Source organism: Agelaius tricolor, unplaced genomic scaffold, assembly GCF_023055355.1.
Source record: "Agelaius tricolor isolate 1412-34295 unplaced genomic scaffold, bAgeTri1.0.p SCAF_19, whole genome shotgun sequence".
NCBI lineage: Eukaryota > Metazoa > Chordata > Aves > Passeriformes > Icteridae > Agelaius > Agelaius tricolor.
Window position 1 is genome coordinate 6,922,287 of NW_027269279.1, and position 1,097,502 is coordinate 8,019,788.

At 41.8% G+C, this 1,097,502-nt stretch overlaps 50 protein-coding genes, 3 long non-coding RNA genes, 2 other non-coding genes and 1 pseudogene across 106 annotated transcripts; 26 read left to right on the forward strand and 30 right to left on the reverse strand.

Moving 5' to 3' along the window:
- Nucleotides 1-30,507: 30,507 nt before the first annotated feature.
- On the forward strand, nt 30,508-37,947 carry LOC139598099 (parvalbumin, thymic-like). The gene is given in 7 exon segments (XM_071444049.1): nt 30,508-30,829; nt 30,831-30,876; nt 30,878-30,912; nt 32,611-32,678; nt 33,458-33,590; nt 33,812-33,921; nt 35,225-37,947. Coding segments are annotated over 7 exon segments (447 nt in total). The 5' UTR covers nt 30,508-30,800; the 3' UTR covers nt 35,251-37,947.
- A 3,678-nt stretch (nt 37,948-41,625) lies between these two features.
- LOC139598355 (parvalbumin beta-like) lies at nt 41,626-43,771 on the forward strand. Its single transcript, XM_071444676.1, has 4 exons — nt 41,626-41,686; nt 42,290-42,422; nt 43,154-43,263; nt 43,746-43,771. The coding sequence occupies exons 1-4, from the start codon at nt 41,626-41,628 to the stop codon at nt 43,769-43,771; spliced, it is 330 nt and encodes a 109-aa protein (XP_071300777.1).
- A 7,834-nt stretch (nt 43,772-51,605) lies between these two features.
- Nucleotides 51,606-54,243, forward strand: LOC139598356 (parvalbumin, thymic CPV3). Its single transcript, XM_071444677.1, has 4 exons — nt 51,606-51,666; nt 52,034-52,166; nt 52,591-52,700; nt 54,218-54,243. The coding sequence occupies exons 1-4, from the start codon at nt 51,606-51,608 to the stop codon at nt 54,241-54,243; spliced, it is 330 nt and encodes a 109-aa protein (XP_071300778.1).
- A 5,631-nt stretch (nt 54,244-59,874) lies between these two features.
- On the forward strand, nt 59,875-72,242 carry CCZ1 (CCZ1 homolog, vacuolar protein trafficking and biogenesis associated). Its single transcript, XM_071444069.1, has 15 exons — nt 59,875-60,108; nt 61,695-61,792; nt 61,919-62,012; nt 62,110-62,184; nt 63,202-63,249; nt 63,517-63,600; nt 65,528-65,703; nt 65,925-66,006; nt 66,158-66,219; nt 66,711-66,822; nt 67,409-67,442; nt 67,798-67,915; nt 69,439-69,597; nt 70,646-70,773; nt 71,894-72,242. The coding sequence occupies exons 1-15, from the start codon at nt 60,010-60,012 to the stop codon at nt 71,947-71,949; spliced, it is 1,425 nt and encodes a 474-aa protein (XP_071300170.1). The 5' UTR covers nt 59,875-60,009; the 3' UTR covers nt 71,950-72,242.
- On the reverse strand, nt 71,946-86,705 carry LOC139598101 (radial spoke head 10 homolog B-like). 5 transcript variants are annotated; one of them, XM_071444057.1, is made up of 21 exons: nt 86,485-86,705; nt 86,362-86,388; nt 85,226-85,524; nt 84,458-84,533; nt 84,166-84,234; nt 83,788-83,961; nt 83,193-83,278; nt 82,454-82,574; nt 81,617-81,793; nt 80,797-80,938; nt 80,219-80,340; nt 79,576-79,762; nt 78,775-78,883; nt 78,611-78,690; nt 78,363-78,511; nt 77,473-77,580; nt 76,285-76,458; nt 75,039-75,090; nt 74,418-74,528; nt 73,143-73,338; nt 71,946-72,717 (listed from the first exon to the last, which is right to left on the reverse strand). In XM_071444057.1, the coding sequence occupies exons 3-21, from the start codon at nt 85,492-85,494 to the stop codon at nt 72,468-72,470; spliced, it is 2,652 nt and encodes an 883-aa protein (XP_071300158.1). In that variant the 5' UTR covers nt 85,495-85,524; nt 86,362-86,388; nt 86,485-86,705; the 3' UTR covers nt 71,946-72,467. The 5 variants fall into 5 exon arrangements, with proteins under 5 accessions (XP_071300158.1, XP_071300161.1, XP_071300159.1 ...); XM_071444060.1 differs by having other exon boundaries at nt 86,313-86,388; XM_071444058.1 differs by lacking the exon at nt 86,362-86,388 and having other exon boundaries at nt 86,459-86,509.
- Nucleotides 86,706-87,316: 611 nt separating this feature from the next.
- On the reverse strand, nt 87,317-98,342 carry PMS2 (PMS1 homolog 2, mismatch repair system component). The gene is made up of 15 exons (XM_071444062.1): nt 98,185-98,342; nt 97,809-97,948; nt 97,125-97,211; nt 95,959-96,061; nt 95,103-95,286; nt 94,470-94,637; nt 93,215-93,312; nt 92,834-92,933; nt 92,498-92,582; nt 91,956-92,108; nt 90,047-90,941; nt 89,095-89,262; nt 88,526-88,626; nt 88,133-88,302; nt 87,317-87,747 (listed from the first exon to the last, which is right to left on the reverse strand). The coding sequence occupies exons 1-15, from the start codon at nt 98,202-98,204 to the stop codon at nt 87,604-87,606; spliced, it is 2,616 nt and encodes an 871-aa protein (XP_071300163.1). The 5' UTR covers nt 98,205-98,342; the 3' UTR covers nt 87,317-87,603.
- A 120-nt stretch (nt 98,343-98,462) lies between these two features.
- On the forward strand, nt 98,463-101,916 carry AIMP2 (aminoacyl tRNA synthetase complex interacting multifunctional protein 2). Its single transcript, XM_071444070.1, has 4 exons — nt 98,463-98,634; nt 100,144-100,350; nt 100,670-100,901; nt 101,394-101,916. The coding sequence occupies exons 1-4, from the start codon at nt 98,512-98,514 to the stop codon at nt 101,777-101,779; spliced, it is 948 nt and encodes a 315-aa protein (XP_071300171.1). The 5' UTR covers nt 98,463-98,511; the 3' UTR covers nt 101,780-101,916.
- Nucleotides 101,917-102,090: 174 nt separating this feature from the next.
- On the reverse strand, nt 102,091-115,461 carry EIF2AK1 (eukaryotic translation initiation factor 2 alpha kinase 1). Its single transcript, XM_071444063.1, is given in 17 exon segments — nt 102,091-102,291; nt 102,760-102,993; nt 103,370-103,449; nt 103,564-103,684; nt 105,400-105,506; nt 106,952-107,063; nt 108,140-108,527; nt 108,813-108,863; nt 110,467-110,567; nt 110,938-111,018; nt 111,700-111,799; nt 112,276-112,307; nt 112,946-113,082; nt 114,300-114,458; nt 114,899-114,982; nt 114,985-115,392; nt 115,395-115,461. Coding segments are annotated over 17 exon segments (2,370 nt in total). The 5' UTR covers nt 115,447-115,461; the 3' UTR covers nt 102,091-102,168.
- USP42 (ubiquitin specific peptidase 42) lies at nt 115,409-133,757 on the forward strand. Of its 5 annotated transcripts, none has more exons than XM_071444051.1 (18): nt 115,465-115,548; nt 117,729-117,853; nt 119,087-119,324; nt 120,080-120,280; nt 121,337-121,447; nt 121,608-121,710; nt 121,877-121,944; nt 122,108-122,178; nt 122,722-122,804; nt 124,097-124,208; nt 124,592-124,732; nt 124,939-125,039; nt 125,477-125,615; nt 126,313-127,041; nt 127,404-127,489; nt 128,118-129,614; nt 130,089-130,381; nt 132,648-133,757. In XM_071444051.1, exons 3-18 carry the CDS (start codon nt 119,096-119,098, stop codon nt 132,686-132,688), a joined length of 4,005 nt encoding a protein of 1,334 aa, XP_071300152.1. In that variant the 5' UTR covers nt 115,465-115,548; nt 117,729-117,853; nt 119,087-119,095; the 3' UTR covers nt 132,689-133,757. The 5 variants fall into 5 exon arrangements, with proteins under 5 accessions (XP_071300151.1, XP_071300156.1, XP_071300152.1 ...); XM_071444052.1 differs by lacking the exon at nt 115,465-115,548 and adding an exon at nt 115,941-116,265; XM_071444050.1 differs by lacking the exon at nt 117,729-117,853 and having other exon boundaries at nt 115,409-115,548.
- Nucleotides 133,758-134,791: 1,034 nt separating this feature from the next.
- Nucleotides 134,792-183,882, reverse strand: CYTH3 (cytohesin 3). Of its 4 annotated transcripts, none has more exons than XM_071444068.1 (13): nt 183,833-183,882; nt 158,642-158,724; nt 158,011-158,075; nt 157,537-157,603; nt 153,319-153,437; nt 150,713-150,793; nt 148,555-148,667; nt 147,337-147,485; nt 146,454-146,566; nt 139,290-139,368; nt 139,137-139,208; nt 138,849-139,003; nt 134,792-138,219 (listed from the first exon to the last, which is right to left on the reverse strand). In XM_071444068.1, exons 3-13 carry the CDS (start codon nt 158,046-158,048, stop codon nt 138,147-138,149), a joined length of 1,059 nt encoding a protein of 352 aa, XP_071300169.1. In that variant the 5' UTR covers nt 158,049-158,075; nt 158,642-158,724; nt 183,833-183,882; the 3' UTR covers nt 134,792-138,146. The 4 variants fall into 4 exon arrangements, with proteins under 4 accessions (XP_071300169.1, XP_071300167.1, XP_071300166.1 ...); XM_071444066.1 differs by lacking the exon at nt 183,833-183,882 and adding an exon at nt 183,445-183,689; XM_071444065.1 differs by lacking the exon at nt 183,833-183,882 and having other exon boundaries at nt 139,290-139,366; nt 146,455-146,566; nt 158,642-158,758.
- On the forward strand, nt 183,776-196,651 carry LOC139598111 (uncharacterized). Of its 3 annotated transcripts, none has more exons than XR_011681808.1 (3): nt 183,776-184,129; nt 184,406-184,506; nt 184,685-196,651. It is a non-coding gene; the product is annotated as an uncharacterized lncRNA (long non-coding RNA). The 3 variants fall into 3 exon arrangements; XR_011681806.1 differs by having other exon boundaries at nt 187,142-196,651; XR_011681807.1 differs by having other exon boundaries at nt 183,776-184,506.
- A 1,344-nt stretch (nt 196,652-197,995) lies between these two features.
- On the reverse strand, nt 197,996-206,174 carry SMIM10L3 (small integral membrane protein 10 like 3). Its single transcript, XM_071444073.1, has 2 exons — nt 205,904-206,174; nt 197,996-204,408 (listed from the first exon to the last, which is right to left on the reverse strand). The coding sequence occupies exons 1-2, from the start codon at nt 206,087-206,089 to the stop codon at nt 204,388-204,390; spliced, it is 207 nt and encodes a 68-aa protein (XP_071300174.1). The 5' UTR covers nt 206,090-206,174; the 3' UTR covers nt 197,996-204,387.
- A 7,284-nt stretch (nt 206,175-213,458) lies between these two features.
- On the forward strand, nt 213,459-227,490 carry RAC1 (Rac family small GTPase 1). Its single transcript, XM_071444071.1, has 6 exons — nt 213,459-213,618; nt 219,682-219,753; nt 221,088-221,205; nt 224,902-224,964; nt 225,631-225,790; nt 225,935-227,490. The coding sequence occupies exons 1-6, from the start codon at nt 213,584-213,586 to the stop codon at nt 226,063-226,065; spliced, it is 579 nt and encodes a 192-aa protein (XP_071300172.1). The 5' UTR covers nt 213,459-213,583; the 3' UTR covers nt 226,066-227,490.
- Nucleotides 227,491-227,985: 495 nt separating this feature from the next.
- Nucleotides 227,986-240,474, reverse strand: DAGLB (diacylglycerol lipase beta). Its single transcript, XM_071444064.1, has 15 exons — nt 240,215-240,474; nt 239,533-239,684; nt 237,225-237,399; nt 236,478-236,739; nt 236,278-236,403; nt 235,154-235,281; nt 234,111-234,237; nt 233,689-233,772; nt 233,163-233,240; nt 232,712-232,792; nt 232,501-232,628; nt 231,966-232,034; nt 231,798-231,870; nt 230,551-230,804; nt 227,986-229,123 (listed from the first exon to the last, which is right to left on the reverse strand). The coding sequence occupies exons 1-15, from the start codon at nt 240,307-240,309 to the stop codon at nt 228,931-228,933; spliced, it is 2,025 nt and encodes a 674-aa protein (XP_071300165.1). The 5' UTR covers nt 240,310-240,474; the 3' UTR covers nt 227,986-228,930.
- A 532-nt stretch (nt 240,475-241,006) lies between these two features.
- KDELR2 (KDEL endoplasmic reticulum protein retention receptor 2) lies at nt 241,007-253,569 on the reverse strand. The gene is made up of 5 exons (XM_071444074.1): nt 253,359-253,569; nt 246,753-246,853; nt 244,197-244,355; nt 242,906-243,158; nt 241,007-242,220 (listed from the first exon to the last, which is right to left on the reverse strand). Exons 1-5 carry the CDS (start codon nt 253,447-253,449, stop codon nt 242,186-242,188), a joined length of 639 nt encoding a protein of 212 aa, XP_071300175.1. The 5' UTR covers nt 253,450-253,569; the 3' UTR covers nt 241,007-242,185.
- Nucleotides 253,570-253,746: 177 nt separating this feature from the next.
- On the reverse strand, nt 253,747-293,398 carry OTOA (otoancorin). The gene is made up of 30 exons (XM_071444075.1): nt 292,800-293,398; nt 292,432-292,460; nt 292,299-292,329; nt 292,180-292,207; nt 291,264-291,351; nt 289,731-289,862; nt 288,894-289,129; nt 288,579-288,682; nt 286,090-286,196; nt 285,502-285,641; nt 282,949-283,072; nt 282,373-282,588; nt 281,694-281,861; nt 281,253-281,393; nt 280,615-280,670; nt 280,139-280,256; nt 279,548-279,621; nt 278,155-278,290; nt 277,106-277,296; nt 275,593-275,686; nt 274,347-274,476; nt 270,864-271,051; nt 267,062-267,217; nt 265,540-265,682; nt 265,009-265,145; nt 263,931-264,028; nt 261,871-262,063; nt 260,661-260,750; nt 254,317-260,111; nt 253,747-253,961 (listed from the first exon to the last, which is right to left on the reverse strand). Exons 1-28 carry the CDS (start codon nt 292,876-292,878, stop codon nt 260,683-260,685), a joined length of 3,405 nt encoding a protein of 1,134 aa, XP_071300176.1. The 5' UTR covers nt 292,879-293,398; the 3' UTR covers nt 253,747-253,961; nt 254,317-260,111; nt 260,661-260,682.
- A 4,273-nt stretch (nt 293,399-297,671) lies between these two features.
- On the reverse strand, nt 297,672-315,534 carry METTL9 (methyltransferase 9, His-X-His N1(pi)-histidine). Of its 2 annotated transcripts, none has more exons than XM_071444077.1 (5): nt 315,064-315,534; nt 311,298-311,488; nt 308,880-309,089; nt 308,276-308,460; nt 297,672-298,401 (listed from the first exon to the last, which is right to left on the reverse strand). In XM_071444077.1, exons 1-5 carry the CDS (start codon nt 315,235-315,237, stop codon nt 298,199-298,201), a joined length of 963 nt encoding a protein of 320 aa, XP_071300178.1. In that variant the 5' UTR covers nt 315,238-315,534; the 3' UTR covers nt 297,672-298,198. The 2 variants fall into 2 exon arrangements, with proteins under 2 accessions (XP_071300178.1, XP_071300177.1); XM_071444076.1 differs by having other exon boundaries at nt 297,672-298,404; nt 315,064-315,532.
- IGSF6 (immunoglobulin superfamily member 6) lies at nt 299,089-305,490 on the forward strand. 2 transcript variants are annotated; one of them, XM_071444079.1, is made up of 6 exons: nt 299,089-299,223; nt 300,822-301,175; nt 302,087-302,193; nt 303,221-303,274; nt 303,866-303,949; nt 305,061-305,490. In XM_071444079.1, exons 1-6 carry the CDS (start codon nt 299,157-299,159, stop codon nt 305,097-305,099), a joined length of 705 nt encoding a protein of 234 aa, XP_071300180.1. In that variant the 5' UTR covers nt 299,089-299,156; the 3' UTR covers nt 305,100-305,490. The 2 variants fall into 2 exon arrangements, with proteins under 2 accessions (XP_071300180.1, XP_071300181.1); XM_071444080.1 differs by having other exon boundaries at nt 299,112-299,223; nt 300,825-301,175.
- Nucleotides 315,535-320,192: 4,658 nt separating the features above from the next.
- LOC139598116 (transmembrane protein 180-like) lies at nt 320,193-338,822 on the reverse strand. The gene is made up of 7 exons (XM_071444081.1): nt 335,327-338,822; nt 334,487-334,530; nt 332,283-332,973; nt 329,221-329,375; nt 327,711-327,794; nt 326,575-326,718; nt 320,193-321,289 (listed from the first exon to the last, which is right to left on the reverse strand). The coding sequence occupies exons 1-7, from the start codon at nt 335,477-335,479 to the stop codon at nt 321,160-321,162; spliced, it is 1,401 nt and encodes a 466-aa protein (XP_071300182.1). The 5' UTR covers nt 335,480-338,822; the 3' UTR covers nt 320,193-321,159.
- Nucleotides 338,823-339,025: 203 nt separating this feature from the next.
- Nucleotides 339,026-354,297, forward strand: CDR2 (cerebellar degeneration related protein 2). The gene is made up of 5 exons (XM_071444084.1): nt 339,026-339,305; nt 344,428-344,540; nt 349,019-349,167; nt 349,330-349,494; nt 350,601-354,297. The coding sequence occupies exons 1-5, from the start codon at nt 339,227-339,229 to the stop codon at nt 351,466-351,468; spliced, it is 1,374 nt and encodes a 457-aa protein (XP_071300185.1). The 5' UTR covers nt 339,026-339,226; the 3' UTR covers nt 351,469-354,297.
- POLR3E (RNA polymerase III subunit E) lies at nt 353,808-382,465 on the reverse strand. 2 transcript variants are annotated; one of them, XM_071444082.1, is made up of 21 exons: nt 382,315-382,465; nt 378,250-378,331; nt 377,081-377,131; nt 376,289-376,366; nt 374,675-374,790; nt 374,313-374,395; nt 373,487-373,594; nt 372,999-373,048; nt 372,583-372,702; nt 371,943-372,028; nt 370,881-370,925; nt 370,709-370,800; nt 369,879-369,999; nt 367,934-368,015; nt 365,718-365,777; nt 364,616-364,773; nt 364,285-364,349; nt 362,309-362,805; nt 357,833-357,910; nt 356,882-357,007; nt 353,808-354,647 (listed from the first exon to the last, which is right to left on the reverse strand). In XM_071444082.1, the coding sequence occupies exons 2-21, from the start codon at nt 378,283-378,285 to the stop codon at nt 354,591-354,593; spliced, it is 2,109 nt and encodes a 702-aa protein (XP_071300183.1). In that variant the 5' UTR covers nt 378,286-378,331; nt 382,315-382,465; the 3' UTR covers nt 353,808-354,590. The 2 variants fall into 2 exon arrangements, with proteins under 2 accessions (XP_071300183.1, XP_071300184.1); XM_071444083.1 differs by lacking the exon at nt 353,808-354,647 and having other exon boundaries at nt 357,833-357,924.
- A 59-nt stretch (nt 382,466-382,524) lies between these two features.
- Nucleotides 382,525-382,606, reverse strand: TRNAL-AAG (transfer RNA leucine (anticodon AAG)). The gene has a single exon. It is a non-coding gene; the product is annotated as a tRNA-Leu (tRNA).
- Nucleotides 382,607-385,590: 2,984 nt separating this feature from the next.
- EEF2K (eukaryotic elongation factor 2 kinase) lies at nt 385,591-412,701 on the reverse strand. Of its 2 annotated transcripts, XM_071444085.1 has the most exons (19): nt 412,536-412,701; nt 407,856-408,177; nt 406,020-406,070; nt 404,188-404,288; nt 402,573-402,633; nt 401,720-401,757; nt 399,401-399,572; nt 398,128-398,277; nt 396,491-396,623; nt 395,698-395,825; nt 395,110-395,311; nt 394,772-394,824; nt 393,957-394,028; nt 393,114-393,176; nt 391,698-391,832; nt 390,480-390,668; nt 389,986-390,110; nt 389,235-389,413; nt 385,591-388,602 (listed from the first exon to the last, which is right to left on the reverse strand). In XM_071444085.1, exons 2-19 carry the CDS (start codon nt 408,096-408,098, stop codon nt 388,493-388,495), a joined length of 2,205 nt encoding a protein of 734 aa, XP_071300186.1. In that variant the 5' UTR covers nt 408,099-408,177; nt 412,536-412,701; the 3' UTR covers nt 385,591-388,492. The 2 variants fall into 2 exon arrangements, with proteins under 2 accessions (XP_071300186.1, XP_071300187.1); XM_071444086.1 differs by lacking the exon at nt 406,020-406,070 and having other exon boundaries at nt 412,536-412,700.
- A 3,992-nt stretch (nt 412,702-416,693) lies between these two features.
- On the forward strand, nt 416,694-416,775 carry TRNAL-UAG (transfer RNA leucine (anticodon UAG)). The gene has a single exon. It is a non-coding gene; the product is annotated as a tRNA-Leu (tRNA).
- A 980-nt stretch (nt 416,776-417,755) lies between these two features.
- LOC139598358 (putative short-chain dehydrogenase/reductase family 42E member 2) lies at nt 417,756-428,448 on the reverse strand (annotated as a pseudogene).
- Nucleotides 428,449-431,796: 3,348 nt separating this feature from the next.
- Nucleotides 431,797-446,432, reverse strand: LOC139598122 (putative short-chain dehydrogenase/reductase family 42E member 2). 2 transcript variants are annotated; one of them, XM_071444095.1, is made up of 13 exons: nt 444,813-446,432; nt 443,491-443,665; nt 441,156-441,385; nt 439,022-439,117; nt 438,191-438,251; nt 436,316-436,434; nt 435,886-435,961; nt 435,397-435,479; nt 434,746-434,883; nt 433,619-433,684; nt 432,770-432,833; nt 432,375-432,448; nt 431,797-432,172 (listed from the first exon to the last, which is right to left on the reverse strand). In XM_071444095.1, the coding sequence occupies exons 3-13, from the start codon at nt 441,378-441,380 to the stop codon at nt 431,969-431,971; spliced, it is 1,206 nt and encodes a 401-aa protein (XP_071300196.1). In that variant the 5' UTR covers nt 441,381-441,385; nt 443,491-443,665; nt 444,813-446,432; the 3' UTR covers nt 431,797-431,968. The 2 variants fall into 2 exon arrangements, with proteins under 2 accessions (XP_071300196.1, XP_071300197.1); XM_071444096.1 differs by having other exon boundaries at nt 443,491-443,713.
- Nucleotides 444,813-475,732, reverse strand: VWA3A (von Willebrand factor A domain containing 3A). Of its 10 annotated transcripts, XR_011681809.1 has the most exons (36): nt 475,601-475,732; nt 474,883-474,965; nt 474,535-474,652; nt 473,819-473,920; nt 473,643-473,725; nt 472,683-472,737; nt 471,857-471,955; nt 470,699-470,805; nt 470,305-470,430; nt 468,933-469,041; nt 468,473-468,538; nt 467,885-468,010; nt 467,003-467,141; nt 466,810-466,913; nt 466,492-466,572; nt 465,377-465,471; nt 464,341-464,460; nt 463,414-463,488; nt 462,613-462,757; nt 461,438-461,636; nt 460,931-461,001; nt 459,804-459,944; nt 458,316-458,415; nt 457,217-457,327; nt 456,764-456,861; nt 456,463-456,615; nt 455,853-455,961; nt 455,040-455,184; nt 454,416-454,560; nt 453,214-453,365; nt 452,826-452,952; nt 452,151-452,248; nt 451,730-451,794; nt 447,839-448,134; nt 446,455-446,514; nt 444,813-444,865 (listed from the first exon to the last, which is right to left on the reverse strand). XR_011681809.1 is itself a non-coding variant. In XM_071444089.1 (34 exons), exons 2-34 carry the CDS (start codon nt 474,945-474,947, stop codon nt 448,106-448,108), a joined length of 3,558 nt encoding a protein of 1,185 aa, XP_071300190.1. In that variant the 5' UTR covers nt 474,948-474,965; nt 475,601-475,732; the 3' UTR covers nt 446,521-448,105. The 10 variants fall into 10 exon arrangements, 7 of the variants coding, with proteins under 7 accessions (XP_071300190.1, XP_071300189.1, XP_071300191.1 ...); XM_071444089.1 differs by lacking the exons at nt 444,813-444,865; nt 446,455-446,514 and having other exon boundaries at nt 446,521-448,134; XM_071444088.1 differs by lacking the exons at nt 444,813-444,865; nt 446,455-446,514; nt 447,839-448,134 and adding an exon at nt 449,433-449,911.
- A 337-nt stretch (nt 475,733-476,069) lies between these two features.
- On the reverse strand, nt 476,070-507,928 carry MOSMO (modulator of smoothened). Of its 2 annotated transcripts, XM_071444098.1 has the most exons (5): nt 507,582-507,928; nt 502,265-502,384; nt 499,956-500,025; nt 487,001-487,213; nt 476,070-480,338 (listed from the first exon to the last, which is right to left on the reverse strand). In XM_071444098.1, the coding sequence occupies exons 2-5, from the start codon at nt 502,283-502,285 to the stop codon at nt 480,154-480,156; spliced, it is 489 nt and encodes a 162-aa protein (XP_071300199.1). In that variant the 5' UTR covers nt 502,286-502,384; nt 507,582-507,928; the 3' UTR covers nt 476,070-480,153. The 2 variants fall into 2 exon arrangements, with proteins under 2 accessions (XP_071300199.1, XP_071300198.1); XM_071444097.1 differs by lacking the exons at nt 499,956-500,025; nt 502,265-502,384 and having other exon boundaries at nt 507,582-507,922.
- A 291-nt stretch (nt 507,929-508,219) lies between these two features.
- Nucleotides 508,220-510,295, forward strand: LOC139598127 (uncharacterized). The gene is made up of 3 exons (XR_011681812.1): nt 508,220-508,616; nt 508,711-508,806; nt 509,481-510,295. It is a non-coding gene; the product is annotated as an uncharacterized lncRNA (long non-coding RNA).
- A 3,125-nt stretch (nt 510,296-513,420) lies between these two features.
- Nucleotides 513,421-525,029, reverse strand: UQCRC2 (ubiquinol-cytochrome c reductase core protein 2). 2 transcript variants are annotated; one of them, XM_071444099.1, is made up of 14 exons: nt 524,673-525,029; nt 522,810-522,902; nt 522,531-522,680; nt 521,991-522,055; nt 520,975-521,031; nt 520,507-520,631; nt 519,068-519,165; nt 518,593-518,650; nt 518,344-518,439; nt 517,215-517,414; nt 516,849-516,929; nt 516,196-516,272; nt 514,515-514,668; nt 513,421-513,670 (listed from the first exon to the last, which is right to left on the reverse strand). In XM_071444099.1, exons 1-14 carry the CDS (start codon nt 524,775-524,777, stop codon nt 513,587-513,589), a joined length of 1,443 nt encoding a protein of 480 aa, XP_071300200.1. In that variant the 5' UTR covers nt 524,778-525,029; the 3' UTR covers nt 513,421-513,586. The 2 variants fall into 2 exon arrangements, with proteins under 2 accessions (XP_071300200.1, XP_071300202.1); XM_071444101.1 differs by lacking the exon at nt 524,673-525,029 and adding an exon at nt 524,452-524,608.
- Nucleotides 525,030-525,094: 65 nt separating this feature from the next.
- CRYM (crystallin mu) lies at nt 525,095-535,888 on the forward strand. The gene is made up of 8 exons (XM_071444103.1): nt 525,095-525,451; nt 525,640-525,790; nt 526,790-526,852; nt 528,901-529,002; nt 529,846-530,029; nt 531,959-532,080; nt 532,943-533,027; nt 533,699-535,888. The coding sequence occupies exons 1-8, from the start codon at nt 525,279-525,281 to the stop codon at nt 533,761-533,763; spliced, it is 945 nt and encodes a 314-aa protein (XP_071300204.1). The 5' UTR covers nt 525,095-525,278; the 3' UTR covers nt 533,764-535,888.
- A 1,216-nt stretch (nt 535,889-537,104) lies between these two features.
- On the reverse strand, nt 537,105-542,744 carry ANKS4B (ankyrin repeat and sterile alpha motif domain containing 4B). Its single transcript, XM_071444102.1, has 2 exons — nt 542,461-542,744; nt 537,105-538,785 (listed from the first exon to the last, which is right to left on the reverse strand). The coding sequence occupies exons 1-2, from the start codon at nt 542,622-542,624 to the stop codon at nt 537,711-537,713; spliced, it is 1,239 nt and encodes a 412-aa protein (XP_071300203.1). The 5' UTR covers nt 542,625-542,744; the 3' UTR covers nt 537,105-537,710.
- Nucleotides 542,745-546,389: 3,645 nt separating this feature from the next.
- On the forward strand, nt 546,390-552,159 carry ZP2 (zona pellucida glycoprotein 2). The gene is made up of 18 exons (XM_071444678.1): nt 546,390-546,430; nt 546,508-546,581; nt 546,754-546,837; nt 546,913-547,007; nt 547,800-547,958; nt 548,285-548,329; nt 548,569-548,733; nt 549,162-549,258; nt 549,341-549,522; nt 549,931-550,060; nt 550,196-550,377; nt 550,457-550,548; nt 550,632-550,756; nt 551,004-551,193; nt 551,436-551,571; nt 551,658-551,754; nt 551,841-551,927; nt 552,017-552,159. The coding sequence occupies exons 1-18, from the start codon at nt 546,390-546,392 to the stop codon at nt 552,157-552,159; spliced, it is 2,124 nt and encodes a 707-aa protein (XP_071300779.1).
- Nucleotides 552,160-555,909: 3,750 nt separating this feature from the next.
- On the reverse strand, nt 555,910-560,861 carry LDAF1 (lipid droplet assembly factor 1). 5 transcript variants are annotated; one of them, XM_071444108.1, is made up of 5 exons: nt 560,340-560,861; nt 558,969-559,098; nt 558,426-558,594; nt 557,893-558,031; nt 555,910-556,741 (listed from the first exon to the last, which is right to left on the reverse strand). In XM_071444108.1, exons 2-5 carry the CDS (start codon nt 559,038-559,040, stop codon nt 556,651-556,653), a joined length of 471 nt encoding a protein of 156 aa, XP_071300209.1. In that variant the 5' UTR covers nt 559,041-559,098; nt 560,340-560,861; the 3' UTR covers nt 555,910-556,650. The 5 variants fall into 5 exon arrangements, with proteins under 5 accessions (XP_071300209.1, XP_071300207.1, XP_071300205.1 ...); XM_071444106.1 differs by having other exon boundaries at nt 558,969-559,103; nt 560,340-560,859; XM_071444104.1 differs by lacking the exon at nt 560,340-560,861 and adding an exon at nt 560,074-560,231 and having other exon boundaries at nt 558,969-559,103.
- Nucleotides 560,862-562,726: 1,865 nt separating this feature from the next.
- On the forward strand, nt 562,727-618,384 carry DNAH3 (dynein axonemal heavy chain 3). The gene is made up of 62 exons (XM_071444109.1): nt 562,727-562,805; nt 563,258-563,369; nt 564,896-565,009; nt 565,796-566,000; nt 566,261-566,294; nt 566,797-566,977; nt 567,476-567,665; nt 568,144-568,339; nt 569,267-569,392; nt 570,119-570,314; nt 571,574-571,753; nt 572,132-572,268; nt 572,429-572,534; nt 573,060-573,238; nt 573,531-573,715; nt 574,972-575,095; nt 575,550-575,706; nt 577,490-577,634; nt 577,908-578,119; nt 578,380-578,471; nt 578,897-579,011; nt 579,508-579,624; nt 579,803-579,982; nt 581,088-581,224; nt 581,865-582,066; nt 582,631-582,723; nt 583,032-583,142; nt 584,783-584,897; nt 585,285-585,483; nt 586,486-586,594; nt 586,938-587,051; nt 588,133-588,309; nt 589,378-589,469; nt 589,888-590,107; nt 590,903-591,037; nt 591,894-592,005; nt 592,544-592,785; nt 593,389-593,489; nt 593,568-593,673; nt 594,714-594,843; nt 595,327-595,563; nt 595,951-596,054; nt 597,111-597,405; nt 597,865-598,044; nt 599,080-599,203; nt 599,283-599,439; nt 599,883-600,026; nt 600,566-601,232; nt 601,338-601,503; nt 601,836-602,052; nt 602,584-602,766; nt 603,670-603,868; nt 604,834-606,975; nt 607,951-608,176; nt 608,544-608,788; nt 610,161-610,277; nt 611,069-611,223; nt 611,965-612,132; nt 612,933-613,075; nt 613,630-613,834; nt 615,069-615,206; nt 615,380-618,384. The coding sequence occupies exons 3-62, from the start codon at nt 564,911-564,913 to the stop codon at nt 615,731-615,733; spliced, it is 12,117 nt and encodes a 4,038-aa protein (XP_071300210.1). The 5' UTR covers nt 562,727-562,805; nt 563,258-563,369; nt 564,896-564,910; the 3' UTR covers nt 615,734-618,384.
- A 4,049-nt stretch (nt 618,385-622,433) lies between these two features.
- LYRM1 (LYR motif containing 1) lies at nt 622,434-632,729 on the reverse strand. Its single transcript, XM_071444114.1, has 4 exons — nt 632,597-632,729; nt 625,469-625,627; nt 624,385-624,477; nt 622,434-622,767 (listed from the first exon to the last, which is right to left on the reverse strand). Exons 2-4 carry the CDS (start codon nt 625,625-625,627, stop codon nt 622,651-622,653), a joined length of 369 nt encoding a protein of 122 aa, XP_071300215.1. The 5' UTR covers nt 632,597-632,729; the 3' UTR covers nt 622,434-622,650.
- On the forward strand, nt 632,716-658,324 carry DCUN1D3 (defective in cullin neddylation 1 domain containing 3). Of its 2 annotated transcripts, none has more exons than XM_071444111.1 (4): nt 632,716-632,827; nt 643,235-643,310; nt 648,015-648,547; nt 650,500-658,324. In XM_071444111.1, the coding sequence occupies exons 3-4, from the start codon at nt 648,117-648,119 to the stop codon at nt 650,981-650,983; spliced, it is 915 nt and encodes a 304-aa protein (XP_071300212.1). In that variant the 5' UTR covers nt 632,716-632,827; nt 643,235-643,310; nt 648,015-648,116; the 3' UTR covers nt 650,984-658,324. The 2 variants fall into 2 exon arrangements, with proteins under 2 accessions (XP_071300212.1, XP_071300214.1); XM_071444113.1 differs by lacking the exon at nt 632,716-632,827 and adding an exon at nt 642,176-642,454.
- Nucleotides 658,325-659,716: 1,392 nt separating this feature from the next.
- REXO5 (RNA exonuclease 5) lies at nt 659,717-674,560 on the reverse strand. The gene is made up of 19 exons (XM_071444110.1): nt 674,327-674,560; nt 672,558-672,679; nt 671,503-671,629; nt 670,552-670,636; nt 669,962-670,111; nt 669,733-669,821; nt 668,804-668,919; nt 667,905-668,043; nt 667,239-667,333; nt 665,815-665,917; nt 665,080-665,216; nt 664,657-664,765; nt 664,210-664,320; nt 663,947-664,084; nt 663,358-663,450; nt 662,639-662,858; nt 661,928-662,121; nt 661,341-661,450; nt 659,717-659,935 (listed from the first exon to the last, which is right to left on the reverse strand). The coding sequence occupies exons 1-19, from the start codon at nt 674,489-674,491 to the stop codon at nt 659,866-659,868; spliced, it is 2,373 nt and encodes a 790-aa protein (XP_071300211.1). The 5' UTR covers nt 674,492-674,560; the 3' UTR covers nt 659,717-659,865.
- A 74-nt stretch (nt 674,561-674,634) lies between these two features.
- ERI2 (ERI1 exoribonuclease family member 2) lies at nt 674,635-680,609 on the forward strand. The gene is made up of 8 exons (XM_071444115.1): nt 674,635-674,657; nt 674,914-675,053; nt 675,793-675,920; nt 676,061-676,217; nt 676,747-676,847; nt 677,705-677,786; nt 678,439-678,527; nt 678,738-680,609. The coding sequence occupies exons 1-8, from the start codon at nt 674,635-674,637 to the stop codon at nt 680,079-680,081; spliced, it is 2,064 nt and encodes a 687-aa protein (XP_071300216.1). The 3' UTR covers nt 680,082-680,609.
- A 935-nt stretch (nt 680,610-681,544) lies between these two features.
- Nucleotides 681,545-685,354, forward strand: THUMPD1 (THUMP domain 1 NAT10 acetyltransferase adaptor). Its single transcript, XM_071444116.1, has 4 exons — nt 681,545-681,805; nt 682,327-682,507; nt 682,846-683,094; nt 683,654-685,354. The coding sequence occupies exons 1-4, from the start codon at nt 681,590-681,592 to the stop codon at nt 683,992-683,994; spliced, it is 987 nt and encodes a 328-aa protein (XP_071300217.1). The 5' UTR covers nt 681,545-681,589; the 3' UTR covers nt 683,995-685,354.
- Nucleotides 685,355-691,285: 5,931 nt separating this feature from the next.
- On the reverse strand, nt 691,286-699,324 carry LOC139598360 (acyl-coenzyme A synthetase ACSM4, mitochondrial-like). Its single transcript, XM_071444679.1, has 13 exons — nt 699,062-699,324; nt 698,397-698,607; nt 697,814-698,021; nt 697,555-697,698; nt 697,156-697,312; nt 696,467-696,546; nt 695,590-695,713; nt 694,996-695,076; nt 694,783-694,884; nt 694,299-694,426; nt 693,515-693,614; nt 692,559-692,678; nt 691,286-691,742 (listed from the first exon to the last, which is right to left on the reverse strand). The coding sequence occupies exons 1-13, from the start codon at nt 699,260-699,262 to the stop codon at nt 691,656-691,658; spliced, it is 1,743 nt and encodes a 580-aa protein (XP_071300780.1). The 5' UTR covers nt 699,263-699,324; the 3' UTR covers nt 691,286-691,655.
- A 949-nt stretch (nt 699,325-700,273) lies between these two features.
- Nucleotides 700,274-709,275, reverse strand: LOC139598361 (acyl-coenzyme A synthetase ACSM3, mitochondrial-like). 3 transcript variants are annotated; one of them, XM_071444681.1, is made up of 13 exons: nt 708,087-709,275; nt 707,095-707,305; nt 706,443-706,650; nt 705,918-706,036; nt 705,328-705,512; nt 704,792-704,871; nt 703,981-704,104; nt 703,178-703,258; nt 702,951-703,052; nt 701,901-702,028; nt 701,702-701,801; nt 700,975-701,094; nt 700,274-700,566 (listed from the first exon to the last, which is right to left on the reverse strand). In XM_071444681.1, exons 1-13 carry the CDS (start codon nt 708,285-708,287, stop codon nt 700,480-700,482), a joined length of 1,746 nt encoding a protein of 581 aa, XP_071300782.1. In that variant the 5' UTR covers nt 708,288-709,275; the 3' UTR covers nt 700,274-700,479. The 3 variants fall into 3 exon arrangements, with proteins under 3 accessions (XP_071300782.1, XP_071300783.1, XP_071300784.1); XM_071444682.1 differs by having other exon boundaries at nt 705,328-705,484; nt 705,893-706,036; XM_071444683.1 differs by lacking the exons at nt 700,274-700,566; nt 700,975-701,094; nt 701,702-701,801; nt 701,901-702,028 and adding an exon at nt 702,091-702,102 and having other exon boundaries at nt 705,328-705,484; nt 705,893-706,036.
- A 2,833-nt stretch (nt 709,276-712,108) lies between these two features.
- Nucleotides 712,109-721,758, reverse strand: LOC139598136 (acyl-coenzyme A synthetase ACSM4, mitochondrial-like). Of its 2 annotated transcripts, XM_071444117.1 has the most exons (13): nt 721,480-721,758; nt 720,498-720,708; nt 719,846-720,053; nt 718,895-719,038; nt 718,188-718,344; nt 717,552-717,631; nt 716,445-716,568; nt 716,061-716,141; nt 715,834-715,935; nt 715,029-715,156; nt 714,831-714,930; nt 714,083-714,202; nt 712,109-713,461 (listed from the first exon to the last, which is right to left on the reverse strand). In XM_071444117.1, exons 1-13 carry the CDS (start codon nt 721,678-721,680, stop codon nt 713,375-713,377), a joined length of 1,743 nt encoding a protein of 580 aa, XP_071300218.1. In that variant the 5' UTR covers nt 721,681-721,758; the 3' UTR covers nt 712,109-713,374. The 2 variants fall into 2 exon arrangements, with proteins under 2 accessions (XP_071300218.1, XP_071300219.1); XM_071444118.1 differs by lacking the exons at nt 712,109-713,461; nt 714,083-714,202; nt 714,831-714,930; nt 715,029-715,156 and adding an exon at nt 715,219-715,230.
- Nucleotides 721,759-723,239: 1,481 nt separating this feature from the next.
- PDILT (protein disulfide isomerase like, testis expressed) lies at nt 723,240-748,434 on the forward strand. The gene is given in 15 exon segments (XM_071444694.1): nt 723,240-723,256; nt 724,060-724,164; nt 724,671-724,767; nt 724,770-724,830; nt 724,957-725,178; nt 733,069-733,275; nt 736,161-736,294; nt 738,070-738,207; nt 738,792-738,902; nt 739,839-739,964; nt 740,899-741,096; nt 742,361-742,481; nt 743,851-744,032; nt 746,515-746,604; nt 748,315-748,434. Coding segments are annotated over 15 exon segments (1,878 nt in total). The 3' UTR covers nt 748,384-748,434.
- A 76,654-nt stretch (nt 748,435-825,088) lies between these two features.
- LOC139598138 (uncharacterized) lies at nt 825,089-827,983 on the reverse strand. Its single transcript, XR_011681813.1, has 2 exons — nt 827,860-827,983; nt 825,089-826,106 (listed from the first exon to the last, which is right to left on the reverse strand). It is a non-coding gene; the product is annotated as an uncharacterized lncRNA (long non-coding RNA).
- Nucleotides 827,649-845,352, forward strand: GPR139 (G protein-coupled receptor 139). The gene is made up of 2 exons (XM_071444119.1): nt 827,649-827,901; nt 840,628-845,352. Exons 1-2 carry the CDS (start codon nt 827,781-827,783, stop codon nt 841,560-841,562), a joined length of 1,056 nt encoding a protein of 351 aa, XP_071300220.1. The 5' UTR covers nt 827,649-827,780; the 3' UTR covers nt 841,563-845,352.
- Nucleotides 845,353-887,581: 42,229 nt separating this feature from the next.
- On the forward strand, nt 887,582-904,468 carry GPRC5B (G protein-coupled receptor class C group 5 member B). 2 transcript variants are annotated; one of them, XM_071444135.1, is made up of 4 exons: nt 887,582-887,813; nt 893,827-894,840; nt 899,316-899,428; nt 900,794-904,468. In XM_071444135.1, the coding sequence occupies exons 2-4, from the start codon at nt 893,835-893,837 to the stop codon at nt 900,836-900,838; spliced, it is 1,164 nt and encodes a 387-aa protein (XP_071300236.1). In that variant the 5' UTR covers nt 887,582-887,813; nt 893,827-893,834; the 3' UTR covers nt 900,839-904,468. The 2 variants fall into 2 exon arrangements, with proteins under 2 accessions (XP_071300236.1, XP_071300237.1); XM_071444136.1 differs by having other exon boundaries at nt 893,831-894,840.
- IQCK (IQ motif containing K) lies at nt 902,366-939,787 on the reverse strand. Its single transcript, XM_071444139.1, has 9 exons — nt 939,706-939,787; nt 938,336-938,409; nt 937,544-937,658; nt 936,104-936,201; nt 931,869-931,921; nt 931,678-931,755; nt 922,786-922,870; nt 916,776-916,887; nt 902,366-905,833 (listed from the first exon to the last, which is right to left on the reverse strand). Exons 1-9 carry the CDS (start codon nt 939,728-939,730, stop codon nt 905,805-905,807), a joined length of 669 nt encoding a protein of 222 aa, XP_071300240.1. The 5' UTR covers nt 939,731-939,787; the 3' UTR covers nt 902,366-905,804.
- On the forward strand, nt 939,720-951,697 carry KNOP1 (lysine rich nucleolar protein 1). 6 transcript variants are annotated; one of them, XM_071444132.1, is made up of 5 exons: nt 939,720-939,849; nt 940,736-942,092; nt 946,636-946,704; nt 947,164-947,241; nt 949,954-951,697. In XM_071444132.1, exons 2-5 carry the CDS (start codon nt 940,737-940,739, stop codon nt 950,263-950,265), a joined length of 1,815 nt encoding a protein of 604 aa, XP_071300233.1. In that variant the 5' UTR covers nt 939,720-939,849; nt 940,736; the 3' UTR covers nt 950,266-951,697. The 6 variants fall into 6 exon arrangements, with proteins under 6 accessions (XP_071300233.1, XP_071300234.1, XP_071300230.1 ...); XM_071444133.1 differs by having other exon boundaries at nt 939,829-939,868; XM_071444129.1 differs by lacking the exon at nt 939,720-939,849 and adding an exon at nt 939,911-940,059.
- On the reverse strand, nt 951,390-994,990 carry VPS35L (VPS35 endosomal protein sorting factor like). Its single transcript, XM_071444125.1, has 31 exons — nt 994,927-994,990; nt 992,991-993,090; nt 991,988-992,155; nt 991,547-991,669; nt 991,202-991,226; nt 990,127-990,203; nt 989,411-989,539; nt 986,885-986,969; nt 985,890-985,949; nt 985,133-985,229; nt 984,681-984,728; nt 983,567-983,660; nt 983,011-983,088; nt 982,514-982,636; nt 981,796-981,842; nt 979,610-979,721; nt 979,286-979,402; nt 978,893-978,946; nt 978,406-978,486; nt 977,502-977,564; nt 976,249-976,334; nt 974,528-974,608; nt 972,163-972,226; nt 970,077-970,175; nt 969,209-969,286; nt 967,966-968,080; nt 958,866-959,005; nt 957,113-957,278; nt 955,223-955,341; nt 952,734-952,880; nt 951,390-952,253 (listed from the first exon to the last, which is right to left on the reverse strand). Exons 1-31 carry the CDS (start codon nt 994,941-994,943, stop codon nt 952,155-952,157), a joined length of 2,892 nt encoding a protein of 963 aa, XP_071300226.1. The 5' UTR covers nt 994,944-994,990; the 3' UTR covers nt 951,390-952,154.
- A 1,881-nt stretch (nt 994,991-996,871) lies between these two features.
- Nucleotides 996,872-1,013,584, reverse strand: CCP110 (centriolar coiled-coil protein 110). 4 transcript variants are annotated; one of them, XM_071444122.1, is made up of 16 exons: nt 1,013,517-1,013,584; nt 1,012,880-1,013,019; nt 1,010,665-1,010,821; nt 1,009,609-1,009,737; nt 1,007,017-1,008,661; nt 1,006,239-1,006,360; nt 1,005,916-1,006,099; nt 1,005,137-1,005,273; nt 1,004,698-1,004,814; nt 1,004,340-1,004,441; nt 1,003,943-1,004,059; nt 1,003,704-1,003,783; nt 1,002,951-1,003,013; nt 1,001,983-1,002,042; nt 1,001,326-1,001,408; nt 996,872-997,356 (listed from the first exon to the last, which is right to left on the reverse strand). In XM_071444122.1, the coding sequence occupies exons 3-16, from the start codon at nt 1,010,809-1,010,811 to the stop codon at nt 997,304-997,306; spliced, it is 3,039 nt and encodes a 1,012-aa protein (XP_071300223.1). In that variant the 5' UTR covers nt 1,010,812-1,010,821; nt 1,012,880-1,013,019; nt 1,013,517-1,013,584; the 3' UTR covers nt 996,872-997,303. The 4 variants fall into 4 exon arrangements, with proteins under 4 accessions (XP_071300223.1, XP_071300222.1, XP_071300224.1 ...); XM_071444121.1 differs by lacking the exons at nt 1,012,880-1,013,019; nt 1,013,517-1,013,584 and adding an exon at nt 1,011,621-1,011,743; XM_071444123.1 differs by lacking the exons at nt 1,012,880-1,013,019; nt 1,013,517-1,013,584 and adding an exon at nt 1,011,358-1,011,571.
- Nucleotides 1,013,585-1,013,621: 37 nt separating this feature from the next.
- On the forward strand, nt 1,013,622-1,019,404 carry GDE1 (glycerophosphodiester phosphodiesterase 1). 2 transcript variants are annotated; one of them, XM_071444137.1, is made up of 6 exons: nt 1,013,622-1,013,994; nt 1,015,218-1,015,393; nt 1,016,494-1,016,599; nt 1,017,226-1,017,318; nt 1,017,927-1,018,138; nt 1,018,522-1,019,404. In XM_071444137.1, exons 1-6 carry the CDS (start codon nt 1,013,740-1,013,742, stop codon nt 1,018,667-1,018,669), a joined length of 990 nt encoding a protein of 329 aa, XP_071300238.1. In that variant the 5' UTR covers nt 1,013,622-1,013,739; the 3' UTR covers nt 1,018,670-1,019,404. The 2 variants fall into 2 exon arrangements, with proteins under 2 accessions (XP_071300238.1, XP_071300239.1); XM_071444138.1 differs by having other exon boundaries at nt 1,013,871-1,013,994; nt 1,015,222-1,015,393.
- Nucleotides 1,019,405-1,020,172: 768 nt separating this feature from the next.
- Nucleotides 1,020,173-1,044,002, reverse strand: TMC5 (transmembrane channel like 5). Of its 2 annotated transcripts, none has more exons than XM_071444126.1 (23): nt 1,043,920-1,044,002; nt 1,036,424-1,036,585; nt 1,035,724-1,035,908; nt 1,035,241-1,035,345; nt 1,034,414-1,034,506; nt 1,033,573-1,033,672; nt 1,032,878-1,032,950; nt 1,032,312-1,032,560; nt 1,032,017-1,032,168; nt 1,031,336-1,031,483; nt 1,030,634-1,030,789; nt 1,029,924-1,030,090; nt 1,029,207-1,029,285; nt 1,028,740-1,028,837; nt 1,026,996-1,027,091; nt 1,026,329-1,026,404; nt 1,025,623-1,025,756; nt 1,024,322-1,024,495; nt 1,023,852-1,023,930; nt 1,023,431-1,023,523; nt 1,022,274-1,022,375; nt 1,021,934-1,021,979; nt 1,020,173-1,021,079 (listed from the first exon to the last, which is right to left on the reverse strand). In XM_071444126.1, exons 2-23 carry the CDS (start codon nt 1,036,495-1,036,497, stop codon nt 1,020,979-1,020,981), a joined length of 2,580 nt encoding a protein of 859 aa, XP_071300227.1. In that variant the 5' UTR covers nt 1,036,498-1,036,585; nt 1,043,920-1,044,002; the 3' UTR covers nt 1,020,173-1,020,978. The 2 variants fall into 2 exon arrangements, with proteins under 2 accessions (XP_071300227.1, XP_071300228.1); XM_071444127.1 differs by lacking the exon at nt 1,043,920-1,044,002 and adding an exon at nt 1,043,700-1,043,822.
- A 3,893-nt stretch (nt 1,044,003-1,047,895) lies between these two features.
- Nucleotides 1,047,896-1,062,764, forward strand: TMC7 (transmembrane channel like 7). The gene is made up of 16 exons (XM_071444140.1): nt 1,047,896-1,047,995; nt 1,048,174-1,048,414; nt 1,050,513-1,050,661; nt 1,051,011-1,051,178; nt 1,051,358-1,051,443; nt 1,051,954-1,052,099; nt 1,052,628-1,052,775; nt 1,054,223-1,054,393; nt 1,055,907-1,056,064; nt 1,056,919-1,057,036; nt 1,057,675-1,057,772; nt 1,058,089-1,058,272; nt 1,059,088-1,059,218; nt 1,059,488-1,059,643; nt 1,060,400-1,060,478; nt 1,061,627-1,062,764. The coding sequence occupies exons 1-16, from the start codon at nt 1,047,944-1,047,946 to the stop codon at nt 1,061,678-1,061,680; spliced, it is 2,139 nt and encodes a 712-aa protein (XP_071300241.1). The 5' UTR covers nt 1,047,896-1,047,943; the 3' UTR covers nt 1,061,681-1,062,764.
- A 183-nt stretch (nt 1,062,765-1,062,947) lies between these two features.
- Nucleotides 1,062,948-1,067,489, forward strand: COQ7 (coenzyme Q7, hydroxylase). Of its 4 annotated transcripts, none has more exons than XM_071444144.1 (6): nt 1,062,948-1,063,065; nt 1,063,200-1,063,390; nt 1,063,799-1,063,913; nt 1,064,026-1,064,165; nt 1,066,161-1,066,285; nt 1,066,911-1,067,489. In XM_071444144.1, exons 1-5 carry the CDS (start codon nt 1,062,996-1,062,998, stop codon nt 1,066,275-1,066,277), a joined length of 633 nt encoding a protein of 210 aa, XP_071300245.1. In that variant the 5' UTR covers nt 1,062,948-1,062,995; the 3' UTR covers nt 1,066,278-1,066,285; nt 1,066,911-1,067,489. The 4 variants fall into 4 exon arrangements, with proteins under 4 accessions (XP_071300245.1, XP_071300242.1, XP_071300246.1 ...); XM_071444141.1 differs by having other exon boundaries at nt 1,066,161-1,066,253; XM_071444145.1 differs by having other exon boundaries at nt 1,066,185-1,066,285.
- A 14,290-nt stretch (nt 1,067,490-1,081,779) lies between these two features.
- Nucleotides 1,081,780-1,088,185, forward strand: ITPRIPL2 (ITPRIP like 2). Its single transcript, XM_071444695.1, has 2 exons — nt 1,081,780-1,081,878; nt 1,082,169-1,088,185. Exons 1-2 carry the CDS (start codon nt 1,081,780-1,081,782, stop codon nt 1,083,897-1,083,899), a joined length of 1,830 nt encoding a protein of 609 aa, XP_071300796.1. The 3' UTR covers nt 1,083,900-1,088,185.
- Nucleotides 1,088,186-1,097,502: the final 9,317 nt, after the last annotated feature.

Here is a 1,097,502-nt window from a genome sequence, read left to right on the forward strand (position 1 = left end):
ACCCAGCTCCTATTCCAGATCACTGTTTTAAGCACAAAGATTGGCTTCTCTATTTAGGAATGTTGAGACACACACTCTGCTCTCCCTCTCCACAAAAGAATCACATCTCCTGCTTTCAAATATAACTTTTCTTTCCCTGTCAGTGCTGTCTTGTTGTATTTAACAAAGTGATTTGCTTCTCCACCTGACAGAGACAAAATAAATATCACTGGTTTTAACCTCCACCTTCAGTCATCAGTGACCTAATAGTGTTTTTATATAACTGGAGGCTTTTTTCTCCATTTCAAAGTCCAGCATCCAGAATTTCCCATTTTAAGGAAAATTGGCTGAAGAAAACTGCATTTAAAAGTTACACAGTAAAAGAAATCTTCTCATTTGTGTCAATTGTTTTCTCTTTGTGTCTATCTGTTGTTCTGAAATGGGTCTAGGTCAGAACACTCTGATTTCTTCCCACAAATGATTAAACTTGCACACGGAGAAACAAACCTCTGGATTATCTGATATTGCATATTTTCAATTGCTGGTAGAAAATTCAGTTTGCATTAATTTTAAAATGTGTTTAATAGAGATAAACCAGCTCTTTTAAAATCCATTCCTTGTAAATCATTAAGGGATTACATTCTTCTTGGGAATTTTTAATATTTGGATTTGCATGTGCCACTAAAATTTAGTACAGGTTTCATTCCTGTTGACTCAGGAATACCTAGCAGATTTTTATGAGCTTGATTAGGAAGGTTCTGCTTACTTTGACTTCAAACAGTGAGTTTTAACATTAAGATATGAAAATGGAATATAATTGTAAATGTGTCTTATTCCATTAATTTAAATTTACTTTATTTACTTTATTAAATTATATTCATTTCACTTTAGTCCACTGAACCATTCTATAGAATTGATGTAGTTAGTCAAAAGAATTAATTTTTGTGAAGGAGAACTTAAGTACTCCCTCAAAGAAGTATAAGTGCCAACATCAGTATAAATTTATTCTCAACAAGATTCCATCCTGATTTACAAAAACCAGTCACAAGTGAGTAAATTTCTTTCCCCACATGTTACTCTCATGATGTTACCATCCAAACTGTCAATTCATGCCAATTTCGAAGCTGTTTTTTATGCCGCTGACAACTACCTAATGCTGAAATAAAAGATATGTCTGTCGTGATAAAACTCTATTTTAAAGCTTCCTATACAACCTTCCTCCAAAATTGTAATACTGTGTCTATTCCCTCCTCAGGTACAGGAGGTTTAATTAATTTCCTTTACACAAAAGGAAATGCAAAGTTATGATTTTTGTGTAAAGAAGCTGTTGTAAAACTTTCTCAGCTACATTAGAAATTCCTTCCGCCCTCTCCTATTTATTTTTAGCAAATATTAAACTCTGTGGACTATTACATTTTGCTCCAGATGCAGCAAAGCAGGACTGAATAGAGTGAGAAACCATTTAACCAAATGAATGCCTAATGCAGTCCTGATCTAAATATACATTGTATGTGTGTCAAGGGAAAAAAAAAAAGCAAAGCAGAAAGAATATTCTCACAAACAGACCAAGTAAGAAGCAGGAGATCAGACAAGGAGGTTGCAGTTCAGCATCTCCTCATGCAATCCTTCCACGAAGGCAAGAGCTGGGGAAGGTGCTCAGCAGCTCTCAGGAACTTGTCCTGTCTGAGCTGGCTCAGAAAAGCAAATGTCACCATGTGGGGCTTGGGCTGTTCTTACACTGGAGGTGTAGGTGACAACAACAGCACTTCTGCAAAGGAACAGCTCAGCACCACTTCTGCCTAAGTGTAAGGGCTCAGTAAAGCTGCCCACAAGGTACAGAGCCAGGCAGTGCCTCTGAGAAACAGCCCCCTCCGGGCTGCAGAGTGCTCCTGTATTTAGCCATGTTTAACCAAGTATTTGCTGATGTAAACTCTGCTTACAAAATGCCAAAAAGGCATTATCTGCTTCTAGACCTCTTGAACAGCAGGAATCTCTTCATCACAAATCCTTTCAATGAAGGAAGACAAACTTTTGAGTGCAAGATAAAACATGATTTGCATGTCTGTCCAAATAGGAATTCTAATACTAAATTTTGATCAGTGTTATATGTCACCACTTGAATGTGTCACCTACTGAAAGCCAAGAATTGTTTGGAGTCCTACCAAACAGGGAATTCTTGAGCAGCCTGTCTATTAAGGTAGTCTTTTCCATCTCCATACCACTTTGTACCTAACTACAGAAAACAATCGAGAAAAAGTCTCATACAAGCACTAGCTCTCATTAACACTGAGCAAGCTGAAATTCACTGAAGATTAAAGGATTTTTTCTTACATATGCAGGCACTCACCTCTCATTTTAAATAGCCTTAATAACCCAATCTATGCAAGTGCTCTAAAATTAAACCAGAAATTACCTTAGAGCACTTGCATTTCCTTTCAAGAGTCTCTCACTGGCTTCCACACTCAGTTTCAGTGAAAGCATAAGCAAAGGCTTCAGGCTGAGGACCCTCTGTGAAGGCGGGGGAAGCTCATCCCAATTTGAAAATAATTTGTAATACTGACAAAAGGAATTTTTAAAAGAAGCACTTGGATGTGGAGGGCAGATCCAGAAAAGGATAAAATACAGAGTAAGGAAGCTGCTAACAGAGACACAATTGGTGTCTCAATGCCTTCAGCTGGAGTGCTCACCTGGAAGAAAAGCACAAAGATCCAGGATTTAGAGGAAGGTGCAGCTCACTGCTGCACTGCAAGGGAAGGATGGACCTTGTACTGAAATTTTATGCTTTTTATGTATTTTTCTCACATGAATGAATGCTGTCTTCCAGAGCAATGACATTTCAATGAACAATTACACAGAGAATTGGGTGAATCAAGACAACTTAAACAGGATCAGAAAGAATCTTGTCAATTGAGGAAGGAGCACAAACCAATATATCCTGCACATGTAAACTGGAAAACAAAATTTTCGATATTTTCATTATTCTTAATAATTATTGGTTCAAAAGATCACATTCAGAACAAGAACCATTTACAGAAGGTAATAAATGATTGGTTATAAATGTCTGTGCTATTTAATATCAGATGCATTTTAAAAAACCTTGGCCATTTTAAGAACAGCACCTTAGTTTTAAAAGTTTACTTATTAACTGGTTACTTACAAAAACAAACCTGAAATATTTAGCTCATTTTCCTTATCCTTGCAGTCTGAGAGTCCAAAGATCATCCAAGAATCAAAGCCCTTCTATCTTCCACAATCCCTTTATCTTTTTAATAAAGCTAATTCAACAGAAACAGGTTTACAAAATTATTTACATTTTGTAGTCTTACAGATGAAGTTGCTTTTCAAAGCTTTGACTGAAGTGAAAAGGTCTGATCTTATTCATTAAATGTCAATTTAACAATTTTGCTCTCCAGTCCCAGAAAAGAAAAATTGGTCCAGATAAAAAAAAGCATTTATCTTCACAGGGAGCTGGTGTTTCCTTTTGATATCAAAGCAATGTAAAAACCAACAAATACACCTTAGTGGGGTGTTTATGGTGTATCAGACAACACAGAATCTAAATGACTTCTCAAGAGTAGAAAGGGGTTTGATGACAATTTGCTGACTATATATGAATCTCTAATATACACTCTATATACACCGAGTAATCAGGAATCAATGGTAGCTGAAAAATGCATTTTATTCTTCATATATTCAAATGTAAATTATTTGAACATGAAGGAAATTCAATCTAAAGGTCTAAAGCTAATCAAAGCCCAGGGGCAGTAGAATGTTCAGCAGGAGGATCTCTTTCATATCTGTACACAATACAAAAGGGATGTGGTGTTTCAGTGCTGTGATCTCCAGAGGGTACAGTGACTACCACTGCAAATTGAGAAAAAATATTGAAAGAGATTAAACTACATATGAAAACAGTTATCAGCACCTTTGCCAAAAGTTTAATTCCTCTGCAAGTGTGTGCTACCATGGCTAAATAATTTTGACCACACAAATATTTTAGAACATGGGAGGTGACATACCTGCTCCAAGACATTAGAAAATGCTCATGACACATCTGCTTGGAACTTCCTTTAATGCCAAAGCAGAGTAGGAATTTTAAAGATAACAAAACCCCCACAACTTTATGTCATAGTGTTCCATATAAACATGAGGAATTATTTCCTCTTGGGTTATGGGCATGTGCCATCAGCACACTGCTGGAAAACTGCCTAACAAGCTGACAGCTTCTGAATTCCCCTTGTGTGAGCACAGCTCAGGTTATCTATTTATAAAGTCCTACCACAGGTGTTGCCTACGGTGGCACATTACAATAAGCAGCAGTTAAAGAGCTTTTCTCATTTTGATGTGACCCAGGTGCTCAGTTGTGTCCTGTCATTCTTTCTAGTCAGTGCTCTCAATTAGAAATTTGGAGAGCCTGGCATCTGGCACAGGAAGACAACAGAAATGAACATTACCATTTCCCAGGGGTCATGGATTAAACATGGCTTGCACCTGCTCTGCTTACTGCTGAGCTGGTAAAAGCAAGATTATCACTTTTATCCTTTCATTGGTTAAATTTTCCAGCTTAACTACCCACCAAAGTATAGACCATTTTTTCTTTTCACCCAAATATAATCTTCATTCCACACAAACTACTAGATATATTTATTTTTCTTAAAGACATGTCTCAAAAGGCTGATTCTCTGAACATAGGTACAGAAAATATTATTTTTATCCAGCGAATTAACACAATTCGCACTACATTCCTACACATTAAATACTCCTGTCATACTAGAAAATATTGCAATGCTCTCTGTGCATAAGCAGTAACATCAGTGTGTGATATCTGATTTTTCCTCTGCCTAGATTTGCTTATAGTTGGAGATAAGGACAGTTACAAGAGCTTTACTCCTCACTGGCTGGTCCCACCACTGGCAAGGGCTTGGACACACATCCCTGCTGCATTGTGCTTTTCTCCAGCTGGAAAACATGAGCCTGGCAGCCATCTGTTAACATTCTCCATGCTGATCTAGATTCCCTGCCTGGGCAGACCCACGGCAGAGGAAATATCCACTCTGGGATTCCTGCTCTCATGTACTGTGAGCCTTATCCTGCAGACAAGGTGCTAATGGGAGAGAAAGGAGAGAAGTGTGCTGGTTTGGCTGGGAGAGAGTTAATTTTCACCACAGTAGCTGCTCTGAGGCTGTGTTTTGTATTTGTGCTGGAAACAGTGTTGATAGCAGAGATGTTTTTGTTATTGCAGAGCAGAGCTCACACAGAGTCAATGCCTTTCCTGCTCCTCACCCCACACACCTGCCAGGAGGATGGGGGTGCACGAGGAGCTGGGAGGGGACACAGCCAGGACAGGTGAGCCCCAATGACCAAAGGGATGTCCCAGACCTCAAGGCTTCATGTTCCATGTTTAAAGCTGGTGGAAGAATAGAGAAGGGGGATTTTCAGTGGTGTCATTTGCTTTCCCAAGTCACTGTTACATGAGATGGAGCTCTGCTTTCCTGGGGTGGCTGAACCTGACTGCCCATGGGAAATGGTGAATTCATTCCTTGTTTTGCTTTGCTTGTGTGTGTGAGTTTTCTTCACCCATGAAACTCCCTTTATCTCAACTCATGAGTTTCCTCAATTTTACCCTTTCAATTCTCTCCCCATCCCACCAGGCAGGTGTGAGTGAGTGGCTGCATGGGGCTGAGTTTCCATCTGGGGTTAAACCACCACAAGAAGGAAGGTCTCTAGAACATCAAGCTGATCACTGCAAGGCAGAAGATCCTGTCTGTGCCCCACCATCACCTGCCAATGACACCCAGAGAGATGTGAACAGCACCAGCTCCAGCCTGAGCCCAGGCTCCCCTCTGTATGCTCTGGTGCTGTGGCACTAATGCAGGTGGCTCAATTAATGCCCACAGCTCTCCTTAGAGAGCAAACTCTGAGTGAGAAACACTCAGGAGCTCTGCCACAGGTTGGTTTAATGTCCAAAGAGCTCACCTAGGGATGTTATTTCCCATATGTGCTCTAAATTCTTTTCTGCTCTGTCTTTCCTGTCCTTGTCTGGAATGCACTTTGTCCACTACTGAGAAATTCAGTGCCTCTCCAGATGGCTCTGGCTATTTTCTTCCCTTAAGCAGAGTTTTGTGCTGCTGTATAGAACTGCATGACTTTACAGAATATGAGAGAAAGTGTGTTTAGTGCTGTGCAATGAAAACACAATGCTCCCTGTTAGAGGCAAAAATCTAAATAAGACATAGATACGAAGGTCACCATTTGGAACACAGCATGTAGATAATAACTTACAGATTTTCTGTTTATATGATGAAGGAATCTTGCATTTAATGATTTCTAGATATATGTAGATCATTCACATAGAGAAAGAATTTTCATTGGTTCAGAGGACCAATAAATCAGTTGTTATACACTGAAAATGGCTTGACAGCAAACACTAACCCAGTTATGTTTTATTTTATTGCTACTGCACAACAAGCAATTAGCATAAGCACTTGTGATAATTACAAATTAAAATATGCAATTGGTCATGCATTTTGTGTATGTAATTTTGAGTCTAATTCATCATCTGGCCTGGGAACAGCTATCATATATAGCCACATTTATTTACAGAAAGAGACTCTTACACTGCAACTGATTGTTTTGTGCAGTGATTTCAGCATAAAGGAGACACAGTCAAATGTCAAATGGATGTGAAATAGAACAGTCATTCCTATGTTCTCTGTCTACTGCATTATTATTGATATGCTTTTGCTTTTTGCTTCATGGAACTATATTTGGCAGAAAACTCAGGCTCCTGCCTGATCTTAAAAAAATTAAAATTACTGAGGAAGGATGGAACAGAATTGCACAGATAGATTTGCACATGATAGACATACATGTGTAAGAATGCATACAAAATCCAATGAAACAATCTCTACATTAATGCTCCAAGTTCTGAAAGCCTTTAAGCTGCCGGATGAATCCCTCATGGGTTCTGCCTTTGTTGAATGCTGCAGACTCCACAGCAGTTCCGGCCATTCACACGGGGAAGGATCAGCCCCTGGGACTGATAAGATATTGCAGAGATTACTAGAAAGGAAGAAATACACCCACTTAGAAAGAACATGGAAGAAAACAGTGCCTTTCAAATGGAACTACAAGGAGCAGAAATCAGAATCTCTGGCTATGTTTAGAAGCACAATATGATCCTATTTACGCAAGGGCCTCAACCCAAATAAGTTGAGGAAACTCCCATTCCCAAAATTAGGTAAAAAAATGTAACTTGCATTCACTTAAGACTCCTTTCAGACTTGCTCATCTTTCATTATACAGTTTTGTAGATAATTAGTTCCTAACTGAGAAATTAAAGATGAAGCACACTAAGAGTGAAATAAACACAGTATGGGAATGAGATGAGAACCTAAGGAAAATTTCATATCACGTTTCCTGAAAGTGAGCTTCTGTCAGAAAGATGATCATGACTGCATTAACAAGCCCCCTAGTTATTCCCAGCAACATGACTTTCAACAGCCTTTGATACACATAATGACAGCTTTGCAGCATTAAAGCTTAATTTGGGGTGAATAGAATTCCTCCTTGATTTTTCTCTTCACAGACTTTGATGCAAATAATTCCCCTGACACTGCTGCTATTAAAACCAGGTAGGTCAAATTAAAGCAGTTAATAACAAATATATGTGGACCACAAGGTTTTTTCCTCCTGACTGCAGTAGCCTGTGCATAATTTTACATAGAATCAATTGACTCTTGTTAAAAATACTACATGGTTCATGTAATAAGAGGTTGGAATTCTTGATTCTACATAAATATACATTAACAGCCTTAAGAAGAAAATTGCTGCTGAAAAAACTTTATGTATCTTTCAGAAATGAGAACTGGATCTAGGTCAAAACTGAAGCTTTAAATAAATACCATAAATAAATTGAAGTCTAGACTGTCTAGTTCTGTAAACAGGAAAGATTATTCTGTATTTTCTGTGACATGTAGTTCACATTACAATACAGTTTGGAACAAAGAAGTGTGTGATCACTCACAAAGCATTTTCCCTAAATGCTAATGAACCTATGGTGAACTAAAAAACAGGCAAAGATCCTGGGACCTTCCTTTCTGCTTAACCCTCAAGCAATGATCTCCTGGAAACTCACATTGTGCATCTTCAGGTTACAGAATGAGATGTGAGATACTGAATAAGGCTTCTCTATCCCACAAGCCAAATAAGTCTTTGCACTTTGATTTTGCAGTCAGGACTTGAACCCAGTGCTGACTCATGTGCATCTCACAGGGTCACAGCCCTGATTTGGTAATACTGCCTGGCAGTCAGAACAAGAGTTTCCATTGCAAAGTTCATTTTATCAAAAAAGCAATGTGAATATAATGCTTTGAAAAGAGCTGGATTGATGTGCAGAATACAAGCTGAAATAGTAATTGCCTTGACTGTAGAGGCACCAAAACAACATGCTTTTCTGGGCCAATCAGTCACCCTGAATTGGACCTGGGACATATATTGGCAGTTAGGTACTATTAAAATACTGCTGGTATTAATTACAGTGTCATTAATACTGTTGTATCCTTGCCATCTCTATTAAGCTGTCACACATACTGCTGCATGTGCAGAACTCCCCCTGAGCTGGAGCTGAAAGATGATGTTCAGAAACAGAGCACACATTTGCCCAATTTTCAGTTCTGGTGGTATGTGCAGTGACACTCTGCCTAAGAGCTGAAATCCTGGACAAAACCCCATCTACCCAATGGGGCTTCCAGCCCAGGTAGCATTATACAGACTGCACAGAATTCCTGCATGGAATTCCTGCTATGAATCACACAAGCTGGACTGTTTGACCAGCTTTGGGTAAGACTCCTGTCCACTCTCCATCCCAAAACCGCAGACACAAGATCAAGTGTTTATTTCAGCAGCCACTTCCCACGTGCAGTTCTTCCCCCAGGTGAAACAACCTCCTGTCTCAGCCACCTTTCCACACAGGCAAGCAAAAAGAACTCTTAGACATGCAGGTGCCTTGCCAAGACAACAAGAAATTTCAGATAATTTCCTGACATTCTGCTGATGGGAAGAATGTCTGTACACTTTGTTACCAGTAGGCCAAAAATTCTTTGCCAACCATTCTATCTTAGAAACTACTGCACTGGTGGTGTGACTTTAAACCATATTGTCCTTTTGCAGTGATCAATCCCCAAACTCCTCTAAAGAAGTGCCTCTGACCAAATATCTCTTTAAAAAATATTCTGAGCATTGAACAGCCCACAGATATACCAATGGGACATTTCAATACAGAAATTGCTGCTCCCATCCTCTCTACTGAGAAATTACCTCCTAATACCCTCTGAGAACTACTAATTAAGATCTACTAAATTGTTTTGCAGATACAATATACCAGGAAAATGCCAATCCTCTCTGTTATGTACTCTAAGGGAAAGGCATGAGAACAGCAATAAGGAAACATAGTCAAAAAAAGTTACCAGACAACAGGAGAGCTATTGTATCTGAATTAACAATGTTGCAGTTAAAGAACTGTTCTTGCTGCATGGAGAAAGGCAGAAGTTCTGACCAGAGCTGCTAAACTGTGAACACTGTGGAACTGCTGGCACTTTGAAGAGAACAGGGCTACTTTTGCTTTGATGCAATGGTTTGAAGATGAATCAGATACAAACTTATTACTCTTCCTCCAATTCACCGAACCTTTTACTGCTGTCCTCCTGTCTAATTTAATTTTACATCTCTGAAAAATTAAGCATGATGCATTGCAGCCACTGGTAATGGCTGAAAGGGAGAGCATTCCTTGAGCTGCACAGCCCAAGCCTCATCCTCCTGTAGGAGACAAGAATTGCTCTTCACTTGCTGCTATGCTTTGCCTTCAGGCTCCGGCCACACGGCGTGCTGCCCTTAGCTATTATCTAATCTAGAAATGCACAATATTTACTTTCTGAAAACAGTTGCTCCTGAGCCTATAATGGCAATTCTTCATTGTGCAAACATTTGGAAAATGCTTTGCATCACCCAGCTCTGTCTGGAGGCACTCCCAGCCACAGCAACTGGGTGTGTGCAGACACAAGTGACTGGGCCAGAAGAACTCCAGCAATGTTGTTTCTCAACAAGTCCTTTATTTTTTTGTTTGATGTTGCAGTCAGTGCCAAGAAGCAAATCTCTGATGGATTCAGGGGACCAAGTATGTAGGAGCATATTTCTCCCCTGGCTCTGCTGAAATTTATAACCTCAGTGAATGGCTTTGTGATGTGGCTAAAATCATTTCTGTGAAGAACAAGTAAGACATGCAGATTTGCTCAAGTAGATCTCTCCATAGGAGGTGCTCTAACTATTCTCATTGGCCAGAGTGAATGCCAGAAAAATCCTGGAAATATGACATCCACAGGGGAACAAATCAATAAGCACAAAAATCAGTGTGTCTGTACTCTTTCTTCATATTAATACTTCTCTATGCTAATCCTGTGAGTGTAGTCAGGGCCTGAGGGCCTGTGGAGTCAGGGGGTTTGTTCACACAGGTAGCTAAGCCATCAGATGTTTATTTTCAGGTCATCTTTGGTTGTGAAAAGTGTTTGGTTATCATCTGGGCATGGCAGGGCACAGCCTCCCCCTGGGCCTCACACAGGACATGCCCTGTCTCCCTTGAAAGTTGTCTTGCCCAGACAGAATGGCAATGCCAAAGGCAAGGTGAGGTATCAGGAGCTCCTCAGCCACTCTGCTGGAGCATGGAGAGGTCTTCTGCATTTCTGAAAATTCCCACTAATGCAGTATGTAGGGAATTTGTTAAGGAAGACAGACATGAGAGGAGAGGGAGGCTGTCACTGAATGTTGAGGAAATGACAGAATATAAAGAAATCTGTGATCACACTGACCAAACAAATTCTGTTTGGGTGGAAATAACTCAGACTGGCAATGACAAAACCTGCCCCAGCAGGACAGTGCTGAGGACCTTTTACAGCCTCCTTCCTCTATGCAAACTTGAATATAAATTATAAGAGAGGTAAAATTACAGGAAAGTAAGAACTGCAATTCCTTGTTTAAGGAAGACATTAACTTCCCAGACCTAAAGCAGAAAATTAATGCCACCAGTGATAGCAGAGCTCCATCAAAGACACAGGAATGGTATAAGGTGGTTTTCTTAAATAATAAATCAGCCAACAAGAGATGGTGTTGCTTGAGAATAAGCAATGATCCTTTGCTTTGGCATTAGGCTAATAACAGATGGGATTGACATATAAAGGAAGCAGTAGTCTAACAGAAATTACAAGTCTTAGGAAAAATAGGGTATATTTCTTCATGCAAAAAACTATTGAGGAATACATACAATCTCCTCCCTAGCATACTGAAATAACTGGTATATGAATTTACAAGTAAAAGCAACCAGTGTTTAATGAATTTCAATGAAAGCTTGCCTAGGACTTCAGCATAGCAAATGCAATGTTTATATTCGGAAGTGTATTTTTAGAAAGTATACATATTCTAAAATGTATTTTAAAAATTCAGTATAATGCCAAGTCTTAGAACAAATTAATTGTAGGGAGGCAAACAGAATGTGAGAAAACATACATGGTTTACCAGAGCAGAGGATATCAGACTGAGCTGGTGTATCATGAGTAAGATAATTGTCTCTCCAGAATGAAATAATGCAGTGAACTCAGTCTATTGAAGTTCAAACAAATCATTTGATACAGTGCTCTGCAGGAATTCATTACTGAAAGTGGAGATGATAGGGATTAATATAAAAACAATGTGAAGAAGGAGCAACAGGTCATAATAAAAAAGAGTTACAAGAAGGGAGCAAATTACCCAACAGTGTTCCTTAGGGATCACTCTTTGGAACACCATATAATCCACATTTCCATGAACTAGGAACATCATCAGGCCCAGCCTCAAAAATTGTGCATGTGATAAAAAGCTGGAGGGTATTGCCAATCCTGAGGAGGACCAGATCACCACACTGGAATTAGATGACCTTCTTGCCTGCAGTGATAGAAATTTAATAATGTGAACTGCAAAGTCATGTTCTTGGGATTCATCAGCTGGAAGCAACAGAGAAGGAAAAAGATCCGAGTGTTCTGATAGACTGAGGGTGTGCCAAATCTGCCAGCACAACACAGCTGTGGAAACAGATAATGTAGTGTTCAGATGGGTTAGGTGAGATTTTTAGCAGAGAAGGAAATATTGGCACTTTTAGACAAGGCACTGGTAAGATTTTGTGTGAAATATTTATACAGTTCCTGTCAACAGTGTTGAAAAAGATTAGCTTAAACTGGAATCAGTGCAGACTGGCTATTAAAGCAATTACAGAATTAGCAGTCTTAGGGAGAGATAAAAAGAACATGAACTTCTTCAGTGTGACAGTGGAGGAACAATATGCAAGTCTTTTATAAATAGATCTTATGATAAATAGAGTGAGGAAAGAACTAAGTTAAAGGTTAACATTACTGTGAGATAAAATTTTTATAATCTGATCACCAAAATGTTTAGACTGAAAACTATAGAAAACACTTCTAGCTAATGAAGGACATCACACTCTTGCATGGTCTTTCAAAGGGAGAAGTAAGGGCAAAGAACATAAGCAATCTTAATATGGAACTTGCTATTCCCACAGAAGAGTTGCATGACTAAGAAAATGAGTCTGTGGGCAATCAATGTTTGGGATATACCAACAGAGGCTTGAAACAAGGCTTGATCTCTCTTGTTCTGTATTTCTTGTGTGTGGATCCCAGGCTTCACAGAGTTTGCTGATTCCCAAAGTGTTCCACTAGCAAGGGACCACCAGGCTCCTCCCAGCACATCCTCATTGCTGCACAAGTTAGTTTCTGAGAGTTTTTCACATTTCTCTGAAATACTGGGCCTTTGCCAGTTATTCAACTTCACCTCCAAAAAGTTACATCTGCCTGGGAAGTGCAGAGTACATTGGATGACACATAGCCAAATGATGTATTTCTCCTCCCAGGCAGCTGGGATTTGCACCTGGCTGCACTGATGTGCAGAAGAATTTAAGTAGGTGTGTAGATGGACCAACTCCTCCTCTCCAGGCCCCTCTGCAGCACTGGAGCACCTGCTAGTGCAGTGTGGCTCTCCCTTTTCAAACATAATGCACTCTGTTCCATTGTCCAAACTAATCATTGGATGACATTTTATTCTGTGCAATCTTATTGCTGAATTTTCATATCTCAAGTGCCTGTTTTTCCATTCTGGCTTATATTGGTATAAATCTGGAGTAACTGTCCTGTAGGCTGGCCCCTGCTAACTGAAATTAAACATAGGATTAAATACTCTTTACCTCCTAAGACTTCTATTTGGCATCAGCTGCCCAGTCCCCATCCCTGAGTTATTGATTCTGCTCTTTTATCCCAGTATGGAATGTGATAAAGCTGTGACGCTGTGGAAGTTCAAGGACACATTTCTGCACCTGCCAAGGGTGATTCTCTGACATACTGCAGGGTGAATGTCTGCATTATTCCTTTCTCTACAGTTATCATCTTCCCCACCCTGTGTTATGAGTTACATAACATGTTCTCAACAGGAAGCCAAATAATTGCTAATGTCATGTTTGTTTTATTTGTTTCCATGTCAAACTGAAAAAAAGCTCATATCCCACTGTGAACTACCTGGCCAAATGTAATCCTTTCTTTTATGTCTGAGAAATACTACAACATCTCAAACATTTGTGGAAACAATATTAGTAACAGTAGCAACAACACATGTGCCATGGTTTGATATCACTCTGTTATGTTGCTTTTCATCCTTTTCCCAATGATATCATAATCTGACTCTTGGGCTCTCACACAGCCTACTTGGGTTTTCCACCACATGAAATCTTTTCTTATTTTTCTGGAGGTTTGAACATGAAATTGGTATGAATAATTCTGATTTAATCACAAAATCCTGTGTAAGTTGTAGCCTGTCAGGGTAAGGGGATTTTTTCTCTTAGAATAAGCATAATTCCAACAAGCCCTGCCTGTGCACTTAGACACTCCTGTATCCCAGTGGATATGACACTGCAGGATATTTCAAATCCCAAAGAACTGCTTTGTTTGAAACTGGGTTCTTCATTCATTTGAGGATCCAATGTTTGTCTACATAATAGAAGGCATCTACATAAGGTTTAGCATGGGTGATGTGATTCAGGTACTGATGCCAATGGGAGCTTTTCACAGCTTGATGAGAGAACCAAGACCTTAGGGAAAAATCTTTCTGGAAAGCTGAACCTCCACTGCAGAGAAATGCTCTAGGAAAGATTACAGTGGGATGGAGGATCATGTGCAAGACACGCTGGCAGGATGGAAAGGGTCTGGGTTATGTCAGAGCAGCTCTGTGCTCACCTGAGGGAGCCAGAGGAGTCACAGACAGAGGTGACACAGAACAGCAGAGCAGCTGGAAGGGGCAGCCCGAGAAGCTTCCTTGACCTTGCTGCTGATATTTTGTCCCTCGTTTTTTGCACTGCAGAGCAGAATTTAGTGTCCTATCAATAAATCCTCATATCCATCCTCCTGGCTGACTAAGCAGTGTAAGAGGGGCAGCTTTTTCCATAAATTTCCACGACTTTCAAATAGTTTTAGAGGCTCCATTTTTTTTTACCCGATTACGCCCTCAGCCGCTCTGTGCTGCTCGCAGGCAGAGCCCGGCGGCTGCCGAGTGTTCTGCGGGAAGGCAGAGCCCAGCACCTGATCCCGCCGTTTCCCGGCCCCGAGGGACCACCCGGCCGTCCTCCCTTCCCAGAATCCCCGCGGCCGCGGCCCCAGCACGGCAGACACGAGGTGGCGCTCAGCGGCCTCCCTGCGCAGGGAGCGGGCACTGCGACTGCGGGACTCTGGGCATTCCCAGCGGCGGGATGGGAGCTGGGCATTCCCAATGGCGGGATGGGGAGATGGACATTCCCAGCACCGGGATGGGAGCTGGGCATTCCCAACGGCGGGATGGGAGCTGGGCATTCCCAATGGCGGGATGGGAGCCGGGAATTCCCAGCACCGGGATGGGAGCTGGGCATTCCCAATGGCGGGATGGGAGCTGGGCATTCCCAGCAGCGGGATGGGAGCTGGGCATTCCCAATGGCGGGATGGGAGCCGGGAATTCCCAGCACCGGGATGGGAGCTGGGCATTCCCAATGGCGGGATGGGAGCTGGGCATTCCCAGCAGCGGGATGGGAGCTGGACATTCCCAATGGCGGGATGGGAGCCGGGAATTCCCAACGGCGGGATGGGAGCTGGGCATTCCCAGCACCGGGATGGGAGCTGGACATTCCCAATGGCGGGATGGGAGCCGGGAATTCCCAACGGCGGGATGGGAGCTGGGCATTCCCAACGGCGGGATGGGAGCTGGGCATTCCCAGCACCGGGATGGGAGCTGGGCATTCCCAATGGCGGGATGGGAGCTGGGAATTCCCAGCACCGGGATGGGAGAGCTGGACATTCCCAACGGCGGGATGGGAGCTGGGCATTCCCAACGGCGGGATGGGAGCCGGGAATTCCCAGCAGCGGGATGGGAGAACTGGACATTCCCAATGGCGGGATGGGAGTTGAGCATTCCCAGCACTAGGATGTGAAATTGTGCATTCCCATCTGTGTAAATTGTGCATTCCCAGCACTGGGATGTGGGATTGTGCATTCCCATCTGTGTAAATTGTGCATTCCCAGCACCGGGATGTGGGATTGTGCATTCCCAATGGCAGGATGCAGGGCTGGCCATTCCAGAGGGATGCAGAACTAGGCTGGGGACAGGCCAGAGGCCAGGAGCCAAGCTGGGTAAGGGCTGCACACTCTTAGCCCTTGAACAAGTGTTTCCTACATCAATGCAAATCCTCCACGACTAAAGGTTTTAGGTTTGAAAAAGTCTTATGAAGTGTAACAAACATATTAAGGAAATACAGTAAGAGAAGGAGAATTGGGGGAGGCAAGAGACATCTTAACACACTGATGTCAATCCTGCCAGAGCCTGTACGTCAGTGTTTGCAGGCTACCAGCCTTGCCCTGTTCTTCCTGCCAGGCTCAGACAACAGCAGCTGAAAGGAGAAAGACAAAATCCCCTCCAACATGTACTACAGAACAACATCTTGTTCATCTTTTCACTCTCGTTATTTTTCTCTCTTTTGGTCATTCCCTGCTCCCTGCCTATTTATTTCTCTTCAGTCTCCATTCTCTGCTTTGGCTGTATTGTCTCTCAGAAAGCACAAAGGAAGAGGACTCAACAAGCCAAGCCCTGACTGACAAGTCCAGTACTTTCATCTCCCCATCTTTGCCACCATGACTGCAGCAGAGCCCACTCCTGAGTGCAATTCATGGGTCACCTGTCCTTCCCTGCCTGAAAACCTGAAAAGCAGCCCTTTTTTGAAGGAGGCTGATCACAGTGAAACACTCTCCTAAAGCAGTTCTTTATTATGATCACTCCCTCTGCTACTTCTCTTTGTCCTGTACAAGCAGGTCAGGCCATGCATGCTTCAGTCACACAATCACGTCCACATGCATCACATGCAACACGTGCTACCTGTGCTAGTACCAGCTGGGCAAGATGAGGTATCTGTATTTATTTATATTGTACTTCATCTTGGAACAGGTGGTCTCCCTGATTTCTTGGCATCACCAGCATGTGTGAGGCCCATTCTTTCATGCACTGACGTTTATGGCTGCTATTGATGTATGACTTATCCCTGTGTAATGCCAACTAAATCAAAATTATGTTTATGCATAAGAACTGCTTTATTTTTTCAGGCATCCAGCTTTAGTGCAAGCAGTTCAAAAATGCTTTCCCATCTTTTCTCCTTAATACCTTGTCAAAATTTGATTAGTGCATTATCCCGTCTATTCTAGCAGGAGCAGACTTTAAGCAACAGAATTCACTCTTCTTTTCCATCCCATTCTTATGACTTCCTCTTAGGCAAATCTTGCCTGCTCCAAGAAAAATAATCTAATCTGCAAGGACTGGCTGTCAAGTAGGTGCAGAATTCAATGAGTTTACACACAGTTAGCACAGACTAGCTCCACGCTTGTTGACTGCTGCATACCAAGAATGTGTCATGGAGTGCAAGGTGCTTATTTGGAATTAATAATAATGCATGGCTCTGCATCACCCTCCAGGAGCACCACAGCAGCACCAAAGCCATTGCAAAGCCTTGGGTGGCATTGTGCCCCTCAGCCTTGATGACAACTTTTAGCCACTGCTGAACAGCTCAGCTGAGCTGGAGGAGACAATGTTTATTCCTCTGCTTTGGTTTTAGTTAGAGCAATTTGCCCACCTTGATTCCTCTACTGCTCCATCAATGACCCAATATACAGCACTCCTTGGACCATTGTAAGAGCAGAATACTCCACAGCTGACTGCTCCAAGAGCTCAGTTGAAGTTACACCTCATCCAAAAGTGAAATACTATGCATCTAAAAAAAAAAAAAAAAAAAAGCAGGAAGATCTCAGCTCCCACCCCACTGCTTCAGTCACTTGGGAATAAATCATGAACCTTTAAACACCATTCAGAGATCACAGAGATGAACTCCCACATTCATGATGACTTACCATCTTTTGAGTTGTCCTTTTGTCAATCCAGACAATCCAAGTGATTAATAAATCCCTGCAGTTTCACAAAGGCCTGCTGAACACTCAAAGGTCAGAGCTGTCTCTCACAGTGGGGAAGAAGTGCTCGCTTTGCCACTGCTAATTCAGCCTTGGGAGGTGTGTAAGCCACCCACAAACAGCTACTGCTAATTACAATTAGGCTCCAGATCTTCACCTACCAAAGATAAATCTGCAATGTGTTTGTATGTTTGTGTCTTATTTAAAAGAGTCACAGTGTGTAAAAGCAAAGTGCAGAGTTGCTGACTGGCTGATTAGCAACAGCCCAAATCTGCGTGATCTTTACCCACATTTCTACACCAGCTTAGTCTGTAACATTTGTTAAAACATTCCCCACTCCTGACACTAATCTGACTTATTTACATACTTATTCTTGCACTGCTTCAAATCCTACTACAAGATCTACCTCCCAGAGATTGGATGTGGATTTGGAAAAAACAATATAAACCCAGACCCAAACAGGAGATTCATTCTAGAATTGAACCTCCCCCTCCTTTCACACAAAAACTATTATTCTATGTCATATACAAGTAGCTGTCAGGGTGCTGTGTGAAAACCAGAATGCTTTACATCCCTTACTTTTCTTAAAAAAAGCAAAACAGAGAAATTATTCTTTGATTACTCTGTCTGATACTTGAGGGTTGTTTTAAAGGTAATTAATTTATTAAAAATGTAATCTCCTTTAAACAACACAGGTTTTTTTTATGAGTCTTTCCTGTTACATAGTTCACAGAAAGTCACATATCAGTTCTTCCTGGTGAAACATGCTGAAAGAACAAAATCATTACCATAGGTGGGAATTTTTTAAATAATTGTTGATCCTGTAACAACCAATATATTTGATTAGCAGCAGAAAAGCAATGACTGGCCTTTTCTTTAAGAAGGCAGCACCTTGTCCCATCTCCTGGACAGAAGGTGGCTGCCAGGACGTTGGGTTTTGCAGCCAGACCACCCCAGGCAGTCACACAGTGAGGTTCAAGTGGAGAGGACCTGGTGTGCAGGACTGTGACAAGAATGTAGCAGAGTTCAGACTTAACCCTGGCTCTAACCCTGGCTCCAGTATGGATTTTTGAGGTGGAATTTTGAGCTTTATCCCCACCCAAGGAGCCTCTCCCCCAGCCTTGCCCACAGTTTCCCTGGTGGCCCTGCTGGGGTCACATCAGTGCAGGCAGAGGATGGAGGGTTAATGAAGCCCAGTGTCAGCACCAGGATCTGGTGTCTGCACTGAAGAATGAGTCATTTTAAAAGAATGTAGGTATCAAAATGCAGGCAGTCCTCCAGCTACATACAAGTTAGACTATCTGTTTCTTGCTGATACAAATTTTCACACACTAGGGGGGAAAAGTGCTGGTTTCATGCATCACTTTGCACTGGATTGTGTCCAGTTGCTTTACTTATCATTATGCAACTGAACCCAGGGCAATTCAACACCCAAGACAAAATTAGAAATACATAAACATATTTGCTGTTCTTTGCTCTCCATAACAATATTTGTTTCTCTCCCCAGCCCAAGATGAACTGCACAGAACAAAATGAAGTACAGAAAAAATCCCCACTATTTTATTTGTCTGAATTGAGTACTTTGCCATTTATTATTGGCTTTCATAGCAGATCAGATGGGACTATTTCAGTTTGAAATAAAATACCATCTTGATAGCTGGGAAAATTCATGCATGGACCAAATCTACCATAAGGCAGCCCTTAATCAGGCAAAAGCTGAAACTTTGTCAATATAGGGATAAGCAAAGACTCATGACCAATGTAACTCAAATTCCATTTCTACTAAACTGAAGAACTTACAGAAAAGCTACAAGCTAAATGAAACCAAACCAAACTAGCCTGTATTCCAGTACAATTTTTCATCTCCAGAAATCATTGATAGTAACTGTGGAGTTCACACAAACCTTTCAGCCATTAAAGAGATTAGCCAAGTTTTGCTTATGGGGAAACAGCATCTTAAGTGATGGAAACAGCATCTTTGTGATACATTTACACTGAGCAGGATCTGATTCCTGGAATCATCTGCCTTGCAATTAAGCAGTTTGTAGTATAAGAATCTGTTCAACATACACTGAGACAGTATCAACAATTTTCCCTTTCAGCTTTGACCTCTTCCTTTCACCTTTTTTTAAAGACAAAGCCTGTCACTTAAATGCCTGTGGCAAACTGGCACAAAGCTCACAATAAATATCAGCTGTCCAGGGCCACAGGGAGGCTCAACATCCACATCAGAATTAGAATTCAGATAGTGCATCCAGGGTTTTGCATTTCTCTCTCTGAAAAGCATAAAGCATTTCCATACACAGGTAGGTGATGCCTGGAGGCAGCACTGCAGAGGTGCAGGAGTGGGGCCAGTCCTGCTGATCCCTGCCAGGGCAGGTCCTTGCTCCTGAACTCAGCCATGTGAACAATTCAGCCAAATGCCTGCTGCCACTCCTGGGCATCCTGTAGCCACTGCTGCCTGGGGAGGGTCTGGTTCCTCCTTCTACTGACAATTACCATCGTTCTTTGAAATGTTGAAATGTTCCTCTTTGGACTGGGAAGAAAATTTAAGAATATGGCTGATAATGACCACATCACCTTAGGAGAAACTTCCATGTGTTTTGACAATTGTCACAAAGTATACTAAGATGGCTTTAACCATGATGAGGTACAGGATGAAAAATTTACAGATCTTGGTAAAAACAAGGACACTACTTAATTTTCAGTAGTAGAGAAACAAAGAAAGATTCAATTCATTCTGATGACCCACATCTTCTGTAGCTATCAGATCCACTTTGTTAAGCAATTTCCAAATGATAATTATAACATAATTTTAATGGCAAACATGTCTTATTGTGGTCCAGATCATGTTGGCATTCAAGTAAATAGGAATTTTGCCATTGACTACAATGGAAACAGGAAGTCTCATACAGTAGGCATTTATAAATTTCAGATATTTGTCCCTATAATTTATAAATTATGATGTTGCTTTCAAGACTAAATCTTACTCCAGTCCCAGAAGAAATCCATGGAATTTCTTTCTTTTGGACTCAGGAACACTGTGTTTTCTGTGTATTGTATTTATTTCTGTCAGGGAAAGTTAATTTCATTCTGCAATCTGTTCTCCAGACATCAGAGGAACGACAGCAGCAGCCTCAGAAAGAGCTGTGTCCACCCTCATCAGCCACAGGGACTGTGCTGTGTGGGAGAAGGACACAGGGACATGGCTGGGCCCAGACAGACTGTGGGGCTACCCAGGGTGAGATGTGCTGAGATTTCAACTTGATTCATTTGCCCAGAAAATCTCCTTATCAGAGAGACTCCTCAATGCAGAATAAAACCACCAGAGCAATCCTCTGAGCATCCTCTTCTTATAAAGCTATAACTACAAAAATCATAAAGTCTGACATGCCACACACGTACAGAGCCTGTCTTTCCATGCACAGGGAAAAATTATCTTTATTTGCTTTTCATTCTTATAAAACCTTTGAGTTTCTCAGGATTGGGATTGTGGCCTCTTAACTTTTTATTTGTATTTAAATCCTCCCAGCTGAAGAACTTAGAGAGAAACAATCTTTTGTATTTGAAAGGTTTTATAAGAATGAAAAGCAAAAGAAAGTAATATAAGTAGGAGCACATAATAAATTTCAGTGTTGTCATATTTAGTGGTGCAATAAAAACCCCTATTATATATGCACTTTACCCTAATCAAAACACATTGAGAGATTGATTCCACAATCTGTATTCATTAAATTCCCAATCACTCCTTACCAGAGCTTTATTTAGAAATTTGCCAAGACTCGTTTCCTACAACTTCACAGCTGTAGAATTTACAATCCAATTCACCACTAAGCAAATGTTGCCTGCAGAAATGTCAGATAATACAAAATATCTCAGAAAGATCTGGAAAGTGCTCTGTGCTCCCCAGAAGAGCCTTTACCACCAAGGAACCATTCCTGCCACATATGATTCAAAGACATGGACTTTATAATATTAATTGCAAATATTTAGAAGTTGATAAAATACAGGCAGTACATTTGTTTGGGGAGGGAAGCTAATTTTCAGTGTTAAGAAGAGTCCCTTTGCCCAGGTTTTTCACTGTACCAGGAGTTCTACTATGATATTTACAGACAGATTTGTAAAACAGCATTTGGTCTGCAGCTCCTTCCAAACTCTAGAAGTCTAATGTTATCAGCTGTGAGATGAAGGCAGAAATAGCTCTGTGCACAGAGGTGCTCGAGGCAACATCAGAAAATATGTCCCTTCTCTCAAGCTTGTCAAGACTGCACATTTTCCCTTGCATGAAAAGGAAATCCAAGGCTGCATTTTTAGCAGCACTATAGAGAAAAGACACTAAGTCCTTGAGAGTTAAAAATTGGATTCATTTAAAAAACTCATCTTCCATGTATTTACCTCAAAAACATACCTCTTTCCCTAAACAGGCACAATCTGATAAAATTTGAAACCAGTGTGTGGGATGTGATCAACAGAAGCTAGAGAGAATTTGGATTCTGGGGACTCTTTTGGATATGGAAGCAGAGTGTATTCCCCAAACACAGAACTCAGTGTTTTTGTTAAATATAGCCTGAAACTCTCACTGTGCTTGAAAATATGTGTCAGCTTTATCTGCATTGACCAGTCTGTAATTTTACACCCTGTCAGTGATCTGAAAAAACAGTCTTAGCACAAACTAGGCTGAGAGCTTGTGCTTTTAGAAAACCCTGGGGCTAGAGTAAAATTCGTGGTCTTTTTCAATTTTGTACTGTTGCTTTTGTGCCAAGATCACACCACGAGGCTTGTGAGCAGCAGCACAAGCACAAGTTCTTGCTGCAGGATTATTCAGCTTTGCTCAGTTATGAGCACGGTGGGAGGAACACACATGAACCTTAGAAACTAGAATTTAGGGAAAAAAAGCATTTAAGGGTCATAGAAAGATATATACTTCATGATTTTGGTGGAGAGACTCCCAACAAGAAGGAGATATTAAGCTTCTTTTGTTTTCTACTGAATAGTTATTAATGACTTACACTACTAGCAGCAAAAAAAAAAAAAAGAATATTCAGTACATCATCCTTTAATTCTGAGTTTTCTAATACTGATGCCAACATCCCTTAAACTAAATGCTCTGCCATATTCAGGTAAACAAGTCTCTTATTCACTAAGTCTGCAAGGTTCTCTTAAGAATGGTGCTAAAACCATCATGGGGATCTTGGGTCACCTGAGACACAGGATATCTGATCTAGCAGCTCCTTAGCTGGAATTTCCTTAGTAGCTGAAACAGTAGAGGACAAGCTGAATTATCAGATTCATCAGACAACTTAAAATGTTCTAAATTAAGTGGAGGTTAAACACATCGATTTTCCTTTGCTAGGCTGGAATGAATGGAAACAAGATCATTTTGAAAGGTATTGTTTGAGTTGAATTAATTTGATTGTGAATGCAGTTAACAATAGCTTTTGTATGTCAAGCCTTTTTCACCTAAACACCCTTCAAAATAATCAGGAAAGAGACTACAGAGAAATCTCATGTTTGTTGCTTTAATTGTTAACATTTCTCATCTATAATTCTATGTTTTTTTTAATCTCTTCCATCTGCTCTGCGTGTGCTCAGCATTCCCTGGACACAAACAGTTTAGTAAGTATATTAGCTCCATTCTGTATTTCTCACATCAAGCCATGTCATGCCAAGCAAGCATGGGATACTCAGCCTTGCTCCTGCTGCTTGTGGCAGGGTTGTAAATCTGGTGTAGGAACAGACCCACGGGCACTGCTCACACTTGGGACAATGTCAGATCCCTCAGGGGAACAAATGGCTGCTCTATTGCAGTGGGGCTTACCCAGATTCTTTTAAATAAGCCAGAAAAATCTCAAACTCTGTCCAGTCATGAGACAGTGTCTCCAGACAGGTTTTGCTCTCTTGGGAAAGCTGAATTTCAGGCTGTTTTCCTCCCCAGAGGCACAGCTGAGTGTTCTGTGCAGCACTGGCTCCTCACTGCCCAGGGACAGCTGAGCCTTCCTGAGCCATGGGCTTCAACTGGGCTTCCTGGAGAACCTGAGCTAACAAGAACCAAAGCACCATGGCCTCGTTCCCAGGTCTGTCCTCTCAAATCCCACCTCTCTGGCAATATCCCTACACAGCTGATACCCCACAGACTGCAGTCTCCAGGAGGTTTATAGATATTTTTTAACTACTAAAGATTGCACCTTTATTTTCCATTTTACTAATTGTGTTTGTTTCTCTAAGAGCAGCCTTGCTATTTTTGCCATTGTTGTTGTTTATGCAGTTTTCCTTGAAAAACTCTAGGGGGTTGCTAAAGAACTGGCAGAATTAGGACACCAAGATACAAGTGCTGCCTGATTACCAGATCATGTTTTTTATACTTCTAGTTTTTAAAACTGGGTAAAATCCAATTCCACTCACTCAAAGGAAATCCCCCTCTGGAAGATGACCTGCTGGCCACTTCAGCAGAAGGTAAGTTTACATGTTCTGCTGTTGTTAATAACACTGAGCTGTCCATATACTCGGGGTCTAAATAGAAATGTACTCTGCAAATAAATATAATTCTTCTGATTATAGAAGATGTCCAAGCAAATGGCCCAGAGCAGGGGGTCACACTGAGTCACTGCTCCTCAGAGCCAGCAGAGTCACTGCCCAGAAACTCCCAGGACTGCCTCCATCAAAATGGAACAAATTGACAAAGACCAGGCTGATCATTTCAGTTGCTTGCATCCACAAAGGCACTGAATTTTAGAGATTTTATAGAGAACTGCTTATAGAGGTTTTAATTTAAGAGTGGTGGCCTTATGCATCAGTTTCAACAAGGCTTAGAACAACTTTCAAACCTTCCTCAATGGATGCTTCTCTATCCATTTTGTAATACCTACATCTTAAATAGAAAAATCTGCTTGTTCACCAGATATCCATGAATGTTAAACCATGCCTAACTTTCTACTTTTCTCCAAAGCATGACTTGAATTCTTCTACCAGTTCTAATAATGCATACTCTTTAATTCCTATGCCAAAAAAATCCATCATTCATAACCAGAAGCATTCATAATTGAAATGACTGTCTCTGCTGTTGATGGCACCATCAATTACAGGGTTAGGTGATGGGGAAGATCTGTACTGATTAACATGCATTTTTCAACATCACTGCTCAGGAAGGTTTTATATAGCTGCAACTTTCAGGAAGTAGCTGGGATCTGGTATTCTGAAATTACCTTGCCATGGTATTCTGAGATAACAGCTTTGGAGCATTTCTTAGTAAAGGCTTCACATTTCATTTAAGAATCAAATTTCAGTAACATCACATTGGCCACAGAAGTAATTAACTTTCCAGAAAAAATTCTCCGTGACAAATTTTGCCCAGAACTGCAGCTTGTACAGCCCTGCTCAGCATAGTGTAGGACATAGAATACATTTGCAAAATGTTCTTAGTTCTCAAATTCAGCAAAGTACTTAGGCATTTATTGTCCTTATCACCTTCTTTCATCCACCCCTACTCAGAAAAGGACAAGCCAAGATGGAGAATTTGGGAATCAGCAAGACACCTTCTGCTCTCACCATCTGGATTTTTAAATATGGATGTTGTTGTATGGTATACCAAATGCAAAAGTCAAATAAAATAATAAGTGAAATCCTTCAAAAATTGTGAGTTCTCTCAGAGAATCAAAAGTGCATCAAGCACCTCCCCATTTACCTCCTCCTGTGTGAGCAGGAGCTCAAGCTCAATTCCTCTGCAGTTCAAGGGCATTTTCTGCTGTAACAATGAACCAGGCACAGCCAGGCTGGAATTCCTGTTCCAAGGGAGATAGGCCTCCTGCTCTAGAGATTCACCAGGCCTTTTCTAGCCTTTTTCTCATTAAGCTTCCTGTTAGGAAAATTCCTCTTTAAATGTATCCTTTTTAGCAAGGTGCAGTCATTACTATAATTCAGCTCAGATGAAGGAGGCCATTACAGTTCAAGGAAAGACTAAGTGAATTTATAACTTGAATACAATAAATTTAATTTTTCATTCAGAGCAAGAGACTTGAAGTAATTTACTTTACACGTGACTGCAGCAATTTGCCAATAAAATCCACAGTGAATATAATGTGGTTTGTCCATAAATGGAAAAGAAGAACTTGCATTTACTGTATGGGTTGTCCTATGCTATACAATAAAGCTTGAAATCACTGGACTATCTGGACACTGATATCACTCAGGAGCTACAGCACAAATGCAGCACTGTATAGGAAGAACAATGCCTGCTTCTGTCTTTTCATCCCACTGATCCTTCAAATATTTGAACAGTGGAATCACTTCATTGATGCACCATTTGATTAAACCAGGCTTAGGTCTCAAATGCTCAATGGATTCTTGTTTGTAAAGACTTGATGCTTTCATATCTGATGCTGTTATGTCTCTAGTACCAATTTCCATATTCATTCAGCTCACTTCTCTGTAGTCCTCATTCTAATTATTGTCAGTGTTGTTGGCAACGTCTAATGAGGGATGAAGGAATGCTTCTGAGTTCCTAGGTCTGGCTGTTGTGCCCTGGAGACATGAACTCCACATTTGGACAACACCCAAACACACCCCAGCCCCTTATCGTGCTCTAGTTTGCATAGAAAAGAAGCCCAGCACCCCAGACAAGTCCTGACCATTTCCCAATCTCAGCAAATGGAGGAGAAGGGAATTAAGTCACACCACACTGGGCACCTTTAAGTCAGATTGGGTCTAAGCTTTGTGCACAGAGAAAACATAAAACATCTCTCAGAGTCAGCATCTAGGGCTTTTGAAACCCATGTATCCTTGGGATATATATATTTTATATATACACACCTCCTTGAAAAGCAATTCTGCCAAAAGAATCAAAGGCCCTGCTTTATTCAGCACTATGGATACCAGATCAGCAAACACAGATAATGACCCAGTTCTTACTTGGTTCTCCTGCAATCACACAAGCCAAGGAGTTGTTTCTGTTTACAGTGGGACCTGTTGTTTACACACTGGGATAAGGACTATACAAGACAGGCTGAAAAACATCTGAGTTCATTTCAAACACATCTATATTTGAAAGCTTGCTGCAACTGAGGATTATTTATAGTGCTTATAAACCACAGCCATGGAGCAGGACTGCACCAGGCTCCGTAGTGTAAACACACAGACTAAAGTTACAACTCCTGTAACAAGGATTGGGAGGGATTTTACCACACGGGATTTGAAGAACACAACTCAAGAACAGACTATGGTAGATCAAATATTGAGTAGAAGTTCTGTTGTCAGCATGTATCTTTGCTTCCAGCTTAGCTAGGGAAGATTGCCCTGGCAGAATTGATTTCATTTTCTACTCAAAAACCATGATAATCCTACACACACCTTGTTATTGGCACTTCTGGTTGGACACTTTCAAAAGTAATAAGCTTTTTGCTTCAGAATTAAGGCAAGAAAATTGATTCTATATTTTTTTGACATTTACTGCAGGTAATTTAAACCTAGGGATGGAGTCCTCTGGAGGTTCAAGTATCTTGTCTGTTTATGAATGATTGAATCAGATTTAACAGACTCAAAAATCTACCATTTCAGAAATCAGACTGAGAATTTCTTTCTTTAAAAAAAGCCTTGTTCTTTCTGCATCACTAAATTAACATTTTTAGAAAGAAACAGAAATGGAAGTGAACTGGAAAGGTTAAATTCAGTAATAAAATTTCTGAGCTACAGCTTCAGAAATGACATAGAATTTACATCTGGCCCATATTCCTTTCAAATTTTGGAATCAGGATTGAAATTCCCATTTCAGATATGGAGGACCAGAAATTGTCTGATTTATGTAAACAATCTGCTTGGCTTAAAATTATGTTTTCTGCATGTAGGAAAAATATGACTGAAAAAGTTTCGTACATTAACATTTTACAGGGCACCAGGAACTGAAAAGCTGCACTGTAAATTTTTAGTACCTCTGAAAATCTACCTCAGAGGTTGAACTCACATGACATTAGAATGATAGCTGGTGAAAAATAAATTACTTAAATTTTGTGATTCATTCAAGTTTGCAAGAATTAACCAGATGTTATTTGGTGTATTTCCCACATACAGCCTCCTCCCCTCATAGCAATCCTTCCAGCATTTTTCTTTATACAGTATTTTACTGGGGGGGAGTAGTTATGAGGTGTCTATCGATAGTAGGTTAAGTAATAAAACCTAAAACCACTCCAGATATTCCCAGATATCTCCAGGAGTTACATTCCTCAAATGACTGGAGGATGATGCATTAATATAATTACACTAAATTACATCTACACAGCTTCTTTGATCTCATGTATTCCCAAAGCAAATGACAAGTTGAATGAATATTCCACTCTCCCTGCTCACAAACCATTTAACAATAGGTTACACACATTTTGTCAGGTGATTCCTGTTCCCTGACTCGTGACCATGGATACCCCTATCAGAGGCATTCATCTCATCCATCTGAAAATGCTCTCAGGCATGTAAGAGGCACTAAATCACACTTATTTAAATTAAAGCAGGCACTCACACAACTCCTGTTGCTCTCTTGCACATGATTCATATTAGCACTCAAAGAAGAATGACAAGAATAGATCACAGAACAATCACAGAATTATGATGACCTAAAATACAGCTTTTCAACCTGGGGAGAAAGCTTCAGCTTCAGATGCTAAAAGAATTAAGGTTAAAAATGGGAAGAATAAAACAACTCCATGCCTCCAGAAGGCAGAGCCTTGAGCAAAGAGAAATGCTCAAGCCCAAGGGTTTAAAACTGCTTTTTATGGCAGCCTGACAGGCTGAAAGGAATATCTTTTCCTTACTTTTTCATACTTCCTCAGTTCTTCCCCTGTGAAGTTGGATGGCAGCTGCAAAGTTCCTAACAGTATTTGATTTAAGAAAGCAAAAGTGACTAGACAGATGTTTATGCAATCTCTAATGTAGGGCTTGAAAAGAAAATGGTTGTTGAAGGCTGGTTGTAAATAGTTACATGATCCCCGTGCATTTCATCAGTGCACATGTTCTGGATCTCTAGTGCCCCCAGTCTTACTGCAAAAGTGACTCCAAAACTTGCTGGAGTCTGAATACAGCTGAGCAGACCAGAGCCATAAATCATTTGACTGCATGCTTTACCCTTAAAATCGTAGGGCACAAAAGAAATTACCTTGTCAAAGGCTCTTAGAAAACAAAGCACACTTTTAAAGACTGCATCCTTATGTGCTTCACATAAAGTTCAAACTAATGGCAACAGCCCACAGGCATTAAGAGAAATAACAGCAATCAATGCTATTTTTAAAGGGAAGAGTGGGGGCGAGGGGTTAACATATGTGGAATTAGCTCTGGGCAAAATGAGAAGCCATTGCATCTAAAATCAAATGCATTCTCTGAAATAGACACCAGGGACCAAATTCCCATGCAGACTCCTGCAGTCCAAGAGTTTCAGCAGAATTTGGCCTTCCTCTTAACTTAGCTTCATTAGGTCATTTCATGCCATCAGTTTTTATGTTGGACACCCTACGTACTGCACATCAGTTGTTGGCACTATGTAAACAATTTTCCAAATTGGAGGGGGAGGAAAGGGCTGTGTGTGTAAAAGGGAGAGGAATTTTTGCCCATTTAGAATAAAAGTAATTTCTAAGAAGAGTTCGAGGCGGAAAGTGGTATTTGTACCCCTTCTACCAGATGTCACCAATGACAACAAGAGCCAGTATTAAATATCTCTCCATCAAATTCTTCTTGAAATTTTTCAGTGCCAGCTGGCCAAGAATCCATTCTGAAAACAGGGAAAGCTGAAATCTTCCACAGCCATTCTTAACCAACAAAAGAATTATCTTCTCTGCAAAACAATTTTCTGTGGAGGACAGACTTGCAGAATTTTTAATAAGAAAAAAAAGCTTGCAGCAGTAATTTTTTTTAATGTTTATATACCGCAAATGAAATGGCACCTCATCCCCAGAGAGGATCTTTTGTTGCCTTTTGATCAGCTTCTGTCAGTGCTGGATGCACCAAGGCCCAGTAGGTACCCTCCATTTGTCACTTTTCTGTCTGGCACCCTGATTTATTAGTGACTGGCTTCAGTGACTGGTTAAGTTTGTGCTCCATCTTAGAGGGAAATGCTTTGGAGAAAAGATGCCTTGATGCTCTCTCTGACATTAAGACACCGTCACCTCTCACTGTGCCACCACCTCAAGCTGTGATGCCAATTGCTCTGTCATCCCTTGCCATCCCTTAATCCTGGCCATAATGACACCTTGTGCTGTCATCCATATGACTTGTCTTTCACTGTTCTGCTACCTCAAGACACAAGTGAGATCCAAGCTGACAGGCTCCTCACCCAGCTAGGCTACAACATTCATGGAAGAAAATTGAGACGACCAAATAATATCCACGAAAAAAGTAACTAGCACAAAGGAACACTGGGAAACTGCACTGGCCAAACAATTCTAGAAAATAATCACTTCTCTGAAAGGGATTCTAGACAGGCTGAAAACTGAAAAGACACTCTTCAGATACTGTTATAGCGATGATGTTGCTATTGAAATTTTCCTCTCTATTCTGAAAGCAAAGATCTTTCATGTAGGGCTCAGGGACTTTTGTCTCAGAGACAGCTGGGCAGATCACAACCCCTTTGCTTCATACATACCCAACTAAACAGGTTGTCAGAATCTTGCAGAATTGTAAGATTTTCTCTGGAAACAGAGCAGATGAAATACCCTCCCCCAACCAACTGTTCTGATGGATTGACATAATATTATTTTACCTCCTATAGCAACAAATTCACTGTGGTTTTTTTACCAAACAACAACAGATCAGATATTCTGGAGATAACATGGCTATTATTTCCCCTAATTGGTTTGCTATGCAAACAATACCTGAACAGTTAAAAGGATACTTTTAATTTTTTTCTTTTGTTTAGTGCACACAGGATGAAACTCTATCACAGAGAGTGTCTACAGGTAAGATAACAAGTTATTGCTTTTAAACAGTCATTAAAGACAAAGACACTTCTTCAGAAGTTAGTGTGCTTCATTTCATCTGACTCTTCAGATCAAGCATATCAGATAGTGGGGACTTTTGTCTTGCCCTACATCACATGAAGAAGCTGGTGTTTTCTGCTTCAATCAGAGGAAATTTGACATGACTCTGTTCTTTTTGCCTATCTGGCCACTTATCTTGTTTCGTTTGCAAATATCATATGTATTCTCTTGAGATAAAAATAGTGCAAGATGATTAGTTAGGCAAGTTCATTTGACACCATTCCCCCTTCGTGACGCTGAAATCTAAAATCTGTATATGGTATACAACTTAAAGTATATATATGCAAGCTCAGCTCTGCTGGAGACACACTGCAAGTACCTTCCTCCCAACCTGACTGCTTCCTTACCCAGCCAAGAAGACCACAAAGGTAAGCTGATTAGATCTTCTGCTTTCAAAGAAACACAAAAGCAAAATGCTCCCTAAAGGGAAAGCAGTTAAAGTATCTATTCTTATTTCAGCTTCCAGGATGTTGTATCTTTACAAGCTAACATAGAATAGAATCAGAATTTGGATCAGAGGATGGAACAGACAGGAACGATGTCCCTTGTCAAAAATGCTGTGATTTTTAGGTTTTCCTTCAACTCTTCCCCTTTTTAATCCTGTCAGCAGTGAGAATTAGGTGAACGGATGAGCTCAAAGTTACATTGCCTAATGCTGAGAGGGGAAAGTATTTTGCAGAAGAACCCACTGGGACAAAATAATTCAGTAGTAAAAGAAAAGTAACCCAGTTGCCTGAGCTGGGGAAGGATCCATTGCCATCAGTGGGAATGTGTGCCATCACTTTCTTAACCATTTCAGAGATATTCAGAAAGGAACTAAAATGATTGACAATTTCTTCTGCTGCAAACCAACAGGTACAGAGGCAGCCATTTCATATTTTAGAGGAAGTTTAAACCTGTGTTTAGATCTCAAACCAGTGCACAGACTATAAATGGGTATCACTAGTTGATTCCTTCTCAGTCCGTGCTTAGACAGGAAGAATGATGTTGCTGAAGACCAGTTAGGGACTAATGAAAATATATTTCTATTCTCTCCTGGCTTTCAAGAATAACTTTTCTATGCCTTAGTCCCCTTCCTTCACTAACATGAATTAAGAGTAACATTGCAAGTTTTAAACTGTAATCTGTCTGCACTGGTATGTGCAGTTTACCAAACTGTAACTGCATCAATTCACTAAAAATTGATTAGAAATTCAGGCATTATGGCATTTTGTTAAGTGATACACATTGCACCGGCAAACTATTGCAGCTGTTGGTGGCTGAATGGGACAGAGTATTTTTCTCACATGAAAAGCCACTGTGTCAGAAGAAAACACCTCCTCCACTCTACTAAGAATGAATATTAAGTCATGATACTTCTGTTCTAAAGACAACAATCTACTGAAATGCCAAAATCTGGGCAAAAATGGTGTTTATTATAACTTAAATGGAATACAAAAAGAAATGGACCTCAGAAAATACTGACAAAAACTTTTTTACAAAGCTCTCATGAAATGTAATATTTCACTGATGCAGTAGCCCAGCAAGACACATTTATCATTGCAACTAAACAGGAGAGTAACTTACTCTCCAAATTTACATGAGTAAAATTACTTTTACTAATTCTACACTAATATTTTCATTCTTTGTGAAGGTCACTACATGTATTGATAATAACACTAGATTTTTCATATTCCAATTACTCCAGATACAGTTCTAGGGGACATAGCAGCCTTATCTCTTATGTGTGCTGTAAATACATTCTGGGTTTTACTGAGTAATAATCCACCTCCAGGAAAACCCACAAAGCCATGAAGATGTGTGGTGCTGGACAGCCTGGATGTGCTGTCCCAGTGCAGCAGATCCTCCTGAAGCCCCACGCTCCCGCGTGCAGAATTCCTCCCTCATTCCCAGCTTTCAGTGCAAGCACCTGCTCCAGACATCTGTTACAGCGTGCTCCACTTGCCATCAGATGAATAATGTCTCCCCTATCACACACTGTCACTGCAGAACTTCAAATAGAGCCATGAAAGTAGGAGAGAAGTCATTTTAATGACTAAGTAGCTCACATTTAATTTATTTTACAGTTCAACAATGGCCATCACTGACATCCTCTCTGCTAAAGATATTGAATCTGCTCTCTCCAGCTGCCAGGGTAAGGAATGGTCTCTCTGCAGACAGAAGATGCATATCATTTTTATGTCTTAAGATGACATGCCTATCATTTTCCCCTCAGATTCCTTCCCTGTGAGATCTCTTTCTAAGCTGCATTACACTATAGTCCCTTAAATTCAAAAGGTCTCACAAGTGGTGAACAGCAATTAAATGACCACCATTTCAGTTAGGGCTGGCTTAACACTAAGCTGTCAGTGTCTAAACCTGTTAAAGACTTAAATTTAAAGTTGGCCTTGTCCTTCAAAATTTCAGAAAAAGCCTCAGCTGGCAGAATGAGAGTGTCATTTGTGAAGCAAGTATCAGTCTCACTTCTCTTAAGAACTGCTCAGTAAGATCAAGCCAATTTTCCAAATACTCAAAGATCTGATTTGTCTGTGAATTACTTACTCTTCTATCAAATTCTTCACCTAAGTAAGGACTCTGTGAAAATTAATGAAGAATTACAGAGTTGTTTGTAAGTCACAGCAGCACCTTCTCAATATTTATTATTAATTGCATGTGACACATTGCATAAATCCTGATTTAGCGGAATGTGCATTGTAGCAGAAAACTTCAAACTGGCTGAAAGGAAACATGACCAAAGGCACAGAGTGATTAAAAAGGGAAATTATCATCCACTGTATCTGCTCTTTTCCTACACCAGGGAACAAGAGAAAGAGGGCAGGCAGATGCTTAAAAAAAGACATACATATTCACAAGGAATACACACAGTAGTAGCAACTTCAAAGAAGAATATTTAACAACTTCTGTTTCTTCCAGCTGATGATTCCTTCAACTACAAGTCTTTCTTCTCCATGGTTGGTTTAACCAGCAAAACTCCTGATCAGATAAAGAAAGTTTTTGGAATCCTTGATCAGGACAAGAGTGGTTTCATTGAAGAAGAGGAGCTGCAGTAAGTACTGTTCAGCTGCTCTGTTTCTTTAAACAACAAACAAAAACCTTAGAACTTGCTTGGTGTCCTTGAAGAAACCCTTGATGTTATTTTAAAAATAAAACACAAATTCTTGTCGTTTCTGGAATCTGTGTGGATTCCCTCAGATAACAAGAGCAGACATTACCTTCTGGGCCGTTTTAGAGAGCAAAACTCAAGCACAGCACCCTGTTATATTTCAGGCTGTTCCTGAAGAATTTCTCCTCAAACGCCAGAGCCCTCACCTCAGCAGAGACCAAGGCTTTCCTGGCTGCAGGAGACACTGATGGTGATGGCAAAATTGGAGTGGAAGGTAAGACTTTGGGAAATTGATAAACTTTGTGGTTTAAAATGCACACATTTCAGGCTCCATTTAAACTGGGCCATGAAGAATACACACGAGTACTTTGGCCTGATACTTTCTGCCACAATTTTTGTATGAGCAAATACTCTTTTATTTTCATAGCTTTATTCCCGTTTGATCTCTGTTGTAGCAACAGAATATTTAGGCCCAGTGTAGAGTCTGGTCTACTAATCCATGATAACAGCTTTGGGGTTAATCCTGCAGTGTTTCTGATCCATAGACTCAATGTGCCAGATTCTTAAAAGATTCAGAACACCTGAATGTCTCAGAATTTCTATTTCAGCAGTGGATGTTCTGCACTTCTGGCCGTACAACATTTCCATTTTTAAACACATCTCTGCCTAAAGAAATTTATTTCTTTGTCTCCTATCAAACACTGGCCACTATTACTGGGTGCTTAATTCACTAATGTAAAATATGACTGGCATTGTTTCTCAAGGCTGCAACTGCAGCAGTGCAGCACAGGATTCTGTGCTGGAAAATTATCTGATAAGTTATGATCTGATTATCTGCCCACATTTCACTGGGCAGTCCTTTGAGAAACTCAATCAAATTCCTGAAGAAAACCTCACAGGGATGATGTGAACTAGTCAGGATATTTCTTTTAGAAACTGCAGCACAGAAAAATAGGACATTATGCATCATGTATTAGAGATGAAGTCACTGAAAACAGGGCTGTCTCAGCTGAACTAGGACAGGTGGCAAAAACTCCAACAGACACATGTGCTAATCTTAGCCAGATTTGGGAGGAGAGAGAGATACACTGTTGGAGGAATTTGCTTTAGCAGCAGCTTTAGCAGCTTCTGTTTATGAGCCCCAAATAGGGCATTGTATTTTGCAGATCTTGGCCCTTAACCATTGAATCTCCCATTCTGGAATTACTTCACTACAGATATTTTCTATTTGGAATAACAAAACAAAAAAAATGTCGCTGAGAGCTACAGGCTCTTCTTCCTTGGCTATTATCAGAGTTTGTAAAGGGGTAAAGATAGTTTACCTTTAAGTCAGGATTTCCCACAAATACAAATTTACAGACACACTCCTCCTCTCTGCACTTACTCTTTTTAAGGAGTGAAAAATCTGTTACGCCCCCAGAATCTCAGTTTAGCAGTAGCTTGTGCAGTGTTATAATAACTTTGGGAGCCCTCCATGCCTAGGAGTTTTAGTCATTTTTATCTATCTTTTTAAAGATGTAATAAAACTACTTTCAACGAGTTTTATTCCCTGCTTTTCTCACTTTCTTCCTTGACAGAATTCCAGTCTCTGGTGAAGGCATAAACAGCAGTAGACCAAAGGCAACCTTGGACTGCCTCTGCCAATTACCTCGCCCAGCAAGCACCTCGCACTCAGCATGTGTTTGTACATTTTTATATTGTTTCAGACATTAACAGTTCCCCACACATGAAGTTCACACACCTGATTGCTGAGAAACCTTGCAATGTTTTGGTCACATGGCATTGTTACATTTCCATTGTAAAGAAGGCACTTTGTGATTTTCCACCACTGATAATGTTGATATTGTGGCTGGGAGGGGAGAAAACAATTAAAAAATCAACTAAACAAAAAGACCCTTGGGAGAAAAAGCTGCTTAAAAATTTTGTTTAGGTTCTCCATCCTCATACTTGAGCATGCTGACTCACCAGACTCAGTTTTGATGATCTTAAACCATATCGTATCTTCTCAGGCTTAATTGTACTGATTTAATTGAGGTTTATTTCTGATTAATTCTCTGATACTTGAGGAAAAACAATGCTGAAGAGATAGCTAAAAATAATTCATATTAAGTCCCAACCCTGAGAATGTGAGAAAAAAATTAAGACATTTAAGAGGAGTTCACACCTGGCTCAAAGCACAGAACAAGTTTATGGGTAATTTTCCAAAATAAAGTAGTAGACCACAGTGTAATCATATTGCCAGAACGTGTTTATGGCCTAAAATGTGTCTCTCCCTTAAGAAGATTTATCTTTCATGAAATCTAAGGCAGCTGTGAGACAGAGGAGAAGGGTCTAATCCTACTCTGACACTGTCACAAGTCATGGTCCCCTTCCAACCTGGGCCACAGGCCTGGAGGTTTTTCCATGAATCATGAGCCTGTTGCTTATTGTCTCTTAACATGTACAAAACAATAATATTTGCCTATTCTGTGAATTTCTGTGTTTTCTACAGATGAAACTGCAGCCAATCTTGCTGTTTGATTACCCTAAAGCTCTTACATTGTTAAATAATGGCCATTACTCAAGTCTTTCATTTATTATATGAATTATTATCTATATGTTCCATAATAGCAGCAGTTTTCTTCAATATGAAAACTAAGAACAAGTCTTCCCTTTGAGAAGTGTCTTAAAGGACTTAGAGTTGATTATAGCATTGTCTTCATTAATGGACAAAGTAAATAATATTCATGGCTAGATGCAGACATCAGCAGGCTGAGTAGATGTTGTGCATCTCTGGCTGAGTGTGTCAGAAATTTCCCCACCCTGATTTAGCTGTTTCCTTCCCCATGTCCCATGCCGTGGCTCCAGCTCACAAGCAGACTGTAGTTTTATTACTCTTCACTAAAACTGAATGATAATTATGATTTGGCAGCTGTTTTGAAGAAGAGCAGAAACAAAGCCTTTGGAACTTTTATGTAACAGCCAGTGTTGGCATTTCCATGAATTGCAAGATGATTATGTGAGGCAAGCACAGCTCCCTCATTCCCAGGCATGGAAGAGAGCCGGTCGACCGATTTAAGATGTGCCGAATGCAAAAGAGGAATTCTAGCAATCAGACTCACTGAAGCCTTGGCAGAATTATAATGAATATAAATCCTAATTCTATCCCCACTGCCTTTGATGTTAAATCTGGGCTTAAATTATAGCTGCTGTTAATTGCAGCATTGAAATATTTTGCATAATGATGAGACTGGCTTCTTTTACCTTAATTATTTCCCTGTTGAAGAAAAAACCTGGGGCAATCTAGATCTGCAGCAATACCCAGATGTAATATATACATTGGCTCTTCACACTGCTGATCTCTAAACTATCCTGTCACTGGCTCACGAGCAGATGGCACACACAGCACCAGAAGTGACAGACCTGACACTGCATTCCTTGCACCTCTGAGACTCTCATGTGGAATGCAAGAAATGCAAGACTGCACAGTGGCCCATCCTGTATTTCAGAGATGCTGAACAACTGCACATCACTGCCTTGTGCTGCCACAGGGGAATGAAGCACTCCCAAGAATCAGGAAATCCTTGTGTGTGCTGCAACTACACCTATGCTTATAAGAAAATCCATTCTTCTTAAATACTGGCAAAAAGATGTGGTTTAAAATCTTATTAAAATCATCCAGCCATTTCATTCAAAGGAATTATAATAAAAATCCAAGAAGTCCCCAATTTTAAAAAAAGCCCATAGGCTTCAGCAAAATACCACTACTCTCTATTAAGGTTTCTGTTGGCATTAGGATCCACATTTTAGATCCACATTTTAACCAAATTAGAAAAGAGATTTTTCAACTAAAGGAAACAAATTCAAAAAATGTGACGTTTTCTGGCAAGGTTCATTTTAATTAACTTAAGTCAGTGGCAGCTTTCAGTTTTTTATGGAACATCATGGAGTGTTCTCTGAATTTGACAATGCAATCATGCTAGAGAAAAACTTCAACTGCAGGATGTCTATGTGAATGCCAACTGAATTACCAAAGAGACACAGGGTTGGTATCAAAATGTTACCATAATTAAGGTACAGAACCAGCGAGTAATTCCTGATGGAAAGGTCTGGAGGTCTCTGGAGGTTCTCTGAAAGTCTCTGGTCCAATCACTCCCTCAGAAGGGCAATTGCTCTAAGATGAGTTTGAGTATCACCAGGGAGAGAGGCTCTATAACGTCCCTGGTCAATGTGATAAATAAGGATTAAATCCTCTGCATCAAGCTGCTATGAATGAATTAAATAAATAAAACACTGCTGAGTACACAGTTAAAAACTAAAATTCTGTTAGAAATTGTTTATGCTACATCAAATCAGAAGGAATCTAACAACCCCTGGTATTTTCACATTGATCACCTGCTCTCAGGTTCAGAGTAAGACCATCCTACTCACTATAATAATACTCAGTATAAAACTGCTTCAAAGTTCCCAGCATAAAGGAGATGTGGTTTGTCTGTTTTACCTTCACTTAAAACAATTAAAGAGCAACCCAAACTGTGAGTGGTAGATCTGAACTCCACTAGGACTGTGAGTTCTCAGACACTTCAGTTCCTTGCTCACCTTGTGGGAGCAGTTTAATCTCTAATCCTCCCTATACTTCTTATGAAATAAAGATGTGCTATGATCTCTTTAAGGAGGAACAAAACACAAAGAAATCTACAGTCCTACACAAGCCCCTGGAAAAAGGACACAGAGGGCCAGGGTCACAATCCCAAACCCACCCTAGTGCTCCAGCCACTGAATTCACCATCTCTCTTAAACCAAAATTTTGAGTTGCCTTTAAAGAGGAGCAGAACCATGCATGAGACAAAACCTCCTGGTGTTTAGTGGAAGCTGGCTGCCCCCTAACTTCATGTTCCTTTGGAAATCCCAGTCCAAAAGCCATTTGTAAACTTGAGATTCAATTTCAGCTCTCCAACTGCTTGAAATCTCAGTAGTCATCTTCTAACAAGTAGAGAGCACAGAAAGGGCAAGGGGATGTCAGAACATTCATTGCACACATAGACTGGTACAGTTTCTTCTTTGAGTTAGCAGCCAGCCCATGTGGAAAATCTTTGATGCAGCATCATCAGAGGTGCCTGGAACTCTTCACACAAACAGTGTGGGCAGAGGGGGCCAAGGCTGGATTAATTTCCTGGAATGAGTTACTGAAATAGACACATCTTGATTAAATCCCTGAACAGACACATACCTAACATTTTCATGATCAATTTTTCACATATTATAAAACATTTTAATAAGAGGATACCAGGGAGCATGACCTAAAGTGTTCACATTTTATGAAACCTAATTTCCCCATTAGTTTTGATCATAAGCACAGAAAGATGCCATTATATTGGTCTGGATTTTTTGGTACACTTTCTGCACAAATATCTATAGAGCACATCAGCAGCTGAGATATGGCTACTCCAGAACTCTTGATTTGTTTGTCATCATGTCCTACACTTGTGAAAACAAGAAAATCAGTCTTATATATCAAGCTTCAGAAGAGAAAAACAGATCCCACTCCATTTACAATAGAAAGAGAAGATACACTTGGACAATGCCTTTCCCTGCAGTTACCAATTATTGACCCTAAATTCAAAGGGGAACTTCTGTCCAAGTAGAATATACAAATATTTGACTCAACAGGAATCACATCAGTTCCATCACAATGACATATTGATCAGCTGTATTTTCTAGACACTGACTTCCTGCTTCAACTCCCAGGCTTCCAGAACAAATTTATTTTATATTTGTAATGATATCCATAATGGACTGTAAAATTTAGCCAACATAAAAATAAACACAGTAAACTCTGATTTTGTTAGGCAAATGAAGTAACCTGTTCTTCTAAATCATCATGAAAGGAAAGTCCTCAGGAATTATCTCAGATTTTTCAGTCTACTCTGTTTATATTTCTGTTCTTTCAAGTGACTTGCTAGGCTAGATTTTTTTCTTATAAATACCTGTTCCTTCCTCTCTCCCCCCCTCATGAACCCCCTCCTGTTATCCTGTTCTCATCCTGGCCCTCCGTTTTCCCTCACCCGCAGTTCCGCAGAGCTGTCACGGCTGCACTTGCCTGTCTTTGGTGCCACCTTCGGGCAAGTGCTGGTTTGCACAGAAATACTCCAAAACTCTCCACTATAAATGCTTTGTAATCCCGGTGTGGGCTCCTCAAAAGGATTACTTGAATGACCAGTAATTCCCATACAATTATCAGATTTTCTCTGATCCCAGGCGTGCTCTTGATTATTTCCTAGGTTCCCAACCCAAAGGCACAGCTAGATTCCCAATGGAAAAACTGAATCATTTAATTTGTATTTCCACCTGTTCAGGATAAAATGCCTTTAAAAGTAACTTGTTCAGTTGATTTTATATCACCCAGAAAAGTTAGTTTTCACAATTTTCAATTTACCACACTGCATGAGTTTGGAATTAACATAGTCAATGTTTCTCGTAAAAATTCCTCTCTGGAAGAAATCAAGGGGATCTGAGATAGATGAGGTTTTGCATTTATTTTCATGTACCTAATTTTTGTAAGACAGCAGCTTTATGTTATAGTGATTAGAGGATAGGCTTTGTTTTAAACTTTCTCATCACTCAAGTGTTATTTAAACCTGGCAATACTCCAGCCATGTTTATGTGTTAGTCAGTGTGAAATGTTCTCCCAATGGCTTTTTACACCTCTGGCCAATTTGAACGATTCTCAAGGCCATTAAGTTCCAATAAATTCCATGAGTTAGCTGACTGGGGGTTCCTATTAATATCCAGTAAGAGAAAAGCTGTAGTTTGAGCTTAGCTGCTGTTTGAGACCTTACAGAAGTTTGTCTTTTCAGTGCAGCAAGGAAGAAGCAAATATCATTGATTCACTGCTCTGTTTCCCTCCTGGCCATAACTGATCCACTCTCCTGTGTCCTGCTGAGCAGCTGACAACCTTCATTTTGTAAATGGACACAGTTACTAGGATGATTTTAAATGTGCACCATGCACTTAATTACTGCTGAGCAAATGCTGTCAAGATGAGACTTTTATAGCTAACCAAAGATTATATAACAACTTATTAAAAGTAATTTGGGCTGAAGAAGTTTTGTCTTTGAGCTTGTACTTGTATATCAGATATATCCATTACAAATGTATCAGTATTAGTATGTTTTGAAGACTACTAGGGCAACTGCAGGAGTAGTATTTCATGGGTAATTCATATCAGCAATGGGCCCTTAAAAGTCAAAGTCTACTTTGAAGATGTCCATTTCTAGCTATCATTAAATTAAACATATATGTATTTTTTCATTTATACAATAAAAAATTCATTTCACTAAAATATGTGCAAGCTGAGAGGATTTACTTCATATGGCACTAAACCTTACACATTGTCTAAAACACCATGCACATTCCTTTGGGATATAAATATCAATCTGATTAGCTAGCAGGTCTTGTCAGCCACAGCAACTTATCCCCTGGGGTATCTGAGCCATCACGTGCCTCTAGGACTTCTGTAAAAGGTCAGGAGGACTTAACTGAGGTCTATATAAGTCCTTCCCTATGTCATTTGAAAAAGAATTAAGTCAAGAAGACTCTGATGATCTTTTTTACCTGACAATATTTTCTGTTCTGGGTTGGGGGAAACTAAGTGGCCAGGTGAGTTCAATCTTTCCTCTGGAACTTTAGAAGACATCACAATAATTCACACCAAAAATGCACGGAAATAACCAAAGATGCCCAAATGCCAGGAAGTTCTAGAAATACATTTGGCTTTGTCCTCAGCTCATCCACCTGAAGATTTAACTGGAAATACTCAGATGCACAATGTCTGTCTGAACTGAAGGATGGAGCAGCTGGTTCCTGCAGGGCAGCTCACCTGCTCTGCCCTGGCACCTGGGCTCACCTCGGGGCCACCTCCATAGCTCAGAGAGCCAGAGCAGTGGCAACTCCACCCTACTCTACCCAACAGTATTTTTCATTTTGCAGTATTCTTGGCATGGCTCTTTCCAGTATCCTGACAGAAGCTGAAATTGCTGCTGGTCTACAGAGCTGTCAAGGTAATATTTATGTTTTAAATTTGGCTGTGCAGTTTATCTATCAAATTCCTTGCTACCCCAAAGTCCCAATTCCAATGGAAACAGAAAAATCTCTCTTACTAAAAACAGAAAAATGACTCAAGGTAATGGAACAGATGCAAGTTTTAATCTTGGCCAACCAAGCTACAGGTACCCACAATCATTTGTGCATTGCAGCAATTTTAAGGATTAAAAAATCCAAAGGCTGAATCCTGCGTCAAAAATCCTGTTTTTTCAGAGAATAATAATAAAACTACTGCTGTTTTCAATATAAGCCAAATATTTATCATCAAGTTCTACAAATATGTCTTTCAGTGAAGTATCTATTTACAAGGGTATGTTCTTGCATGCTGAAGACCACAGTCATTATTTCATTACCTTCCTAGTTATGAGACATCATTGATGGAAAAATCCCATTTATCTGATATAAAATCAGGAAAATCAAAGACTGTTACTTGGTATTTGTAATTACCCTCACTGTACTGCAGAATAGTTTGCTGCTTTTTGATCAAAAAGCTAATTTTTTGGTTCCAGATTTTTGACTACTTTTCTTCATCTCTCCTTGTTTCCATCTGCTTATTTCAGCTGCTGATTCATTTGATTACAAAACCTTTTTTGTCAAAGTGGGTCTCAACTCCAAGTCCAAAGACCAAGTTGCCAAAGTCTTTGGAATTCTTGACCAGGACAGGAGTGGCTTTATTGAGGAAGAGGAACTGAAGTAAGTAAATAAAAAGTTACCAACAGGGTTGTGGTTTATCACTAAAAATGCATGATAAAATCAGAAATATTCCCTTTCCTCCTCCCCCTTTGGATGGGAGATAATCATGTGTTTGTGCACCTGTGTGTGAGTGCTGGTGCTGGAGGAGCTGCAAGTCAAATAACAAAGGCAAGGCTGGATCACAATGGGGAAACTCTCTGACAGCACTGAAAATACTTGTTTCATATGGCAATAACTGACAGGCTGTGAAGGTAAAAATAGCAGTTCTGCTATAGCTGCTTTTTATTATTGTAAGATTTTTTTTCACCAGACTGAATTCAAAGGGCCATTTTTCTTTCATCTTTCTTCTGTCACATGAATTCTACCTTCCAGATCACATTCATCAGACTTAGAAGTTAAAAGTAAGCTTAGAGAAACTCTTGCTGAGGCTCTGCATCTTAGGAGAAAGAAGGAAGATAACAAGGGAGGGAAGATGAATCCTGCCACTACAGAGGATTATTTAATTTTGTCTTTTTAATTCAATGAAACCAAGATGTCATCAAGGATTTTTTTTTTAGGCTGTGAAGCAGCATCCTCTTACTTCCTTACCCTCACTCTCAACGAAGTTAGAGGAAGTTTTACCATTGAAATAGTTCTCAAGAACTGAATCATGCCTTTGCAGCTATTACCAACCCAAACCCTGGACACTTTCAGTACTATGTCTCTCTCATTTGCTCTCTCACCTTTACCAGACTTTTCCTGAAGAATTTCTCAGCCAGTGCCAGAGCTTTGACTGACGCTGAGACCAAGGCATTCCTGGCAGCAGGGGACAGTGATGGAGATGGTAAAATTGGAGTGGATGGTAAGACTGCCCTTATCAAAATGATAACACCTGCCTTGGAGACTTCCTAAAGGCAGCTCTAGGCACCTGCCCTGCTCCATGTACTGGGTGTTATGGAGCTGATGCTGAGCTGCTCAGATCTGCTGTGTTACAGAGAGGATCTGACATAGAAACAAGTCTCTACTCTGCCCCTGGCTAAAGTGGTCAGAAAAGTCCCTTTTCTCATCAATGGACATTTTTTTCAGGAATGGAACCTAAATTCAGTCTATAATTTCACTGCTTTTTGCTAGTGAACTGTGATACAATGGGACACTTAAAAGCAACACTTCATTTGCCTTAAGTATCTATTGTTAGGAATACACAATGTGCTGCCTTTAAGGAATGATTGTCAGAGGAAGTAGCATTAGTTTCCCATTTTTACTCCAAGAATTAGGAGAGAAATTTTGGGCTCTTTGATTACAAACAGAGGTCCCATTTTATTACTCTTTTTTCTTCTTTTTCAGAGTTTCAAGCACTGGTCAAATCGTAGTCAGCAGTCAAGATAAAGACCAAGACATATGTGCCTTAAACAATCTTTCCTATTGCAAACCTGCCATTTATTTACACATTTTGTACCCTGAAAGGTCATGAACAATTGTTGGCAAGTGGTTTCATATTGCTGGAAAACATCTGAAGTGGTACAAGCACTACTTAAGCCATGCTGCCAGGTGTTTTAAGCAGAAGGTCTCTGCCACTGAGGGACTGAACTGGAATCCACTCTTCACATCTGAATTTAGGGCATTAAAGACATAAACATAAAGAGGAGAAATTCAAACCATCTCTGTGGGCCATTGAACTTTCAATATTTGCATAAATAGCTAGCATACGTTGTAAAAAACCTCAGAATTAATAAAATGTCCAGGTGTAAAACCTGTTTCTGGTAACCAGTAGCAGTGGTATTTAATCAAGAGGTGTTTTAATATTCCATATGTTTTTCTGTCCTTCTTTATGCAAGTGATGGTATTTCAGAGCCTAAGTATATTGCAGAAGCTTGCACTAATTAAGTCATCAATTTAAGATCAGCTGGATCCAGGACTAATTTAGATTTCTGAAATAGCAATACATTCAAAATTCCCCAAGGAATCCCTCACCTTCATGCCCAGCCGATGGCACTATTGTTCCACACGAGAAGCTAAAACACTGTTCTGTGTGCTCGAATGAACTCCAGACCTCTCCTGTGTCCCACCTGCCACTTCTGCAAAAAGCACTGCAAAAGCACCAGTCCCAGGGCTCCATAGGAGCAAATGGGGGAATGTTGCCTAAATAATCAACATTCTGCTGCTTTTCTTCTCAGCACTGAGAATAACACAAGGCCCACAGCTCACAGGGTTGTAAAACACATCAATGTTTGTAAGGGAAGTATCATAAAATAAAGAGCGCCATAAAAAACTGCTAAGAAAATTATCTTTTTTTCTTTACAGACAGATTGAAATAGGAAGACAGACATAAGGAATGGGGAGAATGCAAAATTTTGAGTAGGTTCTCAAAATTAAAGTTGATTTTGTACTCTAGGTAAGGGTTCTGGTTGAAAAGCACGGGGGTGATGATGTCACCACAATTTTGTCATAGTATAAACACACAGAGAAATCAAACTGGGCTATAAAAATGAACTCATTGCTAATAGTACCTAATGAAACACCACAGTGTATCAGGGTTTTGTCTTAGATATGTGACTAAAATAAACACACAGCCAAACAGCCTTTAAAAAAGTCTAGATGGCTTTAACCATCCCAAACATTATACTTCCAACATTACAGCTGCTCTTTGAAAAAAATTGGTGCTCTTGAAAAGTCATTCTTGGACAATAATCTTGCAAAAACTGATATGAGTGTCTCATACTGTATTTGTTGGACGTATTTAAGATGTTTCAATATTTGCAAATCAAAAATCTTAAGTTCAAAATTTCCTGCTGATGTTATTGTGGTTCTGATGCACAACATATTTATGATGAGACATTATGGAGAAGGAAGGAAATATCAATACAATGCTGGGGAAATCATCATATTACACAAAGTTAAAGCAATCTACAAGACTTTAATGAATATTCAATAATGTGTTCATCCTCTATATATTAGCCAAAAATATATTTCCATTAACTCTAATGAATGAATCAGGTCCTAATATTGTAGAATTTTCTATAAGAGTGAAAAAAGAAGCATCCATCAAGCAAATTGACATTCATTATTTCAATGTCATCTCAGAAGAGCAATTAAAAAAGGGAATTTTGCAGAATTAATAACTGCAGCCTGACTGCAGGGCTAAAAGCTCTCATTATTGTCAGAAAATGCTTTGTTTCTCAGCTGATATTATGTTTTATGTTTCCATTGTGCAATATGGGTCACCCAGACATTTTCAAGCATTGTACCAACATTAATGGCTAAATAAGAGAGAAAGGCACAGACAGCTCAGATAACTTCTGAGATAGCAGGCAGCTCCTTTATTTAACCACACTTCCTTCCACCCTGATTAGCCTGCTAGGCCTACAAATCTAAGACAATTTCACCACTTACCATTCCATTAAGAACAGTAAAAAATTCATGACAAGTTAAGTCTGGTATCAGCTTCAGTGATCACTCCAAGGAAGTTAAGAGCTTGTGACTAGAGAGGTTTTTAGACCTTTCCTTCTTCCAGCATTACCACTAACAGATCAGAGGAGAAAAATGCTGTTTTCTTTGCACAAGAATATACTCACTCAATTTCTTTTCCTCTCTTCCTCACATGGACAGTCGGGTACTGTGAAATTTCTGTTACTACTTACCATGGGATTTAAGAAAGCTCTTCAAATTGTGCCTCAGCTGGAAATGCTGCTGCCTGATCACAAACAGAGACTCCCAAACAGCTCCCTTAGAGTGAACAACACTGCTGGAATCAGACATTTGGAGGTCTGAGACCTTAAATATGGGATTGCCTCTTGTCAATGGAATTTTGTCACATGCTTGGTGCATGTGTTTTAACAGCTTGTCTGAACCTCCTTTCTTTAGCCCATTTCTGCTAAACAAGCGATTTTTGATGATTACTTACAATGAAGTTAACTCTAATTACCAGGTAATTTTACTTCAAACCTCACTAAGGCTTACACATCCTCCTACTGCTGAAATTAATGGCTGAAATCCCACTGAAATCAATGAGAACAGGCAGTGAATACAGAGGAGGTTGGAATTTGGTTTATTTTACCATGGTAAAATAAAATTACACTGTGGGTACAGTGAAATGCAGCCATGTGCAAAGAGCCTTTGGTAACAGTAGAGTAGAACTGTACTTATCCTTTACATGGCACAATAGCAGCATCCAGATTATTTTATAACCTCCAACATTAAGGCACAGTTATTACTAAAATAGAAAGGAGCCCTGAACAATGTAGATTTTTAAAGATGGCTCCATCTGACACTGTCTATAACGCTGACAGCAGACAGAAACATGTTAGACAATTACATTTAGGGTCAGAGACAGAAAATTGCATTACTCTGTCTCAAAAGAACTTCCAAGTGCTTTTAAAGACAAACACAAATCAAATGCTGTCAGAAATCTTCCAGGACAGCTTTTTAAGTGAAAAAATATGTTTATCAGACCAGACTCTATGAATTAGTGACACTATTACTCAGCTATGTTAGTCTACTCTGCTGTCATTTTCAAACAGAAATCAAATTTACTCCCACAGACTGATAAGAACAGAATTTGAACTGAGGAAAGTTCACATGGGATTTCCCCTAAGGTGAGAGAAGTACCTGTTTTCCTTTAGCTCCAGACCCACTGTGCTGCAGAATCTATCTTGTATCATGGGTTCTCTAGTCCAGATCTCTGCTCTAGGTAATGTCCTCTACCTGCTGCAGGGACAGAAAGCTTTGTCACTGGTGCCTGGCTTGCCTCCTTCATTGCAGCAAAAAAGTCAAATACTACAGCACGTGCTCAGGCTTCTCTGTTAAAAATGGCCAAACAACAATTCCAATTAAATGCTGTAATGATTTCTTTATTTCTCTAGGATTAAAGCATTTGCCCTAAGAGACAACTTGAAGTGGCAGGATTGAATTCATTTTGTTGTCAAGGTCCTTTTCAGTGATTATGGCTGTGAACACACTAAGATTCTCTGCTGTCACCACTGAGACATCAACACTACTATCAACCACAGGGGTTACTGGGTATCTATTTTAGTTACTTCCAAACTCATTACAAAGGCAGAATCTGTTATCCAGGATCATGATACCGTTGGCCCTGACACAAGCAGGGCTGAAAGATGGACTTGTGTGGGTTTGAGAATAGCTGCTGCAGCATCTCTTTACACTCTTGTAGCTGGTCTCAGGTTAACACCTCTCCTCTGATCTCACCTGAGACAACTGCTGATGTTTCTTCTGCATCTGCCACAGCTTTGCTTGATTGCCACTGCTAATTAACTCTGTACTTTATGCAAACCAGAGCACAAAGGGTACGAGACCAGTCCACAACCTGTCAATGCTTTACCAAAACACAGCTTTCCTCTATACCTAGAGAAGTAAATAGCAATTGATTTGAAGACAATTGTCTCATATGTTTAGATTCCTAAAGAACCTAGAACCTTAGCAGGAACTTATCAACATGAATATTCTGTATTTCTCAGAATAACACCTTAAAGTTTCATTTTGGAAGGCTGAAAAAAAAAGCTTTAATTTTATTTAATAAAGACACCTCAGGTGAAAACAACACTAGGTATGCAAGTACATAAATATTCAGATGATCAACCCAATAGAACTTCTAGATGTCTCCTGTAGAACAAAAAAAAAATCCTCAAAACAACCAAACAAAACCTAATATTTTTACTTGAATTTCATAGGAATGAGTGCTAAACATTCCTGGAAACTGTGCAATACTAAGATTCTGTGTCAGATTTTGAGCTATTGTTAACTGCTCATTACTTAGCAGCTGTTGTTCTGGTTGATTTATTTGGTATTTTCATGATAGTGTTACATTGTTTGTATAGCATTTTTTAAAAAACCCTCCCATAGAGCTCTAGTTTTTGAATGCATAAAGTAATTACAAACACCTAAGTTAACACATAACCAAGAAAGAAGGAAAACAGGCAGATAATTTAGATGTAAAATAGATTATCTCATTAAAATATCCCTTAATATACTAACCCCTGATTATTGCATTTTAATTGTAGTGGAGGGAAACCTGTACTTCAGATGAAGTGTCATTAATGAATAAATAAAACCCAGTAACCCTAGATTCCCACCTGTATCAATGTACAGTGACATCAACTTGATTCTGAAATTCAGCTCTTTTAGGCTTTTGTAGACCATCTTTCAGCCAGGATTAGCATCACTTTTGTTGCCAGCATTGAATTTCAAACATTAAAAGATCTCTTCAAAAGCAATCATAGCAATTATCTCACTTTTATTTGAGATCATATTTTAATATAATACTAATTCTGGCTATTCTACAACTGTTGAATGCACATAAAACCAGCTCAGCACTCTGCTATGCCCGAGTGCATGAGGTAACCAGATGTCATTCTTTGAACATTTGGTGCTCATATTTTTAAACAATGCCCAAATTAGTTGCAGATCCATTTTGAGCTTGAGCATTATATGCTCACCTTGATCTTGTCATTTTCCTCCTTTTCAATTCCCTTGTTCTCATAAACTGTCAAGAATTAGTGTTGCATGGCAAGTCAAACACTTAGACAAAAAGAGCAATTCCATGAGCACTGTGTAGGAGCCAGCAGAAACAAAGGAAGTTTCCTGTAAAGGAACATCTATGGCACTGGCACAGAGGGCTGAAAAATCCTTTTTCTCTAGAAACATTCTGGCAGTAAGAAAAGAACCCTTCTGCTCAAACTCATATTAACTTGAGATGATCATAATGGAGAAAATACAAAAGAGTGTAAAAAGGTACCTAAGAGAATGAAAATTATTTCAGGATAGTTCTGGAGAAAGCACAGAATGAACTTCATCCCCACAGGCACTGCCTGACAGATCATAATGCCATGGAAATCTCAGGCAGAAAGCAAAATGAATATATAGCACTGAATGAAGAAGATAAATGGAAAGGACACCAAAAGATCTGTGATCAGAGCTTCAGCTTGTACAAATCAGCACTGTTTAATTGATTTTAATCACAAAGTGCTAATTTACAATAGCCCAGGGTTCTTAGGTTTACCACTAAAGTGTTCTTCCAGGTCACCATAACAAATTTTCCTACTGGAAGCAACAGAACAAGTGCCTGGTGGTTCCTGGCCAGCTGCACTTGGGACCAAAGGTAAGTCTGAATATTTGTCATTTATACCATGTTCCTTCACATCCAAAATAGGTAGCAAGAAAGGTAAAAGTATCATTAAATTATGTCTGCTTTTTGTGTTACTTATTCCTTGCATTTCTCTATCCCAATTCAAATAGTGCTATGGAACATTCGCTAGGATTTACACTTTTCTCACTGTCATGAAACCAAGCAGGAGTAAACCCACTGTAGTCCATTCATTTACATCAAGGCTTACATATATTTATTACTCTGCTCCACAGGATAATTAGTAACTGTTGCTACAATAAAAATATTACCTCTTTGGCATACCATGCTATTTCCATTTGTTTAAAAATGAAATGATGTTCATGGAGTAAGAGAACATCAGTTTAGATACCACAACTGACTACTATACAATAAATACTAACCAAAATGCATGTGAGTTTTATTGGTCTCCATCCTAGAGTTTTGCCCATATAAACCCCCTTAAAGATGGAAACAGATTTTTGTCTGAGAAGGAAAACTTCCCATCTGCTGTTATGAATTTTCTTAAGCTTTTTTTGTTCCAAAAGTAACACCCCTGAAATATATAATAAACTCTCATTTATTTATACCTACAATTAAAATTTTGTTATTAATGAAATAGATTGTGCAAGTGTATTATAAAATGTATATACAACTATTTCCACAGTAACAAAGTCTGATTCCTACAACCTATAGAACTTGCTACAACTAGTAAGCCTATTATTGATTTCATGTAATTCAAAATATTCAAAATGGATTATTAAGCAGGCCAACTGATTATATATAACCTTCCAAGGAATACTGATGACAAGATCAGTTTATTCAGCTTTACCTAGCTCATAGTTTTCTCTCAGTTTATTCAGCTTTACCTAGCTCATAGTTTTCTCTCACTGAAGACACTAGTTTATGTTTCTGTAATTCAGAAAATGGTCAGGAAATACAAAATGAGGCTTACTGCAGAAAGATCATCCAAATTAGAGATGCTTTCCTCTACCCTGGTGACAAGTTGTCTTTGTCAGAATGACACATTGGCACCTCTGATCTGTCATCTCCAACCTCCTTCATACATTCCAAAGGATCAACAGAGCCAGGGAACAAACAAATTCATTTCTTTCCAGAGGATTTGACTGCTGGAGTCACCTTCCACAGAGTGACTCTCAGGTGCAGAGGTTACCTGTGAACATCCGAGGAGCTGAAAGGCTGCTTTGATGGCACAGCTGTACTTAATCAAGCACTAGTAGATTTATTTTTTAAAAACTGTTCTTTTTGTCCATATTATCTTAGGATATAAATAGAAAGAAAAGTTTAATTAGTTAAGGAAGAAATTTGAGCCAAGTCTCAATTCAAACATTTGATCCATGGAAGTGTAACCTAAGTAGTGGTTATTGTCACCTTTTGAATCCTTTATAAGACAGAGTGGCAAGCCAGAGCCAACATTACTATTTTGCCTGGTATCTCCTCAGCTATTTTTCCTTAACCTAGCTGAGAAAATTCTAAAGGTGAGCAGAGACTTGAGATTAATTAAATAAAATTACTGTGCAGAGCTGCACCATTAGTAAGTACAACAGCCATTGTTCTACGGTTTTTGTTTTAATTGCTGGAATTACATATGGATGGGCTTTACATAGATAAGTATCAGTTTTCTTTTTATTCTTCAGAGCTGTTGGGGGAGATAATAGAAGTAAACTTTCTTACCTTTTGTTTTCCAACTGCATGCATTGTTACTTGTGCTGCCAGATTCCGTGCATTCCAGTAAGACTATCAGTTAGATGAACGGTTACATAGAGCTTAAATATGTGCTGTATTTATATAGGCTGCAGGTAAATGATAAAACATTGATCATCAGCTCACAGCATGGTTCATGTAATCCATCTCACCAACAACTATTATTTCTGAACTGCTGTTTTTAAGGATGTACTAAAACCTGTAATTTGTTAAGGAACACCAGAAATGTCACTCTGATCAATGAGATTCATCTACTCTTGTTGACCTTCTAGTAATCTTCAAAACACAGAAAAACCCCATTTGTTGTAAGATGCATTTGTATTTCAAAACTCTGTTTGCAATATTCCATTTTGCACAGGTTTAAAATGAGCCTTACAGACATTCTAAGCCCCTCTGACATCGCTGCTGCTCTGCGGGACTGCCAAGGTGAGAAAACAATTCAAAATCTCAAAGTCTCTTATTTTGTGTAACCTGGGGCAAGTTTTACTCAGTCCCAAAGGAATACTGAACAAGTGCATACTTTAAACAGATTTCTGTCATCTCTTTACTCAGCTGTCACAGTATGTTTGTTCATAACTGGTTTATATTGTCAATTTGGAGTTTATTCTCACATGATTTTGTTGGATGTTTAGTAGGATGTGGGGCAGTATTGCAAATTCATTCATTCTTTGACAGGCTTCACCTACTGATCATGTTTAGAACAATGAAATTGTAACAAAGTATCATCCTCAGACCATTTAGGAACACTGAATGCAGTGGTCTGGGGTTAATTTCTTTATTAATTTATTTTCAGCTCCAGATTCCTTTAGTCCCAAAAAATTCTTTCAGATCAGTGGGATGTCTAAAAAGAGTAGCAGCCAGCTCAAGGAGATCTTCCGGATTCTCGACAACGATCAGAGTGGCTTTATTGAGGAAGATGAGCTCAAGTAAGGATTTTGTTAACTACTTGGAGGATATAAAAAAAATAAACACTTTTTCCATTCCAGAACTTTCAGTAAATGTGAACACAATTTATGCTAAATGTTGATAAACTTTCAGCAGATTGTGAAAGATATATTTAAATAGATCATTCAGAAAATAGAAAATCAGTAATATCTGCCTTTTATGCTCAGTATAGAACAAAAGAGCACCCTGGGGCTGGATTTTCACAGTGGACAGAATCAAATCAATCAGGGTTGCACTTTAAAGCAGAAATACAAACAAGTAAGATTTAGCTTGCCAAACCAAGCAGTGTTTTAAGGACTTGGCTATTGTGGTAATTTTTTTAGAGATGGTTATCTGTTTGATTGTACAACAACCATAAAAAATACTATGGTGTGAAAATCTAAATCCAGGTTGTTTCCTCCCAAGGTATTTCCTTCAGAGGTTTGAGTGTGGAGCCAGAGTGTTAACCACCTCAGAAACCAAGACCTTCTTGGCAGCTGCAGATCATGATGGGGATGGTAAAATCGGGGCTGAAGGTATTGACCACTTTAAATACAGAATGAGGCACCTCAGGATGTTTGGAGTGATGTGGGATTCTCTTTTATCTTGATGGTACATTATGTACTCCCAGAGATTTTACTGAAACCCTGGAGTACCAACCTGTTAAAAGGTGGCAATGGTCCCTGATCTTACAGGTTCATCTCTGCAACTCCTTTTCCATGAGCAAGTAAAAAACCTTAAGGAACTTTCTTGTAGCCACTCACTCCCATATTTCAAGCTGTTCTGAAAGGAACTGCCCCTTATTTCTCCTCCCACTTGCTCTAATGGAAGGCAGCACTGGCATCACTTGGAATACACAAATGTAAAGGCCAAAAGAACCAGCTGTACACAGGAGAACAAACAGCTCATACATCAGCTCACTTCCAGCAGCTCCTGCCCCACAGAAATTCCACTGGGCACTGAAATCATCCCCAAGATGCAGCTTGGAGCTCTGTATTTGCTCTGCATATAAGGATAACAGAATGATAAGTGTCACAACCCCAGTATGAGATCCCAGAACAGCATCTGTGCAGGGATGGTTGTTCTTTATCTCCAGGGGCAGGGTAAGATCCAGACAGGAAGGAGCAGCTCTTTAAGGAAGCAGCACTCACCATGTGGAAACACTGCTGTGATTTAATGGCTGCACGCTGCAGAAACCTCCTGATCTCCTAATTCCATATTTCTGTGCCTGTTTTGGAGACAAAGCACACACACAGAAGGCCTGCAGCCAATGGCAGCTTGCCCCATGAGAGCAGTGAGCTGCCCAGAGGAGCATGAAAGGGGCTTAGGGAATAGCATGCAGGGAATGTGCCAGCGTGCAGATTCCCCAGCTCACTGCACTGGCAGGACAGAAGTCTTCTGTTCCTTTTTTTGGAAGGAATTAAATCCAGTTCCTTAGGAACTATGCCAGAATAAACACACATGATTTATGAAGCAATCTGTATATTAATACAGTCACTCAGGGATGGGACTGATCAGACACTCTAATACATGGAAGCCAAACATTTAAAAGATCTTTAAAATAACAGTATCTTATTGCTTAACTCAACACCCCAGGATCAAACCACATGGAACTGCACAGTGTTTTAGCTTTAGACTGTGCTCTAAATCAACACTTCCCAATGGCTGAGGCATTACAAACAGTTAATATAATACATGGACTCGCTTTTCATTTTTTTTACTTGAGCTCTTAACTACTCCTTACTTAAATTCCACGTAAGCCATTCCATTATTTTTGCCTAAGACCAGTATTATGCAGAGAGGCCAAAACCACCCTGAAGATTTCATTATTCCCTGTAAATCAGCAAAACACACTGCCTGTCCATGTGTGTTCAGAAGATGTTCAGATGTTCAGGCAATGCCTCTTGTCCACACGTTTCTTCCCTGGTCATCTATCAGACAACTTTTTTCTGTTCATTCCCATTCTAAATCTCTTGATAAACCACTAATCCTTTACTCCTAATCCTTTCATGTTCATATTTCTTTCATATAAATATTCTCTTATCTTTCACAGAATTCCAGGAAATGGTGCAGGCTTAGAGGTTCAAAAGGACCAAACCAGAGAGAATTGGGATGAATCTGCAGGAGACACTCCCAAACTTGAAAATCAGGAGTCCCTAATTTATCTTGACAGTGTCTGTTATTTTTTCACTGCCTTAGCAACATAATGAAACACTGATTACTGATTTTTTTCATTGTGTGGACTATTTACCATGTTTTAACCTCTACTTTAGCAGACACTTCCCTTAAAATATCCAATAAAAATTAATCATATACTGTAGCCTGTGTCTATTTTTTTGACTCCTATATTGAAACATGAGAATTCTTAAACCAAAACTGTTAATCCCTCCAAGATCTTAAACTTATCAGATCTTCATATATGGAACATCTTTTGAAATGAGGGGGGGTTCTGTTTACAACAGCCCTTCTGGATTAAGCTTAAGTTCTCAGAACACTCAGATCTTCATTGAAGACTATGAGCTCTGACACATTAATTTGACATACAAGTTGTTTGTAAGCTGGCAGACTCAGTACATTTAATATGATCATCACAATTTTCCTTTTATTGTACAAAAATAATATAAACTGATAAAAAATAAACACTGGATTTTGTTCCTGCTTTTTAACATTATGAAATATGCTCTAGAATATCAATCTCTAGAGTGTCAGTGACTTAAGCAGAGCTCTTCAGATTTACACAGGCCAAGGGTCTGACCCATGAACTGAGCATGGCCATTCTCAGAGCACAAGATGGATGTCACAGGTCAGTCACAAGAAATGAAGTGTGTCCTTGGCAATGAAACCACTCTGATGACAGAAGGGTCCTGGAGTAGTTCACATGTAAGTAACAAACAAACTGCTCTCCATTTCACTGACAATTAAGTGTCCTGACCTTGACTAATCATGTTACATCAGGCAGGCAAAATAAAGAATTTTCCAGGTGCTGTTGCACTCTGCTCCTTTCAATGTCTCAGCCTTTGCACTGTGGACCTTGACAAAGAAACCCAGAGGCCAAGAACAAATTCTGTTATTCTCCACTGAGATTCAACAGGATGCTGGAGCAGGTCACCAAACAGAAAAATACACTTGCCCTGCCCAAGATATTCTGAAATCTCTCAAACATCCAAAGTACTGCAGGTAAAGAATCTTTCCATGCCTTCCATCAGGAAAAAAGAACCTTAAAACCCAGTAGTACAGCACCCATGCCAGCAGATTCAAGTAAGGGAAAACTTGTTGACTTGTAGGAAGAAACATTTAAAATTAAAACCTCTTATCACTTCCCCAGGATCCTTGAAACATTAAATCATACTTTTGAATGGTCTTATAAAACATGTGATGGTAATAACTCAAACAGATTTTATTCACTGACAAGGATACTTGTCTGCTCCCTAGCCTAAAACAAAACACCCCCAGTAAAGCTCCTAGAGACATGGAGAATTCCCACTGCTTCAGGCAGGCTCCTGTAATTGAAAAAGCTCCTGGGCAGGGTTTTATTGACTGGCAAGGAAGGAAAAACTGAATAAACTGCCCATTTTAACCCCCATTTAACATACTGATAGGGGTGTTCACTGTGAGTATATATTTAACAAATAGGATGGAAATAATAATCAATCTACTGCATTCAGCACAATGTGAAATAAAAGCAGCAGTCAGAAATCAGCCATCACTGGCAATCATGCTTACAGATTGCAATACAAGTTGCAATGGGTTTTCAGAATTGCCAGTTGCACATTGCATACAATTATTCACTGGACACAACTACTATAAAAATACATTTTTAGAAAGCACTAGAATATTTATGATTCCCTTAAAATACAGGTCTCAAGAGTGCTATTACCTGTTCACATTAATTACACTCTAACACCTTGTGCCAGTGCACCTATCTGTGAACAGTTAAAATGAAGATTTAAAAAAACCCAGCGGCTTTAGTCAACCTCTAAGCAGAAAAATGCCATGCCTTAAATGTGTCAAACTGTGACATCATTCTTGATGTAATTCTCATTTTTTGCAGTGCTCAGAATGGAAATAGTTAACTTATTAGTACAATCCATCTTCAGAGCTGAAATTCTTTTAATTGCCTAGCCCCTTCCTCATCTCTTCTTCCCAGCTTTTCTACAGATGCAAGCTAGTAACATTAAACAAACAAAACAATTTCAACATCTCAAGTTTTCCCTGAAAGCAATTTCTCAATAATTGCTACTCAGTAACTTTGTATTCTTCATCATAACCCAAGCTATTGTGAAGTTGCTGCTTTCCTTTCTGAAATCTCTGGTCCTGCAAAGCAAATGCATCCATTATTGAACCATTACTCACCAGGACACCCCCAGTGCTGCTCCCATTCCCTGCCACCACTCAGAAGAAGCCTGGGGGTGTGGGGGCTGTCTCAGCAGGAGCCCAGCTCCAGCTGCACTGTGGTGTTTTCCCACACAGCTCCACTGGCCTGTTGCAGTGCTAACAAAGCCTGCAGACCAGGGATACACAGGCATTGTGCTTTTTGCTGGATCACAGCATTATTCTGTAATTTATTTGCTAAACTAATCCCAAACTGCTGAGTCCACGCATTTGTTAACACATTTAGACCACATACTGTCAATGGAGCAGCTATTTGAGCTGTCAGCTGTATTTATTTAAAGCTGTCAGCTCTAACACCCAGAGTGATTTATAGTACACCTTTTTGTGAAGTCTGCTACTACACAGCTGATGGAAGTGCTGAAAATAGTACCCAGAAATAGGCACAACAAACCAAAACATATGTCTACACAGTGCTATTTCTTACTTCTATGTACTTTTAAAAACAAATTGGAAAGTACTCTTAAAGCTGTTAATTGTTTGTCCCTCGATGCAGGGGTTGTCCTGCAAATTCCCAACGTACTTATGCAGCAGTTTAATTTTACATAATCATGGGCTGGGAATCACATTTCAAACTGGAGTGATCTGATGCCACTTTGCAAATGTCAAGGTGTGGTGTTACTGCACGTACAATTAAGAAGATGGGATGAAATTGGAACCACAATTGAAGTTTCTTCATGCCCTGTTAATGTGCACATTAGAAATGTAATAATTTAATTGAATTTGTTATCACTTGCTCATTGTAAATTCTCACAAATCCTTTCACCAAAAGCAATGTCAGGTTACAGATGAGCAGAATTACATGTTAGCAATCACTCCACATACATGAATTCCCTTCCTAGGGAAAGCTGGATGTGCAAACACCTTCCTCAGCAATGCCCTTTACATGAGTGCCCAATGCCCAATGCCCAGCTCTGTGTACCCACAATATCTCCCTTGCAGCAGTGTTTGCATTGCAGCAGCAAACAGGCACCCCAAGTCACAGCCCAGGGTGTCCACCTTGCTAACAAACACACAGCTCAACATTTCAACCAACACAAACAAAAATCTGCAGTCACTGCTGGTTTTTAGTTTCTTTGGTAAGAAATTGTTTAACTTGATAATCAATACTACCAATTTTAAGAATTTCCTTGTTTTGCTGGAAACAAATATTATAAATTAACAAATTTGTTTGCTAACAAACAAATTAACTTTCCCTCTGGCCTGATCAACATCTCATCCCTCCCTGCAGAGGAACACAAGCAAGGAGGGGAATTTGGCTCCTATTGTTTGATATATTCAATCCTGACTGGATGTTCCCAGAAATTGTCTCCAGTGTGCTGCACCCTTCAAATGGACAGACCTCAATGAAAGAGCCGTTCTGCACACACTGCTGAATTTTAACTGAGGGCTGTAGGGTAGGAAACGAGATCTACTGAATGTGGATATCTCATCCTGACACATTTGGCCTGATCCTTCCTCAGACCCTGCTCAGGGAAATGCTGGGGAGCTCAGCACAGCAGGCTCTTCCTTCATCCTGCCTTGCTGACAAGGGGAAGGTGTCACCTTCTGCTGTGACCTCTCTGAAAACACCACAAAACAGTAATGCAGATTCTCTCTGCAGCTTTGGAAACATTTCCTACAGCTGTTCTGAGCTGGACTGTCTGGAAATGCTCTGTCTGTGGGGTGGCTCAGCCTGTCCTGTCGCTCCTGCCTGTCCAGGGGGAGCTGCTCACTCTTGAGCAGTTTGGGTTGAACACCACCCGTGCAGGCAGGAAAGGTGGCAGCCAAGGTGGTGGTGATCTCTGCACCCAGGGAAAGGAGCCTGAACTCGTACCCATGAACTCACACATCCAAACTGCAAGCTGAGCCATGGCACAAGGCAGGAGGGAAGGGATGGAGCTGACTCCAGCAGCCCTGGGGGAAACAGTGGCCATCCCTCTCTGGCTTACACCCTTCACTTTTTGAGTGCACACATTAAATATTAAATTGCTGCAGTCTTAAAGCAACTCTATTCCACACAGTGCTCCTACTGCAGTGGGTTGGATTCTCAAGGAATATACCAGCTGCTGAGGCTGAGGAAAACTACATAGATGTAGTCATAGATGAAAGTAAATATAAACTAAGTGATGATAAAAACTGAAATAATAACAGAATGAAAAAAAATTACAAGAAATATATCAAGAAATATTACCAAAAAAAAACCCACCAAGAAATACTGTGTTTTTTCAGATTTAATTTGGCACAACTTTAAGAGAGTTTACTAGTACATTCTAAATGACTTGGCAGAATAAGATATTCAATTTTATCTTTTATACCTTACTCAGGTGTTTATTTAAGCAACTATGTGACCTTAGTTTATTCAGATTCCTAAACTTCACACTCCTGTGGAGAAGAAAATTATACATCTCACCATGTAGCCATTTTTACTTCTAGTTTAGCTCACACTGAATTTTATTATAACGGGAATGGAAAAGTAATAGAAAAGCTTATTTTATTAGCTAAATTCCACTATCTTAAATGTGCCTGAGGGAAAATGTAAAAACAATCAGAATAGACATAATATCTCTACTTATGGCAAAAGGATTACCTGAACTAAGTGATGCTGCATGCCAATTCCTTCAATTTACTCAAACTTGATTTCATCGTCCAAATCTCGGATTCTACCTCTAAAAATAAAGCGCTTCTACTTTTTGCTGCTGCCGGGCAGCTCCGAACGAGCCAGAGGGGAGTGAACCGCTCGTGGTTCCGCGCTGCGAACAGGGCGCAATGGCCGGGGCACCGCGGAGCCCCCGGGCCCACCGGCCGGAGCTCTCGGCCTGCGAGCGGCTGCCGGGGGGGCTGAGCGGGACCCCAGCAGGAATCGCGGTCCCGACCGGGCCCGGCCCTGGCTGAGGGAACGCCGGGCACGGCCCCCGGCTGAGGGAACACCGGGCACGGCATCTTCCTGAGGGAACGCCAAGCACAGGCTCCGGCTGAGGGAACACCGGGCACGGGCTCTGCAGGAGGGAACACGGGGCACAAGCTCCGACTGAGGGAACGCCGGGGACGGCCCCCGGCTGAGGGAACGCCGGGCACAGGCAGGCTCCGGCTGAGGGAACGCCGGGCACAGGCAGGCTGCGGCTGAGGGAACGCCGGGCACAGACAGGCTCCGGCTGAGGGAACGCCGGGCACGGCCCCCGGCTGAGGGAACACCGGGCACGGGCAGGCTCCGGCTGAGGGAACGCCGGGCACAGACTGGCTCCAGCTGAGGGAACGCCGGGCACGGTCTCCCTCTCCCGCCGTTCCCGCGGCCGCCGTTGGGGGCGCTGCGGAGCGCCCGGGCCGGGAGCACTTCCCCGCTGCTGCTGCGCTTCCGGGGCGCGGAGGCGGAACCGCGGCCGGGCCGGGGCCGCTGGAAGCGCGGCGGGGCCGGTGCCGCGGCGGCCTCGGGCCGATCCCCGATGGTGTCTGGCGGCTGCCGGCCCCAGGCTCAGGATGGCGGCGGCGGGGGCGGCCGGCCAGGAGAAGCAGCTCGCTCCGACCCTTCTCAGTTTCTTCATCTACAACCCCAAGCTGGGGCCCAAAGAGGGAGAGGTACCGGGGGGATGTCGCGCCCGGGGATGCGCGGAAGGCGCAGCGGTCCCTCCGTGCCCGAGGCCGGGCCGCAGCGTGTGCGGGCTCGGCGCTGTCCCTGCGGAGCGGCCCTGGACAAAGGCCGTTGCAGCTGCGGCTTTCCCGGCCCGCGGCCGCCGTATCCCTACCCGGCATTGGGTACCCGCGGGGCCGGGAATGACTGCCGCCCCCATTGGGGTCTGTCACTGCCTCACACCGAAAAGAAACAGTAACAGAGGTGTCGTCAGCAGCCGGGCGAATGTTGTAGATGGGGAGCTGGACAGTCAGCAGCTGTTTTGTCGATGCTTTAACTTTGTCTAAAAATCTTTCTCGACGTAGCTACAATATAGTAGAAAGGTTACTATTTAACTTAGGTCCAGTCAAGTTACTGCTACTGCTAGTGTTTATTCGCCATTGTGTCCCTTAGTAAGGAGAGTCAAGAAGCTCTAGTCTGTAACTTTAGGTAACAGCGTGCTGTGTGGCTCATGCTCAGCTTTCATAGTTTCTGAACAGAGCAAGTACTTACATCCAGAGCAGTGAGAGGCTGAGGAGGCTGAGCGTGCCCTCAGCACGTTCCCGGTGACTCCGGCCCGGGGGAAGCTGTTGTTCTGCTGGAGGATGAGGTGTGGTTCGGAGGGACCCCCAACGAGCTGGGGCCTGGGCCGGCAGGAACCTCTGGAGTCAGCAGAGCCCCGTGTGTGGGGTGGAATAATCTGGCTCACCGTGGCTGGTTGGGAGCAGCTCTGCAAAACAGGACCAGGGAGTCCGTGAACAACAGGTCCTACGTGAATCAGCAGTGAGCGGTGGTGGCTGTGGAGGGAGGGTGGCTCAGCAGGTCCAGCCAAGCCAATGCTTCCCCTCTGGCCAGCACAGTGGGTGCTGTGCTCTTCCAGGGATTCCCAGAGTAGGAAAAATACTGGCAAACTGAAATAGCCTAGTGGAGAAGCCCTGAGTCAGTCAGGGGGTGCAGTCTGTGGTGTACCAGAGGAGCCTTTGATAACTGCATTTGTGCATTCTGGAGGAGAGACGATGTGGAAAGGGGGCAGAGGGCAGTCTCACCTGCCTGAAGGATGGTGGTAGATGATGGAGTTTGGTTCTTGAAGTGAAAGAATGAGGATGGATGGAGGGAAATTCTGATGAGATAGAAAAAAAATTCTTCAAGGTGAAGTGATCTAACATCAGAGGAGGGCTGGAAAGTTGTGGGATTCCCATCTCTGGAGGTATTGAACACATGACTGGACAAGGCCTGGAGCAATCTGAGCTGCCTTTGAAGCTTGTCATGCTTTGAGCTGGCTTTGAAGCTTGCCTTGCTTTGAACAGGCCCAGAAGTAACTGGGGCCTGTGATATCAATAGCCTTCAATTTACAAAGTCCTTCAGCATATCATGGGATGATTGACTGCCTAAGTGTGTTTAATATACCTTTTATCCATTACTACAGAAGCCCATTTTGGTACAAAATAAAATTCTGCCTAGGTTATTAAGGGATTAAAAAACAAGCAAACCATGAACTCAATATTCTTTGATTTTGTTAAAATGCATTTGCTTGGATTCTTTTTTCAAATTTTAGGAAGAAAAGAAGATTCTCTTCTATCATCCAAATGAAGTAGAAAAGAATGAAAAAATTAGAAATGTGGGGCTGTGTGAAGCTATAGTGCAGTTCACGAGGTAGGAATTCTGATTGCATGGGTGATTGTTTTGGCACAAGCACTGTATTTAAAATATCTCAGTTATATGTTTTCTTGTTATGAGTGTGTATAAATACCTATATCTACTTATATGTTTTCTTTTCAGGACCTTTAGCCCAACAAAACCTGCAAAATCCCTACATACACAGAAGAATAGACAGTTTTTCCATGAACCTGAAGAAAACTTCTGGATGGTCATGGTACTTATGCACGTGATATGCATGTTCCTAAACCACCATCCTGCAATGTTCTCAATGCATTCTGCATTGTCTAATACCAGCCTGCTCCACTTCCTAGGTTGTACGGAATCCCATCATAGAAAAACACAAAGATGGAAAGCCAGTCTATGAATATCAGGAGGAAGAATTGCTGGTAATTATGAACTTTCCTTTTTTTTAATGAGTTATGTTGTATTTTTGAGAGTACTTCCATCCAGAAATATCTTACTTTAATTCTTCTTGAACTGCTGTCAAATTGATTTCATATCTATCTATACCTATCTTCATAAATGGAAAAATGGCAAAGTACTTTTCAGTAAAGTTTAAAGAAGAGCACAAGATAGAGAATTATCCAGAGAACAGTTCAAGATGATTCAATAAACACTGGTGAAATATACAGCTGTGAGACTTTTAGCCTGGAGTAGGTGAATATTTCTTAGGATCTGTTTGTTTAATTAAGTTCTTAAATCTGTGTATTTTTATTAGGTGCCAGTATACATGTCATTACTTTCTTAAGACTGCTAGTAATATTTACTAGTAATCTGGAAAACCAAAACAGCTCATAGCTATGATTGGATTTCTTGTCCAAGCTGCAGAATCATTATGTCTGTTCAGTTGTATACAGGAAGGGTATTTGGCAGGGTGGGAGAGCTGGTTGGTTATCCTGCCCCTGTTCATTGCAGTGTGCATTACTTTTGCTCCTCTCTGTGTCCTAAGAAAAGGATTGGAGTCCTAGGGGCTCTATTTTGCCAGATAAAATAGCCTTTTTTTGATCTGGGTTAAGATCTCAGCCCCATAAAACCTGCTCTAGTGTCCCACATTGTTCAGCCTTTGATTTGGATGAAGAGAGCCATCAGAAAGAGGATCATTTTCACTGAGGACTGGCCTCAGGGAAGGGCACTGTTTGTAACTGGAATCCTTGGCATGAGTTCTGAAGGTGCTTTTGGTACTAAATGTGATGGGGGAAGGGACTCCCTTTATTGACATCATACTTTATAAGTACAGAGATATTTCTAGATGCTGACTGACAATGCCATTGAACTTTTCAGAGCTTGATTTCTCCGATTTGTGTCTTTGCTGGCTCTTTGAAAACACATGTTATGTCTCACTCAGCCAAAATTCTTATAATTCTGCCTCTGCTCCTACTGATATGCTGCTCTCTCTCCTGCAGGACAAGGTTTATAGCTCAGTCCTCCAGCAGTGCTACAGCATGTACAAGGTAGGGTTAACACTGGGGGCCCAAGGCCTTCTACAAGACAAGAGCATGAGATACTTCAACCACACATAAATTCTTGCCTCTGCTGCCATTTATACCTGGACTCTGCAAATCTAAATGTTTTTTCAGTAAAGAAGGGATACATTTGGATTGATTTGGAGTATGTTAAGAATTGGGAGTTGTGTTGTAATCTATATTCATAACCAAGTTACAAGAAATTACTGTAAATGATTAACCAATTAACTGATTTTTTTCTCTTTAAACTGTTAGCTTTTCAATGGCACATTCCTGAGAGCCATGGAAGATGGGGGTGTGAAAGTGCTAAAGGAGAGACTAGAGAAATTCTTCCATCGGGTAAGACCTCATTTTTCAGGCACCTACTGTGATTCTGCACTGGAAATAAAACAGAAAAAAAAGAAAAAGTGGCAGCAATGTCACTATAAAACACAGGCAGTGGAAAAGATGTAGAGGCAACACAAAGTATGTGGTTACTCACTTTGTCAAATACTTCCTGCTTTTTCTGACAGAGTGGGTTCTTTAAATGGAGCTGAACCACAAGTGTGGTTATGACTTGATGGAACAGCTTAACTCTTGGATCTTCTTTCTGATGGAATTGTGTTCCTTCTTTCAAAGTTCTGCTTTAATGCTTGAATTGGTTACTGTGACAACAGTTTGTACAGACCTATTGGAGTGACTGTTGGGAATTCATTGAGGTTAGAAGGAATTTGGGGAGGTCATCCAGTTCAGCCTCCTACTCAAAGCAGGGTACCACTGAATTTAAACTCTCCTGCCCGGTGCTTTGGGTGGTTGAGACCTGAAAACATCCAGGGGGGAGATTCCACAACCTGCATGCTTAAAGTCCTTTAGTACTGTGAAATAGTGAGTAGATGAATTTTTTAAGTTCTCCCCCCTACTCCACCCCCTCTGTGGAATTAGTAGCCAATCCTAGGAAGGCTTCAGGAAATATTGCATGCATTATAAGTGGTCTTCAGACTGTCATTTCATAGCTAATGTTTTAGTGAAAGGATGAAAGGCAAAACCTATTTTTCACATAAAGTAACTGACTGAGTAGTCTCATCTGGCAGAATTTTGAGTTCCTACATGAAAAGTTTCATCACACTTGAAAAGTGCCTGCCCCCATTTTTCTTGTTTGCAAGCAAGGAAACAGGACTGCTGTCAGCAGTTTGTGCTTTTGTGGTATTGAGATCTCTGATAATGATGGAGTGTAGACACTATGCAATGGTCTTTAAAATTTTGTTCTTTTAACAGATTTTTAGAATGGCACAATGTGACAGTGTAAACAAAAGTGCAGGCTTTTCTTGTGGACTTGAGGAGGGTCTTGCTTGTTTTTTGTAAGACTTGTGGTAGACTCCAGAATAAACACCACTGGCACAAGGAGTACCATGATGAGCCTGTGTGTGCTGCTGTCCAGACTAAATTAAAAGTAGACCTTTGCAAAAAAGAAAGTAATACATTTTTATTGCTAAAACAGAGAGACTCACCAGCTGTGACAGAGATCTGTCACCCTCTTGGTCTGTATTTCTTGTGGGCATTCAGTAATGTGAAGTGACTGTAGAGGGAGCCATTGGATAAAGCATCTTCCACAAACCACTTGTCAGAGCATTTGAAATCTCGTGCTAAAGGTTACAGTCTATCAAGAAAGTGAATAATGGAAATTATTTATTCCATTACACATTGAAAGCATCTGTTCCTATTTCTACAACTGAATCTAAATTAAATATCAGTAAGATAGGCTTTGCTTGCTTATTCTCTCAAAAGATCTTCAACTTTCCTTGAAAGCTGATTTCATAATGATTAAATAAAAGCAAAGTGATGCCTGGAATCACATTCATGCACTCCCACATAGAATCACAGAGTGGTTTGGGTAGGAAGGTACCCTAAAGGTCATCTAGGCCAGCCCCTGCTATGAGCAGACATCTTCAACTAGATCAGATTACTCAGAGCTTTGTCCAGCCTGGCTGTGACTGTTTCTGGGGATGGGGCAGTCACCACCTCTCTGGGCAAGCTGTGCCAGTGTGTGAGCACCCTCATTGTAAAAAACTTTCTCATGTCCAACCTAAATTGAGCTTCCTTCAGTCCAAAACTCTCGTAAAAAGTCTGTTCCCACATGAACGAGTGTGTCAGACAAGTAGCACTGGAAGGAATTTTTTTTCTTTGATTTTTAGTCCAGATTGTTGGAGATGAGACTCAAATTTGTCCTTTAAATCTACCCCTTGGCAGTTTTCTGAATTCTAAAAGCCAACTGTCGTTGTTCTCTCAGTACTTGCAGACGCTGCACTTACAGTCTTGTGATCTGCTGGATGTGTTTTGTGGAATCAGCTTCTTTCCACTGGATAAAATGACTTACTTGAAAATTCAGTCATTTATTAACAGGATGGAAGAAAGCCTGAACATAGTCAAGTACACTGCATTTCTCTACAATGACCAGCTTATCTGGTAGGTACTTCAAGAATTCTTTTGTGTTTCTTCAATTTCTATGAGTAAAAGCCATAATAGAGAAGCTTTTAAATGAGTGACAGAGTTGGATGAAAATGAGAAAACATGAGTCAGGCTACCATTCAGTAAGAAAGGCATTGGTCTGAGCTAATTAGAGGAAAATGTGTGATCTGAACTGCAGCACAAACATAATTTGCTTCTTTTTCCCCACAATGTTCTAGGAGTGGACTGGAGCAAGATGACATGAGAATTTTGTACAAATATCTCACGACATCTCTGTTTCCAAGGCACATGGAGCCTGAGGTAGCTGGGCTGGGAGTTTTGAGGGGCAAGGTAGTTGGGTGGTTTTGGTGTTTTCTTCCTGTTTACCTGTACTAAAGGCTAAAATACCAAAGAGAAATCTCTCCTCTCTCTGTCTCTAAGCTGGTTTTTCCTGTATGTTTTTTCCCCTCAGTTAGCAGGAAGAGATTCTCCAATACGTGCTGAAATGCCAGGAAATCTCCAGCACTATGGAAGGTAGGTCTTGCTTTCCTGTCACCATCTACTGCTTCTTCCCCCCAGGGCAAAGCACTTGGGAGGAGTGTGTGTGTTTTGAGTACACATTCCACACACAGTTCATTCCAGAGGGTCACACAATCATTGCTGCAAATGTAAAACCTGACCCTTGCAAAAAAGAGAAAATGTTTTATTAACATTACTGCAGATTTATGTTTCTTCCCATTGTTCTTAATGCACTGTATGACAAACATGGGAATTGTTCCAGTCATTTCTTTTCAGCCAAAGGTGTAGTTTAATCTAGGATTTATCTATCTGTTCTTCCTCTGGACTCTGCATGTCAGTGAGGAATTCTGTACTTAAGCAAGTGGGCAACATTATTTTGCATAATTGTGGGTTTGGACATCCTTAATCATGAGAACTCCTAATTGCAAGTTTGGAGAACATTTTTTAAATTCAAGAAACTGAAATACAAGTATTCATCACATCTGACCTGTTGAATTATTTTCTAGGTTTCTTACTGGACCTTTAAATCTTAATGATCCAGAAACAAAATGCCGTTTCCCCAAAATATTTGTTAACACTGATGACACTTATGAAGAGCTTCACTTAATTGTGTATAAGGTATTACAGCTTCCTCTGCAATTACTCCTCAGAATTAGAAATCTCCATGCAGTGAAGGTGACAATGATGTGAAGTACTTAGGAATTGTATAGAAAGGTGCATTAATAAGAGACAGAAAACTGGCATTTCTAGAAACAAGCTTTAAAGCCTGAATTCTCTTCTCCCCTCTCTGTACCCTGACGAAACAAACAATTACTTTGTTTTATTCAAACAAAATACCAGCCTTCAGTTGCTTTAAGTGATTTCATGCCTTGCTTTATATGGGATTAATCAATTAAAAATAAATAGATTTGTTCTTACATTAAATGGGAGTTTCTTGCAGATATCTTTGTATAAAATGCATTTTACCAAGTTTTATCTTTCCCCTACAACCTTAACAGTTAACTGAATTTTAAATCATAGCTGAATTTTAAAATCATAGCTACCTGTGTTGTGCAGAACTGCCAAAAGGTTATCCTATTGAAGTGTTACCTTTAAAAAAGATTTTCAAATCTCTTCTCACCTGTGTGTGACCTCTCTGAAGTATTGTCATTTATTTGAGTTAGTGAAAGCAATCTGTTATAAATGGCTTTTTGTTTTGTTCCAGGCAATGAGTGCAGCTGTCTGCTTTATGATTGATGGTAAGTACCTATTAGCATCAATTATTTGCCAAGACTTTTATATGTAAAATACTTTGACATGCAGCTTGTTTTACTCTTGAAAAATACTTATATTAATTTGTTATTTGAGTCTCTTTTTCATGAGTGCTTTTTCAGTCTTTTATCTTTGTTCCAGTGGTTCAAGTAACTCATTTTACACAATAAAATGACTAAATACTGCTTCAGTTAGCCATATTCAAATTTACCCCTGAGGTTTTAATTGTGGGAGAAATTTGTCCTTGGACTCTCACTGATGTTTAAAGAAATCAACTGCAGAAACTGTACCTTCAGCTGTGGGAAGAGAATCTCACCTCTGCCTTTTCTCTGCCTGACACAGCTTCAATTCCACCCACCCTGGAGTTTTGCAGAAAACTGGACAGCATTGTTGGGCCTCAGCTCACGGTGTTGGCATCAGACATATGTGAACAATACAACATCAACAAGAGAATATCAGGGTTTGTACCACACTTCTTTTCCTCAGTAGTTGGTGAAAAGTTAGATTAAATGAACTGCTTAAATAATGAGCCCAAAGTTTGAAAGCGTTAAGGGTGTACTTCAAGCAATGCTTGTCTACTTTTCTGCATCTTAAGTGTTTATAAAGTGCATGTTATTGCATATTTGGGTCTCCCTGAAGGAACAATAGGTGTTACTAATTTAGGAACAAATGTTTATTGTCTGGCTGAAATGGGAATTTTACTGACTAAGTTATTTGGTTGCAGTGGAAGCTTTACTGTTGAGGACTTTTCCAGAATTACTGCTTCTTGAAGTGTTGCCATGTATAGTAGGTGAGGGGAAAAAAGGTCTTTTATTTTTCTATTTTGCAGGACTAAGGTGCCTACTTGAGGGGCAAAAAACAGTCAAAAGAAAAAGAATGCTAATGCTTTAGAAAATATCCTTCACTTAGAACTACAGCTGACTTGCAATAAAATTGCATTTATTTTTTGATAGATCTATTAGTTAGGAAGCAGGAGCAATAACCCATATGGCAATGTAAAAGTAATTCAATCAAAGATAGATGTGTGAGTGGACTCAGTCAGTGGTACCATCCCAAATCAGCAAAATCGCACAGGATAGAATAGGGTGTGCTTGAAATTGTGCCAGTCTACTAAATCATTAAACTTGGGGTTTTTAGATGTCATCTGGGACTGGCTTTGGCAGCTTTAACTCTTTGAAATTTTAATGCCATGGTGTCCTGAAAACATGATACAGTTCCTTGGCACTAATGCATGTGGGTGACAGAGAGCAGGGGTATCTGGTGGTTTGCTAAGGTGAGCGGTGTCATCACAGTATCTTCTGCTTCTAAATAATCCATTGCCCCAAGTACCAGTTGCTGCAGCCAGTTTTTGGTCAGTCTGAGTGTGTTGTGACTTCTACAAAAAATTACAGCTCTAGGTTTTTAATATTAACTTTGTAAAAAAGGAAATAGAGGAAGACTGCCAAGGCAGGGGTTTGAAAATAGTCTCTTGCTTGGCCCACACAAATGATGTGGGGGGAAATCTAATTGCCTGGATCAAGAAAGAGTTTGTTCTCTTGGTTGTAACAAATAACAAAAACATGAATAGAAGATGACTTATTGCTCAAATTAAAGACCTAGGATCCATTCAAATCAGCTTTGACTGGCATAAGGGAGAGCAGCAGGAACAAAATGGGGCCAGGAAAAAACAGCTCATTAGAAAAATGCAAATTAATTACTATTCTGAAGTGGGGCAAGGCCTTCAGACTCCCCTGTGTGTGTTTACTGGCAGCCTGAGTGGCAGAAGGGAAAACACTGGCTGGTTCTGCAGGCTTGGTTATCTTCTGGTTTTTTAAACTGTGTTAAAATGAATTCCAATCCCACAGGTCTCTTCAGTGTGAAGGTAAGTCCAGGCTGTGGAAGTTAGCTTTGCACTGGCTCACTACGCAGTCTCTAGAAATCCTCTGCTTATAGAGCATGTTGGTATTCACAAGTCCCATTCTTTTTGTTTTTTAATCTTCCTAGAGCTGAGAAGGAACCTCAATTTAAGTTTATCTATTTCAATCACATGAACCTGGCAGAGAAAAGTACCATTCACATGAGGAAAACACCCAGTGTATCACTTGCATCTGTTCACCCTGACCTCATGAAGATTCTCGGTGACATCAACAGTGACTTCTCCAGGTAATGCTTGACTGTTAAATAGTCTGTAACTCCTACTGTCAAGCAGATTTCTTTTCTTTGCAAAGGAGTGGCCCTTTCCAGTCTTTTTGTTGATGGCTGGCTATTCATATTTGGTATTTTGTGCTGGTTAGAAGTAGTCCATCTTAAAAAAAAAAAAAAACAAAAAACAAAAAACCAAACAAAAAATTAAGAGGGGCCAGGGGCTCTATCAAAGAGAATATCCCATCTATTGGAGGCTTCAGAGTAGTCATAGAAAATGGGATGGGAAGCACAAGAGTCTGTCTAATCTGGGAAAGCAGTGCAAAGGACAGGGACACCTGCTTCTGCTTGTGTCATACCTGCCCTGACACAGCTGGTGGCTTCTAGGGCTGAGACAAAGGATGAAATGCAACCCTTGCAGTTACTGCAGCCCTGCTGATAGAGAAGATAAGTGCCTTTAGCCAGTGGGTATCATCCTGCAAGGTGGGAGAGCCCCTCTGTCACTACAGAAGTTAGGAAAGAACATGACAATGCTGAATGATTGGGATGCCCCTAATCTAATTAGCAACAAGCTGTTTTCCCACTATGCTTAAGGACAAGGTTTCCATTTTTCTCTAAATGAAGAAAGTACATTTCACCATATTATGGAAGTACTGGGTTGGTGACAGCTTTATAGAGGACATCCAGTTGTTCAGCATGGTTTAGGTCTAGGTTCAACAGTTCTGTGAAAGCTTAGTATCACCAACCCAGCTCCAGCTTTCAGTGTTTGGTCCCTGTGCAGCAAATCCTCATCCTGTCAAGTGTGTCCTTTTACCAGAAAGGAGCAGATGGGTTTTCCTCAGTGTTTTCACTGCAGTGTTTGGCTAATGAAAAAATTACTGATTGACACATTTGGGCATGTCCTGAGCAGCCATTTCTGAAGCCTTTGACCTGGACTGAATGCTGGCCAAAAACTGCTGTTTTCTTTGATACTGTACTATTCTGACATTGAGCTGTCCTAACAATTACTGATAAAGTTGTTGAAGATGATCTTGCTGCCACCTTCTTTACTTTTTAAAACTTCTTTCAGAGTTGATGAAGACGAGGAAATTATTGTGAAGGCAATGAGTGATTACTGGGTAGTTGGGAAAAAGTCTGACCAGCGAGAACTATATGTTATTTTGAATCAAAAAAATGTAAATCTGATTGAAGTTAATGGTAAGGATTGCTTCTTATTACCTTGAAATACAGTTATTCCTAAAATGTGTGTCCCTAGAGAAGTAATACAACCCATCTCATGAGAAATCTAGAGAGGGACTGATCTTTGATGGAGCTGGTGAGTTTGCCTAAGGTTTTAGTCTGCCTCCTACCAGCTGTGAAAGGACTGCATAAATATTCAGCAGGCATTCTTAATTATTAATCAGTCATTCTTCCTCCTTCAGATAATAGAGAACAACACTGTGAGCTTAGTTTAGGCATAATTTAAAAAGTTATTACAGATGAGAGATGAATATATTTACATCTATTTGTCAGTGATACAGGGTTGGTTACTTACACATTGTGGCTGTCCTGTCAGTGATCCTCATCCATTGCTGTCTTGTTTCTAATGTGGTTTTGAGAATGATTTACTAGGACTAAGAGTGAGAATTAACATCAAGATGCAATAAGCTTATACATTGCTATTTGTCTAAAACTCTGTTTGAGTCTTGCAGCAATGCTAGGGCTCTCCATTCTAACAGGAGGCAATGTGCTAGTTTAGACAATGGGAAATCATTCATTCATTCATTCATTCATCCAGGTAAAGCAACATTTAAAAATGTTGCTAGCAGCATTTTAAAAAGAGGAATGAGCTGTGTAACTTGGCAATCTCTCTGTAACTGTCTTTCAGCATCAAACCTACCACAGAGGAACAGTGAGGGAGGGTTTCTGTGCCTGATAAACCTAGGAAGTTTATCAGTCTACCAAATAATACAAAGCAAAAGTTTTGCAGACTTGATTTACTGTAACAGAATCTCCTAATTCCTCCTTTCTCAGAAAAGGGCTTGTAATATACTTCCCTTAACTCTATGTTAAGCCAAGTCTGCTGCTGTTGCAGTGTTTGATGAGGCCCATCATTTACACTTCAACCACTTTCAGACAGTGGGAAACATCAGACTTGACTTTCTCCTGCTGAAGAGAGAGTAATATTAAGTGTGTTTCTACATTAGAAACTCTTAGGGCTTTTTCTGTTTGAGTTTTATTATGTTCTCCATGACAATCCCCAGGGTTTTTCTTAAGGAGCTTTCTGTAAAATACAATACTGATGGGGTTTTCTTGTTTGTTTTTTTTTTTTTAACAGAAGAAGTGAAGAAACTTTGTGCAACACAGTTTAATAATATTTTCTTCTTGGATTGATCTGCAAAGGGCTGATTTATTGAAGCTGTCAATGTCAGGCACTTGTTCAACTTGAGAAGTTATTAGTCATATTATTGACTGGAATAATGACAATAGTAAAGCAATACTTGCTTTGTAAGAATCAAAATTTCTACTAAAATCTGTAAACTCTGACCATAAAATTTTTAAATTTTAAAAATGTTTATGTCCAAACTAATTAAAAACCAGTCTGAACTCATCTGTACCATTCCATTCTGATATGTTATGTGAATATTTTGCTGAAAAATAAAACTAATAATTGTTACACTTTAGAAGCATCTATGTTCATTTGCATTGTGTAACTTCTGCTAGTTTACCCAAAACTCTGGTGTAAAAGGCTGCTCCCTCTGAAACCAGCAAGTCTTGTGCATACAGTTGAGCCATTCTTACAGCTTCCTACAAGTGTGGGTCTTCTGGGGTTGTTTTGGTTTGGTTTTGGTTTTTTTTTCCTTTATTTGAAGAGTACTTGCTTGAAGCTTCAGCAGTTCCCAGCAGAGGATTTATTTCTTTTTCTTTTTGTCAGCAGTTGCCTTGGTACCTGTGGGTGCTGCCTTGGGTTCACTGCCTCGTGAGCCTCTTTTTGTTGGTGAGGGTTCTCTCCTGGAGGCCTCTTTTTTCAGCTGGAGGCTTCTCCAGGACAGGAGTGTCTCCCAAGATGATGAGGCTCGTTCCCTGAGCCTGACACTCTCCTGTAATGCAGCTGCTTCTTGCTTTCTTGCCTCTTCTTCTTCTTCTTTTTCAGCAATAAGTCTGCATGAACAAAATTTGAATTTAAGGTACTGTAAGAGAAGGGAGACAGGTTTCCTCTGGCTAAACAACTCCAGCTCTAGTCAGAGTATGAGCAGCATAAACTGCCACAGTGTAGAGGAGCAGAAAGTCCCTAATTACCCCCTTAAGTCCAAATATGTCTTAACTGCCTTTGCACAGAGCAAGAACCAAGTGCCAGGAAATACCAGAGCTATGTTTGGAACCTGAAAGCAGCCTGTAGTTGTTACTCCAGCCAGTAGCAGAAAGCACATGAGGTACATTCTGTGTGTTACTAATGAAACCTGTGGGAGTTTGTTTTCCAGCTACAGTAAGCTATATTACTTTCTTGAACACACCTCTCATTTTCAGTAATTTTGCTAGTGGAAAATAAAGGATAACAGTACTGTCAGACAAGATTCAACACTCACCTTTCCAGCTCCTCAGCCTGGATCTTTCTCAGCTCAGCTAATTCAGCATCCTGTTCTTTTTTTTCTTTTATTTTATCTCTCAGCACTATTTCACGCTCAAAAGCAGGGAACAACTTAGTTGTGAAAAAGATTTCCACCTGACACATCCGGAAACTACACAGCTCCTTTTGTTCATCTTTATCTTCTTTTGCTTCATCTGCAGGATGTAAATTAAACATGTTTATTTAGCAGGGCACTTCTATTTCAAATGTGCTTTGGACTACAATATTTCAGCTCTGACACTGCAAAGGGAAGGTCTGGCTTCTTCTGCATGGTAGAGAGGATGAAAGGTGTGAGACACCTGGAACTGAATGGGGGTGGCTTCAGTGACCTGGCCCTGGGAATGGCACAAAAAGACAATTAATTAACTCTTCTCTTTAATCCTGTGCTAAGAGTCTTCTGCAGTAACCTGATGACAGTTCAGTATCTGTGCCTCCTGTGCACGGGGGAAGGGATGAACAAACATGACCACCTGAAAGGACAGAGGGTGTGCCAGTGTCCCTTGTCATGTCAGGGAACAGGCCAGGCCCAGCTGATGGGCCCTGAACAGTTTCCCAGACGTGTAACATTTCACCCATCAGATTTCAGCAAAAGAGCTGATGGCTACACGAAGATCCTTGTCTGCCTCTGTCCTTGGATTTGAGTTCTGTAGCAGCAGAAAACATTTAACAAACACAAAAACCAACCCAGATGAGATCTGCTAATCAGCTGGAAGGAAGATGGTACAGAAAACTACAACCCTCATCAATCAAAGTGCTCTTACTGAACATCTCTCCTGCCTGAATGTTGGCCTGTCCTAACATAAGGCATCTTATCCCAGCCAGTGGTGGCATGCCACTAATAATAATTCTTATTTTAAGGTGAAGCAGCCGGACATTACAGTGGCAGTAATACATTTTATTTGTCCAAGACACTCTGCAGACAGGCTGGCAGCTTGAGCTTCTCATAGAGTAAATACAGATTACAGCTTAGAGATGCCCTGCAAATAAAATGTAGCATTTTAAAATTGGGGAAACTTAGTAAGTCAGTACTTAAATGTCTTATTTAATTATGAAGTTTTATTTTATTTTAAAAAATATTTTAAATTTTAAAAAAATCTACCTCCAGAATTAATGCTCATTTACTGCCCTCTTGTGACAAGCTGAAATCTGCCTATACAAATAAAACTTCACAATTCAAGAGCTACAAGAGATTCGTGTGTGTGTGCTAAGTCCTAAAACAGTAGGATTGTTTTACCTATCAATTCCTTTTCTGGACAGGAATCTTGTTCTTCTTTTACATCCTTGTTGGGCAATGACACATCATCTTTGCTTTCTCCAGGAGTTATGGGAAATGACAGAAGAGTTTCTGATATTGCAAAGAAAGAAAATTAAAGTTACTCATCCTTTAATCCTGAGCATGAAATTCCAAGTTTGATCTTCAGCACAAACAAATACAGGTTGTCATCTGCCCTGAAAGTCAGACCTGTGGTTAAAATACTTCTGAAATGATGAAAGGTTTGTTTCTAATGAAGGCACAATGCAGAGTTCAAGCTCCTGTTTCCATGCCCACATGAGTGGGACAGAACAGGATAAATTAAGATTTAAAAATATTCTTAAGGAAAAAGTGATAGGTTCTAATTAAAAAGCATAGAAAATTTAGAGATTCCAACTTGCCCAGCCATCTATGTACAGCAGGCATGGAAAGCTAAACATAAACTTTGTCATAATTGCCAAACTGAATGGAGCTGCCCTCTGTGACTGCAATACATCACCTGTTTCCATGATCAGCTCCTGTTTAATTGTTTTGAAAGCTGCAGGAAAAGTGAATCTCCTCAAGCCACTTGATAGTTTTATGGTCACTTTATACAGTACTCACCCAGTAGAGAAGGTTGAGGAGCAAGCTCTGTGTCTTCACCAGGTCTCGGTGGCTGGCAAGAAGTTTTATATTCAGTTACTGAATGTCTGGGCCTGTGTTCAAATCCCAAAGTGAAATCCCAAGTCCCTTTGAGTCATGCAAATTCCCATCTCCAAAGCATTCTGCCAGCCAAATGCATCCTGCAATCACGCTGATCTCAAGATATTTCTATTGCAGGAGTGTTGCACCTTTTCAAGTATTTCCAGGTAACCTTCACCTTCCATACCAGCCAGGCCAGCAGGATTATCCTATTTCAGAGCTAGGGAAAGACAGCACTACAGAAAATGAAAGCTCCTGTTCTTTGACCTGTTCCTCAGTTCTTACATGTTGCTCTACCTGCTGTTCCTTTTTGTTCATCTGCTCCTGAGCTGCCTCAGAAATGTCATCAGTTATGTCTGTACCAATTACACTTCTGCTGCACTAATGAAATGTAACACAAGAAAAATTTTAGCCTCAGAACATTTAAATTAAGATTTTTTTTTCTTTCTTTTTCTTTTTTTTTTTTACTATTTTAACTGGACCACTTCACTGTGCAGCTGTGTCACTGCTTGCAGTGATGCTGCATAGGGTGGGTACAACTGGCTAAAGAATGGGAAGTGGTGGTGTACAGTGGCACTACTGGCTCACAAAGGCTGTGAAATTATGCTTGTGAATACTCCTTGAATTAATAAAAATACTTTCATCTTGTGCATAATTCCAAATAATAATTCTAATTCATGCCTTCAACTACTCTGTATATACAAATTGCACCAGTGTCACAGGCAGCATCTCACAACCTACAAAATCCTTATTCTGAAGTTTAGCAAAGAGAAAAAGAGGACAGCTCAACTGTGGGCAAACAGCAAGGCTTGCTACATACAGCAGCTGGCATAAAAATGCCATTTTTACAGGACAATTTTAGACATTCAGCTTAATGCAGAAGAGACATATCTTTCACCAGCCAACCAATCTGTCAGTTCCCCTTCAGAAGTACTCTATGTGTGCTTACACTTATCTAGGAAAATGTGCAAATATGTTAAAACTGTCTACACTGATGTTAAAATTTAAGGTACCAACAAACAGAAAAAGCAGAAGGACCCAATCAAGTATTTGTTTATGCAAAAAGGGGAAATTGGTTTCCATGGTCAGGAAACAGAACATTTCAGGGCCTGACTTCACTCTCTCAGTGGACACATAACAACATTGAACAGGTCTGCATCAGCTTTACCTGGGATGGAGAATGTTCTGTGAGAGACACAGCTGAGGTGTCCTTGGAGAGCTCCTTGATTTCAAAGCTACTTCTTTTCTTATTATCTTGAGCTTCTTTCTTCAGGATCATATCCTCAGTAACATACACCAATGCACATTCAAGAAGAGATTCAAAAAATTCCAGAAAAATCATCTAGAGTAAAACAAAGGCAGTGGTAAATGAGTTAATTTTTACAAAATCTCTTCATTAACAGGCCTATGTACCTGAGCAAGCAAAGAACTCAGAAGTGGTAGTGAAGTCCCCCTGGTTTCATTTATCTAGTCCAACATCCCTTTTTCTGAAGAAAAACTGAAAACAGACAAAGCTCAAAAAAATCAGGAGAGGATATGATGTGTTACACTTCATACAAGTCATATTGAGCTGAAGCACTGCACTGATTTTTGTTGTATCTGGAGCTATGAGATATTTCTCTAACAAGTAACTCACAACTACAGCTGTTACCTAAAACATCATATTTTAATTGCATGGGATGCTGCCAGAAACCTTGGGTGAGTTTATAATGGATTCCTTCGTAAGACTTCCACTGTGTGTTCAGTTTATCAGGTCCTGTTTAACACAAATTCAGTTATGTCATTTAGAAGAGACTGTTGCTAAGTAAGAGTTCATTCTTGAAGGGTGAAAACCCTCTGTACTAGGCCAGTTCTGAGCCAGCACAAGAGCCACTGAGGTGGCAGCACCTCACATGTCACTAATCAGGTTTCTTGCATCACCAGATTTTCAAGATCAGTGGGTTCACATCTTAATTACTGATCCACCTTAGCAGCCTCAGTGCAGTGCTTAATCCACATTGTCAGGCAGCTCCCCAGGGACAGAACTGTCACTACCAGCCCTCCACTGGAAAGGGGATTTATTTCCCTGCATGGATTATGGCACTCCTAAGGGCCTTTTTGAACGGTCAAGTATGCTGAGACTGTGCTAAGATGAGGTACTTAAGAAAAACACAGAAGTACATGAACTAAACTAAAAGATAGAGTCAGAACAAAGGACAACAAATAGGGGCTTAAGTTTTACTCTGTTTTTTTTTTTTTTTTTTTAATAATTCCTTTTCCTCCTGCTCCAGCAGGTAGGACAGCATTCACAGCAGTTCTTAAAAGCAATTTTAATTGTTCCTGTAGCAATGAACTATGTTTTATTTTCCATACACACCTCCAGCTCCAGGTTGACACCATAGATACCAGGTACAGAGGCACCAACTTTGACAAATATTTCCAGAACTCTTGGAGCAGTTAATTGTTCACTGAGAAGTTTAAAATCCTGGGTAAGGATAAATATCACATGTTAACAGCACTTAAAGCATGCCCCACATGGCCCTAGCCCACCTCCCTTTCAAGCCTTTGCCAAAATTTCTAGATTTCAAAGGATACTTCCACTTTTGTAATTAACAGCAGAAATTCTAGTCCCATTGAAGCCAATGGGAATTTTCCCTAGACAGCAAAAGCAGTGTTACAAAAGAGCCTGAGAAAGTTCATACACAAAAATACAAAAAATTACAGTTTTGCCATCCAATCTTTTCTTCATGAAAATGCTCAGATCTATAAAGTGAAGCACCCAAACCCTAGGCATGTCAGGGGGAATTGTTCTCTACCTTCATAGTAATCTTGATCTGTCCCCAAATTACTGAATTTTAGTAAAGAATCTCATGCTCTTTTTGTAGTAAATCCATTACTGAAATAGTTTATGGTGCTATTTCAGTAGCTGTCAGTCTTTGAGTTCTAACAATAGGACATGTTCATATTTACATTTTATAGAGGGGGCAGAGGGAGACACAGTGGGGATCAGAAAAAATATATATATTCCCTTAAACACATTTGTCTAGGATTTGATAAGAGTAAAAAATTAAATTCAAATCTTAAAAAAGTGCATAAATAACAGTAGAGCAACTATTCCTTTACTGCTCCTTGGCAGTTGGCACAAATAACCTCACTCCCACCTTTTCAACTGAGCAGAAGCCACAGGGACTATTTCAAAAGGCTCATATAAACTGAACAAAGAAAGCACATCTAATCACACAGAACAAAACAAAATTAGATTATTACATCCAGCATCCAGAGGAATTGCCTCAGCTTCACTGTGGAGTCAAATGGAGGTCTGGGACATGGTCTACAAAAATCTTCATATATTTCCCAGCATTTCTCAAGGTAGTTCATGGCAAAAGATGAGAATTCTCCACCAGAATATAAGATACCTTTCAAAATTAATTGGGAAAAAATAACATTAAGAATAAAACTGCAATGGATGTGATACTAATTAATGAATTCTGCAGAGAAGAAATAGCATTGCTTACCTTGGACACAACAGGCAGAGGGCAGAACATTCCTGGACATCATTTCTAAGAAACACTTCTGCAGATGAGGAACTTCATCTCTACAGGTGAAACAAAAACACTCTTGTCTGGGAAGATTCCAACTGATTACACTGAAATAAATTTCACTAAAAGATGGAACTTACTTGCACTTTTCATGATAGATGTGAAATGCCAGGTGAACAAGGTAGCATACAAATGTTCTGAACAGTAATATATCACTTAGATCATGTATGTCCTTAGGTGATTGATCACCTGAAAAATGTTTAGAAAAACAAATTTCTACTGTTCTCATGTCCATTCAAATGCTTATAGGCATATTGATTTGTCAGCCCTTCTTATCCTCTCCATCTGCACCCATCACAGTGTAACAACACTCCCAGAAGACTCACACCACATAATGCAGCACTTCCAAACAAATTTCAAGGGAGAACTGTCCACCTGTAGCTGCATCTTGGCCAATTCTCTTTCTAGAAATGCATCCACTCAGCATGTACAGAAATAAAAGGGGATTCAAAGTTGGAGTTAAACCCTTCACATACTAAGGACAGGGCAGGTCTAAAGGGATTTGATTGATCAACTGGCTCTATGGAGGACAAAAAAATACTACATGCAAACCAAAGTTAAGAACATTGAAAAAAATTAAATTTGTTTCTCCTACTTCTCTCTCAAAATTCTTTCCCCTCTCTCTTAAATAGTAATGGCAAGACCAGGGGTGAATACATATTTTGAACAGATGGATCTTCAGTGCAATTTTTTATGTCGTATTTTAATTTTGTATTTTCTTGCCTAAGGACCAGAAGTGCCCAGAGAAGTGTAAATTGATCCACTGAGAACTCACAGGCACAGAGGTACTGACTCAGGACCACAGCTCCCAGAGCTGAGCTGCCAGGAGAATTTGCCTCTCCAACTCCCCACACCTTACCCTGCACACCAGGAGTACAAACCTCTCAACAGTCGATCTATTTCAGCGAGAGTTACGGAGCAGAGATGAAAATTGCAGTCCTTCAGAAACCTCCAAAACTGCAGCATAGTCATGCTGCAAGTGCTGTCCGAAGAAGCACAGCCCAAGGTACTGTAGAAGTAGTAGGCTTTTCTCAATTTTGAAATATGCCTCAACACAGCCAGTTCTATCTAAATAAAGCAGGATATGTTTTCAGCATCATCTCAAAGCAAGAAGAGACCAGTTTGTATTGATTCTGTAACTGGGCAGATAATTATTTGACCTTGTAACTTTGCATATCCCTGGCTAAGAGTTCACAAAAGCATCACTCAAAAGTAATGCTTCAACTCAGAGGGATTTGGTGACTGATAAAAACAAATCATCCTCTGTCAGCAACAAACCTCAGAGTAGCTAAAGCTGGTTGCTCTGTGCCCTTCCAGATAGGTTAACATATTTTTAATTGCCTTTTTTAGTGGAAGCTCAGAAGAGGCAATACTGTCTATTCATTCTTTTTGCTTTTCTGTTTTCACAGCTTTTAGATTTTCAAACAATTGTTTAATGGAAAGCGTTAACACAAATAAACCAGAAATAAAACAGTATGAAACACAATACAGGGGAAAACAAAGTATCAAACAGTAGACTTATACTTTCTGTGACTCGTTCTCTCTGTCTTCCCTTGGGAAGAAGGCAAGCAGTGATGACACATCCAAATCAATATCTGATCCCAGGACTGAAATCTTTCCCACGGCAGTAACGACTGCGGTCCTTTCTAGCAAACAAATAAAATGAGTTAGAACAAACTAAAACAAAGCTCAATATACACACACAGGAAAACAAAATGTGTATTATTCCTTCTTATATTACTGACTTGGAACAATAGATTCCTTCACAGGAAGAAGTAGAGATTGCACAACCAACAGCAGAACAACTGAAGAGCAATTCTGTCAAATCAGCCCCTAACCAAAAGGAAATGCAGACATTAAAAAAGCTGTGAAACTTTCACACAACAGCTCCATTCATTACAAGATGTGGTGTGGATGTGCCACTTCACTCCATGTCACTCACAGAAACACAGCATGGAAGCAAAAGCCATAACTCCCTTTTCTACCTAAATTCTTTGAGGAAATATGTCTGGTCCTTGAGTATGTACAAACAATTTCATATTGTACTAAAATGGAACAAAAAAATGTGAACTGAGTAAAATTTGTTTTGTTAAGCTGCTCACTAGTGCCAAAATGCCTTCTTGGGCTGGTGGCTCTCAGCTTCTTGGCTTTCACAGCAGACCCTTGACGAGCAGGTCTTTCCACAGGACGATCATTTTCAAACTCTCCTTCAAAGCAAACACCATGCTTGGAGACAAAGATGCCCTGCAGACAGATTAATTATAATATAAATATAAAACAAGGATTTATCAAAACCCCAAACCACTAATTCTCTCAGTCAAATTTCCTTTTCAGAATCTTGGCTAAAATGCAATATATGAAATAAAATAGAGCAAAATAATTTTTCCTACCGTCTTTTATAATGCATTTTGTCACCCATTAAATAGGTACACTGTTGGGATAAAGGACTGACTATACATCTGTTTGACTTTGAAAAGTATTTCCCCCCCCATATAGAAATATTTGTTTGTACTCCTTAGATGCATATGTGGCACTCCACACTGAATAAACAAAGTTTTTTCAAAAGTCTGTTTTATGAGAGGTTTTAAGAACTTCTCTGTGCAAGGACAGGTTGAAATCCATTAGCTCATACTGGAAGTGTGAAATTCTGACCAACCACTGCAAAACTCCAGATGCACCTATTGAACTGAAAATCTCCACAGTGAAATAAATGTCTTTGTATACTCAAAATAAATCTAATCACAGAGTCAGCCTGTGTCCTTGGAAGGACTCCAGCTGCTTTCAGTGGACTCTCTGCCCTTTGGGTGGGGATTCCATCCACACTGCAAACTGAATGAAGTTTGCTGTACAGAAATCTAGAGATTTCTCATACAGAGCAGGACAGTTTGCTCTGCTGTTGTCTGTAGTTCTGCCAATACTCACCTTGCCATGCTTCTTATTATGTGCCCACTCTCCACTGTACATTGTTCCATCAGAATAAAGGAATGTCCCATGTCCATGGCGCTCCCCTTTCACAAAATTCCCCGCATACTCATTCCATAGAGAATACTTCGACATTTCCATTCTCTTCAAAAACCACGTGTGCATGCCAGAACCGTGCTGAAAAAAAATGGGGTGCTTAAAAAACAGATCCAGACTTTGGCAATTCTCTGAAATAAATCCCTCAGCTAATGGCTGCAGCACTTCAAAGCAGGGACAGAAGGAGATCCTACAAAGGTGCATGGGAGAAGCACCCAGAGGATGCACTGCATCAACACATACTTGAGCAAGCTCTACCAGGGACTCCTAAATTTTAAGCAGAGTGAAAAGACAGAGCAAGTAAATTACCTTCTTTTTGAAACAGAATAATAAATGGAAGGAACTGAAAGTGCCACAAAATGGTCTCCCATCATAAAACTTTTCCAAGAGGGAACAGTGTGGTCTACATAAACCTATAAACCTAAATAAACCTACTGCTGAAGTCATAGCTCAAGCTGTCACAAACACTTCTTTAACTTTTTTTTTTTAATTGAAAAATGTTTATATTTTCCGCTAGGGAATGAAATCTTGATTTTATAAGACTAAATCAAAATCCTTTAACAATTTGAATATTGCTAACATAAGAATCAATTTACAATAAAGAACATGTTTTTGTTATCTCAACTGGCAAAAATCATACAAAGTTCCTTTGCTATTGCACAAAACTCCCTATTTAGCTTTCCTATAGAGTAGTGGACAGATGCTGAACTGAAGAAGGGTTTCTGGGGAAGGAGTTGATACCTGCAGGCCACACTGCCACTCTCCTTCGTACTCTTGCTTATCTTTCAGCCATATCATTTTTCCATGCCCATGGCGTAGATTTTTCTTCCACTGACCAAAATACGTATTTCCAGATCTGTAGCTGCAAAAACCAATAAAAGTTAATTCATACTAAATTCTGTGCTGATCTTATGGAAGGTTTATGTGAAACCTCATTGCTAATAAATTTATAATTTATTAAGGCTAAATATAAGCATTAAATTGAAAATTGACTCACTGTGACATGGACACAGAGATTTTATTGTAGCCACTGTTTACCTCCTATTTTTAATTTAGAAATCACTCAAAGTATTAACCAGCTCTTTTTCCCAAAAAGTCTTTGCCATAGCTATTAACAATATTTGTTTATATATAATTCTACAGATAAGTCATTTATTCATAAGGCAGCTTTATCTGCTCAAATCAATCAAGTGTGTTTGTTTTTCAATACTGAATTGGGGTTTACCAAAGCTGATTTGGGACTTTGTCTTAAGCTATTCCTTTGTGTGAATGGTCAGTAGAAATATTGCACATAAAAATAAACTTCTAAAGGTCTGTCTTGTTATCATAAAGCACTTTGTACAGTTTTTATTCCACTGCAGAAGGTACACACTACTATGAAATTACAGCATTTGTACCACTTTAAACAACACAAGAACCTGCAACATAATACACAAAAATAAGAAATGTTTAGGGTAAGAAGAAGTGTTATCATATTTACCGTCTGAATCCCCATCCTTCCCTGACATTGTTTACCCAATCACCTGCATACCAGGAGGTCTGCTCCTGATCATAATAAATTGTACCCTGAAACAAAGAGCACAGTCAGTTTAAATACCTAAATATTCATCTACCTGAATAAAACACCACATACAAATAATATGATGCTTGTATTCATGTTCTAGTACTTAGGGTCACTTTGACTCGCTGTACTGAAAGCAACTGAAGGCATAGAATTAAATAAAGAAAGCAAACTCTTTTGATTAATATTAGGTGAGACCTTAGAAAACACCAAATGTTCAAAAGAAAAATCCTATTACATTACATCAAAGTCTACTGGTTTTTCAAATCTCTTGGAAACACTTTAAGAGAGCTAACCCTGGCATCTTAATTACAGTACACAGTCTGAGGTGGATGAGTTTTCTGACCCATTCAGTCTTTTACTTCCAACAGTATGGCTACAGCATTAACTGTATTCACAACCTCAGAAAAGCTCCCTAGAAAAACAAATCTCTACACAGCATAAGACCACACAACAGAACAGTAACACTTGCTGTTCCTGAAGGAGCCCATGCTCTCATTCAGTTCTTACTGACCTTTCCATGTCTTTTGCCATTGCACCAAAAACCAGTGTAAAAAATTGGATGAGTACCACTCCTGAAAATTCCATATCCGTGCCTAAGTCCATCTTGGATTGATCCTTCATAAACAGTGCCATCATTCCAGGTATAACGGCCACAATGCGTTGGCACATTCTTAACAAATGTTCCCTGAAAGATTAAATGACAACATTAAAATCTAAGACTCTGTTTCCCAACCTTCTGGGGCAAGTCAGGCTTGTGACTGAAATCACTGCCACAGCTCTGCTGTTGCCACCTCCACTGTACCAATTACTGCAACCTACCCACCTTCCCTCAATTTGCACATCTAAGTGGGTGCAACTGTGTTCAGCTGTAACTTCAATTGTACTTTACCTCATACTTGACTCCATCAGCCCATGTGTAAGTCCCTTCTCCATTCATACGCCCTTCAGAAAACAGACCCTTCAAAATGAAGAGAATAGCAGCATTTGCAGATTTACTCTTACCCCAGCTGAAGCCCACAGTGACTGTAAGAGTTTAAAAGAATGACACGTTAACTCCCCTCCAACTACTAGTTTCAAATCAGGAGTTTTAATGTCAGAAACTAAACAGAGCTTTCAATGCTTCTCAGTGCTCTTGAGAGAGAGCTTACTCTGCTACTTTTTTAAAAAATTTATACACTCACCTTGTATGTATTTCCTCCCTCAAAACATATAAATCCTTCACCCTCATAGAATTCATCAACTTGTTCACCTTCATAGCTACAAAGAAAACAAACTAAAGATGAAGATTTCAAGTCACTGCCAATAGATCTAAATCACATAAACGATCACAAATGACCTTTGATTTACCATGGTCTACACACAGGTCAGCTGATGCATCTTGTGTAGAATAATGAACAACAAGAAAATTTTCAATTTTTTTAAACTTCCTTTAACATTCCACATAGTTGTTGTGTTGCCTCAGACCCATATTTCCTTCAATTAAGAAAAAACCCCCACATTGGTAGTATTTTCTACCTTACAGTCAGGCATGCTGGTGTATAACACATTACACATAAACACCATATTGAAATACAAAAGGATTTTGTTAACATTGCCATTCACCTGCTTTCTCTGTTAGGACATTCTGAAGAGATATGAGCAGCTTTAAGCATTAAAAGGCAGCAACAACTAACATTACATGATATATTTTCCTTCATCTGTATACTTTAACAAAGCTTCACTGAAGGTGAACAAGCTAAAAGAATGAGGGTTTTGGCAGGCAGAGAGCACCAGCAGCACTCAGGATGCAAGGCAGCAGAATTCCACAGGTACATCTCCTAAGGTGCCACTGCTACTAGGTCTGAATAACCTGATTCTCTCCTTCAAATCAGTGTTTGTATGACACTGGCTACAGCAGAGATCTGAAATGAGAGTTCTTGACTTCACTGCTGTATTTGTAACAAGCTTACCTTTCAATAATCACTTGAGCAAGAACAGGCTCTTCATGGAATGGGGTAACAGGAGGGGCTGGTGGTTCCTCTACCTCTGGCTCTTCATCTGGTGCCTCTGGAATTGCTGGAGTTTCTTCGCCCAGTGAGTCACTCCGCAGATCTCCCAGCGTTGTTAAGCTGCTATCAGTTGGGGTACCCAGAGATTCTTCTGACTTCTCAACAGCTGCCTTCTTACCATCTTTCTTGGCATCTTTCTTCTTGGCATCTTTCTTCTTGCCTTTTATCATAGCTACTGAATTGTCTCAGTGTGTACTTCCCTTATTAAAAAAGAAAATTTATTTCTGTCTAATGTACATATTTTAACCTATAAACTAGTTTAAAAACTCAAAACACAGACAACTACAAAAAAAAAAAAAAACAAAAAACAACCCAAAACCAAAAAAAAAAAAAAAAAAACCCAAAAAACCCCCAAACCCCAGGATTTCTGTGATTCTTATAAATGCATGTATTAAAAGTCATCTCTGTAACAGCAATTTCTCAAGCCAGTGGTGTCAGCTTGTTGCAGGCAGGCCACAGGGTTAACAGGGAGCAATGTCTGTGAATTACCTCCATGTCTTCCATCAAAACCACTGTGATGGAAGTGTTATTATCAGTAGACTTTTGCCACACGGAGATCTCCATCTTTACCCAATTTTTAGCTATTAGATTTAATTACATTGAAAAGCTGAAAGCCATTTCTCAACGATATGCACTAGGAAAGTTGTGGGAAGTTACACTTGCACTACTTTATTGATTTAATTTGCTTCCAAGTTATGAGTTGCAGACTGAACCACAGCACAGCATAACCACCAAATCTTGTAGTTATTTTGCAAGTTGAGAGCTACCTGAAGGTCACAGGACTGCCTGCACAGCTGCAGTCCTACCACAGCCGGGTATCAGCGCTTGGTTGTGCAAGAACCTGCGAGTGCCGCAGTGGTGAGGCCTGGCAGGGACAGCCTCAACCGGCACCGGCACCCGAGCGGGGAACGGCGGGGTCGGGCCGGGGCTGAGCCCTTACCGAGCCCGGTCTGAAGGGCAGCGGACCTGGCCGGTGCCGAGCCCTTACCAAGCCCTGTTGGAGGGACAGCGGGACCTGGCCGGTGCCGAGCCCTTACCGAGCCCTGTTCGAGGGGCAGCGGGACCTGGCCGGTGCCGAGCCCTTACCGAGCCCTGTTCGAGGGGCAGCGGACCTGGCCGGTGCCGAGCCCTTACCGAGCCCTGTTGGAGGGGCAGCGGACCTGGCCGGTGCCGGGCCCTCTCTCCCGCGCACGCGCAGTGCGGCGGCGCTGCCGTAGCCATAACAACGCGGCCGCCGCGGGCCCGGGCCCGGCCGGGCTGGCTCCGCACCGGCGGAGCCGGGCTGCGGAACCTCGGCTCCACACGGACACGGACGATTTGCTGAAGGTTCCCGGGCACACCGTGCGGGTACCACGGGCACGGCTCTGCCACGTCGCTCGGAGATGTGGAGCGGACTGCAGGAACAGCAGCAGCATCATGGCCACAGCTGCATCAGCGGCAAATGGAGCGTGAAGGGAACATAATACATAAACACAGATTTCTTGGGTCAAATCTTGGTCCTACAGGACTGGAAGAGCGTAGCTACCTGTTTTATTGGTTTCTGATTCAAAAAGATCATTTTCTACCGGTTTTGATTGTACTGAGATAGAATTTGGACTGACCTGACTGGCAGTGCCTGTTGAGACAGCTTTTTTCCCGTTCATTATCAGAAAAAGAATCCCTGTTCTTGGAAAACAAGTTTGGAACTTGCTAATTAAAAGTAATGATGCCAGACTTATAACTCTATTCAAGCCTTAAACACGGGTAACAGAAAATTAATCATTAAATGCAATATTAAAGCTCTAAGTCATTATCTAACAAAACCCAGCTTTGGTATAGGAAAAAAATATTTAAACTTGTGTATAATTTTCATATTCTCTAAAATTATCATATACGTGATGTATAAACATTGAAAACTAATATTTGGTTTCCCAATAATATTCCCAATTCGGTTTCCCATTCCACTTCATTTTCAGAATCAGTGTATTTCTATAAATGAGGTTCAGCTACTCCTTATCTTTATATATAAATGTATTTATTTTATAAAAGTTTTGATTGCTGCTCAAAGAAGTACAACACACAGTAAATTGCAATAAGAGAGAAGTTATTTACATGAATTCCAGGATGTTGGTATTGATGACAGGCATAACAAGGAAACCCTGCTGAAAGCCTCCAAGTGCTCTAGCTTCCATCTTGAAGACTGCCTAAATTTTTTTTTTACTTAAAATAAGAGAATCATGATAAAAGCTCAAAATATTGGCAAGAATTAAAATTTAAAATGTTAATAAACAGACACTGACTTATTGTGATGAAATCAAGTCCAAACTGACAATGTGTCTCATGGTAGGCCTTCCATGGGGGCAGTTCCAGGGATGCTCAATCTCACCCATATGGGTGATCAGTTTTCTCATTTCCTGCACATTCAGTGCAGTTCCAATCATCACCTGCAAGCAAAGGAAAAAATAAATGAATTCTTTTCTTTTTCCATTTGCCAGCTGACACAGACCAGAGCAGTACTTCAGCTACTACAGCAAATTCTGTGCAAGGCATTAAAAATAAAAAACACCTTCAATCAGACAATCAGAAGACAAAACACAGCTAACAGTGGGTTCATGAGTGCATTAGTTTGGAACAAAATAAAAAACTAGCAGAAATATTTCCCAAGTAAATGAGATAAAAACAAGAGGAGCAGAAGGAAGGATGTTAGCTGTTGACACTCAGCAGTATATAAACTTGCCCTGCCATACACATGCAGACACAGCCACCTGTCCTACATCAGGAAATGTGGTATTTATGTATTTGAACACAAACATCAAGTGCAGTACTTACAGACTTCCTGCAAGCTCGAGAAGCAAACATCTGCCTGACCCTGGAGGGCCTGCACATCACTCCAGGGCAGTCACTCAACATGAAAATCAGCTCATCTATGTCTTGTGGCCCAAAAGTCCAGTTTTTGCTTGTTGGCAATGATACCAATTTAACTCTTTGAGTTACAGGAGCTGGAAGGTTTGCAACGACAATAAAGATACAGAGAAGTACAAGAAATTACTTATTTCTTGAGAGAAAAGCTGAGAAACTACTTTAAAATGTTATTATGACGTGATGTGCATATATAATGTTTAATGTTTTGCATATAATTTTTATATAATGTTTAATCTTTTGATAGATTAACTAACCAAACTGGTAACTATGGCAGTTACTTTTAACATCATCCAAACTCACCATTTTCATTTATGACAAAATCAAAGCCATTTTTTCTGAATATTTCCAGGTTTTCAATCAATACAGTTTCATTTACTGCTGTTAAATTAAGATTTTGAGGCCTGAAAGAGAGAAAAAAAGATGGAGCTGCATAGATACACAGTGCAGAGAATTAAAGACTGATTTCAGAAACAACCTAGAAATACTTAATACAGAGCTCTGTAGTAAAACTCTTCACTCTGCTGTGTGAAAAAAATAAAATTCACTACTGAGCAGTTGCTTCCAAGTGTTACTGAACAGATGAAGTCAGCTGGGCAGCATTCCCTGCTGCAGGAACAGTCTCCAGTATCCTGCAAACTGTGGAAATCTGTTTGACCACTGTCTTGCTGCACAGCCACAACTGCATCCATGGAATTTGTGTTTCATGTAAGGATTGACTCTTTGAAACACTTTGGATATAAAAACCACTTGAGTCTCAAGTGTTCTGAATGTGTGAAATGCTACATAAAGATAAATCACAGATATCCTTCTGAAACATTGAATTTTCAACTTAAAACATGTTATTATTGTTAAACACTGCAAATACTTACACTATCAGCTTCTGACCTTGGAGAACAGTGTGTTGTTGCAACATCTCAAAGTTGTATTTCTCATCAGTAGCATGTTGGTCAATTATGAAAAGATCAGAATTCAACTTTGCTATTATAAACCCTAAATTGAACTGGCCAATGATTTCCATTTTTGCAAACATTTCTTTACTGTATACAAAAAAAAAATATAAAGAGATTATAAATTACACCCTTATCAGTTATCATGTAAAACTTAAAAACTTCTATTTCTCCCCTGCAGAACACACTTTATATTAAAAAAAAAATCTCATTTAAGCAGGATATAAGTGTTGAAAATCTGAGGCCATTTCTGGCAGAACAAAATCCATCACTGAGGCAGGTTTCCCCCATTTGTGATAATAAAATTAGAAGCAGGCAGTATGCCAACAGCCCAGGTAAGTAACACTGAAGATGGCATCGTGGTTCTGAAGGCAGCTGATACATATTTGCCTTCTTTTCACAATTAAAGACTTTCCTAACTCATTTTTTAACCCCAATTATTAACAAATCACAGACACTGACTGTCCCCTGACCACCTGAATGTAACTTATTTTTCCAGGCATGTCTCAGCAAATGTCATTCACAAAAGGGAGGAATATGAGCTATGCTCATATTCCTGTGTGCTGTCTGTCATGAAATTTGTGTTTCTCTGACTGAATTGCAGTTTACAAGGCTGATCTAAGCCAAATCTATGAAGTTTGTGGCCTTTTTAGTGTCTTTTTCCACATTCTGTTTGCACTTAGTTCAAGTAGCTGCTCTGTCAGTTAAATAACTCATCAAATAGGTTTTTTTGTGACATAAATAAAAAATAGACCCAAACCTAGCAGGTACATGTAAGGCTCTTGCCCACCCTCAAGACAGGTCTTATATTTTTGCTTAACTAATTCTATGAACTGATGAGTAAAACATATTAAACAAGTGAAAGCAGAAATACCTGATCTCTTTTCTTAATTCATCTTCTGCTACTTTATTGTCCCCAGGACTAATTTTTGCTTTAAATCTTCTGTAATTTTCAGTTTCTGTATTTTTCTGTTGTTGCTGTATTACCTTTTTTACTTTTTCTGCCAAAACCTTCATAGAGAATTCAAGAGGCACAATTTTCTTTTTAACTTCCACCAGTACATCAACATTAGTGTCCTTCACTTCAGGATATTTACCTGCCTTGGAATCATCTGCTTCACTTTTAAAGTTTCTGCTTTTAAAACGTTTTACTCTTGGGGAACAATTATTGGCTTCTTGAGAGAATTTGTTTTGATCAGTGCAGTCATTCACTTGATCCAGCTCAGCTTCAGTGCCCAGGACCTGAACATCACAGTCCAATGATTTCTTACTGCATCCAGCAGTTTTAAGACATTGCTTCTGCATCTGTTCTTCTGTGCCACAGAATTCTTCCTCAGAATTAACTGCACTTTCACTGTTGATGCAGCTTCCAGCTTCTGGTGTGCTACATCCAGCATCTGACTCTGAAATACTACAGAATCCAGAATCTGAAGCATCTTCTAATTTTCTCAAGTGTCTCCTTGGAATTGACACCTTGGAGTCCAACTTATGCCAACTTTCAGCCTTCTTAGTCAAGACAGCCTTTTGAATCTTTACAGTGCCCCCAGTGGTACCGAGTAACCTCTGTCTAGGGGAACTGTGCTGCTCTTTCACCTTTTTAGAGCTTTGAAAATGACTTTCTGTTGCTTGATGGAGAGAGAATGACTCCCTTAATCTGCCAAGAGTCATTATTCTTTTGCCTCCACCACTTGGACTTTCAGCCTCAGAGTCAGACAGGGTGTCTGCCTGAGGCTTTTCTGCCTCTTCAGGAAGTGTCTTCCTCCAGTTACCTAATGAAATCAGAATACAGAGTATTTCAAGATTCTGAGGTAGCTGGAAACATAAATTAAATTATGTGCTTTAGGAAAAGGAATGAAAAGAGGTAGAAAAATAGCAAATAGCTCAAAGGAGCCCTGAAGCTTCAGACAGTGAGTATAGGGCTGAAATGTATTAATAGCAAACACAGAAACAGTTACATCTTGAGGACATTTAATGACACTACTAAGAATGAATTTGTATTCTCTTTTTAAACTGGAACAGTAATCAGTCCAATCAGCACATTTATTTATGTTATCAAGAGTTTAATGACAGCGTGACAATGAAAAGTGAACTGCTCTTACACTTTCATGGTCACTATAAAATTCCATTGGCAAAGTGTTAAGGAGGTGGCACAACAGGCACTTAGAGTATATGGGATTTGCTGGTCATTAGAGGACTTCAACCCCATCAACTGCCAGTGCAACAAGGATTTTACTGAAGGTTAATTTAAAATAACAGTGAGAATCAGGTTACAACTGATTCTGTATGTCAGCAAAAAGGAAAATTAGAGGGGGCTCTGTTGAATGAAAAGAGGAGAATGAGATGATCTTGACTTGGGAAAGCAGTCTTGAAAGACTACACAGTCACAAGAGAATCAGCAATTTCTGTAGGTAACAGAAAATAATCAAAGTTTAAAACCCAAAAAACTCATACTTAATTTTCATATTTTATTTATGACCCCTTAACCATTTTTTCTCAAAGACATTTTCATAAAAAACCATAGGTCTCTTTAGTATCTTGGGAGAAATCTTTTGCAAGCATTATCAATTAATTCTGGGTGAATTTTTTGTTCACAAAGTTGACTGTAAATCCTGCTGTGCTGGCATGTGTCATTTCCATAACAATCACTTAATACCTTTGTGTCCTTCTTTATTTTTGGTTTAATTTTTTTTTAAATTTCTTCTTTGGGTTTTTACAAACACATTTTCCCATTTTTAATCCTCTGCCATATATCATACTCAAAACTTCCACATTTTGTGTCCTACCTGCAATGTCCAGAAGTTTCTGATTGACATTGAGTTTGTTAACATCACTACCAAACATCTCCATCAGAGAAGTCTTTAGAATTGCTAATAAAAACTTTTCCTCCTGAAGTAAAATTTGCCTTTTGTCAGGAGTTACATTGATGTCAACACACTCTGGAAAAAAAAAAGAGAAAAATAACTGCTTTACAAATAAAATGCAATGTCATTGCACAGAATTAGTTCTGGTTTGTTTGTCATTTTGTCTGCAAATCAGATTTAACTGTCTCAGCATCCCAGCAAACATGATACAAGTTTTCTTGTATTTAAGATAACCTCTTCCTCATCACTTAAGAAGTTACTTTTGAGTATTGAAAAGGTGGAGGGGAAAAATAGTGGAACCACAGCTGGATTCTATTTCTCCCTCACCAACTGAGCATTAAAACATCTCCAGAGTGCAGGAAGTCATACAGATGAAAATGACAATATTCTCTAAATACAAACATCATTGAAGAATAAATTGTAATAGCCTTTACTGAAGTTACTAAAAATTATTCAGAACGTACCAGAATCTACCCCAATGTTAAGGACAACAAATGGATACTGGTGTTTATTGTGTAAGTGATAAACTTCATTCACAATCTTGACAACCTGCAAAAAAGGTGGAAAACCAATAAATTTCAAAAACATTATCTTCTATTTTGCACCAGTGTCTATTAATTAATGTACTAAAATGTATATTGTACGATTAAGATCTTATTCCCTCAAACAGACACAATAAGACAGCAACCTGAGACAGAGGAACTTCTACTACCAGAAACAAACCCAGACAGGAGCCACTGCTGCTGAGGTTTCCAGAGAACACTGAGTTGGTGGGGTGATGTGTTCAAGCAGCCGCTCACCTTGGCGGGGTCGCAGGGCCGCTGGTTGACAAAGAAGAACTGTCTGTCTGTCGTGCTGCGTCCCACGCCCTGAGCACAGCGGGACACGAAGCCGCCAATGCTGTGGGACAGACAAGGAGAGAGCGAGGGAAGGAATTTATACAGGGCCTAAGGAAACACCATTACACAGCACCAGTGAGTATGGAAATACACATCTCCTCTCCCAGTTCCTTGTCTGACAAGGGCTACTACAAAACTGCATCCCAATATCTACTGTGCTGTTCTTGGCTCTTCTCAATACTATTAATCACACCTTTTTTTTTAAATTTATTATTTATTATTTTAAATTTTGGTTTATGGTAAAGTGCCACAGGCAGCAGTGGTTTGTACTTTCCTAATTACCTATAAAGATTTTGTGGCATGTCAGCAGGGTTGAGTCCATATTCTTCACAAACAGCTTCACTAGGAGGAAGCTGAACAAAAGGAATAAGGCTCTGCAACTGAAAAAAAAAAAAAAAGGCAAGGAAGTGAAACATCAAACCTATATAGATTTTCCCCATCTATTTTATTGTCATTTATTAGCTTTAAAATTTATTTGAGAAAAATGGTGGGTTTTGGCTGACCAAGAGCTGACCAAGACAAACACTTAAAATATCCAAACCTACTAGAAGATAATAGCACTGTTTGCTGAGAAACAGAAAAATTCCTCTAAAAAATACCTGTTTTCATCCTTTGATATCACAACCTGTACTTCAGTTATTTCACAGACCCTTACATTAAATGTACACAGACAGAGGAACAAAATGATTGACAGTTTGGCATACATATGACCTAAACAAGTTCCATGCTAAAATAAAGGGTAAAAAGAGTAACAGGAGTTTCTTTTGAAAGGACAATAAAACACTATTAAAAATGTGTTATTTGAATCACAAGCTCCCTAAGAACAGCTATGTTTACCAGAAACATCTTCCCAGTCATGCCACTGTTATTTTTCTGCCATTAGAGCAGCTCCTATCAATTAAGGTATTCAATATTAAGAAACAGGCTATAAGCTAAACATTCTATGTATGGGTGCTGTGGAGGGAAAAATTGTTTATCAACAGCCAGCAGCTTTCAACCACTCAATATTTCTGATGACTGTAATATACAGGTGTAGGAAGGATGGTTTTGAGCTTTTTTTAATCTCTGCTCTCATCTTTTTGTAGCTATTCCTTAGAAAGCATCACAGTCTACAGCTTCACAATCTGACTGCAATCCCATTTAAAGCTTATCCAGAATAAAACTTCGTTTCATAGGAAGAGCTTGCCAAAGTGGACAGACCTCAGTTTGCTGTTCTTCAGTTAAGACTTTCACATCACACCATTTGAAGGATTTTTTAAATTGTTTGTTCTTGTGGCACACAGTCCATCTGCTGACACAACAGCTCTTAAAACTAGTTTCAGAGGGATATTAAGCCATAACCCCATTTCCTAAACAATTTCTAAAACATCTCTGAGCAGATCCAGGACTTTCAGTGTCCATGGAGGCCATGGTGTCTCTCCTCTGTCGGCCTCTGGGGTGTGCTGCAGACCTACACTCCAACCTCTCACACTTAGTAAATATTAAAAATCCCTCGATACAGCTACATCCTCTCTCTTTTCAAATATAAAAGCAAGACCTGTTTTTGTCCAAATACTGCTCCAATGTTCTCCTTTAAACTGGGACTTCCAGCAGTGGATATCACACAGCTTTTTTTCCCCTGGCCAATTTGATTAGTGCAGTTAATCCTCACTCCTTTGGAGACAATACAGTAGGCCTGCAACAGCTGGACCATTTTTGCATATTCCTATTAAAGGAAAAAGAAAGTTCAAATTCATATGAAATCTCTTTTTAAAACACAAATGTATAAACAAAACATTCAATATCTGCAGGTAACAAAGGGGGGGGAGTTTTATTCTTAAAATCTTTACAACTAAATTTAAAAAATATATATATATATATGAAAAATAGAACTTTAAAAATAAACAGGATGTTTACAAGACATATTCAGCCACAACACAGCAGTCCCTGGTTTTAAAATACAGATAAGTGATCATGATATGGATTCTTTTCAAAATCTGAGAATGTACCTTTAAATCCAAATATTGCAAAATAGAAGAGAAAAGCATACAAGAAGACTTTTGTTATTTGATTAAGATGTAAGACAGGCATGAAATAGTCTGTAATCAGTACATTCTACAGAGAAGTGAATTTCATTCAGCAGTGAATAAATTCTGGGGGACAATACTCCTTTGAATTGCCAATTTCTGACCTTTTTGATGTTCCTTTGGAACTCTTTATGCCGCACTGGTAAGGTATAAAAGAGCTGCTGGATGCTGACAGTGGTTCCCTGCTGCCGTGGGAAAGGAGTCCTCTGAGTAATTCTGCCATTGTGGTCAAACACCAAACGAGTCCCAACCTTTGCTGACTTGTGGCAGGTGAAAATGGTAACATCACTAGTGGGAGGAGAGAGGCAACAGAATTATTCACTGAGCACCATTTTATCTCATCTGCTCCTCATGACAAGCAGCATAGAAACTACAGCAATACTATCAATTTTATTAAAACAACTCTTCCCCATACACAACTAAGAACCTGCTCTTCAGAGTAGTGTAACATTTCCATAGCTACACGTTCTTATTTGTATCCCTTTCATCCCCCTCTTATAGAGCTCAGTGTTAAAATCTAGTTTTGCTGAACACTACATTCCCATTCTAATAGATACCAGCAGCACTGTGTACAAAGGTTGATTTCAAATGTATACTGGGTCTGAAAGAAATTTATTACAGCCTTAATGAGTTACAGCCTAACAACCAGCACTTAAAATTACAGTGCTTTACATCAGAGGATCAAATACTCATGCAAATACACCATTCCACCCTGTAAAGATCTGCATCCTTAAGTAACACCAAATTTTGTATATAAAATGACCAATTAGGTGCTTAGAAACACAGAATAATTTTGGTTGGAAATGACTCAGGATGTCATGCAACCTATTGCTCAAAACTGACTGACAGTAAGGAACTGGAAGTTTCCAAAGCCCCACTCTGTCAATAATGGTAAACTGAAAGGGTGCAGTGCTTTTGTGCATATAGTAACTTCTACTACTAATAAATAATATTAATTACCTTAATGCACACAGTGAACTCAAAGCTTCACCTCGAAACCCAAATGTTTCAACATGTATTAGATCAGAAAAATCTTGTATCTTTGATGTGTAATGTTTCAGAGCTGGAAAAAGATATTTCAAATTTACATTTTACTTCAAAGTGCCACTGGTCTATGCAAGTACATTTTGTATGCATATCAAGAAGCAAAACACCTTCTGTATTATTCACTGCATTTTACATAACCATTAAAGACAAAATACTGCTTGCTTTCCCTTTCTCCTACAAACAAGATCTCTTTAAAATCCTCAGCTGCACCTGCTATTTCACACTTACATCACAGATTTATTCAGCATTATTGCTACAAGCTCTACAAGATGCCTCAGAGCAGGACACAGTACCTGCCTCTGCTGCTGCTGGACCTGTCCTAGACTGTGCCCTGCCAGAAAGCAGCAGCAGCAGCCTGTGCTGGGCATGGGGCACAGAGGGCAAGCCCAGGCACCACCACAGCTGAGGAGACTCAAACCACACCATCAGTGCAGCACCAGTCACCAGCTGACAAACTGAGCCAGCAGCAGCAGCAGCCCTGGACTTTCACTGGGCTGGAACAGCAGCACTTTGAGTTTCTGATGAGCTAAAATTGCACAGTGAGCACCAAAATTACTGAGTAATAACCTATGGGGCAAAGATTCCGAGGTGTTTTATCAAAAAAGAAATGGCAGCATTTCCACTGCAGTGGCTAGTTAGATTCATCATTCATCATTTGTTTCTGCTCCCATTTTGTGCAATTCCAAACTAGCAAATGGGAAGGTTGACAGTCAGGGCAAGGTCAGCTCCCCTTCAGCAAATACTCGAGTTTATAATTCACCTTCCCAAAGCAGCCCCTTCCACACAGCTCAACTCCTTCAACAACGACCAATGATTCAACATGAATTAATCTACATGGACTTTTATAAGATTTTCTCCTCTGTGATTATTTGTATTGCTTGTGCCACTTAAATAAACTAAGGAACCAAAGTCTATTTCTGAGTTACAAGAACTATAACCACAAGAGCACTACAGAAGATCAGCCTAGTGTTGCTCAAGTCTTGCAGGTAACACACACATTATGTAAAAACCAAGTGTCCATTAAATATGATTGATTAAACTAAATGCCACATCTAAATTACAAAAAAAAATCAACTTACTCAAGCCTTCAAAGTTTTCCTCTTCCACTCCACCTCCATTATCTGAAACTTCTATCAGTTCTGCCCCATGATCTTTAAGCTTTATCTCTACAAAATTGAGTCATAAAGTATTTCAATTCTTTATGTTCACACATAGTGTTTGGTATCAATTTTGTACTTGAAGTCAATTTTTCAAATAACAGCTTTCCATGTCAAAATTGAATAATAACAGAAAACAAACAAACAAAAACCCCCTAACCTCTGACAGCTGTCAAAAGTTAGGTCAATCTAATGCAAACCAGTCTGTAGTTTCAGGCAATTCAGCTTCACTGAACTTTTGTCTAAACAGAAGTTTTCCCAATTATCCCAGCCACCATCCTGGAAGCTCTGGAAGCCAGCCCTGCCTTTACCCTGTGCTAGCCCTAGGCTGGCACAGCCTGATCATTACTCCTGCATGGAACAACCCCTTTATGAGTGGCCAAAGGGGCCACTAGAAATTAAATAACACAATCTCACATGCTGCTAGGAATGCAGCTGGAGTCTGGGAATCAGAATGTTTTATTAACCTGAGGTGGAAAATCACTGCAAAGATGCTTGGCCCGAACAGAAAGTATTTACCCGGATTTGTTAACATGCACTCGGTTTTGAGGGAAAAGACGTGCTTTAGAATCCTATGGAAAGTTCTAAAACTCGAGGAAGAGTTACCGATGTTGGTAGCTCCGGCATCCAGGCTGTTCTCCACCAGCTCTTTCACGGCAGTGCCGAGGTTCAGCACGACCTGCCCTGAGCAGATGCGATGCACAGACCGGCGGTCGATGGGCCGGATGGCCCCGGCGGGCTGCGGGCTGGGGACAGAGGGACAGCAAACCACGGGCAGCGGTGAGAGCGGGCAGAAACCCCAGCCAGGCTTCCCCAAGCGAGCCGGGAGGGGAGGCAGGAACCAGAGGAAGCCGGAACCGCGCCGGCGGCCGGGGTACGGCCCGTGCGAGGAGCGCGGCTCCCGTGAGGGGAGCAAAGCGGCCTGGGCAGGGGGTGCGAGCATGGGGACCAGGGCCGGTACCGGGTCGGTGCACGCACTCACCAGGGCGCAGCCGCCTCCATCGGGGCCCCGGCGGGGCGGGACGGGCCGCGCTCTCCTCAGGTTCCCGCCCCGCTCGCTCAGCGCTGGGAGCGGCCGGAGCGCGCCCGCCCCACATGGACGGCGCTCCCGGCCCGGCGGCGCAACCCGCCCACCGTCCTGTGGGGACGCGCTCCGCGACTCAACGCCGGCCAATGGCAGGAGGGCGGGCGGGCGATACCGTAGCCCATTGGGTGCCACGCACGTCACTCACGCGCCGCTCCGCCAATGGGCGCGGGGGTGGGCGGGCCGGCGGCGGCGGAGTGGGCGCGCGGCGGGCCGGGAGCCGCCATGCCCGCGATGTACAAGGTGCGGCCGCTGCACAGCGCGGCGGTGCTGGCGGAGCACCTGCCCAGCTGCATGTACCCCCTGCCCAACCTGCACCGCGCCCCCGGCACCGCCGCGCCGCCGCAGGTACGAGCGAGGGGTGGGCGGAAAGACCTGCTTGGGCTGCGGCCCGCGGTGCTCGCTCTGGCGAGGTTATGCGGCTGCTGGGCCGGTATTCCCTCCGGTGAGAGCCCCAGCTCCGGTAGGAACCGGGAGGAGCCTCCGGTGCCGGAGAGCTCCCGGGGCCGAGTCCCACCGCCTCAGCCCCCAGGAGGGGCCCTGGCTCCGCCTCGCCGTAAGCGGCGCGACCGAGGGTTAAATAAAATCAACGTTTTCAAGAATTTCTCTGTAATGTTTTTAAAGTCTTCCGCAGTTCTCATTTTAACTTTTCTGGGCTCTCGCGTGTGTCCCTGTGGTGGATTTTGTGTTTGAATGGCCGTGCTTAGCGCCCAGCAGGCCTCGCTCCGTCCTGCTGCATCATCGCTCTGCTGCCTCGGCTCGGGCTCCGGCCAGCTACGCACCCTCAGTCTCAGTTTCTAGTTTCAGTTTCTTTTGCCTTAAATAAGACGAAAACGCCAAATAACTGCGTTACGTAGGTCTAGTTGAGCAGCCTCTCTCCAGTGCCAGGAGTGCTTGGCATTCTCACAGGCCGCTTGTGGCCAATTTTAGCTTGATGCCATCCTGGATTTGCTGTGCCCTCACCCAGGCTGATGGTGGAGGCACTGAGGAGGAGTAACTTTGGGGCAGAACTTAACAGAAATGCTGATGAAATGCCTTCCCATTGCAAAGTATGGAATTGTGCACTAACTAAATAATGGCCACTTAACAGGTCTTCCCTGGTCTTGTCTATGAGAATATTATGTTAAGTGGATATAAAGATTTTACTTGGATACCTTATCTCTTCATCCATGATAGTTTGGGTTTGTTTAATCGTTACTCAGGATGCTTAGAAATAGGCTATTTGAAAATTTTTCTTTAATGTTATTTTTAAGCTTGTAGACTTAAAACCTGCCACAGGAATATATTTTTCATCTTCTTTTAAAAGATTGTAAGATGAGTTGCTTGTAAGGTAATACAGATTAAAAGCTGCATTGGTATTAACATGTATTTTTTCCACTATAATTTATATTCTCTGAGACAAAGACTGAATCCACACAATATACCATCCATCTAAACTTGCAGAGCTTTTTACTTTTATTAACTACCTGATTTGTCAAAGTTTCCTTGTTTGGCCACTGTACCGCAGACTTACCAACTTTGCTCTTTTGAGCTGAAAAGAACCTGACAGGCTGTCTTTGATTTTTCAGTCATTGTTCAGCACTTCACTGCCAACTCTTTGTCTGATTTTGATTGTGTTACAGAGTTTGCTGTAACTAATGGCTTAAAAGAACCTATGAAGCAGGAAGATTTCAGGAATTTATTAAACATGCCATTTCACCACACTCATACAGACGAGAGATTACTGATAGACATAAGCCCATGGTCTGGCTATTTGAAAGTCTTTAATCTTTCAGAACTTAACCTTAAGAGAACTGTAGACTGTTTTGACACTCAGTTGAGTGAATGTACATGGCCTTGTTTTTCCCTCTCCTGTAGGAGGAGGCTGACCCATCACTTCAAGCACTTGAATCCCGCCAGGAAGAGATTCTGAAGCGCTTGTATGAACTGAAGAGTGCTGTGGATGGACTCTCCAAGATGATACAAACCCCAGATGCTGACTTTGATGTAACAAATATCATTCAAACTGATGAATTTTCTCCTTTGTCAACAAATGGAGCAGATTTAGATCTGATGCTTGGAAAGGTGAGTTTAGTTGAGCAGCTACATTGGTACTTTCTCAACATTCCATTTTCAGGGCTGGAAGGGGGGCATTAAAACCTGGGACACTCAGAACTCAATACACAACCTACAATTGCCATTTAATTACATGTCAAGGAAGGAATATGTTTAAAGGTTTAAACAAGTTTTAAATGTCTAAGCTTGAATTTATTTACTTTAATATCGTTAGAATTTCAGATACACATATGCATGACTATGTACATTTTGGTGTCAAATGAAAGCAATAGTTATGAGTATGATCTGGAATGTGTCTTACCTGCTGAATGTTTTACTTTCCATTCAGGATTATGGAGCCCTGAAAGATGTTGTCATCAATGCAAATCCTTCTCTACCTCCACTGTCACTGTTAGTGATACACAGTCTGCTTTGTGAGCGGTACAAAATATTATCAGCTGTTCACACACATTCATCAGTGAAAAGTGTGCCAGAAAACCTCTTGAAATGCTTTGGAGAGCAGACTAAGAAGCAGCCACGTCATGAGTATCAGTTGGGCTTTACTCTGATTTGGAAAGATGGTAAGAAGGAAATTTGTAGATCAATATTTTACAATAGATGAGAAAATGAAACTTGTGCTATAAACCCTTACACAGAGATGCCTCATTCTCCCTGTGCTGACATGTGGTGGATATGAAGAAGCAGGAAACATTTTTGTTCTCTTTTCATAGCTGTGAACCATGCTGGGCCAGAAGAGGAAGATTCTTGTTCATAGTTACTGCTGTTAAAATACACGTGGCATTGACAGGGTTGTTTGTACCCTCTGGTTTTGGGGTTTTTAAAAAATGTTTTTTAGTTTCTACAAATAAGGTAACTAGAAGAGAAATTACGGAGGAGATTTGGCTAAATTTTTCAAAAAGTGATCTCTTTATCCCACAAGACTGAAAACTGCTCATCAGGTTAATGATATTAACAGTGGTGCTGGCATCACAAATGTTCATCATGGAATTGCCATTCTAGTAATTTCTTTACTCTGTTGGATTCACTTTCATTTTTTTTCCTGTTAATTTCAGTTCCCAAACCCCAGATGAAGTTCAGCATTCAAACCATGTGCCCCATAGAAGGAGAAGGGAACATCGCTCGATTTCTCTTTTCCCTGTTTGGGCAGAAGTACAATGCAGTTACCTCGACTCTGATCGACAGCTGGGTGGACACAGCCCTCTTCCAGCTGAAGGAAGGCAGCAGCAAGGAGAGAGGAGCAGTGCTGCGCTCCATGAACGCTGCCCTGGGCAGGAGCCCGTGGCTGGTGGGCAGTGAACTGACACTGGCTGACGTGGTGGCGTGGAGCGCGCTGCAGCAGACGGGCACGGCCGGCAGCGCCCCCGCCAACGTGCACAAGTGGATGAAATCCTGTGAGAATCTGGCACCTTTCAGCTCTGTCATGAAGCTACTCAAGTGAGCCCCTACCCTTCACAGTGATGTTGTTTTAATCTTACTCCACCTCATGTCTGCTGTAATGTTTGAATCCTTTCTGAGATGTATTTTAGGTATTACAGTTGGACAGAATCCTAAAATAATAAAAGCATTACAGCTGCCTTTTGGGTGTGACCTTCCTTTTTGTAACTCTTGTGTAACACGGCTACGGTATGTAAATTAATCCTACATAAACACAGCCTGTGCTCTTAGTTTTTCCACTGCAACGTGATTCTTTTCTCAGGAGCCTTTGGTCAAGGCAAAAGGATAAATACCTTTTAAGAACAGACAGCCAAATGAAAATGCATTGAAGTATTTTATGTAAAAAAAGAAACATATAACTTAACACACGATCAAGGATAGTTCTTCCTGTACTTAAACAGGAGAGCCTTGTCTTGTTTGTTCATCTTGCTCTTCAGAAAGCTGTCTTATTGTCTCCCTCAGCTTCTCTATTTCTTCTTCTTGCTGTCTCACCTTCTGTTGGAGGTTAGAAATAACCTGAAAATGAGAGTTTACTTCATTTATAGCTAAACAAGGATATAAAGCCTTATTGCCCTACTTGAATTGTTCTTGCAATCCACTACAGACACAGTGCAGCAGCACTCAGCTATTCTGCATTGGAGTGACTATAACTTAAATCCACAAAGCAGTGGGGCATGGAAAGGAAAAATTATTAGAAGAATCTGCAGATGTGATGAAAAGCTTTGAAAGCTTTTCTGACCTATAAAAATGCCTCTCAACTGTACAGTCTTCAGAAAGTTGCCTAAAGTTAATGACCAGCTATCTCACTGCAAAGACACCAGAAATAATACAGTGGCCTAAATACTGTAATCAGAAAAAGAGTCTTAAGAGGAACGTGTGATTAAATTCAAAGCCAAACACATGTAATGCAGGCAGGGATACAAAGGGCATTTTCTTTTTCTGTTCCTTTAGGCTGGAAGGGTTGGGGTTGCTGGCAGAAGTTACCTGGTCTGTGCTGTGGAAGAGTTCACTGTCCCGGAGCTGAGGCGCTGTCGGGCGTTCTGCAGCCCTTGGACTGGTGAGGAGTTGCACGTACTTGGCCTGAGTGGGCCATTTCTTGTAGAAAGTGGGAGGAATCTGGCCAGTCCTTAAATGTGTAAGGACTTCTGTTCTTTCCATTTCTGTTCCAAATGGTTGGAAGAGTTCTAGCAGGACAACACCCAAGCTGTACATGTCTGACTGTTAATGGGGTGAAGAGAAAGTTCGGGGATAATTGCTGTTTTAACTTAGTGGGCTTCTTTTTCTCATAAAATCATTATGTGAAAAAGTTTCACAACAGTGAAGTTTCATGATTATATGAAGAGTATCATGACACTTCTAAACACAAATTCAAATCTATATATTATTTTATTATTTACTGTGTTATCAACATAGCAAAAAAAAAGTTTTGCTTTAACTGCAAACGAGAAGGGAAAGTTGAAATCAGCGTTTCAAGAAAAACACTAGGAGTGACAGTAGGAGGAATGTTTATGTATTTGCCAATTGAAAGGCTTGATTTATTTCTATTATCTAGCATGTTAATAGAGAAAACAAGAAACAAACCAAAGTTCTCTACCTTGAAATCATAGTGAGATCCCTGCAGTTGTTCTGGTGAGGCATAGAGGCAGGTCCCCACTCCTGAGGTATGTGTCAGTCCTTTGAAAGGCAATTGAGACTTAGCAAGTGTTGTTACCCTTGCAAGTAACAGTTTAATGATTTTAATACCATAGAAACTTAAACACTGAAAGCCTTGACACTTTCTTCTCTTACCATTTATCCGTTCTGTCAGAAACCCCTGGTCTGCATCATCCCAAAGAAGGTCCTTGCAGGCTAATCCAAAGTCACCTATTTTTACCTGATGATCTGATCCATGTAGAAAGATATTTCTAGGCTGCAAATGAAGACAGAGTACAATTAAGAAATATGTCTACATAAAGAATTACACAATTTCAGCTGTTCCAAAGTCTGTAAAATCCAGTGTTTCACAGGTATAAGATGATTATTTAACATTTTTAGTAGTGGGAGAGAAAAAATAGTCATTGCTGATACCAAATCATGTGCTGGCAACACCATTTTGGCTAAAAGACCACATACCTAGAACAAGAAAAAAAAAAAGGAAGAAAAGCAAAACAGAAAAAACCCAAGATTTAGTGAAAACATTAAGTACATTTTTTTCCCCAACAGAAACTGGGAAATTTGCAGAACAGGAACAGGCAGAGTGGACAGTAAATTTGTCCAACTGATGTAGCAGGAAGGATGACTAAATATCATTGGGCTAGACATAATACAACCCAAAATACACTTTTCTCTATGATAAGCAGCTACAATATGCTACTTGGTTCTGAGAAGCTGCTAGGAAAAAAAAAGCAGATTATGACAGACTTGAGAGCTCTGACTCCGAAAACTGAAACAGTTTTTATCCATATATTTTGGTTTTAGGATCACTAAGAAGGAGAAATGCCAGCTTTATGTACCTAGAAAAATTCCCCAACTTGTTCAGGTGGCACAGAGGAAATACTTGGTCTTTTATTAGTGTATAAAGGAGATGTGAATAGTTTAAAAAGAGATGGGCAATCTCCATTCTTTTCCTTTATTCAGTGCAGATCAAACTGAAAAGATGCAGCACTGTTGAACAAGTTGCTAGGCTTCTCATATGCACTGAAGTAAAAACATATCCAAGACACCCACCCACTGGGCTTCTGTTCTCAGAAATTCACACACTGAAAGACTTTCTTAGAATGTTATCCCAGAAATTACAGTCTCTGCTAGGTATCTGCAAAATCACCATTAGAAGAATACATGGTGAAAACCACGAGAACTGGCTCAAAACCAGGTCTGCAGTAACTGCATGGAATTCTGGAATTCTTGATATAACTACCAGACTTTGGACAATAAGGCCAGGATGATGCTAAAGGGGGAGGCAAAATGAAAAACTGTTCACCCTGGAACAGTTGACAGAAAAATGAAAATTAATCCAAAGTGAAGATTGTGTGCTTTCAAGTAGTTCCAAGCTTCCACATGTGAAGTTTTAATAATCATGATTTCTTCATACAGCTGCTGTATCAGATGCAAAAAACCTGAGTAGGAAGCAAAGTAGGAAAATGCACATTCACTTCCTTGCTATTCAGGTCTATCAGTAAGCAAGCAACTTATTTAATATGTTTCAGCTTATATCAGTATATTCTATAGAACATATTTTCAAAAGCTAACTGTATGCAGTTAGCAAACTGAAGTGTAGTCAACGGGTTTTGTTAATTTTTGTAATCACCTAAAATACTCTTTTTTTAGGTAATTAGTTCCTATCCTGATTAAGGAAAGACACATAAAACCAATCTGACCAGGCTTGTTTCTGAAGGAAAAAGGCTTCAAAGGAGAAAACACCTCCAGAGCTGAAAATCCACCTGTAAGTCAGTGTAACAGTACTGTTCTGATAGTAAGGAAAGCATGGTACTGCTATGGAGGAGATTATGTATTTTCTCATATGGAACAACTGAATTCTTAAGAGCCCAGGTCATCTCTAATGCAACTATGAAGCTGCTTTCACTCTTCCATTGTGTAAATTGTCTGTTTTTTCTTCAACCTCAATTAAAATCTTGATGAACTTACTTTAATGTCTCGATGCATCACTCCCATGCTGTGGATATAGCAAACTCCTTCCACTACCTCCTGGAAAATCTTCATTGTCCAGCGAACATCCACGACATGGTATGGACCTTAAAACAAATGATTTCACCTGGTTTTACTGAGTTATGTAAGATTATGGTGGTAATCTGCTTGAATTATGTTTATTATGCTGTGGAATAAATTTTTAACAGAATGAGTGTATTTTAAATATGGACTTTGCCATGCTTCTCTCAAGATATTATTTCTAAATCAGCCAAAAGTCACTAACATCAAAATTCCAAAAAGGGAAGTTCAGGGAACATGAACATATATCTTCCTGAAGAGATTCTTCCAAACCCCATCAGATAGTTATTTGATAATGAATTTAGCAAACTTTTGACTTTCATGTAAATCCTGACCTAGCATGAAAAGTACAGTTCCAGATAAAATCATAAGAATTTATGTAGTGACATGCTGTCTGTATTGCTTTGCACTCTTCCTGTTTTATTCCTAACCCTTCTGCTGCTGTGCCACCCTCTGAAATTCCTCAATCTCCTCTGGCTGTAGCTGTCCTAAATAAACCTAGCACCTCCTTGTTTTGACCATTTTCCACATTTTATTAAACTATATTGTCTCCCTGCTCTAATGAACCATAGTTAACATGTCTTTTTGAACACTCACCATTTACTCACATTGGATTTCTAATCTCTTCGTGTCTAACCTATGATAAACACCTTTTCCATGAAAAGGTGTGAAAACAGCATTTTGCAAGCTCAAATGCCATCATAATTCTGTCATTTCCTGGAACATCATCATTTAGCTCATAAAAGCTAAAATATTATGATGACAGGAGAGATTAGTGGAAGTCAGCTGACAGTTTGCTGGTAAACCTGTCTCTATGAATGAAAACAAGAGATTTACCTTGATAGTGATTAAAACCAAGAGAAAACATTAATCACACATTTTGTTTTACAACCTGATGTGCACAAGCTGCTTTTATACAATCACCCCAGAGAATGGAACAAGCCTCTACTGCTTTAAGAGCATTGGATTTGTTCTTCCAAATGTCAACAGTTATGATGACTGCTTGGTAGGAGGGCATGAGAACCCCCTGGTCACTCAGAAAAAGTCAATGTTACATTCTTTAACCTATTACAAATTAACCTGTCTGGATCAAATGATATCATTGTATCTTCTGCAGCAGATAAATGAGCCTTTAACCAGCTTTCTGAGAAGCAGCAGATTCTGTCAATAAAAAACTCGGTTCCAAATAAGGAGTATTGCCCAGACACTGATCTCCCCTGGTAACAACTCTGCCTCAGGCATTCAGTCATTCTTTTTTGAGGAGCTGTCTAAAACTCAGGAATTTCAATTCTTTTACTAACATCTATCATGCACAAATTCAATACAAGCTGCTATTCGATTAAGTGAATAAAGAATTTAATAAAGATCTGTACTATAAGCTGCTGAAGTAAAATAAAATTAGATAACTGCATGTCAAATTACCAAAAAAAATTATTTGCTTTACAATGAATAAGACAGTGATGAATCTTACTAGAAGTGTCCTCTGATCTTTTGTTACATCTTTTATTACGGTCAGCAATCCAGTCCCACAGGGATATTTCACACAACTGCATTTGGATATGAAGCATCAAGTGATATTCCACCTACCAGAAAAATAATGGTCCATAATTTTGCCATTGTAACATGAACAGGATTTCCTTAGTTATTTTTTTTAAATAAATAAACACAAAATTTATTAAACAAAAACAGGTACCAAAAGGACATCAAGTATAGTATTAGTAATCTACTGCACTCAAGAAGCAGATGCAACAATGCTATCTAGTTTTGGGGAGTTTTTTCCTTTTTTCTCAAATTTTAACAATTGTTATATGATAAATGCTAACAAAACTGCCAGATGCATCTTTGAAATTCAAATTAGAGTTTGAAACCTTCTAGAAATACTAAACAGAGGTTTATGCCAGCTTAATCAATATAAAATAGCAGAAAAAAAATCAACTTCATACAGAATTTTATGGAATGACAGAATTGTTTAGGTTGGAAAAGGCCTTTGAGTCCAACTGTTTGATTTTTTACCATAAATATGTAGCTCAGTTTCTGGTAAAGGACCAGTTCATCTGATAACCTGGACAACTCAAGCAGACACCTTTAAAACTGGGTTTCTTCCAACAGGGAACTCCAAGTGATAGCAAAAGCCTGAAGCATTCCAGAGCTGGCTTGTTACACAAAACATAGCAGTGGTATGGTATAAATGACAATAAGGTTTTAGAAGCACAAGTGATTCACTGCTCAAATCTGCTTTTATCTCCTTCCCATGTACTCCTACACTGCAGGGGCACCACATGACACACCAAAACACTTTCACCATTAACAGCTGCTTTACCTTGCCTTAGTGAAAGCTAAATATTTTCAATTGTGATGAGGCTGTTTAATGCAGTAGTACTACTTTTTATTCATGCAGGTACTTTGAAAGGACTCAAGAGGCCCAACACATGGAAAGTTCCTCACAGATGCTGAGCTTTGCCAGCTCCTCTGGTCAGCTTCCTTGCAATGATGTTACCCACGTAATAAAATTTGTCTGAACTCTTGGCTCTACTTGCAGTCATTCCATTCTTCTAAATTTATTGTTATAAATCATTCATTTTCACTGTCTACTGAACTACTTTAAAAACATCACCAAATTAGACAGCAGATAAGGATACTTAAAGAGAACTGTATTTACCTCAAACTCTCCACAGAGTGCTACCTCATTTTTGGAGCATCCTTCAGAGCAGGACTTGCTTTCAGAGCAGGACTCACTTTCAGTGCTAGCACCTTGATCCAGACTGGAATGAGGTCCCCATGTTGAATGATTGTCCATATCAGTTGATAAACTGTTATCATTATTTACAAAGCCTTCTTGTAGTTCTGTGGATAATTCACCTTTATTTGGTTTCTCACCTTCTTTGCTATTGCTGTTTGTAAAGTCATTCCTCACATCCATATTCTGCACTGATTCTCTATTCACATTTTTAGGACTGGTACTGTCACAGGACTTCTTTTCTTCTGAGGTAAGGTCAGCAAAGATAATTGAACTACCACTTTCCACACTCTGGATGTGACAGTGATCACTGAAAACAACAAAGGCAGAGAAATCCAAATTAGTGCACAGTTTCATACCATCTGTGATTCACCATACTGATTTTTTTCCCCAATTGCAAACAGCATTCCCAAGTAAGAGTTCAGCTGCTTCCCCCCATAAAACTCCAGGGTTACATAACAGTCAGTGCAGGCTCCAGCTGATTTAATACTTTCTACCAGCAGGTATTTTGGACAGCTGTCCCAGCCAGCAATGTCTCACATACACAGCTGAAGCTAAAGTTGAATGTGTTACCACTGAGATTAGTAATACTCACTTGCTATTCTTTTGCTCCAAAACTAGTGGCTGCAACTCCATTACTGTTTTACCTGTTGGATGCAAAGATAAATATGGTATTTCATAAAACAAAGAATGCATCCACATATTTACTAAAAATTACCATTTAAGCTAGAGCACCTCACTTAATTTAACTTTGTTACCTGTGGATAGCTCTAGATTATCTCTATTTCTGCTGCTGCAAAAGGGGCTTGTTAAGTCTACTAAGAAGCTACCCTAACATCCAATTCATTTATCTTTAAATGAAAAGAAAATATACATTGTACAAAGTCAATAAAAGGGTTGTACTGGGCTTTCATAAATATCTACTTAGACTTCATCTTTCAGAAGTCAGCCTGTTGAAAGCAGGGGTTTACAATGTAGAGAATAACACACAGTTAAAGAAGCAGCTCCACAAGGCATCACCCCTCACATCACACTGCTGCTGTTTTGAAGACACTTGATATCTTGGAAATGATTGTCATTAAAATTGTATTTTTATATGAAAAAGCTGTTTCAGCACACAGAAGCAAATATAAAACAATCTTGTAAGGCAAGGGAAACCATTAAGTACCACAGAAGCTGCCTAGAGATTTCATGATGCACTTCCATTACCACCATTAAATACTTATGAAGGACCCCCAGCATTAAACAATTGCTTCCCTTGATTCTCTGGACCATTGGTTAAAAAGTTTTGCCTGTTTTACTCTACTGTCAATTTCCTATGCACTTATGCATTTTCTTTTGTGCTTATGGCTGGTTGGGCAACAAGTCAGTGACTTGGAAAGCAATAAAGTTATACAGAGCATAACCAAACCTCCCACTAGGAGAGGATCAAAGGATTTAATTGCTAAAGGCATTCCAGGAAAGGACTAGAAAGGGACCAATGGATTAGGGTTACAAAGGGAACAAAGGACAGAGTGTGCAAAGAGCTGAGAACAAAGAACCTGAAGAGAAAAACCAAGAAGAAGGTGTAAAATAACACAAAAGTAGATAAATTCTCAGCAGTTACAGACAGTAACTGATACACAAAAAAAATCCAATTGCTTTGTCAGTGCAGGACTACGAAACACAATTCATCAAATTTAATAAGTCTAACTTGGAAAGCAAAATAAAGAGTTTTTGGTGAGGGGGTTATCATTAAAAGTATGTATTTCCAGGTTCTTTTAGTTTTTTTAAATCTTTTCCAGATCCAAAGAGAAGCATACTGGGATGCTTCTTCTAGTGCTGCTACATCTCTGAGACTTCAAAACATAGTTGGAAATGTGTGGGGTTTTGTCCTATTCACTTTCCCCCCAATATCTGAGGCAGCTCATTCCTCAGCATTCATTCTTCTCTTCATCAACTCACCACTTCTTACATTAAAAGGTTTTCACTGCATTTCACTGATCTTCACACAATTTTAAATTCATCCTCATATATTACCACAAGTAAAGTTGATATTTCCACAGTTCCAAATTAATCACTAAGTAACAGATAAATTATTTGGTAAGGAGGGATTGAATGCACAGAAGGACCTGGTGATCACCAGTAATTTTCCTTTCTTTTAAGGAGGGGAAAAATAGTCATTTTATCAGAGAAGTAATACTCTCCTGAAAACAGCAGTAACAGAGGTTGTAGGATGCAAGCAAGAATTACACAATGAGCTGTACTTTCCTTTTGGATGCACTGTTTGAACTTGTTCCATCCAAGCAGTGTGATAGCCTACAATATTGGGATGCTGCAGCCCAGCCAGCACTTTGACTTCTCGGAGCACCTAAAAAGAGCAAAAAACCCACAGTGTGACACTCCTTTATTCTGTGTGCTTAGTAAACATAAAAGGTAACAAAAAGAGAGTTTCTTAGAGAGAAAGAACAGATAAAATTGTTACAGTAACAGAAAAAAATTTGAAAGCTTTAAAACAAATGGATTTGCATCATTGCAGAGATTACCAAATTCAAGTAATTAAATAGTTCTTTTAATGGACTTCAATGCATCTCATTTACTTTTTTTCTACTAGGTAGTGGTAGGTTCAAGCCCTTAGAAATTCAGAATGCATAAAAACTTGTATTAGCTGCATTAATAAACTAGAACAGAATAAGCTACAGAGGAGTTAAAACAGGGACAAAACACAGGAAGATGAATACCTTCATGCAATCTCTTCTTGTAGCCTTCTTAATTTTGATTTTTTTAATAGCATAGAACTGACCATCTAACTTGTTTCTGACCTGAAAACAATTGCAATAGCAGAAAATTAGATGTTAATTTGCTTAATGAAATCCTTTTGAATCCACTATTTTCTAAAATTTTATTTCTGCACCCCATTCCTATGGAATATCACCTGTATCAGGGAATGAAACTGGGATTAGGCCCCTGCTGTCATACAGGGACACTGATAGGTCCTGATAATGGTTAAACAGGTCCTCAATAAATAAGTGAGACCACATTTGTCATTTCCACATGGCACACACCTCATGGGGAACCTTGGGCTGGCCATACACTACAAGTCCTTAACACAATTCAACATTGGCTTGGACAGTTTATGCTCGTACTGAGGCTCATTCTTTAAAAGCAGCCACAACTGAAGCATTGGGGAGTGCAGGCCAATCACTTCTGATGCTGTGTAGAGTCAATGTATCATAATAACTCACATGTCAAATAAGGAGCTTTCATTCACTCTAAAAGGGTCGAAATACACAAAGTAAAACATCTGATATATCCTGCTTCTGGCAAACAAAACTAACTGCAACTGAGCAGCTTTTGAAATGAAACACCAACTTTCTTCTAAGGTACAGATTTCACTGCTTTTATTCAAAAAACATTTGGCAGTACAGCTAAAAGAGTAACTCCAAATTCCAGCAAAAAACTAGATATAAACAGAGTAGCCTTATGTGGGAGGTAAAGAATACCTTGTATACTTTGCCATATCCTCCACTTCCTAGCCTTGCAACCTCCTCAAATTCATTCAAGTATCGTGAAGTCTGTGCTTCAAAGAGAACTTCTTTTTCCCTAATTGAGAAAAGTTAGGCTGCATTAAACTAAATTACAACTTACAAGTAAGATACAGCTGTACACATGCTAAAAATATTATTCATGTTATGAAAAGAAGAAGAAAGTACTTTGATATTACCATACTGAACCAGCCTGAGTTTCAGTATGTTTCAGTAAATACTGAAAACCAGCAGACAGAAGACCATGCATATGTGCTACAAATCCATACTCTGTTTCATTTACAAATCTGTGTTCAGGTTATTTCTTTTACATTGGTGCCTAACAAATTGTTTTCCTAAACAGGGGCACTGACTGCAAGAGTTGTACTGAAGAACAAATTATCACCACATCATTTTGAGAATTTGGAGAAACCTTTGCCATTTTTTCTGTTTCACAGCCAAAATATGAAATACAGTATTAATTAAATATAGAGTGGAGCACAGAACTTTAGGGAAGGAGCTAATTTAGTATTTCTACATGCTTTGAATACATACCCAATTGCAAGAGACTCTCCGTTATCAAGTTCCTATGAAACAACAAAATCCAACATAAAAACATGCCATATATATATATAAAAAGAATAACAGGTCTGCTGTGCCAGTGGCATGGACAGCTTCATCAAAACAGAAACTCCAACCTCCTTGGAAGAAAATGAGGTTCTGCCAGGCATTCACATGCTGCAGAGAGCTTCACCAAATTAAAGTATTATTATCCCACTGGTAATCTGTTAACATCTCTCTGCTGGAGAGATTACTGCCCTTTTAGAGTTCTGCTGGCAAACAGGATAAAATGAGGACTCTAAGATGTGCTTAAAACAAAATTAACTAGCTTAGTTCAAGCAGTGAGATAAGCAGACAGGTCTGATTCAGCCTGAAGTACAAGCACACAAACTACACCCTCCACTAATATCAACATGAGAGTGTTAGCAACACCTTGCCTTTGTTTATAAACATTTTAACTTACTTTATTATTACTATTTAATAAGGTACAAAATATTGATGGCTTCAAAAACTGGTTTGCACCTACAGAACCAGAGCATGCCATCCCAAAGAGCTAAGGAATTATTTTGTATAATTATTAAAAAGACCCAATCCAATATTAAAAGAACCCCTAAACAAAAGCTCCTTCCTGCAGAGGGTGCCAAAGACATGTAACAAAGCTTACCCCTTTAAGCACTCGTTGATTAGCTGCTTTCATCAGCTCAGTAACAGCTCTGTTGTGCTGCAGTCTTATAGTACTAAATTCATCACAAAAGACAAAAGGGGAGAGTAACCCTGTTCTGGTGAAAGTCTGACGAAGAACTGCACAAAGGAACAGAGAAAGGTCAGAAAAACATTAAATAAACCCAATCCAATAAGACCACATAAAGTTTTTAAACATGAGATCTTATTTGAAAGAAAACGTGACTGAAAAACTGAATAATCCCTCCTGCTCTAGTGCTGTTCTGTACCCTTAGCAATTAAAACTAATTCAAACCAAACTAGAGCTGCTCAATGGGAATCCCTTCACAAAATACAATTATTTGCCATGCCTTCCATGGTCACAACTGCATCTCCTCTGCCTCCTCACCTCAGCAGATGAGTTAAACAAACACTTTCATTTTCACTTTCACCCATTCACTTACGTTTTACTTTTGGACTGATTTTGATCAGTGAAAAGAAAAAATCAAAGCAGGTTCACAATTATGAGGATGGATTTATAATCAAAGTGGTAATGTCAAGATTTTCTAATTTCCACCCAAACCCACACACGTGTGCACACACTCATAATACAGAATGAAGTCACTCCCATCCACCACTTCATCTTTCTCATATGGAGTAAAACAGCTGTGGCAAACATCCCTCAGAAATGCTGGAGATGGGTGCAACTGTGATGTTATAAATGACATAAATTTAACTATGAAAAACATATTTTATTTTCTATAGTCGTGTAAAGTAAGGACAAAACCCTAGAATGCTTTCTTAAATGCACTAAGTATACACCTAAATGAACAAAGTACCAATGGTAAGTCATATACCAAGAAGATCTTTTTAAAAATGTGAATTCCTTGAATGATATCAAGAGATCTTATGTCAAAATAAAGAACTTGTAAAGGTATTTACTCAGATTTTCACAGAATATAATTTTGAAATGTTTAGTGAAAACTCTACTGCAACTATTTCTTGATAAATATTTTATTAAATTCCTATAATACCAGCATTTTTAGATTACGTGTAACAGTAATATAATTTACCCTGATACCCTTCTCATGATGCAACTCACACGATCTAGCTGAAACAGAACTGTCTGATCCTTACATCTACAGCAATATGCTGTTACTGTTTTCAAAAATAAGACAAGGTGTCATTGCCAATTTAGTTGATTTAAGTTATTCACCCTCTTCACAGAATCGTTCTTGTCCCAGCGGGATGAAACCTACAGCTTTGCAGTGGTATTACACCGTAACTCTACACAGAAGGCTCTGGTACACATTGCAGTGAGGCAGTTGGAGAGACACGAATGAACTCCTCTTACTAACTTCGGAACAAGCCCCTGGAGTGAACGGGGTTGTGCGTGTACATGTGGCAGAGATGCTCCAGCAGTGACACAAGCAGCAGCTGGTTCTGGATGGTCGAAGTGAACTTCACTAATTTTTGCGAACTGTTTGCAACTCGCAGCTCCGCCGGCACATCCGAATCTGGAAGAGGACAGTCAGACGAATGAACTTTGGCCTCAGTACACACCCATTTACCTAAACACGAAAACAATGTACAGCCACACAGCTTCATCGCAGCCCCGGCTCACAGAGGCAGCACCCAAGCTGCCAACTGAGCGAGTGGTTTTAAGAGGCTAATTAGGAACTTAATTAATTTTTTTAAGTGTGCACAGAAAGCAGCTACCCGGGGAGGCCGAGGCGCCCCAGCCCGAGGCAGGGGGAGTTCGCACGGCGGCCTCAGGGCAGGGCGCTGCTGAGGGCCTGCCCGCTCTTGCATCACCCCTGCGGCCGCCGCTGCCTCAGAGCGGCGGGGAAGGACGGGAAGAGGAAGACGACGGTTCTACCCTTCTTCCCTCCCTGCCAGCCGGGGGAAAGGCGCCATTTCCCCGCTCGCCCACAGGGCTGCCGCCGGCCCCGCTTACCGTCAAAGCGCGGCTCCGGGCTCTCCTCAGGGAACTCGATGGCGGGCACCGGCGCCCGCATGGCCGCAGCCCTCCCGCCCCTCACATGCCGGGCACCGGGATCCCATCCGCTGCAGCCGGCGGGGCCCGCCCGGCCCGCCGTGGGCGGCTCCGGGGGCCGGGCCAGCGTTTATGGCCGCTCTTTGGGCGCGGAGAGATAAAACATGGACTGGAGGGATAAACCCGAGAGGGGAACCTTCGGCCCAAGAGGCGGGGACGGGCGGGCAGGAGCTCGTACCGAAGGTCTGCGGCGGGGAGCGGAGCGTCCCCTCCCCTCCGCACGGGGACCGACACCGCCCGCAGCCCGCGTGAGCCCCGCGCCCGGACCGGGGGTCGCCGAGCCCCCTCTAGCGGCTCCCGGCCGCGGCACAGGGGCGGTGCCGGTCCCCGTGTGACCCGGAGGCGCTCGCTGCTCCCCCCGCCGCCGCCGCCGCCTCCTCTCCTCCCCCCGCCCGCCTGCCCGGCCGGCGCCGGGCCCCGGATGCAAGAGGCCGGCGGAGGGACGTCATTGTTCCCCGACGGACTGTAACAGTAGGCGGAGCGGGCCGGGCTGAGGCGGGGGCTGCGGCGAGGGGGACCCGGCAGCGCCGAGTCAAGCGGGGCCGAGCCAGGTAATGGGGCTGGGGGGCAGCGCCGGGCCCGGCGGCGGCCCCGGCACAGCCCGGCGGCACCGCGTGCGCCTCCCGCCTGGAAATCAATGGGCCAGGGGGAGGGGCCGGCCCGGGAAAGGGAAGGGAAAGCGACCGGCGGGAGCAGCCGGCTCAGCCCAGCCCACCGCGCCGGGGCGCGGGCCGGGCGCTCGGCCGCTGCCCTCCTGGCTGGCGGGCAGCCGGAGGGGGTGGGACCCCCGGGCGGGGCGGGGCGCCGTCCCCAGCACGCGGCGGAGGGACCCAGCCCCGCCGCCGCCGCCACCCCCTGGGCCGGCGGGACCGGCCCCCTCCCGGCGCGGCGGTGCTCCCTCGCCCGCCCGCCCTCTCCGTTACGCGCCGGGGTCCCGCCGGCGCCCGCATCTCCTTCCTTCTACTCCTGCCGCTGTCGGCGTGGGGGACTCGGCGTGGGTCCCCCGCGTCCCGGCGCAGGCGGGAGGGCGGCCGGGACGCCCCGGCCCCGCGTCCCGCCGCGGGAGCGGCGCTGCGCCCCGCCTGGCCCCGCGTTGTTCCCGCTCGGCGCGGCGGTGGTGGCTGCCGCGGCCCCTCCGCCCCGTGCCCGGGGGGCTCCGCGCTCGCTTCGCCGCCCCCCCACCCGCGTTGCCATGGGCACGGAGCCGCCGTTGGGCGCCGCCGCCGCGGTCCTGCCCCCGGGCCGGGATGGGACGCGGGCCCGGACAGGTCAGCACGGGGCCGGGCGGCGGAGGCGGCATGGCATGGGCGGGGAGCCGCGGGGCTGGGGGGCCGGGCGGTGTGACGGGTAGAGGAAGAAGGGCGAGGCGGGAGCTCCTTCAGGGCCGGTTCCCGGCCCCCTTCGCCTGCGTGTCGGGCTGGTTTTGTTTTGTGTGTGTTTGGGCTCTTGCCGCGCTGAGTGCGGACATGTTGCGTGCGGTGCCCGTCCCTGCCCCTGCCAGCGGCCTTTTACTGCCGGTGTCAGCACGTTTTGGGGAAGCGGGACCCCTCAGAAGGGCAGAGCGAGGGAAAGCGGGTCGGTGCTGCGGGCTTGGCGCTGGCGGGGCGGGCGGTTCGGTTGTGAGCGGGCTCCGGGGCTCGGGGCCGCCCGGAGCGAGGCGCTCGCGGGCGCTCGCGGCGCCGGGCTCGGTCCCGCCACAAGCAACGGCCCCGGGACACGGAGCTTGGAGCTGCCCCGCGCCGAGCGCACCCCGCCGCCTGCTCTGCCAGGGTAAAAGCATTAATCACTTTCGCCTCTGCTGCCTTTAATTTTGTAACGAAAGTAAAACCAGCGCGGGGCGTGTGTTTGTGTTCTGCGCTGCCCGGGGTTGTTTTTGCTGCCGGCGGCGTGTGCGGTGCGGTCGGTGATGTAGCGGGGTGACTCTGCCTGGGCTGCTGCTGGAGTAGTTTCCTCCTGCTCCTTGTTTGTGCCTCGGTGTTGCCGTGTGCCGCTCTTGTTTTCTGACACTCGCTGCTGGAAGTGTTTGGTTTGTACTGAGATAAAGACACATACTCCCTGGCTGAACGCGGTTCTGTGACCGGGATCTTGTATAAAACCCTCCTGAGCTGTGATTTATTGTATGCAAAGCGGAGACCAAACATAAATATTTAGATCCGAGTATTAACTGATGCGTGTTGTGATGAGACTGCGAAAAAAGAATTAAACAACGCTGATGCATCACTCCAAATGGGAGGAAAGCAACTGTTTGTGCTGTTTTGCTCGTCAGTATCACACTGTGAGAAGTCTGTTATGGGAATAGCAGAGGGGAAAAGAGCTCAGTACACATGGCAATGTGAATTTATGTTCAGCAGTGGTACAGGAGCAGTGGGAAAATATCTGTGTAATGTTTGTGCTACTTCATCAAAAGATGTTATATCCATATTAATTATATTGACAGATTTTGAAAAAGTGGTGGATCTGAGTTATTTTTGACATCTGTTGATATTTGCAGGTGTCTAGTGTTTGATATCTGGTAATCAGTTTTCAAAACTAAATTAGCAGCACCAATCAGTGCTACTCAGATGTCAAAAATAAATTTAAAAATTCGTGAGGCTTCCCTCATTGGTCAGTATAAGGCCAAAGCTTTTTTGTGATAATATTCTTCTGTTTGCTTTTCACTGCAGTCTTGATTCTGGTTTTTGTCCTGCAAATAAGTTCATTATGTTGTTGAAACCCCTTCCCTTTCCATCAGGAAAAGTAGATGTCACCAGTATCTGCAATTTGGAGTCTGGATCCTTCCTGAAAATCACTAAGCCCAAGAATTGTCATCTTAGTCTTTGAAATGGACAAGGATGTCCTCATTTTTCAGTAACATAGGTGAATTTTCCATTTTTTGTGTGTTATCATGTCTAAAATGGAAAGTGTGTACAGGGAAGATTTTAAATTGAAAATTTAGAGGGGAAAAAAATCTAATTAAAGGTTCCACACATGATTTGTCTTTTGTGGGACTGGAAGTTCTGTGATTTACTGTGCTTTGTTTAATCTGCTGGAAGTTTCATCATTAGCAATCAAGTTGTGCCATGAATCTGAAACTGCTTCATGCTTTGTTCTCTCAGTTATTTTAGTGTTACAAAGCAGGTTATACTTTAAACCCTCAGTTAAGTTTATAGTTTCCCTAAACTTGAACAGGCCCTACATGATAGAGTACCATAGTAGTAAAAATTTATATATAGGAGTTGATAATTGATCATGTAATTATTCAGCAGCTTACTATACACACAACATTACATGTATTTAAAGAGGTATCATCTTGAAATGTAATCAGCATTTTATAAATGACTTAGTATCAGTAATTGCCTTTATTCTTGAAGGCTGAGGATTAGGATTTGTTTTGCTTTCTGTTGCGGTCATCATTTTCTTTTTATAGTTTACATTCCTCTTTTGTTTTTCCCTGGCAAAACAACTTTACATAAGTAGAACTGAAAAAGATGCTTTTGAATTCAACTTCTTGGTTTATAAGTAAGCATTGTAAATGATGGGTGCAAAATACCACAAGGAGTGCTGCCAAAATCGTATCCAAACAAATACTTCTTGGAAGGGCAGAAGAAACCCAGGTGGAAATAAATTTGCAAGTGTTTTCTAGCTCTTCCTTCCCAAGATTTCTCAGAGCTGTTTCCCATGCTCTGTGTCATCAGGGCTGTGTGGTTCCCAGGAGCAGGAAGATTTTGGTCAGACAGTTCCTCCTGGATCTCAACAGGCCAGCACTTGATTGTGCCACTGCTCACAACTTCTTTTAAGAAAAAGATCTTGGTAACTGTAGTGGTTTAAAATCCCATGAAAGTGTAAGAAATGCTATCAGTCAGTAACTCAGCAGAAGTTAAAAAAAATATTGATGCAGTTTGGATGGAAAAAATCTACTTTGTGCATTCAGTTGTGGGTTGGGTGGAGTTTTTTTGTGTGTTTTGGGGTTTTGTTCCCTTGTTTGTAATCATTCTTAGCTGTTGAGTTCTTCAGGTTCTTTGAGACTAAAGGGCAGGATTTCTCTTACTCTTTCCTTTCTGGAATACTTTGGACGTTCTTATACCAAACAGAACTTTTGCCTTGTTACAGATATGAACAATGACCATAGTTAACAAGCCAAAATCTTCAAAGTCTAAAAAATCTTCCTCAAGACGCTCTGACAAATCTATGAAACCCCGTACTAAAAAAATGACGTCTCGCACTGCAAGTTTGGGCCGGGTACCTCCTACAGAAGATCCAAACAAAGTCTCTGTGGACAAAGGTCCTGGGGGGCATATTTATTGTAGATCATCTCAAAAATCAAAGCCTTTTGCCCAAAGAGATCTAGGTAAGTGTCTTCTGTCCTCCCTCCTTTTTGTTGAAAACAAAACCAAAGTAGAAGCAGAGTTGAGTTGTTGCATTGCTATAAAATAGGACTAGAGCAAATCAAGAGTTCAGCCTTCAATTTTGTGCATCCCCTAAGGCAGCTGCAGGGAGAGGTGTTGCAGAACTTGGGTTTATCTATTTACAATTGATTTGTAAGGTATTTATTATTTATGTAAAATCAAATAAGGGGAGCTTTTCATAATGCATGGATGTACCCAGGTCTCTTCTGTTCTGGAGAGAAAAGTACATTTTACCATGTCTATTCATGGCTTACATTATTCACAAGTCTTTGAATAAAAACCCTGCCCAGGAAGAGATCTGATATCTATGGGGTTACTTTTTGTGCTGTTTACTTGTCTGTCTGATTTTTCTTACTGCATAACCACAAGCGTAAGTTTGTGGTTTAAGTTACGATAAGGAAAAAACCAATAATTTAATTAAGAGTTTAAAGCATACAGAGATAAAGAAATCGGGTACTAAAATCAGAGTGGGAGTTTGTGTCTTTTATTAGAAGAATTAAAACAGATGAATAAACTATTGTCCAAAGGAGAGTGTTGACTAGCAAATTCACGTGGAACTGTTAAAGCTCTGCACCGTGTGTTACTGTGTTTTGGAGTGGAGCTGGTTCTTCAGGCTGCTCCTGCAGAATCCTACTTTTTAAACACCCTCTTTAAAAAAAACCAGTACAACTCTTTTCAAAACACAAATTTCTTGCAGTTGTTAACGATGGGATTGCTCCGCCACAAAGAATTCTTTTTCCACCTGAGAAAATCTGTATGGATTGGCAGCAAACACAAAGTGTTGGAGTTGGCCTGCAGAACCTCGGCAACACTTGTTTCCTTAATTCTACTCTCCAGTGTTTGACCTACACGCCTCCTCTTGCCAATTACATGCTTTCGCTTGAGCACACCAAGTCATGTGAGTATTTTCTACCACTATAAATCTGTTGGACAGCTCCAAAGGTGAAAGAAAAAACGGGGTTCTATGAAGAAAATTCTTAGTTGTCCTGTTTTGCCTGTAGAAGCAGCTTTTGAGTGAGATCTTCAAGGCTTTTTCCAGCCTAAATGGTTGCATGATTTTGCTGACTGGAAGCTCCGAATTATAGGAGGCATATAAAGTGAATTTGTTAATTTAATGTGCCACGGTAAAACTTAAAGAAAAGATCATTTCTTTTTTCATGTGAATAATGAAGTGCATTGTAAAGTGAGGCGTTTGATGAACATTTGGCATTTGGGTTTCTTGCTGGCAGAAAGGTGATAAAATTTAGGATGTTGGCGTTAAAGATTCTTAGTCTTCACAGCTGAGATCCTGCAGTGCACTAATACTGTAATAAATTACATGTTTAGGGTTGACCCATTAAAAAACTCAAACATTCTAGAAAGCACTACAAGCTAATATTTTATGAACTCAAATACAAATTTGGGGGGGACTGTATTGAAATTTAGGCTGATTTTATTCTAAATAATTAAGTTTGTATATTTTAAAGCCTGGAATTTGTGTTCTTTGAATTTTGATTTTATACTTGACTTTATTAAGCCTAGGGGAGTTTCTTTTTATATCCATAAATATGGAGTTATTTCCTAAGGCAGCTGTATGCTTTCTAGTCTGGTATCTTAATATATATTCCTAGAAGTTTGATTTTGTTTTATTCTCATATATAAAAATTATTTCAGTTAAGAATCACGGAATTATTGGAAGGAACCTTCAAAACTGGGACACCTTCCAGTGGGAGTGGTCCAGGCCAGGATGGATGGGGTTTTGAGCAGCCTGGTTTGTGATTTAAGGAGTTTTATTCTGTACAATTCTCCATGATAAAATGCCACAAAACTGTTGGGATATTGACACCATAGAGAAGAGAATGTACCACAGAGAGTGGACATTGCCCCCACTACTTAGATTATTATTATTTTGGGGTGGGTTTTCCTTTTAGCAATGTGTATTTGACTAGAATGGGATACTTTCTTCTTTCACTAGGTCATGTAGAAGGATTCTGTATGATGTGCACAATGGAAAGTCACATCAACCAGGTCCTGTGTTGCTCTAATAATGCTATCAAACCCACATCTGTTATCAATGGCCTTAAAAGTAAGTAGTTTGAAACAGGTTTATTTTTATTTTTTTTAATTTTACAGTGAGTTATTTGATGCATGTAAATAATTTTGCTACTTTAAAGAAGTATTTTAGAAATGTGTGTTTTCTTTCATTCTATAAGAAATAAATATACGATAACCTTCTTATTTATTAGGAATAGGAAAACATTTCCATTTTGGCAGTCAAGAGGATGCACATGAATTCTTATGCTTCACTGTTGATGCTTTACAGAAAGCTTGCTTGAATGGAAGCACCAAGTAAGCATAAAATAATTACATTTCAATCTTTCCTAGCCCCTCTTACTACTTTATTTACTGTCATGAATTAAAATCTGTGTCCTTGCTTTTCATAAAACCAAAAATTGTTTGAGGAATTAACTCCGTGCTTTCAGTCTTCTGAGGTCTGACTCTAATTTATTTCCAGATTAGACAGATCTTCTCAAGCCACCACACTTATTTATCAGATATTTGGAGGATATCTAAGATCTCGAGGTACATTTTTTAAAAACTTACTGTCTTTCAAACTGCTCTGTGTCTTTTTGTCTGTCTGTAGCAAAGGAGTTTGTAGTTTGACTAAAGTAATGTGCATTAATAATTTAAGTTCATGAAGTTAGCCTCATTCAAGTGCTGCTAAGCATTTGTATTTTGATTGCAGTGAAGTGCTTGAACTGCAAAGCAGTGTCGGACACGTATGAGCCATTTCTCGACGTTACTTTGGATATAAAGGTAAGAATGTGTGTGAGCAAGGCCTGAGATGTGTAAATGCTTGTAGACCTTTGCAAAATAAAGTCATTTTGCTTAGAAACTTATCTTGCTAAAGCAAAACAGCTCTGTAGTGGATGGTGGTGGATTGGACTGTGTTGTTCTGTGGAAGCCATGGAGATGCTCTCCATGTTTGGATTGGATTTAAGCTGGAAAAATAATAATTACGGCTACACAAACAATGATATAATCATACTTCTCAATTATTTTACTTCAATATACATCTATTGTTAGACTGATGGGTTTGATTGTTCCCATTATTGATGCCAAGGCATACCACAGATACTGTCTGGCACTGCAAAATTTATTTATTTTCAAGTGGGATCATTTTGAAATGAGGTAAATACTCAGAGAACTCCATTTCTGTCTCCTCCTTCACAGTGTTTGCTGGTTCACAGTCGGCCACTTAAGTATAAACTAGCAAGGTTCTCTTGTAAAGTGCTTGTAAGTGTTTGAAATTTTGCAGTTCTTGTGACTTAGTGTTCTACTTTCTTTCTACTCCTGCAGGCAGTTACATCTGTCACCAGAGCTCTAGAACAATTTGTGAAACCAGAACAGCTGGATGGTGAAAACAGCTATAAGTGTAGCAAGTAAGATTATTATTAATTACACCTTGATACAAGTTCCATGTTCAATGCAGTGCACGACTTGGAGGATGAGTTATCTCTTGACTTTGTTTAGCTGTAAGACAGACATGGCTTGCTGTTTCATTCAGTTTTGTTTACATAACTAATATACTGAAATCATTCAAAGCTTGGGAAATAATGCACTTGTTTCTAAATTAGTAATTTTTATATTTCTATTTGAATACTTGGAAATACATTATAAGAATTGTATTGCTCAAATTGGACTTTTCTTTCCAATACTGTCTGTGCTGGGCCTTGTCAGCCTTCCTGAGTGTGAAGTTGCACACTAAATAGTCAAGGCCAGAAGTTAAAAGGCATGGTTGAGAAATGTGAGCTGGAGCACAGGGATACGGACAAGGATTTGGGGTGGGAGCAACACCAGCTTAGTCACACACAAACCCAGAAGTTTAGTCTTTTTGTGAGCTTGAAAAGAAAGGTTTGGGACATGTACAGTGTCATTTCCATTGCTGGCAAACTACTACATGAGTTTTCAGTTTCCTTTTTGTTTTCTACCATTATTTTTCCTAATAAGGATTACTACTGCCTGAAATACTCATCTCTAAATACAAGTTTCAGAATTTTACAAACCACTTCTTTTTTGTTTTCCTTATTCTGGGTGGCTCTCTTATTTTGTTCACTGCCTTTCTCCATCAGTTTGGAATTCTGTGCCTTGTATTTTGACATCAGTTTTAAAAGAGACAGTCAAATCCTTTCTGTTTGTTACTCAGCAGTACTTTTCTTGACAATGTGAAGTGACATGTTTCAGTCTTTGTGCTGATGGTTGCATTTCAGGCTTTAGTCTGTACCTCCTTCAAGTGTGCAGTGAAATAAACAAAATTAACAATTTTGTTTTGAAGGACTGCAGAGGGTTTCAGTCTTTCCAGGCAACCTCAGTACAAGAAAACTCAATATTGTCCAATACTGTCTGCCTCTTGCAGAATGGCTGTTTCCTTCCAGTGATTTTTTTACTGCCTTACCTTTTTGACATAAGAAAGATACATGTTCAGGCATTTATTTGGCTATCTGGAGATAATGTCCTAAATCCTTTGTTCTGTGGAGCTGCCTCTAATATCCTGCTATGTTCTTTCTATTAACAAAGCTGAAATGCAGTTTATGGATTTAAGAAAAGATCTAATATATTGTACAAGCAAAATATCATTCAAATAGCATAAGCCCGTGTGAGAGGTGGAAATTTTTTTCACTTCTGGCTGAGAAAAGAATATAATGTTAAAAATATGTCTGTGCTTGTTTTAAAGGTGTAAAAAGATGGTTCCAGCATCAAAGAGATACACGATACATCGCTCTTCCAATGTTCTCACAATATCACTGAAAAGATTTGCAAATTTTACAGGTGGAAAGATCAACAAGGTATGTTTGCAGCTGGAATGCTGCTTTATCTTCTTGGAGTGGGCATTTCCCAAAGATGAATACTCATTTTAAACTTGTTCACATTTCAGGCAGTAACTACAGTGTAAGAGAAGTTGATATAACAACTTAGCAACCATGGCTGTTACTTTCTTTTTTATTACTGATAGAGTTCCTATGTGACCATAAGAAGATACCTTCTCCTTAAAGAGCTAATTCTGTGGAAAATAGCTCCCTGCAGCTTAAGTTATTAAATGTTGTTTCTGAGAATAGGCATTTTCATGTGAATTGAAAAATATATTTATATAGTCCTAATCTGTGTGTTTTTCAGGCTGTTCCATGAAGTACTTGAGGATAACTTTTGAATCTTCTTTGTCTTTATTTAGGATGTAAAATACCCTGAATATTTGGATCTTCGAGCATATATGTCCCAATCTATTGGAGAACCCCTCATCTATGCTTTGTATGCAGTTCTTGTACATAGTGGCTTCAACTGTAATGCTGGACACTATCTCTGCTTCATAAAGGTAGAATCAGCTCAGCTTCTAACAGGATAAAATTTGTGCTGGCAAAGAAATTAAAATGTTATTGGTAACCACTGGTTTTAGGGGAAAACATTGCATCATGTGCTTTGTTTGCTTTGTTTTGGTATGCTTTGTTCTGCAGTGCTCTATCTGTGATGTCCTTTGGAACACATGCAATTCATCTGAAGATATTCTGTCTTTGTTTGCAGGCTGGTAATGGACTTTGGTACCGAATGAATGATGCCTCAGTAGAGCTTTCTGATATCAAAACAGTTCTCAATCAGCAAGCTTACGTACTCTTCTATATCAGGTAATAACACCAGATGTCCTCAGAACATTTTTATTCTCAAGTTGCTGATACTTGTTTTGAACTCTTTTTCTTTTCACTGTAGGAAAGTATTTCTATTTGTATATTTCTGTCTAAGTGGGAATTCCCCGTGTCATTTATTACCTTTCATTGCTTGACCTTAAACTTCGACACTTGGGTACACTGCTTTCCATCTGCTCACTGTAGCTGGCAGGTTTGGAAAAGAGGAGAAATCATGGCCATAGATGGTGTGAGGCTGAACCATTGCTCTGGAAAGGACATTGTAGGAAAACCATTATCTAATCTTCAGTTTGTAGTTCTGCCTAAGTCTTCCAGATGTATCTTTTGTGTCATGTTCACTGTTGCTGAGATGAGGGGATGGGTTTAAGCGGGAGCAGGCTGCAGGAGGAGCTCTGAGCTCAGCTGTGCTCTGTCCCCAGGCGCTATGACCTGACGCTGGGGGAGCGAGCGTTCTACCTGCCCGCGCCCTCCTACCCGCGCTCCTTCCTGGGCCAGCGCGGGGCCAGCAGCAAGCAGCCTGCCTTCATGGGACCACGGCTGCCTCCTCACATGATCAAGGTAATTCCAGGGGATAATAGCACCAACTTAGACCAGCTTTTGGTGTAGGGTGGGGTTTTTTGAGTTTTAGTTTCCCTTCCACACTGCAGGTTTCTTGGTAGCCCTCATGCTGGAGCCAGAGTTGCTCAAACAGTGGCTAATCCTTAACTGTGCAGCCTTGCCACTTTGTTACTTTACCCTTCCAGCTCAGCTTTCTAAAGCTTGAAAGGTGTGCTCTTGAGACAGTTTAAGTCGTCTATTAATGCCTAAATAATTTAAATTTAAAAAGTCGTCTATTAATGCCTAAATAATTTAAATTTAAAAAGTAGTCTATTAATGCCTAAGTAATTTAAATTTAAAAAGTAAATATCTGCCCCGTCCCTATCAGTGTTACTTTAGTTGAGACAGTGATAGAATACAAATTGTCTTGTTCCTGAGTACTAGCAGAAATATTTGTTGGGGAGGAAAATAAATATTTTTTTTAATAGCTGTAGTCAATGTTAAGTTGTTTGGGTGGGTGTCAAAGTGATGCTCATTTGATACCAAAGGCAGGATTTACTCACACGCATTGGATGTGCATGTATATTGAGAGGGAGGTGAGGTTTTTTCTTGGGTATCGAGGCAATCTGTAGAACAGTTTAGCATGAGAATTTAATGTTGTAAAACTTCCAGTGCTGTGTGTTTAAACATTTCCATCTTACAATCTCTTCAAATCCAGAGTTCAAGTCGTTTAAATGGAAATGGACCCTTAAAAGAGGATCCCAGTACTGTTGGTGTTGCTGTCAAAAGGCCGTCTTCAGCTCCACCAACAGCTTGTGTTCAGAACTGGGCCATTTCCAGGCCTTCAATGGCAGACCCTTCCAAAGCCCAGAAGATCACCATCAGTATTCACAACAAGCTGCCCCCCCGGCAGGCGGTGCCGCAGGCCGAGTGTCCCAGCAGCGCTGTGGAGGAGGAGGATCTGAAGCCCCTTCCTTCAGCCACAATTACAAACTCTTCAGCAGCAGAGCCTACCTCAAACCTCTCCACAGTGTCAGTTGCTACTAATGTCTCCAAGCAGGAGGCTCCTGATGAAATCTTTGTTGAGCCAGCAGTGAATGGAAACCCTAAGCTGTGTTCTGATAACATGGTCCCTTACGGTGCAGAGCCTTCAGGAAAATGCGAGGAGTCAAAGGGCTTGTTCAAAAGGCATTGCAACGTCATCTCTTCCAACGGGATTCTGATTGGGAAGGTGGTCCGTACATTGCATAACTCCCATTCATCCTGTCAGAATGCTGAAGAAAGATCCCAGCATGAGCTGCCAAAAATTGATTCCCTAAATGGTGCTATTAGTTTAGATAATGAATATAAAGAAAATGGACTGAAACTTGATGATTCCACTTGCCAAGTCCAACCCGTTAAACCTTCTGAGATCTTCTTCTCTAAAGCAAATGGAGTGCTTGAAGCGGTGAGTTCCATTTGTTCATCTGCACTTTCTCACCTATGAGATATTCAATATCCTTGGGCACTACAATGTGGAATACAGGAAAACGCAGCACAGATTTCATTCTAACCCTTTGTGCTATTATCCCACTGAATTTGCAGAGCTGAGCTAACATATGACATATGTCAACATAAGAGAAGTTCAGGGAGATTATACTTCATAAGTTTCATAAAATACATTTTTGGGAGGAGAGGGATGACATGTCAAGTGGGAGTAGTGCAGGTATCTCTGTGATCTTGTGTAACATCTAATGTTGGAAGTTTGTCAGCAGTAGTTTTCTACTAAAAAAAGGTTTTTCTTTGTTAACTTCTGTGTTTTAATTGCAGATGCCTAAAGCTTTGTCACCAGATCCTCAAGGTATCTTAGAATCTCTTACGTACAGCCAGTTGAACAGCTTGTCAGAGGAAAAGAGGTAAAATGACTATACTGGTTAAAACAAGATTTCATACAAGTTTATTACTATTTTACCCATCTACTAGTAATACTTAAAAGATTTACATCAGTACAAAGAATTCCACACTGTCCATCTGGTATTGCAAACATCAGCACTGGGCACACATTATCCTGATACTAAATACAGGCAGATGCCTCCTATAAAACTTTCACAGGATGTTTTTACATTTTTCTTCCATTGTCTGGAATACTTTTTCTATTCCTCTTTCCCTTTTCTGCATCCTAGGATGAGTGAATGTAAATTCCCACAATCTGCTCTTCCACTTGGGAGAGTGGGAAATCTGTGTGTTTACCTTTTTTCTAACTGAGGGAAGAGCAATACAGTTGTTGTGGCTATTGATGACATTCAGAGCTGCAAGTGGAGGGAGTTGGATGTGTTGGGGATGGGTTTTTTAAGGCAAGACCTGAAGAACTGAGAGAAGAAAAAGTTTCCATGGGAGCTGAGGGAGATGTAAGCATGGTTTTCTAAAGTCAATGTCTTTCAGAGTTTTGCATTAGCTATTTTTTTTTTTTTTTAGGAGATTTTACTTCTAACATCTTTTAGATGGACTTTTTCAAGTTAAAAGTATGTTTTTATTTTTGTGCAGTGTCTCTGGACCTCAGAAGTCTTCTGACAAAGATGGAGTTACAGATACTGTAGTGATGGAAGCACTGTTTGCCTATGAAGAATCCAGGAAGGTTCCTTCCAACTTTAGCTGTGAGGTTGAGAAACTTTTTACTCAATCAGATTCTGAAACGATTTTTACCAAAGAAGAAGTTGCTGAAAGTATTATAACAAAAGCTGATAATGCACATCTCAATATCAATGGTCAGCACAAGGTTAGGAAAAAATCCTTGGATACTGAAGGTGAATTCCTTGGGCAGTGTGAGTCTGAAGACATCAGAGATAAAGACAAACTAAGAAGATCAAAAGAACCTGAACTCATTTCAAAAGAAAATCCTTTGTACATCAAAGGATCTCCTGAGAGCAAAGAGAAATTAGGGCAAATTTCCTCTATAAAGCCTGACATTGAATGTAGTTCTAAAAAACTTGCATCTCTAGATATTACAGACAAATGCCAAGATACAAAGGACATTTCTAATAACTATGTAGCGGTACCACCTGTTAATGACTCTTCTATTACAAAGCTGGATAAAGTATTGGAAAGTCAATTTTCTAGAGCAGATGAAGGACTGAGTAATAAAACATGTGAAGATGATGATAAACATATGAAAAAAAATAAGAAAAAAATCCATGACTCTAAAAGAACTGACAAAGAGCACTACCGGAGGAAGAGAGAAAGCTCGGACACTGAGGAGAAGGAGAGACAAACCAGAAACAAACCAGATGATCATTCCCACAGGAGGAGGAGCTCTCACAGCATGGAAACAAACAGGCAAAGCCGTCACAAGCAGGAGTATTGCAGTGAGAGCAAGTACAGATCCTCCCACAATGAAAGGAACAGTCCCAGTAATGGCAGGAGCTCAGGAAAATATTCTCGCTACAGATCCCGAAGCAGAGAAAGGACAGATCCAGACAGGAATAGGTATTATTATTCCAAAGGAGACAGACCTTGGATTAGAGACAGATACTATCAAGATGAACCACGGAGATGGGACAAATGCAGGTACTACAGTGATTATTATTCCTCCCATGGAACAAGGGATGGTAGGGAGAGGAGGTCTTCTCATTGTGATAAAGACTATGACAAACTGAGCCAAGCTTACAGCAGGTCACACAAGGATTATCACTGCAAAGGCAGATGGGCTCACAGCACACTCTCCCGAGAGGAGGACGTGCATCACTTCAGCAGCCACAGAGCAAACTTCCACCACTGTTCAGTACCTCAGCAGCACTCGGAAAAATACCCCCGTGAGAGGCACGCGCTTCCTCCAGGCTCAGCTCACTCCAGTTTTGAGGACTCTTCCCGGGAAAACGAAAAAGAAAAACTAAGAAATGGCAAAAGAAAATACTCCCACCAAGAGGAAAGTGGAAGTGACATAGAAAAGAAATGCCGAAAGACAGACGACCAAAGAATCAAAAAGTATAAGAAGGTCAAGAAGAAAAAGAAGTCCAAAGATAAACATCGAGAGAAGGATTACAAGTAAGCAAGGATTCCAGCATAATCAGCAATTTTTTCCTAATTATTTTCTGGGTATTTCTCATGTCTGCCTTTTTTTCATTGTTTCTAAGTAACTTATCTGTCATGATGTGACGGGATCATGTTATTAGGTTGGCCAAGAGAAGATAGGAAAGATGTTGCTGAATTGTGTTAGAACACTAGAGCTGGACAATGTAGACAGAATAACATCTGCACACCGCTCTTGATTAGGTTACAATTTTAATTTTTTTTTTTTATTCCCCATATGCCTGTTAACAATTTGTGTACAAACCACGACCTCTTGTCCTTCATTCTGAGGGCTTAAGATTGCTGCATCTAAATTAACTTAGATATGCAGAAAGTACCACAAAGTAGCAGACACTCTGCAAGTCGTCACCTGTGGTAAATAAATAACATTTCATATATACATCAAGTGCCACATCTGTTTTTCTATTTTAACTTGCATGTTTCCTTCAGACTTTATGATTTGGATTGCTCTGTGCTCCACTTTGACAATGACAATCGCAAACATAAGAAAAAGAAGAAAAAGAAGAAGCACGACAGGAAACTGAAAGACTTATTGGAATATTTAGATCCTCGTTTCCAGAAGAAAACATGGGAGAAGAAGGAAGAATCCCGTCCTCCAGATGACCATTTATGTGAGCAATACAGAAACCAGGGCAGTAAACAACCCTACAAGGAAGAGAAGCCTTCTGGTGCAGGTGACAGCAAGAAATACAGCTCCATGGCAGCCACTGAGTATGTCAGAGGTAAGGCCCTGGTGTGGTGGCAGGACTCCTGGCTGGTCACAGCCATCTTTAAATGCTTGGCTGATGAAATCCCTGGGGTTCAGCACAGCTTCCAAAGAGCATCGTGGCTGGGGGTTGGAAATAGATGATCTTTAAGATCCCTTCCAATCCAAATCATTCCATAATTTAAATAAAATACTACAAACAGGGCTGGTTGCTCACTCAGAATAACAGGAGTTGGTGATAATACTGAAATATTTTTGGTCCAGGTGTAGCTCTGCCTTCTCCTAAGCACAGCTGTCAAACCTCCAGGGGACACTTCACAATTTAACACCTGGAGAGTGTTAAATTCCTGCTATTGTTTTATTCAGTTGTGGGGTTTTCCTGTTAGTATAGGCTTAACAATACATAGAAGTGGGCTGAGGAAACAGCTCTTTCCCAATTTTTGGTATTTGAAAAAGTCTGTCTGGTGCTTCTTACAAAAAACCCAAATATGAATTTGTGTGCCTGACTAAATTTATACTGAGCTCTCAGCTGTTGCTTGTCATAATCTCAGCTCGGGCTCGAAGTAGATAAATTAATTAGTTTAAATTAATTAGCTCTAAAATTATGCAATGAAGATGATTGCACACTGCAACAAATTCAACATCTAAAATCAAACTTGACAACATTTCCCATGAAATTTTTGCTGAACAGAAGTGTTTATTATAGAAATAAAACCTTATTAAATGCCTGTTATCTGACATAAACCAGTTCCAGTTACTGATCTGTTTTAATAGAAAACCAAAACAATCCCCTAACTGTTTTACTCAAAGATAAGTGAAGAAGACAGCTCACTATCCAAAAGCAAGTTTAATTGTTAAATTGTCCACATTTTATACCTACAGTTTAAGAATTGGGTTAATGGTCAGTGACAGTCCTGTTCATTTCTAGTCATGTTGAAACTGTCAATATAGCACACAAAACAAAAAAATTGGAGAAGTTTAATCTTGAAATTCTGGAAAATTAAAATCCCTTTCATGGGGTTTCCACACTTGTGCAGATTGCCACAGTCAGTGCACTGAATTCTTGCACTGAAAAGTTTGCTCAAGGCAAAGGGGAAGTGCATTTGTGGAAAACCTGATTGTATTTTAAGACACAGATAACCAAAAGTTGTATTCTAAAAATACAGAGTGGAGGGAAAGCTGATTGTTCACCCATTATTCTTTAATGAGAAATAGTTAAGAACTGAGTTGAGGTCTTTCAAATCCTAATATTGTAAAAGGAGATTTCTTTTTTGATACTCATGTCCAAAATAACCCTTATTGCACTCAGAGGGTCTGTTCTAGCTGACAAATCAGCAACTAAACAGAATAAAATGCTCGTGCCCAGTCGTGGTTTGGCATTGGTGATTCTGTGGCCAGCAGGTGGCAAACTCGGTTTTCCCAAAGCAGGTTGGGTGAGGAATTTCACGTTCTGCAGCTCCTTGCTCAGGGCAGGGCACTGAGGGTGCTGGGCCGTGCAGGAAGGAGGAGAAGGAGAAGGAGCTGTTTGTTCATTGCTGAACAACACCAGGGGGAGACAAGGGCTGGAAAAAGCAGTTTAAGTCTTGAGAATTTTAGTATTTCCTCAAGTCTGTGGATGTTAATTAGCTCCATCTTCTGGAATGTCAGTTTTTGTTGTTTGGTTTTGTTTTTTTTTTAAGTGGGTCTCAAGTAGAATTCTCTGTTGGATGGAAGCTGCTTTGGTTGTGTTTTTAGAATGCTAAATGTCTCAAGGTAGGGACAGGCAAGGAACCACTGAGGATTTGTGAGGTTGTGCCTTTTCACCCAACTCCTGTTATTTTGAGTAAATTAATAAGGATGAAAACAGCTAGTGAAAAATTGTTTTTTCAGAAAAGTTTATACAGGAGGGGGAAGGAGCAGCTTTGAAGCAGTTCTTTCCTACATTCCTGCATGTTCTCTCCAGCAAGTTTCTGAAGGCTCTGCCCTTGTGGGAACAATATGGTCAGCCTGACCACAAGATTGTTACTAAAACAATGCTGCTTTCTAGGCAAATTGAATTGAAAAACTTCAATTACATTTGCTCCAGCCAAGGTCCAGCTCTTGCTGTTCAAGCAGGTGGCTCTGTCCTAAGGCTCTGAACAGCTCTGCAGCCTTAGCCTAGGACTGGGGAGCAGCTGGATCCTGCCTGAGGGAGCAGATGGAGCTGGGGCAGCTTTGAGCCTTGTCCTGTAGAAACCAGACCCCTGAGCAGTTTAATGCTAAATGCCACAGCAGGACTGACCTGGTTTCCTTTTGCCTCTCAGATGTGGAGCTGACTGATGAAAGCCTTCAATACTCAGACTGAACCCACCACCAACCCCAAGGACTTCTGACCACCACCCCACCAACCCTTCACCTTCAGAACCAACAACTTCTCATCATCGGATCCAACGACTTCTTACCTTCAACGACTTCTTACCTTCTAACCTGACATTACCAATAGTGACCATCAAAACTTAAGATTTATTATCAATTACCATCAAGACAAAATCCAGTCATAAGTGGTGCTTAACATTTCTGTACAGAATTTTACCATATAAGAACTTTTTTTTAGTTTTTAACTTGAGACTTTCTTTTTTAAAATATACTTCTAATCCAAAAGGGTGAAAACTTTTTACAACTGCTGAACATTGTAAATTACCACATAAATATCTCACTGAGCTGAGATAATGCCCTGGAATAGACCATCTCAAATGCTGCTTAATTACAGACTCAGGTTGACTTTATGTTATTCATGTAATGTTACTCCAAGTTAAGACATCTGGTGCAAGAGCGACCAGGAATTATAAAAGTTGCAACTGACAGTCTGTATATTTAATTTAAAGACTTATTTAAAACTTCACAAGTTTTGCAAGAGCTTCATTTTTTTTTTCTGTGGTCTGACACTAGAAACTAATTTACTTCACATTTGAGTTATATTCAAGATCTGAAGAAAATCTTCTGGTTTTCGACATTGTGAAACAACAAATATGCAGTTCTGAATGTATCTCTCAAGACTATTTGTATATTGTTCCATATGTTTTTATTACATTTTCTTAATATACTGTCATTTGTCTTAAGTCTCAGTTGTCTGTTTTGTCTCTCTAAAGTGTCTAGTTACAGACAAATTCATACTGTGATTTTTATTTTTATTATTAAATGCTATCAAACTGTGATGCACTTATTATTCACTGGTCCTGCATCAGGAGATGAGTGGGGAACCTGTATTAAATACAGTTCATCTGAATAATCTGTCTGGTTTATACAAGCTGTGTTGTTCAGAGATGTCTAAAGTTTGATCTTTGTTTTTTTAAAGATAAAAAGCACTTGCCCCACTGTAAATATATAGCATGTAAAATTTATATAGTATATAAATACAGCAAAGTTAAAATGGATTTTTACTTGAGTTTTACTTGAGTTATTTAACATGCACTGTGTCATGGGAGCTGAGAGCTGTCAGAGTGGGTTTGACACTGGAGAAGTCACATCTTCCCCTCAGTGTAGGGGAGAAGGTGCTGTTGGTGTGAGCCAGAGAAGAAAATCAGTAACTGGGACTGCAGCTGCCTGCACAAGGATGCTGAAGGCTCCTCCTTTGAACTTAAAGCTTCCACAGCCAGGCACCAGGTTGGGAAGGAGCTCGGTATTATGTATGGCAAAAAAAAAAACAAAACAAACCACAAAACCAAAACTAACAGGGAAAAAAGCAAACTAGAGCAAGGTTAATGTCTCACTAAATAGTTTAAAGCAATCTTTTGGTACACAGAGAACACCATCAAGCCAAAGCATAATGTACCTGCATAATGTTCCTATGGCAACAGTTCTGTGACTTACATAAAGTGACGTGGCAAAGTAACCAACACTCCTGTCCTGTATCTGGCTTTTTTTCCTCTTTTGTCCTCTGGCTCCAAGGTTTGGTGTCTTGTCCTTTGTCTGATGAGTAACTCCAGCAGAACTTCTCAAAGGAGTTGGTGTTGTTGCTGTGCCTCCCTTCAGAGCCCCAGCTGCCCCAATGGCTCTGGAGCAGGGAGGGCACTGGGTGACACTGCCCCAGGGCTGTGGAGCAGCAGCACCTGTTCCTAATTGCTAATTGAGGAAATTAATTAATGACTCCAGGAGCAGAGATCCGCTTCCCCCCTCACAGCTGACAAACCCCTGGCAGGGAAATGACAAAATAAAATACCTCAATTTAGGGTGGCTCCCGAGGGAAACCTCCTTTTACTGGAGTCACACTCATGTGCTAACACACTTCACTGAAACATTTTGCAGTTGAAGGGTTTTTTCTCTGAAAAAAAATGAAACCTGATAATTTAAATTACTGTGCCTAAGGGTAAAGAGGCCTTTTACTTACAAGAGCAGCTGGAAAATTAAACCTTAACCTCTTAAGAGTCAGCTATTGCCTGCCATGTATTCCTGGTAAATGAGGAGACAGTACAGTTTCACACTTTATTTTTGAGAAAATTGACAGATTTAAGCAACAGGTCTTAATGATAAATGAAAACATTAATATTGCAGTGGCTTTACATAAGAACATCACCGTTATAACAATGATTGATACAGAATATTTGTCATGCAAATCACTTGTATACACGAAGTAATACTCATATCAATACATACCTGTACAGTATTTACATTTTATATTTAAACTCTAGCTAGAAACATTTTCCAAGAAAATATAGAAATGAAACTGGTAAGCCACAAGTCTTAATTTGTAGTATCTGGTCTACAACAGACCTAGCTTTTCCAGCAAGCATATCTACATAGATATGTAATAAATCTTAAAAATATGCAGTTTTTTTATATATGAAGCATTACAAATGCTGCTCACTTTATAAAGGTTCAGTTTTGTACCAGTCTACAATGGTTCAAAATGCTAAGTGATGCAGAGCTTATTTTGTCAGAATATTGTAAAATTTAAGTCAGTCCAGCTGAGCTTAAGTTTAGTGTGGAGTTCCCTCCCAGCTGCACTGACACCGTGGCTCTCACTGCCCTGCAGCTGTAGAGGGCAGGGCCAAAAGCAAAGAGCTCAAGAATTCCTCACCTTTCAGTGCCACAGGAAGGGAGAAGCTGTTGTCCCCAGAGGACTTTTCCTCAGCATGGCCAAACTGTAACAGATCCTGCTTTATGCCACCAAGCAGCCACTTTCAGTAGCCACCCCTGGACTTGAAGCCCAATAAAAAAGGGAAAGGTTGAGAGATTTTTCTTCACTCTCATGGATAGTACCTGATATGGCCAAAATTTTCACAAGCCACTTTGTTTTACTGGCCCCGTGGCCAGTGGAAATTTTGGGCCAGTTTCACTCCCTGTTAATACTGTTACAAAGAACATTTGAAATCAAATATTAACACACACAAAAACGCTATTCCATTAGCTTTGGTAAATTAAATAGATACATTGAGCACCTGTTTAAGATGTTGCATTTCAATGCTAAGAAATAAAATATTTCCTGCTATAATATCCTCAGTTACACGTTACTCTAAATAATTATTTCTGCCGGATATAAGAACTTCAAACTAAATACAGCAAATGAACTGTCAAGGCCTTTCCTTCATGCTCATAGGCAGACATCCTCACCTGGTTAAATAAATAGATTTCCTCAAAGGTGGTATTTCAGAAAATAAAAATTGATACAAAAGTGCTTCATGGCTTATTAATGCTTTTGTAATCTCACATTTCTCCAGAAATACTGTATTTGCTGCCTTTCACATTTATGCTCACTAGTACCACTGATCTGGCCTGTCACTATTTGCATTACAAATCTACTTGTCCAAAGCTAAGACTTGATGTAGGCAGTGCTTGAAAACAAAATGTCACTGCAGAACAGAAGACTCCAAACAAGTGCTGGCAGCAGCTCCATCATTGTGCTGCTTTGCAAACACAGGACACACAACTTAATTAATTTCTATTAAGAGTTTCAATGTGTTCCATTAAGATATCCCCACACTGACACTTACTCAAGGATTCTACCTCCTCTGGCTGAGTTTTACTCCTTTGGAAGCACTAAGATTTAAACATTCACCCAAGCAATTCCACACACCCTGGGAAAAATCTAAAATGTAGGAAAATTTACTTTGTTCTTTTCCTCTCAGCCTCTTTTGCAAACATGCAATAAAGCAAAACACTCACAAGGCTGACACTCCATGCAAAACAAGGCAAATCAGTAAGACAGAACAGTGAAACAGACTCTCCCTTACAGTTCAAAGGAGATTTCAGACAGATCAGCTTGGTAAGTCTGTGGGTTTGCCAGTGCAGCACATCTCCCTACAACAGAGCCAAAGGTGCTCCTGCAGCCAACAAGCAAAGCTGCTTGAACATTTTGGGTCTCCAACACATCCACTGGCACAGTAGGCACAGCTCAGGTTCAACAAATTTGGGAAAAACTGGGAAGCAACAGAAGCAGTAGAGTCAAAAGTTCCCACTTGTTGCCCCTGTTGTGGAACTGGGGGCTTTACCCTAAGAACAATGTGTGCTATCAACAGAAAAGCACTGGAGTAAAATCTGCTGCAGCCAGTGATGTGTTCCTGAAAGATCCAGCAGCAGGACCTTCACAGGTTTCAAAGAGAGACACATGCCTGTGGGGAAGTCTAGCTGCACCAGGCAATCAATACTTTATTTTTTAGTAAAAATGTCTATTTTTTTCAATTCCAACTGCTGTAGCACAAATCTGAAAATCATCTTTAAGAATGCAATAAAAATACTGAACTTGTATAAACTTGCACAAACTCTCTATGTCCAAAGTTTGTTATCAAGCAAAGGAATGAATCCTGTTGGCTTAACTCTCTAGGGCTGCATCTTACAGGGACAGTTCACCTTCCTGGCTTTTCCCTTTAAAAACACTGAATGCATGTGAAATTATCTGGGGGTGTTTTCACATGCAAGGCCTGAAGTCACACAAGCCCTGTCATCTCTCCTTTAGGAGCAACTTAGTGTTAATCAAACTACAGCATCTCACACATAGGAAGGAAGTTACTATATAAAAAGCAGATTAAACCAGTCATCAAACCTTATTGTTTGTTGTGAGTGTATGAGCAGACAGGAATGAGCTTTAGCCAACTGGCAAACACCAGACCACATCTGGTACTTCATGGCATGGCCACAGCCTCAAGCCTCTGCTGCTGGGCCCTGCCTGTATTTGTATTTCAGTGCACACTGACAAACCCCTGGCACCAGAGGTACCCCCTGAGCTGCCAGCCACTGTGTGTCTAAGGAAAGCTATTTCCAGAAAGGCAGGAGAGGAATCCTGAATGAAAGCTGCACTCAGGTGGTTCTGTGAAACACACACAACTGAGAACTGCCACTGGGACTGTGAGGTTTCTGCTTCTAGGAAAATGCAGTGCCAGGTCATGCTGTGCTCCACTGTTGGTGCTGCACTTAAGTGAGAACTCAAAGTCTTATAATAACTCCTTCTTTTATGGGAAATGTGTGCTCAGGTAACAGGTAAGGATGTTTTAGTGTTAGCCCTGCACTCCTTCCCTCCCAGCCCAAGTAAACTGGAGTTGTCACTAATGTAAGTGAAAACAAGGCTTCCATGTGTTCAGTTGAATTAAGTTCCAATATAATAATTCTCTGGGAATTGAAGCTTACTTCAAATTATATACCAGTAACTATTTACCCTGAAAAGTTCTGCCAAGTTTTTATGCCATAGTAAAATGTATATATATATATATATATATGTATATATATATAAGATTTACAGTTATCTTCATTTAGTTTGTCCAATTTCTTCTATCACTCCACAGTATGTTCAGTTATAGGTTGATGCAGGTCTGCAAGTTGCTGTTCATGTTCTATTTTTTATTTGCAATTCTTCTTTTCCTTGTTGCCAGCATATCATAAAAGGGATCCCTGCTGATACTTGCTCTGGAAGAGAAAAAAAGGTATCATCAGTTTGGTTAATAAATACCCATTAACTATTTCAATAGCTGTGAAAACTAAAACTTTTGTTCTCTCTTCCTTGTGGATGACTCCACACTGTTAAGATTGATGGCTGACTTCAAAGCACCACAACAATTTCTTTAGCACAAGGTTCAATTCCACTGTGATTAGTTCAGAGCTCACACCTTCACATCTTGACTATTATTTATTTAAGTGTGGGTCTGCTTAGAAACCTTCCAATATAAAGTAAAGCTGTGGAAGTTTAAAGCTGCTTGTGAACATGCTTAAGATACATGTCACTAAAGTTAATTCTTGGGTGAAGTAAGAATCCAATAGAATTAGGTTTAAAGACAATTCACACAAGATTTTACATTTGCATAGAATAACAAATCCATGTTCTCCTCATTTGAGTTAGCAGCAGTATTTCCTTAGGACCACACAGTAACAGATTTGTATCTTGATCCACCAGCCCCACAGAGCTCACTGTTGGTCCTCGAGGACATTGCCACATCAGAGTTCTTCCAACAAGTTACAACAAATTCTCCTCATATCATACTCTGAAAAGAGCTTACACTTCATTCCTGAAAGACTTCAATTTAAGACTTCAAACTCACTTGATAGATTTGATCCACTCCTCCTTCTCTTCTGGGGTGGGAGCAGATATTCTGTACACGACATGGTTGCCTTCCACCACTCTGCCGTCAGCTTCGGTTTTACACGCCTTGATTACCTGACCTTTATGGCTGGGGTTGTAGAGCTCAAAGCAGTTCTGGAGGGTAGAAATGAAGGAATAAATTTAAAAGAACAAAACAAAACTGACAAATAAATTCATTTAACAGTACAATTAAGTTCCATATGGTTTACTCGTCTTCGTTTTAAAAATAAATTTGAAACTGTCTTACTGGTTTTCTAGGGTCTTCGACTTCTCTTATGCTAAGATTTTCTAATGGAATAATTCCTCTAGGTTCTTTGTCCTAAAAAATTAGGAAAATGTCACATTATTAGTTACATATAAATCTTGATTACAAAGAAAATTCACCATGATATATACTCACTGTTGTGTATTCAAAGTAATACAGGCAATTATCAGTCAGAATAAACCATCTCCGTTTCCATGTTTTTACTCTTCCCCCTACAAACAAAAGGAATTCCAGAATTAAACATGTGCTGCTGTCAGAGCTTCAACAACAGGCAAGGAAATAATTAGGTTCTTATTTTTCAAAGTATGGTTTAATTGCTTAATGGTAAATGGATCAGGCACAGATGAGTGAGGTTAAAGGAAGTTACTGCAACTTGTCCTGAGGCAGCATCAGCTATGGAGGTGGCACGAGAGCCATGGGCAACAGTGAGTGGCCAGACCTGCTCCCTCTGTCCAGGCCCTCACATGTGCTCATTGCACCAAAAATTCCAGCTCTGCACAGGGCTGGACCCTGCCCTTGCTGCTGGGGGTGAGTGAGGCCAGCCTGGGCTGCTCTGACACCCACAGAAGCAGCAACTGCATCCCTGCAACACGAGAGACCCCTCAACAGCTTGTCCTGGGCAAGGAAAGGGTCCCATCAATAAAATTAAAGGGCTTTTTATCACCTTCCTGTCACTTCACTCGTGAGCAAAGAGCTGATTAATAACCTATCTTTACTTTCAGATTTAATATCAAGTGTGTAAGGTGCTCAGAAACATTAACAGAACAAATACAATGTGTCATCAATGAAGAGCAAATCCTGTGCCAAAATATACCATAAGTATATGGTATATAATTTGTCATCTTTCAGTATTTTAAAAACATCTTCTCTTCATGGGTTAATAAATCACTGAGTACATGTGACAGAAGAAATAGCTACTGCTCCAAAAATGCCAATTTTTCCTTCATTAACTGTTTAGACAACAGCAACCACAGAGTTCCTCTTCCTTACACCTGCTAATATCACCCTATAGGGAACAGTTTCTTTTTAGAAACAAAAGCATTGTTCTGGCCCTCTCAGTTGTTCTTCTGCCAATGGCTGCTTCAGAACACACCTGGCTTCCCACATTACATTATTTTAAAATTCATTTCCAAGAAAGACAATTGTAGATAGAGCATGCATATGTTATTAAAAAGTTTAGATCCACCATAGTTATCTGACTTCAGGATTATGTCACCACCTGTGCATCATCCATTCAGCAGTGATTTAATTTCATTAAGCCAACATTTCAAAAGAGTTGATCTTGCTACTGAACACCTGTGCATAAAAGAGCACCATCAATACACACAAGATACCCAGTTTAATCCAAGTCATATAATCAAATTTAAGATATAAGCATAATTTTTTGATCTTTTTGTTCTGCTTAAGATAGCTGGGTTTTTGTTTAACACAGAAATCCAACTCAAATTAAAGAACAATTCTAGGGATATCATGACATTCCTTGATACCAATCTACTGCATATTTGCATTGTTGCATGTTGTACCTTCCTTTTGCTGCGTTTCACAACCTCCACAATAGCCCAGTGTTAACACACTGCAACATTAAATGTACTCAATAAACTTGATGTTTCCACCAGATGCACTCATATCTTAAGAAAAAATTAATCTGCAAGCAGGTGTGGTGAAATAAGTGAAGGCAAAAAAGTGCAAGATGCAGAAGCTGTGACACAATGAATGGTTGAGTGAACTGGAGACAGTGAGGGAAGAACTGAATTTTAGTACAACCACTGTGACAGATCCTTAAATAAACACGGCAGAGATGATCAAACTGGCACGTAAGTCACTAGAAAAATTCCCCACACCTTGACCGAGAGCTGGCTCGGGTAGCAGGAAGCGTTTGGGCCGGGCAGGAGGAGCTGCAGCCCCACGGAAAGGCAGGGCCGGGTCACACGGAGCGGGCGCTCCCTGCGGCTGCACAACGTGACTCCATCTCACACAGCCCAGCGCTGCCAGCGCCTCCTTCTGCTCCCCAAGGTCAGCGGACTAACATCAATTCACATTTTATGACCCTAAAACACCCTGTTTTTCAGGCTAACAAGTAATATCAGCTATCAGAGGTCATGGCTTGCCCGGTGCTAGCAGGAAAATAATTCAGGAGGAGAGAGAATGAATCCAACAGGGAAAGAGGTTACTATCACAGAGCAGATTGAAGAGAACAAAGGCATTTCTCATTAGCTGTGATACCATGTCAAAACACAATAAAAAAAATCAGTAACCACCATATATTTAAAAGAAGACCTGTTTATAATTGAAGAAAGAAACAACACACCTAAAACACACACTCCCAGAACAATATGAATTGCCAAGCAGTAAACAGCAGTTGAGTTTGCTGAATGTTTTCCTGACAACATCCACTCTCTCTGGAAAAGCCAGATTTCTCAGGCCTGAAACCTTCTGTAATCATGCTGCAGTTGTGAGGAAGCTTTTGTCATGAAACATCACCCAGTTCCAGGGAAGCCACAAAGAGGATTATGTATTTCCATCAACATCCCTCTTACTGCTCCCTTCTCCTAAAACAGCCAGTAGCTCACTGGGTTACAGCACTCATGGGAGTCATAGAAATAGACCTTAAGTCTCTGCTCCACCAAGCTATCAGTTACTCTTCCAACGAGAAAAAAAAAATAAAAAGAAAAAAAAGAAAGCAGTTAGGCAGGATTTTTTGGTGGGATAAGGAACTACTCTCACATATAAGTCTCTGTCTCCCCATACAGAGGGTTTCATACTGAGTTTCAGCTGTCAACAGCACAGAAACTCTAATAAAGCTCAAAATCTAATCTGTATTAATCAAGTTTACAGGGGTCACCACATCACATGTGTTTAATATGCCTTTACAATGGGCTGCAGCTCAAGCAGGTGGCTGATAAGGCACTGTGGCCTGTAAACTGCTCATGAGATTAACAGGTAAAAACACATGATAACAAAACATTCTTGTCCTTGGCTGAGATTGCTGTAGGCTCATAAAGCAACAACAGAGAGTTTAGGGCCATACTTCATCTCTTATTCCAGCTCCCAGCCTTTTAAAGATTAGGACTGGAGGGAATTAAGTTAGCAGAAGAGGATCAAGAAAACCAGAGTATGAATCCATAAACATTTACAGAAACGGAGAGATAAGTGACATACTTCTGAAAGATCATGCTGATTACAAAAACGCACAGACATCTCAAATAATGAAATATAGAAGCACAGGATCTTCCACAGTAGGTGGAAATGTAAGTAAACTACAAGAAAAGGCTACAAGGCAAAATGTACAGAAACAGGAACAGAAATCCTCTTCACCTTTGTAACTCAACAGAGGATTTTTTTTTTTAAACTCTGGGCAAAGAACACACTAGGCAACAAGGTAAAAGAAACCATCTATAATAAAGGGAAAAATAACTGGCAAGGACTTAGGAAACATAAATCTCCAAAGTAAAAAAGGCCTTAAGGCCAAAGACAGCAAGGTACCTAAAGTTAGAAAGTTCTACTCAAATCTTCAGGTCATTTATATAAAAAGTTTTAGAGCTGAGAGATGCACACACCAAAAATGTATTGTTTTCTCCTCAGTTAATCTGGATAGCACCAGACAGAACAGACTCAGCAACTACATAGTTGGTTGGATCAAAGTTTGGCTTTCTTCTAAAAATCCTTTTCCCTTGGCCACAGCACCGATTGCCTGAACCTGGAAGAGCCTCAGTCCCCCCAAGAGGCAGGCAGGTACCGGAAGGCTCTGGTTCCTGATGAACAGCCCTGTTCTCCCAGCCACATCAGGGAGGAGGAACAACATCCTCCCAAGGCCAGATGTGCTGGAACAGGCACCGCTGGCGGGACAGCCCCGGATGTGAAGCTCCTGGACCTTCTCCAAGCATTCCGTAACCGCCTGACTGGCAGAAAGAATTAACACACTCATGTGTCTGGCTGAAATAATTTCCTCTCCAGTTTGGGGGAATAATGTCAAAGTTTCCCTCTAACTAGAAGAAAATATTACACAAACCAAGCAATTGGCCAAGAGAATCTGTTTAAGGCAAGAAAACACCTTCCTGGCAAAACAGTTCAGACTTGGGCATTAGCAAAGAGAGCACAGGCAACAAGTTCAAAGTTCACTTTAGAGTGGATGGCAGAAAATTTCGTGGTATCTACACCACTCTATGCAGAAAAATCTGAAGGCTCACAGTGTGTCAAGCTGCTCCAAGGAGGACTCATTAGCACTCAGCAGCTTTCAGTTTTTAACTTGCTGCATTCATTTTCATTACACCATGCTTCAAATGATGCAGAACTGAATGATAATTTAGGCCTACCAAGATAAAGATGTCTATTTAAAGGCACTGGCTAAGTCTAGATAGATAAAACCAGAACTGCTGTCTGGCTGTCAGGTTTGGCACTCAGACTTAACACAGTCACCTCTGAACAATTCAGAGCAGCAAACTCTCCAAAAGCCTTCTGTACCCTCCCAGCCTTCTAAAACCCAGAGTAGTCTCTTGGACAGATGAATTTTGCAATATTTTAAAGTTTCACAATATCTATCTTCTGCCCAGAGAAAAATCAATACAGTAAGGGATGGGATACTAAAAAAGGGGCACGACTACATAAATGGGAAGAGCTGACTATGAGAAACACCAGATACAAAGTACTGTCTTGATATACTCAGAGTCTGCAAGTAGTCTTAGTCATGGTTATAGTTTTATATAAAAACTTTCTATTTCAACTTCTGTGTTTTATCACAACTGAGCACTTAAACCCTCACACAGGAGTTTGTCTTCTTAGCATTTCAACAATACACAAGTTTTTAGTATCAGAAGCTTCTAGAACTGAAGGAAACCACACCCATTTCACAAGAAGTGCTTCCCAAGAGAAAGAACTGTAAAAATGCAAACGATGTGGATTGAGACAGCACTCTCAACATACAGTTTAAGACTCCTAGCAAATAGGAAACTTGAAGGAGAGGAAAGAAATAAAAGGAAAAAAAAATAAAGAAAAGAAAAAAAAAAGACTGTCAGGTTTATTTCTGGTCATTGCATCTAAACCAGCAGTGTATTAGTCTGTAGCAGTCTGTGTCTGTGGAAAAAATGCAGTCTTTCACAGAAGCCCAGCTCCAGGCATTCCCAGGCTGATTCACCAGAGGCTTCTGGACACGTTTCATTTCTTTATTCAAACAACCCTCATACCGTGGGAGTGTTACGTGTAACACCCTTCTGCCTCACACACCCTTTTACTACTGGGGCTTCTGTGCACTGTGCCTCATCTGCATCCTACACACTGCACACTCAGACAGAGCTTTCAGTCCTGACCTGTGGTTTATTGACTTTGCACCACAGACAGACTGTGCAGAAGTTCCTGGCAGCTCTCACTTACTTTCAGTCATCGCTTCCTCAATTTCTTTGTTCCTCTATTTTTTATTAGATCTCTTTTATGGGCAGTTTCTTCCACAGAGGATGTTGTCACTCCTCTACACACACTCACACTTGCCTGCACTCCCATTATGTGTAAGTTCATGAGGGAGCACTGGCAACAGCAACAGGCACAGCCTGGCCTTACACTCGACCTCTCCTCCAAAAGCACATTCCACCTACAGCAGCTTGAAAGGCTTTTCTGTTAACCATCATCTCATGCTACCAAATGGAGAAAAGCTGCAAGGTCATGTTTGACATTGTGCTAGCTGAGCCAATACAGCTCAAAAAGCAAGAGCTTTGCTTCTTTGTAGTTAGAAAAGGAGCTCCACAGCATCTGTAGCACAGAGGTCAGAATTCGACATTGGGGAGCACGTGAATGAATTCCAAACGCTTCCTTTTCACATCCATTTCCTTCCAGCACAAGCATGACCACCAAGTTCCAGGTGCCATTAGCACTGTGGCCTATGGCTCTGTCCAGGCTCCACTTTCACCATCCTCCCCATGTGCACCCCAGCAGCATCAATTTCCACACTTTAGTCACCATTCTCCAAGTGCAGAGTTCCTTCCACTTCAACACATTAAAGTGGCCAACAACTGTCTCTAGGGAAGTTGCTGGTGTTTGAATTTAAAAAATTTATTGTCTTGAAAACAACTCTTAAAACAAAGTGTCAGTCTCCTTTATATAGGAAAAAAAAATCCCTAAGGCCAGGTGAAAGAGTGAATCCCATCAACTTTATAAGTCTGTAAAAACAAAGGCATCCTACAGTGCCAAGAAACTGAACTACCTGAGGTTCCTGCAACCCTAAATTTGAAGCTCATTTAAGACTCTGTTAAATAAGCTAAATGTTTAAATAAGCTAAATATTTTAAAAGGAAAAGAAGCAGTAAAAAGAACAGCTTTTATAAATATGTAGTTCAAATGTAATCAATCTTTCAACAACCTATTATCATTGATGAACAAGTAACAAAAACACTCTGAAACTTCATGGCAGAGTAAGACATGTTGTTTACTCTCAACAGAGATTATTCTTTCCTTGTTATGTTCTTCCATGAATGATAAAAGTGTGCTGAAGTCATCCTTATTTTTCTGCTTTGCATGTAAATGCTTTCTTCTTTTGCAGAACACACCTGCATGTGAGTCAGACACTGACATGCCAGTCTCTCAGAGCACCACTGATGACACTGTTAGTGACACTGAGTGAAAAAAGCAAAATGCTACAACGAATCTGATTTAAAAAAAAGAAAAGAAAAAAAGAAAAAGCCAGGAGGAAGGAGGAAGAAAATAAAAGAATGAGCAACTGAAGAAGAGGGGACTGGAAAGCAATCAGATACGTACCTCCTAATGCAGAATAAGCAGAGACAGCCAGTCACAGAACAGAAAGGTGATAGGTCATAGGCCATAAGGAAAACAAGAAGGCACATTTAAACCACTCATTAAAAAATCATAGCCAAAACCAAACCAAGAGAAACTCACAAATAATATGGAAAAATAAAGACATACAAAAATAACTATTTGAAGAGAAATCCTTTTTTTGTACACAGAAAACTGTGTTGAAACATCACACACGGTTTTCTGAAATGACCTTATGGAGACTCAGTTGTTATTTATCAGTCACAGCATGTGGCAAATACCATGTGGTGTTTCCTTTTTGTCGACGAGTTTTTATTTCTCAGATCTCAGAAATAAAACTCCGAAGTTTGAACCTGATTGCTAATTTGGGTATGCAAAATAAGAAGTAACAGCCTTCAGACGTAAAGGAGCTACTTATTTTGGTTCATACATTTTTAAATACAAAGTGAAACCTGTTACCTTCACAAGAAAGCAGGAAGACACGGAGCAGCAAACATGCTAACAATGAACAAACACACAGCAGCAGAACTGCCCTTGTGACTAACCTAATTTCAGCAGCCAACCTTCTCTATCTGGATTAAAAAATGTATGCGTTAGATCATTTCCATCATCCTCTGGAATTTTAAATGGCTCATTCTTAATACTTTCATATAAATTCTAGAAAAATAAAAGAGGAAAAAGACCTCATTAATAAATGTCTTAACAGAAAATGCAACCAGGATATCTTACTGCTTCTCAGATTATTAGTATAAAAAGCACAGGAAATACTGTCCATAGAATTCTGGACCACCCCCTGTCTACCTTTGTTTAATACTTTGATCAAGTTTCATTTTAAACTACATCATCTGTACACAAGTCTCTCTTCAGTAAAAATTTCTTAAGCACTCCTAGCAATGACATTTTTATTTTAACTTCAGCATTTAGTATTTTGAAGGTTTCACTATCAGTTTCATTTAGTACAAATTTTGCCAAATGAATCTGGGTTTTCATAAAATGGTGTAGCCCATAACACTGTCTTACAGCAGTTTTTTTAACTGATTTCTCAAGGAGGGAACTTCACAAAATGCGGGAAAAATGAGAGGCAATAAAGAAAAAATAATTTTTATGATTTTTCTGATAGAAATGCTACTTTTTTCATAAGCAGCCAATTCCACATGAATTTTGCCATAAGCAAACTACTGAGAGATACACAGAGCGCTTTCTCTGAAACAGCCTGTTCTCAACAAAAGGTTGGGTATAGGCAGAACTAGCTCAAAGTAGCTGTGAATAACAAAAAAATGCTTCTTTCAGCTACTCAAATGGTTACATATGCCAGAAAATGTTCTTTTGCCCTCCCTTGACAAATCTGCCTGAGAACTGTTGTACACACTTTTAAGTCTGCTATTAAAAACACAAAGCCTGGCTTTGTCCTAGCCAGCCCAACTTACCCTCAGCAATTCCTCTGGAAGGTCCCCACCTTCATTAATTCCACGATTCATGGAGATAAACCTCTCCACTGTGGGTTTATCTCGCACGTTGTGGTTGTGCAGGCTGGTATTCAACATAATAATGGCAAATGAAAGCACGTAACATGTATCTGAAATCAGATTTGAAAAATGGTTTATCTTCCCATGTGTTGTGTGTACGAACCTGTAAAATTAGTGTACAGCTCATCCTGGCTGATAAAGGAAAAGAAACAGTCAAAAAATCCTGGACACTGTACATAAAAGTATAAAATCCTTAAGCTGTTAAGTAAGCCCAAGAAGAAAAACAATGTTACAATTCAAATAAAAAACAAGTATAAGAAAAACTGTATGAAAATCCAAAAAAATTAAACTCTTTATGCTTATTGCTATCACCTTAAATTAACATTTCACTTGAAACGCTTAAGTGTTGGGCAAAATGTTCTCTGCACAGATTTTGCCTAAATCATAGTGACGGATGCTATAATAAACCTGGTCCATCAGCCTCCTCCTACTCAAAGTACTTCCAAAGCTCTCTCCAAAGAGAAAGAATGGTCTCTTCAAAGTAACATTCTGACTGCATTTAAAAAGACTGAAAGTGACATTGATCCAATTCCTTGGCATACAGGAGGTAGCTAGCACTACTGGATAATATCAGAAGATGACAAAGGAAATCTTATCATGCCTCTTGACATGGTTATGATTATAGTAAAAATTCTCCCAGAATTGAAGTACAAGATTCTGTGTGAGAAAAAGCAGGATGAAAAGCTGCTACAGAGAGGGAAAATGTGCCTGCATCTTCAGCAGTTTGTTATCAGTAGCTATTTTCCTCTCTAGCTGTTACAGACCTGCTTTACACCAACCTTTTCCCATCCTATCTGTTCCTTAAATGAAGTGATCAAGAGCAATCTATTTGTGTATACAGCACAGCAAACAGAACAGCAATGCCAGAGCATTCTGTGCAGTTCTGTGATGTTTTATAAATGAAAATGACCATTCTGACCATAAGCTTGCACCTCCTGGATTAGTCAGTCACATTTTCTCATTTTCAGGTATTTCTCATTTCCCACGTTATTTTATCCCTAACTTCCATCTTTGCATCAGATGCAGAAGAACACACACACACACACAAATATATATAAATAAAAATTCTATTTGGATCACACAAGTACTTAAGAACTCCTGTGGTTTCCTGTGACTGACCTGTAGACTGGAAGACTCCTGGGTTACAAAGGCAATAGCGTGAAGCAAAAGCTTCCATCATACGGTCAATTTTTTGAGCCTCTCCTGGGAGTCTGAAGCTCCACAGAAACTGCCTACAAAAGGGAAGAATAGTTGTTAGACTCATTCCAGTATTTATATATCAGGTTTTTATTACAAATAATCCGAAACAAACGGAAAAAGAAAAAAAAAAAAATCAGCATTGTCTATATAGAATGTCCTAGAAATATGTTCTCAATCTCTCAACACACAAGTCAGGAGCTATTATAAAGCAACATGCACAGATGGCTAGCCCAGTAACTCAGCCAGCAACACTGCATGCTATCAGGCAAGATAATATGGCAGTTCATATTCTGAGGCTCTCTCTTTTTTCCAGACTAGTAAACAATTTTCTGTATGCATCCCATTTTTGCCATGAGAATGCTATGGGGGGAAAAATGGGTTCAATCCTCCCTGGGTTTCCTGGCTACAAAAAGCAATGAACAGTCAGCTAGACTTTATTCAGAATGTAAAAAGACACATCATACAAAATATTGCTGGTGTAAGGAGAGAGAAACAAGGAATACAGAAAGACTTAACATATTTACTTAAATTCATACAAAACCTTCTAAAAATAGTAACAACAAGAAGAAAACCCCACTGCTTAGAGAGGTGCTGCCTGTCTACTGTAAGCTCACCCTACAAGAATCAGACCTAGGCCTTAAAAAGAACAACTTACATCATTTCAGTAATTCTGGAATATATGCAGCAGATCTTGCTGCTGCTTAGCAGCATAAACTGAAATACAGAGTTTACTTTTGTAACTTATTCTTTCTACATAGAGGTACACTGGAATGCATACAGGACAGAGGTCTTCACAAATTTATTTTCGCACACTGTGGCACTAAAACGTTCCAATGAATTTCATCATTTATTCTTTTATCTCTTAGCAAAAGATTTATCTGAATTAAACCAGGATCTAAACCAGCAAAGTTACATGCTCTGCCATGCAAAACAAGTTCTCATTATTCCCTGTACATTGGATGCCAATATAACAACCATTTATTCCTGTCTTCATTGGTTTTCATTTCAGGACATCATATTCAAGTGTCACAGGCCATCTTTAGCTGTCAGCTCTATGTACTGTCTTTTACTCACCTCGTGCAAGGTTCCAACCCAGATCATCAATTTTGTAAGCTACCAAAATACAAACATTTAATAGTAGCAGCTGCTAAGGAAGAATAAAGTCAAACCTAACATCAAACTGGGTAAAAAGAGACAGGAATACGAAGCTTCCCAGACAAGCTTCAGCAGCCACAGAAAAGCTTCTTTGGCCCAAGCCTCAGGCAGCTCAAGTTATCATCACCACATCACTCAACCATAGCAAAGCTGTTCTGACTCCACATCACAAGGCACTGCACCAGAAACAAAGATCACACGGACATTTCCATTTATCTGGTGTCAGGAGGGAGTCACTTGGGGCAAAAAACCAGGCAGAACTGTCTAAGTCAACCTAATTTGATCAATCTGTTACGGATTTTCACCAAGATGAGAAGGATCTCACAAGGTCACTGTATGCAAGCATCCCAGATAAATCAAGGGAATTGTTCATGTAGCAAGGGAAGAAAACAAACTAAGATATCACACTCTCTTTCACATGACAAGTGGGAAACTGAGGCAAGCAGAAGGAAATCACTTGTTTCAAAGTTTACCTCTCTGTGATTGAACATAATCAGTGAGAGCATGGATCAGTGGATTTGTCCCCCTCCCTGCCCAGAAGGACAAGTTGAGGTAGAGTAAAAGGAGGAAGAAAATTACTTAAGTAAAGAGTTTATTTCTTTTTTAACCTATCTCTGTGCTAAGATATAAAACAGGTCTTCAAATGTCTACATATGGCAGGCACACCAAGGATTAACAGCTGTTTTAGTTGCTTGTATTTTAAAATAAGCTGAAATGACCAGGAGTTTTCACCCTCAAGGGCAGCACACACACAAGCAGTCAGAAGGGTTAAACAGAGCTGTCTCTGCTCACTTGCACAGTAATTTGTACAGTTGTGCTGAGCTGTAGAGCAGCTTTCTGATGGATAAATCAACACAGTGACTCATATAAACATGCAATTTGATAGAGGAAGCTCAAGTCAAAAAACAGAAAATTTACTCACCTTAAGGCTTGTACAAGATTGAGATCAGCGAACTCATGGAGTTCAACAAAAGCCTGAAGAACTTTAATATTAAATTCATCTCTATGAAAGACAAAAATGGAAACAGACAATTACAATTCTGACCTTTAAAGACTTGTTAGTTATCTCGATTTGCTTCTGAAAATAAATAAGGAAATAAACACTCACACTGATCAAATAAAGCCATCAGAAATAATCTACACATTTATTTGAAAGGTATTTTCATGTTTAACACTAACACTTTGCCCATTTTTGCTGATAAGTTAGCAAAAGCCAGTACATTTGAACTTATTTTAGAACTGCTTATTTAAATGACCTAAAAATAGCCTTGCCTTCTTCACTTCACATTTATTATTACTGTACTGTACTTCACATTTATTATTACTGTAGCTCTTTGACATAGGAGGAAATACCTGAGAAATTTAATCAGTAAAAAACCTTCTGCAGAAATTATCATGAATTCTTAAAACAATGGTTAATATAAGACTAATTTCTCCAGCCATACAGCATACAATTAACAAACTATCTTTTTTTCCACTCTAAGAACAGAAAATATTGAAGCAGTATCTTAATTTATATACAAAGATAAGAAACAAAAATGCTTCTGTTGATTGCATCCAATAAAAAGAACAGCTTTTGAAAAGAGCTGCTTAGCATGTACTGTACTCTTACTCCATTCCCAAGAACTGGTACAAAGTTAACTAAAATCAGAAGAGGTTTTGAATGGGCTTCCTCTCACCCATCTCTTACATTGGTATGCAAATCATTGTGCTTTGTTTGGTACAAGGGTGTTTAAATTCAAAACTAACATTTAAACATGTAATGAACACAAAACTATGTGGATGGACAGAACTTGGCCCACACCATCAGTGAGTTCCTGTGCCAGAAGAATAAAGGTTTATAATCCTCAGGGTGTGCTCTAAATACCTCACCAAGACAGAATGCTGTGTATCAGCCTCCACCCAAAAATAGAAAGGTGTGCACCCACCAGGAATTATCTGCTGCTCTGCTGACTAACTGCACAGTCAGACTGACCTGCAACTCAGGAGTAAATACCTCAAAACCAACTGCTCATTCATTAGCATGTCCCTACACTGTTGACAGAAAAACACCCCAGTTCTCTCAGCAAAACCAAGCAATTCTCATCAAATGTTGCAATGCACAATTCAACTGGGCAACTGCTTTTCAATGAAGTGGCATGAGAGTGTAATGAAAGAGAGCACTCCAGAGGGGTATGTCTTTACTTAAAGCAAATTATTCATTTTGTTTATAGGCATGCAGTACTTGTGCTGAGTGCACCTCCAAAGACACAAGACAAATAATAAAATGCTCCAGGAAGCCACTTAAAAAAAGAAGTGAAGATTTACCCACATAGAAAGAAACCATAAGTCTTTTTTTAGGTTGCAATTCATCCCTTATTTATTATCATTTTTGCTATACTTTTAAGTGTTACCTTATTCCATTACACCATTCATTTTTTCAGCTTGCTGAGTGCTGTAAAACTATAAAAGTCAGTAATATAGATTCTATCTCTTTATGGCAGAATGTTATATAAATATTTCAGTCTGTTGACTAACCTGGTCTTGTCTTCAGCTATATTTAGCTAGAATACAGAAGTAATTTATGATGGGCCCCTGAGAGGGGATGGCAAAGCAGGAGAGGCATAATTCTGTTGTATAAAAACTGTTGACATGTCTACATATTCTGCATAGAGATTTCATAACAAAGATCTATTTTCAAAACGCTCATATTACAGTAAAAACGTTGACTGAACCTATGAAAGCCAGGAGGAAACTGCTGAGCAAAAACCACGCTGTTGCTGCTGGAAGCAGCCTGAGGAGTGCCTCAAAAGGGACCTGCACAAGCCAGCAGCACAGGAGCACATCCTCCATGAGTCACCTCTGAGAGCTCCCAGGGTGGCACTGAACATGTGCCAGCACGTACATGCACACACTCCAACCCACTGCACTGCTGCCTCCCTCAGCTGCCTTTAGAATCAATTCCTGGGTTGCACAGCAATGGAAGGCATTTGCATTCTGACTGTGTTTTGCAAGAGTGTGCATAAATATGGGCATTGCATGTTGATTGTAGCAGGACTGATAAGGACAGGGTGCAGCTGCCCTTGGAAACACCTGCTGAGCAATTGGATGTGTGTGTGCAGGGAAGTGACAACACCAGAACCTGCTGGAGCTACTGTCCAGGAAATACCTGTTCTAATAAGTACAGTCCAATTATTACTGACTGTAAATCACTCCTCCCCTGGACACAGTACTAAGAGTTACCAGGAGTGTTGCAACACAACTCTCAGACATTCAAAAAGCTCATGGTATTGAATTCTGCACTACAGACAAATGTTCTGGTTAACTCAAAGTACTAAATTATAGTTAATTAAATATCATTCCATAATGTACCCATTTAAAAATAACAACCTAACACAATACTGTAGCAGTTTTACATCCCCACTGTAGCTTTTATGGATCTTAGAGAACATGAGCAGCTCTCTCCTGCAGTCTGTGAAGAGAAACTTCCCAAAACCTGTGAAAGTGCTTTGTAAGCTCAAGAGCAAAGTTCCAATATTTTGACTTTACCTTTCACCGAGGTAATCTCCAATTACCGTTTTATTTAATCCTTCTCCTTTATAAAGGAACTGTGCAATGTCTTCTGCAGTGTTGTGCAGGAGGTCATTTTCTATCAGGAACTGTATTCCCTAGGAAGAGCAATTCCAGAGGAAAAGGAATGTTATGTCTTCTTCCACAAGCATTTAAGTAAATATCACTCATAACATTTGGTATTAACATACTGACACAGACATACACATAGCACATTAAGAGTTACATTACCTACAGGTTTTTATTTCTTTTAATAAAATGATAAACAAATGTTTTTCAGTTAGATGAGCAATATTTAGTACTGGTTTTAAGATGAAAATGAAAACACATTTTTAAGGCTAGAAGTACTAGGTGGCAGTTTGAATCCCTCAACCTTTCAATTTGATTTGAAAGATCAAATATTAATTGAATAATGACTGCACATTGCTCTTTGGAGCTAATGTGTGAGCTGGCCTGTTCCCAACATTGCATCAATGTCTGCAGAGCCGTAATCTGCAAAATCATATAATGAAGAGGTACATAGAAACAACTTAATTACCACCATGACACAAAATCAAGCATCTGGTATCATCTACAAACTGCAACCCAATACATCAAGCCACTACTTGCAGCAGGAAGTCACAGCTGAAGATACTGAAACTGGTTTAAAAGAGTTGATGCTGACATTGGGATTATCAGTGGATTCTGGTTGTGCTGGAACTAAACTATTCACAAAGGACTGAGCTACACTACTCACAAAGGGCTGCTCAGTCAGCTGCTACCAAAGGCAGGTGGAGAGTCTTACCCTGTCCCTCAGAGGGCACTTGATCAAGCCCCAGGACTCCTACTGCTCCATAAATTACTGCCCTACAACTGGCACACGCCAGGGAAGCCCAGAGACTTCTCTGGAAAGTGGCAAAGAAAGGAGACTGAGTTACACAGAGATTGTGGCAAGGATGGGAGGGAAGCTGCTCTGACACTGAGCAGGTCATGCACAGGTAACCATCCTCTGTTCAGCCCACAGACCCCAACACAGATGCTGCTACTCCTGCTGATTTCTTCCAACTCTAACAGCAGCCTGCTGTTAAAGTAGAAATGGAAACTCTAAGTAGCCTTAATGTCTTGGATTCCAAGTATGTACAAAAGAGGTTCCTAAATTATCACTAATATCCTCTACTAGACTATTTCAGAATTTCAAAAATACTTGTTTTTCAATTTCTTCAAGTGAAGTATTATTTATTTCATTACAACTGAAAAAATCCCATTTTTCTCATATAGCATCAATGGCCCTCTAGTAACAGTCGAAAGCATGATTATCCTTCTGTTTGATTAATTCAAGTTTTTAATAATTAACTGGTTACCTGCTTGACAAAAAAAGGTCAGTTTTCTGACCTAATTTAACAGGGAAAGTAAACTGTGATGTTATAAAGCTTGAAGCTTTGTTTTAGAAAGTCTGGTATGTAATTCCCTCAGAACAATTTCATCATCATCTGAAAAATTTCAATGTCAGGCTGGTACTCTGACAACTTAATATTTTGATAAGTCATTTCACAACAGACATGGTTTCTTTGCAAAGAATATATCCATTATATCTTGAACCAGAAATTGCTGAGCTTGCCTCAGAACTGATCCCTTCAAAGCTTATTTGTACAATATTTGACTACAAAACATAGTGCTTTTTCCCATCCCAAGTTATACAAAAAGCTTTCATCTCTGAAAATCAAAAGAGAATCTCTCCTCTGATATCAGAAACAGCAGATTCCCTTGGTTCAACACCTGGACCATATTATTCATGCTTGGTATAAACAGACTGATCTGAATAGGTTTTTTGAAATTGTACAAGTTACTGATAATGGACATGACATGAAGTGTTGAAAACAAATTTCTGTGCATAGAAGCAGACACTTTCCCATATTGAAAAAAATCAATTTAATTTTCCTTTTCCTGATTTTTTTTAATTATTCCTAAGATGTTAAAAGAACCAGAAGTCAAACAGACAGGAAAAGTAATTTGTCTGGGACAACAAGTTCAGTGTCTGGAATAAATGGCAAAATAGGCCAAGCAAACCCCCACCTCCTACACTATCTTTTGTCTTGATGCAAATTTTCTTTCTGTAGACTGACAGGAGACAGATGACAGCTGTACTAGTTTAACTTACCCACACAAAACTCATTGCTACAGACATTTTCAATATTCACTGCAAATATTGCATGGATTTATTTTTTATTTTACATCACTGCAATGAAATCTGCTTTGAATTTCATTGCTTTTCCAGTAACTCAATTATAAATTTTGCAGTTGTTTAAACTCCGCCTTTGTCACAGAGAATTCATTTCCTGGGCCCAACACAGGCAGTACCAACTTCAGCACAGCCAATTTCCAGCACAACTTTGTCTCTGCACAGGGATCCTTGAAGTGTTTTACAAACTTTACCATGACCCTTCCCACAGGAGCTCACCAAACCCAAACTCCCAGGTACAACATCCTGAAGTACATCATAACACTGCTATTTTCACAGGGGGCAAGGGAGAAATGCTCTACACACACACATGAATGTGTAATGTCTTTAAACAGAAGTGATAAAAGAAAATTACCTCACTGTGCTCCTGCTAATATGAAAACATCAGACCTTTGTCACCTGGTTCTAAAGGAAGAAACTTGGTGGGTTCAACCCAAGTATTATTACCCTAATCTTGGGCATTCCTAAATCCAGAGAGCATCTTCCCTCCTGTTTCTGAATGAAAAATATCCTTTTCCCAGTGAACCCCAGGTAGCTTTTCCCAGCACCACAAGGATGTTTACACACTTCAGCTGTCTGGAACTTCATGCAGCAGCTGCAAGCAACACCAGGGCCCAGCTTTAGAGCAGACAGCTACTGCAGCAGCACTGAGCACAGGCATTATTGAGAAATTACTACTCTGAGTCTGTTCACCACATTTAAATTATGTTACAGTAGCAATGTGGCCACAGCATCTATTTATAGAAATAATTTCATCCAGTAAGAACCATAACAAAAAATAGTTAATGCTGGAATGAAAGCATCTGAACATCATCCTGTGACTTTGCCACGAACTTCTAGGACTTGAAAGAGCTGGAGGGCCACAGGAAACTACCAGGATATTTGGGGGTATTCTGCTCCCAAAAGAACAGAAGTTAAGCAGTCACCAAAGTGGAAAATAAAAATAAAAGACATGGCCAGCATTTTAGAAAGGCTTCTTGTACTTGAGAATTTCTGGCAAACTGGAAACAGTCTGAAGAACAGAAGCCACACTGTACTTGGAACATTTCAGAAAAGCCACCAAAATGTAACTGAATTCAATACAATTGGAAAGAAAACATGTCAAGAACACAGAAAAACAAATGCTAAATAATTTCCAAGAAGACCTTAAAGAATACTCTTCACAATTCAAAATGGAATCTCAATGACAAACAATAGAGGACAATAAAACAAAGCAAGGAAGATGAAATATGAAAAGCAAAGGCAAAAGGTCAAATATGTCAAAGAAGCTCTTTTAAACATTGCAGGGGAAGTCTGTAAGAGAATGTGCAGGTCCACAGATTTTCCAGAAAATTAACAACTATTTGAGAAACAGAGAGGCATTCCAGAAAGAACTGCATTACTTCTTGGCTACATGCAGAGCAGACTCCTTGGAACTGCTCACCAAGCTTGTACAAGTCAGATAGGCACAAATCTATATGTATGTATCTATATATGTATGTACAAAAATACAGATGTTCACACATGCCTTTTTCAGACACAGGCTTTAGATAGCCAAATATAAAAGTCTGCATGAAAACAAAAAATATGGCAAAGGTATTTTGAAAGATAAAATAGGAGAGCATTAAAGAAAAAGAAGTATGGCCTCACTAACAACCACACATGAAAAAAAAAATTTAATTATATTTGGCATATCAACACAGAACACCTCTATCAGGTACAAAGCAAGCTAGGTCGATCAATACCTGGCATATTTGGTTGTTGATAAGTAACCTCCATTATCAAGGGTTTGTTTAAGTGAAAGAAGCAGACAGCTGGCACCTGACCTGATGGCTGCCTCCAATTTAACCCTCTGCTCAGTGTCTTACAGGACATGCAAGTAAGGCCTAGGAACTTATATTATCAGAAATATTTCTTTAAAAAGCCATAGAAGTATTTGTCATAGAACACACTATTAGCAGAAACTTGATTTCTGACAAGTGAAAAAAAAAATTCTTTACCTTCTTCGGGTCCATGTTGAATTTCTTCCTTCCCATGGCTATTTGCTTATTTCTTTGTGTAGTTTTGCTACATATGGAGACAATGAAGAAACAACAAGCACTTACCAGTCACTCTTTTACAAAAAGATTCTAGATGAGCTTTTAATTTGTTGTGGCTACTTTGTATTTTCTACTACAAAATTAAGACATTCACTTTTCATAATGGAGAAAATTATGATACTATTTTCAACTCCTTTAAGGAACTGCAGCTTCAGAGACCCATATCCTTATCCACAGGACAGTAAAATATTACACTCTATCCAACATATTCTCTAGCCAAACAAATGACACACCTGCATGGGATAAAGTCAGGCTTTATAACAGACTAAATAAAGGTAATCCATCATTTGTTTAGTATGGGAAAGGTATTTTTACTTCCTGGAAGACCTGTTCCAAGGTCTTACTGAATCATGTCCATATGTTGGCATTACTTACCTTTCTTCTACACTAGTCAGATTATCAATTTCAGTCATAACCTCAGCAATTTCAAATTTTAATCTCTGTAAAAGAAGGAAGGACAATACATTAACCTATATTAGAACATCTTTTGAAATCATCTATCATATAATAATATGATCTATTAGGTTTTATTGTCTAATATTTGTTATTTACCTGAAGGGAAGTGAACAATCTTAGGGCTTCCTTAGGTATTTACAGATTTTATCACAACTGAATGACTTAAAGACATGAACCTGCACTCTCAGGGTGTGCTTGTCCAGAGCACCAAGACCAAGCTGCCATTATCAATTAATAAGATTTCTTTACCCACATTTCTCACTCACTCCTATGCTGGATGTACATCTGCTGTTTAATGAGTTTTTGATTACACAAAGAAAATGTGCACATCTGTACACATTGCATTACCTAAATTCAGAAGCTAATCTTTTCTAAAGCACACATATGATGCATAAATCCTGCTCACTATTAGAAGTATTTGTTTAAGTCTTTTATATGCTTTTAAAACCATTACCTGAAATCCTGAAATTCATATTTAAGTCTGCAGCTTAGGTCTGTAACTTAATCTACTGAAGGAGTCTTCTAAGCATCTTTACAGTAAATCAATTACCTCAATATCATCAATCAATTCTTTTTTCCTGCGACGAATATTTAAAAGCTCTTCTCTTTCTTCCAAGGAGAGATCATCAGGCACTGGAATGGAGCAAAATGTACAATTTTTTAGCATTTGATACCTCATCATCACACATAAAACTCATTAAACTGATTGGGAAAAATAAGCTTATATGAAACATCAGGATATTTCTTTTACATAATTTTCAGGGAAAAAAACCCAAAACAAATCAAAACAAACAACATAAATGAAATCTAAATCTAATATATTTGTAATCTGCTTTATAAAAATCCTAAGTAAGGTAATTGAATGAATGACTATGGACAGAATCTATCTTTCAAAAGAAAAACAGACAATTAAAGGAATCTTGTTATCATGTGATGTGGCAAGATTTGGTTCTACAGCTTAATTGCCAAACTCAAGTTGGATATAATGCTATTACATCAGTAACATATCAAAATTCTACATGTAAATAAATTATGATTCAGAAGATATGACTCTCTTGCAGGGAAAAGAGCCAAAGAATAGCCAATGCTCTACACAAGATGTGTATCCTAGAGCTGAATTCAGACATCCCTAGTGCCAGCAGTGCCCCTCATGTGGCTGCTTTGAGAGAGATGCAGGCAGGTACAACCCAACACATCCTCACCCAAATACCTCCCAGCAGTAGGACACACAAGTACAGCAGCAAAATCAGTCATCTAACACAAACATGGGCTTTGCATAACATCTTTCAGGTGAGTCTGTAGTATTGAAATCAATTTTAGGTCTCTCCTTGGCCATACTAAATGAAATACGTGGCCCTGCTGATAAAAATCAGTTGCTACTGAGGATGCAAATGCGTGTCTGTCACTCATCCTACCCTCACCCTGTGTCTCTGTCTGACAACCAGCAAAGACCAAAAATCATCAGCATAAAACCACTGCTTTTCTTGAACAATCAGATGTTCCCCAGCAAGAAACTTCTTTGGACAGATATTACTTCTGCTCATTTGTACAGCATTAGACACCAACTACAAATATTCACCTCCTGTGTAACAATCCTGTAATAACAGTTCTAATGTTCCCACTTTCTTGGGAATAGCTCCTTAATTATAGAACAGCTTTTCCTTCCAGCTCAGTAAAATGGAACAACAAAAGTAATTAATAAGGTCTGTAAGAGCAACACACAACAAATGTACTCATTTTGGGATGGTCAAGGCCACTCTTTTATGTCCTGTACACACACAACAGACTGAAGCAACAGGATTACAAAGAAAAGTTCAGCTTGAGAGGAGAGAGTTTTAAACACACATTTGGAACAGAGCTTCTGTTTGAATCCTAATAATGAAATATATTGATTATTTCAACATCCACTGGTTAAGCTCCTTTCCTTTTAGGATCCAGATCATAACAAACTCCAAATGGCGACAGACCTTGTTAGACAAGAAGTAATTATGGCAAATTATTTCATTTAACTACTCCAGATACAAACATGATTAAATTACCTTCAGTTTAGGAAATAACAGTCTTCTGTTGAACAAATACCAGACTTCAGTATGTCTACCTGCTTATTCTCATCAGAAAGCCACCCACTCCTAAAAATCTCTTGCATGTGAACAGTGGTAGGATTCCTTTTGCATCAAACCTTATAAATTCATGTCCCTACATTACATCTTTGTCTTACATGTTTACTCCAAGATCCTATACCACAAAGAATTAATGACTACACACACAATGTACATAAGTACACCACAAATATTCCAACTAGTTAACTGACAAAAAAAAAAAATTAATACTGCTACCCAATATTGATTATAAAAAGGCAAACCATATATAATGACTCTTAGTTAGGAAGCACACTCTGAGATCCTTAAAGCATTTTTGCAGTATTGTAGATGAAATTACACTGCAGCTTTACAGTAGCAGTAAGAGATGCTAAATTTTTAACTCTTTGCTGAAGCAAGACATTTTGGTAACTCTCACCTTCCCTGGCAACTGGAAATACTAATCAAACCTCAAAGAGAAAATCATCTTGAAGCAATAAATATTTAGAACTCAGAGATGATGTTGCTTTTTATTGAAGCTGAGTAACAAAACCTCTGGATTAGCCACTACCACAAGCTCTTCCCAAATCTGCACACCAGTGAGTGGTGCTGCAGTTTCCTCTCCCTTACTCCCCCATGCACTGAAGGCTCCTTGGGACAGGTTTGGAATATCTGGAACGACTGAAATTGCTTTTTTGGAATCAACACAAATTGTAACAGTTTTCTATGCTCAAGCAACCCACAAAAAAAAAGGAAATCAAACACCTCAGTGTTTTCCTACAGCACCCAAATACTGTCTGCTGTATTTTCCTTTCCTCTGATCACAGCCACAGTAGAGACAAGCCTCACAGTATAATTAATGATGCTGTTAGACAGAAAGGAAAAAAGCTAAATGGAGTCAGACTACATTCTGCATTAGGGAATAACATCAAGTATTTATCTGCCACATAAAAGACAAGCAGTCTGCTGGAAAAGAAGATTCTGCACTTGAAGAGGACTTCTATAAAACTGGACATTAATGCAACATCTTTAAACAATGGTATTTAAATATCAGAGCCAAATATTTCAGTATCTTTTGACAAGAGTAAAAGAGTCAGGATATAACTGAGTGGGAGTTACAGTACTGCTCAACTTCTAGAAACTCTGAGTATAGGCAGTCATTTTCCTCCCCTCACACTACCAGCCCAGAGGGATGTGTGACTCACCAGGGTCACTCCCAGGTGCACTGTCCTGTACTCACATGAACTGGCCTCTGTGTGATACTGAAGGTGTTTGCTCATTTTCATCCTTCTACTGCTTTCTATCACTGCCTCCCTCCTCCAGTGCTGCTCTTTATGCTGTAGAAAATCTATCAGTGGGAAACTCAATGCAGCCAAAGAAAGTTTCTGAAGAGATTTCATGTGGCATTACAGCCTGGAAGGTGTCCCAGCTCCAGGAGGCCCTGGGACTTTATGGCTACTGTACCTGCTCTTTCAACTCTGTGTCTTAAAACAAAGGCTAACAGTATTTCTGTATTCCAATTAAGGCTTTTGAAACATTATCATAGGAGGGTAACACACAGTGGTGGAGTAAAACATCTTCACAGTGCTAAGCAAACACTGCAGGCACAGGGTAAGAGATGATCTGCTCTGGCAAGACCCCTCCCAATGCCACCCTTCTGCCTCCACAAAACACTTCTTGTTCAACCCTGTCTTCACAAAATCCTCCACACAAAATAACTCATGGAGCACATATTATGTATTTGTTCTGTAAAACAAATTTTCTAACTGTCCTCTCTGAGTCACTTCTGGGTTGTTTTTTTTTCTTTCACCAATCTAAACACAAAGCAGACAGGATGGGAGGAGTTAGCATGAACATTTAAATACTAAAAAAGAACAAAAGCATTTCAGTACAGTGAACAAGCTACAGCTGCAGCATTCTTTCATGCTATCTTCTAATCTTTAAATAAAGACAATGTTCTAATGTAAGTCATTTCTGTGAAATCTTTTAGCTTACAGGGAGAGCATTTCCTGTTTCTAGAACTTCAGACCTTCAGGTATTACTAAATAGAAAGTCAATATTCTACTGATATTTTATTCATGAGGAATACAGTTGTTGAAAATACAATTATCTTCTTGGCCAAACAGAAAGAAACACACAACACCATATATGTTGCAACACTACTCCTACTACCAACAGAAAAAAAACCAGAAAAATATTTAATATATTCCAACTTGGTCCATAGAACTCAATTCCTGTAACTGAACTATATGTACTTAAATTAACATCTTATAATGCAACACTTAATGGAACACACTTTTAATACAGCTCTGTTTACTACACCCTGCTAGGGGAAAAAACCTGCATCTCACCACAGAAATCAGTGTATTGTGCATCAGTTGTGATGTCACTTGGTTAAGTAATTCTCCACCATGGACAGCCCAAGTACAATATCCAAAGAAGAGCATTATCCCACAACTCTCAACATGAAGCATTTTTGAGCTAGCAAGTGCCAAAGAACCCAAAACCTTTAGAGATTGAGAAAGAACTGCAACAGATCAGCTTGCAAAGGAAGTTCCCACAGGTTAGTGAAAACTAGGAGCAAATCCCATAATAGGAAACAGAACCCCAGTACTTTCTAAGTCCATATCATGACACTGTTCTCTTTCTCAGTAGTAAAATTTAAATCTTTTCCAGCTCTCCAGCAGTAAGAAGCAAAACTCCTCTGTTTAAATTCACTCATTAGCCTTTTAATTGCCAGCCACCAGCCAAAGTCTAAAGCAATCTCACTTGACCCCTTCAACTGACTTCAGAGTTCAGTCTCTCAAGAGGACACAGTAAAATATCCACAAACAGCAGAAAGCAAACATCTAACAATATCTAACACAGGCAAAACACTAATTCTGTAACCCCACTTACAAAGCAATACAACACCCTGACTCTCATTGCTAACTTCTCAAGCTAACTTCTTGGTTTCATGAAGATAAACATTTTCCTTCCTCTGTGTCAGTCCCAAATTAGTGGTCTTCAATATTTGCATTCCAAGCAAAAAACAATTAGATGGAATTTAATTTTGCTGCAGTTGAAACATCTTGCAAGTGTAAAGATATTTACACAATGCAAGGCTTTAAACTAAACAAACCTTTCCTTACTCATACACAAAATGAGCAGACATGTTTCTTCTGGCCTTTAAAATAATATACATTCATCTCTGAGAACAAATCTGATTGTCTCAGAATATTTGCCTCAACGGATATTCTCAGGCTGTTCTCTCTTCCTTTCCCCCTACATGTTCCCTTTTTTAAAACTCGATTAGAGGAACATTTTCCAGCTTTCAGACAAGATGTATAAACAATGCTCCAACCACTTCTGGCTATTAAAAATTCCATAGAAGTTTTCGTAGGAGGACATCCTTCTGAATAGATTCACTTCACAGGGCAGAAAAAAACTGTATCTACACTAAATTCCACCAGTAAAACCAGCTGGGTTTGGCTGCTCCCTTAACTACCTTACTGTGTTAATCTGCTATTTAGCCACTGCTGAGCATGTTCCAGCATAGGAGCAATGACACTGCCATTAAAGGGGGAAATAATCCTGTACACAATATCCTTTCACACACAAAAAAATCACCAGTTGGTGGTATGAGGAATCTAGGACAGAATCCATGGCTTGCAGAGTTATTTTGAGTTTTCAATCACAAGGGACTCTGTGGCCAGAAATCACATTAGTGGCCAAACCCAGAAGAGAACCTCCAACGCACATCCATCATTCTCATTGTTTAGCTGCTGGAAATCACACCATTACAAAATGTTCCTGAAAACATTTTTTTTTCTTTAGGATAAGTGCATAATTTGCAGGAAAGTTACAGTAAAGATATTATCATTTTGTGCTTCTAATAATAGGAGGGGGAACCCTAAAAATATTATTACCACATAAAAGTACATTTTCAGGATTTTAGAGGAAATTGTTTCCCTCTGATCTACTACACCTTCAAGATTTTTTCCTTTTACTTCAGCTGCAAAGCAGGTTTATTATATCAGTGGTACATATTTGTGTAGGTTTTTTTTTTTAAACAGACAAAAGCATAAAAATAAAAATTGGAAATACAAAATCCATTTTTTGTTCCATATAGAAAAAGTCCAGCAGGATGACAGTACCATCAAGCATGAAATCATCTCTTGTAAAAAACAAACAGTATTTCTCATAGTCCATAAGAATTACTTCAAATAAGGCAAGACTATGTTTTTGTTCTGGCCAGAAATAGCCTTATATAATTTGTTAATGTGTTAGTCTCTCTAGTCAAGCAGAAAGCAGGCAGCTGCAAAATTGTGCAAAATCAGGGTCCAGTTAACACTGATTTGGAGAGAAGGAAAATTTTACCTGCCTCCCAAAAACCATCTTAGTTCAGATATCACAACTGACGTGCCCTGCCATGGTACCACCTGCAGATGTTTGTGTCTATGGAGCACAAAAGGCAGAGGAGGCAGCAGCCAGAGCAGGTGTGTTTTACAAACTGGGAGCAGAGAACACGAGCACCAACAGCTGTGCAGGGAACGGGACTGGAGAGGCTTCCCAGAGCTCTGCATGAGCTGCTAATCCTGCCCGGGAGCCATGGGCTGCCCTTCTAACAGCACCAAAGCACAGAGAGGAGCAACTTCCCATCCTCACCTTCCTGCACAGATACACCCACTGAGACAGACATACAGATCCACTCCACAGAAACTGCAGAGCCACCTCTCTTGCTGTTGAGCTCCTAATTAGGCCTCTGACACAGATACTGGCCATTAGAAAGCAGGGTGTGTTTCAGTTAATGAGTATTTTTTTGTTATGTCTGTGCTCTTTATTTTCATGAGCAGGCAGTGTTGAAGGTCGTGATTATATTATACCGACCTCCTTTAATTCATTTCAATGTTTTTATTTATTTCCATTACGAAACCAAATGTTTTACAGCAACTAAATGAAAGAACCACTTTCAATCACATAAAGGAGCATCACTTGGGGAGAAAGAAGAAAAAAGGGACAAGGTCTGAGCAAGATGTCACAGGCAGTGAGTTGGCTCCGCTGTGTTCCTGCACTGCTTCGCCATTCAGTGCCTGGACCCTGTTGTTTCTGAGTTGTTCCTTTCCCCAATTCAGCAGGAAAAATGGTTTCACCAAGGGACCACAGAATTGCCCAAGACAACAAAACAGGCACAGCAGAAACCCCTGGCAGCACAGAGGTACAGGGGACAGCAACCCCCTTGAGGTCAGCCAGCCCTAAAACCAGCTTAGCTCAGCCCCAAAACCCACCCTTACAGGCTGTATTCTCTAAATACTAAAAGTAGTTCAACCTGATATTAATAATAGATAAGCATGGATTTCCTTTCAGAAGCATTTTTCTTTTGAAGTCACTCTACTCTTGCTTCAAGATCAGAAGATGCTTCTAGGCCAACTTTTCTTTCTAAAATATGTAAATACAAATTACTGAATATGAAAAGAAAGCTGAGTTTAACTTAACATTTTAAGTCTCTTACCCAAATACATTAATACTTGCATTAATAATATAAAGTCTTAAAATATGCATATCCATGCATATTTAAGAAGTGCTGAAAAATGTTATGCCAGCTAATGTGGAAATTAAAAAAGGAGATGTTGGCCACACAGTAGTGGTGTGTTTCAGAGAGGGCTAAGAACAGATTAGCACAGATACAGGAAATACTATCCAACATAACATGGGCCTCCAGCAGCATCAGTTACCAATCACCATTCAGGAATTCTGGTGAATCACCATTCTGATTTCAGTGTTACAGCTACACACTGTCACATTATCACATCTTAACATCACAGTCCCCTTCCAACATGGAAAACAGTAACATGGAAGTAATGTGGGACAAATGTGCTGCTGTGCTGTGCCAAGCACTGTAAATAAAAATGCACAGTCCTGTATTGTCCTGCTGCCTTAGGGACACTGGGGCCATCTACACTGCCTTAAAATTCTCTTACTCTGCTTTCAGCTATTTAACAAAGTGATTGCACCTGATTTCTTTTCTGCACAGCAAATAATGAAGAAGGATGATCAGAACCAGCTTTGTGTAGTAATACCACCATTATAAACACAGATATCACTCCTCCAAAATGAAGTGGCCTCAAGCTTTTTCTTTACACTGCATCAAACCAACAAAATACTGTCAAACAGAAACAATTTTTTTCCCCCTCCTCATTATGTATGCTGCAAGGCAGAATCTCACAGATAAATAATTTGGGGAAAGTTCAGTAATCATTTTCTCTCTGTGGAGCATTTGTATGTGCAACACTGGAGAAACAAATGGGGAACTGAGGTAGTGCCATAGCTGAAATCAAACAAATTTTCTCTGATGTTTGCATTTGAAAGCCTTTGCTTATAGTACATTTTATTTATAGTATGCATTAACACAAATTTAGTCTTTACAGAGTGGAAGTCTGCAAATTCTGAATTTCTTTAGTACACTTTCATGGCAAGATTCAGGTCACAAAAAATTTTAGCACCCCCTGAGGAAAAGGATGATGCAGCAATAACACATGGGGAGACCATGGATAGCAGCTGATAGCACATTATGTATCCACTGGCAATGCAGAACAACAGCCACTTTTCAAGTGGGAGTCTTGGGAAGGAAATCAGGGCTCCCCCTCAACACTATATAGGAGGTGAAAGGAACAGATCACCATGCCAACTATGCACAGCACAGCTAAGTGTCACATTAGAGATATCATGTCTTTAGCTGAAACCCTTCATTCACTACAGAGCAAAGAAAGGGCAGCAAAAGAGCAGTGGATTTTGCATGCCTGCAGCAAAAAGAAAAAATTCTGAATTTAAAATGTGTAGATGCAATAGCTTTCCACAAGTAAGACCTTTTAAGCCACACAACAGAAGCAGGATGTGCCTTTTAACTCGGGGCATTTATGGTTTTGCCCAATACAACTGCAGTGTATTACTAGGCAGAATTATACAAAGAACTGGATGGTCCCATGACTAATTTCTATGACAGCACAGCTCACTTCTGATTGAGCCAAGCATCCAGACAACACTGACAGGAATTTAAAAATACTTTATATCTTTAAGCAACTCTTTGGATGACCAGCACAGGAGAGAGACCTGCTCAGACTGCAGATGGAAAATGGGAAGAACAAGTGGGAGCCCATACAGACTGGGAGGCTGGAGAGCCTCAAGTACTGCAGCACTGCTCAGGCTTTGGTTCTGTGGTCACTTCAGCATGTTTGGGATGACTCCCAGCAGCTTTGTGAGACAAAGCTTAAATTACTGACAGGAAAAGAGCAAATTACTCCTCTGTCAAATTCTTTTCCTTGTCAGTCAGGAGAGGACTCCTTCTCCCAGCCATCCCAAGGAGAATGTGTGAATGAAAAGGAAAGAAGGGACACTTCATCTCCCACTGGTACATGACTCCCAGTAGTGCCTGTGAACAACTGCACTACCCAGACATGTCCTGCTGCCAATCTAGACTTCTTTCAGCTCCAGGACCCAAGCAACTCAGACCAAGAATGGGGCAATTCCTCCTGAAAGCAGAGGTCATTTCATCACATTCTTTGTGAGGAAGAGGCAAACAAAAACACTGATTCCTTTGGCTTTCGAAATGGCATGAGAAGGAAAAAAGAATAAGACTGTAACATGTTTCAGCTTTACCCTTACAGAAGGGCTGTGTTTCCCCTTCTGAGGAAGTGGCTGGCTGGCAGGTACCTACATTTTTTCCTAGGATAGATCTTGGAAAATAGACTTGAAAAGCAAACACACCAGAGTAGTAGCAGACATTCCTGTCAGATCCATTTCGAGGAGCAGCCTGGAAAATTGACAGGAATGTCGCTGAGCAGCTGCAGGGGGGTCCTGGAGCCCAGAGCCTGTGGTCAGCCGCCAGCAATACCCCCAAATCCTGCTCAATATTCAGGCACAGCTCATCAGACCTACGGTGTTCCCAGCAAAACAGCTGGGCTCAGCCAGGCTTTCTGTCACAAATTTCCAGTAACATCTACTCTTGGCAATGAGGGATCTGCTCACAGCACTGCACTCATTAGTGAGGAGCATTAGCCGTTACTTAGGATTGCCGGCTGTTTCTAAAGCACACAATCCAATTTTCAGAAAAAGCAAGGCAAAGTTGATTTTTCCCCTTCCCCCACCCCTGCCTGACACAGTTCTGGAGTTAGATTTCAGAACAGTATTTATTGCAGAAGCTTTCTATTTATTCATTTTCCAAGATCGGTTGCACTCTGAAGGAGGTGGAGCCGGATTTGAAAGCAATCTTCCTTCCCTGAGGAATGTCTCCAAAGGCAGCTATGGAGAGCCACACAGGACTGCTCATCTATCAAGTAACTGCTTGAGCAGCATTCATATTCACCCAAAACAAGACAGATTCCAGGATGCACAACTCTGTGCACATTGTGGTGTCTGATATTGTGTAAGCCTTTGAAATTCCTGCAGTCTCCTCCAAAAAAAGTAACCGTGGTACCTGCTATGGAAACCAATGAGCTGCAGTGCTTGGAGAGAAACGCACTACAGCTAATACAGGACCTTGGCTGTCTTAGGCTTGAAATGCTCCAGTGTCTTACTGTTACATCAACAGGCCCATTGGTCACATTGCCTGAAGTCTGAGAGGGCACAGAGAGAGTCAGGAATTTACTCGTGGATTTGTTGGTGAAGGAATAGCAAAGCTTCGTTTAAGACTGTGAAAGATTTTCAGATTCCTCAGAAAAGAGTACACACGGCTTTTGTGAATTGTTGGTTGCCATCACACCATGAAACAATTAGCTTGACAGGTCACTAATTCAGATATAAAAGAGCTTTTTATCTGGCCCACTGATAACAAGCCTGTTGGATGGATCCACTTACCGTAAGGTCAAACCCCTGGTCTCTCATTCTTTGCTTGGCAAAAGCCCATCAGCAGTCACACCAACTCTGCCTCACCATGCTTCCAAAATAGAGCACACTCAACATCTGCTGAAATTCTTCTAAGTACAGACATAAGTTCTATGTTACAAAAAGAAAGGTTTTTCATCCTCCAGGCAGACCTCCTGGCATTCTGATCAAAAACTCATTTGAATAAATACATTCTTCCTATTTAAACTTCCCCCAACTGTTTCAACTAAATCTGCTGAAATATTACATTGCCCTTTCTAAGCTGTTTTCTCTGCCCCTTACTGGCAAAATCACTGCATTCCTTCCAGAGATCAGTGAAAAATAATCTGAACACATAATCTTTTGTACTTTATTTTCAAGTAACTTAGTAATTTTTTCTCAGCTAAGTACCTAACAAGAAAAAAAAAATCACATCCATACAACTTCAACAACATACAACAAGATCTAAGCAATTTAGTGTTATTACTCTCAGTGTCTCTGAGACTCAGCATTTTCCTTGAAAATGTAAGCAACTAACAGGGATTTAGCCCTCAATCTTGTTTTTAAATCCACCAGCTCCCACTGCTCCTATTAATAAACATTTTTTCTAAGATTTCCACTTCATCCTGTCGTGCTCAAATACTAAGTATTTTTGTTGACTAGGAAACAATTAAGTAGGACTATGTGTTTTAGTTCTGTGACCCCTCTACATGACACAAAAGGTAACAATAAAAGAGATCACTTCCTAAATGGGTAAAACCAAGAGCAAATCCTGGTTTTTCACCTGCACATACCAGTTCCATTGACAGTGTGGTCAGATGCAGCCTCTGCTAAGCACCTTTCCAAAGAGGCAGTGCCTTCAGAGCAGGGCTCTACCTGCCACAAGCTTTCATTATACAAAGACAAACTTTGGGTAAGACTGAAAAAATCTGACTCACATTAACATACTTGCAATTATCCTAAATTTGCCTTAGGGCAGCCAGAAATACCAAGCTGTAACTTCTGTTCAGCAGTCTGCAGCACCAGTGTCTGCAGCTCCAACACAGCTGACATACTGAACAGTGGGAAAACTCCTAGTGCAGCTCAGAAATTCTTCTGTGCATCACAGACATGGACAAGGCAGCAGTGAGCACAAACCACCTGGAGAACACCATCCACAGGTAAACTCTTCATTGTTTTAATGATTTCCTGAACACTGAAAAAAGTGGCTGGTAATAAAAGAAGGGGCACTATTAAGCCTAGATTTTGTCTCCAATAATTCTGACATAAATCTGCACAGGCAGCAGTCTACAGTCCACTTGAAAATCGTACAAAAACTACTTCTAAAAGATTCTTCAATCATAGCATCTATTCTACATTTTTTAAATGTCTTAATAAAGTGCATCTTGAAACTTTGTTGAGGCATTTGAAGCTCAACCAGAACACCTAAGTGCCATACTTAACTGACCCTGCAGATGTTTAACCAGGATCTCCAAATGTCCAGAAGCTGCTTCTGAAAAATTACACTGTGGCCCTTTAAAGCAAAAAGGTCAACAACAAAAAAAAATTATAACAGTTTTCAATCAGGCTATTAAATTCCATTAGATCTGACTGCAAGTATTTTGTCATGAAGTTCACAAGTGATATGACAACTGGAAGCATCTAGTTTTTCTCTTTTTGAATTCTTCCACATTCTTTGCAATGTCTTAACATACACTGAGGAACCTCAAAGCATAATTAATTATGAACTAAGAAAGTCCAGCCATCCTGTGTTATCCTAGCTAAGAACTTATGAAAATAAAACCTTACCATAAATTTTCCATTTTCCATGCCAAATTGGTCACTAATGAAATCTAGAAATACTTTATACTGATTTAATGATGATGTACATGCTTTCACTAAACCCTGCAGCATGCAACTTTGCACAGCACACACAATATGCTCGTACTAAATAGATGACATATTTTCCATTAGAAATAGCAGCAATGGAAAATGACAACTTATACAGCCCCACAGAACATAATCACAACATTGTTCACCAATGCCTGCCACCACTGTTAACTCTACCCCAGAAGGTCTCAAGAGGAAGCTAGATATAGTACCAGAAGCTGATGAACTTCCAGCTGTAAGGGGGTGGGAGAGAAAGGAAGCAGACTGATTAGTTGAATAGATTTATTGTATGCACATATTCTATGCTAAAACCCTGTATCTGCTTCAACATACACTTTTTGGAGTCATTTGACTGTTCACAATTCAAATACAGGAAAATGCTATCAGACTAACATGTGTTTGTTCAGCAGGAAACCCTTTATTCAAAATGTAAAACGAGGGAGTGAAAAGCCAAAACTTGGCTAGAATTGTTGTACTATTATTTCTCCAATGTGAGAAGGACCTTTTGATGTTCTCCCATCACACTGGAAAATCAGATCTCCTAAGTCCATATGAGCTCCAGAGAAAAACACAATACAGTAAGAGTTGCAGTGCAGTGTTCTCTCCAAATTCAAGACATTATCATACTACTTTCTTCAGCTTTGCTGGCAGATTTTATTCTCAAGCCACAAATATTTTCTTCATTTTCCTTATAGTGTGTCATGAATACAGCCAAAACATCCTAAAGCAAATCTGTAAGCCAAGTTTCTCATTCTAGTTGCTATATTTTAATGGTCTTTGACATTGGCAGAGTCTACATAAAACCAATTTTGCAAAATGCACTGGAAGTTGACCTGCACTTCAAGAAAACAATTAACTGAGAGATTCCTTTAGGCTCTTCACAATTCACATAAAGAACATAGCCTTTAAAAATTGGGAGAAAAGAACTCTGACTACCATCTTTACTAAACAAGAATAAATGTAATAAATAACCATGTAATACTGGTTATTTAATCCCTGCAAATGTAAAAAAAAAAAAAAGAGTAAAGCAAATTATTTGCATGGTATTAATTTAAAATATTGTATTCAAAAGAAGGACATCACAGATGTTTTTGCATAGCAGTTGGTTTGTGTTAGAAGTGTTCTGCCTTCTAAGCACAGAGTTTGTCCACATTTCACTTCCACTCTGAAGCCAGAGATCAGCTCCTACTTGCTCAGGAAGGAGAATAAGTTGTTGTTGCTGTTCTGTTCTAGCACTGAGGGGCAAAATGCCAGGCTATCCCACAGCCAACAGACCCACTGCAAATCTTCATCCTTTCTTTTTTCTTTTTCCTCAAAAAAAAAATTAATATCAACAACCAATTAAGGCACATGGAAAGAAATGCAGAAATCCAGGTTATGTTTGAGACAGCAATTATGTTTTAAAATTCACATCGCTGTCAGTATTGATGGATATAACTTACAATATTTGAAGTATCTTTCAGTCAATCAGGGCTTATAATTTGTATACTATTGTTATTAAACCTCTTAAATTAGAGTAGTGTAATTACAAACTGATTGAGTAATGACAGTCAAAATTAAAGGCTTGGAGTAACAGTAAAAGAACTCTGAAATTCAGGCAGTTGTTTGATGGACTCCCTCAGCAAGTTAAGTTCAGAATGAAGATTAGGAAAGGAAGTAGATACCTAAAAGACAGAGTTGGAAGTACCAAATATACCAAAGGCAAACCAAATTCTATAGAAATATATTAGGCTTCTCCCCTTCTTACATCCTTAGGATCTGTAAAACAAAAACTAGCAAAACACAGCATAAGTGAAATGAATAAAACCAAACCTGTCGATCTACTCCATGTTGTAGCATTACATACTGCACCAACACTGTAAAGAGAGTAAAAAGACTGAAAACCTTGTACTGTGAATGAGAAAACAGCATCCTCTTCCATTAAATAATTTGAAAGAACAGGCACCTTCCCATTCCAACCAGTTCACTTCATTTCTGTTTAAAAAATTAACCAAAAACTCTTAAATGACTTCAAGTCTACAGCAGAATCTGAGGGCGTTTAAGTATTTCAGGATGGGATTTATGGCAGAGCTCTGAAATGGATACTCCTAGTTCCTGTTGCTTTTACTGGAATACTTTTATGGAGAGTCACTTTTTTCCCACCCTACCCTTTTCCTTTGCTGAATTTCCACACAATAACTTAGATCTGACCATCACCGGACATCTGAACGACAATAAAAAAAGTTACAGCTGGGTCCTGTATTAGTCCCAGCTGCACTGGATCTTTGGCTGCCTTCAGAAAACAAGACACTCAATAGGAAAACAGTAGGAGCATTTCTTTTAGCAGCTTACCTTCAAATAAACTGGTTTTTTGTATGCTGTTACAACAAACTATTTTACTACTCAATGTAAAAGGTGTTATTCTTCCTATTTTTTACCTCATTTCTAAAAAAAAAAAAAATTAAATTAAAAGAAATTAAAACTTCCTTCTTCAAAAACTTTTACTACAAAATGCCAGAAAATAATCATCTCCATATGCTCTTTCAAGTCTAACATACCACAACGGATTGATCTGCCAAGTCCACCCACCCACAGGCTCTATAAACTTGAGAGTATTATTTGTATTTAATTTGGATTACCAATTTCACCCAACCTTTCCCCTTCATAACACGTTACTTTTCTATGCTTACTTACTCAGGTAGAAGATACAAAAGGAAAATAAATAAGTTTTTAGACCAATAGAAGCAATACCATAATGCATACTCTCTTTACTTTGAATATCAGTGGATTCACAGCGGAAAGACTTGAACCAGTCTTTTTTTATGCTTGCTCTTATAAAATATCACCTAATCTTTTAAAACATTCATGTGATACTATGTCATTTATTGGTACAAGACCAAGACTAAAAACACTGCAGTCTTTCCAGCTTACATTGCACAAAATGAGAGTGAAGAAAGTTACATGTATTCTTATTAAAAAAAAATAAAAAAATCACTGGGAGTGGGGAGCTTCCGCTCAGATATTTAAAAAAAGAAAGTTTCTATATTTAATGCACAAAAATCCACTTCCTATAGCCAAAAAAAAAAAAATCAAATCCATATGCTCCATTCATCTATGCTTGCTAAAACATGTACAGCAAACTGAAATGTCAGCTGCCTAGAAAGGCTGATCACACACAATACACAGAATACAGGCTTTAGACTCAGCCTGAGATTCCCACAATTCTGAGATTTCAGAATTAACCAGCAACATCTACACAAAGAATAAACTACTCCCATATACCTGGAACTTTTTAATCTCTCCCTTCTGTGACTGCCAATGTTTTCCTAGACACAAGAGGCAAATCCCTAAATTTTGACTAGCCTTGGCTACCAGTATCAACTTCCCCTTACAAAATGGTTAATCTGCAAACTGCAAATCAGGGATGGCAGCAGCACAACTGATAAGAGATGGTGGGAACACGAGCACAGATACTCTCCCTGTCCCCAGATGAAGGTTGGATGCTGCTTTAAAATGCTGCTACTACATGAAATGATAATTTTAATGACTGAAAGGGTATAGTAGGTCAAAAGAGAACAGCAGAAGAGGAAGTAAAATAAAAAGTCTATAGTAACACAGTTGTTTTTGAGTCTATGAACATATACTTCTATAATAAGGACTACTCATTTATGTGACAGAGACCAAATGCAATGTGAGTTTTTCCCAATTAGTATATTTACTAGGTTTACAGAATATAAGATTATAGGAAGGATTATTTCAGCCTGATAAAGGCTCTTGAAGGCAAACAAAGTGGTGGTTTTGGGTGGGTTACAAGCAGAATCCTTTCAGTTAAAAGAAAAAACATTAAAAAATTTGAACCAGAAATACAAAAAATGTAAAGAGAGAAGCACAAAGCACTGTGAGACTTCATACAGTGAAGTCCAGAGATCTATTCACAGATGTGCTACAATGGCCCAACAGCAGGCAGGGTTTGCACACAGCAGCTCCTGCCTGGATCAGAGCCACAGGAGAGGGGCCAGCTCCTCCTGGTCTCTCAAGAAACACTGAGAATGGTCCTGTGCAGGACTCAGCCCGGTACTGTGCACAGGAGGAGTTTCATGGTCAGAGAATGAATGTACAGAACTTGCAAAGTTCTTCCCCAGGAATGGAGTTTCTCCTTAACAGAGCCACCATCTCTTCTTACAGCCACTGTGGTTTAACCTCAACTTCCTGGGAAAACAACTTTCCTCCACATCCCCTGGCCGGGCAGCTACAACAGCGGAACAAAAATATGCAGCAGCTTTACAAATTCAAAAATTTCATTTGCAAGTGGTCGAAGCCGTACTCAGAGTACAGGGCCCGGTGGGAAAATTCCTCCTCGGTGCAACAGAATGACTGGGCAGGAAGTTCATTAGGACAAACTCACTTGAGTAAGAAAGACAAAAAAGAAAAAAGCTTACTTGGAATCCAACTGCTGAATATAAGAAGCACTGCCTCAAGCAACCATAATTCCTTATTTTTCAGAAACTAGTGCAACTACAAATACCCCTTTTGAGAATTCCCCCTCCCTTGTAAGTAAGGCAATGGGATTTGTTTATGTCAGAATTTGACTCTCCAGACAACACTGATTGTGAGCTAAACAAGGACCTTATTAAGGAACATGATATCTACAGTACATGAAAGCAAAAATGTAACAGCAAATAGACTCTTGAATACTTGGAATTCAACAAGAAGACAGCATCAATGGTATTTTGCAATATGAATCAGATATTGAAACAAAAAAAAAATTAAATCTGCATTCTAGAAGTTACACTAATGAGGCAGTTGTATAAAAACCTTAGAGGTGACTCATTAAGAGATTACATCTCACAGCTCCTCTTAGAGAAAACAGTGTGAGGCAGTTCCCTTACTTGCATATGCTAATTTTTTCAGCCTTTTTTTTGTGCATGCATGCGTGTGAGAACAAGAGTAAGCACAAGAGACATTGGCCACATTTGTTTTCCTACCCATCAGCTCCTTCTGCCAAAGTACACCTTGCACAGCACTCAATTTCCATCTCATTTGACTAAGCAGATGATGTTCCTACAAGCTGTGTGAGAACGAGCAGCTGGATAGAAGAGCCACCAAAACGAATTCCCACAGTAACTGTGAGCTTCTTCCATTCCCTGAGATCAGCAGACTCACAGTTCATAATTCTCACACAGCTTTTTTGTTTCATTAAGACACTCAATATATTTCATTTAAAAAATCAACACTGGTTTCTCCTTTTTTATTAAGAACTTACATTAAAAGATCCAACCAACCCCTTGGGCATGACAGCAAAAGCTAGATCTGAATTCAGATTCAACTTTCACAAATGGAGCAATCTCAGATTCTTGTTGAAGAATTTTCTTATGGAATTCAGAAGAATTGTTAGTAAAATCAACAAAAGATATCCTCATTGAGACAATTTCCATTATGCTGCTAAATAACAGAATCAGTTTCAGTTCTTTTATACACCTGGCATAAAACAACTTTTTTATAATAAACACCTGAAAATGAGGGTAATCACTAAAATCACACTAAGAATGCCAAGCTGTTGAAAAATTAAATCAAAACACCTTCAAATCCTAGATGAGATTATGAGTTAGATTTATTTCCCAAGGTTCCAGCATGCAACATTTCCTGTTAACTCCATGTGATCCTACTGAATTTGTCAAACACTTTTTTTTCCCTAGGAAATACTAGATAACATTAGTGTTTGCTTCTCAACATGTCAACCTTGACTGGAAAACCTTATCCACTTATATCATACCAATTTAAAAGCACGTATCAGAAATTGAATGAAATTGTGGAGCAGCTATGTATCACTTGATTTTCCTTAAATAAACCTTCGTATTAGCAAATAATGTGCTTAAAGAACCTCAGAAAGTAATGAAATAAATGTGACACAGATGTTCACCAAAAAAAAAAAAAACAAGGAAGAGAGAGAGAACAAGAATGTTTTTTCTTCATAGCAACCAAATAGGTCAAGCCATTTCCTTCTTCAGGCTAATCTCAGAGGACCACAGAACACATGGTTTTCTACCAGATTTTGTACGTCTATCCCACTAAGAGGAAACACTGCTGTCCAAAAAAATTTGCAATACTAAGTTTTCCCATGAAGTTGTTGAAATTAAAAGAAGGAAGTCATATGCAATTAAAAACCATTTGCTAGATGTTAAAATTATACAAATGGTATAAATAAATAGACCCTTACTACCCCATTTATACACCTCTCCTGGACAATACACTGCTCTAAAAGAATGCACAGTGAAGAAGTCAGAAATGCCAACAGCACATCTGTTCACACAACTTCTCTTTTGCTTTTATAAAACAAAGTAAAACACCACGTGTTCTTCACTTCCCTGGGATCCCTGCCTCACAGTTCTATACACTGACAGGTTTTCCTAACAATCCAGCTGCTAGGGATTTATTTTTATCCTCTGTGAATGAAGCACATGGTCATTAGGTCCAAGCTCTTCACTAAAATTAGTGCAATTCTTTCGTACATGCTTAAGTACTCGTGAGCTGCAGGGAGACAAAGTGACCAAGAAATCATTAAATATCACATTACTTTAAAAAGGAGGAAACTGCCACAAAATGCTAACCTGTGTGCTGGCTGGTCCCATGCAGAAGTCTACAGAAAATGTGATCCCATAACCAGATTAAATCTATTTGTGCATCCAAATGGGAAAATTAACATTGCATAGGAGAACATCCCATATTGTCTAAGTATGTCGATATTCTTCCATTGCCCTTTCACTGCTATTTTTATCAGAACTTCTCTCCAGACTATTTTTTACGAAGCAATAAATTACAACATCTTACTATTTACTTGTCAATAACCACTGGGGATGCCAGCATGTGTCCAAAGACATCAAAAAGAGGAAGTGGGTGGAAACAACATTAAGAGCTGTTTCAGACTCATTAAGCTTAAGATGACAATTACGCAATCTTAAGATGTCAAACAAGCCAACATTTTAGCTGGGACAGATGGTACTGGATCCAGAGCACACAGAGACACACACTGCTGTGAGTCACCAGTTTAAATACTATAGTTCCACTCTTATTTGCAAATTTGGTTATCCAGCAACAAGATGTAGAGAGTAAGATAGTGTTAAAGCAAACACAGGGTCCTGCAAATCTTCACCAAAAAAAGTTGGAAGTAGAAAGATCATCTTCCAAATCAAAAAGCAAGTAAGACAGCAGGAGGAAGAGATAACTTCTTTGAAGAAGTTAAAGGGCAAAAAAAAAACAAACCAAGATTTCAAAAAGAAAAATATAGTAAACAGTACTAGAGGCAGCTGGCAGTACAAAGAGGAGGAAGAGAATGTACTGAGTACAAGGGGTCAGGACAAGTGTGGAAAGGACCGAGGATAAACCCGCAGGAGATACTCTGAACTCAGAGAGGGACTGCAAACAGCTCCTTCCAGGATTTCCAACGAGGAGAAGAGATGAGTGATAGTTCAAATGTTGGCCTTGGAGTCAAAGATGGGCTGGATAAAGAATCAGAATAAACCATTTTTGCATTGAGAGGGAAAAGAATGGGGCAAAAGATTGCAGCAGGTAGGATGGAGCTACAGTTTAAGTTAAATATTTTAAAGTTTTTCAAACCGTTATTGCACTAGGAAAAGAGAGGTTTATAGGACAAAAAGATGGCAAACAGAATCATAGAATGGTCTGGGTTGAAAGGGACCTCAAAGCTCTTTTCATTCTACTCTCCTGCCATGGCCAGGGACACCTTCCACTATCCCAGGTTACTCCAAACCCTGCCCAGCCTGGCCTTGGACACTGCCAGGGATGGGACAGCCTCAGCTTCTCTAGGAAACCTGTGCCAGTGTCTCAGCACACTCATAAAACAGAATCTCTTCTTAAAATCTAATCTAAATCCACCCTCTTTTCAGTTTAAAGCCATTACCCCTTGTCCTATCACCACACACCCTTGTACAAGGAAGAAAATGGAGGAAAGACTTTTTTTTTCATTTTCCCTTGAAAAAGCATTCAAAATCCTAAAAATAAAGAAGGGGAAGCAATAAATATGATGGGATTGAAAAAATTGATGCAAACTGCAGAATATATCTTGAAAATCACTGTGCTGTCTCACCTTCTGCATCCCTTCAATTGGTGAAAGCTCTTGGAACTCCAGTGATATTAAAAGATTGCAATATCCATTTGCTCCCAGTGCCCATGGGGAGCCACTTTCATGTGGCTGTTCCTGTGATTCCCAGCCCTTGTTCTGCAAAATACACTCAGTTCCTGCCTGTAAATCCTACAGCTTTCTTTCCCAGCTGCAACAGCACAGACAGATGCTGTTACAGGCACACTGCTCCCCTAAATCCACGGCATGCTTACACTGCTGAGCATGTCACCAAATACCATTATATAACAATACATCAAGTTTGGCAACCAACCACCTCTGGGAACTCTATCAGCAAAAATTTCACATTTTCTTCCAAGTCACAGCTAAAAATATCAAACATCAGGCTATGAAAAACTTAACAAGTTACTGCAATTAACAAACACATTTTCTGCTACCACCAAAAATAACTAATATGTACAACATAATTGATAATACTTTATTATGACATTTTTTACTGCAGTGATAACAGATTAAATGGTTTTGGGCTAAAAATTAAGATCCTACTGAGCTGACAGGTAATCCTAAGAAATATGAGATTAGCGTAGCATGAAGAAATATCTATTTAGCAAATAAGAGACTTAGCATGAAGCTCTGATGGCTGGCAAAAGAACACAAAAAACTAAATTATATAAACAGACTATCTCTGTATCTGCCCTTTTTCACTCCCTAGAACCAAGCTGAGTGGTCAATCCAACACTCAGGTGCATTTTTATATTCTTGGAATTTCCCCAAAGTGCTATCTAAAATGACAAGCCCTCCTCTGAGGGACTTTTGGGACAACTTTTATTTAAAACTACTGGTACAAGTTATCCACTTTGATGAGTAAGGAGTGAAACATACTTAACGTTCTTCTGCACTAAAACACACTTGTTTATAACGAAAGAAACTCATAAAGTAAGAAAACATGCAGAATTAGTCTTAAATGCAAAGCAAATGTCTATAACCATGAGGAGGCCTCATGGCTTCTGGTATCTTTAAGGTTTACCTTTGAAAAGAGATTACAACAGGGAAAGAAGAGATGAGGCTGTTCATATGAATATATATTTTTAAACAATTTTAAAATTTTTTGCTAAGAAAAATCTGGGTCATTTGTTACATTTAACAGCTTTTACCTATAAGCAGGTAACTGTTTTGCCTTGCAGAAGAACAGAAGTCATCCAATAAGTCTGGTTTGGCAGCAAACCCACTCTCCCGAGTCCTCTGTGCGAGGATCTGGTCCCTTGGTGCCTCTCCTAATGAAGGACTGTCTACATTCTGTCCCCATCCCGGAGCCAGCGTGCTACCTGGCACCACTGCTGGCAAACACAGCCAGCAACTAACAGAGCTTGGCAACCCAACTGCTCCAGCCCAGAAGAGCTTTGACATTCAGAAACAAAGCACAGAGTTTGAGGAACAGTAGGGAAACCTCAATGCCATAATTAGTGCTATAATTTGGTCTATTTGTCAAGTAGAAGCAGGACTTCAACCTTCTGGCATGTGTGTTTAGGGCTCTTTGTAAAACAAACACACAGAAGCTGGTAAATACCCAGCCTTGCAGTCTTTTTCCAGGGGAAAAGGCACAGAATTGAATTGGGGGAACTGAAGAGCTGGTGGATGACTAGAGTCAAATTCAGAAAACAAACAGGAGCTCTGTGCTGTGCCTGCAGCACTGACTGTTTATACATTTTGACCTTTCACAGAGGATCACTCGCTCACTGTGTGACCACACCAAGAGCACCATTGAACGCGAGGGTCCCGGCACTGGCACCACCACCACCACCTGACTGGGAGCCTGTGAGAAAAGCCACTCAAAGCACACAAAATGTAGTTTTAAACCAACTGGGGAGAGGGAGGAGGAGAAATTTCCCGCACTAAGCACACCACAGAGATATTTTAATCAGGACACAAAAGCAAGTTGAGCCAAACACCAACTGACTCAGATCATATCGCATCAATAATCCACGCACAGAGGCTCTGCTGAAATCAATGGGAGGCTTGTGTGGAAGTGGATTGTATAACATAAATGCACGGCCCTGTTCAGGGCTCCACATACAAAAGAAAAGGAGGTACTGAGAACAATTCCCTTAATTAGCATTTCTCTTCCATCGAGTGCTTCTAAAATAATAAATTCTAACTTTACACAGCTCTGTTTTCATTCACAGTTTTTATCAGAGGTGGTAAAACAACTGACCCCATTTGACAAATAAGAGAACTGAAGCATAGGATGCAAATCAAACTGATGAGCAGCGCAGCAGGCAGAGCTGAACTGGGAATAGCAGCTTACCTTCTGAATCACACTTTAATGTCCTAGATATTTACATGCTTATCTAGTTCAAGTCTCCAATTAGGGTGACTCTGTTCAGCCCTTAAATAATTTTGCATACTTCCTAAAGTACCTGTGCAGAGTGATAAGCTTAGCTGTAAAGAGTTTCCCATTCAATAATGTCAATTTTATGAGGGTTTAGAATATCCTGCAGAAGTTCAAAACACTGGGCTGCCCTAGTCAGGCTCCAAAGGGAGTCTCATTGCTCAGGTGTCACAAGTCTCATTACTCAACAGCAATAAAGAATTTTAAAACAGGCTGTCAAATCCACACGCCTCCTGTCATTAAAGAAAAAAAAAAAAGGGAAAAAACCCCAAACAAAATAACAACTTGCCAATTCATTACCTAGAAGCAACCTAACTCATCCTGGTGTTCCAAAGTGACAGCAATCCCTAAGAAAAAGCGAGACTGGGTCTCTATTCAAGAAATCAAGAGTAAAATGTCATATAGACCAATTGCAAAACAAAACTCCAGTCTTACTTGTCGGTGATTGTTTTACAGCAATACACTATACTGTAGTTCGCCCCAAAAAAACAACATGTTTATTAAAGTGATATCAGCTTCACTTGCATACTAGAGGTACAAATCAGGCTTCACATATAGAATCAGCATTTAGCTAAATGCAGACTGTGTCATCCCCAGGTCCTGAGTATTTGTCCTCCTATGCAAATCCAACTTTGAAATGCTTAACATCTTATGGAAGATTAATTCAGCTATATGTCCACTTTCTAGTTTACATTTTGTACATTATTAAGTACTATATTACACAGGCTTAGTGCAAATAACAAGCACGTTCATTTCCCTTAACTACAGATGCAAGTACATAATACTGTGAAAATAACATATTTTGAGTTAAATGAGCTTTCTGCTCTTTACAATTACAGTGTTCAACTGCTTTGAATAATAACTTTTTAGGACTCGCTCGCTTTGTCTTTTGCATTCCTTTTTCAGATTTTTTTTTAAGAGTCAAGTCTATCACTATCAAAAAAAGCAGAAATGCCTGCTGAGAAATGGCCACATTTCCAACCCACTGCTTGAAGAATTATTTTTCTGATTCATCACAGCATTATTTTTTCAAGTTGTCAAAACAAACACCACACCCTCTTGATTTCCGAGTTCTGGGTAATTATATTTAGAATTAGCAAGTAGCACACAACTATTAATCATACAATGCTTAGCCCTTACTTTACCTATTTAGAGATCAGCCAATGCATTCAAAGGCCGCCTGTTTAGCATCTGGTTTAAGATATATCCTCATCGCCACATTCCGCACCAGCACGGCACAGACGGGCACAGACACCCTGAATACAGGGCAGGCCATGCACAGGCGATCCCTCTGCCCCAGGGCAGGATCAGCTCCTGCTCAGCCACCATTATCGCTGATGATACACAAGAACTGGTTATTTCAGGCAGCAGCTTTACACACGCACTCACAAAACACATTATAAATTAAAGGAGGGAAGCGTGTGGCACGTCTGCAGTGCTTTAAACTGGGGCAGCGCTCAAGCTGGTCTCCGAAAGATAAAAAAATACAAATAAAAGCTTCCCCAGCGTGCGAGTCCGGATTTTCTAAAAGTAGTATCTAGCAAGGTTAACGCCGCTGCCTTTGGAAACAGTTCACCTTGTTTAAACTGGCTGAACCACCCCGTGATTATCACCGAGCCTCCATTAAGATGACACACACAAACAGAGCCCTCGCAGAGCTCAATTACTCCTTTCTCCGCTCCTACACCACCAGACACGGACTTTTTCATATTTCGCCCCTTCCCCTCTCGCAGCGGAGGAGCAGCAGCGAGCACGGGGCTGTCACGGCGGCGGGGCCGGGACCCGCCTGCCCTGCCCCGCCGCCCCCGGGAGCGCCCGGACCCGCCTGCCCCCGCCAGACCCTGCCCGGCCGCGGGACACAGAGCCCTCATTGTGGCCCGACCCCCGCCCGCCCGCCCGCCCGGGCACTGCTCGGTAGCGCCGACACAGCGGCTCGGCTCGGCTCGGGGGCGCCGGGCGGGACGGGGCAGCACCGGCGGCAGGGGCCGCGGCCGCAGCAGCTCCCAGGGGCTCCTGCCGTCCTGCCGCCCGCAGCGCCGGCTGAGGGACCGCGCTCCCCCGGCACGAGCTCCGCACGAGCCCCGCACGAGCCCCGCACTCACCGCCCCCACCTCCGCCACCCTCTTCGTCCATGTTGGGACCGCGGGCAGGGCGCTCCGCGGCGGCCGCGGCTCAGAGAGGCCCGGGGCTCGTTCCACTCGCTCGGCGCCTCGCGGCCGCTCCTGCTCCTTCTCTTTCTCCTTCTTCTCTTCTTCTTCCTTCGCTGCTACTACCGCCGCCGCTCTCGGCTGCTGCGCTCCGCAGCCCCGTCCCTCCCCGCCCAACCCAACCTCAGCCCCGGCAGCCACCACCGCCTCGGCCCAGCCGCCCGCCCCTCTCATGTGACCCGCCGAGGGGAGGCGGCCCCGCCCGGCCTCTCCGCCGCCACCCCCGCGCCGCAGGGTCGCAGCCAGCGCCGCGCTGCCCGTCCCCCTCAGCGCCCCGGCCGACCTGTGCTGCGGAGCGGAGCATCCTGGCTGCCCTTTGCGGTGTTCCCTCCCCGGCAGGTCCCGCACGGCGCGGCCCCGCAGCGCCGAGGCCCCTCAGGCGACTTGCCCGGGGACTGTCGCGGGTCGCCTGGGCGGTTGGGAGCGAGAGGAGCCTGGGCCGGGTCACTTGGGCTCGTGCTGGCCGAGGTCGTCTTTTGGGGTCTGCAAGAGCCAGAAAATGTCTGCAGAGCCCCTGACTCTTTTGTGGAGGTCTAAAGACTCTTGGGAATTCTAAAGGGGAGCGGGAGGAGACTGGAAGGTGAGGGCTGAGTGGCCTGAAGCCCTGTAGTGAAGGGGGACGAGATGGGTTGAAGTCTCTGGAAAAGAGCCCGAGACATCTGATGTTTCTGCAGATATTCTGCTGGTTTCTTGCTCCTTATTCTTGTATCCGGTGCTGGGTGCTCCCCTTGCTACCAGCGGTCATGGAGAGCCTGGTGTAGGAATGGGACTGTGCCCCATGGGCGGTGCGGGGCTTTGTGTTGGTGAGCATTGTCTGTGTGGATAACAGAAAGGACTCTCCTGCTTACTGCCCTAGGAGCCAGAGCATCTGTGGCATTTCGTTAGTCTTCAGTAAACTCTTCAGTGAGTTACCTACCATGGGAGTCAGGATATCAGCAGCCTCCAAAGTCTGCAAAGGTAAGCTGAAGTGTACTGGCACACATCACTCTTCCTTCCTTCCTTCCTTCCTTCCTTGGCACCGCCCCTTATTATTTTTTAAAAACCGTTCGTGTCAAAATTTTATTCAGAAAGGAAGCTGTGGGAGGAAAAGGTCAGCCAACAGGAAAATATCGGGTTTTTCATTTTCCTTTTGTAGGCTGGCGTGGGACAGAGCACCGTCTAGGAAGCTGTGTCAGGAGCCCTCACCTCTTGACACGGCTGCTAATAGCTGGTTATTACAGCCCATTTTGCTGAGAGCTGAGGTTTGCCTCTGACAGCTGCTCTGGTGATAAAGTGTTTTACCTCATCTAAAAATCATAAACCTTTAAAATACTCCTCTTTGTCTTACATATTTGAAATTAAGTATTGTTACAAGTTTAGTAAGTTAGTTATAAAAAGGATACGATTACATAAAACAGAAGCATCACCTTGGTAAGAGATTTATTTTGAAATGATGTCTATAAAGTGCCATTAAAGGATGGTTTAAAATAAGTCTTAGTGCAGATGAACTGACAGTGGGCTCTGAATATTTTTGCACACTGAGCAAACTGTTCATTTACATTAGTGGGGAATCTGGTTCATGAGAAAAATTCTAATTTTGTAATCAATCACAGATTGTTTGCTCTCATTTAATTTATGCTGGTTTACACCTTTATATAAGGGATATGTTTTTATGTCCTTCCTTCCTTCCTTCCTTCCTTCCTTCCTTCCTTCCTTCCTTCCTTCCTTCCTTCCTTCCGCCACTTCCTTCTTTCCGCCACTTCCTTCTTTCCGCCACTTCCTTCCTTCCATCACTTCCTTCCTTCAAATTCTAGTCCAAAATACTAAAATTCTATTAGCAGGGAAGAGTGAAGTGTGGAGAACAGTCCTCCTCCCACCCATTCAGTGCAAAATTCCTGTTGACTGCATGAAAACAAAACTAGTTTCAAAACTCTCCAAATTAATAGCAAAGTGAAAAATTGTTTTGTGATGCAAGGAAGATATGAGAAATGTCTGTCCTAGTTACAAGTGACCAGTTGCAATATTTATTAGAAACTTCTTGGTGAAATCCAATTCCAAACTCATGAGGTATGGAAAATGTGCTTTATTATACTTCATTATTAACTTGAATAGGGAAATTTTCAGTGTTTTGCTGAATATATATGGCTTACTGTGTTGGCACTCTGGAATATATGTCATTTAATACCTTCTCAAGAAGAATCTGTTCTTTCCTGTCCTACTTTAGTAGGATGACTTATTAATGATACATCATACAAAAGAGTACTGAAATTATAGTAGTGAAATTATAGTACTGAAATATAGAATCCTCTCCAAGGCCTTTGTGTGTCTTTGAAAGGATGGCAGATATTCCTTAAAACATTTTCATTCATGCTGTGTGTATCATAAATACAGTTACTTTTGCATGGGCCTGATCCTACAAGTGTTCTAAACACGAAACTGTTAATTCTGTGTACAAGGTGCTTTACTGGACAAAGCTGTTCAATCTGTAGATGAGAGGTGTCACAGAAACTTTTAAGATCAAACCTTTCACCCTGTTGCCTCATTTTCCTGTGGATAAAGTAAAGCTCGTGTCTGCCTGTAAACCTAACTAGGTCAGGAGTAGATTTTTTTGAAAATGTGTAAAATCAAGTAAAGAATTACAGTCACAGTTCCACGTTGTAGCTATAGCAGTTCTACCATAGCAGAACTCCTCCCTGGTTTTTGGCAATTCAACAGTAACACCACTATCATGAAATCTGGGGTAGTTCCTTACCAACACAGATGCCAGGAGCAATACAGGTTACAATCTCAGCAAATTCCAAGACAAACTCCAATAAATTATTTCCTGCTCATGTGAATAACTTTTTTCACATCTACTTTGTTTTCTGGAATTTTGATCATTCTTCTGCTTTGAAGTACATATCAATTTAATTTTTTTTCTTCATATTATTGAGACTTTCAATCAACAGTTTTCTCAGGATTGCTTGAATTTTTTTTTTTCCTTCTTGTACCATCTTCTGCAGCCTTAGGTCTATTTCTACCACCAGTATGTTTTGTCACTTTCATATCCACAAGTCTAACCTTCTGTGTTGGAAGAACTTTGTAGTCTGTCATTCATGTAAATAATAGTCTAATAGAAGGTCTTTAGTGGAAAATTGGGCTTTCTCCAAAACCTGCTGTTGGCAGGGTTGATTCCTCAATGATAAATGTGGTTGCTTGCTGATTTTTCAGGTAATATATTTTGTCTTCTTTTTTTTTTTTCTTGTCCCTCTTTGGATAGTTCAGTAACTGTTCTGATTCAGTTTCCACTAAGAAGTAATTTATCATGTCATTTTTCATTTTAAGAGTTGAGGAGCACATCTGTTATGGCATTTGTCCCTATACAGAGAGTCAGTGAAGACAACTGAAACGCTTACATCACATTTTTGTGGTCTATAAAGCTCATTAAATATGAAGCCATTCCTGTGGGTTTCAGTTAGAACCAGATTCCAAGAGCAGTGAATGAAAATAAAAATTTTACGATTATAGATTTCATAAAGTTTTTATTTGTAATCAAAAGCATGAGCTATGAGGATGTTCATAGTAGCATTGTACTCAAGTATAAGACATAAAATTCTGAATTTTCTCAATGCAGAAAGAAATAAAGTAGCTGTTGGGCCATCAGACTGGATGTCAGTGTCAGGCACAGGGAGATGGAATGATGCTCCTTGCTGTTGGAAGGAAGACTCACCTCCATGCAGGTATTCCTGTTTCTTGTGTAGAGAAGACATCACTCATTGGCAAGTGTGGCTGAGTGTGATTTCTGTTGGATCTGGTGAGATGGAAAGTTACCCTGAAGGAAAACAGTTCATCTTAGAGACATGAACATCTGTACTTAGTAATACATTCTTAGAGAATATAGATCTATACCAGAAATATAGATACATCTTGAACAATACAGGTGTTGTGCTGTGTTTTATAATCTAGAATTGATTGGGTGATTTTGCAACTTGCTCACGAAGATGTCTCCCATTTAGGAAAATGGTGCAAGCATTTCATTTCCTAAAACAACACCTTGTTGATAGAATCACTGTCATTGATACCCAGCCATTGTATTAAAGAATACTTTTGTTTCAAATCTAGACAATCAAACAGTTTTTATTTTTTAAGAAGCATTGCTTAATGGTTTCCATGCAGGAAAGTCTTAGACCATCAGCATGTCCTTTTTTCCCCTATTTTTTTGTTGCTATTTTTTTTTAAATTAATCAGTACTTGAATAATCTGGTATTCTTAAACCCCTCAGGCAAACTCTTTGACTTCCTCTGCCTGGCAGATGGGTTTTAGCCACGTATTGTTTCTTAAAATGTTTATGTTGTCACACTGATCGTATTTCTCTCAGCTGGAAAAACATTTTTGTCGAAAATCCTGTTTGCTGGTTGTCTCAAAGGTTTTAAAAGTGCTTGTACCTTCCATTTAGGCCAAAAAAATTTTACATGCAGGTATTTTATATTGCTTTGGGGAACATCAAAGCTAAAGCTTAGCAAGTCAAACATCTTTTATGAATGGTGCTTTTTTGTATGGATAGGAAGCTAGTTCCATTAAAATAGTCAAAACCCCCAAGAATAAAGATATGTCTCTTCTAAAAATGTTGCAGGGGTTTCTCTCAGATTAACTTTGAAATCATATCCTGAATTTTATTTGCAGTTAAATTCCTATTCTTGACACATTTGAGGGTTTGTGGTTTTTTTAAGATTTCTAAATGAGCTTTATCTACCCCTAGCATCAAATATTACTGGTTTTGGAAGGCAGTGGTTGTTTCCATTGTGTAACACTGATAGGGCCACTTATGAGTCATTGAGGAAAAAACACCAGAATGTCCCAGTGAGGAAAACAAAATGCATCAAAAATTGCAAAGGTCCATCACCTGTGTAATTCTTCTGATCTGAAATACACTTTGCATTAGAACTTGTTCTACCTGTATTAATTATGCACAGTACTAGACACAAGCAGGATGCTTTCTAGCATGAAAGCTGGGCCTAAAATAACAGAAAAAGAGGACTTGGATTCAAAGAACATGGGCTGAAACAGATCATGAATGGAATTTTGCATGAAGCTGGAGAGGGTTTTCCTATCTCAGGAAAGTGAAGGAACTTGATGTAAATTAACTCTCAAAGGAGAGTGTGCTGATTAAGGCCAGACTGTTCCCACCCTGAGAAGCAGCCACAGTCTGAATTCCCCTCTGCTGGCTAACTCCAGCTTGGCATGCTTAGATGGATTCTCACACACCACTCTCCAGTCTCAGCAAGGCCTGGGAATTTAAAATTCCTGATTCATCCTCCAGTGGGAGTCCCAGCTGGGCTGCAGACCATGCATGAATCCTGCTCTGGCTGCGTGCACATGGCAGCAGCCGATGGATGGGAGCCCCCACAGTTCCTTCTCCTGCCTTAGGAAGCCTCCTCAGCCAAGTCCCAGTGCACCAGGGCTGGTGTCCCCTGGCACAGGTGGCAGCCAAGTGACAAGCTGAACTTGCTCATGACACACAGTGGTAGAAGGGTCACGCCAGGTGCTCTTGCTCATCCACCAGTGAGTGAAATGCAATGGCATATCTCCACGTGAGCTGGCTCAAATCTTGCTGCTGGCTAGTCAGCAGTGCACAAATCTGGGTTTAATAAATATGGAACCATAAATTCAGACAGGAGCAGGAACTGGCAACTAATGATTTTGACTTATTGTGGCCTCTGAGCTGTTTGTGCAGCTGTTTGTGAAGCCATGCTGTAAATCAAATCGCTCAATCCAGATTTTTAAAGTTCTGTCTAATCCAATCATTTTTAACCAGAATTGTTCCATTGATTAAATTCATGCTCTGGACCCACAAACAGTTGCTTTGGCACAACTGCAGCACTGCTAGACTGTGACACACAGATGGTGTGGAAAGAAGGAAGGGAGGCTGCTGGATGGTAAGTTTGTCTGTGGGGACAATGTCCCTGTGGAATTACAACCTTACTCTGAACCACACACTCTCCATTAATTTCACTTTCTGATCCCTCATGCTCAGCCCTTCTCAAACTGAGCCTATACTCAGGCTTACATGCTAGTTACATCTCATCTGTGCAATCCTACATCATCTAGTGGTAATAAATGGATCAAGATTAAATGTGAACATGTATTTGCATTTCTCTCAAGTCAGTGAGCTATGAGTTTAGACCAAGCTTTATCCTGGCTTTTTACTGGCAGCAGGAAGACAGATGATACCAGCTCTAAGATAAAACCATCAGGAGGAAAACCACTCACCAGTCCTTGTTTTTGAGGGTTTTGGGTTTTAAATAACTTTGTACTGCCAAGTTGAATTCCTACAAAGAATTTCATGCCACATTGCCATCCAAAAATTAAATTTATTGCATCATGAATTTGCAGTTATATACTGCTGAAAGTAGGCTTGCAGCTTCTCTCATAAGTTATTTTTGAGTATACCTGTTGAGTCCAGGGAAAGGGGATGATTCTTTGTTAAAAGGTGATGTGTAATATTTAAATTCTTATGGTCTCTAGCCAAGAAAGGTCCCTGTTTATTACAGCTGTTGAAGTTAGAAATAAACAAATGGGTCTTAGGCAGAAAAACATTACTTAAATCCTTACTCTCTCATGGTTATATGTACTGCTTTATACCTTTCATATCCTTACAGATGTAAGAGTAATCCCATACACATCTAGTCCAAATAAAAAGGTTTTGGCATTTTCTCACCATTACTGAAGTGTGCTTTCAATTTAAAAAGCAGATCCTCACCTTAATTGTCTTTCCCCTGCTGTATTTCTCTTTATAGTCTTAAAGAAAGAAAAACTTTTCTCTAGGCACAAGAAGATGTTAAGCAAGGGAGAGTCGAAGTTAAAACTTGGCAAGAGCTAAAACAAAGAATTTTTCCAAGGAAATGGAGGAGACAGGTCAAATTAATTCCTTATGTAACTCCATTTACCTTAGTACAGTTACAGGAAGGATGAATTTGGTACCTTATACCTCTGTGGTCAGAAAAAGATTTCTGTGATCTCAATCAGCACAGTATGAAATAATAATTCCTAAGAAACAGAATTGTAATTTAAGTCTGGTAGAACTGCCCTTGTTATTTTTAGTCTATTAATATGATTGTAAAAGAACAATATGTCTGCAGAACAACAAAAAAATTCTTCATAAAAAGATTAGTACATGATGATTTGTAGCTTACATCCTTGGTAACATTTTTTTGTGGAAAAGAAGAATTCATGACAGATTGCTAAAATGGGCAGGGACAGCAGAGACAGCTTCTCTTTCTTGAATGTTCCAGAAGCTTTTCTCCAGTTTGCTGCATTGCAACTCCAACTTTTTCCCTCCAACCTCATCCTTCTCCTCTGACCACCCCTAATTCAAATTCACTTTCCCTCAAGACTGATTGGGTTCCACTGTGTGTGCAGGGGCCTCTGTGGCTTCTCTTTACTGATGAGTTTTTTTAGAATTTTCTCCTCAGGCAGAAATATTCAGCCCCTTGGGACAGATAAAGGAGAGATGTTTAACCTCCACCATAAATTCTTCTCAGATTTGAAATTTCAATATGTTTAAATTTGAGATGCTTTAAAATAATGCAAATTCACTGTGAGAACCCAGCCTTCATATGCCAATCTGTAGTACTAAAGTATAGCTGTACCCAGAGATTATTTCCATTTTAAAACCTTATTATGAAACATCATCCTTGCCTCTCCTCCCCCCTGCCAAATTCAGGAAATACTTTTAATATCAATGTTAAGATCTTCTAATACAGTATTTTTCAAAGCATTCATATAGTGTATTAGTGCAGTGAAATTTAAGTCAAAAAGTTTTTTATCCTTACCAACTTGCAACTATCAGTTTTAATGCAGAGGAAAGTGTCTGTGTATACAAGCATATAAAAGATGTGAAAATACAAAGGCATTTATTGAAAACAGACAAAACCAGGAAGATGATAAAATAGCAGAAGGAAGTGGCCTCACATATAAAAACTTTTGCTTTGTATAGCAGAATTTATCACTAAAAGCTCTGGCTGGCAGATTGCCATGCTTTGGACTAAACAAGGAATGTGACATAAAAAAATTCGACTTAGTGTACAAAACACAATAGAAACAACAATGTCCTACAAAGTGATTAAATTCAACATTTTTTGTTTCCTTTTAATGTGGATCTTTAAAAGTCTTGTTATATTTTCAAATAGCAGAAATCTTATTTGCACAGATGGAAGCTCTCCTCTTAAGGATGTCTGCATTGATCAGGTGAGCCATTCAGCAGGATATGTGAAATTCCCAAATATCCAAATTTAACAATGATGGTGGAGCTATATTTTGAAAGCAAATAATTTTATTTCAAAACAGTGGAACCATTAAGGGATATTTTATAAAAAGTTACTCATTTTACTTCAGTTTTATTGCACAAAGCTGCTTAAGAAAATGTGGACTGCTCAAAGTTTTCACACTGGATAAAGAATGTTTTTTAAATAGACTATGTTCTCCATTTCTTTTTGTGTTTGTGGGGAAAAAATTAAAGCATGAGGGAATAACAGTACAGTTATGCCTGAAAGACTTTCACATAGCAGTCTGCAGTTGATGGAGAGCCCTTGAAAAGCCTGAGAATGTGGATCCTTAGTTCAGTTGCTGTACCAGCTGAGAACAAATGGATTCTTTTCTGCAGGGATGTTCTTTCCCCAGCCTGCATTCAGCCATTCCTGCTGGAAGTGCTGTCCAGCAGCACATGGATCATGGGCACAGCTCAATTCTCATGGCTCACAAAACCCTGCCCCTGCTCTTCACTCTGAAGGGCTTTTCCAGAGCTCAGCAGTTAAGGAGGACTCCAAACCTGAAAAACAAGGTGGCAGATAACTACAATTAAAACAAACAGATCATTGTTTCAACGTCTTAATCACATTTGCAAGATAAATACACTACCAAATACTAGTTATGTTCTTAAATATTGTCTCATTCACAGCTAAAACCTTTTCATGCTGTTGGCAGGAGTGGTTATCTCCTCCAGACATTCAATCATTCCATGAAGTATTTCTATGTGTTTCTTATATTTGAATCTCCAGTACCCTGATTGTTTCTGTGGAATTTCCATATTTACTCTCTACAAAGTACAGTTGCCTGGTAGTTCTTGTTCTTTTCCTAGCTGCTGCTTTTTCCTGAAATGGTTTGGACTTCCTGCATAATTTGTACAAAGCATTCTCTTCTATAAATGTAATTTTAATTTTGTTTTAGTAAAGCTGGGATATTCTGCTACAAGTTAAAAAGAGATATATTCTTCAGCTAAAATAATGAAATGCTGCCTTGAACCTATTAAAAATGAGATAATATTATTTTTATTAGATTATGAAACTGCAAGTAATCATAGATAAATGCAGATAAATCAGTATTCTTAGAAATCTAAACTGCTAATCAATAAAAGATGTTACTCCAGAATAGTGACCACAGGCAGCAGCAATGAGTAAAGCAATATCTTTATCACAATGGGATTTTGGAAGGCCTGTACTAATTCCAGAGAAACACAACAGCAAAGAAATGTGTGCTTTTACCATGCTTAATGCAGCACCTACAGCTACACACTTGGGGTGTGTTTCCATTCTTTCTACTGCACTTTTAATCATTCATGGAAAGCATTTATCCTTGATCTAAACAAGCAGATATTAATCCATGTGTATGTTTATATTTAAGTGTTTATATATAGTTACTACATGCAGTCAGGAAAACTACAATTTCATATTTCATGGTAACAAAATGGTCTTTTAGCTCTAGATCACAATATTAGGGGTGTGCTGGGAGCATGATGAGCAAAAGACTCCCTGAATGCTGCTACAAAGCTGCTTGGACATCCTACCTTGGTTTCAGTCCAGTTTTGAACAGAGCCTTGTCCACTCACATTCACTTGGTTAGCAGGAACTCTTTAATTTCCTTACAGGGCCCTTTAGTAAAAGTTCAGACACAAACTCCACCTTGGAGTTTGGAGTCTGCCTCCATTGTTAAAACAATGTCTCCTCCCCTTCTGCTGACAGAATCAACAATTCTTCAATCAACAATTGTTTAACACTTCTGTAGTACTTTACCATGATAACAACAGCAACTTTTTGAGATGTCATTTAACATATATCTCTGAATAATTGATCAATAGTAGTAGATAAAAATATTAAAATTATGTTTAACTGCAGCACTAACATCAAGCAAAGTAATACAAGACCCAGCATATCACAAATGAACATTCTGTAGCTGAGAAAGGAAAAAACTAGAATTTAGTACTCCAGGAAATAAAAAAGTTACACTTCCTTATCATAAAAAGCTTTAATAACCTTGTTAACAATTACTTTGAGCAGTTAATTTGAGAATGTCTAAGATTAAAAAGCAGTAGTGAGCTTAAAGCTGTGTAAAAAGTCTTATCAAAAGCTGTTATCAATTTAATCATTCAAACAAAGTAGCAAATGTTACCATTTTATAAACTGGAATTCCTGGGAGATTTCTCTTAGAAGACCATCCATATGCTATAACTTTAGACATGATATATTTTATTATTATAATTGTCAGATGGCAAATTCTGTCTCTTTTTTTCAAGATAATACACTGAAAGATATCTGTTCTGTGAAGAGTACAGCATTTGGAATGTATGCAATAAATTTCAAGGCCCTTCAGGAACATGATATTGTCTCAATTGGAGTGGCTGGGAAGATTCACATTGACTCTGCTGTGCATAGGGCTGCACTTTTAACCCAGGCTAAATTTAATGATATTCCCATAAATCACCCAGTCCAGGCATTGTAGCTCAGCTCCCACAGGCAGATCCTCAGCTCCAGAGCTCTGATTAAGTCAACAGGGCTGGACATCAGAACTGATCTTGTGTGATTGGATTACAGGACTGGAGCTGTGATTTGTCCTACTGAAACCACTCTAAGGTACTTAGATAAATCCTACTATCAGATTTCTTTTCTTATTGATTACACTTTCTGAAATGCAAAAAAGAAAAAAAAGAAAACAACAAAAACAACAAGAACCCCCAAGCTTGCTTTCTCCATGTAGCATTATGATAAGGTGCATGTAGGGCTGGAAGGACAGCAGAAATACCTCTAGGGGAATAATAGTAAAAGTGGGATTTTCTTTTTCCACAAAAAAGGTTGTAAAATATTTGTGCTTTTTTAATTTCCTCTGAGCCCATTTCCAGTCCTTAGTTAACCCTACCCTCCCTATGTGATCTGAGCTATTTGACAATTTCTATTATGAAGGAAAACTGTGTCGAGGTTGCTTCCTGTCTCAAGTTTTAATTCATACCTTCTCATCCTGTGTTTCTGGCAAAATAACCTAGAGAATTAAACCACTAATTTTTCAAAACTTTTTTTTTTTTAATTGGTTGGTCCTTCTGGTTTTTTTCTCCATGAGTTTATTCCTTGCCTCTCAGGTTTGTGTGTGAGGCTGAGAGGAGTCACCTTGTGTATCTCATTATCTTACCATGGCTGGAATATCTGCTAGGAGGCAGAAGAGCCCTCCCAGGCAGATCAGCTGCTGAATTTAACATGTCAATAACAAAGATTGACCAGAAATATTGTCACTTATAAAAACATTCTTTTCTACTAACTATAGTAACAATAGCCATATATAAAAGAGAATCAAACCTTTGGACAGTGCTGTTTCAAAAAACCCACTTCCTATGTGATGAAAGAGAAATGCTCCAAAATCCATTCAGGAATACCTACAATTCCTTACGGATACCTAATGAAAATATATTAGAATTAACTGTAAATTGAGCAAGTAGCAAAAAAAGCTGGATGAACTGACTGTAACAAAATATCCAGTGATGAAAAGCTCTGCAGACTTCTGCTTGCCAGCACTGGCAAGTAAGTAGTTTTGCTAAATAGAAGGAAAGCAGAAGATACAGCTATCAACTGCAAACGAATGATTATAAACCAGAAAGAAAATGTGAGGAAGAGCTCTGAAAATTATGATTGACAGTGACAACACAGACCAGACAGCTTTTATTTTAAGCAACAGCTTGTTGGGAACATACACCGTATATCAAAGTGAAGGACTTGAAACCTGCTGTAGTCTGTACAGATGTTCTCACTCAGAAAGCAGCTAGAGGGAACAGAAGATAAAAGAAGGCTGTCCAACTTCAAAAAAGGTTTGAATTTTCATTCTGTTTTGACAAGTTTTTATGCTAGTCTCTGATTTTCAGTGTGGTAGAAAATTCAGCATCTACAAACCTGACCTGAAGTGAGAAACACCTGAAGGGGTACAAGTGAACCCTTAAGAAGGTGCTATACAAGATCATGAAATAGTTTTTGATGTTTTAATTTTAAATGCTTTTATACAAAAATTGGAAATGCTGTAACTGTTGTAGCTCTGGAGCAGGTCATAGGTGCTTGCAGTCAGCAGTACCTGGAATGCAAGGCTGATATCTAAGAGGCCATTTAGGAATCCCTGCTGCAGAAAAGATTTTTTTATGATACAAAGCAAGACAGGATTACTGAGCTCAGAAGGGTTATTTGTGAATAACTTGCAGCTAAAGTGATTAAGGGCTTCAGCCACTAGCCTCAGAAAAAAACCAACAAAGAGCATCAAAAACATCCTGCTTGTCATTGCTGCTGGCTTTTTGTTCAATGAGCAAGAGGTCTGTGTTGGTTTTGGTCCTTTGCCCTTGGGGGCACTTTTAACAAAACATAATACTTGAAAGAATTCCAAAATGTGTTTGTCTTTTTTTTTATTTTCTTTGAACTAGGAGGTTAAAGATAAATAAAGGAGTATTTTGATATGTCTAAAAAATCCTTGTGATAACAAATAGACAAAGCACTTCCTAACCTTCAAGACTTAAAAGTGCACTTTACAAACATGCCACAGTTCTTGGTAACAAAACCCCTATCCAATACCTTTTCTTTTTTTCTAATGTAAGGTAAAGCACTCCATCCTGTTTTAAAAAATCATCTCTAAGAAATGTGAGTATCTTCAGCAGAATCTTTGGTACTTGTGTTTGGTTTAAGGTTTTGAGGTTTTTAAATTTTAAGCTGCTATAATATCTGCCAGAAAAATCCAGAGCCAAGAAACATGCTGAAGAGATAAATGTTGTGATGAGTGTAAATTGGTAAGAAGTTCCTCTGGCAATCTCAGATTTGCAGAGAGGAAATTTGGGCTCCTGTACAGATGAGTTGCTCTTACAGAATTTTACAGTATGAGATGAACAAAGAGACTACCACAAAATCATAGGCCACCACCTTAAATCCAACTTCAAAGCATCTCAGATCTTAATAGGAAGAGATTTAGATATGCACAGAGTAGCCTGTCTATTTCTGGGTTTATTTGCAAAAGTATTCAGAGTTCCTTAACATTCTCCATTGCAGGTATCATGTCTAATTATATAAATGAATGTGAAACTATTGATAAACCATCTGGAAGTGATGACAACATGAGTAATTAAGGCTGTGTCACACCATTGTCACAGTGGGTGGCTGGAATATCCCGGGCAAAGGTTACAATTTCCTATTTCAGGATCTACCATACAAATTCCAAAAGCCATGAGGAGCCTGCAGTGATGTGAAGGGAGCACTTTCTTAGCCATGGAGGTCTAACCACATGCCAAAACTTTATAGAATTTTATGATATTTATTATATTCAGTTTTTTCCTCTTTCCTTTTTTTCTGTTTAAATGCTTGTTTTGAGGGGCAGTATGATCTCAGCATTCACCATGAAGAAAAAAGTACACATTAATTTTGTACTCAGAGTATCAGCCTGTTCTTCAGGGCTGCCAATACCAGTTCTTTTCAGAACACAGCTCATAACAATAACATTCTTCCTCAAAACTATCACCTGTGGCAGCAAGGGACCCCCAGATCAAACAAAAACTGAGTTTTTTGAGTCCAGAATCAAAAGGTCACCCGATCACAGCTTTCAGAAGAGAGATCTCTGAAGGGTGAGTGTCTCTTATTTAAATGGTTTTTAATGTTCAACGTTTAGCAGAGGATACATCTTTATTCTACTCCCTTAATGGGAATATTTCATTCAACAGAAACAAAAGCTCTGGCCTATCTGTTAATATCATGGTGATTTTAACTGTGCAGAGAAACACCCAGCAATGTTTATCCTGGATGATGCAAGAGAGTTGCTATGGCCATTACATGCATTTACCATGGTTTGCTTTCCCCTTTAAAATGAACCTATGCTGTAAGATTGGAGCCAGTTATTTAGAAAATTTCTGTGAATTGCATTGAAAGCAGCCGGCTTGTTAAGGCTTCTCACTAAAATAAAGTGTGTAAAAAGAATGCCCATTAATAAATACTGGTGGCTAACATCATTAAACTAGCCTTGAATTCACATTGAGCCCTTTTATCCTCACAGAGGTTTTAAATTTGTTTGGTTTCTGTAAACACACATCTCTCAAACTGTACCTCTGGAAAAGCCACTCCCAGTCTGACTTCACTTTGTCAGAAACACAGTCTCTTCAAGTACAATTTATTCAGTGGAAAATTGGAATGAGAAGCACCAAAACTACCTCTTGTCTTAAAAAAAAAAAGATTTTTATTTCTGTTTTTAAATAGCTTGACAAAACCCATCCATTGGTACTCTGAGTTCAAATGTAAACAGTTACAATACATTACTGCTGTGTATTGATTTTATACATTAACCTATTTGCAGTGACAATCCATAAGACAAGGCAAACTGAAATGCACTGTACCAAGATGTACTAACAATGCCATAACTGAAAAGACTCCAAAGGCTGATGTGTAACTCCCTCCTGTGGTGTGAGTGAGCAGCTTCACCCTCAACAGCTTCTGGCAGCTTGGGGAGCACTCCCGATATTCCAAAGTCTCTCTTCAGGTTTCAAGTCTACTGTGGAAACTTCTCTCCCAAGTTAAAAGTGTCACAATACAATTTTAAAATACATACAAAGTTGTAAACATCTTTCTCTGGAACAAAAAAATAAATGGTTTGTGCCAGCCTTCTCCACCTCCCACATTGCAATAAAAAAATAATAATAAAAAAAATAGGGCCAAAGACCAAGGCCATAGACTAAAATTGTTCTGCAGGGATGACATCACAGTTTACAGGAAGTATTGAGTATCAGCATTGAAAATTAGTCACCATCAGGTAGCAGAGCCCATTTTCAAGAAATGGTTTCACTCAACTTCAAGTGATGAATCAGGCACTGAATGTTTGATTTCCCTACTTTTAAGAACAAAAGCTTAGATTACATTTAGGTATTATGTTTGATAATAGCTAAAACTGACTACAAACAGAAAATGAAACACTGATACTTTTGCAAGTTTGGGGTTTGACCACTTTTGCTGTCAGGTTTATAGCGACCTTCCATGAAGAAGGAAGGAATTTGCAAAACAGACTATACATATATAAAGATCACCCAAATAAAATAGACCTTTTCAAGGCAGATTTTCTTTGTGGAAGTCCCTCTGGTCATTTTGTAAAATGTTTTAGCTTTTAATTGATTTCATCATTAACCATGAAATAACCATCTTAGTCTGAATCTTGTATCACTACTTCCAAAAATACTAAGATAACTGAGATTTTGGGATGCAGTAGAGGATTAATTTCAAAGTACAATAGGATTTGCTCTTACCAGTGCAGGCTGGTAAAGGACAGCATTATTCTAGCACTTCTGAATTTATTATTCTTGTTTTCAACTGTCAGGAGATTGATATCTATGATAATTTAAGTATGGCAGTTGATCATAAATATCAGTACTTTTATAGGCAACATTTGGTTTACTTTAAAGTTCTAGCAAGTGCAGCTCTTCCTTGAGGATTAGAGGCTCTGCAGTCTAAAAAAGGGTTCTCCCCCCACTCCCAGTTACTGGTTGTAACAGAAACAAGTGGCAGAACACATTTTATTCTGTGCACTCTTAGGGGGGGAAAAAGGTTTCAAAATATTCATGTACTCTTTAATGTACTCTTCAATTTTTTGAAAAGTTACACTAGGTTCTAATCTTAATGTATTTTATAAGCCCCAGATTCTAGCTGCAATTCTCAGCTGTCAGAGGTACCACATACTTGAATTAAATACTGGCTTTTAATTGAAGCAGCTGTTTTGAAGAGAAAAAAAGCAGAAAAATGTCACATTGACTACATACTGCTCTGTCAGTTATACCACCTGTCATACACCCTGATGAGAGACTATGGACTCTTACATCTCTACATGGTTTCTGTCAATTTGTTGTGCATAATTAATTGCAGGACAATGTTTCTGAGGTGGAACAAAATATCAGCATATGCTTATGCTGAGAAATTATAGGGAGAGAAATATGTGCATGACCAGGCCATAAAAACAAAAGGGGCAACCTGACAATGAGATTTTATATTAGGAGAGTACATACAGGCTTGCTTCTTCCAAAAATTAAATGTGTATACCTGTAAGGGGCAAAGGTGGTGAGAAGGAGAAAGGAAGCAAACTTTGGCAAAGTTTAAGAAAGTGCTGTCATTACAGTCCTAATAATAACTTAAAAAAAAAAGAGAGAAATAAACCACAAACAAACAACAAACCACCACACCTCAAACAACAGCAAAACCAAACCCAACACTGAAAAAGCAAAAGGCTAAAAAATGTCTACAGCTAGAACTGTCCCCTGGTCAGGATGATGCAGACACAGTAGCTGAGATTGCACTGGCTAAAAACCACATGGAGAAGAAACACCACCATCTCTACTGCATTTTGCACTGCAATGTCAGAAAGTAAATAAGCATTTGCATAAGCATCCCAACATCATACTGTGGTAAAACACTTTTTATCTACATGCAGAGCTCTGTGCACACATTTAAAAGTATATTTTCGTTTCATAGCAGAACACCACATAGTAAATTTTCACTCAAGTGTAACTAGTAGGAAATTCTCTTAATATTGAGTATTTTCTTATTTCTTTTCTAATGGCAGAAATAAAACTTTGCTATGTAGTGCAGGAAGGATCTGGACACTAATCAATGAAATTTCAGATAGCACAAGTTATTTAGTAGAACCCTGACATTTTGCTTAGAAATAACCTCTTCCTAGAGAAGGATGAGAGACAAAAATACAGAAATATGAAGGCAACTCTTGGTTGAGTATAAAGGTCCCTTACCCCTACTAAGAATATCATTTTTCTGTACTGTAATAATCATCTGAGACAGTCCTAACAGCACATTAACTCAGGAAAGTTTTCCACATTGGACATAGTGAAGCCATGAAACTCCACACAAACTGGTTCTTGGCCAAGACACCTTCCATCTTTTGAGATGAGTTACTATCAAAACATCTGTAGGAAGAGAACAGTGGCCTAAACCACATAGTGCTAGATTTATCTATAGTTTCAAAGGATGGATGCCATCCTTCAGGTTCCTTATTCTCCCTCCAGACAGGAAAAGCCATTGAAACATTGCCTCAGTCAGGGCAGGCAGTTCTGTTAGTGCAAGAACAGCGCTTTCACTCCATGGCCTCCCCAGGCTTAAAGTGCAGTCTATTACATGAGATTTTAACATACCAAACTATGCTTTATTTGAATTTCAGAAGGAATGTTCAAGTTAAAATTACCTTTTAGGTTTTAAGCAATAAAATTCAAGGCAAGGTACATAAACTATCTTAAAATGGATTAAATCCACTTATTTAAGTATTCTTTGTATCTTATGATCAATATACATATAATACACAACAAATATCCATCATTTCACTTAGCTGTATTGTATTTAAAGTGATCCTGTAATAAGTAATGAAAGGCCACACATTCAAACAAGACTTTGCTTAAAACAGGACTGTATTAGCTGGACTGTGATATGTAACACAATTCAATATTCCAAGATCTCCTCCTCCATAGGCTCGTCATCGATAAGGAGAAAACCCTTGGCACTCTGCTGTACACACATTTAAATTCTAGTTTATTGGTGGTGTCTCTCATGTTTCATTTCCTTCCCTTTGAAATCACCATGAGAAAAAGGTGCATTAAAAACTGTGGTTTTATGCCTTTAGCTACTCCTCTTGCTTATTAACCTGACAATCTCACCTCCAAGTTCTTGTGTAGAACTGTGGTTCCCAAAACACACAGCAGCTCCCAAATGACACACAGCAGAGAATGTTCCAGGCCAAAGCAGGCAGCTGTACAAACAAGGTCTCAAGTGACAACTGCAGGTACAGCTGTGCCAATGGATCCTTTGTACAGGAAGTCCAAGCACTCGAATTTTGGGTGCAGGACTGTGTTTGTGCACATCTGAACGTAAGGTTCACCATACAGGAGAGTATGGCTGTACCTGTGGAGCTGCACTGAGATTAATGTGGAGTTGCACAACATTGTCTTTAGCAATCAAGCCAGCTTAAACAGGCTCCAACCCCTCCCAGCCTTCATTCCTCTACCCTCAGCTCTGCCAAGTGTTTTTTGGGTCAAGATACAGGCAGACAGCAGCTTAACACCGTGACTCCAAGCCACAGACATTTGGAGGAATGAATGTTTCTGGTGTTCTGGGATGTCAGATCAGAATCAGATCCACATCACTTCAGGAATCTTGAACCTCTGCAACACCACGTGTTAACCTGTGTTAATGCTGCTCACTGCAAGGCTGATTACAGCAGTGGAGATGAGAGTGGATGGCTTGACTGAGAGGGAACTGCTGCTGTCAGAGTAATTACCCATGATACATAATCCAGTATTATTTTGGGACTTTCAGTGACAGGTGATTGCATGGTCAAAAGTCTGCAAGTTAAGCAATCATTTAAAAGCACACCAGGGAAAAGTTATTTTCTAAATTAAAAGTAAGTGGCTTTTCATCTCTTTTAGTATCCAAAAGAAACAATCAGCCAATGGGGATCATGAAAACACAATGTATCACTTAACATAAAAAGTAATATATCTTATCTTCAGCACTCAAATAAGATTTAAAAATTTCAGCACTTCTCTCCCTAAGACTGATAATCAGCATCTTATCTTCATAATCAAGGACTTCTCTACACATGTGTGCTAACAGTTCAATAACCACCACAGTGGAAAGTACTAGCTTTCCAGCTAAGTTCAGTTCAAACTAAGTACAACATCACTTCGTCTCTTTGCAAGATGAAGCAAGACCAGCTAGTGAAAAGGATACCTAGTGTGTGAACCACTTTACTCCACATTAAGTCCTCACTTTTAAGTCAGAGCCAAGGGGAAGCTGAAAATGCATCCTAACCCTCACACCAATACCTCCCTCTTGATGTGAGCCTTTAGAGCACATTAAGCTGATCTACAGCAATGCCCCTGCTGAGGATTTTGGACATCAAGTTCAAAGTTTGGCCTACTGCAGGATGAGTTTCTCCACTTAAGTGCCACCAGGAGCCTATTCCTTAAAATTCTATTCACCAGCAGCTCTATGGATTCCAGTATTCCTGCCCTGTTCTTTGGCAAACCTCATTATCACAAACCTGTCCCAAAGCCAAAGTCAGCAGGCCCAGAAGCTGTCACTGTACTTCAGCAATAACAATCATTCTTTCAAGGAACAAGAATTGTTTGGAAAGTTGTTTACAGTGTCTATTGTAGCACAATAAAGCTCACAAGGTATTGTTAAATTAGAGCAGTACCATCCTTGGAAAGAACACTGCTGACAATTATGCTGTATTGAAGACCAGCCTCCCAACAGCTTTCCAGTTCAAAGTGTTTTAAGGACTGATGCATCAGTTGCTGTTGGATTCAGAGCAGGAATTCAATTCTACAAGAAACAAATTTCATTGGACATGAGTATAAATAGTAGTAGCCAGAACACTCCACTAATACAAACTCTATAGAAAACAAAGGATCTGTGCTAATCAAATTGGGTTCTAGTTTAGTGTTATCAGCAGACCTGCAGAAGTCCCAGAGTCTGAAAATTATGAAGTTCTTTACACTCAGATGCAGCTATTCCTTACCATAAAAAAAGTCTTCCATCAGCCAGTTTAACTAGCAATTATACAACTATAGTTTTTACTTCAGCTAATTCTCACTAAAACCTGAACTGTAACCTTGTCTCTTATTTTCTTGTAATATTAAAAATAGTCGTTATTAAAATCTCAGTACTTTTTTACCTTCACTACTGCATACCAGAGACCTGCTAGTGCAAAAGCTAGCACAGAGATTACTAGCTGTATGATGTGAAAATTATTAGTCACATATTGTATATTCATAAGCATTTGCTCATATCCAAGTGTTTGCTCTGAAGATACAAGGTTTAAGCAACAAAGGAAAAAACATGGTTTCTGGTTGTTTGAGAATCCCATAGCAGAGTTGTTCAGAGAGGCAACTGGATTAGAACAGGAATCAGGAAGTCCACCAAGCTCCAATGCTTTAAAAAATACAAACTGCAATTCATTCTCTTTGCTACTGCTCATTTCTAATTCCAGAAACCACAGGTTTTTATTATACTGCAAATTTCCCAGCCAGAATTGTGCAAAACATACAAAGTTGTCTCCTGGGCAGCCTGAGCTGAAGTCTCCAGAGATGCTACAAGCTTCTTCCAGCCAGCCTGTTACTGAAATACCACCAATGCAGTGAGAAACCCTATTGAGATTGTCTTTCCCAGAAGAAAAATGCAGATGAAATGAATCCTTCCAAGGAGCAGCTGCACTTGAGTTTGTTCCTGCTGATTCACTGAAGCTCAGAGGCATTTCCTTGCCAACAGAAGACGGAGGTATAGTATTAAAGAGAGAAAAATTCCTGGTGTTATGTAATTCTTGTAAACTGCTACTATGATTTTGAGAACTGTCCAACATGGAATGCACGTGTGTCAGGTGAGCTGCTGGCTTGTGGTGATCTGGGCCATTGTCACATACTCGTTTCTGGGTAAAATCTTCTTTCTTCATAGTCCTAGAGCACACGAGCACAGCTTTGATGCTTCACAACAGGCTGGATTTGAAGAAGAGTGACTGAGTCTGGTTGCAGCATACAGCAGAAGCAGCACACCAAGTCACAAGTCAATGGATCTCAATATGGACCTAAAGAGAAAGAATGCAGGAAGTTATTACACTGATAACCCAGTTTCCTGGTTCCCAGTGTACTGAACCAAAAATAATTAACACTCTTTCACATAAAGAATAACCCAGCTACAGAAAGTAACAGTTGTCCCAACAGATAAGTCCCCCTACAGGCTGCCTGAGCACATCCAGAGGGGTAGGAAGTATGCCCAAACACCAGCTGCCCTTCTATAGTTTCAGTTTAATCTGCTACGAGCTCTCTTTCGGTGACAGGCATGAAAGTGAGTCAGCAAAGGAGAAGCCAGAGAGATTCGCTGTGTAACAGCAGCATTTCCCTTCACCAATGGACAGGCTGGGGCTGATTACTGGCTTAACATGGAAGGTTAATATTAAAGTAATCCTCCTGTAAACAGAAGTGCAAGCTGAAATCAGACACACAACGCTGGAAATCAATAAAAGCTTCCCGGAGGGAACTGGTCAGACTGGCTGGCCCAGCAGTTAGCGGGGATCAGCTGTAGCACAAAGGAAAGCTGGTGCTGTTCCAGGAGAGCCATTCTGTACCAACACTGATAACGAGCAAAGGCAAGGCTTTTTCAGCTACCAGGGTTACCAAGCTACGTGTACAACTCCTGGCCATCTGGCTCATTTTCAAGCATTTTCAAGCTTCAGAATTTTAGGGCAAATTGCAACAACAAAAATAAGAGATGCCACATTTTGACCTCTTCCCATTTCAAATTACCTTTTACAAGTAACAAACTCTAACCAGACTTGTTTTGCAGCCCTTGGCCACTGGCCAGATGTCAAAACTTTCATTACAGCTATGTTTACGAGGAGAAAGAGTGTCTGATCCTTGGCTAGAACAGATGCTTGTAGCAACAGTGCACAGCCTGTTCCTGCTGCCAGTTAAGTTAAAAGTAAATCTTTTATTTCACAAAAACAATGAAACTCCAACCCTACAACAGGTCAAAGCTGTGTTAGAGTTCCACGTTTTGTAGAAACAGGCTCAAAACAAGAGAGATACAAATTCAATCTGAAGCATCTTTTTCATGCAATAACACCGGTTTTTAAAACTGTCTGCATTTTCCGTACTGCAACTATTCTTGATTTCAAAAAAAACCCAATCAACCGATGAAGGAAACTGTTTGCTCCTTACAAGGTGTCAGGACCGTGCTATCAAAGTGCACACATTCACGATTTATTCCCAGTATTTAAGTCAGCTATGGCTTAGGAAAAGGCACAGGGAAGCGGGGCGTTTGCTGCTGACGCGCAGAGCGAGCAGCACAGCGGGGCACTCGCCCCCGGCCACCGGCAAGGACAAGGCTGCGGGGCTGCATCCGCGCAAAGCCAAGCGGCACTGCCCGGTGACACGGGGCAGGCACAGCCCCCGCCCCGCCGCACGGACCGGCACTCCCTGGGGGCGCTCCGCCGTTATCGGGAGAGCGGCTGCGAACCGCCCCCGGGCCCGGCCGGTGACACCGGGACACGAGCCCGGCCCGGCCCCGCCGCCCCCGCCCACCTGCAGCCGCACGTTGAGCATCATGGAGGCGACGATGTAGAGGTAGGGGAAGTTGATGCGGAGCTTCCAGGCCAAGTCGAAGAAGATGAGGAGGGTCCTGGTGAGCCCCTTGCAGAACACGCCGTAGGACCTGGCCGCGGCCGACTGGGAGAGCCTGGCAGCGAGTGCGGACAGAGCCGCCGCCATAAACCCGCCCCCGCTCCCGCGGCCGCGCCGCGCCCGGGCGCCGCCGCCGCCTCCCCGCGCTGCGCGTGCCCGCCGGGCGGGGCGCGCGGCCGCGCGTCAGCACCGCGCGTGCGCCGGCCGGGCCGGGCCGGGCTGCCGCAGCGCGCGGCTCTGCTGGATGCGCATGCGCGGGAGGCGGGCGGGGCGGGGCCGTTGGAGCGGGAGCTGCCCCGCCCTCACACACCGCCCCTCGGACCGGGCCCCGGTGCCGGTGCCGGGAATGGGAATGCACGGGGAGCTCGCGGGGTCAGCACAGCGATCATCGAGTCCCGCTGCTGGCCCTGCACAGAGCACTCCCCAGGAGTCCCGCTATGGGCCTGAGAGCGTTGTCCGGACACTTCCTGAACTCCTGTCAGGTTTGGTGCTGTGGCCGCTTCCCTGGGGAGCCGTTCCAGCCCCGCCGCCCTCTTGGGGAATGTTCTGCTGCTGATACCCAACCTTAACCTCCCCTGGGTTACCGTCACTAAACCCATTTTGTGCGGGCCTGAGCCAGGTGTGCTCTCGGGCCTGCTCAGTGGCGCCTGCACTGATGGATGTTGTGGAATCATGGAAGGATTTGGGTTGGAAGGACTTTCGGGCCACCCAGTTCCACCCAGGAACACCTTCCACTGTCCCAGGTGGTTCAGTCCCCATCCAGCCTGGCCTTGGACACTGCCGGGCTTCTCCACAACAATCTGTGCCAGGGCCTCACCTCCCTCACATGGGGGAATTTTCCCCGAACATCTAAACCCACTCTCTTTCAGTGTGAAATGTCAGTGATGGTTTCTGGGTTTGGGTGCATGTTTTTGTTATTTTGTTGTTTACACAGCCATGTGATAAATTCAGTGAGCCAGCTGCTGTCACAAGGAAATGCTTGCTTTGCCTTTCAAGCCAATATTTGAGTTACATAATGAATTAAAAATACGCTGTTCAGGGCTGGGTTTCACACAAGATTTTAAAAACATTTTGCAAACATTTCCCAACGAAGATCTTTGAGATAAATTACCATAACGACACTTTCAAGTAGGCAAAAATGTCCCAACAGATGAATAGTTGACCAATATAATTTTTGGACATGGCCCCCTTTTTTTTGCCCTAGAACTGCTCTTTACAGTTTCCATTCAATCAATTTTCAATAACTGAAATGAAACAGAAAAATCAATACATTGACCTAAACTTCTTATACAATACTATTTTATTGACACAGAATCAAGCTAATGTATAGAGAAAGAATCATTCCAGAGCAGGACATTCAGCAGCTTTCCATTACTAATTGGAAAACCATGTAGGATACACAAAGGTTAAATCAGGAAGCAGATTAACTTTATATTTACCAGTAGATGTCTGCCAGTCTCATTAGTTCTGGCTCATGTTGCACATTGCAACATAAGTGACACAGTATCAATTTTAAAATCTTGATTAAGAGTAAATTAATCTTTCTACCCTAAAATAGGCAATATAATTAATAAATTAGGTCATAATAACAAGTTAGCATCAGTATTTATTTGGATCTAATTATTTCATTAAATAGTGAGATTGATAAAACACTCTTTAGCTTTCCAACAAAGAAATTAGCAGATAATGCAATTGAATACCAATTGAAGAGATTTACCAGATTTTGTCACATGAAGATTTGGAAATTAGCTAATTATTTTGATAGTGAACTAAACCTCAAAGGCATCCCACACTTCCTCTTTTGGTTTCAGCTCTGTCACGGTGGTAAAATCATTTTCAATTTAGCTAAAACACTGATTACTTTAGTATGCAGAAACCAAAACTATTGACATGCAATTTGCAGCTGATGCCTGTAGAGATCATTTTCCATCACTTTAATGCCATCATCTCACTTTTGCTTCTCAGCCCTGACTTGTGTTTTTCTGTTGCATAGAGAACATCTTTATCTTGTGGGGGGAAAAAAGACTGTAGGTTTTCATACAATTTGTATATTCTATTTATGCCAAAAAAAGCTATTTTGTATTTATTTATTATATCTATTACTCTTAAAAGTTCTTCAAAATTTCCACAAATGGTCCCAGTGAGTAATAGATCCCAGAATATATAATCACTTTTTAATAATTGTCTTGTTTCTGTAATAAATGTGCATTTCTGTTTCAAGTGTTGACCGTGCTGTATGATGAACCCTGATTTTAATTTCTGGCTTTGACATAATGTGCTATGGGTTTTTTTTGTCTGGTTTTTGTCTTGCTCTCCACTCCAAGAGAAGCTGTTCAGTTGGGATGTGAGTCACAGCTGTGCAGCATGACAGGAGGAAGTAGGCTTCTTCCCATTCCATCTGTTCTCAGACAAACCAAGCACAGAAGGTTTGGTCCTTTTTTAGGTCCTAGCTCTGCTGAAGTCCATAAGCTTGTCTGCAAGTCTGGAGCAAAACAAACATGAAATCTTTCTAAGGAAATCAGGGGCCACATCACAGCTTGTAGCTTTTGGCTTTATTCATGTGAGAAATGACTGGACAATGGAAGGCAGCAAAACTAGTGATACCAAGTGGGCTTGTGTCATGGTTAAACCTTGATACCCTTTTCTTGCTATTTTAAGGCTCATTTCTGTGAAATGTTTGATATCAAGATGGAAGTTGAGAGGCCCTTGCAGCTTCCATGTCTGTGTGTTTCTGCAATGCCTCACCTCAGGGCATGATGTGATGCCTATAAAAGGCTTATTCCCATATTTCTGCTGAGGGAGTTAAAGGGGATAAAAAACTGAAGAGAAAAACACAGAGAGAAGTGTCAGGTGGTTGTTTATAAATATATAATGATGCCTCTATTCCAAAAGCTCCCAGCCATATACTGGGATTACTGTGTGTAGTCCCATGGCCTCCCACAACAGTTGAAGCACTGTCTGTTACTGCCTGCTAAACCTGGGGGCAGACATCAGTGAATGCAGAGCCTTATGTGGTTTTTGTAACTGAAATTCCTGACAGAAGAGAGATTGATCAGAACTACCTAAAGAAAATACAGGACTTGTTTCTGTTTTATTCAGATACCAGAGAAATCATCTATGCTAGAATCACATGAATGGAATGCATTTATTTTACAATGCTTTATTAATAATGTAAAGATTTACATCCTAACATTTGATTTTTATGCTCCTTTAATCTGTTCTCTCTGATGCAGCAAATGCTGACATTTAAAACTTGTGGTTCCTTTTTTATTGCTGGCTTTGGTTCCTCTAGAGCAGACTGACTGCTATATTTGAACAGTGTACATATCACATGCAAGTACAGGGTTTTTTCAACACTCAGGAAGCTAATCATGCCAAAACTGTTTGCCTGGAATATCTATCCATTACTTCTGGATTAGAATATTTTCTAACATTAATTTTCTGTCATGGTACTTCCCCAAGTTCTCTGAATTTCCTCCACAGCAATAGTGCCACTTTCCTCAATTAAAAATATGTGCTCCATTACCTTGACAAAGAGATATCAACTAAAGAATTCAAACATCATTAAGCAAAAAACTTGTCATCTCAGGCAACTGTTAGGTGAGAAGCTTTAGGTAATAGCTACTGTCCAAATAGCTGGAATGAGTACTACTGTCTGGATTTAAAACCAGAGGGCAGAGGGGCTCAGAGAGTGACAGGCCAGAAAGGTGGATAGCACCACAGGTGGAACCTGAGTCCAGGAAGGAATTTTGAATCCTCACTGCTGTCTAACATTGACTTCTTTCTGCCAGGTACTCTGTACCTAATACTGCCTCATTAAATACCTGACTTTTGCCACCAACTCAAATTAGGGTCAAGCCTTAATTACAACTCTTACAGACAATTATGTCAGCTATTTTAAGATGAAAAAGCATCTGGAAACCCCATTTTCTCCAGTAAGGTCTCTCTGTTTTGTGTGAGGTTTGGGGGGTTTAGCTTGTGGTTTTAATAGAAATTATCTAAAGAAAGAAGAGTGCAATATGCTGAAAACTTTATTCCACCCTCTGACCCTTTACACCTCTGCCTCACATAGAATTGGCTTTTGCACTTTAGTCCAAGCCCCAGTTTCCAGGTGAATTCCAGTTGCAGCTTTTCACCCTGAACCAGTTTTTCCATTATTGTTAAGAACAGAAGGTTACTTTTGACCTCAGAGTTGTACATGCTGTGTCCTGCAGCAGCTGAACAGAACCCCTGCCAGCTGGAGGTGTCACTGTGAGGAAGGGAGACACTGAATCACTGCCAGGTGTTCTGCTTGTTTCCCTGGACAAAGTGTACACTGGCTCTTCTCTATTTCCCTGTGCCTTCATTCATGAGCTGTCAGCCACAGAGCACAGTAATAATTGGGGATGAAAGATACTACAAAAGTGCCAATAATTACTGTCTCTGTAACGTTGATAGTCTGTGTCATGGTGAGTAGAACTTTCTGGTATTGCATCAGGGTGATTACCCTGCCACTCCCCATCCACAAGGGAGAATAATCCTCCCTCAGTGCCAGCACACACACAATGCACACATTCAGGCACTATCCCAAACAATCTTAAATAATGATTTCTTCTTGTTGTCTAAGAAAAAGGCTTTCAACAGGAATTGTAATGGTGAGAGAAGACAAGATGATAGAGTGTGGAATAATATTGAGACTGATCTAAGCCTCAGCTGCATGATTCATGATTTTATCAGAGGTATGGAAAGATTTATAATGGGTTATTGTCACTGCCATTCATTATTTTCTTCCATCCTACTCCTCTGTGAGGTGCATTTGTAACTATTCTGTGTACAACTCAGCACTGCAGTCATATCTATCCAACTGAGAATTCTTCTAATAAGTTGTCTGTTATTAACTTCACTCCTTTGCCCTATGTTTCATCCTGTAAGTTTCCATGTTGTTCTTTCTTCTCACTCTCAGGGGAAGATCCATACCTGCAAAGTGTTGAGTATTTGTAGCATGATGTAAGTTATCTTTTTCTCTTTAAAAACAAACACACTGCATACTAGGTGAACCAAAAAAGATGCAAGAATGAAATAGAATGTAGCTGGAATATAGTAATGTTTCACAATAGAATAATTATCACATCATGTATTTTAAGGAGCATACACACAATTGTCTGCCAGGACAAATAAAGCTAATGGAAGAGAGATATCAGCTACGATTTCAAATGCAAAATTTTTAAAAATTCAAAATGGCATTTTCTATAACATTTGAGGAAATAAATACTTACAAATGTGTGGAGGAAAATTGTCTAAATATATTGCCATTATCATCATCTACCCAAACTGTAATATTATTTTTAATGACTAACAGTAAGTATTTCTGTAGGTATTTTCTAATGTTGTCAATTATATACCAAATTCAGTATAAAATTGTCAATTTAAAACCTATTTAAACTATGCCTTGTGTTTTAACTTAAATATTTTTTGACAGTGCAAAACAATTGATCCCAAAACAATAGGGTGGATGAGCACTGAGAAGAACATACGTAAGAAGATAATGCTTGTCTCATGACAGGATCATAAAACAATTAGTGCTGAAGTGTTTTGTCTGTTACAGCCTTCATCCTTGTCTTTGTTGCTATTTTGTAATTATGTTGTAAATGCTGCTGTACCTCTTTTTCATAGAAAAAGCTCTAATCGCCCCTCTGTTATACACTGGATAAAAAAAGAACCAGTGAAGGAAGAGATAGGTGGTGGAAAATCAGAAGCAGTTTTATGAATCCCTGGAATCTTGCCATGTCCCGGGTGTGACATCAGTCAGACGCCGGTGGTGCTGCCCTGTTCCTGTGCGGGATCTCCGAGGCCCCGGGAGCAGCAGGAGCGCGGGGACCCTGCCCGCAGCTCCCGGTCCTGCCCGCACCCCCCGGTCCTGCCCGCAGCCCCCGGTCCTGCCCGCAGCTCCCGGTCCTGCCCGCACCCCCCGGTCCTGTCCGCACCCCCCGGTCCTGCCCGCATCCCCCGGTCCTGCCCGCACCCCCCGGTCCTGCCCGCATCCCCCGGTCCTGCCCGCACCCCCCGGTCCTGCCCGCACCCCCCGGTCCTGCCCGCAGCTCCCGGTCCTGCCCGCATCCCCCGGTCCTGCCCGCAGCTCCCGGTCCTGCCCGCACCCCCCCCGGTCCTGCCCGCAGCTCCCGGTCCTGCCCGCACCCCCCGGTCCTGTCCGCAGCTCCCTCCTGTGGGCACAGCGCGGTGCCATTGCCAGCAGCACAGGCTTGGCTTTAACGATCCTGATCTTACGTGACAACTCACTCCAGGTTCCATCTGTGTGAGGGAACACGGACATACAAGTGTTGCAAAAATAGCTTTAGGTTCACAGTGGTAGGATTTCCTCTGTGATGGGAAATATCTGAGAATTACTTCTGCTCAATGAAAGAAAAATGAAAGGGAGTAACTGTCTTGGAATGCTCTGTCCACTGATGAAGTTGCATCGTGTGGTATCAAAATAACTTAGAAATGTTCTGAAATTAAGAGGTGATCAAATCACTGGAAAACCACCCCTGCTGGTGGTTTCATTCCTCCCAACTTTGCAGGAGCAGTGTGTGCATGGGTCTTCTCCTCACACTTCTACCAGGAGCAGATGGCAACGCAAACAAAGGGAACAGTGCTCCTGTGCGTCAGCCCAACCAGGACATGCTCTGGCAAGTAGAGCTATGGCAAGAACTAATTGTAGAAATTAAGACTCCTGGGATCATTAGACCTGCTCTGCTTGACTTCTGCTTCACTATTTCATGGAAATAACTGGTTTGCTTGAGTGAAAAAGGAAACCCAAAGCTCTGTGAGGCCTGACAGTCTCTGAGTTCTGCCATCTTGAGAAGGCTGAATGTGCACTGATCTGATCTAAAACTTGCCAGCACAATTAACGTCACACACAGGATAACGAGAGGAGGGAGGAGGGTGCAAAGATCCAAGGATGAAGGGAAACAAACTGCCTCTGCAATGGTGGCACAGTGAGAGAGATGGTCCCGTGGCAGGGGCCTGGCTGGGGAAAGTGGGCACCTGCCCACAGCAGCAGCGGGGGAACGCTGGGGTGAGCTGAGTTACACGTGCTCAGTACGTCTGTGGGGTAAACACATTCATGTGCTTCAGGAGATTGCTGCACGATGGGTGCCAGGCGGGATAGACGGGATACACGGTGGTGTCAAAGGCAGCTCTGTGTTCGAGAGCGACTTGTTACCCACCACGGGGCTGCTGTGGGACGCTGCCCAGCCCGCTGTCCCTGACCGGGTTGCGGGCTTGTGCCAGCAGTGCCAGCGCTGACATCCCCGCTCAGAACGGCTCCGCCTGAACACACCACGCACGGATCAAGGGCCGGGGCTGTGCTACTGACCCAGTCTAGGAGCGGAGCTCCGGCCCTCCGCCCGCTCCCGCCCCAGCCGAGGCACCGCCTGTGAGGCGGCCCCGCCGCGGCCCGGCCGGATGTGAGCGCGGCGCCGCTTCCTGCGCCCGCAGTCCGCCCTCTCCCTCCCCGCCTTGGGTGGTGCCGCTGCCTCGTCCCTGCTCCAGGCTCAGGGCGGAGGCGGCCGCCGCTCCCTGCTCCGCTCAGCAGCAGCCCCGATGCAGGCCATCAAGTGTGTGGTGGTGGGCGACGGGTAAGTGCGAGGGACGCTCGGCCGGGCCCGGCCCTGAGCCGCTCCGCCGGCCCTGGGGGTATCGGGCCGCGGGGCGGGAGCGGAGCCCGGGCCCCGCCGCGGGGTGTGGGCGATCCCGGCGCGGGGCGCGGGCGCGGCCCGGCCCGGCCGTCCTGAGGGAGCGGGGCTGGCTGGGGCTGGGGCCGGGGCCGGGCCGTGGCGGGCGGGCGGCCGGGGGCGGGTGGGTGGCGGCCGCGGCTTCCTGCTGCTGCTGCTGCCGCTGCTGCCGCTGCTGCCGGCGGGGAGGGGAGCGCGGGCGCGGCGGGGCCGGGGTGTGCAGGGTCCGCAGGCCGGGCGCGTCTCCGGGCCGAGCCCGCAGCGCCGCGGGGCCGGTGCTCCGGGGCCGGGCCGTGCTGGTGCCGAGCGTTTCGCCTTGGTGCGGGCAGAAGCGGCCGCCGTGAATGAACAGGGTGTGCTGGGCAGGCCGGGCCGCGTCCCTGCACTGCCACTGCTTGCTGGGGTTCTTTCATCACCGAAGTAGTCCAAGTGTATTAAAATAATTACTGTGGTTTTAATTATATGCAAAAATTAATATTGATTTTAAATACTTTTTTGTGAAAGTAACAAACTTGCTCCCTTTTAAGATCTTGGTTTTTCACATCTGACTTTTGCAGTAAAACTGAGTGAAATGGGCTCAACTCTATGCAGATCATAAATGCTTTTGGGCAGAAACTGATTTTTTTGCCTGCAGACATCTGGTCTTGTAAGGCTCCTGTCTACAGGAGAATGATAGGCCCTTGAAATACAAATAGTTAATGATATACTTGTCTGTAAGGACTGGTTACACCTACAGTATTTTAATATGGTGTTACTTATATGTGAAACAAGTTGAGGATGCTTTCTGAATTGAGTTAACTCAAGTTTAATAATTGGATTTCAGTGTGAGGAGTGCTGGAATTGAGAAAAGAGTTTGTGTTTGGTATTTTTGAATATTCTCCACAATTCTGTTCTGCTCAGCTCAGAGGGATTCTCTCTCTTCCTGTGTGTCAGAGCTCAGGGGAACATCCCAGTCCAGCTGGAAAACAAGACTTGTCTTATGCAGTTTGAGTTGTTTTTTTTTTCTTTTAGGAGAAACAAAAATCCTAGTGTAGACTGAGCATAATTGGTATCACAGCAAACTTTTGTAGATTACAGAGGGGTGAAGTGTAGCTAAATGGACTCAGTACAGTGGTCTGTAATTTCACATGGTGCCTTATTTTTGAAGTTATTTGTGTGTGTTTGGGGGGGGTTGTTGATTTGTTTTTAAGGATGTGAAATCCCTAAAAAGGCAGCAAAGTTTGGCTGAAAGATAAACCTTACAGTGAAAGATAAACCTTACAGTGTGCCAAAGTTGTTTTGAATCACTATGTATGATTTGGAACCATATGAACATGAAAGTGGTATCTCAATAAACCATTGTCATAGCAGTGTAATTCTTTGATGCCAGATAGGGTAACTGTGGATTGCTCTTTTGCTTATATTGAATTTAAACCCAACAAAATTGCTTTTCTACTATATATGTATACGTATATGTTTGGTTTTTTAAAAATTCATCCGAACTCTGTATTTACAATGCTGTAAATAAGTGTGATGCATCATGTTTGGGTGGGGATAAGGTTCAGTCTACTTCCTCCTCTAGAAGTGAGAACTCAGCACAAACCAGCTGTGGAGTGTTCAGTAATTCATTCAACAGAACAGTTCTTTGGTCATTTGCTTTGTAAACCATCCTTCTTCCTAGCACTTCTGTTGTTCTCTGTCTTGGAAATGTAGGTGGTGTGGTTCTACCTGACTTTTGTACAGATGTGGGAACAAAATACAGTAGTTTAATTTATTTTCCTTCCTCTTTAGTTAGAAACAAATCTTTCTTAAGGTTCTTTCAGGTACTGTTGCTCATTTTTGGCCATTCCCTGTGCACTGTTTTTAAAATACAATTAACTATTTGTCTTTCTTTGTGCTGTTGCTGCTTCAAGAGCTCCAGCATTGCAGGTATTCTAGGAAACGTCTTGTTTGGCTTAGATAAGGCCAAAGTTTTAGTGTTCCTGTAAAACAATGCAGGTTAAAGATTTGCTTATGTAATATAAAACTTGGGTATTGTTTTACCTACCCTCCACAGAGATCTGCTAGGAACAAAAATAAACAAACTTTAGAAGTACCTGTGGTTATTTTTCTATTTTGTTAATGAGTAGGCTGTTTCTCGTATGTAAATCACTTTTTGTTCTTAGAGTTTTGACCTGTGCAAGCTTGGACAACTAACTTGACTAGGATAGAAAGTGTGGCATGTGTGCTAGTTTGGGCTATCATATTTCTCCCTTGTTTTTTTTTTTATTTAGCTGTGGGGATTGTTTGGGGGGAAATGAATGACAACTGTTGCTTTGAGCTGTCATGATTGCTAGAGAGGAGGAGGAATGTGCAGGACAGATGAAGAGCAGCCGCTGGAGTTACTGCAGGAGTTGCTGTTGATTGACACTGGAGAAAAAGCATTGGTGGAAGTTATTTTTAGCAGCTTTTGTTTTCACTCCAAAAGGCAGCTGTTCAGTGGTACAAAACCTCCAGTGGTGTTGTGTAATGTCAGAAGTTCTGTGTTTGGGAGAAATCACCAATTGCTAGGTGCCACAGAAGTTGAGCACTTCATGCTCCTTTGTTGTAGGCATTTTTTAATTGTGGAAATGCTGTAAGGGCAGTAATTTTAGGAGTTCTTGTTTGGAATTCTGCTTGATCTGAGGCCTTTGTGTGCTAAAGCTGTGCTTTTTTTGTGTGTATTTGCTTTGATGGCTGGGGAGAAGGGGATGGTGTGTGTACGGTGAATTGGCTCCTGACTGAGTGTGGTGCGGTGTTTGTGTGAGACACTGAACACCTCGGATCCCTCCCGTGCCACCCAGAGAAAGTGCAATGACTTGAAATTTGGTAACTCGTGTTACTGAAAAAGTTCTTTAAAAAGCAGTTTTCTAAGTCCTGAAGAGCGTATTTGGGAGAGGGTGTGGCACATTGAGTAATGGAGCTTATCTGAGAGCTGTGTGTAGCTAAACCTCCTGTACAGCAGTGCTGAACTCTTGATCCCAGGGTGGTACTCGGGAAATCTCAGCTGCTCTTTAGTGCCTGAGCTCAGACCTGGGCATCCTGTCTGCCAGAGGGGGAGGTCGTGTCTTCAGAGAAAGGGAAATGGCACAAGCAAAGCCCTGTGTGAAAGTTACCCCCTGTTTACAGGTAAAGCACGGCTCCAAGGAGCTCTGCTACAGTGGGGAAACTTCATAAAACTTGTTAGCTTAAATAAAGAGAAGATATGTTTTGTTCTTAGGAATTAGTACATATGTGGTTATACAGATGTGGTAATACATTGATTTCTGGGTGCTACTCAGAATCAAAAAGGGACTCTGCTGTCTTTTGTTAAGGTAGTTTTGTTAAGCATTTAAAGCTGGATTTCTGCAGGCCATGTTTTTAATGACAGTCAAGTGTTGCTAGTTTCATTTATGTAATAGTGGGTGGACAGAACTGTGATTAAGTAGTTGCTAGAAATCTTATGACTAATCTTGGTGTTATTTTAGATTCTTAGTCTCAGCCTTTATGTGTAAAGATTTAAACTTTGCCAAACAGTTGGAATTCTCTTTAGGGGAGTGCTTTATTACAGAAATTAGTAGTCTAAAAAAGTTGATAAAGCACTTAGAGGATGTACTTTATAAAGGTAGGCATTAGTGTTTATTTTTAAGACTGGTGACCATAATGATCTGATTCGTGTGGCAGTGAGCCAGAAGGCAAGGAAGGCAGGAAACCTGGTTGGAGTACATCTGAAATGGGGTTGTGGAACGTGTTTTTTCTTGTTTAAATGGCTCTGGCTGATTGGTGCTGCAGAAACACACTACAGGCACTTCTGAGCTTGGAATGAAATCTCTCACCACCTTCCTGTGCTGTTCTGATTAGCCAGAGCAGACTCGGGAGTTTCAGTGCAAGGCAGGCAAAGGAGCCTGGATGCACAGAATAGTTCTTGATCTGCTGCTGAAAATGTTGAGTTCAACATGAATTTGTTGGAAGCTCAAATTACCTGTGATGCCCTGACTGGAAGCTGAAGTGTCAGCCCAGACAGGTTCCAGAGGCGTGAGAATGAGTTGTCTGTGCCTCAAGAGATTTCCCAGAGCATTTGGCTGTTGCTGCACTCAGGATCCTGAAGGTTTTCCCAGCTGTCCTTGGCGAGCTGGCCCAGCACAGCCGCTGGGTGTGTGAGAGCAGCTCACAGCACATCCCAACTGATCTAACTCAGCAGCAGGCAGCTAAAATAGCAAGTTGTCCTTATGGGGGAGGAATAACTTTCCTTAACTCCCTGTTCTGGCTCGTTAGAGTTAGTTCAGAGCTAAGATGGGATCTCCTCTCTGACAGCTGTTAAACAGGTATCTGCATGGTGAACTCTCCTTGTTGCCCACACAACTGTTTTTTTAAGGGCAAATCCATCTACTTTTGAGCACAAGTATATCTCAGACCTTTTACAACGAGGGAATGTTCAGAGATTGTACTTAATGAGAACAGAATTAAATGCCTCCTTTCATGATGCCATTATAGCTTGGTAAAGAGAGTGTGTGCTGAAAGGAAAAAACCCTCAGATGTGTGAGGAGCTGGTGTCTTAGAGGCAGGTGAGAAAACCAGGGTGGAAAACTGCCTGGAACGATCAGAGTTGCAGCAGATGGGGTGTTATGGCAGGTATTAGCTAAGAAACATAAGGCAAATTACAATTAAAAATGAGTGTGTGGGACAAAATCCCAAATAATTTTGCACACTGAAGTGTCTCTTCTGTAGCTGGAGCATTTCAGGTGATGTCAGAAGGTGCTGTCAAATACCTTCTTGGGCTAATGCTGTGAGGAACTGCTTAAAGTGGAATGGAGGGACCTTGGTTAAGGTTGAGCCGTGACTTATGGATATGACACAGCTCAAATTCACTGGTGAAGGATTGAGCTCAGGAGGCTCATGAGTCAAACCTCATCCTAATGACACCAGTACGTGTGGGTGCACCAAAGTTGCTGCTGACTGGCTCGGAGGGAATGGCTGTGGTGATAAAACATCTGCAAGACAATGCAGTTTTCCCTGGCCAGGAGCAGGAAGGGGATCGGGCTGTCTGGCAGCATCCCTGGAATCTCACAGGGTCAAAGGATTGTGCACTGCTAGGGAACCAGTCTGCAGTGTCACACTCCTTGCAGATACTATTTTAAAAAGAGAAATAAGGCCCGGTTTCAAGTTTTCCAACACTTAATTGAAACTGTAATAAAAATTGAATGCTGTCATTAATCAAATGTTTGACTCCAGCTAAGATGTGGGGGGAGGGTAGAGAGGGAAGGAGTTGGCTGCCAGAGTTTTGAAGGAATCCTGGAACAGAGCCTTGTCCTGCCCCCATCTGAGGCTCTTGTGAATTAGATCAGTAGGAAGAGGTTTGCTGTTCCAAGTTCTCCAATCCTGGAATGTAATTTATCTATAAATCAGTTAATGAAATATTTGAGTGAATGCATGTGGGGAGTCACTTTGTAATAGCAGTAAATAATATGAGAGTTATCTTTTGTATTCATTCCTTAAATACTCCAAAGTAATGATGTGTTGAGAAATTATACTTTTCAAGCTTTCTTTAACTTCACTTATATGCAAGTATACAATTTTCTGGAAAAGATAAGAGTTTTGGAATTGTGTAAGGGTATCTGGAAATATTCTCAGTTTCTTTATCATTTCAGAGAGTTGGAAGAAGGCCATCTTTCTGAGTATTCAGTCAGATGACTAGGAGATATTAGTGGTCTAATTAATTCATGTGGGTTTTTTGGGGGTTTTTGTGATTAAAAATAAACAAAATTGGGTAATTTATCACTTCACAAAATGGATGTTTATATACTAGGTGTGTTTTCATTGCCAGTAATTTTAAAGCTGCAGTCTGTCAGCTGTTTTCCTGCACAGGAATGACTGGAGATGTTCAGTTGTCCTTGGGTGTCTGGATGTAATTAGTCTTTTCCCCCTACAGGAATATTATTTCTTGTTATTCAAGATGAATGTGTTTTACATGTGAACTTTCTTTCTTTGCAGTGCTGTAGGTAAAACATGCCTACTCATCAGTTACACAACCAATGCATTTCCTGGAGAGTACATACCCACGGTGTAAGTACTGTGAAATCCAAAGAACTCATTCCTGTCAGCTTCTCAGTGCCTGCTGCCATTCCAGATTCCTTAACTGAATTGTTTGATTTGGCTGCAAGCACCCCTCAGGTGTGTGAGGAGCACTTTGAGCTTTCCTGTGGCACAGTCACCCCAGTGCTTGCTGATGGTCCCTGGGTTCTGGCTCAGTCTGGCTCTCTGTGCCCTCTGGGCCTGCCTGATTAGGGACTAACATTTGCTAACATTTTACCAGAGGTTGTTCTCTTCCACAATAGTGTGTTTCTGTCTCTAATGTCATTCATAATAAGCAGTCCCAAGGCTGAACAGCTTGTCAAACATTATATCATAGTCAGAAACAGTTGTCTTACATGGCTGGTGATTTTTTGTTTATTTGTTCCTTCCACTTTTTGTGCTACTGCCAATCCTGGTCTAAGCAGCCACGGCTTTTTGGCTCCTCGGGCGAGACTGTGGGGACTCATTTATTCTGGTGCTTCCCTTTTTCTTTCACATAAGGATTTGTCAGTATCAGTATTAGTGCAGTTCTCTTTTCCAGGGCCTGTTGGGTCTGTTTTATACATGTACAGCTTCTTTCCCCTTTTCAGATGTCTCTGTATTTTCATCTGGCTATGCTGCTCCCTGAAGTATTGATGAGCTTTTTCAGACAACAAAATACATTCTAATGAGGTTTATAGATGACTTTTGTTACCTGTCCAAGGCCTTGTTGCCTTAGTTACTGCTGTTTCCTCCTTTTTGGTCTTAAATTCGAGTTTTTGCATTACAATGTCTTGTGTTCCCAGTGAACTTTACACTTCTGCACCCACGGCAGTGATGAGATAAAAACAATGCCTCCACTGGCCCCTGGTTATGAGCTTTGATATTTCATTGGAGGGGGTTTTCATTAGCAGGATTAATTAGCTTTCTTCTTACCTACTGTTGTCATTAAGGATTTCTTGGTTGTTGTTCCTGTATCTTCTGTTCTAAATCTCACACCATGAGACAGATTAATTTGCTGAATGTCCCACTAAGACTGGAAAGTGCTTGCTAAGCTTTCACCTGCTTTCCAGTACTCACTGGATTAACACTTCCATTTGGAAGAGCCATGACAGATCACTTCTGCTCAGCCTGAACCAAGTCTGTTGTGTATAAATTTTTATTCCATTACTCAATGTCACGCTTGTTATTTAAGGAACAACTTTACAGTCTCTGGGGAGCTGACGGATGCAATGAAAATGTTCCCTTCCCCAGTTTTCCCAGTTTTTTTCCCTCTGTGAGGGAAAAATCCTTGGGTGCCTTATTTTACTGCAAGCTAATGCAGCTAACTCTCTCTTTATTTTTAGTTTTGACAACTACTCTGCCAATGTAATGGTTGATGGAAAACCGGTGAACCTGGGTTTGTGGGACACGGCTGGACAAGAGGACTATGACAGACTACGTCCGCTCTCCTACCCGCAAACAGTAAGAGCGAGCTGCAGGGTGAAACCAGAGCACTCCCTACAGCCTTGTAACATAAAGCATTTTTCTTTCTCAACATAAGGCCAACATTGTCACACCTGGAGTTGTATTTATTAGTAACAGCGACCCTTTTTTATTTCTTGTGCTGTAGCTGTCATTTATAATCTCTGGAGTGTGTGCAGTTGTAAAAAAGTTAAAATTTGCATGCCCTGTGTATTTGTGTGCACTGGTACTTGCTGGCTTTTGTGTAGTTGCAGCCACAGAATTGTCTAGAAGGCTCGATTTAAAATAAAAAAAAACGCACCCCAAAACTAGCTCAAAAAATCTCGGTGAATAGTCCCATCAGCTAGTCCATTGATTTTAAGGTTAGCATGCCTGCCAAAGGCAGGGTTTGTTTTTGGTTTTAGGCCATGTTTGGCTGCAACCTGACACTGTCACTGCTAAGCACTTGATATTGTTTAGTCTGTGTGAAGATGTTCTACATGTGAAAGAGGCAGCACTGAATGAAGAGATTATCGCTGTTGACAGAGGCTGTGGTGTCCCAGCTCTGCAGTGTGCTCAGCCCGTGGTTATTTTACTGCTTGCTGGAGCTGTGCTGTGACACCCATACAAACGTGCTTCTGTCTGCCCTCTGTCAAACTGGTTAAATCCTGCCTGCATCCTGCACCTCTCCATGTTCAAGGACAACACTGAAGTGATCTGCTTCCTTCTTTCCAGGGTGACTTCAGCTACAGTTAATCTTTGTACAGGTGGTTTTGTAATCTCTTTACAGCAGTGGAGCTGTGCTATAAGTAAAGAAAGGGTAATTTGCAGGGTTTTTTTGGCACTGATTACTCTTGCTGTTGACTGTCAAATATATGTTAAATGCTAGCAATGTACAATGCAAAATTGTTTCACTCTACAGCATAACTGCTCTTGAATAATGTGAATCTTATTTAAGGAACTCTGGTGCTATTTTCAGTAATCTTTCCTTAATTCACTGCTCACTAACTTACAGTCATTAGGCTTCCCCATCAGTTATGATACACAAAATTGATATGAATTTGCCAGTTGTGGGTAACTATAGTTGAAATGTCAGAAATACCTGTCTATTTTAGAAGGAGAGACAATGGAAAGCTGTTTTTCTCTACTACTAAGATATTTATAGGATACTTAAAACTTCAGTTTTGCTTAACATCATAAAAACATTTTCCAAAAAGTAGAAGTAGGTATGTTGAAGGATCTTTGGTAGGAATAGAATGTCTGTGACAAAGGGACAGAATGCACATAAATGTCTTCAGCCTGCCAAAGTACCCATGGCTTTCTGATAGACTGCAAAGTAATTCCTTGTCTGAGCATCCTAGGGAAAAAGGCTTGTCTGTGCAAGGATGTGTAACTGCTCAGTACAGTTATATTTGGAGTACTTTCAGTTATTTGGATGAGGTTTTTTGCAGCAGAAAATGAAATGGGGCTGTAAGTCTTCAGGTTCTTGTGAAGAAGTCTTCAGATTGCAGACTTGTGCAGTATCAAAGATTCATCACCCCCACAAAACTAAGAAAAAGCACTGAGGAAGAGAACAGTGGTGCTGACGAAACCTGACTTTTTTTAGGATCTGTGTTCAGCCTCTCTTTTCCTTCAGTGTGCTATTTAAAACTCAGCCCTTGCATGTTCTCCTGGCCCTGCTTTCCCTATTTGTGCACCTGAAGGATGTTTGGGGCGAGGTGAAAGCAGCAGGTGTTGGTTACTTGGGCAGTGTGTGCTGAGATCAGTGACCCAGCAGTTAACAGCTGGTAACTTCACAGTGAGGGATTAGTTTGTATCTTTTTCTCCTTACTCATTTTTTTTTATTCCTTAAAATAGACAGGAATTTAATATATTTTCCTTAATGCATGTGAAATCTACTATTTCCAAATATTTGGGGAAGGAAAAAGCTGGGACAGAAAGAGTGGTCACGTCTGTTTCCTCAGGAGACCAAACCAAAGAGAGGTTGTTAGTTGGGCGCTTTTTGGGAGAGGTTTGATCTTGCAGGTTTCCCCTGACAGTCAGAACTGGTTTCTGGGGAAGGCTGGTGTCTGCTCTGGGTGCAGCTGGTTGTGCTGAATTACAGGGCAGCGTCTCTCTTAAGAAGAAAATCCTCCTTGAGAATATCTGGGAGCAGAAATTGCTGACTGAAAACATTTTCCCTTCAATCCATTTGAGGAGTAACTTTATCTCCTACTGTTATTAGGTTGGAGGAACCAATGGTAAGAATATATCTTCCAGTCTGACAGATCAACCTATTGCCGTATGTAAAACTTTAAATAAACTTCAGTTCCAAGTTCTGTCATCTTGTCTTGCCTATGATAGTGATAAATTGGCCCCTATTTTTTGAACAAATACTTTCCTTGGAACTATCAAATTGCTAGATCTGAGAACTCTGTTACCAAATTTGTATGAGTTGCTAAGATTAAATATTTTCTTGAAAACAAATAGCTTTTCCTACTACTGTGCAAGACACCTGAGATCTTCCAGTAATTCCTTGTGGTTACACCAAATCTTTTTGGAGCTCTCTGGAGTCAGTGGAGGAGAGACCCTCCTCAAGTGCAGCCCTTGAGTCCCCACAAACCAGCAGAATTGGAAACCAGAAGTAGTGGCCATAGTATCACATTATTTGATGTTGTTTCTTTCTTCTTCTGGGACGCTGCTACGGAAACTTGGGGTGATGCATGAACAACTGGGTTGCAAGTGCTTAGCAGTGAGATGTCAGCTGCTGACCTAACAAATGCCTTGAAATGCAGCACAATCAATCAACTAACACTGCACTGCTGATCCTGTGGCACCTTGGTACCGCAATGAGTACGGATGCAGAGGTAGGCTGGGCAGAGTTGGGCTTGTTTGGGAGACACCTACGAGTTTGCATCAGCACAGATGAGGATACTGGGGTTATTCTGAATGCCTGCAGACCTGGAGTGTGTCATCTGTGAACTGTATCCTGTGGTTACTATCAGCACATGCTCTGAAATGGTTTTACCTGCTCTTACTTAGAATCTTTTACCTTCAGTTGAAAAGCAAGATGTGCAAGATCCCTAAAAATACCCCCTTTTTTTCTGCTTTCTCATTATTTAGAAAGGAAAGGGAGGAACTTTGAGATTTTTAATGCTAATTTTCAATCCTAATTTGGTTATAGAGAAGTTCTTAATCTCTTTTTTACTGGCATTCAGTAGGAGTGAAGTTCTATAAGAAGTTCAACAAGCTGCTTTTGATTTGGGTATGGAAGCAGTAATTGTAGAAATTCTTGTGTAAATTTTTTTTTTTAATTTCATACCATTGAAATTGGCCTCTGAAATCTAAGACTACTTTAGAGTTGTGTATTAATAGGTAACACTTTGCAACATCCTATGCTGATGAGGTCAGTAAAGAAGAAATGACATTTAGAGGGAAAAACCCTTGAAAGGGATTATTAGTGTCCTAGTTGCTGGCTACTGCAATAGCTGATTATAAATTTGACTGCAATCTATTTGTTATTTTTCCCCCTTTCTCTCTGGCTGCTTGTAGCTGCCTGGGAATGGATTTCCCCCTGGGAAAGCTGCCTCTGATTATCATGTGCAACTGTATTGCTGACCTTGCCTTTTGCAAGTGTGGCAGGGCTGGCACATCATGGAGATACTGATGATATTGGCCTGTTCATGGCACTCTACAGTGGCTTCTCTGTTGGGCTGACTCTATCACCTTGTTTTGTAGGATGTCTTCTTAATCTGCTTTTCCCTCGTGAGCCCAGCTTCCTTTGAAAATGTCCGTGCTAAGGTAAGGATAGGCTGGTACTGTTTTATTTCTGAATGTTCTTCATACTGTTCACTTTACAGCAGAGCTTGGAAAATATTAGGTGCTTTTTTTTTAATTGTTTTTCCCACAGGCCCCATGAAACGCAGTTTGGAAAAGCAGAAATCCATTTGTCTAACTTGTGAGTCATGGAGGTTCAGGGCACATGAACACTTCAGTACGAATTGTTCCTTGATGCATTGATAACAGTAATTTAAGTGTTCAGCCAGCAAGGTGCTGAGATCACCAACAGGAGCTTTCCTTTTAGTACCGTTTGAAAAAAAGTTTTAAAACAAATGCATGTAAAACTTGGGTTGATAGCACTTGTTCCTTGCATCCTTCTGCACATGCTCTGTAACTGGGAATATTCCATGGCCTCAGACACCTCAGCTGCACAAGGAGGTGTCTCCATGGGCAAGGGCAGGTCAGGGCATTTCTGGTGTGTGAGGAAAATGCAGCCCTTAATGGGCAACAGTTTAAAGTGTATGGGAGTAGCTGTTGGCTTCTCTAACAGTGATGTGCCCTTTTCTAATCCTGCCCTGATGGGATCTGGGTAAAGGGAAGGCCTGGGAGCTTTCAGCTGTGATGTTCCAGGGCCCCCAGGGACCTCAGCCCCCAGAGGAGCCCCCATTGTTTATCTGTGCTTTTCAGTGGTATCCTGAGGTGCGGCACCACTGTCCCAACACCCCCATCATCCTCGTGGGCACCAAACTGGACCTGCGGGATGACAAGGACACCATTGAGAAGCTGAAGGAGAAGAAGCTGACGCCCATCACCTACCCCCAGGGCCTTGCCATGGCAAAAGAGATCGGTATGGCACTAGGGGGGCACTGGGGGCTGATCTAGGCTGTGTTTGTGGAAGACCTTGCACCTTCATTAAATGGCACCCCTGGCTTTTGTTGTGGAGCCAGCTGGGAGCAGAGCTGCTCTGTGACTGTGTCTCTGCTTCCCCCAGGCGCTGTGAAATATCTCGAATGCTCAGCACTTACGCAGCGAGGCCTCAAGACAGTGTTTGATGAAGCCATCCGAGCAGTGCTGTGCCCCCCTCCTGTAAAGAAGAGGAAGAGAAAATGTCTGCTGCTGTAAACTCACCCTCCCCCAGCCCATTTGTCCCTGTGCTTTCCTCAAATGGAGCATTCACATGCCAATTTTTTCTGTTATAAATTAGTTCTCTTCCATCAATTCTTCAACCAATTGACAATTTCATGGTTTCATTTGTTTAAAGTATGACCTTTACCTTGCATCCTTCTAAGAGCAAACTCCTGAAAACACACACCTATGTAAAGCCTTATTTTTAAAATCCTCTTCTTGCTCAATTAAATGTTGCCAAACTATCTGCTGAACTAAGTCGCATTGTTGTGCTACAAACACTAAGCACTAAACTGTTTTTTAAAGATTCTTCTTGAAAATGACTCTAATTTCTGGTAGGAAATGCAAAATCTCTTTCTAGTTTTTCACAGTAAGTAACAGTACCGGGGAATTAGCAGAACATTGTGCTCTAATGTGTTTTATTCTGAACTGTTTTCCCAGCACAGCCGTTGCCTGGTGGTGCTTCCAGCACCCAGCTCTGGCAATGACTGCCACACCTGAGTCACAGTGTAAATGCTTTATCATTGGTAAGGGCTTGGTTGCAATCTAGTTCTTGCTGCTGTGATTGGAAAATTAACTATTCTTACTGAAGTGTATTTAGTCCTTTTGACAGCGTTTATTGTGATGAATAAATGGAATATTGGGTTGGATCAGGAGATGATAGTGCCAGACAGTATTTTGACACTGTACAGCTGACTTACACTACACTGCCAGAGTAGCTCAGCAACCATTTTCCCAGAGGTGCAGTAGTGGAGAGAGGTTGGTGTTCATGGGTAAATTCCTTTGAATTTCAAGTAGGGCATTCATGGTAGGTACAATTCTGAATCAGTCATTCCCACTTTTATGTAGTAACTGCTTTTCTTGTAGAATCTTTTCTTATTGAGCAATATAACTTGTATTTTAAAACCTTCTGATTGATAGAAGTTTGCTTTTTTTTTTCTTTTTTTTTTAGAGTAGAATGTTCAAGCATATCCTCATTTTCCTGTTATTTCTGACCCAGTAAGTTATGCTTTCTGAGGAGCTTTTAGTCTATTAACTAGGTGTAAAAATCATGTGAAGCAGCTTTACACATTTTAGTAATTTTTATATTTTAAACCTCTGTAACTGACAAACCTTTCAGCCATCACTGTTTGCAAGTCCCCCACTGTAACATGACTAATGCAGCCAAGTGTTCTCTCTGTCACTCCATGTGCGGCAGCGATCGCGTAACGGTAACTTGGGTCTGTGAGGTTCTGTAATTAGTGCTCATGTTCTGTACCTTCCAAAGTGGCAGGAATAGGATGTTGACCTACACCCTTTCAACCACTAAAGCAAAATTTAAAAATAAAAGTTGCAAAATTGTGAAGTTTTTACATTGATCTTTTGCTAATGCAATTGGCAGTATGTTTTGCATGTATGACTTAATAAATCCTTGAATCATAAGTGTGGTAATGTTTGAGTTTCTGAGCCAGTGTCTCATTCCTGTGCCACTCTGAGCACACATTCTTGTTGTGTGCCAGCAGCCCTGTGTGCACGTGTCTGCTCAGGGCCAGTGTGCAAAGCCCAGGCTGGCAGTGCTCCCCTGAGAGCCCAAACTAAACCCAGCACTTGGCAGCAGCTCTGCACAGGCCTTGCCCTCTCAGTGCAGTTGTTACAGCTCCTGCTGCTGCTCCTGCAGTGCCCTAAAGCTGCTGGCAGTGGGGGACAGGGTCTCTGTTCCACTCCCCTCTATGCAAACAGAAATCCTTTTGCTCTGAACCGCTCACAGTTTGTGCTTAAATGGCCCAGATTCCAGGCTGTTCTTGAAAGCCCTGCTCTGTGTGTTACCTCCCCTCCTCCAGAGTGGCTGCACCCAAGGCTGGGGCCCCAAAAGCAGCACGGTCCCTCCTGGTGCTGCCTGACCTCCCTGCTCTGACAGCCAGCACTGGTACCTGTCACTGCACAGGAGCCAAAGTTTTATTTAATTTTGTCTCCATATCGAGTATCACAGCAGGAACATCCACACAGTTAATTCTCAACCACATCATAATTTACTTACATCAATTCTTTTAAATAAATGCTGCTGAGCCTTAAAAAGGAAAAAAAATTAAAATAGTTACTTACACACTAGAAACAAGGAATCCACTTTTTAAAAATCATTACAACTGGTTACACGTTCTTGGCAGGATCAGAGTGGTGCTCAGTAGCTGGAGCTAGAGCAGGTGACCAACATGATGCCAGGGCCTGAACAGTTTTTTTTCCTTCTCATTAAGTAGTTTTAGTTTAAAATCAATAAAAGCAGTGATGTAGATCAACACATACAAAAGACAGGTAGATTAAAGAATATTGCACATGTATATCCAAGCAGCATTTAACCACAACAAGCCCTCCCCTGCAACCCTGGGATCCCAGCACGATCTGTAAGAAAAAAATAGTGCAATGACTGAGCCTGCCCAGCCCCAGCCCCAGCCCCAGCCCGGGCCAGGCTCGCTCACCCTGCAGCCCTGAGCTGCAGCCCCTGGGCTCTGCCACAGCCCAGGGAGGGACAGGGAGCAGAAGTGGAGCTGCAGGTGCTGGATGAGCTCTGGCAAGGCTCTGCTCTGCCCCCTGCTTCTCACACATTCACTTTGGTCAGCGTTCAGCTGCTGTGGCAGCGCACACAGGCTGGGCTGGAGCTCCTCATCCTGATCCCTTCTGGGCAAGCCCAGCCTTTAGCACAGAGCCACAGTCTGTGCTTTCACCAGCACAACATTCCCCGAGTGCTGCAGAGGCAAGGGCACTAAGACCCTTGTTCATTTTATGCAATGTGAGAAAAGTACTGAAATCCACTTAAGCATGAAAGTGGAATGTGTCCTGAATACCTGAAACCTGCAACAAAACCCCCAGGTCCTCCTGGAGCTGTGCTTACACTGCACTGGGGTTGTATTCTCGTGTTTGACAAGACAGACACGATCCATGTTCCTGAGACAAACTGTTCAGAGCTTTGAGCACAACATCTGGCATGTGGTCTGTGATCATCTTGGGACTTATTAAAATGCTGCTGAAGACGGTTTCGTTTGACCATCGTGCCATGTATTTAATATCTGAAGAACACAACCTAGGGAAAAAAAACATAAACACAGCACAAACACAAAATGGCTCTGTCAGAACTGGAACGGGCACCCTGGAGACTCTGGCCAGGGCTGAGGGAGGAACTGGAGCCCTCTCTCAGCAGCAGGGGGGATCCCAGAGAGCTGCAGGGCTGCCCTTCAGCAAACAGCAAAACTGCTGCCATGAAGTGTCCTGAGGGCAGAACTGCACCACATTCCCTGTGCTTTAACAGGGAAAGAAGCCATCAGAGATCAAATAATTCTGCTCCCAAAACCACAGAAAGAGCCTGAGCTAGGAGAGGGAGGGCACTGAACACTGCACATTCATGTGGTAATGTCAAATTTGGGGAATAAATCCCAGTGGTATCAATAGGAGACCAGGCAATACATTTAATGCTGCACACAGGATGCACCAGTCTGTAAAATGAAATCCCAAATACATGATGGGGGCTCTGGTGTGCTAGGCCTACTTAGAAAAACTCCCATTATTAACTGCTGTGCTGTTGAGTAATAGAAATTAAAAGAAAATAAATTTGCCCAATAAAGCAGAAGAGCAGCCATTGGGAAAACCTGCCCAGGTCAGAGGTGTTCAAGTATCTAACTTGTAAAGCCAGTATTAAAATTGTTAGAAATTAAAGATGTGAAGCTTAAACAAAACATTGATCTACTGAATGGGAGGAAAGAAGTGAACTTCTTCTCCAATCCTTTTCTTTCCTCTCTGTAAGGGGCAATTTCTCTTTTCTTCTGTAAGATAGTCCTGTGCAAGTTAAAAATGCTCTGATTTCTGTTTCAGAACACGAGAAGCTATCAGGGCCTGCCTGGCTTATGGGCTATTTCAGGTTGCTTTGTCTAAAAAACCCAACATCAACAAAAAAACCCACAAAAAAACCCCTGAACACAACACTGCCCCAACAAAGCCACAATCCTCACCCTTCCAGCAGTTTCAGCTTTCTGGTGTCTTTGTCTCAGCTCCCTGCATCCACAGAAAAGCAGCAAGTGACAGGAAAATGTACAGACTATGTGGGCACACACTGGGTATGGGGCAGCCCTACAGGCACTACTGCACCTCCTTCTTATTGCCAGCACTCAGGAGACTGCTCAGGAATGAGGAATTGTTACCACTCCACCCCTACCAGGACACTGCAGACCTGCAGTCCTGGGCAGAAACTGCCACCTGGCAAAGCTGAACTTGCCAGGTTTGGGTTTAAAGTCCTCACTTCAGCAGCTGCAATAAAGGGCAGGATAAGACATCAAAAGAGAACAGTGTCCAGGGCTTGAAGTGAAACAGATGAAGCTGGGAGACACAGAATAGAAACTGAAAACTGGGTAATGTGCAATAACCAAAACTGGGTACTGGAGATGCACAGAGCTGGAAATGGGCACTTTGAAAGGAGCTTTAGGGAGACAGGAGAGTGACACTCCTCATTCCACTTACCTTTTAGAGCTGCATTCTTCAACAACATGGATAATCTTTCCAGGCAGATACAGATGAGGATACTGAGGGGGTGAGTTCAAGTGTGGCTCCTCCTCGAGGGCGTTGTATGAAGGTGACCGATGAACCATTAAACTCTCCTCGGCCAGCAGGGGCTGGGTCAGGGCATCCTGGCTCCTCCCATCCAGCTCTGTGGGGAAATCATCGGGGTCTCCTCCAAACACCTCGTACCAACACCCCCGCAGCAAAATCTGGTACTGAAATCAGACAGAACAGTCCAGGTCAACTTTGGCATTTCTTCAAGTAACTTATCCTAGTTGTGTGCTTGCACACACTTCCTCTGAAAATACAATCAAAAGATTAAAAATTTATGCACATGCTCCCCAAATTTTGTTTGATAATGATCTTCTTCCCGAACTTTCCCCACAGGAACATTAATTTCAGCAGTATGGATCCTTAGCCTCCAGTAAAACTACAGAAAACATGACCATCTTCACCAGCTGAATTACTCCATGTGGATTCTTGCTCTGCAGGTTGAACTTTTCTTGCACCTGTAACTTCTACCTGTCCATTATCTTATTCTGCATTTATGACATCACACAGACCCTCTGCTCATCCCTAGCACTGCATGGAAATCTTGAGGCATGGCAGATTCAAATTCAGATGCTCAAAAGGGCAGTTCTGAATCTGTGAGCCACAGCTCTGTACTCCAGTACCTTCCTGCCTGACACCACCTGATCCAGCACATTCAAAACTGTTTCTCACTAACAGTAAAAAGAGGTAAAGATTTAACACTGTAACACTGAAATATTTGCTTTCCAAATGAATTCTGATAGTAATATATAAGTAAAAACAACAATTTGCTTACTACTGGTACTAGTTATTACACTATTAAAGTAGGTAATCTTACTAACTTTTTGTCACTTTAGTGGTTTGGGGTTTTATTCCCATTTTTGTTTTTTAACAGTTTCCTTTTATCAGCCAAACTAGCAAACAGATAATTTCAGGCCTTTGATGTTGTAAACCAGTATATTGGGAGTCTTACTGAATCCTATTCTCCAACAACACAACTTTACAGGATAGGAGAATAACACAAATGTCATTGAATTAAATGCAAACAATTTTGTTCTGAAACACAATTGTAACTCTCAGTTTTAAGATCAAAAATACACCAGCAGTCACTGCATTAAATTTGGGGCTTAACCCAGGTAACAATTCCACAATTTTAACCAGGAACTGCATTTGGTTACCTTGGGCCTGTTGCAGTTTGCCACAATTCTCACTATTCTTCTCTTTAAATCCTCCATGTTGGGCATACTTAACCTGTTTAAACACACAGAACAAAGTAAAGCAAAGCCTCCTATTGTCTACTATCAAACACATCTCCAAATATCAATTTAAAAGTATTTTCATCTTACCTTGCAACAAGGTCTTTTCCAACAATGACTGAAATGATGAAATTCTTAGTGTAATCTGCAAGTGATTTGCTTAAAAAAAAGAAAAAAAAAGAAAAAAAGCAGTTTAGATCCACTAAGGAGATAAGCACACTTTAGTTTTAGGATGATCATTATAATTCAGTAAAAATACAAGCATGTGGCAGCACCCTTTGCAGTCAGTGCCTCAGTGGGTGTTCAGACCTTCCTGCTGAAGGTGACAGAGTAACTTCAGTGCTGACTCCAAGGGTGTGTGGATGTCCAACAGGCCAAGGCAGACAAGCCAGTTAATAACTGGAGCAGTTATTTTAAACTCTAATTGTTCTGCCTGACAGAATTCCCCAGATGTGTTTCACTCTCCATCAAGAACTCAACTCCAGATGGAGCAAATGAATTTGAGTGGAGAGTGGAGAACATGCAAACTCTCCCCACAGTCAGCCCACAGCTGGCAGCTAACACAGCTGGCAGCTGCCTTGACTTTCACAGCTTGGACACAGAAGCAGCAGCAGAAGCCTCTCACCTTAAGAGCCCTCCTGGGGGAGAGAAGGCAAAACACCTCAGGGTGGGGAAGGAGTTCCTGAGCATGATGGCCAAGATGGACGCTGTCCCACCTCCCAAACTGTGACCAACTATCACAAGTTTATATTCCTGCAGATAGAAAGACAAACTCAGATAGGCACAGAAAAAGCTGTGGGTAATTTTTAAATCAAATTATTTGTTAGGTAACTTACTGGGGCAATTGTGAAAGCCTGGTTTAAAATTCCATCATTTATTAGTTTCCGATAGATGTAATTTGCAGCTTGAGTTATTCCCTACAAGAGAGCAGCTCAGGTTAGAAGGGTGTCTCTAATCTGGGGTGTGATACAGCTGTAGTTTAAATACAACTTCTCTTTGACATCCTCCTGACAGAGGTCTGGCTAGAACCAAGAGGCCTCTATGTATTGTATGTATGGGTTAAAAAGGTCTGGGGATATTTCATAAGGACATTAGGTCTGACAAGAGGATTATTAAAAACTCTACCTTGCAGTGCCAGAGGCAGCATTTGATGCACCTTACACTGAAATAATTCATGCAATCCATCTGACAAGGAGAATATTCTTCTGTTTAACTAAGGATGCCAGGTGTTTTTAGCTTGCTACTGCTGAGCTGACCTACAGAGAGCCACAGGCTGCACACACACACCTTATGCACAAAGCCATTCTCCAGGACCTCCTCCAGTGTCAGGTCTTCACAGTCTGCTGACAGATCAGTGAGAATGTCCTGTGAACAAAGCCTTGGTCAGAGCTCCCTGCAGGGCTGGGAGGCTCCTGGGTTGTGCTTGCTGCTCACCCCTGTCACAGCTGGCTGCCAGCTGTGTGAGCAGCACAGCACATCCCACCACACAGCCCAGCCCCAGCAAACACACAGCAAGCACAGCTCCAAGCCTGGCAACTTCCAACTGCAGACACCCCACTATGGATGCACCTTCACTCACAGGCACCTGGAATCACCCCTGCCTGTCCTGCCCTCTCTCCTCCAGTGGCACAGGGAATATTACCCACCCAAAGGCAGGGGGGCTCACAACTTAAACCTGGGAGACTCATACCTGGGAGTGAGTTATTTTAACATGTGCCAGCCTAACACAATTTCCTCTAGGTCCTGGGAGTTCACTCATTTCTATAAAGAATTTTATAGATTTCTATAATTATTGACAGCAGATGCATCATACCTCAAAGGACAAGGTTCCTCTCACAGCGACCACAATAGCTTCTTTCTTGTGATCCAAAGCAACAAAAAATGGAATCTCATAGATCTGAAGGAGAAAAATGTAATCACTAAAGACACCAACATTTTGTAAGGGCAAGCACTTACAAGGCCAAGCTCTTACTGAGCTCCATACTGTACTATGGAAAGAAGTTGAATTGGTCTCTTTTTTGGTTAGTCTAAGGGCCTTTTTTCAGCACTGAGACAGATTTATATCAATAGTTTTGGGGCTGTTCTGTTAGATTAGAAAAGAAATCCACACTCAGTGTTTTCATTTGGCTTTGCATCTTACACTTCATAAATGCTGAAGGCAAACTAGACCCTTCAGGCCTTGCTTTCCCTGAATTCATCACTACAGCCTGCCCAAAGCCTGTCCAGATTGTTTACCTTGTTATGAAAGCTGATATGAATGAAGTCTCTGTACTGCAGCCCTGTTATTTTTAGGATGGATCCAAAGTGAAAGTTATGACGATCACCGCCCGTTATTTCAGAATCTGTTGCTCTATTTCTGCAACTAACAAACACAGAAGAGAAAAACTTTCATGTTCCAATCTGTTAGGTTTCCTTTCAAGGAATCAAACTCAGTTAAATTTGCAGAGGGCCTTCTGGCAGGAATCAAAAGTGCTTTCTCCTTGCAATAGCAGCAGTAAACACTCTGATGCAAGATGTTACCTCTGCCTTGTGACAGGACCATTGGCAGAGCAAACAGTGCACTAAGAAAGGAATTCTTAACATCACAAGCCACTGAGATAAATACAAACAAGGAAAAATGAAATTCAAACAAAAATTTGCACAGCAGTCTGATCTCATGCTTTATCCACAGTATTATGTGATAATTTTTTTTCAAGTGATTTATATTTCAGTAAATCATATGGATATTTCATATTAATAATTACAAAAATTATTCTTCCAGTCACAAATACCAGTGGTCACATAGAGTAATCCTATCTAGCAATATGCAAAATTACTTACTGACCATAAACATTTCTGAGTAAAGGGGTCAAAAGGAACAAAAAGAAGGCTGGAGGGACAGGGAACTTCTGATAATTCCTCAGGACAGAGAAAACTACTGATAGACTTTTATTTCTATATGTAAATCTGTGCCCAAAAGCAACCTCTAAAAAGCCTCATTTTAAAACATGTTTCATTTAATTTGAATTCTTCCTTTGGCATTTTGCTAAATGAATTTTTTATCCCAATCACAAACTTTTCCCATGGAAAAAAATCCCAATCTGTTTGAGAGTGGAAAGGCACTGGAATTTTGTTTCTCTGAATTTCTGAAAGATAACTCCAGCAGTGAAGCTCGTGTACACCCAAGAGTGATATCATTTAATGCAACAAAAACACTGCTATTGTAACTATTTTATTTCTGCTCAGACTAGTTAAACAGAAGGCAGCTGGGTGTTTTTAAGCTCTGAGGTCAAACCTACCAGTCACCATTGAGCTTACAGAGTGCAGTATATGGGTTGGTGTACACGTAGTAGGGCCAGCCATAGGCAGCTGCAGCAAACAGCATGTAGTGAGCAGCATTCTCCAGCTCAACATCCAAATCATCAGTCTGGAGGCACACAGGGAAAGAAAAGGAAGTAGAGAAAGGGAGGAAGTTGTGTTAGGCAGCCTCAGAATAAAACTGAAAACAGGCTAGTGAAAATCAAAGCATTATGAAATACACACCACCCAAAAGGAAAACCTCAAGGTCTAAGAGGAACTAAAAATAGCCACTTGTATTTCAGGAAAAAATCTGTGTTTATTTATGTAGCTACACAGCTCAAGGATCTTGAAAAGCTCTCAGTGAATCAGTTTCTTCCAATGCTGCTACATTGATAAGCTCAATGCTGAAAACATTCACTGCAGTTATGTTACCTAAGGATGTCCAAGGGAAGGCTGCAGAGACTTTTAAAGCACAACCCCATCCCACTGGCTGCATTCCAAAGGAACTTGACAGAGTTCCTCTTAAAGTAAAGGAACCAGGAACTCCAGAGTTCATGGTTAAATTAAAACTACCTACATCTATGAAACACAGGTTAAAAGGAGGGGAAAAATTTACAAAGGCACTTTTCCACTGAAGACCAGCAAAAATCAGTTATGAAACTAACCCATCACCTGCAAGCTTTTAAAAGATGCTATTTTTGCTTCTTACCTTGTCTGGGTACTTGCAGCAGACAAACAGCCACAGTACATACTAGATTACCTTCCCAGTTGTATGCAAACAGTATCAAATATTCATTCTCCCTCTGTTCCCTTTCTCTCCCAACTGTTTAAATCAATGATCAAATGTCCTAAATGGTTTCCTTCTTTGCACTTAATTCCCCATTCAAAGTTCTACTCATGCAAAAGCAGAAAAACGTTTTTGACCACAAACTTATTGTTTGTGGTCAAATGAGATGAATGAATTATAATTCATTGTTATGAATTTTATTACAGTGTTTAATTTTATTAAAAGAATAAACAAAATAAAACAAGAAAACCTTCTCCAGAAAGGAGTGCATTTCAATTTGACCTGGCACAATTTCCCAGGACAATGACACCAGAGGCTGCACCAAGGCCGTCTTACCACAAGAGATGATGGAGAATGACACAGGACTTCTTCAGGCTCTTTGGGGCAGCTTTCCATTTTATCTTGTTCTTGATGGAGCAGAATCAAACCAGCTGCTATGTCACTGGGCACCAGGTCAGTGTCCTGCACAAAGACACGGAAGCTCTGTAAAACCACCCACAGCTCCACGCCCAACACAAAAGGAGCAAGGCTCTTACTGAGAAGTAGGCGCGGAAGAGCTCGGCGATGCTGGTGAAGGCCACGCGGTGGTCGTCGTCCTGCACGATGCAGCAGCAGAGCAGCCTGATCCTCTTCTCCCACACCCTGGTGGCAGAGCTCTTCACGTTGTACAGCAGCTGCCCCGAGTGGCTGCTCTCCAGGTTGCGGCTCACGCCCTCGGGCAGGTAGAACGTCTTCTTCCCCCCGAGGGGGTCAAAGACAATGACAACTCCAATGATGGTAAAGACGATGATAATCCAGCTGCCAGAGAGGGGGGAGTGGGATACAGACTGTGAAACCAGACACTTCTGACAACGTGCAACAAGTCCCAACTACGCTTCTTGGCAGCCCAAAACCAAAGCTGGGGAGTTCTGGAATTCTGTAGGGAGACCTCTTGCTGCTGTGCTGAGGCTGCAGCTCTTTGGACTGTGCTTGCAATAGTCTGGGAACCAGAACAGGGCACCAAACCTGGAACCACAGCCCAGAGCTTTGGGAGCAGCAGCACAGAGGAGCAGCAGCTCCATTTTTCACTCCCAGCTCAGTGATCAGGTTACCACACTCTTCATACTTATCCAGTTTTCTACACTCCCATTGCCCCTCTTATCCTTTCTGACCTTCACCTCCTCTCCTTCACTGCAGGACACACTTTCTCTCCCAAGGCAAGCAGCTTTTTTAGGGAAGGATACCAACTCATTTTCCCTTTCCCACACACAGTCAAGCTCAGATTTGTGGGGAGGCACCTTTACCTTGCAATAACTGTCCCAATGACGCCATTTATCACAGTCTTCTCACACTGCACGCTGTTGTCTGACACCCACACAGCTCCCACAACAGCCCAGATGAATTCAGGGAAATAGAGAAGCAGGCGAGTATAAAGTATTTTGGGAAGTGATTTTCTTGGGCCTGGATTGGAAATTGTTCCTGAAATTAGAGAGAGAATTTAAAGCAAGAACTGTTCACGAATGCACCTCAAGTACATAAAATCCCATCTGGAAATATGAACTTTCTGGGCTTTACAGAAAGTAAGCAATTTAAGTGAAATTATCGAGTTCTTTCATACTAATGGAAAGCTATCATTGAAGCTAAGAAAAAAATGGATGCATAGCTGTGACTCTTAGAATCTACTCCACTAAAACCCAAACCAACTCTAGCCAGAGACAGTTCTGCACTGAACTGGAGGCAGCAGTGCTGTGCCAGAGCTGCATCCAGGAGCACTGGCTCATCTACAGTTCCTCATCACTCCTGGGGCCTGTTGTTATTATTCTATTTAGCTTTTAGCTGGTTAATATTTCATTTTCAAATCCTATTCTGCTGGGCTACAATGAAGTTTTTTTTACTGGAGTTACTAAATAATAATAGGAGAACAAAGTAGGACCATTACCAGGACAAATGCTTCTCAGGCTCTTTTCTCTATTGTTAATTTACTAATAACCTCTTAGTTTCAGCACTCCAAGGCAATAAAAAAGGGAGTAACTTTTGGCCAGCTCATCTCTCAAACCAGTCTGCTGATCCCAAGGTAATGGGTAGTGGGGTGTGAGTGCTCAGGTGCAGACAAGTGATTTGTAAAGGCTGCAGAAGAAAAACAACTTTGGGAACTGTTCCAATAACAAAGCTGTGGTTCACACCCAGTGATGAAGCTGTTTCAAAAGCCTTTGATCCAGAGGTTGCCTTTTCCCATTCCAGGCTGCAGCCTGTCCTGCAGCACTGTGTATGCTTACACAGACACAATCAGATGGAGCTGTGCTTCCTCTAAACAACTTTCCTTTCTCACAGCACCCCAGGGTGTGAGGGCTCCAGGCAGGTTCCCTGCTGGCACCACTGATCCTCAGGACAGCACAAGGGCTGGTGCGAGACCAGCACGCCCAAACCCACGCATTCCAACACACCTCACCCTTTGTTTTCCTGGAAATTCAGCCTCAGAATTGCTCAATTTCTCACTTGCAATGGCCTCACAGCTGTACTTTCACACTGAACAAGGTTCTTTCATCACTGCTATTTACAGTTACATCCCTCACCTCTGCAGCTTTGGTTAGAGCCTGGTGCTAACAACACCAAGGACATGGGCCTGACCCCTGTATGGGCCATTCCCTTAAGAGCTGGACTCAGTGATGCTTGGGGGTTCCTTCCAACCCAGGATATTCTGTGAAACTTTGATATAAACATCACATCTGGCTGATCTTACTTCCCCTCCTCTGGAAACTCTAGGAAAACCAGTGGTCAGATTCAAGGCCAGGATTATCAGGCTCTGCTCTGTCATAGTTTCTCTTCATGCACTCTTAAAATTGCTTAAATGAAAGAAGTATAAATACTTATTTACAGAAGCATAAATACTTATTTTCAGTGAGTCATGAGAACCAAGATATTGGAAACTGTGGAGTTTCATCTGTTACTCCAGAGACCACACACATATTTCAAATTAATCTTCTTAACATTACTTCAATGATCAGGTGCCTCACCCGAAAAAAGCTTTCCTAGCAATTTTAACCCAAAATGAACCATTTCTACAAATAATTAGAAGTTGCACTGTGGTCCTTACTTCTGTTCAGCCATTCATTTCAAGTTGTGGTCCTGCTCTATTTGACAGTACTCAATGTCAGTTTTATTATGACATTTATGCAATTCACTTTTCTGTGTGTTTTTCCCCAGGCAGCCCACTGCAGCTAAGGGACTTTCACAAGATATGAGTAAACCTGCCTATGCAGGGCAGAACTAACAGAATAATGATTCTAAATGATTCTGGACACACTTCCCTAAATCCCTGTCAGAGAGGTGGAGCAGTGTTACATCAGAGGTCACACACAGAGTTTTCAGGATGCTCTGACAGCAATGAACATTAGCTGAACTAAGCTGTTGTATCTATTCATTATGTTAGATTGCAGACTAACAAAGGTAATACTATTAAAGTAAATATATTAATGCTGTTGGAGTTTTTCAAGTCTGACTACCGTTAAAACATTTCAATTTTGTATAGGTTGTATGTCAGCTCCAGATTAAAAACAGACATCTATTATAATCCTACTAGATAAAGACAAAACATCATTATTAACTATTTACCTTGCATACTGATGTATACAAGAGCACATAACGCACATATTATGGAAGCCAGAAGAATGATGAGGCCGAGCAGGTAGCTGTGCAGCAATCCTCCCCCAGGACAGTTAAACTGCCCCTTGTGAACAGTGTAAAGGACAAAAATCCCAATCCACCTGCGGGAAGGGAGATAACAACAGTTACAGCAGGAAGGGAGAAGTGCCTGCTGCGACGCGATCACCTGATCGATAGTGGTCGCCTCAATGAAAGCACCACACAAAGATTAACAGCAAGGGACCTGTTACATAAGGAAGTGTCGGAATGAAACCACTACACGAGCAACCAGCAGGAATTACAATTCCGCCGAGAGCACACGGAGCCACAGGCTCCCTGCCCGGTGCTATCGCTGCCTCCCTCGGCTCCCGGAGCAGTCACCGCGTTCATTACGAAACACCCGAGCGCTACTCGCGGATTAAGCGCGGCGGGTGAGGGCGGCCCGGAGCGCAGCGGCAGCGCGGGCACCGCACCGTGCACTGTGCACCGACCCCGAGCTGTGCCAGGGACCCACAGCGCCCGGGCCGTGGGCACCGCACCGTGCACCGACCCCGAGCTGTGCCGGGGACCCACAGCACCCGGGCCGCAGGCACCGCTCCTCTCGCCGCTGAGCGGCCGGGCCGGCGGGCAGCGGCCCCGGGGCGCTCCTTACCACACCAGCCTGACGAACAGCTCGAAGGCTCCCGGGAGCACGAAGTCGTCGCTGCCGATGGCCCAGCGCCGGCCGAACAGCACGAGCCCCGGCATCCTGCGGGTCCCGCCGCCGCCGCTCCCTCAGGGCCCACACGCTCCCCCCGCCTCAGGCCTCACCGCCCGCCGGGGAGGGCACGACCTCACGGGGCAGTGACGTCACGCGCGCCCACTCCGCCCTGCGGACATCGCCCCGCCCCGATCGGGCGGTGCCGCGCACGCGCCTGGCGCGAGCCCCGCCCCGTTCCGGGACGCGCGCGCGAGGCGGCGGGAAGGGCGGCGGCGCCCAGGGCGCGTGCGCAGCACGGCCCCAGTGGGCGGGGCACACCGGAGCAGTGACGTCAGTGCCCCGTGACATCAAACACCCGGAACAAGGCTCCAATAGGGCGGCTGAATGACGTCACAGCTACCTCCCGCGGGTCTGCGCTGCACAGAGCAGGGAGGCAGGAACAGCGCTCAGCCGGGCCAGCGCTCACTGTGCAGAGAACGATGGCAACTTAAACTGCAGATAAAACCAAACACAAGCACCAAACCCTCCTCTGCACCAGGCTGAAGACTTGAGCTCCTACTAAACAACCCAGAACTCAGCCATCGCTGCTTCCATCAGAGATAATGCTCCTCAGAGCCTTAAAAACTTTTTATTTTAATACAGCAATTATATTAGGCAGCTTATCCTCACCACAACTTTTCATCCAGTCCCAGGCAAACAGAAAACTTTCACATTCAAGAATGAAAAAAATGAAAAAACCCAAAATGTTTTCACCATTTCATAAAGTGTTTATTGAGGATGGTAACACAGGATAAATCATGCAACAGCTCAGTAAAAAAAGGGAATCATTTAAAGGATGAAGAATGGTAACCGGTGCTGCTGATTCTGAAAAGTTTATAAAAAAAATATTAATTGTCCAAAAGTGACATCGAAAACCACTTGAAGCTGAACATGGAAGTTGCTTATAAAGCATTCATTAATAAGAAAAATGTAGATATTGTTTAAAATGATCACCCAGAGATTTCTGTAATCAACAACTTACACGTCTCCCTTTCCCACAGCTGTAATGGTGGAGCAGGGCTGGACATCCAAGATATTTAACCTTCTCTTCCTGAACAAACAACACAGTCACAGCCATTTCCCACTAATTAACACAATCGCATCTCTTACCCCTCACAGCCTGGGCTGCCAAGTGCTTTCATTACTGGGATTACCCTCCCAGACATCATGGCAGAACAGAAAGAGCCCATCCTTGTGGCCTCAAGTGATTTCCTCATTGCCCTCTTGCCATCAGTCTGTTTTAGAAGGGGAACAACTTCAAAATGTGACTGTTCCCCTTCTAGCACCAGCATATATTTTGAATAAGGAACTCCATGTCAGCAGATGGCACAAAGACTGGGCACCAGCACATCACATCAAACATTGGTGGCTTCAGATTTAGAGTTGACATATATTCGCCTTTTGGAAAAAAAATAAATATAGTGGAATGAAAACTGAATCAAAGGGAAAGAACAGATGACTACCATCCATCAAGGATGCACATATTTGTGCACTGAAAAAAAAAAGAAAAAAAATCAGTCATTTCAAAGAAAATCTTGAAAATTAAAAAAACGTTTGCACTTGTTCCTGGTCATAAACAATCTCACAAAAATCTCACTTTTGGAACTATTCCAATTGAAACCATACACTGAATTTATTAATACAGTATAAGTTTCTTTATGTAAAAAATCTTTATACATAGTAATAAAAAAGATAAAGGCAAGATGCATCAAACAGAAATCTGCTGGTTGTTTTTCCTCCGTTCTTACAGAGCCGCTGATGACTACCTGCACTATAAAGAGCTGTGTTTCTGACTTTCTGTCTCAAGCATCTTCACCTTTGCTTGTGATAAGGATTGTTCTGTCCAAGCATCCAACAGGACAGATGCTGGTGATGTTTTGGCACTTACGCTGGCAAACTGAGCTTCTTTCCCTTGAGAACTGCAAGGAGGAGTGGGAAAGAAAACAGTCAGCAAAACAAAGTTGTGATGCAGCAGAAGCACACACTGCTAAAATGTCACAGGGACCAAAACCTTCCACACCAAAAAGGTCCATCCCCTGCAGACAGCCCTCCTAGGCTGCCTCTCTTCAATACATACTGGTAAAACCAGAATTAACAATTCTAACCTTGCCCTCTTGTGGCACCCTGGAGTTCCCACTTTTCATCCTCATAGGACATCCTAGCCCCCTACCACAGCCTCTTAAGAATTATGACTAAAATAACACAGCTTTGTGGTTACATGATGGAAACTTTCAACTCTTATGGTATTTAAACCACTGAGAAAGGTGTCTGTAAGCACAGGATCTGTATGTAACAGTGTACATGGTCAGGGGAAGCAAGAGGATCATGCTTATCCATGGAAGGCAACAGCAATACATATTTAGCCATATTCAAGTTTTTCCAAAAGTTCATCAGACCATTTAGAGATGTATATTCTACCCTCACCCAAAAAAATCCTCAGAAGTGCCCCACACTAGCAGAAAGTGTACTTGACAAATCAAGGGTACTTCAGAACCAATTTGCACCCAGAATTAACGAGCTCATAATGCTGATGAAGCATACCCCTATGAACTTGTTAACTGCTACATCCCACAACCTGAAGCTGGAAGTTACTGCATTACTTACCTTTTGTAACATACAAATAGAAGAAGTCACAGTACAGAACGGTCTGGACCACACCAGCAACAACAGCTATGAGGTCAAAAAATCCCTCAAAGTAGTAGCGCCAAATCCAGTTGACTAAGTACAAGGCACGGTACAGACCCAGGAAGAAAAGATAGTGAGTAGTGATGGTCTCTGCTTCCCCAGTTTTGCTAATCATAAAAAGTTGAGGGAGAATAGCAACCGATTCAAGATAGATGGAGAAGGTCCACAGTATCTGAAAGGAGAAAACCACAGGAATATCACTGATAACAGCAGGACAGAAAATATTTGACTTGGCTCGACTTTTCACTCTCTAACAATGTTATGGATGGATGAATACCTATTCATAGAGGTCCAATATTTTGGCAAACTTTCCCTGGTACAGGAAAAAACTAAGCAAAAGCTTCATAATCAGCCAGAGGATGGGAGGAGGGAACTCTCCTGGCAGACAGCAGACTCTCCAAACCAGCTCTCTGCTGAGCTGCCACACACAGCTTTACTTGTGAGGGAACTTGTGTGCATCCAGTTCACATTACCATGAACTGCAGCTTACAGAGACCATGCTGAGAAAGCTGAAGAAGAGATGAAGTCCCTTCCCCTGCTTAATGTTCTTCCATTTTTTATCTATTTGTTTAAAGAATGAGTTAACACAGAGCAAAATTTAAAATATATCTCAAAATGTTGCAATTCAAATTCCTTTACTCTGTAATAAATTAATTTAACCCCAATATAAAAATGCAGCTCAGCCCACGTAAAACAAGCATTTAAAGTTACTCTCTATTTTGTAGGAAAAAATTATCTATTTGAATTCTCTGTAACGACATTTTAATATGATTTTTCTGCAACTAAACACATAGCTGCATTTTAAATATAATGCAATTCTTTTTTATAGTCTAGATCATTTGCAATTCTATAGAATTTAAGTAGTAGTATAATTCCTTTTGTTTTCACCAGGTGGCACCAACTATTCACAAACTGCATTCCTGGGGGATTTCTTTAACAAACAGAACAAAAGGAATTCTGAATTAATACAGTCATCAGAGTGTACTGGGAAAAACAGAGTCTTCTGCTTAATAAAACAATCTATGCTGATAAAAATGCTGATCTCCTGAAGTGCCTTAAATTTGCACAGATATCTGCACCACCAAGATTCATTGAGGAAAGGATTAGCCTGAACCTACTAAACATAAACAACCTACAACCATTCACTTGTCAGGCTAAAAATGCTCATCCTCCCATTCCAAATATCATCTCATGCCCACAATCAACTCACCTCCAGTGGAGAGAAGTCGTGATTGACAAGAAAAGAGAGCCCACCAACAGGAACTATCAGGAACTCCACTCGGAAGGTGTCATGGTTTCCATCATAGGTGGCCTTGAACTTCATGTAGATCAGGTACACGGTGGCGTACGAGCAAGCGATGTAGATAAGCTGAGGGTGAGGAAAGAAATAACCCCAAACAATCCACAGAGGTTCCAGGATTAAATCACACTCCCTGAATAAGCACTAAGATGAGTAAGAGTGGTCTTTTTTGATTCTTTGCATTGTTTATGTGGTTTTGCAGAACCACATAAACAATGGTGGTGCTTAACTTTTGTCAGCAGAGTTAAAATTCCAAATGAGCCATTCTGGGCCCTACTGGTTTTGGTGCTTTAAAGGCATCGCATGCCCATGGTTGAAGTGACTGCCCAAAGGTGAAGACCCTTTCCAGAACTAAGGAAGGAGAAGGACTGGAGAAGGAATACATGTTCTGCAACTGCAGGGCAAGCACTGGTCCCAAACATTTAGGTTAAAAATGTGCAGGTGCATACACACAATAATAATGGAAGGGGCCTCTCTACATTCAAAAAGCCCAGAATGGTGTGGCTCATGTGGCAATAAATATTCAATAATCCCCATTCAGACAACCATTTAACATATCACAAGTTAGCTGATTTGCTTTGGACCTTTAAACATCTCTAAAATCTGAAGAGTGGCAACTGGACACTGCTCTTCACCAACCAAGAGGCCCCAAAACCTACGAGACTGAGAGCACCAATGAACCAGAATTCAATCTGAGCTGATGCCTAACCATTTTGAAGGGTTATGGCACAGTAGACTTTATAGTTATTCCCTGTGGAATAAGCAAAAAGCTTCATTTTACAGGTGAGAAAACAGAACTAGAGAGAATCTAAACTTTCTAAAGGTCAATCTGCCATCATCAGGACAAAGCTCATTGTCCTGGAGTCAACACAGTACAGCAGACTAGACAAATATTTTAGCTTCTGCCACTTTCAGCACAAAGATTAAATGTTCCAAACCATTTATCACATTAAAAAAGGGTTCTTTGCAACACAGAAGTAACAGATTAAAAATCCTACTGTTTGCAGATGCTATTAATCACTAAATGCTCTGCTCACAGACAAAATCCTACAAATACTGTATTAAGGAGCTCAGAATCCAAAGGCTCTGCTACACGAGCAGCCCAGCTGGAGATAAAGAACCACAGGACAGGATACAGGGAACCTTTACTATGGGTGTAAACAAATCACACAGGTATGGTCATAGAAGACACTGAGAAAGTGTGAATGAATCCAATTTTCTTACATTACAAACTTAATCTCAAGGATCTCAACTCTCGACTTCTCAACGGAAGCTCTCTCAAGTTCTCAACAACTGTGTAACATTATATCCTCCTACACATATATAAATATAAACACAAAATTGTGTTGGGACACTCAAGCAGCTTCATCTTGACACTACAATAATGGGCTGAAAAGACAATTAAATCCATCAGTTTCTAAGCAGTAACCTTTGATACTGAAATAGAGCTACCATTTTGAAAGTTAATATTTCCACATTCCTTCGTTTTCTGGTTGGGAGGGCTGCAGAACAAAGATGTGCTCATGGCCCTGAATCACAACCAATAAATGAATTAATGGCAAAAAACTCCTACCTTCTCCTTTAGTGCACCTAATGGTAACTTCCAATCAGAAATTGCATATGGAAAAAACTTGTCTTTCAAGAATATTTTATTTAATCCATAGCTCTTCATCTATACTGTTAATATTAAAACTTCAGCATACACATTTCACTTGTTGGAAAGCAAGTGTGAGTTTACGACACAATATTTTATTTTACAGTATTATTTCCCTAATTTATCCATCCATTTTGTGTTATTGATTATTTTAGTCTTTCCTCTTGGCAAAGTTATACCACCCTCTAAATTAAAGCTGAAAAGCATCAAGAAAATCCAAAAATAAAGGAATTGGATTAAAAAAAACATAAACATACTGCCCCCTCCCAGACCACTGCTTTATTTTCTTGTACCCAGCACCAGAACTTGCAGGAATGAGCAAGTAAAAAACTCAAATTCAGCCTCACTGGCATTCAGTGGGCAAGTGACAGGGGTATAACTCACAGAAGCTACATTCCTTAAAGCTTACTCATGTCAACTTTTCATCAGCCTCTGACCAGACAGTAGCTGCAATTCTGGCAGTGCACTCTGAATACTAATTTACCTTGTAGTGAATAAAAGGAGATTTACTTGAGCTTTAATGTCTCAAATGAGAAATACAGTTTATTTGAACCATTTTTTCCAAAAGCTTGTACTTTCAATAACCAAAATGTCATTTGTTCTAAATGTCACAGTCCTGATATAAAGAGTTTTTTGAAATTGCAAGTAGAGTGCAGAAAATAAGTAGGATTTTGAGTCCATCTTCCACATTCTTTATCCAAAGCCCATCGAGAGCTTTGGGGCAGTGGGCCATTAAAAATGGCTTTTATTAATGGCATTATGCACTCTGCATGCAACCTCACTAGCTTTTCTGACTCTTCAGCATACTCTACCTTCATAGATGTGTTATACAATGAAATGAATGAAGTGAAGAGGTCCAGGTAACGGGTAGTGAAGACCAGTGCAAACAGAAGCTGGCTTTTCCCAGAAATACCTAAAGTGATAAAGGAAATAATTAATCATTCAGAAAGTGATGAGGTGCTCTGCAACATTTGATGACAAGAATGAGAAAGGATATAGAGATCCTTTATTTTTAAGCAGGTTGATCACAAAATTAGGACAAAATCCAAGTTCCCAAGCTGTACAAACAGAATTCGAAGCCCATATAGCTCAGTAGTGTGAACATAAGTTTCCCTGCACTGGAAGAGGTGCTGGCACTACACAAGGTTTAGAAGTTACTCACAGCAGGTAGTGTCATCTCCAAAAATATCACCTGGGAGCTATCTGCTCTGTATTATCACTGGGCAAGGCTGCACTAGCTTTCAGTGGTCAGAGTGCTGTCCCATGGCTCAGCACAATCTTTGGATGCTGAATAGCTGCAAAGGTACAAGGGCAATACAGAACAGACCCAGTGACAAGCAGGAGGTAAGATGGCACCAATAATGGGATTTTAGAGGAATACATAGATTCTAAAACATAAGGCAATTCAATTCATAGACTCAATTGGCCACATGGTGAGAAAAACATCCAATCAAACCCACATGTTATTATGTACTAAAACAAAATTTTAAAAAGGAAGAGGAGTGAGAAAAAATGTCAGACATCTACACTGCATCTTCAAAGCAACTTTCGATTCTAGGTCAAAGCCCCAATGTCAAAATGTTTGTTTGTACTTAACTTCAGGCACTAGAGCACAGTTAGAAGCATAAAAGCTTTGCACAGTCAGTCACTAAAAGCTCCTGAAAGCTGAGGTGCAGCAATACTGATTGCTCCACAATACTGATGTGGTGGTGTGTCACAGCAGGGGGACAAAACAACCTACTCTGTGCCTCTGTCTTGTTATTCCAATTATTCTTGTTTTCAGTCATCCAGGGCGAAAATAATTGAATCTGTTCAGCTAAGCATGCAAGTCTTCTTCAAAAAACAAGAGGGAAAAATACTCTGTAGGAGAGGCTGAAAATCCTCGTCCCTTTATACAGAGATATTTCTAGAAAGGCTTTTATTAACAGCACCATAAAGCAATTAGGAGAAGGCAATCTGCTATGGCTATTGAAGTCCTTTCTCACTCCAGCTTAAGGAATAAACTGCTCCAGATGAAGGAATTTAACCTATGAAGTACAAGAATGGCTGAAACACTAACAGTTAAAAAGGGGTTTACAGATTTCATATGTGAAATGTCTGCAAGGTGAGCCTGGTGGGCCACCTACAGAACAGCCCAAGTACAGTACAGGGAACATAAACCATCTCAAAACCTGCAGGCTGCAGAGCTGTGAAACACAACCTGCAAGTATCACACACAAAATACACCACCCTCCAAAAAACCCCCAAAACCAAAACAAACCCCCATAAACAAATGTCCTCCCAAAGTTTAGGAAAAAAAATATATTTGACATTTCTTGAACTACAACCACATTGCACAGACAGCTGCAGCAGCACTCTGGGCTCATCCCAGGTGTGCCTGTGGGCATCACAACTTGCCAATAAAACCTCCCAGCAGGCAAAGCTGTCCTAAGGTCAGAACCCACAGGACAAAGAAATCCACCTGGACAGATTACAGAACAGAGTGATACTACAGAGTATAATTAGGCTAAATTATTTAGCATGCTATTTTCTTTTAGCAAATAACTGGGAACAGAAAAAAAAAAATTAGAAAACCAAAAGCCAACCAGCATGTAAGAGACATTAATTATTGATAACAGCTATAAATTTGGATCTGGATATACTGTCATAAATACATATAATATACTTGACAAATTCTTATAAGCCATTGCCAATCTTACCTCCTCAACCCCAAAGCTGTAATTTTTATTGAGGCTTTCAATATTCTCACTGATTTTTGAATCTTTAGAATAGTTGTGAAATCCTGAAACCCGCCCTAGACCCAAGATTAAACTAATTTTCAAGTAAAGTAGCCTAGACTAGACTAGGCAAGGTTTAAATTGTAAACCAAAGGCCTATGAAAGGACAGGAGAAACATCTAAAGTACAAACAAACACAGGGCAAGGGGACAGGTAAACACAACAGTTGTACCACTCTGTGCATTTCAAGACTTTAGGAAATGTATCAATGTCTGCATCACAGCACTGACCCCGGCTCACCGCTGGCAACTGCGATGCACTGAGGCTACAATGATGCTATTCTCATCCTTCTCCCTTTCCTTTTACTCCCACAAACGTTACTTAGTTCCTGAACTACATAAAAAATGGTTTTATTTCTTCTTCCAAAGCTCTGGGCTCAAATTTGGAAGAACCAAACCTCTCCGTTTTGTTTCATCCTCACACATGGAAAAACTCCTTCAACTTGTGCACTCCAGCTTGGCTGAAAGCCATAGCATGAAACTTTAATTCAGGTGATTTTCACAGCCAGGCAGGAGGGCAGAGCTGAAATTGTAGTACTTTCTTATCAACTTCATTTTGCTGTGGTGAGTCAGGTAAGGAATAACAGGCAGGAGCAGAGGCACTGAGCTGTGCAGTGTGTACAGCACCTACCAACTATGAGCTGCACATCACAGCCATAAAACCTACAAACAAAAATTCTTCTAAGGAAGGTCAGTCCACACTTTGCCCATGGAAACTTCACAGATTTTTAAAAATAAAGTAGTTCAGTTCTGCACCAAGTCCACATCACCCACAGAACCACAACTCCTTTGGTTGTGCTAATAAGTACCAGCATTGACTCCTGCGCTTCCAATCTAAAAACCCAACCTAATTTTAAAGATAAATTTTCCAACTGACAAAGAGAATACTTTCCTTCAAAGAGAGAGAAAAAATTTCAAAGCTACCTAAAGCAGCAGCTTTTGTGAAAATACAGACAAATTAGCAGCAGCCTGTGGCAAAGTACTGTCAGAAGTCTTCATCTTAGCATATTATCTGGTCCACAATAGACACATAAAATTGAGATACAGCTACATTACCTAGCAAAAGTACTACACATTTACTATCTATACTACTTTTTTTGAGTATACAGCTTATAATTGGACAGCATTGCAACCGCAGGTCACCTTTAACACTTGATAAACGGCACAGAGAAAGGCAAATCAATTTTCAGGCAGTAATTTGCACTGCAAACAACCTAATTTGACTTGAAATGGGTAAGAAAATACAGTCTGAACAGGACAATGTTTGAAAGCACAGGATTCCTCAAGTCTCATGAATTTCCTAATTATGACATGATGTCAATAATGGAGTTACCTATTACATTCTCCATGGCTCTTCCTAATGATTTTTGAACTGTTATTTTGAGTGGCAAACATTTTTCCAATTTCTAAATTTAGAAACTCAACCAGACATGCAAAAAATTGTTCCCTGCCATCTCTAAAATTCTGAAGTCAAGATGTGATTTGCTTTCCCCTTATCTTTTCAACCTATTGACTAAATAAGAAAAAAAAAAGTTAAGTTTCTCAGAAGCAGAAAACACAGACTGCTTCCAAGTGCAGATGACCCTAGCCTTACCTATCTTCTTCAATTAGAGGAGTCACTTCTTAAGAAAGAAAATGGAGACTATAAGTCTTCAAAAACCAGCAGGTTGCAGCAGAGGTGCACAGGCTGTCTCCCTCATTTCCAGCTGCTTTTACAGGGCTCTCCTGGAACAAAGGGCTCAGACACACACAGATGCAACCAGAAGAGAGGAGTCGGCACCATGTGGTTTGCCAGCTCTCCATGGATCACAGCCTGCAGTGCAGCCAGCAGTCAGAAACCCTCCTTTATTTTCAAAGCCTCTACTGCTCCAAAAGTGCATGGTTAAAGTAGCAGCTGGTTTGCCTGTGTTTCCTTAGTCACCAATAACCACGAGGTATAAGTTTATTTAATTTATTAATGGTTCTAATAACATACAACGTAAAGAAATGGCAGAAAGCCCTCTAATAAGTGACTCTCTGTAGCTGCTTAACATTAATTGGTAACTACTTAGGGGTTATTGTCATGCATGACTTTACAAACATATGCAAATGTATATTTACATCAGTTTCATCAATAGAAACCTCAATTGACAACAATGAACCACTAGGAGGAACAAAACAGAGCCCCAAAAATAAAATTCTTTGCTCGTGGTCCTTTGAGGTATTCATGTTCTTCTCATTCTAGACAAACTTGCTAGGCCTCAGACACCAATCACAGCAGCAACACAAATCTGGATTTACTCCTGAGGACTCAGGCAGAACTAGAAGACACCAAAGAAGCAACCTTGACAAACACTTTCTGCTTTCTTTTTTTTTTTTCTCCTCAGGAAAATGAATTAAGCAAATATTTTTACTGAAAGAGCCCATGTATGTGTGCTTGTGTCCAGGGACACTGGCTAATTTGGGAAAGGGGAGAGCTGTATCCCCTATGTGATACAGGCCCGTTTACTTTTCTGTCCTGGACAAAGCTGTAGCAATGACTGGTGTGAGGCTGCTTTCTTATGAATAAACCCCTACTGGCAGAGATTCTCAACCACAATTGGCTTAAGGAAAGCAACATCAGACCACTTTTTAAGCAGAAAGATGGGACCAGGTCACATCGTACTATACTGTGTAAATCACCTCACATCCAAAGGTCACTTAAGAATCTCTTGGCTCAAACCCTATCTGAATTTCAGCCTTGCAATAGAATTTCACATTTTCTTTCTTCAGTCATTAAATGACATTCAGCTTTTAGATCATTAACCCTCCTGCTGTTCGTAATCTCAACTGCATTTCTCAAACACAGGACAAAGCTCTACTCAAGAGCTGGAGGAGGCAAGGCCCTCTCCTGCCAGGTCCAGGCAGGATTCCTGTGATGCACTAGAGCTTGAGCCAGGGAGGTTCAGCAGGAAGGTGCTCTTGTGCTCCGTGACCTCAGGAACAATAGCTCTGCAATATCGCTGCATGTGGGCCATGGAGCCACTTGCTTGGCCTCTTTTGTAAAGTTAAGAACAGTTTTTACTTTAAGTCTGTTTCAAGACAAAGCTATTAGTTTACTTTTTGAAAAACAAAACTATTCATTTACTCTTTTTTTTTTGTGCTACCAAGTGATTAGTTGGTGATTTCACATGACAACATACAGAACCTGTACTTCCTCCTACCTGTAGCGTAAATCTCTTTCATTTCCCCATTCTCAGTTATTTCAGGTTACAACTTAAACTAATTCTTCATGTTTTTAACTGAAAACTTTACAGATACATCTGTTCAACAGTGCTAACCCGGTATTTGAATAGTATCATCAAAACGTGGCAAACTGATTTTCAATCGCCCTCACTAAAGAAGGAGAAGCTCAGTGGAGAGAAGGCAAAGCCAAGCTCCCGTGCACAACAAAACCGATCCACGTAACACACACCGCAAGGAAATGCCCATTTTGAATGACAACAGCTCCCAGTTTTCTGAAAGGAATCAGCTACGCTGCAGTTATGGGAACTGCCTGCAATTCCCTGCAACCACCACACCGTAGACCGAAGGGAGAGAGCGAAGCACGGCACAAGGAACTGGAGCACGCCCGTGGCGAACGGGGGGGAAGCGGCAGCGGGGGGCGGCGGAGCGGGGCTCGGCCGGGACCCGGCGCGGCTCCCGCTGCCACGTCACACACACAGCCCGCGGCTCCCGCCGGGAATCTCCTTCCGAGCGCTTCCTACTGCGGGCCGACAGCGAACCCGCCACCGGCCCTAACAGCGGCACCAAGCACTGCTCCATTCCTGCACAAAAGCCAAGCAGAGGGGGAGCGTGAGGCCGCCGCGGAGGGAAGGGGAGAGCGGGGAAACTTCAGAGGTTGCGAACCGCGAGTCAGCGGCGGCCGGCGCTGCACCAAACCGCGGACACCGGCGGCCCGGGGGCCGGGCGCGGCCAGGGCAAGCGAGGGAAGGGATGGAGGGACGGAGGGATGAAGGGAGGGCGGCTGCTCGCCCCGCGGGGGACGAGCTGTTGTCCCCCCGCCCGCCCTCCAAACCGGCCTCCTCATTCATTCGCCTGCCGCCGGGCAGTTACGTAAGGAAGGAGCGACCCTCCCGGACACAGCCGCAGCTCCGGTGCACAGGGATTAAAGTACAAATAATGGCAACCACACCACCTTTCAGGGAAATGCAGCTGCCGCCGGCGCACCCCCACCCCGGAGCGGGGATGCGCCTCCTCCTTCCCCCTCTCCCGGCCGCTCACCCGCTCCGCCAGCGCTGCATTTGGAGGGGGCCGAGGCGCGGGGAGGTCAGAAGGAGGGCAGAGCCCCCTCCCCTGCGCGAACGGGAGCGACCGTCCCTTTTCACCTGCCCGGGCCGAGTTCTGCCCGCCCGCCCCGGGGCCCTCGGGGGCGCCCCGGCGGGGTCAATGCCCTCCCCGCCTTTGCCCGCTTCACCGGGGCCGCCTCCCGGGCCAGTGAGACAGGCGGGACCCCCCCGCCGCCCCGGCTCGCTGGGCTCTCCCCGGGGCGCGGCCCTTCGGGGGCGATCGCAGCACCCCGCGGCGAGTTCGGGGCTACGCCGCCCGGCCCCGGCGGGGCTCCCGCGGGGCTCTGCGGCCCGGAGCCACCCAGCCGGTCCCGCCCCGCGGCCTCCGCACGCACCCGCGCAGGAGCGGCTCTTCCAGATCTTGAGCAGCAGGATGATGATGGCCGCCAGGTGGGACAGGTCCCCGGTGAGGCGGAAGATGTTCATGGCGGCGGCAGAGGCGGCGGCGCAGCCGGAGCCGGGGAGCGAAGATGGCGCAAGCTCAGCGGGCACCGAGCGACGTGGCCCGGGGACGTGGCCAGGCAGCCCCGCGCCGGTGCACGCCGGGAAGCGGGGGGAGCGCCCGCCCCGCCCCGCGCCGCCCTCACGGCGGGGCGGCCCCGGCAGCCGCGGGCCCGGGCGCGCAGGGGAGCGGCCGCGGGATAGAGCCCTTGGGGCGGCCCAGGAGCTGATCTGTATATACATACAATCGCGAATATAATATTATTACATATATACATATACTAGTATATGTATATTTTATTATGTTTTGGAGGCCAACAGTGTGAAAATCTACATCAGCTACTAGAGACAGTCCAGCAGAGGCCATAAAGGTGATGAGTGTCTCTCTTAGGAGAGACTCTGAGGGCTGGGCCTTGTTAGTCTGGAGAAGACCAAGGGGGGGATCTCCTCGATACATATAAATACCTCAAAGGTGGGTGCCAAGAGGGTCACAGAATCTGGAATCACAGAATGGTTTGGGTGAGAAGGGTATTTAGGGATCATCTCGTTCTGCCCCCTGCCATGGGCAGGGATGCCACTCACTGGAGCAAGGTACTCAGGACCCCATCCCGCCCGCCTGGAACACTTCGGGGATGGAGCAGCCACAGCTTCTCTGGGCAGCCTGTTCCAGGATGGTGCCAGACTCTTTTCTGTGGTGCCCAGTGACAGGACAAGGAACAATGACCATTAACTGGAACACAGGAAGTTTCACCTCAATACAAGGAAGAATTTTTTTACATTGAGGGCTGCAGAACACTGGGACAGCACTGGGCAGTCAGGGATTCTCCCTCCCTGGAGACATTCCAAACCCACCTGGACACGTTCCTGTGTCACTGCTCCAGGTGACCCTGCCTTGGCAGCAGGGTTGGACTGGGTGATCTCCAGATGTCCCTTCCAAGACTAACAGTTCTGTGATTCTGTGTAAACTTCCAAGAAAAAGAAAAAAAAAAAAAAAAAACAGAACAATTATTTCTCCAATAATCATGCCTTGAGAGGCAGCACAGTGCCTCTTCAGAGTCCTTAATCCCTAAAACAGGACATGACCAGCAAAGTTCAGTGGGCAGTTCAAAAGAGGCATTTATCCTCTTAATAACTCTCCAATGTTCTCTGTAAAAAAACCCATCAATCCAAACAAGAGCAAAGAAAAATAGGAGTAGCTGCCCAGGAACAGGATTTCCAATGGTTGTAGCTTATTCCAGGTGAACAGTGGTGCTTTCCTGGGTAGCTCATTTCTTTAAAATCTCTTGGTTTACATTGTTTCACAACCCGTTTGAGGAAATAGTGTAAGGACTTTATTGTTACAGAATTATACACTGAAAAGTTCCCACAGCAGAAGGTTATGGACTATTTGAAATTTAAGAAAAGGATCCTAACTACAATCTTATAATTTTTTAAAATGTGGCACAAAGATTGAACTCTTTAGAGAGTTTACATAATCCTGAGAAGGGAGAACTGATTAATACCTGCTATGGAGGTTATCTTTTTTAGTAAGTCCCCACTGTGTGACAAAACCAAATTTACTTATTTTCAGATATTAGGAATCAAAGCCTGTCCTCTTACAACACTGTGTTTACAAGTACAGCAGTACAACTCCTTGACAAGCTCCCTAGTATCTCTTACTACTTCCTAAGAGAAGAGGTTGTATGTTGTATTTGAAAAGTTTTATAGATCTGAACTCTAACAGAATAATTATTTTGAACAGATACTGAATAATTTTGGCATCGAATAATGTTTGATGTAACCACCAGTGAGTTGCTTACTTGAGGATTCATGTTAAAAACCCAGTTTGAAGAGAGAATTTGTACTGAAGACGACAGCGTTTGGCAGAACTCCCCAAATCTGTGGTACCAACTGCAACAGGAGGGGAGAAAGTGCAAACTCACAACTACAACATCAGCAGCTGCAGAGCTGAGGCACTTCCATCACTGCACACACGTGTGAGCTCTGAAAACACAGATATGTCTTACAGCACTGGCTGGACCAGCCTGTATGACACAGGCTTGACTGAAATGTGAACATTTAATATGTCAGATCTCGACAATTCTTAAAGGCTGAATACTGAAATAAAAGTAGCTAATAAAGACACTGCCAGATGCATATCTGGAATCTATTTAATAGATACATTAAAGGCAGGGAGCTGACATCCATTCTCTCAATCCCTGCTCAGTTCATGCAGTTCATATTCAGAACTTGTTTGTGATCTAAGTTGTTTTCTGACATCTGATTAAATGTTGAAACATGTCAGGCCCCAATTAAACATGACCTAGGGCAGTTTCAGCTTGTGCATCAAACCAGTGTGATTTTAACTATAGCAATGGCTATTCTTTGATAAATCAATACAGTTCACTTCCATATACAATGGTTAAAAATTATCAAGGAAAGCAGTACCAGAAAGTATCTGTTGTATCTGTGACAGATTAGCATTTTCCTCTGTTTTCATATTTTTCCTACAGGAATCTACTTTTGTTTTCTCTCCTTCTCTCTTTGTCCCTCAAAGAAAAGTTTACAGCTATTAAGTGAGATGTTAAATATTTGTAAGGCTAATTATACCAGCTAAAACATTAGAAAATAAGAGTTATACTGTTGCCAGCAAAGCAAGAAATCCATCAGTCACAATTCCTGCAGTTAATACTTCAATGTTCAGTCACTTGGACTCTGAGCTCTGAACATGCCTGGGTTCCTGCATCATCAGGGCAAGAAAATCCTCTCATTAATCTGGATTGGAGAAGCAGACTGATGCTGAACAGAAAGGGGCAGATGGACATTGCTTGCTTTCTACTCATTGCAGAAAAAATGTAATACATTTTGTGGCTATTTTTGGGTACAAATAAAGAACCAGATGTGAACTTTGATAAAAATAGCCTTTGGTGCAAAACTCCTACATGTCCTGGTGCCAGGCAAGGTCTGCTGGGGTCTTTGAGGCTGTCTCATAATTTCTGTCTAAGGACTAGGTAGAAAGATATGGAAAGATGGTTTGATAATGGATCACAATCTGAACTAAAATATGAAATTATGGATACCTGGACAGCACACGTCTGTTTTGCTTTTTGACTTTTTGTTATTTATCTGCACTTTCCAACAGTATGCTGTACAACAATGCAGAAAATACTCTTACAATTCCAAATGTTCTGGGGTACAAATAAAAGAAATTTAACTTACAGTAGAGTTTTTGTTTATTCTTTGCAGACCTGTCTTTTCTATCCAGTTTCCCTCCTGCCTTACTGGAAAAGGAATTCAGATCCCTCCCTTGCAACAGCACTGGAGTAAACAGTCCCTAAGGCTGTCCCACATCATATGGCACAGATGAGAATATTTTACTAATCAGGACTATAAGGTTCTTAGCTCTCCTCATCCCATGCCTACAGATCCTGTTTAAAAAAAAAAAAAACAAACAAAAAACAACTCAAAACACACCAAAAAACAAACTTATCAACAACATGTAAACATCTCCACTGAAATAAAGAGACACCACTGCTTAAATTTGTGTACCGGCCTGGAATATCAACCTCTTTAGAAAAAAGGAAAAAAAAAAGCAGAGATTATTTGAAATTTGATATTTACTTCTAAAGAGAAGAGAGTATGACAGAGGAACAAGGTAGTGCAGTTTGCTGGCTGCTCCTCAGCTGCCATGAGGAAATTGGCAGTGTCCCCCTGGGCAGCAGCGTGCGGTGTCTGTAACCCAACACAGCAGGAGCCAGAACACAACGGTGCACTGTGGCCAGGTACCTGCTCCAGGGACATTCCAGGTGACTGCTGAGTCCTTGCTTCTTCCTGACTGTCACTGGAGTGAGTCAGCCCAATGTCTCCTTAGCCCCAGCTGGGTTTGGCTGGCACACCCTGAGTAATGTCTCACATCTGCTCCAAGGGGGGGCAGCCAGTGGGACCCTGACACGGTCCCAGCCTAATCTGATGGGGCTGCAATTTGTGTTACTGGAAAGCAAATGAGGGGGTGATGATCCCCAGGCACAGCACTGAAGTGAGAAACTAAATCTGCCATAATGCAGTATGTAACTGCCTCTGGAATATTTGAGCAGATTACACAGAGGCATAAAGGGCTTCTTAAAATTAAGGTAGGATGCCTTTTTTTTTTTTTTAACAGTATTTTTAGAGCCTCAGACTGAGGAGCTGGTTAGCTCTGATGTGACAGATTGAGATCACTGGGAGTCAAACATTCCATGCACTGTACAAAAGCTGACAACAGCCAGAATGCCAGCTTTAACAGGGACACTTCTCAGACACTGTGGATGGGCAGTTGTTTTCTTCCTTTTGGGGACTTACAGATACCACAGATGTGCCACTTACCTCAGTACCAGGTCACAGGGATATCTTCTCTCCTGCTGATCCAGAATCAGTAGCCCTTTTCTCTTTTCTAAATACAATTCTGAACATAAAGGTATTAGGCACTGAAATAATAAACCAACAATAGTATTTCTTCCCATTTGTTAGCTCCTGAAGGATCCTACATTCAATCACAGGAATGAAATGAAATGCCTCCTCTCCCATTCTGCTGGACAGGGTCACCTGTCACAGGGCTCAAAGCACTCAGAGGAGCCAGGCCCACAGCAGGGTTGTGACTGTCAGCAGTTGGATGTGCATCCCACAGGATGTATGGCACTGCCCAGCAGCCATCAGAAGGGTCACCAGTGCAGAGGAGAGCTGCAGTTCTCACAATAAGCAGATACAATTATTATCATGGTCTATATTCAACAGCAGATTTATGCAGAAATCCAATTTTTTTTTCTTTCTCAAAGATCTAAAAGAACTAAAAAGAATGTAGGAGAAATTAAGCTTGGTTTAAACAAATTTTACCCACATCTATAAAGAGCAACATTTCTTTAAGAATCAAATCTTTATACCACATTTCTCTGTGGTATATTCTTCCCCAAAATCCTGATCATGCAAAAAGAGAGGGACTGTGAGGCATTTTTCCCATGAATGCATTCCAGTGAAAGTGATCACGTGCCTGTTGTATGCAATCCACATCTGCAGAGGGGACGATGCCTGCCCTGAGGGGTGCTGGGGTTTGTTCCATGGAAGCAAAGTGTCCATGTTTCAGTTTCCTCTGGCAGTGTGCAGGATTGTGAATGGATGGCAGGTCACACACACAGATTACATCCCGTGCATACTTGTGCTCTCTATGCCTTTCTCCCCTTTCCATCTATTCTTCCCACAGAAATTCAGTTTCAACAGTTTGGATGGAAGTGTCTAACGAATCCCAGATTTTGTAGAATGGGCTTTTCCATCAGTGACCTCTACAAGAGGGACATTGGCAGGAGTAAAATTGCTTTTCTACACTACTTGCCATCCAAAATGCTCACACCATCTCATGAACTAAACAGCATTTGCAGTCTCACAGTGAAATCAGTAGAACACTAAGTCAGTGCTCCACATTTACCCCTCCTACACTACTCTTGTAAGAAATAGATAAGCCCTTGACCAAACATAATTGCAATGCCAAAGTTCTTAATGTAATTATTAATTTAATAAAATATATAAATAATCAAGCAGTTCAGCTATTTAAAAGCATGAAAGAAATTACCGCACAGATGGCACAAAACAAAGAACTCACTCCTGCTCCAATTAAAATCTAAACTCTGACTTACATAATTGCAAACAGAATCACCCCCAGGTATATTGACAGAAGAAGATTACTTTCAACTCTCATAGATTTTTGAAGGGCTTGGTAGAGCTAAGTCACATATGTGACCTAAGCAGCTGAACTGGAAATGCTGACTGTCTTCTTGACATGAAAACACTCTCCTGCATCTTTGGAAGTGCACACACAATTCAAGTCAGGCAATTTCTAGAAATCAAAAAACCTTTTAGTACTTTCACAACTAAGTGAGGCAGAACTTTCTAATGTGAAAACACAGATAAATCTTTATAATGCATTCTATCCACTTGGTTTTAGTGGACATTTGCATGTATTTGCTGGGATTAATAAAACAAACTTCTTTCTATTTAAATATATGTCTCAATCTCTTGTTCCCATGCAGAAAAGGAAACACAGCTGGAGAAGCTAGAATCTTACTGTGAGGATTAGAGAAAAAAGTGCCAGGCAGTTTGCAGCAATCATAATTCTTTGCTTATAAAATGCAGAACTAAAGCATGTAGTATTATCTCTAACATCATGTCACACTTGCCAGGGTTAGTTACAGGCAAAGGCAGTTCCCAAAGCAGCAGATTGCTGAAGGGGGAAGAGGGAAAGGAGGGGGTGAGAAAGGGCTCTCACTGCCTACTTTGCCACTACCAAAGCCCTGAGAACCAAGTTAGGCCCTGCTAACATGACAGAATATATGGCACTGTGGTGGAGCTGTTACCCCAGCTGCAGCAAGAGCTCACATTCACCTTGCCCCAGCAGCAGCTGGGCTCTTCCCTCCAGCTCTCACTCCCTCCCACTCCTATTGCTGCCCCAGCTGAGAAAAATTTCAATTCTACTTGTTAATGGTAAAGCTGTGGAAAGGAGATAGTTCTCATAATGATGGCAGAAGAGAGGGTCTTGCTTTTAAGAACTCTACACTCAGAATTCTCAGAGCCTCTTGATTCTACTGTTCAAGCTGAGCTGACACTCTTTTATCTCTAGCATCTCTGTTGTAAGCTCCAGGACACTGAAAATCAAAGCAAAGAAAAACATTAAGTCTTTTGACAGGCCTTGCTTTGCAATCTTAAAGACTAAGTAGAATACTTAAGCATTTAGTTTCCCTAACTGGTATCTAAACTTCAAGCCCACCAGTGCTTTTATTAAATACTAGCCTGTCAAAATGTTAAAATCCAGTGAAAGTTAGTGGCAATACTCTACTAAATAGAATTGTTTGTGGAATAAATTCTTATAAATAGCCTGGAACAGGCAAAACACAGAGTAAAACCAAGAACATGTTCTAAATAACAATGTGGTAATTGATTGGTGTTACATGGAGTTTTAAATATACCTTTGTTATGTTTGGCTTTACAATAAAGATAAGATAAAGTGTTTTCCCCTTGATTAGGTTCAGAGATAGTCTAGCCAAGGTACAAGACACCTTTTAATACAGAAAAATTATTCAAGAATTGTTATCTTTGTATTCAAAGCAGGAAGAGGATCCCACAGTCCTTCTTCCCTGTTACAGGTGATCTGTGCTTCTGTTATAAAGTTACCTCTAACTGAAAATAGAACTTACCTCAAGCTCAACCCTTGAGGGTTCAGAAAGGCAGCTGCAGTGTAAACACAGCACACAGCCAGATGCCAAAGCCACTCAAACAAGGAGCACCTGGAAAGCAGAAGGTTTTATTTCTTAGTGTCACGCTACAGCTCAGGACTAGAAGTCTTATCTACACCACTCCAAAGAGGTGCAGCAAATTGCAACAATTGAATCCTAATTACATTCAGCTCTCCAGAGATGTCACTTCCAGTTTAACATACACAGCTCCAAAGAGAAGCATTTCATAGGGAGACAGGACCAATGGACAAGAAGCTCAACAACTCAGGTGATCTTTACCCGGAAAACTCCTCCCTTTGGCAGACCTCCAGAAGGAACAGGTCACATGTGAGAGGGAGCTGGGCTAAGAGCACTCCCCAGGTGCTTCTGGGAAGGCCTGCTCTAATTCCAGCAAGGGCATCATAGCAATTTAGCTCCCCTTATTTCTATTTCAGCACTTCAGCTTCCCTCTCTCTCCTCCAACATCTTATGTCATGCTGCTGTCACTGGAAACAACAATATTTACTGTCTGACAGGGATAAGTTCTCAATATTGTCTTGACTATGTGCAAACTCTCTCACTGTAACACATCCACTGACATTGCCCAGTATAAACTGAAATATGAAGAAGTAACAGATTAAACCACTGAAGTATAGGTACTAATAGGCTTTATTTCCAAATAGGATGGGAATGGCAGGAAAAACTATTCAATGGCCCTACAGTCTGGATAAAGATGCTAACCCAGCCCAGTACTACCTCCTTTCCCACTTGCAGCTTGGAAACAACATTCTGCTGCACATAAAGGCTCTAACCTGAAGGTCCAGAGATGGAGACCCTTGCCTTACATTTAGGCAAAGAATATGGGAAAGAAGGAGAGGGAAAAGCTCACTGTTTCAGACTACCTTTGACACAAGCTAGTGCTTAGCACAGTGTAATGCTACTAGACAGCTGATGCTACTAATGCCATCTGACAGTCTTCCTCCATTACCTTTTGCTGTGGCTGAATCCAGCATCCTCCTGGCTCTTTGTCTTGGGCAGGCATGTGATTTGAGGCATGACTGTAGAAGTTGATTGGTAAATTCACTGTAACCCACCTCAGAATAGAGGCCTGACCCTGGTGTGTGCAGTGAGGCCTCACCCCCTGCTGGTGTGTGTCCCTCCCCTAGGCAGGAGCAGGGAGGACTCCACTCACCGCTGGGAGCTGGGGTTTGTCCCTGCTGGGGGGATCCTGCAGTGCTCTGTGCCCCTGGGCTGCTGCTCCTGCCCCCATCCAGTGCCAGCCCCAGGCTCTGGAGCTGTGCTGCATCCAGGTGCTCCCGCTGCCATCCTGTCACCATGGCCGCGTTCTCCGGGCCCAGGTTTGCTATTTGCTCTGGGGACAATGCCTGAGAGGAACAAAAGACAGAAAAATTGCTTTAGGCTGTCAATTATAGAAGGCAGGTAAGGAATCAGAAGTCAGCACTGCCTTGCATTTGGAATGAGGGACATTAGCCTTCAACATTGTGTTGCTATAAAAGAGCTCAATAGAGCTTAAAAGAATCCTCTGTATTCATTTACTTGCCTGACCACTCATCTATCTGTCACCTTTCTCTTTGATGCTGGAAGCTGACAGCTTGAGAAGCTTTCTATGCCAGCACTGTATTGTACACTTCTTCAATATATTGTTGGAGTTTAATTTTCCAGCCATTTCTTTTCTGATTTGCTCAAAGACTGATGGTATTGTCCAACCTGTTGTGTTTTCATTTATTTCCTCTTATTTCTGCTCCCAAGCAACCTCACTTGAACTTACATTTGACCTTTGATTATAGTTAGCAGTAGAGCAATGAGATGAAAACACCCCATGCTTTAATCTTATTATTCAATTTTCTCTTTTAGATTGAAAATCTTCCCAGTTTGTTCATATCAAATTTAAAAATTAAACATGGCAATCATAATCTTACAGTAATTATCTTATATCATATAGCAATTAAGCAGTTTGTAAAGCCTGCATTATTGAGCAGGCTGGTTTGCTTTAGTTCTAGTTAACATTCTGCAGTCACAAGCATTTGAACCCTCCTACACAACAAGCCTTTTTTCCTTGCAACAATTCTGCATCCAGGTTCTACTTTGGAAAGACAAAATTCCCCTTGCAAGTAGGTCAGATGATGGAGCAAACCCCTGTCCATTTTTCATTGTCTACCAAATGGTGTGCTGGTTTAAACTCAGCAAACTCCTGGAAATGTCTACAGGTTCAGACATTCTGAACTGAACATCTTCTTAACTCACTTGAAGTCCATAATACAATGTAATTTTTCCTAAATCAAAATCGGAATAATTTATACAGCTGCAAAATGAGGCCATAAAAAACCTGTGTAAAACCAAAGTCTTCTTTGAATCTTTCAAATACAGAAAACTCTTCCAAAGAGGTACTGTGCTTTTTGTTAATCACTTTTTGTAGTATTATTCCTGCTCTTACTAACAAAAATGTTGTTTGTTAGAAATTCTACAAGATGATATTGAGCTGTTTTGCAAAGAAATAGTTTCTGCAATGACATTTTAGGCTTACCTGAACTGTCAGTGATACTGTGCACAGTTAGTGCTCAAGGAGATTTTCTTTTTTATGGGAGCTGACACAGTTAACTCTCTGTTTAGCTCAACTGTCCATAAGTACTTTGTTTGCCTGAGCAGCTGAAAGAGACCAGCCCAGGCAGAGTTTTAATCTTGTCACAAAGTCAAAGAAAGTCAGGGGCAATGATCTCAGGATCCCTGTTCTAATTTCTGGTCCACATTCAGTGGTGCTGTAATTAGATGTAATTCCTTTCTGATCTGTATCTGCCTGCACAATCTGTTTTTCAGAGCTAACTTGGGAGAATGGTGCCAGATTTTAGGTTAATAAAACAGCTCTTGCACACTCAGCAGAGAAATCTGTAGCTATTACAGCATCCTTGCAAATGTTAATAAACAGAGACAAAAATTCAGATCTGAATAAAATGTTGGAAGATACAGTGTCCATTCCCTGTTTTGTGATACTTGCTATTTCCTTGGTATGCATTCTGAAGGATGAATAAAGCTTGTCTAGCATATTTCATGGGCATCACAAATACAGATGATACAGCTGAAAGTTAATGTTCCAGATCCTTGATGGTCTCTCACTTCACAGACCATAGAAAATTTTTTCCAAAACCCAAAACCTATAAATCAGTGCTGCAGTTTATTTATACCAGAGTAAAAACAATAGAAATTTAGTAACTTCTTCAGTAATCAAGCTCTTACTTGGAAAATTTCAGGAGGTATATGTCTTACTGCTGATGGCTGGAAATATGGCATCAAGCTTTTATCAATGGCTTTTAATTCATCCTCATTCAAACCACCTAAAAGACCCACAGAATACAAACAAAACTCAATTAATGTTATTTTTATTAAATTTATTTTTAAGGTTATATAAACTTTAAGCACCTATAAAAAATATATATATAATAAATGGTTTATTCCAGGGTGTTTTATAGAGAGATGCTGGTTCTTTCTATGTTTTCTTTCTTTCATTATATTTCAGCATTACAAATCCTCTGACCTTAGCCATTGACATGGAATGTACTCTACCTGAATTACTTTATCTTGGAAAAGAGAATTATAAAAGCCTATAAAAGAATTATAAAGCCTATAAAATCATAAACAATGTTATCAGGGAATGTTCATTCACAGTCTCTTCTGATCCATGTTAGGGAACATAATCATGCAATGGGAGTGACTTCTGCACCACTTAGGTGGCTGTGGTGGGGAATCATTGCCACAGGCATTGGGGATGCTAAAAATTCTGAGAGCTCAATGTGCAGTTAAATGATAACAGGGAAACAAATCCAGGAACAAATCTGGGAGTGACCTCTGGCTCAGGAGGTCTCAGAGGCTGCAAGAGCCTCTGGAGAAGTATCTGGAGAAGCATCACTCCAGGCCAGTCCTGCCCTTGTGCTCCTCCCTGGGCAGCCCATTCTTTCCAGGCAGGATCTCTGGGCAGCCAGAGCCCAGCTCCTCCCAGGGCAGCCTGGTTCACCAAGAGTGACTGGGGCTGGAATCCTGAAGGTTTTGCCCTCCTTGATTTACCCTTTCCAACTTACAGGACCCAAGTAACTTCAGGCTGTGCTTCCCAAGGTCAGTTTGAGCAGATTTACAGAACCTTACAGAGAATATCACAACTTTTCCTTAGTGCTTCTGCAATTACTGGATATCTGTCCCTGCAGGTGATTCCCCTCTGGAAGAAATGTCTTTTGCCAGTCTGCAAAAATCCCCAGCTAGGTGAACCCATCTCTTAACAGCAATGCTTCACCATTACCATCTGGAGCTGCAGCTTTGTTACCTGCTATAGTCCCAATTTCCTGTAAAACAGAGCCATTCCAGCTGGGAGCAGCACCAAACACAGATTCTGTCATCTTCTTAAACTGCCTCAGAACAGGGGTGCTGCAAAACAGCAGGCCAATTCTTGCAATTGCAACACTGCAAAAGGCAACAAGGTCATCATTACAAGCTGCATTTACATGGAGTACTACTAAATAGGCTTGGAATATACTTAAGCCTGCTGTAAGAAGACTGTAAAACCCATTTTCAATTTAAAATATACGTGCACAAATTGCATACAAATATTTCAGGTTTTAAGCAAAAACCTCTATTTCTTGATGCAATACTTAAATGGTGAGATGTAAATGGCAGAGGAAAACTATAGAAGAACACATTTTAAACAACTGCTGCATGCCTTCTGCTTTTCTAAAAGCATTTAAAATGTAAAAAGGTGTCCTTTAGGCTCTGAAAATCTTGATGGAACAAAAATGGCACAATAAATTTTATCAATAGAGCTACTAATAAATATTTCATTAGATATAAAATGCAGTACCTGAATTCAGCAGTCCTTATGGATGTGATTTCTGTGGAGTTCAAAGCACAGAGAACAGCTCCTAATCCAACTAAATCAAAACTTTTTAATGTGCTGATGGTCTGGCCAGAGTCGTCTAGAAAACCTTGTAAAATTGCTCTTGCCTACAAAAGCAGTAAGACAGCATGCATGAAGAGGGTAAATCTAATTGAAAGGTTTGTTACTAGATGATTAAAATCTTACCAAAAGTGATGGAGCATAAATAAATATCCTGAGCCTGCCCAGTGTATGGTCATGGCCTTCAGGAGGAGCACTGTCACCACCTACATGTGACACTAAACCAGGGCACTGTTACCCAACCACTTGCTAAATGCAAATGGTGTGAAAAGACTCTGTACTTCTCCTGCCAGGTCACAGGGAAAGCCTTCACCACAAGAAATGGTGCTGGATTGCCTCACAGGATCAGTTACATTGCTACAAGAAAACATAAAATACCTAAGGAGATCAATATGTAATTTTATTATTTTTAATACTCAGGATGACTTGTCTAATTTAAGTGCCATAGATGAGTGGTGATCTGTGTCAAGGATTAATTTTCAGATATGAATGGGATATTGGTACCAAAGTGCCTTTGCAAGCCAAAGTAATTTAGGATGGTGCTCATTTTAAACTAATCCTTTAAAAACTGAGCCCATCTCAAGCATGTCACCAAGGCATCTTCCAAAGCCAGTGAAAGAAACAATCATCTTCCAAGATTTCCTAATCTATCCACAATGCTGAGCTTCAAATAACTAGCTTAACTAGCTGCCAAAGTTTTAAGACAACTGAAATTCAGCAGGATGAATCTCTTTTAACTAACTACTCTTACTGACAGCAGGAAACCTCAAAAGCAAACTGGTTCTGTGTAAAATCCTCCCAAGTTCCTCCTTCTTATGATGCCCTTCAGAACATGAATCTATTGAACAGATTTGTGATATTCTGCCACCATGCCAGCACCTCTGCAGCCACAGAACCCTGATGGGCCACAAAGTCAGAAATATGCTGCCTATTGCAGATATAAATAGAAGTTTTTAACTTATTATGAAAGTCCCATTGATATAACTAGAAGTTATTAAAGGAAAGGAACATGAGGAGTGTATCTGCTATAGGCCTTGTAGGACAATGGATGCTGGGGCTGGGGACACTGCTGTGACTGTCCTTAGGAAGGACCAGTACTCCAGCAGTAGTGTCTATTCCAGGGACAGTGGGAGAGGAGCTGCTCACCTCCTTCCACTGCTTAGTGGACAAGTGCTAAAGAACACACACACTCATCCCCACCCCAATTAACAGTGACTGAAGCTGTCTTGGCCACCTCCCCAGGGAAGCCCCAGCCAGGCACACACCAGTGCTGACCTTGTGGCCACTTTCACTGGGGCACAGCTGCAGAAAAGCAGCAGGGAGTAGTGTTGGTCCCTGGATCTATTTTCTAGGCAGCTCCAGGGTCCCAAAGGGCATGAATGCAGAGCCATTCAGCAGGAGGACATTCAGGAGCTCCCTCACTCACCTGGGTAAGAGTCCACCCTGTTTGCTGAGTAAGAGCAGAGACGGTGTCGATGGAGCTCAGGTCCAGCTCTGGGATTTCCTGTGCACTCAGTGCCAGAGCAATGCGGCCCAGGGAGATGATCTGGTAACTCCTCCAGTCTGGCAGCAACCCCCAAACCTTTAGATGAGAGCCATGAATATCTGTTAAATCATCATGATGACTCTTCCTCTATATACACCACTCTCAAATCCTTTGGTTCAAAAGTCCTAAAATCTGAATATTCCTCTTTGCACACAAAAGGCAGAGCTTAGGTATTGTGAAGGTTTTTGAGGTTCTACACCAATAATGATTAGTTCATCTAAAAATGATGCAATTTTTACAGCTTGGACTTGTTGATGAGTCAGAATATGAACTGCTGGAAGTGTGGCTGTAGGAGCAAAACCACTAAGAACAATAAAAATGGGAATCTGTCCCTAGATCCACACTGTTATACTGCCAAGAAAGCAGCACCTGCACTACCCAGGCTTCTTCCCAGCTGCAATTGCTCCAGGGGACTGACTTTAAGTTCCTTTTGTGACCAGTCACCCTGGCTCAGTCACTGACAAGGAAAGACAAAGTAGAGAATCAAGTAATACAGACAAAGAGCCAGTTCCTACAGTCCTGATTTCTAGATTGTGTTCATGCAATGTTAAAATAAAAAATAACTTTAAAGTGTTTGTAAAGATATAGTTAAATTTGTAAAGCTTTGTAAAAAACCCAAGGAAATAAGCAGGGGCTCTTCTAAACCAGTACCAATGTATTTAAACTGACAGCTTCCCCTGCTTTTAACTTTATTTGTGATAAAGTTACAGTGATTGAAAAGCTGTCACTGAGCAGCCTGAAGGAAATTTTGCTATAAGGAAAAGTTCTGCCTGAGTAAAGAATAATAAAAGTCCATCAGGAGCTGAATCTTCAGAGGCCAGAACTGTCAATTACATTTTATGACAATGGTAGAAGACTGTAGACAGTGGTCAGTACTTCCCCGGATGTGGCCAATTGCCTTTACAGAAAAAGACACTAGGTTTTGGCTGGAGGAAGGAACTTGAACAAGCCAGGCACACATTAAAAAAAAAAAAAATATGCTCACTTTAAAGCTCTCATGTACTTCAGCAACTCTGCTTTGTGTCAGTGAATACATGACAGGTTTCTAGTATAACATCATGCTGCTAACAGCACCTGGAAAATTAAAACTAAAAGCTCAGGGCTGGGCTACCATCTGAGTCAGGAAATATTTACTCCATTTTTGAGATAGCTACAATTTAAGTTTTGTTCAAAAAGTTAGAAAGGACAAAGCTAGTGGGGACTTGCTGAAGAGCATCCCTGCAGTTGCCTACTAAATAGTGTTTGCACCATCAGATAGACATGGAGCTGTACAAGCTCCAGAAAATATAAAAGTAGAGCTCAGGAATCTGGATGTCTGAAATTAGGTACTCCTTACACAGAGCTCAGGCTCTCTGCTGTGCACATCCAGCACAGAGCAGCCTCAGCTGCCAGGGTGCTTTTCCCAGCTGTGACCCTCAGGTTAAGGATTTGTTTAAGAGATGCCTTGCTGGATTTGTACCTCCCAACTGAGTTTCCACCAGATCTTTTATGTTGGTTTTACAATGTCACAAAGGGTCTAAATCTGGGAAACTTCAATCTTTTCCAAAGCAAATAGATAGTAAAAAGTATTAGCCCAATTTTAAAGCTTTTAATTCTCTAGCTTAAGAGATACATGAAACACATGCAGGCAAAAATGCCAAGTGTCTGTTTCCTGATCTAGGCCATAAAGTACAGAATTTGAAGTACTTCATAAATAGTATTATCTGACAGGGCTGGGTGAAATCTCAGGCAGAATGATATAAATAACACAACACATGAAACTGAAACACTCCTTTGTCCTCATTCACCTAGAACTACAGATCTATCCAGCTGTCAGTGCTGCAGAGCTGGGAGACCTTCCACTTACAAGTGAGCTAAGCTTCTTACTTTCATTAAGATACAATCTGATAACTAGACTTTTTGAATTAGTTTGGAACAATGAGTAGTTCAGGCTTAATGAAACCTTTAATCAAAGATGTTAATAACATAACAGCATCTATGCATATAATTTCAAAGAGCTTTGCCTGTCCTGTCTCATTTCTCATGCTTCATGTTCAGTTTAACATCACATTGCATTTTGAAATTAATACATAGGAAGTCTGTCTTTGTCTAGCAGAAATCTGCACAAACACTCACAGACAATATACTGCCATTCAGGGCACTACAGATCTTTGAATATAGCCAGAAATGTGAGTGTATCAACCTTGTCAGCAATTTCCCTACAACTGACACCACTCTGTAAATACACCAATATATTGCACTGCTGTAAAGAATAGTAGTTTTCACTATGGCAGGGGAGCACTGTTTTTATTTTCTTCTAGGATTACATTTTTGCCCCTTTTCCTACCCACAAGTGTCCATGCTGACAGACAGAAGCTGACTTGGGGAGAATACATTTGCTGCAGTTGTCCTCCTGCAACAGAGACACAACTACAGAGTCACCATCTGCTTTCAGAAATCTGTGCAGTGCCACTTCTCTTCAAGCACCTGCAGTTCCACTGCTTTAAAAGCTGAGCTTCACTGCTAAAAATTGCACAGTTGGCCTTATTTACCCCAAATCCATGGTCAGCTGCACTACTGGCTACAGCTGCTGCTTTAAGGAGATGCTGCCCAGGCCCATGCTCCCCCTGCTCCTGCTTTCCTCCAGAGGTCACAGCCCTCAGGTCTCCAAGCCTCTTGCACTCTGTCCTGCTTGCTGCCAACTGCAACTTGTAGATGCTTCCCAACCTCATTCTGTCAGAATGATCTGATGGAACCTAAAAAGGACTTTTACATGTTGGATCATTTTGACAGAAGGGGATTACAGAGTAGCCATGCAGAGATGGAAGCAGAGAACAGATAACCTCCAGCAGCTGCTGCTGACAGGAAGCTGCAGCCAGGCTGGGGCAGTACCCTCTTCACCTCTGAGTTTTCTGCAACCAGAACAATTTGTCTTACTGCACCCTAAGGCTTTTTCTTGCTGAACAAAAAGCATGTTGGGGAATTTGCTCATTCCCTGGCAGTGCAGGCAAAGCAGCAAGAGGAGGTGATCCCAGGGAGAAGTGCAATGGCAACAACAGGCATGGAGCAAAGTCTGAATTCTCTGCCAGCCCACTGTGTCTCATGCAGGGCTGCCCAGAACCCTGTTGGTGCCCCAGAGCCAGGCAGAGTGCTGACCTGCCCCCAGCACAGTCCTCTGCCCAACTGTGCTCCTGGTAAAGACAAGATGTAGGTGGGATTTTTCCTCCCTCAGATTTCCCACTGATGGGTCTGTCCCTGCCTGTGAGAAGGTGGAAAAAGGAGCTTTATTCAGCCAATAACTGCCTTTCAGTCAGTTTGGGTTTACCCCACTGGAAGCTATATTCAGCATCCACACAGACAGTTTAACATGCCAAGCTTAATTCTCAGCAGGGCAATCAACAGCCCCTAGGACTGCTTGCTGATCTTTCATTTGTGAAAGGAAAGTGAGAAGCAAGCAGAAAAGTAATTCAGAGTAAAACCACTTCACTTTTCCAGCTGCCAATAGCTCAGAACTACTTGCCTGTTGACTCCAAAGCAAGGGCAATAGTCTTCTATCACCACCACACATTATTTTTCCAATAAACCATAGATATTCTTGTGGCAGTAGTGACATTGACATAGCACAGTTATTTTAGAACTGCATAGTTCAATAACACCAAATCAAATTACAGATTTAATTTTCCTTCACAGACAGGATAGTTACCTGCTTGGCTTTTTCCTTCAAGGCAGTCAGCTGGGAGCTGTTAAAACCTGAGACTCCCCCAAGAAGTTCCACATTTTTGTCAAAAGTCTCTGGATCCATGCATTTCAGTTCCTGAACTGACCAAAAGACATTTGCTTCTCCTAATTTAATGATTTCACTTGAAGAAGGAGCTCTGGTTCTCAGGCAATCTGAAAAAGATCAAATAGTAAGAGTTTTCATCAAAGAGACAACAAAATAAATCAAAGCAATATTGATATTTAAGAGAGCAACAGACTATGAAAATTTACTGCTGCTGATGTGATATCGATAAATTAAATATTTTGTAATTGAAGAATTTAAAAAATATTCCCTTATTAATGTTCTGGATATAAACTACCAGTATCTTGCAAGTTTCTTTGAAGTCCAATTCTCTAAAGGCATCAAAACCCAGGCAAGGGCTTGTTCTGAGTTTAAGCCACCATTTGCTGGCAGCCTTGATTCAACAGGAGTGAAATGCAAACGTTTGGGATGACCCTGGTGGAAATTCACCAAAAAGAGCTTCAGCTGAATAAACACCACATTCAAACAGTGGATCCAACTCAACAGGAATGTAACAGACATGAGAGGTCCTTGCACTCTGCAATGCCTGATAGAGATATGTGTCTGGTAAGACTTGCCTGACATTTGAACAAGGGGAAGACAAGCTGGATGTGTCACAGAAGCACGGCGTTTGTTGGTTATGTCAAACCTGTTGTTAAAATCTCAGGATCTAGAGAGGGCTGTACACTCACCACAGCACTGTTTGGACAGACAAACTGCCTTTAAAAATCTTATTTACAGTCAGGTTCCAGGCCTATGCATTATCAAACCAGACAGTTTCCATTGTGTGTTTTAACAAATCCTAGTCTTTGTTGACATAATCTGCCTCTAATGTTGATGGAAAGCAGAAATAAGAACCCTAATGTGGTTGTTTACTGCTCCCTCTCCTGTCACTAATTTAGGAAAACCTTATTAAATAATTATCTAAACCAAATAATCCCTACATGTCTTTGGATACAGTCATTACCAGTAAAAAACATGAATTTCACAGATGCTGTGCCTCAGCTAAGCTCCCCCAGATAAATAAATTAAAGTGAGGATGTACAAAGTAGATTTGTACTTTGAAAGGAGGCAGAGGAGGGATTTATTTGCATCAAAGGAAGCTGCAGTAGTGGGTAGAACACTGAAAAGACTGAATCTGTTGAGCAAATGAAAATGCTGCTCAGCTTCCACTGCACCAGCTGATCTTCTGCTCTCCCTTTACCTCCCTCTTGTGAAGCTGCATTGTTTCCCTTTCCCCTGCTGCAGAAGGTCAGCTTTTCTCATGTAAATACTGCCCATCCAGACGGCTGCAGCTCCCTTCCCCAAGTCATGAAAACCTAAGACTAGGTGTCCTTGAAAAAACCCATTGATTTTATAATTTTTAACACACCAGATACACTGATGCAATTAAAGAGGGAAACACTAATTGGATTTTTGACCTGATGCCACTTTGCTGTTCCTTTTGCTACAGATTTAGTTTGATGAAAAACATATATATATATATATACACACACATTATAACACATATAATGTGGTGAGAAACCTGAATCCTTTCTCCAGCACTGCCACTGCCCTCTGGTAGCATCTCAGACACACAGCTCCCTAGTTTTGCTTTTCATGTTCCATCTTGCCTTAAGCATCTTAAAACCTTTGCTTTTAATCTTGATATAGACATAGATGCAAGAACTCTGTCACTGGTAATTGCTACTGTTATTAACATTAGCTCACAAGTGGTCTGTGAGAAATGCAAAATAGAATTGGTGGCATGAAAAGCTTTAATGTTATTCTGGAGTAATTTTCATAATACCCAATTTTTTAGTGATTTAAAATCAGTAATTAAACTTCACTCCTTACTGAAACCACTGTGTGAGTTGTATGGAGCTGATGAGATTATGCTTGGTAACAAAAGCTCAATACCATGTTTGGGCTGCAGAAGCATTTCCTGGGGTAGCACAAACAATCCTTCAACTTCTCATCTCCCAGATTCCCCCAGCTGAGCTCAGGCACCCCAAGTGAAGACTGAGGAGCCTCCATGGCCTTGGAACCAAATCATCCTTTGACAAAGACCCTCAGCTTTGACAAAGACCCTCAGCTTTGCTGGCACTGCTCTTGCAATGCAGGTGAGAGATCTCTGCAACTGCACTGGACATGAGCTGGGCTGATTAGAGAAGTCTTGGGATTCATGTAGATCTAGAGGCTTAAAAAAAGAACACTTAAGGACACAGGCATACTTAAATACCTGGTGCTGAACCTTCAGTCACATGGCCCATGTCTAAAGAAATATGGCTTGTGATCTGCTGATTTACTTGTTGAAGGAAGAGTGAATTTCATGCATACAGGTGAACTAACCCCCTGCTATTTCACCAGCTCAGTCCTGCTTTTTTTAGAGCCTCTGATGACTCCTCTGATCAACTGAGGTCATGTTTTGTTTCAGATTATGAAAAAACACAACCCTCAGAACTCCCTCCACCTCTCTCTGCCTATGAATACAGCACTGTAAGAGGAAAATTCATTTCCAGAGACACACAGTCATCATTCAGAGTTCCTGCCATACAAGCAGATGGATTTCCAGGGTGGCTCAGGGCTTGCTGAGAGCTTGAACCTCTATTCTGCTAGGCAGAGAACCAAGGGGGAGATTTTCAAAGACAAAGGCAGATAAGATCAAACTCCTTGAATATCTTTGGGTCTAAAGTCCCATTGGTGTTTTTCAAAAGCTTCCCCCACAGCAGGATTGTTTTCCATGGCACAGGATGGCACAGCTTATAAATTCTGATGTCAGATAAGAGAAGAATAGTTGTTATTATAATAATAGAATATAGTCAGAGTATCTATCTGATATAAAGAAAATGAACCATTTGTTACCAGAGATTCTAATAGATTAGTTTGGTTGCTAATTAAAATACCTTTTAGATGATTACAAACTTGTCCATTTGGACAGAAAAAACAGTGCCACCACTGTCAGATTTAAGAACAGATCAGTCACCATATGCTCATGTCTGGCAAAGGATTAACTATGTACAATCTTTTGGCACAATGGTAACTTGTCACCTTCACAGGTTTTTAATTCAAGGGGTTTCAATTAGATTACAAAGTAAAAATTTAAAAAATTAAAAATAAACAAGCCCCTCTAATTCAAATCATTCATCTTTTTCCTTTGTGTACTTAGAAAGATTCCAGGAAGTGCTTAATTATGCAATTCTGTAATGAAGGTTTCAGCAATTAGTGCATTATACAACTCTGATGAGCAGCAGAATGAAGACTCTCACTGTTTTATCCTGAAAGTCTATAAGTGACTCAATACTTCACTTTTATCATTCAGCTTCTCAGAATGCATTTGATGACAAAGTGAGACAAAGTCTGTTTGAACTGCACCCCCTCAGCCCCAAATGCAGCACTTTGCAGAGGCCCCAGTGCAATACTGACCAGCTCTGCTGAGGGACAGGAGAACGCTGCCAGTGCCATTGGAGACTGACTCAAACACAGCTGACAGGAGCTCTTCAGCTGAGGAAACTGCTCCAATTGTCTTTGCTATTTGTAAAATGGTACCTGGGAACTTCAAAAGGAAAGAAAGAATAAATAAGGCTTCTCTCCCTTTTAAAACAAATCAATTTGTAGAGAAAGTCTTGTGCAGACCTCAGCAAAGCAGGGGTTAGTAACAGCTCAGTCTTGTCCCATTGTGCAGATGTTTCAGAAAGGAGTAATTGGCTGCTACTGAAAGGTCATTGGCACACATTTGAGGGGGAAAAATTAGGAACAAAGCAAATTCTGAGTGATTCTCCATCCTGTGTGCCCTCCCAGCTTCTGGCAACACCTGAGCACTGGCTGATTGGTGTCTGTGTCCAGCCCCTCCTGGAGCAGTGAGTGTCACCATTTTAATTCACGTTTCATTTCGCTCGTCTTAAATTTGCCAGATAAGTACATGGATTGAGGATAGGGACCCAATTAAATTATGAGAAATAACTTTGACCTGTTTGCCTTCTTTAGGCTTTTCTGACCTCTCTCCTCCACCCTGCTAGACACCTTCCTTTCCTTTGAAGAGTCCTATTCTGTCTGGTCAATTATAAGCATTATCTCCAGTGGAAAAGCTGCTGACAGTGCTCACATATTTCTGCTCAAGAATGAACCCCTCATTCCAGTATAGTTTACTCCTATGCATTAAAAAAATTAAGATTATATGAACTTAAGAGGGCAAGGAAATGACAAAGTGCAAGTGCAATGCTGAGGCCATCAGATATTGTTACTTGTGCTATGCTGACCCCAGGGCAAAGGGCCACATGAGTAAATGCTAATTTGATCAGTATGATCCCATTAATAACAGGATAAGAAACACAACTTTTATGGTTGGAAGGTAGAAGGATAGAGTAAAGAGCACTGCAAGGTGTAAAGTACTAAAAATGAGTCTGCATCACTATAAATGCCCCTTTTTTTCCCCTATGTGACAATGTACAGTTGTAACATACAATTAATTGTTTCGAGTAACATTACTCTCAAGAAGAAATCTCTTGGATGGAGTCAAGAATATGTGAAACACTAACACAGGATTCCTTGACAAAAGAATTATTTACCTAGTTCACCATTCACTTTACATAATTTAGACTGCATTATGACATTCACAATTCCAAGGTCTAAAATTTATGTTACAAATTAAAATTTTTTAATAAAAGCATACCTTTTCAGCAAGGATGTTTAATTCCTCTTTTGACAGCAGAACTATGAATGGTCCAACATCTAATGTTGTTTCTGCTGTCCAGTTGTTTGAGGAGCTGAAAAAATATTTTGAAAAATTCTATTAATAAGGAGCATTACATCAAAAATAATACTAAAACTTCAGTGGGTTTATGATACTTTATCATACAGGAAACAATTCTATGCCAATGTGATGATTCATTGTTACAAGCATCAGATTGCATTTTCTCATCTCTCTGGGCATAGGGCATTAGTGGAACTCACAATATAATCAGAAAAACCCTTCAAATATGGTGGTGAGGGAGCTCTCCCTCAATAGTCAAGTGTTCTTAGCATTACAGGAGAAATAATTGAACAAGGAGAAATAATTATTTCTTTGAAAGAAAATTTACCATTTTCCATCAGTTCATATTGCAATAGTAGCCTGCAAAATGGTTATCAAAAGAGAAGTAGAAACATCATCCAAATCTGACAAATGTCAGTCAACCCATTTGGTGGGTGACTTAATAAAGCACTTAGATAAGTTATTTTCAGCCTGACAGAGCCTACAGAAGAGTGTAGTAACAAATATGCTCCTAGCTCATGTTCCCACAAACAATTTTAATTGCTTTGCTGCTCCACTATGAGGATGTTTAAATATCTTCAAAATTGAATTATATAAAATAATGTAAAATCTTATTTAGCACAGTGTGCCACAATTGAATAAAATTGATTTGTATCAAGACCAATGCAGGGATGGAATCTGCTGGAAAATACAGCTATCAGCTATCCTAGCACAGAAAAATGCTGACTAGCAGGAAGCTGAACAGCATCTGATGTGATCAGGTGGATCAAGTGACCCACTTTGGGGTGAAGGGGTGGTTAGGAACTGTGCAACCAGTCTCCCTTTCCAAATGCAAGATACTTCCAAGGGACAATGCAAGACAGAAACAGTATATTCTCACCAGATAGAGGATGGCTTTGTTCTTGGCAGGACTGATACCAGTGAGGTTCCATTCACCCTCCTAATCTGAGTCCTTAGTGACACCCACCACACTGCCCACTCTGCTGCTGCAAATGCTTGACCTTAAATCCCTCTGCTGCTTCTCTGCTCTCTCCTACTGCCACAGGTGCTTGCAGTCTTCTTTACTTGGCTTCTCACACCAGCACAGCAAGTACCCCACCTCCATTTTCCCATTCTTTGTGTTCCTGCACCATTCTCTGCTTGTAACCCCTTTGTCCTGCCAGGCCAGTGAGTCTGTTTACTGCCCCCCATAAGTATTCCACTTCTCTCCTTTTCCTCTGGGACTTAAGTCATGTCCCTGGGGTTGTATTTTGTTCCACAGTTATCACATTACACACAAGAACAGACATGTCATTCTAGTGGACAAGAACTTGGGCAGTGACAGAAGCTGCTTTGTGCCGGTTTCACTGCAGTTCATCTGGGCAAAGCAAATGTTTGGTGTTTGCATGGCCTAAGCACCAGCCTGACCACGGCGGTGTATCCAATACCTTACCCATATAACTTGAGGAGTTTGGATTTAATTTCAATCTTCTGCTCATGGCTGAGCTGTTGGCAAAGTTTGAATTGATGTAGGGCTGCTGCCATTGCCTTCAGGGACATTCTGCCTTGTAGAAAGTCTGGAGGTAAGTGGCAGATTAGATTTCCAAGGAGGTCGACATCATATTCATCAGCAATGGAGCTGTTCTGAAACAAGAAGCATTTGCCCTGTTGGCAGACCTAACTGGGCTCTTGCCCTGTACCACTTAGCTGCATCACAACTCATTTAAGCTGTAAGGAACAAAGACACAACAGTTTGCACTGGCAACTTAATCTACATTTTCTGCTGAGACAGCCTTACATTTTTTGTTTTACCAATCCAACTGGTGATATTTCATAAGCACTTCTCAGAGCTTTCAGTATTCTTTATTCCATACTGAATCACACATAAAGAATGTGACCACCCAGCACCTGCAGAGCTGGTGCAGTTCTGTCTGGCAGCACAGCCCTCACATGGCCCCTTGCAGCAGAGGGGCCCCAAGCTCTTGCTGTTAGAAGGCTGAGCTCTAAGGGGCTTCTCAAGCAGCTGCCAAAACACTGGGGATTATACAGCTGGTACTGTGTGTAAGGACAGGAACAGCCACAGCTACATCAAAGAACTACTTCCCCCTAAAAATTGGTGAGTGCTGCAGCTCCCAGACAGCAGAAGTCACAAAATTCTCCTGGTACCAGCACCTCTCCCATGGAGCTCCCTGTGCCACAACAGCTCTGCTTGGGCTGGCACTGCTTGGAGCCAGGGGAACGCTCCAGGTGCAAACTGGTCAGCTCCAGGCTGTCCTGGCCAGCAATGACATTTAATAAGAACACTTTGGAACATGTATGGAGTCAAGGAAAATTGCTAAGCAAGCTATAAAAAGGTTTGCTTAAGGAGCAAACAATAAAATTGAAACAGTAAAAAAGCCCCCAGAAGAATGCAGCTGGATGGGTGAAGAACTCATGCAGGTGGTGACTCTCTCCTCCTCCATGGTGTCTCCTCCTCTGCTGACCCCTCTCAGCCATACCCACCAGGCACTCCTGTACTTTTTGCAGGACAGCATCCCTTTTGTGAAGGCTTGGGTTCAGGAGGTCCATTCCAGTCTTGCCCACACGCTCAAGGAAAGGGACACACAAAGGGCCTGTGATGTACTCCAGGTACTCAGAACTGCAGAAAGAATTCAGAAGGTCTCAGAATGCAAACCTGACCTTCATAGACCCACAACCATAGCCATGAAATCTGTGATGACAGAGATGCTTAGAGACAAGGCTGCACTTGAAAAATCATAAACCAGACAGGCCAAAAAAATTGCAATTAACCCTCAGCTTACTTCAATATCTGTCTTCTTCCAGTCCATCAGGACATGAACTGAACTTCAAAAAATGGCTAAGAATTATAAATAGCTGCAAGTGTAGGAAAGTGCTCTGAGATGCTTTAACACCATATGAAACAGGTTTACAGGTCAGAAGCTTTTCCCCTTTCCCCATTTTATTAGGAATAATTCTCTGATGAATGAAAATGGGTGGGTGGCCTGAGGACCACAAGTAGTTTTAGAGTAGGTTTGCTTTTTATCAAAAGCCAAAAATCCTGCCAAACTAAAAAAAATGATGTTCTTCTCCACACAGAGTGGCAAACAACCTTTGCAAATAAAGCCACAGCCCACATCTGCACAGGCCCAGCCTTGCCAGGGTCTGAAGGCAACAGCACCAGCAACTTGGGATGGCCTTGAACAGCCAACATGCAACTGCTGCCAAATAACTGAGTGCTGCAGTTTATGGGAAGCCTTACATTAAAGTCTATTATTATTTTATAGTTGTTAAATAGAATAGAGGCTTTTGAGACTGAATATTTTTCTTATTTTTTCAATTAAAAAATATTCCACAAAAAGAAGTGTTCTCAGTCCCTTTTATCCCCTTAGGCACACAGAAAGAAAGAGGGAAAGGGTGGAAGAGATAGAAAGAAAGGAAGGAAGGAATTAAAAAATTTTACAGGTCAGGAGTTCTCATACATACACAAGTTTGTTTTTTTTTTTTTTCAAAGGGAAAAAGCTGTCACTGAGAAGTTTTGCTAACTTACACAAATGTCTTGAAACATACTGGAATGTTTCCAACCATACAGAGCAATATGCTTCAGCAGTATCCAGTGGTTTTGTCTTATATATCCACTCTCAAAAAGACCCCTAAACAAATAAGCAAACCTAAACCAAATAAGCCTACCTAGGGGGAAAAGAATCCACCATTGTGACAAAAAGGTACCGTACTAAAAGACACAAAGCATTACCAACTTTCACTTGGGACAGATTTTGCCTACAGTCAGTGACCACTTCTGATAAATCACCATTTATTTGAATCATCAGTTTTCTTAGGACTGAAGAGATTATTTGAAAAGTCTTCAGAAGTTAAGATGGACTAAGATGTAACTCACGGAAGCGCCAGTAAGAGGAAGGGAGGAATGGATGCATTGGAGACTTTCCAAAATTTCCAAGCCAAACAATTAACCTAAAGGCAACAAAAATTTAGGCTCTTAAACCTTAGCAGTTTTGAAAAAGAATAAAAAATATGGCTTGTTTATTGCAGCATATATATAAATTAGCATATATAAGACTGTGCATATCATCTTCAGAGAGCTTTTTTATCTGGCTTGTTTTAGTTTTCTTTTTGTAGACATCAGAGATGAAACATTATATATTTGGGAACATGAGAACATTTGTATGTTTCTGAAACTTCTATGTATTTCCAAACAGATTACTCATGAATTAACAAGTCAGAAGGACTGTAGGAATTTCTTGCAATTTGTAAGTGACAAATGAAATTGTCAAAATGAAGTATGATAACAGACAAATTCACACATAAAAGATTTAAATAAAATATGCTAACAGACAAGTTGAGACATACAGGATCTTGAAAAAAATCCCCAAAAAACCGAAGACAAAATAGAATAAACCAAATTTTAATCTACCTAATTTGGATATTGGGTAGCATGTTTATGTACATAAAGTCTTTTTTATTTGTTTACCTGATATGGAGAAAGCAGATGAAGATTCATTTCAAAGAATTTAAAATTGTTTAAAAATATGTCTGTGTCCATACTTTCAAAGAGTTGACAAGTTACTCCTTTCACAAGCTGTCCTGTGCTGATAGGAAAGGCAAATTTCAATCTTATGAATATTTAAGCAGGATCTAGTCCTTACTCCCCACAACCCCATCCTAAGACACAGTTTCTTCACTTCTCCCATTTCCTGTAATTAAAAGGCTTTTGAAAGTAAAAATGCAAACAGATTGAAAAATATCAACAAAGCCTTAAAACACCCAAACCTCTGCAATGCTTTGAGCCTCATTTTGGTTTTGAAGACCCTTTTTAATAAGGAAGGTGAATTATCCTGTGGGATCCAGGAATGAATAAACATAAGGTAATAGAAATTGTTTACCTCAAAGTTGCTCTAATCACTAAACCAGTCTTAAACCCCATTTCAAAGGAGATACAGTCCATACCTTAGAAGGTCAACAGGATGGTTTTCCTTGGACAGCAATTCATACAGATACAAAGCCTGAAAATAAACCCACCATAATTAAAGGTAACTTTAGTTAATCCAAATTTAAGAGACAATAACTACAGCAAGGTTTTTGTACTCTCAGCTCTCTTATGTACTCTAAAGGTACTTCTATGGTCCAGCTTGAGCAACCAAAAGGTTTGGCATTCAGCTTAGATGAATTTTTTCTTCACAAGACAAGCCATCATTGACTGGCATTATGGGATGATGTCAAACCTGTACATGGCCCACAGCTACTGAAAAACTTAGGGCTGAAGGGAGCTCTGGAGATCATCTGATCCAACCTTTCATCTCTCTGGACATTACATGCAAATGTCTAATATGCATTACTGGAAAGAGAAAATTTACATGGCAGAAACCTGAGGGCCTAAATTCAGCATATTAAAGCTTCTTTTTCCATAGCATTGTCTCATAGTGCTGCCTGGGCTCTAAATGCCCTTTGGTGTTTATGTTGAGATATAATTGGGGCAGTTCCTTCCTTTTACCTGTGTTCCTTGAACACAAATATATTACACCACTTTTCCAATTCTCCCATCACACTACATTGCAGTGGAATGGGAACTGCATAGCAATTTTTACCTGGCTGCTTCTTAGTTCTTTTTCATTCAGCATTGCAGAATTATATCCAGTTTGCTTCCATAAGTCAGAAAGAGAGACTTCTTTAAAGAAAGCTCCTTGTATATCTTTGACTGATGAAGAAAAATCTCCAGATGAAGCAATCTAAAAAGAGGAACATAAAAATACATGGCATTTCTGAACTGATGCTTAGATTTACAGGATTTGCCCTTCTTTCTATTCTGTGTAATATTTCTCTTAAGAGGATAAAGGAAAAACACAACAGTATTAAAACCACAATGAAATAAGCAAGAGAGAGCCTTCAAAATACACTTGGTGTTCAGAAAAATGGCAGTAGAACCATCAACCATTGAGCTAAAGGCCATATCTTGGTTTAATTCATGCTCTACAGTTCTGGTTCTGGTGCTCTTGGGCAGAGAGAACCTGGAGTTAATAATCAATCACCTTCCTGAGGATGCCCTGTTGCTGTGCAGGAGATAAGTCAGACAAGTATTGGGAGGTTGTGCCTCGAATCATCTGAGCCAGCTCCCTGGGGCTCATGCTGTGCAGTGACCAGGTGCCAATTCCTGTCACCAAGGCACCCATTTGGCTCACGTTGTAAAATGATAAAACCTGCAGGGAGAACAGCACAAGCAAACAGGAAGTTTCACTGAGACCATCAGATATATTTAAAAGCAAAAGTCAGTAAAGTAAAACTGCTTATTAAATACTTAATATATTTTCTTTCCTGGGAATACGTTTTCTGTGTCTGTCCATGGAACAAATGCCTGAAGTTTCTTTTTCTGAAACTTCAACCAGGACCTGATTCCTTGCATTGCAGTATATTTGAATATACAGCCTGGGATCTCTGATCATACAAATTCTGCTTAGGGCAGTGACACAGACAAAATAATATATACAATTATAATTACAATTGCCAAATCCAAATACTCATTCTCTCTGTTACTAGAGAGTTACTTTGGGATGTACAATCTTGGATGCTTTTATTTGATTTAAACACATTTTTCAGGCCACCAACCAAATAGAATTCTTGCACTAAACTTTTCAAAATCTACAGTTATTGTTGAGAAGAAGCCATGTCACTTTTCAAAACAGAAGGTAGGAAAGCTGTTATCAGAGGTACCTTTTCATAAGAGAGATATTTACTGGACAAAATCATAACTTGGCTCTTTGCCCACCCAGACACTTGGTTTAATGTTGCAACAGCATTATGCACTGCTTCAGGTGACAGAGATTCCAGCTGACTTGAAGTTAGTCCAACCACAGCATCTGACAGAGATCCAAGGGTATCATTCAATGTCTGGTTTTGCATGGCAATGTTCAGGAGTTGAGATTTGAGCTAAATCAAACAAAAAGAGCAGATCAGAAATAAAAATCTGCCAAGAACCAATTTCCATTACTACCCAAAACATTAACTAGAATCTCTGGAATAGGCACTGGCAAATATTCACACACTTCATAAAATTTCAAAAATAGAAGCACAGTTGTGAAAGGTATATGGAACAGGAATATGAAACAGAATGAGAAAAGAATAAGCACCCAAAATGGGTTTCTATTCTTTGTATTCTCAAGAACTATTTTCCCTTATTTCTTAAGTCCCAGTAATTTTTCTCTCATTTCTTTCCTTATTTAAGAAGAACATCTTTCCTCCTCTGTTTACAGGATTCTGTAAGGCAAGAAGAACAAGTGTTGTACACACCTCATGAACCTTGGCCTGGAAACCTCTCAGCTGATTGCATTTAATCATTTGATGAAGTAGAGCCCGGGCCACAGCTGCATCCATCTGTTCCAGGTCATCATAAAAACAAACCAACAAACCCAGCCTATAGAGCAGAAACACATTAGCTCCCTTCTGACATAAAAGGTGTCACTGTTGGGAAATGGAAACACAGCTTGGTGCCCTCTCCTTGTGATCACAGCTTGAGCCATTTCTGTTTGTCATGAGCGCCTCAACCAAAACTTAGCCTGTAACAGGGCTATGAGAACGTGCACTGGCCTTTGGATTCAGCTGAATCCTGCCTGGATTGCCTGTGCTGGAGGATTTACCTGCCCTGGTTCCATGTGTTCATGGCTGGATTGTCCCACTTAATGACTCCACTTCCCTCAATAGGATAATGTTGAAAATGATGGAGGGCTGTTACTGTCTCTAGAAGTGGTTTGCTGAGTTCTTATCTGGTTTGATTGGATGTTTTGAACTCTAAGTCCTGCTTGGATTCCACATGCAACACAACCCATTTGTGTTTCAGAGCAGCAGCTGGGGCATGACATGGCCTCTTTATCATTTCAGGATTAAATAAAGCCTGCTGTATTTCACATCAAACACAGGACTGGCTGATGGATGGAGACCTGTCCAGTTCAACACTGCTCAGGAGAAAGCACACGAGGCTCACTGCCCACTGGTGCTAGCACAGCAGTCTGCAAGGCAGGGTTTTGAACTGAGCTCATTTTCCTTCACAGTTCCCATGCCATAATATTTAAGTCAACATTTTCATTAATCTCTTTAAAGTGCAACCACAGCCATAGTTTTTGGAGAGGAGGAGTCCCACCACCATGGGGAAGTGCCTGTTATAGGTGTCCTTCTGGCTTAGACCGTGTGCTTATTTACTGCCTTTACCTGCAGCCCTGCAAAGAGCTCTGAATTGAGCATCACTAGGTCTGGATTTTGAACTTGATAGTGAAGGGGATGAACTGGTTTGTAGGAAGCCTGAGTCAATTCCCTGTCCCTGTAAACTCTCAGCCTTTGCTTTTATAATTTACAAAGAACAAGAACCTCAAGGATATGGCCAAAGCCCAGCTTTCCTGCTACAGTCCCTGGTTTTTCACAGTTCAGTGAGACAGGCACAGGAAGAGTCTGGGCAGCAATGTCCAGATGTGAATCAAATCATCAGTGGACAATGCTGCAGCACTACCACAAACTCAGTCAAATTCTGCAGCACAGAAAGGCTTTTAGCTCTTCCAGTCCCTCAACAACAACCTGCCAGCAATATAACAAAACACTGCTTCAGCAGCACATCTGAATTCATGGGAGATCATCAAACCAGCACACAAATCAAAGAAACATTTATAAGAGCATTTTTATAACAAATAATTACATTCTGATGCATTATTGCATAGCCACCAAAAGCTCTTCATCTCCTTTGGGATTAGCAGAAATGAATAACACTACTTCTTAAAAGTGCATTTAAATCAACAGTATGGTTAAAATGAGTAACATAAACTAAGTGTGTCGTAAAAATGGAATATATTAAGGATTATGGAGCATGACATTTCTCTCATCCATGAGAATGTGGCAGCTCTTGTGAGTGACAAAATAATTTTTAAGATTTCTGACATTGAAATTTAGAGCGTGGGCATAACTCTTCTCTCGCTTACTCCTCCGACAAGAGCAATGCTTCATGAAGTCAGCGAGCTGCACTGCAGCAATGACAGCAGCTCTGAAGCCATAAAGCATATTCTCCATTAGTTTAAAACTCCAAGGTATCCCCCAAGGAGACTACAAATAATTTCAGACAGCATTGTCTTGGGACTAAATACATCCATTGATATGACAATGTAAATGTAAATGTGGAGTGCAGAGCTCTCTCGTGCTCGCTGCGTATTTATGAGTAACAGCAGTTTATTTTGGTTTTTTATTAGTGGTAAAGTTAGTTCAGTGCAGATTTGACAGCCCTGAAAATTCAGTTTCCTGCTTACACACCTAAAATCCAAACATATTTAAGCATGGCTCATCTCCACCCTGCAGGACAAAGAGGACAGCAGGGCAGGCTTTACACTGCTTCACTTTGTGGCTTCTCTGGTGACACCCACGTCAGTTTAAACCCACTTGCACTCCTGCTGGCAGGAGTTGAGATTTCCTCCTTCAATCCTAACTGTAAAACCATTTCCCCCAAACACCTCCATGTTCTGTGATTCAAGCAGCCAAGACAACTCATGTCCTACTGTCCCAGTTTATTTTATTGCTCTGTGATGTGGTGGAGCTCTGCCTAGGTCCCCCAGATACTGCTGCAGCCTTCCTACAAATGCTACAGGCATCTCCTCACTGTGGAGCAGGAGACAAAGCATTAGCTAATTAGGCACACCTCCAAAAATTCATAAAGTAGCAATTCTTCACTGTTGCTAAACAGAGCTGGATTTCAGCCTAGATTTTTCCGCTGGAATGAAAAAGCTGTGCCACGCTATCAATTTCCATTTTCTCCTTAGTTAGTTGCTCCATCCATACACAGCCAGAAAAGAAAAAGCAAAGCAGCCTTGCCTGTAGAGAGTTGAAGTGTTCCTCATATCAAAGCCTGAGTAGTTGATCCTTTCCAGGAGGGCCTGGGCAAGCTCTGGTGTGATATCATACACTGTGTCCAATTGCTTTGTTGCGTTGTCGTAGCTGATGAACAGCCTGATCTGCCCAGCACAAACAAAACCATGCATCAGCACCCTGACACAATGAATCCTGGAAAGTCTCTGTCTGACCCCCAAAATCAATTGAGCCTGCTCATGTTATAGAGAAAGCAAGAAGATTTGGATAAACTAGTATTTCTGAAGGCAAAGTTGAGTGAGTGATTTGAGTGATTCTCTGCCAAAATGTCATAATTTGAGGGTGTTCTATCATCGGTCCCTTTCAATGGAAGTCATGAAAGTCTGATACACATAAATAATTACAAATTAATGACAGGAACTTAAAATTAAAAAGATAAAAGAATTTTGTAAAGAATACATTTATATTTCCCCTCTGAAGTTTCTCTTTATAATTAATTAATAAGATATATTAAGTTATTTGTCATGTTTAAGTTTGCTTTTGTGTTCATGTTATTTATAGCAATAATAAATCCAACCACACTTTGTTACTTACTTCATTGAGACTAATTTTCAGAATTTCTTCTAATGGGAGATGGACCATGTATCTTCCCAAAATCCATAAGCTTTCTGCACTGACCCAAGAAGTTGATTCATTGAACTCTGTTTTGTACAAATAAATACTCACTACAATGTTCAGAAAGTAATTACTTTTCAAATATATTTTACCCAGTATATTGTTATTGTTAAATAATAAAAAATCTTCAAATCAGAAAAATCCTTAGCAGAGAGAGTCAGATTCTCCCCATTTGCTACATTTTAGCACCACACTTTTATGAGTCCATACATTTTTAAATGAAAATGAAATAGTGTTTCAAGTGTCTCAGATTTTCTCATACAAAAACAATTAATGTTTTATGTTGTCAAAAAAGAGAATGGATTAAGTGTGGGACAGGAAAAAATTACCCAAAAGTATTAAACATGGAGCAGTGTTTTTAAATTTCACTTTTCCTAATCAATTGCATTATTTAAGAACATCAGGAAGGCCTGATACGTTATATATCTTATATATTATTATTGATGATGCTACTTATTTCAGCAATATGCAGTAGCAATAATGGAGAAAATGAAAAACTGTTCAAATACCTACATGGAAATAGGCTGACAAAACCACAAAACACTGCATAGCAGTTAAAAAATGGCTTTCATTTAGTAACATTCTCCCAAGGATTGAAAATGAAATCAAGATCCAAATATCCCTGAGAAAAAACATATTTATGGACTCCATGGGTACCCTGAGCCACAAAGACTGTTTTCTCCAGGGTGTTGTCATTTGGATGCCTCAGTGTGTGACACCTCTGAACACATTCCTCAGCAGTGCTGATACTCACACAACTCTGTTCAAATAAAATCATCCATGCACTTTGAAGAGTTTCCAGTGCTGGGAAAAAAACAGCCTGCATCCATCAGAAGCTGAAGGACTCCATTAAGTGATTTTTTTGAAAACACAGATCTAAGCTCCTTAACTGAGACAAGATGATGATCCCAGCAGACCTGTCAGGCCTGCATTTTTTAAAGTGATATTACCTCCCATTACCCAGAATATTGTGAGAGTTGAAAGACATGACAAGAGAACTAAAGGAAAAACCAGCACCATTTAAGGATGTTGACTGTGGCCTTTAGCAGAACAGACTTGCAATTACCAGCCATGGCAGCTGTGATCCCCAAAATCTGATCCCTATCCCAGGTGGTCCCAGTGCTCCCCACATACAAAGTGAATAAATCACCCTCCTGCAGGCTGTCCCTGCACCCTGCTGTGGCCTGGGGAGTGCAGATAACCTGAGGGGAGCTTTAGACTTCCAGTCCAAAGGGAGCTTTAGACTTCCAGGGCTGATGGCTCACACCAGTGGGAATCAGCCCACACTTGAAGCCCTGGGAGTGGATTCACCACATCTGTGCTGCTTTTGGCAGGTGAAGCAGCAGTCAGGGAGGAAAAAGAGGCACAGCAACTCCCAGTCCCTCCCAAGCTGTGGGATCTTCCATGAATTGAGGGTTCACCAACGCTTCAGACAAAACCTAAGATGATGCTGAGGGATTTTCCCAGGACTGCTGAGTAGCACCAGGCAAATTCTGCATCTCTGCTTCCCCAGCAATGCACTGGCTCTAACATCACCTCATGGCAGCAGCATGAACCTCCTCTCCACACTTACTGGTTTATTCTGATATTTTGAAATGGCAGGAGACCCAAGAGGTAAATTTAGCTCCACTGAGGCAAGTGGGCATTTAACCTTTGATTTCCAGGAGGAGGAACACACACACACCTCTAAGTCTAAAATGCTCCCAGGACAGCTGTGCTGGGATGTTCAGTGAAACCCAGGCACCAGCTCTGATGTTCAGTGCCCTGCACAGCCCCCTTGTGGAGCCCATCCAGCTGTGGAACAGCTGTTTCAGGCACACTGACCAGGCAAACAGGTGTGGAAAAATGCATCCAATCAGAATTAATTAACTTTGGTTTTATCATGTCCCTTTGCTGATCGAGTTGGTGCCATGTGCTTTCACAACATCCTGCATTTCTTTTGTTTTTAAACAGTGCAGTGGGTAATGTATCCTGAGCCAGAGCTGTTTTTCCTCATCTGAACAGGAGTTCAGAAGAGAACAACACATCTTGGCAGAGCACCTGGCCACTGTATCCTATTTCAGACTTAGAAACAGAACAGAGAGAAAAGACTGGAGTACTAGAAAAAGACTTTGTGTATAGCTCTGTGCAGAACAGAAGAAGAGTCCATTGGTTGCACTTGATCCTGGAGGTCTTTTCCAGCCTTAACAATAGCATGATTCTACTCTACAAGTTCAAGCATCTTTGGAGAACTATTTGTCATGAGTAACAAACACATGATATTTCCTGTGTTCTGCAGAAAAGGTATTCCAGACAGCTCTCTTCCCCAGACCTGTGTTAACTGGGGAAACAATTCAATACAATGGGCAGGCCTTTTGCTGAGTGCTTTTCTCTTATGATAAACAAGAAGAAAACCCTTGGTAACATACCACTCATGTTGTAAGATTTCTGTAGAATCTGCTTCATCCAGCCATAGAGAGCTCTCTGAGTGCTTGCTGAGGTTCTGTCATAGAGGTCCTTGAACAATGATGATCTGAGTGATAAACAGGTTTGTTAGCTCACTAATGAGTTAACTATTTGTTTTATTTAATGACACACAGACAAATGATTTTAGAAACAGCATTCTTTACACATAAGCAGAAAGCTGTATCTGGAAAACAGACTGAGACCATACAGCAACCTCTTTTTCAATAGCCAGCAAATCCAATATAGTATTAACTGTGTCTGAAAAATAAATGGCTTACAAGTTTCTGAAAGCATCCTCCAGCAGAAGGTTTGGGAGACTCCCAACGACATCAGCTTGGAGATAGTTCAGTGCTGACACACACAGAACCTGACTCAGGATATCCACACAGTCCAGGGCACTCAGGGCCAGGAAGCATTTGTCCAGTGTTACAAGGAACAAGGTCCTGTTTACTCCTGGGCTTTGAAAAATTCTCTCTCTAGTCTTGCCCCAGTCAAGAATAATATTTCCTATTTCCTGCAAGCAACAAAGTGTTAAATCAACATCTCTGATCAATTCAATATATTGTTCATTTTGAGGCCTGACAGCACCCTACAAAGGATATGGTGCTGTTCTCATGAAAAACAGCTGCAAACTACTGCTTGTTTGCATTACTGCAGATAATTGCTTTCTGGCATTGGGTAGAGAGACCAGCTTGAATTTTTTTACAAAACCAAAATGAAACCCAGAAAGATATTTCAAATGGCTGATTGACAAAATGACTAATTTCACCTTCTTCAGCCATCTTGGCTCTCTTTTCAGCCACCAAAAAGAAGATGCTCCCTAAGAGTAACTGGCCCTACCCACCTTAGGTGTTACTGTAGGAGGGTGAACTCCTCTCTGGAGATGAGTTTCTCTCTACTGATCAGAGTGAAAATCCAAATGACTGACTTGGACTTGAAGCAACTTTTAGACAATCAGAGTTAAATAAACTAAGTCTAACCTAAGAGGAGATGAATCCAATCCAAGCCAGGTTAGTAACTGCAAGGCTTGCACTGTGAGCCCCCAGTCTGTCCCTTTCCATTTATCTAAACCACGGACAGCAGATTTTCCTTTTCACATGTGGAAATGCACTTACAAGATGCTCCTTTTTGTTGTTGAAGAGGTACTTCATTGCAGTTTGGAACTGCTGCTGATCAAGCTGCTGCAATTCAGACAGTAGCTGCCTGGGCTGGTATAAAAGGTTCTTCAGGTAACTTTTTATGGACATCTGAAGTGTAGAAAAATATGTGTAATACACATAAAACTCACACTATTGTACTTTTACTCCCTGAAAATCTGTGCTCAAGAACAAAGTGCTTAGCTCTGTATTGTCTGTGCTGCCAATGATCAAAATAACTATTCACACAAACTGAAAACAAAAATAATCTAAATGCATTCTGAAAGACAGTAATTTTCAAATCCTATTCCTGGCTTCATGAACAAGTCCTCTCAAGGGAGCTTTTTAACAAAGATTCCTCAGTTTCTCACTTCATAGAACAAGAGTAATAAAGCTTTTCTGCTTCATACAGCAGAGCTGTGAAAATGAAACTTCTAAAGAGCTAAAAAAACCCCTAAAAAAATCAGGTATCATGTGAATATTACTTAAAAAAGGGAAGGAAATGTGCAATTACATGGGAGGAAAAGTCTCTACCAGGTCATAAGCCAAAAATATTCTCTCTTGCATCAAGCTGCATTACCAGTTAACAATCTCATGCCTGTTTCAAAAAATTGAAGGGCAATCTTAACATTGGAACAGAAATAAATTTAAGGCTCGTTAGCAGCAGACTGGAGTAAAATCCCTTCTATTTCCTGACAGAATTATTTCAGAATTGGTTTGGAATTTGAATTGCAATTGTTCTTTGCTGCCTTTGCTTAACTTGCATTACCACCACCAAGTATTAACACAGCTCTTTATGCCTCAGGGTTCAGCCTGCTGAGAACATCAGGCTGCCAATAAACCTGACAAAGGGAAGGGGCAGTGGCAGGAAAATGTAGGTGAGGATGAGCTGTGACAGTGACAGAGCTTGGGACGGGTTTCAAGCACTGTGGAGCTCCTGGGAACGCCTGAGGCTCAGGGATGGCACAGTTGACATTTCCCTGTCCCAGGGAGGGGCTCAGGTGTGATTAGCTGGATGCAGCTGCACTGAAAACAGCTCATCACCAACCCTCAGCAGCAGGAGGAGGAACGACAAATCCTTCCTGCATCGCTTCCACACCGACAATTTACAAAAACAGCACTGAGAGGAGCTTTAAAAGGTGGAGGCATTTTGTAGCATACTCTGGACATAAGGAGCAGTGTGAACTACAGCCAGCCAAAACCTGGGAGAAACCTGTCATTTTCTGGGGAAACAGCATTTACATACACTCATCTCAGAAACAATTAGCATGAAAAATCCTAATTCCTGCTTTCCATCAGAGGAAAAGCAAAAGAAGTTATTCTTTCTGCCTTGCATACTCCTGCTATCTTTGGGGAAAAAGACAACCTATTCCTATCTCCTGTTTAGCTGCTACACTGTAGGTGTATGAGTTACCTCTATCATTGACCACCTAACTTTGGCTACAGAGAGAGGTTAAGTTTTTTTAATTCCTTTTCAAATAAAAATGTTCATGCATCTTAAATGTCACAAACCTGTAGGCTGCTAAGAGTAAACATAACTTCCTGGGCATGAAAATATGCCATGACTTTTGTAAGCAGATCTGCTGTCCAGACATTAGAGCTGTAACAGAAAACAGGATCAAAAATGCCAGTAGAATAATATAACAAGTAAAACAATGTAACAAGTTAAATAGCAGATTACAAGAGTAAAAAAGAAAAAGATAAACAAAGAGTGATGCTAACACCATAATGACAAAAGTATTCAGTTTTTTGCCTAGCCAGAGTAATAGTTGATCTGTTTAATGCAATGAAAATACATGGTTCAATGGGGAATGGAATTAATTAGTTTTTTTCCATCTAATTCCACAACCACCCACAATAAACTCAATTTTCCAAGGTGCTGCCATTAGTACCATCTCCAAGGCATGTGCTTTCTGATTATGCCTGTTCTGATCTGCTTGCAGACAGCACAGGGAGTAACTGCTGCCTTTCCTTCAGCAGAGTCATGAATTTCACTGTGTCTTCCTTGCACAGACACTGATTTTCTCAAAATATGTAGGAGTGGAATGGCCTTTGAGGCTTATCCCGCTCTTTCAGATTTGGACAAAATTAGCAAATAATTCAAAAGCCACCAGGAGCTGGGGATGGGGATGGAGTGAGAATGAAAGAAGGAGGTGGACAGACAGCTGGAACTGCACCTAAATTCCTTAAGGAGCCATGTGGACACATGTGAGCAAAGTTAATTCTATATATTTTTTTTTCTTTCTCATGACAAACAAGTTTTTCCCTGTTAACAGGAAATACTCCTCCCAGGAGTCCCAAATCCAAGTAATCAGATGTGCCAATTTCATTCTATCCATAATGTTCCAGTTTCTGTGGATATGAAACAGATCATATCTGAAGTGCAAGATAATATTGAAAAATCAAGATGGGGAGAGTAATACATTACCTTTGAAAATAAAGTATATCTAGGAGGGCTGCACATGGAAAATGGAACATAAAAACATGGTGAGATACTGAGTTTTAATTCATTTTAGAAGAATAAGTAGGAACAACTGTGTACATTACCATTCAGATATTTCCCAGCTATTACTTCCTCCTAAGAAAAAATTACAAATATATGTAACAAATTACTATTTTTAGATTATAATATAAAATGTTATAATGTTAAATTGTAGAGAGATCAAATAAAAATACTAACCACAGCTTTGTGTAACAATGGAGGCAAATCTGTAAAAGATTATCCCATTATTAGAAGTTAATTTAATGTTTTATCAGACAATTGTGTTACACAAAAATACATTTATTGTATGCAGTGATTATATACACATATATAATTTATTTGCAAAGATTTAATGCAGTTTTAATTAAATTTATTTACAGAAAAACAGTGGGGGGAGAAAAGGCTATTCAATAATAATCAGTCTTAGTGAAATTCTTTGCTGGCATAGCTCCATGAAGCCAAGAGAGCAGAGACCATGGGCCCAGTCACTAAACAGCACCTAATTTATTGCACACAGCTTTTTCTGTGCCACAATTACACCCCTCAGACAGGAGTTCTGCTCTTACCTTCTGAGTTCTGACTGTCAGTAATCTTGGCATGATTCATTGATATCAACAAGAAACACATCTTCAAAAGTCTGGACATTTCTTCTGGTGTTTTTAGAATAAAAAGATACTTGGATTGAAGACAAAATAGGAAGAACAGAGTCAAAATGCAATATTCACCCCAAATTTCATAGTTATAAATTAGAGACAGACTACACTATGGAGCACAGATAGAGATCAGAACAATCCAAAGCTGCTTGCTCCCAAGTTTTTCACTTAGATCTTTTTCTAGGATAGAGCTGCACTTCATGCAAACACAAGTCCATGAAGAGTGCGTGTACAGACAGATTTTTCTCCCTATAGCAAGTGGCTCATTTAATTCTCTTCCTTGTAGCACCATTTATTTACCAAGTTACACTGCACCTAAATATGACTTCAATGCAGTTTTGTTAAAACAGGCAAACAAACCCATTTAAAATCAGATAAAACAGAAGAGAAATGGAATGAAAAAGGAAATGATAAAGAAGCTTCAAACAAACCCCAAGCTTTTCTAGCTGGTTAAGCTGCAGCATCACTGCAGACGTGGTGTGGGACCCTCCATTTGCAGATCTCTGAACTCAGGGGTGGGACAGCCTGGCCCTGGTCCCCTGTCCCTGCAGGGTGCTCCAGGCAGGGAGGGCATGGGAAGCTCCTCTTCCCTGCTGCCACATTTGGCAAAAAGGGAGAAAACGTCCTTATGCTCTTCTGAAGCAGAGGGAAAGTCACACATGTGGAAAACTGATCATGTCACTTGACCTGGATGGATCAAAGCCGTGGTCTTTGTACTCACAAGAAGTGTCCCATCAAAGTTTCACCACCACCACAGCCACAGTTTTGTGTGGAAAGAGATGTTTTGGTAGCTCTTGCTATCCCTGCTGCCCTGTGCTATGCAGCATAAAAATCACTGAAAGATAAATTCTCTGGAAGGGCAGTAATAGGGTACCCAGAGCTTTTCACTGGGTTGTCACCAGAAAAAAACTGAGTTTCACAGTTGTCCAAAACAAAATGAACGTGTTGGTTTTGGTCTGTATCTTGAAGGACAAGGATACACACAGAGCTAATACAGTGGGGTGGAAAGGAAGCAAAGACCTGCCCAGGTTTCACTCCCACAGGAGTTTCTGCAGCCTCATCCCCTCCTCAGCTGCTTCCATCCACACTGCAGAGAGGATCCTCTGCCTGGCCCTCTGCTCAGCTTGAGACCACCACCTCCACAGGTAAAACAACAAATTAACCTGAGATATTAGATGATGCCTTGGCCCACAGATGGCAACTTCTTACACTGGGATTAGTCCCTGATTTAACAAATGACACACAGGCTGCTATTGGCCGACTTGGCTCTGACCATAAAGAGACTTTGTTAGGTTTTGTCTCCCTTTCCCTCATTTCAAAGGTTTATTTGCAAGACACTGAATTTCTGCATTTCTTTTTGTTACTGAATTCTGTGTTCTCTTTTTTTTCCCCCCCACAAAGTTCTCTGCCACAGCTCGAGTTACAGATCTGAATATTTGATAAATGACACCTTTTTTGGATTGTTTAATCTCATGTACCAAGGTCCTCTTTTATAAAAATGTCTTTCAACGAGCCTCCAGCAATACCTCAGTCTATTGCAAATACTTAACTCCACTCTTGTAGCAGGAGTGACTCAAACTGACAGATGATGAAAATTTAAACTTTAGACTTCAAGAACCTATCACCTCTGTCCTGTCCTTACACACCTGAAACCCCTTTCAGCTACTCTTTTGGGAGCACCACAGTAAATGTCTCTCATTCAGATGTATCTGGTTTCCTAGACAATGAACTTACTTGTGTTTGTTTCTGCCTGTGCCCTAATAATTTTGCAGTAAAGTTTGATTACTCTGCATAGGTTAAATCATGCTTCCAATGTCACTCCCGATTTATTTATTCCAATTCATTCACTTTGATCAGGGAGTGAATTTTAATTAAAGCATGCTAACTTAATGTATAAGGAGATTAAATGCTAAGGAAAGTGCTTTTTCATCCTGACTAACTCAAGGGGACAATCGGCAGGGCACAAAAAGGGCTGTGAAAGCCCTGCCTGCCAAGACAATCTCCGGGATGAACTAGTTCATTTTTTGAGTGAAACAGGTGAGTTTGCAGCTCACAGCAACTCCCAGACAGTCCCAAATCCCGCTGTGGGGATCTCCTGCAGATCCCATCCCGCATTTCCCCAGAGATCATTCCTTGCATTTGCTGTCATGAGATTTCTGAGCCTTGCAGGACTCCCCGCTAATGAGAAACTCCCAGATCACCTTCTCCTCTCACTCCCAGAACAGCCACCCTTCCATGGACAGAAATATTAGACATTTTATCACTCACTCCATGCAGTTACTGCCTTATCTGAAGCTCGATAACCAGAAACTGACCTTACAATCACAACTCGTGCTGATAAGCCCTGACACTGCCAGCGTCCACCTTCCCCCGGCACCCGGGCTCTGAGGAGAAGCACCACATGCACGGGGGAAGCCGCAAGGGCTTGCGGGCTGGAAAGGGAGAGCGGGCAGGAGAAGAGAAGGAGGGCCAGGCCCCCAGAGAGCCTTACCTGCCTCCGCCGTGTGCGCCTCCTCCCCGGCTCTGCAGGAGCTGGGCGGCTCCAGCCGGGACCCTGAGAGCGGGGCCGGGCCCAGCACCGCCCTGCGGCCTCAGGCGCCGGCCCAGCGCCCCGGCCCTCAGGGCGGGCGGGAGCGGCTCCTCCGCCCGGGGCTCGGCACAGGGGCAGGAGGGGACGCTTCTGTCCCGAGGTGAAGAGAGCTCACCAAGCTGTGATGGGGAAACAAAGGGCTGGTGCTGCCCTGCTGTCCCCTCTCCTCAGCCCAAGCAGGGGAAGGTGGCCCTGGGTCCCTCAGAGCATGAACTGATTGTACCTGGGATCACCCGGCAAAAGGGGGCTGTGGTTTTGAGGGATGAAGCTGTTCCAACTTTGAAAGCTTCTGGCTAAATCGTGTACTTGCACAGCACTGTTTTCCAGCAGTGCAACACATCCAGCCCACCCTGAGAGAACAGAACAGAACAGAACAGTTCAGTCACTCCCCAGGGCAAGACTGGGCACATTGGTGAGAGCACTGCAGTGCAGCTTGGATGGACACTGACACCCACAGCAGGACACGGCAGGATTCCCAAACCCAGGAGCAATGAATTTGGACATTGGAATTGCAACACTTCTTCCCTTAGATGGCAACTTTGGGGCAATTTAATCAACTATTGGACTCACAAGTTTCTTTCAGTGGGCTGTGAGCAGCATTGACTGCATACAAATGCTCTCTCAGCACCTGCAGGGAGGAAGAAGTCCCTTCCTTCCCAAGGAACTCTGGCTTTAGAAATACAGGTGTAGGTACAGAAATACTGTACCTACAGGTGTAGGTACAGTCCTAGGGGTTGTTCTGTTTATTCAACATGTCTAAGCAGGTGCTTCACCCTGCTGAATTTAGGCTTTGTACAAAGATTTTCTTCATCATTGGTCATCTTTTAATTCCTCGTCTCAAGTGTAAGAATACTTGGTTAAATAGAGTGAACAAAGTAGAAAATTGTAAGAAAGGAAAAAAAACCCCTATTGTTTATATTGCACCTTCTTCTTTGAGAGGTTCCCAAACCTCTCAAAGGCATTACAAACTGAAATCCTCAGTGACAGGACTAAAAGATGAGACATGAAATGCAGTCTCTTGTGTGACTTTTAACATGTGGGATTAAAACACTTAAGTACCTTTGAAGAAGTTTGTCTTACTACATATTTGCTACCTTAACCTAAATTAATGACACATTAAAAAAACATCTTCCCACTACTAGATGAGTATAAAATGAAGGTAGCAGAAGATAAATTAATGGATTCAGTCCAGAGCATATATAGCTCATTTTCCCAACAGACAAATCTGATTGCACTATGTGCCAAAATGCAATAGCACATCCTGAAATGAGAATAACACTGAGTCTAAATTACTGTTGAGAAGTAATTTGAAATTACAGCATCCCTTGCCCTATACTACAGAATACTATTCCACAAAAATGACTGACAACAAAAAGCTAATAAATTGGCAGGAGAAATCATTAACCATCAGCTTGAGGTAAACCTAAAATGACATTGTTAAGCATCCTACTTGGCATAAAATCACCATTAATTATAAAAACCACCAAAAAACCCACAACAGACAACCTTTTTAGACTTCAAAAGCAACAGAAGTCAGTTCTTACTTTACTTACCTGAGGCTTCTCTGCTCTCTCACACTTGCAATCCAAGCACTGCATGACATACATCTGCCAGGTCTACTTATGATGTCTCTTGTTTTAAAGAGAAGTTATATCCCAACTGCCAGAAATTATCCACTTAGACAGTTTTTAAAACAAGACATGTTAAAATAAATAGCATTAATTTAGTGCTCTTGAAGAAAGGAAAATGTCTCAAGCTTGCTAAAATGAAAATGATCAAGCCCCTACAGCCTGATCCTCACAGGCAGTTTGACTCATAAAATTTGCAAGAAACCACCTGCAACTTTTTAAAGCTGAAAACATTTGGCAACAACTTGCTTAGAGGGTTTGTTTTTAAAGCCATCAGCTTAAAGTGCAGTTTTGACAAGTTCTACCATAACCCCTTTATAGCTGGAAAATGGGAAATGTAAAAGCAATGAGGATTTATGAGGCTTTGATAGGGAAGAACATGAAGGAAACCCAACCAAAAGTGATACATTTTTGTGCACTTTTATCCCATTAAAAAATAATTAAATGCTGTTTAAATAAATGCAAGGTTGTGTTGCTACTGAAAGCTTGATTCTCAACACAAAGAGCAGCTGCTGCAGACAAGCATGGCTATGGTTACAAAAATGAACACAAAAATTAATGCAAAAGTCATCTCAAAAAAGTTTATTAGCATGATTAAAAACGTGAAGAATGACAGTAAGAGAGAAACTTAGCTTAGCATGGAAGATTATCCATTTCAACAGTTTTATTCAACAAGGCTTGAAGTGAATGGATAACTTTATTGCCAGATTTTGCTTGATTTCTTTCACAACAGTTCACACTGTATCAGTTTCACCATTATAAAGACTATTGCTTTTGTTTGTATATGATCCCTGTTGCAGGTAATTATAAAAAAATATCCCCCATTGCTGCTGGATTGCAGAATGCAATGTTGGTTTAAGAGCTGGTAAAAAAGAAATACTCAGCTGAGGAGTCCATTTAAAAAACAACCTTTTCTTCCCCCCCCTAATCACACTACAAAGAAATACATTATTATTTTGGCCTTTAAATTTCTTACATGGTATTTATTTAGCACGGCAATCCCAAAATTCCCTCCCTTTAAGTAACCATAAATCAAAATCATCTTTCAGAGGCTGTTTCTTGGGTTAGATTGTGGAGCTTTACTTCACCCAGGCTTACACTGGCTTGAGGACAAAGACAGCATCATCCAGCACGTAGTAGTCATTGTACATGTCACCTTCACAGAGGTAGGGCAGTCTGGTGAAAGCCTCGATGGCAAAACCAGCTTTACTGAAAACTTCTGGCAGGCTGTTCACCTGCTCTTCCCAAGTGTGCCCTTTGATTTCCAAAACTTCTGAGGGCTTTTCCCACTTGCCACCTACTGAGAAAACAGAACAGCTTTGTTTCATTATAAAGGAAACTTCATTGTGTGCTGTATTTTCGTACAGAATGCATAATTACACTAATTATGTTTCATTCCACTCCCCACACGAGGTTGCCACACCACTCATAGACCTGTTGCAAGATCAGTTCCAGTTTATCCCTGCTGTTCAAAAGCAGCTTCTTTAAGGTTATCTTTTGTTACATTTTTAACTAGAAGGGCCAGGAGTGGCTAAAAGGTAACTGCCATTAGTGAGTTTGGTGTCCAGCAGACAGGCACAGAGGTAATCCCAGTAATTAGAGTCAGCAAGTTGAAAGCTATGATTTGCTGTGAAGCTTTCACCAGCAGATCACCCACATTACAGTGGATGGCTACTTTGTGCCTTCAGTGCCACAAATGCTGATCTGCTCAAGGCTGCTTAGGGTCACACACAAATAAGAAGCTGATTAAGTAGCATGCTGGAAAATGTCTCGTTATTTGTTATATCCAATGAAATAATCTGAAGGATTATAGGTACAACTCTCAGGAATTCAGAATTTTAAGTTCTTCACTCATTTTCCAAGCAATGTCATCCACAACAAACAAAAGCTTTCTGGTTTGCTCTGTACCTTTAAGCAGTTTGCTAAATGCAGTAGTAAACACCCTTCTAAACAGGAAGTTCTACATCTTGTGATTAAGACAGTTCTGCAAATCCAAACATTTCCTAAGTTCCTCTTCCTTCAAGAAGATTCATTTCCACAGAGATACAAGAAATGGCATCTTTCAACAAATTTAAAAATGTGCTAATGCTGGCACTTGACTGGATCCTGTATGGTGCTGGTAAGAATTTCAAAAAATTTCTTACATTTTCTCACTTAACAGCAGTTAAACAAGACTGAGAATTTTGTGGTTATGGTTTGCAGCAGAGCTACAAAAGAAAAACAGTTAAAAGTTTTGCTGAAAATCAGGTTAATTTCTGCTGTTGTCATATAACTTCCAAAGTACATAACTGCTCGCAAATGCTTTTTTCTTCCAAAAGTCTGAAACGCTGCTGTAATCTGTAATTTCTGGGTCAAATCCTGCTGCACTTCCCTGCTTGGAACACTCCAGCAGCAGCCTGGTCTCAGAGCAACTGTGTTTGTTTGGGTGGAGGCTTTGGGAAGTTCAGCAGGCAGCACCTCCATGACCTGAGGCCATGGAGTTCTGCTCTGCAAGGACACCAGAGCCCCTGGATACGGTGGAAAGGAGAAGGGATCAGCTGCAGAACCACGAGCTGCTGCTGCCTTTCATCAAACAGGGTGCAAGTACACCCACAACTTACAATCTTCAGATTGCTGTAGCTGCTGTGGAATGGCTCTGCTATGGACCTGACACAGAATCAGATTCACTTTATTCCTGTAGAAGTCACAGCCACTGAATCTGATTGGATTTAGTGAGAAAAATGGTGAAGGGACAATGCTGTTGTTCACCATGGGCAGGTTTACAAATTGTGTCTCAGCAGTACACTAAGAGATGTCTGTTTATTTATCCTCTAGTTTCTTATTTTCTGGCAAGCAGAAAAGGATGCTATTTAGATATCCCTTTATTCTCACTGCAATAAGCTCAATGCCATAGTTTAAATAACTACACTATTTATTTGAATAAAATTAAATATATTAACACAGAATTCACATGGATTTCAATAAAGACTTAAAAAAAATCTTCCAGACTAGTCATACTAAACCACATATTTTAGTTCCTTAATTAGAATGCTCTTCTCTGATTAACCTTCTTGTTTTCTCTGCACACATTTTTAAATGTCAGGACTAACAAGCACTATTATTCTTAGAAACCCAGAGTCAATATATGTGATGAAGTGGAAGAATGTCTAGGAACTATTGTGAATTCTAATCAATGTTATGAAGTTGCTAAATTATAAATGTCTTGATTTATGACATTTCCACTGCCTGCCCTCAGCTCGTCTGGTTTGACTCAGACCAGGAACAGTGGAGGAGAGAGAAAGCCCTGCAGAACTGCTCCCCTGAGCAACTGCACTTATGTCCCACAACACCCACCCCCACTGGCCAGTACCCCTAAAACATGCAGCACTAAATCTCAGGCTAGAAACTGCACAAAGTATTCTTCTGGTCTTCTCCAGTGCCAAAGGAAACATTCACATTGCTTTGGATCTATCAATCTTCCCTATTTTGTCAAAAAATAGAAAGGCAAGCATATCACCCTCCACATAAAAGTGTTAAATGAGCACATGTGCAAGCTGTAAAAACTATCTAAAAACTAAGTTTGCTGAAAACAACCTTAATCATTTCAAGTTTGAAACACAGTTAATTTCTTCCTTTTTGCCCACCTTTCCTTGAATGAACCAAAAGTAGTTGTTTTTTCTTTTTAGACTGTACCTGGCTTTTCAGCTGTCCCTCACAGCACCAACTGTTCCTTCCCAGCAGGTGCTGCAGGTCACTGCCGAGTCACTGTGGCACAGCCCAGGTTCCAGCAGGCTGACCCCTCCATGAACGTGTCCCTCACCTGCTCCTTCTCTGCCTCTGGATGCTCCTCATCCCAGCCTGACGTTCTGTGGTTTCGCTTTTTAACTAACACACATCAGGGTTTGTGTACTCCTAATGGCTGCACAGATCATCAGAAGTATAAAGTACATTCATCAGGAACCAACACCTTACTTCAGATAAAAGATCTGACTGAGGATGACAGCGCTGTTTATATCTGTGGAATAGCATTTTCAGACTCAGAGTCACCCTTTTCTAAACAAACAGGAGATGGAACAGTACTAACAGTAACAGGTCAGTTGATTATTCCTTCTTAATGAAGCAGCTTAGAAGAAATAAATTATCTCTTCTAAATACTCTCTCTATTTATACTTTCAAGAATGACATTTAAGATGGAAATACCAACAAACCCATTAGGAGTAGTATGGCTATATTAAGATGTTATTAGTAAAACCAGAGGGATTGCACAAATAAGCATCTCAACCTCGTCTGCTAATTAGGCTGTTCTGTCATATGATGAAGATGACTCTAGAATTCTACAAAAGAAAGAAGTTTTGCACTTATTGCTGTCTAACCACACTCTACATCCTCTTACAGAAAGACTTTTGTGGCTGTCAGAAAGAAGTATCTACTAGAAAATGGGAAGTAGAGAAACCAACATTTAGTAGAAGTTGCCAAGAGAGTGCAGGGCCTCGGACCTGGGGATTCACACTGCCAGCCTGAGAAGAATGCTCCAAACCTTTGTGTCATTTGCCTCTAGTTAAGAAAGTGATGAAACTTTAGTAACTACATTTCAGTTTTACATGCCTAAAACAGAAAAAGAAAAAAAAAAACCAAAAAACCAGAAACACTCAGCTGGATTATTACTTTCTTTATATTCCTTCCTTCCTCTAATTCCATTTCTGAACAGAAGTCTATGAGCTTTATTCAGATATACCTTTACAGGGGCAGAACACTGGATGCCATTCTCTTTCTACCCCTATAGGAAAGGTTTGTAATCAAAACTAACAGGTCTCCATTGCCCTTGCAAACATATGAGTGCACAAAAGGAAAATGATCTCATTTAGGAATTTAGATTGAAAATTACCCAGAAAAATGGTATATGGTTTTTTAATTCCTCAGAGAAAGGGGGTTGGAATGCAGAGTCTTAAAAAAATGAAGTGAATCAGAACTGCCCTTTATTCTAACACTCATTTTTAATAAAGGATCAGGGAAGCAGCTCAGCCATGGAAAACTCATCTCCATGACCATTGTCTCGTCCTTACTGTTCCTGTACAGCTCTGCTGTGCTCATTTCCTTTGTGGTCTACAAGGTAGGCTCAGAGTGATCTTCTGGTTTTCCTCATTTTGTAAATCGATGCAGTTTTACCATCTCCATAAGGGGAATAAAAACACATTTCTAGCTTTCATAACTATCATGGTTAAGTTTTAAAGAGGAGGTTGGTTGAAGTCCAAGTGCTGCACACACACATCTGTGAACTCCTGTGTGGCACATAGCTGGACTCTCAACAGCAACCACATTTTATTTTTTCAGTAAAGTGTCTAAAATAAAAGGTATTCTGAAGTTATAATTATCCTGAGAGTATAAATTTCCAGTAAAAGTATAATAATTTAAATTCATATAAAAGTATTTATGAGCTGTAGTAAAGTTACTCACTTGTCTACTGATTCTCTTCATACATGTACAGAAGAGAGACCTTAGTAAAATTTAAAAATATCAGAGACTTGGAAAAATTTTTATGCTTTCAGAAACAAACCCATTAAAACGCACATGGTTAAAAGTTATGTAATTGTTGGGGGATTTTTTAAATCTAGAACAAAATTTGTGTTTAGATAAACAGAGCTACAACAGGAATTTTTACATGATAATGAGACTTTGACAGGAGAATCAGGACTTCCCAGTCCTTACTGGTATGAGATGGTAAAATGACTCTTTCCTGTAGTGACTACAGTCTAAGCATAAAGACGGGACTGGTTTTTCCATTTTTGTTTTTCTTTAGAAGTGAAGGTACAGAGTGAAAAGTACAGTGGGAAAAATTAAACAAGCCTTCTTCAGGGGGAAAAAGTGGATCTGTGATGCCATTGGTTTCTTTTTGAGAATTAAGTAGTGTTTCAAGCAGATCCCACTGTGCTCAAAGCAAAACCACGTGCAGTATCTACTACCAGAAGCTGAAAAAGGCTTCACACATGTGAAAAGCTCTGATTTTTCCAATGGTATTTGCTGATCTAGTAAACACTTACCTACAAACTGACACTGCAAAAGTGCAACAATTTTTACTACTCTGCTAACTTCTCATCTTATATTTTAATTGCTTTTTCATTTATTTTCCCTCCCTCCAGTTAAAATCAAAGCTCCGAAAGAAAAGTGGGAAAGACCAAACAACAGAGAACTGTGTATGTTACCTTGTTATTTGCTTTGTCTGTGATTCAGAGCTCCTTCTTGTCTTTTTGGAGTATATTTGGCATCAAATTTGTGATTAATTGATGATTCCATTAAAGAGACACTCTGAGCTGCTAAGGCTTCACTTTAGATTTGTACAAAATTAGTTATCACTTTATATTTAACTAATTTTAACAAATCAGGAATTTATTTTTAACACACTGGATGCATGGTCAAGTTAATCTCTGTAAAGGCCATCTCTAACACACTGTTTCCTTCAGGTTTTAAGTAAATTTTGTTCAAACTTCTGACAATAACAGGTTTTGCTATCAATCAACAACAACCTCCACCACTACATATCCTTGTATAAAAATCAGAATCCATGCATCTAAAGAGCCATTAAAGAAGGTGTATATGTTAAGTAATGCAATAATAATGTAATTTAACAACCTTCTGCTTGCCAAACGGCAAGTTTTTAAAATGCTACTTAGTAACAATCCCAAAGACATATCTAGGTAAAAAACCTAAATTAGAAAATGTAGAAAAAGATGTTTTCTCCAATTCAAAATGTTGCACTGAACTAAAATATTTTAAATTATTTGCAGAAAATAAATAGCGGCCGAAAAATTTTTCAAGCAATTGCTCAAGAACTTCAAAAGCAGAGATATGTTCAACACCAACAACAGCCTGTGAGTATCCACCCACCAATACCTAAATTTATGGGGAAAAAGGGAAAGCAGAAGGTTTTAGGAGTTTCCTGTATCTATTTCCTTTTAAGTTGACAGAGATGTAAAACAAGTATTCTGAAGGACAGTCAAGGAGATTCTAAATCATTCTGAATGGCCATGTGCATACAAGACATTTATACATGTGTGTGGATATAGACACACACACACACCTGTTTTTAAATGTATGCTTGTACATTTAAATTTAGAACTGCCATAATCTCTATTTTGCCAAGAAGAGGTTCTGTACTGTTTGGTAAAATGCCTGGAGCTGTTAGGAGGCTATGGTTGAAAAGTATTGCTTTTTCAGCTCCTCTTGCTCCATTAACCCAGAGCAAGGGGCAGAAACAGAACAAAACTATTATAAAAGCTCTGTGATATATTTAAAGGTATTTCCTTTCCTCCAACACAGAGAGTCTACATTAAGTATTCAACATCACTGGGTAAAGCCACACAACTTATTTCATCATTCTAAATGTATGCCATTAAGTCTTATCTGACAATAATTTTACACATGCCATGTAAATTATTTTAAAAAACCCAAAAAAACAAAACCAAACCACACAACTTTAGAAATCACACACATTTGCAAGCAAAGAAAATTGCTTCAAAATATTGCTTCTCTTGAGAAACAATGTTAATTCTTTCCTATTCTAAGCACAGAGATCATTCAGAGATGCAAGGAGGACCCAAATGACACACAGGCCAAGTCAAGCACTTCTCCTACATACATTTCACTTCATTTATTTCCATACAGCTCCAATCATTTCCCTCTGTAATTACCCCTTGAAAGCCTGCCAGTCCTTGCTGACATGACCTGGTCCTTGCTTTGACCATCAGATATGAAAATATGGGCTATGTTTTACTGCCCCTGAGCTCCCTGGAGATCAGGAAAAGCCAACAGGATAAGAAACATTCTGAAGCCTGTAGATACCACATGGACAAAAACAACTGGATAAGAGGGGAGAAAGGATTTTACTGAAACACTAAAGGGATGGAGTTTGCCTCAAAAAAGAAATTCTGCCTTTATTTAAAAAAAAACCAAACCTCAATAACAAAACACTTCTGTCCCTAGGAGGATTTGGAAGATGACACTGTTTATCAGAACAGATGAGCACGTGCAGCACTTCAGATTTGTTCAACAGTTCTCCTGCATGCAAAGGAGCAGGTGAGGAAGTTAAGCTTCTTCACAGACCTCTTTGCTTTAAAGGAAGAGGAGAAAACCTTGCAGGGCAGTGCTCTTTGGGAGTATTTTCTATACAGATCACCAGAAGCAAGTGCATTGTACCTTACATCTGTGTTACAAATTCCATTTTCCATTTCCAAGAACCCTGGGAAAAGACTTCATCTTTGTAAGATAACTGCTGATGCTTTATTTTTAGTTTAGATTTAATTCTGTCTTTTTTCTTCTCTTTACATGAACTTTTATGTATTCTTGTTACATTAAACAGGATGTGAAAGATGTTTGACAATTGACAGCAACAGAAAATAAACTCGTTTCATGGGTAAAATTCTGGATTTGCTTCTGTTAATGGGGTAGTTATTGATGTAACATTTCCAGATCAACTGTAAATGAGCCTTAGAACAGTTTAAACAGAGCAAAACCTGTGTATTAGACAGGCAAGCAGAAAACACTGACAATATAAACACACACACTACCCTGGAAAAGCTCATTGGGATGGGAGCATCCTCCAAACCTCTTTAGGGAGGTAATTGCCATTGTGAAAACATTGCTCCTCCAACACTAAAATTCACCTGCTAGGCTGACAACCCCCAGCTCCCAGTCCCACCATCCCAAGTCAGGAATACCTGGGGCACCACGTTTTGCCTTTTCAAACCTGTTCAACGTGGACACAAGCACAAAAAAGAACTACACTATCCAGTACACTTTTTAAGTGTCTTTCTCAGCAGTTACTACCTAGCCAATCTGCAAAATCAGCACTTTTACAAGGTACCTCCTGGAATCAGGAATTTTCCCTTCTAAAGAACAGCTGCATCTTTGATCATAATTTAAATAAAGCAAGGCTTTGTTTAACAAATGAAGTGGCATTTCTCACTTCTGCAAGATGAGAACTGACAACTGAGACAAAGCAAGGGTCCATCTCACACACTGCTGTGTTTCCAGCTCAATTAATGGTATTTCAGGAGGACAGAATACACAGCTCTGCCTTCTCATCCCTGTCAATTCATTACAAGGATATTAACATGTTCAACAAGGAAATTTCACACTCCCAGGTTCCCTGTGTTCACTCCTTCTGAAGTATGCTATGACATTTTTATTTTAGGGAAACTTACACCAGTCCAGTCATGTATTACCCAATAATGACTTTTTCAGTCTATATTAGGAAATACAAAGGATTTTTATATGACTCTGTGAGGCACCTATTAAAAATGAAGTTGTGGTAGTTCTTGTTCTTAGTGACTGGTCTAATACCTGATGATTCACCAGGCTCTCTGCCAAATTTAGAGACCTGCAGTAACTGCAGTCCTGGTTGTCCTGCATGTTGAAATAAAACTGGAAAACCCCAGAGAGAATTTAAGACTGAGCTCCTCTGGACTCTAGGTGTCACTGTCATCCCACAAACAGTGAGCACAGATCTGTATTTTAATTTCTTCTCCACCTTGCTTTGTTCTCTTAGAGCAGGTTTTATGTTATTCACATAGACAGCTTCCACCATTACCATCCCACTATACTGCATGTAATAACCCATATATCTCATTTTGATTAAAATAATTTCTCCATTTCAATCTATGGATCTATCACTGGACCAAACACCTTACCTGCCCCAACACTTTTCCATTTGTTCTCCCTCTACAAAATTAAAAAGTTTCACTACATGGGTCCAAGCTGGTTTTAATGAACTGCTACAAGAAGTTACTTGAGCTCTGGAATGTTCTCCTCTTTGAATGTTCCAAGTATAATTTTGTTATATATAAAACATATGTACATATCTATTTTTAAAATGCATCATGTAGAACAGCTGAATGAAAATACTGAAATTCTAAAATGGTTTTTGCATCATGAAGACAGTCTGGCAGCTAATAGTCTGTTTCTTTAGCCCACAGTTAAATTGATCTTTAGTGGGAAAGCTGTAACTTTTGTGTGTGCTAAGCTGCACTGTTAACAGTTTATATGGGTCCATATCCATAATTGTGGCAAACAGTGGTAAAGGATTTCTACAAGGAGAAGCCACATTGTTCCACATTATAGGAACAATAAGTTGTAACCAAATATGCTTGAAATACTTTACAGATGCCTAAGTAAAACATCAAATCTAATTTAAGTCACACTACTTTTCAAAATAGTTACAAAATTACAAGCTCAAATACTGTATTATAAATAATTCTTCACCTGATGGCATTACTTCTTATTTTTCTCCCTTTTCCCAGCAAAATACCACTAGCATGCAAAAAGAGAAAACCAGATTCAGTTTGATGCATTTGTGATTGCCAGAACATGATTAGTTCTCTATTTTCTGGGCATCCATGCCTTTCCACAGACAAGTCTTAACACTGAAGGAGAACCAGAACAATGACTGATGAACATCAGCCTCTTGGAATTCAAACCACCTTCAGGGTGCTTCAACCTGAATCCACAATCACAGGCATGTAAAAAGGTTCCTAGTCTCTTTAGAAGTTTACTCATAAGGACAGATTCATCTGAAAATCTCTCATATATTTCTTACAATTCCAAGTAGGGTAAATAATTGAGTTTTGGCACTCAATTTTACCTTTTTATTCCTGGTACTAGTACACTGTAAATTCATACAATATTAATAGTGGTTGCTACATCATATTTGTAGGGGTCCATATTTTACTTTGAGACCTCATGCTGGAAAGTGAAAGTTGTCTTTTTATGGATTTTTAGGTGGGATTCATCTGGAACACTTGAAACAGCTTGACTTGAATGGCTGTATTCAGCATTAGACAGTTCTGGTGGTTTTGCTCAACTGGTCACTAGAGACAGCTGGGGTAAAAGGCCCTAATCAGGGACCAGATTTCCCAAGTTGCTCAACACAGCTGAAATGTGGTCATTTGCAAAACAGGATCTGTGACTTCAATATTTGAGCTTTTTGTTGGTGTCAGCAATGTATTCTGTGGAGTTAACAAAACAGCTTACATCATGTGGCCTGTTTGCCTATGATTTCATACTTCTCAACATGCCTTCTACTAGTTATTAGTAAAAAATCAAATACAAACATGTCTTTTATGAAACATTTCATCTGGGAGTACTAGATGCTACAAATGTTTTCTTTACCTTCCTAAACAGCTGGTAATCTGTGCACTTACCATTTTCCACATAGGGGTGAAAAGGCAGAACCAGTGCTAGGATGACTCTGCCTCTGGTTGGCTCCAGTACACTTCTAATGTCTTTTAACACAGTCAGTGGTTGATCACAGCGATCCAGCAAATTCAAACAGCTGATAACATCATACTGAAATCCTGTGTTCTGCCACTCATTTACACCAAGCACCCTGTGAAAGGAAAGAGATACAATCTGTTAAATAAAAACAAGCTGATTTCAGACAGAACTACTGAAGAGAAAAATTCCCCGTGGACGTGTTGATAGTGCAGGTAAGGTCAACCACTTAGAGAAGAGACAGACCTGATCCCTTCTGGTCTTCTGGAAAAGGAAACTAAATCAATGATCACCATGGCTGCATGTCCAGCCCCATGAACCTTTATACTGTCTGATAAACATCAGGTAATAAAGGAGACAAAAACCAACACTGGCAAGAGGGATCATCACATGTGCTGTTGTACAGGCTAACCTTTTCTATAACAATCAAACAATAAAGGAATTGACTGAAAATACTGAACATTCATTAAATTACAAATAGATTGCTTGCTGTAATTTCTGATATAAAGGATGCAGGAATTATTCAGTCAATACCTGTATTTCTTCTTCTGAAGCTGCCATATCATCGTTTCAGACAATTCAGTGGCATAGATTTCTTCAAAGTGAGGACTCATAACTTTAGTGACTTCTCCATCTCCAGCCCCTAAATCAAGAAGTCTGTGGGATTTCCATTCAGGATTTATTTTAAGCAGTCTTTGAAATTGTTCTGGGGAAAACACAAACATTGAGCCTCTTCCCAGCAGCCTAAAATGTAAAACCAAGAAATGATCAATTTTGTACAAACTTTAATAGGACAGGCAGTGAAGAAATTCAGAATGTGCTTTGGCAGGAACCAGTCATACATAATAGTAGACAAGGTCACTGCTCAGATAAATTTTAAATCCAGTTCAACTTGCCTTGCACTTGTAAGAGATCAAACACAGAGCCACATGCAGTTACAGTGGTTAAGACTCCAGAAGGAATTTGATTAGGTAAGGAAGAGCTCATGGGGTGCAGCTCAAGAAAATGATTGCATTAAAAAAAAAAAAGGGGGAAGAGAAAGAGTAGGAAAGATAAAGATTGAATCTTACTTGTCACATCTGCAGATTTGAATCTCTGCTACCTACCTTAAAAAAACCCAACAGGATAAAATAACAGAGGAAATAAAATGGCTGCAGACACAGAAGTATGCACAATGAATGAGGAATAGGGTGTGGAACGAGGAGGGAAGGCAGAAAACAGATTTAAAGAAAGCACGGGGGTAACGCTGCTGGAGGGGCAAAAGAGATTTTTTAAAATTCTATGTTACAATGGCTTTTGCTGCTGTCTGCAGATCCTGCATTCAACATGAAAAGCTGGGGAACAGAAAATAGACAACTCATTAAGGAATTGGGTAGAGGTGACAGTTGGATTCCTTCTGGATCAAGTCAATGCCATACCCGCCCATAACTGTTTGAAGACTACACAGTGACACGTTTCAGCTGTCATTGCAGAATTCAATGATGAAACAGTTAGAAGAACAGGCAGAGGAAGAAGAACTGGTCACTAATAGACTGCAGGTAGATAAATACTATTCTTTAAACTCCTGTTGGATAGCAGGTTAAACTTAAAGACAATGAACAGGAAAAAAAAAAAAGCAAACAGGAAAAAAGGTAAACAGAGACAAAAAGACTCAAAGAATAAAAAAAGTGAAAAGGAGCTGGGCTAGGAAAGACTGACTACTAAAACCCAAAGAAACAAAAAGGACAGAGTATACAAAGTCACAGAGAAGAAACTAAGCAGGACATCAAATATATAAAAATAAACACACTACATCCAATTTAAGTAGAGCCCGCTTGCAGCACACATGTGTCAGTCCACACTGTATAATTGGCTCATAGCTATTATTCCTAACAGCATTATGAGGTGTTATTCAAAGCCCTGAAGAGCCTTTGAAAAAAAATGGAAGAGAAAGGAAGAAGAGACCAAAGGAACCTTTATATAAAGCTACACATAACTAAGAACACCACAGGGAAGCCCATAAAGTCATCTGAGTAGAAAATAAGGAAAAAGACTATTTTTCTAGCCCCAGTAGACAGCTCCTATTTTGTATCAGACTGTGCAGAAGTATGTAGCAGGTGCAGAGGTGGGGATACTGGAGAAATTGGCTAAATGTAACTAAATACATTTTTCATAAGGTCAAAGCTGATAAGCTGTTAAACGTGTCTGAATGGGGTACGGTGAGCAAAAAAGAGCCCTGCCTTGTTTGAAAAAAATACTACAGCACCCATGAGCAGCCAAACTCCCCTGCAACTGATGCAGTAAGAATAGAAGAATGCTGTTTTATCAACTTGTGTTCTCCTGCTTTGCTGATGGTTCATAAGCCAAATATGCTCCCTCAGAAGTCATCTGTTCCAGGGCAGCTTACACACAAACTGAGGTGGAATTGTTTCAGGGAATAAGAGAAAGGACTAGTCCACATTTGTGTTACCAGGCACAGCACTTGGCCAGCTGTGCAGTGTTTAGAAATGTGCCATGATTTGCCATGGACAGGCAGACACTCTCCAGCAGGAAGAGTTTTAGGTACAGTACAGAACAGTCTGGATACATCCACCAGGACAATCACAACAGTAACTGATAAAAATGTGGCAGCAGGGAAAGGGCAAGGTGGGAGGGGGGAAGAAAGCTGAGGAGAGACAAAGAACACTCTCTTAGAAGAAAATTAACACAAGTAATTGTTATAAAATGCAATTAGAATCCTCTGACTGCCTTGTATTAATTGCAATTACCTCCTATGTCCCCCCATACTGGAAATGGTGTTCATCATTAGGAGGGCTGGGAATGATGAACACAGGAGGGCATTTCACATCTGACAGAGCAGCAAAGGGAAATTACACATTTTGAAAAGCTGGCAGATCAAGGGGTAGGGCTGAACACCTGAAAACTCTAAATCCAAACTGTATTTAGCTTACCCAAGATCAACTTTTCACTTACCCATTGATAGATGTTCTAGACATAAAAAGGCTAAAAATAGAGGACACAAAAGAGTGATAGAGCTGGATAAACAGCCAGCCTGACTTCTCAATGCTGTTGTTTAAGAAGATCTGTGTTCCTTGGTCAAGGTAACTCTGGACAAAAATAGGCTGGAGGGATTCAGACAACTGTTCAGTGTTGCAGACATACCACTAGAGAAAGAGATAAAGGATCATTTTAAAAGTTCAGCAATGTAATCCCAGAAGTAGTCAAAATTAATACATACAAAATTATTACCAATTTCCATAAATAAAAAAATTTAGCTTTTCCTACAGTCTTTCCAACAAACTTCAGGGTTAAATTAACTTAGAATTGGAACAAAGTGAGGACTGATTACTCGTTAAGAAATAGTAGGTTTAATTTTTGTCTTAATTATTACCCTGTAGTTGGAAGAGATCTACAAGGTAAATTCCCTAGAAAGCCAACATAGGTCCTCTATGCAAAAGTTGTATTAAAAAAAATCACATTTCTTTCTAATTAAGAATATCACTATTATTTTTCACTCTCCTACACTTCCATGGAGTTAGTGCCAGTCCTTCTCATAAATATCATTGTGTCTATTTTCTACCATTAAGAACTATTCTCTACAGCCAACACCCTCTCATCTCCCCCTTAAATCTTGCAATAATGTTCCTTAATCTGACTGCATGTGCTCATTGTGCAGATAGGGAGCTTTAAGTACCCTAAAGTGAGATGTAGAGTTTGAGCAGAACCTTGTAAAAAACGCACATGGAAGGACAGAAACTGTCAGCTGGGGTAACTCCCCAAAGATTTAACACACATCTGCTCAGACCCTGATCCCATCACGTTTGTTTGCCTTGTTGGGAATGGAACATTCACTGAAGGGAGGCTTACACAGCATTCCCAAGGAACATTCCTAAGGGAGGCTTACACAGCATTCAGCACAGTGGAACCTGGAATCATCACTGGAATGGGACAGGACTCTTACTGCAGGGTGTGCAGCCCCCCAGCAGCAGAGGGGAGCACACAGTGCCCCAGCGCCCCTAGGCCACATTCATAAGCAGGGGCTCCATCAAACACTGGCCCAAAGCAGAGAGGGGAGACCCCAAGGCCCCTCAGGTGAGCAGCAAAGGTGCCTGGTGAGGTTTGAAAACCTCCTGCACAATGATGCATTTCTGGCAGAATCAGGGTCTGCACTGTACTTCCAAACACACTGCTGAGTAGAACAAGGGAGTGATCCTTTCCTCTGAAACACAGACTCTGAGCCTGGCACAGGGATCCCCAAAACTGCTGATTCACCAGTTTAGGTCTCTTCTCAAGCTGCAGCTCAGCACTTGTTAAATAAATCAGCATAGGCCAGTGATTCCCAAAAGGAATCCTTAGTGGCTTCTGAAACACCACTAAAGCAGCAGCCTGTGTACTTTGTCCATTCATTCAGAAGCCAATTCCAAGAGTGTGGCAGAAGCAAATGATCCCAAGGAGCTGAGGAGCAGGCTGGGATGTGTCAGCTCCACTCACAAGGCTGCTGCCTCACTCCACTGAACAGGTCTGCAGTGGCTCAGATGATTTGCCTTTTGCAATGTGTTGCCAGGCTCAACCCAGAAGAAAACCTTCACAAAGCCTTGGGAAACAGAGGCTTGGTTCCATAAGCAGCATGACTACACCTGAGCTCATGCACCTCAGGGCTCTGCACTGAACTCTCACCTGCACTTCCACTGAAAAACAACAGTCCTACAATTCCTGTCTTTAAGACTTCTAAATATTGACATAACCACTGGCAGAAGGATGATGGTGACAACTTAAAAGAAGTTTGTTTCCAAAAATTAGGTGCTGCTCACAGATCTCCAATTTCTTCTTCTCAATATGGTTTAGTGGGTATGGTGGTATTTGGTCAAAGGTTGGACTTGATGATCTTGGAACTCTTTTTCAACCTTAATGATTCAACGATTCCATGATCTCTCATGGTTAATCTTGCCAATAAGGTTATTGACAAATACCTGTATAACACTGGTGAATAACAGAAATTCTAACACATTATAAGAGCAAAAAAACCCACAACCCCCCAAAACCCCAATGTAAATTTCAAATGAAAAGAAAAAAAAGGTGAAAACCAGCTTAATTCCAGAACTACTTCATCAGAACAGAAACTGCTTTTGTTTTCCTCCACATACAACTTATGAAAGGCCACTAGTTATGTGACAAATGTGTGTCAATCTCTTATATATTTTCAGATTGTTGTACTAAGACCTTTGTTATAACAAAAATTACAAACATTGCAATTCTTGCCTAATATTAGTAAAAGGATGAAAAACTACTTTTAGATAATTTACATAAAACTAGTTAAGTCAGTAAAACCACAGAGAGTCAAAGTACCAGCAGTCTGAACACATAACCCTTGCTTACCCCACAAACTCAGTAACCATAAATCTTACTAAATGTATTAAATAATCAATACCTACATTTAAAATCTAGATCAAATAAAATAGAGATGGAGATTATCCACTGCAGACCATCTACCTGTAAATGACACGGGCACCTCCACAACACATTTCCCTGACTTGTCTTTCTACTACAGCTTTTAACAACACAAAAGACTTTCAGATTTTCTTTGTTCACCAGAAGGAAGTTCTTCCTGTAAACCTGAATTCTGCTTCTCTTTGTACTTATGTCCTGAATAATCCCAACAGCAGACCACAAGCATTAAATTCCAGGGATACATCCACCCAACAAGGTTCTGGATGTCAGTGCCAGAGCACTAAGAAGGCTGCAGAAATGGATCAGCAGGAAGAATTATGGTCTTCCTTTGTACAGCAGTCCTCAAGTGCTTATACTACATCTTCATTGGCTCGGTTCTGCATATTTAACCTAGATTAAACTGCCAGCTTCCTTCTGCACTAAGACTTTTTATTAGCCCTTCTAACTCCTGTCAGATTTTCAGCAGCATTTTGCCAAAACATAGTGCGGATCTGAAGGCATTCCAAATGAAATCTATCACATAACCATTGCACTGCAAGGGCACGGCCCCTAACTTCTCCACAAGGTACCGACCCATGTGGCCACACTGCCCAAACACAGCACTAACCTTTTATCGCAGTCGGATCACATTACAACAACTCATTCCCAGTCTGCCACCTCCTACTGCTCCGAGGCCTCTGTGGGAGTCTCATTTCCCACTTTTTTTTGTTTTCCTCTAGATGCACCGGTACTAATTCCAAACACCTCTGTGATTACAAAGCCACCCCCGTCACCAGCACCTGCAAACTTCCCTGGAGCGCTCTCACAGGGCTCACCGGACAAACGGGGGTGTGCATTGAAAAAAGCGGGGTGCTCATCCACAGCTCGGGGTGCCCATCCAGAGCCCGGGGTGCCCCTCTCCGGGAGCAGCGCCGGCCCCGACCCGCCCCGCTCCGGGTGCCGGGACAGGCGCTGCTCCCCCCGCCGGGCTCTCCGCGACTCCCCCACGGCGCCCCCCGAGCCCGCAGCCCCGGGAGCGCTCGGCGGCGCGTTCCGCAGGGAGGGCGCACGGCAACTTTCTCACCGCAGGACAGAGCAGTTCCCTCTCTTTGTCTGCGCTGCCCTGCCCGGCCCACTGCCCCCTCAGCCCGCACCGAGCTCCCCGCACCTCCCGCCGATCCCCCCCGGCGGACCCCCCGCCCCTGCCCGGCGGAGCTCCGCGGGGGCGGGGGGTCCCTGAGCCACCCCCGCCGCCCAGCCCAGCACGATGAGGGAAGGGAAGGGAAGGGAGGGGCGGGCAGCGCGGCTGTACCTGGTGGTTCTCCCTGGCGCCCGGGGCTGGCTGGCGGTGGCTGCCCATCATATTCACGTAGAGGGACCTGGATAAAGGGCTCCGCAGGTACCGGGCCGGGCCAGCCCACATCGTCCTCCTCAGCACCCACAGGAGCAGGGTGTAGCAGCCCAGCCAGCACAGCCACAGTCTCATGGGGAAGGGGCGCGATCAGCCCCGCGCGCCGCCGCCGCCCCCCCGCTCCATGGAAGCGGCGGCTCCGCTCGGGGCCCGCGCACACGCTCCGGGCGGAACGCGCCGCCGCGGCAACGGGGCCCGCCCGGACGCCTTCGCTGCGACACGCCGGGGCCTGGCGCGCACACCCGCTCCCTCCCTCTCCCTCGCCAATGGCCGGGTGGGGCCGCGCTGCGTTCGAACCGGAGCGGGGCCGGGCAGGGTGGGCTGGCGGCGGCTCGGCCGGGCCCCTCAGCCGGGCTCCTCCTTCGTCCCCGCCCCGGGCCGGCGGGCGGGCAGAGGCCGCCTCGGCGGCGCTGGCGCACGTGCTCGGCACCGCCCTGTCAGCCGCGCGTGCGCAGAGCGGTGCGGGCCAAGCCTCGCCGGTGAGGGGCCCTCAGAGAGCGGGGCCGGGCCCTCAGAGCGGGTCTGATGGCTGGGCCCAAACATTGCTGGTGAGGGGCCCTCAGAGAGCGGGGCCCGGCCCTCAGAGCGGGTTTGATGGCTGGGCCCGAGCCTCGCTGGTGAGGGGCCCTCAGAGAGCGGGGTCCAGCCCTCAGAGCGTGTTTGATGGCTGGGCCCGAGCCTCGCTGGTGAGGGGCCCTCAGAGAGCGGGGTCCAGCCCTCAGAGCGGGTTTGATGGCGGGTCCAGCCCCTTCGTGGCCTCGGGAGGGTAGCACTGGTAGCCAGGCACCTCTGAGATCCTGGCTTTTACCTGGAACCTCCTCTGATCAAGCACTGATCACATCCAACCTTGCCTATCCTGGGAAATCAGCAAAACCAGAGCAATGACAGCATGTTGCCAGAGGATTTTTGTGTGCAGTTCATGTTCACTGATGTTTAACCCCCTTGAGGAAGGTTTTTGACTTGAGAGCTTTAGACAGTTTTTCACTGAAGACTGTTTGCTTTTTTTAGGGTTTTTTTCTCTCTCCAATAGCTAGATGGGCTAAAATGCCTTTTTGGTCTATTTTTATTTGGCTTGGGATTAAGACTCTCCTTTCCATGCCTCTTCTTATTTGTATAGACAGACTAGTTTATTTTTTCCCTCCAGGAAGAAGACAACTTTGTAATCAAAATCCAAAATGACAAAAGATAAATTTGCTGCTTTTTAAACAGACATCTGCTCACAATATTATAAACCAGTAAATAAAATCACTTCAGGTTAGTTATGTATTGTTCACAGGGAATCCTATCTTGGTTTTATCACATTAAAAAATACAGATAATTGATTGCATACCAAATAAATCAAGAAATTTGCTAGCTTTTGTCTTTGCACCGTTAGCACACAACCTGGGTGTGTTTTAATGGGATTTTTCAAAATTCCTACCCAGTGTTACATTTGTCATTAATATTCTGATGCAGTAGTTGTATACTCAGCATTTTTTTCTCTTGACAAGCCATAAAGAACTCACTATTCATGCATATTTAGGTAATAATTTTGATCTATAGTCATTTGCATATAAACTGGTGGAGTTGTAACCAACTCCTGGACAACCTCAGCAAACCCTTTGTGGGGTAAGCAAGCTTTGTCATTCAATTAGTGTGCTGGGAAAATATAAATAATGGAATCACTTTTACTTTCTGCTCCACCATTTGGAGAACATTTTTTCTTTGTCTTGGTGGAAAATTTCTAGAATCAGTTGAATCCCTGGAGTAGAAAAGGTCCCAAACCCACCCCAAGGGTTGAACCCAGCCGTTGTTGCTGTGTGCTGCCCCCTCAGGGGCAGGCCTGGCTGCACAGCCTCGTGTAGTCTACAGTGTGAATCCTCAATTTTCCCAATAAAATGTGATGCCTCAGGTTTTAGCTTTTATATTTTTCAGATTTTATACTGCTTTAGTGTGTGGATCTGGGGTTCATATCAGGGGATGGTAAACGCTCTTCACAGAGCAGGTAGACAAAACATTTCCTTCTCTAGCTGAGGACCAAGGACAAATGATCCAAATCTCAGGTCCAGGAGCAGAAACAATGTGGACTGAAGAGAGAAAAACAAGAAGGATGGGACTTCATAAGCTAAAGCTGTAATTGGACAATTAACTCCAATATGCAAATGAACCAGAACTTATAAAACTGAGAGACCCCATGACTGGTCGTGCATTTTGTGACCATTCTGGGTTCACTTGGGGTGAACCAGGGCTCTGCCTGCCTGAGCTCTTGTGCTGCCCAAGGTGGATTTACTGAGGCCTCCTAATAAATCCCTACTTTATTCTTTAACTCCATCTATTCTCTGTTCTAGGTCAGCCTTCTCAAGGCAGCAAATGCAGTGATAAAAGAACTTTCCCTTCTATTATTGAAACATTAGCAAGAAAGGGATTACCAGGAACAGGTCTTTAAGGTAAACCCAGGTATCTGAAATCCTCTCCCCCACAGGTAACCCAGGAAGCCCAGCTGTGGGGTCCCCCCAGTCTCAGCTGTGTGTTCCTTTACCAAACCAGCTGAATTCTTTTGCCTGCTTGTACTACTGAGCCTTTCCCCCCCCAGGCTGGCTTAGTTGTGCCAGGAAGTGCCTGGAAGTAGTTGTGGAGATGTGCCTTATCTCAAGTGTTCCTTGCCCTTCCTGCTTGTCTTCCTGACAGCACCCATTAGGCTGCAGAGCTGGATCCAAATGTAAACATTCCTGCCAGCCATGGCAACACTGAACATCCATGAATTACTGAGCAGCTTCAAAATCAGGGCTGCAGGAGACTGGGAAGGTCTTTTTGTACAAGACCAGAACACAAGTGGGCATGTAAGCTCCACAAAACATCATTTTTCCTCACTTAAAATTAAATATGCTTTCTTGTCATTTATTCAATATTTTCACTCTATCACTGACCATATATTATATTACAACTGTATTAGACTAACATTCTTTAGTGTCTATTGGACAACATCCTTTCAGTCTAGCAGACATTTCTGCTTATTGATTTTCAATAAATAAAATTCATTCAGTGTTTTAAGTTCCATATTCTCAGAATTTATAGAGAACCTCTAAGAATGGGATTCAAGCATCACATTTCTCCTCCTCTGAGCTTACCACAGCATTTCATATTTTATATTATACACACACTTACAGCCTCTTTATCAGTTGTGAGACTATTTTAGACACTCTTAAATTATCCAGATTAAATTGAGGCATTTTTCCAGCAGTGGGAGTTCAAGCTCAGATACTGCTGGCTAATAAGGAGAGAAAGCAGGGAAACCAGCTGTTGTAAGACATTGAACTTTTGCCTTTGATCATCCTTTACTTGATTCACAGCCAAAACCAATCATGTAGGTTCAGCAGAAGATAACAAAGTTTAGTGGGTGACAGAGAAATGGAGAATAAGCAATGTCAGTCACAGCACAGTGCCAGCCTTCTATTCCCAGAGGAAACCACCACCCAAATTTAGAGCACCCTTCCAGTCCTCTTTGGGATTGACTGTTGATGCTCTAAAGGACATTTCTCCAGCCCTTACAGCAAGGGAAATAGGACAGACAAATGGGAGAATAGTGCATTATAAATTTGGGAAATTATTAATATTTTATATATTAAATAATTTGAATTGTATTTCTCAGATTTTTTTCCTAAACTGGTTTATTCTACAGTTAATGTCTCCTATCTTCAGGCTGTCTTGCTTAGAAATCTTTGATTATGTACTTTTCCTGTAAGAATTCTAGAGATGCAGCAGATTGTAGAGCCTATTCAAACAGTGCATTGAGTCATATAACTCCTTACTCCTTTCTTATTTCAGCAAATTAATGGTAACTTTACCAGAAATTTTCCAGAAAAAAATATTTCTGATTATTTCAATGAATTCTTGATGTAATTTTGACTCTTAAAACCACTTATTAGATTTCCTGTTGTATAGCATGGTACTCTTCCAGTTGTACACTATATTCTAGTAATTTAATATTAGAAATAACTAACACAGTCACCTAACAAACCCTATTTGTGGTACAATAATGTTATTTTATTGTATATGTTAAAATATATATTCTATGAAGATAGGATAAACATGGGAAATTTAGGAAATGCAGAAACAATAAAGAAAAAAGGGACTAATGTTATTACCATTTTAAAGGAACTGTCAGGGAGAAGACTTTCATATAATGAATCAAAGATTATATTGACTATATTAACTTAAATTCCTTTGACTTCTACTCCTGCCTTTCAGACATGAAATAAATACATCCAATGCAGGAAATCTTTTCAAATTCAAGCCCCAAACACCCAGGCTGTATCTGCTCTGGTATTGGTATTTACCCACCCACAGAGCACACAGGTGATGTGCACATAATGCTGTCAGCATGCACAATGCTAATGGACAACAGTGTCTCTGACAAGACAGATAAAAACCAGATAAGGCAACTTCAAACTTCACCACAGTTCTGGCTTCTTACATTTTAACATAAATCTTCATATTTCTATCAAAGGATTCATTTGGATTTCTAAATATTTAATGATGATCTCCCTCTTTTTCATTCATCGCCTTGAAAGCCCTTCACACTTCAAAAAAGGCAAGGAAATGATTATTTCTGCTCTGCAAATGTAAAAGCCAAGGCACAAATGAATGGTTTTTTTCAACTCTGGTATTTCAAATCTCAAACTTCTTCATTAAATTATGCTGGTGTCCACCAAAATGCAAAGCCATTTCTTACACTCCTTTCTTCTCCAAGTTACCTGTCACAGTTAGTGTAGAGCCTTGAAAATCAGCTTGCTCAGCCTTTTAAAACTGGGATCCACACAATGCTCTTGTGTTTTCAAGTGGCACTCCCTAAGAAAGTGCTACTAAAACTGTATTTGCCCAGGCAAAACAAAATACAAAAATGCAGTGATTGTATTGTGCTAAAGGTTTATCACTGCACATTTACACTGTGGGTATATTGGAGGAAGAATAACATTGATTCAATGGGAGTACTGTAAATATGCTAATGTGTATTATCATTGCAATGTGTGAAATGAAGAGAGGACTCAATGTTTCTAAATTTTGGTCAAAACCCCTTTATTTTATAAAAATCACAGGATTCATTTAAAATCTTAACTGATAAGAATGAATCAGAAATTAACTAACTTCAACTTGATGATTCAGAAATTAACTTAAATATTTACACACCACATGAATTAGCCAACATAACACCACTGAACAGGGAGAGCTTGGTTTAGTAACTGTGTGTGCACACCTCCATTTGTCCAAGAGCTGAACCCTACACCCACAGACTAATGCTGTCCTTGCCACAATGACATTTTGTATCAGGCACTATTTATAGGATACCTCCAAAATTATTTAAAGCCAGAAAACTGCACTGACCTTTCACCAACCAGGGATTCTGAAAGCCAGTGAGGACTTACTGAGCTTTTTCCATATTGAGCAACACTGAAGAGCATCTGAATCCTTTTCTCCTGTAGCCTTACACAGACTTTCACAGGGCAGTTAATTACTCTTGGCTCCTCCCATGGTAGCTGTCAGATTTGTCTTCATACTGGCCAGCTGGACACCATCTAAATTTTCATCTCCCTGCCATCCATGAGGGATGTCCACTGGGATTTTCCAGATTAGCTTCAGAGATCTGCCATTTTATCAATATGGCAAAATTAATCCACCAGTAGGCTTCAGAAAACATCATTCCCTGGAATTCCAGGTGCTGGGTTGGGATTCCTTTCCTTGATCTGCCACATCCTTTCTTCCAATGAGTTAACAGGAATCATTATATACCAGAAATTACTTTAAATAAAGTAATTAAGGATAAAACCCATTAACAGAAAGCAACTGAACTAGGAAAAACTTGTGTAGGCTCAGCATTAAGGCTGCATGTGAGTCACAGTCTATAGGGACTGAATGAAACACACAAACTGTGTTTCATCTTGCAATTTTGCTCTCTCACATGAAAAACTTACTGAACTCTCCTGTGGTTCAGCAGGAGATGCAGTGCCCACTGTTCCACATTTACTGTGGAGCTGCCAGGTGGCTGTTCTGGATGGAAAAGGGAGTCCAGGTCAGGATCTGCAGGACTGCAATGCAGAGGGGAACCAGACAGACCAGGTAGAACATGGCATCGTGGAGATCTAAAAACGACCTGCTGGAACCAATGAGAACCCAGCTTTCAATATGAAGATTAACTTCCATGATCACTAAACAAGTTATTTTTAAATCATTCCCATTATAAACAAAGACATGCTACTGTACTGTCAACTCTAAGTAAAAGAAATAGAAATATCTTGTGTATTTTCTAATTCTACATGCAGATATGTATTATATATTGTTTTCTCTAGGTGGGAGGAATTCAGACAATTAGCATAGAAAGAGTTCATTTTAATACAACCTAAGAAATCCTGTTCACTACTTTCCTGATTATGAAATATAGAAATCCATTTAAGCAAATTTCATCCAATTATAGAACAGAGCATCCAAAAAGCTTTAATAAGACTGAAAAATTTGGAAGAGAAAGAAAAGTAGAAAATGGAAGCAACCATTTGAACATGAAATTAATTTATTTGAGTTGAAATCTGGGCTCTAACTATCCACATAGTGTGATGTTTTAGATGCTGAATGCTAGACAGAAATAAAGATAATTGCATAAAATTCAGGTGTGGTTTCAAGGGCCATTTGAAATATCAAGCCTTATTCCATTTGGTTTTAAAATAAGTGATTACAAGATAATGTAAGGCATAGAAAGAATAAATGTGAAATTAACACGAGTTTTCTTTTTTTTGTAATGAATGCATGGCCTTTCCTCATTTAAATCTTCTCTAATGAAAAATAAATAAAAGCATCAGCAAATATGAATGAAGCAAGAAAATGCAAGAATTAAATGAGCTCCCTTTTATGAGCAGCATGGTTTCTGACAGCTCAAAGCATGCATTTTGGCATTCATCTAGTAGGAACCATTATCTACTTGCATTCTGTTAATTATGGGATTCTAATTACTTAAATATCAGGAAAGTCAACTCAAGCTGAGAAACAGCCCCTAAGTGAACTTTCTCTCCATGAGGCAGTTTATGTTCCTTTCTAATTTTTTTCCTTAGCATTCAGGGATGAAATAAGAGACTCACACAACAGCTATGGAAATGGTCCAAAAAACCTAAAATCTCTGAAAAATCCCCCAAACCTTGAGCAGGTTTTGGAATAAAACATAAGAGCTCCTCTGAATCATGAAAGAATCAACTCATGTCTCGCTCAGTTTAACAGAAAAAAATGTTTGCAACCTCCAACAAAGCCCAGATTCTGTCCTTAGTACAGAGCCAGGCTCAGAAATGAGCACAGTTTATCTCAAACCATGTACATGTTAATGCTACAGGGGAAAACAAAAGCCCACAGGCTCACAAGTGAATCACTCAATCACTCGGGCAATTGCATCTGGGGCTGGAAATGGTCACGAGCAGCCACTGGGCCATAGCCAGTGTTTATTGGCAGGGACGATCATTTCCATTTGGAGTTGTTTACTGGCCTGTGTCCAAGGGCATTTCCAGTGCACCTCCAGGAGAGGAGCCCATGTCAGGCACAGCCCTGGCACAGCTTCCCCCAGGGACTGCAGGAGCCCATGTCATGCACAGCCCTGGCACAGCTGCCCCCAGGGACTGCAGGAGCCCATGTCATGCACAGCCCTGGCACAGCTGCCCCCAGGGACTGCAGGAGCCCATGTCATGCACAGCCCTGGCACAGCTGCCCCCAAGGACTGCAGGAGCCCATGTCATGCACAGCCCTGGCACAGCTGCCCCCAGGGATTGCAGGAGCCCACACCACACACAGCCCTGGCACAGCTGCCCCCAGGGACTGCAGGAGCCCACATCATGCACAGCCCTGGCACAGCTGCCCCCAGGGACTGCAGGAGCCCACATCACACACAGCCCTGGCACAGCTGCCCCCAGGGACTGCAGGAGCCCACATCACACACAGCCCTGGCACAGCTGCCCCCAGCCCCAGGGCCTGCAGGAGCCCATGTCATGCACAGCCCTGGCACAGCTGCCCCCAGCCCCAGGGACTGCAGGAGCCCACATCATGCACAGCCCTGGCACAGCTGCCCCCAGCCCCAGGGCCTGCAGGAGCCCATGTCATGCACAGCCCTGGCACAGCTGCCCCCAGGGCCTGCAGGAGCAGCGCCAGCAGAGAGCCCACAGCCATTGTTTAACCACCTCATGAAGAGAACAGCACTCAGACACAGTTAACAGGAGGCTGGGGCTTGCATTTGGCTTGCTCTGCACACTGAAGAGGACTGCAGTTTTCAATGCTAACATTATTCCACCTTTACACAAAGAACATCTGCAAAATCACTCACACGTTCAAGCCTGATTTGGTTTCACTGGAATTATGCTGATTTAAGAAGGTAATATTACCTGTTGTACTCTAAAACCTTAAGTTATTGCAGGAATTATGAAACAATATAATACACAAAACAAGGAATGGGAAAATGGGAAAATATTTCATTAAGGGACTGGGATAAATCAAGAGCAGATCTTGATTTTATCACAATTACAGTTGAACAAGTAACTTCAGAAATTTCCACATCTACCTTAATAAAACATACAATGTTTCCCTAAACAGCCCTAAAATCACTCTGAACAGAATGACAGGTAGTTCAGTAATTCAATATGAAATCACTGACAGTTTTAAGTGCCTTCAATAAATAATGAAGAATTGCTGCCAAATAACTTCATTCTGAAGAACAAATTTCAAAAGCACTCTCAAGAGAAGCTGGTGGTAGTTGCAGTGGCTCTCCAGAAGAGGGAGGTTTTAAACTAGGCATCTTTTCCATAGCAAAGTAAAAAAAATCAAGCCAAACTAAAAAAACAAAAACCAAAAAACCAAAATCCAAACAAGAACAAATAACATCTCAAGCGATACAGACTGCTTTGCTATGATCATGGAAGACAGGAAAAATCAGGACACTCCATTCTGCAAAGCACTGCTCAATTTTTAAAGATATTAAAATAAATATCTTTAAATCCATGACAAAGTGCTTAACTTCTGTGCAGTGCCCACACTTCCAGAGGCTGAGGCACAGAGAGTGAGCAGAGGGGAAGGATCACCTCTGCCCTGCTGCAGGACTTGGTTTCATCCCAGCCCATTCTCCAGTCCAGCCTGCCAAGATCCCCCCAGTGGCAGCGTGACCCCCTGTGCCACAGCCCCAGCTCTGTGTCATCCCCACACTCTCAGTTTAAGAAAAAGTAATAACTGTTAGTAAAATCAATTGTTAAAAATAATTCAGAATGCAGCAAATAGTGTACAGACTGCATATTCTGCCTTGTCCCAGTAAACAACATTGCTGGAAGCTCTTCAGATATATTTATTCAGGGCCCAGACATTTTGTTAATGCAGAATAAGGGTCCTCTGTACTATCTTCACAATTCACTGCCACTACACCTAATAAAGCAAATGCTTTCCAAAGCACTTAATAGATATTGTAGATATTGCCAGCTTTGGAGAAGGAGGAAGGACAGAGCTGAGATTGTATTGGCATGGGTCATAATACTTAATTTTATATAATTTGTGTGTGTGAAAATCTTTTTTTCCCCAAAACAGTTTGGGTGTATTTTAAACAATCTCTTGTACCTAATTTCTGTTTGTCCTGAAACAACTTGGTCCTGGGGCAAGTGTATTTTAACTGTCTGCCTATGGCAGAAATATGAGACCAGGCAATAGGTTTTAATATACATATATATATATATATAAAGTAGTTTTAGCTCAGTCAATGGTCTGAAAACAGTGCCAAGGGCAAACTGACTCCCTTGAAACAACTTTGAGCTTTCTGGTCCTCATGGATTGTGTATCAACCCTGTACTCCATTTGCAAGCAAAGGAAAACCCATTCACACACCAAATATACAGGAAACACAGGCAAACTGCTTCATATTTAAGAAATTATTTTTGAAAGGATGGGCAAGAGAAATATGTATTTCAGCTGCTCTGATTCACTAATCTCAGCTTTGTATGTTTTAGGCTGTTCCTGGCCTGAGTGAAATAAATAAAATTTCAGCATGACTCAAGTGAAAACACAGGATTTATAGACTAAGCATTCCAAGTATTTCAACCTCTATATAATAAATTTATTGTTGCTATAGTCCAGGGGCTATTTACCAGGCAAAAAAGATTTATGACTACTGTGATTTAAAATCCATCCACAAAGGGATCATTTCTCTGATTGAAAGGGATCAGAACTGCAGTTTTTATGTTTCAAATCTGAATTTCTCTGAATCATCAAGATGAATATATTCAGCCCTCTCATATCCACTTCCAGTTCAACCTACCAGTCTTCTGCAAAAATCACTCATCTTATTTGACATTATAATGAGGTTCATGTCCTCTTCACATCATCTCACTGGCTATCTACAGAGAGCATTAAAATAAGCTGTTCTCACACATAGCCTCAAACTTAAGCTGCCTTTGCTTCTGTCTGGATGCATTTCTGAAGACCACCTGTTGTTCTTTTATGTCATGCTTGTCCTCATACATTTTTTGTTGAAAATTCTTCAAATATGGAATGTTCTCCTAACCTTAGGTGACTCATAACCAGACTTCTCTCCCTCAGGAACAATCTCCACCAAAGTCCATATAAAATTGTGTTTTATCTGTTCCTTTAGGTTTTTACTAAAGGTTTAGGAGAGCTGTGTAGCTCTCAGGATATTCATGCTGTTCCTTCAAGTAAATCCTAATCAGGACTGAATTTTCCATTTAGCCCTGACTTCAGTTATTCCTTATGTTGCCACTTCCTCCTGATGGTCATAAATACAGCTTGTGACCCTTTCAGAGTGGTTATTCCCTGTTAATTTATTTTTATAAAAGCCCACACATGTCCAACTAACCAGCAACCACAGCTTTATGCTGTATTAAGGTCTCCAGGGACTGCAATGAAATCATTAGCATTAGAATGGTAAGGACTATTGGAGCCACAAGGATCCATTCCTACTCCAGGCAAAGTCTGTCCCTCCAGTGATTATACTGCTTTCTCTCAAAAAAAACCCCAAAAAACAACAACAACAAAAAATCTGATTAACATTTTATATTATATATTTAAGGAAGTAGGTTTATGAGGTAAACAAAATGCAGATGCCAGGACAATATGTATCTTAATAGGAGCTATTAAGCGATCTCAAACATTTTCTTCTTTTATTGCAAAAAGCCAGGGGATGAAAGGTATCCTTTGCTTTTCAAAACAGGTAGATATCCTCATGTATATTGTTTAATAAATTATTTACTCTTTAAAAAACGTTTGTGCTTCTACACAGACAAAAACAACTAATAAGTATTTTTAAAATGTTAATGTTTTTGAAGTTGATGCAAAGTAATTGCTGATCAATTTTATTTTTAGATTAGAGGAGTGATTAATGTTATTTTCTAAGATTTAAAGTATCTCTTTTGAACTCACCTTATATCAGGACGACCAGGTACATTATTCAGGTTATAATATCCATAATGATTCAGTATTGTAACCACAATCATTGGAGCCAAAGATTGGGCAGGCTTGGTAAATAAAGCATTGGTTCCAAAAACCATAGAGGAAAGTGGTAATCTAAAATATTTGGGAAAAACCAAATTATTGCACAACACAAACTTATTAGTGTATTAATTACAATTGTGATTTAAAAAAGCTTGAATGTGCAAATGCTAAATATCATGATCCTTAGATTCATCCAGTTCACACATTCTAGCAGATCTACTCTCATAATGAAATTTAAATTTATTTGGAAATTAAAAGTTACAAACCTCTACAGGGTGTGTGTACAAGTATATATATAAAAATATATATACACACATATATCCATAGACAGAGCTAGGCCCTAATTCTGAACTGACTTGTACTTAAATTCAACTTTGTGCACTTTGATTAATTATTGAAGTTAAATTAGACTGAAGAGTGCATGGAGAATTAATTACAACTGAACATTTTGCATGCATAGGCCAGAAAATGAGGTAATTTTTTCCTCATGAAAGCAACAGATTTGAGGGGCAAGTTCTTTACCAGGAGGAATCTACACTTACATAACAAGTGATTGAACCCACAGGAAGTTCTGTGCACTTTGATAAAAATCCAAAAGATCACTGAGTTGCAATATGCTATTCTGCAGCAGGTTTTATCATTTTTATTTCAGGGAGATAAAGAACCAGTTAGACTTTGAAATCTGCATTTTACCTAGCATAGGCAAAGCTTTCTTAACACCTTTTCCATCTTGGCAAGGCCTCGTTCAGAAAATTCCATACATGATTAAAGTAATTCAATTGAAGCTAACAAAAAGAAAGCTACAAAAAGTGGAAGGACTTGGCTTATATTATAGAATAAGAAAAAAGAGGAATCACCTAATAATCTGTTTAAATTACTCTACTGAAGGAACTGCAGGAAACTTTACTCAAGTTCTGATCTTCACTTATGCTAAGCTGCTCTCACAAAAAGTATTTCTGTATCAAGGATCCCAGATCAGTTACTGCCTTTACTTTGACATAATTTATTACCAAAGAGTAACAAGGCAAACAGCAAGCTTAAAAAACCAGTAATGACTGACTTACCTCCTCTTGTGCTTTATTAAATCTGCATCAACAATATCTGCCAAAGGCAAATTGAACAAGCTAAATGAAGCTTGCACAATTACCCTAGAGAAAAACAAAATATTTTAGAAGTTCGTAGTTCTTTATTTACTTTATAATGAAAGTGTAACTGACATCCAACCACAAACACACCAACACTGATATTCTGTAAGCACACAAAGCTGAGATGTTCCTTAAAACATGGTGATCTATCTGAAAGCATTATCAAATCTGTTCTTAGTTGAGAATTAGAAATCAATATGCAAAACTAAAAGTGGGGGGTTTTCTTCTTTTTTTTGCTGGGCATTGGTGTAAAAGGTCGTGAACACTTTGACAAATAAATTTACATTATCAGTAAATGTCATTTAAAATGATCAGGAGAAAAGACCTCAAAAAAAGGGGAAACTGAAAATTTGCTCTTGAAATCTGGAAAAGACATGACCATGTGGAAGATAAACTTCAAGGTGGAAGAATTAGAATAGAAAGAATAGTTTACATGCATTCCTAGATCTGTATTTACAGTGTATATAGATGTATATAGATATGCAACACACACATAGAAACACACACATACAAAGCTGATTGTTAACAAATAGCCAAATGAAACAATAAATTAAAATATTACAATTTCTGTGTCATTAAACTTTGGGTGTGATGAGCTTTTACTAACAAGGTGCTTTGAACAACTAGCACTTTAAACATACAGTCTTTAGGTACCTCAGAATTTTTTCTTGGAGAAATCAAAACACATCTTCATCATTTAAAACATGCAGATAACGAAATTCAATTTATTGTTCACACAATTCAGTGTTAGAGTAGCCCACGACTGCAATACTGAAAATAAGAAAGAAAACGGGGTGGGGAGGGAAAGATGAAGAAAAAGAGGGCAGGAAAGAACATGGAGAAAGACAACAATGAAAGAGAACATGAAGAAATAAAAACAAACTGCTGTAACAGTATTCTGCTACAACCAAATAAAGTTTTGCATGTATCATTATGTACTTATGTGAAATTGCTCCAGCTTGGCATCCCACACGGAGCACAGTGTAATGGGAGTGGGCTCAGTGCTGGGTACCAGCCTCAGTCACCCAGAGCTGCTGCAGTGCAGCACACAAGGGCTCCAGCAGCACAGGTGAGGGCTGAGCTTTCCTAGCAAACAGTCCCTGGGGAGAGAGACTGATCCTCTGCTGGGCTCTTCGTGAGATTCTCCTTCCCTTGCATCTCAGGGTACAGTGACTGGAGGCACGTGCCTGCAAACCGTAATTGCTGCTTGCATTTACAGCTCTTTTATTTCAAGCAGAAAATAAAAGCTGAAAAAAAATAAAATGAACAAAAAAAAAAGCTGTAACTGGAGTTTTCAACTTTTCTGGTAAGTGAAACAGAATGCAAACCATGAAAGCAGAGGCAGAATCTTCATGGTAAATAAAAGCAAGTGTCTGCTCTGTTAGAAGTATTTCAGCTGTGTCTATGAACAGGGAGTGGATTTACTTACATGTTTGTTGTGACATAAAATGCCAGCAGATAATAGTGTTCTTGCCCTAGAAGACACATGACAGCAGCAGCTACTCCTTCATAGTAAAAGGAAAATAAGATGATTCTGTAATAACCAAACTTCTTCAACCAAGCATGACTAAGAAGAACAAGGCACTGAAAAGATAATATATACACATATAAGATGAAAAGGTACAGAACAGTGTCTCAGCATTAGGACAGCTATAAAACACAGACCTGACATAATTAATACCCTTTAAAGAAAAGAAAAAGAAAACAATGACCCTTTCTAAGAAGTTCAACAAAATAAAAAAATAGAAATTGAACAAAGACAACTCTCTACTGGCTCATTCTATGCCACTTCTACTAGGTACAGTCTCCTTTCACTGAAAAACTAGCCACTGAGAACTGCTGTATCCTGAGGGAAACAGTTCCCCACAATGCCTAACTATTATTTAATGCTCATGATCTTTACTTTAGATATCCCTTAAAGTATTAGCTCTGCAGTATGGTAACTGTAAATCAATCATCTAGCCACGTAACTGCTGAAAAGATGTATTTTCAGTGATTGCTTTTCATCAATATTACTATTTTCATTGACATTTATAGAAATCACACATGATTTTTAAGTTGGCAAAGCAAGCTCACCAGGACAGCTTTAACCAAGCAAGTCAGAGGCTTCACTAGCAAGCACAGAAAGGCAGAGGCCAGTGCTTGTGCACGGCTGAGTTTTAATTTTGCCAATCTTGGCAAGGAGCAGATTCTGAGAATCTAGTGACTGGCTAACTCATGAAAATTATATAAAGTGCTGATTAGAGTATGAACAAAATTGAAGTTCTACATTGCTCTTCACTTTTCAGTTTCAATAGGACATTCTCTAATGAATTATGTTCTTTTCATTAAGTGGGCCTTTGTCACCATCTACATGTACATGGTCCTCATGTCTGTCACAAATATACAAAAAAGATCTGTGGATCTGTATAAAGACCCACATTTTCTCCTTTCTTCTGTGTTACAGAGATGAACTGTGTAATATTCAGATGAAGAACAGGAAAGAATTTTCCTTGTACAATTGTTCCCACACTGAACTGCTTTAACATAACAAATAAAACCAGGATGCTACGGTCAGACAAAGATTACCATGGCAAATGCTATTGTATAAAAAGCTCAAGATTTCTACTTGATCAGGGAGGTAAAACAAATGTGGAAAGGTGGTATAAGAAAAGTATCTTGTTATAAGGAATTTAAAACATACTCCTCCCCCTGGCTGTTTTCAGGGATTTTGCTGAAAAGTGCCTCCACCAAAAATACTAAGGGATCATGTAATGCCTGCTATTATAAACACCATGTTCCTGTCTCCCTGTAATTGCAAAATAACTCTGTCTCAGGAAGTACTTATGACTTAGAAAATTCCTCACTACTTGCACGTCTTTAAGACTGTGTGTTTGTAAGGAAAATACTAACAGTGATGCAAATTCAGAATTGTTTGTCTATGTTACAGCAACATTTTCCTTGTGGGCAGGTTGTGTTCCTCATCCACTACTAGAAGGAACCTAAGTCAGAAGCTGAACTCTAGTAGAGGCCACTGAAGCAGAGTTCATAAGAAGGAGCTTTATTTTACAAGGGTTGGGTGTTTTTCCAGTAAGTGAAGTTCAGGACATTGCCATCAGAGAATTCTCTTATTGTATCTTGAGCTCAAAGGGACAAAACCTGAGAAAAATAAGGTCACAGCAAACCCTCCACGGTTCAGTGACCTTCTAGACAAAGAGTCTCTGGGGAGCAGAGAGGGACGCAGCTTCTGAAAGATTGTTCTTTTCACACTGTCACACTGATTTTATCAATTAAAAAGTGATTGCTATATATTAAGTGTAAAATTATTTAATCTTTCCTAACTTCTGTAGCTTCTGATTTGTTTCCAAAGTTCATTACCTAAATGCCTGAGGTATAGGGGAAAGCCCCAAAACTATTAAAGCTGTGATAAGGACAAAAGTTGAAATTATAGATAGTTAGGAGTTATGGAACAGAAGATATATTCAGGATCTCTATGTTTTATATGCAAAAGCCCAAATGGGAACTGAAATTGAGCTGTGAATTCCAGTTGCATTTTCATTTATCTTCTTATTCATATTACTTATCAAAACCCATTCCAATTTAATGAATATAACGGCCCGATTTTAAAAAATTCTCAACACCATCAGCACCTATGATGAATGTCAGGATACTCATACTTTGAGTATCCTAACTTTCAGCATCCAACAGGTAAACACAGAGAAAGTTTTTAAAGATCTAGAGAAAGAAGTTAGAAGGCAATGAACAGAGGATTTTTTTATTTACTGCAAACAAATATGGTCAAATTCTGTGGGATATACTTTTGCTGCTTGTTTTCACACATTACTCTTTTGGGTTCTCTTTCTCTTTTCAGTTCATTATTCCTCCCCTCATCCCTGACTGGGCTCTTAAAAGGATGTCTCTCTTCCCCATAAATACTGCTGACCAAGAGACCAATCAACAAAATAAATGGGAATGTACTATTCTCCAAAAGCAGCTATTTAGAGTTTTGTTTGGTTTCCATGACTGAGATACCACATATTTTAACAATGCTTTCAATACTTTATAATTTTTTTCTGGTATTTTGAGCATTTTATTTCAGAAACTTCCTGAAGAAGAGCTTAGTCTTTCATTTTTAATACACAGCATTGGAAAACAAAACAAAAAATAATTCAGAATTCTGTAGATTTGCTTTAGAAATGTTTGATCTTGGCCATGTTTTTCATTCCTTTATGCTTAGGTATTATAAGTGCTGGAGGATACAAAACATTCATTCCTTGCCTACTCAAGTCTCACATTGTTTTAAACACATGTTCCACCAGCCTGTCTGTCTGCTCTCTCTACCTCTTAAACTTGATCAGCCTGCACTGAGGTATTTTCTTCTAGAGTGAGATTTAGAACTCATTCTGGCAAAAGCCTTATGCCAAATACAGCACTTTTTTCAAGGTTAAATGGATACCGTGAACTACTAAAACAACAGGTTTTCATATTCAGAAATAAAGTATGTCTACCTACCTGAGGACAAATAAAACCTGCTCCATACATGATACTTCTTACTGAGGAAGAAAGGACATCCTTAGGAATAAGATTATCCATGAAGATCATCATAAAATTGTTGTAGAAGGCTAGGTGGAAGACTTGGAAGAAGTTCATTGTTACAAAACATAGGAAGTTCTTCTCTGTCATAATCTGTTTGGTCAATGAAATTACTGAGGCCAAGGAGAAAGCTCCATTACCGTTTTCCAGCTTAGCATCCTCCGTGTGAATTTCCCTCTGCTCGTACTGACTCGTGCTGTATTTACCTGTGCAACACATACAAGCTGTCGCTAGCGCTGCGACCAAAACAACGAAGACCTGGAAACACCCAAAGTTTTCCATATTATCAGAGATGAGCCCACAGAAGAGAACGCTGGTGGAGCCCAGCAGCGCGGCCACCTGGCTGTACCCGATGAGGCGGAGCCGGCCGTCGTGCCGGGGGCAGCTCTCGGTGAAGAGCGCGCACTGTGCCAGCAGCACGAAGGTCAGCAGCCCATCGAAGGCACACAGGGCCACGATCAGGTGCAGGCTGCAGAGCCAGTCGCCCTCCCCATAGAGCCTCCAGGGGAACCAGGGCAGCAGGAAGGCCAGGCCGTACAGGGGAGCTCCGTACAGGATGGAGAACTGGCGCCGCGCGCAGCACTTCAGCCGGGAGTTGTCCTGAATGTACCTGGGAAAAATGCGGATTTTATCGTTGGCTTTGTGCAAGAATTAGAATGAATATTGGATGTGTTGGGTTAGAAAGTTATGCTCTGTTAATTCTTGTGGCCTCACTTCAGCCGGGAGTTGTCCTGAATGTACCTGGGAAAAATGCGGATTTTATCGTTGGCTTTGTGCAAGTACTAGAATGAATATTGGATGTGTTGGGTTAGAAAGTTATGCTCTGTTAATTCTTGTGGCCTTGGTTTTTTTAAGATTTACTAAGCCTTCTGATGTTTACATTCTTGTAGCAAACTTTCTCACACACCTTCTTTTTGCATTCTTTTATGGAGGAGGAGAAATCTGATGGACTGTTAGTTTGTCCAGTGTCATTGGAGAGGTGGCACTGTCACCCTCCAGTCCACTGTCACTTTTGGAAAACTATAAATGTTGGAGTCAGAAAATAAACTTCCCTTTTTCTTCACCTTGAGAGCAGCGGTGCGTGCGCTCGTGTTGTTTCATGTCCTATGGCGACATATTCTCTTAAATAGTGAGTTAAATATAGTTTTAGGTTATAACAAAATGTTAAAATAGAAACTATGCTATGTAGGATACTTTTTTTCTAAAAGAAAGGACTCACACTGAGATAACAGTCACAGGACACCTACACCTTTCAGAGGAGGTGTAGTGGTGTTTGCAGGGGTCCCAGGACAAGGGAAGAGATGAGAATCTTGACTCCATGTTTCAGAAGGCTGATTTATTATTTTATGATATATATTATATTAAAAGAATTATATATTAGTTATTATTTTAGTTATTTAGAATATTAGTTATTATTATAGAAATTTATATATTAATTATTAATGGTATATTATAAATTATGTACACTAAAGAATAGAAGAGAGGATTTCATCAGAAGGCTTGAAAGGAATAGAAAGGAATGATAATAAAATCTTGTGACTGCTCACAGCCTCGACACAGGTGGCTGTCATTGGTCATCAAGTAAAAACAATTTCACATGCTGGGTAAACAATTCTCCAAATCACATTCCAAAGCAGCAAAACATGGAGAAGATTACGCTTCTCAGCTTCTCAGGAAAAAAGATCCTAGCGAAAGGATTTTTCATAAAATACGTCCATGACAAGAAAGAGAATTTATTGCTCCATTTTCAGAAGAAATGAACTTCTTCCCACCCCTCTCGGGCAGGATGACGCTGTTAGGATTATGAGGAAGAAGTTGATGATGACCAGACAGAATTCTGTGTTTGAATGGAATTTATGCATCATGTATGAGGTGTATGAATATGGAAAGGGCTATTGTTTTTAAGGGTTAATCCTCTGTTAATGTGGGTCCTTTTTCTGGGCTTATGCTGCCCAGAAAAGGTACCCGGGTGTCTGTACCTCTTTGCTTTTATTGTTTCATATTGTCCTAACTCAAATTGTCCAAATTATCATTACTCTAATTGTATTACTATTTTTATAAGCATTTTATTACTATTAAACTTTTAACATTTTAAAAACAAGTGATTGGCATTTTTCACATACCCAAAAAGGGGATCGTTGATGGCGTTCCAGATCATAAACACAACCTGCCACAAACAAGGGAATTTGTCACTACTGTCATTCTTCTACAGAGATTCTGCAAACACAGCGTATTTATTTAAAAGAAACTTCTATTCAGACAATAAATAAATACATAGAAAAGCTACTCAGAGTAGAACAGGTCTTAGAGTCTTAGTACAGCTACTTAGGTCTTAGTAACAGCTACTTAGAGTCAAAACAGACTCTAAAACAAATTCTTATGGGTATTCATAGGTTTAGAGAAATTTTGAGAAAATAAGATTGAGTAAGTAGGTAGGTGACCAACTACATGTGAAATAAAGTGTCTCTAGGACTCCACTCTTTCAAACCTTATAGATCTGGGTTTTCATCCTGCACAGCTCAGATATTACTCTCACAGTAAGTTAATTCAAAACATGAGCTGGCCCATTACTTTCAGGAGACCATTTACAACGTGAGCTACTCACATGGATAATGACTTGCAGGATAAATGCAGACTTTAAGTACTTAAACAGTTCATAGGAAAGCACTAATGTCAAACTTATCTATGGAGCTGAGGGGCAAAATCAGTTTAGAAAATTACTTCAAGCTATCAAACAAAAATCTTTTCAGCAATTAAGTCTGGAGATTTTTACTCTACAGACTGTAAATGATGTGCTTTATGTGTAAGTTCCCTTGTTTATGGATTAACTAAAGTCAAAGATAATTTACTGTTAATTAATTGCAATGATTCCAGAATTAATCTGTCATTAAAAGGATCACTTTGTTGCAACAACACTGATGCATAGCACAACATGGCAATCAAAATATTCCATTGTACAGTACCTGTGCCACATGAAATCCCGTTTCTGAAATTTTGTATCGGTTTAGGAAAAGCTTAACGTAGTAGAAATTAAAAATGCTGTTCATCATTCCAGCACCTAAGGTAGTCATAGAATAGGCCACTGCATTAGCATGAATTCCCCAAAGAATCTTCATCTTCCAAGAGTACAGCTCTCTTCTTCCTCAAGTTACAAAAGAGAATTACAACAATTAGTAGAATAATTTTCCGAATTAAAATAACACGGGGGATTTGCTTGTTTCAGAGCTGCAGAAATGTACTATTGGAGGAAAATGTTCCCATTCTTCCTTTTTTGTTAAATCAGAAACACATTTCCTGAGTGATAAGAAACTGAGCCCAAAATAATAAGTTATTAGATGACATTTCTAAGTATAATCAGTATTTAAAAGTCAATGGAACAAGCAGAGAAAAATTTGAAAGAAACCCTTCCTAACTGATGTATAAAACCACTTAAAAACCTGCTCTTGCAAACACTCATCTTGGTGTAGAGTTCAAAGTAATTGCATACATTTTAGATCTTTCTTGGTAGCTATATATTCTTAAAATTATGGACTATGTTGGAACAAAGTGACTCAACTCCTTATGTATTCCAATGCTATGAATGTCAAATGCAGCATGCACGTAGGTGAATATTTCTTTCAAAACAAACACCAAGTTTTGACCTTCTGTTTTAAAATACTAATTGTTAAGAAATCATGGAAACAATATTTTCACCTAGTAAACCATAAAACAATTAAAACAAAGCACCTTTAAATTAAAATGTTCATGATATGGAAGAGTTCATGTAAATAAAACGTAGCAAGTAGCACACACACCATTTTATGTGAGCCCAAATAGCAGAGATTCAGCCCAAGAATACAGATTTCTTTAATCTACCATTCAGATATTCAGCCAACAATTGTTTAAGATGCTGATCTTTTCCATCAATTATCTTAGCATGTTTGGTGTAAACTATGCCATGAAAGGAGCCAGTTCCAGAAAACCTCTACCTTTCAAAGCTGTTTAACAGCTACCTAAAAGTAGCCCTTGGCCATACATCATTATACTTGATTCTATAAGCCCAATACATGATTACTCACAGGTATCTGGTTTTTAACTTATTCATTTTTACATCTGCTGATGGAAGCTGTCTGCTATTAATTTTGATACCTCAAGTTGAAATTTCAGCCTCACTATGCAGAGCTTTACAACCTGCTTTATGCCAATAGTTCACACTTTGCTCCTCTGCATATCAACTATTTTACCGTAAATGCAATTTTCACATATCCATCAAAACACCTGCTTTGAATATCTGCTTGATCAGCAGCTCTACAAGCAGCTCCTCATAAAAATAACCATGGAAGAAACAGGAAATGAAAGCCAAGGCTCCTTCCAGCCTTCCTGTGGTTGACAAGGCGGCTGAAGAGAGGCTGCTGTGCAGGAAGGGAGGAACTTCCGAACCACCACACAAAAGCCACACATCAGGTAGGGACTGGGGGAGATGGAACAGGCAGCTTTTCCATCCCCCCACCATGGGAAATGAACTCTTGAACAGCAAATAAAGTGAGGATGCACTTTTGCATTTTTAAGATGCTGTGATATGAAACATGATGCAAAGAGTAGGTGACTTCATTTTATAGCTAAGAAAAAAGTCAAGCTGACAAACAACTGGAAGCCTATGATTTGTTTTATTAAAGCCAATTTACTTCTGAGAATGTGATTGATTTTTTAAAATATTTGAGAATGACCATGATGTAGATCTTCAAACTTATTTTTCTACACTTGTTAAGACAATACCATTTTCAGGGGACAAAATTTTGCATTTTTGTAGCAAGTTTGGTTTCACAATCTTTTACTGAGAAACCTAAAATTAAGGAAAAGGTTACTGAAAAGATGTGCAATTGAAATGTTTCTTTTTAAAAATAAGTTTGATATGAATATGAAAGTCATTACAATGAGTATGTTATTTGCAAATGTCACATTGGATCTTTCAAGCCTTCACAAATATATTTAATGAAATTACTTATATAGTGGATATTAGGGCTTTTGGAAAGGTAGGCATTTCACTTCTATATCTACCTGAGCATCCTGCACAGGTCTTCAAAATAGAGAATTGGGAAACTTTACTTTCCTTCCAATTCCACAAGCATGAGGAATGAAAGTGCTTCACACGAACATTACCAGCAGTCATTTCTAAATTGTTTGACTTGATTCCTTCTGACACAAATAAAAAATAGTCCCCATGGAAAATCTGAAAGATATTTGAAACTTCTTCAACAAAAATCTCTTAACAATGCACAAACTGGTCTCTAGTACCATGACTAATTGTAATATGCAGGATCTGACACAACTCTACCCTAATTGGTACATCCAGTCATGCACCTTGTTTATGAAATAGGTTCAATTAGAACTTGAGGTACCACACTTCCTTCCCCAGATGTTCCCTTTAATAGCACTACAATGAAATCATGCATGAGCATCCCCTCCCTCTTCTTAATAGTCAGCCTTTATATTGAGCAGGTTAAAGCACTGCTGAACATTTTGTGACTCACAGAAGGCAAATCGGTTTCAGAAATTTCTAGTGGTTACAACTGTGTTAATACTCAGAGGCCGAAAGAACAGGCTGTTCGGGCCGGTGAGATGCACTGTGACATTACCTGCGTTTCTCCCACAGCAGGATGACAACTGCTAAAAGAAATTAGAGCAAAAGCCTAAAGAAGAAAAGTGGATTCCGAGAAATAATAGCAAACGTTGCCCGGGGCGCCCTAGCTGACATCCTGCCCTGCCGTTCTGGGTCCCAAACCGCTGGGTAATGCTCACAGCCCGGACAGACTGGTCGGACACACGATCTTCCTCATCCTTCTGACGTGACTGCACCACATCAAGACGGAAACCAGAATAAACGCGCTGCTAGTCCCGAGGGGTAGCACTGAGGGAGGCGCTCGGGGGTGCCCACAGAGGCAGCCGGGCTGCGGCACCGCCGGTGCCCGCTCCGCCGAGCCCGCGCTCCGGCCAGGCTCGGGGCGCTCGCAGGACTGCACCTTTGGAAGGGCTCGTCTGTTAAGAATGGGGAAGTTACGCTCGTTTTTCTCAGCAGGTCCCTGGACAGGAAACACGGCTCTCTCCGCTTTGTGCGGTAAAGAGGCGAGAGCGAGCGGCGGCCGCTCGAGGGAGGTGCGGGGATGGAGCCAGCCCTTTGCGGAGCGCAGGCTCTCCGTTCCGCCCTCCCCTCCCGCACGCCGGCGGAGAGGCGGCCCGCACCTGGACGCCACGCTGGGCCCCTCCTCACGGGCTCTTCCCTCAGCGCTCCCAACGCGGGGCAACAACGAGCCCCGGTTTTCCCTACGCCAAGTCGCACTGTCCCACCCCGGCCTGTGCCAGCTCTGCTCCGCCACAAGCCGCAGCCGACATCCCTCAGCAGCCGCGCCCCGCCATCAATGCCCCTGAGCGCCGGCGACCACCGCCCCTTCCAGCGGCACCGACCCACCTCTTGTGACGGGAGGCTGCGCACCGCGGGGCGGGGCGGGGCGCGGCTGCCCCGGGTCCGCCCTCTCTTCGCTCTCATTGGCCGCTTGATATGAATTCGCCTTATGATTGGTGTAACCTCCTTTCGATCTGTGCGGCGGGCGGCTCCCCATTGGCTGCCCGCCGGCGAGGCGAGGCGAGTGTGCTGTGTTTGAATCGCGGGAGGCGGGGGGCGGGCGGCGGCAGCGGCTGCCACGTTGCCGCCGGCGCAGCCCGGCCAGAAGGGGGAGAGGTTCGGCAAAGTCCGGAACCGCTCGGCAATGGCCGGAGGCGGCTGCTAAGGCGGGGAGAGGCTGCCGGCTCGCTCTGCCCCGTTCGGCGCAAGGGGCATCGTGGGGTGGGCGCCGCCGGCTCAGCCGCCAGTGAGGGGAAGGGGCGCGATGCTGGCCGACAGCCTGGTGGAGGAGTTCGAAATCCGCGAGGATGAGCCCTGGTACGACCAGCAGGACCTGCAGCAAGGTGAGCCGGGGCGGCGGCGGGGGGCGTGTGAGGGAGGCTGTGGAGCGAGCCGGGTGTGTGAGGGCAGGGGCCGCGTTGAGCGGGGCGGGTGAGGCAAGGGGCTGTGGGGGACCGCCGCGGTGTGTGAGGGCAGGGGCTGGGCGAGGAGAGCGGCGTGGGAGGGAAGGGGCCGCGGCGGTGCGGGGCGCCGGGCGGGGCGGCGGGAAGGGCCCTCGGGGACCGGGGGTGCCGGGGCGGCGGCGGGCGCGTCGGTCGTGCCGGGCTCGGAGCGTCGGAGCCCGAGATCCCCGCACGGCCGCGCTTCCCGCCGCCGCCGAATCGCTGTCACCGGTAAGGACTGCGGCCGTCTTTGTCTGAGGGAAGGAGGTGCGGCAGCCGAGCTGATGGGGCCGGGGTCCCTCTCCGGCCGGAGCGAGGGAAGCGGCGCTCCGGAAAGTTGCACCTTGCACGGAATGTGGAGGTGCCCTGCTCGGGGCTGGTGCTGGAAGCACCGGGTCGGATGCGCTATTGCGCCCTGTTGAGCTCTTTGTAAGGGCTTCCAGTCGGTGAAGTTGTAGTCGTAGCAATGCTCGATTAGTTGCAGGTCCCTTATGAGAAACTCTTTAGGTTTTCTTTTTAAAATATCAAATAACTCCGGTACGCCTCAGATATATAGATGTATAGCTTCTGTATGTAATTCCATCAGTAGGTCTTAAAATACTTCATGCAAGAAGTAAATGCCGTTCATTTCACAAATGAGAAAGGAGCCCTAGGAATACAAGTATAATTGCAATGAAAATCTTTTAACAGGCATGATACGGAAAGAATGTGCAATTTCCTTAAGAGCTTAGTGGCATTTATGACTGGTATTTTCTTAAGTTACTTAGTTCTACTTTTTGTTCTTAATCCCGAGTTTGTTTTGAAAGGCAAGTTCAAAGCTGTGGCTTCCTGCAAACATGCTCCAGTCTTACACGTTTTGCTTTTATATTGAAATACATTAATTCTTGGGATTGGTGGGTGCTGCTGTACTGTAAACCATAGAGAAAGCTAAGCACTATTCCCACTGAGATCAGGTATCTGACCACAGAAACTCTTTTTGAGACGGGCCAGGTCTCTCTAATTGTATGCTATAAAAATAGCTGACTGAAAGCTGTATTTAGGTACTCTTCACCCAAATTTGATGTTTTCCTGGCTCTAGGATACAAACAAATCAGTTGAAATAAGATCCTGAAACTACAGTATGCTGTCACAGGGAGGAGGGTGAAAAGTTTGAAGACATGATTCACTAATGTTTTTACCATGTCAGTGTTTATGGAGTTGAAGACCTACAAAGAGACTTCACAATGTATAACAACTGACTTCTTGCTTTCTTGATGTTTCTCTACTTTCATCTTTTAATTAAAATGAATGAAATAATCACCAGTTGACTCTGCTGTCATCTTTTAAGAAACAGTATTGAATTCTAGAGGTTTAGTGCATTTTGGGGGTTTGGTTAATGTACCCCCAACATGTGGACACAATCTTTCTGAGGATTCTCTCTTTTTCCTCAATGGAAGCAACAAATAGCCTTGCCAAAAAGAAAAGGAGGAAAATAAAGTGATAGGCAAGTTGAAATGTAAAGAAGGAATTCTTTACAGACATGTTTTTTAAATGTTGTGCTGTCCATTATTTCTGGACTCTGAAGGATACTCCTCCTCCTGCTGCTGAGGCTAAGACACACAGATATGTGTAAACAGGGTAGTAAGTGCTTATCAAGGTCTCGTGAAACTCTTCCCAACCCAAACAATCAGTGCATGTTTAAAAACTGATGAGTATGGTTATGAGAACCGAGCTTGTAAAACATTAGAACAAGCCTGAAGTCCTTGTCAGTCAGTCTTTGAGACTTAAAATTAGGGTAGGGCTTTTGGAAAACCTTGACAGTCTTCCTATGTACTAAAGATTTTTGCCTTGACAATGGAGGTGGGCTTTTCTGCCATCCTGCTCATGCATAAAGTGCTCATGGAACTCTTGTAAGGTTGGGAACAGACATCCTTCTGCAATGTTTTGCTGAAGTATGCTGACCTTTAAAGAAGAATTTTTTTATATGGACTGATCTTTTTCATCTTGCTGTTACTCACTTTTACAGAACAGAGGGTATTCCGAATACAGAACAGGAATAGGAAACTAAGTAGAAAAAAAAAAATCATTTTACAATTAAGTAAACTTACACTAGGCTTACTTTTACATCTTGCACAATTAGTGCCTGTGCCTGTTTAAAAGCATAGGCTAATTTTAGATTGAAAATTCTCTGAATAATTCTGTTAGGTGGGTTATGAAAAAGTACAAGAGAAGGATTTTGGAACTGTTTTTATCTTTTTTTCAATGATGGTAATGCAGTCAGAAGAGTTTGTGAAGCGCTGGTAACTGAGGGCTGTTCAACATCACAGAAAACATCCTTGAAGTCTTGTTTTGGAGATTCCTGATGGAGCTGTTGCACACCAGTACAACTCATCAGATTTACTAAAACCAAGATCTTTAGATCTGCACATATGCATTTTGCATTATTAAAAACCTCTCTGCTTCCATCTTTATGGTGAAAAGGAGAAAGGCATGTCTGTCAGAATTTAGCTTTGCTTTACATAAATTTACAACAGAAAATGCAGTTTTGCTTCTAGTGTTCTACCATGACTCTCTCCAGAGAAATGTAAATTAATACTTTCCATTTTGTAGCTGGAAAACATACATGACACATCTCTCTTGTAAAATTTGCTCTTTATAGGGCTTCCAGGTACTTGACAATGTAGGAAAATGGATGCAAAATATTCTGATTTTTAGAAGAGATGAAATTATTTCAGTACTTGTTTCCTCTAGAGTTAAGGTTTTATTGTATGTTCCTGAGCACTCCCACTTGTATTTTCCCCCTCAGAAACAAATTACCTTAATTATGAAAGTGTTTCTGCCATAGTAACCCATTTGTGCCTCTGCCAGTCTAACAAACAGAATGAGTGTGAAGTATGACATGAATTCCATTATTCACCCTGTATTCCAAGTACTGTGTGCTGTTTGATCAGTAGGTGAGGGGGCATTTAAGAATGAAGCTATAAACTCCTAAATGTACTTAAACATGAAAACAAACTTTCACTTTGGGAAGGGAAATGATAGTAATTCCATTATGCACTATGTCTTTAACATAATCCTAAATCTCTCTAAAGCTCTTTTTCTACTCTATTAAAATAAAAGAATAGACTATTTAGTCTTTGCTTTGACTGATGCTAGAATTGTTTTAAAGATGGTGGCTCCTAGTAAAGATCTGTGCAGTACAAGAACTTGTGAAGCAGGACTCCATTTTCTATAGGATAATGAATTCATTGAATTTGAAGACTACAGTATTCTGTAATGAGATAGAACAAACAGCTTGGTGTTTGACTGGGAGTTATTCTGTCCATGGGTAAACAATGTGCAATCTGTTTACCAAATGGGAAAAATTTAAGCAGGATGCCTTAAGGTTTCCTTATCCAAATACTTTAAATCCTGCTTTGTAATGAGTAATGCTACAGTGAAAAAGCAATGTGAGGATAAACTCCTAAGTACAGACCAATGTGCCATGTGCCTTCTAATTGTACATCTCTTAAAACTGAAGAACTCCCATGCAGTGAGATTTAAGTAATTTTACAGCATTTAAGCAAAGAATCTCACCTTAAGGTAGGAACCAATGCATTGTGCCTATAAAGAATGTGTAAAGAAGAGCACAGCTGTTGTTTTGCCAGAATTGGACTTCTACAACTTCAGAGACAAATGTTTGTACTGACTTGTCCTTGTAAGTCTGGATTTGGTCTTTGGCATATGTGTGCAGATGGAGAAATCATTTTGGACAGGCTGCCAAACTGAAGGTTAGCACAAAACAATCTTGGAGCAATACTGTATGTGTTACAGTTCCCAGCTGATAAGGGAACTGAGAGGGAGCAGGAAAGAGGCAGCATAACATGGTAAAAAAGGGCATTGCCATCAAATGAAAATGGAATTAATGTGTTTGCTTCTCTGGCTGTAACTACTGATGATGCAATACATGTCTCCTGTTTATTCATTTAAGGCTTCTTGATGTGACTCAAAGTTTTTCTTGACTTTTCTTCTCTTTCTGATTAATGATACAAGTTCTGTGTGAGAACTAATGAGGTGGTATTGCATGACCCATACAGGTCATGGGTCATGTGATGGGAAGGAGGTGGAAAATAAGATACTTCTAGAAATCTGTTGGGTCCTTGACATGTAGTACCCTCCACAGAGTAACTACAATTTTAGCATTAATACCAAGATTTATTACTTTGTCACATTATGTTAGCTTTTAAATTACACTTGTCTTTCAACATAATAATACAGAATACCTAGCATTTCTGATGCTATTGAGCAAATATCAAACTTCCCTCTAGAACAGAGCTGAGTGCTCAGATGACTTATTTCTTAATTTGCAACAGCTACAGTCACTGCACCCTGGAGGTGATTGAAGATGACTGAAGTGAAATTGAGATTAAATGCCTGAGAAGAAATGACATTTAAAGTGATGTTTTGAAGCATGTGAAACAGTTCTTGTCACCTGAGTTTATGAGCTTGAAAAGCAGAATAGCTGCAAGTGTCCATCAATTTTATGTCTTTTGATATTATTGTTTCACCATGAAAAGCATCTGAAACCTTCATTTAGCACCGTGATCCTGAGTGACCTGAACTCTGCTAGAGGGGTAATGGGGAGGAACAGTCAAGTCAATAAAGAGTTCATCAGCTTTGGCCTGGGTCTAGACTGATGAGCATTTCTAGGGTCTGCTGTGCTTGTTCCTCTCAGTGCTGCCAAGAGGGTGAAGCCCAAGGGACCTTGGGCAGAGCTGGTGCAGACTGGGAGGGGAACATGGCTGGGTGTGTCTGAAGGGCCACGGAGGAACTGAGGGAGCTTCATGACATAAAAGTGTCCCTGGGTGTCAGTGCTGGCTTAACTTAAACCTAAGAAGAACATCAATCACTAATGCAGGCCTAACTTCCATGTTGGGCACTGCAGATAACTCACAGCAGTTGTTACAGCAATAAGAGAATACCTCAAGTGTTTGATAGCAGGCTTCAGAATCAGATTACATCCCTGCTTCTCTCTCTTACATGCAAACATGATTTCTTTGTTTAGATCTTCACCTTGCTGCTGAGCTTGGCAAGACACTCCTGGACCGTAACACTGAACTAGAAGAATCCTTGCAGCAAATGTATGCAACAAATCAAGAGCAATTGCAGGAGATTGAGGTAAAATCTCTAAAGGATCCTTGTGTGAAAGCATCTGGAGCTGCAACCTACAGTGTATAAGTTCAGCTCTGAATTTCTTGAGATCTAATGGAAAATACTGAACAATCTTTCACCACTTCTGCTATTTTGAGAATTTGAGAACTAGTACAGGTGGCTCATACTTAGAACTGTTTCTGTGATTACCAGAAGCTTTGTGCCACTAAACATTGGATTTGGTTTGTTTAATGACAAATGACTGGTATTTTTTTGGTTTTGTATCTTTTGTACAAAGATACTTCAGTTATATTTATTGCTAAACTTTTCTGATCTTGCCAGGTAAAATAACATTAAATTATATGATGATAAAGACATTAATAGTTAAAAATATTACATGAGGATTAATGATTGCAGCATTGAGATTTGAATGCCAATAAGTGCAGAAGTGAGATTTAAGTAAAATCTGAAGATATGTACTTCCAGTAAACTGATCTGTGATAAAGGGAGCTAAAGTCTATTTCAATGTAAAAGAAACCCTGCAATGAACAAAAAAAAAAAAGGAAAAAAATCCCATTTAAGTAGTATCTAAATATAGGATATAGAGGATATATTGCTCCTGATTTTTCCAGGGGAAAAACCCAAAAACATAACCATCCTTTCAAAATCAGTCATCTTTAGGTAACAGAGTGGAAAAACCTGGCTATTTTTGGCCATTTCCCTTTTTTTTAATATTGCCTGTGTTCTTGCAGACCTAGCATTTGTCAGCATAATGAGATTTTTTCAGCTATTAGAGGGCAATGCATGGTCTCTAATAATTAAATTATTAAATATTCAGGATTTTGCTGACTGACAACATATTGAAAATGTAGTCAGCATTTCCATTTAGTTCTGGTGTGAATCACTGGGAACAGGCTTTGACTGGTATGTACCAGATTTTTATAAAATCTGAGTTCCTTTGTGCTAGCAATACTGCAATTAGAGATGTGCATTTTGTACAGCTGCAATTTCAGACTGAAAATGCTCACTATTGTAGTGGCAACAGGTAACTGAAAGAATCCTAAACTTACTAATTACAGAATTATAGGTGTCTTTACATTAGTCAACACAAATGCAGCATTTTTAGTACGTGAGGAGGAATTTCTGAGTGCAGGTTTGATTTGTGGGTGTGTTTTTAGAAGTTACTTTTGTTTTGTACCTCATCTGTTGGCTCTTTCTTCTGTTATGTGCTAACTGTAATCTGTTATCCTGTTCATTCTGAGATACAGTGGTTGGAATGGCTGATGTTTATATTACTGCCACAGCCTTAGAAGATGTATTTACTTCTGCAGAGACTGAAAATACCTCATTGCCATGAACAGCTTTTATAAAAAGATCAATTCTTAAGGTGTAGAGAAGACAAACACTTCCAAGGTGCTGTACAAGTACTGTACACAAGGTACTTGCATGAACAAGCTTATTTAAGGAAGTGTTTAGCAGAGTTACAACATGCCTTTGAAATAACACACCAGGACTTTGTGACAGGCAACTAACCTGGCTGATGGAGTGTAGCTACTTAAAAAGCAGCTGCATTTTAAGAAATGTGGGAAATACATTATTGCTTGGCTACACTGATGTACAGAAACAGTGCAGTGCTGTTAAGAATGCAGCATCCTATTGGTTTAAGCCAGTTGACTTGCTTAAGCTGTTCTGGTGGTCCAGTGTTTGCAGAGGACATGAGAGGCTGCAGCTCCAGAGGTGTCACCCCTGTCCTTGCAGCAGGGATCTGGAGCTGTGTGCTGCAGGGTCAAGGACAGTGCAGTCACACAAACTCAGACATGACAGAATAATTTTTTTCTCTCAATGTCTTGCTCTACCAAGACTTTGGCAATGCTACTTTTTGAAGGCTTTATCTGATACCTCTTCAATCTCTTTCCTCCTCTCCCTCAAGGAGAGTAGATGTGTGTTGGATTGTCCTATTAGCTCCCTCCAAGAGGAGGAGGAGAATGGGAGAACAGTTTTTGTGATGCTTCTGATGTATAAATAGTGCCTGCACCTTTTCTTTGCCCAGCTTGTTGAGCCAAAGGCTGTATCTTTATCTGCTGTAGTAACATGCTGTCTTCCCAGTCCTATTTCCTGTCTCAGTCCTTCCTCTTTCCCCAGTGCCATTTTAAAGTGTAATAGCAGCACAAAGAAGTTTCTCTTGCACCTGGATTTCTGTCAGGAAAGGGAAAACGAACCTCTTGTTCAAATACCCAGAGACCCTCCAACTGAGGAACTGAATATATTGGCTTACTGGCACAAGGAATTGTTACAGGAGTTCACTGAAACAAATGGGAATAAAATTTGCAATGTATAAAGTGATGTATAAAAATATGCAAGGTACAAAGCAGTTCAGTCTGTTATTTTCATACCAGCATTTCTGGCTCTTGTGGGATCACAGGATACCCCGTTGCACAGGATTCATGTGCAAATGGCATATTTAGTCTCCATGCTTGATTTTCCCCAATTTTCAAGTGCTTGTCCCTGTAACCTACCTGTGATCATTCAGCTGTTCCTGTAGCTACTGCACTGAATTTCTGTACTAGCTTTTTTAGTGCAGTATATCCATGTAAATCTTTGGGACTCTCCCTATTAATTTGGATCTTATGGGTAGCAAAGTCTAGAGCTGGCTGAGAAATCATTCTGAATTACAGGATTGCCTTTACTGGAAGAGAAGGGTCAAAGGCTGTGGTGTGCTTAAGATTACATCTCATATATTAAATACTAACACATTAAACATTTTACAGCTCTGGATCATTATACCTGACCTTTGTGCTGACACATGTGCCACTAACTAATCACTGTAGATGTAATAAAGGCTGCATGGAAACAGCAACTTTATTCCTGCCTGAATCTGTTCTCAGCACTCAGACCTTGGAAATGCTGACGCTCTCCAGTTTTCACATGCTAGAATGCAAGGTGCTGCTTCATGTTAGGTGCTCCATTGTAGGGGACATAGATTAAACATGAACTTCTAAAGTATTTATTACATCATCTTTGGTGGTCAGGTTGTACCAGGCCAACTGGACACCAGCCCTGAAGATGCTGGAGATGGAAGGTGGAGGAAAAAGCAAAAGCCCATTGTAAAAAGTACCAACATCTCTTCAGGCACCAGAGCCTTGGCTCCCATGCTTAACCACTCTTGTATTGCAGAAGAAAGTCTGAGGATGCCCAGCTCCTTCCTTCAGCTATAACCAATAGGGAAAGTTAATCTGAAATGGGTCACATTGAGATTCTACTGCTAATCTGCATTCTATTTTTGTGTAAATCCTCTGTCATGTGTGCACAGGCTACAAAAGGATCCAGCCAACAGCTATCATGTTGATCTTCTAGAAGTCTGTATGGAGCGGTTACTAGTCCTAGATTAACTTATTATCTGTTCTTAAATTGCCTAAAATGTAAACCAACAATCTTCTAATGAGGTAAAAGGTTAAGTAGAATATTAGAAGTTTTGAGTATGTAACAGGCCTATGTAAAGAGAAGTAATTCTGCCTAGGAGTTTGCTGGATGTTCCTGCTTGAAGCTTAGTTTTTTAAGAAAGTAACTTGTAGCAATACAGAATATATTGTAAAACACAAATTCTATATAAGAACAAAATATTTCACATTTAGGGGGTTAGACTCAAACAGAAAAGACCTGTCTCATGTAAATGCTCATGTCCTGGGTGGGAGAATATAAGACACTTTTTTTAAGAGCTTTAGGTGATTGTGAACTGCTTAGACTAAGAATTCCAAACTTTCTGACGTTATTCAGGAAACTAAACAGTGTGTGTAGTTAATTGTAAAACCCAGGAGGATTAAATTGAGATTACTTCTTGTGAGGTTTTATTTTTTAAGAAAAGCCAGGAGACCTTTGTTTGGGTATTACAGTAACTCCAATAGTTCCCTGTGAGTAATTAAAAATTTGAATCCAATAAGTTATACTTCCTGACACATACTGTCTTAAGAGTGACCACAACAACCTAAATTCTGCCTTGCTGAACCTAATGCTGCTTCAGACTGGAATAACTTGGGTCAGCTGAAAATATGTTTAATTATGGATGGTGCTACCCAATATTTCACTTTTAATGTTGAAAAAATTGTTGGGTCAACCCAGATAAGAAATTTCTGTTGGAGCAGCCTGCAACCTTTAGCACACAGGGGACAGGTGAGGGCTGTGTTGGAGCCTGAAGGCTCTACCAGTGCTGACTGCAGCACAGCCCCATGCAGAAGGCTTGGGCACAGTAAAGACAGCTGGCACCATCCACAGCTGGCACCATCCAACCCAGCTCCTCAGGTAAGGGCTGCTCCATGAGCCTGGGGTGGCCTCCATAACAAAGGCAAGCTGCCTAGGTACTGACAGTGTCTCTTCAGCTTACCAAAGCAAACACAGGAATTTACATTTGGAAAACTCAGGAGTTTCTCTCTGAATGTGAGCAGAAATGCAGCACAGGAGCTGTGGCTCGTGTTTCAAGAGCAAACAGTAACTGCAGAACTGTCTTGCAGTACCTCACAAAGCAAGTGGAGCTCTTGCGGCAGATGAACGACCAGCATGCCAAAGTCTATGAACAGCTGGATGTGACAGCCAGAGAACTGGAAGACACTAATCAAAAACTGGTTGCAGAGAGTAGAGCTTCACAACAAAAGATAATAAGGTAAGAAATTTTTAGAGATTCCCTCCCCCCAGCTGTTAGTATCAATAAGAGCAGTCCAGGTGTATTTGTGTAGTTACTGGGTGTCTGTCTCTGCCTAGTGGTGTTCTACAATACTGGCAAATTGAAAGGTTGGTTTTATTTAAAGGCCTTTTCACCTTTTAGCTTGACAGAGACTATTGAAAGTCTGCAAACACACATAGATGACCTGCAGCGACAAGTGGAAGAACTGAAGAAGCCTGGACGAGGCCGGGTGAGCCAGGAGAGATCTGAGCAGCCACGATCAATGCACAGCTTCTCATGCTTGAAGGAGCTCTACGACCTCCGCCAGTAAGACTTCTTACCTTGCAGAGTAAAGAACACTAAACTATTTTAGGCAAAACTTTAAAACCTAAGGCACAAGCTGGAAAAAAAGTACCTGATGTTCACAACTAGCAAAGTATCTCTGCAGTGTGGCACTGTCATTACTTCTGGCCTGCTTCTACACCACACCAGTATTGGTGCTCCACTTTGTCCCTAGAGCCAGCCACATCAAGTGGTAGCCTAGAAAGCTGACAACAATTTGCACCCCAGTATTTTCAGTCAGATAAAAGCAAACACACAGATAATCTGAAAAACAAACTCACTAAATTCAAAATATTTCCAGTAACTTACTCTTTCCTTGGATGTCCATGGATATTTCCTTAGCTTTTTCGAGCTGAAGCTGGAGAAAAGGACACCTAAACTGGGAAAATGGTGCCTGGGCCCCTGGGCTGCCTTTTAAACGTAGAGCCATTTGACCCAGCTGAATTACATTAATGGGGCCATCGGGACAATCACCTGGTGAAAGCTCAGACTAACTGCAAGCCTAGAGGGCAATTTTGTAAAGAAAGCATCTCCACAGACAGAACAGGCTCTTGTGTCTACATGGAGGTACTCTAGAATAAATCATAAATCCAAAAAGAAGTTATTTTTGACAATTCAAAAGATAACTGAATCCTTCAAGCTGCTAAAGGCTTGTGAAAATACCAGCCTCCAGCATTGCTTTGTCAATTATGAAGCTTATTTGTATATCAGTAATGACAAAAGTTACAAGAGTGGAGTGCTGTAGAAAAAATTAGTGTCAGAAAGTACTGCATGGTAGAGGGAGGCAATGTGTATTTAAACTTAAATTATATTTTAAACTTATATTATTCAGCCAGCTTGTCTGTAACTTGAAACTGTTAACAAGCTGGCATTCTGCCTAAGCTGTGAGCTTGGTTTGATGGCATGTAAGGCCTTACAAACCCTGTTCTGATTACTAAATCGACTGATTGGTTAGTGCAGTGGCCCCTGTTAGTGCTCTGAAGTGTGTTAGCACACAGTTTAAATATGTCATTAGTTACCCAGGACAGGAAAACTTTAGGTGTGGTCAGCTGTACTTCCTATCTTTGATAATCCTTATTTTGTTTCTGCAGGTATTTTGTTTATGATCACGTCTTTGCAGAAAAGATTACTTCGATGGACAGTCAGCTAAGTCCTCTAGAAGAAGAAAATGAGAAGTTGAAGAAGGCAGTGACAGTTCTGCAAGCCCAGCTGAATGTGGAGAAAGAGAAGAGGGTGAGCATGGAAGAGGAATACAGTCTCATGGTGAAAGAGAACTGCGAGCTGGAGCGCAGGCTGGTCGACACAGACGTGTACCGGGCTCGGGCGGAGGAGCTGGAAGCAGAAGTAGCTGAAATGCGACAGATCCTCCAGTCTGAAAACACGCTCCATAATGCAGAGAAATTGGTGCCAGAATCCTTTTTCATTTCATTCAAGGAATCTCTAGACAGGGAGCTTGGTCAGAGCCTGGCAGATGATGGACTTGTGACAGTATCAGAGCTTGAGAAGAAGGCACTGAAACGGAGCAGCAGCGAGAGCCTCCTGAGCAGCGCGGCCGGGGCAGACATCCTCAGGGGCCATGAAGAAACCTGCATCAGGAGAGCTGAAGCTGTGAAGCAGCGAGGGATCTCTGTACTCAATGAAGTTGATGCTCAGTACAATGCTTTGAAAGTGAAGTATGAGGAACTTTTGAAGAAGTGTCAGATGGATGAAGATTCTTTGAAACACAAGGCTGTACAAACACTGAAGCAGTATTCCAAAGACCTAAACATGGGGAACACCCAGTATGATCTTTCAGCTAGCAATCAAGAATTCACAATTGCTGAGCTAAGTGACTCTTCCACAAATGCTCCCCCTGAATACAAAGCACTATTCAAGGAGATTTTTAGCTGTATCAGAAAAACAAAAGAAGAAATAGATGAACATAGAGCAAAGTACAAGAGTCTCTCCTCTCAGCCGTAACCTTATCTATTAGTCAAGAAAACACTTCATATGAATGTCAGAAGACCCCTTAAACTGATGTGTTTCTTAAGCACTCAGAATGAATGTTTTGGATAGGCTGGTAGCCCTGTAGTTAACAAGCTAGTTAGTTATCAGCTAGATTCCCCGTTCCTGTGTAGCAGTAGATTTCATGTTTAGCACTGTCACACAAACCAGTGGTTGTAAAGCAAACAAACATCATAGCTTTATGCTACACTACTACTTCATATTACACTTCATCTCTGGCCAGAGCAGTGACTGGAACTTGTTTCCTTAGTCCACTTCAGAAATACTAGAGCTAAGATCTCTGAATGTCTCACAAGAACCAGACTCAAGCTCTCCTTTGGTTCACAGGGGTGATCTAGCCCTGTGACTACACTGATGGAGAAAATGAACAAAAGCAAAGCCCCGACCAGTCCCAAGGGCAGCATTTCCTCAGCTCCAGGAGGGGAGCAGTCCAGCTGATCTTGCTTTGGCAGGGTGGTGGAAAGCTGTGCTTGCTTTAAGCTAATACCACGTTTTCACAATCACTAAGCTCTCCCACAGATTAGTATAAATGTCTTTCTACTAAGAAAGGATTTGATGTAAAGTTTGTGTGGCTTTTTAGATACGGTTTCCTTTGTAGGGCACTTTGTCTTGAGGCAAGATACTGTGAATTGACTCTGTGTTACTTGGGACCTACGGTTCTCTGGTGGAATGTCTGCAAAGTTCATTTTTATGTGTATTTGGTGAGTTAGAGTTGTTATTTAGCTATTTAACTTTAGAAGTAGCATTGACATAGTGGAGTAGCTTTTAATGTTGCATATCACAAACTCTAAGTGCTTGAGGAGACAGGCCAGGTAAAACCTTACATTGTTTTGTCTCTTGCTTCCAGTGTTGGCCTCTCTTAATCTATTCCATGCTGCCTGGGGGTTGCCAGCACAAATCCTACTGAAAACGGGACCATACTCTTGTTCTCCCTCTCCTTTTCCATTCCCTAATAGTAATTGATACAATACTTAATTTCTGAAAAACAATGAACATGGAGAAGGTTGTTCTTCAGACCACAGAGAAATTAGGAGGAAGGAAGAAAGGCACAATAAAAGGTGACATCCTTCTCCTTGTAAAGGGTCTCATAGCATAATGTTGGCAGCAGTTTTTGGGAAGCAGCTTCCTGCTGACTTGCTGCAAGGTACCAAACCCTTGACCCAGAATGTGGACAGTTTCTCACCTTTAGTCCAGCTGCTGCAGCTCTGCTGCCTTACACTCTTCTCTGTTCTGCTCATCCTTCAGGTGCAGTATTAACACTTCAGGTTGTGGGAGTTTCTCTAAAATATGTATTGCAGTCTGAAAATTATTTAAAAATGGGAATCTGAATCTTCTGAATATTTTTCTAAGCAAATAAATAATCCAGTCAAGCTGCATGTGTAAGTAGTAATTATATCCATCTGTGCCAATCAGGAAACTGAACTTGGTTCAGCTGGCACCTGCATTATCTAGTCCTGCCATCTTTCCTACAGAGCTCAGATGGAGTTCCCACAAAATTTGTATTTTAGAAGAGTTATGCTACATGGAAAAGAACAGACCTGTCTAGGACAGAAATCCAGGTGGAAGTAAGTAGTTGTTCCTCATTGTTGTGGTTTTTGTCAGCGCTGTTCAAAAAAAAGCCAAGGGTGGGGAAAGCAGAAAAGCTGCTGTGCCATGAGGTTTCTGTCCTGTCACTGTGGCCCTGCCACCTGCACCCATCTCGCTCCAGTTTGGAGACTGGAAAGCAGCACCCTGAGAAAGACACAAAGTGGTTCACTGCCAGTGACAGAGCAGTGTCACTGCCCCACTTCAGGGAGGGGGCAAAGCACACCTGCTGGGCAGAAGCTGTGCCAGTGTGAGCGAGTGTGAGTAGTGTGCGAGGGTGTGTGTGAGTGTGAATGAGTGTGCCCAAGTGTGCCCGTGAAATGCTGTAAGTATGGGGACAATATTCTTAGCCAATCTTATCTGGATTAACTATTTTAATCTTCTTATTTTGGTCAACAACTCAGCTCAGCCTTTTCTGAGCATAAGTAGCTGAAATCAATGGAATCCCCTCTACCTGCTCATGTGCTGGGAGCTGCAGCAGTGCCTGTGCTGTGCAGTGCCCACAGCAGATCCTCCTGCTGGCACTGCAGGTGAGGCCAGTTCAGGATGAGCCACCAGGGCTGGGTCCCTGTCCCTGCTGCTGGGCTCCCCAGGGAGCTCAGGGACTGCACTCACTTGGCTCTCTGCCTTCATCCTTCCTTCTCAAGCCTTCAGGATGTAAAAGGAGCAGGTGCAGCTTCTATTTCTTCTTGGACAAATACAAGGTGGGGTAGAATTAACCTTTGAGATAAAATTTTATTTAAAAATTACACAAAATAGAGGTTTTACATGGTTGCTGTGTGGTAACTAGAGCTGGATGCCTTCCAAAGGGTGCTCTCGGTTACTTACCTTGCTCTGTCACATACAGTAATGCACAAGGTCCCTCAAACCATCCCCACACCAGCAGAAGAAATCCAGTAGCTGTTCCCCATGTCTCAGATGTAGGTACTTCTCCAAAGAACTCATTTCACAGACAACAGGTGAGAACAATGGTTATGTAGTACAGAGTTCACAGACAGTGATTTTGTTCCCCCCTCCCAGGCCTGACATTCCCATGAACACGACTACCTGCTCTCTATGAAGAGGGCTGCAAGGGCTATGACAATGCTCACACTAAAGTATGAGCATCCAGGGATTTAACAAAAACTGGGATGTTTGTAAACAAATTTAATTTATTGGCATTACTTACAAAATAAAGTTTTAGACCATGATTTTCCATCATGTCTGTGTCACTATATGGTTTTATTTTGTCATAACGAAACAGAAGGAGAATTGCAATACATTAGAAATCCCAGATTAATCAAGCTGCAGACAGGGTCCCACGGTGCCTTCGCGGCAGCTCTGCGCCTCGGAGGCCATGCAAACTCTGAGTCTGGGGCTGGCAGGGGCTGCCCGCGGGCCCAGGGCAGCCCAGATCCCGCCCTGGCTGCCGAGGCCACGGCGCTGCTCCGCCTGTGCCACCCGCTGGGGCTCCTCCTGTGTCCCCGGGGTCACCCGACACCTCTGCCCCGCTGTCAGGACTGCACCGTGCCCTTAAGATACCACATTCCTCCGTAGCTCACGCAGCAGTCCTGGGGAGAGGGGAAAGCAAGGCTCCGTTAGGCTGCTCAGCCCTTGGGAGGGGCTGCCGTGGTGTTGGAGGCACAGTCCCTAGGGGTGTAAGGGGTGTGTGCATCTGGGGCTGGGTGATGGCTCCTGGTTACTGTGCTACTGCTGCATCGATGGTTGGACTGGATGATCTCAAAGGTCTCTTCCAACTTGAAGATTCTATGATTCTAAAGTCCATAAAGCCTTGGGAATGACTGGCTGGCTCTGGGACAATGATCATGATCAGTGACAAGCCCTTCTCCAGTGCACAGAGAGAGCATGACCCCAGGGCACAGGATGTCCCCACCCTGAAGGACACAGGGCTTCAGTGAAGGGGACACACAAGGGAGGAAGTCTGAGAGCCACAAAGGGACAAATGATGCCCAGACAGTGAGGAACAGCACTGGCTCCTGGGGGAGAACCTGGGGCTCGTGCAGAAGGCAGCTGAGGGAGGGAAGGATGTGTGAGGGCTGGAGGAGCAGGGCAGAGAGGGGGAAAGAGGGGAAAGAGGCTGAGGGAGCAGCAGGACAGCAGGAGAGTGAGGGCAGTCACTGGCTATGAAGCCTTTTAAGAAACCCTTTCTATGATAATGAAGTGTCAAACCTCAGCCTTGCTGTGACCACACGTGTGCCTCAGCAAAGGAGCACAGGAATTGGGCTGTCTTGAGGCTCATTTCCTTGTTTCTATTAGGTGAGCACAAAGTCTCTGGAGTTCTGAGCTAACAGCTTCCCTTTCTTTTGCTCCAACCTCCCTCTTAGGTAATTCAGCACAGGCTCAAGTAGTAATGCAGAACTGAGGCTGTGGAACTTGAATGTATCTTTGTTTCTGAAGTCTCAGGGCTCATCCATAACAAAAACAAACCCAGAGGTTAGAAAGAGGGTTTGCAGACTGATCTATAAATGCAAAAATACAAACCCTGTCAGTCTGTTCCTCTGTGTATAAAAACGAGCACAGGCAGATGGGGAAATAGGAGTCAACAAAACCAATTTCACTTCAAGTGGAATCCAATCTCTTGTGGCTTAAAGAAGCCAGAGAATCTTCCCATTTCATTAAATCATGCTTCTAAATTTTATTTCAGAAACAAAGGTAATTTCCTCTAGTCCTGTGACAAATATATTCAAGGCAATAAAGCCTGCCACAACACAAGGCTGGTCACCCACTGACTTACGTAAAAACAGTGCCTGATGACTTAGGGGAAAGTATTTTTTCTAGAAATAGGTTATCTCTAGCAACAGCATCATGAAAAACTAATGCCAGTACATTGTCTAGATGTTCCAGGAGGGCTGATACTTGAGCTCATGTAGTCACTGACAAATCCCCCAGCACAGGGAGCCAAAGGAAATATTGTCTAGCAGGCAGAAATGTCTGAGCTTATTTTACTGCTAAGACGACCAGGTTCATTCAAGCAAGACCAGTTTGCTTATTATCACAGCAACAGATCTGTAGTTCTTCAAAGATGCTATTATTCATTTGCAGATCACAATGTAATAAAGTACTTAAGCACTTGTCTTATTGAAGTGGGTGACAGTGAGCAAAGGCCCAGCCACAATGATTAAAGTATTACATTAGTTGGCAACTTTCTGCTTGGCCATCCTGCATCTCTTTTAAAGTCATGGCCTGTGTGGTCTGTACTTTATACCTTCAATTTCTTGAGCAAGTAAATGGTGCATCTTCAAAGAGAGATGAAAGGATTTAAATAAACATTTACAATGAGATGTGTTAACTACTACTCTGCCTGCTGGTTTTGGCCAGGGTTTTGCTCTGTGCAAAGCTGCACATCCTGCTAGAGAATAAAATCCACTTCCTCCTGAGCATGTGGCACTCGTGCTCTTCAGCACTAACCAGCAGCAGCCAGTTGGTAACTCAGAGCACTGGGCAGAGCCCTCCCACCTCCTTAATGTTTAATTCTGCATTTTTAAAAAGAACTCAAGTATCACATTTACTAGACTCTATTCTCTGCTGCTCCAAGATGACAGAGATTTGTTGCAATAAGACAAAATAATGTGTGAGCCTCTGTTCCTTGGAGGGAAAGGAGACAGTGAGACAAGTGCATTTTTAAGAAAAGAAGCTAAAACACAGGCTTTGTCCACATTCCAACAACAACTGTTCTATCATCCTTATCATTTGTCAGTTCAAGGTAAAATATAATCCTTTGCTCAAATCAAGCATTAAAACTGATGCATTAATTGGCTCAAACCCAAAGTGAACAGAAGCTCACCTTTAACACTCTATCCACCTCCTGCTTGTTGAGATCCTCCCCACACTCCTGACTCAGCTGGCTCTGGATGACATTCCTGCGCACTCGGTAGTTCTTCGAAAAGATTTCAAGCAAAACTTGGCGATGCTTTAAAAGAAAATGTACAGTAAGTCCACAGAGAACAATTATTCCTGACTTTTATCACAACTGCACACGCCTCAGTCTGTACAAAGCATTCCCTGAACTACATCAGAGGATTCTTGCTTCATAATCCTGAAACCATCCCGTATATTGCTGCTCTCCAGCAGTGCCTTATCCTCCAAGGGCTCTGCAGGGGTCCCTCCTGACCCTGTGGCCACACCTGCTCCTGTTCTGTGACCTGGGGCACCCCAAAGGTATAAAAACACACTGAGGAAGGCATTGCAATGTATTCCTCTCAAATGCTTGCATGGGAGTGCACATCACTCCAGGCAAAGGTTTCTAGTTCTTGCCTTTTTCCTAGAGAAATGTACTCAGTTCATGGAGCTGGGAATTGCAGTGCCCATGCACAGGTCACCAGGCACCTGCCCTTTCACCTTGTTTACTCTGACAGAGTCAGAACTCAGCAGATGCTCACATAGGCTGCAAATATTTCCTGCTCTTAAATAGAAACAGATACAACAGATACACCTGGTAATCGCTGGTTAATGTTGCATTACCATCAAAAGGGAAAAAAACCTTGCACTGGATCCTGGTCTGAGGCCTGCACTGGAGAATCCTTTCCTCTCACAGGTTCAGAAATAGCCACTGAGATACTGACATGATTACCAACATGTTATGAGCTTCATTTCAGCTAGAAACAGGTTGGTGTTGAAAATACCAATAGAGAAAGAGGAAAACTATCTGGTGTACCAGTTCCAGAAACATGGATGCTAACAATGCTAAACACTCAATAAAAATATAGTGGGGGAATGTCAATTATTTTCTTTTTACCTGATCATAAGTGTCACCAGCTTCCCAAAGTGCATAGACCTTTAGTTCATCTGGTGAGGCAGCAGTCTGTGGAGGAAACTGAGAACAAGAGGCTGTTAAAAATAACCAGCTATTTAATGAGTTCTGCTTAATGATTCCATGATACTGTATCCCTGGACACCCATTACTGAATCAAACCTCTGGCTGCCATGGAATAATAACTGCTGAAAAAACCCAATTGCTGTCCCACCCCACACTGGCAGAGGTGCCTTGGCTCTGGCTGCCCTGTGCCTGCTCAGCACCTTCTCATAGCCCCAGTGCCAGAGCAGGAACATGCTCTGTGTCACAGCTGTGGCCAGGGAATGGCACCCTGAGATGTCTCAATGTGCCCAGGTTTGGCTGCTGGCTCTGCTCAGGGTGGGACACCCTGCACAGGGCACTGGTGCCACATCTGTCACACACCAACCACAGCTGGGCTTTCAAGGGAACTGCTGGACATACTGGAATCCCATGAACTGTGCAGGGGACAGTTTCCCACTGGTGGAGAGTTGACCACCATGTACCAGAACAATCCCAGGGCTTGGACCTTGATGGTGTCCCCATGGCAAGGTAGCTGTAGATTTCTCCTGTCTGCAGCGTTTGCTTCCAGACCATCTGGAACAGCTGAGAGCACCAAGTGCATTGCAGGGTCCTTCTGGCAGTTTTTACCTTTACAGTGTCAGGTTTTACAGATTCAGACTCCATCCTGCAGTTATCTGCTTCACTAATCCCAAAGGAGCATTACTGACAAGCAGGTGCTGCTGCTGTATGGCCATCTCTGCTTTGGGCAGACTACAGCATCAGAAGACTGAGCACTGAGGGACACTGAACCAGCTATTTGCTCATTTCAGGCTCCAGAAGTGACAGTGGTTTTGCATGTTTTGTTTTCCCCCCATGTGCCAAGCTAGGCTAACACTTTCATTTTTCTGAGGCAGAAGCCTCACACCCCTGCAGACAGGAAGGAGCACAATTGCCTCTCCCCCTAAAAAAATAAAATACCATTCATTTGCCTTAACATTTCCCCTTGGAGCAGTGATTAATGAGCACTCTGGAATATGCCTTCACTCCTGACATGTCTCTTCCTGTCTGTCACTAACGATTTATTCCTTGCTAACCACCCAGATGACCTAAATCAATCATCTATGAAAAGCTAACAAGCCAGTCCCAATTGTTCCTGCATCCCTCAGTCCTGGCTGCTGGTACAAACCAAACCTTTCTTCCCAGCCTCCCTCACCAGCCAAAAGACTTGTGCATCACAGAGTGAAAAGATCAGCATTCCTTTCATGCTCTGCCTCTGATCTTATTGCAAAGGGGAAGGGTTTTGTCCAGTGGGAGCTGCCTAGTGGGATTAACAGCTTTGACTTGCAGGTTAGTCCAAATGGCTGGGATATAACAAGGTTTTACACTTGGTTTGGAGCCAGGGTTCAGGCTGACTAGGCTCACAGCACCTGACATAATTCTCCTCCCATAAGGACACTTGCTTTTGAGGAATAATCTCTCTTGTAGGTTTTCAGCAGAGATAAAATCAAATCCTCAGCTTCCCTCCACACACCACAGCAGGAATGGCAAAGTGCAGCAGGGCACTGGGAGCACCCAGGCACAACCTGCTGGGCTCGACAAGTGAGCCAGCCCAGCCTGGAGTGCAAACCCCTCCTGCCCCAGCCACAGCTGTGTTTATGCAGCCATTCTGGGAGGAAACGGCTTCCAAACAAACACAATACTTGGGAAGAAAAACGCACAGAATCTCCTCCTCCCAGCCAGCCCCCCTCTGCAAACTGCTGCAAGCCAACAGCTCCCTGCTTGCTTGCTCCTGTCACACAGCCTGGAGTGGGAAATGCCACCAGGGATTCCTCAGAGAGACACAGCACAAACAGTTCACTGCCTTGCCATCTGCTGGCCCTTTGCTGGTTTATGTCACCTTGATCTCCCCAGCCTCACCTTGATAACAGTTCTCTGCTACCTGAAAATCTTTTTTAAAATATTTGCCCTGTGCCCCTTCCTGCTCTGAGCTCCTGGAGCAAGTGCAGGCTCTTGGGAGATGAACTCCACACTGTCCCAGGGCTGCCACATTCAAGTGGAACCTCTCAGGGAGGAGCCCTGGGCTCTGGGAAGTTCTCAGTCAAGCACTGAGCCACTGCCAGGCAGCCTCAGTTACAGCTACACCAGATGGAGGGGGCTGAGAGTGCCAGAAAAAAACTTCATCAGCTGGAGAAATCCTAAAGGTAAACTGTTGATCTCACCTCTCAGGGAGCCCTCACTGGCACAGCCTGCAGGGCTCTCTCTCTGTGAGTGCAGGGCTGCCCTCCCCTCCTTCAGCCCAGCCAGGCAGGACACACACAACAGTTACATCATTTCCTGAGGCCTCAAAAATATCCTCAATATCCCTGGGCAGAACCTTGCCACTGCAGGGGCCATGGGAAGGGAGCCGTGGCAGGAGCAGCCACCCCCAGTCTGCAGGAAATGGGTGTGGGTGCTCAGGAGCCAGAGTCCTGCACAGGCACCTCCATGGGGGGAGAGGGGCTCAGGGCACAGGCACCGAGTCCTGCCTGCCCAGGGCTCCTCTCCTCTGTCTGTCCCCTCTCCTCACCCTCTCCCAGAGCAGCACCAGCTCAGGATTTGCTCTTTCCTGCCCTGTGCTTTCCCCCCACACTTGATGAGGGACAGCAAGCACAGCACCCAGCAGGATCCCCACAGCCCCACTGCAGCTGAGTGGCCTCTCTGGCTCCCCACAAATGCTGTTTATCTCACACCCTGTTGGGGTGAGTTTATCTCACACCCTGGGTGCTGTTGGCCAGCTCTGTAACAGATCCTGCATTCCCCTGGTAAGGTCTCAATTGCCATTTTCAGCCACACATTTTCTATAATAGTCAAGCCAAGAGTGCCTTCACCCGCCAAAGAACATCATTTTAATTACCTCAGATCATTGATTTTTATCACCAAGCACTTCCAATTACAGAAAACTAATGAGTAACTATGAAATTCCACACTGAACAACCCTCCAGGCTTCCCCTGAGCTCAGGCTCTTGTTAGGTTCTGACAAAATTGTCCAGGGGAACAATCAAGAAACACCAAAGTGTCTGAGCCCATGCAAAGAGTAAACCCAGCCCCAGCACCTCTGCCATCTGCACAGAGCATCAGGGCAGGCTCAGGGGCATTGATTTACATTGCTGCCAGCACTACAGGCTCATACACGAGAGCTGCAGTGAATTCTGAGTCAGCAGAAGTAAAACTTGCCACAGTCTCCTTGAGAGACATTCCAGGGACCACTCTGCACCTCTTCTGCACAGGTCTCCTGTGACAGGGTTTTCCACACAGAAGGCAGCTCCTGGCCACCTCTCTTCAGCAGGATTTTATTTTGCTTTTTGAAAAGAGAAACGACCTCACTTTCACTTCTTGTGTGGATTTCTAAAATCCTCAAATTTCCAAAGCAAACAAGCCCCAGTCCCAAGGAGCAGAGCAGGAATGACCTCAGCTGTTTACCCTCAGCATGGCAGAGGCACACATCACAGCAGGTGCAGGGGAGAGCCTGGCCAGCACTGAGACAGTTCCAGGCAAGCACCACCCCAGGACCTGGAAACTGCCAGGGGAGGAAGCAGCAAGCACCACAATTGGTGCTCTCCCAGTGACATTTCCAGGCTGTTGCTCGGTTCCCAGGTGCCACAACGTGTACTTTGCACACGACTGAACACGTTCCTGCTGCCCCCAGCAGCTCCCATGCTCCAGGCTCTCCCAGCCCTCCTGCTTCCTGCTCTTTTGAGCAGTTCACATGTTCCTTCTCCTCTCTCCCCAAAGGCAGCTGCTCCCAAGCTCCTTCTGGTTGTAACCCAATCAGCAGTGCCAGATGTCTTGTAAAATTAATTTCCTTTTAGGCTCTTTCCCATGATGCCAGATTGCCTTTGCTCTCCTAAGCAATGCAGTCTCCCAGCCCTGCTCTGTCTCACGCAATCACCCACATTGTTTCCATACAGACAAAGACACAGACACCTCTGCACAGCCCAGAGGAAGCAGAGAGGCCAAGGAAACCTGCTGCACATGGGCTTTGTCACTTCCCAGAGGCTCTGCTGGGTGTGCCCTGCTGCTCCCAGGCAGTCAATGTCACCTTTCCCCTCCCAGCTGGGTCCCTGTCCCCGAGGGAAGGAGCTTGTGCAATTCCAGGAGAGCTGATGGGAATCTGGGACTGCCCATGTTAACAGGAGCAAGCTGGGACAGCAAATCACCATGGCCCAACAGCCTGGATGTGGAAACAGAGTCCCAAGGGCAGAGTGCAGAGCCTGCCACAAGCAGGACCCCAGACAGAATTCCAGCAGCTCCAACAATCCAGCACTGGACAGGTACTCTGAGCACTCTGTCCTTCTGGTCCATCAGCACAGGACACAAATATTTCACATCTCACACGTTTAACTGCACCCCCTGCCCTCATCCCTCCCCTAAAGCACACCAAGGGAAAACCATACTTACAGGCACCAAAATCTGTTTGCAGCCAGTGTCCAACACCATGTCCTGTAACATTTTGTCTGAAATGCCACTGAACAAGGTATGTCCTGGAGGCAGACTGGCTAAGTGGAGGTTAAATAACCGTTTCAGCTCACTCAGGGTGAGCACAAACTGTTTCTTAAACGTGGAGGACACAAAGGCCTTCAGTTCCTGGGCGACCCTGTCGATGCAGCCCCCGGGCAGGTGGCCATTGACAGGGTCCAAGGGCCCCTGGGCTGGGTGCAGGCCGTTCACCAGGCCATTGTTCAGGCCCTCGTGGGCTGAGGTGTCCATGGGCTCCTCCACGCTCACAGGCTCCTCCTTGATGCGGATATTGGCAACATCCGGCTTGGCCGAGCTGTCGTTGGATTTCATCTCTGCCTTCTGCCTCTGGAACTCCTTCTCCAGCTGCCCAAAGTTCTGCTTGACTTTTGCTTTAGCCATGTTGACCCTTTGCTCCCCAGAAACCAGCAAGGGATGAGCTGGTAAGAAACAAAAGGTACCGTAAATCTCAGCAGGGCTCAATGAAACCAGGAAACATCATCTGCTTATGAAATCTAAGGCATAAACCCAGACTGTTGATTAGACTTTACATTAGTTTTGGGGAGTTTTGCTGGATTTTTGAGGGCAGTGTGTGCTTGTTTTTCTAAAGCCAAGTGTTTGGGAAGGGTATTCCAGTCAAGGAATCCAAAGCAAAGTGTGTTTGTTCAATCACCAGGGCCTTTTCCACATTTCAGGAAACCAGGATACAAACTGCTTACACATCTCTGCTTGTGACCCAAATACTTCTTTGTCCAACAACTCTTCTTTTTGTCTTTTAGATTCTCTAGTGGCTGGTGCAGCCCCTGCCAGAGGCAGCAGCAGGATGTCAGCAGGTACAGGGAGGAGTGTGGCAGGGTTATCAGTGACCCTGAACAGCCCTGAAGAATGAGGCTGCAGGGCACCAGAGGCTCAGACCCTCTGCTTAGGGTTAGTACCCAGTAATGGGGTGAAAGGGACAGGAGGGAGTTCTCTCCCATGGAATCCTGCCCTTCTTCCCCTCTCCACACCCAGCCATCCAAAGGTGAAAGGAAGGGGTGTGCTGGCAGCAGAGGAGCCCAGTCCCTGCCAAAGCAAGGGGTGCAGGGTCTGAGGCAAAGGCATGCCCAGCACCCATGCTGTTACCTTCTCTGCTGTTAGGCTCACTAATCCTCTCCAAATAACCCAACCACCTAATCCTTCTGAGCAGATCACACACAGAGTATTGAAATGGATTCATATGCTCCTTTGTCAGTTCTGCTTACACTCCTCCATTGTTCCAGTGCCTGGCACCAAGGCAAATGTCCAGTTAAAACCGTGGAATCTCAAGTTTTCACAATCTTTTAGGATTTTGGAGCAGCTACTTTAATACCCCCACTGGCATCCATAGTGGGGAAGGGTGTCAAAAGCAGACAGCTTCACACCTCTTACAGCCTCCTGCCATTACATTCTCCAATAATTGCTTGGCCCTCAACCACACCAGAGAGCTCCTGCAAATCAGGGAAGTAAAAGATCACCTCATTCACATTAAGTTGCATTAACATGAAATTGAGAGGTGAGAATTATTTGTGCACTGGCTCTGTCTGTCCTCCCTTCAGGAGCTGGTTACACCCCACAAGCTGCCTTAAATGAGCAAGTGGATAAGAGAACCAGCTGATTTTACAGTGTCAAACAGCGAGTCCCCAGGGCCAAACACTGCTCCTGCCTGTGCTACAAGGATGCCACAGTAGCTGGTGTCACCCCAACCTCAGTGACATTAGCACAGATCAAGATCTGTCTTAAATATTCCAGAAGAAAACAGTAAGAAAGAAAACACATTCAACAAAACCAGTCTCCACCACATTCAAAATCAGAGAGGAACTCCAAAACACCATTCAGGAATATGGATGGGCAGATGAATACATGCAAGTGCTTCAGCATGATCCAAGCACAATTCCATTTACCTGATTGTGCCTCTTGTTTCTTTGGTGTCAAGTGCTCCTTTAAGAGATTATAGACCTTTTCTAATCTGAAAGACAAAGAGACAATATTCCAGGACAGGTTCAGTTGTTAGGTCTGCATGCAGCCATGCCAGCTTTAGCCATTAGCTAGAACATTCCATCTCTCCAGGAACCAGGAATGACTTGAAGGATGCAGTAACACCTCCCACCACACCAATGCCTGGGCACTGTGAGGGAGAAACTTGGAGGCACTACAGATCAGTGTCTACAGAACCCTTGTATTAAACAGTTCTTTGCTTTTAGCTTATTCCCCAAAATACAGTAAAATATTTACTTGGCCTGAATGCCCATCCACAGCATCTGTTGCCTCTGAACTATATCTGGATGCTTCTTAACAAAATCTTCATCATAGGGGAGCATGAACTCCCAACCTTTGTTTATTCTTGCCACAGACATGTGCTCTAGGAAGTCTTTCACATCTTCTGGGCAAAGCTAAAAGAAAAAGAAAAAGCATAAACAGCATGGAAGTCAGTTTACCCAGGACAGATGTGAGCATTGTGCATGGGACAGGAGAGCTGGGCTGATCTGGTGTGCATGGAGCAGCTCCATGGGCACACACCCAGCTAAGTCAGAGATGCTCATCCTGCTCTGCAGCACGACACTTTCACACACTGTTAAAAGGCCAGGACTTCAGAGAGCCGTGGTGATTAATCACCCCAGAGTCAAATAGCTCATGGCATGTTTTGCAAAGAAAAGGGAGTTTCCAAACTGAGATGAAAAGGCTCTATGGGGAAGAGAAGCATATTCTACAATGTTAATCTTATTTTAGAGCTGCAGGCCAGACATGTTGCACCTACACATGCCCAGCTTTTATGCAGCACTGGTTCTTACATTCCAAAAATAGATGGTCTATGCATAAACTGACTCATGTTTCATCATTTTAGTGCATTTAAAGAATTTGGGGTTTGTCCTTTTGACTTAATGTTTCTCATTCATTTGCTACTTTTACCAGAATGTTCAGGTGGCCTGAGTTGCTTTAAAGTTTTTACTCAGTATTGTAACTGGCAAATGCCAACAGAAGAGTTGCTCTTAAGACACCCAAAGCAGAGCAGCTTCTGTGGGCTGTGTAAGCACCTTCAGTCAGCTCAATTCAAACTGTGCCCAGCTTTCCACTGAAACACAGCAGAGGGCAGGATGCATTCCAGTGGCTCAGCTACAAGGCCAGGGTGGCGTTGTGGAAAATCGTGGGAGCTGCTCAGAATGTTTTTCTCTAGAAAGAGTATTATGTGTACCTGTTCCAGATGAGAGCAGAGCAGGCACTGGGAGAGGAAAGGCTCACAGCAGCACCCACTATCTACACCCACACAATGCCCAGCAACAACATTTGGCCAACTCATCACCACCTTTGGATTTAGGAAGAAAAGGAATCCACTCACTTTTGTAACTGCTGCTACTTCCTTTCTCACCACCCAGCGGTCCTGGGTGAACTTCCACATCTAGAAGGAAACAAAAGAGGAAAACCTAATAACTGCATGTAGCAGTAGCTTTACTGAAGTTGTAGCAATGACCCTGTTCAACGATGTTACCACAAAAATAGAAGCCCATTCCTTTCAAGAATGTAGAAGTGATTCTCAGCCAGCTAGAGGAAAAACATCTTCTGGCTCCTTATGCTCTCAAAGGGCCATGAACACAGGCCCAAAAAGCTTTGAGAGTCCATGGTGTGCCTTGGCAAACCTATGACTACAAAAGCTACAAGGAATCTCTTGAACTCAAACTCCATTCGCTTTCAAAACAAACAAACAAAAAAAAACCCCACCAAATCCACTGCAGTGATGCTGGGACCCCAGAAGTCAATTCTCACATTCTCACATACTCATCATCAGCCTAGAGAGACTCTCCATGCACTCTTACACAGGGGCCTGTGCAGGCTGATGGCTGCTGCCCTTCAGCAGCACAGAGCCCCTACCAAGTGCCTGTGCCCTTCTTCCACCCCCAGTGGCACAGGCAATGCCAAGATGTCCTGTCACTCCCACACCTCCCCAGGTAGGGCACAGCCAGGTGCTCTGCACAGCAGCTGCTGAGGGCAGGCTGACAGGACTTGGGCAGAACACTGAACACGACCTTTCATTTCTTCCTGTCTCCATTAAATAAGCTACAGGCTCCCTCAGTCTGTGTGTATTAATAATGTTGTTAAGAATCCAAAATCTCATTACTGACAATTCCTTCCTGGCCTACAACATCATCCATGCCTCCTTCTCTCCCATTCAGCTTCTCTCTGCCCACAAACACACAAACCCAATCCATTCACTTTAGAATACAGGGCATTTCTGTTTTAAAGCACAAGTCCATAAATGTTTCTTAAACTTATTAATTACTTTGCACAAATATAGGGAAATAAAATTCACTTTTTAAGCTAGAACACATTTTCTCCACAGATACCATACAGCATTAAGTACTATTTCTGAGTCTTAAAACCACACATTTCTCTTTGTCTGAAAGCCAGAAATATTGATCCTTTCTATATTCTAACATTTAAACTTTTTCCTTCTTGTAGTATTAATCAGCAAATTATTTGCCTTTAAGATCAACACAGATCCATTTCTCATGGAAAGTATATTTGACATAATCCAAATGAAAATAATGTATCTTTTCATCCTAAATATTAAAACAGTATTCCTTACTTAACTGAGCACAATAATTCTGGTCCCTGAACTTTACACAAGATGTGTCACCTAATCTGCTGTGTCCTAAACACTTCTGTCACTGGGTCACACCTGAATCCAGGTCTCCATCTGGCAGTGTCTTGGGCAGACATCAAGAGACAAGGAAAAGTCAGTTTCAATCACCATCAGTTTGATCTCACAGTAGTGCTGTAATACCCTTAACGTCTCTTGCACAGCACTCTCCTGTTCAGAGCTAAACCTCATGCACAAACTCTGCAGTAACACTCAGGCCTAACTGAAACAAATGAGAGCTGTGCACTCAGACCTGCTCTGGTGGGGAGGAAGCCATAAACTGATTATGAACTTAGGAACCACTTAGGACCTTAATTCTTTCCATGGTTAGTGAAAATAAACACAATGCAGAGGTTGTTCCTTTTTGCTGTGGTTATGTGTGTGTTTACAAGACCCATATTCATTTCAACTTCCATGTGCAGCTACTGCTCACAAAAGGTGCCTGGGAACAAAGTCCTTTCACTGATTAGCAGCCCTAGGGAATAAAGTCCTTTTTAAAGATCAACAGTGCATGCTCAGGGAGCACAAGGCTTACCCACACTGCCCTCCTGAGCCCTCAGTCCTGAGCCCTTGGAAATAGAGCTGGAGAAACAAGCACTTCATTATCCAGTCCTGGCTGTTCTGCAAGCCCCACACTGAATTGTGAGGGCAATGTGATAGTGCTCTGCAGCATGTGCTAGAAAGGGATGAATGCTGCTAATGACAGATGGTCTGAACCTGCCAGGCAGACACAAAGTGAGCCTACACCAACATTCCCACAGCAGACTTGTAACAACACCTTCAGGATTAAAGCACAAACAACTTCCTTGGAGGAGACACCTCGCTGCAGAACAGCAGAAGAGTTTTGCAATGCTGTGGCCTCCCAGGCAAGCTTCACCTGTGTTTTCATTAAAAGCAACAAACACTTTTATACTTACAACAAAATCTCTCCCTCTACAGAGCACTTCTGCAGGAACTCCACTATGGGGACTAGAAGTATCTTTCGGGTAGAGAACATCACTGTTAATTAAAAAGGAAGAGAAATTAGTTAGTAGGTACTCCAGAAAAATGGCATTAGTGAAGACTAACATAACAAACATGCCCTCCCTGTTCTGCAGTTAAATTACACCTTTATGCAAAGCGTGGTTTTCATTAAAGGCATTAACATTGGTGTAATTACTCCACTGCAATTACACTAGTACAGAAAGGCTTAGACCAGCAAAGCACAGCCTTGTGGCAAGCAGGTGTGTGCAACAGAGCTACAAGCTCTGCTTTGTTCTTGCAAAGCCTACCCTCCCTTGGATCCATGTAAACAAGACCAGAATGATCCTAAGAAGTGCTTAGGCTAACCTGGTATGCAGCCTTGAAGGCAGCATTTAGCCAAAATGCTGATGTACGGGCAAGACAGTTTTTTATTTCCTTCCCAGCAATCAGGGGTTTAACAGAACAATATTACAAAATGCCATACTCAAATCAACAGCCCTGAGACCAACATTACTCTGTGTCTGTGTCCTCGTCTGCTTGCAGGGCCAGCTGATGTTACCAGGCTCTCCAAAGCCCCACAGCACCTCAGGTTCATGATCTTGATCCTACCCAGGCCAAAGGAATGGGTCCCCACTCTGTTCAAAGCTCTGATGTGTGCTGCTCTGTGCTCAAACACCCCATCCACTACAGATCCTCACATCCTCCTCAGACTAGCAGCAAAGAATCAGCTCTAACCTAAGAACAATCTGAATGCTAACATCCTGTCTTTTAAGCTGCTCCCAGCTCCCTCCTGTACCAGCTGGAGGGACAGCAGGGTTGCTGTAAAAGCTGGTCACACTGCTAATACAGGCCTGCAGCACAATAGCTGAAACATCCTGCTGGCATACTTGGACTGGCAGCTGATGCCATTCATCTCAACACAGCTATTCCAGAGACTGTAAATCTCTGCATGCAGGGCTCCACCCAGGTAAAAAAAAAAATCATACTGCATTTTAGATTTCAATTCCCAATAGGATGCTCTATCCTAATAAACAGGATGATACAGACTCCAATTCATGTGGTACACTCAGTACCTCCATGCTTGATTTACTGAGGGTAGTTTTCAGCTGAGAAGAGCAGCATCCACTGATGAACAGCAACAGGACTGCCCAGAGATCCTTACAGGACTGAATTCTGCTAAGAGACACTATAGCTGACATTGGTTTCATTTTCTCTGTTTCTATTTAATGCTAATCTCTGGAAGAACTCAGAACAGCTCTCTCACAAAAGAACATGAGTGCAGACATCAGAAACCTGTCACAAGTCAGATGCAAACCCAGATTACATCACTGCTCAGCCACAATCCCACTTGGGACCGGTACTAAGGCATTATCCATTCACAGCAACCCTTTGGATACGGAATGGCTGCACCGAGACGCAGACAATACCAAACCAAAGGTTTAATCCGCGAGTGGGAGCGCGGGTGGGGGACACAAAGCCCGGGGGCCCGGAGGGATGGAGGGGCAATGCCAGGGCAACGCAGGGGCGGTCCCGGAGGGATGGAGGGATGCCAGGGCAGAACTGGGGCGGTGCCGGGGCGATGCCGGGGAGTCCCAGGGCGGTGCCGGGGCGGTCCCGGAGGGATGCCAGGGCGGTCCCGGCGCGATGCCGGGGCGGTCCCGGAGGGATGGAGGGATGCCAGGGCAGTCCCGGGGCGATGCCGGGGAGTCCGGGCGCGGTGCCGGGGCAGAACTGGGGCAGTCCCGGCGCGGTCCCAGGGCAATGCTGGGGCGGTCCCGGAGGGATGGAGGGATGCCAGGGCAGAACTGGGGCGGTCCCGGGGCGATGCCAGGGCAGAACTGGGGCAGCGCCGGGGCGATGCCGGGGCGGTCCCGGGGACAAAGGCGGGCCGGGCCGTACCTCTTCACCACCCAGTTTCCCTGGACCAGCAGCGCCACCTGCTGCACGCAGCGCAGCACGGCCGTGGGGTCGGTGCCCGAGCCCAGCAGACCCAGCAGGTTGGCGAACGGCATCACCTTCACTGCAAGGCAAACACAGAGTCACCAACAGCACTCACACACCCAGGAACGGGGATTCAGCGTGTGCACGGGCAAAGACTTATATCTGGGAAAGAAATAAAGCCTTAGTTTTACCCCCCTGTGCTGTAGCATCATATATTCTTAAAGTAGCTGCTAGTGTTACAGCAGAGTTGACTGGCTGAACTGATCACAAATTAACATATTAATAAAACAGTAATTAAGAAAACCCCAACCTATATCTTTGGCAATATCTGTAAGCAGAGATACCTCACAAGGCAGGCCACTCCTGAGGCAAAATCCTCAGGATTTGCTCTCATCAGAGAGTAACCCTAAAGAGACAAAATCAAATTCCTAGGTGACACTCATTAAGTGTGTACCATTAATAAAACAATATTAGAAAATTCCAAAGTGCAGGCTGTACATGCTCAGACCCCCACATTCCAGGAGATACTTGCTGGATGTGTATCCAGGAAGCTATCATCAAATTAGAAGTTTTTCTAAGAGTAAATTGATGGCAAGTGTATCAACAGTCAGATCAGCTGTCTCTGCTCTTTTTAGGGAAAGGCTTGGGATTTAGATTCTTCAGAGAATCAGAGAGCCAGACAGTCTGTCTGATGGGGTGACAGAACTGGTAATACTGGGGAAAGCACCTTATCTGAGGCAACTAGAAGTCACAAAGTGAAGTGCAAATGGATTACAAAAGCTACAAACCATTCTTCATCAGGATCTTGATCTGATCAGCAAGGGGTAAAGTCCTCAGCTGGGCCATAGAAAGCACATTGCTTGGAGCCATTGGTTTCTCACTGCAGATAAACAGATTTGCAGCCCATGAAAAGGAGAATCCAGCCAATGTGGACTTTGAACACTATGTACAAACACTTACTTCTCTTCCTCTATGCTTGGAGGCATCAGCATCATTAAATATTCACTAGAAGAAAAGGAAACACATTGTTTAAAATGCTTGTCTTGAGACTTGCCTGGTTTAAGTACAGTAATTTCTCACTTAGAGTAAACCTGCTTGTGTAAATCTACAAAACAAACATCAGCCTGAAAAGAGCTCTCTCTTCCACTTCCACCTCCTCAGAACTAGTAAAAGTTACTGGCATTCATCAGCCCAAAGTGAGAGTATGAAGTCAATGTGAGTCAGAATCCCAGCTCTTTGGTACAGCAGAGGTGTCCAAACAGAGGATCTGCACAAGGAAATATATTAAACACAGGTGCTCTGACAGCCATCAGCAGGGTCATGTGAAACCCCACAGACAGAGAGAATCAGCCCAGCAAAAAGCAAAATTTCTGTCCCACCCATGCAATTACTAGCGTCTGTGAGAAAAAATCAGATCCAAAAGACTCTTCAGAACAACTATCACTGATTTACTGATTTACAAGAAAAATATGCCAGCACCATCACCAGGACCAGACTCTGCCTCTTCACTACTACTTGGGCCATGGGTGTCCCAGGTGACAGGGAAGCACTGACTGCATAATGGAAGGCTCCTGTAGAGCTGCAGTCACCAAGAAACAGACACAAACACCTTTCAAGTAGTTTCAGCTGTCCCCAGTAATCACAAAGGGAAGTTTTATAACATTTGCTAACAATGGAAGTTATTGGCTTTGGAGTATTAATTTATATTATCCAGAAGAAGCTTTTGTTTTAATTTTCCTTTGCAGTATTCACAGTCCAAATAATGTAGGGCTGTGATAACGTACAAGAAGCTACAACCCTGAGTAAAAACAAGAGGTTTTAATCTCAAGGGTATAGGGAAACAAAGAAAGCAACCTCAGTAAGATGAAAGCTAGTTTGTTTCTGTGGTTTTTTGAACAATTCAACTTTTGTCACGAACAGGATTTTCAAAGAGCAGATTTTTAAAGAATATACCTGCTTATTACTCTGAAAACAATCCCAACCAATTAATGCCATTTCTGTAGGAAACCACCAAACCATTACCTGGGAGATTTAATTAATTCTGTGTTTTCAGCAAGGCCATGACCTTGGCTAAATAAATACTGGCGCTCGTGCTCAGAACGGCTATCCTGGAAACAGGGAAAAAACAAGAGCCATTATCACATCCTGAAAATACACAAAATGCCAGAGAGCTGATTTCTCATTCCAAACTATGACCACCCTGTCACCATTCCACCACTCAAGTGCTCCACCTCGCTACCTGATGTTCTGCTTTCACTTCCTTGTATGATGCTCATGTGATGTGGGAACATTTCCCTTGCTATGCCTCTGAAATCTCCTGACAGACATGCCCAAGTCAGCCAAACAGGATTTCTCACACCTGACTGAATGTGTTTCCCAAGTCTTTCACAAAGTCCAGTTTATAATCCAAGACCCAAGTGATTCTTACACTCAGACCCCCTCCTCCCTTTATACTTGTCCAGCTCTCAGTTTTGAAGTGTGGAGACTCCAAAGCATCATCCAGCAGGAGATACAGAGCGCTTCAGGTCTGTTCCAGCCTACAGAGCTCCTCTCCATTCTTTTGATGATTCCCTGATTCCCATGGGCCCAGATTTAAAATGGTTCTGGACTTGGGAGAGCCTTCAGGCCCAGGCAGCCTCCTCAAGAGCCAGCACACACCTACCCTCAAGCCATAATAATGCAGGTGAACCCAGTGCTCTTCTGCCTGTCTCTTCTGCAGGAACTCATAGGACTGAACACGTCGCTGCCGAGCTTGTTCGGTCTCAGGGCGGGAGAATCGGACCTAGGAGATTTGGGCATCATTCAAAACAGCCCTAAAACCCTTGGAAAAAACCCATCTGCATTACTGATTTGGTGTATCAGTACCAAGCTAAGGGCCCCAGCTCCAGTGAATCACCCCTTGCTCTCAGGGCCATCTTTATGCTTGTGCAACAAGGGTGAGCCCACCTGGCCTCCCCCACCCCAGCCCAGGTCAGCAGGACCAGCTGAGGTTTGCTGTCCTTTCCTTTCACTCTGAACTGTCAAACTTTCTTGTGAACTGTTGCCTGAACCAGCATAAAAAGGAAAATGTGGACATACAGTAATTTGCTTAACATCATCTTCAGCTTCATCCTGGGATGAATCACCACCTGCCAGAAAACACAAAGGTAAACACACTGCTGCAGTGAAAGAGCCAAAGTCTGGGGGCCCATGCAGGAAGAAAGCACACTGAGAACACCACAGGCATGGGTTCAATCCCAGCCTGCCAAACTGTGCCATGTATGACAGCACCACACTGCTCCTGTGATAGGATATCCTGCTGCCATGGCCTTCCCAGTGGCACTGGGGACACCACCATCATCCTTTGTCACTACCCAGCACCTCGCATCCCTCTGCCAATCCCTCACACTGTGCCCATAAAAGCATTTAGGTAAAAAAGCCGAATCAGAGAAACAATCTAAGAAATGGCCTAATAATGACTGTGTTGTTAGAATGAACACCTTCAGAACAGAATGACTCTTACCAGCCACATTATAGAGTACTTGTATCTCACCTCCCCTCAGAAAACACCATTGTGGAGAATTTACCTTCATTAGCAGCTTCTCTTTCTCGGTGTTTTGCATCAGCCTTGTCCAAGTAGGTGAAGCTTGGCCTCAGCTGAAGAATTCCATGTAGTGGAGTCAAGTGAAGTTCACCTGAAAAAGAGAATTAATGTTGGTTAAAATTGATTTTTTCCACTGCACAAGGACACAACTTTTCATTATCTCCCTGTCTCTGTAAAGCCACAGCTTCAATTGAGCATAAATATTTAATAAAGCAAAACGTAAAAAAGGATTGAAGTGAAAAATTCATCCAGTGCTCATGATTTCAAGGGAATATGAAAGATCAAGACTTGTTTCTGTAATTTTGCCTTTTGTGTTGAAACCAGATCTTGTAGAGAGCCACATTCTGGCACAGGCCTGACCCATAGTCCAGAAGACCCCTAGTAAAATAGTCATCACTGAAAACAATCTACATATTGTCATCTCAAATGACCACCAGACCAAAACTCTGTAATTGGTCAAGAGAGGGACAAAAAGTGCACAACAGGAAAATGAAACAGACATAATTAGATTAAGAAATCAATATAAATAATAATGATGATTTCATGCTACAAGTGCATATTATTTCAGGCCACCATGAACTCTTAAGACTCTGGAGGCATCTACAAACCCAGGGTGCCTTTACATGATATTTACAGTTTTGCTAGACCTACTCAAGGACTCTTGGGACATTGATAAGGGAAAATTTTCCTTTCTTTAAAGACCCATCAGTCAATTAAAACTGAGGCCAAAAAAAAGATCAAATAGGTCTTATCTTAACACTGAAATGAGTATGTCTTCCTGATGGGAGGGTTAAGCAAAATAAACTTACCTTTTTTATAAACAGCAGCTGCATAGCGGGAAACGTTACTGGCAGCTTGGGAAGAGCAGAAAGTTTGCTTGTCCATCAGCTTCCTGCAGACAGAGGAGGGCAGTGAGATGGCATTCCACAGGCAATGTGGCATGCAGGTGCCAAAGGTCTGAAAGCACCAATTCCCAAAATGGACTCTCAACAACCACACCAGACAAATATCCATCACTTCTACCTGCAACTCTGAATTCATGACGCATCCCTAAAATGTAGGTTACTCTCAAGAGCACTTGCTACAGAACAGTGTCCAAAGCAGCCACTGGTGGACACACAGATATCTGTGCTCACCCCAGAAAGGAAAGGAAGGCAAAGAGGACACCTACGAGGAATAGGTGCTTGTTTCATCTGTACAGGTGCCATCCACATTGAGAGCAATCTGCTCTCCCTTGCTGCGACAATAGTTCGGATTCAAAGTATCGATGGCCATTTCCAGTTCAACCTAAAGAATATCAGGGAAAGACAAATAATTACCATGGCACAACCCCAAACAGATCCACTAAAACCCACCCCACACTTTCTAATATTTTCACAGGTTTACAGCAAATTTAAGTACATAAGCAGCATCATTCAAATCCCCAGGGCCAATCTCACACAGAGCTGAACAGCAGGTAGATGGGTTTGGGACAGTGAGGTCATTTTAACAACAAGCTGGAGATACATAAACTCCCATGTACACAAATAGGATCAGAAAAAGCAGAGTTCTTTAGGCAGCCCTGAAATACACATTCCCTTTGCTGGATTCCTTGCACGACACAATCAGTTTAATTTACTTATCAGTACAGATCAGGTGCACAAGCAACCTCATTCAAGCTTCCCCATCACTGAGGAACCATTCAGAATCCCTCATAAGATGGATCTCCTTCTAGTTTGGTATACCAAGACTACAAAATAAGTCTGTCCTCTTCAGAAGCAAAGGCCTCCATTCTGCTAATTTGAGACTGCAGCACTCAGCACTGACTCCTGACTTTCCCTTGTCAGAGCACTGGAACAAGCTCCAAATCTTTAGTTATAAGAACTATTCCCCCCCCACTTCAACCTTAAATTTCAGACCAATGTCCAAAAATAAGCATCCTCCTGCATAATAATTCTATTTATATACTATGACAATACAGAACATACTCTTTTTCAGGGTGTGTCAAAGCCCTTATAAATTTGTGTATCACAGCTACCATCTTATTTTTTCTTTCCCTTTATGTTATTCACAAACTGAACTAGTTTCAAGTCTCTGGATGAGACAGCATATTTACAAAGGTTTGTACAGGGCTTACAGTGCAAATGTTTGCTGAATGTAATAAAAGACTTCATGAACACAACATGCATTCTAACTGCAAAGTTCACCAAAGCACTTCCCTTAACCATTTCCCAGAACCTAATTCAAGTAACACAGACATCTATGCTGCAGTTTTAAAATAAGATATTGTAAAATAATAGCCAGATTTCTGGGACACATTTGCAAGCAAGTGCAATGATTGTGGCTTTGGCTATACTTTACCTGTACTGCCCCAGTGATTTCAAAAGGACTCCTGATGATTCACTGCCAGGCAAGAGAGAAATCAAGACTTGCACTGATACTGAAACAGAGGATGGCTCCAAGGCCCAATCCTTCTTCAACCCTTCTCTGAATACTGTACAGACCCTTTCATTCAAGCTCTTTTCACACAAGCATCCACAGACTGAATTATCATTAGTAACTAAGTTTCCCTGAGTGATTCTGTTTTCTGTTAAAATAATGGCTTTCCCACCATGATTTATAAACTTTTATTCTAAATTCTACCTTACAGACACAGTAAAAGACTCTTCATACCTTCAAGCACAGAGATCTGATCCTGCAAGTAACTGCATGGTTAGAACAGCTCAACAGCATAATGTGCTTTTCTCAAGTACATTCTGCACATCATAGAAAAACTTTTACAGACTGGACTCAAATGATGACCAACCTTTTGCTGCTTTGGTTTTATCTTCGCTGACAAATGTGTAACATCATCGTAGGTCATGGAAGCTGGGCGAATGGGATACTGCAAAACAGATCATTTCATACAGCCCTCTTCTCTTAAAGATCAAAGAATTTCACAGAAATCAACTCAATTTCCCCTGTCCCCTCACATGCAGATCCACTTGCCAGATCTCAGAGACAAGACACCCAGAAAAAACATTAACTGACTGATTTGTGAGTCATCAGGGGATTTGGGAACATGACCTAGAAAGTTGGTTGTTTTCCTCCCAGCCCTCTGCTTTTGTCCCTTCACAGCCCCCTTCCTGCCCCTCACACACCACAATAACCTGTAACACATTAGTCCAGCAGAAAAAGAAAACCTTATCCCTCAGCATTACCTCTCTGTAGAGTTATTAGAAGTAAAATATCTGTGGGTATACAATTAAATGTTGGTTTAGAAAGAACAGGCCACATGTTGCTGATCAGGAGAGCAGAGCCAGGTTTAGCCACAGACACCAGGTTTAGCAGAGCCAGGTTTAGCCACATGGGTCTCTCTCCTGACCTCTGGGAATGCTGAGAGGACACTGTGCTATCCCAGTGAGATCTCCCATCCTGCCAAGGCTGCCAGGTCTCCTGCACACCCACAGACCCCAGCACAACCAGCCTCACTCCTGCCTCCAAACCCACACCCAAACAGGTTCTCTGTATCTCAGATCTTGGCAGACTAAAGCATTAAGTTATGCTCTTTGCATTTATTTTAAACAAACTATCACTGCATAAAAGTTAACTGAAATACCTGAAATAGATAGAGCTTCTCCAGTAGACTTCTGGCCAGGAACACGTCAATCTAAAAAGCAAAACAAATAACTTTCATCAGATGCCAACTGTAATAAAAGTATAACCCTTAGAGCTCAAATACTGACAACATTTGCTTTTCATTATGAACTCTAATATAAAATAGATTCGTGACTCTCCTGTCAAAAGTTTCCTCTCTGCTGACTTTGACATGAAATTCTACATTTGGCCTTTTTAAAAACCAAATCTAAAAATCCCAATGCAAAGAGGCAGCAGACAGTGGCTCTAGCTGTTTTTTCTCTCTAGTGGCTCTAGCTGTTTTTCCTCTCTAAGGAAACTTGGCAAACAAATGTGAAAGAGGAATTTTTTTCCTCCAAGGATCTGAAGCAAATCTGTTATCACAATTATAGAAAGAGGAGGAAGTTCTCAGTTTGGCAGCATAACTGAAAGGTAAGTTCCTTACTGGTATTTTATAAAATCTTTCTAAATTAGACAAGGGACACCCACATCCTCAAGCTGGTTCAACACTTGCATTTGGCCATCAGAACTGAAAATGCACAGATGTTTCATGAATAAGACATATGGAACTGCCATTTCAGATACACTCCTGACAATTGCCACTCCTTTTCTCATGGCTTTTCACCTTCTAAGGATTTGCCCTTCCTTGTGCTTCTAGTGTGTAAACTCATATATCAAATGACAAGACACTGTGGCTATTTCTTGGGACACAGCAGTCCTTTAAAGAAGTCCAGACTCAGAACACAACTCCTTACTTCAGCAGAGGCATGAACACTGTAGATTCATGTTTAACAGATCATCAAAGTCATTCCAATTTTTTTCAGCTCCCAGAGACATGCAATGGAAGACATGCAAGTTCACTGGAAGCACACAATGGTAGAAGCAAATTCCCCACCTTCTCTTCTGCCATGGACAGATTACAAAGGGTGAAAACCCTGAGCTGCATCTGCCAACATGGACAAGATATTCTGACAAAACAGATACCATGGTCCACACAACATAATTCTTTGTACAGCCCCAGCCATTGGTTATAAGACAATCACTGATGTTGATGACACATTGTTTCAGCAGTATAGGAATACTGGGAATTTTAGTAATAAAAATAATAAAAAATTCTCATGTACAATCATTGTTGCTACAATGCACTTTTACCTCTTGTATAATTGGATCATCTTCTTCATTTGCCATGCTAGGATAAAACAAAGCTTTTTCTTGGCTTATTCCTTGGCACAACCTGAAAGAAAACAGGAATGTCATATGAATCATTTCATCTGTGTCACATACCACATGCAGCCTAGATTATTGTTCAAGTTAACTTGGTTCCTTTCAGTGATAATCTGTTTATTCCCTATTTTGAAGGAATGTATGTGTTTGCATGAACAGGTCCCTGATACTCCACAATCTTGACCGAAGGCCACAAAATTCTAGAGACAAGCAAATGTCTCAAAAATAGGTAATCTGCTATAACTTCTGTGCAAGCTGCAGTTACTAAGAAAGCCCTGCACCAGAGCCCTAAGAGGGAAAGACAGCCCTTTGCAGCTGCATAAAGTGTATCTGTTTTACACTGTGTAACTGTAACACACAGGGAGCAGCTGTTTTCCAGCCACAACTGGCCCTGCAGGGTCCCTGTCTCAGATACTCCAGTCTGGGAATACCCTGACTCTGATTTCACCTCCCGGACAAGCTGCAGCCTTGTCTCCTGACCTGCCACTCTTCAGACTGCACTGCTAAATGAGAGCTCCAGAACACTCTGCTCAGCCTTTCCTGGAGTCCTCCAAAACCAGCAGAACAGATTTTTCTTCATAACTACACCAACCCCAATGAAAATAAGACTCTGATATTAACTGAGGACTGGATACTCTGGAACAAAAGTTCATTATGTTCAATCCAGTGCTGGAGTCAGTGTCGTGCCTGGTTCAGACCTCTGAATAAAAAATGATCTCTCAGCTAAATCAACAATAGTTTTTCCCTGCTGAAATCAAACAAAAGGATTTACAAATTATTCAGGATGCACTGCAACAATGTTATGTTAATCAGCCAGTACTGGTCAAGATAGGCATATAACAAAATAAGACCTCTCACAAACTGACCAAGGAAAGTTTTAGCAACAGAGATCATCAGGCAAAGAAACAAGATCTGTGTTCAAGAACTCTCCCTTACTGTCCTCACTCCTTGAGGACAGCTTACTTCTTTGCTGGATCTCCTATGGAGGAAGAGGAGGAGAAACAAGCAGAATCCAGGATCAGCTGGGAAAGAAGGAACCCAGCATCCATTTTACATCTGGAACAATGGCATTTTCTTCAAATACTCAAGCCACCACACAATTTAGGCAGCTCAGTATATTCCAGCTGACATACAGGCTTCTCAAATATCACACTAATGTACACAGAGGTATCTAAGAAACCTTTCAGAAAGGCTAGACATTCTGCATACAAGTGTTATTAATATCCATTCAGGCTTACAATGTTTCTGCCATTCCACCTAGAAATATAATTCCATATTTTTCAGTTACAGACTCTCTGCTACCAAAAAAATGCCCCTCCCAGTACTGAGCTGGCATTCTCCATTTCTTTATGCACCAGCATGTCCCAGGGTCTTTGCACCATAGATTTGCATTTGAAAATTTATGCCTCAGTATTTCAGATTCCTATCTGAAGTTATTTTGTAGAAATGCAGAACACCTTCACAGCAAAAAGCCAGTACCTTAACCACAGGCTGGGCTGTGAGCAAAACCCTGAGTATGTGATATCTGACTGATATCAGTGTTTTCTGTGATCAGGCACCCAGCTCCTCCCAGAAACACACACTAATATGTTTTAAAGAAATGAGGTTTGTCAGTTCCATTTTTTCTTTCCCTGCTCACGTCCCTGGGTGCCCAACACCTGAGAGCTCTGCAGACATGGAACAACTGCAGTTTGCACTCAGCACAGAGCTGATGGTGGGAGGATGCCCAAGGTGTGTGAGGATGTGTGGAAACACCCAAAAAAGGTGGAACACCTGGGTCCAAACCCTCCTTCCTCACACCCCTGAGAGAACTGGGAACCACCCTTCCCTTCCTGACAGCCTGCATGCCAAACATCTGCTAGGCTTGTTCTCTCTCTTCTGAGAAAGTTACTGCAGTTTTGACAAGAGAAATCAAGATTCCCTGGGCTAAGGAGGGACAGAGAAACTCAGCCTGAAGGGCCTGGTCTCTGGCCCCTCACTGAACACTGCCTATGCAATTATACACAAAATCTCTTTGTGAATCCACCTGCCACTACTCAGGGGAAATGCTGTATTACAGACACTACATTTTTCTCTTAGTCCTCTAAAGACAAAGCATGACTACAGATCCTTTTACTGGAAAGTGAGACTGACATATCTATAAATAGGAAGCAGTGTGTCCCAGCACAACTTATAATACTCATGCAACTGGAAGAAATCCTCTGAATCAGAAGGAAGGCATGCAGACACGATCCTATGTCTGATATATGCATACATAGTGCTAATTTCCACACTTCTCATATACATATATTTATGATACCACAAGAGTTACAGAATGGAACCAAACATTAAGAAACAGCAAGTATGGTCAATATGGTCAGCAGGTTCAAACTTCTTTTGGTAGAAACTTTTTGTTTTAAGGACTTTCCTCTAAGGTGCAAATCAAAGTATAATGTGAGTTACCAGCTCACAGGAGGGCAAGAGATATAAATCTTCCCATTTCTCCTGCAAAGTGACCAATGCAAGGGCCAATCCATGAAACTGCTCATTAGCTGCCCATAACACCATCAATGTAGAACCAATGAAGAAAAATCTTGTGGTTAAAAAACTGTAAAAATCAGGGATGAAGCAACTGAATCCTGCATCTCACTCTGAGCTTAGAAAGGCATTTGAGTATTAGAGATTTAATTTTATTTTACTGCCAAAGACTTAAATATATCTGTAAGATATATTTATGATTGCAAATTTGCACATCATTTGACACACGGACTTTTAGTCAGGCCTGTAAGAAATGCTCTAGTATTTCATTTTTACTTAAATTTGTCAGTAATAATGGACCCCAAAGTGCTAACACTGAAACCTGAAATATTCTTCATATAATCATGCAATGCCAAAGAAAGGCCAAGAAATCCTGCTGGATCAGTGCCTGAAAGTATAAATGCTAAAACAGCACCGTGGGAGGAGTGCCATCTCCTGAATCACTACACAACTACCTCTGGCACCGGGCTCCTCTACAAGGGGCTCAGAGCAGCCCTCTAGCTCAGGGTGGCCCACAGCACACAGTAAAATGGAACCTGCCAGAAGAAGCTAAAGCACCTTCCATACATTTATGGCAATTACCATTCTGACCCAATTACTTGTTTCATTTTCTCCTCGCCTGCAAGCAGCTTTGCACAGTCATCTTCTGGCAGTGAACCCAAGAGGGCTCCTCTGCAGCAGGACCTGTCTCTGGAGGTGATGTCACCGCAGCACACCTTTGGGGTTTTACCAGGTTATGCACCAAGCACGAACCTTTCTTTCCCACCTCACCCCGCGTGCAGCACAGGCCGTGCCGCCAGGGGCAGGGGTCACTGCCGGCGCTGTGTGACACCGCCGGGGCAGGTCGCGGTGCCCGTCCCGTGCTCCCCGCGGGCAGCGCTCCCGCCGGACGCGGCTCCGCGCCCCTGGCGCCCGCCCTGGCCTGACCCAGCAGCCCGGCAGCGCTGGGCTGGGGGAAAGGCCCCGGAGAGGCCACAGCGAACCGCCCGAGCCGCCCCGACCGCGGGGACGAGGCGAATCCCCCCGGGGCGGGACGGCTGGGCTGGGCTGCGGCCCCGCAGAGCCGGTGCCACGCAGGGGCAGCCGCTGCACTTCGGGGCGGGTGCGCCGAGTCCTCCCCGAGGGGAAGGCGCGGGGCTGCGGGCCCCGATAGCACCGGCGGGGCCGCCGCTCACAGCCCCCGGAGGAGCGGCCGGCACCCCCCGGGGCTGCCGCGGGAGCCGAGGGGCCGCGGCTGCGGCCGGACCCGGCCCGGTCTCCACGCACCCCGGCCCGTGACGGGTCCTGTCAGGGCGCTGCTGCCCCGCGCCCCCGCTGCCCCCGCCGTGCCGAGTTCTCGCAGTCTCGGCTCCGCCGTCCCCTCGGGACGTGCAGAGCCCACCCCAGCCCAGGCCGCGCTCCTCCCCCGCCACCGCCCGCAGGGTCCCCTGCGCCGGGGCGCCCCGAGAGGCGCAAAAACAGCGCGGCCCGGCGTACCTGTGTGCGGGCCGGGCGGGCGGCGGCGGCGCCGCTCCCCCGCTCCCCGTGTCGGTGGCGGCGGGGCAGCGGTCAGGCAGCCGCCATGTTGGTGGCCCCCGGGCCGGCACGTGGGGACGCGGCGCCTCCTCCTACCCACAATGCTCTCCCGGCCGCCGCCGCCGCTAGGGGGCAATGGCGCCGGCCCGCGGCGCAAAAAAAAAAACGTACTGGCAGCGGTGGGATTCGAACCCACGCCCCCGAAGAGACTGGAGCCTTAATCCAGCGCCTTAGACCGCTCGGCCACGCTACCACCGCGATTGCGTTCTTTTCTGGCAACACTTTTACTCTATACCAGTTTTTTCCCATCTCCTTCATTCCTCTCCCTCCCCAGCAGCCGCTCTGCCCACACACCCCTTCTACCCGAAAAATAAAATGCGAGGGGTCCTTTTCAGCCCGTTCCCAAGCGGCGGCACCTGGAGCAGCACGATGCACCCAGGGACGGACGGGCTGGAGCAGCTGTGCCCGAGCCCTGCGAGCCGCGCCCGCTGCCACGTGGATGCCACGGAGCAGCACAGCCCCTGCGCGGTACGGGTGGCACCGCCCGGGCATCCCCTCTGAAAGCCTAAAAAAAGTTCTAAATTCTAATTTTGTGTTGCGAAGCCACAGCTCACTGAATTTGCAAAGTCAAAAGTCAGCAGTTATGGCTGGGGGCTGGTTTTTTTTTGCGTATAGCACAGGGACCAGCACGGCAGTACTCGATACACTTGTGCCAACAGGTGGTAGCACACCTCAGTTGCTGTTCTCCATGAATCTGCCTCTGGGAGTCTCTGGCCGCATTTGGCTGAAAGGCTGGTGAGTTTTCTTAAAGAATTAATGTTATTTTCACCACTTAACTACAACTGAAGGGTTGTATTTTGAGAAAAATTCCAGCTTCTCTAGGGTAAGGTCACATAGCCTTAATGCAGCTTGATTTAATTCTGTCCTTGTGGCAGTTCATTTAAATGGGATAAAGAAAATAAACCTGCTGGAGCCCTGCTGACAGCATCATTCAACCCTTTCCCCTGGCACCTCCCACAGCCTGTCCCTGCAGGACCCGGAGGTGCCAGATCTCTTTCCAGGGAGCTGCTGAAATGGAAGCAAGCCATGATTTGTTTGGGGTTGGAAGTGTCCAAAAAACGTCTGATAGTCCAACCCCCTGCAGTGAGCAGAGACATCTTCAACCAGATTAGATAGCTTAGAGCCCTTTCCAAATGGACCTGGAATGCTCACAGGGATAAGGCATCCACCACCTCCCAGGGCAACCTGTGCCAGCATTTCAGCCCTCTCACTCTCAGAGGCTGCAGCACTGCATAGTCTTGCTAAAAATTTCATTCACTGCCTACAAGTACTGAGGAATAACAGCACACACATGTAAACATGAATAAATTCCTCTAGTGCTGCTCTAGTTTCACACCCTCAGTTCAGTGCCTTTTCAGGATGTGGGGTTTTTCAAGAACAGAGGGAGCTGACTGCAAAGCAGCAGGAGAGGTTCAGGGAGGAGAGAAGGTAGGCAGACCTGAATAGGCTTCACACAGCAAATCACCCATAACCTGCCCAGGCAGAAAAGTCACTTTTAACAGTCTCCAAGCAAGTGTGTGTGTGTGTGTGTGTGTGTGCAGGAGGCTCCATGGAACACTCATTACAAACTGCTCCTTACTGAGTGGGCTGCTCAGTCCCACAGGTCCTTTTGCCCAAGCAGTGCAAAGTGCTAACACCCTCCTGAAAATTGCTTTTCTGCCCTGTCAAAGCTGAGCTCAGCCTCTGTCCCTGAAATGTTTCTGTGCCTGGCCACAGACATTTCTCCTGAGCACCAAAGGAAGCCTGTGTACCCAAGATTATTCACCTCAGCCATGTGTGACACAGACAGGGGACAAGAGCACAGGCTGTCCCTTGGGGGTGGCAGTTGGGTCACCAGTTTTTTCATTTCACCTGTGCAACATCAGTTACAATGGCAGGACCTTCTCCGAATTAAAAAATAATTAACAGAGGGGAACTCCAGCAAACCACAAGCTACTAGGCTTATTAAATTGTTTTCCTGGCACAGCATAGCCAGAGAACAGCAAGGACCCAACAAATACTCCCACACTAAGGGCCAGGCCCAATGGCTACAAAGCCCTGAGCTGTCCCCATGCAGGAGTTGGGTCTATCAGCAGGAGCAACCGAGAGATATCCCTGAACTTCAACCTGAAAAGACCCTGACTCACCCCTGGCAGCTCTGCCCTGCATCCATCCTGAGAGGTTCAAATGAAATTCTGCCTGTCCAAATTCAGATGAGAAGTCCTGACTTGACCCATGGTAACTACACTGGCTCTGTCAGCACTCATTCTACTCTGAGTCAAATTACACCTGTGGGGAAGAGAATGAGATTCAAATCAGTCCCACAGACCAGTAATTAAGAAGCAGGCAATATACTTCTTTACACTTTACAAGCTATAAGAGTTTGCTGTCTCCATGGTTTCTGAAGAATGCTATTCTTACTTTGTTCCACTTGCAAACACTCCATCTCTGTGACAGCAGCTATATCTAAACCCTCCAAAGGCTATAAAGCTAGAGCAGAGCCAAATTTCACCATTTTTCATCTTAGTGATTCTACAGTGCAGAGGCCCACATGGTGCTTTTTTGATAAGGAAATTCAGCTATTTCACAGTGCCTTTGCTAGAGGATAATTTCACATTGTTCAAACTACACAGGTATAAGAAGTTCCACCTGTCTGAATAAAGCAATAAAAAGGCAACACTAAGAGTTCCCTTTTTAACAATTTGAAAGGGCCTGTATCAAACAGATTATTCTGGCACAAAAAAGGAAATAAATCATAGCAAAATGACAGTGTATCATTAAATGTTGCATCCCACCTCAAATCACAGAGCCCAGGAATTTCCAGCCCATTCTCAGGACTAAACAAATGCTAAAGGCACAGGGAGGCCCCTGTAGCACCCTGCAAATGAGCCTTCCTGTCCTTATATTTTATCCTCAATTACAGACACATGTGTAATCAAATACAAATCAGAGAGCACATCAACCATTTTGTTTTCTGGAGAAAAACAGATTTTGTTGTTACACATCTAATAATTTCCTCCCTGTTAGTTACTTCTGACTGTTGAAAGGGAATGAAACTGGGAATGGAATAATACAAACAACAGAGATGATTTCTGGAAGCTTCAATAGTAGGATTGAATTTAGGAGAAATTTATAAAGAAAAAAAAACCAGCAAAAGCAAATGCCCACAAGCAATGAGTAAAACTCTACTGAGAAAAGTGACAAAAAGAACAATTTTATTGACTAGCCAGAATGAACCCAGACAAAGTGAATGAGAGGACTAAGTGATGCAGGCAAGCAGTATTTGCTGGTCTAACATACAAAGTCTTCCATCTCACTGTCCTTACCCAAGCAATATTCCCACTGACATCTGGAAACACTGAACCCAGGTAAGTTCTGGCAGGCTGAGCCTAAGATTTATTTTCACATTTTTAAAAAATACAGATTTTTACTTATTCATTGTGAATAGATTAAAAATACAGCATAAAGCAATATCATTGCAAAAGTCCTTAAAATATACAGTTTTTCCCTTCAAAAGAATGTCACAGAATAAGTTGTGAATATTTCTGTAAACAATTTCCATTTCCATATTATTGACAGTCCCATTTATTATATGGCTAAATCATCTGATACCTTAGGATAAAATGTAGTCTTCATCACCAAAAAGTAGTATTTGCAAACAAAGAATTAATTAATTTTGCACTGAGTTGTGTGAACATTTATATACCAGATCTACATAGAGCTGTCAGCAACTTTAGCAACTACTGAATTTAGCAAATTAAACTACACCAAAAAGTGTCAATAATACACTCTACATCCTTTGCATGCACATTTTGGACACTTTCAACCTCCTCCCTACATGGTTAGTGGTGTTGTCACACATGCTTCCTTCTCAAGGAAAATCCCAAAGATTTGGCATCACCACTTTATGAAGGGAACAAATCCTTTTGTCTGATTTATAGTTCCCACAGTGTATAGGTTCTGCACAAAACAGATTATTCAACTGTCTTCAGAGGTGAGGGGCTTCACCTTCCATTGACAGCTGATACCTTAATGCTATGAACTGAAATACCAAAAAATACCACATCCCAGAGAGGCTTTAGGCCTCTAAAGCAGAACTTTGGATAGGCACTGAAAACATCCATCTGAATTGCAGTCCTTGGTTCTATTTCATCATGTTAGGTACCAAAAAAATATTAGGTCCAAAAATCTGGTCATTTTAGTACCTCACTACCTAAGACCAGCTGAGATCTAGAAATGAGACATTCCTCCATTAATGGGTGAAGAGCTTTGCTCTCACTCTCAAAACAAAACAAAAACCAAAAAGGCCATGGGCACTGCTTTCCCACAACCTCTGCAATCTACAGCAAAAAGATGTTGCCATGTGTTGCAAGGCTGCTCACAGCTCCAGCTGCCTGATGGTTACAGCACCAGCCAGAAGCACAACATCCAAGGGTAACTTTCCCCTCCCTCCTAGAAAGGATTCAAATTCCCCGTCAACCACCAGGAGTTCACCTCTTTCAGACAGTGGCAGTTGTTACTGACATCACCCTTGGATAATGTCTAAACAGCAATTCAAGATCCACTTGCCATAAAAAAAGAGAAAATGGGAGCATAATTTGATTCTAGTGACAGGCACTTGCACAGGAAAGGAAGAACTGATTTCTGTTCCATGAACAGCTCCTGCATTTTACAAGAAATTAATATTCCTTGGCTATGCATGAGAGAAATCCTGATCAATTCTGCATCATCTCATGGCCTGCTTAGCTTTCCACCTGCCTGGCTCAGTGGTGAGCATCACAGGTCATTCTGCACTTCACAGGGGCTGCCCCTTGTGCACCTCAATTTACACCTCAGGACACTGCCAGGCCAAGGAGGCAGAAGCTTCCATCTCAAATCTCCTGCAAAAGAACTGTTAACCACAACCAAGGAACAGGAACAGCTTCTGTACTATCCACACAGATGGCACAGCAGCTTTGGAATAAAATACTGGATTTGAAGAAACTTATCTCTATGCAATGATAATTCAACCACCACCAGGTCTGTGTCCTCCCCTCACTGATTTGGATTAGACAAAGAGGACACAAATTCAAGTGTTTTGGGGTAATACTGTTTTCCCTTTCTAACCAAAAACTCTTTTCTAAATAGTTTTTGCAGATAAAATATCATTTAAAAATATACTTAAACCATGTAAATTGTTTTCTCTACATAGAAATAGGTGAATCAACATCTCCAAACCTCTTCAAACATCCATCTGGAAATGGTGGAAAACGTGTTCTCATTTTAAGTGAGATGATCTAGCTTCACTGAGATTTGAGATGCCACTGTAAAACTAACTTCAAATTACCCATATATTACAAATCTTGCTACTGTGCATTATTGGACAAATATAAGATCAGTAGACTTTTATACAAATAAAATTTTATATGGTGCAAAATGTGAAAATGAGAGAGGTAGCTGGATGCCTCACCTCATCAGGAAGATGAACAATTTTCTAATGCAATAGTGGTAATGAATAAAACATTCTACCCTGACTACCCTCACTACCAATCTGAATCATCTTCCCTACCCTTCCCCAAACTAAGGATTCCATCTGAAATACATTTAAGTGTCCAATAATGTCAGCAAATAGAATGGGACTACTTATCAGCATCAGTAGTGCATCTGTAAACTCAAAATTTACGTTCATGTGCAAATTTGGTGAGATACACCAAAAATGATCAAGAAATGCTGAGAATTTAGGAAAATGTTTTTCTCTATGTGGGGAGGAGAAGAAAAATGTAAACACACTGATCATTTGCTGTGTAAAAAACAGGACATGTAAAACCTAAACAATAAGGCCTCGTTTTCTTTCGTCAAAAAAACTAGGCCCCTCAGTTCTAACAGTAAAAAAGTATAAAAGGTTCAAGTGTGTGTGTATTACAGCTTTAAAACACAAACAGAAGTATGCTATGGCACCCTACATACTACTTACATTTAGATTTCTACCCTCAAAAAAAATTATAAAACTAAAATATGAAAAAAAACCAACCTGGTAACATCACATAAAAATACATCTTTGTAGCTGCAAATGCAGCAAGTCTATAACAAATTTATACACAAGAACTGCTTAATTTCAGTGTCATTCTTCCATCATTGCCCAAGCCTCTTCTGCTTTCTGGTAGTACTGATTTGCCAGTCTGCCCTTCATGGCTTCCATGGCTGCTTCTGCTGCTTCTGTGTAAAGCTCACCTAGAGAGGAAACAGCATCAGTTATGTTGACAGAGTAAAGAAAGAATATGGCTTTAGCCTGAAGCAAATAAAGGACAAAGGGAGAAATGGAGGTCAGACTGCAGGGCTGGATGTGTATGGGTGTGTTTTAACAGTGTCAGAGTTACACCAGCTGGGAACCTGGCCTCTGCTCTTCAAATTATACAACTGGCTGCTGGTGGCTCCCCAATGTATCTGAAATGACTGCAAACAGGACCAGCCTGGAGGAGCCCCCCAGGACTCCTACAGGTTACACAGCAACTAAGAGACTGTTGTGTAGGGCCTGGGAATCATGGGTGTAGCTCAAACTACAAGCAGCAACCTGCAGCTCAGGGGAGTGACCCAGAAGAGCAACCTCAGAGGGAGTGAAGGTTGCCTGGCAGTGATTCAGTGTGCTAAAGACTGGATGTGGCACCACCCACTACCTTGTCTCTGCCAAGATCTCTTCTGCCACTGTTACATCCATCCTTGTTACACCCAGCACCATTAAATCTGAAGGTATTGACCCTCTCTATGTTTTTTAACACCTGAAGCAAGAAATCTATTTTTGGGGTGCATGCTGGGGGAGAAGAGAAGGAAAAGCAAGACTACAGATAACAGAAACGAGGCCTCACCTGATCTCTGTGGATCCTTATCCAGGTTGAACCCTCCCATCATTAACATCTCTGCCTCCCTGGCCAGGAGCAGGTACCGGGGCTCATCCTGAGTGCCATCATATTCACCTCCCTCATCGTAGTCGGTCATGTTCAGCGCAGCGTTGTACCAGTGAAGTGCCTCCTTCCAATCCTGGGCCCTGAAGTCAAAAATAATTTCTGAGGATGGTTCTCTTAGGAAACAAGTGTACTTTGCACTGGAGATTCAGCATCCCATTTTGTACTGGCTTTTCAGAGCCTTAATGCTCTCCAAGAAAGCAGATGTTCTCATGGAGACTCACTAACTGCACTACAACATTAGGTTCGCCACAGCAAAATGAGGCTGGGGTCACTTTATGCAGGAATTACAGGAGAGAGTATCAGACTGAAGTGTTTTCCTGAACTCCAGAGTCTGAGCTTCATTATCAGCTGTATGGTTTTGGCATTTACATTTGTGAGAGCAACCAATTTAGAAAAAAACCTCAAGTTGCAGAGTCTTGTTTCATAAATACTTTAAAATCAGTTATTTTGCACACTGAGAATTCTTAGTGAAGTTCAATTAGAAGTTTAATGTTATTTGACAGTGGGAAATTTAAAGAGTATCACTATTGTGCAAAATGAAAACTCACATAAATAACAAAGACATGCTAAAATACAAAAGCAGAAAAATCATTGCCCCAGCCTTGCCTCAGTGAAGTAACACCAAGTTAATCTATTCAACCATGCACAGTACCTGTCTGCACCAAGATTTACACCTGTATCATATGCTCTTGCTACCACAATCATGGAAGGCCGGTCTCCAGCTTCTGCTGCTCTCAGCAAGTAATTAAATCCTTTATTTCTGTTCTCCTTTGTATCCTAGTAAAGAAAACAAAACCTTTAAAATGCATGCTTCTGAAACCATCCCTTTACCATTAAATGCAGTTTCTCAAAGTCAGCAAGTATTTAGTATGTCTGAGAAATTGGCACAGCCACAAGAAAGAAGGAAGCTGAACAGTAAAGGTGGCTTCAAAAGCTTCCCAAAGGCATGCAGGAATTTGCTGGCAAAACCAGAAAGAGGCAACATTTTTTTGCTGCTTTGTCCAAATCCTTAATTACAAAGTAATCTATTTTCTCTGAAGAGGCTACAGAACACCTAACTACAGTTTTCGTTCCATCTCCATTTCCTGCTATTCTTATGAGATTTTTACAATGGACCACAATTCTGCTTTTTGGCACCTTCCATACCTCGAGAGTGACCTCAGACAGAATGTGATGTGGCAGCTGAGAGCACATGAGGCCCAACCCAACGATGGCTTCCAGCTCCCCACAGTCTGCAGCATGCTCCAGGTGGAACAGGGCTGACTCCCGATCCCATTCCTGGTCCTTCTCACAGAAGCGCCCGCCTTCATGGTAGCGAACCATGGCCAGGTGCACCTGCACAATTGCACAGGAGAGACACAGCATGAGGGATCTGATCCTTCAAATCTGACACAGCACCAGGTAGGGATCTGATCCTTCAAATCTGACACAGCACCAGGTAGGGATCTGATCCTTCAAAAGCCCTCTGTTTGTACTTTACCAGGTCTCAGAGCTAAGTCCTGGGCTAAGAGGAGGCTCAGAGGAGACCTTAGCACTCCCTACAATTATCTGAAAGGAGGCTCTAGCAAGATGGGGATCAGCAACTTCTCCAAGCAGCTGGTGACAGGTTGAGAGGACATAGCCTCAACCTGTACCAGGGGAGGTTCAGGTTGGACATCAAGAAGATTTCTTCATGGGAAGGGCTGTTAAACATTGGAATGGACTGCCCAGGGAAGCGGTGGAATCCGAGTTCCAGAAGGTGTTCAAGAAACAACTGGACATGGCACTTAATGTTATGGTCTGGTTGACAAGGTGGTCATTGGTCAGAGGCTGGACTTGATGATATAAGAGGTCTTTTCCAACCTAAAATATTCTGTGAAAAACAGGTTTCTTCCCAGATCAAAAGGTTTGAGAACACCTAAGGCTCCCTGGATATTTAGTAAGATTTACATCATGTTTTAGGAGGGGGCTTAAGGCCATACATAACCCCTTAATTCACATTTCATTATCTGGAATAGCCTGGAATAAGAGAGTCAGTCCATGCTCCCAGTTCCAGGAGCTCAGCTTTGCCTGTGTGCAAGGTATGTGGGTCAGGCACAGCCACCCCTCCCACTGCATCCTCCCTGTGTGACACCTCTGGAAATGCAGATTAACAACAGCAGGGCTCTTCCCAAAGGAGCCCAGAAGTTGCAAGGCCAAAAGCAAATGGAATTCATGGGTTCCTGAACTCAGATGTCCCTTATACAACATGGGTAGGTGACAGAAAGGTATAGAAGTGTTGTTTTCAACTGCACAAATAAATGCAAGCAGGGCAACACCTCTATATAAGTAATAAATACAAGATGTTCCTTGTTGGATAAAACAGTATCAGCAGACCCATCCCACCTTTCCAAGGACTGACTTCCCAATTTTCTTTTCAAGTTCTAGTTCATTGAGCCTCTGAATTTCTTGGGCAACACAGGATGGTCTGTGGATGTGGACTCTGGAAGAATTGTAAAGATTCCACTTCTCCACACTGACCTGAAATACAAAATACACTATTATTTATATTCAAAATTAAAATTCCCATTCATATAGATTACCAATAAGGAATCAAAGCCTCTATTAATATTGTTACCTAGTAGTAAATAGTGTATTTTAAAACACAGCTTTCAAAAGTCATGTTAGTAGCTGAATAATTGGTTATTACTCTTCATTAAAGAAATGGAGTAAGCCCCTCTATTTCTAATGCAAACATCATCACTTTGAAGAATCATCTCAAAGTTCTGAATCAGAAGAAGTTACTTACACAAATAAGCAACTGAATAGTCACACTACAAGCACTGAAGTTATCCATGCAGGAAAAAAAAAAAAAAAGAAAAAAGAAACCCATACTTTTCTACCCAGAATTTCAGTTCCCAATACTTTAAATGCAGCTTGCATTCTAGAACTCTAGAAAAATGACATGTAACCATGCAGAGGACTACAGGCAGATACATGCACTGGCATTTCTCAGGAGGAGCAACCTAAATGATGAAATTTTTGAACATAATGGATCGGTGGGAAACAGTAGCTGAAAATAATCCTATCACAATTAATGTCTTTGCAGGTACACAGAGCAAATACAACAGGAAAGGCTGCTGGCACAGAACTTCAGTCTGTTAAAGCTGTTTCAATTTTCTGAAACAGGAATATATAATAATTAAAAGGAAATTCTGAAAATTGTATCGAAATAAATTATTAATTCTTGTCAAAGCTGTTTTTTCTTTCCTTTCACAGTAGTTATTTGTTTAAGCTAATACCCAAGACCAATTATCACAGAAGTTATACTTGCTAAAAGCATACAAAGTCTGTTCTTTCCTAACTCAGTTAGGTGACAGTGACAGCAGCTCTCTTCACTGTGTATCTGTTTCACATACTGTGTGTTTTTAAGAAATCATACAGGATATGATTTCAACTACAGAACAACTACATACAGGATAGAATTCCAAAAGTAAAGTGCAGAAAAGAAATATAATTTAGCTGGGTAGAAAATAAATTCACAGAACTGTATTTTTTTTTTGAAAGTGAGAAACCCACACATAATCACTAATTTATGACAGAGGTGACAATTTGTTTCACAGTACTTCTTTCACAAGAAAACAAAGACAAAACATAAAAGGAAATAACAGAGTGGTAAGTTGATATTAATAAATATTTTCTGTAGCTGAAAAGGAAGGGAAACCTACATCTGGTTTAGTGATACAGTTAGGTGGCAGATGAGTGGAACAAAGGACAAGCAGAGCAGCAAACTCAGTCTGTGAACATTTCTGCTTTATTTACCCTTGCAGAGCTTCCCAAACTGTCTTCATCAGACTCCTGCCTCCGGTTGTTGTTTGAATGGCCCTACGTTGATGTAGAGATTTGCATCATTCATTTTGCAGCAACTGATGTGTGCCAGATATGCCTCTAGACTATTCCTACCTTCCAGAATTAAAAGTGACAGTGAACTAATAAAGACCAAAACTGTTTCCACTGGATCCATTTCTTTCAGTGATATCACAATGTATTAAGACTCATACCAAAATGATAAAGAACTTGGCACACGTGGGCTTTAATCCCATAAGCTGGAGATGCCATGACAAATACCTTGCCAAAGGAGGTGACAAGGTATCTCTAGAAGTAGTATTCTCTTTCCTGTCTTCTAATTAAATATCTTAAGATCTCCAGGTCAAAAAACATTTATTTAAAAATTTTAGGGGAGTAAGCAAGTAATCCCTAGGAATTCTAAAGTTCCATATTATTACCTGACAACAACATTAAGTTCTGTAATATTTCAAGCCATACAAAGTAGAGAAGGTAAATTGGTCTGAAAGTAGATCATATTCATGGATTCCACATGACAAGAAGATGATTACACATCCTAAATGCAATATGTAATACTTAAAAAACCCACACAACAACATCTAATCAAATACAATATTTGAAATTAAGCTACTCATTACAAATCATCTTTTTCCTGTAAGAGTGTCATTCCCAATATGAATAAGTAATTTTGCAATGTGGGGGAATTTCTTTGTTTCCTCTGTTTTCAAAATCTAGATAAGGATCAGATCTAGATAAGAAAGGATAAAAAAGAAGATTCTTCTACAAAAGCAGTTTAAGTATGAACAGACAGGTTCTTACCCTATGATCCAGATCTTCTGTCTCACTTCTCTTTTCACTGGGATACCCACTGTCTCCTCCATTTTCAAAATCCTACAGAAGTCAAGTACAGAACAGCATTAGCATTACACACTTGGTAAGGACCCCAGCTAGACATTTCTCACAGGGCAAACAGTTTGTTCTTTAAATGAAAAATACTGGATGGTTGTACTGGATGAAAATACTCCTTCTACCTCTGTCAGAAGGAGCAGGAATTAATGATAAATAAAGTGATCTAAGATTGTCTTCTCCCTTACATACATTAAAACAAATCAAGCACTTTCATATTTTATCAAATCAAGAATCCACTAAATATAGTTTTCAGTTTCAGTGATAAACCAGTAACTGACAGCCCCTGGCACTAAGGCCCAGCACTGGAAAATGTCCATTGCAAACTTCCTGCACCTCCTCAGGCAAGGTTCTCTAACATTCCCTGGTACCAGTATTTGCAGAGACCTAATCCACAGGGATTCTTTAGCTTTAATACCACAGCAGCTGGGACAAGCACCCAAGACACAAAATGCAGGCAGGGGAACAGGCACATGCTTTAAGTATCCATTAAAATACAGCAGATGCAAATAAATTTCTGGTGGCAAAATAACGAATACTACAATATTAAGATAAAATGTTCTTCCTGTACTAGAAACAGCAAGTGCACAGAGGTAACATGATCTGCAACAAGAGAAATAGGAAGAGTACCTTTATATGCTTCTACTGAACAAAACCTTTTGGAAGTTTTATAAAGATACATTTCATTAGGCAACTGCAGCCTCATTTTCTGTTGGAAAGACACTCACCCTTTTGTTGTCAAGCTGATCCAAGTTATCTACTTCACTGAACACAGGCCAATCTAGGAGAAAAAAAAATACTTGCTGTTATTATAAGGATAACATGCTTGAGGAAAAAGCTCTAGATATCATAATTTTATTGCTGTTTTTTTTCACAGAAGCATCTGTGCATTAATTATCTACATAGACGTATGTTCAGTTTTACTTTTGCTTAAAGAGGAGCACTACAAACTGTTCTGGACTAAATCAATGCTGTTGAGTTTAAAAACAAAATAAGACAAAACCAAAATAAGACAAGTGCAATGTTCAGGAACCCCCCAGAGGTGATGTATGAGAGGCTCACTCACTAAGCACGTCCACCTTGTGGCTGTGAGGGGTTGCAGAGGAGGGAGAGCAGGGCAGGGAGTCAAATGCCACATCACTCATGCTCTCATCCCCGGAGGTTTCCGACAGGCGGAAGAGCAGGGGGGGGCGGCTCCCGGACACCGTCCGCACGCGGCTGCTGCCGCACTTCTCCTCCGTGCCACGGAGAATTGTTTGAGCAGACTCCTGGGAAATCAACGAGAAAGTCCTGTCAATAATCCTTCTGTGGACTCTAAGCATGCTCTACAAGCCAGTGTGAATGTTTATCAGCAGTCCTCTATAAATATACACGGGCATCCAGAAGTATTTGCTTTGAAAAGTTCTACACTGCAGCAAAATATCAAACCCTGACATTTTTACTTATTTAGGACTGAGTTTCATTCCAAGTGTTACATCAAGTCCCACTGCCATCAAAATACACTGAAACTGAGATCAGTTTGCAACAAGCATCAAATCAGGTTTGTGAGATCCAAAATTTATAAATTATTTCAGCATTCTAAGATCTACTTGGTCCCAAATATACACTGATTTCAAGGTTCCCTGTTAATTAAACTTTTTCATCCAACACTTACAAGCAATTTTTTATTATAATCCAAGGCATCTTTCTCTTTGGATGAAAGATCAAATGGTGCAAGCCCCATGCTTTTGCAGATGTTGTTGCAGAAATGAGAATGAAAGAACAAGGCCATACCTCGAACACCTAAGGCATAAAAAAAAGTTAAGAAAGGGTTTACTCTAATATTATATTACAATTTACTTATTAAAAGCTGGAAGTCTCAAAGCTTTTCCTAAAAAGCCAAGAGAGAGAAAAGGCTTTGTAGCACACAGCCTAACCCACTTCCAATTCAACACCTGTAAGAGCTTTTTACTCTCTCTCCATGAGAGAGTGAAAGTACTGAGAAAAATCATGGAAAGCTATGTATGAACAAGATATAACAAAAGACTGAGAAGTGTGTCTAAATTTGATCCTGCTTACAAAACTTGCAGTGTCCTATGAACAATTTCATATGTAGACACTTGGAACTTCAAAAATACATGGTCCTTATTTGTCTGCATTCAGCTGTATCCATTCCTGCCATGTGGCAAGGAAACCAAAGGCCATGATTATTGTAATTAAGTAGTTTTTACATTGTGAGAACATTACTTGTTTAGAAGTAGGCCAGGAGACATGGGCCACAATCAGCTCTCATTTTAAGACTGCCCTTTTATGACAGCTGACCTGTACAGGATTCCTCACAACAGGAATTCCCCAGCTGTTTGCAAGGGAAACAGGAATGTGTCAGCTCACCCAGTGCAGTGGCTACTGGGAAGAGCTAGGAAGAAAAGAGAAGCACCCTTTAGTGAAACAGAATGATTGATTTTTACCTAGGTTGCCATCTCCAAAATCTGTACCACTCTCTGTATGGATCTGAGGGTCTGTGTAAAGATCTCCAACTCCCTGGATATCAACAACAATGAGTTGGTGTCCTGAGCGCTCGAAGGTGAAGTGACTGAAGGCCTGGAAAGAACCACAGAAGATGCCTGAGAACACTCTCCCATCTACTGGAAACAGCAACACACATTTCCCTGTTAAAAATGGGAAGAGAAGTCTGATAACCCTATCAGTGAAATATAACTGGTATAAATATAATGATGAAAGCAGCAAGAGACCAAAAGCATGTAGTGTCCTGTCTCTCCAACCTGCTCCAACTTGCAGAGAGGATAAAAAAGGCAAAGTGAAAAGCAGCAGTGGGCACAGGCAGGGAAAAGAAGATTCCTTAATTCCTCATTTTTGTACTAGAGATTGTTTTCCACTACAGTCTTCACCTTAGGTAGTGGGGAGCTGGCTGGCAGAGAGAAAAACAGTGGGCTCTGCTCTGAAGCCAGAGCAGAATAACTTCTGTATAAACATTCAGGCTGTGCCTGTGAACCTGCAAGCTCTGCATCTCTGGGACCCTGCTTCCTTCTGCCAACAAGCATTAGCTCTGCCACAGTTTGGAGAAAGAGCCCATAAATAAATGTCAGCATCCAGACAAATTCGTCTTCCCCTTTGAGTGATCCCCCTGTGCAACTGCTCTGTGTCTACATTTGTGTATCAGCTAATGAAATGCACATTTGTGCTCTTGAAAAAACACATTTCAAGAATCAGGTACAAAAAGCCCTTCTCTTTAGAATAAAGTTGAGATATTAGGAATCTTCTGGGAAGGTCTCCAAAAAAGTGTTGCCAGGCCTGGGGGAGGTGACTGGTGGTGATAGACAAACATTTTAACTGCAGCAAATACCAGGGAACATTTTGTTCCCAATCCGTGAAAGCACAGCACTGATTCAGTGCACAAGTGACAGCCCAGAACACAAATTCTCTGCTTACATTAAGCCTCATGACAAATACCTTAAAAATAGTGGAAAAAATGTAAAGAACAAAACTCCCAAGGCCCAGTAAAATACCTCTTTTTATTTTACAAGATTCAAGAATCACTTGAAATCTTGTAAAATAAAAAGAGGTATTTTACTGGGCCTTGGGAGTTTTGTCCTTGTATTTCTATATGCAATCTCAGATTCAGCTATTCAGAGGCTGCAGTTAGAAAAACTGACACTTTTATATGGAAATGAACAAGATTTATTTACAGGAGTTGGATACCAGCCACCTCTTGTGTATTACGTGAGGAACCAAAAGACTACTCAGTACATAGTACATGAGAGATCTCTTCACTGCCTCAATCTGAAGAAAGTTTGAAACATTTTGATGCCTGCAGTTATAATTAGAGTCAAAGGGCTTAAGGTTTCCAAAGAGTATTAACCCCGTTCAACTCAACTGTAATCAACTGAAATCCAATAAAGAAGCACTCAGCACCTGAAAGAGCAGGCCCCAAGTAAGGGGCAGACAAACTGCAAATAGAGAAATTCATCTGGCATTGTACTGCAGAGCCTGCAGTTTCCTTTCTTGGCACTAATGCAAGACCTCTGGAGAGAGCCCAGAAATTCTCTGCAGCAGTTTCCATGGAAAGCATTAAACAAAGCCTCACTTGTGGAGTCAGACGAATGTTGTCGTCTCTCACAAATCCAGAATTTGAGTTGTATTTGATGTATTTGCCCTCAATGTAATGTTCCAGATGAAAAAGAGGCTTTCCAGGCCTGTTCTTCATTTCAATAATACAGGTCTGCACTATATCCACCTGGGGAGGGAAAGAAGATAAACAGTGACTAACAGCACACTGTCCTCAGATCAAAGTGTGTGTGAATCCTCCAGCTGGGAAAACTTTCCCAATGCAAGAAACTGAACAATTGCAAAGATCCTTCTGTTTAACAAGGGGGTGGGGGCAGAGTCATGTGCTTCACGAGTTATTGGAGGAATTCCATAAATTAAAAGCAGCCACTTCAAAACAGCTCACTTCTGCAACAAACCCCTCTGAAAAAATTCTTAGCAAGTGCTGGCTTTCTATTTTATCTTGTGGGTACCTTAAGAGTACTCTGCAAAGAGTTTGCACCCAGAGAGTAAAACATACAGTCACTACTGCACAACTCAAAGAAATGCATTTTCAGAGAAGGGCTGGGGGTATCTACTGTTCAGGTATCTCTGTATCCAGCCTCTCCCTCTGTCTCACACACATTCCCAAAGCAGAAATCATCACAACTCTCACTCCATTTATATATTTTCTCCAACATGATATTTAAAACTTCTAGATTTGTAGATTTCTCTCTGTGTGCTTCACTGTAGACCTCACCTTGCTGTTAGGAGCCAGGTAGTCATAAACTAACCCTCAGAGGGGAGGCAATGCAAATATCCCCCATATCAAAATCACTAATTTTGGCCATTAAAATTGCTAAGGCTTCCAGCAGGTTTCCAGCTCTTTTCAAAAATCATTGCTAGTTACATGTTTGGGTGGGTGTAGGAGATTTAAGCATCCACCCTCCTGGAGCACTAACAGCTAAGTGCTTGCTGAGACTGCTGCTGGCAAAAAATTCTGTGACATCTCTGGTTATCACAAAAGCAGCTGGGCACACATCAAAGAGAGCAATACAAGCATCATTTTATTTTGGTTTTCAGTCAACAGCTAAGGACAGTCAGACATTCAAAAACACACAGCCCCTAGTCTTGGAAATATAAAGCAATTTCTGTATTTACTCCATTCAAAATCAGCTATCACTTAACAGAAAACATAGAAGGGCAAAAAAAATCTATCCAAGCATTTAAATGTGATGGAATGTGAACAAATAATTCCCTCTAAATTATGTCTGAAAACCAACCCAACAGAAGAACAATACTGCATTTTTGCTTAGCAAGATCTTTGAATGCACCTGTTTCGGTGGCTTGTGCCGGTTGTACTCCTCTCCCCAGAGTTTGGCTTCCATCTGCAGTCGGACATCCTCAAAATAAACATCCCTGCTCACACTCTCTATGTATTGCTTGGCAACATAATTATAGGCACCTTTCCAGTTCTGAGTGTGTAAGAAGTTGGACAGCTTTTTTCTGAAAGATAAATCAATCGTTGGTGAAAGGAAACCCAAGGATTTTAATTCAATCTTTCCCATTTCCTTGCCTGCATGGACAGAGCCAGGCTCCAAGGTGAGCATTACCCTCAGGCATTTACCAGGTATTTCACCTGAAATGTGAAGCACAGGAAAGGGACAAGGGAAAATGAAACATCCCATGGGAATGGCTGGGATGTGCCAAACTGTTTGGTTTAGCTGCAGCTACTTGTGCTCTGAACTTTCTCCTTTTCTCAATTCCTTTCCCTTCCTGTTCCTCTCAAACCTGGAGTATGAAAGGCTGGTGCTATGTCAATAACCTGTTCTAATGTCAACAATTATTTTCTGCAGAAATTAACAGGGAGTGGCCTCTCAAACATGAACTGAGAAACCTCTCCTGGGATAAAAGCAATCTGCTGCTTCTCCACACACAGCAGTGACTGCTCAGTAACCCACATACTCCCAAAAGGAAAACTGCACCTGACAGTTGTCATGATGCAGCTTTTCCCTTTTTTGATGTGCAAATCTTTAACCCACAGATCCCTCCAAAGCAGGGGGGCTGAGGCAGGGGGTGTGGTGGTGTGTAGCACAGGAAAGCTTTGATAAGAAAGGATCTGCTGGCTGCCAACAAATGCATTAGGCAGGTGCTTTAATTAGTAGCAGCCCTCAAACACTCAACCCTTCCCCCTCGCTCTTCTTCCTCTCCCTGCCAAGAACTTGGTGCAGAGGTCTTGGTACAGGGGACACTCTACAGGCAAAGCAAATTCATGCTGCCTGTCCTCCTGTAGAGATGGGCACACAGTCACAGCAACAGAGGCCTTGGAAAGAATGAACAAGGAAATGAGGTGGGAATTTCAGCCAGATCCCAAATCTTGCCAGTTCTTCAAGGAACACACTCCTCTGCATAAAACAAGCCAGCTCATGTTTTTCTAAAGTCAATATTCTCACAGTGGTTCATTGGGCCATGGGCAGTTGTCTAAAAACTTGCAGAGTTACAAAAACCTAGGAGAGAGCTCCAGATGGGAAATATCCCTGTACCACTGACACATATGGGAAACCCAACAGTAGAAAGCTGACATGCAAGTTATGCTTTTTTAGTACCAGAGGTTAAGGCAAAACTGCTAACAAATTTCTATTTATGGTATTACTCAAAATATTGTGTAATGGGGAGTTTGGTAAGTAACAACAACTAAAAGCAATGTCAGCAGCTGAGATTTGTTATTTCCTAGGCTTCATCCACCACTGTATCCAGCTGTCTTTGCAGGAACAGAACCACCAGCATGAACTGATACTGAAGTGCCAATGCCAAACTGGAGCAGTATGGGGTTACTTTTCTTCCCTTTTGCTCAAGTTCAAAACATTGTATTTCCATCTTTCAGGAGTGTCTATCTTTCTAGAGCTGAAACCACACATGAAGTGCAGTTTCTCTGGATTCCACATGTGGGAAGAAGGGGGAATGTTTTTAAACACACACTCCCTGACATTTTCCAGGAAACATTTATTTCCAGAGCTTGGAAGGGTGGGGTAATCTCTTAGCACACACCAATTTATAGCTGGATGCTGATCCCCACAATAACATTTGATAACACTCTCCAAGGAAGGAAAAGTTCCTCCTCAGTCTCTCCCCACACTTTATCTTTCTGGGAAGCACAACTGTTAGTGTTCAAGTTCTGCCTTTCTCAGAACATTATTCTGGTATATGTGATGCAAAGCAAACTCTAGGAGGATAACCTTCTTCACCAGTGGAGGCTTTTCCAGTTGAGACTGCACCAACCAGATATTCTTTCTCTTTTCTGTGCCTAGCTACAGGCCTCAAGTTGGTCTCCAGGCTGCACACACCTACGAGCTCATATCAAATTTTAAGATATTTTAGCACACAAGGGACACAGACATTAAGGCTGTTACTATACTTTCATGAATATTTTGCCTCCCAGGGAGGGTTGAAGTACAACATTCAGAGGACATTCTCCTTTCTGAACCCCACTCCCTGCAGGTGGAGTCACACAAACAGGGATAAACCTCTCAGCAAAGTCTTTTAGAAAGGAGTCGAGCTTTACACAATTTCCAATACATCTGAGTGAAATTCCAGTCACCACAGAAAAAAATACTGCAAGGAGGCCCCCAGAGATGAAGTGGGCAGATACTCACGTTCTGAAACACTCTCGCATTGCTCCACGGCCGAAAGGCTGGGGAAAAGAAAAAAACAAAAACCCAGCATTGCCATTTCCACAAAGTTCATTTCTAACCAGTAAGAGACACAACCATGACTTCCCCTTTATACCATGCAGAAAGCAGTTTTCAAACAGGCTCTATAGAAATTTCCTCAAGGAAAAGTGAAAATCCACTGGTAGTGTGGGCATCTGGGGAAAAGGCATTTGGATGAACTCCCCCTCCCCATATCCCATGGAGAAGAAATGGTAAGTCTTTTAAATAACCTATTTAAATTCTCTCCCTAGCTGGGAGTCAGCTCTGTGTGACTGCCTACAGAAGCTTCACAGACTTCATGCTCTCTGCACTTAGGCTTCAGCATAGGATGTGCCCAAGAGAGCATCATCTCCCCAGATGCCAGACAGCCAGCAGCACAGAGCAAGGACACCCCAACACACAACCAACCCCAGGACTTAACTGGGAAAGGACAGTGCCCTCACATAGAGAAAATCCAGTTAGTTTTCATTCTAACAACAGAAATTATTTGGAAGCACACAAAATAGGAGGACTACTGCCAGGCAGGGAAATTATGCCAGAAGGAAATGGGAGGGGTGACATGGAAGGGAAATCACTGGGAATGGAACAAATGTCTCATGTTGCTGACAGGGAAGGTCTGACTCCATTTTCTACTCTATTCTGGAGAGAAGGATACAAAGGAAAAGAGGTTGGTGAAAAGAATAACACTGAGACTTCAAAATTTCTATAAGGAAAACATCTTGCTGCCACTATTCAGGAACAGAAAGAAAACACTAACACTTGCTGTTAGCAAACATGAAGGACAGTGTGATCTTACTTGAGAAGCCATCTTGATAAGGACTTCATCTTCAACCCAGTCCCCAGTAACAGCATTGTACCTGCAAAATCAGGAGATGCATCTCAGAAGGGATGCAAAGGGAACCCAAATCCTCCCATTTCCAGCACCTATCCCTCCTTATCTGTAACTGACTCTGGAAAGTGCTGCTGCCACTCCCACACAAAAGCTTCCAGTCTTCCCACTACACTCTGGCCCTCCTCATTTTGGGCAGGCAAGGAGAAACACATTTAGCTCTTTGAAGAGACACTGAACCCTCCTGTCAATGAGCAGACTCTGAAGCAGAATCTGAACTTCTGTAACACTACAGATCAGGCTTTATCTGCTTTGAAGTTAAACCTCCTCTGTGATGCCTGGGCAGCACACTGGGGGCAGGAAGGGCCTCACCAAGCTCAGCACACTGGACAGGTTGTCTGTCCCAACCCTGACCTTGCATAAGCCTGCTTCTGGCTGAATATTTGCCTTGGGGCTGTGAAGAATGTGAGCAGCACCAGCTGTGAGACACAGTGGGGCCAGGAACTGCCCAACACTGCACTGAGGGAGGAGCGAGTCCCTGCACAACCCTGTGATAATACAAAGAGTACAACTGTGGCTTCTCCCCACCCCCTGAACTCCCAACACAGTGAAAGCCAAATTGGGAACCACAGCAGCTGAGTCATCAACACATGATTGTTTCCAGCCTGGTTCCCCCAACCTGCACAGAGGAATTCATGCATGCAGACTCCCTGTATTCTCACTTATACATTATGTACCACCCCAGTTTGCAGCAAATAAAGAGGTAAAAACAAGAGTATCAGAGGCATCTCTTTTTAACAGGATATTGAGTAGCCCAAAACTAAAATTATCACTTATTTGTATTTTAAAAACTATGCAAACTATTTCAGGACTGTGTGGCTGACCATAGACAGATGTAGGCTATGGGAAGAGCAGCACTGCATGACTGGCATGGGGTTGGAAGGGAGGCCTCCCCAAACACTGATGCTAAGTGGTGATTAACTGGCCTCTAACCCCTAACCCTTCCTCCCAGAAACCTGTGTCTGTAAATATTTTGGCAAAGCTCATGTTAAAGCACTGAAACCAGTTTCAGGGCCAAACTCCCTTTTAGCACGTAGACCACACTGAGCTATTCTGGGCTTTATAAGGATTTAAATTCCTGCCACATGCAACAATACTGCATGGAGTAGCAGAATTGAAACTCTATTTTTAGGAAAGTTGTGGAGAGCTATGTTGCTTTCTTCCCCAAACTATTTAAACTAACTATGCTTCCTCTTGGGACCAATTTCCTTATTAGATTACATTTATGGCATTAACAAATCAACCAGAAAATACTTTTCAGCCTTGTTTCCTGTCTACACAGTGGAAGTCCTAGATACTGCTTAGGTGGAAGAGAAAGTGTGACAATGGTTTGCTGAAATGTTTATTTTTGATGATGTGCAGTATTTACATATTCCTGGTTGAGGAATATGTAAAGATTGAGTTAAGCCCCACTCACTTTGGGCACCATGAACTTTCTTCAGCCAGACAATTACAAACTCAGCCCTTGCACAAGCCAGCAGCCCTACTGAGTATCAGCATGCAAGGCAGAAGGCCCACAGACCTGTAACGAGTGGCATGCTCTGTCTCAACGTCCTCCAGATGGAATTCTGCCCAGGGATCAGGCATGTGCTTGGCTTTCTCAATAGCATGCTTCCAGGTTTCCTGAAGAAGTTATAGATTGGCACTTTATTTATAATCAGCAGCAGCTCACAAAACCAGCACTTTCTAGAGCCCATCAGGATCCCAATGCTATGGAGATGTGCAACTGCACAAGCCCCCAAAGCACTGCTCAGAGCAGGGACCAAGTAGTACCAAAGACAACTCTGACATTTTAATAATTTCAATTATAATGAAACCCAGCTCAGATGTATAAAGCATAGATTTCAGTTCAATTTGCACCCTTTGAAGTTACTGAGAACAGAACCTGGCACAGTATATACCAGGTACAATTTACAAAATCTGTGGTAATTTGCAGATATCTCTAACATGCTCTGCAAATAGCAGTAAGGCACACCCAGATGATATTAATTCACCTTTTCTGTTTTGATTTTTAGCTTTTCATATGTAGCAGCATATGCTGGTTTTGCATGCATAAGAGTAAGTACAAAAAAGTCCATTGAAGATAAAATCAATATGGATAAAGTAAGAAGTTCTGTGAACCCCAGGGTCCCAGACTGTGCTCAGTATGAGAAAGAAGAAATTAGAATGTTGTAAAAATTGATTATTATAACAATTCCAGACAAGTAGCTATTTCAATGTTCACCAAGTCAAGAGTAAAATATCAAAGCAGTTTTCTGGAGTACAAACAGTCTCTCTCTACCAGTCAATTTGGATGCTTTATTCTTAACATTTTGTTCTCCCTCTCTTATATTGTGTATTTCCAAGAAAACTGGAGATATGATCCTGTGATGTGCCAAATGCCTTCTGCAAAGTGAGCAGGAGAAAAAGCACTCTGCACCCTGCCAATAAACAAGTATTGAGCTCTGAGATATTATTACTGCCTCTCTGACTGAACTCCAAGTTTGCAGAAACAGTAACTTTTAAAATGTTGTGATTATTTTTTTATCTTCAGGAATTAAAATCAGTCCTTTTTTATACAAAAAATACACTTAAAATTTGTGTCAGCAATGGCACCAAGGAAGTTTTCGAAGCAGCTAAGCTTTAAATGTTCATTTTTATTTGGAATTTCAGCTTTAACCACGCATACCTTGCAAACAATTTAAATGCTCCCCTTTCTGACAATAATGACACAAAATGAAAACAATACTACATTAAAGAAAATGACTTTAAAGGACTTGTTGAGAAAGATTTTCTACATGTTTCCTAAGAAAATGAAGTTGCCTCAGGTCATGCAATGACAGCTCATATGGACCTGAGAATTTGCATACTTAAATACCTATGAGAGAAATAAGGAGAGACAGCAACAAGAACTGCTTGGTTGATCAGCTGTATCAAATCGTTCTTGGGTAGATTCCCCCTCCAAAAGGTGATTTGTGCTCATGTTAGATGATAATTTAAATAAGTTAATTACTTGTGCTTGATCTTTTGAGGTGCTTTGTACAAAAGCCATATCCTAATTGTCAAACAAACACTGGTTGGATTTCATGGAGATGGTGCTAACAGTGCAATTTTTCTCCTGCTGGAGGCATATGGCTGCCACACAGTGAAATTTCAGGGTAGAGAACACAGGATGGGTATTATTCCATTTAACAGGTACCTCTTCTAGTTTTGACTTGATGACTCTTATGGGCTGAGGCAATCAGTCCTCCCAAACAATAAAATAATGAACAAAAAAAAGTCCATAAAAGGAAAGAAAAAACCCCAACAAAACCAAACCAAAAAAATCATAATGCATCCATTAGATATGGTGTTGACATTTTCTTTTGAACCTACCCGACCATGGTCAACCACAGAGCCATGCTTAGAACGATGTTGTGTGTCATTCTAAAGGATCCATGAGAGACATGAAAGTAGGAAAATACATGTGATAAGACAAATGATTGACAAAGAGTATTGGTTCTCTTTGTTAGTAAAAAAAAAAAACAAAAAACTTCCAGTTAAAAGCCACTCTTCAATTTATATTCCCAATTTAAGTTCCTTCTTAGAACATCTGTGAAGAAACCTATTGAGGTAAGTTGGTAATTTTTTAAATTAGAAAGTTATTTATTAAAAGGGTATTGCCTATTAACTAGTTAATTAAACATTGCTAAGTCTGGTTTAAAGCAGAGAGTTAAGTTCTCTATCTGGCTCTGCCTTTCATTATCAATGGCCCACACTGCCTTGCTTCAGCCTTGAGGTCACACAGGCAGACTCTGCTAGGCCAGGCTGTGGGGTTAGGATGCCATCAGCCCTGCCTGTCTGCTCCACTGTGCTGGAAATCACCAGCCCTGCAGCTGAAACAGGAGATGGAGAGTGGCTGGCTCCACATCTCAACACAAAGCAATTTATCTGTGATAGAACCTACAATTCCAAACTAGACATTGTAGAGACCAAAACCTGGGTACAAACATTCTGCAGAAGCAAAATGACAGCTTAGGAAGGAGGAAATAATTGCAATTTCTGAAGTCCTTATCAGTTTTATCTCAGAGCACATGACTCAGAAATTGCACTGCAGACCCAGAGGCAAGTGTTTAGTACATGTTAAAATGTGCACACAAATGAAGACTAAGCTCTCTACCAAGTCTTAACTTGCTTAGTTTAGCATACACCAACATCTGTCCCATTTCTATACTAAGCTTTTGCTCCTCACCTTCCTTAGGCCTATGTACCTTTTAATGTTTCTATTAACTAGCTTGGGCAAAAATGTTCCTGCAGACAAGCCAGCTTCACTTTCAATGTGTTGCTCACTATGTTACCTGACTGAAATAAACCCCAGTATTTTTTCACAATTAAAGCATGCATTAGGCATAACCGAGATTTTAGAGTATCTATTAAATAAATGTTAATATCTATAATAAGAAATGCGTTCATAAAACACATTAAATATAGGAAAATCTAAGAGACACGATGCCAGTTTAGCATGTAAACACAAACAACAAAACACAAACTGTTTATTTAGGATATGTAAGTTACAGAGTGGGTGTCACTTGAGGCTCCATTGCCTGGCCTGATCTGTGTGAAGGGAGCTGAGTGAAAAAGGACACACTGCCAAGGAAGCACCAGCTACAGCCCCTCTGACCTCCCTGCAATGCTGTAGCTGCTGTTCATCCCAAAAAGGTCAGATAGAGCTTGGGCACACTGGCAGGAGCTACTGGCAGTGTGATGCCTCATGCCCCAGCATGACAGTCAACGTGTCAAAAGCTCCCTAAGAAGGAGCTATAACATAAAAACTTACCCTTATAATTTTATAATTTACAATTTTATTTGTCCAGCTAAAAATATCACAGATGAGCAAAATTCATAATAAATTATCTTCTGACAGGCCCCAATTTTTCTTACACCAATTGTATTCTCTTTTGAATCTCCCAGCCAACATACTGCATTGTAAATGGTTTGATCCTAATGGCAGTGAATTTTCTCCTGGACTGAGTGGAGGAAGATCCCCCCACTGAACTGAAAGGGACAGTAGGCAATTCCATGGCAGTGTCAGACTATTGGCTTAATGGAATTAACTGCAGGTCTGGAAAAAACAGATGAGTATCTTAATTGAAAAGTGTTAGTTACAAGAGATGAAGCAGTTAGAAAATGTCTCATGCCAACTAAGTAATGAAGACTGGAGCCAATACTCACCTTAAAGCTAAAGCTTCTGGGAGAAGAGCTTGAACTGTACTGCTCAGCCTTTGCTAAGCTGCTGTAATAATTGTCTACTTTGGTATTGGCAGACTTGTTAGAAACTGGATCATCAGTTATTGGACAGATAAAATAATTGTCTTCATCATCACTATCAGCATCAAGATAATTCCCAGAGTCCACTGCAGTTGGTCTGGCATTATCAATGCCTTCCATACGGAAAATCAGGTCCTCGTCTGCCATGTCTGCAGGAGGCTGGTTTAACTCCTGCCAGGACTGGAACACCCACTACTCCAATGCACATGCAAACAGGGGGCAGAAGCTGGGTGAAAGGAGAAAAGGAAAAGGTTGTTATTAAAAAAACAAATAATGCATGACACTGACAGAAAAGAAATATATTTGCATCTGGCTCTGTAAAAGTAATCCTCAAGTACCTACGTGTAGTTTTGAACACCTCTGCTAGAGCTGGTGAGAAGCAGCATTCTGGTTTTAAACTGCCACAGGACAGAGAAGAGGAGCTTGGTTATCTCCTCCTCCAAATGTCTTTATTCTTCCTTACATGAAATGCTGAGTTTCACAATACTGGTTTTAGAAACTTGAGAGAGTTTTACCTCAACTACCACAGACAAATTTTCAAATCTTTTCAGGACAAGTCTTCTCAAGCATATTCTGTACAAATTATCAGTCAAATGAATTAGAGAGTACTGTAAGAACAACACAGAAAAATTTTCCACAATCCACAAGACTTAAGATGGCTTTTAGCTTACATACAGCCAATGGGCCACAGGTTGCTGAAAGTGTGGCACACTGCAGAAAAATGAGGTGGAGGAACGACTAAAGCCCTTGGAAGAGGTGGAAGTGTACACAGATACTCTGGAAATACTGGCATGTACAAAATAGAGGATTAGTGAGAATACTCAAAATTTGGCTCTGATGCTGGCTGAGCAACGGGATTTAATTTAAAACAGACACTTCTCAGTGTCACATTGTTTAGTTCTTCACCCACCCAGCAAAATCAGGGATTTTCACACAGCTAGTTGAATAAAACAACCCCACACACAAAGGTATTCAGTTTTGCTTTACAGTTATTCCTCAGCCCTTTGCATTTTCAGTTTTCTTTCTGCACAAAACAGGAAGATGAATGCACTGCTACAGAAGCATTCATAGCTGCTGACCTCACTCCCCAGTTACTGAGAAAGTGGTCACCACAGAAACAGTGCCTTAACACGAGGCAGCTTTCACCAGCAGCATTATCCTGCTGGTTACTGCTCTTCTGACGGGGACAGCATTCCCACACTTCAGGCAGCAACACAGCAACTCCAGCACTCCACGAGGCAGCAAGTCCAGCACTCCACAAGGCAGCAGCCGCTCTGGAACACCCCTGCTGGAGGAGGTCTCAGCCAGCTCAGCTCAGCTCAGCTCACTCTGCACTGCAGCAGCTCTGGAGGGCCCACCCGCTCCTCCAGCAAAGACCACGGGGAGCTGTCACTTCTGGGAAGGGGCAGCAGCACACACCTGGCAGGGGAAGGTGTCACTGCATACACAGCTGGCAGGGGAAGGTGTCACTGCACACACACACCTGGCAGGGGAAGGTGTCACTGCACACACACACCTGGAAGGTGTCACTGCACACACACACCTGGCAGGGGAAGGTGTCACTGCACACACACACCTGGCAGGGGAAGGTGTCACTGCATACACAGCTGGCAGGGGAAGGTGTCACTGCACACACACACCTGGCAGGGGAAGGTGTCACTGCACACACACACCTGGCAGGGGAAGGTGTCACTGCACACACACAGCTGGCAGGGGAAGGTGTCACTGCACACACAGCTGGAAGGTGTCACTGCACACACACACAGCTGGCAGGTGTCACTGCACACACACACAGCTGGCAGGGGAAGGTGTCACTGCAGACACAGCTGGAAGGTGTCCTCAGCTGCCACTGCCGTTTTTACTGTGATCATCTCACCAGCGTGCACCGAGTGCTGGAGAACCCCCACAGCCTGTCACCAACAGCCAGCAGCTGTCACACAATGCCTCAAGGACGTGACTAATGCAGGACATGCCAGAGCACTGGACAGCCCCATTACACCCTGTGCTGTCCTGCACTCCCTTCTGCTCCTGCTGTCACACACATCAGCAGATCCATGGGGCTCAGGACAGTTTGAGAAGCAGCAGCAATGAGGGTTTGTGCAGCAGTGACAGCAAACATTTTGTTTCTGTGACTTGTGTGAATGAAATATCACCACACAAATCAATTTCTATTTAAAGCTAATGGTGTTTATGAAAGTCTCTTGGTTTTTCTTGGAACCATAGTTCTTATAAAGTACTTGTGATGTTTACTTTGGGAGTGTATGTACCAATAATCATACTCACATAAAATGCTATTTAAAACAGAATTCAATAACCAGATTTTGAACTATACAAACACTGCTCTAAACCTCACAGTTTGCTTGACACAAAGCCTTATAAAAAGCCTGAGCTTCATCCCAAGAGTTATATTCTGTGCTTTTGCATTATAGCACAGAAGTTGAACTACATAGGAATTTCTGTTACTACTGCTGTTGTGTTTTGATCATTTAATCTTTAATATCCATTACAGAAGTGTTCTAAGGCTAAGCAACAAGGAGAGTGAGATTGCACTAAACCAAGCCTGCCAGCCTGCATTATCACACACAACCTATAATTTTAACTACCCACTCCAACCCACTTTGAAAATTTATTCTGTTTTTTATCAACCTTGTACTATATGATTCAAAATGCAGATAATTTAAAATACAGTTCTTAATCTGCTCTACTCTGTATTTATTTTTGTTTTTTCAATGCCTGTTTCAAGTATTTTTCCTTCTCTTGTCTTTCTAACCAAGAGCCACACGGCCAGGAGGGGCAGGTGAGTGGCAAGGACAACATGCAAATATGGGAACACAGATAAACAGCAGGGAAAATTCACATCACAGAGCTGTTAAAGCATGGCTTGTTTCTTGTGGGTGTCTGTTGCTACAAAGCACTGCTGGGTTTAGTGAGACTCTTGGCCAAGGGTTTACAGTGGCTTCAGCATCGAAACCTGCCTTAATTCATCCCAAAGAGCTGAGTGATAGAAATACTACTGTCAGCAAAAGGGGACAACTGGAGCATCTCCATGTCCTTCCAATTCACTGTTTCAGCTCAGACACAGCCCCCTGGAACTCCTTAACACAGGACAGGCAGGAACTGCTCTGTAACAGAAGTCCCAGCTTGTCTTGTGGAGAAGCCTTAAAGCAAACGTGACCCGGCTCTCCCTGGTATAACACTAAATCCCTTTTGGTTTAATACCATATCAGTTAAAGCCATTTAACAGGATACCTTTAGGAGAAACAAACTGGTTTTTTTCTTAAAAGAGAGAAGTCACCTTTCAGATTAACATTCTTTTAAAGTCCAGATTCAAAATTTAACCTAAGCAACTATATAGACTATGCACCTTAAAAAGTATTATCACCTTTATGAGATACAGACCCAAAGCTACATAAACTTGTCCAGAACAACCCCACTAGCTATGTTAATGTCTGTAGCATATTACAGAACTATGTGCTTTCCAAATACCCAACTGACCCCTGCAAAGTAAATGTCTGTCTCATCTGCACCACACACTGCAAGAAAACAGGTTTAGTGAGTCCAGGTAAGGGCTGTGATAAAAAAACAAGATAAAAAAAAATCCAGATACACCTCAACTCGCTGTCTATCTTTGAAAACCTTGTCTTACCAAAGACAGATTTCTAATGAGAAGCCTTTAACACAGGTCCCTTCCAGCATATCACTACTGCAAACACCATGGCACAAATCCCATTCAGTTTGCCTGCAAACACAGCTGGGATAATTATTTTATTAGTCTGAGCGTTAGAGAGCAACAATGCAAAATTCATGAAGCAAAGGGTTCAGTTCAACTGCCCCAGCTCAGAATACGAAGCATTTGAGACAAAACCCTGTGCAAGGAAACAGAGCACGGCTTCAAACACACCAATGGCTTTCAGAGCTGCAGGCAGTGAGGCACAAGAACAGCCCTTCCCAGTGAAATCCACCCTGCTGCCAAACAGCAAATAAACACTACGGTAAGAGCATCCAAAACACGGGGGTTGAAAAGGACACAAAAGGAACTTCCAAGACAACTTTAAAATATCCTTCCATTGCCATTAATAGACCTGTCATTTCAACTGGCTTTAAATACTCTGCACAATTAGCTATCGCTGACTTTTTGTAGGCATTTGCTCAGTTCCCCGCGTTGTTAATTAACTCCATGCTTTATGCGCATTGAGGTATTTGAAGAATTCTCCGAACACGAACTGTCCTGGAGCCGTCCCAAGCTGTCGGGGCGGACTCAGCCCCGCACACAGCAGCTGTTCCACGGTCACAGACAGCACCCGGCACTTTTCAACAGCCTAAGCACCAAATTATGCGCACTGTCGTGGAAACATAAATGGACGAAACGCCAACCTTCAGGTGTGAGCGCAGCACTGCTGCCTAATGCCACAAATCAGGTTATTTTTGGGCCCGTGCAGAAGCTTGCCCGCCGGCCTTTCGCGGGCTCTGACTACCCTAGTGATCGTCATTTTCCGCAATTAAAAACGCCCTTCCCGCCGCGGGCGGCGCTGAGGCAGCTCCCCACCGCCGTCGGGCCAGGCCCCGCACCGCGACGGCACCTACCGGCTTAGGAGAGCCCGGATCCGCCGTGCAGCCCGGTACGGAGCGATCCCAAGAGCCACGCACCGCGCTCCAGCTGCCGCCCTACCACGGGAAGGCAGGCGGTGGGTGGGAGGAAAAGCCGACCCGCTGAGGGGAGGGAGGAGGCGGGAGCCGGGCAGCGGGGCCGCCCCTCACCGCCCGCGGCCCCAGCAAGGCACCGCCTCCCGCTCCCTCAGCGCCCCGCGGGTGCCTGGCGCGCCGCCTCACAGCACTACGGCGCCGGGACCCTGCCAGGTGCTGTATTCCAGTGACAAAACCGACTAAAATCGGAGCAGAACCCCCAGCTAACACCGTTAGGTATCAGCCATGGGGAATCCCGGGGCCAGTGCGGACAGGAAGGAGAGGGGGTGTGCAGGTCTCACAGGAGAGCCACCCACATTTGCTTTCATTTGTGTTCGCGTTGGCACGGAGATGAAAGGAGGGGCTGTCCTGGGCAGGTGCTCCCATGGGAAGCACCCCCTGCACGGCCGCAGCCCCCCGAAGATCCCAGCCCTGAGGGAAGGCACAGGGAGCAGCGACCACGGGGCCCGTCTGCGCTTCAGGTTGGTATTTGGAGCTAAATTAAATCGCACTATTGCACATTTCTCCATAAGAAATGGCAGTATTATGCACCGGATTTCACGTTCCAAAGTCCGTGTTTCCTCAACGCAGCCACATGTGAATTCGTCCCAAAACACTGGCTTTTTGGATTGAAAATGCCCATGTTTAAGCTTTTCCTCAAGCTAGAATTTGTGGAAAATTTAAACAAAACTCCTTATCCTTTCATGAGTTACATGGAAATTAATGTAAATAGGTTTTGGCTTAATTGTATTACTTGGCAGCCTTCAAAGAATCTGCCTTTTTTACTGCTGTTCAATCCCTTACTCATGTAAATAATCCTCATTAGTGCTTTTTACCATGAGTAGGGGTTACAGAACCGAGACTGGAAGATGTGAGTACATACTTTGTGACAGATGGATGGTCTCTTGCAGCACCACAGACAGAAAAATGCACAGTCCCTATGCTCTCCAAAGAGAGCAGAAAAACACTGCTGCTGAGATAATCTTCAGGAGGAAGATTACCAATATTTAATTAAAAATACACAGAGCAGATGCTCTGACTGTCTGCCAGGAAAACCCGCCATTACTTACATAAATTAAACTGTGTCTCAGCATGGGGACTGGAGGGAGCAGCACACATGCTGGAACACCACCTGCAATTTGACAGTACCTGTAATTTTGTCACCAATTTCCAGCACCATGCTGAGGCTGCAAGCCCTGGTTTGAGAATGTCAAGCAGACACTTGACTGAGCCTCTGTTTAATGCTGCTTCCTAAGGGCACATTTTTTTTTTGCAAATTCATGCAGAGTTTAAACTGAAACACATTTGCAATGTTAGTGATTGTGCAGAAGAACTCTTGAGGTCTTATTCATCTCTCAGCTGCAAATCACTGTGGTAAATATTAGCAGTTATCAATAACTGAGCCCTTTTGCCCCATGAGCACCAGAACCTGCATTTCTTCATTTTTCACTCTGCTGTCAGCCCAGCTGAGCACCCTGAGGAGAGCAGCACCCAGCAGGGCTGATGTTGGGATGCTTCATGGCAGGGCCTGGGAAGAACACAGACTCATCAAATGAATTCTGAAAGCCTAGAGAAAGCCAGATGTCTGGTTCCCACTGTGTGAAATTGTGTTGATAATGGTTAACAAATCACCACCTGCCATGGGAGGCTACTGATAAAGGTGGAATAGTCTAACTGGTGTGATCCATGAGCACAGCTGAAGACGGCATGAGAGCAGCTCGTTTTAAACTCAGGCAGTTTTTAAGGTCATTAAGGTTGCAAAAGACCTCCAAGGTCAAGACCAACCTTTTACTGAATCCCCCCACACCCACATGACCGTATCACAAAGTGCCACGTCTACTTGTTTTTGAACACTTCCAGGGATGGGGACTCCAGCACTTCCCTAGGCAGCCTGTTCCAATGCTTAACCCACTCTTTCAGTGGAGAAATTTTTCCTAATATCCAACCTGAACCCCTACAATGCAGCTTGGGGCCATTTCCTTTTGTCTTGTTACTTGGGAGGAGAGACTGGTCCCCATGTTGCCACAACCTCCTTTCAGCAGGCAGTTGCAGGGAGCCTCCTTTTCCTGAGCCTGAACACCCCCAGCTCTCTCAGCTGCTCCTCACAGGATTTACCCTCCAGACCCTTCACCAGCTCTGTTGCCCTTCTCTGGACACAAAATACTTGGCATTATTTTGAATTAGAAGGATGCCTTCTGCCATAAATCCTCATGGAGAATGTTCTGCTCTGTCAGGAACATAGGTGATGCCTTGTCAAGCTCACACATTTCTCATGCTTTTAAATAAGCCAGCTCTGCTGCCCTGGTGCAAGGGTGTACTTATTCTCAGGTTTAAGCCTGGAGCTTCTATTCTCTGTAACATTTTCTTAAAAGAACAATCAGTGATGATGAAAAACTAAAGATATGTTGAAATCAGGCATTGGCCCAGACATGGTGTATGTTCTAGTTTTAGTTTTCTATTTATACATTATGTATTCAATTAAAGAGTTTGAGTCACTCTTTTTGTTGTTTGAAAATACTAAAAATTAAATTTCAAATGTCAACCTATGGAATCAGTGACCTGCAAGTCTAGTATGTTATTCTTCCAGTATGTTCAGCACTGCATGAATTTTTTTCCAAGAGCACTATAGCTTGTAAAGTTTCAGTATGCTCATTTTAAATAAGGTTTCCTTTAGAAATCATTGTTCTAGGGAACTGTGGTTTTTGAAAGGAAAAAGGACACCCATTATGATATTAACTTGCAGAGCAATTTTATTTTGCATTTGTTTAAATCTACAGATTTAAAAATTGCCTTTAAATCAATCAATTTCCTGACAACTTTTGCCTTCATACTCCTATGACAATCTGGTCTTACAAGGTGAATCAAGTTGGTCATAAACCTCACTCCAGTCATTTGGGAGGTGCATGTAACACACACCTAAAACTTCCTGCAGCACCAATGCATGACTGTCTATGGGAAGAAGGGCAATGGTGGACATAATTTCTCCATATTGTTTTAACTGCATTGTATTTAGTCCTGCTATTTTTACCTCTGTCCACAAAGTAATTATACAAATTTCTCCTGCAGGCCTCCCAGAATTCATCTTTCTACTCACCGGTGACCGAATCAGGCTCTGGTTGCCAAAGCCAGCTCTCTGACTGAGGCGGACAGGGAAACCACCAACGCACACGGTCCGGACCCAGCAGCAGGTAAGGAGGCAGCGGGCGGGCGGGACAGCAAAGCGAGTGCGGGCAGCCCGACCCCAGCTGCCTGCGAGATAAAGGCGGCGGGGGCCGCCCGTGTGGGTGGGAATGGTTCAGCTGAGGACACACAGCCATGCCAAGGGAGCAGCTGCCAGGGAAGGTCACCGGCCTCGCAGCGAGCTGGCAGCTCCTGGGCAGCACATGTGCTCTGCTGGGACCGCAGCGGGCAGGGCAGGCAGTGGGTGCCTGATACCGGGCAGGACGGGCCCTCTTCCCACACCTGCCACCGCGGCTGCCAAGGCACCAGCCAAGGGCTGCCCTCCACCCTGCGGCACCAGGGCACGGGCAAAGCCCTCCCGCGACCAGCTGGAGCTCATCCACCACAGCCGCGGCTGCTGTGGGGCACAGACCGCACGGTAGCGCCTTGCCGAGGTGCCGGTGTGGGTCTGCCGCGGACAAAATGCCCCGAGGCGCAGCCTGACGGCCCCAAAGCCCCTAGGGAGGAAGGGGCCGAGGCTCAAGGTCCGGCCGAGCCCGAGAGAGGGAGCGGGAGCCCGACTTCGAGCCCCGGCCGGCGGCCGCTCCTCCGGCTGAGCGCGGGGCCACGCGCGCAGGCGGCGCCGGGCACGGGGCGGTGGCGCCACCTACCGGGCGGGGGCGGGGACTGCGCTGGGCCGGGCCTGGCGGTGCCGCCGCAGCCGCGGGCACGGAGAGCGCGGGGCCGGGACCGGCGGCAGCAGCGGCATTCACGGGGCGCGGCGGGCGCTGCAGGCGGGGTGGTGCCGCGGACACGGGTGGGCAGTGTATACAGAGGGATGGAAGGAATGGCGGCGCTGCCCCCGTCAAATAGGGCTGGCGGGCGGCTGAGCAATCAGGCGGTAGCGTGGCCGAGTGGTCTAAGGCGCTGGATTTAGGCTCCAGTCATTTCGATGGCGTGGGTTCGAATCCCACCGCTGCCAAGTTGTTTTTGTCCCCGCCGCGGCGGCTCCTTTTCGTTCCCGCACAGCAGAAACGCGGGAGCTGCCGCCGGGGGCGGCCCGGGGCCCGCACGGTGCGACACCCGCACGGGGGTGTCGGTCAGGAAATCAATATTATAGACAGTTGTGATATGAACTAGAGAAAAGGGATCATCTACTGTGCGAGTCTCTTGCTTTACGAATAAACACTAATTTTCAGGGGTTCTGCCTTTCTGCGCTGCTTTTGCGTTACAGCAGCCCGACCCTGGCCTTTGTGGCCTGTCCTGGACTTTCCTGGAAGGGAGGTGCCATTGTAGACACCCTCTCCAGAATTCTCAAACCCATCCATGATCACTCCCCTCCAGACCATGATTTCTCAAGCTCTCATCTCTAGCCCTTTCCTAAGCTCTCTACTGTTTGCATTTTGCTCTTGGTTTTTCTCTCTCCATGTTACAGGTTGGAAAGATGCACGTGGGAAAGAGATTTCTCTGATGAATTCCCACTGTGAGTGGTGGATGGAAGGAGCTGGACTGTTCTTTAGGTCCATTTTAGCTAACACTAATGTGGGAAGCACATTGTTCACTTTAGCTGCTGCAGGGATTTGCTCAGTACAGCTGCCGTACTTCAGAAATTTGGTGCCAAAACAGACTTGGGCCTTAAGTTCAGCTGAGGAGCAACTGAACTGTGTTAGTTGTTGCCCTTTAACTACAGGAGGTGAAAAAAGCTGTACTAATATCTGTGCAAGCCATAGCAGCAGATTCCTCTACTGTGTCATAAATACACTTAACTAGTGTAACTTACTTAGTAACTTCCAATTTAACTAAAATACCCTGTGAAAAGCCCTACCAGCATGTACCCACAGCTCTGTGCCGGGGCAGGGCAGGGAGCAGTTCTGGGGAATTGTGCAGAGGCACAGCACGGACTTCAGCAAGTACACTTTCAAGTACACTTTATTTTCCCTCAGATGTGGTGCTAGAGCTAATTAATGGAATCACAGTGTGAAGTCTCTGTAGGTCTGGTGTGTGTTATTTGCAGTAATCTGTTCTGTCTGTGCTTTTGCTTGTTCCTCTGTTCCACAAGGTAGTGAGCCATGAAGCCATGACAGAAGCTGTGGTCAGTCTTTCTTCTTATTTCAGCCATTTTTCTTCACTGGTGAAGCACTGCAGGCTGTCTGCACCTCTTGTTTTTCCTGCAGTTTCTCATTTACTTCAGCAATCAATTTGGAAATTGTTGTTTTGGTTTGAAATAGAGGCAACAATCATGACTCTGGTTGTGTTTCAGTGATTTGGCAATTACTGTTTACTATATTTTAATTTTTCAGGTCCAGCCACTCGTTGGTTATGATATTGTTGTAAATTCAGAAGCAGCTGCCTCTTTGTTGCACTGTGCCAGTAACTCTAGTGGAAGGTAGAACGATCTGGGCAGCAATACTGTGACCGTGCAGTTTGTGCACGTCAGTGTCGTCTTCCTTTAAAAAAACGCAAAATTGAAGGGCCACCAAGTTTTGAAAAAATAAAAGCCAAAATTAAAGTAACAAATAAAGTAAGGAAAATATTGAGGAAGAGCTTATAATGTGAAGGTGGTCTGGATTCAATGTAGTGGTTCACGGAATCAGCAAAGTCAAACTTCTGTGGGCGGTACCCCAGCTGAGCTCGTGCCTTGTCTATTCGAAACGTGTGAGTTACAGAAATGTTCTGTACCTGCAGGGCAAAGGAGTCAACATACAGAGCTATGACTACACAGGCAGCTGGAACAAACTGTGAATGGTAGCAAAGACACAGTTAAAGGAAATGTAAAATACAAAAAACCCCACAACATTATATCAATGTCCTATGAGTATTGCACACATTATTCTTAAAATTGTCCACTCAAAAGGAGATTCTTTAAAGCACAAAGAGACATTAAAAGATGCAAAGTAGAATCTGTAAATGTGACAAAAATGTTCTGCAAGTGTTCTCTTGCTTAGGTACTCAAAGAGTCAGATCAAAGCCAGCAGGTAGGCTCCTAAAGGCTCAGCCAAGTCATGCAGGACACTGACCCTTGGAAGAGAGGAGCTGAAGAACCCTCTCCCAGATTGCAAACATAAGCTTTTTTCAAAAATCATGGCAGCCAAGCACAAAATATTGCCTAAATTGTACACAATGCATGTATTTGCCCTGGAAACTGGAGGCTGAAGTAGCACTGGGTGGATTTTACTTTCTAGTGACTGAAAGTCTCCCTCAGATGAACATGCATGGATCCCGTGGGAATAAAGGAAAGTTTAGAAACACAGACTTTACCTCATTTCTGGTCAGCAGCGGGGGCAGGTCAACAACTGGCTTCAGAATTTCGTGAAGGCGTTCCATGAATGTGGCTGCATAACAAAAGATTTTGACTTGAGGTAAGAAGAGTGAATTGCTTTGCCATTGTGATTGTGACATCTCACGAAGGATAATCACAGACCTCAGAGCTCAGGGCACCATCACTAACACCTTCTAACTACTTGCTCACAAGGGGCTGGGATTTAATCTAATTTAATTTAATCTTGATTATTGTGCTTGTGGAAAAAGGTTTTGGAAAAGGGAAGAAGTTGGGCACAGATCTAGTGAAAAGGTCATGAGGCTTCATGAAAAATATGGTAACAGAGAACCTCTTTTAGTGGGACTTGAATAAGAGATCATTCTGGTTTCAATGGCACAGAGGTGAGTTTTACACTGCTGAACACTAGGTGAGCAGACAGCATTTTTATACATGAAAATGAAAATTGTGGGCAAGTAAAACAATGTTGTATTACAGTTAGGAATGAGGGTAGCATGAACAGGAAAGAGAAATGTTGATAAAATATTTTACCTGATGCATAGACTACAGAAGTAGGAATACGTATCCATGGCTTACTGCAACCTAATCTTTCAAACTGAAAAAGATTTAAAAAACAATGAAAACCCCCAGAAACTTTAAACAACTTTAAACAAGTTTTAAAGTTTCAATATAGAAGATATTTATGGAAATATTTACTGGCTCTTAGTATTTACTATTTTTCATTTTTAAGGAGATGCCAGTTAAATGTCACCCACAGACACTATGTCATTTTCGTATCTTAAAAGAAGGAAAGAAATTACAATAATTCATCAAAATGTCACAGTGTGCTGATTCATAATTTAACATCATGACACGTTTATGCTTTTGAGCCTATCATTAACAACAACATGGTATTTTGAAAAGAATGAACAGATGAAATACTTAAGATTTCTATTTTTTGCCCACCCAAAATGCCCATTATTCCCATCTGCATGCCCCATAAATGAAGACAGTAACAGCTCAGGACAGTGTGCTGGTGTAGATGGTCCTTTGGTCTCAGGGAAGACATTTGTTTTAAGGTAGTATTTTGGGTAGGCTTTGTTACAGTGCTAATCACACTGAAATTCGAGCAGGAATGAAACCCACATTCAGAGAGTTCCATGTGGAACTCTCACACCCAAAGCAAACATACAAAATGTAGCATGCACACAAAAGCTGCAGTTGCATACAGTTAAAGAAATGAGTGTACTTGGAGATCAGTATTGCACGTACAAGGGGAGTTAGCCATTCAAAAAGGTTGGATTTTTCTCCATCATGAATGAAATACACCTGGCCACTCTGTTAAAGAGGTAGAGAAGAGACAGGTCAGTAAAAATAGTACTGCATATATATTGACTTCTTTTTCTTTATCTCACCCCTTATGAACAGCTTAAAAATAATACAGCAATATCAAATGTGAGTGGGTGCACACACAAATCACAAACTCTGCTTGTGTTTCATTCAGTGGCACTGTTGGGTGCAACAGAATGGGTGAGTAGGTGGCTTGTGTGGTTAACCTGCCTTGGAATAAATGGTTTATTACAGATGTGCCTGCTCAGAGTGGCTGTGCTGACTGTGCAGAGACACCACTGGAGCAGGTGCTGGATCTCACTGCTGCTGCTGGCACATCCACCAAAGGGGGGACATGTTCTGCTCTGGCTCTGGTTTAGAATCACTGGAATCCAGAACACTCCTGTGTAGCCAAGCTCTGTTCCCGCTTTCCTTTTGCTTTCAGGGCTTTAGAAAAAATAGTTTAAGAACTTGAAGAAAAAAGTTTAAGAACTTTTCTTTAAGAAAAGAAAATCTACTTTGAAGCCCTTTCTAATATACTCTCAGGGCAATGCTTCTAGATGATTAAAACCCTGTATTTACAAGGAAGAAAACAGTTGTGATTGTTTTTGAAAGCAATGAACCCAAATGAAATGTGCCTCTGTTGGTACATGGTATGGGAAGAACTGACCATCACAGTTCAGAACATTAAATCTGGACCTGTACAGGGGAACAGGATGAATCTGCCTGAACTTCCACTTTCCTTTCCAACATAGCAAACATTCTTTGCTCATCTTCCAGAAATTATAAATACTGCATTTTAAAAATGCAAAGATGGAGACATTCTTACAGAATTGAATATTCCATCTCTTAACCAACACCAAGAGCCAACACTGTGCCCCATCCCACATTGCTCATTGCCCACTGATCAGCTGAAAACACAGACAACAATGCGAGCTGAAGGACAGTAACTCCAATTACTGCAGTGGTTACTGTAGCACAGGTTACGGTGCAGGATCCACTGCCAAGTGAGATCTGTGGAGGTTTTACTGTGTACTTACAGCTATGTAGTTCTTTTCAGGGGTGAGAGCTTGAGCAGCTAGAATATGAGCCTGTACAAAATTCTCTACGTGGATCCAGTTCATTTGAACAGTAGGGTCCCCAAACTTGAAGCTAAGAAGCCTTCGCTCAATAATCTTCTGTGGATAAAAACAAACATGAAACCATAACAAAATGAGTTTTAGCATGAGGTGAAGTGTACTTTCTTGTCCAGCTAAATGTAGGTTTAGCTCTACTTAAAAAAAAAAAAGGAAATACATGAATCAATTAAAAATATTCAAGGGAACTTCTCACGAGAAAATGTCAAAAGATGTATTGCAATATGTCCTGAATTTACAAAAAATACAAGTCTGTTCGAGGGATAAATAAATGTTGTATGGAAAGGAAAGTTGTAAGTTCTGAGTGGATCAAAAGTATTCACTAAATTGGATCAAATTTATCAAATAGCTTTGGCTAGGAAAAACTGGAAGATACACTTTGGCTGGAAGGAAAGCATCCCAGTTTTCATTGAACAGGTAAATTTTAGAAACTGCAAAACCTGACATTTGCATGATTCCTTAAAACTGGCTCAAAACAATAAAGCTCAAAATCAAATAGAAATTCTAAAATATTATATTTTTATAGGGGCTAAAATAAAATCTCAGATTTAACTAAAATAACATTTTCCATTCTTAAAATTATTTACAAGATGATAACATATAATTTGGCTGACTGCAATATAATTTCCTACCTCAGTCAAAAATTTTTATTATGTGGTCAACTTGAATCTATTATTTCCTGAAAACTGTGTATAACTTAATATTACACTAATTCTTTCATAATAACTGGCTCACAGAATTCTACAGGGACCATGCTCTAGACATCATCTGTTGGCCTTGCAATTTAAAAGCAAGTGAAAAAGAGTAAAATGTGAACACCTCAGCTGCTGCCCTCAGTAAGCTGTTGTACCAGAGGGTGCTTCAACCTCTGGGACCTGCTTCACTGGACAGGGAAAGCTGTTAATAGTTGAGACTGGAAATAAGATATTTTGCTGTATCTCTTTTCATTAATATTTAAAACCATTTGGTGTAAGTTGCATGTAAACAGACATTTGAAATATCATGGATTGGCCTGAATCTTACCATAATCATTAAATTATAAAGCTGGATTTTCATGTGTTTGTATTTAGTCATAATAAAAAAATACTTCTACAATCTGCACTTTACAGATATAATGCTTGTTAAAAAAAGTTATAATATCCTCAGCAGATGACTGAATTGTTGAATTGCTACCCAATAAGATCAGTCAATTTATAATAGAAATAAGTGATGCTCCTTTCAGCCTTTTACCCATATCATAGAAACCTCTGCTGGTTAAAGAGTTTGGATGACATACTGCTAGCCTTGGCAAGTGTCTCTGCTCTTCTGGTCCATAGATTCCTGGTGGGCGGAGAACACAGGTATGGAGTATTCCACCTCCTGGAACATGGAATAAGATCATTCTTAAGAGACCTTCACATACTGCATTGCATCTTTCTTTGTATGAACCAAAGGCTGAGGCAGCAGAACTTACTCTAAATTCATTTCACTATCTTAAAAAACAATACATACCAAAAGGTGCTGCCTTAGGAGTTAGATAATAAGATGGGAGAATCAGAGCATGCAAAATAGCAATAAAAGATTCAGAGAAGTTCTGCAAGCATAGTTGTGTTCCTAGAAAATACCAGATATTTTAAAATCTCTTTCTAATCAATCCCTTGTCCATGTGCCAGAGCAGTGAATGGATGTGTTGGCTGTGGTGATGAGTTCACTGAAGTGAGCAGGTTGTTCAAAAATATATTGGATTGTGGAATGAAACCAACTAATCCCCCACAAAATTATTGATGGGAAGCAGTGACCTGTTAGCAGTACAAGGCAGAGCTGAAAGATTTCCTCAACAGCAGCTGCAGCTCCCACTGGAGTGAGGTAGAAGCGCTTGAGAATTTCAGTGGAATCATAAAAATCAAATCTTCCCATGTGTATTAGCTGGCTGTTTCATCATCTGCTAATAACTGTTCTTAATAGTACTTGTAAACATATAAAATATCAGTCCTGCTGTGGCACAGAATCAAAATGGGATGTTTGGTTCTATTTCATTGACTAATACAGAACTGTGCATTAGTCCTGTAATTAGGAGAGGCTTTGATGAGAAGAGCTCCTAAGGAAATAAAGGAAAAAAACCCTTTTCTTATTTTGAACAAAATAATTTTGTTGGGATGGAGTTCCTATCATGGACTTTCTATCTGTTATAGCCCTCTGCAAGTATCAAGTGAAGAGTCTTCTCTAAGTTGTCCCCAGCTAAATTTAGCTCAGTATCACTTGGTCACACAGAATCATGTTGCACTTTACATTAATTTGTTTTGCACTGGCAGTTATAGTATCTCACAGGTGAGCTTAAGTATTCAAGTGTATAACTGGCTTCCTCAACATGGAAAACTTTGGGAAGCACTAATAAATAATTCCAGGCCCTAGGCTCAGGTACCTACTTCAGATTTTAATTTATAACTTGAGGGAGTACGTGGCTGTAACAATTTAATCAGCATTTGTGTTTCACTTATGTTGCATGAGACAGTGACATTAAATACTTGTTTTTGTTTAATTTATAGCTCTCTTATTATTTTTCATGAACATACTGAACTTACTGCTACCATGCTCAAACCTTTTACAGACATTGTGGGAACTTAAAAAAATTAAAAAAATTAAATTAATTTTTAAATAAAAATACTTTTATTTGTGAGAGGGGGTTGGTAACTTAATTTCATAACTGCTGGGCAATCTTGTCCACTAAGGAATGATGCAGGACACAGGATTTTGGGGAGGAACAAGAAGAGGAGGAGTAAATTCTACTATTCTACAAAAGTACCTTCTAGTGAAGATCCATCAGCTGCCAGTACCATTTGTTCTGCAATCGATTTGGTCCTGGAATAGTGGTCAACAAGCTACAGAGAAAAAGCAAATACATTTCTATCTGTTCCTGAAATGACAGGACAGAGAGGCATCTCTTCTTCACTAGTTTTCACTTAGCAGAGACAACAAATACCTCAAAATACAGAAGTTGTGGGGTATTAGGTTCAGAGTAAAACACATGAATATTTCTAGAGCAAGGAAGCATTTTTGTATATGCAAATCTGGTTAATTAATTTCAGCACATTTGAGAAGCAATAAATATATGTATGTTTTGGATGCTGCCAGGAATGTAATTGATCACTACTTTGTAATCTGGATTTCTTCTTCAGGTAATGGAAAAGTCAAAAGCCAAGTTTTGAAGTCATTACACTTGGTCTGAAGTATCCTGCTCACTTCCATGTGGCATTATCCCAGAGAAAGTGTTATTTAAAATGTTATTAAAAATATTAATATTTTATCTCAATCTCTCCTTCTTGAAAGACTGTGAAGTACTTGATGGAGAGAGGAGGGACACAAAAAACAACTGTGTATGCAAAGCAGCCAGAAATACTTTCTCTTTTTTAATTAAATGCAATAAAACCATATAAAAATAGGCTGTTTTTCCAGATCAGCTCTACCTTGAATATATGTTATCCCCTAAGGGAAAACCAGAAAAATCATGTGGATAATAAATAGCTAAAGAGGCACCAAGCCATATAACAGAATCCTTATGTCCTGGTGGAATATGCCTGATGTTAACGCAGCACTGTGGAAAATAACTCCATTTTCCAATCAAGGCCTTAATAGGAAAACAAAGAAATATATACTTTGATGTACATAAAACTGATGTGCCAACGTTGTAAATAGCATCTGCAAAGAGTGTAAAGAGTTTTCTTTTTTCTTTCATAGAATGACAGAATGGCTTGGGTTGAAGGGGACTTCAGTGATCATCTCGTTCCAACCCCCTATTCCATGGGCAGGGGCACCTCCCACTAGACCAGGTTGCTCAAACTCTCATCCTGTTGTCACCTTATTGCAGGGTTTCCATGCTGTTGTCTCCTTATCACAAAAGTTCCAGACCTTCTTGGTGTTTCTCGTGGGCAGCTCCTCAGAGCACTGACTCTTTCTTCTTCCCAAAGCAGCCACTGACTCCAGTTCCCTCCTCAACCTCCCACCCCACTCTTTTATGGCATCTTCTTCTCATTGGTCACAGCTGTGGCCTGGTAAAGTCAGGCCTGGTCCTGATCTTTGATAATTGGCCCAGCTGCAACTCCTTAGGGTAAGATTACTTTCTACACTATCTTTATTTTCTTATATTCTATCCCCCTACATCATCCCACCTGGCCTTTCTTGTGCCTGGATGCTTGCATCAGGCAAAACTCTGTCATAAAAACTCCAGGCTTTTTCCAAACCATGGAAGTAAACAGAGAAATTTGAGAATCAATCCAATGAAATACCTGGTCAATTGGGAAATACGGCAAAGATTCCTCATCCCCATCTTCAATGGGAAGCCCTCCAAACACCACGTTCACTGAGCTGGTGTACACCAGGCGAGGCACGTTTCTTTTTCTGCAGGCTGAAATGAATAATCAATTACTTTAGTGGAAAATTATTTGGGAAGAAAGTTTGTGTGCCATTTTTTCTAAGAAAGTGTCAAATTTTAGAAGAGAAAATCCTTCTGTTTTGTGACTGGGCGAGATGAAATGCAGAACATATTGAAAGGGAAGACATTAGTGTAGAAGCAGGCGCTTTAGTTCCTTCAGGAGAGCTCCTCCAGCCTGCTGGGCATAGGACAAAGTCCTTCTGCTTCAAGGGCTGCTCACTGCAACAAGTTGTTAGCAAGCAGATTAACTACTAAAAAGTAGCAGGGAATTGGTTAACTCATGACATGGATACAGATTGCCACATCAGTCAAACAAGGTGTTGAAAAGCTGAAGCAGTTGAACAACAGTGCTGGCTCTCATGTCACAGCTCCTAGCAGAACTGAGCATAACCCCCCACCCCTCCCATGACATGTTTCCTCATTTTCTGCCAACAGTGTAAAGGACTTGGTGACAGAGTGTGCCAAAAAGGCCAACTGGCTTTCTCTAAATGGGATATGATGTTTGATATGCTGTACTAACACCCAGGGGCACAGTTACATACATACCATTAAGGATGAGTCTTGTTCCATTAATGTTGACACTTTCAATCTCTTTTTTATGCAACTAGGAAAAGAAAAAAATGGTGCATTTTATAGTAATAATACATATTCAGTTCAATAGGGGGATGTTATAAATGTCCCCAAATAGACATAATTTAGTGCTTTGATTGTTAAAAATGCCATTTAGACTGCTGTTTCAGACTTAAAGTCAATCATTATTTTTAAACTATTTGTGTATTTTTCTTGTATTTTTACAGACTAGTCTGCTTGAAGCAAAGAAAATTGTAGTGTTTCTAAAAGTATATGTCCAGTTATTACATATCTTGCAGCAGCATGTTAAATACATGTGTTTCAGTAGCACTTTAGTGACCAGTTGCCTCTAACCACAGTAATTCAAATTATGCATTGCTCAGTGGCAAAGAATTTTGAATGAACTGTTCTATCCAGACAGGGTAATTACAGAAGTTCCTCTTATTAAATAAAGTAAGAAAGAGGTGTGTTTGTTTGTGGATGTGTGTGCTTGTAACTCTTAATTATAAAATTGTGAGTCAGAGTCCTACATCAAGTGCATCTGTACAGCTTTTTACCCAATGGTGAACAATCAAATACTTCAAATATTGTTATTGTTATAATTCAGATATATGAAATAATTTATAATTTAGTTAAGTTTTATTCCTCCTAGTGACCTTAACACCTAGGAGATCCATGTGAAGGTTTAGGGAAGAATCAGGGTTTTGGAAGGAACCAGCCTCCCTTGTCCTTCATTTTGTTTTCACAGTATTTCAGAACTTTCCAATGCCATTTCCATCTCAAACACCTTCCCAGGTGCTGGTGGAACCTCTAATGGAGAGGAAATCACTGCAAGCAGCCTGCTTGCAGGTGGCACTCCAGTTTGCACAGAACAATTTACCAAAAGACCAGGGCAATATGAAGAGATGAAATCTGTCATGCAGTGTTACAGCATCAAAGGCTCTCACCCTCTGTGTGGGCAGTCACACAGAAAAAACCAAAACTATGTGGACTCACCTGCTCTGTTCCTGACATTCCATAGGAAGCCACGTGAAACACACAGTCAGCCCCTTCACAGACTGCCAGTATGGCACTGTAATCCCTGATATCTGTCTGTAATGCACAACAAAAGATATTTGGGCATGAGATCAAAGCTGCAGGTGAGCATTTGTCATACAGTGGGTTAGCACAGAGGGAATCCATATAGAAATGCATATATAGAATTGTACTTGCTGTACAAGTATCCTGGGACTCAAAACTGGGCACACCTCCCTACTTGCTGATAATTGTACTTTTCTTCCATAGAACCCAAAGAACTTTAAAGACATTCATTAAGGTTCACAATACTCCTGTGTTTATTCTACAGGTGGTTTAACTAAGGCCTAGATGAAGGCAGGATCCTGAGGGGTCAGGAGTGAAACTGCTCCATGCATTACAGGTTTTGCTGGTTTCATTATTTCAGATATACTAAAATCCAGTCACCAAAACTCATGTGGGATGTCCACACAGTTAAAAAGGTTACAGAAATTTGAAATACTTGGCAATAGGTATTTGGATTCTGTGAAAACTAGGAAGACATTATGGAAAAGACAAATGAACTAACTTTGACTGTTGGGAAGATATTATTTATCATACCTGGATCCAAGCCACTCCACTGGGAATCACCCACAAAGGCTTGTGTATGTCACACAGAACAACAGAAGCTCCTATGTTGGCAAGAGCACATCCCAGCTTGTATCCACAATAGCCAGCACCTCCTGTCACCACGGCTTTCATATTGATTTTATTGAGTGTTCCAGCACGTTTGCTCTTATTGCAGTCAGAGGTTCGGTGGGAGGGTGTTGCTACTCCACTCATTTTTGGTTTTGTGTCAATGAAATACTGCTCAGCACTACCAGATACATGTAAAAATTCCTTCTACATGGTGAAAGTTGCTCCATAGCACTCCTGGATGCAGACAATTTCAGGGAGTTTCATGTTGACAAGATCTAGTCACAGCAGCAAGATGTGGCTTTAATGCAGCCTGCCTAAGAGAGATAAAGACAAAAGCAACCCAAAATTTACAGTCCCCAGTTTACTGCCAAGACAGACATCTGAGAGAAGTGGTATTTCCAGCTTCTTTCTAAGTACCAGCAGCTAAACATAAATTAAGAATACACTGAGTTGTTATCGTTGGCAGTGCTGGAGTTGAGATAGATGAGGCTGTCAGGAGGGAAGAGGGATGCCTGATCCTTATAACTTTAGAAGGTGTATCAGAGAACAAGGCTATCAAATCCCTTGCTTTCGAGGGGAACTTGAATAAAATAGCTGCTATACTATAGAAAAAGTTAATAACTGCATTAAGAAAAAAGTACTCGTGAATCACTTATTTTCTGAGCATGGAGGTTCTTGCCCTTCTCGGGGCTCCTCACCGGCAGTCAGGACATTTCAGAGGCTGTGGCTACCGACTCCCCCCGACACCCAGTCCCTGCCCCGGCCGCAATTAAACATTCAAAGCCACCCGAGCCCCGCCGGGGCTCTCTGCATCTCACTTGCGAACCGGCGGGGCGGCAGCGCAGGGCCCCGTGCTCGGGCCGGGCCCGGCCGACCCCCGGCCTCGGGCGGCTCCCGCGGGCGGCGCCGTTGGGGCCGTTGGGGCCGGGCTCGGGCAGCGCCGCGGGAGCCGCTCCGGGCGGGGTCCGGCCCCGCAACAGCCTCCGCACGGCCCCAGAGCATCCCCGCACCCTCTCCTCCCGCAGCACATCCCCCGGCTCCCACTCATCTGGCAGCAGCTTTGGGATTGCACGGCTTTCCTGGCATTCTGCTCGGCATCCTGGGGGTCCTAGAGCATGCCACGGTATTCCTGGGCTGCCAGAGCATCCCTGGGATCCCAGAGCATCCTACGGTGCTTCTTACCTCCGAGTGTCTTCATACAGCTGTGACTGCTGCGCTAAAGCATCCTGGCAGTAGTGAGGGCTCCGGTCACATTGAGGTACCTGTTGAACAGGTTGTTCAGGAAAAAAACACCACCTCCTGCCTGCTGGTTGGACAGTCGGTGGCAGGACATGGCTCACAGAGATGCAGAACTTGTGAGACACCTGCAAAACAGCAGGAATTCCCCAAGAGGCACAAATAAACAAACAGGCACTAATGGCCCTTTCCACCTGAGCCTCCCTGTGGTCATTTGAGCCTGGGAGGGTGTGAAAAGGGTCAGGAGCTGCAGAATTTCAGTTCCCCATTCCAGGCAAAAGTTAAGCTTTGAACACGTTTGTCTCTTTTGTTACAGCTGTGCTGTGTCTGAATGTTCATATTAAATTTTAATCACTTAAAGACACATTGCAGTTACGTTAGAGTAGGAGTAACTCAAACAAGAGTCAGCTTAAACTGAGACTCAGTAAGGACTCACAGAAATAAGAGAGATGGCTATTCCCAGCTGGTACTGAGCATTGTTTTAAAATCTCAAATACTGCAGCTGTAAGAAAGACAAACAAATATACTGAAGGCAATTATTGTTAATCAGTACTGTTATAACAGTGATGTAAAAAGCATCCTATCCAAAATAACAAACCACAGGTTTGGTGTTACAGGACTGAAATGATGGGACTCCATGGGGACTTACAAGCACAAAGCCAGGCAATTCCTTGGTTGTCCTTCCTGAGGAGCATCCAAGCAGGGTCAGAGCCTGCACTCCTGTGAAAAGTGTTGGGGTAATCCAGGATGCATCCTGAGCTATTAGGCCAATAAAAGTGATGTGAAAGATTTATAAATAACTAACCAAAATGAATGTTTGCATGCAGCTAAAATGCTCTCACTGGGAAGTAACCTTACACTTGTGGTTTTCTATTCTGGAGTTTTAGGGAGTACAGGCTTACATGGTACTGCCTGCCTGCAGCACTTGCTGGCTCAGCTGCAGCTCTGTAGTGATAAATTGTGAATGTAACTGGTTTTAATCAAACCTTGATAAAGTTCTCATATATACAGAGCTTCTTTAAGCTTCCTGTCAATTGCCAGGAATAGGAGACAGAGCTGAGCAGTGCCCCTACTAAAGGAAGATGTACACTGGGAGCTCACTTTGTATGGATAAGGACAATCTCCAAATGCAAATCCATAATCAAGCAGACTCCACTGCTTTCACTGCACACAGAACTATTTTCTTAGTGAAGAGAAAAAGAAACAGAGTAAAACAAATCTTTGCTTACACAAGCTGCAGTGGTGACTGTGGTTGCTCACACATTTTCCTGTCACTGTGTATTGTCTTTTACCTGTGACCTTTATTCTTCCAGCATTGCTGTTGGCCTCCTGAATATCCTTTAGATTTAGAGTGAGAGAATCTCTATAAACTTACTGGTCTTAAAAATCCTGTAACATGCTAAGAAAAGGCAAAATGAATAACAAGTGGAGATAATCAGATGGCAGAGTTGTTCCATCATTGTCTGCCATGACCCACTGTGGCCAGTCCAGCTCTCCTGATTCACGTGGGGTACAAGAGAGGGAGGAGCTGCTCCCTGGTCAAAGCAAAGCTGATTCCTCAGGAAAAACTCCTGACATCTTTAAGGTTTGGCTGGGCTACACCTGGGGTGTACGTGCAGCACCGGTGGCTCACATAGGGCAATTCCCCCAAGAAGCAACTGATGTGAGACCTAAGAAAGGGGAAAAGAGAGAGGTTGGATTCTCACTCCTGCCTTGGTGCTTGGCTTCTCTGCTCACCCCAAAATGCAATTCCCTGAACACACAGTGTGTGCCAGCAGTGCTACAGGGTTGTGGAGAATGTGACTCCAGAGAGCAGTAACAGCTGGCTGAATTCCACCTTCCCACAAGCTCCTTAAAAATAGGAGGTTCAGTTATTTCGTTCAGTTATTATTTATTATTGCATTGAAAGGATATTATTTGATGTACAAACACACATAATGATATTTATTACATTTTTACAAAGCTTTAGAACAATACAACTATTTTACATAAATGTGATTTTTCACTCCTCTAATCACCTATTATTTATAAATATTTACTTTCCATATTTTTCCACTGTTTCCCAGGTCTCTGTAATTCCTCAGGCTAACTGACAGTAGCTGTAGCTTCATCAGAAGAGTTGTTTAGTCACACTTTTCTTCACTGGAGCTACGGGATTTGTTACAGCACTGGTGTCCTGTTGTCCAGTTCCTCTTCTTCCACCTTCTCACCCTCCTGAATTATCATTTTTAGAAAATGCTTCCCAGCATGAAACATCACTTAATGAAGGTCCATTAAAACTATTCCTGCACCCATTTGTGGTGACCTCCTTTGCTGTAACACTGTGTTGCTCTTGGGGAACATTTCCTGATACATCCTATGTTTTCACTTTTCTAGTTGTTTTTTGTTTGTTTTTTTTTTTTTTTTTTTTTTTAATGAGGTCAGAGAAGTGTCATCATAGTAATATGAATAACAAAGTCCAGAGTGGCTGAGGAATGTACCATGGCCAGATAATTAATACTCAGAAACAAAATGAAGTTTTCTGGAACAGGTGAGTAGTCATTTGATTTTAGAAGAAAGAAAGAATGACAAAACTTAACAAAATGCCAAAAACAAACACCATTTTAAGGAATGTGTGATCTTCTTGGCAGGTAGGTCTTGTTTTTAGGTAATGATCCACAGAATCAGCGAATGAGAATTTCTTTGGTTTGTAACCGAGCTGATTTCGTGCCTTGTCTATTCGGAAAGTGTGAGTTACGGTGACATTCCACACCTAAAAGCCAAAAGGACATTTATGGCAGAGACTTTAATATCCAGTTTTCTAGAACTTGGGTGAAAATATGTCAACAATGATATTACTATGGGAACAGAACAGAAAACAGAGCTGCAATGCAGACAATCCAAGGGGTGTATCATGTCCTTAATGAGAATTGGAGTCAGAAATATAAAAACATGATCTTTTTTTATATATTTACCTCATTCCTCGTCAAGAAAGGTGTAAAGCTAAAAACTGGCTTTAGTATCAGGTGCAAATATTCCATCACAGTGGCTGTGAAACAGAAATTACTTAATGAGACATCTGGTTAACAATAAACTGAGACAATGCTGATTTTATATATCCTGTAATTCCTACTGCCAGAAGGCACTGTTTAATTTATAAAGTACATTTTGAGTTTATGAATAGCCTTTAAACTTTATCTGCTATAAATAGTACCACATGGCACAAGTGACTATTCTCAATTAAAATCATGTTAATTTAAATAATTCCTGCAATTTGGGCCTCTGTGTTTTATAAAACCACTATGTATCTTCATAGGAATAAAAAAAATCAAACGACCCACAATAATTAAGAATATATTTTATTTTTTACCTGCTATATGAGCCAGGAGAACAGGAATATGTATCCAGGGTTTCCTGTAGCCTAATTTTTCAAACTAAAAAGGGTATAAAAACAAATTACAGAGAACTTATACCAAAGTGAGGGTGTCAATGAGGCATGAAAAAAAAAAAAAAAGAATGTTGACAAAACTTGTATCTAAACTTTTTTTTCCAGCTAGTGTTCATGTCAATACAGGTAGTAAGAAATGTAATTGAAGCCCACTACTCATTCTTTGGTGCCCACCTTCCACCCTTCATCTGCAATTGGACAGTAAAGGAGAGTAAAAGGCCATTTCCAGGGGGGAAGTGACCCAGACTGGAATACTGAACTACAGTTAAATACAGGCCCAAGTTTCTGCTGCAGTCATTTTCTGTGCTGGCATTGCAGGATGTAAACTTTGGCATGCTCCTAGAATCCCAGCCTGATAGTTCTGAAAATACAGTGTTGTACCTTTTTTAGCTTCTAAGATAAGATTCTGAATGGGCTTCCCCTCTGTGCCACAGCTGATGCCAGGACAAAGGGATAAGCAATGGTTGTAGGAGTCCTGCCAGATGCCAGTGGCAGACCTTGGGTTGGCTTCATGAAATGCTGTCCTGCAGCAGGTTCTGGACCTCCCAGCTAAATCCTCTCAAAGCAATAAGGCCAAACTCCACAGTTACAGGTATCCCAAACTTCCCTTAACACCAGTGGAACTTTGGGATATGCAGGGAAAACAGGACCGAGTTTAATGTTAAGTAATTCAGTAATTTCTGTGCACTGAATTCATTTAGTTGGTCTGGTGTGTCAGTCAGTGACAGGACTTGTGCCCATGTGGGAGCTGCAGGGCTGTGCAATACTTACCAAAGGCACAATCCACTCAGAGAAGATGACATTTTCACCATCATGGATGTAATAAGCCTGGCCACTCTGGTAAAGGAGCAGAGAAAAACCAGTGACAAAACTGTGCACAGGATGGCATTTTCTGTCTGTCTCATACCTACCTACCTGTCATGATTTTGTGAGCAGCACATCAGCATGCATAAGGTGAATGTACAGAGATGAAGCTGCCTTCACTGGGCTTCACTGAGGTACCCCCAGTGGTGGTAGGGCTCCTGGTGATTAACCATTGTCTAGTGTAGACCAGAGCTCATTTTCCCCATGTAGTTGGAGCATTGTGTTCTTCATGCTGTGCTGGGCACAGAATGACCTTTGTGAGTCCAGTGGAAGGGGCAGCACTGATGGCATTTAACAAACACAGCTCTGAGGCTGAGTTCCAGCTGTGCTCTGGGTGAGGAGTCTGCCCAGCTCTGAGCACCTGAGCACCCAGGCAAACCTGGGACTCTGGGCATGGCATCAATCCAAAACAGCTGTGTGGCTTCCAAGTGCTGAACTGATTGAGAACACATGGGGAGGTGTTCACCTGTGTCAGTGCCTGTTCCTACCAATCTAAATGAATCTGGGACCTTCAGGAACTGGGAATGAAGCAGCTGCTGCAATGATGTCAGTCCTGTAATGCTTCATGGTCCTCAGACTGGTGTTGCAATTGTGACCAGTAGAACAAAAAGAAAAACTTTCAAAAATTGTCCATTAATTTTGTACATCTGTTTTTGGAATTTTCAGCTCTGAAAATTCAACTGGAATGCCTCAGGATTGTTGCTCTAAATTTTATGCATCTAGATCAGAACCTATTTTCAAGAGAATAACAGGATATATAGATTTGTGTAATGGTGAATGAATGGTATATTAAGCTAGTTAAAAATACAGTTTTCCCCAGTAACCTAGGAAATTATGTCTTTTCAAACCAAACAAAAACATCATCAAAATATGAGCAAAATGTATTTGCATTTGCACTGTCTATGTGCTTGTGGAGCTACACACCATTTTAGAGATTTTAGCATATGACTTTTTGGACACTCTTTGATCTCAAAACATCAAAAATTAAACCTGTTTGAGAACTCAGGCTAGTGGTGTATATATTGTTTACTTACAGCTACATAGCCCTTCTCAGAGGTGAGAGCCTCAGCAGCCAGTAAATGAGCTTGCACCAGATTTCCTATGTGAACCCAGTTCATCTGAACCTTGTGATTCCCAAACTTGAAGTTAAAAAGTCTCCGCTGGATGTTTATCTGTAGAAACAGAAAACATGAGATAACTACATTATTCCTTTATTATGCACTATAGTATGATTTTGTCTCAACCCAAATACTTGGAATTTGCTGTATTTGTGTACAATTACAGCACAAGAAACCTGTCACAAGAAAAAACCCAGCTAGTGGGTGGTTCTGGAAATCAAAGATGGTTGCACTGATAGGCAGTGGCAAAATATAGTGACATTATATTTTTTGGCAGAAACTAAAGTGCATATTTAAAAGACAATTTCCATTATATGATAGGGATGCAAACCTAGTTCTTTTACCATGGCATTTCAGCCCTCCACTTTTCCTTTTCACTGAGAAGCCCAGCTTGGTCCTGGCCTGCAGTGTTGGTTTCCTGCTATTTGTTACCCTGCACCACATCACCTATCCCCAAGCTTTCACCACATTCCTGCAGGAATGGTGCTGCAATCAAGGTACTACCACTTGTGTTATGCCCTTACAACTACTTGTGGTGTCCTCCAGAGTTGAGTACAAGACACATACAGCTACTCGAGGCAGGTGCCGCTGCTCTTCTGGTCCGTAGATGCCCGGCGGGCGAAGCACACACGTGTGGAGCTTGTCCCCTCCTTGGAGAGAGAGCACAGGTGACTGTCAGACAGCTGTGGGAGCAGCAAAGGGCTCACACATCCTGGCTGAATTTTACACTGGCAAAATTAAGGCTCATTTTGACCATTCTGAGCGGTTCGGCTTCCCAGGAACTTGATTTCATTTCTGTGTGAAGTTGAATTCAGTAGCTGTGACACACCTGAGCTTAGCAGCTGGAAAACCTTCTTGGAATTCCAAGAAGAACCCATTGGACAGTGCTTACAAATTGGTATTATCAGAACAGCTAATTATCCACTGAAGAAAGGAATAGAAACAAATAAATCCTTATTTCAGTTAAAGTTTATTATTGATAAGTGAACAACCAAAGAAAGGAATGCCCATTAACACTCCTAAATGATAGAAAAGCCCCAAATGCTTTATATGTACCTTTGAGTAAAGTTCCATTAGCAGCAAGAACCATCTGGTCTGCAATTGCCTTGGTTCTGGAATAATGATTAAATTGCTATAAGGAAGCAGAGTAAGATAATTACTGAATCTGTAAAGGCAAACTTATTGTTTATGACTGACAACATTTCAATCTAGCCAGCTCACAGATATCAGCTGGGCAAAACAAAACTAGAAATAGTAAGATTTAGTAAATATATAGTTTGTTTATGACAATAAAAAGACTGACACTTTAGTGGCAAAAGTTTAGCTTCAGAGTGAATTTAAGTCCATTCATATTTACTTAACTCACTTTTTGTGCTGAATGTACTGAGAACATCCACAGTGAAACAGCTTCTGCTATGAGAACAGCCTTTACACAATCTACCCTTTGGAGCACAGGAAATGCCACACCATCCCATGGACAAAATACCTTTTCCAGTGGAAAATATGGTACAGTTTCTTCATCTCCTTCTTCAATAGGATTCCCTCCAAACACCACATTCACTGTACTGGTATATATCAGTCTAGGGATATTTCTTTGTTTGCAGACTACAGTGATACACAAAATAAATTATTTTAAAACAAAAATAAAGAGTGAGAAATAGCTGAACTGGCAGATTTTATTTTTGAAAACAAACATTACAATTATAGAAAAAAAGGAAATACTTTAATTTTAATGTTACCTTATCATTTAATATAATATTATCTTCTATTCAGCTGGAATTTTTCATTGAATATGTGAATATTACACATTGTGGTCACCAAATGTTTCATGATGAGGTACCTGTAACTATCACATTGCAGTCACTGGGTAGAGGAATTATCTTGGTGGAGGAAAAATTCCTCCTTGAGAAACCTCTCTTAAAATATATTCATTTTCCAAACTGAATACAAAGGAGATGAGTAAGAGCATTTGTTGTGGTCCAGCCCTTGGGGCAGCGTGGGGAGCAGCCACCCCAAGGCCACTGGGTTACCCCTGTTCCATGAGCTGCCTCTTGCACCCCACTTTGATGGAACATGAAATCACACAGGAGCACAGCCAGCTCTGCCCACAAGCCACAAAACTGCCTTTGTCTCAGTCTGTTCATCAGTGACAAATGGTGTGTTAACAGGAAAAAACACTCTGCTAGTGTATAATCAGTCCTGCCCTAAGTACAAAGGAAATTAATGTTATTTGCAAAACAAAGACTTAATTATGGATTCCAGTCCTGTGTAGCCAAGATATTGTAGCTAAATTCTGCTGCATATCTGTCAGTGCAAACTTGAATAATGTAAATTTCCTTTTCATATAACAATATTCCTAAAATTGAAGAGAATTAAAGTGCAAACTCAGGAGTTTTTAGGATCTACAGAGCAGTCTGTCCTGCTGGTTCATTGGCTCATTTTGAAAATAATGTATGTTAATTATTGTTGTAAATATTTGGGAAAAAATACAATAATAAGGTGTATTATTGAAATGTAGATGAGCAGGTTCATGCTCCTCCCAGTGCCTTGGTCTGCTGGGAGCCTATGGAAATTTGACATGACCTGTCTGTGGGTTTGGAGCTTGGGCAAGGAAGAAGGCAACGTGTGGCAACTCTTCCTTCTAACTTGTTTAGAGTTTTACTTGCCTACTATTCAATTTCTGCATTTTTTCAGTAATAACAGACAGGCAGCATGAAAATGAGTCTGGATAAAACTGATTTTGCCATTTTGCAGCCTTTTTTTCCCCCCACTTAGTTTTTGAGGGAAAAACAAAGAGAAGGCAACTTTGGTGTTTGCAGTACACTTGGAAAATGTTCTTCTGGAATAGAATATACTGAAAGAGATCTACTGGCATCTTCCAGAGACAGTAGTTAAGAATCTGTGTGTAATAAAAAGGGATCACAGTAAGCAGAAAGAATGGAAGGTTTTCTGTATTAATGTGATGAAATAATAGCTAAATATACCTACACATCTGTGGTGCCTGTTACCAAATGTTTATGGCACAACAAACAGTACAACAGCTCTCATGTTGTTTCTATGAGGAAAGAGGATAACACTTCTCCATTACATAAAGGCAAAAATAACCAGTACATGGAGGAGAGCTTTAGTTGGACTGCCAGGGAATGAAGTCCAGGTTGAAAACCTATCCCCAGTTCAAACCAGTGGCAAATCTATCTGCCAGCTTCAATGGGACCTGCACACTCAGGTTGACATCATACTCTGACAGGAGGCAGAGAAAAACCTCATTTTACTGCCTGATCTCCACAGGAAACATCCAGTTAGAAAGTTTTTAAATTCATGATTTGGATCAGATGCAGAGAAAGAAAATCTAGGTACCTACCATCAATTATTATTTTTGTGCCTCCAACATTTATGGATTCAATCTGATCTTTCTTTTGAAGCTAGAAATAGAATTTGCACAAGATTGAATTAATCAAACAAGTCACATTTACAATATGATGGTTACAACTGCCAGATCTAGAATAGCTGAGGGCTTTTTGTGATACATGGTACAGTTCTGTCTGACACACAGTGATTTCTGACAGTTCTCATTTTTGTTGTCTTGTTCAGTGTATGAGCAAAGAAAGCTGAAAAATGAAAGATAAAATGCATCTAAAAGGAAATAATAATACTTCAATATTTTGTCACACTCCAGACAATCCATGATATAGAAACAAGAATTACGGGCAGGGGTGATGCTCCCTGAAAGCTTTCACAAGTTCTTGTTCCATGGCAATCTGTCCTGTTCCTAGAAATAAATTAGTAGGTTCATGATTTTTTTGATAACACCTTCTGTGACTATCACTGTAATTCAGCATAACATATTGATTGTGGTCTGTTTCCTCATGACTGAATTCACAAGAAGAAAATGCATCAGTTTTGGTTTTAGAGCAAGGCTGTCACTCTTCTTCAGATCAGAGAAAAAAGCTACACCTTCTTATCCAAGACCTTAAAACTATGATCTCGTTTTTCTAGAATATTTTGTAGTACATTACTTTCACACTTTGACTTTATTATTTAAGGAATACCTCCCTTATTTCCTGTATGGATGACTCAGTCTTTATAACAACTTCTGACGTAAATATTGTACAATGACATTCTTTGTTATGTGCAGACAGTGTTTTTCTTTCTCAAAAATAACCAAAGAAAACTTAAGGAAAATGGTACTTGCTTGTTCCAATCCTGACATCCCACATGCAGCTACATGGAAAACACAGTCAACCCCTTCACATGCTTTGAACACTGCTTCATAATCCCTCACATCACCCTGTAAAACAAGAAAAGAATGGATTTTTACAGGTAGAGATCCCTACATTCTCTATAGAACTCTATTAACCATGGCTAGTATGGAACATCTAAAGGTATTCTGGTCTGTTTTTCACAGACAAATAAAATATTATGAACAGGCAGAAAAAGCAATGACTAAGAATTTTGCCAGTATTTTGTTGCAAAACAAAGATGACTCTTGTTGGCTTCAATTATAATGCGTATTTTCACACTTAGTCCTGCAGCCTCCAGGCTGGCAAAACTTGTTTGACTTGAATAGGAGCAGCAAGTGCTCAAGGGCTGGAGAATCCAGCCCCAGGGACAATAAATCACAGCAGGAAGGGCTCAGCTGTTTGCCTTGGAATCACCAAATATTTCAAAATATTAGGTATTATATTATTTCCTGCAATTAAATTGATAGAATAATGTAGAATAATTGATAGAATAATATTAAGAGCTAAACTAACCAGTCTTTAACTCTCAACTTTTTTTCTCCTAAGGTTGCCAAAGTATTTCACAAATACAGCTGACTTACCCCTCCCACCCTCAATGCAATGTACAGGAGCTAACCAGTGTAAACAATATTAGCCATCTCCAAATCACTGCTCAAGGCTCAAACTCTGAAGTCACTTATTAATTCATTTTCTGGGACTCCATAGTTCCATTTTCCAGGTAACTCTCCTACACTTTGTAATATTTATCTTTCTAAATTGATTTATTTAAAAAACTCTGTTCTAGAAGATAATTTGTGAGATTTTGAGTCCCCTTTAGAAGATGTAAATTGCCATCAGTCCACAAACTTAAATCAAATTATGTAGACTTATAGCATTAACAGATCAAGCTTATGGTGTTTGAATGGTTCCTCAATAATACTTTATCACTCTTCCATATTCTGTAGAAGTTGTTTATGAAATTGAACATAAAAACATCTTGGGTCAGACAAGATCTGTGTGGCCTGGTATTCTGCTCTCCCCAGAATCATCCATCCCCCTCTGCCTCCCCTCCACCTGCCCCAGAGGGTGATGTGGCCCAGAGGAGGGAACCTGGCATCACAACGTCAGCCTGCAGGACCAAGGTCCTGTCATCCCTTCCAGCTTTGCCATCAACTTCCCAGCAGCTCTAGCAGGGCTGGCAAATGCTCTTACAGTAAATGCTCAGGAAAGATCAGCTGAGCAATACCCTGGGTTTAGCCAGAATTTGTGAGACATGACAGGAGCACTCAGAAAGTGCCCTGAGAGCCCAAAGCTGAGCACCTGGAGCAGCTGTGAGGGGAACTGGGGAATGTGTCCTCCACACACAGCAGTGAGCTGTCAGGTCCTGGAGACCTCTTGTGTTCCCCCTTTTCTCAGACACAGTAATGCCTTGAATTGTTCAAAACCAAAAAGAATCAGTGCTCATAAATGGGTGCTGCAGGAAGAGCGTGAACAGGGCAAGCAAATGTGGGGCTTTCCCCTGAGTGCTCTTCTACTCTTGAAGCATTTTCATTCAGAAAATTTCTTGAGCCTAATTTAATTTATCTATTCAGCAGTTTCCAATGGAGGTAAATTTTTCTTGAGGCTTTGTACATGCCTTGTACCCACTGATGGCCTTTCCTTCTTGTACTGGGACAGTGGATGATGCCACTCACAGCCTGTAGAGCTCTCCCACTCCTAAGTCACCTCTTTCCCAGCCTGGAAATCCCAGAAATCCCACCTTCCTCAATCATTCTCTGCATGGCAGTCGTTTGGCATTTGTGATCCCTGTTATTGCCCTGTCTTGGCTCTCACCTCTTTACTTGAAATAATTCCCCTGAGCAGGAACCTTTGTCCCTTCATTGTTCAGTTTCCCTGGTGCTGACTGGCACCTCCCAGCAGAGCATCACTGGTGACACTGGAGACACTGGGACCCTGTTTGCCATCCCTTAATCAGGTACTTATGCATGCAAGGACCTTTTAACACAGCTTCTTCTTGTCCTGAAAGGCTTTTCCATAAATGTTTTAATCAAAGGTCCTTAAGAGGAAGCCTTGGTAATGAGCATTAGACATGGAACTCCAACACACCTTGAAGAAATCCGCTCCGCGTGGGATTTCCCATTTGGGTTTGCGAAGATCAAAGAGCACAACAGCAATTCCTGAGCTGACAAGGGCACATCCCAGATTGTATCCCAGGTAGCCTCCACCTCCTGTCACCAGTGTCCTGCCTCTCCTGGGAGCCAGCAGCCCAGCAGGCTCCGTCCCTTGGCTCTCACAGGCTGCGCTGAGCTCTTCCGTGGATCCCTCTGGCATCACGACTGCAACAGAAAAGGTCTCTTGAAAATTCCTGCATAATGCTTTGAGGTCTGGGTAATTTCAATGACTTTCACATTACAATGCTTCCATACTGGTTTTATTATCTTAGTATGTTTAAAATGTATAAATTCATCATTTTGGTGATGGGTTTTCTGTGCATAATGTTTAATGAGTCTGAATACTTTCATATTCCAAGACTGAGTCTTTTCCTCATATCCCTAAATTTCATTTATATAGAAATGAAATTACAGGATTTTAGAGCCATTATAATTACCTAACCTTTACAGCTATGATGGCATTTTTTAATACTTGGTTTAATCAAACATTTTATCCTTGAAAGCTCATTAACTTCTGATATATTAATATCAAATTTATGTTATCCTACTAGTCAGGAAAATAAACCAAGACTTTAGATGAGGAATATGAGAAAGGATTCATTCTAGTTTTAAAATCAACTTTATTTCACATTTGGGTCTTTAGCAATGATAAAAATTTGTTACTGTTCTAAGCTTTTCTGGTTATACATTAAATATATTTAGTTTTCTGTCCAGTTCTCACTAACTTTTGACCATATTGTTCTCAGTAGGGCATTCATAGACAGCTAAACCAACAAGGGGCAGAAGAGATAAACCATCTGCCCTGTGGGTTCATCCAGCTTGGAAAACTGATTAGAATATCATTCTAGGATAACAACTGCATGGGAGTTACCCAGCTGTACACCTTGTTCTGTATTGCAAATTAGTTTTATTCAACATTGATCACTTGTCCACAAAATTTAATTTTCCCACACAGAGAGCCCCTGTTGTCCTGATTCCATGCTTGGCCTTTGCCCACTGGGATCTAGACTCTTACAGCCCCAAACAAAAATCCAGAAGAAATCTGCAATCATTCATGTCACCATAAAGTGGGAGCCCAGCTGGGTGCCTGCAGCCTAGTACAGGAATAGGGACCCAATCTCTGCAGATGATTTTGGTTTTCTCATAGTTGGACAGCTCCTCAATGAGAGGAGCCTCACAGTTAAGTACAGTTTGCTCTCAGCCATTTACACCAGGCTTCAGCAGAGCCCAGGCAGAAATGGGGCAGGGCTGGGAGCTGGCAGCTCTGTCACCCCAGGGTGACAAAAAAATTCTAGAAAAGTAACACAAAATTCAGCCACAGCACACAAAATTATGGATTATTTTAGCCATTGCTTACTCAGTATTTTATAATTTTGTTTGTGATATTCTCCTTATTTTATATGTTGGGTTTTAGATTTCAGACACAGAAAAGGACCATATTCTCCATGCTGTTACATGGTTTTAACACCAATGTCAGCTGACTCAATTCAGTAAACTGAGTGGCATAACAGTGCAAAACACAAGCTCCTTATGTTGAAAAACATCCTAACAATTCAAAAATGAAAAATAATCCATGTTTCCAAACAAAATTTAAATTACAACTAACGCAATAGAACTAAAACAAGTATGCTGTCCTGTTCAAGCAAGGAAATACAAATTTGTATCTCTAGAGTATGCTCTGCAGGAGTCTTAAGCAACATAAAATTCTTTTGCCTTCTCTTCCGAGAAAAAAACATCTTTTTATACACTGTGAGGAGAGGTAAAGTCAAGCTTATCACATATATTACAAAAAGACATTTGAGAAATGGTATATATTTGAGTACTTGTCATTAATGTGTATATATATATAAATATCAAGAGATATCTTAAGGATATCACCTTAAGGTTTTAGTAAGCTGGAGGTTGCATAAAAAAGTTTAAAGTTTTCTAGAAATCTCTTTCTTAAAAAGCACTAATAGCATTAGAATATTAATCTGCTTCATGGATTTAGAAAATTGCTTTCAAATTTTGAACATAAGCAATTTTGTTTTTGAAAATGCATCTTTTCAGAATCAGTAACTTTCTTTTTTCTTTAAATTTATAGGAGCTATTCTTATTTATTAATGTATTCTGCATGATGAGCATTGTCAATCTCATGCAGCACATGCAGTGTGAGTTGCTCTTAGCTCCCCTCCTGTCATTTCAAATATCAGAAATGTTCGAATTACTTCCCATAAAAAGTTAAAGTCAAACCCATCAGGTTTTAAAACAGCTGAAGAAGCAGTCAGTACCCTTGGTAGAATCCTGCTGTCAGTGTCTCCCAGGCCTTCCTGTCCAGGTAGGAGGGTGAGATGTCTGTGCTGGACAATTCGTGACTCAAGGGCATCAGGTGCTCTCAGGCTCTCAGAGCAGTTCAGGTGTGCTCAGGCCTTTTGCTGTTCCTGCTCCTTTGTAGCTGCTGCTTGGCTGGGAGCCAGAGAAGGGCAGGGCTTAATTGGTACATAATTTACGTTCCTTTTCAGGAAGAAAAATTAAAAATTCTCCACATCAGACCCTTCTTAACAGGATGGTAGCTCTCACTTACCTGGTAAAAGTACAAGACACTACACAACACAGAAAAACCACTGGCACCATCATTCTGTAGATAAACTACTGGAGAAGGGACAAAAATCCTCTTTGGCAGTGCTACTCAGAACTTTCATCCTGACTTTTATATCTCCATCCCCAACCCAATTCTGTATTTGCAGAGAGGCTTAACTGTAGGCACATGGGTTGTACCTGGCTTCCAGGATGAATATGAAGGTAATAAACTACCTTGTGCATAACAGAACAGGAAAAGGTGATGTACTGTTAAATCATGCATTTTAAATGAATGATGAATTAATGAAATTATTAATAATTATATATGTCCTCTGTCCTAAGATTTTAAAGCACTTTAAAAAGATTTGCTTTTGCGAGTTAAACAATGAGAAATCAAAGCCAACATTTTTAAATGGGTGTGTCTAAAATTAGATCTCAAAACAGTAGTTAAGATGCTAAAGAAACACTCCCACATCTAAATATAAATTACTACAATTTTCAATGTTTGCATGTTAGAAATTTCTCAAGTTCACAGGTAACCAGTTGCAATTTAAATGTAATTTAATTTAATGTTCATGTGCTGACAAGAACTCAAACTGACACCAAGGCAAATGTATTTTGACATACTGTGTATGCTCTGAAGTCCCTATTGTTGGCATTAGAACCAGAATATGGAACCTGTCAAATGAATCTGCACTTCTTGGATTGCTGAGTGAGTGACAAGCTCAGCTCACAGGAAAATCCCCAAGAACACCAAACTGTCTGTTTTGAGCTGTCCACAGCCCTGACAGCTTTGACCATTTAATGCAAGGAATAAAGTGTCCATTCTACCCCTGAACTATCCCAGAACTCCTTCACAAGTCAAGGCAGCCTGTCAGCTTATCCAAAGGATATCAATCCCTCACTCTTCAGTGAAATTTAACAAAGAACATTTTAACTTGGCCTTGATTTCCATCTTGGCAAGAAGGGGACACCTCAGAGGAGTTTTCAGAACTGGTATTTTGTACCTGTCCTGTTATGTTTATTTTCTTACCTTCAGTAAAGAAGAATGGTCATATTTTATTCAATGCATCCTGCTAAGTATTTCTGCAAGAAACAGAAGCTAAAGTTACCAGGAGAAAAGCTGCTGCATTAAGATTGGAGCTTGCTTTTGGTCTTGAATCACAACTCTATCCTGCCTTTTTCTACTTTTTCTCCTATGATCATTCATAGTTCATGTGGGCACATAGAAACAAACAAAGCATCCAGCACTTATAGCAGATGACTGTAAAATACAACAGGAAGGTGTCAGGGAGTTTGTCCATTTATTTACATGGAGGAGGTCCACATTTCTGAAATGTTGTTTGGTTATCAAAATGTTACTCACATCCAGACTGTAAAGTGATGTTGAAATGTAATTGCAGTGTTTCATAGAGGAACCCAGGGTGCTTACACAAGTTCATTTCAAGTCACATGCTGCCAGAGCCAAGGCTGAATTGAGTAAGGAGCATTTGGCATAAGACAGACAAGACAATCTCTGTCCCCAGCATGCAAAGCTGGTCCCTGTGCTGGCTCTGAGCACTGCTGGGTACTGGACCCCAGAAGGGCTCAAACCATGGCCCAGAATGCAGATTGTGAGACCAGGTCTGTGCCCTGGGCACTGTGAATTCACAGCTCTGCACTCCCAGCCCACAGAACAGGAGCTGTGCTCCAGCTGTGGGGTAACCTCAAGAATGGTTTTCAAGTGTGGAGGATCCTGTGCAGAAAGGAGCCTTTAACAGAGTAACCAGAGCATGAGGAGCTCAGCAGAGGCATGAGTGAAGATGACAGTGGATATTTGGTGTGAGTCACAGGCAGGATGGGATGTTCTGGAGTGCCCAAGGGCAGAGGAATAGCAGACAATCAGAAGAGACTAAGCTCTCTCTTCAACCTACGCAAGGACAGGGTTTTGCTGAAATCCCTGCCATACAAAAGATGCCCTCTCTTCAGCTGACTTACTAAAAATTTCTGCATCTGAGCCCTAAATGAGTAGAGTTGTCCAAGCTTGCTGTGTTTGAGCTCCTGCTGGTGCAGTTGCTCACATGCAGATGCCCCTCAGAGGTGCTGCCCCAGCCTGTGACCTCAGAGTGCTGGGACTCGTCTGGACAGTGCTGAGTCCCTCTGAGCCCCAGAGAAGTCTGGGCAGAGCTCCTGAGGGTGTGAGTACTTTTGACTAAGGGAACTTATCTCTTTGTGACTACAAAAACAACCACCCTCATAACAAGGATGTCTAAAACAGCAGAGAGCTGAGAGAAGGGAAGTGACAACAGTAAGATCTTCACCCTTTATGTGAGAGAGAACAGAAAATGTTGAAAAACATTTAAATCAGGTCTTGCAATGTTAATGGAAGAGAAAAAGACTAGAGCTCTCCTCTAATTATGTCTAGCTGTGCTTAGAATTTTTAGTCAAAAAGATTAATCATGGGATCTGAATTTGGGAAAGGAAACTTCAGAATATTTTTCATATAACCAAATGCTAAACATTGGTACATATCAAACATTTCTAAGGCATGAAGTCATCCTTAAGAAAGTTTACCAACACAATATTGGTACAACAACAACAAATGCAATCTAAGACCCAAACTGTTATGGTAACACAACATTCTTCACATTCCTTGCTTAGTTAGAGGAGTAAGACACAGAGGCAAAGCAACTCACCCATGCCATGCTCCAAGTCCAGGCCAGAAGGGAAAGGAAGATGCAGATCCTTATTCCTTGCTGCAAAGAGATCAGGTTCTTCTTAAATCCCTCCATTCTTCATTAACATACATAAATATTCTCACCCTATCCTTCCTTTTTCCTGTTTCTTTGTGTATTTGTGTTACAGTTCTGCATATTTCACTGTTTCCTCATGCAAGGAATAAAGCACACATAAATACAGCCTTGGAATGTGCCCCATAAAATGCTTTTCAAATGACTTTGCTCTCATTTCCTTTGCATTCGTGGTTACTTTGCATGTTACACAGATTGATTTACAGGTCAAATGAAATGATAACTCTGAGCCTGCATTGCCAAGGCAGGATGGAATTACAGGAAGAAACAAAGCAACATCTCACAGCAGCAACCAACATCCCTGCCTTTGGGTCTTGGTAAAGAAGAGGACAGTTTATGCAGTATTTGAAGGGAAGGAATACAAATGCATCATAAATAAAAATACTGCACTATATTGTACTGAATAAAGGCACATTTCTATACAATTAGCTTGGCTTGCTACACATGGGAATCACAGAGACAACAAAAGTGTCACACAAACTATACAAATGCATGTTTGAAAGAAATTCTAACACCAATTCCAACAGGTTTGCTAGTTTTTACTCCATTTAGAAAAGCCTTGGTACCACCTTAGGAGTGGCCACTGTGACAGAGCAGCCCATGTCACTGAAAGGAGATAAACTTGTGGCTTACAAGGTCTGCCTAAGCTACTTATCAAATTCTGGGTAGAATTAAAGATTCTAACTGATGAACTCTCACATGATATGAGTCAGAGATTATCAGACTCTTTATAAATTACTTCTGCCAGCACATTCACTATCTCAAACCTAAATTATCATTATTGTAATAGAGACAGGGAAGAAAAAGGTTATTTTCTGATGCTGGCAAATTTCTGGAATTGCATTTTCCCCTCTTCCTCTCTCTTCCTATTACTTATTTATTTATTTAATCAGCAAGCAAATATCTCCTAAGCATCTGTCTGAGATGGTTTCACAAAGGACCAAAGTTCAATGGAATGAAATATACATCTGATATACATCTGATTTAGATGCATTAAAGTGATTCCATGAAAATTCCAGTAACTTAGTTGTATTAACACATTTGGGTGCTTAAGTTCTTGGAAGTTTGTAGTTACAAATCTAGATAAATGCTGACAGTAGCAACATGCTTATAAGGCACAGAGAAATTCTTACTGAACAGAATTCTGAAGGACACAACACACAGAGCCATTTCCTTGCTTTGAAGCATCATGAACTGCTGGGGATGACTCAAATTCAGGCATATTTGGATGGAGGAATTTGTCACTATGCCAGGCTGTCCCACTCCTCACCTGAAGCAGCTGTGGCTGAACCATGCACAAAGGAGTTCCTGAACTGCCAGTCCTTGCTCAGGGTTATGAACATCTGCACCAGTCAGACCTAGCTCAGCAGCTGGAAACTGGAAATGTGGCAGCCCACGAGCTGCTCCACCCAGAAGTTCCCAACTGCTGCTGTGAAAGCAGCACTCTCCTGAAGGGGGCTGCACACACACTGGAGGTAGCAGCTGGTTCAGCCGTTTGTCTTGAATTCATTGCTCACAAATCAGCATGTTCAGTGACTCACAGCAATGACATGACCTGCAAACTAGCTGGCAGGAAAATATGCATTTGGTCAATTATAAAAGTCCTCTTTTATTATGTCTTGAATACATCAGGCCGCATTCCAGCAAGCACAGAGCAGGAAAGCAAACGACACAGAGCTGACAGAGCCACACTGCAGTCACTGACTGTTACTCAGGTCAGCCCCAGTGAGGAATCTCCTGAAAATGCCCTCCTGGCTGAGCAGGCAGGATGGGAGTTTCCAGGCAGGCAGCAAGGAGATGGAATCTGTGTTTTAAAGGAAGGAGCTGCTCTGAGGAGGTAGCAGGGCTTGACCAGCCTGTGAGCCCACAAGGCTTTGGCTGCACAGGCTGAACACACAAAAGAAGAGGACTTGGATGGGGTGTGATGGCTCAGTTCTGTCATCCCTGGCTATTTTACAGCTTCTTTGCTTACACAGATTCTAACAACAACATTTGCTCCTTACTTTTCATTGCATTTTCTTGAACAGGAGGCTTAGAAGCCCTTGGCTCCCAGCCCCAGCAAGGAGAAGCTCCTGAGTTCCCAGCACGTGCTTGGAGTGTGAGCTCATGCTCAGGAGAAGCAGAGAAAGGAGCTGTGCTCTGCCCAGAACAAACAACCAGCCCAACCAAGCCAAACAGCTCAGTGATGAGTATTAAAGGAGGCTGCCCCAAACTGGGGTTACAGATCCATTGACAATCTGCCAGTGGAGACACAGTGCAAATGCAATTATTTGAGAGAGTAAAACCTCTGAACACCAAATATTGTATGGGGGGAAGGCTCTAAAGGAGAGCTTTGACAATTGCAGTCCAACACAACAGACAAATATTCTGATGCTTATCCACATTTGCAAAATCCAACATGTTCTTACTTTGCAAAGAGCCTCTGATACCATTTAGCACATCTGCAGAAGTGTGTTTCCTTTTAAGTTTTTTTAAAGTACTTTTATAGGAATATAAGACTATGCTACAGAACTGTGACATTTCTTAAATCCTCCAAGAAACAAATAAGAAACCCTTTTTGGCAATAAAGAAAGCTCATCCTTTCTACCTGGATTTACTGTTCTAACATCTCTGTTAGTAGAAATCCTCATTTTATCAGTGATCATCATCTATACCCCAAACAGAAATGTAACCAATCCTATAATTTACAATTTACATTTTTCACATCAAATCATCTCAGCAGTTACACACATCCACAAATAAAAGCACAGAAAGTGATGCACAGCACAAAGCATCAGTTGAACTGCAGCATTCTAGGAAAGGCTGGCACTAACATGGAAGGCAGGAGTCACCTGGTTCAGAGCATAAAACACTAAATAGATACATTTATGAGAGAAGAAAGTTTTAATTCTTTATAGAGACAAAAGAGATAAAGGGACAGAAAAGACACAATCTCCCATATCACAGCATATCCAGTGTCACACTAGAAAAGCAAATGACTCCTGAATAAATGCAGATCAAGTATCTTAATTCTGAAGTATGACTCCATTTTTATTATATTGCATATATGAAACAGCTGAGATGAATTTCTAACCCTCTGAAAGACAACAGTGAACATCTACAAAATACTAGTGAGCTGTACTAGTCACTACAGAAATCAGTAAAAAACAAGTATATTTCACTAATCAGCTGATACTGGCAAACATATTTTTAGTCTTTCTAGACAGGAAATAGATAAGAACAGAATTGCTCAAAAGATAGGCAGTGTCTGGTTAGGAAAACACAACCAGGCTACATCAGCAACAGGGAATGACTTTCTTCATGTCTCATCATTTCTGAATCATCAGCTCTAAATTCTTCTTTACTGCCAACACAAAAAGCAAAGAGTCAAAATAATTATTAGCAAAACTTCTCTGTGTAAAAACATGAATTACAAGTTTTGTTTTCTGCACTAAGGTTATTTCTTGGATTTTCTATGCAAAACTGGCATAAAGAATTCTCTTCCTGACATCACAGCCATCTGTCCCATCTGTTAGGGATAATAAGCACCAGAAAAAGAATTCTCAAACCAGCAGACAAAAAAGGCAATTTAGACATACCAGCAACTAATTGAAGAAATTATTGATACAACCCAGTAAAAGAGAACCAAAAGTAGTGATCCTGTATCACTACTGATACATACACTTTAAAAATTTCTATTAGCTGTATTGAAAACTATCCTCTACTTATATTTAAACTTTGTAGAGTTCAGGACTTGATTTATTTTGAATCCTGCAAAATCTGGAAGTGGAGTGAGTGCAGCTCTTATCTGCAACTTCTTGTCTTGCTGGCAGTTGTGACAACAAATTAAAAAAATCATCTTTCTTTGTGCTTGAAGCTGAAAGGAGTGAAGACACTTTGAAAAGAAGCAGGTGAATGGTATCATTCCAAACCTCTTCAGGATCTTCTCTTCATCTAAAATTTAATCCTACAAGTGAAGCACATGAATACTTTTAAAAATACAACTCAAAATATATAAAATGCATGGGCTCCAGCTCACCATTGACAAAACAGCAATGGAAAACCAACACAACTGAAACTAAAAGTAATAAAGTTTCCTTACTTACAAGTTTTATTTGGGCTACAGTGCTATGCCCTTTCTGGAGAATTTTAACAGCAACACCTTCCTACACACTTCACCAGCAATGCAGTTTTCCTCAGAATGCTGAGATACAGAGACAGCTGTGGAACACCAGCCTTATCTCTGCGTGCCTGTAACACCTTCCTTGCTGCTGCAGGATGGTTTTATATCTGCTCCCTCTCTGAGCATCTCTGGGGAGTGATCAGCCCTTAAATGCTGAGTTCTGCAGACCCTGACACACTCACAGACACCCACTCTTGCACACCAGGCTCCAGGTTCCACTCTCCATGAACCAGGCATTCTTAGCCAGCAGGTCAGACTGGATTTTTTTTATTCCTATTTGAATGACTGGGCAATGTTTTTGAACCAAAATACAAACTACAGGCATAGAAACAAGGATTTTAAAACACCCCAGTCCTGCTCTGTATCTGCCTTACCCAAGCCCTTGATGAATATCTTGGCAGGCCAACATTCCCTAGTGCAACTCTGCAGTTGTCTGTGCCCATTGTTTTCCCTCAAACAGCTCTGTGACAAATGCTTCTGTCTTGTTTAATCCTGAGAAAGTACTTCCAGCCACAATTTCTCTTTTCCTGTGGTTTTCACTTTGCCAATTGAAAGCAGCAGGTTGGCTCTGGGAGAGGTTCAGTTTGCCCAGCTCCCTCTCTAGTGACAGTCCCACGTGTGCTGAGGATGTCTCTGTGTTAGTGGGGACCTTTTCCAGTCAGGCTTGTTCATTGAGCAGATAAATCATGCAGCAATTGTTATTACAGCCACTACACCTGGCTCAGCTCTCTGATGTGCTTCACTGCTTGCTAGGCCATGAATAACTACAAATACACACCTGCCTTGCTCTTTTCACCCCCAACAGCTTTCTTTGAACTCTTCTTTGGTTATATGGGGTTTTACTGTGGACTAGCTCAGCTAAGAACTAAAATCAATACAAATGTTTCCAATTTTGAAAAAAGTCACCGCTAGAAATGAATAAATTTAATAAAATATTACCCTCCTACTGAAATACACAAACTATACATAAACTATGATGTAAATGTGGTGTCTGTTTACCTGAACACTTTTTTTGGAAGCCAGAGTTGTCTCTTTGGTTTGTGTTCCATTTTTCAAGCAATAATCTGTTTGAAAGAAAAACAAACCCCAAAGAATGACAGCAGTTTGTCACAGAGGCATAGAACACCTTGGAGTCTCTGCCTACCCCTGTCCTTGGGTGACTTTTCAGCTATAATGCATTTTAAACTTCTTTGCAGGAACTTTTGCCTACTATTCCCATTGAACTGGTGCTGTCTGGTTCTGGGTTGGCAGTTAGGAAAGGTAACAATGAAGAAACATAAATCTTCAATTTAATTGTCCTTCACTCCTTTTCTAGAAAATTCTCCAGGTCTAATTTTTTATAAAACAGACATTGGGAGTCAGATATTCTTGTCTTCATCCCATGAAATAATAAATAAAAAGATTATTTATAAATACTCACCTCCAAGATTTTGCCTGCTTTAAGAAACTTCTAGCTTTTGCTACTTCTTGAGTAAGGTTCTTTAGATCATCTCCTTCAAAGTAAGGGAAAACTGGATTCTGAAAACACAGTTAAAATGTTTTATTTGCACCTGTTTATTATCTTCTGTTTCCACACCTGAATTAACTGATCCCAAGCTCTAAATTTCCCTACTTGCAGAGAAGCTCTCGGTATCACAAGGGGAGAGCAGAGCCAGCCTAGATTGAACCTGGCTCTGTTCATGAACATTTTTCTGCTCTGGCAATGCCTGAGGTCTCAAGCTGGAGAATCAATGTGCTAAGCACTGCATAAGGATTTTACAGTTAAATGAAACACAAGATGGGAAGGATAAGAAGACAGTAAAAGCTGAAGTTAGCTTAAAAACCACATGCAGACACACAATGTATTTTGTACTTCTCTTTCAAAACCTGCATTGCACTCACTGTGCATTCCTTTCATGGGCTTGGGGACCTCACCAAGGCTGTTAGCAGAAAGGCAAAAACAGACACTAAGCTTTCTCCTTTTGGTTTTAATATGATATATCTTAGAAGTTTTGTATTATTTTTTCCTCATTGTTTTTCTTTTATAAATGAAGTTTCTCTACTGCTGAAGAACTAAGTTGCAAAGAAACAAACCAAACTGATTTATTTAACATACATCTTCATCATCCAGGCCCTCTGTCAATATTCTGTGTGCTGCTAATTGTCCATCTTCACCTCCAGAGCTGCAGTGGAAGCGCCCTCCTGTTTGGGAAGCAAGCTTCCTCAGGAATTCAACAGCCCCTCTGTCAGCACAAAGTAGAAAGCTACTTATGAAAATTGTTTTCTGAAAGCAACAGCAAAAGAATTTCTAAGAACTCCTCAAAAATATGACACCAAAACAAATAGACTGGAGGACATAATTATAAATTCCTGTATGAAATGCAGGCCATGGGGCAGAACCTGTGTCAGAACAATCTTCCCCATTACTATCTTGGTAGCACAGACAATAAATAAAGCAGTCATTTTAAGAGATTTTTGTTTTGTTCTTGCAAAGTATCATATACCTGTCTGCACAGCTAAAACAAATGGTGTGGATTTTAATATCTTGTTTCTTTATCAATCTTTCAATTTCTTTCAAAATCAGACTGCAACTGGTGTCTGGTTTTCCATCAGTCAATAGATACAGTGCCTCTACACCTTGGAAACTGAGAGCCTTCTGAAAAGGAGAAAATAAGCTTAAATAATTGGTACATTTATATGAAATGTTATACTTCAGAACAAAACCACCATTCCAGTAATTTAGATAATTTATATTTGCCAATATATTTATATTTGATCATTAATCAACTTAGTTTTGTCTTTTCGTTTTTGCTTGTTCAGGAAGGAGATCAAGGATATAAATTTGAAAATTTAAGTAGATAATTTGTTGCATAAGACAACGTTTTTATAAGCAGGGCATTGCCAAAAATTGACTCATTGAAATAAGAAAGTTAACTGATTTTGGACAACTAAAGACAGAAGATGTTTATATCATATTTTATGGGAGTTAAAGTTGTTTAATGTCTGCAAATCAGGCCCACTAGGACTTAAATGATTATTATGAAAATTTGCTACAGTAACTGACTCAGTGAACATCTCTGTAATATACACATCTTGCAGCTCTACTGGACTTCATTCATGATGAATGCCATAACATTTATTTAGAGATTGTGCAAGGCTGTCTGGAAGAAGAATCGTTCATTAAAGGCAACATTTCTTTTTTGATTCCATTTTAAAATCTCAAAAAATTACAAGTTCAGTTTTAAGTTATTATTACTAGTTGATTTCTACACTGAGAATTTTTATAGGAGAAAAATTTCTTCACCTGTTACTGAAGTTCAAGAATTGTACTCAAAACCCATGAGATTCCAACAAGTATTGCTTATTTAAAACCCTCTTTGGGTCAGAACAACATAGCACAGCCACAGTTGTACATAAACATCAGTTTGAGCAACTGGCTATTTCCCTTCTCCAGTATTCTTTGAACATAAATATTAAAAATACTATTGATATTTGACTTCTTTTTAAAACTTAGTATGAGCAATTACTTTGAGTATCTATCAGGCCTTGGGCCAGAGCCAGTGACTTGATTTCTAAACTGTTCAGTGATTTGCATCTAAAGCTGTTGCACACTTTGACATCACCATTTCCCCAGGATGTCAGCAGTGAGGTGGAAGTGTTTCACCCCCACAGGCAGGCTGTGCTCCCCAGGCTGTGCCACACCAACCTGTAAAGCTGCAAGGATGCAGGAGCTCCCATGAGCATGGCATGAGGAAGCCCACTGCACAGCATCATGGCAGCTTTCATCAGTTGCCTCTACAAGATGCTCTCTCCAACTCTCTGTATTTTCTGCAAATCTCAGCAGGTTAAACCTGAGGAGAAAGGTGACCCACAACGTTTAACCCTAACCAATGCAATGAGTCACTTTGGATAAGACAGTTTTGAAATAAGTAAATACATTAAATTAAAGAAATAAACAAACAAGCCCAAACCCAAGAGTAAAAAAACATGAAACCCAACTAAACCCCCTAACAAAGAGCCTAGTGTTGGTCTTCAGCCTTGCAAAAGTCAAAAAGCATATCTTACTTTGCATGACCAGCAAATCTATGGGAATGCTGAGCCTAAAAGGGTGAACAGCATCAGCCTACAGCAGAGGCTCAGATCTTAGAGAGTTTACAACTTAAAACTGGCAAAAGCAACAGAAAAAGCAGTTCTTGTCACATGCACATGATACTCTAACATACCATAATTACATGAATTGTGTTTCAGTGCTGTATCACTGTAATTATTAAGCAATCTGATTACATAATAATGAGTGCAGATTTCAGTCTTTATCAGTAATTCACCATACCTGACTTCATTTTTTCTCAGCTGTTCCCAGATAAGGGAGGTAAGTTCTTTTGTGACAGGTGGCAGATGTGGGCCCATGGAACCAGATGTATCAATCAAAACACAGACATTTGCTTCTAAAATGGTACCAAACCATCTTCGGCTTCCTGGGGCAGAACATTCAAACTAATTAAGAGTTATTACATAGGCTTGTTTTATAGAGCAGAATGTAAATCTTCAGGCTTTAGGGGTAATTCTGGGCACATTTCTACATAATTAAGTCTAATCTATGAGGTAATTACATAGTTAAAAGGTTAACAATTGAAAAGTCTTTGGCCATTTCAGAACTAGCACTATCAAGCATTAATTGCCAGCTAATTGTTTGCATTAAATAATTTGTCCTTTTGAATCCAGCAAAAAATTAAACTATTTCCCAAGAAAGATCTTTATGAGCAACAGAGAGATCAAAACAGTCTTCACCAGTAGTGATGCTGAATTTCTAAGCAGGGCACATTCTAAGCAAAACATGCAGAAAAGCTAATTTTGCCTGTATATGTTACTGTATATATTCTGTTGATAGAAAGCTTCTACTCTGTACTCACAAACACCAAAACCTAATTATTTGTCAGCAAGCAAGATGTTTATCAGCTGCACAGATGCTGAATTTTCTTGTATTCACAAAAATAAGTTTTAAACTTTCGATGAAATGCAAACCAGAGAATCTCTATTCACTTGGGAGGTTCAGAGTTACATTCAGATCCATTCTAGCAGCACCAGCAGACAAGAAGGGTTTGTAGATATTTGTGCTTTCCAGGAAGCCAGGGGCACACTGTACCTGAGAGCAGCCACTGCACCCTCTGGGTATAACGCTGCAGCACCTTCTCCAGCTGCTCTCTGTAGGTTTCCAGTTCTCTAGGCTGAAACTGCAGATGTTTCACAACCCCCTGGAAAAATTCAGTTTGTACAAGAGCAGCTTACTTCAGGAAATCTGAGCTGAGCTGCTATGTATGCAGTGCTGGCATTGGACATCAGGGAGATGTTTGTCTTTTTAGCAAATATGGTAAAAATTCTGTGACTGTTGCTTGCACTTAGCTTTCTATGCTTCTCTCCAGTCATTACACTAACTGAAACCATCAAGATCCAACATTTTCCCAGTTTCAACGAACACATGATTTTGATAAGTTTGACTTAAATTTTAAAAATTATTTTTCATACTGTATGAACAGAAGAGATGCTATACATTCTAAAGAACATGCAGTTTGGACTTCTAACATGCTCAGTGGTTTTTTGCAGTGAATAAAAGACCCTCTCTAGCTTGCTAGTGGAAGTATGACTTAGAAAGATCAGGCAAGAGTGGAGAGAAAAGTCAGGAACATCAATCAACACTCACTAAACAAATACAAAGCCTTTCAATAATGAGGTACCTGACATCTGCAAAAACCTACATTGATTTCTGCACTGGGGAAGATAGAACAGTATTTTGCTGATACTTTCTTGTGCAGAGACTCCACAGTTGTCTTCTGGTGGGTACAGCTTGGACCAAACATCAGTCTGGGCAATTCCAGGTTAAGCTTTTTAATACTGTACTTGGTCAGCCACTTGTAAGACAAACAAATAGAGCAATTGGTTGTTGGAAATATCAGAACAGTTTAAGTAATAACACATTGTACAGAATCACAGTTAACATTTACATTAATTCAGATGGATAGTTCCAAAATGGCAATTTATTAGTAAGGAGAAAAATACCTCTTTGCTTGAACAGATTTCCTCTTCCTCTGGCAATTTGACAGAGCAAACAGATTTTTTTACACACACTGCCTTGGGATACCTCTGATATATTGTACCTATTTCAGAAATGAACAAAGTACCTAAAAAATCACTTATTTTAAAAAATTGTCACCTTCAAAAAGTTCCAAACCAAATCAACTAAACCACGTTCATAGGGCTTTTCCTTGGAGCACCTTCAACCAAAAGATCCCAAGGGACTTGACAAAAGAAACACCCCCCCCCCAAACCAGGAAAAAAGTGCCACCCACCTGCATCTAAAGTAAAAATCCTTAGCACTGTTTGGAAAGTGAAACTCTCTCCCACTCACTGTTCAAGGCACCCTGGTTATCAGGGACTTGCCATCCTGCCAGTTTTATAGCAGAAGTGCTGATAAGAAAAGGGCTTCACCCATCCCATCCTGATAACACATACCCACATTTCTTCCTTCTTCAGTGTAAAATGCAGACACAGAAAGCTCTGGCTGCTTCCTGGGTTTGGTCTTTCCTTTATTCTCAGTCTGAGGCCATTCTTTTACTGTTTGTGCTACAAGTAAATAATAGATAAAACCCCCATTAATTTAGCTCAGCTGGATAAAACTCTTACATGGGCAGAACCCAACCCTGTTCTTCTCTTCATATATTCCTATTACCACAATTATAAATGCTTCATTTTCTTTGATACTGATTAAGAAAAACCATATTACAGCACTACTGCAGCAGCTTTCATAGAAATGAAACTTTTACAAATATGAAACTACCATCAGGAAGAATGTCACAGGAGTTAATTTGAAAAAAATTAGAGGTTTGGACAAACAAAATATTTATTGGAGAAACCAGTTAACTTTGTACAGAGAACCTCAGATGCAAATATGAATCTAGATTTGTAAACACTGCTACATATCAACATCAGGAGATTTGAAGGCTCAAATTTAATGTAAAGAAAAATAAACTGCAAATGTTAGTGATGATACAAAGAAAAAACTCAGGGGGAAAAAAAAAGAAATGGAGGAAAAATGAATTGGCCCTTAAAGGACCAGCAATAACTGGAATCAGTTTAAGAGCTTTCATACCAGGAGCAGTTGGGAGAGTTAGCACTTCACACAACCTGACATTGCTGTTGTACCATTCCTTCATTACTAGATCATAAATAAATGAAGTGGAACAGCATAGTAATTAAAATGGGATCTAACAGATTTAGTGGCAATGTATACATTAAACTAATAACATCATAAATGTCTGAAGTGCTGAGCCTTATGGCATTTCCTGATAAAGGTCAGGTATTCAATGCTAGGAGCTGGAAATCATTGCACAGCTGTGCAGAGTTCCTTCCTTGCACAGTGTAGAAGCAAATGAGGTAAATTACAGCTAAAACTCATCCCAAAGGAATTCCAAAACAAGGTTCCTATAAATCTGATTAAAAATTACAATTCCAGGTGTTTATAAAATCTTAATTTAAATCTCTAACTTAAATACTGTCTTTTAAGCAAAACCCAAAAGAAACTGAAGAGAAAAAGCCCCTAATCCATTCAGACCTGGTGGAATTCCTGCTTTGGCACTAGGAGGACGCCATGCCAGTGCTCTTACAGGAGTATTTCTCTCTGCACCATGGTTGTCTTTAACATCCTTAAGCACCTTTAATAACAACAACAACAAAAAAGTAAAAAGTGCTTCAGATGGATCATAACTGCATTATTCTAACCTGGAACTATGCTTCTTTATTATTTAATTCCTGCTTTACTCTGGCCTTTACAAATCCACAGAGTGCCATGACAACACATTAATTTGCAGTTTCTTGCTGGGTTAAGTAACTCTAATGGCTCTGTTTTAATTTTCTTGCCAATATCATCTGCTACCATAAACCTGAAGACTAACTCCTACAGGGAGAGGAATTTGGACCATTTTTGCCACCTGAAGGAGCAGTCTAGTGAGGTAATGGCCTTGCTTTATAGAATACAGTATTTAGTATCTTCCTCAGCATTTTAGTGACTATTGAAAATCTAGTGCTGACACCAGTAATTTCCCTTGGGTTTGGCTAATCCCTCTAGGGGTTGAGCAGCCTGCTAAACAGCACAAGCACTTGTTTAACCCTACTGTAGGATAAGACTTGCTGTGACACTGAGCCTTCAAGCAACTGCCATCTAATTTAACATACAGCTCTACTATAAATATCACAAATGTCTGTGGACAACCCCGGACACGTTTTCTACAAGTTTAATCCCCACAAAACTATGCTCTCTTAACATCTCTGAGTAATTAGTTTCTCCTGCATTTGTGAAGAGGTGTTGAGAATATGTCACTTTTGATAAAACAGCCTGGAAGACCTACAAAGCCTTTGCAACATTCCCACACCTACATTCCCATTTCCTGCATTCCCACACCTACAATGCCATTCCCATTGCAAAGATAAGAACTGAAAGTTCCAGCAGACACTGGCCCTTTATGCATATTACAGATGTGCACACCTACTCAAAACACAGTCAAAATTAACAAACACTAGCAAAATCCCAGGGGATTCAGTAGTGCAGCTCTACAGAAATAAGCACAGCAGGCTGGAAACAAATCCTGAATCCTGTTCTTGTTTTATGCTGGCTCTCTCTGAGGTCACACACATGCTACTGAGCTGCAGCTGTCTCATCTGCAAATGAGCAGACCATCATAATATTCAGTACCCTCTAGAAGGACTTGCAAAATAGATGTAAATTGGTATAGCACATTTCTGCTTTGCCTTTATTTCCATTATAATTATTTTTAAGGTCAGAGGAAGGATTAGTTAGACACCTTTTGACACTACAGTGTGGTTCCATTATAATTAATTACTTAGCATGATGCACTTTTTGTATATGGAGCATTTTGAATGCAAACAAAATCAAAGTACTATCTCAGTGCTGCTCTAATTTCTTCAAATTTTCAGCTGAGCACTTCTCTCACGAAGAGGAACATCCAATAGCTGGGTAGGATCTTTAATTAACACACAGCATATTAAAAATGGGACCCCTTCAAACCATTCCAGGCAGACTCACAGCTGTGGGTTTAGGAGATGGCACCTTCTGTGGGTTTTTTTTCCCATTCCTCATAAGCACATTTGAGTCTCCTTCTGCTGTGAGGGGTTTCACAGATTGATTTCCTGAGCGCTGCTTTAAGGACTCCACCAGGAATGCACACTGAAATGGAAATCCACATTGCTTAGTAATTCAGATACATAGAATTTAAGGAAATGACATTTCAAAGACAGGTATTTTGTATTTACTACTATAATAATAAATAATATTCCTATCTGACAATTCTTAATACCTCTAACTGAACAGAAACCCCTTTGTGCTGTGCTTGCTCAAACACACTGTGTGGAAACCCTTCCTGCTCTGGGCAAACAGACTAAACCAAAAGGCAGCAGTGTACACAAACCAAACTGGAACAAAGTGGAAGATGGTGAACCAAATAAATGCAACTGTAACATGATAACAAAGTATTTTTAGGTGTCATTGAATAGCCAGCAGCTCTTCTTTTAAAAAAATCCAGCTTTTGTGACTCAGACTTGCATCCAACAGGGTTCTCAGCCCTCTGGGCAAGGTTCTTACTGCAGATCTCTTTCTACTCACACTTTTATAAGAAGAAGGCACCACACTGCCAGGCTGGCTATACTGCTGCAGTTATTCTGTTGGGTATCTTTGGAAAAAAGTCATGAACATGGAGTATGGTGAGATGCAGTCTAGTTCTGCACCCTCAGTACACCTGAGAAAACAACTGGTTTAGAATTGACAAAGCCATTGTGCTAAGGACAAGCCCTTCCTACAGTGGGACTTACAAGAATGTAGTGTTATTTATTTGCATATAACATTTATAACTTTATTATAATGAAGAATTAATTTATTTGAAAAGAATTCATCACAGGATTGGCAACACAAAGGAGAATCACTTGAACTGTAAACTTGTATTTGGTATGGAATCCTGGCTACTCCAACACCAGTCACTGCAGTGCTATGGTGAAACTGCTCTCTAGTCCATAGTTTATGGTCACTATTCTCACACTCTAGAACATTCCTGCTCATCATAAGGGTTTTGTCCAATCTCCTAAATTATCAGCTGAACAAACACTGTTGATTTTTTTAAGGAAGAAATATGTAATTAAAAAGTTCTATGTAATTCATACCTTTTGGGAGTAGTTCTTTGCCTTTTCCATTTCAGATATAATACTGGTAATATCATCACTTTCAAAAATACCTGATAATCAAATAGATGCTAATTATCATGGGTTTCTTAAAGTGTACAAAGTAAATATTTTTAAAAATGTACAACAATTTACACCACATGCCAAATACCAATGCAGAGAATCAAAAAACCTTTGTTTCCTGCAAGCCTGATCATCTGGACTTATCATATTAATAACCATATTTTAAAGCATCCTTAAAAAGGTGAACAGAAAATGGCGAATTCAAACAGAAAAAAAAAAACCCAAACAAATTCCTTCATTAAGGCTGCATTATAATATTCTGCAAAGTGGTTGAAAGTCTCAATAAAACTATAACCTGTGTTTATATCTCAGTGCTCTCAGCATATCTTAAAAAATAAACTACTTGATTTGGGGGTTAAAAAAGCATTAACGAATATTATTTCATTAATGAAAAAGAAGCATGTGCTGACTTTCCTTTGCTCATACCTGCTTCTCCAAACCAGTGAAATCTCCCACTGGCTGCCTGTACCATTTCTTTAAAAGCACTGGCAGTTTCCCTGGGGGTGGCATAGCGGGCTGGAATAACCCCACTGGAGCCAGTGGCCTCTGTGACACTGAACAGACAGACATGGAGCTGGAAATCCAACCCTCCACAAGCCTCAGCCACATAAGCACTGATTGTGTGCTGCAAGACAGAGAGAAAGAAACATCAGGGGGGAGCCTCTGCCTCAGACAAGCTCCATCTACTCCACTGGTTCCTGAGTGATGTACAGGGGCTCCCAGCTGGAGCAGCCCAGAACAGGAACGTGCCCTGAGTAGTGCAGTGCAGTCACAGCAATTGTCACTATTGCTGCTTGCAGGGACAACAGCTCTGCTGTAGGCAAGGGGTGAGCTGGGGTGCACTTGGGAACCAAAGACTGAGATTGTGGACATCAGTGTAGCTGGGCACTGCAGCAAAGCAGGGATGAAACTGTCCATTTGTCCCTCCTTTTTCTTGGCAACCATATGGCTTTAATGATTTCTTAGGTCTGCCCAGAATCTCCAGAGGTTTGGTAACAAAAGGAGGAGACACCTTACTGCAAACATGTAGAAACTTGAGGCTGTGCACACAGCTTAATGGCCATGGAGCACATTCACTGCAAACATGGATCCAGGCAAGGGATTACTGGGATAAAAACAGCAGCTGTCTCTACAGAGTGTGCTATGGAGCTCCACTGGAAAATTATTTTTGAATAATTTTGTATTATTTGCATTGTATAGTATTTTTGAATAATTCTGTACATGAATTGTACAGAAATGGTAAATTACAAAAAATCAGATTGCTCCAATTTAGAAATCTGAAGCAAAATGATGCCCAGAGCTCGAATGGGAAAGGAAACCTAAAAGCATGTCTTGAATTTTCTATAAATAATTAATAATTGCTTCCTCCAACACATGACTAACAATTGCCTAACTAATATGACTAACATTGACTAACTAATAGAAATGGAAGTTTTGGGACCCTGACAGTTGTGCTGCCTTAGGTATGTAAAGGAGGAATATTCTGCCAATGAACTGGGATTGGCTATAAGGGCAAAAAGGCATGGAGAAAAAAGAGAAAAATAAAGTTGATATTAGTTTTGATAGGAACTTAGAGAAAAGTTGCCTATGATGACACTCACTGTTTCCTGATCAGGTATTCCAGTAGTCAGCAGGTAGAGTCCCTGTGATTTGTGTTTATCTTTGTCTTTGAAGTCAACTTCCACAGCTCTTCTGAGTGCACTCATGACATTTCTACTGCCCTTGCACTCCAAGCTCAACACCCACCTAAACCAAGATGTTTACAGTTCAAAGAATGAAGACAAAAGCTCTTGTTTCTGCTCAAAGCAATGAAGAGAAGTGTCTTAAATTACATTGCCCTGGAGTCTAAAATTTTTGAAAATGACAGAGAGCAAAAGCAGATAATGTAACAAATTATTTGTCCTGGTTGCCAGCATGGAAAACTAGTTTTTAAAGTAAGATACAAAGCATAAAGAGGAAAGAATTCTCTCCTAATTTTACATGGAAAAATATTAATGTAGTAGAACTTAGAGAAACAGAAATGAAACCAGAGGTATAATGAGAACACAGGAGATGTGACTCCACAAACAGAAACCTGGGATTGTTTTCCTAAGCCTGTGGGGAAAACCCCATTGTTTATCTCTCACATCCCAACTGAACTTGAAGCAGTTTTCAATTCTTCATGTAACCTCTTCATTCCTTATACAGACACTTCTGTATCTGTGTACACATATATTATATATACATATGAAACAAAGTCACCCCAAGCTTATTAACTTTTACAATGCTATTTTCACTTGAAACCACTATAACAATCACTGTAGCAGCCTATTCTTGGAACATGATAAACTTATACAATTTTTTAGTTGTTTGCAATTTTTCTCTGTGAAATTCACATACATGGGATAATTATGTGATCCTACCTCCAAGCCTTTTCTAAGTTTTCTGGTTGGGAAGGACACAGTTCCTGCTGCCAAGGCACAATGTCACTCCCAAATCTTTCACAGAAAGATAAGAGCAATTAATTTTTATATTATAGTTTAGAACAAAGAAAAAGATAAAATAAATTCACAGACGAAGAAAAATCTCATTTAGGGTATTACAGATATAAAACTGCCTGATGCCAACTATTTTCTATTTCAGACCATTCAATTATCCACATTTATCCATCACCCCAGGTTTATTTGATTTTCTTTCCTGAATAGGATCCTGCATGAGCTGGAAAAGCTCAGAGGAAGGACTGTGCAAGAGGAACTCCAACCCTCAGCTGCTGCCTGCACCTCTCCTGTGGGATAAGGGCTCTGTTCTCACACCATGTCCTATTGGAATATGATGGAACTGGGACAGCTGAACAGGATATTGCACACACTGCAACATTGTCAGGAACTCCATGAGCTGCTGGCTCTTACTTTTACCTGCCCAGCAGTTGTGCCTTCTGCCTGCCAGTGCTGAGTTCAGAATTTTACCACTGTAATATATTAAACAGTATTGGAGTTACTGTAAAATTTAAAGGGTGCTCTCAGTTATGGTACCTGAGACATCAAAGTCCTCTTCTGGTGTCTTTCTGACAGGTGAATTAATACTGTTATGAACAATATAGCAGGATGAGTATTTGTTACAGGTATGATGCTATCAGTTCCAGTGACCCTCAGCCAAAAAAGTGATTTTTAATTACTAATCTGGTCTCCACACATCTGATTCATGCACTTGCCCAATAAGTGCTAGTCTTGCAAACACTTCACTAAAAACATAAAATACTGAAATATGCCTATTAGTAACTAATCTCTCAGCATACTTCTTTCATTGCAATGCATTACAGTTGTTTTAAAAGACTCCTAAAAATGACTTACGCTATAATATTGAAGCAATCCTTATTTGACATTTGTTCCTCAAGTAAAAGTCGCAAACAATGTTGGATATGAGAGATGTAGGTGGAGTTTGTCACTGATACATCAACAAGTACAACCACCCTGTAGAAGAAAAATGCTATTCATTATAAAAAAGAAAAAAGTCTTATTTAATTATGTATTCTTATCTTTAGTGCACTGTAACTTGTCAGGGAAAGTATCTTCTACCTATGTATCAAAATGTATAAAGACTGAATTGGTATTTTTAAAAAAATCTGCAAACAAAAAAATGTCACATTAGGTGACATTTAAAAAATAAAAATAGGAACAGTAATGGAAATTTCTGTCTTTCTTAAACTATGGAATAATCAGGGTACTTGTTAAGGAGCCATTAATGGCTCCTGAACCCCAAAATGCTTCTCCCCTTCTCTTCCTCCTGGAATGTGTGGATGTTTGCCACATGGAGAGTTATTGGATGCTTGAGTCTCCTTTCCCAGCCAGCATTTCAGGAGCATTAATGGAACAGTAATATGAACAGTAATATGGAATATGACTCCAAAATGGTGAAGGTTTCTCTCAGCTCATCAGTGCCAGAGTGGTTGCTCAGGTTTGGACTGACTGATGCTATGAGCACATTCCTGTTTACAGGGAAGGGTTAATGAGGAGCTGCTCAGCATGGCCAGGTTTAAGTCTTGCTTGCAGAGACAATGCAAGATGGTCACAGTTAAGGGACACAGGATAATTTGGGAGCAGTAGTTTTGGAAAGACCCACAGGTGTGATGGACAGTCAGTGAGTTCCCAGCACAACAGAGTGGCCAGATGGGCTAATTCAGTCCTTAATTAATGAGTAAGAAAATCTCTAGTGACAGGGGCCTCAGCTACCCTCCTTCTGTCTGAAACTCCATATTCAAGGCTTGCAAACGGGAAAAAGAGCAAATGTGCAACTGAGGTTGGGTAAGGCCTCAGACAAGATGTAAATAAACACCTTCCTCAAACACATTAAGACTCACAAAAAAACCTCCAAAATCAAATACAATACCTTCTTTCACAAACACTTCCCCATATTCTTCTGCTAGCAATAGATAGCCAGTCAATTCGTTTCTCATAGATTTTTACCATTTTAGCAAGGACCCTCTATGCATGAATAAAGAAAATTTATGTTAGAAATAGAAAGTTCAAGTCTTTTATTGCCAAATGCTTAGGAGAGAAATAACATAACAGCATAGTAATGAAAAAAAAAATAAAATTCATTCATTTAGATAGCAACATTTCATTCTAAGTACAGATAAGAGAACACAGTCCATGAAAAAAACATACAGTGATAAAAAAGCAACAAAGAATTTAAAGGTCTCTATCTCCACTTCACTCTTCCTCTTGCCACCATATTCCAAAACAGTGTTCAGGCATACCAAGAAAAGAAAAAAGGAGCTCTAAAAATACAGTTTTTGCAAGCTTACCCCTTCTTCAATAGCATTTTTAGGCAGTGTTCATAGCAAAACACATCATTTAACATAAACACAATATTCTCAAACACATGTAATTCTTTAACAGTATCAATTTGATATTAAGGTAATTTGTTCAACATGACCTTTCCAAGTCTATGTAGGTGTAACATGAGGGCATATCAAGCTAGAAAAGGGCACTGAACTCACAAACAGAACTATAATTTAGCATGCACAAAACACAAGCATCTCCCAGTGAGCAAGAAGCCACAGAAGCTGCTTTTCATTTCAGCCACTTCACACCCTCCTTTTGGACTGGCTGTAGAGTTCCACAGACTTCACATCACTCCCACTTTAATGGATTATTTGCCCTGCCTGGAAACATTCCCACAGCCCTTTGTCAGGACTGCCAGTGAAGTGGGAAAGAAAAAGGACTAAGAAAAAGACCAATATATAGCAAACCCTGGTAGCAAACATGCCCAGACAGCTTCTCTTTCATTAAACTTGCCCCACTCTCTGATGATCTGCATTCTGATCTAGGAGGAAATCCTCAGCAATCCCCCCTGCCTGTCAGAGATCCAGTGGCTGCAGACTTACATGGGCAGCTGTCTGCACACAAATCCCTGCAGTACTTAGCTAACAAGACAATTAATGAGGAATAATTAGATGGCAGTCTAGCCCTGACAAGGCCACATCATGTTAGACAACTCACCTGATAGTTGTACAATACTGGCAGGTCAACATGGATATTTTTGACAGTTCCATCATACCACTCAAACTGCATCATCACTTTCTAGAAGGACAGGTAGAGTTAACTGTTTACAGAACCCAACATAAGACAGACTAACATGGAATTTCTTCCTGGGTCATTCTTAAGAATGACATGAAGTATTTGAGTTGAATCTATGACTCAAATGTCAGCCTGTAGAATTTCAGCTAACTTATAAAGTACTGATTTAAATTAGAAAGATGTAGCAATAGAAAGAAAAAAAACCCACAAACCCAGGGAAAAAAGTTCCTCCTCACTTGCCTCATGTAGAGTTGATGATACTGTTTTTTTAAGAATAGGTACAAAATCTTCCACAGGAGAGAAAGCATTGGGAGCCAGAACTTGATAAAGGTCTAACTTTTTAGCTATAGGAAGAAAAAAATACATTAAATAAATCACACAGTCTGTCTTTTATTTATTTTTCATACCTGTTAAGCTTTTCTTTCTGTGCTACCTTTCAATCCATACGTCTTTAACCAGTCTGCTGAGCTTTTGGCCAGGATGCCTGGTGTTTGAATAACTAATGGTGCTTTGTGCTTTGCAGGCTTTGGGAAGAAGCTAGAAGCTGCTGGTTTTGCAAATGCTGTGGAAACCTAAAACAGATTTCAAGAAAAGCTCTTGCAAGTTTTAACATAATTTATTTTTACCCTCAATTCAAAATATCCAGAATGGAATCCTGGTGAACATTAATTAAAGTGCTGGGATTCCAACAAGCAAAACACTTTGAAAGTAGCTATCAATGGTCCTCCTAAAAATGGGCTTTTACTGGGGATATAGAACCTTCTAAGTCATTCCAGAGTGACTTCTGCTCCACAGGTAGTCTACACAGTCCTTAGTAACTATGAGGTTGGAAGAAAGAAAAAAAATAATATGTACAGCATAGGAAGGATGAGGGGAAATATAATTAGAAATTTTATTCACAAAAAAATTCCTCCCAGGCTTGTATAACAGTGCTACCAAGACAAGACCTTGTAAGTTTGCAATGGATTCAAATGTCCAACTAAATCACACAGGAGTAAATATCATTTCACCAATTGAAATGAGTGTTGGAACTTCATTTATATGGCTCTGCATAGAGTTAGGCTAATGCTCCTGAGATCCCCATTCCAATCACAGGACAATGCTCTTTTCATGCATTGTGGAGAATACTGAGCAAAATGTCTCCTTTACTGATTTTGTTCTTAATTTGCTCTTAACAATAAATTTTCAATAGAGAATACTCAAAGTTCACATATCAAAATACCTGATCAATCATACAATTTTTTTCATATTGTGGACAGTTAAAATTTCTAACCCTAATTATTCAAAGTACATGTGAAAATAAAAATATACATACATCTGCTCTTTTACTACCAAGCAAGCCACCAACTCTTCTTTGAAAACTCTGTTTGATCCTCTTGAGTAGGTCCTTAGCCTTCTGGGTTTCCTGAAGTAGCAGATGAAAATCACTGCTATCAAAATTCTGCAATTATCAAAACAAATGGGGAAAAATAAGTTAACTGTTGTTCAAACAGCAGCTGAAAGCAGCTTTCTTACTTTACTGTGCAAACATCAATACAAGACTGCCTGGCATGGCAAAATTGAGTGCGAATGTATCTAATGCTCTGCATATAAATTAGTAATAATTTATAAACAAGATATTACTTTATTGCTTTGAATCACTCTACAGTAAGCCACTGCTTTTAGCAGCCATAAGTCAGCAAACAAAACCTGCAGAATTTATTGCACTTTTAGGGAATGTTTTCAGTTGCAGAAAGAACTAACCACAGGTTTATTGAGCACATCCTCAGCATTTCTATGACAGAAACTTTCAGCACCAATTCTTACTATCAATTTCTACTCAGGTGATAATTATTTTACCTTCTCAAAGTGAAGAATCATCAGCAAGAAATAAAAATGCTTTGCCTCTGTCCCTGTCACCTACCTCTCCCTGGGAAGAGTAGCAATGATAACGGCCTCTTACAGCTTCTGCAAGGTTCTTCAGAAGTGCCTACATATAAAAATAGGAAGGGAAACAGTTACTTTGACTTGGTATCAAAAGATAGTAAAGTCAAAGATAATGTGGCTTGTTGTTATTTAGTTCTCAGTAGAGACAGAAAAAGAATATTTGAGATACATGTAGTGAGAAAGCCAAAATTATTATGTTTCCATCATTTGCTTACCAGTCTTATTTTAATATGGCTGAAAAACTAACTGAGTAAAGCAAGTTACAAGATGATGCTCCAAACCATTTTTTTTCATGTGTCCAAATATGCTCTGAAGAGAAAAGGACACTAATTCAAGAACTCTAGCTTACCTTCCCCACAAGTTTATGGGAGAAGGCATTACAACTGAATAGGAAAACAATGCACTTCAGGGAGTTAAGTATTACCACAATGACTTACAAGGGAAGCAGGGTTGCTGCAATCATATGTAACAGTGTGAATCTGCACTTTTCTCCCCAGTGTACACTGCTGTGCATAATCACATAATATTTCAAAAGACTGATCAGGGCTGATTAAAAAAGAAAAGAAAAATATATTAACAATGGCAGTAATCAAATGGGAAAAAAAAAGGCCATACTGAAGAAGATATAGAAAAGAAAACTGGGAAAGAAATAATAAACCATGGGAATTATTTAGGTATTTAGCATTATCATGCTTTTGGAGGGATTTTCCCTCCCTCTTTCAACCATTACTGAGATGTCACTACTGGAGCTTGGTTCTGTCCTGAAAATCTGGATGATAACAAACCCACTAGGATTCTATTCCCATTCAGAACAGCTTGTGAATGAAATGTTCTCAAGTATTCCCTGCTAGCCCTGAAAGCTAAAGATCAGGAGTTGTGGCTTTGGCCACTGTGACAGAAAACCTTTCAGCTCTGGTATGCAAGGATATCCTGTTCCAAAGGCACCCAAGAAAGTAAAACTTTGTTTTATGTTTAGAACTTAGTGTCCCACACAGCTATCACTTCCTGAGCTCTGATGGTTAGTAAAAACTTTTCCTTGCAGCTACACTTCTGCCAGGGACAGAAATTAAGGGATTTTTCACCCAGTATCAACTTCTGGTTTCTGTTCAGAGCAGATCTAAGCAAAACTTGGAACCTTGTAATCAACAGTGTGTGTTCAGTAAGTCATCTGAAATTTAAGTTCAATTACCCAAAGTATCAATCTTGCCAAGCTTACACCATCCCTTTTTGCACATTTAAAATAAAATACAATTAGTAAACTAGGAGAAAGGTAACACTCCTAGAATCCTTATTGTAGTCTTTTCCTTGTAAGCCCAACTCCAATATTGGAATTTTCAAATTATGACAGCAGAATTGCAGAATTTAAGTCCATAATTTATATGATCCCACCTGGTTTCATTTATTTAATCAGACATTTCAAGTTCTCCATCAGCACTACTAAGATCACAGAGAGAAGAATCTTTGAATACCTAATGCTATTTTATAGCACAATCTATCTTATCCTTCCCAGAGGTGTGGACTCTCAGTGACACCTTTAATGACACTTAATTGGTGTAAAACTAGAGCTAGCAGGCTCTCAATAGATTACTGTGATTAGTGATCTGCAAAGGAAACACACAGCTTCATAACAGAAATGAAAAGATTCATAAATAGTAAAAAGGGAAGAAATAAAGGAATTCAAAGGTATAAACTAAAAATACGTAATACACGGACCTTGAATTTTCTATTTGTTTTTGTATCAAGTTCAGTTTCTTGTACCAGTCCTGTATCCAGGTTAAATGTGGTTGTTCAGACAGGAAATGAACTTACCAGTTTCCTACAATGAGAACCAAGGAATTCAGTTCTCTCATTGGAAGGACATGCCTCAAGGCTTTCAGCAAATTGCAGCCTCGACCAGGCTCCAGCTCCTGCACCCACTGTCTCACTTCATGGAGCCTGGGAGAGGGAACAGGAAAAAGAATATTTAGGTGCTAAATAAGATAGATGACAAAGATTACTGCAAACCACAGGAGCAGCTAAGATATTTTATGTGTGAAAACCATCTCGAAACCAATGATCACGTGTCAAATTCATTGCTTTTCTCCCCTCTTAAAGTCACTGCAGGCACAAGATGAAAACCACTATTACCCACATGAGATTGCTCAAATTAAATGGAGACCTTGTCTGAAACAACTTGATTTTTCAGAGCAATTAACTTACTTACACATGAACATTGATGGTTTTTGGACTCTCCCACAGTGGTGAAATTTCTGTACTGAATGAGAGGCAGTACAATTCCTTCTTATAACAAAGCTGCTCATCTATTAAGCACTAATAAATAAAAAATTATGAATGCATTACTATCCATGCTGCTTCTGGCAGGGTTATCATGTAAAAGACTAAAAATAGTAATTTCCTATTTCCTAATAGTAATTTCCTAAAAATAGTTACAGCAATATTTTCAGCTACCACTAAAAAAGCTTCCAAGAAAAACTCATAGAAATTCAAATATTCGGTAAGGATAGAGACAAAAATGCAAACTTAAGTAATTTCAAATTATTAGTTAATGGGGCACAAGGCAGGAATATTTGTTGTACTGGTAGCAGTTTGTCTCTTCAGCTGATGACCACATGAAACAGCAGTGATCTAGAATGCACAGAGTCACACACCATCCAATTTCTAAAAAATGGTTACCTCATAACCATGGATAGGGCTAAACAATAGTTCACATATTCAAGCTAAGTAAACCAGACTGTGGAAACTGAGTTTTCTTGAAGCAGTTTTATTTGAATCACACAAATGAAAAATACAAATAATATAAATTGATGGTAAATAATTCCTGAATGTGAGAAATTGAATTGTACCAAGCATCAAATATAGACATTATCTCCTCCTTCCTTACTGCAAAAGTTTTCTAAAAGCAAAGAGCACAATAAAGGACAAGTTTCTTCTGAGAAGACAGAAAATTATTAATTCACCAAGGTTCTGACAAAAATTGTGAAGTGGGCTTTACTTTCTTAAAGGAAACTATATTTACTATAAATATCTCCATGTACAATTTGGGTCTATCTCTTACAGCTGCTTTTGTTAAGCAAGTTAATTCCACAGAGAATGTTGATAGAATTGAGAAACTTTAATAACACTTTCCTTAATAATATTTTGAAGTATACTGGATTTGTTTTGATTTGGATTTGTTTTGGACATTAACAAATACTACACTTCCAGAGACATTTGGAGCACACTTTTCTACAAAAGAAAATTTCTATTCTATTGTATATTAGGAATTTAAGCAGATTGTTTTCTATTTGGTTCCTGGCATCTAGTTCCACAAAAGCTTGATTAGTATGTTAAAACAGGCAAGATTTGCTTTACTATTACTTACCAAAAGGTTCTTCTGAAAATCCAATAGTCTAGGTCCATAACTCAAATGAGACACATCAACCAAAAGTCCAACTTTAGTTCCTTTTATAACACCGAACACCTTAGAAAAGTCACTGTAAATATTAGCTCATCTACAGTTTAATAATTTTACTGTTTATTCTGTACAACACCATTTTTAGATCAAGCATTAGGTATTTATTTTAATTTTAAACTTTTTAGCATAAAGATGACAAAGTCAAGGTGGAAAAGAAGAAGAAAAAAAGAGAGTCATACTGGCTCCCAGTTAATCCTTACCAGGAATCATGTTACCTTCTTCCCAAGACAACTTACTCATTACTTGAGAGGATAAATAAAAAACAACTTTGTCCCCTTCAGGCTAAATCAAGCAACTTTGTGGAAACCAGATTTTGGAATGCTGCATCTTTCCCTATTCCCTTCAAGAGGGAGTCACATCTGAGCACTAGCACTGCCAGGCACAGTGTGATGGAGCAGCTGTGCAAGGGTGGCCACAATCAACTACAAGAAGCAGAGGTTAAGCTCAGCATTGTCTGCTCCCATTTAAATTGTGCTGAGAGGACCTGATGACTAAGACTGCTAAGAGAAAGGAAAAGAGTAAATCTAGAAAGCAGAAAACTGCATACCACCAATGAAAGGTCAGGAAAAATAATCCACTGTCAACATCACTGCATATGACGTGGAACTTGTAGCAAATAAGGAAAATACAAAGGCCTTCTGGAAGACATTTTTCACTAGTATTCAAAAATCAATTTAGTCTTTAATGACATATAGAGTTTCATTCTAAAAATATACTGCAAAGCTCAAGTTACCTTTCTGCTGTCCTGCAACAGCCACTGAATTCGGTGCTGATAGAGTTCAATCACTCTGACAAAAGGCAGAGCACACATTTAGCTACAGTATTCCCTCACACTGGGTTTCAATGTAACAATCAACCACCTCTCTTCATCACATCCCTTTCTCACAGATGCAAAATCTGTGGCAACAGGTGTTTTAAAATATGTTAAATATGCCCTTACACAACTGGTGGTTGCAGGGCTCACCACTTAAATACTTCTTTCCCTAAAGCAGAACAACTTCCAACAGTCTAATATTAAAATAGTTATAACCTGGGGTAAAACAAAATGCTTCCTGTCCTCTAAAATTGTTTTACTTTAACCAATGGATTTTTAATTCCATGCACATAGTGGTTACAAGTTGGCAAACAGAAAGTTCAAGCCAACATTTTAAAGGGGCAAATCCATTTTGCTTTTTCAAAGCAGAAAAGCTGCTTCTGTTTTATAAAAGCCTGACACAATCAGGTATGCTGAAATGGCAGCACTCTTATCAATTGTGAAGATTATTCTACAGCTTATTGAATCTATAAATTAAATGACTTAAGTTTCTTGATTTTATACATTTAAAATTCACTTGGAATACTTTCAACTTCCACATCACAACTGCATCCATGGCTTGAAGCTAATCCAAGTTTCCCTGAGTATAACCCCCAGTTACACAGTGTTACACATGGAAACCTGAGCAGGCACTGGGTGCCTTTCCAAAATGAGCAAACTGCTTCACATCAGCACCTGGCTGATAAACATCTTCCTTAAAAAACCCCAGACCTCAGCTGCAGTGACACACAATTATCCCTTAATCTCAGCAGAAAGGATTTAATGCTGAGATGCTCTGAGGTGCCCAGAGACAACAAATTAGGATTCAAGGTAGTGTCTACAGTAATGAAGATCCAGAATCAGTTACACATCAAAACAGTAAAGAAGAAGGATACTTACTCAGAAAGTCTGGATTCAAAATCAGAAACAGTTTCCTCTGTAAACTCCATCACTTCACCATCATTTCCTGAATTCCTGGAGCACTATGCATGGTTAACATCAGAGATGCACACAAGTTAAGACTAACTAGAGAAAAGGCAGTGTTGAACTTACAAAATAATATTGCCTTCATTTACCAGATACTCTAATGTTAACTGCAAAGATTCCAAACTGTAGTTTCTTATCCATTCTTCTGTTGTTTGCACCTTTTGAGACTGTGTTTTCTTCATTTGTTCTCTCTACAGATCAAGTGAGAAAAAATTACATGCAGTATGAGAAATTAAATGTTCTGTTTAAATGTGACAAAAATCTAAGTCCTCGGGAGAGCTGCTGCTAGGCAGTGCATGTCCAAGAACATAATTTTATGTACTGGAATACTCTTCTGAATGTGGGACACAAAGAAACTTTCACAACACCCCCAGACTGTGAGCTAAAGGAAGGGAAAAGACAGCTTAGTTTAGAGCAGACAGGAATGAAGACAAGAAATAGGAGAGCTCAAGAAAAGAATTAAAATAAATACCCCAGTGATTTACCAGAGAGGAATAAAAATAAGCATCTCCCAAACATGACACAGAGTTTGAACTTGGCTTCTGCCTTTTGGAGGAAAAATGCAGTATCAACAGCTGATCTCATTTATTGTTTTGCCCAATTTGTTGTCAGATTAATCTCTGCAGAGAAAGTACATGCAGTTTCTTGACATGAGTGATCACACCATCAAACTGTCTGTGTATATATGCAAATGTATGTAAGGAAGCATATTAGTTGTCTATCAGTTTATTTATTCCCCACTGTGAATTTATAATGGGTATGCATTACTGTACCAGCTGCTCCATTTTGTAGGAAACTCGCCTACCAGCACATCTTGTGTCTTGCTGCTATGTGTTCCCAGGAATGCATTATCTGGTCCTAGAGGAGGCACAGCAAAATCTTGCCCTGGTGGATGATCATCCTGTAGATGGAATTTTGTCAACCTACGAGATAATAATTTTATGAGAGCAATTCATTACCCATAATAGTCCTGTATTGTCATGAAGTCATTTCAAGCTTTTTCTGTAGGAACTGTTCTATACTTTAACGGTTGTTTATGCATTAAGTTAATACATGATGTTTTGAAGGAATATAGTATATACTTTACATGAATTATAATTTATTTTCTATCTACATATGAAGTCTCAACTAGATTTTGTAATGGTTTCCTCACCCAATTTTTTCCAAATATTGATCGTTGTCCAACAAGCACGCCATTTTCCTGACGTGTGTATCCATTATATGAATAAACTTAGCCTCGTTAAAAATAAAAAGAAAGCATTAGAGCAAAAAAGTTAAAATTCTCAGGAATAAACACTATTAGTAATGTATTAATACTGTCAGCAACTTAAATGATAATTTATATTGTATGTGGGACAACAGCAAACTAAAATATAAAGAGAAGTTACAATTATTCATTTATAGAAAACACATTTAGGAACTCTTTTGCAGAGCTGCTTGTTAATGGATTTTATGCAGTTAATTATATGCGTGCACAGCTGCTGGGAAACCGGTTACAGAGCCCAACCAGAAAAAGAGATTAACCACAGCAAAGCCCAGCGCGGCGGCGGGAGCTGAGCCAGCCGGGCTGGCAGCGGGTGGGCGAGCTGCCCTCGGCTTTGGGCGCGGTACGAGTCAAGCAAAATCCATTAAATCCCGGTTTTCCCTTGGCTGGGCTCCACCGCCTCCCCCCGGCCCAGGCCACCCGCGCCCTGCGGCTCACAGCGGGTGTCAGCACAGCCCCTGCCGTCCCCGAGACCCCGCTTACCTCACGGGGGAAGAGCCCCGGGTCCCCGCGGTGTCCCGCGCCCGAGAGTCACCTCACCCCAGCGGGGAGAGACCCCTCGGCCCCTCCAACCCCGCACCGCCCGGTCCCGTCCGCTGAGACTCACCTGACGGGGGAAAGGCTCTCCCGTGCCCTCCCTCCCTCCCTGGCACCGCGCCAGCGACACCCCGAACCCCTCAGCACCTCCCGGCACTGCCCCGACCCTTCCCTCGTGCGGCACCGGGAGCGGAGGGGCCCAGCCCGGCCCCCGCCCGCTGTTGCGGCGTTGCCGGTGGAGACGGAGCCGGCCCCGGTGCGCCGCTTCCCGCCGCCTGAGGGCGCCGGTGGGCGGGAGGCGAGAGGCCCCGCCGGGCGTGAAGGGACACACCTGAGGGGACACACACACACACCTGAGAGGGGACACACCTGAGGGGAGACACCTGAGAGGGGACACACACACCTGAGAGGGGACACATCTGAGGGAGGACACCTGAGAGGGGACACAACTGAAGGAGGATACCTGACGGGACACACATGAGGGAGGACACACCTGTGTGCGGGGCAGGGTTGGTTCCAGTCAGTGCAGCCGGAGCCAGTCGCTTTAGTAGACAATTTATTTTGATAAACTTGCTCAATAACAAAAATACAAGTGAAGAAAATTATGTTCATTTTATACAGTTTGTATTAACATTTGTTCGGAAATCATTAATTGAAAAAATGCTCTAACCAATAGAAAACAACGCTCAGTAAAGGCCGGGGGTGCAGGCGGCGGGCCCGGCCTCGAGCCCAGGCAGGACAGCCCGCCTGCAGACACCATTTCCTTCATTATGTTCATCCTTCACAAAGGTTTTAAAGGACAGCTTCCATTTACCTGTGTGTGTGTGTGTGTGTGTGTCGGGGCAAACAGGAACCTACAGGTGTGTTCTGGAGTGGTTAAACAGGGTCTCGGGAACACAGGGACGGCAGGAGGGCCCGGCTCAGGCAGAGGCCGGGGCTCAGAGTGTGGCACCGCCCGTGCTTTTGGGGCACCGGCACGGCTCTGCAGCGGGGCTCGGAGTGCGGCACTGCCCGTGCAGAGCGGGGCTCGGAGTGTGGCAGAGCGGGGCTCGGAGTGCGGCACTGCCCGTGCAGAGCGGGGCTCGGAGTGTGGCACTGCCCGTGCAGAGCGGGGCTCGGAGTGTGGCAGAGCGGGGCTCGGAGTGTGGCACCGCCCGTGCAGAGCGGGGCTCGGAGCGTGGCTCGGAGCGTGGCACTGCCCGTGCAGAGCGGGGCTCCGAGTACGGCACTGCCCGTGCAGAGCGGGGCTCGGAGCGTGGCACTGCCCGTGCAGAGCGGGGCTCGGAGCGTGGCAGAGCGGGGCTCGGAGCGTGGCACTGCCCGTGCAGAGCGGGGCTCGGAGCGTGTCACACCACCCGTCCCTTCGGAGACCGGCACCGCTCTGCAGCTGTACCAACAGCGCACAAACCCGTTAAATGATGAGGCTGGTGTGTTCTGGGAAGCACACCGTCCCCAGGTCTCAGCCAAACAGCTTTCCACGTGATTATTTCAGCTGAGCTCAATGATAATATTTATGCAAATTTACTCCTTTTTCCTTCTGATAGTATTTTCAGCTTCCAATCTTACATTTTGTTAGCCAAATAAATGACAAAGTGTGCACAAATTACATTATGATGGGTTGTCAAACCTTTGGGAGAGGATTTAGAAACAAAAGAATAAATGGAATTCTCTAGTGATGTATAAAATGAGCTGTCCTTCAAAAAGTTAAAAAATAATGGCTGGCAGAATCAGAAAAGTTTATGTAAACACTCAACACAAATATGGGATTACCTTTGGAGAAGATTCACATGGAAACATTTGCTTTTCATGAACTGAAAAAGTCTACAGATGTTTAGGCATGTTCAATACGAACTTCCTGTAGTTCAAAACAAAACCTTGTGCAAATAAAACCTATAAATAGTCTTCAGCAGATTTTACAGTGATGCTCTTAGGTATGAAAAGAATGCACACAACTTTAAAACAAAAGTAACAGACATAAGTTTGACAAATGATTGCACCATAAAACAGTGTTTTATATACAGTTTACAAGATATGATTTTCTGCTATAAATTAATACTGTACTATATAGTACTTAGTGACCTTATTAAAAGCAACTGTTGACAGCTGTCTCTTCAATTACTGGTTTGGATTTTCTAAAATGCATTTGGCTGCATCTATTTCTGGATTTGAAATGCTCAAATATTTAATAAATCTATTTACTAAACCTTTGCTAACATTTAATAATTCATAGCAATAGCACTGGCAGATCAGATCAATTTCCAGTCAGCCAGCCACAGTCTGGGTATGCTCCAAGATAAGTGTTTTTGTTTGGTTTTTAAAAAATTATTATTGTGATCCATTTAATCAAAGCCTAAATCCACATGATGTTACAATAACTGAAATAAGTAAGTTGGAGGGGCGGGAAGGGAAAGAAATTTTAGCAGCTTAGAAACTCTCCCCACCCCCCAGCTCTGTTCCAGTCACAAAAATCTCAAACTATTTACAAGTGTAACATTTCTGAAAACGTAATTTATAATCCAAGTTTTAGTGAATACTTTACCTTAGTAGTGATAACACCAAAATTTTGAAAGATATCAAGCAGCTGAACCCTGCCTTTTACCTCCACCACTATCACTAGAAGCCTCAGACTGCCCATGCAGATGAAGGCTTAAATTAGGAACCAAATTATGATTATTAAACCATGACTTCCAAGTAAGTGCTTGGCTGTATTTACAGATTAGTACACTTTGGAAAAATTTAGTGATCCATAAACACTCCATTCTGCCTGTGAATGAACTGACTGGAAAAAAGAATTACTTAGAAACCATTCCAGTGGCAAGTTTGGTCAAAAATTTCAAAAGAAAATATACATAAACAAATTACATTTTTGTACTAAAATACCTTGGGTGGGGAAGAGGGAAGAAATGGAGAAAGGCAGGGACCTACTATGGTCTGAATGGCACAGAGTTTAAAATAATTGTGCAAACTGTGTTATTTTTAAACACTCCAGCCTATCTGGTAAGTGATTGTTTTGGAAACTGCTGATTTTATTTTAACATAAATCTCATCCTAAAATGTCTGTTCATTAATGCAGTTCCTCCAGTAAGTTCTATGAAACAGTGCTCAAAACAGATTTTTTTTTTTATGTTTTCAGAATGAATCTCAGGCAAACTGTGTATTAACAGGAAAACAAATACTGATAGTGCAGGCAGCTTCCCTGGAACGCCAACCTAGTAGGGAATTAAGATGTCTGTGGATTCAATGCTTTGTCCTTGAGTTGAAAAATAAAACTACTTTAGTGCAGAATATTTATTCCAAATTTTGGTGGCCATTAAATCTACATTTAAAATAACAACTTTAGTAAACAAGGCATACATTTTTAACAATTATATTGCTCATTTTTTTGGCAAAGATGAATTAATACTCAGCTGAAAATAAGTTCATCCATCTTTGCAGTGGGATAGTGTTTGCATTACTTTAAACATTGCATTTTATATGTGCTAAAAGGAATGCTTACCTATGGTAAAATGCTGTGCTTGAACATGTATGAATGCTAATGTAACAATGAAGTAGAAAAAAGAGATTTTTCTGTACAACAGTTGCTAATAATTTAAATAGTGTCAGTTTCCCAAAATTAGGATTTTAAGGTATGACATGATCTCACCTTCTACCCTCATATACAAATAAATTACCATAAAAAGAATTTTAGCTTAACTTAAAATTGCACCTAGAAAGGCATGGGATCGTTTGTACCTATTACAAAAAACTGTTAAAATCAAGGGCTGCTACAAAGAATGAGGTAAACTGAAGACTCTCAGCTATGTGGCCTTCAGAAAAATGGCTTTTTTCTATTGAGTTCTAGTTTTGCACACCACAGTGTTTTGCTAGCAAAGCATTCTGAGTTCTTTTCCAGGAATCATTTGTGTGTATATACATATATATATATATACATATGTGTATATACACACACACACACATACACACACACACTGTATACTGCATCAGCAAAATATATATATATTTATATATATATATTTATATAAATATAAGGACGAAATCCCCCTCTACAACGTTCCTTAGTGTTTCCTAGAGCTTATGGGGGAGCAGGGGATGTATGTCTTTTTGCTGTTACATACATTGAGAGAACATGTTTTGATCTATTGGCTTCTTGGTGCAGTAATGCGAGATTGATCCACAATGGTGCCAAAGGCTTTGCTCATCAGAAGGAAGATGTAAAACACTAATCTCCTAAACAGCGAGGCCAGCCTCACTTGAGTTCCTCCACAACCCTCTGGTCCACCACAAAGTTCATAAATACTTTGACTTCCAAATTGTTAGACGTTAAAAACAGGAACAGTCCAGTAAGGTGGGGCGTTATGCTTGTCAGTGGAAAGCATTCTTCACCAGTTCCTATCACAGTGCAGACCTGACTGCATTGAAGTATGCTCAGGAGATTCATCAATGTGGGCTGTATTTGGTTATGGGAAAGGCTCTCCTTTTTTCATCCAAAGTGCATAGTGAGAACAAGTCAAAGCATTCCTCTTTTCAGTCAGTGTTTGATAGTCTGATTTAGGCATCCTCCTAAAAATGCAATTCTGATGTCTTGCTCTTTTCCAAAATAAAGTCCTGCAGTCCAGACATTCATCAGCCAGGTAAACAAACTTTGCCAGCAAATAGAAGTCCCACTATTGTAAAGAAAATGGATAAGACAAACAGTACATACGAAGACCCAACCACTGTGTTATTGGGTAATTTATAGGGCTGACCTCCAACTTCATTGATGTAAAATCCTATTGGAAATATTAGGGCTGCCATACAGAATAGAATCACTGCAAAGAAAAGAGAAAAGAAAAAAAACAGTCACTGCTGTGTTAAAGTGAAAATATTTACCAGTTCACAGAGCGCTCCAGAAAAACAAGTAAAATATCCTGACTGAACTGAAGAGCTGAGATCAGAGCTATCTGAGCTGATAACTTGCTTGAAATGACTGAGTAGGCTTTATGATGCTTTCAAAATATCCCTCATCTACTCCCAAGAAAGACTAAAAGTCCCCAGTTTTGACTGTAATTTCAGTTTGGCTCACTATGAACTCTTTTTACAGAATAAAAAATTGGTAGATACACTTTATCACCATCTCAAAGTTCAGTCATTTATTCTGCAGTTATTTTTCAAGTCATTTTGCCCAGCCAAGATAAAGTAACATTCAACACTGAAGAAACTTTTTCTATTATCAGTTGTCTTTTTCCAACTGTAGTTGCCCTCTCCCATTCTTCACATGTTCATTTTCTGTAAAAGCTTTGCTAAAAATAGAAAACATTCAGATTGTCATTACAATTTCTTTTAAGATTAAAAGATACCAATTTCCTAACATTATATGAATGTTTCCTTAGACAATAAAATATCCTTAGAATTTCTCATTGTAATACAATGAAATTAAAGTTTTCTGATTCACTTTAATTCAAGCTTCTTAGTGAAAAACTAAATTCAGACTCTGTGAACAAAGAGACCAATCAATGAGGGTTTTTATTTTACTTCAAACTCATATATATGTTTTGTTCTTGCAACTGACTCTGTGTGAAAGTACAAGAAATCCAGAACTCCTGTTAAAGAATGACATTACAGATTTCACAGGCCTTCAAGTATCAATAGTAACCAAGATTCCTCACAGCACATTTCAATACCAATCAATTAATCAAATCCAGGAGAGAACATCCATTGTTTCCATTGATGACAACTAGTGTTTCTGTAGCACACCTTTGGAAAAGTAACCCTGTTTAGTTTGGATGTAGCTGTGTAGGACTCTGCTGTCAACCCAGGCAATGACTTCTAAATATGGCTCCTCTGAGAGGCAAGATTTTCTTCACAATAAAAAGGATTAGCTTTTGAATTGGTTTGATTGTATATGCAAGAATATACAATTGGGGTTTTTTAAATCAGTATTAGAATAAAACAAAATTTTATCTGATTCTACTTGTTCAGTCAAGTATTAGCACTTTACTCCTATTTCACTTCTATGTATTTCAGCCTTGCTTCAGATATTATTTACTGTGAGTGGAACATGGCACCACAATACCTATTATTCAACCAAATCCAATTAGATCTGGGGGGAGAGAGGAGCTGAACCTGCTCTGTTGTCTCACCAACCCCACAAATCCACATACCAACATCTTCCAACAAAAAGCACAGCTCACACTGAAGCCTCTCCTAGTCCTCAAGCTCTGCCTATTACCTGGCCACACAGAAAAAAGAAAACTCAAGCCAAGTTACAATGCTCCTGCCTGAGCACAGTGCATCAGATGCTGACTTCTTCAGCTTTCTCCAGTTAACACAGGCTGCTGCTTTTAGTTTGTTATAAGGAACACAGGTGCTGTCATTGTCTCCTCTTTCCCTTCTCCATCACTGCAAGACAGAGGGATGCTGTTCCCTACTTGAGCCTCCTTAAAAGTCAAACAAGCAACATCAAAAACCACTGGCAACAGTAATAACCATCACCTTAATCACCAGCTCCTCTGCAAGAAGTGCTGCAGCTGCTTTTGTTTCCAAAGGTATGTAAAATAAAATCAGGAGCTTGCCTGTCTCCTTCAGCCTCACCAGAACAAAGTTTCTAGTTTAGTTTCTTTACAAATGAGGAAATGATTGGCTGGAGCAGCATGAATATTTTTAATGTAGCCTCACTAATGCTCTTCCTCACTAAATACAGATGCTCCAGTTTATTCAGCTACAGTGCCCACACTAAACCCATTTTCAATGGACTCTGTGTATATCCAAGATGAACAGTTTACCATATGTTTTATATCTTAGTGCTTATGATTTCCATAGCACAAGTCTCAGCTTTGAAGAAAAACCATGAATATTCTAGAAGATACAGGGCATGATGGATCTGAATTCAGAGAGTGTCCAGGTAGGACCTGGGCATAAACAAAGAAGGATGCCTTCATAAACCATGATCCAAATCAGAACATCAGCTGTTCCTTGCCTTCCAAAAGACATAAAGCAGCTTTCACAACACCTTGAGCCAAGAGCAGGCAGCACCAGGATCATTCCTGGCTGCCCGTGCCGAGCAGGAAAACCCAGATGTTCCACTGGAGGGGGCTCGTGTCTCGCTCGCACCGTGCCCGCACCGCCGGGTGATTCTTCAAAGGGGAAGGGAAAGAGCACAATGAGAAAACATCTGGAACTGCACAGCTGCCACACTGCTGCTCAGTGCCACCTCGTTAGGCCATCTATTAGAACAGAACCAAAGACCCAGACACCAGATGTTAAACATCAAACAATGAAGAAAGTTTTAATCTACATGATTATTGGTCCATGTAATTCCACATTACACAATCTAATCCTTAAAAAATGTTTCCTTTCCTTAATTGTATCTCAAACATTTGAGTCCATCTGACAAAAGCATGGGTTTGTGTTTCTTGAGCAGACCTACATAAGCACAGAAGAGCTTTCTAGTCTGCATTTGAATCATGGCTGTCAAAAAACCCAATTAGTTCCTCTAATTCTTTAGCTTGAAATTGTTTTGAGCATCTAATGACAACTTCAAAAGAAATCTGTTCTTAAAAAAAGGTTTAGTCTTCAGAGGCTCACTGTAATATCTGCTTGCCTCTATAGAGACGTGTAACATAGAAAGCAGCACCTGGTACAAATCTTTAATAACTCAAGAAGCACTTTATTCACTGGGGAACACCAGAGACAGACATTCACAGGATAGCTACTGTTAGTTAAGGATGTGATTATCCTGCCCCATTTTGCATTCCAAAAGCAGTCCATTATTGCTCATGAACTTTTAAATCCTCAGGAAAAAAACAAAAACCAAAACAATTCCAGACTCTCTAGTAATTGCTGGAAAAATGGTAGAAAAATGATTTTTCTGTCTAGCATCTTCTCTCTTGATACATCTCAGAGAAGCACCTCATTCAGTAGTAGGAGACACAGAATTCATCCCCTTTCTAGTTGTAGCAGATGGTGAGAGACCTGAATCTGTACAATGTAAACAGATCTTGAGGGAACTCTGCGAATTCCTGCAATAGCCAAAATTGCAATAACATACATGAGATCAGCTATGTGGCCTCCATGGGGAATAAGCTCTGGACATTTTTTCTATTTATGGAAATTGACAGTATCTGTCTGAAGGACCATGAAAATGACAGCATTTGAGATTTCCACATCTTCATCACATCCTATCTTATCAACTGGAAGATAGAAAACAAGCACCCTGAAAAGGCCAGAGATTTACAGAAATCTGAAGCAGAGGTAGCAACATAGAAGCACTGTCAGAGACATGGAAAAATACCAAAGCCAGGTCACTTTTTGGCTACCAACTTGTGTCACTATGTCCCAGAGCATGATTAGTGATGAGATGGTACAGAAGCTGGGATGGCAAAAGGCAGTTCTGCTATACAACCAAAGGAACAGCTGATCAGAGCTTTGCCTGCTACCTGCACACCAAGCACAGCTGTGGGTTTGTAACACCCTGTTCATTGAAGAAGCACACAAAACCTGGGCAGGGCACAGATGAACACCAACAAGGAACCCCCTTCTCCATTACACTGTATGAATGTGGTACTACTGAAACACCAGTGACAGCTTTGATGGTGTCTATGCCCAGAGTGACAATACTGATCACACCAGTAGGAACACTGATTCCTGAAAGACTCTACAAAAAATGAAGGAAAACCTTCCCATTTACCTGTACAAGACTTTTGTCACTCATGCAGTATGGCCTAGAGGACAGCAATAGCTCTCCTCTCCACAAAGCTGTTTGCAGAGTTGTCAAAAAGGATAAGTTTCTGTGCAGTAAACCCATCAACAACTGGAGAATGAGGCAAATGCTGTGCTTGTAAATACCCTCTGGGGTGTATCCCTTCAGAAGTGTATAGAAGAAAGAACTGTCAGGTTAAACTTCTGTCTTCATGTCTCTTAGCTAAACAAGATAAACAAGACCACGCTCACAAACAATTCGTATTTATAGGCATGCAGATGAAAAAAATTAGCTTTAGGTATTTACTTGAAAATACCTTGAGTCCTTCCAAGATGAAAAGCAAAAATTCAATGAAAAATATAAGTTATACAACTATATATAAATTCCAGCATGAACTGGACAAAAGTGACCTCTTACCAGGCTTTCCCTGCTGCTCTCAGAGTAGTAAGGAAAAGGCTGAGCAAAAGGATTCCTTTGCCTCAGATATTGACTTCAGACCCCCCTGCATTTGAAGGAACGGAGCTGCCAGTCCCAGAGCTTCCCCTGGAAGCCCCAGCAGACTTCCCTGCCTGCCCAGGACAGCACGTCCTGCATTGTGCTCAGAAGCTCTGTGAGAAGATCTGCTAGCAGCCTGCACGAGGCCACTGAGTTTTGAAATCACTTGCAGATGAGATGGAATACAAATATGAAGTCTTCCGTACTCCCTGCTAATGAGTTACACATTTTCATCTAAACAGCACTGGCACTTCACAGGAAGGATCTGCTCAGGGTATTCCAAGTTGATTCCACGTGGCTGCATAGTTCCTAATACTAACCTACAAATAGGTTACTAATTTGGGTTGCATCCAATGAACCACAGAAGTCACTCTCAACAACTTTCTGAAAAATGTAGAAATCTTCCTTCCTTCCACTCACTTCTATTTTTCAAAATTAATTTTCCTAACAAGTGAGTTCAGAGATAAAATTCCCCATCATCTTTGTTTAACAGGAATGCAAAGGTCACAGAGTTGTATGTATTGGAGATGAATACCAAAGACATTGAATTTTATAATTTCAGCAACACAGAGATGGTATCTTAATAGAATTATGAATAATTCTGACTTGCAAAAGAACAAATTAGTGTGTTTCATTATTAAATATTTCATACCAAGAAGACAAGTGGTGAAATAAAAATGTCCTTCTATACTGAGACATCTAATAATGAACCTGTTGCAAGCCTGAAGAAATCTCTAGAGAAAAAACTCAAATCAAAAAAGCCTTAGGGTACCACATTTTTTGGCTGAACTAATCATCACAGCTGTAGAAAACTAAAGCTGCAGAGATGTGATGATTTCAGATATTAAAGAAAAACACTGATATCTAGAACTCACACTCCCTCTTTACCCAAGAGTGTTTACTCCAGCTCCCTGTAAGCATTTTAACTTTATACAGCATTTTGACTTTAACCCCCCACCACATACATTAGATACAAATGAAATATGTATAGATAAACAGGTGCACTGGAAAAGCTGGGATGGAATATTCAGTAATACTCAGGTCTGCTATTTTAATCATTCACCAGAAAATAAATGGAAGTCAATCACAATGGATACAGCATTTCAATAGCTCCATTGTCTGCAAGAGCAGCACTATTAATTTAATATGCTGTGTAGCAACGTTGTCAGAAAGATGGCTTTGATTGTACAAGTACCTCAGTGAAGCACCTTTGTTGAAGCCAAGCACTTTTCAGTACTATTCCCTTCCCCAAAACAAGGTTAAATCTAACTCATATTAGATATCATCAGGTGTCACAGTTCCATTAAACCTTATTTATGCCCGTGTAAACCACAAACTTGCATTTTCTAGTTAGTGTTCACACTACCTTTAGTGGTTTGTCATAATTCAAGTCAATTTACAAGCCCTCAGGTTTTGAGTTTTTCATGCTGTCCTCCCCACCATAAAGGCACCATTTCAGAGCTGGGCTAAGCCAGTAACACACACCAAGAAAAGGAAGTTTGAAAGTTATTCCCCTTGCTCATTATAACTGGTTTTTTTTGCACTGAAGTAGCCATAGGATATGCTTCCCTGTGTGCAAACACAGGGCTGCTGGAGCAGGCTCAGCTGTGAGGAGTTACCCTGGTGCTCATGCAGAGCACAATGAAGGAGGCAGAAAAGCACTGGTACTCCTCCCTCTGGCTAAAGCACGGCTGCAGGTCACTTCTGGAAGCAGAAGTCTTGGTGCTGTGAAGCACAGCAGATGCTCTGCAGTGGGCAATCCTCCTGCATCGCCAATTAGGATGCAGACATTCTGAATAAAGCAGCTGCTGTGAGCGTGAAGCAGAACTGAACCAGCCTCAACCCCGAGCGAGGTATTCACGAGACACCTGAGTAAGGACAGGTCACCTCAGATGAACCAACTGCCTCCTCTGCCTCAGAGAGGGGATTTTCAGTGATTGCAAGCTGCTAGGATTGTCCTGGATGTATGGAAGTGGGGAAGTATGAAATACTATAACCACTCAAGTCAGAACTGACCTCTTCTATCCCTGCTCATTTTCTTAGGTCAATTAATGGTACTGCCCAAGGAAGGTAAAGGGGTCAGGCCTTCCTTTCTTTCACACCATTATTCCCTCTCAATTACAGTCACTTAAGACACAAACCCCTTTATTTCTGAAGACTTATTTTTCCCTCAGATGTGGTATTCAAAGAGAAGGAATGTTTTGCATAGCAGGAGCCCTAAGCAGTTGCTCCTTTGGTGTTATTTCAGACTCCAGCAGTTTATCCTGCATACAGGACCGTGCAGTTGAGGTCACTTACTTCCAGTGAAAGCTATCCAGCGGGCATATTTAGTAGCTTCTCTTCGCCAGTGGGAAGCCACCAGCAAACCACATGTGACAGTTAGTGAAATGATTCCCATTATGATGAAAAATAACGTAGTGACCCACTCGGGAGGCAGCCGTGGAGGAATACAGGTCCTGTCACGTCCATGGATGGTTTGACACTGTCGCACAAGGCCAACTGTGAGAGCACCTGAAAACACATAGCAGAGAGGCAAGTAAACTTTCAAAATCCTCTCTGAGGGGCGCTCCATTGCAAACCACAGCTCAGAATTGCCCCAAATAAGGGATTCTTTCTCTGATGAACCTTAGTAAGCCTTTCAAACACGGAGGATGGGGGGCATGCTATAAACATCTGTCTTCATGTTCCTTCAGCACACGCTTGCAGGAGCTGAAGTGAGATGGCTGCAAGCTGTAGCTGGTTCCTGAGTGGCAATCAAGGTCTAATCAAGGGATAAAGCACTGCTAATAAAGCCTGCCAATATCTGCTAACGTGGTAGCTGACTTGCATAGAGGATCACTCCCTCATCTGTGCAGGATGAAGTACTTTTATAGTCCAACAAAATGAGTTGCAGCCTCCCTAAAATGCATTTAATTGTCTAATATCTTTTCCCCTCATTTGTAAATACAGCTTTAAGCCTCTGACTCTTGCAGCAGAAACTGCATTTGATTCATGTATGATTTTAAAAACATTAAAAAACTCCCACTTCTTGACAGTAACTCACTAAAAAGAGTCCCTCCATGCAAGACTGATCAATCCTTTTGATTGCTAACAAGAGTTACTACACACAGAAACTGGGATATCTACAGAAAAGATCTATAAAAAAGATCCTAGAAAAAGGATAAGATTGGTACAGGAACCATAAAGATTTAACCAAAATGATGTATTGTCTGTTAACTAATAATTTTTTAAAATCTTCTTTTAAATCCAAGTCAGTGCTTTTGAGACTCATAAAGAAGCTTTTAGTGAGCTTTAATAATGAAGTTATCTTTCTAACCCCAATTTAACATGGAATATTAAGATCCATTTCTTCCAGTGTCTCTTAAACATTAGGTTCTAGATTTCTCAATTTTGTCTTTTTTTCTGAACTGTTGTCCTAAATAATCACAATTATCTTTTATCTACATTAGGAGCAAAACCTAAAAGTGGACAGCATTAGAGTCAACATCTTTCTCCACAAATTACTTCAAGTAGATATTGTTTCAGTTGACCTGTTTCAAATAAAAAGAGGACAACTTAGACACAATTACAGTAAGACTGAGAAGCTTAAGTTTAGCATGTCCTTTGGAGGGAGAAACATCTATCACACTTTCTGGCCTCTTTTTGGGGGAAGGAAACCATGTGAAACAAAGGAGAAAGCCAATAGTCAAAAGATTAACCAGTCCTAGCATGCAGCTCCTGGCACCCTGGAGCCAATTTCTACAGATCCTCTCTGCTCACACCTGAGCAATGAGTACCAGCAGCATCAGCCTCTGAGCTTAGAATTGTTGGGTTAGGAGGCAGCATATAATGTTTTATTAGATGTTTAGAGTCTTATTAAATGTACTGCTTCATATCCCAAGGGATGAAAGAACCAAAAGCGAAACCATTACTGAACCTGTTCTGTTGAAGTATTCTTACAACATTTGTTTAGACTACAAAATTTCAGTCTTAATCAAATATATCCTTTTAATTACACATCCATTGGCTGAAAGATTCAGGGATGAATTTTCAGCCCAAACCTGAACAACTACAAAACCAATAAAGCTGGCATTTTCTACTCCAGATTGACAGCAATCACAGCATTGCTGTCCACACAAACCTGAGCCAGGTTACACCAGCAATCCTGCCCAGCTCCACGCCTGCACAGCACAGTTTTACATGAACTGCTTCTCCTCCATAGCTTGCAATGTTTTCATTGCCCATCAGCTGCTGGGACAGAGGGGAGATGTGTCCTTAAATGTCAAGCTCCCTGGAACACACACACAAAACACTGAGCAGTTTCCTGTAGTTTGGGGATAAAGAGGCTATTCACTGCAGCATCATAGAACAGGAAATTAATCCCAATCACTGTGCAGACCAGGATTTAACAACAATTTTGCTATCCTTACAGCAGAAGTCAGTTTTTTCTAAACTGCAATTCTAATCAAAGAATGACTTCATAAAAATGACATCATACACTCAATAGATGTTTTCTGAATTCAAAGACCTCTCCTGACTTCAGTGGCAATAATTTAGTGCATTTTTAACTTTGGAAAAAGCAGCAATGATAAGAGTCACTCTGCTGAACATGGTTCCATTTTGTGTCTTAATGGAAACTGAAAAACAGCTGTGTAGATGAGCATGCATAAGCAAGAGACAACTATTTCATTTTGTACATGCAATTTGCAGTTTATATGGAAGATATTTTTCAACTAGCAAGAGCACACTTAACATGTCAGACTCAGAGAGAACCAAAGCTAAGCCCACATCTAGAGGAAACAGAAGAGAACTCCATCTTGAACTATTATTTCTAATGCAATTTCTCTTACTATCAACATCTACTACTCCAAAAGGTGATTAAAAAAAAAAAACAAAACCAAAAACAACCACCCAAACAAAAAACCCCAGAAATAAAAATGAAGAAAATGAGAAAAAAAAATCTCTGAATTGTGAGTACCACAGTAGCATTCCTTCTTAATACACAAAGATAGTTGCAAGAAACCATTCAGGGAATGGCTTCCTAAACATCAATTCTGGTGCTCAACTGTATTATTTTACTCTGGTGAGATGTTTTTTTTTTTGTTTGTTTGGGGTTTTTTGTTTTTAATCAGAGTTTTAAAATGTCAGCAATTAAATTTCAGTATCTGACATTTTAGAGGAAATATACTGAGCTTTATGGTTAAGCTCTTTCTAGCACATACACAGTATTTTTTCTTAACTCTGCATTATGGATTACAAATCTGAAGTCGATATACTCCATATTTAAGGTTTTGAACCTTGAGTTTGCAGCCTCTAGGGAGCCAAATGGAGGGCAAGAGGTCTGTGAACCATTTCTGAAGGTTTCACAAAGATAACTGGAAAATCAACCTCATTATGTGCTCATAAATTCAGTTAAAGTTCAAGTTGACTACATAGGAATACCTCACTTGTGTGCATAAACTGGGCACAAGGAAATGAAACCTCAGGGCTCATCCCATAGTGACAAATCTGATGAATTCAGACTTCAAAAGAAGTCTCTGGTGTGGAAAAACAGTATTCATTTGCCATGAAATTCAAAAGCAGAGTGTGTTTATATGGTATTTTATTCTGTTGTTTCCATTCTGAAGCAATCAAGCAAACAGTTGCCAGGGAGCTGCAAACAAACTTGTTACAGAAAATCTTGTTTCCCCTTATCTAGTCTATCATTGAAAAGAGGAAAGGAGATATAAAATTGCACAGAGTCCTTCTGCATGTAGTCAGAGAACAGCTCAACAGCCCATCTCAAATCAATCACCAAGTTCCACCGAGATGCATAAAGTAAAAGGTTTTTAAGTCATCCCCTCAGAACTACTTCAGCATAATTGCTGAAAATGTAAGCACCTAACACAGGTGTGGAACAAACAGCACAGCTAATGCCAGTAGATTAGGCAGCAGAAAGATGGATCCAGCCCTGAACATTTGCAGTGGAGTAAACACAGCTGCCCACCCACCTCCCCCTGCCTGCACGGCTCAGCCCTCGGGAGCCACAGAGAGAAGCCCGAGGTGCAGGGGCTGCTCCCCTGCTCTCCCCTGCCTCTCTCCCCAGAGCTTCTGGGACTGGCATTATTCAGGTCAGTACAGCCAGAGCAGGGGGTGATTGGGATAGATATGCTAATTACTAAAAATGAAATTCGACCTTTATCAAATCAGAGAATGCTGCACTGAGTAAATGTTACTGAAGTGGTCCTTATTCTTTTCCAGTAAATCTATTCCCTGAAGTGCCAAAGCATTTCTAACACATTAAAAAACCTCTCAATAATGACAGTCTGTGTATAACCAGGGCTCCAGTTAATTTCAGAGAAAGATTTTGTGATCATCCAACTCCTCAAAACCACTGGTAATGCTTATTTTTCGACACTGCATATTTTTACTAGAATTAGTGATAAAAAGGCTCTTGAACAAATACACCATCACTGGGGAGCATCACCTACTTAACAATTAAATTTCACAAAACCATTGAGGAAAAGAGGCAGAAGGGCACCAAACCAAGGAAAGGCAAGCCCTCATTCTCCCCCTGGTGCAGATGTGCAGCTGCCAGGGAGCCGACCCCCAAGTCCCACTCCAGCCCCGAGGTGCTCTGCCATCCCTCTCTTGTTTCCCTGGTAACTACAGAGCCACCACGGAGGAATCACACTCTACAGAGAGAAACAAAGATTGCTGCAGCCCTTTAACTCCCCCTCCTCTACATCACTTCTGAATTATTAAAAGTGGCACAGCGATAGCACGGCTGGAAAGCAGCAGCATAATAACGGCCACTCAGATGTTCAGTGTTCATCTGCTACCTGAGTGCCAGGGCACACGAGATCAGGTGTGCCAGATGGATACAGGAGAGGTGCCACTGCCATGAGGAGCTCACCACAGCACAAGAAACAACTAATATGGTAAAAGCAAGATGCAGTGAATGAGGTGGGGCTCAAATGTTAGGATGTCCCAGAGCTCAGCAGCTATGCTGACACATGAACCTCCAAGGCACAAACCCTCAGAACTGCTCTTGCTCAGCCTGGGGTACCTGCTCCTCCTCTGCACTCCCCTACTGTCCCAACTTGAAAATTAGTTTAGTCTTTACCATCATTTTAGACAAAATGCTATTCCTTGGGTTTAAATGCATCTGCAACCCCTTATATTCGTTGACAACAGCTTCCTTACTTCTACCTCCCATACCACATCCTCAGCAAAATGCTCTATGCTAACTAACATTTAGTAAGCATTATGGCCAATATGCCTTGTGAGGAGGTTAAAACTGGAACTGTCCCCAGAAACTGCCCCCTGCTCTCCCTTCCTCACTGTCCTGATGAGATGGGGTGGTGCTGCTGGAAATGCCAGTTGTGACTGGCAGACAGTTCCTACCCAAAGGAGAGACTTCCCTTTAGTGTACTGTGGACTGTTAAATCATCTCTGCTAAGTGACAAGCACTGTTTAGAGGTTTCTTAATGAGGTGCTGGTGACATAAATCTTAGAGCACTGCCAGTGTGGCAAGGACACTGCTAAGTTTTATGTTTTAGTAATGAGCACAGTACATGGGGCTGTGTTATTTGGGCACACTAAAACATTCATGCTGCTGGTTAGGTAACAGTCACATGCCAGGGAATGACATATGTGAAGTTAAGGGCACCTCAGTTAAGCCATTCCCAGTAACTCTCACTGGGCCACAGACAAGGACAGCTTGGTTGTGGGATATTTCTAAGCTCAATTCAGCTGATAAACTTGAATGGGAAAAGGTGTAGGTCCAGCTAAGAGGAACAGGTTCCAGCAATGAGCAGAATTGTAGCTTGTTGCCCATCCAAGTGGAAACTTGAAAGGTCTAAAGAAAACACAGTGATTTGCTCATGGCAGACTAATTCTCCATTGTCAAGGATAACCATCAAATTGGCATTGGCCAGCTTGCCTTTAACATGTTTGCTGCTCCTTGCCTGCAAGCAAGCTCTCTGACAGAAGACTGTTTTCAATGTGAGTGAAGCATAGCTGAGGAATTTCTGAGAGAAGCAAACAACACAGCACAGACAGAACAGTTCCAATGCACCTACCCATATAGGAAACAAGGAGGAGGGACTTCCAAGAAGAAAATTTTCAAAGTCATCAAAGGAATTTGGCAGTTGAAGTGGGATGTTTCCCATTCTTACATATGGAATTTATTTTCCTGCAACAGGCACTTGAAGGGATGTTGCTGTACAAAGGGGGAAGAGAGAATGACTTCTTTAGGTTTATTTATATGTATTTTATTTTGGGCAAAATTTCTAGGAATTCTATAGTCTAGGTAGTAGTTTCTTGGAAACAGAGGGCTCTCCCTTCTGCCTTTCCCAAAATCCAGGGAACTGACTACTGATCATTCCCTACCACAGTCTTGGAGGTACTCCATACAGTTAATTCTACTTTTTCTGTGCAAAACTGCATTAGGAATCAGGCTCTGTACCTTCTTATGAGATTAGCCACACTCAGAAAAATGCAGGGGTTAGGGGAAAAGTTATGCCTCTGTAGGACAGGCACCACCTCTGGTGTGAAGAGGAAAAAGATAAGAGCATCCTGCTGGTTTACAAAACCAAGGAGGAAAAAAGATTTAATAATGCTGGGTGAGACCACCAGATCCTGTCCAGCAAGGCCCATGTTGTGAGAGTCAGACAGAATGATGGGATCTCTGCAGGTCAGGTCCCACTGGATGAGGCCCACAGGCACAGCTCACAGAATTGCTCTGTACCTACAACTGTTCAGTTACAGCCTTGTAAATTATAGTCCTCATCTCAATTTTCAACCTTGACCCACTAAATCAATTTTTACAAGTTTACAGCCTCAAATAGCATCATATCAGAGCATTTTTAAAAACAGCACATACACATAAATGACTACAACTAAGTAACTATATGCAAGTTGAACACCTGGTCTTCCAGAATTGTGTTTCAGTCACTGTAGGACAACACAGTAACTGAGTAATACCTGGATAGGTATAAAGGGTATAAAGAAGAATCAAAATATAAGATAAGATCAAGTGCCAGTCTCTAATCAAGTATGAGAATACAAGGTCTGGTACAATTCTTACAAAAATAATCACTTTTTTGTGAGGAATGGAGGCAGTTTGAGTAGATGCTCTTTAGCACTTATGCTGCTAAAATAACTTTGAGGTTACCATGCAAGTACAGCATTCAGGATGCAGCAGAACAGATTGATTCTCTCACTGTGGATGTTCAGGACTTTGTTCAGGTAGCAGATTAACAGGAAACCAAGACCCACTAAAATAAGATTTATGAATGTTAAAGGACGATCTACAGGAAGGCTGAAAAGAATAACAGAGGATCAGCTGCAAAGACACAGAACACAAAACAGTTCAAAACAAACAGACTATAAATTATCTTTCCCCCCTTTTGAATGCCAAATCTTATGCTTTTGGCCTTCACTCCAATTTATCTCTCAAATCATCTAATAGGTATCATAACCCTGGGAAAACAGCTTTGGAGTTTCTCACCTTGAAGAAGACCAGATGCAAGATCAATTCATACACCCACTGGATTTATATTGGTATGAAGCAAACAGCTAAAAAATATTTATATGATGTTAAAAAGTCAGTTTTTAATAAAGACCTAGATTTACTTGTCAAGTTCTTGTTACATCTAGAGGGCCTCTTTTAAGAACCTTGATGTAAGAGTCCTTGTTATAAGAGTCCTTGTTGTAAAATAATTTTATTTCTCTTCTACTCCATTTATCCCCTTTTCTCAAATCTGATGCTCTCTTCCTTCCAAAGCAACTTTGAAATGGATCATCCTTCTTGCTCTAGAGATGTAAAGGATATTTACTTGCTTCAGGAACAAAATATTCTTAAAAATATTCATACAGGTGAGGTAATATCCTTGGCTTCAAACACAGCTTATGTTAGCGATGAGGAACCTACCAATTTATCTATATTTAACAATCTAATTTCCAGAGAACTGAACTCATTAGATACCATTTTTGGTACTCCTTAGAATCTTACTGACTTTTAAAGAGAAGAATTCCAAATTTTAATGTCTAAAGCCAATGTCCAAAGAGTTGTGGTATATTAGCAGAAAAGCCTGCCTTGCTGCTGAAGAACATCTGGTGCCAAGTTGCCTCAAAACTTTTCAATTCTGTGTTTGTATCATGCCTAATGCAAACCAAATCCCCCCTCCACAAAACCCACAGTCTTTGCCCTCCCTCTTCCTTTCCCAAGGAAAAAAATCAGGGGTCATCTATTAAGAAAGACTTACACATATTAGAAAAGTTTATTACTACAGATGACAATCATTATGATACATTAGTTCTAAGAGATGCCTAAATTGCAGACATTTGGACTAATAAAAAGTGAGTTTATTTCTGAATTCTAGTAACTCTCAATGCCCTGGTGCTTGTGCATTGAGTCTACTTAATGTTTTTTTAATTTTGCAAGCCCTCTCTTTTTTAGATTTTTTTTGTGATGGATCACCAGACTCTCTAAGAGCTACCCTCGGGCACTAATGCAGAACAACTCTCCTGACACAACAAAGGCTGTGTGTTCTCACATATCAGAGCCAAGAAATCTGCCTGTGCTGAAGGTATTCTTTCCTTCAGAAGAAGGTATTCATCCCTACTTCAGAAGACAGCATTAATTAAATGCTGGTTAAAAGGACCTCTAATAAGCTGCATCCTTCTGGTTGTTTATTTTCTAACATTATAAGCATTTTCACAATGGAACAGTTTTTTCAGTGACTAGAATCTTTACAGTTTCTGAAGTTGCAAGGGCCTGGGAAAAAAGAGAGAACTTTCCTAAAATAAGAAAGCAATGTTTTATTTAGTATAAAACACAAACAAAGAATCTAGTTATTTCCATTTTTCCTCCAACCAAAGTAGAGCTACTCAAAATTGACAAAACTCACTGACTAAAAAAAGAAAAGATCAAAGGCAGTGTCAATATTTAAAAGTGATTTTTTTGAGTCAGCCACACCATTTTATGCCATATGTTCAGCTGAAAGCCACAAGCTATGACACCCACAGCTGTTCTGCCATTTAACATCTGATGAGCTTGTGTTCTTTTTAACAGTTAGTTATGTTTGGCTTGAGACAGAGCTGTAAAATGATACCTCTTTATCCAGTCCACCACACAACCCTGCCCCAACCTCCTCAGAAGTGTTCTGCTCAGCACCTGCAGCTGTAAGGGTGATGTGCAACTCTCTGGGGCTGCAGCAGCAACAGCAGCCAGTGACATGAGGTGGCTGGGCTGGCACAGCAATGGCAGCACCAGGGTTTGCCATGTGGTACAACAAAACACGACCAGAACAACACAGGAGTTCTGGATCTCAGTGCAGTGGATCACCTTCCACACAGGTGTTTTAGAAGATGGTCTGTTCACAGGCTGGCAACAAATGGACTTCAAAGCCCTCCATTTTTAACTCCTGCATATCCAAAAGCATAATTTCCCCAAGTTAGTTGAGTTATAAACTTATTAGATATATTCAAGCAGATCACGACAGATACACCAAAGTTCCCAAACCACACCAACTAAAGTGCCCTATTGCTGTCCCTCTTTTTTATTCATGGAGAGAAAATAACTCTCAACCTTCCTGGTTACAGCCTAAAGCAACTTCTCTAAGATAATGACAAAAGCAATCAACGTAGGGGGAAGATTCAGGCCCTGGCTCTGACTTCAAGATTGCTTGTGCATTTTAACAAATTAAATTCATGACGAGTAAAGATCATCTTCCCCTGTCAGACATAACTGTTGTGCTTTGCACTGATCTCAGCTTGCATCAGACATGCTCCAAGGACACCCACTGATCTGGCTCCTCCATGGCCTCATGAATCACCCAGTGGTGATGGTGAAAAGAGAAGTGCTGAAATGCATTTTGGCATTTATATGGTTAGAAACACATTTGCAAAGTTTCAAACAGTCTAAATACACCTTATGTGCTTCAGTGTTTGCCTACACCTGAGCACAACCTTCTCTTGGTCCACTACTGACAGAATATTTTAGGCCCAGATTACCTGAAAGTACAACAGAGTATGCTAAATAAAGAACAGAACATTCAAACCCCAAACCAAATGTACTAACAATTGTGGCAGTTTCTTTACAGCACATAACTGATGGCAGGATTGTATTTATAGCAATGAGGACATGAGAAGGGAGGTTTGCAGGTAGAAGTAATCTTTCATTAAAACCACTAGAAAAAATGGAAAGATTAAGCACATTTCTGGTCTTGCAAGTCCTTCCTTGGACACACAGGGTACCAACACTGTACTCACTGGGGACATACAAGACCCTGTCTCTGTCTACTAGACTTGCTTTTTTCATAAGGTACTTTTATCAACTGAAGAACAGCACCTATTTACCCAAAGAATGTATTTCATTGCTACTAGAACAGTACTTCAAGTAAAATAAAACTTAACCTTAGTTTTTATTCCTAAAGGCACTTTCTAACTGTTGCCAAATCTGTGTATGGCATGCTTGTAACAACTGGGAATACAGGTTAAACTGCACTTCAAATAGGGATTAGGTACAGGGACAAGATTTAATTGTGTACAAGTAACACTTCATGTGCTGAAAGACAGACTGAGATATAGCTTAACTACATACAAGTTGTCCTTCAGGACTGCTGGCACAGAGTTTCCTGGCTAATTAACATTTTAAGCCCGCACAAATACAAAAGGCAAGCTGGAAAATAAAGCAAAACAAACTCCAACCTTCTTCTGCAGTAATAATTCTCAAATTTAGGCATTTACTTGCTGTTCACATCACAACAAAAATATTAAAAACAAAGAACAATAGGAATGCAGGAAGCATAGTCAGGATTTATCCTGAAGTACGTATTTTCCTATTGCTTTTGCTAGGGCAAGTCCTTGTTTTAGAAGCCTGCATAATTTAAGCCTGAATTATTTAGGCAATTAACAGGTGCTGTCTGTGTGGTGATAACACTTTCTCCCTTATCACAAATTGGCATCTACAAAAATAGACTGTTGGAGTCTGGAGAGTTCTCTTTTATTTTTTTAACTAGTATAAGAGAAGACAGACCATTCCTGAACAGTTAAATTTGCACTTCACTGAAGTAAAATACCATTTTATTAAAACAATGAGTAGGACTGTTCTTGAAAAGCAACCAAATGTTATATAGTGCTTCAAAGAATGTATCTGTTAACAGATGTTTATACAGTTGTTATATTGACGTTTTGAAACAAATTCATTCTAATTTTAGATTTTATATAAACAACCAAGAGATCCTCTGTTCTTATCACCAACTTCATCTTACTGAACATCTACTTACAGGGAACATTTACTTCAGCTTACATTGGGCATAAGTCAACAGACTTCTGTTTGTGAAACAGCAACTGCTACTTCTGGCCTTTACTCTCTTTATTTCATCATTTTTCATGTATTAAACTTCAGAATGCTTCTTGAAATTGGTGACTGACCCAGAAATATTTCACTGAAAGAATTTATGGGACCACATTAAAAATTCTGGGCCTTTCAATCTCTTCAGGTTTCCTGTACAATCTTGTTGCATAGTTTTTAAATTGAATTAAGTGTGGGTTTAAAAAGCAAAGTGAAACATGCTTCTTCCCACGAGTTTCTACGATGGAGAGCACATCATTAACGCACGAATTTAGGTGCACAGTTCGTTTCAGAATGCAATTCAACCTAAGGAAAATAAAAAAGTTCTTTCTTCACCCTTGTGACTTCTCTTCCCCCACAGCATGAAACGCCTACAATGCTCCTCACATCAACAGGCACAGAGGAAGCAGCAGTGCCTTTTCTCCTCTACAAGAAAGGAAATCAGATCCTTCCACTGTTGCAGTTCTGGAGCTGACACTTCCACTGACCGTGGGAATACTGTTGGATTACTGTCTATGATTGAGAAAAAATATCTCTTAATGCTCAATATTGAGTATTTCTCTTTTGTATAGAGAAGATAAATATATCAGAGCAAGTTTTCAAGTCAAACAAGTCACCCACTACACACAAGTCATTCTTCTGGAAGCGTGAAGCCCATGACAACCCTTCATGAGTTTTCTTCACTTTACTTTGGAATAAAGACATTACAATGAGAGGTTGTTAATGTTTGATACATTAAGCTCACACTGATGAAGTCACTGACAAAATCATTCCCCCTTACTTGTATATTTGCCCTGCTTATCAACAAAGTCAGGATCCCTCTCATTTCTGTGTATACAAAGATTTTATTGCAGAACTTAGTATATATGCCACATATTTGAGAAAAGTATGAATAATTTAGATTCAAAGCAGCCCTTCTGAAATATTCACAGCAAAGCAGTTCTGAGGTACACTGAATGATCATATGTTCTGATCCCTTAAAATACAACTAAATCATGTTGCTGCCAATAGCAGAAAGTAGTCACAGCAAGAGAAGTAGAAACCACTTCAGAACAACCTGGGTGAAAGAAAGCAAAGCCCAGGAATAAGAACTGCAGGAATACAAACTGGGAAGCTGGCTCCATGATGAGCACTACAGAAATAACCTACCTGACTTTACTGTCTATGAACACTGTCATTTGATTATTAAATTCTTGGATGAACCAAGCTCAGAGACAGCCCAGCCCTTTTAAAGCAGAGTGCAAACAATGGCACAGAGAATTGCTCACCACCAAGCAAGTTCAAGGCCAAATGTGAACTGTCTTCAACTGGACAAGTATTTAAACATCCAAGTGGGTTATTAATCACTACACCTTGAGAGACTGTCATCCTTAATGATCCCAAAGTGCTTTGTAATTTATGGCACAGAACTGCAGCTCCCATGAGGTTTTTGGGTAGCAGCCAACTGTTGCCTATTGCACTGGGCTGTGCTGGCTTTGAACACTGCACTGAATCACTGGGAGGCTTTTGCTGTCCTCACAAGGGAGCATTTTAGATTATCCCAAGGACCCAGATGGAACAGACTGAGTATGTTTTACTCAAAGACAGGAATCAGGCCCTACACACACTCTGTGCATTTTGAACCTCAGCTCTTAGCAGCAAGCATTTCCTACTGGATTAGCCCATCCCACACACAAACCATCACAATCAGACATTTCCTAGCATACCCAAGAGACCAAACTCTTGCCATCAACTCTACTTACAAAATTTAAAATATGTACACAAGACAATACATCAGACAGGAAATAAAGTTATATCAGAGGAAGAGCTCAAAAGTTTCACACTGAGAAGGGATGTAACCTGTGACCATTGATTCCATATGGATCCCTACAGAATCAGGCCAGTGCTTTGCCAGCCTGGTTTGTTTCCCTTCTCCTTAAAATAGACACGTACCCTGCACAGATCCTCTTCTTGGCCATATCTCCAGTTTTTCAGATCTGTGTATATCTCCATCAGTCAGAGGCTTGGGGAAGAAAAGTGAAATTGAGCAAAGCAGCTGGAGCATACATAAGGGGATTGCTGCAAAATTATCAAAGAACTTTTTTCCTGCATATAGCCCTTACTAATAAAAAACTCTGTCAACTACTAAATTTGTAGGCACTGTGAATTACAATAATAACTTACAACTTCCTAGGTAATAGGAAAATGATTTTTAAATTTAAAATTGTATGAACTAAAAATTTTAAATCATTTTATAGTTTTCCCAAATAACTTTGTAGAAGAATAAAACAGCCTCCATATTGTATTTGTTCCACCATACAACAAACATAATGTTGTATCTGTTTCTAAAATAGATAGCAGCATTTATTCTCTGTGTGAAGTTCAAAATACTTCCTCATCCATGACTTCCTCCAGTTACATTCTTCTGAAATACAAAGGTCTCAACCACTGCTGGAAAAGAATTCAAGAACGAGGTGAAGAACTCCTGTCTAAGATGAAAATCCTACAGACTGCACAGCATGAAAATAAATGGGGAAAAGTTGAGCTGTTGTGAACTACCTATGAAAAAAAAAGTAGGTCAAGCTTAAAAGTTTGACCTACTGATCTTCTTTGCTTTGGCAAAAGTACAAATGGAGTTTACATAATGCTGCTCACATGTAAGTGCTGGCTGGAAACTTAACAATACAAATGTTTTTAATAAGCCCCAGCCATTAACAGGATTTCTTTTTTTTTATTATTTCAGACAATTTTACATCTTTGTTTTGCAGTACACGCTATTGAATCCTTACTTTTAAGACTCCTACATTTAAGTTACTCTTGTGTTGATTTCAGTGTAAGTTTGTGGCAACAAATGTAATATACACACCTCAAATCAGGTCTAAAAAAACAGAGGAAAGGCAGGTTACTTCCTGAAGGCACAAAGGTGAAGTTTCAACAGGGCACCTTTCCCACAGACAAACCATCAGTGTATAAAGCAGCTTTACAGTTACATATGTCTTGAGTAAAGCACAGGATGGACAGAAAACAAATCTGTATCTGCACATAAAATAGAATTTAGTCCTGTAGGAGCTGTGAACACTGGTGGTAAGTAAATAAAAAGGTTATTCCAAATATCTGAAACTCAAATACCTTATGCAAAGCACCTACTATTAGAAAAGCCAAATGAAATGCCTGTTATTCTGTGATTGCTCCCCTTAGTTTGATAAACTAAAACTGTGATAGGAAACAAAAGTAAAAAACAAAATGAAATTAAAGCCTTGCTGCTAATGCTAATAGAAGTTACTGGGATAAAGATACCATCTCTGTTTTACAGAGGAAGAAACTGAGGTACTACCACAATAATTTACCAAAATCCAAAGTCAGCCATGCCAGATGCTGGATTTGAAAGTTATTGGCTCCCAGGTCTGTACAATATAATCAGGTATTTCTTACCTAACTGTAATTAGAGAGTGAGGAATTCAACAGGATTTGGTGGAAGGCAAACTAACAGTTTTGTACCTTTTTGTATGCTAAAGTGAAAACAAAACATGCACCTAACAGGAGCAGCATGAGTTTGTATTTGTTCAAAAGCAGATGTAAACCATCAGTTCCTCTATGGACACAAACAATTGGCTCTCTCATGTCTTCTCTGGCAGGCTCAAATAACCAGGCTGACACAGCTCTCTTTCATGAGATTCTTCCTACACATAAAATAGTTCCATATGTTTAAATGCTGAGTGGTTGAGTAAGCACAAAATTAATCCATTACAACAATGCCTTTCTATTGATTTTTCTTGTGCCTTAAGGCCTGGTCGATTACAGAACCCAAGCACAATTCAAACACTCTGCTTTGTCACATTTTTACATCCACTTGAAAGACATCTACAGACACAAAGTGGAATGGAAATGTTCCTTTTAAAGATGGCACTGACCCTCCCAGTCCAGGCAGACCCATTAACAGGCCACTCTTATTAGAGTATTCAGATTATATGGGGTTCAGAATCTTGTTCTTGTTTGGGTTTGGTGTTGTTGTTTTTCAAGCAGTGGCAAATTCTCTGGAATGCAAGTGCTGCTGGCAGAGCCTGCATCTTAGGAGCAGGAAGTCCTCATCCCTCACTGTGGGCATCAGCAACACATCACAACCCACCACCACCTCTCCCTCCTTCCTCACACACCTGGGAGCATCCATCAAAGAAATGTGTTTTTCTGAAAATTATGTCCTACAATCTAATTTTAACACTCTGATGTTCAGATGGCTTGGGAGATTGCTTTTCAGCACTCACCTCTAGGACCTGATGGTACATAAATCTTCATTCTCTGTATCATCCTCCTTTTATTTGTATTCTCAGCATGCAATCCAAACAGGTTCATGAAAGGGCAAATAACTTCTCCTGTCACAGTCACTATATGATAGCACAAAAAACATTAGGAAAAAGTAATTTTGTAGAATTGCTTCCTACCATGTCCCATCACTTTCTACTGAGAACAGCTGGGAGATGCATACTGTGTTTTTTTGAGTATATTGCAAGGTGCTTAACAAACGATCACCAGAACCCTTTTACAACCAGTTTTGAAAAGCCAGCTATCCACACATCACAAAAACAACACTATCTCCTTCAGAGGACAGCACAATGGCTGCTCTATCCCATGACTTGTCCTCAGGGGAGCATTGTACATGAACAGTCTCTCAGCACAGGCCCTGAAGGGCAGAAGTCACTGGTAATATGTCATATTGACTTCTACATATCACTACTTTTTGAGCAGACAACTTCATTTAGAACAATAATGCCAGCTGGAACTCAAGTGTACACCTCTTTAAATTGTAGATACTTTACTTACTTTATCTGTTTTATTCTATTTAGAAGTACTGTTTCCTTTGAGCACCTCCATGTGGTCTTGGGTTTATGCCATGTATAGTCAGTGCTCCAATTAGAGAAAAATATTTCAGTGGTCTCAAGCTCTGCAGGAGCCAGGAATCACTGCCTGGTTGTACTACCTGTGATAGGTCATTCAGCTGATCCCAACAAAGCTACAGTTCCTGCTGGACCCGTGAAACAGAATTCCTCAGGAAGAGCTATGACATACAGAGGAATAACACTGGACATCAGTCATTTTCCACTAAGTGCTAGACAACTTATTGCACAGGAGCAGGGAGTTCACTGCCTCAGGAGGAATGGCCTGCTGCACAGAGCCTGCTCTTCTGTAAGACCACTGCATCTGAAATCATCCTTCACAAATAAAAAGTAACTGAGTATGCAAACCCCAAGAACTACACATAACACTTCAGAAGATACACAGAAAGGCAGTACTGGTAAACAGACAATTTAAACAAATGTTATATTCTAGATTTACAATTCAGTATCACTCTGTTACTGCACAGCAAGATACAGAAGGCAGTTTAAATGAAAAGTATAATTCCTAACACAAGTGGCCTTGATACTTTTGTCATAGATTCAGGATGAAATTGGAAGCTCTGCTGAACACAAATATGTTGGGCATGTGCTGAGTGCCCTGGCCATAGCATTGCACTGTGTGCTGCTCCCTGGTGACCTGTGGATCAGCACAGGAGGATGTGATATGTCCTTGCTTTAGGAGTTACCCATCAGTTCAGCACCCCTAAATCCTGACACCCATGTTAACTGAAGGACTGCTATAAAAAGGGTACAAGTTGTTCTATAAATTGGAATCAAATGAACAATCATGCTACATAGGAAGGGATGACTAAGCCACATAAACAAACTGATAGCTTAGCTTTCTGAAGGGAGATTTTACTTGATTAAATTATTCCCTTGAATTACTTGACCTATCCTAAACCCCATAAAAGCAATTCAAATTGTCAATCCCCCCGCATGTACAGCTTTTAATGTCTCTAATTTCAACTGTGCATACTATTCATACCATTTTTCCTATAAAAGAGTTGAGAGCTGAGGCTAGAGCTGCTTCTATCCCCCTTCCTCCCCTACTGAAGACAAAATATCAAAATCATTAAAGACCCTCCCACACAAAAAAAAGGAACATATGGAGACAAAACTATCAGCTTATAAAGTTCTTTGCAGAAGTGTAGAGATACAGGAGCAAAATTCCTACCTACTGAAATCAGTGGCACTTTGGGCATTGGCTGAAATTAAAGCCAACTCTGTCCTTATTTCTCACACAGAGTGTCAGTTTGATAAGAAAAGGCAGTCAGTGTGAGAATACTGAGCAGCCACTGGTTTCCAGATTGGAGTTATCAGTGTTCTGTACTTGCACAGCAAGCATAACAAAACCTCACAGAGAACTCACTGTAAGAGAAATCCATTTAATTTTCATCTTTCTTTTACCATCTTAAAGATGTATGAAATATCTGAAACCAAGTTAATGAACAATTCTTACAAAACTACATCAAGAAAAAGTGTCCAATAGAGACTTGGACCCATGCTCACAAAGGTGTAGTTCCTCTGGCCTAAGGACAGATAAGCATCTGAGACCTTCAATAATCTCAGTTGCAATCCTTTGCTGATAATTGCTGGGGAGAAATTTCTATAGACAACATTTTTCAAAATACTATAAAACTTATCTTTAAGAGTAATTTTAGGAGACTAATCAGCCCTTCTATATTGATTTAAAAAAATTGAAAACTATCTCAATTTTTCAGAGAAGTAATAAAGCCAGTGATTTATTTTGCTATCCAATTTAGCTGAAACTCATCACTATCTCTGGAGTAAGAGGTACATATTGTTTAGCATTCAAATCAGATATTTTTTCCCTGAAACATAAGCCCAGGTTCCCAACCTTAGTGGCTGCAAACAGCTCTGAATGAGCCAATGCAGCGCTGCCTTCCCAGGTTTGCCAAGACCTCTGCTCTCTGCCATGCTCAAACAGCTGCAGTATTGAGGAGACCAGGCTGTTCCACACTGCCTTTCAGAACCCCAGGACTGCAGCCAAGCAGACAAACACTCTTACTCCCCTTCCTCCTCACTACCAGGCTGACTTGTAGGGGCAGAATCTAGAATAATTCCCACAGGAGATGAACCTAAGAACACAGAGATAAAGCAAAGAAATATTTTCTTTTACCAAATAGTTCCTTTCACCAGCTGAGCGCAGGATGCTCCAGAAAACCCCTGCTTCTTAGTGGCACATATGGAAGCTGGATGCCTTGGATGTGCTCCAAGCACAGCCGTCTCTGAGAGCCCCTGAATGTCACCAGCAGCTGGGACAGGTTCCACCAGCAGGGCTGTGCCCTCCTGTGCCACAGCTCTGCCCAGCAGCCTCTGGGTAATGAATGGCACTCATGAAAGCATCCAGCTCATAATTCAATACTACAGGAAGTCCTTGGTTCAATGGGCATCTCCACACTTCCTTTATTTGCAGTTTGGGCAAATGGCTCATTTTAGAAGGTCTGAGCACCAGAAATACACATTTGTATTGCTTTTAAGCACAACTGCATTGAATCCTATATCAATAAAAATCTACAAAAGACTCATTAAGGATGGTAGCTCTCCCTTTATGGTTTTATCAAGACAACAATTTGTTTGGCTTCAAAATAGAGCAAAGGAAAAAAAAAGGTTTAGGTCTGTCGAAACATTCTTTGACTGCTGAAGTCCCTCAGAAAAATCCAGATTTCATGTTTGCCAGCCTAATTAAAACTGTTAGTTGCACCTCAGAAATGGCAGATGATTCTTAAGTAATCATCCACTAAGTAAAGAAATAATGATTGCTGCTTAAAATATTTTAGGACACAATTTTTGTATCACAAAGAGATAGAAAACATTTTTCTTTACAAAATAACATAATGGACTGTGCTTAGTTCCCAAAGGACTGTTTCTTCCATGAGCACTTTTTTCAGAATAGTTTTTGTTATCTCCTTTCTATACATGCAGAGAGAATCCAACAACTTACACATTGCACAAAATCTGCTAACATGAGGCAGGACTTCAGAAGGACATATTTAAATATTTGAAATTAATACCATTTTATTTGACTTTAAGCCCCTGAAGAAGGGCTCATTACCACAGCACTGCTGTTAGGTGGAATTATAAGAGAAAAGAAGCAGCTATTTTATCTAGCCATAGGCAGGAAAATCATCACAATTAGCTACAGGAGGAATGGTGAAGTCACCCAGGGAGTTCCTGAAGGCTGCACTTGGGGAAGGGACTCGTTCCTTCCCTCTGAACCATGCAGGAAAGTCTGGCTTCTAGACTAGGTAATTAGAAACAAATCAAATAAGCCATAAGTACAGTCTGGTCAGAGTACAGTCACCAATCCCAAATAGTTTTTAATACTCTACTTCATTAGAATAAAGGAAATAGGACACAACTTGAATCCGTTCAACTGTTCACATGCATTGAATACCAGGCATGGAAGATGCAAGCCAGATGAAGAAAATGCTTCAAGCCCTCTACAAGAATTTATGACAAAAGTCTTTACAACCAGACAGTTTTCTCTGTACTAACCTGTGGAAGCATTTTTCCAAGCATTTTTTTTTTTTGCTAGGAAATCATAAGTTTAGGAAAAGTCACAGAATCACAAAATCTCCTGAGCTGAAAGGGACATCAAGTCCCATCAAGAGGGATCATCAAGTCCCAGTCCTGGTTCTGCACAGGACAGCCCCAAAAATCACACCATGTGCCTGAGAGCACTGTCCAAACACTTCTTGAACACACAGAGGTGTAACGCTGTGATCACTACCCTGGGGAGCCTGGTCAGTGCCTGAGCAGCCTCTGATCCCCAGCCCAAACCTCCCTGACCCAGCTGCATGCTGCTCCCTCGGCTCCTGTGGCCGGTCAAAGTGGTTAAGTTAGTTTAATCTGCTGGCAGTAAGGATGGCTTCCTTTCCTGACAGGGAGCTTTGGGTTCCTCTGGGACATGAGATCAAAGAGCTGCCCTCCTCCTGTTCTCTCTCCCTGCTCCACTGATCAGAACATGCAGGTCTTTATCAACGGACTGAAATAAATTGTTCATAAACAATCACATCATTAGTAAAAAGAAAGATGCTCAAATCCTTGTTCGTTTAAAGTAAACAATGCCACACTCTAAAATAAAAACCACATGGGATCCCGGCTTAAAGGCTGATAAAAATCAGCACGCAGGAAATATTCTGGGGAAAAAAAAAAGATGTAGGGAAGCAAGAACTTCCCTGCAACAAAGGGAACGTCAGTGTAGTACGAGAGACTCCAAACCTGCCGCAAAGTAAGCAGAGATAGATCTCAATTCCCTGTCCAAGGTGACGGCACCTGGGAGGCGCAGGCAGGGATGCTGCCCTGGCCCTCAGCTCCGGGCTCGGGGGCTCAGCAGGACCCCTCGGGAGACCGGGCTCGGCCGAGGCGGCGGGGAGGCACCGCCGGGGGTTCTGCCGGGGCTGGGTCCCACCAGCTCCCCCGGCTGCTTCAGTCGCCACCGCCCCGGGGGAGCGGCCCCGGGAGCCCCCGGGACCCGGCCCAGCCGCTCCTGGGCCCCGCGGCCGGCAGCCCCCAGGGCTGGGCTCCCTCCGGCCCCTCACGGCAGCCCCACCGCCGCCCGGTCCCGCGCCCCGCCCGCCCCGAGCCCCCCGAGCGCTGCCGGAGCCCTCTCCCGGCCACCTGCCGCACGCCGCAGGCGAGTCCCGCCGCCGGCCGCCCTCACCCGCGGACTCGCCGGTGTTGATCCAGTCCGGGTTCGCCAGGCTGGCGATGGCGAAGATGTCGGCAGCCAGGAAGAGGCATCCTGAGATGATGGTCAGTTTGTCCATCTCCTCCGGCTCCGGCGGCACCCGGCTCCGGCCTCCGCCCGGCTCCCGCAGCGGGCCCGGGCCGGGGGCGCCTCACGGCCGCGGCTCCATGGGCCCCGCGCCGCGCTCGGCGGCGGCGGCAGGAACGGACCCCGGACGGCGCCGGAAGCGAACCCGGCGGGCGGGGGGGCGGCGGCCGCTCCGGAAGGGGAACCCGCGGTCCCCGGCGCGCGCCCCGGGCCGGGCGGGGCTTCCCGCGGGGGGCGGGGCCGGTGCCGGGCGGGGCGGGGCAGCTCTGGGGCCGCAGCGGCTTTCCCTGGGCAGCGCGGGGCGGGGCCTGACTCTGATGGGCGGGGCCGACTGCTGGGAGAAGGGCGTGGCTTATGTGTGATAGGTGGAGTTTCGCTGGTGGGCGGGTCAAGGGCGGGGCTGGCCAGAAGGCGCGGAGCGGGCGGGGCGGGGCCAAGCGCCGCCGGTGGGTGTGGCCCGGTCATGGGCGGGGCACATGGCGAGGGTGGGGCGGGCGGTGCCCCGGGGCGGGGCTGTCGTGAGGGGTGGGAGGTGTTCACCCCAAAAAACTGCATTCTGTTTCTCGAGTCCCCTGCTCTTTATTCCTTTGCGAGGCTGGGCATGAGCTGAAATTGCAGAAAAATTCTGAAATTTTGCTTCTGATGGGAACAGGGGACTGGAAGGACTGAGGTTTGGCGGCTGTGGAGCCCCTCAGAAGCGCTACACAGCGTTGTGTCTGTGTCCTGTCTTTGGGAGGAAATCTAATTAATTGTGACTGGAAATCTCACCCAAATACAACCATTTTTGATGGCATGCTTTTCAATGGATTCAGCCATACAGAACTGTGAGAATCCGTAGCCAGAAAATGAACAATGCACCAAATGTGGGAAACCAGCCCGGTTTGGCCACAATAGCTCTGTGCCTTCAATACTGTCATTCTGGTATGGGAATGTTGAAGTAAATGAGCCAAACAGCCCCCACATCTACAGGTACCTGGAAAATATCTAATAGTTTCCATTTTTTTCCTTCCGACAGTGAACACCCACCTGTTTTTTCCAGAGCAGCACAACTGGTCTATATGGAACATACCGGGAAGCCAAGTGGGCGATTGCCTGTGCTGTTTATTTTTATGTAAGTATTTTACGTAGATGACAGACTGTACAAACAAAATGGAGATATCAGTAATCTTAAAGTGTTCAACAGCAATCAGTAGGATTTGTTATTTGGAGGACAAGCCCTGTACTTAACTCCCATAGAAATCGCCTCTACTTGACAAATTTTCTTAAGGGTGGAGAAAATTGTAAGGCTTTTGATGAAAAATAGCTGAAATTATTCCCTCTAAACCAGAAAAAATTGGTGCATGGAAGAAATAGTGATTTGAAAAAATCCATTTGCTATAGGCATGCTGTATTTTCTTGAAGTCCTTAGTAGCTGGAAACTCCTCTGTTCTGTTATTTTGTGTCCTGTTCCCTACCTTTCCTGAATATATTGCTGCTAGTAATGAATACTTAAGTAACAGCACTGTTGCTCCTTCTCTTGGCAAAATGTGTGACCTTTTAAGAAATAAATTTCTAAGTAAAAACTACTTTCAGTGTATTTATTTGCAGAAAGCAAGTTTATGTAGTCTTTTGGCAGCAACTCAGGACACAATGCCAGTCTAAGGAAGTAGGAACTAAGGATGAGAGGCGTAACTGTTTGGATACTCAAGAATGGGGACAGCACCTTCTCAAATGTCTCCTTAAACCTTTTATTGAAGAATGATATCACACTTTCAGCTAGTAAAGTTTTCCTCTCACTTTTCAAAGGGCTGTTGACAGCACTGGAAGACTTCTCTCAGCACACCCAGATTGCAGCTTTGATGGCAGAGACTGGGAGGGATGAACAAGGATTAGCCCTCACAATGGTACAGGGTGGGCCATATCTCCAGATAACAAGCCTTGTTGAAAAAAGCTCTGCAGTTAATGATGGAAAGCTGAAACCAGGTAAAAAGAACCAATAGTGATATTAAAATTTAATTACATTGAAGATATCCTTGTTCTGCGTTTATGCTTTGAGCCTGTCTCTGATTTATTTACACTTACACAGATCAAAAGAAACTCAGTTCAAAATTACAGAGAAAAGAAACTAGCACAAACTGTATAAAGCTCAGTGCCAGCATTCCACTGTGATGAAATACCTGTGATCTTAAAATAGCTGCTATGGTGACTGTTCCATAATTAGATCAAGATTTAAGCCTATACATTGTTCTCCAGCAAAAACATATTTCCTATTCACCAGCGGATTTTTTCCAAAAAATATTTTGACTATTACCTTTGTATAGCAACTAGACTTGAATAATATAATTCTTTATTCAGTGCATTATTGTTCAAGTAATTTCATTCTACAAGTAACACAAATCCTCACAAGGCTTGAAATTAATTTGCCTTATTGTTTGCTTTTTATTTCTCTTTATTACACAGAGTAGTTACAAAGTGGCAATAGCCTAATCTCTGTGCTTTAACAATCCACACAGGTGTTCATTTCCTAAATGTTTTAAACCTGAAATGAACTGTATCAGAGCTAGCAGACTATTACCAGTTATTAAAGGTTTCTTGTGGAACATCTGACACCTGTATTAAACTTGAAATAGAAAGCTCTGTAAATGTGAGTGCTTCACATGGGTCCCCAGCCCAATTACATTAAACTCATGAACTGCAGTTCAGGGATGATAGTGTGCTATGGTAATTCCCAGCATGAAATTGTCTCTTAACATTGAAATCTATGAAGCAAAGACTGGAGTGTAATGAAGTAATTTAGAAATTTACTGGCTGTACAGCGAAAATGCATATCTTTAAATTAGAACAATTTTCCTAGCAGTGCCTTTATAGTTTGGGCAGTCCTTTCTTCAGAATTGCAGGTACCAGGAAGAAATATCTACTTGCTTGATGAAATAAAAAGCATCAAGTGGAGTTCTTAGCCTTAGGAAAAAGGCTTTGCACTTTTGATCTGAGTATAAAAATGAGTGGAAAAATCTAGAGCATAAATTTGAACTAAATACTTTTTTATTATTATTTTCTTAGGATGTAATACCATTCATCCATTCCCTGAAAATACCCTTTGATATACAGAAGTATAAATATGATACTGATTTGGTTGTTGGTTTGTTTGGGTTTGATGGGTTTGTTTGGGTTTTTTTCTCCACCTATAATTAGAATACTAATGATTGAATATTAAGAATATGCATTAGTGAAAATAAGTAGTTTTATTTGCAACAATTTGAAGAAGGCAAGCTTCAAAAGCATTTTCAATAAAGGCTACAAGGAATCAAATTATTTACAGCATGTGATGTGTTTGATTTGCTGCAGCAAGTACTGAAGGGTGTAAAGTGGGTTGAGGACTTGTAACAAACATTGTTCCTTTGTAGCTGATCTTAGTTTTTGGAACCAAAAGAAACAAGTTGAGCATGCTTCCTGGAGCACCTGGATCTAACTCAGCACATGCCCCATGCAAAAAAAACCCCAACAAACACCTGAATCTGTTCAATTCATGTTTAGGATGAACTTACTTTCATCCTAAACATGAAGTGAACAGATTCACCCAACTTACTTACTTTGTTTAGGACTAAAGCTGTAAAATTTTGCAAAAAATCTAGCAATTTGTAGAAGCTCCATCTCTTACTGACAACACAAGCAGCACACTGATTTTGGCATTAATACCAATGCACAGAGTATGGGGCTTGAGAAAAGTAAGGTGCACAAATGCACTGTACTTAGAAGCTGTTCTTGCAGTGAATTAGATTTTATCTTTATGGACTTTTTTCCCTTCATCTGATTAAGATGAGTATAATCTGAAAAGTTTCAAATTGGAACCCAAAAGAACAGTTTTATTACTGCTTGTAGTGTGAACAAGCTGGTGCCACTCTGCTGACTTTAGGAGGAGGCAGGAATTAAGAGAGGTAGTGGGAGGTACTAATGTCTTAAAATCCTACAGTTACTCACCAAACTGGCACAGAGGCATGCATGTCCTATTCTCCATGCCAGCAAGAAGAGACAGGGCTGCATGATGTGTGTGTTTGCTCAAAATACCTTCAGTGGTGCAAGAGAGGTTTTTATCTCCATAAAAATCTTCAGTGTCTGCTTTCTGCTGGAATGCCTCAGCTCTTGCAGGCACCTCCTGCTTAACCTCTGGCTGCTCCTGACAATGTCTCTTAAGGTCCTTTCCTCCCTCCTCTGTGAGCATTAATTCTGGCTGGCAATAAAACCCCTGAAGTCAGAGGCCATGCCCATTTGTAATGGACATTAGTGTAAAAAACACATCAAGACACAATCAGGTGATGGTACCAAGATGGAGCTCTTGCTACAATCCTGTACAAAGCTTATTTGTTTCTTAATCAATTGAACTCCCAACAGTGATTAAAATATTAGGACTTTTTAAATTAAACAGAAAAAAAAAAGCACTTTTCATGAGAGTCATAGCAGACAACTTTTAAGAAGATCTTGCTCTCAGTGATAAGGGTGGTCCATACAGGCAGCAGAATTAATCTAGATGGGTTACAAGGCAGTTCCAAGTTTTCCTGAGGCACAGAGTTTTAAGAGAAATAAACCTCAGAGGCAGGCAAAGGAACACAAGTATTAAAATGAGATAATTAGGCTAGAACAGCAGAAAGGAAGCTCACACAGCAAGGGGCTTTCCAGGAGATTAAACCTTTATGTTTAAATCAATCATTTACTATGCTGAAAGAGCAGAAAAAGAAGAGCTTGCTTTTCTGTGGACTGTGGAAAGGGAAAGACCAAAGGGAAGAGTACACAAGGGACAATGGACAATAGAATGTCTGATACTAGAGGAGCTTCAGAATTGAAGAACTTGTCTTTAGAACAAGCATTTGAAAAAAATGAAGATCCCATAAATAGCTAACTAAATGCCTATGGGAATTACTGCATGTTCAAGTAATAGCAGGCAGTGTCTTTCCAGTATTAGTGAAAACACTGAGGATGAGGATGACTCTGGGTCCAGTAGTGATGATGATACAGACTTGGATGCTTTTCAGTATAAATCCTCACAGTTAGTGTGGTGAGCTCACTCATGTTACCAGCAATTTGCAAATAGCTGACACAGGCCAGACACTTGAGCAGCACAGTGAGATGCTGCACTCCACAGTGATGCTGGTGTAATCCTGCATTCCAAGCCAGAGGTGTTTGACCTCCTCCATGCTGAGACCTCTTCCTCCTGCCCTTGTGGATCACATGAATCCTGTCTGTAAGACTTGGCTCAAAACTTGGCTTCTTCAAAGCCTCAATTTCTTATGATGTATTGTATCTGTTTTCTTTTAATATATGCCTAGAATTAAAAAAAAAAATTATGTCCTATGAGATTTCAAATGATGTATTAGCTATACAAGGCTAATCCCCTCAAAGGCTTCTTCCAGTGCTACTTGTGGAGAAGTCATGGAGAAACAGAATCTCTGCTAATCCCAAACAAGCAGAAACTGCAAGCTTTGTTTGAAGGCAAGTCTCTTTTCTGAATTCATGTAAGGATGGCAGAGACAATCTATCAAGAACTTTTCCTGAATATGCAAGAATATATGGCTAACCAGTGGTAATTACTGCATTGCCTTCCTTGTGGTGATCATTTTTTACATATTTACCTTTTTTACATTGATCAAAACTCATCTTGTTTTTGCACTGTGGTTTTTACCTCCACTGTACAGAGCCAGATTTATCAGCCTTTTATATAACATTTTCAGTGAAAAAAAACTTCTACACAAAATGTATGAACTCAGCACTTTATTTGATGAGTGCAAGCTCACAATTACTCCAGATTAACCTTCTGAAAGAACTGAATTCATAAATAACAAGTTAGTAGTAATTCATTTAGAACATAAGTGACTTAGAGCTCAGGTCCATCTTGAATCAAATCCATCCCAGATTTGTTTTTACAACTCATCAAGAAAAGGAGTATTTCCCAAATCCCCAGAAGCTGCCATTGATTTCTTCCCACTGAGGAACTTCTTTGCAGCCTGAAAATAAATCAGGAAAGTGGATATGAGGAAATATTCACTACAACAGAGTTGATGCTACTCAACTCATCAGCTTCAAGTTACTAAAACAAAGAACAAATCCTGGCACTACTATAATACACATCAGGTAAACAAGCCTCCTTTTGCTGTATAAATCTAATTGCTTCTAATGCAGCTGCTCATTACTTTATAATGTGAACAGAAATAGCAGATACAGTTGGATATAAAAGGCATGAACTCTAAAAATGGTTATTCCTAGAATAATTATTACACCATAAAATACAGTGTATCTCATTACTACTAAAGATATTGCTAATTGCTGCAATACAAATAAGCAATGACTGTGAAGAAACAAATTTTTTATCTCAGAATTTCTCTCTATGATAGATTTTTAGAAATTAGCTTCACATATAAGCAACAAGATAATGTGCAGTAGCAACAAAGTTACATCTATTTATCACTGAAAGCTTAATTGTTTTATTAAACACACCCATTATTCTAGACTCAGGAATCCTAAAAACCTTGACACAGCATCACCTGCACTGGAACTAATATGAAGTTTTCCATGACCATTAGTTGGCAGTTTTGGTAAATTTAAGTGAAGAAGATGAGAATTTTACATAATTCCCAGCAATACTAGTTTTACACTGTATTAAAGAGTCTTCTGTTAATAAAGTGAAGACATCAAAAGATACCCAGCTGGGATTTATAAATGAGCTGCCTTTTCTATTTTTAAAGACAGAATATGTGTGTGTTTATAAACACACAGAAATGAGCATCAGTTTTCCATAAAAAACCTGACCCAGTGATCAAGGAGCACCTGTGGCTGCTGACACATACTTACATTCACAACATCAGCAGTGGCTACAGAGTCGATTTTTTGAGCAGCAGCAGATGGGGATGTGTGTGTGCCAGAAACCAGGGACTCGGAGCCAATTTCATTCAGCAACCCTTTTGAGGTCTCCACTGACATCAAATAGTTGGCTTTCAGCTGATTTCTGCCATCAAGAAAGCATCAAGAATGAGCAAGCTTGGAAGCCCTGCTATTACCTTCCCTACCACCCCATAAATACAATGAGGTTTTGGTCCTTTTGAACTTCTCAAGATTCCATTTTGAAAGGTGTCCCTTGTCTAATAGGGAAGGATTCTGTGGTTAGGAAAGAGGCACCACAAACAGACCAAGCATGAAAATGACAGGTACTTGAACACCTACTGTCCTCCCACACAGTCAGAAGATCTCTAGCTCAGGAATTTTTCTGTCTGAGGTAACCAGTGCAGTTAGACAAACTATCAGGAACAGCTGCATGCAGAGCAATTTTGTCCTAAGTGACAAAGAAGCAGTGAATGTAAATGCTCAGGCTACTCCTGTAATAGCTCCATGTTTTGTTAAAAGAGTTTATGTTTTTGGTGTTTCATGCAGAATCACTGCTACATATGAAAACCTTATTTTTCTAAGCCAGTCCTTCTATTCTGACAACAAAAAGATAGAAAATTATTTATTCCAATAGCTCATTATTAAGTAGCTTGGTATTTCTGATTGAATTGCCAGACTCTGCAAATAGAACTGACTGGGTTTGGGTTTGTTGGGTTATTTTTTTTTTTCAATAAAGGAAAAGGAAGAATATAGGAAATGTATAAAGCCATTCCAGAAAGGAAACTCCAGGAAAAAAAAAGAAAAAGAAAACTAGCCACAGCAGCACTACATGTAACTCCCTAATGCTATGCAGATTTGTTAAAAAAGAACAAAACAAAAACCCACAAAACCCACAACACACAAAACAAATAATGCCAGTATAAGAAGTCCAGACTCCACCTTTAGCCACAAGTGACTAAGGCAGAACCAATCATGTCTAGGCTATCATATTTTGGGTGACTATGCTTTACATGGAGTCTTGTATTTTTATACCTGCAACACACAAGATTTTCATTTTGCTACTTGATTCTGTACTATGTTGTTGTTTTGCACAACTGCAGCTTTAAAAGCTCAATCCATTATAGCACCACTTGGAGACCCCCCTCCAATGTTCCTGGGGCAGGTATTTCCAGCACTGGTGTACCATCACAAATTCAGTGCTTTACACTTGCAAACCCTCATTACTCTTTTTCTTTGAAGATGGCACAGATTGCTTATTATAATTGTTTTGGGAATTGCTCAGTGTAACTGTAAAGGGAATTACCTAAATAATGCAATTTAGGATTCTAATTTAAACACATCTTAATACTACAGAGTATGATTAAAATGACAGCACCTGCTGACACTTGCTAATTTCTTACATTGAAACAGTCTTCAGAAAATATTAACACTTCTCTAATAAGTTTTTATTAGAAATAACACTACTGGAGAATCAGTACAGATTTCAAAAAAATATTAACAGGGGCTCAGTTTTAATGCAGGACTGTGAGTAGTTTCCCATGGAAATAATTACAGGATAAGCTCTGCTGTACAGAATAGTCTGTATGTTTCACAAGTAGCTGCATGTTAAGAAAATTCTCTTTACACACATGAGAGTTCTTTACAGACTTACTTTGCTATTGTGACATCAGCATCAGTGACACCACCCTGAGCAACTGCCTTCACCTGGTTCAAAGCAGCTTTAATGACCTGAGGAAAAGGAAATCATTTAAGATTTCTTCCCACATCAAATTTCAACATATTACTTCTATTATCTGGTATCTTGGAAACTTCAAGGGAAGAGCAGCTGACAATGTAAGGATTGTCTGCCTGAACACAATTCTGAGCAGTTTTATAACAAGACAAAAAACACTGTAAAGTATTCCCAAAACTGCACAAAAACCAGTGTGGATTTTAACTGCACCATAGCATTCATTTATATGGTCTCAACATTTTTCATGTAAGTGCTCAGTTCTGCCAGCTTTAAGAGACAGTTCTTCATTATATACTCTGGCTTACTAATGTATATCAGCAATTACAGTCAGCAATTCAAGGCATTTTATTAACTTCAGTTCATATTATGGATCTGTCCTTCCCACAAAGCAAGTCTCATTCCCAGCTAGCAGAGCTAAGTCATAACTGAATATGCAGCATTCTTATACAGGAAATCATATGAAAAACATATGAATTTCCTTTTTTTTTTTAGATGAATCAGTCACAATCTCAAATCAAAACACTACTTTGAAGGTTATATTGTTAATGCTTAAATTATAATCAGCAACTCACCTCCCTAGCATTTGGAGCCTGGGATATGGTATAAATCCCAAAGAGCCCAGAATCAGAGTAATTAACATTAAATGCAGAAACCTGAAAAACAAACATTATCATTAATTGAGTATCAGAGTAATTCAAGCATTGGAAAGTAATTACTATTAGGGTCTACAATACTGTAATTCAAGAAGCTAAACTCCATCTGTGCTGAGAAAAGATCAGACTGAAACCCTTGCCTGATACACTGTAATGTGTGCAAGAATGAACCAATTAAGATTCTAGCTGAAGGTAGTTACCTCTCAAAGATAATATACATTTTACTTAAAAATCAGAATACAGTTCCAAAATCTAGATTATAGTTCCAAAATCCTTAGAACTTACATCAAATGGCTGGCTGGTTGCTTTAGCAACACCCTGGGCCAATTTGCTGGTAACACTGCTTCCCCTCTTGACAAGGGGCCCAGCACCCAAAACATACTGAAGGACACTGAAGGCATTTGCTTCTGGGCTCCCAACAACAGCTCCTTCTGCTACAATAGCAGCATGGACAAGGCTATCACCAGTCTGTTTCCTGATTTCTCCTAGAAATACAAGAGAAAAAAGGTAATAGAGTGTTCAATTAGAAACTACTGTACATTCACAGGCATGGAAAGAAACATTTCCCTTTAACAAGAGAAGAGCAAGGCCTGAAGTTACTGCATGCCTCCTCAGGAAGGGAGCACGAGGCTGAAGGTAATTTTTAAAAAGTCTAACATTCAAAATTTTTCTTGCTAGCACACAACCCAGTGCCCTACTATGCCTTATTTGAACCTGACCCTGAACCACACACAGTGTGAGATGATAAAACTCAACATAACAAATACCCAGAGTCTCCACATAACAAATGCCCAGAAAATAGTGTACTTTCTGTTCATAATAATATTTATGCTGGCTTATAGAAACTGAAGTTATTCCAGTCAAATATTAATATTAAATGTTGGAAACTTTCTTTTTCCCCTTCATATCTTTACAGAGACATCTAATACTCCAACTAAATAATAGCTGATGGTAATGGTCTGAGATGCTGCTCTGAAAGGGCTACACACTGCTTTGACTTACAACATTTAACACATCTTCCCTAAATAGAAATCCTGCCTCCATTTCCTGACAGCCTTTCACCTACTCTTACAGGAATTTTAGCAAAACTGCCAAGAGAAACCGTTTGGCAGCTTATTTTTCACTTTATAGAAAAAAATGATGTCCCAGGTAAAACTTTGTTGAAGAGCTGGGTTCAGTTTTATCCCAGAACTTTCCATGGTGGAATCTTCTGCTTATTTAAATGGGATATGCACCTGAACTGTCACTTCCAATGCCCAGATTTAGTGCAACTGTATCGTTTTCACTTGTAACTTTGATACTACCATTTATATATATATATATATATATATATATATACACCATTTACTACTTTAATACTACCATTTATAAACAGAAACTCAGTCACTCAGAATAGATAAAGAAACATCCTTACCCCCTTTATAAACAGCCTTTGCACCAGGAGTACCAGATCCACTTCGGATATTGAGGAATTGCTCTGCAACTTGCTTTAAGGTGGAGTGATATATACCTGCAATACAGCAAGCATTTGCAATGCCACTGAAAAGCTACAGCAGTTCAATAAAAGTGAAGCCTATGGTAACAGTTTACCTCTACAGAGAACTCCATTTTCTCCTGCAGTTTTCCCATAGGACCTGCAGTGTTCATTCAGGAACATACATACCTATTCCTACGAGAGCAATTCTTGAACTTGTGAAATTGTTCTGTACAAAATGGTGGAGCTGCAACAGTAAATTCAAATTTTAGGGTATTTTGTTTAAAGAACAAAAATCATGTGTGTTTCTGACATAGCCCCTTATACTTCTTAGAGCAAATTCCAAAGCTTCCAAAAGGAACTGTCTATAGAATGTAATTTTATTGCATTTCCCAGTGACAACTACAAAACCCTTTTATACAAGAAGACCTGCATTTCATTGACAGCCTTACTGTCAACAGTAAGCCACTGACATTAACCATTAAAAAAAAAAAAATATCAGTTCTGTACCCAGTATTAAAAGTTGCATGGAAATAAATTATTTCAACACCAGATTAATAAGGTAGTAAATACTGGCTGTATATATACTAAATTAATTTTCTCTCACCACCTATTCCTGACAAAAAACTGAAGCAGACATTTAGCACAATACAAAGAACCCTACCTGCTCAGAAGTAATTTTTCCAATTCTGTAGTCTGGGCAATACAAGGGGTTTGCCAGAGCATTTTTATAAGCTGCAGCATGCAAGTTTTCCAGCACTCCTGAGAGGAACAGTTTCAGATAATTAACACAAGATCCACATGTAATGAAGGTTATGAATGAAACTAAATGAAGAAGCTGTGCTCCACTTTAAGGACCATACAATTTTCAAAAGCAGGTCTGGAATAATCCAATTCATAGGGAAATTTCCAAATCCTTGGGCTGGAGCAATCTGGCCTGAGGCCTTCTGTTCTTTAACTTACTAAACACAGTACCCAAAATAAACTTTTATATATATAGTAACATAGATGCTCAACACTTTTTGGCTTCAACAGCGAGCTATAAATGCAATCAGTGTTTAGAAGAAGGGGAGCAGCATCCTATTAATTATCATCTTCACTGTAGGCAGCCCTTGTTCTTGAGAAAGAACAGCTCTCTAGAATCCTGTTTGTAGCTTTGTGAGGTGTCTCATCTATCTCCCTGCTCAGATGAAGGATGTCAGTGTCTTCTCATCAGTTTTTTTACATTCCAATAGCATTCTAGTAATTCCTGTTTTGATATTCTCCTTATATTTGCTCACACTTTTTCCTCAAGAGAAAGATTCCTTTCTTTATAGTTCTGTTGCTGAACATAACTAACTGAAAATATTACATTACTATGAAAACCAACCTGCAGTTGATATAAGTTAAAAAAAATTACGACTAATTTTAAAAAATAGCAGCACTTCAGTATGAGCCACAGATTTTTTCCAACATTACACTGTCACCTTCAATGGGTTACAAAGGTAAACGTGCTTCAGAGTGGTACAAATTATTGTTTATTGAGTAGAACTACCTGGGTGATCTTGGAGTATGAGTTAATAACACAACATATACTGGAATAGGCTTGATCTGAGTGAGACTGTGTTGTGTTTCCTCTTTGTTTTCCCTTAAACACAGAAATCTAAATTTACAACCCTAAAGCTGGAACCCACTTTCAGTGTGATGAAAATACATACTGTTTTTATACCAAAATAACCATACAAATTCAAGAAGTCTGTAGGATACTATTTTCACACCTATGAGTAATACCTAAATACGGTTTTCAGAACACAAGCTTCTGCAAATACATTGTCAACAACACTTATGACTTGCACATTCTTTGGTTGTACTTGAGAAGAAATAAAAATGTAAAATGGAAGCTGTCAAGGAGACTGGTGTAAGATGTCTTCAGCATGTTACTTGCTAAATGCTACCACAGGTTGGAAAAACCTGAAAAGAAAAGTTCCATAACCCCAGAAAGAGCATACCTATCAATAAACTGAAAAATTCAATGTTCATATGACAGAGCAAAATGGAAACTGTTTTTTTTATTTTGAAGGAACTCCTGCAGAGCCAATACACTGGTTCAAAAAATCCACTTACCAACTTGAGTATTCTGACGTGCAATTGTTTTATCAACTTTTAATTGTGGCTGAAGAGCAGCTACTTCCCATGGTCTGAACTCTGGTGCTGTGGTAACATTCAGGAGATATTCCATCACTGTATCACTAGATAAAAAAAGGTACAAAGGCATTAAACACAACTAACATGTGCTTCTTCTGCAGTTGAAAGCAATTCAAATTAATCTGCAAGCAACATGTCAACAACAAAACACATCACTCAAGGCAGAGCAATTATCAGCACTGCTGTACAAAGTAGGAGAATTCCATTCTGTAGCATTTGTATGCTCAGTAACATGACATAGAAGTTGAATATTAATATAGTAATTTACTGATTTATTACAAAAGCATGAGAACAGATATTCCTCCCACCCTGTAAAATGACAGCTCTTCACCACCAAGCAGTGTTAAGAAGGCAGTAATTCCCTTTCTAGCCCACCCAGATACCTACACATAGTCTCGCAGACACTCAACAGAGTAAGCCATCTTCTCCCTCGTTGCGTGCACACTGCATGAGAAAAAAACCAAAATCCATTGCAGCAAAGAACACAGAAATGAATCCTCACACATACTCCCCATTGATCAAATTCATCAAGATACAGACTGGAGTAACTACTTAACCTTAAATCTGTCTGGGGTGACTGTTTAAACACATACAGAGCAGAAACAGATTTAATTAAAACTCACATCTTCAGTATTCAAGTAATAATATTCAAAGAATAACAAGTGAGTTGTGACCATCAGAATTTAAGATACCACAATAATTCAAGGTAAAACAGCAAATGAGGTTGAATAACAAAACATGGGAAAAGAAGTGCATATGTATTAAACAAAGCAATTTAGAAATTACTCTCTTTGGGCAGAAAATATGGTCGATGCTTCCCTTTTCCTTCAACATATTTGTTACTGACAGGACCAGAAAAAGGGTAGAGTCATAAAACTCTATTTTTAACCGAATTCTAGATAAGATGATACTGGAAGATTTCAAGATACACTGAAAGAAAGCAGGTACAGTGAAATCCCTCTTTTATTCCTCTTAGTCTTGTTTTCTAGGCTTAAAACCCCCAATTCACAACAGCTAACTACTGCCTGTACTGCTCCCAAGGTTGCAATCTAGTCACAAAAGATGGAGGAAGAAAAAGCAATCTACTGACTTTGAGAATAACTTTCCTAAAGTCTGCAAAAGCAGAAAGAAAATTAGGCTCCAAGACAAATTATATTTCTTCCATGGGCACAATATTTATATTCTGTTTATTGAAAGGTGTTTCTAAGATACAATTCATGAGCTCATCCTTGAAGCTTAACAGAACAAAAAGTACAAGATCTTCCTTGGCAACATTCACTATTCAAGTACCCCGCTGAGCTTATCCACCTACACATTTTGTGTTTATTGTCTTATGTTTCCTTCAGTCCTAGAGCTCCTGTGCATCTCAGCAACACAGATTATCTTTCTAGGTGGGTACAAACCTCAGGCTGCCCCCAACAGCTTCAATGCCACGAGTGATCCGGAAGGAGGAAGCTCCTTTAGTAGTCTATTAAACAGACAAAAAAAGGGCAACTTACAATTCTAGCTGTTTAAAACACAGATACTGAGTTGATGGCAGCATTCAGAGAAACTACTCAGAATTATTCCACAATGCACAAAATTGAGTTTGTAACAACCACCTGAACTAATTATTACTGCAGCTTAAATAGAATTAGTTATGTGTATATTTGAATACAAATATACTATATATATATATATCTATATATATATATATATATATCTATATATGTAGTTTAAGACACCAGAGGAAAGCACAATTATAAATGAGTATTACTTCCCATCTTCCAGGACACACTATCATTTCTCCTGCACTGAACCACATAACCAAGTACCACTGTACATTGTTCTCCAATTCCTAAGATCTCTTACATTAAATTTTACCATACCATTTATTTTTGCAATAATAAACTTTGACCATTTCACCTACTGTCAACATAATAACAAAGGCAATAAACACCTACCAAATTAGATGCAAGACGAAGCAGGTGAGTAGTTCCCAGGTTACTGGTGGTTTCATATCTGCTGCCTGCTTTAATAAACACACCAATTCTTGAAACAGGAGAAAAGTTTTCCAGAGATGCAATAACTAAGCCATTTGGTAATTTTGTGATCTGTATTAAAAAGAAAAATACCTTTGTTTTCATTCAGTGGAAGTACTATCACAGCTCTGCTTTGACCGAGTTTTAAAAAATAAATTTAAAAGAGAGGGGGAAAAAACCAACTTGTATTTTTATACTGACCTCAAGATCCTGAGACGCTGGAGATAATTTCACCTTTGCTGCAGTTGGTGAAGATGAAACTTTAGGAGCTACTTTCAGTGAGTAAAATCTCTTCTAAAGGAGAAAGCATAAGAGATGGATTCCCTTAATTAGTTCATCAAATTTCCTTAAATACTGAAAAAGAATCTGACTTTAAAGTAGAAATACAATGAAGGACTTCGAACACTGGAGTAAAAACAGTGACATGTAGGCAAGTCCCCAAACTGCAGTCTGGGCCTCTTAAAATCGGTCCAGAGGAGCCCATGAAGATGATCAAAGGACTGGAGCACCTCTGCTACACAGACAGGCTGAGAGAGCTGGGGGGCCCAGCCTAGACAAGGTTCCAGGGAGACCCCACTCCAGCCTTGCAGTACCTTCAAGGGCTCTTAAAAGAGATAAAAGGGACTTTTTACACAGGCACATAGCGACAGGACAAGGGGAAATAATTTTAAACTGTCACAGAGTTATATTAGATTTTAGGAAGAAATTCTTCCCTGTGAGGTGGTGAGGCACTGGAACATGTTGTCCAGAGAATTTCTGCACGCCTCATCCCTTGAAGTCTTCAAGGCCAGGTTGGACAGAGCCTGGAACAACCTGGTCTAGTGTAAGATGTCCCTACCCATGGCAGGGGGCCTGGAGTCTCTAAGGTCCCTTCCAACTCAAATCATTCCATGATGCTAGGATTTTAATAACCAGAGGCAGTCCTTCACAGGAAGAGGTGAGTACCACAAGAGCCCTGCATTCAGCAGCTGGCAACAGAAATCACAGAAATGACAAGACTGCTGATTTCAAATCTGAAATGCTATTACTTTCCACTAACTTTAAAAGTTCCTTATACTAGTAAATTTACATATTACTCTCATTAAAAAATAACTTCATTCTCATGCATCTCAAGGTGAAAACGGAGTGACAGAAACACCACTGCACTGGGCTGTACCGAGGTCAGCGATGTAATTCCCATTGCTTCACCAGAGACTGTTCATTGTATGAATCTAGGAAAAACTCCTTTGCTCCCTCACCAAGGGTTTGGTAAGACACTCAGTCTTAAACTCTACTTATTTATGAACCACTACTACATATCTAAAACTGACTCACACGCTGTCACTCAGAGGTCATTCTCCATCCCGCTGGAGCGCATTTCCAGCGCGCATCCAGCACAGGTCCTACCCAGCTGTCCGCCAGCTCCGCGAGAGCCTTTGGGCAGGAGAAGCCCTCTGCCCCCCGGCCGCCCCCAGGACGCGGCAATGCCAAGGGCACCGCCTCATCTCAGGCAGCTGGAGCTCCTGCAGCGCGGCGGGATCCCCTCGCCTCCCTTCTCTCCGTGCCCCGTGCGCCGCTGCCGGGGCGGCTCTGCCAAAGCCCGGGGCCTGTCTGACCTTCAGCCGCCGTCCCGCCGCGCCGCCCGCCCGCCGGCCCGGCCCCGACCCCGGAACCCACCCCGACCCCGCGGGCAGCCCGGCAGCCACGACCGCCGCCCACCGCCCGGCTCACCGCGCCGGGCTGGCGGGGGTCAGGCTCGCCCGCAGCCCCCGGGCCCAAACAGCGGCTGTCACCGCCAGCTGCGGCTGTCACCGCCAGCTGCGCCTCTCCCGCACCGCGCACGACGCGCCCGGATCCCGCTCACCGAGAGGGAGCGCGCGGCCACCGGGAACCCCTTCATCGTCCCGCGCCCCTCGGCTCGGCCCCGGCCAGGACAAGATGGCTGCCCCGGAGGAAGACCCCGCCTTCCCGGCACGCCCCGCGCCGCGCTGACCTTCCAGCGAGCGCACCGCGAACTCGACTGCTCCGGCGGGCGGCGCGCCGGGCGGCAACAGCGCCACCGAGCGGGCACCGGGGGCTGCGCACCTGCGGGAGTGTCGCCCCCTCCCGGGCACTGCGGGCCGTGACACCCTGCGGCGGGCGGGGTCCCAGTGCCACGGTCCCTCGGGAATGTGCCCCGGAAATGTGCATGAGCCCCAGGAACGTGCCCTGGGAATGGCCCTCCGGAATAGCCCTCCGGGCGCGGGGTGCCGCTGGCGGCTGTCGTACGGGCTGTCCCTCAGGACGCGGATCCCAGGTTGGCTGTGCCCAACCTATGTCAGGGCCATTCCGTGGAGTTCGCAGCCACCTTCCCCCCGAGCACTGCCTGGGTGAGGCGGGACAGCGGCGGTGCCCGCGGGTACGGCAATGCCCGGGGCACCGGAGCCGCTTTCAGTGCGGACATCGCGATGTCCGCCGCGCCCGTGAGGGGCGTGGGGCGCGGAGGCGGAGCCAGGAGCGGTTCCGCGGGGCGGTTCCGCGGGGCGGTTCCGCGGCGGGGCCGGCGGCAGCGGGGCCGCCCCGGCGAGTTCTTAGCGGCGGTGCGGGTGGTGCTCTGTGTCGCACTCTCGGAGTCCCGTCAACCCGTCCCGTCCTATCCTACCGTATTCTATTCTACCCCATCCTGTCCTGTCCCGTCCCCCGGCTCTCGCCATGGGCTCGACTCCTCCCGTGTTCATCGGCGCCGAGGAGGTGGAGAAGCACCTGCACCGCGCCAGCCTCCTGCTGCCGGCGCTGGAGGCCGCCTTGGCCAACTTCTCCGGGGGCGCGGCGGGCGGGGTGGTGCAGCCCGTGCGCACCGTGCTGCCCGTGCCCCGCCACGGCGGGTGAGGGCGCGGCGGGGCTGCCCGAGGGACGGCGGGGGCAGGGGCCGGGCGGGCGGGCGGGTTTGGGGCATCAGAAAAGGCCCTCGGTACCGAGTTGCCGATTGAGCGGCCGGTAGCGGTGTGACGGTCGCTGGCTGTGAGCTGCCGTGATAGCGGTGCGCGAGTAACGCAGGAAATTCTCCCCCGAGGTACCTCGGAGTCATGCCCGCGTACAGTGCTGCGGACGATGCGCTGACAACCAAGTTGGTGACTTTCTATGAGCACCTGAAGGACTCCTCTGTGCCTTCCCACCAGGCGACTGTGCTCCTGTTTGACCCCAGCAATGGCACTTTGAAAGCTGTAAGTCTCGTGTGTCCTGCGCTCTTCTCTGCTCATGCTGTCAGGTCTCACTTCTGCTACTTGGAAGCTGAAGCTGGTGTAAATTGGCCAGAGCTTACCTACAGGATTTGGCTTAAAGCTGCCTGCATTTCGTTTCTGTTAAACTGTGCTCTCCGTGCTGTTTACTGCTGCCTGTGATTTGAATCTGATAGCTCAGAGTGGAACTGGAAGAGAGAAATGATTAGGAGAAGTTTATCTTGCGTTTGAAAGCAAAAATGCCCCCCATATTGCTATGTAAAAATGGATCTTGACCCATCTTAAGTCTCAAGTTGAAAGAGATTTACAATTTGCATTGCAGGGACTAGTATTCAGAGTCTGATTATTTAAAGAATTTAAGATGTTTTTCCTTAAGAATAGTGATGATTTGCATTGCAATTTAATAATAATGATTTATTAAAGGGACAAAACTGGTCAAGAAAACTATCTTGGGTTCTTCTACCAAACCCCTTGAGTTTTTTGCCCCATAATTAATATGTACGCAGTAGCCAATGGTCATTGAAGCAGGAGTGTCCCATGTGTGATACATTTTTGAGAAATTCCATGGTTCCCTGTCACCCCTCTGTACAGACCAGGACAGTGCAGAGTGGGGAGCCACTGCCAGCTTGCACTGCTCCCTGCTCCTCCTGGAGCACAGAGTATTGGAGTCATGTGTGTTCCCTGTGCCGGAGAGCCAGGGAAGTGCAGTGCATCAGGAGCTGGGTGAGGTAGAGGTGGCTCTTCTCTGATCATTTTCACTCCTTTTGTGCTGATGGAATGATGTGGAAGAACTGGAATAAACAGAGGAGCTGCCCATTTAAACGTGACTTTGTATGGTTTGTGGTTGCTATGATAATAATTGCTGACTTCTACACGTCTATATCTTTTATATCTGTAACATCACATCATTACAAATTGGATGAGAATGTTTGGTATCTATTAATTTTTCAGTGTTCACTTCAGTCTGTTTGAATTTTTTTAAAGGTCCTGGATGGCAGTGTCATCACAGCAAAACGAACAGCTGCAGTTTCTGCCATTGCTACCAAGGTGTGTCTTCTGTTCTCTATGGGGCTTGGAGTTATAAAATAACTAGAGCAAATGATGCAAATGCCATTTCATCCAATACAGCTTTAAATTAGATTTATCATAACATATGCACTTTCAGGGAAAACTTAAACTCACTGTTTTGAGTCAGTCATGTCTGGCTTTTACACTTTGTGTGTGATTGGAGAAGGAATCTGAGCTATATTTTTGTGGCTTCTATTGCACCCTCTTCTAGGAATTTACTGTCTTTCACTGTATTTTCTTTCCTGTGTGTTTGTGTTAACATGCCCCTTTATGGCTTTGGGTGATGTAGTTGTGGTGATACATTGAATTTTATTTAGATAGATGCCAGCTGCTGTCGGTACAGGACAGGTGGGTGGCACTGGACCTGTAAAAGAGGGGAAAAGCACATTTCCATTTCTTTTAAGATAGATGATGCCCAGTATAGATGGATAACTTATTCAGAGGTATCTGTCTGTCTGCCAGTGTCTCTGTTGTCACTGGAGGGTGTCCAGATGACTGTCCCTGACCATAGCCATAAATTTCAGTGACAGGTGAGGTGTATCTGGCTGTGCATTGTTTTATATCACTGAAATTTTAGTTGGAAATTGTTGTGTTGGGTTTCTTTTTTAAATGCTATTTTCGGTTGGGCTGGTAATATCAGGAAGAGAGCAAGTGGCCATGCATTGCACAGCAGGGTTTGAGCCTTCACCTCAAAGGCTGAGGCAATAAGAAGAGGGCCAGAGCTGAAAAATAGTGTTGTTTGTCACTCCTCAGCTTTGCATCAGAATGAAGGCTGATCTCACCATTTTGTGAGGGGCAGTTCATGCCAGGGTGACTCTGTCCATGGCAATGGAGCTACACTGGCATAAAACTGAGTGAAGGACCTGTCCCCAGGAGCTTCTCCTGAACCAAAGGACAGAGTGATTTACAATGAACTCCTTGGACAGGAGGTTACAGGACCTCATTCATTTGGGCCATTCTGTGTTTGGTCAGTTCTATGGTTTTCATGCAGTCCATGCTGGCTTCAAAGGAGCTTGGCTGCTGAAGGTACTTCAAGATCAGATCCTTCATTGTCATCTGTTCTTTTGGAAATTTTCAGGAGTGTTTGAGTTTAGCTCATATTTGTCATCTTGTTTTTATGGCATTTGCTTTTCAAAGACCCCTCTTACGCAAAGGACCTTTGAAATCAGGGCTTCACAGCCTTTAAAAGGCACATTAAAACAAATTCTTACTACTGAGAAATGGGATCAATGAGATTTTTCTCCATTTGTTAGCAGCAGAATAAACCTTGAGAGCCCAGACAATTCTAAAGCTTTTTAGGCAGGAGTGAGTGGCCACAGCAAATGTGTAAACAAGACACAAGGAGAGCTGGGGCTGGGTTCCAGCAGCTCTGTCTTCCCCTTTGCCAAGTGCTGGTGAATCACAGACGAGAACTAAACCAGAAAGCCAAAAACAATTGTGGAACTGAATTTTATTATTTGTTCCTCAGAACCATCCCTACTTTTACAATGTCTGTGCATTATGGCTCTTGCAGTGCCAGGATATGCTTGTGGTGTGATTTATGGCTTCAGTGAATGCCAAGAGGTGGGTTAGTGTGGGGCTGCCAGGACCAGTTTACCTGTGCAGCTGCCACTCTCAGTCCTGATGGTTTTTGGGGTTCTGAGCGCTGCTTTCAGCCAGTGCAGAACACCAGCACTGTGATTTTACACTTGATCAGCCACATGGGTGTGTAAATACTGGAGTGTGCTGAGGCCCCAGAACTTGCTGTTCATGCTGTTGCATCTTAAATCTGAATTTCAAGTCAGACAATTCAACACTGGAATTAAACCAAGATGTGCTTTGGTGCTACTGATGCTTGCTTGTGCATTAAAAAAAAGGCCCAATATATATAGTGATTGTTGAATACTTGTTTATGTACTATTTTGTTGTTTAAAAGGACTAACAATACTACTTTCTTTTGTAGTTTTTTGATATATATTTGTAATGCCTGTTAATATACTGTCCTTACAAATTCTCTTTTGATTTTTTTTATTCCTGGTACTGTTCAGTTGTTAATGCCACCTTTTGCAGAAGTGCTGTGCATTTTGGGAGCTGGTGTTCAAGCATACAGCCATTATGATATCTTCACAGAACTGTTCACATTTAAAGAGGTAACAGGCACATCCTAACAAGATACATTTATTTTTCTCTAGCATGTTGCAGGATTCATTGTAAAAAAAGTACAGACAGTGAAGTTGTATCAGGTGAGGCTGGGATGGAGCTCCTGTTCCCAGAGCAGCCCTCACAGTGCTGTGCACTGGCAGCTCCAGGGCTCTGATAGCACCCCAGTGTTTTGGCTGCCTCTGAGCAGTGCTCACACAGCATCAAGGCTGTCTCTCCAACATTTGTTTCTGTTTTATTTAACTGCCTTTATCTTGACCCACTTATATTTCCATCTTGTTTTCTTTTCTCTTCCCTCTCCCTGTGCTGCTGGGGAGAGGAGTGATGAAAGAGTTTTGTGGGCACCAGGTATCCAGCCATGGTCATTCCACCATAAAAGTTAAGATTAATCATATTTTGGTTCTGTTTCTACAGAGCTCAAGAGTAGTCAGAGCAGCAAGAACTTCTTGCTCAAATGTTGGTATTTAAGAAAAGTTTGGAATCAAAGTTGTTTCAAATAGCTTTTTGTTTGAGAAGATCCTACTGTACATGCCATACTTGGATAAGTTTTTTGTGACTTTCCTTTAAATGTAACTTTCAGAAATATTTGCATTTTATAAGAATAATCTCCTCTACAAGGAGATGTTATTCTAGCATCACAAAACAGGCATTCAAATGTAGCTGAACGCTCTTGAAATTAACTTACTTGTATGATAACATTAAAGGGGAAAAAAACCCCCAGCCTTTAGGAGATGTTTAACTATTTACTAAAAACTTAAATGAAACGTTCTGTTTCAGCAAGGAGAAACTCTCCAGGTTGATGTGTCTTTGCTTTGTTGTGTTTTCCCCCGGAGGTGAGGATATGGAATCGCACCAAGGAGAGGGCGGTGCAGTTTGCCAGCGCTGCCGGCGGCCCCGTGCGGGTCTGCTCCTCCGCCCGGGAGGCGGTGACAGGGGCGGATGTGATCGTGACAGTCACCATGGCAACGGCTCCCATCCTCTTCGGGGACTGGGTGAAGCCAGGTGCCCACATCAATGGTAGGTTCTTGTGTACAGCAGGTGTTTATTAGCACTTCGTTCAGCACCACCATCTGTTGAGAAGCAGTTCTCTGTGCTCCATAGAATTAATGTTCTTTACATTTTGACTTCTCCTCTTTACTGAGGACCCCTTTTCCCAGCCCTGTCCTCTTGGAGTCAGAATGCCTGCATACTCCAGCAGGAGATTTTTGCTAGAGCATGGGATTTGCTCTTTTCCCATGTGCTCTTTTCTCTTAGTGGTGCATCATTGTGGCATTTTTGGGGTTCCCCAGATGGAGGAGGAAATGATGAATCTAATGTTCTTAGAAGGCTAATTCTAATCTCCATGTTCTTAGAAAGCTAATTAATTATTTTGTGATCTTATATTTTGTGATATTATATAAAAGAATACTATACTAAAGAGTACTAAACTATACTAAAGAATAGAGAAAGGATACTTACAGAAGGCTAAAAGATACTAATGAAAAACTTGTGACTCTCTCCTCAGAGTCCGACACGGCTGGCTGTGATTGGTCATTGAGTTAAAACAATTCACATGAAACCAATCAAACATGCACCTGTTGGTAAACAGTGTCCAAACCACATTCCAAAGCAGCAGAACACAGAGAAGCAAATGAGATAATATTGTTTTCCTTTTTCTCTGAGGCTTCTCAGCTTCCTAGGAGAAGACTCCTGGGCAAGGGGATTTTCCCAGAAAATATGATGGTGACGCATCATCTTTGCCCTCATGTTGTCATTATTCTCACCTTGCTCTCCATTTAAATAACCCATACAAATGTTCTTATTTCTAAGTAGTTACTGCTCATTGTTACATTGCCCTGGTGGTGTCATCTTCTCTTCCACCAATTTTGTAATCTCCTCTATTTGTTTCTTTTGGGGCTGATCACACCAATTTACTTTTTTACTTGAGTTATGAAGATGCAATAACTGAGTTAAGAACATCATAATTTAACCTCTAATTATAGTGAGGTTTGGAGGGGTGCTTTTTTTGTTGCCTGCCTTGTAATGATGTTGCCACACTATTGTTTGGAGTCTCTGGATGTGCCTCTGTTTGTTTATTTTCATGAATTGTGGGCCTTTTTCAGATGACCTTGTGCACTTTCCAGATAGCCTGGTAATAAGACAAAAGCAAGTTCTGAAAGGGAGCAATTTAAAGAAAGGTCCCACATTCCAGCAGCTTCCTACCAATTTTTCAAACTCAATTTAGTCCTTTGTCATTGAAAGTCGTTGTCTGTGTTGTGTCATGGCAAGGAAGTCAGAAATACAACAAAATCAATTAAGGTCCACAGTCACTGAGGCAACACAGACACAAAGACCTCTCTCCTTTCCTTGGCCATTTTTTACCCTTCATTGAGGCATTTCTACCATTTGTTTGAAGAGGCATTTGAGCAACAAATGCAAATGTGGCAAATGCAAATTTATTGCTCCTTAACAGCTGGGCATGTAAAAAATATCTGAATACAATATAACTGGGTAGTCCTTTTAGTTTCTGTTGGGTTTTTTGTTTGCTTGTTTTTTAAGCCCAAAACAAGTTGAAAATGATCTTGGTGCTGTGTATAAAAAATTAAGCTCCATGATTTGTTTTCAGTTTCTCTGGGTAAGTGATAATCTAATAAAGGTGTGTAAAATTAATTTGGTAATGATCTGATGAAAACAAGGGTATAAGAGGTAACACACAAAGGGAGAGGATTTTCTTTTGCCTCAGCTACTTAGACTTGTCTGATAAGGATGTATAACTGACATAACAAATCTTGAATGCTTTTCTGTTGTCCTATCAATCAGTATTTCTCCAAGGCTAACACTGGATTTTTTTGTACATTACATTTCCATAATAGTGTTGATTGTTACTTCACACGTGTCTTTTGAACAAAATGTGGTTGGAATTTGTTTTAAACATTGCTCCCAAGTTCATCAGTTTTGTTGCTTTAGCTGTTGGAGCAAGCAGACCAGACTGGAGAGAACTGGATGATGAGCTGATGAAGAATTCTGTTCTGTTTGTGGATTCCAGAGATGCTGCTCTTACAGAATCAGGAGATGTTATTTTATCAGGGGTAAGGCTTTCTGAAACTATGAGCTTTATTTTTGTGGCAATTGGCTTGCATTTGAAATGAGTTGGTATTGATGATGACCTGCACTGAAACCTTTAGGGCATCAAATGTAGTTTTTGACACTCTCCAGGCAGGGTTGAAGGATGAAGTGGTTTCAAACTGCAATTGCTCTGTCTGTGACCAAGCCATGCAACCTCTCTATCTACCATTATATGACACTATATTACAGTAGCATGTTTTCAGCACTGGCTTTTGATGATAACAATGTATTGCTGTTGAAAGACTTACATTTCCTGCAGTGTTTGTTCATCATAAATATTCTTCAAATCTATTTAGTAAGACCTGTAACTTTCTTCCCCTGAGACTTCAGTGTGATTGACACTGAATGGACCAGCCCAAAGAATGGACCACACAAGCCAAGCAGACAATGGTCTGCACAGATTTGCCAGCAGGGACTCTTTGAGGTTCAATGGAGTTTTCTTTTTCTCTTTTAATGTGTCTGCAGAATAAATATGATTTACACTTTTGAGGTTTAACATAAGAGCTCCAGATATGGTAATGTGTGTGGAATCCCATGTGTTTTGTTGGACAAGTAACAAGCTATCCTCTGTAAAAAAACTTACTGTCTGAGGAAAGTCTGCCAGCTGTTTTTCTTTGAAAACCATTCTGCTCCTCTGATTTCAGTCCAGTTTCTATATAATTTGTCTGAATGTTGATCTGCTTCACCATGGAAAGTAATCAGTTTTGGATGCAGCACTGGAGGAGTTCTTTCTTTTGAAGTCATTCAGAAGAAAAGGGGTTTTTTTTCCTCTTAATGTATGTGTGGGTATTATGTTTTTGTATAAATATGTATTTTTTTTCACAGGCGGAGATTTTTGCTGAGCTGGGGGAGGTTTTGAAGGGTACAAAACCAGCCCTGCCTGAGAAAACAACAGTGTTTAAATCATTGGGTAAGAACAGCCCCTCCTGTGTCCAAGGCTGACAGAAAACAATGCCTTGTTCTTCATTAGGTCCCCCATGCGTGGGAAAGCTGCTGATCATCTTCAGAACCGCTGTGGCGATGCACTGTCCACAAGAAAGTAGACTGTGATTTGCATTTTCCCTTTTTATTTCCCTTCTTGTTTATCTAGCAGGATTGATGTAATGAAAAGTGATAGGAAAGCAGGCAAACAATAGAAGTCCATTTTCCATTTCACAGTTGTTCAAGACATGAGTGCAGCATTTATTAATAGAGCAGCACAGCCCGACTGCCCCGCTGTTCCACCCGTGGGGTCTGTCTGACCTGGGACAATGTGACACTGTCCTGTGGGGCTGGCCTTGGGGACAGGGTGCCACTGGGCATGAATTGCCATGCTCTGAGCTACATGACATCTCCAAAAGGACCCAGTTGTGATATGAACACTGAAAATTAGATTCCTGCTGTTACATTAACTTCATACAGCACACCCAACAATGCACGATGGCTATGGACTTTGAATGTAACACTGTAGGTGTTTGGGATGGGAAATAATTCCTGTTCCTGTCCAGTTAGATAATCTCCTGAGTCTTCCTGTTCCCTTCTGAAGCAAAATTATTTGTACAGCTGAATAACTGTTTGAAGGTAACTTCCATTCTTTTTCAGGGATGGCAGTTGAAGACACAGTAGCAGCAAAATTTGTTTATGATGCGTGGTCAGCTGGTAACTAAAGAGAGAAGACTACAATGCCAGTGAGGCCAAGAAAATCGTTTGCACTTAGTTTCCCTGAATCCTGTGCTAACAAGAAAGGCACCAATCATATTTACATGTGGCCCTTCTAGAACATTCAAGAAGGAAAAGTAAAATTTCAGCAATAGACTAATTTCTAAAGTCTTCTAATTTCAAGTATTAGATACTTGCAGTATTGTTAATAAATGTCTCTCTTTTGTAACAGCAAGTATTAGATGTTTGCAGTGATGCTAACAAGGGTATCTTTCCATATTTTGGCATCATTCTGGAATCAATGCCTTTCCTCTCTAATTATTTATGTAGCAAAAGCCTGTGTGTAGATTTTGTGGTTTTTAGAGGGATAATTCATTCTGGTGTAAAATAGATCAGTTTGTAGAATGGACTCTGGCATCATATTTACCTGTGATGGTACTTTAAATGCAGCTGTGGGTTTCAGTGCTCCAGTGACAGGGACCTTGTCTTCAGCCTCCAAGGCACACAGCCCAACTCTAGCTCCAGGACACACCTTCCCTTCCAGCTCACTGGAAGTCACCACTTTTTTTACCCCTTGCAATCCACCTTCCTTTGCCCTCAGACTCAGTGGTTTTTCACTAAGAGCACAGTTCTGAGTGGGGGTTTATGTAATAACCATATTTCCATCCAGCTGGGTTTCTGCTCAGTACCTCCCTTAGTACATGCCTGACTGGGATATTGCCATTTTCATATTGCAAGGAGTCACACAGAATTTGAGGACTAATATGTGTTTTGATTTAACTTTTATCTCAATTCTGTAGAGATATTTTGCTGGTAATCTATGGTGCCTCTGAGTTTTTCTAAGCTTTTAGAAGGCTGGAACCACACAAACTGATTTCAAGTATACAGGCAAATATTTTCAATTTGACTGTACCATGCTTCAATTGCTAATTGTTCTATTATCACAGATATTAGCTGGGGCAGGAATTTTCATGATCCTTCCCTGGCAGAGGAGCCCAGTCACATAAGGAAAAGTTCCAGTTTTGTGCTGTTATGCAACTGCCTTGCAAAAGAGTGAGCATCTGCTGAAAAACAGCTATTGCCCTGGAAACAAATTCCTGTCTCAGGCTCACAAGTTGTGCCTTGTGAAATTTTATTTCCATTTGCATATTATTTCATGCAGGCTATTAAGTGTTTCTTCCTGCTGTGGAAGAGTAGGATGACATTTTATAACATGCCAGTAGAATAGAGCCGAGCAGCAGGAAGGAGGGTCAGGAGCAGCTGGCATTAAAACCCTGAAGGGTGCATAGGTAGGTGTAGAAGAGGTAAATGAGTACAGTGCAGGTGTGATGTAAATAATACTCCCAGTTGTAAGCCTGGTGTAAGCTAGTTGGAAAATGTACTGAGTGGTAGAGGTAGCATAGAAAGGTACCAGACCACTGATAGGCCTGAAGGATGTTTGGTGTGGATCCAAACTGAACTCCACTGATCCTGTTTATTCCATCAGAAAAAGAACAACAGAAATTTCTCTGTCAGCCTTTGTGTTTTAATTGTAGCAAAATTACCCTTCTGTTTTTACATGTCTTGTTTCTTCTCTGTCATTTCTGAAGTGTCCAGAAGTTTGTGTTGACTTAGTTTGTTGGTTCATTCATTCAGAACTACACTAACCTGAGGTAAACATGAAAGCAAATGATGGTCCATTATTCAATGACTCCATGGAAACTTGCAATTAATAATTATGACAGTATTATCCCAGTTCTGGGCCAGTGTTATCCCAGATTTGAAATTTGAAGTGAGATTTAGTGTTTGGGAAGAAGACAAGTCCAGTTTATTTTCACATGTACTCCCCTCCAGACCATGCACTTTAAAAAGTAAATGGAGCCAGTCCAAAGACCTGGTTCTGAAAACCCACATTGTTCTCAGCTTCATTGGCAGTGGGAGATTTTGGGAGCCTGGCTTCAGTGTTGTACCTCTGATGTCATGAAGTTCAGCTACAATGGGAATTGCTTGGATGCCACCTTTTAGATTTTCTGAGGGGAAATAATAGCATCAATTTCTATGTTTCCTTCTCTTACAAACTAATGGATCATGAAATTGTGTAACTTGCATTTATATTAAAATTAAATAGATACTGCTGTTTGTCTTTGACACTCATTTTGTTGTCCATTCCTTTTCTGGTTTGTGGTTGATTTATTTGATGACAAGAAAAAAAGTATTCAAGTTGTTGCAGTGACAACACTCTCAATAAATGTGATCACTGAATGTAAATGGAAGACATAGGCAGTTCTCTGTCCCTCTGTGATACTCAGTTTTTCAGTTGTCCCACTACACATTTTCTTAATATCTTTTCAGTGCAGAGTATTAAATCCTTAAGGAAGGAGAGCCTTGTACTTGGCAGGGCTGTGCCTGGGTGTATGGTTTGGGTTTGGGTTCTGCTCTAGGATTGCACATGTGGTGCATAAAGTCTCCATCTGAACTGAAAGGAGTCACAGCTGGGGTTCCAGTGCTTCCAGACCCTAAAGGAAACAAAGGGGTTGATAAAATCTGGAAACAGCAAAGCACATGAGTAGAAAAAGCAATCATGGAAGGTTGCACAGGACAGGACTTTGACGTAATTGCTTAATATAAGAACATATCAACCTTCTGTGTGCAGGAATCCAAGCAGGGAAGAATGCAGTATAAAGTCCATCCAAGAAAAGATATTATAATATACAAATCACAGTCACAAGATTACATGGAAAGAAGAAACATGAAAAAACAGATCATTAACCAGGATAAGCATCCACAAATGCAGCATAGCCCTAAGGAAAAAGTCATAGCTGGCTAATGGAAAGATATAAAAAGAGCTTTAAAGCTAAATGTTCTGCTAATGAATGTGCATGCAAAATCTGTGATCTTAGCCAGAGCATGGCTGCTAAAAGCACTTGATTAGATTCACAAAGCTCAACAGGAGTGATTAATTTAAATCTGATAGTGCTGGCTTCCCAGGGGAACTGGGGAACCCTGCTGTGAGTGCCTCCAGATAGAGTGGGAAGAGCAGGAGCTTCCACAGCAGCACAGCTCATTTTCTTTTTTTATTTTTATGAGCTGTGTGTGTCATACACAGCTCTCAGGCTAAGGCTGACAACAACCCACAGAAAATGGTGTGGGATATGAATCCTCATTTCTGGGACTTTGCATGGAAAATGCAGCCTATAGGAATAAGCTGGGGCTATACCAAAATAGATCCAAAATTTTGAAAATGAAACCTCAGCTTCTTGCATTTAAAAGTATTGCAGCCTTGATGACATTTAGGACATGATGGGTGCTGGCAATTGGATCCAGTCTAATGAGACAAGAAAGGAATATCCAACTCACACTGAACATCTCTTGGGAAGATACTTCATGTATTTTTAAATTATTGTCAATACAGAAGTAAAAACTTTACTGACAAATATATGAAACTTGCTGTAAATTAGTCTTATTTACATTAATTCAAAGGTGATTAGAGTCAACAAACCAGAGCTAAAATCAAGATTCAGATTCCTTTTCCATATACCACCAGTACTAGGGAGATTGTTTTTACTGATCCTTCAGAAGCAAATGGAGAATACTCAAAGCTCTCAGGCTCTGAGAATGCTCTTTGCATTGTGGTTTTGGAGAAGAAAGGAAGGGCTTTATTAAGGAATGCAGCAGGCCTGGTCTTCACTGATATTTGAAATTATCTGGACCAAAAGAAATCCAATCCACATAAACAGTTCATGGAGAAAAAGCTTTTTGGTTTTTAACTTCACATTCTTGCTTTTTGGCAGAATATACTTGATATGCTGTTCACCAGAACTACTCATCCAGAGAGGAAAATTGTTATCCCTGCTGTACTTCCCGAAGCAATTGGTAACCTCTCTGCCTTTTGCTTTAGCAGACTGCTGAAAAGAGCTGAACACTGGAAAAAGGGAAAGCTCATGAATCAGTAGGTAACAACAACAGATAGGATAATTCATAAGCAAGTATCTACAGTTTTTCCAGGGTTCTCGAGTGCCTGTTTTCTTTTATTCACAGCATTCAGGACTTTCTTTCTCGGCCCAAGCTCCATCTGAATGCTCTGTAGATCTTCATCAGAACATAGCATCAGGGCATCTAAATCAATTTTTTCCCTCATGAAGACTGGAAGAAACTCATCCAGCATCTGTGATGCCAGAAATACCTCAAGGGGTGTATTCTCTGTTTCCTCATCATCCCAAACGACTTCTTCCTCATTCCAAGGGACATCTGCACTGTTTTCAGCATCATCTTCCCTGCCATTCTCAGTGTTTTCATACTGAAAGAGCTCACTGGCTATTCTATCTCTTATACCTTCTTTCTCAGAAGACACAGTTTCAGGATTTACCTCTGCAGCCAAATTCCTTCCAAACACAATCTTGCCAAGACCCGGCCGCTGAAAAATGGAGAGCTGACTGTCACTACCACCAAGGTTTTTCTCTCCAAGGTCATTCAGTAATTCATCCTCCTCTTTCTCATCAAACAAATGCATCACACTTTTCCTACCCATATCATCCTCTTGGTCATTTCTTTGTGTTTCCTGCCTTCTTGTGCTGTCAGTTGTCTTTTTTGTCTTGAGTTTCAAGGTATCTTTCAGGTTTTTGGTTAAAGTACTTGTGGTATTTGAAGCAAATAACCCGGGCAACTTCACCCTGGAGTGCGTTCCTTTGGAAGAATTCACTGTGCCAACCTTTTCTTTAATATAATTCCGGTTCATTTCCTGCTGGTGTTTCTCCTGGCGCTTCTCACACTCCTTGATTTGTCTCTCCACATTCCTCTGGGCCTGTGCCTTTTGTTTGGAGACCTTCTTTGGGTTCAGCAGGTTCTGCTCGGTGGCAGCTTTGTCCAGGATCTGGACGCACTCCCTGCGGTCCCTGCTGGCAGCTGCCTCCAGGGGGGTGCGCAGGTCGTTGTCCAGAGCAAAGATGTTGGCCCCGAAGTTCACCAGAAAGGAGACACAGTGGATGTGGCCATTGCAGGCAGCGTGGTGCAGGGGCGTGTTCCCCCAGATGTCACACTTGTCTGGGTCACCCCTGCCAGGGAAAACAGCACACAGTGAGCTGGGTACCCACCCTGAGCTCTGACACCAAACGTGTCCCTGTGCCCTGCTCTGAGGAGAACAGCCCAGGGACAATGGCTCAGCTTGGCTCCAGCTGCTAGAACAGGGCTGCACCCCCTGGCACAAGCCCTGAGTGTGGCTGTGTGTGCCATGAGCTCTAATCCTGCCCTGAGTGTGGCTGTGTGTGCCATGAGCTCTAATCCTGCCCTGAGTGTGGCTGTGTGTGTGCCATGAGCTCTCATTCCTGCCCTGTGTGTGGCTGTGTGTGCCATGAGCTCTAATCCTGCCCTGAGTGTGGCTGTGTGTGCCATGAGCTCTAATCCTGCCCTGAGTGTGGCATGAGCTCTAATTCCTGCCCTGAATGTGGCTCTGTGTGTGCCATGAGCTCTCATTCCTGCCCTGAGTGTGGCTGTGTGTGCCATGAGCTCTGATTCTGCCCTGAGTGTGGCTGTGTGTGCCATGAGCTCTGATTCTGCCCTGAGTGTGACTGTGTGTGCCATGAGCTCTCATTCCTGCCCTGAGTGTGGCTGTGTGTGCCATGAGCTCTAATCCTGCCCTGAGTGTGGCTCTGTGTGTGCCATGAGCTCTCACCCCTACCCTGAGTGTGGCTCTGTGTGTGTGCCATGAGCTCTCACCCCTACCCTGGGAGTTCCACAAGCTCACAGGGCTGACTGTGACTGCATCTCCCCATAAGGGAGCCAGGGCATTTCCTTTGTCATCCCAGGGTCTGGCAACCAAAAGTGGGCTCAGGCTTTGACTTATTCTCCTCGGAACTACTGGCAAAATTGTTTCAAGAACATTTCCATGGAATATTTTACAGTGCTCTTGGTGATTTGTTCTTTTTGAATGTCAAATAGAGGGCAATATTAGAAGGTTTCCTCACTGGCCACAGTGATAGACACTTAATGAGCTCCTGCAGTAACTTTTTAGGTAGATATTAGGTAAATGATCCAGAGTAAAGCGCTGATTACCCATTTGTCTCCATTGTTATTAGTTTAAGCCCAGAGAGATGCCATTGTTTGTCAACTCTTTTGTTCTCTGTAAGATGCTTTTACTCAGGATGGTTTGAAAAGCAGAAGTTCATTTGAAAATAAAATGCCACATTTTTCAATTGAATTTAAAGCCAGTGAAAAGTATTGCTTGATTTTAAACTCTTGCACTGACTTCACACTGAACTACTCTCTGCAGACAACTTGAATATTTGGATGCACATTTGGCAAGGTCAGCCTTGGCAATGCTCAGAACAAAGCTTGTGTCCTCTTGTGACCAAACAACAGGGTGGCCACAGAAGCCCAAAATCTTTATTGACTTCAGAGCCAGGGACCAAATTCCCAAGGAGAATTTCTGCTCTTGGGAGTTCAAGCATTTCAATGACTCAGAGCTGTACTGTGGAAGACATGCTACACCCTGTCACAAAATGTCCCCCAGGCACCATCTCTGCCTTTGGGGCTCTGCAGAAAAGCACTGCCAGGTTTGTTGGGGGTCAGATCTGAGCACAGCCTTCAGCCTGAGCTGCCCCAGGCAGGGCTGAGCTCAGGGGTCCAGCAGAGCCAGCTTTGCTCAGGCTTTGCCACAAGGAGGGGGCAGCTGAGGATCAAAGTTTCTCCTCTCAGACATGTGGCAGCCATGTGCACATATTTCTGCTTTTTGGGGAGCTGCCTGGCTGCGGCTGGGCGCGCTGGGCTCCTGAATTCCCACATTTGTGATCTGGCTGGGCACCATGAGCTGGGGAGGGCCAGGTCATCCCTTCCCCTTCAGAGCTGGTTGTGGTCTCTGCTGCCCCTGGAACCTGCCAGCCTTTGAGTCTCAAACAATTGACAAACTCCAGGGGCTGCTCCCAGCTCAGTGGGACTTTGCACAAGGTTTGACATCTACTCTGGCTTCTCATACTCCCTGCTTTCCCAAGGAAAAGGCTCACACAAAAGAGAGAAGACTCTGCTATTTGGTCTCGCCTTTATTCATGTACCTGCGAGGCAAGCAGAGAAAATGTCTCCTGATGCCTGGGAAGACAAATTATTTCAAGATGAAAAGGGTTTATTGTAAATTTCCAAGGGCTAAAGCTTGAGAGTCCTGAGATCTGCAACCACTCTAAAGAAAATTGCCCTGTACCTCAGAGCCTCTTTCAGGAAACCTCTTCAAGGAAAGAACAAATTTGTTAAAAATAATTAAAATATTTTCTCACAAGAAAACATTAACTGACTGCAGAACAGCTCAAATATCTTCTAAAACTCAGCTTCTCCCCAAAAACACAATGAGAATGCAGCCATACCTCTGACAGACACATTTTCCTGATTATGTCAAGAAATCTTAGATTAAAATAGAGGTAAACACATATGTTTGAAGATTTTGAGGTGATACTGTCCCAAAGCTGTCCTCTACCACGAAAAAGACTTAGAAATACACGAAATAACAAATATACAGAAATTTTGATCTTTGTGTTATCTGCTGTGATTTCTTTCAGTTTATGTGGGAGGAGATATATTGTTCACTCAAATTTTGAAAAAAAAAAAATTATTCTTCTATTTGTTCCTTATCTAGTTGTTCTGGCTTGCAGGTGTTCAGGGACAAACATTATTGACAGGTATTTCCTGGGAGCTGCCTTAATTGTCAATCTATTTTTGCCTTTCCCGAGGACACAGCAACAACCACGCAGTCCAAAGGTCTTTTTCATTGTGATGCCACAGCCACACCTGAGCCCAATGAGCTATAAAGCAAATCTATGAATTTTTTTTTTAACTCAATTTTTAATAAAATAAAACTCAGATACATCCAAATAGTTATTCAGCTGTTCCCTACAATCTGTTCACTGTTCTGCAAAAGAACATTTTATTAACTCTATCTCTACACAAGAGCAGATTTTCTTTAATTAGATGTTATTACAGAGCCACAGCTTAAAAGGTAGGCTCTGAGCAATAGAGTACTGATGGTGGAGAGGTAATTACCACTTCAGTAAGACATTCTAACCTTGTAAGACATTTAAATGATTCAGACATTTTATTACTAGAAAATAAACCTGTAGAAAACCTTCCTTTCATTTTTTTTCTTTTTTTTTTTTTATGGTTTACAAGGGTCCTATCACAGCTTCTGAATCAGTACTCTCCATTTTAGCCTGATGGTGGTTGTTAAAAAAGCACAGAAATAACCATTTTAGATGTTACTGGCTCAAGGCTGTCTGTTCTGATTCACCTCTGGACAGCATTAAATCTTCACAAGTGCCTACTAACTGCACTTTGGAAGCAAATGGGAGATATTTCTCGTAAAACTGTTTCAAATCTAGGGATTTCTCTATGAAACCTGTCTCAAGATACCCTCAGAGGCTGTTGGCAGCCTTCTGCAGTGAGGAAGGAAAGGTGCCAGGGCCCCGCTCCCCTGGGCGCTCTCGGCAGGACCCGCTGTGCTCCTGTGGATGCTGATGTGCTCCCACTGACAGACACCTGCAGAGCTCCTCACCCCCAGTCTGAGGAACAGCAGAGATCTCCCTGCAGGCTTTGGACCTAAACCACAGCCACTAAAGAAACAGTTCTTGGCAGTGCCTTAAAGGAATTGCTGTGATTTTCAGCCTTCGGGCCGGAGGTCATCGGGGCTTTACAAACATGAGGCAGGAGCTGTAGTTTGGAGGCTGTGAGCAGTGGAGGCTGGCTGAACTTACCCCCTCCTGCAAATGACTTCCAGAGCTTCCAGATACCCGTGGTAGGCTGCCAGAAGGGTGGGGGTCATCCCATCTTCATCTGAAGTGTTGAGGTCTTTCTTGGTGGCCTCTTTCAGCAGGTCCACGTTGCCATCGGCCGCTGCTTTGTGGTACCTGCTCAGCATTTTCAGCAGCTCCTGGCTCCCCCAAGCAGCTCTGAGTGATATCCAGGCTGCACAGTCACTCTTCCATCACAGGAGAGCTCATTAATGATTACAAGCTGAGACATCCCCGTGAGGAGGGGAATGGGGAGGCAAAGTTCATCCTTGCAGGCTCTTTGTCTGGAGTTCTGCACGGGGAACGAGGCTGTGGGTGGGGAATGCTTTCATTTCCTGGAAGGTGGCTCTGCCATCTCGTTTGTTGCATAATCGACTACTTAGAGAGGGAATCCAGTCATCTTCTCTGAGTCTTTACCTGACTGTTCTGTGGGAATTGCAAAAGGACTTCCAAAAAAACCTTCTGAAGGCCATGAATATCAGTGTGACCAGGTTTCACCCCAAGGAATAAAGTATCTCTGAGTCTGATGGGAGGAAAGCAGGAGCAGTTACCTTTACTGGTGAAGCCATTTGTACCCATCTTTTACTGGGATGCTGTATTTGAAAAAAAGTCACTCCCCTGCCAAAGCAGGCACTTCCATGGAACCATTTTGTGTACACAGACTGGAAATTATGCACAGGGTGATGTTTGGATAAAACCCCCAACAGGTCTGCAAGTCATAGCTGGCAAAATCACAGCTGTGTAAGTTGCATTTCATCAGGAAATCTTCTGGAAATTGGCAAATATAAAACTCTTCTGACAGGTATTGTAATCTCTGTTTAGACACAGAAAAATGTGCAGGATTTCCTCAGGATACCACAGGGAATTCCAGAAAAGTAAACATGATGGGCTTGAACCCACTGCCCCAGCTGGGCACTGTGGTCCTTGCCTGGGAACAGATGGGTCCATTCCCCTTCATAAATAATGATTTCTTGATTTAGAAGTTATTTCCCCTGGGTTCGGTGGCATTAAGGGCTACCTCTACAACCAGAAACTTATTGAATTAGACTAATTCTAACGTAAAGTTCAAAAGAATTACTAAGAGCAAGCCATATAAAAAGCCAGTTTTCAAACAGCAGCTGAGAAGCTGGTAAGAGGCTACTGCAGCTTCCTGCAGTGCTGTGAGCTCAGGGTTCTCCTGGCCACATTCACAGGAGCTGCCACATAAACATCACTTTTTGCCAAGCTGTTTTCTGTGACTCGCTGAATTAACCTGGATCTCAGAGACTCTACCCTCAGCAATTAGCAGTGGGGTTTTGTTGCTTGTTGTGCCCCCATTAGAGAATCACAAACCAACTCCTTGCTCAGAGTTGGTGCAATCCCCAAATGGAATTCTGCCACCTCATTTACATCCCATAATTCCGCCCCTGTGACACACCAGAGACCTCTCAAAATGGGCTTTCTCTCTTCATTATTTTCTCAGACAGGCATTGAAGAGCTCTTCAGGAATGAACTTGTACCAACCTTTTACTTCCCATGAGGACAGGGAGAGCCAGTGACAGGTTTGGAGCTTTGAATAAAGAGCTCCAGGTCGGGGTAAAGCAAAGCCCTGGTTGTCCCTCGTGGTTTGAACCTTTGAATAAAGAGCTCCAGGTCAGGGTAAAGCAAAGCCCTGGTTGTCCCTCATGTCACCCAGACTGTCCCTGGTGTCCCTGGTGCTGTCCTGCCCTCCCAGGGCAGTCAGGATGGGCTGTGCCCACCCAGGCCAGCGTCCATCCCCACTTTAGAAGACAGTTTTACACTCAGGTCCCTGCACTGCATTAAAACTTTTCTAATAAAAATGCAGCCATTTATTCTGTTTTCTATTTAACCAGGCTCAGCACAGAGCTAAATTTACAGCTACAAGAAAAACTAGCTGTTGCAGAACAAAGATAGGTAATACATGTGTATATATATATATATATATATATATAAATATATAAAATCAGCTGTTTATTAATGCCATTGAATTTTATGTCTTTTACTAGGCCTTTTTTCAGGGGTAAAATGATCACCATTCACATACTGCATATACCACCAATGCCTAGCAGGAGAGAGGAAACATGATACACTCATGAAAAGTGATTTGGTGGCAGAAGGGTCCTTTTAATTTTCAAGATCCTTAGTTTTTACTACAGAAGTACCTTAATATGCTTTTCTCTTAATTAATGCAGCGCACAAAGTGTTGATCTCAGAGTGATTTTTTGCCATTAACATCTGAAAATATTGATTTTAAACCTACCCGGTACAATGCTAAGTGGGAAACTGTTGCTCCAAGTTTTAATTAGAGGTGAAGCAAAACCCATGTCAGTTGGGGAGAAGCTTCAGGACTTTGCCAGCTTTATTATTATTTCTGTCATAAAAGTGGGCATCACAAAAAAAAGAAGAAAAAAGAAAAGACCAAACAAAATCTTCATCTGTTTCTAAACTCCTGGTACATTTTCATTGTTGTCCCATCCAAAAACCTCAACTTGAAATGGAATAAATGATTCAACATCAAATGAGGTAAATTTCCCAGCCTGAATGGAGATTATTCTTTTGAGACTAAAGCTCAAAATTGTGAACTTTTAAAACTCCCTGGATAGTTAGAATGAAGCTTTTCTTCTGTGTGTGAAAAGAACTTCAGAACCATTCCACTTCCAATTGAAATGTCTTACCAGGCCCATGAGAAACTCTGCTGTGATGCTACATGGTGTTGTAAACTAATGAATTATTATTTAACCAGCAGTTTTGATTTGTTATTGGATTTCACTGTATATATGGGTATACTCTATTTATTTGAGAACTGTCTCAAATAAAATATTGCCAGTTAAACAAACTATTTAGATTGAAAGGCTGCAGCACCACCAGTTAGGATGCTGTAGATAACTGGGAGCATAAACCTGCACAGTGATGTTGTTGTGCCATCTGTTTTGCATGAGGTGTTTCCCAGCACAACATTTCCTCATTGCAACTTTTAAAAGCACCAAATGTGGTATGGTAAAGGCCATGCAAGGGGAGGCAAGTAAGGCTCTGCTGGCCTAATGAGATCTCTGGAACTAATGGGCTCAGAGAAGAATGAAATTAGTCACACTGGGTAATCGTGGCTACACAATTCAGAGAGGATGACAACATTTAAAACAAAAATAAGAGTTTATTTCTTCACTTCTTAGGGAGGCAAAACTTCTGTGCCCCAGGACACAGTGCTGCTGGATGTCCTCTTGAGCAGCCAGTTCCCAGAGCCAGGCTGAGCCTGCCCCACACCAGGCTGAGGGTCACCCACGCCAGGCTCAGTGTGACACCCAGCTGATGTGATTGCTGCTCTGCTCTGGGTCCAGGGGCATCCCTTGCAGAGCTGCACACAGCAGGGCTGGGAGCAGTGACATTGGCTGTTGTATCACAGGGACTTTTTCAGTTTCTGCTGTGAGTGCTCAAAAATAGAAGTCCTGGCCTGGCATTTAGGCTCTTTGCTTTGTTAAAATATTTTCCTTAGTTTCAGGGATTTCTTCCCCATGATATCTTCACCAGTGCTTCAAACACTCACGAGGAAAGGCACATTGAGCTCATTGGGTCTCAAATGTTGTCACACTGGCATAGAAAACTCCATTTAAAAAATAACTGCCAGAACAGACATGCATTTTCCATGAAATATCCAACATGGGAATAAAGGGAATACATTATCAGAGCAAGAAAAGGATGCCTTCAAAATAGAGCAACCCCTGTTAAAGGCTTAGTATTACTTTAAGGTCTCCAGTGAGCTGCCCCACTCAAGGAGCAGCAGGTGCAAGTGCTCTGTTCCCTGGGCAGCAGAGAGGTGGCACCTGAGTGAGCCAGACCCAGGGCCTATAAAACCCTCCCTGGGCAGCCACAGGCCAAGCTTGTGGTGCCCTGAAGAGATGGGATTTGAGCAGCAGTGCTGGAGCACCTCGAGGATGTGGTGAGTGTGGTTTGGGGTACAAGGGGAGCTGGCTCCTTTCCTTGCTGCTCTCTCATTTGAGTCTCTTTTCCTTGCAGGTTGCTGCTCCTGTTTGGAGTTTTGCTGTGCTTAGCCCCTTGTGCTGATGGCCTGGGGGACCAGGATCTCTTGGGTAATGTCCCCTCTCTGGGCTGGCTATGGTGGGGATGTGGGTTTGGGCTTGTTTGGAGCTGCTTCCCCTCTGCCTTGGCGTGGGAGGGCTCTGGATGGTGCCTGGCTGAGGCTTGCAGGGTGTGTGCCTCCAGGAGGGTTTGCTGGAGCTCATGGTGGCCTTTGTTCTGCAGAGAACGTGACCTGCCATCGGCATGGGATGGAAGTTGAGTTTTCCAGAGCGCTTAGCAACTACTCCTGGCATGTGTGTGTTGTGGGTATGTATTGCTGCTGCCCTGGCCCTTCTGCTGACACCTGCCTGCTGCAGGGCTAATCTTCCACATCCCTCCTAGATGTGAGTGGGGAGGAGATCGTGTCCTGTGAGCACACTGTGGACTATGAGAGGCTGATACTCAGTGTCCTGTTTGTCAACTGCACCAGCCTGCAGGTAAAGGGGTCTTCATCCTGGGAAGCTGCTTTGATGGAGTTAGGAGATGTTTATTTTTTTCCCCTGGACAGGACTGAGTTTAATAGGGTTTCTATTTCTAACTTTGCTTGAGACTGAGGATACTTATACTTCTGATAATCTAAAACTTTTATAGAAGAACACTTCATGCCAAAAATTGAAAGAGAAAACCAACCCCAAAGCTACTGAAATTCTTATTCTTTCAATTATCTATTAAATGCCTCAGCCTGTCATAAATGTTATGTTCTCCTGCAGAGGACTTGAATTACTTGACAGGTTTTCTTGTAGGGAGATGGACCAGGCTCAAGAGTTTCAGAGCACCAATCTATTTAAATATGCATTGACAGACAATTAACACCATATGCTGATCAGAGCTGTTGAGGTAGTGTAGTCAGTGGGAGGCCAGAACCAGATGCTTTACTGGTATCTGTTACTTTTAAGTATTTGAAATACTGCAGGACTCTGTTCTGCTGTTTATTAGCTTAGTTTTTTTGGACAGCTGACTCTCTGGCACCAAATTCTGTTACTCCTTGGAGTTTTCTTGACTTCTGCAGTTATCTTTGTATCTTCTGCTCTTCAACCTAACCCTGTGCCCCCTGCTTTCCTAAAGAGGGCATCCTTTTCCTTTGGGCTTTTCAAACAAGAAGTCTCCTTGGGCTGGTACAGACACCTAAACCAGCTCTGGAGTTAGAGTTCAGGCCTGATGGCTTTCAGGTGCCCTCATGCTGCAGTGAGTACTGCAGCCTCTTTCTAATGAATGTCTCTTGTCTGTAGCATGGTCAGCACCAGCTCTGGCTGAAGCTGATGGTGAATGACACGATGGGAGAGGAGACAAATATCACCTACAGCGCTCACTGTGACAGCATTCCTGTAGATGAAGCCACTGCTCCTGTGTTTGCTGGTGCTACAAACTGCACCAAAGACTTCATGGCAGTAAGTAGAGGGGTGGGAGTGCTCTGGTTCCTGCTCTGAGGCTTGCAAAGCAGGGTGGCTGTCTCCTGGAGCTGTGTCTGTGATCTGGGGAAAGCTCCAATGAGCTGCAAGGAGCTCTCTTGGCTGCAGGTTCCCTTTGCCTTGGCTGCTGGCTCTTTGGAGAGCTGGTTTGCAAATGGTCATTGATGATGCACCCAGTCTGGCTCCAGCCCTGTTGCAGGGGAAGCTGATGCTGGCAGTTTACTTTGGGAAGCTGTAGTGAAGATTTTGCTGTGTAGTTACTACCCTGCAAGTTCCTGTAGTCTAATTCTCATGATGTGTTTCAGGTTACCTTCCCAGGACTCATTTCAAGTCTCAGTGATGAGCATAAGGTATGTTCCTTCCACCTTGTGGAGAGAGCTGGGGAGGAGTGCCTGGGGTTTTGGGATAAGCTGAGCCTGATAGCTTCAAGTTTGGGCAGGGACCTCTCTGATGGACTTGCATCTTGTTGGGAAGCCCAGTTCTGCCCTGTCAATATAGGCTTGAGTGTAAAGTCTGGGAGGTGGCAGCCCTGCAGAGTGAAAATCTAATGCCTTAATGCTTCTGTGCCTTTTGATTTCCTGCTTTGCAGCTTCCAGCAACTCCAATGTCCTGGAATCTGTCAGTTGATGATGGAACCAAAATACATCAGCTAAGCCTGGGGCAAGCAATGCAGCAAGGCTATAACTTTCTAGTTGATGGCCACAACCTGATCTTTCAGGTGGCCTTTGCTGCCACTGGAGTTGTGTCCTACAAGGTATGTGAATGGAAGATCAGCACTGAGGAGTTACCCAGCCCCTGTTTGGGCAGCAGTCTCCCTCCTGTAGACCTGGGGAAAGCATTTTCAGGCCAGGGCCAGACCTGATGTCACTGATGCACTGCTGGGCTGAGCTGGTGTGGGCAAAGCTGTCACTGAACTGCCTGGCACAAGGGTCTGGGAAGGCACAGTGTGCCCCTCAGACAGCAGCACAGTGAGTGGGAATCTCCAGAAACAGAATTCCAGTTACAGCCAGTCCTGGGAACATCTGACTGGCAGTCTCATGATCAGCAGCTGTTTTTAGAAAGGGTGAGGTGGGAAGAAGCTGCTGCAGACCTGAACCTGATGCAGTATGTGGCCCTCTGGGGGTGGTCCTGTGATGGATCAGAGCTGAGCACTGTCTAACAGAGCTCCATCTTCTTTGTCAGCTCAATGATAAGGTGCTCCACACTGTGGCACTCAAGCTCATGTATGGCCCTCCTGAGCGTAGACTGACCGTGGAGTCAAGAATGCTTTGTGCTCCAGGTAATGCATGGAAAAAGCCAGAACTTAACCCCCTTTTTCTCCAGGGAAAATGATCTTATATTTATCCAAGATGTTGTTGCAGGTCCAGCAATCTGTAATGCAACACACATGACTATTGCCATCCCAGCCTTTCCAGGGATCCTTATGGATGTGGATGTAGAGAATAAGACCATCCCCATGGATCAGCTTCAGGAAAATGGAATCACTCTGGACACACAGAGAGGGATCAGGCTGTATATTAGCAGGGGAATCCTGAAGTCCAGGGTGAGTTCTGATCCTTGAGTCACAGGTGTTGGTGTGATCACACCTCCTTGGTGTTTTGAGACTCAGAGGCACAGAAGCTTTGACCTTGGCTAAGCATCTGTTGAGTCAGTCATGCCCTGTGGCTGGCTGAGGGCAGGTGTGACTAAGATGAATGCAAACTGACTCTGTAATAGATAAGCATCATGCAAGGTAACTTGGGTTTCCTGGAGTCTTGGCAAAAACAGATGAAGGTGAAAATATTCCTCTTGGAGGGGGTGGGTATTTGGCATGCCTGGAGCAATGCAAATGAGCTTCCCCTGTGGCCAGAGTGCTCTTCAGGCTTGGCTTATTTGTTAATCAGCTCCAACAGGTGCATGAGTTTAAAAAGAGCTCTTGTCACACTCTAAGAGAATATCTCTTGTCCTTCAGATACGTGGGGAGAGCTGCTCAGGACTTCAGTACTACATGTCCTCTTTGAAACTGGCTTTTCACTTCCACGGGGAGACTGTGGCAATGGTGATGCAGCCTGAGTGCCCCTGTGAGAAGCACACACCAATAGGTAGGAGACTGACTCCTGCAGCTCCCTCAGCATGGCTCATTGTTATGCTTTGTTGGATTAGTTCACCTCACCAACACCTCCTGGCAGACAGAGCTGTCAGACTCACATGGCAACTTATGTGAACCTCTGTTACAGCTGCTGTGTGCACCCAGGATGGTTACATGGATTTTGAAATCCTGGCTGAGAGTACCACGCCACTGCTGGATTTGGATACACTCAGGCTCAGGGATCCTGTGTGCAGGCCAGCCTACAGGTCACCTTTGAATGACAGGGTTCGGTTTCATGTCCCCCTGAACGGGTGTGGGACCAGGCACTGGGTGAGTGTGTGGCCAGGGCTGGTGGGGATGGGATTCAGGCACTGGCAATGCCCTTGTTAATGCTGTCATTTACCTGCAGTTTGATGGGGAGCAGATTCATTATGAGAATGAGGTGAGGTCATCATGGACAGACCTTCCCCTGGGCAGGATCTCAAGGGACAGTGAACTCAGGTGTGTCTGGAAACATCTTTAGCCCATCCAGCACTGTATTACCCACACAACAATATGACTTACCTGCTCCTTCCCTGTTACAGGTTAACAGTTGTGTGCTCCTTCAGCAATGGTGATGCCTCCCTGACTGTAAAAGTAGACAACCTTTCTCCTCCACCTTCTTCAGTGAATCAAGGCTCCCTCTCCTTAGTTCTGCTAAGCTACCCAGGTAAAACTGGCTCTGGGCTCAGTTGGCTGGGAGGTATCTGGAGCTTGTGGAGGGGAGATGAGTGAACTCTTCTGGTACGTGGTCTTCTGTCCTGGTGTGCTTCCTTCCTTCCTGCTCATCCATGCTGCCTGAAGCAGATACCCCGAATCTGTGGCCCTTGGACAGAGTTGTTCAACCAGCTGCAGTTGAACAGCTTGAGACCCTCTTTGCACCCTGAGTTAAAGATAAATGACTTTGGCTCTTGCAGAGGACTCGTACAGGCAGCCCTACCGTGAGGATCAGTATCCCATAGTGAGGTACCTGCGCCAGCCCATCTTCCTGGAAGTTCAGGTCCTGAACCGCAATGACCCCAACCTGCACCTGGTGCTGGATGACTGCTGGGCAACGGCCTCCCAAGAGCCAAGATCACTGCCCCAGTGGGACATTGTTGTAGATGGGTGAGTGCCCCACCACACAAATGAAAGTACCAATTGCAGTGGGTGTGAGGAGTCCCTAATTCTTCTGCCCTGCTCTGTCTTTAGTATGAGAGCCTTCTAAGTGCTGCCCTGGGATGCTGGAATTTGTAGGAAGAAGGTAGCACCTCAACCTTGAACTTTAATCTGCTGCTTAAAGGAGTCAACACCAATAACCCAAATCTTCTCTACCCTGATGTTCTAACTTGGTTTTTATTTATTGGCAGCTGTGAGTATGACCTAGACAGCTACAGGACTGTGTTCCACCCTGTGGGACGTGGTGTCAGCTATGCTAACTATCGCCAAAGGCTGGAAGTGAAGACTTTTGCTTTTGTTTCTGGTGATAAAGCCCTTTCTGGCCTGGTAGGTGACATTGGACTTGGAGCAGTAGTAGGAGCAGTTGCTGTTTCAAAATGAAGAGGTGTCTCACTGTTCTCATTCTGTCCCAGGTGTATTTCCACTGCAGTGTTCTGATCTGCCACCGTTTTCACCCAGACTCCCCGTTGTGCATCCCAAGATGCCCAAGGCCATCCAGAAGCAAGAGAGGTAATGTCTGGGTGGATTTTAGGTTGCACTGATGCAAGATAACCCACTGCACTGTGGGGTTCAATTGTGCTGTGTTTCTGTTGTAGAAAGCGGGATGGCAGCTGTGAACTCTGCTGTGGTGAGCCTGGGGGGCCCTGTCCTCCTTGTGCCAGAAGAGTGGTCTGCAGCCCAAGGTACTGAGCCAGGGGATGCTGGGGGGTGTTGCTTGGGCTTATTGAGGCTCTGTCTCCACAAACAAACTGCCTTTCCCCTTGCTTTGCAGGGAGCACTCTCCTGAGCAAGGAGGCGTGGGCTGGCATTGCAGTGATTGCTGTTGGTGTTCTCTCTCTGGCCACAATGCTGCTATTTTTGGCTTTTCTTAAATGCCTAAAGAGAAGAGCATACATGGTAAATGTGGTACATTAGTGTGCATTTCCAAATAAACTTGGAGTAGTCACTTGGTGAATTGTGTCTGTCATGTATTCCCTCTCCTGCATCTGGTTATGCAATCAACACTGCTCATCCTCTGAATACCTCCTTATTTGTCCTTAACAATTGCTATAATACTTAATTTCCTGAGCATCTTTGTTCTGTAACAGACTGCTGCTATGTTAAATTCCTGTTGAACTTTGCAGCCAATTTCCTTTCTTGAATTGCTTATCATTTTTCACAATTGTGATTTCATTTAATTGGGGTTTTAAAATTCCATGTTGTGCCAGTATCTGCAGGATGAGTAGCTTCTCCAGCTGCTCTTGTAAACATGAGCCCTGCACTGTACCTGGAAAGTAAAACCTGGCTTTATTGAAATTATTTAGCAACACCCAGAACTTGTGTTAAAACTTTACTGTTAAAAAAAAAAAACCAAAACAAACCTCTTTGTCCTTATGGGAATCAGATAATCACAGAAGGTCTTTGAAGGAGATAGACAAGGGAGGCTTTACTGTATACAGCAGCCCAGAAGGACACTAGAAAAACTAAAGTGGAACAGACTTCCTGCTGCCAGAGCTGGTCTTCTGATGGCTGAAAGTTTCTTTGGCCACTTAATAGGGGCACCAGGAGTGTGTAATTTGGGGTGACGAAATTTCTTCCCTCAGACTGGGGGAGGAAAAGTGTGAGTACAGCTAAAGCTGTCTTGTCTGCAATACTGACAGCTCTGTCTGTAGCTGTAACACTGCCCACCTGAGGTTGAGGCAGTTTTTCATGTGGCTTTTATTTTGTATTTTGTACATGTTGCCTTGCATAGTCAAGGAAATGAGGCATAAAATATAATTGCATGTGACAGAGTGAAAGTGCTTTGCTGTAGTAGGAGTGTAACAGCCTTAGGTTAAACATTGTCTGGCAATTCTGTGTGAGCAGGGAGAGTGATCATCACAAGTCCAGCTCTGTGCTCTGAGTCTGCAGGGTTTCAGACCAAGTCAGTGGCCAGACCCTGACACTTGTCCAGCACGCTGTGCATAAACAGGACAGGCTGTGGGCTTGTCTGCCACAGCCCCTACTTCACTTAGGCATTATTAGTGGACTACTATTAATGCAATAGACTTCAGGCTGCATTTTCGAAGTATTAATGTGTATCTCATTCAAAGAGAGCATGGAGTAGAGACCATGATGAATGTGATCATTAGACATTGTTAGTATTTAATCAAAATTATAATGATATAAGAACAATGGAACTATGAATCTCGCATTGGAGCCACTTAATTAAAAGTCAGTTTCTGTCATTGGCCTGATAGAAGTTAGGGTTGAAGGGATTACTTAAGCTACTGTCCAGCAAACAACCTGCTATACTTAAGTCTTGTTGACTTAGCACTTGGCTGGAATATGAAGTATTTCTGCAAAAGCCAGGTAAGTGGTCCTTGATAAAGAGGGTTTATGTACTTAACTGTATGCTGTACTTCACTGTATGGGCTTTTAGCTCTTCTGACCCTAATAGGGTTGATCTTAATATTCCCTCTCTCCATTCTTGTTCTGAAATGTGGGGAAAAGATCTTTGTGTGTGTTCAGGTAGAGAAGTTTCTTTGTTTCTTGTTGATGGAGTTTGAACCTTTGCTCTAGGGTGGTTGGAGTTTCCTAAATAATGTTACAGTGACATGTAAATATGTTAGTTAACATCCCAATAAATGAAAATATTTTTTCTATATCTTACATATGTAAATCTGCAGACTTGCACTAGTTGAAGGTATTTAAATAACTCAGCTACCTCCTGAATGGGAAGCAGTAAGAGCTTAACTTTTGCTCTTTGACTTCTGTATTTTGTGCTATTTTTACTGCCTGAGGAGGTGAGGCAAAGAGCTTGCGCATGGTGACAGCCATGTAGGTCAAAGAGAAGGTTGTCCTTGCCTGGTTTCTGCCCCAGGCTGATATTGTTGGCCTAGGGTAAGACTTCAGATGTGGCATGTGAGAGGAGACCCCTCCCTGGTTTCTGGGAGGGTTAACTATAGTTCTCTCTCTCAGGGTGGCTCATTTAATGCTCTTTAGGGACATTGCAGGGGTGCTTTGGATGAAGAATCTTAATTTAAATCAAGGAAAACACAGGATTGTGTTCCTTATTTTGTACATAATTTACCCTAGAGCCCAGCCACATGCCTTCCTTTCCCTCTTCCTCTGTGTGTGCTGCTACCTCTCTGTTCCCTGTTGAAGTGTGTTATCTGGAAAGTTTAAACTCATCTTACAAGTAAAGAAATTATTCCTTTCCTGCATTCAGGCAGAGATCCCTCTCTTCCAACACAGGGCAGGGTGAGGTGGGGATGATGGTGCTGCATGAGAAGGCAGAGGAGTTACTCAAGGAACCTGCTGCAGGTGGAGGCAGCATTGACTCTGCAGCCTGAGCTCAAGCAGCTGCTTCAGAAGCCATACCACAGTTGGTTGCCCCAAATTTCCTTAGATGTGGGGTATTTGGGGTCCCCCAGGCTGTAGGGCCATGAGAGTGGCTGCCTCTTAAGGCATGTGTATGCCTAAAGTAAGGGGCAGGGAACCAGATCTGTGAGAGCTGAGTAGGCTGAGGAGCTGCTTGGGAATGGGGCCATGGGGTGGGAGTCTCCTGCCAGATTCTTGTGGGGTTGGTGGTGTTCTGCAGAAAGCTGAGAGCAACTGAGAAAAAGGGGACTTGGCAGGATCCTGTCTTGCTAAGGACTTCTTATCTCTACTGCAGTCTTTAATAATTCAAAGAAAACAACCCCTGCCCTCCTTTTAAGGGATGCCTTACTGTCTCCAGTAAAACACCTACTCTATGCTGACCTAGTTTTTTCTTCAGCATCTCTCAATTGAAATCCTTACTCTGGTGATGGCACTGCAGAAAAAGCAGCTCTTGGTGCAAGGACACAGCGAGAAGCCTTGAAATGACAGGCTGATAAGCATGCAAAGGTCAGGGCAGCAGGAGCAGAACTGTTCCAAGTGTACCTGCAGCTAACTGAGAATTCACAGTTTTAGTTCCTGCTAAGTGCTGAGGACAGAAGGAATTATATAAAGCAAAATATGCTTAAAATGCAGAGGGAAATGGTTCATGTTGGGTCAGACTCTGAGTGGGACTGGATTAACTTATTTTAGTGTCTGCTGATTTTATTAAGTAATGTCTCTTCCCTTCAGAAGATGAGGACATAAAGGAAAGTGAGGGGAAAGGATGCAGCTGTGTATTCGTGTATGAGCTGTGCTATAAAGATTTTGTGTTGTAACTTCAGGCAGGTGTAAGGGCTTTATTCCTCTGTCTTTGGAGGTGACTCCTGGAAGCTCTTGCAGGCAGCCTTGCCTGAGGGCAGGCTGGCTCTGTGGCTTTGTGCTGTTTGCTGAATTAATGCGCCTTTAAAAGAAAGGGCTTCTAGAAATCTTCTGGGAATTATTTCACTCCACAGCTGATGTGTGGGGCCAGCTTAGCCTAAAAGCTGAAACTATTAGCACCACGACTTTGTGAAGTACATTATGGCTCAGGTAGGCTCTGTGTCCATGTTTAGTCAAGCAGCAGGTTGTTTCATGCAGAGCTAAATAAAACTAATTTAGACCTTAGACATCTGCATTTCCTTTACAGGCATGAGAAGGGGAGTAATCTGCAGTTTGTGGCTTAGCAATGTTGGCCATATAAGATACTTTATTCAAGGAGAAAACCTTAGCTCCAACTGTAGCCTTCTTAAAACAACTTGTGAAAAAATTGCTTTTACTATAGAATAAACCAGACTAATAAGACAATCTGGATAAACAAACAGCACTTTATTAAACTAAAATAGTTAATACTTTATGCTTAAAAATATAATAACATTTGCAAAAATGAAAAAGTTTAAATAACATACAAAAAGTTACAACTGAGAAGCAAACCAGGCAATTTAAATACCTAAACAAGACCTAAGCATACCCCTGATATGATGAGGCAATAAGTAAAATATCCCTTTGGAATAACAGAACATCTAAAGGGAGAAAAAAGCTTAGACCATGACATATGACAAACCCACTTTTCCCTTTATAATGAACATAAAGCATTGGTGTACTCATTCTATTTTAACAAAGGTTGTTAAGGCTTACAAATATTTTTCCACATTCAAAATGCATTTCTACTGTTCTGAACTGTGCTACTTTTGTATCAAAATGACCACTGCTATGTACTAAAGGGAGTACATTCAGAATTCCAGTATCTGAGAAACCAAATATCTCTCTCCCCTTTCTGTTCACCTTGCCATTGACTTAACAGTACCAACTATTATTACATCCCTTTACCAAACTCTGTGGAACACTCCATCATGCACATACTCTTACCACTGCACTGCTGCTTCTTAATTATTCTTAAGATCCCTTTTACAGTGCCAGTGTAAGATGTATATTGATTTTTCTCAGTTTCCAGGAGTACACAATGATTGAATGCTTAATGAGTAAACAATTACATAGCAAATGCTGGGATTGTACAGCTAAGTGCCTATGAAGTGGGGAGAAATCTACCTATTCACTCTTTGCAGTATTGGCAGAAAGATCCAAGCCAGGCTGCTTCTGGGGTAAACTTCCATTAGCATCTTGCTTCCTCATCTGAGCCCTGTGGACATGAGAAAAGAATGGTTTTATTGTCTGTTCCTCCCTAAGATTATCTTTTAATCTTTTGCTCAAAAAAGCAGAGCTTTTTGAAATGTCCCAGACAGGTTTATATCTGCTGCTGGTCTAAGCTTCTCTCAAAAGACAGAGGAACAAAAAAATAGATAGTGTTATCTGTTTTAACATCAAAGCTGTAGTTAAATGGGGCTGGTGTGTAGGATGGATTGAGCATTTGGATATGCTATGGAAAACAGAAGTCTTCTGGAGCTGGTGGGCAGTGTTGTGGATGTGGCAGCATGCCCTGAACTGGGCTTTGCACCATGCTTTTGTCACTCTGCTGCCACCTCAGGCAGCTTTGTGTGTCCTCAAGAGCTGTGCAAACACAGCTGTGCTGAAGGAGCTAACTGAGGAAGCCTAGCAGAGAGCAGCTGTGCTTTTTCTTCTTGCTCTTCCCTCTGGCACAGTGATCACCGTGGCTCCTGGCCTGGCAGGTATTTCAGGGGGCCACAGGTGGCACTCTAGCACAGCCTGCTGCCTCCTGCTCTCAGCTGCCTGGCTGAGGCAGTGCTGACTGAAACAGGCCTCCAAAGTCCTGACAGGCACAACTGGCAACTTACACAGTGCAGGATCCTACAAAACCTGTTCTTTTTATTTTGACCACACTGTCCTTTTTAAGTACTCCTCTGCCTATCCCAAATCTACAATGCATTTTGTTCCTTTACTTTACAAATGCAGGTAGCAGAGATAGCTGGGTCTTCCTGCAGGAAAAACTGCAAAAGTTCATCTCCTACACAAAATTCAACTTGATAGTAGGTTTTAGTGATGTTTAAAGCAACACATTAGAGTGAGATAAAGATGTATTTTACTGCCTGCTGTCATGTTGTGTTAGCATGTTCACATTTAAAGACCAATTGTGTTTCCTCTGTCCCAAAAAGGAAAAAGGGCATGAATTAAAGCTCATTTGAATACCTATCAATGACCAGACAGCTGCATTTTAAGCCATGAGGGTAGCCCAAGATTCAAAGCATTCAAGAAACATTAGTAGACTAAGCAACAGTGGCTCATTTAGGGGAAAAAAAAACCAAACCAAACAATGAATGCAATAGCCCAGTTACAGTTTGAAATCCAAGCATGGATCAAGCCATCCATACTCACCTTGATGCACACCAGTAGTTGACCAGAGTTGAAAGTGCAACGTAAGAAACACTCAGCACTCCAGAAACTCCCAGGGACAGGGCTCCCAGGCCACACAGCACACACAGGAGGGCTATGCCCCCTATGGCTATCACAACACCTAACAAAACAGCACTCTGTTACTTAAACAAGTCTATGTACAAATAGAAGAGCTGACGTTCTACCATAACCCCAATTTTAAACAATTTGGGAAAACCATCTTCCTCACTCATCTGGGTAGCCTCCTTAAAAGCTGTGCATGCTCAAGGTAACTGGCTTAGGCATATCCTGGTGGCTGGGATTAGAAAGGAAAATAGGATTTCCCCTGTATAGACTACACTTAATTAGATTACTATTCTTGTATTAAAGAGTTTTACTACTGATGAGATTTGAGGACTACACACAGAAATCCTCAATTGCCAGGACTCAGGCTTCCAGAAGGAAAAATTAAAAAGGAAAAAGATAACATGCATTAAGAGGGAATAGGTAAGTACATCCATGAATACATACAGTACCTTCCATGACTATTACACCAATACAGGCCATTACAGCTGTTGTAACAACAAAAACCAGGAAAAATCCAACAGGAATAGCTGACACTGCAATAAACATCAGGAGTGATAAGGCAACAAAAGGATGGTCATCTAAATATTGGCCAACACGAGAATTCATAAAGGCAACAACCTGCAGATGAAAGAAAAATGTTTTAGATTTTTTTTAATCTCTTGTCACAGATACATTTCACAGATTACTGCTGCTGTACTGAACCACAGGTAGGACAGATCTTTTGTCAGTCTGCAGCTGGCATAAGGAGCACTTCTTGCCTCTGTTTCAAAAGCATGCTCTACTATCTCAAAGGGTTATGCCAGTAAAACACAAAAATGCAAAACAGGCTTCCCTCTTTCTTGACTGAAGGTGTGGGAGGACAGGCCCTCCCATAGGCCTTACAATGTTCACTTAAAAAATAGGGAGTGCATTTAAATAAACCAGGGTGTGATATGCTGATAGTTACAAAAGGAAGAGCTTTATAAACATATAAAATTACAGTCCAGACCCACATTTGCGTTGCTGTGGATGGTCTGCATCACGGAGTGCCATTGCTTCTGTAGTTCCTGCATTTCTTTGGACATATTATTAATCCTCAGCCACGACCTCTTCTGAACAGCCAGTTCTCACTCTGCCATCCAACTTCCCTTAAAGTTAAGGCACAATTAGTAACAGGCTCATAGAGATGCTTTTTGAAAATGTTTCCTTTGTATAAAGAGAGAATGTAGGTTTCAGCTGAAGTGATACACAGTCTAACTCATTACTTTTACAAGAGCACATCTAATGTAGAGGGCTTGTCCCTGCAAGCTCTTCTGAAACTCCCACAGCCAAGTAGCAAGATACAGGTGACTCTTCTCCCTTTATAACATTAACCCCGTGCTTACCCATCAGGGTATTCACTTACCAGTAAAAACATCACTTCTAACCACCTGCACGGACAATTTGTTGCTATGGGTTCTGGAAACCAGTAACACACTAATTGACACTTATTTCTGTGAGTGTCCTTGTACTCAGCATCGAGAGCATACCCCACACAGCTTCAAAACTCGGCGTATTAAGGCAAAATGCTTCAGGATGCTCTGCACATACTGAATTGTGTCAATTTCAGGGAAACCTCAGCTCAGTAATCTCCCTGCAAATTTCCAGCTGTTGTTGCAGGGGGACCCTTACAAGGGGCAGCTTAGAGGATGCATTTTGCTGTTTGCTACCCCGAGCAGCCAGGGTGTCGGTGTCCCTGCCGTGCCCCCCGCACCCACACGGGCCCTCCCGGGCACACTGTCACACACAGCGGGTGAGCCCCGGCAGCGCGGGGCAGGAGCTGCCCGCGGGGCGCGCCCGAGCCCGGGCGTTACCTCGGCCACCGCCCGCGGCCTGCACCGGCACCCAGCACCGCGGCCGGGGCACAGCGATCACCCCCCGGTCACCGCCACAGCCACCCCCACGAACCAGCGCCCCGGGCCGACAGCGGCTCCCCAGCCTGTGTCCCCCGCAGGTAATGGGGGACACGGCCCCGCTCCCGCGGCGCTGCCGGGCCGCGGCCCTCCCGCCCAGCCGGGCAGTGCCGGAGCCCGGGCTGGCGGGGCGGGGCGGCGCCGGCCCCGGCAATGTCCCCCTCACCTGCGGCTGCACCCGCCGGGCCCGGCCCCGCTCGGCCGCTCGTCCCCGGCTGCCGGGCCTGCCGGGCTGGGGGAGCGCCGCTCTCCCGCCGCTGTCTCCTCCCCGCGGGGGCCGGGCAGGGCCCGCCTGTGGCGGCGCAGCGCGGCCGTGGGCGTGCGGCTCCCGGGCCGGGCTGCAAAGGCCGCTGGTGCTTGCGGCGGTGCCTGATGCCCCTCGGGTGTCCTATCGCATACCCCTTGCTGTCCTGCCCTTCACCCCGGCCCTACCTCAGCCGCTCAGTCCGGGCACCCTCATGAGTGTCCGTCCTAGGGGTTTGTGTTGGTTTAGGACATGCAGCCTGGAGCTTTTTGGCATGGAGGATGGAAAATGAGGGTATCTGCGGTCTCCGTGCCGCTGTGGAGGCGTGCAGAGGCTGCTCGGCCTCGGTGCCAGCAGTCGCTCCGTGGATGTCCCCAGTGCCACCGTCCCAGGCTGGCGGGCAGCTCGCCGGGAGCTGGGAGGGTTCGGTCCCGCCGTGAGGGGCGCTGGAGCAGCCGCTGTGGGACGCCTCACCTGGCTCCAGCACCTTCCCCCGTCCCGGTGGCTGTTCCCACACGTTCCCACCTTGTCTGCTGCCTCCGGGTGTTTTGGTGCCCACGTGGCAAACCTGTTCGGGGAGATGTGCCATGTGAGGAGTAATTGCGTTAGGAATTCAGCCGGGTTTTCAGCAAAAGCAATGCGGCTGCAGTGCCCCAGCCTTTGGCCGGGACTGTTGTCGGCAGCGATGCTCGCTGAGGTGTGCCGCACGATGATGGTTGGGCCTGGCTGTTCTCCGGAGCCATCATGAGGGTGTGAACAGGCAAGCCTGAGCTTCAGTCAATTCCCAGCTTCTGCTACGCTGATTTTTTCATGCTGTAAATTGCAATCAGAAATGAGTTAAATATTCATGTTTCTCATGCCTGTTTTAATAATTTAATTGGTGCCACCTATGAGAGTATTTGAGAGTATTACAAAAATGGATGTTAACGGTTTCATGATTATTTTTTTAAAGGCAGCAAAATAAGTAGCATGTTTCATTTGGAAATTAATGCAAAAAGAAGTTTTATGAACTATGTGGGTTAGACTTATCAGACTGTTGGAGCTGTGTGTCTTTGAGGTGCTGATTTCAATGATCTCTGCAGATACCAGGATTTGTGTAGACAAAGGGAATAGGATTTGCATTATATTACCACATATTCGGACTGTGGAGTCTAAAAGCCTAGCACAAGATACCTGCAAGAAGACAATGGTCAAGGCAAGTGTATTTTGCTTAAGCTCTTACTGTGTTAATCACTCATATTATTAAAGTGCATAGTGGATTGATATTCCTGGTATACTAAGGTATATAGTAATAAATTTGTTGGTTTGTATACTTTTTTAAAAAGTGAACATAGGGAAAACTTACTGGCAGAATTGCAGTGTGACATAACTCAGTGATAATGGCACTATAAAGTTTAATGGAGCTGAGTTTAAAGTATACTGGAGATTTAAAATTTCTGGCTGTTTTCAAGCATGCCATAGCTGCAGTTTTGAAGATAGTCTCATACTTCTTAGTAAATTATTTTCTTGCTATGCATAATTATCTCTTCTGCTAAAAATTCATATATAATCTTCCTCTATACAAAACAACTGGTTTTAATGTTTTTCAAGCAGCAGAGATAAGTTATTCAACTTAGAAGGGCATGCATATATGAGCATCCGAGTTGATGTGCACAGAGAACAGTAGTTACTCTTAACTGCTGCTTAATTGAGCTTGTCTTCATGCCAGTGTCAGCTCCAATTAGCAGGAAAATACTCATGTTGCAAACCAGCACTGCAGTATTTGGAGACTTACAGCACACATTAGCCAAGCAATTACCAGCAGCAGCAGTGCTGATTTTGTACCCTGCACTGCTGGCCCGTGTTTAAAGAACAGTGGCCAACAACAATGTTCCACTTGTAGGTGGTGTAAGGGCAAGACATAAGGAAAACTGTGCTGTTAACTCAGGGATATCAGCCATTCTCACAGCTCACAGAAAACTGGATGAAAAATAGCAAAGATGATGAGAAAAGGTTTAAACTTGAACTCTTGTTGTGTTGGCAGAAGATGTATAAGGCCCTCTTGAGGGTAGCTATTAAGAGATTATGCTAGATTTCATGTTGGATGGTTGTAATTCCCATTTGTGGAAGAATGTGATGGAAGACTCTTTCAGGACATGGTGATGAATGTGAGTGGGAGGCAAATGTAGACAGGCTTAGAGAAATTGAGACTATCCCACCTGCTGTGTTCAGATCTTCAGGGAGTTTGATTCTGAATGGTGGAAAAGTGGTAAAGGTGTTTGGATTCAAGATTTTGACTCTTGAATATTTTTTTCCAATGTTCTTAAGAAAATTTGGGTTTATAGAGGCTTTACTACTCTGGGAGCTCTGTGCAGTGCTTTCATGCAAAAGTTAGAATATCTCAGGGATCTCAGGACTACATTTTTTCATAACTTTCAGAGGTAAAAGGAGCCTGTACAGGTCCTCATTGATTCCACAACTGAATCTCCCTGACCACAGCTTGGCACAACTCTGAAAGGGGCTGTTTCCTCTCTGCTGGGGGAGGAGGGAATTCTGTCTCCAAGCACCAGCTATGCTGTAACTGGGGCAACCAAGCTGAGGACTGAAAGGCAGAGTGTCAGAGCAGTTCACCAGGCTGTGACAGGCAGAGGGACTGGTAACAAGGGCACCTGCAGGTAGTTCCTGCCCTTACCCTGCTCACCTCTGCATCCTGTGGATGGGTGAGGCATGCAGGGTGTCTCTCTCTTTCTATTTCCCATTCCTTTTGACTTGGGCTTGTTCTTCTTGGCAATTAATGTGTGGTTCTGCTGTAAAACACAGCTGGGGGGCCCAGAGTTCCTGGGACATTAGAAGAGAGCAAGGAGGAAACTGGTGTTGGAGAAAGTGGGAAGGGCAGGGTTTAAAAAAGTCTTGCTTGAAGGATATCTGGGGGGAGTTAGGAAGATTGAGGTGAAAAGTGAGCTTGAGAAGAATGGTGAAAAAAAGAGCGTGGAGTTTTGGAGGAAGAGAGAAGTTATTGTTGTAAACAAGGAATGTGAGAGCTGATTTTTCTTCTTCCTGGCAACTGGGATAGAAGCTGATTGACACCTTGTGTAGTACCTGAAATGAGTCTCTCATTCTTTTCCAGTGCATGTAACAAGAAGGATGTTCACACTGAGGGAGAGGACCAAAAAATCCTAGGCAAACGGAAAAGCCAAAGCAAAATAAAGCCAAAAACAGAGAGCCCAAGTCTCCTGAGGGTAAGATCCTTCTGCTGTGACTGTGAAAGATCAATTACTTTGTCAAAACTTCAGATGCAATTGGCCATTACTGGTGATTAGTGGTTTGATATTGGAAGAAGGCTTATTGAAAGACACATGTTCTTGTTAAATATTATTTGGACTTAATCCTTTATAACATACTTTTTATTAAGGATTTCTTTGTTCAAATATTAGATGTTTGAAAGGTTACTTGGCATATAAGTCATGAGTTGTTTTAGGATGAAGGATGGCTTTTTTAATGACTCTTATACCTTTAAGAATGAATGAATGGGTATCCTAATGAACTGCATAATTTATTCATTTTTAAAGTACTCTAAGGCCCAATCCTTTAGTCATTAATCAAGAGGAATTCATGCTCTCTTTAATGAGTTATGTCTGGCAGTGATAATGTCTTTATTTCTCTGTGTGTGCAGGCATGCTGAGGAATACCAAGGAGGTAAATCAAATCAGTCCTTTCTCAACTTTTATTTCTAAATGGGCTTTTCTTTGATATTGAGGAGGACACAATTTTGTCTGCTAGAAACTAGGTTCCAACAGCCTCGTTTTTCAGTGATACGTCAGAAAGCAATAACCATGTGCTGAAAGTGTGTTAAAATTACGTAAAAAAATTATATCCTATTCAAACATAATTGTATTGGGTAATAACTTCCTCTTCCATGGTGATTTAACTCACTGGTGTTCAGATACAACACACTTCCACCTCCTTTTTCTCAGTGTCACTGTGTGTTCAGGAAATCGTTCTTTGTGAATCTCCTAAACAAGTTTGATTTAGGAAACTCAGAACACACTGTGGGTGAGGCTTTGGCCTATGCTAAAGAAGGTTGCCATCTAAAAGCATCTTAAACACTGTGAGGTTTAGTAATTTTGTGAATATATCCTGACAGAACTTTGTATGGCATCCTGGAGGCCATGTCAAAGTATTGTCACCTTAAAGAGGTGAAACATAATCCTAAAACGTGTCAGATATCCTGACATTTGTAGTTCAACACTTTGCAGAGTACTTGTGAGCAATTTTTTCTCCCAGCAGCATCCTGGTAATAGCTTCTTCTATAATTAGCTCCTTGTAGACATTAAACAAATCTAGAGGGGTTTTTTTCCCCTCCCCAGTAATACAGTTCACACAGCTTGGACTGTTTCACTGTCAATTTGTCAGTCAGGTAGGATTTAATATTCTGATGTCCAGAGTTTATACCATTACAAACTCCATGTGGAGTTTTTAGTATAATTTAAAGTATTAAACTAATTTTAAGTAGTTTTCAGAGATATAAAAATAAGATTTTTTTTAAACTGGCATTTACTGGTGTTTAGAAGTTTTATAAAATGACTGCAAAAACCATGTTTTGATGAGGAACCCACCACAAAGAATGGCTGTTTCCTTAAAATTCGAAAAGTTGCCATATGTAATTTTCTATGAAAACGGAAGGACTCTGTTCCTTCTTCATGAATCTTTTTTGAAACAGAGTATTTCATAAACATCTTTGAAGTTACTTTTCATTTCTGTCTAGTCAGGAAACAATTCCATGTGCAGTATGAGTCGTCGAAAGCAGTCGGTGAAATTATCGTTCCAGCGCACGCCTACACCTGCTTCTGCTTCAGATGCACCTTCAGACTTGTATGAGGTATGTGCTCTCTCCCCTGCTGCCAGGGAATGCACACATTCCATCTGCTGGCAAATTCCCATTCCTTGCAGTGGGGTTTGAGGGGTATGGTGGTACTGGGTCAAAGGTTGAACTTGGTGGCCTTGGCGGTCTTTTCCTGCCTTAATGAACCAATGATTCCAAGTATATTCATGGTTGTATCTCTTGTACTTTTATCTCTGAGGGTATTTTGAGACATAGATCTCATGTGCCTGTGAGGTATCTTGGTAAAGTTCAGACATCAGGACTGATGAAAAGTCCATCAATAAGTCACCTCAGAAAACATGGAATGAACTGACAAAAGAAGTCTACAAATCCTTACTGTGATGTGAAAGACAAGAGCTGAATTTGTTAACTTGTATTTTATTCTTCAGCTATTACAAGGACTGAGTGTTCAGAGTAGATAGGTAATTAACAAAGGCCTAAGGAATAGCAATTTTCTAAATCTAAGCAAATATAAGAAGAAAAGAAGCAAGATAGAGATGTGGGGGGAGTAGAAAGAGCTAGATAATGTACCGTCTTCTCTTATTTATTAAAAAATACCTTGATTATGCAAAAAAAACCCTGAGTACGACTGAAGTGTTCTGTAAAATTATCCTTATTCATGTGGAGAGCACAGTGATCTAAAAATGGATGGATGTCAAATGCCTGTCTGACCTATTTATTTGCTTTTTGTACTAATTGATGTTTAATCCTGTTCTAGCCCTAAGAAGGCTTTTTAAATTACCGTGCTTTGTAAAACTTTTCCTTTTGTTTTTCCAATTTCAGCTTGTTCTTCAGAAAACCCGTTATCCTCCTTTGATGCAGGAGACATCATGGACTTTGGCAGCTCCCTTTAAAGAACAGCAGCACTACCGAAGCCCCAGTGACTCCATAGCCAACAACTACACTCCTACTGCACGGGATTTAAAATTAAAAAATATTAAAAAAATGAAGTCCTTTTCAATGATAGAGATATCACAGCCTTCACTGTGTATCCATATTTGAATGTGTTTATATGTTCAGAGTCAGTATAGACAAATTTGCCAATACATGCATAACTTAAATAAATGTTTCACATTTACTAGTTAGGTTCATCCCTCCAAATAATCACATACAGTGCTTCTCTGTGACATTGTATTTTTTTCTTATTTCATTATGTGATTAATTATCTTAGCTCTGTTTTTCACCAATATGAAATATCTTATTTGAAAAAGATGTCTGTATGTGATTTTTCTTAACTGAGATTTAAAGCTGCAGGGAAAAAGAGGCGATGGAGTTCTGACAGGTAATGTACTGTAATGGTTTAAAAATACAGATTATTACAGTAAATCTGGTTTCATTTGTGATTTAATATTTCTTTTTACTGAATGCTGTGTTAAGCATCCAAGCATGAGAAGGTAAGGCCCTACAAAAAATGTACCTGCATCAAGACTGGCTTTTGAGTCACAAGATTTTAATAAGATAATCACATGAAAATACATTATGATATTGGGCAACGTAAATAACTGTCCTAGTAGGTTTGACTCTGATAGAACTGCTCATAAAATGCTGCCTGTCTGAGTGATACTGGGCAGTTGTAAGGTTTGCATGCTGGCATCCTTTATGTTAAAGTAGTATATTGTATTATGCAATTTTAGTGAGAGTTTTTAATTGAATAATTGAAATACTTCCATAGATCATACTTGTCCTCAGTGTAGCACAAGTGGTTTATATAATCTGTGTCATATTGTCATAATGTGTCATTACTGCTTCTTTATTCACTAAACTTGTATTCTTTCTTTCAAAAGTACTTTGTTAAAGAGTGTGAGTCGCATTTCACTGAGTGTACCTGCTCATACACCAGAGCTGCATGTCATAAATTATACCAACAACCAGCCACTGACCCCAGAAGAACAATTTGCTCTCATGGATTTACATGAGAAGGAGATAAGTAAGCGAGAAAAGATACCTTCAAGTGATGATTTAGAGGTATTTATATAATTTCTTTTTAAGAGGAAAGTAGCAGCAGTAATCATCTGAAAGATATCTAGAAACTGTTTACTAAAAGGAAGCTGAGAAAAGCAGGCAGTACATGAGGATTAGGAGATGTAAATACTCAGTATAGCAAACTGCTGTTAAATATTGTCAACTCTTTCATTTGTTTGTAGCTACTCTGATTTTTGTTGTAAAGGCTTTGCAAGTTAAGTATCTTCCCAAATTCTTAACCTCTCATGTTGTTCTCTAGTACTTTTTTGATCTGTAATTTAATATGCTGAACTGAGTTCTACTGGTCTATGTGCTTGCATCAACACCATTGTAAAAGATGTCAGTGCTTTAAAAGGAGCATAGATAGATACCCAAAATCCATTCTATTCAAACACCTTTCAGTTACAGAAAAGCGATAGAAAAAGCTAAAAATACTTTGTAGTAATTAATTATCTGTCACAAAATTCATACAATAAGTGTAATCTTTTAAACATTTTTTAGCGGTACTGTCACTACATACATAATGGAGTGAGAGAAGACATGCTGGCACCTCAGGATAAGCAAGTGGTGAATAAAATTTTAAAACATTTTCCAACTCACATTCTTCCTGGCCCAGAGCCGGAGAAATTCCTGGCACTTTTAAAAGGAGAGATTAGGAAAGATTATCGTATCAGCATCATGAAAGCCATTGGTAAGACTCACAATCTCTGAGCAGTTCTAACTGTGTAGACATTTACTGTGCTTTGAAAACAAATCTCCTTCTGTTCTTAGCATTCCATGGAGAATTCCTTTGGGGTCAGTAGATCTCTGAGAGAAAATAACCTGTGATCATGCTATATAGCATTCAACAATTCCAACAAATATCTGTTTATGAAACCTTACATCCCATCAGGTGGAGAGATGGAATGAAAAATTGTTTCTCCTGTCTCCTATTTTTAGAATCAGGACTAATTATCTTTTTTTCCCCCCCTTTAATAATTTTAGAGTTAAATTTGTGATTTGTTTATTGTGCTGTAATTTATACTAAAAACATACAAGTGCCTATATGACTATGTTAGTTTTAAATGTGCAGAATTCTACTTCTTCCTGAACTATGAAGATACAGTGGTTTTGAATGTAGGTTTTGGCTATATATGCAGTCTAACCATGATATATATGATTTGTTCTAGTTGATTATATCTTGTTGGATCCCGCTGAGAGGAAGAGACTTTCTATTCAAAGCACCCCACGGCCTTTTCCCCGGAGAATTGTTTGTGCACCAGTCCCATGGCACAGCTCTTACAAAGAATCAAAAAGTTGGAATGAAAGCAATCTGTTCATAGTGAATTCAATGATGCCCACTTTGCAAGAGCTCTGGCTTTCTCAGTAAGATGGCTTGTTCATAGGACCTTAATGAAATGTATCATGTTTTTATTTAATGATTTGCTTAGAGTGCATCTGCTGACTTCTCTACAGACAGTCCTAGGGGAGCCACTAGATAGAAAGTGGTAAAATATATCTGTTTTCTAAATAATTCTGGGTTTTTGAGCCTCTTGAGAATTTCAGCATAAAATGATTGTTTCCTGCAATCACTGAATGATCATGTGTTGCATGATGTCAGAAGATCATCCCCTTTGTTAAAAGGTGCTATGCCTAAATTAAGATCCAGTGCTCAAGTAAATGGTGATTTGGAATTCTCATCCTGGTTGCTGTTATGAACAAAATTAATTCTTAAAACTGAGTATCTTTCAAATGTTTGTAGTTGAATTTGCCCTGGGGACACTTGAAAATTGAGATGTGTTATCTTAGGAAGATAACCATATTATTACTAATAATATGGTTATTAGTGATTCTTAGAGCTTGTTTTTGCATTTAAGAAATGTTTGCAGGAATTTAAGCTTGTGTGTTACAGGTTGTGATATATTCCATGCTGCTGAAATTTCATTTCTTTCCCCATAGAGTAGTCAGGATAGCTACTTAATAATACAGAATAGAAGCAGTAGGTTTAATTCTGTATGTTCTTTAATGACTGGATAAACTAATGAATCTAGGAAAAGGAGAAGGCAATTTTAGCAAAGAATTAAGAGTTTTAAATACAGCAAGTACAACTAAAATTTATGAAACCCTTTCTGGGTTAGAAAAACCCAATCAGAAATGCACTTGTTGGACAGCTTGGCGATGGAGCGATACTTATAAATGAAATTATAATTTTAGTGTTTGTAATACACTTGAGGCCTTCCTGCCTATATTTCACGGATGCTTTTTGTTTAAACAGCATTCCCTGAGGCTCTCCCCTGTGTTCCCCTCCCCTAGGTACAGCCACCTGCGCTTTGTTCGCACTGCAGAGGTGCTCTGTGGCCGCCTGCCGCTGCTGCCCGCGGAGTTCGAGGCCATCGTTCAGAGGCACTGCCTGGAAGCCCGGGACATCCTTCAGCACAAGTCAGTGCCAGCTCTGGTAGCTGTAGATGAATAGAATATCTCAGGGTCTGACCTACATCAAGGTCTGTTTTTAAAACAGATCTTAGACAGAGAAGACAGCAGTCCCAGCCACAAGGCTGCCAAAGCAAAGGGGGGAATAGCCCTCAGAGGAATAAACACTGGGACACTGCCAGAGCCTTTGGAACTGCAAGAGTGCTTGTGCAAGAATAAATAGTAATAAACTATGAATAAATGGAGACTGGAATTCAGAAGGTTTCTGACCATGAGAGGAGTGGAGTCTGTATCTGTAAAAATGGTGATGGAAAATCTTTTTTTTTTTTTTAATTACAGAAATCAATCAATTTAAGAAAGAGAATATATGAGACACATGATGGAAAGTGTTTGTATTCTGCTGCCTGAGATATGTTACAAACTTTTTTCTCATTTAATGCTAATAATTGAATATTTTTTCATAATGAATAAAACAATATAATTTACTATTGTTTTGTCTATTACTATTGATTTAAACTAATCATAGTGGTCCATTATAACAAGCATCCTTAGCTTTAAAACTCATGTTTCCTCTAAGTCCTGGAAGGTATAGTTTTGTTTGATATCTAATTATCAATTCTCTTCTAGCCCTTTGGATTTTACTCATTCTTTGGGTAATTTCTGAGTTTAGATTTCGTTGCAAGGAGCAAAGTAAGACTAACAAGCCTTTAAAAACTTTGTATTATTTCATTGTAGGTGGATTCCAACTTGTGCATCTATTTTTATTGATAAGAGACATATGTGGCTTCATTTTGCTCCTCAAAGGGACTCTGATTCCTCTAAGAAAGTTGAAAGCTATTTTAGCTCTGTGGCAGCTCTGATGTCATTACAATTGCGTGAGATGGTTATTAACTCTTTAGAAGATCTTCTTGCATTTTTTATGATCCACAAGGTATGTGCTTTTAGGTATATGTATAGTTTTCTGTCTTACATGGAGATAATTCATATAGCCATAAAATCTAGTGCTCTTTGAAGGCTAAAATGTCCCAAATGGCTCTTGCCTCCATAAAAAATGGCTGTATCCTACAAAGGCTTGTCTATACTCAGTGGATTTTTTGCATGGTCAAGAACCACTGACTTGAATGATCACTTGGCAGGTCTAGGGTTACAAGTAAGAGTTGGTAGCAGATTTCAGTTCAGCCTGGAGTGAGTGTGCATTTAGCTTAGTTTAGTTTAGTTTTTTTTTTTTTTTTTTTGTTTAATTTTCTTGGTCTTAACCAGTTACAGTATTTCTCTGAAAGCACAGAAACAATTCCCTTTGAAGACAGAAGTGTGCACAGTCACGTGTGTAATCCTTTGCAGAGGTGATTTATGGGTGTGGTGTCCCTGTCTATATCCAGTGAGTGCTCTATATTATTTCAAGTAATGCACAGAATTATAACAATAATCATTACACCATGGGAGTTCATACCAACTTTATGGCTACCATAAAGTTGCTTCTTTGATGAAATTAATTTTTAAAATACAGGACCACCCAGGACCTACCTTGATAAGACAAAATGAATAAATATGATGGGTTAAATGCTGCATTACAGGGGATCCATTGAATCACTCGCTTGATGCAATTTACTGTCAGACCTTGCACTAAGCTTTGCATCTGGATGATGATTGTGTGGCTGATGTGGGGTTTTAAATTTTTTTTTTTAGTTCCATCTGTTGGGTTGGTTTGGGTGGGCTCTTCTATTTGTTTTGTTTTGTTATTTTTTAACTTATTATAACACCTACATTAAGAATCTAGCCATGGATTAGGACTCCATTATTGTAAATGCAGTTTGGGTGTAGTGCACTTCTTACTGACCATACAATTAAAGGCAATTAAAACTAGATTCTGCAATTTATTTCTGATAGATATTATAGATTACTTTTTTTTAAAATAAATTTTGTCTGTATGATAATAGTGATGGACTTCTGTTACTTAAGAGAAAAGGCAATAGGCTTAAATCCAGTTTCTTAATTCTAGCTTTTATAGATTCATTTAGGAGTCAGCACCATAGGATCTTGTTTGAAACACCAGATTTTGTATAAATATCAGGGAAGATAATCCCATTGTTATTGTGTAGTAAGGCTATTTGGGGAGTTTGAACAGTTTAAAAATTTTTATTCCTATAGCTCACTTCCTTGTTCTGTAAATTTTTCCTTCTTTTCCCTAAGGATGGCAATGACTTTAAAGAACCATATCAAGGAATGCAGTTCTTCCTATCTCAGATACTCATAGTCAAGCTCCGTGTGAAAGAGCCTGATATTGTCTTTGAGCCACCTTTGGGAGCATGTTGGGATTTAATCAGCCATTGCTTCCAGAAGATCCTGCAGAGTGCTGAGGAACTCCCAAAGGTGCTGGATAAGTTATAGCTGCACACAAAATACAATATTAATAACAACTATCTATAATATAAAAAGTTATGAATGAGGCTGAAGACTGACAAATAGAAGATAAAGATGAGGATTGTGAATCATGAACTATGCAAGCTTTTTGGTTACAGAAGATATTTTTCAGATTCAAGTTACATTGAAGCACTGGTTTGATTTTCATATAGTTTTCACTCTATGAGTAACCAAGTGTTAATTTTGGATCAGAGCATTTTTACATTGCACTATTTTTACCAAACAGTGATTCTTTTAATGTGGTAGGGGAATGGATAGTAGAATACTTTTTAAAATTTATTTTGCTATTCTGTGTCTTGTTACAGTATTTGTAATGATTTCCTTTAGGTAGAGAAGATTCTATTTCCGGAATTACGAAGAGGTGATCTCACTCTTAATACAGTCAAACCACAAGAGTCATTATTTTTAGAATATATAAACAAACTTGAAAAGATCTTTGAAAGCAACATAGTTGGTCCACAGAAGTAAGTTTTGGCTGGTAACTCCATTGCCCTTCCAAACCCTCAATTTCATAGCACTGTCTATTTGACTAAATAGAAAGTTTGAGTGTATTTTATGTTTCTTTCTATAGAGAAACTTTGCATCAGAAACTTATGTTTGTTTTTGTGGTCTTCTGTGTTTAAGGTATTTAAATGTGTACAAGAAGTACAGCAATCTTTTGAACAACAAATCACGGCAAGATGTCTCAAAATTTTTGGAAAAAGTTCCTTCTTTAGATGCTTTAACTGAGGTAATGTGTTCCTGACAAGTGCAGCATGTCCATACAGCTGCTAAAACATCACACACGACTTCCTAACTTATTGCCTCAAGAACAAATCACTTCTTTTACCCTTGAGAATACTAGGGAGTGTTCAATTTACATAGCCCCTTACTTTAGGGCTGCTGTGCAAGTGTAGGAGGAGGTTTCTTTATAACCTTCTTCTGTCAGTTTTGTTGTTCCTTCTCAGCAGAAAGACTGCCCAGAGTATTTGGTCCATCTGCAGCTTGCTTGTCTTTTAAATGCCTTGTCCTCAGTCTGTTCTTCCCTTTGCATCTCTGAGTTAGCATATGGCTAAATACTTCCCTAGGCAGCTTGGGGTCTTCCCTACTGTGGCAAATTACTGTGCAAAGCTTTCAGCCCTGCAATCTGTGGATAAGAGCAGGTCTCTGGAAAGATAAAAATGACTTTTCCTTCTTCTGTTTAGAGTAAATGATCCAGATTTTTTAGCTATAGACTTTCAGGAAAAATAACAGATTTATTATATTCTGTTCTTAGAAGATTGACAGCTTCACAAAACTGAAAGGAGAGATTGCTTCTATGGATATCACTGTTCCTCTGGCCATGTTCTGTCTGGATGCTCTACAGCTCAATGAGGAACTCTGCAATCGGACCCAGAATCTCAAAGACACATTGATTGAATTTGAAGTGATGGAAAACAGGCAGTTAAATCAAAGGTACCTTGTATGCATGGATGGTTCTTGGTGTCTGCCTGCATTGCTGCTGTATAGCTGTGGATGAGATACCTTTACTCATCTGCTGAGGTTTTTAGTGCTGACCAGACAAGTGCAAGATGGGCAGCCTGGCTAAACAGGGAACTTTGGATAGAACTCACAGGGAAAAAAACCTAAAAGTTCAATGTATGAAGAAATCTAATTTTTTTTTTCAAAGACAAAATCATTTTACTAGATCTTGCCTCTCTCTTCATTTACAATCCCAGTGATATGTCTGTTCTCTTTTTTGTTGAAGGATTTGTGATGACTTTAACTTTATTGCGAAGAGAATGAGTGAGGTGCCTCAGAGCACTGAACAGCTCGTGGAATATGAAGCATTCTTAAAGAAATCCAGTGATGTTACTGTTGTTAAACTGAAAAAGGATCTTGAAAAAGCAGCACAAAGGCTGCAAATCCTCATGGACTATGCTGATCTCTCTGGTATGTCTAACTACAGAATATAAAATTTCCATATGAGAATATTTCTATATAAATAATGCCTAAATATTCCATCTTCTAGGGTGCTAATGGAAAGTTCCAAAAGAGATAGAAAGGAAATAAAAAGAATTCAGTAGAGGCCAAAATGTTCCAGTGCAGGTAGAGGAATGGCACACAGCACAGACAGAGCTTTTTAATGGCCAAATGATGTTACACCTCTGTGTTATTAAATAAAAATTCTCCACATAAAAGCCATCCATAAAGCCATGTGCCAAAGGATCTATGACAGCATGTAGAAAGTGTGAGAACTTGCATCCCTGCAGCTGAGGATTAGATCAGATCAGGCCTTCAGTTGTTTTGCTGTCATGGTTTGCTGTTTTTAGTTAATATGAAGGCTGTTCTCTAAGTCTGAAGATACATCTGGAGATGTTACTTTTAGTTTGTGCTTTTATCCAAAGCAAAAATGTAATTCACAGATGCAGTTTGTTATTTGCTGCACCTAAAAAGGGAGGGTAGTTAAATGAATGCAAACCTATTTTTCTGTCAGGACAATACTGTTTCCTTAAGCAGAATACACTCTTGGATCAGACCATGATAGAAATAACAAGGATATTTCATGTTTATTAGACTTAATTTGTGATGAAGATTAGGATGCCTATGGAAGGCAGGATAATTTTCCGTTACATTTTGGACTGGAGTGTTTGCAATTCAGTATTTCATAATTACATTTTCTCTGTAGCTGGGTTTATAAACATGTGTCCTACATTAGTTATAGTGACCTAAGTGCACTGAGCAAACAGACAAATATGAAGATGGAGATGTGTGCTCATCTTGTAGTTGTGATGCTCTAGCTTTTGTGAATAATTCAGCCTTTACAGATTGAGGACTAGAAATGGTTTAAACATTTATTCAACTTACATAGGTATAATATACATTTAGTTAGGAGTGGTCTCTCTGTGGGTAGTTGAATGGAATTGATGTTCTGGAATAGCTGGTCCTACTAACTGTCTCTGCCTAGCTAACATCTTATTTAGGTAATTTCACATTCTTAACTTCATTTTACAGTTTTTCTGTCAATCAGCCTTGTTTTAGGGAAGAGTTTTTTTGCAGTAAAGATCCAGCCACTAGTTTCTTTGCTTATTCCTAAACACAGTTTAACTATTTTGCTTGTTAGTAGCCATTCTATTATATAATAACCATTCTATTAAATCATTGGTTAAAAGGTATTTTCTTAAAGGTGACTATATTTTTTATTTTAGATGAGGACATAAACCTGAACAGCACAGTTTTCCTTTGGCTTGATGACATAAAGAAAATATTTGAAAACAGTAAAAATATGTTGACTGACAAGAGGATTGAGGTGGAGAGGGCATTGTTTGAAAGGTATGGTGTTAAGTAATTTTTTTTCACTGGGTATTTTTAAAGAAAAGAAAAATCTCAGTATGAGTAGAAGGGAGATAATTTCAAAGAAGGAAAACTTAGAAGGAACCGGATTGGTCCAAAATATTCATAATTTTATGTTGTTATATTGATTAGTACAGCAGTACACAGAGTTTTGTTACATTGTTTTCACTCTTCCTTTATTTTCTCCAGGTAGTAGAGGTGGCAAATGTAAGTAAAGCAAATCAATTGTGAGGGTTGAAAATGAGCCTTGAATTCTAATCCTGTGAACTGCATAGTATTGATATAAGTGATTACTGTGCTTTCACTGGCATCTGTGTTTTCACTGTCTTGAATCAGATTTCATGTGACAGTGCCTGTTGTAATTAATAAAATAAATGGAGCCTGAAAAGGAATGAAGCACAACATCATATTACCTTAGCTATCTTTATCTTAGGTGTTCTCGGTTTAAGGAAACTCTTGAAGTTTACAATAAAGAATTAGAAAGCTTCAAAAAGCGAGGAGATATCGTGACTGCAGAAGAATTGAGGAAGAATACTGAGAAGTTGGAAAAGTTAAATAAGAATATAGCTGATGCTCTAGCAGAATTTGAGGTTAGTGTTTATTAATTGAGTATGGAGTGGGTTACAATGTGCTGGATGAGCAAAAGTTTTGTTCCTGCCCTGATTTTTTTTTTTCAGTGTTCTGGCCATGTATTGTTAAGATGGCTTTAAAATTTCCAAATTCACCAAGATGTGGCAAATATCTTTATGTGCCTATATGCTGGTTTGTCCCAACCACTGAGTTGAAGAGCAAATTTTGGGAAAAAAATATTTCAGGGATTTTTAAAAATTGAAATAATGAATTTCAGTGTTTCCAAGCAGTCAGTAGTACCAAGATGCTATCCAGAGAAAACAGTTCTTCTGGCAGTGTTGGCAGAGGCAGAATGTAAGGGAGCTGGCATTTTTCCTGAATCATGGTTTGTGCACTGGAGCTGTGTTTTCAGTCCCTCTGCTTGTTCTCTAATTAAACCCAAATGTATTTCAACTGTTTGTATAATTTCCATTTAATGCTGATAGGCAATAAATATACATTTTAACACATAAGATGAATTTCAAATGCCAAAAAACAAACTGAAGACCAAGATTTCTAGATTTTATTCAGGGCTGTCTATCCAATTTACTGTATCATCCTGAGTTGAACAGTTTGTCTCAGCTGTGACTCTACTGGGAAATTAGAAGGGTTGTCTTTGAGAGATCTCACAGGCATTGTGAGGCTTAATTAATCTTCTAAATCACTGTGAGAGAATGAAATTTCTCCATATATGGAGCCATAAGGGTCAAGATTTTAATTAAGTCACACTCAAAAGAAAAAAATGGAACCAATTAATTGAGTTTAGAATTTAAATAAACTGGTAGTCCTACACATCAACACTATTAATCTGATTTAAATGCATCTAGTATATTTAATTAGTGTGAGCTTACAGCATGGATATGCTGTTATAGGTAGATCAGAACAACTGATTAAACCCAAGTTTCTTAATACATGATTGCAATGAGAGGTGTATCCACACAGTTTAAATGACATGACAATTAGCTCAGTCAATATATGAATTTAAATTCTATCTTGGAATATGAATCTTTATGTTTTTTCTGCCTGCAGCTCATGTTGAATGATTACAAGTTTTATGAAAGGCCTGTTAGCATTATAAAAGCACAGACTCTGCACTCAATCTGAATTCAGTGTCTACATTTCAGACAGCATTTCTCTGTGCTTCACCTTCCTTTTTAAAATACCTAATACTTTTACCTAAAATACCTAATACCTTCACCTAATACTTTTTAAAAATCTAAATATTTGCACATTGATTTTTACTGTAAAATCTTTTGGATGAAGACAATGTCTTACATGAATAAATACAGCAATTAATACCTGTTTTGGTGGGAGCTCTGAGATAATTCTGTAAAAGAAAAAAACCTAATCACAAGTTTTAAAAAAATCCCAAAAGCCTCTCTAGCTGAGGGGCTTACATTTAGATTTCACTGTTGATTGGAAACTTGTGAGCTTTGTTTTGTTTTTACTGAATTCCATGGTACGTTATCTTATTCTAAAATGGATTTGGATTTTAAAATTTATTTGAGTTGTAAGATACCCTCAAATACTGAGTGAACTATTTGACTTGATCCTAGAAGGGTTTAGATTGGAAAATACCTCTATGATTATGTGAAAGGACCAGGGGAATTTTCAAGAGCACTGTTACTTTACACACCTAAAATCCACAGGCCTATACCAACAGATCTGTGATATGTCAAATAATTGTGTATTGTCTGTGCAGAAGTTTAAACAACAATAGGAATTTTTGATGGGAATAATACACTTTTCTTTTTCCCCCTAAAGGGTATTAATTATGAAGAAGATTTGCTTGGGCAGGAGAAGAGTCAATTTCCTCTCTTGCAATCTATAATTACAACCAAAGAACCTTTTGAGCAGCTTTGGGTAACAGCATATGCTTTCCATATCAAATCTGAGGAATGGATGAATGGTAAGGCTTTGATGTTCATTTGAAGAAACATGTTATTTGCAGTTAGTTAAGTAGAAGCTGAGAGGGTTAATTAGAAAATAATTTTAAGGAATAAATGCTGTTAAGCAGTGTGAAATAGAGTTACTGACTTGGATTTTGCATTAAGATAATTTTTTGTAACACAGTTGATTTCCAGTTAGAGGACAATGATGAAAAATAGCTGTAATTAAACCACCCTGGGAATCTCTTTGTGCTGAAGTGCCTGCTGTGCTTTTTTTATGCTGCTGTATTCAGGACCTCTTCTGCAATTGAATGCTGATGAAGTTACTGAAGAGGTTGGAAATATGTGGAGGACCATGTACAAGCTCTGTAAGAGCTTCCCAGATGTGCCTGTGCCCAGGCGCATGGCGGAATCCATGAAATTCAAGCTTGATAAATTTAAACAGCATCTTCCTGTCCTGTCCATTGTCTGCAATCGTGGAATGAAGGAGAGACACTGGGAGCAGGTACTTTAAACTCTGCTTTAGCAGTGGAAATATTCTTCCATAGAAACTGTCAGTCCAATATCTTTGATCCTGTGACATGATAGATCCAGTTTTGAAATTTGTAATGTCACAGACAGAAGCTTCTTTAAATTAATAATTTATGCTAGAAAAGCAAATTAGGGTGTTGAACTAATACTTGGTTGGAATTTTTTGCTTGCTGTTTAAAAGTATTTCACAAAAAGGCATCTTGATAATAGAGTTATTTCTTACTTTATTTTCAGATTGGTAAAATTGTAGGATGTGAGATCAAACCGGATGAAAACACTAACCTTAAATACATGTTGGACTGTGGACTCTCAAAATTTATTGAAGAGTAAGAAGTTTTATCTAGTCTCATTTTTTAGACATTGTATTTCATAGCTCAGATACCAAATATTAGTTCCTTTGGAGTTTTGTGTGCTGTTAGAACATGCTGTAAAATCAGCTATATTTACCAAGGTGTGAATTGTCAGTTGTTCCTGTAGCACAGAGCATTAAAAATCCAGTCGTATTCCTAAATCACTTAATTTGCTCATTCAGAATTTTCTGTCTGTATTTGTCTTACAATTAATGTTAATACCTCTAGCTTGGTGAAGCTGAAAGTGGAAAAATATTTCTTGACGAAAGAGTCTATGATATTATTAAGAAATTATTATGAAAGGTAGTCTGATATGCAGCTCTACCTACAACCGCTTTTTTTTTTTTGCTCTTCAGCTATGTTACAAAAGCATTTCAAATGTATGTTTCATTTCAATTTAGAATAGAACCTGTTGGAGCAGCTGCCAGTAAGGAGTATTCCTTAGAGAAATCAATAGAGAAAATGAAATCGGAGTGGGTCAACGTGCACTTTGGTTTGGCCAAGTACAGGGATACTGTAAGTAAACACTAAATCAATATAGATATCTGAAAATAATCACTTTGATTCTGAATACCAATTGAAAAATATTAGAGGGATGTTGCTGCTGATTCATTGTGGCCCAATGGAAAGTTGTATCTTAGCCCACAGCTGAGCAAATGTCTCCATTGTTATAACTCCTTTCATGTGGACTTAAGTATCTGAAGAGTTTGTGATCTCACATGTTCATTCTAATAAATCTGTGAGCCTGAGGACTTCCCCAGTATTGTATGGAAAGCTGGACAGTAGCAAAATTTTAACTTGCCCAGAAGAAAGAAGAGTCACAGTGCTTAAAAGATTAAATCAGAAGGCACCAGCTTCCTATCACAAAACAATCTCTGTCTGGACCTTTGAAACAGAGGTGTACAGAAGAGATTCCATTTGATATCTTCACATGACAGAGTAGGGGGAAGCAGAGTGAGTGGTGAAATACAGTGACTGCCATCTGACTTGCCAAAATGTGATGTGTTCACAGGACACCAACATCCTGTCAGCAGTGGATGACATCCAGCTTTTGTTGGATGATCACATTGTCAAGACTCAGACAGTGTGTGGCTCCCCCTTCATCAAACCAATAGAAGCTGAATGTCTGGTAAGGAAAAGCCAGTTTGACTGAGCTTGCATGTTTCATAATAAGTTTTCTCAAGTGCTTCAGGGTATTTTGACATGATAAAAGACATTTGACAGTTGTTAACTAAGAACACATATTCATATTTTTTGATTTTTTTCTTGTCATAATTTTGCTTAACTACTAAATGTTTTCATTGCAGGCTTGGAAAGATAAGCTGTGTTTAATGCAAGATATTATAGATAGCTGGTTAAAATGTCAGGCAACATGGTTGTATTTGGAACCAATTTTTAGTTCAGAAGACATTATAGCTCAAATGCCTGAAGAGGGCAGAAAGTTTAAGATTGTGGATTCATACTGGAAAAACATTATGACAGAAGTGGTAAGTGCTAGCATTTCATGAATTGTGCATTTTTTATGCACACCTGGTAACATCATTATTAATATCATGTGCATACACTGTTCTTTTCTGCAGTTGGGTATTTGTATTGATGGAGTGAAAAATCCTTTACTAAAGTCCAACAAATTCTAGTCTTGCAGTAAAATTGTAGATTACATCATTATTGCATTGAGATTTCTGTAAAGGCTGGGTGTTGAAGAGTGAATCATAGTTCAAGGAAAATGAATTCTAAATGTTTTAGCTTTCTTATGGCTAAATGGTCAGAATTAGGTAGAAAGATGAATGGTTTGTGCTTTCAGGATCTGGTTATGGCATCACTGACAAGGTTCAAAGCTTTGCCTGGATACAGTGAGGGTTTGCATTAGACTTACAGGGTGTACACACTTTTGGAGCAACTAAATGGATTTTTTTGCATGTGATTGTTCTCTAATATATGACAGCATGGTTATTAAAAAATTAGTGAATATGGACTGTCACAGTAATGTGTCAGGTTAAGATAATGGGAATAGGAAGTGCAATTTGGTAACCTGTTCAATTCCTGTAAATAAGAAGTTGAGTAAGAGGCCAGACAGTGGTGGTGTAAGCTGAGATGTTTCTCAAAAACTCTGGGAGTGTGTGGTTGTATGGTAAAGGTGTTGAAATAATCAGTGTAGCTAAGTAGGAGTTGAGACCTGTCCAACAGCTCAGACTCTCAGAATGATGAGGCTGTACTGAAATAGAGCCCCCTGAAGAGGAGTGTTATCAGAAAGAGAGGACAGGAAATAATTGTCATGTGCTGTGTCTCTGATAAAACTTAGTTGTGAGTGGAAAACAATGTAGCAAGCTCAAGACACAGGAGGAAGAGCCAAAGATCTTATTTGTTGATATTTCCTTCATTGATGTCTATGAATTTCAAGTTGGTAAAATTGACAGTCTGAAAAGCAAAACTATCCAATAATGCAAACGTATTTAATACCATGGAAGCACACTATAGAGAAGAATTACAGCATTTTAGCCTCCTGCAGTATATGTGATTGATGCTGACAATTTTAATGTAAAACTTATTGCAATTTTTAGCAGTTTCTGCTATGTGTTTGTTTTTATAAAGGTGAAAGACACAAAGGTACTTGTAGCAACTGAACAACCCAAGATGTTAGACAGACTTCAGGAAGCAAATACTCTCTTAGAGGACATTCAAAAGGGGCTGAATACTTACCTGGAGTCGAAAAGATTATTTTTCCCAAGGTAAATTAATGAAACAGGCCCAAGTTAGAAACGAGAAGCTGTAAGCTCTTTCAAACCATTTCTACTGAACTTAAAAGTCTCATTTTATAAACATATGTGGGACACAGTCACATGCAGCAAAAAATGAAAAGCTGTTCTCATCTCTAGACATAACTCATTTTCCTCAGTTGAGAAATGCCAGAACAGGTGGGGATGGGGAGGCACAATCTGTCTATCACAATGTAAACTTGGATTAGAAAGGCATTATTACCTACAGGGTATTTTTGAAGATGCCTTCCCATGGCTGATATACAATTATGTCCCTGCCCCACCCTCTTTAGAGGTGTGTGATGTGTGGGAGTTGTTCATGATCACAAGGAGCAGGATTCAGGGTTTTAACAGGGTACTTAATGGCTGGCTGGAGCCATCTGGTCTTCCCTCCCTGAGTTTGAGAACCCTTATTCTACCTTTGCATTGAAATTCTGAAAAAAACAGATGTGTGATGAGTTTTATAATGTTAAAAATTGCTTAAGGAAAGGGATTTGAGATAATAATTTCCTCTCTGATACACTAGTATCTTAAGCAACAATAAAACCCATTGTATGAATAGATTATTAATGGAAATTTTCATGATTGGAAAGTAATTGTATTTTTCTGGCAGATTCTTTTTCCTGTCTAATGATGAGCTGCTTGAAATACTGTCTGAGACAAAGGATCCACTTCGAGTACAGCCACATCTAAAGAAGTGTTTTGAAGGAATTGCTAAACTGGAGTTCACAGAAGATCTGGAGATCATAGGCATGATCAGTTCAGAGAAAGAAATAGTTCCTTTCATAGATAAAATCTATCCAGTGAGAGCAAATGTAAATGGTTTTTTTAATTTTACTATATGAAATTAGATTAATACATAATACATTGCATAAAGTGCATGTTTTTGAGGGAATTAGGTTTAAACCATTTGGGATCACATCATGAAAGGAGTTTAGGAAGTGAGAGTGCAGACTGGTATAAAAGGATTTCCTACAAAAAGGAGTAAGACATACCAGTTTTGCAGTAAATTCCTCTGAAAGGTGGGGCATGTTGTGAGTTACAGACACTCTTTTCCCTTAATCCTGTAGGAACAAAGCATGCCCTGGCTTAAAATGAGCAGGCTTAGCTGGTGGTGCAATCTGTGGTTTTTGTTTAAGCTTATATAAAACATATCCAGCTCTTTCTTTACTGGGTTGTCTTTATTTACCTGCCTTGAGGCTGTAAACTACAGTATTACCAGTCGTATTTTGCGTAATTTCAGCCTTTATTTCTTTTATATACAACACCCAGATCTGAAAAAAGCATATTTACCCTAACACATTTCAAATAATATGTCATTGAAGAAGAATACAGTCAGGAAATGTGTATTAAATCTTAACTGTTTTTCTTTCTTGAAGGGCATGGTAGAAAAATGGCTTTTGCAAGTAGAAGAAATGATGTTGGCCAGTGTCAGACAAGTTCTTCAAGATGGCATAAAAGGATATAGCCAGGTAATTGTTCCTAAACTATGGTATGATTTAGATTTCACAAACAAATATAGATTAATAGATTGCTCAAATTCTTAACCAAGGAAGCATGTTTGAAGCTAAGTGGAATCCAGCTCTTCCTGTTCAATAGTACCAATTTGAAGTTTTAGTCCTGTAGTTTGAGTAAAAAAAAAGTATTAAAGCTTAAGATGCTGCTCTCATTTATTTACAGCATGAGACAAAAGACATTTGAGGAAAGTAATTTTTCTCAGTGCCATAATCTAATGTGTTTATATGACTTCTTGTGTCTGAAATTGATCTTTTGGCTTAAGGTTCCTCGGAAAGAGTGGGTACTTCAGTGGCCTGGACAGGCAGTTATTTGTGTTTCATCCATTTACTGGACAGAAGAAGTGTCTGAGGCTATAAGGAAAAAAGCTTTACAAGTAAGATTTTCTTCCAGCTTTCTATTTCTAGGCACTGAACTCTGATTAATTAATTAAGAGCTCCTTCTAGCAAAGAAGATCCTCAACAAATATTGCAATTTACTCATGCAGTGCTTTATTTTGTTTTTCCTTTTGCATTGGGTCTTAGCAGAGTTTTTTTCCCATTTACTTTGGTGTGTATCAGGAGAAATCCTACTGAAGGAAATTGTATTACTTCATTTATGAGTGATACTGGTGTTAATTAAAGTACCAAACAAAAAGTGACAGGCCATTGTTAAACACTATGTATTTTTATTTCTAATTCCTGTCTGTACATGGGAAGCCTCAGAGAAACAGGCAGGCAGAAATCTCTCTTTACAGGTGGGTGCAGTTATTTCAGAGAATCACAGAATCAGTGAGGTTGGAAAAGACCTCTGAGCCCATTGAGTCCAACCCATGACCCAACACCACCTTGTCAACCAGACCCTGGCACTGATTCCATGTCCAGTCTCCTTAAACACCTCCAGGGACAGTGGCTCCATCACCTCCCTGGGCAGCCCCTTCCAAGGTCTAATCACTCCTTCTGTGCAGAAATTCTTCCTAATATTCAATCTAAACTTCCCCTGGCACAGCTTAAGGCTATGTGCCCTTGTCCTGTCACTTGTTACCTGGGAGCCCAGCCCTCCCCTGGCTCCAGCCTCCTTTCAGGGAGTTGTAGGAAGGGATAAGCTACCACTGATTTCTCTGGTTATTGCTTGACTCTCCTGGTGAGGAAGGTGCAGCAGCCAAATTTTTTATTTCATGCAAGAAACTTTTCTTACGTGTTCATAGTGGCTCTGTCACTACAGCAGTTTTAACTATCACTTCACTGGGGCTTTACTCAAACACATGCTCAAGCAGTGGAAATAATTTCTGTTTAATTCAATGGGCTTTTCTGTGATCCTGTTTAAGCTGGGTGGATAAGGATTTATTTGGAGATTAAGTCTGTCATCAGAATGTTTGGGCTGCTTTTTAAATGTTGAAATAGAAAAGGATTAATAAACTTTATATCAAATACTACATTTTAATAATGCCTTTTTATTTCTGTATCCTTACTGAATATCTTAGCTTAAACTTGCCTGCATTGTTTAACACCAGTTGAAGATCTTATTCAATATATCCAGACAGAACTAAAATGTTTGTTATGTTCAGAGAAAATATCCTGAATAATCCATAGCTGAAGAAAGATGAGAAGGAAATACAGAACAGTGAATCACAGAATATAAGGGACCTCTGGACATTGTGTAGTCCAACACCAGTTTAAAGTAGAGCCAACTAAACCATGTTGCTAATGGACTTGGTCCCATATGCCCATCCTTTCTTGTGTGGGGGAAGCTAAACAGAGAATATCTGCTCCTATCCTGTAGAGTTTTGTCACTTTCATTGGGAAGAAAGATAAGCCTTCTGCTTATAAGCCTTCTTTCAGGCCATAAATATTTTTGAAGTGTTCATATTAAAATAAAATGCCAGTATACCAAAGAGAATTCAAAATGTTTGTGTGGTGCCCAGACTACCATTAATATGTTTTGTCAGAGGGGCTGTCTCCAATGATTGTACCCACAGGAGCTTAGGAACTGCTGGCTCCAGCATCCCATAAATGGCTGTGTTTGTTTCTGTGGCAGGATTTCTTGGAGAAGAGCAATGTCCAGATCAAGGACATCGTGGAGTTGGTGAGAGGAAAGCTGTCCAGCGGAGCCCGGCTGACCCTGGGGGCTCTCATTGTCATTGATGTGCATGGTAATGTGCAGCTGCTCTCCCCTGGGGCAGCTGGGCCAGGGCTGCTGGCAGTACCTGGGTGGACTGCTGGAGAGAGGCACATAAAATGCTTTCTCTAACTTGAATCAGCCTTTACAGAGTTATTGCTAAGTTCTTTGTGCAAATGAGGATTGTTCAGTACTGCACAAGGGTCTCCCATCTACTTAGAACAGACACTGGAATTTAGTTACAATTAAACTGATTCCCTATGCAAAACAATTGCAATTTCCTCTCTAACATGAAAACCAGCCTCTAAATGTTGAATTACTCTTACATAGCTCTAAGTAAATGTTACTTTACTTATAAGTTAAGTAAACTACTCAGCAGAAGAGTCTAGATTTTTTAAACAATCTGTGTCCTACTCTGCAGCTCGTGATGTGGTCTCAAAATTGGTTGAAGACAAAGTCACAGATCTGAATGACTTCCAGTGGATTTCTCAGCTGAGATACTACTGGACAGAGAATGATGTGACAGTGAGAATGATCACAACAGAGATGAAATATGGTTATGAGTACCTGGGCAATTCACAACGCTTGGTTATAACCCCACTGACAGATCGATGTTACAGGTGAGGACATACTGTCTGTGAATAATGCTTTCTCCTTCTGGATTGATCTGTGTTTACTTTCATTTGTTCTAGTTAATAATAGGAGGATCCTCAGCAGCTAACATTTTCTTGTAGATTTTGCCCTAATATGGTGAAAATATTTACAATGTACAGCCTTCTACACCAGTAGAGTAATAGATTCTAGGGTATCCAAGAAGGTGCTTCTGAAAAGAGGTGGGAGCACATGGTATTGGAACTGCAAAGAATTCTACAGTAGCACTGGTCAATTAATTTATCTGAAGTAAGGCACACAGTTTGGGTATGCCTGCCAGTAAGATAAATGAGGTAATTAAAAAGCCCTTCACAGATACTCGAATGCAGTTAGCTTCCTGTTCCTCCACTGGCTTGCAAGAGGTTGTAATGGAAATACTTCAGTCCTCAAGTTTAAAATATTCAAAGGCATTTCATATTTCACTTCTGGTGAGCCCTCAAGACATGAGTCAAAGCCCTTGAATGAGGGTTTTGTAAAATAATCAGATCTCTCCAGTATTAACAGAGATCTTATTTTAGTAGGATGTTCACTTGAAAAGCAATGTGATTCCCAGGTTTTTATAACAACCTTTATGCTTTCTCATCCATTTCTAAAGATTGGCTGAATTTATAAAGCCAGCTTCAAGCTCTTGCCAGTTCAAGTGCCACTTGAGGGAAATGTGTGCTTTTGCAGACTCTACCATTTTGCTCATGGCACTGTTCATTTGCTTGTGTAATTGAGGGTATACAAGGAGGATGCATGTAATAAAAGCCTTGACATTCCTTTTAGGCCAAGTGGCCAAATGTGGCTTTCCACAATTAGGAATCACTTATAAGACAATACTGGGTTTTTAGTGCAAGCTGTGGAGTCTGTAGAGAAACAAGTGAATTGTTTTCAGGAGAGCCTGTATAGGAAAGTACATGTCAGTCCATTCAGAAATAATCTGATATTAAAGATTGCTATTTCTAATGCCTGTGTTCTTATTAATGTAGGACATTAATGGGTGCCTTGAAATTAAGTCTTGGTGGTGCTCCAGAAGGGCCTGCTGGGACTGGCAAAACAGAAACAACAAAAGATCTAGCAAAAGCTATAGCTAAGCAGGTACCAAAACTCCCTTTTTTTTACTTTCCACTGTTTCCCTTTGGATATGTAGATATTAAAATGCCATTCTTAAGCAAGTGCTGCTTATTTTGTAGCTATTCGTTTACAGTTGGACTCAAAAATCTTAAAGGTTCTTCCCAGCCTAATGATTCTGTGATTCTGTTCTTTATTCATGGGAATAGTTGGTAACAAACTCACATTTAGGACTGTGTCTATTTGGCATCCTGGTTTTCTAATCCAGAATTAGCAACAATAATCCCTTCCCATTTTAGATGCTAAGAATTTTATGGAGGTAATACTTTTGTGGTAATACTGAGAAATGTTCTCTGTGTTTTTGTTGTAGTGTGTTGTCTTTAACTGCTCCGATGGCCTCGATTACAAGGCAATGGGCAAGTTCTTTAAGGGGCTGGCACAAGCTGGAGCATGGGCCTGCTTTGATGAGTTCAATAGAATTGAGGTAATGTTTTAACTCAAATAAAATGAGAAAGCTTCAATTTAAGACACAAGAAGTTTTAGATTTAGACATGACAGCATTATTGCCAATTTTCTGCTTTTACTTGTGGTGAGGCCTCTCTGTTTTGGTAATTAGTGACACAGAAATAGGCACTCTGCTGCCTGCTCTAGAAGCACATGCCTACCTGTTGTGTTCTGGGTCAATTTAGCTGAAAAAAAACCAAGTTCCTTTACAGTTTTTTCTTTTGTATGTGCCACTCCTTTGTTGGGAAAGAAATGTTCTTGTCCTCTCCTTGAGAAATCAAGCTACAGGTGTGGAGTTGCATTTGTCTATGTTCAGCACAGGACAGACAAATTCCAGTGGAGGGATTCCTGTAATGACCAGAGCTGAGTGTCACTAACTGAGTGACCTGATTATCAAGCTGTGTAAACTGACACATCTAATTCTCCCCTTGATCTTACTCTGGTCTTTTTGGTTTTGTTTAATTTGGTCACTGATGACTGTGAGGATAAGTTTTATCATTACTTTGATGAAATTCCATTTAAGTACATACTAGTAAATGTGGACATTTTATCAAATTCTATTTTGTATGTATTAGTATCTTTAACTCTTTAATTTTTCTGGTTTTCAGCTGCAGCTTGTTTTCTAGTGAATTCAAGCATTAGCATTTCTTTTCCAATATTCTGTTACCTTGATACTTTAAAACAATCAGCAAGCCTTACCTATTATTTACCCTCAATTTTGGACATTGAGTGAATCAGTTTTTCTGGCCTAAGCTGAAGGGAAAGTGCTTTTAGAGGCCTCCAGAGGGAGTTCCTGTCCAACTAACTTAGATGTCTACATTCAGGCTCATGGTATTTCCCTGAGGAGGCTTTTAGAAGCCTCTGTTGATCAGTCTCTGTTAGTCAAGTAGAGAATAGTGGCACTAACTTTCAGAGGATCCCTTCCATGGACAGCTAATACATAGACTCAGGGTGATTTTTCCCTGGAGAAATGCGAATAAAGACATCAAAATATGTAAAAAAATATTTTATATTGGTTCTCCAAGTGTCTTATGTTTTCTAATCTGTTCTGTCTGTATTAGGTTGAAGTATTATCTGTAGTTGCCCAGCAGATACTTAGCATCCAGCAAGCTATAATTCGCAAACTCAAAAAATTCATCTTTGAAGGGACAGAGATCTCTCTTAACCCCACTTGTGCCGTCTTTATTACCATGAATCCTGGCTATGCTGGACGGGCAGAGTTGCCTGATAATCTGAAGGTAATCTGAAATCCTGATTTCTTGTAGAAATTAAACTGAATTTGTGACTTCTTGTCTATAATAATAATAATAATAATAATAATAATAATAATAATAATAATAATAAAAAGTCATCAATTGAATAATAAACTGATGTCTAATGGTTGCTTAGCTTAAGGAAGGAAAATGCCATCACTCTGAACATCCCCTCCCTTGCTACTTCTGCTGACCATGACCCCATGAGCTCTGGAATATCCCTTGGCTCAGCTGTCCTGGCTGTGTCCCCTCCCACCTCCTCGTGCACCCCCATTCTCCTGGCTGGTGTGGGGTGAGGAGCAGGAAAGGCATTTTCTCTGGGCATTTGCTCTGCAATAACAAAAACATCCCTGAATTATCAACACTGTTTCCAGCACAAATCCAAAACACAGCCTCAGGCCAGCTACTGTGAAACAATTTAACTCTACCCCAGCCAAAACTAGCACAACTGATAACCCATTCAAGTGTATCCTGCTGTGCTTTTCACCAAGCTTTAGTAAACAGTTAGGGTTGTACAAAATGCACAGAAGAAAGGTCTCAGACTAATCATATTGGTACCAGTTTACAGCTTTCACTGTGCTCTCTCTAATTGGAAATTCTCTGGGTTTACAATGGTCTGGTGATCGAAATCCCAATTTAAATTTATTTTAACTTTGTGAGTTGCTGAGACACTATGGAGAGACTGGTATGGTCCTGGTTCTTTTTCTGGCATTGCCACAATTCTTTGCATGATCTTTTACAAAGCATTAACCCACACCATGTGCTGGATTGTCTGTTAGGAAAGTGAGATGAATGTCACCTCCCTTTTCCTCTATTTAGTTCTTTAGAATTAGCTCTTTCTAAGCATTTGTTACTGCAGTGCTTAGCACAGACCTCTTGAACCTCTTGATAAGATCAGAATAGAATAGAACTCTAAAGCAGTCTCAGATTTCAGATGATTCATGAATTCTTTGCATTCATGAATTTATGGAGAGATGCTATTCTTACTAAACAGGCACAATTTATTACAGTATTCCCCAGTCAAAAGTTAGTATCTTACCTTTTTCCTTGCAGGCACTGTTCCGAACAGTTGCCATGATGGTCCCAGATTATGCCTTGATTGGGGAAATTTCACTTTATTCAATGGGATTTCTGGACTCTAAGAGGTAAGACATGCTGAATTTTCTACCTAGTTGAGTCTGATATACCTCATTCCTCTGTAAGGCATATACGTGTGTTTGAGGCATATATGGAAGGCTGTCCATGTTTTGTTTCTCTAGAAAGGACTTTTTAATCTCCTGCTTTCTTGTCAATTCTCATTTTCCACCTCATTCTGCCAGATGTGCACTTCTGCACAGAATCATTTTGAAAATGTATCAAAATATCATACAGAATTCCTAGATGATGCACACATCCAGTAGCATGGCATTTTTCCACAGTCTTGCTTCCCAGGTGCCTTGGGCCATCTTGTCCGCTGCTGTGTCTTAGAATCACTGCAGATACTTTGTGTGTAAAGGAAGGTGAATTCTTTTCCTTGCATGGTGAGATATTTTTACCCTACATGTTATATTTTATTATCCACAGTCTTGCCCAGAAAATTGTTGCCACTTACCGTTTGTGCTCGGAGCAGTTGTCATCTCAGCACCACTATGATTATGGGATGCGTGCAGTGAAATCTGTCCTGACAGCAGCTGGGAACCTAAAACTGAAGTACCCAACTGAAAATGAAAGTGTGCTGTTGCTTCGGGCTCTGATGGATGTTAATTTGGCCAAGTTCTTGTCCCAGGATGTGCCATTGTTTCAGGTAAGGTATCAGGCCAGTGTGTTTTGGGTTTTATGATGATGAGATCTGTTATAAAAACTCAGAGAAACAGGTCATTATCTTAGTCTGGAACAGTTTGATCTAGATGATGCCATATCAGTACAGAGTTATTTCAGTCCACTGATCTAGAGGAACTCTTTGGTTTTGTTAGAATTATTTTGAAAAGCAAGCTTTCAATGGTGCCTTTAAAGTTAGTCTATAAAATGTTTATATGATATCTTGTTAAAAATAATCTTGTGCTGTTTCATTCACAAAAAAAAAACATTTTTTGAAGTTTGTTTTCTGACTTTGTGCTCCAAAAGAGATGTGGATAATTAAGTTAAGGTCATTTAGAAATTTGAATTCAGAATGAAAATGATGTTTCTCTTTGCATGCTGCTTTAATAGCAAATAAATTAAGATGCAAAGCACCCAATATTGAGGACTAAAAGCTAGGGTAGAAGCACGGCCAGAGTCACTGCTCTGAAGTTTTGGAACACATACCATTCTATTTAATTACTGAAATTCTTTCAACTACTTCCACATCATTTTGTGTGATCCTGATGGGGGCAAATTTGCAAAGCAATAGCAAGGTATTTATGAAAACTGCAGGCACGGGTTTCTCTTTCATGTGTACAGAATACTTCCATGGCTACAGTTTGCCTAGAAGTTAGTTTTGTCTAGCTGAGGACATTTGGTTTTAAGCTCCTGTTATCTGTATGAATATTGTTTTACTTGGGAATTTTCTCTTTCTGTAACCTGTGTTTAAATAGTGTTCTATGTTGTCTCTCCTTAACAGGGTATCATATCTGACCTGTTTCCTGGAGTGGTTCTTCCTACACCAGACTATGACGTATTTATCAAGGCACTAACTGAAAATATTGAAAAATTGAATCTTCAACCAGTGCCATGGTTCATTGGAAAAATTATTCAGGTTTATTTTCACATACTTCCGGGGAAGAAAAGCATGAGAGCAGAAACATTCTTCATTCACTGTCTGTGTCAGGGAATACACATACACTGTCTGTGTCATGAATAGCTAATAGTTTCCTTACCAATTAATGGAATTTTCAAATGGGGTATTTTTACAGAGTACAAATCATGGAATAAAAGCCCACTTTGATCATAGTGATTTTGTAATTCAGTCTGTGAAGGAGCTAACATGTGCAGCCACATTGTTGGGCTTGTGCTTCAGGATAGAAAATTAAACTGAATCTGTTACTAACAGAGGCAGTGTAGCCTAGTGAGCAGAATGCTGGACTGGGAGTCAGGCTCTGTTCCTAGTTCTGTACAGTCTCCTTGAGAAGTCTTGAAAGAGGTGACCTTGCTTATGCTTCACTTCCAGCCCTATGTTCCCACTGCCTCCCATTTATTAGTACTGGGGACCTTTTAAACAATACTTAACCTTTTTTCTTGTGCAGCCTGGTGACAGGGTAATGCCAAGGGTAAAAATGTGTGGCCTGTGCCAGGGTCATCAGTGGTCTCTCCAACAGCAGTTCAGACTTCACACCTCACACCCTGTACAGTGCTGCTGGTGCAGCTGAGGGATGACATTTAGCAAGGACAAAGGGAGGATGCCTGGGGAAAACAGCTTCTTAAATTGTTTCAGTGAGAATTGCCATAAAAGCATGACTGCCCTCTGGTTTGGATTAAGGCTTTGGTCAGCCAGCAGAGTGCAGAGATCTGGTTGTGCCACATCTGAATGCAGGAGGGAGACTTCTATTTTCATTCACATAACACATAACATTTCTTTATTGCCATCTAAGGAGAGGCTCTCCTGTCCCTGGCAGGTGTATGAAATGATGCTGGTGCGCCATGGTTTCATGATTGTTGGAGATCCTATGAGTGGGAAAACCAGTTCATACAAAGTGCTGGCTGGAGCCCTGGCTGATCTGTGTGCAGGTAACATTGCCCAGCCACAAGCTTCTCATTCAGTGAAGTCAATTCTATGACTGTTATTTTTGCTTTGCTGAGATATGCTGAGGTTGTTAATTGTCCTATACTATCCTTTCTTGACTGCAGAATTTCTATTAATTGAACTATTTTTGTCTGGTATATTTGTCTGATAGTATTTTTCTCTACATCTACTGGAACAGTAAGGCATACTAATGTGTTTATCTTTTTCTGCATTTTTTAGGCATTTTATTTGTGCATAATACTCTTGAAAAAATTAGCTCTGATAGGATATTGTAAGTAGCTCCCATAAATATATGAAATCTATGCTGCTCTGCTTTTTCTTTTTTTCATGTGTTTTTTTACAGCAGACTTCTTGCTTGCCTTGTACAAGTAAGGGAATTTCTTATTTATTGCTACCTAGGTGCCACATATCTGAGTTCTTTGCTTTGAGATGGAGTAGGATCCTCATGAATCATCTTGTTCAGCTATTGAATCAAACTAACCTATCACATTCTCAAGCTCATGTATTTGCCTTTTTACACAGCGAACGCCATGGATGAGTTTGCTGTTGAGTACAAAGTTATTAATCCCAAAGCCATTACTATGGGGCAGTTGTATGGCAGTTTTGATCCTGTAAGTCACGAGTGGTCAGATGGAATTCTTGCCAAGGCCTTCAGGGAACAAGCATCTTCTACCACAGAAGATCGGAAGTGGATTATTTTTGATGGCCCTGTGGATGCAGTTTGGATAGAGAACATGAACACTGTGCTGGATGATAATAAAAAGGTAGCCTAATTTTTGCCCTTACCCTCATCCTTGAATAAACATATTTTAGTAGTAGCAATATTGCTACTGCATTAGTCAAAGGAGGTGTGAAATTCAGGAAAGGCTGATGTGCCTAAAAGCACTGCTTTATTTCCCCAGTTGTGTGAGTGGCTTTAGATGGTGATAGATAATATTAATCCATTATTTCTTCCTAGAAGCCTTATCTTCCTCTTTCTTTATTGAAATGAGGCTGATCATTGAGGCTTTTTTATTGACCCTTTTAGGAAACTGAAATACATGGACTCAGTTCTGTGACTGAAAACTGAACTTGCTTAAATTACCTCGAAAATAAGTGAATTATTTAAAAGCTGCAGATCATAACTGCCTTTTCTTGCAGAGTTATTTAAAGTTAGAGCATTGTTCTCTGTGCCTCTGCAAGCCTTACAGTAAGACATGGAAATGTTGAGGCAAGGTCATAAAATATCATGTATTGTAAGGATACAAATGAATGAATGAGGAGTGACACTAAGTGGAATGTTCAGTGATTTTATGACAAACATTGCTTTGACTGTATGATCAGCACTAACAAGACTAGACCATGTTTATGTGATGCTCTTCTTCCAGTTATGCTTAATGAGTGGTGAAATAATTCAGATGAGCTCAAAAATGAGTTTAATCTTTGAGCCAGCAGACTTGGAGCAGGCATCTCCAGCAACTGTCAGCAGGTAATGTGAGAGCACTCAAGGTTCAACTGTCCCACCTTGCACATGCATTCCTCTACCACAGGTGTTTGTTCTTCCCAGGTGTGGTATGATCTATATGGACCCACAACAGTTGGGTTGGAAGCCACTGAAGGATTCCTACATGAAAACTCTGCCTCCAAACCTGCAGGAAGAACACCGACAGCTGGTGCGAGACTTCATTTTTTGCACAGGTCTAATTAGAAGATGAACTATAAGGTGACATTCACAGTTTGCCCACTCGAAGGCAGGCATGAAGAATCAAACTTTTTTTGTTATTACCATTAACAGTTTAGTCTTCAAAACCTTTTTCACCTCATTGCTTTTATGAAGGAGAGCTCTTTGTGCTGTGTATTGTGCAATGTTTTCTGTAGATGCAAATAAAAATAGGTGTTGGTGAGAATCAGCTTTTAATGAAAATTTAAAATCCCTATTACTGGGCATTAAAATCTAGTAAAATAATTGGAATAATATTAGGATTGGAGCTGTAGAAAACTTATTTATATGATTTGAGAAGACTCCCTTTGAGTTTTTGCAGGAAATTAGAATCGAAATCCAAAGAAGTACCAAGACTAGAAGAGTACTTTATTTATAGTTTTCTTAGTTCATCAGAGTAAAGTAATTATTCCTTAAGCAACAGGTAGCCTGACCCTTTAGTGCATCTCCCTGAGTACTAGTCCCTGGGAAAAGGTTAGGTCCTGATTTCTGTCCTGTTTTCCAGTTTGAGTTCACAGAGCAGATACCACCATGGTCAGTATTTACCCTCATGCTGTGGCACTCCTGCAGGCCCCAGTCAGCCCCAGCATGCTGGAATTTCTGCTGTGGCACAGTATCTGTGCTGGGTACTCTCTAGGGGGCCTCTCTTTAAGGGAGGATGAAACCCTTGCCTTGGTTTCTGTTGGAATAATTTGTTGTTGCCTAAACAAAACAGGAGTCTCTCTAGGCTGAGCTTCTGCTCTGCTGTCTGGATTAGTAACTGGGTAACAGAATTCCTGCTGGAAACTTCTCTGTGTTACAAGCATCTTGTTTTCACCATCAGACAGTGATGGTGTGATGTTGTGAACATTTCAGTACTGCCTCACACGGGCCCTTTCCTGATCTCTCTGCCAATTTCTGATGCCTTATGTTTGACTGAGGGTGAATTGAGGGGCAGTGGGGAATGTGGCAAGTTCTGCATTGTCACACAGCTGTTTCCTTTTCTCCTGGTAGGTCGATGACTTGTTTATGTGGCTAGTTGAGCCTTGTTTAGATTTTATTGACCATCATTGCAAATTCATGGTAAAAACGTCCTCTCTTCACCTGAGTAACAGCTTGATGAAACTCTATTCTTCTCTCCTTGGTAAGTACCCTAAGCTGCCTGGGTTTTATTTCAATTTTTCTTTTTTTTTCCTGCCATGTCCCAGGACAAAATGCAGCTGATAAGATGCAAGGAAATACCAAAGGAACTCCTTACTGTTGAGTTCATATAACACAGTCAGTGATCTCACTGATCAGTATTATTAACAGTTCTTTACGTACACAGCTTTCACATTTGGAAACTGGTGTCATTACAAAACTAAACATGATCTTGCAAGTGTGTTCTATGCTTTGGTTGCTGTTTGCTACCATCTGAAGAAAAGAGTTAGGACTATTTTTCTTCTAATTTAATTTTTATTTGTAAACAGTATCTTACACAGACAAGATCCTCCATTTGTAGATTGGCTTCATTCCACTGCAGACAGTGCTCCACTATTGTCTCAGGATACTTTTGCAAAAATACATTTTGAATTGGGATTTATGGTTATTACTGGCTTTTAACTAAAATTCAAAATATGTGTTTTAGATGAAATTAAGGAATGTGATGAAGAGGACAGTGAAACCATGTCTGCTCAGCAGATCACCTCATGGCTGCAGGGCCTTTTCCTTTTTGCTTTGGTGTGGACAATTGGAGGGATCATCGATGCAGACAGCAGAAGAAAATTTGATTCGTTTTACCGCAACTTGCTCAACGGAATGAACGAGCAAAACCCACGCCCTAAAAATGTGAAGATTAACAAAAGCAACATCTTCCCAGAAAAAGGTGCTTCTTCATAACTGTGCTCACCTGGCCTTTTATAAAGCAGTAAGAAAGCTTGGCACTTGGTGTGCCTGGCAGATGTTAAGTCTGCAGCAGAGCCACCATCTGCCAGGCCTTGGGCTGCACAGTTGGGTGCCCTTCCCTGGCTCTTTTAACCTGGAGTAGCATATGCCTCCAGTTATACTCAAACACTGTGGCTGAATCTGACCTAAAATCATTTGGTGATGATAATGGCACTGGGGGGGTAAAACTGGGGGGGTGGGGGTGTATCTTGTGTACTAGAAAGCTTCCATTACCTCACAGTCTTGGAAATCTCACACTAAAATTAATGAAGTTTATTTTTATAATTTAATCAGTGGGTTTTCCTATGTTATGTTTTTCAATTAACAGGGAGTGTTTATGACTTCTATTTTAACAAGCGTGGCCATGGGCAGTGGACCATGTGGACAGACTACATCACAAAGGAAGAGCAAGTTATCGCCCCGGGGGCTAAGGTGCACATTGCTATCTTTATTATGCAAAATAATTATTTGACTAGATAATTTAGAGGTATGAATAATTATATTAAGTTGTTTGATGATTGCTTTGCAACATTTCATTAGTCTCTGTGAGCTCCCTTTCATGCTTTTGTCTCAATTCTGGTACCACTAACACTGGAAGTTCAGCACTGCAGGTGCACATGGAGCCCTGAGGTTGCCTGGTGGTTAAAATTTGGGTTCTGCTTTGTTCTCTGACAGCATTTGATACTGGGGAAACCACGGTGGGAAAAAGCCAAATCCTGAATTTCCATTCCTTAATTTCTGTTTTCAGTGGTTGATCTCATGATATTGTACTATGAATTATTCAGAGAAAGCAAGCAAAGAGACTGGGATGTGGGGAACAGTACTGAGAGTCCTGGATCCCCTCCATTTCCAAATAGGGGCACTCAGATTTTGATGACAGCTGTGAACTGAATGGAAGGGAAGCACAGCAGAGATCTGCAGATCAAATTTCAAGATAACTTAAGCTTGTTCAACTTTTCATTCCACTGTAGTTACCATTGTCTTGTCTATTAAGTACTTGATAGATGTACTTAATAAGATGGCATTTCATTCTGCTGCCAAAAATCTTTTCTTGATATCAAAGCCACAGCTGCTAATTTTAAGTAAAAAATGATGAAGAGAAAAGAATTTCCATACCAGTGTTCCTTTCCCTTTGCACAGTAGGGGAACTGAACTAGGCCATACTTAACTCAATAGTTCTCCAGGCTTTATTATTTATATTGTCTGTGAACCATGATATAGGTAATACTGGTTGTGCTATTGATTGTAGAAGCCCTGAACAGGAAGTGGGGCCATGGTATTTACTAGAACCTTGTTATAGCTTAGGTTTTCAGACAATAGAACTTTTTAAAATGCAGAACTTTTAAAATGCAGAACTTTTTTAATAGAACTTTTTAAAATAGAACTTTTTATGTGCTACAGGTTCCTGTAGTTGCTTGCAAAGAGTCATGTTGATTAAGGTATTAGATGTTTGATTTTCATGTTTTATTTTACTTTCCTGTGTAACAGGTATCTGAGCTGATTATTCCAACAATGGAAACTGCCAGACAAATGTTTTTTCTTCAAACATATGTGGATCATAATGTCCCTTTGCTTTTTGTGGGTCCCACTGGCACTGGAAAAACAGCTATAACAAACAACTTTCTACTGAAACTTCCAAAGGAAAAATACATCCCGAGTTTCATCAACTTCTCTGCAAGAACATCTGCTAACCAAACCCAGGATATTATTATGTCTAAGCTGGACAGGAGAAGAAAAGGATTATTTGGACCTCCAACAGGGAAAGAAGCTATAATTTTTGTGGGTAAGACATATTTATTTCATTTTAAAAAAATAATTCTTGCTCTGGTTTTAGGCAAAGGAAGTGGTTCACCAAGACTAGTAAATCTGGATTACCTTAGTGCTTTTTTCAGGCATCCAGAGAATTCTGGAATCTCCTGAGCTGGAAGGGACCCAGAGGGATCTCCATAGGATTAGCACTGCCCTTGCTGAGAGGTTTAAGTGATGGTTGTCTTCAGAATAGTTCTTAGAGTTGCAGTGGGACATGACATGAAATAAAACCAAATCACCAGCCACACTTAGTTAAGCCATCACCTTAATTACGCCTGTGAGGTGTAATGGTATTTGATTTTGGTTAGTTCAGTGGGCAGCAGGAATAACAACACACAGCCTTTTTCTACCTCTAGCACAGTTATTTTTCCTTAGAAGAAAACTGAATTCCCAAACACTGAGGTTTTTTACTCAATGTCTGTGTTCTCCATAGATGACCTAAACATGCCTGAAAAGGAAGTGTATGGAGCCCAGCCAGCTATTGAGCTTCTCAGGCAATGGATTGATCACGGGCACTGGTACGACAGGAAGGATTCATCCCACCTCAGTATCATAGATGTCCTGCTTGTCACAGCTATGGGTCCCCCTGGGGGAGGCAGGAATGACATTACAGGTAGGAAATACATTACTATGGCAGGTGGTTGTCTAGCAGACTGAAATTAAGGAGTGGGTTCAGGTTTGCTGATGGCAAAATCAACATTTATCTACAACTGATGGATCTACAGGTGCATTCACTGAGTGGGTCATTCCAACTACAGGTCTGTTATGTTCAAGTTCTAATCTGTACCTCTACCAGAGGGAGATTAATCACCATTAGAAACAGTTTTTAGAGTTGATTAAACTGTGAATGACAGAAGTTATTCTAAAATTAGTGATGGAGATTATTTCTGGTTTCTGTTATTTGGAAAAGGGAGGGAATACATCTGCTTGCCATGTCTCTGGCAAGTCTCTTCTGAAATTTTATCTCCTGCTATTAAGGTAGGCTGCTAGGCTGCCTGCATTTATTTACAGGAATGTTACCTGCAAGTCCATGATTCCTGTCACAGCACCATAAGGGAGGTTATATTTTCTAATGAAAAAATTATGTAAATAAAAGCCCTAATGTACCTGCAGCTTCATTATTATAGGTTATATATAGCTGCATTGTTATAAGGCACTTCATGCTACTTGGCTTCTTATAAACACTGTGATACAGGTATAACTGTGTGTGTTCTGAGGAGGCTTTATGAAAATAAGTCTTCTGATACAGCTAAATTTCTAAAATTTACTCATGTGTAGACTGATTCTTTTTAGGTGAAAGCCAATAACAAAATGCTTGACTTTGTAAAGGTTTTACTATGTCATATCACAATCAAAAGGCTGATGTGAGCTGAAATTTTAAATTGGGTAATAGCCTTGCAATGATGATTCATGTTTTACATATTCAAAACAGTTGTTTTAAGTTAAATACTTATAGAAAATGTAGTCCAGTTTATATTTCTTTTGCTTCACTGCTAGGGCAAAAATTTGCCAGAAACAGAATCATGAAGCTGGTGCCAGATTCAAATGTTTTTTAATGACAGGCAAACCTAGAAGAAGAAAGCTGAAAGGTAGAAAAATATTTGACCATTTAAATAAATCTCTCTGCATCCTTCTGTGTGTGTTCCAGGACGCTTCACACGGCACTTGAATATTGTCTCTATCTGTGCTTTCAATGATGACATTTTAACCAAGATTTTTACTGCAGTTACTGACTGGCACTTCAGCAATGGCTTTGATGCTTCATTTCTAAGGTAATGGGATCAATTTACTTTGTCTTTTCCCTGTGATTTATCTGCAGAAGTTAAAATTGTATTTCTTTTCCTTCTTAAGGCTGGGTAAGATGATGGTCCAGGCGACGTCGGTGCTGTATAAATTGGCAGTTGATAATTTTCTCCCAACACCTTCAAAATCCCACTATGTCTTTAATCTACGGGATTTTTCCAGGGTTATTAAAGGAGTTCTGCTCTGTCCACACACTCATTTGCAAGTAAGTTGTAGTTTCATTATATTGATGTAGGAGAGAGCAGTGAAAAAAGTTTATTTTTATAATACATGAACAACAGTTTCAATAGATTTACAGAGTTTAAGATTAGAATAGTCCCTGAATTCCTTGTTATGTATTTTCTGTCTGTCTCTGAGGGAGAGAGCTGTCATTTTGTTAATACTATTTGATTTGATTCAGTAGAGAAAAAGTGCTTTGACATGAGAGTCCCAGTTTGTGTTGGCAGGAAGGACAAGATGGTAACTAGGTGAGGAATCCAGTTAAGTTAGCAGATGCTGGGCCATGTGCTGAATGGCTTGGGATTGAAAGATTCCCACTGAGTTTAGTGCAAGGTGTAGCAAGGTCCAGATGGACATTTCTAACCTTTTCTCTTTGAACAAATCCTGCCTGAGCTATATTTACCCATTCTTTTATATTTTCATTTTCAGGATGGAGATAAACTGATCAGACTTTGGGTTCATGAGGTTTACAGAGTTTTTTATGATCGCTTGGTTGATGACGATGACAAGAATGTTTTCTTTCAGATGGTACAAGAGACAACATTAAATAGCTTCAAGCAGAACTTTAATAAGGTATTTTTGGGTAATGTGCTGGGAGCAAGATGATACTGATGCATTTTCAGAAATACTTAAACATTGAGATTAAATCAGTATTGGAGGCATTTTGCAACATTTTGATCAGTGAATTTAAAAAGTATGGACCATCTTCTATTCAGCATTGAGTATTCATATCAGAATGATTCATAACTTCTGAGGGATTCTGTGTTAGTAGAGAGGACCACCTGGAATGGAATGAATATCTTGGACAGCATTTATCTGTGCTTTTACCCAAGATAATTACTTGGATGATCCAATGGGTGTAGTGGGTACCTTTCTGAGAAGCCTTTTTAGAACTATCCAATATTTGACAGCAGTATTCTCTGTGAGGTATGCATATATGGAAACCTGCATGTCAACCTACAGTATTATTTTCCAGATGAAGGTTGTAACTAAAACATGAAAAGCATTGCTTTCTGCAATATTAATGCTATGTAGATAAGGATTATTACAACTTTAAGGAAAATAATTCTCTAACAGCTAGAATTATCTGTTGATTCTTGTCTTTTTGCTAGGTACTGAGTCATCTCTCACCTACTGGAAAAGTCACTGATGATAATATTCGTGCTCTGTTCTTTGGAGACTATTTAAAGCCGAGCAGTTCTGTCAGAATTTATGATGAAATCACAGACCTAAAGCAGCTGACAAGCGTGATGGAATACTACCTTGAGGAATACAACAATATCAGCAAGGCCCCCATGTCCCTGGTCATGTTCCAGTTTGCCATTGAGCACATCTCCAGGATATGCAGGGTACTGAAACAGGACAATGGACACCTGCTGTTGGTGGGTGTTGGCGGGAGCGGCCGGCAGAGCGCGACCAAGCTCGCCACCTTCATGAACTCCTTTGAGCTCTTCCAGATAGAAATCACCAAGTCCTATGGCATCAGTGAATGGAAAGACGATATTAAACAAGTCATGCTGAAAGCAGGTGTTGGTAACAACAATGTGTCCTTTTTGTTCTGCGATAATCAAATAAAGGATGAATCGTTCGTAGAAGATATCAACATGCTTTTAAATACTGGGGACGTGCCTAATATCTTTCCAGCGGATGAGAAAGCTGAAATTGTTGAGAAAATGCAAGGTGCAGCAAGGATGGAGAACAGGAAAATTGAAGCCACGCCCCTTGCTATGTACAATTTCTTTATTGAGAGGGTGAAGAAAAATTTGCATATTGTCTTAGGTCTGTATATAATGTTTCTTAGAATGTTTTTATTTAGGTTTATTTGTTTTTCTGCTTCCTAGCTGCTAAGAAACTTAGGTAATGATCATGTTTTTATTTTTGCAGCCATGAGTCCTATTGGTGATGCATTTCGGAATCGATTACGCATGTTCCCTTCACTGATAAACTGCTGCACCATTGATTGGTTCCAAACCTGGCCTACAGATGCTTTGGAAATGGTTGCTAACAAGTTTTTAGAGGATATTGAGCTCAAAGATGACATTAGAAAAGAGTATGAGTTCATTTCTCAAGAAACATGTGAAGCAAAAGTTTGTTCCCTTGCCCCTTGTGCCCCCACTGTATTTGATCTGTCCTTATAAATGGACAAAGCTAAGCCAACTCTGGGATTTCAGTGCAAGTCAAAGATACTGAGACATATGTATCTGATGTTTTTGAAAACCACATCACTCTTTGAGAAGAGCCCATAATATTTCTAATAATGGGGAAAATACATTTCTGCCTTCCCTAACACTAATATGACTTCATAAGCTTAGAGTAATTTTTTGAGAATTGACCTAAAGACAGACTGTATTTTCAAAGTAATGTGGTAAAATTTCCCCCTAGGGTTGTGTCAGTGTGCAAATATTTCCAAGAAAGTGTGAGAGACCTTTCTGTTGGCTACTACGCGACACTGCGCAGGCACAACTACGTGACACCAACTTCCTACGTGGAGCTGATTCTCACCTTCAAGTCCTTGCTGAACAGAAAAAGGGAGGAAGTTGACATGATGAGGACTCGTTATCTTATGGGACTTGAAAAGCTTGAATTTGCATCTTCACAAGTAAGTTTCAGATGAAGATGCTGAATATGTGCCATAGGCATACTTCAGTGTGGGGTCTGTGTGGTTGAAACTTACAAAAATAAAATTTATTAATTTGTTCTTCACTATATTCATGATTCTATTGATAGCTTTCTGTAGAAAGCCTGCAGGGAAAGTTAGATTTCTGCTTAGTAAGTTGAAGAAACTGTGATTTCTACATTTGGATTATAGCTCTTAATAGAAAACAAAATTAAAATGAAGGTACTCATTAAATGTTGAAGGAATAAATATTGTAAATTTAATTATTTTCTTAAAATCTTAAAAAAGAAAGTGTATTGCATAGATGATGATAAATATACCTTTTAAAATCTAATCAATTAAATGAAACAGCTTATAGCAAAAATAAACTAGAGAACTAATTCTTTGGATCAAATGTCCTTTTTAGATTGTATTACTATAGGGGTTTCCTATCTTTATTCCTAAGACATCAAGATACGAAATGCATGCAATGTTTGTACAGATTTCTTCTTGATTTCTTGTTGTATTCATCAGGTTGCAGACATGCAGAAAGAGCTGACTGACCTTCAGCCTGAACTGATTAAAACATCTGCAGAAACAGATAAAATGATGGTGAAGATTGAAAAGGAAACAGTTGAAGTAGATGCAAAAAAGGCAATAGTGTCAGCAGATGAAAAAGAGGCCAATGATGCAGCTGCTGTTGCCCAGGGTATTAAGGTAGAGCACCAGGGCTTGAGCCTGGAGCCGGATGGGTTCCAAGTAAATGGGAGCTGTGATGATGTGATGATGTGTTAATGGGGTGAGCCGAGCTCTTAAAGTAACAAAATTGCAGATGATGAATGACACTCCTAATAGAAACACAGTAAATTCAGGCTGTTTGGAGTCTGACTGCATCTCACAGTCCTGCATAGCTTCCCTTTCTAGTTCACGTTCCAAAAGCTCTATAGCTCTTATTTCTCTACTAATATATTCTCATTTTCAGCAGATTGAATAATGAGTTTAACTGTTTCCAGACCCAAAGACAGTTAATTTAGAGTTAGCTGAGTTAATTTGGCATATGCTGCATGTAGTCCTATCAGGAATAACTTTAGAGGTAATGCCACAGCCAGATGTCTGTAACACAGAATTTCCTGTGGGAAGCCTCAAGATTCCTCAATATTTTTTCTGTAACTAGTTGGAAATGTCAGTGATATTTAATATGGATTATTGCTGAGATCAGAGTATATGATAAAGAATTTAAGCTACACAGTATCCATTTTTCACCTGATCAGCACTGTAAATTTTAAATAAGAACAACTGTATCTACTGTATCTAGTATTTATTCTAATTCTCATTGCTAAACCAGAGAGACTTTGATCTTGAAAGCTTGTCTGACTTTTTCAACTATCAGTTCAGTTTATGGAAGTTACTAATTTATCTACAAACCTTCCCTCTTTAAACTGTGCAGTCAAATTGTGCAAGCAGTTTTCTCTCCTAGAAACACAATGTTGTGAAGAGTCTGGTTAATGGGTATTGAAGAAGAGAGAAGGTTCTGCGAGGCTGTGCTCTAGTGGGGTGATCAGGCTGCAGGCCTGGTACTGGCTGAAGGTTTTTACAGCTTTCTGCCCAATGTCTTTGCAGGACGAATGTGAAGCAGACCTTGCAGAGGCTATGCCAGCTCTGGAGGCAGCAGAGGCAGCTCTAAACACCCTGAATCCTTCTGACATCACTCTTGTGAAATCCATGCAGAATCCACCTGGTCCTGTCAAGCTTGTCATGGAGAGTATCTGTGTCATGAGGGCAGTTAAAGCAGAGAGGAAACCCGACCCCAGTGGCAGCGGTAATGACACAGCTTTTGTTATTCCTGCCCCAGGAATGGGTGGGTGCTGCTGTGGTGTGCTGGTGAGGTTCTTCTGGCATGAATGCAGCTGTGTGCACTGGAGGTGCATTTTGCTGGCAGTGACAAGTACACTGAGTAGTGGAGAGCTGCTTTTGGCATGCTAGCATACTGCCCTTGCCTGACACTGTTGTACAAGCTTTGTAAGTATGATCCCAGACACCAGCACAAAGTCATCTCTTCAACCTGCTTTGACCCAGCCTTGAGATTTGCATTGCCTTGAGGAACTCTGGGTGCTGGAGGTATGCTGTGCACCATCTGCCCATGTTTCCCCTTGTAATCCCTGCTTCCAAACTATCTGTTGTGCTGGGAGAGGGAATTCTAGTTATACCTCTGCCATAGGTGATTATTCTAACAAGATTTTTCTGTGTGGTTTAATGTTGCTATTGTGGGATTGCACAGGATTTGCAAGGTAGAAAAGAGTCCCTTTTCTTTCCTCTACCTTGTACCTATACAGTTCAACCCTTCTTCTACCTATACCTATACAGTTCCACCCTTCTTCTACCTATACCTATACAGTTCAACCCTTCCTAATTAAAAATAAGAATTATACAAATGCCTTTCATCCAAAATTATTTTATCTAGATGAAGAAGGAATAGTTCTACAGTTACTGATTTATCTAATAGATGATGCTAAGAAAGACTGTATAGTAATTTGTTTCCCTTAATGTGCTTGGTTGATTTAGAATTAATATGCAGTTAATAAATATGACATTGGTTAGTGATGCTGAAGGTCTTGTATTAATTCCTTTAGGTATTGATTTTCCCAAACTATCTAATAGTCTTTGCATAGTAAAATTCCATTGCCATATCATTGATATTAATTCTTCATACTATGTTTCAAAGTATTTTTTTTCAGTTTGAACATGCCTGTATTGAGCCTGATTTTAGTCTTATTTGCAATATAGGTAAAATGATTGAAGACTTCTGGGGGCCAGCCAAGAAACTTCTTTCAGATATTAAGTTCCTTGACAGACTAAAGACATACGACAAGGATAACATTCCTCCTCCTATAATGAAGAAAATCAGAGAAAAGTTTATGAATCACCCAGATTTTCAGCCAGAGGTTGTAAAAAATGTCTCATCTGCCTGTGAAGGCCTCTGCAAGTGGGTGCGAGCCATGGAGGTCTATGACCGTGTGCAGAAAGTGGTGGCCCCAAAGCGCGTGCGCCTGCAAGAGGCCGAAGCCATCCTGGACGTTCAAATGCAGAAGCTGCAGGTGAAACAAGCAGAACTCAAGGAGGTTGTTGATCGCCTCCAAGCTTTGCAAGATGAGTTTGATGAAATGAATAACAAAAAGATAGAGTTAGAGAATAATATTGAACGTTGTTCACTAAAGCTTGTGAGAGCTGAGCAGCTGATCAGTGGTCTGGGTGGAGAGAAGGACAGGTGGACAGAAGCTGCACGGTTGTTAGGAATTCAGTACATAGACCTAGTAGGGGATGTGCTGTTGTCATCAGGAACTGTGGCTTATTTGGGAGCCTTTACTGTTGATTATCGCCTACAATGTCAAAAGCAGTGGCAGGACCTGTGCATTGAAAAGAACATTCCGTGCTCCAGTGATTTCAGCTTAAGTAATACATTAGGGGATCCAGTCAAAATCCGTGCGTGGCAGATTGCTGGACTGCCAGTTGATTCTTTTTCCATTGACAATGGTGTAATTGTTTCTAACTCAAGAAGATGGGCTTTAATGATAGATCCTCAAAGGCAAGCTAACAAGTGGATAAAAAATATGGAGAAAACTAACAAGCTGTCAGTTATCAAATTCTCTGACACACATTATGTGAGGACATTAGAAACTGCTCTTCAGCTTGGGACACCAGTCTTGCTAGAAAATATTGGTGAAGAATTAGATGCTTTCTTAGAACCTATTTTATTAAAGCAAACATTCAAACAACAAGGAGTAGAATACATGAAATTAGGGGAAAATATCATTGAATATTCAAGAGACTTCAGGTTTTACATGACAACCCACTTAAGAAATCCTCATTATTATCCTGAAGTGGCTGTGAAAGTTTGTCTACTTAATTTCATGATTACACCTTTGGGTCTTCAGGACCAGCTTCTTGGAATTGTAGCTGCAAAGGAAAAGCCTGAACTAGAGGAAAAGAAAAACCAACTCATTCTAGAAAGTGCAGCCAATAAGAAACAACTAAAGGAATTAGAAGATAAAATTCTGGAGGTCCTTTCCCATTCAGAAGGAAACATCTTAGAGGATGAAACAGCAATTAATATTTTGTCTTCATCCAAGGAGTTATCTGCAGAAATCTCTGAAAAGCAACAAATTGCCTCTGTAACTGAGAAGGAAATAGATTCTACTCGAATGGGATATAAGCCAGTTGCTGTTCATTCAGCTGTTGTCTTCTTTTGCATCTCTGATCTGGCTAACATTGAACCTATGTACCAGTATTCATTGATTTGGTTCATTAACTTGTATGTTCAGTCTATTGCTAAGAGCCTTAAGAGTGGACGTTTACAGGAGAGAATTAAAAACATAACTGACCATTTCACAGTGAGCATCTACAACAATGTCTGTCGCTCACTGTTTGAAAAGGACAAGCTGTTGTTCTCCTTCCTTCTAACAGTAGGCATTATGAAGGGAAAAGGCCAGATAGATGATGCAGTTTGGCGTTTCCTCCTGACAGGAGGTGTTGCTCTCGATAATCCTCACCCCAATCCAGCTCCAGACTGGCTGTCTAACAAATCATGGGCCGAGCTCGTTCGTGCATCTTGCCTGACCAATCTGCAGGGACTAATGGAACATGTCAGAGACAATTCTTCCAAGTGGAAGCCAATCTATGACTCTGTCAGGCCCCATGAGGAAGCCTTCCCAGATGACTGGAACTCACTGACGGGGTTAGATCGCATGGCTATTCTTAGGTGTTTGCGACCTGACAAAATTGTCCCGGCAGTGCAGACCTTCATCGTGGAAAACATGGGAAGAACATTCATTGAACCACCTACATTTGATCTTGGAAGAAGTTACAGTGACTCAAATTGTTGTGCCCCTTTGATTTTTATATTATCACCTGGTGCTGATCCTATGGCAGGTGAGATTGGTATTAAAAAAATCCTTTTTTGTCTGGTTAAATGTCACTGAGTCTGACTAAACAGTTAATAGTGTAAGCCCCCTCATTTGATCTTTAAATGTCTTTAAAGTACAATACAGCAGTGACGGAATATCAAACACTGGCATCTGCCCATATATAAACAACAGTAGTAAAATTGTTAGGGGGTGGAGTGAAAGTAGTGGTGATGAAATGTCTCGGTCTCTGAGCAGCAATTTGGGAATCTAACAGATTGAAGCATTCAGACCAGTTTATAATTTGTACCTGCATTACAGTTCTTTCAGTGGGTGTTGGAGGTTTGCCCCAGTCTTTATTGCAACCCCTCCTGCAGTAAGTTTCCTCCCTCTCAGTTACTAATTAAATGCTGTATAGGCCACACTTAAAACCACATTTGTTGGATGTTCTTTAAAGTATTACCACCCAGATTATTTTTAAATCTGATTTTCTGCCAAAAGAATTGTAATATGGAGCCATACCATAAGGATGTATTTCCAGAAAGTACTGATTTTGATAGCAAAGCTGAAGGTCTATTTTTAGCCAGATGTAAAGATCCAGTTTGCAGCTCAACCCCCAAAACAATTGTACCCATCCAATAGAGAGAGTTGAGGGCTGTTGTGCAGCCTGGAACTGAACATGTGGGGCCAAAGAAGAGGTCAGCCATTTAACCTGGCTAGTTTTTGGGTTGTTTTGTTTTGTTTTTTTTTTTTTTTAATTAATACCTTATACCCCTAAATTTTAGTATAGATGTCTCAGAGACACAGTGACTGATACAGCACATGATACTACTTCTGGGTTGTTGAGGTGGGGTTTTTTTGGTGTTTTCTTTTTTTTTTAATTGAGTAAAATATTTGTTCATTTTTCTCCCTTTAATTACATTATAAAAACGATGAACATATCATATTCTACTTTCTAATAAACTGTGTATTTTTTTTGCATGTATAAAACTGGCCATCACAGGTTTGCTAAAATTTGCTGATGATGTTAGTATGGGAAGCTCAAGCGTTCAAACAGTTTCACTGGGCCAGGGCCAGGGCCCAATAGCAGAAAAAATGATTTACCAGGCTATTACTGATGGAACCTGGGTAGTGTTACAAAACTGCCATCTTGCAACCAGCTGGATGCCTGCCTTGGAAAAAATCTGTGAGGAAGTTATAGTGCCTGAGAATACCAATGATAAATTCAGGTAGGAGTGCTAGTATTTTGCACTTTTTAATGTGAGCATTTTCTGTTTGCTGAAGACACTACTAAAAAGAAATTAAAATACTTCTGTAAGAATGCCTGAGGATGATATTCATATAATTTACGTGCAGTGGTAAAAAAAGATCCATAATTAAGAGGTCATCTTTTCTACCTGTCCAATATAATCTACTTTATGCCTGCATTTTAGACCAAATTTAGATGTTATCTTTATAGTTAAGCAAGTAGTAAAACTTATTCTCTTTAAAGAACAAGATACAGGATTATATTATTGATTTTAAAATTATTATTATTACTACTACTCTTACTGTTATATGATTTTTTAATAATGTGCTTGTCAAACTTCTTTTTAGGTTGTGGTTAACTAGTTATCCATCAGAAAAGTTTCCTGTTAGCATCCTCCAGAATGGCATCAAAATGACAAATGAGCCTCCAAAAGGTGTCAGAGTGAACCTCCTTCGCTCATACCTGAACGATCCCATCTCCGACCCTGTGTTTTTTAAAAGCTGCCAAAAGCCAAAAATGTGGCAAAAACTGCTTTTTGGTCTTTGCTTTTTTCATGCTGTTGTGCAGGAAAGGAGAAACTTTGGCCCACTGGGTAAGTTTTAGATTATTTTGCACTTAATTTCAAAGAAAAAATTTGTGCTTTTGAAATGCATTGCTGGAGTCTCTCTGTAAAAAGGCAGTACTGTTAATTGTAATACTGTTAACACTATTACAAGAGTGCAATCTGCATTGCACAGAGCATCATAAAGTCTATAAGCTGTTATTTGCAGGGATTCTTATTCAGCCAAAGCTACTTTTGAAGCTATTAAAAGTATTACCCTGGGGAAGACTAGAAACTACTATTTTTCCAAATTAATATATTATACAGTAGTTACATGAAATTATAGCTTACTAAATTATTAAATTATTACTGTGGTTCTTAGTAACAATCAAATTCAGATCTGTTTTAAATTTTTATAATTAAAACTATGCCTTCTATTCTGCTTTTGTTACTTACATGCATACTTTATTTTATCAAACCTAGTGCATGTATTTACTTGGTGTGACACAAATCTATGTAGCTGCAGTGTGTTGTTTATAACACAGCAATGAAAAGATATGTATTCATAAGATTTGTACTTCAGCTTTTTCTGTAATCTTCAAATATGTAGGAAACTATAGAATTTCTGTATAGCATAGAAATGTATGGACTTAGAGAATCCATTTTTATAACTATATAAAATTTATGTTCTGCCCTTGTGTAAATGAAGTTCTCAGTCTTCTGTTCAACTGAGTCTCTCTTCCTCGTAACAGGTTGCTGTTAGGAAATACTAAATTTTGACTGAAAGCCACTGTCATTATTTCAATAGTCAGCTGTTTTAAACAGCACTAAACTTCCAGTATGAAGACACTGATTTATTGCTTTAGAGTAAAACTGAATTTTCTAGAGGCCATTTTCTAATGTAACATCTACTGCTAATGTGACCAACTATCTGGGTGAAGAGGGATAGTTGCATCAATAGCCCTATTTTTGGTTTGCACTAAGGATTTAGGTTTTCTGAAGGATTCTTTCTTCTGGAGTATGTTCCTGTTTGTTTGTCTGCTTGCTTGCTTGTTTTGTTGTACTGTTACTGTGAATCTGCAAACAGTACTACTGTTACTGTCATCTGCAAACAGTATTAATAGATGGCCAGATTAAAAATTGAAATCAATAAATGAATTAAAAACTCCTGTTCTCATTGTGTCCAGATAGCAACAGATTAGCTTAAAGTACCAAGCAGGTAAAATACAATTTTCAGGATATTGTGATGCCAAATTAGCTTATGCTTAATAAACAGCCTCGTATATTCCAGGCTGCTTCTAGACTATCTGGCAGTTGTATCTCCAGCTCTGTAGGAGCCATGCAGTACCAACACCAGCATTTCCTGAGCCCAGCTGTCAGTACATTGCACCACTGCCCTGTGTATCTCTTCTGAATTGAACAGGTTGGAATATTCCATATGAATTCAACGAGTCTGACCTCAGGATCAGCATGCAACAGATCCAGATGTTCCTGAATGAATATGAAGAAATTCCATTTGAAGCTCTGACATATCTAACAGGTACAGACATTACATCCTCTCACATGCGTTTGTTGACTTTGCTGAGCACTTTGAGCTGATACACTGATAAACTGGTGAGTTCTCAACAAATTGAGTGGTTTTACTGGCCTTCCACAAACAATGTAGTTGTCATTGGATGGATGTTGGAGTTGGACTGCAACTGGAGTTGGATCCCAAACCCTCAGATGTCACTGTTGTTTTGACTTGTATATGGCTACAATTACTGATGGCCCTGCAAACCTCCTGGTCTTTGCTTCATGCTCATCAAGTAAAACCATAAAACCATGAGCCTCTGGTTCACCTTTGCTGATCAGTGTGAGACTGACACAGGAAGGCTTGGGGCTTCACCAGAGGATGTGGTAACACTCAGGGGTTTAAAGCAGGAGGTGCTGATGTGTGTAAATAACTCAGCTGCTGTGGCTATTCTGTTCTCTCTCTCCAGGGAGACAAGCTGCTTTTTGGCACCTGCTTTGTCACCCTTGTCATTCTTGATTTTTGTTAATATTATGATTAGCTTTATGAAAAAAGAATTTTGGGACATTTTCATAGCAGTTTCTCAGACCAACTGATAGTGTTCCTTAAACCTTTCATCATCAAGACACATAAATTTGGCTCATAGATATTCAAGTGTCTAATTTCCATTGAATCAATTGAAGTATAAAACCTAAAGACTTTGGAAGATCTGGAGCTTTGAAGCTTCAACTTACTAGAGTTTCACATTGTTGCAAAACATTTTTTATTTGTTCATTAATTTCAGTTTTTTTGTCCTGGTTTTCTTTGTCTTTTTCCAGGGGAGTGTAACTATGGAGGCAGAGTGACAGATGATAAAGACAGGCGTCTTCTCCTGTCCCTTCTTTCCACAGTCTACAACAAGGACATAGAGCAGGAGAAGTACATGCTCTCAGCTGGGGGTGACTACTACATACCACCACATGGCCCCTATGAGGTGAGGGACAACAAGTGTGAATTCTCTGAATTATTGGGGAGGAACTTACCTACCCTGTGCTTGGATAATGCTGAATATGACAAATAGAAAATACACCCCATAATATCATAAAGCCATGCCAGAATGTATCTTGTGTATGAAATATGAATCTGGTACTTAATATCCGCAGTACCCCAATGGGGATGTAGAGATCATCCAGTACTCTGGCATTTGTTGATGAAGAGAGAAGCCACCCCTGTGCAGGTTTCCAATACAGTTCTAGAAGGCCAACAGGAGTCAGGCTGCAGGAATTCACATGGTACTTCTGCACTTTCTCGCAACCAGTCTGACCCTGAAAGCAGCAATCAGGAGGAAGAGGTGGAATGGCATGTGTGTACTCAATTTCCATTCTCTTTTTGCCTTCTAACAGCTGCACAGAGATAATGAATGTGCTCAGATCCCACAGTTGTAGAGATGACACATCCAGCATCCTTCTGTGACTCCTACCAGCACTCCTTGGATATTTCTAATGTGCTTTCCTTTCTCTTGCCACTTACATGAGGGTGGTAATAACAACTCCTCCGTGAGTTTTTGAATCACTCAGAACTTTTATATTTATCTCTGTGGAGAGTCAGTCAATTCCTGTATGTGTTTAACAGGGAACTACCATCTTTAGTTGTAAATGGGAAGGTTCTGTCCCAGTTGGATCATTTATGTCTATCACAGTATATGATGTCTGGTATCTGAACGTTTGTTTTACAGTCCTACATTGAGTACATACGAAGTTTGCCAATTACAACACACCCTGAAGTGTTTGGGCTTCATGAAAATGCAGACATCACCAAGGATAACCAGGAGACCAACCAGCTTTTCCATGCAGTGCTCCTGACTTTGCCTAGAGAAGCAGGAGGAGCTGGCAAGTCCCCTCAGGTAAGTGGGGAAGGAAGATCAAGTTGCACTCTGGAAAGGCCCTTTCCTGGCATGTCCTAGGCCTCAGAGTAATCCAACACCTCTCATCTCATGTCTGTAGCTCTGGGAGTAGATGTGAATGTCCCTGTAGAGAAGCAGATGGATTTGGCATAGCACCTTTAAAGATGGAAGATACCTTCATGACTTTGCACTCAAATAGATTAATACCACAAGTCCTGGCAGCTCAGTTTACTCAGGCCAAATCCATGCCCCTTTGGGATATGGATAAATAACCTTTCAAGCCTCTCAGATTTGACATCCTATATTTTATACACAAGTGGATTCTTGAAAAGTGGAATTGATGGAGCCTCATTTCCTGCAGAGTTGTCTAGTGATCATATTCTCTGATGTCTAATACTCTCTAAGTAAAGCTTCTCTTGTGGCTGGGTTATTCATGGGGTCTTCCCCTTATTTTGCTCATGCTGCATGCTTTGTCTTGTCCTTCACTGTGTCAGAAATAGGATTGTGCTTGTCTGCTCTCCTGCCTGTCTCCTTAGAAAACCTTGTTGCAAATTAAAAATTACTAACAAATTTAAAATTATTGAGAAGGAAGGAGCAAGCAGGCACATGCAGAGACAGATAGGATGATGCTCAAAGTGAGTAAGAGCATAAAAGCACTGTATCTTTAGGAAAATGGACTAAAATACCTATGTGGTTATACAGAAAAAAAATAAAATCTATAGTGGTTTATGGAATTTATTCAATAAAAATAGGAGGGAAAAAAGGAATATTTGTTATTCACTGCAAACTTGTGACTTCAGGAAGTTGTTGAAGATTTGGCACAGGACATCCTATCCAAACTACCAACTAGCTTTGATATGGAAGAAGTGATGAAGGCATACCCAGTACTTTATGAAGAGTCCATGAACACAGTTCTTAGGCAAGAACTAATTCGATTTAACAGGTATGGCTCAGTGTTTTGTGTAGTACTTCTTAAACTGAAATATGCTTGTTTTCATTGGTGCCTTATAATACATTTTTCTTAACATGTTAGATTCTGCTTTGGATGAATCTTTTAAAAAGACTTGAAAGCTGCAGCTGACTACTGAATATAGCAATAGTACTTGTATTCTTGGAGTATGAACTTAAATCACATTTGGGTATGTTGTGCTGAGGTAGAGCAGCCTACTTTAGTCTTTGTGATACCCAGGCCCCAATATTCACAGAACACTATGACAGTGAGTGCTTCAAGCTTTAAAGCTCTTGTCACTTGTTTTCCCTTGTCTAGAATGAAAGTTTTCACTGTATTTTATTTGGACTTGGAGTTTATTTGTCTGTGTGTCTCTCACTTGTTTGATTTTCTAAAGTTAAGTAAGAATTTTGATAACTACAGGTGAGATAAGGAATTTGTGACAGGATATTTACCACCTCTATCAACCCTTCATTCAAGGTGGACTGAGGGGTTTTTGGCCAAGTAATAAGAAGTAAATAATGACAATTCCTTTATTTTCTCTCAAGGCTTACTGAAGTTGTTCGGAGCAGCCTCATTAATATAGGGAAAGCCATTAAAGGCCAAGTGTTGATGTCTTCTGAGCTTGAAGATGTTTTCAACAGCATGCTAATGGGAAAAGTGCCATCCATGTGGGCTGCCAAATCCTATCCATCCCTGAAGCCTCTGGGGAGTTACGTGTCCGATCTCCTCTGTCGCTTGGAGTTCTTCCAGGTCTGCTCAACTGACCCTGAGGGGTCTGGGGAGTTGTGGTTGGGAGCTGGATGGGGAGAGGGTGTCAGTGCAGTCCTTGCCCAGCAGCCCCTGGGTGGCTCCAGGCTGTGAGCTGCTCACACACACTCCTGCCCAAATACACTCTGCATTAGCAGCACTGCAGTCAGCTGGGCTATTGCTCAGGGTGAGCTGGGAGTGTGATCCCTTGGTGCTAATCCAGTGCTGCTTTTGGTGGTTTCTATCCTTGTATTTCTAGGAGGTTCATTTTGGTTTGAATAGGTGTCTTAATGACTTCCTTGCTGAAAGGACACTGAGCTGGGTGTGAGAATGCTTTAGAACCACTGCATAACAGGCACTATGAAATTTCATATACGTGTCTGTAAATATCTTTCAAGTTTCATAAAATGTGACACCACTTTCACACACATTTTGAACAGGTAATTTTATTTTTAACTTGCCATTTCATTATTTCCCTTGCACTCTTAAAACTACTTAAAATTCTGGGTGTACCTTAAATAGTGAGCTACTGAGATGTAGTGAAACCTCATAGAAGTCAGGAGAGGAGAAAGCTAGGAAGAAGTGTCTGAGATTTATAGAAATGGCAGAGTTTCCTGTTTGCTGGATCAGAGCATTTTGACTCCAAATAACCTACAGTAGTGTGAAGACATTTTGACCTTGTTTTGCTTTTTCCTACTGCATTATGTGGACAATGTGTGACATCTTTGTACAGGAATGATTTCCTCTGCTAAGATCTGATGTGTAGGCTGTAGTGAGGGCCCTCACAGTGATCAGTGAAGAGATATTGATCAGTGAAGAATGGAAAAGAATTTGGCCTCTTTTTCATGTTAGGAGATTGGTGTTTACAAGACTGAAAAAGAAAGTATTTTGATGAAAGTGTCCAAATTCAATCACTTTTATTGTTTTTAGAGGTCACTGTTTAGACTAAACAAAACATGCTTATGCTACTTTCTGAAATTTTTCTCAGTAGCACTGAGTTCTGGTTGTTTCAGAATGAGTGATTATTTTTGTTGCCATCCTAAAGAATTGACTTCAATGATTTGTTGTCTCTGAAAAACAAAATTGATGGAAAGATGCAGAGGGTCCCATCAAGGCTTAGATCTCATTGTGCTGTTTGAGGGAATCTGAAAAGACATCCTTTTCTGGTGAATTGGCACAGTGAAGCCACAAATATATTGGATTTTTTCTTACATTTGTTTTTTCTCTCCTTATTCAGGATTGGGTTGACAAGGGGCCACCCACAGTCTTTTGGCTCTCAGGATTCTTCTTCACTCAGTCTTTTTTGACTGGTGTTTTACAAAACTTTGCCAGAAAATACACCATCCCAATTGACCACATTGGATTTGAGTTTGAGGTAAGAAAAATGCAGAAGAATTTTGTTTTTCTTGAACAGCTTGAAACATGTCCTAGGGCAGCAAGAAATACAGTTTTCAGATGAAAAGGTATTTTATTTAAAGGAGCAATTTCAGACTGTCACAGGGTTTAGTATACTCCAGATAAAATCAAGCAATGGTTTAATCATTCCAGGTGATGAAACAGGAGCACACAATGGAGAAAATGCCAGAAGATGGGGCTTTTGTGAGAGGCCTTTTTTTGGAAGGTGCACGATGGGATAGAGAGTCCTTGGTAATTGGAGAATCACTACCAAAAATCCTCTATGATCCTTTGCCCATAATATGGCTGAAACCTGGAGAAAGTTCCAAGTTTCTTCATGAGAACATCTATTCATGCCCTGTGTACAAGACAAGTGAAAGAAGAGGTGTCTTATCCACCACTGGGCACTCAACCAACTATGTCCTGTCCATTGAACTCCCTTCTGACAAGCCCCAGAAACACTGGATAAATAGAGGTGTGGCAGCCCTGTGCCAGCTGGATGACTGAGGGGGTGCAATATTGGGATTGTAAAGATCTGCTTTACTCCTCAATGGCTGCATGGCTGGTTTGTTGTTTTTTTTAATGAAATCGGGCCTAAAGAGTTTTGATGCTGATTTTACTGGGAATCTACTTTGCAACTCTTGCAAAAAGATTTTGGATTTGTCTACCACTTCTGTGTCTCAGGAGTATGTAGGACAAGGAGGGGGAGAGATGAGAATATTCTGTTGTCAACATATGAAGCCAATCCTCCTATCCTCAGATAGAATGAACTCCCCAAGCTGTATTATAAAACTGTAGTCATTCCTTGATGATGTGTCAGAATTTCCATGGAAAACTTCTCCACAGCACGTGTATTGGGAGCTGCCATTTCTCAGAATAGTATGCTTGTACCATATAACTTTTTTTTTTTTCAAAATTATTTACCTACACATTCCAGGTACCTGATGCATGGAGCTGTTTTCTTTCTCCCATAGTCTCACTTCCTGCCAGCAGCCCAGCCCCACACAGCCCCCACTATCTCATGGGGTTAGATAAAGACAGTTTAATAGGGAAAGCAAAAGCCATGCACACAAACAAGGCAAAACAATTAATTCCCTGCTTCCTACATGCAGGCAGGTGTTCAGCCATTCCCAGGAGAGCAGGGGCCCATCACATGTAATGGTGACTTGGGAGGCCATCACTCCAAATGTCCCCCTCTTCTCCCCCACTTTACACACTGATCATGATGTCACACAGTCTGCAATGTCCCTTTGCTCATTTGGGGTCACCTGTCCTGGCTGTGTCTCCTCCCACCCTCCCAGGCACCCCCAAATTCCTCCCCAGCCTGGCAGTATGAAAAGCAGAAAAGGCCTTGGCTCTGTGCAATCCCTGCTCAGCAATAACAAAAACATCTCTGTGTTATCAACCCCGTGTTCAGCACAATCCAAAACACAGCCCATACCAGCCTGAGTGAGGAAAACTGACTCTACCCCAACTTCCTCATCTTGCTCTCTTGCGTGTTGGACTGATAACTGCCTGAAATTTTGTACTTGTTTAAGCCCTTTCATCAGAGTAGCTCAAAGTAGCTTGCAAACATTAATTAAAAATAAAATAGCCCGAACATCTTCAAAGAGCTGTGCAGTCATTAACTAATCCCCACAGCATGCCAAGAAGGTACTAAAGATGCATCATTAGACTTGTTGTGTACACAGGACAAGAGAAGCACAAAGATCAAGGCAAACATTTAAAAAAACATGCACTAAACAGACATCCACTAATTTGGGGTCTTGTATTTTTTTTTCATTGCCCAAATTGCAGCATTTTAATGACTTGCTGGAGGCCTCACACAGTCAGAGATTCAGCCATCTTTTGGCAATTCCTGCTCCAAGCATTGAGTGATGCTGCTACAACTCCTTAAAAGACACAATTCTTGTCATAGGAATTTCCCTGTTGTGTTGTCCTTAGGTGAAAACAGTTCATTATTGTTTTATTACCACTGGTTTGTTTTGTGCAGATATTCACAAAATAGTAACTGTTAAGAATGGTAGTGCAAGGTCAGGCAGAAGTGTTGGGGGTGTGTTGGGCAGTGCTGCTCTGCAGGAAGGTGCACAGGTAAACAGCAGCTCCATGCACCACACCTGACACCTCATTAACAGTCCAGCACCAGGCATTGGTATGTGGGAGTAGAGCAAAGATGTCAGGCCAGGACACCTAAAGGATATTTGTTTTAATAAAAGGGACAGAGATGTGCAGGTGTTTCAAATTACTGAGAGGAAGAAACTACTCCTAACAAATTAGACTAAATGATATTTGGCACTTATACCAAAATTAAACTTGTTTATGAATGTTACAGCACACTCATCCAAACAGACTACAGTTTTTAAGAAGAGAATCATGTTTCAGTAGATCTATAAATAAACTAATTAAAATTGGTCCTTGACAAAAATTATTTTCTTAGACTTCATGAGAGATACTTTGTAGTTTTCATATAACTTAAATTAACAGAAATGTATTACACATTTTAAAAAGCATGATTACTGTATTCTTGAGTGTGCATCTAATTGTTGTAATTGCATCAACAGTTCAGATCACTAATTAGGTGACTGTGGTGTCAGAGATCACAAACCATCAGGAGCCTCCTCGTGCCTCCTCTGTGTGCAGGCCACAGGGGCAGGACCTGGCTGTTAAATCCTTCCCTATGGATTGATCAGCTCAGTCCCTGCTCTCAGAAGGATCTTTCTGCTCAGACTGGTGACACCTCACCTGCTGAAAGGGAGGCTGAGCCAACAACAATTAACTCTAAAATGAAGGTTTGTCAATCCTCTTATAGATAATACCAGTCTTGCAAACAGTCCTCTAAATTAAACCATTTTTAAAAAGTCAGATTCACTAACTAAATTATATTTTATGGAGATCAATTACTTTTAAACTTAAAAATCTGTGTACCAGATTACCATATGGGTTGCTTGTTAACCCCTTTTTGTGAACAAACAGTAATTGATAGTTTATTAAATGACATAGTTGTGGTTCTTGTGAATATACAGTGACTTTGCTACGACATGTGTGCAATGTCCTTATTACTGTGTTGATTTTCTAAATGCTGCCTGTGTGCTGATGTTTAGATTTGACATGAAGGCATCTCTTGGAATGTCAATAAAGATGTATTTTAATCTTTTGCAGACAGGATAAAAATGACATAGATAAGAGAGGAGTCTGTGAGAGAGGGCTTGTGCATCCCCTTCCCAGGGATCAAGCATGGCTGAGCTGCTTTAGCTGATGATTACAGCACTACATGATTTCCTAGGCTGCCCTCCCTAGTACAGAAAAAGTAATGGAATTTACTGTCAAGGGATATCTGTCTTAAGAGATAATTTTCTGTACTTTGAAATGAGCTTCCCAACGTTATTTCCTTAGCATTGTCTAGACCTTCCTGGAGAATGATAAACTGGCTAAACATTAGAATTCACAGCCTTTCTTGGCTGAGATGCATTTAGAAAAAAGAAAAAGGCAACTCAGCTGCTAGTTGGACATGATAGAAATGTGAAAAATTTTTGGACAAGTACCTTGTAATAGTAGTATTAGAATCCTTGGATTGGCAGGTTTAGAATTTTCATTTCTTAATTAGAAGCACTCATTAAATAAGCCACAAACCCCACTTGTAATTAATTCAAACTGCAGATTTACAGCCTTGTTAATAACTCAAGGCAGATGGAAAAAATGCATTACAGAGCAAGAGGTATTTTTCCCTTAGCAGAGATAGATTTCCAGCTAGGCATGCTGTAAAACAGACAGGGTTTGTACATTTTTTTAGGAGACTGAAACCTTCCTCTTATCTATACAAAAATTCTTTTTAGAAAGTACTACCCCTGTGGATTTTAACACTGCTGGGCTGTTAAATGAAAAAGCAGAAGACAATAAAAGACTCCAAATTCTTCCACTTATAGCTAGAATATTGTGACTTATAGGATTAGAGTTACTAGTGAAGGTTGCAGGTCTCTGCTCTAATTATCATTCTTGGAAATGAATGTATAGGTGTGATCAAGTAAGTGACCTTTCTGTCTGTGGATAAAAGAGGGAAGTTACTGCTACCATTTCTGATGGATACACAGAAGGGCCCAGGAGAGGGAGGTCCAGCTTGCCTTATTTTCTTCTTCCACCATCTGAAAGGTATTACCAGAAGCAGCTGGTATTAGTGGGAAGGTGGATCAGGTAACCTTCCCTGTTCTGGTGCTGTGATGCTGCCCTGGGGAGCTGCTGCAGCAAAATGAGCATTTCCTCACCCCAGACCACATGGAGAGGGACATTCAGTGAGGAGGTGCCACATCCATCTTCTTAAAAGGTTGTGTGCTTGCTAATGTTAGTTGTAAGTGCACAGCTTCATAAATGACAGCCTTAGTAATGATGGATTTAGGGACAGAACTTGCAGAAAGGAGGTGTTATTTAGGTATTCAAGGCCAGATACTGTGTCAACAAATTATCACTGCCTTGCCCACCAGTGGGCTTGCAGGAGAGTTCATGCAACTGACTCAGGGCTTTTATTCCTGAAGAATATAAAGTTAATGTCATCATTTTCTTGTAAATTATTCTAAAGCATCTCCTAGGGTGATGACTAGGGTGATAAATTGGAAAATGAGAGTATTTACTGGAAGGGGAGTAAGAGAAGGTTCAGCAAGTACAGGACAGAGTGTACACTGTGACTGGTGAATCCAGTGCATCACAAATTCTGCAGAAAGCAGAGGCATTTTAGGACAACCTGTTTTTGCAAGTAAAATTAATGTGCAGGAATGACATATTGTGCAATCATTGGGAAACTTCTTGACAGAAGTTTAAGGGCCTTGGCTCCTAATACAAGAGAACCAGCTGAGATGTCTCCCTACCTGCTGGACTGAGTTGCAGATGAATTTTTTTATGAAACTCCCTCAAAATCGTAATTGGTCAGTTTGACCTCCAAAATCAAAGGACTCTATTTAGATTCTCCTTTCCATACTGACTAACTGAGGCTATGAAAGAAAGGGTTTGCTCTCTAGACTTGAAAAAAGAGCTGATCTAATCCTTCCTTCAGCTGAACAGCCTGAAGTGTTAACAAATTTCAGTTTTTGCCTTCTGGTGATGGAGAGTAATGAGGATGAAGCACCAGTTAATAATTTTTCAAACCCTTTGAATAATTATTAGGCTGTCTAGCATTATAAGGCACCTCAAATAATGTGATGCTGCTACTTGCTGGTTTCTCAGTTAAGAAAGTGGATACTCATTTGAGTTACTTGAGGGTATTTTAACCTTTTAAAAATTGCTTCTTTGCATTTTCCTTCAGAAGTAAACTCAAACTCCTGTTGTTATTTCAATTTGGTGTAAATCTTCTGTAATTTTAGGGCTGTTCTTTGGAAATAATCTACATCTTACAGTATGTGCTTAGGAAAGAGTTGTGACTGTAACACAGACAGTAAATTTAGACTGCTCATTTCCATGGCTGTTTATTCACCTGATGTGTCAGAGCATCAGTACCTTCATTAGTCACATCAACTTCAGCAATTCAAAAGATTCAAATGATAGTTTAATGACAAAGAGTGAGCTTAAGCTTCCATTCAAACCCCTTGCCTCTGCACATTTTGGCTGGGCTCAGTTGATGCATCCCTCCACTGGTGTATCATAATCAGGATATCAGATTAGTCTGTATTTAGACTTCTTTCAATGAAGAATTAAGCAGTGTGTGCAATCATGTTAATATTTTTTTCTTTTTTTAATGCAATTCCCTTTTTCCTGGGCTAAAGGAGTTTTGTTTTGTGTCTTCCTGGCAGCAGTAAATTTGCAAATATTCCACTGACAGAACAATGGCATTTTACCTGTTACTCCCCACATGAGGCATTCCCAGGAAATAATTATATGGGAATAGAGACCTTTGTGGACTGGAGCCATAGAGGGTACTGAGAAATTGGGCTAGCCACTGCCTGTCATGCTGATTCACTCTTCTCATTGTTTTCTTATACTTTCTCATCTGCTTGTACTTTTTTCCCTCTTAAAAGTGCATTCTTTGGGGAGGGGCTGTCAGTCTGTTCTGCACAGGACCAGTTCTAACTTACTTTTCAGGTAGACAGCAATATTTCTTTGTCATTGTTTATTAGAGCTTGGAGAGTTTTGAATGACTTGGTGAGCTCAGAAACGAGATTTCATTGATTTCTCCCACTTTAAAAGGAAATCATACACACATGCACGTCAAATTTGCTTTTTTATTTTTTTTAAGCCACTATTAAAGTCAGGCTGGAATAGGTTGTCCTTTCAGTGTTCTGGACTGTGCCTAGGTAGTGTCCAGGACAGTGTGGCTCTTGTCCAAGCTTGGTCTCACTGGTATTTCAAGCCTGAAGGATGGAAGACTCCCCCAACTTCCCTGAAGAGAACATGTCAACAGCCTGGTAAAGTCAGAGGACTGCAAAGGAGCCAAAACAACTGGTAGGCCATGAAAAGAAAATTAATTTCATTTTACTTCTATTCATGAGGCACCTGGCAAACAGAAATACCCCTCAAATTTAGGAGACTTGTAGATACTTTCTTTTACTAAAGTTGGGGTTCAATCCATAACGTAAGAGTTCAAAACTAACACTAAAATTAAAATAATTGTTGAGAAAGCCAGTGTGCTGATTATGCTGAAAAGCTGACCATGTGAAAACACACAGTGAGGACACCACAGCATCCTAAGCTTGTTCCCATAGTGATACCCTGAAGGCAGAGTTTTCAGCCAGTCCATACATGGGAACCTGAGGAACCCAACACTGGAATGTTTCACTCAGAGTTGTGTAATAGCATTCCAAACTTTGCATTTCCCATTCACACCCTCTCCAAAGGAAGAGAGAAAAAAGCTGACATAGAGAGTCTAGGCCACTCCTCTGCAGTTTGCAAAGGAGTAGTGGCACTTCTGCTGTGTCTTTTCTACTGCCCAGAAACAAAACTTCCCCATAAGGGAAGTGTGAAACTGGAGCTCTCCTCCAGGGACAGCAGGCAGGAAGGAGGGCAGGTGCATGGTGCAGTGACTGCACTCTCACTGGCATTCAGAAGCTCTGGAGGAACTGTGCCTTCTTGACTGTCCCAGACTTCCTTGATTTTGGCTGACCTTACACAAGGCACAGTCCTGAGTCACAAACAACTGAGCACAGAGACCCCTTTTGCAGATAAACAGAGTTTGAAATCCTACTGCAGTTTGTCCTGATGTCAAAAGAATCTTTGTATCACAGCTCACTCCTTAAAAAGTGTCACTTTTATTGACAAGTCAGTGGTTGAGATGTAATAAATACTAAACCAACCTTATCCATCATACACAATGGATCAATTGGATTTTTGGCTTCAGGAAGTGTGTGAGCAAGTGACCACACTATTCACAGTTGTGCACACAAATCACCTGGATTGCAGTTCACAGTTTAAAGGATGTGATTACACACCACAGCTTAAATGGTGGCTTATGAAACTTCATCATGGGATTTCAGATATATTGGCTTAGAAATCTTCCTTAACTTTTCCTGGTGTCGCAATGTACGGCCTTGTTTGTGGGCAAGGCCCATGGGAGGCAGATGGATCTGGAAAAGAAAATCCCACCAGTTAGGTGCATATTGGGAAGAAAAATACAGACTAAGTTTCACTGAGTTTTAAATCATTTCTTCACACTTTGGAGAGGGTAACTCTATTTTCTCAAGCCAGGTTATTAGATTTCTAGGAGGAGCACTCTCTGAGGAGTGATTAGTGGTGTAATTTTCAGAACTAATTGGTGGTGTAACTATAACAGAACTAATTGTTCTGCTTATTAAAATGCCATATATTTTAGGCCTTAATAAAATTCTATCTATGTAAGACCTTAGTAACTTTGTTTTGCAGTTTGGTATCACACAGCAATAATACCTGATGAAATAGGATTGCTGACAATGTTCCAGAACAGTAAGAACTAGAAACCCTAAAAACTCTTGAGTAATGTCTTGAATCACTGTGTGATTTATTCATACCTACTTAACAAGTTACAAAATAACCCCAAACTGTATGTACTGAGAGGCTGCCTTTTTACTGTCATGATTATATATATATGGCACATTAAAATGTACAATCAATGTCATTGACTCCATAAGCAGAAGGAGCAATAGGTGACAGACTCTTCCTTTGATTGACAAAGTCTTTATGTTTCATAAGACTGTTAGTGGGAATCATGCAGCTGTAACCCTGAAATGACTGAAAAATGTAGGTGGTAGCAGTCAGGTGTTACTGTGGCTGAGGCTGTCATCCTGGAAGATGGGTGTTTAGGTGCAAATAGTAGTAAAAGCACTGACTAAAGCAGCAGTAGAGATTTCTAGAATCTGAAAAATAATAATCATCCAGTTTGTCTGGGAGAGCAGATCCTTTGGGATTTTGAAACTACTGCAGAGGACACATTTTAGGCCCCTTTCTAGGAACACTGTTTGCCAGCTGTGCATTGCTATTCTGTATACTGAAACAGATGGTAACAGTGACCACAGTCTAAGCAAGCATCTGCTAAAGATACAGTTTAATTTTGACCATGATTGCCTTAATAAGGGAACTGTAGATGTGAACAGTTCCCTTCCTCATCAACAGGAGCAGAGAGGATGCCTCTATGGGAGGCAGCATAAAGTATTACTGACAGAGTAATTACTGACTGGGCAGGGAGGAAACTGTATTGAATGGTGCAGTAGAAAACTTTGCTGCAAATTCCAGCATTTCAGTAATTTTGGACATGTTCTTCTGTAGGAAGAAGAGAAAAGAAGCAGCAACACAGAGAGGTAAGGCCTGATTTGTGACCAGGAGTACAGTTAACAGCAATGTAGGCTGTAAAAATTATTGTACCTATGGCAGATGTAATGAGGTATTTTTATTCTCTCATTCTCTTCTTGGAGATGGTGACTCCATTACCATGTTTCTCTATATTCATTGGTTGGCTAAATACTCAGAGGCCTTGGGAATTTAGTTCATGCAACTCCATTTAGGCTTTGACTCCTTATTTTGAGAAGAAATTCCCCAATTTACAGTGAAAGATAGAGAACATCTCAATGTACATTTGGCTCTGCTTTAGCATACATTTAAATGCCAGCTCATCTAAAAATGCAGTGCAGTGAGAGTGATGGAAACTGATGGTTTTGTGGTGCAGGGAAAGCTCAGCAGGTATCAGTAAAGAGTTTGTGATTTATACTCACAGGTCTTGGGTAGGGGATGTTATAGTGAAGTCCAATTTCTATTCTTGCCTCACATTCTTCTATGCACTGCTTAATCAGCTTTGGATCTGTTACCTGGGATGATCAGACAAACAAGTGTTTTATAGGAGCACAGTAATTAGCAATTGGAAGCCCAAGTGTAAATGATGCCCAGCACGTGGCTTTCCTTAGCTTCTTTTGGCAAACTCAAGGATACAATGAATTGTATTTTCACACCCATAAAAGGTATCATTGGTATTTTCCTGGACTCAGCAGTTCTGGGCTTGATGGTGCTGAATGTTAACGCCCAGAGGCTGTCAGGACTGAGGCTACAGGAGGAGTTTTTTACCCAAACATGGTATTTTCTCTGTAAAAAGACAAAACACGTGTAAACTACCACTACATCTATGAAAAAACCACGCTCATCTGTTTGTCACTCTGCAAGGTCACCATTGGAGAAAAGAAAGACACTGCTTGGTGTACATTCTGTTATCATCCTATCCAGAAACTCTCTTTGAAGTGAGGAATGTGGTGTGAATTATGACTTAAATTCATTTTTTTGATTTTGCATTACTTCAATTTAATCCCAGACCAATATGGGATATAAATAAGTGTTGTGATCTTGAATTACAAGAAGGGCCTTTGATTACCAGGGTTTGAAATTTCTTCCTTAAGAAAAAAATTAAAGTGCTTCTTTTAAAAGAAGTGCCAATAATTGCTGCTTTGAAAAGAAAAAAAGAAGCTGCTGAGTTCTGTTTGCCATTGCATGGTAATGATACACTTAGCTAACTTTGTAAAGATCAAAAGCTGCTTCAATTACACAAGCAGTATCTTTGGAATTTAATTTTTTCTTGGCACTTTTTTACTGAAAAAAGACCTTTTAGACTTCTACAGTAGTTAATGAAGAGCTGAAATGGTTTGAGTTTTCTCAGGGATGATATTTAAACTGTAACCCAAATACACCAGCATTTAAGGTGAACGAAATTTTGGGAACTCAACCCTTACATTCCTATCTTAGCATCCAACCACAGAGTGCAAACAGCAGGACAAGAGTAATTAGGAAATTCAGCACCAGGAGGACACTCACGTTTCTGTTTTTTCGGAATAATGTTCTGGCTTCATTTCTGATGTACTCCTTCTCCCTCATGGTTTGCTCTGTCTGTCCTGATGCCGACTGCCAGGTTCTGGCTATTCGCAAAACCTTGCGGTAAAGGCCGAGGACTTCTTGTCGAGTTGCTGGTGTCATCTAAAAGGACAAGACAAGACAAATCCCCCAACATATGCATGAACATTTGAGTTGCCAAAAGGCCAGTGTCCTGGTTTGAAAAGGAAGTGAGTTTTTTTGGAGTTTGTGGTCAAACCAATCAGTGCTGAAATTTGAGTATTTGGACATTTGTTCACACCATTAAATTGGTTTAAAAATATTTCCGCTGTCCAAAGATAACGCTGAGCTACATGAAAAAACCCTGAAATAGCTGTAGACAATAATTAGCTGTTGAAAGTTGAAAACTCAGTCCAGCAAAGTATTTATGTAGATACTTAAATCTATCTGCATTCAAACAGCTTGAGCTCTTGCTCAGAGTTAAGCACTTGGTTTAGTGCTTTGCTGAATCAAGCCTGGTACAAGAATGCCTGGGTTCTGTTTCATTGATGTTTTGCAACAGACATTGGGCAAGTCACCGAAACTCTACATATCCCCCTTCCCGAGACATTGTTGTACCAATGCTGGCCCTATCTTTGCAAATCTGTGAATGAAATACATGACAAAACCACCACAATATTGCTGAAAACTTGTATAGGCTCCAGGGGCTGAGAGGTTTATTTGTGATACCATGGCAGTAATGATTCAGCTGGAGTTTGAGGTGATGAAAAGGTGATGAAAGCTATTTTATCTAAGCACTCAGGAGAGGCAGACTAACTGTGGATTTAGGAAACTCCTGAATGTCTTGATTTTCAGAGAGCTGTGAACCTGCTGAGCCCACTGAATCAGCCTCCAGGTGTGAGAAGACTATTTGTCAGAAGAAAGAATGAAATCTTAGTCTTGTTTTATGTAAATGACTATTTTATCATGTAACTGGTTACACTATTTCACGACAGACCCCAACTATCCCTTAGACAAATCCACTTCTGGATGACAAAATTTCAGTCATGAATTAAATTAAATTAACAGGAGCAATGACTTCTGCTCAAGGGGCAGTGAGAGGTACCTCACTGTGCCAAAGGAAGGTGCAGCAGCACTGCCAAGTGAGTGCATGGATGCAAGGAGGAACAAGTGTCAGGAACAGGCCATTATCTGACTATCAGGATTCATTTGCCAACCTGGAGCTCTAATTACTGGGGGTGAATCTACCCTGCAATCAGACCTGTGTGCTGGGAATGGACAGCTTGGAGCAGAGTAACTCAGCCAGCCTGACCTTCCCCCTGCAGGGAGCACCTTGGCCATGAGGAAAAGCTGCTTCCTAATGCAGCAGCCAACATTTGGCAGTGTGCTGTGGCTCAAATCCCTGCAGTCTGTGGCAATGCTGGGTTGTAAAAGAGGGGCTAAAGCCAAAGGCCTCTCAGGCTGTCCTGTTCTTTAGCTGCTGCCTCCAGCACAGTGGCTGACCAGAACCAGCCTCCTGTGGCTCCTGACCCTCTTTCCCTCACCAAAGGTGGAATTACAGATGCTAACCTGACACAGGATTTGACTCATGGTTCTTTTTCATAAAAAATCCTGAACTGTAAATTCCTAGCCCTATCTTAACTGTTGCTGTCATCTAAAGACCTTTCATGGTTTCAAGAACTATTTTTGTCTGATTCTTAAGAGCAAACATTTTTGTTTTGTATTTTAACATGTTTAACCAATCGTATATTTTTCCCCCAGACAGAAAATTATTCATCCTACACAGTAGAAAGTACTTCTAGTAAATGGTTATAGTATTTCTAGGAAATTAATTCCACAATAATATAACTAGGTAGTCCCAGCTCATCAAACAGTTTGGAGAAAGTGCTTCAATTTATCCACTCTAGAGTTCCATTTCAGGCAGTGAAATCAGTCAGACACGAAGGCACAGATGTACCAGTATCTGAAAAATCATTGCTTCCCCCTGCTAGGTGCATATTTTGTACAGAAAAGAAACAGTTACAAGGGTTATCCTAGCACAAGCAGAGTCCCAAATCTGCCTCACCTAGAGCCTCTCCTGACTTCCCTCCTCTGCTTTTATCTGAAGGTGTCACCTCTGAGAAGGTGATAACAGGTTAGGTTTTCATGTAATCCATAGAGAAAATAAAAGGAACAATGTTGGGGGTAAAAATGTTTAAGATACAGGTTTCAATAGTGATCTATGCATCAGACAATTTCCAAAGTGACAGCCTGGGACAGCGCATGCCCTTTGTTCAGAGCTGACTACACCTGCTGCCCTTGGGTTTTCGACTTACCAAGAATCTGTTTAGAAAGATTTTAATGAAAAGTCTAGAACCAACAATTATTTCCCCACCAGCTGCTCCCCCTCCCCCACCTACAACTTACTCTTTTGTCCTTTCCTCCTCTGTGCTGGCATCACTACAGAACTGTGTAGCCCCTCATCTAGGTAGGCATGGGCTGCCCTTCTGCATTCCTGCTCTCCTTCCCACATAGGCTGGATGATGTAAAAGACATTAAGCAGCTATTCATCTCTACTCAGCAACCAGCTGCTCCCAGGGCTCATTTAGTGAACAGTTCTTATCATTACAGACCTGCTCATAAGCCATTTCTGCAAAGATACATAAATGAAGGTATGAGCAGCCCTTTGCAGGTTGAGGATTTCTGTCTATGATAGGAGGGGATGAGAGCAAATAAGACAAAATTCAAAGCCTGGGTCAGATTCTGATCTGAGTGGGAGTATAAATAGGGAGTAATTCCACTGAGAGCAAAATTACTTCAAACTTAAAATGTTGTAAATGAGATTGGAATTTTTCCTTTGGTATAAACAGTGCCCACACTGACAGAAATGTAAGTGATGGTACAAGTCATGTATCAGGTGCAATTTCATCAAGTGACACCACTTGTATTAGTTTTGTGGGTGTGCAAAATGATTCTGAGTGGGATAGAAAGGAAGATAAGGGAGGCTTTCATGTCCTTGCACTTACTCATCTTTCAACTTACATCTTTGGCATTTAAATCATAATTATATTTCACATCTCTGGAATGCTAAGTGGATGTTACACCACTTTCCCACTAACACCCATCTTGTGGTAGTCACACCCATTGTTTAACTTCTACCACCCTTCATTTTACTGCAGCGTGCAGCCCACAGAGGTTAACCACAGGCGTTTCTGTCAGAAAGTACAGGGCTATTGTATCAGCTGAGCAAATTTCGGGTGTTCACTGCCACAGAGCAAACCAGGAGAGGTCAGAGGGGAAGAGAGGAGGTCGCAGTTGGGGCCCAGTGCTGGAATCCGGGCTTTGGAGGGAGCCAAGCGCTGCCTCCCAGAGGAGCCCTGCTGGCTGCTGGGCAGAGCCGGTCCCACACACCCCCCTCTTACCAATCATCACCTGAAACACCCCATTGTACCCAAACTCCTAAGGAGATCTGAGCACTTAATGACTTACTGCATGGTGAATGTGCACACTTCTTTCACTGTTAATTAAAATAGTCCCTTAGACTATAAAATGCAGTAGGTTTTTCTTTCAGGAAACAAACAGACATTCCTTTGGATTGTTAGATGGTTGTTCAATAATCTGAATAATCAATGAAACACCAGTCTTATTTTGATGTTTGGGTTGTCTAGAATTTAAACTTGGCTAGGCTTGTCTAGAATTTAAACTAAAAGTTCATATAAAAATAATAAAAGGAATCTGCCAACTGCACTGTGCAATGACCCCAGGAGTGCAGTGTCAAAGGACAGCAGACAGGCTGCACCAGGACTGACTGCAGATCCAGGAGCAGCTAAACCTCAGCTGCTTCCCAGCAGGGGATGCTTGCCTGGGAACACATGTCCAGCATCCTCCTCCTCTGCACAGCTCCTTTGGTGAAGTTGTAAGTCTATTTTATTTCATCCTTTCTTCTCAAATCAAGCATTAGCTACTCACTTTAAGCATAAAATCTGCCAGCAGTGAGTACATAGAGGATTTTAGAAAATAAAGGTTGAAAGGAAGAGCCCATGGGGGAAAAAGGGTATTTTAAAACAATTGATCTCTTCTTTCACACCCCAGCTAACTGGGGCACATGTTAGTAAAACACACCTAGTGCTGGTGCTGAAACTGGGTTTGCTCTGGGGAGGTGGGGAACAAAACCCTGCATGAAATAATTTGAAAAGGCAGCTTTGAGCTTCTCAGATGTAAAATGTTTTATTTAGCAGCAACACAACTTCTATTTGACAGCTGGTTTGCTACTGGCAAGGAGTCTAAAGACACAGTGACAAAGTGCTGGGCTGACTGCCTTCCAAATGAAGCTGTGCTCACATCCCTGCTACTGAAGTAAATGATGTCATTCCAGACCACGGTGTATCAACACTGGAGTAGGGAACAGCACCATGTTCATACTATGTGCCCATAAGACAATCCAGCCTGTATGCCAATCTACAGCTCCTACTTTAAAATGCCCTCTCTGGATAATGTTTATTTAAAGATATCCAGAAAAATTCACATATCTGGGGTTTTTTTAGGGAGTTAAATGATGCCACTTAGCTAAAAAGTGACCTGCAGTGTCTCTCCTGCTGCTAATGCAGCAGATAATCAATCATTCCTTTCAGAGCTCTCCACAGCACAGAGGTCAGTAATCCATATTCATCTTTCATGCAAGTCTGCCACAATGAGTCTGTGGTTCCTAAGGCAGCAGTGGATTTGGGCTGTCATTTCCTTGAGGGACAACAACTGAGACAATGAGTTCCTGTGGCACAGGGGGCAGGGAAGGGGTCACAGATTCCTGTGATAGCTGGAGAGGTCACATGCCTTCCAGCAATATTAAGTTTCAAAATCTAGTTTCCACAAAAGTAATTTTGTCTTCTTTTCCTCAAATCAATGACTCAGTAGCCTGTGACAGTACCCTGCAAACGCTGACCACGCGTGGCTGCAGTATGTACTGGCAAAATGAAAATTTAATTTGATTTTCGTTCTTGATTGAACATTCATAACTTTTTTTTTAAAGATTCAGACAAAACCAAATTCTAGCAGAACCTCAATCACAGCTAAAGTATTCCATCTCCATGTGGTGAAAAATTATTAGACTGAAAGATCATGTTCTTCCATGATGGTGTTACATCCTCATTTCTACCAGTGACACAAGCCTGTAAATTTCCAGACATTCCCATCAATTTGACTCAAAGATTTATTTCTCACTCTTTCCATCTACAAGCTGCAATCATAAATATATGCAGATTTGATGAAAAAGAATGAAGTTACTGAACCAAGATATTCAGTAATGGTATCTAAAAGCACGGAGACTTTCACAGGGTTTAGGATTTTCTCATGCCAGTGTCCTTCTGCTGGCAAACTGAAGTGATCTGAAACCCTGATCAACACCTCTGAACCAGACTCCCTAAGTCATTGTACTCACATTGTTCATCAACTGGGATGGGAACTCTGCTGTTCTATCTGTGCCTCAGATTTCTGACTGAACTTGGATCTCTTTTAAGCTTGCTTTTGCATATGGAGCAGTCTTTTGATCAGAAAAAGCAAACTGCATGCAAAGAGAATATAATTAAATAGTAAAAGCAAGGATATGGATTTTATCACTGTTTCCTATGTCAGTTCAAATAAGCCAATTTGCACAAAATTAAGGTTCTACAAAATTTTTTTCACTTGAATAAATGAAGGTGGAAACCCTTAACTAGTTGCCTTTGATCACTGGGTTTTCTTTCTCTTAGTCTGAGGTGGTCAAGGCATTGTCTGGTTTTAGCAGGACATACAGACTTGCCCTGGGAGTGCCTCTGTGCTGCAGGAGCTTCAGGAAGAACAGAAATCCTGACTTAGACTGTGGGAAGGGGGAAGGGAAATGAAAAAAGTTGCTTTACTTATTTCTTAGCTTTCTCATGGAAAGCACACAGTGTCCAGGTAAACTCTAAAGCAATATGAACATGTCTCCAGTCCTGTCCAACTCTGTTGTTCATGCTTTCATATCATTTTCTTCTCCTGTGTGTTTAGTTCTCTATTACTTACAAGCAGAGAAAGATTTTAATGCAGAATGAGAAATTTAGCAGAGAAAATGAATTCTCAGCTATCCTTGGATGGCCTTGCTTATATAATATAGAAGCATACAGAAATATAACAACATAGACACAAGCTCCAGTATAGATTTATGCACCTTATTCATACCTTGGCTTCCAGCCAAATGCAACTGAATGCCTGAATAGAAATATTTCCCAGCATTGGAAACGCTCCCAAGCTTGAGAACAGGTATAAATATTAATGCTAGCAGAGACAAAATCCTCCCTGACCCTTTTCGTGCTTAATTCTGAGGGTCACTCAATGAAACTCATTGATAGACACGATTTTTAGTTGCTATTTGAGAACCACAGCATGGCTGTGGGCATGGAGGGCTGTGAATCAGGAGAGTTAGAAAAGACCTCTGAGCCTACCAAGTCCAGTGTGTGACCAAACACCACCCTGTCAACCAGAGCATGTCCGGGCTTTCCTTAACACCTCCAGGGATGGTGACTCCAGCACTAAACTGGGCAGTCCATTCCCACCTCTAATCACCCTTTCTGGGATGTTCTTCCTCGTGTCCAACCTAAACCATTGGCGCAGCTTAAGACGCTCCTTTTCCTCCTGTGGGGCACTGAGCCCTGTGGGCACTGAGCGCTGCGGGCGGATGAAGGCTGAGGGCACCAAGGCCTGTGGACATTGAGCACCGTGGGCACTGGGGACTTAAGACTGCTGTGGGTCACATCACAGACCGCTGTGGGTCACAGACCGCTGTGGGTCACAGACCGCTGTGGGTCACTGAGCCCTGTGGGTCACAGACCGCTGTGGGTCACTGAGCGCTGCCCACCACAGCCGCTGCCACTGTCAAGATGGCGCTGCCGCCCCCCACGGCCTGGAACCGCGCGGCCACAGGGGGGCGCTGCGGGTGTGCAGGGCGTCCTTGCGCCCCCTGGCGGCCGGGGCGGCCTTGCCCCCGCAGCCGGGCGAAACCAACGCGCAAAGCAGAGGGGGGGGGGGTGGGGGAGGATTTGCCCACCGCACGCGCCTCCGGCCTCTCCCCTCCCTCCGCCCTCCTCGCGTGTACGCCCGCCTTCCCCCCCCTCCCCGCTTTACCTTGGTGCAGTCGTGCCGCGGCCCCGCCCCGCCGGGTGCCCCCGCTCCGGTGGGCGCGGGAGGCGCGAGCCGCCGCCTTCCCTGCCCTGTCCTCACCGCGCGTGCGGCGCCGCGCGCCCCGCCCCTCGCGCGGCACGTCACGGGACGTCACGGCACGTCACGGCGCGTCCGCCAGCTGAGCGCTCGCCCGGAAGTGATGCGGTGGAGGCAGAGCCGCTGGGCGCCGCGGAGGTGAGTGAATTGGACCGGAGCTCTTCCCGTCCGCCCGGGCTGCGGGGGAGCGCCGGGGGCGGCGCGGGGCTCGGCCGGGCTCGGCACGGCCCGGGAGACACCGCGGGCGGCGGGACTAGTCCGTGCCCGCCAGCGCCGGTTGTGCTCGGGGGGCCCCGCGCCGCCGCCCCCTCACGGCAGGGCCCCCCGAGGCGCAGCCCCGCAGCGCCGGGACAGCCCGCTGGGAGCGGCCGGACGGGCGCTGCCCCGGTGCCGCGGGCGGGGCGGTCCCGGCGGGCGCTGCTCCGGGCGGTGCCGGTGGGTCCGGTGCCCCGGGCCGATCCCACCCGCGCTCATCGCCGTGCCCCGAGCGGCGCTGCCGCCTCGCCCCGGGCTTGGGGTCTACAGGGTTTTTCCGTTCCGGTGGGCGCCGTCTGCGGGCTCCCAGAACGTCCCTGCAATGGTCGGTGCGGGCGGCCCCGCAGCCCCCGGGCCGGGCAGAGCCGCTGCTTTGTTCGGGTGCGCTCCTGCCCAGCCTTCTCACGTGCCACGCTAGAACGTGAATGTTCGACGTGTTTTCAGGAGAAAGACAGAGAAATAAACTGTAAAGTGATTTATTTCCTAGGTAGTTCTCGCCATCTGAACGTGCCCCCTTTGCACAGCCACTTCTTTTTCCTGCTTCAGCTCTTCCTCCCTCCCCTAAGCGTGTTTACCCTTCCTGTGCACGCTGCAATCTGCATTAATCACTCTCTGGGGCTGTGGTGGTACTAATAAGCTACTCATAGCAACTTAAATTATAACTTGCATAATCAGTGTTTTGAGCAAATATTGGTCGGAGGAATATGCCTGTCCTATCAGTGCTGTGGTTGCTGGAAAGAATCATTGATTATCTTTTAAATAGTTAACACTGCTGATATGCTGCCCTTCAAAATGTTACATTGATAACTGAGCAGGCTGATGCCAAGTGTCAGAACACAGCATTGATCCAGAGCTGGTAACTTTTTTGAATGACAGTGTCTGTCACATAATTTAAAGTGCTAATGAATTAAGTGCTCTGAAAAGAAAAGGGGCATAGCTGTACGAAGGAAAAGCACAGAGCTGCCCTACCTTTTTGAAAATTCCAGGCCTCACTGGCATGGTCTGTATGTTTTTGAGAGAACAGTTGAGCAAAAGACGTTATCTAAACAAATTCTTATGTGTTTAAAAACCTCTTTGTTAAACAGTTTGTGTGTAGCTACAGTACTAGTGCTTTATTTGGGCTACAGCAATAGGAAGAGAGAGTGTCTGAGTACTTGTTTCCCTTGCCTGCATCTGAACACTGCTGCATGTTTCCCTGGTGAAAGATAATCCTCAGAACAGGAAACACAGTCCCTTAGTTAGGATTGCATGTGAAAGTAGAGAGATCTCACCCCATGTTCTTGTCAGTTCTGTAGTCTGTCCTCAGAGTCTCCCCCGCGCAGGTGTGTCGTGGTGGTTGTGGAAAACATTCACTTTTACATGACAGGCAGCTCACAGTCTACAGCAAAGCTTTTCTGCACATCAGCAGAAAAAGGAGAGCTTGTGATCTGTGCTGAATTAGTTCAGATTAGCAAAGTGCAACTGGCTTTACAAACTTACTGCAAATACCGGCTCTTGTAATGTTTTTTAAAACTGATTATTTCCTAATAGCAAGTTGTATGTAGGCATGAATACTGTAATTCTGTAAAAAAAAAAAAAAAAGAAGTAACACAAGTAATAACAGGGGAATTGCAGCTTTGGTACTACTTGGCTGCTTTCTTTGTGAGACTGACAGCCTCCAGTATGAGCTGCAATCAGTTCATATAATCAGGATCTTCAAGGTGCCTTTTCTGTCCAGATTCTTGCTTTATTTTGAGGTTGAATGTTGTTGTGTTCATAGCAAATTCTCAATGATTTGTGTCAGCAGTTCTGATAATTTGTTGATCTTGGAAATTTGTTAATAATTACATTTTGCTTCCATTTAGCATGAATTGTGTTGAAAAAAGACAATCAGATAAAGGAGTGGCTTTGAGAGAAAACTGAGAACAGCTCTTTTGGAAGACCCTTATTGAATTTAATTGAAGAAATATATATTGAGCAAGAAGGGCTGCCAGACAGCTTAACAGATTTCTAAAATGTGTTCTGAGAAATTTGTGTGTGGATAAGGAAGAGGCTTGGTTCTGCTGCTTGCTTTGGTTCAGCTTAAGGAACAGGAAGAAATCCTCAGTGTTGGGTATGTGTATGGGGGCAGTGGGGCACAAAGTAGATGGAAAGGGGTGGAAGAAGAGGGAACAGACATGGCTTCTACTCTTGCATTTCCTCATGGCACAAGGGAATGCACAGAGAGTGTGGATACAGAGATGCACAGCTGCAGGTCAGGAGGAGTAAGAGTGCCCCAGCACTGCTCAGATCTGTCCCACACTGAAGCACTTGATTTTCTTTACTGGTGCCAGGGAAATGTTGGTAAATTTAATTTAGAGCCTTGGAGCACTATAAAATCCATCATGATGGGGTTTTGGCAGTTTGTAAGAACTTGCAAATTGCAGAAACAATGTTATTGTTCCATTAGGTACTTGGGTCTGTACGTGAATGTAACAGGAAAACTCTGCTCTGAGTAAGAAGCGACTATAAAAATAGAAGCATGTGATATTAGAAAAACAGTCCATTCTTTCATCTTCAAAACTGCAGAAGGAGCTGAATATTGGTAGCCAGAATTCTTGGAAGGCTGAGAGAACAATCTGTAAACACTCCAGGGACTTGGTAGTCACAGGAAGATAAGGGGGAACCCCCTTAACAGTTTCATCAGAATTCCCTGCCTGGGCTCCTTCTCTTTGGCTGCTTCTCCCTAGGGGTCTGCATCTTATCTCACTGGCTTCCTTTCCTCTATTTGCCTCTGACTAATGGGCTTTGTCTGCTGGTTACTGGAAGTCTAATAAGTTCTTTTGTCTCTTAACCCTTCCTCCTTTTCAGAAATACTAGATTAATGGCTGTAATGTTTTGCAGACTATCTGCATGGGTGACATGGATTAATTGTGTGCTTGACTCTTAAGTTACCCAGCAGTAATGACATAGTAACTTGACTTGAAACAATGGTAATTTCATGGCAAATGTTCAAGGCAAATGTTGCCTTCTGGTAAAGTGCCAGCTGCAATTCACCCCCTGTAAACATGTGACACAAGTAAACTGGCTGTGCAGATTTTCTCAGTGTCTTCTGTACAGTAAGTTGTCTTTTGAAACAGTCAGAGATCTCTCTTGTCTCCTCCCTCCCTTTCTTTTGACTCTCGCTTGAGTCAGGTAATTACAGATCTGGGCTGAAACCTTCCCAGGGAGGGATCAGGAAAGCCAGGACTTGCAGAGCTGCTCCATTGCTCACTGGCACCTTGGCTCCCCCTTCCCTGAGAGGGTTTGTGGGTGCACTGGGTTCTGGGTGGGTGAACTGGAGAGCCCCAGGCAGGTGGGGTTGGCAGAGCCAAGGGGAGCTCTGATTGCCCTGCACAAGTGCCAGTGTTCTTTGTGGTGACAGGAGGAGGTTCTGCTTGGCATGTGTGGCTTTGGTGTGATAGTGTGGTGATCTTTGTATATTCTGATCTCAGTGCTGACCATAACAGAGCAAATAAGGAATCAAAACCTCTTGCCTAAAAGATACTCTCAGAACTGACCCATTTAGGTCTCCATTTTATCCATGTGTCTTGGAGGGCAGCTCTCTGCTCCAATGATCTGCATCTAAAGGAAGCAGAAAATCTGGATTTTAGTTAAAGGTTATTTCATTGCAATATTTTGCTGCTAGAAGAATGACAGTTAGGGGACTACTTAGATGCAAGTATTAAAGAACTCTTTCACAGAAGCAGGAATACTGTAGAGGAACCAGCAAAAGCATAGGTGGTGAGACAGGATTCCAGTAAAGAGAGTAAGCTAGTGTAATCTTGTAGTGTCTCAGAAAGAATAGTTATAAATGCTGTTCTGTCTACAGCATCTGTTTTGTGAAAGACAAAACTTACTTTGCAAAATGTGAGAATGCTGTTCCTGACCTCCTGTCACAGTTTGTTATTCCCACAAAGTCAGGCTGCCAGAGACAGTATGACAGTCATAGTTGTTTGTTGTCTCACTTTTCCTGTTTAGTGAACAGAAGTGGGTTTTTTTTGAACCAAAAGGATTATGTGCTCCTGAAATACACCAGTCTTATTTTTGCATCCCTGTAGTAGCAGAAAGTGACGGTTTTTAGTTTTTTTCTTTGAGTTTTTTTTTTGTGTGATGCTTTTGCTCCTGCAACTTTGCAACTTGTAATGCAGTCAGTCCTTTTGTCTTAAAATTGAAAGGGAGGGAGAAAATCATCTTAGCACCTATGATTATGGGAGGCACATGTAGCTTAGTAATAGACTCACAAACACAAACGTCCTAGCTCTTGGTTTTGGTCATGTGCTGACTGTTCAATATTTTCATTGCCAATGAATCTGTACAGAGAGCCTTGAGTATTCTGGATCAGCTATAAATGGGTGGCTGGAGTGCCAGAGGTCTGATGTGTTTATTCCAGCTTCCAGCAGTTACCTGTGCTTGGAGTCAGTGATTATGTCTCATGAAACACAGCATAGATACCTACACACCTGGTCTCTTGTGGGCACAGGATGTCAAGAGAAATCAAGTAGATGTGAAAACCTATGAAAGAAAGGTGTGTGTTGGTTGAAGCTGCCCCCAGATTTCTCAAGGACAGGTGAGAGTCTTTGTTGCAACTGATGACCAAGTTTGAGTGCTCAAAGGAGCTCCTTTGAAGCTACTGCTACAGTTAGCATCAAAATGCTGCAGCATCCTTTGTACAGTGGGAAAGGTTGGTGTTGTTCACTGAAATAGGGAAGTTGCAAATCAAATCAGGAGAGAGAATTAGGCCTTCTGCAGGTGGCTGTGTGTATTTTCTGCTTTAGAAACTGCAGTTTAAAAATCCAAGCATCTGCTCTTAAGGCACTTTCATATGTCAGTGCTTTCACTTAGAACAATTTGTTGTACATAACTTAGATATGATTCCAGTATTTATGTGGTCAGCTGGTGCTGAAGTTCCTACACAACTGTGTGCAGTGAGTGATTCTTTTGGCTGGCAGCCTGTAAACTGTGTTACACTCCCTGAGACGCCACTGGGCCTTCTGTAGATTCCTTATGAGCATCTGCTGCCAGCAGGGATCTTATGAGGTGGTCTGGCTCTTGTCTTTAGACTTGTCCCTTCAGTGTTAGGTGCTGTGTGGGTTACTGTTCTCACAGCTGCTTTCTGCTGGAGAAGGGAGACTGATAGCCAGAGCTGCTGGAAGGGCTTCCTTTTTTGTGTGACTGCTGTCTTGTTCTTCATTGTCGAGAACAGCAAGAAATATGAAGTTATTCACTTACTACAATTAGTTTAAAGCATATCCTATTATTACAGGAGTCACTTATATATATCTGAATTATATTTAGCTGAATGTAATTGGTGAAGGCACCTCAGACACTTCAAGGTGAAATCTGATAGCTGAACTCAGTGTAGAAGAAAATCTGTGCACACTTAGCTCAGTTTAAAAGTAAATGTTTTTCTTTCCATAGCCAAGTAGATTGCAGACTGAGGTGGTTTTTCAAAGTTATTCTGGTTTGGCTGCAGAGTTGCAGTTTTCTGTAGGTTAATTTGCAAAATGGATTGAGCCAGGGAAAGGTAAATATTTGTAGCACAACTACTTTCAGATGCTTTCAGTGGGATGCATCTCTGTCAAATACCCAGGGGCTGTGGTTTCTTTTGGTGCCATAATCTGCAGTTTTGCTGTAGAGATGTGAGCTGGTTGTGTCAGCACAGAGTAGCTCTTCCCCTGGTATGAGCTGCTTTAATTATTCATAATACATACTGAGGTGTTAAAGGTCTGTCATGCTGTGCAAAAGTTACAGTGTACCCTGGAAAAATACTGAAGGATTATTCTTTTACAACCCTTTCCATATGAAAAGGGAAGAAACACACAAACTCTCATTGGAAGATTATTTGCTTTTTTTGTACATGCTGGACCTTTTATGGCCTTTGACAAGGATCTTGAGGGAGAAGGGGAATATTGGTAGCTTTTAAATGGATGGAGATAAATTGCTCAGTGACTGAACCTTTGTTTTTTGAAGGTGGTTGAATTATGTGCAGTGAAATAAATGAGTTTGTTCATGTCTGAGTATGTACGAGGTAGGGAATTGAATGGAATCTGATTTGGGTTCAGCTTTACTTAAAACTGATGGCATGATCTTGAACAGCTCTGTTATTTGGCTGTCTTGATTTCCCCTCTGCCCATTGTCTTGTTCATAGCTTAAATAGACTTCTCAAACCAAGTACTGCTGCTGCTTGAATTAGTTCATTAATTTATTTACATTACAAAAGCACCTGAAGGCACCCTTCTAAAATTATATTCTGTTTAGCTAACTGGACTTGAGTTTGTTCTTTGAAAATACAATAATCCTAACAAATCATTCCACCCACCTAATAAAGTAAGATGAAGCACATAATAGGAAACAACTGAAAACTTTTTAATGGGGCCAAATGGAAAAACAATGAGAAGTAATCAGTAAGTAAGGTATTGTGAGGTTAGAGAACGTAAAGGGAAGGGAGGGATTCAAGGATGATGCATTTGTGTCTGCTGAAAAAGCTACTTAAGGAATGTATCTTCATAAGAAAAAGTAGTAAGGTGCTTAAGTCTTTCTCTGCCTATCATTCTTCACATTTTTATTTATTTTTCCTTGAGCTAGCCTCACACAATTGGCTGCACACTGAACTACAGATCTGAAGCATCTGTTCCATTTTTTCTTGAGACTACTTGTTGAACTTTGAACATGAAATGTGGTGTCGTGCTCTGTGAGTGCCTGCAGAGTCAGGTGCTCTTCAAGAGTGCAGGAAGCAGGTTTCTTCTGCCCAGTCTTGAATGGAAAAATCTCCTTTGATGAGTAAGCTCTGGACTTGGAGTGACATCATACCAGGTCAAGGCTCAGGTGTTGTGAAGAGATTTTTGCCTGCATCCTGGTGGCTGGGGGGGTTCCTCTAGGAGGAGATTTGGTGAGAGCTCTGATTTGTGGCCCTGAGACCTGGCCCAGCATGAGGGACTGTAAATATGGTGAAGTTGTTTCTGATTCTCTTTTTGTGTATTTGTACTGGCCTTCCCTTCCAAGGTAGTTCAGCCTTTCCAGTATTCCCTTTCTCAGAGAAGTCCACTTCTCATTTGAGAGAGTATCCAGGCCCCCAACATCGCTGTTGCCTGCCTTGGTTTTCCCTAGGCTGCCACGCAGCCTTCTGCCAGGTGGCAGCTGGAGCTCTGCATGCTTCCTTTTCAGGTGTCTGTACCACTGGCTTCTACTCTTTGCAGGCATGTTCTGTAGAGACAAATTTTACCCAGTTTGATCACGTTTCTAAAGCTGTTTTGTTTCCAAAGCTCAGACTGAGGTTAATCAGAAATAGTTTTGTTATCTTGTTTTGGAACAGATTGGTAAAGTTCTCATGTATCTGCCCACAAAACCCATTACTGTCTGCAATTCATTGAAAGGTTCTTCAACTGCAGGAAGCCTCACAAACTAATAATTCAATTTAACTAATTGCAGCAGGACTTTCCTGCTTTTAGACTTCCTCTTGAGTAACTTTGCATAAAAGTATCTGTGGAGCAGTGGTGTGGAGCAGCTCAGTGTGACACAGGGGCTAGTGCAGCACTTGGCTGGGGATGTGGTGAGGTGTGCTCTGGGCTCCTGAGGGCCCATAATGTGCCATTGTGCTGCACTCAGAGGGCTTCTGCTGAGAAAGTGTCATTGCAGGTTCAGACTTGAAAGAAGCAGTTTCTGTAACGTGCTGGCTTTGACTGAAGTTTGGCTCATGCTGTAACACTGGTGCTCCAAGTGCTTGGTGCTGTGGTGTAGAGCTCTGAACTGCACAGTGAAACCTTCCACACAGAGCTGATCCTTTCAATTTCTGCCTGCTGAAGAGGGAAACAGTACCAATGATGCTTCACTGATTCCCCACAGGGGAGCAAAGAAATTTGCCTTTGGTGAGAAGGCTGCCTGCTCTTACCTCTGGGAAAGCTGCTGGGGGTGTGGAGGGCCTGCACTGATCCTCCTGCCCAGTGCTCAGGAGAGCCAAATCCCAGGGGTTTGACACAGGTGTGAAAAGAGCCAGGTGAGCAAAACAGAGGCCTCCATCATCCCATGGGCCCACACTATTTACTCACTGGGCTGCTGAGGGGTGCAAATGAGCAGTGCAGGCTGTTGTGTGAGTTACTGTGCTGTGATGGGGCTGCTCCTCAGCAGCACAGGGAGAGAGAGGGGTGTTGGTGACCACAGCCACACCTTGCAGCTCTGGCCCAGGGGCTGAACCAAAACCTGTGCCACCAAAAGGCTGATGCCTCTCTCCCTGCTGCACTCACTGTACACAATTTAGGATGAAGTCAGTGCATTGCTGGCCTATGACAGCCTTTAAATACAGCCTTGAAGAGCTTGATTTTATAACTGCTAACTCATACTAACTTTTTGTTCCATAGCCCATGATTGTGTTGTCAAAGTTTACACATTCTACTACATTAAAAATTTTGAAAAGGTTAAACGGACAACTCAGAAGAATAGAAATATAAAGAAAGGGGAAGAATTGTAGCTGGAGGTTTTAACATATTAAAATTTCTGGCTCCAGTCAGTGTGCGTGTGTGTATGGGTCAGCCAACATGGAAATTTCTTCAAACAACCTGAAAAAGTTTGGCTTTTGCTGGGTGAGGCTGATCTCCATTAGATTCAGCTTCTTTTGAACTTGAAATAAGTGTTTGCTTCCAGTACGTGCAGTAAGTCAACTGGAAATGGAGATTTGGTGGATCATGGGATCATAGATCTCTTCCAAAGAAATACAGATATGTTTGAAAAGTAGTTCATTGCAAAAAGTTGCCATGACAATGATTTTTCAAAATGTGAACTGTAAAATGTTTAAACAGGTTCCTGGGGAATGAGGTTGCACAGCGCCCTGTGTTCCTCCCTGGTGATTTATAAAAGGAATTATTTAGATGCAGGAGGCCAAAAGAAATTAACTTAGATGTGCCAGATGCTACATTTTCTTAAATTCTTGAAATTCATGGGATGCTGTGGTCAAATAAGAAGAAATTCAAGCTGGTACTTCTACCCTGAGAGAGGCAGACACTCCTCTGCTCCCCTGCATGTTAAGCTGCCTGGTGGCTGTGCACCCACTGGAGTGTCTGCTGAAAGAGCTGTGAAGCCATGGAGGAGGGAAAAAGGGTGGTTGGTTGTGTGGAAGATGAGGTTTGGGAGCAGACTGTATAAACCCAGTGTGAAGTAGACTTTTTGGTCTCCATCTCAACAGTAGATGCCTAAAAATCATTCTGTGAGGATGTTTTTGCTCTGTGTGTGTATATGAGTGAAAGTACCACTCCAGAGCTTCCAGGCATTTTGAAATGTTTGAGGCTTTTAAGTTCTATCAACAGCTTTGGTCTGAACTAGGTTTTATGTGTCAGTCAAATTTTCCTAATCCACATATAGGATTCAGGTTTGGGGAAAACTCACATGGAGATTGGCATGTGTGACAAGATATAGTTTCATGGTTGTCTTTCTATATTCACCTCCCTCTTTCTGCGGAAGGAAGCTCTGAACAAGCTAATGTTTCTACTTATTTCCTAAGAAGTAAATCTCCTGTAAAAGGTAAGTATGCAGCAAGGCAGCTTTTGATCACCTGTCTGCTCCCTAGATGTACTAAGAGCTGTAAAAACGAGATGTTTTAGTGTTTATGTTAGCATGGTAGAGCAGGGGAGCTTTGCCAGAGATTTCTTGTTTGTTGTGTTCTTCTACTAGATCAGATACAGAGGTGTTGACTGGGGGCTGCAGCTCTTGCTACTCAAACCAGACATAGCTTTGTCTGTCCTCTTCAGAGGTTCCTCCTTATACAGCAGAGCTGTGCATTTAAGAGAAGTGAAGTGGAGCCAGCTCGACTGAACATGGGAAAACAAACATGGAAAAGAATGTGCTAGAGAATGAAAAAAGAGAATTACTCTCCAGACCCAAATTATGCTTTGCTAGGTAGCAGCTGTCTGGCATTCACAGATTAAACAGTGCTCAGCTAACATGCAGTGACAGTGATAGCATGTCCTCTGCTTTGCTTTGAGTGCATGAAATGAGGAATTACCTCTCCTATGCTGAAAGCCATGAAAGTATCTGGAAGTGTGTATTTACTGCAAACAAACATTTGAATTTGTCTGTTGTTTTCAGTACCTGTTCTATGGTTTATATGACAATGCAGAGTTAATGCTACTTTGTAAGTCAAAAAAGTGAATTAGTTTTTCCTAAAATGACTCTTTGAACAAATGGAGTTTGGCTCTGAAGGGTTTTATTAAATGCACAGTTGGTTCTCAGTGATTTGGTGCATTTCATGGTTTTCATAGCCTCTTCTAAAGGTAAAGATTTGTGTGGTCTTTTGTCTTTCAGCATTCTATGTGGAAGCCAGGGAGCCTGAAGGAAGCTGTGAAGCAAGTGGAATGATTCCCTGTGTAGCTGAAACTATGTAAGTACGAGATGTTTGCTTACAAGATCACTTGTCCAGCACAGTTGTTAGAGCAGCAATTGCTTCTGCTTCAGCAGTGGCAGTGATCCTCTCCTGCCTCCCCAGTGGGAAGCTCTGTATCTGTTCAGGGCTGCAAACAGGCAGGGCATCCATGATACTGTTCCCTACTCTCAGCTGTTTTTAAAGTCATGTGTCCCTAGCCATTAAAAGGTAGATAATGCATAGTGGAGTTCTGTAAAATTCTTAGACTATCCTCAAGTGTTTGTGAAAAGCTGAGGCTGGGTTGAAGCTTAGTTAAGCTCTAGTTATGTTGTCTTTGCCTTAGCTGGTGAAATGCTACTTGGAAAGGGATTTAATGGTTGGCTGAGCTGTTTCCCCTTTTGTTATGAGATTTCCTAAATTTGTCTTTGAGGTCTTCTTAAATGTATGGAAAGCTTTTTCCTCTACTCTCTTGATACTTTTGATACTTGTAATGAGTTTTGAAACTCATTATAAATACCTTCTGATGCAACACTTTATTAAACAGCATAATGCTTGTTTTGCTTGTTATTCTCTGGACATATCCAATAATTTCCATTACTACAATGACATCAGTCATTATAGAAAAATACTGGGTTACTTAAATATCTCCTTTGCATCTTCTCTCCTCCTGCCAGCTCCCCCCCACACTTCATTAGTGCTGTTTTCAATTGTGCCACGGTGTGCTTGTGTGATTGAGAGTTATTACTGAGTCACTTTGTTTTGCTCCCTTCAAATTTTGGGTTATGTGTGATCTGGTCACTTGAAAATGGAGGAGAAATGCTGCAAATTCCTTACAGGACTTGAAAAAAAGTCCCACACAAAACCCCCACCAAATCAAAAAGCCCCCCAGGCATTAGCCAAGGCCTTTGTAATCTTCTCTAGGTTTTCATTTAACGTGTGGGGCCATATGGCTCTGCACATCCTTTGTTCTTAGAGGGTGACCTGGCTTTAGCTGGCTGTATTCACCAGCACTCATCTTCCTGTGTTCCCAGCTGCTGACTCCTTTCTGGAAAGGTGCAGAGGAGGTCATTGTGGATCTCTGCTTTGCAAGAGGAGGATGGCCTCATGGGCATCTTGGTGATTCATATGTACTGGAGATTATTGCTCAATACTTTTCTGAGTAATAGACTTCTTTGGGAGCACTGCATCCTGTAGCACTGAGCACATTCCAACCTTAGCCCTGAATCTTGATCCTTTTTAGTAGAATAGCAAAAGCAGTGGTCACTGCTGCCTTTTATGTCTTGCTTTTATGCTGTACAAGCCTCTTAGTAATTTTGCTCTTGGGAACTGATCCTTTTGGGAATTGATGCTTTGCCACCAATCCAGCCTAACCTTTGGGTACACAATAATACTTGTAGTTTCTGATCCAGCTGGGAAATCTCTGTGCAGGTGCTTGTGTTGTGTGACAGTCACTTTGCTCTGCAGTGAACACACAGCTCTGTTCACCTTCCTGAGGGTGCTCTCTCCCACTCCTTGAGCTCTGCCTTCCCTGCAGCTCCTGATGCTGCAATTAGATCCTCTCTCCAGCCTTCCATAACAAAAGGGCTGGCTTCTCCCACTTGTTTCTGTCTCCTTCCAAGGCTCTTGTTCCTTTCATGCCTTGAAACCTGAGTCACGTAGGAAGCGGAGGTGACTCGTTAGTGAAGAGGATCCAGCTCACGAAGGCAATTTACAAAGGGTAACTGATGGAGTGCCAAAAGACTTTTCTCTTACAAAACCAGATACATGCACGAGCTGCCAGCGGATGCAGTCTGGATTTTTTTTCCAAGCTGGTTTTGCTATTTTTGGGGTAGAATGCTTCTATGTATCTGGCACATGGCATCAAGTTTCTTGTAGAAGAAAAGTGAGGAATTGCAGCAACTGTACATCAGTATCTTCTAGTGTTTGTTCATAAGGAGTAGGATGGTGCTCTGAAAACTTCCTTGGTGGGGAGGAGGAAGGAAGAACTCTGTTACTGCAGGGAAGAGCAGTGCTGGAGTGCTCATGCAGTGGCTGTTCAGGAGCAGCATTCAGCTCTTTGGAAGGCAAGTAGGAGCACAGAAAATGTGTTTGTTAGAGGGGTACAATGTGAGGGAGGTGGATAACTTGCATCTAGGGGTTAATGCTACTGGGACTGCCTGGTTTTGGAAACTGCCAGTGAGGCACCGCCTTACATACAGGTGTCTAATAATGCTGGCAGATCTTCCCCCTGTCAATTGTAGTGCTCTTTTTGTGACAGCAAATGACTTGAAAACCCATCAGTTTCATCACATTGGTGATGTCACTTTGGAAACCTGAACATTAGATTGTTATCATCAATAATGCAAGCTGTTGCTTAGGAAGCATGACAGCATGAGTCACTTTTATTAGGAAAATTGTGGACACAGGATGTCAGTCTTGCAAACTGCCTTTAAAAAAAATTCAAATTGGGATTCCTCAAGTGAATTAGATTCATCTGTCAATTACAATGTGTGTGATTTGACTACTTTAGAGGAAAGTACTGTTCACTAATAGGCAGCTGTTCCTTAACTTTCCCCTTCCTCCATAGGGAAAAGCTGTTCCAAATCACCAATAGCTAATAACTGCTGTTAAATCTTTGAGCAGAAAGTTTTCTATGCTACCTAAGCTCTGCTTTAAACTCTAATGCTAGTTTGTACTTGGGATTTTTTATTCTGTTCTTTTAGCTGCATACTTCTTTCTAAAGAAAAATTTGTCCAGTGTGGTGCTAGCTGCCTCTGAGAAACTGATGGAAGAACAAGAATTAGTGTAGATTGAGCATTTGAATTTGGATGAATTTAAAGATTGAGGAGGGGAAAGCTGGTATGTGGGAGTTAATCACTAAGCAGTTTTTACACTGCCTACTAATATCCTGTTTGTTTTGGTGTAATGAAATAATGACTGGTGTAGACTGGAGAGGACGATGTTGCTCAGGCACCTGGCAGCACAGAAATCAGTGCCAGGCTGTGCTTCACAACTCACAGAGCTGTCAAGTACCAAGGACCAGTGAAATTGTCCTATGGATTATTTATATTGACATGCATATTTTTATATATCCTTTCAAATAAAAATTATTGCAAATTTCTTGAATACATTCAATCAAACTTTGCTTGCCTATAAAAATGATGCTGCAAAGTTAATCTTTAAAGCATTGTGATGAAAGAATATATAATACCTTTGTTCCTTTGGCTGCTTAAAAAATAGGTATTTGCTAGTTTTGTGTGTGGGTTATGTGCTTAAGAAAAGGGACTGGGGAGGGAAAGGGAAGCCAGGTAGTCAAAACCAGCATCTTGACTGCTGTAGTTCCACTGGCAAAATTTTTTTGCTCATGAAGCTGCACATGTGCTGTTTTGTCAAAACAGGTATAATGGCTGAGAGATTAATTTTTGTAATCCTGATATCTGAGAATTCATCTGTACTTGTTGCTTCTGTTGGTTTACAGTTTTAAAGAGGACTTCAGTCTCGGTAAAGGTTTACCCAAGAAAGAATACAGTAAAACTGACATGTATTTCTATTGTATTTCTTAATTTTTAAATTTTTATCTCTCTTCTTTTGTTGTTCTAATTCTCAACTGGAAGCTATACACAAAGTCACAGCAAACCCAATTTTTATGTTTGAAGCTTTTGCCTAACTGACAGCAGAGGTGAAATGCAAATTAGTGGGTAAAGGAGGACTGTGATAAGCAATTGCTTTCTTGGAGCTGACATTTCTGAGAAACAGACTGTCCTTGGTGTGGCTGCTCACTGATAGGGCAGTGTCAGAGTGTTAGTTTGGTTTTAACAGGGAAAATTGGAGAACCCTTTTCTCTGGGCAAAATATCTTTTCCAAATATGCAGGGCTTTGTGATTTATAAAGAGTATGATGAAATCATTCTGGCATTTTAATTTTTGTTTTAAAAAAAACCCCTCTGAACTGGAATTACTACTTCTTATCTGCATGTGTGTCTGTCTGAAGAAGTTTCATTAAGAAGGCCCCCTCCCCTGTCTGTCTCCTTACCTGAAGGGAGGAGCCCACTTGAAACAATGAACAATTTCTGAATACCCTCTTGCATAAGAAGTTTGCCTCCTTTCTGCAGGCACACTCTGTGTATGTTTTAAGTACAAACACTAGATTCCAAACTCTGTTAAAAACAAACACACAACTTTCACTCTCTCTCCTCCTCCCCAAAACCAGCCAACAGCCAGCCCCTTCCTCCCCCCTCCCTGAGAAGTCCCTTTTGCTGATTTGCTGGAGGTACAGTCTAGATCCAATGCTTAGGTCTCTGCCAGGTTGTCCCATCAGTGTCCCTGTCCTCCTTTCCCTGCTTTGTTTCAGTGTTTTTATATTCTAGATATAAAATGTGGGTATACTTTTAAAAACCATTTCCTTTCAAGTATTTCTGGGTTAGAGTGGTCTGTTGTGATGAAGCCTGTACATGAATCAACCTCTTTGTAACCTATGCTGCAGTAAGAATTTTAGGAATTTCCTTTATTAGGACCCGTTAGTATAGTGTAGCCGCTGAGTGAGCTGCATTGATTTCTAGGTAAAACAGCCTGAAATTGCCCAAAATTTATGGCATATTCCAGCCTTGTGTACACTGCTCCTTTTCAGTATGCAAAGCTTAAATATCCTGAAGCTGACTGCTTAATGGCTAGTGTTATCCTACATTTAATACTTGAACCATTCTCCACAGAGAGGCAGCAGTTTGACTGTGACACTGTTTTTCAGGTTAGCTGAGCGCTGCTGATGGCAAGGTGAGATGTGTTGAAGAGCAGCTGCGAGGGTGTCCAAGGGCAGGGGGACCGTGCTAGGAGCTGGGCTTGCACCATCATGGGCCAGTGTGTCACCAAGTGCAAGAACCCTTCTTCTACCCTTGGCAGCAAAAATGGGGAGAGGGAATCTGGCAGCAAGTCCCACAGCAAGAGAAGTGCAGTCCACAAAGACGACCACGGCTCAGCTTGCGGGAAGGCTTCAGGAGACATTCTTGTGAACGGGACAAAGAAAACAGATGCTGCTGTAGAGTCCAGTCAGCCTCCAACGTTTTCTGGAGATACAAAGAAAGACTCTGTTTGCAGTGCAGAGGAATCTTCTCTTCAGAGGATTGGGGAGTTATTCAGGAGGTACAAGGACGAGCGGGAAGATGCCATACTGGAAGAAGGAATGGAACGATTTTGCAATGACCTCTGTGTTGATCCCACTGAATTTAAAGTACTAGTTTTGGCTTGGAAATTCCAGGCTGCTACCATGTGCAAATTTACAAGGTTAGTTCTTGTAGAACTTGTAATTATTTTCATATGTTAAAGTATATCCTGTCAGCAGTATGTTGGAGAGACAGCCTCATTAGCTTCACTTACTTATTTCTTCTAACACTTGCATTTTGATCAAATTAATTCCTACCACTGCAGAAGGTAAGCTTTGTATTGTCTTCTTTTCCCCTTCCCCTCACACTGGATTTTAGAAAATGTGGTTTTGGCCATTATGCTGCTAGTGATGAACAGTGTAGTGAGATTCTGTAGACATGAATTTATTCTTGATTTACCAGAAGCAATTTACTGTATCCAGCATTATCTTGGTGGTGAGATTGGTCACTGAAATTAATTTCTCCTTTACAGTAATGTGAGATTCTTTAGTAATTGCTACTAACTCTGTTAACAGTTTGTGAAAGAATGACAGAATTGTTCCTGTCCAAGCAGTGTAACACTTAATGTCTTTTTCCAAGAGTAATCTTGTTAAAGCATGGAGAGGGAAGGAAATGTGAGGGTTTTGACACTTGTAGCTGTTTCATACTAGCTGACAAATGATTGCTGTTGAAAGTGCTGTGTGCCCTTCTGGACAAGGGGCTCAGTCAGCAGGCTGACAGCATGTGTGATGCCACAGGAAACAATGGAATGGCTAAAACTTCCCCCACTAAGCAAGAGGCAAACCCAAACTGCAGCAGAGTCCCCCAGCTTGATTAGCAATATCCAGGTAAGAGCAAGGGAAGAGTGCCTACAAGGACTGGCAGGGAGAGAAGGAATTTTTTTATTTTGCCCTATGTAGATTGGTTTGAGTAATGCTGCTTATTTTTACTGAGCTTATTACTTTGGTGTTCAGAGCCTTGACCCAAGCCTGTGCTGTGCACTGGACAGCATCTTCAGAGTCTTTGTGGCTGAGGGTGTGTGTCAAAGGGATGAGTTACTCTGGAATGCAAATGTGGATTTACTGGAGGCTGATGACACAGGTATTTGCTAAGATGGTAAAGGAATTGTAAATAGTGTCTGTGATTCTGCACAGCTACCATGAGTGTTATTAACATGGTTTTAATTTCCTTGGAGAGGACAAATCTAGTTGTGAGAGGTTATATTTGTTGAAGGGCACACCCTATGGTACAGGTGCTGATGGATTCTGCATCAAGGAAAGTGCTGTGGTCTGTTCTCCTGAGTGCTGCTCCATCTCTTGCCTTCCCTCCAGCCTGTCCTGTGTCAGCCTGCTGGCTCTCCTGGTTGGCTGTTACACCTGGTTGGCTGTTACACCTGGTTGTGACACCTGCTCACAAGCATCAGAGAGACTGGAACTAAACATGTCCCACTTGGCTTCAAGCAGGGTCCGTGCACTGCGCTGTAGCCCCTGTGATGCTGTGCTCCCTTCCATGCTCTCAGCAGATGCCTTGCTGACTGACACCAGTGGCTCCCCTTTGGTGTTTCAGGCTGAAAGAGAACCAAAAACCACAGCAAAAGTAGAAGTCAACTGCTCTGTCCCTTGCAAACAGCTCACCCAGAGCATGGGCATTTACACATCAGCAGTATTGAATCAAGTTGGGGTAAATGTGTTAGTTTCAAACACTTAGAATTTCTTCTGTGGCAAATTGGATTAACTTTTTTAATGTGAAAGGCATTCCAGGATGTGGAAATGTCCAGAAAAGTCAGAGAGCAGAATCTTTCAAATGTTAACAGTGTCCCAGCAGACCTGGGGGTTGTGTGTGGTTCCCCATGCCTTACGGAGTGCCTTGGAACTGTCTGTCTTTCCAGTGGCTCCTGTGCCAAAATCCGTGTGCCACTGGGGCTGAGGGTACAGCTTGTCTGGGGCTGAGGGTACAGCTTGTCTGGGGCTGAGGGTACACCTTGTCTTGTCCAGGTGATCCTCTTTTAGATTTGGTGTAGCTGAACGGAGACAGGACGTGTTCGTGAGGTCAGTGGGAAGGGCTCTCTCTAACTTCTCTTCTCTTGCTTAACAGGAAGGAGTTTTTTGAAGGCTGCAAAGCAATAAATGCAGACAGCATTGATGGCATTTGTGCAAGGTTCCCCAGCCTCCTAAACGAAGCCAAGCAGGAGGATAAATTCAAGGATCTCTATCGTTTCACTTTCCAGTTTGGCCTGGACTCTGAAGAAGGACAGAGGTCGCTACATCGGGAAATAGCCATTGCCCTTTGGAAATTAGTCTTCACCCAAAACAAGCCCCCTATTTTGGACCAGTGGTTACACTTCCTAATCAAGAACCCCTCAGGAATCAAGGGAATCTCCCGGGACACGTGGAACATGTTTCTAAATTTTACTCAGGTGATTGGACCGGACCTTAGCAACTACAGCGAGGACGAGGCCTGGCCGAGTCTCTTTGACACCTTTGTGGAGTGGGAAATGGAGCGGAGGAAAAAGGAGGAGGAAACCAAAAGCGTTCTGTCCTCGGACACAGAGGGGCCCTGTGCGGACGGACAGACCTAGCAGCAGCGACCAGAGCGACTCCTTGCCCTTCACGAAATGTAAACTCTGGATGTTTCTGGAAATTACCGAGGCTCCAGATTTTTCTACTTTACACCTTTTTCTGCCTTGTCTTTGAAAGGGCTCTAAAATGCTGTATCATGTTTTAGGCACTTTCTTAATTTTGGTTATTCCTTTTACTCTTGCCCTGAAATATTTGACCCTGGCTACAAGTTAAGCATTTTTTTATTTTATTTTATTTTTAAGACTTCAGATTAGTATAAGTAAGTCTGATACTTCTTGCACAATGTAGATCTTTTTAGTTAGGTTAAATTAACATTGCTAAATTATACAGTGCCAGATTAAGTTTTTTCATACTACATCTGTCAGGGCAGGTCTGTACTGTGTGTAGTGCTGTTTACATTGTTGAAATTTTAGGCTGTAATAATTTTAAGGTTTTATACCGAGACGAACAGCAGTGTTAACTATAAATGCATTAATCCTGGGTAATAAGGCTCTAAAAACCAACATAAGCAACAGCTTTTTGTAATATGGCTAATTCCCATTTTGAGCTAACTCCTAGTGAATGAGTCCAGATCATTCCTTTTTTTGGACTTTCAAACTAAATGTTGGGATTGTTTTATAAAATTACTGTACCTGTCAGTCAACTGAGTGGTAGATGACGATTTATATCTAAATCTCTTTACACATTCACATAATAAAAGAGCAGTACTACCTCAGTTTTATTGAAAGTGGACTTGTTGATGGACTTCCATTTTCTCTGGAAGTTGTATTTTTGTGGTTACATGAGAATATTTTTACTTGACTAAAAGAACCAAAGGTTCTGCTTCTTAAGTTTGCTAAACATTGAGAGAAGCAACACACAAATCCTAAGTCTTCAAGGAAAACTGTGGTATAATTCTGCTTTAATTTGTTTGATTTATACCTAAAGTATTACCTTACTTGTCTGGCAAGCACAGTACTTCTATCTAAGGAACTATCTTTTGCATTAATATTGACAAACCAATTTTTTAAAGCATATGTTTAATTGCTAAATTGCAGTTAATACTCCACACTTTCTGGAGCAACAATATCGGCATCTGATGACAAAGTGAATTCTTAATGTGTTCTTAATGACAGCAGTGTAGATGAGTCATTTTTAGACTGATTTGATAATATTTGGATAGGAGTCAATTTATTATTTTACAATGCCTGTATTGGGACTATTTGCCTGTTGAAATTGTTGTGACTTAAAGGGAGTTTTATTAACACTGGTTGAAACTTTTTTGGTTATTGATGCTACCTTTTTTAATTTTAGTATGTCAACTTTTTTACACCTTTTGGTAAAAGGATTGATTGCCAAGGCTTTCTGTATAGCCAAGTGCTGGCTTAATGAATTTGATACACTTCTGTTACACACCTTTTATTTTCAGAGCTGCATTTCAGGATCATAAACCAACTTCAGCTGAAACAAAACAAAACAAAACAAAGCCTAGACAGTCATCCATAGCATCTAATGGCTTTTGTGATATAAGGGTTTTAAAACTAAAGGGAAACAGGTTTTAAGTGGTGAGCTTGTCACAGGTCCAGGGTGTTGTGCTTTGCACAGCTATTGTGCCCCACAGGGGTTAGCAGAGAGAGGAGTGGAATCTACCCAAATTCTGGGTCTGGCTTTGCTGGTATGCAGCCCTGCAATGGCTTGGCTTGGAGGTCATAAATCACTAACAAAGTGTGGGTAATGCAAACTGTTTAAAAACAAACCCACAAGCCACAGATAGCATCTCTTTCATCTAATAAAAGGAGAGTTTGGTCCGTGATGCTCTTGCTGGGAGACAAGCTGTGGAAAGCAAATGTGGCTGTTTTAGATACAGCTGAATCTGTCCCTTTGCAGGAGAGCCCTGAAGTTGCTGTTTTATGGGTAAATACACCCAAAGCTTTGTCCTTGCTTCTCTAACTTTCTGTGGCACTAAAGTGTTTGGCAGCAAAACCTTATTGTGATTTGGTGAGCAAAGCAGGCCAAAGCACTCGTGCTGGAATCGTTGAATTTATGGTGAGACTTTTGCTGGTGCTGTTATTTTTAAAAGACTAAAATAAATTTCCCAACAGAGGCTGCTTTGTTAGGAAAAGTTCCAAATGGAGACTGATTTGATAGTAAATGAAGACTGTATTTGTAAGTTTGAGACTCTTCATTCATTCAGCTATTAAATGCTTTGTTTGTCACTTATTTTTTTCCCCCCTAAAGGAAATTTAAAATGTCCAGAGTGTGAAGAGTAACTATTCAAATGGGTAGCTCACCAGATGGCAGCTTCTGATTTACACCCTAGCATGCAGCAGCCCTAAAGGATGAGGGATAGAGCTCTTTAAGGAAGGTGTTTATCTTGTGGTTGGAATGTGGACAGCAGTGAGGAAATCAATCTGTAGCGCATCAGGCTCAGCCATTTTAAGGTATCAGAGGTAACACAGCTGCTTTTTAAAGGCAGAGGTGAACACACAGGAAGGGAAAATCTGGTTTCCTGTTGGGGAAAGGACATACCATTACCCACGAGTTCAGTGTGGGGGACAGCCCTGCTCCTGTTCTGCTGCTTCAGCCAGGCAGGAGCAGCTCCACCCACTGGGCAGGGTACCTGCAGAAATAGCCAAATGATCTATCTGGGGAAGTATCACTTATCTTTAGCCTAATTTTAGTCCTTTCATTACCATTGACAGAATGCAAACCAGGCCTGTGTCAGTTTTAAACTCCTGAAGCAGGAGCTGAAGGTGCAGCTCTCGGGCAGTGCTGGCAGTGAGTGGGGCTGTCAGACCTCTTGGATTGCCTGGTGATTTTGTGATCCCAAACCAGACTGCCCAGACTCTGTAATGCTGGGGTGAGGGAATGGGGTTTGTGTGTTTGTCTCTGAGAAGTCTTTAATAATATTGGAGCCTCTGAAAATATGCTTGTTTAATGGTTAAACTGTGAATATCTGTGGAACAGGCCAAATGCATTCATTCTTCATTTTTATATAATTTAATTCTTCATTGTGTAGGGCACAGGACTGTAAGTGAGCAGTGATGCTGATGAAATCCTTGAAACCATTGCAACAGTTTAATTTTTTTTAAAGTTAGATTATGCATTAGGAAACTTTATGCATGTAGTGAATCTGCTGCAACTTGGGATAAATAACTATAGATAACTATATAGATAGTTGGAGTAATATACTGGAAAACTGGTCTGATATCCACAATCTGTGGCATTTTACTGCCTTCTCTTATATGCAAAGAAATACAACTCCTGTAAACTTTAGCCCCTAGTAATAAAACACTGACCACCTACACCATATTATAGCTTGCAACACCTGTAAAATTTGGCTTCCAGATCAACTGGAGGCTTAATCGTGCTAATTTTCCTTTGTGTGGGTGCATTTCTGAGGTCAAAGACTCTCTATTGATTCAAGTAAGGGTTTGAAAGATCCTGCCCATAGCTGGCCATAAAACATGACTGAGGCAATGAGTTGGAATTGAACACCAAATTGTGAGTTTATTTGCTGCTGGTGCTATTCTACATGGAGAATTACAGCTTTTTAGTACTGTGCAATCCTGGTGAAAGGACCACAGGAGAAGGACCACAGGTCTGGCAGGTGGCACAGACACAGCTGGGGCTGTGAGAGCTGCCTCCCCAGGCTGGCCCAGCTCTGAACCAGGGCAGGTCTCAGCCAGGCACAGTTCAGAGCATGGAATGAGCTCTGGCTGCTCTGCTGGGTCTGAGTTGCTCAGGTTGGTGCAGAGGGTGCAGCCCCTGCTCCTGTGGCAGTGCTGGGGCAGCAGCAGCTCTGCTGGGTGACTTTATTTCAGTCTGTGTGTCCATCAGAGCCTGAAGAAGCCATGGATCCAGGGCTAGCCTGTCACCCGTGGTTCCCAGGCTGTGCACTGACCAGTGACCTTAGACTTTGTGTGACACTGTCTGCATGAGCCTTGTTTCCAAAAAAGCCCAACAAAGTTCAAGAAACACCATGTAGTTAATAGGCACCTCAGTTGTGGTGCAGTTTGTTGGCTGAGGTTACATCATTCCCATTCTTTGGTAAATAATTGTCATTGTGAGTTTCTGGGTCTCGCAGCCTTGCGTTCTGCAGTGTGATGCTTTTCTAGGAGGTCCTCAGTAAATTGGGCACCCAGTTCTTCCCCTGAGCCCACTCTGCTCAAAGTATGTGCATGTGAATTTAGCCTTTCATATTAAAAAGGAAGATGCTTAACCTGAAATTTAAAATTCTTCAGGGTAGTCCTTCAATATGGAGAAAAACATATTTTTTCAAATAAGTATTAAAGCAAAGTGTCTGCTTAAATTTTGTTGTGTGCAAACAAACCCACCAGTGTTAACATTTTCTCTCTGGTCTGTTGAAGATCGAACCTTTGGTTTTATGGTGTGAACTGAAGTGAAATTCATGAGATTGTAAGATAGAAAGAAGGCTGTAACTCCTTCACCATGAAGTACGTAGGTATCTCTACCTCTTGTTCTTAGACTTGAATAGTTTAAGGCTACCATCCTTTCGTCCCAGGATTTTATGCCTGGATGAATAATCTATTTTTTTTTAATTGACCCAAGTTAAGTATTATCTATTTGCCATAGTTTTTGGTATCCTGTGTTTAACCTGTATGCAAAGGACCCTTTGGAAGGGGGCCGGGTCAAGCTGCAAACCAGAGTTGGTCCTCCCGGGTGCTACTTTTGGAGTGCAATAGAGCAGCTGAGCAGAGCTGTGGCTGTGGCTGTGGCTCAGGGGTTCTGTCACCACACGTCCTCTTCCCTGGTCAGGCTGCCTGTGCTGACAGTGAATTGAAGATGGAGCAGCTGCTCCCCAAGAGGGAGCCATCAGCCTTTTCATTTGCCCTTGAAAAGCTTTAGGAACCCACCTGATGCAGTGCCATGAGTGTATTTTTCTTTTAATCAAAAATACTGTGTTTTGTTCCATGTTGGACTGGACTTGTAACCACCCAGCAAAGATGGGAGCTGCAAAAGTGCAAAGGCTACACGCATCCTTTTTCTCCCTGAGGTCAGAATCCTGCTCAGGATGAAACCCTTGTGCTTGAGTAAAGCTGGAGTGTTCTCAAGAGAACTGGAGATGCCAGAGTGGCTTTGGTGCTCAGCTGTGTTCATTAATGCATTGGGGGTGTTCTTCTCCATGCAACACATCTGTGCCCTTCCTTTCCTCCCCCAAAGGAACTGCAGCACAGGTCCTGTCACAGCAAATCCCCCATTGTGCGGTGCTGAGGCAGCTGCTGCTGCAGGATCCCTCCAGTGTGAGAGCTGCTTTTGGGGGGGACCTCTTGCACTATCAGGAGGGGCATCTATTTCAAGAGAACAGGGGGGGACATGTGAGCCAGCAGGTGAAAAGAGCATGTGTGTTCTTGTCCTAACAGCTTGCCTTAAATCACTGACATTGCAGCGGTTCCTTGCTACTATTGCAATCCTCAGTCTTTGAAAATCCAACAGGTTCTGTAGGTAATACTGTTTTTTGTTTAATTTTTAATAAGTTTCTATCTTTGCATAATTGCACTCTTCAGATTAGCCCTTTTTGGATAACGTGTCATTTCACACACAGGAAAAAATGTCCATCTCCAGTGTTTGTGCTGTAAAGTGTTTCTTTTTATGCCCTGTAAGTTATATCTGGACTAAAGGTTGCCTACTGTTGAAGCAGTGTGTTTACTTGAATGTTGCCATTTTATGCAGTTACAGCTGCTGACTCTTGCTCTTCTCTGGGCCTGTGAGAGTGGAGATTGTGTGACCAGAGCTGGCAAACCTGCACAGGGGATCAGTGGAGCTGAAGGCTGGCAGCTGCTCCCATGAGTGTTACACCTTAGAGGACTTCACAGATCAGTGCTCCATATTTGGAACTTGTGACTTCTTAAGTCATGCTAAACAGAGTTATTTGAAAATACACTTATGTAAGTTTGAAATAGTCTTTGAAAAGGAGATGGGCTGGCAGGAGGGTTGGAGGGCCTGGTGCTGTAAGTTGTTGAGTAACTCAAGTTCCAGGAGCCATGGATGGCACTGGCAGGGCTCTGTCCTGAGCCAGCACTGCTGGGGTTTGCACTGCCTGGTCTTGAGGGCATGAAGCAACCACAAGGCCTTGATGGGCTCTGTGGAGAAGGGTCAGCCTGGGAGCACTGGCTGGTGCAGCCTTGTTCTTTCTTGTGGATCCTGAGGCCCCAGTTCAGCCTCAAGTCCCTCTCTGTGGAAGGAATGTGTGTTGGTAGTGTTTGCTCCCAGAGAGGTAACTCAGTGTGACTGGGGAAGTACTGGGAGCAGGCTTGGTGTGGCTGTGTGTCCCTGCTGGGCCTCTGGGCTCCTCAGCAATCCAGCCAGGGTGGGCAGGGGCACATCTGCTGCTCTTTGTGGGTGTTTTGCCTTTTCAGACTTACCCAGGAGATAACCCTGTATGAGCCAGATTCCTCACTCTGGGAAATGATGAATGTGTTGCATGTCACAGAGCAGCCCTGTGGTTCCTCTTTGGGACAGCAGTATCAGAAGTGCTGTGTAAATGTAATGCTTGAAAACAGCTGGAGTAAATTCTGTTTCATGTAGGATCTTTATTTCAAGGGGATGCAGCCAAATTTGAAACCTCATCTAGAGGAAAACTGGGAGAATTCCAGGGCAATGCATCTGCTGAATCCCAATCTACTGAATTGGTTTGTAGTTTTACAGTTACCTTTCTTACATCGAATTTTCTCACCGTTGGTGTCTGGAACAGAATGGAAACAGCATCTTATGGAATGTGCAATCTAAGGCACAATGCAAATAGGGTGTGATAAGAAGGTTGTCTTTACTTGATAGCAATCCTGAGTGCAATGTTTTTGTTGTGTCCCTTTTGGAAGAAGAGCATTAAGTACAGTCTGAAGTTTTTCTTTTCTTACAAGCAAAGCATTGGTTTGTCCATTACTGACTTCTTGTGAAATTTGTGCCAGATGTATATTAAATATTTTGGTGCTTTTTCTAATCCAAGCTGCCATTCATTTACCTGTGAGATTATTGTACTTCTGTATATTTAAATGACCAACCCCTTAAAGAAAAAAAAAAAACCACAAAAAAAAATCCTTTAGTCACAATGTATCCTGACTACTGTAGCCTGTAAATGTTCCAAAGCTTCTGGGTTTCCTGTATTGCAGTAAGGTCTGAGGGGAGGGGAACAGCTACAGCAATCTCACCCACTGGGAAGGGAACTCGCACTGTTGTGTGCGTTACTGAACAAACGAGTAACATTTGTGGTGTTTACATAACGACACATTGGTGTTCACTTTTTTGTGCTCAAGCTTTGTACAAAATGTCTTATTTAAAGCTGAAGTCCTTTTTACATTTTTCAATTAAAAAGGGACAAATTACTTATTTTTTCATGCCTATGAGTAGGACTCTGCTAGTTTTATTTGTCATGTCAGTCTCTCCAGCAGGATCCTGGATGCTCGCTAAGTCCTGGTAGAGAGGTGACCACAACATTTTTAAGTGTGTGGAAGGAAAACTGGCTGGTTTTTTTTCAACTTTGCAGTGCAAGTGTCTGCAGCAAGGAGATGCTGGATGTGAACAGCTTGAACAGGAGTGAGTCCTTAGAGAGGGATGAGTGCTGGGGTCAGTCTGCCTGAGCTCCTGCTGCACTGGCTCCCTCTCACATTCTGTAGTAGCACTGATGTTATTGTTTATGCCAGTTTGCAATAGCTGCAGCCAAAGGAATGCCAGGCTCACCTGAACTGGCCAAAGTACCTTTGTGTGAGAAAAAATTGGCTGCATTCATCTTGCTGAATAATAGATTTAATTTTCAGGTGGCTTTAAATTTAGCTATCAGTGACACTGACATGAGCATCTTCTGCCTGCTCACTGCTGCTTCTGGGCTTTCTCCTGCTTTCCTGTATTTGTGCCTCCTCCTCCACGCAGCAACTCCCAACTTCCAAATCCCAAGACAAGGAGAGAGCCCAGTGAACTTAGGGTTGGAAACTAGGATGGTATAAATATTCCATCAGCTGTATTTAATAACTTCTGGAATGGTAACTATTTCAGCTTTATCTTGGCCTATTCCAATTCACATGAAAAAGTCCCTCATCTCATGGTCAAACCTTTTAGCAAACATTTCCTTTAATTTTTCAATTTTTTTTTTTTCGGAGTGCCTAAAGCTCTCCTAAGCATCTTTGTGCTTGGAAATTCTGTATGTTAACAAGAGATGCTCAAGCAGCCTCTATTTCAAGTGGCAATGGTTGCAAAGGATAGGCTGCAAATCACCTCATCCTGCTTCCAGCTCCCTGTGGAAAGCGAGGCTGAGCAAAGTCCACACAGCCATGTGCTTTCCTTAAACATCCCTTGCCCCTCCCACAGCCACAAGGAAACTTCTTTCTTTTTTCTTTTTTTTTTTGGTGTGTGACGGGAGGGTGGGGGTGGTCAGGGAGGGAGGAGAAAGTGGAGATTGTCCAAGTATGAATCACTGATTCCTCCTTTCCATGGACTGAGTACAGCACTTTCCCAGAAAGGAGGCAGTGGCTCCAGGAGCTGGCACTGAGTGCAGAAATCCAGGCAGTTCCTGGGCTGGCTGTTAACTGCTGAGCAGCTGCTGCAGCCTCTGCCCTGCCTTGCCTGGCTCATGGCCTGGATGTTCCAGGGGAGAGCCCCAGCTGCTGCCTTGGTGTCCAGCAGGGAATGGCATCCACGGGCCAGTCCTGCCCAGCTCCTGCTCCAGCTGGCCCCAGCACCTGCCTGGCCCGAGCTTCCCACAGCAGGAAGGGTTAATGGAAAAGGGTTTGTGCTTTAAGACACTTTGAATGGCTTTTATTTTTAGATATTTTAGAAGATATAGAGTGAAAGCCTATTGTTCTTATGGTAAGAGATCTTTACAAAGACATCAATATTTAAAGTTATTAAAAATATCTTAACAAAAGACTTTGCTTAAAAACTTGGCAGTTTAACAAGCACTCCTCCCTTCATCATCTTTTATTCCCATCAGACCAAGGCCGGGTTGTGATCCATGTGTGCTGCAACACAAACAAGAGTTGTGTTAGTTCTGCTCAGTTCAGCCTTCATGCACATAACTCTGCTGGGCTGGCAGTGAGAGGCTTGCAACCCCCCAGGTCAGCACATTGAAAAATTAATTCTTTTTCCACCCCACAATTATTTGGCATCCTTTTTAATCAAGAAGCATCCCCTGAACTGTTGGTCCTCAGGGAAACACTAATATAGGAACCTCTTGGCAAGAAATCTCTTCCCAGCCTGAGCTGGAGCTCCCTTCCAACCCACTCAGCAGCCTGAGAGTGTGAGCCAAGCCCTGTGGGCTTCCACAGCCTCCCTGTGGATGCAGATTCCTGAATCCACCTGTTCTGCTGGTGGGATTCCTACCCCTTGTGATGGAAGATCGTGCTAAGCAAGAATAGCTGGAAATGGCCCTTGAAAAGTGAATTGGGACGTGCTGAGCCCAGTGACTCTGCAAAGGACGCGTGGTGTGGACTGAACTCACAGCCATCCCTGCCTCAAACCTTCCTGTGGGGTGACAGGTGAGTGGGCAGGGTACCTGAGGTGATACAGGGTGTAGAGAGGCAAATGATTGCTCAGAAATGCACAAACAGATGCAGTTTTAGCCCAAAGAAGGCAGCAGAATGGGAGATGTGACCTTTATTAGGCTCACCAGGGACAGTGAGAGCACAGAAGGCTGTTAAAGTGAGCGTGTCCTCAGTAACCAGGGCTTTGCTTAGGAAAGATTGAACCTTTCTGGTTAATAATTAAACAGTGAGACTGTGCCAGTTCAGGCCCAGTGGGCAAGAAGCCCACTCCAGAGAAGGATCCCTGATACCTGCAGTGCTGCAGCCCAACTCAAATTCACAACTTGCTCCTTCCTATAAAAGCTGAAGGACTCTGAACAAATCTGGGTTTTCTCATTTTTGTCCATCACATGAGGACAAGGGCATGAAGCACCTCCTTGATCAGCTGTGGCTGAAGCACAGTGTGGGGAACCACAACACAACAACTGGCAGGTGAGGCCTTGGCTGCAGTAATTTGGTGGATTTAGAAACCAAACACCTCAAAAACTCCTGCCTGCTGTGGAAACTCTGCTTGATTCTCTCACAGCCACATAGAACTTATCTCACTGTCAATGGGGATGAAACATTCTCTGGGGGAGGTGAGGGAGCTGATAAGATCTGTACAATTAATCAACACTCTGGACCCTCAGATGCATCAGCTGTGACTCAGGCCTGCTTTGTGGGCAGAACTTAGGGCTGAGGATTTATTGGCCCAACATGAAAGTCAGATTAAGTACAACAGCTTCCTCAGCCTTTCTCTTGGGCTTTCTCTTCCTTGTGCCTGGCTTTAATTTTTAATAAATTAAGATAAAAATATTCAGCTCTGTATTTTCCTTGGTTCTTTGCAAAATAGGTAGCAAGTTACCTGTTCACTCCAGGAAAGAGAACAACACACAGGGTGTTATTCTGCAGGCTCCTATAAAGCTTTTTGATATGCTGGTCTAACTTCTTCACCTTTTTCCTTAGATCCTGCTCCTGCATAAGAGAATAGAACCATTAAAGTGGGATGGCACAGGTGAGGGCAGCAGTGATGCTGCTCCTGCCTGGCACTTGGCAGTGCAGTGGCCCAGCTGCAGGGAGAGCCACAGGCCCTGCTCAAATGGGAGCTGCAGCTCCAGAGCTCTCTAGAGCTCTTCTTTCCTGTGCCCCTTGTGCCCTGTCAGCTCTCCAGTGCCAGCTTTCAGTTCCTGGGCAGCACCACCCCCTGCCTGTTCAGCTATGCTGGTTTCACTGTGATGCAGTGCCCTGCACACATCACGTTATCTCCTGTGGTGTTATCTCTCAAGCTGCTCTGTGGGAACTGATCCTTGGCAGCTCCTTTGCTCCAGCACAAGGAAACTCTTCTGTCCCAAGCAGCTCTGCACCTCAGTCAGCTCAAAGTGACCTCTGCAGGTTCCCAGGGCAGTCCCTCCTCACTAACTGCAACAAACAGCAGCAGGGCCTCACACTCACAGAGTCAGACAGCTGCTCCATTTTCTCACAGAAGATGTGTTTTCCTTGCTTCTCATTGCTGTGATTCATTTGCCAAATCCATCTCCAGAGATGACCTGGAGCAAGGGCATTCCTACTTCTTAGCTGGCTACCCTTCATGGTCCATCCATTTATGGCTTCAAGGGCATCCAGAGCACTCTGGGTTTTCTGGAATTCTGGAATGCAAAGAGAAGGGAACATGCTTTGGCAATGCTGTTGCTGTCCTCCTTGGCACCTGCAAGGCAGGGCTAAAGGTGTGGAGCAGGAGGGAGATGAGAAACAAATCACTGCAGCAAGCAGAACCTCATCTTGCTCCAGATAAACATCAGACTAGAAATGCCAGCTGGCTGCAGCAGCACCCACTGAGCTGTTCTCACCTTCCAGAGGTGATGCCTGGCCTGTGTGAAGCTGCACAGCAGCCACCCCTCACATGGAAGTACTGGAGCCCCATTAGTTACCCTGGAATTTTTCTAAGTAAATGTCTGGGGTTTTTTTAAGCAGGTAGTTTTTCCTCTTAAATATTTAGCTGTAAAGTGCTCCTCCAAACAATATGTGCTTTCACTGGAGCATTTTCAATACCATCCCTTTGAGCCTACCTGGCTTTCAGTAGCTCTTGCTGTGTCTGTGCAAAGTCCCAAGGGCTGCTGATTATTATTTGAAGGAAATATGCAGGCTGTGTGTGGAGTTACTTACTGAGGAAACAGCAGTTCCTGTGCTTTCCACTCTGAGGATCCTTTGGCAGGAACAGTGCTTCCAGGTCTTTCAACTGGCTGAATTCTTCTTGCAAGTCTGTCTCTGTTAATGACTTCTTTAGACCAGCCACATAAATCACACCTTCATTTTCTACATCCAGTTCTAATTCCTTAATCAGAACATTGCAGTCCAGCATTGCTGCAGTGACTGGTCTCTGGACCTGGGGTGGATGCAGCAGGAATAAAAAGCATGTCAGCCCACACTGCTCTGTGTTCTGAGCTCCTATTTTGAAGTATTTTTCTCCCATTATCAAAAGTAGACAGGTTCTTTTTCATCACTTGAAATAAATATGACTAATGAAGGCCAACTTAATTAGTCATAATAAAGGGAGATCACAGTTGTAATGCAGAAAAACTATAAAACTAAAATGCCAAAAAAACTATAAAACTAAAATGCCATGCTCTGTATAGCCCTGTTACTTGGATGTGCCTTTTCAAGCTGCAGCTGGAGGTCAGAACTCTTTCCCACTCCCTTCTGCTGACAGGCAGAAAGGAAGAACAAGAGGGATCCAGCCACTTGCTTTCTGCCAGCAGCCCTGAATTGTGCAGGGACAGGGGATTGTAACAGCACAAGCATTTGCCCAGCCACACTGCTGTGGTGTTTCAGATGTATTGGAGGCTGTGCCTGGCCTAAACAGAACTTTTGCTCTTTGCCTTTACCTTAATGCAGGATCCTGCTACCTCAGCTCCATTCAGGCACTCCACAGCAAGCTGGGCAGCTTCCAGCACTTCGTATTGGATACAGACATAGGGCTGGAAAGAGCAGAGTAAAATACTTCAGGTTTAGCAGTGAGACACATTAGCCCTCCCTTGTAAAAAGTCAGGTCTCAATAAAGTTCTGCTTTCTTTTAAAACTAGAATAATGTAAAAAAGTTTGAGGGTAAAATATGTAATACTCCACGTACTCCAGCTGTTTAAAACCCCCTTCAATTAACTCCTCAATTAACACTACCCTTTTTTTTCTCCTTTGGCTATTAAAGGCCTTAACATATCAGTTCTCTTTAGAAGGACAAAAATCACCTCAGCTTCCCCAGCACTCAAAGTGCTCTGAGCAGCACATGAGCTGCACTGTTCTTGTCCTTGTGTGGAGCAGATTTTAGGTGCCCTGAATGTTTGTAGTTGATGACTAAACTACCCCAAAAAACCCCTCTAAACAGAATAACTGGTATTCCTCTGGTTCTAATCTCTATCTTTCCAAGAGTTTACTCAGACCTCCCAGGCCTGACTGCAACCTTTGAGTGCTCCTCACCTGGAATGTTTCAGTTACCACTGTAAGGGACTGGATTGGTCCACACCTCCCAAATTCTTTCTTCACAGACTTCATGCAGAAGTTTTCTTCAAAAGGACCTGCGTAAATTGTCAGCATGTCAGTCAGCTTGCTTCTCACCTGTTGGAACACAGATTAGAGAAGGCACTTCACAAAGCAAAGAAACTAACTACTCAGTGCCTCCTGACAAATCACAGCTCTCTACAAACTCAGCACAAAGATTATTCTCAAAGAAAAAATGATACCTTTTCAGGAAGTCCAGCATGAAGGTGAGATGCAAGGTACTCTGGACCCAAACTGAACTGAATGATGCTGAATTTGGACAGGGGAACATCTTCCAAGGCTTTCTGAAGGATCTGGAGGGACAAGAGCAAACGGCTCAAAGAGGTACAGGACAATTGTACTGCAGAGGATCAAAAACAAGGCTATTGAATTTAACTCCCAACTTTAATTTTCATTATTGTCCAAGAAAGTCCTCAGGCAGAAATTCTTCCTTGGTGAGTCATGAGAGGATGCAGAGGATCAAAGCTCATTTCCGAAGTGCTCAAATGGATTTAGCTAACCTGGCATTAACACTATTGCTAACAGCACTGACAGTCAGCTTTTAAAATAGGACTCATCTGCCCACTCCAGAACAAGAACAACTTTGAACTATTTTGATGCTTAGACCAACCCACTCTAAGTCCATTCACCTGTTTGTTTGAAGTGCTCAGGTTACTCTGACACAGGCCAGAAGAGTCTGATCCCTGTCTGCCCAAAAGGAGGGGTTTTTGGCCAGTCACCTGCAGACAATCTAAAAAACTAGCAGAGACAAGTACACTGTGAATCACAATACTTTTCAATATGGGGAACAAAAACTTTCAAGAAATGCTTGTTAGAGAATCACAATGCAGTTAAGAAATTTGAAAGAATATTCTTGTCCACAACATCAAAAGAAGCCTAGAAAATATTCTGTGAAATTTGAGATGAAACTGCCTAAAGTTTTTCAGCACTGTGCTGCAATTATTTGTGTCTGTCTGAAGATCCTGATTGCTTCTGAAAAATGTAAGGCACTTGTTTGATTTTACTGAGGATTCAACTGAAGGAAAAACATACATATTTGAGAATCTTATTACCATGGTTTGGATAATGGTGGAGGCTCATTCAGCTGTTCCTGGAACCCACATCCTTGTGGCTGTAGCACAGCTTTGTTCTGTGAGACCTCAGCCAGTTTTTCAGCTGTCAGAAGCATCTCCAAGTTTAGTTCTGCTACCTAGAGGAAGGAAGAAGATTATTAGCTGGCTTTCATCTCATCAGCTAATTGTAGCTGACAAAAAGCCTGTGCTTTCCCTGTGAGTCATGTAGGCACACTCCAGCAGTGAAGAAACATGGACATTAATTTCTTGCCTTATTATTTTCTGTTGTCATTTTGGAGCATGCAGCACTCACAGCATCAACAAGCAGTCATCTCCAAAAAAGTTCTCAGAAATCAACAGCACAAGGGACTCATAAATCCAGCTGAATCACTACCACAACACACAAGGTCCCTCTCTTTGATCTAGAAAAATTACAGGCATTCCTGCAGCCTGGAAATGTCTCAGTCCTTCTTCACCCAGGGCCCCTCTTCAGGATCAGCAGCAATGCTGGCTGATGTCAGTGAGCACTGAGCACTGGCAGTGCCCAGGTTATTCAGGTACCTGGACAGAGGCTGGGAGTAACAAGCTCTCAAAACTGGGCCCTCTATCACAGCTCCATTTTCTCTTTTAAATCAACAGGAGGATGGGCAGGAGTGGAGGTTTTTTTTCTTCAAAAGCACAACAACATTATGTTCTGTAGTTTAGGACACTTATATCTTAATTAGACATAATTACCTTTGTTGGTCCTTGCTCAATGAAGAATTGAGCTAACTCCAGTGCAGCTCTGGCATCTTCTGTAGGATCATGCCCAAGCTTCTGTTCACACTGAATCTCCTTCCTAGGGCATCAAAATTAGGTGTACAGGCAGGTTATCTGTTTTTCCACACTGACCAACATCCTGTCTTTTCTAAACCGGGTCCTTTTCAGGCAAAAGAGCTTTCCCCTCTCCAAAAAGGATTTCAGTTCTGTGCAGCAGCATTCTTGTGAAATATTCCCAAAAGTTACTGCAAGAAATGTTTTTGCAATCTTGAGCAAAATGGTTTATGGAATTTACAGAATCACTAGGTTGGAAGAGATCTTCAAGATCATCAAGTCCAACCCAGCCCTAACACCTCAACTAAACCCTGGCACCCAGTGCCACATCCAGGCTTTGTTAAACACATCCAGAGATGGTGACTCCACCACCTCCCCAGGCAGGCCATTCCAGTACTTTATCACTCTTTCTGTAAAAAACTTTTTCCTAATATCCAACCTGTATTTCCCTTGGTGCAGCTAAATACTGTCTCCTCTGGTTCTGTCAGTGCTGCCTGGAGAAAGAGCCCAGCCCCAGCTGAGCTCAGGCACCTTTCAGGAGCTGCAGAGAGCGATGAGGGCACCCCTGAGTCTCCTTTTCTCCAGGCTGAGCACCCCCAGCTCCCTCAGTGGATCCTCTCAGGGTTTGTGTTCCCAGTCCCTCTCCAGCCTCGTTGTCCCCTCTGGACATTCTTGAGCATCCCAAGGTCCTTCCCAAGCTGAGGGCCCAGAGCTGGACACAGCACTCCAGGTGTGCCCTCACCAGTGCCAAGCACAGGGGAAATCTGACAGAAGCAGTGCTAATATTTGCTACTCTGATGCATGACTATTTTTACATTTTACTTCTTTCTTGACCAATGACCCAACTGACAATTTGCACACAGCAGCCTCCATTTCAGTGAAGCTTGGCACTGCAGAGCATCACCATTCACTGTGAGCAGGGGCAGAACTGTCTCACTAAGATACCAGCCACTGACAGCTGACACTGAGAAATAGGATTGAAGTCAGTAAATCAGACTTTCATGTGTTAACCTTTCTTTGTTGCCAACTGAAGCAGCTCTCAGCTGTGTGAGCAGGAGTGCTTCTGTTCTACAATCCAATACAGCTCTCCAGCCCTGCAGGAAGGTGAGTTTTGCTGGGACCTAGATCTGGTTGGGTCACAGCATTCCTGCTTGCTCAAAGACAAGCCCATTTATTATGCTGCCAGTCAATTCCTTTTTACCATGTCTTACTTGCACAACCTGCTCCTTTCTTTTGAATCTTAGTAACAAAATGATAATTCTGATACTATTAGCAGCAGAGTAAGACCCTATGACCCACCATGACAGTTTCTAATCTTTCCCATGATAGTACAGTAATAATCTTACCCTAAAACAGCTTTGGCTAGAAATTTTAGCTTAAATCTTCGACCTTCACTTCTGGCAAAAAGCAGTGAAGTATCAATAACGCTGGGGTGGATCATCTGGAGGAGAAAAATCATCACCACTTTAGTTTAAGAACAGCACACATACAGAACAGGACAGTAGCTCCACCATTTTCTGTGCCTCTGCCTTTTAGTTTCAGTTGCCAGTTTCTCCCTGACAGATGCCTCATTCACAAGAGAGCAAAAGGAGCAATGAAACAAGTCCAACTCTCCTTTCTACTTCCCACTCTAGTGAGAAGATCTAGATTGGCTTAGAAAGACTAACTATGATTCAAGCATTTTAGATTGGTTAAATTACCCACAGAAAGGACTTTAGTTTTCCCAGTGACAGAGCTATCAGAAGCATCTAGCTGAAGCAGAGGGGTAAAGCTGCTCTTGCAACAATATCTGTGTCTGGACAGACTTCTCTCTTTTGGGTTCTGAACGGCCCCTTGCAAATTTTATAGCTGCAAGGAAAGTTCTTGACTTTTAAACCTTACAAACATAGGGCTATTCATAATAAGAAACAACTAACAAGTGTTCACTAATAAAAAGAGCAATTGTTAAAGAGTTTTCAGGTGTTAAATGAGTAACACAGGGTTGGGAAAAACAGTCTTAAAAACATACTCACTTCCAAAGCCTGAAGATCAGAATTTAAAGAATGGCCCACCAATACTGCATCATGGGGAAGCATTTTTTTTAGCCTGGTTTGGATGTCTGACAATCTTGTCTTCACTGGAAGAAGCATTTTCCTTGTGATTCCTGAGAATCTTCAAAACAAAAGTTGGGTGAGTTAAAAGCAATATATTAGCAACAGTGTATGCTGGAAAAGATTACAAGCAGGTCCTGTGATATGAATATGAAATATGAACTCAGTGTAGCTAATCACAGAATGCTATTTACTGTTTTCTGTTCCAACACCAGAGGATATACTGCAGCTAAACTGCTAAGAGTGCTACCACAGCTGTTTCAAAAGTTTATTTCTCCCAGGTATTCTTAAGTAATGCAGTTGGCATCAGACAGCACAGGTAAGGAAATATTGCAAGTCTGATGGTGGAAGGAGATGCTTCCAAGTAACTGAGGGGACTGGGACATCACCTCCTGGATAAAGCCAGGTGAAGTTTTGAAGAAGACAAGCCTTGAGTTTTGCCTGCTTTTGTGATAATCCTGAGCCCCACCCTAAAGGTGTGTACAAGCTCTATGCATTTTTTACATATGAGCAAATTTAGCTATGGACTCCATCTTATTTTGTAACCATGAGTGAAGAGTAACTTGCACTGTGTATCATTAATTTGTAACAGAACTTTCCATGGACACTGCAGAATGGCAGTGGTTCTGCCTGGTAGCCCCACATTGTACACAGAATGTTGGGCACTTTAGTCACACAGCAAGAACTGTATTCCTAACACTGAGGGAAATGCAGCAGGATCTGTGCAAACCCAGGGGTTTCTGAAAAGTCCTGTGGAACAGCTGAATGTGAAAGGGCTGAATGTGAAAGCCAGAGAGATGAGGAAGGTTTGTGCCAGTGACCTGGTGCGGTAGTTGACCACTGTGCGCTCAGGTTTGACCAGCTCATTGAGGAGGCACTGACCCCGTGCATCCACCAAGGACACACGGGTCACTTCGTTCCCTTTTGCAGTCAGGCACTGTCAGGAAGAAGCAGAGGCAGTTGTTGAATCAGCACGACACTGCCACTCCAAAACCTTCACTAACACCTGCTTTGGCTGCAGCAGCATCACTGTGAAGAGTTCCTTGACTTAGAGTAGAGATCCACCACTCACAGCTGGTGGGTTTGTACTGTACTGTGCTTCATTCTAATTGTTACATGTGCACTGTGAGCACAGCAAACACACAGGCAAGCACAGCACAGGAAAACGTTGTAAAGAAGTGCTGACTTCACAGAATCAGTCTGTGCTCTCTGCAGTGCACAAATGCCACTGGCAGCACCAGCCCCAGAGACACTGAACAATTTAAAGGCAGAGCCCAGGTTGTATCAATGCTGATGCCAACATCAGCAAGGCACCTCTGCAAGGCTAAAACTGCACTAAAGGAGGACTCTTCACCAAGCAGCTGCCAAAGGAACTGTGATGGCTAAAGGAAAGTGTGACAGGGAAGTATCTGTCCTTTCCCAAACCTTGGAGAGAGCTGAGGAGGAATTCCATAGCAATCTCATGGGTTATTGCAGCATTGCTGACAGGCCTGGCAGATCCAGCTGCTGCTCTGGGAGCCAACAGAACTGAGCTCTACTCAGGATATTATTTTTGTCTCACAGCCAGAACCACTGCTGGGGCCTCTCCATGGCTGCATTAGCACTGGTACCATCAAGGAAGGGACTGGCAGCAGATATTAAGATATCAGAAGTGGTTTAACAAATACAGAGTGCTTGGCTTACTTGGGAAGAGCTGATAAGAGCTGGGTGCCTGACTCTATTTTGTAAGGCCACACACACTGATTTTTACCATTTCACAATCCAGACCAAAGAGGGGGCTGCTGTCTGTCCTCTGCTGATCACACTCTGTGGAGATGTAGCCCTTGCATCCAGGGGAACCTGGAGGGAAAACACACCTGGGAATAAGAAGAAGATCTTTCTTCTACAACTCATATGACAAAACGTATCACTAAACTGTCAAAACTAAAAACAACCCTCAACACAACAAAACAATAAACAGCCCTCACCCAAAAACTGACCTTCTATGGGATAATCATTTTTTTTCTGCTCTTCTAAAGTTAGAGTATAGCTGGTAAGGCCTTGTTTTTTTTCTCCATATCTCTGAATGATGGGATCACATTGCAAGTCTGAGCTTTTAGTAATGCACTCACTGCTGGTGGAAGTCAAGCCTGTAAAATACAGAAGCATCTGTCAAGCTCAGTTTCTGCATCAGATCAACACTTAGAGGCTGCACCATTCCAAATCACTACCTGGAACAACAGACTGGAGAGAGGGTCAGAGAAAAGGACAGAGTCTTCTTACCTCAAACCTAGTTTCTATCTCTGTCTCTTTGATTAGATACATCTTAGAATGGGTGGTAAAGCAGCAGGGATTGGGATTAAATATGTTAAGAACTTTCTCTCATTTTTCATTCACTTTGACAACCAGCCCAACATGAGTTACTGAACTAGTCAAGGTAAGGAGTCTCATGGTTTAAGCCACTGTATGTGTTCCTTTCTAAACCATTTACCATGACAGCACACTGGGATTGCAGAGGATGCAAAGTCATGAATCTCTGTTCAAAGTGAGTCACTGTCTGAAAGAGACAATGCAAACCCAAACAAAATACCTTGTGGAGTGTTTTGAGGTTTCAGGTTTGTTCCTTCTCCATACAGGCTGACTGGGAAGTTAGCAGAAGGTGCTAATGTGAATCTCTGAAAAATGAAAATGTGAAAACATATTAGTGACTTTGAAAGACAGGCAGAGATAAGAAGAAAATTAGGGGTTCATTGATCCCCAAGCCAGCCAAATTCAGAGGAGGATGAAAAAACAAATAGTGGAAATACATTTGGTGTTTTAGCAAGCAGACAAACCCAACACAAATCAAACCTGTTCCAATGAGGGATGATAGAGGATTCTTTGTACTACAGGACAGATCTGCCTTGCCTGATATGATCAAGAAGGCAAATCCCAAGACCTTCTTTGATAGAAGCTAAAGCTAGTTCCAGTCTTTCCAGTTAAGTTGTGATTTACATTTGCTGCAGTTCAGGAAGAACTCTCTAGAAGCTTAAATTCAAGTCCTTCTTTCTATCTTCTTTCAAAAATGTTGCTTGTAAGTCAGAAAATTAATTATTTTCATAATCTTTCTGGGAAATGGGAGAAACTTGACATAAAGTGCAAATAATAAAAGTGATATTTTTCAACCAGTGAGACTAGCATAACTCTATAGAGAGTCTCCTCACTCACAGTAAATTCCAAATTGCTGAAATTATTCCAAGATATTTATAATCTAATTGGAATCCTGTAGATGCAGGATATGTAACAGTCAGAGGACTGAAACATCAATAAATATTTCACCCGGTAAGGCTTCAAAGATGTGAGTGTTGAAATCCTGTTCCTAATATCAAAGCCCTGTCCTTTGTTCTGAGCTGACAACTGCTGCAAGCAGATCCTCTCACTTGCTGTCAGGGATGGCCACACCCTGGGCAAAGGCAGTGATTCCACTGCAGCCATTATCCCTGGGATGTGGCTTCAGGACGGGCAGAAGTTGAGAGGACAAGGCTGCAGGCTGGGGACTTACATGGCGGAACGCTCTCCTGAGGTGTCTGAACTGTAAATAGAATCTGTAGAAATGGAGTTGGCTCATTCCATGTAGAACAACAACCACAACCCCAGCCAGGTGGCTTTGGTGATAAATACGGCACCAGCTGCAGTTAAAAAAGAGGAATAATTAAATATATATATATATATATATATATAAATCAAAGCAAAACAATTATCAAGCACTCTTAAAAAAAAAAGTTGGAACCAGCCCAGCTTTTAAGTCAGTAAATGGCAAAGTGCCAAATGACTTCAGTAAGAAGAGGCTTTATAGCTTATCTCCAACAGCCACATACTCCTGGAAGCAACAGAGTAGTACAGGAGACAGAGAAAGAAGAGTTATTGCAAATTTCTGCTGCATACCATCTCAAGACATGTATACCTCATTCATATGCATCAGAATGTGAATATACCAGCAACTTCAACTGTAGGCATGCAGTCTGGTGAATTAATGAATCAAAGTAAGTTTCACAAAATAATTCTCTATTCATTATCAAAATCTAAAGTGTGGCATTTTCTGCTCTGAGTTTCATTTGAAGATTAGTTTAATTTCATTTTTGCCATTCAAGGTTATAAGCCCTGCTCAGGCTTTCCCTTCCAGTCCTGAGAAGTCCCTTTTCCTTCACTTCTGAGAAGTGGCCCAGAGAAAAGGAGAAGTGACTAAAACGTGTTTGTTTTTTCTAAAATGCTTTAGAACACTCTGTTTCAATTACATCTAACGTGAAATGCATTAATATTTGTGTTAATATTTTAACAGGGTATTTTGTTTCTCAGTGTGTGGAGCTTCTTCAGTTCCACAGCAGTCATTCAGTTTTTCAAAACTGCATGAAACAAAACTGTGGAATGGTAGGATTTTTGCCAGAAGAGGAATTCTGCTTCCTGGCCAAATCTAACAACAATATCTGCACAATCCAGGCTGCCATTATGGCAACTCCACAGTGAGTGCTCCAAACCCAGCATGGCCAATATTCCTGCAGGAATGCTTTCACACCAGGCCAGAACAGGAGACCAGGCTGACTGCAGCTGTGGCTGTACCTGGGCTGGGCTGCGTTGTGGCATTTCCCCAGAGCTGCGTATTTCAGCAGCTCATACAGCTGCTCCGGGCTGATTTCAGAGTCCTCACCCAGCAGAGCTGCTGACAAATGACAGGACTTTACCTGTGGAAAGGGAAATGCTGGTAAGAGAGGTTTCATGTAATTACACCAGTACACGAAAAAAGAAGGAAAAAGAAACTACCTGGATACAACCAGCTACATTTAAACTAACTCCTCTACCCCTTATGGGCAGCAGTTTCCTCTCAGATCCCACTTTAATATTACATTTACTCAAGATTTCAGTAACCTTTGAAGGTACTCTAACTTTGAAGATTCATTTAACAAAGATTAACATAAGCAGAAGTATGCAGTAAGGAGACAACTGATATGCAAACACAATATTCTGGTCTCTCAACCCTTTCCCCCACTTGCTGCTGTAGAGCTTTAAACATTTGTACAAGTGTTACATTAGCAACTCACTCTATGTGAGGTTTTCTCTATCTAGAGTGTGGGATCTGCTCTGCCACAAGGGTTTGCTGACCCCTGCAGGGAAAAACGCTTCAGTAAAATCCAAGGAATATGCAGAAAGAAAGCACGGAGCAGATGAGGTGGGGACTGTGCCACACATTCCTACACAGCAGTTCTTTAAGCCTAAATACACAAATTATTCTAAAGGCTAATGTGGCATTTTGGTGACCTCCACTGAGCAGATTGCTTCTTCCAAAGAATTCTTCTAAAAATTTTAAAGATATTCTTATTATGGGTGATGAAAAGACATCAAGGCATACAGGGGGAAAAACACCACACAACACTAGACAATGTAAAACCTCACAGCATGAACACCCACTGGAAGTCCTTTTCCCCCCACACTAACAAGCCACGTGCTCGGGAATTTGGACAGAGCCTGCCCACATGGCACTGAGCTGCTGTGCTCTTCAGGACATTTGTCACTGGGTAAGGAAGTTAAAGAGAGGTGACAACGTTCGTGGTTCCAGTGGTTAAGAATCATCCAGCAATAACAGCACAGGCTGGTGTAATTGCTAGTGCCTCATCTCTCAAGCTGAGACAAGTAATGACACCGTTGTTTTCAATACAGCCTAATTAAAGCTTTGCAAAAAAAACCCACACAAAGAGCAGAGGTTTTGATTCACCAAAGAGAGGGTACTGCCAAGCACAGGAATTTATCTCTAAGCGGGCACAAAGAGGGCTGATCTCACAGGCTGGAGACACCAACTCCTGTTCCACGGGCAGTGACTCAGTGTGCCCTGGGTGAGGTGTCCCCGTGGGGCTGCTCTGCATCCCTCAGCGGTGCATGTGCTGAGCACGCACAACGCTCCTTTCATGATCTGCTTTGTTTACGAGAAGATTATATTGGAGAATGTATCTATTTTTTAAAGAAAATTCCTTAAATGCAATACTGAGCACTCCAAATGAGTTATTTCCCACACCTCTCGGAGCAGAATCCAAGCCACTACCAGGGTCCCCAGGGCAGCGGTCACGGCCCCAAACGTGCCAAGGGCCGAGAAGCGTTCGGACAATGCTCCGAGGCACATGGCGGGATTGGACTGGCCACAACTCCAGGGCCAGGAGCTGGACTCGATGAGCCCTGCGAGCAACTCAGGACATTCTGTGTTGTTATCAGCAGGCACCGGCTGTACCCGACCCTCCCGGTACGCTGCCGCTGTACACGGCTTTGGGGACCCCCAGTGCCCCCGAGAAGCGGCCGTAAGGGACGCAGGGCCCGCACAGCGCCGGGCGCTCGGCTCTCACCTCGGGGCCCAGGCCCGGGCCGCCGCCATCCGCCTTCCGCCTCTTCCGCGCCGCCCGCGGCCCCTCCGCGCCTTCGCCGAGCCGCTTGCGCCCGTTGAGGCACAGCCCCTTCGCCATGGCCCGCACGGGAGCGGCGGGAGCAGGCGGCCCCTCACGGCCGGGCATGGCCCCGCGCTCCCGGGGGCTCTCGGACGGCGCTGGGCGGCGCCAGGGCCGCGGCCGGAGCAGCCGAGCGCCGAGAGCGCGATGGGGGCGGGCCCGCGGGAGCTTTGAAACGGCGGCAGCGCGCTCAGGCGGCGGAGCCGGCCATGGCCACCAAGCGCCTGGCCAGGTGCGGGGCCGGGGCGCGGTGTCCGGGCGCGGAGGGGCCGCGGCGGTGGCGGTGTCCGGGCGCGGAGGGGCCGCGGCGGTGGCGGTGTCCGGGCGCGGAGGGGCTGCGGTGGCGGCGGTGGTGGCGGTGTCCGGGCGCGGAGGGGCCGCGGCGGTGGTGGCGGTGTCCGGGCGCGGAGGGGCCGCGGCGGTGGTGGCGGTGTCCGGGCGCGGAGGGGCGGTGGCGGGCGGCCCCTGAGCTCGGTCGGTGTCCGCAGGCGGCTGGGGCTGGCGCGGAGCAGCGCACGGACGCGGAGCGGGGCGCGGGCGGGCGCGGGGCAGCGCTTCGCCTTCCTGATCGTCCTGGACTTCGAGGCCACGTGCTGGGGGGACCGCGATCGGCGCGGGCCCGAGATCAGTGAGTGCCCCGAGCTGGCTCTGAACCGGTGTCGTCTTTATGGGCCCTCCTTGTATTGGGTTCCTTTAACCCCTGGCGTTTCAGCCCCAGTGTAATGGGATAATAGATATATAAATAATATAATTGTGTGTATATATATATATATATATATATATATATATATATATATATATATATATATATATAAATCACAGAATATTCTGAACTGAAAGAGACCAACAGGGATTATCAACTCCAGCTCTTAAGCGAGTGATCTATAAAGGGATCAAACCCACAACCTTGGCTTTATCAGCATCATGCTTGAACTCTATGTTTATACATACATATAAAAATAAATATATATAGATATAAATTCTACATAAATTTTATAGTATAAAATTTTATATAAAATTTTTATATAATAAATTTTAGATATATAAAAACTTTTTATATAATACATATATAAAATTATAAATATAAAGTTTTAGACATTTATTTTAATTCAATTATAATTTTATATCTAAAAGTTTATTTATATAAAATTATATAAATATAAATTATAGATATAGATATAAAATTTACTCCATTATATAATATATATACATAAATATATATAATGGAATAGAATAATGGAATATGTTGAGTTGGCAGAGACCCATATGAAAATGGTCTAATTCCTGTGAACAGTTTTAACCTTTCTGGCCTTGTGTTTTGGTTCTGTTTTGTTTGTTTTGTTTCTTCTTCTCCGTGTTTGTTGCAGTTGAATTTCCAGCAGTCCTGTTAAACACCTCAACAGGAGCCATTGAATCTGAATTCCATATGTATGTTCAGCCCCAGGAGCATCCTATTCTCTCTGAATTCTGTACAGAACTAACTGGCATAACACAGGTATAATTATGACTTAACATTGTTTTATAATTGTATAATTGCTGTTTACTGTTTTATTTAAAGAGGCTATAAAGAAATAAACCTCAAATGAATTTCAGTGAATTCTAACACATACATGCTTCTTGTTCTGTTCCTTGAAGAATCAAGTTGACCAAGGGGTGCCTCTTCACATCTGCTTATCACAGTTTATGAAATGGATTCAAAAGATACAAAAGGAGAAGAAAATTATGTTCAGTACAGATAGTCAGAGTAATTCTACTTCAGAAGCAAAAGTGTGTGCCTTTGTTACATGGACAGGTAAATAACATTTTCATTTGCTTTTTCTGCACAGTAATAACATTAGGTGGCACTAGTGAGATTGTGTCTTCACTTCTATACAGCCCAAATCCTATTATTAGGTATAAAATATGGAATATTGGGATAAGACTGAAAAGATGAAATCCACGGAATCCTGACATGTTCGCTGCATCTTTGACTCCAGGGTCTGATACTGTTACATTTTTCTGCTTTAGTGAATTGTATGATCATTTTTAGTGTATCTAAATGAATTAGAGATCTTTAGATCTTTGAGATCTCTATCTGAAGTTAATTACTAACAGGGGTTTGCTTCTTCTGGTGTCCCATTGCAGCAACCCCAGTGTCTCCCTTGGACAACCACTTCACAGCCTGTGCCTCCTGCCTCCAGCAGCACAGGATGCTGACAGTGTGTTGCTGTTGTGTCCCTTTATGCAGATTTTTAGGCCACATGAAGGGACACACAGGCCACATTATGTGGATTTTAGGCCAGTTCTGCAGTGCTGGATTGACTGTGGTTCTCCCTGCACAGACTGGGACCTGGGTGTGTGTTTGCACTACGAGTGTAGGAGGAAGCAGCTGCGCAAACCCGACATTCTGAATGCCTGGATTGATCTCAAAGCGACCTACAGGGTGAGAGGATGGACAGACTGAAACATTTCTACCCACACTCACCTCAAAGGCTGACTGTACCTGGGCTTACACGGCAATGCTCTATGTCCCAGGGACCAGTGTAACCTGGTTTTATTTCGTGTGTTACTGCTCAATAACCAACTGCCCTAGAACTCTGAACTTGAATGGAAATCTTAATGCTAGGAAAGGATTGTTGTTTGATGAAAGAATGATAACTATGAGAATTTATGAGCTGCTCTTCCTTTCCTGACACGTTTTGCTGTCCTTGCTTCCTATCTTTTTTTGTTCTGTGTGCTCTCATTGCTGCCTTGTATTGCTGTGTAGGGAGTTGTCATTATAGTCTGTTTAGAGGTACCTTACAGGTAGGCAGCAGAATTAGGTCTCTAAAGACAAACAGTGTGAACATTCCCTCTTTGTATTGATCAAATCAGATACTCATATTAGGAGCAAATAGTAATACTCACTTTTTTCACTTACAAAAAATCCATACCTATGCCAAATATATCATGCCCATGCCTTTGATTGCATCTTAAGGTATTATTTATAGTTGTATTCTTCAATGCTGGTCTGTTAAGACTTTCATCAGTGTAAGTAAGCCATAGAGTGCAGACAAATGATTCCAGAGCTCAGACAGAATGGATTTGCTTAAGACTGAGAGAAGGAATTCATGTTTCTTTCCATTCTGATTTCTAACAGGGTAAGTAACTGATGGTTTTATCCTAAAATGCAGATACCCAACTTGCTTAGTTGCTTTGTGAGATTTATTATTCGTAAGGGGATATTTCTGAGATGGCTTTGCTTCACTAGGGAAAGGTTTTTAAATGCTTCATGTTAAGCACCTGCATTTCTTTCCTTAGGCCTTCTATAACAGAAAGCCTAAGGGGCTAAATGGAGCTTTGCAGGATTTGGGGATAGCTTTTGAAGGACGGGAACATTCTGGTAAGCATGATGATCCTCATTTTAATATATATATAAATATATGTAGCTTATAAAGCTAAATAGAAATATCTAGCTCTAGTTAACCTAAAGCAGCTAGTCATTACTCTGAGCAGTTACTACTGCTTCAGGTTATGCCATGTTCTGTCCAACAGACCATCAAAACAAGAAAGGCAAAGTGCTCTGAGATCAGTTTGTTATTTCTAACCTCATACTTCATTTCTGAAATCTCTTCTACTGCTATTGAATGTATGTTCATAAGATTAATTTATGAATTGCTAGGATGCAAAAGAGGTTGAGAGAAGATAAAGAAACTTGATTTTACCTGATAGCTCTGGATATCCTGATAATGTGAGAGAAGAGAGAATTCCAGCACAATATGTTTTTTTTTTACTTGACTAATAAAAAGAGCAAGGATATTTAAAATTGTGAATAGATATTCAGCTCTATGGATAATCCTTCAGATGTTTCAGCACAGAGAATTATCTGGAATTTTCTACTTCCATTCCCTTTTTTGAACTAGATGACTTAGTGTCACAGTTCTCTGACTCCTTGTCATTCCTGTAAGGCTTACATAGATTACATTTTTCCAGTAATAAGAACTATTCCCAGTAGCAGTTAAAAAGAAGCCATTAATATACCCATACTTTTGAAGGGTTGGATGATTCCCGGAATACTGCTCGTCTTGCTTGGAGGCTGATTTGTGATGGATGTGTGCTGAAAGTTACTAAATCTTTGGATAAGGTTAGTCACTACTTTGTATCTTCCTGTCTACTTGCTTTGTAGCCTGGAATACAGATGAAAGGTGAGCTATTCAAATAACAAACCCAGCATCCTGACTGTGATTTGGAAAGAACAACCTTAGGCTGATATGCTTATTAATTTTGTGCATTTATTCCCAAAATGTCTGGGTATTCACTTTCCAAAATCTGCTTTTGTTTATGGACTCCCTAGGCACATCAGAAGAGTAATTTAATTTCCAGAACACTGACTGTAAATGTCACTGACAAGACTCCGCTGGGAAGTAAGAGCAGACCTGAAACATCTAGAGATGGAACTTGTGAAACAAAACCTCTGGCTGAGAACAAACACAAGGGTATTGCTGGAAACAAGCTAAATTCTAATGTACAGGCTGGGGAGCAGCAGATTACTTGCACTGATCCCTCTGCAGATGTGTGTGTTGTACCCAGCAGCAGCTCAAGGACTGAATTCCATGCTCAAAGCCAAAGCTCTTCAGCAGCATCTCCTGACAGATTTCCTCTTCCCCTGGGTCTGGCACAGCCATGTCCCAGTCCTGCATCAGCAGGCATCCAGCGGGGACTGAGCACTGGGCAGCCTCTGAGAACAGCCAGGCCCAGCCTCCCAGTGCAGGGATCAGGGCTGGTGCTGGTCTCCACCACCATCCCCTCAGTTACTGTCTCCAGTGGGGACATCAGCACCAGCTCTGAGTGCCTGTCTCTGCTGACAGACTGGGAAGATGTTGCTTTGATACCAGAATCTCAATACGAACAAAATTCAGACTCTGTTCAGCTCGAGGATGACTCAAGTACAGATAGTCTAACAGTGTCTGAAGAAGAAACTATTTCAAAACAATTGGCTGTGACGAGTTCAGATAATCAGGGTTTGGAGGAAAGTGTAGCACCCATGGAACATCTGAGGTCTGTTGTTTACAAAAGTCCTGATACTACAATCTATAACATAGGGACAGTACAAAGGCAGACTTCAAAATTTTCAGCTTTCAAGTTACCATCTGCAAAGGGAAATGCTGTTTCAGCACAATCAGCATTAACAGGAAATTACTCTACTCCTTTAGAGGCTCCTAAAAGAAAGCCAACTAGTCCAAAAACAGGCCCACCAGCAAAAAAGCAGTCTTTTCATATATATCAAGAGAAGACTTCCTCTTTTGATCACTCCTTAGCTTTGAGAAGTTCAAATTTGCCCAGAGTATTTCCTGCAGTGCTGAACTCCACAGTCAATATGAATGAGTCTGTAAGAGCTGTGAGAAATGGAAAATCAACTCCCCCTCTGTGTAACTGCGGCCGAAGAGCCAAAAAACTCTCTGTGTCAAATGCTGGCCCAAATCATGGCAGAGCATTTTATTGTTGTCCTGTTGGCAAGCAAGGAGGAAACAAGAAAAGTTGTGGATACTTCAAGTGGGAATGTGCACTTCTGAAAGAAAAATCTTGTGGTCTCACCTTTAATGCAGATGCTTTGACATCTCTTGGAACTGTTCCTAGTAATTCAGAGAATTCTTCCAACAAAAAATATTGGTGTCTTAGACCCTCTATGAGAACTTGAAAATGGATACAATTTTTTGTCTGAATCCTAAACTAAGTTTCATGCTTAATGGAATCAGGACAGTCAAATGATGTCAGATATATACTCTCAGAATGGGATGAAAAGGACAGTTCTTGGTTAATATAAATAGAAAGGAAAGTTGCTCAAACACACAAAAATATCAGCAGATCTTAAAGTAACTCCTTAATAAAGTGTGAGAGAACAGATAAAACTATAAGTGCTAAAATTAGAGTATGAGCAGCTGTTGCTACAATTCCTGAATTTCTGTTTTATCATATATTTTAAATACTTTACTAGTCCAGTCCTTAACATTTTATTTGCCCTTTTTTTCCTAAATATACTTGTAATGCCTACAACTTTTAATTTTTGAAACTTTTGAAAGATTTTAAAATCTTTTTACAAGATGTCGCACATCAAAAGTGATTCTTGAAGGCATAGTATTCTCTTAAACTCTTACAGAGTTTTTTATTATGTAAGTAACAATAAAGGTAAGATACTGATATTTCATTAAATATTTTATTTAACACACATTACTGTTGTGCTTTTTCCTCTCTGGGTTTCCCATTTCATTTCTATCAGTGTCTGCTTTAGCTTGTAGTGTAGCCCCTGGGACAGACAGAATCAGGTAAGAAGGTATTCAAACCTAAACTAAGGATATAGTGTAATGTCTTACTTTACATTACTGTGTAAATCTGCAATGTCTTTCTTTGTAAAAAATCCTGCAAAAAAGCAGAAAGTACTTTAATTTTTTCTCTACTTCTAGTGCAGTTTGCTTCCAGTGGTGGTTTTCTTATATTGAATTTGGATCAACTGCCTTGGTCAGTTTTTTCCACAAATCAGAACCTGTAACAATTCTTACCCCTTAATTGTCCAAGAAGCTTGAAAGTTACAGCAGGGAAAGGCGGCTCTTACAGACCGGGATGCACACAGACGCCTTCCTTTAGGAACTACGCTACGGGCCACGACTGTTCTGTTAGCACATGTTCACTGTTTTTCCAAGCCTCCATTTACCTGTTCAAAGTTTCTGGTTTAGCTGGTCCCTCTACGCCGTGACACCTTCGGGACTCGGACCGGCAGGGAAGCGGCCGAACCATCTCCGTCCGTGGAGCGCACGGGTCGCTGTCGGACGCGGCGTTGCAGAGCCGGACCGAGGGCTGCTCGCTCCCCTCGGCTCCGGCATTACTAACACAGGTTTAAACTCTGGAACCGGAGCTCGGGGGAAGCGAAGGCATCAAGGGCTACGAATTTGGCCGCGGCTGAACGCGCCACTAGAGTGCTCGCCACCCTGGCTCCGCCACCCGCGCTCCGGAGGCTCGCTCCCGGCGGGTCGGTCCCGGCGGGTCGGTCCTGGCAAGTCTCTCCCGGCGGGTCGGTCCTGGCTGTTCGGTGCCGAGGTTCGCTCGCCGGGGCCCGCGGCCGCCGCTCCAGGCGCGGCGCTGTGCCGGGCGGGCGGGCGCGGGGCGGGCGCGGCGCTGACGCCATCGCGGCGGTGCTGGCGGAGCTGCCCGATGGCCGCGGCCGAGCCGGCGGCGCGGAAGCGGCGGCCCAAGGGGCACTTCGCGGCGGGGGCCGGCCGGGCCAAGCGGCCCCGCGGCGCCGGGCGGCAGCTGGAGGCCGGCATGCGCGGCATCCTCATCACCTGCAACATGAACGAGCGCAAGTGCGTGGGGGAGGCCTACAGCCTGCTGGGCGAGTACGGGGACCTGCTCTACGGGCCCGAGCAGGTGCGTGCGGCCCGGCCGGCGGCGCTCGGGGCGAGCTGGCGGGGCGGGGAGCGGCACCCCGAGGCATCGGCTCCCGCTGTGTGTGGGGAGGGAGCCGCGTGTGTGTGGGGAGGGAGCCGCGTGTGTGTGTGTGGGGAGGGAGCCGCGTGTGTGTGTGTGGAAGGAGCCGCGTGTGTGTGTGGAAGGAGCCGCGTGTGTGTGTGGAAGGTGCCGTGTGTGTGTGTGGGGAGGGAGCCGCGTGTGTGTGGGGAAGGAGCCGCGTGTGTGTGGGGAGGGAGCCGCGCGTGTGTGGAAGGAGCCGCGTGTGTGTGTGGAAGGTGCCGTGTGTGTGTGTGGGGAGGGAGCCGCGTGTATAGAAGGAGCCGCGTGTGTGCACCACGCCCCCGAATGCCCCAGGTTCTGGGCGAGCCCCCTCGCAGCCCCGCTGCGGCCCGGGCCGTGCCCTGTGCGGCGGGCCCATTGCGGGCTGTGAGCTGGGCACTGCTGCTCGGTGCTCACCAACAAATGGTGCCTGTGTGAAGTTTTCAGATCACGAGGAGAGGCTGTCTGGAAGCGACAGGGAGGAGGATGAGGATGATGTCGAGGCTGCTGTGAAGAAGGAGGTTGGCCAGATCCGTGCCTCGACGGAACAGAAGCTGCGGCGGTTCCAGTCGGTGGAGAGCGGTGCCAACAACGTGGTCTTCATCAGAACCCAGGGCATAGGTGGGACTTCTGCTGATGCTGAGTAATGCTCTCAAACTGTTAGTAAAAGGCCACAGAGTGTGGCTTCCAAGTAACACATGTACATCAAACAAATACCCTTCCCTTTGGCCGTGCCACTGAATTTTGTTATGAGTGAAGCAGCTAAACGTATAGGAAACTGCTTTGACAAACAATCTTGACAAACAATGATTTAGTTTTGATATAGTAAAACAACTGTTTACATAAAAGGATTTGAGGCTGACAGCAGTGCAGCCAAGTTCTTAGCTTATTATATAGAAGGGGAAGAGGAGAGATAATGCCTTCTATTTGTTGCTCATACCCAACTGTTTTTCTTGTAGAACCTGAGACCCTGGTGCACCATATACTAAAGGATATGCACACCACTAAAAAGAAGAAAACAAGAGTCATTCTGCGCATGCTGCCCATTTCTGGAACTTGCAAAGCTTTTATGGAAGATATGAAAAAATACACAGAAACGTTCTTTGAGCCTTGGTTTAAAGCCCCTAACAAGGGTACTTTTCAGATTGTTTACAAAGCTCGTAATAACAGCCATATGAGTAGGGAAGAAGTAATTAAGGAACTGGCAGGTATGTATGTTTTCAGACAGAACAAGATTGCATGCACAACATGGGTCAGACTATTAAAAGAGGTCATAATGGACATACACATTTTTTGTTGAATTCTAAAAGCTCCTCTAACACTTAAAAAAAAGCTTGACATCAGTATTCCTTGTTGGTGTTGATGTCTTAAGAGACTATAAACAGAAGAGAGAACAATGTTGATTCTAATTTGCAGCATCAGTTATATGTGCTTTGAAATGCCATTTGGTTTTCTCTCTGGATGCTGTATTGAAATAATAATATTACTATTTTGGTTCAGTATTTGACTCATATAATAGCTCCACCTTGCTCAAGTGTTTTATTGAATGGATAAAAATGAAGAGAGAGGAGGCAAGATCCCCCTCAGTTATAGCAAATTAGTTTTGTAATTGCTTAATGGTTGGAACAGAGCAGGACTCTCAGAATGTACCACCAGTAGGACTGAAGAAACTGAAAAATTTTCTCACTGCAATTACTGAGAAACAAGACATGCTTATGCTCTTAAACTGTTTTCCCAGCATCTTTTAAATTGCATCTTCTTTTACAGGAATTGTGGGCAGCCTCAATCCAGAAAACAAGGTTGATCTTAATAATCCACAATACACAATTGTGGTGGAAATAATAAAAACCGTCTGTTGCTTAAGTGTGGTGAGGGACTATGTTCTGTTCAGGAAGTACAATCTGCAGGAGGTGGTGAAGAGCAACAAAGAAGATGCACAACAAAACCCATCAAGTGTGACAGAAGAACAGAATTCAGAGGTAGCTAAAGCAGAAACTGAGGAGCAAAAGAAGAGCTCTAAAGAAGTAAAAGAAGAAAACAAGAATCAAAGTGAAATAGAATCTGAGCCCAAGGGGAATGCTGCTCTGATAGTAGAAAATGTGATATAAGGGAAAGGTAAATGTAATCCAAACATATAAAAAAAAGTTGTCCATGAGTCCTGAAAGGGTTTTGGAATGAAGAGAGGGGTTTTGTTTTGAAGTCCTGGTTTTAAAATCCACAAGTGTAAGAATTTTAATGCTCGTTGCAGGTGGAACTGACATTTCAGCAGATGTAAGGGTGCTCAAGAGTGCATCACCCTTCTGGTGAAGCTTGCTGTGCTCCTGCAGCTTTGTTCTGCATTTCCTGTACCTGGCACACAAAGCAGGGGTCTGTGCATGTATTTGTAGATGTGGCCACCCTGACATGCATGGACTCTCCTTTGTTATATCTGGAGGCTACAGAAGCCAAAAAGCAGCACAGAGGCTGCTCTGAGCAATTATTGTCAGAGAGAGATCTGGAAAAGAGTTGGTTGCAGAGGATTTTGGGAAGGAAGTGAGCTGTCAGCTGCAGAACTTGGTAACATTTTCTGTGTGAACAACAGAATGAGGTAAATCTAATAATTTGATGGAGGGATTTATACTTATATTTATATATATACACAGATATGCTGTCTTGACTTGAATGGAAAGAACTGTTACATATATAAATACTTGAATATTATGAGATGATTTAGATTGGACTGTTTTAGAACAATAGAAGTACAGTGCAGGCATTGCAGATGGTTTTATCAAAAACTACATGTGTGTTTACATTAGCTGTGTATGCAGCACTTACTGGTTTATAGTAAATGCTGTAATCACTGAATGGAATCCTTTTGAGTAATTTCCTGCAGATAGCCTTTTGCTGCTCTTTCCAAAGACTCAATCCTTGAGGGATTTTATAAAGTGTTTCTTGTTTTATTTTTTTTCTTAAGTCTCAAAAGTTTGAATTTAAATACTGATTGGAAGCTTCTTATGAAAGAAGCTCTCCATTATACCATACTAGATAAGGGGAATTAAATTTTAATTTTTGGTACAGTTTTAACTTTTTGTATCAATTTTGTTTCAGATTGAGGGTAATGCTAGTGAGTCTTTCTGTTGTCTTATTGTTGCAGTGGACTGTCCCTGTGACCCCTAAAAACCACCCAAAACCAGTGCAGCTATAACTTGCTTTCCAACAGGGTTTTGAGTATGCCTCCTGTAGAACTTTCTAGCTTTAGTATTTCATTTCTAGCATAAAAGCCTGTGTGTTGCTAATGGGAAAATACTTATCTTGAAGAACACAATTTGTTACTTCTCTTGGTTTAATGAAAAGGACATGTTCAAGACTTTCATAATTTATATTTTCTTCTTCTGTCAAAATTGTTTCAGAAGTTGGAAAATGAAGAGGACTTTTATTTCCCTAGTCCTGTCTCCATTGCAGCCCATTTATTAAAACTCTGCTTTCTTATGTCCTGTGGTGTTTTCTTTAAATTTTTGAAGATTTTTTTGTGTGTGGATTAAAACCATCAATGTCTGAGTCATACAAAGGAAAGAACCATCTGAGACCAGACACAAAAGCCAACTGTGAATGTTTATTGGTGGCTGATGTTGGTCATCATGATTCATGACAGCCTGCTTAACTTCTAAGGACAAAACTCAGGGTAATTACTGGGATTTTTTGTTTTCTTTCCTCCTTTCTCTCACTGACCTGTCTGCCTACAGGGCTTACAGTTTACTTCTGATTTTTCACAGTTGGCTCTTACTGAACATTCATTGTTTAGACATTAATTCCCTGCCTTTTCTGCTGTGCCATCACTTTTGGGCTCAGTGGTTCCCCCATGCTCAAATGGTGCTTCAGTGTTTCAAATTCAAACCTTCATGGACAAGCCATAAAACATTATTATCATCTCCCTTACACAATAAACCAAATAATTGCTGTCACTGCCAGTGCTGAGGAAAGATGCTACCTGCCCAAACATCAGCTGAAGAGGTGATACATTGATGGTGGAATGTGGTGTACTGAATTTGTCCTGATGCTGACTTGAAACTCAAGGATGGTATGAAACCCTGGCCCTGAGATTTACTCTTCCTCTTGTGCTAGATTGAAACTCAGATTGGCTTGAGAAACTTGAAGATAATTTAAGAACAAGCCAATTTCACAGCCTCAGTGTTTTCCAGTACTGATTTGCCTTTCTTGAGGGTCAAAACTGTGAAATTAAAATAAGAATTTAATTGTAATTCAGTTCATTTATCATTTCAGTAGTGAAATATAGTAGGGGAGAGCTTTAAGTAACATCAGTAACTCCTACTGATTGGAAGCAGCTGGTAATATCCTGTGCCCAAAAGAATCATGCTGCAAAATCCTTCCTGTATTATATTCCTATTCAAAGAGCAATCACCCTGTGGTTATGCCATCTTAAAACAGCTAATCCTGTAAACCTAAGAGGCTTAGTTTTGTGACCTGCCTGGAAAACAACATGAAATATGAGTAACTGTTCATTGTGGGCATGGTGTTCTTACATTTAAGACGGCTCTTGGATCAAACTGTGGTGTGGCAGGTACAAAAATGGATGAAAAAGGCTCTGCCAGGACTGCTGTTTGTTGGCCTGGCATGCAAACCCTGCTCACTCCTGCAAGGTTGTGTGTGGGCAGTGCCTCCCCAGCCCAGCTGTGTCCTGGGGCTGGCTGGTGGCTCCTGCTGCCCAGGAGCTCCACTGCAGAGCCCCAGAGCACTCAGCTGAGGCAGCCAAGGACACGGGCAGCAGGGAGCTCAGGGCAGTTATCCTGCCAGGCAGACTGCCAGTGATCTGTCTAGAGGATTCCTAAGGGCATTAAGTTCATTTTACAGTTCCCTTTTTAGCCTTTCATGGTGAAAAGCCATTCACAGTAGCCTTATTATCATCAAGTTTTAGGAATATGGAATAATTTGTATAGAATATTTGTCTTTTAGAGAGTAAATATACCACAGCTGTCAATAGAAGTCATTCCTGCCTGCTTTTCTGTGTTTTATGGTCTTACATAACAAATCTAGACATCATAAGGCTACTTACTTTATAATTAGCAGTTTGCCTATTCCTTAATATTGCTTCTGTATATAAAAAAGGGACTGAGTTGCCTCTTCTCCCACCCCCTTAGAGGTATCTCATTCATTAATAAGATACAAGTGTTCAAACATGAGGACATTTCCACTGGAGATAACTCTAACAGGGTTTAGGTAGAAGGCACTTACCTGAGCAAATGGCTGAAGTTCAGCACTCAGCCCTGCTGAGACACAATCAGCTTTGTTTTCAGAGACTGGCACTGGATGCACCTGAGTCCACCCCAGGAGCAGGAGCCTGGATTACAATAACACACCTGGCCTTCAAGCCAGCCATCGATGGCAGATGGCAGGTGCTGTCAGTTGTGTTGTCCCTGGGATGATGGTAACACCTGAAAGTGCAATAAAATTGGAAATGTATTAGGTGTTTTTCCCTTTCAGTCCTGATCACAGCTTTTCCTGATTTGTTGGCTACCAGCACCATTCAATCCAGAAATGAGAAGGTGGTAAAACAAGTCTCACACATCTGAGCTTGAACAGAGATATGCAGACTTGAAGTACAGGATAGCTCCTTTGCTGCAGGCACAGAATGCAAAACTTTGAGGCAGAAAACACTGGCAGCTTTGAGTCTGTCACAGTTAAACTGATTTAACCCAAGCCACAGAAAGTGAAAGAAAAATGATGAAGGTAATTACATCAGTTGTTAGTGACTACCCCAGTCCCCCCTTTGATTGTCAGATGTTCAAGCAAGGAAGTCAAATCAGAAATATAATTGTTAAATGGATTAACTTCTGGCATAGAAGGTAATAAACAATCTACAGACCACTAGGAATTACACAATTCACCTGTTTGAATACAAGCCATGCTCAGCTGCCACCACTCTGACATTTGAGCTCCATTTAATTTCATCTCCCTTTCCGTTTCTGCTCCTAAAGAAATAAAGTCTCAACTATCCTCTGGTTTCAGTAGTGCAAGCTCAGATCCATTAAGATTAATGTCATGGACACAGCATTTTGTGCATTTGTTTTCTATTTTTGACCTCAGACAATAATGAGTTTGGTAGCTGGAAAGCAAAGAAATATCCATGTCAGAGCTTGAGGGTGTGAAGGAGGCAAGATCCACGTGCAGAACCCTCCTGGCACAAGCCTGGGACTTCTGTTTATCAGCCAGTTGATGACAATTAGTTGTCCTGAAAGGTCACATGAACAGTTTTACAGTTTTGCTCCTGCTACCAGCAGATATGTTTATGGATATTCATAGTGGGTTTACAGCAGAACCAGGAACATCTGAGATAAGTAACACTGTGCTTCTTCTTTTTTTGTTTTTTTTTTCTGGTTCACAGGTGTTTTTATGCTCAATACAGCCTTTACCATAGAGTTCAGCTACTGCTTATATCTTCTGAATCAAGTGCTGTAGCAGCATGGTGTGAAGTGCAAGGGCTACAGAGAGGTAACAAGAAATGTGAGATGTGACCTAGCAGGGATGATCTAAACCTCTGCTCTTCCCATAACCTTGGAACAGCTTGACTGTTATGGAAATATCTCACAGTCTGAACTGACACCTCAGCCCAGGAAATCCTTGATTATATTTAATCCTGAAACTCTATGCAACCCAGTACTGGCTAGACCTGGAAGTCTGATCACCAACAATATTAAAAAACATTCTCACAAAATAATATTTGGCACAGAGTTACATATATTGTGGCTCCCAGTAAAAGCACTGCAGATACAAAAAATAAGGACTAGTCCATTTTTCCTTCTATCACTATTTTCAAAAACCTTTTCTCCCATGTACATTTAAAGTTATAGAGAATATATTGCTTTGGAAATGTTTCAAAGCAGCAGAACAGCAATGTGTATCTTCCACCCTTATTCAGAAGGCTGTTGTCTTAACACTGACAGGAATCAGGATGGAATACACAAAATGGAATACACTAAAGTCCAGGATGAGCATGTTCTGGTGAGGAGCTCAGCAGCAAAGAGTACCACGCTGTTTCTCAGTTTCTTCCTCTGAATGTTCCCAGAGATCATCTTTGATAGTTATTGAACAAACCCCAACTTGTCTGCACAGAGAAAAAACAACATGAGTTAGCAGTTTCATTACAAACTGTTCTCCTTTTCTGTGGCAAGCCTGCAAATTTAAAAGTTTCAGGCTCTTTTTAGGATTTAGCTGGCAGACAGCACATCACTCCCAGTGCCCAACAAAAAGAGTAAGTTCTGGTTCAGAGAAACAAGGAATATCAATTGGTTGACTCAATAATTCCTCAAGTCAGTAGTGCAGGACAAACACACCCCCCTGAAACTGAGGACAGCCTTGGCACCACTGAGGGGTTCTGTGTGTTTGCTTGAACACCTGGGCAGTGTGACTGAGCAAAGGCTCCTGCCCACACATCAAACAGAAATGCTTTGATTCACCAGTGGGTTTCTTCCTTTTTTCCTGGTCAGGTTCAGGTTATCATTGCAGAACTGCAAGAACATGTTGGAAAGTCTGTCTGAGCCAATGTGCCTGCTCTGTCTGAGCAGGCTATGCTGCAGCAGAGAAGAAACCTGAACAAGCCCTTCCCTGCTGGAATGAACAATTTATGCCACTACCAGGGCTCAGGGAAAAGTCTAGCCAGGTCTGTCTAAAGCCCAGCACAGACCAATACCAAAAACCTAGAAACATGTTGCAGGATTATACTTTTAAAATTGCTTTACAATCAATTACTTTCAAAGTTCATAGTTAGATTATATTTAAAAATGTATTACTTACATGGAACAAATGTATTACTTTTAATATCTGATCACTTCAAAGTGGATTACTTTTCCAAAAAGTACTCACATTTGAAATCTGAATGCCCTTAAAAAGAATCAGATGCTGAAATTGTGAGCAGATCATATTTTTCAACGTTTTTTTGATTGCAGTTAAAGATCTAATCCAATTTCCTGTTATTCTGTCCAAAAATGGATTACATTTAAAATACAACATTACATTTAAAATATCCAACATGGTTTTCTTCTGTTCTGACTGACTGAAGGAGAGAAAAATTAATCTCTCAGAACAAAGCTGTAATTCAGGTAAAGGGAAGGGAAGTTTAAAACCCTGCTACAGCCATGTTAGAGCACAAGCTTATTTTGTTTACTTTTCTTCTGGTAGAATCACATTAAACAAACGACTTGCTCACATGGGGGATTTAATTTTCTACACTCACTAGAAGCCTGTGAGGTTGTGTTTGAGGATAACTTTATTTTGGATTTTAACGACTGTCAAGGAACCCATTAACAAATTAGCAGCTGCTGAGCTCTGTTGCTCTGCCACAGCTGATGGAAGCTCAGACAGTGATGGTGAGTTCTGAATCTTAAATCTAACACTTGAGTGTGATGGTCAAACTTGGCAAATTACATCTTCTCTTACTGATCTTTTCAATAACAAACCCTTTTCAAACAGATAAGCTTATGTACATTTCATTTATAACTTGTGTTCATTTTTTATTCTTACAGGATGACTGTTTAGACCTAGATCAAGTATTAGCAGAAAAGTTGGTTTTATAGCAACAATCTGAAATCCTTTTAAATAATTAAACTTATCTAAAGGCTGTTCTGTTTCTCATTAAAGCTTAATTCCAAGTTTTGGTATTGTGGGAAAGGAGGTGAAGTTGTAGATCACTTATAAAATGCTCCTGCTCAATAGACTGGCTAAATTAACTCATGCTAAGTCACAAAAATCACAATGCAGAAAATCCGAAGGACCAAGTTCCAAACCCATTCTGGAAATGCATTAAGCATTTCAAGACATAAAACTAAATATTAACTTTCTTACTAATGCCAGCATAGCAGTTTTATGCACCAAATGCATACAAAACCCATATATTTATATATACTGTACATAGGTACATGTGCAACATTTAAGCACATACTGTGAATTTCTACAACTAACTAATTTCTCATTATGCATAACAGCATCATCTATTAATTCTCACATACTGAACATAATCTCAATTCCAATTTCATTTACCTCAGAGGGGTTTTTAAAGCAAAAGATGGGATCTTATGTTCATATCTGTTTCAGAATACTTCCAGCCTTGCATTGGGAATTCCACTCCTGGCTAGCGCTTGGAAGAGACAAGACACTTTCAAAAGAAAAGATACCTACACATGGTTCTCATCCTACCACCAAAAATGTGGATTTTGAACCTATCCAATAAAGCTGCTAATCCCCCATCTGTAACAATGCATTTTAGGACTTTTACGTCCACTATCCAGTGGCACCAGAAAAGATGTTCTTTTCCAACCTCTTCATAATGTTGCATTTTTGGAACTCATATAGTGACCATACCAGTCATCATGTCCTTTCCATAAGCTTTGGATGTCAGGGTAAACTCTCAGGAAATAGTGAATCAAAATATATTTGATGTAAAATACCTTTTCAAATGTGGGCATTATATTTTTATTGTCTCTCATGAATAACATCAAACAGAAGCTGGGCTGCAAGAGGGATGGTGAGGAAGTCTCAAAGGGAAAGGCTATTGAAGTTGTCTATTGAAAAATTTATTTTTCACCCAGAATAATACAATTCAGTCAGGTACTGACATTGGAAACTCTGCAAGCAGGCACAAATATCACATCTTGATTTTACCTGTAGGTTTTTGTGCTCAGGCACTTAACAAAAAGAGATCAGAATGATGGCAGCTATAGCAGTGAAATGTATATAGTGCTAATGGAATGGAAGAAGTTCTGTTGAATTCCAAACAATGCTATATCCGTCCCCACTCTTTATCTCTTAATTCATTCCTCTTGATCTTCCCAGTGACTGTCTTTGGCAGCTCTTTGACAAATTCCACCTAGATAAAATAAAGAGAGAAGGCAATGCAGCATGTTCTACAGAGCTGGTTTTCCAAGACTCTCCAAGCATATGTGGAAAACTGAGAGGGCTCCCATCAGTAAGAGCTGCCTGCCTCAAATCCAAGCCAAACCAAAAAGCACATTGTGCCACTTGTGAAACCATCTCTGTGGCTGCCTGGATGGCCAAACATCTGTACAGCTGCCTCTCAGCTGGCCAAACTGAGTACAGTAACTCATAGCAGAAGGGCAAATGCCTGAATGATATCAGAGGTCAGAGATGAATGACAAAAAGAAGAAAGAAAGGATGCTCAAGCCCCAGGGTCTTTAATGGTTCTTAGTTCTGTGAGTTCTGCTCAATTTATCTAAGGCATTGAAGTAGATCTTATCCTGTGGTGCTGGGATTCCTAAGAAACACCAAGTGTATCCTCTTGGGCTTGTGTCAGTTTATTACTTGTAATGATCAGTGGATAAAAACTTCTTTAGATTCAGTCATATGCTACCTTAAAGGCATGGGAAGTGCTTGTTTGAAGGTTAAACACAAAATGGAGAATTATGATTGTGAGTCTGACTTAGAACATGGAGATCTGACTGGGATATACAAAACCTAGAAAATTTTGAGAAGTTTGAATAAGTACTTTTCACAAATTCATGAAAAACAGTCTAAACTAATGTTATTTAGGAAAGGTCTTCTGGAGCCAGTGAAATGAATCTTTATTGCTGTCTCTTTCAAGTGAATAATGAAAATCTAAATGGTAATTCTCCTGAGATTTAGGGAAGGATGCCCTATTTTAAAGTTTCCCCTCAGAAATATTTACCTTTCTAGGGTATTTATATGGAGCAGTAGTTTTCTTAACATGGTCCTGCAAGTCACGAGTTAAGCTTGTCAGGTCGGTGGATGAAAAGGTTGGGGACAGAACCACAAAGGCTTTCACAACCTGTAAGGTAAAAATAACAAGAGATATCTGGCACCATCTTTATTAAGGGCTGATGTACAGTTACCAGAGAGCAGCACTGCTCAGAGTCACAACAGTCACGAGGAACAGAGAAACCAGCACAGGATAAGAAATGATTGTGCCCAGCTTCTGCATGTGTATGTGCAGAAGGGAAAGTCTAAAGGACAGCTTTTGTGCCCTCATTACAAATAAGACCCTTTTCCCTTCTCAGCAGCAGCCAAGAGGAAGGGGCAATAAAATGTGTCTCTGTGGAGTTCTCTCTGAAGCTAAGGGACATTTTGTTTCTCTCTGAAGTTCACCCTGAGGACAGTAAGCACTGTTATCCTGGCACAGGATTGTGCATTTACCACACCTGCAGCCCATGTTTAATTCTCAGGCAAGTGCAGTAGAACTTTGGCCACACCAAGAGTCATAAATCACAATTTAAGTGTACAGACAAATGCTTAAGAACAAAGGCAAATTAAACATCACAGTAGTGTTCTCCACAGAGAAGACTTTTCTGTTTCTCCACAGAAAAGAAACTCAGAAGAACAAAGGCATGTAAATGGGAAGGGATTTTGCTTGTCAGCCCCACTAGGATTATCCATGATGGAAGTAGGTGTGGTGCTCAGGGACATGGTGTATTTGTGGATCTGACAGTGCTGGGTTCATGGTTGGACTCAATGATCTCAGAGGTATTTTCCAAGCTAAACAATTCCATGATTCTAAGATGGCATTATTGCCTTAGAGCGTAAGTTTTTCAGTAAAGTAGAACTTCCTTGATATCATTATATATTTGGACAAATGCATTGCTTTCCCTCTCCATTCAGCATCCTTACCTCTCCTCTGAGGGGGTCTGGGCTGCTGACAACAGCTGTTTCTACCACAGCTGGGTGTTCTATCAAGGCACTCTCTACCTCAAATGGCCCAATGCGATACCTAGGTCAGGAAAAAGAAAAATGAGGTTTGGCTCTTGCTTTTTGTCTGGAAAAAACAGTACCAAAAGTTTTTAAATTTTCATCTTGAGAAAAAAATCCAAAACCAAATCAATAACCAGCTATAGAAGTTTTAGGCAAAATGGGACAGCTGTCTGGGTTAGAAGTAGGAGCATTTCATAGTGGTCTTTGTGGCAGAGGACTGCTGGGGCTGTGGATACCTCTCCATCTGTCCCCTCTCCTTGGGGCCCTTAGGCTGGAGCTCCATCCCACCCTGTAGCTGGGGTCTGCAGCAGCAGCCTGTGCCACATCATGGAATCACATCATACAATATCAAGTTCTTTCCTTTCAACATGTCAAAAATAAATTGTTTCAAAAGCGTTTGGAATCCAACAGCGGTTCCTTCAATTTTAGTAAAAAAATTAATTAGATAAACATCCCTCCTTTGCCAACTGAAGTCTTCATTCTTTGTTGAAACACACGAGATGTTGCAGGGGAAATGGATCCATCACAGAGATGATACTGCAGGTCTGTGAAAAGCTAACAATAACAGCAAGTATTCCAAAATCAAGAGGTCAATACATTCCAGTCACAGGATTATGATGCCAGAAGCTCACGTGTAAGAATATCCAACACAACATGTGAGGATATACAATGGCAGGTTTAGAATGGGTGTGTGCAGACTAACCCTGAAGAAATGATGATGTCATCGTCTCTGCCAATAAACTGGAAATATCCCTCGTCATCCATAGTCCCTCTGTCTCCAGTGACATAAAAATCCCCACGTTCACTTTCTGCAGTTTTCTTAGGGTTATCCTTAAAGTGGTTTACAAGCAGTAGTTTAGATTTTTAGCAAGCATTTGCTATACATTATGTTATAACACAAATAACATCAAATGCACTGGAACTTAATTTTTCAGTCAAGGATGTACTGATATTGCTATAAGATACAATAAAATACGTTTAAAATAATTTCTATTCTTTAAGAAAAAAAATAACTTGATCCTAAATTATTTTCTTTCTTTTTCTAACACCCACCAATTCAAATAAACAAATTACTCTGGTAATAAATAATAAAATAGTGAAAAATGTCCAGCCTTTAGGACCACTATGCAATTGGAGAGCTTTTGGGGAGATTGGTAGTGGTGGCAAGAATAAAATAAAGTTCTTACTAAATATTCAGAGAAAAAACCAAGTGGCCTTATAGGTTTGCTTCTGATGGCAATTTCCCCCTGTTGTCCTGGAGGCAGGATATTGGCATTTTTGTCTACGATCTAGAATGAAAAACAGTTGTTATTTTAGCCCAATTGAAAAACAAACTCCAAACACAAATCCAACCAAACAAAAAATCCCCCATGACAGAATCTAAAGAGCAGTCAACAAACCTGAACATCATAAAGGGGAGCTGCTTTCCCCATTGATCCAGGTTTAATCTTCATTCCTTTAGAAACAGAGCAGATTATTCCCTGTAAAAAATCAAAATCAAACCAAAGCTTTTCAAAAGAAAATTGCTACATTCACACTTAATTCATTAAATGTAGTTTCTAGACTAATTCTAAAGTAAGGAATTAAGATTCATAGGATCTTATATGTCAGTGCTGTATGGTATAGATAAGCAAAATCATAAAACTCCCTGAAATAATCCTGTTCCATTCTCTGTGAAAAATTCATGTCCTCTGCTACCCAGTCTTCTTCCCTTAGACTCAAACTCTGCCCTCTTGACTGACACTGTTACTTGGAATTAGCTTAAGGACATTTGTGGAAATATTACAGCACATTCCCTCCCAAACCCTCATGTTCCTGGCAGGTTCTGCGAGGAGAGCCATGAGAGGGAGTTCTTTCAGAGGTTACCAGGGAAGGGAATTACTGAAACATTCACAGAAATGTGAAGGAGGAAACACACTGTGTTCTTACAAAACAAACCTTACAGCAAAAAGAAATTCCAGAGATTTAATAGGCCACTGTCCCTACAAATGTACCATTTCAGTCTGGCCATACACTTCATGGATGTCCAGCCCAGTGTAGCTCTTCCACTGCTCCATGACTTCTGGGTTGAGTGGTTCCCCTCCACTCATGCAGTACTTCAGGCTCTTGAATTTGTATCTTCACAGGGAGTTAAAAACAAGAAAGGCAACACTTAAATCTAGAGGGGGAGACCAGGAGCAGGCAAGGGTGAGCACCATGGGAGAGCTGTTTACTGGGAGAGTTAGTGCCACAAAGTGGGGGAATCAGAGAGGCCCTGATCCTTCTGCTCCCAATACAACAAGGATATAGCTCTGTGCTCAACACTCTCCATAAGCAGCAGTCAGAGTTAAACATGTGAAAAATAAAATTGTTGCTGAAGTCAGCTGGGATTATAAATAAACCTATACTGATCTGCTGAGCCAGGGCCCTGATTGCTGACCCTCTGCAACGGGCCAAGGGAGAAAGTTCAAGAGGGAAGGAAGGAACAATGACAGGCAGTGAGAACTGGAACAGGAGGTGAGGTACAACTGCCACAACAAATAATTCCCTCACAGTTATGCTGACATGCACTTTCTAGGATGAAGTCCTTCCCAAAGTCTGGACAATCAATGTGGTAGACAAAAATTATGACAAAGTATTTAACAGACTCTCAGTTTCATACACAGTTTCACAAGTGCAGTAGCATAAGTCTCAAATTTCTGAGGGAAAACATCAAGTTTCTCTGATCAAAAACCTCAGCAAAACTTAAATTTTGCATGATGGTCAAGGATTTCTTGTCAAGGATATTTTAAACTAAATTATTACCCTATTTTGGGTCAAGCAGTTAGATATAGGAGATGACTAAGTTTAGTTAGGGTAAATTAAACATTACTAAATAATTTTTTTACATACTTGGACAGATCATTTTGCACCAGCATGCGGAACAATGTCGGAGCACCAACCAGGGCATCAATTGGGAATCTGCAGAGAGTCTAGAGGGTTAAACAATAAGAAGGACATGTGAAGCTCAGCCAAAAAACTGCCTTTGGAATGTACAGTAAACAGGTGACAGAGAAAGGAGAAGTACATTTGCCCCCTATGTAAAAGCACCACACCCTCTGTTGGGTGAGGAACCCTCCTGTAGTTGGTGCAATATGCAGAGATTGTAGATTTGATTACAAAAAGCCCACGGTAACACATCTACTGACAACAGGACTGCACAGCTTGGGGCATGGCCAGAGTATCTCCTCTGTCTACATCACAGGGAGGGGTTCACTTTCATCTTGGCTGGTGTGGGCACAGAAACATTTCATCTCTGCATTAATACCCTCTGATACTATTTCCACAGTCACTAAAGTGAATGGCAGTCATTTATTGCTGCTTTTGGATGATTTTTGTTCACGTGCTCACTGGCTATGAGCAAAATGTATGAATGGATTTCATGTTTGTTCCCTTCTGTATACAATAAAAATGAAAACAGGGCTTTACACAACAAATACAGTATCTCAAACACAACCCCCATGAAATCTATGGATGCTATCAAAAATTGGTTTTGGCATGCCTTCTGCAGATGAATACATTTCCATGAGTTTTTCCCTTACATTTAGGATAACTTCTGAGTCAGTCTGCGGTAGGTTATGTATAAAGATACATGACCCAAAAACCCAAGGATCAAAAAAAGATGCTATTGAAGTTAGTATCCATCCTGTGTCTGCAGTGTTCCATATCATTTGAGAGGAAGTCAAATCCAACCAGTACCTGATAGAGGAAAAAAAAACGATAATAAAATATGCCCAGAAAGAGGGTAAAAGATATTAATTGGAAGATTGAGACAGTGGGGTGACCCTAGTCCCTAGCAATTTGATGGAGTTTTTACTCTGATTTCAAAGGGAGAAAGGCTGGGGATGTACATTGGTATTTCTTATTCAGTAATTTTTTACAATAGCTCGACTATGCAGCTTCAATTGTCTTATGTTCAACTAGGCTTAACTCTTTCATACCTTTCACTTAAAAGGGGTCTGAAACCAAGACTGCCCTGGGAATGTAGAGTCATCTTTGGAGAACCTGTAGTTCCACTGGTAAAGAAGATCATCATTGGGTCTTGAATCCTTGTTTTGACGCAGGAATGGTCAGCAGATTGATTTCTGCAAAAAGGAGAATGTAATTATAACTTCAGTGGTTGCAGTTAATGTAAATGAGTGCTTGTGGGAACAGGTCTGCTCTGTCCTCATGACTGCAGTGGCACTCAGTCATACTTACTGGTACAGCTCAGTGAAGTTCAGCCATCCCTCCCTGCTGCCTTTGGACACCATTAGCTTGGTTTTCAGGAGCTGGCACTGGGATGCCACCGAGTCCACTGCAGGAGCCAGTCTGTCAGTGGTAATGATGCACGCAGCCTTTGATGCCTGGAGTCGGTACAGTATGTCTTTAGCTGATAATTGGGATGTTCCTGGGATTATGACAATTCCTGGAAGACAGATAAAGATAGTTTGTGTTGGCATTTCTGTATCTGACTCTTTTCTAAGAATCCAAGCTATTAAATATTCCCAAACTGATCTCTGATATCATTTGCTCTGGTGTTCCCCAGCCAAACAGTTAGATTAGATTAATGCAGATGCCTGTGCTCTCCTGTCAGCAATTAAATGTGGATCTGTCTGGTGACTTCCATGGTTCTTCCCTGCCTTCTGGCATTTTCTTGCCTACTGTATGAGCTGGTGCAAACCCTTCAGGACTGCCTGGCAGCCAGTCCGCACACTGGACTATTACACTATTTTTCCTTGATAAACCATATCCATTCTTGATCCTCTCAACTGATTTGCAATGATCATTTGACCTCACTGACCTGCTCTCATACAAGCCACCTTGACCAGCCACCATTCTGGAATTCGTGGTAGGATCAGGATAAGCCTGTCTCCCTTCTGCAGTCCACATTCTTTAGTCAGTACATTGGCCACTTTCCGAGACAGGAACCCCAGCTCCTCAAAGCTCCACTTCACTTCTTCTCCTTCGCCATTTACCCACCAGAAAGCAGGGTTTGATGGTCTCTTTCCAGCCTATGAAACATAGGAATTTAAACATAAAATATTTTCTTCTGAAAGACCATGAAATAACGCACAGATATCTGTAAATTATGGAAGATCTGAGTATTTGACATAGCTGGCATATAAGCTATTTTTTTTTCTTGTCCTTAAAGGATCAAGACTTGCTATTCATCAAGCTCAGTTATTCCCAATAGATTCTCTTTTTCTGAACTTGAAATGTTTACCAGCCTAATTGTCTCCAGATCCAAGTCCTAGTCTAGATCCTATTTCAGTTTAAGCCTTTTACTGTGCATTAATGGTCCTACAAAATAACAATAAATAAAGGAAGAAACAATGAACTTTTTTATAATTTTCAATGCAAATTTCATTTGGCAACTGACTGCTTTTATAAAGAAGAAATCACAGCTTATTTCAAATGAAATTTAAAATTAAAAGTATCTCATTGGCACAACAGAAGATCACCTACCTTTTCAATCTCAGACCATCTGTCCAGTACATCACTTGCAAAGTTAAAATACTTTGGCATTTCCTGTTTGCCCTGTCTGATGGACTCATACTGGGAATGCACATCAGAGGAAAGCAGCCTGGGGTGTCCATGGAAAGTCCTATTAGGAGGTTTCAGAATCCACAAGAGTTTTAGATTCTGTAACTTCAACAGCAGCTTCATGGCAGAAGACTGTGTGTCTAGATGCCGTACACTATATAAGAAAATTGGAGAATTCTTGCTATGAATCCTGCAACAACAAACAAACAAAAAGCAAACCAACAAAAAAAGAGAAATAATATTGAGATTATCCAAAGGTAATCCAGTTCTTCATTAAAGTCGCTTAGGCTAGTCAGAGCCAGACTGATGATTTGAACATGCTAATTAAATGTTAAGTTCCTGCTTTCACATATTTTTAGTTTTTAAATGAATAGCCCACAACTCTCCATAGTAAAACACATCAGATATTATTCTTTACATTACAAGAATGTTCCTGCTTCATACATTCAGTATCTGATTCTCAATTCCTTTTTCTTTTCTGCTTGTTTCCAAACTAGTTCCATCAAGAATCTCACTGCTTTAGCCTCAGCAGTTGCTGACTGATTGACCCATTCACATCACCAATCCCAAGAGCCTTCACTTTGTTATGTAGCCACTGAGTTTGATAAAGACTTTTCTACTCATTTTCCTGGCCTGTCTGCTGTGGACAGGAGAGATCAGGAGCTGCTGGGGGAGATCCTCTTCATTCATTCCACTCACCTGTTAGGACATGTTTCCCATATGAGGCACTGTAAGGATCAGCTGTTCCCTGGAGATGTGAAACCTGGAAACTCCTTCATAAAGGTTTTGGAGTGAAACTCTTCTGACTTTATTGCTCACCTCTTCTGGAGTAACGAGAACAGAATGTGGCACAAAACAGACCAAGCAGCAAATTCTTCCTGTGGAGTAACTTTTTTCTTGTAATCATTTACACCATTGTTAATTGTGCGTCATTTGCACCTTAACCTAAAGCATTTTGGGTCTTCTTTTGCCTCAACTTTAACCATTAAGTACATCACAAATTGATCATGATGAAGAGAAGCATTCAAAAGAAATTTTTTTTCTTTCCACTCTGAAAGAATTTGAGAATGGTGCAATGGTAGTTATTGACAAGAATATATCAATGTGCTGCTGATACCCACCACAGGACAAAGATTATTTTTATTAACTTCTCTTTTATTTGTATGTCTCTAAGAGTTGTAGTTACACTTTGAGTGTTTTCTACTTTTTCTTCCACAGTTCGTTTTTCGCAATATTTCCATGTGTTCTGGGTCATAAACATGTGCCATGTTTGATGTGTTATCGTTGGTACAGGTAATAGAATATTTCTCTCCTTGTTTTCCACATCACTCTTGCTCTTTTTATACTTTTGCCCACTCTTTGCCCCTTAGAACATTTCTCTGGATTTTCCCAGTAACTGTCTTTGGCAGCTCCTTAACAAACTCCACCTGAAAGGCAAAAATACATTGTGTTTAAATTCCCAGCTGCAGGAAAGACACATTTTCATTATGGCTGGGGATAAAAGGATGGGAAGCTGCAGAGCCAGAGCTGGGATGATGAAATGCTGACTGAATGCCTTGCCCATTTGAGCTGCTGTGAAAACTCCAGCATTCCATGAAAGCAAGACTGGGCCCTCATGAAGTAAAATTTCGCAACCATTGCCTCCCCCTGGGTCCATTCTAGCACACACAGCCAACCCAAGGCTGCAGCTGCATCAAACCCTGTCATCTCCTTTTATTTTATCTAACTCTGGTTGGAGTGTTTGTCAGAAAGGGGTTGAAAAAGAGCTGAGGTGGGACAAAAAATGCACAACTTCAGGTACAATGAGAGAACCTGTCTTTCTGGGCTGTACTTACCTTCCTTGGATACTTGTATGGTGCAGTCACCTTCTTGACATGTTGTTGAAGTTCAAGAGCTAATTTTTTTTGATCATGTGATTCATAGAGAGGAGCTAAAACAATGAAAGCTTTGACCACCTGTGCCACAAAAATGAAGGGGTTCCATTAACTTCCAGAGGTGGCAATAAGGGAATACATTTGTTTTGAAAAGCGAATGTCAAAATACAGAATGCCAAAATTTGATCTTTTTCTTTATTTTCCCTTTTCATTAGCTGTTTATTAGAGAATGCTGTGCTATGAAGGACCCATTCTGGAGCAGGGGATTTTTTTCCATATTACCATCTTTTTTTTCCCTTAATGTTATATCCTAATACAGCTGAAAATCTTGACTCTGTTGCTCAAAGAAATGTTGCAAAGTTGAAAATATAAGACAAAAATTAAACACTCTGGATGTCACTGCTACACTGCACTAAGTGACAAAACAAGAATTAATCAAAATTTCATTGCTTAGACAAAAACATGTCTTAATTAGTCTGAAAAGCTAAAATATTTTTCCCCACATAAAAACGGCAAAGAAAGAAATAATTCTGATATTGTAAGATCGATTAAGATATGGATTTTAAAAAAATTAGCCTATTTTAAAAATATTCAACATATTGAATTCCAAGGAAGCCTGGTACATATAAGGAAGTTGATACTTAGTGGAAAGGGTATTTATTTTACGTTTTTCCCTATTTTGCTTTACCTCCCCTCGCACTGGGTCGGGACTGCTGACAACGGCCGCCTCCACCACTGCTGGGTGCTCTATCAATGCACTCTCCACTTCAAAGGGGCCAATGCGGTACCTGGGGAGCACAGAGACAGCTCAGCCCAGCAGCAGGGACCAGTCCTTTGGGCTTTCCAGGCTGCATTTCATCAGGCAAATCTGAAAGGAAATGCCTTACCCAGCAGAGTTAATGATATCATCAGCTCTTCCAACAAACCAGATATATCCCTCTTCATCCATAAAGCCTCTGTCTCCAGTGAGATAAAAATCTCCACACAGAGTGGCAGCAGTTTTCTCTGGATTATCCTGGCAACAATCAAATATTTCAGAAAAGGTATCTGATTATTAGTGAAACATAATGCATTTCCTTAGCAGTGATGCTAAAAAATGAACAAAAATAATTTTTTCAGTTGTTCTCAAAGTAAGTGTGTTCAGTACGGTTTCATATTTTCAACTAAAAAGCCATGTTAATTAGCAGTTTGATGCCTGAAGTATGTGGCAGGTGGAAAAGAGCACTACCCACTAAAAAATGTATGTAGAGATTTCTGTACTAGAGAGAAAAGGTTGTGCTCTATCAAAATGCCCATCCATCACAGCAAATGTGTGACCCACAAAAATGTGTAACCCACTCTGTTCAGGGAAATGATTTATCATTGCAGGTGGTTGCCACAATAACCTTCTGTCAAAAGAAACTTTTTACCCTTAACTGACAGGATCAAAATTCCAATGAGGTCACCTGCAGGAAAAACTTCATTATTTGCATTGACCTACAGGACCTCTACATCCAGTGTAACCTCTTGGTTACACAAGATAACACTTTGACAACAGAAGACAGAGTGAAAACCAGAAGCTATAGTATTGAACTTGTAGAAGTTTCTTATCCCTTAATGAGCAATTACATTTTATAAGTTGTTGCCTGAGTATGCTACAAATATCCAAATATTATGGGGGTTCAGAAAAGGATTAAAAACATAGCTAGGTCCCCCAAAGCTTATTCATTAGGATAGTTCAGTTGCAGGGGAGAATATCTTCAAGTTTGCCTGGGTCTACTGTTTTCTTAAGAATGTCCTGCCCCTCAGCATCACCACACACTGATCAGGCTCAAAGTCCTCAAGTAACCCAGTGAGACTTTCTGAGGATCCTGCATGGAATTCTGCTCCTGGCAGCCCTTTGCCCTGGGTCTCTCCCGAGTCCCTCAGCAGACACAGCCACAGCGAGTCAGGCTCACCAAGTACTCGGAGAACAGACAGAAGGGCCGGGTGGGTTTCACTCGGACAGCAATGGTGCCCTCTTCTCCTTGAGGCACAACAGCCCCCTGCTCATCTACGATCTGCAGAAAGGACAGACACAGCAGGGCTGCTTTGATCAGCTCACAGGAACATCTGCTGCAGCTCAGTGCAGGGCACAGAAGGGACACAGCACTGCCTTACTCTTCTACCCACAACTGCCACATACCTGCACATCATAAGGGGGAACAGGTTTTCCCAAAGAGCCTGGTTTAATTTTCATTCCTTTCAGATTGGCACAGATTGCCACCTGCAGAATAGATTTTTAAAATATTTTTTTAAATTGTTGCAATATCTTGTAAATTTTATTATTGTTTGCATTAGGCATCTTTCCATGACTTTGTTGTGACAAGGGCTGAAAGGGACCAAAGCACTGTGTTTTTTTTGAGAACATCAGAGGGGTTGAGAGGCATTTCAGGTCAGACCTGTGAGAGCTTTGTTTTGTTGAGTCTGAGCCAGTGGATTGTCCTGCAAATACTTGACTTTTATTTTGCAGGACAGCAGATTATTATTACAGATCTTATTTCAATACTGGGACAATTAATTTGGGACCATTTCAAGGGCAAAATGAGAGAAACCCTGAGATCTGGCTCTTAATAATTTTGTTAATGTTCACTTACAGAGAAGTCTAGGATGTGAGCTGGTTTAATATTTGCCATTAAAAACTCAGACAGGCCAAATTGATAGCTGGAGCAAATTATGCTTTCAGGGTTTTTTGGAAGAAAAGATGACAAAGGGACCTCTTACAGCTTATTTGATCTGAAGTATCTCTGGCATGGTTTTTTCAGGTGTCTAAACCATTAGAATATGCAGCTTGCTGACTCTGTAACTGTATAATCGTAACTATACAAAGTCTTTTTTTTCTTAATCATAGAAATGATTCTAACATTTTCCATTGATTTATCAAGGACGTCGTGCCTCTGGCAGTCTTACCTTTGAATGGGTATACTATAAGAATTAATGCAAACGTACTGTTTCGGTCTGGCCATATCCTTCATGGATATCCACCCCTGTCTGGGTTTTCCACTGGGAAAACACTTCAGGATTGAGTGCTTCCCCTCCAGTTACACAGTGCTTCAGACTCGGGAACTTGTACCTTGAGAGGAAGAGCAAATGAAATAATTCTCTTAACTCCTAAAATGAGCAGTGAGCAACCTTAGCTAAACAGACTTCCTCAGCTTTCCAAGTACACCTAAGACTGAAGGAAAGGCTGAATAGGATGACAGAGCCTGAGCTCTCTGCTAAAACCTGGATTGGCTTTTGGCAGGATGAAAGACCTGTGCGACAAGAATGAGTACCTTACCAAGATGTGAAAACTCCTTGCAAACCACTTCTCACAAGCTGGGTATTTTACAGAGTAACAAGACAGGAAGAACAGCTGCCAAATAACTCTCAGCATGTGGAACTCCTCTAACTGCTCCCTTCATTCTCAAGCATGTGAGAACAACTTCATGGTGCACCAGTAACTCCCTGATCCAATGCTGCTTAAAACATTGACTTAAATTGAACTGTGAAGCCTAAGTTCAGAGGAAGTGACAGCTTAAAAAAAAAATCTCCTTTGTTTCCTCAGTGCTGTCTGTTCAAAGACCCAGCCCTGAAGCCCATTAGCCTATGGTGTGGCTAATTCTTCTCACATTTGAAAATGGAGAGTGGTCTTTACTGAGAGCAAGCTTTGCTAATTAGGTTTCCTTGAACTGAAAAAGAGAATTGAGGAACCTAAGGAACTAAACATGCAGAGGTGTCCCAGCATTATACCCCAGCCTCCCTCCCCTCCCTGCTGTACCTGCTCATGTCATGTTGGACCAGCATGCGGAACCCGGTGGGAGCTGTGCAGAAGGTGGTGATGGGATATTTTGAGAGAGTCTAGAAAAATAGGAAATTACTGTGCTGAAAAGAAAGTGTGATACTGCGTATGACCTTGTGAATGTGCAGGTGATTAACACAATTTACATGCTCAAACGTCTGCAAGATGAAAACCCTAAAAATGCTGTACCAGGCAGTCCAACTCCTGCATAATATGGAACTTTCTGTCCAACAGGAGTCTCTCATGTAAATGAAGGACCAGTGAGAGCAGTAGTTCCAGTTAAGGGTTTTTGGGGGGTTTTCCAAGGTGTCTGTGTCCCAAGCTCAAGCCTAATTGATGATAGGGAACTATACCACAACTTTTCCAGTATTATTCTTGGGAAAGTCAAGGTTTCCGCCCCACACAAGAGGCCAATGTTGAGGAGAATCATCCAGCTGAGTGGTTTTGAAAAGAGCTGGGAAGAGGAATAGGCATTCTGGTACCTTTGGATTGCTTGGGATGCAGGGATTACTCACCTCTCCAATAACTTCTGGTTGAAACAGTGGCAAATTGTGTATAAAGACACAGGCTCCACAGATCCATGGTGAAAAAACACTGCCGTAGGCTGATTTTGCCCAGCCAGTATCAGATGTATTCCACATTACATCTGAAGGAGTCAAGTCCAGCCAACGCCTGATGAAACAGCAGAGATGAAAAAAACCTTCAGGGAAAGCAAATCAGTACCAAGCCACAGATTTAACTTTTAAGGTATAATGAAATGGCCCAAGGTTGCTTTGGCTTTCAGGGAAGGTTGACCCAACATTAAAGCACTTGACTTCCTCTGGTGTGGTTGTAGGGACACTTTATTACTCCTCTGCTTTCAGCCCTGCAAATGACACAACTCTGCACATAATGAGCTCAACTGGGCCTTCAAGAAGGTTTTAATAACAAGGGTTTTACCATGAGAGAGGAAAGATGAAGAAGCTGCAAATCCTACAGTCATGAAATGCCTACATTTACTGGAATGTTATGGTCTCGTGTTCAGTTTAGTGCTGATCGCAGCAATTAATCAGGACCCTGGGGGGAACTGCAAGGTAATACCTGCCAGTGGTTGCAAATCCAATGCCGTAACTGCTGTAGGAATGCAGCACCATTTTTGGGAAGCCCGTAGTTCCACTGGTAAAATACACAAGCATTGGGTCGTGACTCCTCGTCTTGATACATATATGGTCAGCAGATGCAACCCTACAGAAGAAATTATGTATTCTGGTCACTGCATGCAGTTTTCCACCAAGGAAGCAGTATTTTTAATGTTCAGGAGATCAACAGGAAAGCTGCCCCAAATTATATGATCTTACCAAATCCATTATATATAACAGGGAAAAGTTAGAGAACACATTTTGCCTGTCACGTACATTCTGAATCACAAGGTTGAGGAGCAAGAACAAGCTGAAGGACCTGAATTTCGGTCCCAAAACCGAAATGGGTTGCATGAATATGTACTTAATGCAGTGTAATCACAGTGCTGCAAGTTGACAGAAATATAACTCATTCACATTTTGAAAATTAATCCCACAACTCAGCAATGTCTCCTGAATGATACAGCTCCCTCTACCTCAAAGAACTGGAAAGAAAAGAGCTGGATACTCACGCAAGGAGTTCTTTGAAGTTCAGCCACCCATCCCTGCTCCCTTGGCCTACAATGAGTTTACTTTTCAGGAACTGGCTGCCAGACAGGACAGATTCCACTGCAGGTGCCAGTGTGTCATTGGTAACAATGCACTTGGCCTTTGAAGCCTGGAGTCGGTATAAGATGTCTTTGGCTGTTAGTTGGGATGTTCCTGGAAAAAAGACAATTCCTGGAAAAAAGCAAGAGGCAATTGAGAAAACTCAGCATTTCCCAAAACTACTTGATTATGTCTCTCTGTTGATGCTGATTGTATTCATCATGGATGTTTCTCAGTTTAAAAGCTGAGTAAAATAGATCTATTGAATTATTAATGACACTAATTCTATAAGTTCTTCCATTATAAATTCAGCTCCCTTCCAATGTATGAGGTTAAGTGTGGCCTTTGGTTGCAGCCATTCAGCCCTCGCTGGCTGAATTGACTGATTTTGACTGGACCATGTCTGGCCCTGTGCTTCCTGGGTGGGTGCTGCCAATTCTCCTTCTAGGCAAAAGAGCAGCTGTAGAGGCCCCAAGAGAATATTCCTGTTTGCATTTTCTTCACCCTAATCTAAGAGATGGCTTGTGGGCTCTGTTTGCTTTCTGTCTGCACCCACCGAGTCCGTGAGTCACTCACCTGCTCGCATGCAGGCCACATTCAGGAGCCACCACTCAGGAACACGAGGCAGAATTGCTACAATTCTGTCTCCTCTCTGCAAACCACAGGCCTCAGAAAGGACATTGGCTGTCTTCTTGGACAGAGAGCCCAACTCCTCAAAGCTCCACTTCACCTCCTCTCCCTTATCATTGACCCACCAAAAAGCAGGATTTGCTGGTTTTCTTCCATCCTACAACATGCGAGCAAATATTAAAATAAGACAAACCTTAAAAGGTTCCACTTCAATACAAAATAACTCTAAACTAAGCAAATCATCCCTGGCAATCACTCTCTTAGGGTGACACCTGTATTTCTGATAACAAAATAACACAGTGCTTTCCATTCTGCAGCCAGTACTGCCCAGTACCCATAAGTAAAATGGATTTGTATCGTCTGAGATTCTTTCCACTTTCTCCTCATTTAGTCTGCAATAGAGTCAATTTTCTTACTATGTCCTGGTAAAGTGCTGTGGTTTATGAATTTAGGATCATTGTAGTGTTGATAACACACTCATGTTTTAGTTGTTGCTAAGCAGTGCTTACTGTAAGTCAAGGACTTTCCAGTTTCCCACACTCTGCCAACAAAGAGGCGCACAAGAAGCTGGGAGAGGTCATAGACAGGACAGCTGACCTGAACTGCCTGAAGGGATATTCCACATCACAGGAGGTCATGCTTAGTTTATAACCCGGAGGAAGGTTATTGGGAGGTGTTTGGGGATGGGCTGGGCATCAACCAGTGGGCAGTGAGCTCCTACTGCTACTAATATGATGATTATTATTATTATATTTCAATTCTTAAATGGTTCTTTCCTCAACTCATGGGTTTTACTGTTTTTTCCTCCTGATTCTCCTCCCCATCCCATTGGATGTGTGTGTATGTGTGTGTGTGAGATCCAGGGGCTCTGTGGTTCTCAGCTAACAGCTGGGGTTAAACTACAATTCAATGTCTATAAAATAAAAGACAAATACTACCTTTTCCAGTTGTGTCCACTTATCTAAGACATCACTTGCAAAGTTGAAATATTCTGGCACTTCCTTTTCACCCTGGTTTATAGATTCATAATGGGAAACTATCTGAGATGTAAGAAGCCGGTTGTTTCCATGGAATGTTCTGGAAGGTGACCTGAGAACCCACAAACACTGTGGAATCCAGGATTTAAGAAATGTTCTCATGATAAATGATGTTTTATCAGATGGTGAGGGGAAGGAATCAGGTGTACATCTAAGGAATCAGTCACCTGGAATGAAAGAAAAGACATTTAAACCAGACAGTTATTGGATGCTGTCCCACGTATGATGTTGGATAAATGAATGCAAACCAGCTTGAATAAATAGGTTGCTTACACACATCCTCATTTCATGTCATGTTAACCTGTATTTTTGTGATGTGAACATTTAACATTATGGTATATAGAAGGAATAAGCACAGTCACCTTGAGGTTAATAAAATTAGCAGAGTTGTTGCTATGAATCCTGCAACAAAAACAACCGTGGAATCTCGTCCAGCTGGAATAAATGGGGGTTTAACCTCAGTAGCATATGCAGAAGGCATCAGCCTGAGGCCATGGTAAACAGGATACTGAAAAAAGGACACCTAGCCAGGTCGTGATGAGAAGAGTGGGGTCATGGGAGCCAATATGTTAATAGAACTATCCTCTATTTGATCAGGTTTCTGGTTCTTGTTCTCACTTGGTTCAGTACCTTTTAAAAATAAGGTCATGTTCCGAGTTTGCACTCCTGATTGGACCCTTGCCCTCAGAAGATTCCTATACCTTGTAATATTTGCTATGCCCCGTCCTCCCCATCTTTGGATCATGCCCCCAGACTCTGTGACTTCTACGTTTGTTATTTTCCTATTAAAGTTTTGGTGGGGTTTTTTTGGTTTTTTTGGTTTTTTTTGGGGCAAGACCATCATTTCCATCCCTTTTTTTGCCAGTCCCCCCAGCCAAGTCAAACTAGGGGTCGCAGCGAGTGAAACTACAATGACTGGTGCCCGAACAGACAATCAATCTTCTTCTGTTTGATTTCACTGGGTTTTACCAGTCATAAGTGCCTTTTTTTTTCTCTGCTGTGGATTAAATCAGCAGGCCTGACATGGTTACAAGCAACCCTTGGAGTCAGATCTTTTGGGTGCCAGCCAGAAAAAGCAGGTAAGCGGAGAGAAGAGACACTTATTCCTGCTGCTCCTACCCCAGCCAGGTGGGCATACCCCACCTAATCCCAATTATTATGGGAATAAGACTGTCAAGACTAGACAGGGACATAAATTTTTCTTAGCAGACCACAGAAGGCCCAAAATCACGAGTTAAACCCCCCTAAAATGATTGTTTCGGAACTTTCTGGCGACTGTAGCCAGTAGCGCCGTGCCAGGCTCAGCCGCAGCCAGGGCCCTGCCCTCACCCACCCACCGGGCACGGCCCAGCCCGGCCACTTGTGCCTCAGCAGCTGCAGCCCCGGCTCGGCCCTGCGCAGTGCTGCAGAACACGGCACGGACTGTGGAGCCTTCTCTGTGGGACTTTGGAATTTTGTGGGTGTCACGCTTTATGACCTAGCTACCAGAGGACTCTCTTGTCATGTGTCTGCTGCCTGCTTTCTGTATGATTCTGAAAACGCTCAAAGCCAAAGAGCACCGACTGCCGGCGTTCAGCCCCTCCCTGGCCTTGCGGGTGTGGCAGGAATCCGGGGGGTCCAGGGCCACTTCACTGTGCAGGATCCCTTCCCAAACCGAGACTGCTTTTAACCCCTCTCACCCTGGGGATGGAACGCGAGGGTGGAACCTGTCCCAGACACAGGAAGCAGCGCAAACCCCTGCCCCTTCGTGTTCCTTGCCCTGTCCTCCCGCAGACTGCCCCACAATGGAACTTGACACAAGTTACTCACATACCCTGTTATCCCCTTCTGCCTCCTCTGCTCAGGATCCCTCTCAGATCCCCCCCACCTTCCCTGCTCCTTCACCACCCCAGCCTCTCTCCCGTCCATCTGAATATCCTGTTGTACTACCTGCTAACCACCCTGCTAACGTCTATGCCACCAGAGGCACCATGATGCCTCAACGTTCCCCCTTCAACTCCACTCCACCACTCCTGACTACAACTCCCAGCATGCCTCAGGCCACGCCCCCAGGGAGCCAGAGCCACGCCCACCATGGTCCCGGAAGCGCTGCTCTTCAACATGGCCGTGCTCCTGTCCCCATGGCTGTGCCCAGACCAGAGCACCAGCTCTGCCTTCCAGCAATAACAACACTGTGCTTGCATCCTCCCCCCTCCTCAGAAGAAAACCTAATCCCTTCTAGAGCCAGTGATTCCATTGATCCGTGGCAGAAGAGCCAGATGAGTATGGTAAAAAACAGAAGGGGAAAGGCTGGTCCTACATGGGAACCTCGAGCCTATGTAAGGCTGCCAAAAACTATGGACAGGCTTCTCCTTTCTTCAGCAGTCTAATGCAAGCTGCTTTCACTGCATATCTTTTAACCCCTCATGACTTAAAGCATGTGATGACTGTGCTGCTGTCTCCAGCTGAATTCACCCTGTGGGAAAGGGGGTGGAAGAGGCTGTTAAATCAATTGTTGCTTATTAAATCAATTGTTGCTTCACTATGCTGAAGACCAGGCACAGGCAGTGCTAACACTAGAACACTCAGCTGGGGAGGGAGCACATACCCAGCCCCATGATTAGGCTGCAAACCTCCCAAAGCCAGTGCTTGATGATATTAAAAATGCAGCAAGGAAAGCACTCATGCAAATGCCTGATGGTAACACACCTGCTCCAGACTTTGTAGATATAAAGTGAAAGCCTAGTAAACCATGAATAAAGCTAAAGTTTTGGCTCCTCTTCACCAGAATCATCCACAAGAAATCGTTTATCATTATATGGATAATATACTTATTGCAGCTGAAAATTACCCATCTTTACATTCAACTTTGAAAGCCACCCAACAAGCTGGACTGACCATTGCAGAGGAAAAGATACAGCAAACATCACCCTAGAAACATTTGGGACTTAAAATTCTCTCTCAGACTGTTACAAACCATTAATTGAGTTAAGCATTTGCTAAAGATCATTAATAAAGATTTAGTCCTGTTGTTTGTTTTGTTACATGCCTTTTTAATTTGGTAACTGATTCTGCTTATTTTACAGGTGTCATTGAGAAAGCTGAAAATTCATTCCGAGAGACAGTTACTAATGATCAGTTATACTCCTTGCCGAAAACTTTAATTTTTATTCTTTCTCAGAAAACAGCATCCCTGGTTTGTCATGTATGTACGTTCTCATTCTTCTTTGCCAAGATTCTAACAGAAGGTGATAAACAAGCTACACCCCTGCACTAACACATGTTGTCACTACATGCCCTGACTGCCAGAAATGCTGTCTATTGGGGCAGGAGTAAATCCTTGAGGGCTTCACAGTTTACAGATTTGGCAAAGCAGTGTGACCCATTATGTGTCTTTTGGTTGCTTTAAATGTATACATGTTTCCATAGAAGATTCTCAGGAGCAATCTTTGCCTCTGCTCACTAAGGTGAAACAGCAAAAGATGTTATTAAACATTTCCTACAAGCATTTTCAATTCTAGGCATCCCACAAGAAATAAAAAAAGATCATGGTCCTGCCTATGTCTTTTACCCCTTGTCTCATGTCTTCAGTTGTAGCTGTTTATTCTTACATCTTTGATGCACGGATTTCAGCACTGGTCACATTTTATTCCTCAAGAAAAGTTACTTATTCAAAATTTGAACTATTGTCTTATTCTTTAGTAGAACCTTATACAGTAATATTTAATCTGCCCAACAGGCAAATGAGTTCAAATACCCAGAGCTTAACACAACTTAATCTTTTCAGTGGTGTCTGCCAACATAAATAATTTGGATGCAGATTTCCCCCCCCAAAGAGTTATTTTGTCAAAAGCAGCAGAAATTTATGGTGTTCTGCACAATCTTTGGACATTGTGCAGAGAAACACTGACCACTTGTAAACAATCCTTAATCACTTAGGAAGATGTTTCTCCTTTCTCAGTCTGCTCTAATTCTCTGATTTAGCTGTAACTTGCATATTTCGGAGCATTACAATGACAAAATCTACACAATAGCCTATGAGAGAAAGAGGAGGGACATAATATTTAGGAATATTTAGGGAAATGATATTCAAGACTGACAAGATGAAACACATTTGGAAAGTGGGATTCCCAAGTTCTCTACAAAAACGTCCTCCAAGAATGCTGTGAGAACCTTCCAAGTTTTTAGCACTTTCTCACCTGCAAATGTAGAGGTGAAAATGAAGACAGAAAACTGAGGAAAAGACCCAATAATGGCAAAGTTCTCAGAATGAGAAGTGAGGCTCAGAATGATTATTCCTGATTTAATACCATTTGCTTTGCTCAGTGATCATCAACACCAAGAGTACAGATAAATAACATTTTCCTCACCTTTCTGCTGTGGACAGGAGAGATCAGGAGCTGCTGGGGGAGATCCTCTTCATTCATTCCACTCACCTGTTAGGACATGTTTCCCATATGAGGCACTGTAAGGATCAGCTGTTCCCTGGAGATGTGAAACCTGGAAACTCCTTCATAAAGGTTTTGGAGTGAAATTCTTCTGACTTTATTGCTCACCTCTTCTGGAGTAACGAGAACAGAATGTGGCACAAAACAGACCAAGCAGCAAATTCTTCCTGTGGAGTAACTCTTTTCTTGTAATCATTTACACCATTGTTAATTGTGCATAATTTGCACCTTAACCTAAAGCACTTTTCCCTCCAGTTTAACCATTTAAGTACATCACAAATTGATCATGATGAAGAGAAGCATTAAAAAGAAATGCATTTTCCCTTCCACTCTGAAAGAATTTGAGAATATTACAGTGGTAGGTTTTGGATGTTAATTAATTGCTGATACCCACCTCAGGACAAACATATCTTCTTAAAAATTTCTCATTTATTTGTAATTTTCAAAGCCTTGTAGTTTCACCCATTTTTTAAAGGAAGATGTTTATACAAATTGTAATAAAAAAAATTAGACCTCTGTATGCACCTGAGTCTTTCTCCCATTCCACACTTTGAGTCACTTGCACTTCCTTCCTTCTGAAAATTTGTAGGTTGATGGCAAAAGTGGTTCCAATACCGCATATCCTCAAGAATGTTTTCTCCTTTTTCTTCCACAGTTTGTTTTTCCTGATGTTCTCCTTGTGCTCTGGGTCATGACAACCTGCTCTGTGTCTTGTGTCATGGAGAATTTCTCTCCACGTTTTCCAGATCACTCTTGCTCTTTTTATAGCTTTGCCCACTCTTTGTTCTTTAGAACCTTTCTCTGGATTTTCCCAGTAGCTGTCTTTGGCAGCTCCTGAACAAACTCCACCTGAAAGGCAAAAATGCTCCCTGTAGCCAAATAACTTGTGGGTAATTTTCCAGGTGCAGCAAAAGATTATGAAAACACTTTTAGCACAGGATAGCTGGGGATAAACATGGGAAGCTGCACAATCAGGGCTGAAATGGTGAAATTCCTTACTACACCTTGTAGCTACTGCACAGACAGTACTTGCAGGGAGATCTACCACGATCTCTAGGAGCTGAGTGCTTCAGCTTTCAGGACAGGGAGTTCCTGGTGTCTTTCCTAGTGAGAAGAGATGGATTCCAACCCACTGATGCTAGCAGGAACTTTTGTTTTGATTTAACTATCTGTCAGAGGAGAGCTCAAGGTAGAGCTGGTTAGAATGGAATGCCTTGCCCATTTGAGCATTCCATGAAAGAAAGACTGGGCCCTCATGAAGTAAAATTTCACGACCATCGCCCTGGGTCCATTCTAGCACACACAGCCAACCCAAGGCTGCAGCTGCATCAAACCCTGTCATCTCCTTTTATTTTATCTAACTCTGGTTGGAGTGTTTGTCAGAAAGGAGTTGAAAAAGAGCTGAGGTGGGACAAAAAATGCACAACTTCAGGTACAATGAGAGAACCTGTCTTTTTGGGCTGTACTTACCTTCCTTGGATACTTGTATGGTGCAGTCACCTTCTTGACATGTTGTTGAAGCTCATGTATTAATTTTTCTGGATCATGTGATACAAAAGCAGGAGCTAAAACAACGAAAGCTTTGACCACCTGTGCCACAAAAATGAAGGGGTTCCATTAACTTCCAGAGGTGGCAATAAGGGAATAATTTTTTTGTGAAAAGTGAATGTCAAAATTCAGAATGCCAAATCTTTTTCTTTAATTTCCCTTTTCATTAGCTGTTTTTTTATCAACTGCTGTGCTATGAAGGACTCATTCTGGAGCAGAGAATGTTTTGCTATTTTCCACTTTTTTATAACTTTATACATTATTAAACTTTCAAGAAGTTCTAGTACAGAAAATAAAGAGAGATTAAAATCTTGTCCCAGTTGCTCAAAGAAATGTTGCAAAGTTGGAAAAATATAAAGCAAAAATTCAACATTGGATATCATTGCCACCATATGCTTAGTAGTGAATGAGAAATAATCAAAATTTCATTGCTTAGACAAAAAGATCATATTATTAGTCTGAAAAACTAATTTTTTTCCCCACATAAAAATCTGCAAAGAAATAATTCTGAAATTGTAAGATCTGTCAGGGTATGGATGTTAAAAATGTTTATTCCCACCTAATTTCAAAAGTCTGCAACACTGAATTCCAAGGAAGCCTGGTACATATAAGGAAGTTGATACTTAGTAGAAAGGGTATTTATTTTACGTTTTTCCCTATTTTGCTTTACCTCCCCTCGCACTGGGTCGGGACTGCTGACAACGGCCGCCTCCACCACTGCTGGGTGCTCTATCAATGCACTCTCCACTTCAACGGGGCCAATGCGGTACCTGGGGAGCACAGAGACAGCTCAGCCCAGCAGCAGGGACCAGTCCTTGGGCTTTCCAGGCTGCATTTCATCAGGCAAATCTGAAAGGAAATGCCTTACCCAGCAGAGTTAATGATATCATCAGCTCTTCCAACAAACCAGATATATCCCTCTTCATCCATAAAGCCTCTGTCTCCAGTGAGATAAAAATCTCCTCGCACAGAGGCAGCAGTTTTCTCTGGATTATCCTGGCAACAATCAAATATTTCCAAAAAGTTATCTTATTGTTAGTGAATTGTAATGCATTTCCTTAGCAGTGATGCTAAAAATGAACAAAAAATTGTACTCAAAATGAGTGCGTTCAGTACTGCTTTATATTTTCACGGAGGTGTCACTACCTCAGAGCCGTATGATCCTCTACATGTGAGGGGTTTGTGCTGTAGCTTGTGTTTGTGCTGTTGGTCTGGTGTACATGTTGTGTGTGACAGGCATCTGTACAAAGGTTTCTCTGACTGCAGTGTCTGAGGGAATGGGAGTACCTCTGACAGTTGTATGAGGGAATAAAATACCTGTACCTTGGAAAGCCTCCCTGAGCTTCTGATGTGTAAGAGTAGAATTTATGGGCTATCCTTCAATAATGTTTAAACAAAGATAAGAACGGAATAGAGGGAAAAGAGTGATGCTCTGAACATGAAGGGCATGGCACATATCTGGAACAAGGTATCCCCTGGTTCATGTTGCATTTTGAAGCTACACTCTGTCAGTCAGTCTGTTCCTGAACCTATGCACTGATGAGGCTCAAAGTCCTCAGGTAACCCAGTGAGACTTTCTGAGGATCCTGCATGGAATTCTGCTCCTGGCAGCCCTTTGCCCTGGGTCTCTCCCGAGTCCCTCAGCAGACACAGCCACAGCGAGTCAGGCTCACCAAGTACTCGGAGAACAGACAGAAGGGCCGGGTGGGTTTCACTCGGACAGCAATGGTGCCCTCTTCTCCTTGAGGCACAACAGCCCCCTGCTCATCTACGATCTGCAGAAAGGACAGACACAGCAGGGCTGCTTTGATCAGCTCACAGGAACATCTGCTGCAGCTCAGTGCAGGGCACGGAAGGGACACAGCACTGCCTTACTCTTCTACCCACAACTGCCACATACCTGCACATCATAAGGGGGAACAGCTTTTCCCAAAGAGCCTGGTTTAATTTTCATTCCTTTCATATTGGCACAGATTGTCACCTGCAGAAAAGATTTTTTAAAGATTTTTTAAAAATTGTTGCAATGTCTTGTAAATTTTATTATTATTTGCATTAGACAGGACTCCTCTTTGTAACTTTGTTGTGACAAAGGCTGAATCAGGACTAAAGCACTGTGGTTCTCAAGAACATCAGAGTCTGGGATGTGAGCTGCTTTAATATTTTTCATTAAAACCTCACACAGGACAAATTGATACCCAGAGCAAATAATCTATTTTAGTTTTGCTTTTGAAGTAAAGATGGTGAAGGGTTTTAATACCAGTAATTAAATTTATTGCAAACGTACTGTTTCGGTCTGGCCATATCCTTCATGGATATCCACCCCTGTCTGGATTTTCCACTTTGCCAACACTTCAGGATTGAGTGCTTCCCCTCCAGTTACACAGTGCTTCAGACTCGGGAATTTGTAGCTTGAGAGGAAGAGCAAATGAAATAATTCTCTTAACTCTTGCAAAGCACAGTAAATAGACTTAACTGAACAGCCTCCCTCAGCTTTCCAAGGAAGTTACACCTAAAACTTCACAAGCTCCTTTGGAAATGACAATCATCACCCTGTTATGCACACCTTGACTAGAATCCTAGACTGCTTGAGTTGCCACTGAAGATGATGTGGTTTATCTCTGTGGCAATAGAAGTAGGTTTTTCTGCTGGAAAATGCATGAGAAAAAGTGTTTCCTTGGGAGAGCTGACATTAAAGGAGGAATCTGAACAAACACATCAAATGTGTGTGGAAAGCTCAGTTATGTGCCAACATCTAAGCTCAGATATAACACAGAGAATTTTCTAGAGCAAAAGGAAGGATGAATAGATACACAGAGGCTCAACTCTGCTAAACCTGGATTGGCTTTTGGCAGGATGAAAGACCTATGTGACAAGAATGAGTATCTTACCAAAGATGTGAAAACTCCTTGCAAACCACCTCTCACAAGCTGGGTATTTTACAGAGTAACAAGACAGGAAGAACAGCTGCCAAATAACTCTCAGCATGTGGAACTCCTCTAACTGCTCCCTTCATTCTCAAGCATGTGAGAACAACTTCATGGTGCACCAGTAACTCCCTGATCCAATGCTGCTTAAAACATTGACTTAAATTGAACTGTGAAGACTTAAATTGAACTGTGAAGCCTAAGTTCAGAGGAAGTGACAGCTTTAAAAAAAAATATCTCCTTTGTTTCCTCAGTGCTGTCTGTTCAAAGACCCAGCCCTGAAGCCCATTAGCCTATGGTGTGGCTAATTCTTCTCACATTTGAAAATGGAGAGTGTTCTTTACTGAGAACAAGCTTTGCTAATTAGGTTTCCTTGAACTGAAAAAGAGAATTGAGGAACCTAAGGAACTAAACATGCAGAGCTGTCCCAGCATTATACCCCAGCCTCCCTCCCCTCCCTGCTGTACCTGCTCACGTCATGTTTGACCAGCATGAGGAAGGCAGTGGGAGCTGTGCAGAAGGTGGTGATGGGATATCTTGAGAGAGTCTAGAAAAATAGGAAATTACTGTGCTGAAAAGAAAGAGTGATGCTGGGTCTGACCTTGTGAATGTGCATGTGGTTAACAAAAGAGGCCAATTTTGAGGGGCATCAATCAGCTGATTGGTTTAAAGTGCCTTAAGGGAAGAACAGGCACTCTGGCAACTCACTGAAAATTCAGGAAAACAGAGCCTTAATTCAGGTTTATGCCATATTCTGAATACTGGCCCACCCTCAGCCTGCCCCCAAGGCAGCTGGAAGTCCATACCTGAAGTAAGGTTTAGATTCAATATTGGGCAATACAGCAGTCATCCCAAGATCTTTATATCCTGCATCTTTATCCAATTGTCTTCTACACTCGAACAATGACACATGGCTTAACCAGGAGGGAAAACATTTGTTCCTTGAGTTTAATGGGCACCAAATGGAAGGATGATTCCTTGGGATGTGGGAAGTACTATCCCTGCTGCTACTAAGCAATGGCGTCCATGGACTGGAGCCCAGTTTGTTTCCTTCACTTTTGTAAAATGGAAATAAATATCACAGTATAAAATATTAAGCTTACCTCTGCAATAACTTCTGGTTTAAACTGTGGCATATTGTGGACAAAGACACAGGATCCACAGATCCATGGTGCAAAAAGACTGCTCCAAGCTGCTTTTACCCAGCCAGTATCAGAGGTGTTCCACATTATATCTGAAGGAGTCAATTTCATCCAATACCTGATTAAAAAGCAGAGATGAAAGAAATGCTGCAGAGAATGTGAGAGACTCAGACCCAGGTCACAGCAGGAGGCTTCCATTAGAAGATGTGGTGTCAGCAAATGGGGCTCTGTAGAAAGTTTCAGAGAGTTGAAGAGTCTTAAATATTCTCTGATTTCCCTTCCTTCCCTCCTGCTTAATGTTTTGAGCATTTATTTTTCTTGTGAGCAGTGCAAGACATCTTCATCTTGAGTTGCAGAATCTGGATCTAGAGCAGAACCCAAACAGATCATCTGGAATAGGCTTTCCCTACCCAGTGCAGTTGAGACATCAGCTAAGTCACAACTCATTTCTCCAGGAAACTAAACAAGTTACTTTTCTGGCCCCTTGATCACCAGCTTCCAACTCAGAATGCTTTGGGAAAAGTATCCTTTAATTTTCAAGATGAGGAAGAAGCAAGATCCTACAGTCATGCAATGCCTGCATTTACTGGAATGTTATGGCCTCATGTTCAGTTCAGTGCTGATCACAGCACTTGATCAGGACCCTGGGAGGAACAGCAAGGTAATACCTGCCACTGACTGCAAATCCAATGCCATAACTGCTGTGGGACTGCAGCACCATTTTTGGGAAGCCCGTAGTTCCACTGGTAAAATAGATCAGCATTGGGTCTTGACATCTTGTCTTGACACACTGATGGTCAGCAGATGCAACCCTTCAGAAGAAATTATGTATTCCAGTCACTATGTGCAGTTTTCCACCAGGGCAACAGCATTTTTATAGTTTAGGAGTTCAACAGGAAAATTGGCCTAAGTGAATGATCTCACAAAATAAGTGGTAACACAGGTAAGAACAGTCAGAGAACACATTTTGCTTGTAATGAGTATGCCCTGTATGCCAGAACTTTTAAGATATGAGCACCTATAGAATATTTCAGTGACTTTGTCTGCAACTGTTTTAGCAAGGGCACTCCAGGTGCTGATTATGGAGCAGCAACCAGAAACCAATGAGCAAAAACCAGCCCCCACTTGAAATCAACTAAGGTTATTACACCAAGTACATTGATCTTATTACAAATAGCAGGTCATTAATGTTCAAGAGACTGATGGACAATTCAGATTCTTTGAGCTACCAGGATAGTATAGGAAAGAAAGAACTGAGCACCAAGAGCTGGCAATGGTATTTTCCTATTTAATCAAGAGCCATTAGAATGGGCTCTGGCAGACAAGCTCTTAACAATTGTTTAGAACTCTGTGTGCTTGTCTGGTGATTACAGTAGAAGCAGAGAGCTTCTAAAAACTGGCAGGCTGCGAAGTGAAGCTGAAGGACATGAACTAAGCTCCCAAAACCTGGATTGGACGAACCTCTACCGGTACAGTCACAAATCAGGGAGTTGACAGAGGGGTGCAAAAATGTAACTTACTTGTATTTTGAAAATTACTCCCACCACTCAGCAATGTCTCCTGAATGATACAGCTCCCTCCACCTCAAAGAACTGGAAAGAAAAGAGCTGGATACTCACGCAAGGAGTTCTTTGAAGTTCAGCCACCCATCCCTGCTCCCTTGACCTACAATGAGTTTACTTTTCAGGAACTGGCTGCCAGACAGGACAGATTCCACTGCAGGTGCCAGTGTGTCATTGGTAACAATGCACTTGGCCTTTGAAGCCTGGAGTCGGTATAAGATGTCTTTGGCTGTTAGTTGGGATGTTCCTGGAATAAGGACAATTCCTGGAAAAAAGCAAGAGGCAATTGAGAAAACTCAGCATTTCCCAAAACTACTTGGTTATGTCTCTCTGTTGATGCTGATTGTATTCATCATGGATGTTTCTCAGTTTAAAAGCTGAGTAAAATAGATCTATTGAATTATTAATGACACTAATTCTATAAGTTCTTCCATTATAAATTCAGCTCCCTTCCAATGTATGTGGTCAAGTGTGGCCTTTGGTTGCAGCCATTCAGCCCTCGCTGGCTGAATTGACTGATTTTGACTGGACCATGTCTGGCCCTGTGCTTCCTGGGTGGGTGCTGCCAATTCTCCTTCTGGGCAAAAGAGCAGCTGTAGAGGCCCCAAGAGAATGTTCCTGTTTGCATTTTCTTCACCCTGATCTAAGAGATGGCTTGTGGGCTCTGTTTGCTTTCTGTCTGCACCCACCGAGTCCGTGAGTCACTCACCTGCTCGCATGCAGGCCACATTCAGGAGCCACCACTCAGGAACACGAGGCAGAATTGCTACAATTCTGTCTCCTCTCTGCAAACCACAGGCCTCAGAAAGGACATTGGCTGTCTTCTTGGACAGAGAGCCCAACTCCTCAAAGCTCCACTTCACCTCCTCTCCCTTATCACTGACCCACCAAAAAGCTGGATTTGCTGGTTTTCTTCCATCCTACAACATACGAGCAGATATTAAACTAAGACAAACTTTAAAAGGTTTCACTTCAATATAAATCACCCTTGGCAACTCCTTTCTTGAAGTGATACCCATCTTTCTGACAAACAAAATAAAATGGTGCTAGTACTATCCAGTACCATAAAAAAATTGTATCATTTGAGATTTGCTCCACCATGTCCTGGTTTTGATTGAGATAGAGTAAGCACTGCTTAGCAACAACTAAGTCAAGGAATTTCCAGTTTTTCACACTCTGCCAACAAGTCGGTGCATGAAAACTGGGAGAGATCACAGACAGGACAGCTGACCTGAACTGTCCAAAGGGATATTCCAGTCACAGGAGGTCCTGCTCAGTTTATACCCTGGTGGGAAGTTGGTTGAGAGGTGCCAATCGCTGTTTGGGGACAGGCTGGGTGTCCATCAGGGGGCAGGGGGAAATTGTGTTGGGCATCATGCATCTTTTCTGGGTTTTCTTTGTTCCTGTCTCTTTTTTTGTTATCTCCCTTTTCATCACTACTATTTCTACTAATACTTCTACAATAGTGATAATTATTATTAATATTCTTTTTATTACTATATTTTATTTCAATTCTTAATCTGTTTGTTCCTCCACCCATGGGTTTTACCTTTTTTCCTCCTGATTCTCCTCCCCATCCCATTGGATGTGTGTGTATGTGTGTGTGTGAGATCCAGGGGCTCTGTGGTTCTCAGCTGACAGCTGGGGTTAAACTACAATTCAATGTCTATAAAATAAAAGACAAATACTACCTTTTCCAGTCGTGCCCACTCATCTAAGACATCACTTGCAAAGTTGAAATATTCTGGCACTTCCTTTTTACCCTGATTTACAGATTCATAATGGGAAGTAATCTGAAATGTAAGAAGCCGGTTGTTTCCATGGAATGTTCTGGAAGGTGACCTGAGAACCCACAAACACTGAGGAATCCAGGATTTAAGAAACGTTCTCATGATAAATGATGTTTTATCAGATGGTGAGGGGAAGGAATCAGGTGTACATCTAAGGAATCAGTCACCTGGAATGAAAGAAAAGACATTTAAACCAGACAGTTATTGGATGCTGTCTAGTTTCTGATGCTGGGTGAACTAATGCAAACCAGCTTGAATAAATAGGTTTTTTGAACACATCCATGCTATCCCTATTATTTTATGTTCCTCCTTTTCTTGTAAAGGGATTGTGCACTGCTTTTCATTAGAATATTTGTCCTTTACTTTGTCAGCTGATGAATGACTCTCATATCTCATCTCTAAAATTTCACTTGCCAGTCCTTTTATCAATATCTATGTCTGGATTCCTGTAAATTTTATATTACTTTGCCTGCTTACAGAAATGAAATACCACTACTTTTGAAGTGTTTTAGGAGACTATCACCTTGACTTAAAACTGTCTCTGTAATTATGCTATGCCCTAAACCTGCACTAGATGGCGAGTCACACTGAATTTATGCACCAATAAAACTGATGAATTTCTGATTTATTTTCTAATGAGTTCTATTTTCTTTGAGGGCATGGAATAAACACAAAATAGACAGTAGGTGAGAAAAGGTAAAGTGCCAAAGATTTCCATTTGCTTTGCACTTCATCTGAATTGTGCAGCTTGGGAAAAGATACATGTTGTAAAATAAACTTGCAAAGAAAGTGCCAACATTTCCAGTTTCTCCTAGTCTTTCCTATACAACACACAGGTACATGTGGAAGAGACAGAACTGCTAATGCCACAAGTATTTAAAGGCCAACCCTGAAAGTCTAGAAAACTGCATTTTCACTCACAGGAGCTGAATCATCAGATAAACTTGTTTTGAGTGTAATTAAATCCTTAAGGGTGTACCCATATATCTAAGGGAATTTTCCCCCAAATTTTATGAAATCAGCTTTGTTTTTAAACTTTTTTGTGACATGATGTTGTCATTATTTAACAGCCAGCAGCACATACCTGTCTCCCAGGGATTCTATGCACTTACTTTCACCTTTGCATTATTTATTGCAAGAGTAGGTGTCGTGAGAGCTTCCAGTGCTCAATGCCAACAAATAACAGTAATTGGTATCACTCTGAAATCACTGCATTTGTGAGGCAAACCAGAGAAACTGAGACAGAAGGTGCACATGTCAGGCATATCTCAATGGCTCTTGGCCACATATTGGACTCAATGACTCTTGGCCACATGGTGTGAGTGGTAACTAAGCAGAAGGCTCTAGAATATTATTGATCCTGAATCCAGTGTTTTCTGCTGACTGGACTGTGACTTCTGCAGAGGGCAGATTTCCCACAGGTCTCAAACTACAAAGCACAAAAAGAAAGCCAAAGCTAGGTAGCACTGATGAAGAAATGCACAGAATGTGATCTTATCTGCTCTGTGTCTAAAAGAAAACATTGTTCTCCACCAGTTCAATTCCACTAAATTTCACTCCTTTCCTCATTGCAAATCTGTCCTGGCAGGATGGAGTGTTGTATGATCCTCCTTTTTCTGCAGTTTCCTTTCAGGACATAGAGGTTAGCAACCCTCTCCACGATGGAGCCTGTTTCCTGGTAGGAGGTTTCCAGGAGGGATTTAAGTTGATGGTTATTTGTTTTAGTGGCAGACAGTGGAACACCAGCTCTCTCAGCAAATTGTTTTGCCATCCTACCTTTGTTCTGGGAGCCTTAGGCTGTGTTCTGAGCTTAAACACTGCCTGCCCAGCTCAAACAGGCCTTGTTAGTTTTAACCTTCAATTCTGAGAGATGCTTTTTAACCTTACTCGTATGTTGCTTGAAAGACATCTTTGAAAAGGAGCTGTTATGAAGAGAAAGAGACCACAAAGTCAAATGGGAGACTCTTATCTTTCTGCTTCTTTTTCTCCTTTAGTACCTGATTGCTGAATCTGTATTTATGTGATCTTATCTTGCAAGCAGCCTGAATACACAGCTCCTGATTTCATTAGGCACGCTCTGCAAGTACTAATGGAACACATCTCAAGGTGCATTACAACACAAAGCTTTTGAGCCTCATAGAAAAGAGTTTGCTGGAAACCCAGCCCCACTCACTGCAGGCATGAAAACAGAATAAATTGCAGCAATATGCCCCCCAAGATCCTTCACCCACAGAAAATGGAGGCTACCACATCAACCCCCATAATGAACATTCCTTCTTTTTAGTGATGCCCTCCTGAATAAAAAGTCTACTAAAGGCACAAGGTGCTAAGAATACTTCTTACTCCCCAAGAAGAAGAAAGAGTAATTTTTGAAGGAATTTCTTCTTGATTCTACTAATCCAGACCCACCTGTTTTCAAGTCAGCTCTGTCCTTCATGCCACTGAAATGCTATGTCCTTTGTGCCTGGTCTCCTCTACCAGCTACAGCTCTGGGGGTAAAGTTCACAAATTTTATCAGAGTTTAAGGGTCAAAGATATTTCTACTACAACTATGGACCTGCAGGTGTTTACAGAAATAATTCCATGGTAAATTGAAGGAATTCCAGTATCTCAATATTTCTGTAAGATATTTTTTAAATGTTCTGAAATGGCTGTCTGGGGAGGCCTCATAGTTCACATGCACAGCTGATTGCAATCCTAAGGATGAATTGGTACATATAGCCCCTTTCATTTATTGCACAGAAAACTGTGTTACCACTGAAAACCAATGGCAAAATCTGGCTTAAACCACAAATTAGTAGCTTACTTGAGCTACAACTTGGCTCTTAAGTACAGAAGGGAGCCTCACAGACAAGACATCAAAGAGTTACAGACATTAAAGTTACCTGTGCTAAGAAATGAGAGTTTTCCCCTGACTTCAGCACACTCTCAGTCCCACAATTAGTAGATCCATAAGTGCAAGAGACAAGCAAACACTAGGCAGAGGAGCAGCCCTCAAATACTGTCCCAGGTACCTGACCTGCTGCTTTGTCTGCAGCCCTGACAAGAGAAGGGTGTCTAATTACACTTGGAACCCACTGGTGCTTCTGCAGGCGAGTGTTTCCTCCTGTGCTCTCTCACCTTCTCCCTGGGTTGTTTATTTTCAGACACAGAAAACCCAACTTCCCCATACTTCTTCCCAACTTCTCCACCCCCCACAACCACTACTAAAGATGAGGAAGTACTTAATTAATTTAATTTTCCCATGGAAAGGTGCAGTTGGCTCCACTGGCGGTAAACTTATCAACCTTATCAGCCTCTTGGTTTGGCTGATACAGCTGCAGACATTTCAGCGGCAAACCCTACTGCTAAATGCTCCTTCACTTTTTTCTTTCTCAGTATCTGGATAAAGGCAGGACAAGATGAAGACACATCCATTTTCCCTTCTTCTATTGCTGTTTCTCACAGGCTTCCTGGCAGCAGACAGCATAAGCCCAAGTGAAGCAAAGCTAAAGAAAACCAAGCTCCCCAAAATAAAGAAGGAGAACCACGTCCTCTTGCTGAAAAAGAGCAACTTTGACAGAGCATTGAAGGAAACCAAATACCTCCTGGTGAAGTTCTGTGAGTATCCATTTCCCCTCTCACCCTGGTGGCTCTGCAGAGAATGGCTGATGTTGGGGCACTCAAGAATGCTTTTTTTACCATTGCTTTGTCCCCTGGTAGTCCTTGTTTGTTTTGGTTTCCTCTGTGTATCTATTTCTGATTGTAACTGCAGTAATTTATTCTTTTTTGGGGTGGTTAAATACCAGTCTGCTGCATAAGACAGTGCTGAGTTGGCATTCTTTGCTTCCACAGCCTAGTTTTGCAAGTGTGTGTTTCACAGCAGTGATGGCTAAAACATATTAAAAAAAAAAAAACCCAACCAAACAAAAGTTAATCAGAGAGTGCTTTTCTCCCTCTTGCATTTTCATCAGCACTTTGTATGAGATTTTTTGGATCCATCTCTCCTCTGTGAGCATTTGGGCTTTAGGGGTTGTCTTTTTACAATGTTTTGATATCTGTAGTTACATTATATTTTTCTTTTTTCCCCGAAAGGAGCGCTTGATTAGGTAGAGGCAGGTTTGTGGTCCTTCTTTTAAGGTTCCTGTTCATTCCTCCTGGGGGACAAACCTGGTGGGGTTTTTGAATAACTAACCTTGTTATAAGGGCTGGTCATCAAGTACATCACAAAGGCAAAAGCCAAGAGGCAGATCCTTGTGATGTTACCCATCTAAAAGTTCAGATGCTGCATAATTTCCCATGCCCCAAACAGGGATCTGCACTGGCCAGCAGATTGCTGTTTGCAGGAACCCTTTGATCAGAATAAGGCAGCAAAATCTTTATTTCTGTTGCTTGGGCTTGACCTTGTTCTGCTGAGCCAAACTCCCTGAGCTCAGTGCACACGTCCCCTTAACCTTAAATTACACAAACACTTGCCAAACCTGACCCCCTTTGGCAGCAGGTGCCAGACACACCCCAAATTGTTCCATATTTGGAAGGGACATTCAAAATTAAGGCAATATCCTAATTTTGCAGAACTGCATCTAATTTGGCCTTTTGCATCACTACCAAATGTGAATTTTACTGCTGATATATAATTATAATAAAATATAATATATAATAAAATAATATAAATATATAAATATTTATATAAATAAAAAGAAAATAAAAACATAAAATAAAAAATTTAAATAAAAAATAAATAATAAATAAAAATTAACAACAAATTTTAAAATTAAAAAATTAAAAAATAAATATAAAATTTAAAAATGAAAATTAAAAAATAAATATATAATAAAATATAATGTAAATATAAAATATAATATAAAATATAATGTAAATATAAAATATAATATAATAGCAACAATAACATATTATATAGAATAAAATATTTAACTTTAATATGAATATATAATATACTATATGATAGTATAGCAATAAACAATAAAACTGATCATAACATAAATAAAGAATATAATGAAGACAATAAAGATAATAATAATAATGATGTAGTGTAGGTCAACCTGAAATGAAAACACTTATACTTTCAACAACAAAATCTAAAATACACTAACAGACTCAGGAAACAAAATATGTTTGGATCATGCCAAACATTTCATTAATCCTGAAACAAGGTTATAAAACTTCAAGTGTTTTTAATCTTTCAGAATAATCACATTAGAAAATTATTTAAAATGTAGTGTTTTAAATTTTTAGATACTTCTGAAAGTGTTGAAATTTAGGAAGATTTTGTTTACTAATTGTGGAGTATTTAAAGCTATTTGCCAAATTCAATCTGCAGTTGTGTACTGTTTTATTTCTCTGAAGATGCACAATTTTGATGAAAAAGTAACTTACCAGAAAAAAACCCTTAGTCATTCTGTATTGTAAGAGCTGTTTCAAAGCACAGCATCCAAGTGACCAGGTCAGAGGAGAGTTTGTAAACAAACTTTCTTGGTACTGGCAGAGATTATCAACAGGGAGATATTGCAACACCCTTCAGGATTGCAACCAAGTATGAGTAGAAAACAGACATGAAAAAATTCAGAAAGAGACAGGAGATGGAGAAAGAATTGTTCAGAGTAGCTCAGTGACTTGGGCACTCCAGGGATGTGGGGGTCTAACCAGGTTTCCTTGCCCCTTCTTCAGAGCAGTCTTGGACCTCTCTGATCTCCCACCACCCTCACACCTGGCTTCTTCAGAAGGGAAGGACAAACAGACTCTTCCCTTCCCCACCACATCTTCCAAAACACAGAGATGAGGCTCTGCTCCCCAGACACACCTTACTCCCGTGATCCTCATCACTCTCTGCTTTGGTTCAAAGGCCTTACTGAAAACTCATGGATTGCCTTTCCCCCACAACCATAAAGGCATCCACGGTCCCTGGCAAGAATGATGGGCTCACTCCCGGGAGTGATGAGCTCCACAGCACTGGTCCATGATCTGGAAATCACTGGCCTCAATCTCTATAGAGAGAGCTCCCTTTGGAGACATGGCACTGAACAGCCTCTGGGGCAGTGAAAAACTGTCCTGCAGTGAGGCACTGCCCTGGGCTGCAGGAAACCTGACTCCACGATGCTGAATGAGATGATTCATTTGCTGTAATAATGTCATTGCCACAGCACAAGGAGACTAATGATGGGACCTGTACAGAAAAGCCATAAGCCTATATCCTTTATATCCTACTCCTAAAAAGTCTATCTAAATAAACAACCTCTACCAACAAGGAGCTATTAAAGAAACTAAGGTAATGTGAGAGAAAACAATATTGCCCAGATCACCCAGGAAATCTGTGAGGCTGCCAGGAATTAGCTTCAGAAATCCAGAATGAATGTGAGACCTGAGATCTTTTTCTTCCTGACTCATTAGAGATCACAGAGACAGAGAGTGGGAAGGACTCCCAGGCTTCCCAGAAGATGGGATTTCTTCTGGGGCTGTACCAACACCAGAAACATTTGAGCTACAAACTTTCATTCAAGACTGTGCCTTAGATCACCTGTCAATTATAAGAAAACCTTTCCCTGTTGCTTTATGTTATTTACTTACCAGTCCCACAGTATTTGTCAGGTGAGGTTGGCTTTGACGTTTTCTACCCAGTGACGCCCAAGCCCTTTTAATACCGGTCAGTTCCACCCTGACGGTGTCCCAGGTCTGCCTTCCTTCAGGAAGGGTTGCTATAAATACATGCTGACTTTCAGCCAGGCAACGCATGGATCCCTCTGGAGCTGGGCAAAGTTCACAGGGCAAGCACTGAGTGTGAAAACAAAGCATTGACCCAGAAACCCGGCGCTCTTCCTCTCTCATCCCAGCTCTTCTGCGCAACAAAACATGCCTGAAAACCATGCAAGCATCACCCAGCAATGTGTGAGTCCTGCCCAGCATCTCATCTCAGCACTCAATTGAAAGTGCTCTGCTGGTGCAGGCTGTGGCATCTCCCAGTCCACACTAAACTGATCTTAATTCCACACGAATGCTTCTGAGCACAGGGAATTCAGAGCACTCGTCACCAGCAGAGATCTGGTAGATCAGAGATAGGCCTTAGATCAGTGCTGCCTGCATGGGAGAGTTTCAGTGTTTACACTGCCTGAATAGAAGTCCCTCTGTTGACTTTCACTGCAGAGAAAAGCAAATAAGCACCATAAAAAGTCTCAATCACTCTAACAAATATGCCTATCACAGAGAGAATAAAGTTTGTACACTTGCCAAAAGCACAGCCTTCAGAGCACATGCTAACACCATTTCCTCCAACTTACCAGAAGAATTCATGGAAAACCACAGACCCCAGTGAATGCTTGATTCCCCAGGCTTCTGAGAATGCCTGCTGCTGTTCTTTCCAGTGAAAAGTTTTCAGATCCTAGATAAACATGGGGATAACCTAAAGACAAGCACACAAGTGGTGCAGACATTGTGCTGCTGCTTTGTGTGCTGAGCACGCTCCCATTTCTGAGAAGGTGATGTTTGCCTTTTCTAGCAGAACAGTTGTACATCTATTGAGGCACTGGGTTAGCCACAGTATTCCTGCAACCTGGGACTGAGATAATGACATTTAATAGGCAAAATGAGGGTTACTCTTGAAGACAAACATCTCCTTTTTAAGGCACAAAAGCTGAAGGTGATGTTATGAAGAATAAATTGAAGTTACCTGCAGCAGAATTACTTACTAGCATGGGTCCCTCATGTAGGTGTCTCTCTCATGCTTATTTTAATGAATGCTTGCACTAACCCAAATTTAGAATAGACCCTGGTGTTTACATAGAAGGAAATCTCAAATTTCCTCAGTTAAGAAGTAGAGAGGAGAGAGGTCAGCACCAGAGGTTATGGCTGTATCTCACTCTAGAAGAGAAGGGGAGAATTCAAGGTCACACAAGCAAGCTTGCAACTTCAGCAAGATTAACATCCTTCTATTCTGATAGTTTAAACGTGAATCTATCCTTCATCTCAAGACTCTTCTACAGAGAAATTTTTATATCTGTAGTGCAACTGTAAAAGCAGCCTGCACAGATGAGAAATGGGACTGCTGAAATGGTTTTGTGACCATGTCAGAAACTAACAGCCAGGAAATCAGTATCTGCCAGGACAACAGGCACATTCACAATGACTGCTGCAATCCCTAAACCACCAGTTCAGACAGAATAATGAGATTGGAGGACAGCAGCAATTAGCTAAAGGAAAATTAACTCATTGTGCTTCTATGTACAACCACTTCAGGAATTCTATAGGGTCATTAAACACATTCATGTGTCAGCAAAAGATTTATCTGTCCACATTTCAATATATTTTAGCTCAGTAAACTGCACCATGAAAAAGAAGTAGCAGCTTACTCAGGTTGTCAATGCACTGAAGAGGGAAGAGTCAAAATACAGGATTTCTGGTTCTCTTCCCACTTTTAATTTTCAAACCCTTACTTTATCCTTGTTTTTATTTACAAAACTACTGATATGGAAACATTCTCCCAGTGTTAATACAATGCTGTTCTTGAGCTGACAGCCTTTGAAGGGCCTCTTGCTTCTGGCAGCTGTGGCACAGCACACTGGTTTACACAGGTGTCCTGCCACCCACACTGCCTTCCCTGGTGACCTTGTCACAGCTCTGCTGCCTCTTATCCATGTTTGCTGCTTTGTTGTTCCCTGCTGATGCTCCTCGAGTTTGGAGCCTGTGATGCCACCTTAGCCCCAGCAGCTGCTTCCTCATCCCATGGCCTGAAGTGATCGGTGTCAATAAAAATCTAAACCAGAGGAAGCCAAACAAAACTCAAGAAAAGGCTCCAAAGAAAAGGAGTGATGATTTCCTGCAACACTCAAACGACTTGAAAGATAAAGCACCTGGGAGGCAAACAGAGAATGAGTGGAATGAAAAGGAATTGATGGAGAGCTGAAGAGGAGTCTAATCACTCAGGAAAGCAGGGGAAAGGTGCATGATGGATGTTTCCACATGATTTCTGGGTAGCCAAGGAAACAGTTTTTATCTGTCTGTTCACTCACTGAACTTGTGTCTCACAGTTAGGAGGTTAATGGTACTTCAAGTTCTCCTGTCTCTGACTGCAGGAGTCATGCACTTCTCCCAGCTGCAGCACAGAGCTACTAACTCCACCAACTCTCATTATCTAAGCCTGCTGCTTACATTCCTAGTTAGCTGCAACTCTGACTACTCAGGCCATTCAGTGAAAAGAGATCTTTGCTAAAATATCTGTTTGGAATTAAAATATTTCAGAGAAAAATGGATCCTACACCCTCTTCCTCCCAGACAATTTACCTAAATGTCTAGTGTCTAAGCTTAATATTTCTGTTACATTTGTGAAACTTCAGCTTCTGTTTCACCAACAGTTTATTCTGCCCTTTCTTATTTCATTGTGCAAAAAGCATTTCAGCTTCCACTTTCCCAGCTGTGGTAAAACAGCTGTGCAACCTTAGGTTATTAGGAAAAAAAATCATTGTACTGAAATTGCCTCTGGTAAAGTCAGCTAATTCAGTAAAACACTGACTTAGAATTAGCTGAAAGCTGCTGGATCCTGGTTTGCTGTGGGGTTTACTGCTCTGTCCAGAGCCACCCACCCTCTCTCTTGGACAGCCCAGTGACTGCTCTGGGCTAGCCCTGCCACCTGCAGTCTCTGTGTATCAGCACTCTCAAACTGCACTGCAAGTACTCCATGTCTTATTGAATAGTCCACCTTTGCAGTCATTTTCAGCAAAAATATTTCATAAAGGCTCAACACTCAGTGTCCCTAGAAGCAGCAGTATTTTTATAGGGTAGACAGGCAATTTCTTACATTGACAGGTCAGAATTGCAGGTTTTCTGCTGTTGTCTCTAGAGCATATTCGGGTACAACTGGAGATAATTTTCTCCCCCTTTTTTTAGTGCTAGGAGATAACAAATTACAATCCTGATGAGGGAAAGGTTCACAAGACCATTTTTATCAATTGGAAATAAAATATTAAAGTTTGGGTAAAATTTCTTTGAAAAATCATAATAAGCTTATTTGATGGAACACTAATTTTAGAGGCAATTAGAGCACAATTTGGGTTTGGACTGTTGTCTTCAGGCTTATTTACTTTATTTAGAGAAGCACCTTCTCTTCATCACATGGTATATGAGTGTCCCCTGAGCAGACTCTAAGTTTGTTCTACTAACAGGAACCCTTTGGCATATTAGCAGCTGGAGCAGCTCTTCCAGTGCAGGGTTCTGTGAGCCTCTGCCAAGATGGGTCTGTCTGTGACTGGATGTGGAAGTTCCTAGCACCGTCACTTCAATATTTGGAGAAAATAGCATTATTTGATGCTAATCTTCACATTGGCTGCAACAGTAAGGTGGAAGAAAATGACTGATGGCTGGGATTCAGAGCAAGGATAATGATGAATAATGCAAGGAATGTAACTCAGCACTGAGTTAGAATATGGATTTATCTTTCATGTATTAGAACTCTTACAGAAATGTCCATTTACTTTTTGGGTATAACCACATTGGGCAATGTCTTCACATCTATTTGTAAAAGAACAAAAGACAGTTGTTTTGTTACATTTATGCTTTGGTGTGCTTGTACAGTTATATATCTGAACATGTGTATACACAAAAACACCCATATATACACAAAGAACAAACAATTTTATGAAACCAAATTTAACTGCATGTTCTTCATGTCTTCCTATTTGCAAAGTTTATTGAAGAAACAAAAAAACTTTATGTGCCTAATCTAAAGAAAAAAGTTTTGTTCTTTATAATTAAAGAAATTTAACAAGACAGAGTATCTCAATTTCAATCAAAATTCAGGTTTTTTTCAACTCAAATTGCAAAAATATAAAGCTCCAGGCCTTTATCTCTGACTTGTCTTGGAATGCAGAGCAGTCTGTGTGCCTGCTTTCCTTCTCTTGTCCTTTTTTTATGTTAATATAAGTTTACAGCTCCAGGGCCCAGCCTAGGATGGCCCCTCTCCTTCCACCAAACACAGCTGCCGTCTGAGCTGGGGAAGGGCTGGCACACAGGACAGCATGAGGAATACATGTCCTTTCAAACATGCATTTTTGAAAAATATTTCAAACACCTTTCAAACACCACACTCTGCTCCTCTCTTTCCCTCCTCCACATCTCATCTAGTAAAGTACTTTCTGCATTACAAAAGTTTGCCTCAGTGAAGTGCTGATCATTGAGTCCTAATGTGAGCAATATTTAACTCTATCCTTCACCTTCTTAAACTCATATCCAGCATAGTCAGTCAAATTACTTTTTAATTGCTCCACATATTTTCCCAACAGAAGAATATTGAAATGTTGCTGGTTGTTCATCGTGATTGGTTCAAGGACATTTGGAGTGGTGAAAAACCAGCATCAATACAAAGAAGTAAATATAATCCCTCATTTACTTCTGAGTTATAGAAGACTTATTCAAACCCTCCAGCTAGCACTTGACACAACAACCTCCACTAGAAAGCTTCACACTGTGGCTTATGTAACCCATTTGCTTTTGATTGGCCTTTTCCAGATGTTACTTTATCTCAGTCTTCTCAGAATTTATCTGAAGAATTTGCTGAGGCTGCACGACAGCTTAAAAAAGAAGCTCCAAGAATCCAGTTTGGCAAAATTGATGTGACACACCAACATGACTTGAGAAAAGAATTTAATATTCAAGCCTTTCCTACTGTGAAATTTTTTGTGAATGGCAGCAGGGAAGATCCCATAGACTGCAAAGGTAAACTGTCTCATGCACTGATAAGATAATGATCTGTAATGACAGGATGTACCCATCTATTACCCTGTTGAGAAGAAAAATACAGATGCTCAGATAAAAATACACAAGGTGGGAAGCTGGTTTGGCCCATGGTGTTAAATATGTAATTGCCTCTGTACCAATGCAGGAACTTGAATCTGAATTCATCTTCCAAGGGCATAACTGAGTATTCTCTCTATTAAGTTCACAGAGTCAAATTAATTACTGGTGTTATTCCACCAAGTACAGAATTGCCCCAACAAGACAACTGACTCCCAGTTATTACAATAAACATTAATGAGTTATGCCAAACAAGAACTGGGTCCCTAAACTGCTCCATTACTCTGCTGATCCACTGCAACTCCCATGGGCACTGTGCCTGCAGAAACAGGCTGGAGCAACACTACATCTAACAAAGAACTGGGAATTCACAGGCTCCTTAACATACAGATCCACTTCCTAAGCTAAGGAAAATAATTTTGCCATTCAGCCATCAGAGGGAGCTCATATGTGGCTTAGAATAAAACATGGAATAATTTGAAGTATTTTACAGAAAGCTATTAAGTAAAGGCAACCACAGACTTGAGCAATCCCAGAAACCCAGGTCTTATTAAACATTTTTGTTCACTTTTAGTACATTCAAGGAAGGTTATGTTTTTCATAAAATGATGAACTTTTACAGAGGTGATAAAAATTGCTTGATTTGGTCAAGCACCTCTTGGTGTACTCAGCAAATACAGGTGAGGTGAGTCACAACTTTAATACAACGAACAAAAAAAGGAACCCAAAGTTTCCCTCCTGAACTTGTACACAACCCAGTGCTAAGATATCTTTAACTGCTGAGCCCCCAGTGGCTCCTGCTGAAACCTGATCTTCAGTATTTTTAGCAACTTGCTCCTCCTTGCTATTGAATTTCTTACCAAGTTCCCAGCACCCAGACTTGTGCAAACAGCAGCCTCTGCACAAATGCCACCGAAAGCGTGATGTGCCATACTGAACTTCTATTAGAGGGGCTGATGCCTGAAAGCAAAAGCCCCCACCTTCAGCCTCTGATTAAATCTACAGCATTGACAAGAAAACCTCTCTTAAACTGGTAAACCTGACAGATTTTCTGGTGTGAAACAGTGAGTACAGAGAATTGTAACAGCACACACACGGTTGCCCTGCAGCAGAGAGTTGCTATTTCAGGCACACTTTCTAGCAAGATGCAAGAATTGGAAAACTGGCTGCTGCTCTGTGCTTTTTACAAGGCATTCAGCACCAATCATTTGGAGCACATGTACCACCAACAATGGCTTAAATTACATTTTGTTCACGGGTAAATGATTATGTGCAACACTGAATAAAACCTCACATACACGTTTGGCTTTTCAGCCACTGAGCATTGGCAATTGGAAATGTGCACTGGCCACCCAGTGACTTCTCATACAGGACTTGGTACATACTTCATGGCACAAAAAACCCTGCAGACCTTACTTAAACAAATAAATTAATTAAACTCTTTACGGAAGATGGAATTTTTGAATGATGTCCCTGGCAATGGACATAACATGAAAGCCAAATTCTAGGCTTTGTGAAATCATCAGTCACAATGGCAAGGTCAGAAATTCGCCAGTACACAGGCTGAGTAAAGGAACTCAATAGAAAGATTTACCACACAGAAAATTTACCACACAGGGCTAGAGCACTGACATAAGTGACAAGACCTCAATTCTGCCTTTAGACAGCAGAAGTCAAGCACTATGTGGCCACTAGATACTGCTCTGCACTTTGTTCTGCAGCCTGTACACTCCAGAGCAGATGACTGCCTGCTTCATTTAAAAAAAGAAAAGAAAGTATTTTAAACTAGTTGCTTTGCTGTCTGCTGCAAAATTGTGGCAGTAAAACAGTCTGACTCAATTTTGATCTTGTGTGACTGCTAAAATGCACAGTATCAGGACTTGCATCTCTGATAATCCACTTGTACCATACATCTTGACTCTAACACTTAACTTTTTCTTTTTAATGTATGATTTTAATTAACCCTTACTCTGGTCCAACAAGCCTGTCTGTCATACAGAGATGAAAGGGCTAAGATTTTAATGGCCTGAGCCTCAGTTTCTTGCCTCAATTCCTCTGAAAACATGATAGTTTAAAAATGTAATTTTTAAAGAGATTCAATACTCTAAAACTTCTGAAAGCTTAGGACAATTTACCAAATAAACAGACTGACTATAATCTCAGTAAAACTGGTAGTAGTAATTTGGAAGCCAAAAGATGGAACAATCCAGAACTAAATGACAACTTTGACACTTCAGCTTTGTTTCTTATGTCTAAACTGAAGTGATGCTATGGCCCCACAGAGGAATTTTAACACATCTCCGTGCCTATCAGATCCCTCCTGCAGCATCAAAGGAACAATTTTGGCACCTAATGTAATTGAACAAACAGTTCAATAAAATCTGCAATTGGTTTGAAGTCATTCTGGATTAAACCTTAGGTCGATAGCACTTTATAGCTTACTGTGATTTTGGGACACATGAAATCTTGCAGGACAGGTTTCCTACCTGTCTGAATTTCCTCATCTCTATACTCCATGTGTGATTAATCATTTAACTGGACGTAAAACCATTTGCAGAGGTCTCAGAAAAAGCTGTACTGATCCACTGTTGGTCTTCTAGAGTCACAGTAGTTTAAATGGTGATAGAACCTGAGGTTGAACTTGGATACCTCAAACCCCCTCTCAGTCAGCTTAGACCTCAATCCTAAGGAGCCCAAGACCATTTGTATTCAGCATCCCTCTGCACCTCCACTGCCTCTGTTCAGATTGCACAGAAATTCCTGCCATTCATTTTGATTTTCATTTTAACTCTCTTTTCCTTCCACAGGAGTCAGAAAAGCCTCAGCCTTTATTACATGGGTAAAAAGAAGAACAGGACCTAGCACTGTTTTAATCAACTCTACTGATCAGGCTGAAGCCATGATAAAAGCTGGTGATTTAGCAGTGATTGGCTTCTTTAGGGTAATTATCTGGAAAACTCAAAAGGCTGGTTCTGTTCCAGCTTTGGGATGTACTGCTTGCCATCACCACCAGAGCCCACACATCCAAAAGACCAAGAACTCACCAGAAAAATGCAGACCCTCCGTTTCCTCCACATTTGAAAAACAAAATTTAACAGTCTCTATCTATTTTTTCACACTTTTAGACAAGCAGAGGCAGAAATAAGGGAATCTTACACCACAGCACATTTCCTTAACCAGTACCTGGGCACAGAGACCCTGAGATCTGCTTCTGAGAGCAGGGTGCTCCAGCAGTGTCTGCACAGCTCTGGCTGGTCACAGCAGTGTTTCCTGCATCCTCAGAGAAAGGCCTTCTGCCAAACTCCCCCACATTTTCCTGATGTGAAGAAGGACAAATCTGCATGGATAGGAAGTCATAAAGTATTCCCACTGTATAGGATCCAACACACGTAGTCCTCTCTTAAGCAAATTCTACCATTTTCCAGAGCAGAATAAGATTCCTAGGATTTGGGCTGAATGCTAGTGATCAACAGTCAGTAGAAATGCTGTCAGAGTGAATAAAACAGGAACAGCTTTTTCCTGCTTTTTCAATGTGTCCTTGAGATCTTTAATATCTGGAAATTCAATCAAGGATTTTCTCTAACTAAAGTGACTTTTATTCTGATATCTCTCTGCCCAGTTAAAAACACAATGTCTGGACTCATACTTGAACTGATAATATCCCAAATGTGCTGGCTACAGCAGACAGTCCAAGTTCTGTGGATATGGAAAACAGGATTCATTACCAAAATGCCCCATAGTTACAAAGCTGGTGAGCACATAGAACATAACAGGACAAACTGTGAAAATGCTCAGTGCCCAGAATTTTGCTTTGCAGCAATCTGCTTGCAGCCATTTAGGAAGGAAGGAAGGCAGTTTTCCAGTGCTGGGGGAAATTGAGAAGCTCTTTCTATCACAGTGATGCCAGAGAGTTCCCTGAACCACACTGATAGCAGATATTGCCTGCAGATGTGTTTGACTGGACACTGGTTTAGCTCAGGGCTGAAATGACAATAGATGAGCTTGAGCTAGGGCATGTCAGAAATTTAATGGGTAAAAGCCAACAAAACAGTGTCCAAGGAAATTAAGAGCTGTATTTGGGCTTCTATTACTCACAGATTGCTCACAAATATGAGTGCCAGGATGTGTTGGAAGGTCTCAGCATATAAATTACTATTCATCTAGCATGAAATAATTGATTAAATCAAATCTGGAAGTGCTGTTGCCTTTCATCCTGCTTATTTACTATTAGTTTGAGGGTGGACAGCAGAGTGACTATTTGACAGATGCAGGAGTCAAGGTCCCTGCCTTGAAGAGCACTCAGTCAAAAGCCCCAGATGTGCCAGTCAGCTCCTCTTGTGAGCAGAGAGCCCTCCTGCCATCCCTCACCTCCTGCCAGCTGTGCAGGGAGCAGCTGGCACCATCCCTCCCAGCCTGCAGAAGGCTCTGCAGAGGGTGGCAGTGCCAGGGGAGGGCAGGGAGGATGAGATCAGTGCAGGGAGGACAGAGGGGACCCCCACCATCCCTGCTGACCCAGGCCAGCCAGCACAAGCTGTGCCACAGCACTCCTAGGATCCCCCTTTAGAGGTAATCCTGGAAAGCATTATCCACTTTACAATTATACTTGGCTCTTTACTTCACAAGATTTTAGGGGCCTGCTTCACCTGGAGCTCTAACTCCTACACATCTTAGCAGGATGTAGGGCAAAGTCTTAATGAATACTCTTTCTGGGACTAGGAACTTCACAATGACAGTGTGGAAGTTTTCTGTGAGACAGCCAGAGATGTGCCAGAGATGCCTTTTGGGATGACAGCCAGTGAGGATGTCTGTGCTAACTACGGTGTCCAAAGGAACTCTCTCGTTGTGTTTAAGGAGGTAGGAGTACAAAAGTCTAGCAGGTAAGGTGTGCTGACATCGTGGCTCTGGAAAGGCAGTTTGGGAATTTTTCAGGTTATATATACATTTTATGCTTAAGGATCTGGATATAGATTATATTGGATATTTCCAATCTGCATTCTAATCAACATTTGCTGCCAAAGTTCAGTGAGATTTGCAGATTCACCTCTTTTTTTTGTGTGTTGCTTTTGACCAGGAAATTTCTTCCAGTCTACAACAGAAGAAGTGGCCAACAATGAAACCAAAACTGCAGAGAGTAGCAGCAATAGTTAGACTAGGAAGTAGTCAGACCAATGATTTCCTGAGTGAGCATATCTCACAGATAGTGTGTATCGATGTAGGAAAGATCTTTCAGTATGTCAACATTACTGAACAAATTAAAACTGTCAGCTGTACCTTGAATTTTAGCTGTAATCTTGTTCTGCAATCTAGCTGTGACAATCATTTTACAAGCTATGGAATTTCAGTGGCTCAGGATCATAAAACTCTTGCTTTTAAAGCCTGTCATTTTGTTCCTATAGTTGATAAGGCCAACAACCTCACAAACTTCTCTATTTGTCCAGGGAAAACCTGTGCATAATGAAGTGCTTGAAGATGGTAGGCAGAGCAAACTGGGCCTGACAAGGCTAATCAAAACCTTCACCTTGGATTTGGTCACTGAATATAACATTGAGGTATGTGCATTTCACTGTGTTAGCAAAAACTATGTGAGAAAGACAGAAATCCATGCAGAAAGAGACCCAGGGAGCTACTCTGCACCTTAGGGAGTGGGAATTGTCTTTGCTTGTTTGACAAGGTGACTCTTAAACACATCTAGAAATGCCAGCAGGACCCAGCTCTTGGTCTAACCCAGGCCAAATGATGCTTCCCTCTGGCAAGGTGGTGTTTCCTAGATGTGTTGGAAGGTCATGAGGAGGAGTGGCTGGTGGAACAGTGAGTTCTGAGCTAAGCTGGGTGGGAGGTTGGAAGGTCAGTCCCTAATCCTGGCTCCAAACATTCCTCCCCAACACAGCCACAGGGAGCTCTGGGCCAAGGCAAGAAGGAAAGAAAGCAGCAGTAATTGTTGCTAGTGCAGGTAGGAATGGAAAGCCATGGAAATCCCTGCTGGCCTGGGGGACACCCCATTGCCTCTGTTTATAGGGTGGCATGAGAAGGAAGGTAGTCCTGGGCAGGGAAGGAGATACCAGCTGCTGATGCCACGAGAAGGGAAGGAAGTGCCCAGACAGGTCTTGCCCCCACAGCTGCTGCAGCTGGGCCTCCCTGGGTAACACCAGCTTTTACTTTCAGCATTAATTCTTCTGTGTGTTTTGTACAGGAGGTCAGACTAAAGATCACAATCCCTTCAGACTGTAAAAATCTATGAATAACTATGTGGTTTTTCCTGGAACAGAAAAAAAAAAAAAACCAACCCTCATCAGCTGCTGATTCTTCTTACTTTATCTGCTTTAAAACAATGAAACAAAATCCACTGGTTATGGAAATGACTGGGAACTGAGTCTTAAAAAGTAAAATTTGCAATAGCAGAGCCTAGGGATACTGATATGCTGAGCCTCTGATTCACTGTTCTGCCTACAAAGAGCGGAGCAGATGTTGAGTCTTTTGTTTCCCAGACATCTGTGAAGATTTTTGATGTCCCTGTTGAAAATCACATCCTGCTGTTCACCCCAATGAACTCGGAGACATTCAGTGAGATTTACGAAAACTACCAGTCTGCTGCTGCACAATTCAGAGGAAAGGTTTGTAACTCTGAATCCAGATTTGCAAATAGGAATGCCAAAAGATCAGTGGAAAACCACTCACCAATATTACTGGTAAAAATACACTGCTGTCAGTCCATCTTCTAATGCTACCAAACCATTTAAAAACAGTTTCAGTAACAATTATCTGAATTTGTTAAGGACAAGCTGAAAGATAAACTTCACTTGGAAATGGTTCTTTAAAACACAAAGACCACAAAGAGGAGTACTAATTCCGGCTGCTCCAAATTAACTTGTTTCAGATTTTACAAATATAATTTTCTGGGAGCAGCTTCCAGCCAAAGGTAGTTTTAGAAAAATTCTGGCAATTTCTGGCTCTACCAGGAAATACCATGAGGATCTCATAATATTGCCTGAAGAAAAGGCTGGAGCAGCTACAAAACCTGTGGAATATTGCAAGGTATGTGCATAGCCTTGCCTGCAGCCACAGTTATAGGCAATATACACACAAGTATTTTGGTTTTCCATGGTGCTACTCCTACTCCAGGTACATGAGACACTGAAGAATAGTAATCATCTTGTAGAAAAATATCACATATTGGTAAATCCATATGGATTACAGGTCTTTCAGCTCTTCTGTCCTGTTAAAATTTATGAAGAAGAGTAATAAGCACATTGGGAGGTAATTTAGAAGTGTTACTGAAAGATGTGATAGCAAAGCACTGTGAAGGGACAGAGGGAAAAGCTTCAGCACTTTTGGCTGCTTTAGCATTTGTTATTAACTAGGATCAAGGTGTAATAAAGTCCACAGAGCTTCTGGGTTTTGGTCTGAGACCAAAAATGATCCTGCACAGTTGCTTGAATTTAAGGTTAGATCCTTCCCCACTGCCAAGCTCCACAATCCATTTCTCCAAAATGGCTAAACCAAAGCTGGAAGGCCCAACCAGGTGCATGATTCTCTCTTTATCACCAGATACTGTTTGTTTGGGTGGACACTAATGAAGCAAGGAATGGACGGATTTTTGAGTATTTCCGCATCAGGGACATTGATGTTCCTGCTGTGAGAATCCTCAACCTCACCAGCGAGGCCAGGTACAAAATGCCTGCAGATGAGGTGACTGTGGAGAACCTGAGAGAATTCTGCCAGAGCTACCTACATGGAAAAGCAAAGGTATGTCCTTTACTAATGAGACAGCTCTCTACTATACCAGCTAAAACACAGCAAAAACTTGGCAGAGCACCCCCTTTTTAAATTAGAACAGTGTCCTGTTGTGATCACTGGTTTATTAATCTACTTTCACCCTAATTCATTCCTCTACCATCTTCAGCTGTTGACTGAGCATCCCTCTGTATTTAACAACTGAGGTGGACTACAAGTCCTCCAATGTAAATCCTGGATTGATCATTTATGCCCAATATTTTAACTGATGCCAGCTGTTTTATTTGAGTGGTTTAAAACCTCCCTATGCCTCTATCTTTCCAATATTATAATGAAGATATTTCCTTTCCCTCGCTGGGGAGAGATGCAAACAATCATTGCAAAAGATTTTAAGGTTACAGGAAAATCCAGTAAATCAAAAAGTGACGGTTTCAGAGGGGATTAACATTTGGTATTTGTTTAAAGGAAGTTTAGCAAAGTGAATTTTCCCAGGGGGATCATTCCCAATGGTAAATACAGCATTTGTTGCCATAATGAGGCATCATCATACTCATGTGAAAAATGCATTAAAATGCTGTGCTTATTCAGTGCTCCTCAGGGTGATTTACAGGGAGACAAGATAAAGCAGTCAGTCTGAGAGCAGGCAGAATTTAAGAAATGTGAGTAGGTAGAGCCTGTGTTTAGTGCTGGAAGGGAGCAGAAGGATGGAAGCAGAAGGGATGTGGCCTCTTTCTTACCAAGATCTGCTTCCATGGAGCACATGAGCCTTTCTGTTACTGTGCCGTGGTGTTAAAGAAGAGAAATTCCCAGCTCCTGCACTGGAAATTGTAGAAGTCGTGTGGGGACCATGATTGGTGGTGAAGGCAGAGATTTAAGCAGCAATGAACACTTCCTGGTGTGTTTTACATCACTTTTGAAAGCCCACAACACATAAACTGTTCAGTAGTCCAGCTTCTGAACATTGGAACAGAATTCAGAACAAGGAATACAACTGTGTTCCAAAGGATCATTTTCAGACAGTCTGCTACAGAGTCTGTATTCAAGAGAGGGACAAATAGTTCTGAGCACCAACTACCCTGGGGTGTGAGATCCCAGCTCCTGCTGAAGGGAGAGAAGGTGGAACCATGGCTGACCAGGATGTAATGATAGAAAAGAGTTATCAGACAGTAACAGAGCACATTAGGTAATGTCCCATCAGACTCACATTAGCTTGAGCCAGAGCACAGTTTCTCAATGTTCCCTGCACTTTCACAGCAATGTTTCTTTTTCTGCTTAGCAACATCTCCCTAGTGAAGAAATTCCACAAGACTGGGACAAGATGCCTGTCAAAGTGCTTGTTGGGAAGAATTTCAACAGTATCATCTTCAATAAGACCATGACTGTATTTGTTATGTTTTGTAAGTGTTGTCATTGAATTCAGATTTTAAACTTCTATAACATGATCAATTGGAAGGAAAAAAGGAAAGCTCATACTTAATATACCAAACTAATCTTGGCACTTTACAGAATCTGAGCTCGGTGAATTTTTAGTGTTTCTGGAAAGAATTGAAGAAAAATTTGTGTCATAGCTGTGGAAATGCTCTGATACCTTTGCTGACTTAGTGTTGCACTGAGTAGCACTGCATCTCTTCAGTAAATATTGGTCAAGGCCATTTGAAATCTCTGTGTTGAAAGACAACAGGGCACTGGAACATGGTGGTGTACAACTGAAGCGTGTTGCACAGCATGAGCCAGGCTGTCTTCCAAGGGCAGAGGGAGAGTCAACTGAGATTGTCTGACTATAATGCTCTAGGATTAAATCCCAGATAGGAATTGTGGTTTAGGAAATTGTAACTCTTTTTTCCCTCCTCTGTCTGCAAGGGATGTGGCTTCCTTACATGACTCTTTCCAGCAAGAAACCTCTGCCCTATCCTTGTACCAGCCAGCAGGGATTAGTTTGTGCCTCAGCTCCTTCAGTAAAGCAAACATGCAGCATTAACAGCAGTATAGACAACTAGCTGTACTGCCCTGAATTCCAGAAATCCCTAAAGGTAGTACATTCCTGCCACCCTCCTTGCTGGCTGCAGCTGTGTCACTCACACAAGTAATTTTTACATTTCAGTATCATGAACAAACTGAATGAGCTAAGCAAGAATTGAACCAAGTCCTCTGGAAATGAAAGCCAGGGAATGTACTGTATTCAGTCAAGTGCTCCTGAAATTTTAATTCTGTGTGAACCAAGTGTGAGCATTGTTCTCCTGACTGAGGGATTGGCAACTATGTTGTGAGCTTTTTAAAGGGACACACACGGCTCTCAGCAGTTTGCTTTTCTGGTGACCTGCATCAGTGCAGTGCTGAGTCAAAGCAGCACCATGACTCAAACTCCTCTTTCTAGAGTCAACATAGTGTAGTTTATTTGTTAGCATAGCACAGTTAATTTTACTATGCAGGAAGTATTTTGTCGTTCTGACAAGTATTTCAACACGGGAATGATGCAAGACTTAAGATTGGTTCCACTGGTTATCTGGCACACCCCTCCAGCAAAATAGTCCAAGTTCTGTGCTTGTTACAGTCATAAGAGGCTAAAGAGAGCTAAAGCAGCACTGCTATCAGAAATGTGTTAGTGGATGACTGTCACTACATGGAAATGTGAAATTCATGAAGGGCAAATGGTTTCAAGCAGATATTTACCACAAACCCTGTTAACCTGAAGGGCTAGATAGGTCCCGGTGACTGCACCACCACATGCACTTCTGTGTCCTTATAATTTTATCCTTAAATTTGCAGATGCCCCTTGGTCCCATGAGTGCAGAAAACTCCTGCCAGTCTGGGATAAGCTGGGAGAGCAATATGAAAGCCACAAAGACATAATGATTGCAAAGATTGATGTCACAGCAAATGACATCCTGGCCGTGGCCCTGGACCGCTATCCCTTCTTCACGCTCTTCCCTGCCGGGTCCCATCACCAGGTGAGAACCTCTGGGGGAGACTGGGGAGGCCCAGCAAGCAGGGGGCTGTGCCTGCACAGGTGTCACAGGGAGAAAGGAGTCCTGTCACTAGGAAAGATTTGGTCTTTTCTGCTCAGCACTGGCTTCTGAGTAGGCATTGCTGCCAAGAACCTGAATTAGAGATGGAACTCTTCTATTGCCTCATCCTGTATATGGGGAAACCCTTCTACTGGTTCATCCTCTATATGAGGGAAACCTTTCTATTGTCTCATCCTGTATATGAGGGAAACCCTTCTATTTTCTCAACCTATATATGAGGGAAACCCTTCTATTGTCTCATTTCAGGTATCATTTACTCACTTGCACTACAAGTCCTCAGGGCACCACATGCTGCTGTTTAACCATCTCCAATCAGCCTGTTGGGTTCTAGCAACAGTCTCAGCTTGGAGTGAATTTACAGATACCTCCCAATGACTGCAGTGCCTTTTTACTTCAAACCATGACAAGAGAAGCTCTCTCAAAGAGCTACTTGTTCCAGTTATTTCCAGAGCATGTATGATAAATGTCTCTAAAATGTTGGTACTGCTCTTGTTATTTTCCTCTACATTTTCACAAAACACAAATCAAAATCTTTCTACTGTACATTTAAGCCAGTAATTTTACTTCGTTCTGGTATCCCAGCCTCCACTGGTAATAAGTATTTGTTGTCAAGACCAATGATTTTTGCAATATGCTACCTAATCAATCAGCTATGTTACACAATAATTAGAAAATGCTGCTGAAAGTGGAGGCAAAAAAAAAATATTAAATAGCTACATTCTCCATCTATGTAGATTATCTAATTAAAAAGAAAATATCGCTGAAGTGAAAAAAAATAAAAAGATACCACTATAATTAAGGCATTACTAAGCTTTTCATTTTTCTTCTTAGCAGTAAACTTAAATTAAATTCTGAGACATTTACCCATGTCCTCATTTAATCTCTGAGAGATATTCCTCTCAGATGTGCATACACAACTTCTGATGAATTGAACTGCAGTCCTGCACGCTCACAGGAGTGAGTGTCTTCTAGCAGAAAAGCAGAAACCCTTTAAATGCTAAAAATAAATGTAATTTTGCAAAAAAAACCAAATACACAAAAAAAAAAGCCCCAAACCAGTAAAAACTTTCATTAACTATTAAGAGATTGTGTCATAATTAAAAATACTCTGGAATTAAAGGGTATTTGAAATCTCAAGTTCTTCCTTGTGCATCATGTGTTTGCACTACTTCCCTCAAGTGCAGAGATTTCATCTTGTACTTGGCTGGCATTGCAGGTTCCTGCAGGTGTCTGTTTCTATGGGTTAAGTGAGAAAAAGAACTTTTACATACTCCCATGCACAGATTAGTGTAATGAAAAGTGTTGACACACATCCCCAGTAACCACTGCAGGAATCAGCTGCTCCTCTGGCTTTACAGATCTTCAGGCTCTGAGAAATTGGGGTTCCAGCCATCATCAGAGTTGATAAAAATCAAGACTCAGCTGATAATGTTAATTGCCTCTGGAGAAATAAAATAATCTTTCTCGAGAAACTTAAATTTACAAACATAAAAACCATTAAAAAGTAGTTTCAAAGCTGCCACACTTTATATTAAAATGAAATTTTTCAGTATACAAAAAGTGTACAATTTTAGTGAACTCACCAGTGTGGAGGTGTTTTGGTTACAGCCCTTTGAACTCAAATCAGGTGTAAGAGTAGCCCCTATAAAGTAACACAACATTATTGGTCTCAGTGGGAGTGAGCTCAACCCAGCTGAGAATAGTCCTCCAGCTATTTCTAAATACTCAGATAAAAGCAGACAATTCCCAGTGTCACATACACGAACTTCTACAACTTTTTTAGAAAAAAGTTGTGCAAAACCCTTTTATACTTCCAGAGAGAAAAGGTTTTTTGGGGAGGAAACTTGAAAATATAATATGGTGCCTAGACACACTGAAACTACTTCTTTCATTAACTTCCTCAGAAGAAAATCCTCAGGAAATCCCCAATTTAAGGTGAAGTATGAGAAAATTAATGTCACTGCTCATTTTCACCCTCTTCTTTCAAGCTGTGCAACAGTGCATTTCAAAACTATTCCAGAATTTGAATTTCCATCAAAATCTTTGAACAGTTTTGAATAGCATGGCTGGACACTTAAAAGACTCTGCTCTTCAGAATATCTTACCAATGTTTATTGTTAAGCACGAAAAACCCCACTGATGTCAGTAGCTGGCAAACTAATACCAGAAAATAATGGTTGATTTTTATCCAAATCCTTTTCTTCTAAGGAATATACATATTCTTCTTTACACTCAGTTTTCATATAATGTTGGAACCTGCTGTGCCTCTGTCCTTGCTTTCTAAACTGAGCACAAAAGTCTAGAGTTTGGTCAGTCTAAAGAACCCAAATCCCCCACCCCATTTTGCCATTATGTCCAAAATTTTGTGTACAGAGTTACATACTTAACTTTAATTCTTTTTCAGGAGGTGGCCTATACTGGGGAATACACATTGGAGGCATTTTCTGAATTCTTAGAAGAACAAAGAAAGGCGAAAGCAGAGCCAGGAGAGGAGGTAGGCATTTGATCCAGACCTGACCTGCAGTGTAAGGCAGGCAGGTTCCCAGCTTGTGAGACATCCCTGAGCTGGCTGCAGCCCAGCCACCCTCCTGGTCCCCTGCTTGGGCCAGGGCTGGGGTGGTTCTGAGCAGCTCAGACCAGCTCATGGCTGGTGCCATCCCCACAGCAGCCACAGCCTTGTAGCACAGCCTGGCAGGCACACACCCACTCCCATCCCTGCTCCTGTCACACAAAGCCTCATCCCCACTGCTGGTGTTATCCCTGAGTCACACACCAGCCCTGGCAGCAAGCACAAAGAGCCTGCACCCTGGCAGGTGTGCAGCAACACTGGCTCACAATTTTTTAGCTGGAAACAACAAAGCCCCAGCTAAGTGTCAGAGTTAGAGCTGTTCAAATCCCCATTGCTCACCTCATTCTGTTACATTCAGTGCAGCTTCTCTTCCTCCTAAAACAAGGACACAGCTGAGAGCACAGGATGTCCCTTCTCTGAGCAGTCTGGTTGTGATTGTTGTCAGTTCCTTGACCCTTTTTTCTGCACTGTAAATCAGACCAGAGAAGTGTTTGCTGTCCCACAGCTGCCTGTTATTTAATCACAGACACTTCACTGCAAAAAGACACATGGTAAGTGAGCAATGTGACTGAGCTCCACACAGAGAACTACAGGGAACAGAAAAATTCCTGACGTGTAAATGGAGACACTGTCCAGCCAGTGTAAGAATCCTGGGCCCTTTCTGCCCAGCATGAAGTGGGATCACAGGGTAGCAATTGTTATTAACACTCTTTTCAGCTGGTAGGAAAACTGGCTGAGGGTGGAGAAACAGTTTTAAGTTTGCAGACTTATTTCCACCAGAGGCTTTGATTTTCTCCTGCATTCAGTGCTTCAATGTGCAGTTACTGCTGGAGAGAGATGACTGAACTAGTACTGGGACACAGAAGGCTGCAGAGCAGGACCAGACACCCAATCACTGCAAAATTCTTCTTTCCAATACCCAAAGCCCACACCTGATATCTGCCTTTTGCATGTTCCTTAGTACTGTGTTTCAAGCAGATATGTTGAGTTCTACACAGTCTTTTATATGCAATATTTGAGCTCTTTATATTCTGCTGTCTCTCCTTCATGCTTTATTTCACATAAGAGAATAAGTAAAAATGTCAGCTTAGAAAATACCACTCAAAACCTTGCTCTGTGTAGCAAAAGGGGTAAGTAATTGGCATTTTCTCATCTGTTCACTTTTCCACCCTTACCTGACACCCACCACATTTTCCCAGAAGATTGCAGTATTAGACCATTTGCAGTACAGTGCTTGATATGAACTCCCCTCTTGAAGTAATTCCTCATCCTCACCTCAGGGCATTCACAAACACACAAACAGGATAAATAGGGTATTTCTTTTGAGATTGCCAAAGAAACACAGTCTTGTGTCCATCAGCACACGTGGTATTCTAAGTTCAAATTAAATCTTCACATAAAGCTCCATCTAAGCTTTGCCATAAACCAGTGAAAAGGTTTGAAAACAAAGTGCATTTTAGCAACAGCTGTACTATTTCTGACCTCATTAACGAGACCTCAAGTTCCTTAGTTGGAAAAGATGAAAAACTGCATTTCAACTAATCTTAAAATCTTTTATTTTTTTTAAAGAATTACTAGAGTCTTTGTGAACATTTGTAATAAGCAATTTTCCTCTTGCATTTCCTTTTTTAAAAGGATCCTGTGGGAGGAATCAAAGAGGATTTCAGCCAAAAGGAAACTGTAATAACAGAGAAAGAACTTTAATAGTTCAGAGAAAGAGAAACATTCTCAGGATTGTGGGGAATCCTTCCTGGAAGGAGCTCAATGGAAGAATGACTCATCTCAAGTGAACACAGAGCTGAATAAAAAAATAAAAGTAAAGAATTTAGTATCCATGGCTTGTTATGTGTGATTTCTCTTCTGAATCCAATTTAACTCCTAGTTTTACTGGGATCAGTTCTCAGGGGTTCTTAAAATACTGTCAATTTTGCTTAAACAGTGGCTTTATTATTAATAAAACTGCTCTTCTTTAGAAAGGTGTGTATGCCACGGCAAACAGACCAAGACATAAAATCACACTATCTTGCAGAACGAGATCTGCAGCAAGATTGCAACTGATTGCTCTCCAAAACAGCCCTCATGTTTTCAAAGGAGAAACTGCTCCTTTGAACTGCTCCCAAACTGCTCCCAAAAAAAGAAGGGTCTAACACTGCAAAAAGCATACTTAGAGTGATCTCCAGAAAAAGTCATTGAAGCTAGGGGCTGAGCCCCAAGGGGCAGCAAGGAACAGTTCATGGTTTTTTTATTATCAAGTAGTAAAAAATGCAGAAATAGAGATAAAATTTAATTCCAGTTAGAAAAATACTGTGGCTAACACACAAAGTCATAAATATGACTCTCATTCTAGTTATGTGGGGTCCCTTAACCACATGTTAAAGAAGTGAGACAAGGGAAACTGCTGGACAATAGTAATTTCTTCCTTGCAAGGACCAGATAAAGCAGAAATAATTCCGAAAATTTGAAACCTTTTCTTACACAATTAGGGAAGGAAGAACACATCAGAATTTCATTTCAGAAACAGGTGTTCAAAATCTCTGTTTCCAAATTGTTAATGCTAATAATCACTTTCTTATGTAAGCAGGGGAAAAATAGGGAAAACTTAGCAAAGGAAGGAACACCCATCTGAATGGAAGAAGGCTCCATCACTGCAGTGAAGAATACAGCACTGAGAGGAAGCATGGAGACCTCCTGACCCTCACCTGTCACACCAGTCAACAAGAGAGGGACAGTTTTAAAGTACCTGAGCTGGGTAATTTCCACTGGCCCTCTTACATTTATGGTGGTTTGCTAAAAAGTGCAGTTCATGACAGGTGGCTTGTTTGCTATCCAAGTGTAATTAAATAAGCACACTTTGAAATTTAAGGTGAATTATTAACTTCTTTACTTCACAGTTCTTGCAAATAAATAGAGCTCCACATGCAGCACACCTCAGGAGGCTGTCAGCTGCTCTTCACCAATGAGGAGGTAACAAGGAGACACAGAAAGGAAAACAGTTCATGTTGATTCCCCTTGGGCACAGCTTAATCTCTGCTGGGATTAATGTTCATTGGGACTGCAATTAAATCCACTTAATGGAAGAGGATCCTTGTGGAAGCACATTCAGGGCTAGACCACCATTCCTATATATGTTCCACCTGGGTTTTGCAGGTCTTTGACCAGGTTCTGTGAGCAGTTTACTGAGCCTGTCTGAAATGGGCAAAGACCAGATGGGCTCCACACACTCAGGATTTCTGCCAGAATTATCACCTCCATGGAGAGAAGGAGCTGAAAGCTTCACAGGAAAACTACAGCTTAGAAGTCAGCGCTGTAGAGGTGAGAGATGGGAGCCACGGCCGAGTTATTGCCACTGAAGAAAAATTCTTCTTTGAAGATGACAAGTAAAGTTTAATTCTCATTTTTTTAATACAGAGTAAATTTTTGATAGAACTGCAGTATAGCAGAGACCAAATCATGCTGTCACTTAAAGAGTTCAAACTAAGTTTGCTGTGGGTGGAGGCTCCAGCTGGACAGTTGGGTTGCAGTTGGCTGTAAGAGTTTCTCAGCACCCTTCTTAAGAGGACTTCATTTACAAATAACACAGAAACAATGACTTGTCAATTTGACCACCGAGGTGTACCAAAACTGCCTCTCTCTTACCCACTGAAGTCAGTTCTCCTCTGGATATCAAACACAAGTTCTCCAGGACACTCCCAGTGGGACCTTGGGCAAAGTAAACCTGATCACTGCTAGATATTTGGTTTAATTTGACTTTCATTTAACATTGGGCATTCATTAACACACAGAAGCCTTCATTTGATATCCTGGGAGATCAGATTAGGAAGAGAATGAGATTAACCGAGTCCCAAAGAGAGGGAAGTGTCAGTGTGCTTTCCCTTTGCTGCCTGCAACATGATGAAATCTGAATGGCAAGCAGTGCCACCAGTATATTTTGACCAACTATTAAACACAGAAGCTATAATCTTTTAATTAGTTTCCTTCCAGAAAAATGGAGCAAGCAACGTTCAGCACCAGTCTGTATCTGGCAGATGGGTTTACCATTCAAGATAAAGAAAAAAAATTAATTTTCTCTGCATCTACCCACTGTATACAAGGCTCAATCCTGAAACTGCTATCTATCCTATTATGAGGTGCAAGATTACATTTTAATGAAAACATGTGACATCTCAGCAAATGATGTTCTCAGTTTTGTTCCAGCCACTCTCAGATATGGTGTCGAGACAAGGGGCTGAGTGCAGACTCACATGCCATGAACTGACACATGACAAGAGTTGCAATTCATAAAAGTGTGCCAAAAGCCTGCCTGAATCACATCTCTTCCTTGGCCAAAATTCTGCCTTAGTCAGTGAGTTCCTCCAGGTCTTGACCAGGGCAGGAGGAGCCCATGGTGCCAAACAAGTGCCCTGGCACATTACCTTGTTCTCCCTCTGACTCAAGTCAGCTACAGAATATATTCCTGGAACAGAAAGTTAGAAGTGTCACTAGGAGAACTGAGCCCTAAGTGTGTGAAATGCAATTGCTTCCTCAGGCTTTGCTAAGTCAAATATTACTTCTTTTATTTTAGTCTAAACATGAAGAGAATCTGTTTAATTTTAAAGAGTACGTAATTACAACCGTGCTTAGACATTCTAAATATTACTTAAAACCATTAAAAATTTTAAAAATCAATATTTATTAGCCAAACTTGTTTTTGTAAATGAATACCAATATTTTTAACGCCCCACTCACATGAATAATCTCCTCATGCACATAAATAAGCCCTATCAATTAAGACAGACAGGACTAAGTAAAGAGATATGAATGCATACCAGCAATGGAGCTGCTTTAATCTGCACTCGTTAAAAATATGGAGCAGCAGAAGCAACACTCTTAGCTACGAATCTTAATTATAAAAAGCATCACAAAGTTTAATACAAAAAAGGGATAAACTTGAACCATGCTGAAGAAATGCTGACTTGTGTTTTTTATTCAGTGATAGCCTATTCTGCCTTAAAATACAAGCTTTGAGTACCTTGCAGATAGAAATTCATCTCATTAAGTTCTATTTGTAAATCCTGGTGAAGAAAAATGTTGTTCAGAATTGACAATCATTCATAGATGCTCAGATGAACAGAAAAAAAAAATCAGTCTTAATGAGAACTATAATAATTCTTTTCCTCTTTACAACAGATTAATCCTAGCTTAATTTCCCTGGAATTACTTTCATCTGGCATTAGCATAACAACAATACATTAAAAGGGATTAATATGAATACAAAACAAATGCAACGACTGTTAAAAAAAAAAATCCCCTTGATGGGTGGCAGTGGCATAATTGGTATAAATTAAAAAGTGTGGCTTGGAGGTCAAAAACTCCTGTTGGTAAAAATAGATGTGTGCTATATCAGCTGAAGGCTGATGGGAAGATCAGGGAGAGGGGTCTAAAGTCAGCATTTCAGGCATTTCATTCAGAGAATTGCATTGTCAAACTCATGAGGAAGTTTGACACTCCTGTGTTTCCTTTCTCTCAAACTCCTGACAGCAAAGAGAGGAGAGTTTGCTCCAAGGCCACAAAGATTTAATGCAGATATATTAACAAAAATGAACAATCACATGTTTATAAAAATATGCTCTTGTGTTAACTCAAGTGGAGTTGGGCCAGTGGGAATTACCCAGCTCAGATATTTGAAATCCATGCTTGGTATAATCAGTTGTGACAGGAGCAAGGAGCTGTGCTCATTTGCACCTTCGCTCTGGGAAAAGCTTTAAACCCATTTGTCCCCTGGGCTTGTGGCCATGCTGTTGTGGCTGTGCACCAGGAGTCCCACACAAGCTGTCAGTCATTCACCCAAGCTTGTGTCCAGCTCTGAGGGCTTCCAGGGCCACCTCACTGCTCATGTTTCGTGCTTGAGTCACCACATCTGAGAGATGACACAGCTGAGGGGCCAAGCCAAACGCAGCTGTGCCATTGGCTTTGGAGCAGGCAGCTCCAAAAACTCCAAAACCTGTTCCTCCTGCACCAGCAGGGTCACACATTGCCCAATGTGCCCTCAGCTCGCAGATTCTGAGAATCACCTTGGAAATATTTGCTTTCTGTGAAACATTGACAGAGCTCAAGCTGTGCCAGCACTGCTGCCTGCTCCTCTTGCTGCTGAACAAACATGCAGTGGCTGCTGCCTTTTCCCCAGAGCCTGCCAGCTGCTCCACACCAGCTCCTGGGTGGGGAATTTACTGCACAGGGACCTCACATTCATACACTGGGCCTGCATCACCACTTTGGCACCACACAGAAAACACAAACAGCTAAAGAATCATTTTCTCCCCCTCCCCAGGAAGAAACAACATGCTATATTTCATTTGAGCTGTCCTGGGCAAATGCATATTACCAATAACTGCAAGCAGTGAACAATAAATATTAATAAAGCATTTAATTGGAATCCTGTTGAAAAGCACTTTCTCCAGCACAGCTGGCAAGACCCCCCTTGAACAAATGCTGCCTTCTTGCCAAGTACAACTCAGGTAGTCAGCAGAGGCTAAGGCCATATGTGAACATCATGGCTGAAGCCTGAGCTTTTCAAAGCATGTATTTTATAGACTGAAGTAATCTGGGAATTCTGCCTAAATTTTCCTCCTCTGGCCTTGTCATTTTTGAGAAGATGGTGGTTATTTCTTAGCACCCCCACCACATGCTAACAGAGTCCTGAGCTAAACCAGCACCCTGGGACAGCATTCCCTCCAGCCTCTGTGTGCCAGGGCACAGCACCAATGGTTGCCAGAAAAACAGCTCTTTTAGGCCAGTAACAGATGAAAGGGTCCATTAAAAACTATTAACTATCATTTCCTTTCACTTAGTTTGACACTGGTGGGTCTCTGCCTGCCTTGCCTCACCCTCCCTGCCTCCAACCACTGCTATTTGCTGAGTCAGGAAGAAAACTCACCCTCTTCCACGTACCCTGATCCTTTTCCTAAACAGCTCTTGGCCAAAGTCTTGTAACTTCAACAGACCAAGGTATTTGCCCAGAAATCACATTTGCTTGGAAGAGTCTGAGCTCGTGGCAAAAATCTGTACCACTGTTTTAGCCTGGCTGCACACATGAGATACCCCAGGGAATACTTGGATTTTAGGGTGGCAATTACACCTTGGTAAGAGCGAAGTGTGGGATGTGACAGCTTTCTAACTGTCATTAAAGACGTAGCAAACTCTAAACTATTTCTGTTCTAGTCCTTCATAATTTCCATATAATCCTTTATTAAAACTCTGAAAGAAGAGACTGGACACTTTTTAATGTTCACTTAATTGACAATCTTTGCTGTAGTTTTGTCTGTGTATTTTTCTACTTTTAACCCTTCGACTAAGATGCTGCTTGGCATAAGAATTCTTTGGACAATTTCCTCAGAGAACCCACTGGTGTGGAAATTTGAAGAATGCGCTCCCCCAGCAACCAGAGGATTTCATACAAGACAAGGAAGATGGTCTTCTATGGAACACTCATTGGTGAAAGCGAACCATAATTCGCAATACATGAAAAGAACATCCCTTGTGATAAACTAATCCCTTAATTTTGAAATTTTGCAGCCTGAAATCTTCTCTTCCAATCAAGAGCCACTGGGTTTCTTTGAACTGAATTCCCATTTATTCTGAGAACACGCAAAATACTTCCCCCAATATGTTTATTCTTCTGTAGCCTTCTTCCTATTAATTTATCCAAGCCTAGTACGACAACATATTTCAGTTTTATGGTCAGAGATGTGAAATGAGGCCGCGTGGTTTAGGAAGAGCCCCCTGAGGGGTGACCAAGGAGCTCCGGGCGGTCACCGGGCGCCGGGCCCGGAGGAGCCGCCCGCCGCAGCCTTTGGGGCCGGGCCCGCATTCCCGCACAATTCCACGGCTCCACCGCCACCTACCGGGATGTGCGGGCATCCCAGCCCCGCTCGGGACCCTGGGGCACGGCCTGGCCCGGGAACGGCACCTGCAGCGCCGAAGGACCGAGAGTCTGGGAGAGAGAACAGCGCCCGGGGCACGGCACGGCAGCCCGAGGGGCACGGGCACGGCCCGGTGCCTCAGGGAGGACAATGAATGGAGATCTGTCCCTTGTACTGGACCCATCGGATCCTTGTATTCGATCCACTGGATCCTATGTACTGGATCTGCCGATCCTTTCTACAGGGTCTACTGGATCCCTTGTGCTGGATCTACTGGATCCTTTGTACGGGATCTACTGGATATTTTCTACAGCATCTGCTGGATCCTTTATACGGGATCTACCGGATCCCTTGCACTGGATCTGCCGGATCCTTCGTACAGGATCTACCAGGTCCTCTGTACTGGATCCACAGAGCCTTCGTACAGGATCTACTGGATCCCTTGTACAGTCCACTGGGTCCCTTGTACAGGATCTACTGGATCCTTTGTAAAAGATCTACCAGATCCCTTGAACTGGCTCTACTGGATCCCTCATACTGAATCTACCGGATCCCTTGTACTGGATCTACTGAATCCTTTGTGCCTACATGTAACACACGCCCAAGCTCTGGTGGCCAGAGACACCAGCAGAATGCCAGAGCAGCTGGAGGGCCAGGGCAGCTCCAGACACCACAATTAACCAGGGACTTCAGTCAATTAATGCTGGCATCAAGCTATTTAGAATGCGTTTAACTTTGGCCAGTTGGAACTGGTCTGACACATCTGAAACCAAGCAAAAGGTTCAGTTTGGAAAGTAAAACTGAAAATATCTTTTTACCTCAATCCAAACCATACTATGCCCAAGTTATAACTGTATGTCAGTGCATAAAATCACAACAATGTGTTTTTCAAGAGTATAAAAAATATTTTGCCCCTTTCTGCAGATTTGAAACAACTGACTGGAACTACATCAAAATGTGTTGTAAGGGACATGCCAGACGATTGGAACATTGGTCAAATTGAATTCCTCACGTGAAAACATGCCACTACAACAGAGCTACCATGCTAGTAATACATGGAGAAGCTGCAAACTCAGCATTGCTATATCTACTGTGAGACCAGGCTGCAGTTTAAAGAATGACTTTCTGGTGTTTGCAGAAAAGACAGATCTCAGCCATCTTTACTGAGCTACGGTCCTGACAAAACAAATTCACAGCAAGGGTGATATCCCTGGATAGCTTCCTCATCCTACTAAACCAGCCATTATGCATGGTCTAGGTTTTTGCTCTTTTTAATATCCCACTGGCTTGTTCCTCTAAGATGTTCCTATTTTGGATGACTTCCAAGATCTGCCCAGTTCTTTTTTGCTGTATTTTCATTACCATTATTTCCTTTAATACTTCTTTAGCATCCTGGCTCTAGTATCCTCTCCCCTCTTCCTGGGGCTAAACCTGGCTGGGGCTAAATCTTACAGGAAGGACAATGCCCTTGTGCTTACAGAAAGGTGGATCTTCAAAGACAGTACTGTACTGAGGCCAGTGGAGAGTATGTTACAGGTGAGCAAGTTTCACTTCTGTACAAATGAATTCTTTGTAGGTGGAAGAAAATCCAAATACAGGCAGCAACGTTACAGCTCTCTCTGAATTTTTCAAAGCTAGGTCAAAAATGTAAGAATTTGTTCCCAAATGATTAACTGACTGACAGGGTTGAAACACCATCTGCATTCATTGCCAGGCTGGGAGCTTCCCATCACCACTGTCGTTGTAACATCACACTCAAATGAATTTACACATTTCTCAAGGACACTGACACACGGCCATTCTGCCACACTCAGAACTCAGCAAGTGTCGGAATTAACACTTGGTTAAACTGATTACAAATAAACCCTTTACAAGTTTACATAAACACTATTAAGCCTCAGAATGTACTGTGCTGGAAGGAACCCCCAAGGATTATCAGTTCAACTCCTGTCCCTGCACAGGACAGCCCCAAGGATCTCACCCTGTGCCTGAGAGTGTCCAAACACTCCCTGATCCCTGCCAGCCTTGGGGCCCTGACCACCTCCCTGGGAGCCTGGTCCAGTGCCCAACCACCCTGACTTGCACCATGGCTGTTTCTAATGCACTTCACCTTCTGGTCACCACAGCTCCTGCACAAAGGCTGTGGAACTGCAGAGAATTCTCCTCCTGAACCAATTGCAAAAAGAAATTTAAAATATGGAAAAGTTTCTTCACAGTCTTGAATTTTGTGAGATACGCATTTTGAACTTAAAGTTTTTAAGCATTAACTTCAAAATTCCCTAAAATACAGTCAAATGAAAATTGACATGACCTCCTTACTTTAATATAGTCAGAATTCTCATCTGGCTCCATTGAGCTTTAGGAGGTCCTGGGACAGGTTTAGCTTAAAAGATAGATGGGAAAGTGCAAAAAGCTGAGGTCCAGTTTGTGCCAGAGTTTCAGTTTTCTCTGTGTATGGGAAACTTCTCCAGACTTTTGAAGTTTTCAGGAGCAGCAGGAGTTCTTACTGTTCTCCTTTTTCTTTTTATTGATTTGTTGATTTTCATTTCCTGTTGTAGAATTTGATGACAACAGCAACAGGAACAGACACATGCTCTTCAACTCGGAGCTAAGCCGATGGATACACATTGGGGATCAAAGAATTGTTTAAACTTAATTTGATTGATATTGTCCTAATTCTAATTTTTATTTGTTCATGAGCATGACTGACCACTAAACACACTTAATTAAAAGTTGCTCAACTTGCTGTGTTGGATCAACCCTTCCAGTTTCTCTGACTACAGTTTTGATTAAAGAAGCCAGTTTTTTCTGCTTTTCCCTCTCTCTGAGGAGGCAAGAGGGGAAAAGGGTATGTTACAGCTTTACACTTGCTCCCTGTCATGGAAATGAGGGAGGCAGAGTTTGTGTTTCCCTGCACAAACCAGCTTTTTTTTTGTACACAAACACCACTAATTACCTTCTCTTCATGTCTGAATATCAGAAAAATAATCTATATTTAGCAGACTCAATATAACATTAGGAGTAGGATGAGGCTTTGGAGCAAAACACAATGATCATCTCATTCAAGAGAACTCAGCATTTCTCAAAGCTTAATGCTATCAATCCATTTGCTTAAAGAGAAGAGAATGAATTTGATTAAAATTTTTGCTATCCTTTCAATCTTATGTGTTCTCAGTGGGAATCTTTTAGAGGACAATACAAAAGACTTATGCTCTGTGCATGTTGTTCCTTCTGTGGACCACACTTCTCTACACACACTGCACCAGGCTCAAGCAGATAACAAATGACAGACACAATCTCTTATCTTCATCATGTTGTATCCCATGTTCTTCTAGCGTCACAATAAATACAGAGGGAAGGGCAGAGTAAGAAAGGTGAGGAGTATTTGTGGAATGAAGAGGTGCCATGGGTCTGGTAAGAGATCAAGCCACTGACTAAATATGGGACTCCCATAGGGAGGAAATTTACAGGTGGCAGGCAGGACAGGATGAGTAAAGGCCATGAGAGGAAATGTATATAAGTATGAAGAACTGAAGGAGAAAAGAAAGAAATGGTTTTATGAAAAGAGAGAAGCTCAGCTGCTGGCTACTTTTGTATCCAGTCCCAAACAGAGCCTGTTGTACCTCAGACTCCTCACACATAAAAGAGCAACTATCCATGCAACCCTCCCTCAACCATTGCTGAGAAGAGCCTCTGGATTCCACTATGGAATTATTTTGGCTTGATTTAGAAAGCCTCTACTTTGGGGAAACTGTTTTAGTGCAGTTTTATTGAACCCCAGAAAAGCAACAGACAGCAGAGAACATTTCAGCTAAAGCTGAAGTGAAATCTGTCAATAGGATATAAAACCAGTTCCCTGAAATTTTTTTGATTGTGAAGTTTGTATTAAAATTGCAGTGCAGTATGCACTGTGGGGATGTTACACCAGGCTGTGCTGGGTTATTTCCCAAGCACAATCAAGTACAGCATTATCATGTTGTCAGGTTAAACACTGAGCACAGCTGAGAGATTGTGACATCCCATGATGGCACCACCCTTGACTCAAGCCATGAGAGGTAAAATGTTCATCCCAGGAATGGGAGAACAGCCCTCATTCTCATTCCAGAAGACACTGCCAAGTGGGTTTTAGTTAGAAGTACTGTAATTATCCACTTTGCAACAGCTAATATTCAGTGTTTCTAATTAAAGGTAGGTAACTGTACAGAACTTTGCAATTATGTGGGATAATCTTTGCATCAAAATAAGACATAGCCCACACTTCATTTGCATGGGCCATGCCAAAAACATTTCACTTCTAGCCAGCTACACCAAAAGCAGAGGTACAGACCTGTGTGAAGAAGATCATACTCCTGTAAAATTCATTTCACTCAGAGAACTAGCATGCACAAACTAATTTGGGTGGCATAAATAGTACCTACAAGGAAAGTTTGCCAGGCAGATCACCAGATACAAACTGAAGCTTCAAGCATACAGTTCCAGCCCATTTCAATGAAATTACTGGGCATCACTTTGAGGAACAGAGCTCTGGGAAGTGGCATTTCATCTCAACCCCCTCCACAATTGTTTCTACAGTCTTGAGCCAAGCTGCTTTCTATCACAATCCCTTTAGCTTGGCCAGGTGGTCAGCCATAACCCAGACAGAGAAATCCCAGGCAATCACTTTCCTAAACAGCCCCACATTTCAGGGACATGAGCAGAAGCAGCTATGCCCCAGAATGATCTGTAGACCATCAACATATAAGTTATGCAATGTATTACTTGATGAGAATCAGAGCTGCACTTTCAAATCAACAATTTGTTCTTCATTTTCTGACTATCCTGTCCTCAGGGCAAATCACTTTGATGGTTTTGTATCCAGAATGAACCTGCCTCTGTGTGCTTATGGCTGCTCCTTCACTTTCTACATATTTTTTCTCCTTGCTTCAGCACAGGGATAGGAAAAGACAATGATTGCTTGGAGACAGTGGTAGAGCAAGGTAATAGGGAGCAGTGATGAAGGAATGTGGATGGAGGTGTTACCATGGCAACTGGGGGACAGAGAGTTTTCCAGCTTTGGGAAAGCAAGCACATTTTTCATCACTGTTTCTACTCTGAGTTCTGAGCAGCACTTGTGACTTTTAGGGTGAGGGACAAAAGTGCAAACGGGATTTGGCCCCAGGGAGCTGTTCCATCACTGCAAAAGTTAAAGAGCAGCTGAGAAAGCCACACAGAAATTCAAACTGGTGTTGAGGTCAACACCTTCAGCATAAACTTATGTTGACTGAATTGTGTAGTAGACCCATAAATCCATTATTTTTCAGAATAACTTCTAAAAATAAAATTCCTGTACTCTGAAACAAAATGTTTATTATCACATTCCCAAGCACTGGCTATATCTGCCATATGTGTCATGCAGGCACTGTACAGTCAGCATTTCCCTGCCAAAATTGAGTCCAAGAAGAAAGAGCAATCCATAACAACAACAGTAGTGAAATAATCCCATTACAAGCAAGGAGTGTAACAGGAATATAACAGAAATAAGAGCATCTATTGATAGTCCTTTATCAGTAGTAACTTTGTCCCTTTTGGATGGTACAGGTTTTGCAGATGAACAGCACAGCATGAGGGATGCACAGAAATCTGCACGTGGCTATGGCATAGTTTGAGTAGAACACTCCCTCTTTATCAGACATAACACTGAGGGTACACATCACACACAACAGCTATCACTCACATCAACTGTTGCTCCTAACAAGCCCAGCATAAAGAAGGCTAGAACCAAAACTCCTTTTCCCCCAATAAAGTTATTTGCTTCCTATTTCTGTTTAGAATCCTGTCAATCACACCTCAGCACTGCCAGCACTTCCACCTTACCATAGGCATCATCTTGTCTTCGGTCAGCAGACGTGAACAGGTTTTCTTTTGCTTTGGAAAATCCTGTAGATCTACTTGGAATGGAAAATTCCCGGCTCAGGAGTCCCTCAAGCCATAATCCAGCAGAAAAGCCTCAGCAGAAGGGGGTTACCCTGAGCTCTTGCACCAGGTGCTGCAGCAACACCTTCAGGGCTGCAGGACACAGCTCTGGGCTGAGGAACTGAAATGCCCTGAACTCCAGGCTCCAACTTGTTCCCTTAACACAGCACCTGGCCTTTGTGAAGCAGTTTTTTAAAAAGCATCATACTTGGGAGGAAAAATCCCTCCAGAAGCAATGAAACTCTTTTCTAGTTGCTCCTGCCTTTCCTGCTTCATTCCCAAGGCACACAGCAGCCTGGCTGCCCATCCTTCACTCTTCCACCACTAAATAAACCTCCAGGTAAGAAGGCACTCAGCTCAGTAGAGCAGCACTTTGGCAGGATTGGTTCCTCCCAGCCTCCAGCTGACTCCTTGACTTTGTTTTATTCAGTTGGTGCCTCTGACCATGACAGCACAGCTACTATGTCTATCCTCTTTTGACCTAAACTTCTTGACATAAAGGTGAATTTAGGAACACAGGGGAAGGAAAAAGGAACAACAGCAAATAATTTTATTCTTGCAGAACAATCTACTTGCAGGAGAAAAGAGATGGTAAACTGCTGACATTTTACTGTTTTGTTGGAATAATTTTCTGAAGGAGAATTTTTAATGCCTTGTGTATCAGGAAGGGGCAGCTGCTCCTTTTTCCATATGGGTATTATGGTACAAGGCACTGATGCAATTTGGAAGATGGACTATTGACTGTTGTGAAATGATGCTGAAAATGATGCAATCAATTTAATTCTCTAATGGCCAAAGTAAAGGAGGGGAAACTTTCTGGGCATTGTTTGACCTGCCTTATGAGAGACTGGAATTTCTGTTCTGAGTAATCAGAAGATGGATCTCATTTTATACAACTTTTTTTTGATTCAGTAGCTGAAGGAGGAAGAACTGAATCTCAATTTATAATTCTAGTTCCTTCCACTATTACTCAAAATGAATAAAGATGACAGTTTTCATTCCAAAACCTGGAGTGCTTCAAGCCTTTAGATGACCTTCAAGAAAACAGCAAGACAGTCTGACTATAGCCATCAAAAGATTTCTGGTTTAATTAGTTCTTGTGGAAGTGTACTCTTCTATTAAATATTTTGTGGCAATGAATTGGTTTGAGCTTTTCTTTTTTAAAAAATAAATACAGAGTGAGATGGCTTTATCATAGGATGAAGGGTGCACCATTTCAGTTCCCTGTTCTCACCAAGCCAGGGATACCTGGGATGAAAAAGGACCTAAGTTTGGGAATCTCTGTGTGTGAGTTAGAGGGTAAGTGAGAGAGCACATGCATCTTGGTATCCAACAGAAAAATGGACTTTTGTTCTGAAAATACAAATACAAATTATGGCAATTCTACACTCACATTAAAAATTAAGGGTTCATATTGCTCCACATCAGAATTAGCATGTATTTCAAAACATGAAAACTGGATGAAATTAGAATTGCTGCCTTTTCATCAATAAAATACTGACATCAAAAAAGAAGGAAACTGTCACATCCTCTAGATCAATACAGGTTGCTTCAGGGAGTGTGTGTACCACAGAAACCATCATTTCTGTTACATCATTGGGTACAGTGGAAGACAAAGATCATGTTACCACATTTCTAGCTTTTTTTTTAAATGAAGAATTTATTTAAACAAACAGGAAAACTACAAAAGCTAGTTTTACCTCACACCTAGTGAATTGAGATTCCATGGCCACGTTCAAAATAGGTAACATTTAAATAAAGCAGCCCTAAGTCCAGAGCAGTGTCTGCTGCTCTACATCTGAAGAGCTCCTGTGCATCTGCAAGGGCCCTCCTGAACCATTCCCTGGGCCTTACTATAGGGACAGCTCTGGTATTTCTCTCTGCTTATTGTATCATGAATTACCACTTTGAAATGTTCTTCTGACCCTAAACACCTTAAGGTGTTCAATCAAGGTCCAGGGAGAAATACTGATCCAAAATTTGTGTATCTGCATTAGCTTGGTGCTGTCTTCAAAGATTTGGATGATTTAGATTTGGATTCATGAGTTCTGTTTTTAATTCTCACTTCCACTACAGGTTTCCTGAGCAGGGCATTTAATTTCATTACAGCTGTCACCTACTTCAAGCATACACTCACTGCTTAAACTGTAAATTACCCAAGACAGGGTACTGAGTACCTGTAACAGCTGGCAGAGAGCAGAGAAAGGCTCACAGCTGGACTCCAGTGCAATATTGCACCAAAAATGTTCCAACACAAAGCAAGGTCCTCCCAGACAGTGCCTCCCAGCTGGGCATTTCTCCCACTCTTTCACAGGCACTCACAGGCTGAACGTGCAGTGAGATGCTCTGAACAAAAAGTCAGGCAGAACCTTGCTGTGTCCACCACATATTCCCTTTATAATGAGTTTTCAGGATAAACAATGCCTGAACATTTTTGATTAAATGCTTTTCAAGCTCTTAAAGTCCCTAGCAAGTGAGTTAGTTTGCTCCGTGATATTGCATTATACAAGAATGATTGATTGAAACAAACCTTTCCCCCTCTCACTCCATAGCTATTTCCACAAGTATTTTGAATCTGGCAAGAAGTATGACATTATTGATTTTCTCTGCACTGCTTGTTCTGGAGCCTCATCTGCAAACACATTATTCTTTATTGCTTCAATAATTTCCCTGAGTGCACAGAACTCCATTGTATTTTTTTTAACTTAGCATGTAGTGATTCTTTAAATTTTTTATGTGCTCTGAAGCAGAATATCAGCCATTTGCAGAAATGCACTGGAAGGCACCCAGAAATTCAGATGTTTCCATAGACATGTGACTACTACTTTTGCTGATCCAAAGTTGCCCACAGAGGTTTTGCTTGCTCTGGGACACTGACAGCACACTGCACTCAGGCAGGGTTTAAGTGTGAGGAGCACTGTGCAGAGAGGAGAAACTCATTCTGAACTCAGGACAGAGCTCAAGTGGCTCCTGGTCAGTAGAAGTAAAAGCAGTGTTTGGTGCCTCAGCCAGGCCCTCAGCAGTCCCTAGCAATGGGTCTCAAAGCAAATTCAATTTAACCCTTTCCCTTTCCAAAGCCCTCTGCTCACAGTGATGAATGCACAGCACAGTCTTAACTTGCATTAAATGCACAGCACAGTCTTAACTTGCATTAAATGCACAGCCTTGAAAACCCTGCAGGATTTGCACACCGGCTCCTTGAGAGGTGAACTACAAACCCAAGGGGATTGGAAAATCAGTGCTGGGAGAAGGAGCATCTCCAAAGTCAGGCTATGAGGCTCCTATTCATCCTAGGAGCCACTTCTGTATGGAGGAGATAACAGACTGGCACTGGGGTCAGAAATGTGCTGGAGACTCCAAGGAAGTGCAGTTCTGTAGCCCACTCAAACTAAGGGAAGCCCAAGAACACACAAATGCAGGCTGGTGTGACTTGAAGGAGCTTTGGTCCAGTGGTTTTGTGATGGGCCAAACCTATCAGAACCCCTGAGTGCTGCTTATTTTCTCAGGCTGCTTCTTTGTGTTCCAGCCACCTGCTGTAACCCAGCCTGCAGGTTGAGGACCAAAACAATCACAGTAAGACATAAAACCTCCCACTCTCGTTAGAAATGTGAATGAGCTGTGATCTTCACATTTAGAAGCATTTTAAAGTTTCCAGGATACTGCAACATACAGAGTTACTTATTAGCCTGGAAAGGTCACATCTACTCTGCCTCCCATCACTGTTTACAGAGCACAGTGGGCATCAAAAACAATAGATCATGTATTTTCATGCTACGGATTCAGGGGGAACAGAAATTGGAAAAAAGCATGAGCTTGCAAAATGACAAAACTGGGAATGGGGCAAGCAGACAGTCAATACATCTTGTGTCACATGAAAGTCACCTTTCACTGGTCTGAAGAGGAACACCAAACATTTTCCACATCTGAGGAATCGGATTCAAGTCTTGGATAATGAGCCAAGAATAAATCCACAGACTAAGATTTCATTACACACAACATCTGCCCAGAAGCCATTTTACACCTTAGTCTTTGCTTTATGACCAAAGAAATTAACAGCTTCATGGGAGGTGTTGGGCAGTGAGTTCATAAAACCAAAACCCCAAAGCTTCTCTTTGTCAAGCTGCTAACTTGTCTATTTTGAGTAGCAAAGGGTGTTCCAAAATAAAGGACAGTTTTACACTTCAAGATATTGCAGTATGACACTTTAAAGATGCATGGTCTTATAACAGATCGTGTGGTAATCTTCCCATGTAGAAGATATATATCTTTAGAGGGTCTGTTTAGAGGAAGGAGAATGCTATAAATTGTGCAATGCTGCAAGCATATACTGAAACTCAGGATATAAAACCCTCTCACATGTTTTCCCTCTCTCAGAGCAGCTGGGTGATATGATGCAACAAGGCTGACTCATTCCCATTGCCATTAACCCCAGACAGCTTTTCCTTGCAGGGTGGAGGCAGAACATCATCCCAAAAACCAACTTTACTTCTAGAAGTGCCTCATTTCACTGCAACCATCTCCTTCCCTACTTAAAAAATACAAGATCTCTTTTTGGCATAGAAATCATACCCAAATCCTCACATTAACAGCTCTCCCATGAAAGCACAGAAGCTGAAGCTGAACACAGAGGCTGGATTGTCCCTGTGAGTGGCCCTGCAGCGTGGCTCTGTGGCATCACTTGCTGCAGGCACACACACAGAGGTGCTACTCAGAGGGTCAGAGCAGGGCTGCATCAAAGCACTGAGTTCTGGTTTTTGTCTGACTGAAAACTGGGTCAGGTCCATTGCAATTGGCACAGTGCTGCCTCCACGCCAGTGAGGAACCAGGCTCAAAACTAATTTGATCATGTTTTTAAAGATTGTTTCAGTGGTTTTGAATGTATTTCTTTGGTTGTGCATTTTTTTCTTTTTGACCATATTTAAGAGACTTTTCAGCAGCTCTAATCTGCGCATCTGTTCAATGAAACAACAGGGCAATTACAAAGGCCATTTCAAAAGATACTTCTAGTATTTAGGAATGACAGATTCTTGCAGGTGACAGCTGTTTTGCCACACTGCCAAGTTCACAGCAAGCTTTGTATCACACTCAAACAGCTCCAGGAAAACTACACCCAGGCCACAAGTCTCTGTGGTGACATGAAGACTTTGTCAATGGATAAAACATCACAGGGTCCTGGCAGGGGAGGGGGAGGCTGGGCTCACCTCAGCTCACCTCCAGCACTGCCAGCTCTGACTCCCTCCTCCTGTGCCAGCCCCTCTGTGCTCGCTGGGACTGAAACATCCTCCTTCTTCCAGAAACATCTGCTGCATCAGCATCTCCCAGACACCACACCTGGGAGAAACTGAAATGGGGGCTAAGGGAAGAGGACATTGTCTTTGTCTTGTTTGTACCTTTACAGATTCAGGCTAAGCCTTTTAAAATAAATGGTACATGTTTAAAAACAGTTTAGAACAGTTTAAAACTCTTGAGCATTTTTTCCCTTTAAATGAACACCTCCATTTGTTTTTCTATGTTTAATGCAAACCTTGCTAATAACAGCTGGATTTTAATTACCATCCTGCAGGTCATCAGCAGCATCAAGCTCAGTGAAGGAGAAAGGCACTGACTGCACAGCTGAAGTATCTGCTACTGCTCAGATCACACCAAGAAATGGGGATGTGCTCTTGATCACAGCTGCTCTTCAATGGTCCATTAATATCTGTGCTGCTTCAAACCCTCTCTTCTGATTTGAATTCTTAGGGCAGTCAATGTCATTGTAGTCAGTGGCTTCCTTGTCCCTACCCCTGCTTATATTGTATTGAATTATTAATTCAATATTAAGTACTTAATATTAAGTACTTTAATAACATCTTTCCTACTGACTGATCAAACCTATCTTTGCTGGGTGAGCTCTGGCTTTAATATTGTATCAGAAACATGTTGAGTCCTTAGCCTGTTGGGAATAAACTAAGTTTACTGAAATATTGTAAGAGGCTCTTCTCTAAGAAGTCATTAAAGCAAATCACTTTCTCTGTAAGTAAACAGATATACTTCCTATGAAATGCTAAACATTTCCTGCTTTCATTACTTCAGTATGAAAATCGTGTTTTTCTTTTTCTAAGCCATTTAGACCTTCAGTTTGAAGGTCTAAATGAAGCTCAGATGTTGTAATGTCCCTGCATCTAATTTAATATTTACCTCTACTGCAAATGTTGTTCATGGTTATTTTGATTTTGGATTTGTGAGTCAAAGGAACTTATCTGCTCATTGTTTACAAATTCCCCCACAGAAATGGTACCTAAAACATTTAATGAAGACTGGAATAAAGAGAGAGTGAAGTTAGGTGGGAATTTTGCTCCCTCTTTTTTCCCACTTTCCTGATGGCATTTTCTGTTTCCCATCCTAAACAGCACCAGCTGCAGATAGCTACATGTCAGGCACATTTCTAGAGCCTTCACAACTGCCAGTTACAGAAATCTGACTTCATCTGTTGACTGTGAATTGCTGTAGCAAAGAACAACTCCATGGCTAACAGCAGCATCTCTTCAAAATATGACTCTTAATACAGTAGATTTAAAAGCTGTTGCCTGGCTTATTTTAAAAATCACATATGGTTCAGAATAGACACCTTTTTTGCTATTTCAAAGTGCTTTTAAAATGAAGAAAGAAGATAAATTAATTACTAGTAGGGAATTATATAGGGACCTATATAATAGAGACACAGAAATCACTGCAGAGCACTGGAGAATAATCCAGCCACTCTCCTCCCTTACACCAGGCAGTCAGTAGACTGAAATCACCATTTATCATTCCATTTGCATCATCTGGAATGAAGCAGTGTGTCAATGTGCTTTGTCAAATGAGGAATGGTGGGGATGTGCTCAGCACTTGCACACAAAGATGGTGCAGGAGCTGATTCCTGAATTCAGGGTGTGGAGAGCACTCAGTGCCTGCCCTGCTCTGCACAGGAGGGCAGACTGGGGACTTCCCTCTCTATCCCCTGCCAAAAATCTTCTCTGGTAGTTGTTCATTTCTCATAGAAGCTCATTACCTTTAATAAGACAGGAAAACAATATCAGACTACAGTAACAGGACTCAGCACCCTCTTTGCCTCTGTTTTCCCCACAGCCTGTTCTCCTTTGGCTGTTTATTTCCTCAGTAAAGGACAGCAAGTCAAGTACATAAGAAAAACTGCAGCCCTTGGATTTATTTTTTTTTGGACATTTGGATGAGTTTAGGAGAGGATCTGCTTTCACAAGTTGAGTTCATGCCCACTACACTTGTGTTTTTATTCACAGGTCTAACAAAAGCTCCTACTCTGCATTTTATCTGGCTCCATGTGTCATTCAGTTAGGATGAGGTGCCAAGTGTTACATTTTCCTGGACTAAACATTTTATAAAGTAAATATTTCACCTACCCAGGACACACTGATCAATCCAAAATAAAACCTTCTGCTTTTGGATGGTCTCTGTTAAGTAACCAGGAGCAGGAGACCCCAAAGCTGTGCTAATTTAGCACTGAGAATCTGAGTGCAGAGAGCTCTGGGGGCTGGGAGAGCTGCTGCTTCTGCTGGGACTTCAATGAAATAAAGACAACAGGAGGCTTGATCCAGGCTCTTCACAGACATTTGCACTGAGCTGATCCCAGAGCATAACAGAGGATTCAGCCTTGCTGGATGGCAGAACTTGGCCCCACAAATACAGGGAGATAATCCAGGACGTTTCCTGTATTAATTTTCTCCAATAAATTTGCCCAATGATTTGAAGGAATTGAGGCTTTTTTTTTTTTTTTTTTTTTTTTTAATCTGAGGTCAAACCAGAAGATTAACAAGTTTTCTGTCAGCAGTTTATGTGTGTTTACTGCCTATCTAATATTTACTGGATTTAGTTAGTGTTATACCCAGTCTGCCAATATCTGATTTTCTGTCTAGATTTGTGAAGGAACATAAATCTGGAGAATGACTGCAGATCCTTTTTTCTTGAAAAATCTAATTTTATTTTCAGCTTAGTGCTGATTCATATAACAGCTGATTTTTAAAAAGCACATTTTCAGATATTTTGATCTTACAAGTGTTTTTAAATTCAAGAGCTTCATCCACATTGGAAAACCACTCAGAGAATACATACAGAGAATTAATTAGAGTTCAGTTCCTGACAGAAGCTGAGCATCTGCTGAGTACACAGATCCCATTTCCAATGGGAAATAAATAAATAAAAATCAAACCCTAAATTAAATCAATTTGTATCACAGGCACTCAGAAGCATTCAGAACTGGGCATTTGTGATCTAACTTTAACATAAAGATGTTCAGAGCTAGCTGGTGTAAGCAGCTTTTTCACACCAGTCCTACCATCAGTACAGCATTGGCACTGAGGAGTTTGGGGCTGCCCCAGAGCAAGCAGGAGCTGCCTGCTGCAGTGACCTGGGTCATGCCCAGTTCTGATTCAAGACTCAGGTATTTTATCACATACTGTGACAGATAAAACTATGATAATTATTGTTAAATGCAGCTGGTTTTATAGCAGAATTTAGTTCCTTGTCAAGAAACAATAAAACCCTTGGGATAAGTTTTTAGTATAATTCTCAGTGATTTAGCTCTGTGATTCACTAGAAGTCACTTTCCTTAAAGCCTCTATTTGACTGTGAAATTTTGGCTGTTGCTTCAGATTTTCCTGTTATCTCTCCTCTCTGCAGTTCATATCAATAGAACCTTTCAGGATTATCTTTGTGCTTTATTCTGTGTATTAAAAACACCCTCCCACCTGGGCCACTCATATTAACTCCCATTTGCACATATTCTTACCTTCCCCTCTCTAACCTCCACAGGAAAGGCATCTCATGCCTCAAAGATGGTAGCACAAATCCATGTATGAATGTGAATTAGAAAATCATTTAAAGAAACAGGTTTTAATACTCATGATTCATTCAAAGACAACACAGTTACCCAAAAGGTATAAAGATGAAAGTTTTAATTTCAGAGGGCCATTAGTTCATGAGAGCAGGAAGGAGCACATAGAATCTTTTAGGGTAATCAGATCACAGCACCATGATCACTGTGCTGTTACATGCTGCCAGTACCCAAGTCATTGATAACTTAAAGTGTCATTATTCTAACCAGGTTGTTGCTGACCTGAAAATGCCAATAGATATTTAAGACTCATTCAATATGAGTTGAGCCTACTTGTGATTCACTGGCGGGCAGATACAGGTTTGTGTGCAGAGCTTGGAAAATCGTTCTATCCCCAAAGCCCTGGCCTTCACAATTCTGTCCTGGGCAGACAAGCTTTGTTTGTAACATGGAACCAATGTCTCAGGAGTGAGAAATAGGAACAAATTATGCAGCTCTTACTGTTTTAGGCTGTTGCCTTTTCATCCCTTCATTCTCTCTGTCGTCTTTAAAAGACACAATCTCTCACTAAGCATTCTGTTGATAATCTTTGAACATATTTCAATACAGGATCAGAAAACAAAACCAATAGGGAAATATACACCATCCCTACTTGGTAATTAAAAAGGATGACCAGTTACAGTCTAAACCAAAATCTATCACATCACTGAAACAGTGCAGGATGGTAATTAATAGCAAATTGCAGCATTATTACAGCACTAATGCAGAGCAGTCATGTGGGAATACTGAAATCCCTGGAATGTGAGAAGAATTTAAAATCCAGCTGATAAGGCTGTAAATCATCAGTCAGTCAGTAGGGCTGCAGGTATGAATTGAAAAAAACAGAGTGGCAAAACTCCATCATTCATTTTGTTATATTCTTTCCCCTTCTATGTCTCCCTCCCTCTCCCCAGTTTCAATTTCTAACAAAATTATGGCAAAATTCATGTCCTTTTCCATCACTTTGCCTACTCACTTCTAGCTAGAACTATCATTAGAATGAGAAATGCTTTCTTGCTTTTTCACTGCCTTTAATAATACACAAGACTAATTATTTATTTTGCCACAGATTAATTTGCAGCCAGAATACAGTGAAGATACAGTGCATGCCATCTTGCCAAAAAGAGAGGGTAACAGTAAACAGGATGATCACTTGACATGGCCAGGGACAGGCCAAGAATTTAAGGAAATTTTTATTACACTTTCTTTTTTAACCTACCATGACTACCAATTGATATGTAAAATGGATCCAAGATGTTTTTTACATTATTTTAGTTTGGATGTAGTCAGAAGAAAGAAGCTGAACCAAGTCACTGTTTTGTGAAGTTTAGAAAAATCTCACCTGAGCCACAAGATGAAGATAAAGTACTGAGATGTCAGCTGAACTAGGAGATTCTGTTCTTTGCAAAATTACATAACTGTAGGCTTCAATGAATTTTTAAGTGACTGAGTTGGGCCTACTTCAATACAGTTCTGCCTTTCTAGCCAGCTCTCCTGTACTTGCTGTTCCTCTGACTTTGGAAGTGGTTTATGACATTCTGTAAATAATTACCTGGAAAGCTAGAACTGGTGCCTAGAATTCTGAGAAGTCTTCTCTTTGAAAGCTGATGTGTCAAAAACCACATTAAAAATCTATGCAAAAAACCTATTCCTACAGCACACCAAATTATTTCCACAGCCTGTTCTAGACAGAAGTCTACAGGAAAGCTTTCCCTTCAGAGGGTCCTTAGCAGGGTGGGTGCCCTGAACTCACCCAGGGCTTGCAGCCTGCCCAGATTCCTAGAGATAAAATTCTCCCTTCCACAAAGGGACAAGCTCTGTGCCTGTCTTTCCCTCTCTGTTCAGGCTGCTCCTTGCCCAGCACAGCTAAAAGTGTTTTATCCTTTTTTTTTTGTTTCAGAAGCACAGGTGACACAGGGCAGGGACCAAATCATCACATACACAGTGAAAATGAGAGGAAGCATCCTCTCAACAGGAGATAGCAGCTGCATTATTAACCAAGACTTAACCAACACCCTGAGAGGGGAATAACCATAAGTCAAGGAAAAACATCACTTTTCAGAAGCCAGGTCATGCCTGGAAATGTGCCACCTATAAAAAGGTTTTGCTCAGGTTGTTGCAAGCCATGAATAATGTTCTGCACACATCCAACCCTTTGTGAAATCAAGACCTGAATAACTTCAGAAATACAGATTGAAACATCCTCTGTACTATTGATGTGTCACACAATGCTGAGTACATTTTAAGATGGTCTTATTTTCCACCAGCATCCTATTAAAATACATTTCCCACTCATTTATGAGAGCACAGCAGAATCATGGGTTTATTCAGAAGATTAGTGGCGTTGCAGTATATTACCAAATCCATGTTCCCACCAGATCAAACATACCACACTTTAGATTGGCATTTAATACAGATATTTGTAGCCTGCAGGAATAATAAATGAAACTAATTAAGTTTAATAATTCAAGAGAACTTGGCATGCCTGATTGTTACATAAAGGCTAATTATCTTTCTCCTTTTCTTCCAGATCTCCCCCTCCTCTCACCAAATTAATCTGGAAACTTCATAAAATATGAAAATATTAAGAAAAAAAAATCATAATGGTAAATACTTTCAATACACAGGAAATGCCCTGCAACAGATTTACAGCTGATGCAAACGTGACTAAAACCCTGCAGATGTTTTAAAGAGTAGTGTCTGTTTTTACAAGTAGTCAACTTAGCCATAAAGGAGATTTATTTTCTTATACATCTTCTCATCACAATAAAAGGAGCTAAAAATTGTCTTAGGCAGACCTTACTAAATCCAAGCCATCAGCAACACTCCAGCAGAGATCTCTGTACCAATTATTTCACATATGTTGGCACACAGTAACTTTTATTGAGGATCTACTTCATTCAGCAGTATGGAATATTTAAAAGCACTAGAAATTTCCAGAAAATTACTTCTCTCTTTTTTCACAGACAGGGTCAATCAAAACAGAAGTCTGAATATAATGTTTGAAACCTTAATAGTGTCTTAGACTGAGAGGAAAACAATTTGTCAGTTAAGAGGAGATAAAATTGAGGGAAGGTTTTATCAGAAGCACTGGACTCAAGAGGGGAAGTTTATGTGAAAAGAGTTTGCCCTGGATACAAAATACTCAGTGTGAAGCACTCCAAATCAGCAGGTACCCACACAGAATGCAATATACAGGGTGTTTCATTCTCACACAGAATGTACCCCCAAATTACAACAAAACCCAAACTCCAATCCCAGCTGCCTCTATTAATTTTCTTCCAAAATCCACTTCTAGTCAAAAGTCTTTTTCCACGATGAAGAACTAAAGAAAATACTTTTTAAAATATGATTAATTTCATTTACAGTACAGTGAAAATCTTTAGAGCCAGAGGTTGACTTAGATTACCTTGCTAACTCATAGAGAGACCAGGTTTTTAATTAGGTTGCCTGAAGCTCATTCTCCCTTCATTATTTATGCTTCTTCCTTTGCACAGTGTAATTATTACCAGCAATATATATATATATATATATATATATATATATATGTTACAAAAACCCCTACACACACATATATCTGTATACAGAGAGAACCCCATGCCAATAAGAAGTTTCCTCCTCCTGCACAGGCCTTTCTACTGAACAGTAACCACACAAAGAGAGTCCTGACACATACAAACCTCACTTTTCTCTTCTTCAGGACCCTCTTCTCCTGGAACATCTACCAGCCACATGTAATAGGAGGGCTGCTGGGCAGTGTAACTATAACCATGGGGTTTCCTCTCGTTGTGCACATCCATTTGACATTCATTTTTGACTGGAAACTCTTTTTGTTTTCTCTTTTAGCGCCTAGCAACACGGGGCCTTGACCAGCAGTGATGGATTCTCAGCAGCATCATGAAAGGCACCGTTTTTTTGAGTGTAAAACATGTACAAGATTTACCTGGTAGAACAGCACTGAACAAGGCTGGCTCCCACACTGTTGAAATGTTTGAAATTACTGGAAGGCTGTGTTTCATGTGTCCATAGTGTGGGATGTGCAGAGAGCTGCATAAAGGCTGTGAATTATTTACAGTTTTAGGATTATTCATTGCATTGTTACTCTGCTCAGCAAGTCCCATGTCTCCTCATTTACCACGACCATCAGGGAGGTTTTGCTAAGGCAGCAAACACCCACCCAGAGCCTGGGCAAGGCTCACACCTCACCCAGGGCTGGAAGGGGCTCCAGGGAAACTCTGCTGTGGCAGAGGTGCCAGAGCCAAGCAGCTCCTCTTGGACCTTGAGCTGTCATTGTTTTCATTGTTTTCATTGTTTTCAGGCAGAGATGGCCACTGAGTACAGGCAAGAAGAGTGTAAGACTCCAGGCCACTAAAATTTACTTCCCAGGCTAAAAGGAGTTTGCCAAGTATTCAATTGCTGCAGCCACTGCTGAGACCAAAACCTGCAAAGGCTCCACACTTTCCACAATATTTGGTTTTGTGAGACTCTTTGGGACAGACTTTGTTGGCTTCTGTGTTTCACCTGTGTAGGTTTCTTCATTTTCCTCTGCTGTGCCCAGAGAGATCATTTGAGGCCAGTAATCACATACCCACAGCACATCCTCCTGCTCTTGTACACCATTGCTTTTTCAAAGTTTAATAAGCCTCTGAAAAGAATGAGCATTCCTGCTCTGTTGCATTGGGGTGTAATAAAGTTGTTTATTTTTTTTCCCCAAGGGTTGAATTTATTCACTCTAGCACCCTGCCTATGCAGATATACTGCCACCATTATTTGGGCACAGGGAAAAGAATGATTGTGGTACTCTTAATTTGCATTGTAGCAGCCCTAAAAAACCCTCTCATTGACCAAGCAATGCCTTTGGATCCTAAGAGACCAGGAAGAGCAACTCCAGTCAATGGGCTCATAATCCAATTTAACAGGGACATTTTTGTGGCTTTTCTATCGCTGGCTTGTAAAAAAACAAACTTATTAGGCTCAGTACTGCCATGTAGTTTGCACAAATCAAAAAATCTGGTGCCAGTCCATTGAAAAAGAAAGACCAGGAAATATATATTAAACCATCAGCACCTCAAAAAAAAAAAAAAAAAAAAAAAAAAAAACCCACAAACAAAAAACCCAAAAAAAACAAAACAAAACAAAAAACAAAACAAAAACAAAAACCCAAGAAAACAAAACAAAACAAACAAACAAACAAAAAAACAAAACAGGAAAAAAACCACACAAAAAACCCCTTTAAAAAAACCCCCAAAAAGCCAACACCACAGGCATGGCCACAGTGAAAAATGCACTTGGTGGCTTTGCTTTTTCCCTTCAATCCATGCCCAAGGAGCCCACACAGCATCCTCCTGCCTCTGGATATCTACAGCAAAGACCTCTGGGCCACAGGTACAGGAATAAATTATTTCAGGTATAAATTAGTACAGATCCTGCCTTGATGCAGGGCCCTCTCTTCTGCTCAGATCAGCATGTTTCAGTTAACTGTGAGCACAACTGGACAACAGAGAGGTCAGGCTGAGATGGCAGGACTGACACTGTCTGCAGGAAATGCAGGGAATTGCTGCAGGTCTCCCTGGTTCACTCAAGAGAGCTTTTCCCCCATTGTCTTTATAAGATTTAAATAACTCCCTGAATGATTCCTGTTACTTGCCTCTGATATGAAATTTCCCTGCTTGAAGTGGGTCAGCTCTTCATGCAGAAAATTTTCTGTTCCTATAGGGAATTACTCAGCAGAATTTTGGATTATCAACAAAATTATGGTACACTCAGACTTTCCCTTGCAGATTTTATAATAAGAAGAGCCCCTGCCCTTCTTTTGGCTGCTTTGTCCATTTGGCTAGTGGATCCTCAAACATTTGAATTTTGCATTCCAAGAAGTCTGGTATTCAAGCTCTCAAAATATATCATCATCCCCAGAAAAAATAGAATGTATTTGTGAGACAGCCTTCTCTACTTAAGCCTGATATGCTAAAGCACTAATTCTTGTTACACCTACCTACAACCAGCAGGCTTCAGAAGAAGAGACGTGGAAACAGTTAACATGTAAGTTATGATAATTCCAGGTTTATTTCACTCACGAGCTGGTGATGACCAGTGAGCCTTTCCTTCCTCCCTGAGCAGAGAGAATACAGAAATTTGCACATGTACACACATGGTTTTAAAGCAGGGAAGAGGAGCTGGCACTCCTGAACTCTGGGGATGTTCAGTGCACAGAATGTTGTTGCCTACCCTGCACTCAGTCATGTGCTTGCAGTGCTCCTGGCAATGATTATAATTGCCCAGAGTTGATTTACATGTTGCATTTTAAGAACTAGAGATGAGAGTAAAGTTGCCTGAAGGTCTGAATCCTTTTGAAAACACTGTATATCATGTTAGGGGAGCTAGATGAACAGTTCTCTGACAATGCAACAGCAGGAGGAAAGCTCCCTCCAGTACTTCTGCAGCATCTGTTCCATACATCAATGACTAATTTGGACTACTATAACTTCACTTAGCCCATACAGCTGAATAGAGAAGAAGAATTATGCCATTGTGACTGTACAAGGGCCTATTCCATGCTTATTGCAGAAATAAGTGCCTTTTAAATATATACAGTTTGGTGAATCCAGCTCAGGCATGAGGAATGCTGATGCACTCAGCCACCAACAGCAGGGCAGGTTCCTGCAGTGTCACTGAGCTGGGTTTGGCAGTCTGCTCCTCCAGTGGGGCTGCTGTGGGGAGTGGGCACTGCTTGGTACAAGTGAGACTACCCAGAACCTAACCCTGCATTAGTGATTCACCCAGGAAATGTCACAAAGCAGCACCTTTAAAACATCAAAGGCACATTCAAAAGTAAATACTTATGCAGAGTTATAGGTGGGATACTGCCAGATACTGCCAGAAAGGTTCCACCCCCTGTTCTGGATAGGTCCTTTGTAATATCTGGTTAACTTCAAACTCATGCAAAAGAAACCAGTGAGAAATAAATGCCAGCCCTTAAAGAGATGCTTCTGTCCAGCAAGTCCATTGGATCAGAGGTCTATATTTACCAAAATGCATGTTATTACTTATCAGTTCACCAGGAAAAAAATAATTAATTCAATATCTCCCCATGCAAGTTTTAATCACTTTTTCAATGTCAACCTCTAATTAGGCTGTTCCTAGGGAGCTCTGTAACCAGGCCATTAGCAAGGCAGCCATAGAACAAAACTCTATTAGGAAAGTGACACTTCCACTTCAGCAGACTCATACACCAGTGTAGTTAATCTGAATCAGACTCTAAGCAAAACCAAGAAAATACTGCAACAGTGTTCTGAATGCCCTCAGAACTGTAATTTGTACATATATGATCCAGTAAAACTGTACAGAAATGCTGAAGAGAAAGTCTAAGCTTACTCAAAAGAAAATGTGACACTGCCATTTGTGCTACTGTTATGAAATTTGTGTCAGAAGCAGCACTTCCTTCATTTGCATCCACCACAGGGAAACAAACATTTCTTCATTTTATGTAGGAGAGCACTGGGACAACTTGTGGAGCAATGAAATTGCAGTGCTGAAACACTGAATGAGCACATGAGCCATGATAACAATTGCTTACACTAATTACAGGGTTCACAGAAAAGGAACTGGACTCCTCCAAAACACACGAGTTTGTAGTACCTAACAATAAATCTAACCCTTATTTGAAATAATACTGTCCTCTTGGGAGTTGGGAACTTCTGCCCTGGTACTTCTTTCTTCAGACACACTTGGGCATTCTCCAGGGTTCAAGATGTATTGCAGAGAATTGAAGCAGAATACACCCTCACAAGGGCATGGCAAAGCAAGAAAGACAAGCAAGGAGAACGGGGAGGAAAAGAAAAAAATACCATTATATTCAAGTTATAAAAGGGTGAGCAGAAAATAGATTTTTAACAGTGAGTGGAAAAGCAAGAAAGCTACAGCTAGAGATTAAAAGAGGACAGTGGCTAGACCTTGATGACTTGAAGAGAGTTTCTTTGAAGAGCCTGAATTGAAACAAAAGCTCTTCCATTTGTATTAGTAATGGAACAATAATCAACCCTCTGGGCAAAATATGGGAGCAAGGCACATCAGAGCTCAAGTGCAAGATGTCAAAATTTTATGCTCAGTCTTAGAAGTGAAATGTTTTTATCTGAGGAGGTTATTGTAAACAGTTTTATTTTAGGAGCTGCCCTTTGAGAAGCTACTACACAAAAATGCACACAGAAGAAAGCAAGATGCTTTTCTCTATTTGAACTTTGCCTTAACAGAAAAAATGCTGTTTGCTATTTATAAAAATATCTGAGAGCTGGCAGCTCTCAAAGCATGTCCCCATACTTAAATGCTTTTATAGTTTCAAAAATCTCAAATAATCAAGGGATACTCATATGAAACTCATGAAGAGCTGCTGAGTCTCTTAGTGTAAAGCTGTAAGTGCAGCCCAGGAGAGCTCATCTTTGCTTTGTGCATTTAGAAATATGGATGAGTTCAATTCCAATTTTAACATCCATGGTCAAAGCAGTCTATGAATCTCTCATGCACCAGAAGAAATAGTCTCCATGACTCTTCCATCTCTTCAATAAGCAATAAAATACATCTTAGTTGTTAATACTTACCATTTAAAATGGCAATTGCCAAGTGGCAGAAGAGCAGAGACATTAGACAACAGGGTGCAGTGAATGTTATGGGACATGGCAATTGTCATTTTTAGGAGTATTAACTTTCACAAGCATCAGAGCTCTGCTGTGACTTGGAGTTTGGTACAATGAACTAATTCTTACTAAGGATAGCAACACAGAACCTTTACCCAAGTTCATCTTAGCTCTTTATGTGACTGCAGTGTAAAGCTGCTTGTACACAGCTCTCATACTCAAAAATCAACCCAAACCTAAACTCTCCTCATGTAATGATTGTTTTAAACTCAGAAAACAGACTTCTGGTGCCCCACTCCCTTCTACTTCCCATGTCTGATAGCAAGTCCCCCAACGTGGTGCTGGGCTCTGTACCATGGGCTAAGGCAGAGACCTGGGGACACTTTCTCTAAAGCATCACCTGGAATGGTTTCCTCCTTCAGCAGGTTGTTTGACCAAGCTGAGCTCTGTGTGACAGCAGAAATACTGTTCATGGATTTTTTCCCCCCACAGTATTTAATAATTGATTCATTTTTCTACCATATAGACCTAAAAAATGCTTCACCAGCAATTCCCTGCTTCCCCACAAGCTACTCTATTCCAGCATCTTGATTTAGTCCAGCTAACTCCAGGAAATAAAACAGGAGCTAAACAACAGTACCTTCAGCCAGTAACATCCTAAAAATGCACAATGGAACATGGAAAAGTTTCAGACTCCACAATGAAGTGCAGAAGTGCCGCCAGATCCATCCAGGCTCTGCTCTGTCAGCCCAGGCAAGGCTGTCCCCAGCACACATCCCATGGATGACACTGATGGAAATTCTCCTGGGAGCATGTGCCAATGGAGAATTGTTAATTTGCTGTGCAATTTGCACTTGGCTTTTCTTCTCATGTGAGAAAAACAGCCAAAGGGGGAAAAATGTGGCTGAGGAGATCCAGCAGCTACAGCTCAGCTCAGCCAGTTCTCCTCCACCTGCACATCTGCTCCACAGGGACTGGCACTCTGCTGAGGGTTTGATGACCCTGAATATTAAAAAAGATTTCTCTACCCACCCAGGTAACCTTGCTGATGTACCTGAGCAATGATGGTGCTCTACCCTTGAAAGTTCTCCTCTCAGAAAAGTCTCCCTTGCTCCATAGGACACAATCATAAATTCAGTGATGTTCTCAGCATGTACAGATCCTGGCTGAGGTGTAATTTTACTGCCATGCATGAAGTTACATCAGAATTGATTCACCCCAGTAAGTTAGATTTTAGCTCACTGTCTGCATCCTTGTTGCCTTTCAGAAGAGTGTGCAGTCAGCCCACAAGGACAGACTCACCTCTAGCTTGAACTCAAGGCCTGGGAGGTGCTCCCATGGTCAGGCAGAGCAGGCTCAAAGGCACAAGTTCACCTGGTGCCTCGGGAGGTTGGAAGTATTTTTGCAAGGGGGTCATGGCCCCCCTTGAAAACACCACCATGGCAGGCAGGCAAAGCCTCCAGCCTGCCACAGAAAGGCAGAGATTTCAGCTATTCCTGAATATAAGCTGTAAAAAAATAGCCTCTGGGTTAGAGGCCTCTGTAGCTCTTGCATTGTTTATGTTAGAACTTGGTGATCCGAGGGATCTAAATGAATTTGGTGGGAATGCTCCTGAGAATCACTGATTTTTAGGGTTTTTTTTCTTTAAAGAGTACAAAAATTGTCTTTCCAGAAACTTTTTTCTTGTTGATGGTGAGGTTTGGTGTGCCCTTGGCTCCTTGTGATCAGTGGGACATTCAGCAGTGAGCACTCTGAGATTCAGGGATATTTTCAAGGGTAGGAGAGAACTTCACTCCTTTCGAGTACCACTCAGACAGAGATGAAAAGCTTGTGAGGGTGCCAATTATATAACCTGGCTGAGCCATCTTGCCAGTGAAAAGCTTTGCAGGAGGCATTCTGGCTTCACAAGATGGAAATTCAGCTTTTATTCAAGTAGTTTGATTTGGTGACTTCGCTGTTTAATCCATGTAGCCACAGTGATCAGTCAGAAGCAGTAACTGAAAAGAGGGTAGCTCAAATTAATTCTACCAGGATTTGACAGTGTTTACTATTTTCTATCTCTCTGGCAGCATGCCAGTGGGACAAGAGTTCAAGACAGCAGTTGGTGTGCTCTGCACTGGAGACAGCATATTCTTACCCTGCATGACAGAGCCTTAAGCTGAGCTGCTGGATGAGCCCCAAGTAGGTTCCCAGAGTGCAGTGGGCAGATCTGGCCTAAAGTTGCACAGCCACATTTGTGCTGAATTAAATCCAGATCAGTAAAACCTGTCTCCAGGCTTATTACTGTGGGCAAGGCACCAAGCCATGTACAGCCAATACTATTTTCCATCCTGAGCTGGCCTGTGTGCAGCTGACTGTGTCACTCAGAGACAGCATTTCTCCTCTCCCCAGTCTGTGCATATGTGGACTTTAATTATTAAAGTGCCTTGGATTGCCTGGCCTTTGGAACAGGGCCAGTCTTTTTCTTACAGGTCTGGGTGGTACCTTCCATCTTCTGTCTCACACAACTGCACAAGTGCTCCTGCAGTCAAAACCCAGCAGCTCTGCCTTGTGTGGCAGGACTGAGCAATAAAACTGCTGCTCTGGTGGAAACAGAGAGAAAAATGTTGTCAAAATGCATGATGGAAATGAAGGAAAACCAGTGCAGAGCTTATTAGCCAAGTTGCATACAAGCTTAAAAAATGTATCAGCCTAGACCTGGAAATTTATGTTCAAAGCCACGAATTCAGAGTTAATTTATTATGCAGTAGATTTCCAGCTCCACTGAGCTAATGGGATTTGTTACTCTGGTAAATGGGCTTTTCCCTCAGAGCACCTTGTTTCATTAGACCAGTTAACAAAGGTTTGGGAGAATGAGGTGTGTAAACACAGCCACACCAGCTGCCTCTGCTTTGCCCACTAAATGCTAATTCCTCTTACAGACTATGGGTGCACAGGTACTGCACTCTATGCAGGAGGCATGGGGATTTTACTTTATTGAAAGCTAAAGAGAAAGTGCAGAAAATTTCTCAGATTTCTCAAGAGAAGGCTTTTTCCAGTGTGTTTAGAGTTAAAAATTGGAACAATCTTCCTGGCACTAACAGTGTTGATGATGGGTTCTCCAGGAGCCAACTAGCACTTTGTGAAATGGCAGATGTAAACAGAACTGTCTATAATTAATAACACTTTAATTAATAGCAGGACTAAGTGGACCAGACAAAATCAAGCCCATGAGAGTCTCTGTTTCCTGTAAAGTATCAACACAAGGAAAAAAAAATAAAATAAAAGGAAGGTGAAAGATCAAGCTCTGTTTCATGGAAGAGAAACAAAGTCATGGAGGAAGCACATGAGCCTGGCAAGAGCCCCAGGAGTGAGCTTGAGCCCTGCTTGTTCATTCAACACCCAAATGAAACTCCTTTCCTGACATTCCTCACAGCATCCTACCCCAGTGTGCCCAAACTCCATGCTGTTCTTCCCAATATCCATATTTCTGGTGAGAAAAGAAATTCTTTCACTCCAGGGAGAACCGGAATATTAATTTTCTATCAACTTTAAGTTTTTAAAATGAAAGCTCTTTGCCATTCTGATCAGCAAGTTGAGAGCAAATGCTATAACCCTTTGTAAAGCAATGCATCCATTGAGGAGACATTCTGCACCTTTTCAGGATGCATTCTTACACTGCACAACTGACTGATCTCCAGATTCCCACTGTTTACAATAATGCAATTTTCAGTTATAATATTTTGATTTTTCCCAAGAAAAACTTAATCGTAATTTCAGCAGCTATTAGGCATTGTCAGTGAAACTCCATTCATGATGAAAAGAATAAACCTGAAAAAAACTGTCAAGGAAGCCAGGAAAGTCAATGTCTGCATTCCTGACAACATCAGGAATAACAAATCTATTTTTAAATGGCATGAGTTTTCTCCAGATATCCATTTTCTAACTGGTATAGAATAGAAATCTTGTTGAAAATAAAATTAATGTACAGAACAAAGACTGAAAAAATTAATAAAAGCTGTGGGACTTGAGAAGAAATGGTTTCTTTCTCTGTCGCTTTTACTTGTGTGTGCATTCATGACTGTGTGTAAATCTAAATACATTCCCAGGCCTGAGGGCAATGTTGATTCAGAAACACAGAATAAAAACAAAAGAACCAGTGGCCTGTTGAAATTAATGGCAAAACTCCCTTGACTTCAGCAGAGACAGAATTTTGCCCCAGATATTTGGGCCAAAGTTACCAGCAGTAACTTTGGAGGCAGTAAATTTGACCTTTGAAAACCAGTGAGCAGGGGAAAGAAAATGGCCTTTGGATTGCCCACCTGTTCTGTAAAATCGTCCTGAAAATGTAACAGAAAGTGTTCAAAACTTGCTTCCCTAACCCCACCTTGCTTTAATCTGATGCTGTTTCTTTCTCCATTACCCCAGGGGTGGTGCAGCTCATTAATTAGATGAGTTGGTCTGGAGTTGGGGGGGTAATTACACCTTCAACTTCATGTAAGACAGGGCAGATAAGAATTTACTTTCAAGACCTCTGAGATCACTTCACACTTACCTTGTGTTAGGAGGGTGCAGTGGAGGGGAAGAGCAGAGCAGCCCATGGTGTTGACATCCATGGATGCCATAGTGTGTTCCCACATGGACACAGCCCCAGGCTGCTCACCCTGAACCTTCCCACCTCCTCACACACCCTGCAGCTGCTGTGCTCAAATACAGAGCAGAGCCACGGCCCCTCATTTCCAGATGGAGGCACAAGAGAGGCGGTAGCTCAGCATCCAGTGTGTACTTACACTGATGTCAGAGAAATCTGGGTTAGAGAAAGCACAGGCTGGACCATGGCCTCAGGGGTGCCAGGGGTGTGGGAGGCTGGGAGGGGCAGCCATTCTCTGGTCCTGGGACTGGGTTTCTCCAGGGGACAGTGAGGATGGTGATGGGATGTCACCAGCTCCCCCAGACCCTCTGTAGTGCCCTGGCACACCTGAGGTTGGGCACCTGCTGCTGGGGTCCCCAGCTTGTCCCTGGCCCCAGCCCATGCTGAGGATGGCACAGCAGAAGCAGCTCCTTCTCTGTGTGCCAGGGACTGTCACAGACATGTTTTATTAAAAATCCTTTGGCTCGGATCTTTTCTCCTGAGAAGCTGAGAGGCCTCAGGAACAAAATGTAAACAATAATTATCTGCTGCTGTGGAGTGCAACAGGTGCATCTGTGATTGGTCTCATGTGGTTGTTTTTAGTTCATGGCCAATCACAGTCCAGCTGTCTCGGACTCTCTGGTCAGTCACAAAATTTTATTCTCATTCCATTTTCCTTTCTATTCCTTGCATGCCTTCTGATGAAATCCTTTCTTCTATTCTTTTAGTATAGTTTTAATATATAGTTTTCTTTTAATATAATATACATAATAAAATAATAAATAATCCTTCTGAAACATGGAGTCAAGATTCTCATCTCTTCTCTTGTCCTGGGACCCCTGCAAACACCACCACAAGGGACAAGGAGGTGAAGTGGGGCAGGCACTGCCTTGTTACAGGAGGCTGCCTGAGCTCACAAATGAACCTTTCCACTGGCATGAGCCCAGCTCTTCTCTCTCCTTGTTACTGTAAAGCAGCAGCCTCCAGACAGGTAGGATTTAACAATGCCATTATAATAACAACAACAGTCTCCAGGCAGAGAGGAAGCCCTGGCAGAACAAAGCCCAGCTGAAGGTGGAATAATGCATGCCTGGGACAGCCCCTACTGCTCTAATTTTTCTTATGTATTTATGTTTAATTAACTAGTGATTCAGAATGGCTCTGGGAGTAAATCCCTCCTGGATGGATCCCAAGGTCACTCCTTTAGCTGCAGGATGGAGAAATGCACTGAAGCCTGGCTAGCTGATAATCTTTTGCTTGCTTATACCAATTGAATCCTTTTTTCTCTTGGATGAACTTATCTGGGAGCTAGCTAGGCTGTAGGCCCCTGTTAAATAATGATGATTATGTTCTTTTTGCTCACTGTCGACAAAGAATTATAGCCCCTCATTTAGAGCTCATTTCAAAACCATAAGATTCTGTAATTGAAAGTGGCTGAAGCTAATTTGATAACCCAGTTCTGAACACAGCTGAATAACTACTTTCCCTTTGTCCTTTCAACAGTAATGGCCTTGTCAGGAAAGTCTTCTGTTCTACTTTAAAGAGAGCAATTATGACAAAGGTTAAAAACTATTGTCCTGTGACAGTGTGCAATTTCAACATTGCCTTCAGGTTCCCAGCAAGGCCAGGGCATGGCAGGAGGGTCAAACTCCCTCCAGCCACAGCTGCCCTCTCAAACACCCTCCCAGGGCTCTCTCTCGTGACTGGCTCTGTTGCACTCCCAGGACACAGAGCTGCACCCAGGAGAGCACCTGGCTCTTTCTCTGATGGTGTGGGGCTTTGCTGGGCTCTCCCAGGGTGGGAGGGGGATGAGGATGAGGATGAGGATGAGTGCCTGGCAGCTCCTCAGACACACCAGACCATCCACCCTTGTGATGAAAATGCCACCCCAGGGCACCCTGGAGGCTCTTTCTCCCTTACAGCAGCCAAGCTGACTGCACTGCTGGTGCAGGGGAAGGTGAATCCTCCTCTTGTGCCCAAGGGATGGGTAAATTCTTACAGAATTCTTACAGCACGGGCAGGAGGAGAGGAGCTCCCCCAGTGAACAGCCCCATGTGGATGAGCAGGACACCCTGGCCCTCAGCAAGGGCAAAGCAGCCTAAAACCACCCAAGACAGAATGTAAAGCCTCACTGGGATGGGCACCTGGTGCTCTGTGTGCTGTCCCTGAGGCTGCCTGGCTCTTGTGACCAACGCTGGCCCCTGAACACATTTACTGGAACAAGCAGCAGTGCAGGGAACCTTTTCTGACTCCAGTCCCTGTCTCCTGCTCACCCCTGCACCTGGGCCCTCAGTGATGGAGGCAGGTGAGAGCAGCTTTCCTCAAGCCTCCTTTCCACTGATCGTGGAGGGGAACTCACTCTTTGAACTCACTGAACATTTCTGATATCTCAGTAAATTCTCCTTATGTATTTTGGATTCTGGGTCTTTCCCAAGGTAAGTGGGGGAAATGTAAATAACATGGCAAACGTTTCTCTAGCCACAGCCTGGAGCTGTGCTCAGAACTGCTCTGGCTGTTGTAGTAATTAGCACAAGCAAATTGCTAAATTGTGTGCTGTGATAAAATGATGGATTACAGCATGGAAGAAATCATTAACTCATTGATTAGCAGCACATGCCTTCAAAACCACTATCTTAGAAAATTCTGAGCATTGTGGCAGCGTTGTAAATGTTGTCTCCCATGAGCAATAATACTATATAAATCACTAAAATTAAATTTTAACTATTAAAATTGGTTCTCAAGGGGTTCCCAATATTTATTGTAGCTGCTCATGTGGGGCTCCTGTTCTGTGTCTCCCTTACTCCCAGGGAGAAGGCTGCACTTACATATTGAGAGGATCTCCTGCTCAAAGTCAGCGTGGTTCACTGGCAGCATCTGTTCCTAGGTATTCCCTCCTGGTGGCTTTAATAATCAAAGCAGGCTGTTATTGCCACATCTAATAGCAGCAGGCTTCACTTCTCATTCAGCATGAGTGCTCAGTAGTTTATAACATTTCTCATTTAAATGGGCTTCCTTTTATTAGGATTAGCAGGCCAATCCCATCCCTCCTCCCACATCTCTCCCCCTCTTGTTTCAAGATGAGACACTCCTATTGAATATTAGTACATCATTGTAACAGCAATGTGTGAGTGGGATGGGGGAGCCCTCCCCACAGCGCTGAGTCTGATGGATCCCATCCCTAATCCCAGGGGATCCCCAAATTCATTGTCAGTGCAACAGAAAATCCACACCAGGCTGTGATTTCAGCTATTGAGCACCACAGCAGAGAGCAGTGCACCCACACCTGCCCACCCTGCTGTGCTGCTCAATGCCAGGTTGAGCACCACTGATGCTGGAGGAGAAATCCAGGGACAGGGACACCAAAGGGTCGGCCCAGGCTGGGGAAATGCTCAGCTGGGGCCCTCCCCACCTCTGACCACACTCAGCACCCCTGACCAGTGTGATTCAGGGGACAGCCCCACCTGAAAAGGGCCAGGTTAGCACAGCTTGGAGCTGAGAAGGTTCCCCTTTGCCCCCACACTTCTCCCTGCCTTTGTCTGCTGGTGTTTCCAGCACTTCCCTGCAGCCAGCTCATGCACCTGCCTCTGCTTTTTCTTTATTTCTGACACCATTACACCTTTGAAAGGTACTGGTCTCTCCCATAGCAGGGCCAAAGGTTTATTCTGATTATTTCACAGATCCCACAGCCGGGTCCTTACATCTGTTTCTGGGTCCCCCAGTGGAATGGAAGGGAAGAAGAGAAAGAGATCTGAAAAACATTTGCATCTGTTTTGCCAGAGGTGAATATCAGGGTTTCCCTTTGTTTCACTGTCAGATTAAATCATAGACATGGGAACCAGTGACCAGTGATTTCAGAGTCTGCATCTGTAAATGAAAGTTTCAATATGAGGGCAATTTATTTCACTTAATTAAACCTACTGATTTGCAGTATGAATCCATTCAGTAAAATGCCCTTTTAATAAGTAAAAGAATACCTTTCAGAACTGATAGATTTGCAGTTGTGATCTTCAGTTCCCACTGCAGTTCTGCTGCAAGGCTGTTCTTGGAAATGAGAGGCAAAGCACTCCTCTCCAAGGAGAGTCCATTTTATGAGTGTCTGGTGGCATACTCATCTGCTCACTGTATCTCTCCCAAAATCTAGCATCTCATTGGAATTATTTTTTTTTTTTACTAATTAGGCAATTTTATACATAGTTCCAGGAGTACCTCTTAGGACAGCATTAATTTTAATAGCATCTTAAAATGACAAATTCAAGATATGCCACTAACAGTGAATGCATGTAGTTAACAGATTTTCTTCATGCTGCTCTTGCTTGACTTTGAATTTGTCATAGCAGTGGTCCTGCTTCAGCACCATTCTCATCCATTCCTTATCCACTGATTTTTCTATCATAACTTATTTTTTACTAGCTGCATAATTTCTGCATTACCATACAGGCAATGTCACACACTTAACAAACTCTTCATAAACATTTACATCAGCAGCTGTCTGTTAGACATCAAATGTTCTTTTCTGGAGGAGTCTGCAGTTACAACTACTGTTATTATTATGGTAAATCATCTCCCAGAAACAGTCTTAGGAATATCCCTCATAAATTTAAGCATTGTTACCTTCCACAAACAGCCTTCCCCCTGCCAGCTGTGGGAAATTGTCCCTGTTTGTCAGCAATAAGGAATGTGCAGGCTGCAGGCAGTGCTGAGGAATGGCCCAGCAGCCACCACCTCCACTAGACAGCCCCCATCAGACCAGCCTGCCTGGCCATCTCATGGCAAAAGTCCCTGTTTTCCTATTTTTACTGGAATCTTCCCTTTTTTGCATTTCTTCCGAGAGTCTGGACCACTTGATGGTATTTGTGGCTGTTTGAAGAAACAGTGTTGTTCAGGGACACAAAGCAGCATGGTAATACCAAAATTTGTCTTTCATCCTGTTTTTGTAAGGAAGGCTGATTTGTTAGACAAGGCTTGTGGGCACTTAAATGAGGTTTGCATCTAAAAGCTACGTGAGAGCAGAAACAAAGTTTGGTGCCATTAGTCAGGATAATGCAGATATGAAAAATCTGAAACCTGGGAAGAACAGGTCTATATTCCAGGTATGTTTGAGTGATTTCATTTGTGTACTTACAATAACTTTTTGGTACTTCATGCTGGAGACAGCCAGGAACAGCACAAGGCTGCAGAGCTGGAACTGCTTGCCATGCACAGTGCAGCTGTTTGGTTATCCACTAAAACACATCTCTTCTTTTCCTTCTAGAGCCATCTCAAACTGGGTCAAGTGAAGAAAAGAAAACAAAACCACTGCTAAATCTTTACAGTACAAAGTTATTGCTTGAGTGTTTGACTTTGGGCTGTACCTCACTGGAGCCTGGCAATAAAGTCTGCAGCTGGAGACCTAATGCTCTCCAGGTGGGCAAGGAGCAGGAGTGCACGAGGATGGAGCTGCAAAAGGGCTTGTGTGTTCTTCCTGCTGCTAAAAGTGCGTGGGGACAGTGAAGAGAGGAAGAAAAGCTGATTTGTCGGGTCTGGAATCTACTCCTCAGGAGTGTCAGCTGAGGGAAGCTGTCCTAGAGATCTTAGAGAAAACAGAGGGGAGGATTTTTATGTATGGAAAGAAAACACCTCTGTAGGTTTGGAGGGATGAGATGAGGAAGGAAAGAGCTGAGCTGGTGCAGAAATGGGAGGAATGCCAAGCAGCAAGGCTTGCCCTGCTGTGCAGGGACTGATTCCACCCCTCTGAGCCATCCCTGACAGCTCCCACCTGGAGCCTGCTGATGCCCACAGCAAACAGGAGTTCAGGACACAGCACCCTCCCTAGGAAAAGCACTGCAGAGCTGTGGTGTGTTGAACATTATAGCTGATGAAATCCTCATTCCATTGAAGGCAATGCCAAAACTACCTCTGATTTCCATGGAGCAAGTATTTTTCCCATCCCAATGTCTCTCTGATCAGATCTCTGCTCCCTTTGTCACCCATTCTATTTTTCTGAAGCTCTTTTGAACATTTTTCAGAGGAAATTAACTGATTTCATCTCTTCTAGTTTTAACATTTCTGTAATATAATTGTATTCTTTGTCCTGAAAGGGAACTCTGGCAGTACACTTTTTTGAGTTTTCCATCTTGCACAGTTCATTTCTGTAGGAATCAATAAAGGTCACACTATTTAAAAATGCACAGCCTGAGCAGAGTGCAGAAAGGACCACAGAGCTGCTCAGTGTTGCCACAGCAATGCATGTATTTTTTTTCAGCAGCAGATGGTAGGGCTGACATCTGCAAAAGCAAAGGGCACAGCTGGGTTACATCTCAGGTTGTGGAAAGCAACAACATCTACTATGTGTCACCTGTTTTGACTGCATAATTCATTTTTCTCTGAGAACAAAGAGCTTCCCCTATGCATAGAAAATGACTCTGTGTTTCCCATTTAAAGTGATGCCTCTTACTCCAGTGGGGATAAAAAAATCAAGGGCCTATAGTACTGACATGACATTCATAAGAAAAAGCAAAGCTAACAGCCTCCAAGGTGTTTTCAACACTCTGGAATTAAAACCATTTTCATGACAGATATTAACCTAAGAGCAAAAATCAGTATTTTAACAAAAAAGGAAGGCTATTTTCTGTGGGATTGCGTGTGTTTCATCACTGCTCTGGTTTTTAAAGCAATGGTGATGCTTTTAAGGATGTCAGCTGATGTGGTCCTGCTGTAGGGGCACTGTAGGGGCAGTGAGAGCTGGGGAAAAGGGGACACCAGGAAAGCCCCAGCCCTGCTCCCCCTCCCAGCTGGCTGCAGCCTTTCTACCCAAATGGAGAGGAAAACAGCTTTTGGTCCTGGAGAAGGAGTTAGCAAGCAAACCCAAAGAAAACACAGCAAGTTTCCAAGCAGTGAGCAGGAACTGGTGGATTTTAGATCGCACTGATTGTATCTTTCTGGCTTTCCTGTCCAGCATTGCTGAAAAGAGCTTTTTGTGACTCTGTTGTGATTCAGCCTGTGCCAAGAGCTTCCCAGTCTGGATCCCACCCCAGGTATTCCACTCACTCCTGTGCCTTGCTTGGATGTGCTGACCCCACACACACCAGCACAGACAAGGAACTTCTGCAGGGGAGGGCATTCCTGAATGTGAGCGAACACCTGAGGCTGCAGATGCCCTGATCTCAGCTGAGAGCATTCAGAGCAGCTGCCAAGGCCATTTGGTGTTTCCCTGAGGCAGGCAGAGGGCATGCACTCTCAGAGGAAGAGATGGCCTGGCTGCAAGAGCACCCCAAAGTTCAGTCCCACCCCCTTATTTGTGCTGTACTAAAGACGCTCTGTGTGCTTTCTGTCAGGGACTTTTCTGCATGCTGGTGATAATGTTGCCTTGTTCAGAGGGGTCAGAAGAACAGTACAGAGTATTTTCCAATTAAATGGTTGGAATTACCAAGCTGAGTCTTTTTATTAAAAAAAAAAAAAAGTAGCTTAAGATTTCAGCAAAACAAGATCTCTTTGGCTTGATTCAGGCTTGCATCTGAAAACAAAAAGGGCAATAGTGTGCGTGGCATCCTGTCCTTGTACTGGGAAATAAACCCAACAGTGAGGCTGTGCCTTCTGCAACTGCCTCCAGATCTGAGCTCCTGATGTCAGAGCTCAGCACTGAGGTGCTCATACCTCAGGCATTTTGGGTTTTTTGTCTGATGTATACATAGTGTCAGTGGTACAGCATTTCACAGCTTAACAGGAAACTGCAGGGCTGTGCACAGCCTTTGAGAGGGTCCAGAAAATCCTACAAAATAGCAATGAGATTAGATACAAACAATAAGATATAAATACCTCACACTAAGGCAGTCCAATCACTATCTTGTTATTATTTATATATAGCTAATATCAATAATTATCAAGAGGGTAACACTACACCATCAGACAATAGGTCTCTATCCCCTAAATCTGAGAGGCAGTTGTACCCAGCTGCCAGAGGCTGATTAGGAGAAATGACAGTGAACAACAAAACAGGATTTTCATGCATCACTCAGGCCTGGAGATGTCCTTGGCCTCTAGAAATTGGGAAAGATCTCCCCAGTCTTACTTGTCAAAGCAAAACCTCTGCAATGTGGCTGTGAAACCTGGGCTAGGGCACCCTGGGCATCCTTCTCACGCAGAAATCAAGTGATTGGCCTGTAATCTCAGAAGAAATTTGGATCTTTAATAAAGGAGACACTTTAACTCCCACTGGGAGCATCTAAAAGCTGCAGAAGCAATACATGTCTCTTAGTGGCCCAGTGGCATTTGAGCCATCACTGTCTCCAGCAGCAGCAGGGAGCAGGCTCCAGGACTGCATCCTCTGCAGCTACACCCTAAAATCCTGAATTCCTGGGGACAGATCCACAGAGCCACTGGCACTGAAGGCATTTGAGGAATTGCAGAGTAGTCTCTAGCTGTTCTTTCTGTTTTCTCTATCAGATGGAGAAACTTTTCCAAAGAAACCAAAATCTGCACGATGTCTTACAGAGTGGAGTGAGAGCAGGAAGCAAGAAACTGCCTGGCTGGATTAACACTATAATGAAATAATAGCAATATGTATTTAAAAGCCTCATTTCGCAGGGCTTCACACCTCTCATTTTGTGCTCCTTATAACAGGAACATCAAAAGTACCTGTGGAGACCAAGGAGAAGCTTTCCTCAGCCTTCCCTCACCCTGGTGGAATGCAGGAATGGGCTCCCATCCAATGCTGAAAGCTAAAGGCCATTTTCCAGCTGAAATCAGTGAGAGCTGCAACAGCTCCTGTTCTCTGCTTCTCCCTAAAATGTCCAATTAATTCTACCCAAGAACAAAAGTCTGCAACACTTTCATATATTTGCCTTCTAAACAGATTAAATTGGATTTGAGGTGCCCATCATCCTTCCTCCTAATCTCCCTGTAAAAGGCAGCGAGGTGCTCCTGTCTCTGAAAGTGACATAATCATAATAAATGCATTTGCTGCAAGAAATTAAACAACAACAGGTGTCCCTCAGAGTCCACAATGACTGTTAAAGGAATTTACATTTGTGAATAAACAGCAGCAGAAATTCTCTTTCTGACAGCTTCTCATTATTAAAATTAGGACCCTGCTTAATCCTGCCCACGTCAGTGGGACCCCAGATGACCTGCTAAGTGCTGGTCACAAAAGTTAATGTTGCATAAGGGAAGCATTACTGGAAGCAGCCCTTAAAAAATAAAAAAAAATAGTATAAAAAACATTTTGGAGCTGTCTTTGTGGGTGTTGAAGTGAATAGCAGAATCCCCCAGCTTTCAGTGAAGCAATGAAGCAGAGATTTTAGGGACTGTGCAGTAGCACAGTTTTAGGGACTTTCACTGGGAGGAAAGTTGTTCCCATTCAGCCAGACGTGCTCCACCAAGCAGTGCCCAAAGCTGAAGCTGCACATCCTTGGAGAAAATTCCTTATCCCTTCCACAGCCTTCCTGTCACCTTAACAGACCTTTTCCCTCTCTGCCTGCAAAATGAGGATGTTGTGGTCATTCTAATATGCTTTTAAAGTTTAATACACTTGGAAAGTTTCTCCCCAGTGCTGTTAAATTACCCATTTTGAGAAATAAGATATCCCACAATGCCATAATTTTGAGTGAGACCTTAAATGCAAGCCCTGATCACTTAGCAGAGAGCACATACCACATATGCCTAATGAGGCTTACTGTGAGCAATGGTGGGGAAGGTAGGGAAGCTTTTATGCTGACTAGCTTTCTTTTTCTTTTCCCCCTGTATATTTTATTGCCACTCAAAAGTTAAGGATTGATAAGAAAACCATGCATTTGCAGCAGATTTGTCAAAAGATAAAAATATTGATTTTTGAAGAAGCTTGCCCACGGTGTAAAAGTAAGTCAAAGTTAAAATCAATAGGGATAAATTAGGACTTCTCCAGCCATATAAATGTTGCAATAACAGAGCCTTTAATGCATAAAAATCCTGTACATCAGATGACAAAAGTAGTTTAAACTTACTTTATACTTACATTTTAAAAGGAAAAGTAAAACATCCATTACCTGCCAGTCTAAATTTTGACCAGTAGAGTAGGTAAGTTTTTCAGAGATATTATTTTCCAGATATACTGTATTTCCAGCACCAAGAGTCCCATCAGTGCCTGTTATCCTCACACAGTCAGCCCAGCCTCTGCTGTGCCAACATGGGACTGCACAGCTGCTCCCTAGGGAGGATGCTCTTGTCCCAGGAGTGCAGAGAATTTGCAGTTGGGTAAATTTCATAACCCTTTTTGTGGTCACCTCCAGAGGTTTCCATCTGTCTGTGGAGCCCTTGTCCCAAATTCCAGGGTCATGTCCCACACCAGGGGGGTTTCTCACCCCGAGCTGGCCACCAATGGAATTGGTGAAGGGCTAACCCTGTTCTGAGCCTTTCTGCCAAATTAGATGCCACCATTAGGATGATATGTCCTTGTCCTTTATTACTTTTTCACTCCAGGGTGGAAAAGGAGACAGACATAGTCCTTCAATAACTTCTTTGCTACTCCTGGGCCCATACTGCACCTCTTCCCATCTTGTTTTCTCTTTTTTGTTTTTCAGTGGTTATAGCAAGTTTCTAGCATAGCCCCTTGCTTGATCAAGTTGCCCTCCTGCACCTCTCCAATTATTTTAACCCTGTGATGTCTGGCTGAATGAGGCTAGAGAGCAGAGAAGAGCAGGATTTCCCATGGAGCAGCAGATGTGGCCACTCCTCTGACCTTGCCCCATCTTCCTGGGGAGTTTGGCCTGGTTATTTTAGATATCTCCTTGTCTCAGATCACTAAACAAGGAAGCACTGCCCCTCAGGCACCTTTTGGCACCAGTATGAATTACATGAGTATTTTCCTGTCTATGAAACTCTTCTAAGGACCTAAAGAAACACTTGGATTGTTGGGAATACCCTGGGGCTGATCACATCAGCTGCTCTGAGGGCTCAGCTCTGGGGAGTGTTTGCAGGAGGAGATGAGACAAAAATTCATCTTCCAAGTGCTGCCTGTCTTACCAGCAACTCCACAATCAGCCAGAACTGTCCTGTGAGAGGTCAGCAGCCATTCCCCCTGAGTCTGAGAATGGATTGTTTAAATACTTAGGATGGGCTTTCAGACCATACATTTTTGCTGCAGTTATGCTATTCATGAGAAGTGCCTCAAAGAAGACTTTTCAATTGCTTATATGGGAGGAAACATTTGGCAACCAGACAGAGAAAACCAGATTTTTTAGGAGATGCCTTATCCCCAAAGTACAATTGTTTTGTCACACATTTCTTTCAGTCTCTCAAGGTTGAAAAGTTTTTGGCAGCAATAACTGTGGAGCTTGCAGAAGATGTGGTTTCCAGCCCACTGTGTCAGATGACCCTCATGAGACAGATCCCTGGTGTCTGTGAGGGGTCCAGCTCCATTTACCATGGGACAAGACTGATTTACACTGCAGAAGGTAAGAGCCAATATGTTTTAAACTTGGAGGCTGCAATTATAGCTCTGAACACAGTTTTCTGGCTCAAACCTTTACTCTTCTTCAGTACTGTGTATGATAATGAAAATGATACCATTACAATAGTTTTGGTTGGCTTCTTCTTTCTCCTTTTTTTTTTTTTTATTTTCGAGGTGGTTGTGTTTTGCATGTAAATAGATTTCTTTTACAGTTCTGGAGATAAAATGGCTTTTTTATGATATTTTCATTGCATCTGCTCTGGTAAATGATTAGACCTGAGGAAAGGAAACCTTGTTGAGTGCACTTTGTTGATGAGGGGCTGGTGAATGTCCTGGTGCCAAACTGTGCAGGTGTTACCACAGTGAGGGATGCAGGGTCCTGCTCCACAGGTTCAGCTGTCCTGTGGAATCCCTGGTAATTTATCTTAGGAAAAGTGGGCTCCAGGGCCCATTGTCTTTATCTGAGATAAAGGGCATCCCATTCTCATGGCTTTTCCTTGCTAGAAAGGGCAGAATCAGGCCCTGAGTGTTAAGCAGCAATCAAAAGATCTATTTTTCATGTTTGTAAAATCCAACAGTGTTTGAGCTCTCTAAAGAGTCATTATGTGCACTTTACACAAAATTTAACTAATTTCTTTATAAAATACTCCATACAGAGCTTCCCAAAATGTTTACTGGTGCAATAAACCATTACATGGATTGTTTTAAGTCATTTGCCTCCAGACAAAACAGACATTTTAGAGCATTTTGATTTCTGCTGTCTAATAAATGAAGTGCTACAATTCTAAACTTAATATCTGTCATCACTATTATTTTTCCTTACTTTACATCTTTCCTAGAGGTTCATCATGACACAAAAAGATAAATTGTTGTAATATTTTCTCCACATAGGGCAACATTTATTTTTTTCTCCAAGTTTGTCTTTCAAAATGACTTACTGTAGCTTGCCTTTTTTTATTTTCCAAGTATATTTAGTTTATAAAAGCTTGACCTCTGATTAGAGCCTAATTCACTGGGGCTTGGAAATGTTCTGTAATACTTGAGAACTGTGGATTTTTGGACAGAATCCCACTGACTGTGAATGGACCTTGTCCTTGAAGAGCCTATCACACTTGACATTCCTTAATTTATTTAAAGCATTGATGCTTTTAAATTTGAGCTATTTTATAGTTTTCCCTGTATTTATGATTGTTGTAAAAGAAAATTTGCTAACATCTTATAGTGTTGTATAAACATTCCCCACCTTCACCAAGGATATTTTAATTGATGCAATTGAGAATTTTATGGCAGCTCTTTCCAGACCGGACACTTTGGCAGCTCATCATTATTTTACAATTGACCAAAGCATTTAAGTTTATGATGTCCAGGTGCTGAGTCTGAAGCTTGTAGCAGAAGTCCCTGTAGCCTCTGAGTGTGTGTGCATCTTGTTTGACACCAATGCTGGGACACAACCCCGTGGCTCCTCTGGAAAGGACCCCAGCTCTTGTCCTTCATCCCTCATTTCTCTCCAGCCCTGCCCTGGCACTGCCAGCTCCAGCTCTGCCAGTGTCAAAGGCCATTTCAGCAGGGACCAGCAGCCTCTGCCAGGGCCAAGACACTGCAGGGCTCTGTCACCTTGAACAGGGCCAGGAGAACCCACTGTTAAAAAGTCCATTCCATGGTCTTATTTTCTCTTCTCAGTTCTGCCATCTAAATGCCAGCAAAAATGAATGCTCTACCTCAGACATGGTTCCCATGTCTCTCTATATAAACCCATGGCTGTGGAGCTGTTTAACCATCCCAGCTGCACTCACTCTTCCATCCATCACACATTATGTCACTTATCTCTTAGCTTCCTGCAGCATTACAACTTTAAGACTCATATTGTAAGGGCTGTAAATACATTTGATGCAGCTTCCCTGCTATTGCAAATAAAACTAAGAGCTTGGTAATGGGAAAACACTAAGTTCAGGCATGCTTTATACAAATGATATCATACTATGCCAATGATACTTGGGGAAAAAAATTGCAAAAATTAACTGAGTCTCAATGTGTAGCTGCTAGGTACATAGAATTTAAGAGCCTTCCTTTACAGGGAATCACATATTTCAAAACATTAGTTAAAAATACACTTGTATTTTACATTCAAAAATCCTAATTTATATCCAGTGCATTCTATTTACATTGTCCCTGACTGAAAGTTCCCTTGTGATGATTCCAGACTGCTGTGCTCAGTTCAGCAGAAGCCTCCTGGTTACTCAGTTTCCCAGCCTGATGGGGGTTACTCCAGGGTTTGTGCAGTCTCACTTCTGCTTTGCAAAATACTTCACAAAAATATGCAAATTCTGCTTCCTGATCCATTGCCTCCTCCAGCACCATCTCCAGGGGGTTTTATTTACAAGGAGGATCAGTGTCTGGAAGAGCCATGAATGATATATTGAAACCATGGAGCCTTGGTCATCTACATCAAAGCTTCCTCAAGGAACTCAAGTCTTCATTTTGCACAGGACTGATGAACAATTGTACCATGATCAGACATGTACCATGATCAACCATCAGCTGTAGGACATCTTTAGGCATAGAAATTAGTTACCAAATTAGAGCCATTCTTGACCTTTCTCTTCAGCCATTTGCATTTCCAAAAATGCAGCTCAGTCTCAGCTCTTAAATACTTCCAGAGAACATGCCAAAGAAGTTTCTCTCCATGACATGCTGTAACCCACACCACATGGAGAAGCACTTCAGTGGGACCCCTAGGAAAGGATACTCACAAAGTATTAAAAATGGGAATCTCCTGTGGAACTGCTCAGGCCAGAAGGAATGCAGGGATGCTCCTGCTCCTTCTTGCTCTTCACCCCCACTCCCTGAGTCAAAGCACCATCACTTAGGATGGGTTTTGTAGTTTTTCCTTAACCAAGGGGCCCTGGGAATAGTGCAGGCACAGCCTCCTGTGTAGATCAAGGACATGTCCTGGAAAGCCTGGTGTGTTCACTGCACTGGCTACACCCACACTTTACAACACTGAGAGCTGTTCTTCCCTCTGCCCCCATGTCACTATCTTCAAGGAGAGTAAATAAAAATTCAGACAAAAAAATTTTCTTCAGAGCTGAATTTGGAGGATTTCATCTGCAGTGTTTGTCTCTCAGTGGTTGAGATAGTAAAGAAAAAAAAAAATTATACCAGAGCCAAGGTCTGACTTATCTCTAAGAGAAAGGAACACTGGCCTTTATTTATTTATTTGGCCTTTGTATTGCAGTGCTATAATGAATAGAAGGAAATAAATACAGCAGAAATTACCTTGAGCTTGTGGAGTTTATTTTATTCAAGACTTTATTTACCTCTCTGCTTTCTAAATATACTGTGGTACTCTTCTTATATCTAGTTTTGTTTAATTAAAAAAAAAAAATCCCTTCCACTGTCAGTCCTGAAAACATAGGAAAAATGTCTCAGCAGAATGCTAAGAAAATGCTGCAGTGAAGTGTTTGGAGACAGGAATGTACCTTGATAGGAGCAGCTGGGATTAGCCTCAAGTTATGTGATAGGAAAATGCATGCAAATAACAAACTCACTGTCATTTTCTTTTTTTCCCCTTTCCTCCTCTCACTGAAAATTCATTAGTAGGGGGATTGCTGAAAAAGTCAACACTCCCAAGAAAGGGAAAATGGAGGTGCCAGGATTAGCCAGTTCCTATTATTTCTGCTTGATTAAGTAGATTAAGGGTTGATGATCATGCAGGGCACCACAACAGGGCTTCATTTTTTCTGTTTCTGCAGCTAAGAGCTGACATTTACAGTCTGCTCAAGTACAGGGGACAGCTCCCATCTCTGCACACTGGCACATCACAATGGAAAGAAATGGTTTACACACTGGAAAGAATTGGTTTATACAACTGGAGCACTGGCTATAAAATCAGGGTAGGTGCTTGTGAGAATCCCCACCTTTTATTTCCAAACAGTGGGGTGGTGATGACTTCTCATCTTCTCATCTTCTCCTCAGCACCAGACAGCTTTGTGTAAAGTGCATGCTTTAATTTTTTTGCTCCTCACGTTTTTCTAGCTTTGAAAGTCTCCCTTAGGGCCAGCAATTTATCATCAAGGCTACCAAATCTCTTTGAAGAGTAGCAGCACTCCTGCTCAGGATTTAGGATTCCACCAGGTCAGTCAGACTTCAGTTTAGGCAGTTTAATAGAACAAATATTAGTTATTAATGAATTTTACCCTCGAGAACTCCACTGCAAATCTGATAGAAGTGCCTGGATGGATCATTATCAGACATCTTCATTTTAACACTGAAAACTACTGCTAGAGTGGAAACAGAAAAAAGAGTATGCAGAGCAACATTCCTCACTTTCAGTAATGTTATTTACCAGCCCATTATGACACCAAAACATCATCCAGATGTTATTGCAGCCCTTTCAGATCTCTATACATATGTCTCAGAGCACAGAAACTCAGGCTGAATATGTATCAGCAATTACAAGAGACATCTGCAGCACTCCTTATTCCATTTGAAAATCCTTCAGCTAGTCTGTCTTGGGTTTCTCCGTGTTCTTTAAACATGATTTGGCAAAATAATTACAATCAGAGATCAGAACAACACTCTATTGGAATGCACTGTCTTTTATTTCTTTGAAAGCATGTCTTGCTTGGATTTCATTTCTGTGTTGGTGTTTGCAGTGTTCATTCAGATTTTGTACATCATGCCTTACTATTAATCTTTATTTCATCTGTCCTTGCTCAGGACTCCCAGAGTCAAAGGATTTTCAAATCTCAGCAGCACAGTCTCCTCCTGCCTGTCACATGGATCAGACAGACACCTGGGAAGCACAAAATGCTCCTCCCAAGCAGAAACCTGACTGTGGAGCTGCTTCTCCCTTCTGCTGCTCACTGGGGCTTTTCCCAGGAGAGAGGGACTCCCCCAGCACACATTCAAACTCACTTTGTAGAGCTGAGTCCCATTCACACTCCCAGAGCTCAATCAAAGCAATGCCTTGGCTCCCAGCACATGCAGGGGTCCCTCCAGGACATCCCAGAGCCCCAGGAAAAGCTGCCAGGGCTGCTCCCCTCCTGCTGGACCTGCAAAGCCAAGTGAAACCCTTGGAGATAACAGTGCTTCTGTGGTCTGAAGTCCTGCAAAACATCATCGTCTGTAGGGAGTTACTTCTCCATAAGCGTGCAGGATAATTGATTTGTAGCCAGAATCTCTGATTGAAAAATGATTTCTTCTTCTCTTTTCATTATCATTTTATTAGGACACTCAGTACTCCTTGTCTCAGCAGACAAAGATTTGGATTCACCAGAGATGACCTTCTGGGAGTGACAGCTTCTCTACCTGTTGTACAGATGGTAGAACTGGGAAGCCAGAAAATGGCATTTATCATTCAAAGGAGAGTCTTATTATCCTTACATTAAACTATCCTAATACCCCCTAATGGGGGGAATAGAGAGAGCAGATATTCTCCCCAGCTGAGCTGAGCCTGATTGCAACCTGACCACGCTCAGTGTGAATCTTCATAACTGGAACACACAACCTGTGTGACTTGGCTCCCAGGACAAGCAGGAACACATCTTTGTGCTGTGCATTTGCTCTGACCATAATGACAATGAATGGCATTATCTGCTGCTGATCACACTTGCTTCTAGACAAATCTGAGCCCTCCAATGAACATTAGGCTAATTTGATACTCATTGATTGAGGATAAGGCTAGAGACAGCCATCTAGTTTCTCTGTGCTCCAGCTCCCCATTTGTAAAATGGATATGATATTACTTCAGGGGTGATGCAAGGACAAGGGAATTGCAATTTGCAAAGGTCTTCATAACTGTTACTGATGGGAATAGGATGGGAATAACTCTGATACAGCTGTGACCATGAGCAGGACAGCTTTCCCTGCAGCAGCACAGCCAGTGCTCTGTGCCCAGGGTATAGGTCCTATATATACATATCTATATATCTATATATCTATATATTCTATCTATCTATCTATCTATCTATCTATCTATCTATATCAGTTCTTTATGCATGATTCTCACTGTGTCCATACCATTTATACAGCTATGCCTGAGAATACAGATATAGGTAACTCCAAAAACACAGACACCTTTATTGCATACACAAAATGATCTTCAATTTGATCTCTGATCCTACCTTAATCCACCCAATCATCACAGTTCACTTCATTGCACACTGGGGTTCTCCATCTAGATAGGTTTTCTGCTTGGAATTAGACTCCATTCCTAGCAGGTTTTAGAAGAATGGATTCATATTTTCAGGCTGGTTTACTCATTCTCATGAAGATTTGATGACACAGTTTATCTCCTGATCTCCTGAAATAATATTTAGCATCCAACTAACACCACCCATCCAATGAAAAAGGTAAATATATCAAGACATAGACAAATAATCATACCTATAAAATCTCTGTTATTAAAATCTCTGTTATTGGAACAGTGCTAGCCTACAGCTACAGAGTATTTTCATGGTACACAAAGACCCTTAACTTAACACTTAGATCTCCAAAAAATAAATCAAGATTCAATTCCTACAAACAACTGGGCAACTCTAATGCAGGAATTATTTCAGTGCCTTCAGAGGCTCTGTCTGTCCTGAGCTGCACCAGCTGAGGCATCAGCTCACTGCAGTTAATTATGGCTGTGAAACTTCTGAATAAAAGGCTCCAGAGAAAAATGTCCCAGCACATTCCTCAATTATTTCAAAAGTGGCACTGGAAACCAGCAAGGCTGTCTACACTGGGTTTTAGGCTGAGCAGATCTTTAGCTTTGTGTTGGTTCATTAATGCAGGGAACAACTGGGGTGTGACTGCTCTGTGTACTCACCACACTGCTTGGAAAAGCATCTTATATCACTGCAGATAACGCTGCTCTGTAGCCAGGCTTCCTAATAACCAGCCTCCCTTTGCAGAGATATATGAGAGCTAGAAACAATGATAATACTTGCAGAATCATCTTTTATTATTTTTCTTTCCTAGCAAAGCAAACTGAAGCATATGAATATATACAAGAGGCAATAAAAACAGGGAAGAGAATATAGGAGGTTCTTATGAATCAAATTAATAAATTAATGTAAACCTATGCCTCCATTGTTATGTATGCAGATATATGCATATGCTGATGCATGCAGATTTTGTGGTTCATGTGCAATGGCACCAGGTTACTCAGTGGTTCCCACACTTGGGTATCATCCCCCACCAGGCATTACTGCTTTGCTTGGGTGAGTTGCAATCCAAACACAGGCAGCTGCAGAGATGCTCCCAGGCAGTTACCCCAGAGCACAGACACAAACTCAGATTGTTTTGAACACCTTTCCTGAGAGCCTCTCATCAGCACAGCACTCACCTGTTACACTTCATGGTCGGAGACACCTCCAAAGCGTCTCAGCAGCAAACACAAAATTCAGCTTTGTGTTGGTGCCAGGGAGAGAAGGGCAGGGGGTGGGTGAGGGGAGCTGTCTCTCTGGGAGATCCATGGTTTTCAAAGCCTGTATGCATAGAGGTCAGATGTGGCAGTGGGGATAAGCAAGGCCAGCAAGTGACAGTGACAAGAGAGGCAGGGGAGTCACCAGGAGATTTGGGAGCTGTTGGGAGAGGAAGGCTGGGAGGGGTGAGTGGGATTTTTGAGGGGGCTGCAGAAGGTTTGGAAATGGGTGTTTCTGAATCCTCTCTTCTTTTCCTGCTGTCTCAGGCACGGGACATTTCATGTCATCATAGTCTGACCCCCAGCCCAGCACCAGCTTCCTCTGCAGTGAGGCTGCACAAAGGACACAACCAGGAGGGGGCAAAACCCCAGAGATTTCTGTTTCTGCTGTCAGGGAGAATGGAGAAAAGCATGAAGGCAGCACTGAAAGAACCACTGAGAGCTTCCTGCTTCTCCCTGCTCCCCTGGCAGAGGGCTGGGGGTTCTGGGAGTACTGCAGAGCTCTTCTCATCCCTCCCCATGGCCTCCCCATTTCTGGAAGCCCTGCAGGAGGAGAGGTGTCCCCTGCAGCCTGGCAGGGCTGGCCCCAGACTCATCTACCTGAGCTTGGGACAAGTTCCCTTCCCAGCTCCATCCCAAAATATTGTATTTAGAATTACAAAACCCAATTAATGTCTAATTTAGCCTAGCCTCATCAATGATTAAACAATAAAAATTATTATTGCTCTTCTATCTAATCCAGGAGGCACCATAATGAAATAGCACATCTGGAAGAAACACAAGCAGTTGAGCAGCTGCAGACAGGGATCCAGGGGAGGGATGAAAGCCCAGCCAGGGCATTTAATGAGTGTCTGGGTTAGCACTTCAAAGGGCTGCATTCTTCCAGGCTTCCCTGTCCCTTGGCATCTTGCAGACAAGGTCACTGTCACCAGCTGCCAAAGGCTGGCTGCAAGGGTTGGGGCTAGGAGCACAAATGAGCGCTGGATCAGCCGGGAGCTGCTGGACCCTTCCCATGTGCAGTTACAGCCATCCCTCCACCGAGCTCTGGTGGTGTGGGGCCAGCAGAGAGCTGGGCTTTCCTCTGGCACAGCTCAGCTGTGACCCAGCAGGCAGGAGCAGGGCTCACATTTCAGAGCTCACCCACACCGCTCCAAACGGAGCTGCCTTGATGGAGGAGGATATCCAGTGATAAGGAATTACCAGGGAAAACACTTCACCTCTGGAGAATGCCTTCCCCCTTCTTCTGCCAGATTTTCATGGCATCTCTTGTCTTTTCTCTCAGGCATTTTGGAGAGTTGGTCATTTAAGGACAAGGAGGAAAAATCAGTAATGTGCTGCTTTGGCAAGGCTCTGAAGCTTCATTTAAAACCTGCCAATAGCTCAACCAAATACGAGCCAGTTTTCATTAAAATATTGCCAAAACACAATTCATTCTTTTAGAATATCATATCCATGTTAAAAAGAAAATTGATGCAGAATTGTTAGTCAAATCTTTATATCTCAAACATAAAACTGATATGTCTTTTTTCAAATTTTCTAGAAATCTGGAGGATGTTGAATTAAAATTCCTGGACCAAAATCCCTCTTCAAATCTGTGATTCTGTGTAGCATTCAAAGCACAGGCTCTCATCACTGGCTATCATTAGATGCAGCCCAGGCAACAAGTATTGTGTGTAGAGTTGGTATCAACAAAACCTGAACCTGTTCCTCTGGCTCACAGCTAATCCTTATAAAGCCACTGCAGAGTGTAAGGTTGCTTCCTTACACATCTGGTTTGTTTTGGTTCATTTTCATCCTATTATTTCCCACAATCACATGGTATAATTATCTGATCTATAATTTATGCTGCTATTCAGAGCAGTATAAATAGTTTACTTTATTGCTGCAGGAGCACAGCATGTCCAGATAACATCAATATTTTATTTATCTCTGTTTCTGTCTGTGTTTGGTTATCTAGGTGCTTATTAAGTACAGAATTATTACAATAGCTGAGAATAAATAGCAACTGAAAAGAAGCAAAAATAAGACTGGAAACAAAATGTGTCTGAAATAGTGCCTGCCCCTTCTGTCCAAACCCTGTCCACCAAGCATCTGAAAAAAAGAGCATTTTCAGGGAATTTTCAAAGAGCTAAACCCACCTCCATGGGTGGGGATGGATAATTCTCATTAGTGGTGTTTCTCACATTTCCAGAAACTGTAATGTCTTTGTCTTAGCTGGCAGGTCTGAATTGAACCACTTGCATTTTCAGGGTTCTTAAAAGCAAATGAAATCCTTCAGGGTATTGTTTTAATCACCAATTTGAATTTCATCATCTTGACAGTGATGTAAAGTGACACCCAGAATTCAAGCAAGAACTGAGTTGAATGGAACTTCATACAAATAGACTTGTTTACAAGAAGTGAAACAACTTCCTAATTTATTAAAAAGTGACTCGGGTAATTAAACAAAAATTGGAAAACTCTGTGTTGGTTCAATTTTATCTTAATACAGCAAGACTGTTAACAGCTCCAGTCTTCTGACACATTACACAGTGATGGTGGCTTCTGAAGCATTTAGCTTTTAACGTGGATTCCAAGCTAAGTGGGCTAAATGCACACAGAAAGCAGCAGAAAATTTCACAAAGTTTATGAGCCTGATCCTGCATTGCTTGTGCATCATGAGCTTAAGCAGATCCAATTCCATGTGCTAATCTGTTTTATGAATTGTTCAATCACATTTACTTTGGATATATAGATGGGAAAAGAAGCATTACTCCCTGATAGAAGGGAGAAAGGCATAACCAGCACCAACAACTTGCTATTCAGTGGTTTGGTTATTGCCTCATCCACAGGAAAAATTAAAGTATGTAAATAATAATGCAGGCACACAAACATATGATTATGTTATATACCCTTGCTCAAAAATCACCTTTTTCCTTTTGTGCACAGAGATATTTTCTGAAACCTAATGATACTCATGTAGAAAAAGCAATGGGTGATTTCCATGAAATGCTTTTCCTGCAGCTGCTCAAATTTTGTCAAGTTTTAAGAGAGAATCTGCAGGGGGTTTTCACTGTTACAGATAATGAGGAAGTGGGGGAGGAAAAGGTGCAGATCCAACCCTGTAAGGACAAACTGTAAGGGCAAACTCTGAACATTCTGCAGTCGCTTGCTCAGCCTTTGAGTTGGTTGAAATTTTGAGCAATTAACTTATTTTCAAAAAGTCTAAATAGCCAGTAAAGAAATGCAATAAAACCAAACTCTTAAAGTAATTTTCCCTGATTTTTTCCCTTCCACATGATTTTCAGAAGCTTCCCCAAACCCAAGTCTCTGCCCAAGCTCTCCAGGTACTGTAATACATTGTCACAGCTCTCCTCTGGTGGAACATCATCTTTCATGCCACACTGCAGCCACCATAAAGACAGGGCCCCATAGTGGGACTGCTGTCATGGTGTGACATAAATAATTGTAAGAATTGTTCAGAACAGAAATTTCAACTCTCGCAGTCCCTCACTTTCTCTTCAAGAAATAAAGATGGTTCTGAAAAAAAATAGGCTAATATGATTTATGTACAATGTTATTCATTTGTTTTGGGGTGGGTTTTTTGCATTTCACCCATATTTTCTAATATTAAATTATGGTTTTGTTACTGCCTGTGTAATATAAGCTGCTTAAAGAACAAATGAGTACCAAAGGGAGCTGTTTTCTGGGACATTTATATAGGTTTGTGCAGGTAGCCCATCATTACCACAGTTAGCATTACACAGTTCCCATCCCACTAGAATACTCAAGGAAAAAGTACTGTAGGCAGCAAAATAGCCATCCTGCCAGCAGGCCATTAGTTAGCTCATGCCAGACACTACATTTATATTTGTGGCAGGCTTCTACTTTGAGAATAATGATTAAAAAGCTTGTGATGAGGACAAGCCCCAAATGGTCCATCACCAGGAGCTGTATGGCTTTTGCAATACTTCAGTCTGCCAGCCTGATGTGCTGGATTATACCTGGCACCAGTTGGATAAAATACTGAGGTCTTGAGAAAAATAATGTGATTTATTTGAAGAAAGGTAATGTTCAACTTCTCTAGTGTCAGAAAGCTTCAGAGCAGAGGACCTCTTTGAACCCAAGGCTGAGAGATTTCCCCACCAAGAGCAAGCTTCTCTGTGAGTGGGTTAATTCAAAATGTTCATGCTTGAACCTGGACACTCTCAGGTACCCCAGCCATGAACAAATCCTTCCTACAACATGTCCTACAGGAATACTCAGAGAGCAGAGAGACTGAAGTCTGTTCTGCCTGGATTCACTTCAGAACCAGGAATGTTGGTGCAGAACCATTCCAGCAGAAAACAGTCATTTAGGCTGAGAAGTTGACTGATTGCACCCATAGAGCTCCCCACAGGTGCATGCACTGTGCACACAGATCCACAAGCGTGAGTTAAACCCCAAAATCTACAATTATCAGTACTGAAATGGGGCAGGAAAACGAGCTATAGGCTCTTAAAGTTATTAGGGGAATGGGTTCCTTTATAGAAAGCTGAGACTGTGTAGAAAAGCAAAAGCTGAACTTCTCACTTCCAGGATTTTTCAGTTGCCTGAGCAGAGCTTTGCCCCTGCACAAACAATGGTGTTCAGAGGCAGCAACAACTGCCACACAATTGATGGGCTCAAGAATAACAAGCTGACGAGTGGATTTGGCATCCCCACAGCCAGAGCCCAAGGATTTATTGCTCTGGAGTGGTGCATGTCAGTTTTCTTTAGCACTGGAGTCCCACAGCAGATTTATACACGGTGACGTTAATTGTGAGGAATAAAGACACACATTCTCCTCACAACTGAGGCTCAGCAGCTCTGACTGGCAGCCCAGCAACCACTGCTCTCATCAGGGTCAGGCACCTGGCACTGAGAATAGCCCTACAGAGAAACAGGGGCACAGCTGGGCTCTGTGTTGAAGGATGCTTTAACCAAATGCCAGCTATTTCCAAGGAATCTATTCATTTTCTACAGCTCTAACCCATTAAATGCAGCTCTTCTCTTGCTTCTCGTGACCTAAATGGTTTAGGATGTCTTCCTTGCAGCTTAAGAGAAGATGGGCTTCCCCCCTGTTATTTAGTTTACTCTGCAGAGAAGCAAGAGAGCCCTTGCCCTGCTTTCCAGCAGTCCTTGTTTCCATAACATAACCTGGCTCTGCTCTGGGTCTTTGAGCCTCCCCACTGCCATTTCCATTCCTCCCAGAGTCACTCCACGTGTTCTCTCTCTGGGTCATCTGCCAAGCTTGTGGTAGGCACTGACTGCTAGAAAGAAAACCTGAAAACCAAGCAGAATGGAGTCAATAAGCAGCAAACTGTTCTCTCCTCTGCATGTTAAAAAATAATTGGGAGCTGTGCTTGATAACCTTTCCCTAAGGCCAAGTGCTTCGGCAGGATCACAGAGCCTTCTTGCATAAAACAGAATTCCAGTTCCTGCTCCTCCACACCACATGGCCGGGGGACACAGCTCTGCTCCCTTTGGAACCCCAGAGATTTGTCTGGGAGCAGAGTCAGAGCAGCTCCATCCCTGCTGGCAGTGCCCCTGCAGCCAGGCTCCGGAGCTGCCTGGGCACGGGGAGAGCTCACGGACTCTCCTGAAGGTGCTGCTTTCTCAAGCTCACCTGCAAATTCCTGGCTTGGAGGGTGAGCAGTGCTCGCAGCTTTGGAGAGGTTTTTAGGGTGATTTTTGTGATGGGTACCTGTGAGCCCCACCACTGGCTCAGCCTGGCTCAGCCTGTGCCAGGACCAGCCACCTCCATGCAGGGGAACAGCGAATGCCCTCCCAGGCAGGGGCAGTGCTATAGGGAGAGAAACATTGTTATTCTTTGTTATTCCTTGTTATTTCTTCCGTGGTCCTTATTGGCTTTTTGTTGTTTCCTTTAATTTTTACCAGTTTAATAAACATGCCCAATTTTTAAAAAATAAAATGTTTTCCCAGCCTTGGAAATTGGATTTTCCACGTTGTCAAAATACAACATCTGTTTAACTGTTCAAAGGAAAAATCACTGAAACAACACTTCTGAATATTTTGGTATTTCACTGCCAAGAACACATAGATTATTTGGAATATAGACTCTAAATTAATTGTGTTCACTGTTGTATTAACCCAGTGGAAGAGCAAAACCACAAAGAACATCTTTACCTATGGGAGGACTTGACTTAAAGTCTTTTCTGCTCAGCTGCTCATTGGCCAAATCTTAAACATAGTGACTCCATTCATGAGTGTATTTAATCTCTTTTGTGATGGTAAAAGTCAGACTTAAAAATAGCAGGATTAACACAGTGACTCAGTGAGACTTTACATAAAATCAGCTGGAAGTGTTAATGGTGCTCCTGTCTCAGAAACGTGTAAATGATGGCAAAGAAAAGAGATCACACACAGATAAAATCTGGTTTCCCTTGCAGTTTTTCCCTCGGAGCTCACCAATCCCACAATTACTGGAGCACAGTGGTTGCTCAAAGTCACCTTTGCTAAACCAGCCAAGCTTCACTCTGTGCCTGTCCCTGCTCTGCACCAACGTCTGGCTGAATTAAAATAGGTGTGAACCCTTCCCAAAAGCTGAAAGGTCTTTGCAAGGACTAGAAGTGTTACTTGATTAAAAGTAAGGTGTCAGCTGAGGAAAAAACACAGCTAAATTAAGGATAGCAGGACCTGAAAGGCAGCCCAGTTATGCAGAGGGCTCTGGCAAGTGAGGTCAGGTACAGCACCTGCCTAATTACTGCCCCTGGGCTAAATGTGGACATGAACATTGGTTCACCATTGAAAAGCAACTCCACTGACTCTCAACAGATGCAGAAATTAAATAGCAACTTACTGAAAACCTGCATTTCTTTCTGAAAATGCAGTACATATATAAATGCCTTTCCAGTAACCCCAGAATTATAATTTAGGAATACCTGGATCTTCATCTAGCCTCTGTGGAATTCTGCTTTATCCAGCCTCTTCCAAAACAAACCTAATCAGTTTAAAGCTACTGCAAGCCCCAAGAAAAATAATGTGGAGTGTTGGATAGAAATTGAGCTGCCTTTCCTGATGATTCCCATGTTACTGCACTGGGGTAAACTGTAATGAAATATGGGCAGTGAGATGAAGGCCTTCCCCTCTCCTCAGCTCGTGTTCAAATTACTATTATAAAACCATTTCCAGCAAAGCCATATTTATTTGGCCCAGGCTCTAGGGCAAAAATTCTCTATCTGATGTTTAAATAATGACAACCAATTTGCAGGATACTGGTAATCTTTTGCCCACAAGCTGTTAAAAAAAAATATTAAAACCCCTTCTCTGCACACTCTTCAGCAGAATGTGAGCAGGCTGCAAAGTGGGAAAGCTGCAGAGCAGGGAGAGAATGGAGAATCAGACCAACAGGCTTAGTGACATTGTGCAACCAGCAGCTGCAAGCTGGAAGGAAATGCTACTTAAAAGTCCACTTCCAATGAAAACATTTGCCTTCACACCTGTAAAATACACAGAATAACTTTCTCCCACTATTTTCTTCCTTTGTTTTTTTATCTTCTGGCGGAAATGTTCAGGTTTTGGGTCAGCTGGAGCACGTTCCCCTCCAGTGCAGCCCACCCTGCCAGGCACAGCTCCAGGGAGCAGACCAGGCAGCACCAGGGGTCAGCAAGGGACACTCCTTTGGCTGCACAAGGAGCCATCCTTGCCCAAGACAAAGAACCCAGGAAATCAGAAGATGTTTGAGCTGCTGTGAGTCCCTGCTGCAGCCTCCCAGTGCAGCCAGGCTGTGCCTGCCCCTTGGGGCTGTCTCCCCATGGCAGGCAGGGAGGTGCTCCCATGGCCCTCTGAAAGGAGTAACTGGGATCTTCCCCCAGGACTGTAGAGCTGCCTGGAACAGAGTTCCACCACAGAAACAAAATTCTCTGTGAAAATCTGTATGGCATTCAAGTAGTCTCTACAGAGCTCTGCTCTCTTCAAGTTCATTCCAATTAACAAGCTGGGTACTTACAGATAAAAAGGAAAAGCACAGTTATTTGGTTTTGCCTCATAAGCAAGAGTTAGTTACAAAAATACTTGGTATTTTTAGTACAATCTGGGATATTGTAACTGGGCTACATGAAATATCTCATTTTCTAACTTCTGTTTCTCAGCATCAAGATTAACTCTGTCCCTCACTCTTGCTCTCTTGCTGCAGCCTGTGGGCAGTCACTGAAACAGCTGCAAACTGGACACTTTGGTTTCTTCCTTCTGATCACACCTGATTAACTCAAAGTTCTGAATTTCAAAGAATTCCACTAAGAAACACAGCACTCTGCAGCCCAGTAGGTGAGGCTAAAGCAGGATTACACACCCACTGCTGCTGCCATCCACCAGCACAGCTGGCTAACAGCTGCCTTCTGTCATAAAGCCACACTTAAAGGACTTGATCAGCCCTCAGCTGCAAGAAGGAAAATGCAAAACAAACCTGCTGATTTCAGTGCCATTTCAGGGACTGGGTGTGAGCCAGATCTGGGTGTGGAGCTGTCTCCCACCCTCAGCACACACAACAGGGAGCTACCCCAGGCAAGGTGGCCCCTGCAGAGGATTTTTTATTCCTTGCTGCACATCCCAGCCAAAGCTGGACCTTTTATTTGGGGAAAAGAAGAGCCCTGAGCAGAGAGCTGTAGGATTCCCTCTGGCAGTAATTCAGCCTCACTGGAGACAAGCAACTTAATGCAATCTTAATGTGATAAACTGCTAACTTGATTGGATTCAATGAGATGTAAATTATTAGATTCAATAAGTACACAGAGACCATTTCACCTTACATTCTGCTCAAAAGGGCTCTGCCTTCAGTCTCTTCATCATTCCTCTTAATTATATGCAATGCATCATAAAGATGGGAACAGTTTGGGACTTGTGCTGTCCTCTGACTCCTCACAAGCATCCACAGTGTTCCCTTCAGGGCAGTGTGTCTTTTATTATAACTTTTTTCAGAACAGCTGCCATCACTTACAGACACAAACTGATCTTCAGCATGGTCAAATTTGATCTAAAAAAATTTATTTCTTCATATTTCTTCAAAATTCCCACATGTTTAACGCCTTCCAATGTGGACTAATTTTTAGTAACCAAAAACTTTGTGGCAACCAGCTGACTTTTATAGCTTCTTATTCACTGCAAGATTCTTTAAAATCTGTTCTGCTGAGCAAAGAAATCTGCACTGCCATTCCAAAAAAGGGGAAAAAATGATGGGGCACTAAATATGTACAAAGAGATTCACAAAAATATGAGTCCAAAGCAGTGTCTCTGGGCTTGTAAAACTCAAGTGGGATTTACATTCCCCTGTGGTTCATCAACATTTTGGAAAGATTTCTTCTTATAACCTTTTTCAGATTCTGACTCAGACAAGTGATTTTTAAAATTGTATTTAACTGGCATATTTCTGATCAGAGAAAAGTGTTGGCTTGTACTTTGTGCCACTCACCTTCTCCTCACCTCTAATTTCCCTGTCTGCCATTTGGAGGCTTTTTTACCACCCAACTCCTCACACAGTATCTTCAGATGTTTCCAATTTACCAAGATGTAATTCATAACTAGCACCCTTTTTTGACAATTAACCTCTGCTGTGAGGAAGGCACACCTTCCACTTTACAGATGTTGCTTTTTCATTGAACAAGGACCACGGGCTTTTCTTCTTCAATACGTTGTCCTTCATGTTAAAAGCCTTTGAGAAAATAACACATAATCTTTTGATCCTATTAAGAACACCACAGTGTACCATTTTGCAGGGATCATAGGTATTCCTTCACTTCAGGCATCTCTGAAAGGAATTCTTTAAATAAAAAAGCTCCTACTTGAATTTGTTCAACAGTTTTATTCTGAATAAGGCTCTGTCAAAATAAATATTCTGTCAAAATAAAGATTCTGACCAATGTTCTCAGAGGGTTTGTTTAAGAGTTCAAAACCAAATCAAAACAGTTCATTTCAGACTCCACACCTCAAGATGACTTTTTAATTTTGCCTTAGCGGAGTGTTCCAGGGATCCCAAGTGGTGTCAAGGCTGTTGCCCAAAATGCAGACACTCAGCGTGGCATTCTCCATGTCACCTATGACACTGTTGTGTTTTTCCTTGGCAATGGTAACCAAATAATTGCCTGTGCAGGACAGATCTCTTGGGACAACATCCAAGGAACAGAGCAAGGGACTTCCAGCTCTCCTATAACTCATTGGCCCTCTGAGGAGAGGCACAAAGCCCAAGCAACTCCTCCCCAAAGTCTGCAGCAGCAGCATCCCTGTTGTACCCACACTTTGCTTCTCCTTTCCCAGGCTGATTTTCTGCTGGCTCGGCCTGGACTGGAGCTGCTCAGGGTCTGCCATCACTAAAATCAGGTTTTCAGAGTCCCAGCTGACACCACACCAGGGACACCACCACAGCTGCCATGGACTCATCCTGCACATGTTTTACAGCCTGATGAGAGGGTGGATTTGTCTCTTCCATCTGCTAAGGATCCAGCTTAAGTGTGAGAGGAGGCTGCTGGTTTGTTCAGCTGGCCCTGCATGGCTGGGGTTTCACATATGGCCCTTCTCATGGGATTTTCAAATGGATGCCTAAGGCACTGATGCCTCTCACTTTGAAGTTCTCATCTCTGTTTCTCCTCTTTCAGCTTAACACTGAGTTTTTGGCATTTTAGTGTGCAGTTGCTAAGAAGTCAGCAACACCAGCAGTACCTTCAAAATGACAGTTCTGCACATGTAAGAGCTGCTCATGCTGCTCTTTCCGCTCAGACTGGAGCTGAGTTTCATCCTCCCTGCAATTCTCAGAGATGCAAACCTGCTGTCTGACTTTGTGGGCATCTTCATCTCATTTGTTTTCCTACACTCACTGGCAGGTCAGTTATTTCTAGTTTATTGCTGGTGAATAATAAGCCATTGCATTCTCAGCTAGAAAATCCCTTTGGGATGCAAAGCTACAAATGGTGCAGTGTGGACAGACAGATAATTAGAGGCCAATTCAATGCAAAATCCACTGAAATCAAGACACAGGAAAGGAGGGAGTATACTGAGGAATTGCTGCCCAAAAAATACCAGTGCAACTTCTGCAGGGAACCTGTTGAAGTATCTCTGAAGTATTTTGGTGGTGGATTTGGGAAAAGAAGGCAGGAAAATAAGGAAGAGATTGGGAAATCCATCCAGGTCTCAAGCAGGACCTCTACAGCCACCACCTCACCTTCATGGTGAGGGAAAATGTGAAGCTCTTGAGGACAGCCTGAACTGAGAGAGAAGCATTTTGGGGTGTGAGGCAGCTTAGAGAGAGGTCAAGCCTGAACAATCCCTTGGCTGGCACTGCTTTTACAGCTCTGCCTCCAGAAAATTAACTGCTGGTCCAGAACTGTGAGTTTCCTTCCCAAGTGCCTGCTGCCATGGGCTGCTCTGGAAGGTCAGAGAGAAGCAGTAGAGCAGCATTTTCACACAAGTTGTTAATACTCAGCCCTAGAAACCCAAATGGAGGCACTCTGCTCACTCTGCTAGATTAATACAAATGGGACTTTTATTTCCCATTGACTTAGGTGTCCTTAGCCATATTATCAGCTGGTACTGATGTGTAGCCCAAAGGACAGGATTTGAGCCCAGCTTTAATTAGTTTACTGTAATAAGCTAAACCACATTTCACCTTTCCAAGGAAGTAATTATTTGCGCTCTTCTTGCTTTTCAGTACTTGCACCACCTTCTTCATTTGCAGTGGGGTGAAGCTACTGCCTGATTTATCAGAAATTCAGCAGGACCAGTACATGTATACAGAAATGACAAGGAAAAGCTCCTGAAAAGGACACAATGGACCAGAGGTAAGCAAAAGGACAAACCCAGCCCTAAGACAAAGTGCTTTTCAGACATGTCACCTCATTAGTGTCCAGCTTTGGCAGGAAGAGGCCACTCTGTGGTTCTCCAGTGTCACTGAGGCCCTTTGTGTGCTGAGCTTGACAGGAGCATTTCCAGGAGTTCTGCAGCTCACACAGGGGCTGCTGGGCATGTCCTGAGCTTGTCCACCCCTGTGGCTCAAGGCTGCTCCAGGGATGGCTCAGGACCAACACCACAGCCCTGCTGCTGGCAGCCAGCCTGGGAGGGGCAGGAAAACAGCTCTGCAATGGGGTTCATGGAAACCAAACAAAAGGGAGGGGTTTGAGGTTGTTTTGGCTTCACAGGGTGTTTTGGCTTCACAGGGCAGTTCCCCATACCTGGGGATTATGCAGCAAGGTGTTTTCATGCTAGGATCCAGGCTACAGGAACACTTCCCATTTTTTGAATGCAATAATGTGAAGGATCTCCAAGCTGGAGCTTCTCCTCATCACTTTCCCTAAACTCAGAACACTTACATGAGTGTAAAAGTAAGCTAAAATCAGAAACCAAGACCTTGAAAAAACATTTGGTTATCAATAAGGTACATTCAGGATAGTTAGGGACGACATCTGCTAAAGGGGAAGCTTTTCATTTTTACAAAAGACTGGGCAAATAAAATAATTATTTTTTAAAAGGGACCATTTTTTCTTTAAAAGTAGTTTAGATCCTGCTTTCACACAATGCTAGCCCCTGCAGGTGCTAAGCAGCTCCTACCCTCAGGGGAGCAAATGGAACAGGGCTGCCCTGATAATAGAGATTTTTGTCTCCATATGAAATAATCACCTGTTTTTCAAACAGTATTCAGAGGGACAGTTGCCTAAGCAATTCTGAAAATCCCAGTTGTTAGTCTCATCTATAGATATCTAAATGGCTTTTCAAATTTTGTCCTAAATAAAATTGAGTAAGAACCCCCACTCTGGCTCAGCATACTCTAACCAAGCTCTTCCTGGAGATTTGCCTTTTTTTTTTTTCCCAGAAAAGGTATTGCTGCTGCAAAAATTTATCTTGGGTTTTTAAATCACCTCATCTATAAAAAAGGATAATATTAAACAAGAGAGCCATGAAATAAGAATGATCAAATACTTCCATGTGTTATCATCAATAAGACTGTAAATTTGGCCACACCAGTTCACTTCAGGGCATCTGCTCACATTTAATTGAATGATTGTTTTAATTTTTCATTGTTTAAAACCACTCAACCACTTATCAAAAGCCAGTTCTGCTCCTACAGTTGGGCATAAAGACTTCTTGCTTAGCTCCACTGAAAAGTCCCTTTTTTTTCAGGAATCCTGGACCCTGTGAGAGCTGCATAAGCCCAGAAACCATGGGGCTTCTCAGGCAGAATTCCATATGTGGGACCAGATCCTCAGACATCTCCTTGCTTTTATCAGAGGAAAGCTGGGTGTTCTTTCCTCCCCAAAACTGTCAAGAGGCTGTTTCCTCTCCAGCTTTTTGTTTACTTAAGGAATCTCAGAGGCTGAACTTCTCCTGAAATAATGCAGATGAAGGATTGGTGACTTCTCCAAACAGGTTTATGCATCATTTTCTGCAGGGTCAGATGTTTCCAGAGGCTCTGGAGCAGCTGTTTGAGCAAGGTGGAGCAGTGCTGGCACTGGAGGTGTAGCAGTCACCTCCTTAATACAAATGATGGCATCAGTTGGCACCTACAAGGCCTGGAGTCCTCAGCTCACACTGGATGCTGTACAGAAAGCAAATTGACCATCCCCACCTTGAAGAGCTTCCACTCTATCAAATTTTGGCAACAAGGGAGAAGAAATCCCTGTCCCAGCCCTGCTCCCACTGCAGCCCCCATGCCAGGGGTTACCCTGGCAAAGCCCCCCAGAGCAGCCATCAGAAAAGGAGCCACACTCAGGGGCAGCCTCCCTGGGCTTCACAAAGGGATCTCACAGGACCTCAAAGCTCCTGCTGAACCAAGGCTCAGTTGTGTTTTAAAGTCCTGCTGATTACACCTGGGGAGATGAGGCAGCCAGGGGAGCTCAGGTGTGGCAAGAAAGCCAAAGGGAAGGAAGTCCATTAATTCTTGCACACACATCAAAAAAACTTCTGTCTTTAGGAAAGAGGCCACGTTCTCAGGAGTGCTGGGTTTTTCTCCATTGGTACTAAGGACACAAACCAGTGCAGCACATTTAAAATCCAGACTCAGTTTATTTTTCCAAGGCAGCTTTCCCTGCAGCATTCATCCCCAAAAACCTGATCTCCAGAATAAGAGTTGTACATATAATGGGTCTATAATTTGTCAAATCTAAATGTCTGTACCTTCCAAATTTTTAAATCATCCCCTATTGTTTTGTTTATTTTCTTTATTTAATTTACTTTTTTAATAACAACTCAATTTTGGAATGTAAACACTGTGTCAAAGCAAAAGCTAGAATGCTTCAGAAAAATGATTCATCTTATCCAAAGCAAACGTCTCCAGTTTTTCTCCCAAAGTATTTGCTGAATATCATCTGAATTCACAGAAAGCTTCTGATCTGCTGAAAATGCTGTTGTTGGGTTTGGGACTTTTTTTTTTAAATAAAACTTTGCATTCACTGAAAGCAACTTCCCATTATGGGATTGGCTCTATTGTGAGATGGATTCTAAAATCATGAGATTTTAAATAACAAAAGTGAGACTCTTTAGTCCTCTGGCCTGTAAGCCTTGCCTCAGCTCATCTGTGCAAGCTAATCTTTGCTACTCTGCAGTACAGAAACTTATTTTTTCTTTTAAATGAAACTGAGAATCTTATGTAATTGAATGACTCCAGCATCAAATATTGTGATACAATCTCAATTTGGGAGACTTGCAACTGCAGATGTCTTAGGGCTAAAACCTATCATTTCCCTGAGTCTGGACTGATTGTGTGGAATTACTGTGGGCTTTCCTCAGTGCAGCAGATGGTGGAGGCTCAAGGGAATCAGTTCCAGGTCCCTGATTCTCCTGCCCATCCATGCCCTATTCTACATCAAAGAGTCCATTATTTTGCCCCTGGCAAGGAAAATGCCCCATTCTCCTGCCTGGTGCTCACCTTGTGCTCAGAGGAGACACGAGCTGAGGTGCAAGGGCCACGTTCTCCTGCAGTGCTCACCCCAGCCTTCCCTGCATGGCAGAAATTTGCTGGGGTCAACCTGCAAGCAAAATCAGATGCTTTCCCCTCCCCTGCCCTATGGAATCTCAGCCCACCTGAGATGGCAGCAGGGGCTGAGAGACTACCAAGATACCCCAGATGGATGGGAAAACTGAGGAGAACTCCAAATTCATGGAATTAGGAAACCTCTGGGGCCCAGTGCAAGTCTAATTATCTACTTTAGGTCTTTGAGTGCAATTACAAGCACTAATGGTTATGGGGACAGATTCCAAGCAAGCACTATTTAAAACTCAGAACTGGAGGGTTTGGGATAATGCTAAAGCCAAGCAGATAATCTTTACAAAAGAAGAAAACAAAACTCTGATTACACCAGTGCCATGCTTGCCTGGTATTATAAATGATGTGGAAGTTATACCAGGACACACAATACTGAGAAGGAACAATCTGGATTTTTTTTTTTTTTTTTGCAAATGCTGTCGGTGGTTGATACCCAGACATTGGTCATTAGATCTAGTTTTATTGCAGCCATAAAAGAAGTGAGTCAACAGCTTAGTCACATCAGGCAGGATATGCTTCAAGCACAGCCTGAATGAAAGAATGAAGTTAAACACTGAGAAATACACAGTAATTAGAAAAGGAACCTAATAGTTGCTTCTCTAAACGTGCAGGACAGGCTTCCAGCCAGACTGCATGGCACCCTGAGAGGCAGCAGGTGTGGATTTAATGAAATAAGCTGGGCTTATCAGCATGTGTATCAGGACAGCAGTTTATTAGCTATCACTACAGGTCTTCTGGCTCTCAAGTGTATCAGGTATCTTCATCTTGTAAAAGAAATGCAAAGAGATGAAATCTGGTTCTTGTCCTACATCTGCTGCCTGTTGACTCCATTTGTGCAGATGATCCAACTACTGAAGGCTGGAGAAGAGAACAGGTCAGCAGGCTCTGGTAACTTCACCATGGCACAGGGGTCAGGAGTGACCTTTCAGGAGAGATCCAGAAGAGTCTGGTGGATACCTCAGACCATGGTTTATTTGTTTTAACTGAAGTAGCAGCTAAGCACTGTGACTGCAGGAAGAGAAGAGAAAGATACAGTGAGCAGGACAGGAAGAGAGGAAGGCAGGATCTTCTGCAGGTAAGTCAAAATTATCATGTCACTGCAGGACTAGAAATAAATCTTCCACAGACAGCATGGCAGATTTATGCCACTCTAGGCTTGACTCCACGAGGATGGAAAGTTGGAGTGAGTTTTTCAGAGTGTTGTTTTATTTTCAATGTGGGTACAAGACAAAAACTCAACACTGAAGAAGTTAAATGACACTATATTCTCAAGGGAAACATGAAATATATATAGACATTGTCACATGTGCCTCCTATCTGATGGCTAGGACTAGCATTGTCTATTGCAATAGAAATCATGAATGGGATTGGGGTTTTATGAGTAACACACTGGGGTGAGAGCAGGGGACTCTGGATCTGCTCCTGACCCCCTGGAGGCCATCAAAAGGCCAAGTGTTTTTTCTGTAAGCAGTTAACAAGGTCTTTGCACAGCTGGTTTGCAGCATGTGCAGAAAAGGACATTGACTTCTCCTTTGGGATCCACACATGCAAAGGATCTGTGTGGAAGGATCAATATGGGTAACAGTGAACATGCCCCCAGAGGACAGTGAATGAAATGGGGTTTGTTTGTAAGAGACAAGGTACATGGATAACACCACCAAACCAGCTAAATTTTACACTTCCAGACACCTCCTGCCCTGATTTCTGCTGGTTTGGTGACTCACTGCCAGTTTGGGATGGCTTGGTGGGAACCAGAGCAGCTGTGGGGGTACAAAATCTCTCCAAGGGAGTGTCCAGTCAGGGCTGCTGTGCTGGAAACGCACATGGGAGAGGCAGGGAAACAGAGACCTGCAGGAGGAACCTTCCCCCAAACACACAAAGCCAAAGCCTGCAGCTGAGGGGAAGCCTCCTGAGAGCCCAGCACAGCCTATCTGGGGCACACAGCCAGGCACCCCTGCAGGCAGGGCTGGGCACACAGCAGCAGCCTCCCCAAGGGCTGCTCTGCCCAGGTGGTGCCAGTGGGACTCACACACAGCCACTGCTCCAGCTCCACCTTGCTGCCACAGCATCCTCACCCAAGGGAATGTCCCTCCTATGGACTGGGAGGAGCTGAGGGCAGCTGCTGCAGCTCTTCTGCTTTATTCTGCTTTGTCCTCAGTGTGCAATTACCCAAAACACAGAGTCATAAGACACAATTTACAATCCCTGCAGCTTTTTGGCATCCCACTGTATTGGCTTACAGAGAGAATTGGTAGTAGGATGCAGCAGATAGAGACAGCACACTAATTACAGATTTACATTAAGAGGAAGGTTTAAAAGCTAATAGGACATTATTAGAATAATGATCCCTCGATGTTCTCCCAGCTGAACATCTGCCATTACTAATTAAAAACAAATTAAAGTCAACCTGTTCAAAAAGAAATCAATATTTACAGAAACTAGATACCCCCCTAATGTTAGACATGGTGCTGACCTACAAGTCCCTTCCCAAAGGCCACACCAAATCAAGGATCTCAAAAACCACACTGGTTATAAATCAGAGCCTGTGCAAAAACCACCTTTGTAAAACTGACTCAGAAATTTGACTTGTGTACAGCCTGTGTGTTCCATTAATCAGCTGCCCAACAGTTTTAAATTATTGCCTCATAAAATGATAGGTTACCCACTTTCTCAGACTGGGGTGTCATTTTTCCAAAAGCAGGTTAGAAATTGCATTTCGAGTGGCAGATGAAAATAATCTTGCAGCCTCTGCCTCCTCAGTTTGCATCCTTGATTACTATTGAACAGTGTCATTTTGTGAACAGAATCTGCATCAATCTCACTACATGGCAATGTAAGAGTCAGTCCTGGAAGTGAAGGCATACAGTTACAGACAGAAAACAATTAGGCAGAAAAATTACAATAGCAAATAGCTTTGAAATCCATTAGCTACCTCAAACTGCAAAACAAGTGCTTATTTCTTTGTGCAACCATCACAAAACACTACAAATCCCTGAAAATGGGGAAACACTCAGCTGTCTGATCCAAAATGTACTCTAAGATCTACCACCAATATCGTGCAAGAGAAGTTCAAAAATATGTGGGCTCATACAAAGACTAAAAGAAAAGCATCCAACCCACAGCTGCAGGCAGCTCCTTGCTGGCACAGAACCCCATCAAAGTCTGCCTGCACAGCAATTAACAAAATTAACAGGGGTCACTTGCATCAGCTGGCCCGGGACACTGGCTGGGACAAAGGAAAACAAAAAGGAAGGGGTTGAAATCCTCCTATGATTTGCCTTTCCCTTCTCACATAAACTCAAATCTATTAAAAAATATTAGAGCCAAGTCTGACTCTGGAATTTAATTTTGCCATTGATCTGACAAAGCCCTTGCATATCAAGCATGAGGAGCATGAGCAGGATGATCAGCTCGAGGCCTCAGACTGGAGCTGATGGCCACTGACAGCTTCCACAGGCAAAGATCAGTGGCCCCTTTGGAAAAAACTGTTCCTTTAGTGTCTGGAAGGAAAGCTCTGTGGTCAGTAAGTGCTCTTGTGTTCCCAGGCCAACAGCAGTGGAAGAGAAGAGTCAATGGCAGAGGAGTCTCTGCTTTTATAGCAGTGCCCAAGTTGGACTTCAGGGGCCAATAGCAAGCACTGCATGACCCTGCATTTCTGATTCCATGGGCTGTATTATTGGAGACTTCTGTGTTTGCAGTGTGGGAGCAATAAAGAGCAAAGGCAAGAAATAAAGAGCCTCCGGGTGCTGACATAAAATTAAATCCTGACTTCTCTTTCAAGTTCAAGGTAGGAAAATCACAGCTGTATGTCTTTGTCAAAAGTGTGCCCAAGCACTAATATCATCAAGGACAGAAACTTTTACCATGTAATCTTACCACACACTGTATATCATCCAGAGCCTTTGTGCACTTGGATGTAAAATAAACCACTAACCCTCTTTAAAACATGCCAGCAAGCAGGATTTGGCCCCACTTAAGTAACTTTAGATTACTGATGCCTGATCCACAGGGAGACCAAAACTCCCTTCAGGGCAATATCTGATTAGAGGAGAAACAGTTGTTGGCCTCTAGGAAACTGCAAATAATTTTTTGTTCAAACCCAGAGGGATTTTTGCAAGGTCTGCTGAGCCAATTTAAACACAGGAAAATATCTGAGAACCCTGCAAGAGTATTCTCTGCAGTTTTTTAAAACCCAAATCCTGCTCATCCCACTCAGTGAAGCAATCTGAGTGAAGTTAATGGAAGCAGTCCCCACCTGGCTCACTGCAGCTCTGCTGCTGCACAGAGAATTTCTCCACGGTCTCGGCTGAGTTGAGCCACATCAGGTTGTTTGCAGTTACATCCCTCTCCCTACTCATACTGACAAGTTCAATTTTTTCAGTTTGTTTTCGTCCCCTTTTTTTTTTTTCCTTCCTTTCTTCAATGATGTGTTCCAACATTTTTTCCCTCCTGCCACAGACAGAGGCAGGTGAACTGCAGAATAAACATAAAGATATCAGAGCACTGCACCTGCCTGTAAAATGGCGTGAATTTAATCAGAACCATTTCCAGTCTCAGGGCTCAGGCACACGACTGGTCTTGTTGCTCTTCCCCTGGGCAACTGCTGGAGGTGCCTCTGGTGTGGGCTTGGACACGTGTTTGACATCAGCAGCAAGCACTAAGCTGAGCTGTAGGAGGATTGTGTTATTTGATTTCTGATTATGTAGAGCTTCCTTCCTTTGGTGCTCTCACTGACCTCCTGGATTACAGTAAAGCTGTGGCTAACCTGAGATGGATTCTGCTTATGCCTCACTTATGCCAAAGTAAATCAAGAGAAATCATGGCACAGTCAGTGGAACTACATGAGAGTAAGACTGGATACAAAGCTCATTAACATTTTTAATGGCACTAATTTTTGATTAAACAGTTACTCTTTTTACCTAGAACAATAACACCAAAAATTCAACCCTGAAGGAGGAAAATTTGTGTCCACTGACAGATAAATTACTCTTACTGGAAAATCAAAATAGGATTTTTTTTATATCAAGGAAATAAAGCCAAATTAATAGTGGCTTTTATAACCACTTAAAGCATCCACCTGCAGGGATTTTTGCTGTATCTGCTAAGTGTGGTACCTAAAAATACCCACAATACCTAGAAAGTGAGAAAAAACTCAGTCTTTTCTTCTGATCATTTTATAATGGTTACATCTAATTCAAAGTGTATCAGACAAGAAAAGAGGAGTTCAAGGAAGCCAGAACCTTTAATCTACTTAATTAACAGGGGGGATAGCATGTGAAAGCTTTAGGTAAAATGAGAAAGTAATCTTATTCTGCTCAGGCTGGCTGCTCATTTGGCGGACGGGCAGAATTTAACAAGGGGCCTGGCAATCTATTTAATTGGCCACAAAATCAGAGTCTGCATCAGCTCCTTTTCCACGGAGCCTCACTCCCTTGTGCCTCCTGCTCCTTCCCACAGAAACGAAGGTGATGCTGCGGGACCTTCCAGGCTGCACTCAGCCAGAGGCTGTAGCCCCACATTCCTCTGCACAGAGAAAAGCAAGGCACAATTCTTCCCAAGAATATTCTTATCTCATTCGCTGTGCCTGTGTTTGTGCAAAAGTAGAATGCAGTATGGAGACTGTTTACCCACAGTGATGGGGTTTTGTTCCTTGGCCTGTCAGGGCCTATCAGTGTGTGCGTGTGTGTCAGGACTGTCACTGACAGTCACGAGATTCTGGGCAGGGTGTGCAGAGTTGAGTGCTTGGCAGATTCAGTTTAGATGTAATGTAATATAGTACAGAATAATAAAGTATAATAAAGTAATTAATTAGCCTTCTGATAAGCTGGAGTCAGATGCATCATTGTCTCCCCCTCGTCGGGGGTTGCCTGTGAATTCAACAGGCTCAGAGTGCTCAGCACCGGCGCAGCTGCAGCGCTGCAGGGCTTGCAGGGGCTGCAGGGGTGCTGCTGTGCATGCCTGTGCCAGGCACAGCCGTGCCAGAGCCACCCCCCGTGACAAGCCACTGGAGCTGTGTCACCAGGCAGTGACGCCCGTGCCACACAGGGGCCACTCCAGCCCCATGAACGGGAGCATTGACGCGGCCGGCACTTGCTGCGCTCCAAAAACACAAAAGCTCCAACAAGTCACTATGGGGAGGGTTATGGATTTTCTTAAAGAAAAGCTCCAAATCCAAATTATGTAGCTTATTCTGAGATGTGCAGGGAGGATTTAATCACACCAGCCAAAAATGGCATTTGCATAGGAAACCCTAAACTGCAGAACAGAGTACTTAACTTTGTGACTTGATCCTAAAATGAGGCCTGATGAGGTTTGGCATGGCAAATAGTAATGCATTGAAATGTTGTAGTAATACATTTTTTTCAATAATTAGTAAAAATTATTGGTACAATGATTTTAAAATAAGAGATAATCTTAACTGTTTTCACCCTTCTTCTTGGTATTCACAGGCTGGAGTGGATTTCTGCTCAGTAACGGGGTAAGGAAGTGTCAGCTCCATTTGTCAGCCTTCCACTGTGAGCTCTGTGCATGCCACACCATTTCTACAGTTAAACCACTGGGAATTTCCACCCCAAGCAAACTTGAACATTTGAGAACTTTCTAATCCAACTTTTTAAATGGCAGTAGAGGAAATGCAGTCTGTGACATGAATCTCATGTTCTTTCTTTTCACCTTGGGGAGAGGATAAATTAGCCTTCACCTTCAGAAATATTTGTCAAGTAGTTACATTTTAATTCTAATTTATTTGTGTCTAAACCCAGCAAAGGATTTAAGCACATGCTTATGTTAAAGATATGAATTAGCCCAGTAATTCCATAGTTAAGCATCATACAATTACATCATGCAAGCTCCTGATGGATCCTTTTCACTTTCTTGTCTTCCAGAAAGGGTTTGACTTCTATTGTGTGTAACAGATTCATTTTATCTGAAACACCACCTATATGCTGACTATTGCAAAAATAGCACTAATTTGTCATAACCACTGCAAGCTGGACAGGTCAAGTGAGTTCATCTCAGTGCACATTTCTATCAGATGAAAATGTACAATGGAAAATCAGGTGTATCATCTACCAATTAAACACAAACAAACACAGTTTGTTTTGTAACTCTTCTTTAAAACAACAGATGTTAGGTTAAATCTCATGTTCAGGCATTTATCACATCTGCTTTCTGTCCCCTTGGAAAATGTATTCACAATAGAGTTCAAATTATTACAATGAGATTTGTCAGCTGAAACCTAAAAGGGAGTTCAGGGAATAAACATTTAATTCTAGAAGGAAATAATTGGTGTTTAAAAGCTTTAAACTTGTTTTCAGTAGGTTCACATAGGCAAAGCTCCATTACAGGCAGTGTTTGAGACCTGTTGTAACCTTCATGGTGTCTCCAAGGAGATATGAGGCCAGAGGAAGAGGAGATGAAGAGAAGTCTACAGGGCTGGGGAGCCTGAGGGTGCAGGCTATGGACCTGCAGCACAAGCTGCAGAAGCCACAATGCACCCACAGCCTTCCCTGGCAACAAGAAATACTTCTGACCTTAAAAATTAATAAATCTCCACTATTCTCTCATAAAACTGGAGCCTGCCAATGCATAGGCACTGTGAAGTCTGTAGCAAAGAACTTGCATCATCACCTTTTTTACCTTAGTGGCTTTTATGAGGATATAGAAAGGTCTCCCTCACCTTCCAAGTCTGGAGAGACATGCAGAATGCTATTGATATAGACACTTCTTTAACTCAAAAGGAGTAGAATTTGACTCAATTATCCTGCATTCTAACAGTAGGGAAAAATGAAAATATTGCTTTGAAGAAAAGGGTTTCATTGCAGCAAAATTACATGCATCTAATACGGTATAATCTAAGACTTGTCATTCCTATAGGTAACATTTTCTCTGTAGCAGCTCTGAGTTTAAATCCTGCAAGGTAAGACAACTTTGATCAGGCCCTAAACCAGTTCTCTTGCCAATGTCCCTGGCCTCTTGTAACTGTACTAAAATATTAACACAAAATATTTTTGGCCAAACGACACCTCCTCCTTTGAGAGACTCCTCTACCCTCACACAGCCTCTCCCAATCCATTTACACGCTCCACCATTGCCCTTCCAGTTCCACCTTTGCTATCTTCCAGGAATGTTACTCATACCAATGTGCTGCAACAACTCAACATTTTGTTCTTCCCAACTCCCTCAGTAAATGGCATCTGTCTCTTGAAGTCACCAGTGCTTTGTTCCACAGCCCCAGTGGATGGGGGTGTGTGTGACTAACTTGGCACTCCACCCTCCTGCCCCCAGAGTCACTCTCTAGCTCTTTAGGAAGGCTCATTTCCTCAGAAAAAAAAAAAGAAAAAGAAAGCTAACCAAGTTCAAGTGCCTCTGGAATTTTGAAGTGAAGCACATCCACCAGTTATTGTTATGTAGCATGTCATGATAACAATAAACTGCTCTTAGGGAAAGAATAAACATCATTCCCTGTCTAAGCATGCGGCTGTTTAGGAGATGAGCTTCAGGAACTGCTCTCTTCAAGGCTCCAGAGGCATCTGTCTGTTAATTCAGCAGCAGAGCAGTGCCCTCCTCACTGTGGCCCTGATGTTACACATAAATGTCATTCCTTTAGAAAACATCGAGAAGCTTAAAAATAAATACCTATAAGTAGAAGCAAGCATTGTGGTTAGTTTTGAATTGCCTTTATTGACATTTATGTCTGGGGTTCTGTTGCTGCACAATTCAGAGAGCAGAACAAGCAAATTCATTTCATTTAGGCCAAAAGTGGTTTGAAGTTGTTTGAAGGGCAAAAGCCCCTCCGAATACCATTTACACACAGAACACAAGAGCAATCTCCACCTTTACTTTGGGCCTTTAATTCTGATATATTACAAAGGATTTCACTAATTTTACTTCAGTGAAGCAAAAACAAATCAGATGTGGAAACCCAGCTCATTCTGCTTTAGAAGCTCTTGGTGCAGCAAAGCAGAAAAGTTCCTCAAGAAGCTTCACTTAAGCCAACTGAGCTATAAGGAGCAGTTTTACTTTCTGTGGCCTCTCCATTTGCATGGCTGGAGAGAGGGAACCATTAGTGAATGTGAACAAATTTCCCAGTTTCCCTTCTCTTACAACACAGAAACATGTCACATGCAGCAGAGCCTCCTGTGAGTGAGGCTCCACTGAGAGTTCCAGATGGGGAGAGAGGAGAAGATTCTTCCTACAATCAGCTCTCCTCAGCACATGAGCAGCTACCTGAACTGTGCCCTGGAGACCATTCCAGCTCTGAGGAAACATATGCTTCTATTGTAGAAATAGCCCTCTCCAGGGAAGCCCTACTGCTCAGGATGTTCAAAACTAGGCCAGACTTCAAAGTGGCAGCAGCACAACAGAAAATAGATGGCAGAGGTTCTTCCTTTGCCTCCAGCTCCTCATGGCATTTCACTGTTGTTAACTGGAAAGTTGAGGAACTCATAGTGCTGCAAACTCCATGTGGCACTTCTAAACCATCACTTGCTCTGCTGCCATCCCCTTCTTTTGTGTTTTGTTTTGTTGATGAGCTTCACGTAGCCTCCAAACAGTGAGTCAGGCTTCCAGCCCTGCTGATACTGCCCCCAAGAAAAGGCTCCAGGAAAAATTACTTCTCTTTCAGGAAGCAATAAAAGATCTCTTTCTTCCTCAGGTCTGCTGCAGAAACACGAAAAGAACTTAAAAGAAAAAATAAAAAAAAGTTCAGTAGGTGAGGGAAAAAAACAGACAAAGCTGAATTCACAGGACTTTGTACTATATAATCACCTCCACATACACTTCTGTATACACTTCTGCTGGTTATTTGAATCAATGCTTTAGAAAATACTCTTTTCAAAAGGAATACATCCACATAAAAGCTGTACCACCAGACTCTAGCTTACCTTCTTGAAGACATCCACTGAAAAAGCAGAGAAAAAACATATTTTTTCCAGCATGTTTAACCTGGGAAGGCAGACAGCAGTTTCAGTACTGTTCTAAAAGACCTATTTAGCATTTAAGCACATGAATAATCTTATTGACTCTCTGAGCAAAGTACTCAAGTCCTCACAAGACCAGAGCCTTACTTGCTTCTGGTTGTGTTTCCAAACAGAAGCTAAACTCTTTTTCAAACAAGACCATGGAAATCCAAAGGTGCAGAAGTCCTTACTTAGTCACCTGATGGTTCACCATTATCCACCCTAAACAGTCAGATGTTTTCAGAGAGTAAGGATCACATCTTTATTTACTTCTGTGAGCCACCTACTGTATCTTGTGTGTATCAGACACTCCTTGACCAACCTCTCACACACGTACATCCCTCGTGGCTTTTCCTGGTAGCCTCAGAAACCCAGGGGGTTCTTCCAACTCACAGTGCTGGTCTATGGGCTCAACCCTGCACACTTTGGGTGAAAAGACATCTTGTTTTCTGCTTAGTAGGCATGCACTGTAATGAAACTTCTATTTTATCACTAAACTGTAACCTCCTGGACATATCAATGTACTCACACCTGACCAGCCCACCCAATAGCACAAAGGACAGGGCTCAATCACCCTAATGTAACAAGCCTAACTCTAAATCCTTTATTAGTTGTACCTGAGACAATGTGCTGACGAACACAAGCCTTAAGGAATGGGTGAAGATTTTACAAATTGTGATTTCCCTTCAGCATTGTCCTGCGGGAGCCGTCCACGAGGGCATCCCTGCTGGAGCATGCAGTGTGTCATTGCTGGAGCATGCAGCGTGTCATTGCTGGAACACGGCAGAGTCCTCACTAGAACAAGGCAGTGTCCCCGCTGGAGCACGGCTGTGTCCCCGCTGGAGCACGGCTGTGTCCCCGCTAGAACAAGGCAGTGTCCCCGCTGGAGCAGGGCAGTGTCCCCGCCGCCCGCCCCGTCCTTGACCCCGCGGCACCGCGGGGAGACGAGGGGACATTGCAATATTAACCCTGTGGTTTTGATGCCGCAGACACAAACGCCCATCGCCGGATGAGCCGCTGCCTCCCCGGGCGGTGCGCAGCGCAGCCCAGGGCTGCAGCCAGGCACGCCGCTCGCCTCTGCCCTTCTCCTATTGCCCACTCGTGCGCCAGCTCGGATGAAAACCCCGTTTCGTGCTGCTCGCTGCGGGGCGAGTCCGCTGCCCACCGGGAAGGCGGCGGCTCCCGGCGGAGCTCCCCGCTCGCAGCGGGGACGGCCCGAGGCGGGGGCCGGTCCCGCCCCGCCCCGCCCGGCCCGGCCCGGCCCCGCCGGCCGCCCGGGGGCCGCGCCATGTGCCGCCGCCCGCCGCGGGGCCGCGCCGCGCTCGCCGCCGCCGCGGAGCGTGCGAGGGGCGGCCCGTGCGGGGAGCGAGCGCCGGCAGCGGGGACAGCGGGTCCATGGAGCACAACCACCTCCACCTCCACAACGGCTCACTCCTGGCGCACCACCGCTATGGCTGCGGCTTGGGGTACGCACCTGTGGTCTACTACAGCCTGCTGCTCTGCCTCGGGCTGCCGGGTGAGTGCCGCGGGACGGGCGAGGCTGCGGGGCCCCGGCAGCGCCCGCCGGAGCGGCTCCTGCCCGCTGTGCGGGGCGGGGCGGGGCGAGAGCAGCGCCCGCCGTGTCCTCGGGATGCCCCGGGCTCCGCGTGCCCGGCGGGATGAGCGCGGGCGGTTCGGACAGCAGCGTTTCTCGGATAGCAGCATCCCCCCGACAGCAGCTTCCCTCGGATAGCAGCTTCCCTCGGATAGCAGCATTCCCCGGATAGCAGCATCCCCCGGACAGCGGCATTTCCCAGACAGCAGCATCCCCCGGACGGCAGCATCATCTCCCCGCCCGGAGCGCTGCTGTCCCGGCGCTGACTCCCTCACCGGGGTTTGTCCCTGCCTGCCCTCGCCCTCACCCCCCCGCCGGCTTCGGGCATCCTGACTTTGAACTTGACACACAGAGTCAGCCTGTCGTGAAATTTCTGCCATTGTTTTGTCCATGCGGTACCCAGAGCGGTACCCAGAGCGGTACCCGGACGGCCCCACCTCGCCTGCCCGGCCGGCAGTGAGCACAAGTGTAGCTGCCGAGTTTTTCTGCTGCAAATTCCCACCCGACTCCGTGGGGCAGGGCTGGCTTTAGGAAGGGACGCGCCACCACCAGGAAATTTGAGTGGGGAAGGAGCACGCTGTCAGGAGCTCAGCAGGCAGTTGTCATACTCGTGAGCCTGTCCCTGTGGCTGGTGGAGCAGGACAGGAGGTAGAGAGTCCAGTCTTGAGGTCAGTGCACTGCAAAGGCAATGGCAATGCTGACGCTGAGACCCCTGAGTGCAGGTACAGGGCTTGGAGGAAAGTCCCAGCTGACAGGCACCAGTCTCCAGAGTGTATAATCCTGAGCAAAATTTCCTGCTTAAAAAGGAGACAGAGATGAGAGATAGGAATGCTTGGAACAAGAAAAGCTAGAAGCATCATAAATAAGAAAGGAAAGGATGTCCTAAGCTTGGATGTGAACACCTGTGAGGCTGCACTGCCAGCAGGCAGCCCCAGCATCACATCGGCAGCACTGTCTGAGCCCAGATGGGCACTGAGCAGCTGCTACCCCGAGGGGTGCCTGGGGCTGCCAGTGAGATGCCTCAGCACTCAGGACCAAGGGGAGCTGCTGTCGGCAGAGCTGCCATCCCAGCACAGCTTGGGTGCACAAACAGCGTGTCTTGCTCACTGGCTTAACACCTCCAGCCAAGAGTGACTTAGAGTGATCCCAAGGACAGGTAGAATAAGTTGGGGAAAAGTTCTGATGCACCAAGGTGAATTGGTATTTTAAGGTGTGGTAAAGGAGAGTTTGGTTGTGTCTGTGTAGAGCCACACATTTTAAGTGCCATGTGGAATGGCAAGCAGCAATGATAGGTCATAGTCTACAGTTTCTAAATGCTTGTTCACCTCAATTTCTTCTTCAAGCAATTATTTCATAGAAAAATTTTTAATCAGGCATGAAGAGAAGCCTGCCTCTGAGCATCATGCATGCAATCACCACTCTGTATGAATTGATGTTCTTTGTGTTGTTTTGGTTTGGGGTTTTTTTCCCCCCATTTCTGGCTTGTAATTAAAATTTCCCAATTGGCTAATAGTTCAGAGAACTGGAAAGTTAAGTCCTGTATTTACCCACAAAGGATGCACGGCACAGGCAAGTGTCTGTGCTCCAAACCATTGATGAGTCTTAGCCCTGACCTGAAGAGACCCAGCCAGCAGGGATAGCAGGTTGTTTCCTCTTTATTAATTCCTCAGGGGCTGCTTAGATGTCCATAGTAATGACAGGCTCTGAATTCAGCACCAGTCCCCTAGAAACTGAGCAAGACCCTCTCAGGATTATCAGGTGAAGCAGTTGTCATGAAGCACTCATACCCTTTGTATGTTTCTGAAATGGGGAAAAGTCTTGCATGCACAGACAAGAAAAATCATTTAATGAACATTCTGCACATACTTGCACTAGTTCCCTGAGGATGCTGCATTGTAATTACAGACCTAACACTGTCATTCTAGGAACATGGTTAAAATCAGATGTGGTCCAAATTAGCAGTGGTCTCCTGCATTTCTCAAGGGATCAGACATCTGTTGATTAGAGCAGTGGCACCAGTGCCAGTGCTTAACAGAGCTAGCCAAAGCATGTGGTGGCACAGCATGCTGAGTTCAGTGGGCTTAGATCAGGTGTGGATGTGTCCAGAGCACATTGAGGACTGGCACTGACACTTGGACTCACTGCACATGTACAGTATGCTGAGTAAATGCACAACTGAGTGCATGAGAAATTCATGAGACTGCCCAGAGATGAGAACAAGCTGGATGTGCTTAGGGGAAGACTCACATAGCCAGGCTTCATTGAGGATGGGGTACAGGGTGACACCAGTGTTAAGAAGAGCTTTTCATGTTTTAATTTGAAGCTGTTCTTCATTTTTTTAACATTAGAAATTTGTAAAGGTAGGAGACTTTATTGGCTGTTAGAAAAAGAGCCCTGAACTGCATGGGATCTTAATTAGCTCAGTGTGATGCCAAGAATTTAAGAGAAACCCTGTCGTGCATCTGTCCTCAAACACAGCACTAGTGCAGTGTTTTGCTGAAATGGAAAGAGTTAAATCCTTGCCACAAATCTTGGCGAAACACTGAGGAGAAGGGAAGCCAGTTAACTGTTTCTACCTTTCCTGCTGTACTGTCTGAAGGAAATTTCACTAACTCAACAACTCCACATTGAGGCCAAGCGCTGCCAGGCCTGGCTGTGTGTGCAGGAGAAGCATCCTCTGCCTCCTGCCCTTGTATAAACCAGGCACTTCAGCAGACCCTGCTCTCAGCAGTGGCTCCTTCTCCCTCTCTGTTCAACCAGGCACCAGAAAGCCTGTAAGAAGCAGAGAGGAGAGAGAGCAAAATGAACTCCCTTCAGCCCTGCTCAGGCTGCACCCACAGAGGCACCACTGCAGGCTGACCCTGCATGGCTGGTACTGCTCCCCAGGTGGCTGCAGCTCTGCCAGGGGTCATCATGCCAGCTGGGCCAGGAGGCTGCTTCTTTTCCCTCTAAGCAGAGGCTGGTAAGACAGAGACAGTTTTCTGAAACTTGTTTTGAGCGCAGGCGTGCAAAGGTGTCCCACAGGTACGTGGTCCTGCTACCAGGAGTGGGGTGTCTCAGGATAAGGCTGCAGGGAACAAGAAGAAAATGCCAGGCAGAGGCACTGGGGAAGATTTCATGGAGCATTTATTGTAGCTGTTCTGCAGCCCTTGCACTGTTAACCCTATACTCCCCTTGTCTGTCTCTCCCCTTGAGAGAACCTCTGAAGAGCCTGCAGTTAGCTGGGAGGCAAGAGAAGGGCTGGAAAAAGTCTTAATAGAAATGTTCCTTGCTTTAGTGAGAGAAAATCTAGGAAAGGGGTGGTGTTGGATGTGGAGGAGGGAATAAATTGCATGGATTCAGTCCAAGAGGGGGCTGGTAAAGGTGAGAAAGCAAAGATCAACAGGTACCACTCTCAGTCAATCCCTTTGTCAGTGAGAGCTGCACAAAGCACCCTCACCAAAGGGCTCCTTCTGTGGTGGAGCCACTGAACACAGCCAAGAAGGTCAGGCACAGAAGCAGCACTGCTTGCTGCAGACACCTGGCTTTGACCTTGATTCCTGCTTCATCAGGGGGAGCAGCAGCAGTGGAGTTGCCTTGCATGCAGTCACTTTTCCATCAGGAATGGAGTGTATTGCTGCTGAAAGGACAGAGCATCAGCATTTCCTAGATCAGGGTCTGGCTGATCCAAGTTCCCAGGGCTCATCTCCTCCTGACAGTGTGAGAGGCAGAGTGAAATCTGGCTTCCTTAGCCAGTCCCAGTGGGATTGCTAGTTCCATCTGCTCCCCAGTCAGCTGCCTACCTGGGATGTCCCTTGGCTCCAGAGATCATTGCATCCCAGTGACACAAAGCACAGCACCTTTACAGCATCTCCAGGAGGCAACAGACTCACAGCAACATCCCAGGGAAGTGCCACTCCAAACTTCAGGAGCCTGGCCCACAGCTGCTTCATTTATATGTGCATCAGGCTTTTGCAGTAACCCAGTCACACTGATCTAAATGTAGATTCAGGACTCCACAAGTTTGGGAAGGCAGCCTGGACATGCTTGGATGCTCCCAGCTGGAAGGTGTGAACAGGTAGAGTTCATGTCAGACCTGCTGCTGAACAAGGTGACGTGGGGATGGGGACAACCTGGGTCATTGAAAGCCCAGCCAAGCACAGAGTGCATTCACAGGGCTCCACGTGGAGGGAGAGAAGCTGCAGTCCTGACCTGGAGGAAACTGTCAGCTCAGCAGGGGTGCCTAACTGGTTTAACACTCTGTGAAGAGACAGATACACGTTATGGACCTTGCCCTGACAGATGACAGATTGGCTGTCCTTGCACAGCAAGGCAGATGCTTCCTAGGGTGTTGGATTGACACATGGTGCACTGTGCCAGTGCAAACTGCACTATAGCCATAGGCATAGAAAAGATGGAGACCTGATCCTTCTGGAGCCTTCTCTCTCTATAAAGTTTGGAATTAGGAGGCTGTCTGGGAGATGTGCATGCCTGGGTCATCATCCTGGCAGGGCAGGTACTGTCGGTGGGCTGAGCAGCCCTGATCAGAGACCACCACTGTGCAGCAGCCCAGCTGTGCTCCCTGCATCCCTCAGCTGTGTGGGGGAACGAGACCTGGAGGGCATTGCTGTCCCTGTGCCACAGCTGTGACCCAGCTGGTGCCACGAGCAGAAAGGGGCACAGCCAGCAATGTTTGTTGGTGACTCACGTGGCGTGTAGTAGCAGTAAATGCCAAAGCAGGCAGAGGGAGGTGTACACAGAGCACACAGCACTGTGAGGTGTCTGACTCCTTTTGGATTCTTGCCATCTGCTGCCTAGTATATTCTTCTGCAATCACAGTACAGGCTTCTGATTAAAGAGACCATTTCCAACACCTGGATAAATAGCCTTTCTCATAGCAGCACACCTGAAAAATAGAAGTGCCAAAGGAAGATCTGAAAATACGAGTGGGAGAGTTGTGACAATGTAGAGTTATGACCTTGAAAAAACAGCATTCTTCTGCTGCTCCTCATTAGTGAATAAGAACAAAACCCTCCTGAGACCTGATTCAACCACCCCTTTTACTCAAAGGCCATATATTCTCTGACTTAAAATCTGAATTGGATACAAGGCCAGTATGTTGCATCCTACTAAAAAGGTGACAAATAGGTTGCCAGAACTTTAGCTTGGCTATTGGAGTAACTGAAGGGCATTACAGCTCATTTACAGTAGCAGTACTGGACAGAGGGGAACAAAACTGCTGCTAACATGCTTAAAATGAGTCATTTCCTATAGTAAAATGAGTGCTTGTTCTTTAGGAGAGGAAAACCATTATGTAAAGTAATAGATTCATTCTGTTCCTGCACAGAACTGGTGACAGCAAGGTGTGCAGATGGGAGTGATTTCCTTTGGCCAGTACATATGGAGCCTGTAGCTGCTAAAATCCTGCAGCCTGAAAGACAGCATGTGGCTGAATCCATGCTAATGCATGGATTGTGGAGAAGTTGATTGTACATTTCTGGATGCCACTAGACAGAGTGCAATTGCTAACTTTGGATTTCTTCTGCCACGTCAGTAGGAAGCAGCACTGTCAGGGCTGTAATGATAATGAGGTGCCATATTTGGGAGGCTCAGCAGACTATGAAGTGCACAACCTTGCATGGCAGGCTGCTAAAATGGATTGGAAAGGAAAAACTCCAAAGTACATTTTTCCTTGAAATGACAACGACACAAAAGAGAGAGCACAGCCAGTTTCCACGGTAGGTGGGTAATGCAGAGCCCCCAGTTGTTAAGAAGTCAAAACATTCAGAAGCACTAGGCAGTCTAATATCCTGCTGTTCTTCATCCACCCCCTTACTTAGTTCTCTCCTCCTCATCCTCCTTCTGTTCCCTTCTGTCAGGAGGGGGTGAATCAGCAGAAACAAGCCAGCAGAAGGCCTTTAACCACACACGTCACGATTTGGTGTGGGCAAACAAACAACACAGAGATGTCCTGGTGGGCTGTGTGCTCTGCTTTCACACACCAAGGGCAAAGCACTCCCTGTCCACAGGAGCTTCCACCTGCTGTTTCAGGTGGTCTTTTTGAGCCTAAAATTTCTTTTCTCATTTGATTTGAGACACCAGAAAAGGAAATAAAGCCAAAATTCACTTCTTGAGCACAGGAGGCCTTACACACAAATCACTTTTCATTTTGCAGGATATGTACTTACAGATACTAAAACCTGATGTCTGGAGTGCTCTTGGTGCTGCTCTTGGGGTGACTTCATGGGAGAAGACGGTATTGGGTTGTCCCTCAGGTCCCCAGTGTGGTTGTGCAGAGAAAATGAAGTGCAGGCAGCCAAGCAGAACCAGAATTAGCAGTACAGAAAATGACCAAAAAGAATTTTATCCCTCTATCCATGGAAGAAAAGAGAAGCTTCCCTGTTGTAACACTGAAATCTTCCCTTCTACCACCTGAAACAGAGTCCCTGCAATGTACAGTCATTAATCCTCTCCATCTTCTCCATCATATGGAGTATTGCCTGCATGGACAGGTGCTCTAGAGGTTGCTTTGGGTCTCAAGACAAATCACCTGTCAGTCAGTTACATCAGACTAGGTTATTTCTCACATATTTGTTCACTCCAAGTGTGTTTTCTTCAATGTCCTGACTAGCACACTGAAGAGTGATATATCTAGTGGGGATGCAGTATATTCTCCATGGGGGAATAAAGCCAAACTGCAGTGGTTTTACAAAGTCTGTAATTTCCTGCATACTGTGTAAAATTGGCATTGTCTCTGATAAAGCTTGGCCATGGGGTTTGCAAGCATGAGCTCCTATTGCATTACCTAATGCTTTAGGAAGACATAAAGACTGGTTTATTTTAGCAAAACCACAATCAAAGGTAAAATCCTCTTAATTATTCATGTTGAGTAAAGAAATCATGGCAATGTCCTTATGATATCACATCCTCTCTCCATCCCAGTCATCCCATGAAACACCTTTGGCACCTGCCTCAGTACTTTGGCATTTGGTATCAAAAGGGTAGAATGGTTTTGTCACCCTGGAGCTTGAGTTACTCAGCTTGAGACCCCTTACACTGCACTGACAGCCCACATTTAGAAGGCACAGACACCTGCCAAATGAGACACCCAAATTGCCTTGAAAAATCCCTGTCTGTCCAGATACATTGCATGAATAACCAAATTCCTTTTATGTTTTCTGCATCATTTTGCAGATCACTTTTTCTGTTCCCAGCAGCAGTTTCCATTAGAAAGCTGTACTGCTCTAGTAGCAAGATGCAAAGCTAGACTTTGAGATGTGCATTTTAGACATTTTTATCCTTGTGTGGTTATCTCTGAATAAGGCTTTGGAGTGGCTGGAGGAATGTCTGGGATTCTTTAGAGACTTTCTGCTCTGCAGGTCCATCTCAGGAAAGGTGGACAAGGAGGGTGAAGATGGCAAGAGGAGAACCAGATCCCTGTCACATTCACACACGTGTGGCCCCAGTGAGCCCAAAGCAGACCTCCCCACATCCTAGCCCAGTGTTCCCTCTGGGCCATTCTCATACTGCAGAAACAGCCCTATTTTATACAGACTGCTCCAGCAAGCCTCCAGTGGTCTGGGACAGCCAGAAGCAGCCCAGTACAATGACACCTTTCTGCCAGACAAGCTGCTGCACTCCAGCCTCAGTGGCTGGCAGGCTCAGAGGGAGTATCAGCCCCTGGCAGCTCTGTGCCAGTGCTGTGTCTGTGCCCTCCACCAGTGAGGGAGTGCTTGTGCTGGACTGAAATCCTTCTCTGGCCTCTGTGACCCACTGAGGGCTAGTGCCAGCTGCAGAGCAGAGTACCTCATTCACTGCATCCTTCCCCAGAGCCATCTCAGCTAATAAATGCTGTCAGTGAGAAAAATGGCCCCAGAGGCCAGATTTCATTGTCAGAGCGTGGCCTCTGGCGCTGACTGTCTCATTCACTTGTGACTTGTAAGCACAGGGCTGTGCTGTGTTTTCCCTGGCAGTGGCTAATCCAGGCTCCTGCACACAGGAGGGAGTTTGGGCTGTCCTGGGCAGGAGCTTGGGCATCCTCTACATCCAGGTTCTCTTCCACCCTCAGAACTGGCATGGTCTGTCCCTGCACATGGGATTTTCTAAGCACAAGCCACACGAGGGCCTTCATACAAGATGTGAAATCTCCAGTAGCAATCCTGCATCCATGCCTACCATAGTTTTATGATGTTCTTTTTTTTTTTTTTTTCTGGCATATATCCCCTCTCCATTCCCTGGGAGATGATGCAGGCACTAGCAGAAGCTGACAGCTCTTCCCTCATGGGGTGCCTTGCTGTGTGCTGTTTGACAGCATTCAGACAGCTGAATAACAAATAAATCCATTTATTTTCAAAAATCAATCCTCACAGGAACTCCCTGGGAAGACAAAATTTGTATTGCACTAATTATATTCTATAAAGTATCCCTTTATGCTTCACAATAGTTTAAGGAAGGAACTCAGGATATGATAATAAAAAAGAGGAACAAACTGAAGCACTGTTCAGTCTGTCCCCATCTGCTCTAGTGCTGAGTTTGATCTACATTGGTTGTAAGAGGAAAATGTGGACCTACCCTATCTTCTTTAAGGGCAAACAGCATCCAGAGGTCGTTTAAAAAGATCACATGACCAGCTATATCCAACATGAGTAATTATAATGTATTTGCATTGCCACAGTATTCTTGTTTTGTTTTGTTTTGTTTTTGTTAATAACTTCTGTTATGTAGCACCTTTGTCAGGAATCACCCATTGTCATCAGCTTCTCCAGAGAGCTCCCACACAAAATAAGGGCTGAATGCCATCCTCATCTCCAGTCTGGTAGCTATTGGTGAGCAGCTGTGTTAGGAGCCGTGGTCAGATCTGCCTGCTGGACACAGTACCTGTTTACATTTGAATATTGCCTCCTAGCTTAGAGGAAATCATCTATTCCCATCAAGCCAGAACATCCCTTTTTTCACTGCTTTTTTTTTAGCATATTGTACTTACATTCTTGGAGTTCTTAAATCTGAGAAGGAGGTGTTACTAACATTTTTTCTGAAGCAACTTGAAATTTCCCATTTGTAAGCTGTCTCTGTGCCAGTCAGGTGACCACTGCTAAGCCTGCAGAGAAGTTTCACACATCACACAATAATTTGTGGTGATCCTAGCAACAACTGTGTTGGGTAAAAGCTGTCCATTATACTCCATGACCTCATGTTTATCATGCTCAGTGAGCAGCACTCGTGGCTCCTCATGTAGGTAGTTTATAAAGCTGAACTGCTGAACTACAGAATCACCTTGTTCCCAATGCAGGGAGCTGCTGCTTGTGCTGTAAAGGCCACTTGACTGCACAGGCTGCTGTGTACGTGCAAAGTGCTCTCAATTAAAACCAAAAAAAAACAAAAAAAAACCCCCACAAATAAAGCCCAGAATTATGCCTATTTCTTCTTTAGACAGATACAACCACTCCTGCTGAAGTTCACATGCAGTGAAAATAGTCACTGAAAGGAGCTCTTCAAATGCCCTGCAAAGGCCATGTTTAGACACTATTTGAGTGATGGCTGCAATCCATGAAATGAGAACTGGGGTAAACCTGTGCCCTGGGGCACAGGCACTGCTTTGAGGCACAGAGGACTGCCCAGGCTCTGCAGCCAAGGCAGCACAGCTTTGCTATGGGAAGTAAACCCAAACCCACACAGGGACCAAAGTTACTCCTAAAGGAAAGTCCCTCTCAGACACAAAGGACCTCAATGGTGTGAATTTTGGGGCTGCAGTTTGTACTCAGAAGCTGATAAATTCAGAAGGGATGTCAAAGGAGGGATGTAGGTGTCCTGTGATGAAGCCTGGCTGAGTTAGAAGGTTGCCTTAGAAGCAGCCTGGAACAAAGGTGTTTGGCTATCAGAGACTTTGGATGCTGTGTCTCAAATGTCTCATGTCCTCATGCCTGGAGGAAAAGAATTGAGGCTGCCATTTTGTACAGTTGCTGCTAAATCTGCCAGCAGCACCTCAAGGCTTCAGCCAGCTAGTCCCCAATCAAGCCCTGGTTCTCAAACAGATATTTATAAATTCAGACTACTGCACTGCAGCAAGTGATGCTGGCATAAATTCCCATCTGTCATCCCCTAATCATCTCCCAGCACACTGATCAATCTCTTTCAAATTCAAATGATCTTAACCACTTAGTATCTAGAAAATACTCTGCAAGAAATGGGCAGAGTACCATCCAGGACAGTTTAGGGGTGCTGACTTATCCAGCAGCTGTATGTAGCTCCACCTACATTACAGCAGAGACAAATATTTTTACATCTCCATCATCATCATCATCATCATCTCTGCCACAGTTCTCATCACAGACTACCATGCTAGTGCAAGAATTAGTGTCAGCAGAGTTAAAATATGATCACAAATACTCTTCTATCACCTTTCACCCCCAGTGGGTAATTTTTGCCCAGAGGAGAGCAGCACACTGAGGAGACACTCAGGAGCTACTGAGAGACTGGCACAAGGACACAGTTGGTCACAGAGTGGTGTGCCCTCCCACTTCCCATTTTACTGAGCTTTGGATACTGTTTGAGGACACACCAAGGACCAACTTAACACTGGCTAGGAAATGGATGAAGGACTGAGGCATCCATAGCTCATCCACACTTTCCCTAAAGTTTGCAGCAGCAAAAATACTCACAGACCCTGTGCTAAGACACTGGCATATTGGCAACTTTCTGCTGCACCCCAGAATGTGTCTGCTTTCCCAAAGTAAATGGTGTTATTATATTTCATATCATCCAGCAAGAAAAAAGCTCTAAAGTGATCCCAGGGAAAGCATTTCCAGTACAAGATACAGTAACCCTTGCAGAAAAAATTGGGTAGATCTGGTGTGTACTTTGTCAGATCAATTTTCTAATCTGCCTCACCAAGCAAGGCTTGCTGGCCTTAGATAAATAACTTACATTTCAGCACACTGCTGTGTGTTGAAACCCTGAGAGAGGCAGGGGCAAAGGGTACAAGGGACTGCTCATAAATCTGCTCCTGTGGCAAAACAGAGTGGGGTTAGAAGCAAGCAGCAGGAGCCCTGCAATAGATAGAAAGTGTGAGGAGCAGGGCTGCTGTACCTGCACACAGCATGGCTTCAGCACCCCTGCAGGAGCTGCTCTGGCAGTCAGGCAGAGTTACCAGCAGGGACCAGGGCCTTCAGACATCCCCCTGCTGCTCACTGGCTCCAGCTGCTGGGGCTGGAATGAGTCAAATCCAGAGGATTTAAAGAGCAGATGCACCCCATGGGTCACATCCAATATCTGTGAAGCTGAGCCAGTCAGCCTGGCTGGCCAAAACCAGCAGTGGCTGCAGAGCCATGATAAACACTCCAGCTCGAGGATTTCCTTGACAGTACATCACTCACTGCATCTCCAGGGCTCATCAGCAGGCACAGCAGAGGCATTTCTCAGCAAGGAAGTGAAAAATGACACAGCAGTTTTGGCTGTATCACCTCTTGTCTCCCACGTCTGCACTGAGCTGAAATCAATGCAGTTGCATTCACGTTAATGGAGGACAGAATTGGGAAAATTCCCCTAAAGGCAATTTGAGACAGAACCATTGGAAAGATCGTGCTTCTTTTTCTCTCTTTTTTTTTTTAATATAGGGAAAGAGTCAGTTGATTGTCATGTTTGGTTTAGTATTTTTTTCCAAGAACAAAATTAATACATTCAGTTAACACAGAAATAGGTGAGGGCTGTTAGTCAAGATCATTCACTCTGCTGTGGTTCATTTCCATGGTGGCAGAAATCTGCTCCCAGACAGCAGGCTTTGAAGGCATTCGTGAAGGAGGAAGTTTTTTCAGTGCCAAGTAAAACAGTTTAAAAAAAAATCAACAAAAAAACCCAAGCATTTTCAGTTGTAGGATTGTCCTAAGCTGTCATTACCTTTATGTTACCAACTTCCTTTTTCTCTGGTTTAAAGGAATCTTTACAATTATTGTTGATTTGTTTTGGGAAATCCATCAAAGCTGGCAGAAATGTTTGAAGCACTGAATGCCCAGAAGAAGTGATTTACAGAACTTGGGAAAGTATCAACTACAAGCATTTGGCAGTCATTTGTACAGTAAACCAGATCTCTGATTTTTAAGCACTTCTTCAAGTATTCTAGCCAAGTGATACCAGCCTCTGATGGGAACAATCTTGTCTGTCTCATTCTAGCCAAACTGATAGTAGGAATAATAGGAATTTTTCTTTTTTTTCCAATTCAAGACTGCACAGTAAGTTCTAGTAAACAAGAGGAAGTAGTTAAAATTTGGCTACACCTTAGTTCTCCAGCAATTCTCTCAAGTACTATAAGGGCTGTTTATATTCACTACCCTTCTCATTCATCCCTTATTATATGAAAAAGTAAAAAAAGCAAGGTGGGAAAGAAGAATAAATGTGTGAGTGAGCTTTGTTCTCCTGCTACCACTCCCTTTGTGTGCTCAGACAGGAGCCCCAGCACCCCCTGCTCAGGTGCTGGATTCCACAGATGAGAGCAGGGCCACATGCTCCTGTCATTGCAGCAGCTTCTCTGAGAGACCCCACTGGGGTGTTTTCCTTTTGGTTTCTTGAACTTTATTAAGGTGGCTATGTTGCCAAGTGCTTGAACAACTTCAAGGAAGCGCTCAGAAAATCTGATGCTACTTCTTAATAGCTAACTCTGTGTTTCTTTCTCCACAGCAAACATCTTGACAGTCATCATCCTCTCCCAGCTTGTAGCTCGCAGGCAGAAGTCCTCCTATAATTACCTTCTAGCTCTAGCTGCTGCTGACATCCTGGTTCTCTTCTTCATCGTCTTTGTTGACTTCCTCATGGAAGACTTCATCTTAAACAAACAGATGCCTGAGGTACTGGACAAAATAATTGAGGTTTTGGAGTTTTCTTCCATCCACACGTCGATTTGGATCACGGTCCCGCTGACCATCGACCGCTACATCGCCGTGTGCCACCCCCTCAGGTACCACACGGTCTCCTACCCCGCCCGCACCCGCAAGGTCATCGTCAGCGTCTACGTCACCTGCTTCCTCACCAGCATCCCCTACTACTGGTGGCCCAACATCTGGATTGAGGACTACATCAGCACGTCTGTGCACCAAGTCCTGATCTGGGTGCACTGCTTCACTGTGTACCTGGTGCCCTGCTCCATCTTCTTCATCCTGAACTCCATCATCGTGTACAAGCTGCGGCAAAAGAGCAATTTCCGCCTGCGAGGGTACTCCACGGGGAAAACAACAGCCATCTTGTTTACTATAACTTCTATTTTTGCCATACTGTGGGCACCAAGAATAATCATGATACTTTATCACCTCTACGTGTCTCCTATAAACAACAGCTGGCTGGTCCATATTGTGTCGGACATCGCCAATATGCTGGCGCTGCTGAACACTGCAATTAATTTCTTCCTCTACTGTTTTATTAGCAAAAGATTTCGCACAATGGCAGCTGCCACCTTGAAAGCCTTCTTTAAGTGTCAGAAGCAACCTGTGCAATTCTATACAAACCATAACTTTTCCATAACGAGCAGCCCTTGGATTTCCCCAGCCAACTCTCACTGCATCAAAATGCTTGTTTACCAGTATGATAAGAATGGGAAGCCTATAAAAATATCACCATGAAAAGGCCAATAGTTGGAGTTTCTGGGTGCAAGTTCCTTTCAAGTGGTTACATCTTCAGGATGTAATTTTCTGAAATGGCTGTTTTGAAGAGAGGTCATTTGATTTCATTTCCCTGGGCGGCCAGGGGCAGATCAGACTGTCGAGAGGAAACAGGAGCACTTGATTTTAGGAGCAAAAGTGAGAAGGCAAACACCTCCATCTCTTATATAGCATTTTGAATATGCTTCAGAGTTCAAGTCTTAGTGTTCAGTCACACTCCAACGTTTTGCATCCCAACACTAGTGCAATCCAAAATCATCAGAAGGGCAAAGCCACAGCAGTGTTTAGTTACAACCTTTTAAAACACAACAAAACCTTACTTGACCATCAGTTTGCTATCGAGAAAGTAAACAGATGCTTTTGTGTACTGTGGAAGGTGCCATTTCTGGAGTGTGCACTTGCCAAAAATGATGTGTCGATTCTGGCATGAAATGCCACCAGACACAGTTGTGCTGTCAAGGCCTCCTTGCAGGAGGCAGCCTGTGAGACACAAATGGTGACAAGCCTGGTTGTGGCTCATTTGAACAAGCTTGAGGACTGATACAGTACCTGTTGCAGCCTTGGCATGGAAAGCAATCCTGCAAGCTGCCAATATTTGCGTGTTTTAAGTTGTTATTTAAGAATGTGACTGAGACAGGGGAGCTCAAGGGAGGGAGGGAGGGATGTCTCTAGAGCCAAGAACAAAAGCAGCATCTTTCCCCAACTATTTCAGTCATGGTGTCTAAGGACTTTCAAGGGTGAAACCAAGTCCTGCCTAAAGGACAGTTCTCACTGAAGCTGCTCCTGTGAGCAGTGATCAAAGCCTTCAAGTTCCTTCTTAATCAATACAGATTCTCAGTTATCCCCTGTGTTCAGGCCTTTAGGAATTACCATGTTAAAACCTTAACTTGAGATTTTCTCCTGATGGATGATGCCATCCTCTTGCAGATTTGCCATTTAGTTGTTTTAAAAAAAACCCAAAAAACTGTGAAAGAAATTAATTAAATACCCAACAGCAGTAAAAACATTGAAGCCTTAGTTTAAGCTGATCTAAGTATTCCACTTATTTAGAGGAGGTTAGCTTCTCTTCCTTCACACTCAAAAACAAACATCCCATCAATGCTGAGTGTAGAAAATAAGAGATTTACAGGAAGGCTGAAAATGCATTTTTAAAAATTTCTTTCCCTTTCAGATCTTGGCACGTGGTCTCTGGGAGCCACATGCCACAATCTCTTTATTCACTGGGCACTTACCAGAGGGCAGTGTGTGTGGTGTGAGGGCAGCGAAGGTGTGTGGTGAACACAAGCCCAGCATGGTCAGTGCACACAGCAGAGCCTCAGGATCAGTGGTAGCTTGGTGCTAACTGTGTTTGTGCCTGTGCCCATCTCCATCCAGCAGGGAGCTCGTGGTGCATCAGGAATTAACACAGAGAGGACCTCTGAGGAGAGATCCAGTCAGTCCTGCTATGGTGGGATCAGGGGGCTGAAAAAATCTCTCTAAAACACATGGATGGCTCAGCTTTGGTGCAAATCCCCTAAGAAATGCCAAGTGAAGTCCTGCTGAGGACAAGAGCCTGGTTCCCTTGTGCCACAGAGGTGGTGTTTGCACAATGCCTGGTACCCACATCCTGCAAGAGCCAACCCCACCAGAGCTGAGCTCAACTCCCCCAGAAGGGAATGGCAGCAGAAGGCCCAGGCCATGCATACCAGGCCATGGACACCAGGCCATGGACACCGGGCCATGCATACCAGGCCATGGACACCGGGCCATGGACACTGGGCCATGGTTACCAGGCCATGCACACTGGGCCATGGATACCGGGCCATGGACACCAGGCCATGGATACTGGGCCATGTACACATGGCCATGGACCCTGGGCCATGGATACCGGGCCATGGATACTGGGCCATGGATACTGGGCCATGTACACATGGCCATGGACACCAGGCCATGGATATTGGGCCGTGGATACCAGGCCATGGACACTGGGCCATGGACACCAGGCCATGGACACCAGGCCATGGACACATGGACACTGGGCCATGTACACCAGGCCATGGATATCAGGCCACAGGCACAGCATGGAGAGGTGCTCCCCAGAGAGATCCAGGCTCGCTCAGGGCAGAGAGGGGATGCCCAGAGGCCTCCCAGTGGCAGAGCTGCTCAGCAATTCTCTGTGGGGGGCTGAGGCACCTCAGGGACCCCACAGCCAGAGCAAGGACAGGGGCATATCTGGGGAAATGGGGGCTGAGGGCAAAGCTGAACCTTTCCAGCCTCACCCACCAAAAGGATGGTATCCATTTCAGTGTCCCCAAAGAGAATGAGGAGCTTCTCAGTCTGTTGGCTCTTCATCCTTGTGATCTCAAAGCTTCACCCTTGCAATAATAAAGTGTAAAAGGGATGCTCAGCCTTGCTGTATTGGTCATGACAAGGTTAAAATTATTGCTCCCTTTATAGTGTTTTACAGAAAATCAGTTTTGTGGCCATCCTCCCTGCCCTTCTCTCAGAAACCTCCCCCTGGTCTTTGTCAGTTGATAGTAACCAAAGTTATCTTATGGAAAAGGTACTGTACATTTCATTTTGGAAAAACACTGTATTTATAACTTATTTTTATTCTACATTTGTTATGAGGAATGCTTGTCTGAGTTAAATGTGAATGAGTCTGAAGTGCAATATCTATATAGATAAGTGGTTCATTTTTTGAGAATGTATCTATTGAAAAAATATCTATTTATACAAGAAGTTCACTATTCGACTTAATATAATAGTAACCTTAAAGAAAATAGTGAATGTTTAGGGCTTTTATTTATTAAAAAAATTCAATTAAGTGCATGGCATATGCTGCCATTCACATGCTGTGACTTATTAATTTTTGTAACATAATGTTTATCCTGCAAACTATCAATGTCATCCGATTTTTTCTGTCCTGATAATGTATTTTTGTAAATTACCGTATTTAAAAACAAAAATCTTTCTGCATATTTTTTCCCTATGAAAAATAACACATTCAGTTCTCGTAACTTATTTGGAAAAGCTCACAATCGTTTTCCATATCCTTTTAGGATGACAAGGTGCAATTTTCATGTACAGTGGATTGATCATTTCACTTCTGGTAATGCAGGGCTTTAAAAGCTTGCTTCCAAACCCCTTTGAAGTTAAAGGGAAGGCTGCTGGTGGGTTTTGTCATTGGTTTTTCCAATCCCTATTGTTTTAGGAGGGCTTTGGATCAAGCTGTGTCTTGTTAGCAAACATTCAAAGCCTTCTTAGAGTCCAGTTTGGATAATAAAGCCTTGACTTTTTAGTCTGCCATATGGGAGCTGCTGTTGATAATACTTGCCTTATTTTTGGTTGTGTGAAGCATCTTGCAATGACTGTTGCTAACTAGCCATTGTCTTGCTGTATTATTTGTACCTCCTAATTTTCCAATAGAAAAACTTAACCAAGCACATATAGTGTCATTATTTAGGGAAAAAGTATTCTGGAGACAAAACCATCTTTGTTGTGGAGATGGTCTTTTGTACTCTAATTTATATTTCAAGTATCTACAATTAGAAAAAATAAGCTGTGAATGGACAGTTTTACAATTACTTATAGGTATGCATTCTTGAAGACCACAGCTAGGAACAAAATACTTTTTAGATGAGTTGCTGGTATATAAAATTATGGGACCTATCACCTATTTAAATTGTGAATATTGATATTTTCATAAGTAGACAATATATTGTGTTTGACGAACTTGTTTGTATTACAATAAATTATGGTGCATAACTTACTACTGTGTTTGGAGCTATTGTTTGATTTATGGATTCTTATTATATACTTCTGATTTATAGATACTTATGATACACTACAAATAAGAGATAGAAAGTGGATTCTGAACCTCAGAAGACTGCACATGGAAGAAACCCGACATTTTTTCAAATGAACATGACTAACACTGCAGATTTCATACCCCCAGCAAATATAAAACTATCTGGGATCAAGCTCCTTATTTCTCTGGAGAAGTAAAAGGACATGAAAAGGACAAATGATACTAAAACTAAGCAGAGAATAAAGAAGAACTGACCAGAAAATTTCAAGAGATCAGAAGAGATCAAGAGATCAGAAAATGTCTTAGAGATCAAACACTGAAGGGTTAAGCACATTGAGAGGACCGTGCAGGCAGTGCTTGTCAGATTTCCCTGCTGTAAAAGGCTTGGGAAGGGGTTTTAAAATACAGCTTCAAAGAGACAAATGAGGGGAAAGGGGCACTGTCAGACTTGATGGAGCTTATCAGAGTTGTTCCTTAAGGAAGGAGCCTGGGGTCTCCCTTTCTTGATACTTTCATTAACAGCTGTGGCATGAGAAGTACTGATGAAGTGTATAGGTTATAAAAATGGAATTATACTGCAGAAGACTGAAGGGCAGGTATTTCATGTAAGAATCAGATGGCCTTGCAGATTGCAGTGATAAAAATGGGATGAATTCAACAGCAATAAACACAAGGTTCTCCCCTTGTATGCCTCTAACAATACATTTGCTATAAAACCTCAGCAGTCAGAAACAACCAAGAACCCAGTTGTGCCAGCTGGGCTTGAATGACAATGAGTCACCAACACAAAGCAGCTGAGAAAAATCCCAGAATGTAATCACAGACACTTCTAACAATACAGCACAGTATTAATTGCATTTTCTAAGACTTCATGTGCTATATGCATATGTATATAAAGGGATAAATAGCAGTACAGAAAAACCTGATGAAACTGAGCTGGAACAAAAATAAGCAGTTACCAATTTTTCCTCAGGTAAATTTGTCCTGGAAGTTAGAAGACATTCTAACTAGCAAAGCAGAGAGGCTCAGCAAAAGCCTTGCTGGCAGCCCAGATCTCCCCACTGGTTTTAAATGGAGCCTGGTGGGTTCAGGCACAGAATTATGAGATGAGGCAGGTGGCAAAACACATTGGGACCTAACTCAGCTCAAAGGACAGCAGAGGTGTCCATTCATCCCATCTCATGCTGAGGGGCAGCATGAGAACCATGAGAGCCAGCAGCTACTCAGAGCAGTTCCTGCAGTGAGCCACAATTCCCTCAGCAGTTCTCACTGTGGGTGCTGCAGGTGGGACCACTCCAACACACCCCACTGAACTCACACCAACTTCTGCCTCCGCTTTCTGTTCTTCAAACACCTCTTTAAGCCCACCAAGAAGAGTAGAATTTTAAAAAGCAGCCTCATTTAGTCCTTAACAATTAAATAATAATCCTACTCTTTGCAGACTGGGGCTGGATTTGCAGGATCTGCATTTCTGACAGGCTGCAATTAATTCCCAGGAGTTGCCGACACACTGAGGGGGTTGAAAGGCTCCAGTCTTTTGTAATAAATAGGCATCAAAAATGAATTTACTATTAGCTTCCTACAGAGAGCCAAATGCACATAAATAGTTATTACAATTACAAAATTGTATCAAAAAATATCAAAGGCTCATGTTTTCCTGCCTTACCAACAGGCTAGAAATGCTGCTCCACCTATTTCTCCCAATCTGCATCTTTTTCTAGCAGACTAAACAGACAAGATGAACTGCAGGCAAAAGTATGATATTGAATTTTACAGCCTTACAGATTAATTTGCTGCAACAGAAAGTTCTGAAGACCTTCAGCTGTGCATGGCTCAGCACTGGCTTGTGCTGTACAGCAGCACCATGAAACAGCCCCTGGTCTGAGGGTTTTGCAGGGATTTGTGATGCCCAGGCAGAGCCTTGTGCTCCAGCAGGTGCAGGTCAGCCTTGGGAAGGGGTGGTGGGAAAGGCAATAATGTGGAACAGAAAGAGGAACACTGTGGTGCTGTCCCTGCCATGGCAAGGAGAGAGACCCTGGGATCTGTTCTGCTGCTGGAACCTGGCCCCAAATGGGACAGAGACCCCCAGGGATGGGCACAGCCCTGCAGATAGACAATAACTCTCACACTCCCAAACAAAAGGCAGCAAAGGGCTGGTGTCACAGGAGGGATCAGCTTCTGGTGTTCTAGAACATCATTTCTCCCACCCTTGCAGTGTCACAGCACAGTGATGCAGCCCATCCACAGGAGAAGGCCCCAGGCCCCTTGCTGTCCCTGCAGATCTGCCTGGCAGCTGGCATTCCCCTCAGGACACAAAGATGGCTGTCATGTAGACACTCCCCAGCAGCCACTCATCCCAGCCAGCAGAGAGAAATTCATCTTGGCCACTGAAAACGCCCAAAGTGCAGCAGAGGGGACGCATGCCATGGTCCCACATTGTACATCACACAAATGAGCACAATGAGCCCTCCTCCACCAGCCACCCTGCCCACTTGGAAAATGGCAAAGAATTTAAATAGTCAAGACTTTTCCCTCCTGGATTTTATAATGGAGTTTGCAGCCTGGCCTCAGGACAACCAGACTTTCCAACAACAGGATGGAGACATTCAGCCTTGAGAATTAAATACCACCATGAGCCTGGTGACAGGCAGTGGCTTCCAGCAGAACCTTCCTGGTCATTTGTCAGTCATCTTTGTAAATGTAATTGATTCTGCTGGACTGAGCTCTCACAGGTTGCTGTCCTGCAGGTACAGACCTTCAGCATTGCTACATTTCTAGAATAAAAGTATGAGTAAAAGACCAAATCTGAGATGTCATGTTCAGGAGGAAATCCATCAGCCTATGACTAGTGCATATCTCAGGTATTGGGCTAAAATCACACAGGGCTTCAGCCAAACAAAATTGTACATTTTAGCAAACATTGCTTAAAATGGTCTTTAGCAGAGATCCATTTTCCTGAATTTCTTCTGTGTTTTTTTTTTTTTTTTTTAATAGGTCTCCCCTCTCCCCCATATCCTTTAATGAAGAAAAATAGAGTACATACTGTGGAGTTTTTCCTCCTTTTTCTTTCTTTTTTTCTACTTATGAGTTTCAGGAAAAGCAACCTAATTGAACCGTGGGCAGCTTTAAGGAAGGGATAACTGTGCCCAGTGACACAGGAGCAGAGTGCACTGATGGGGTGTAATGTGCCCAGCTGTGACAAAAAGTATCCCCAGCCTGGCTGAGCCAACCAAGAGGCACAACTCCAAGTCATCCAAACCACCTTTTGAAACTGCATCCCAGAGGATCTCCAGCAGACATCTGGCCACAGCTGGCTGCTTAATCAGCTGCCTGCAGGAAGAGCCACATGCATAATAAAGCAATTTTCATTTAAGCCCATCTTGCACTGGTGTGACCTTTTCCAGGAGTGCGTTTGGGTGAGCTCCAGCAATCAGCAGCACCGAGGCTCTGCAGGGAGCTCCGTGCGGGGAGGCTCCGGCAGGGCAGCCCCGCAGCGCAGCCCGGGGGCAGCGGGAGGAGAGAGCAGGAGGGGTTCATTGTGGGAATCCTTACAGTCAGAGGGGTTTAGGAAAGCTGCACTTAATAGAGGCTCACACGTGTTCAGTAGCCACCCCACATCTGCCAGCCTGTACCAGTTACTGCACTGCAGGCAGCAGACACACTGCAAGGCACCCCTAGGCATGGATGCAGATAAAGGTAATGGCAGAGATGACAATCAGAATGCTGAAGTACATTAAACAAAACCAAACCATTCTCCACTCAGGCCTCTCTGCACCACTTATCCTCCAACACCCCCATAAAGCAACTAAGGAGAAATATCGATATCTTAGTGGGGTTTTTAACAGCTGAGTTTGTCATCATTTTTCCCCACTCCGTTAAAGTCTTGGGGAGATGTATGAGGACAAGTTCCCCTTCTCTGTGGTGAGTCATCCCTGGCCTTGCCCACTTAGAGAGGTGTTTGATTGATGTCGGGGTGAGAAAGCCCCAGGTAGCAGAATGTGCTGCCTTACAGCATTCCCACTGTGCCCCTTGAGCAGAGCAGGACTCACCTGCAGACACCCAGGATCAGATTCATGAGCAGCAAGAAATTGCAGGGCTCTGCTCCCATTGGAGCTGGGGTTAAATTCCAAGAGAGAACTGACTGAAGATATAGCTCAAGCAGCTCCACGTGGTTTTGGAACCAGGTTTAAAAGATTTAAATGTTCCATGAGATGAAACATGACTACTAAATGGATTCAACAAAACTCATCCTCATATTCACAAAAGACTGAACGTTTAAAATCTACATTGCACACATTTGCTAGTGATTTTCTGGAAAACAAAAACTATTACATAACAAGTTAAAAGACTTTGCTGTACTTTTCTTTGTTTAGTTTTCTAAAAGACAAAACTCAGGCTAGTTTTGACCATATAGTCCTCCTGCCTCCAGAAGGCCACCAGACATCCCTCTTGGCTCACAAGCCATGGGCACACTGGGACCACAGCACGTTCCCTCTCCATCCATTTCTCTAATGATCAGTCGGTCACAAAGAGGAACAATGAACCTTTTCTTGTTAGTCAATGGTTGATGGCAGTCAGTATCAGACAGGGCAAACCCAGCTTTTGAATTCTTATGGGTGTCCTGACCTTGTCCTTCAGAGCAGGTTTTTACACCCAGAGCTCCCACCTTTACCTGGAGCCACACCAGCCTTCTGCAGCAAACAGCTCTGCTGACTCCAGAGGGCCCTGGGAGCTTGGCAGCCTCTGACACAGCTCTCACATTATGGGGAGCAGGTGGAGAAATGAGTGTTGCTGTGGGTTCTCAGACCAGCCTGCTGATGGGTGGGAGTGCCACCACCCCCACCTCGCCTCCTGGCAAAGCCATTTCCTGCACCTGCAAAGCCCCATCTCCTCAGGCAGCACTGGCACATTCCCAGTGCCACAGGATGCTCATTGGTGAGCCTGTGGCACAGCTCAGGCATGCAGGGGCTGGGAAATGTGAGCTGCTCATGTCCAGTGAGCTCCCAGCCAAGCACCAGGTGATCAGAAGACATTTCTGATGTCTTCTGATCAGAAGCAGCTCATCTGGATAAGCCTTTTAAATCACATTGTGCTCACCAAGATATCTCAATTTACAGCTCCTGAACCCAACCTCTCCTTGATGTAAATAAACAAGCAAGAGCTGAAGGCTGAGTTAGTGCAGAGTCAGACAAAGGACAAGCCAACACCTGCAGGCTCATGAGCACTTTGTGAATCCAGTTTATAATGAACTGGGCACACTCTAAATGTTTGGCTGGCCAGGCTGGCCTCTCAGCAGGTACAGAGATTTGCTTCCTAACCTGGGGGTAAGGTAGACAGCTGCTCTCCATGATGTGGGGATACTCCTCAGGATCACTGCCTGGATTTTTTTAAATAAATATTTTGTTTTGAGAACTTCATTGATGCAGAAATCTGCTGGAAGAATTACTGCAAATAGATGATCCTACATTAAAGAGCCACTTTAGAGCCAATGCATGATTTCCAGAGGACCCCTGCCTCCCTCAGGAAACCACAATGTACACCCTGCATCAGGGACAGCTGCACTACAGCCAGTGTCACCTGACAAAGCTGTAGCAAGCTGAAGGAGGCTCCATCAATAACACCAAATGCTGTCAGTGCCACATCTGGTCACTTGGGACAAGTTTCTGTTGCAAAGACACTTTATTTCATTGCTTCATTGTAGAGGAAAAGCTGAAGTTTCTTCAGTGGTTTAAGGATTCAGGAACAAGAATTCTGTATATTTCCGGGGAACATATTCCAACATCCAGCATCGAGCAATTTAGGTCATGCTGGCCCTGTTATGCTGAGGAACTCTGCTCTGAGACAAGCAGCCAGCTCCAGAGGACAGGGCCTAACACATCAAACCAGGTGATTAACACAGAGAGGCCAAGAGCTTCACGCTACACTTTTTGTGCCAAATGCACTTGAAGGACTAATATGAAACAGTAAGAGAAGTCACAAATGGACAGAAGGCTACAAACTGTGGAAACAGAGCTAGGGCTGGGAAATCCAGGAGACCAGGCCAGGGTGTACTTTCCACAATGGCTGTCAATGCATTTTAGCCCTTTCTACCATCTTGAAATCCCTGGGGTTTCAAGATGGTAGAAAGGGCTAAAATGCATTGACAGCCATTGTGGAATGGCTGTCAATCCCTGGACGGTGGGGGAGCAGCACCTTGCAAGTCCTGAGCAAGCACAACATCCAAGTGCAGAGGAGAGGCTGTGCTGGCACGTCCTGCAGCCCAGCACAAGGTGGGAGATCTACAGGAGGCATGGGACACCTCAGCCACCCAGCAGCAGAGCAGTGACACTGATGGCAGCTCTCAGCCTGGACCCTGTCCCAGACCTGGCTCTTGGGACACCAATAATTGTGTAATGACACTACACTGTGATAACTTCACAGTCCTGGGAATGGTCAGCATGAGCAGATAACCCCCACCCCTGCATCTCCCACCTGCCCACAGAGGCTGTGCAGCTCCCCACGGTGCTTTGTGTACCTTTGGGAAGGTCATGTTGCCACGTGCCCTGGCAGTGACTGCTGCAGCAGTGAGGTCCAACGTGCAGCAGTCATGCTGCAGATCTGATCCTGCTGGAGCAGAGGGCTCCAGGGAGCCTCCAGATGGTGCTTCTGGCACTGCTTGATTGTATTGGCCAGGGACACCCCAGAAAACTGTATGCAGGCATTGTAACTCAATGAAACTAGCTGCTAGGCACGAAGGGTTAACAGTTCATCTAGAAAGATTAATTTATGCCCAAAACCCTTTCTGTTGTCACTCACTGAGAGAAAAAAGTTAAGCACTGTAAAATGGGCAGCGATAATTGCATTTCTTTAAGGATGTGTCTGGCAGGAGGTCGCTATCTTCTCCACGACGTACGTGACCATGATACTGTCATTTTGACAGAATCAATGTATGTAGTCATTAATCTTACAAATTAAAAACCCATAAATCTTTGTTAAACCCACTGTCATTGATTAGGAATTACATTACCACAATACACAGAAGCCTTTTAATTTTGTTTTTCCTCCAAAATGAATAAACAAGTCTGTTCAGTTTATCTTCTCCTATGCTGGAGTGATAAAGGGCAAAGCCATTTCATGGCTATGCATCATTGTTTTGGAACAAAATCATACCTAAGAAGCTCAGGAAAGGGGGGAATGAAGAAGAAAAATTGGTTTCTAGGGATGTCATTTAGCCCAACTACCTATTATTACTTCTCAGGAGTACCAAACAATGAGGCAGAATTTGTCAAACTTTAAATCTTGTAAATTTGGTTGATATACACCCTGTGAATAATCCAGCAGGTCTCCTTATGAAAAAGACAAGGACATTTGTTCTGTTGGGTTTTTTCCTGGTTGGCCACTTTTTAAAATGCTCCTAGCCACTGGAAAAAGTCCACTTTGATCAGTTACCCAATGAATTGACCTTCCAAGGTAACAGATAATTACTTCTCATTGCAGTAATGACTCTATAATTCACATAAATGACTAGGAAATCCACTGACTTCTTCTGAATTTTGACATCTGGGTGGTGCTCTAAAATGCAAAAGCAGTCATGAACTTCAGAATAGAGACTATTCAATTAGAGACAGGGATTGATGTTCTGATAGTTCAACACACAAATGCTCTGCTAGACCAGCCTGACTAATCTTCACTACACACCCTGCAGTTCTGGTGTGATTAGGTCACCACTTCATCTTGTTCAAGTATTTGGGAAGCAAAGCGAGGTCTTTCTGATAATTAGTTATAAAATTGGGACCTACTGTTCAGATTTAGCCATCTGTCAGTTTTACTGCTGGGAGGATACATACAAAAGAAGACTTCTGAGGATAAGGACTCAGACAAGAACTCTCTGGAGGATGTTTCTGAGAGCCAGCTGGTGAGCACAGGAATGGGAGAGGGAGCACCCATGGATACACAACCAAGGCAAGACCAATGTCCCAGCTGCATTCCAGTGGCTCCAGCAGGAAACAGAAAGGGCTCAAGGATGTAAGCTTGTTCAACTCTTCTATCTTCTTCACTCATCTTTTCTGACAATGCCCATCCCCTGTAACTACCCCTGGCTTCAAACAAGGGGAAAAGAAACTCTACAAGCTGTCAGAGTTTGGATGCAAGCACCTCAATGGAGGGTAATTAAATATAGCATATGTTCTCTTTTAGTACTTGTTTACAGCTGGAAGATCAAATGGTTTTCTCAGACTTTGATCTTGATGCTTCTCCTTGAAAAAACACACAGACATGTTCAATGGACCCTAGTAGCAACTTTTTAGGGATGATGTTGATTGGATTCAGTGTCCCTTGGCAGAGCTGCACACCTTCAGTTGGGGAAACAGGCAGTTTTTCCAGTCTGCAAGGGGAACATACCCATCAGTTAAACTGAAAAGGTGGGGAAGTTCAGGGTGCAAACCCCAAAATGGCAGCTTAGGAACAGAAGTTAAAGCAGCAGCCCCCCAGCGCCTCATCCAAACCTCAGGGCTGCTCTCTTTGCTTCATCCCATTCCTGCTCTGAAGTACTGGCTGGCCTGGGACACACTCACTACAACTGCACCAAGGGCAGCAGCCTTTTTTTAATAGAAAAGGACATCTACTTTGTGTTAAAAATCTTTCATTGGTACAAACAGGTCTTATGCAAGAATTTGGTAGTATTTTCACATAGTTAACATCAGGAAGTTTTCCTGATTTTCTGGGTAAGCCGTTGCTCTAAGGACACAAGGCAAGTTGTATAACTTAAATAGTCCCCAAGACCAAGCCCAGCCAGAGGAAACTATGGGACACTGACACCAGTCAACAATTTAATTTGCCTGAGGGCTAGAAAGTCAGAGAGTAATACAAGATCCTCTGAACACCAAGCAGCCCTAACAAATATCCCCCTTTAGAAACATTGCAGCTGAATCTTGCCTTTGACTGTGCCACACAGACAACAGGAGCCACTTAGGAGCTTGCCAGTTCTCAAATTGGCCAGCAAGTCCAAGTCAATCCAATTGGAATAGGAATAGAAACATTTGCCAGAGTGAAGCAAGCCACACAAGATCAATAATATAGATCCTGGGACAAAGAAAAATTACTGTGTCTGAAGAAGGAAACAAATGAGAGAAAAATTCCAAATCAATTTTTGCTGGATCTGGGGGAAAATGAAATAGAATGTGGAACAGCAAAATGGCATTTCTATGTGTGAAATGAGTGGATATGGGGCAAAATACATATTTACTTTTTACACACAAAAGACAACTCCGCCTCCACATTCACACAGTTCCTTCCATAGCTGCATGCAAGTGTAGAGAGAGTACATGCACTGGATTCAAAGGGAAAACAGTGAAAAAAACATGAGAAAAGATGGGAAGGTTAGCTCCTGCAGATGCACCTTTCCAAGGAGCACAGAATGAGTAATGCCTGAGCAACCCCCTCGGGGCTTTGAAGAGAAACATTACATCCATTGCTGAGTCTACTTTGAGTGTTAAATACAGCATTTGATAACTCATTCCTTGCAAAACCATACGGGTAACAGGTAACTAAAGCACCTAATGACTCTTAATCACCTGCCAGCCAGGGACAGAAACAGGTTGGCCAAATATGGACTTTTGGTATGGTTCAATACAGTAACCCCTACAAGAATGGGATGTGAATAAAAATTGCAACTCCACAATGAAACCAGGCAGATTTTTCAGGGATATACACACTCATACATATTCAAGATAACCCTCTTAATCACCCAGCTGTGATTTACAGCACTTAAGGTGGTATCTATTGTCCTGGACTTGAGTCTACAGGATCAAATTTCAATATTTTGCCTTTCAAATCAACTAATGATGACCTGTCTTGGATACTAGAGACAGCAGAAGGAATTCCATTTTGAACATTGTTCAGTTTAGACAGCAAAATAATTATGCATTTTATGGCTTATTGCAGGGGAGTCAGAACTTTTTCTATTGGTGTCATCTGGAAAAGACCTGCCCTTCCAGTCATAGCAGCAGACAAAAGATGTCATTTTCTCTCTGTGCTTGAGCTAAACTTACAAAAGCAATGGAGTATCTAAATAATTGCAATACAGTTTGAAATATTAATGTTTTACCAGTGACTAAAACCAGAAGTTTTTTCTGTTCATGAATTAGTCAGCTGCTAAAGTTAATTCCTCTATGAAGTTTAAATTGCCAGGGACCCCATAATTTGTAAATCACCAGACTAATCTTGCTATTTCCTGTAGCCAGATTTCCAGTGATTCCAGCTTCAAGAAATCCTGTGAACAATCTCATCCTATTTAGACAATTCCATATCACCTTTCTGCCCAATCCAAGTCTTTGCAGCCTTGTTCACATGGGAGTACAGATTACAGATAGCATCTATCAGCTGGCACAGCCTGCACTGCCTGCAGTGCTCTCCTACTTCTTTGGACAGATTCACTGAGGCCAAGGATTAATGGGTGTTTTCCCCACCCCAAATGTGGCTTCCATGCACAAGGCACATGTCCAGCACCAGTTCTGGTAAGGCCTATGTGCCACCAGCAGCAGGGCCAGTGCAGAGACAAGAGTCCTGCTGCAAACACCCTCCCTGAAGCCATTCCAGCATCAGCAATGCTGCCTGGCTTTGTTCAGAGTCACTTGCTGAGTTCAGGGCAGGCAGGAAGCCAGTACCCAAATCAAGCCTTCTAACCCAGAATCAGAGCTTTCTTCCCACTCCATATAAAGTGGGAGAGAGACTCAGGGACAAACCTGCAAGTGATTGCATTGTCTTTGGTGACATGGATGCAATTCTAAACAAAACCTTTTTGTGTGTCTCAACCCCACTCCAGATACTAAACCCAAATCCCTTAATCCTTCTCCAGCCCATCTTGGGAGTCTCTCTGCCAGCACAGCTTTTACAATGACATGCTCCTTCCCTGACTTATGCTAATGTTGTTCTGGAATTGATTACTAGGGCAAACTGCTTAGTGATGTCTCTCCAAATCAATATTTCACTGCTCTCAAACCACTCAGTTGTCCTCCCCCAGAGCAAAAGCCCATGTGAAGTGCCCAGTAACCTTAGCAGAATTTCAGTGAGGGCCAGCAGTGCAGATCCTCCACCACTCTCAGTCGATTGATCTTTATGGATTTCAGTGGAGCTGCACTGATCTGCTCTAGCTGGTGATTTGGACCAGCATCATTACCCAGCAGGAGCCTAAAGAACTTTTTATACCTTTTCACATCACCTATAAAGCAAGGCCTGGTAACATCTGCAATGGGCAGATCTGCAGCAGCTCCTTCTGAGTAGTTTACAGCCCACACAGCAGCAAATCACCACTAATGCCTGGTTCTCACACCACACGGGGCTGCAGAGCAAAACCACCTCCAGAGCTGCATTCAGAACTGCTGCAGCTGAGAAACCTCAGTCATCTCCACAGAGGCCAACTTGATCATGCCTTAAAATCCTTCCTCCCCTTCCCCTTCAAGGATCTCTTGGAGCAGCAGCAGGTGCCCCCAGCTCAGGGGGCTGTGGTGGGGGTCACACAGGCAGGCAGGAGAGCATTCCCCAGCTCCATCTGTGGAGAGGAGAGCCTGGGGTTTTATAGGTATTTCCACCCACAGCAGTGTCTGGAAGGGGCAGGATGTACAACCCTTTCCAGTTTTCATCAGGTCGTGATGAAGAATGTGATTCACAGACCTAAATGCAAGTGAATTTTGTGCAAGGATCTGTCCTAACCCACATACAAAGAAGGTACCAAGGTGTGGATCCTACAACAATTTGATTTCTCCCCCATAAATTATATCTAGGCCTGAAGCCAATTACTACAGTGCATGTTTCATGCTAACAATTTAGGTGAAAAGCAATTGAGTTAAACAAATTCAAATTCCATTTGAATTTTTGGTCTTTATTGTGGTTTGCCTTAAAAGAAGACTGGCTTTCAGAAAGTCCCAGGCAACTGAGTAAATTGAGGCATTTATAGTCCCAAGTTGGGCACCCAAAAAAAGGGAGAGGGAAGACATGAGCACTGCTGCTGAGCACTGGTCTGGTAAAAGAGGAAATTATTCCCAGATCCCAAACTGTAAAGAATTTGGGTAGAGTTTCTTATTTTGTAAATGTGAATTTATTTTAATTAAAATTGTTTGGCATTATTTCAGCACTGTTTAAATTATTTTGACCAAACTAGTAAATCTGATAATTCAGAACTGAATATAACCAATTAGATTTACTGTATGATACACCATAATCTGATCAAGCAGTCTCAAAGGATTTGACTTGTTAGCATTTCAAAAGCATAGGAGGTTTTTGAATAATTTATTACATTTCTTTCAAGCTCATCTTTGTAAATTCATTATGTAAAGATAAGGCAGATGTTTTACAGAGACTTGTGCCATATCTATTTTAACTTTTATTAATCTGTTGCCAAAGACACCCCCTTTGCCAGACAGCTCAGTGAAAATAACAGGTACTGAAACAGTTTTAGGAGCAGATGAGGGTTGTGGCTTTCAAAATTCAGTTTCAGAGATAAGGGAATTTCCCACAAATCCCTCCACCCTTTCTGAGAAAGAAATTTTGTTCATTCCTTCTCCCTGATTTCCTGTCTCTGGACACTCTGTCTCACTCAAGTTTCGTTTTAACACATCCTGCCAGGAGCTGCAACATTTCTTGCATCAAAACCTCTGGGAACAGAATCATGAGCTGGGTTAAATAAACCCACAGCCCCTCAGTTCAGCCTGATGGAGGTATTTTTCCCCCTGCCCACTACCAGGGGCTGTGAGCAGGCATTTGCTCACCCAGCTGAGTACCAGACATCCCTCCCTCCTTCCTCTGCCTCACAGCAGCTGTTCCAGGAAGGCAGAGTCCTCCCTCCCTGGCATCCCCAGGGACACTCACCACAGGTTATTTTGCTTTGTTCTTGTTCTGCCCAGAGAGCTGTTATTCACCAGAGGCTTGAATTCCTGAGAACAAACTTTACAGAGTTCATCTGGAAAAGGGCACACCTTCATTGCTTGCTCTCTTTTCTGGGAGCTCAGGGCAGCAGGATAACTCTCTACAAACACAGCACAGGGGCCTGGAAACACCAGGGACATGTAAACACCAAATAGTGACCAACTGTGCTCACCTGGACACCCACAGTGAAAATATCTCACCTCATAAGTGGTAAATAGTTATCACACAAACAGCTGCCATTCAGACACTTCTCTTGGAATATGATGGATCTGGAGCTGTTTCTTCCTGCTGGATATAGGAGTGTAGACAGCTACCCTAAATTTGGCATGATAGAAAACCCAGTGCTCTTCAGCAAGAAGAGGGGCTAAAAATCTGCACTTTGAGGCTGCAGTTGTGAAAAACAGCACTGCTGATGTATGCAAGCAAGATTATGGTCTTACACTGGGGAAAGAAGAAATTACTTGGAGATTTCCTAGAAATCTACTCCAGGTCAAAAGATTGAGGCAGCTTGAAAGGATGTTTGCTGGAACTGAAGCCTTCTTGAAAGCAGACTTGTATTAGCAAAAGCTACAGACATGTAAATGAGAACTCTGTAACCCAGCAAGCAGAATTAATGAATAAACATTACAGCTCTAAGTGAGGGCTGGGACCATCTGAGGAAGATGCTGCTGCATCCAGTTCAATATTGTGCTACCCAAGAACCCTTCATGGGAAAACCATTTTAGTGTCCTTTGAACCAAGGCTGACAGTGCTTGCTATCACAGGTCAGCCAAATTTCTCCATTATAGGTCTTTTGAGGGCCAGGACTCAAAGTTAGGCCAAATTACATGTGAGCATCTGCACCAAGAAGAAAAAACTGAGTATGCAAGCACATGGTAAGATGGCTTTTTAACTCATATCTGTGATGGGGCTCTCGTGCAATACTGAGCTAAAAAAGAAATCCAGCAATAAAGTTGGAATAATCCCAACATCTAATAATCTTCCTTAGCAATTTGGATATTTTTTTTAAACAATAATGAGCTTTGAATTATATCATTAGCTAGAATGCAAATTCTGATCCAGGAAGTTGTATTTTATCTTGATTCCATTTCCAAAACCATCTGGACGTAAACCACACAGATGAAGTAGCATCAAAAATACACAGCTATTACTAATTATGGTATGCTGTGCCATTTCTCCCACCACCTGCTAGCAATGACACAACATTACTCAAGAATCAAGCTTGATAAGCTTGATGAATAATTTTAATATTATTTTATTCAGCTTGCAAATTATCTCTGAGCAGATTTTTTCTCCCCCCACCCCTCCCCATATCTATCTTGTTATTTAAAGTTAGTCACAATGGTTTTGGTGACTAATTTCTGATCTGTAACTTGTTTATGAGAACTGTGTTGCAAGCGTTTGAGATTTGAAATTCAAAATTTGGTGTAGTTTAGATTTGACATGTAATTCAATAGTGGTTTACTCCTGACTAGATAACAACCCAGTCATCCTCCCAGGGTGAATATTTGCATATGAAGACTCAAAGCTCACTTTTTACCAATGTGCAGTGCTTCCTTACAGTTTGTTGCACCTTCATAGAACACTCTAAGAATGCAGTGAAAATATTAAGGAAGCTTGAGGGTTGGAGAAAAAGAAGATGTAAAGAATTACCTGAGATTTTCTGGTTTTACAGGACTAGCACTAGAGTCAGCTGTTCCAAACTTCCAAATACTTCCAATATTTCCAAATATGTTCACCACTGGATCAATTACCAGGAGGCGTCACAGGCACCTGCAGCCAAAGGCAATGACCTTGTGAGAACAACTGTTCATGTCCCAGCCACCTTCCTGCACAGGTGAGAGTGGCCTCATTAGGGCAGAGCTCTGATCCTGTCAGGAGTCACACACTGCTCACTGGATGAGGCTTCTGCTTCCTCACATTTCCCATCTTTTACCCTCCAGGACAGGCATCAGTTTCATTTTGAAGCTGGACATGTTTGGAAGCACAACATAACTGAGCAAGGCACTTCTCACATGGGAGGGGGGTAAAGCAGGAGTATTCCTACAATCTCCCCTATTCTCAGCTGCTCAGATCCAAGCCCACATTTTGGGAGGGGTGTTACCACACTGTGGGTCAAAAGAGACAACACATCCCCCTGCTCTGTAAGCCAGAGCAGCTCAGGAGTTTCCCATGGTCCATTCAGCCCTGAGCAATGCTGAAGGGAGCTTTAACACAAGTCAGGCACCCCCAGGAGAAGCATTTTCAACATTCTGCCCCCATGGAGCAGAATGCTGGGAGAAATGAGTGGTGAGCTGAGCCCTAAGAAAGAGCACAGCCACTGCAAACCACAGGGGCAGACCTGCTGCCACCCAGCCTCCACAGACACTGACACTATTCCTGCAGTCAAATATTTCTGGAAATATCTGCAGCATATGCTGGATTAAAAAAAAAAAAATAATAATTCAGAGACCATTCCCTGGCTGATATTTTGCAGGGGCCTGAAGTACTCTAAAAGGATGATACATGAAACTAATGAGAAGAACTTGCACTTTCAGTACAACACAGACTGACAAAGAGTAGAAAAGGCTTATGAGGCAGCTGCAGCATCTGCCCCATCAGACAGACAGCTACACCTCATGTACAACACCCTGGGCCCAAATGCTCTGATCTTATCACACTGGTTATTTACACAGGGTAGCACAAGTAAATCACAAAGGTCCATCCAGCCTAATGTTTATGATTGTGGCATCACAGAAGCTTCTAGAACTGCAATGCTCTCCCAACTGCCCTGTCACAGGCATTTGAGAGCATGCAAAGATGTGTCATAACCAATATTAAACTTAATTATTCATTAAAACACCTGAGGAGTTAAAGTATTGAAGAGTTAAAGTTCAGTATTATATATTAAAGTATATGAAGAGTTAAAGTTCAGTATTAATCTTATTCTTTTAATTATGATTAAAGTACTTTTCACAACTTGCTAGTAGCATTTTCTTCATTAAGGCAGTAATTTCACTCATTAGTTTTCATCTGCAAGTCAGTTTCACACTAGAAGTTTGTAAAAATAAAAGAATCAAAAAGAAGAACCTAAAGCACACTTTCCAAGAGAAGTCCTTCTATGCTTCAGCTCAGGGAGTTAACTCAGCTCTATGCTCCTAATTTACAGTTGTGCCCCAGGGAGATGAAATGCACAGTCAAGTTCCTTACAGGTTTAATTGAGTAAGACAGGACCACTTTGACAGAAGATTTAACTGAGAAAGAGGGGGAAGCCTCCTCAAAGCTAGATTAACACTCCAGTGGTTGCTTCAGATCAACTCACATGTTCTGCCTGCTTCTCAACTCTGCAAAACAGTCACATGTTTGCAGTTTCCTGGGAAAAAAAATCCTGAAAGTTTTTTGTCCTGGTGTTCGTGGGGTGAAGTGCTCAGGTTCCCCCCTCCACAGTGATGTTCCCAGCAGTGCACAAGATCTTTGGCTATCTGTCAGGGTGACTCACACTTTCAGACTGGCTCCTGTTTGATGATACTCACCAGGAAAACAAAGCTTTTTGCCTTCCTTCATATGACTTCTTTATCCCCAGATCATGATTTATTGTGTCCTCCTTACCAAGGAAAATTTTATTTAATGGAGAAGAAACCAAACTAGGTTTTAGAACCATTTTGCTGGAAATAAAATGCCTTGTCTGGCACAGTTGGGCATGGACAGCACACATTACTGGCAGCAGCAAGTGGCTAAAGCAAGGATAACAAACATGAAAGGATAAAATCCAAGTGGGGAAAGGACCTTGGCACTAGGACTGTAGGCTGCAAATCTGGTTCCTGTGGCTGTGTTTAACCCCAAGGGAAAGGTGAAGAACTGGGGTTTGGGTGGTTCTGTGGCCCAGGGATAGGACAGCAGGAGCTGCCTCTGGACAAAGCCCTGGCACACCAGGGCAGCAGTCACAGCCTTGGCACTGCAGAGCTGGGGGAGCAGACACCACCAGGCATGAGGTGAACAGCTCTGGGCTTTACCAAAAATTGCAAACGACTGTAAAAGGGCCTGTAGGGGGAAGGAAGGAAAGAGAAGGAGAGACACATGTAATATTTTACACTTCCACCACAGCTGCTTAACTGCAACTGGCTTGGGAAATGACTGTCATGGGGCTCAGCTCTCCACCAGTCAGGGACATTTCTCCTGCTCAGTGCCTCCCAGAGAGCTCAAGTGAACATCAGGTGTCTCAGACCCCTGAGCCACACACCCACTGTGATCTCTTGGATGTCAAGACTATAAAAACACAGTCTTTTCCTCAAAAGCACCTGCTCAGAAACAACCTGAAGTGTCTCATTTTGAAACTACATGAGTACCCACACACATCTTTAAAGATGAACCTGGACTTCACACCCAACAGGCTTCTGAAGAGCCTGAAAGTCACTCAGAGGATTTGTTCTTGGGGAGTCCAGCCCTGACACCATAGGAGCATCCAGGTTTCATTAGCACAGCTCCTGCACATTTAAGAGCACCACAGACCACAAATCTATAAACCACACAGCCATGCTCTAAAGACAGTAACAAAGCCTGTAGTGTTTGCAAGCCACAAACATTAAATTGTGTGTATTGTTTATTTAAAAGCATCACAAGGTTCTCATCTGTGTGATTAACAACCTGCTCAGTGCTATAATCAAATGAAAATCCCGGATCTTTGCTGACCCCAAAACACTTAAAACAATCAGGAACAGCTATATAGGAACTGTCCTCCATTTTATTTTCCTATTTTACCTTTCTGTAGAGCTTTCTCCTCTACACAGCCCCCAGCAAGATGACATAAGTCCTTCCAGGTCCTTAAAAGCATTCCCACAGACCTATTTTTAAGCCTGCTAAAGTCACCTTGTTAATTGTGTCTTCTCAACTTCCTCAGCTGACCACTGCCAAGGGTGACTTCATTTTAGAGAGGAATTTGACTGTTTATGTGGATATTCACATAGCACAAACTTGAGCAGAACAAACATCTGAGCCCTGATGTTCTGTCACATAAGTGATAACACCATCAAGGCTTTATTTGGGGGTTGAGGGTTTGTGAGCACCTGTGTTGGTAAGGAATGTTAAACAGCTCCTGCTCAAGGGGTTGCTGCAAACGTGGTGTCTTAACCCCTTCAACCCCTCACTGTCTTCCCCAATAGCCAGGGAAATGCTGTGCATGGCTCAGGTGTGGGAGACAGGCAAAGCACCTGAGCTAATTTTAAACTACCCCAAGCTGGAATTAATGTTCCTCTCACAGGAGAGAGCCTGGCTGGCCCAGTCCAGCTGGGGAGCAGAGCCTGGCCCTGACAAGTCACCTCGTGGTGGTGGTGTGGCTGCAGCACACTGCTGGCAGTAAATCAGCTGGCTCCAGCAGAGCCCATTCAGGGGGGCAGCACAAACCACATTCACACTTTGTTTTTTCTTTGCCCTCAGACCCACCCCCCCGCAGGCAGCAAGGCAGCAACAGGAGGCTGTATTAACTCTGCTTGCTGTCATCTTACCTCCTCCTCTGGGAAAGCTTTGAGCCTCCTAACTCCTGCCACCAGCTGTCAAGATAATTAGAGTTATTGTTTATCCCAGCAAAGCCCCTTGATTGACATCCCTGTGAGAGGGCAGAGCTGCACTCCTGTGGCACCACTGGAGATAAGCACAGAGTGCCATTAGTTTTGAGGCAGGTAGAGAAGAGCAGGGATGTTAGTCCTGCTTTGGATTCCCCTTTATAGCTCTTATTTAAGGGATGACAATGCTTTTTCTTGAGTTTAGCTTTATCTTAAGTGGGTCAGACAGTGCTGGCTGCTGTTTCTTAATGTAATGCTACATCCGGAGAGGGAAGAACAAAGCCCAGCAAATCTTGGGAGGAAGATGCATTTTCACACTTTTATAAAGGGCCCCAGCATCAGTTTAGATGTGTCAATGAAACTTCTATAACTCCAACCTCAGGAGCTTTGTTAGGTCCTTGCTTCTCAGTCATACACATTACAAAGCAAGAACAGACATAAATGGCTTAAAATACCTTTACACAGGTGAGCATGGGTCCTTCCCTGGGTTACATCTAGGAACTTTCCTGGGTTTTATGTCTATGAATCTACTCCTCAAACAATGTTTTGCTATGGCACAAAACCCCCAAGAATAAAATAAGAAAAAGTCTGCAGTAATGAGGGCAGACCTGCCTATGTAAGAAAATGGAAGAAAACAAAACTTGACATTTTGGCTGAAAAAATAACCTGCTGAAAGATTGTGTTAGGAATTGAGGTTTAGAGTCTCTGATAGTTTATAGTTTGTTTAAATACCCATTGGACTTTAATGCTTAAGAAAATGTGAGATACCATCAGCTGGTTGGGTTCACCCAGGACAAGCACAACTTTACTTTAGTCTCAGGTCTTTCTCCTCAATGCAGAAGAGAAATACATTTCCCAAAATGCAAAGGTGACAGAACATTTCACCAGAAATTACTCTGCTCTTATAAAACTGCAATAAACCAAAACCTGACTCAATAAATCAGCCAGTAATTGGTAACCCCTTTGAGTTCTGTTTTTCAGTAGATGTTGTGGCATGCAATCTTTAACCCCTGAGCCCAGGATCAGGCTCTGGCAAACACCCATCCTAAAAAGTCACAACTCTGCTCTCTATTTCCAAAATGCATTAACAGGAAACAGTGCTCAGCATCTGACCTTTCCAGACACATTATTCTCATGTGAATGTACTATAAACCTCCTACATGGCTGCATTCACCCTAAACTGTCTAAACCAGCTGCTATTCCACCACCTTTACTCCCACTCAGTATCAGGCTGATGAAAGAGCATCTCCTAAGCATTCCTGACTCTAAGTAAGATATGTAGGGAAAAACAGATCTCATTTTATGAGGCATCCTAATCAGCATCAAGATCTATGTTCAATGGATATTTAATGTTTTAAAATAGTAAATAGAAAAAATTGGCTGAGAAGATTAAAGATTTTTCAAAGGTTTAAAATTGAAGTTGGCACAAGCTCAAAGATGCTGTCGTTTGTTAAAAGGGAAGAAGTGGGAAGAATTTTAATAACAGAGGTTCACTAGTCCATTCCTAATTAACAACATGAAGGAGTTTACAGTACAGCAGGATGATTTTGGGTAGAGAAAACACAGTATCAGTATATTTATATTGTATCTGTATTTACACTTGGGCTCAGCATTGCAAAGCACACCCATAAAATAGAAAGGAAATATAGAGTTCATCTGTTCTCCAGCAGTTTCTGCACTCCCTCTTTTCTCTTTTTTCCCCATAATGTAGCCCAGAGCTCTCTGCTGTAGCACCACAACCCATGTGCTCACACCTCCCTGGGGCTCCAGCAGGACCCCCAGGACATGGAGCTGAGCTTCTGCCTGGGGGTTCTGCATGTCCCACTTCCAATGACAGCACCAGGCATCCAAGCCCTCTCTGCATTCACACTGAACTCCTCCTAGAATAGAAATTAAGCCAGGCACACTAACTAGTAACAGCCAAAGCCCTCCCAGCACTTTTTGCCAGGCAGGAATAGGGAGGCAGAACCCTGCTGCTTAACTGCATCTCCATGCTATAATGACCTGCCATGCCCTGCCCTACTGAAGGCAGTGGGGTGGCCTTGATCCCTTTAAAGATATTGGCTCTCAGTGCACGAGGAGCATCTGCAATTAGCAGCACAGACTGGTCTCACCCCTCTCCAGTGCCCAGGGGAGCCGGCTCTCAGAATAGCTCCAGCTGTTTAATAAAGCTCAAACCTGCTCTCTAAAGGTTAGAGCCTTTCTAAACCACAGTAAACACTTCAGGTGGCCTGGCTTTGTGGGCCACTTGCACAAAGGACTCAACATCCCTTGTCCTTCTGTGATTTAATGGCATAAAGTGAATAGAGCAAGAGGCAGAGCTGACAGGGTGGGGGGGTCTCACCACCCCCAGAGGGGAGGGCAGAGAGCATCACTGCCAAAGCCTGGGACACACAAAGGACTGGCAACACACTGAAGGGCAGCTCATGGGCTGCAGGGGGAGGTGGAGACCAAGAGATAAACTGCACACAGTAACAGGAGCTGCTGAACACCTCCAGGCACCTCTGCAGCGGGGAGAGGACAGGGCTGCAGCTCATCCTGCTCTAATGATGGACTGTGCCACACAAAAACAGGTAGCAAGCTGGTGTACAGTGTAAAAGGAAAAATCTATCCATGTCAGATTAGAAAGGGATGGGGATGATGCCAATTATGAGAGCAGAATTGTGTGCAGCCTCTCAGGGAAGTGCCACCCTCCCAAAACAGACATGCCAGGCCTGGAGCATTCATCCTGGTTCAGATCAGGCCCTTGGTGCAGCCATTCACACTTGTCAAGGTCTTTTACCCATTTCCCATCTTTCTGGTGTGAAAACAGATAGTATTCAAAAGGAAAGAGGTAAAAATCCAGAGAATGGGGAACATTTGCATAAAATGAGATTAGAGAAGTTTTCAGCATTAGTTTTTGGGTAGCTCAGGGTGGCTGCTGAACTATCAATTTCAGTACCTCAGAATCTGTATGTTTTTGAGACAGTGGCCTTGACACAACTGTTATTTCTTTTTCCTTTACTCTGAAGTTTCATACCTCCTGTGCAACATCCTGCTGAGGCCAGTGCAGCTGCCAGACACCAACTCCAGCACCCTGTGGGGCAGCTGAGCCATTTGTGCTGTCCTTGGAGCCTCCGTGGCCTCACTTGGATCAGCAGCTTGTGCTCTGCATGGTTTTGGCAAAGTTCCACCTGCTGTCAAACCTGCCACCCTCAAGGAAGTCCCCAGGGACCTCAGGACCAGCTCATCTAAGTCAAGCCTCTCTTGCTCAGACCACTGCAGAGCACTTTACAGCAGCACAAAACAGTGTCCCCACTGCACCCTGGCTTTTAAAGAGTGGTGTTCAAACACAGTACCCTTCTCTGTGCCTCACCAAGCTAAAAAAAAAACAATTTAAAAAAAAAATCTCCTTCCACTGCTTGCTGAAGGCTGAGATGGGGAGATAAATTTCCTTGGCCAACAGATTTGGGAGAAAGCTTTTCTTTCAAAGAGTCCAGGCTTTCCTGGACTCTGTCTCTGCTAATGAAAGATTATACATTAAGAACCAGTTGTAACTTAACATCACAAAACATTCACTGTCCATGCTTCTCCTGATAACAGATGAAAAGAAACTGGTCTTTGTGTGGAAGGCTGAGAAATCAAAGATGTACAGCCCATAGCACGGTACCTGCACACAGGAAGACAAGCCATGGGATCAGCCTCTGGTAAGCTCACCCTGCTTCTCAGAAAACACAGAAACAAGGAAATATTCCCAGCATTTTTCCCTTGGGTTTCACTGGAAGACTGTTTTCCCTAAAGCTAAGGTTCCAACCCAGCAATGAATTTGTCTGGACAGCAGACAGCAGAGCTCAGGACAGCTGGAACAAGGAGGCAACACCCAGCAGGCTGGAATTCCCTTGGAAAATAGCAGCTACAGCCTGGCCAGGCAGTGTCACTGACAGCAGGCAGTGCTAAACACTGCCAGCAGCATGTACAAGCAGTGTTTCAGTGTCTCTGCTGCACTTCTAAAGGAAATAACCTCTTGGTATAAGGATGGGTCAGTCTGTCTAATCAGCCAGAGGTTAGGAAAGAGCAAAATGGGAAGAAAGGATGAACATACAGTGCCAATTATTTCTTTATCCTCATTTCAGTCTCTCCACCCCCACCTGAGTCTCTATCCCTTACAGCCTCTTTTTCCCCTCCAACACCATGCATCACTTTTATCACTCCTGCCATTTGGTTTCTTAAGTCTGCCTCATCTAATCAGTGAAAACTTTATCTGTCTCTCCCCAAAACAAAGTCTCAGGGAACTATTTTGGAAGAGATGCCAAGAGCATATCTTTGTGCTGACAGGCAAAGTCAGAGAAACTGCCTAATCATGGTCCTGATACCCTGTGTGACAGTCAATTCAATGCATTAACTGATACTTTATGGCATTAAAGAGATAACATAAGTTTTTTTAAAAAGCTCCTGATGCCTAATCTCCGGTGACATCTTTAACTCTGGCTGCCAAAACTTGTGCTTACTCATCCATTGTTATTCCCTGTCTCATGTTTTCTGAATGGGAAAAAAAAGCTGAACACATTTGAACCTAAATAAGCTTTCACTGATATCAACAGCAGCAACAGCTATACATCACTGATATGTTTTATATTCTAAGGGGAAATGAATTTCTTGCACTGTATTTCAGCTGTTGCCCTTCCCAGGGAGAGGAAGCAGGATGGGAGTCAATGGGGTCAGTGCTGGGCAGGCAGGAGCAGACACAGCAGGCAGGTTGTGAAGAAAGTGCTCAAAGTCATTTTCCATAGAGGGACCAGCTTGAACCAAAGGTAGAAAAACTTATCTAAGCATATAATGACATATTATTAGTGTGTAGTTATATTATTATAGTGGGTAATAGGATAATGTATTTAGAGAATAAATATAATAACCACCTAAGCTTTAAGCAATACCTTAGTAGTAACTAATAGAATTTCACACTGAGTTTTCTGAGTCAGCCCAAGGTTCTCTCTGGGTTAGTCCTGCTCCAAAATGAGGATGTCCATGGAATGGACAGAGCTCCAACTCTGTTCCAGGCTGCTGCTGCTCATCCCAGGACCCACTGCAGGCTGTGTGCCATTCCCAAAGGAGCCACAGCCAATCCCACCCCCTGCACCAGCAAAGGAACACAATTCCAGTAGCAGGCCAGCACAGCTCCACTCCAGTTTGCTCCTGATCATCATGGAGTGGGAACAATTGGGCAACAGTCATTTTTCCTGCAACAAAAGGATATGTTACATGTTTCTCATAACATCATAGCAAAATTTAATCAGTCATTATACAGTTATAGCAATTTATTTTAATTAGTTATGGTAATTAGTCTCAATTTTTCTGCATGTAGTCTATTATCCCTTCCTATCCCAGCACTATTTTTCCTTTACTTTACACTTGGGTTGTATTGCAGAAGTGGGACATGAAATATTTACAACCATAACACCCCCAGAAAATATTGCTTTCCAAATTCAAAAACTAGATCCACTAGTTCCACTAGTGAAAGCTTTGATTCATATTATATTTTAATAAAAATCTTGTAGGGACAAACCCTTTGGAGCAGCTCTTACTCATGCCCCTGTCAGCAGTGCCCACAGCGAGTTCTGTCAGTGCAAGCTGGCTTTGAGCAAAGCACGAGCTTACGGCAAACGCCTCCTAATGAGGGACAGGAGCAGCATAAAAGGCCAGAAATGGAAAGATGATAAAGAGAAAGATGGGAAGGGAAAATGCTCTCCTTCCCTCTGCCAGGCATTGCTGCCAGCAGGGCTGATTACCCAGCCAGGGAGAGCCTGCAGGGATCCCAGGGCTCCTGCCCCGCCGGGGCCTGGCCCCGCAGCCTCAGCCTGAGCATGGAGAGCTCCAGAGGCGTGTGGGGAGCAGGCCCAGGACAGCTCTGGTGCTCCAGAGGCATGTGGGGAGCAGGCCCAGGACAGCTCTGGTGCTCCAGAGGCATGTGGGGAGCAGGCCCAGGACAGCTCTGGTGCTCCAGAGGCGTGTGGGGAGCAGGCCCAGGACAGCTCTGGTGCTCCAGAGGCGTGTGGGGAGCAGGCCCAGGACAGCTCTGGTGCTCCAGAGGCGTGTGGGGAGCAGGCCCAGGACAGCTCTGGTGCTCTGATACTCTGGGCAGGAGGGACACTCACACCCTCAGCGCTGGGAGGAGGCTGAAGCTGGGCAGAGGGTACCCCAGCTGGGGACAGCCCGGTGTCGCCACATTTCTCTGCACAGAATAAAGCAAGGCACAATTCTTTCCAAGAATATTTCTGGGTTTCGCATTCTCTGAACCTCAGAGAAAGGAAAAACAATTTTATCATTTGCTGTGCCTGTGTTTGTGCAAAAGTAAAATGCAATATGGAGACTGTTTACCCACAGTGATGGTGTCTTGTTCCTTGGCCTGTCAGGGCCTATCAGTGTGTGTGTGTGTGTGTGTCAGGACTGTCACTGACAGTCACGAGATTCTGGGCAGGGTGTGCAGAGTTGAGTGCTTGACAGATTCAGTTTAGTTGTAATGTAATATAGTACAGAATAATAAAGTATAATAAAGTAATTAATTAGCTTTCTGATAAGATGGAGTCAGATGCCCTCGTTGGGGCAAAAATATCCACAATACCCCGGAGCAGCTCAGCCCGATCCCTTGGGATACAGCTGCTGACCCCCGAGCCTGCACTGCGATCCTCGCTGCTGATTCAATGGTGCCACCTACAGCCACCAGCCCGGAGCGGGACAGCCCCGCTCTCCCTGCCGAGGGATGCTTCGCTTGAATCCCCTGGGCTACTCAGACGGGCTGGTGGAAGCCTGGATCTCGTAGGTGTCGGGGGCACCTCTGTGGAGATGAGAATCTCCAGGGGGCCCACCCGTGGAGGTTTCCATGTGACAAACTGTCACTGGCTCAGGTGACTGCAGCAGCAGACACATGAACAGTGATGCAGCTGCTCCAGGATTGCAGCAGCACCAATCCTGGATGCATTAGCCAAGATCCAACAAAGCCTGCACAGAGCACCAGGCAGGCAAGCAAGTCCCAGAAGCTTTGTTGCTTTGCAGGAGCAAGACCCTGTGCAGAGACCCACCCAGTTCCTGGGTTTCACTGTGCAGGCAGAGGCCAAATCCCCAAAAACAGGAGGCAGAGTGGAACTTCAGCCCCACCAAGACCAGAGCCATGGCCCACTGATGCTGCTGTAAGGGCAGGATGGATTCACCCTCCTTCTCCTCAAAGCAGTGGTATGTGACAAAGGCTGCTTAGACACAAGACTGCTCAATACTCCACTCAGCAATTATTTTCCTGTCACCTCTTGTGCTATAAACTGGAGCTCACAGGCTGAAGGCAGAAGAAAGGAGACTGGGTGCCTTGCTGAGTTCTCACCTGCCACACATGAGCACAATAAACCCATCAACACCACCAGGGCTCTCCCTCCAAGACAGTACCTCAACCCAAGAAAGTAAGATTAACAGAAATTTGTTTAAAGGGATACAGCATTGAAAATATTTTTTTTTTCTGAAATCAATAAGACTGCATCCACTGGAAAAATATTCATGTGAGAATGGAGCCAAAATTTCGTTACTATTCCAAAGCACAGCCATGCATACACCAAAAATAATTTCAACTGAATTAGGGTGAATTGATATCAACATCACTTCCTCTGCACAGAGGTGGGGATCAAATTTTACTGTCAGTATTAATTAGGGGAACTGGTCACTTGATTGTGCATTTATTCAAGGGTTCCCCTGGGTTTCTGGAGAATCAGCCTGGTCTATGCTTTTCAGGGGTGCACATGACCTGAAAAGGAATCACTTAATTTCATGGCCTCGAGATACAAAAGGGCAATTTTCGTTTTTGGCAAGAGAATGGAGTTGGGTCTGAGAGATGGGATACTCATTTAAATCAAAGTCCTGGCTAGCCAGCACAGTGCTGCCAGCTCACAGATCAATGCCCAAGCCGCTTTTTGAGTCTCTTAATAATTGGACTTGATCAATGCTTTGAGAGGCTGTTCATGGCTCACCCCATCTCAGCGATGCTCCCTGGTGATGGGAGCCATGCAGGCTCTGCAAGGCTGGGTAGTTACACAATGAACTCCTGCAAAGTGAATTTGTTCAGTTCTTTGAATGTATTTTCACATTTTCCCTGTTGTCTTCTTTAAGCACTATTATTGTTCAACAGCAGTAAATCCATCACCAAGTACAGGCAGACTGCAAGGACACAGGGCCAGGAGAAGCTGGCATGCAGGGAGCACGAGGAAGGCGTGTGAGCAGCTTGGAGTGTTTGTGCAGGTCTGCACAAACATCAGCCTGAGCAAGGCAGAAAACATCCCTGTGCTGCTGTTCCCAGCACCTCAACACCTGCCACAGCTGCTGCCTCTGCCTTGCCACCTCTCCAGTATCAATGCCACCATGACTCCCATCACACCAGACACCAGGATCCTCCCAACACCTCCTTGAGGATAGAGAGAATGGAAATGACCTGTCAATCCCACCTATGAAAGGACCAAGAGCTCTTCTGGGGACAAGTGGATGTAAGGGCCCAGATTGCCCCAGCTCCTCGTGGCCATCAGCTCCTAACCCTGCCAGGAACAGGCTTCACCCAAATCACACACAGCACATCTGGAGTCCTCCCCAGGCAGACACTGTCCTCTCCACCTTCCTGAGGGATCCTCTGGCTTCAGACACCCCTGAGAGAGGCTGTACCAAAAGCAGCATGACTTCAGTCTGCAGGAAAAAGGAGTCTCCCTCTCTCCAAGCCAGGACAAGGGAGCACCTCCCTGCAGGGAGGCTGAAGGAGCAAGGACAGGAAGGTCCATGCACCTTTCCTGGACCAGAGCCAGCTTTACTGGCTGCAGGCAGAGCCAAGGTGTGTTAAACACAACATCGTTCCCCAGGATGCAGCAGTTCAGTTGCACTCTTGGGGAGACATTGTGCCCTGTGCCGCTGAGACCAGGTGACACAGGTGACACCCACTGTCCTCCCTGCTGGGGTTCAGTGGCTGTGCAGGCACAGGCCAAAATCCCCAAAACCAGGAGGCAGAGTGGAACTGCAGCCTCAGCAAGACCAGATCCACTGACACTGCTGAAGGGCAGGAGGGATAATCACTGAAGGCAGGTGAGGCCTGCGCAGGTTGCTGTGGGGAAAACAAAACCCGCTCCAATTCAGCGGGAACACCGTGGGGGAAAGCGCAGGGAGCAGGGAATCTCCCGAAACCGCTGTTCCAGGCACGCCTTCAGCTTTCGGTGGCATCGCAGCACCATCTATTGGGAATGCATGGAATCCGGCCAGGCTGCTCCGCCGCTCCCAGGGATGCTGGGACAGGCACCGTGCCCTGCTCACATGGCCAGGGGTGCCCATAGTGACCCCAGCGCCCTGGTTCACCCCTGGGGTTATCAACCAGATGCTGGTAAGCGTGTGCCTCCCCCTCAGAAGAAAACCTCTTAAAACCCTCTCAGATCTGACATCCACCCCACACCAGGCTGCTCCTTCCTGCTGCTGGAGCTGGTGACTGCACCATCAACAGGAGGACACAGACTCCTGTGTCCCATTTCACTCCTCAGCAGTGCAATGTGAAATGCAGGAGCCTCATGAAGAAGAGATGTCAGAGGGGTCACCACATCCTGAGCCCGTGCCACAAGCTGCACAGACAGCATAGCTCATGGGAAATTGCTCAGCAGGAGATGACAGATTTGCTCTAGGGACAAAATTAAGCCTTTTGTGACCTTTCTGGACACGGTGCTGATCTTTACAATTGGAAAGGTTGACACAGGTTGAAACAAAGAAGTTACATCTGCATTATGGCTTTCTCATGGGAGATGTCTGATTTCTTGTCTGAAATTTAGTAGGGCAGACCAAGAGGCACAAACCTCCATTCTCCCTCCCTTCCCAGCAGCAGGCACAGGGCCCTTGCTCCAGGGAAGCAGCCCTGATACAAGAGCAAGAGTGTTACCTGTGGAAAAGGTGAGCACGCTGTAGTGGCCCTTGCATGCTGAGCAGAGTCCATGTTTGCATTTGGGCTGATCACCTACTACCTGCCCAAACAGTTCTAAACTTCATTCTCACTGAGAAAAGCCCTTCTCAATGCCCTGTGCCAGCTTCAGGGATCTCAGAGCAGTGAATCCTGCCCTGGGGGCTGAGCTCCCTCAGCTGAAGCATTCGCTCCACTGGGCATTCCTGCCATGTCCTCTCTGGGCTGTGCCCACACACATCAAACCAGCCCTAGCACTGCCCCCTCCTACTGCTGCCATGGCAGAACTGCCCCTGCCCTGTGTCCTGCACTCACTGAACACATTTCAGTTTGAAATGTGACAAACAGAAGCAGATTTCCAAGGCTGTGTCCGATGCCCTGTGCTGCTGTGTGCCTCGCTGTGCCCAGTGCCTGCAGGGGCATTGCTGTCTGGTGCCATCCAGCACAGGGGCTGCAGCAGGAGCATTCCTGCTTCACCTGCTCCAAGTCAGCAGCATCTGGGGATTCCTGGGCAGGCTTAAATGTACCAACCTGGGAGTCCTCCTTCTGCTTCATTCCCAGCACCTGCAGTGACACAGGCTCCACTGCTACAGCCAGATTCCTTCTCTGCCTTCATGCACTGCCTTCTTCCCCTGTATTTCCACTTTATGTAATTGGCTGTGTCAAAAGAGCCCTTACATAACCACAGCCACCCCAGGCACATGTCTCAAAACACATGCATGCCTCCCCTCCCTGTCAGTTGGGATCTTTTGCACATGGATGGATTCAGCCCTTCTCCAGGAACTACTAAAAATAAAGAAACCACACTGGCAAACATCAGGGACTCACAGAGCTTGGCATAACAGTTTTTCATGTCTCTCACAGACAGTGTCTGTACACTGGAACATAAAGACCTGGGCACAACACATGCCAGTGGGAAAAGAGTAACTTGCTTTACTGAGTCGTCCTCTCTGCATTCAGGCAGAGAAAGTTTTCTTAATGAAAATGTTCTTTTTTAATCTTTGCAAGTGTGCAAGCCATCCATACAGATCAAGGACCTGTACAGAGGCTAAAAACACTTTGGACAAAGTTATTTTAATCATCTAAGTGATTCCATTGATTTTCCTGGGCTACTTGCATATCTAAATTAATCTGAACATTTGCATAACTTCTGCCCAAAAGTTTACTGTCTAAAAGCATTGGCACAACTCCCCATGAGATCAGCTTTATCACTGGCACAGGGAATCACATTGACTGCTCACACAGATCATTTGCAGGGGCAGAGTATCACTTACAGATGAAACAAACTGGTGCCTGTTGTGCAGTGGTGAACCAAGGGACACTTTGGCACCCACTTCAGGGAAAGCCAGATCAGGGTCTAGATAACCATGGCATGACTTGTTTGCAGCCTCACTTCTCTCAGACAGCAAGACTTGGTAGTTTCTTTTTCTCTGGGTCTCCCTACTCTGCTAGCACGTCCCTTGTGTCCTAGCAGGTGGCTCTTCTCCCCCTGCCATCAGGAACTGCAAAGCTGTTAACTCCATGCTAAAAGGGGATGGCATCTGATCACATCTGTTAAAATTATTTTGGCCACATACAGCTTCCAGAATGCTGAAGGCAAACAGTTGTTTGTTCCTTTTTATATTCAGCATTTCATTTTACAAGGATCATTGCAGCAGCCCTTCAATTCCCACATAGACTACTAAAGTGTTGTCTCGCCTGAAAATCTTCCTAATTTATGAGATGATATCAAAGCCTTGGACTTGGGAGGCTGTGCTGACATCAGTCCACCTAATGATGGTCTTTTTGGAAGGACCATAGATTGTGTTAAGGTTATTGATGGTGATGGAGTCACCACACAGAGGCCAATCCGTAATCATTTACTTACATGAATGACTTTTCCAGCCCAGCAATTCAGCTGGCACAGAAATGACAGTGGCTTTCTCCTGCTTGGATTTGGGTCGAGCTGGGCTTTGTCAGACCTGGACATCAGCTCACTGTCAGCCCCTGGGCAGGACTCCCTCCCTGAGATTCCCAGCAGCAAGGCTGCACTGCCTGGCAGGTCACACTGCATTTAGGTACTCAGCATTTACAGAGAGGCAGGAGAGCAGGGAACCTGGGGACAGGAGGTGCACTCTTTTGAACTGAGATGCTTCATCTTCATTTTGATTTTTTTTTCTTTTTCTTTTTTTTTTTTTTAAGTGAAATGGATGCAATATGAGTATGACTTAAGTTACAAGGTTGAATTTAGATTGCCCACACTAGAAAAGTCACCACATTAAGACAAGATGGAAACATTCAGACAGTCATGTGCTCAACAGCCCTTCCTCAGACACAGGTGTTGGGTTGGCACCTGTGGCTGATCTCTGGCTCCTGACTGTGCAGACTTCTTAATAATCCACATCTTTGGGGTGTCTGTGGGAAGGAACAACAATCCAGCTGTCAGAAACCCCAGTGCTCAGTATTTCAACAGAAAGTTTTCATTTTTTCTAATGAAAAATCAGAAATCCCCACAAGGCTCCTTTGGCTGCCACCTCCCCACCCCCACCCAGCTGCTTTCCTCTGGAGCATTAATTCATTAATTAACTCCTCATACCCCTGAGTGATGGGGAAAGGTGGGTGTGTGCTCAGGAACCCACAGACAGCTGATACACCCACTGCAGTTTGCCTAAGTTCAGTGCCTTCCTCCTGTTAGGAACCTTGGATGGGTTTTTTCTAAACTGGTTGAGATTCCCAGTAAAGTTATTTTACTTTAAAAATTAAGCTCTCTGTGACAGGAGAGCTGCATTCAGAAGGATCAGCAGCCTAAGCACTCATCAAAGCATTTCATTGTACTGTTAGCCCTGAGAAAAAACACCCAATATGATTTTTGTTTGCATTTTCCACAAGATCTAAGTCAATCACACTCAGTCTCTGTTAAAGCAAAGCAAATGTTGAGCAGGGATAGGGAAGCACAAGGCAGTGCACACAAGCACTACACAAACTAAAGACTGTTTTTATCCTCCTGGCTTCCCACAGATCCTCCACACCTCTGCTCCCAAATGCACAGGACTGTCATAGGAATAAATGCACAAAGGCTGCATGTCCTGAGCTGCAGTGGTAGTTAGGACCATAACACAGAGCAAATTTGCCAGATTTACAGAAAAAAAAATTGCACAGAATTGTTCTTATGAGAGAAACTGGGCTCATTTAGCTTCAAACAACATCTAAGTGAGTTGATCACCCATTTCCTCCTGAGGCACAAGGACCTTGTTGACCAAACACAAGTTTACCTCTGAGTTAGCCATCCACATTCCCAGGTGTCAAAGTCAGGAACTGGGATCTGGCAGCTGTGGTCCAATACAGAGTTCATCACAAACACACATCAAGGACAGGAGCATTGCCATAAATATTCCCCTGTTCTTACTGGGGTGACACTGGGCTGCCAGTGACAGATGCGGGGGTAACCCTGCAAACCCAGGGACCAGGACAGGAGGATGCTCTGGGTAGGAGGCAGCCTGATGATTTCAGTGCAGTGCTTAGCAGCAGTTTGGGTAAAAATGGTAAATTCACCCCAATTTTTTAAGTCTGGTTCAGTATAGAAAAGTTTCTTCAGATTGAACAACAAATAATGTTTTAATAACCAATCCATCTTTTGTGGTCAGTCACCAGCCTCCCTATTTACCCCATACATTCCCTCTGTCTACTCAACTACTCAACCCTGCTCTTAACTTTTGCTGTGGGATTTTAAATCTGCACTTGGAAATTTTATTTTACAGTTTTTATTTCCCACCTTCCTTTCCTTTCTCCTGTAATTGATGCCCCAGATCAAAACACTGGGATGCTTCATGGAGCTGTCCTGAAACCAAAAGCCCTCTGGCTTAGGAGTCCTCCTCAGCAAGGTTTGTCAGCTCCCCCAGTTCCAGGGAAATAAAGCTGGGTTGAGTCAACAGCACAGCTTGTGACAGCACAAAGCATCCATCTCTGGGGATAAACAAGTTATTTGCATGCTTTTTCACTCCTCACCATTGTGCTTTCCAGTCACTGTAAATCGTAAAACAAAGCCACACTTCATCCTGCTGGCCAGAGGCCTCCATCTTCTGAGGGTGCAATGGCAAACAACAGGCAAGTGAATTCTCTCCCAAATATAAACAAAACAATGATTCAACCCAGTTGTTTGGGGTTGCTTGTTTTTTTTTCCACATGAGTGAACAAATTAAGCTGCCAGATTAGGAAAGTATAAATATTATGTGGGTACCTGTCTGTGTGCAGCACCTGGAGCTGCCTTTGCAGGAGGCTGGAGCTCTCACACCCCCAGGAGTGGGACCTCTCCCCTGGCCGGGTCAGAGCTGGAAAATACTCACAGTGCCATGACAGCTGAGGGACTTGCTAACAAACACAGTGCTGCTTGCATCCATGCTTGCAAAATCCAACACCTTAAATGCATTTTCAGGCTCCAATCTCTGGCTGTGGCAGCCCAGCTCCTGCCCCAGGGCACAGTCCCTGGTCCTGCCAGGGTCCTCCCAGTGCCAGCTGGGAGCCCTCCAGGGCTGGGGTGCACAGCCAACAAATGCTGCCCTTCCAGGGATGCTGCAGGGACACTCTGTGTGCACACATCCCATTCAAACACAAACTTTCTGCCTGGGCAGCACCTGTTTGGATATCGTTCCTTAAGGCCAAGAGTTCACTAAATTCAACTATTAATATTTCTAAAATGAAGTTTGTAATTTTCTGTCTGTTCAGTTCCTTCATTTTAGATCCTGAAGATAGAAAGGGCCTTTTATTCTTTCCTACTGCAATATTAACCCCAAGAAAAGCAGAAACCAGAAGGAACCTGGAGGAACATGACCCTCAATGGCCTCAGAAACACCAAATGTCCTCCAAAGCCCCTTTCAATATCAGCCAGATCTGCAGCCTGAACCTGAATAAAATGAAATCCCTCTGTACCATGTAGGAGGAACACAAGCTGCCCAAAGGGAGGGGGAGGAAAAGGGCCACATTTCTGCAGCTGTTTTTGCTAGGTAGCTTTGCTAATGATAATTTAATCCATAGCCCCACTGGTCTGGCTGTGTCTGGTGGCACTGAGTGCCCCTTCAAAAGCTGCTGTCTCATTGCAGGCCTCAGACTCTGCAGTTCTCCAGCTGGCTGCAGTGAGGACAATCTGCCCTTCCATAGCTCCAGGGGAGGCAGAGGAAGGGCCCAAAGTCCTGCCCAAGAGGCAGGAGGGAGCACTCTTGGGCTGCTCCTGTCAGCAGGGCAGTGGCTCCTATCAAAGCATCCTGACAAATGAGTGTCCCTGGCCTTTCATTGCCCCTCAAAGTGTGACAGCAGTGGCATCTGCACCAAGGAGAGGGGGTGAAAGGTGCACATCTTTGGATTAGGAACACCTAAACCTCTCCCTCATGGTGAGCTCCATGAAGAAGATCAAAAGGCTTCTAACCTCAAAGCCAGGCATCACCTGAAAGGGGAGAAAAAAAAAAGACATTTAACTTTCTAAACAAATTCAAAGTCAAACTACTGGTGGCAGAACATGCTGCTCTCTCCTGCCCTATTTCAAGGCTTGGCTGTGAGTCAGTGGTGTTTGAGCTGCAGCCAGCTGTGCCTGTCCAAGTGGGTCCCTGGGGAGCCCCAAGCCTGGCTGCTTTCTGCCCACACTCTGCAGAGTCCTGATCTCTGTGACACAGCCTGGATGCTGCACACTGCAGCTCATGGCTGAGTCTCCCCAAAAGCAGCACCTTCTCCCAGGCTGCCCAGCCCAGCTGGTGTGGCTCCCCCTCCCCTCCCCAGCATTCCTGAGGGATGCCAAGGAAACCTCCTGCATCCATAACACAAGAGCTGCACTCTCCTTCCTCAACAACCTCAGCCAAAAATGCTGCGCCCTGACCAAGCCCCAGCAGCAGCAGCTGTGTCAGCCCCAAGCCATGGGCAGATGTTCATCGTCCTAACACTGAAATACAAGAGCAGAAACAGTCCCTGAGAGCTCTGGGGCTGTTCCTGAGGGAAGGCACACGAGCAGGATTGCCTCACCTCACTGTGATGGCCCTGTCACCAGAAACATCACTGAGTCCAGACAGGCTTCAGGTGATGAAAACTGAAATGCAGCACAAGGACTTTTGACCTTCAATTCTCCTTTTGCTGAGATAGATCACTGCATTTTCACAGCTTGAGCAGTCTCTTTGCTGGATCCATTTGTGACATGTCATGTTCTTGCCCAAACTCCATTTTTCCTTCCTTCCAAAGCACTAAGATTTGCTTATGACTCAGCCTCAATAAAACACACAGCAAGGACCATCAAAATGTGTGTGCAATGCAGAGATAAAACTCACAGGCTACATTCTTTAGGCTAGAATCTCCACTGTCCTTCATTTCCCCTCAAAAAGAATATTAACTCACACTAGGTCTTGATGCAAAGTAGATCTACCAGCAGAAGAGGAGTTTTAAAGGGAATCTATCTCCATGTGATAAATAAAGAGATAGATGGGGCTGCAGAGGCTGTGACAGCCCTGGAGAGCCCACACTGCACAGGACTGAGAGCAGCAGAGCTCCCCAGCCACCCTCTGCCTGAGCAGAGACCCCACCACTCTGAGGAAATCACTTGCTGAGGAGTGTGGGTGGGAAGCAGAGAAGGAAGCCACGGGGATTTTTTCTAGTTTAGCATTCACAGATTTGAAAAGAGCATTTCAGGCAAAGCCTTGTTTATTCTCAATGAAGATGGAGAGGCTGTGGATTCTCCCTGTTGGTGTTTGAGAGCTGGCCCCAGGGTCTGCCTGGTTGTGAGCCAGAGCTCTTCAAGTTCTCATTCTTGACAGAATGGCCTTGAAGAGCTTTGCTCTCTACACAGAGAAGGGAGTGGGGAGGTAGCTGTGGGGCAGGTAAATGGCATTATCTGTCCTGTACAGGGGTGGAGACTCAGCATTCTGTATTAATCCACCAGTTTCAAAAGTCTCTCATGATATGCATTTGAAATCTGATCCTAAATTCTTTGAAGTTATGCTTTTCACTGAATTTAGTGGAATTTCACACAGTCTCTAATCTCTCTGGTTTTCTTTTTAAGCAGCCACTTGCTTTCATAAGACAGACATCCAGGCACCCTCTGTTCTCTAGCAACAATAAAGCTTGTAAGTGTCCAAGCACAAGAACAGAATGAAGGGAAATAGAGGGAAACCAGAAACCCAAAAAAACAACCAACCAAAAAAACTCCTACCAAACAAATAATTCTAATTTCTAGTAAGGAATAAAAATATGGCCACTTTGCATAAATTCACTTCTAGGGATTTACTACAGACAGTTAAAAAGTATCTTTAAAGTGCATGAAATCTATTTTTTACAGATGTGAACTAAGAGGCTTATGGAAAAACATCCATAAAAAAATCTCTTCTTTAAAGTTTCAGTACGACATGTGGCACTGAACTTGAGGGTTACTTTAGACATGCTTTCAGCAGCAAAACCCTTGTGTAACACCAAGTGAGCTGAGGATAATTGTCATGAAACAGCCTCTGTAGCACCAGCTTTCCTTTCCTATCAGCAGCCCTGCAGGATGCTGGTAACACAGCTCAGTTATGTAAGAAAACCCACAGATTTTTGGGCAGAACTCTAGAGAGTGGTGCTCCACTGGAATCACAGGAGCAGTTTAGCACCTGTTGTACAGCTCAGAACTCATTCCTGGGTCTGAAACAGAAAAATCACAACTGAACAATGCATTCCAGGCACTGCAGTAACCTGCTCTCAGATCTGGGAACAGGGGAGCACTCCTCAAAACAAGGAGAATAAACCACTGCAAACCCTCATTCCAGCTGGGATTTACACCAGCTGAAATTCTGGCCCAAGGACTGGCAGAAAATGAGCTACCAGTGACAACAGATGGGAGGGCAGGACAAGGGCAGGGCTGAAAGAGCTTTTCAGAGCAATTCTTCTCCTTTCCTGCAAAAGCTGTGGTGTAGATCTTCAGTAAAGGTCCTTTGACTCCTGCTGAGCTCTGCTGGCCAGTACAATGTGACCCTTTTTAATGCCATCTTGTATCCATGGTTTAATGTGACAAAAATCTGCCAGAGGCAGCATAATCAGTCTTTAGTTTCCTTTCTTTTTTCCCCCCTTTTCCTTGATAATTGGTTATGATTTAATCTGCCATAGTTAAGCTTAGTTAAATTTACTGGAACCAGCATTTTACCCCACATGTTCACTGTGATGAGAACCAGGTTTCCTTTGCATTAAAACTTCATGAAATTTAAAAGTTTTATAAATGAGGAAGCATTCCTGGTCTACCTCCACTTATAGAATTACCATCCTGTTCAGAGTTAGATAAACCAGGAACATCCCAATGTGTAATTTCTAAAGGCAAACCCGAGTGTTTAATCCATCAGCTTCTGAGGTTGTTCCCGAGACCCTGGCGAGCTTCTCCCTGGCCAGCAGGTGACAGTCTCAGCAACAGAAACCCTGAGCACATCACGAAGAGGGGATTGTTCAATCATCTGCGGGGATACAAACGTTATTTTGTTTTGTTTGTTTTAGATCCATAGACAGTCCACAACAGGGGCCAATATTTTTCACCAAACATGCCACTAAAGAGGAAGGCCAGAAAAAATTCCGGGTGTGATTTCCCACTTTCCTGAGGAGATATCACAGATAAGGGCATTAATGACACTGCATTCAAGAGGTGCCAGCACCATTCTTAGCAGCATTCAGAAAAAACCCTTTACACCTCAGCGTGGGTGTGAAACCAGCAGATGTAAATAAAAGCACTTATAAATCAAGCATTTATTTGAAGCATAAGTGCATTCAAGGGTGGCACAGTTACATTGGCTGATATCTTTAATGTGATGAGGAGTGAAGAGGATGCAGAGAATCTCTGTGTGCATTGTAGGTGACTGTAACAATTCCCTGCAGCAGGGGAATCTAAGGGGGGACCTAATCTTCACCCTAAGAAACCTCACTGCACCCAGCACCATCCACAGCTACAGACCAGAAGGAAGCTCAAGGTTCTCCAGCAGAAGTTGCTGTTCTTGGTCAGGGTCACTCTCTCCCCAACTTAAGGAAGTTTTCTTATGCTCAGAACAGAAAGCCACAAATCATTTGCTTGATCAAATTCATTTTAATACAGCTGGGACTTTGTCTGTGCAAAGGTCAAGTATAACCTTTTTAAATCCAAATGGTTTGGCCAGTTTGAGATTTATCTAGGCAGAACCTCAGAGAGGTTATAGCAACAACTCAATATACCAGAGATATGCTGATTTAAATACCTATCTCTGGTGGTTTCCTTGTGAAATGAAGATTTGCAGGTGTGCAAATTCCTTGTCACAAGGACTTTAATCCCATGCCTGCTGTCATAAACAATCCTCATTAAATTGTGTTTTAGCTGAATTCTTACCAGCTGCATTAAATAATAACACTTGTCCATGTTTCTCTACAGTTTAGAGAAAACATTTATGCATTATTAGATGATAAAGGAATGTGTTGAGAAAACAAACAAATATCATATTGACTGCACTGCAAATCTCACCTGCATTGCTGCTCCCTTGTCCTGGTGTTCAGAGCTGTGACTGTGGAGGAGACTCACTGCCTTCCCTGAATGGCCAAACAAGGGATGGGGTGAACCACAGGACAGGCTGTATTTATTACCAAACAGAAAAGGAATTATCAGTAGGTGCACTGCTGTAAAAGTGTGTCCTTACCTTGGTTTGTTTAACCCAAGCTTAAAAACCAGGTCCCATTTGGATTTGAAATGGATGTGACATCCAACACTAAGGCCATTTACCTACACTTTCCCCCTGAGAGCACCTTTCTTTTGTGCCATGGATAGAAGCTTTTCCACATTATGTTTCTCCATAATGTTTTGATAATTCTTTCTTTCTCTGTCCTTCATGCATCCATCTCCTTCCTGACACCCATCTTTTTCTTCATAGTGACTTCAAGATTCTCCTTCTTTCATTTTCCCTTCTCCCCTTCTCCTCACTACCCCCATTTCACAGAGCACTGCAGAGAGCAGACTCTGCCCTGGGCAGTGCCAGGAGCGAGGTGTGAAACCCTCTGCAGCAACAGAGAAGCCATCTCAGGGTGGTCACACAAATCTCACTGCCTCCTTGATGCTGCCAGCCAATGGGAGCCCCAGGATTTGTATCCTGCCCTGAGAAAAAGCAGGGCACGTATTAGGCAAACTAATCACGCTGCAGGGATTTGTGGAATGAAAAGCACCTCTGCTCAGGGCTCAGAAATGGTGTGAATCAACCACACACCACTGCCAGGGGCAAATTCACCTGCTGTCTCCTTACTCTCTTCTGTCATATTCATTATTGCAGCATCTCAGCCTCCAGGAGCAGAGAGCAGAGCCCGGCCAGCCCATGGTGAAGGCTCCCAGTGTCTCAGGGCAATCTGAAGTGATTGACACAGGGCTGGCTTCCTCCTGTGCCTGCAGCCCTGCCTGTGCCTGGGGCTCCCTAATGCAAACAAAGTAACGCAGACTTAATGATCGCTGTCATTTCCATGTGCCTACTGCTGATCTCTTAATGAAATATTCCACTTAAATTGCACTGCACAAGCACAGTTCTGTGCTGGCAGAGCTGCAAAACCGGAGTGCCCAGTGAAAAGGTCCTGCAGTACAAAGGAGAGCTGGTAGTGAAACACTGCCTGACTGTTTAGGTGCCTGCTCCTGCAATCAACACAACACCTGCCAGGCTTTCTGAAGGGTAAGAAGAGAGCAGAGGATGGAAATTGCCTTTATCTCAGGTTGGGACATGGGAAAAACAGCTGAAATGAGGATGACAGTCTGTGGGGATATGGATTTGACATTCATGGAGGGGTGAGTGGTGTCTGCTCAGTGCTGCTCTAACAGCCTTGCTCCCTCCTGTCAAATCCTGCTGGGAGCACTGCTGCAGAAGAGGAGCACTGGGAACATGCTGCACCACACAGACTCTTGGTTTACCTATTGTCACAAGCAGTAAACCAAATATTGGTGGGGGGAAAACTAAAAGTCTGTTCAATGACCAAATGTGTGCTGTAGGAAATAGGAGAAGTAAAATTACTGAAAAGCAATGGAGTTTTAAAAAGCTGACTATATTGTACACTCAGTCTAAAATAAAGACAAATAGATACCACACATGTTCTTCACTCTTCCAGAGATGAACAAGAGCATCGAGCTCACCTTTCCTTAGGCCATCAGCTCTTGCAGAATTACATGGCATAAGTGGAGGTCTCTAAATTTTGCCTCTGCTTTGGCCTTGCACACCTCACCTCTTCCCCAGCCCCCTCCAAGTGATCACAAGCAAGCAGTCTCTGGCTTCAGGCACTGCAGGGTCCCAGGAAGTGATGCAGGAGTAGAGAGCAGCATCTGGAAACAGGGAATTCACACAGTCTGCCTGGGTCACAGCACCCACTCCATCCTGCCTATGGTGAGGAAATGCTGAAGGTGCTGATGAGTTTGTGGTTGACTGATAGGAATACTTTTCCCCTAAATAAAAGCCTATTTTAAGAGCATATTTTTCAAAGCTAACTAGGTGGAAAGTAATGGAACAGGAGCTGTGATTTAGTCCAGCTACTCTACCAAGTCCTCCTGTAATTTCCTGGATGATTTGGAGTCTTGTCCTACACTTTTTCATGGTAGCTAACACTAAAAACTGCTTCAGCAGGTGAGAAATCAGCCCTATTCAGTGCTGACCCACTAGCAATGGTTGAGAGAGGCATTATCTTCCCTGTTCCATCAGTACAAGGCAAATGAGAGAGGCAGTTTCCTTCAGGGAACCAGGGCTGTGTTAGAGACACAGGAAGAAGGGAACAATGCCCAAGATTTGCATTTGCTGAAGGGCTCAGCACATTGCTCCCTTGTGAGCCGGCCAAGGCAGACAGCACATGAATCCTTGTGATTCATCCTTCCCCCTGGTCCACCTCTCTGTATCCAGCACGGCACAGAGAGCTCTGTGTGTTTATTTGTACACAAAAAGGTCTTTACTTGGTACTGTAGTATTTGGGTGCTTGGCTCAGGCTCCCAAGATGGAGCAGGGGTACAGACTGATCTGTTGAACCAGTATTTTCCACTTTTCTGCCAGACTGCTGGGTGACCTTGGGCAGTTTACAGCAACTTCACCTCTCACCACCTCATTTTAATTCTGTAAAATTATTCTGCTTAACTTTGAATAGAGTGTAGCTGTCAACTGATGCAAGGGCAGGGTATGTTGTTTACATGTGACTCAAATAAAACCAGTGCCTAAAACCTGAAAGCAGCAAGACAGAGAAATTGAGAAAGAACAGAGCGGAAATGTGAAATTGTTCCTCTGCTTTAGCTTTTCTCTGCCTGCTGCCCTTCCTAAAGAGAGGCAATTACAGTCCAGCCCCACCATCCAATTTACTCCCTGACAGCCACGCTGAGAAGTTCAGGCTACCCCCCAAGGCATCATAAATGACAGGTAAATAAGCCACACATGTTAGGAAGAGTCACTTTAAAGGTCAAAATTCTGCTGTGCTGAAGAATGCACGTTTCAGGGCAGATCTTTCCCTTTGGAAGGCTATGGATCTGGAAACCTGGCAAGAAGGGCAGGTGCTCAGGAAGGACACATTCCAGGCACTCCCTGCTGCTGATGCCATGTGAGCTGTGCCTGCCCAGACTGCCCTTAGTGGTTTTAGGGGAAGCATAACCCAGGGATGCAGGAATGCACAACCCAGGGATGCAGGGGTGCATCACCCAGGGATGCATCACCCAAGGATGCACAGCATGGTGAGGCTGCTGGTCATGGACATGTCAGGGAGATGGATTCTAAGCTGTTGAAAAGGCTCCTGAGTTTCTGCTGCTCATGAACACCATATACAGAAACTGTCTTTTCCTCCTACAAATAACTCCTCCTGGAGTTGCAGGAAGCCCTGTCTAAGGGTTCTGACTGTCTTGGGGTTGAGCTGTGGAGAAGCTGCAGAGCAGGACACCAGCTGCCCGTTTTGGTAGGAGGCAGACACGGAGCAGTGCTCGGCAGGACCTGCCACGCTCGCAGGGCTGACCCTGAGTGTGAAGCGTCGCTTGCACCGTACACAGGCCCCCAACCTTTTCTCTTCCGAGTGCTTGTTGAGCTGTTGTCTCCGGCTGTGGCAGGTCGGAAGCTGCATCTGGAGAAGGTTTGAACGTATCCAGCCCCTTTCAAATTCCCCCGTTGTCAGAGGGCTGAAAACCCCCTCACCTCCACAGTCCCACACTTGGCCGTAGGTGTGTGCGTGCCCAGCCAGCCTGCCCGAGAGGGGCTGCCCAAGCCTTGCGGGGACAGGAGCGGGCAGGAACGCCGGTCCGTGTGCCTGCTCCCGCTAATCACAGTGTCCTGCCCGTGTCACCTGAGCACGTCGGGCTGCGGCCATGCCCGGGTCCAGCGCCGGTCCGTGCCAGGATGCACAGAGCAGGGTGCCGGGATGCGGGGTGGGAGTGTGGGATGTGAGGATGCGGTAGCGTGTGAGTAAGGGCGAGTGTGTGAGCAGTGTGTGTGTGAGTGAGTGAGCAGTGTGTGTGTGTGTGTGAGAGCAGTGTGTGTGTGAGTGTGTGTGTGTGAGTGAGCAGTGTGTGTGAGCAGTCTGTGTCTGTGTGAGTGTGAGCAGTGTGTGTGTGAGCAGCGTGTCTGAGCAGTGCGTGTGTGTGTGTGTGTGTGAGCAGTATGTGTGTGTGAACAGTCTGTGAGTGAGTGTGTGTGTGTGTGTGTGTGTGTGTGTGTGTGTGTGTGTGAGTGCGCGCCCGAGCCCTCACCGTGCCCGCTCCCCTGGGAGCCGGGCAGCTCCGTGCGGCCAGAGCGCCCCGTCCCTGTTCCGGGTGCTCTGTCCCTGTCCCCGGGGTGCCCCTGCCCGCCGTGCCGAGCCGAGCCGAGCCGTGCCCGAGCGGGGCGGGGCGGTGGGAGGGGGCTGGCCGCGGGGCCGTGGCGCGGCGGAGCGGCGGGCGCAGAGCGCGGCGGACACCGCTCCGCTCGCTCCGCTCCGCTGGGCTCGGCGCACCGGGGCCGGGCGCTCCATGAGCCGCCGCGGGGGCGGTGGGCGCTGCGTTCGCTCCCCGCCGCGGAGCCGCCGCGCCGCCGGAGCCGGGATGTGACTTGCGGAGGGCTGGCGGACAGAGCTGCCCCGCCGCCCTCGGCCGCAGCAGACAGCGGGTGAGCCGGCGGCGGGCGGGGGGACAGCGGCCCCGGAGCGGCTCCGGGGGTACGGCCGGGCCAGGGCTGCGGGCCAGGGACGTAGCGGAGCCGCTCAGCCGGCTCTGCGCCCTGCGCTGCCCGCAGAATTAGCTCGGTGGCCGCCAGCAGACAACAGGCTGGATATAGGAATCCTGGGGGGATTAGATGGGATATAGGGCAGGACGGGGGGGCTCGGAGCAGGGGCTGCGCTGCGGGGAGCGGGGCGGAAAGCTGGCGAGGAGGGCAGCGGAGTTCGGAGAGGATGGGGAAGAAGAGCGGGGACAGGCGGGGGAAGAAGAGAAGGGAAAAAGAAACCGAAGAGAGAAAAGAACGAAGGGACAAAAGAGCGGAGGCTGAAGCGGGATAGGTACCGTCCAGGAGGAGGAGGCTACGGGCGGATTAGGGCGAGCCCGGAGCGGAGGCAGCCGCGCACCGGCCGCACGGAGGGGCCGCCCGGCCTCGCACCGCGCTCCAACGCGGGGTGGTTCCAGCCAAGCCCGGCTCCTCATCGCATTCCCAGCGGGGGCTCAAGGGCAGGGACGGGGAAGAGGCCGAGGGGAAGAGCCTTTGTTGGCCCCCGGCCGCCGCGGTCCGGTCCCGGGGCTGGCGGCAGCTCCGGCTGGGTGCGGGTGCGCTGCAGTTCTGCCTGTAGTTAACAGAAGCCCTGTCTGTGTTACCTCTCCGCAAAGCCACGCAGAGAGAGGATTTAGCACTTATGTGAACCCTTTGTTTACACCTGCCCTTAATGTTTATCCCAAGGCTAACAGGATTTCCTGCGTGCTGAACCCAAACACTCCGCTGGGTGATCAGCGCTAGTACCGAGTTTAACGGGGATCCCCTTGCTGCTTACCAGCAGGGAATATCAGGGCTGAGGTGTTGTCACCCTACCTCAGGACAAATCCGGTGACAGATATACCCATCTGCTAGAAGGCTGTGACACGAATAGAAACAGTCTGAGAATTAGCAAAGAGAACAAAAACGTTGATTACTGTAATTGATTGCTGTCGCCTGTGAATTCAACACCAGGCGCTGTGGTCAGAAGTACCTAGGCACACGTGATACACTGATTCTGACTAAAGGGAATTCAGCCCCGAGAAAATTAGAAAGATAATTTCATCGTGTATTCAGCATCACAGAGTATTTCTAAATGAAATGAAAATTCATTTATTTCTAAATGAAATAAATATTGAAATGAATATTTCTAAATGAAAGCAATACTTTTTCTACGCGTCCTTTTTGGAGTAGGGGCTTGCTTTCTGTAACCGTGAGGCTGTAAGACAGCATGATGTGTATCTGATGCAGGGGCTGTCAAAACCACCGCTGGGTTTTTTGCCTACAAAGCACAATTGCACTATTAATTATTATTCTGGAAATACACACGTCTCTTGAGTAGTGTGATCTCAACTTGGCTGTTGCTGCTCTGTTATCAGTCCTGGAGCTCATTCTTCAGTTCTGATCAAAAGCAGCTGGCAGAGATCCTGTGTTGTGATTAATTCCTCACTCCCTCCCGTCTCTCCACAACACTTCGTGGCGGGGGTGGTTTTCTTTTGCAAATTGCACAGTGAACCAGTCTTCTGCCTGTGTGGTTACTATCTGTGCTACTATTGCTTGTATTTACTGATTGTTTTTCTTCTCTGCCATTGAATGCATCTCCCTGTGTCAGCTGACTAACATTTGAACTCCAGGTACAGGAGCAGATAATGCATCTAACCATGAACAGCCTAACCTTAACTCTTTGCACGATTACAATTTATTCTGTATATATATTCTGTAGAAGCATTCAGCTGTGTCTTTTTGATCCCTTTGCAAACTTTGGTCAGAAGACTTTAGCTACAGAAAGCCTCATTGATTTTTAACCGTGACAACTTTTTGATGACAACTGTGAGATTTTCTCTTTCTGCTTAGTTGCTTGTAATTGTAGTTTGTACCCGCTGGGGCAGCTTTGTGTCTGCAATTTCTGTAGTGACTCTATGCTAGATAATGTAATGAAAGGACCTCACTCTGTAGAAAACAGTGGAGTTATTACAGCTGTCATTGAGAGCAGATTTTGAGCCAAAAATTGAGTACTGGATTGAAATAGTAGCTATCCTGCTAATTGTTCACTGCTTTTGCCTAAAATGTGTAAGGCTTATTGATTAGAATATTGATTGTAAGTGTTCCTGATTGCTCTGGTTTCAGGTACGTTGCCTTAATGCTTTACCAAAATAAAATTTTGGAGGGGAAGCTTGGGAAAAAGAAATCTCAAGTTGCTTTTGTTGCCTGTGAACAGTTCATTGCAGTGTGCAGGGGATGTAGCAGTGCCACTGGCTGTATCTGTGCTGGAATGTCTCAGTGCACTCCTGTGTTACTGGAGTTCTCTGGCAGCAGGAGGGAAGTGCCAGCCGAATAGAGCACTATTGTTACTACTGTGAGGTTGCATAACTCCAGTGAGAGCTAATCTAGACATAAAGATGTAAAAATACTCTTCCTCTACAGTTACTGATTTAAGTAACAACCAGCAAGAATGTGCAGTAAAATTTTACTATAAAATCTCAAGAGGCTCAGAACTCTGCCATCCTACCCACTGCACAGGCTTGAGGAAGATGCTATTTTAATAAAACCCCCATAATGATGTATATCTGGTTTTTGCAGAAACCAAAAACAACTTTCCTGGGGAAAAAAAATACCAGCTTCACAGTTTTCCCTTAAAATGACTGAATCTGTAGTTTTAGCTAAAGTTGTGGTATTCACTTGCCAAACTTGTGTGTTGTAATGCAGAGTTTTCCTTTGTTTTTATAACTGTGTTTAGTGCTGAGTATCAGCACTAGAAAGAGGATTTTTTTTTTTTTTGGCTGGTAATGTCTCAGAGGCTACATTATTAATATTGCCTGGTTTTGCCCAGTTAGGCAGAAATTGATAGTAAACAGGTTAGAAACAAACTGCTTGCTGATAGCAGTTAGGAGGAAAAGATTCCTCCTCTGGAGACTGCGAGCTCTGCTTTCCAGCTTTGCTCTGGGCAGGGTCTGGTGGTGTTTAGTGAGACTCACTGATATTGGGTAGGGAATTATTTCACACCAGGAATAGTTGTCAGCAGTCCTAGAGATTTTCTTGGTCAGTACTGTGGCTGCCTGGGACCTTTCTAAGAGCACCACTGATTATGTCCCATCAGCTTTCCCAAAAGCACAAAGTAAGTTGGGAAAATTCCTCTTGAGTTGAACACCTCTATATTTCAGAACACGTATTTTGAATTCTGAATGTATTTTATCACAGCTTAATTCCCCCTTTCCAAAACTAACCACTTCTTCATGGAAGGGGAAATACTCAGATTCATTAACCCTCCCTTCCCCCTCCCAAACACTTCCAAATAGGAAGAGGAAACAAATGATGGCCTGACAATATGACTGCTTACCCATGCAGCACAATCTCCATGGAAACAGACTGTCCTAGAATAGCTCAATCACATGAGGGTTACATGACGTGAATAAAGTAACCAGAAAACTGGAAAATATCTTAGAACTGGGGACACTTGCACTTAATTAATGACCCCCCAGGTCTTTGGAGAGTAGCTAATAAACAAAGCCAGTATTGAAAGCAATTTAGCCCATGCTTACCATAATTTGTAAGTGATGGGATAGTGGAAAATTAACATGACCCTCACTTTAGGGCTCTTTATTGTTTCTAGTTTGGGTGACTTTTAGAATGAATTTTGAATCATTTCCCACATGACCTCCTATTTGTTGAAATGGTGCCACTGGTTTGGAGCATTGCCTTAGCAGATCCCAGTGGATTTCCCCCTTTTGTGCCAGCAGGCACTGACCATTTCACACTTTTTAGGACGTTTCAAACACTCTAAAGAGGAAATTCACTAGTTGCAGTAGGAATTGACTGTGCATAAAAGGAATTGGAGAACTATCTTTGGAATGTTTTCTTCTAGTTAATTATGTACTCAAAGGGCAAGGAGATTTATTGAGCGTATATTCAATACAAAAATGAATATATTTCACTGATTATTAGTTTTCTGTCTGTAAAGTCAGTGTTTTATAAGTGGGTGTTGCAACAGGGTCATTGAAGAACGTGTTACACAAGTCAGATATAAACAAGTGTATATTCTATCAATCCAGCATGAAGCAAATTACAGATAGGTAGAAAAACCAAATCATTTGTCCTTAGCAGGTCATTGCATCGTTAGAACATTGCAGCCCTTCCAATAGTGCAAAGATTAACATCTGTGGGCTGGCAGAGATTGCCCATTACCCATTTCCTGTTTGTCCAAGCCCACATCACATTATTTGTCACAGCTTCCACTTCTGAGATGACGATTTGTAGTAAGATGTTTTGTACCCTGTGTGGGTGAAGCCCATGGAGTCATGACAGGTTTTTATTGGCATGTTTGCTGTTGGGGTGCCCCTGATAGCAAACATCATAAACTTCATCATCTGTCTCCTGATGGAGGCTGGAAATGGCCATTGGTCATGACATAGGGAAACACTGGTTTGAAGATTCAAATCCTCAGGGTTTCACTTTGGTCATTACAGGACTGTAAAGCACAAGAGCATCCACAGTTCTCAGCTCTAAGAGACACAGCACAGTGTCAGACAGTCTATGTAAATAGTTCTTGTGTTGGTTATGACTGATTGTGCTCAGTGCAACGCTGCACCACTACTTTAAATAATTTTCAACTCTCACTAAAGTTTTCAAGTTTTCATTAAAAGCAATTTTAATCTCTTTGGACAGGTAATCATTTAGGGCTGTTGTATGGCTTGCAAAAGAGCTCCTGATAGTTTCTCTGCTTTTCACTTTGCACCCTAAACATGGACTAACATTGACTAACATCATTGCTTATGTGGTGCTTTTCTTCCTCGTGCTCCTACAGTACCAGAGGGAGTCTGAAACATCCCTCACATCAGTGAGGAAAATCCTGCTGGAACCTGCAGCTCTAACTGCTGCTGAAGGTTAATAGAGTCAGGTTTCATATCTGCTCCTCACAGTGTTTGCTCCAGACTGCCCTTACAGGGCTCTGCCCAGGCAGACTGGAAGTTAAAGGTTACATTTTTTAACAATCTGCTTTGCTTAATAAAAGCAAATACCATAATGAGTATTTTTAAAGCGCCTAACCCATGTTCTTCCAAAAACTTAAGTTGGGATTTGTCTAGGCTTTTGGTCCTGGTGGTCAAGTGGGATGTGTTGTGTTCCTGGAGTGTTTACCATTGTCCACTTTCTGGATCCAACAAAGAGATGCTCTGGGTTTTGTTATTTGTTCCCTTTGGACTGGCTAAGAAGCACAATGAGGCATTCATTTTTGATTAGTTGGTTGATGACACTGCATGTGTGCACCATTGTCACAGAATATGGAATTTTTCTAGGCTGCCATTCCCATTTCCAAATGCAATCAAATACCTGGGCTTTGGAAGAGGATGAAAGGAGTGAATATGATAACTGCCTATTGACCGAGCATGAAAACAAAATATTTCTTTTTTTAAGAATATAAAATGTTTATTTTCCTTGGATTGCTTTATCCTTTAAAAATGAATAATATAAAAAGTGGTTTTGACTCTGCCTTTGTTCCAGTAAAAGGAGCAAGGCTGTGAGAAAGCCTAATTGTGATATTGCTTACGCCTGCATCAGGCCCAGTGCAACTTAAACACGCTTTAAACACCTTGATTTGAATGGGGCATGACATTTAAACAGGTAGTAAGTGTCCAAGTGTTGCAGATAATGTAATATTTGCAACAGGATACATAATTTTTTCTGGCTGTGTTGTAGGCCATTTGCAGGGTCAGAGTTTGGAAATGTTTTCAATCTGTGCAAACAGAGCAATGAGTCATTTTGCATTCTGAGTACAACAGGCAAAAGCAGCTTTTGGGAGGGCAGTGAAGGGGGCAGGGGGAGGCTGTGCCAGCTGCAAATCCAGTGCAGAAACTGTAAACATTGGGCTACTGGAACAAGCTGGGCTTCAGTGGCTGTGAAACCCTCCAAACTCAGCTCCAGCTAAACAAATGCTTTGTTGTCTCAGACAGAAAAATGAAAACCTACCCAGCCATTGGTTTCTTGCTGCTGCTGGCGATCAGCTATGGCTCCTCAGAGAACTCCAGCACGCCCCGGGGCTGCGGGCTGGACCTGCTGCCCCAGTACGTGTACCTGTGTGACCTGGACGCCATCTGGGGCATCGTGCTGGAGGCCGTGGCGGGGGCAGGTGTGCTGACCACGCTGCTGCTGATGCTGATCTTGCTGGTGAGGCTGCCCTTCATCAAGGACAAAGAGAAGAAGAGCCCCCTGGGAATGCACTTCCTCTTTCTCTTCGGGACTCTGGGACTGTTTGGGCTGACGTTCGCTTTCATCATCCAGGAAGATGAGATGGTGTGCTCCACCCGAAGGTTTCTCTGGGGAGTTATCTTTGCTTTGTGCTTCTCCTGCTTGCTAGCCCAGGCCTGGAGGCTCCGCAGGCTCGTTCGCCACGGCAAGAGCCCGTCTGGGTGGCACCTGGCCGGGGTGGCCACGTGCCTGATGCTGGTGCAGGTCATCATCGCGACCGAGTGGCTGGTCCTGACCGTGGTCAGGGAGAACAAGCTGGCCTGCAGCTACGAGCCCATGGATTTTGTGATGGCCTCCATTTATGTCATGTTCCTGATGGTATTTACCATGGGATTCTCGTTTTTCACTCTCTGTGGGAAGTTTAAGAAATGGAAGAAGAACGGAGTTTGCCTCATTATAACGCTTTTCTTTTCCATTCTGATTTGGGTGGCCTGGATGACCATGTACCTCTTCGGGAATGCTGAGCTCCAGAGAAGGGACAAATGGAGTGATCCCACTCTGGCTATTGCACTGGTGTCCAGTGGCTGGGTGTTTGTTATTTTTCATGCCATCCCAGAGGTGCACTGTACCATCCTTCCATCACAGCAGGAAAACACACCCAATTATTTTGATACTTCACAGCCAAGGATGCGTGAAACCGCTTTTGAGGAAGATATACAGCTTCCTAGGAGCTACATGGAAAATAAAGCCTTTTCAATGGATGAACATAATGCAGGTAAAAATTGCCTATAAAGGACTATATTTTTTTGTGGTGTCACGACAACTCTCTGTATGAGACATTTTTCAGGTGTTGAAAACGAAGGTCATGATAAATACAATAATTTTCACACTACACTTTGTTCTCTTTTACAATTTTCACTAAGATATCATCTAGTGAGAGAGAAAAATTAAAAAATGCAGACAATACATCGGTTAAAATTATCTTCTGCATGTCAATTTTTCTTTGAAAAACTGAACAATTTCAAATGCAAAGGTAACACCAAAAGAATTTAAAAATCATTGTGGAAAAAATAACCTTTAGATAATTTAAATGACATTTTTTATAATTAGCAGTTATCAACATTTAATACAAAATATTTTCCCAAAACCTCAGAAATAATTGAAGTGGTCTATGTTACAAATTGCTCAACCACTTGAGCAACAAAATAATTATTATTAATTATCTTTCCATTAAAATGGATTTAGTGCCACTTTGTGTCCCTGTGGGGGGAAAAAATGCCAAGTGGCTTACAGACAGTTCAAAGACAGCCTTTGTTCTGAAGGCTTCAACATCTGAGCTTTCACAGAGGTTTTGAGGTATTTGCCTTATGTATGATCACACATCATTAAAATTTGCAGTGGAAATGTTTTTGAGTGATTGCTGAAAGGACCAGCAACAACTGGGTGCTTCAGAGATCCAAACCCTTGCTGAAGGCTCCAGCCATGTCAGAACTGCCAGGGATGCCTCTGACCAGCAGTGGGAAGCAGGAGCCCCGTGGTGTTTTTAGGGAGTTGTGGTCTGGTGCTGCCCCACACCTGGATAAAGGATTTTGTCACAGGTCACACTGATTGTTTTTCACTCTATTTGAGGAGAATACTGGCCTAGTAGCCCAGGCAGGAGTTGCCACATTGCTCTGGCAGCCCCTGAGAGGAGGCTTAGGGCACGTGGTCCAGGCACTTCACCTTCCTATTCACCTTTATGTGTCTTTGATTTCTTCTGGGTTTGATGTTTCCCTGGGCACTGACCAGGCTTGGAGGAAGGCAGCACTTTTGTTTGGCACAGTGTCGGGTCAGGAAGGCATTTTTTCCTCTTAAGTTTTTTAGCAGAAACTTTAAAGGTTTCCTTCTAGTAGGGAAGTTTGTTCTGTCAGTAGATACCATAAGGGCAGTGGTAAAACAAAAAAAAATCACAATAAAAGAATGGTTATTGCTAATGTTCCAAAGCAAGAGGCAGTTGCACTATGGACTGTTAAAGCCACTCTTTTTTTGTTTGTTTTTTTTTTTTTTTTCTATGGTGGTTTTTTTTTTACTGTCCTCCATCCCCCATTAAATTAATTTCATAGTAAAGTAACTGCAAAGGCTTCAGTGAAGCTATTTCTGGCTAAGGCAGATCTAAGAACAAAATTGGATCTTTCACTCTGTATCATTCCCATTCATGGGTGCATTTTTAAAAAAGAACTGGAAGCTCCTTTTAGATCTAATCATTCAGTAATTAAGTTTTTTTGTGAAATGGATAGATGTATGATAGCTACAAAATCATTATACTGTCTATTATAGTGCAATTTATGTTCTGTTTTAATCTATCTGAATGACAGTACAATACAAAATAGATTTCCTTATCTGATGCCCTTGTTAATGTATACCATAATAAATGCCTGTCATTCCTATTCCCATGGCATACAGGAATTTTTAATACATCAAAACAGATTAAATCTTCCTTTGCAGCAGTTCTTAATGGACTGGCTTGGGACAGCAGGGTTTGGAGACAAAACTTAGTAGCATGGTAGAGACCTAAAGTAAATACTTTAATAATAACCAAGGCACTGAGTCAGATCTCGGTGCTGGGCTTGTCAGTGGCAAAGCCCCTGGAGTCTGTGAGCAATTGGCCCTGCAGGGGTGAAGAGAATGTTCTCTCCTTTCATCCATTTGATCAGACTCAGTTTGAGAATTCATCATCAAGAGTTCAGAAATTACTGGAAGGGTACTTTCTTCAACTACTTCATACTTAAGAATGATGTTGAAGAATACAGGATTTACTAGTTGTGAAGTTTGGAAGACATGATAAGCAGAAAACAGTTCCCTGACTATAATACTTGTTTCAGTAAATAGTTAGCTTTAAGTAGAAAATATGCCCGGACAAATATATTTTCCATTAATTCTTGTTATTTCCACTAATATTTGTGTAAAACAATTTCATAACTTTGCTCTTTTTTAAGATTTTAAGCAGCATTTTAACAATCTGAACAGTGTTCAGGTTCAAACAAGCATATGTCCTCCTTGATTCCTTCTTTCTTAGCAAAACTTTACCTTCAGGTTATGCATTGCAACAAGAGCTGCTCTATGCCAGGAACAACATTAAGCATTAATAAACCGATTTTAAAGTCACTAACTTAAACATAATTTAAACAGCATACTAATCTGGAATTTTAGTATTTATATGATAGGTTGAAATATCTCTTCAGAAGAGTTATTTTCACTCTAAACTTTTATTAAAGTATTTAGAAAGCCTGGACAGAGCAGTTGACTGAGTTCTCAGTGCTCTCTGGAAGTGCAGTGCACACTAGTAGGGCAACCTCTGTAGACAGAGAGAATTTGCCTTAAACAAGAGAAATCTGGATGTGAAATGTAGAATGCAACAGTTGTCAGGAAACCCAAGCCCAAGCAGCTCTGGTATCATTAAATTTCATTTAATAACTTCTACTACTACCAGTCACAGTCACAGCCAATACCTAAAAGCAAAGTGAACAAAATTTCAAATGTGTTACAAAGAGGCTTTGACAAATATCAAATCTCCTCAGTACTATTTGTTTTTTATCTATACATGCCCTATGCAAGTGGATTTATTTAATAGTAATGTAAAATGTATAAGGAAAAATGTTAAAACTAGTGTAAGAAAAAAAATCCAAAATAAGTATTTTGTCTACAACCTTTGTCACAGATTCTCACATCAAAAAAAGTGTAGCTGTTTGCAATAATAGGGAAAGAAAATGCAATATGAAATTGAATTTACTGGCTCTTTAAGATAGCTTTGAAATGACTGTGTATATTTTGTGTAAATACTCTGTATAAATATTTTAATGATGGTGTGCATGATAAAGATTTTTGTGTCTGTGTGTAATAGCAAATACCAGTGCAATCATGTGTGTTTATCACACAAGAAGTAGTCAAATAGCAAAAAAACCGCTACTGACCTTGAGATGGTTAAATATCTAATAGAAAATACTTAATTCCAGTTTAGGCATTTTCATAATTTTTTCTCCCAGTGTTCTGCAAAAATATGTCATTTCCAAATAGAGAGCAAGTGAGGGTCTATATGTATCTGAAGTCAACAGCTGAGCATTTGCAGGGTGGAATTTCTGAATTTCCATGCTAAATCAGTACTGTTCTTCATCTTGGTGCACAACTCCCAAGAGAGGAGTAGCAGTGGATAGAGGACAGCATATGGCAGTAGGATCCATTTAAATCTTCTTCTACATGGAGCAACTACATTGGAGATAAATCCTGGCTTCATTAAAGTCTGGGCTGAAATTCTCATAAACTTCAGCTCATTCATGATTTCAGCCAGAGACTGTAGAATTGTAATTTGAATTAAATTTAAGAGAAGTTCTTGCCCAGGTGCCTGAACTGGGCATGTTTCTGTTTAGCAGCTGACAGATGAGTTTTGCCCGTTGTGTGATAAATGAGCTCTGTTCCCTGGCCACGTCTGAGTGCACTGAAGTCATTATTTACCCTCAGAATTAAAGAGGGAGTTTGTATGTGCCAATCCCCAGCCTGCTTTAGAGAGAGCAGCATATCCCTCATTATGCATATCTCACTCAGAATTTACATCTTGAACCCAAACTTGTACTAAAATTAATGGGGAGACTGTTTTATTCCTGGTGTAAACATCTAAAAGGACACTCAGTGTCTTCTCTTTGGCTTCAGTGATTTGCCATGTTTAAGCTATTCAAAAGCAATATTTACTCCATCTTTCTAGTTTCTCAGAGTAAATATAATCTGAAACATCTGGAAAACCTTTATTTGCTAGTCATGCTGAAGTAATGCTCAGGGGGTTGTGAGCATTGCTTACTGGCCTGAGCAAGGCTTTGGATCCCTGTCCACTGAGTTTGATAGAAAGCAAAATGTAGCACATTTCACTTAACCCCACAGTATCCAGACCAGCACAGGGAGCACTTTGCAAAACACATTGTGCAAGATACATCACAGGTTTGGTGACTAAAGACACTGAGCTCCCACTGAAATGAGATTAAGCAAGCTTCAAAAATTTGGTTCCTTTTTCCCCCTCCCAGCAAACAATTCATTTAATGTAAATCTGATTCTTCTGAGGTCCGTTCCCAACGTGTAAGGGAAACAGCTGTTCAAAAGCAACATGGAAGTTAAAATCAGTGGCAAAGCTCCCAATAACCAAACTGGAAGGAAGAGGCTCTGTGACTGCACAGCTTTAATTGTGTTCTAAGGGTGTGATGTGTGATGTCTCTTTTCCAAACGCAGCGCTGAGGACGGCAGGATTTCGGAACGGCAGCTTGGGCAGCCGGCCCAGCGCTCCTTTTAGAAGCAATGTTTATCAGCCAACTGAGATGGCAGTTGTGCTAAATGGTGGGACTGTAAGTATCAAAATGTGATGATTTAAGAAATCTTTGAAATGCACTGATATATGCAACCATTACTAATTGAAAAACCTGCTTCAGCTTATTCACAGCAGGGGGAAAGCTATAAATGAAAATTTAAGGCAGCAAGTATGCATGTAATGCTTCCCTTCCCTCTAGAACGTATGTAGCTAACAAGTATTTTGCATTTGTTTACTTGGCTATTCACATTTTGCAGTGCAGCTTCAGTGAACCAAGTTTTTTTGTAAGACAACATATTCAATGGCCCTTTCAAATTAAATTTGTGTTAAAGTATTTAACATAACTATTAAGTGACACCATTTCTAATCTGATTTTTTTCAAGATGGTGTGAGTCACAGAGATGTTTTCAGGCAGTATGTTACTTTAAATAATTGTTGCAGATAATTGGTTGCAGGTTGTCTCTCATATATTCCATTTACTTGTTAAATACATGTAATTCTTTGTAACTTACAGATTTGTACATATTTTGAAAAGGGATTCATAAAAGAGGAATATAGAATATTTTCGTGTTGATAGCATCAATTTTTCTTCCTTGTAGAATGGTTTGGCATCTTTGAGAGACCTGTATTTTTGCAGCCTGGTTGTTGTAAGATTGGTTTAGGGATGCCAAACAGACTTTACAAATGTTTTTCACATTATGTCTAATTTTCACTTAAGACATTTCATATAGCAGGCACAGTGTTGAAAAAGAAAAATTTTCATCCCCACATTTTTCATGCATATCTACATGCTTCTTAAAAATCTACTCATGAGCCAGTTTGTACTCATGTGAGTTGGGTTTTCTTTCTTTTGAATCATGAGCTGATTCCATAACTCAACCTCTACATTTAAAACCAGTTTAAAATGAACTGATTGCAGGTCTGGTTTTTGTTTTTAAGTAAGTAAAGTTTTGGCTGATTTTAGTGGACAAGAGGGACTAGATACAAGAATTCTCCTCCGTGGGTAAGACTGTGTGAAATATGTCAACTTGAGTAAAATGAAAAGGCTTGGCTTTGCTGTCAGTCATGGATTGCATCCTTCTGATGTTTTAATTAATCTCTGTCTGTTTTCTGATACCAGAATGTGCAGCTCAGGCAGAAGGCAGTTAAAGGATGAGAAGCTTGACAATTTGGTTTTTTTTGTTTGGTTTGCTGTATTCTGAGTTGGATACAAAGCTCATGTGTATATATAGTCATGGTTTTACAGAGAGATAAACGCACTGTATGGGTGGAAGATGAGTTTCTCTGTATCACTTTGCTCTAGAACTGCCATCTGGAAAGCTGTCCTGTACGTGTAGTGTGCTAACACTGATTTTGAACAGTCTAGATCTCTCAGTTATGGGTTTATTATCCTTATTTCCAGATACCAACTGCTCCGCCAAGTTACACTGGACGACACCTCTGGTGAAAGGCTGTAGGCTGTAGAGAATAAGAATTGCAGATGTTGTTCCCTGGCAGTGTGTCTTTGAGGGAAGGAATCCATAACAGTACCAGAACAAAGCAACAAAACATCCAGGATCTTTGTAAATCCTACAGAGGATTTTGCCTAAATGTGAACACCATTGAATGGAGAATTGCAAAAGCAAAAAATTGTAAAACTGAAGCTGAATCTAATTTAAAACAGAAGTAGGCACACCTTAAATTGGCAGAGGAGATATTGTATTCTGAAGTGTAAGATATTCTCTTGTCTGTAACTTGTGTGCCAGGCAAGCCTGGTTTTGGTGGTTGCCAGTTGCTTGCGAAATCCCTTCCTCTCACCTAAACTTAATTCATGTTGCCACAAGAGATTGCCACTACAGTGCGAAAACACGCGGGATTTCTTTCCATTTTTCTCCTTTTCCTGTCATGTCCAACGTCATGAGAAGTCCCCTGTTTGCTCCCTCCCTGGCTGTGCTGTACAGTCACACAGCACCGTGTGTGGTCAGACCCGGTCCCTCTGTGGCAGATCGGTCCCTGTGGCTCTGCAGGCTGATGCTCTGCTCTGTCAGGAGCTCTGTTCTTTCAGGAGCTCTGTTCTTTCAGCAGCTCTGCTGTTCAGGAGCTCTGTTCTTTCAGGAGCTCTGTTCTTTCAGGAGCTCTGCTGTTCAGGAGCCCTGCTCTGTCAGGAGCTCTGCTGTTCAGGAGCTCTGCTGTTCAGAGCTCTGTTCTTTCAGGAGCTCTGTTCTTTCAGGAGCTCTGCTGTTCAGCAGCTCAGCTCTGTCAGGAGCTGCCCTGGGGGTGCAGTTCGGAGCTCTGTGCATGTTCCGTGCGCCTCGTGGAGCTTGCCGGGGCAGAGAGAGAAGCGCGGCCCCGGCCCTGGCGGCTCTCCGCGGCCCGAGGGATGGATTCGGTGACCCGCAGGTGTCACGGGTGTGAGCAGAGCCCAGGCTCCGTCCCTGGGAGGGCTGTTTTGGCCAGGCTGGGCCGGCAGAGGCCGTGGCCGGTGCTGCGGAGGGCAGGAAGGCGCTGGCAGGGGCCGGGGTGCGGAGGGTGGGAGCCCCGAGCCCCCGTTGTCGGTACGAGCGCTCCGCTCGCTCCCCTCGGCCGCGGCTGTTCGTGCATTTCAATGTGGTTGTGCATTTTAGTGCCTAGAGAGTAGAATCTCTGTGCTGGAGGTGGTTTGTTGTTGTTTTTGTTTTTATTTAAGGTGGTTTCTTCCCTAGTCCTCCTCTCCCCATCCAGTTTCTTGAGTTGATATAAGGCAGAGTTTTCAAAGCTTTTTCATCTTTGTTTTCTCCGGGTTATTTAAACGGTTCCCATTGCCCATTTGTTGTGCCATGGTTTTTCATTATGTTCAAGCAATCATTCCTTTCTTTAACATTTAATACATATCGGACATTGAAAACATCACTGTATCCTCACTGTTTGGCCAATGTTAATCTTAGCTTTCCTCAATACTAAAAGCTAATTGTTTTTACTTGAAGGCATAGGAAACATATAACAATTAAACTTTGCATATGCTGTAATAAAAATATATATTTTCAAACTAAAAGTACAAATAACTGAATAGCTTAGTAGCTTCACAGAGAGAAGTTACTTGCTGTATACTGCAGAAGAAAGACGAGCTTTTTATTTTTCAAGAGTCTTCCTGATTCCTCATGTACCTCCATTTCTACTGAATTAGAGCCTAGTCCTGCAGAGCTGTACTCCCACGAGTAGTCCCATCGACACCAGTAGGTCTACACAAGGTACAGAGGCTGCAAGACCAGTCCCTAAGTGTTGCACACAGATATATGTATATATATATATGGAAAAATATCTATTGCCATTCTTGCCATGATCATCTTATGGGGTTTTATTTCAAAGCCCTTCTCCTCCAGAAGCAAAGTTTCTCTGTCATGCATGAGTGAAGGAGTATGTCAGCTCCCCCCTGCCCTCCCTCCTTGAGGCAAAGGAAGCATGTGCTTGTTTTAGGGATCCTTTATTTCATTTTGTATGTAACTAGATGGCCTTAGTAACCAAGTAGGGTAGGGGTGGATATTGCATGCTATCCAGTGACTTAGAAATACATTTTGCTTGTTATGAGCAGAGCTTTGATCAAATAAGATAAATATTTAAGATACTGATAGCCACCCAGAAGACATGTAATTTGGAACAATAAAAAAACTATTACCATCTCTTGCCTGCAGAATTTTGCTTTTAAAAACCAGTTAGAAAAAAAAATCCCTCATAAAACTCTTAGCATAAAAAAATATAAGATGACCATGGCATAAATGGTAGGACAGGTTTCTTTTAAAGAGTTTATCATGCTACAACCAAGACTTATGAATTATAATACACATTTTACAGACCTTTGACAAAAACTTTACAAGACATAGTTATCTTGAGAAACTTTCTTTTTCTTTTTCTAGATGTGACTGAATTGATAAATAGAGTTCCCAATCCTGCTTCTGATGAAGTTGTTTGGGATTTCAGGGCTTATGCAAAGATATGGCCAGATCTTACAAACTGCAATTCACATGACAAGTCTCACTGGCTTAGTCATGTGGATATTCACTGAATTAAAAATTAGCAGGATTGGGTTTAATGTGTGGTGGTGAAAGTGTGGCAATAGATTTAGGAGGGTCTTTATTTTCCAACTTTTTACAATTAGTAACGAGCAACTTTTTTTTGTAAGTCACTAGTCTATGATGTAAAATGCCCCAAAATAAAACTGTAATTGAAGAAAGGCACCTTTATGTTAACTTATATTTTTGTTACAGTATTTACTTTTGCCTTTTTTGAAAGTTTTCTAGAATGTAGAGCATCTGTGAACAACATGAATAAGTAACTAAGCACAAGCCTTTCGCAGTTCTCCTGATTATAATTAGCTTTTATACTGTAAAAGCTACTATGTTGTCCCTTGATGGTTATGTGCTCATGGTGTTTCCATGCAGAAAAATGAAATCAAAAAGCATCTGACAAAAGCATCTATTAGCAAAACAAGATTTAAAATGACCAGCTTTTGATCAGTGGCAGGAAAAGAGTTCAAAGTCCTACAGATCCTGTCCAGCTTTCAGATGGGTTGAGGGTGTTTGTTTGATTTTGACACTTGCCAGAAAATATGTAGCATCTTCAGAAGAACACTCTCAATACATCCAGCTGCTTCTATAAACAAGGTACCTGAAATACTTTAGAATTAGCTGTTTCTGCTTTTAGTCTAAAGACAGGCATCTTGCTTGGCTTTGCCTGAGCTCGATGCCTTGGGTCTAACCAAAGGCCATACAAAAGGGAGCATTGTAGCTTTTATAACAAAACAATTGGATTATTCTACCAACTTACAGGATTACAAAGCAGGTGCTTTTTATTAATTGATGAGAGCTAAAGCTCATTTTTGATAGATAATATATATTTATTAAATGTATTAACGTGTGTTTTATAACGTACCCTCTTTCCTGCTGATTGTTGCATACTGGTATCTTATTAAGTACATCTTTCAAGGGTTTTCAAGACAATCAATGTGTACCATGATGACTGTACATAAGTATACAAAACCACAAAGGTTGTAAAGCATGGGCAAATGTTTTATTTTCAAAATGCTGTTCTTAATGAGAATAAAGGCTTTACTATTTACTTACAATGTTTGTGTCCTCTTGGTTTTAAAATCCACACAGATTTTTTTTCCATTGCAGTGAGCACCGCTACAGAGAGAGAATTGCTCCTTGGTGCAGTTCCTCAGTGTTAAACTGAAGGAAAGGGCTCCTAAAGCACATTCCTCCACCTCTGGCCACACTCCCACACTTACCCTTAGCTCTGGCACCTATCAAACCCAGGGTGAGCCAGTCAAGGAGCTCAGCAGCCAAACTCTTAACACAAAAGGGATGCTTTTTTCCCCTGTTGGCTCAGCAGTTTCCTGTTCTGGTTCAATTGCTTGTGAAAAGGAGAGGACAGAAGAATTCAGCTGGGTTTGAAGAGTGCAGAATGAGAGTTTTTCTTCAAATGGTTGGATTTTCCAGAGCTGGTGTAAGAACCATCATCACCAACCAGGAGCAAACCCAAGGGGTGGGTACTGGTGTAAGAGTGAGGACAAAGTCTGTGCAAGTGAAGGAAGAAATCCATGTGGACCCACAGCAAGTGCTGGAGACCCCCATGTTTTATTAGGTGTTCAGTCAAAACAACTACACCTTTGACTTACATGGAATTATTTGTAGTTCTGCTACTATCTTCCCTAACTGTGAAATTATAAAGGCATAAATAGGACCGTTCTTGACAGGACTAAGTTAAAAAAATAATAAGGATTCCTTAGCAAGAGGCCAAATCTGATTTTTACTGTGCTTGGACCTGATAAAAGTAAGTAGCCTGCATAAGATTGCTGAAAAGGCTGACACTGGGATCTTAATTCTACACTTTCCCAGCACATGTGCTAAGTGGTAACAAAAGGGCCTTTGACTTTTCTCCCCTGCAGAACTGCAGAGCAACCCCAGCTCTCATTGCCTTCCATTGGAATTGCAGGGGCACAGCATTTCTGCAAATTAGACCGTTCTGAACAGAGCCTGGATTTGTGTAAATTGTCATAGCTCTGCAGGAGTCAGAGAACTCCAGTTCATGATAAATGAAGATTTAACACTTGCCTACATGTGGATAGAACCCCATTTAATTTCATCCAGAGTTTTGTTCCTGTCAGAAAAGGGTTTAAGTGAGCATTCAGGAACACAAGATAAATACAGATTCAACATTTTTGGCTAGATGTGCACCATTCCATCTGTTTTAACAGAATTGTGCTCACTTAGACTAAGACTGAATTTTGTCTTGGCATGCTGGGTCCTTACATAACCTGCCTTTGATTTACAATACCTCACATGTAAAACTTTAATGCTAAAAGGGTTTCTAAATCAGTATCACAAAGTCCATGAGCTCTGTGCTTTGCAATTTTAGTGAGGAAACTAAAATTGAGACGTTGAAGGATTTTGTGTACGTTAGTCCGGCTCTTCTGATTTGCTTCCCACTGCAACCATACAAAAAAAATAAAATTAACAGGCACAGAAACAAAACAGAAAACATCCATACTTCTACAGCAGATGTTCTGTGGTTCAATAAATAAAAAAAAAATCCCCTGCTAGACCCAAAATGTGTATTTCTTCTTTACATGGCATTTTTTTTCATGTTTTGACACAGCTTCAGCACTCAGATACTTGCACACAGTTCTTTGTGCAGCTGTGGGAGTTGTGCATGTGTAGCTGAGGGCAGAGCTCTTTGCTAGTAAGAAGTCACTGGATTAAAAAAAAATTGAAAGCAGCTCTTTGAGGTTTTTGCTTTGAAGAATTTTTCAATTAAAAGTCAGTGATGAAGTCATACAGTTCACCTAGCATATAAATATATTTTTGTCACTTAGGACAACAAGCAAGGTCAATAAAGAATAGTTTCTCTGTGTCTCAGTGGAAAGAAGAATGTTATCCATGTGATTGCAAAGGGTCTGCCAAATGGGAAAAATCAGTCAAACAAAGAGCACAGGACTGCTTGCTGGAGTAAACAATTCTAAATGAACAAAAGCTCTACATAAAAGTAAAATGTCCCACCCCCTGGTGAAAGCTGTTTTCAAAGCTCTGTATTCTTTCAGAATGTTGTAATACAGATTAACCTAATGTTTTTCTTCTGCTGATACAACAGTCTGGTTCCTCATTCTACTTGTGTGATTTCAGCTATCTTATTCTGGTTTTGATACTTTAAAATTTTACAAACTGGCTTTCAACTTAAAAAAAATCTGCTTTTCTATTTCCTACACTTCAGAAGATGTGTCTGTACTATACACCTTTTACATCAAGCCAGTTTGTTGGGAGGTTTATATATAAAAGCTATGCTAGAGGTAAAGAAAGCCAAATAAGCCAAAAAAAATTCCCCTTTTGAACATAGAGTTTCAGGAGAGCTTAGTTACCCTTCCAAGGCATGCAACTGAAAACCAGCAGACAAAATCCTCTTGGTACATACCAGGAATGCTGGGCTGCAGCAGGCCCATGTGCTAATTTAAGGTGCTCAGTGTGCTCCCAACCTGGAGAATGTCAGCTCATAGAAAGCATCCAGGAAAAGTGGATGAGAAGGGACACAGCAATCCCTTAGAAACCCAAAATGAGACTGGAGCAGCAGGAGAAACCCTGTTTTACAATGGTCAAGGCAATATGTGCCCAGTGCCTTGATGGCACAAGACCTTTCAGGATTTTAGGGTTTCTGTTTGTGCAGTTGAGGAGAAAAATTGAGAGTGGATTTAATGTCCCCTATGACTATGAATGTCCTGTATACAAAATAATTTCTATTTCATTGAATTTTAGCTAATATTTCTTGATGTGATGAGGCTGACATTTGCAAATATTTAATAAAAATTGCAACATTCAGAAACCTCAGGGCTCACACACTTTCACATTAAAATGAGCAGGTGTTTTAGGTATCTGCTAGCAGTGCTTTTAGTCAATAGTGTCCTTGTCTTATCATAACCTGTGTTACTTAAGCATAACAATTTTCCAATCACATCATACCAAGCAGGAAGCACAGGCTGTCAGCATAAATCTGGATTTCAGGCAGTTATTTAAATAGTTTTTGACATATACTGGCTTCCTATGCAGATAGAAAAGTAAGATGTCCTCAGGATTCAGATAAGCTGGAAAGATGGAGAAAGAAGCTGCCTGGCTACGTTTTTTTGCTAGAAATTTCCATTGGAGAAATGTATTTTTCAGGCTGTGCCACCTCAAAGTGAACTAGCTTGCTTAAAATATTTTGAAATGCCTAAGGAAGATGTTTAGAACAACTTACAGCACCTGATAATCTTTCAGACAACACAATGGACATTGTAAATGTCAACATCACCAACCTGGCTTACAACTGCACCATTCCTTATGCTGAATTTTAGCCATTTCAGTCCTAGAAGTCCTATCATTCTTTCAAGAGTGAGAAACCTCTCAGAAAATTTATTTCAGTTTCCAGTGCACTTTAAAAGGTGTGAAGATCTGCACGTGAGCAGCCCCGTTCCCCCTGCAGTCACCGTGAGCAGCTCTGCAGGGCCAGCTCCCCACACTGTGGCAATGCCAGCTCTGGTTCTGCTGCAGTGGAAACCATTCCCTGTGCTCTGGGAGAGTTCCTGATGCTGGGGAAAGGCACAGGGACAGAACTGGGCAGAACAAAGTGCCCCAGGATGCCATTTACACAGCGGGGATTGCAACTGTGCACTGCTGCCAGTCCCAGGGAAATGCCAAGAAAACTGTTCTCACAGAAAGCTGGATGCAGGGAAATTGAAGCACTTCAATCCCAAGATGTTTGTGTGACTGAATGTATGAAATTTATCTACAGAAAATGCCTAACTTAAAGAGGCACAATATTAGAATTAAATAACACAGTCGTGCTCAGTGGCAGCGTGATCAGTATTTTGTGTTCTTTTAAAACATCAGCTCCTGTCTGAAGTCCTGAGACACAGAGGAACTGAGGCCCTTAAATGCTGTAACAGTGTAAGTTAAGAAACAATGAGATCTCACATCTCACTTATTTCTTCTAGTACTGGTATTTCTACCTGAATAGGTCATATGGTTTCTCCTATCAGAACAGTTTGATTTTTTAGCACTATGTTTCAGTCTCTTTACTGTATTTTTCAGACTTTATACTCCTTAGTCTTATTTTTTCAGAGTGAGAAAACCTGATTAAACTATGCTTTAGTCACATGCACATTTTAAATCATAGGACACTACAGCCAGCACTGCAATAACAAGCACCAGTGGGTGATAAATTTCTTTGGAGGTGAGCTGGGGGTGTTCCTGAGGAGCACAACTGTTATCTGCTATTTTTGACCTACTACAATAAAGTCATCTACTACTTGGTCTGCCATGTTCCTTGGGAATGCAGCTCATTTGACATAGTTTCTCATGTCTGTGCTGCAATGCTGAGGCACAGATGATGGCTAAAGGAAGCACTGGAATGTATCTGGGAAGGCAAAATTCAAAAACCTGCAAAACTTGGAGCTTTTTCCTATTTATTTAAGCAGTAAGTTCAAACATCCTTATCATCTAATTTGGATGGCAGGCATCATTTTCCCTCATCTTAATGTACAGAACTGATGTTTTGGTTTGACACTTGGTTGTTTCAGCATAACAGTGAATAAACTATGACCTACTTTGTGCACTACTGGATAACACAACTGGCTTGTGACAGGAGCTTAGGAAAGGTTTATGCTCCCACACTATATAAAGAGTGCATTTCTTCTTCATAGAACTCTAAGAACTAATTTAGCAATTTAAAAAGTTGAAAACAGTAATGAAAAATACTACAGACTCAGACTATGAGAAGATGAAAATCCATTAAAGAAAATCTATTGGAATAACTTATTAGCAGGGGCTTAGAGTAAAATATATATATAGAAAGGAGTTTCACCCTAGCCTCCCAATGAAATGCCAAAGAAGCCTGAACATGAAATTGGAGCCACCAGCAATCTTGCTGAAATAAGACCTGACTTTTAAAGAGAAAGTTTTTTTATATAGTGTTTATAATTTTAGCCTCTTACTATTGGAAGTCTGCCTGTATACAATTATTAGTGAAACCTTTCACTCCAGGAGATATTCAGTCACTAGTGATAGGGAAATAATCTACTGCATACAGATACATTAACCAAACAAATGTTAAAATGGAAATTATTCCTGCCCATAGACACTCCCATAAGTCATGAATCTGAAATGGAACTGTTAGAGGATCACTCAGCAGAAGAGGCCTCTGCAAAATGGATTTTTAGAAGTGGCAGGACAAACCTAATTCTCCAAATCAGGAGCAGACTTTGTCAAAGCTTTCATGACTGTAGAGGACAAAAAGTTTCAGGGCACTTTTTAATTCACTTAGGATCAGATTAACAAAGTAAGGGCTGAAATACAGGAGACTTCCAAACACCAACATTCAGAGATACACATGGGGAATAAGGGCTGGAAGATCTCTAGCAGAATTTCTTTGTGCAATGCACCATTGCTTCTCTCATATTTTGACAGGAAGACTCAGAATTCATTAGAATATATTTGAATGGCATTTTTACAATTCAAGGTGTACAAAAAGAAGAGAAATATGGGGAGATACAAGTATTGGAGTAGATGAACAACAGCCATGAACACCTGAGTTAGGAGAGAAAAAAACTACAGAGAATTAGATGTACTGGAGGCTATTGTTTAAAAGTATCCAAGTGCCCTCCAAATCATTCAATGATCTGAGATTAATGAAGAGACAGCCACAGAAACACAACAGTTTATAGAACACAACCCTGGACTGAGAAGAAAATGCAGAATGAAGGCAACCAGTGCATTTCCAGACATCTGATTAATGCAGGCTTTTTCAATTTAAATACTCAAGATAGAAAAAGAGAATGATGAAAACAGAAAGGACTGACCAGAAATAGAAATGATCCCAGAGTGGCAGGTCCTCAGCTAAAAGCATTTGGGGATTTACAGGCAGAAATCAACATGGGCAGAAACCCAGAACTCCAGATTTGCTGGGCAGCTTCATGAAAACTGCATTTATCCCCATTAGCCCCTCTTATTTCTGACATGATTCCAGCTTGCAAAATGTGATAGGTTCTGTGAAGTTACCACATTTAAACTCTCGTGCAGACTAAAAGAAAGCATCAGGTAAGAAAGCAGACTGGTGCCACAGGGAGGGCTCCAAGGGAGCCAGGGCAAGCAGCTCTGGGTTCTGCAATCTGTCAGACACTTTTTGTATTCCCTGAGTCCCATTTCAGTACTCCACCAACAGCTCAGGGTCTTTCTCTCCCTACTCCACCTCCCCCCTTCTTTTTTCTTTAACCAAAAGTCTCAAATCTTGTTTTGCTGCAGGACTATTTGGAGGCTTTATTTTTCAGCTGGTGACAGCCTTTTCTCCAGGCTTCTGGAGAAAAGCTCCACATCCCATAGTTATAAACAGAAATTTGGGGTTTGCTTATCTAAATGGTTTACAAAAAACACCAGCAGCATTTTCAATAAAAATGCTCCAATGTTTTTCACTTTAAGGATAAAAGCGGAAAAAGGAAGATGATTGCAGAACCCATGAAGAATTTCTCCTCTCTTAAAAAAAAAAAAAAGAAAAAGCAAACAAAAATATGTTTATATAATTGCAGAAGAATCACCAAATTGCAATTTTCCTTTTTTTCCATTATTAACAAGTGCAGAGGAATGAGTGAAAGTACAGCTTTGGTACTGGAGGATTAGGTCAGACTTGTGCTCACAGGCCCACTGCTGAGCCTGTGGAAGCACACTTAGAAGGCCACGTGCTGCAGTTTATCTAAATGATCATCTTTCCTTCTTATTTTTTCAAACATTCCCAACGTAGTTTCAGAAATTAAATGTTACTGTAATCTTTATACATTTTCAAAGATGTCTGAGTCCAGGGTGTGGACCAATAAATTGGATTCTGTATCATGAGTCTTATGACTTTTATCACTACATTCTCAGCTGTTAGTGCCAAGATTAAACTTTCAAAAACATCTCAAGCATTTTGAATTAAGCTTGATGAAAACCACCAGCACATACTCTGCCTTCGGTACTGCTTTGTTCTTTGATTTTCTTTTTTTTTCTCTCTTTAAAAAAAAGAAAATTTAAGGTCTTCTTCTATGTAAGTCAAATTTTATACATGGGCTTTTAAATCAAAAGCAATCATATATATGTCCCCATTTAAAACCATTTAAACCATTTTGACTGCAGCACTTTTGCTTTCAGAAAGAAAAAACCAAATACCTGTAAATACAGTAATGTTAAAAAAAAAAGGAGAATGAAATTATTTAATTATTTTAAGTGCAGTGTCCTAGTGACAGCAAGCAGCCTTCCACTTTTAACCTGTTTATAAAGCTTAGTTTGAAACCAAATTATTAGAAAAAATACATTCAACATATAAGATCTTAATATATATATATATGTGTGGACATAAATTTGTTTTATAATAAATCAGATTAAAAGTGTAAAACCATAGAATATGAGGAGGTCATCACTTTCAAGAATTCCATTATGAGATTAATTAAAGAATTAAGCTGCAGTAAAAGGAGGGCAGATTAAATTAAAACAAATTATTTTGTTTCAAAATCTTCTTCAATTATTTCAACCACCCTTGGTGAAAGTAGCAAGGGAAAAAAGAAACTCTCACATAAAACTGATTAATTCCTTACATTTTACAGGGCTGAATTTTCCTGAATAAACCACAGAGATGCAGTCTTTATGAAATCCATTAGCTATTCAGACTATGCCTTTCCTAATCCAACATTATTACCTGCAGTAATTTTAAATATTATCTTAAGCCTAGTGTAAGATTTCCCATTTATAAATATATCCTCTTTTCAATATTTTCTTTGGGAAACGACTCAGTCCTACAAACATGCATGTGGCTGTAACTTCATAAGGATGTTTATGGAATGAATTTAAAGAAATTTCACAGTGTAGCCATTTTTTTTTTCTGGGTTCTGAATGTAATATTTTTCTCTTCTCCAATTAATTCTGCTTTGATGTGATATGATTGCATACAGGCATCCTTCAAAAGAATGCAGACTGGATTTCTCCTGTTCAGTTTAACTTCAGTTGAACAAAGCTTTTGAATCCTGGTTCAGGTGGAGGCATCACAGCTGCAGCAGGAGTGAGTGGCTGCATTTCTCTGCTTCTTGACACTGTGCATCTGTTCCTGCTCTAGCACCAGAAATATGCAGCCTGTTCTCCCTTATATCTCATTTATATTTGCAAGGATTTTCCAGAGCACCTCCATTTTGAGTTCTGCAGAGTATTGCTGGATGCATCTTCCCAAGGGAAAAGATTATTGCCATGAAAGAAGTATTTTTTAAACCTCTCCATATAGGTAAGTAATAACTCCTACTGCCAAAGGAAAAATACAGCTTGGAAATTGAATAGAATGTAAAAGAATATTCCCTCCTGTATCTGGAAATCACCCTCCTCACCTGCTGTGAAGATTACTTTCTGTCTTATTTTGATTTAAGTGCATTTTCCACACACTGTGTCCTCTTTTACACAAGAGCCTTGCAAAGCCCAGGCTATGGTTGATTTGTAAGACCTGCCAGCTAACAGGGTCACAATTGGTATTGCCATAAACCCAGGAATATTTTTTCCTTGACTATTTTCCCTAAGAATACTGATTTTTTAAAGTAAAATTTCACAAATTTTATGCTGGTAAGAACAAGAAAAAAATCCCCTTAGGACACAACATAGCTGGAAATAATGTTTGTGTAACAGCAGCAATGTCCTTCCAACAGCAGAGAAGTTACCCCTGCAATAGAGTGTCAGCAATGTTTGGTCACATAAGTGATGAAGATTTTGGTATTTTCTTTTAAAAGTTTAAGGATTTTTCAAATTCCTTTCATTGTAGGACAGGCACTTTCATTTCCAGTGCTGTCCTATCCATACTAAATCTGCACAAAATGGTGCTCAGAACCAAAATCTGTCACTCACATTCTCTGGAGGTTGAGTTTTAATTAACTGTATTTTCTATAGAAAGCAAACAATTTTTTAATTCTGTAAAAAATTGTGGAACAAATTTATCCCATCAGCTGTGCTATATTAGAGAAAATTCCTTCTCCCTTCAGGTCTAAAGCTGTGAGTCACAAAACTGAGTCTTAAGTGTTATACTTATCTCTACATTTTCAGTCTGAAATTGTTCAGAGTAAGGACTGTCATACCTTAAATATAGATCATTTTGTGGAATGTAATTTTACACAGCAGTGGAGCAGTATAGCAAATAAAATGTCAGCCAAGAATGCTCTGGCTTTATGATCCTGGATACATGCTGAAGGAAACACACGTTTTTCTTTGCACTCAAAAAGAAATTTTGCCAGAACATGCATTAAAAGAGGTCAACAGTCCTGCAAGGTGCTGTTAATGCATAAAGTAATTTTCATGCAGTTTCACACTTTCTATCCTAGAGCACTTTGCAAAACTAATAATAAAGAGTATAAAAGATGGACTGAGGGACGACTAAAGAACTTCACTGGAGCAAACAGGGAAGTATCTCCTTACTATCCTTTTATAAGTATCACATACAAACACATTTTCATAAAATTATGTTTTTACCTAGAACAGACCCTTGCAATAAGGTTTCATTGTGCTGAAATCTCAACAAAGCAGACTCTGCCTGTTAGCTCACATTAACTGAGTCTTTGGCTGATATTTCCATGGAAGGTATGCTGATCTTTCTAGTAGTGTCAATAGAATCACATTACTGCTCGAGTCATCATTTTCTAAAAGCTATTTGGCAGCTCACCATTCATCCCCTACAGTTAGATTCAACACTGTTTACAGCATCTAATAAACAGAGTTAGTTACATACAAATTAAAGAGATCCTTCATTATTTTTCCTAATGTGGTTAATTTCATAATAAAATGCTGTATCTACTTAAAAATGCAACTTTTTCTTTTTTGACCATGAATCTTAATGCTTTAATTGTGATATCTGAGGTTTTAGTAACAATAAATGCTTTGTCTGCTTAATACAGAGTTCAGTGGCTTAATTAAAGGGGATTAATTGAATTAACCAAATTAATTAATTCAGTTAAACCAAATGCTTAGAAAGACAAGGTTAAAAAGTAGTTGTGTTCTGCTATTCATTATTGTGTGAGTGTTCACCATCCACTCCAGCACAAAGTCAGCTGGGCTGGGTGGAATCACTGGTGAAAGCAGTTAAACTAACCTTGCTGACTTTACACTGAAATTGGGTTTAATGACACTAATAAACAGCAGGATAATAAGAGCAGAAAAAAGAGCAGCTGGAGCACTAACAAAATGAATTATGGCATCACAGCTGAGATTGATAATGAAAACCCCTGGACAGTAACTTCTCCAACTCGTACAGCTGTTTCCAAATAGCCATCTGCCTGGGCCCCAAGGCTATTTGATGTGGGGATACTCTTAAATTAACTTAACAGAGCTCAGTTAAGAAATTACAGAAACAGTGTGATAATATCGAAAGCTGATGTGATATTAGCAATATAAACTTATTCTGGTTGAAGAAAAAAAATTGAAAAGGGGTAATTTTGCAACTTTCTTTGATGTGATGAAACAGCTGTGTGTCCTAGAGTCCTAAAATAAATTATTTGATGACAGGAAAGCTCTGTGAGAGTGATTAAAAGGAAATTTGTTTTTCCTTTTGAAACAATTGGCAAAGGAAGTCTTACCACTACATAAGTCTCCAAAACAACCTAAGTATAGTTTATAGGAAGATTAAATTTCCTCAGACACAGGAGATTTTTAATCAATTCAACTGTCAAATGACACAGTCCACCCTTAGCCCCTATTTTTCTTCATTGCAGTATTCTGAGAATGACTTCACCTTGTCCTCTGAAGATGAACTTGTAATTTTCCCCTTTAAGATTTTACATGCATGAAGACTGCAAACTATGACTGTGTAATCATCTAATATCATATTCATCTTTTTCCACACTGGTGTGTTGTGAATATATAGGTTTGTCTCTCAGAAGTGGGAAACATGCATACCTAACTTTTGCTGGTATCATGGACAATGGAATGTGAGAAAAAACATGCCTTGATGAGATGATAAAAATATTAACAAACTGAAAACAGAGTCCAAGCCACAAACATTAAATTGCAATCACTTAAAAGGCATTAGCAAGCCTGCAAGGTCAACCTCTATCATTATCTCCAGAAATGCAATTTCCAACAATTAACACTGACAGAATTAACTATGTATTACAAAGAGAAAAATCCATCTTTTATGTTTTGAATTTATGAGAATAATGTTATGATAGCAAATTTGAATTCAGTGTTTTCAGATTCTTAAAGCCAGATATATCTGTGGTTTCTTTTAAAAAGAAAAGATGCCTACATTTTTTAACCGAGTCAACTCAAAATAAACTGTAGTAGAGAGGCTATGAAATCCCACTTGAAGAAAGCTGGTTGCTCTGCCAAAATTTTCTTTCTATGTCAGTCAAGTCTGCTGGAAGACAATGTCTCACTGATTTTGTCTTTTCATCATTTTTGTGCTCTGTTATTACATGATTTAATCTTCTAGATCTAAGCTACTAAAACCAAGAATTCTACTTCCCTTACAGCATATGAACACCCCATATATACAAACACATATAAACACAGTTTTTCCTTGCTGTGATGAATGATTTTGTTCCTAAGAATTAATTATTTTCATTTAAATATCCTATAAAAGAACCTATAAAATATCCCTCAGGCAATTTCAAGGATTGGTAAATAAAACCCAATATTTCATAATTAAAACTGCAATATAAATATAAATAAATGTTTGGAAAATCTACAGAGCCCTTGTAACAAATTCCTATCACCAAAAATTATCACTCTCCTGTTGTTCAGGGCAAAGATGATGATTATTATCTGTGTGCTTAAGTGAATGGTAACTTGGCCCTGTCAGTAAAGCCTTGTCCACAAACAGCACAAAAAAATAATACATTACAGTGCCAGAAGCAATCTAGCTTTATTGCTCTTGGCAATTTTTTAGGTTGTTTGACTTTGTTTTCTATTTTTTTCTTTTTAGAACTGTACAGACCAAATTCTGCTGTAAATAACTACAGGAAAATGCCAATAGAATATTTACCAGATAAAAATTCCACAGTCCAGAAAAACTGTACTACAACCCATCTGGTAACAATCAGCTTTACATGATGAGTAGCTGGTAGGTGTCTAATCCTGCCCTACAAAATACTGTGCCAGCAAATTGTCATAGTTTTCCAAAAGTATTGAATTTAAGCCCTATATTGTATTTTTTCATTGCCACTTTCAGCTGCACAGGCAACTCAAGTAGAGTATTGACTGTAAAGAAAGAGCCAACATTTCCACCAGACATTACCTTCTCTCTCAGTGTCCTACTGTGTGGCCTATTTTTTAGACAACTCAAAGTATAAAAATTCAACACAATGTAAAAAACAAACAAACCAACCAACCAAAAACCCCACAATTTAATTCACTTACCTTTGGCTTCCTGTTTAGCCCAGAATTTTCTCACCACCTCATGAATGTACCTCTCCTCTCTCAGCTTCTTTTGCCACTGACGGAGCTCTTGTATTTCACTATCACAACGAACCTGGGAAAGGGGAATCAGAAAAGAAAACTAAAATTGTATACCTTTGTGTTATCCAGGATGAGAATACAATTTTTTTCACAAGGCTGTGCCTGGGCAAATATGTGACAGCCATCCTCTTTGCTGGGCCTGAGGTAAAAGCAAAATCCCAGAGGTTTACAGTTTTCAGCTTACAGAGAAATAAAATCCACATAATTGACAAATCCAATTGAAAACATAAATATGTCTATTAGAGGATCACTTTGATTACCAAGGACTCCTGGGAATGAGATTGCAGTGAGATGCTAATTCTCTGAGTTAATTAAAATTTAAAGCCTTATGCTGAAGGGTATTAGTGCCTTTAGTAAAGCATAACACTATAAACCAACCCACTGACCAAAATAATAGAGCAGAAGAGGAGTCTGAAGGGTCATGCAGAAGAAAATTTATTCCATCAACCTGATTCACACCTGCCATCAGCTGCAAATAGGCTGACTGGCAATCCCACCCACACAATTTTCACAAACAGGAGAGCCATTAATCTGTTATAAAGTAATTGGACTGCATTACATGGTACCTATTCTTTGTCAGTCAATCACCCCGTGAAAGGCATAATTCTGCTTCCACAAAAAAAAAAAAAAATACAACAGCCAAAGGCCTTGATTTCATTTAGATGTAAGCTGAATTCTTCTAGTATTGTTTCTGTACTGGTGTAGTTCCCACTAACATAGAAGTGAACTAGCTCTGCATCAACAGCTTTTACCACTCTGCTACTTCCACTTGTTGTAGCAGATTTGATTAATTAGCAGAGTGTTCCCCACTGCTGGCATTCACACAATTACTGCCTCCAGTACATGAGATCCTGTCCTGAACAGGAGTGGAAAGGGTCATGCCAGCATCACCTTGGACACTGGGGATCATTCTCTTAGTCATAAATTGTAATAGAATTATTTTTAAAATGCAGTTTCTGGGGTTGGGGTTTTTTTCCTAAATGTTACATATAAAAATGTCATTCTGTTTCAGGACTACATTCAGAGAAGCTGAGGCTGCCCCATCCCTGGCAGGGTCCAAGGCCAGGCTGGATGGGGCTCTGAGCATATGCTCTGGGGGAAGGGGTCCCTGCCCATGGCACAGGGATGATCCATGATGATGGCACTGGATGATCCTTAAGGTTCCTTCCAACCCAAACCATTCCATGATTCTAAGGTTCAATGTCCCAGTAATTCAGTCTGAAGTGCAACAACATGGTAGAAACAAGCAGCAATAAGCTTAGTTTCTCCTGGACACATTTTTGCTTGCAGGAAGATAATGACTTAGTTCCCTAGAAAATTTCCAAATAGAATTGTATATCTTGTATTCTTAGAGGATATGGTGGAGAGCTTGTTCTGTGACCTGAACTCTATTATTTGCTCTTCTCCATTACACTCTGCTTTTCTCCCACTTTACTGAGACACATACAGAGCAAAGAGCACAACTTAGTTTTCCACTAGTTATAGAAAACCCCAAACCTTAAAGAAAAAAGTTTAAATTATTTATCAAAAGTATTCTTTCCTCACAGGATTTCTCCTATGTGCTGCAGCTAAGAATGCAATAAACAGTAGCTGAACTCCCATAGCACTTTTCAATCCACTTAGAAGAAGATAACTTGCTATGTTTCAGACAGTGCACTGGCAGGGCAGAAATACAATGCAAGGTTACTTGATCAATAAAAACAGACAAGACTTTTGCTCAGTGACTTGAGATCAGATACATCTTAGAGCTCCAATAATATTTTATTATACTGATATAGTTCTGTTGTATCTTCTATAAAAGTTATAAGGGCTTCTTACAAGGTTTCTATGAAATTTTAAAAATTAAAGAAGTTACAGCTACAAATGACATCTTCAGCTATACAAAAAAAAAAGATAATGTTCTATTAAATCCATCAAATACTATTTTCAAACATAAAATATAATCCAAACACAGGATAATTTCTTTAGGCTTGCAAGAGACATTTTTTCCTTTATGCTGTCATGTATGCTTTTATAAGCCAAATAATTCTTTGTTACATGGAGTCAGTTTGTCTGCACAGGAAAGGGTTAAGGAAATGCTTAGGGGACACAAGCATATAAATGACAGAAGTGCAAGAGGCAGGGAGATAGAGAAATTACTACCTCTATATCCAAATATACAATTTCTGAGAACATGATGTGTCCATTTGCAACCCCAGCTGTGTAAGACCTGTATTTTGGCCCATGACAGGGCCACAGCTGTCTCTGTATATTGAACATAAAGACAATAATTCCTAACAGTTAAAAGATAAAAGGCAAGTATAGTAGCTTCTGTATAGTCTCCCAAAGCAAATAAAGCAGTGGCAGAGCAGTGAAATACCCAGGGAAATACAGAGTTCTGAGATAAAGGCAGAGTCAGGTACTCAAATACTCCAAAGTCAGCATTAAATCCAAGCAGTAAAATGAGCTCCCAGAACAAAATGTCTTTTTAGAAAAGTGACCAGAAAAGGAAAAAAGAACACAGATATGCCACCTGCAGTAAAACAGGTGACAGGAATGTTACAAAATACACTAACAAGTTCCAAATATGCTTAATAGATTACAGTTCAGCATAGTTATAATGCAGTTTAGCCTACTGATAATGCCTTAGAAAGTTCTGCTTTGAAACCAGAAATGCTGGCATGATGAAAAAGCCATGACTTAGCAGCAAAATCTCCAGGCAAATAAAGAGAGAGTCAAGAATCTTTTCCAGATTTTCCAATGTGTCTCCTGCAGGCCAGCACTGCCTGCAACCCTGGAGGGCTCTGAGCTTTGAAGGGAGACTTCACTCCCACACTTGCTGAAAATAACAGGGAATATTTGTGTGACCTTCTGGGTTTAGGCCTTTGCTGGTAGCCACAGCTTGCTGGAAAGCAAGATAAACTGTGATATAAACTTTATATAAACAGATATAAACTGAAATGGTTTTATTTTATATTGTGATAGCAAAAGTACAACTACGCCTTGTGAAATACAAAGCAAAACTGGAGCATTTTTATCTTCAGCTTTTGCTCAAAGGATGTGTATAAAATAGCACTGAATATTTACATAATGCTGTTCAATTTCAGCTCTAAGATATTACAAGATTTAGTCCAAACCCCCATGTTTTCAGTGCTAGGTGAGAACATGTAGCACAGCAGATAAGGATAACACTAAAGGTTCACTCAGAGACATCAGAGGAAATTCTATTAATGAAAAATTTCTGTTAGTCTGGAATAGTTATGCAAATTTCAAAGATTAAAAAGAGCCCATTAAAAAAAAAAAAAGGCACTAAGCAAAGATTCTGTAGTAGAGGGGTGAAGGAATATATCACATTTTTCTGGAAAAGTGCCTGGAAAATTGACACCAAGCTGAATATTGCCTTGGCCTGTGACAGATGAATGGAACCTCAATAAAAACGATATGGAAAGTGAAAAGGAAGAATTCTGATGACAGAGCTGTCTCAAGTCTTACTTGGGTGCTCCTCCTGGCCCTCTCAAGATGATGTCCTCCTTTCTGTGATCTTCTCAGAGAACTCAGCAGATCTATTTTCCACTGCTATTTGTTGAGGAATTCCTTTCTTGATTAAACTTGAAATAATTGTCAGAGTGCCCATCAATGTCTTTGCATGAAAGATTGTAGCAAGGGCTTGGTTGATGGCAGCCATTAATTATTACTACAACAATTAAACAAGTGTTTTTCTGAAATGTGCTGCAGATAAGGATGAATTTACTGTTTTGATCATGCTTTATTCATCAGAGTTCTCAATATTCTGTAGCTTTTTTCCCCCTTTACACAGAAAACCTTTATTGCCTGATCCATTTTTGCATTTTTTGCCATGTGTTTTTGATACTGGCATGCTCAGACAGCTGGAGGTAGCAGAAACAAGTGAAGTACCAAGAGAAGACTGATGCTCAGTCAGTTATATAACTAGATAAACTCTACTGCTTACTGATGTGCCTGAATCAATATGGTCAAGAAAATACCTCAAAAAATGGTCTGAATCCATAGAAAAGGTGTCCTAGAAGAACAAGGATGAAGTACCTGTCTCTCAATCTCACTGTCATGTTATCTGTGTGCTCATGTTTAATTACCCAGCATTATCACACTGTGTCAATTTTTATTTCAAAAGCAGTATTTCAAAATTCTAAATCCTCTGAATTATAAAACAAGGTTTAATGAAAAACTTCAGAAAACAGTTTAAAATTTTGACACAAAAATATCTTTAGAGTGCAAAAAGGCATTATTTGTAAGTATTCAGTAATTATCAGTTATTAACATTAATCAGTGTTAGCTGAGTTATTTATTTTAAAAGCAAATAATCTGAGTTCTTTCGTAATTTTTCATAATATACTTATCATTAATGTGATGAAATCCTATTTAAGCTTAGTGTTCTCTTAATCTGCAAGCCAAGGATAACACACTGCTTTATGTAGTAATTTGGTACTAATGATTTTTATTTTATATTCTGATTGCAATTTTTAATTTTTAAAACCCCATGTTCTTTCACCTCAAATAAGGTAAAACATTAATAGCTAATTTTATAGCCTGAATTCTTTTTTGTCTCCTACCTTTTATAGGAGACATAAAAAAGAATAGAATTTTTTATAGAATTTCTCTCTCATTTCTGGGAATTGGTTTAGAATGATAAATACCAGGGTGAAAACCCTGAAGTTCATCTTTGCAGGGAAGGATTGTGCCCTTCACAAGCTTTCAGAGCAGCAGAAGATATCTGAGCAACCTTGCAGTGTTCAGCAAACAGAACTGTTATTGGATAATGGCTGCCCCCACTGTAAGGATGCCTGCAGGGATTCTGTCAGTGCTAATTCATGTTAGTGTCAATGCTGTCTCTGTTTAAAAAAAGAAAAATAATGGGAAACAAACAAGCAGAAAGTCACAAAAATCCATCAGTCAAGAAGAACATTTCAAGGTATTTCATTGTCTTTGGCTGCACAGCACATTATGGGAGCCACTTATATATTCATGCTTGTTAAAAATAGTCGAGAATTTAACAGAGAGTGTTTTAAACTGATTGTTATTTAAAGAACACCTGACATCCAGAGATCTCTCACTGTCCATCACAACAAAATTGCTGCTATATCTGGAGGCTATTTAGAAGCTTAAGTTTTGATAAAGGAAGTCAAAGACATTTCTTTATCACCAAAGTCACCTGAATTTCAAGTCCATTTCTTCCTGAAGTGTGAAGGTATCAGAGCTTTAAAAAATATATTTGACAGAACTTTTTCAGGATTTTCAAAATAATTTATTTAGTATCCAAGGGTTAGCATGGCTGTTACCCTCCAAAATAATAGCATTGGACAATTTTCTTTGTATTTATTTTATGCACCTTGCTTTTCCCTCTTAAACTGGAATGGCACTAGTGCTGTGTTACTATTGAGTCTTACAACATCTGCTTGTCATTTTGTTTCCCTTTTCCTTGAACAACATCCTTCATGTCTCTCATAAATCTCCATTCTTGGTCTCAATTCCTTGTCTTTTCTTTCTGGATGCTTTTTTTTCTCAACAGACCTCACCAATCCTCCTCATGCATCTCCACACTCACCAACATATCCCTGCATGAAGCAAAATACCACTTCATCCTTGAGAGCTACCCCAAGCAGCTTTCAGTTAAAGAAAGAAAATTGTTCGGTGTTAATTGTACTTTGGAAAATCGAATTTCTGTGGATTTTTCTGTTGTTGAGGAAAACAGTGAGATTACATCAGCATAAATGCCTGTGAAAAAATTGAAGTCACTAGGCATAAGGCAGAGCAACATCCAAAGCCAATGAACCATAGGGGTCTCAGCAGCTATTTATAGTATCCCCTACTTAAAATTTATGTAAGGATTTTCCCTGGGGCCTTCACAGTCCTACAGTTTTCAACATCAAGCACAATAATTATAGATTCCTCTTACCCGATAACCTCTCCAGAAGGACTGGATTAGTATGCTTGCTTCTTCTTCTGATAGAAGCAGAGATAGAGGAACTGGTGGTCTAGGACTTAAAAAAAAATAAATGTAACAGGCAGCCTATAAATGTAAAGCACTTTCTTCCTTAACAGTATATTTTATCAAAAAGAGAAATGTTGTTCAGGAGCCTGAAAGACAGAAATTCTTATTGCTCTGGAAACAAAATGCACTAAGAATGTCTCCTTTTCAAATATATTATTATACACACTACAAGAATTCCTTCTTAAAACAATAATGTACAAATGGCACATCAAGCAGAGTCATTTTTCTTATTCTTCTACATGTGCTTCAAAGTGCCCCTATTATGGTAAGGTTTGGGGTGGCAGTGGGAGGTGGGCAAGGGGAGCACTCTGCCATTTGGAAAGCAGGGAAGGTTTTAGTGTGTGTGTGCAACAATGAACAGACTTACATGTAAATGTTTATTACATGAAATACACAGAATATAAACATATCTTAGCACATTCATTTACATTATAGTGTCACTTTAAATTAAAACAGGCTGGAAAATAATGATTATTGTATCTGCATAGCATGAACCCATGTTTAGAAATGTCTAAACAAGTTCTTAAAGTGCTGAAATTTTACTTTTGATGCCATGTACACTTTCTTTTGGTGATAAAAGAATGTAATACATTTGTGAACTCAACCATTTTCAGCCAAAATATATGGTAGCTTGAAAGCACATTTGGTGAATCTGTTGCTACCAATTTTAATGGGAACAAGCTAGTAATTAAATTCAGCCTCAAATGACTATATCAAACCTTGCTTCCCAAAAGCCATTTTCTATGGGTGTTGACTTATTTCTCAGACATAATGATAAAAAAATCATCCCTTGGAAAGGACAAAACAAAATTTACTTCTATACTGTCTTTCAGGAGAAATGTAATTTGCATCCAAAGAACTACAGTGTAATAACACTGCAACTCATGAAAATACCAGCTCTAAAGAGAAGCCTTGGCACAGCATTAGAATGGCTGCCAAGAGCCACTCTCCCTGCATGGGGAACAGACTGAACACAGCCTTGACTTGGAAGAACACAACACGATGAATTTGGATGCAGCACCCACCTACAGACACACACAGGCCATTTATTTATGCAGTCTTACATTTTCTGGCTAAAATTCTGCAATATCTTTTGGAAATTTATTTATGGCATATTACAGGCCAAGCTAGGAGGCTTGACAGCTTACATTTTCCTTTCACTTAATTTCATTCATATTAGTCTCTGCCCTAGTAAGCTTCCTATGTTCTCTGACATCTTTCTCTTAGGGCTTGTCTTCGCTGCAGGAGCATTTCCACTTGGAGCACAGCCTCAGCTCTTATCTAATGCTACACTGACTCCACTGGCTCAGCCTGTGTACTCAGCTAAATTGGTCTCATCATCATGTCAGCTGGGTTTTGGCCTACATTTATTTTAATGTGAAGTAAAACCTTGGTCTGTTTGGAAAAGTCGAAATAAGGCAAAAATAAAAAGCAGTCTCTCCATTGAGCTGAACTGTCTTAGCCCTGTGAATATTAATTAGCATTTCTCCTGCTCAGGGGAAATCATAAGTGCTGGACAAGCAAGGCTTCCTGAGATAACAGCTTCTTATAATCAGACTTAAAAATCTGAAGCTGGACTGTGCTGGTTTCCTGATAGGCTTTCATCCTCTGTTCTATTTTAGATCTTTTTGAAAACCAAAACTTAGGGAAAATCACAGGAAGACCTACATATTTTACAGCAGTTATATCAAAGCACTGAACTTTCTCTAGGAATAAGTACATCTCTAAAGAACAACTTGAGATTTCTCCTAGCCTGCAACTCTAGCATTTCCTTGCTTTCATTTTGAAATTATAAAAATGTCTAGCTTATAATGCAACACTAAAACTGAGAAAACAATATAAAAAATCAAGCAAGAACAGGATTAAATTTTTAGTAAGACAGTCATTGGCAGATATCAATCCTTTCAATGGCACAGCTTTAAAGACCAGGTGTCATGCCAGGTCCAGTTTGGTCTAAGGGAATAAATGGAGAATATACACAATTGTCTGCAGGTCAAATAAAAATAGAATCTGAGCAGAGGCAATCACCCCTCAGCAGCCAAGGAGGGGAAGAGGAGTCTGTCATTTGTGGCAGAAGACAGCTGGATGCCTGCAAGATGCAAACTGACAGTACAATGCACACTGACTGCATTCTGCTTATTTACTCCTTGATCATGCACAATCTTAAAAACCCACATATGAAACACTATTATGAAACATTATTATCATATCTATTGAAATATACATATATTATTAAACACAAGTTGCACCTGTAAAAGAGCATTAAAAAAAAAAGATTTTTCGTAAGTATTTTATTTTAGCAAATCTGCATAAAGCAGACACTGACCAAAGTTAAATTCTAGAAACATGTTTCTTGCTTTCTGAGCAAACTTGTACAGATCTTGATTCTGTGAGCTATTCACTACTTATAAGACATGATGAAAGTGGAATTTCACACCCAGAAGATACAAAACAGACTTGCATTACATAAATGTAGGAGGCATTGAAAAAGGTTCTTAATGAAGACATGTATTTGATTTCCCCATGGACAGAAGATTGGGTTCTCAAAGAATTCTGAAAAGGGAGGAAAAGAATCCCTTCATTTTCTTGTCTCCAAAACAGACAAAATAATCTCTGGGGCCTCATAGTCACAGTGAAGGGCACTGAATTCATCCAGTATTTCCACACACTTATGCCCAGAAACTCTGATTATCTTCACATTCCCAATATGTCTTACAAATAGGCCTGATTCCTTCTTTGGAAACAAAATATAAGATAAAAATTGTAATGAAGAAAAGGTTCAGTGTACATAGTTCAGGGTTTTGTAATGGCTCCTCCTGCTCCAGCCTGGTCCCTGACAGCAGCAGAGCCCCAGAGCCAGGAGCCTGCAGAGAGCAGCAGAGCCTGGGGCTCAGGTGAGCCTGGAATCTCCAGGTGCAGCCATGGGATGGCCTGGGCTCCCCTCTGCCTTTAGAAAGCTCTTCTCTAGAAATACTGAAGCAACCCTAATGCAAAGGATGAGGCCTCCTAAGTTTCACTATAGTGGCCAGAGCCACATTCACTTCACCTTTAGTTTGACTGTGATGGTTATTGTTCTGGAGTATTTACATCAGGTACAGGCAATGACAGAGACACTGAAAAATTCATAATCTGAAGGAACAGATCACAGAACAGGGATAAATACAAGACACACAAGTAATCGACCATGGTGATCTGCATAATTCTTCAAAAAAGGATTCTGAGAAAGTCTTTGTTTTGGGAAATATACAAAAAAATCATGTGCTGGTCTGAATAACCAAAAAAACTCTGCTAGAAATTTCTCAAAGTACTTATCTTTCATATTTGCAGTATTTCTTATTCCTAATCAGAGAATCTAGAAACACTACAGCAACAGCTGCCTTCTTTAGGTCTTTCTCTTACATTCCTATCCAGAACCCCAAAAGTGTGCAATAATGAAAAAGTATTGTTTTGATACAAAATAAATGTCTCAAAAACCTCTGCTTATAAATACAACTAAGGTCATTTACCTAAAAAGCAGGAAAATGGTGGTTCATAAGCAGTCAAACACTGAAGTACTGATTCATCTGACCTGGTATTTAAAATCAATTACATATATTGATCAATATTACAAAGGCATTGTATGAGTCTCTCAGATTTCCAGGGAAATATTCCCACAGACATTTGACAAAAATACCCTGGAACATTTTCACAGGTCAAACAGAGTGTGAACTGAGACCTTTCTTTGTAACATTTTCAGTATGAATACAAATATTCCATAGTCAGAAATAAATTCCTAACCACTAGTTTTCTTTTGCAACAATCTAAATGCACTAGAATAAGATTATTAGTATTTGAGAAAAAAAATCCTTACAATATACAAGAAAACATTTTAGTGCATTATATGGAGAGTAAATTTTTGAAGGATTGTAAATGTGGGAATAACCAAATTTAGACTTCTAGTTGCAGGACTCTGAGCTCTTCTTCTCTATCATCTTGTCCAAATAAAAGCCCCTTTATACTGTCAATAGTGAACTGAATTTAAAAATTTTATAAATACATTTGAGAGTGTTATCAAAGTGACCATAGTGATAATATGCATTTAGCTGTTAAACACATACCAACTATTTATGTACTTGCTTAACTATTTATAATGAAGAAAAGACAAGACAGTGTGGAGCTAACATGAGAAAGTTGTTATGTGTGGAGGCAGAGTCATGTAAGCAACAGGAGACTGAGGCAGAACAGGTGATTTGTAACCAGAATGTCAGAGGAATTACAGGAAGCACAGCAAGAAATCCTTGTAATGAGAACATGCCAAAAAATAGCAGAGCAAGAATCTTTTTTCTTCACTTCTGTCTGAAAATGGCAGTGGATTTCTTGCCTCAGCAGGCTCTCCTTGGGAGGACATGCCCATTTACTGCTCCAGCTCAGCTCTCCTGTGCTTGCATACTTGCCACATATTTTGGAAGTCACAAAGCATTGCCTCAGCTTTCTCTCTCACAGGACCAATATTTATGCAGTCTGTGAGAGTGTCTGTGGGCCTGGGCTGAAGGAAACCAAACATGGACCTGTTCCAAAGGCCACTCATGTCAATGGGAAAATTCCCCTCTATGTTTGTGTACTTTAGGTCAGACTTTGTATGCTGAAAACATGAAAAACTCCCCTTAGTGATCCAACAGCAGCATTAGGAAGATGTCACAAAGCACTTACAAGTTCTCAGTTTTCTCACTGCCATTTTGACAACTTTTACATAAATTAAAGCATTTTTAATGTATCAGATATTACAGCCATAACACCTTCAACCCCATAAAGCACCACTACAAAATAGAAATATTTTACACAGAAAATTTCTGCAGTCTTTCAACACACAGTTTTCAAGTAAAAAATCTCTCCTTTGTTAACTTGAATTCTGCCACATTACTTCAATGGCAATTTTTACTTGGAAACACACAGAATAACATCCACAGAGATGTATTTTTTGGACTTTCTGTTATTACAATAAAATGTTATATAAAGCTCAAATTACTAAAGAAAATTAAAGAAGAACATACAAGGCAAACCAAGCACTCTCCAAACATGGCTGGATTAGACACAAAGCAATGAAATACAGCAGTGTGCAGAAAGCACAGCCTGTAGAAACTGGGCATATTATGGGAAGAAAAAAAATCAGTCACCCGTGCAAAATTACCCCTATTGGCCATCTGAGAGCTGACAATGAAGTCAACTGTAAAGGCAGCTGAGACCAGCAGACTTCACCCAATTAAAATATCTGGGGGAGGGAGAAAAAATAATCAATGTATATATATGTGTATACAGATATTTGGCAAAAAGCCACCACTCCAAATTTAGTCATGGTTTATATCTTAGCTGCCCACTTCAGTAAAACCATGATAAAGTTATTTTCTCTGTGTCTGTACACTTGTTTTGGTACACACAGACAGATTAAACCAGGAAATGTGCCCTTCTGAACTGAGTAGCAAGTAAATATCTCTAATAAAGAGAAGAAAATGTAGATTAAAAAAATCTCGTGAATTATTTTTTTTATCTGAACTTCAAAAGCCAGGAAATGCTTGTTCCTAACATAGGTGCATATACCTACTATACACCAGTTTCTCTCACTGGATGTAAGGTCCAGGGTTATGTTGAACAATGCTATCATGTTATTAAATTTACATGACAGGCTTTTATGTTATCACTGTTTTTCAGATCAGGGGAACAATGTTTTATTGGTTTCTTCATATTTCTTCCATTAAAATGCTAAAGAAGGCTGGGAAATGATGCTGCCAGTTTCTCAGACTATCTATGCCAGAAAAGTAAAATTTCAGAGGGATCAGAACATAATCAGAGCTCACTGACTTTCCTGGCCCCGATTCAGTACACAGAGCTTGATTACTTGCAACTGAGCTTCAGTGCTGCTCAACCAGAAACACACTGGAAAATGCTGACAAAAGGCAACTGTGGTGCTCATTAGCATATTTATAGGATTACAAAACACTCCCGGCTCTAATTCTGTTTCTCCACTGGTTCTATCAGCCTCCAGTGGAGGAGCAGCTACATCACTTTGTGTCCCAGCAAGTGCTGGTTCTGTGCTCAAACTCCACGTTCCTGCCCTCTGAAAGGTGCAGCTGTCCCTTGAGGCAACAGAAATGTCTGCCATGTGATATGGAGATCCCAGTCAGCACTGGAGCTGCTCCTTCCTCTGCTTTTGAAATCTGCTGGGGGAATTGAAGGTTCCCAAGGGATGGAATATTTTGTCAGCACTACTGGTAACATGCAGAACTCAGTGCAAGGCAAGGTGCCTATACTGAGATGCCACAGCTGTTATTACACTAAAGCTGGAAACAAATTCAAATTTTACAAGCTCCTTCACTGACAAAAACTAGGTTTTGAAGGTACAAGGTTTGCATTTAAAATTCTGAAAACTGATGCAGCATTTAGGTCTCATTAGGGAAAAGTAGGCTGCAAGATCTCATTTAGAAATGCATTGCACAGAAAGTGAAGCTCATAAGACTGTGGCTTTGACTATTCTAAAAAATTGAGCTTCAAAGAAGAAACTGGAGGCACTGGAGGAGAGCCAAAAAAGTCATTCTCAAGTATGGAATATATTAAAAAAAGCTGGATCCCGGATAGAACAAAAACAATAGTGCTCTGGGGGTTTTGTGTTTTGGTGGTTTTTTTAAGCATCAGGACTGCTTGGCACTGATAAACCCATCTCAACAGTTGGGATGAGGATGCTTCCCATCAAAATTTGACCAGCACTTTTTAGCATATTGTGTTTTATATATTCTTAATCCTGTTAAAAAAATTAAAACTCCTTTAAAAATAGAAATGGAAATGACAATAAAAAGCATAGAATCAATTACATTTAAGTGTGATAGCTGGAAGGATATAACAATAAACTATTTATGACAAATCCAGGACATAATAATAAATTCTCTTTTTTTATTCTTATTTTATATTGCAGCCTTTCACTTTGCTCCAATAATATTTACTTCAGAAGCAGCATCTTTAAATCTGTAATTTTAGGATAAGATCACTAAAAGTAGTTATTTAATAATAATTTTAATAATTATTATTTTAAGAGCCTAGTTGTTTAGAGGATTTAAGATGAAGGGTATCAACTTAAGTGGGACTCTGACACTCCAGTGTCCTTGTGGAGCTGTCACTCTGTTATTTAGGAGCACCACTACTAACAGAAGCTATGAGTCATCCAGGCTGTGATTCCACAGTGTATTTCTCTTGTTGGCAAAGCTGACTTAAGCAGTTCCTGCCACCACCTCTCTATCTTAGCAGCTCATTTGTTCTATTCACCTTGCCCTGAGCCCTTCATTTTAATCCCTTGTTTGTGCCAATACACAGGTTTGCCACTCTCCAAGGTGAAGCAGACTGGAGAAATGATCTGTTTTCAATAATTGTACAAACCCTCCTCACACATTTTGGCAGAGAGATTCCTAACCCAGAGCAGGGCCCTGATCAGAATAGTCAAGCATCCTAACAAACAGACAAGGTGGTACCAGGGTGCCTACAGGCAGGGTGGGGTGAAGTACAGGAGAGAGCAGGGAATGTTTTGTTCAGCTTTACTTCCAAGAGAAATGTCTGAAAACTGTGATCTTAAAGATTTTATCTTTGGTACAAACATCCATCCTCACAAACCCACGGTACCAAAATGGCTGAACTGGCCAAGGGCTCTTCTGAGTGCCTAAGAAAAGGGTTCAACAAGCAGGCTGCAGCTCATGCTCACTTTACAAAGCATTAAACCACAGCTTTAGATGGGCAACTTGTTGGCAAGGACTGAGTTTGACAGAATGAGCAGATGTGTCCCTGCAGAGGCAGGTTTGAACAGCAAGCTGATGGCTGAAGGTACCAGAGCTCAGATGAAATGGGTCATTCTCCAAAGGGGTCTTGTACTCAGAAATGTCCTACCCAGCTCTGACCACCTCTCAGGGAATCAAAGTTAACCCTTTTGACACAATTGCCACCTTATCCACAAAGACCTGTGATAAGGAGCTTTCCTCTTGTTCCATTGGTGTCTCAAGGTTCCAAGTGTCACAAGTCAAGAATTCAAAGAAGCTCAATTTCCACTTACATCATGTGAAAAAGTAAATGTATCTACAAAGATATTAATCTCTATGTTTTCACCAATTACCAATCCAGATTCCAGTTAAGTTTTCAAATTGAAATTTTTCTTTATTATCTGATCCCTGTTAGTTTCTTATTCCCTCACTGTGGACTAATCCTTTGCTTTTCTCACACAGCAGCTGTATAAAGTAAATGCAGTCTCAAGGACTTTAGCATTTCTCTCATAACTATTGTGCTGTTTGGTTCTAAGAAAATAACAAGGAATATATGATTGAGGCTGCCAAAAACAAGTGCTTGCTTCTCAAAGTCATAAATGTCTGCAGAAATGCATCCTGATGCCAAGGATTGTTACAGGTATCTCAAAAGCAGCTGCTTACAGTTAGGGAAGAATTTCTTGACTACACTCTCAAAGATTTCCATAGGGGGAAGCAGCACTGAAAAAATTGCTTTACTCCTTAGTACAAAGATGTTCATAACACTACCAGACTATTCAAATGTCCTTCATTCTACAATTAAAATGTTTAGGAATTTGAAATTAATTTATCTGTGAACAATTCTGGTACAAAATACCTTGTAAGTAATACACTGGCCAGTTAGAAACTATCACATAGTTCTTTGTTGCACACAGTAAAGGGCATTTTTGAGGGCACAACTGCAACATATTGAGGCTCTATAACTTCTTTGGAATAGCAAAAGAATAAAAGGAAAAAAATTATTCTGAGTACTGCAATAACTTACTGGTCCTTTAGCCAGTCCTTAACAAAAGGAATGGAAAACAATTCTGTGAATGACTCATCTTTCCTCTTTGGATTCTTGCTAAAGAAAAAGGAAAACAACTCATATTAATTTAAATTTCAGCTATTCAATTTGCAAATTAGTGCCTTGGAATCACTGAACATACTTAGTAGCAAGAAATATGAATAACTTACTTGTATAACCACTCAGTTAGGAAATCAGTGGGAATAAATTTGGTTCTTTTTTCCTAAAGACAGAAGACAGTTTCAAATTATTTATTATTTTTGGATTGGTCAGATGTATAAGATAAATTGACTGCTGTTTATTAAATAAAATATACAGTACATTACTCTGTCTACTCTTTATTGCTACTGCCAAAAGTCAGTGGTTCAGCCAAAATTTTAGAAATTTTGTGGAATGATTTCAGGACAAACTATGAGTGAGAAAATTCTACATATATTATCTGGATATTTACTGCAGTATATCTAGAACAAAGACCTCTGAATGGTGCTGCAAGTGGCAACGTCATTGTGAAGAAATTAACAGAACTCATTCAAACATGAAAATATGTTGTAAATTCCTTGCCATTTTGTTTAAAGTTCTATTATCACACTCCAAATACTTCATTTCTTGCACAACACAGAGGGAACATTGATTGGATATTGGCTCCTCCTGCATGGAACCAGCTTGAAGATGTTGTGAATGCACACAGCAGAGTATTGTGTGGCTGCCCTGACCAAAGCATCTGCTGGGTGGTCCAGGAAGGAAGGCAAAACCAAAGGAAGGCTTTTGTCTGTCCACAGCCACAGAAACCATGGGCATTACAGAGAACCAGGTAAAAATTCAAAACCTGGTGCTTCACAGCAAAACATTTGTGCCCTTTGCTCCCAGTTCTCAATCTTAACCAACAAAGAGGATTTTACAAAGTGTTTTGCAGCAGGTTGTCCTTGGGGACTCGTGCAGCCAGTACCACAGCCAGCCATTCAGAGCCTGAATTTTGATAAAACCAGCATGGAGCAGGAAATCCTTTTTTTTTTTAAGCATTTCCTCTGACATTCTATCTTGACAGATTGAATGGATAAATGATACAGGTGCTCATGCTGCTTATCACAAACCACAGTAACCATAATGTGGAGAATAGAACGTGGAGCTCTGGGTGGAATACCAGAAGAACTTGATCAGTACCTTCAGAACCCTCTGACATGAGATGTGCTCTGGATGCACAAAGTCACAGTGAACCCTAAAAGACACTGAGCCCTGCAGCCCCAGGGCACCAAGTGCTTCATCACAATAGCAGCCACTGCTAAAAAGCAAGCTGAGCTCCCATCCCAACACCTGCCCTGTCAAACAGGAGATTCAGCTGTAATAATTGCTTTTTAGGAAAAAAATTCACACTGGTCCAAAGCTTTTGTGAAACTGCTTAATGTCACAAAAGAGGCTGAAGTCTTGACTAAAAGAGGTTAAGATACTACTACCACTTGCTAAGGAAAATACAATAAACATGAAAATTGAAAAATTACTTTATGCATTATCCTCAGATGTGAACAGAGAGGCAGAAATAATGTTCTACATAGTATAATTCTTTCAGTTCATGGTATAGGTCATAATCTGGGGGTCAGCCACAGGTGAAGTGGAAGAGGAACATGGTGTGAGGTGCTGGCTGCCAGGGAAGAGCACAGGGCAGTCACACAGCTGGGGATGACAAGCGTGAAGTTTAGTGCTGGACTGCAGGGTAGTCCTACAGGATACCCAGGAAATCTTTTAATTTTTTAGAGAATTTTACCCTTGATAGAAATACAGTCTGACTCCAATAGAAGAAAAAAAAAAAAAGACAAATAAAAAAAAGAAAGCAGAAGAACAGAGGATGAAATCATCATAAAACAATTATTAATCCTGAGCCATACATGCCTTTATTATCTGTTTTGTGACAACCAAAGCTTTAGGGTTCAGGTAGGGCTCCATTAAGTGCTTGGCTGGGAAGAAAACACAGCTCCTCATGCAGTTTTCACACTTATGTTGATACCAAATGCTGTTCCAAGAAGCCCAACACCTAAACTTTAAGAGACCAATACCTTCACTGCAGAGCTTCCTGAGTCACTTCAAATGTTAAATGGACAAATCCTGACCTGCCCAGAATCTGCAAGCAAACAGCAGAGTCTGATTGTGACTGTACAGCTATTCTCAATCACAGGATGAAAATGGGTCCCATTACTTAGGGAATTGTTTCAGAGAATAAATTCTACACTTTGACAACAAAATTCGATTTAATCTAGCAGTTGTAATTTAATCTGTTTTAAGTAAATTGCTTTTCCTTTGCAATGGGAAAAAATGATCAGAACAGGGTTCTCAAAACAGCCAAAGGAATCAAATTCATCTTGTTTTATCCTTCTTAGCAGAGAGGAATTCAATCAAGCTGAATATTTTTTATCTTATTTTCTTTTCCAGGAAACAGTTTATTTTGCTAGTGAATTAAATCATTAGTTGCACAGCAGGCAACATTTATAAAGGGAAAAAATTACATAAATTGACCTGCCTTTGACACATTCCTCCTATGCTGCATGAATCCGGATAAAAACAGGAAATATCTGTACAATGTGCATTGTTAACCTGCAGATGTGTTTATAAACTGTTTATATTCAGAATTCATTTTCCATTTTTCAGTTTAAATATGATGTGCTTGGTAATAATCATGAAAATATACTGGTGATCAGAAGATGGCAAAGTCATTAGGAAACCTTCTTCCATTCCTTTTCCCTGATCTATCATAATTTTAAATATATTTCATTACAGAGCCTTATACAGCTTCCTCCTTCTGTGATAGCTAACTAGAAAGAAAAGTCAGAGTTATTCTAATAAAAACATTTATACATTGTTCAGTTTAATGCTGAAAAATGAATGCATTAGTTGGTTCTCATGAAAGGAAAGATTTAAGAAAATAGTCTTTCCCCTGTAGGCATTTTACAGCAAATGGGATAAAACACAGGAGAACTTAGGGTAGGAAAAAAAAATCAGTGAGGGAATACACTGGGCAACCTAATAGGTTTCTTTCATCTCTAATTTAAAAATGAAGCTTCTGCAGACTGCTCTCATATTTATGTCAGTTTGAAGTCTGTACATATATCTAGCAGCTGGTGGTTTTTCTGGGCTTAGCTTTTCAGATTTTTTGTATGCATCACATAATGCAAGAGAGCCTATGTTAAATTAAATGTATAAATTGTTATGTTTCTTTATCACCTTTCAAAAAAGATCTTTCCTACACAAATCCCTGCTTCCAGCATAACCATTTCCCTTTCCTGACTTCCCCATGTGATTGTACAATTCTTCCTCTCCAGACATGGATGCACCTTCTCTGGTCTCTTCTTTGAATTCCCCTGTTGGCCCTAGAATCTGATTTTCTTAACACAATTTCAATTGCTCAAAAGCTCTCCTATTTAACTTTTCCTGCTCTTCTCATTCATCTTCATTTCCTTTCAAAACATGAAAACCTTTAGTCCCTCTCATCAAAATCCCACTCTTCATTGTCTCTCACCATTCCCTCTCTCTTCTCCTGGGCTCATTCCACATTGATTGCAGTCATTCCTCCCTTCCCTTCCAGTGCTTCTTCCATTTATCTTCCACTGGTTTATTCTGTACCACTGCCCTTTACAGGCTTTAGGGACTCATGTCTAGCCAGAAGTCAAACCCAGTATTCTTTTCATCACAATTAATCCTCTTCATGTCCTGTTGTCTCATGAATTCCATGAATCTTTTCAATCTTTGTTGTCCTCTTATTTTTGGAAGCTGTATTCCAATATGTTTATCACAAGAACCTTTCTCCCTGTTCCTACGATGGGTTTGTAAGGACTCTGCTTTTGATCCTAAAATTCAGTTCAAGTTATTTCATTAGCCATTTTAACCCAAATTATAGCAATTGGGTTTTTTTTCCCCTCCAAATCCATATGGAACAACATATTTCTTACCAAACTAAAGGATAACTAAAAATCACATATTTATGCCAGATAAGGAAACAGAATGTGCAAGATCAAGCACCTGGACAACAATGGAAAAGAACATAAATATTCAATTATATGGCAAGCATGAAGAGCTATTGTTTTCCTAGTTATTGTTCAAAAGGAGGAAGAAATGAGGTCACAGTGGAAAACTATCACCTGACCTCAGCTTGCCTTCCTGAGCTTGGCTCCCCAGCAGCAGGGCATCTCTTCACATAAGTGGGTTTTCTATAATGATCAAGTTCATGTAGAATGTAATCTGTTCTGAATTACTGGAGAGAATAACATTTAAAACCAGATCCAAAACAAAACCCCTGATATGTTATATCCTATTATTATGGATGGTTTTCTTGCAAAAGACCAAATTTAAAAAATACTGCCTGTGAAAGAAAAGGCTGTAACTTCCTGCCAGTGATTTGAAATGAAAACTACAAACTAACCTCTAAACACTTCTCCTTCTCTACTTCATGCAGAAGTGCAGCCAGTCCTGGCAGGAGCACTGGGAAGATGTAAAACTCCAAGAACTCTCGAGGAGAACCTGAGCAAGACAGGACAGCCTTCACTCACAGCTAAGCACTTGGATCTCACAAAAACACCACCATTAGATATCTTCAAGTCAGTACCAGTCATTTTATCAATACCATCACAGCTTGGACAAAGCAGATTCATTCCCTTCACCGACAGCCACTGGTCTGTCCTCACTTCTCATCAAACACAACACAAACTTGGGTAAATTTCAATGTGCACCACCACTGCAAACTCAGTGTGCCTCAGAGATGTCAGATTCAGTTTTAAGTGAAGAAACTCAGACACCAGAAGCAGTTTAGTCACAGAAGTGAAAAGCTCTGTGAATTAATTTACCCTGACAGGAAGAAATTAGCCTGTGCTGAGCTCAGTGCTGCTGCAGTTAGGCCACTTTTGTATCTCATGCCCTTTACAATCTGCATCAGCAGAGTTAGTCATAAAACTGAACTTCTAGACAGAGGAAAAACCAAAGGTTATATTTTAGTGGTGCTGTGATTTCTTTGTCATAATTGCTTCCTACTTGCCAGATCCTTCAGAGATTTTACCATGACTCCATGTACCAAACCTTTCCCCTCTCAGAAGGCTGTCTGGGCTGCACTTCTCCCCATTCAGGCAGCACTCAGGTTTTGGTGTGATCAGCAAAGACTAAATCATACAAATGCTCTCTTCTGGCAACACAGCTGAAACACTGAATTTATTCTCAGCTTTATACCTTTCATTGGTTCATATACTGCCAGAAAATGCTCATAATTGGGAGGACACTATTTATATAGAAGGCAAGGGTAACACTGCTTCTGACTTGCACCAGGAATTCCTAATGAGCAAGAATTAATGGAAGAGAACACAACATGAAGGGCTAAAAGGCATAATAAAAACACACTGCTGCTTGGTAAATTTATTATAAAGTATAGGGATTGATAAAAGTGGAAGAACAAAACTTCAGAGCTGCTTCCATTCTCATCTGTAATCAGATGGGAAAAGACAGAATTTTGACAGCAGTTTTCAAATTCAATTGTCTTCTTAGTCTATTGATCCTAGTTTTGCATTATTAAATCAGAGGAAGAAATGCCTGCCATTTCTGATTTAAGTGCCTAAATAAAAAGTCACTTATTCAGAAGAGCACAGAGCTCCCTTAGCTGGTAAAGCTATTGGTTTGTAATGCATAATTTGGTATTTCTTCCACTGACCAAGTGGCCAAGCTGGCTCCCTGATTTCAGACCAGAGGCCAAACCGTGCAAATTCCACACCAGCAAATGTCTTGGTCCTGTTAACTCTCTAAATGAAATAAATTACAAATCCTTGCCATATGCAAGAGATAATCCCAGCAGGGCTCAAGATCATATACTGCTACTTACATTTTTTTGGATCAGGGGGTTCTCCAGGGGGAGTTTCCCCAAGCACAGGTGGCAGATATTGGGCTGCAGGGGCAGAAAAAAGTTGTTCCACAGGAATTTCTGCTTCCAAAGGCACCTGCTCAAAAGAAATGTATCCTGTATAAATACCCCAATAGACTAGCCAAAAAAATACAAACCAATTAAACAGAAAAAAAATCACAAGGTCAGTTAAAAAATATGGAATTATAATTTCTAATTCAAATATTGTATTATTTATGTATTTTCTGAATACTTGAGAAAGTAATAATTACACTTAATTAATAATATACTTAAGTAATAATATAAATAACTACATTTTTACAACTTCTGCAGTTTCCAGCACAGTAAAATCACCCAAACCTAAGAGAAGGCACATGACTCCCTTTTACAGAATATGGTGAGATATCACAATTTTTAGAATATTTTATCCATTGTAAGAAATAGAAATTATTTGTAAATTAATACTGGTAGCATTTTCTGAATAAGTATTTTCCATTCAGAAGCTTAAATATCTCTTTCACATTGTTCAGAAGTCCTGAAATTCACCTTTTAAAGAAAATAAACTTTTCTTGTTAGCATTACTCAAGTTGCTTTAAATACAAGCAATTATTTGGAATATTACATTTGTTGGTTCAAATAAACTATTCGAAAAATAGTAATTTTGTTTTCATTTTATGAATGAGTCTACCCTATGGGTACCTAATTTTCACATTTCATTGTTTAAAATATTTTCAATCCATCTCTATGCAGATTTTTTACTTGAACTCAACTCACTGATTCTTCTTTTGATTCGGGATCTTCTTTTGATTGAGGAACATCTGAAAATTGAGGCTGTTCCTCTTCATGCTCTGAAAGTTAAAAAAAAGTACAATATTTACCAGGAAACCCTAAAATTATATTTATTTCCCTCCTAAAGCAACATTATTTTAGAAGGTATTTATTTAGGCTTGAAAAAACAAAAGTTAGTACGCAATAGATATTTAACATGAAATCTAACGTTTTAAAACAAGCAAGAACTTTAGACACTCTTGTCATGTCCTTTCAGCTTTAAGTCAAGTGCAAGGTTCTTACTGACAAAAGAACCCTTTATTGGGAAAAAGGTACCAAAATAATAATTCAAAATATTTCAACACAGGTAGAATGCACTGAATCAACCACTGTTTTTACTAGTAGACAATACTTTTCTAGTTGACAATCATAGTGGATTCCTCTATGAGCAATTAAATCCCATAGACATTGTTAAGTATTAATGTCTGCAAAATAAAATAAAATATAATAAACAAAAACCCCAAAGAACTAAAAGCTGTACATGACCCTCAAGGATACAGAGTGACTCAGGCTGAGAAAAATAAAAGAACTTGATCTGGGAACACCCAGAGATGCCACAGTGCAGAGCTCTGAGAGCCTGGCCCAGCAGGTTCAGCTCCACCATCACAGTGGGCTTTAATGGCACCACCAAATCCAAGGGTGCTGCAGGTGTTGGCTTAGAATAATCAGCCTCTCTCCTACCCGAAAATGCCAATTTTAGTGCAAAACGCCTTCTTTGGGCATTATGAAGTACTGAGAGAAGATAACTCCATTGGGGAACTGCAGAATGCAGCGCTGGTCCCCCAGCTTTGCAATCTCGGTGTTCCCAGACTCTGGGAGAAGCCCAGGGGCTTTGCTTTGGGATGGTGCTCTCAGAACAGATGTTTTGTATTAATTTAACGTTTGTGCCAGCACTGACACATTCGCCTCTCTGCTTTCCCGAGGCAATCCCCAACTCCGGTGGGTACGGGATCACCCACACAGCACAAGGGCAGGGCAGAGGCCCCGCCACGGGCTCAGAGGCCCCGACCCGGGCTCAGAGGCCCCGACCCAGGCTCAGAGGCCCAGGCTCGCAGCAGCCTGGCTGCAGCACAAACACACACCAAGGGTGTCTGTGGGGAAGTTATGGCAATAAAAGCACCATAAGGCCCACGAACAGAACCGCTCGTGGCCGCGGTGCCGGTGGGGATCAGGGCGGCTGCGGGCGCTCTGTGGGGCGGGCACAGCCCCGCGCCCGCGGAGAGGAGCGGGCGGCCCCAGGCCGGGGCAGGGCAGGACCGGGGGGCTCGGAGCCCTGCCCGGGGCGCTCGGAGCGGAGCCGGGCCCGGAGCTCCCACCTGCGCCAGGCCCGCCCTCCGCCATGGCCGCGTCCCGATCGTCACCGCGGCAACGGCTCCGGCAGCGCCCGCGCGGGGCCGGGCGGGGCGGGCACGGCGCGATCGCTTCCGGAGCGGCGGCGGGCGCTGCACGTGGCGCGGGAGGTGAGCGCCGCACGGCCCGGTACGGCACGGCAGGGACCGGCACAGGGACCGGCACAGGGCATGGCCCCTCACGGCCATGAACAGGCACCGGCACCGCACGGGATGCTGTGGCGGCGGGGCCGAGCCGGGCCGTGCCGAGCCGGGCCGGGCCCGGAGCGGGGCGGGACTCGGGCTGACACCCCCTCCCCTCCCCTCCCCTCCCCTCGCCGGGTGGGTGCCGGACACACAGCGAGAGGGGCTGTGCTGGGTGTGCTGGGCTCGGGGCTCTGTCCGCGGATTGACAGCGTGCCTCAATGGTGTTATTGCAAACCGAGCAGGAATAATTGAGTTTTTCAGTGAGTGGGTGCTAAAGGGTGCTCTGGTGTAATCAATTTGTTGGCATAAATGTCCTGAGAAAAACGGAGAGCAAGGATAAGAATCACCGATAGAAAGAAGTTTAAGGTAATAAATCAGGTGCCTTGGAAGGGTCTTGTGATGCTGAGTGGGCAGTAAAGCCGTGTGAACTTCAGTGTTAAGTGAAAAGTCACAGGTATCTGGAAAATGAATTGTATTTGTGTATATACACACGGATATGTTTTGCCGTTTAGAAAAGATATTTGGAGGATAGGTACTGAGACAACGTTATGGTCTGCTGCTGTGAAACAAATAGAACCTTACAAGCTAAGACAAGGTACACTAAACAACATGATAAAAAGAATCACCCCATAAACAGTCTTTTCTGTATGTCAATATGTTCTGGTTCCCCATCATGGAAATCAGACTGAAATTAGAATGTCAGGGACAATGGGAGATCAGGAATGGTTTCAGAAAAAAGGAAGATCAAGTAGATTAGGACTTGCATTGTCTCTTTGAAGCAGTTCACTAACATTTTCATATCATTTTTTAGAATGATAATAAAGAAAAAGAAAAAAGACATTCATGAGGAACCTGTACAGAAGAAGAAAAAGGTGAAGACTGTCATTAAAATTGAGGAAGATGTTAAAACTGTCATTAAAACTGAGGACAGTGGTCGTCTCAAGGAAAAAAAGAAGAGCAGGAAAAAGGAAAATTTAAAAGATGACTGCTTACACAAATTGCAACCAAAGAATAATAAGAAAAACAAGAAGAAGAAAGTTGGCTATGAATTACTCAGGGAAGATCATTTAGAAAGCTTTGTGAATAGAAAAGGTCATCTGGATTTACAACTTCAAGAGGAATCAGAGGAACAAATTAAAATATTCAAAAAGAAGAAAAAAAAAGTCCATTGTCGTTTCTCCTTGGAGAATAATGAGAGTAGTGACGTGGAGCTTTCAAATCATCGCACAGATGGTACTAAGAAAAATGAATTATCTTTTAAAAAAAAGAGGAAGAATACTGATTTGGATTTGGATGGTGAGGTAACAAAGAAAAAAAAGAAGAAATGCAGTTTTTCATTGGAGGACATCCAGGACAGTGAACAAAGGAAATCTGCAAAAGTCTGTAAAAACACCCACAAATACACTTCACAAAGAGCAGTTTTTATGGGTGAGGACTATGACACAGGTAATGCTCAGAATGGTGGGGAGAGTTATGTAAGAAAGAAGAAAAATAAAAAGAAAGATAAGTCTAACTGCTTTTTACCACAGGCAGATAATGAGGACAACATGCATCGAGTTCCTGGTAGCCCCACTGCATTAAGTGACTTTAGAAAAAGGAAGGAACATAATTCCTGGGCATTTACATGGACAAGCAGAGAGGAAGAGAACAAAATTAAGAACTTTGGGCATATCAAAGAGAGGAAGAAGAAGAAAACAAAAGCTATTTCTTCCTCAACCTGTGAAGATAAGCAAGACTGCAGTCACAGCATTCCTGATAAGCATCTCCCAGCACAGCAAGAAGTTGAGCTTGAGGAAGAAGAGCTGTCTGGAAAGACATACAGGAAGAATTTCAAATATAATAATGAAGTCAGTAAGAAGAAAAAGAAGAAGATTAAGAAAAAGGAGAAGGAAACAACATACTCAGAAGTTTCTTTAAACAATGACAGTGCTTCTAAACTCCAAAAAATACAATTGGAAAGCAGTAAGAACAAAGAGAGTGAAATGGAGCGAGCTGAGTGTGTTACAGGGGACACTGTGGATGGGGCATTATGCAATAGCAAACCTGTGCTGTGTGACAGAAAAAGGAAAGAAAGGAAAAAAGTACAACCACAGGACTCAGCTGAAGAGCCAGGTTCAAAAGCAGATGCAAAAAAGATCAAGACAGAATCGCCATGGAATGAGTCAGTGGTGAGTTGTGGAGAGGAGGGCAGCTTTGCTCCCTCCTGCTGAGGAGCTGGAAGCCTTTGGGGCAGTTCCCTGCCTTGCAGGATGCTCTGCTCTTGGTGACACTGAGGTCACTGAGGGTCCCCCTGGGTGTGGGGAGGCAGGATCAGCTGGTCTGTGTCAGCGTGGCACAGCTCACAGGGTGGCACATTGAACATGGCACAGCTCACAGGGTGCCACATTCAGCATGGCACAGCTCACAGGGTGGCACATTCAGCGTGGCACAGCTCACAGGGTGCCACATTCAGCGTGGCACATTCAGCATGGCACAGCTCACAGGGTGGCACATTCAGCATGGCACAGCTCACAGGGTGCCACATTCAGCGTGGCACAGCTCACAGGGTGCCACATTGAGCATGGCACAGCTCACAGGGTGGCACAGTCAGCATGGCCCAGCTCACAGGGTGCCACATTGAGCGTGGCACAGCTCACAGGGTGCCACATTGAGCGTGGCACAGCTCACAGGGTGGCACATTCAGCATGGCACAGCTCACAGGGTGGCACATTGAGCGTGGCACAGCTCACAGGGTGCCACATTGAGCGTGGCACAGCTCACAGGGTGCCACATTCAGCGTGGCACAGCTCACAGGATGGCACATTCAGCGTGGCACAGCTCTCAGGGTGCCACATTCAGCGTGGCCCAGCTCACAGGGTGCCACATTCAGCATGGCACAGCTCACAGGGTGGCACATTCAGCGTGGCACAGCTCACAGGGTGGCACATTCAGCGTGGCACAGCTCACAGGGTGCCACAGTCAGCATGGCACATTCAGCATGGCACAGCTCACAGGGTGCCACATTGAGCATGGCACAGCTCTCAGGGTGCCACATTCAGCATGGCACAGCTCACAGGGTGGCACATTCAGCATGGCACATTCAGCATGGCACAGCTCACAGGGTGGCACATTCAGCATGGCACAGCTCACAGGGTGGCACATTCAGCATGGCACATTCAGCATGGCACAGCTCTCAGGGTGCCACATTCAGCATGGCACAGCTCACAGGGTGGCACATTCAGCATGGCACATTCAGCATGGCACAGCTCACAGGGTGGCACATTCAGCATGGCACAGCTCACAGGGTGGTACATTCAGCATGGCACATTCAGCGTGGCACAGCTCTCAGGACATCCTGAGCTGGGAGGGACCCATGGGATCAGCCAGCCCAGCTCTTAAAGGAAGGGCCCATAGAGGGGTCCAATCCCAGCTGAGCTGGTCCTGTGACACCTGGGGAAGCAGAGATGCCTGCTGCTGTCATCACACAGTGTCTCAGTTGTGAAAATTTAAATATTACAGCTATCAGCAAGTACTGGCCCAAAAATAGAGTGGGTTTGTACAGTAAATGCTCAGTTGCTCTTAGCAAAGTGGAACACTCTCCATAAAACAGTTGAATACCATGTAATTTACCCTGACAGCAGGAGTTCATCTAATTGTTTGTTAGACTTTCCTCAAGCTTTGCTGCTGTCACTGCTGGAGTTATGTAATGTTAGGAGCAAAGGGGAAAGTTAGCCAAAACCTGTTGACTAATTCCAACAAAACTTCAGAGAAAATCCTAGGAATCCTAAGTGTAGACTGGGCCAACAACATTGAAATATAAATTCTGATAGAAAGGTGTTTAGTACCTGCTTGTTTTTTACCTGCTTGTTTTAATAGATCTGAAGCAGGCAGTTTTAATTAAAACAGTAAATCTATGCAAGAAAATAAATAGATATAAGAACTGTGTAAATTGTAACTGAGGGTAACTGGGATTGGATCCTGACTGACTGGTCAGGAAATCCCATCCCAGAGTATTGCAGTACTTGCCACTTCTGAGGTAAAATGATTATGATGAAATATTTGAAATACAGACAGTTTTTCTTTATCTGATCAAAGTTATGTTTTAAAGCTAAGGGTGCCAAAAGTTAGTACCTGCATGCCCAACTTCTGTTGTTATCACTGGGAATTAAGCTGTGAGATGCTCAGAAAATCAATAGGTATCTATCTGTATTTGTGGCTGCTTAAACTTGACTTTGAAAATGGCACGTTGCAAGTTACTAGGAGGTAACTTTTATTCCTGTAGGTAATGGGAAGCTGCATTCCAGTTGCTTTCTATCAAGAATGTTGAATGCTTGGCTTATTTAAATGTCAATCACTAGTTAGGAAGGTATCACTGAAGATTTTTGCACATTAAGGGTAGAGCAGACCATACTGTGAGCTGCTTCTCAAGCTCACTTCATGGTGTGCTTTGCTTTCTCGTGCACTCAGATGCAGTTTCCTCAAGTTCTGTGGAAACCTGGCAGCTGCCTGGTGTCTAGTGCTAATAATTAAATTTAGATTCATGTGGAGACCCAGATACAGCTTTTTTCACAGGGGTTTGTGAGGGGAGTGTGTGTGCTTATCAGTCATGAGGTGAGCAGATGTTTGGGGCTTTCAAGTTGGATTTCTCCTTTTGACCTTTCAAAAGGACAGGGTGGTTTTATTGCTGGATCTATTTTCTAATTAAATTGGCATTGCCTTTTTGTTGGACGTTATTTGGATTTTGCAGCTGCTTACATTGTGTAGAGGCAAGATAAGCCCTACCATGTAAACTTTCATGACCAGTTAATATGGAAACCACAGCAAATACTTTGCAAACTACTGAGGAGAGGGGAGTAGTGTGATGTATGTTTTGTTCCTCTTTCCCATAGGCAGCTCCTTTAATAATAAGAAACTACTCGAAAGAAAATCTGAAGGTTGAGAGGTCTGGGTTAATCAGTTCTAGCAAGTTCTAGTTCCTGCCAGGCCAAAAGACACTGCACTAATAATAATAATAATAATAATAATAATAATAATAATAATAATAATAATAGTAATAATAATAATGTGGCTGATTGTGTGGTCTTGCATTTAAATGTGCCAGAGTCCCGAAATGTTTTAATCTACACACATTAAGGCTCTGCATGCCTTAAAAATCCTCTGTTGGGCTTGCCCTGCAAGTGAAAGAGCAGATTTTAAAGACAATGTGGAGTGATACCCAGTTAATATCATGCTTGGTGTTTTCCTGGTGGGATGCCATTGCAGTCAGCTGGGACAGTGAGGAGGATAAGGACTCCGTTTGCTGCTTTGATGTTGTTTGCCAGCAGACAGCATAACCCCAGCATGTGTGAATGTGCTCCTTTTCCATGAAGTTGGAGGCAGCTTGGCACACCTCCATGGGGTAGTTTTTTCCACTCAGTAGCCCTCAGCAGGTCAGCACCGTGCTGGGAATGAGCAGGGATGGGGGTGCTCCCTCCTTCCAGCTAAAAAGAAAAAAATAGGCTGCAGTTGTTTGCAGAGTCCTGTCAGGACAGTTTACCTGCTTGTTTTAATAGATCTGAAAAGACAGTACCAGGCCATCTAGAAGGAAATGGGGGTTGGTTTTGGTTTCTTCTTTTCTTCCAAGCGCACGAGCTCTCCTTCCTGCAGTGTTCTCCCATTTTTAATAGAGCATGCACTTCTGTGTGTGTGGAAGCAGGGTATAAAAGGTAGCTTTGGAAAATGAGGTAAATCATTGATAGCTTTTAATAGAACTAAAGCCTCAAAAAAGTAACAGCAGGTTCTGCTGACAGAAGTATGTTAGAAATCTTTTCCTTGTCGTTTCCCTAGCTGTTTCATGCTTGGTTTATTATGTTAGCTGTATCACTAAATCTTCCCTTTGGCCACTTTTTCCAGGCTGGTTTAAAGCTTATGGCTCTCATTTACCACTCTCCTGGACTTATTACTTACCCTGTTGTACTTGATGCCCAAAAAGCTTCTCCTGATTACAGATTTGGCAGAGAAAGGCTGGGGGCAGTGGTTTAGGCACGCCAGTCACTGGGAGCAGAAGGGCTGCACTTTGTGGAGATGTGATCAGGATCTGGTTGTGTGTGGGCTCTGCCCAGATTTGCCTCCTGCCTTCCTTCCAGCCCATCCATTCCTTCTGGAGCTGCTCTGTCTCTTCCATCAGCTCCCTGTTCCTTGCTCTCAGATGTGGCATCAGGTGCTGCTGGCTGCCATTGCAGGGGACAGTTCATGTGTGAGCTCTGCCTCTCCTGGGGACCTTCGTGCACAAGGGAGCACATGCAGCTGCTCCTGATTGGCTTTTGTGCATTTGTTTCAGAGAGACCTTTAGTTGTTTTACCTCCAATTTCAATTTTTGTTTAACTTGCACTGTCTCTGGGCCTCTCTTCAAGTATAAATTTAAGCTTTTACAAAATGGTTTAATTTGAAATTACTCTGCCTGCAAACATTACCATGCGTGCCAGTATTGTTGGCAGGTCCTTAATGTGTAAATGTAAAAATCATTTATCTTGATTAAAAGAAAAAATGTTTTTTCTTTGTGTGGTTTTTCAATAGGAATACACAGATTTAATTGGCATTTTCATCTTAGAGCTGACTGTTTCTTCTTGCCCCTGAACAGTACTACTGATTGCTTACTTTTTTAACTTTTTAACTTTTGTGGTAAGAGCTGTGTAAATTCTAATTAATCAGAATGGATAAAAATAATCATACAAGTTTTTTCCTGTTTTACAGGAACATCTAGATGGTGTAATTATTGTGAAGGAAAAAAAAGGAAACTGTGATGAAATTAACATAGACAAGGTATGCTCTGTCCTAAGAGGGTAAGATCTATAGCAAATCAGCATTTAAAATATGCATAGGAATTGATACAAAAAACTGCTTTGTTGCTTATCTGTGCCTAAATTTCCCTAAATAAAGCTCTGCTTAAAATGTGCTTTACATGTGGGTTAAGTCCAAAATGTACAGTCAATGTCAGAACTAATTAACTTACTAAGTCAAAGACACATTTCTTTGCCTCTCATCAATGCAGACAGGTAGAAAATTAGACTTGATACAGCAAACAACTCATTTAACAGACACTAAAAAATTACAGTTTGTATGTTGAGTGTGTGAAAGGATCCCATGCACCTTTTAATTTTCCTTACAAAATTCTGCAGATAACTAATTATTCTGTTTTTCTCCTACTGTTTCATTGTGAATTGTCATTGAACACACTGGACCCAGAGTCTTATGCTGCATGTGTCATTTTCTGCACACTAGGTGAGGCGGCAGGCCCTGCAAGAAGAAATTGACAGAGAATCTGGCAAAACCAAGGCTCTCAGTGCCAAAGTGGGACAGGTGATGTATGAGTTTAGACCCCAGCCTGATGGAAATACTGTGTTCCAGGGCAGGGTCCTGTAAAAACCACTGTGCTCTCTTTGTATGTGGTTTAGACCCCAGCCTGATGGAAATACTGTGTTCCAGGGCAGGGTCCTGTAAAAACCACTGTGCTCTCTTTGTATGTGGTTTAGACCCCAACCTGAGAGAAATACTGTGTTCCAGGGCAGGGTCCTGTAAAAACCACTGTGCTCTTTTTGTATGTGGTTTAGACCCCAACCTGAGGGAAATACTGTGTTCCAGGGCAGGGTCCTGTAAAAACCACTGTGCTCTCTTTGTATGTGGTTTAGACCCCAACCTGAGAGAAATACTGTGTTCCAGGGCAGGGTCCTGTAAAAACCACTATGCTCTTTTTGTATGTGGTTTAGACCCCAGCCTGATGGAAATACTGTGTTCCAGGGCAGGGTCCTGTAAAAACCACTGTGCTCTTCTTGTATGTGGCTCATGTACAGCGCTGTTCCTTCTACTGCAGGTTTCAGGTCATGCCATAGAACAGCTTGGTACAGTGCCCAGCGTCAGAGAGCTGAGCACTGAACTCCTTGCCACTGCACAGTGCTCTGATTCCCATCCTCACTCCTCAAAAGCAGCATTTTCTCTGGTTCCTCTGGACAATGAGCCATCAAACATTGCTACAGAAGCATTTTCTGCTTACTGTGAAATACAAGTAATTTTTGGGCTGTGGATGCAGCAGTCACTGAAGTGTTTCTGATTTCTTACCTGCAAGACTTAGCACACATTCAGCAGCAGGGACACCCATGAAGGGGTGAAGGGGTGGCAGCTGTTAACACAGGTGTGTGATGTTCAGAGTCAGTTCTCTCATGGCTTCTACATCTTCCCCCACCATCTCTTTGGAAGATATTTTCTGATTCTTTGCTTTTGCATCCACTCAGCCTGGCTCCTGACACATTCACAGTAAGGTAGTTGAAGCTTGCTGCCGTGTTTAGCCAGAAGTAAGAATATTGAGGTGGAGAGAAAGCTTTGCTAGTAATTCAGAGTAAATCTTCTGTTGTTTTGCAGGACTGCCAGAATGCCTAGAAAGCTGGAATATGCCTCAAACAAATGCCAGAAACAGCTCCTGTAGATCTAACATAGTGGGAGGGAGTCTCACTGCTCTGGAACTACAACTGTCTAATAGTGTCTGGAGTCATTGAGAAAAATGACATCCTTGGCAGGAGATCTCAGTTCTTTGGCACTGATCTGTTTCTGTTTAGTAGTATGCAGAAGAATAGAAGCTGTGAGAACTAATTCATCAGCTCCACAAAGTGAGCTGGAAATGCTTCAGCAGAAGCTGTGTGTAGTGCCTGCCAGCAGCTCACTTAAAAACAGGGTTTTGACAAGCCATAATTATATCTGCATCAGTGCAGATGTCTCCCATTGCAAAGGGAGGACTTAAATTTATTTATCTGTGTCTTGTGTGTGTCTGGGTGTATCTGTGTCACAGACTGGGCTTGTGCAGCAACTTGCAAGGTCAAAAGGCTGAAGTATTATGGGTAGCTTTCTTTCATACCAGGTATTCTGGCCTGTGATGGTGAATGATACTCCAGCCTTGCTTTTTGTTGCCTTAAACCCCTGCTGTAGCTTTCCTGCAGTTGTGTAGCATGCTGTGTGTCATGTTGGCTGTCTGCTGGAGAATGACTGTTTCATGCAAGCTGCAACTGTTCTGTTGGAAGGGTTTCAGGCTGACATAAACATACCACTGAATTCACATTTTTTTTCCTTTGATGTAGCCAGCTTAATCTGTTTAATTAATAATCAGACATTCTGCCATTTAGTATCATGCCCAATTTTAAAGAAAAAATTCTGAGTAAGTCCTGCCAAAAATATTAATAAGAGACTGCATAGCTGTAGTGCAGGAGTCAAATATACCCTTGAATAATGAAGCCTGTTCTTAGGTAAGCCAAAAGTTCATGAACTCTGTAAATCCTATGGTGTATCTGGGGTTTTCCACAAACAGCTGAAATCTCATTTTAGTTGGATATTGCCTCCTCAGAAAGGGGCCAGAATCTGCAGACAGAAGAAAAATCCTGAAGGGGTGAAGTAGTTCAGAGAGGGCAATTAAATGCAAATACAGTAAATACAAAGAACACAGCAAAGTGCAAGGGAGGGGAGGCTTTATGAGAACTAGACTTGTCCTGTTGGATAGGGGAGGCCCTCTGGGTGTGCACCCTTGCAATATTAACTGTAATTAGTGGGATGAGAATGCAAATATTACTTATAGCTTATAAACCAGATTGAACAGTGTCCCCAACTAACAAACTCTGCTGAAAACAGCAGCTCCCTAGCTAGGCAGTGGGAGGATGAAAAGATAACCCCACAAAGTGACAGTGAAAGAGGATTAAGTCTGACAGTTTTCTTAGAATAAGAGATGCTGTCTGACCCTTGGAGCTGGGTAAAGAGAGAGCAGCAAGCCAAGGACAGAGGGAAAGGAGCTTCTCAAAGGGCATTAACCCCTGGCTCCAGGTGCAATGGCTGAAATGCTGATGAAGGTGCACTGAGGCAGAGTCAGCTCAGTCTGGTACCACATCCCTGCAGAGGTTCTGCCCATGGAATAACAGTTCCCAGCTCTGTGCCCCTGTCAGGCTTCTGTGTTTGTTCTCATCTACACAGCCAGAAATTGTCTTCCTTGGTCTTGGTATTTCTTAATTTTAGTGTTATCTTTGTTTTGCCTCACAGGAAATGAACCTTGGACAGTGGAGTACAGCTACTTTTAAAAGTTCTGAGGAACAAAATAAGTTTTTTAGACTGTTGGGTGGTTTTAAAAAGGGTTCTGTGCCTATGCAAAGTCCTTCAGCAACTACAAACAAACCAAACATGGCTCTGAACCAGGAAGGGGAGCAGAAGTTACAGCAGGCTCTGGAGATGGAGTTTGATAAAGCAATGGACTTGAAGCAACACAGAGGAATTGGTCTTGGATTTCAGCCTAATGCCAACAAGAAAGTATACATAGACAAATATGCATCTAGATCTATAAAATTTGAAGATTAAAACTCAGAAGTAATAAAGAGAGGAAAATCTCCTTTTTGCCTTCTACATCTTTTTACTTGAAATATCAAAATGCCGAAGAAATTTCATTTATGAAGTCCTTGAAGTTCAAGTTTTCAGCTACATATAGCAGAGGAGCTGAGTCCTCACTTCATCCAAACAGTAAGTTTTTGAAACTTTTATTTTGTTCTGCAAGGCAAGAGACAGCCTCCTTCAAAGACTGAAGATGTGTGCCATGCCTGCAATTAGTTGAAATTCAGTAATTTTTTTTAAATGCTGATTTAATAAACGTACTTTTATCTATATCATAAGTGATTCCAAAGGATTTTATTGTTCTGTAAAGTCTTCACATGTTTTACATTCAGTGGTACAAAATGATGGTGCTTTACTTTGAAGACACATTAGTGGTGTGCCCTCAAATTTGATGAGGGCAGACTTTTAACTCAGAAAGTAATTCTTAAAAATCTAACATCTTCCTTATAATAACAGATAGCATTGAACATCCTCTGTATTGGAACTGTGCTCTGGCAGTTGGATTTCCCATCAGCAGCTGTTAGCTAAAAATGAAAGTATAAGCAGTTTGGAGAGTAGCACCAAGAGAATTTCTACATTTCTTTATCTTTTAAGATAGCTTCACTTTTCCACAATAAGTTTTCTGCAATGGACTGCTCTACCTGAAAGCATCTGCCTCCAGCAGAAAACACACTTGAGAGCACTGGGTTCTGATGCATTTTAGGCAACTCTTGAGAGGAAGTGAAAATTATCCTGAGACTCCATCTTAAGGGGTTGCCGTGAATCCATTCCTGTATCTGGGAAGAGGGAGATGCTCTTCCTGCAGGGTCTAAACTTCTGGAGAAAACCTTCTCCTTTAAAGTGCATTTAAACCACCCCTACCTCAACATGAAGCTGATCTGCACTACTGCTCTCAGTGTTCAGCACCAGCTTCCACCAGCCCTTCTAGGTTTTGGCTCCTGTTTTACTAAAATTCAGGTGGTTGAGGTTCTGTTTTCTCTTCTGGTTTGAAACAAATGCTGAATTCAAGCCCTCAGCTACTTGCCTGGCAAGGAGAAAAAAAAAAAAAACACTAAACAAAAGTAGCAATAGATATAAGATCTCAACATGGGGCAGAAGGGGTGAGAGTGAAATTTTATTAGAAATAATAACAGTACATGTAACTAAATTCCAGAAGGGGTAAGGTGATAGATTTGTATACACAAACTCCCCCAGAACACACAGATGAACTGCAAATTGTTTTATTCAGTGATAGGTACTTTGCAAATATAGAGGACTTTGCATAATTTCCATTTTCCTTTGCAACACTTAAAGATTCCTTCCATTTTACAAAACACTGCTGGACTAAAATGAAAACATAAACATGTCTGTGTAAATGTATTGTAGAAATTAGAGCAGTAACACCTCAGCCATTGTTCTCTGCCACTGGAACCAACCAGACAAATGCTGGCAGCATCCCAGAGCAGAGAGAGAACTCAGTCTGTTATACTGAACTGCTGCTTTCTGCAGAGGAGAATGAGTATTCTGCAAGAGGGATGAAGTTTTGAGGCTGTGAACTCATTTCTACAGATTAGCTTCCTTTTTTGTTAAAATTACAACAGATTAGATCTCAAAAGGCTTTTGCAACCATAGAGATTCAAGATAACTGTTCACTGAATGTAAATCAGCATTTAAAATAATAATGCTATGGTAAAACTGGATAGAGAAACTCAGGTTAAATTATTGCACTCAGAACAGTTTTACCTTTGCTGTGCCCAAGTAAATTGTCTCACTAAGGAAAGTAACAATGCACTGAGCTCCTGCAGGGAGAGTGGGGATCAGTGATTTGTGGCCTTGCTTCCATGCTCCCTTGTGCAGGTGACTCCTGGAAGAGGCACCCATCAGGTCCTGGACTGCAGAGGAAGCCGCAGGGCCAAGTCTGTGAAATGACTCATTTCAGGTTGTTTGCTCCTCCTCTTGATGTATTCCAGGGTTTTCACCTAGATTTGAAAAGAAAGGTATTTGGAGATTTTCAGTGTCTCATTTCACAGCCATCAGTTCATCTCTGTGAAGGTGTTTTACATCATGCTCTTTATCATGTGTATGTTTCTGAAAGGCTCTCAAATGCCACTTTACAAGCTTTCAACAGGCAGTTCCTCCACAAAATAAAAATGCAGTATTTCTCTTAAAGCTAGTTTTCTAGTAGTTAAGAACAACCAACACTTTCAGGTTCCTTAATGCTTGTCATACTATTAAAGTTCTAGAAAGATACAGACCACTTGAAATAAGACAAGTTGCTTGTTCATTAAGAAGCATTTAGAAAAATAACTTGTTGAGGTTTTAAGACAATTTGATTTTTTTAAGATAGTAGCTTGTAAAGAGATGAGGTTTATTCAGTTCAAGAAAATGTTGCCTTTTCCCAAATAAAGATTGGAAATAAGAACTAAAACCTCTCTGCATTGTCTGTCTCCTTCCCTTACCATAGTCTTGGTGTCAGCAAAGCCATGCTTCTGAGCAAGATTCCAGAGATTGACTGAAAGCTGGTTCAGTCTGTTGTTTCGTAGGTCCCCATGAGCCAGAATGGTGTTAAAGAAGTAGAGAGCCAGCTGGCTCTGCCTCTTCAGGGTCTAGGATGAAAACAAAAATATTCCCATGTTACTGTACACTCATCCCAAAATACCCAGCTGAACCTCACCAGCCTCTCTGAACCCTCAGAAGTTCAAAGGACTCTCCTATGCTGTGACACACAGCAAGAGTTACAGACATAAAAATACAGGCAGGGTTTTCACACTCCATTCAAAATGCAGCAAACAGCACCAGCTGTAAATCAACATAAGCTGCTGTAAATAAAAGAATTACTCAGGACTCATCCCACTTTGGCACAGCACAGAATGTAGGTCTGACACATTTACAGCTCCAGACTCCCTACAACTGCACAGAAATCACCCTCCCACCAACCAACCTTGCACTTAGAGCACCCTAGCTGTAAATTTTTAGAGAGACCACTGGCATTAATCTAAATTAATGCAACTTCAGGCTTTTTCTCCCCAGTCTATTCTGCTTTTATTTATTTATTTAACCAAAGATGGTTTTTCCCTGCTATTCTTTCACTGAAACTCTGGTGATATGAACATATTTGCACCATATTTGTAGCTACTTCCCCTAAAATTGCTGAGGAGGGACCTTAAGGAGCATAAGAGCAGTTTTCCCCCCACACAAAGCAGAGAGGATTCACTGCTACATGTTCTCTTGACCAGAAACAGCTTGAACTTTACAGAACTGTCCAGAACTAAAAATTTCCATTCCAGCACTGTCCCACAAATGAAGCATTCTCTAACATTGTGAAAAGACCACACTGTGTTAACAATAAGATGCATTGTTCTCTTCCAAGTTGCCATTTTGGTGAAAGGATTTTATTGTAAGAAACATTTATTTTCCTTTATAGCTTTTAAAGGAAATGAACCAATAAAAACACAGAATCATTAGAGCCTTGTTCATTTAAATGAGCAGCCAAGAAATGAATAATAAAAGGTCACCAACACTGAAGCAATCCAAATACCACAGTGATTTTATGACCAGCTTTACTTTAGCACAATTACAGATCTCTGACAATATTCTCATCACTTCTATTTCCTCAGCAACAACAGCTTCCTTAAACAACTATTCATTCTTACAAAGCAATTTTTATCTAAATCTCTCAATGACTTTCACTCAACCAAGCAAAACAAATGGTGCCTCTGTAAATGAGGCTGGACAGAGGAGCAAATCCAAGGTGCAGAGGCAAAGGCAGGCCAAGCACCTGTGTCTGTGCTGCTTAGCCTTAAATCCAGTTTTCTGTGCCACAACAGCCTCAGTGAACTAACACAGGGTCCCCATACTCAAAGCATGCTTGAAAGGAGAAAACAAACCAAAAAAGGCCTTTCAGAAACCATGGATTTCAAGCACTACAAACATTCCTACCCACAAATTCCATACAGGAGTCAGATGCAAAAAAAAATCCCTAATATACTACCCACTGAAACACTTTAAATTTCCTTCCCAGCCCTGGAACATTGGGCATTCTTAGCTGTGCTAGAATGGTTGTTTCTGCTGTTGCTGTTCTGAAAAAGAACTACTGTTCCCTGAGGTGATGTGTACAATGATGTAGAGGATTTGAGCTAAGGATATTTTCATCTTCCATCTCTGCCATTGCTAAAGGAAGGACAAACAGGATAGCAAAAGCAGAGAAAAGGCTAAACTTAGCACAGCGTCCTCCCAATATGTATCACTTAACACATTCTGTATTGGCAAACACTCTGGGCTACTGTGCAAATAGCCCATCTAAAAAATTCCATCCAATCAATCACACCCTGCCCTCCATGCCAGGCCAGCAGCCCCAGGATTTCTATCAATAGCAGCCATCCAGTAAGGGCTGCCTGGGAAGCTGTCCATTCTCAGAAACAGGGACATTAACAGAACAGTGAGTTCTCATCATTTCAGCAAACATCAGTCACCTGCCTTTCACATACAATCCATTAAGCTAGATTTGATCCCTCAGAGCCTCTGAATTCCAATCAAGAAATCCTATAAGCTGCCTAGAGATTTCTTTATTTTATATTGAACAAATATACTAAAGTCAGAGTAAAGACAAAACAACTATTTCCTCCCTCTGTACCTCTCTCCTGACATCATCTCAGTGCCTGGGATCTGACCCTTTTATAATCATAGGTGGCTTTCATTGTATTTTCCCCAGTAATAGACTAACTGAATTCTCACTTTGTTTATTACAGAATTGGACATCATTAGGTGTCCACCACAAGCCTGCCTATGTGATGGTCTCACTTTCTAAAAAAATTAAAATACCCAATTTCCTTTTGTTATGAGGTTCCTGAAGCTTTTGAAAATACCAAGTCCTGATCAAAGCTGTTTTGTTTCTTCAACCCCAAATTACTTTTGGTTTTATATTGAGTCAATTTGAGTAAGAACATACCTCCTCCTTTCCCAGGGTTTTCAGGTGATCCAGGATCTGTGACACCACTGTCTCACTCAGTTTATTAATTTCAGCCAGGAACTTGGAGTCTCCACCATAGAGAGCATCATTGGAATCAACTGCAGAGATGAATTCAAGCTTAGGTCTGCCTAAAGAGCTGTACATTTATTTGATATTGAAAACATCATATATTGACAGAAGACCAGATTTGGAAGTGATAAAATGACCTTCCTCCATGAAACACACACAGAAGTGTTTCATAAGTTCCTACCACTTGGTTGCCTACTGTGTCCTTTTGATTTTAAGAGCAAAACACTGAGAAGAATCTTTTAACTTAAAGCCAGTCCTGTATTCCTGGATGCAGCCAGGCTCACAAGTATCTCCTAGACTCAATGTTCAGCAACATATCTTGTCAATTTTCCAGTTTTCCACAGAGACAGACTCCCTGCTTCCATCACTTTAGAAGAGCATGGCCATCATCTCCAATGGTAGCAGCACTGGACCAAACAATTTGAGTTTTATTTAGTGAAAATCAGATTTTCAAAAGAAACTGCATTTTTTTTCTTAAAATAAACCCATGATTACCTCAAAGTCATGGATAGAAATTCAAAAAGTGTATTTTCAGTTTCAAAGACCTTAAAGGATTCTTAGGAGGGAGAGAGCTCTTCAAGTTTTTACAGCTTATATAATTGTGATTTTAAACATGTCTTGTGTCCTAATTTATTTATGTTCTATTAAGAAGTAGGGTAAAAGAATTTTTTAGGTTTAAATATATTCTAGGTAAATCAGAAATCACAAAAGATGAAAGATAATCCCCTGTTTCCAAGTAAACTTCATTTCAATAAGCTAAGGTACAAAGTCCACCTGGAAAAAACTCCCATTGCCTTACTACAGGGGGAAAATTACTAATTTATATTTCCATGCTTCTCTCCATTAAAATCTAATTTATTTAGATTTCTTATCTTGGGATTATGCAGCTATTTTGGTCATATAGAAAATGGAGTGGAAGAAAAAGCTAAAGCACACTTCCTTACAGAATTTGAACAGCAGATTTACTACAGAGCAGCACTTCCACTGACAGCTGTTTTCTGTGCAATAACTGCAAGGGGTTTTTTGTCATGGGTGGTAAATCTGACAGAGTGTTCACCAGAACTGCAGAACACCTTCCAGCCTTCCTCTGTGTGAAAGTCTGTGCAACAAAGAAAAAGTCAAACCATCTTGGCCACTCTGAGTCATTAATCTTCAGGGTGCTTTAAAGGATTTTTATTTATTACTCTACCTTAGTTTAGTAATCTATAATCAGAAGGAAAATATGCAAATTTTAGAGCATATATCAAAATATTCCAAAAATTATTACAAAAAAAGATGACAGCTATTTTTCAAAATGTAAAATCTTTAGAATTTTCTAGCTATTCTGAATATTTTTGTAAGTTACTGCAGTTTCCAGAACTCAAAGCCTGCCTTCAAAGCAGCAAATACATCATTTAAATAATGAAGACTAGGCTTTGCATTCTGAAAACTGGAGTTGTTAATAAATGTGGATGAAACACCAACGATCAGTATAAACCAAGTTGATGCTTTAGACTTAAATAAAACCCTTCATATGCATAATCTGTACTTGAAAGTTCACATTTATAAGCATTTGCACCAATACCACCTGAAGCAAGCTAAGTAACCCACTCTGCACAGATTCACTTTAAAGAACAGACTGCACCTGTTCAGAAGCCAACTCCTGGATTATTCTAAATTACAATACCTGGAACTGGATAGAAAAATAATCCATCCTGTGAGACTGATTACCACTGGTCTTCACTAACTGGCTATGGTAATAAGATAATACTACAAATGTCCTGGTGGAATGCAAGGAGCCAGAACCCCCTTAGGTATTACCTTTATCTACATGGTAGATAAATGCTTCTTGAGTCATTGCAGACAGCAGATGCAAAACATTGGTATAAATCCTGACTTTGTCATCACTGTTATCCTCCCAAGTGTAATCCTGGATCACATTCAGTAATCCTCTCACAAGGAACAACACTCCTTGTTCTGGATGGTCCTACAGAGGAGAAAAAAGACAGGTCAAAACCAACAGCACAACCCCAGAACAGAAATAGGATTATTTGCAGTAATTCAGTGGTGGAGAGTCACAGTTTGAGCTCTATAAAAGCAGACCTACAATATAATTAAAGCTGACAGCTACTTTTCTTAAGTGTGCTTCCTGCAAATCCTTTGAACTTTTTTCCAGTTTCCATCTAAAATGCCCATTTGACCCATAAGCAGAACATGATCCAGGCAGCCTCCACAGACCAACTTTGAAATGCTTTGTTTTGGAGTCATGGGGGAGCAGTACAAAATTAATTGTCAGCTTCTTAACAGCTAAGCCTCTGAAATGAAACGCTGGGTAGATTTCATTATTCAAATGGTATCAGTAAGCTGTAGTGTATTACTCATATAATTATGAGTTTCAGAAGAACTCCTACACTGGGAAGTCTGTTACAGACAATCAACAATCTTTTCACATGAAATGAAAAGAAAGACTCTGCTTTACATAAGCTGGGAGTTTTTACAAGCAGCTCTATACTGCACCAGGCTAATTCCAGCTGGCAGCTGGAGCAGTGGCACCAAGACACAGAGGACAAATCACAGCCCACTGGGGACACTTCCTTTTGATCTCCTGTAAACAGGGAACAGAGTTAGGGAAGCTAATTTCTGAATGCTGGCATCTTGTTGCAAGTAATTTTTCATTAGTGAATCTGAGAGGTTCTATCACTCCCTTCTTCCAGCACCTGCTAATGATCCCAGTCACTGCACAGCCCTCCCTCCAGCCTGCAGTGACAGCAGTGACATCCAAGGGACAGCTTCCCCTTCCCTCCACGTTTCTGAACAGGGGACACCCCTGCCACTGCAGCAAGGGGAATGCACAGCTCTGACAGCAAGGATGTGAACAGCACCACACTGAGTGCTGCTCCACCAAACAGGCAAAGGAAAAAGGAGAAAACCATAAGGGAGGTTTCAGTGAGGAGGAAAAACCCACTCTCTCCAAGAACAAATGAATATACAGGTAATTTTCAATTTCCCCTCATCTTTTAGATATAACTGAAAATATTGGAGAGAAAATTACATCTCTCTCTAAATTTGACAGTTAGTTAAAAACTGGAAGAGTGTAGAATGGTAGTGCTTTGTGAAATATTCATCAGAAGAGGAAGGTTATGCCAAAACACATCTTCTAATTATTGTTTTCACTCCAATGATTAGGCAACCTATACCAAAGTAACTGAAACTAATAGGAACTGGAGCTCTATATTTTTCCCCTCATCATGTCATAGAGTTTTTTGAATAGTTAGCTAATAAACCAGTAAATGATGTTTACACAATTAAATGATGGTGAGATTTCACTCTACCCCAATCCACCTGTAGTGAGAGCTGCTGCTGAGAGTGGCAGTGCTGCACCTCCACCTCCACACAGCTGCTCTGCCTCCCCATTTTGCACTGGGGTGAGTGATTTTGCAGAACAGTTCATCTTGTCACAGAAAACAAATCCCTGCATTTCCCACTCCAGAAGCCCAATCCATTCTAAATTTTTAACAAGGAAAGTCAAAAGAGTCTATACTAACTGTGTGCTATTCGTACACACTCCACTTACCGGAACCACTAATAATGTGGAAAAGAAATTACACAGGAATTCCAGGAGGAAGGCATCAGAAGGTCTCATCTTTCCATCTACACTGATCATTTTTGGCACTTCAGGAACAAGGCTCACTGCAGCTTTGAAAAAAGCATCAGCTACAAAATAAAAATAGGGTTGCTGTTATATCACTCCAGCTGTGATGGCAGCCATGCCTGTAATCCAATGGTTGCTTTGAATTTGTTTCAAAATTCAAAGAAATTACAGAAAAGGAATGTGCTGAACTGCAAAGAAACCCAAGACTCAGCAGTGGTCTGATTCTACAGAAATCTGTTAATTTGAATGATGCTGTTTCTCCAAAGGAAGTTCCCACATCACTTGAAACTTCTGAAAGTGTAACTCTTCTCCTTTGCATAACATGGAGACATCATCATGTCATATATATTGCATATGTAATAAGAAATTAGCACAGGATTCAAAATTGACTTAGCAAGGAAATGCTTATGCCAGGAGAATGGGGAATCCAAAGTGGGGGAAAAAGGTTCATGCTATCTTGTTCAGCAATTCATTCACAAAAGGATGTTAAGTTCTAAGGAAGTACCAACAACTCCATATTTCTAATTATTCATAATCCCTAAAAGTAAAATATTAATATAGTACCAGAACCTGGGGTATTGCTGGTTATCTTGATAAAAGAATATTTTCCAAGAATCACAATACAGGAATTAGAGAAACCACCCACCATTACAGCCTTGGCAAAATAGCTATTAAGAAGTTTTTCATAACTCTTTATTGTGTCTCTAATCTTATAAAAACATAAATGCCAAACACTAGAACACCTATTCCTCAGTTTATTAATATTCACAAATTAAAAGCAACAATATTTTCCCTCTTACACTTCTATATATGCTGAATTCACAAAAAAATTTCTGACAGCAACATTGTTTTGCACTTTCTTGGCAACATTTCAGAATATCCAAGTATCCACATCCCACTCAAGTTGCTGAGCCATACACTTCAAAGCATCCTTCAGAATTAATATTGTATCTTTATTTGAGAGGAACAGAGACCCAGGCCATGTAATCAACTTTTATCAAAAGCAAAAGGAGAATTCTTGGAGAAAGCCAAGAGGTGTTAGGTGGCTGGGATGGAGATCCCACTGACAGGCAGGCATGGGCATTTCCAGGAGCACGGCTTGCTCTGGAAAAATTCATTTGAGACTCCAAGCAAATTTGCTAAATATAGTACCAACTGATATCTAATTTAAGCTTATGAGGAATACCAGAGAAACATGTGCTTTGGAAAAACTGTAGTTCTTCTCACTCTTGTTTTTTCAGCACACAGGTGCTCAAGGACTTTTTAGTTCTTAGAACACAGACCCCTTCCATCAAACACTGTCCTTCCTTTTATTCTGCACATTTGTTCTGAGGTGAAAGAAGGTTTATTTCAAACAACTTATAAGTTTAGACAGCCAACCCAAAGGAGAGTAAGTAATCTTTCTCTGCTTTATTTGAGGAAGGAAGGCAGCAGCAGATGTTCATTCTAGCACAAGTAAATGAGTTGCTGTCACTTCCACAGTTGTCTCAGTAGAAAAAAAATAAAAGTGCATGTCCCACATCACCATACAATAAAAACATGTGACCAGACAGATGAAAAAATGTGCCTTAGAGAATAGTCTGCATAGCAAAGTACCCATGTCTGTGCAGGGAATGCTCCTGCCTTCTGAAGTTATTTCATAACAGGGTGAGAATGACCTGTGCAGCAATCAGCATCCTCGGTGAAAAAGAGCTGCAAAGTGCCTCACCCTAATTTACTGCCTGCTCTCCCAGCAATCACAATCCTTCACATTCTCCTCCAAACTTCTGCCATAGTGCAAACCCAAAACCTCTTATCTTCAATTTGAAAACCTGAAATTGATTCAATTTCCTCTTCCTGCCTCCTGCTGTTGCTGGTACAGCCAGAACTGGCAAAGGAGAATGTGTTCATTTTGCAGGAAGCCCTGCCAATCTGTGCTAACCATTTATGCTGGAACACTTAAAGCACATTTATCCAAGATATATGTGCTTCATAAGAAGCAAAAATAAATGCATATCAATGCAAAGGTTTTTATTACAGACTGCAGAAAATGACCTGTCCCCTACACATTACCATCCTGGCAGAGAGGTGTCAGAGAATGCATTACATGCTGTGACTTTGGAGAAAAGGCTCACTAAAAGATTGTCACATACATGCTGTTTTCTCAAGTATGAAACGAGCATCAGTGTTTAATTCTGAGTTACATTAATTATGAGGTTATGCAATGATGGCTTCTCTGTATCTTTAAAAGTCAATTTTTAAAACTATTACTGTAGAGATGTTTTAAAACAAAACCATACATCACTTTTCCTTGCTTCCAAAAGATATAAGGAACCACTTAAAAAGCACTGAAAACCACAACAATCTTACGTTCTTGATTGAAAAACCAAAAAGAAGATAAAAAAGGTTTCTTTTGATGAAGGATGCTGTTTTCTTATCTGTCTAAAGTACAATACTGCTTCTTAAGTGAACCCCTGTTAAAGTGGGTAAGAGGAGAGCAGCCTGTGCATTACAACAAATCACCACGATGGAGCCTTCCCCAGCTGCTGTTAATATCTTGTGCAGTGCTCTGAACATATCATACTTCATGCTTCACTACATTCATCCTTTCACAGCAGCTCCTTCAGTCTGGTTGACCATAATCCTATAAATCTCTCCCCCAAGCATACATGCTGACCTTCAGGCTACAAAAACTAACAGTCTTGGATATCCAAGTCAGCACTTCCAGAATTAGCCTCCTACAGAAGAACAAACAAGTGAAATTGGTGTTGAATGTTGTGCTATTGACAATATTCACTATGGCACATGTGCACATTTAATTATACCTACACACAACCATATGTACCTCCACATAGTTCTATATATCAATCTCTCTCTACATAAAAATTCAGCTTGCATTGTATTTTCTGTATCTCTGATAGCTAATTAAACAGCACAAAGTCAAGACTTCAGGCAGGCAAAAATAAGAAGGAACAAAGTCAGATGGGAAAACAATTCAACTCCTTAAGTGCACCTTCAAAGAGCAGAAGGGAGCGAGTTGCACATACCTACCCAAAGTATTTTTAGTCACAGCTACAATTACACCAGGCTAAGTCCACCCAAAGGACAAAACCAGGGACCATGCACATCTTCTGCATTCCACACCACTTCCCTGTCTTCCAGCACTGTCAAACCTAATTTAATACTCTGAAGATTTTGCTTCCACGTCCAACAGATGTTGGAAATTTAATGAAGCTTGTACTCCAGTGCAAAAAATTATTGGGAAGCAAGCGAGGGGGTTTTGATACTGTATTTTTTCTGTTAAATAAATTAATCCATTACTGTTTTGACAACCAAGCATTGTAAACATCTGAATCTCCTTCTTCTCACATTGGTGGGGTCACTGTGAGTTTTCCACATTGTTGAAACGTGGTTCTCCCTAGAAGTACTGCTAATTGTTCTCCATCTTAAAGACCTCTACACATCACTTCCAATCCAGAAACAACCAAGAATTCTTTGAAGGAAAAGCTTGAAATTAGAAAATGAATGCACTGCTGCTTGGTGAGCTGGAATGTACTATGTTAATTCATACTATGAATTAGCTGCAGATAAAAAGAATCAGCAAGATTGTGTTTAAAAGTAATTCCCTTTATAAATACTTAGGGTAAAAAAAAAACCTTTCAATATTTATCCTTCTAGAAGAGGCTCTTCAACAACTAAGCTGAAAGATAAGGAAAAAGGTCCTCATGAGGGTACATAACTTAATAAAGGATGGGGTGGATGGAGGAAGGAGAGGGAAGAAGAAGAAGTTTTCACAGTGGAGCAAAATAACTACTGCATTCCTTAAGGTTTTGCAGAGACATGTCCTGAGGAGGAGCTGGGAGGTGACAATGTCTGCAGACTGGTCTGGAACGTGACTGCAAAGCATCACAGATGGATGTCATGATTCTGAGCAATAAAGCAGCAGATGAACTCTAATATTAGTATGGCATGTGGGGAAAGAAACAGCCCTTGCTATAACTATAGAAAGAGAAGCTCTAAATAGGCTATTTACACTCATGAAAGATTTTGGAGTCATTATAGATGGTTTCCTGAAAACTACATCCTAAACAGCTGTTGAAAAGGCAAGGCAATTATAAGAATCACCAGGAGAGTAATGGAAAACTGAGGTGCCATTGTATCCTTTAGATTGCTGTTGGGCATTTATACCTGGAATAATCTAATCTAGGTCCAATCTTCCCATTTCCAAAAGCACAAAAAGATAAAAGTGCTAGGGCATGGAACTGTTTCCATATTAGAAAAAGCAATACTGACAACAACTTCTTCAGGAACTTGCAGACTACATCATCTCATAGACAGCAAGAAGAAAATGAATCAGGAGTGGCTGAATTCTGCTCCAGCAGATCAGCTGCAGGCTCTGAGCCACTCACTTAACTTTTAAAAAATGAATCCCTAAACATTCGACTTCCAAGTAGCAGGTCACTGTGGAACTCATCATCCCATGAAGTTACAAAGACCAAAAAGTAAAAATTGATTAAGAATATTCAATTCCCAAGGACTGGTCCATCTATTTTATTAAATACCACGGTCTGATTCATACACAAGCTTTGTTGAAGGATGTATTAAATCACCTGCACCTGAAAGCCAAGAAGCATCATTCTACATTATTGTTTCCCAAGGAGATGCTACAAGACACTTTCAAAAACAGGTCATGGGCTAGACAGACTTGAGGAACTGACAAACTGATATAAAGTACTAGTCTGAAAAGCTTACAGAGACAGAGATGTCACCTCTCTCACATCATACAGAAAAGTGACTGGCTGGGATAAGGAGAGGAACAAGAAAAAGCTCAGGGAATGGGAGAAGCCTCCAGCTGTGGAAGTCCCAGGTAACAGAAAATGTCACAGCTGTGTCCAAAGGAAGAACACTCAGCATTGCTAGTAAGGAAAACACTATGACATCATGCTTTTCCCAAAGCTCTTCTACTGCCCTCAAGGAAAGCAGTATTTAAAAAGATAACAGAGCCACCATATACCATTCTCAGCAGAGAAACATGAGTCAAGAATCCTAGTATCTGTCATTAGGAAAATCTCTTCCTGTTCCAATTCTCTAAATTCATCATCTCAAAATCTCTCTATTTATATTCATCAGATCTATAAAGATCTCAGGAGATTAAGAAGAAATGCTAAAAACTGTTATCTAATGGTATTTAGAAAATACTCTAAACCATTATTGGTTTAGAGTCCATTATTGGACTATGATTTAAAATTACTTATTAGGTATTTCATACCATACTTTCTCCAGAGTGTGACTGAAGCATTTAGAGAATACTCATGGAAAAGTTACATTTTCTGCAGTAGAAATGAAATTATTTTCCAATCTCCTAGGTGTAACTGTGTTTTAGCCACAACTGGAAAACAAAACAAATATCTAGAAGTGCATTAAGCACTATATGCTTCAGAACTAAAATCTGCATTTGCTAAGCAAAAAGGTCTGCAGCAGTTGATCTGAGGGACAGGCTCTCCATTTTTATGAAGTTTAATGTTTGACAATATCCCAGTGAAATCAGTCAGACAGAATCAGTTGAATTACCTTATTCACTCAGCATGTTATTTCTCAAATGAGGCAAAGATTTCACAGCCTTTAAAACAAAAATGCTGCTTAACACACATTACCAGAAAGTTATGTCATCTCTACCACCTGCTGAATGCTGTGACCAAACATTAAAAACTCAAGCTGCCTCTTTTCTTTGGCAGACAAAAGCAGCATTTCCACAGGGAGGAAATGTGTGCAATGGCAATCATACCTATATCTCAGAAGTCCAGAAGAGTGGCACAATGGAGCATGCATTTCATCTCAATTTAGTCCAAGCACCCCCATGACAGAAAGCATGACCAATGAGAATTTATTATTCTCTGCTGGCAGCATGCAGTGCTCAGTGGCTCAGCTAAGAGAAATGAAAAGCTCATCTCTGTAAAATCTAGCATCTTCCTTTCAAAGGTGGGCTCTTAATAGGCTCTCCAGAGGTACAAACTATGCATCCAGGGCAAATTCACCTAAAACATTTTAAACATTATTACAGATTCACTTCATTTAAAGCAGGTCTTGGGATCTGGAGATGAAAGAGACAACAGTCATTTTTAATCCATTCTGAACATTCCCAGACAGACATCCATCAGTGTATTACTGCTGGAGTTTCATGAGCCCATAAATTCACAGTTCTGACCCAATTCATTGTCTTAAAAGAAAATCTATTCCACAAAAAAATTACTATTTTCTAATACTGAAGTATTTGGATGAGTTCAAACACTTGATTTGATTAACAATGTGGGAAATCCAAGTAAGCAAGGCTGGGACAGAGGAAATGGGAGTAGTGAGACACAAGGACTGATGGTTACCACTGCTGCCCCTTGAAACTGGGAATGAGGCAAAACCCCAAACTTATCCAGCTATGAGCAGATTAGCTGTGGCTCTCCAATTGCTGATAGTTTATCAAAGCAATCCTCAGGCTCATAAATCCATTTTTTGTTATGACCTGCACGTCCTTCTTTTTCAAGACAGATATATTGGCAATTTAGAGGAATCTTCCTATTGCCAACAGAAGTTGTGGAACTCAAATTTGTTGTGTGTTTAAGTGAAAAGTCAACTCACAAGCATCTGGACCTCCCACAGAAACTTAAAATTGAGAAAAATCCAAGACTTTACCTTGCTACAAACACCAGCTGGAATCTTCAAAGAGGAAATGCATGCACAAAGCTGATGCATGCACCACTGCTGACTGAGCTATCAGATCAGGTACATTACCTTTCAGCTTTATTTCTCTTCACAATTTTAAACCAATTAAACTAATTCAAATCAACGTGAAAGAAAGGTTACAGACAAGGCACAGTTTCCCTTCCTGGCCTCATGCTATCATTAATGGCACAGTCTTAAATCTTCACTTCATGCTGCATTGGTTTTAGTAGATCAGAGTCTAATTGACACCAGTTAACTGACTGGAGTGAAATCTGCTGTTATGAATTAATCAGTACTTCTTACTTCTCACTCATTCAGTTGAGATACAGATTAAACTGAGTGAAAAGTGACTTTCAAGGACATATTATGTGACTTCAGTGCATCAACATATGGAAAGATAGTTCACAAAAAATGTCCCAAGACAGTTTCTGTTTAACACATGCTAAATTACTCATGCAAGTGGCATGTCTCTGTGTACAAATTATACCCAAAATAGCTTTGCAATGGGAGCAGAAAAGTGAGTAACTATAAAAACTTGGTAAATGAAGTGAGTTACTGAACATCAGTTTTCTCTTGCTTCATTTTAACAAAAGCAGAGATGGACCAAATACTCCTCTCTCTAGCTTGTGGGTCTAAAATTCAGGAGAGTGTGGTTAATGAACATGTATTTTAGAGACTGAGTTCATAATACTTTGCATATATCTGCTCTCTTAAAAGATTTCAGAATGGGGATCCTGTAAATTGTTTAGTGAGTGCACTGTATTCATGTGTCAGGCAACAGCTGTGCACATTTGTAAACGCTCACACTGAAAAATCTGGACAATTGTTGGGGCCCAGGAGTCTCACTCAGAGAAGAACTGGATCACAAAAATAGTTGAAAAGCAGTTTATAAGTTGAAAGATATTAAATCACAGAGTGGGTCTCAACATGGTCAGGGAATAATTCTCAAAGACCAAATATTACAGAAAAACTGGATTTGCTTCCAATAAGAGAAGCTCTGCAACACAGCAACAATAATGAAAATTGACATACAGGATAAGGTAAGCTGGTCAATTAAATAAAACACCACAGAGAGAAAAGGTGAGCCCATTTTATGTAAACTCTGAAAGCAACTGCACAATGCTAATGGCACAACAACAGACTTTGCAGATCTTTTATTTGCACAACAAACTTGGACACACCAGTCAGCTTTACTCTAAATCCCTCTGCTTTGCTGTATGGGCAACATCAGATTCAAAACAAAGAAATGCAACAGTCACCATGCACTAAAAGTCTTAATCAGCATCCTAAGTCAGCTTGTTTGTGCAGCTGGAACTTGCTGGTAAATGCAGAGCTGGGAAAACAAGCTCTCATGAAGAAGCACAGAGCTAACCCAAAGAATGAACAGCCACAACAAAAGATGTTGCAAAGTAATCCAATTTATTACTCTCACAGCTCCACTGGAAACATGTAAAGGAAAAGCATTTACTATTGGAGAGCAGACATTTAAAGTCAAATGCAAAATAAAGTAGAATGACATCACTTCAAAAAGGAAAAGAAAAATACTGCAAGCAGTTAAAAGTACGTGAAGACTTTTGGAATAGATAACTGACTTCCATTTGTAACATGAATGAGATCATATTAAATGGTGATACAGATTTAATGTGCATTCTGATGCCAGAATAGCTCCCTTTTTTTTCCCCAAATCACTTTTTGTCAGAATCTACTATTACTTAACACTGAACTAAGAGGATGGCTGAAAATGTGCTCAGGTGCATTTCAATCAATAATTCAGATCCAAAAAAAGAAAATATATTTTTCAGTCTTCATGTGATCTGATATTACACCATTGTTTCACTCTGATATAGTGGCACATTTTCCTGGCTAAGCATTTGTCAAGCAGGTGCTCTGATAGCAAGTTTCTGCTGACACTGACCTAACCTGGAATTCTTTCCCAACTCACTGGTGAATTTTGTCAGTCTGTGAACTACTACACAGATGTTTTTATTTCTTTTTTCAGTTATAATAAAGCACATTATTTGTGATTAGAGTGCTTGCATAATTGTGCAAGAGAAAAGCTTTCCATGCTTTCCATAATTCCTAAGTAATTTAGGACAACCTACCTCATGGCCAGGACTATGACAGCTACAGTCAGCTGTCCTGGCTGCTGAGATCACACTGAAGAGCTGCTTTAATGTGACAAGGTTTTCCTTTAACAGTGTTTGAAACAGAGCTGGATTTTAATTGCATCATAAATATACATATGACTGAGGATATCAACCAAGTTATTTTTCAGTTAGAAATGTTTCTGAAATAAGAGAACATTTAAGTAGCCAAATTGATGCCTTACCTTGTGAAAGGCACTGATTTGCCAGAGCAACCTGTCCAGAGTGCAGATAGAGATTGAGACGTGTGAAGATACTGCTCAGAGATGGAATTGTGATGAAGCAGAAGGCAACACAAGCCTAAAGTAAAGTTAAAAATTTGAATAAAATTCCTATCTCAGAGTTATAACAATCTTTACTGATTTAATACTCAATTAGGAATCAAAATCTGTACATCAGTTTTGGGCAAGATTTTCAATACAAAGCAAATTATGTGAAGCTCAAAATCAGCAATTTTAAATTTCTAATGAGTATTTCAAGAATTATATTTTTTTAAATTGTTGCTAGTACTAGATAAGCTCAAAACTGACTCTATGACTGTAGCTGAAAGAGCTCCTCTCTCCTTGCAGCTGAAGGCCAAAAGCTAACTAGAAAAGGAGGTAAGTGTCCTCAGGGGGAAGCCAAAGTGGTCAGAGCAGGTGCCTGAGTGTACAGGGAGGAAGCAGAGGAGCCCAGGTGCTGCAGCTGCAGCCCTGTGGGCACAGCCCAAAGCCCTGGATAGAGCAGGAGCCCCAGGCACAGAGAAGCTGCCCAGAGCCAGCCCAGCCTCTGCCTCTGCCCAGGACAGCACACAGCTGCCAGGAGCTGGAGCACACACAAACAGCTTCCCACCTGCAGATGGACACATCCTGGTTGCCTGTTCCAGGTCAGAAGAAGGGAACACAAGCAACCTGGGTATTCTGTGATGGCTGTGCACAGTTCAAGGCACATTTGACCATCTCTATACAGACTCAGAGGCACTAAAGCTGAAAGGAGCACCTTATTTGAAATTCAAATCCTGATTTCAGCATATCAGCATTGATATTATGAGACAGAAGTTTGAATATATTTTATATATTCATCTCCCATTCTCTCTGTGACCGAGTTACATAGAAATTTGGTATTTTATTTCAAAAATAATTTGAAAAGCTGAGATTTCCAGAATTCACACAAACACCTCTCTGGTGAACATTCCTTTGGAGAGGGAGTCAATCTTCCTGCTCTTTTTCAACACAAAGCTGCTATTAGATGGTTTGGGTCTTTTTTTTTTCCTTAAACAGCAACATTTGGCTTCAGAGAGGAAAGACTGCTCTTAACAAGAGAAAATGGGACTACAAACAGTGTCAAGAAATACTAACATAGTGGTTTTGCAAACATGATAAACTCAGGTGGCAGCAGACAGTATTATCTGCAAAGAAAGCAGGCTCAGAGTTTATTAGTCAGACCTACCCTGACAAATGCAGCAGTCTTTCTGGAATGATTTCCTTTCATCACCCTTCTGGTTTCCATTGCTAGTTGATTCACAGACTACACACACAAAACAAAAGCAAACCATTAGGAAAAATGCACAGCCTCAGTGGCAAATACCAACCTGCATGTTTTACTGCATGCATTTAGAGAACAGCCAGCGTCCAAATGAACCCTGATACAGTGTGTCCCCACTGTACTATTTTCTTTTTATTGGGACAATTTTAGTGACTTCCTTAAGGCAAATATGACTCAATTTGTGAAAGTAGACTTGTTTTATTCAACCCTTTAGCTTATCACTTCCTTCCCAGCTACAGTGCTGTCACCTCCTTGCTGGCATAACAATCACAATTTCTAGCTAACACAGATGAAAACAACATAAACCAAAAAAGCAGGAGGATTTAAGGGAAGATACAATGTTTCAAAGGAATCAGAGGCAGCTAATGCACACCTGTGACTCAGTACAGAGAAGAGATTAACCTTCCCAGGCACAGCAGGACACTGCCTGGATCTGCAGCCAGACACAGTCTAATCTTTCCTAGATGGAGGATTACAGAAGAGACAACCCAAATTCTGAATGCACAAAAGTGCCATTTATTTTATTATACATGAAATCTCTTGCAAGGTAACTCATTTTCTTTGTTGCAATGATACCATGCATGCCTGTTAAGCAAGAACTTCAGAGTGTTATGGGGGATAAAACCAGAGATGAGATCAAAGTTCACTTTATGAACACCTGATTAAAATACTTCAGACTTCTTTTGCAATAGACCAATAATCTGAGCAGGGAATGGGAGAAATGCAAATATATCCCTATTTATTAAGGAAATGTAGATAAACTGTGGCTTACATGAATCAGCTGGACCAGAACAGGCTCCAGATTGCAAAACATTGACCTGGCTTCAACATAGAAACTCAGCTGTTGTTCAAAGTCACGGCCAAATGAAACCTGCAAGAGAAAAAAGGCCCCAGACTTTACCACCACAGCCCTTAAATATCTGTAAAACTGCATGCAGATAAACCACAGATATCCAAAAGTCAAAATCCCCATATATTGCTAAGGAGAAAACCCAGCAGTAACAACAAACAGCAGTCAGAGCATCTCTGTTCTTTTAACTGTGTGCAATACTTGAGCTGCAGGGAAACATGAAAAACATGAAAGCTTTACTGTTTTGGGGGTTTGGGTTTTTTTTTTTGTCTACACTCCACATGACAGTCTACTTTACAGATGGAGTATTTTTCAATGTAACAAAATTTAAATCCTGTTTGTGAAGTGTTTTCAAACCTAGCAGAACTCTTGATTCTTTATGGGAGAAACAAAGGCTTGGTTTTGATCATGCTTAGAAAGCAAGACAAAAAAGCTCAGAATAATAGAAATAGATCTGTGAATCTGTATTCAGATTACTCTAGTTTCTAGTTGATAAAGGGCCTTCAACAGAAAACAGCATTTTTCCTAATTAGATAAACCAGTAAGAAAAGCAGGTTTTCCTTGGGTTTGGTTAATTAATACATGCTTATATAATATGGCAAAAGCCTGTAACCTTGCATTCTGGCAGGAAAGAAGTCAAAAAACAACCTTTGTGTGAGAACAACCCTCTTCCAACCCTGTAGATTTAAAAACACCCAAGTGCTGTCAGCTGCAGTGTCTCAGCTGTCAATTAAAAGCAGAGCATGAGGAACAGTCTCCAGGCAGTCTACATTTATGTATTCTATTGCAATTTTTTTTCCTAATAGAAGTCAAGGTTGCATTATTTATTATTTCTCAAGTCACATGCAAAAGAATTTTTTACAAAATTAGAATAAAATTTACATTTAATCCATACAGTGAAAGATCAAAGCAACTGCACCAGAAAACAAAGGATTGCTTCTCACATTACAGACAACTGTCTTTGCTTTTCCTCTATTTGTACAATTGCTGATTCTTGAGTCCTAGTCACAAGAAAAAGTACCCAAAGGAATAAATTTTTCTACCAAAAAGACTGTCTGTAGGGATGACTGTAACAACTGCTTTTCCCTCCACATCTTAATGTGTGCTGGTTTAAATTCATAAATAGTCATTTTGCTGCTATGGGATTTTTTTTCCCCCCACAAACCAGGACTATCAAGACACATCAAATTTTCTTCAATGCAAGAAATCCTCCTAAAGGAAATTATACTGCATGTAAAGCTTAATAAAGCAAGACTATATTAGAACATTAATTAGCAAATTATTATAGCTGAAGAAAAAGCAACCATCTAGAGTAAATCCATAGAACTGCAACAAAGAACAAAGAGGACAAGTAGGCACAGAGTCTGACAGCTCTGTGTGAAAGAAATACCAGGCATTGCCAGTATGTGGTTAGAGAACACAGAAAGCTTGAGAAAGTCTCCCTAAAACACCTTCACATCTCAAAACCAACAGGGATCAACAGAAGATTTATTGGAATAGGAGTGAGGGGTGGGTTCAAGACTAATTTCAACACAGAACACTTGGGGTTCTCCTGGGACTACTAATTTAATGATACAAATTGTGTTATTTATACATTAAGATAAACAAGATAGAATAACAAAAAGTTACACTTATTTTGTATTTTTGAAAGCTGGTATTGGTTCCATTTAGAGCCAAGTAGTGGAACTTCCTTTACATAAACCAGTGACCTCTCTGATGCTTCATCTGCTGTTTAACTTTTAAATATGTGCTCTGTTTTACAGGAGATTTACAAAACTAGCAGAGAATACCATTAAATAAACAACATGTGTACTTTAAACTTTCATCTTGCACCAGTCAGCTTCAGCACTGGGTGACATTTCTTTGAACACAGACACACTTATTTCACTGAAATGCACTGCCTGTGGTTTTCAGTGCTCTCAGCCACACAGCACCTGCTCCTCATGGGCATCTCACCAAAATTCCAGCTCTAAGGTGCACCCAGCACTTGCACACAATTGTCACTCACCATTTTTATGAATCCATTTATCAGAGCTGCTAACATTCTTTTCTCATCCTCAAGTGTTAGTGCACTAGAAAAAAAAAAAATTTGGTAAATTTTAGAATATTGTTTATCCTATTTATCTATAAATGTTCAAATTATATATAATATTTTATAATTTTTTCTGTATAAAACGAATTTTTATATTAATATCACCAAGTCAGCCATGAACCAAACTAAATTGCAGATTTTTAAAAAAGTAAAAATTGCTGAGTGTCTTCAGACTCTCTAAAAAACTCCGACTTTGGCACGAGGAGAAGGAAGCTACACTGATGTTTTTTATTGTAGCAAACAAATGGCTTCAGTCTTGTGCTGCAACATAAGAACTTGAGTAAGAATTAAGTCCAAAAACGTTAAGAAATTAGTAGGTCTATTCTCAGGAGAAAGTTATCCTATTTAAGGAATAAAGCTTTTGAAATACACCTTTAAATATAATACACTGTATAACACAATAAACACACTTCTTTATTCTTTTGTTTGGGGTTTGTTTTAAGGTTTTCTGTTTTCATTAACCTTGCCTCAGAATTTAAAAAAAATAATTAACTTCACCTTGCTACAGTGCTGGTTTTCCTTATGTTTTAGTAAGAGCTGAACTAAACTGATATGTAAAAAAGGAGTTTCTTTTCAAAACTATCACAGATACCTATTCTACACTGAGTCCAAAATCTGATTTGAAACAAATTTACATCACATAAAAATCCAGTCAGTCAAACCTGTTTCACTGACAATGGATGAACAAAAAGTTAAATGACAATTAACTAATACAATTTAATCTCTTGACTATTATATGCTTGGCTCCAGCTCTGACCTTTAGTGTATCAGTTACCAATTTCCAGCTTAGACACCAGATGGAAAGAGAACAATAGTTTTACTGTACCAATTCAGTAAGGGAGGAAAGGAAACCTCAGCATGATTAGCTCATTAGTGCATTGCCAATCAAAAGAGTCAACTGATGGGCTCTGAAAGGCTCAGGAGGCTTGTAATGAGATCTCCAGGTCAGTAATAGGTTTCCAGTTCAATTGTGCATCAGACCCCTACCAGTCAAAGGCTGTTATACCCCAACAGCTGCTACAGGGGTCAGCCAGCCCCACACAATGGGCTGGGAGTTTCCTCAACCAGCATGCAAAAACAGATGCAGGAGTTACTTAAAAATAACTGGAATTTAGGATGATTTACCAAGAGTTGTACAACCATTTTAGCTCAAGAACTGCTGGTTTAAGGGATTTTAAATGTCCCAGTAAACTATCAAATTGTTTTGGCAAAGTGTCAGAGGAAGCACCAATATGGATTGTTATAAACGGCTTTATTTTTTTTAATAAGCTGGTTTAGGTACAATATATTTTCCTATTTAAAGGCTGAAATGGCTTTTAGTGCAATATACAGCCAAATAAGGTACTTTAACCCAAAATAAAGCACTCTAGCTGGTATAAATTTGAATTATGTGCTAAATCTGACCTCTTTATTGACAATAAATCTTGCATTCATGGCCTATGGAGGATGAGAAAGTTTTAAGTTCCTTTGCAGCATCTGCCATACAAAGAGGCTCTGGGCTCAGAGTGCCAAAAGAGACTCTGCCCTTGCAATTCAACCCAAACCAGAAGGAACAAAAGGTTTGTCCTCTTGAGAGCTAGAATTTGCAGCATTGTGATGCTGGCCCTTTTTTTAATCAGACACAGATTTTGGTGTGTTTTTTGCAAATTACCTACAAACCACAATGCTTTCCAAACTGCACAACAGTGAGGGTGCAACAGGGCACAGGGGACCCCAACCAACCTCAGCTCTCAAAGCCAAGGGCAAAATAGAAGAGGAGGAATTAGGGGAAAGATATAGGTGGTTCAACAGCTTCTCAGTTCTAGCTCCCCCTATTGAAGTTCCTAGAGATCTTCCAGGTATCCTTTTAAGGATTTCACACCCTTTGTAATGGCTGAAAACACTGACCCACAAAAAGGTGTAATTGAGTATGGCAATCTGTGCTTTAGTAGCTACACATTCACTTGAATCTCAGAAATAGCTTATTATTCACTAGAACTCAAAAATTACATTGGTTTCACCCTCAAAGTATTTTGAAGATGGGATTGTAAAGTGTCTCTGCTTCACTGGAAAACTACAAAACCACTGCTACTTCCTTTTTAAAATTCTGCTTCAGTATTCAAAATACAGCAGTAATTAAAGAGCAAATGGTACGTGCTGCCACTTCACTGCACAGCTCTTCCCTCAGCACTAATTGGATTCATGTCTTAATCCACCTTGAAACAAACAGCCCCAGAAACATGAAACCACATCAGGCAGCCTCACTGTGCACAAATGAGAGCTGAGGAGAAGCTCATCTTACTTCACAGAATCGTGCATTGTCTTGCAGACATGGAGCAGGGCATTGAGGATAACGGGGTCCTTCGTCGGCTCCTGCTGGTGCCTGCAAAGGGGTGCAGAAAAAGTGACCAACAATCCTGCTCTGTCAGAATGGAAACAATGACTAGAATGACACTTATTTTACTGCATCATTTCAATCACCAGCACTGTATGACACTGCACAAGTTTAAATTCATTAGTGAGCTGTAAGAGCTGAAATGAGGGATGTGGGACTGCAGGGGCTCTCCAAAATGCAGATTATTCCACCCAAGACATTACAGCAGCCCAGGGTGGTGGGTGACAGAGCTGTGCCCACAGCTGTCAGCTCCAGCTGCAGGCAGCCTGGAGACCCTTTGGTTTTGGTTACAATGCATTATAGACTTCTCTTTGCTGAGCACCTTAATACAGTAAAACCAATCTATACCTTAACTATTATCTATAGCCTATCATAACTACTGTAATTACCATGTTCATGTTACTGTTCTCCAATCACTAAAAGTTGGTACATTACAGTTTAAGCTAGAAGATGTTTTTCAGTTTTCTTGCAGTGGAAAATTCTCAGACCTTTTTTCTACTTGCAACATCAGCAGGCTTGTTTGCCTGTGCTATCTTCCTGCTTGGTAAAAACAGCTTCTTGTTTGGGGTGGGTTTATCCTTTGTTCTAAGTCATAAAAACCCCTTCTAACTAACACACCCTTTGCCTCCTTAGCCAGTAAGACTGGCTCAGCAATTCTTTTCTTCTATATCAAAACTTGCTTCCAACTCTATTCCTTCATCAGACTCCATATTCAAAAATCTTTCTGCCAGGCATGCATATCTGAGATTTTCTTGTCAAGCTTTCATCCTTCCCAACAGTGAAGCAATGAACATCAATGATCACATGGTTAATATGGGTAGAATTGCAATAAATGCCAGCCAAGAAATATTATCTTAATGTACACATTTGCATTGCCAAGCCACAGATTCTGACTCCTTAAGGGACACAGCAAGGTGGACATGTGATACACTGAGGCAATCTAAGAACATTAAAATAAAATAATCCTGGATTTACTAAGATATATTTTAATTTCTCAGCTACTCAGGGACAGGCAGGAAGGATCAGTGTCAGGTTTAGGTACAGAGGCACATGTGCAGAGCAGCTCCACTAAGATGATTAAGGGGCCACAGCATCTCTCATTTCTTGGCAGTAAAGCCAAGAGAGCTGGCCCCAGATGCCCTAGGGGAGAGAAGGCTTGGGGGGCTCAGCAGTGAATATAAATACCTGAAGGGAAGGTGGAAATGAACCTGTTAATTATTTGAAAAGAAAAGGACTGCTTGACTTTCAGAACAGTTGAATGTATTTTCATTTTCTAAGTTCATTTTCAACTGTAGCAATACTCTATTCTGTGCTGTCACACCAACTGGAATGTGAAATAAATGTCATAAACCAACTAAGGCAACACAGAAAAAAATAAGCTCAGAGAACAACTATTCTGTTAACCCACAGCAAGTCAGCATCAATAGAATTACTTCAACTTTCTTTGTGAACAGTCAAACAGTCCCTCAATAGATGAACAAAGCTGACACATTTTCTTTTTTCTTTCCCATAGCCTGGAACACCTTCACAAACTAAACAGCCAAAATACTGACTCCTCTTCCCTAGCATCTTTCACTAAGTTTCCCAGAGCCTCCAGAGTGCATTTCACTTCAACAGTCCCCACTTACTTAATAAAGGATTCCATAATGCACTTGCAAACCTCCACTCTCACACTTTCCTTCTGGAACATATCCAGAAATGGCAAGAATTTCTCCTGAAAGTACAAATACATAAACAAGTAAAATTAGGTGTGTTCAAACAACACACTAAAACAATAAATATTTTGGGTAAGTCTTATAAGCACAGCTATTTAAGTAAAACTATTTTCATCTGTTTTTAAAACAGTAATTAATCTGAAAGGATGAAAAAGTGGAACTAATGGAAAAGGACTGATGGCTGAAAGATGTATCAATTTATTGATTGCAGAGATGCAGAAGGGAACACAAAATACAGAACTGTTTGAATCAAATGTTGCACTTTATTTTTAAAAGCAATCATATGCTTCAAACAGCTTAGGGTCATCACAAATTCAGGTATCTATGGGGAAAAAAAGCTAAGATATTATATACAATTAAAATAGTCTACACATCATCAACAATTTCACATCTATCCAGAGCAAGTTAAGAAGGTCTAAGACATACAAATTTCCTTAAAAAAAAAATGGTCTAACATACTAAAATACTTCATTTCTGTATCATCTCAAGAATATAGTGAGGGTAAGTTTTTCAGAATTATCCAAGTAATTTGTGAACAAAACTTGACCCCAAATCCACAGCATCAATCTTGAGTTTCACTCTTCAGATGGTTTCTGTACTGTGACACACACTTGCTGTCTTTGTTTCTATTTTTCTGCCTCATACAGAGTCTCTGACCTCCCTGAGTTCCACTTTGTTCCAATGCCAAGTGCAAGTGCTAGGAGAGGGTGTGATAAGTATGTGTCATAACACAGAAACAGCTACCAGCAATTACATTAACACACACACACAAATAAATGGTATTTCATCTTCCATTCATTGTCACTTATGCCACAGGAACAAACAAACTTAGAGAATTTAACAGCCTAATGAAAAAAGTATAAAAAACTGGAATTGGAGTAATAAGTACTTAAGTGATAAGCAGCAGAAAGCTCAGAAAATATTTCTGCACTTAGCTACTTGACAAAAAGTCCTTGCATTCTGTGAATTTGTAAACAATCTAAATATTCCAGTCAAGGTAAATTCTCTTGCAGAAAAACTGCCAAACAGGTCTTCTTAAAAATTTATTAAACAGAATAATTTTAAACAGAAATTTATTAATAATAATTTATTATTATTATTTATTAAGAATAATTTTAAACAGAAAATTTATTAAACAGAATAATTAAACAGAATAATTCACTTACCACTGAAAAAAGCAGAGCAAAGTCATAGATATAGGTAATAACTTTCTGAATAATTGACTGCAGCTAAAGGGGAGAAAAAGGAAAATTTTGAAATAGGGGAGAATTATTGTAATATGAGTTAAATTAATACTATCCACACCAGAGACTGTTCTTCTTTAGTTATTCATAGAAGACTCTTTTGAAAGATGCTTCAAGTATCCATCAGCATCATTTCTTTCCCCAAAATGGGACAAACTGTAGCTATGCTGTCCCTCCCCACTTTTCCTACAGAACCCATACTGAACAGAGGCTGACCAGCCTGCCCAGGCTTTATTTGTCCTTCACTTCCATAGTTAGGCACATTTTTTTAGAGTCTCCATGTCCTCCAGCTCTCTGCACTAAAAATCTCAGCCAAATAAACAAAGAAAAAAATCTCAAACCAGTTTGTTAAACCTTCTTTTGTAGGCACTTTTTCTACCCTCCAAGTAACCACAAAAACCTTCTCAACTAATCCATATCTCATTTGGCTTTCAGTCTCAGGAACTGGACACAGTAATTCACTGAAGCCTTAACAATGCCAAGTAGAGATAGATTATTTTATGGTTTATTTCTGTTTCAAAAGCCTATCATGATTGCTAATTTCCTCCAGCAAACACCACTCTTGATGTAGGAGTTAACTCTTGCTACTTCTAAATAGATAAATCATTCAAGTTTAGCATTTCTCAGAATTAAAAGATTGATATGCATAGAAAAAAAGGAGGAATAAATCACAGCATTACAGTGTTCCAAGAGGCTTCCCAAACTATTAGCCTGTGTTTAAAAATAATTATTTTGTTATAAGAGTTATTAGTAATGTTTAAGAATTGATTCCACTTAAGAAAATGCACATCAGATTTTTACAGTTTTGGCAAAATAAACTCTTTACCTGTGGGTAAGCATCTTCAAATGCTCTATCAGGAGTCATGTGCTTGATAACATCAGCCAGAACTGTATTGACCTCTCGCTTCTGTGCAGCAAAAAACAAGGTTACAAAATGAAACTGTGGCACATAAATCAAGTCACTAAACACCAGCTGAGCAGGTTAATTTATTTCCATTTGCCAAAGCATCAGCTTTTTACAGAGCTCTAGTTAAGCCAGGAACTTTAACCATAGCTCCAGTAAATCCTTACTTAAACTGATCCATCTGCCATTAAAACAAAAGGAAAAGAAATGTTCAGTGCTGTGGGGTAGTAAAGCTTCAAAGCTGCATCTTTTGTCCCCATTCATCTTTCATGAAAGGAAACATATTTTTTCATTCCTACACATTTACACTGAATAGTCAAAGCCTTTCCATCCTTAATACCAGACTGCTAACACAGCCACTTAGTCTGTATCAGAGAAATTCAAAGGAAACAAAGTAACTTTCACCTACCGTAAAATGTCTGCAGGTATACTCCACCCACACTTCAGCACAGTTGATATAATCCTAGAAACACATGTGTCTCATGACTACCAGTATTTGCAGGAGACTGTGAGAAATCCACTTGCAAAAATTACATTTAAAAGAATTAACTTCTGAAGTATGATTCAGGCAGACCTAAAGATCTAGAACCCAAAAGCTGCAATTGTGGAATAATTATGTAAAATTAAGTTATGCTTCAGCAGAGCTAAGAAAAGCAGGGATGATCCAAAGATATTACAGCCACCACTTATTTTTTTGCAACTGTGTGTATTTAGAAAAGGTAAACAATGCCATGCCTGAACAACTGGCTGCAACTTTGCTCTCAACACAGTCAGCAGTGAAACAGAAAGGACAGTAACTCACCTGTGGGTTCTTCAGCTTTGTTATAACCTTCCAGGCTTCATTTAGTATTTGAAGGCGATCATTTTCAGGAGGATCAGCCAATGCCAAGTTTAACCCCAGGGAGCGAAAGAGGAGATGCTGAAAGTTAATGAGTAATTTTTAATTAAAAGCAGACAATGCACATCCATCCAAACTGGTCTGGCAGGTACAGTGTGCAGAAAGATTCTCAGATCAAACCACTTGAATAATTTTATTCAAGTGACACACAAGTTATGGAGGCAACTAAGAGCATAAAAAGCTCTGTCAAAGGAAAGAAACTGGTACAAATTAGACAGAAAATGTTACCTTTGGGAATCCAGACTCATCACACTCTTTAATCATGCCAATGAAGTCCATTGATCTCGCAGCAATAAACTCTGCTCTGAACGCCGACATGACTGAATTCAACAGCAAAGCACTGCCATGAACAACACAGATCAATACAGCTCAGCAGCAGCTCCAAGGCAGTAGTGCCTGCATGCACATCAATCTGAACTGCCTAGACTAGCTACTGTCCAGCATCTATCACAAATTTTTAAAAAAGAAAGAGAATAAGAAAAAAAAGAACCTCACACAAATTGAGCTTGCTTTGATGAGGATTAATGATGCATAAGCAAAACAAGAAATCATTGAGCCATCAGGTAAGGAAAGGCAACCCAGCCTGTAAAATACTTCTTCCATACAGGTGTTTTTGAAACTATCATTTTAGCAGGAATTTACTAAAAATATCAAGGAAACCAGGAGTAGATGACATTTAGAAACTTACTCTCTGTTTAACTACAGTTCAGAAGTATACTCAGGGAGGGCAAATCCCTATTGACATTTTTATTAATTAATTAATTATATATGCATTATGAAAGCCACATTTTGAGCAGCTGCACGGATAGGATTAAAATAAATCCAAAGTCATGGTCATGTGCTAACTGGCAATAACACATTTAGACATTTCTGATTAACCATTCAGACAGGTATTTGTGTTACTATCAAGCCAAAGCCACAATGGAAGAATGAACTCACTGCATCACTGTAACATCCTCAGCCATGAGTTAGCTCAAGAAGCTGCCTCATAAAACACTGTGCCCTTCACTAGTGTGAAACAGACAGTTTGAATGCAGGGCAGTTTACCTTGAGGGAAATTCTGTGAAGTGCCTGAAATAACCCAGCAGCTTCTGTGTTTCTGCCTGAGCCTTAGTGGTCCCATCCCAACTGGACTGGAATGTGCATTTTATCATTAGAGAAGCACTAATTCCAGGTCATTAGTTCTGTGCTTGGCAATACAGAGAGAAGGCTGTTCCTTTTCACTCAGATGGCTGCAAAGCAGCTCATGGAACATACTGAGATTATTTCAAGATTTATATTCATCTTGAAATGCCTCTTGCTTTGTAATATCTTGTCTGTCATGAAAAGACACAAATACACAGAACTCCCCTTTGAAAGAAAACTACTGTGTTAAACTGGATTACTCAACTTCCCAGTAAAAAAGACATGTCCCAAAAACATTTCTTTCCAAAAAAAACCCTCATTATAATCAACATTTTATCCTTCCTTCAAAGAGCAAACAGGAACAAAGAGGAGGAGCCCATCTTTACGGTGAAAAATGCTGAAAGTTGATTTGCAAAGTTCCACAGAACAAATCAATACCTATCCAAAACAATTTGTCCATCAGAGAATGTGAATTATTTTTGTCTAGTCTATCCCCTCTGATACAATACCACTTCCACAGCCCATTTTTTAAATCATGCTCTCCCTGCACTCCCTAGCTCAGTCACAGAATGCTGGCATTCCTCATCTAAGTGATTAACATCATTTAGTTCCTCAGCTGCTGCAGAACTGGACTGTGCAAAGCACATAAGGAAAAAAAATGGGAGAAAACTCACAGAACTCAGCCAAGCTAGCCAATAAAATGCACAGAGGGGAGCCCATCAGCAGGCCAGACTGCATTCACAAAACCCAGTCAGTACATCCAACTTTCAGACCAGACCATCTTCCTGAACACAACTACCCTGCACAAAGACTTCTAGCAGATATTTGAGATACCAATTTTAATGCTGAAAAAAGCAAATCTCTAAGTATTGCCACCTTCCAAAGGTTGCCAGCAGCTTTACAACTTCCCTTGCTGAATGCATGAATGGCCTGACTGTGGACAATGGAAGACAGGAGAAAGAAGGGGAGGAAAACCCAGAAAAGTGCAGCAAAACCAGGCATGAGAGACATGGCTAAGGGAGAACACATTAATGTCCCAGACTTTGGCTGAGGAGCCAGAATACAGCAACCAAGTTAAACTAATTAACTTTAGCTTGACAAGTAATCTACCATATTTCAGAATTCATCTCTGGAAAACAGATGTTCATAATCATGATTTAATAAGCTACTGGGAGAATGAAAGCTGCACTATGCATCCAAACTGTTTCCAAAAGAGGAAGAGAACATGATTGCAGGGACTCAGGGGTACTCATGACAGACTCCTGCCTTCTACACTCTGCCACACTTACTTGTTCCCCAACTTTTTGCATCTCTCCATCATCTCAGTAAGCAGAACCTGGAACAATTATTTATTAAAATTAGTGAATAGAGACTTTGCAAATATATTCAGCTTTATTTACTGTGCTGAAATCTACTAAAAGCTGTTTTAATTATCTTTCCAATAGTCCTGTTTTACCCTGTATTTACAGCACAAAAAACAATGGTGTAGCTAAACATAAAACATCTTCTGGAACAGGTATAGTGGCATTTCAATCAAAACCACCATTTTATGGAAGTCAAATCTGCAATCCTTCACCCATGCCATTACTCCAGGTAATCACTATTTGCCAGCCAGGTCAGTTAGCTCTGGCAGGAGAGGTGAAAACTCTGCCAGACTGACAGAGATTGAAACAGCCTGTTCACTGTGTTAAGCTACAGTTTAGTCAAATCATTTGTATAGCTGTATGACAGAAGAAAATGATAACTCAGCAAATAAAGATTAAACTAGCTAAAGAACAGCAGGAAACAAACAAGCAGGAATACTGCCTCTGAACTTGAAGTGGTCACACCTGAGCTTTGTGGAAGCCAACACTCTTCCTGTACAGCAGAGAGCACCAGGCAGTCCTATGCAGGCTCTTGTTACTTGCCTTCACACTCATGTAAAAACTGACTGAGGGGTTGTTTTTTAGTAGGCAAAATGAACTCTTCACCACAACTTTAGTATTGAGCATTAGCACATTCACTTACATCTGGAGCATGGTATGCAATACACTGTAAAATCCAGTCTATAGCAGGAGAATACAGGGTCAGATACAAAGGGATCTCCACACATTGCACCACCAGCTGGTTCTGAACTGTATCCCCATGGATCTGTTGAAATAAGAGACAAAAATGTGTTGCTGTGAAAAGGTATTTAATGGGAGATATGATAAACTGGTTAAAGTTTGTATATGAATGCAAATGAAACAGATGATAGCACAAAGGTACAGATATTCTGAAGCATTCACTGCAAGATGGGAGAAAAAATATCAAGCTCCTAACATATATTATTCAAGTCTGGAAACATGCTGAATAGAGCAGCTTCAACTTACCAGAATGTATGTAAAATTTCCTATACTATATCTGGATACAGGAACACCCCTTAATCTAAACTTGAGAACTTCTGAGATTTTTCTGAAGTATGTGGCAGTTTGATTAAGGAGTGTATTTATCTGATTTTGCAAATAAAACACTTATTTGCTTACTTGTTTAAATGTTAGGAGAAAGTCAAAAAAGTTTTTATTCAGGCTTTCTTTGAGTTGTGGAGCCACTTCCATCCCAACCTGTATTAAAAGAAAAAGATTTTATTGGCATCTATCAATTCTCCTTCAGAGTGAGATAAAAATGCATTTGCTGAAGGAATACACCCAAATCAACAAACAGCATTGAATCACATGCTTATGACTGATTATTTCCTAGCTTACTATTATCATCATGTCCACTAACAATCACCCCAAGGCTGTTCTTAAACACCATCCTAACATCAGCTCCAAGTGTCTGTAAGCACTGAGGAAATCAGTGTCTACTCCAGTGCACTGCAGCAGCCTGCAGCAGCACAGAAATTTATTCTTACTTATTACAAACACTTAAAGAGAGATTCCCATCTGTAAAACAGGAGAGAAATAAATTTTTGTTTGTTTGTTGAAAGGAAGAGACAGGCTGCTGACTGCTTGAGATAAAAGTGGCAGTTCCTTGAAGCAGTGGCAGCACTGGCTGCAGGAACCCCTTGGTAGAGATCAGAGGAGGAAAATGAGAGCCTACCCTGCACAGGTATGCTCTGGCATAGACTGCAACCAGCGGGTCTCCAATGCCTCTAATCATAGCTGTTAACCGTGGCAGACACTCCGAAATGCCCCTGTTTTATCAGAAATGAAAATGAGCTTCAACAGGCAATAACAGACTCACATCACTTACAGATAACTTCAGTAGCTGCCTTGTAGACTAAAAATTGAGCATGAGTTATAGAGATGTCTATCAAAGAAAAAGGATACTAGCAGAAAAACTTATTTCATAAGTAAAATTTCTGTGTACAGTAATACACGTGCTATATTCCAATTGCAGTATTTGCTATATTCACAACAAGACAAATAAAACTAAAGAACTCCTCCTCCTCCAGCTGCAAGAATAGCAGAGCTATGGAAAAAACTCAGTGTAACTCAGAGTAAGGAAAGCAGATGCTTAAAGCAGAACTGGCAGAACTCCTTCCATGTCTCATTTTCCCACAGGTCCTTTTTGACAGAGCTGTACTAGTGCCTGGATATGAGGCCCACTAATTCCAGTAAAAAAATTGCTTTTTAGGGATAATAAAGTTGTCACTATAGCAGCAATTTGGCTTCCAACACTCATTTCAAAATATAACTGAAGAAGGACAATTACAAGGGAAGGCAGGAACATTTTCTGCTCAGCAGCTGGCACTGTTTGGCAAAACATTAAACTTATACCAAAGTTTTCAACAGACAGTGGTTCATTGCTGCTAAATTATTTCTCCTACTCTGTCTCTCCCAGTATGATATCAAGATTTTCCTTTCAGTTTTCTATCCTTTTTCCCCACACTCCTCATGCCAACAATCTTCCTTCCCCTCCACCCCCAGAAGCCACAGATTTTCAATTTGCACTGGGATTTGGACACCTAATGTCACATTTATACATAGGTTTGAAAACTGAGAGCACTGTTGTATTTCAAAGTATAGCACAGTTCACCTTTAATTTTTTCATGGTATTCTCATTAAAAATTCCAAAACCTCTCTGTAGTGCTTCTCCTCAGTTCTACTAAGACCTTACCCACCAATAACCACACCCCTCTCATGCTTAATTCATTTAATTAGTTCCTAAAACTACCCATTCCCTTCCTTCCCATAGTTAACACTATTCTTACGTTTTGGAGAGGAACTTATTGCACTTCAGTATTGCTGCTTCCACATAACTACAGGGAAATCAGGTTAAGGAACAAAAGTAAGATTCACACCACTGAAAAACCATAAGCAAACATACACCAAATGGATATTGACCAAACTATTTTAAGGGCTTCTGTAATTCATGTCACTACACTTGGCTGATTTTTACAATTTATCTACAAGGTTTTGTTTCAATATTTTTCACACATCATCTCTGTCACTGCCAAACTACTCAGAGCCAATGATTAAGCATTCAGTTTACTATGAAACATGACTCAAAAGTACATTCAAAACATACAGCCTGAAACAAACAAAACAAAGCCAATATAAACATGAGATCCTGTGGGTTTTATTGAAACAAACACATTCACTTTTGGAAAAATCTACAAAAAACCTGCAGACACACTGTGAGGGGCTCATTTGACAAGGATACAATCTGGGAATGAGTTCTCTGATTGAAGCAATCTTGAAAAACCAGTTTAAGCAAGTTTCTTTAGCTGTGTCGTTAACACTCTCTGGAGAAAAGTTATCTGGGAAAAAAACCAACCCAGAAATAGTTACATTCTTCCTGGAAACAAGTTATTTTTCATGTTAGGTTTAAAACTGTATTCCCTTTCCATTCATCAGAAAATTAAGTGCACAATAATAAAACTAGGCAATACATTTGCTTCTCAGCTCTTAAGCAGCAGTCAGAGCTGAGAACATAACAAGAAAAAGATACAATCTTGTAGTAAATAACATTTCAGAACCTGAATTCAGGCACTTGGAGCTCATCTCAGAGCTGCTACTGACAAATCCAACCTCTGCCTCTACTCTTCCAAAATCAGAAATTGTAAAAAAAAAGAAAACACAGAGAATCTGTAACAAACATGTATACAAATCTACAATGACTAGAGAACATGCAAGACAGATTTAAGCACTCAAATAGTTTATTTTAAAAGGCTAATATTAATTTTAAGTAATACTATTGCAAGAAGCAGGAAATACTGAATATGGACAGAAACCTTGTCTTTATTTCTCTATTTAACCTTCCTCAAGGTTGGACTTTTTTTTTTTCTGGAGCCCAGTGGAAACAAACACAAAATTACCTGGCAGAGAGACAAACAAAGTTACCTGGCAGAGAGACAAACAAAGTTACCTGGCAGAGAGAGACAAACAAAGTTACCTGGCAGAGAGACAAACAAAGTTACCTGGCAGAGAGACTCGGTTATCCACACACATCGACAGAATTCTTTCATAAACCAGTTTGCCTGGTAAAAAAAAAAAGAATAATAAAAAAAAAAATCAAAACAAATTAACAAAGTGTAAAATGCTGGTACAAAGGTTCCCTTCACAACATACAATGAAATTAGATGGAAAAAGCTCCCTAGAGCAGTGACATTTTGCTGCCCTCTAGTGAGGCTGAAATGGTCAGTGTGATTTAGCACCTCTCACACTACAATAACATTTTCTGGCTCCCTGAAGTGCAGAGGTAACACACAGGTCAGATTTCTCCCAGGCCAGGAAAGCACAGCTGCTGTCCTGACTTTGCTGACTTTGGATATTGTGTTATCTCTAGCAGCCTTCAGCAGTAGGAAGGAGCACAAAGAGGAAGAAGGAGCTGAAAAAACAATTGGATCTCTGTCGTAGCACATCCTGCTGGCACCAAAATACCCTTCAACTTTCAATACCATTGTGAATGTTTTCCAAAACATGGCAGAAAAATAAGAGAGTTACATGAAGTGAATGACAATTTCATTTACAAGTTTAAAAATATATTAAAAAAATCAATAACAATATTCTCATAGTCCCTATACAGCCAAAGAAAACTTTCTGACTTCTGTTCATCAAAATACAAAAATAATGAAATATTGAGTCAAAAGGATGCTAAAGTCCAAAATATTTTTATAATGACAGCATGTTTTTAATTTCAAAATGCAGAGATCATGTTTTTTCCTAACATTTTGTTCTAGAGAGTCACTAATACATAAAGCACAGACACAAAACGCAATATTTTTCTCTAGGAGATCTTTTACAATTATATATCATGTTTACCACCAGTGTCCAAATCTTTATGTTGGAAACATTCCATGTTAAAACTAGAAGTCATTTCAGGCCTTTTTGGATAACTTTGATGCTTTCTAACATTACAAAAAAATAATCTTATTAACATTTGTGTAGTAAGACTGGCACAGTAGATACTTACCAAAAGTATCAAGGATATCTGTAATTAGAACAAATTTGCTTGGATAAAACTGGATTACTGTTGTGTCTGAAAGAAGCTTAGAACACTAGAAGGAGAAAAAAACAAAGAAACATTTTTAGAGGCCACCACAAGTTTGTGGTTTTACTCCAGAAAAGCTGGATAAATATCCACAGGTGGAAAGGGCCAATATGAATTATGAAGCCATTTAATTTTTTTCCAAGATCAAACTGGAGTCAAAAACTTTGGCAGAAGGTTACTCACAAAAAAAAACAGCTTCTACCAAAAGAAAACATGAATGCTGACTGGGGAGAGAAATCCAATTCTTCCTTGCTTAAGCCAAATGTGGCTCTGGCCCTGAGTCTTCTCCGGTCTCTAAGACTGACAGTATTTTCTATGAGCTCCATCCTTTCTCTGTCCTGCACCAGGACACAGTTCTTCAATCTCAGTGGAATAAACAAAGTTTAAACTTTTGTTACATTTCAAAACTCCAGGAAGCAATCCAATACCTCACAAGACTGCTCTGTTTAAAGAAGGAAATAATAACATTTGAAGATGCTTAAACAAGGGGCACACTTAGTGTTTTTGTTTATTCATCAGACAGGTGAGAGCATTTACATCCTACAACCCTCTGTGTGCTCAGTCACCTTCACAGAAAGGTACCTCAGTGGCTCTTTAGGACCTACACACAGCACCAACACCTGATTCCCCACTTTTCTTAGAGCTCACACACATAATCAACTTAGTGCAGCTTTCTCTAAGCAGCTTAGCATACTCCATCTTGACAAGTAAAGTATCTTGCAAAAAGCCACTTGCAGAATCACAGAATCATAGAATTGTTTAGGTTAGAAAAGACCTTCAAGACTGTTGAGTCCAACCTTTAAACTGCCAAGATCACCAATAAAAAGCATCCCCAAGTGCCACATCTACACATCCTTTAAATATCTCCAAGGATGGTGATGCCACCACTGCCCTGGGCAGACTGGTCTGGTGATTGAGAACCCTTTTGGTGAAGAAATTTTCCTAACCAGAAGCCAAATTCACTCCTCCTACTGCATACTAACCAGTAATGACAGACTATGGATAAAACTACAGCCTGATGCCAAGAGAACTGCTCAGCTCTCAGAGGATACAGCACTCTGCAGGAAGAAGCACAACAAGTAGAGTTCACTGAGGGTTCTACCCTATCCTGCTTTGTAACTACAGAATTATTATCCTTCATGAAAATTTTAAATTCATTAATTACACAAGTACCTATTTCATTCTTAGGCAGTCTTTCAATCAGGGATGAGCATCTGCAGCATTAAGTGCAAAGTGAATAACACTTCAGCAGAGATAAACACATTCAGCTTTGGTACCACTCTCCTAAAAGGAAGCACTGGATCCCATGTTAGAAACTGTATTATTTCAAAATTGTTTGTGAACCAGTTGCAAAAGAACACATGAAAGTATCAATGCATAGATTATCACTGCATTATCACACACATTATATATACAGATATATTTCACTATTTCACACAAAGCACTGTAAGTACAGTACAACCCTGCTGCTTTTCTTCTCATCCAAAGACCATAGACACACTTCATAATCCTATATATAGATTTTTTTTAAAATAACAATAATAGTGCTGATTTCATAGTATTACAATAGTACATTAGTCACCCTAGGTCACATATAATTGTTTGATCTCGCTTCATTAATGTTTCATTTCCTTTTTTGTCTTTACCACAATTTAAGCTGAAATTACTTCAAGCAGTTTTCACAAGAGTATCCAGAATGACCAAAAAACTCCTGACTTTATATAACCCCACTGGATGACTATGAGCATTACATCAGTTTTACAGCTTTTAAGGATGTCATTATCTCATCTGTCCTCTGCTGCACTGTGCCTCTGGCCTTTTTTAAAGGCCAAGCCAAACAAAAGAGCATTCAACTGTCCTATTTCCCCATGCCCTCCTCACAGCACATCACCCCAAATGACCCAAAGGAAGACCATGGCCAATTTCTCAAACAAACAAACAAAAACAAACCTCATACACACAATTTAAAAAATCTGGAGCTGTTTTTGGTAGCTTGCTAAGGTCCTAAATCCCTTTATTTAATTGCCCTACTAATTTTGGATGGGTAAAATGCTGATGTTCAAAAAGCCATTCTGGTATTATTTGTAGGGGGCAAGGGGTTGAAGGGGAAGAGGGCAGGAAAGGAAATGACATGTCCTATAAAGAGCTGATCATGGTATTTGTTCTTACTACCCTTAAGCAGGTAACATTTCCACATCTGCCATTTGGTGACTCATTGAGAATTCCCACCCACATAACCCAGTCAAAACCAATCTGTAACAACAAAGCTGAAAATCCAACTACTGACAGAAGTTATAAAACTCTGGAAGAAATATATTTCAGAGAAGAACAAAAGAAAATAATAGAAAAAATAGAAAAATAGAAAGCCTTCTTTTCCCAAGAAGGAAACTGGACAAGTTATATCACCAAACTCACTGGTTCTGCATAGAACAAAAACATCAAACTGACCTGAATGACTATTTTCAGAGCTTTTACTTTCTGATCAGAGGACCATGCATCCTTTAAAGACTGGTTCAGTTCTTCAATTCTGTTCATGTAATCCTGCTGAGTCAAATTCAACAGCTCTTTCTGTGATCCCTGGCAAGAAAACACAAACCCTCTTAATAAAAGCAGGAGGGAAGGAAGGAGAGTGCTGTTATTATAGACTCAAATCACCATGTTGTGGAAGAGAATCCTACAAAATTTATTAGAGTTTCCCTTCAGGTCTTAGGAAAGTAGGTTATGAAACATCTCACTTTTGCACAGTAAAATGCTGCAGCTTGAGAAATAACTTCAGTACTCAGTATTTCTATCAAGCTCATAATTGTAACTTAAACTCAGGTAGACATTTGCAGCTTCTGCAACAGGGGACACCAGAATTATCAGATGTTAAGATTATGGGGGGCTCCACAAAGTTTTACAGCAGTAAGAAGGTAAATCAACAGCAACAGATCAGGTAAATTTTCAAATCACAATTTCTAGTGATACAAAAAGATGACTCTGCCCAAATCCTGTAACAGTAAGGATTAAAATCAGTAGAGAATTCCCACAGAAAGCACATAATCATCTAAATGCTGCACTTGCAGAATCAGGACCTTTTTAAAAGGTTTCACATAAGATTTTTATTTCACAAATTCCTTTCACTGTTATAATGATGCTGTAATTTCATCAGAAAACTTTCTCACCTCTTCCAGATCATCCAGTTCTTCTAACCTTGTCCTTACTTTTTCAGAAACTGCTGACCCAGTAGTGGTGGCTTTTCCTGCAAAGAATTACAGATTTAAGTTTCTTTAAAATTTAAACACTGGGACTTCCAAAGAGAAACAAACCTGAAGGAGCCTGACATGGACCAGTCAGCTTCTGTGACAGAAGACAGGTGACAGATTCCTTTAGTGACTATTCCTGAAGACACACATCTAAACACACCTACAGTGCATGCACTTTGAACAAGGGCAATGAATAAGCAGAATTGAATATGAGTGCATTTTTCTGCAAGTTTTACCAATAAGAAAAGAATCACCAGATAGAACCACAGGATAGTTAAGGACAGAAAAGCTCTATGGAGGTCTGTGTCCAACTCTTCTCCTCAAAGCAGGTCCAGTTCTGAAGTTATAACAGTTGCACAGAGCTGCATCCAGTCAATTTAACAATATCTAAGGATATAGATATCACACTCTGCCTGAGCATCCAATTCCGGTGTCTGACCATTCTCATTGCAAAAAAGTGTTTTCTATTTTTGCAGATGCTGAAATGCTGCATGTTTATTCATATAGAAAAATTCTGATTTACTATGCTATGATTACCTAGCCCAGATTCTCTTTGCTAGAAAACATGATAAAATATTTAACATTTGGTTCTTTTTAAACACCCAGCATACAGCTGAAATCACTTCACTTTCATGTAAAGAGAATAACTGAACAAGTTCCCAAAGGACTTGTTTGCTTTCCTTCCAGCTAGCAGAAGAGTTGATAAACATGATCCTCAAAACATCATTGCTCAGTTGAAATGGAAGAAAGTTTTAAGCTACAGTGGAAGGCAGTGCAGTGAAATAATCACAAATTCATCAGCCCATAGGAATAAAGGTGGTCAGGTGGCTTACATCCAATAACTATTTTAAACATCCAGACATCCACAAAAAAGCAAGGACCATGATGTCAGAATGGAGGAGGCAGGAAAACACATTTCAACTATTCTTAACCACAAATCTGTCAGTGCACCCTGCCTCAAGCAACCTCTGTTACTGGCAAAGAAAGTTCTCACCTTTTTCAGATCCCATGTACAGATTCTGTGAGGAAGCAGAAAAAGCAGATTGTTAGAAAACATGTCATGCACAGGGTAATTACACTGCTAATCAACCCTCCAATCATTTAGAAGTAGATGCAAGACTGGAAGTTATTTGCATGGTTACAAAAAAACAAAGTGATGTCTTCTAAATATCAGAAGACTTGGACTCAGCTCTAAAACAATCTTCAAAAGTTTTCTACAACATTAAAACTGAAATTTAGAGGACCAGTATTTACCCATGAGGGAATTATAAAATAGCAATATCCAAAATCCATTAAAAGTCTAGTACAAATAAAAACAACTGTGGCAGCCACTACTTACAATAGAAAGCTTCTCTGTTGTTGTGTATCTAGCAAGGATTTCACCACGTTTGCTTGACCATGGCTCAAAGTCACTTCCCACAGCTGAGCTCTCATCTTTGTCCCGTTTCCTTCGTGCACCATCCTGTTACAGGAGTACAAGTGCAAAAGTTAATACAGACCAGGAAAAAGAAGAGAAGGCTGATAAAGGTCAGCTTAATGTTTCAAGTGCTAGCTGATCCTTTCAAAAGTTACAATATTTTTTAAAATACAAATTTTTGTTTAAATATGTCGACATAAACCAGATAAAAGTAGGTAAATAAAGAAGAATGTTCTATTAATATGATATATTTCCTATATCAAGCTCTTCACTGGTGAGACAATACATTTTATCCAGGGTTGGCTTTACGGTTTTGGTTTGGTTTTGGTTTTCCTTTACTTGAGCTACAGCCCTGAGAGTTACCGTGGGAGGAGCAGCAGTCACAGGATCTGCAGCTGCTGCAAACAGTGACAAGGGATCAGTGCCATCCAACACGCTGCTCAGGGGGTCCATCACTGAACTGGAGGAAGAGGAGGAGGTAGAAGAAGTGCTTCCCTTCCTGTTCATCTTCTTTGTCTTGGATTCAGTAACCTAAGGAAAAATTCAGAGCCATTAAACAAAAAGGTTTTCTCTTCCCTCACTTTTCTTTAATACTTTTTCTTCCCCCACTTTTCCCTGAATGTGGAGGCACTCTCTCTTCAGAAGAATTTCCACTGTTTTTTTTTTTCCTTCCAATTCTAGGTCTACAAAATTGTAAGAACCACTCCAAATATCTTTCTAGTACCCCCCCTCTATTTTATTAGGTTTGTCCCTGTCCTCCCAACTCTTTCTTGCTATTTAATTTCATCTTCACTTTTCTCTTATGACACTCAAGCCTGGAACATCAAATCCATACCTCAGGCCAACATCTTCTCTCCCTACTGACCTTCCTGAGCAGAAGCTGCTGCCCATTTATCATTCATTAGTGGATAACTCATCTCTTTGAAGCTGGTTTTTTTCTGTACATCTTTAAAAGCCTCTTACACATCAAAGAAATTATAAATGTTTTAAAATACACAGCTGACTGGAAGCTGACCCAAAACCAAACCTTACATCAAGCAATTATGCAAGGCCATTTGTAATGCAACAATTTGATTTTAAATTTATCCATTATTCAGCATTTAATGCAACCAAGAAAACCTACAAGCTGGAGGTGCTGTATTTGTCAGGAGACTGTTTCTGACACATAATAGCACTGAAAACTTCTGTGAAGGGCAAATAGAATAAACCTGGATGCCTCTAAAACAGGCCACTAACACAGAAAGCAACTTCACAAGTTAGTACCACCACTAACCTCAAACCTTTTAGTTTTGAAGGAACAGATGTAAAAAGGGAACACAATCAGTCTGAATTCAGATTCATTTTCCAAAAGCACAAACAAACTCACTGTAATGGGCTTCAGTGGATGGTAATCACCAAAATCCAAAGGTACAGATTCCAGCTTGCACACTTCAGATTCTGACACATAGTTCCTTGATCTTGCATGCCTTAAAAAATAAAGAGTGAAGGGAAAGTATATATGGATATAAATAACCACATACTAATAGAGAAGCATATCCTACATCTATGCTTATCTACAAAAAAAAAACCATACTGAAAAATAAGCAAACAAAGATCCAAATTTCTCTCTACTGAGATAACATAAAACTGGAGATATTTTACTTTCAGCCATTTAGTTGTACTCTTTTTAGTCTTTGAAACACGCAGAGCTGCTGATTATTCTTTTCTGTTTCTTTCAAGATCCTGAGAATGCTTATAACACATCCTCAGCTGAATGAGGAAAATCAGGGGAGACCTCAAAAATTCTTTAAACAGACTCCTAGCAAAAGCAAACAGCACTTCCCCCACACAACACACATCTTTGCCACTAAAATTAATCCAAACTTCCAAATAATTCCATTCCTACTCAAAGCCATAACTCATTTGGAAGATTTTCAGCAGTGCTAAGTGGCCAGGTGTTTTATCTACAATAATATGTCTAGGTTTCCTTAATAATGAATTACAAATTAGATAATTTACAGTTGTGCCACTCCAAGGAAAAACTTTTGATATCTAATGAGATAGAGCAGAGCAAGAGAAAGAGTCCAGTGAAATCCACATGCTTATTTGTTCTCTTGATCTCCAGTTTCTTTTCTTTTTGCTCCTGTCTGATTGTTCAATGACTCTTTTTGCTCATTTCCATCATGGGTTAATCAGCACTTGGGTGGAAAATTTTCAAACTCTTTCTGGCTACACAATTATAACATTTCTTTAACTGCTGAGAGCTCTCTCAGCATCCCCAGGCCAAAATCAACTGCACTCCAATTAGTGTAAGCACACTGGGCAAGTGCACATGGTAATAATACACACACACGAGTGAACAAGAGCTGCAAACCCTGAAAATAAGCCTTTTAAAAGTACATTTTTTACAATGTGGCTATTCAAGTGATAAGACAGCTTGCAACAGAGCTAATACAGAAGACAAGATCAAGTTTGCTCTGGCATTATGTTCTGCTTACTTTCCAGTGAAAGGAGATTAAGCATTCCTTTCTTGACCACAGCAGTGCAGCCAACTTTTGCGAGGAAATAAAAATAAGACTCAGGCCAAGCTGGGGTTTCATGCTCTGTGCATCCTGCATGACAATACCCCTGCTTCAGCTGCTCTTTTACCAGTGGATTTCAACCTTTCCCACACATGATTACCACTGCAATTGCCACCACTCTGCACCTGAGTATTCCTATCTTTCCTGTGAAAGATAACAGAGGCTAGATGTGCTGGTATCGGTAAATACCCAGCAGGAACCTCCAGCTCCCCCGGCGCCGCGGGGCGGGCAGCGGGCCCGCGGTGACCCCGCCCGGAGCAGGACACGCTCCGTGACAACACCTGGCGAAAACCAGCGGGGCTCGGGGAACTCCTGCTTATTGTAGGGGAAATAACGGGAGGCCAGCGGCCGTCGCGCCCCTCCCGGCTCACAGCTGCCGCTCCGTCCCACAGCAGGGCTGTGCCGCCGGCCCGGCTCAGTGTAACGCCAGGCTCTCTGAATGTGATCTGTACCCTCGGGTGTCTCAGACTGCAGCGCCGGCTGAGCTCCCACGGCAGCGCCCCGGCCGCCCCCGCCACCCGCGGGGGGGTCCCAGTCCCCTCAGGCCGAACTGCCCCAAGCCCCGCGGGCGGAGAGGCCCCGCACTTTCCCCTCCGGCACAGCCGTGGCCGCCTCCGCCTGAGCCGCCCGGCTGCGAGGGTCGCCGAGCATGACGGCAGCCCTGACCCGGCCGTGAGGAACCCGCAGCCCCCCGAGCCCGCCGGCCGCCCCGCGGGGCACAGGCGGCTCCCGGAGCCTCACCAGGGGAACGCGGCCATCTTGCGCCGGTCACATGACAGCGGCACGGCCGCGCCTTCCGCCGGCAGCCCCGGCCCGCCCCGCGCGCGGGAAACGCCTGAGGGGGCCGAGCAAAGAGCACACGGAGACACAGCTTGATAAAGGTTTAGAGTTTATTGTGCAGAACGCGCCAAGTAAAAAGCGAGACTGGTGAAAGTGAAACAAAGTACAAAAATAAATAGACTTCTGTAATGGTATCACAATTCCACACAAAATAAAAAGATAAATATGTATAAATACAAAACAGCAAGTACAAAACCAAATTCTGGCACTTGCCAAGAGAAAGGCCTCATGAAAGTTAAAAAAAAAAAAAAAAGCAAAAAAGACCCTTGTGCTATAATGCTTTATTACACACTGGAAACATGCTTGAAGAACAAGAGGTTTAGATGTGAAACCCTAAGAGAAGGGAAACATTCATTTCTACTAACACACTAAACCTATCTGTGCATCAACATATTGCCTATGCTAATAATAAATACAGCACATCAAACATCCATTAAAAGCATCAAACTTTAGTGCTGCCATATCAACAGCACCTTCTATCATCTGTGACACAGGTTACTCTTGTCACTCTAAATTCTTTCTCTCGAGATGTTTTCCACTCCTAAGAGAAGCTGGGAATTAAAACACAGCTTTGTTGCCCACTGGGTGAGCAGGAAACTCTCCTGGAGCATTTTCCTACTACAGCTGGGATTTTAAAGCACCACAGCATTAGTATGACAGAGGCAGGTCTTCCACTGCCTAAACTCTGCTATTTTCACCATCAGGGGTGAAAATATCAGGGGCCCCTGGCCCTAGGCTTTCAAACAAACCCAGCAATGTCATTCTTCAAGGTGCTGGGGCAGTGTTTGTGCCATTTTGCAATCATGCAGTTTGGGTAACTTAGTGCCTGGTATAACACAGCATCACGAGCTGCAGAAGACAGACTTGGTGGCAGATAAAAGCCACAGGCTGGTGCCAATCCACTCATCACTGCCCATGAAATAACTGTCCTCATGCCATTATTAATGTTCCTCTTTCATGCTATTTACCACAATCAAATTTTCAGTTAGTCTTTTTTCTCTTACATTCATGTCAACACACTACAAAGCCTCCAAAGTTCAGTGTGTTGTATTGTATTGACACTGGGAAAGTAACAAAATATAACCAAATTTACATTCTGGCAGTCAGTTCTCTTCTGCAAAGATTACACAGCTGAGCTTTTCTCTCTAGAACTTTGTGAATTTCATGTCTCAAGTTCATTAAGATAAGGTGGAGAATGATCTCCCCTGAAGTTGATGGATAATATCCATCAGTTGGAAGACAAAGGTAGAATATGACCATGATCTTTTAATGTTAGATATTCATAAATATGGAAGTGTTGGGATTTGGTAGGGATTCCCCACCTGCAGAAATCATGACTTCAGTGCAAGGGCCTGTTAGATCACACAGCAGAAGATAAACTGCTCAGAAAAATCCCACTGTCATCAATTAAATGTAACATATCTGAATTACTATTGCAGACTGAAATAACTATTTAGGTCTGAAATGTTAAAACAGTTAAAATTTTACCTTCTGTAGTTTTTGTAGAACATACACATCTCCATGTTGGACAGATGTTGTTTCCATGAGAAAATGCAGTGGACAGCAGGGCAATAAAAACCCAGGGCCCTTTCAGTACAGTGGTTTGATCTACCACACATATAAGTGCACATTTTTGGTTTGATCAGTGAAAGTTTGTCCATCAGCCCAACAGTGAATTTGGACCACATCTGTCCAGCTCAGAGAAATGCAAAACATTTGGTACAAGGCCTTTAAGTACTGAAATTGAGCTAATCTCATTCCTACAGAAAGTACATTCAGAACAGCTGCTGACAAATTCACTGACTTGAAAGATCACTTTTGTTTAAATTAAGTTTGGGGTTTTTTATCACATTTAGTGGCTTTAACTTTATGGTATGAAACAAAATACATACCCATGACTTACTTATGGTGGCACTAACACACAGAAATTGCAATTTAAGTAATGCAAAAAGCATATGTAAGACACTAGAATTAGAAAGTGTGAAAAAGTCACAAATTACCTTCATGTTGCCCCGTGCAAGTCTTTAAATAAACAAGATTATGAATCTTTTATATATTAATACTGGTCTGTACACAAGTTCTAACATGCAATTTTCCCACAAGCATTAGAGCTTCAAAGCAGCTTCAATATGATTGTGTTCTGTGTCATCTGAAAATGACAAAGTAGGTTTATGATGTCTAAATATACATCTATGTAAAGAAGATGCAATATTAAAAATCAGTGCTGACAAAGCCATCATTAAAACACAGCCATTTTATCCCAGGGAATGTTGTCTTCTTAAATTATCACAACATTTGGCTTCTTTCTTTGGGTTCTTCCTGCATATGCTCCTAAAAATAAGTAGAAACATTACCATATTACAATTAATAGTAATGGTTTTTGAAACAGGACTATCCAACAAAAATAGCTGAAAAAAATCAGGACTATTTTTTTTAAAGCAGTATTATGCATTCAGTGACTACTTTTAAAATGACAATTTTCATAATGGTACACCCCAAAAACCTTATGAAAACTACCTATAGGTTTAAAAGTAATGAGATTTTATAGTATTGTCTTACTTGATAACTATTCTATCTTCTTTTCTGCTATTCTAAAACAACTACAGCCACAATTTACAAATTTTTAAAAGAATTATTGCATAACCAAGATAGATGAAATGGCTGATTAAGTTTAACTATGCCATGTATTACTTTAAAAAAATATAAATTAAAAAATATCATACAAGCTGAATACTTAACATAACTTTTTCCTTTTGTCAGATTAATTAAAACAAGAGACAGCTGTAGGCTCCCATATGTCAATAAGACAACCAGAATTAGAGGTGCAGTATGAAAATCATCAGGCAGAGCCCTTATAAAAGGAAGGATGCTTAAGTAAAAAAATAATAAATAAACAAACAAATAAGTCTTTCCAGAGGGAACAAGTACATAATACATATATTGAAAAAATCCATATTATAGTATGCATAGCATAAGTATCTTCCAGGAATGAGGGTTCAGCACTGCAGGCTGCTAAGAAGTAGCACAACTCAGCATTCTTTAGGTTCAAGCAGTTATCAAGAAAGTGCAGCAGTGTGAGCAAACATTTCCACAAAGCAGTGAAACCATGTCACAGGGTGCAGAGCAGTGGGAATGAAGACAGCCATGGAAGAGAAATGACTACCAGGCAGTAAATGAAGGTGACAAAGGAAGTGCCAGTCCTTTCTGGGCTCTTTGGTCACTCTTGGTCAGAGCTGCAGTGGTTACTTACAGGTGTCCCGGGGCTATGATCAGCACAGGCCAAAGCAGGAATTCCCAGAGCCCTCACATCTCCACAGGCTCCCAGGACACAAAAGGAATTCTCACTGGCCCTGCCCTCCCCCGTGCTGTGCTCTTCACATCACCTGGGATCTCACAGGACAGACAACCAGGCTGACAGACACAGCCCTTTTTAGTGATTAACACTACCCCTTGACTCACCTCAAGTGTCCTCCAAGTTATAGAAAAATGTCCCACAAGGAACAGGATATTACAGTAACAGCACATGAGTGTGCAAAAATCCCCCAGCAATCTAGACTAAGGAATTGCAGAAGGCAAATTTGAATAAAAACAGTGGCAGTTCTGAAAACAAGGGACAATCACATGAGGCCTCTCTCCTGGGACAAAGGACAGACCTGCTACTCACACACAGCAGGTCTGAGGCTCCTGAAGTGCTGGCCTGAAAGCCAACACATTTCACAGCCCCCAGCACCTCACATGGGCAAGCTGTGCCCTTGGCTTGGCCAGGAGCTGCCACCACCCAGATATCCTGTGTGCCTCCTGCCTCTATTTCCTTTCCACAGGAAAGGAAACTGGGCAGAGGAGATGAACAGGCCTTGTTGTAGGAGCAACCTGATCTCAACCCCCTTCTAACACAATCAGACCTCATTAAATGCCCTGCCTGGCCCCACTTGCAAGCTACTGATGGAACATCCCAGCCTGATTTAAACTAATTGAAGTTTAAAAAAAACATTACTGATTTATGAGTCTGTGCTCTTCTCTTAAGCACAGAACTTTGGATTCAAGGAATAAAAAACAACAAAAACTAAGTTTAGGATTGCCACTTGATTCCTAAACAACATGTCTTCTTGCCAGAAAAAGAACAATCAGTCTGAGTGGTATTAAAGCTGCAAAGCACTTTGCATATAGAATTTAAAACAACAATCAAGAGAACAAAAGAAAAAAACATTGGACAAGTATGTTATTTTCTTCTGAGGGTTTGTCTCATATTGAAGTTGAATGTATTTATAATTATAGTAACTGTATCTTACTAGCCCTCCTTCCCCTTCTACCCCCCTAATAAGCCCAACTTAATTGGTAGTCAGGAATGAACAAAGAAAAGAAATTAAATCAATACCCTATTTAACATACTGCCAGACTTTTCACTATTCACATTTCATCCATATATAAAGGAAACCATACTCTATTTAAATATATTTAAATTAAGTTCTTTCATTATTGCAGAATTATGCAGATTGTTTCTTTCATGCCCATGTAATAACTTCAGAATGCATTTCTATTCATTCAATACAAGAAGTCTAACCTATTTGTGAAGGAGCACACAGAGGTGCTGGCATTGCACCACAGAACATGGGTGATGTCCAAGCTCTATGTGAGGTTACACTGAGCAGCCAGAACTACCCAGCATAAACCTGGTGAGCCACATCTGCCTGAAGTTCCAAGAAGGCCACTGCAGAAGGCATTCAGTGACTTTCCAGACACTTGACAAACAGCAACAAGGCAGAGAGAAGTTTGGAGATATATCCCAAAGGAGTTTTTTCATTGCCAAGCATGACCTGTCACAACTTTGGGAATTATGACTAAGATAAACCCAGGGACTTCCTTAGCAGAGCAGCACACGCTGCCAGCACAGCAGAGTGCTGAATGTTTAACTGCATGTCTGGTGCCAGACACAATGTAAACACCACTGTGTTCATCAGGAGCTCAGTGGGAATTACACGGGTTTGGGGATGGGACCCAAACCTGGAATCAGTGCCAGACCTGACCCTGACACCACCCTAACACTACTACTATTTCACAACCTCTGTAATACTGTAACTGGCAAAGGCTTTGTTTTGTTGTCCCTGTTCTTCAGCATGCTCCACTGAGTCCAGACAAACAACTGCATTGCTCTACTTTGGTGATGACAGGAGAACTAAATACAGAAAAATACATGAACACACTCTGGTTGTGATCTCATCACCTGCCTTTTATTTCCCCCATCTGATACTGCAGTGCTACCTGTGTTTGTGCCTCACTATACATCCTTGTGTGGCCACTTCTTTTGACTTCACAAAGCATCATCTGGGAAAACATCCCACTTAACCAGTGTAAAACACACTGCCTTCAAACACTCACCTACTCCCTGCTGGCATTGCTCTGGGGCAGCAATAAATAAACATTTCCCTTATAGGAAAGGTTTGATCCTTAACACATACAGATTATTTAAAACATTATGGAAAACAGTTGAAATCCTACTACATTACACAATTCCCTCATTAAGCCCCAAAATTCCCAATTTTTATACTTGACTTGTGGAACTCTCCTTTGAGAACGAAGTGTAATTCAGATCTTAGATAGTTTTAAAACCTATCAACCACTTCAACTTTTGATAAATCTAGGTTTATCACTTAAGAAATTTAAAATCTAATTTAAAAAATAGAAACTGTGTAAGACCATTCAAAGTGATTTATTAGAGGTTCAGCACTATTATCAAACCTTTTATATAAAAGGTAACCAATCAGTAATCTCTGTATGGTAGCACCAAAACTTTTAAACTTGGGTCATTGAGACTTAAACATGCTGTAAGATGCTATAGGAATATATATATATATATAATTTTAGGACTTTTTAGGACTGTATAATGAGTGAACACCCTCTGAGGAGTTGGAAACTGTCCTTCCTGTCCTTTGAATATGCTCCATGCTGAAGATGTGTGTACAGAACTAAGAATCAAATGACATGAAGATTCTAATCCAAGTCTATTTTGACTACTAGCAATTTCTCAGCAGTTCCAGTGAATATATCTGGCAATCTTTTTTATGACTGGGCATCTGGTGAGTGAAAGCAAATGAGCTGTGCAGCACATTCTATACACTATGTCTATAGAATCTGAAAGTGGATGGTTCAGTTACCAGCACAGGTTTGTTTGAGAGATAGGTTAGACTTAAGGCAGAGCAAAGCAGGTGCACAAGGAAAGGAAAACAATATATTGCTAATTTACTTTGTCTAGATACTAGTAACTTATTTACTCTAAGATCCAAGCACCAATTTTCTACACACCTGAAACAGCCTTGTTAGGCACTCTGCTCCCTGCAGCCTTCCTTCTATTTTGCTCAGCCCCATTCACTGAGGCCTTAGAGGTTCTAATTAAATATAAAACAGTTAATAAGTCACTTACAATAAAGTTGAAAGGCTGTATACAAAAATATAGACACTATCAAAATGTGTTTGGCATGAAAACATTTTTACAATGTCCCAGAGCCTCTTCCTGAGCACCAGTACAGTTCCTATTGATATTATTACAGCTCACATAGATACATTAAGTAGGAGAACATCTCCCCATGAACAGATTGAAAAATTCTATTGAAGAAAGTGATTTAGTTTAGATATCATGGCATTACAGTCTACACATAAAAATACAGTATTTCATTACGTGGAAGCAAAGCTTCATGGAATGAATGTTACAAATAGAAATGTTGGAACAGTGTAAATGAAGACAATACACAAGAGGATGACAACAATAAACATTTTCCTGCAGTATAAGGTAAAACAAAGCTTCATCACACTCTCAAAATACTGAGACAAGTAACTATTTTTACTCTGAACAACAGTTGTACTGTTATGTGTATGTTATGTGTAACCATTATTCATCAATCACTGTTTCTTGCACTTGGAAATTAGTTTCATCTTTAGGCTAGAAACATGCTGTGCTCTTACCCTTGTCTGCAAAGCAGTCTATGAACTGGAGCATTCTGTCCTTGGTTTGGTTGAAGTATGCTGTTAAAACACAAGCTTTTATTAGTGCTTTTTCCCTTCAAAAATAAAAGCCTCTCAAGAAATACCAAATTATTAAAGATTATCAATTTCAGAAAGGCTAACAGGTTTTGTAATGCAAATGACACATAGGCAAACTGGCTGGAATTGAAATTCCAGAATAGGATTACTACTTCCACTATTTAAAACAAAGAAACAAAAAAGCACACAGATAGGTGTCCCTCAGCAGTGCCTTGGGTCCCCAGTCATTGATGAGAACACACAGGAAAAAGGGCTGAATTGCTTACTGTTAATTGAACTGTATGAGTAGACAGCATGTCTTCAAAGCTTTTGGGTAAACATGGGATAAAAACTGTTTTTAAGGGATGCCAGGTATCTGATTTAAATATGATATAAACATGCAGACAGGCCTCATAAGAGAGCAGCTGTTATCTGCCTGAACAACATGTACTGAACACTGTAACTTCTGTGATCTGAGCAAACAATCACACAGTCAAGGAACAAAATTTTCCTCACATTAAAAAGCCACTACTTTTCTGACAGCTTTCTAAAGATAAGCATTATCAATAATTCCACTGCAAAGTAAAAGGTATTAGGAAAAGTAGCAGTGCCAAACTGAAGTTTAATAGTGCATCTCAGAGAAAAACCTTAAACCTGAGCACCAAGATTCAAAGCCATAAATAAATAACTTCTGAAGATAAAATTTCAGAAATGACTCTGAAGAAAACTTATTTTCCTAACTTATAATGAGCTAATAAACCCTTTTCTTGGGCCATGGTAAATCAGATTTCATTAATTTTCATGACAATAGTAGCTGGAATTGAGCTGATTGATGGCAAACCAACAGTACAGATCACATTATTGTAAGACAGTTTCTTAAAAGCATTTTAATACAAGTAACCATCACCTACCGATTTTGAGGAGTTTTTTGTTTTATGATTATTTTTTTACTTGGCATTCCCATTTCTGAAGCCCTAGAGAAACAAAAGTATTGAAACATATTTCAGTTAGCAAATCATCATGCAGGTCTTGATCAGAAACTCTCAGAGAAAGCCTACAAGAGGAACTACACTACATGTGACTCTCCATATATTTGACAAACAGCAACAAGGCCAAGAGAAGTTTGGAGATATATCCCAAAGGAGTTTTTTCATTGCCAAGTATGACCTTTCACAACAGAACTTCACTACATTCCCAGAGCAGTCCTACAGATTATCACTTCTTTACTCAGAAGCAAGTGTAACAAGTGTCCACCATGTTCCAAGATAATGCCTGCTACCATTCCCCAAAAAAACTCTGCCAGAGATACTCTATTAAGTTTCTTTATTGCTAGGCACTTAAGATAGATAAAATCACTTGGGGCACTTTTTACAGTTTGCAAAATCACCCATAAACTAAGCATCCACCACTGCATTATAGTGTAAATGCAAAACTTAGAACATTATTCTCCTTACAAACAGGAAAACTCTTAGAAGTACGAGCAAAATACAATTAGCAAGACACCATAAACCTGGAAAGTTTATTACTCATTCTCCTAGCAGAGACGTCAGTCTGCAAAGGAACTGTCATTCCATAAACTCCTCCTCACTATTTCCTATGCCTCCTACTCCTTCTCTTGTACCCCTTCCACCAACCCTCTCCACCCAAGGGAGCGCTGCACATACTTCATGTACTTCTTCCTGTCCAGAGATTTCTGTGTGGCTGTTGAAAGTGTCACTCGCTCTCTTGGGCTCTTTACTTTGTCCTAAAAAAAAGAGGATACAGAAGAAAGTTACCTACAAAAGCATAATTAAAAAATTTAGATTTAAGAAACATTGTACATGGGGAGGAAGAATCTCTTAAAAGGAAAATGGCTCAGCACTTCAAGTCCTGAAGCAGTTTACATTTCCAGGAGGTAACACACCATTTGCCTGAGCATCTTCTCTTTACGAACTTCGCGATCGTGCCGCAGGATGTTCATTCTCTCCGAGGCGCCCATGGTGAAAAAGATGTCATGGATGTCATAGAGAGCAGCCCGCAGCTGGGAAGAATCATTGAAATGTTCAGTAATCATTCAGTCAAGTTTACATGCCCATGGTTTTGAACATCGAGCTCTTTTTGCTTTCAATCTAAACAAAACGCTTCATAATTTCGAAAACCGTTTTTTGAAATCAAATAATTTTGTGTCAAGCAAAAAAAATGAAATCTTCTCTTCTTTAAATGTTTTACTCTAAACAAAGCCACTCTAAAGGTTTCATGTATTTATGTTACAAAAGCAGAATAGCTAGGAAAGACCAAAAAAAAGGTTTAAATTGTGTCACCTGAGCCATTACTCTTTCGTGAAGGGATGCATCTTGTGCTGACACAGTTCCTCTTTTCAATGGGGCTTCAGACTGAAAATTTTTTAGGAACTCCAGAGTATCCTGGGAAAGAGGGGAAAATAAGAGTAAGCACCAGGCATAAGCTGTCATAACAAAACAATTACTAACAGTACACACAGCAAACAGATTCTTTGTTTGACTTGCACCTTGTGACACCAAGCAATGCAACACTCAAATGTGTTCATGTGCAGCCCAAAATCTTCCGAGAGCAGAAAATGCAGGATTTCATCTGTCAATGGAAGGCAGGAACAAAAACAAACAGAAGAAGTTGACTATTACAAAAAAAAGCTGATCTTACTTTTACAGTTTGCTTAAGATGTTTCAATTTTTCTGTCTGCAGGAGTCTACGAGTGAGGAATCCCTTTGCCACTGCTGTGATCTTGTCAAACTTCATCTGTATCTCTGGACTGAAAACCTTAAAAAAAATCAAAACTTTTTATAAATAAGCAAGAATTATGAATTATTTATCAAATAACATCCATCAAGTGACCTAAGTTTCCAAGTAAGAAAAAAGCTGTTGATAAAGCTTTGACTGGGCTCGAAGTACCCACCATAATTTAGCAGAAGCAATATCCTGCTATATGATTACTTTGCATATATGAATAAGAAAAATAACCTACACAGTTTTCTCTTATGCAATCAAAGTTGAACAGATACTAAAATTTTCTGTTACCAGTGCCTTACAAAAAAAAAAATAGGACCTTTTAAGATAAAAATAAATCTGTCTTTTCCCTTACCTGAATCCACCTAGTTTTGATCCTATTACTTGGCCTGCACACTGAGGTCTTTATAACTCCACTACCTGAAGGTCCCCAGAGATAGAATGAAGCTTCACTTGTTGAAGAAAAGGTGTTGGGTGTTGTATGAGCAAAACCTGCACAGAGAGCAGAACACACAGTTCAACACACACTTCTGCCCAAAGTAATGCCTGTGTCTGTGGATACACTCAGCTCGAGGGTCACAGCTTTGTCTGCAAGGTCAATTACAGGCAAGAAGCAAGTTAAACATTTCTGATCGATTTCCATGCAAAATTTGCTAAACAAAAGACAGAACAAAACATTTCACAATGCTCTGGAACAGGTGAGAGGTGTTCCATCAGCTATAGCTGTACTGCCTTGCCCTTGCAGAGCCCCTCAAAACCTTCTACACAAATGGGACCACCTGGCCCAGTGCTGTGCAGCTACATGGCAGGAGGATAATCCTTCTGGGACATGATGCAAATCCACATCCTCATCCTTGATCAAAGGAGGCTATTCTTAGCTTGTTTTCCTTGGATGTGCCCTGAAACAGTTACATAACAAACGCAGTACATGGAATGGTTCAAGGATGGCTGAACCTGTGCTAAATGCCAGTGACACAAAGATGCAACAGCCTTTGCTGAGGGCAGCAGCCTTCTGTGTATCCTGAGCAGCCCTAGGGCAGAACACTGCACTCATCCACACAGCTGGTCCAGTCAAGCACTGCAGAACAAATTAGATCACAACACTTAATCTATATTCTTCCCTTCCAGTTTTACCAATGCTGGTGGAGTTTGTGTTATGGACTGTCTCCAGCTGAGACTGCACACTTTCCAGCAAGCCACTTTCACTTTTTTTCCTCCACTCCAACTCCATCCTGCTGTTAATATTCACTTTGGAAATTTCTATTTCTGTTGTAGTAACCTTCTCTCCTTTTGAATTTCTCTTCTTCTCTTCCAGTTCCTACAAAAGGAAGATTCAACCATGACACTATTTTTCTAACACTGCAAAGCAACAGAATATACATTCAAACTCAACTGCTTCCTGACAAACTTCCAGACAACACAAAACCTTTGCTTAGAATTTTTCCTGTTGACCTTACCTTCAATTCCTCCTGTTCTCTCTCTTGTTCAGCTATCAGAATTGACAGTTGTTGTGCATGCTGTTCTTCAAGTCTCTTTCTCACTTCTTCAAAGGTCAGCTCATTAGCTTTCAAAATACCTTCTGAGAAAATACATAACAAAGAATCAAATATTAAATACCCTCTATTATGATCTTTGCCAGAGACATCCATCCTTCATCAGTGGTAATTTGCTTCATCAGTAAAAAGTAAAAAAGATGTCTTTGATATCAGGTTTCCTTGATATCAAGTTCCCACTATGTATGGCACAGAGCCCCATCATTTACTAGTCCTTCAAAATATTTGCACATGCATATTTGTGAACTAAACTTGTGGATGGAACATTAACACCAAAAGCATATATTAAAATAGGGACATGGAAAATACAGCTCTAAGAATTGTTATATTTGCTGGAGTTCATTAATGTTATTTATGCCACTTCAGCCTCATTTAGTAGAGACACATGCAGATGTAACACAGTCTTGAATTTGAAGACAATATCTATATGGTTTTCTTTTAATTTACATGGGCTATCTTTTCTTTTAGGAGTCTAATTTAGACCTCATGGCATAAGACAATTGTCTTAGTAAAACTGAATTCCAGCTCCTAGACTGAAATGGGAAATCAGTACTTGTGAAGTCAAATTAAATTAGGGAAATGAGGCTTCTGAAAAGAAACACCAATGACTAATGATCACTGGGGTTTTTTCTAAAATATTTATAAACTGTGAAGTAACCCTCAAGCACAGGAAATCTTTTACCTTTTGTCATATTCTCAAGGACTGCATTCTTGGTAATGTAAACTGATCCCACGGGATATTTCTGTTCTTGCAACCACTGCTTCTCTTGTTCTTCCATTCCAACTCTGAGAACACAGGAACTGTTTTCTTTTTGGCAGTTGTCAGCATCCAAATCAAGTCTACGTTTTACCTTTCCATAATTTTCTGGGAACTGCTCATTTGCTGAGGAAACATTTGGAGTATTATCCAGCTGCTGTCGCACATTCTTGCTCTGCAGTAGTAGTGGAGATGGATTTTCCACGTCGTAGGATTTATTGAGTTCCACTAGAGAATTACATTTAGTGTTTTCTGCCAAAGTAGCTGCTTTCATTTCATTCACAGCCAGGATCTTCTGTGTCACTGCAGACTGACTGATGGCAAAGGGCTCGTTCACTTTTGGAGGTGCCATACTTGGACTGCTCTCTACTTTATGTGGCCCTCTGCTGTCCATCACCAGCTGTCCTTCCAGCATAGCTGACACCGCTCCTCTGCTTTCAAAGAGCCCAAAGGAATGGCGCTTTGGCCTGCCAGCCCCCAGCCCATCACAGGGGCCCAAAGAATTCCTGCTGACACCTGGAACTCTGCCAGGGCACACTGTAGTGAAGTCCACCATGAACTTTGGCACTGATTCAGACACATTGTTTTTATCTGCAATATCTTGCATGATTAAATCCATTGTTCTACCCTTACCTTTAGGACTTAACTCATAAGCATTCACAGGGTTGTTTATAATGATGTGTCCCATGGATAAAGGTCTGGGGCGCCGTCGGTGCATTTTAGGGCTCATGCTTGGCTCTGGGCTTGGCAATTTGGCATAAGAGCCTGTGAGGCTCCTGACAATGCTACTGTCACGCTCAAACATAGAATTCTTTTTCAATTCCTCATCTGAATCTGAATCCACCAAAGGGGGTGTTCCAACTCTCATAGGTATGTCTACTTTAGAAAAACTGGATAAAGTGGACATACTTGTGTTATTTGTATGAGTGGAGGCACAGTGGAGAAGGGTATTTGACTTATTAAGACTGGGTTTATCAAGTGTCTGAGCAGTGCAACTTCTGCCTGTAAGTTTTGCCCTCTCTTTGACAGAGTCAGTTGTTTTAACACCATCATTTTCTTTATCTGAATGACTTTCACTCGTACTCCTCTTTGAATTGCTTTTTGAGGTACGCTTGCTCTGCTCTTTCTCTATGTACTCCCTAGACTTCTTTATCAGGTTCTGAAGACTCATTACACAAGGATCTTGGACATCCTCATCTGATGGTGACCCCACTCGTCCCTCCTGCTTCTGCAGAGCATGAGATGGGACCTTGTTACACACCTTGTCAGGAGATGCAGCCCTTGGACACAGCACATCTTCCGAGGAGCGACTCTCACCTGGCTTTGAACAAATTTTTTCTTCTGCTGCTTTAACTACTTCTGTCCCATTTGATGTCATTTGCCCTGCAGTACCTGATGGTCTAAGTTCTGATGTCTTTTCCAGGTCCATGGAGCTCTGCCTTTCAGGAGTACATGCTGAACTGGTATCTGATAGAGCTGTGAAGTCAGTCAAAGCCTTTGAATCCAAACCAGGGCAAGAACTCTCAGCCTTTGATGTGTTCACACCACTCATGCTATGTCCCTTCTTCATCTGCAAATGAAAATTTTAAAAAATGACAGATTTTCAATGAAATCTCAGAATCTCAGATTCCTTCAAACTTCACTTGAACTTAAAAAAAAATTTAAAAACTAACTTTATTTAAGTGAGAATTACATGCTCCTTCCAGCCAGCATTTGTTTAAAAGGATTTTCACACTACAATTATCCTATGAGCTGTGTCTCAGTTATCAAAAGGACACACTTGGAAAAAAACCAAACAAATTTACATTATTTTTGTATTGAACATACTTTCCTGGTCTGCTGGTCAAACCTCAAGCCAGCTGACTGTTGCCACACACACTCAGTAAACAATGCAAACTACAAAGTGTTGCTTGCCACCTTGGTAACTCAACAAACTCAGTATTAACTGTTTAAGAAACAGTTTAAACTAAAGGCTGTATTACAGCTGTTCCAAAGACATACAATAACTCATTGATTAGATGTATACAGTAGTCTTTTAAATCAAAACCTCTACTAAATTCATCATTGAAGCAAAGGAAAAAAAAAGTTGCAGTAAAATTTTAAAGCATACAACAGAATTTCAAGTTGTTGTGAAAGTAATTTTAATTCTGTCATCATAAAGTTGAATATAGACTATTTTATGATTAAGCTATAAGCTTGCAAATAAAGCAGCTCTAACACACAGGAGTTGTTCACTTGTTTTAAGAATCTAGTTGTTTCCAACACTCACAGAAGAAGCAGTGAGCTCTCTTGCATACAGCAAAAGCAGCAGTGAAAAGCAAGGCCATGCACTACAATGAGTATCAGTAAATGTATCAGGACACACACATGAAATACCAGCAAATGCTGGCTCTGGAGAGTTACCTCCTATTCATTTCATGTTTATACTGGGGAATACTTAAACCCCAGTACTTTCTCAAAATGTCTCTAAGCAGTGATTTTCTGTAAATCTATGAGGCAGCTTAGGACTAGCACTACCTGGACATTTTCTACAATCTCCTGAACACGAGTCAATAAAGCTTTTTTCCGGGACTCCCGTTTCCTGCTCTCCAGCTCCAGTGCTTTCTCCTTATACTGCTGTATTTCCTTTTTCTTTTCAAGGCTGAGCTGCAAAAGAGAGTGTAAGAAACATAGTTTATATCACTAAACGCAAATTTCAATACAGAATTACAGAAATAAATTCAGAAGAAAAACAACAGAACAAAACAATTAGACGAACAGAAAACATCTGGGATTTTGAGCATGCATTAAATGCCAGCTTCTCAACCAATTTTTTAAGAAGAGGTGAACAAAATGCCTTCTTGGCACACATGCAAATGAACATGAATTTAAAACACATTTATAAAATTTTCCATGAACATGCTATGGTATCAATCTGACACAGGATTCAGAGATTTTTTCTAAAAACCATGCATTTGTAAATGAAGAATGTGACAATATATCTGCAATTTATATCTGTATCATGATTTTTGGAGTTGTAAGAGACTCTCTCCCATTTCTTCCCATCACTGAAACAAGGAAATCAGCTGCAGTATTGCAGGAACTACCAACAACCTTCAGCTTAACTCTGTTCGCATTAGCACAGAATGACTTAACATAATTGATGAGCCTATGGAATACATTAGAGGAAGATGCAAACATATGCAAAAAAAATTTCCTTAAAAGCTTTTTAACTATCTCCATATTTCTTATTTGCATTTTTACACCATTAAAATAACTCACATGTTCAATATTTGAAATGTCAATGATTTTGTGTGAAGCCCAGCAGTAACATTACTGAAAACAATCAGCATTTGTGCTGCCTTTAGGAAGATAACTTCTAAAAAAATTAAAGGGAATGTAGTCAGTGCGAGGGGAAAAAAGTATATTTAAACCCTTATTTTGTAAGATTAAGGCTAGGAATGCTTAGGAAACACTAAGCAGCAGGTCAGATGACAGCTCACACAGACATCTTCAGTAGAATCATTACATGTGCACATCAAAGCTGATGCCAATAGCACAGTTAGGAGGAAAAGGAATAAAAAAAGGCCTTACCAGAGGGGAAAGCACAGGAACTCCATAGAATTGAATGAGGGAGACATTTTTGTTCTGAACAGTAAAAGAAGTTTTTCCTTTTATTGCCTCTTCTTGAATTCTGGAAAGATGCTTCCTACAGAATATTTCATAGTCCTCCATCTTCATGTTATCTAAGCTGCAAAGAATAATAACATTACTCTTCCATGTACTTCCAAGACATTGAAGGGGAAACAACATCACCACTAATTCTGTGTCACTATGTTTTGGGAAGCAAATTCTACATTAGAAAACCGAATTAAGTTTCTCTTCCTCCTATCATTACCAAAGCCTGCAAAACTCTTCATTATTTTCCCCATGAAAGGAGAATCTGCATATATGAGCAAAAAGGATGATCACAAACACACAGAAAAGAAAGCAAGCATTGAGATAATCAGGATTTACAAAACTGTACCTGCTATAGATAATATATAATTTCCATCAAAGACTAAACCTTTGAGATCTTACACAACGAGACAGATCCTAACAACTGTTAAAAAAACCCCAAAACCCAGCCCAAACAAAACTGCAGCCCAATTGAGCTAAAAAAAAAAAAGAAAAAGAAAAAAAGAAAAAAAAGCCTTTGCATGTTTAGGGGGCTGAGACGAATTCGTGTTTCACTCCCGTGAGCCTCCGTCTCGCTACATCCCTGTATGAACAGACGCCAATACTTACACCACAAAAAAGAAAGAAATAAATCAATGACAGCCATGTCTCCTAAAAAGCGGCCAAATATCTGAAATATCTGTCACTGCCCGTCCCCACCGGAGCGAGCAGCGCCGGGCAAGGCCTGACAACGCTTTGTTCCCTGGCACGCCGCTCCGGCCGATTCCTGCCCGATTCCTGCGGGGCTCCGAGCCCGCCCCGGGCTGGGGCCGATTCATCGCCTCCCCGGGGCCCCGGCGCTCCCCCCCCGTCCCCGTCCAGCGGCTCGGTACCTGCGCGGGGCCGGGGCCGGGGCTGGCAGCGGCTCCCCGGTAACGGCCGCCGAACGGCCGGGCCGCCGCACTACGGGCCCCAGCGCGCCCCGCGCCGCCGCCCCGCCCCGCGCCGCCCCGCGCCGCCCCCGTTGCCTTCCGCGCTCCCCGCGCGGCCGGACGGAGCCCGAGGGCGGCCGTCACATCCCCCGGGACACAGCCGCGGGACAGCTCTGCCGTGCCTACGGAGCGCCCAGCCGAGGCAGCCCCAGCTCAGCGAGATGAGAGGGCATGGAGCGCCATACCGGTGGCATTTCCAGCCATTTCCACACACAGCTCTCCCAGACAAGTTCCCCTGTTAGCACGGGTGAAATCTGCTCTGCTTCATCCCATTACACATCACACGGCTGTGCAGTTCTGGTGCAGTCAGGAGCACAAATGTGCCGCCGCAGGTATCAGATTCAGCGAGCACGCTGTGATAAGAGAGATAAACATGCGCACCTTTCCCATGCTTCGTGAGGACAGCACCGACCAGGACAGCATCCAGGAGGGCATCAGCGCTGACATCCTATCCCTCCCGCCCGGGCGGCAGCCAGCTGCCGGTCCAGCCAGTCCAGCAGCAGGTAACACTCACAGGTAACACTCACCCGTCAGGCAGGTCAGGTGGAAGGAAAATCCACACTTGTTTGCCAGCACTTGGCCCAGGCATAATTAATTTAAATATATGGAAGCATCTAATTCCCAGCATTTAGAGCTGTTAAAGCTGTCATTCTTGTTTCAAAAAACAAGTTCGTCATCTGTTACCTCTTCAATGATCTTTGAGGGGCTTTATTTTTTTAAATTTCATCTTTAATCTTAACAAATGCCGTTGTTTATCAAAAGGTTTTTTTAAATACGTTAGACATCTAATTAGACAGTCCATTATTTGTAGTGCATCTGCATACATATCTCTGATTTTTCTTCAGCTACACCTGGCAGAAACACAAAACCACTGACAGAGTATCTGAGATGCTCAGAACCAGCTATGACACTATGTGACAAATATTCATCTCCACAATTAAAAAAAAAATTAAAAAAGGAAACAAAAACAACTGTTCAGAAGATGGCTCGTGCCTGTTCTACCTCTAGTTGGTCAGAGCTCCTCACTGGAAAGTTGCTTCCCATCCTTCCCACAGATACAGACACCAAAAAGACGGTCAAAACCCCCCCCTTACGTTAACACAAACTGCTAGCTCCTCGTCTTTGCTATTCCACTTCTAAACATGCCCAGTTTCCCCAACCTTCACGTAACCGGTTGTTTTCATGCCGTGTTGCTCATCTCTCCGGGTTCCTGGCAGATGTTCACACAGGTGTCAGAGTCCCTGTCCAGCAGCCGCCGCTGTCCGGGCAGGAGGCACCGCCTGCTCCTCCCGGGCCTGGCCTGTGGGCAGGCACGACTGCACAGTCAGCTACACAAAACATACAATATGTAATGTTTTATATAACAAACACAGTAATTAGCTGGAAAATTATCACCATGGATGTTATGTTTCTAACTAGCTAGCTGGCATAGCAGTGGAAGGCCCTCAACACTCTCCATACACACGAATGTTTTGTGACTCCCTGGACAGCGCTACCTTTCCTTCCATTAGCTCCCTTTACTTTTATCTGCACCATGTTTTATCAGGAACAGCCCGTTCCCTCAGTGCCTCGAGTTCCATCAAGAACAGCCCGTTTCCCTCAGTGCCCCATGTTCCATAAGGAACACCCCGTTTCCCTCAGTGTCCCGTGTTCCATCAGGAACAGCCCCTGTTTGCCTCGGTGCCCCGTGTTCCATCATGAACAGCCCCTGTTTGCCTCGGTGCCCCGTGTTCCATCAGGAACATCCCGTGTTCCAACATGAACACCCCGCTCCCCGCACTCCCCTCCTGGCGTTACCTGAGGCGGTGCTTGGGGCCCGGGCCCGCCCTCAACGCGGCCGGCGGGGTCGGGCGGGCACTGCGGGTCCTGATTGGTCGCTGCGGCTGACAGCCGAGTGCTGATTGGCCGGCGGATGGGGCCGCCGTCGCCCTTGGCGTTGGGAGAGGCGCGGCCGTTGTTCCGGCCCGGCACGGACGGTGACCCGGCCCGGCACGGGCGGTGACCCCGGCCCGGCCCGGCCATGCTGTGCCACGGCGAGGGCCTGCTGAGCTCCCTGACGGCTCTGATGGCGCTGGCGCTGGCGCTGAGCCGCAGCCCGGCTCTGGCCTGCCTGCTGCCGGCCGGGCTCTACCTAGCGCTGCACCTCTTGGCCCTGGAGCCCGCGGCGCCCCAGAGCGCGCAGCGCGTCCTGCGGCCCCGCGGCGCCGCCGCCCGCATCGCGCACCGCGGCGGAGCGCACGACGCGCCCGAGAACACGCTGGGGGCCATCCGACAGGTCAGCACGGGCCCCGGGGCTGGGGTTGTGTCCGATAATCCGCCCTCACGGCAGCAAGCCGCCCTCAGCGTCAGCAACTCGGGCCGCTCTTCCCATGGCTGCTGGAAGCTGTGTGGGTGTTGATCCTTCAACCCAAAGGGGCTTCAGCTCCGAATCTTGTGGGAGCTGTTGTAGCCTTGGTGCTGATGGATATTTCAGCGGTGCAGCGATAATGAAATGCTGTGTTTCGTTGATGCAGCAACAGCACACAGAGAGCGGACAGCAAGTCAGTAACAGGTTGTTTATTTTTTTAAACGTTGGAGATCTGTGATGAAAATCCAAATTTAGGGGAAAATCTGGTACCAGAACTTCACTGTGGGCAGCCCTGCCATGCCTTACTGCTGCCTCATCTGCGAGGCATCAAGGCACAGCCAGGGTTCACAGTCTCTTTCTGAGAATCATTTGAAATAGTGATTATCAGTCTCTGGAATGTAGTGTTTCTGTGAGGTTGAGACGTTGCTGCTCTGAGGATCTCTTACCTTTGTGTGAGACAGGATTCTTAGTCCTGATAAATTCTGAAGCTGCACAATCCTTTCGTGGCAGACACCTGGAGGTAACCTCTATACACGGTTTTTGTCTTTCTGGTGCATTGTCCCTTTCCCCAGGAGGGCAATTTGTCCTTCAGAGCAGTTGGTGTTAGCACTTCACTCAAGTGTTTTTCTGAAAGGTTCTTGGGAAAGATCCAGGGCAGGAAGAAGGTGTATGAAATGTTCTAAGGCAGCCTGGCTGCTTCTTGCTCTCTGATAAGGCCACTCCTCAGAGAGGAGCAGGGATTTGCCATCCATGGTATACACGTGGTAAGCAGTGTTGATTAAGTGTTAAAGTGCAGACATTTGCTTCTCTTGTCTTTCAGAAAAGAACATAAGGACTCCAGGGTTATTACATCAGAAGGAGAGAGCAGGATTCTTTTCGGCATTTTTATCCTGAAACAGTTCCAATCCCAATACTGAGGCAGAATCATTATGGTTTCAGCTGTAAAATAGATTAGATGGTTCAGTTGATTTTTAAATATTCAGCAATGACTTGGATAAAACCTGCTTTTTTCTGCAGATGAAGACTACTGAAAAGTACATTAATGTTTTATTATTTTTTACCAAAATACAAGCTAATTATAGCTGTTCCTATGTTGAATCTATAAACCTGTCTCTTCTCTTGTGTATGTGATTTTTAAAATTTTTTTTAAGGCAGCTGAGAATGGAGCAACAGGTGTGGAGCTGGATCTTGAATTCAGTGCAGATGGTGTCCCCATTCTCATGCACGATGACACAGTTGAAAGGACAACTGATGGGGCTGGGAGACTGCAGGACCTGACTTTTGAGGAAATCAGGAAGCTGAATCCAGCTGCAAAACACAGGCTACGGTAAATGAACTGCTCTGAAATTACACTTACAACAGTGGAAAAATAATTCTTGATGAACAAAATTATTGATTTGATCTATCACTGATGAACATTTTTTTTAATTTAAAACTTAGTTCTATATTTTAGTTTTAATTTGAGTTTTAGAAGCATGTAAGACTATATCTTCTTACTCATCAGTAGATTAGGAACAGTGGAACACAATCAGGATAAATGGCTTTTGAGGACAAAATCCACAGACATCTAAAGTGAAACAGGTCAATATTTACATAAGCTTGTCCTAAATTGACTGCAGGACACAGAAGGTGCTGGGATCTTCATATGTCAGAATTGGCTACAGGAATGACTTCTAAGATTAGTTTTATTCACATGTATTTCTTGACTGATGGTGTTTTGGGGATTCTATCAGGTTTATACTCTTGAAGAAGAGCTGGACAGATTTTGGGTGGCCTCACTGTGACCCTTGTGGCTGATTAGGTCCTGCCTGGGGGTATGCAAGGGGAAATATTTTTTTACATTACTAAGAATTTGATAACAATGCAGCTTGTGAAGTATCATAAGTGAGTCCATTTCAGAGGAAGGACTCTGTGTGTGCTCCTGAGACACTGCATTAGGGAATTCCAGAGCTACAGATGTGCCTCCTGTGGGTGTGTGGCACAAGGAGTATCTTCCCTGTCTCACTGGAAGGAGGAATTTCCACAGGCAGTGACTGCTGAGCAGCTGCTGTTCACTGTCAGGAGTGAATGCACTGTCACCCCATCAGGAATGGTTTATTATTGATGGGAGAAGCTGCTTCTGCTGATCCTCAGCTTGCCCTCCCTGTTCTGCCAGGATCTGCATTTCTGGCTCAGGGCTGGGGAGTGCAGTAGGAGCAGGAGGAAAGCAGCAGTTGGAACTGAAAGCTCATTTGTGGGAAGGAGGTGAAGAGCTGGGGTTGGTGTTTTGGGGTGGGACACGGGGCCAGTGAGCACTGGATCCCACCCCCAGTTCCAGTGCAGCAGCAGCAAACTGTGCTGGAATCAGCCCTGTTGGTGGTGACATGGCAGGCCATGTGTGTGCATGTGTGTGTTGACTGCATTCCAAGGAGTTCTGTGTTTCTACAGGAGCCAATTCCAGGATGAAAAGGTGCCAACTCTGAGGGAAGCTGTTGTGGAGTCCATGCATCACAATCTTACAATCTACTTCGATGTCAAAGGCCATGCAAACCAGGTACTGCTCACTGCAGCATGACACCTCCCTCACCCCTGCCTTGGGTTTCTGGCCTGCTGCTGGTGACACCCAGAGCTGTCCTGGGAAGCTGCAGCTTGAGACTGGCACAAGGCTGGGGCAAGTGCTGCACTCAGCTCCCAGTGAAACAGAGCAAAGGGAATTCCCTGCTGTGCTGGGGGGAGTCACAACCTCATCTTCAGCCTCCAGTGAGGGATCTGTAATTTGCATTACTGAAGGCAGATGAAAATGATCCATCACTAACATTTTACATAAATTAATTTTTTTTTCTTTAGCCTAGCAAAATATAGGAATAAATAATTTTCCTCTTCAACTAAAGTCTGGGTAGTACTAAAAATTAGATCCAAAACATATTAAAGGGCATTTCAAACACTGAGAATCCTACTCATTATTGTAAATAGAGTAATGAACAGAAATTCTTTTGCTAAAAACCAAAATATCATTTCTGTGTTAATGCTATAAACAAGATGCTGTTTTTCTTCTTCTCCCTTTCTATTTCAGTCTTGTAACACAGCAGGGAAGTGTTTTTAAGATTGTTCTAAAATGACTTTGCAGTGTAAATTAAATATGAGTGTTTGTATAACATCTCTGTGTGTCTCTAATTGCAGGCAGTTGATACCCTGAAACAACTCTACCAGGAATTTCCACAGTTGTATAACAGCAGCATTGTCTGTTCTTTCATGCCAGATGTTGTTTATAAGGTGATGTTTCCTAAAAGTTTGTTTTTTATTTTTTCAGTCCTGTCTTGGAATTTCAGTATGGTATTAAACTCCCAGTTCCAGGTTTCTTTTGGGCTGATCAAATTCTTAAGGCTTTTAAAAACAAATGGAGCATAATGCATAATCTTATTGGATGACTCTACTCATTAGATGCAAATAGGAATCTACAGCAATTCCCTCCCTTCTGAAAGCAGTGCAGACAGTGCATTGCTCTTCTAGTTGGTGTCTGGCCAGGTATCTGTGTGCAAGGTACCTGCTAAATAAACCCTTTTTATTCTACATTACTCCTAAAACTCTATCCTCATTGCCAAGTCTACTTACTTTTTTTCCCCATTATATACATTGCATGACTGCTGTCTAATTTCTTTAACACAAGAGCTGGTGCTTATTCAGTATGATTTGAAGAAAAAACCCTATAAAATATAAACATCTTTGTAAAAGAGTTACAAAAGGATCTGGAGGGGAAGGGCAGAAGCATTCTGGTGGAGTTGTAAATGCAAGCTAGGACTTTGTATCTAATTTCTCAAAAAGTGTTTTTAATGCTGCTGGGCTTTTGGATGAATTACAGTCTTTTCTCCTTGGTCCTCCAGATGAGACAAGCTGACAGAAATGTTGTGACAGCACTGACCCACAGGCCCTGGCAGCTGAGTCACCTGGGAGATGGGACACCCCGATTCAGTTCCTCCTGGAAGCATTTCTTGTACATGGTGATGGATGTCATTCTGGACTGGAGCCTGCACAGTTTCTTGTGGAGATTGTGTGGGGTTTCAGCTTTCCTCATACAGAAGAATTTTGTTTCTCAGTAAGTGTTGAAGTTTGCTTGTTTATCAGGAGACATTCTCTTCTGTTAGTATATAGGGTGGAGCTAACACAGTATCTGCTTAACAAAATGTTCCATTTAGTGTTGCATGAGGTGTCTTGATAATTTCTTTACTCTGTGCTGTTTTATGATTTTAAGCCTCTTTTTTATCTGAATTTTTACCTTCTGTTAATCTCAAAGAGAAAAAGTATTTGTTGCTTTTGCCTGTTTACAATAAGAAAACACAAAAAGATGATGTGGCAGAACGTGACACACTTTTGTTCCTTGATGTGCTGCTGATGCAAGACCAAAACTCAGCTGTAGCCTCAGCACTGTTAACTCAGTGTAGTGTCAGGCTGCTCTCAGGGTGTGTCTGTTCCTTGCAGGGACTATGTGAGGCACTGGTCTTCCAGAGGAATTCGAGTGGTGGCCTGGACAGTGAACACATTTGCAGAGAAAAGCTACTACGAGAGTGTCCTCGACTGCAGCTACATCACCGACAGCTTGCTGGAGGACTGTGACCCCCACTACTGAGCCAGCCTGGCAGGGCTGATGGAGTGCTGAGGAGAGCCTGGGAAAGGCAGAGCAGCACCTGGCTTCTGCCTCTGGCCACATCTCAAATGCAGGAACCTTCTGGGGCAGCCACAGAGTCTGAGGAAATCAGTTTCATGTGAAAGAATCAGATAATTTTGGTTCTAAATTGGTGTCGGCAATTTCAACTCATAACTTGATGTTAGTAATTTTAACTAGCATGTCCTACAAGTGTATACTAATTTGAGGTTGATTTATAGCACCTTAAAATCAATGACATTACTGTTCTTAAAACAAAAACTGGAAATAATGCTACAATGGTGCCAAAATAGAAGAGGAGTATATTTCCCTGCCCTGTGTGGAAAGATGGCTGTGCTGAATACTGATGAGGAAGAAAAAGCCAACTTTCCATGTATGATGTGATGTGAAGGTTATGAGAATTAACAAATAAAACTTGATTAGCTTCTTATCTTCCAGACCTTTTAAGAGAACCAGTGGAAGATAGGAAATTGTTTCTTCTAATGAAGAAAAAACACAGCACATGAATGTATTTATTTTTAAGATAAAGCTATATAGAGAGTGCTGGTAAGCAGTAGAACAAATGGAGCTGAAATGTCTTTTTAGTTTGCTTTTGGTTGCATGATTGAAGGGCACTCAGAGGGATATGGAAACTGTAATCCAGATTTAACTTGAACTCCAAAGAGTCTGCAGTTACAATAAAAAGTCTTTGAGAATTCATGGGGAAGTGTTCTTTGTCAGCTGTGCAGAAGGGTATTTTATATAAAAATGTTAAAATTAGTGCAGATTGTCCCAGTTTGGGAAAATCCAAACTTCTGGAATACCAGAGATTCATGCTGTGACCTGCTGGGGGGGATGGATTTTTTGTTTGTTTCCTGAGCTCCATCCAGGCACAAAGTAGCACAAAGGAGGTGCTTTTTTCCCTGTCCCTCACCCCCCTGCACTGCAGAAGCAGCAATCTCAGCCTCCTGCTGCACATCCCATAGAATGTGTAGGTTAATGTCCAGATGCTGTCCTGCCCTTCCTGGGTGCTGTGCTGTCACTGCTGAGCCCCACTGGGGCTCCCACTGAAGGACAATGACTTTTCATGGCTATGGCCCTGCTCCAAAGGTCCAGCTGTGGTTGCTGCTCGAGTTTCTGGCACTGCTGGGTCACCATCCTCAGTGCAAACACCACATCCATATCCAATGCCCACAACCAGGCTCCACAGGGGTATGTGCAGGGAAACAACATTGAATCTCTGCTCTTGCATTGTGTGTAAAGGTTGTCCTTTTCTCTGTGCCTGTGGTGGCTGGGTTAGCCTAAATTATGAGCAAGATGAAAAGTTGTGCCTCTTCCCAGAGCAACAAGGGAGGAAAAAAACAGGCACTAGTAGAAAATGAGCTAAACAAAACAAAAATTATCATGGTGGTGGCAACGTTGTAGTCTTGAATAAAAAGAAGCTGCATCAAATCTCATAGTCATGTATGATAAAAAAATAACTCTTAGTTGTATTACTTCCAATCAATCCTTTATAGAAAAAGACATGTGAAGTTCCAGTTTACAAGCAATAGTTTTACACAGATGAGAATTTGATAAGTAGACACTCTTAGTTCTCATGGCTTCCTCAAAGCTGCTTTTAAGTCACTGTAATAAACTGTAAAAATGGCTCAGAAAAATGAACTCAGTTCACACAAGTTACTTCACAGCCATTACAATGTCTCAGTCTTTAAAAACAACTGCACTTTAATATACTTCTGTTTATTTAACCAGTACTGCAGATAAAAGCTGATAAAACAGGTAAAACAATATAACTGTTAGAAAAATATTTTTAAACACACAACTTTTATTTACAGTTAGGTACAAATTCCCTTTAGATTTAGTCAACAACACATGGAGGGAGCCTGACTGCATCGAGGTGATGCCAGTCCTGGGGGAAGGCTGTCACCAACACCACTGCTGCAAAACAACCCCAGCAGGTGGATATTCCCTATCACAGTAAAAAACCCAAGTCCCGACGCATTTTACAACCTGTTCTTCCAGTTTTTTCCTTCCATTTGGACGTAAAAAAAGATGTTTGAGAGATTCTTTTATCATTAGTGCAAGAGAGGATGGCTGTGCCTTCACTTGGTGCTGCCTGTCCCTGCCCAGGGCTGGAATCCTTCGCTGCCATCGCTGTCCGTGCCCGTTTAGGGCTGGAATCCCCTGCTGCCATCGCTGTCCGTGCCCGTTTAGGGCTGGAATCCCTCGCTGCCATCGCTGTCCGTGCCCCTTTAGGGCTGGAATCCCTCGCTGCCATCGCTGTCCGTGCCCGATTAGGGCTGGAATCCCTCGCTGCCATCGCTGTCCTCGCCCAGCGCCGCTGCCCGGGCGCGCAGGGCGAGCGCCACGGCGCGGGACGGGCTGGGCTCGCCGCCTGCTCGGCCCAAGGCAAACAGCGTTAGAGGGGGCGGCCACCCCGCCGGAACGGCCCCTGCTCTGCAGGGATCGCTTCTGTCAAGTTTTTGCAATGGTTACATGGAATTGAGACTGCCACGCAAGGTCCCATGGCCTTGTTTTACTCTGAGCAGGATGATGTCCTAGGGACTCTACCCCCTTTCACACCAACACATGAAGTCTGTTTCTAAACTGATTTAAAGTTCTTGCCTCTCTCTTGGGTGCTCCCATAAGACAAAATGGCTCATTTACCCAGGAATTTCACTCTCTAGTACACAGAAGCTGGTGGTCAGGCTTTAGAAGTCACCTCCAACACAGAACAAGCTACCAAAAAGCACAGTCTGTAGAAAAGCTCACTCCACAAGCCCAGTTGTAGGGGGATAGAATATAAGAAAATAAAGATAGTGTAGAAAGTAATCTTACCCTAAGGAGTTGCAGCTGGGCCAATTAGCAAAGATTAGGAGCAGGCCTGACTTTAACAGGCCCCAGCTGAGACCAATGAGAAGAAGATGCTATAAAAGAGTGGGGTGGGCTGGGTGAGAAGGGAACTGGAGTCAGTGGCTGCTTTGTGAAGAAGAAAGAGTCAGTGCTCTGAGGAGTGAGGAGCTGCCCATGAGAAACACCAAGAAGGTCTGAAACTTTTGTGATAAGGAGACAACAGTATGGAACCCCTGCAGTAAGATGGCAACACCCAGTCATTTTGTTTTCTCTATACACAAGATGCTAAAATGCTGTGTCCCTGACATGCAGCTGTCACACACTGTGTCTGTGCATCAAACATTTTTACTGAGCTGAATTTTTAAGAGTTTCCTGTGTTTCATCTTACTTGCTTACCTGGTGGAAAGTCACTGCTGCTTGAGATCTCAACAGAAAAGGGATGCTGAAAACAAAATTCACAAGCAGATTTAGGTCATGGTTTCCCTCCTGTGTGTGTTTATCTTGTATTTGAAAAGATACCAGTTATCTGTAACAAAACCATGCTCTCCAAGTCTTGAGCAGGTTTGTGATTATGAGTGTTCAATAGCTATTCTGATCACATTTTTATATCTGCTCAAGTTAATCTTTAAAGTGATTTCCATGCATACAGGCCTTTGCCACACATATGCCCATCACCTATGCCACACCCCAGATTCTGTGTAGGGGAATCTACATTTCCCTCTTTTGCCCATCTCACCTCATTGTAGGATGTGTTTTGGCTTCTGTCAAATGCCCTTTCTGCGTAGCCTGGCATCTCCTGGGCAGGTTGCATGGATGGGTGGTATGAAGAGAAGCTTCTCTGGAAAAGAGTTTGGCATCAGCAGTCTGTGATCTGGCTTCCATCTGTGACTGTGTGGTCAGCACTGCTCATCTCCCTTGTCTCAGGGAGATGGCCTTTCTCCTAAAGCCACAGTGAGATCATTCTGGCATCTCCTTCTGAAATCTGACCTTAACAACTACAAGAACATCCACACTTGGGAGGTGACAAATCTCCCTCTCAGCAGTCCCACTCCTAACACTCAACACAGGCAGATGTTGTCTGAAAATCCCCAGCACGTAGAAAATGTCCCTCATATTCAGCTTACCTCTTTACAGTCAATATTTATTTGTATTATCACACACATATTTATAGTTAACAACAGATCAAATATCAATTATTATCCATCCTTGGTTTTTATTTATGTAATCATTTTAACGATAGCCAGTCATACAGAGGGATTTGGTTTTTTGGGAGGAAGGAGAGAAACCTACCAAATACTTTTTCTCTATCAGTGTTTACGTCAAGGAGTTTTTACTCAACCCAAATAAAAACACCAGACAGCACCTATATGTCCACATTTTAGCACTAGTTTGATGGCTCAGCAGGCAGGACTGCCTTGAAAAATAAATTCAAGTTTAGTTATCAGTGTTGTATGGGATTTAAAATAGGGTTAGGTCAAAGCACTCAGTTCTACCTCAGCTGAAAATAACCACAAATCACAACCCCCTAAGGAAATCCATTGCTGGGGAGGAAGGCAGCCTCCTCCTTAGCCTAGGCAAGGTTCAGGTGTGACCAAACCCTTTGGTGACCATCACTGCACATGAACATTAGGAATGTTTTCTTGAAGTTTCATAACCATAAATTATGTTTGGTGAGGCTAAGGACTTTTCTTTATCCAGACTGAATTCCAGCCTGGAACAAATAATTAGGGAACATTCACAGCATCCTTTTGCTGCCTGGAGTTAAGCAGCAAGCATTTAGATGAAGTTTGAAGTACAGCCTTTTCCCAAAGCAGCAGGCTGTTTGCACAGCTGGAGGAGCCCATGGACCTGCCCCAAGCAATTAAACAGCAGCAGCTGAGCAGTCAGACTGACCTGCTGGCCTCTTCCTCCCCGGGCAGACGAGCTTCTCTTTGCCCTTTGCTCTCTTCGTAGCTTTTTGAGTAGAAACATCTTATCTTTTCCTGCCTGTAGTCAAGATATATTTGATCATTAGCTGGAATGCACTAATTATCCTTGTGAGGCTCAAGGCCTGTAAGTAACCAGCGACCAAAATAATTCCTTCTATTCTAAAATAATCTGTCTACAGAGGGAGCTGCAGCAACACATCTTGAAGATAAAATTCTTTTGCTACAACTCTTTGTGAGTTAGATTTCCCTGTAACTCCCATGAGGAAGGGCTCCCACCCTCCTTTGCACAGTTATAGATAAAACAGGTTACAGCCCCACAAAGCTGGATGAGACAATCAACATAGAAGCCAAATCATACAAAAGATACAAATGAAAGCCAAACTTACATTTAAAATTTGGTTACGTAAGAGTTTGGTCATGGTCTTTCTTGCTTGTATTATTTGCCAGTAAAGATAAATAACAATTCTAAACAAAACAAAACAAAAGGTCCATCATATAAGCACTTTATTCTAGTCAGTGTCTAGATAGAAATGTATCTTGTTCATTTTAACCCATTAAAAGACTTATATACACATATCTCTGTACACACACAGAGAAAATACATGTATACAATTACTCAAGGAATGGCAAACACATGGATTTGCCTAAAACAAGGCAAATGCATGAAATTGCTTAAAACATTCTTTTGTAAAAGACCCAAAAATTTGTGGACTTGTATTCAAGATGAGAGGTCATTTAAGCGAGTCAACAGTACAAGATGCATTTCAGATAACAAAATAACATAGAATGACTCTGTCATTGTCAGTTTTTTCCACTTAAGAGCTTTTTCTAGTTCTTTTCATTAGCAGATACTTACAGTACAACAGTAGAGATGATGAAGAAGAAAAGTTCACTTGAAATTAAATTGTGGTAGATCCACACTACCCATTTTGAGACAGTGTAGCTTTCCAGTATCTGTATCCACTCATCAACTGAAGCATACATGGAAGGCAAACCTCTGAAAGGACCACATTCTTCTGAAGGTTTTAACCTGAGATTGTGGGAAAACAGCTACTTAAAGCTTTGTATGTTAGCCAGTGAATTAGTTAATATTGTGATTTTGTACATCAAGATGCTCCTCAGTTTTCTATAGCCCTCTAATGTCTTTGGACTCCCATGATCTGTATTTCATTTTTAACTTGTGTTCCTCTCCAGCCATTAAATGCCCACCCCAGACAATGCAGTGAGACATGAGTCCTTGCTGCAATGGATCAGCACCTAGCCCTGTAAGCACAACCTTGACATAAATATAACCTGTCAATCACTGTAGCACACACTACAGGAAATTGAAAAACTGCATTTTTTTAACATTTCACCACAAGGTGAAATCATTTCACCTTGCCTTCAGGGACATGAGTCACTGCAGATCTTCAGTAACAACAGAAGGTGGTAAAATATGACAGCTCATTGTAAGAATTAACATTGTCAGGTAGACTGAAAAAGGAAAGTGTTTGCTTTGAAACTGAACCACTCCAGACAGTCTGAATTTCCCACTTGCCCTCAGGAAATGATAGCTCTGACAGCTTTCATCCCATCTGATTTCATGTGTCTCACTAAATACCGAAATCATGTTGCTGACTATTGTCAAGAGAAAAGTGTATCCATGCTGCCCTCCTTCCTGTGACCAGAGTCACACACACAGAACCAAAGCAGCTTTGAAATACTGGTAACAACCCAGATGCATTACTACAGGGTCAGCCTGCCTGCAGCAAGAGCCTCTGAAGTTCAGAAATACTCCAGAAGCTGATCTCAACTGAGTTTTCCCAGGTGTTTCTCTGCTGCAGACCCAGAATCATCTATACTGTAAGTAAGCTGGAAATAGGACTTGGTCACAGAAACTTTAAGAGGAGGAAAAGTAAAATTTTATGCCTTTAAACAGGAATCCAAAACTTTAATGCAATTTGTTTCTCCTCCCACTTCCTCATGGGACAAGTTACTCAGTGAGTCACATTCTCACAAGCTCACAGAGCAGATCTTGTTTTCAGAGTACAGAACAACTCATGAGCACCTGAAACCTTCCACCAGCAGTTAATACAACTTCTTTTATAGAGAAATGCAGACTCCTCTGCCTGGTATCAGCCCAATTGAGTAGGCCTGGATGCCAGTGATCTTCCATACCTCCAGACAGTGACTCCAATGACAGACAGGACTCCAAGGAAGGAAGGACAAAAGAGCAGGAAAATGAAGGATGTGGTCATTTGAGCAGTTCTCCAGACTTTGCGAGGGGGCTGGCAATTCCTCATCAGACTGACCTTGAAAGAGAGGAAGGTACTTTGGAATGCTGCTACCTGCCACTTCAGCTTGGTTTAAGTCAATCTGAAATTTCCAAGACCAACTTCTATGTGAATTTGATAGATAGAGTGTAGTTTTATAAAACTTCAATAATATAGTCTTAAAATAGTAAGAAGCAAAATGAGGTTCTGATGGGTTCTTCAGAAGTCTGCTGGGTAGAGTTTGCTTTTGCAAACTCATATGCAAACTCATGGTTCAGGGAAATTTTAATCCATCTTTCCACATACAGCTTTGTTCTTCTACATTCAACACTACAAACTGCTTCACAACCTAACCAACAACTTCTCATCTGGTCATACTACCAAGACAAACAATTCTGAAAAGAAGACATTTCCACCATGATCTTCAGCTGAATCACCCTGCTTACACCTAGATAACTTCACAGTGGGGAGTTGCTGGGGAGTAACTGAGAGGCCAAAGTCCCAGCCACAGGCTGAGTGTCTATATTGACATATGCACTTGCCCACTGTTAATTCTCCAGTTTAATTTTACTACTTTATTATTTATGATGAATACATACAAAGTTTGTTACCTTTTTCACAAAAAATACTATAAGAAATGCTATCATCTGGATACCAGGCAACAGAGGTGAGAACAGGATACCAATCCTACAAGGAAGGATTTATAGGAGAAAAAAGTTACATCTTCACTAGTCACCATTCAGTTCTCAGTGCACTGAAAGCAGAAAAATACCACAGTAACTTCATATATAGATAGTGTGGGATTAGTTGGAAATGTGATTTTGTTACCCTTGATCCTCTTACAGTAAGTCCACCTTTGAAAATATGCAATTTCAAACACACATGTTATGTACAGATCTGCAGAACCCTCTTATAACTGGAGTAACATATTCATTCTAGGAAATAAGGCATCTTTTCCAGCATTTAATACTGAGACCATTTCATCAAGAACATCATCCCAGTGAGGAAGTAAACAAAACTCCAGGATATTCCTACAGGAACCTATCAGGTTTCTCCCAGACCAGGTGGCCACCAGGTTAATTACTGACTGAAGGTATTGTTACTTTGTTACACATAATTACTTTGGCAAGTCACAATCCTTACCAAAGGCACTGAACAGCTCATCTCCCAGTTATTTTTCCTGTTCTTTCTGGGAAACACCCACAAACATCAGAATAAGATTTTTTCCATGATAGTTCTACATGCAAATGAAGTTTTGGCTGTAAATGTAACACTTACCAGGTCAAAGTCTGTGCATAGATCAAATCTAAAACATTTCGTCCAATATCAAATTCTGGCAGCCCCAGGCTCACACAGACTGTAGTTCCAATAATTCTGGGGAGAAAAAAAACTATAGTACAACAGCAATTGCTAAATGATAAAGTCCTCTGTAGAAATCCCTGTAAATGACCTTCTGAAAACAAGCATCTGTGACAAATTATTTAGAGGCTGCATTACTGTCATGCAAAGAAGCCACAATTCCTTCATTAAACAGCGCAGCAAAAATGAATTAATTTGGCAAAAAAAATCCTGTAAAACAAAGCAGGGTTGAAGTAAGACCTAGTATATGTTGCACACAACTGAAACAGAGAACCAACAAGGATTTCCTACTGCATCAGTACATATCTATACCATAGTAACTACTTGTTGCTTTAAGCACAAGTATTCTTCTGCTAAAGCAGCTGAAATGTCCAGGGACCTCAGAACAAAACTGTAACAGCTTTTTCAGGTCCTGAGAATTTTAATCATTAATAAAAAAAAATGAAATTTGTACACTGATACTCTTAATGTACCCTCAAATACATCCTACTTCAAACTAACTGAGGTTGCAAGGAGCTGAAACAGACAGGTAAGCAAGTACTGAGAGGATTCCTACTGAGGACCAACAATCCCTTTTAGTCACCTCAGCTTTCCTGAGCTGGGGAACCAGTTTTTTGCTTGTTGTGAAGAGAGCAATAAAGATTTTGGTAACTATCATATCTTGATACCACCTTATCAACTACATCACCAACAGAGCTGGGCTTTCAGGAGGTTACTCTGAGCACAAAATATTAAATACAAGCAATTGTACTTTGAACCTTTCACATGTCTACGTCAGGTGCTTTTGCCCAGCTTATGGGAGGCCATTCCTCACAGCTGACATTGCAGTTTTAGTTCTGTGACTTTCTGCTGGGAGGTGGTTTCCTACTGAACACAAGAACAGGAGGATTAAAGTACACTGGCAAGAGCTGTGGAGGAAAAGTCCTCAAGAATTTCTCAACATTGTCTTGTATAAATTAAAGAAGAAGTTAACAAAGCCCTACCTTGTAAACCAGTCTTGTTCAAATCATGGGCAGAGAGCAAACAATGGATCTCCTACACAAAAGTATGGCCAGGGATCTAAATGTTCTGTAGAGCTGGCAAGAACTTAAATACTGCCTAAGCCATAAGCAATGTTTGCCATTAAGAAGGTTCACACAATAGATGACAGAAGTAAATGACTTTTTCCTTACATCCAGTCCACAATATTTTCTCATTTATCATGCTGGAGACCTCTACCTTTGAGAGACTCATTATATGCTTAATAAGACTGATAAAATCAGATTTAAACTTGTGGACACTGTAGTGACATAACTGAGAAGGAAAAAATCAGAGTGGGTACACCAAGGAAAGGCAGCAGTGTCCTATGCTTATGCAGAGAAGATGGATTTGTGCTTGAGACACCTGATTGTCACCTCAGTCTCAGGAAATCCATGAGAGTAGGATGTGGCTTCCCCCCTGCATGTGTTTCCATCTCCAAAGGGAAAAAGGACACACTGACCTCCTTCTAAGGAGGAACAGCAATAGACACAAGGCAGGTACACAGAGACTCTGCCTGGTAGGGAAAATCAAGGAAACTTCAGTGGTGCCACAGCCATGCTTCTGCTGGACTTTTCTCACATGGAGAAAACAGATCACATCTTTGGTTAATGAATGAAAAGGAGATTAGAAAAGTAGTACTCACCTTCGTAAAAACTCTCCAAAGAAAGAGCCAAGCAAACAAAATATGAAGTCAACTAGAACAAGACGATAGATATCTTGGCCAACCAAAGTTTCCCAGCACTTTAAGAAACAGAAGAAAAAAAAATCAAATTAGAATTTAAAAATCATGCCATTTAAACATTGTTCCCACATGCTTGGGCATCTGAAACTTGATCAAAGATCTGAAATCTTGATCAAATACATTCTAGCAGCCTGGCAAATCATGGTTGACTTCTCAGTGAACAATGCTGCCATCCAGCTGAGACCTGAGCTGGGCCATTCATTTTTTTCTAGACTTGATTTCTCTCAAGTTGCTAATAAAAATTGTTAGGGTAGGAAACTCAGCTTCCCACGACACCCCATGTGCTTCTCTTTGCTGAAGCAAGTCTCTTATCCTAGTGGTTCCTAACCTGGCACTGCAAGTCAGAGATTTGTGTTCTGAAACTTTACCTGTGACTCTGAGGCAGCCACAATGTTCAGCCAGTAGTAGCACAGTATTCCAACAATTGACATTTTCAGGATGGTATTTCTAAAAAGAAGAAGTAACAGTAACTGCACCAACAGCTGGTCCATAGCTGGAGGGAGTGATGGCAGGATGACCACTGGTTACACTTTTTACCTCCTCTTGGCACTGCAGAGTGCCAGAACTAGCAGGAGCTCTCCTGGGAGCTCAGGTGTGGCATTGTTCTATTGTCCTGGTAGGAGGGGAGCTGGGCATGACAACCTTGGCACAACATCTGCCTAACAGGCTGCTGGCTGGCTGTGGGGGCTCCTCAGGGGAGGCAGGGATGAGGGACACCAGGGGTTAGGCAGGGTAAATTCCAGGCATCTGTTTTTAAGTGAGATGACCTCAGTCCTCTGTCTATCCCTTCCTTTCCTGGGGAGGGGCCAACAGCCCAGGGGCCATCAAGGAGTGCTACAAGCCCAGTGTCACAGAGCACCCAGCTGGGAGGGAAACCATTCCTCATCCTCATGCACAGATATAACATCCCAGAAGCTCATGAAAGACAAAAGGTCATGATGACCAGAGTGTACAGAAGCCTTTGGAGAATATGAACTCTCCTCCATAGCTCCCTATTGCCCCACACCACCCAGACACAACTTTGTATCAAAAAGAACTCAGACAACTTCAGGCTGAAAGCACTAAGAGGTGGCAGCAAGAAATACCTGATAATAGTGACATATATGTGCTGTCCAGGAGTCTGAAACTTCTCCAGGTGCCCGAGCCAGGAGAAGAAGAATGGGATCAATGTGTTGAGGAGAGATACAATCACAGGTAGCACCAACATGGCAGCTTGTCTCTGTAGATCATTGCTATACCCTTTCATAAACAGCTAAGAGAGGAAAGAAACATAATGAAACAACCCAAACTTAGAGCCTTAACCAAAATGCTGTCTCAAGGTGTGTCCACAGGGAAGCCCCCTGGCTCACCTCCCTGGATGTTCTCAGGTTGGAGAGTTTCATGTTTTAGGGGCCCATGAGCAGCAGCACAGTGACCCTCTCCCCTTCCCCTAAATTATGTGGGACCAAGGGCGGGAGCCCCAACTCCAAAGCAGCTCCTGGGGAAGAAGGGACAGGTCCTGCTGAGGCTGCTTCTTGCTGTTTCTCACCAGATGCACTGTCCCTAAGCTGACCATGGGCCCAGGCAAGCAGCTGCTGGAGAGAGGAGGAGATTTGCTCAGACCCCTCATCTCCCTCACTCTTGCCACAGTCCCCAGTGGGGCAGGCCTTGCAAAGCAGCTCCTTAGGGCCAGCAGAATTTGTGTGTGCCCTGGCAGCAACAACAGCTCTGCCTGCCTGTGCTCCTCGTAGTGAACAGAGCAGTGCTCACACTCAGTGTGAAATACCTATGTGGAAAATGCCAATTCTGGCCTTACCTCGAGGTTATTAATGGAGAGGAAGTAAACACCAGTAGAAGCAGCTACTGCTGTTGCCAGGAAAACAACCCAAGCAAGGAGATGAGTAGCAATACGACCAACTCTCTCCTTCACAGAAAAATTTAGAACTTCTTTGTTTACTTCAGTGAGATCTTCCTGCAAAGAAACAATTCCTGATGAAGAAGTTCTTAGTCAACAGCATAAGGCAAAACTTGTTTCAGGGCACTACCAGAGAAACTGAATGAAAGATTATTGCTCTAGAAGATGGGCAGAGTAATATCCTAGGAACATTTACTGGGCAATTTTGTGTTCCTATCCTAGAAGTCAAGTTTCACAGAAAATATTTCCAGCCTGCCTTTTGTTTATAAAATAGTTAAATAGCAGGAAGGAGAGAAACCTGAATAAATACTCAGTATGGCAAATATTTAATAGTCACAGAAACTCCTTCAATAGAACAGAAGCACACAAATATTTATATGTAGCTCAATGAGAAAAGGGAAACAAGCAGCTAAGCCAATGCCAGGAGCTCAGACCAAATGAAACACAGGAAGTCAGGAAGATTTAAATCTCTTAGGTACAGAACTAGCACACTTGTGTTACTCTGCCAGAGACTTGTATGTGCACACACAAATTTGCATGCACAACTCAGTTTCTAACAAAATGACTAACACACATTAGTTTTGTGCCTCTTGTGGTTTGTACCTTTATTTGTGTGAGGAGATTCTTTTGTTGCAGCTTCACAGCTTTTTCATTGGTTATATTGAAGTCCCAAGTACAGAGCAGCTTGCTGGCATTCACAGAGAATGCCTTTGTTAACTTAACAAAGTTCCTGGAGAAGAATCTTGCCATGCTGCAATGAAAATTAAATTGGTCAGATGTGTAACAGGGAAATTCATCAAGTCTGTACAGCAGGGCAAGGAGGGAGATTTGTCAGCTTTTCCATCCCATCACAAGTTTATTGGACCTACGTCAGAGCATGTCACATACAACAATGTGGAAAATAAATATTAATGCAAGGAATTCTAGCATTTCCATCTCAAGATTGTTGCTGACAATCTTTACCTCTGGAAGGCCACATCCATAAGAAACAATATTAGGAGCAACAGCTTACAAAAGGGGATCACAATATTCCCAGTTTGAAATGGGATTCTCTGTATGTCCTTCACTATTTTGCAGTTGTTTTTAATTTCTGTAATAAAGGTTTGATTCCTAGAGACAATCTTTTGAGCAGAAATTTCTACTTAAACTCTACACCTGTAAATAAGGACTTACAGAAACATACTCAAGTAATTATTACCTCTAACTGTTGGCAGGATGGGGTTTTTAATTGTGTGGGTATTTTCCCCTTAATATAAGAGAAACAGGAATTCACAGTCAGTTTACCTGAACAACAAGATAAGAAAACTGATGACAAAATATATTCCAACAGTGAAAATATAGGCCAGCTGCATGTTGTAAGATGGACCATTCTCCACTTTACTGATTGTAGCATTGGTGTAAAAGCCATAGTAGAGCACTGTTTGTTGAAAATAACCCTGAAAAGACAAGGACATAATTCAGAATATTTGCTATCACCTCCATGGTAGGAAGCATAATAATCTGAAGACAAATTACTGGAGGTGGGAGCTGTCCTATTCCTTATTCTGAAACCACAGGTGTGATTAAATTTAACACTTACAGCTCCAGTGAGCAGCTCCAGGCCCATGAATGAAAGGTTATTTGGTTCTGCTGCAAGAAACTGAGGAATTGTGATGAAACCAAAGTTTATGAGGAATGAGAAGATGTTCAAATTTAGCAGCCACTTCAAGAAAACAAAATAAGAAAGAACACTTGTTCCAAACTCAGCACCAATGATCTTCAGAGTCTTGTGCCATGGCTGCAGTTGTTGAAAACATTCTGAAAGGGTATTTCCAAATCTCTGAAACGGCTGCAGGGAAAAAGAGGAGAGGCATCAATCTCAGCAAGCAAACAGGACTTAACTTCACAGAATGAAGCTTCACATTTTAATGCTGAAAGAATACACACTTTAATGTTGTTAAGAATGGATTTGGCCCACTCCATGCACCATAAGATGGTGAACTGGTGCTCCTGCAGTGCAAGTCATTGTTAATGAACACTGCAGCAATTAACTGGATCTTTGGTTGGTAACATGAAGAAAGACACCAGATCCCTCTGGAGGCAGTGGTAACACTGCAGCTAGAGTGGTTTCCTCTGTTGTCACTGACAGAAGTTTCTGGCACTTACCACTGCTACTCCCTGTGTACACTGAGCACCACGATGCCTTGATTTTTTGGTTATTTCTTTCAGAACCTTGTTTCTGTGGAAGAGCAGGGCAGGGGTGACAAGCATTATAGTATGAGTTGTAATTGAATCAAGAAACCAAAGAAGATGCTGCAAATACAGTTTCACCCCTGTGCACATGAACAGAATTAGTACAACATGCAGATGTTGTTACTGGTTCATTTCATATCAGCTGATACCTTGGCTCCTGTCCCTGCTATGACAGCATGTTCTAACCCCTCCACTGACTCACACTGGCAGCAGAATTTACATATATTTTGTAAGGAGACAAAAGGGTGGTTGAGATCATGTGGTCTCTTCTCCATTTTTGATGACCAACATCCAAGTTTCCTTTGAAAATAAATCTCAGGTTATCATTTATAACCAAATCTCAGGACCTTGATATTCTGTTTTATATTACTGTGAGAGATTCTTCTTATCTCCATCATTAAATTATTTTTTCTTGCAAGACAATAAATTTGAAAAGTGCATTAAAAAGTACTTTGTCATAAAGTGGTAAACCAAAGTTCAGCAAATGGCAAACTCCCATAGTTCATAGTTAGATGTAAATTTTAAACATTTGCAACTTCTAGGAAATGTTTGTAAACATTTGCTAGAAGTAAATGTTTTTAAAACTAAACACAAACTTTTATTTTTACCTGATCTCTCTCTTTTGTCTCATGGTCTTTGGCATCTTCTGGATGGCTTTAACCCTTTCATTGCTGGACATACTTGCAAGACTTCCAACTAAATCTTCCTCTGCATCAAACCCACGCAAAAAACAAAATTTGGGGATAAGAACACAGTAATTTTTATACACAACCAGAAATAGATATAACAATATCCCTCATTTATACTGCTACCAAGGTTTGTAAGCTGAGACTTAATTATTTTGCCCAGAATATCTTCAGCTCCCTCAAAACTCTAAATCAGATGCAAGTAGTCCAATAATGTTCATAGAAAAAGCTGCCATGTAGAGGAAAATTAAATACTGACACAACTCCAAGATTCTGGTCCACCTGATCACGTTTGATAGTTACACTTCTATCATGCTACATATTGACTTGAAAATTAAACTTTTGCTTCATTTATTCCATAATTTTAGTTGATGTAAGTGTCCCTACTTATCACTACCTAGGCCACAGACACCCCTCTCTGACCTGACAATCAGGCTGCTTCTGCATATTGGAATTTGATGCTAATTCCAGACACAGTGGCTGAAAGCAATCTATTAGCTGGTCAAACAAATTCTAGCAAAGAGCTTAGCATTTCCTTCTACAATTTAACACCTTCATATTGCACTTAATTTCATTTATCATGGGATTTGAGTGTGTTAGGAGAGCATAAAAGATTAATCACTACCATAACACAAACCCCTAAGCTGTCCCCATAAGCACAGAAGGGCTGTACACACAGTTCTGGTGACAAACAGAGCAGCACCAACCACACCATCCTTGTACAAGACACTGTCACATACTGAACCCCTTATCTAAAGCCTACCTTCCCTGCACACTGGGTCTGTTTCAAACATGCTGGAAGAAGTCATGAAGATCTCATCGGGTGGTCTTCGGTTGCGTCTCCGAATGAAGCTGTCTGAATTGAATAACACACGCTCTTTAGGAAGCCCAGAGAGTCCTGACAATTTCACTCAAGAAATTCAAATTTCACTTTGACCAGAACAAGTTAAAAGTCTATCCTTTAATCTCACTAACTTCATGCAAACACACACCCCCACTCACTTCTTTCCTGGTTGTCTTTGACAAGCACAAGCATTTTTTCAGATAAATGCTGGAAAAGAGGGGCTGAACCCAGTCTTCATCTGTCATGGAGAACTCCATCTAACCCATTCACAAATGCACACATTCACTACTCAAGACTTTCTTCTTAGAAGACAAGGCCTTTCTTTAAAAATCCTTCCCCAGCCTTCAGGAGGATCATTTTGGAATCACACTCCTTCATGCTGAGTATGTTCTATGTGCCAAACTCCCATTTCCCTGAGGTCAAAACGCAGCTGCTCTCTCCACCTCCTTTCATCCACTTACTCAAACAGGTGACTACACTCCTGAAAAGCATCTGCCTTCCAGCCATGACACAGTTGAGTTTAGCCACAGCTTTCCTTGCCTGGCCTTGCCAGTAAGATAATGGCCAGTCCCAGTGTCACATCCCAGTGTGGAGCTCAGCTCTCTGATGTGGAAGAACCCCATTTATAACCCCTTTTATTATGTGAAGGTGTTCATACCTGAAAAGAAGGCTTTTAAATATTTATTAGTATGATTTTATGGAGGCTGAGATTGACATGCAATATTGTGATGCACCACAATCCTTACCCTCTGATCCACTGGAAATTCCATGAGTGTAGGGATAATCCAGCATATGGGAGGTAGAATATGGGGTGTAAGTCAGTTCTGGCTCAGGCTCAAAGGTAAGATTGTCTGTTGAAGGAAATCAGAGTTACACAAAGCTGCAAACGGCTGTGGGTTATTTACAGACACAGAATGCCAAGCCTATGACAAAATACAGATCTAGTGCCAACACAGCAACCTAGTTCCTCAACAAAACTCCCACGTCCCACCCCAATGTACATCCAATTACTCAACACCTTACTCAGTCCATACAAGACAATATTTGTTGATCTGTTAATACATCAATCCATGGATTTGCTAATAAAACACATGAACTGCTTAAAAAAACAAAAAGCTAAAAATATTTACAGAGTTGAGCTTTGCAGAGCAGCAAGACTCCCTCAGGACAGAGCCAAGTGTTATTTGTTCCAGGCATTCTCTAAGCTGGTCACATGAGAAATTACATACCTGAGAAATTTCCATATGGACTTGGGCTGGGTAAATCCTGGCTGTAGTCAGAGCCAGGTCCCAGGGAAACCATTGGGATGGCCACAGGGTAGTTCTGCTCCCTCCCTCTGTGCTCTCCATAGTAATCAGACTGAGATGAATCATAAGGAGTTGGGTGAGAGAATGGATTCCTTTGAGAGCTCCCCCTGTGTAAGCAATAAAAAAGAAAATCCTGACTGTCATAAAAACCCTCAATAGGTATCTTGAATTTGAGTACATTATGAAACAAACTATGATACTGAGACATATTTTGTATTTACAACTTCAACAACATAATTCTGATTTGATCATCAAATGAATTAAGAAGCTAAAATTTTCTCCACCTGAAGTTAGCTTAGACTCTAACTAAACAGGAATACTGGCTTGGAAAACAAAGACAGCCAAGGTTATATCCCACTGTAAAAATTACTGGAACTAAAAAATATGTACAACATTATGCCATAAATACATTTAACTAACATTCATTCAACATGTAAAAAGTAAACACACCATTTCCTTGGAATGCTGCCTTCCTGGTAACAGTTTTAAAAATTTGTCTGAGAATGAAAACATAAAGGAGGGATTAAAATAAATCCACAAATTAAAACTCCAGAGAAGATCTTCTGCATATAAATGAATATTTCTTATGGCAAATTTACAGAGCAAAATTAAATAAACTCACCTTCTATCAATTTCCAATGTCTCTGAGAAGTGGTAGTCTGGATTTTCAAAGGCTTCATCATAATGATAAGACATGGAAAGTCCTTGGTTTGAAGGATGAAATCTTCCTTATTTTTGTCTCTGCTGCTTCATTACCATGTAAAAAGGAACACTGATTACAGACCTGATTACAAAACAGATGCAGGTGCATAAAAATTAAAAGGAAGGAACTCCATTTGAGCAACTTAGAAGATTCTACTAACAAATAACATGAAACAGTATAAATCAGCAGTGGTTGTAACTTCATCACCTCACCATTGGGAAATTGGGGTCCACCAGAAGTGGCAGGACAAATAGGAACTCATATTTCTCTATAGTTAGGTCTCTCCAAACCTACAGAACTGCGGTGACACAGAAGTTTTCCCAACACTAATGAGGCCAGGCTTTAGAAGCATGTCAAAACATTGAGAAAAAAATAAAGTTCTCTCTCTCCTCCTTAAACAGCAAAAGCCAAATGCACAAATTTTCTCAAAAAAATTAACTCCGTTTCCAAAATGAAAGAGGAAGTGGAGCCTGCCCTGTTCCTTGCTAGCAGTGCATCCCTCAGCCCCAGTTGTGAATAAGGGACCTTAGGGACCGTGATTTTGTACAGAGCTGACAACATCTAGAGACTCATTCTTAATAAGGGCTCTTCTAATGGTTTAATGCCTCAATCCTTTAAATAGGCCTGGGTTTAGATTTCTCACAGAGTGCTCCATTTTCATCTTAAAAAAGCCAGACTTAGAACTTATTGAATGGGAGTCCTCATGAGCCAGTAAAAAGGGAACGTTACATTAGAAGAAGAGAATCCAAATTAAGCAGGCAGTTCTTGCAATTAATCAAAAGCCATACTCAAAATAAAAAAAGGAAACTATTTTTAGCATTTCTTCTTAAAGGCACCATGCAAGTTTCCTAAGCTGGCAAGCTATTCCACAGCAGGGAAGGGGAAAATAAACGATAAAGGGCAAAGCTGGTAAAACCCATCAGAACCTATTTTTATTTCAGCTCCATTCCTAGAAAAGCAGAGCTGAATCTCATTTAACAGTAGTCTCAACAAACTTTTTCATTTGCAATGGATTTTATTTGTGATGTAGCAAAGGAAGTATTATATGAAAAGTAGCTTCAAAATGATAATTATAAGGTGTCTAGTTTCTGAGGGCTTTTCAAAATCTTACTCTGCCAAAAGAAGCTCTTAAATTACTGTTGTGTCCTTTACATGCTTTAAGAGCTTGGAACACAGTCTAAAATCCTGCAGTGTGACGTAGTTGTAAAACACTGCCCAGGTTTTGCACTCTGACTTGCAGAATTATGCTTATAAACGCAAGGGACTGATTGAATTCAAAGTCCAACATTTGAATCAGAACTCTGACCACACTTTGATTACAGCATGAGGAAGGGTGCTCTGAGGCCCAGGCACTCAGCACATCCAGTAAAAGCACACCAGGCAATGGGAGCACACAGTGCATCACCCTGCTGCTGCAAACAACAGGGTGTGATTGCTGCCAAAAAGAAACCAGAAACAATCTCTCCTAAGTGCCAAAAAGGAGAGATTGTTTCTGGTTTCTTTTTGGCACTTAGGAGAGATTGTTTCTGGTTTCTAAGTGCCAAAAAGAAACCAGAAACAATCGCTAAGTGACACTTGTGTTTCTTCAGGCAACAATTTCACACCTACAGAGACAGAGTCAGGTTCTCGTGAAAGCACGAGAGTAGTTAGCAAAGCCTTCTTTCCTCATCTCCAAAAAAACTTAATAAATGCCCCATGAATCCAAGGCTCTTACATGAAAGAAATCCAAGGCTCTTACTTAAAAGTCATGAGAAGCTTAAATCTCCTGAAGAGATGGATTTCCTTTGACAGCAAGCACTTAGCTCTCGGTGATCTCTTGAGAACTAGCTCAGAATATATCGGAACTTCTGTACAAACCCTCCAGGAATTAGTACATTCTGCCCCTATATTCTATTTAAAAGCATGGAAATGATTCTTGAAAAATATTAACATGGTCTTCTGCAAAGACTTGCTTGGAAAACTAAACACCTCCTATAAATGTGGTTTATATTTCAAACTGCAATGAAAAGCTGAATAAGGAAACATTACTTTCTCAGGGGAAGAAAATTCTGAGACAATTCCCTTTGAAGAGTGTGCAAAATTACATTTTTCTATTTTTTTTTAAACTGGTTTCCCAGGAACCCAACTCTCTTGGACTCAGCTATCCAAAAAGCTGGGAAGTTTGCCAGCAGGGCAGCTGGAAAGCTGAGCACTGATCTAAACAGTTTGCCAACTTGCCTGGTCCTCATTGGAGCTGTAGAGAGCACAGACATTTTGATGGAAGTGTATGGGTTGTGCAGACTCAGCATGACCCATAAGCAAACTGGCAGAAAGCATCAGCCATCCATATCAACCAGCCAGAAGAAACAGATTAGCCTGGCTGGAAAATCTACCCAGCATTTCTTTCTCTTACTCATTTGAGAGACCTCAAGGCTTATCCATAAAGGCTTCCTCAGAAACTCAAAAAAGCCCAAGACAGATTCTCTGTTGGCTCTGTCATTATGCACTCTGTTTTCTTGGGTCTTATGATGCACTGCATGCCAGGATCACTATGAAAATCCACAGGGATATTTACAGTCTAACACTGAACCCAGCATCTGAAAATACAGTTTTTTCTCCACTCACAAAGTGTTAATGACTTGAAGTAAATTTTCCACGTATGTAGAGGCAAATTCAAATCTGACAGTTGATACATTTCTGACCAGTCATAGCTCACTGGGAAGAACCCAAAGCAGGTAATGCTCAAACTAAACCATCTCTTTGCTCTTGTCACCCTATGATGGAATGCAGCAAACCATAGTTCCAGGAAAAGATAGGACATTTAGACTTAGTTCTTCCTTAAAAAATTATTTAAAAGGGAAAAAAAATAGCTGGAAGACAGAGGTTATTTATGAAACACACAAAGAAGGATCTTGACAAATCTTCCCTCTGCATAGTGGCATCCACTTTTGGGTTACATTTTTGGATTTCAGCAAGCAACTTATCTTGCTGAAACAAACAAATCCTGTGCACCTTCTCTGGAGTACAGCAGTGGTTTAAGATCAGGGGGTTTAATGATCATTGATATGTAAATAAGTTAGAAGATCTATGGAGGGCGGGTGCTTCCCACTTAAATCCTTCAACCCTGTAATGATACAGAGCAGGAAACTCCAAGCAGTGCAGACTCATACTTCTGAATCATCTCCCAGAAAAATGACTGCCTTCAAGTCACAGATTAACAGCCTTGACCAAATATTCCAGGTTAGTTTAATCCCTTCCTGTGCAGGTAATGTTCTGCTATAGACACTAATCCTCATGTAGAATATAATAAAACAAACATGAGTGTCTTGCCAAAACAGCACTTTGTCCTGGCATCAAGCTTAAGAAAAGCCATTTAGACCTTCACGCTCCTTACCTGTAATCTCTCAGTAAAAAAAAGATTTCATTAAGTAAATCCTATTTGCACACGTCTTAAAATGGAATAAAAACAGGGAATTCCAGAACTGCATCATAGATAACTTAATAATGTTGAATGAAGGAAATAGAACTCATGGAAGAAGTGATTCAGAGGGCTGAATGTGCTCTATCTATATCCACAAAGATTGTTGAGTTTTGTAGGGTATGACTACACGGGACTTCACTGTTACCCAAGTTTTATTCATGAATGCTTGTCCTGTTCAACATGTTCTATACATCATGATGATAAAGAACCAGACTGATTTCTGGAAGCCAAAAGTGAGTTTGAGAGACAAGCTAGAGTTATTCTGCATCAGCAGCTGGACTCCAGTACTGATCACTGCTCTTCCACTGTCTCAGTCCCAACAGTTTCAACACGTTTGCAAGAGACCAGGAAAGCCTCTCAGAAAATCTAAAGGGCTTGTGTACTGACACTAACCAAACACTGCACTGGGGAAAACCTCATCTCTAAATGATGTATTAACAGTGGAACCAAGTGAATCATACACGGAAGCAAAGCCACTTATCTTTACTGCATCTTGCCAAAGTACCCAACCAGCACCAACAAACACCACTTCTTCCAGGCCTCCCTTGGTGGTTTCATTGAGGTCAGCAGGGTCCATTAAAGGAACCAACATCAGCTCTGCTATTTTAGACCTAGAATTCAATTTAAGCAATCTAAATTGTGCCTTATTTACTCTTAATCCATTTTTCTGCACCTACTCACTTTTTTGCCTTATCCCTTCCATTTAACATTTCTCTTGTAATTCCTTCACAATATAGTAAGATTACTGTATTTTCATTGTGTTCACTTTCTTTGCAAGTTAAATCCTTTGTATCACCTGTGGTTGCTCAGACAAGGTTTTTGGGGAAGGACTGCCAGCTACTTTGTGTATGCAGTGTCCCAGACAGGTTCCTACTTCTTCACCTGAGTTTAGAAACCTGCATTTTAAACATGCTCCAAAAACACCTAGAAAATTGTTACAATATGTAGTTAAATTTTAGTGATCAGTAAAGTGTTATTAAGTGGAGGCACATACAGTTTTTGCATAAAGGGAGTGGGTGAAAGTTCAGATACTTCATTAATTCTGTGAAATTCGTAGTACTTTCCCTAATCTACCACACACATCCCTGCTTCTTCACCCAAAAGGCTCCATAGACCCAATTCCTGTGGACTGAAGTACATATGACAATGACTTTGAAGGATCTAATCCTTTACCTGAAGGCTCCTTTGAGAGCAACTCTCTGTGTTTGGTGCTTTGTTGCTTTTATACTCCTAAATCTGACCACAAGGGCAAATTTAATTCATTGGGAAAATCTTAAGCACTGAGATATATAACTACTAAAAATAGAAAGAGCTGAAGAGCAGGAACAGTATACCTGGCAGAAAGAGGCAGGGTTATTAAGAATAAGAAACAGAACTCTACATTATTTCTTTAACCCTTGAAAAACATTATCTAGCTTGTATTGTGACCATTATGTGGAAAAAAAGGCTGAAGCAAGAATTGTTTCATATCAGTGCCGGTCAGTCTTGTGACTAAATTTCTAAAAAAGAATCACAAGGAAATGAGTACCTGGTTAGAATTAATTTTCTGCTTTGAATGGAAAGGCAGCCAACAACAGCAGGTCTATTAGAAGATACTGCTTACTAGAACAGTTCTGACTGAAAGAAAGCCATAAAAGAAAGCTGTGTTTATTCTGCACTTGCAATGGATACCTCTCCACTTGCAACCTGCAAATTGTACTTTAATGAGTAGTATCAGTTACAGGAGTATCATTCACCAGTTCAAGTGGAAAAGCTTATGAAGACTACACATATGATCATTTTGGATAATAAACAGGGGTTTGCATACACTCAAGGATCCTGGACTGAAAAAGGGCATTGTTCTCTTTGCAATTTGTGGCTTAACTTCCTCTTACGAATACTGTTGTCCTGTTACTATTTGCACAAGCAGCATTTAACAGGACCCAGAGGGAAAACAAAAAGTATATCTGTCAGAATATTGGGAATACCAAGAAACTAGAACATTGCTAGGGGGAACCAGTCCAAGGAAGAGAACTGGTTTTGTCAAAATCTTTATATGCAGTTTTCAACATTTTTAACAAATAATTTCACATAAACTGAATACTTTTTAATTTTCCAGACAAAATGCAGCTCCATTAAAATCCAGTGTAGCCTACTGTCATGTTAAGGGTGTATTCTACAATGAACATAACCTGTGGACTATACAAGCAGCAATTAGAGACTTTTTCACCAACACATGAAGAGGACACCACTGTAAAGTTCTAGTTCCTCTTAAACCTGCCCATGCGGCCATACCACACCACCTCAGCACTTTATCACTCTCCAGGGTAAAAGTCCTTTGTCACTGACAGATTTTATGAAAATCCTTTCACTAGGATTTTTCTCCTGAGAAGCTGAGAGGCCTCAGAAATGAAATGTAAACAATAACTATGTGATAGCTGTGGAATGTGGTCTGGAGATGGGTTTACCAACAGGTGCATCTTTGATTGGTTGCATGTGAATTGTTTTTAATTAATGGCCAATGACAGCCAGCTGTGTCGGACTCTGGGTCTGTCACAAGATTTTATTATCATTCCTTTCTAGCTTTCTGATGTCTCCTTTCTCTTTCTCTTTCATTAGTATAGTATTAACACATAATTTTCTTTTAATATAATAGATATCATAAAATAATAAATCAGCCTTCTGAATCTTGAAGTCAAGATTCTCATCTCTTCCCTCATCCTGGGGAAGAGATGAGAATCCTGGGACCTTCAAACACCACCACAGTCCTTCTGACAAAATTACTTTGGGGGAAAAAACAACCAACAGAACAAAAAAAACACTAAAAGACTAAACCCAAAACCAAAATAACCCCACCTCAAAATAGAGATGAATTGCTTTGGTGGAGTATTGACATATCAGCCCAGCAGAAGTGTCGTTTCAACTGCATTCCTTATCACCTGCAGCCTGCTGTTCCCTCATCCTGCACTGGCTGTGCCGCACGGGCAGGGACGGACAGGCGGCCTCACCTGAACTGTCGCACCTTGAACGTGGCTGCGGAGCCACTGAGCAGCTGCTTCTGCCACACAGAGCAGGGCCAGGAGGGAGGGGACAGGGTGGCAGGGCTGGCGGAGGGGACAGTGGTGACGCTCAGGCAGAAGGGGGAAGCAGAAGTCAGCGCAGCTCCCGTGCAGTGCCCCTGCTTTCGCAGGTTTGCTTTACTAACAGAGCATTACTAATGAGAGCAGCTCAGCAATAAAATCCAGAACACGAAGATTGGCTTTTAGATGTACATTAAGTATTCTGCATAAAAACGTTTCAGCCTTTGTAGGTTAAAGAGTAAGTCTGTGTGTTTTGAGGGAGTAACAGAGTGAAGCACCACAAAGAACACGAAAACTGAAGCCCGAGATTTTCCCCACTTATTTAACACAAATTCCCGTTACCTATTGTAACACAAAAACCTTACAACCTGGAACACAAAAAACTCACAACCTGGAAAGTACAGAGCCACATCCATTCACTAGCTAGCAGAACACGCAACTTACACCAAACTGAAATGCCACGCTCCGGGCTGTGATCGCAGCCAGGCTGGTGCCACACCTCAGAGAGAGGGTGACACACTGGCTAAATACCTCAGGGAAGTGTGGCCGGCTCTCCCATGAGACCAGCCCGTCCAGCTGAAGGCAGAGGAAGCTCGGATGTGACCAAGGGGCCGATAAAGCTATGAGGCGCTGTTCGTGCAGCAGGGCTGACACCAAGCCCTAGGCGGATATTCACCTTGCAGCGAGCAGAAACCGAGTACGCTCCTGACATCCCCGCAGTCCGACTCTTACGGTTCCATCACTCCAAGTGAGCAGCAGCCGTTTGGAAGCGGCAGCACCTCTCGGGGCTGCGGTGGCTCCTCCCGCCCCACCGGGCCCCCCTCGGACCCTGCCCCCGGCCCTGCCCAGCCTCTCCGGGACGCAGAGCCCCGGAGCTGCCCATTGCGGCCGCTTACCTCGCTCCTGGGCTGGGAGAGGCTGCCCGGCCCCGCTCTCCCGCTCCAGGTGCCCGGGAGCCACCGCCCCGCCCCGCCGGCCGCCCCTCCCGCCGCCCGGCGCCGCCTTCGGTCCCCGTGTGGGGGACCCGCTGTGGCCGCCGGCTCCCCTTCCCTCCCCCCAGAACGGGATGTGCGCGGAAACGCTCCCCCGGAAAGGGGACCTGAGGTCCTGCTCGTACAGCTCACGAGACAGAAAAACAACAAAAACAACTCCCCGAAGTTCTTTGCTGTTACCTACCGTGCAGCACATTGCTATGTTTCTCTTCGAACTCCAAGATGTTCATTCTCCTTCTCCCACGAATTTAAACATGCTTTCTTTTGGCCTGGGATAGCAACAACACCACAATAAAAGGACAGAGAGAAAGAGTTTTCAGACACAGGATGCATTTCCTTTATCGCTGGATTAATCACTTGTAAAGCAAAGGAACAATCTTTCCTCGCATACTTTTACTTGAATTAAAGGAAGGCTCTTCTAAGGGTGAAAAATTAGTTCACTGTAGTGAACTCCAGCATATGTTCTCTAGCATAATCCACAATTCCTGCACAGGGCGTTTAACATCAGCCCTTCCTGTACTCTGTATGAACCAGAAGGAGTTTTCCTTTAGTCTGACACAAGAGATACTGATTTTTCTTGCCTTTCTCCTTTCCCTTCTTCTACCCATTTCATGCAGAGGTATGAAAAACTACAGACTGGACTAAACTCCAGCTGAGCATCAGGCAGGGTGCAACACAGAGTAGCCAACAAAGTGCTGGGGTGGTGCTTCTGACATGAATTTCTATCCCACAGCAGCTCAGCAGGGATGCCTGCCTCACCTTCCCTCACTCCACTGCAGCTGCACTCAGGGATCCCCCAGCACACTGCAGGCACTGCCAGGGCCCTTCCCAAAGGCCAATGCTTTTGAGCAGGAGCATCCTCAAACTGAATTAAGGGCCCAAAGAGCCACCACTGGGTGGGCACAGACAAAGCAGGAAACAGGGTAAGGAAAAGGCTGGCTCTGCTGTCCCACACCTATGGCCTGCCTTTTTCCTTTTTGCTAATACTGTATAGATTACAGACCCCCCCAGCTGCTTCTGTGTTGATATAGCTTCTTATGCCATTTTGGCATATTTTATCTCCCCAGAAAACCACACATCTTCAGACTTCTACCAACCATTCCTAAGTAACTTCTCTGGTCAGCAAGACTAAAAATGCAAACAGATGAAAAATGCCCCTGTCAGCCTTCGGATTAATGCCAGCAGGGAACTGGTGATAAATCAATCTGCTCTGTGTTCAGAAGCTGTGCTGGTGTAACTGCTGACTTTTACCAAATGACCAGTGCTTTTCCAGCTCCTGAACTCAGTAAAACGTGTTTATCCTGTACCAGACACATTCTACATAGACTCAAGTGAGTTTTCTAATGCTGCTTTAAGATTAGGTTTTGCCCTAAGCAACATTCCTGGGATGGCTGCAGAGGACCTGTCTGCAGATCTCCTGTACTGCCCCAGAGCTGCCTGCACGATGCACAGGCCACAGCACAAGCTACCAGGGTAGTGAAACATGAGATCTCCCAAAATTAAAGCAATCACTCAGAACTTCCCTGAATGCTTAGAAGCATTTTTGAGATGTGGCATTAGGAAGAGGAATGACACAAAAGAAAAATTGTCCTGGAAATGGATGGTGTTACTAAATGTGACAGACCTTTCTCCAACATCCTGGGAAACAGAACATGGCACTGGCTTCCATGCTCAGCACAGACAGAGCTGCTGCTTTTGTGGATAAGGAACACTGGACAAATGATATACAAGTGGAACTTACTGCATTCCCTGCATGTGACTGTTGTGCTCTGGTAGAATCATCCATTCTCTCCTCCCCAGCATGTCTGTCTTCCTGTTTTTCCACCTGGGATTGCTGTGATCCATAAAATTCATTGAAACATTTCCAAGTGTCATAAAAGCTTTCTCAACTGAAAAAAAAAAAAAAACCATTAAAGAATGTTCTCACAAAATTCCTGGGGAAGTCAATCTTGTTTCAATTCCTCCAAACTTTATTTAAATTTGTTCTCATGGGATCATTAACACAATACTTCTTTAGAACACAGAGTTTCAGAAACAGTCTCATTAACCTCAAGTGTATTGTTCACCTTTCCTCTTTGTATTCTTCATGGTAAAAAAAGAAACATAAATAAAAAGTGAAACTGCCACCCCAGCTGACACCCCAGGGCAGCTGTACCCTGTAAATATTCCTATTTAGGGCCACACAAAGCCAGCCCATGCTTGGGTGGCTTCAAGGCACCAGTAACAGTGGGTACAAATGCACATTCTCATCCAGCACATGAATCACACGCTCAGCACGAATGCTCAACAACACTAAATGATTTTTCAGGAATGCTGCTGAGGAGCTTGATTTTCCATCCCTTGAGTTTTTCAGAATGATCAGCTGGGAGTTGTTTAAATGAATCCCATGAAATGTGGCACTCAACCCAGGAACCACAATCACCTGTGCAAATGAGTAACACTGAGGTGTCCAGCTTTGTCACCAACACCCCGATCCTGCCGACACTCACAGCATCAGCCTTTGCTATAGGAAAAAATCCCACCTGGCAAAGACCATCCTGATCTCTGAAATCTCTGAAAAGGAGAAGGGAAAAAAGTAATAGGTCTCCAGAATGAGTCATAGAAGGATGAGGGCAAGTTATATGTTGTTCTCATCAAAAATAGCTAAAAATCCGTATTAGTTATAGAATCCGTAGAAACATCAAGGCTGGAAGATACCTTTGAGATAATCAAGTCCAACTGTCAAAGATAAACCTGCCAGCACGAAGGCAAGAGCACCTCCATGGTGTGTTTCTTTGTTGGTTTTTTAAGCCATTCAATGCAATAAGGAAGTTGCTGTGCTTAATTCCATGTGTGTATTTCACAACAATTCCCCTTAAGATATACCTTTCACCTCTGCTGGTGAACAGATTACAAACACCAAAATCTAAATTACTTTGGGAACTTTTATTTTTATCAACAACATTTTATGGTTTTATTATGAAAACAGATTACCTACATAGATTGTTGCTAGCAAAGCAACTTGAAAAACATATCTGAGCTGATGACACAGCTAAAAGAAGAAACATGCTCATTTATGTCTGATTCAGCATTCTGAAGCCTAATAATGACTTATTTTTAAAACTACTGCAGAAAGTGCATTAAGAATGTTCAGAAAAATCTGGTTATCTTTTAACTATCAGTAGAATAAAGTAAGAAAGGCTAGAAATAATTTTTCCCCTCCACGTAAGGCTTTTGAGCTTCTGAAGGTTTCAAGTCTTTATTTGTCACACATGCTGTTATTTCCACACAAAAGGCAAGAATTGTTCCAAGAAATAAGTCTCTCTGAGACGTTTTCTACAAGTTCACACAAAACCCACGCCTTGCTCTCAGATGGAAAAAAGGTTCAGCATCTACTGACTTTATTTGCTCCAGTTCACACCAAGTTTTCACATTCAAGTGTAAAGGTGTGTTGTTTCCACTGCAGCCTGCGCCACTTTGTCCAGCCCCAGAACAAGCTGTGAGTTGGGGCTTGTGACCTACTGAGAGTTGACAAAGTATCGGAGTTTGTAAGTTTTTACAGCACCCAACACCAGCACGGACAGTTAATACTGACGGAAGACATTGAAACTAAACTATTTTCCAAGCCAAACATCGGTGAGAGATACCCACAGCCAGAACACCCCCAGCCCACACCTGGGACGCGTGAGCCCCTTCTAGCGCAGAGGGCGGCTGATGGCAGCAGGAGCCTTTACACCCTGCCGTGGATCTTCACGGAGAGTTTAAAACAAGCCTGGGCTAAGAGGAACAGAAAGACGCTGCTGCCCCAAAATGCGATCCTGTTGGCTGCGGGCGCCCCCGGCGGGCGGGGGCCGGGGGAAGGCGGCCCCGGGGCAGCCTCGCCCCACTCCCGGCAGCCGCCGCCCGGAAACGGCAGCGCCGGCGCGGGGCTCCGGCTTCCCCCGCAGCCATGAGCGGGCTGGGGGCCGTCGCGGGGCCGGGATGGCAGCGGGACGGCGGCGGTGAGGGCGCGGGGCAGGCGGGACGGCGGCAGCACGGCCGCAGGTGGCGGGGGGGGATGGAGGCACGGCGCGGGAGCGGAGCAGCGGCGCTGCCCTCGCTCGCCCCTCGGGCGCTGCGGGGTCCCGGCTGCCCTGGTGCCGCGACCCCCGACTCGCAGCGCCCGTCTCTCCCTCGCAGGGCTCTCTCTGCTCGCCGAGGAGCCGCACGGCGCCGCACCTGTGGATTTCCTCCAGGAGCTGCCCAGCTGCCAGTCGGCGCGGAGGCGCCGCTGGGGCACCCAGGAGCGCCGGCCGGCCCCGCTGGGCACCGCCGGCAGCCGCGGGGACGCGGCCCGGGCGCTGCCGCAGGAGACGGGCGAAGCGGCTGAGCGCCCTGCCCGAGAGCGCCCGGTGTGCATGGCAGAGAAGAGGAGAGCAAGGTTAATTTTACGCGTTTCTTCCTTGATTTGGTTTTTTTAAATGACTTTTTCTTAAACATAACCCAGGTGCGCTGGAAGGGTGAAGGAGAACTGGGTTTGGCTGTATCTGTTTCACCCTGTGGCATGTGATTCTGACAAGAAGGTGCCCGAGTGCTCTTGGCTGGCACGAGGGTGTGGCTGACTGGGGACAGAAGTGGGTTGAATTGGAAGAAATTAGGCAAAACTGGGAATTGCCTGTAGCAAACAAACGCGGTTTCTCACTGTTTTTCGTTTTGGATTTTTGGTATTTTTTTTTCCCTCAGGGTTTTGTGCTTTCAAGGGTCACTGTGAGTTATCTGCTTGAACACACACACCTCCCCCCGCTGCTATGCGAGTGCTGCTGCTCTTGAGTCTGCTTAGCTACTCTTACACAAGGCAGTGCTCGCTCTCTGCTGTGGTTCTGTACAGTCGATAGGAAGCTTCCCAGGACCTTTGATTCTTTTTATGTTCTCCCCCCGCCCCATTCCTTTTTAAATGACTCTTTTCTGTGGGCTGTTCCTGCCCCCCGGGTGGTAACCCCCCGGAGGGAGGGATTGCAAAGACCTTGCTTTGCCCCGCCTGAATTTCAGTGCTCGTTGTCTCACGTCTCACTGCTGGGCTGAAAGCTGCTTTGAGGATAGAGGATACAGGATGTGGTTTTGCACTGTCAGACTACAGCTCCACCTTTAAATCAGGTACATTGGTTCAGTACAGGTTCTAGTCGGGTGCAGGTTCTAGTTATGAACCAGAAGAGAGGTGGAAGTACAATTAATGTCTGGTGCTCCAGGGAGAACAAGAACTACTCTATTGCAAGAGCAGTGGCAAACAGCCTCACCCTGGAGTTTAACTCTATAGGCTGTACACCAGAAACAGTAGAAGATCTAGGTCACGGTAAAGGAAAGTGCTTGAGACCTTGAATTTTTATTTGAAGTTGGGTATCTAAAGTTCAGCTCTTCAAGAAAAAGGAACTGGAGGGAGGAGTGGAGTTGCAATGTCCCAGGCTTGTTTACACATGTTAGCGCTGAGAGGTTCTGGTGGGGCTTCCTGGCGCTTCTACAGATCAGTGATCTGCATTTGTGCAGCAGCTGCCAGCACAAAGTGCTTGGCACAAACGTCCTGAGAGCTGAACACTCAACTTCTGTAACTCAGATGAATGTGCAGCCCACGCTTCTATTTACAATGCAAACCGAGCATGGGCCAGACAGTTCTACAGAGTTAAAACACTGCAAACTGCAGCCTGTAGTTTCCACAGAATGAAATCTCTTGAGAGGAGCTGTATTTGCTCTTAAAGCTGAGGTCATCTGCTGCCTGCTTGATTGTTTGTATAGGTTTCATTTGAATTCCTGCCAAAATGCTCAAGTCATGAGGAAACAGCCAAGACAGAGCACACATGGCAGTGCATCCCTTGGGCAGGATTGACTACAAGTCTTAAAACTGAAACCTTGGTACCACAGCATCATGTCCTCATGGGTACTTAACTGCTGCCCTTCTTCAGTGGCATCAGAGGCTGGAAAAGAATTTGCTGCATACAAGTCCATTTTCAAGCTATATTTCTGTGAAGTTTTGTCTGGTATAAAGCCAGAGCCACTCAGAATTTTCCTTGATGCTGTTGCTGACCAGGCAGCATTTTTAAAAATGCAAATGTATTCATGTAGTATGAAAATCCATAAGTGAGTGGTTAAAAATTACAGACAGTGGCACATTCTCAGTGTTTGTTTGCAGCTTGTTATTCGAACAGTGCATCCCCAGAGGTGGTGGCAAAAAATATTTTCTCAAATTCATTGAATTGGCACTTTCCAGCAAATATTTCAAAAAGCTATTGTTGTCAATTTTGTTTTGTTGGGGCTTTTTTCTTTGTTTATTTGTTTTTTCTCCAAGAGAGGTGAGTGTTTTTCATGAGACAGCTTGCCCTATTTGAATTAAGTTGATGTTGCCATTGTCAGCAAGATCAGATGGGGAGAGCTTGTGTGTCTGCAGCTGTTCCCCTGAAGGCTGTGGGCAGGCTCCATCCTGCTAAGCCCTGTTACATGGAGTGAAAAATTATTTCTTGTGCTCAGTAACTGTATTTCTGGATTCTTAGGGACTATCAGCAGGCTGAAACAGAACGTTTATCCAGATGGGAGAAGTGGAGAAGAACTAGCAGTAAATCACTGAAGAAAGCAGTCAGTGAAGTCAAGGGCTTGTCATCTTACCTGGTGCTTTGGCGACATGATATTCGCAGCATAGAAGGTATTTCTTGTCTGATGTCCATTTCTCCTCTGGAAAGTTCCTTCTGTTATTGGCAGTTTTACCTGTGTGAGCATAGTTTCAGATATAACTATATGTGCTTAAGAAGTTACTTTCTTTCCTTATTATTGCTGAATGTAAAATCCATTATATGATAGAAGGAAATATATTGGAAAAAATTATTAATATGTCCAACCTGCATTTCAGTTATATTGCTAAAAGTCCGTAGTACTTAAAACTAGCTTTAACAATGTTTCTTTGGTTTAGTGAAACTGATTTTATAATCTGCTCTCTCTGTATTTTCAATGGTTTTATCATCTTAATTATTGGCACACGTTTCTTTCATTCACAGGGAAATTTGGTACTGGCATCCAGTCCTACTTCTCCTTCCTGCGCTTTCTGGTCCTGCTGAACTTCATAATTTTTATCCTGATGTTCAGTTTTGTTATTCTTCCCACCATAATTTCTAAATATGGACTATTCAACAGTACCATTGCTTACATTTCTCCAAAGAACATAGGTAAACATCTTCTCTATGTACAGCTGTTGTAAGATTCCCCCTTTCCATCAGCTTCTTCTCCACCTCCCAGAAAAAAAGGAAAGCCTTTTTATAAGAGTGTAGCATGTTTGAATTAATGTGATCTTGCAGTTCAGTGGGCATTACCATTTGAGTGACTTTCCATACCTTTCTTTTGACAGATGATATCTGCACAATTTATAAACCTAGTGGTAACAAGGGACTTGTGTACTTCTATACTTACCTCAAAGATTTGCTCAGTGGCACTGTAAGTAATTAGTTGGGTTTTTTTAATTAAGTGTCTCATGTAACATTTAAAACTTAAAAAAAATTACTTGTGGAATGAAGCTTTGATAACTTTGAGAAATGACAAGGCATATGCACCACTGGGGTATGTTATCTCTGAGAAGGGCAGTTTTCAAAATTACTTCTACTGAGTGAGCACAAGGCCTGTCTGGCCACGTGCTGCAGCCTGTGCCTCTCCTCCCCAGCTGCTACCCTTTATTATTCTGGAGCACACTGCCTATTGTGCTCACTATGTAGGGTCCCAGTGTCTGTGTCCTGCAGCTCTTTGATTGGAGAGGGGAGGGATTTTAAGCACACAGTGCCTGCACTACAGTTTGGTAGAGGCAATGGCAATATTTAGAAGCTACAAACTTGTAGCTTGCTGGGGACCCTAATTTTAAATTTATGAAATTTACTTGCTTAATTCCATGTTGGATTTTATGGGGCAGTTGCTGCTGCTGTTGCAAATTCTATTTCAACTTCATTTTCACAGGGATTCCTTGAAGTGACAATTTTGTTTTATGGCTATTACTCAATAGATGCTGTATGGATCAGTATCATGAGGTACAATTTGCCACTCGCATACCTGCTGGCTACATTTGCCTACCTTGCCTTATGTTTGCTCTGGATAATAAAGAGGTAAAGATGTTGGTGTTGTTTATTTACTGTTACTTTTTGCACAGTTTAGATTGTATTCCTTCCTGAAGGGAACATACTGTTTTCTAGAGCTGTTTGTGTGGAAATGGGGAGTCTTTTGCCTGAGGATGCAGTGCCTCAGTAGCCTTTGGAGTGCTTGGGGAAAAGAAAACAATTTGAAGTACCAGTTTTTCATATGTATGCATACCTATAAGTAAAAGGCCCTCAACTATACTGAATTTGTTGGAGGATTTCATTTAGGGTTTCTGGTTGAGTTTTATTTGTGCCATCTGTTTCCTTTGCTGAGTCTGGGTGAGGTGAGAAGGTGTGACTGTGGTGAAGAGCAGGTGGGAATAACCTGTATCAGTCAGGGTCAGCTGCTGCAGAATCTCACACTCAAAGAGTCCCAAACAGTGGCTGGTACTAAGCAAAGGTAACAGTTTGCTCACTGTGGGGGTCTTTGATCAGCCAGGCTCCTTGTGTGTGTTTTTCCTGTGCATAAAATACATCTTCTCACAAATTTTTCTCTAGGTCTGTGGAAGGCTTTAAGCAAAACTTAGTGCACAATGCAGATCCATTTCAGAGTTACTGTAACAAAGTCTTTGCAGGCTGGGACTTCTGCATTACAGATCCAAGTGCAGCCCGGCTGAAACATCGCAGTTTGCAATATGAGCTCCAGGTGAGTAACTTCTGCTTTTTGTGCTTATGGTTTCATACAGCTTAGATGGCTAAAAAAGAGATGTTGTGCAGTTTTGCAGATAAGAGAATAAAGTTAAGAAGGATTGCAGTTGCTTGTTTTGGGGGTGCAGCCCACATCCTCTTGCATGCTTTCTAGGTAGCTGGAGTTGTGCAGCGTGAGAAGGATTGGCTCGGATGTTGCTGGCCCTTCCCCCATGCACTGGGGACCCACGCCAGCCTGTAGCTGCTTTTCTTATCTGCCTCTTCCTCACACTCCAGTCCTGCTTCCTGTGTTAGTTTCTGCCTAGTCCAACAGGAAAAGCTGTCCCAGCTGCAGGCAATACCCTGCAGGGATGAGTTGGAGTGTTCTGGGGTTTAAGCATGCAGGGCAGTTAGGAGTAGTTTGGGGAGAAATAAAATTCAGATGGTGCTCTTTGTACTGCTCAAGAGTAATGTTGCAGTAAGAAGATACTGAAAAATTCTCACTAGGTGTCCTTGGCACACATGCACATACAAAATGCTATAGATTTCCCAAATCATAAAGCTCTGAAAAAAGTCTGAAAGGTTCTTTTGGTAAAACAAGGACCTTCTTTTTGCTCTCTGTACACTGGAAGCAGAGATTTGTGTAGTGAAAATATTACCTTTGAGAAGATGCTTCCACTTCAAACCACAAAGCAGTAATTACAGACTTCATAAATTACAGTGAGTTGCTTTCTGCTCTAATGAAGTTCACAGTCATCTATTTTCATCATAGAATCAGAACCTCTTTCACTTGCTACACTTTTGCCTCCAGAACATGCAGCTTAGAAGAACTAGCCCCTTAATATTAGTTTGATGGACATAAATCCTCAGAAAATACTCTCATATAGGTGTTATGTTGGTTTGCCCAGGTTAAATTGCCTCACAGGAGATACTGTATTTTCATGTCACTTAAGGTGAAATACACCAAGTTTACATGACAAGGTGTTTAAGACGGTACTTCCTTTTTTCAGTGCCATCCCCCAGTTTTCCTTCACAAAGAGTAGGAGGAATTTTGAGCTATAATGGTGAGGGCTGGTTACTTACCTGCAGAAGTAATGAGATGAGTGACTGGCTTACCCATTTCAGAGTTTAGTTTCAAGCTGAGATCAGGCTCTCTCAACAAACAGGCAAACTGTCTGTCCTCAAGGAAATGTGTTACTGATACAGTAGAGACAAGAGGATTGCAGGGCACTTGTCTTTGGCTATGGAGCCCTCAGCTCGAGGAGGCTGAGGACACAGGGGTTTCCATTCCTGCATGGACCTGTTTTGTCAAAGCAAAGACACTCTGTTCTGTGTGCTTGGGCAGGCACTGGAGTGACTCTCCTGGAACAGGCTACAGATTTGCACTTCTGAGGGGGAGAAGACATGGTGTTAAGTGTTGTATGCTGCATCAAAAAAACTGCATCTCTTTTTTCTTTTCTTTGTAGTCGGACTTGCAGGAAGAAAAACTGAAGCAAAAAATAGCTGAGAGGAGAATGGAAGAAAAGCTACGCATCTACTCTCTGAGAATATTTATAAATATAATTGTCATTGCCATTTTATCAGGATGTTTTTACTCAATTTATAGAGTAACTGTCTTCTCTCAAGAAAACTCCAATGTGAGTATAAGAAATGACACTCGAACAGTTTTGGTCAAGGCTGGTGATTACAGCAAGAGGAACTATTGTGAAAGAGTCAAGTATCTTAATATAGCACTTTTCATGCAGGGATCTGAAAATGCTTTCTACAGACTTAGAATTTTTTTAGTAGACGAGAGCAGGAAAGATCAAGAACCATGTGCCAAAACAGCCTCCCCAGTAATGTCTCCCATTGCAGAGGCTTCAGTGTTGAGTGCCTTGGAGCTGACAAGGAGAGCAGCCCTCACTGCCTTTCCCTTGTAACTGTGCTCACCTCACTGACCTGCTGGGTCTGGACAGTGAACTGGCTGGAAGAATTGACCTGGTTAAATCAAACTTCATCATGATCAGTTTCACGTGATCTGGTTTGCTGTCAGCTGCAAAAATGCACTTCAGGGGAAGGCAGAGTGAAGATTGTGATCTGTCTTGTGGCTTGAGTTACCCTGTGTGGGGAAACAGGAAGGCTTTGATCACACAGCAGGTTTCAGAAGCAAAGGTTCTTGCATCACTAGCAGAAAGAATCAGGTTGAGTTGGTTTCACCTCTGGCAGGACAAGCAGATGGAAAGAGTGGTTCAGAAGCAGAACAAAGCAGACAAGCTTCTGGTTGTGACAGCTTCACAAAAGTAATTGACTTCTCTGTAGGACCCCAGTGTTTGATTAGTCTGGTAGAAATGGGGACCACCATTTTTCTCTCTTCTGTGTAAGTTCCTGGTGTGATGGACTTAGCTGTTCACAAGGAACGTTGTGCTCATGGTGGACCTAACTCTGAACTTCTGTAAACTGCCAGGATTGCTGGGACAGAAGCAGGAAATGGGGGCTAAATGAGTTTATGTGTCAGAGATACTATTTGAGGGCAGAGAAGAGGACTGCACAACACTGAACAGCTTCAAGAACAGCTTCACTTACTGTGGGCTTTCAGTAGAAGGGCTGATATCTTGACCTTGTCTTAACGAGCAGTTAGAGGAGCTTGTCAGGATGGTAGGAAAGTCAGGGGAGTTGCTTGGCACCAGCAAGAATAAATTGAAAAGTGTCTGCACTTGGAATAGCTGTAAAACCTGGTAGCCTTGGTGCTGGTTAGCAACAGTCAGACACAAACCTTGGTGAGTTGAACCTCTTTAAACAGAAGCTTTGAGGAAGTACAGAAATGCTCTCACCTGGAGGGGGAGTGAGTTCCTGATGAAAGGAGCAGGAGAAAGCAAGGGTGTGTAGCAGCAAACTGCAGAGATAGCAGTGATCAGGCTCATATAAAGGCTAGAGGTTTGTTCTCCATGAAATTTGCTTGTCTGGAGGTATTCAGAATCAGCCCTGGGTTTGCCATTCATGTTACACCTGTGTTGATTCTTATTGCCAATGCAAATGTTAGTGGAGGATGAAGACAGAGTAAAAGACACTGCCTGGATCCTGGGCAAGGCAGGCTGTGTGTGGCTGGAGACAGCACACTCAGGAAGGTGTGTTGCCCTAAGCCTTGTGTTTGTCTCATCTCTTCTCCTGCAGGACATTGGCAATGCAAACTCCCAGGTTAATCTCTTAGTGCAGTATTTGCCTTCCATGGTGATCACACTGGCCAACTTCATCGCTCCTCTGATCTTTGCATTTCTGATCAAATTTGAAGAGTATACACCAGCCTTTGAAATCAAGCTGACACTCATGAGGTAAAGATGTTTTTATTGTGGCTTTGGATGTTTCAACAACTTGTTCTTGGTAGGCTATATATATTGTAACATTGAAACATCAAGAAGCAGAGAAGCTGGCACTGGAAACCAAGGAGGCATTGTTTGGCCAATGTTTAGTTGGAAACTTTAAATCTAGGAACAATGTGTTTTGATGACAGTACAGTGCAATCATCTCAGTGTCCAAGTTTTCTTCTTGGTCCCATTTAGCTGTGTGGTCTGGACATCTTCAACCAGAATAAATAGTCAGTAGAGAACTTGTGGCTGCAGAGCTGTGGATTCACTGCTTTGCGTGCAGCAGTTCCATGAATGAGCAAAAGTGAGTGTACAGCAGTGACTGAGGCACGGCTTTGCTCAAGGCAGAAGTTAAAAGATTTGGGGTAAGATGTGTCAGTGTAAGAGCTGGTGTTTGGCAGCTTAAGGCAGTAAGATCTGGGTTGAAGCACCTGAACTCTGCAAGTCCATGCTTTTATTTGTGATTTGGCCATGTGCTTCAGAAGGCCTGAAGCTACATGAAATGGAAATGCTGCACACAGAACAGTACCTGAGGGAATGGCAACCCATTGCAGCATCAAGATCTGCAGCTGAAATGACTGATCTAGGAACACTATTGAGAAAAGAAACAAGGGACTGTAGCCTAAAGCTGGGAAGGTCAAAAGCAATTTTAACTTACAGGTAAGGAAAGAAATGTGTTTATTATCTGGCTGGCTGCCCTGTTAAAGGTCTGCATGACCCTTCTGTGTTTTAAGGCTTCCTTGGACTCCTGCACAAGGTGAGCCAAGTGTTAAATGGCTTTTTTTTGGCACATTTGGAGCCAGGTTTTGCCTTTCTTGCAGGTGTGTCTTCGTGCGGTTGGCCAATATTGGCGTTCTCTTGTTCTCACTGTGGAGTCAAATCTCCGACTGTGGCAGTGACAAGTGTAAGCCCTGTGGATACAATTACAAACTCTATCCTGTAAGCAGATTTATCTTGGTGTTTAATCATCTGAGCTTGTGAAGGGAGATTTGTTTTCCATGAGAGTTGCTTGTCTGGAGGTGTTCAGTAGGAGCCCTGGGGTTGCTGTTCTTGCTATACCTGGTGTTGATTCCCACTGCTCAGTGCAAACCAGTACAGTTGTTACACATATATCCTTTGCTTGTCTAAAACTCTGATTAGAGTTAATGCAGTGTCAGATGATTCCTTAGCACAGACCTGTCCACCATGAGGATTGTCTGAAGTAGCTGTGTTTTGCAGATGTTGTGCTACTGCCTTTTGTGGCATTAAGGCAAATGGGTTTTCCTTGAAATAACCCCACCCCCGCTCCCCCCCCCAAAAAAACCCCAACCATCAAAACCAAACCAAACACACCCAGCCACACACCTCCCCCCTCCTGCCCCACCTCACAGAAAAACCTCAAAAATCAAACAAACGAACAAAACCAAAAAAACCCCGAAAAGTGAAAAGCTTGGCATGGGAACTTTAAAACACTTGCATATTTTAGAAATTGGACTTAATAGCATTTGAACCTTCATGGTGTTAACTGAGATGATTATTGCTTTTTCACTTTGTTTATTTAGACTGCTAATCTTGTTTTTCCTGACTTGTTTTTATAGTGCTGGGAATCTGATGTTGGGCGAGAAATGTACAAACTGATGATGTTTGATTTTATTGTAATTCTTGCTGTGGCCCTGTTTGCAGACTTCCCCAGAATGTATGTATCTCTGCTTTTTGAGCATATTTTTACAAATGACATATGAAACACATTTTATTTTTTTCTGCTTTACTTTCCCCATATTGCTAGCCAAAATAAAGTTTTAAAATAAAGCATAAACATATTTCTGGTGGTTTGAGCACCTGTTTGCTATTCACATGGCTGTATAGGTTTTGATATTTGAGAGCTTTTTTCTTCAGACCTTTTCTGTTATGTTGTCTAATGCTTAAATGCTAAGTTGTCTGTTTCAAATGTGTTAGAATGCATCTAAATTCTACAACTTCAGTTTAGGACTAAAAATATTCTTTGGTTTCAGGTTGTTAGTTACTCATTGCTCTTGCAAGCTTGTTCAGTGGTTTGGACATAAGGAATTTGGAATTTCTGACAATGTCCTGGAAATAATTTATGGGCAGACTATTTGCTTCATTGGAACCTTCTTTTCACCACTTCTCCCTGCAATAGCAACTATAAAATACTTCATCATCTTCTATGTTAAAAAGGTAATGAGGGCATGTGCTTGATAAGAATTGAGTACATCTCTGTGGTGTTTGTAATGCAGGCATATAGATATGCAGGTGATTTAAAACCAACAAAAAACCCAAAACCACCTGTGGATGCAGTGGATGGAATGAGCCAATGATATTCCATTTTCAGTAAGGTTTTGGTCTTTTAACAGACAGTAGAATTTTGCTTTGAAATCAAGCAAAGCCACGTTTCAATTACTACTTCTCAAATTATTTGCCTTTTTTTAAAAAGAAAAGCTTTTTATGTAACAAAGCTAGTTTATAAGACTTTCCTGCAGTAGTCTATTTACTAGCAACACAACTTAGAACTTGGACAAAATTTTGCAAAACTGCTAAAAATTTGGGAGCAAAATGGAAAATCCAAGCTGAGTCAGACATTTGTGTGATTTCTGACTATCAGAAGTTTTGCTCAGTGACCACACAGCTCCTTCTGTGCCTCCAATTCTTGCTGATACTTTAGCAAGAGGGGATGTATCCAGAGAAGATGTGGCTGAACAAAGCCAACAGCAGTGCCATGGGTCATACACCAAATGCCTCTGTCAGTTGACTCTGTGCAAGTGTGTGAGGTCCTCTGGATCAAATTCTTACACAAATTAGGAGACATTGACTTATACCAAAATGTGTGGCAACCTTGTCTTAGCCCTTCCCAGGCCATACATATCAAAGGAGGTGGTTGTGTGGTGGCTGGTGGCACATTGGAGAATGGAAAATTCAGTTGCTAGGGGAAGTATATTTGGGTGTATATCTAGATAGATGTACTGGTAACAGTTTTACTCACCTTCCCTCTTCAGATTGTTTTGAAACACACAAGCAAACCTGCAGCAAAGCCTATAAGGGCATCAAGTTCCAACTTTTTCTTCTTGGTGGTGCTGTTGATTGGGCTCCTCTTGGCTTTTGTCCCTCTGGGGTTCAGCATAGCACGGTAAGTGACAACTTTAAGTTCTGTGAAGCTGACACTTATTCAAAGCTTGTCAGTTCTGTAAAAGCAGACACACAGCTTTAGAATGATTAATGGAATAAAATCTATAGGGTATAACACATAAACTTACAGCTTAGTTCATATAAACAAAAATTACAGTTTTATAGACATAGGACACTTTTACTGCATCACCAAACTGCTGCTGGGTTTGTGCTGGATTATTTTATCTTTACATTTTGGTGTAATACCTTTCTGTTCTGCTTCTTTGACAGTATTCCCTCTTCCAAGGCATGTGGGCCGTTCAGGCATTTTAACACTTCATGGGAAGTCATTCCAGATACAATACTTCAGTTTCCAACAGGTCTGCAGCAGTTCCTTTTTGGCATTTCATCAGAAGCCTTTGCAGTGCCTTTTTTTGTGATCCTTTGGTGAGTACTGGGGAGATTTGATTCCCTTATGCAGCTTCATTTCCTTGCTTACTGAACTCATATCAAGCATCTATTAGGCCAGATTTTCCATTTGCAGTCAAAAGCATCAAAACCCATAGGAATCCTCAGCCCTTATGTCTTTGCCCATGTGTTCACACTCATCAGCTTTGTTCCATTTCCTCTTGCACATCCCATATTCAACAATGTCCTTCTCAAAAATGTTAACTGTGAATCCTCTGCAAATTAGTACTGTATGTAAGCCCTGTGATCACTGCTCCTATCCACAAACCCTAGTCTGAAAAAACAAAACTCCCAAAGCAGTGATTCTGGAAGATAAAATTCAGTGTAGAATCAGAGTATTTTTAAGGTTGGATGCCACCTGTAGAGAGAGTCTAACCCAATTCTCCTGTTCAAAACAGAGTCAAGTATAGCAGGAACCATACCCAGTTATATTTTCAGTATCTCCAAAGATACAGACTGCACAACACTGTTCCAGGGTCTGGTCAGTTTTCCAATAAAAAGGACTGTTTTTCTTAAGTTTAAATGGAGTTTTTTGCATTTCATTTTAACTAAACTGTTTGCAAATTTTGGAGCCTTATTACCTGATGCTTTCTAAAACTTCTATGCTTGTGGCTTATTTAGGACTCCATCCAGCCCTTCCTTTTTGTAGGACACATTTATGTGTTCTCCTGAACTGAGCTTGTTATTACATACATGGGAAATCTCAAGTCCTCCCTTTTTGTTTGTTGTTTACAGCATCATTATGTTCTACGTTATTGCCTTGGCTCAAGCACACAAACGAGCAGTTGAGCAGCTGAGAGAACAACTGGTTTTGGTAAGATCTGACCCACCACTTTACTCACACAACAAAGAGACCTTTAGGGGTACAGAAATGAGAGGAATATTGGTCTTCATAGTCTCCTGGATATTTGGTGTTTGCAACAGGCAGTAAAGAATGTTTTACAAATTACCCAGAAAAAATAACCAAAGCATTGTGGTATTTCTCAGTGGAATTGATTTTCTTGGGTACCAGCTGCAACTGCAACAAGGTCTGGTTATATCAGGCAACACACATGCAAGAGATGTGCCCCTGAGAAGCTGTGTCCCTGTTTTTCATCTATTGTCTTATTTAAATCCAATTATATGTTGGTTTTTTTTCTGCCAAAGAACCTGAATCCTGTGTTTTCTGTCCTCTCCACCATCTTGCACAACCTCCACTTCTGTTTCCTTCTCTGCCCTCACAAACAGGCACCCAACTCCTTACCCTGCCCTCCAGGCCTGTATTTCTGCTGCATCTTTTTGGTCTTGTTCTGGAATGTAGGCCTGGAAGTGCTTGAGCAGGTACTGAAAGTGGAACAAGTCAGCACTGAGAGCCCTTTGGAGAAGGGTGCCAGTGCAGAAATGCTCCTTTGTGGCCATCCAAAGCCACTGCCAGGTTTGGCAGCATTTGTGTGCTGTGGTCTGACAAACTGCTGGAGTCAGGACTCAGCCTCAGCAGTGAGACTTCTCACTTTCTTATTAAATAGCCCATTTCTGGATATGTGCTTCTTTTAGATATGGCATTTAACAACCTGTGTGCAGAAAAACACTTACTGGGGGGAGCTTTTTCAGGAGTGAGGAATTTAGGAACAAAAGCCTTCCTGCTTTATGAAGGGTTCACAAATCAGCTGGGAATTCTAAAAATTCTTCTGTGATTTTTATTTTTGTTTGCTTGCTCTTGTTCAGCTTCCTGGAAGTGTGGTTTTAAATTTTGAGGTGTGTGAGATGTTTTTATGAGGCTCAATGCAGAACTGTTCATGTGTAACCTGAGGTGAGATAAATGAAGTTAAGGCCATTGTGAGCTTGAAATTGTTCAGGCAGTTGAGAGTGTGATGGGGAGTACAATTGGTGAATGCATCTATTTCTAATGAAGAAATGAGCTGTTGTAGATGACTTGTATTAACACTCTTCATGTGGAGCATTCTTGTTCTTCTGTCTTTCCAGGAGAGTCGTGACAAGATGTTCCTAATCAGAAAAATAACAGAAGCACAGAAGTAACCTTGAAAACCACAGAAGCCAAAAGAACTTGACTTCCTGAAACTCCCAGAAAAAGAAGATAATAGCAGAAGCATTTGCAGCTTCTAAAACCTGAGCAGCTGACTGACACTCTGGGACTGTGGTCTGTGTAATGGGTGCTTGTGGTCTGAGGCTTAATGTTTCCAAAACTTGGAAATTCAGCTGATTTATACTGTGTTAGAGCTGTTCAAAAAAGGATACTTTAACACTCATACAGCTTCAGGGTTGTTGGGATTTGATCCCTATTTTTTCAGGGAGTTTGGGTAAAATGTGATCAGAACTGAAACCTTTTTTGTACTGTTTTTACACATTACACTATAAGAATCATGAGAGAGGGAAAAGGTATGGTTTTATATATTTTCAATGCCTTTCATTTGCTTTGGTTTTAAAAAATAACTATGTATGGAAGTATGTTGAAATAGTGCATAGGAAAAGAAAATATGGCATGGGTTTGAAATCAGTCTTCTAAATATTTTTAGAGGTTAGGGTTTGCTATTTATGCTGCTCTGAAGTAGAGCAATTGAACACTGGATAACTGATCATAAAATGGTTCAGAAATAACAAACTGATAAGAAAGCTCTGAATAAACACTTGGGGTAGGAAGAAGCCAGCAGGCACAGCACTGCTGGGGCACCAGCCTTGCTGCTGTGGAGGGGCCTTTTTGGGATTTTTTTAAACGTTTTAAGTCATTATTGTTTGTGTTTTATTCTTGTATGAACATCTTGACTACTGGTCTATGTGTTTTAAAATGTGAATATTTCAGGGTTAAATTTTTGGTTGGCAATAGTGTGTCAGTACCCCTTAATTTCTCATTTTCTCTGTCTTGCCTGAACTGCTGGGACCATGTGTATCAGACAACCGTGTGTCCCTGTAGGCTACTAACCCAGTCCTTTATTTAAAGATTGTGATTAAGGATTTCTTGTACAAAACTTTTATTGTTTGAAATCTGCATTAGTCCGCTCTTAGTTAATGTGAGACACTATCTTTTTAATATAATATTTTGGAATGTTTTCTGTGCTCATTTTAAAGGAATGACCGTTCAATAAACGCTATTTATTTTACCATACCGCCTGGTGCCGTTCGCTCGCTGTGCCTGTGGGGGCCGCCCTCAGCTCTCGCTCCCTCAGCGCCGCTCCCGCCGCCGTTCCCGCCTCGCCCGCTAGGGGCCGCCCCTCGTTCCCATGGCAACCACGCCGCGGGCTTTGATTGACAGCTGCGCTGTCCATTGCGGCGGCGGCGCGGGGCCAATCGGAACCGTGCCAGGGCGGCGCGCGGTGATGACGTCGCTCCCAGCGCGATGGCGGCGGCCGCGGTCCTGGCTCTGCGGTGCTCCCTGCTGCAGCGCCGGCCCCTCCGCTGCGGGCCGGGTACGGGCTCGGCTCCGCTCCCTGCCCGCCCCTCAGGCCTCCGCGCCGCCGCCCCAGGCCGCCTCAGGCCGTTCGGCTCCGCGGACGGGGAGCGGGCGGCGGCGGAGCGCGCGTCACCTTTGTCTCTCCGGCAGGTGTGCGGGCTGTGCCCGGCGCCGGGGCCGCCCTCAGGCCGTGCAGCTCGCGGGTGGCGCAGGACGGCATCAACAAGCCCGTCATAGACCGCATCATCCGCGTGGACCATGCGGGGGAGTACGGGGCGAACCGCATCTATGCGGGGCAAATGGCCGTGCTGGGCAGGTCGAGCGTGGGACCCGTCATCCAGGTCAGCCATCCCCGCGGCTCTGCTCCGTTTGCGTGTGGCTAACAGCGGCCAGGGGATGCTGAAACATCGTAGCCTTCATGGCAAGATTATTGTCCAGTTTTTCTGAGCGCTTCCAAACGTGCGGGTGGGAGTACTTGGTAAGGGAGTGACTGATGCTGCAGTTGCTGTAGCGTTGCCCTATTTTGCAAATGTTTTTATGTTATCTTCTTACAACTGTCCTCTTTGTCCTTTTTATAACGATCTGCACCTGCCTTTCTCCACTCTTTCTCCTCTCTGATGTTACATCATTACAGTGTTGCCTCAGCTATCACAGCATATGTGCCTGAGCTGTTTTGGTTTTTATTAGTTTTATTGGAAATGTTTACCTCTTGTGGTTTTATTCTTCTCTGCCATCTGTCTCTTTTGCAGCAAATGTGGAATCAAGAAAAAAACCACCTGAAAAGGTTCAATGAGCTCATGGTGGCATACAGAGTTAGACCTACTGTTCTATTGCCTTTCTGGAACGTAGCAGGTTTTGTTTTAGGTGAGTCTGGATAATTACTGTTATTGTTGTTTTGTGAAGTTTTCAATTGTGTTATATTATTTGTTTTGCTTCAGATTTCATTGTATTCATGTGTCTGGTACCCCAATCCCAGGGGCTGGAAGTGCTTTGCTTGGGAAGAAGGGTGCAATGGCTTGCACAGTGGCTGTGGAAGAGAGTATATCAGAGCACTACAACAACCAGATCAGAACTCTGATAGAGGAGGATCCAGAAAAGTACAAAGAGCTATTGCAGGTATTTAACCATGACTTAGAAGTTATTTAACAAGTTGATTGAATTATCTCATGTGATTTAGTCTTTTAAAAATAATATGCTTTTAGAATTTACAGTGGATCTTTTTGTTCTGTCACTTAGAATGCTGAAGTCAACAGAAACTATTAAAAATAAAAAGATGCTTTTTCCTTCAGCAGCACTAAATTGATCAAGCACCAAACTTAAGACACATGTTGGGTTATCTTCATTGTGCTTTCAGTAATGCACTGGTTGCTTTTTAAGTGAGAGAATTATCCTTTAAGTCTGATTAATTTTAATTGAAAGGAATTGTCTAGAGGGGAAACAAAAGGAGGAAATATTGATTGCACAGTAGCTGTGTTGCCCTCCTCTGAAGGCATTTCAATTACCTTCACATGCTCCTTAACCTGTAGGACCCAGAGCCACTCACAGTGCTCAGGGTGAGCTCGAGGTGACTCCTCCAGCCCCTCTGCCCATGCTGTGTTTGATGCACCCCAGGGTGGGGTTTGCCCTCCTGGCACTGCTGCCACCCAGCACCCTGTTCATCTTCTAGTCCTGGATGCTCTCAGTGTGTGTAAGGAGCTGATGTTTGTCAGCTCTGTGAGAAAATAACTTTACAGCCATTTTAGGTATCAAACTGGGACACGTTCCTGCAAGTGGTTGTGGCAGATTGAGCTGTTCCCACAGGCAGCAGGTGGAACTGGTTCATTTCCAGCCTTGCTGGCTACTGGTGTGTTCAGTGTGCATAGTGTAACATGTAGCAAAATCTGATTATTCCAATGTATCCCATTGTGGCAGAAACTGTCTCTGAAGTAACCAGGGTTGTGCTGAGGTGCACCAGGGAAATACCACCCCTGAAGATAATGATATCATGAAATAGATAGAGATGACACAAAATAAAGAGAAAAATCCAGGCAGTGAGTTTATTCACAGTGCCAGTATGAGGAGAAGCAGGAGGGGCACCAAAAGCAATGCAAACCTGTTGGGCAGGGACAGTGCCCAGGTGTCTGTAAGTGCTGAGCTCTTCATTAAGCAATCCTGATCATCTGCAGGCATTCAGGAGAAAATCCTCTAAACCTTTCTGTTCCAGCTGAAAAAGTAGAAAACAAACAATTGTTCTTTAGACTATGGTAGAATGAACAAAAAAAACTGGTTAGCTTACAGGGGAACACCCTTAGTGATTGGCAAGCAGGGACCTTAATTCCTTTATTCATTAAATTGTCAGAGTAATGTGGGGGTGTGAAACTAGTCAGTCTTAAAAGTTACTGTGGCTATAGATTTTTTGAAACAGTGAAAAAATAGTGATATATTGTCACTGTCATATTTTCTGAACAATCCCTTCACCAGGATTTCTTCTCCTGGGAAACTAAGAAGCCTCAGAGAAGAATGAAAACACTAATTATCTGATTGCTTCTCCTGTGTTTTGCTGCTTTGGAAACAATAATTATCTGATTGCTTCTCCTGTGTTTTGCTGCTTTAGAATGTGGTCTGGAGATTGTTTACCAACAGGTGCATGTTTGATTGGTTTCATGTGAATTGTTTTTACTTAATGACCAATCACCATCAGCTGTGTTGGACTCTGAGGAGTCAGTCATGAGTTTTTCATTAGTGTCTTATTAAGCCTTCTGATGTATCCTTTCTCTATTCTTTAGTTTAGTTTAGCATAGCATTCATAATAGAATAGAATATAATGTAGTATAATATAGTGTAGTATAATATAATATAAGCCTTCTAAAAACATAGTCAGATTCATCAATTCCTCCTTCGTCCTGGGGACCCAGCAAATACCACAATATATTAATTAAACAACAGCTTGAACTTAAAGACTTCTTTGGAGACCACCAGAAGAACTTCAGGTCAGGGGAATGCTGTAAATAATTCCCTTCTTGCTGAATTGGAGGTTCAGGGTGTTTGAGAGACCCTGGCTTGCCATGGTGCACATAAGGACAGCAGGATGTGGTTTTGTGTGCTGGCTGCCTTGGTTTCTGTGCCCAGCAGGCTCAGGAGGTGCTGGTGTTGCAGGTCATAAAGCAGTTCCGGGACGAGGAGCAGGAGCACCACGACACCGGGCTGGAGCACGATGCAGAAGCTGTGAGTGGAATGGAGCCTAATTGATGCTGCCTGTGAGGATGTGGATGTGCTGCTCTTTCCTTCCTTACTTAGAGATTGGGATGTGGCTCTTTGAGAAGCAGAAAATAAGGCTCTTGATATTCTTTCCCAAAGATACATAGAAGAATGTCCTGCTTGTTATAACCTTCGTTTTTCTAGAACAGAACTAAGTCTGTTGGAATTCATGTCAAGTGTTAAAGTGTTTTGATTTTTTCCTAAGAGGTGTCCTCTGCAAATTTTTAGACTTTCTTTTAATTTCAATTTAAATTAAATATTTTTGAAGATAAGGCTAATAAGTGCTATCCATACAGTGTTGGGAACTGGAGGCATCATCTTATTAGAAAGTGTGGAACACTGAACTGAATTCTGTGCTCCCATGGATACTGTATGGGGAATGTGTGACTTCTCTATTTTTTCTCTTGACTTGCATTTGTGGAGAAATGGGAATCTTCTGAGAAGTTGATAAATTTTAATTTAGTTTTCTCTAGTATAGATTAGACTGCAAATACAGGTGGGATTTTCTTGGCATGCATGTGTTTTTACTTTGATTTTTTTTAATAGTGCTTACTGTTCATTATCACAATCTGGTTCAAGCAAAACACTTCAGTAGATGCATTTAATCTTTTATTCTTTTTACAGACACCAGCTTATTCTGTTTTGAAGACAGCCATACAACTTGGATGCAAAGCTGCAATATTTTTATCAGAAAGAATTTAGTTATATTTTTCATAATAGCTGTGGCAATAAACTGTGACACAAAAGCATATGGAAATTGTGGAAGACTCAGCTATTTTATTCAGCCTTTTAACATTTTCTGCACTAAGCACTTGATTCAGCCATCCTTTGTCACATTGAGTCCCCATTTAAAAAGTATCTCTATTAAAGTCAGTTGAGCTAAATGTGAATAAAGGTGGCAGAATTGAGTCTGTTTGAACTAAACCTCCCTATTCAGAGACTGTTCACAAGGTGGCAGCACAATATGTGTATACATGGTGTATATATACAGTATTTGTGTGTGGATGCACACACAGATAAATGACAAATACATTCTCTGTTGCCTTCAAATTTATGTGTACTTGAAATAAGCTGGAGCAGCTCATTTTAAAATAGTTATACAGACCAAGAAGAATATTTTTTTCTGTTTCCAGGGTGAGTGAAGTAATAGTATTTATTTTCAGTCCATCTTGAATAAAAATTGGTATTATAAGACCAGTTTTACTTAAAGACTTCTGTGTGTTTTGGGGTGGGCCTTTTTCAGGCACAGTTCCAAATTCTTTGAATAGAGTTTTTCTTACTATTTTTTTTTTTGTTGTTGTTGTTGTTGTGGTGGGGATTTTTTGTTGGTTTTTTTTTTTTTTGGTATTTTCTTGGGTTTGTTTGGTTTGCAGATTTTTTTTTACCTGAGCATGTAAGGAATACCCTGTCATAAAGCAGATGGAGAGAGCAACTTGGAGCAATTGCATTCAATATTCTATTAGAGCTTTCAGTCTTATCTTACTTTGTTCAGACAACATTTAATCCAGGTACATCTGGGCTTGCCTTTTTTAGTAGCTCTGTTAGTGTTTGTAGGTACTGATTGATGAGTAAATTGACATTAAAGGTTTCTTAAAGAGGATTATTTACCCTTTTTTTGGTGAAGGAGCTTAGGCAGAAGGTTAAATCTTTATACAGAGAAATTACTATTCTGTGTGATTTTGTTATGACTTTCACACTTTGTATGTTCTTGAAAATTTAAATCTCTCAAACTGTTGCAAGTGTCACCTTGTTAGACTCAAACTACTGATGTTATTTATTTTGTTCAGTCAAAGTAGCATTTGGTTCTCTGTGACTGATTTGGAATAATGTGACTTGAGGAACTCAAAGCTACATCACAGATTCTCAGGGACTGCAGAATCAGAAGATAACTCTGAGGGAGTCTCATTTTACTGCCTCAGCCCCAGACAGTTGTGAGCAGTGTGTGTGAAAACTTAGGTTTACTACAGGTCCATCCTATTACACTAATGCAATATCTTCCCTCATTTGACCATTTCTCTGAACAAAACTTACATCCAGCAGATTTCTTGCCTTAATTTTTCTAAAGTATTCAATATGCATGTGGACAACTCCCAGGTAATTTGTAGGAGAAAGGAATCAGCACAAAAGAATGATTAGCTGAAGTGGTTGAAGGGGTAACAAGTGGTGCTGGGAGCTTGTGCAGTGCAGTTGTGTCAGTCACAGGCTTTAATAATTGAGTAGAAGAAGAAAAAAAGATTGCTTGATGAATAGTCCATTGTAAAGTCTTTCATACCAGGGGCAGCATGGGATGGCATCTTTTGTAAGTCCATTATTGCAGGGGAGGGAGGGCAGGGCATGGTGTATTTTCACTCAAAACTGCACACCCATACATCCAGTGGTCTTGTGACATAAACTGGAAACTGAGCCAGACAGTTCCTGCTCTCTTAGCCATTACATCAGGGTTGAAAGCTGAACAAGGCATCTGTGGGGGTTTCCAAGAGAGCTGGTACTCAGCTGAAGCCTTGTGTTCTCCATGGCTGTGGTTGCAGAGATTCTCTGAGGATATCTGTGGTGTTCAGCAGTGGTGGGATTGGTTTGTGACAGAGTGACAGAGGCATGCTCATATGATTGTCCAAGATTTGGGTGGCCCCCAAGACCACGACACACTGCTCACTTGGGCAACAGATTTTAAGAGACAAATCTCATGTTCAATGTATTTCATTTGGCCAAGGGCTGGGAACATCAAATACTAAGAAATTGCCATGTGAGGTCTGTGTTTGGTCATATCTGCTGTAATTGAAAGTGCTCATAGAGAGTTCTTTGTCCTCAGCAGCTGAACACATCCTGCACATTTGAGGAGGGTGTCAGACACTAACACTGTCTCCAGCTGCAAGCATGAAATGTGAACTGAGAGATCAAATCTGCTTTATGCTCCTGAGCAGGATTTGTTCTTTAATGGAGCAGCAGATTTCTACCCATCCATTAAAGTGTGGGTGGGCTGTTCTGCCACTTCCAAAGTTTGTGCATTTTCCTGCTCACTGGCAGTTTACTCTTTTTTTGTTGTTTTTTTACATAGAAAATGGAGTTGCTTTTCATTTTTCTCATGGAAAAGGGACTTTTTCTTTTGTTAAAAACCTGTTTCAGATTTTGAAAGACTAAAAGAAGTGGTAAAAGGTTACAAAAGAACAAGAGGTGCTTAGTGCTGTACAATTCTATTGTACAGCTGCTGCAAGGCTGTAGTTACTTTTTTATGTTGAGGCAGAACTAAGCTGAGTAATACCAGCCATCCCAGCAGGGGTTAATGGCAGCAGAGGCCAAAGTATATAGCTTGTAAAGTCTATTATCATAGCAATCCTCAATGAACTCTGGTCGTGTTGACAGAGGAAGGGGAGCTTGGATCAGAGAAAGGCTCTGAAATGCTGCATTTTCAAAACAGGGAGTGGGGAAGATGACTGGGTCTTCACTGTGCCTTTGAGTTCTGTGCCTTCCTTGTAAATGATAAAATACACACATAATTTGGGTTTTATAATATACACTGGGATGCAATCCTTCCCCTCATAGTAGTGAGGTCTTGTGATAAACCAGGGCTTGATCCCAGTTTTCTCCTGCAGAAGCAGCTGTCTCTCAGTGAGGAGGAGCACAGGTGCCCATCAGTGTGTGCAGGGCTCCAGGGCTGTTCCCTGCTCTGTAACAGCAGCTCACCTCTTGCTGCTTCCTGCTGCAGGCAGTGCTGGGGGTGAGCTGCCCCTGTTCTCCAAAGCTGCTCTGAGTCAGAGATCAAAGTAACCTCTGATGGTGCTGGGAGGGCAGTGGCAGATGGTGCAGTCCCTGTGCTGAGCTCTGGGCTGCTCCTGGAGCAGGATCTCTGCTCTGGCTGTGGGCACTGCAGAAGGCACATGTGAGACCTTACCATGCAGCTCTGGCTGTGCCAGGACACGTTCCAGCAGCAGCCAGGCAGAAACCAAATCCCCGTGGCTGGGATTAATGAGGTGCTGCTGACACAAGCTGAACAGACCTTTTGTCAAGGGCATACAGTGATAGGACAAGGGTTTATGGCTTTATGGTGATAGAGGGCAGGTTTAGATTAGATAAAGAAATTATTCTCTGTGAAAGTGGTAAGGGCCTGGCACAGCTTTCCAGAGAGGCTGTGGCTGCCCCATCCCTGGGAGTGTCCAAGGCCAGGTTGGATGGGGCTAGTGGAGGGTGTCCCTTCCCACGGCAGAGGGCTGTGGAATAAGGTGAGCTGAGGTCCCACCCAACCCAGCACAACCCACTCTATGACTCTGTGATTTATGATGCAAATTATCTAAAATGATACTCATAGGATTGTTTGGCAGACAGCTAAATCATTGTCTGGGTTGGGCTTCATTTTTGTCTGGAGTAAATCTGTGTGGCTCACTTGAGCAAACAGAGCTAGGCTTATGATCAGCTGAGGATGTGCCATACAGTCCCTGTGCTGGGGATGACATGGTTTGTGCATCTCTATTTGTTCTTAGTATTACAGGAGTTATTTAATTTATATGCATCTGCCTTGTAACTTGACTTTAGGGAAGACAATTTCAAATGGCAGTCATTTTTTGTCACTAGCTTTGAAGTTGTGGCATGTCACTTGCATTGAATTCTGCACATATTTTTTAGCTTGGGAGGCTTAAAGGGCTGAGGCAAAAATATTGGCCAATTTAAAGGAGGAATGTGTGTTATAAGGGAGGAGATTGTTTAAAGGCACTACCACTTTTCTGTTTGTTACTTCAGTTTTCGTTGTGTCTGACATGAAATACCTGAATGGATTTAGGAGAATGACAGCAGCTTTGTAGTTTTACTTCCAGAGTGGCAGAACTTAGCTTGTGTTGGGGAACTGTTGCTGATTCTCATTTTTAGAATTATGGGGCTGATCTAATGTTGAGTAAATGAATTAACAGTTCAGTTTCAGTGGGTAATGTATTTCTAAAAGCTTGACTGTGTTAGAATGAAAATTCCAGTTGTTGATAGGCACTTTCAATAAATGCAGCCTCTTGCCACTTCAGGTGTTTTTGAGAAGTGCCACCTTATGCTAGTTTTGCAGAGCAGGGGTTGGTACCTCTGTGTCCAGAAATGCAGCTTATGGCAGCAGCAGTGTTTCATTGTGTTAGCATGCAGATTAATACACTATGATGATACTTTTAAAAGTGAGGATTTTTTGGTTCTGAAGCTCTTTGTCTCACAAACTCTGGCCATGGCACTGCCTTGTTCTTAGCTGGAAAGAAATGATCTGATGGAAGCTCAGGAGTCATGCAGAGTTACTTGGAAAGAAGCTCTGGAGGTCATCTTGTACAGCCTCCTGCTGGACTCAGGACTGTGGCCAGCACTAAAACAGGTCAGCTGTGATTTTTTCCAGACAGGTGATGAAAACTTCCGAGGACAGAAATTTCACAGCCTCTGTGGGCAGCCTGGTCTGGTCCTGTATTACCCTACCAGTGGCACTTTTTTTTCTGATCTCTTTCCTGAACCTTCCAAGACTGTCACTGCTGCTGCTTGTTATGTTATGTAGCATCATGGAGCAGAGTTTGCCTCCACTATCTTGGTAAATACCCTTTGAGTAGTTTTAGGCAGCTATGAGATCATTCAGGTTAGCTGTGCTTTCAATGCCTGGCTCCTGAACTGGCACAGAGGAAAGGAAGAGAGGCATCTGATGACCACCTTGACAGTCTCATTGTCTGCTGAAGACTTCAGGCTTCATATGTCTCCTCTCCTTGCAGGTATTGTCCACCCAACTGTTTGAATGTCAGTGATTTGTTTTTCAGTGTTACTTGTGCCTAGGACAGATGGATTTATTGATTTTTATGGTACAGGTGGACATGTGTAGTCCAAGATATTAATGAAAGCAAGTCATACATGCAGTGGGTGGTTTTCATATTTAAACTGCATTTTCTGGACTGTAATAAAAAGATTTTTTCTGGCACTAAAAGTGCTTTTCTGTTTTCTCTGTGGCTACTGGCCCAGCATGGGCTGTCCAGGTCAGAGCAGAGGCAGCAGTGGGTGAGGGGAACTTGAATTTTCTTGCAGTTCATTTTGAAGACAAGCTCTGCCAGCAGTGTTTTAGCAAGCTGTCAAGAACTTTCCCAAGCATGTGGCTTGGGGGCACCTGTATAGTCAGAGGCTGCTGGCTGTATGTAAATGGATAAAATGTTTAGTGGAGTGAAAAGCCTTTGCTTATAGGTGCAGACAGATGTGCAGTGTCAAGGCAGATGACTCAGTCCTGTTGATCTTTGTTGCTATCTCTGCATTAAAGTGAGCTTCCTTTTTAAGCAGTAGCCTATGTCTAATTTAGGGTTGTGTCTCATCTTGCTGATGATAAATTGTTTCCCCCCTTCTGTGGGGCACAGCCCTGCTCCTACCAGGCCTGTGGCAGAAAAACACTGGAAATACAGTTTGAGAGGAGCTAAATCTCCCTTGTGGCTGTATTATTGTCCTAACCATACAGCACTCCTGGTCTGTGAAAATGTGCTGACCTTGCTTCTTCTAAGTTGGTTTTATCCAGCAAAAGAACAGCAGGAGGATTTAAAATCACTGGTGAGATTATTCTGCAAGTGTAGCTTAATGGCTTGATTCCAGCCCTGACCTGGAAAGGTAACTGCTAGTGACAGATGAGGAGCTGTCTTCCCCCTCTCATCTTGTCAGCTCTCATTGTTCTGACTTTGGCAGGAAAAATGCTGTTTACTTGAATACTTTGAAGGTGGTTGAAAGAAGACTTTAGACATGGTTGAAATGTGATTTTTTTTTAAATTAATAACTATTCACTTTTCAGTTCCTCCCACCCAAATATCTCAGCAGTACTTGCTAATGAGAAATAATTATGTCTCAATTTTAAGTGACACAAGTGCTATTGTTTACACAAAATGTGAGAATCTTGTAAGACATGGGGCATATGCTTGGAGGGATAATGCATGAGCATCAGTTCTGCCTTCTCAGGGAGCCAAGCCTTGCAGAGGAAGATGACAGATACATGTGTTTATATACAGACTCTAGGGCTGGCTGTGTTTGCTTATCATTTGTCATAAATGCAGAGACTCCCAGCACAGAGCACAGTTCAGCATAAGCTGGAGCATATGGTCCTCTCCAGCAGATGTGACATGAATTCCAGCACTCACTGGATGTTTCAGGCTGATGACCAGCAAGAGGATTTATCCTGGTAAGATGGAATATTCCTGAAGCTTTCCTGTGGATTGCGGCTCCATTTGGGATTTTTCCATGGATAGGGCAGAAAAAATAAGGCCTGGTTATCAGTTTGTATTGCTGGCAGTTCACAGCTGCTGAGGCAGCTACCTGGACTCACCTGATACATTGCTTGGATATGATGTTGCAAACTCCTGGGATAAAAATACTTACATAAAGTTATTGCTTTGGAGTGACCTGATAGTTCTTTCTTTCCAACTGACTCATCATTCTCCACAGACTTGGTATTCAAACAGAAATAACTCATCAGACCCAGTGGTGAAAGCCCTGTGCGTTGTTTTCCGTGACTTTCCAACTAACAAGAAAATTCAAGGTTATATTCTTCCCTCTTTTATCTCCCTGCACTTACCAAAAATGCATATTACAGCCTTTGCTTTTAGATGATGTGTTATGACACCCTCCATGTGTCACCTAGAACTGACCTGTAGTGAGTTAGGAATAATCAGCAGAACTCATTTGTCTTTCTGATTTACTAAAAAAACCTCAAAAAACCTAAACCCAAACAGTCTAATTATCCCAGCCAAGAGAAACTAACAGAACAAATTACACACATGACCTGCATGTGTTATGAAAACTGCATAAAACCAAGAGGTTTGCAGAGATTTCCTAGAGAATATTCATCCACATTGTAAAACCAGTGATAAATTTTCCTGCATCTGGCAATTATTATGCCATACTCTGCTCTTACTCAATGTTTACCCTGTTCATCTTAGGCAACACTTACTCATTCCTGAGTTCTCTCACATACCAAGATATTAATCTGCTTCTCATACAAACAGTCAAGGATCTGAAATTGCTGCAGCACACCAGCATGGGCTTGATTCAGTATCTGTTTTTGTTTCCTTTCTTTTGTTTGTGGTTAGGGAGAAAGAATCCAAAGTGCATCAAAGTCCATTTGGTCTCTGGAGCTGCACCCATGCCCATACTTAGCATCCCTGTGTTTAGACTTGCATGCTCTGAGGTTTTAGAAGTCACAGCAACTACCCCATCTGTATTTGCCTTAAATCAAACAACTTCTTAAATGAATTTTGGGTGCTTCATTTTTCTTTGCATTCTTGGACATAAATGTGGTCTGATTTTTCTGTGGGCTTTGCTTTCCATGGCTTCTAAAATAATTTTATAAGGTGTGGCTTACTTGAATCACGTGGCCATTGGCAAGTCCAGCTGTGCCCCTTGGCCAGCAATGCTTCAGGGAGCTGCACACACAATCAAAGGCTGCTCCAAAGGTAACAAATCACATGTGGAAGCATTATCATGACAATTGACTGGCATTATTGATGGGTTGGTGGAAGTATCTGTGCAAATACATATCAGTGGGTGCTTCTCTATCACACAGCTCTGCTGACTCGAGGAGTGGGCAATGTGCCTTTCACTCAGAGCTGCTCACAGAGATGAGTGCTGCTATGGCTGAGCCACATCTGGGGGGACTCAGCTGCACCTGGAGAGCTCACAAATAATTCATTGTTCTCTAATGTATTTAGGAGTGATATTTAAAATATATTTATTTGGCTTATAATTCATAAACCTGTCAAAAAATTGATCTAGAAAGAGGGTTTATTATTTATTCCAGAGCCAAAGGCTAAAGTGCTGAAATTGTGTGAACTGAAATCTTTTAGCAAGATCAGATAGAACCCTTAATATTTCATACTTCTTAAATGACTAAAAACCTTCCCACAGAGATGAGCTGTTGAAGCTGTGCTCCCCTCAGAGCACATCCCAGAAAAGCTGTAACCACAGCAGAGCCCAAGGTATGGATATTTCAAGTGTTTAACTTCCAATATCAAAGTGCTCTCAGAGAGAGCTTGAAATTCATGCAGCCTGAGGCAGCTCTCCCCAAGCCTCTGTCATCTGTCATGCTGTGGCAGCAGGCAGAGCAGAGATGGAGGGAAAAGCACATTAATATGAGGACAGTGTTGTGTCATTTAAAGAGATGCAATCTGAGCAGAAGCTTGGTTTTGGGTAGGTTCAGTTCTTTGTTTTTCAGTCCATGCTCTTCATTCTTTGCCCACCACAGATATTCCTTCTCTGTGCTACCCTGGGGATCAGAAAATTATTGCAGGGGTGGCTGGCATGTCTGTGCTCTGCAGCACCACATCCACAGTCCCTAAAGAGGGATGCTGCAATGGGCTCAGGTCTTTTACTGCTCCATACTTCCTTTAATATTTATGTCCTCCTTCAGTTGCAGGCATATTCTCCATTCAGCTATAAAGATCCCATGGACACTGGTGACCCCCTGGCTGGGGAAGGGGCTGGTTCTGGGCATTGCAGCATGTGCCCAGTGCTGGTGAGCTGTTTGTGAAGCCCCCAGTGAGGGATCCCCTCCCTTGCACGGGCAGGACCTCAGCCAGGTCATGGATGTGTCTGTTCACACAAATGCTGAGATGGGGAAAGGGAACCTTTTGCATTCATCATTCTCCTCCCCTGTTTGCAGGTACCATTTAGGGACAGCAAAGGGAACAGAAGACAGAATGAGTTATGGAAGTAAAGAAATAACATTCAAACATGAACTAGCTTGTTGTAAAGGCAGTTTGTTCTTGACCTCAGTCTCCCTTAGCAGAGCCTGGGCCATTCCTGTTGTTCCAGTGGGTCTGCTTTGCATTTGTATCTATGTGAGAAACCTGTATTTTACAGTTCCAGGGAGTAAATATGATGCCTTCTGTATCATAAATTTTAAAAAAAGATATTTAAATTGAATTAGGTAGAACATGAAAGATGCTCCTACCTCTGTTCAAGTGGTTGACACTGTAATAATGAAACCTATGACACCATATGTAAAAATAGCTGTCATTAAATGAGCTCATCTGAATGGCCTTAAAGATAGGAATATGCTGCCCTTGCTGCCTTGCAAATGAAGTAATTGTGCTGCTTTGCATTGATCTGTGCAGAATTTAATCTTAGTTAAAGAGATGCAGCCTGAGAAATCACTGTGGAGAGATGCTGAGAAGAGATCAAATTTAGCCCTGAGATTTCAGGCTCCATCACTGTACTGCTCATCCCCTCACAGGGCAGCCAAGCAGGTAAAGAACTGATTTGGAACCAGGAAGATTACATGACTGAGGTTGATTTTTAGCCATGATTTTAACAACTCCATGTGCAGACATCTCCTAGACCAGGCACTGTGCTACAAGGTTTTCATTTCGTGCTGAGCAGTGCTGGCAGCATCCCCGCAGCATCTTTCAGCCAATTCGGGTGGGCCAGAGCAGTGCACAGGACACTGCCCTCTGTGGGCTGGTGTCCCCGGGGTGGTGTTTCCTGATGCAGATAACCCAGCTGGGGATTGCTGCCAGGCTCCACGTGTGGGTTTGGGTGTGGTGAAACCTCCCTGAGTGCCAGGACCTCTGCTCCTATCCCTCTGGAAATGCAGTGAGAAACAGTGCTGGCTAGGGTCCTCTGACAGTCTGGGGTTGCTTTGTCTTCTCTGCAGGTCACTTTCCTTTTAAGCCATTAGCTTTCCCCCTCTCTGTCCTTGGCAGGATGAGGTGAGGGTCCAGGACAGGCCTTCCTAGAGCTGCCACTGCCCTCCAGCCCTGCAGAACAGGTGCTGTGAGCCAGAGCCTCAGCTTTTCCCACCCTAATTGCTGAGTGCTGATAAGCCAGTTTCCCCAGACAGATCCTCCCTCCCACACTGTATATTTCCTCCTTTTCCCTGGGTGGGTGATCCAGCTCAGGCTCATCAGGAGAGTGCCAGCTGAGCCAGGATCATCTCATTATTTGGGGCTGTAAGCTGATAACAGAGCTTGTTCCCTGTTGTGTGCTTTGCTTTGATTCTCTGAGCTGTATCTCATCACTTGGTGCCTAAACTTCATCTTTGTAGCTCGCTGCTGCAGGGTATTTGTCAGGCACAAAACCCCTTCTCTCATTTCATGGCAATAAAAATGGGGGGCATAAACCCAAAGCAGAAAGACCCAGTAATGACAGTCACTGGAGGGGATGGGGCAGCTGCTGCTGCTTTGCTGCTCTTTGAAAGCCACCAGTGACACTGACACAGCCCTGCTGAAACCAGCACAGAGCTGTGGGACAAGCCTGGTGTCTCTTCTCCAGCTGCCTTGCGCTGGTTGTGAAAAACAGAAATGGCACAACCCAAAAACTGGTATAATGAAACTGCTAAAATGCTCATTTAAAATACTCTGCTTTAATCAATAAATTAGGGCTCAGCTATGCGATCATTTTTTATTAGTTAAGCAAGTAATGGTGCAAATGCACATTTCAGTTACTTTCCATTAATTAAACCAAACTTTTTCAGTCAGTGATTAAATTCACATTTGAACACACTCAAATGCATCCAAGTTTATTAAATCTGTACTAAACTGTTTTTTGTTAAACTATTTCAACACAAGCATGCACAAGGTTTGGCTCTATCTGATGCCTCTTAAACCTGGGGATTCCACAATGGGGACCCTCAGACCCACAACATCTGCTGAGCCCTGGGGGTGACAGGGAAAGGGAAGGGCTGAGGAGGCTCCTGCATGGAAGGTGACACTCTGGGGCCTTGTCACTAGCACAGCGTGATCACCTCCTCTGCTGCCCTAGGAGGGTTAACAGGAGTTGGCTGGAGTGTTTAGATACAGCACTGGAAGCTGTGACTGCTGTCATTCATATGTGGATTACATCAAAATTGAACTTAAAGTGCAAGACTTACAGTCTCGACCTGGAGTGTCTGTGTTTCCATTTTCCATGTAGGAAGCATTCCCCATCACTGCTGATAACCCTTCTGCATGATGGTTGTGTACTTGCACTCTCCCTGCTGAAAGATGTTTCCTTTTCATGATGCTGTAGTTGGGATTCTTCACATGAGCCACCTAAGCTTCATGGAGAATGGGACAGCAGAGTCCCAGACTCACAGCCCATCAGACAGAACTCAGGGTGCCAATGACACTGATGCAGATGGGCTGGGGGTTTCATTCCTGGTTCATTCCTTAGCTAGGCATGTCTTCCTGAATGTCAGGTAATGGGTAAGTCTAAATGCCCTGCTCAAACAAGTTTCTATGCAAAAAAGTAATCCTTGATGATTTTCAAATGATACAGGATAAACTGGAAATATACTGATCACCAGCATAGAGCCAGGGTATTGCTGTTTGTGATAAGGACAGGCTTGGACAAGACATTGTATGAATTACTCAGGAAACCATCCTTCTACAGAAAGGAAATCCTGTATTGGGCTGTGTGTGGTTTACAGCAGCCCAGTCTGCTTGCAGGCTCTCAGATTAAGAAGTGCTACACCCTGCTGATAGTTAGTGAGCAAACAGACTGGCAGAGGTGGCAAGCACATCCGACTCAGTAAACAAAATATTTTAAGAGAGAATGTGCAGTTACACCCTAAACTCCTTCATGTCCATGTAGTGCTCTGGAGGTCTGGCTCCCTCAGCTGTTTGTGGTAGCAAGACACCCTCTCCTGTTTTCCCATCCCCTGCTGCTGTGACTGGCAGAGATCCATTAGTCCACAATAAAAACCGGATTTATGTCTGTCTGATGCTGTTGCTTTGTATTGTAGTTAATAGTATCCCATAAAATCTGGGAGTCAGAGGAATGGCAGGCAAAGGATATTTATTTTGATCGTGGCATCTCCTTGGCTGGCCCATCCAGAGGGCTGTGGGAGATATGTGCTGGTAGCTTTGCTTTGAGAGGAAACAATTAGAAGAGTAATTACTGGGACATGAAGCCAAGTGACCAACCATTCAGAATTGTATTTTTTTGCAATCAGTCATTGTACTTTTCTGCTATGGACTGTTTAATAGTGCATTATGAGAAGATGGAGAAAAGCAGCTGCACAGCACTGGTGCAGGAAGGGATCCCCAGAGACTTCCCCCTGCACCTGCATAGACTGTGCAGCTCTGGTTCAGCAGGGCAGATACTGACCTGGGATAGCTGGGAGGAAGCCTCAGGCTTGTGTCTCAGGTAAATCATAAAAGCATCAGTCAAATATCATCACCTGTTTGTGCCTTCTGTCCTTCTCCTTCCTTCTGTCTCCTCAGGTGCTGTGCTCTGCCCCTGTCTCTGACAGTGGCTGGTGTACTGGAGCATGAGCAGATCAGTCACACAGATGTATGAAATACTGCCAGCTGTGGAGAAACTTTAATGGATGCTCTGACCCACTGCTTTCTTTTACCTCTGCAAATCTCCCCCAGAGCTACCATGAGCTATTTTTAGCTCAACTTGTTAAATAATAACATTATTCCTTATTTAGTGAGCAGGATATCCTGTATATGGGACATTCTGGAGTGAGTGTTTAGATAACAGATTTAAACAATGGGTGATTTAAACAATGGTAGTAAAAATTGATGTTATGAATTCTCTCTGGTCACAATTTTGAGGTCATGTTTATTAGTGTACAACCTATTATTTTTCTTGAGTACGCGATTGCTGTTAAAAACTTCATAAAGCTGAGCACCTCTGGGACGTACTCAGCAATTTTCCCAGAGACTCACCCTGTGCTCAGGGAGTCATGAAGCAGCCAAGGTCCCAGAAAACAGGCCACTGGCCATCTTTCATCAGCCCAAGGCTCTACAGATTTCATCTTGCCTCTGGCCGAGGAGGAGAGAAAGGACTAATTTAATTTAAACAGCAGTGGTAAAAATCAGTGCTGTGGATTCACTCTGGTTCTGATGTTAAGGTCACATAATTAGCATTCAATCTGTTACTCTGCAGCCTGGGAGAGTCTGCCCCAGCACCACCTGGGCATGTAGAGGCACCTGTGTGTGCACTGCCAGGCCTGGTGTGGCTGGTCACAGCTCTTGGCCAGCTGGCCCTGGGGCTGGGCCACTGGCTGGGGTGACATCTGCATTTCCCCCAGCCCGTGGGCCCACAGCTGCCTGGGAAGCTGCAGCACTGCCCTGTGCAGATGCCCCACTGTGCTGGTGAGCTCCAGGTCCCCTGTGGGCAGCAGGCATGAAGGGCTGTGCCAGCCCCTGCAGATGCAGCTGTCTGTCTCCTGAGCGTGGCTGTGCAGCTAATCAAATCAGCCCTGCATGAAAAGAGAGTGCAGCCTGTCTTCAAAAATCAGTGTTCCCGCAGCAAGGCCCAAAGGCATGTGAAACATGCTGGGCTTGGGGGTGAAAAAAACCCCACAGGCTAGTAAAAATTGAATGTATGAGCCAATATTTTCCAATAAAACATCTTGAAGGATTGGTTTAATACCAGGACAGCTGTGTTATTTAAACAGTTTGGAGGTTTGGGGGTGCAGGACAAAGTGAAGTGATGGGTCACAGGCAATAAGCAGAACAATGGATGGTTTTGTCCCCTCACTCATTCAGCCTTGTGAAGAAATATAGGAAAACATGAAAAAAGGAATGGGAAAGAAAGATGCTTTTCATTTCCTGGGTTTTCTTTGCAAGATATGGCTGTTGTGGGATGATATTTCTGAGTAGCAAGGCTATGGGCTTAGCTGGCTGGAGCTGTCAGAAAACATGCTTTTGGTTGTAGGACATGGAATATTTTGCTGGCTGAGATGTTATAAAATTGCCTGTGGTTGCTTGCCTTTACATCTGCTTTATTTTTAATTTCAAAAATCCTCAATCTCTTGATTGTAACTCCAAGACTCAGAGTTGGAGTGATTAGGACTTCTCTTTGTATCACTCAAGTGTACTCTTAACTCTCACCCTACGCTGGTTACCTGTGAATTAATTCAGACTGCTTGACCTTGGTTACCTGGTTTGCCTTTGTGTGCAGCATCTTGGCTATGCAACATATGCTACTTCCTGTCAGGTATGATTTTTATGTACCTAAAGTCATATTTTGTTCCATATAAACACAATTACATAGCCATTTGTATGGCATATCTCTTGGTTCTCTGACCCATTCCTTGTTACAGCATTTGCAGCTTGCTGGGTTCAGTCTCTTGTGTTCAAGCACTGCTTTTCACCTATGTGGAGCCACCCATGGCACTGGGCAGATCAGCAGCAGGAACTTTATCACCCAGAATTAAACTGAGCAGAATGCTTACATAGATGGTCCTTAAACTTCAGCAAACAGCTTCAAAACTCTGTAAATATTTATTAGGCAAACAGAAGTTGAGGATGATGACCCTGTCCCCATCAATATTTGAGACAGTTTAACATACTCCCAGCAAACTATGTGTTTAAAAATCATCTCAAGTATCTGTGTAGATTTAACCCCCAGGGTTATTTCTTCTCTCTTAATTTGTTAGTGATTTGGGTACAAGGTAAAAAACCCAAGGCTTTTGAATGATTCTACGACTGCAGGCAGCTGTTAGTCCGGCAGCAGCCCATCCACACCCTGGTGCACTGGCACTGATGGTTTTGCTGCTCCTTTGGCACCGAGACTCTCAGGCAGAGCTGGGAACTGGATGGACTCGCCTGCAGCGGGCCAGGCCTGTAGGACTTCTTTGAGGAAAAACGTGCAACGTGGAGCTTGTGACACCACACCGCCGTCCCCTCCTGTGGGGGTACAGAACTCGCAGCTTCACACTAAACCACGCTGCAGGACGCTGTTGCAGTGAGGGGGGCACGGAACCCGACTCTCGCTCCTCTTTCGGGGCCAGCACGGGCAGGGCTGCGGGGGGCTCTGCCCGCCCGGACGGGAAGGCGGGAAAGCGGGAGATCGGGGAAGCGGGAGATCGCGAAATCGGGAAACCGCGACCTCGCGGGCGGCGCCGCTCCCCGCCCCGGGCCGGCCCCCGTCGGACAACGCCCCCGGCCCTCGGGCCGCCGCCCGCGGCATTTCCTCTGAGCTCAGCCGGCGGCTGACGCGGGGCCGCGTCCCTCGGAAGAGGAAGCCGGCGGCGGAGCGGAGCGGAGCGGCGGCCGGGGCAGGCAGGGGCGCGGCGGGCGAGGGGCAGCGGCGGGGCCCGCGCTGGGGGCGGCCGGGGCGGCGGAGGAGGGGGCCGGCGGGGGCGGGCGCTCCCCGCCCGCGGGGCCGGGCGGCGGCGGCGGCTCCCCCCGCGGCCCGAGCCCCCGCCGCGCCCTGCCCGTGTCCCCCCTCCGCGTGCGGGGCTTCTGGCCGCTGCTGACCGCGCTCTGCACCGCGCTCCTCTGCCTCTACCAGGCGCTGCGCGGCAGCGCGGCCGGCGAGGGCGCGGGGGGCCCGGAGGACGCGGCGGCGGAGGCGGCGGGGTCCGGGCTGCCGCTGCTGAAGGGCTCGGCGCTGCTGCTGCTCGGCTGCCTGCTCGCCCGCTGCTACGGCGCGGCGGGCGGCGGCCCCGGGCGCGGCGGGGCGCGGGGCGCGGCGGGGGCGCGGCGCGGAGCCCTGGAGCGGTTCCACGCGCGGCAGCTGCGGGTGTCGCCGCACGTGCTGGGGCACAGCAAGGCGCACGTGGGGCGGGTGGTGGCCGAGCTGGTGCGCGCCGCCAAGGCGCAGGGGCTGCAGCCCGGCCCGCTGGCTCTCAGCCTGCGCGGGGACTTCGTGCGCATCGGCAGCGCCTACGAGCAGCACAAGGTGCGCAGCCCCGACTGCTTCGACATCCTGGTGCCCCTGCGGCTGCCGCCGCACCTGGAGCCGCAGCCGCGCTGCGCTGACGGGCTGGGGCCGTGCGGCGCCTTCGTCTGCGGCCTTCGGGCGAGGGACGGCTGGACACGACGCTGCCGGCCCTTCGCCGAGGGCTTCTGCGTGGAGCTGCAGGGCCGCAGCCACCTCTCCTCGGGGCTGGTGCTGCGCTGGTTCCAGGGCCATCTGCAGCGGTGCCTGGGAGCCGTGCGCTATCGGCTGCAGGAGCGGTGCCGCGTCAGCCTCTCGGCGTGCCCGGGGCAGCCGCCCACGCTGCACATCCTGCCCTGCTCCGACTACGTGTGCTGCCACATCTCCATGGCCGTGCGCCTCATCCCAGCCATCCCTCTCGGCGACGCGCTCTACCTCACAGCCCTGCCGCCTGAGGGCCCCCACGGCTCCCCGGTCCCCGAGGCGCTCTGGGGCCTCAACGCCTCGCGGCAGGAGCAGCGGCTGCTGGGCTGGCTGAAGGAGCAGGCCCCGGCCGCCTCCTGCCACCTCAAGTGCCTGCAGATCCTCAAGGGCCTGCGGGACCTCCGCGGGCACGGCCTGGAGGAGCCCTTCTGCTCCCAGTGGGGCCGGGTGCTCTCCTCCTACGTACTGAAGACGGCTCTCTTCTCCCTGCTGCTGCAGGGGCCCTTGGAGGCCTGGGATGAGCAGTTCCTGGTGGAGCGGCTGGAGGACCTGGTGCTGTACCTCAGGGACTGCCTGCGCAAGCAGGTGCTGATGGATTTCTTCCTGGGCAACACCGGCCTCCCCGAGGCCGTGGCGCTGCCCCGGTTCCTCAAGGAAGCCGCCCCCGTGAACTTGCTGTCTGCTTTTGACGGGCCCACGCTGGACCTCGTGGCCTTCCAGCTGATCAGCACATGGGTCCAGGCCCCGCACATCATCAGGATGTACAGCAGCCCCCGGTACTGGCGCCCGGTGCCCGCCCCGTGCCGCCACAGCGCTGAGGCCAAGCGGGAGCTGCCAGCGGGAGAGTGAGCTGGGAGAGCTGCTGGCACCCGGGACTCTCCATTGCACACTCCAGACTCGCTGGTGCTGGGAGAGCTGCTGGCACCCGGGACTCTCCATTGCACACTCCAGACTCGCTGGTGCTGGGAGAGCTGCTGGCACCTGGGACTCTCCATTGCACACTCCAGACTCGCTGGTGCTGGGAGAGCTGCTGGCACCTGGGACTCTCCATTGCACACTCCAGACTCGCTGGTGCTGGGAGAGCTGCTGGCACCCGGGACTCTCCATCGCACACTCCTGGCTCCCTGGTGCTGGGAGAGCTGCTGGCACCCCGGACTCTCCATCGCACACTCCTGGCTCCCTGGTGCTGGGAGAGCTGCTGGCACCTGGGACTCTCCATCGCACACTCCTGGCTCCCTGGTGCTGGGAGAGCTGCTGGCACCTGGGACTCTCCATTGCACACTCCAGACTTGCTGGTGCTGGGAGAGCTGCTGGCACCTGGGACTCTCCATTGCACACTCCAGACTCGCTGGTGCTGGGAGAGCTGCTGGCACCCGGGACTCTCCATCGCACACTCCAGACTCGCTGGTGCTGGGAGAGCTGCTGGCACCCGGGACTCTCCATTGCACACTCCTGGCTCCCTGGTGCTGGGAGAGCTGCTGGCACCCCGGACTCTCCATTGCACACTCCAGACTCGCTGGTGCTGGGAGAGCTGCTGGCACCTGGGACTCTCCATTGTGCACTCCCAGCTCGCTGATGCTTCAAGAGCCTGTATCTGCCTGGGATGGTGGGACTGATGAATTGTGCTTCTGTGGTTCTGTTCCTGACCAGAGAAGAGGGGGCCAAGACTTACTGAAATTGTGGTTTTCATTCTCAGTGGTTTTACATGGGGAAATTCTGACATTTCTGGGGAAATGCCTTAGTCCTCAAGTGTTGCCTTTGGTCGAACGTTTGCAAACTAAAAGGCTCAAACTGACATTTTTAGAAATCCGTGTTAACTTCTTGTCTTAGTGGCAAAATAGAGCTTTTTCTGAGATTTTCTTTTTATGATGCAAAATCCATGTGGGATTTAAAAATCTTCCAAGTGCAAACAGCACATCCCCCATCCATCAATGTACCAAGATGTTCCTAAAATGTGATAAGCACTAGAGCATGGGTGTGGATCACAGTTTGAAACGCTCAATGCCATGCTTTAAATTTCCTGGGTAATCGAGCACATTGTGCTAAATAGTAATGTAATACATGTTAATGTAAACTTGAGGGAAGAAGTGAAACTGCTCTGATGACAGGATGAAGAATCTAGTTTTACATTTGTGTTCAAGTGAAGGTTATACTGAAGGATTGAAGTGCAGATAGAAGGAAACAAATAGCACTTTATTTTCACAAAGGCCTTATTTTTAGGATAATTGGCTGCACTAAATATTGCTATTGAGGAGGCATTAGTGTTTTGTTAGAGTGGTGGTTGAATTATCCCAAGGAAAACCTTTTAAAAGAAATACTCTGAGGTTCATTTGTTTGTGGGTTCTAGTTGAGTTTTATTATTTGTTTCTGTATTCAAGTATTATTTCCTTAGAATATGCTTTACCTCAAGGACCAACAACAAAATAAGAAATTCTTTATTATATTTTGGAACAAACTTTGAACCAGTCCAAATCTCAGTGCCATAGGTTGACTGTGGCACCCTCCTGCTCCCTGGTAGGAGTTTGGTAGGATTTTTGGATAACTGCCTAACCAGTTGTCTTGATTGTGTCAGTGTTTGAACCAAATAACCTTGATGGGATTTTCTAGTGCTGCATTATAGAAAATTGTTATTTTTTTATGGGGAGAAGAAAGTAAAATATTTCAGGGTACTTCAGAATTATTTAGCACTGATTCGTGGTACAGTAGCAGTCCTGGGCTACAGATTGTGATGCCCTCTGAGTATAAATATCAGGCAGATAATTGCCACTTTTTATCTGGTTATGTCCCAGTTGCTGGAATAGCCTGGTGAGTTGTGATGCAGCCAGGTTTGTAAGTGTCCTTACAATGCAGGTGTACCAGGGTGTCAAAAAATTCAGAAATTCAAATCCTTACTTTTTTTGGTCACCTGCTCAAGCATTTGATGTATTAAGTCCCAAAACGTGTGGCTGAATTGCTGGTGCTCAGGAAGCTAAGCATGTGCCTTATTACCTGCAGTGCTTGTCCTGAGAGAGCACTCCCAAATTGTGAAGGACCAAGTGTAACTTCTGGGAAGCTTTAGGATAGCCTGAAGTAACTAACCTGCTCTTCCTCTTCCTGGTGGATTGGGTGTGCCTTACTCACAGTTCTGTGCATCAGAACATGACACAAACATTGTCAGAATCTATGAAGCTTTATACAAATCTATTTTTCTAAATGGAAACACTCCCTAGGCAGATGTTTGCCTACTTCTTTCTATTTCTTTAACTGCTCTTGCAGTCGTATTTTCAGGTAATTATGGCATAGGTCACACCCACAAGCTGGGTTATTTTTGTATTCGAAGCCCTGTGCTTCTTTCTACAAATACAAATAGTGTATTTATAGGTAGAATTGATCAAATGTTCTTTGCACATGGTATTTAAGACTAAGTCAGCTACATTCTGGGTTGTTGGTTTTTTTTTGTAGCAGACCATGATATGTACTATTTTTGCAGGCTTGTGTTTCTTGGTATTTAAAATAAGATTCAGTTCTGCAATCAAAGCCATTGAATCTTTTGCCCAAAGAAGAACTAGATGGCCAGCCCAGGGTCTTGTGGCTGCCTGAACTCTTGACATGAAAATCCTTGAGCTGTTAATTCTGGCATCATGATCACTTCAGTCAGCTGTCTGTCTGTTTGTATCAGTGCATCACTGGATCTTTTCCCTGGACAGGGGTGTGCATTTGTTTAGTATGGCCACAATACATGGAACAGGAGAAGGGAGTTGCATTGGAAAAGACATGACAAGAAGAGATGGTGGAGAATGTAAATAGTTTAGAAAATGAAAGTTGGGCTGAGGGGTGAGTGACAATGATGGTAAACTCTCAGTGAAGATGCACTGCAAACAAGCCAAAGGACGTGGGGTAAAATTGGAGAACTATTAAAAACAAGTGGATTTGGAGTGTAGGGTAAAGAGATTTAAGTGGGTTTTATTTTGACAATATTTCCAAAGCAGTTGAGTCCATCAGGGTAAAAAGTGAGGCACACCCTCACATAAACTATGGTTTAATGAACCATAATAGTTCATTAATAGTTCATTAGCTATGCAAGTAGATCTCCAGTGTGAGTTTTTGCTCAGAAGGCATGCTTTGAGTTCATGATGGAGAAAATGCATGTGTTGGCTTGCACCTTAAGCTTAGGTGAGCCTTCTTGAAGTGAGGGGGCAATCCTGCCATGAGCCAATGTGTGTGCACTTGGTGGCTCAGTGTACAACTGAGATATTAAATGTATTCCCCTTATCTGCTCTAAAGCATGCATTCATGAGTAGGATTGATGAAAGGAGCTGACAGAAGTTGGGTTTCTGTTATAGCATTCATCTTATTCCACAGAAACATGACAGCACTGGTGCCTGCTGTGTGCTGGAGCTGTTTCAGGGCCTTATCTCCAGGGAGGTGTACAGAGAGCTTGACCCATATGAGTAATCCTGTGGCCCTTTTGCCTTCTTCCTCCTCTCCCAGCCCATGGATACACAGCAAGGTTGTGCTTACCTGTTTGTTAAGGCTGTAGCTGTTAAAATGTGCCATGGATTCAGTAGTGTTGCCTGTGTGTGTGTAAATAGAAACACAAACACAGAAAAAGGAGCCTGTTATTTAGCACTAACACAGGCTCTTGGTTCTCTTACCTGCAACCTAATTTTGCAAAGACTGTGCAAGTGAATTTGTTTTTATTCAATGTTGATTGGGAAGAGGAGTCACACCTGCAAGAGAATAAGTTAATTTACAGTACCAAAATTCGTACATGTAATTTCATTTTGTGTTGAAAAATGCTCTCTGTTTCTCAAAGGCATTATATTTTATCTGACCAAATATCTTGCAAACATTCCTGATTTTGAATCTCTGCAGAGTAATGTAAATTTTAAGTATCTTATTGTAATGGACATTCCTGGTACAACTATTTTTTGCTGGTTAATCATAAGACCAAAGAGGAAACTGAAGTGTTCAGCTGCTATTGTTTTGGTTTTTTAAGTGTTTATAGGCTCAAAGTGTCAGCCCATTTTAATGAAACGTTATAAATTCATTTCCTATTTAATTCCAAAGTACATTTGCACTTTTATTGTTTCCATAAAAAGTTGGTGGTTTTGTTTGAATATTTCACTGTCATAATAAACAACTGTGTTAAAGCATCTGTGCCTCAAGATTTAAATTCCTTGTTGCCTTTTTTTCACTAACAGCTACCTGCAGCCACAGAACTGTAATTGGCAGGTTTATGTGCCCTTTAGGAGGAGGCTACTGAAGTGGCCAAATGATGGAAAAGCAGGAAGGCCACGCCTTGGGAGTTGTGCAGAGGGATGGGGAGGAGAGCCAGAAGGGAGAGAGGAGCATGGCTGGCACCGTCTGTGGTGCTGCTGACTTATGAAATGGAGCACCTTGGGCTTTGTGGTTGGCTTGCTCAGAGTTGTTGTTTCCTTGGCTCCAGTGTTGGCTTGCTGCAGATCTGCTCCTTCTGGTGCTTCATTTCACAGTATCTGTGTGATCCTTCAGCATGGCATGTCCAGACACATCTCCGTGCCAAACAGGGTAGGTCAGGCTTTTATTAAATATGGGAAAAGTCCTGCTGAAGGCAGCAGGAGCTTTGTGGATGGGCCAGCAAATTACCTTTATTAGTCTTTGTAAGGTGCAAGAACTATACACATGTCTTTGCTGATGTTCCCTATTAATGAAATAACAGCAAGACCCTGAGCTTTTAAATCATTGAATCAAAGCCAGGGTGGAAGTGGCTTTCTCCAGGTCTTTTTGTGCCTGCCTTTGCCTTGCAGGAGCTGCTTCTGTGAGAAGGGCAGCAGTTGCTGGCACAGTGTGGCCAACGGGCTTCTTGCTGGCAAAGTCTGGAAAAATGTCAACATTTAGTGTCAACACTCAGCCACCCAAGTTGGCATGGTGAAAATGTATTTAGAGCTTCACCTCTAATAACATTATCTCTTATTAATGGCTTCTTGAAAGCAATAGCCCTCCTCTGGTCTCCATTCAATCCTTGCTCTGAAGTTATTCTCTGTTTGAAGCCTGAGTTCCTATTCAACAGGAAAGAAACACAGTACTTTCCTTTCCTTAACAAAAAATTAACTGGCCTAAGGACTTGCATGCATGGTGTTTAAAGAAAAGCCTGTTTGCATCCAGCGCACTGGATAAATTGTTTAAAATCTTTCCATCCTTGTGCAAATACCTCCTTGTAATGCAGCCAAGGTCAGCAGTGAATTGCTGATTAAATATTGCTAATGCAAGTTAAAGCTGTCTGGAAGGAAAGGGAGTCTTATTTGTGCATCCCATTTTCATATGGCTCCAAAAGATTTCAGACACGAGAAATTTCCATGCTGGTTTATTTCTTGTGTCACCTCTTTAAATGTATGCTTGGTGAGTCTTCCTGAGGTAAGTGACATAATTTCAGTAGCTGGCAAGAAGAGCAGCCAGTCCCACTTTTCTTGGGCTGACAGCACTGGGAAGCTGGTGGGTGAGAGAGGAATAAGGACTGGCACCCCTTACAGCACCAGGATTCTCCTTCAGTGCTTGCTGGAGAGGCTGAAGGAGCTCCAGCCCTAAAATAAGCAGGATATGAAGGGCTGACCATGGAGAGATCTGTCTGGGTTTCTCAAACAAAACAGGTGGCTAATTAGGAGACTACCTTTGCTCTTGTGCATGTACCTTCAGTGTCTATTTTAAATAATAACCAAGAATTGGCGTATTTGCCAGTGCTTTGTAAGAGATCAGCAGCAGAGCTCTGCAGTTAATGTGTGTTCTGTGTCTGTAAACAGCCTGTGGATTCGAGTAACGATTTATATGCAAAACGCCTAAAGGTTGTTAGCAACGTGTGCATCAAACCAGGGTCTGTGTTGAGCTTTGGTTTTTTCCTTTTAAAGGATAGCAGTGGTGATTCAGAGACTTGGAAGAATTCGGTGTATTCCAATGACAAGCTACTGTTCTTGACACCTCTGGGAGTTCCTCCCCCCTCTCCCACCCCACCCAAAAAAAACTCAAACCAAACCAAACCAAACTAACAAAAAAAACCTGAAATACAAACACTCCCCCAAAAACAAACAAACAAACAAAAAACCCCAAAAACCAACCAAACAAACCCCACAAAGAACAACAACAAAAAAACCCCCACCAAACCCCTGAAAAAATGGGACCAGAGGTGCATAGAGAATACTCATCTCTCTGGGCTGGGCTGGATGTGACAAGGGCTTGTTAGTGATTTCTTGATACTTGTGATTGTCTATTGGCTTTTATCCCTGCTACAGGATCTCCATGATAATCTGGGTGGGGGCGAGGGAAAAGGGGGATGCAAGGAAACGAGCAGACAGGCTTGATGGAGATAGTGCTGCAAAGATTACCAGCTATCAAATTAAAGAAGAAAAGTTACCAAAGTTACCAAAAATTTATGATGGATTCCTAGGGAATAAAGTGAAAGAGTTGCTTTGAGAAGTCTCATTGTACTGACTGAAAACAAACAGCAGTAGAAACAGGAAGAACAGCAGCAGCAAATAGGCCACTTCTCCCTGACAATTTCAGTCCACTCCTTTTAGTTTCAAATAGGGGAGAAGAGAAACTTGGAGCTGAATTCACTGGCAAATCCATGCGTGTATTGCTTCAGGGGAGGGCAACAGGGAGGGCAACTCTTGGCTCTCTCTTTCAGGGTTTAATCCTGTGCAAAATTAAAATGCTGAAATACAAAACTCCCATCGAGGGAAGGAGTGTTTGGGTGCAGTTTGCCAGTCTGTCTCCTGTGCTCCACCAGATGACAATCAGGGATCACTGGTTTTGAAGGCAAGTCAAAATTCAGTTCGATTTACACGAGCTGGAAGCTGCTCTTGAGTTTCCCAGCTCCTCCTGCCATGGCACAGGGAGCTGCTCCTCTGCCTGTGCGAGGGAAATGCCGGAGCAGCCGCTGCAGAGGAAATGAGTCATTCCTCTATTTCTGTTGCAAAAGACTTCTCTGTGCTGTGCAATGCATTTAGGAATATATTCCTACTGCTTCTTGGAAGTTCTCCTAGGACCACGTTTAGGCATAAAAGCATCAGCAAGTGAACAGGCACATTACAGATTTTTTCTTCATTTAAATTGGCTGTGCAGGCTTGGCTTCTATGGGAGCGATTTTCAGGAACCCTGAATTTTGTGCAGTTCTCACCTCTGGGTCTGTTTGCTGCCCAAGAAGTGACTGATGGGGATATGAGTGTGTTTTCTGAGCATCTCTTTATGTCATGTCCCGTGTGAAGCTTGTTGAAGTGTGTTTCAAAAAAGAGAAACTTGCTACTCATAGGGACTGTGAATCATGGGCACTTCTCCAAAAAATATTTCTGCACAGAGCCTGTATGTTTTCCCCAGGAGCCACTTGAGCTCAGCAGTCATTCAGGCCCTACCAAAAATAATGACATCTCCTGAATAGTAAAAGAAAAGGGGGAGTGGGGAGGAGAACAGCACAGTACACTCTGAGAAAGCACCAGGCCCATTTCTTGCCTTTTATTTCAGTGTGGTGTTTTCCAGAGTGCTGTGAACAGACCCTGTTGGCACAGGGTGGATGGGGCAGTGCTTGAGAAGCATCAGGCCTCTCTGTGTCCTCACTGCTGCACTGACAGATGGATGATTAAGTAAAGTGAACTGGCACTCAGTTGTAGCTTCTGCTGTGGGAACCCTGAAGATCTTGGTAAGAATTTGGCAAATTGTCCATTTTCAAATCTCTCAGGAGTCTGACTTGTTCAGGAATGAAGGAAGTCTTGGCCAAAGCTCTGTGTGTGCCTAAGGATGAGTTTTGTCTGACAGTCTGTCTATCTCCTGGCTCCCTGAGTGCTGCCTGCCTTGAAATGCAGACTCTCCACGATGGGCTGCACCTGGCTGGGGGCACCAGTTCCAGCAGAGCAGCAGCAATGCAACTTTTCTGTGGCACAAACCCCTTGCATTTTACAGGTGCCTCTTAAAATGTTCCCACTTCCAGTTCCATGACATGACTTTCAGACATGGTGAGTGCATGAGGGAGGGACAGAGGGAGACTGGTAGCAAAACACACTGACTTCTGTGGTTTGCTCCTTGAAAATGCTACTAGTGCTCCAGGAAACCATATAAATCTTGTGTGCAGAGCTTGTGTGCACAGCAGCGTTTTAAATTTGCCTCTTGAAATCATTTTCATTACCCAAAGGGTGTATAGGGGCACATAACGAGCTTTTAACGCTCAATTCTTCAAGGAAGAATTGTTATGGCCTTCTAAAACGATCCCTGTGTTAAGTGGCAATTAAGAACTAATTATAATGAGATGCTGTTGGATGAAATTAGTATCTGACTTAGAATGGCAACAGAGACATCAGCAGATAAGCTGATCCACCATAAGAGATGGTGGGAGGAAGGAGTAAGGAGGGAAGGCAGCAGGTCCACGGCAAGGAGGGACAGGAGATCACCCTGGGGAACATGGTCACCACCTGGGTGGTCATCAGATCAGCCCTCAATGATGGTGTTTCTGAGGGAGAACCATGGGATTTGCATGAACTTTTTCAGCTAAAGCTGTCAGGGCTTGTAACTCTTGTGGAAGATAAGGTGTGAGCCCTGCTTCCTGCCTCTGAAATGCCAGCTGGTGAAAGTGCTGCTCACCTGGCTCTGGCAGCTGGAGGGACTGTGAAAAAAGGGTCATTTCAGTGGTGAAATTTATCTCTTTGGCTGATAAAGACCTTCATAATGAGACTTTCACTTCAAAGGGCTCTGGCAGTGCAGCAGTTTGAGTATCTGTTTGCCTGACTGCCACTGGAGTAGCTGTATGTGAAGTGCACAGGTATTTTATTTGTATAAAACTGCTCACTCTCAGAGGTCAGCAAACACAGCTACCCCAGAAACTTTCAAGTTGCAGAGCAGAAGGTTAATTTTGAGTGAATAAGTTGTTTCTCTGCTTGAACACAGGACCCTGCACACACCACAGCATGCTGTCCTGACTGCTCTGGCACATCTTTGTCCCTTGAGAGCACCTAGGGCTTGTTTTCAGCAGATCTCCCTGATCCAGGCTCACAGAGGGAGCAGGCCCTTGCAGAGAGGGGAGCAGATGGATGCCTCCTTTCTCTGTCCTGCTCAGTATTTTCATAACCTTTCAATGGCATCCCTGTGGAATGGGGACAAGATGGCAGTCACGTGCTGGCCACAGCCGCTCCGGCTCTCCAGTGGGGGAGGAAGCTGGGATGAGATCAGATTTACTTTTGTCCCTTTTCTGCTTGGAAACTTATTTGTGTTGCTAACGAGGTCCCCAGTCCAATGCTGTAAAAGGGATGCTGCAGGGAGGAGGAGGAGGAGTAAGCTTCCTCCCTTGGGAGAGGGCAAAGCAGGCCTTGACTCATATAAACTGCTTTGCTGGGCCAGTGGAAAGAGTCTGTCACCCATCATGGCAGGGGACACAGACTGGGCTGTTGGCACAGTGGGATGAGGTGCAGGGAGGGGCTGGGCCCACACCAGGACATGGCTCAGGAGCTGGGGCATCTTCCCTGACAGCATCAGCTGCCAGGCTCTGGGCACATTCTGGGGCAGGAACATAACACACTACTGCCTGTGTAATGTAAGGAGCACCCCAAGATCAAAAGGGTTCCCATCTGATCTGTAAGAGCAGGGTTTTCAGTCAGACACCCAGGGGAGCTCCCAGCAGCAAGGAAGAATGTTATCACCTGGATTTTAGCAGACTTTTGCATAGGAGCCTGGCTCAGTCTGCAATGAAATAAGGTTTGCCTTCCAAACTCGTCTCTGAATGGCAGAGCACGGTGTGTGGGTAGTGATTTTGGTTTCCATTAATGTCCAAATAAGACATTCCTTGGAAGAAGGAAATTTTAATTTGGAAAGGACTCAGTTCATCTATATTGATTGCATTTAGCTGGATTTGCAGCCTCCCTCCTCAGCAGAGCTGTGTCCCACTGAAAACGCTGCAGGGTAAATGCATAGGATGGAGAGGAGGGAAAGAATTCAACAACAGAAACACACAGGTGAAACCAGGTCCTTTCAAGGCAGAAATATTCAGGAATTCCATTTATTTCTCAGCTACAGCACTGCAGTGCTTTAGAATGCAAATTGCCCCTTTAGCCCACCAAGTTTAGCTCTACTGCATGATACAGTATTTTGCACATCTGCTTAATGAGATGTGCAGAATGGGAAAACCAGATGTAATGGTCTCTGCTGCTGTGAGGAGACGACTGGAAACAGAACCTTTTGTCATAAAAACAGTCATGCCCTTCTGAACCTGTTGAATTCTGAAGCTGTCTTGGGCATATTTTTGCAAATCATGATTTGGTATTTGCAGCTGAATGATCCTGAACATGATCTTGTAGCTGTTCCTTTGCAGCTCAGAAGTGGGCTTTGCTGCTGTTGATACTGGTTTTTTCAAAAAGAATTAAGCAATCTCTATTTTTCTGTTTTTAATTTGTTTCATAATTTAAAAGCTTTTCTCTTATGAGCTATATTTAAATGGTTTTGGATAACTTTTCCTGTATTTCACAGCTGCATGGCCCAGGGCTCAGTTATAAAGCCTTGCTGATTCAGTTGAAGAAATGTGCTTGACCACATCTGTTTCTGTGTTAATTTACATCTTTAAGCCACTGCTGGAAAGGAAAAACCTGTAAATTCTAATTCCTTCCCTGTCCACTTTCTAGGTTTGATGTAGTTTTTAATGCTCCTATGAATATGAATTGTGACTTGCCAAATTAGTGTGAATTAAATGGGAAGAGTCATAGCACAGTTATTCAAACCACTTCCAGGGGATGAGACTCTTCTTCTAAAATAAGTCATCCACGAGTCTGTAACACAACCAAAGCTCTCAGCTTTTACAACTGTTCCTGAGTTTCAGAGAGATGATGTTGAGACAGACTTTGCCTTATTCTATAAAATCCACACTCTGGCCTTTTTAGAAGATATTATCTTATTTTTTAGGGTGGGCACCTCAAAGTATCTTGAGTACCTTTATCTGTAAAGCACCTTGAAGCCTGATTTCTGCCCCATTTGAGGAGCCCCTTCACCAGGATTACACTCAATCCCCACATCTGCAGCTCCCAGCCAGCTCCTCTTGGTGGAATTGACTCTCATTCCACTGAGTTTGTCTTCCTGAGAAACAGGGACACTGCTTGGCTGCACACTGATGCTCCTTGTTTCTCAGTCATTAAACTGAAAAAAATATGAAGTAGAAATTTACTTCCAAAATAGAGCTGTCTTCCTTAGGAATTTGCTTCAGTGGGGACTGTGAGATATTCTCTCTGTAATGATTTATATTACAAAAATAGCTCTGCCCTATGTCTGCAAACAGTTAGAAATGTGAGCCTGGAAAAGCAATCTAGCAGCTAACTCCTCAGCCCTACAGCTTAAATAAACCAGTCATAAACAAAATGAATTACAAAAGCAACTGAAGAACTAAACTTCCCTATAAATACAACGTTCTCTCCTCGGAAGTCTGAAAATACTCTAGGCTTTTTAGCCTGACCCAAAGCCTGCTGTATCCAAGATTTTCTGGCCTCAAAGCGGGGATTGAGTTCCAGAGCAGCAGAGTTTCAGTGGCTCTGTGCCTCCTCCCTGCTGAGGCTGTGCAGGGGGACCCTGCGAGCCACAGGTCACGGAGCTCCCATTCCCACTGCAAAACGAGGTCCTCGAAAGAGCACAACCTCCAATTCCTATGTATACCCTGAGCCAGCAGAGCCCGTGCTCCTTCCACACGACTCCAATTCCTATTTATGCCCCTGAGCCAGCAGTGCCCGTGCTCCTTCCACACGACTCCAATTCCTATGTATACCCTGAGCCAGCAGTGCCCCTGCTCCTTCCACACGCCCTCCAATTCCTATGTATACCCTGAGCCAGCAGTGCCCGTGCTCCTTCCACACGATTCCAATTCCTATGTATACCCTGAGCCAGCAGTGCCCGTGCTCCTTCCACACAACTCCAATTCCTATGTATACCCTGAGCTAGCAGTGCCCGTGCTCCTTCCACACAACTCCAATTCCTATGTATACCCTGAGCTAGCAGTGCCCGTGCTCCTTCCACACAACTCCAATTCCTATGTATACCCTGAGCCAGCAGAGCCCGTGCTCCTTCCACACGCCCTGCTGAGCCACTCGCTCACAGCAGTGACACCGTGTGAAGCCACCGAGGGCTCTGGAATGGAGCGTGAGCTCACTGGGCGGTGGCAGCTCCCTCCAGGGACAGTTTTCCTTCGAGCAGGAACTTGCATTGGAGCGCTCGGTGCAATAACACACGGTGCTTGCTTCCTCGGAGCCCGCATGCCCTTTGGCTGTGGTTTTTATCTCTGTTTACTATTGAAAAAGCTTTAGCAGATTATGCTGTGTCATTCAGTTCCCTGCCAGAGTGTATGTCAGAGAAACTAGAAAGTGTGTGAGTGCAAAAAAAGTAGCTGTAATTTTTTGTGGCACAGGCAAGGTCATTACAAATTATATGAGGCAATGAGGATGTGAGGATCTTAGATCAAATTTAACTGCTTTATCTGGAGACTTAAGAAAAGAGAAAAATGTGCTTTTTACTGATATTACCAATTAGGGAGCTGCCAGGTGGCCATTTAATAACCCAGATGTGCTCCAGGATGCAGCATCAGCAGAGGCTGTTTGTGCAGTGAAGCAGGGGAGAGCTTTCCAGCACAGCACCAGGCAGCTCCTCCTGGCTAGGGGTGTGACTGGGGTCTGGGAGATGTGACAAGAGAGGGAGCCCAGGGTGGAAAATGCCAATCCATAAGGGGATGAGAGCTTAGGAAAATTGCAGAGAAGAAGGAAAATGCAATGAAAGAAGGAAATACAATGAAATCTACAGAGCAGTTGTCCCCTGGCAATGGTGCCCTGACTCCACATCACACAGACTCACAGGTGTCCTGGTGCTGCTGGGCTGATTTAGAGGCAGCTGAGACCAAAGGCTGTGTGAGTCATGGAAATGGGTTGTAGCACCTTCCCCTTTTGTCACTAGCTGGAATCTGTGTCTGTCACACTGATGTCAGCCCAGTTCCTGCTGGAAACTGCATCATCACTGGCACAAGATCAGCTGCTGTGACTCTCTCATGCCTCAAGGGACCAGAGCCTGAGACAGAGGCACTGGAGCCCAGGCTTCTTGCTGATCCCTGAGTACACCAGGAATGATGTAGGGGAAGGGGGTAACCTTCCATTACACACTGAGCTGTCTGGGCATGGTGCCCAGTGAGAATTTGGGAGAAAGGATTGAAGGGAGCAGCACGTGAGCCTGGGAGGCAGCCAGCAGGGTTGAGCTTGCAGCTTTGCCATCAGCAGGAGGCACAGAGCTCAGCTCAGCTCAGCTCAGGCACTCCCTGCCCCTGCCATGGGGTCAGTCATAGAGCTGGAATAAATACAGGTCCCTGTGGCAAAGCCAAAGCTAATCCTTGCTGCTGACAGACTGGGAGGGGAGTAGTGGGGAACAGTCCTGTTCCTGGTTGCCAGAACTTCTTGAATAAAACCTCCTGGACTTGCCCCTGCAGAGTGCAAACCCAAGGCAG

What these genes read in the sequence shown, in the direction of transcription:
- LOC139598355 (XM_071444676.1), top strand. Translation starts at nt 41,626, where the DNA reads ATGGCTCTTTCCAGTATCCTGACAGAAGCTGAAATTGCTGCTGGTCTA. An exon ending in TGGTCTACAGAGCTGTCAAG is followed by an intron (nt 41,687 to 42,289) that starts GTAATATTTATG and finishes TGCTTATTTCAG; the next exon opens with CTGCTGATTCATTTGATTAC. An exon ending in TGGTAAAATTGGAGTGGATG is followed by an intron (nt 43,264 to 43,745) that starts GTAAGACTGCCC and finishes CTTCTTTTTCAG; the next exon opens with AGTTTCAAGCACTGGTCAAA.
- LOC139598356 (XM_071444677.1), top strand. Translation starts at nt 51,606, where the DNA reads ATGAGCCTTACAGACATTCTAAGCCCCTCTGACATCGCTGCTGCTCTG. An exon ending in ATTGAGGAAGATGAGCTCAA is followed by an intron (nt 52,167 to 52,590) that starts GTAAGGATTTTG and finishes TTTCCTCCCAAG; the next exon opens with GTATTTCCTTCAGAGGTTTG. An exon ending in TGGTAAAATCGGGGCTGAAG is followed by an intron (nt 52,701 to 54,217) that starts GTATTGACCACT and finishes TATCTTTCACAG; the next exon opens with AATTCCAGGAAATGGTGCAG.
- CCZ1 (XM_071444069.1), top strand. Translation starts at nt 60,010, where the DNA reads ATGGCGGCGGCGGGGGCGGCCGGCCAGGAGAAGCAGCTCGCTCCGACC. An exon ending in GCTATAGTGCAGTTCACGAG is followed by an intron (nt 61,793 to 61,918) that starts GTAGGAATTCTG and finishes TTTTCTTTTCAG; the next exon opens with GACCTTTAGCCCAACAAAAC. An exon ending in AATCTCCAGCACTATGGAAG is followed by an intron (nt 66,220 to 66,710) that starts GTAGGTCTTGCT and finishes ATTATTTTCTAG; the next exon opens with GTTTCTTACTGGACCTTTAA.
- LOC139598101 (XM_071444057.1), bottom strand. Translation starts at nt 85,494, where the DNA reads ATGATAAAAGGCAAGAAGAAAGATGCCAAGAAGAAAGATGCCAAGAAA. An exon ending in CTGATGGAGTCAAGTATGAG is followed by an intron (nt 83,962 to 84,165) that starts GTAAAGTACAAT and finishes TTAATCTTTCAG; the next exon opens with GGAACATTTGTTAAGAATGT. An exon ending in TCCAGAAAAGGAATTGATAG is followed by an intron (nt 73,339 to 74,417) that starts GTAAAACAATCC and finishes TACATCCTGCAG; the next exon opens with ATGAAGCAAAAGAAGATAAA.
- PMS2 (XM_071444062.1), bottom strand. Translation starts at nt 98,204, where the DNA reads ATGGAGGCGGCTGCGCCCTG. An exon ending in ATGGAGGCGGCTGCGCCCTG is followed by an intron (nt 97,949 to 98,184) that starts GTGAGTGCGTGC and finishes CTCTGTCCCCAG; the next exon opens with CCCGCAGCCCGCCGGGGCCA. An exon ending in TGCCGGAGCTACCAACATCG is followed by an intron (nt 97,212 to 97,808) that starts GTAACTCTTCCT and finishes TCAATTTTGTAG; the next exon opens with AGATAAAGCTTAAAGATCAT.
- AIMP2 (XM_071444070.1), top strand. Translation starts at nt 98,512, where the DNA reads ATGCCCGCGATGTACAAGGTGCGGCCGCTGCACAGCGCGGCGGTGCTG. An exon ending in GCACCGCCGCGCCGCCGCAG is followed by an intron (nt 98,635 to 100,143) that starts GTACGAGCGAGG and finishes CCTCTCCTGTAG; the next exon opens with GAGGAGGCTGACCCATCACT. An exon ending in TAGATCTGATGCTTGGAAAG is followed by an intron (nt 100,351 to 100,669) that starts GTGAGTTTAGTT and finishes CTTTCCATTCAG; the next exon opens with GATTATGGAGCCCTGAAAGA.
- USP42 (XM_071444050.1), top strand. Translation starts at nt 119,096, where the DNA reads ATGACCATAGTTAACAAGCCAAAATCTTCAAAGTCTAAAAAATCTTCC. An exon ending in TGTTATCAATGGCCTTAAAA is followed by an intron (nt 121,448 to 121,607) that starts GTAAGTAGTTTG and finishes CTTATTTATTAG; the next exon opens with GAATAGGAAAACATTTCCAT. An exon ending in CATCGAGAGAAGGATTACAA is followed by an intron (nt 129,615 to 130,088) that starts GTAAGCAAGGAT and finishes TGTTTCCTTCAG; the next exon opens with ACTTTATGATTTGGATTGCT.
- CYTH3 (XM_071444066.1), bottom strand. Translation starts at nt 183,475, where the DNA reads ATGGACGAAGAGGGTGGCGGAGGTGGGGGCG. An exon ending in CTGACTAGTGTAGAAGAAAG is followed by an intron (nt 157,604 to 158,010) that starts GTAAGTAATGCC and finishes CTCCATATGTAG; the next exon opens with CAAAACTACACAAAGAAATA. An exon ending in GAGTGGATCAAATCTATCAA is followed by an intron (nt 138,220 to 138,848) that starts GTGAGTTTGAAG and finishes TTTCTCTTCCAG; the next exon opens with AGCAAGTATCAGCAGGGATC.
- SMIM10L3 (XM_071444073.1), bottom strand. Translation starts at nt 206,089, where the DNA reads ATGGCGGCGGCTCTGTCCGCACTCGCTGCCAGGCTCTCCCAGTCGGCC. An exon ending in TGCTCAACGTGCGGCTGCAG is followed by an intron (nt 204,409 to 205,903) that starts GTGGGCGGGGGC and finishes CTTTCTCTTTAG; the next exon opens with GTCCATATTGAGATCCATTG.
- RAC1 (XM_071444071.1), top strand. Translation starts at nt 213,584, where the DNA reads ATGCAGGCCATCAAGTGTGTGGTGGTGGGCGACGG. An exon ending in CGCTCTCCTACCCGCAAACA is followed by an intron (nt 221,206 to 224,901) that starts GTAAGAGCGAGC and finishes CTTGTTTTGTAG; the next exon opens with GATGTCTTCTTAATCTGCTT. An exon ending in TTGAAAATGTCCGTGCTAAG is followed by an intron (nt 224,965 to 225,630) that starts GTAAGGATAGGC and finishes TGTGCTTTTCAG; the next exon opens with TGGTATCCTGAGGTGCGGCA.
- DAGLB (XM_071444064.1), bottom strand. Translation starts at nt 240,309, where the DNA reads ATGCCGGGGCTCGTGCTGTTCGGCCGGCGCTGGGCCATCGGCAGCGAC. An exon ending in TGTATACATCAGTATGCAAG is followed by an intron (nt 237,400 to 239,532) that starts GTAAATAGTTAA and finishes CTCTAATTTCAG; the next exon opens with GAACAATTTCCAATCCAGGC. An exon ending in AGAATGGCTTTGTGCATAAG is followed by an intron (nt 232,793 to 233,162) that starts GTGTGTGTGTGC and finishes GCTCTCTTGTAG; the next exon opens with GGAATAACTCAAGCTGCAAA.
- KDELR2 (XM_071444074.1), bottom strand. Translation starts at nt 253,449, where the DNA reads ATGAACATCTTCCGCCTCACCGGGGACCTGTCCCACCTGGCGGCCATC. An exon ending in ACGACTTCTCTCCACTGGAG is followed by an intron (nt 243,159 to 244,196) that starts GTGAGTTGATTG and finishes TTCTCCTTTCAG; the next exon opens with ATACTGTGGACCTTCTCCAT. An exon ending in CTATTTGTATGTTACAAAAG is followed by an intron (nt 242,221 to 242,905) that starts GTAAGTAATGCA and finishes TCCTCCTTGCAG; the next exon opens with TTCTCAAGGGAAAGAAGCTC.
- OTOA (XM_071444075.1), bottom strand. Translation starts at nt 292,878, where the DNA reads ATGTCCAGACTTTTGAAGATGTGTTTCTTGTTGATATCAATGAATCAT. An exon ending in AGCTGGGAAATATCTGAATG is followed by an intron (nt 292,208 to 292,298) that starts GTAATGTACACA and finishes TTCCATGTGCAG; the next exon opens with CCCTCCTAGATATACTTTAT. An exon ending in AACAGGGCATCCTCAGGAAG is followed by an intron (nt 281,394 to 281,693) that starts GTGATTGATTAT and finishes TCCTCTTTTTAG; the next exon opens with ATTGCTTCATCTGGAGATTT.
- IGSF6 (XM_071444079.1), top strand. Translation starts at nt 299,157, where the DNA reads ATGGCATCTTTCAACAAATTTAAAAATGTGCTAATGCTGGCACTTGAC. An exon ending in CTGGATCCTGTATGGTGCTG is followed by an intron (nt 299,224 to 300,821) that starts GTAAGAATTTCA and finishes GTTCCTTCCCAG; the next exon opens with CAGGTGCTGCAGGTCACTGC. An exon ending in AACAGTACTAACAGTAACAG is followed by an intron (nt 301,176 to 302,086) that starts GTCAGTTGATTA and finishes TTTTTAATAAAG; the next exon opens with GATCAGGGAAGCAGCTCAGC.
- METTL9 (XM_071444076.1), bottom strand. Translation starts at nt 315,237, where the DNA reads ATGAGACTGTGGCTGTGCTGGCTGGGCTGCTACACCCTGCTCCTGTGG. An exon ending in CTTCAGAAGAAGAAATACAG is followed by an intron (nt 308,461 to 308,879) that starts GTATTGACTGAA and finishes TTCCTTTCACAG; the next exon opens with GGTGCTTGGTGTAAATGAGT. An exon ending in TCACCCCTATGTGGAAAATG is followed by an intron (nt 298,405 to 308,275) that starts GTAAGTGCACAG and finishes CTGTTTTCTCAG; the next exon opens with TAGGTGGCAAGTGGGAAAAG.
- LOC139598116 (XM_071444081.1), bottom strand. Translation starts at nt 335,479, where the DNA reads ATGAAGATTCTTTGGGGAATTCATGCTAATGCAGTGGCCTATTCTATG. An exon ending in TTTTATGTCACAACAAACAT is followed by an intron (nt 327,795 to 329,220) that starts GTAAGTAAATCC and finishes GTTTTTCTCTAG; the next exon opens with GGTAATTGTGCAAGCTTCAT. An exon ending in TTAATAAAGCACAAGAGGAG is followed by an intron (nt 326,719 to 327,710) that starts GTAAGTCAGTCA and finishes CAAATATTTTAG; the next exon opens with ATTACCACTTTCCTCTATGG.
- CDR2 (XM_071444084.1), top strand. Translation starts at nt 339,227, where the DNA reads ATGCTGGCCGACAGCCTGGTGGAGGAGTTCGAAATCCGCGAGGATGAG. An exon ending in AGCAATTGCAGGAGATTGAG is followed by an intron (nt 344,541 to 349,018) that starts GTAAAATCTCTA and finishes ACTGTCTTGCAG; the next exon opens with TACCTCACAAAGCAAGTGGA. An exon ending in TCACAACAAAAGATAATAAG is followed by an intron (nt 349,168 to 349,329) that starts GTAAGAAATTTT and finishes TTCACCTTTTAG; the next exon opens with CTTGACAGAGACTATTGAAA.
- POLR3E (XM_071444082.1), bottom strand. Translation starts at nt 378,285, where the DNA reads ATGGCAAATGAAGAAGATGATCCAATTATACAAGAG. An exon ending in GAAACAAGAGGCACAATCAG is followed by an intron (nt 362,806 to 364,284) that starts GTAAATGGAATT and finishes GTTTCTTACCAG; the next exon opens with CTCATCCCTTGCTGGTTTCT. An exon ending in GCAAACAGATTTTGGTGCCT is followed by an intron (nt 357,911 to 362,308) that starts GTAAGTATGGTT and finishes TCTTGTTCTCAG; the next exon opens with TTTCCTCCACAGACTGCTGC.
- EEF2K (XM_071444085.1), bottom strand. Translation starts at nt 408,098, where the DNA reads ATGGCAGACGAGGACCTGATTTTCCGTATGGAAGGCATTGATAATGCC. An exon ending in GGCACAAGCCACCGAAACAG is followed by an intron (nt 398,278 to 399,400) that starts GTGCATTCAAAG and finishes TTCCCTCCCCAG; the next exon opens with GTGGATATAGTGCAGACCTG. An exon ending in GTAAATCTTGGTGCAGACAG is followed by an intron (nt 389,414 to 389,985) that starts GTACTGTGCATG and finishes TTTTGACTTCAG; the next exon opens with GGCCCAGGATTGGAAGGAGG.
- LOC139598122 (XM_071444095.1), bottom strand. Translation starts at nt 441,380, where the DNA reads ATGCCAGAGGGATCCACGGAAGAGCTCAGCGCAGCCTGTGAGAGCCAA. An exon ending in CACAAAAATAATAATTGATG is followed by an intron (nt 436,435 to 438,190) that starts GTAGGTACCTAG and finishes GTATCACTGTAG; the next exon opens with TCTGCAAACAAAGAAATATC. An exon ending in TAATGGAACTTTACTCAAAG is followed by an intron (nt 435,480 to 435,885) that starts GTACATATAAAG and finishes TCTCTCTCCAAG; the next exon opens with GAGGGGACAAGCTCCACACG.
- VWA3A (XM_071444087.1), bottom strand. Translation starts at nt 474,947, where the DNA reads ATGGATACACACGTCAGGAAAATGGCGTGCTTGTTGGACAACGATCAA. An exon ending in AAAACCATCAATGTTCATGT is followed by an intron (nt 470,431 to 470,698) that starts GTAAGTAAGTTA and finishes TCCCTCTCCCAG; the next exon opens with GCTCCATGAAGTGAGACAGT. An exon ending in TGAAGAAGGAAGAAATGTGG is followed by an intron (nt 456,862 to 457,216) that starts GTATGTGTTATC and finishes TTTCTGAAATAG; the next exon opens with GTACAATATATCAGAGGTAT.
- MOSMO (XM_071444097.1), bottom strand. Translation starts at nt 507,687, where the DNA reads ATGGACAAACTGACCATCATCTCAGGATGCCTCTTCCTGGCTGCCGAC. An exon ending in CAACACCGGCGAGTCCGCGG is followed by an intron (nt 487,214 to 507,581) that starts GTGAGGGCGGCC and finishes ATGTGTTTTCAG; the next exon opens with GTGCTCTCACAGTTGGCCTT. An exon ending in CTGGATAGCTTTCACTGGAA is followed by an intron (nt 480,339 to 487,000) that starts GTAAGTGACCTC and finishes TTTTCTTTGCAG; the next exon opens with TGATTCTATTCTGTATGGCA.
- UQCRC2 (XM_071444099.1), bottom strand. Translation starts at nt 524,777, where the DNA reads ATGCACATTTCCGGGGCACATTCCCGAGGGACCGTGGCACTGGGACCC. An exon ending in TTCGTCTTGCATCTAATTTG is followed by an intron (nt 522,056 to 522,530) that starts GTAGGTGTTTAT and finishes TCTGTTTAATAG; the next exon opens with ACTACTAAAGGAGCTTCCTC. An exon ending in CCACTGCTGATGTTGTGAAT is followed by an intron (nt 513,671 to 514,514) that starts GTAAGTATGTGT and finishes ATTTATTTTCAG; the next exon opens with GCTGCAAAGAAGTTCCTCAG.
- CRYM (XM_071444103.1), top strand. Translation starts at nt 525,279, where the DNA reads ATGGGCTCGACTCCTCCCGTGTTCATCGGCGCCGAGGAGGTGGAGAAG. An exon ending in GCAATGGCACTTTGAAAGCT is followed by an intron (nt 525,791 to 526,789) that starts GTAAGTCTCGTG and finishes ATTTTTTTAAAG; the next exon opens with GTCCTGGATGGCAGTGTCAT. An exon ending in GAGATGTTATTTTATCAGGG is followed by an intron (nt 532,081 to 532,942) that starts GTAAGGCTTTCT and finishes TTTTTTTCACAG; the next exon opens with GCGGAGATTTTTGCTGAGCT.
- ANKS4B (XM_071444102.1), bottom strand. Translation starts at nt 542,624, where the DNA reads ATGCTGAGCAGGTACCACAAAGCAGCGGCCGATGGCAACGTGGACCTG. An exon ending in GAAGTCATTTGCAGGAGGGG is followed by an intron (nt 538,786 to 542,460) that starts GTAAGTTCAGCC and finishes TTTCCCTGGCAG; the next exon opens with GGGTGACCCAGACAAGTGTG.
- ZP2 (XM_071444678.1), top strand. Translation starts at nt 546,390, where the DNA reads ATGGGATTTGAGCAGCAGTGCTGGAGCACCTCGAGGATGTG. An exon ending in GGTGTGGGACCAGGCACTGG is followed by an intron (nt 550,378 to 550,456) that starts GTGAGTGTGTGG and finishes ATTTACCTGCAG; the next exon opens with TTTGATGGGGAGCAGATTCA. An exon ending in TCAAGGGACAGTGAACTCAG is followed by an intron (nt 550,549 to 550,631) that starts GTGTGTCTGGAA and finishes TCCCTGTTACAG; the next exon opens with GTTAACAGTTGTGTGCTCCT.
- LDAF1 (XM_071444108.1), bottom strand. Translation starts at nt 559,040, where the DNA reads ATGTCCAAAGAAATGCAGGAACTACAGAAGCAATGGCACTCCGTGATG. An exon ending in TGGTGTAATAGTCATGGAAG is followed by an intron (nt 558,032 to 558,425) that starts GTACTGTATGTA and finishes CTGTTTTGTTAG; the next exon opens with GTGTTGTGATAGCCATAGGG. An exon ending in AACTACTGGTGTGCATCAAG is followed by an intron (nt 556,742 to 557,892) that starts GTGAGTATGGAT and finishes TCATGTCCACAG; the next exon opens with GGCTCAGATGAGGAAGCAAG.
- DNAH3 (XM_071444109.1), top strand. Translation starts at nt 564,911, where the DNA reads ATGTGCAGTATGAGTCGTCGAAAGCAGTCGGTGAAATTATCGTTCCAG. An exon ending in GGACTATGCTGATCTCTCTG is followed by an intron (nt 573,716 to 574,971) that starts GTATGTCTAACT and finishes TTTTTATTTTAG; the next exon opens with ATGAGGACATAAACCTGAAC. An exon ending in GTCGCTTGGAGTTCTTCCAG is followed by an intron (nt 613,835 to 615,068) that starts GTCTGCTCAACT and finishes CTCCTTATTCAG; the next exon opens with GATTGGGTTGACAAGGGGCC.
- LYRM1 (XM_071444114.1), bottom strand. Translation starts at nt 625,627, where the DNA reads ATGACACCAGCAACTCGACAAGAAGTCCTCGGCCTTTACCGCAAGGTT. An exon ending in TATTCCGAAAAAACAGAAAC is followed by an intron (nt 624,478 to 625,468) that starts GTGAGTGTCCTC and finishes TGATCATCCCAG; the next exon opens with GTAACAGATCCAAAGCTGAT. An exon ending in ACATCCCCTACCCAAGACCT is followed by an intron (nt 622,768 to 624,384) that starts GTGAGTATAAAT and finishes TTTCTTTTCCAG; the next exon opens with ATCCATCTGCCTCCCATGGG.
- DCUN1D3 (XM_071444111.1), top strand. Translation starts at nt 648,117, where the DNA reads ATGGGCCAGTGTGTCACCAAGTGCAAGAACCCTTCTTCTACCCTTGGC. An exon ending in ACCATGTGCAAATTTACAAG is followed by an intron (nt 648,548 to 650,499) that starts GTTAGTTCTTGT and finishes CTTGCTTAACAG; the next exon opens with GAAGGAGTTTTTTGAAGGCT.
- REXO5 (XM_071444110.1), bottom strand. Translation starts at nt 674,491, where the DNA reads ATGCCCGGCCGTGAGGGGCCGCCTGCTCCCGCCGCTCCCGTGCGGGCC. An exon ending in ACCTCAAAACACTCCACAAG is followed by an intron (nt 670,112 to 670,551) that starts GTATTTTGTTTG and finishes TGTATTTTACAG; the next exon opens with GCTTGACTTCCACCAGCAGT. An exon ending in TGGAGCAGCTGTCTGACTCT is followed by an intron (nt 661,451 to 661,927) that starts GTGAGTGTGAGG and finishes TCTCTTATGCAG; the next exon opens with GAGCAGGATCTAAGGAAAAA.
- ERI2 (XM_071444115.1), top strand. Translation starts at nt 674,635, where the DNA reads ATGGCCACCAAGCGCCTGGCCAG. An exon ending in TCGGCGCGGGCCCGAGATCA is followed by an intron (nt 675,054 to 675,792) that starts GTGAGTGCCCCG and finishes TGTTTGTTGCAG; the next exon opens with TTGAATTTCCAGCAGTCCTG. An exon ending in AACTAACTGGCATAACACAG is followed by an intron (nt 675,921 to 676,060) that starts GTATAATTATGA and finishes TGTTCCTTGAAG; the next exon opens with AATCAAGTTGACCAAGGGGT.
- THUMPD1 (XM_071444116.1), top strand. Translation starts at nt 681,590, where the DNA reads ATGGCCGCGGCCGAGCCGGCGGCGCGGAAGCGGCGGCCCAAGGGGCAC. An exon ending in TGCTCTACGGGCCCGAGCAG is followed by an intron (nt 681,806 to 682,326) that starts GTGCGTGCGGCC and finishes GCCTGTGTGAAG; the next exon opens with TTTTCAGATCACGAGGAGAG. An exon ending in AGTAATTAAGGAACTGGCAG is followed by an intron (nt 683,095 to 683,653) that starts GTATGTATGTTT and finishes CTTCTTTTACAG; the next exon opens with GAATTGTGGGCAGCCTCAAT.
- LOC139598360 (XM_071444679.1), bottom strand. Translation starts at nt 699,262, where the DNA reads ATGAAGCTGCTGTTGAAGTTACAGAATCTAAAACTCTTGTGGATTCTG. An exon ending in GATGGTCTGAGATTGAAAAG is followed by an intron (nt 698,608 to 699,061) that starts GTAGGTGATCTT and finishes TATGTTTCATAG; the next exon opens with GCTGGAAAGAGACCATCAAA. An exon ending in CATATAAATACCCTAGAAAG is followed by an intron (nt 691,743 to 692,558) that starts GTAAATATTTCT and finishes TATTTTATCTAG; the next exon opens with GTGGAATTTGTCAAAGAGCT.
- LOC139598361 (XM_071444681.1), bottom strand. Translation starts at nt 708,287, where the DNA reads ATGAGAACATTTCTTAAATCCTGGATTCCACAGTGTTTGTGGGTTCTC. An exon ending in TTCCCCCTTATGATGTGCAG is followed by an intron (nt 703,053 to 703,177) that starts GTATGTGGCAGT and finishes TCCTTTCTGCAG; the next exon opens with ATCGTAGATGAGCAGGGGGC. An exon ending in GATATCATTAACTCTGCTGG is followed by an intron (nt 701,802 to 701,900) that starts GTAAGGCATTTC and finishes TGTGCTCCCCAG; the next exon opens with GTACCGCATTGGCCCCTTTG.
- LOC139598136 (XM_071444117.1), bottom strand. Translation starts at nt 721,680, where the DNA reads ATGAGAACGTTTCTTAAATCCTGGATTCCTCAGTGTTTGTGGGTTCTC. An exon ending in TGTGGCCTGCATGCGAGCAG is followed by an intron (nt 720,054 to 720,497) that starts GTGAGTGACTCA and finishes GCTTTTTTCCAG; the next exon opens with GAATTGTCCTTATTCCAGGA. An exon ending in CATACAAGTATCCAAGGAAG is followed by an intron (nt 713,462 to 714,082) that starts GTAAGTACAGCC and finishes TTTGCCTTTCAG; the next exon opens with GTGGAGTTTGTTCAGGAGCT.
- GPR139 (XM_071444119.1), top strand. Translation starts at nt 827,781, where the DNA reads ATGGAGCACAACCACCTCCACCTCCACAACGGCTCACTCCTGGCGCAC. An exon ending in GCTCTGCCTCGGGCTGCCGG is followed by an intron (nt 827,902 to 840,627) that starts GTGAGTGCCGCG and finishes CTTTCTCCACAG; the next exon opens with CAAACATCTTGACAGTCATC.
- GPRC5B (XM_071444135.1), top strand. Translation starts at nt 893,835, where the DNA reads ATGAAAACCTACCCAGCCATTGGTTTCTTGCTGCTGCTGGCGATCAGC. An exon ending in AATGGATGAACATAATGCAG is followed by an intron (nt 894,841 to 899,315) that starts GTAAAAATTGCC and finishes TTCCAAACGCAG; the next exon opens with CGCTGAGGACGGCAGGATTT. An exon ending in TTGTGCTAAATGGTGGGACT is followed by an intron (nt 899,429 to 900,793) that starts GTAAGTATCAAA and finishes CCTTATTTCCAG; the next exon opens with ATACCAACTGCTCCGCCAAG.
- IQCK (XM_071444139.1), bottom strand. Translation starts at nt 939,730, where the DNA reads ATGGCGGAGGGCGGGCCTGGCGCAG. An exon ending in CCGAATCAAAAGAAGAATCA is followed by an intron (nt 937,659 to 938,335) that starts GTGAGTTGAGTT and finishes TCTTTTGAGCAG; the next exon opens with GTGCCTTTGGAAGCAGAAAT. An exon ending in CTAACTGAGTGGTTATACAA is followed by an intron (nt 931,756 to 931,868) that starts GTAAGTTATTCA and finishes CTTTTTCTTTAG; the next exon opens with CAAGAATCCAAAGAGGAAAG.
- KNOP1 (XM_071444129.1), top strand. Translation starts at nt 939,926, where the DNA reads ATGAACAGGCACCGGCACCGCACGGGATGCTGTGGCGGCGGGGCCGAG. An exon ending in CCCTCCCCTCCCCTCGCCGG is followed by an intron (nt 940,060 to 940,735) that starts GTGGGTGCCGGA and finishes ATCATTTTTTAG; the next exon opens with AATGATAATAAAGAAAAAGA. An exon ending in TCAGTGCCAAAGTGGGACAG is followed by an intron (nt 947,242 to 949,953) that starts GTGATGTATGAG and finishes TTTGCCTCACAG; the next exon opens with GAAATGAACCTTGGACAGTG.
- VPS35L (XM_071444125.1), bottom strand. An exon ending in AGATATCCTTGATACTTTTG is followed by an intron (nt 985,950 to 986,884) that starts GTAAGTATCTAC and finishes TTTTTTTACCAG; the next exon opens with GCAAACTGGTTTATGAAAGA. An exon ending in AGACTGCTGCATTTGTCAGG is followed by an intron (nt 968,081 to 969,208) that starts GTAGGTCTGACT and finishes ACTTTACTTTAG; the next exon opens with GCTTGTGTTGCCTTCTGCTT.
- CCP110 (XM_071444122.1), bottom strand. Translation starts at nt 1,010,811, where the DNA reads ATGAAGATGGAGGACTATGAAATATTCTGTAGGAAGCATCTTTCCAGA. An exon ending in CACAAACTCCACCAGCATTG is followed by an intron (nt 1,005,274 to 1,005,915) that starts GTAAAACTGGAA and finishes CTCTCTGTGCAG; the next exon opens with GTTTTGCTCATACAACACCC. An exon ending in AGACTGCTTTGCAGACAAGG is followed by an intron (nt 1,001,409 to 1,001,982) that starts GTAAGAGCACAG and finishes ATATTTAATTAG; the next exon opens with AACCTCTAAGGCCTCAGTGA.
- GDE1 (XM_071444137.1), top strand. Translation starts at nt 1,013,740, where the DNA reads ATGCTGTGCCACGGCGAGGGCCTGCTGAGCTCCCTGACGGCTCTGATG. An exon ending in TCAAAGGCCATGCAAACCAG is followed by an intron (nt 1,016,600 to 1,017,225) that starts GTACTGCTCACT and finishes CTCTAATTGCAG; the next exon opens with GCAGTTGATACCCTGAAACA. An exon ending in CAGAAGAATTTTGTTTCTCA is followed by an intron (nt 1,018,139 to 1,018,521) that starts GTAAGTGTTGAA and finishes TGTTCCTTGCAG; the next exon opens with GGACTATGTGAGGCACTGGT.
- TMC5 (XM_071444126.1), bottom strand. Translation starts at nt 1,036,497, where the DNA reads ATGTCTTATCATTATGATGAAGCCTTTGAAAATCCAGACTACCACTTC. An exon ending in ACATTGGAAATTGATAGAAG is followed by an intron (nt 1,035,909 to 1,036,423) that starts GTGAGTTTATTT and finishes TTGCTTACACAG; the next exon opens with GGGGAGCTCTCAAAGGAATC. An exon ending in TATGCACAGACTTTGACCTG is followed by an intron (nt 1,026,405 to 1,026,995) that starts GTAAGTGTTACA and finishes CCTTCCTTGTAG; the next exon opens with GATTGGTATCCTGTTCTCAC.
- TMC7 (XM_071444140.1), top strand. Translation starts at nt 1,047,944, where the DNA reads ATGAGCGGGCTGGGGGCCGTCGCGGGGCCGGGATGGCAGCGGGACGGC. An exon ending in CATTTCTCCAAAGAACATAG is followed by an intron (nt 1,051,179 to 1,051,357) that starts GTAAACATCTTC and finishes TTCTTTTGACAG; the next exon opens with ATGATATCTGCACAATTTAT. An exon ending in ACAATTACAAACTCTATCCT is followed by an intron (nt 1,057,037 to 1,057,674) that starts GTAAGCAGATTT and finishes TTGTTTTTATAG; the next exon opens with TGCTGGGAATCTGATGTTGG.
- COQ7 (XM_071444141.1), top strand. Translation starts at nt 1,062,996, where the DNA reads ATGGCGGCGGCCGCGGTCCTGGCTCTGCGGTGCTCCCTGCTGCAGCGC. An exon ending in GCGTGGGACCCGTCATCCAG is followed by an intron (nt 1,063,391 to 1,063,798) that starts GTCAGCCATCCC and finishes TCTCTTTTGCAG; the next exon opens with CAAATGTGGAATCAAGAAAA. An exon ending in AGTACAAAGAGCTATTGCAG is followed by an intron (nt 1,064,166 to 1,066,160) that starts GTATTTAACCAT and finishes TGTGCCCAGCAG; the next exon opens with GCTCAGGAGGTGCTGGTGTT.
- ITPRIPL2 (XM_071444695.1), top strand. Translation starts at nt 1,081,780, where the DNA reads ATGGACTCGCCTGCAGCGGGCCAGGCCTGTAGGACTTCTTTGAGGAAA. An exon ending in CGCCGTCCCCTCCTGTGGGG is followed by an intron (nt 1,081,879 to 1,082,168) that starts GTACAGAACTCG and finishes CTCTGAGCTCAG; the next exon opens with CCGGCGGCTGACGCGGGGCC.